Source organism: Caretta caretta, chromosome 15, assembly GCF_965140235.1.
Source record: "Caretta caretta isolate rCarCar2 chromosome 15, rCarCar1.hap1, whole genome shotgun sequence".
Lineage (NCBI taxonomy): Eukaryota > Metazoa > Chordata > Testudines > Cheloniidae > Caretta > Caretta caretta.
This window is the reverse complement of record NC_134220.1, coordinates 24344034-25459552: the sequence shown is the minus strand read 5'-3', so window position 1 is coordinate 25459552 and position 1115519 is coordinate 24344034. Positions and strand designations below refer to the sequence as shown.

The 1115519-nt window shown below is 45.5% G+C and overlaps 14 protein-coding genes and 7 long non-coding RNA genes across 61 annotated transcripts; 10 read left to right on the top strand and 11 right to left on the bottom strand.

Moving 5' to 3' along the window:
* Positions 1-23451: 23451 nt before the first annotated feature.
* On the bottom strand, positions 23452-66737 carry SBNO1 (strawberry notch homolog 1). Of its 9 annotated transcripts, XM_075120037.1 has the most exons (34): positions 66551-66737; positions 63848-63910; positions 62079-62152; positions 56502-56635; positions 55742-55846; positions 54486-54795; positions 51888-51988; positions 50250-50346; positions 47698-47858; positions 47385-47518; positions 47134-47224; positions 44483-44644; positions 43621-43756; positions 43436-43541; positions 41880-42033; positions 40534-40716; positions 40153-40250; positions 39839-39990; positions 39234-39431; positions 38702-38872; positions 38423-38592; positions 36875-37006; positions 33875-34010; positions 33006-33118; positions 32832-32903; positions 32127-32226; positions 31283-31357; positions 30801-30947; positions 30618-30712; positions 30269-30361; positions 29358-29495; positions 28367-28443; positions 27275-27468; positions 23452-25444 (listed from the first exon to the last, which is right to left on the bottom strand). In XM_075120037.1, the coding sequence occupies exons 3-34, from the start codon at positions 62110-62112 to the stop codon at positions 25302-25304; spliced, it is 4212 nt and encodes a 1403-aa protein (XP_074976138.1). In that variant the 5' UTR covers positions 62113-62152; positions 63848-63910; positions 66551-66737; the 3' UTR covers positions 23452-25301. The 9 variants fall into 9 exon arrangements, with proteins under 9 accessions (XP_074976138.1, XP_048676944.1, XP_048676941.1 ...); XM_048820987.2 differs by lacking the exon at positions 62079-62152; XM_048820984.2 differs by lacking the exon at positions 63848-63910.
* A 3-nt stretch (positions 66738-66740) lies between these two features.
* On the top strand, positions 66741-72533 carry LOC125622729 (uncharacterized). 2 transcript variants are annotated; one of them, XR_007352784.2, is made up of 2 exons: positions 66741-67015; positions 67816-72533. It is a non-coding gene; the product is annotated as an uncharacterized LOC125622729 (long non-coding RNA). The 2 variants fall into 2 exon arrangements; XR_007352785.2 differs by having other exon boundaries at positions 66743-66994.
* A 4480-nt stretch (positions 72534-77013) lies between these two features.
* KMT5A (lysine methyltransferase 5A) lies at positions 77014-89048 on the top strand. 4 transcript variants are annotated; one of them, XM_048822232.2, is made up of 8 exons: positions 77014-77157; positions 77787-77884; positions 80812-80968; positions 83292-83511; positions 84321-84408; positions 84852-84911; positions 85911-86101; positions 87328-89048. In XM_048822232.2, exons 1-8 carry the CDS (start codon positions 77148-77150, stop codon positions 87536-87538), a joined length of 1035 nt encoding a protein of 344 aa, XP_048678189.1. In that variant the 5' UTR covers positions 77014-77147; the 3' UTR covers positions 87539-89048. The 4 variants fall into 4 exon arrangements, with proteins under 4 accessions (XP_048678189.1, XP_048678191.1, XP_048678190.1 ...); XM_048822233.2 differs by having other exon boundaries at positions 77091-77188; XM_048822234.2 differs by lacking the exon at positions 84852-84911.
* Positions 89049-93056: 4008 nt separating this feature from the next.
* Positions 93057-100399, bottom strand: RILPL2 (Rab interacting lysosomal protein like 2). Its single transcript, XM_048822236.2, has 4 exons — positions 99785-100399; positions 98547-98698; positions 94999-95109; positions 93057-93377 (listed from the first exon to the last, which is right to left on the bottom strand). Exons 1-4 carry the CDS (start codon positions 100121-100123, stop codon positions 93347-93349), a joined length of 633 nt encoding a protein of 210 aa, XP_048678193.1. The 5' UTR covers positions 100124-100399; the 3' UTR covers positions 93057-93346.
* A 33-nt stretch (positions 100400-100432) lies between these two features.
* SNRNP35 (small nuclear ribonucleoprotein U11/U12 subunit 35) lies at positions 100433-105712 on the top strand. 4 transcript variants are annotated; one of them, XM_048822227.2, is made up of 2 exons: positions 100433-100449; positions 103498-105712. In XM_048822227.2, exon 2 carries the CDS (start codon positions 103501-103503, stop codon positions 104308-104310), a length of 810 nt encoding a protein of 269 aa, XP_048678184.1. In that variant the 5' UTR covers positions 100433-100449; positions 103498-103500; the 3' UTR covers positions 104311-105712. The 4 variants fall into 4 exon arrangements, with proteins under 4 accessions (XP_048678184.1, XP_074976136.1, XP_048678181.1 ...); XM_075120035.1 differs by lacking the exon at positions 100433-100449 and adding an exon at positions 102043-102144; XM_048822224.2 differs by lacking the exon at positions 100433-100449 and adding an exon at positions 102236-102475.
* A 6955-nt stretch (positions 105713-112667) lies between these two features.
* Positions 112668-146870, bottom strand: RILPL1 (Rab interacting lysosomal protein like 1). Of its 3 annotated transcripts, none has more exons than XM_048822229.2 (8): positions 146376-146870; positions 141879-142029; positions 134461-134579; positions 132800-133018; positions 121882-122054; positions 119950-120042; positions 115864-115975; positions 113400-113530 (listed from the first exon to the last, which is right to left on the bottom strand). In XM_048822229.2, exons 1-8 carry the CDS (start codon positions 146673-146675, stop codon positions 113525-113527), a joined length of 1173 nt encoding a protein of 390 aa, XP_048678186.1. In that variant the 5' UTR covers positions 146676-146870; the 3' UTR covers positions 113400-113524. The 3 variants fall into 3 exon arrangements, with proteins under 3 accessions (XP_048678185.1, XP_048678186.1, XP_048678188.1); XM_048822231.2 differs by having other exon boundaries at positions 113403-113530; positions 115888-115975; positions 146376-146869; XM_048822228.2 differs by lacking the exon at positions 115864-115975 and having other exon boundaries at positions 112668-113530; positions 146376-146868.
* Positions 135453-143478, top strand: LOC125623206 (uncharacterized). Its single transcript, XR_007352918.2, has 3 exons — positions 135453-136459; positions 140752-140846; positions 141724-143478. It is a non-coding gene; the product is annotated as an uncharacterized LOC125623206 (long non-coding RNA).
* An 8001-nt stretch (positions 146871-154871) lies between the features above and the next one.
* TMED2 (transmembrane p24 trafficking protein 2) lies at positions 154872-163629 on the top strand. 2 transcript variants are annotated; one of them, XM_048821692.2, is made up of 5 exons: positions 154872-155123; positions 157358-157550; positions 157991-158011; positions 160181-160288; positions 162081-163629. In XM_048821692.2, the coding sequence occupies exons 1-5, from the start codon at positions 154944-154946 to the stop codon at positions 162203-162205; spliced, it is 627 nt and encodes a 208-aa protein (XP_048677649.1). In that variant the 5' UTR covers positions 154872-154943; the 3' UTR covers positions 162206-163629. The 2 variants fall into 2 exon arrangements, with proteins under 2 accessions (XP_048677649.1, XP_048677650.1); XM_048821693.2 differs by lacking the exon at positions 157991-158011 and having other exon boundaries at positions 154876-155123.
* Positions 163630-166686: 3057 nt separating this feature from the next.
* DDX55 (DEAD-box helicase 55) lies at positions 166687-181890 on the top strand. The gene is made up of 14 exons (XM_048821158.2): positions 166687-166834; positions 167908-167958; positions 168048-168134; positions 168834-168925; positions 169011-169073; positions 171493-171642; positions 172671-172860; positions 173646-173728; positions 175085-175216; positions 176208-176300; positions 177067-177181; positions 177770-177938; positions 179174-179466; positions 181233-181890. The coding sequence occupies exons 1-14, from the start codon at positions 166727-166729 to the stop codon at positions 181392-181394; spliced, it is 1788 nt and encodes a 595-aa protein (XP_048677115.1). The 5' UTR covers positions 166687-166726; the 3' UTR covers positions 181395-181890.
* A 153-nt stretch (positions 181891-182043) lies between these two features.
* On the bottom strand, positions 182044-191654 carry EIF2B1 (eukaryotic translation initiation factor 2B subunit alpha). Of its 2 annotated transcripts, XM_048821162.2 has the most exons (9): positions 191527-191654; positions 191156-191257; positions 189413-189549; positions 189195-189311; positions 188463-188575; positions 186465-186533; positions 183903-183978; positions 182827-182952; positions 182044-182206 (listed from the first exon to the last, which is right to left on the bottom strand). In XM_048821162.2, the coding sequence occupies exons 1-9, from the start codon at positions 191537-191539 to the stop codon at positions 182051-182053; spliced, it is 909 nt and encodes a 302-aa protein (XP_048677119.1). In that variant the 5' UTR covers positions 191540-191654; the 3' UTR covers positions 182044-182050. The 2 variants fall into 2 exon arrangements, with proteins under 2 accessions (XP_048677119.1, XP_048677120.1); XM_048821163.2 differs by lacking the exon at positions 186465-186533.
* Positions 191655-191674: 20 nt separating this feature from the next.
* On the top strand, positions 191675-201578 carry GTF2H3 (general transcription factor IIH subunit 3). Of its 2 annotated transcripts, XM_048821159.2 has the most exons (13): positions 191675-191823; positions 192862-192941; positions 193940-194046; positions 194676-194839; positions 195542-195604; positions 195924-195953; positions 197016-197044; positions 197135-197209; positions 197713-197766; positions 198677-198745; positions 199883-200018; positions 200114-200150; positions 200242-201578. In XM_048821159.2, the coding sequence occupies exons 1-13, from the start codon at positions 191814-191816 to the stop codon at positions 200309-200311; spliced, it is 924 nt and encodes a 307-aa protein (XP_048677116.1). In that variant the 5' UTR covers positions 191675-191813; the 3' UTR covers positions 200312-201578. The 2 variants fall into 2 exon arrangements, with proteins under 2 accessions (XP_048677116.1, XP_048677118.1); XM_048821161.2 differs by lacking the exon at positions 199883-200018 and having other exon boundaries at positions 191718-191823; positions 200072-200150.
* A 3761-nt stretch (positions 201579-205339) lies between these two features.
* Positions 205340-258650, top strand: LOC125622800 (V-type proton ATPase 116 kDa subunit a 2). The gene is made up of 38 exons (XM_048821210.2): positions 205340-205507; positions 206885-206998; positions 208222-208298; positions 209732-209927; positions 211073-211173; positions 211702-211898; positions 212181-212304; positions 212948-213083; positions 214157-214222; positions 216031-216159; positions 216677-216754; positions 217720-217797; positions 218322-218433; positions 219399-219502; positions 219967-220123; positions 221302-221427; positions 222380-222468; positions 223302-223402; positions 227797-227946; positions 230478-230556; positions 232181-232278; positions 234838-234975; positions 235502-235602; positions 236537-236663; positions 237523-237605; positions 238904-238997; positions 241294-241506; positions 242260-242410; positions 243346-243485; positions 246022-246179; positions 248370-248460; positions 249450-249568; positions 250337-250547; positions 251242-251361; positions 252708-252827; positions 254293-254410; positions 255722-255893; positions 257010-258650. The coding sequence occupies exons 1-38, from the start codon at positions 205414-205416 to the stop codon at positions 257110-257112; spliced, it is 4665 nt and encodes a 1554-aa protein (XP_048677167.2). The 5' UTR covers positions 205340-205413; the 3' UTR covers positions 257113-258650.
* A 1906-nt stretch (positions 258651-260556) lies between these two features.
* Positions 260557-370963, top strand: DNAH10 (dynein axonemal heavy chain 10). 2 transcript variants are annotated; one of them, XM_048821400.2, is made up of 79 exons: positions 260557-260877; positions 262664-262765; positions 265810-265955; positions 267886-267991; positions 269403-269518; positions 272078-272309; positions 273788-273945; positions 277957-278187; positions 283921-284111; positions 284625-284823; positions 286354-286548; positions 287231-287401; positions 290630-290806; positions 291211-291387; positions 292265-292434; positions 294356-294507; positions 294968-295132; positions 295878-296085; positions 297491-297647; positions 298639-299115; positions 299403-299561; positions 300568-300684; positions 300765-300867; positions 301107-301285; positions 301933-302144; positions 303331-303487; positions 304282-304515; positions 304623-304745; positions 305292-305525; positions 306037-306260; positions 309156-309425; positions 309503-309686; positions 310439-310573; positions 310984-311136; positions 311561-311749; positions 311855-312001; positions 313029-313220; positions 313629-313747; positions 313950-314108; positions 315545-315680; positions 315819-315941; positions 317754-317888; positions 318262-318478; positions 319591-319710; positions 322028-322173; positions 322703-322855; positions 323692-323952; positions 326893-327065; positions 328623-328716; positions 332119-332286; positions 333620-333808; positions 334492-334663; positions 336263-336466; positions 337153-337233; positions 339240-339437; positions 340155-340316; positions 341012-341186; positions 342866-343047; positions 343805-343941; positions 349658-349875; positions 350600-350821; positions 352462-352609; positions 353660-353939; positions 354874-355103; positions 356206-356479; positions 357006-357110; positions 357787-357941; positions 358950-359104; positions 361030-361213; positions 362156-362356; positions 363450-363659; positions 364038-364133; positions 364839-365010; positions 365359-365490; positions 365775-365986; positions 366080-366247; positions 366598-366778; positions 368039-368184; positions 368684-370963. In XM_048821400.2, the coding sequence occupies exons 1-79, from the start codon at positions 260652-260654 to the stop codon at positions 368828-368830; spliced, it is 13908 nt and encodes a 4635-aa protein (XP_048677357.2). In that variant the 5' UTR covers positions 260557-260651; the 3' UTR covers positions 368831-370963. The 2 variants fall into 2 exon arrangements, with proteins under 2 accessions (XP_048677357.2, XP_074976130.1); XM_075120029.1 differs by lacking the exons at positions 364839-365010; positions 365775-365986; positions 366080-366247; ... (1 more) ...; positions 368039-368184; positions 368684-370963 and having other exon boundaries at positions 365359-365444.
* On the bottom strand, positions 370346-456163 carry CCDC92 (coiled-coil domain containing 92). 6 transcript variants are annotated; one of them, XM_075120030.1, is made up of 4 exons: positions 456117-456163; positions 374760-374905; positions 373261-373302; positions 370346-372105 (listed from the first exon to the last, which is right to left on the bottom strand). In XM_075120030.1, exons 1-4 carry the CDS (start codon positions 456158-456160, stop codon positions 371330-371332), a joined length of 1008 nt encoding a protein of 335 aa, XP_074976131.1. In that variant the 5' UTR covers positions 456161-456163; the 3' UTR covers positions 370346-371329. The 6 variants fall into 6 exon arrangements, with proteins under 6 accessions (XP_074976131.1, XP_048677352.1, XP_048677356.1 ...); XM_048821395.2 differs by lacking the exon at positions 456117-456163 and adding an exon at positions 393383-393488; XM_048821399.2 differs by lacking the exon at positions 456117-456163 and adding an exon at positions 393190-393282.
* Positions 456164-489928: 33765 nt separating this feature from the next.
* On the bottom strand, positions 489929-495330 carry LOC142069318 (uncharacterized). Its single transcript, XR_012665082.1, has 2 exons — positions 495249-495330; positions 489929-493810 (listed from the first exon to the last, which is right to left on the bottom strand). It is a non-coding gene; the product is annotated as an uncharacterized LOC142069318 (long non-coding RNA).
* Positions 495331-515147: 19817 nt separating this feature from the next.
* Positions 515148-523218, bottom strand: LOC125622867 (uncharacterized). The gene is made up of 3 exons (XR_012665083.1): positions 523050-523218; positions 520849-521383; positions 515148-519885 (listed from the first exon to the last, which is right to left on the bottom strand). It is a non-coding gene; the product is annotated as an uncharacterized LOC125622867 (long non-coding RNA).
* A 53178-nt stretch (positions 523219-576396) lies between these two features.
* Positions 576397-587200, bottom strand: LOC142069330 (uncharacterized). The gene is made up of 3 exons (XR_012665108.1): positions 587070-587200; positions 576953-577042; positions 576397-576511 (listed from the first exon to the last, which is right to left on the bottom strand). It is a non-coding gene; the product is annotated as an uncharacterized LOC142069330 (long non-coding RNA).
* A 3543-nt stretch (positions 587201-590743) lies between these two features.
* On the bottom strand, positions 590744-599481 carry LOC142069317 (uncharacterized). Of its 2 annotated transcripts, XR_012665080.1 has the most exons (5): positions 599387-599481; positions 596428-596596; positions 595879-595993; positions 594833-595044; positions 590744-591137 (listed from the first exon to the last, which is right to left on the bottom strand). It is a non-coding gene; the product is annotated as an uncharacterized LOC142069317 (long non-coding RNA). The 2 variants fall into 2 exon arrangements; XR_012665079.1 differs by lacking the exon at positions 590744-591137 and having other exon boundaries at positions 593867-595044.
* RFLNA (refilin A) lies at positions 598767-633168 on the top strand. Of its 2 annotated transcripts, none has more exons than XM_048821737.2 (4): positions 598767-599052; positions 600126-600507; positions 619450-619559; positions 623904-633168. In XM_048821737.2, exons 2-4 carry the CDS (start codon positions 600289-600291, stop codon positions 624256-624258), a joined length of 684 nt encoding a protein of 227 aa, XP_048677694.1. In that variant the 5' UTR covers positions 598767-599052; positions 600126-600288; the 3' UTR covers positions 624259-633168. The 2 variants fall into 2 exon arrangements, with proteins under 2 accessions (XP_048677694.1, XP_048677693.1); XM_048821736.2 differs by lacking the exon at positions 598767-599052 and adding an exon at positions 599313-599717.
* LOC125622993 (uncharacterized) lies at positions 629850-655341 on the bottom strand. Of its 2 annotated transcripts, XR_012665081.1 has the most exons (5): positions 654989-655341; positions 645983-646044; positions 641288-641396; positions 634533-634770; positions 629850-629935 (listed from the first exon to the last, which is right to left on the bottom strand). It is a non-coding gene; the product is annotated as an uncharacterized LOC125622993 (long non-coding RNA). The 2 variants fall into 2 exon arrangements; XR_007352872.2 differs by lacking the exon at positions 641288-641396.
* Positions 655342-658105: 2764 nt separating this feature from the next.
* NCOR2 (nuclear receptor corepressor 2) lies at positions 658106-1062126 on the bottom strand. 12 transcript variants are annotated; one of them, XM_048821124.2, is made up of 47 exons: positions 1061708-1062126; positions 954022-954229; positions 928402-928529; positions 910717-910897; positions 876710-876889; positions 866449-866562; positions 843510-843566; positions 836617-836669; positions 816195-816261; positions 802508-802695; positions 800797-800887; positions 797707-797885; positions 792642-792696; positions 790363-790461; positions 765618-765742; positions 764531-764703; positions 761059-761121; positions 749062-749204; positions 741542-741689; positions 735309-735834; positions 725744-725864; positions 724116-724344; positions 718776-718940; positions 718160-718299; positions 717421-717526; positions 714162-714266; positions 713407-713510; positions 709446-709596; positions 701028-701180; positions 699451-699537; positions 698387-698667; positions 696371-696725; positions 690513-690740; positions 689675-689929; positions 686610-686759; positions 685170-685292; positions 684812-684974; positions 683334-683881; positions 679412-679555; positions 677862-678013; positions 677280-677473; positions 675661-675810; positions 674509-674654; positions 672667-672720; positions 668043-668270; positions 665137-665316; positions 658106-664780 (listed from the first exon to the last, which is right to left on the bottom strand). In XM_048821124.2, exons 2-47 carry the CDS (start codon positions 954124-954126, stop codon positions 664605-664607), a joined length of 7563 nt encoding a protein of 2520 aa, XP_048677081.2. In that variant the 5' UTR covers positions 954127-954229; positions 1061708-1062126; the 3' UTR covers positions 658106-664604. The 12 variants fall into 12 exon arrangements, with proteins under 12 accessions (XP_048677081.2, XP_048677086.2, XP_048677083.2 ...); XM_048821129.2 differs by having other exon boundaries at positions 718776-718910; XM_048821126.2 differs by having other exon boundaries at positions 765618-765739.
* Between the last annotated feature and the right edge of the window lie 53393 nt (positions 1062127-1115519).

Genomic DNA, 1115519 nt, shown 5'->3' with positions numbered 1-1115519 from the left:
GTAGCAAACAGTAGTAAATATTTATATGATGGTAGTGCCCAAAGCCCCCAGTTGGGTTTGGTATCTTATTGTTCAGGTTGCTGTACAAACACAGAAAAAAGACCATCCCTGCTTTGACGGACTACGGTCTAAAGTCACAAGTGGCCTGATTTTCACAGGCGCTGAACATCCTTAGTTCCCACTGACCTCAGTGAGAGTTGTGTATGTTCACCAGTTGTGAAATGAGACTAGTAACCTCTCTATCATCTCTGAAAATAAAGTAAAATAATAATAATTATGTAGATCTAGCTATATAAAGCACTTGGAGAGCTACAAATAGAAAGCAATAGCCGAGTGCAAAGTAGCCATGTTTATTATCCTATAGGGTTAAACCATTAAATTAGAAAAGGAGTACTTGTGGCACCTTAGAGACTAACCAATTTATTTGAGCATAAGCTTTCGTGAGCTGGATGAAGTGAGCTGTAGCTCACGAAAGCTCATGCTCAAATAAATTGGTTAGTCTCTAAGGTGCCACAAGTCCTCCTTTTCTTTTTGCGAATACAGACTAACGCGGCTGCTACTCTGAAACCTGTCATTAAATTAGAGGAATTAAAGGTGGAGCATCAAAATCTCGGCATTTCTTTGCCACTGTGATTTGTGTAAAAAACTGCTAGTGGGTGTTAATATCAATTGAACTAATTTAGTTAATTTGAACTAATTAAGTTGTGTGTGTTTTAACATTAACGCTCTACCTGCTGGGGAAACATACATACCAGCTGGAAGTGAGGGGAAGAAATTAGAGCTTTGTCCCTTTTCTGGAAGGAATTTATATTCAATCATTTTTGTAAATATCCCCAAGATTTTAAGGACCTAGAAATACTTATAATCAAATAATCATATAGAATATATGCAAATAAATAATTATATGCAATATAATAATTACATAAATTGTATATGAGAGGTGGTAAAACGAGCTCTTGAGGTCTCATGTAAATATGTCTTTAGAGACTTTTCAAAGCACAAATTACTGAGCCACAAGTTGATGACAGCTCCTCCAGAGCTTTTATCGTCTATCTTTACAAACGTACAACTGCTTCCAAGTCTGCTGGGTAAAAACATATTTAGGAACTTCCACAAATGGTGATTATTTGCCTAATAATCTCTAATGGCTCTTCGGTGGTGACTAGTGAAGACATCTCTGGTGAAGACAGATCATCGTATTCCCTTTCTGTGCCTCCAGTGTGTGGGGCCTTGATATTCCACCCCAAACATCATTTTCCCAAAGCCTCCCAGCTTTCTTACACTCACAAGGCTTCTGTTCCACATACAGCTACCTCTCATTTCCTACCATCACCACTTATTGCTCCTATCCAACAAGATTTCCCTCCCCTTGCTGAAATCCCACGCCATGTGTCTTTAGTACTAGATGTAGTTTCTTTCTTTGTCATGCTTCTTGTTGCTTAAAGTGTGCAGCACCAAAAGTCTGCAGAGCCTGTGCTGGTTATAGACAGAATGGAACCATTTGAGAAGCTAGGCAGTGGGAAACAAGAGGGTTGCAAGCAGAGGAGAATGCATGAGGGAATCTGTCTCTTGCAAGTTCTCTGGACATTAGGCTAGTGGCTTTTTTCTGAGCATCTTTGCTTAATGTCTTTTCTTAGATGTTGCATTGTGTAAAGTGTTACTCAATACTCCGCATCTATCTGGTAGATTCACCCTTCTGATAACAACACTTGGCCCTTTTTTATAAAGCACCCAGAGATCTCAAAGCCTTTTACAAACAATAATGCATTAAATCTCACAACTCCCACTTCACAGAGTGGTGAATTCAGATACAGAGCGGTTACGCCACAAAACTAGCAGCAGCTGATGGGGAGTGAAGTCCAAGAGTCCTGATTCCCAGCTCCCCCTTTCTCTCCTGATCCCCCACACAGCCTCTCTCTCCAAACTTCCCCAAAACAGACTTCTTCCCAACCCAGCCCTATCCCCTCACTAGCTCTGGGGAGACTGACTCTCCCTTCCAGCCCTAGGATAATCTTGTTTCTCTCCCATGCCTGAGTCCTTCATCTTCCTGCCAAGTGGAATAGTCCTGCCAGGCAGACAGTTGGGTGCTCCCTCCCTGTCTGCATCTCTGACTCCAGGTTCTCTCTGTTTATCAGGCCCATGTCCCCTGGATTCTGCCACAGAAGTGACCAGTAAAATAGAACACTGTCCAAAGGCCTCTTTCTGAATGTGTAACAAAAGCCTGAGGGGGTTAAAATAAAGGGGCCTTGCTGCTGCTGCTACTTGGAAATATTAGGAGTATCAAGTCTGGTCTTCCCTGGTTTGCTGGAGGTCTCCTTGGAGCACCAGAGAACTGAAGTGAGAGATTTCTTAAACCTCAGTCACGCAATTGTGTGTCTAGAATCTTGAACACAGAGCACATCTTCCCTGCCCCACCCCGCCCAGCTCTTTGCCTGGAATCTAAGTGACAGGTGTGAACAAAACCAGCTAAAGAGCCTGACTAAGAATCCTTTCCCCTCTTGTTCACTCAGCTCTGAGGCTCCTGGCGCTGTGTGATGCCAGCACTCTAACGGCTCTCCAGGATAGAGGGCAGACAAACCCTGGATGTCCAGCGCAAAATACAACAGAAAACAAGAACAGGGATGAACTTTGGATTAGTTTGCTTTGTAACAACAGGGGATCTGCCTATATCTACCCCTCCTGAAGACAGTGATGGGAAAGGATGAGACCAGCACTGCTGGGGCACAGACGACAGGGACTGTAAGGAAGTGCTGGGGAGTTCTGGCCTGGCAGTAGAGTTGCCAACATTGTATTTTAAAAATAAGGGACTGTTTTCTTAGCACCCCCGCCACACTCCTGCTCCCAGTGTTATCATTAATAAAAGATAGTTACCTTTTCCCTAAATGGTGTTCTTCGAGATCATGGAATCATAGAATATCAGGGTTGGAAGGGACCTCAGGAGATCATCTAGTCCAACCCCCTCCTCAAAGCAGGACCAATCCCCAACTAAATCATCCCAGCTAGGGCTTTGTCAAGCCTGACCTTAAAAACTTCTAAGGAAGGAGATTCCACCACCTCCCTAGGTAACGCATTCCAGTGTTTCACCATCCTCCTAGTGAAAAAGTTTTTCCTAATATCCAACCTAAACCTCCCCCACTGCAACTTGAGACCATTACTCCTCGTTCTGTCATCTGCTACCTCTGAGAACAGTCTAGATCCATCCTCTTTGGAACTCCCTTTCAGGTAGTTGAAAGCAGCTATCAAATCCTCCCTCACTCTTCTCTTCCGCAGACTAAACAATCCCAGTTCCCTCAGCCTCTCCTCATAAGTCATATGTTCCAGTCCCCTAATCATTTTTGTTGCCCTCTGCTGGACGTTTTCCAATTTTTCCACATCCTTCTTGTAGTGTGGGGCCCAAAACTAGACACAGTACTCCAGATACTCCAGTACTCCAGTGTGGGGGGAGGGATAGCTCAGTGGTTTGAGCATTGGCCTGCTAAACCCAGGGTTGTGGGTTCAATCCTTGAGGGGGCCATTTGGGTCAAAAATTGGGGATTGGTCCTGCTTTGAGCAGGGGGTTGGACTAGATGACCTCCTGAGGTCCCTTCCAACCCTGATATTCTATGATTCTATGAGATGAGGCCTCACCAATGTCTAATAGAGGGGAACGATCATGTCCCTCGATCTGCTCGCTATGCCCCTACTTATACATCCCAAAATGCCATTGGCCTTCTTGGCAACACCGGCACACTGCTGACTCATATCCAGCTTCTCGTCCGCTCTAACCCCTAGGTCCTTTTCTGCAGAACTGTTGCCTAGCCATTCGGTCCCTAGTCTGTAGCGGTGCATGGGATTCTTCCGTCCTAAGTGCAGGACTCTGCACTTCTCCTTGTTGAACCTCATCAGATTTCTTTTGGCCCAAGCCTCTAATTTGTCTAGGGCCCTCTGTATCCTATCCCTACCCTCCAGCATATCTACCTCTCCTCCGAGTGTAGTGTCATCTGCAAACGTGCTAAGGGTGCAATCCACACCATCCTCCAGATCATTAATGAAGATATTGAACAAAACCGGCCCGAGGACTGACCCTAGGAGCACTCCACTTGATACCGGCTACCAACTAGACATGGAGCCATTGATCACTACCCGCTGAGCCCGACAATCTAGCCAGCTTTCTATCCACCTTATAGTCCATTCATCCAGCCCATATTTCTTTAACTTGCTATCAAGAATACTGTGGGAGACCATGTCAAAAGCTTTGCTAAAGTCAAGGAACAACACGTCCACTGCTTTCCCTTCATCCACAGAGCCAGTTATCTCATCATGGAAGGCAATTAGATTAGTCAGGCATGACTTGCCCTTGGTGAATCCATGCTGACTGTTCCTGATCACTTTCCTCTCCTCTAAGTGCTTCAGAATTGATTCCTTGAGGACCTGCTCCATGATTTTTCCAGGGACTGAGGTGAGGCTGACTGGCCTGTAGTTCCCAGGATTCTCCTTCTTCCCTTTTCTAAAGATGGGCACTACATTAGCCTTTTTCCAGTTGTCCGGGACCTCCCCCGATCACCATGAGTTTTCAAAGATAATGGCCAATGGCTCTGCAATCACATCCTCCAACTCCTTTAGCACTCTCGGATGCAGCGCATCCAGCCCCATGGACTTGTGCTCGTCCAGCTTTTCTAAATAGTCCCGAACCACTTCTTTCTTCACAGAGGGCTGGTCACCTTCTCCCCATGCTGTGCTGCCCAGTGCAGCAGTCTGGGAGCTGACCTTGTTCGTGAAGACAGAGGCAAAAAAAGCATTGAGTACATTAGCTTTTTCCACATCCTCTGTCACTAGGTTGCCTCCCTCATTCAGTAAGGGGCCCACACTTTCCTTGACTTTCTTCTTGTTGCTAACATACCTGAAGAAACCCTTCTTGTTACTCTTAACATCTCTTGCTAGCTGCAACTCCAGGTGTGATTTGGCCTTCCTGATTTCACTCCTGCATGCCCGAGCAATATTTTTTTATACTCTTCCCTGGTCATTTGTCCAATCTTCCACTTCTTGTAAGCTTCTTTTTTGTGTTTAAGATCAGCAAGGATTTTACTGTTGAGCCAAGCTGGTCGCCTGCCATATTTACTATTCTTTCTACACATCGGGATGGTTTGTCCCTGTAACCTCAATAAGGATTTTTTAAAATACAGCCAGCTCTCCTGGACACCTTTCCCTCTCTTGTCATTCTCCCAGGGGATCCTGCCCATCAGTTCCCTGAGGGAGTCAAAGTCTGCTTTTCTGAAGTCCAGGGTCCATATTCCGCTGCTCTCCTTTCTTCCCTGTGTCAGGATACTGAACTCAACCATCTCATGGTCACTGCTTCCCAGGTTCCCATCCACTTTTGCTTCCCCTACTAATTCTTCCTGGTTTGTGAGCAGCAGGTCAAGGTCTGCCCCTAGTTGGTTCCTCCAGCACTTGCACCAGGAAATTGTCCCCTACCCTTTCCAAAAACTTCCTGGATTGTCTGTGCACCGCTGTATTGCTCTCCCAGCAGATAGGGTGATTGAAGTCTCCCATAAGAACCAGGGCCCGCGATCTAGTAACTTCCGTTAGTTGCCAGAAGAAAGCCTCGTCCTCCTCATCCCCTTGGTCCGGTGGTCTATAACAGACTCCCACCATGACATCACCCTTGTTGCTCACACTTCTAAACTTAATCCAGAGACTCTCAGGTTTTTCTGCAGTTTCATACTTGAGCTCTGAGCAGTCATACTGCTCCCTTACATACAGTGCAACTCCCCCACCTTTTCTGCCCTGCCTGTCCTTCCTGAACAGTTTATATCCATCCATGACAGTACTCCAGTCATGTGAGTTATCCCACTAAGTCTCTGTTACTCCAATCACATCATAATTCCTTGACTGTGCCAGGACTTCTAGTTCTCCCTGCTTGTTTCCCAGGCTTCTTGCATTTGTGTTTAGGCACTTGAGATAACTTGCTGTTTGTCCTCCTTTCTTAGTATGAGGCAGGAACCCGCCCCTTTCGCGCTTTCTTGCTCGTGCTTCCTCCCAGTATCCCACGTCCCCACTTACCTCAGGGCTTTGGTCTCCTTCCCCCAGTGAACCTAGGTTAAAGCCCTCCTCACTAGGTTAGCCAGCCTGCTTGCGAAGATGCTCTTCCCTCTCTTCGTTAGGTGGAGCCCATCTCTGCTAGCACTCCTCCTTCTTGGAACACCATCCCATGGTCAAAGAATCCAAAGTCTTCTCTCCGACACCACCTGCGTAGCCATTTGTTGACTTCCACGATTCGACGGTCTCTACCCCGGCCTTTTCCTTCCACGGGGAGGATGGATGAGAACACCACTTGCACCTCAAACTCCTTTATCCTTCTTCCCAGAGCCACGTAGTCTGCAGTGATCCGCTCAAGGTTTTCTTGGCAGTATCATTGGTGCCCACGTGGAGAAGCAGGAAGGGGTAGCAATCTGAGGGCTTGATGAGTCTCGGCAGTCTCTCTGTCACATCATGAATCCTAGCTCCTGGCAAACAGCAAACTTCTTGGTTTTCCTGGTCGGGGCGGCAGATAGATGACTCAGTCCCCCTGAGGAGAGAGTCCCCGACCACCACCACCTGCCTCCTCCTCTTGGGAGGGTGGTCATGGAACCCCCATCCCTAGGACAGTGCATCTCATGCCTTCTAATCGGCGGAGTCTCTGCCGATGCGTTGCTCATGTCTATTCCACAATAGGTGTGCGTGCTCGCCACGTGCACCAGTGCCGGAAGTTTCCCCCACAGCAGTACCCATATGGGGGGAGCGCCCCCCGCGATTGCTGGAGTGGCACCTGCCTGGCGCGGTGTAAGGGGAGCTGCACACTACCCCCACCCTCAGTTCCTTCTTGCCAGACAACTCCGACAGAGGGGAAGGAGGGCGGGATGTGGAATTGACATGAGCAACACATCTCGAAGAACACCAGTTACGAAAAAGGTAACTGTCTTTTCTTCTTCCAGTGATTGCTCACGTGTATTCCACAATAGGAGATTCCAAGCTATATCTGTTGGAGGTGGGTAGGAGTTCACAAGTTCCCAGGATGGAGGACAGCCCTGCCGAACCCAGCATCATCCCTGGTTTGGGAGACAATCGCATAGTGCGAGGTGAACGTGTGAACTGAAAACCATGTGGCGGCCCTACAGATGTCCTGAATGGGGACATGGGCAATAAAGGAAGCCGACGAGGCCTGCGCTCGAGTCGAGTGTGCCCTCACAATGGGCAGTGGGGGGACACCTGCCAGCTCATAACAGGAACGGATGCACAAAGTGATCCCATTGGAAAGCCACTGAGCGGAAATCGGCTGGCCCCTCATGCGATCGGCCGAGGCGACGAACAGTTGTGAGGGCTTTCTGAACGGCTTGGTCCGCTCGAGGTAGAAACCCAGAGCCCGTCGCACATCGAGCGTGTGGAGACGGTGCTCCTCATCGGACATGTGGGGCTTGGGGCAGAGGACCGGTAGAAAAATGTCCTGACCCATGTGGTAAGCGGAGACCACCTTCGGGAGGAATGTGGGGTGTGGGCGGAGCTGGACCTTATCTTTATGAAAAACCATGTATGGCAGCTCAGAAGTCAGGGCCCTGAGCTCTGAGACTCGCCTGGCTGACATGATTGCAACCAGGACGGCCACCTTCCATGAGAGGTGAGACTAGGAGCACATGGCCACTGGTTCAAAAGGGGGCCCTGTGAGACAAGCCAACACCAGGTTCAGGTCCCCCTGCAGGACTGAGGGTCTAGAATATGGGGAAAGACAGTCCAACCCCTTGAGGAACCAGCCAGTCATAGCATGGGAAAATACCGTGTGCCCCTGCACTGGCAGATGGAAGGCCAATATGGCTGCCAGGTGCACCTTGACTGATGAAGGTGCCAGGCCCTGGGTTCTCAGGTGGAGGAGGTAGTCAAGAATAAGCTGGATAAGCTGAATAAGCTCCAATGATGGGGCCCTGTCCCTGAACGGAACCCCTTGGAGCATGTTGTTTGGGGTGGACCACCACCGTAGGGAGGTGATCACAGAGTCCGGCACGGTGAGAACCTTCTCCATCCTGTCTGTGGCCTGGGAGAACTTCGACGCCAACCAGAGTTGGAGGGGCCTCATCCTGAGTCTGGTGTGACAGACCACGTACGTGCACGCTGACATGTGACCCAAGAGCTGCAGGCAAACCCTGGCTGTTGTCACCAGGAACTTTGAAACCAAGTCAATGAGACCTTTCAGGGTCTCGAATCTGTCTGGCGGGAGAGAGGCTGTGGCCGACGCTGCGTCCAGGAGCGCCCTGATAAACTCTATGCGTTGGACCGGGACTAACGTGGATTTGGTGCTGTTTACCAACAGGCCCAAGGCAGTGCCTGTGGACAGTAGGAGCACCACGTGATCCCTCACCTGTGACCGGGAGGTACCCTTGACCAGCCAATCATCCAGATATGGAAATATCTGGACCCCCCGTCCTCCCGCCATCTGGGTAGGCTGCTACCACCGTCATGCATTTTGTAAACACCCTGGGGGAAGTGGACAGACCAAACGGGAGGACCATGAATTGCTAGTGATTCTGTCCCACCATGAAACAGAGGAAGCGCCTGAGCCCCTCGAATATGTGGATGTGGAAGTATGTGTCCTATGGATCAAGGGCAGTGTACCAGTCCCCGGACTCCAGGGCGGGGATGATGGAGGCCAGGAAAACCATGTGGAACTTGAGTTTCACCATGTACTGGTTCAGACCTCACAGGTCCAGATGGCTCTGAGCCCCCCCTTTGGCCTTCGGGATAAGGAAGTATCAGGAGTAATACCCCTTGCCCATGAACTCCTTGGGCACCGCCTCTACCTCTCCTAGTCCTAGGAGCCGCCCCACCTCCTGCTCGAGCAGAGCTTCGTGCGAGGGATTCCCGCAAGAGGGACAGAATTGGGGGGATTTTGAGTGGGGAGGAAGTAAACTGGAGGGTTTAACCCCAGGAGATGGTGTTGAGGACCCATTGGTCCAAGGTTAGCTGTGACCATTCTGGGAGGAAAGCACACAACGGGTTGGAGAAGGGGAGCTTTATTGAGGGTGGATCCCTGATGAGGACTGGCAGGGTGCCCCCGAGTGGCCCGTCAAAAGCGCCTTTTCCCCGCCGGCTTGCCCTTAGAGGAGCCAGGCTGGGGGGCCGGCCGAGACTGCCTCTGAGGGCGTCTCTTATAGTCCCACTGTTTCTTGTGGGCAGTCTCATACTTCGGGAGGGCAGCCTGGGTGGGAGTCTGCTGCGACTTGAATTTAGGTTTTGCCAGAGCCGGTACATATAGGCCCAGAGTCTGGAGGGTTGTGTGGGAGTCTTTCATGCCGTGCAGCCTTGTATATGTCTCCTCCGCAAACAGGGCTTTCCCATCAAACAGGAAATCCTGCGTGGAGGACTGCGCCTCGCTGGAAAGCCCAGAGAGCAGGAGCCATGATGCCCATCTCATCGACACCACGGAGGCCATGGATTGTGCAGCCGTATCCACAGCATCCGAGGCTGCCTGCAGGAACGCCCGAGCGGCTGCTGCCCCCTCCTCCACTAGCACCTTGAACTCCTTTCTGTCGCACTCCTGGAGGGAGTCCTCAAACTTGGGCAGGGAGCCCCACCGATTGAATTCATACTGGCCCAGGAGAGCCTGATGATTTGCTACTAGCAACTGGAAGCTCTAGGATGAATAAATTTTCCTTCTGAAAGAGTCCAGTGTCCAAGAGTCTTTGTTCTTTGGGGTTGAGGCTGGTCGACCCTGCCGTTTCCTGTGGTTGACCGACTCGACCACCGGGGAGTTGGACGCTGGGTGGGTATACAAGTACTCATGCCCTTTAGTGGGTACAAAGTACTTGCGTTCTGCCCTCTGAGAGATAGGGGCCAATGAGGCCGGTGTCTGCCACAGGGCATTTGAAATTTTAGCCACCCCTTCATGGAGAGGCAAGGCCACCCTGCCCAGTGCCGACGAGAACAGCACGTTAAACAGGGAGTCTGAGGGCTCCTCCATCTCCTCTGGCTGGAGGTGGAGGCTTGCTGCCACCCTCTTTAAGAGTTCTTCATGGGCCCTGAAGTCGTCCTGCAGGGAGGAGGGGAGCAGGGGAGCAGGGCCGCAATCGCTTCCTCCGGGCGGGGAGAAGAAGCCGGTGTGGTGCTCTGGGTATTGGCCGGCACTGGAGGGTCTGCCACCTGGTTGGACTCCAGGAACGGTGCCGAGGATGCACGTCCTACCGACTCCTTCCTTGGGGATCTGAAGAGGGAGGCCGATGGTGCTTCCAAAGCTCTGGCCACCGAGCGAGCCAGAGACCACAGTGCCCGCTGGTACCATTGGGCCAGCCACGACGCTTGGTGCCACTGCACCTGCTGCAGCCAGGGCCGGCTCTCGGCACCAGCAAAAGAAGCAGGTGCTTGGAGCAGCACATTTCTAGGGGCATCATTCCGGCGCCAGCCACGCCGCCCCTAGAAATGTGCCCCTGCCGCCCCAGCTCACCTCCGCTCTGCCTCTGTCTGCTCCCCGAGCGCGCCACCACTGCTCCGCTTCTCCCCCCTCCCTCCCAGGCTTGCTGCACGCCAAACAGCTGTTTCGTGCGGCAAGCCTGGGAGGGAGGGAGGAGAAGCCAAGTGGCGACACGCTTGGGGGAGGTGGCGGTGGTGGAGCAGAAGTGAGCTGGGCAGGGAGCGGTTCCTCAAACCCCCCCCATTACTTCCTGCACTCCCCCCCCCCACCCTTGCTCACCTCCGCTCTGCCTGCTCCCCTGAACGCTCTGCCTCTCCCTTGCCTGAGAGGGACGGGGGAGAAGCAGAGCGGTGGCTTGTTCAGGGGAGCAGGCAGAGCGGAGGTGAGCTAGGGTGGGGGGGTGCGGGGGTGGGGGAGCTGCAGGAAGCAATGGGGGGGGGAAATGTGGCATGCCCGGGGGAGGAGGCAGGGCCAGGTATTTGGGGATGGGGCGGAGATGGGGGCTGAGGGCCACAAAAAAAAAGTGGAGGTGGCCAAAAATTTTTTTGCTTGGGGTGGCAAAAATCCTAGAGCCGGCCCTGGCTGCAGCACTGGCAGGGCCAGCTGTTTGACTTGGCTGGCCTGGCCCATCGAAGGACCGCTACGAATGGAGGCCGGGCTGGCATACAATCTGCTGCTGCCTCTGGACGAGGAGGAGCAGCAGTGCTGGGATCGACGTCGGCCATGGGACCGCGATCTCGAAGTGGAGGACCAGTACCGACGGTAGCAGCTGTTCCACGAACAGCCTCGACGGGCAGACCCACGACAGCGAGATGCTGGTGATTGACACCCAGGGCTGCAATGTTTTGGCGGAGACTTGGAGCGAGAGGCTGAGCAGGAATGGCTTGCCGACGACCATGCTGTGAGCGGCCGCGGTCCCCCCTCCAAGACAAGGACCGTTGGCAGTGCCTGCTGCGGTCCCATCGATAATTGCTCCTTGAGGACGAGCGGTGTCAAGAGTCCCGGCCGGACAGAACCCAGCCAGACAGTCTGGTCAGTGTTGAGGGCGATCCACATGGACTCTGCGCCGAGCGGTCGCTGGGCGGTGAACGGCGTCAGGAACATTCCCAAGACGTTGTGCAGGAGGTCAGACTAGATGATCATAATGGTCCCTTCTGGCCTAAATATCTATGAAAAAAAAAAAAAAAGACCAAGACTGAGCCAGAGGCAACTGTGGAGATCCCAGCGGCGGCTTGCCTCTGGAGCATGGGGCCAACATCGGCGGTGCTCCTGGCACCGACATGGACATAACATCCTGGGCCGCCTGGAGGGCTTCAGACGTGGAAGGCATCCAGACATCCAGAGAGGCCTGTTCCAAAGGGGCCAGGCTACTCCACTCAATGTGACTCAGAGGCCTGGGGCCCGGTGGGGAGTGAGGACTGCCAGACATGGGCCTAGCCTTTGTCCCAGATTTCCCTCGGTGCCGCTGCGAAGAGGGAACCTTCCTGGCCCTCTTGGCATGCCCTGTGAACGCGGAGCGGTGCTGACTGGTCGATGGCACCGGAGGGTCACCGCGTACTGATGCCATGGTGCTGGGTACTGGTGCAGAGCACCGTGCCGGAGTCGGGATCAGCGCCGACTCCATCAGGATGGCCTGGAGCCTAATGTCCCTTTCACTTTTGGTCCAAGGCTTAAAGGAATTGCACCTTTCGCTGATAAGGGTTTCTCCCAAACAGCACAAACAGTCTGCATGCGGGTCACTACAAGAGTCGCATAACTTAAACCCTGGGGCCCGGGGCATGCCCCAGCCTGGGCTTGCTGACTAGCTAAAGAGCTAACTAACTACAGGTACTAACACTGAACGAACGAACCGTTCTGGGGACAAGCTACAGCAAAGCTGGAGCAGAGCAGTTCTGATGCACCTTCACTGGCAGTAAGAAGGAACTGAGGGTGGGGGGAGCACGCAGCTCCCCTTATACCGCGGCAGGCAGGCGCCACTTCAGGGATCACGGGGGGGCGCTCCCCCGTATGGGTACAGCTAGGGGAAAAACTTCCGGCACCAATGCACATGGCGAGCATGCACACCTATTGTGGAATACACATGAGCAATCACTTGAAAAATAAGCAGCACTCTCATTTGCCAGGGGGTATTTCGTGCTGCTTTTTGCGGTGCTCAGCAATTCCCGACCTTGTTGAAAAGAGATGAAAAAAGCAGGGATGTCCCTTGTAATAAGGGACTGTTGGGAACCCTACCTGGCAGTGAGTGAGATGAATCCCTCTGTGACAGTGCCGTGTTTCTAGGTCTCTTTCTTTGGTACGACCTTTTGCACAGGTGGATTAAAATCTCTCTCTGTTTCTCTGCTTCCCTGGGCAGATTTCTTCCCAGACTAAGGCCCCATCCTAGACAAACTCTCATTCCTCCCAGCCCAACCCCTTCAGCTTCTCTGGATGGAATCTGTCTTCCAGCCCTCCAGGCAGTGGACTCTTGTTTTCCGCCCACTCCTGAGTCCTTGATCTTTCTGCCAAATGAGGAAGCCCAACCCAGCAAGTAGCTATCTGGCACCATTCAGCTGTCAGTCTGTATCACTGTGTATTGCTCTGTCTCTTACTGACTGCAGGCTGTGGTACAAGACCCCGGAGATCCTGTGTTACTCCACCTCTGCTCCCTGGAGGTAGACTTTGGGGCTTGCTTTCGGCCAGTCCTGCTTCAGGATCTATTGTACGGTTAATTGCAGGGCGCAAGCCTAAAGCAAAGCTCCATGCCTACTTTCCTGGCTCAGGCTGCTACTACTGCCATTGCTCTAAAGCAGGGGTGTCAAACATACAGTCCACTCACTAGACCTGGCCTACATGATGTATTTATGGGGGTCATATGACAGAGAGAAATAGAAGAAGGAGGATGGGGTGAAAGAGAAATGAAGGACAGGAACAGGACTCTCCCACTGACCAGTGAATGGGATAATGAGGCACTGAACAAATAATATCCAGACCTTAAATCACTATACATAGGCTGCATTCTCCTTTTGATCCCTGTGCAAACCTCCTGGCATCTGTGGGCACTCCCTGTGCATTGTGGGGGGCATTGGATGGGCAGGGATTGTGTCCCGAGCCTCTGTTTGCCAGAAACTGGGAATGGGCGACAGGGGATGGATCACTGGATGATCCCCTGTTCTCTTCATTCCCTCTGGGGCACCTGGCACAGGCCACTGTCAGAAGACAGGATACTGGGCTAGACGGACCTTTAGGTCTGACCCAGTCTGGCCGTTCTTATGTCTTATATAGTCCTGAATTTATACCCCAGGCCACCGCCTGCTGTTCCACACACAATTCAGCCCTTTCTCCAAAGGAGTTTGACACCCCTGCTCCCTCAGTGTCGGTGAGGCAAACTGGGCTGGAGACAAAAGCCCCCAAGCAGATGTTCCCTGTTAACTGAGAGCTGCATATATAAATCAGCACTGGGAAGGTCCACATGGCTAGGAGGCTGCCCAAGCTAGAAAAAGTGAACATAGAACGCTCTCTGAAACCTAGCGCAGCTGAGATACTGATCCAGCTCTTTCAAGTCCAAGATATGCTGGTCCTGCCTGTTCTCTTGGGGGCACTGAAATAAATAAGTGCTGGACAATTTCCCCGTGGAGAGTCACTGCCGTGGCTTGAATAGCTTTTAAATGCTGCACAGTATTAATGATTCCTTTTCTCTCCCTTTATTAATTGAAAAAGAGTAACGGGGGAGCCCCAGGAGCTCTCTGAATGTCTCTGGGGAGGTGGTCAAGGACTTGAGCTAAAAAGCCTCCACCACTCTAGAAATGCAGCAGATCCGACCTCTAGGACTGTTATGGCAGTAGCACCTAGAGGCCCCAACCAGACTCAGAGGCCTCTGGTTCTAGATGCTGTACACACAGGGTTCTCCTCCTACTATTGAAATACATGAGACAACCCGGCAGCAGTGCTAGCCCATTGGGGGCCTTAAGCAGGAATATTTTTGGAGGCTCCCCCAAATACTAAAACAGGCAAGTTCTTATGAAAAGAAGTGAATAGGGGAGACCCCCTGAGCTGCTCAGGCCCTAAGCAATTGCTTAGTCTGCTTATGCCTACCGCCAGCTCTGAGACAAACCCAGGAAGTATTATTATCCTCATTTTTAGACATGGTGAGCTGAGGCACAGAGACGTGCCCCCAAGGTCACACAGGGAGTCTGTGGCCAAGACAGCAGTTGGACCCAGCTCTTTGGAGTGGTACCTGAGTGCCCCAGCCACTGATTCTTCCCTTTCTCTCCTCCAACAATCTAGAAAAGTAGATGGTCCAAAGGCCTCTCAGAAAGGGCAGGCCAGATTACCTCAGCCCTCCCTCAGAACGAGCTGGCGGTAATGGAATAGTTATTCGGAGTACACACCTTCCTAGCCAATGAAAGGAGGAAACATGAACGTTAAATTTAAGTCAGTTATGAGAAGCGGATGAGGATCTACGTTTCTCCTGAGTGCCGAGTCTGCTTGCTGTGTTCTTGGCTGGGTACACAAGGGCCTGGTGTAAGATTGCCCCAAACTGGGCTGCAGCCAGCCACATACAGCTAAGCCACAATTTAGCAGAGTTCCCTCATGACCAGGGTAATATACACAGCTCTGTGAGACTGAGAGCAGCCATATTACAGGCTGAGGGTCGTGAGCCAGCTTATGGTGTTCCCAGCTGTGTCCGCAGACTGCATGGATCTAGCCCTGCTTTACACTTACGAATTAAACCGAGCCAGCTATGTTGCTCTGGGCCGTGAAAAATATGGCATCCTGTGTGCCGTAGTTAGGTCAAACTAACCCACAGCACTGATGCGGTTAGGTGAAAGGAAGGATTCTTCCATCAACATAATCCACCTCTCTGAGAGGGGAGCTAACTACACTGACGGAAGAACCCATTCTGTCCAAGTAGGAAGCATCTACACTACCGCTGCACTGCCGTAGCATCAACATGCCCCTAGAGGCCACTGTGGATGGGAAAGGACAGAGCAGCCCTAAAGGCACTTAACCTGTATGAAAGGCAAGGAGAGATGGAGGCGGGCAGGAGTCTGCCATCTTCCCGACCCTTCCCGCTGCAACTATGGCAACAGCGAACAGCATTCTAAGTGTCAGGAGTCTCATTAACACTGAATCCAGGGGATCCTGGCAAAGAGCCTAGAATGGTGCATTGGCTGTAAAACTTAAAGAGGGAACAATGTCCTTGATAAGGGACGCTGCCCTAAATGCAGCAGGGAAGGGGAATTTGTGCAAACTAGCGGTGGCTGCTCAGAGGTTCTTTGCAAGGTCTTATAGCCGCAGGGGAGGTTGTAGAGCTGGGCAGAAGTGTTGGACAGGGCCAATTTTAGTAGGAAACGGTGTTCAGGTGTCACAAACACATTGACTGGTAGGAGAAAGGGAAGGCTCCCATGGGAAATAAAGCTGGGGGGGTTCCCTGTAAGCATCTTAGCAATATGCTTGAAGAGGGAGCAGCAGGCTTGCGTGAAGACAGTTAAGGGAAATGCTGCATGAGGTGGTCAGAGCTGCAGGAAGAGGTCAGGGTAAAAATAACCTTCTTAGCCAGTGCAGCTGGGTTGCCTATCTTCAGAGGAGATGGAAGATTTGAAGGTTCCACTTGTAATCTTGGTATTAAAGAAAGTCTGGTTAAAATTAGCATCTTTTAACATCCTTCTCTCTTCTTACCACTGACACAGACATTTCCCTGCCTCTTTATGTTTTTTTTCCCTGCCTCTTTTTTGTTTTCTTGCATTTCATTGAGTTTGACCCAATGAAAATGGACTCTGGCCCTCAATGGAATTTTGGTCTCCTACCTGGCTATTCAGCCTCTGGGAGGGTTCCAGGCTGGAAGCCACTGTGTCTGCAGCGAGCTAGGCTTGTTGGATTAAAGCTTCTATTCCTGAGACCTAGTGGGCTGAGGCAGCTCCATGTCCTCTCAAAATCAGGTTCTCTGGCAAAAGAACTGGGCAGAGAGGGGAGAAGGATCAGAATTTGGAGGAAGTGTCAGTATGTGTCTCCCCTCTGCTCTTCCCTGCACTCATTCACCTGCTGTTGCAGGCTCAAACAGATGTCATTTCATTGCTCATTTAGACATACACGCAATTTTTATTCACTCCCAAATAACTGCAGTGAAGATCAAATCTAGGAGTAATTAAATCCCTCTCGGTTCTAGGGTGGATGATTTAAAAGAAACGACAACTCCTCTGCCTGATCGGACATACATCTCTCAGTTTCATGCCCTCTAGAACCCATCATAAATTTAGCTGAGTCACATAAATTCTGCATATGTCTACTTGCAGCAGGGTCTCAAAGAAAGAAAAAAATTATCTACATTTGGATTTCAAAGGGGTGCTGCAGGTAGAGGACTTCAGTTTGCTAGTTGCCAGTTTGATATCCTCTCTCCTGCCCCAATTCCTTTCAGAATTCCACCCCTGCTCCCAGGCAAAAGAGAAAAAAAAGGTCAATAAAAATGAAGAATGCAGCTCTAATACATGAGCATCTTCATTAGTCACAAAGAATTACTGGCATCACAGAAGCATTAGAATCTGAGTGCACAGTTTTGGGGAAACAGTAAAACAAAGAAAAAAGAATCAGACAGAAAATTTAAAGCAATTCATCCACATGAGAACGGAGAAAAGAGTGGTCTGTCTCCGATGGTTACTCTTTGGGTTAAGCGAAGCAAAAGCGAAGTTTCTGAGCTCTGTTACACAGGCCAGCCAGCCCTGTTTTTTCACTTTGGTTAAGGAATCCTACAACTAATTTTTAAGTAGGACTGGTAACTCCCTATTCTTATTTAATAATTGTTTAAATTCTTGGGAGCCTCTAATAGCTACTAAAAGTGTCAAGTATTTTAGTTTACTAAATGAAATGAAAGGGAAATATTTTTGTGCTATACCAAAATAATCTTTAAGAGTCTAAAGGTTCCTAGAAGTGAGGCAACAATGAGCATCTTCAGTGTATGCAAGTATGGCTTGAAGGTAACTCTCAGAAGTAACAGTTGTGTATCTAATGTTACAGTAGATAAGCAAAGAAAAATAATCAGAGTAACAGCCAGTTTAATTTATTTAAGAATTTTTACAAAAAAGAAAACTTTTACAAAATTACAAAATTCATAACGTTCCACAGTTTGTCATTTTGACTTGAGTATAAAACCTGCTAATTCATGCAGCCATTAAAATTTTACTGCACGACACCCCAAAATCTTCCGCCACCTTGACTCAAAACTGTTGGTGCTTATGTATACTTGGTATTATTGCTAACACAGGAAAGGCAGGGAGATGTAGTGCAGTACCGTACCAGCATAAGTTGAAGTCTTTAATGGAGTCAGAAAATCCAAATTAGGGTTAGCTATATATATATATATATATATATATATATATATATATATATATATAAACATACAATTCACTTTCATTTTAAGCGTCTTTGGAATCCATCATGTACTGTTAAGATGTACAGGGAGAGAACATCAATAGTGAAGTTCTACCTATACAAGCAACATCTTTTGCTCAGAGGTATTCATATGGCAAAAGTTATTTCAGGGAAAAAATCCACAGGATTCGATCGGAGGAACACTCACCTAAAATAAAATGCAGTAGTTTGTGGGATTCTATATAAATTGCTAATGGGTCTGATGACTTTACATACAGCAATACTGTGATGGGCTTATCATGAACATGCTATTTTATTAGAGTTATCTTCTCCAACTGGGTTTGTGGAGATTGTTTTTACAAACAAAACATTAGTAGTAAAAACTCTTTATCCTTTCCAGTGCAAATGTCAAATATAGCAAGAGACTGGTCCCAGACAGGTAACTCAGCCCATTAAAGTTTGCTTAAAGTTAAAACTGAAACTTGACATTCAGAACCTCAGATCAGAAGTGGATTTAGTTATTAGAAAATACAATTTAAAGCAAACTGATATGAGGATTTAAATGAGTCTTAACCCCACTATCAATTAAACTTAAAAAAACCCCATGGTTCTAGATTTGGTCAGGAATGACAATCTGGCTGTAAGTGCAGCTACCACTATTTCTATTTTATCTTCACCCCAGGAAAGGGTCTCTTTCTCTTTGAAAATGACCACTGATTTTTAAGAGTATATTATACAATATTATGAAACGATGCTGTAGTAGACCTGGACGACACGGTAGCTCCTGAACAGGTTGTAACAGTTTAGGCTTGCCCAGGACCTATCTATACTCCTGAAACATCCTGTCTTAGGGATTTTGTGGACTGTCATATGATTTGAAGATCAGAGTCAATATTAAACTTTTGGGTTATGCAGGTCAAACTAGAAAACAATGGACCCTCTGACATTAAAAATCCACAAGACCACAATACTACTACAAGACCAAAGTGTGTTTTAAGAGCATCTGTCACTACTGGTCATAACCATGTGCTGCAAGCCAGGAGCATTTCAGGCATTTCTTTCCTTTTTTAAAACAGAAAAGCAGGTAGTGTTCAATTTCAGTGGGTCTCATAATTAGCAAGTTATGCTATCAGTTGCACTCTGGATTTACTTTTACACTCTATTCTTTGACACCAGAGATGAACCTGGTTTACCTCCAGATGCATTCATATGGGTAGTTGCTTTTTCAGTCTCTGGCATGAGGTTGTTCTGAGGACTCATAGGGTAGCTGGCGCTTCACTGGAGAAATGGTTTAAATATTTCCTAAGGCTCAGAGTTTCTTAGTGAAGCATCCAACAGTAATAGAATTAGCACAGAGATTAATTTTGTCTCATGTGCAGTGAGATTCTTCCTTTGATGATATTCCAGTCTGTGGAATATACAGTGCAGTAACAAGGGTGCTCAATAAATCCTTCTCAAAGATAAGAGCTGATGGGGAGCAGAGCCTTTAGGTTTGGATGGCCTCTAGTTTAATAGCTGAGTAAGGCACAAACTAAAAAAATTACTTTAATTTTATTCATTTCTTTTCCAATCCCACACTGCCTTGGAATTACCTATGAAACAAAACTTCCCCCACCACCCATAATAATGGGGTTTTAAAAATTACACCAGAATTTAAGTAACTTCCACAGGTATATGGGTGGTCTCCCTGTGACGAAAGTTTAATGGTTTCCCCATGAGTTCTGACCTAAATTTAAATGTGGATCATTTGCATTTGCCACTTGCTCTGCAGGCACTTAATTTCTGATTAATTCTCAGTCTGCACTTCCTGTTCATGAATCAATGCATTAAAATAAAGCTTAAGTTCCTCTCTAGGAGGACACAATTGCAGCAGCATCTTCTCCCTTCAACTTACCCACCTTTGTAGAGCACTTTGAAGAGCCAGATCCATGGTAAGTATTGATCACCATAACTTTGTGCTTTAGGACTGAGGACAATGCTGTTGTTTAGGTCACCAACTGTATCTGTAGATCTTGTGCTTGCAATCATGTCCCAGTTGTAGGAGTTCACAGTGCACTGGTTGGAGATATTCTCTTCCCACCCTACACTAAGATGAATTTACTTAGCAGTGTATGCTAGAGCATCAAGTATGCACTGAAAAGGCTAAGGAGACTGATATCAAAAGGTATGAGCATAAGCTGAATCAAAATTCAAACTATCGCTTCCCTCTGATACAAGCAATGAAAACCGAGTGGTACTAATCAAAGGACAACATCAGGAATCCGTTTCTTTCAAGACAATGCATTGCACACTAAAAATATGGAATTAAAAATACATAATACACTTTGAAAAAATTATAGAAGACAAGACAATTGATAGTTGTGAAAACACAACTGTGAAATAGAATTATCTAGTGTATGATACCCGTGGAACATTTTGTATATATTTTAATGTACACACAAATGCCGTGTGTGGCAAGTAAAGAAAATGGGAATAAAACTCTTGGGACATCTGAAAGGGAAAAAGACTAAGAACAAGATCACTCGAGTAGCTTTACAGGAGATATTTACATTAATGAACTCAGTTGTCTTTCAGATCTCTATATACACGTTCTGTCTATATATGTACATAACATACTATGGGATTTAAGCAAGATTTATCCCAATAGTAAAAGCAAAATTCCAGAACAACTCATTTCACAAAATGTTTACAGGTTGCAGAATTTTCTTCATTTATATAAAACAGTTCAAGACATTGACTAAACAACTGGCATCTTTGGAGGACTTCAACTCCATCTTATGTAGAGTCGGGTATGTTGCTGCTAGAGCAGGGGTCTCAAACTCAATTTACCTTAGGGCCAGTGCCAGTCCCCAAATCCTCCCAGCGGGCCAATGATGTCACTGAAGACGGTGTTCGGAAAAACGTTTCTATTGTATTTTTTATTTTGAATTTCTTAGAAATCATAAAACTGTCATATAACATTATCCAATTCTTCACCTGCCTGAGAGTTTTTAGTGTTTGCCAGACACCTGGCAACGCCTCAGTTCTGTCAGTTTGTTGATGTTTGGCCTCACTGGCTGAGCAGCGGTACCTTCAGGAGTGCAGCAAGGTGGGTGTCAGAGAGGTGTGTTCGGTCCACTTTCCCACACTCCACGCTCCGCTGACAGCAGGACCTTGTTGGGCTGGGCCTTGGCCTCCTTGGGCACAAAAGCGGCTGGAGGAGGAGGCACAGTCGTGGTCTGCCCACTGGTCAGATGCAGGGGGTGAGGCGCATGGCTACTACCCTCAAGTCATGGGGCAGTGGGTGGTTCAAACCCTTCCTGTGTGACTGGGATTATCCTCCCATCAGGGTCAGTGTCTCCTGGTGCTCCTGCTGAGATGGCCCTCTCCTTAGGGTGACCAGATGTCCCGATTTTATAGGGACAGTCCTGATATTTGGGGCTTTGTCTTATATAGGTGCCAATTACCCCTACCCGCATCCCGATTTCTCACCCTTGCTATCTAGTCACCTTACCTCTCCTACACAACCAACCAACATTATATGGGACAGTAAATAAAGGGCCCCACTTCATTACATCAACCTGCAGTGCCAACAGCTAGAAAGAACTACTTTCCTTTCTTCTTATCTTCACCTCTTCTTATCTGCAGGCACCAGGCACATCGCCTCTGTGCAGGCGCCGTCCCCTGGAGCTCCCATTGGCCACGGAGTCAGTGGTTGGGGTGGGAGGATGGAGGCAGGATGCCCCCTCATGCTGTCATTGGAGCCTCACTAGTCACGCCACCTCCCAGGCCATTTCCCACCCTTTTCCCTCACTCCCTTGGCCTCATGCCACCCCGGCTGACTCTACCCAATGACTAGTGATGCTGCCTCCATAGCTGATTCTGCCCGGCAACTAGTGATGGTATCTCTGTCCCTCTTCCCTAGCCAATGGGAGCTGCAGGGGGCGGTACCTGCAGCAGCCAGCCAGCAGCATAGCTGCATCTCTCCTGCAGCCAGCCAGCAGCCACGACGGTTGGATGAAAAAATTTGTAAAAAGTTTCCGGGGGCCGCAGCGGGGAGGTTCAGGGGCCGCAGATGGCTCGTGGGCCGGGACTTTGAGACCCCTGTGCTAGAGAATCATAAGCTGACTGCAAAAGTTTCGAGACTTACTGGACAAGACAGTTTCCGCAAGAGTTAGAGATGTATGTGTAGTGTATTTGAGCATACTAGTAGACACAACTGAAATAAGCGAATAAGGTCAGTGGATTTTGACTCAGACATGTAAAACTATCTGATCCCTTCTCTAACTCCAGGCCAAGGCACTTCAAACACTTCTACATTGCGTGCTCCTACAGAGTCATTTTATATAGGATGCCTCTGGGACCTGTGCATTATTGGAATGATGGGTGAAACAAATGAGACTGAACAATTAATCTTATAAATGACCTCTATATCCAGCTTTAGTTTTACACATGTATTTTGTTACTATTTGTCTAAGTGGAACAATGATCCGTAAGAGACAAAAATAGGGATCAAGTGATAAGTAGGGTCTTGCCTCCCTTTTAGCTTACATTATGGGATCTGAGTCTCTTACTGCCCCCTCCACTGCCTGACGCCTGAATTTACTAGAGGTGCTGTGAGGGGATAGCCACCCTATCTTTGCAGTTGCGTTAGGTCTTCCCTCCTCCTGTCTTGATGACTGATCTATTTCCCAAGCCATTCTACTTATACCTACACTCATAGGCCACTCCTCCCATGAGCATCTAGCATTAGGAGTTAACACTTCCAGCATCAAATGGTAAAAACAATACAAATTAATCACTGCAAAAAGAAGCATTAATACTTCTTATATGCAAAGTGAATAGCACTAAGGCTACCCAGGGGACAAACATGCCATGATGTCCCAGGGCGCATGCACATAAAAATCAAGACTACCAGAGTTGTTTACATAGGGAGCAAGAGATTGAACAAAAGACCTTTGTTAAAACAGAAGTTTATCGGGATACTCCCTCTGGAGCTGGGGTCTAGATTCATTAGCAAGTTGCATCAGGAAATCACTGGCATAAGGCTAGAAAAGTATCTGGGTCGCAAAAACAATGATATAGCAGTATGGAAACAGCTCTTGTACATCTGCAACCAAACGATGGGGGTGGAAATAGCTTTGTGGCAGACGAAAGTGTGTATAGTTACTGGTTTGATTGTTTCAACCCATTAAAAATATTTCTATCCTGAAACAAAACAGAACCAATTAGAAAATGGAAAATTACATTTTTGGGGAAGTTTCTCGACCAGACTCTGCAATTGCATTGCAGATAGAGCATTCGGGTTTCCAACCCAGGAACACATTGAAGATGATGTTTTGCTCAACACAACAATTTTAGGGCTGAGAGTAAGCTGCCTCTCCACAGAATAATGAAATGAAGTATATTTCACCTTTATTAGGATGTTGAATGCACCTACTAACAAGGCAATGATGACCATGCAACTCACACCACGCTTGCTACTTTTATGGTCCACAATGTCCAGCCTGCCTGGCTCACCAGCATCTGCTGATGACCTTGCAGGAGTCAAATAACTCCTTGCCCGCACCAGAACAAAGTACGGGGGTGGGTGAGGTCAGGTCAATGCTGTCTTGCAATTTCACACAGTTAGAAATGGAACTGCACCCACTATTACCTGGGTTAGAAATACTTTCTCACAGTATAGCTGCTGCCAGCATTAGCCTCAGACACATCAATTGTAGTTACAAGTCTTTATTTCAAAATGCATTTCAGTTTGTTCAATTGCTGGCTGAATAAAACATGGAACTTCCTGCACACACACAATTCCCCCCAGATTCATGAGCTCTTCCTATATTAGTGCTGCATGTGTAATACTAGTGCAATAACGGGACTTCACACTGATCATTTACCTAATGGAGTTAAAAATAAGGTTATTAGGTCTATTTCCGATCTCAGTTCCATAGTTATCCCAGATTTACATCACTGAGACATCAGAATCTGGTCCACTGAGTAAATGTTTAAGGAAATGAGGCAGGCACTACAATGGATCACAGCACTAAGTCTCCATCAGGTCAACCCTTTACCCTTATCTTTACTGTACTTACAGCACAATCTTTACTTGTAAAATATATACTGAAGTTCAGTATAGAGTTTATCGCTGGTCTCAGATACTAACTAGTTCAACTTAAAGACTGATATGGACCATAAGACAGAAGACTAGTTTAAGTAGGCTGGACCATTCAAGTCTTGTTGAATGCCAAACTAGACTTGTTAGTTTTTTGGAATACAGTGATTGCCTAAACAAGACTCCAGTTTTGTTAGTACAATAACGTTTTATTTGACATCTACAAGATTCTGGTATCTTGCAGTTTTTTGGACAGGTTTATACAATCTCAATTTTTCAATAGTGCAACCTGTGCAAGCAAGAAATGACAAACATTGTCCTTCACTTTCTTATAAACATCTACTATTATAGGCAAAACAAAACTTACCCATATTATAGATAAGTGACTATTCACATTTGTACATTACAATTTCTTTTAAACAGCTCCAGATAAACTCTACAATGTCTTACAACATATTAAACAGTATTCAAGTTACTGGGTAACAGAAACAGCACATATAGCGGAACCCTCAAGAGTTTCCCCATTGTCTAATTTACAGCTCAAGTAAGGTTTCATCTTACAAATGACAAATTAAATTACATTAATGAAGTAAAAAATATAAGATTGCATGAGAGGTGGAAGTGAATTTGCACTTAGTTTCCATAGTCACCTCGGATTAAGGAAATATTTTAATTTTAAAGGAAAGGCTTTTAGCCATCTTTGCATTACACATTAGGAATACCATTAATACATTAAAATGAAGTAACTTTTTAATTTAAGATGCTTATCACAAAAAACATGTTGCAGACTCAAATATATAACCTCCAGGAGAGAACCAGAAAAAATGCAATACTTGGGTATAAACACTATAAAAATGCAAAAACCAATGCTGTACAACTAAGATTGTTTCTCTCGGAATTCTTGACTGGGGTGTTTATCCTGTTCATGCCTGTTTCCAAAGACATGCACTGTCAAACAGAAACTGGGAAGGAACCTGAATGAATGCATGATGTGAATCTCTAGTTTTCATGCTTATATAAACTTACAAGTTGAAGAGAAAAAACCCAATATATATTTTCTATATATACTCAATACATGCATTCGAGGTTATCTCCCACAGCAATGGCATTGATGTACTGCGTTAAACCCTGAGCACTGTATGACAAGATAAAAATAAAGCCTGTTTGGGAATTTTCAAGCATTTTCAAACAAAAATTGTGGTTTGTGGCTTAAAAGGCCAAAAGTAAAAGCAAACAGGAAGCTCTACAAAGAGCATAGACAGATGCACCACCATAAGCAACTGCTGGCTTTCAGTTCTACCATCCTTTATGTATCTCTTTATTCCCAAAGTACTTCTGAGACCACACAACTGAACTGAAAAAATTATATTTCTTTGGAATCTGTCCCTGATTTTTATGCAAGTGATATGCTTTTACAGCCTTTTCTCAAAACACCAAAGTCAACACCTGTAGTCTGTCCTCTTAAGCATTGTTGAAGTTGGTGATGCTCTGTGGGTGATGCTGCTGCCATATCTGCTGCTGTTGTACTGCAAGCTGTTGAGACTGGTCTGATGTTGACAGGAGGTTTACAAGGGGTGATACACAATTTGCAGGAATGAGCAAACCTGTAATTAGCAACAAGTCAGCTGTACTTCTTAAAATGTATAAAATGTTTGTATAATTAAGAACTTAGGCCAATGGTTCCAAGTTCCTTAAATGTCAGCAGCAGCTTTTGCATAAAAAGATTTAATTTTCAATGTCAAGTCTTTAAGAACTTATCGAGCGCTAAAGCAGGTTCTATTCCCAACTAAAAGTAGTACATTCAAAAGTCATCTGATCCTTCAGTCACAGACGAGCAGGAAAAAATGAAAATTGTCTTTAGGGAAGTACAGCTTCAACTACTCTTGCTGTATTTTCAACTAAATACACAAGGCAGCAATTGGCTGTTTATTCACTCTCCTGGTTGGACAGAAGAGGTCACAAAACTACAGACGTTCAGGGATGAAGAGAAAAAAAATCCAGTTTACACCCCTTTTAAATGTCACTAAACTCAGTGGAGTTAAGCTGTAAGGCAGGGGTGGGCAAACTATGGCCCGCGTCTGGCCCATCAGACCTTTTAATCTGGCCCTGAAGCTCCCACTGAGGAGCGGGCCTTGCCCCGCGCATGCCATGGCTCCACGCGGCTCCTGGAAGCGGCAGAATGTCCCCCCTCCAGCTCCTACACGTAGGGGCATACAGGGGGCCCCTGTCCCAAGCGCCGCACCCACAGCTCCCACTGGCCATGAACTGCGGCCAAGGGGAGCTGCAGGGGCCGTGCCTATGGATGGGGCAGCACGCATAGCCACCTGACCGCACCTCTGCATAGGAGCCAGAGAGGAGGACATGCTGCTGCTACTGAGAGCGGCTTGAGGTAAGCGCCACCTGGGGACTGCACCCCTCACCTCCTCCCATGCCACACGCACCAACCCCCTGCCCCAGCCCTGATCCCCCTTCTGCCCTCCGAATCCCTCATCCCTGGCCCCACCCCAGAGCCCACACCTCCAGCTGGAGCTCTCACCCCCTCCTGCACTCCAACCCCCTGCCTCAGCCCAGAGCCCCTTCCAGCACCCTGACCTCCTCATTTCTGGCCCTATCCCAGAGCCCGCATCCCTGAGCTGGAGCCCTCACCTCCTCCCGCAATCCAGTTCCCAATTTCATGAGCGTTCATGGCCTGCCATACTATTTCCACACCCAGATATGGCCCTCAGGCCAAAAAGTTTGCCCACCCCTGTGCTAAGGCCTATGATCTCCACGCTTGAGCCACTCCACTCATACTTTTCAGCCATGGCTTCAACAGCCCACAAACACTGCAGGAGTGAGTATTTTAATGGTTGAATTAAGGGTTTGCAACCCCTCTTCAAGGCTGAAAAGTTGAGTGGCTTTGGTTTTAAAGATAGCTGGCTGGAAAAAAATGGAGTCTAACCCTTCTGGGTGGCCGAGAGAACCACAGGTGTATTGGGACATAAGTGGATCTTGCCTTTGTTGGGAAATATGCATCAAGTGATAAACAGGAGGGGGAAAGTGCAACACTTTGTCCAGTAGTGTAGGGGTGCAACAACCCTAACTTTTACAGCAATGAGCCTGCTGTTTAGCCTGAAGTGACTCACCCCTATTCCTTTCCCCCCACCCCTTTTTTTTTTTTTGAGGGGGGGGGGGGCTCTTCAGCTCTAGCCAGCAGAAGTTTTCAGCAGAAGGCTGGTTTGGAATAGTTCCTCCCCCTTAACCTCATGCAAACAACTCATAATACAGAAATCAAAATACTTACTTATAGTAAGGCACAAAGGCCTATTCTCTGTGTGTACGTGTATACCTCCTACACAAACTCAGAATATAACTTCAGTCTATACACCCCAAGTTTAACTGACTGCTATGTGGTCCAGCAGAAACAAGTTAAAATAATGGACAAACTTACTTACCTACAATCCTCTGTCCATCTTCTGCTCTTAGCCGAACTATTTGCATTTTCACATTTGTACCACTCACAGAGGCTAGAACTCCTTCCACTTTTGTCCAGACACTTAGTACTGAACCACACAAGACGAAGTAAGTTCGACAGCGGAGGCCCACTTCACAAACTAATCCAAGGCTTGCTTTCTTACAATTGCCTCTCCTGGAGGAGGAAGAGAGTTTAACACATTAAAGAACAAGGGAGGGTATTTTACAATTCAAATGAACTTTTTTTTAAATGAAAAATCTTTACTTGTGTAAGTAAACACTAAAGGAGGAGAAAGTTAAGATGGTCATGATGGATAGTGAGATGGGGACATGGATAAAGCTACTCCACAAAACGGCTTTTAAAGTTGTGAAAGACTATTAGTACATCTCGGGCTAGATCCTCAGCAGGCGTAAACTGACAAAGCTGCATTAAAGTCAACAGAGCTACACTAACTTACACCAGCTGAGGCTCTGACCAATAATGTCCATTAGCAAGAGGGTAAGTGCTCTAAAAACAAATTCAGATGTTGGGGTATTAATACACGGACATTCTTCATCAGTGGTTAGCACTGAGAAGTCAAGGCATGATGTTGAGGGTTTAACAGCATATTGCTAGGAGAATCAGCATTAAAACTAATGTTCTTTAGTTCAACCATCTAAACTCTGAATCTAGCTAAAGTTACTGGGTTTACATTTTTTCAAGTTAGTTATATCCAATACATCTCAACAGATCAATATGTTTACCAAAACATGAGACACTTTTAGTCCCTCTGCGTTATTACAAAAGTTCTTCATTATGCCCACTCTGAATTAAAAAATGAAGTCTGAAAACAAGTTCATATTTTCATCTCTCTCTTGTAAGGTAAGAAGTTGCAGATTACCACTTGGACTGTTGACTTTGAGACTCCTTCAGAAATTACATGAAGTGACCAATATTGGCTCTTGGAATTTTTATGAAGATGTGGATGAAAAGTTGATAAATTAAACTGTAGACTCCTGGTCCAAGTGATAAATTAACAGATTTAGTCAAACACCTTGGTAGAAAACCTGTTTATATACATATAAATACTAACCAATAAGCATGGGTACAGGTATCTGCCGATGAATTGTACTGCTCTAGCCAATGTGGTAGAGCATCTTCAGAAGGTACCTGAAAAGCCATTTAAAAGTTGTATTAAAATATAAACGTGGCCTCTGAAAACTACAGAACAGCGCACACAGTATTTTGCTTGTAGCAATGGGACGACAGATAACACTGATATAACTTTGGTTTTGTTTTTCGTTTGTTTTTTTAAAGTACTAATATGAACAATCCAAGTTATATTGCTCTGTAAGCATTTTGGTAAATCCATGCTACAAGTAGAAATCCTGCTAAGGATGTAAATAAAGGTTTAGGTATAGTAGAATCTCACTGATTGAGATGTCTGTAGATCCAAGAACCTCGTTTATAAGGCGATAAATTCAAAGACATCGTCACACTTGAGTGCTCTTCGTTCACTTATTCTTACAAGCATCATGTAAATTCTTAACAGTTCACAGACAACTTGCCTAGGAAAACATTGGCTACTAAAGCAATTGTGTTGCTGTGATATGATCTTGAGGGACAAACGAAAAGATTAATTTTAGTATTTTAGAAACACTAGCAGGGAAACAGCCGGAAGTTCAGAATCATGTATGGTTAGAGTATATTGTACGTAGTGTTCAAACATGTTTGGGATAAAGCATCTTCTGCAAGTTTAATTGCAGCTGAACCTTCTCCCTAGTTGACGTTTGGAAAGCTACTCCTAGATTATGGAAAGTCTTAATGGAACAATTGATATTTTGGTAAGTTTTTGCAGATACAAAACACTGTTTAGGCAGGCTTGCAAAGCCCTAGAGATCTCCTTGGATAAAGATAACTATAGGCTTGTACTGGACGAAGTTTACTTCATAAACAGCATTAGTTAAGTGTTTCTATAACTTGCCACCATACTGTGTATGGACAGACATGGGTTTTGAAAAATGCTGCATTGTCTTTTACCACAAAGAAACTGCTTTTTAAGTAATGTTGATTTAAAAGGTTACCTTCTTATATTTCTTTTTCAGGTCTGCAAACGTTTCCAATTTGAGTTGTTTCCCAGTGTTAGGTCTGTATACTAAGAAAAGCTTCTTTTTGGGATTCACTTCCTTTACCAAGATGGCAGTTTTCTTATTATTTCTTATCTGAAAAAAATGATTTTATAAGTTGAAACATGGACAGTGTCTTTCCTAAATAATTATGCATACAATAAATGTGTTGAATAGCTATCCAGATCCTAATTCTAATGAATCATTTCTCCAAGTATACTTTAACTAGCCACATGTATTACAATTTTTTCTATATACATATTGGTCCACAACTAGAAAGAGTACACAATTAACCAATATGACATAACAGGATGTGTCATAATTATGGTCCAGTAACAACATGTCTTAATGGTAGTTTGGCACGAGGTGAAAGATAGTGGCACTGGCTTCCAAGAGGTGTGTCATGATTACCATAATTCACACCCTAGTGTCTGAGATTATACACGGTTTACCTTGCATATAGCATGAGCACACAGATTTTAAAATGAATACCACTTAAAACTAAGTGTATGGTTACATTTGATACCTGTCCTAAATGTCTTAAAAAGTAGTGTTTTGTCATCAGTGCTTGATGATTAAACGAAGTTACATAAACCACAAAATCATTTTTAAAATCAATTTGCTTATTTATAAAAATTTGAAAGCATTTTGCTAAACTAAATAAAAAATAAGAGATTGTACTGGATTGAAAATAAATTCAATTTTTAAATTAAATTTTTAAATTTTGAATATATTCACTTTACACATTTAATGTGAAAGAAATTAAGTTAGTGGAGTTTATTGGGACAGCCAAAAAATTGTTCTGTTCTACTAAAAAATGCATCTGAGAAATATGGAAAAAACAACAACACATTTTAACAGATTCTCACTTGCGAAGATAAATAAAATCCATCATCTGGTCCAGTTTGCTCAGCCCAAATCTTAGTTGCTTCTTCCCAAGACATTCCTCTTTCTACACTGATCTAGAAGAGACATTAAAACAAGGATGTTTAAACACCACATTTTGGAACAATTCCTGAGATTACATACAAACAATTAAGTCACAACAGTTAACAGTGGTCTTTACAAGATGACAAGGAACTTCATTTTTTCAGTAACAGGTTTACAAACCTCCATAGTGGAATACCAAGTTTCAATTTAAGAACTGAAGTTTCAAATTAAGGATTTTCAAGGGCAACTAAAGTTATGGCAGTTTGAAGAAACACGGAATTAACTTACTGTGTATAATTCTACATGTCCAGAGGTAGAGTATCCCGGAGTTAAAAACTTCTTAGTATCTGCCTTTCTGACCTTCTCATCTCCAGAGCCCAGATCTTAAAGAAACCCAAGAACAAACAATAATTTATGTACGAGAAGCAGATTAAGGAGCAGAAAAAACATTAAGAAATTTGATTTACTTACCTAAAATACCCATGTCATATCTTCCATTCTTTTTAGCATTTTGTATAACTGCATTTAACGTATCAGAGAAATACTGGAATAAAGCATTCTGCTGATGAACCTCCATACCCAGAATTCTATTCAGGAATTTTCCTATATTGTTGTAATCTAAAAAGAATCACAAATAATGTATAAAGTGCACAGTTTAGGAGAGAGAATTCTGGTATAAGTGAAGTCCTAAACTAGAATTCATACGTTTTAAAAATTAACTAAAATCAAACTTTTCAAACTATCAAAGCAAAACATGTTTTTGAAATAAAGCATACATTTCTTAAAGAGATTAACTTCAAATCTAGACATAAATAAGAGAAGTTTCAGGTGCCACTTTTGCCTCCAAATCTCACTGCCAGGTCTGTGGTTTTATAATCACAGAAGTGATTTCTGATTTGACAATAAAATTATACATCAGCTATCAACATTGACAGATACACCAAAAACAATACCTTTATCAAGTGTCAGAATTCCTGATCGGTCTTCTACATTTATTAGGCCCACACCTATTAATCCTTGCCGAACATCTAGGGAAAGAAAAAGTTACAAGGACTGAAGCCATCTTTGTCCTGCCCTCTGAATAACCATATAATTGCCAAGAAAACGAAAATAGCTAGGAAAACAATATTTGCGTTACCTCTGGAGCAGCAGATAATCCCCACTCCTGCCCCAAAAATCCAATTCCAAATCTTTGCACACCCCATATATATAATTTGTGACTGATCCATATGCTAGGAAGTCACGATACAAAGCCTTCGCTTCTGGTCGAGTCGAAACATGGGTAGGGAGGAATACCAATATTACTACATTTTTGATCAATAGAAGAGCAAAATAAGCTTCTTAAAAAAAAAAAAAAAGGGTGACAACCAGGCAAGGTTTTTAAACAGTTTTTAGTACTGTGGTTAAATAGCCATAACTAGACAAGACTGTAGCATTCTCTGAAATTGGTACCCATAGGGAAACAGAATTTAAAGAGAATTTAACTCCAAATTTTCCTATGCATACAACAACTATATATGTTCCCTTAAACATTTTTATGGGAATTATATTCAGCTGTATTTATCATGGGGGAATAGATCTCATGTTTGGGCTAAGAACTAGTATATAAAATTCACAAGTTAATTTAAACAATTAGAAGAATTGTACTGGTAGTATGAACAGAATTAAGCCACCTGATATCAAGAATAATTCTTTACATTTAAACCTAACTCACTACCATTTAGAAAAACAGAAGTAAGTGTTTTCGAGAAAGGATGACCAAAAACTAGGGGTTAGAAAACAGTGAATTACAATTACCTTTAAAGAATTCTCCAGGATAGTCAGCAGGTGGGGACACCATTGGGGAATCTAAATTCACAATGGATTTCATAACTATCTCCAAAGCATTTCTGCCATACTGTGTTAAGAAAAAAAATTAAGTTACAGTACTGTGAAAATTTTGCATATGGGGTTAAGCCTCAGAATTCTAGTATGCATGCTGGTATACACCCTGGGTTAAAGAACTAATTTTTAATCCTTGCCTGAATACAGTTTTTCCATTCACAATCCAAATTACAAACAACTAAATTAGAGCATGGAAGAAAATGGGAAAATGCTGATGAATTTTTCAGTTTAACAAAATGCATTGTATGGTAATAGCCCAGTCTGTTAATTTCTCCTTAACACGGTCATTTCCCCAGGTTCAGGACGCTCAACAGATTGATTGAAAGACAGCCAACTGCTTAGGGTTAAAACATGGAACTTTACCTGGTAGATTAAATCATCTATATATGCTGTAATTTTACATGGCACTTTATAAGCAGAGTACAACATTCCCTCCCCAAACAGTGGGCAGAGAAAGAAGCAAAATACAACAGTTCAAAAAGGAAGAATGAGAGGGAATTCCTCCACAGGCACCTTTTCATTTTGCCTAGTATAAGTATTGTTGCAATCTGTTTCTATTTAAAAAAACAAACAAACAAAAAAAACAAAAACAAAAACAATAAACTAAGGAGATGTCACCTTGTTGTCAAAGTTGAACCTGCTAAGGTCTCGAGTTTCTGTTGCTCTTCTGTCACCGTGAGTGAGAGCTCCCTGTCAAGACAATACCTTTGTAATTAAAACATACAAGAGGTCTCTGTACTGAGAAATAGACTATGTACAGTGCTTTAACTGAGTTATACATAACATTCTTACCAAGCTCTCTAATCTTTTGGCAACTATAGATGCAAATCTTTGCTCTCCTGCCAATTCGGAAATTAGGAACACATACTCTGGTGCAGTAACTTGGTTTGATCTGTGAGTTCTTCCTGTGTATTTAAAAGTGAAAAGAGTTACAAAAACCAACCAGGAACTCCATAGAACATTTGATGGGAAAGTAGAAAGAAGTCTCCAGAATCATAAACAAGCAATTGGGAGACACTGATACTTTTGCCACACACAGACTTAATACATTCTTAAGCAAAGAGTCAATGTGATAGGAACTAAAAAAATTCAGAACACCCATCCTATTTATATACCAGTTGTAGATAAATCTTGTAAAGAGAAACAACTGCTATGCACAAAGGGGGAATGTTTGTGGATGCACATACTATGAAACAAGGTATAATACCAGTTTTGCTTAGACTTTTTACACTAAGCCTACAGGCAAAATTTCTACTGAGGGGCACAGACAGTTGGCCTTACTATGGGATGGGAAGAGGGGTGGAGCTTAAATATAACTAAACCTAGCAATCCTGCTGCTCCACGAGCAAGACAACAATTAGAAAGTTGTTGATTCTGCTGTAAATTCTACTGTAAAACTATGTGCAGATGAACATTACCAAATGCAACACTCCAAGTTTCTGATTACTTCATGAAGATGCACAGAACACGCAAAACAACTAATTCTAACATTTACAAATCTCTGTATACACCACCAGTTTTATTCACCAGAATTAATGAGACATAACTCACAGCATCTAACGAACAGAATACTCCATATTATACCAAAACTAACCATGGACATGCCTAGTGCAGTAGATTATTTCTGAACTTGATGAATTAAAATACAGCCATTAACTCACCAAATTGCTGTATTGCTCTATCTGCACTCCATGGTAACTCCAAAGTCATGTGCACTCTCCGCCTCTGATTTTTAGCTCTACGGTCGGCTTGTAATGAAATACCTGAGCTGGCAGCTTCTGAGATGATGGCAATGTTCTTTTACATAGAAGAAAAATTAGCAGTGAATTTGAGACCAAACCTTAGTTTCCAGATTTGTGAAAAAACAGCTGATTTTGGAATTACCAATTGCTACGTGACTGGAGCTACCTCACTAGCTTTGGTACTTGGGTGTGGGTGGGGATGAGCTTTAATCTTCTTGCGTTTAGGCTAAACAAATGCTACAGAGGCACAGAGCCCTTGAGAGAGGAAAGGGGGTTATCACTTTACTGTCCCAGCAACTCCCTCTTGCAACTGGAGAACAGCAGAGATCGGCATCCAGTCCTGCCATGTCAGAGGAGAGGCTCCTGTGACGTAGGCCAGCCCCTCATGAAAGAAAGGGAGAAAGACTCCTATAGCAACTAAAGCTCTTTTCCTACAAGGTGGCAGCTGACCACGAGCAATATAAATTATAAGGCTGCTGCACTGGATAAGGGTACCTTGATAGCCAAGTATAAAACCATTTTGGCATTTGATCCTCAGGTGAAAATACTCAGGTATTTATAAAATAGAATAAAAGATTTAAATATTTACATGCAACTTGTAACAGAACTGCAACAGCAAAGTTAAGTTACAACTCACTCAAGCGATTTCGTGAGAGATCATAAGATAACCAAGCTAAAAAAAAAAGCTCTGTAGTCTGAGGAGTTACTTTTAACAGTCGTCAGCGTAAAACTTTCAGATGGACAACATGGATTTCTCAAGTTGGTCTGTGTGCATCTCACAGGACTGTGGGTATAGGCAATATGGAGCAGCTCTAACTTATGAATATTGTAGGAGACCATTAATTAGAACATTTACTGTATGAATATATTGATTTAGTTTACCAGCAGGCTGTTGGAAAAACAATCAGGAAGGCAAGACAGTGGCTCCATATTAGACACCTCCAGTCAAACACTTTGAGGGGAATAAAAAGACAATGCCTAAACTATTAAATGGGAAGATCTTACCTCCTTGGCTCCAGCCAAGTAACAGCTTGTTTTGCAAAGGCCAGGAACCAAAAGGTCTATCAGAGAGACAAGGCAGGTAAGAAAATATTTTATTGGACCTACTTCGGTTGATGGAAGGTACAAGCTTTCGAACTACATCGAGTACTTCAGGTCTGGGGGGTGTTCTTAGAAGGTTTGTACATTCCCATCAACAGAAGTTGGTCCAATAAAATATATTGCCTTAACTACCTTGTCTTTCTCATACCCTGGGACCAATACGACTACAACACTGCAAAAGGCCTAACAACAGTTAAAGTTGCTCAATCTAGAGTGGAAACAGTAGTTGGCAGCTATTCATGACAGGTCAGACACCAACCTGTGGGTCTGAAGAAGCTAGGCCTTCCTAAGCTTCCAGGAAGTAAGACAGACAAACATTTGGAACTTTAGCTTTAAAGCCTCTTTTTTCTTGTGTTGTTCCTACTGTTAAATACTTTGATTTAAGAAGGCTGTTTTGAGTCACTGTAATGCACTGATCAGAAGCTCTCCGAGGCAAGAACTGCAGGTACATGAACCCAGCCGGATCTGATGGAGTAAGTACGGTTGAGCCATAGTGTATTGCAGTGCAGAACCCAGTCTAAGACCCAGAGACTTGCATGATTCCATCGCAGGAGAGGTGAGGTCATAAGGCCTGAAACATGAGTGGGTGCACTCAATGAACTCAGCAAGGGGTCAGAGGTGCAGCTAGTCCTGTAGATGTTTCCCTGTTTAGCTGAGGGTCAGCTATATCACTCAAGCCACCACAGGCTCTACAAGAGGGTTTTACCAGTACTACCAGAAAAACTGAAACTGACAACAGAACAGGCAGACGGGTGAACAGAGAGAAAAGGGAAGAGGGACAGGCCGAAGCATGCCTCATGGTGATGCTCTCAGATTCTTCAAGAAGTATGGAACATAGGAATTGTTATACTGAGTCAGACGCGTGGTCCACCCAGTCTTTGACAGTGGGCAGTACCAGATACTTCAAAGGAAGGTACAAGAAACATCACTGTTGGTAGATATAGGATAATTGTTTTTATATCCTTTCCAAAATATCTTAGTATTAACTATAACAATTCTAGATATTCTTATTATCCATAAAAATATCCAATCCCTATTTGAATGTTGCTAAGTGTTTGGTTTCAACAACATCCTGTGGGAATGAATTCCAGCCAAATTACATAGTGTGTAAAGAAGTATTTTCTTATCAGTTTTGAATTAGCCACATTTCATTGAATCTCTGCTGGTTGTTTTATTATGAGACAAGGAGGACAGAAGCCCCCCTCTCTCTCCTCTATACCATTATTTTACACTTTTATTATGTCTCTTATCAGTCTCCTTTCTAAGGGATATAATCCCAATTTTTTCAAAATCTTTTTAGCCTTTCTTCGTGAGTTTTTCCATGACAAGTCACTCATGCATTTTCCCTATATACCTCTATCACTGCAAAATCATTTTTGAAATGGAGGTGTCAAGTACTGCCTAGTATTCCAGATGAGGTATTTATAAGCAGCTGGGGAGCAAAAGCCTTGGATTTATTTATTTTCTTTAAATGAGTGCTGTATCAGAAGATTGAGTTTTTAGAAGTGTCCACTTGAATTTGAGTCTCTCCTTTTAAATAGAAAGGACTTATTAAAACTAATGGTTCAATTCCCATTCCCAGCTGAAAAAGCCTGTTGACCTTCAGGACATTCCATAAAAGTCATGTATTTGACAGAGCTTTTAGGAGCAAAATGGGTATATGATTCTGTAGATCAGTTAATTTCTATTATACTGTGCTGCTAAGACTGTGGTTGGAACTGCACATTTTAACAGTCTAGTGCCTACTGCTTGTGGACAGACCTGCTATAATTTCTCCAACATAAAACAATTCCTTGAAGTTACATAGAAGTAGTTTACCTTGTCTCCATCCATGAATCTCTGCTTTTCTGTGATATTTAGAATTTCAACAGGCACATCAAGTTCAGACCTTGACTCATAAGATATACTGCCATCATCATTGCTTACAACTCTCCCTTTGCGGCCTGTCATCTTTAAAACAAAGGAATATTTTTAACCTTATCGTAGAGGTGCTGAAATGATGGAACATGAAATTACTTCAAACATCAGTGCTATTTATTCACACACTGTCCTTAGAAGACAGCAAACAATTCACTGCAAGTATCCAAAGACCAAGATACATTTTATACCTGAAGCTGCCTGACTGATGCAATACTGAGCAGCGCACAATACTCCTATTTTGGAATAACCTTGGGAATCAAAAAGGCAATCCAATAAAGCAGAGGTTATGTGGAAGGGATGGAGGACCACCGATCTTAGTGTTTTTTATTGTCTGATAACGAAGGCATCATTAGTAACTAGAGAATTTCACTGTTACTGTAGTCAAGTCATGGAACTTGTAAGTCTAAGACCTTACCTACAAAACCAATTCAGCAGCAACAAGTGCAGTGTAAATTTACCCTGCAATAGCCTGCCATGGTCTGTGTGCACCCTCCTCACGCATAGAATCCCAGAATCATAAGATTGGAAGGGACCTCGAGAGGTCATCTAGTCCAGTCCAACTGCACTCATAGCAGAACTAAGCATGTTAACAGAGTGCTTTGATCTGGATTGGTCCCCTCTGAAACAGAACTAGCTCAAAACATGTTAACAAAACACTCTGCTGATGTGCATTGTCCGTGGACAGCTAGACTGCGACTGGCTAGTAGTGCAAGGTAGATTCACACACTAGCTTGCCGTGATCTAATCGTTCATGTAGACAAGCCATAGTATTTAGTAAATGGAAGTATGGAAAGCTGTGAAGGGAAAGAAAGGAACTAGAACTCCAAAGAAATTCACTGAAAGTAACAGGGTCTCTTCTGAACTAAGGGAACAAAGAATGTTTCTGCTGGACAGACAGACAGCCTACAGGAGAAATGTTCTTAGTGCTGGTGGGTAAAAGTGTTGTCCCTTATGTGAAGCTTTACACACATGCCCTCCCTGGTCCTCAACTCCACTCTGGGTCTTCCCTGCCTGGACTTCGGGAGAGAAACCTGGAGTTAAAAGGAGAATGGCACAATCATACATTGCTACACACAGCATATCAGCTTTAGCTAACTAGTCAGGAAATTAAGAAACAGTACAAAGAGACAGACAGACAAGCCGGCATTTCTCACCCAACGAGAAAAACAGAAAAATCAAATCATAGACAGTTTTTCCCAGTCCTTATCTATTCAGATCCCTTCTCTTCACCAGTCTTTACATTTCTTTCTATAGCGTTTGGAGTTATAAGGACCTGCAAGACTAATGGACTTACTTATCAGCTTAAACCTCTAATATGCAGCTCACATCACTACATATCTTGAAAAATAGTAATACCACAACCAGATTTCTAAAATACATGTAAATATTGAGTGAAATGGAGGGAAACAAAAAATTCTTCACTTGCAATAGTCACACTGGACCTACCTCAGCCACATTCTCAGGACCACCTAGTTCATCTATAAGTTCATCCAAAGTATTAGGAGGAAGGTCTTCGGCTAGTTTTTCCAGTTTATCAAGCAATTCTTTTTTCATCTGCTGGGCTCTTTCAACAGCATCTTGACTTGTTACAAAGCTGCTGTTAGTATTACTGTTAGCTGAAATGTAAAGACAAAAACAATTCCTTAAGAAATTACGCTTTTTTAAATGCTTTGCAATTGTTGGGAAAAAGTAGAGACTCCGAAGAATTCCAAACCTCATTCATACCTGATGTATTGGTACTAGAAGCAGTGGTAACAGCAACGGAAGAAAAACTGCTAGGTCGTTTTGATCCAAGACCAGAAGCTAATAAGGCACTCTGAATGGAATCTGGGTCTATACTTTTCTTCTTTTTCTTGTCTTTATTTTTCTTATGATCTTTTCTAATTAACCAGGGGTCTGAAGTTAAAGAAAATATTAAGTAACTAGTCAAGACACTTCCCCATTTTCAAAAAAATTAACTTTCCTAAGGACAATCCAAATTCTACTTATCTTCCAGTTAGTTAAATTCTAGGTCAAAAAAGCAGTTTAAAAATGCTTTTAAAAGATATGGTCAAGTACAGCTATCATAGGTAAACCACTAAGCATAAAACGACAACTTTAGAGCTATTTAATTTCAGGACCTACTTCTTCAGGTTATACATTTATAACAAATGTCCTCTATTTTGTCTCACACTGAAGTGTTAAATAAAATTATATTTGACATTAATATTCAGAAATACAGCTAAATACTTAAGGAAGAGTATCCACATTATCTTACCATCTTCATCGTCCTCACTAGATTCATCTCTGAATGGGTTGAAGTCATCATCATCTCCAGAACTCAAAAATTTAGAGCTCTCATTGTCACTTTCTTCATTGTCTGAGGCATCAGAGTCGCTTTCACTCTCATCGGAACTGCTCCCAGCTAGGCCACTTATTTTACGAGCTTTCTTGGTTTCTCTAGTTATTTCCTCACCTATTTTCCCCCAAAATAAGAACACTGATTTAGAGATCTGTAGTCTATTTTTCACAATCTGTTTTCATACCTCTGCAGTGACTAGGAAAAAAACAGAGCCTTAGTACTGAAATGGGGCTTTTCAGTGAATCGTAACTGAAAGCACATGAATTTAACATTTTAGATCTTTAAGTTTTTTCGTGAGTCACAAAGGTTGCAACTTTCCTGCATATCTATAGTATCAAACAGATAGAAGGTGCAAGATTTGGTCCTCCAATAACCAGATTCCATTAGCTGTCCCAATCGTTTCCATTTGCCACCCACAAAAAGATTATTCTACAAAGAATCTTATTCTGTGCAATTCTCTTAAGTGCTGCCATTACCTCAATAGTATAGCAAATACATAAAAATAGCAGCTTACACTTTACCTTTCCGTTTCTTTATTTTGTTCTCCTTGCAAGGACTGTCCCTAGGTGAATTGTTATTACTTTGAGCAGTCAAATCTATTCCCAGCAAACTAAAAAGCTTCTTTCTGTCAGGAGCTGGGAAGTGCTTCTCAATGAGAGACTGCAATACTCCTCTGTGTTTAAGAAAAAACAAAATTAAGAATGAATGTTCCTCTACCAAATTTTCATCTGTTAAGGAAAAAAATGGTTATATAGTGACTTCAGTTTTTCCCCATTCTTTGGCACTAAAATTCACTCAAACACACTGATACGGTGGCAAAAAAAGGAAGACTTACTTTGCTGTGGAAACAAAGTCATTCAGTTCTCCACCACCCTCCTCTAAGGCTTCTAATGTTCTTGCTTCTCCTGTAGACTGTAGTCCAATAACAACACACTGGGGGCAGGGGAGGGGGGAGGGAGGAAGAAGAACCACAAATACAATTAACACAAAGCCCTGAGATTCTGATTAAAAAAACCATATTTTTACTTCTCGTAAGTTAGACAAACAGGGATTCACAATCAAGAAGAACCTCAGAAAGCTGAAAAGCATGTCATCACACACCTTCAAAACACATTAGTACTAGAAACAAAGCCATTTGAACAAGTAATTTGGATGGTACTACACTTAGAGAGGTTTCCAAAACATTCTGAACTACTACCAGACTTAAACAACTTACTTTCCCATTCTTGATTTCTTCTCTAGCTAGCTGTACCACCCTTTTGACTTTGGATGCTATGCAGAGGTACTTGAAAAATCTCTGGTGGGCTGACCAAAACTGACCCCACATAGACTTTTTCATGCGTTGCTCTGCATCAATAAGATCAGCTGCTTGTTGAAATTTCTCTCTGGCATTCACCCACTGAAGAAGAAATCAAAAATTTTACAAATCACACCTTTCAAAGTAGACAGATATGTAACTAATGACAGTGGAAGGTAACAGACAAAGAAAAAAACATGTGCAGTCTTTTACAAACTTATTAGAATTGAAAAGCAATGGTGGACAAGAGTATACAACAACAAATGGTCCCCTGACAGAAGATCCAACACCAAATAAGTATATAGCAAAATATTTCATGTGAGTGAGCTAGAGAGACACTGTTTGTTCTCAAAACATAAATAATTGCCTGCCTGCCAGAAACTAGGGACAAACTATGAAAAGTAGCTGTTATAATCAGGATAGTTTTGTGCAGCAGAATTAATGCTGTGAAGTTTTGAAAGCTTACCAAGAAGGTTGGCTCAAGATAAGTACTTCAGAAATCAAACTTGAAGATAGACCTCAGAAAGCATTAAACATGCCTTAATTGCAAATTTAAATACAACAATATCTCAACATAGATCTTGGTTTTTTATACATACAATTATGTACACTATTTGTTCCATCCAATTATCCAATATAAGGTATTAATTTCTACTGTTTTTCTATGTAGAAAAATTGTATTAGTGTATATAAGCCAAGTAACCAGAAAAGACCATTAAAATAGCCAAGAGTTAAGTGAATTATAGAAACTGCAACTTCCCTTGTTTGTAAAGATGGCTCATTAAAATTAAGAGTAATTTTGTGTATTTTTATTACAATTCAACTCCATTTGAACTAAATTTTCATTAGAAGTTTACACAATTTTATATGAGAGTTCCTTCTGAAGATTAAGTAGTCTGAATTTTATAGTGATAAATCATTCAGACTTGTTATGCACAAGACTAGGAATAAGTAATGGAACATAAATCTTGAACCCTGTTGTGATTTTGTAATGACTCATTTAAAAACGTCTCTGAAGTAAATTCTTTTAGTCTTTTTTATTCCAGAGTAAGAGCAACTCCCTGCTCCAAAGAAAAGCCATATGTAATGGAACCTTCATACTAAAGCAAAGCTAATGGATTTAATTCTTTTCCTATAACAGCAGCATACGTTGTATAATTAGGACACTATGCCTAGCCTGACAGCAAATTATCTCCACCCATTAAGTTCTCAGCTTCTACCAGTTCAAACTGTCATGAAGATTTAAAAACTGAATAAATTCTTACCAGTTTCACAGATTTATTATACATTTTAATGTAGTTCTGTGAAAGCAGAACTTCTTCAATTTTGAAGGTCACACCTGAAAAGCTTAACTGTCTTGCTATATACATTCCTCTCAGTTTCATATCCATGGCAACTATTTCCATGGCACCCACACCTCTGAATAAAACAAAAATAAAACAAAAATACAAAGTATTAAGTGGTTTAGAAGTAAATAGCATATTAAAAAGTACACTATGAAAAATAATAAACCAATATGTATTCCATACAACCAATGTGCGTGAGCATTAGAGTTGTATAATTAAACACAAATCAGAAAATATTAGAGATCAGGCTGCACGCACAACCATAACTCTGCCTTCTTTTGAATATGCCCTGTAACACGATCGTTTAGATAATTCTCACACAGCCTACCTTTCGAATGACCTAACACATACATGGGTAGCCATCCTGTAATTTTTTTTCCATTTTTATGCTTACACTAATTTCATGCCAAAGTTACAGTTATCTGACAGATTTTTTTAATACACATTTGTCAAGAGTGTATTAAATGAGTGCATTTTCTGTTCATTCAGTTACTCTGATTTATACTGGCATAAGAGCCAAATTTGGCTCTTAAGCAGCCAGGTATTCTAAATTATTTTCAACCATCAGCACAGCTTTAGGTGCAGGCGGGGGCTAAGGTAGTCAACTATGAAGTTAATTTAGCTGAAAATTTAGGTCTATATATATTTAGTTTCACTTTTGTTGCATACTTAACACATAGTATGTTTGTACTAGTATAGTCCCTATAGAGAACAATGTCTGTTATACGCAATACAAGATGATACACAAAGAGGATCTAAGATTTAGAAAAAATGTATGAAATGTATTTTTCAAATACTATAACCACGTAAATGGGAATTAAATGGTTAGAGAATGTTACATTTGCATTCTTTTGTATGGCACTTTCCAGATTTTTTTTTATTATTTGAAAGTTCTGGGGAATGACGTGCCCATTTTCTTTAAAAGGTATTCCGGTTTTCATTAAACGAGGAACAGTGTAAATTCCATAATCTGGAACTAACCGGCTAAGGACCACCAGAAAGCCCCGAGAAGCAGGACTTCTGTTGACCTTATACACCGTGCACCAGACCTCCAGAATCAGCTTGCCCCTTCACTACACTTTTTACTTTGTAGCTAAATCTATCCTGTATGAAGCGTACTGGGTATGTGCATTATGTACTTTTCATGAGGATCAATTAAATCAAAAACATTTCACCACAACACCCAATTGCACTTCTCTAACTTAAAACCACTGTACCTCAACCTTTTTCAATTGTAGGTTTTAGAAAGTTAATTAGCTTTTTTTTTTTAAACTAAGTATATCCCTACCCAAGCTCCATTTACTTCATTTTTTGCTAAAAAAGTTAAGAAAGGTTCATTTTTAGACACAGAACAAGCTTGAAAGAATTTCAGAACTATAAGTGACTGAAAACAGGGCTGAAATGGAAAACTGGAAACCATAATGCAGCCACAACTATAGCTGTTCTTGCTATAATTCTTTAACGCATTACATTACCTTCTTTCAACAGCCTGAATAAAGTCACTGAATTCCCTAAATGGGGTTCCTTCACCCCATATTCCCAGACGGTTCATGTATGCCATATTTCGCGGCTCAGATGCACCTGAAAGGAATAGCACACACTGTACCAATGCCAATAAAAAGTCAGTTTTCTCTAAACATCTGTATTAAGTAATACTTACCTGTGGCACTAGCATAAACAACTCTAGCCTTCGGAAGTTTATTCTGAAGCTCCAATACAGCTAAGCCTGTCTTTGTTGGTTTTGAAGAACCAACAGGACACAGATTCTTAGCTTTGTGACATTCATCAAATACTATCTGAACATTAATTAAGGAATAATTATGCATCCTACAATCAATATAGTACAGGGCACTTAGAATGCAGAGGGTTTTGTTTTTTTTTAATTGATTTTTGCAGTGAACTCTATACTTTCATTAGCTATCAGTTTTAATTAGTAAATGTTCTACACAGACTTCAGTCAGAAACAATTTGACTTTTTTTTTTAAAGCAATGTCAAGACATTCAATTTTAAACGATTCAAATATACACTTAGTATAATGTTTTCATGTATTTTTGGAATGAATTTTCTTGAAGTACTATGCATTTTCCCCAAAGATTTTACAGGAAAAAGCCATAAGAACTGGAAAGAAATTATGTACAATTTAACCAAGAGGTAAGGTTTCTGATGACCATATTCCAGGCTCAACCTGCCTATTTAAAGACCAAAGCCTTGATTCTGATCTCATTCTGGTTTACATCAATGTAACTTCATTAACTCTATTGAAGTCAATCCCTGATTTACACCAACATAGGACCAGAATCAGGCTGCTAGTTGGTCACATGTACAGTGTGCTACATGTTTTGAATAAAGCATTTAGAAAACGTCTGTGGTGGCTGACAAATTGTATAGTTTCAAATTAATGAAAAACATCCTTCCTAAAATAACTGTAAATAAAATGTACAAGGTTGCCTTCCAACAAAAGAGGTGTGTTTTATATTATGGTTCAATTATTTCTGTTGCAGACTAAGAAATGAAAGGATACAACTCCATCAAAGTCATCGCCACACCAGTGGAGAAGCTGCTTTAACCTGGTTTTGTATTTACCACCAGATTGACTTTCACCAATAAGAGAAGAGTATGTGGCAAAAATTACACCTTTCTTTACACTCCCATTATGTTTGGAAGAAATTTTTCCATATTTGAACTGCAAAAAAAGAGACAAAGTTACATTTTAGTAAGTTACAAAAATTGGTCTGTCTGCATCTTAGTCAAGAAGAGACACCTCACAACTCAAGTTTCAGAGTAGCAGCCGTGTTAGTCTGTATTCACAAAAAGAAAAGGAGTACCTGTGGCACCTTAGAGACTAACCAATTTATTTGAGCATAAGCTTTCGTGAGCTACAGCTCACTTCATCGGATGCATCTAGTGAATGCTCAAAGAGTGACACTGATTGAAGCACTGATTCGGCATTCCTTACATAACAGTGAAGTCACCAGTGATTTCAATTTATAGGATTAGATCCCAATTTGCAGCTGGGAACATGGTTAAGACGATAGTATGGTGGTGCTCTCGTAAGTGCATCCTGGAAGGTATAATCTTCCATGGCTTCAGATTTTACAGGTTAGGCACCCCTTTTAGGGGTTTCCCCGAGTGTAAAGCCAAGATGTGTCATCATGAGTCAACAGGTACTCAGACCTTTTTTTTTTTTTTTTTTTTTTTTTAAAGTTGAATACAGCATTTAGCCAAGAGATCAAATTTATTTACAGTGGCTACTAAGTGAATTGTCTTAACGTTCTAAAAAACAATGATTTACTCATCTGTTTCCTAGTCATTGGTCTGACAGACTTTAAAAAGAGGAAGCAAAATCATTTTTAGTCAGACAGTGAATATGACCAGTAACAGCATTTAGCTCTTACATAGTAAGGCATCTGCTTTAGCTATCCATTTATCATTAAAAAGAAAAATAAGCAGTAAAAACGCCAAACTCAAAAAAAAAAAAAAAAAAAAGAAGCAATATTCCCTGCCCAGCTCTAAAAGGACTTCAAGCATAAATAGTGCCCTTAACTTCTGACTAGAAGTTAGGTGTATATGGGTAATTATTTGCAGGTTTAGAGCCAAACTGAAAAAAAACATCTACATGTCACTTGGAATTATAAAAAATGTAGGGCTGGAAGGGACCTCAAGAAGTCATCAACTCCAGCCCCCTGCGCTGAGGCAGGACCAAGTAAACCTAGACCATCCCTGTTTTTAAAAACCCTCCAATGTTCAGGATTCCACAACCACTCCTGGAAGCCGATTCCAGAGTTTAACTACTCTTAGAAAGTTAGAAAGGTTTTCCTAATATCTAACCAAAATCTCCCTTGCTGCAGATTAAGCCCATTACTTCTTATCCTAGCTTCTGTGGACATGGTGAACAATTGTTCACCATCTTTATAACAGACCTTAGCATATTTGGAGATTTTTAGCAAAGTCCCCCCTCAGTCATCGTCTCTCAAGATTAAAACATGCCCAGTTCTTTTAACCTTTCCTATAGGTCAGGTTTTCTAAAACATTTTTGTTGTTCTCCTCTGGACTCTCTCCAGCTTGTCCACATCTTCCTTAAAATGTGGCACACAGCATTGCACACTGCTCTCCAGCTGTGGCCTCACCAGTGCCAAGTAGAGTGGGACAATTACCTCATGTGTCTTACAACACTCCTGTTAATACACCCCAGAATATTAGCCTTTTTTGCCGTTAAGTCACATTGCTGATTCATTCAATTTGTGATCCACTTCAACCCCCAAATCCTTTTCAGCAGTTCTACCACAGCCAGCGACTCCCCCATTTTGTAGTTGTGCATTTGATTTTTGCTTCTTAAGTGAAGTACTTTGCACTGATATTTATTGACTTTAATCTTGTTGAATTCAGACCAATTCTCCAATTTGTCAAGCTTCTTTTGAATTCTAATCTTGTCCTCCAAAATGCTTGTAAAGCCTCCCAGTTTGGAGTCATCTGCAAACTATATACATATACTCTCTACTCCATTATCTAAGTCACTAATAAAAGTACTACAGTACCAGACCTGAGGCTGATCTGAGACATCCCACTGGATACATCCTCTCAGTTTGACAGCAAAACATTGACAATTACTATGAGTACGGTCTTTCCACCTGTTGTGCACCCACCTTATAGTAATTTTATCTAGACCACATTTCCCCAGTTTTCTTGTGCGAGAGACATGTTATGACTGCGTCAAAAACCTTACTAACATCAAGCTATATCACTTCTATTGTTTCCCTCCTATCCACTAAGCTTGTAAACCTGTCAAAAAAAAGAAGGAAATTAGGCTGGTTTTGCATGATCTGTTCTGGACAAATCCATGCTGGCTACTTCTTATAACCACATTATCCTCCAGGTCCTTACAAACTGATTGTTTAATCATTTGTTCCAGTATCTTTCCAGATATTTAAGTTAGACTGACTGGTCTATAATTCCCTAGGTCTTCTGTTCCCCCTTTTAAAGATAGGTATTTGGCTTGCATTCCTTTCCCCTTATTGTTAATATTAATTGTGTTGAGTATCTGGTCACCATTAATCCTGTTTGTTTCAACATAAAACTTAAGAATGGTATTAATTTTAAACAGTAACATGTATGTCATCACACAAGCGTACCTAAAGGTTTGCCTCAATTGTACATAGTAAAAAGTTTCCACACCTTGTTTAATGAATGAACCAAAATATTTTTTGCTCCAATGTCCCTCAAGTCTCTTTCAGCATCATATTTCAGATCATTTGACACACTAAACCTGGATACAAAATAAAAACAAAAAAAAGCATATAATCTGTAAAATTATTGAAGCAAAAGACCAAAAGAGCAACAATCCAAGACTTTTGTCCAAAAGAGCTTACACTAACTTTAAATACTGTAATAACTACAAAATTTACCATCACAAATCGTTAACTTACCATACAGCTCTTTTTCTACCCAACAGATAATTTTCATAGATTATTCCAGCTATGGTTCTTCCTTTTCCTACACCAGCACCATCACCTATCAAGAATCCAGCTCTGTCTCCATTAGGCAGGAATGTTTCATGTTGCTGTGAAAGAAAACAAGTTTTCAAAAGTGCATCATTTATAGATTCCGGCAGGAACAGACAAGTCCACACTATCCCCTCCCCCCTTTCACAAGCTGATCCTGAAAGGCAATACTTAGTCCTTCAGTGGACCTTTGTATTCTGAAAATAAAATATTTAAAAAATACTATAGTGCAACATACCTGAGCTGCATAAGTAATTGCTTCAAGTTGCAATGCCGACAGCCAACCATTATCAATACTTTCTTCAGATATTGATGTCTGATACCATACTTCAGGAGGGGTTACACTGGATAACGAACTTGTTTCGACTACTGGATCAGGATGACGTAGACCAATTTTTACTAGTTTGGGGAAAAAAAACAGTAGTTCTAAACATAATTCAGAACAGTTTCACTCGTTACATTAGTTATTTCAGAAGTGGATAAAACCCCATAACAATTTCCAAGACTAGGTGTTTTTGATTCACGATTAAGGTTAAATGCAGGACAACTCTAAATTCCTATGCGCTTTTGAATCCAGCTTCTGCTCTTAATATATGAAATGGTGTCCCTTTAAGAAAAAGGAATGCATTAATCCACGACTTCATTAATGAAAGTAATTTAAAGGTGACCTGCGAAGCTTTTGAGTTTGTTCACTTTCAGCTTGTAAGACTCATGGTCCATGAAGATCCACTTCTGCTTTCTCAAAATCCCCTTTTAAGTTAAAACTAATGGCTCTGAGTTCTGCCTTCCCTCACAGAAAAGTCCCCTGAAGGACTTAAGCTCTGCTCTCTGACGACATCACTGCCGTTTTCATATCAAGAACATATACATAGCTTTCCTCAACCAGTCTTTATTTACACATTGCTAGATTGTGTACGTGGTCAAACTATCTTATAGCACAGAGTGTGGGAAGAGAAGAGTCTGACTAGGAGCAGCTCAGATTAGTCAGTGATTAGCACACAGTTCCACTGGGTTTGTGATGTCACTAATCCACAAAAAAATGAAGTTACATGAACTGAGAGAAAAGGCACTTCCAAGACACACACTCCAAGGAATACAAGATCGAAAAAGAATTTTTAAAGTGTTACGAGAACTTAAACAAATGCTGTCATATGAGGGCTCTTAGAAAAAATCCAAAAAGCTTTGCAGGTCACTTAAATAGACTTAATGTTCTCAAAAGTATTGTACCATTTGGTTACAAATAGCAGTTGAGACTACGGCAATGTCATCAATATGGGAGCTTACGGGCATTTGAAAACCAGTTTCTGTTTTGTGACATGTTGAATTGCTTAAACTAAACTCCTGTATTTCACTCATGTTGAGCTGTAATAAAAGATGAATAAAGATTTACAATCTTACATTCCTTGGGTTCCCACAAAATCTGTTACATACGTTTCAGTAAGGTAATACACTTAGGAGTGCAATTTTACATTAACTGCTCAGAAAAAGTGTCATATGTCTTTCCAACACACTGACCATAATGGGTGTAGCTCTTAAATCTTTTTATTCCAATGAGCGAACTCTTCAACTGAAAGCAGCAGTGAAAGCAAGAATAAAAGGAGAAGCCTTAGGAGCAGTGGGTTACTACAGTGCTGCTGAAAAGGATAAAGTTTACTTTTTTGGTAAGACCAGGGGAGGAAATTGGTGCCACATCCTGCTGTGGAAAAATAAAAGGCAACCAGGATGAAGTGACAGTGGAAAGCAAAACATTTTTTGGACGCATATGGAAAAGAACTATCAGTTTTAAAGTTACAACATGTGGTGAAATTCTATTGCTTGTGTATCTTGGAGTTCTACAGAGACAATCTTATTGGTAACTTTTGCCCTTAAAAGTATGAACATTTTAGTGGGGGTCTGCCTTCAACAGATCTATATTTGTATGCAGTATGAACCAAGGGATTCAAACACTGCTTAAAATCATGCTGTAATTTTTTTTAAACCTGTTAGGAACACCATGAGCTATTAAAAGTTAAATTTTTAGCAATTTAATGTCGTTATTTATGTTCTATTTACATGTCAGATTGGACAGTGAAACAAATCAATTAAGTCAGTTACTTCCATATTCTTAGTGCTGCAAAGTTTAAGTATACATCTGCAGAGTAATGTTCATTTGTTTTAAAGATAATTTATTTCTGAAATAAGATAAACTGTGGAAATACTTTTACTAATCTTTGGTTCTATAACAGCTGCTAAAAAAAATAAAATTTAGGGCCAAATTTGACCACGCACTTAAATTACATACACGTAAACACTTCCCCAGCCATGCTTAGATTGAGGCTAGTGACTGCTCAGTAATCAAGTTACTGAAATGCTGTACTTGGCCAATAAGACGAAGCCCCCTAATATGAAGACAACAGTTCAGGCCTGAGCAGTCAGGAACAACTGTTTATTTTAAAATTATGTGCATAGATGGACACAATTCTAAAGACCATGGGCAAGCCAAAGTTTTGGCTTACCAACTATGTTACTGTAAAAACTTACCATTGTTCATGAACTACTGACAGAAAGTTAAACCAAAAAAGTATCAGACCTGTCCAAGGCCAAGTTCAAATATCTTAGCCTCTTTCAAAAGTTGACCGTTGCAGGAGAAGGCAATTTTCTCCACAAAGAGCAAAATCTGGTCCCCTTTTAGTTATTTAATTTTGATGCATTATAAAGCATTACTATTCTCTCTCTACATATTCTGTTAGGAATTTGGGCACTAAACCATTTAAAAAGCTTCAGTTTTTGGATGCAACCAGAGAGTCATACATTTTATTGGCATATACTCTGCATATGTCTCTGCATGACCCATTTCTTCTTCATCCTCCTCCTCAGGTTCCTCTTCCTCTTTTATTACTGGCACTTTCTACAATACAAATATATCTGCATTAGTCAAATAATATATTGCTGATGTTCAACATCCTAGAAGTGTACAGGAACATTGAGTGGAAGCTAGAATACAGACATTGACATTAGTAGTGTTTTCATAATAGTGCATTACCTGAACCAGAGAGCAATAGGAACATCAATTACAAGATTCCAGAAGGCTTCAACAGCCATATTCTTTTTGTAGGGACTCCCTTCACAGACAGTGGCATTCCACTGGATGCCAGTATCACTGGAAAGTGAGTTAAATGATACTAGCATAGGAAATGTGAGCCAAAAAAATTAAAATCTGCAAAGTAGCGTGAGCACTGCAACTAAGCCAGTGGACCAACTGTTTTATAAAGTTTTTAAAGCTGACTTTATGTACCAGTTGGTATAAATTTTAATTGAACTTCAATTATCCAAATGTAATGAGAACCAATGGGAAGCTATTTGTTTGCCTTGCCATGAATTCAAAACTTCAGGGCATAAGTCTACATAACCAGGGACACACAGGGGACATAACTCATGTTTAGATAAAGGGGTGCTAAAAAGGAGTACAATTTTATTTTACTGCAGTCAGTCAGTGTGCCACGGATTAAATGTAGGTTCACAGACGTGCATTTGAGAGTGTATCTCAACATACACACCTGTAAAGTAACTTAGAAAGGAAAAGACCTTCAAGTAAATATTTCTGTGAAATCTGTTGCAGATTTCCATTGGTTAAAGATTCAAATGACTTTGAAGTATTGGACAGTATGCATATGTAATGCACCCACCACTGTGGTACCCAATATTACTCACCAAGAGATGACAATAGCCCATTATCATCCCGTGGCCTAGGCTACTATACAACAGATACCTGAAGCACTTTTTTTTTTTAAAAGCAGAAAAGAAACATCCTCCATCCCAGAAGACAAAACCCTTCCGCATCAGATAGCTCTTTTAATATTAAAGATCTAGACAGCTTCCAGGTGCCATACTGGAGATCACACACTAGACTCATTTGAATCTAGTTCCCATTGAAGTACAATGGTATCAGTGCTAGTTATTCACTAAACACCTAGCATATCAATGGGAGAAGAAACGGAGTCTTATGGTCATACAACCCAAGGCTGGTCCAATTTGCTGCAGAAACATTAAAAGCCCCAAACTGTGGGGAGCTGTGTATCTGGCTGCATGGAAGGGAAATTTATACAGAGGAAGTTTCCAAAAGCAGAGTGAGAGAGCTGCACATCAGCTTCGGTCAGGTAGGATTACCCATCAGCATGCACAGTGGGTTCTTGTGAAAGATGCCTGACCTTCATATGACTCCCACCCTAGCTCACATGGAAACTGCTCTGGAGATATGGTCTGCCTGGACCAACCACTCCACAACTACAGCAGCCAGGGAAAATTCTCCTTCAGAATCAGATGTGCTAAGTGGTTATGGAAACCTAGGAAACTTACAGGAGCAACTGCTGAAACTAGATAAAGACAGTTGGGACCATTTATATATAAAACTCATTTAAGAAACTATATCCATTCATTCTTACTACTCACCATAGTAGGTGAATAACTTCTCATTTTTACATCATTTACCCATATTCTTGTTACTTCTTTTGTAGATGCCTCCTTCTTTACAGCACCATTGCTTAGATCAGCTACAAGAAAAATTACATTTTACAGAAATTAATAATTTTCCTTACATTTTCTCTGTTGTATTGATTTACACATCACACAGTCAAGGTAGCTGGAAATGAAGATCTGAAATCTTTGATAGTACACTGACTTCCTCAAGAACAATAGCCAAATATATTTATCTATAGAACTCTGAATGTGCCTGAAATTAGTCCTGTTGCCTCCTTCTGAGGGAGCCACATGTACTTAAATCTTTAGTTTAACCAGTACCATCGTATCTGAGAGAGATGCGTGAGTCTATTAAATGTAACTTAAAGAGAAGACACCTTCACCAAATCCCTATATAGGCCATTTAATAGTGAGAGCTAAGGCAGTTTAATAGGAAACCACAAACCCAGTTTTATCGAGAGATGTGATCTTACCTGGTTTGGTGGCGTTTACCACCTTTGGAGACACTACAATTATTTCTGCAAGAAAGTTAACATGTTGGACTGAATTGTTTTAAATGCTACAAATGGACAACAAGACATTTGTTCACTTTCCTCCCTTTAGAATTTAATGGTGATGAGACTCACAGTACAGATCTAAGACAAATAGTTATACAAGGATGGATACAGTGAATGTTTTAGTTAAGGAGCTATCTTTCAAGCTTCCAGTATGTGAAAGCAAAAGTATAAGTTAAATGTAAGACTTGCAGAGGTTACTTTTGTAAGAAGAGTTAAATAAAAATACAAAAAGCTAAAAATTATATATTATATACTAAGACAGCATTTAAATGCTCTGTTGTAAAGCGTCATTCTTCCAAGTTCTATTAAGCGTTTCTGCAAAGATGTCATCAGGGAAGAGAAAAAAAAGAGTCTGCTTTCTGTAGACCCTGGGCTGTTTAAAAAAAAACCTTCCCTTTCATAGGACAGCTGAATTATACGTTCAGCAGTTGTGTGTTACAAAACCAATGTCACCTTCCCGAATTTGGAATATCATCCAGATATTCCATAATATCTTCCATCAGGTATACAGCCTTCCATTAAGCACAAATGAGATAAGGGAACGGAGTTAAAGCTTTATAGCATCACTGACTTGTTTTTCCGGATTAAGCACCTCAACCTTTAGCTAGTTTTAGTCACCTATAATCTTGGTGGAGACTGGGAAAACAGTTGGAACAAAGATGGGACATGCGACTGTGTTCCTGTTCTAGTCTTCACAGCCAGCCTCATCTATACTATATCCTACTTGTTTATTTTTTTAAAAAATAAAGAAATTCTCAAGCTACTGAAAGTTATATTGGACTCAACTCTACTTCAGCAACTGACAAAATACATCAAGAAGTTACTACTATATTGGAGACAATGACATGCCCTGTAAAAAGACTAGGCACATAATCATTACGCTAAGGCAACAAAAATTCTCCCTCTGATTCCATGTTAATGTTTAAAGGGGTGCATTGTGAACTTGAAAGTTAAAATTTCAGGTACCACATGTCAGGAGTTTCTTTATTTTTTAAGTCCTTATCTGCCTGTATGGAAAGATCAACACAATAGGGAAAGTTCTCTACATAGTGAAAGAAAACTGTGAAACTATCTATACCCAAAGTGCTGCTTAAAGTAAACTAATTATAAATGGTTTTTGCAAGTCTTCTATGTGGGGGTAGGGGGTGGGTGCGTGCGTACACACACACACACACGACTTGCAAAAACTTCCGCAGTACCGCATCAACTATATTTAAGGTGAAGCTGGTAGCTAAGTTTCTGGGCTTGATCCTGCCACAGGATCTCAGATGTTTATACATATTAGATCTCCCAATATTTGTAACTTACCATTTAACTATTCCTGTAACAATTTCCCCCTAAATATGGAGTATTGGAGAAGCACTAAATTGTCTATAAAAAGATTAGCCACCACCCACAATAGATTTTAACATTACAACACAAAAGAGGGTTTTTTTTTTGTTTTGTTTTTTTTAAGTGCACAGATTTCTGTTTATTCCCTCCCCAATGGATGCTTTAGAGAAACATGGCTAGAAGTCAAAAATACTAGCTTGCTCTAAAATTCTTTTTGGGAAGGAGAGAGAAAGGGTTGTGACTATCATTTAAGGACAATACTCCCCTAGCACGCGTGCACACACGAGATTAGACAATGGCATAGGTTCAAATAATGCAACTTCAACAAGATTAACAAATTGCTATATACAAAACATTACTAACGTCAGTCATTTACCAGCTTCCTATTTAAAAATTTATCTTCAGTTTGTCTCAATTCTTAAAAGGACATATCAAAGGGTTCTTGAGTTTTTAAAAATTCAGTCATTTTGTGCCGCTTCCAACTTCTCAACATTCCAAAAATAAAGTATGGAGTCCAACATATGCCAGGTTTTCTAGGCTCAATTTTAATGTTACTGTGCTATTCTATTCTCTTACTCCACGGAGAGCCAAAAAGACCACCACCAAGATCTCTTTATTAGATTATTTCAGTATCACATTTCTGAAACAAAATGCACATGATGAAGGGGAAAGAACCACTTACTAGCTGCTGTTGCAACTGGCTGGGCAATGTTCGGAGGTGGCTTCAATTTCATTAGTTCATTAAGACTATTGTTTTTGAGCAGATCTTTCAGCTGGACCTGGTCCTTTGAAGGTGCAGTGGTCAAGGCATTGCGTACTGCTGGTGCTGCAACCGATGGTCGAGTCGTTGTGCTGGTCTGAATGATTTTTGCTACAGTGATGGTCTGCCTAGTAGTTGTCACAGGTGTGGTTTTTGTCATTACTATTGTAGTCCCCAAAGTTGGAAGCTGATTTATTTGATTCAGCACAAAGGTTGTGGTTGATGGTGGCTGCTAGAAAAGAAAAACAAAAATGTGAGATTTTCCTGTTTTGGAAATATCATGATGATTCTCAAAAGTGACAATACTCGGAAAGCAAAACTTCTGTTATATGCCTTTCAGCTAGAGGACAGGAGGTATCAATTTAAGCAGTGTGAGGGGTTTTTTTGTTCTTAAGTTGGTGGACTGTCAATATTATCTTTCCATAGCACAACCAACTGATGACAGAATGCCATTTTATCTCAGGATGTGGAAGCCTGAGAAAGAAGCTTCTTCCAAAATGCATGAGTGTTGCTTCATGGGAGGATCCAGATTCACAGGTTTTTTTTCCAAAGAGAAGAGGAAAGAACAGGTAAGAAAAAAGGATTTCACCGTTCAGACACAAAGTACATCCGCTGTGTGGAGAAGCTTGGGTTGTAAAGAAATCTTACACACTGCACAACATGGTTTTACCATTAGTTTATAAATCAACTAATGTCTATTTTAGAACTCCTTTTTCTGTGGAGATTCTTTGATAACCCTACCCTCAAGATATTGATCTACTTCTACTTTATGTTATCTTTAGAAAGATAAAGATTATCTTGTTCATAACTTCTATGTTAACTGATATTCCGCATAATACATCCAGAATTCTCAGTCTCCCAATTTAGGATAATATATGGTACCTAAAAGCATCAGGTTTAATGGCATCCTTATTCTAAATGTACTCATAAGAAATGAAACTGGGCTCTTCCTTAAACAATTTTTCCCTTTAAATCTGGCTTGATCTAACACATGGCATCTCTTACACATCAGGCCAACCCTTCAAAAGTGAGTGTTACTGAAAAAGCAGGGAAAGAATTTTTATCTGTATTACAAACTATACTGAAGGGATGGCTAAGAGCCAACAATTTTTAGGCCTTCCTCACTTTTTCACTTCACTATTTTACACATACAAAACTCTAAACATGTCAGCTCTTACCCTGACATTTAATAGTGCTGGAGTAGATACAGTCTCTGGTTCTTGTTTAACAGCAACTGTTGCCTCAGTCTCCAAGCCTAGTTCTAATGCACTAAGTGGCACTGACTAGAGAGAAAGAAAGCAAGCACGATCAGGTACTAGTTTTAGTAGGAAAAAAAGAATGAAAACCTTTACTACTATCCCCGCCCCCCCATTTTAAAACTAATGACCAACTTTGCCTGTTAATAATCCTGGTTTCATTAGAAATCAAGATGGTAGCACACCAAGCCATTGACTTTGCCCCCAAAATTGATTCAAGCATAAAGCCTTTCCAGTTAACGGCTGCGAAAACTGAGCGAGTTTTGCAATTTCATTTCTGTTGACAGTCTATTGTTTTCTGGTCCATGTCCAAAAATGTGTTCCATTCTTGGGGTGTGTAAGCTGTCCTAGAGATTAAATCAATTCTCTCTCTTGCTTCGAAGGAGAGAAAAGCCACCCAAGACATATCAATGGAAGTTCTATGTGTGGATACATGACATTGTGGCCCTAGAAAGTATATATAACTCATATTAATACAAGTTCAGTCAATAACGTACATAATTTTGATTTCTAAAATACATATTTAAGACAGGTGATTACCATCTCAATTTTTTCCATACACAAGCCCAGCATAGCAATGAAAACATACAACAACTCCATTCTTTCACAACCGTTAACAAAAAAAGTCTATGATTCTATATTATGCAATATTGGTTAATTTTAAAAAGCTCTCATTTTTAACCTGCTGAACAGCTGGCGCTGGTGCTGGGGTTGCAAGGCCCATGTCCGCAGGGTCAATATCAAATAGATCATTTGGACTGATTCCACTCTCACTCAAAGCAGCAAGCAACAGATCTTGTCCTGGCTCCACCATCTCTAAAACAAAAATAAATAAGACCACAAGTTACAATTGTAATCATTGTTTATCCTGCAAAACCTTTAGCATTTTATATTTCTTTATCTGATTTCTAAGGGCACAGTCAAATTAGTCAGTCACTTTCATAAAACAAGTTTCAGGATCTAAATGTGCCCAGAGTCTCTTGACAATGCCTGTGGTTTTGTGCTCAATTTTTCAAAATTAAAAAATATTTCTCACTTACGTACAAGATCTACATAAACAGGGGATCCAATGAAAACCTAACTATTCACAAGATGCTATCAAATGCATAAAGTAAACAAAGTTTAAAAAGCTTTCTTCTAGCCTTTGTCTTGGTAATTGTAGGAGTTTCAAGTAATACTAGTAGGCAAAAGTGGTGAGATGGAAGTGCCATTTATGTTGTATCCCTTTAAGAACAGCCCCTAAAGCACATTGCCTAAGCAGGGAGAAGTACTTAGCTAGTAGTTAAAAATAATTGGTTTGTTTAGCCTATAACAATTCTGTACCTGCTTAATGAGACAAGAATTTAGGAAAAGTCAGTTAAAATTAAGTAGTTCTAGAAATACTTGTTTTATATTAAACTAAAAATCTTTTAGTTTTTGTACCATAAATGAATTTGAGATAATTTTTCACATAGTGAGCAGGATAGATGGTCAACTGCTGTATTTAATGTATTAAGTCAGCATTGGGACACTCAGAGCAAAAGGTAGGCCATGGGCTTTTCATGTATAGGATAGCTGTTAAAATTAAAAAGAAAAGGAGTACTTGTGGCACCTTAGAGACTAACCAATTTATTTGAGCATAAGCTTTCGTGAGCTACAGCTCACTTCATCACTCACAAAAGCTTATGCTCAAATAAATTGGTTAGTCTCTAAGGTGCCACAAATACTCCTTTTCTTTTTCCGAATACAGACTAACACGGCTGTTACTCTGAAACCTGTTAAAATTAAGTTTTAATACTGTCCTGGAGTAAATTAAGAAGTCAAATATTCCATGTTTTTGGGGGAGAGGGGAAGCCCAGTTATTACAAATCATAATACAAATATCCGCTTTTATTCCACAAAGGGACTCAGTTTTTGCTCAAACATTACAGTTACTCACTTTTCTGTATAGCCTTGCTTGAATTCCTAGAGTTTACTCACTGTTGACTACAGGTGTCTGCACTCTGTGTAGATGAACTCTGTTTAGCTGTAAGCATAGAAAAGGACAAAACATTCAGCATTGTTTCAGAAACATGGTTTTATCCAAAGTTTTCAAAACAATGCTAAGCAGTTTATCCTTGTCTGCACTCATAGCTAAGATATGTTCAACACTTGGTTAACAGCACCTACACTGCTGACAATTGCCAGAACAGGTAACAAACAAAGCTCAAAGATCCAAAATTCTTGTGCTCCCTAGTTCTAGACTGCCCATTGTTGAGGAGATACCTGCTCTCTTCTAGTAACAGAAGAGGTACTGGCAAAGATTGAGGTGTCAAAAGAAAAACATGCTGGAACGGATAATGTAAATTCAGTAAATCAGTTTAAGAATGAAGTTAGTAGCTATTACCATAGTGTCTAGGAGCCCTAGTCAAGGATAAGGACCCCACTGCTAGATGCTGTACAAACAGAACAAAAAGATGGCCCTCAAGAGACAACAGATGGACACATATGGGGGAGCACAAGGAAACAATGAGGAAATGTTGGTCAATACGACAGGCAGTGATTTCACCACACCAACAGCCTGTTAATTTTTTTTGTAGCATCATGGCAAAGGAGAGCTTTTGGGGGGTTTTGGAGTTGCATAATGAGATGGCTTTGTAGATTTTTACAGGGAAACTTCCCAAGCAAATGGGCAGCATGGGGGAAGACAGGAATGTGCTTGTTTGAAAATATAACAAGTAGACAAGCAGAAGCTGGCATTGACAGCTCAACAGCAAATGAGATAATAGGTAGGATGGGGACTGACTGACGGGCCTTGGAAGTAAAAAGAAAAGGAGTACTTGTGGCACCTTAGAGACTAACCAATTTATTTGAGCATAAGCTTTCGTGAGCTACAGCTCTGGGCCTTGGAAGTGAATACAAGTAGCTTATGTTTGATACGATCGAGAAAGAGAAGCCAGTGGAGGAATCTGAAGAGGGGGTGACGCTGGATTGGATTGTAAAAGCCAAAAAGAAGGATGTTGCAGTCAGTAATCAAGATGCGAGCTGAGAGCTTACTTGATAGTTTTAATTGTAGGGATGAAGATGAAAGGCTGCATCTTAGAGATGTTATGCAGAAAAAAAAGACAAGACTTAGACACGGCCAAGATGTGAGGACAGAGAGAGCCCCAAATCGAAGAGGACACATCCAGATTTAACTGTCAGTAAAACATATAATCCCATTAAAGCCAGATATTATATCAAAGTATTATAGGGTAACAAATATTGTACTTTTTTCTTTAAGGCATTTCTTTTTTCTTTAAGGCATTCAGAGTGACCTTACTTCTGTACTTGGTTGAATTAAATATAAGATACCTAGAACATCATGATGAGGAGATCTAGTTGCACTGCTGCTTCCTCAAAGAAAAACCATCTCACTAGTCTTTTAGAATTATCTGAATAAGTCAATAAACAAATAAAAGAAAAAGGTGACAATTTAAACTTTCATAAGGCCTTTGACCATCCCCCAAAAGAGGCTACTAAAAAAACTAGTCAGTTGAGAAACTGGATTAAGGCAAAAATCAAAGTAGGAAAAAATGATTAATTGTCATCCTGAGAAAAGGTTAACAGTGGGATGCCACAAGGTTCCAGACTGGAACTGGCAGTGATCAGTACATTTATAAATTAACTGGAAAAGGGTGGGAGTAGCAAGGCAACAAAATTTGCAGAAGACATGGTTTAGTCAATACTGGAGAAGTTCCAGGAACTTCAGAAAGAACTTCATAGTGGAAGTAGTAGTTCTATGTGGACATATGCAAAGTAATGCAGATTATTCCCTTCAATGTGAAGTACGCACACGCTTTTCTGAATTGATAGTTTACTTAGAACCCAGTAAAGAAACCTGCATATCACTGTTACTAGCTCAATGAAGACTTTTGCTCAATGTGGCCAAAAGAGCACACAGTGTAAAGGTGAATGGGGAGAGACTAAATGAGGAAATCATAATGGAATTCTACAAATCAACAAAATGTCCCCACCTGGAATACTGTGTTTAGTTTTGGTCACCCCATCTCTATCAGGAGATGGCGGAAATAAAGTAAGCTTAGAGACAGGTGACTAGAATGATTAAGCACAGGGAAAATCTCATGAAAGGCAACGGAAAAGATTGGGACTGTCTATCAAAGTGGAGTTGAGTGAGGGGGCATGATAAAAGTATGCAAAAACAATGAATGGGGTGAACAGAAGTTTTCAATCTATCTTCTCCCATAATATAGCAATAAGGGGTGATTTAGAGAACAGAGATGGGACAAATCCAAAACTGGGGTGAAAAAAGACTTTCCTACAAAATGGACAATTAGTCTGTGGAACTCAAAGCAAGACACTTAAAAGTTTAGCGTATATATTAAGAATATCCCGGGTTATAAATATTAACAAACAAGAGATAAATACTCATGCTTGAGTATAAGCCAACAACTAAAAGGGGTAGGAAGAAGCTTTCCGTGGGGGCAAGTTATCTCATACCTGCCTACTGCAGGGTCTACAAAGGATGACCACTAGTTGGAACTAGTATAGCAATTCATATGTTCCTACAACAGTGGCTCTCAAACTTTTTTACAGGTGACCCCTTTCACATAGCAAGCCTCTGAGCGCGACCCCCCCTTATAAATTAAAAACACTTTTTTATACATTTAACACCATTATAAATGCTGGAGGCAAAGCGAGGTTTGGGGTGGAGGTTGACAGCTCGCGACCCCCAGTTTGAGAACCCCTGTCCTAGAATAACCAAGTTTAGTTTTATACTCACCCTTATATAATTTAAGCACTCCAGCTGTATGATCACAATAATCTCCAGAAGACATCCCAATTGCCACTCTCCCTCACATAAGTCCCTCCACTTTTAAATTCCCTTTAAAAATATCTATTGCTAACAATTTAGATTAAATAAAAGAACTGCAACGGTTTACTTGCATAGCATTCAGTTTGGATGACTCTGGACTAGTTAGTTTCAGGAATCTGGTTTCTGAATAATCTGAACAAAGCTATAGTGTTCTGGTTGCAAACACTAGGGGAATACTGAACTCCTGACACGGTCACTGAAGTTAAAAACATTCAATAAATAATAGCTAATCTTATGTTTTGTGAAACTTAACCCACATAACTAAGCCCAACATATAAGTTTCAACTACTCAGTTTTGCTTTAATTTAGAATCCAAAAACACAACAGAAGTACATCAGAAAAAAAGCTACATCTTAATACCTTATTGTTTATATTCTTACATTCAGGTAATCAAACCTAAAACTAAGCTAATCAAGTCAAAATACAACTCCATAATTTTTTCAAAGTATAAGGCTTTTTAGTTAGCATAAGCAAAAGTTACTTTATCAAAAGCTGCTATTTCTTGCATTCCAAGATCCCCACAAAAGTTGCTTTAAAAAGAGTTGACAATATTACAAGCTGTTCCCTAAAATTCTCATTGTTGAATTTTTTTTAAAGTCATCTGTAAACTGTCCCAATACTACTAAGCAACAAGACCCAACCTGTTAGAAGAGTCACAAAAAAAGCTGAAGTACAAAACAAAAAATTGTTATACAACTAATAGATACCTTGACAGCAATGGTACAACTCACTTTGTCTAGAAAGCAGAAAGAAAAATCCAAGTTACTGTCATAACAAAAAAGATGGTACAAAAATGGCTCAGAACACATTTTGTATGATGCCACTACAAAGCTATTTTTTCAAGGTAAAAGAGGGTTTCATTAACATTATGTATTACATAAACCCATTTCTTCTCAAATCACGCAAAATAAGCTTCTGATTTAAGAACAAAACACAACTGCCAATATTCTCAACACCGTTTTTATTACGGCATGTATCCGTGCCAACCTGCCAATCTTTGTCTCGCACCTTCCCTGTTTTAGCCCTGGTGGAAAGTGCAAAAGCAGCAGCATAAATCTAAAATATTCAGAAACAGATGTCCAGCCTACTTTTTTCCCCAAAAGGAAAGAAGGGTGGTAATAACTTCAAGCCCAGAAAGATTTTCCGTTTTAAAAAAAGCCCCCCTACAGGTCACACAACACTAAATATACCATGACATTTTTAGAACTTCTCTATTCATAAATTGCATTTAACTGTGTGTTTGCAATTGCCACAGTCAGTCAATCTGCAGTGGCTTCCACCAAACCCTCCAAGCCACTGGCTAATATTTAAAGAATTGATGCCTATGGCATAGCCCCTGTGAACCTAATGTCTCACACCATGTGGAATGCTAAAAACCCAAGGTAACACATCTTATTGTCAAGAGTGCTAAAAGCCTTTCCTCACCCTTTAACACTAAAATCCTTGCTGTAGCTTCCATGCAAACATTTTCCCTCTCCACCTCCAGTTGCTACCATACACTGCAAAAAAAAAAAATGCAATAAACCATACACAACATAAAAATGCAACGAGCAGCCTAAATAAAACAGGTTTCAGAGTAACAGCCGTGTTAGTCTGTATTCGCAAAAAGAAAAGGAGTACTCGTGGCACCTTAGAGACTAACCAATTTATTTGAGCATAAGCTTTCATGAGCTACAGCTCACTTCATCGGATGCATGCTCAAATAAATTGGTTAGTCTCTAAGGTGTCACAAGTACTCCTTTTCTTTTTCCTAAATAAAACAGTGAAAGATAAATCAGGTTTGTAAATTTGTCAGATACTTTTAAACTGTTTCCCTTTACATTTCAACTGATTAGCACAGTGGTTTTCAAACTTTTTTTTTCCTAGCAACCCAGTTGAAGATAATTGTTGATGCCTGCTTCTCAACAGAGCTGGGGATGAGGAGCTCAGGGTGTGGGAGGGGCTCAGGGTTGGGGCAGAGGTTTGGGGTGCAGGGGTGCTGGCTCTGGGGTGGGGCCAGGGATGAGCGGTTTAGAGTGCAGGAGAGGGCTCTGGGTTGGGGGGGGCCTCAGGGCTGGGGTGCAGGCTAACCTCAGGCAGCTCTCAGTTAGCAGTGTGGTATCAGAACAGGTGGGGACTAGCCTGCCTTAGCCGGGCAGCACCACCGACAGGACTTTTAACAGCCTGGTCGGTGGTGCTCACCAGAACTGCCGTGACCCATTGCCTTACATTCCGTGACCCAGTACTGGGTCACGACCCGCAGTTTGAAAACCACTAGCTTAGCCCATTCTTTAACAGGATCCATGACCTTCTAAGAATGTATCTACTTCAGAAAGAACTTTTTAACAGATGTAACGTCCCCCTCAAATAAAAAGGTTGGGATCTTATACTTTTTTTTTTTAAAATTCATAGTGACTGAAAAAGGTGCTGCCTCTCTTCTCAACAAAGTTTAAGAGCATTTCCTTGTTAAGTGATTACTCTCCTTAGCAACCTTTGTGGTGTGCTGTCAGAGTGAACTGGACCTCGAGGCTCATTCGTTAATCGTTACTGTTTGTGGCATTCAATCCCAACATTGATCCCAGTTGGTCGCAAGGACCCTTGAGCACTTTGCTCATTATTCACACAAATATTAACGAACAGGTTCCTCTCACTAAAGGGTCAGCGACCCTCAGCCTCCTAACCTTGCCCACAAACACGTGTTCAGGACATAAACTTCCGGGTTGGGTTAGAATTGGCTGCGTAATTGCGTCCCATAAACTACTTTTGTTTTCAGACCTCCAACACCTTAAGAATTCCCTGAACAACAGCATTAAGCTTACGGAGATGAAAGGAGGTCCTATAAAAAGAACATTTAAAGCCAGTGAAGCACCAAGGACCAAACATCTTTTCCAGCTAGTCTTCTCCCATCACTAGAGAGGCTCTATTTGTAACAATTAGCATTCTCCCTCTCCACCTCCAATTATTACCATACACGGCATAGTAATCTGTCCTGAGATAATTTCTTACATTACCCCAAGTGATCTGAAATGCCTTGTCAAAAAATAAGATCACAGTAAAATTTACTCGAGATTATTAGCAAGGATTCTGCTAGGACGACAAGACATACAGAACTCAAACTGGAAAAAGCACTGGTCTCACAAGCTCTGCCTCCTTCAGAAACCAAAATGAGATGCCACACATATTAGACTGTGCAGATATTCAAAACATCACCATACAAGATCTGATGGATTCCTTAGGCTTGGCTCCTCTGCAATGGGTTCAGATATCCCCAGGCAAGTCTGGAATAAGGCAAAGGAAAAATAGGCACACGCCTAGCACTCTGGCTCTTAGTGTCGTGCAATGACATCAGAATCTAAGTTTTCAATTTAAAAAAATATAGTCATCATAGCTGCAAAGAAAATCCTGAAAGCAACCCAAGTTTAGTTAATACAGCAATGTCTGCTCAAGCCTGCAGACAGCCTCCAGCACAGGGAGGAGCCACCTTTCCAGAAAAAAAAGCAATCCCCAACCATGGAGGAGGAGAAGCTCAGATGTGTCACTGGATTGGGGGAAAAAATTGGTGTCCCCCTCCCAAGCAACATTTAATTGTTGAGTCAAAAAGAAATTAGTGCCTCAGACTGTGCAGATTTTCATCCCTCTCCTTTCTTTCCTTACATGCAGTTATCATCATGACCATGTTTAAATTGTAATTGGGAATTTAAGTTAGCACCTCCATTGAAATGAATGAGTCAGTTCACAGTTCTCAATAACAATTGTTCCCTAAGAGCTAGATACTTGGAAAAAAACAAACAAAACAAAACAAAAAAACACCTTGAAAAGTAAGATTCTGGAGAATGAGTGTCTCTCCAATAAAGTATTGGGGGTCACCAACCTCTCTCTACTTCAGTCCAGAAGACAGTACTAGTATAGACTGAGTTACGCAAGACAGTTCTTTTCAATTATCTGTCTGCCCCTGGAACCCTCCTCAAGCACCTACAGTTACTGTCAATCTCTCACGCCATTTTAGCACCAGATGAGAAAAGAACTTATTCTAGAAAACAAGGGATAGATTGTGGGAAGGAAGAAGGTGGGGGAGATATATCCTATTTTCATTTTTCAGAAGTGTCATTTTTAGATTCAGGTAAATTTATGGCCCTTTAAGCATGTAGTGTACCTCTGAAACCTGTCAATACGAATACTGTATCATAACACAATATACACCATTGTATACATACATCAATTTCCATCAGGCAGATCAAGCCCCAAAAATCTAGAAGTAATAAAAAAAGTTGTGAAACTTTAATAGTTTCATTTTTAAAAAAAGTAAATGAAAATTGTTGAAGTCTAAACATCTATAAAAACTTTAAATACTGTCCCACTGTATTAGTTAATGAAAACTAAGCGAAACTTATTAAGCAACATAAAATGCAATGAGTAGCCTAAAAAACAGTGAAAAATAAATAAGATTTGTAAATTTGTCATATAATTTTAAACTGTATCGCTTTACACTTCAACTGATTAGCCCATTCTTTAAACACCATACATGACCTGCTAAGAATGTATCTATTTCAGAGAGAACTTTTAAACAGACCTAACCTCCCCCTCAAATAAAAAGGCTGGGATATCATCTTTTTTTAAAAAAATTCATAGTGACTGAAAAAGACGAGGCCTCTCTTCTCAATAAAGTTTAGGAGCATTTCCTTGTTAAGTGATTACTCTCCCCAGCAACCTTTGTGGTGTGCTGTCAGAGTTAACCGGACCTTGAGGCTCATTCGTTAATCGTTACTGTTTGTGGCATTCAATCCCAACACTGATCCCAGTTGATTGCAGGGACCCTTGAGCACTTTGCTCGCTATTCACACAAACGTTAACGAACAGATTCCTCTCACTAAAGGGTCAGCGACCCTCAGCCTCCTAACCTTGCCCACAAACACGTGTTCAGGACATAAACTTCCGGGTTGGGTTAGAATTGGCTGCGTAATTGCGTCCCATAAACTACTTCTGTTTTCAGATCTCCAACACCTTAAGAATTCCCTTAACAACAGCATTAAGTTTACAGAGATCGTAGGAGGTTCTACAAATACAATATTTAAAGCCAGTGAAGCACCAAAGGCCAAACCTCTTTTAAAGCTAGTCTTCTCCCGTCGCTAGGGAGTCTCTATTTGCAACAATTAACCAAGCGATTAAGTAGACACAAACGACAGTGGTTAGAAATATTAGATAATGAGGCGATTTTGCTTAACCAACCAGAAAACGGGGGGAGGGGGGGGACTCGCCCCGCCACGTTATAAGGGCCACAAGTTTTCTCTGCCGTTATCCACCGGATCCTACAAGACAATTTCAATAAACCCAGGAGCTGAAACTTCGCCGTACAGATACGTGCTACCAGCCAACGGCAGGAAAGTTCGCTCTCTTTTGGGGCAGTGACCCCCGCAGGTGTAACGTGTCAGCCGGCCCCACACCGCCTATCCAACCCCCATCCCCCCACGCTGCAGCGATTAGCGCCCTCCACTCAACAAGACTTCAGAAGGGTATGGGGCGTGGGGGGGCAGCGTCTCTGCCGGCAAGGGGACACTCTGGGGGAGGCAGTCACTGCGGGGCCGGCTGCTCGGGTTGGGGGTCACGCTTAGAGGAAGGGGCTGCACGGGCGATCGACATCCCCCTGCCCACCGAGTCCCCACCTCCAGACAATGCCCATGCACCGGCCGCTCCCCACCCCGCGTGGCTCTCGCCAAGGGCCTCCTACCCGCACTGTCTGGGGCCAGAGTGGGGGAGGCCGTGGGACAATGCCTGGCCCCGCTTGGTGCGTGGCTGCCCAGACCGGGAGCTGAGGGGGGGATCCCCGCGACTGCCGCAGCCCCGTCGAGCAAGGACCGCCTGAGGCGGCCGGGGAGCCCCCCCGCCCGCGGCGTCGGGCAAGAAGGCAGGGCAGGACTCACTCGCTCTCGATCCCTCCACGGCCGCTCCTGGAAGTATCCGCCGCCAGCCCCGCCGTCCGACGCTTTCTAACTCACCGCCGCCATGTTTGCCCGCCCTGCCTCCCCTCTCATGGAGGAGGGGCCTAGGGCCGGCGGCAGCGCCGCCGCAACACGTGACCTCACCGCTTGGCGCCCCTCCTCCCGCCGGACGCCGCGCGCCACATCCACGGGACACCAGTATGTCGCGTCGCGGCTGGGCGCGCGCTCTGCACCACCTGACTCGTTCTCACTGCCCCTCCCATCAGAGGAGTGGCCATCTCTTCTTCTCCCCGCGTTCTCTCCCATCACGTGACGCGGTGCCTTTAGCGTCCGTGGGTTGAGGGTGAAGGAAGAAATTCCTGGACCGCTCGACGGAGCTCCCCGACCGCCCCGGGGCCCGACTTCTTCTGTCGGGACTAGCCCATGGTAGTTGCCGTAGACGAGAATGTCAGTGCAGGCCCAGTTTTCGGTGGGTGGGGGAGGGGAGAGCGAGAAGTCGGCTGCTGGGAGTCACGTGATCCCGTACGCTGGCGGTCGTTGGCGTGCGTGCGTACGCAAGACGGGAGGCGCCGTCGTCTTCTGCGCGTGGCACGATGGGAGAAGGGTCTGAACCAGAGCCATGGTGATGAGGTCACGGTTGTAGGGTTACGCGCGTGCGCAAGGTTTAGCGTCAGTGAGGGCCTTAGAGAGGATGAGCGCAGGCGCGGGCTCGCCCCGCTTGCTGCGTCTTCTTCCGCCGGGTCCTGGGCTCGTGGGCCTCACAGGTTCCTTGCCTGGGCGGCCTTGAGTGCTGCGGCGGCCGGGCCTGGCAGAGCTGCGGCGGGGTGACAGTCCCTGAGCGGGCCTGCGGGTGCAGCATGCTAAGCTGCAGAGGCGGCGCTAGCCCGCTGGGGGCCCTGCACAGGAATATTTGCCCCCCACCCACCCACACTCAAATAGCGAATAGCCCTCCCCCGTTGAGCTGCTCAGGGCCCTCACCAGCTGCTTAGTCTGCTTCTAGCAGGTGCTGCTAAACTGAGGAGGGGAGAGGTGCGTGGGACAGTGGGCAGTCGGCTGCCTTCCCGTGCCCCTCCCTGCCAGTTGCTATTCTTGCAGCCTCTGCTCCTGCTTGGCACATGCCTGGCACCATGCATGTCCAGTGAACACTAAATTGGTGCAAGTTAGGCCCCTCTTCAGTACCCACCCCATGGCTAAGGGGTATCATTGATTATGTGGTTACTAAACCAGGCCTCTCGTGTATTCTTTAGGTGCATAACACGTCGTGTTAGGTGCTCTTTACCTCTAGAGGCATAAAACTTTCAGCAGTCGAGTAGGGTCTGTGACAAGATCCTACTGAACTACTTCCCAACACTGAGATCACCTGAACTACAGACTTCCTGGCTTAAGTCCACAGTTCTCGCTGCTGTTTTTTCTCTTAGGAAGTGTCTTCTCATGAATTGGAGGACTCCTGCCCAGCTCAAGGGCTCTGCGATGACAGCCGTCTCTGCTACTCCATCACGGACCTTAAGAGCCTGCACTGTAAAAAAAAAATAAAAACTATAGGCTTGGTGCATTAAGTTTTCTCTACAGACAGCGACAAGCCTGATGCATAAAATAGTCTACATAAACTACAAAGAGCCCAGTATGCTTGAAAACTTTATGTGCTGACATGTCGTTTTATGACATCTTTATTTTAGTTTTCAGGGCTCCTTTTATTTAAAAAAAAGTAGGCACCACAAAGCTTTGTTACCTTACAGGTAAGATTGCTACAATGAATAATGATGTTTATCCAAATTATGAAACACAAATATTGTAATTTAAACTTCGAACATTTAAGAAGGATGCAAGTTATTTATCTTTAATGTGAACTGAGGAGCCATAAAATATATTGTTAAAATCTTTATATAGGCATTGGTATAAAATGACTAAAAATATTCAGTGATGCTCGCTCCTTCATTATATGTAGGTATTCCATTTTTACACAATAGAAATGAGAATAAAAAGGATGAAAATGACTAGTTAGGGTAAATTGTATAAATATTAATCTTACACTTCACACATTTGATTAGCTACATTACTGATATGAAAAAAATCATTTTACCCATTCCAAAAATAACCTTAACTCTGACCACAAGACATACTTTTAAACTTTCAGCATAAACAGCACTTAATTTTATAGTTAAAGTTATCCATATATTAGTGTTATGTCTTATGTATTGCAGCTTGTTATAAAATTTATTAAGCTTCACATTTGAACAGAAAATATTATGTATGTGCAATATGACTGAGTTAACATTGCTTAACTTTTGCATATTGAAAATTGTATGTGATAAGGTAATGAAAGACTGAATATTAGTTTATATCATTAAAATTGCATGTTTGTCCCTGGCAGATGCAATATTAATAGTGTATTAATAAAGTTTCAAGCATTTGTTTTCCTAGGGAGTTTTATAAAAGTATCTCTAATGCTCAGCATCTTTGGAGATCAGGAACTCAGGAGCAGAGCTCCACAGGCCTGACACTCTATTTCTGCAGAGCTACAAATCTCTGCAGGCTGATGCTTAGGTCCTGCAGAGCACTTAAATTCTGCAGAGCCAGAGCATCTCTGTAGGGTATAAGTGGGGTGTAAATTAGATCAATCTAGTTACCATGCTTGAAGTAAGGCAGATCAGGCTTATCACTTAGGCCTCAAACATTTAGGGGGAAGGAAATCTGGCCAGAGGTGACAGGAATGTGTAAAATGCAGCTACCTAATGCCTGACTATTGCCTCTTAACCACTTTGAATAAAAGCATACTTAACTAGCTGTGCACAGTCTATGTGCACCATATGTAACATTAAGTGCACCTGTGTAAATGTAAAAATTTCTGCCATGAAATATAAAATGTTTTAATGCTGTTGTATAATTCCTGCATTCAAGCCCTGATTCAGAAAGATACATAGGCTCCTGTCAGTCTGCAAGGAGTAATGGATGTGCTTAACTTTATGCGCTGTGAGTAGACTGGAATGGAACTACTTGCCGTATGTAAAATTAAGCACATGCATAAGTCTTGGCAGGACTGGGTCCTTCATCATGTACCTAACTTTAAGATACTCCTGTGCTTAAGTATCTTGCTGAATTGGGCCACATTGGGTACTGGTATTTAAATGCCTAAATCCCATTGAAATCAATGGGAGTTAGGCACCCAAACACCTTTAAGGATTTGGGCCTGACACTTTTCATTTTCAGCAGCTGCTGTCCTGGATGCTGTCAACCATTTCCCACCCCCATCCCCCAATATAGGAAATGTAATTAGTCATATCCTGCTATTATAATTAAAATGTTAACTAGTAATATATGGTCTTATATCAAATCATTCTACATGACGTAACATCACACTGCCAGGCTTTTATTGGTCAGGCATTATTTTTTCCATCACTACATTTTTTTTTTAAGTGAGTGAGTTATCTTTAGGGGTGAGACTGATGGATTGTTGAGTCAACACTTCATCTTGTAAGGAAATACTTGTGTAAAATTTATGAAAAGTGCTTATCTATAAATGTGATGCCTGCTAGATAAGTCAAAGAATACATAATAAGAACTAACACAATCAGTTGCAAATGTGTGAGTTGATTAGAAGGGAAAAATGTGTTTTAATTCAGCACTGCTAAAAGATCAGAACTTTAAAACACAAATCTATATTAAAAGCTTATTTTGTGCTGAAGAGTTTCACACTAAGTGCTTTCTTCCCTTTTTAAGCAAATCTAATGTTTTGCCTTAACTTTGCCCACATAAAATGTATTAATAGTCATCTGCAGTGTTTTTTTGTGGCTGCTATTACAAATACTAAAAGAGATTATGCTTAGGTGACTGGGTTTTGAAGCTGGCACTAGTAACAACCATGGTGCTCTCTATGGAGACTGAGTAAACGAACAACTCCCATGTGTGCTAAGTGCGCTGAATCATGGTGACTGGCTGCAACAGACAAACCGACTCCTTGGGGTTATAAACTCATGCATGATGAAATACAATTACCCCCACATTAGCCTTTTCATCTCTAGCTCCCTAATGAGAACTAAGAGAAAAGACAGTGTTTTTTGTCATTTAATAGTGGTGATAAAACATACCAAAAAAATTGTACCTACACTGTCCAGAGCAGCAGACTGTTTTAGATTACAGTTTTCTTTGTTGTTCTGGAGATGATGGTTACTTAGTTTGTTTTTGCCCCCTAGTGGCTGCCCGTGGACCCACAATTTCAAATTCAAATTTTATTTTCACAGAAAACTTTTTAAAATGTCCAAGATTTGACTTTACAAGAAAAAAGTTAAATACAGACAAGCTAATGTGTTGATCTCATCACCAAAGCGACTTGAAACTTTAGGTATAGCAACCTCAAATTGGCTTAGGGAGAGATTAGTTAAAGGTGATCTGTAAAACTTTGTTTCTCTGAAGTGTAGAAAGAGGGCCTGCATTTTTAAGACTTTTTTTTCTTACTTGTTCTGTACATAGGAATCTGAACTATTGTCTTCCCTGTTTTTCCTGGAGAATCAATTGGAGGTCTCATTGAAGGGGAAGTGGGTGAAGGGAGATGAATTTTAACAAATACATTCACTTTCCTAAATGTTCATTAGGCATTGCAGTTAAATAGTTGTTAACAAAAGGAAGAGTTTTGAAGTCTGACTAAAATCCCTTTCCTCCTCCATTGCTTTCATTCTCTTGGCTCTTATCATGACATTGCTTAACTAGTGTGCCAGGCTAAACAGGAACTGAAATTCTAATGGTAAAAAATTATCAGGAAAAACCCCTTTTATAATTAAACAAACAAACAAACAACAAACAAAAAAAAGTTCAGGCCTTCTTTATACTGTACATCATAAAGAGGCACCAAAGTACACAGGCCCAATTTGCTTTTTCCAATGTAGGTCACCTTTAACCAAAAAAAAGAGTGCAAGGATACCCCCCTGCATGGATCCGAGTGTTGGATAGTGATTTTCCAACCCTAACCTTCACTTTCTGTTTGGAGGTTTGGCATGGGGGCGTTAATCTCATGGTATAAGCAGCAGCAGAACTGAGAGCAGCATCAAGAGCAGTCAGGCTCAGGCACTGTCCCAGCCTATGAAATGTCTACCTTATAGATTTTTGCATTGGTGTACTACACCAGCGCAACCCTCTTGTATAGATTCACTGCACCAGTGGAAAAAGAGAGCTTGCAACATTTGTGCAAAAATCCCTGAAGTAGACAAGCCTACAAATGTAAAAAGGGGTTTACGGTATTTTCATGCAAATGTGTAGAATCCACCCTCTATGATGTTGCTCCGTTTGGCTGTCTGACATTCTATTACATTTTTTGTTACATATTTTGTAGGGTGTAAAATACTACTGATAATTTACTATTCTACTTGAAGGTCAGAACTGTGTCCCAGATAGTATAGTGGAACTGCAGGAGGTGCTTCAAAGCGCTGTGATCTCTCTCCACTCAACTTACTCTTGTGTCTTTGTCCCATTGATTTGTTATAATTAGGTTTTCGATTTTGTTAAGTGTAGGTAAAAAAATGGGTGAAACGGTGCAGTAAAAATGGGGGGGGGGGTTAGGTTAAAATAGTTTTAACTATAGAGTTGTCCTTTGAGGGTTTTATGTAAAAGGCTGTACTTTTATGTGGGTTTTGATATTTCTCTGATGAGCACAATATAAAATCTATTTCTAATTCATATGAGATGACATACATTGTCAGTTGCATCTTCCGTGGATGTTCCATCATTTTGCTTTGTACAAAGTCTGTGCTAAAATTTAAACAATGTTTACATCAAGTGTCAGGAATGGCCATCTCAGCCTTAATTATGGCATCTAACATATATTAAATAGTATCTGCAGATGCACAAGCTAAAATGCCAAGGTAGCAGTTTGAGATCCATAATTTGAAGGTGGTTTATTTATATCTTTTGTATTCTGTGTGCTTTGCTACCATAGCAATCAGAACTATGTTTTAATAAAATCAGATAAATATAAGATTACTTCATTTGTAAACTCTTTAAGGCAAGGACTTTCTTCCTTTGTGTGTGTGTGGACAGTGCTTAGTACATTGGTTGGGGGGCCTATCACAATATAAATAATTATTATAACTATTGCTTTTCTGTTTTATAACCACCTTATCACTTTCAGTTCTACTGATGCTTGGTCTGTACCAGGGCTGGCCAACCTGAGCCTGAGAAGGAGGCAGAATTTACCAATTTACATTGCCAAAGAGCCACAGTAATACATCAGCAGCCCTCATCCACTTCCCAGTCCCCAGCGCCTCCCACCTACCGGCAGCCCCCACCAATCAGTGCCTACTCCCGCTACCCACTGCAATCAGCTGTTTCACAGCAGGCTATGGGGGGAGAGGGGAGGAGCGAGAGCATGGCAGGCTCTGGGGAAGGGGTGGAGTTGGGGCAGAGCAGGGGGTTGAGTAGCGAGCACCCCCCAGAACATTGGAAAGTTAGCATCTATCATTCCAGCCCTGAAATCAGTGCCTAGGTAAGGAGCTGTATATTAACTTCGGAGCCAGAGGTTGGCCATCCCTGGTCTACACTTAAAAGTTGTAGCTTGAAAAAACACACACCTTGAGTGACATAGCTATGCCAACCTAACCACCAGTGTAGACACAGCCATGTTGATGGAAGAATACTTCCGTTGATATCATTATCACTGAGGGAGGTGGTGTTCCTACATGGACAGAAGAACGCTTTCTGTCAACGTACGCTGCATCTGTGCTACAGTGTTATGCCAGAAGAGCCTCCATAAACAATCCTAAGCCGGGGGAGAATGGGAGGCATGGAGAGTAGATGATATAGGCCTGATGCTTCACTGAGGTCCACATGGCAGAACTCTGCACCCATGTAGAGGTCATTGCAGGACCTAGGTCATGGTGTTTAAAATGTCTCTGGGTGCTTTGAGCCCTATTTGCAATAGTCGGATCATCATGATCATAGCCTGTGGAACTGAACTGGTAATAGCAACAGTGGGAAACGTTAGGGGGAAAAAAATACAAAGCCCCATTATAGACAGACTTATATTTTGATGGTGGGAATTTACTCAGCTTCCGGTTTAAGACAAAATAATATTCTTTTTCTCTACTCCATTTCTATTACAGCAACCAGCAGGGCCTCTTGTCTGCTACTGAAAATCAGCACATCTGTGCTGAAACTTCTGATTTTGTCAAAAGTGTGTATTTGGACCTCCAATGGCCCATCTTCTACACATTCTCTAGTGGTTTGACATCTAAAACATTGATTATTAAAGAATCTTTCCTGTGTGTGTGTTAAATTTATGCTTGTAACAGCTGCAGGTTTAACACCTCTGGAAATTGCAGTTCTTTATTCACAGAACAGATACACTGCAGGGAACAGCAGTAAAACTTCCAACACGCTGTCCCAACATCAACCCTGATTGCGAGTTTATTCTGAAGTTTCTCTGACTTAGCTTACCCACAACCCTACTACTAATATTTCACAAAATAAAAATCAGCTCTGTCTAAGATATACACAGAAAATTAGACCTTGAAAACTATGTTTCTATTTTGGGCTTTATTCTCAAAAGATTTAGAATATATTAACAAATCATTACCCTGTAAAACTAAAACCCTTGATGCAACCTTAACTATGGTCTTACTACCACTCCTCCGCAACAGAAACAAAATATAACCGCTGAGAAGCAGAGAGAAAGAAATTTGCTATTGTTGTGTTTAGTTGTAAAGCATCCGTGCTGATTCCATAACTCATGGTGAAATATTAGCTTACATGGTAAGTGATTTCAGAAGTAGAGTGTGAGTTTGAATAGCAAAATCAGACCCAGAATCTGTAAAGAGCTCAGATACCCTGCTGATCTGCTTGGTATAAATGCTTAAATAGATAACGTTGGTCAACACTAAACCTTACCACTACCTATGGCTGACCTTACTTAGCTACCTTGGGGTAAAAAATACAGAGCCTCATTTACAGTAGAATTTTACAACACGATAACTAGATAACGCTGGTTGCTGTAAAACCCCACCATTTTGGGGCAGTGAAGAGATAGACTTTGAGGAACTACCTCTAAAATGGAGAAGATAGTTCAGGCTCCACTGCCCAATCACATCTTGACCTCTCTGCTAGGACTGCCAACAAGACTTGACATTGATACCAGTTGTTGTGATGTTGACATGTGAAGTGGCTGGGTGACCAGTGGGAGCTAGATTTAGGCCACCAAACTCATTTCATATAGGCTACCAAACTGTCATTGTATAATAACTTCCATTCATTATCAAAATTAGTTGAATTGATACTAAAAACTTAGAGGTTAAAAGCTCGGTACTGTATGCCATTGACAGTCCCATGTGGCATCCAACCTCATTGTTTCTACAAGCTTCTTGGTGATATTTTTTTCTGACTTTGAGGTACAATGTAACCAGGGCCAGATTAATGCAGGGACTTTAGGGGCTGCAGCCCAGAGCCTCGGGCTGAGGGGGGCCCTGCAAAAATAAATCTATAATTATATACAGTTCAGTGGTCACCAACCTGTCGATTGCAGTGCACAGAGACATGCTGTTCCCCTCCCCACAGGGGCGCGCAGAGATGTGCCAGCAGTCAGCCACTTCCGGGAGTGGCATGGGGCTATGGCAGGCAGGCAGCCTACCTGAGCCCTGCTGCACCGACAGCCAGGAGCCACCTGTGGTAAGCGCCTCCTGGCTGGAGCCTGCACCTCACTCCCCCTCCTGCACCCCAACCCTCTGCCCCAGGTCAGAATCCCCTCCTGCACCCAAACTCCCTCTCAGATCCCGCACCCCCTCGTACACCCGAACTGCCTGTCCCAGGTCAGAATGCCCTCCTGCACCAAACTCCCTCCCAGAAAGAAACTAGTATAACAGCTGTTCTAAAGTCAGAAGTAGGCTATTTTGAATTAACTATATTTATATTCTGTGTTTTAAGACTGAAATGTAATCACCGAACAGCTTTATGTTAATGAAAAGGCAAGTTTAGTATAGCTTTAATAGCCTCGATGCCATAATTGTGATCATTTTGTTTTAAATTAGGAATCCAGCCCTGAATGTAACCCTGCAACCATGATGTATGGTTTAGGGCAGGGGTGGCCAACCTATGGCTCCGAAGCCACATGCGGCTCTTCAGAAGTTAATATGCGGCTCCTTGTATAGGCACCGACTCTGGGGCTGGAGCTACAGGCGCCAACTTTCCAATGTGCTGGGGGGTGCTCACTGCTCAACTCCTGGCTCTGCCACAAGCCCTGCCCCCACTCCACCCCTTCCCGCCCCCTCCCTTGAGCCTGCCATGCCCTCACTCCTTCCCTCTCCCCCCAGAGCCTCCTGCATGCCACAAAACAGCTGACTGGGAGGTGTGGGGAGGCGCGGGGGGGCGGCGGCCCTGGGAGCAGGGTGGGGGGAGCTGATGGGGTGCTGCCACATATTACTGTGGCTCTTTGGCAATGTACATTGGTAAATTCTGCCTCCTTCTCAGGCTCAGGTTGGCCACCCCAGGTTTAGTGGATAGGGCTCCAGGCCTGCACTTCCTGGTGTTGGGAGGTACAATGCAGAAACTATAACCATGCTCTTTCAGTTCCTGGGAGCTGAATGCTTTGTTTAAAATGAAATGTGCAAGGTCTGTGTTCATCATATTTGTCAATTCACAGGCACTTTTTAAATGTCACACCCTCACATGTAATCCCATCCCAAAGTGCATACGTGCACATAGCCAAACCTCTTGGGACTGGCTCTAGTTAGCAGGATACACAGAGCTCAGCAGAAGAGTTTTGCAGTCTCAGGGGAGTAAGCGTTGTCTTTGCAGGGCTCCAAATATAATTTAGCTCAAGCAGGAAAAATTGCTGGTTGGATCTACTTCTTTTCTTGAGCATGTTGGAGGCAGGAGGGATAGCTCAGTGGTTTGAGCATTGGCCTGCTAAATCCAGGGTTGTGAGTCCAACCCTTAAGGGGGCCATTTAAGGATCTGGGGCAAAAATTGGGGATTGGTCCTGCTTTTTGAGCAGGGGGTTGGACTAGATGACCTCCTGAGGTCCCTTCCAACCCTGATATTCTATGATAAGACTTGGTGGGAGGGAGATGCCAGGAAAGGAATAGTATAGAGCCAAAGATTTGGCCAAGTGGGGAGAGATTTGTGTATGTTGGGTATTCTGCACTGTTCCCTATAGAACTCGTATGTACAACCAACTTGAACCCCACACTAGGGGTACGTGAGGCTATTGTCAAGCGATCCAGAACTCTCACCCACATGGCGCAGCCTAGCAAAGGAGGGAGAACTTCTGGTCTGGCCTCCAATCACAGGCCCCTTGTTCTTCGCACTGGCCAATCAGCGACCAGGGGACGCACATTTAAACACCCTTACTGGGAGCGCAGCTGCGCTGACTTGGATGGCCCACCGTGGAATAGGGGAAGGCGGGACGTTTGCCTGCCCACCAATCAAAGATCGGGGGTGGTGTGATAGGCACGTGGGAGCGCCACTCAGGCAGCGGAGAGCGGCTCAGTGTATCTCTTTGGAGCAGTTCGGCGACACTGAGAACCCTGAAGGTTCTCGGAGGGAGGGGGGGGATCTTCTGCTGCGACAGCTCTGAGCCGGGCTTGCCTCCGCTCTCGGAGCCATGGCTAAAGGTACCCGCCCTGACAGGTGCTGGGGGGGAGGGTAAGTTATGGAAGGGCCTGAGCGGGCGTGTGTAGGGGCTGGTGGCTGGGCGCCTATGGGGGCAGAGAGTGAGTGGGTTGGCGGAGGCACGTGGGGTGCGAGGGGCGCTGCGGCCTGGGTGGGTGTGAATGGAGCTGGGGTTCTTGAGGGGTGGGGGCTACAGAGAGGGTAGGTGTGACGTGGGGGCGGCGGTATGGGGCTATATGGGGGGCTGGGTCCCGGTCGGGGTGATTGAGGGGTGTATGTCTTACGGAGGGCGGCGTGAGTGGGTAGATTGGGGGTATATTGTGGGCGCCTAGGAGGCGTGTGTTGCGGGGCGGGGTGTGTGTGTGTCAGACACCTGCTCCCTCAGCCCAGGCTGGTTTGCTCTCTCTCCTGCCGCTCTGGGCTCCCCTGGGGGGCAGCGCGCCCTCGGCAGCGCAGGGGTGGAGGGGGGGCTCGGCGGCGCTCCTCCCCCGTGCGGGGTGCGCGCTGGGCCGGCCTGTCCCTGCACCGAGCCCTTGAAACATGGCGCAGGTGGCGGCGGCTCCGGCCGCTGCCGGGGACTGAAGCGGCTCCGGGCATGGCTCTGACGCCCCCACCCCCTGCTCTCCCCTAGGCAAGACCATGTCCAAGCCCCGGGAAGGCAAAGCGGAGGCGGCGACGGCTCCGGAGAGCACCGAGAGGAGGGGGCCCGGCCGCCCCAGGATGAACGGGGTAAGCGCCGTGCCCGCCCCACACCGGGGCGCCGGGGTCTGGGCCCTGGCCGGAAAGGTTATTTCCTGCCACTCCCGAGCCCGGGCTGCTGAGGGGCGGCTGGAGCGGGCCCGGGGAAGCGCGGACGGGGGAGTAAGGCGAACGCCCCGGCTGCTCCCGGGGCAGGGCGAGGCTCCAGGAGCGCGGGGAGGAGGAGTCGGGGTGTGGGGAAAGGGCCGCCCCTTGCAGCCAGCCTGGGCCCGTCGCCGCGCTCCCCGCGGCCAACCCCGGCTAAGGGGCGCCCGGAGCTGCTCTCCGCCCAGGCAGACGTGGCCATGCAGCTGCCCCGCGGGGCGCTCCACGGGCCTGGCCCCGCCGCTGCTTCCACCCGGGAGGAACTCGCCGCACTGAAGTCAATGGGTCTGCTCACGTGAGTAAAGTTACGCGTGTAAGTGCTGGCAGGACGACGTTACTGCAGCAGCCTTGCAAGCCCTAGGCAGGATGAGAGCTTCACTGGAGCCCCAGTCTCGCAAGCTGATCCCCATTCATTGCGGCTTTGGCTGGTCCTAAGGATCTGTCTGTGGGAGTCAGGTGGCAGCAGAAGGGCTTATGGTAGCTGTGTGAACACATACAATGACTGTCTCCTTCCCTGCCTGGAAGAATTTGCAGTCTTAAAGCCTGGGTCTTCCAAATACTTTTAGCATGTGATTAGTTGCACTGAAGTTAGCGAATCCGTAAGTGCCCACAAAATTGGGACCTAAATGCTACGGAAAGAAGAAAAATATTTATAGACTTGTGAAGGGGGTTGACTTCTGGGGGTGGGGTGGGGTGTATTCACTTATAAATGCAGCTAAACAAGCTGAGTGAGCCTTTCAATGCCCAGGAACTAACACAATTCTGCTATTAGATAAAGATTACAAATTATGATTAATTCAGACACAGAACCCTATGGTTATAACAATAAGCAGTTTATCAGTTTTTAAGCTTAAAACATATGTATGTTCCACAATAGGCTCCCTTTAATTTTCAGTGCTTTTGCACCTATATGTTGGAATATGTGGTACATTTCATGCTTTAGTGTAAGGTTCCTTTTTTAGTGAAAATATATATATTTTTATTTGTTACATCTTAAAATCAGTTTTTTGTGTAGGAAATATAGCCAAGGCAATCTTGGTTCTGGCTAAATTACTTCAACACATCATGACACCATGGGGTTGAACAATCACATTCGCTAGATAGACACCTAGGAGTTAAACTGGGAGAAGGGGGAGAAGGTGGTTGTACTCTTCTAAGCTCCCAACATAAGCCCTTCCCACACAAGTACAGAGGCTGGGACTGGATGATGGGGGTGGATCACTCGATAAATAACCCTGTTCTGTTCACTTTCTCTGAAGCGTCTGGCACTGGCCAGTGTTGGAAGACAGGATACTGGGCTAGTCAGACCATTGGTCTGACACAGTATGGCCATTCTTGTGCTCTTACATCACAGGAAAGAGGCACCACTCATGGTAGATTGTGCATGTTCTCTAAATATGTCCATGGGCTCCTGGAGCTTGGCTGACTCTAAATATGCCTGTGAGATCCTTAATGGGGCTAAGTGCTCTTCTGGGCTCTGCTGTGTTCCTGAGCTCATTCTTGATTGAGCAGATGGAGGAAAATTTAATAGATGTTCTCTCCCAAACACCATCTATTCATGATGCCAAAATGAGTGCGCAGATCTGTGATTTCCCCCCCTTCATTGCTCAAATAAACAATGATGACACTTAAATGTCATCACTCAGCATCTGAGTTCACACCTCCTGAGATGTGTGGGTAAATTCACACCTCTCAGAGCTATTGTTCCAGACCCAGACAAATCTTCCCTGCATTGGTTATGCTTGGCTCACATTTTTCAGATTTGGTTTTTTTATAATCCTAACAAGCAGAGACTTTAAAATTAAAAGCTAAGATTCTGAGCCACAACACTTGAGATAAGTACTGTTATGTCATACTACAATATACCTGCCCAATCTGAATACTGTAGATACTATCTTTGAGGGACAGTAATTTCACATGAGGCAGTGTGTCATGGAGAACAAACTTCAGAGTCCAACTTCATTCATCAGATTCTACATAATCAGAGTACAGTAAGCATCATTCAGTACCTACCTCATAAGTAGCAGATTCTGGAGTGCTTTCTAACCTGTTCATACAATGCACTAGAAACAATGCTGATTAATTTTAAAATTGGTTAGACAGTTCTTTCTGATGTCATTGGTACCTCTGTATACTATAGGTATTGATGTGTGTTCTAGAGTTGATTTTTGGAACGGGGGTGGGAAGAGAAACTGCAAAGAATTACCAAAACTGAGTTTATAAAAAACTAGCCTTAGATCAATTTTGTTGCTTGTTTTTCTTAATGCAATTTCAGGAGGAATATCCGCTCCCTAAATAATGGAATATACTTGTCTCTGGTCTGTAGTACTGTACAGAAAAATTATCAAAAATTAAATATTCTATTAAAAATAAGAAGCATTTGAGAGAGCACCTTAAGTATACGTAGGTCCATGGAAAAAAATATTGGCACCAAATGCTGCTCTCAGAGACCAGCATTGCACCTTGTCTTTAAGTCATTAGGAGCTATGTACGCATTCAAGAAAAGCATTTAGGCCTGTATTCTAACACTTAATTCAACTAACCTGATGCATTTAGTTTGTTTTTGAGGAAGTGTCTCTGTGCTGAGAATTTGCATGGTAAGTTTTGTTCGAGCTATTACCAGCCAGAGAGATACGGTTTTGAACATAGATGGTTTTATAGACAGATGGATATAGATGCATCCTCTGCTATTCGCAAAATATGCTGCAGTAATGTAGGTGTTGGCCTATGTAGCATGATCCAGATACCAACTGGAGACTTGAGATTAATGAGATTTCTTTGATGTAATGAGCTTTATTGGCTCTCTGTTTTAGGAGAACGTATTTCTTGGCCAGTCCAAAATCTACACCTACCTAAGTCCTAACAAATCTCCTGGGGCTCGTCCGCCCCTTCAAGAGGAAAACTCAGTCATGCATCATGAGGTGAAATGTCAAGGCAAAACACTAAATGAAACATGCAAAAGAGGAGACGGTAAGATTGACCTTACAACAGCTTGCCAATGGGTTAGAAAACATGCCTTGTCTGGCCCTGTGACTTTTTCCTCAACCTTTCAAATTGGGTACAACTTAAGATCCCTTTTGTATAGACCCCCTGCCTTCCCAGCAAATAGTTAGAATATATGGAATTTCAACTCTCTTGCTAATACTGATCTCTTTACCAATTTCACTTAAATTAAATGATGTAGCTGCTTGGTTAAAATTTCCCTCTTGTTTTGTCTCTTGGCTTATTTGTTTTCTTTTCCTGGTGTAGGACTTAAATAGTTAATTCTCAATATTCCCTAAATTGCCTGCATCCCCCATTTGTATTTAATCTCTGTGGGTCACTTTGCAGTTTGGCTTGTCCAACTCTGGGTAATAAACATGGAAAGGAGGTTTTCTCCACAAATTTGATTACTGTTGAATTAATGCCAAGGAAACACCAAGCCAAGAAAGGTTTGAAGCAGCCATGTAGTGTGAAGAGAGGTGCCAGTATTTAAGTTTAGTGTCTGTATAGATAGCTACGGGTGCGGTAGGGGAAACAATCTTTTGAAAAAAGAAAAGGAGTACTTGTGGCACCTTAGAGACTAACCAATTTATTTGAGCATGAGCTTTCGTGAGCTACAGCTCACTTCATCGGATGAAGTGAGCTGTAGCTCACGAAAGCTCATGCTCAAATAAATTGGTTAGTCTCTAAGGTGCCACAAGTACTCCTTTTCTTTTTGCGAATACAGACTAACACGGCTGTTCCTCTGAAACCAATCTTTTGAAAACTGATTCTTGGGCTCGACCACCAGTGCTTGAAAACTGGTAGCTGCTTTTTCATTGTGACAGAAGTAGCTCTGGACACCAAAAGGGAATGTTTCATAGATAGTTTGAGAGTCATTGATCTGTTAAACCTTCAGCTCTCAACAATTTTAGCACTTCTTATTAAAAACATTTTTACTTAATTAACCAGGATACAAATCTTATCTGAAAATTTGTATGTACAAGACACTGGGTTGCATGCAGTTAACATCTCCTCTTCCTGTGTTCATGGAATTAGTCTGACCCTAACTAGTTTTACTGCTGCTTGTTTTTTACAAGGATTTCTTAAGCACCAGTTGCTGTGGAACCTGGGTGCCATTTAAAAAAAAACAGTTCACATTTCCATTAAACAGAAAAAGGCTTCAGCCTTAAGCCACATCAACCTAGCTGCAAACCCAGCAACAAAGAAAAAGCCAATAAAATAAAAGCGTGTCCTTTTGTAAAAGTGGCTTGGATGGGCCAATAGAAAATGTTTCAGAAATAAAGAACCTTCCCCCATCCAAAGTGAGGGCACTGAGGATAGATGGTAAGAGTACTTGGATTTCAATTTGACAGTGACTGGGGGGGGCCTGTTCCAATCTTTATTGAAATCAGAGGAAAGACTTGCATTGATGTAAGTGGTGACTGCATGAGGCCCCCTAGAGGTTTCTGATAAAGACTCCAATTCAGCAAAGTACTGAAGTATGTACTCAACTTTAAGCATGTGAGTAATCTCATCCCTATTCAGCAAGGCTCTTAAAACTAATTTAAAATTAAGCACATGTTTTGCTGAATCTAGGCCATAATGAGGTCAGTGTAGGCCAGGTGAAGGTCTAGAATGTTGTATCTGGTTTTTTTGAGCCATTTACCTTGAGAATCTACCAGGAATCCTAGAGACTATCACCCACATTCTGAGTCTGCATTTACTGATTGTACCAGCTGCAGCATGTACATTTGTTACAATGTGTATAATAGGAACAGCAATTTTGATTCCTCTTCTGTTTCTATTGCGTGTTTTTTGATGGCATTGGCCTCTTGATACCAATAGCTGCTGCCACAAAGTATGGAACTACAGTACCCCAGCAGACTCCTGTAGTCACTCTTTCCTGGCAGAATATTCATGTAGGTGTCATGCTAGTTTTAGAGTTCAATATGGCAAACTTGCTGGCTTGGACAATCGTGCAATTGTTACAGAACTCCCTTTGTAGTGTCTGCGATGTTGAGACTTTGGAAATTCTTTGTCTGGCTAACATCTTTAACTAGACAAAATGCTTGGGTTCAGATCCTTTCCTCCACCCTTTAGAACCTGTAGGAATTAGACTCATGATGCGTAACAGATAACTTGGTCCTTATGACTACTTATTTTGCTGTGTAACAGAAGAAATACAATATGTTTCCCTTTCCCTCCCCGTAACTTTTTTACAGATAAAATACAGGTTAGAAATCTTTAAGAGTTTAGGGCGCTTTGTGATGTAGAAGAAAGGAAAGCTAGAAAATACCTTGTTAGTCTGTCCTACATTTTCCATCCACAGGGAAAAAAAGGACTGTTAATACAATAGAAGGTGCTATAAAACCAGAAGATCAGAATGATAAAGAAAGTGGGTGTAATTCTTCAGCGTCTCTTCCTAATCAAAAACAAGAAGCCGCAGAAACACAGAAAAGCATGCCTCTGCCTTCTGATTCTACTGATGCAGCAAATGCAAAGCAAGCTCAGAAGAAGGTGGTAAAAGCAAAACCTGGACCAAGGAGAAAGTAGGTGACGTGGGAGCAAAGGCAGCCATATGCCATATTTTGGAATTTTTTTAAGCAAATGAGCCAGAAATATTTTCTGCTATAGAGGCTTAGAGATTTTCTTCTGAAACCTACCCTAAAGAACAACTTAATGTAAATTCAGTACTGTGATATAAGCACTGATATGTGCCTTGCAAAGGATTTTTTTCTTGAACATACTGCTTTCTAGCTTGTGTATAAATTGGTGAGCATTTCCACTAATCTTAACTAATGGGAACTAACAAAAGTGGTTAAGACCTCATTTTTGAGGGGGGCAAAACAAGAAGTTCTTTGGCCAGACCCAGGATATTACCTTTATAGCTAGTGGTCTGATGGCTGAGCTGGTATCTAAGCTCACTTTTGCATGAGTAGCATAAGCCAAGGTTTCACCATATGATGGATGCTTCCATCTCCCACTGCAGCCAACCATGGAGCAGCTTTAATGATGGAAATTCTAGAGCATCTTAGGTTGAGAGACACACAGTATAATATAATAGTATATTATAATAGTAATTTGAGCTAATTCTCTACACTTCAAGAAATACCTGCTTTTTTTTCTCATCTCAAGAGTTTGAGCTGAAGTACTGGTAATGAGGCCAGGTGGGGAAGCATGGAGGTGTACAAGGCGTTGTATCAGAATGAAGGGTGCAGATTAAAAAAAAAAATCTTTAGTTCTGACCAGCCATCTCTCAAATCACTGTCTTGGAAGGAAAAGCTTCTTGACCTTTTTGGGTTAGGACAGTGAGGCCAGAAAAGCTGAAGTATTTATGTATCTTTTCCTTATCCCTCAGAGCGCAAGGAAAAACCTCACAGAATCGAAAAGTGACAGACTATTACCCTGTTAGAAGAAGTTCCCGGAAGAGCAAAACTGAATTGCAGGTAGTGCTTTTTGTATAACCCATCGAATCCTGGCAGTTTTCCATACTGCTAGTCAAATGAAAACTTCGTAGGATGAATGCAGGTACTTGTAATCTCCGAAGTACTGTCTAGGATAGATCTCAGGTAAAGAGCAAATAACAAATGCACAGTATAACTATGTAAAGTAACACTTCCTCATAAACAGCAAAACCTAAATTTGGATTTCTTTATGATGCCTTCCAGCTGCTCATATAGGAAAAACTGCACATTCCTGGAGCGCAATTTGAAATTTTCTTTGCAATGTTGTAATATTTCTGACAAAACTGACATGCTTGAACTCTAAATAGAGCAGCACAGAGTGCTTAGAAAAGTGAGATTACCGGATAAACACCTTCCTAAAACACTTAGCTTAAAAAACCCTGCAGAAATCCTAGTAGCAATACTATGGGTTTTTCTTTTTGCAGACTGAGGAAAAGAGGAGAATAGATGAATTAATTGAAAGTGGGAAAGAAGAAGGAATGAAGGTAACTGCAACACCAGCTTAAATAGCATGACGCGGCATCTGTATGGTAAAAGTTTATTGGTATGTCACTGAACAGCATACGTAGGCTTTTCCATGTGGCATTGAATGGGAGTGTCCTGATAGGAGAGCCACTATCCGTTTATTAGCTAGTATCACAATTACTGAAGTTAAGTCTACTCACTGCTTGCGGGGTCTTGTTGCTGTTTTTCCCTTTCAGAAGTAAGAGTGTACTTCTTGTCCCTGCTAAACTGGTGTGTGTGGGGGAAACTAAAACTTAATTTCTAGACTTCATATTATCTGATCAGAATTCCTGAGGCTGCTCAGTCTTTAATGTTTGAAAAAATCATTTAGGGTATTTGAAAGGCTACATCGAAAAGTGATGTGTTCGAATTAATAAGCAAACTTCTGTGCTAGTAGCAGAAAAACTTCCCTTGTGTGTGTTAGGCAGTGGAATAGTGATCCAATGAAGTGATGGATTAGATAATAAAATAGAGAATATGTTGTAGGGAACAAGACTATATTGGCTCTGGACTAGACTAGCTTCCATGATAGACCTTTCTGCATCTCTAACTGTTATTTTGTGTTGCAGCCAAATTGGACACTGAGGGTATCTCCTAGTCTGCAATGGAAAGACTAACTCCACCCCCACTGCTCAAAGAAAACAAATAATTGCTATAAAAAGAGGACTAATCCCACTTTTCTGCATTTACTGTCCGGTTGACATTGGTCTTTTTTATCTAGGAAACAGTCTATCTAAATATCTGGTGATCTGCATCCCTAAGTTCATCCCATGTATCTCCCCTAAAGGTGTGCAATATGTTGCCATATCTTGCTATCTAAAATACTTGTTCATATGTGCCACACTCTAATATTGGTGCTAACGTCTCAACGACAAATCCTTGTAGGTTCCCTTTCCCCCAGATAGGTAGGAAATAGATTTACTTGAAACAGTTCAAATATTTTGCAGCTTTGCTAACTGAGCTCCTTTTCTCCTTGACAGATTGATTTCATTGATGGTAAAGGGAGAGGGGTAATTGCTACCAGACACTTCAGTCGAGGAGAATTTGTGGTAGAATATCATGGGGATCTCATAGAGATCATGGATGCTAAAAAGCGAGAAGCTGTGTATGCCCAAGATCCATCCACAGGCTGCTATATGTACTATTTTCAGTATTTAAGCAAAATGTACTGGTAAGCTTTTGATTGTGTTTTTTTTAAAGTTCTTTTTATATAAGGAATATAATAATGGAATAAGTGGATGAAGCTTTGAAGGTGCCAGATCTTTCAGTTTTCCTGCAAAGTGTAAAAGTTTCAAGCTCAAGATTTACCTTGAGATATTTGCTTTTTATTTGAATACATTTTTTCACTCCTATTGCTTAAACGTTCAAAACTACATGCTGGGCATCATCTCTTCTGGTTATAATGAGTGAAATTGGAATTAAGAGACCATATGTTTTAGTGGATAGATCTGGGATTTGAGGTTCATAGACCAGCAGCAGAGCTAAGAATCTGGCTTTCTGACTAGCTTTATTTACCTCTATATGTTAACCTTCCTCACCAGGCTGGATTTTTGCTTGTAAAAACAGGTCAAGAATTGAAGAGTAGTAATATACCATGATTTCTTAAAATTGCTGCAGCTGATTAAATCAGTAACTAGGATCTATTAAATATTGGAATTTAAGTCGTCTTGTAACAGTCCTACATATTAAATATGTTTGACAATTCTAGATTGTAACGGTCTGACTTCTACTATGCTGTCCCAGTGACACCTAAGTTGAGATGCTATAGTGATAGGCACTATACATCTTCAGGTAGATGCTGTGGCATAGCAACGTGTGGACCAACTTTGGGAATATTCCCAGGTCAGTGGAGACTGAGCATGTGTTGGACACTTAAGTGTATCCAGTCTTAAAGGAGCAGGGGTCTTTATTGGTAGCTGTGCATCCTTTTCCTGGCTGGCACAATACATACCTTCCACCTTACCTTCTGAGGAAGCTGTGTGTAAGACTGCAGGCCCTTCTGGGTGGTTGCTTGATGGCTGCTAATGGGGAGGAAGCAACATCTAGAGAAGAAAGGGCTCTACAAAAAGCTCAGTAAATGACTCTAAGATGTCAGTTCTAGAAGAAATCCATGGTTGAGTTGAAAGACGTAAAGTTGTGATGCACGTATGCCGTGGGGGGTTGACTTGTGGTAATTAGATTTGCAAGAGCAGTTTGGCTAAGCTTGTTCTGCCTATCAGGGCAGTAGTGGCATCAGGATCTTTAGTATTTTTTTTTGTCTGTTTTCAAGCCTTGTGCTGACTGCACACAATTTCTTTCATCTCTTGATTTTCAGTGCAGATTTAACCTCTTCTAGTAGTGAGAGCGTGACTTGTGTGTGCTGTGCAGAAATCTTACAATCTGTGTTTGTTCTTTCAGTGTCGATGCTACAAAAGAGACTAATCGTCTGGGAAGGCTGATTAATCACAGCAAATGTGGCAATTGTCAAACAAAGCTTCATGATATTGACGGCGTACCTCATCTCATACTGATAGCCTCGCGAGACATTAAAGTGGGTGAAGAACTATTGTATGATTATGGAGACAGGAGCAAAGCTTCCATTGAAGCTCATCCATGGCTGAAACACTAATCCATCCTTCTTCGGACTGAGCACCGTTGAAGAGAGTTGGTGGTTTTTTTTTTATAAAAACACGGCTATCTTAATGGATTGCTTCTGGTGTTTTAAAATTGTTTAAACACCTTTTGTGCTGTAGTATTTAAATATCTGTTACAGGTTTCCAGACAGGCTTGAACAGATGGTCGCAGATTACTGAAACTTTTTTATTGTTCAGTTTTGTACATTTTTGCAAATAGATTGATCAGTGCTTCCTGAGCATGCAGTCAAAGACTTATGCATATTTTATAAGGGGGGGAGGGAAGAAATCAAATCTGAATCTCTTGGGTTGTGCTCCTGCTTTTGCAATGAAATTTCATATCCTGTTTTAAAGGGGGAGATATCAACTCTTTAGCTTGAAGGTGACAGATGTGTCATATGTTCTAACTCTCAAGTCATGATTCGACTACTTGTCAGCCTTTTTAAACCTAGTACTGACTGACCAAGGACCTTTTCATGAATGAAGCATTGCTAGTATCATTAACTAGTCTGTGCTAGGAGTCGTTTTTCCAGCGCAATGCCCCTTGTTGGCAACAAAAGCACCAAAATACACTGTAATAATGGGATTGAATGATCAATCTGGCTCTCTTCTTCAGAGAGACATAACTCCAATCCAAATGGAGCTGGATTTTTATGAACTGGGTTGGTGCTTATTAGAAATGTGAAGATAAAACGTGCAAGTCATCAAAATGAGGAATTGCTTTTTGGGCGTTACTCTGTTTTCTAAAATTTGAGATCATACCTTTTTTATAGGTAGTGGCTGATTTGTGGGAGTTTTGTTAGATGGCTTTTTAGAAAACAAAACAAAAAAGGCCTCTCTCTACAAATTGGCCACATCAGAAGCAGAATTATTTATTTACTGTGAATGCTGGAAGTGGATTAGAGTGTTTCCAAAATTAGGAGTCTTGTCTTCATGTGCATCTTCAATTTTGCTTTTGGAGTTATGCATATGCATTGAAGAGAGTAGATTCCTTGGGGTCTGATCCTGTAAGCTGTCATGCACTGTCTGGTCCCATTGACTTCAGTGGGAGTTGAGGGTGCTTAGCACCTTGCAGAAGATGCTCAGTACATCACAGGTTCAGGCTCATTATTGGGGGAACCAAATCCATGGTATGGGAAGGCTATACAATGGAGATCCAGACAGTGAATATGAACTCTTATCAATTGAAATGTTTGCCAAGGCATGCTTGGCATGTGTGTAGCTGAAAGATGGCCTTAGGCCACCAGCCACGCTTGTTGATGGAAAATGTGTCAGCAAGAGGTCTGTGGCTTTATTAATGTCCTCTGCTCCTCCATGTTCTCAAAGCTGCTCCTCCTGGGCATACCACCCCAGGCAGTCGTGTTCACTTGTGTGATAGCCAGGGTAATACAGTCCAACCTACGTGTTTCAGCAGCAAGAGAGCTGGTTTAGTGATGTATTTTAAAAACAAAAACTTGAAGAAAATGTGTCTGTAAAATAAAAAAATATATATTTATTAACAATGAATTGGCTGTTGTGCCTGCCTCTGTCTCAGATATTTTTAAGCAAGCTGTGAAAATGGTTAACCCTTAAATGCCTGTCTCCTCTATCCAATGAAAGCTCAGGAGGGAGGATATGTGTATATCAAGTCTCTGAAGCTTGATAACTTGCTAACCATCATCAACTATATATTTTGTGTGCAAGCTACTTTGGGGATTTGAATTAGATGTCGGCACAGTAGAGTTCCTTCTCTCTCTAATAGAGAAGCCAAAAATGTGTGCAGATTCCCTTGTTCTGAAAGAGCTTCTCCCCCCTGCAGCGTCAGCTAGTGGCTAGAGCACAGACTTGGGAACTGGGACAAACCTGTGCTTTACTCTACCACTGGCTCACTGCGATCTTGGGCAAGTGACTCTTCACCTCTGTTCCTCAGTTTCCCCTTTTTGTAAAACAAGGTCTAACGATACCTACCTGCCTTGTATATGAAAATACACTCATGCCTTGTTTGTAATTGACAGTTGGATGCTGCTGCATTGAAACACAGCAATAAAGCTAGTGGGACACAGAGAATGGAGTTTTCTGCTTTCCTATTGTACGGTCTTTCAGCAGTTAGACCAATATCCTAAGCAGAATACCACCTCATACCAACATGCAGTTTGGCTTTAGCATGTTATCATGTAGAAGAATCCCTATCTTACTCTCCCACAAACTCCCTGTCCCCCGACTCATGTTGATGATATTCCAATGGCGTCATAACTGAGTCAGGGATTCCTTGGGTTGGGGCCAAACTGTCCTATGTACTAACTTTATAAATACAAGCTGAAAAGGCTGGCTCTAGTCTTGAACACTTCTTTTAAAAAAACAAAAAACCAAAGATTTAGCTTTTTCAGTCAATCCCCCAGCCATGGAGCCTGCTCATACTGTATTAAGAACCAGTTTTTAAATGGGGAATTGTAGGCAGTTTAAGCTAATGGACCTCAATTGTACACCTTCTAGCCTGGTCCCGTGTACCTTGTAATTGGCCTGGAATTCTGCAGCAAGACTGGCAATAGCATGGCAGCTTCAGGTAATCATATGGAAGTGAATGCATTAATTAGGGAATCGAGTAACACAATGGTACAGCATTCCTTATTTATATACGCCATTCATTACGCCCCACAAATATCACCATATTGTATGGTCTTGTGTTGACATGCAATAGCATTGCAGATATTGGCCATGGTATGCTGGAGGTCTTGGCTGATGGAAAGGGAGTGTTTGGGGAATTTGGCAGCTGGTAAGGGTTGGAAGGTGGATTGGGATCATGGGGGGAAATGTTCTAGATGTATTCTACTGCTAAAATTCAATGTGAAAGATATTAATATTTAAGTGGCAATGACAAGGCTTTGGTGTCAACATTCCATTGAAATGAATGGAAGAGCTAACATCTTTGAGCTGCGGTTTCAGGCTCAAGGCAGATATTCTTGTATCGGCTCCTTTAACTGTAAGGACTAGATGGACGTGGTGGTGGTGAACTGGTCAGTTTGCCAGATGCAGGTTATTGGAGGCTTTGAGACTGTCCATAGACTGAGGAACTCATCTACTTCTTACATGGGCTGATTGCAACCACTTACTCTATTCTGAATGCTGCATTGTCTCCCTGTTCCTTACAGGCTCCACTTCAGATGGTCTGGAGTTCATCTTTAATGGTCCAGACCTCTCTCTGAGGGGCTGCCCTTTCATTTAACTCAGTGGGGATAACTACTTTCCTCAGGAATGCTGGAGCTGTCAGTTTTCTCATAGCTATCCCTCCTGTGCAGTGCTAGCCTATAAGAAACTCAGAACCTGAGTAGATCTTACCACCTCTCCTCCCTCCCACCCCCTCACCCAAATTGCTTTCCTAATAGCAGCATGCCTCAGTACTGAATTAGAAATATTCATGAACACTCCCTCCCAGTAACAGGAAGGCGTGGTGGAGTACACAGACCTTTGCGGGAGAGTTATGCTTTAATTTTGTTAGCACCAACTGCTGATGTGATGGCTGCGTTCCAAAAATAAATAGTCTAATTCTGTTTGTATGTGTTGGCCCAATAGACTCTTTCATACTTGATAGAATGACTCTCAGACCCAGGAGGGTTATACAAGAAGCATCCCCAATGTTGGAGTGTAATAATGTTTTGAAGATGGCAAGCCCTGTGTTCCAGTTCTCTGCAATGGATGGATATAGACAAATCTTTCCAAGTTAGGCATCTTTGATATTGTTTTACTAACATTCCATTGCTTGTGAACACATTTGAAAATGACACTGCTGGTTTTTCTACCTTCTGAGCAGCCATATTACCAGGCATGCTTTGTTACTAAGTATAGATATGCAGTATCATCAACTGACCTATATTCTGTCTACTGCTAGTATATAAAAGGGAATCAAAGGAGATCTTAGAATTCACTTCCCTTTTGAAAGGCAATAAGATTATATTCTTGAGTCTTTTAATTTTTTCTACTGTTTACAAGTCTAATCAGCCTCGTATCTAATGCTGTTAAAATAACTGTCTTTCTAGATGTAGATGATAGCACAAACCTCAGATACTAATTATCTCCCCTACACCTACCTTCCATCTGTTTGACCTAAATTCATTTAGTAGTGGATTGCAGCTAAATAATTAACATTACTGTCTCTTATCTGTTCTGTATATGCAGCTCATTTAATGTATGCTTTTTTTACTCTGATTATTTTCGCAGAACTAGAATTCTCAATTTGTAGTGTTTTTCTTCCCATTCAGTACCTATGAGGAGTCAGTGTAGAATGTGCTATAGCTCAAGAATATATTTATTGTCTCTGAAAGGTTTCACTACTAACTGAAGTTCTATATATCCACTGAGCAGGATGAACGCATGTAGTAACAGTGTTAATACTCTGCTACAACTTGCTTTACTTTTGACCTGAAGGATCACCCATAGCCATGAGAGTTCTATATCCATGGTCTAGCCCAAGGGTGGGCAAACTACAGCCCAGGGGCCACATCCGGCCCTCCAGACATTTTAATTCAGCCCTTGAGCTCCTGCTGGGAAGTGGGGTCCGGGGCTTGCCGCACTCTGGTGCTCCAGCGGTGGAGCGCGGTCGGGGTCTTGCTCTACTCCACAGGGCTCCCAGAAGCAGCAGCATGTCCCCTCTACAGCTCCTACATATAGGGGCAGCCAGGGGGCTCCACATGCTGCCCCTGCCCCAAGTGCTGCCTCTGCAGTCCCATTAGTTGGGAACCACAGCCAATGGGAGTTACAGGATTGGCACCTACAGACAGGGCAGTGCACAGAACCACCTGGCTGCACTTCTGGGTAGGAGCCGGAGGGAGGACATGCTGCTGTTTCTGGGAGTTGCTTGAGGTAAGCACTGCCTGGAGCCTGCCCCCCAACCCTTCCTGTGCCCCAACTCCCTTCCCCAGCCCTGACCCCCTCCAAACCCCTCAGTCCCAGCCTGGAACCCCCAAACCCTCAGCCCCACCCCAGAGCCTGCATCCCCAGCTGGAGCCCTCCTGCCCCCTAACCCCCAATTTTGTGAGCATTCATGGCCCACCATACGAGTTTCCATAATCATAGGTGGCCCTCAGGCCAAAAAGTTTGCCCACCCCTAATCTAGCCAATGCTTGGCTTGTGTGTCTACCGCTAAAGGTGTCAGTTACTCCCAATTATAGTAGCCTCAGTGGTAGGCATTAGGCTGCTGAACAGAGGACATCAAACTAATTTAATACAAACTACAAGACAGCCACTATCTGGGCAACTTCCAGTTTGCTTCAGCTTCTGGGTTGCTTTAAGAGATAGACATTTCTGGTGTCAGATCACTGACAACAAAACCCACACTAAATTTAAATGCAAACATTTTTCAGTCTTGGTAATTAGTTTTATGAATACTTTTGCAGACAGTGTAACTAGCAAAATATCAGCAAGATCATTCTAGCCTTTGAAAATCCCCTAGCCCAGACAGTGAGATGTGAGTGGAAAAATTAATATTCTTTCTTCCGTAGGCTACATTTTGGTATGGTTCTTCGAAAGACTGAAAATAGCTATATAGAAAAGGTTTATTCCACACTCCATCTGCTTGGATATGTCTAGAGGAAATATGCCATTCTTTACAAGAGGAGAAATTAACACTTACATCGTAATACAAACATTGTAAGAAATGTTATTTTATAAAGCAAAATCTTAAAGTAGTATACAAATACATGTTGTTCTTGAGATGTGGCCTGTTCTCTACAGTGAAACTGCTGCTTTTCCTTCAAATGCTTCTTCTCTTAATTCCTTTTCAAGGGCTTTATATGCTGCAACTTTCTGAGCAGAAGTGGCTAAATTCTCAGTTATATTCGTTTTCCATATTTAAAAGAGAACCTGGAGCAAAAAGGGGAGGGGGGAAGTGTCTTACAAAAAGGAAAAGCTACAACCACCAGCTGAGCCTGTTCTGCTTGCACACTGGGCTGCTCTCAGGAGCCATAAGCGCAGGGCTTGAGCACGCTCCCGCTGCATACAGCTACTTGAATCCCATCACAAACAAACCTTGGTGGATAGTCAGTAAACAACACAATGTGGAGATTCTTAGTGTACTCACAGGGGAGGCAATGGCCTTCTACAGGGTAGGACAGCTTAATGATTAGCTCTGAAAGGCTGGAAATTCTTGGACCAAGAAGGCTAACTCCAAGACAATAAATAAATGCCATGCAATTTCATGTGTCCCTGGGGCTGAGCCCTTAATTGAAAGCTTGTTTGTGTAGCAAGGATGATCTGGCCTCATAGGGTGCTTTTCATAGGCACGGGGCAAAATCACTCCTCCCTTTGCTGTTGTGCTAGTATGTGAAGCAAGCAGTGCTGTCCAGGGGATAGATTATGGGGCTGGTATGTAGGAGAACTGGGTTCTCTCCCTGTCTCTGCTGCTGACATGCTGTGACCTCAGGCAAGTCACTTCATCCGTGCCTCAGTTTCCCCTCACTCAAATTCTGATGCCCACCTTTATAAAGCACTTTGAGTTCTACACCTCAAAGGTACCATAGTTTACTGTTATTTTGATGCAGTGTTTCAGGGGTGCTGCACTGATATAGTTTATAAAGTGGTCTAAAACGTAAGTACCTCTAGGAATATGAAACTGAGAACTGAAAGCTGGGCCATGCATTTGACCTGGGCCCGTTCTTAAGAAACCCTTTCCTCATACAGGCACTGCTACTAGTTAGAGATTGTGCCCGATACCTTTTAGTTAACATTGTTTACACAAAGCATCATCCTGTCTGGGTCTAATTCAGACTATCCCTGTCATGAGATTAACTCACATAAAAGTTAACTAAAGCAGCTATTATTTTTACCAGTTTATCAGAGAGGAGCTATGCACAGCTGCAGTTTGAACCAGTCAGCCTCAGACATCAAAGCAGAAGCATTCGCAGTTGAGCTACAAGATCATTGTCACTATTTCTAATGCTCGTGTCATCTTTCCAGGCTTCCTGTCACTAATATCATTGCAATACATGTTACAAAAAGAGTTAACTGTCCTTGTTATCAATGGAAGGTATTGTCTTTCAGTAGTTTGGAAACACTACAATGTAAGAATCTGGGTTTTACTGTAGCCCCTTGATCCCTTACTGTGCTAGGTGGGGTACAAATACACAGTAAAAGACAGTTCCTGCACTGAAAACGAGACAAGAGGTGGGAAAGGAAGTAGAAGCACAGAAAGGTGAAGTGATTTACCCAAGATCCAAAAGCACATCAGTAGCAGAGCTGGGAATAGAACCCACGTTGCTGAACTCCCCAGGCAGGTCACTATTCACCAGCCCACGCTGCATCTTGGTGGTAGACTCCTGATGCTACCAAATTCTGGTTGGCTTCAGGAGGTTTGCCGGCTTCAGGATTCCAGTAACAGCCCTAACTTTTTATAACGAGGAAGGGGGGCGTTTGTGAGGGGAGAACAAGTATCCAGTCAAGTCAGCCCACCACTATAAAGTGCTTCAAGAGAAGTGACAATACTTACAGACGCTTTATGATTGTTTTCTCTTCGTTAGACTTGCTTGAGCCAGAAGGTCTGCAGACAGTGGATTCCTTTTCCATTGGCCCAGCCTGGTCCTCCCTCTGTGAAATGCCACTAGCAAAGGAGGGAGATGGGAATTTTTTTAAATCTGTGCTACACTTCTCCCCCGCCACACCCCCATTGTGCATACTGAACCCTTTCTTCATTCTGGCACCATGTGCCATCTGAGCAGATGATGTCCATATACCCTGCTAACGTCACTGTCACGTTTGCTGGGTGTGGTGTCTTTGCACCTTTCCTTTGTGGGTAGGAATGTTGTACCAGTTGTAGTTTGTGAAAAAATGCTACCAGGAACTGTTCTGTGCTGGTCTGGAAAGCGAGGGTTTGCACAATGCAGCCACTATGATATCTATGAATGCAGACAGCGATTCAGAAAGCTCTTAACTTGTGCACAAGTCCCACTGAAGTCAAGTGGTGTGTAAATGGTTTCCTGAATAGGAGCTCTAATTTCTCTGGACACAGCTAATCTGGACTAATGCTAATAGTGAATCACTCTTATTTTAATTGTGCACAGTAATTTAGCTTAGATGTAGTGCAGGCATAGCCGTGCCAGTCCCAGGATATTAGAGAGAGAAAGTGGGTGAGGTAATATCTTCTATTGGAACAACTTCTGTTGGCTGCATCATGGTTCCCTATCCCATTAATGGGTTAATGGTGAGAGAGACAAGTTTTCGAGCCAGACGGAGCTCTTTTCCAGCCTTGAAGATGAGCTCAGTGTGGCTTGAAAACTTATCTCTTGCACCAACAGAAGTTGGTCCAATAACAGATGTTACCTCACACACCTCGTCTCTCTAATTTAGCTTAGAATATTTTTATAAGAACCCCATTGATAATTGTTAGAAGCTTAAATAGCTACAGATGGAGTGTTATGTAACGATTTAATACTCAGTGAGAACTGATTTTAATCCTGTGTTGCATTTGTAAAGCACCTTCCATCCAAAGATCTCAAAGCACTAAATTCCAAGCTTGGTTACATTGGTGCAGATCCAGGGTATCTCCAGCACAGTCGCTCAGATTTACACAGGTGTAACAGCAGATTCTGGCCTGAGTCAGTGAAGGTCCACAAGACCCCTGTGAGGTAAATAAGTGTCACCTTCCCTGTGCCACTTCCCTACACAGGAAATGTCCACTGGTTACAGCCTTAAGGGATATAGCTGCACCAGTGCAAACCCCGACTATAAACAGGCAAAGCTAGAATTTGAACCAAGGCTATTTCCCCTCCTTGGGACTGGGATAAGCTTCACCAGTGCAAGCCATGACTACAAGCTTTGCTGGCCTGTATTAGGGCTTTGTATGGCCAGGCAGAGGGTGCTTAGGACTACACCTTCACAGCCATCACCACTGCACTGACCTAGCCTGACTCTGCTTATCTTGAGATCTAAGGGGAATCAAAGCCCACAATATGCAGATAAGCAGTGCTGTTCAACGTGGGCATTGAACCATACTCCTTCAAAAACACCTGAGACAAACTCACGTCTTTAATAATACATTATCCGGCCACTAAAACATTGTCTGTGAATCTTAAATTTAGGACGTGACATTTTGTGCTATCTGCATGCTATATAGCCACATATATAGAAATATATTCATGACATTCTAAAACACAATTTTTATTTCAAAGGTCCCATATTTATACTACTTTGTTTTATATCTGATGCCGTCAATTGAGTTTTTCAGCACCCTGGGCACCTTGTTAGGAGGTTATCATGTAAATCAAATTATTGTTTTTCCTTTGATTTGCTTGGATTGAAATCCAGTACTAGTTGGTAATTAGAGCCTCACAGCTCATGATCCACTTATGAATTAAACATTCACATCGTTAATTTGTAACTTGGATTCCAATGAGCTGTGTTAGGCAATTGGAGAGTCAAGGACCAACTGAACCATTAATGGGTGACTGAGCTAACTTAGTACAGCCTGTCCGCTGAGCTGGGGGAGTGGATCCTTAACTGCATTGTTGGCAAAACTGCTGTTTGAGTGGGCAGGTTTGAAACTAGCTTCTCAGCTATAGCTTGCATTATGCATGCCTGTTATAGAAGTGTACTCAGGGTGGATTTATTATTATTTGTATTATGGTATCACATGGGGACCTCAACTGAGATCAGGGCCCCATTGTGCCAGACACTTTGCAAGGAGAGTAAAAATCAGTCCCTATCCCAAACAGCTTATGGTTTAATTAGTCAAGCCAGACAAAGAGTGGGAGGTGAAAACAGAACCAAAGAGGTGATGTGATTTGCCCAAAATCACACAATAGATCAGTGGCAGTGCCAGGAACAGAACCCAGGTCATCTAAATCAGGGCCCATCCTAGACCAAATGGTGCCCCAGGCGAGGAGCATCTTCGGTGGCCCCCCTTTGTTAAACTTTTGAATATCTTATTTTTTATTGCATTTTAGCCCATTTCACGACTTTGCATGATTTGCATGCACGATTTATCCCTGTCATATAAGACAATAAATGTGCATGCTAGGATCTGTAAATCTGTATTTATTCATGCCATATATAAGCAAATATGGAATATCTGAGCCATGTTACTTCAAACATTCTATGTTCCCTTTTGTCACTAACAACAAAAACAGCACCCCGAACCTGGTGCCCCCCATGCCTGGCACTCCAGGAAGTCACCTGGGTCACCTGCCTTGAACTGAATCCTTATCCCTGGGTGAGATTTTTGTTGTATATGCCTTACTCAGTCTTCAGCTGGAGGGTCTCACAAAATATGCATTTTCATCCTGAAGGATGCTAAAGTGCTTTACAGCTATACATACAGCATCACTGAAATGCACACATCTCTGAGATGAAGGGTGGTAAATAAACTCGCATGTATCAGTCTGCACAACAGGAGAAGGGAAATTTTAACTAAGGCAAGCACAGAAACCTCCCTGCTCTGATGACACATGGCATGGGGTACGTAGAGTCCGGTTTTCATTAAAAATGCATGTGTGCAGTTACTATGATTGCATGTGCGAATGAGGTACTTGCACTCACACGTGGCCAGCCAGGCATACCTACACACTGGATTTGTGTGCCCGAATTCCTACTTTGCACACACTGTTGCAGTAACTGCCTGCAGATGTTGATGTGTGCTATTACACGTGTTTGTAACTCACCTAGAGCCGGCAGGACTTCAGTTTTAAGGTTGATTTATATCGAAAATTCCTTTTGAAACCCCCCTCCCTGACCCCTCTCTGCTTGTCTGTTTATCCTTACACCGTAAGCTTTTAGGGGCAGGGATGTCCCTTCTTTGTTATTAATATTATTAATAATAATATTTATTATTGTAGTGCCAAAGGGGGCCAACCAAGAATAAGGCCCATTTTGTGAGGCACTCTATACCCACAGAGAGCCAAAGAGTTACCGTCCTGTATATCTGGGCAGTGCCTAGCACACGGTGGGTGCTACAGCAAACAAATAATAATACTAATCTCCCCTGACATGATCCCCACATAATAAACAGGTGCTCTCTGCTGACTGGATGACCGAGTGATCTACCTCTTATAGCACTGTAGCTCCTCTTGTGTAATAAGAAGTTGTGCTTTCAGCCGGTTACGTTCCTGCAGCACATCTCTCAACTCCTGCAATGTGAACCGCGGACGATTTGGATCTGTGAGATCTATTATCATTTTGTCTGGTCCAAGGCTCAGCTGTAGAACAAAGGGCAACAGTTTAAAAACCAAACAACTGTAAGGACGCAACATGCCCAGATAGCCCCTGAGCAGCTGTCAGGCCGTACCTTAGACAAAGAATCAGGTTTATCAAACAATAGTAATTTCCATGCTTTACAGACTTTACAATCTTGATTTTTCATACCATTTAGGTGCAAAATAATTATTATTTGTATTTCAGTAGCGCCTGTGGGCCCCCTTGTCCCAGGCGCTGTATGCACATAGTAAGACAGTCCCCACCCCAAAGAGTTTACCTCTAAACTTGCAAAGGAAGTGCTATTATCCGCATTGTCACAGACAGGAACCGAGGCCCAGAGAGATTAAGGGACTCGCCTGAGGTTACAGAGATAATTTGAGTAGAGCTCAGAACTAAACCTAGCTTTCCTGAGTCCCAGCCAAGTGCCTAAACCACAAGGTCATTCCTCCTCTGATACACCTAATTTGCACAAACACAAGGATTTCACGTGTGTGCAAATGGCAAATTAGGTGCTTTTGTGAGAGCAGTTGTATGTAAAAGACAGATGTGCAATTGTACATCTACACTACATGAAAATCAGGGCCTGAATGTCTGAACTTCTCTCTTTCAGCATATTGACTCTGTCCAACCAAAACCATGCCCTGGCACATACAGGACATTGGCTCAACAACCTACAATGTTACAGTACAGAGCCGGTCTCTGCTTGGACAGCTGGGCCAGGATCTTCAACAGGGATGAAAAGTCAACTTCTCCAATCGGGCCTGTCCACACAATGGCTTGGATCATGTGAGCAAATGCGTTTTCCAGTGTTTTGTGCTAGAATGGGCTCCCATCAGGCAGGGATTTTTGACGCTGAGAATTCTGCTCGCCTCAAACCGTGCCTACGCTCATGAGGTTGCCAGCAGCAGTTTCTCAACAGAGCTGTAACTCTGTCAACGTGCAAAAGGTGGGCCAAATGGATGGAGATGCTTCGCTGGACATCACTAGTGTTGTTAATAAAACCCCATGCCTCCATATTGTTTCCCAAACTGTATGTTGCACAATAAGCAGATCAGTTCCTGAGGGGTTGCACCTGCCCTTATACCTACCTGCTCTGCATTCCCTGGAGGACCCTCCTTTCTGAGTCCCTCCACCTCCTTTTTGAGATTGTCTCTCTCCATCTTCAGCTCCTCCACTGTCAGGTTACTCTCATTCACCAAAGCCTCCAGCATTTCCAGAATCCTCACTATCTTGAACTGCAACTGGGCGACCCTAGTGGGCACCTCCCCCTGGGGCTCGCTGCTTATTTTCAGGATCTCCCTGCCCACCACGTAGGAAATGTCATAGACATCCTCTGCTGTCAGCTGGAAGGGGCTCTTCTCAAAGGCGTTTTCAGGGCCAAGCTCCTCCTTCTCCTCTCCCTCCCCTGGGTGCTGATGACCCTGCATGGCAAGCCCCAGTGGCCAGTCAAGCTCCTTCACGGGGGAGAGGGCTGGTTTCAGACCAGCTGCTGCAGTTGCCGCCCGCTTCGGCCACCACTCTCAACAACTTCCTTCCTCCTCCTCCGTGAAACTTGTGACCAAGTCCTCTCCTCGGCCTCCAGGGGAAGCTCCTGGGGGCCAATCAGATAACCAGGCTGGGAGGCCGGGGAGGGGCTACAAGGGTTACAATCTAGCCCTGTGGGAAGGGAGGCCGGCCGGGTGACACGGGACAGCTTCCCTTCTAGCTGAAGGGGCCCCTGCTCCCATTCTCAGGCAGCGTCCAGGAGACAGAGGTGGGCGGAGGGTGATAGGCTGGGGGCGCAGACAAAACCACCCCGCAGACTCAGTCTCTGTCGCCAGAGGCAGGGCCGCGGCTGGCATGGGAGTGATCTGTGTTGAAGTAATGGGTGGGGGGCTTTTGCAGGCTGTGAGGGCAGCTGGGCATTGCCCATTGCATTTTGCAGAGAGAACGAGGATGACAAAGCAAGCCCTGGCCAGGGTGGAGCGGCTGCCCCCCCCCCCCCGGTAACGTTTGCAGTTTCCATGGAGATGCCTCCGGAGGGGGAGGGACTCTGAAACACTCCTGGGTAGGGCCAGTTCCCCACCCACGTGCCTCAGGGTGGCGGGGGCCCCTTGTCACAGAACCAGATACTCAGCTCAGCCTAAAGCAGGGGCCAGAGCTGCCCTTGGGATTTAAACGCCCCAGCGCTTAGCTGCTTTGCGTTGTGCACCCTCTCGGGTCAATACAGCTCGATTCGGATTTGAAGGTGGATTCCGCGCTCCGGATCCCTAGCTTGGCGCCAGCTCCGCCCGTGCCACTGCTAAGCCAGGCGGGGATTTGCTGTGCTGCTCGCAAGCCCCGGCAAACCCATCTGCAGCCAGCTTCCCTCCAGCAGGGAGGGCAGCCACGCAAATGCATCTGCAGCCAGCCCCCTCCAGCAAGGGGTCAGATATTGAACTGATAAGAACGGATATAACTTATAAGATAATGTTTGTACTTCATGGTCCAGGAGACACAGCCAAGGTTTTCATTGCAGGGCCAAAAGACCAGAAACGTCAAGACACTTGATCGCAGCCTTTGATAGGCCGAGAGACTACTTATGCTTGACCTTAGCTCTGAGGAACCAAGAAGCGATATGCATCTGCAGCCAGCTTCCCCGCAGCAGGGGGGGGTCAGCAAGGCGAGCCCCCCCGCGGCCAGCTTCCCCGCAGCAGGGGGGGGTCAGCAAGGCGAGCCCCCCCGCGGCCAGCTTCCCCGCAGCAGGGGGGGGTCAGCAAGGCGAGCCCCCCCGCGGCCAGCTTCCCCGCAGCAGGGGGGGGTCAGCAAGGCGAGCCCCCCCGCGGCCAGCTTCCCCGCAGCAGGGGGGGGTCAGCAAGGCGAGCCCCCCCGCGGCCAGCTTCCCCGCAGCAGGGGGGGGTCAGCAAGGCGAGCCCCCCCGCGGCCAGCTTCCCCGCAGCAGGGGGGGGTCAGCAAGGCGAGCCCCCCCGCGGCCAGCTTCCCCGCAGCAGGGGGGGGTCAGCAAGGCGAGCCCCCCCGCGGCCAGCTTCCCCGCAGCAGGGGGGGGTCAGCAAGGCGAGCCCCCCCGCGGCCAGCTTCCCCGCAGCAGGGGGGGGTCAGCAAGGCGAGCCCCCCCGCGGCCAGCTTCCCCGCAGCAGGGGGGGGTCAGCAAGGCGAGCCCCCCCGCGGCCAGCTTCCCCGCAGCAGGGGGGGGTCAGCAAGGCGAGCCCCTCCGCGGCCAGCTTCCCCGCAGCAGGGGGGGTCAGCAAGGCGAGCCCCCCCGCGGCCAGCTTCCCCGCAGCAGGGGGGTCAGCAAGGCGAGCCCCTCCGCGGCCAGCTTCCCCGCAGCAGGGGGGGTCAGCAAGGCGAGCCCCCCCGCGGCCAGCTTCCCCGCAGCAGGGGGGGTCAGCAAGGCGAGCCCCCCCGCGGCCAGCTTCCCCGCAGCAGGGGGGGTCAGCAAGGCGAGCCCCCCCGCAGCCAGCCCGCTCAGGTTAGCGAGGAAAATGCATCTGCAGCCCGTTTCCCTCCACCAGGGGCCGGGGGTAGGAAGGCAAACGCGTCTGCCTTTCTGGAGCGCCACGTTGCGCGGGCTCGGCCCGGCCGGGGCGCGGAACGCGCTGCCCTCGCACGATGCCCGCCCCCGGCCGCGGAGCTGCGCTTTGCGCACGGCGCCCCGCCCCTCCCTGCGCGGGATTTTGCCAAGCGGCGGCTTCTGGGGTTTGCGCGCGCGCGAAGCGGCCCCCGCCGACGGGAAGCCGGGGACCGCGGGCTGCCGCCGGTGGGCGGGGCGGAGAGAAGCGGGCCGCGGCGGGGGAGAGGCGGTGAGTGGGCGGGCGGATACAGGGCCCGGGGACTGGGCCTGGGCCTGGGCCGTGCACCAGGGACGCCTGCAGTAAAGGGGGGGCGGGTAGATTTGTATGTGGCCGCCCCGGCCGGCTGGACAGAGGGGCTGGGTGTGGGCTGCTCGGGGAAGCCGCCCAAGAGCTGGGGATTATGTGCGAGGCCTGCGTTGTGCTGAAGGTGGGGGGAGGGGTGCGTTGACTAATTTCGGGGATCCTCGGCGGGGGGGGGGCGTCCCCCGGGTTCTCGGCAGCGCGTGAGACCCCGAGGGCAAAGCTAGGAAGGCGCCGAGCTGGCTGCTGGGTTGCGCACGCTGCAGCGGGCAGAGGGGGGAAGACTGCAAAGCCCAGCTGGGGGCTGAGATGGGCTGAGAAGCACGTGGCCTGTGGCCGCCACCGAGCGGCCTGTGGGAGGCATCTGGCCTCTTCTTACACGCGCTTAAATACACCCAGTACCAGGCCAAAGGCAGGATATTCCCCTAAAATACATCCAGATAATGCAACGCTTCCTCCCACATCAGGAAGCAAATGCTCCCCACCTCCATAGTGAGCAAATCGCCTTCCCCAGGGGGCTGGAGCTTGAGGGAGTCTAGCTGAAAAAAGGATTCCAGTGGAGTTTGTTTTAATTAATCTTATAAGGGGATTCTTTGTCATTTCTGCAAAGTCTAAGGGGGTTTGCTAGCAAGGATGCAGGATGTCGAGGGTTTTCTGTGCCCCTCGCGGCCTATCCAGGAGGCGTTCTAGCAGACAGATCTGTGCTAAAAACTGAAAACCTCTCTGCATCCAAGTTTTTCTGTCTGTAACATGGGAATCAACCTGCGGTGGAGTGTTGTAAGTTTGTTCGTGTTTGTAAAGTGCTTTTGAGATCCTGGGATGGAAAGTGCTATAGGCAAATGCCAAGTATCCTCATTAACTGTATCTTCCAATTCACCTGTAGTGGTGAACGTTTATACAGAATGTTAGCAGTGACACTGGAGTGTGTTTGATGTTTGTGTTCCCTCTAGAAAATGAACGAGTGGGCGCCCATAGCGAAAGAGTATGACCCTCTCAAAGCAGGGAGCATTGATGGCACAGATGAAGAGCCCCATGACCGTGCCATCTGGAGGGCCATGTTGGCACGGTATGTACCCAATAAGGGGGTTACAGGAGATCCCCACCTCACTCTGTTTGTAGCGAGACTGAATCTACAAACCACAGAGGAGAAGCTGAAGGAAGCCTTTTCCAGGTATGGCGACATTAGGAAGATTCGTCTGGTTAGAGACTTAGTCACAGGTTTTTCCAAGGGCTATGCGTTTATAGAGTACAAAGAGGAACGGGCGCTCTTGAAAGCCCATAGAGATGCCAACAGGCTGGTTATTGACCAGCATGAGATATTTGTGGACTTTGAGCTGGAAAGGACCCTCAAAGGATGGATCCCTCGGAGACTTGGAGGCGGTTTTGGAGGCAAGAAGGAATCCGGGCAGCTGCGGTTTGGAGGGCGGGACAGGCCTTTCCGAAAGCCCATCAATTTGCCAACTATGAAAAGTGACCTTTATGGAGAGGGGCCTGTGGAGAAAAGGGAGAGGAGCTGGTCTCGAGAGGGAGTGAGGGACTGGAGAGCGAGGGACCGAGACCCTGAAAGGAACCGAGAGAAGAGATGGCTGGAAAGGGAGCGATCGTGGGCTTGGGGTGAAAGCAACCGGGAGAGAGAGCGGGATTCCAAAGAGGAAAGGAGCAGAGGAAGAGAGAGGAAGGACAGAGAGAGAAAAGACAGGGAAAGAGACCGGAGCAGGGAGAGGGACCCTAAGAAGCAGAGAGATGACGACAAACATCGGTAGAAGAAAGTGTCTTTGTTACAGATAAGCTGAACACCTGTGTACTGTGGGGAAGTTTACAGCCAGACCCCTCCAAAACCTACTGATTCAAACAACCCTGAACTGTGGTCAGGTTCTAATCGAGGCCTGGGCCTGCCTCCCAAGAAAGCGATGGGAACAGATTCGGTCATTGGGACGCAACCTGTGGCTTTGCTGTGTGCTTCCAGCCTGCAAGGAGCCCTGCTAATTTCCTGGAACTAGATCCTCAGCTGGTGTAAAGTGGGACAGAGCCGCTGTCTTCAGCAGAACTGCCCCAGCCAAGCAGCTGGCCCATTGTCTCTGGTTTATTGTCCTTTAGGTAATTTCTATGGTGGTTTTGCCAGAAAGAGGGGACAATGACTCCTGCAGTAACCTGTACCTGTGTTGAGTTGCGGATCTCTTATTTACAGAGCTTTTGTTCTTTGTCTCATGTATTATGTGGTATCTGCTATTTCTTTGGTTTGATTCCCCACCCCCACCTTGTTAAATGTAAAATGTTCTTTATGTGGAAGCAAATCTTCCTGTGGATGTATTCTAACCATGCAGTGATTTTCTCCTTTCCTTCTGGAGGTCAGGACTGTAGCAGGATTCCTTAACATGGTTCAAACCATTCTATATAGGCAAGGCCAACATCGGTTATAAACGGGACAGAGCCCCAGTTCTGTTATGACATGATCCCCCTTACCCAGTAGTTTACCTCTATAGATGGACCCTTATACTGCCTTACATTCAGCGTAGCCCTCCCCCACTCACTCAGCTTGGAGCTGAGAGAGCTGCAGCTGGGATTGGTATCACAGTCCCAGCCCTCCAGAGACTGACAGGAGTCCTACAGGAAAAAGAGGAGAGCCAGAACTGGGCATTCACAGCAAAAGTTTTTTTTTTAATTATTATTTATTGTGAATGTTGAAATGTCATGTAGTTTTAACCTAAAGATGAACTGATTAGACAGAGAAGTCAGATAACTGGAAGACCCTTCCTGGACAATTATTTACAGCAAAGCAGTTCAAACAAGAAAATGCAGCTTGGGGAGAGAGAGAGAGAGAGAGAAACAAGTTTAGTCAATGTTAGAAGGCAGATCTTAAGACAGCCAGTTATTTTATTTGTTGCTCTTCAGATGTTTTCTTTACGCAAAGTCTCACTCTTGTGTTTTATAGAGCGGGGTGGAGGGGTAGCAGGATCTGGGAAGTAAAAGCATTGGAAAGCACAGAGTATTTCATTTACTGCATCTGATGGTATCTGGTTCTATGTAGTTCCATTTCTAAGAACGTTAAGGAACCAGTAATCACTGTTTGCTCTGGTTTCTCTATTATACTATGCTGTAGGGAGACCCAATGGAATGTACAAGTTGTGTGTACCTATGGAAATAAAAAGGAAATGTTTAAAAAAATTTTAAGCACACCATACTTGTTAGCATTCTGTAAGGAATACCAGACTTACAGATGTGCCTGCATTCCCACCTAATTCAGTGAGATGTAAAATGAAATGTGTGCCCAGGCTTCTTGGCTATTCAGAGAACGGCTTGTTTGTATATGAGAGAGCTCAGTCCCTAAATATTTCCTATATATGCCATGTGCTCACGTGACATACTAATGAAGTCACCTATTGAAGAAATATCTATAAAATCATCATCTTTGGCTTTTGCAAATGTTTCACACAATTTAAAAAAGATAGGAAATGATTCAGCTGCTTGAGAGATATAGGGATAGACATGATGTTTAGAAATAGTGTTTTTGACTGGTGTTGGGTGCAATGGGGAAACATGCCTTAGGAAATCTTTTCATGGAGAGCTGCTTCCCTCCTTCATTCAGTCCTTCCCTTTAATTAGCAGAACTTGTATGTTCTAGACATAGAGATACATGAGGGTGGATTGCAGATCACGTGACTTCTCAGGTTAATTTCCAGCAGCTGTTGTGGCTATGGCACATCTCAATGTAAAGTCTATGGAGAGCTCCCAATCAAAGCAAAGTGACCAGACTTTCATCTGTGTATCCCTTTGTTTTGAAACTCCTGCTCTAGCTTTGAGAATGATGTCCCGGGACCCGTCAGTGGGACAGTTATGCAATGTAATACAACAGCCACATAACCTGTTGTCTACCCTTTGTACCTCCACAACTGCTGTTGGGTGCTGCTCCCATGTGGGTGCAAGAATGATGTAGTTTATAATTTTGTTATTGTCCCTCCTTGTCTCCTGCTCCTTTTGCACCTCACTTGCTCTTTCTTGCCTAGAGAGCACAACTCTGAGGTTACGCCTACCCCAGCTATTTCGCAAAGCAGCAAAATTCTTTTCTGGGTCAGTCCGTCCCCCTTGACAGCTGAGCTGGCTATAACATGGTTAAAAGTTGTAATGGAGATGGAACCAAACCATGGCCTCCTAACAAGAGTAAAGCCCAACCCATCCAGGATTTTAATCTGCTTCTGGGGATGGGTTGGTTGCTGTGTGCACTACGGCTGTTAGTTGTAACTGACTCCCCCACCTCTGTTACAAGTGTAGGGCAGATAAAGGCGTTTTGTGCTAGAACTGGTGAAGTTTCGCTTCTAGCGAGCTCAGCATATTCGTGTTTAGTAGGGAGAGACCCTGTTGAAAGCCGGGCAGCAGCAACTATGTCAACATTCTGACCAGAACTGTTCCAAATGTTATCTTGCCAGGGCCTCTGAATAAAGTCACTAATTGTTTACACTCTGGCCTAGATCTCCCTATGCTTACTGCTCAATCTTGAGGCTAGTTCAGTCCCTAGTGCAGTGGTTCTCAAACTGTGGGTTGGGAGTCAGGACCCCAAAGTGGGTCGTGACCCCATTTTAATGGGGTCCCCAGGGCCAGTGTTAGACTTGCTGAGGCCCAAGCTGAAGCCAAAGCCTGAGCCCCACCACTGAAGGCTGAAGCCAAAGCTTGAGGGGGCGAGGGGTCATGTAGTAATTTTTGTTGTCAGAAGGGGGTCGTGGTGCAATGAAGTTTAAGAATCTCTGCCTTAGTGTAAATTAGGGCAGCGTAGAGGCCCTAACTTATGCCCAGCTGTCCAGGGCTCCAAGGGCCACTCTGGCACCTGGGGATTGGGGTGGTGCAGGGACACCAGCCAAGGGTCAGAATAGGAGTGACATTGGAGCTTTTACGCAGCTCCTGCATCAACCAAGGATTTTCCTTCACAGTGAGAAGCTGGGGTGTGTGAGTGTGTGTGGCGAGAGGGGGAGGGGGGTCCAGCATCTGATCCATTGTCTCAAAGTCCTTATTTCAGTGGTGAAAGTTTGTTTTAGAGGCAGGAACAATAGAAATCTCCTATAGTAGCTTCCCCTTCAAACCTGCACTATTTCCCCCTCCAGGCTTTCCCCTCTACTGATCTGCCAGCCTCTCACTTTAGTTCAAGGAGACTTAGTTTGCATGAGGAGCAGTACAAGCTTTGTGAATGTGTAAAGAAAAGATAAACCCCTCAGCTGTGTGCCAAAAGAGTACAACCCACTCAGGATCACGTGACACACGGTCTTTCAACACCCAATAACCTAAGACACGCACACAGCAAGTCCGTCAGAAATATTTATTAGATTATTAAGATTTACTTTTGGACCAAAGAAACCTCAAAAGATTCTGCACAGTGAATACAGGACTGCTGAGCCTCTTAGCTGACTTTTAAAAGAAGAGCATTTACTTGAATCTGTCAAGAAGCTACATGGTAGATATTCAACTCTCTGTCTATTCAAAGAGAGTAGCTCTTCCCCCAGCAACATCCTTTCAGAGGACTGCTCCATCTGAGGGCGTTAGCTGAAAGCATGAGAAGCAGGAAGCCTGCCAAACAAGCAGTGGGGCCACTGTAGGATTGAGATGATAAAGGAGCACTCAAGACAAGGCCCTTGCGGAGAAGCTAAATGAATTCTTTGCATCAGTTTTCGCTACAGAGGATGTAAGGAAGATTCCACAGCTGAGCCCTTATCTTTAGGTGACAAATCTGAGGAACCATCTCAGATTTAGGTGTCAAAGGTTGAGGTTTTGGAACAAGTTGATAAATTAAACAGTAATAAATGGCCAGGACTAGATGGTAATCACCCAAGTGTTCTGAAGGAACTCAGATATGAAATGGCAGAACTTCTAGCTGTGGTATGTAACCTATTGCTTAAATCAGCCTTTGTGCCAGATGACTGGTAGATAGGTAATGTGACACTAATTTTTAAAAAAGGCTCCAGAGACAATCCTGGAAATTGTAGGCCAGTAAGCCAAACTTCAGTACTAGGCACACTGGCTGAAACGATAGTAAAGAACAGAATTACCACACATAGATAACACAGTATGTTGGGGAAGAGTCAACGCTGCCTTTGTAAAAGGAAATCATGCCTCACTAGTCTATTAGAATTCTTTGAGGTGGTCTACAAGCATGTGTACCAGGGTGCTCTAGTTGATATAGTGTACCTGGACTTTCAGAAAGCCTTTGACCAAACAGGTCCCACACCAAAGGGTCTTAAGCAAAGTAAGCAGTCATGGGATAAGAGTGAGGGTCCTTTCATTGATCACTAACAGGTTAAAAGATAGGAAACAAAGGGTAGGAATAAATGGTCAGTTTTCAGAAGGGAGAGAGGTAAATAGTGTGGTCCCTCAGGGATCTGTACCGGGACCAGTGCTTTTCATCATATTCATAAATGACCTGGAAAAGTGGGTAATCAGTGAAGTGGAAAAGTTTGCAGATTATACAAAACTATTCAAAATAATGAAGTCCAAAACTGACTGCAAAGAGTTACAAAGGGCTCTCACTAAACTGGGTCACTAGACCACAAAATGGCAGATGAAATTACATGTTAATAAATGCAAATTAATGCACACAATCTCATGGGGGTCTAAATTAGCTGTTACCACCCAAGAAAAAGTTCTTGAAGTCGTTATGGATAGTTCTCTGAAAACATCCAGTCAATGTGCAGTGGCGATCAAAAACAAAAAGCTAAGAACCATTAGGAAAGTGATAAGATCAAAAAGATCATAATGCCATTATAGAAATCCATGGAACACCCACACCTTAAATGCCATGTGCAGTTCTGGTTGTCCCATCTCAAAAAAAGATATATTAGAGTTGAGAAAAGTACAAAAAGGGCAACAAAAATGATTAGGGGTATAGAACAGCTTCCACATGAAGAGAGATTAAAAGCACTGGGACTCTTCATCTTAGAAAAGAGATGACTAAGTAGGGATATGATAGAGGTCTGTAAAATCATGAGTGATGAAGAAAGTGAATAAGGAAGTGTTATATACTTTTGCACATAACAAAGAAGCAGAGGTCACCCAATGAAATTAGTAGGTTTAAAACAAACAAGGAAGTAGTGCTTCACACAACACACAGTCAACATATAGAACTCGTTGTCATGGGATGTTTTGACTGCCAAAAGTATAACAGGGTTCAAAAAAGAATTGGATATGTTCATGGAGGATGGGCCTATCAATGGCTCTTATCCAAGATGGTCAGGGATGCAACTCCATGCTCTGGCTGTCCCTAAATGTCTGACTGCCAGAAGCTGGGACTGGCCAACGGGGGATGGATTACCTGATAAATTGCCTTGTTCTGTTCATTCCCTCTGAAGCATCTGGCACTGGCCCCTGCTGGAAGACAGGATACTGGGCTAGATGGACCATTGGTCTGAATTGCTGTAGCAAATCTTATGTTCTTACTGTTTGTGGAGTCAGGAATGAAATGGTTAATGTTATGTTTCAGTAGTAATTAGATTTTCAAGGTAGCAGCCCACAGAGATGAATGGGGGATGTTCAAACTGCTTAGTGACATTGTTTCAGATGGGCTGCAGCTTTGGCCCAATAGTAGTGCAGTGGTGTCCAGACTGTGGGGCTAGCTTGACACACGGAGCTAGAAACTTCCTCTTTTAAGATCAGCACTGAGATATAGAGCTAAGTATTAGTTTATGTATCGTTATTGTCCCAGGTCACAGTTCTTAAACAGTTTTGAAAGTGGTTTGCTGGTTCAGTTTGTAAACCTACTACATTCTTGCAGTGCTTAATGTTGCTATTGTGCTGTTAAAGTGCCAGACAAACTGTGCTATAAAGAGGATTTACAGGAACATCACAGTGAATTTCACAGCAGGATACAGTACAAACTTGGTTTATAAAGAGCAGCAATGGTCTGGTGTGTTATCGCCGTAATTGTCCAAAATAACGTATGCAAGTGCTGCCTCCACCCTATAGCACTTCCCTACTAGGGGGAACTCCGAACAGTTTGGGAAGCTGCTTTTTTTCCTTTTGAAGCTGAGGAACAAAAGTACGATAGAGAGTAATATATATTAAAGGGTCATTATCCAGATTTCATAGACCTTAAATGCATCATACAATAGCAGTACCTTCCTGATTTCATTTACATTTATTTTCCCAACTTATCCTAGAAACTTGGAAAGTATTATTGTTCCCACATTTTGTGTAAGGGCCTAAGCATAAACAAAGTGTATGCCCAATCCACATTTTAAATAGGTAGTGGAGATACTTTCTGTAGGTGTGGCTTCTCTTAAAAGATGACAAATATAGGTCATAAGTTATGTTAGTGTGTCTAAATCTGGTTCTGTTTTCATTGCACTGCCTTCATAAAATGCTAGTGTTGGACGCTGCTATCAGCATCTCAAATGGGGATGTGTTTCAAGTACCAGACCCCTCCCCCTCTGCCTCTGGGAGCGAGCCTGCCAGGCCAGATAGATTCATGCTCCTGGGGCTTGTGCTAGTGTGCTAAAAATGGCAGCATGGACATTGCAGTTCCAGTGGGGACTCAGGTTAGTCACTCCAGTTCATACCCAGCAGCTAGGGTTGGCTTCGCTTGAATGCCTGAGCTGCCGCCCAAGCAGCATAAGCCACCCTGCTATTTTTACTGCACCAGTTTGAGCCCTGCCAGCACAAGTCTGTCTACCAGGGCTAGGAGACTTGGTCCCAGCTGCAGTGTGGACATGGCCTTACAGGCTAAAGCATAACCAACCACCCAGTTATTGGAATTGTTCTACAGAACTAATCTGAGGGGTTCTTAAGGAATTATGTACTTGAATGTGTCAGGATGAGACATCACTGGGAATTTGCAAAATCAGGGTAGGTCTGCACTTAACACTGCAGCTGTAGCGCTTCACTGAAGATGCTACTACACCGACAGGAGAGCTTCTCCCATTGGTGTAATTAGTACATCTCTGCGAGAGGCAGCAGCAATGTCCACGGGAGAAGCTCTGCTGTCTCCACGGGGAGTTAGGTTGCTAGGACTGTGTTACGCGGCAGTGTGGATTCTTCACATTCCTGAGTGATGTAGTTATAAGGATACAAGATACAGAGCAGGCCTGCCCTTGACCTCATTTAGAGCTGCGAGTGCATGCAGGCCCCTTACTGAAAAGCCCAACCCTGGCAGGGGTCGATGTGGGGAACAGTGACATTATCCTGCAGAGGGGAAAGGGCCCGTGGTCATAGCACAGTTCGCTCCCATTTAGAGTACAAAACAGAAGAGCATTTGAACCATGCTGAAACAGGTTTCCCAGCTCTGCTGAATTATAGATGGATTCTAGCACAGTTTCCCTGGCCTGTATGTATAGGGATTTTTTTTAAAATCCACAAACAGTAGTATTAAACCAGTCTGTAGGGTCAGAAGACAAGTCTGCAGTCACAATAAGGAAGAGTGTTTGACAAACTCTCTAAAGCTTATTTTCTGCTGACACGTTTCCTCGCGGGTTCAGAGGCAGCAGCAGCAGCTTTAGTATACGCAGGGTGTTGATGGCTGCTGTAGTTTAGCATGGGCTCCTGTCCAACCACTATGCTGTTAAAAGGGTGGCAGCAGCAGCTACAGGTCCTGTTAGGATATATATATTTTTTTAAATAAAAGAATGTTACTCTAGGGCAGACAAGCCTATAGGCAAATATATGCAGCTGTGTCTCACCTGTGGCAGAACTGTGCGGTAGCATGACTCTTTTGATAGTACAGCTGAGCCCATAGAATGGCTTGAACTCCATTGTAACAGAACAGTTCTCTCCCTGGGTCCATACAGAGCACCCCTGCAGTATAATGTGTGTTAGCTTAAGGAATAGCCTGCATGATGGAGGTTTTAGAGTCTATTATCCCTATGGTCCCAACAGAATTTTGGGGCGGTGCGGAGGAGAGATGGGGGTTGGGATTGTTTCTACCTAGAACAAAGGCGGTAACATCTGACTTAAAACCTCCACTATAGGTGTGTTAAAATGGTTTTCAACTAGGGAATAAGAACTTGTAAAAGTGCTGCCTGGGGCTTTTTTCGAAGCCTTTTGTGGGAAAGTGATCTATTTCCTGTACGGCAGAAGTCTGCTACTACAGAGAGAGAGAGGGTGGAAGGAAAAAGGGCACTGTACAAAGAAGAAAACAAAATGCAGAGTGTTTAGAATTCCTCTGTGTGAGCAATTCATTTGCTGCTAATACTGCATAACTCAGAGCAAAAGGCAAGGCACACTCACCTTGTACATCAGTATCTACATGCTTTAGGCACTATAAACAACAAGGGGGGATATACAATCACAGTTCCTCACAGCTGCTCCAGTTTCTGTACTGTTATCAATTGACATTCCAAGTAGTTTCTCTGCAACCTGTGACTTTGACAGGATACAGCTGTGGTAGGACCTGCCCTGGAAATAGTGTATACACTGCAACCTCTCTATTTTTGAAAGTGTCATTAACAAAACTAAGAAAAATTCCCCTTCCCTCCCCCCAGTTAACATAAACATGGTATCAGGGTCTTTACTAATAGATGTAGTTCAATGCAAATAAACCTCTAATGGCACAGGGTTTTTTTGGTTTAAAGAAGCGTGTGTTACTGTAGTTAAATGCAAGAGTCAGACAGACTTGTTATTCAGCACACAACCTAGAAGCTTTGATACCCCCAGAGTATAAATAACCCTTACTACAGAGCCTGGATTCTGTTTTCAGAGAGCAGTCACCAAGTAAACATTGAGGAATCCCTTTGGAAAAAGTACGTCTGAAACAGGCAACGTGTGCCAGGCAAATAAAAAACGATGAGCTGCCAGATTTGGTTACGGAAGCTTCTTGTTACTAGAATGTTCAGATCTACTGTGGTAAGCAACGCGGCTTGGAGTGTTAATCACAGATGCTGAAGAGCCTCTTGGCCTTGTTCAGTGTAGGAGTCATCTTTGTTTGAATCTGCCCATTCGCCAAAAGTATCCTGGAAGTGAACGTTTTTCTGGGTCGTCTGCATGCGTTTTTTATCACGAGAGAAGAAACTAAACCTTCCAGAAGAAAGATAGACAAATTAGGATCCAGTGGTTGGAGACACGTGAGATAACGGACATGATACATGGTGCAACAAAACTTAGAGCGCAAAAAACTGTCTGGCAAAAAACTGTCTGACAAATGCTCTATCAGGCTTCGCTACCTTCATTTTGCAGATGCAAACATTATTCAAGATGAAGTCACTGCCATCTCCAGCTGCTTTGTTACTGAAGCTTCAAAAGAAGCTTTAAATGCTGTGACCTCTACACACATGCAGTCTTAGTTTGGGTGTAGTGGTTATTTAAAACAAAAACAAAAAACCCAAAGAAACAAAAGGATTAGTTTCATGCCATAAACAAAAGAAATTGGCAGTGTGTCTTTTTGGCATGAAAAGACTACAATATGCTTTTAAAACAGAGAAATTAGAGGGGGGGAAAGAAGAGGGAAATAAGTACAATAAGTCACTAAAAATTTAAAGAAATGTTAAAGTGTATACTTTTAATACCTTAGGCCCAGTTCCAGTTCACACCTAAACACGTAGGTAAGTGTTTGCAGGATCAGAGCCTTAATTAACACATTAAATGTGCATATCATGTACCCACACAGTGTGTGGGTGCTTAATGGTGTGTATGAACTGATAAGCTATTTTAATAAGCCTGTGATCCGCAATTAAATGCAAAGCTGATACTACATAAAAATAAAAGTAGTTTATTAATTTTTCTTGTTTGTATGGTAGAGAAGTTATCAGCTTAAGCAAAATAATGTTATTCTTATAGTGAACCATATATTAAAAAAATGCAAAAAGGGTTCGGGCAATGTTAAAATAGAATTAATGTTTGTTGGGAAATGCAAAAGTTAAGGTACCATCTTAGCATTAACCACAATGCATATCCTTCTGCTTTTATGGTGCTCTTTTTTTTTTTAGGACTTTTTGTTCTGTTTGTATAGTACCTAGCACAATGTGGTCCTGGTCTAGGAGTGGAGTCCTTAGATTCTACTGCAATACAAATAATAATGTAAGAGTACTACATTAAGCTACTTTTAAGTACAGGATAGATACTACTACATGAGTGCAGTTCAAGCAAGTTAACATTGCTGGTAGGACCTGAATGTTTGCATTTCCTAACTTTTTGATTTAAAGTCTGCAGCCTTAACATTGCAGTGTCTTGCATTTAATTTTCAGTTTGTTTTAAGGAAGTATATATGTCAGCACTACCTGCCACCTTCACCTCAGAGCTTGTAAATTCATTATGCAGCATCTGTTTTTGGTTGGTTGGGTTTTTTTTTTTTTTTAAAAAGGCCAGATTCCAAGTCCTCCTGGCATAAGTGCACTGCTAACTAGGCTTTCCCCTGTGCATATTTGTTCCTGCATTTTCAAATGTTCATAACTAATGTTTTTCAAGTTTAGTAAAGCACACTCTTCAGTGACAACAGCTGCATTTACATGCTAAGTTTCAAGGGTTAAAGTTTAGCCATTTGAGTTACTCTCAAATTATGATGTAGGAAAATGGATATTTTATATATAAACTATTTATTCTAAATCCAGCTGAAGAAATTTTGGTAAACTTGGAGTGTCATTGTTGGGCCAAGAAAGCATGGAAATTCTCAGTCTAAAAGTTGGATGTTTCGAAAGATTACAAGTTTCTGTGTGGGAAGGGAAGGAATTTAGAATGAAAACGGTTTTGCAGCCTGCAGTAGAATGGTCACTTCACATGACCACCATAAGATCAAATCAAAATTCAACAAGAGCTTGCATTAGCAGTAATCAATGCCCTCTTTTGACATAGCCAAGAACATAGTTGTAGAACTTGTTTTAAGTACAAATCTGGATAGTGTGGAGCACATAATAGGAGACCAAAACCCACAATGAACATGTACTCAGACATGTAAATGACAACCTATAAGTAAACACTAGGAGTTAGCACAGATATCAGCTATTATATTCTGTAGAATTAATTTGTAGCAGGTCAATAAAATTACAGTTTTTAAAAAGCACTTGTCATGGTAGATCTAAAACAAACAGGTTTAGTAAGCAAAATTAACAAATGGTTACAATGTTCTTATTGAATTAATTTCTTAATGGTTAATGGACAAATTGGTTTAGCATGGTAACTAAGACAAAGTGATGGAACAGAATATTCAAAACTGAGCATTCAGATATTGAAATGAATATGTACTGATTGATCATTCTGATTGGCAGCTTTTGAGTTTGTGATCCTATAGTCAGCCAATAAGAATGCAGCCAGCAGTTTATATTAAAAATACATGAGGGTCATGCAAAAAACAACCAAACCAAAAAAGAACACCCCCCCCCCAAAAAAAAAACACAAACAAAAAAAAACCCACGTACAAAACATTTAAAAAAAATTCCTACAAGGGACACAAGTCTTCTTATTGGCTGCAATGTGGGATCATCTGGAATCAATCCAGCTGCTACCATGGGCATTATGGCTGTAAAGATCCTGGTCAGAAAAGTACAGGCACAGAGATAAGACTGGAGTAATCAATAAGACATTCCATAAAAGATACGTAGGGTTACTTTGAATTATCACACATGGGATTAGTTAGAGAGAAAAATGTGCATCACCCAAGACAGCTGCTCACTGGCACTTCTGGGTTAGAGAAATTAGTAATTAAGACCTGGTTTTTATGCCATCTTAAAAAATATTGATAACGGAGGGGTCAGATTTCTACAGGGATGCAGCACACAGCCTTGGTGTAACTTCACCAAGGGATTATAATCTCTAGCAATGCAGAGCATGAGAGCACCTTGGTTCTCCAGTTACAGGTCTGTAAAAGAAGCCGGCCCATACAGAGCGGTGAAGCGAGGGATGAAGGTGGATGTTAAGAAATACAAACAGTGTTCTACCAATAGTTACTGCTTCCCCATGGGCATCGGCATAGGAAAGAGGGTTAGAGACGATCCATTTTACAGGTTTCAGGGTATTGCAAGTGACAAAACGGACGCTGTCAAGTTAAAAAACCAGCCAGCCAGCCAGCCCACCCCATTGCATTTCTACTTGGTTAAAAAGGGCCCACGTCTCTCTTCCGAGAGGTTCTGCATCAATACACCTGCAGAAATGCGAACCACAGGCAGCTAGAATACTGGTTTCAAAGCCTTGCAGCTATGCTACAAGAAACATTCTTTTAGCCGACTTGCTGTGACGTAGTTTCTTTGTAAGCGTTCAGCCCTTTTACTGCGCATCGTACAATTCATGCAACTTGGAGGTACGCTCTGGTGCTCAAAAAACCTGAACATGAGAGCGCTTTGGCTAGTATGACTGGTCCACAGAAAGCATCTTCATCCATACCTGCAACACCCTCTGCCGTTCTAAGGATTCTCCTCTGCAGATACTGTCAATTGTGGCCAATTTATTTTTGTGCGGTGGACTAATGTCAGTTAAGGATAAAGTTGAGATCACCAGAGTCATTTCACTTGTGACCTAATGCAGCTTGGAAGCCTTCCTAACACAGCTGCTGTAGCTGCTATTCTTGGATTCAAACAAAGCAAACATTGTTATATTATTCATCGTAGCTCAGACTTCTAGTTTTACACGCCATGGCCCACTCAGTTAGCTGCAGAGCTCAGATATCAGATCAAGATGTAAGACTACTTCAGGCACTATATTGAACAAACAAGTGTGGTACTCAAAGGAAAGAAAAAAAGTCTTTGCAGTACAGCATACAAACAAAATAGAGCCAGCATGTTTAATTCCAGTGCTGGTGCTTTTTCCGCACAAGTATCCCCTTTTAGCTGACGACAGATATTCTCTCCTCACACTTGGCCATAGAGGAGTAGACACACACTTACTAGTAAATCAAGGTGATCTCAGGAGATCAGTGCCCCTTTAAATTTGTAGAGAATCTAAAAATCAAGCTGTAATTCCAGGGAGGAAAAATTATATATAGAGATTTCAGAACTTCTATTTCCCTTAGCTGTTTGCAAATGCAGCAACTCACCAGTTGCATGAGCAAATCCAAGATGGCAGAGACTATGCCTGGTGTCCTTATAATACTGTATTCACAGTGAAGGGAAAGGTGTGTTTTAAAGAGGCGGACATACAGCTGTTCCTAAGAGAATGGCAATAAATCTGTATGTTTGTAGTTAAGCTTTGTTGAGAGAGGGAGACAGTCTGAAAACAGGAGTGACAGCTAAGAATGTCAGAGTTCTAATCCTGGCTCTGTTCCAAAGGATACTAAGGTAGCATTTTTAATCTATTAGATCTTATCCCAGTGCTACTGCAAGTTTGGAGAGCTTACACTAGAATATTGTAGTTACAGTGTCCCTCTATGGTTTTAAGCAAGTGACTTGGGGCCTGATCTTAGAAGGTGCTGAGCAGTTCTAGTGCCCAAAACTTCCACTGGCAATGAGACCTAGAGCACAGGAGAGACTCAGCACCTTGCAGGATCAGATCCTAAATCTGACTAAGGCTCCCTCAGCCACAGTTGCATCTCCCAGCCCTGCATCATCACTAGGGTAAAGCTGTGGTATTTTGGTCTATTACTTTGGCTGCATCTTCTTTTTGCCTCCACTTCCCCATCTGTAAAATGGGGATAATGGGATTTATTTACTATTTTGGTAATTAAATGGCTATAGTCTCAGGGTGCTGAAAGTCTGCCTGGAGCAGGAGAGATCTGTCAGCTCAAGGGATAAACTGTATCCCTAACTCTCACCTGGCCAAGAAGCAGCTGGCTACCTGGGCTGTGTTACATCTCCTTCTGGTACTTGAGGGGGGGGGGGGGGCTGTAAAGTGGCAGCTGCAGGAGAAGACACTGAAATGGGGGCCTTTTTCTTTCCCAGCCATTCGGTTTCCTTTCATTTCAGGCAATCACATATTCCCCCCCCCCCCCCCGCAAAACCTTGGCCTATATGGGGACTGCTGAAGTCCTGGAGTGCCCCCCAACTCGGGACTGCAGACAGTGCCCCAGCCACCGAGGACTGCTGGTGCCATGAGAGAGATCATGAGGACAGATGGGTTATGTCTAGGGAGGCTGCAAAAAAGTTCAAGTACCATTGTCGTCTTGGTTAAATTACGATAAGGAAAGAATTCTCCCCAATTTAACCAAAATACAAATAAAAAAAGGATCCCATTTCCCCCCACCTACCCCTGCAAGAGGCAGGGGCGGGAAAACAAAAAAAAAAAACAAAAACAAACACACACACACACGTGATGAGAGTGCCAGTTGACAAGAAAGCCAGTTCCCATGGATAGCAGGTTTGGTACACAGTTCCATATCCTGGCAAGAATAGGCAGGAGAGCTCTATGCTCAAGATGACAGTATGTGAATTTATTAAAATGTGAAAGGAGTTTTTGAAAGAAGGGAACAAGTCAAAACAATGGGTTTAACTTTTACCAATATTTAGATATGGGTGATAAATTAAAGGGCAAGATGATTAAAAAAAAAATCTGAATATCTGTCTAGTAGTTTTCCACTTGATTAAGTGGCCAGCTGCCCAACATATGTTCCAGAGCACTCCAGAAAAATCATAAGGGAAGAACCCAGCGAGACAGCCACTCCAAATATCCATGCTCTCCTGCCATGACTCCCTATGCTGCCTATGTATATTAGAACCAGAGAGAGCAAGAAGCAAATAACGTCCAGTTAGCATTGCAACAAAATGTGGTCAGTTTACAATTTTGTTCTGCCTTTGCTCAAAATAAACCCAACCCATAAGTTCCAGTCACCATTGTATTGGTTATGGGGCCATTCCCCACAAATGGGGAATCAAGCTAAATAAAGTGAAGGACTAAACAGTAGTACAGGAACAGAACATCTATGATGGAGATGAACATACAAGATAAACCCATAGTCCAAACAGGACATGCTCTTCTCATAAGTGTTATAAAAAAGTAGGGCATCAGAACCATAATCATGAGGAAAAGTAATCCAAATGCCAAACTCAAAGTATAATTTTCAAATACAAAATAAAGCGTCAAAGTAACAAGTCTGAAGTCTGGCCCATTCTTACGCACTAAATAGCATGAGCCAAAGCCTACTGGAGTCAATGGAAACACTCCAGGTACCTTTACTGGAGTTTGGATCAGCCCCCAAGATCATCCAGTGGGGGGCACTATGTAAGTGCAGGCACCATTTTTATATGGAGCTGAAGGTTATAGGCTCAGTTTATCTGTACCATAAATAGAAGTGCACAGAACACTTATTCCTCTCTCTATTAAGTGTGTGAAGGGAACCTGTCAGAGATAGGAAGTCACTGAGAATTAAATCAGCACTATGTTCTGTTTTGTTTAATAAAACCTATAAAATGTGTTTTTATAATACTGATTTTTATAGGATTATTTCCAAACACATGTGCATATGATATCACTAAATGAAGATTAATGGGGGCGGGGAACCAGAACTAAAACCAACCCAATTACCCCCTCCCCCAAGAAACATGCCCAGTTCAAGATCTTTGGAAGAGAATGCTACTTACAGTCGTTTGATTCCAGATTCTGGCTGAGTTGAGGTTTTTGAATTAATTATGGGTGTAGGTTGAGGGGATCTAGTTTCTTCTTCTGTTTCCTCACTTTGAGAAAAAAAAATACGGTTAAGTTTTAGTTCTTTCATTATTTTGAATGAATTTAAAATAAAATTTGAGGGAGTTTTGTAAATTAAAAGAAACCAAGGGCCTGATCCATGACAGATGAAAAGATCCCTCTAACTTTAGTGGGTTTGGATCACACCCTGAGTTTCATGAATCTGAACAAGCTTTGTAAACTAAAAGGAACTGGAGGGGCCGATTCAAACCCATTAAAGTCAGTGGCAATCTTTTCATCAGCAGTGGATAAGGCCCTTAGTTTCTTTTAATTTACAATACTCTTTCAAATTCAAGTCACCCATGTTAAAAGAGGAGTTCTAGAACAGTCATGTGAGGAGGATTTGTAGGGTTAATTATATGCAGTGATTAAAAGTGTCAGACTTCTGTGTAAGTCTGTCTCACTCATCAACAGAAATGGGAACAGTAAAAGATATTACCTCACCCACCTGGTCTCTCTAATATCCTGGGATTGACATGGCTACAATATTGCCTGCATTAAAAAAAACTTCAACATTCAAGTAACCCAAGTACCTGCAGTAGCTTTTTAAACTCAGAACAGGACAGAATATTGCTGTGCAGTGTACAGCAATCCCTGGAGAGCGACAGGCTGAGTTTAATGGATCCCACTGTTTATGAGAGGAAAACTGACTATGTGATTTTTTATTTTTTTTTTAAATGTTGATGCATAAGTGCTGGCTTGACAGCTCAGGAGTCCCTGGTTTAGTCAAAGAACAGGTGCAGCATGGGGAGCAGCAAGACAGTCTTCCCCCTACTGATATACTCAAATGATGGTATCAACAGAGCTCCTGTAAGGGGAGGCTAAGCTCTTCTGTCTTCAGGGCCCATTCAGTCTTTGGCCTCTATGAGGAGACTGGAATCACTGGCATGCTAATGGCAATGGTTACGATAGTTTTATGATTTTGGCACTTCTCCACTGGGTGCTGAACTGCGACCAACACCTCGCTGCCCTTGGGCCACAGAACAGGCATCAGATGGCAATATGTTTTGGGCAGTCGCCACGTGCTGAGGAGTAGATTTTAGCTAGTGACTAGAAGTGAAATGCTCTGCATCCTGTCCCAGGGGCATATAGACCCCATATAGCTTTGCTGAGAATGTTAAATGAGTGTAAGTAAATAATATGTCCCTACATGAAAGTTTAAAAAAAAACAAAACCATACACACACACAAAAAACAAACAAACAAAGAGCTGATCGAAAGAGTTAGGGTGTGTGGTTGTTTTTTGTTGTAATTTCAAGCCAGATCTTGTTCTGCAGGTATGGAAAGGAGTGATTTGTTGCTCATTTGAAAAAAAAAAATTAAACTAAGATTTTTGGTTGTTGGAGTTTTCAATTCCCTTCCCCAGATTCTTTTCCTCCATTTTGCCACTAAAAAAAGAAAGGGAGGAAAGAAAATGAAGAAAAAAAAATTGCAAATATTTCCATCTCTCTCAAAAGGCCATTTTCTGTTTTTTTAAAAATATTTATTTATTTTTAAACAGGCGCTAACAATCTCTCTCCCTTTTAAAAGTATGCATTTGTTTGAAATTTTCACTATTGAGAGGTCACAAGTTTTGGGGAATATTAAAATTAGGGATGATCCTGAACCAAACTCCTCCCAAAACTTGGTGAAAATTCAAATATGAACCAGATTTTGGAGCCATCTTTACATTGTCTTAGGGAAGCCAAGAATCCGCTGCCATTTCTTAGAGACTAAGCGGACACTCAGTTTTGAGATTCAACCTCTGTTTTCTCTCTATTCTGTGCCTCTCCAGGAGTAGCACAATGGAGAAGGCAGAGGTAGCAATACCAACAGTGGGATCCAACACACCTCTTATAATATAAAAGCTCCTCCTGCAACAAAAACACTCTAGACTTCAGTTCATTCCGCTCATGCAAGACATCCCGTAGCTCTTGTAGAGTAAATCTTGGACGGTTTGGATCTTTTAAATCCATAGCCATTTTCTCCGATTCAGAGAGATAGTCATCATTGTTAGGTTCTGTCTGGAGGAGGAAATACAAGCTTTAATTAATTCATTGTGCACTCAATAAAGGCTTAACTTTTCCTTAGAGATGCAATCAAATCATCCATCTCTATTCTTAATATTATAAGAGCCATCAACAACGTTAGGAGAGTGCTATGGAAAACCAACTACCTTTGCTTCATTGCTCAGGTTTAATAAGATTCCCCAGCAAGAATAATTCAATGGTAGGAGATTGCAGCGTTCCTCACTGTGCTGGAAACTGCTGGAGGCTAACAACGCAGGGGTTGATTTGGGTTTTTTAGGCCTCAAAGATAGAAGGTGAGATAAAGGCTTACCCCACAGATGGGAGGAGTCAGGAGTGGGTGCCAACAGCAAGGAGGCCCTAAATCAAGGGGCTGGCAGTTAGTGCCCCTGCCCAGGGGAACTTTGTTTTCTACTTTATCCATCCAGCGGCCTGTATTTTCAGAAGTGACTAGTGATCTGGAGTGCCAACCTGAGACACCTTAAAGGGGCCGGATTTTGAGGGTCCAGGTGTTCAACCAATCAGCCTCCCCAAAACAAACTAGTCATTTTTGAAAATGTAGGGCCTGTGTTTTGACAGGGCCCTACTTTCCACAGTTTCTTAAAGATAGTTAATCAAACCTTTTAAAATAAATGACCCTTGCTGTGTGGCTTGTTTAGTGTATTTTCAGTCATAAAGATATGCTTCTTTAGAAGATGTTGCAAGTTTCCCTGAATATATAATAACCTACTACATTAATGCCCTTGCTCAATTAACACCTCTTTGATGTCAACATCAGTGAACCTGAACAGCTGCAAAGAGGAGATCTACAGATGTGTGCAGAGCACCCCATATTCCCTGTGAGTAACAATAGGGTTGGCTTTTTTTTTTTTTTTTTTTTAAATAGACCAGTTACTCCCATCCTTCTATATAGTAATTCTATGTAAGATTCACTCAAAGTTAGGAGATTTCTCCAGTTTTAGTCCTGGAGCCTGCAGATGTTCTGTCTCTTGCATCCTAATTTGGACCCTTATCTACACAGATGGTTTCTCACACCTGTGTGGAGCCCTACCAAAGTCCATGAGATCCTGCATGGCTCTGTTTGCAGGGATGTGGCCCAAGGGACTGCAGAGAAGGAGAAAAATGTCACCATACACGATACTGCTGCTGTAGTCAGTGACATCGGGTGGCCATAAAAAAGCAGAGTAAGCAATACGGAGAAAATACAAGTCTGTTGGAAGCGTGTGCTTGGAATCAGGATGTTCTGCAACACAACTGAGAACGCTACGAGATCTGGGACACTTCCAGCTGTAAAATAAATGTTGGAACCGTGCGTGCAGCAAAGTACATTTGAAACTCAATACTTGTTGCAAGTGCTGATGGGGTGCCAGCCCATGGAAGCAGTATCACTGAATGAGCTGAGAGAGACAGATGATTTACATATTTGTGCATGATGAAGATAAGCAGGGAAGAAAGCAAGCTGCCCACCTCCAAAACTGGATTTTAAAGAGGTACCAAGAGAGTCCAAGAGTTTCCTGGCTGTGTCACTGAAGTCAGGAGTCTGTTGGTGTTCCAGTGGCATAGAGGCTCCTAACTAGGTATTTTATATTCATAGTATAGCCACCTAAATAGATATGTTCCTTTCAACACTCCAAACAGAAAAAGGTAGATTGAGATCTCATTTCCCAAAGAAAGCGTCTAAGTAAGATGCACCCTCATTTAGGGCCAATATAATAAAAATAAATATTGAGAACTTCTATTCTAAAGCATGGCACTACAGATCTGACATTGAATTGATCCCAAAGGCGCTACAGGGTAGGTCAGTATTATTACCTCCATTTCACAGACAGGAAAACTAAGGGTATGTCTACACTGTGCACCTTACAGCCGCACAGCTGTGCGGCTACGAAGTACCACTGTAAGGTACGCAGTGTACCTGCTTTTTGTCGGCAGGAGAGACTTCGCCTGCTGACAAAATAAAACCACCCCCAACGAGGGGTGGTAGCTTTGTTGGCGAGAGAGCATCTCCTGTTGATAAAGCACTGTCCACTCTGGCACTTTGTCGGTAAAACTTTTGTTGGCTATGGTGTGTTGTTTCATGCCCCTGACTGAAAAAAGTTTTACCAGCGAAAGTGCAACGTAGACCTTTGGTACAAGAAGAGGCAGTGACTTGTTCACAGAGTGAGTCCATGTAGAGAGTCAGGATTAGAACTCAGGAATTGCTGGCTCCAGTCTGATACTCTATCCACTGAATTGCACTGCTTGTCCATGTCAGTCCTACAGGTGATCCATAGTAATAGAAAGTAGAGTTTCTAGTAGAGCTAGCTGGAAAATTAAATCTAAACTATTTTTGCAGAAAGTTTTATATATTAAACTTTTCCAACCAGCTCTAGTTCCCAGGAAACTACCTGTGGTTTTAATTGGCATTAAACTTATTTGATTAAAAAGGGGAAAGGCCATTTATATAACAATTCAGAAAAACTACTGGCTTCTAGAGCTTGCCCTCTAGTTATGAAAACCTATCTATTTATAGCACATTTAAAAACAAGGTGGTAGCAATTTTTCCTCTGAAAAACACTACAGAGTGAGATTGATTAGAATGAGGGAGATGACAACAGCAGGTATATACACCGCTGAAAGCAGATAGCCTACGTGTTAGGAGCATGATCTACATGCTCCTATTACTGAGAATCCCTGGAGTGCTAGAAAATGGCAATATGCAACTTAGGCAAATGGCAATATCCAATCCTGTAAACACTTAACTTTAAGCATCTGCGTAGTGCTAGAGAGTTCAATGGGATTTCTCACGTATTTAAAAGTTCAACATGTGTGTACCTGTTTGCAGGATCAGGGTCAAAGTCTCCCCATGGTCATTGTTATATCGATGGAAATAACATTCTCTCCATTGGGAGGGAAGGGGTCTAGTGGTTGGAGCAGAGAAAGGGAAGTCAGGACTCCATTCCCACCTCTTGCTCTAACTCACTGTGTGACTGTGTAAGACACACAAGGTGACTTTTCCAGTAGTGGCCTCCAGTTTGGGGTACCTGATTTTAGACACCAAGGGCCTGACTCTTCACAGGTCCAGAGGTCTCACAAGCTTCACTTTGGAATGGTGGGTGCTCAGCACTTCACAGGGAAAGGCCTTAAGAAGCTAAATCTGGGGACCCAAGTACTGGGGCATCCAAACAAGCCACTTTTGAAAGTATGGGCCTGACTGTCTCCATCCCTCTGCTCACCCATTAGCAAAATAACCTTCACCCTCCTCCCAGGGCTGTTGGGAGGCTTAGTTAATGGATGTTTGTAGAACATTGCGGCAGAGTATTCTATCCAATGTCCTGCAAGGATGGAATAGCAGCTTGAATGATGGCTGGTCTCGGTTTGTCAGAATCTTACTATTCAGTTAGGTTTTTTTCTTATTGCAACCTAATGTCATAAGATGGATACTATGGAACACAAAACGTTCAGAGGAAATCATAATTAAGTGCTTTTCCATACAATTACACCCATCTTGGTCACATGCATCATTTCAGAACCCATTTTAGTTCTGTTTCCTTCCCATCCCCTTCCCCAGATCTCATCTAAGTCAGCAGAGACTGACACACACACATAGCCAATGCAGCTAAGTTTACTCAGCCCAAGCCAACAACCGATGCTAGTTCCAGAGCAGGCAGTTATTCCAGTGTTCTGCTTGCCACTGCAATTACTGCTTAACCTTCACCCTGGCAGAAAGAATGGGGAACGGCTGTAATTAGAAGAGATGCCACTGCCATGAAACTGATGAGTTACAGCAATGAGAAGAAAGCATCCTTTCTCTCCAGAGACTGTAGACACTTTCACGCTTGCTGGCTCAGGGCCTAGGCCTGTTTACAAATCTGGGTCTCCCAGCTGAATTAACAATGAAGTCATCCCTTAAACTATTAGTACCAAGCTCATTCAATTCATTAGTAAAACACTGACAGTCACTGTCACTTTTCTGGGGGGGGGGGGGGGAGGAGAGCCAGGACACCCCAAGCATCCTCACATGCCCCTGTTCACCTCTATTTTCTCACTTATTTTCCTACTTACTTCTCCACTGCTTTCAGTTTCCCCCCCCCTCTGGCTGCAGTCTTCTGCAAAGGCAGTTATACCATGCTCGTGACCTGACATGTTTGCGCCACCTTAGAGGAGAAGCCAATATTTTAGCAGGCTCAATACTCAATAGGAAAATTCTTTAGAACATTGATTCTCAAATTGCTTCAGACCATGGATTACTTAAAACAAACTGCTCCTGCGTACACCTCCCCACCCAGGCCCAGCTCTGCCCTACAGCAAATGGAGAACTTAGTTATATGGCAAAGTTCCATCAGGACACCAGTAAGGAGACAAGATGAAAGTATATTTCCTCTAATGGGATGGATGTTGCCGCTTGATCCTTCATCCCCACTGCATGTCTTTGTTGTTTATTTCCTCTGTGCCACTATGTAGGACTTCACCTTGAGTCAGAATTACTCTCCTCTCATTGTCTGCATCCCCCATTGCTCTACTCTCACCAGGTCACTTTATAGTTTGGTGCTTTGCACGTTTCTGCAAATATCTGGTCACATAAGCTCAAATTTACTTTCCATGAGCGTCTGTGCAAGTAACACTCCATTGCACAAATGTTAACAGGAAGCTAACGCATGGATAGGGCCAATGCAAATTCATTTAAAACATGCCTACAAATATTTGCAGATTTGTTTAGCAGCATTATCCCTGGTGTGGTCTTGACAGGTCAGTTGACCAATACCATAGCCACTTTAAGGCCTCAGTCTTGCTCCCATTAGCATCAATGGTGCAGGTTCACAGCCTCTCCCCACTTTTATGCGTTTGTAATCAACCCTGAGCATTGTTCATTCATGCTTTAATTCTGAACATTCACAATTAGTTTAGTGAATGGGAAGATGGCCAGTTGTTAGAGCAATGATGTACCAACAAAAAGCCCAGAAAAATCTCATTAATCCCTAGAATGCTGGCATCTTCCAAATGGTCAGTGAAATGAATGGGACATTCACTGGAATAAAATGATTATTAGATATAGGTAATCTTTTAAAAGTCATAGTGAGTGTCTCAGTCATGTCATGATCAATCTGGACTTTTTATATAATATAATGAGTTATGATCATTATGCTTCATGGTACAAGATAGTCACCCGTTGGGTGTCAGGAAAAAGATTTTGCCCAAGAGATAGTAAATTGCTAATTGAACAGCACCATCTTGTGCATGCCTGTCTAGTACAAAGATTTTAACAGCATGAATTTGGGATGAGGACACCATTAACCAGTGGCAAAAATCACTATGTTGTTATTCAGGTCATCCCAAATGAGTACTGCTAAAAGGTATACCTCCCCACTTCATCCCTCTTTATTACAAAAATACAGCTTTTAGGAATGGGAGAGTGAGCTTTGCAATTGTTTTTTTACTTGGGACTGTATTCTGTATTCCTCTGCCTGTAAGACCAGGTGCTGTGTGACCTGGAGTCCCACTGTACAGGGTTCAGATTAAACTATAACAACTCTTAAGCGTGACCCACAAAAACAATTCTGTGCAGAATAATGTGACAATTTCAAGTCAGTATCTCAGGTCCTACCCGAGCTAGAAGTGTTGTAAATAGGGGCGTCTCCCTTGCCAGTGGTATTATGCTCAGCACAGGACTGGCCTGAGTCTCTGACAGGGGAAACATTTAAAAGGAGTCCAATTTGGTGCAGTAAAATCATGGTGGAAACAATTGTCTTGACAAGCTGTTATTTATAAAGGGCAGCTGACGCAAGCTGCTTAGAGGTTTAGACAGTTCTGCGGAAAAGGACCTAGGGGTGACAGTGGACGAGAAGCTGGATATGAGTCAGCAGTGTGCCCTTGTTGCCAAGAAGGCCAATGGCATTTTGGGATGTATAAGTAGGGGCATAGCGAGCAGATCGAGGGACGTGATCGTTCCCCTCTATTCGACATTGGTGAGGCCTCATCTGGAGTACTGTGTCCAGTTTTGGGCCCCACACTTCAAGAAGGATGTGGATAAATTGGAGAGAGTCCAGCGAAGGGCAACAAAAATGATTAGGGGTCTAGAACACATGACTTATGAGGAGAGGCTGAGGGAGCTGGGATTGTTTAGCCTGCAGAAGAGAAGAATAAGGGGGGATTTGATAGCTGCTTTCAACTACCTGAAAGGGGGTTCCAAAGAGGATGGCTCTAGACTGTTCTCAATGGTAGCAGATGACAGAACGAGGAGTAATGGTCTCAAGTTGCAGTGGGGGAGGTTTAGATTGGATATTAGGAAAAACTTTTTCACTATGAGGGTGGTGAAACACTGGAATGCGTTACCTAGGGAGGTGGTAGAATCTCCTTCCTTAGAGGTTTTTAAGGTCAGGCTTGACAAAGCCCTGGCTGGGATGATTTAACTGGGAATTGGTCCTGCTTCGAGCAGGGGGTTGGACTAGATGACCTTATGGGGTCCCTTCCAACCCTGATATTCTATGATTCTATGTAGGAAATATTCCCCAGAGGGCTGGATTAGGGGACAGAGTGCACATGAGGCAAAGATGCATGATATGATCTCCATGGGATAAATATATCCCTATAGTGTGTGCATGTGCACAACACACACACACACTCTATTTTATATTTGTGGTCTCCCAGGGGTTAACTTGTGTGTCCGTCAGAAGTGACCATTCCTATTTGTGGTTCAAGATACATGGTTCAGCCCCTACTTTCAGTCATAGATGTAAACACAAGTGGCAGGTGAGTTTCCCCAAAGCTTGTAACCTCTCCAAGAGCAAAAAGGGTCAAGTACATCAAGTGCTTGGATAGGTTTATAAACATTTTGCTGCAGGGCAGCCTATCTCTCCAGCTTTGTACCTGGAAAGCTGTGTGCTACTCCATTTCAGAGGGCATGTGCCAGTTATCTGCTGAGATGTTGCCAAACACCACACAGTAGTGTGAGCAAGAAGTTACCCAGGGAACAACAGACCCAAACAGAAACGTTAAGGTATCCGGTATAGAGAATGCAGGCAGGCAGTACATTTCAGGGATCTCTCACAGATTTGCAGTTTGGAGAGATCTCTATGCCAATAATTTACATGGCTTACTGGAAAGTGCTGTACTTGTTAGATTACAGCAGCACAGAGCCCACAACTGAGACCGGGACCCTACTCTGCTAGGTGCTGTATAGAGACAATTTACAAATAGTTAGATTTACTGTGAGAAACCCCTCCCCCTCAAATCTGTAGCAAGATGACACAATTAAGTTTTAAAGGTATGTGTTAACAAGGACTAACATAGGCCATGTGCACTGTAAATCCAGGAGGTATGTTTGAAGTGGTTTTATATTATTCAGGTTTTTTGTTTGTTTGTTTTTTTTAAAAGGACAAAAATGTTTATTTTTCCTCAGTCAACTGTTCTGTTGGGGTTTCTATTCTAATGTAGATAGAGAGGTAAATATTCTGTGCTCAACTTCAGTGGTGGTGACTAATAACTACACTGCCCCTCTGTAGGGTAACAGGCCCCATAATGGTCATTATTAGGACTGCAAGATTCATCTGCCTGCAATAATTGGATACTGAAAATTGAAGCAATACATTAAAGCCAACAAAGAACGACCTGAAGCATCCATGCAGGGTATTCAGAGGGCCCATCTACAATCAAGCTACAGCCAAGTCAAGGGGCTGATTTACAATGTGCTTCTAATCTACATTACATATGTAAACCAGGTCCTCCATCCCTGCCTCTCTCTCCCATAACTGAGCTGTAGACAGGTTAAGTGATTTGCCCAAGGTCACCAAGAAGTCTGTAGTAGAAAATGAAATAGAATCCAAGTCATCTTACTCCCAATCCTACATTTTAGTAACAGCTTCATCTCCCTTTAAAGCCAATAAACTGATGTTCTTCAGACACACAGATTCTTTTTCCTTCCTGTGAAGGCTGTGAAATGAGCCAAGTTTGGAGTTTCTAGACAGTCAACTGTTTAAGTTACGCAAGTGCAAAAGATACAGGGCCCAATTCTCCTCTTCCTTACACCAGTTTTAGACTGGTAACTCCACTAACTTAGAATCCTAGAATATCAGGGTTGGAAGGGACCTCAGGAGGTCATCTAGTCCAACCTCCTACTCAAAGCAGGACCAATCCCCAATGTTTGCCCCAGATCCCTAAATGGCCCCCCTCAAGGGCTGAACTCACAACCCTGGGTTTAGCAGGCCAATGCTCAAACCACTGAGTTATCCCTCTCCCCTTCAGTGGGGTTATTCATGGTTTATACCAGTAGAAGTAGTGAAAGGAAAGTTAGGCTCCAAGTACAGTACATTCCTTCCACCCTCCCCCATACACACACTCAGAAAAAGGCAGACCAATGGGAAGTTTCTTCCCAAAAAGAGGAATGGTTTTAAAAACATGGGGGCGGGGGGGAAGCTTTAGAATGGAAACTGGAACTCAACCATAACTATATATAAACACTTCTGCTTCCTCGCCACAAACGCTGTAACACACAGGAGATTTTTAACTCACTCAGATTTTACTGCAGATTTTCAGTACAATAACTTGCAGGCCTATGAAGGTGGATCGGGGAAGCCTGGGCAGTGATCATTGATGCTGCTTTATACAGAGCAGTCATCTGTAGGAACTAGATATGGGGAAAACCCAAATCATAACACCTCCCACAAAATTTGGGAGGATTCAGAGCCACAGAACTATTAGAGAAAACCCTGAGCCGTAAAGAAATAGAAGTCTCTAACCCTCAGTAAAACAAAGCGAAAGCCAGGGACCAGAAAAGAAAGTCAGACCATCATTTACATCTCCATAGCACCTTTCCACTCCAATGTGCATGACAGTCACACAGCACCTTTGATGTGGGGTGGAGGGAAGATGCCTTCTGACACACTGCACACAAGTGGAGTGGATGGGGAAAAGAAATTCTAAGCCAAGGACACCAGGATAAACCCTATGTCTTAGGCATCCTCTTCCTAATGAGGCCAGCAGAAATTCCCATTTCACTTCAGTGAGACTAAGCATAGGTTTCAAGCCTCGATGTCAGTAGCCAGCTTCTCCTCCCGTGATACTTTTAGGCCCACGTTCAAGTCCTGGGAGCCTAAAATTTCCACCTGTCCTGCAGGGGGGCGGGAGGGAAAAGAGGAGATTTAATGTTCTAGCAGGCTGAATTCCACTGAACAGTGATGTGTCTGTAAAATGAAGAGAGACCTCGCCTACTGCAGAACATGGGGACTGCTACTGCTCCAATACCATAAACTTTTTAATGACCAATAACAGTATCGCCTGGGGGACCCATTAGAATTTACAGCTGTATAGACAGGGCGAAGATTAAAACCGCTCAGCTGCTGCATTTTGGAACACTAAATATTTTAGGGGGGGGGGGGGAGACGACAAAAACCAAGAACAACAAAATACCGGCCGCCTTGAATATAAGCCAACAGCTGACACTAGAGATATTTTGGCTTGCCTGAGGCACATTTAATACTGCTCTCCCAAATCAACTATTTGTCACTGTATCTGGAGAATTCTGTGATCTGTCATGCAATCAGAAAGTCACACTTCCTGTGATGCATATGACAGCAGCTCGACAGGTTGCTAAATGCATAGATGAGATTTTCTTATTCAATATAGAACTATTCCATCACTGAAGAGTGCCATCAACACAGTATTTGAATGAACAGCTGCCACATCTATAGGACGATAGGACTGGCTACCTCTGGGCTGCAGTTATTCCCAGCTGGCTACCCTATGAAGTTATAAACACATGGTATTACTACTTATTGTGTTAACTGGAAATAAGACATCCTAACACAGGCCCTGCCACGGCCTGGATGCCTCAAATGCACATCAAGCGTTTACACTGCAAAGAATGAATAGAACTTTATAGGGCCTCCCCAGTTCTTCAAATGCCTTACTAAAGCTGGGTAAGTATTATCATCCCCCACTTTATATATAGCAAGACAGAGGCCAAGAGTTAAGGGTGCCAGCTTTAATCTAGCTAGTACAGATAGTAGTATAGATGTGGAAGCATGGGCTAGCCACCTGAGTACAAGCCACCACGGAACTTGGACACATTCAGGTTGCCAGCCCATGCCACCCATCTTCACTACTATTACCTGTGCCAACTAGATTAAAGCTAGCTCAGGTATGCCTACCCCTACTACAGTCACACTTTCACCTGCAGTGTAGATGTAGCAAAAGTTACTTGATCAAAACTATGCAGCTCTCTATGCCATTAGAATTGAGGAATTCCTGGCTCCCACCCCATGCTCTATCCACTAGAGCACACTGCCTCTCACTACACTAACAGTCCAAAGATACTATAGCTTACAACAGCATTACATCATCACTTTGTAATTATCTATGGGAACGGATGGGTGGACCTTTGATTCTTTCTAGCTGAATGTCCACCTTTCTTAATGTGACTCTGCTGAAGCTTGCAGCCGGGTGTTTTGGGAGGGACGTGAATAGTTGGAGGTTCATCACATTTGGAGGGCAGTACTAATTTTGAGAGTTTCTGCACTGCTGTTCAAACTGATGCCCATAAATTCCGGAGAACGTTTTGGTCACTAAGCAACACAGATCTTTAATCCAAATTGCTACTTATCCCAGGGTCCAGTCTCACAGCTGTATCAGGCCATCTGATCAGAATTCCCATTGAAATCAGAGGGGATCTACACTCCAAATCCGATGGCACAATATACCCCTGGATATGCAGTTGTCCCACAGGATGATGGGAGTCACTTGCCCAGGGAGAATCAAGTGCCTCTTACCTTTATTTCTTCTCCATTTTGGCTGTGCTCCCCTGGTTGCTTCTCTCTCAGCTTCCCAAGCTCCACCCTCAAAGTGCCCATCTCCTGTTCCTTGGTTTGCAGATAGGCTTCCAGTTCCACTTTCTGCTCAATCAGCGCTTTCCCTTGAGCCTCAACTACTGTGATTCTGTGCCGAAGGTCATGATTAATTTTCATTAGCCTGTTCTGTTGCTGTTGCAGCTGCCATAAAGTGACACAATAAGTATGCCTCCATTAAACCAGGGTAAATTAAATCACAAGTATTAAATTAAAGAACTAGCAATATGTTCCTGTTGTATTTATCTTGAAAGATCTCCTTTATTTCCCCATTCATTTTTAATCAATTAATCTGCTACAGTTGCCGTCTCTACAGTTGGCTTTCAGGGTAAATGGAGTTTGTTCCCCCCCCGCAGCACAGAACATTATCCTCCGGACATATCCAGCTTTTCAAATGCGACATTTCTCTTTGGAATCTATTTCAGAAAAGCAAGGTTCAGGGACTGGATGGCTCATGGGATACTGGATCAAGCTTTGACCTAGACTGGAAGTGATCAAGGTTATTACTGTCTGATAATCATCAAACTACGTAAGAAGATGCCAGGATTGTCACTCTGAAGCCTAACATTTCTGTTGAGTCAGTGTGACGTGATGGAAACAGCTACAAGCGTGGTGTTAACAGGAGAGCTTGTTTTGTTTAGAATATCACCAGTTTTGCAGTCTCTCACTGTCCAGTTTTTAAGTTCAGAGCCATTGTTGGCCTTTTTACACTTTATGAATTAGACCTGCATGACAGCACAAGCTTTCACCTAGTTACTTGTATGACGGTAGTGTTTGGAGGACCCCAACCAACATCAGAGCCACATTGTGCCAGACGCTGTACATACATGTAGTCCCTGCCCTACTGCGCTTACCATCTCAATAGATGGGACAGCTATAAGATGGGATGGGGAACTGTGGGGAACTGCGGTAAAGGAGACATTACGTGACTTACTCAAGGACACCGTTTGTGGCAGAGTCAGGAACTGAATGCAGGTCTCCCTAGTCCTGTCCAGAGTCTGAGTCACAAGCCCATCCATCCTCTCCTTGATGATGGTGTATGTGAAATGACATAGTGGTTTCACTCCCTGTTTCTAGGGAGCAGGTGTCTGCATCACAAATAGCACCCCAGTGGGGCTTCCTTGTTGACAGGCTCAGCAGAGAAAAGTAAAGCTTAATGGGCCATGCAGCCATCTCCTGTCTAGAGCTGATGCCTCCAAGGGCGAAGCTGGGCCATGTGAGCAGTGTGGAAAAGTTTGCATTGCCTAAGTGGAGATTTTCTAAAGCCTTTAGGGGAGTTAGGTGCCCCGTTCACACTGGAAGTCAATAGGAGTTCGGCACCCAATTCCCCTTTGGGCCTGTGAAAAATCTGCTCCCTTATCATTCTTGGTTTCTAGTCATGCCCGCAATGTGCGAGGTTCTTTCCAGACACAGAAGAGGGTTTGGTGCCTGCCCTGAAGAGCTCACAATCTCTTCTACAGATACACAGACGACTTGACTCTTCAGGGATAATAATCTGGCCTTCACAAGCACTAAATTAATTTAAAACTTGTCATAAACATCTGTGTGGTTCCTTCAAGGGGGGGAAAAGGGCAAGAAACACTTACTGCCTCCACATCCTCATTTTTAAGTCCCAGTTCCCGGTCCTTGGCTCTGATCTCATCTCTTTGTTTATCTACCACTTCCTTCAGCTTCTTCATCACTTGCCTCTCCCTCTCGGACATTCCTGGTTTAAAGAAAACAGCACAAAGAAAATAAACTGAGAATGATCATGACATTTGGGAAAGACACTGGACATAGTCTGATTCAGCCAACAAAGGGGGAGAGATTGTTGGTTAAATACCTTGGATAAAGAAAGAACGGTTATTTAGCCAACACACTGGATTCACAGATGATGGGAAAACAGGCTATGCAGTTTACAGGGTGTAAACCAACACTGAAAAGTGATGAATATGCTTCTGATATATTTATAAACAAATGTATGTAATACCATTACTGTGCTTCTATAGGACATATCCAATGGTGATATTTATGTACTGGTCCAATGGATGAATGATGTGTAATCTAATTAGCACTCCCTACAAAGTTTTCTATTTAATGAAGAAAAAGGTTCTCTCTCTGGAGTGGGAGATGGTATTTTGCATTGGTAAGATCTAGTCTGATTTTATACACATGTCACTATACTGGGGCCTGAACTAACATTCTGCATCTCCATTTCTAGTTTCCTAGATCCTGCAGTCCAAAGTCAGAGCAAATTTAACAGGAGTTTAATCTGAGTTAGGATCATTCCATATATGTTTTTTTCCATTCTAACTTCCTCTCTCTCATTGTAGTGATTCAGATTTAAAATAATTACACTTTACGGGGGAGGGGGAATAGAATTTCCTTGTAAAGCCTGTTTGAAGTGTTGTCAAAAATCTTTCCATCAATACTGTTTAAAAGATTAACAAGGGATTAAATTAACCTGTAGTTTGACCAACAATTCATTAGGATAATATCAAAATCACAAAACTGGAAACTCTCCCCCATTAACGACCAGTATGGGGGAAAGATCGAGCACCTAAGAACTGCAGTTGTGGGCAGTATAGCAACAAAGAACATACTGTCCTGCTAATGTAACCAAGTGTTTAAAATGGGGAGATTATAAATTCATTGCAATTGCTTCACAGCTAATAATCATTCTACAGAGACCTATAGTTTGATATTCTTAACAGATCAAGTAAGATAACTTAACTGTATCTAATATAGATACATAATTCTGTGCCAGTGAAAGGGTGGCCTGGAGCTAATGGGCTATCAACAAGGGCACTAGAGATGCCCTGGCCAAAGTGCAATTTAGTGGTTAAAGCAAGAATCTGGGATTCAGAATCCAGGGTTCTTTGCCTAGTCCTGCCACTGACTGGCTGTGTGACCTTAAGCAAGGCACTTAACCTCTCTGTTCCTTAGCCTTCCCCTCTATTAACTAGAGATAATAATAATTTACTTACCACAATGGGGTAATTATGAGGCCAAATTCAAAGCCCTTTTTAAACACACTTTGGCAATTCTCAGCTGCAATGTGCTGTATAAGCAGATTTACCCACCTTGGATTTGCAGTGTCTGTTCTTTGCTCTGTATTGTGAGCTGACTCATTCCTTACTGTTTTTCTTTTGTCACTTGGGGTGTGGATAGACCCCAATCCCAGGTGATAAAAACTCCCTCACCCCAAGTCAGAGTAGAACCCTTTTAAGAGTCCTGCCCTCAAGAGCACTGATGTTAACAGTGCATGAAGAGCAAGCAAGACAAATAGGTGGGAGAGAGTGAATAATTCCACGCCCCTGCAGGGAGCCTGCCTTTGACTGCCAGTTTTTCTACAGCTTGCAATTTGGAACAGGTGCAGGTTCCTTATGAGTTGCAAAAGCACATGACTGCAGAGGGGGAGAGTAGTAATTCCCATCTGCTACTGCAAAGGAAGTCAGGGAGCTACCTGAGCTATGCAAAAGCAGAAGAAAGGGAACCTCTACCAGGGAGTTGGAGGGAGGAGTGGTATACAGGAAAAGCTGTTGTTTTGGAGGGTGTGTTACTGTCAAAATCTATGAAGCCTCTGGAGTGACTCAGATGTTCCTGGTGAGCTTATTTGTCTTATATTTATTTTCTTTTATTTCTCAGCAAACTGCTTTAACCTGCCAGCCCTACTTCTGGGGCCTGATTTTCTCTCTCTCTCTCCAGTCTCTACTGCTTTGCAAGAGACCCATGATTCTCATTCACTTCAGTGGGTGTTACTGGTCTCCTGTGGGGAAGAGAAATGGGCTCCTGGACTACAAACTGGTTTCCTTTTCACTGTGTCTGCACTCTCCTGTTGAAGCACACACCTGGGAAGCTAGGACACTGTGATCCTATTCCCAGTGCTGCTGCTGACTTCCTGTACGATCTTGGGCAAGTTACTGCACCTTTGTGTTTCTGTTTCCCGATTTGTAAAACAGGAATGGTAATACAATGGACCCCTGCTAACCCTTACAAAGGAGCGAGAGTCCCATTACAAATGAGTACATGAACAAGCCAGCATAGCTGAGCACTGTGTGCCTTTACACAGGTATCTTGTCAACAGTAGTTCCATTTTTATGGATAATGCTTTATCGCCTGCTAGCAAATATCAGTTTGGCTCTGTGTGGGCACTGGGACCCACCCATGCGGAGCCAGTTGCAAGAACAGGGCCTAAAACACCTGCCTTTAAAAACTTTCCTTCAAAGTACAGAAGGACTAGCATGTTCTAAAAAGTATGCGGATTAGCAAGTTTCTCCCATACCTTACTCATGAGGAAAGTGTTTGAGATTCATAGCTAGCAGGTGCTATTTAAGGAGTAAAGTCTCATTCTAACGTTCAGTTAACTCTTTCTTTCCCCCCATCTCTCTTGTTTTCCTCTTTAACTCTTGGTGAATATTGAAGATTTCAAATGTATAAACAGATCACTGGGCTTTTTTCCAGGACAAGGGTGGGTGGGGATGTTTTTGTTCCCCAATCATTTTGCTCCTCTACGTTTTCTTAACCATGCATTGCATGTTTAAGTGTGAAATAATTAATCCTAAATGATTCAAAGTTGTGTATCTGCAAGATCTTAAAATGGCACACCCGGCTGGTTTCCCTAAGCACATCCCATCAGCAATTTCCTCTGGATCGGCGTGGTCAATGCATTGTTCCATGGGATGGTAAGAAAGCAAGCAGTTTAAAAAAAATCTTGACTGTTTATGGTCAGGGACTCTGATGTATTTGTAGAGCAGGGCACAGGGCCCACAATATAAATACTTTAATTTAAATATAATGCTTGCCCCTACATTTGCAAGAGGATTTTAATAGGAACTGTCTAGATCATGGTTAAGGGTTCTTGACTTATCCCCTGTCAGGAAAATTATGAAGTCTTAAGGGCTTGATTCTACTTACTTCCTTGGGAGCAGGTTCAGGCCCTGTCTGAGTTTTCATCAAAGGGATTAAGGATCATGGAAATTAAAGATGTGGGACAAGGCTTATGAGATCGTTGAGGATGTCTCCATGCAAGTGCAGGCTACGGTCTCCAAGAAGGAGTTGTCTGATGTTACAATATGACACTTGAAGTCAGACTAAAGATCCAAATATGGGGTAGGACCGGTTCCAGGATAAGCAGATGCAAAATCTCATCTCCTCCCTGGCGATTGTAGGCTCTGATCCAGAGAGCTACAGGGCAGCCCTCAACTCCCATTGCCTTACTAGACTGAGCTGAGGTTGCTCTGCACATTCCAGGATTTGGCCCATAGGCCATATCTCTAGGCAGAAGAGTTAACTTGACTCAGTAATGCTTTCTTTAAGACTCTAGACTGTCTCTTACCTGAAACTGGCCTAAGTAATGGAACCAAACCAAGTCTGAGTCAGGATCTGATGAGAAGTGGGGAGTAACAGAGTGTCTTTAGAACACATACTTCAGAGGTTTTTGTGATTCTTGTTTGTTGGGATCTCCTGCTTATTGTACCCATCACAATGCTGATCCTACCTGAGATGGCAGGATGTGTGACCTCCTGTCATGTTATCTGTGCTGCTCTATAAGCTGAGAAGTGTATCTCTATGCCCTCTCTGACATGCCTTGGGCCAGCTCCTTGGATCAGTGGGGGTTACACCAGGGATATATTCTGTTCAGTCACTGGCATTACACCAGGTATTAATTTGGTCTCATGAGTAGGAGTGACATTTTTAACATTGCAGCTGTAGCCCAAGATCCTGCTGTATTTACTTAGAATTCTGTTTTCTCCCACACAGTTTTCATATTAACCTTGCTCTGCTTCTTGAAGGCCTCTGCTCAACTCCCAAAGACCAGGGGCTCACGCTTACTGCTGTTCTGTCCTGCATACCTAAGGATGAGTTGCTACAGGCCATTCTTCAAGCTAAAAGAGCTGTCTTATGGAACAAGGCCACTAGAAGTATTTCACTAGGTTGCCCTTTAATTGTGTGAGCACAGCGAGTGTGTTTATTCAAAGTACAGAAGTCCTTGCTCCAAAGGACACCAGTCTATATAGATGCAGAGTACTGGCTAAACATTATTATACATATATGATACACAGGTTCACATGTCTACCTTTCTGTTGCTGCTGAATATTTCCTTTAAATACACTCGGTACATGGAGGTGGGTTATTATTAATACTGCATTTGTCATAGATTCTGTGATTTCCCTAGAATATCCATGATGCTGAGACAATGGGAGTTTTGCAGGTGCTGTGACAGTTGACGACAACTTGAACCAATTTCCCTGAGAAACTTGAGAGCTGCCTGTATAAAACCTGAGCTGTGTGGGAGACTGAGATGCGTCAGGAATGCTCAGAATTAGGGCTACTGGTTTCTCCTGTGGTCCCAGGGGTGGGGAATCAAATTCTGTGATTTCTTTGGGTTTGGAGGGTAGCAGAGCTCAGACAGCTGGGTTGAGACCCACTGCAGTTCCTACTGCCTTTGCTGAGAGAGGGGGTTTGATCCTCTTCACATTGAAGTCCCTGGCAAAAATCCCGTTGACTTCCATGGTGCAGAATCAGGCTCAGAAATAGGAAAGCAGCATTGGAGAAGGGATAGCAGCCTCTCTCTCCTGCCTGTCGCCCTACACAGCAGCTGCAGAGATGAACCCTGCTTGTCAGGATAGGGGTTCGGGACTACTATAAAGTGGCTTTAAGCCATTGTTGTGGCAAAGGAAATGCTGATTTTGATGACAATACTGCAGGACACCCATGTGTTACAGGTTGTGCAATCACCAAGCAAAGAGTCAGTCCCTGCCCCAAAGAGCTTACCATCTAACTATATGACAAGAGAAGCCAGATGCAGCCAGAACAGTGCAAGGAAACAGTGACACACTATTGGGCAGTGGTTTCATTATCAGCAACCACAAGCTCTCATTATCACTGAAAGACCACACAGAAGAATTGTTTTCAGGGGGGATATGAATGCAGTGGGGTGCAGGAGTTTCAAGTGTAGTAAACTGAGGCTACGTACATTCAGATACCACAGTCATTGGTAGGGATTGAACCTGAGTTCTTAACACCAAAGCCACAGGCCTCTGCTCCTTGAGCTAGAGAGGACTTCTGTAGTTATCTGCTGATTAAGCATCAGACTGTTAGTCCCTGAGGCCAGCCACTAGGAGCCATGATCACGCCTACTAAGTAATGCTAGGGTGTAAAGATTAGAACCTGATTACAGCTACATGAACTGAGCTTTGGGACTTGGAAAGCTGCATTCAGCAACTCACTGTGTGTCTGGTTATTTTTTTTTCTACTCTGTCAATCAGTTGCCCTTAAAATCAAGCATCTGTTTCAGTGTTTCCTACCAGAACAAATCAAAACTTTAACATGATGTGCAGTCCAGTCCTGGTCCCAATTGTTAACAAGCAATATTCTCCAGTGGGAATAGGCATCAGTAACTCCCGATGTCAGACATAAGGGAATCCCAGTTAGGATCATTGTTAATCTATATCCGTTTGAGTCAAATTCTGCTCTCACTGAAGTAAATGAGATGTTGGCCCTTAGAGTATTTGTGTTCTCATAGTTTTTTCTGTCTCTCTACCACACAAAGTAAAAATAACATTGAAAAGCATGTCTGGCACCTGCTTGGCTATCTACATTCAAGAGTTATTACTGTATTTAAATACAAGCATGCAGACGACACTGAGCTGGGTCACCCATTGACATGTTGTTTTTTCTAATTTTTTTTTTTTATAGTCTGACTCCTCTTTATTTATTTCGTATTCTGACACTTTTCATGGAATCAATATTCCATTAAATTCTAAGGAAATTGTGAAAACTAGCTCAAATACAGCCTGTTAAATTGGAAGAGCTAAAGAAATATTCTAAAGAAATAGTGATCTTGAGAGGGTAAGAGATCCTCCTTTGTAATATGACATTAATGCTCTCTGCAGATCAAGTACAAGGGTACTCAAGTCTAAGCTTTGAATTCAGCCCTGGTGAAGCAGGTGCATTGCGGAGGCAAAGGGTTAAGTGCCATTAGTCACTAGTAAGTGCCCGACTTTTTTAAGGTCTCTAGATGAAGTGCTGTTACTTTTAAAAATTTTTTAAATGAGCTGAATGTTTACTCTGATCTTTGATTTGAGCAGTTGTACTAATAGGCTGTGATCCTGCAAGTGGATATCTCTGTCTGTGCAGAGACCCAGTGAAGTCAGCATGGCTGCAGATGGGCACTAGCATCTGTCCACACAGAACCAATTGCAGTATTGGATTGTGGTTCAGGACTATGATCAGCTAATCAGATTTCTGCCCATTTAATACTATGTGAGACAAAACCTCCCAGCTAGCCTTCGAACTTGAGAACTGAGATGAAGCAAGTGCTTAAAGTTACTGGCTCTCTCTCCTTGGTGCTTACGCACTGTCCTGATTATAAATTTAGCCTCTCTCCCAAAATAAAACTCATTATGAGGCCTGAATTAGTGTTTAATTCCTTCCTGTAACCACTTCCCCCTCTTTGTGCAATTTATTGAGATGGTTTCTGAAGTTCTGGCAAGACATCTGAGACCACATGGTGATTTTTTTAAAATATGAATTCCCCCACCCCTGAACACTGCCTGTTGTGGATTAATTAGTATTCTGACAATTCAGCAGAAGGGAGCCTGAATAATTGCTTTACGATCAATTATGCTGAACTAAATGCCCAAGTGTGAATGCTGATTTGTATATTTCCGCACTATCCTACATATACAATTATTAAGTGGTTAGATCTATCTGTATTAAAAAAACTCATTAAAGGAAATTTTTAACAAGTTGCTATCCTCAAAAAATCTTATGTTAAACCAAAAGAAAACTAGGTTTTGCTTTTTAAAATTGTTTCTCATCCAAACAAGTGAATAACTCTGTTCCAATCTTTATTTTGTTTCCAGAATTTATTCACAGCTTTTGTATCCTGATAAAACAGACCTGCAACAATCTACAGGAACAAGCTGAAATGTACAATCAAGACATTTTGATCAGGAATGACTTTAAAAAAAAAAACAACCCAAAGATACCATCACTGAATTTCAAAAGTTAAACTTGCCTTCATGTTTCTGAAATTCCTCTTCTGTGAAATTGATGTCTTTGTGTGACAGGTTTGTCATCAGTTGTTTGTTCTCTTCCTGAAGCTGAGCAATTTGGGTAAGAAGATCCTGTGCTTCCCCTCTCCATACATCCTCCACCAGTTCTAATTCCTAAAGTAAAGCCGGATCATGACAGAACATTAATGCTGTAATATATAAAATCAATAGCCTTTGCCCAAAACTATTTGGAGAATACACTAGCAATTCTCCTCTAAAGCTATCCTTTTATGATAATACTCTGAACTTCTAGCCAAGGACCTCAATTATTACTCCCCTTTCACAGACAGCCACGTAATCTCTGTATGGCTCAGTTGCCTTTCTCAAGGTCACATCAGAAGTCCATATAAGAGGCACGAATTGAGCCCAGGTCCCCTGATTTCTAGGCAGCAGCCTTAAAGTGTAGTATAAACACACAGCTCACAAGACTTGTGAGGTCAGTCAGTGGCAGAGATGGACATGCTATTTTTTTATTTTTTAAAGAGCACAATGTTCCATAACAGTACAGTTTAGATTCGTGATGGTGCTATGTATGATACTGTAGAACATAGAGGAGTTTTTCCATGTTGGAACCCAGAGCTCCTGTTACCCAGGCTTGTTTTAACCATTAGCTTATGCTTGCTTTTTCTTATTCTAATATACTGTAATCACATTTTGCAGTGTCAACTACACAGAGAACAGCAAAACTATTCAAAATTGTAACTACCTTTATTCAGGCCACTTTGTGTCAAGTGCAGCTGTTACCAATTCCAGGACAGGTCAAATCAGGATACTAAGTATAAAGGCCTCCTGGAATAGTGGAGACTATATTTATATCTTTATTTTGAAAGCTTCAACCCAAATATCAGCATTTCTCCCTGTGGGCAATCTATGCTCCACTTTAATGTATGTGCTGTGATTAACAAGAAAGCCATGCTCAGAACATGGAATCCTAGGCTGAGCTACTTGCTCATTTTTCCACATGTAATTCTACGGGAGCGAGTTGTAACTATGTGAAACTTCAAAATCAAAGCACAGTTCTAACACAGAGCTACAGTTAACTTTGCTGAAAATAAACCATGATAGATAGGCTTGGCAGAATTAATTTTTTAAATAATTTTGATGGATAATATCAATTTTTAAGCAATTATTTTAAATTTTTATAAATGTTCACAGTTGTGCAAACTATGGGTTTAAAAAAAATCAGGAAAAATGCTTCAGTTTTAAATTTTCAAAGTTGTGGGAAGTTATGGGAGGGAGTCAGATAAGGGAGAGTTCAGACAATAATTATTTAATAACAGTAGACTTTGAGATTCAAAAAGTTAGTTTTATAACTGTTAAAATACAAATTGTCAACAACACATGTCAAAATATATAAAGTAAATATCCTTAAATCAAACTCTAAGAAGTTCTCAACAAGCATTTTCCTTCCTTTGCTTGTCTATAAGTTTTGATTATTATTGATGGAAATATTTTTTGTCCGTTTGCGTGTGTGCCGTGAAACCAATGTTTATCAATAAAAATCAGATCCTTCCATCCCCTAATGATAGATCTAAATAAAAACTCTTTATTACAAAATTAGAAGACTATGTTGGCATAAGAACACCTGGGTATAAACTAGCCATGAATAAATTTAGGCTGGAAATTAGAAAAAGGTTTCTAAGCATAAGAAGAATGAGGTTCTAAAAGAGCCTTCCACTGGAAGTTGTAGGGACAAACAACCTGAATTGTTTTAAGGAGAAACTTAATAGACTTATGATGGATTTTATGATGGGGATGCCGGAGACAGCATGGGATTGGATCTGATGGCCGAGGTGGTCCCTCCTAGTCCTATGTGTCTATGAAACCACACTGCCATCCATTTTCAGGCCCAATTACACAGTCATTTTAGTCCAAAATTCAGCCTCATGTAGTTGTTACTTTATAGTTTCCAAGAATGTGCTTGGTGCTTCACAGAATAGACAGAGATGGAATGATCTCTGTTGGGGGCTGAACTGTTGGAGAAGCACAGGGGAATGACAAACTGATCCCCATGTTACAGATATTAATGTGTATTACCATTCTCTCTACCCTGAAATATTTATGTTCTATGGGAAAAACTTACATCTGTGCTTAAACTTTTTCCCAGACACAAAGCATGCAGAGATCCCACACACTGTGTAGCCCCTAGAATGACATGTGATGATCACATATATAGGTAAACTTTTCCTTTTTAAAAACATGCACTGACTTTTAGAAGTGTTCACACTGAATATCAACTAATATTAAAGTTTCTGGTGCTGCTACCCATTATAGCATTCTCTTTTATAGGTAGCATTCTCTTTTAATAGTGAAAAAGTGATTTTTACCACCTCAATCTTTGATGGCCCCTGTAAAATAAGCTGGTGGGTCTCAAATCATATTAGTTTTTACCAGACAGGTGCTCTGGTCACAAAAATGCCATGAGAGTTAGGTGTCAAGGGATACAGTCCCATTCTAGCAGAGGGATCAAGGATTGAAGAGGGCTGGAGAATGAGTTACCTGCTCATTCAGAGATAGTTCTCTAGATCAGGTGGGGGGCAAGGAAAGAGGAGTGGGAAGAGAATCTGCTCATGCCCGTATTGTGTCTGTTATGTGGATCAAAAGAGATGAGATCACTCTCTAGGGATTTACCAGTACTTTTTTTCTCCTTCACTTCTAAAGGCACTATTGCACACAGTTCCTATCTGTAAAATGTTAGTTTTAAAAGCCAGCACTGGGCTTTTTAATATATTTAGCTAAATTTCTACCTGATATCTTTGCAGGGTTTGGGGAAGTTTTGTATTTAACTATATGTGTTGAGTTTGTGGGGTTAGCTTTGAGAAATTCTATAAATATCTTTATTTTGTATCTGTGTCAGCAACTAGCAATACAAGAAGACACGAGTGATTGCACAGGAGTGAGTTTGCTAAAAGAAGCAATTTTTATCCAAATCACAGTCATTTGGATAGTTTTCTAAATAAACCCGATCACTTCTAGTACAATAATCAAAGCAGCTCATGCTGACCTGCTGCCACATTAGGGTAACAGGGTTTGAGAAAGGATGTCTGTCTCTGGCATCCAGGTGAGCAGGAGTGGGAGCACTTTATTGGTAGCAGCTTAGTCCAAATATTGCATTGCTCCTCAGAGAGGCCACACCATTTTCAGATCTGGGAGAGGTGGGCCTAGGCCCACCCAATATTAAAGGCCCACGCCCTCAGCTAAACCTGAGGAACCACTAAGTGCAGGCTACAAGTGAGTGAGTGTGTGGGACAGTGAAGGAAAAAACAGGGATGGAAGTGAGGTCAAAGGTTGAAAATCAGGGGACCAGAAGAGGACAGTGAACAGAGGACCCCAGGCAGTGCCCACTGCTCCTCAAAGGTGTCTTAAGGGTATGTCTACACTGCAATTAAAAACCCGTGGCTGGCTCGTGCCAGCTGACTCGGACTCGCAAGGCTCAGGCTAAGGGGCTGCTTAATTGCAGTGCAGAGGTTCCGGCTCGGGCTGCAGCCTGGGCTCTAGAACCCTGCAAGGTGGGAGGCTCCAAGCTGGAGCTGGGCTTTCTATGCCGCAATTAAACAGCTCCTTAGCCCAAGCCCCATGAGCTCCAGTCAGCGGGCACAGGCCAGCTGCAGGTGTCTAATTACAGGGTAGCCAGACCCTAAGGAGTCACTGGACACCGCACAGAGGGAACGGAAATAGGCCCCACAGTCCCAGAGCACCCCCTGTCCTGGACGGACAGATGGCCAGCCCCAGAGCCGCCCTAGTGGACTGAGCAGGAGTCTGGGAGCCAGACCCGCTGAAGTTCTGCTGGGCTCAGGCTTTCTACCTCTTGGTCTTTCCCCGTCGGGCTAAGGAGCAGGCTGTTTACCCGCCCCAGGGCATTGTCCTCAGAGTTCCCACGGAGCGCTGCGGCACGAGCCGCCTTCTCTGGCCGGGGATTCTGCTCGGCTCCCGGGAGGGCCGCTGCCTGCAGGGCGAGGCGGGCTAAGCAGGAGGCAAGGGGACACGGGCGGCGGATCTCCCCGGGGAAAAGTCCCTACGTGAAGCGGTCTGTACCTGGCACACCCCCGCTCCCTCGCACTCAGAGCCGGGCCCGTTCCCACCTCCATCCCCATGTCCTCTGGCGCCCCGGCCCCGCCCCCGACCCGGCGGCTCCCCTCGCTCTTTGTGTTCGAATCCGCCGAGCGCAGAAAGTCTGCAAAGGCCGGGGGAGGGCGGGGGGAGCGGGACGACAGCGGCGGGAAGTCCCAGCCTCGGGCGGCAGCCCGGGGCAGGACTTAGGGGGGCGGCAGCCCCGCCCCAGAGCCGGGCGGTGGGTCCCTCCAGGAGTTTGCAGAGGAGTCCGAGCACTTCTCCCCCAAGGCAAAGCGGGCGGGACAAGTTTAGCATTGCGCCCCCCCCTTCCGTTGTGAATGCACAAGAGCCCCCCCTTCCGTTGTGAATGCACAAGAGCCCCCCGCCCCCCCCAAAAAATCCCCCACCTTCTGGTGCTTCTTCTCCTTCTCGATCCGGTCCATCCTCTCCAGCCGGAGCCGATCCAGCTCCAGCCGCAGCTCCTCCATTTCGGGGTGGATGTGATTGCGGCTCACCAGCACCTCCAGGATCTCCAGCACCCGCACCACCTTGGGCATGAGGCGGGCGATGGCCTCGCAGCCGTGCTGGTCAATGACCCGCTCGAACTCCTGCCCCACCAGCGAGGCGATGTCGTACACGTCCATGACCGTCAGCTCCGCCACGTTCTTCTCCAGGGCCGAGGAGGAGACACCCCCACCCCCGTCCATGGCTCGCCCGTCCCTGCGGCGCCCGGGAGTCCCTCATAGGCCGCCGCCGCCGCCCCCCCAGCGCTGGAGCCGCCGGCCCTTCCCCAGCAGCGACTTGCCAACTTCTGCCCGCTGCCTCGCCCGTTAAGCGGGGCTGCTGCGGGCTGCGCGCTGGCCTGGCATGTGGGTCGGAACAGCTGGAGCCAGAGAGCGCCCCCGCCAATCCCACCCCCCTGCCTGCCTCCTCCTCTCCGCCCCGCTCGGTGCCAATAACGCGAGCCTGTCACCATGCGAGGAGGAGGAGGACACCACGCATGCCTGCTGCCTTCCGAGTTGGGATAGCAGGAGTTGGGGATGCGAGATTTGGGGAGCACGTGATGCACCAGACTGCTTCCCCCCCCTCCCTTGTTCCCCGCACTAGGAAATACTTCCTGCGTGTCTGAGGCACACCAGTGTCTTCCTGCTGGTCGATCTTGGGTTTACACTTCTCCACACCGGCCTCTCAAAACACGGCAGCCGCAGTGAAAATCAGTGTGGTGCATCAGACAGCACGTCTGTGTAAAGTGTAAGTATTGATCCCGCGGGGGGGGGGGAGAAGCTGGAGAAATGTGATGTCAATAGTAAAAGTTCACTTAAAACTGTTAGCTTGATATCTCTGCGCTATTATTTCTCCTGGATAAATATTGGACAGATTTACATATTCTTGATTTAATTTCCCCCTCTCCTCAAGAGCAGGTATGATTTCATCGGAGTGACAAGATTTGTCTTTTGCCACAATTGTTTGCTATACAGCAAACAAAGAAAATAGCTACATCAAAATACGTAATACAGTTTTATTATGCTGATGTAACAAATAATTACGTAGTATAAAATTATGGTGTGATAGCATGTTACTTAGGATACAAAAATAACACAGAGATTTTTAAATCTGTGTTGGATTAAAAAGATTTAATATTTTATTTATATCTAGCTCATATTTTTTCTCATAAGTGGATCTCAAAGCACCTTAAAAAGGAGGCAGCAAAAATTTTGAGAATTCTTTCTTAAGTGAATAGAAAATTTTTAAACATGAACTTTAAAAGTCTTTTGCAGTGGGAACACAGGACCTGATCCTACAAACTAGTTACTACCATCATTAGAAGTCACTTTGTCGTTAGTGGCATTACCTAGGATAGAAAACATCTGAGTCCCATCCTGTAAACATGAAAGTCATTGTGTCTACTCAGGTGTACAGGGTCCACCGAGCACTGATCCAGTTGCAGGATTTGAATCCTAATATTGGAGTAAATTGATTTTGCTGGCTTAATTGTTCATTGTTTTTATCTTTGGGCCTGATCCTGCAAACACTACCAGGCATAATGTTCTAAGAAGTCTCATTGACATTGGTAGTAACTGTCTGTAGAATTGGACTCTGGAAATAGAATTTTTATTTAATGTAAATAGTTTTTTTATATAGTAAACTATGTATATGAATTAATTGAAATTTAATAGTGGGTTTTTTTGCTTATGCTCATAAATGTATATAATTTATTATTTATATGGAACACAAAAATGTATTAGATACTTTGCAGATAAATAAAAAAATCACATTATCTGCCCTGAAGTGATTAGTTTAGACCCTTATCCTGCAATCCAATCCATGCACTGCAAGATCAGGGCCCTAATTTTAGACAATGAATGACAGCAACAAACAATGGGATTGGAATAAGGGGAAAAGTTACAATAAATAAATTAATAAAGACGTGACTTACTGTAATATCTTATATACTGTGATTTTGGACCTGATCCTGCATTTCTTTCATACACACAAAATGTCCATTGACATGCGTGGGAGCTTTGAATGCACAGAAGCTTTGCAACATTGGGCTGAGTATGCAGTGAAACTGGTTCACTTCAGCTGTCAGGATCACATTAACATTCCATCATAAGTGGTAAAATTACTAACTTCCCCATATTGGCCAAGAGCAGGAGGCATTCATGTTCATTTAATTGTGTGGTTCTATTTGGGTTGAACGCTCTACTTCCCTGCTTAGCATTAGTCACAAAGCATCCAGGTTATCCAGTAAAAATTGACTTTCATACTTTTTGTTAACTAACTTTTTAGTGGCAAAAATGTTCCAGTGTAGAAGGGATGAGAGTGAATAACAGCAAAGTCATCACTTCATGGAAAACATGGTCTAAGGGGGCATGAAAAGCTATGGGAGTATAATGAGAATACATGAAAGGCCACACCAGGGTACCTTAGAGGAACAAATGTGCTGTGAACTGAATATCTTGTCTGGGTTAAATAAAGACGAAAAAAGAATCCACGTGACCACAGACTCAATCAGGAAAAATTGCCCAGCCTTACATACGAATGTGGATGGGACAAAAAAGAATAATAAATTGGATAGGATAGCAAAAACCAAGACTAGATACAGCTGTAGGGAGATAGCTGTAAAGGGAAGTACAGTAGAACATCACTAATTCACCCTAAAGATTGGAAGAGATAGTGTAAATTAGAGCCTGGCCAAAGTCCATTGAAGCCAATGGGGTTTTTTTCATTGACTTCAATGGACTTTTGATCAGGCCCTTAGGGGAAAGGGGCCTGATCCTTTGAAGAGCTGGGTGTTCCCTTTCACTGGAAGTTGAAGGTGTCTAGCATACTGCAGGATTGGACCTTTAGGTCCTAATCCTGCAGGTGCATAAGAGTTGGCAGGATCAGACCATTAGCAAACAAACTAAAAAAAGCAAGGCTTATCTCATCACAAAATGCATCATGTGACTTCATTTTAATTATTTGATACCTCATAAGTAGGACTGCCAACTTTGAAAGGCACAAAACCAAACACCCCTGCCCTGCCCCTTTGAGGCCCCGCCCCTGCTCGCTCCATCACCCCTCCCTCCACCACTTGCTCTCCTTCACCCTCACTCACTTTCACCAGGCTGGGGCAGGGGGTTGGGGTGCGTGGGGGGTGAGGACTCTGGCTGGGGGTGTGGGCTCTGGGATGGGGTTGGGAATAAGGGGTTTGAGGTGCAAGAGGGGGCTCAGGGAAGCTGTTGGGGGGGCTCTGGAAGGGAGTTTGGGTGCAGGAGGGGACTTCAGACTGGGGCAGGAGGTTGGGGTATGGGAGGGGGTTCAGGATGCAGGGCCCTGGTGGCATGTACCGCAGCTCCCAAGAAGCGGCTGCCAAGTACCTGCAGTCCCTAGGCTCATGGGTGGCCAGAGAGGCTCCGTGCACTGCCCTTGCGCCCGCAGATGCTGCCCCTGCAGCTCCCATTGGTCGCAGTTCCTGACCAATGGGAGCTGCAGAGCCAACACTAGGAGCAGGGGCAGCGTGTGGAGCCTCCCTGGCTGCTCATGTGCCTAGGTGCCACAAGGACCTGGCGGCTCCTTCTGGGAGCCGCACAGAGCTAGGGCAGACAGGGGCCTCCCGCTGCTGACCGGAGCAGCCAGGGTCCCTTTTCGACTGGGCATTCTGGTCGAAAACCGGATGCCCGGCAACCCTACTCAGAAGCATACTTGTAAAGATAGTGTAGTATTTTTTGTTACAAATTCTTAGTGATATGAGATCTTACTACAGGGATGCCTCTGCTATTAAACCTTTACTGAAAAGTGGGAAGAAAATGTTATTTTGTGACTTACAAAATGTGTGGATTAACTGTTTTGGTTTCTTACTCTTGACTAATTCAAATGAACTATCAGTTTCAATTCATTTTGGAGTCTTCATCTTAAGTACCCTGCTTTTAATTAGAAAAGCTATTTCAGCTCTTACTATAAAAGCATGTAAAATATGATTGAAAACATCTCCCCTGCTATTCTGCTAATACGTGAAAGATCTCTAAATGTTTGGCTCCATTTATTTTGTCTATTATGAAGCATCATCCATACATTGTGGTTTGGGACTTAATCAAAATAAGCAACCTGAATGTTTAATCAAAATATCCCATACTGCCAGTATCACAGTTTTAGTAAGACAAGCACGGCTAACAGTTGTTTTGTTTTGGGAAAAGATTTTATTTGTTGATATTTTGAGTAATTAACAATAAGAAATTATGATTACATTGTCTTGACACAGATAGACCCATATCTCAATACAAAATTAACATTTTAAGCAACATTGTATATTTACCATATCATGTTATACCATTAATATTTTCTTCCTGTCGCCCCAAACCTACTTAAACACAACCTTAGCATGGTTCATATGTATATGTGTAATCATTCCTATTACTTTTTTTTGGGGGGGGGAGCTGAATGTTTTTTGGGGGGGCAAGTCTCAAGAAGATACAAAGGAAAGCTAATGGAGGAAGGGGGAGGAGATGTAATTCAGTTATTATCCTCTGCGTATATTCTTCTTGACTATCCTCAAAATACAGGAGTGTCTCTCTCTCAAAGCATATCAATGACTTAATTATTTCTGTTGTTTTCCTGTGCAAGGCATACTACTTCTTTTATCTGGGTTTTTTTGAGAATTTGTCTGGGACTGTTCTCACATAATTTAAACCTTCCTTGATAAGATATTCTGTGAATAGTTTTTCCAGTCATCTAAAGTAGCAATCGTTGCCCGTGTCCACAAATTTAAGATTTTTTTTTTTTTGCTATAAAGAGCAAGAATAGGAGTAACTTCTTTATTCCTTGTTTGAATCATTTTAATGGTCCAACTCCCAATATACATGTCTTTAAGTCCTGTTCAAGTTCTATCTCTGTTTTTTTTTATTTCTTTCAAGATGGTTTTCTAATTTTATTTTTTACTATCCAACAGCTGCATATCGTATGTGAAAGAGGGTCTGGTTGTTTTGCATTTCATACAAATATCTGGGGCAATACTATGTATTTTATTATATAGAGATGGAGAAATATACATTGTGTAAACTAAAAAGTACTGAATTTGCACTACTTGGTTAGTATTAGAGACAATAATTATCATCTGCATTATCTCATTTTATTATTTTACTGTTGTTTCAGATTTAGTCTGCACTCCATGACAATAGCTTTATGTGATTTGTTCTTTAAAAACATAGTCATGAGATTATACATTCTAGACGTAATCTTGATCGCTGAAATTTGAAGACCACATATACAATTGTAAAATACAGATAGTTTTGTCTGTTCCTTTCTTCTCTGAAAGTATTTTTAATAAATAAAAGATAAGCAATCTGTGTAAACTCATATTGTGCATACTTTTCTTTTTTTAATATATCAGCTACATCTGTTTGTTTGAAGGGTTGTCCATACCTAAATAAATCCTTCCATTTATCATAGTAATATTTGCCCCAACATCATTCAGCTGGGGTTTGAAAGCAAACTTTTTTTTTTAATGTTGATATTACCGAGATCTGCTCTTTTTGTTTGGTTTTATGCCTCATGTATGCCAATTAGTAAGTGCACTTTTAAGTAGCAAGTGGTATTTCTGGGTGCCAGAATAATAGGATATGATCCAGCTGAGCACATAATTATATAATGAGATTGGGTTTGTCAGTGTCTGTTGCATCTGTATCCATGATGTACTCTCAGTATTAGAGAGCCATTCCAGTACCTGTCTAATTTGTGCTTCCTTATAGTATCTCTTGAAGTTTCATAATGCCAGGCCTCCCATTTCAACTGGACATTCCAGCCATTCCATTTTGATACTTGGATTCTGATTTGACCATAAGAATCTCTGAATAAGTTTGTTTAATTTCTTGAAGATTTTTTTCAGAGATGTAAAGGGAATAATGGAAAAAAGGATACAAGACCTGGGCAGGATATGAATTTTAAGTATATGAAATCTACCTATCAAAGTCTTTGGTAATAATACCCAACTTTCTAGGTCATTGTAAATAATTGTCATTAATGGCTCAGTATTTAATTTAAACAGCTCCCCCACTTTAGTGATACATTAATGCCTAAATATATAATGTCATTACCCACTGCTTTCCATGGGTATATATCATTTATTGGGATCATATGAAGCCAAGGTTTAGTATTGCTGATGTAGAGTAGTTTAATCTGTATCCCAATTCCTGACCAAAATCTTTAACTATTTCATGTAATACTGGCCTACTTTCATTTATGACTTGTAAAAAAAGCATAAGGTCATTCGTATATAATGAAACTTTGTTTTCTATTCCCAATACACTTATTCCCTGCATTTCTGCAGTGTCCCTGATCTTTTCTTCTAATGGTTCAATAATTAAATCAAATAATAAGGGTGGTAAAGCATACCCGTGTCTTGTTCCACTTTATAATGGTATTGGCTCAGCTTTTGTGATCTTTCCCCAAATACATGTTATAGGATTTTGGTAGATTATTTTAATCCACTTCTGAAAGTGTTCCCCAAAACCGTATGTCTCCAACATTCTAAATAAAGGCCACTGGTCATAGTTGGGTCAGAAATGCAATTAAATGCATTTCAGAATTTATTCAGGGTAAGAAATATTATTAAAATAATCTTTTCAACTTTGACAAGGCTAACCTTGTAGGTACTTGAAACACATAATTAGATAAGATAAAGAACTGTAGGGTATAATCTGAAGAAAGAAGTGGTTCGGGACTAACTACATGCAGCAAATATTCTTATTAACTGGTTACAAAATGCAAGTGAAACGAGGCTTATGAGTTTTAGCCGAAATAATACATGTGATGTTGACACACACATCTTACCTCAGATGATGGTTAATCACAATGGTTCTTTGGCAAGTCTCGGCTTATGAACATTTGGGTAGATGGCCCAACCTTTACTCTAGCTTTAAAAACTCTTCTGTTGGTTTGGTGCAACAACAACAAAAATTAAATCAAACATGACTCTTTGTTTCTGTGACTGGCAGTGTTGATTATTTTCCTCCCATATTAACGTTGAAAAGTGTACACAAAAGAGGTTCCTGTTAACAAATGGAAAGCACCTACCCTCTGACTAGAAACATACATATGTGATGCAATATCATATGTTTATCCATCACATTTTAATGCAGTGCCTGAGATATCTAATTTTACATTTCTATTCTCTCTACAGTTCCCCATTGCTTAATTTTCTTGCTCAACTAGTCCTATTTCTAGTGGCCTTATAATACTTTGTATTTATGTAGCACCTTTCACTTAAGAATCTCAAAGTGCTTTTTATCAACATAAATCCTAGTAAAGTAAGTAAACATTGTCTCAGTTTTGGTGAGTAGTATCATTACTTAGTATACGTTATTCAGCTTTAGAGCTCACTTTTGTCAAATTCAGACCCTGCAGTTTCTGCTTCCTGATCATGGCAGGAAAAGTGGCTGTAAAGGATTGTCCTAAGCACAAACCAGACAACACAGAACAAATATTTTTTGCAGCGTTGTAGCCACGTTGGGGCTGAGATACTTGAGAGACAAGGTGGGTGAGGGAATAGCTTTTAGTGACCCGACAGCTGTGTGAAAGAGACAAGCTTTCAGGTGACACAGAGCTCTTCTTCGGGTCCTGTACCCCTGTGTAGCTCGAAAACGTGTCTCTTTCACCAACACAAGTTGGTCCAATAAAAGAAATAATATTGACAGGTAAGGGGAAATATTTACTTGACTGGACAAATGCTAGGTCCACCTTGCAATGGGAGTGTTTGTCAGCACAGGTCACAGGCTGGGGGACCCTATCGGGCATTTCCAGAGGACGGGTGCAGTGGAAGAACCAGGTCAGAGAGAGCGGAGCCCTTGTTATGCCTGGCCTTGCTGGAAGCCTTGGCAATTCTTCACCGCAGCGATCCCAACCCGGTGAACCTCACCACTGTGCCCGTAACGAGCCCAGCTCGGGGTAACCCGTGACAGGAACCTGCAGCTGCTGCAACCTGCTGCATGGTGGGCTCTGGCTACCTGAACTCCCCTCTGTGTCTTAACGGCCCCCTCCCGGCCCGGCCCGGCCCCTCCCCTCCCCCACTGGCCTCAGTGGTTCCCCCCCGGGAGGCTCCTGCCCCGTCCCGCGGGGCCCCTTTGTGCGCTGACATCCCCATCCGGGTCTCACAGATCCCTGATCCGGACTCCTCTGACGGGCCCTATCTAATCCCGCTGCGCGGATTGTCCCCTTCCGGCCCCCGGCCGTTCCCCACGCGGCGCGGATTGGCCCTGTCGGGTACCGTACCGCCCCCTGCGCAGCGCGGATTCCTCTTGCCTCCCCCCAAACTCTGCACCTCACGGATTGGCACCGCCCACCGTGGCGTGTCCCTCGGTGGCCACCGTAGCGCAGCCTATACGTGGCAGTGGGTCTGTCCTGGCCTATGAGCGGCGGCCCCGTGCCCCGGAAGGGGCGGGCTGTGAGCAGGAAGAGTCCCCCTTCTGCCGCGCCGCTCGGTCCCCCTTGGCTCCGCCATGTCGCCGGTGAGGGCGGTGCTGGCGCTGCTGGCCGCGCTCTCAGCCCCGGCTGCCGGCTACTTCGTGAGCATCGACGCGCACGCGGAGGAGTGTTTCCTGGAGCGGGTCCCGTCTGGCACCAAGATGGGGCTCATCTTCGAGGTGGCCGAGGGGGGCTTCCTGGACATCGACGTGGAGGTGAGGCGGGGGAGGGCGGGCAGGCCGGGGGCGGGTAAAGAGAGGGGGGGAACCGGGGGTCTCGGCCCCGTGAGGAGGGAGGGAACGAGAGCGGGACGTGGGGAGCGGATCTGCAGGGAGAGCTGGGGCTGTGGACTGACCTTGGCGGGGGGAGTGGGGGGGGGTAGGCCGAGGCAGGCCATGCCATGGAGGGGGTGATCCGTGCTGTGGGTGAGAGCGATGGGCTCTCATCATGGCTGGCGGCCAGGGGCGGCGTTTTTGGCCATTGCCTTGAGCTTGTGGGGCTGTTGGTTTCTAAAGTGTAAGGGGGGCTAGCCATGGCTGGGGATGGGGGGGCGGCGCAGCTGTTCAGGTGGGATGAGGGTTCAGCTTCTGGTATTGGCTCACTCCAGGGCGCATGGAATGTCTTGAGCAGAGCCCAGCCTAGCTTCCCATCTGCCCGTGCTGAAGAGAGGATGATAAACTAATGCCTTGATGAGGCAAAGTGAAGCTTTTTGGCATCAGGGAGCAGAGCTGTATCAGGCTCTATCTTATCAAGGGTAAAAGCAGGATCCTTTAAGGGCCAGGGCAGTGTATGGATGTGCCCTATTGTGGTGTGAGGGGATTCTGAGTGTAACCATTGGGTGGGGGTAGGCGGGTGAGAGCAAGGATGTGAAGCTACTGACAGCCTGGGGGGGGGGAATGGAAGAGAGTTTGCACCCTGAGCAGTTAGTAGCCTAATGGCTAGTAATGGGGAGAGCTCAGAGCTATGAAGGTAGGGAGAGTGATGATGGGAGTTGCCCTGGTGGAGATAAATCTGAAGACAGATATGTATTAATCACAATTGGCTGGAATGTTCATATAGCTCTCTCTTTGGTCACTGGCATTTCTTTATATGCCAGGCTTACCTGCCAAATTTCTACTTGGCAGAAGCACTATCACACTCACGCTAGGTCATGGTCTCTGCTGCTGGTAACTTGAGATGTCCAAATTCCCCCAGAAGAGGCTAAATTACATCTGCAGATCAAGTTGCCCAAGGCCAACTGCTCTCTATTGTCAATATAACTGCAGAAAGCACCTGGAAAAGGCACTACTATGTCTAGTAACTGCACTTTCAAAACCACCCTCTTAAAACCTTCCTTCCTTTCTCTATCCCACATCCTCTTTTGAAAGCTTTCAAAATAAGCAGGGGATGTGGTAGGGGATGTTTCTTACAGAATAGTGCTGATTAGTTTGGGGGGCCCACAGCAGTTTCCTAGTTTTGATGCATGAATTTGGACTTAACTTAGTTGGATTTGACTGACATGTTATGAATCGTGGGCTGTTAATTTTTTTAACACCTTCTCCCCCTTGCCCTCCCCCCAAAGAAATCCAGGTCGGTAGGAGAATAATGTACACACTTCATCTCAAAGAATCCCAAAGACACTTCAGTCTACAAATGGAATCTCTTCACCAACCACAGATGCAGTCAGCTTTGAAGTAGAACATGGCAAATATTAGGCTTATCTTGAGCACTTTCTCAAGAGGATGTGAGATATAATAAAGAAGGACAATACTGAGGGTGATTTTGTGAGTGGAATGACTAGATGTAGCAATACCTCTTCTTGGTGCTTTTTGCAGTTATGCAGTGACATTATACAATAGGTAGGAGAGGTATTGAGGAAAAGTATTAAATGCAGTTTAAACTCACGATATCTAGGGCAGCAGAATGTAATGAAACAAGGCCAAGACGCAAGTTTCAACACTCTACTTTTGGCAAACAAGAGCCTTAACATCTTAATGACCACAAGTTGTCAGTACACTGGTTCAGTTATATCCTAAAAATGGCACCTACAGCAGCACAGAATCGTATACTTAAAAACAATAGTGATTTGTCAAAACAAGTAAGTTAGTTTCTCATTTACTTTCCTGACAGAAATGGCGATTAGGGTTCTGTGTTTAGCATCCAAAAGTAAACATAAGATAATGTTCATCTTGACCGTTGAAAGATAATGCAAGTCTTGGCAGTTAAAAAGCCATTTGCATCACGTTACAGAGGTGTTTTCTGAAAGGTTCTAATGCAGATAGAAAAATGTCATACTGCTTTTTGGTTGTGGGACGTAAGAGATTATATAGATTCTGTTGGTATTGCATATTAATTGTAGGAGTGCTGTGTCCAGATAGAATATCATGAGTTTAGTTTAAATTTGCTTTTTCTAAATGCATGATTTCAAGACACACACACAGAGTAGTGAAATTTTCTTTTTTGCCCCCAGATTACAGGGCCTGATAATAAAGGGATTTATAAAGGAGACCGAGAGTCCAGTGGAAAATACACATTTGCTGCTCATATGGATGGAACTTACAAGTTTTGCTTTAGCAACAGAATGTCCACCATGACTCCTAAGATAGTGATGTTCACTATTGATATTGGAGAAGCTCCAAAAGGGCAAGACATGGAGACAGAAGGTGAGAAGAACTTCTGGAAGGAAAATGGTTCTGATTTGTGACCTTGAAACACTAAACTTAGAAGCTTTTCTCTGCACACATCCTTCCGAAGTACTGTACAAGAAATCTCAGAATTCTTATCTCATTTAGTCGCTTTAGTTTGTCGTTTTCTTGAGCAGCTACAACTTGGTCTAAATATTTTTAGACACTACTATACAACATAATGCAAAATGACTGGGAATCGTTCTGCTGCCTGCAGGAACTAATGCTTTAATTCTTTAGTCTTTTCCTAAGTTTCACACTTCCAGTTGAGGTGCTCAGCGCTGTGTAGATTACTACATGCATTAATTGAATTCTTTGATAAGTGTGCTAATATGTAATTTTCTCCTAGCCATGTAAATTACTGGTTTATCTGCAGCTTTTTGTCCTGTACTCTGTTCATCTCTTACACTTTTCCCTAGGTGGTGGAGATACCTGGGATGGTATGTGTACTGCTTTTTGAAAGCTCATTAGCATCTTGTCTTTTGCATATGTTTATTTACTAACATCTAACTTGTGCTTTTCCTCTTCTCTAACATCTGTTTGTTAGCATGAGAATGTCTTTTTTTAATAAACTACACAAAATGAAGGTCTGATCTTGATAGATGCTGGGCACCTGCAGCTTCTATTGTGAGGTCTGGGTGCTTAGCATCTCTCAGGATCAGGCCCTTAAACTGTTAATGAAGATTTGTCTTCAGGGGGTTATTTATGGCTAGCAGGAGACATAATCAGGAGTTTTTGTTAAATAGAATTCAATTTAAAATACTGAACACCTAGTAACTTTAGATATTTCATGGTTGTTGTTTTGCTTTCTGGTATTAAAGTGGGCATGGGGAATTGAGAGCATTTTGGAGGGGAATGAACCATATTATATTCCTTGTAATATAATCTTACAGCTAATGCATAACCTGTAAGTGAAAAATTACAACAGATGTCATTTACTGTAGAATTAAATTAAGGTTTTGGGAAACGGACTGAATCATAAAATTTAGAAAATCATGCTACAGTACAGTAATTAGCAAGAAGACAGTATTACCTTTTGTCTTCTATTATAGCAGATATGTAACCCATGTGTGAAGTGAGTGCTTGATGTTTTCTTGAAATATTTAACAATTTTCTAACTGAGTTCTTATTCATAAGAGATAGTTAAAAGATTCTCTCAAGTCTGTGAATAGCACACCTATCATGCAGAATACTGACACAAGTCTAGTTTCTTCAGCTTAAGGCAGATGTTTGCCTGTAAGCAAGTATCTTTTCAGCATGTTTAAACAATCCATACAGTAGTGATCTTTGTTCTTACTAATAAGCTACCCATATTGCAGTAGCCAGCTGGCCATGAGAATGGGTGGTGTATCTTGATATCTGTAAGGTAAGGTCAGTATTGCTCAGGCAACTATAAAGGGTTTTTTTGGTGACAGAATTCATAACTCATGAGTTATTTCCTCCTTCCTAAAAATAGTGTGGCTTTTGAACAGCCTTCTTCTTTCTCTTATTGCTGAAAGAAAAAGGTCCTTCATGTAGCATTTAAGGCTGCATCTAAAATATCTGCCATTTACAAGCAAAGGTAATAGTATGGTGGCTCCCAAGTATTGTCCTTAAATGTCCCATGAATTGTCCTGAACTTGTAGGTAATTCCTGCAAGATATCTGAACTGTTAGTAGCAGAGGTCAACCTTTGGGGGAGTGACTTGAAGTTCTTGGTGCTAGAGAATTCTGATAAGTACACTTTATTAATCTAAATGTTACAGAGTTGCACATTGCTCTCAGCATTGAAGGCAGTAAACTGTATCCTACTGTCATCTGACATCCAAACTAAATACTAGCTGTCTTGCTCCCAGCATCTGGTGAGCCACCTCAAGCCATTGTTCTATGATAATCATCTAGTGTTATTTTCCTCTTCCATTATCAGGCCACTGTCATGTCATGCCAGTACTTGGAAGGAAAGGTGTCTTCCTTCAGAACTTGTTTTATCCCATATGTCAACTACAAAGGAAGGTCACAAGAGGAGTAGCCAAACACATCTCTTCAGAAACTTATCTTGTTTAGCCAACATCACAAGTTTAAACTAAATTCTCAGTTGCTGTGCTGTTGGCAAATTAGCATTAAAGCTCTGTACTATTTAAGAGAATGTGTTTGAAGGACGTATAGTGAAGGTAATCCTAGCAGGACAGGCATTAGCACAATATTGTACTGATTTGATATGATCAGATAAATTTTGCACGCTGCTTCTCTGGAAAAGTGTGTGTGTATATATATGTTGAATGTCACTGATCTGTGTTGACTATAAAATTGGTCAGCCCTGCCCTGGCCTCCAAGTTAGATACCATGGAGAAGGAGGCCTACCCAAATGTAAAATAAAATTGTAAAGGAAGAAACCTGTGAACCTGACTCTGAGATTCTTAGAAATATCGTTCCCATCATTGTCAATATCAGATTTACTTATCGAACAATCTTTTCCGACAAGGTTGAAAAGTTTTCAGCTGTATAGACTACATTTTACAAAACTAACCATAGTATGGAATTAAATATAACTATTCATCCACTTTCAGGAGAAGCTGGTTTTGATATGTCAGTAATACAGCCTTTCTGACATCTTTTAAAATTATTCTGCAGCTCATCAGAACAAGCTAGAAGAGATGATTAATGAGTTAGCAGTGGCCATGACAGCTGTAAAGCATGAACAGGAGTACATGGAAGTTCGTGAGAGAATACACAGAGCAAGTATGTGGCTTTCTTTGACTTGCATGCTGTTTTTTTCTTAAATGTTGGATATTTTGAGCTTTAGGGAAAGTATCTAGAAACTACATTTGGTTATTTGAGAATTTTAAAACTCTCAAGTTCTGCTAGCATGATAGGATCTCAATGTCATATCACTTCATTTCTTTCTTTAAACCTGGTTGTCCCTAGTGTAACTAAAAAATTTTGTTATGCAAAATGTATATCTGCTTTGCCAGTGTAAAATTTGAAAGATAAAGCAGGAACTATTTGTAATTAGTAAATGGTATGTTCATGAATGTCTCAAGGTCAGTGATACGTTTTCTGGTGGTAGATGGATGCATTATTTCATTCATGAAATTAGTCTGGCTTGCTTTGCTGTAATTGAGCCTAATTCACCTTGTCGTCTTTATGCAGAGATAGGCCTTTGGACATTAGTGGAACTATTGCTGCTCATGTGAGGAAGGTGAACAGGGTCTAAGACGCAATCCCCACTACTTAAATAGAATTGGCAGATAGAATAAATACAGTACAAATAAAGGGAAAATCTGTTTTCCTGTGAAACACATAACTGTACGTTAGAACTTTCTGTATAGGAACTTAATTTTTAAAAAGATTCAATACATATAATTTTCCACTACTTTAGGGCTGAATTTATAAATGTACATTAACATCAATGTCTCCTTATCCTCATGGATTCAAAATTACCTTGATAGTTTTTCATAAAGAGAAACATAATCAAAAGCTTGGGGAAAATGAGGCAGATTCCTGGGGGGACATCCATCAAACAAAATCCAATTATTAAATTCTTCCATTGCTGCATTTCATTACACTGGTTCTAGCAGCTGTGGTCCGTGTTCATAATTTCACATCCAGGAAGAATGTGTCTTCATGCTTTCTTCAAGCAATAATGATTACTAACCTAACGTTTTGTGAACTAGATATCCATATCCAGTTTGTCTTCCTAACAGTGTCTATTATGCTGTTTTTTTTTTTTTAAAGGATATAGAAGATATGATGGTATAACATTAGGCTCTAGGAGAGAGTGTTTTAAACGCAGTGGCAAACTAGTTGTCACATGACTCAAACAGTTTGCTGCTGTTACAACCAGCATTATTCTAGAATTTTACCTGAGAGTAACAGCTCATTCTTGACATGCCAGTGGACTCTTTAAATGTTTACAGTACAAATGCTTTGCAGTATGTGTAAACTAACCAGTTTTAGTGGTAGTTGGCTGTATTTTTGTTTTATCAATATTGGAAATGGTAGACTCTGTAGAACAGTGGATTGATAGACTTGATACTGTGAAGTTAGGAAATGCAGTTGTTGCACTAAAGCGGAAAAAAGCAGGGGAGTAAATCTGGAGTAAGGTACCAAGTGCGGCCATCAAACTTAGTCTGGGTTAGTAAGCATTCTCATGGAGATGGGATAGGGCATTGAAAGGTGCTGCAACTCATGACTGATGAGATTGAAAGAGCTTCTGGTGTCTGAAATAATTCCAGTAGGAAAATTGCCCCTTGGATTGGAAAAATGGACATGTAACTGGCAAATTCTGCTTGGACCTTTAGACCTTATAACCCTTTAGTAGCTGTAATTTTAGAGTGATGTGTCCTGTCTGTCAGCTTTATTGACCTTTTAGAGAGTAACACAGTCATCCTAGACCACTTGGCTGTGACTGCAGAGTATGCCAGCATTCTAAGGGTTGTATGGATGAATGCACAGATGTGTATAGTGCTTGCCGTCATAACCATATAGACCTTATTTTAGTAATCATATACTTCTGTTTTTTCTCCAACAGTTAATGACAACACAAACAGCAGAGTGGTCCTCTGGTCATTCTTTGAAGCACTTGTACTAGTTGCCATGACACTGGGACAAATCTACTACCTGAAGAGATTTTTTGAAGTCCGAAGAGTTGTTTAAGAACTTTTCCTCATGATCCCAAACACTCACTTTACTATCTACCAAACATCTTGGTCACAAAACAATATCATTTAGTTTCTAAACCCTAATTTCTGAACTATAAAACTTATTTGCTTAAGTTCCTAGTTAAAATGAAATGTTTTTATATATCTTCTGTAGCAAAAGCTGTGTTAAAATATCTTGTCACTTAATTGGCATAATTTTTTCACTTGAAATCTGCCTAGTCTTTATGCTAAGCGAGGTCTAAACAGACTGCAAATGCTATAATTCAAACGTAGTAATAAGCAACGTTACTGTCTTTTTCTAACTTTTTTCTGTTTTCATAATTAATTGCAATTCTGTTTAGGGAAACAGTAAAAGGTCCTAAAGTGACTATTTGCATTCTTCACATCTTTAATCCTGCAGTAGACATTATGGAATGAAAATAATCCCCTCTTCACTTTCATGTACTGCCCAGAAGGGCAAATGAAGCAGAACTTCATTCTAATATGACTGATAATGAATAGAAGACAGCTGGCATTTCCACTGTAGTATGCATACTTGGTCACAAAAAAAATCCACCGTAATGATCTTAATTACATTGATTTGTTCCCTACATTCTTTTTAATTAAACATTGATATTAAAATACATGCTTTCCTTTTATTACCAGACAATTATGTGGCTTCAGTTTCACAGGTTTATAACTATCAAAGCCAGTTGTGTGCAGTGTCTTGGCAAACAGTAGTTATTAACCTCATAGTGCTTGCAGGTCTGAAGCTCATACTGTTGGCACTATTGCAGAATGCACCAGTGTTCAGGAAATCTGGATTTCTGATGCCAAAGGGTTAATGGTTCTTGGGGTTTATTGCAATGCTATGCAGCCCTTATTTTAAGTGGTATTTTCCGCCATTATCTGGTCCTAATTAGCATAATGCTAAGTACTGGTGTGTTTTTTCTTTATTTCAGGCACATGTGGATTTCATTTTTTGTATAAACAATTACTTTATTTTCTTGGTATCTGATGCTGGGTTTAAAAAATCTAAAGACTTGTTTATGGTGTGGGTGCTGATCCAGGATTATGTTGTGACTGATGTATATTAGTTGTAATCTTTTTTTCTTTTTCTTTTTCTTTTTTTTTTTTTTGGAATGGGGTGGGGTCTTTTCAAGAGGGGGGGGGGAAGGTCTACAAGTAACACACAACCGTTTTGTACAATTAATTTAAAATTTGTTACAGGTTTTCATGTTCCAAGTAAACTTTTTCAACCTTGGGCAAACACTTGCAGCAGTTCTTCAAAAAGGGTGGCTGTTACACCTTAATGCAACTGTTGTGTGCCAATATTTTTGTGTGAAACACTTCAAAATTGAATTCTAAGATGTACATTTAAAATTGCTTGTGAATCTAAATATGACCCAGGTTCAATAAATAAACAAATTCTTAAAAAAATGGTTTTGTCTTTTGACCGTTAACTAGGACATTCTCTACCTTTTCATGTTTGAGATTTTGCTTTTTAAAATATTTTTAGAAAAAATGAGTGCAAAGAAAAATACACCTTAGTTGGAATATCCTACTCTGTTTATGGGGTAAAAGAAATTTTGGACAATACTAAATATACAGCTTTTACTAATAACGTGCAGCCACACTTGTATTTGAATTTTATTAGTTTTCTTATCAACCTGTGGAAAGTTTTTGAACTAAATATACAGTCAAATGAGTACAAACTATTTGGCCTGATTTTTGCAGGGAAAGCTAGTTGGGCACTAGTTGCTTTAGCATTAAGTCCAAAACAGTTTGATTAGAGTTGGGTATTTGAGGGCATGTAAAGAAAATGTTTAAAATGGGATGTTTAGCAAAGAGTAGATGCTTGATGGAAAATGCTTATTTTATTTTTGTAGGGACGCTTTTTTATGTTTAAAACAGCAGGATAATAGTTGCATTTCACTAATACCCTATAGTGTTCATGCAAAACTAAATAAAAACAACTTTAAAAATTGAAATAAAATTAAAAGAATAAATGGACACAAATCAGATGTCAAGAATTATAACATTCATAAACCAGTCGGAGAACACTTCAATCTCTCTGGTCACGCAATCACAGACATGAAGGTCTCTATCTTAAAACAAAAAAACTTCAAATCCAGACTCCAGCGAGAAACTGCTGAATTGGAATTCATTTGCAAATTGGATACTATTAATTTAGGCTTAAATAGAGACTGGGAATGGCTAAGTCATTATGCAAGGTAGCCTGTTTCCTCTTGTTTTTTCCTACCTCCCCCCCAGATATTCTGGTTTAACTTGGATTTAAACTTGGAGAGTGGTCAGTTTAGATGAGCTATTACCAGCAGGAGAGTAAGTTTGTGTGTGTATGGGGGTGGGGGGGAAGTGAGAAAACCTGGATCTATGCAGGAAATAGCCCGACTTGATTATGTAAAGAGTTGTCACTTTGGATGGGCTAGCACCAGCAGGAGAGTGAATTTGTGTGGGGGGGTGGAGGGTGAGAAAACCTGGATTTGTGCTGGAAATGGCCCACCTGCTGATCACTTTAGATAAGCTATTACCAGCAGGACAGTGGGGTGGGAGGAGGTATTGTTTCATATTCTCTGTGTGTATATAAAGTCTGCTGCAGTTTCCACGGTACACATCTGATGAAGTGAGCTGTGGCTCACGAAAGCTCATGCTCAAATAAATTGGTTAGTCTCTAAGGTGCCACAAGTACTCCTTTTCTTTTTGCGAATACAGACTAACACGGCTGTTCCTCTGAAACCTTTAAAAATTGAGACATCTGACCCAGCAGAAGAGGAGATAGGGAATCTTTTTCTTATTTCAAGCTGGTACAGGTGAAAGCACCTGGACTGCTTGTGAAAGAGTATCCACATAGGTTTCAGAGTAGCAGCTGTGTTAGTCTGTATTCGCAAAAAGAAAAGGAGGACTTGTGGCACCTTAGAGACTAACAAATTTATTTGAGCATAAGCTTTCGTGAGCTACAGCTCACTTCACCGGATGTATCCACATAAGTGCCTGAAGAATTTCATGGGTTTTCCAAGCACCAGTACAACTATCTGCTGTCCATCTTCTAGCTTCTGTGCAATTATGTTGCTGACTAGTGCTTTCTGATTCAGGTCTAATCTGCCCACCAAAGTGACAAGCACATTTCTGTATCATCATCAAGATCTGGATTTTACCATGCATATCCAGGTAGTATCCACATAACTAGTGCTGCTGCTTTCCTAGCACATCTACAATCTGTCCTTGGTTGAGCCGCCATTAGGTATAATGGGCTCTTAGTTCATCATAAACATAAATTTCTAGTGCATTTTATAAAATGCCTGGTCTGTAAGCTCCTAGACTATTATGTGGAATATTCAAAGCTGATCCCTTTAAAATGTAATCTTACTGTGTGTTCAGTAACACCTCAAATTTTATGCCTTTGACCTAGATCTCATAAGTTGTCCATTGAATATATTGCTTCCTTGATACCTTCAATATTATAAAGTTTTTATATAGGAAAAATTAAGGCTATAGGGTACCTTAATACTGTATCTATATGGACTGTCCTCAATCTTGTTAATCAGAGGTACAGCTGGCTGAAGCTAGCCAGCATATCCACTGTTACCTGGTTAAGTGTGAAGGGCATTTGTATACCAATTACTATGTATTTCAGTTTGGAACTTCAAGATGTCACAGAAGCTACTGAAGAGCAGTTATTCACCAAATGTTGACCTCTTCCCATAGTGACTTGTGTTGTGAAAGGTACATTTCTATGGTCTCTACTTATCTAATGGAAGGAGAGAAGAAAAAAAAATCTCTGGCCTAATAAAGCAAAGTCAGTGGCAGAGAAACTCACCAGTATCCCACCGCTCATACCCATCATGCCTTCAGGCTTGCCTATTAAGATGTAAACAGATGTGCTTTGGTACATGATAAGCAAGAACTTCCTAAATGCATAGGACCTGATTCTTGTCTCTTATAAGTTTTACACAGACATGTTCCTTCCTTAGTGCTGGTGCAAGGAAGGTCGGAACTGGATCCCTATCTCTTAGCTAAAGGAAATACTTACCTGCCTGTCAGTTTGAGGTTATGGGGTGGAAAGTTCAGCACGTTCGTCTGTGGCAACCTTGAGTGATGTAAAAATGCTCAAATAAATTGGTTAGTCTCTAAGGTGCCACCAGTCCACCTTTTCTTTTTGCGAATGCAGACTCACACGGCTGCTACTCTGTAGAAGGAACTGGTGATGGTTGAAAGGTCTGGAAGCTAGAAATCACCTCTGAAGCGCTAACTCAGAACGTGCTCAAACATTTACCCTGGGGAGTGTGGAATAAAAGCCTCGAGAGAGTGTAGAAGGACGTGGCTTAGCCCAGAAGCAGCCGCGGAGCAGTTCCTCACGCTACTGTTCGCCTCAGCAGCGCGGTACCGGCACCCTGCTGCAAAGCGGAACGCATCTGCGCCCGGCCGCTGTTTTCCCACGGACTCATTGACGACGGGACCCAGCCGGGCCGGGGGGAGCCTGAGCGGGCGGGCAGCGGCACAAGGGAGCCTGTTCAAGATGGAGGGGGTGACCGAGGGGCGGTGGGAGTGTCTGCCCGTCACGCTCAGCCCGGGCGTCCTGCAGACCCTGCGGGAGCTGGGCTTCCCCCACATGACCCCCGTGCAGGTAGGGGGCGGGAGCCGCCCCGCTTGCTGGGCCGTGGCGGGTGGCTCTGCGGTGCGGACCGTGCTCAGTCCAGGGGGCCCCCTGCCCTTCCCCCGAGCCGGTGCTCGCCGCCATCCCCTTTCATACGGCGTGGGGGAGAGCTCGGCCGTCTGTCCCCCGGAAGATAGCCGGGGTGCCACCCCCGTGGTATCCCTCAAGGCGGGCTGCGCCCCTCCCCTCTTAATACGGGGGGGAGGGGGCTGTGAGCGACCCCCTCAGGGCTCCCCTGGGCAGTTGTATCTGCTGGGCCCTTTAATAGGAGGGAGGCTCCCCCCGCGTGCAGCGGAGGCTCCTGTGAGTGTTTTTATGCTGCTTGTCTGCCCCTCCGGCCAATGCAAAAGGGGAGAGCCCATCATAAAGCGTCCATGGTGTGACCTGTGTGCGCTGCCTTTTTTTTTTTTTAATGTGAAGGGGCAAACTTCGGTGCAGTTTGTCTCTGTGTATAGTGCATAGGGGATGGCAAGCCCCAAAGGAAGATGCTCCGTTATGTAATGAGTAGCGCCTGAGAAGGCAATAGGTGCTAGTGTGTGCTGCTCTAGTGATCTGATGGAAATGACAAGTTGGTTCAAGTCCTCTGCTTTAGATGAGGGGCTGGTGCTTAGAATAGAGTCAGAACTCCTGGGTTTTCTATTCCCAGGTCAGTCACCGCTCAAACCCGCCCTCCCCAGGTCTCTCTATTCCTGCCCCCTCACCCCAAACCCCTCCAAACACACTTCTCCAATTATTGCCACCGTGTCAAGCTTCCCATCTGTTATCCCCACCCTGCCAGGTTCTCCTTCCTAGCCACCCTGGGGCCCTCTCAAGACCCCGATTTCTCTTGGGGCAGGTCCCTATCTCTGTTTCCCCCTGCACTTCCTGTGTGACCTAGAACAATCTCTTAACCTCTCTGGGATTCATTTTCCCATCTGTAAAATGGGGTTGATGATACTTATGTGCTTTTGTAAAGCACTTTTAGATTTTTGGGTGAATTGAGTTACATAAGATTTGTTTAAACCAGTGAGGATGTAATTGCGCCATATTTCTGTCTCCCTTAGTCTGCAACCATACCTTTGTTTATGAACAATAAAGATGTTGCTGCAGAAGCGGTGAGTATTTGTGAATTGAATTCTCTGTTTATTTTTTCTTACAAGTATTTGCACTCGTGAAAAAACTAACTTTGCTTCAATTTTCACAGGTAACAGGCAGTGGCAAAACATTAGCTTTTGTAATTCCCATATTAGAAATTCTCCTCAGACGGGAAGAGAAGTTAAAGAAAATGCAGGTAAGACTGAATTGAGGGATTCTGAATATATAAATAAATATATAGCTGTAACTTAAGATTGAAGACTTATAGGACTACTTAAGAGTCAAGTTACACATGTGATTAAAGGTTTGCAGGATCAGCCCCTCATTACATTCATAACCAGGAATAAATTGAAAACACTTTTTTTTAAAGTTCTGTGCTGCTTTTTATAGATTTGTTTAAATGTGTTCCTGAATAGCTTGTGAAATTGATTAGTAATAATTTGTACTTTGTATATTGCTTTTTGTTTACCAAGAACAAAAGATGTCTGTAAACTGTCAGAGAACAAGATATCTCAGGGACTATGACCTTTTAGTTTTTTATTGTACTGTCTCTTGACTTCTGAACAAATTTGAATTCACTTCACTGCTACTTGTCACTAAAGATCTTTGTATTGCCTTAAAAAAAATGTTGTGCACCCAATTAAAAAAAAAAGGGGGGCATTTCAAAGGGATTTTGTGTTACTGTACTGTGTGGCCAGCTGTGTAATGCATCCCATTTTGACATGTTTCAGGACATGACAATTGAATTGGATCACTTGTTTATTTCTCAGCACTTTAAGAAAAATGGTGTTTGCCCATGGAAACTTTAGCATCATAATTTCATAGTCACAGCAAATAGTAAATGTCTTTTGGGGCATTTGTCTATTTCTGTCTTTCCTTTTGTTCTAATGAGCAGGTTGGAGCCATAGTCATCACACCCACAAGAGAGTTAGCTGTTCAGATTGATGAAGTGCTATCACATTTCACAAAACACTTCCCCCAATTTAGGTAGGTATGCTTAGGTTTGTAATGAAAACAGACTTTTCTTCGGCTTTTGTTTGCAAATTTGTGAGTGACATGTTTCTTGTTTCAGCCAGATTCTTTTGATCGGTGGTAGGAATCCAATAGAAGATATTGAAAAATTCAAAGAACATGGGTGAGTTGACTGATAATGTGTTTCTATTGGTGCCTCTCAGAGCAGAAATGAAGCATAATCCCTGCCCCAAGGAGTTTACAAATTAGGGTGCCAATCCTGCACATATTTAAGGATGTATTTAACCCATTGCCTTCTATAAATCAAGTTATTTATGTGCTTGTGTTTGCGGGATCTGTCTCCTGAATTAGACACGGATAATGAGGGACTAACAAAACAGTAGGAAGGGATCAAATGTAAAGTCTGTGTTACTGACCAAGGGCTTGTTGACCTGAATTTTATGGGTTAGTTGTTCTGGCTCGCCACTGATCACATCCGACGAGAAGATTTATAGGTTCTTGTCCAATTCAGACTACAGGGTCCGAGAACTCACAGAGTTCTATATCGGGAGAGGACTCTCGAGGTGGTTGACAAAACCACTTACACTGAGGACAGTACCAAATTGATAAAAGCTTTATTGAGATTAACAAAAGAATAATAAATGCTATGATTCTTCTGACTGCAAAACAGTAAAAGAATGCCAGAACTCCTGGTGGTAACATTCCTATTATAAGTACCTTAACTTAACATACCTTGAGGCCTTGGTAATAGGAGGTGAAGGACCAGCTTACTCCTGGCATGCCCGATAACAGGATGGTTCTGGTTTCCCCAATAGTTAGGAATGTTGAGCACTACACAAGCTGAGCTGATAGCATGATAGAAGATAGGAGAACAAAGAAAAGAAAGCTAAAGTTCCCTATGATATCTTTACAAGGTATTTTATAGGATCCTGACACTATGTAATTCAGATCCAACCTACTATGCCCAAATCTTATTTCCATACCCTAAGAAATTTATGGGTACTCTTAGCCTATAGGTTAGTGGATTATGACACTTACTCTCTCCATATTATCTCACTCCAAAAACTGCCAACCTAGGCTCTCTTGGCAACTGACAAGTCTGTGGTATACCCTGTGGTTACCAACCGGTTGCAGATGCCGGATAAACCTGTTCAATGTTGTGTGTAGTTCCTCCCTTTGGTTCCCCACAGTTCAGGGACCATTCTTATCTGTGCCACAGGTTGCCAGCTTTTATGCTGACTTACTCTTAACTGATTATACTTTTACCTATTTAGCGGATCTTACTGGATACAGGCTGGTAGGCTTTTGCATTTCAGCAAAACTTATTCTATGTATAATTATTAGGAAACACATATTGTATGCCTCAACACATCCTAATTTCATAGGAATTAATACTGATAAAATATAAGAAACATATATAAAATGGATTAATTCATAAAGAAAAACATACTATTTGATACGGATGGCTGAATTAGTAGGATATAATAGCTAGAAAAGTAATCCTATGGGCTACAGCTAGTGCATAGCATAAATTAAAGTGTTGGTGTTTTGTTTTTTTTAACTAAAGAGATATTTTAATTGGCTTACTTAGTGTAAAATGTCACAGCAGGGGTAAGTGCCAAAGAGGATCTTAAATAAATGGCCTTGTGGTTCAGCTTGGGAAGGATGGGGTTGAAAAAAGCATGTAAAAAATTAATGGATCTTTTAAAAAATACTCTGCATTCACTTAATTGTGAGAGACCAATCTGTGGCCTTGTAACACAGGCTCCTGGATCCTGTGCTTTGTTCCTGTCTACAAACTACTCTGAGACCCTTCTGCTGGTCCAACACCTTGTGCAGTTTATTTACAAATGGATTCCTACCACCTTCATAACATATACAGCTCCTATAACAAGCAAGGGAGAGCAATCTCTCTCTCCCCCCTTACTGCCTGCTTTCCCCCTTTCCACTTCCTTCCTGGCTAATGGCTTAATTAGCCTTTCTGCGCTGCCCCACCAACAAATTAGGCACAGCTCTGCTTAGTCAGCTCCATTCTGCCTTGCTTGATTGGAGCTGCTGTGAACAGTGCTGACTCAGCCTTCCTTGCTTGGCACTCTGTCAGAGGCCTGAACTGGGAATACCAGAATATTGTCTAAGTAATTTGATACGTAATTTTCATAAACTGCTTTCTGTGGTGATACGTATATGGAAATTCTGAAATAAAGTGGCATAGACTTGGTGGTCTTGTTTGCATGCCAGTACACTTTTCAGTTTACAGCTATTTTATAGCTGTGTAAGCTCTAGGATCAATATAAGTAGCTGCGGAGCTGTTGTATGCACAAGTTATTTATCTTTAGGGTTTTGTTCTTTTACCCTTCAGCATAATATCTGAGCACATTATATGTTAATAAGACAGACAATAGCAAAGTCTTTAGTGGACTGAGCTCTCTTCCATTGTCAGAAGTGCACACGTCAGTCCCCACTTGAAGATTCCAGACTGTGTTTTGAGTGGAGGTTTGTGGTATGATGAGATTCTGGGGTGGTGTTGACATCCAAGTATAATTAAAATATAACCTAAGCTGTATACTCCCTGTCACTGATAGTGGGAACATCATTATAGCCACACCAGGCCGTCTAGAGGATTTGTTCAGAAGAAAAGCAGATGGGCTGGATTTAGCAAGTTGTGTGAAATCACTTGATGTGCTGGTATTGGATGAAGCAGACAGACTTCTAGATATGGGATTCGAAGCAAGGTATTTTTTTAATATAATTCTAGTAGTACTTGCCATTCCTATAATGCTATCCATCTAGGGCTCTCAAAGCATTTTAGAACCATTAATGTGCTCAAGATGTTTATTATTCCTGTGCTACCGATGAAGAACTGAGTCACAGAAAGGTTACATGACTTGTACAAGGTCACACAGTGAGACTAAAATTTAGGAGTCCCAGGTCCCAATTTTTCTATCCAGGTGTTTGTGATACCCATCAAGATAGTATATGAGAACCTCACAAATCATGAATGTGTCCTTACAATACTCCTTTCAAGTAGGGAAGTATTATCCCTGTTTTTACAGATGGGTAGCCGAGGCACAAATAAATTAATGTCCTTGTCTATGTTAAGGGAATTTGCAAGGCCTAAGTGACTTGTCGCACTGGGAATTAAACCTGTTTCTCCTGAGTCTCAGTCAAGTGATTTAACCACAAGATCCTTCTGATTTTGACCACTGCACAATGCCTTCTTTTTTAACTTTATGATGGGTGGGGAAATGCATGTGAAGCTTATTTATACCCTTCTGCTATTAATGGCACCATTGCACTAAACAATTTGGTATTTCAAATATGACATGAAAATTGATCATACACTAATGTAAACTGAAGAGGAAGAAATACCAAACTATAGTATGTATCAAGGATCCACTCTTTTCTGATCTTGTCTTCTTTTTGAGCTTCCTTGTACGTTTTTATCATTCTCTGCAGAGCTTGGAGGAAAAAGAGAAGAGCCAAGGGAAGGGGACAACATAACAAGGCTAATAATCAAAAACATAGTTATTCATAGGCCTAGTATGTTCAAGTAAATATCATCTGACTGCCTATTTAAAACCTCAGGTGCAAACACACATGAAGTATAATCAGTCAAGCAAACACATGATTGTTAGTGCAACAGCCGGTGTTGTGCACAGCACCCTTTTGTAAAAATCATTCTGTTTTAAAAACTGATTATAAAACTTCCTCTTGATGGAACTCTGGAGCTATTTTCTTTTTAAATTGTGTTTACTTGCAGTTTAAATACCATTCTGGACTTTTTGCCCAAGCAGAGACGAACAGGTCTGTTCTCAGCAACTCAGACTCAAGAAGTAGAGAACCTGGTGAGAGCAGGTCTCCGAAATCCTGTCCGCATCTCAGTGAAAGAGAAGGGAGTGGCAGCGAGTAGCACTCAGAAAACACCCACACGGCTTGAAAATTACTATATGGTGAGGCTCCCTGCTCCCCACGTTTGTTGTTTCTCTTTTAAACATAATGATGAACTCAGAATGTTGCACTCCGGTGCACAGCAGTTTGACAGTCATGTTGCCTTCAGAAACAATGCAACAGTGAGTATTCTAAGACTGCAGCAAAAACAGCTAGCAACATTATTGCAGTAAACAAAAATTGAAATAGGAGTTGCCCTCAGAAGGATTCATGCTGATAAATCAACTACTAAAGCAAGCCTAAGGCCTTTCAAATTCCTCTGAAGCAGTATTGTCAAGTAGCTTGAGTTGGAGACACTAAGTCAGAATTGCTGGCCTTAATTCCTTGCTCTGCCATTGATTCACTTTCTATAACCTTGGGGAACTTGCTCAATTTTTCTGTGCCTCATTTTTCCCTGTCTCTGAAATGGGGATAATATGTAACACTCCCCAATCCTTGAGGTCATTCTGTATTTATTCACTGAGGAAATAATTTCAACCAAGATTTGTAATTAGGTCAATAGTTCAGCTTCAGAAACCTCCAATAATAGGTAACTTTAAAGCTGAATTCCAGCATTAATGTTTATTTCTTTTTAATTAAGTAAGCACCAATATACATAAAGGACCATGTTCCCACACTGATGTATGTGGAATACGTTTCAGCAAGCATTAACTTGTGTAAAATGCCTCCTCTATTAGTGCATGAATCAATCGCAAAGGCTCTGTACTGAGGTGAATTGAAGAAACAAGCAAATCAGCTCATCTTGAACCCACTGTTTTATTTTCCGTATGTTTTTGATGTTGTGTAGATATGCAAAGCGGATGAAAAATTTAATCAGTTGGTGCATTTTCTTCGACGACACAAGCAGGAAAAACATCTAGTCTTTTTCAGGTAATTAATTTGGGGTTCTTTGTGAAAACAGTGCAACAATTATTTGTGTGCTCAGTGCTGCATGAGACATATGCTAAAGGTGATCTACTAGGGAGCATATTAACCACTTTCTGTGTAGACTACAATGCACAAAAAAGGAGGGCGGATCATTGCTTCACATTAAAATTGTCTTATACTTTGTCATAATCAAAGAACTGCTCAGGACATATGAACTTTCTGTGTTTATTTCTTAACCACAATAAGGTATTATCATAGACAGCTGTACATTAGTCATTAAAATAATGCTCATACTTTTAGTAATAAAAATAGCCAATTGGTATAGCACCTTTCAGAAGGATCCTCGAGCCCTTTCCACCTGTAAGGCTAGATCTTACATTCCCAAAATTAATTCAGAGTGATTTTGTGTGTGCAAGGAATTCAGAATCAGATCTTTAAATTGACAGGTAAATTATAGTAGGTAAAGCAATTTCTGTACTTACAAAATGGGATGGAATATAGCTGGTGTTTAACATCAACACCGTTTGATAGTTAAAAACAGGAAGTTATGAAAAATATTGTCTGACACTTCAGGGGGTATTTAGTGAGACAGAATGTAATTGTAACCCTTTTTAGAATTTGGCCAGGGTACTGAGAACCAGTGCTCCTACTCAAGTGAAAAACAGCCTGGGATATTTGGAGACCAGAAGTGGCAGGACCTCAATTTTAGGTCTCATATGAAAGGCCTGTGCTGTCACAAAACAAATTAAGCTGGTTATAAAGACATCTTTATATCTTGGAGGAGTTTATAGAACAATAGAACTACCCATAGGAAGCCATTTAGTCTAACATCCTGCATTGCTTTTCTTCAGACTCACAATATCTCTCTCCTCAAGAATATATCAAGTAGAAATAGTTGAGTCTAGAAAATGTATTGTAAAAGCTCTTCAGCTACATTCCCATTTTTCATAGTAACAAATTTTCCTAGCAAGAGACTGTATGGCTCAGAGTGCTAGTAATGGGGATGTCATTTGCTTTCAGCTTAGCTGTTCAAATCCAGCACAAGTTGTTAATGACTGAAACTCATCATCTGATGGCAGTCCTATGTGAAATGGGTTGACCATCTCAATCCAGTTCCCTATGGATAGCTGTATCACTCATACCACAAGCATGATTAGTAACTTCAGCAGTGTGGAGGAAGTTTGCGCTGTCCTGTCGTGTTGTACCTGTTCTGTGGCTAAGCAGAGCACTCCAAGACTGCAGGGCTTTTGAGGCAGGATCTTTCACCAGCGCTAAATCCACATGCAATTGTAACATTAAAAATACAACTTACAAACAAAAGTTGTTGCCGACTTTTTGTGGTTTTCATTGTCTCCTCAGTACCTGTGCCTGTGTGGAATATTATGGGAAAGCTCTGGAATCCTTAGTTAAAAATGTGAAAATAATGTGCATTCATGGGAAAATGAAACATAAACGTAACAAGATTTTTACCGAGTTTCGGAAACTCCCAAGGTAGGAGCGTTTGAATAGACTACTCCAGCGAAAGGTGTAAATGCTAAGAAATGTAAAACTTCATCTTCAGCATGGGGAAGTACACACCACATGGGAATAGAAATGTGGCTTTCGTGTTGAGCAGGCTGCCAGCCAGGCTACTGAAGCAGCTGGGATAATGTGGATGATATAAATCACACTCACTTTTACGTGTGTGTATAGGTGTACCGAATGAGGAAAAAATTCAGATTAATTGGTAAAACAAAAACACAAACTGTTCTTGGGTAACTCCCATTTGAAAGAGAAGGATGGTGAAAATTCCCCTCTGTCTGATAAAAGGAGTTGAAACCCATGATACCCATTTATTAGTATATGAACAAAAAGAATGTGGGTTTATCGCCAACAAAATGCTTTTTCATTTCCATTAAAGTTATCTGCTTTTGTCAGTTTTGCAATATGTGCAGTCATTAGGGCCCAACAATATTTGTCTCTCATTGGAAAAAGGCTGGAATTCTTGCCCTGTGATGTTCTTTTTATTGCCATCCAAGCATTACGACTTCAGTTTTAGCTTCCTATGTGAAACAGAATCATTTCCCCAGTCTCCTATTGATAGTTTAAAAACTGCAGTTAGATCATTTGATCTTTCTTTAATATGTTTATAGTATTTAGAAGCAGGGGAAATAATTTAAATATGAAACTTGTAAAGGGAAGAGTTGATTATTCAGTTTCAATTAGTGGTATGTAGGAAAGAATACAAAATACATTCCTTCTCCTAAATACTTAGTGGAATTTTCATTCAATGTGAATTTTAGTTCGTCTGTAATATGTCCTCTAATTCTGATAGTCATATTTTTAAAAAACTTAAGACCAAATATTCTGCCTTGACATGCACCCCCACAGCCTCCAGTTGGGATGCATGATTTATAAATCAGGGCAGAAGTTGGGAGCTGTTGGCTGGCGCTTCTCAAATGACTATTTAATCAGAAATTTGCATTTTCTTCCAACTTTCTAGTGGCATTTTAGTTTGCACTGATGTGATGGCCCGTGGCATAGACATTCCAGAAGTAAACTGGGTTTTACAATATGATCCACCTAGCAGTGCAAGGTACAACTTCAATTCTTCATAAGAACTTTAATCCCACTTCTGTTCCTGTAAATGTACTATTTAAGTGCAGAGTGAGCTCAGTACTGTACAAAACACAGTGGAAGACCTACTCCCTGCCCAAGATTTAGTTTGAATGGATAGACAAAACAATGTAGTTGTCCCACATGCCCAAAGGAAGATTGGAGTACTGCAGTTTTTGTTAAAACTGACATTTGAACAGCACTTATGGATGTATAATCGCACTTATAGGTTAGGTGGGTTAACATTAATAAAATGATAGTGGACATTTACATGAGTATGGAAGAGAGTTCCTAGCATAAGGGGTGGCAGGAGAGAATACCAAAGAGGCAATAAGGTGGGAGACATTCAGGGAATGAAAGAAGTAAATCAGCAGAGATGTAGGTAGGGGCAGAGCTGTTCAGGAAGTGCTGTAATGAGGGTTAAAAATAAAGCTAATTAAAGTAACTATTTCCTTATCTGACAGCTACCAGTGTCATCATTTTACCATAACACACACACACAAATATTTGACAAATCTCCTTTTAACATGAACATTTAAATTCTTATCTTCCGAATAAAAGGATTATATGTTGCTTGCACTGAATTCAGGTAACGCCTGTTGTTGGTAGTTACTCACCTACATCAAGAGTACAGTAGCCCTAGATCTTCCCTTCCATAAACCTGCCATTCCACTCATTGTCTTGTATTACTTTAAAAGCAATTAAACATCTCATCCTGTTAAAACAACTTTCTGTTGTGTTTTTAGCGCCTTTGTGCATCGCTGTGGTCGAACAGCTCGAATTGGCCATTTAGGCAGTGCGCTTGTGTTTTTGCTTCCCATGGAAGAATCTTACGTTAATTTTCTCTCAATAAACCAAAAGGTGAGTTGGCTTTTATTTCCTAACAGCAGAAATGAATTAAAACGAAAACGAATTCATCAGACCTAAAACCAGTTTTTTGAAATCGGACTTCATAAATTTTAAAACATGTATATGAGTTGTTTTAACCTAGCCGAGTAACAAAAAACAGATGTGAGAGCTCTTTATTAATTAAACTAATTCATCTCCCTGTTAAAGCAGGATTGTTCCCTGCATTGTGTAATTATCTATTTAATCTATAATAGAAAAAGTGTATACCTTTGTAGTGACATCCTTCTCATTTTGGGGCTGAAAGTAAAACAATGGTCTTAATTCCAGCAGATTAGCAGTGGAGATTGGTGAGATCTAGTAATTGGAGTTGAGTGAGGATTCATGCATTCTGTTCCCTATTCTCTCACAATTCAATGTGTGAACTTGGTTAGGCCCCTTAACTTTGCCTCGCTTTCTTCATCATTAAAAAACATGAGGCAGGTAAATATCCTCCATGTGTTGAGGCTTAATTGATGTTGAATTATGTGTTTGAAGTTCCAATGCTTATTTTAAGCCATTACATTTACCTCTTGTTTATGTTTTTTTCTTTTTTTGGTTTAGTGCCCCATGCAGGAAATGAAACCACTGAAAAATGTGGTAGATGTTCTTCCAAAACTGAAGTCTCTGGCTCTGGCTGACAGAGCCATGTTTGAGAAAGGGATGAAAGCATTTGTATCTTGTGTGCAGGCCTATGCCAAACATGAGTGCAATCTTATCTTCCGAATAAAAGGTAATTCCCAGCAGCAGCTGCTATTTTTACTTTACTTCAAAGACTATATTCAGTTTGGCAAAAGTTACAATGCTGTTGCACAAGCACTACAGGCTCATCCACTTGCCAAGTTCCCATACACATAGTTACCTTCTGTTAAGTTAAATATTGATACCATTTTGAAGATGTAAAATGCTACATAATCATGAATTACTGACTCCTGAAGTTCTGTTGAAGGAAGGTGTAATCCTATTTCATAGTGGGGTAAACTGAAGCACAGAGGTTGTGATTTTGTCAAAGCCACAGAGGGGAGCCAGAGTCAAAGTTGCAGATAAGAGCCCAGCCCATGCCATTTTGACAAAGCAAGAAAGCAAATCTTAGAGAGACATAGACCACTGCTTACAATGCGCAGAGATCCTTGTCTGACTTAATGAAAACAGTAAAAGATGCATTACTTCTTGGTGACAAATTTTTCTAAAGACATCTAACAGTGGGCTGACTTTGCAGAAAAATGCATTACTTTAAGGACTGTTTATATGATGAGCGTGGTGACTAAATAACTTAGCTCTGGGTCTGTGAGGTAAAGCTGGGCAAGGAATGATTTTTCTGTCTCATGAAAGTTTGAGATTTTGAATCTTTTTCCTGTCCTGAAATTGGATGAAAAGTTTGTCTTGAAAATTTTTGCAAACCAGTAAGATGAATTTTTTTGATTGGGTCAATCAAAGTTTAGAAACGTTTAGTTTTTACCCTTATTTTACTTTTTTAAAAATAAATTTTTAGAATTACTTGTTAAACATTGCAGTGGGACATTCTGACAACTTCAAAACTTGTTCCCTACAATTATTTTGAATTGGGAGATTTGTGGAAACTGGCCCTATCTTGTAAATAATTTCCATTTGGACAAACTGACATTTTTTTATTAAAAAAAATATTTTGTTGGACAATTTCCCACTGATAGGCACAGACTTCCAGAAACCGCTAAATAAAGAAGCAATTGAGTATCAGGATGCAAGCAGTATGTCAGGGAAGGAAGGGGTTTTACATACATAAACTCTGTCTGCGTTTAACCCTATGCAAATATTAAGATATGTACCCCCTTCTTCACAACCCAACATAACTTAGCCCCCAACCCAGCAAAGTACTTAAACATGAGTAGTCCCATTGAAATCAGTGGAACTACTCATGTATTTAAGTACTTTGGTGGATTAGGTCTATTACTTTGTCACATGCTAATATCCTAATCATTATTTTAACAGATCTGGACTTTGCTAGTTTTGCTCGAGGTTTTGCCCTGCTGAGGATGCCAAAGATGCCTGAACTAAAAGGAAAGTGTTTTTCAGACTTTGTTCCTGTCAGTATTGATACAGACTCCATTCCATTCAAAGATAAAAATAGAGAAAAACAAAGGCAAAAACTGTTAGAGCAACAAAGAAAGGAAAGACAAGAAAATGAAGGAAAAAGAAAATTCATAAGGAATAAAGCCTGGTCAAAGCAGAAAGCCAAAAAGGAGAAGAAGAAGAAAATTACAACGAAACGGAGAAGAGACGAGGTAAATTAAGTTCCTCAAACTCACATGTGACTACTTCAGTATAGTCACAGCCAGGTTAGAATGTAACATTCCCAAAAAGCAAGGGGGTATAAGGACTTCAGTCTGGCAGAAAGTTAGAGAACTGTCCGTCCACACTGCCTGCCTGCTACCCCCGAAGACAGAACTTGATGAATTCAAAAGCAAGTTCCATCCATTCCTCCTCTGCCAGTGACTGGATTGCTTAAGTTTCACTCCTCAGAGCTGTAAACAATATGAAATGAAGGGAGCTGCAGTACCTGAGTTTCTTGCATTCTCAAAAGGGTGCGTAAGAAAAAAATTGAGCAGTCAGACCACTATAGAGAGGGATGAGGCTCTACTCCTTGCCTGGCTTCTGTCAGCAGAACCCTGTTGTAAGCCTCCAGTAGCAGAAAGTCAAGTTGGGCCATGAAAGCTATGGAGGCCTGAGCTCTCCAGGTATAGTCCAAAATGGGCAGCATGTAGGAAATACATTGGTTCACACCTTCCTCAGCCAGCCTCCTCTAGAGCAGGGGTCTCAAACTCAAATGACCACAAGGGCCACATGAGGACTAGTGCATTGGCCTGGGGGCCGCATCCTCCCCTGATTTCCCCCGCCCCCCCTGCCCCTGCCCCACCTCTTCCCACTCCTTCCCCAAAGTCCCCACCCCAGCTCCACCCCCTCCCTGCCCCCAGGGGGTGCAGGAGGGGTGTGGGGTGTGGCAGGAGGCTCAGAACATGGGGTTGGGGTGCAGGAGGGGTGCGGTGGGGGTCGGGGTGCAGGGTGCGGCAGGGGGCTCAAGGCAGGGAGTTGGGGTGTGGGATGCAGGCGGGCTCCGGGATGTGGGCTCCGGGGTGGCAGCGGCGCACACGGGGGCCAGGGCAGGCTCCCTGCTTGCCCTGGCCCCCACGCTGTTCCGGGAAGCAGCTGGAACCATGTCCCTGCTCCCCGGGGTAGGGGGGGCAAGGGCACAGGGCTCTGTGTGCTGCCTTTCTGCTCCTCCAGGTACCTCCCCTGAAGCTCCCATTGGCCGCGGTTCCCTGTTCCCGGCTAATGGGAGATGCGGGGGGCAGTGCCTGGAAGCCATGGCAATACATGCCCTCTGCCCCCCCCTCCCTGGGCCACAGGGACAGCCGCTTCAGGGAGCAGCGCGGGATAATCACGCGGGCTGTAGTTTGCCCACCCCTGGCCTGGAGGTGGGCTGGGGGTGGGGCGTGGGCTGCTTGGCGGGCCGCAGGAAATAGCTCTGCGGGCCATGTGTTTGAGACCCCTGCTCTAGAGCAAGATGTGAGGCTGCCCTCTCCTTGCAAGTGGCTCAAACTCACTATATTCCATGCAGTTTTTATGCAAATGTAATGTTACTTTTAGCAAAGCAAAGCTCTTTGTATTAACTTTAACCTCCCCCCCCCCCCTCTTTTTCAGTTGGCAAGTTTAATCTTATCTGGGGTTTCCTTTAATAGGGTCAGGGTTGAGTAAGCAGGAAAAAGAGGACTTAAGATTTAAATAGTATTTTGAATGTTAATAGAAGGGAATCCACTGTTCCCCATGTCCCCTTCTGTTGCTAAAGCGTCTTTAACCCTTATTGCTGCCTTGTGTGTTGCCGTACATATAAGGGACAGCCTAATATGGCTATGCAATGGATGGCAGCAGCACAATACATGTAACAAAGCATCAGCAGTAAAAAATGAATAGGGTTATTTCTAGACTGTTCAAATATATAGAACATAAGCATTTAAGTACAGGAGTAAATCACTGTTTCAACTATCTGCAGGGCTCAGATATTGAAGATGAGGAAATGGAGGAGCTGCTGAATGACACACGACTTTTGAAAAGGTTAAAAAAGGGTAAAATTAGTGAGGAAGAGTTTGAGAAGAGGCTGCTGAGCAGTGAGAGAAAAGTCAAAGCTGTGGTTGACTCAGAGTCTGAAGATTGACAATCATGCTTCAACCATCTCTCCGTGAAGATGTCTCTTTTGTTTTAGTAAAGCCGTACTTTTACACAAGGCTGCTTCATGCCGTGCTCTGCATTGTTAGTTACCTACAAAACCGCCTTGGCTTCCATAAGTACTATGTGCATCTAGTAGAATCTCGACAGTCTCTACGGGGGGCACAAGCATAGCTGCAACTTTGAAGACAGAACTAAATCAGACGACTGTTCCAAAACTGAATGCTTCGGGTAAGAAATGTAGAATTCAGTTATCAGGTGCCTGGTGGATTCTTTTTGTTCAGATGTGTACCTAACATATCTGGAATTATTAAGTAATTTTTCAACCTGTTCAGAGGTTGTATGTGGGGAAAGGCAGTTTAGGTGTCAGGCTCATAATGCTGCACCCCTCTACAAAAATTTATTTTAGAGCGTCAGACCCTCAATGACTTACACTTCTGTTTGCACACTGGTCCATTTATATGTAATAAATGAATTCAAAACTTGCTGTTTCACTGTAAAAATCAGAAGGCTGCTGGTAATGAAGCTAATCCTTATACAGTTTCCTTTCTACAACATGTTGGGATAGTTTATATCTGTCAAACTCTGCAACTGTGAAGAGATGGTCATTGAACAACAGAGCACAACGTGAGTGAATCTGCTCTATTACAGATAAAGTTTAATAAGTTCATCGCTGACAGCTGATGGAGTTAACACACCTAGGTCTGTAAACAGCAATGTAATTAGTGATGGTGAGGTGTAGTCAATCCAGGGGTGCTCCTCAGTTAGACTTCGGTTTGTTTTCAGGGTGTCTGCTTTGTACTGGGGGAGGGGGAGAAGAAAACCATGAGTGGTCACAAAATGATAGGCCATAATCTTTTTTGAGCTTAAATAATAATATGGCCTTAACCAAACTTTATCGACCCAAGCTGTAGCTGAAGGAACCCACAGCTCTAACCACAGCATAGACTGGTGCCACCTAGTACAGCCACTTCATCATCTACACAGTAATACATAAGGTTTATCGTTCTGGAAAGAGTTTCCCTTGATCCAGCCATTCTGCTGCCAGCTGCTTGTCCTGTGTACTGAGTGAGCTGCTTCAGGAACAGTATGTTGGTAGCACTGAGGGGAAGTGCTGCTGCTTCTGGCAGTTTGGTTGAGTGTACACAGCGCAGGAAGCTTTTCAATATTATAAAATACTAGTAAAGTGTGTGAGGGTGGGAAAATCTAAATTGGCAAACACACTTTTGTTTAAGCTATACTGTATGTTATTACAGGTTGGGTGTGGCTTTGACTTACCCTAGATAGAAAAATGTAAACTACATTTTCAGTGCATTAGGTGTAAATTTATGGTTAAGGTCTTGAATCTATGGCATTATTTGCTCATAGAACCAATTTACATGCAGCTCTGCGGGTTAGAAAGTATTCTGAATTTCCCTTACCTTAAACTTATCTGGGACATCCTGTTGATTTAGAGGGAAGAGTCTTACAAACTTGAAGCTTTCTGCTACCACATAAAACGGTTTATTCTGCGCTTTGGCGCACACAGCCATTTGGTTTGTACCAATCTGTGGAGACAGTTAGATGGAAAACAGTATATACGCTCAGTGCTAGAGTGACAGTAAACTTCCATGGTTCCAACCAGTAGACTCTTCAAGTGTACTTAACATCTAAACTAAAAGCACTTCTGAAAAGGCTGGAACTCATCCTAGAAATAAAGCTTAAGAAACAGTATGCTCTTTTAAAAGAGAGTTTTGTCTGTGCACCATTACGGGTCACAACACCCCTGTGATGTAGACAAGTATTATCCTCATTTTACAAAGCAGGAGACTGATGCACAGAGGAAGCAGTAGTACAAAAGGGAAAAGCAGCCAGGAGTCCTGACTTCCACTCCCTATTCCAACAAAATGAAGAATACTACCTGTTAGTGTGTTTCAGGTCAGGAAAGTTTCATCTTTGTTTATTCTAACCAGCTTTCATGTGTAATGTACTCCTCCTTCAAGCCAAAAAGTTATCTTTCTATCTGCAAACTCTAACTAGTCTTTAGGCCATATTCTATTTTGCATATCTATGAAAGTTGCAGACAGAATATGGTTATTTTTAAACAGTAGTGTAAGCAAAATAAATCTGTTGCCTTAGATATAGACTTATTGATGCTGACAACTGTGTAAAACTGAAACTGATTGGACTCTGAAGCAAAACAGATTCTAGCTTAAACTTTAAGTATATTGTAACCATGAAGACTATTCAGTTGCAACGGACTGTAGAAGGTGGCAATTTATTGTAATAGTCTTAATCATGACACTAATACACGGGGGTTATTCACAAATAATTAGCAGCAGCAATCTGAGTTTCCTGAATTAACCTCCCCCTGCATCATCTAGAAGGAGCCCATTACGCACTAGTGAGTAAAAATCTATTAGAAATACAATGCAAACATTGCTCACATTTTCAAAATCTATCAACACGCACAGTCTGCTCCAGGTATATGAAGAATCACTAATTTAGCACCTCTTACCTTGTTAATAATTCCTCCGCTTTCAACCACGCCTTCAGCACCAACTATTACCAGGTTCACTTTCTCCATGATGTAGCTGTTTAAGAAAAAAAGTTAAATCGTATAGTATAGTACTAGAAATGTGACTTAAAAACAATTTTGTTAATACCTCATGATCATTTTGCTTTTCCAGTAGACTAGTCATTCTTGCAACTATCCAGATATATGCATGCAGCCTCTTCATATGTCCTTGGAATTATCCTTCCTTGATCTCCCCAAACAGGAATATAAAATAACCAATGCTTCGCCAAACATACTTGAGGCATTAACCTCAAAAGTTCCTGAGGATATTTTGGCTGAAGTCTAGTAGTTACTAGTAATCAGTTACAGAAATTTAGTTAATATTCAATATTAACTTCATAATAGTCTATCTTAGCTCCATATTTCAAGATGGTCACAACCAAAATATACTTTTAAATAATTCCAAATGCCTTTAATCCTGTGTTTTCCCTTCTTTTGATGCCGCCTCACGTCTGTTTTTCCCTTATATTGATAGAAAGAAGATACTTTTTGGATGAGAGGTGCTCTATAAAAGTATAAAGATAGCATGTATCCTAGTGCATGAAGGAAATGCAACACCAACTAAAATGCTCGTAAGGAGAGAAGTTCTATTTTTTTCAGTTCTGTCTCTAAGAGTTATTTGGCCAGATACTATGAAATCAGTGACCTGACTGATTAAGTTAACTACGTTGTAAAATATAGCAAGTTAGAGTGGTGTGTATCTTCTTGACAATTGGCTCTCAGGCAATTGGATAGAGAATTAAGTTTTAATAATGCACTGTTCATAAGAACATAAACTTAAGAACGGCCATACTGGGTCAGACCAAAGGTCCATCTAGCCCAGTACCCTATCTTCTGACAGTTGCCAATGCCAGGTGCCCCAGAATGAACAGATGATCCGTCCCCCATCGCCCATTCCCAGCTTCTGGCACAGAGGCTAGGGACGTGATCCCTGTTCCACTCTCATGCATTTAGGACTCAAATTCTGGTATCTAGTAAGCAATTATTAGCTTTTTTTAAAAAATCCAGTCACAGCACTTCATAGAATCATAGAATATAAGGGTTGGAAGGGACCCCAGAAGGTCATCTAGTCCAACCCCCTGCTCGAAGCAGGACCAAATCCCAGTTAAATCATCCCAGCCAGGGCTTTGTCAAGCCTGACCTTAAAAACCTCTAAGGAAGGAGATTCTACCACCTCCCTAGGTAACGCATTCCAGTGTTTCACCACCCTCTTAGTGAAAAAGTTTTTCCTAATATCCAATCTAAACCTCCCCCACTGCAACTTGAGACCATTACTCCTCGTTCTGTCATCTGCTACCATTGAGAACAGTCTAGAGCCATCCTCTTTGGAACCCCCTTTCAGGTAGTTGAAAGCAGCTATCAAATCCCCCCTCATTCTTCTCTTCTGCAGGCTAAACAATCCCAGCTCCCTCAGCCTCTCCTCATAACTCATGTGTTCCAGTCCCCTAATCATTTTTGTTGCCCTTCGCTGGACTCTCTCCAATTTATCCACATCCTTCTTGAAGTGTGGGGCCCAAAACTGGACACAGTACTCCAGATGAGGCCTCACCAATGTCTAATAGAGGGGAACGATCACGTCCCTCGATCTGCTCGCTATGCCCCTACTTATACATCCCAAAATGCCATTGGCCTTCTTGGCAACAAGGGCACACTGCTGACTCATATCCAGCTTCTCGTCCACTGTCACCCCTAGGTCCTTTTCCGCAGAACTGCTGCCTAGCCATTCGGTCCCTAGTCTGTAGCTGTGCATTGGGTTCTTCCGTCCTAAGTGCAGGACCCTGCACTTATCCTTATTGAACCTCATCAGATTTCTTTTGGCCCAATCCTCCAATTTGTCTAGGTCCTTCTGTATCCTATCCCTCCCCTCCAGCGTATCTACCACTCCTCCCAGTTTAGTATCATCCGCAAATTTGCTGAGAGTGCAATCCACACCATCCTCCAGATCATTTATGAAGATATTGAACAAAACCGGCCCCAGGACCGACCCTTGGGGCACTCCACTTGATACCGGCTGCCAACTAGACATGAACCATTGATAACTACCCGTTGAGCCCGACAATCTAGCCAGCTTTCTACCCACCTTATAGTGCATTCATCCAGCCCATACTTCCTTAACTTGCTGACAAGAATACTGTGGGATGTACTTGTGTACATATAAAGCATCTGACTTTAAAAAAAAAAACCCTTAACTATAGCATCTCAGCTCCTTTTCTCCCCCATATCCCTAAATGCTACACTTAAGTTTAATTATCTTTTTCAATTTAATATCTAAACATTATCAAATACTTCTGCTTGATTTATGGCAATCATATTATCCTGTTAAAAGATTTAGCTTGTACAGTAGCTGTGCCAGTTGATACTACAGTGAAAGGTTAAATTAGCTAAACCATCTATTCCAATTTGAACAAATTTTTGGGAAGTTCATATATACTTTAGTTAAAATGAAAACCAGAGGACAATGAAAGGCTTGTTAACATCTAAGAATTTAATTAATATACTTACCCAACTGCAGCATCTAGAATCACAGTCACAGGAACGTTGAGCTTGCTAAGGGCCTTTGCCATTTTTTGCCTATTAAAATAACGTTTATGAAGTTTTGAAATCTTCCTTTAAATAGGTCAGTGAAATTCATAGATGTGATACAACTATTTTTTTTCAGTATGTATGAATAAAACCTGATAGTTAGGGCCCTACCAAATTAACCAAAATGGACCATGAATCAATGTCATGGTCATAGGATTTTTAAAATAGTAAATTTCATGATTTCAGCTATTTAAATCTGAAATTTCATGGTGTTGTAATTGTAGGGGTCCTGACCCCAAAAAAGTGTTGTGGGGTGGTCACAAGGTTTTTGTAGGAGGGGGTTACAATACTGCTACCCTTACTTCTGCGCTGCTGCTGCTGGCGGCACTGCCTTCAGAGCTGGGCAGCTGGAGAGCGGTGGCTGCTGGGCGGGAGCCCAGCTCTGAAGGCAGAGCCGCCACCAGCAGCAGCGCAGAAGTAAGGATGGCATTGAATGGTATTGCCACCCTGACTTCTGCACTACTGCCTGCAGGGCTGGGCCCTCAGTCAGTAGCTGCCACTCTCTGGCCACCCAACTCTGAAGACAGCAGCGCAGAAGTAAGGGCGGCAATTCGATACCATGCCATCCTTACTTCTGCGCTGCTGATGGTGGGGTGCTGCCTTCAGAGCTGGGCACCTGATCAACAGCCACCGCTATCTGGCTGCCCAGCTCTGAAAGCAGCGCAGAAATGAGGGTGGCAATACTGCAAACCCCCTAAAATAACCTTATGACCCCCTTGCAACTCTATTTTGGGTCAGGACCCCCAATGTGAGAAATGCTGGTCTCCCCTATGAAATCTGTATAGTATAGGGTAAAAGCACACAAAAGACTAGATCTCACGGGAGTAAACCAGATTTCATGGTCTGTGACGCGTTTTTCATGGCTGTGAATTTGGTAGAGCACTACTGATAGTAGAGCCCACACATATCTGCATCTCCCTATTGGTAATTGTGGTTTTGCAATCACTCCTTTTTTTGGTTTCTCCCTGTTGTATGAAAAACTCACACAAATAAAGGGGAAACAAGCTGACTATCAGGGAAATAGTGAAATTGACAATACAAGGAGTAAAACTGAAGATTCCCCTCTAATCATTCAGTTTAGAAATCATAGGTATGACTTGTAACTATATAAGGTAAAAGACTCAGACAAATGTGATTAAATTGACAGTTTACTGTACATTTAACGCTCAGCTTTTTCATCTGCTTGGTGTTAGATACAAGATACTATGAACAGAGCGTACTGTGAAATGTTACTTTCGTGAAGTGGATAAATCACAGTTTATCTGGCCGATCTTCAGGTATTTCAGTTGTCATTAGAAATGAAACTGCCCAGTTGGGTGGCCAGAGAGTGGCAGCTACCTGGTTGTTATACAGCATGTATGGTTTGCTATTTTCCTTACTTCCCTCACACTACGTTGTATCCTTTGGAGACTGATCGTGCTGTACAGATCTGTCAGTAATTTATACTATGTAGTGTCTCAAAGGGAACTCATACTTTTTTTTAAAAAAAACCCCAAACACAAAAACCACCGCATTTTTGGTGAACATTTTTATCCTCCTATTGTTACAAGTAACACTCGCTACTAGTAGCTTATTTTAAAAAATACTTCAAGTTGACTGGCCTTTTAAGCAATCCTTCTTAGAGGAAAAATGGGTTGCCTAGCATGGGTTGGTCATTAAAGTTTTGTTACACCTTAGCTGGAAAGCTTGGGAATGCTGTAATGTGTTTACTTAGTACAGGGAATTGCCTATTGATAGTGGTTCTTTAGAAGGGCGTTGCTGTAGACTGTCAAGAGGGATGTGATGTTTTGCAATGAAATAGTTACCTTTCAATCATTCAAAACAGGAAAAAGCTGTTCTTAAAATATGACTCCACTGATAGACATTAGCTCTACAGCATCTTACTAAATCAAGAAGATAAAATTGACATATACTTGCCCAGCTTGATCGGGCTGTGATTCAGTAATATAAACACTGAAACGCTTCTTTGATTCAGCAGCTGCCTTTAACACTCTGAGGACCACTCTCGAATAGGCATGCGTTAATATTCGCTGTTAAAGTAACAGACATTTTACTGCTTTAGCAAGTTTCAGGAAAACTTTGTTATTGTCATGATCTCTTGTAATTGTTTACCATGCACAAGTGTTTTAAACATGATCGTCAGTTACTTTAGATGATATCCCGATTTCAAAAAAATGTAACATTTTAAGAGTTGTAGATACTTTTGGTGACCTGTCCAATGTTAAACTCCTATATTTTTACAAAGCATGGGATGTCAAGCCATCAGGAAAATTGGACTTTATAGGACACTTAATTACTGAAGCCCTGACACTGAGAGGGGCTGAGAACCCACAACTTCCATTTAAGCCAGTAGTTGTGGGTGCTCAGTACCACTTAGAACTGGGCCACAGGCTTAATGTCAGTTTGTATGGAAACAAAGGTGGAGGGAGGGAAGGAAAGAAAGAAAGAAAAAGGGAGTGTTAAAAAATATTTGAATATGTGGCATAAACAAATGTGATGACTAATAAGTAGGAACAACATCTTTAGTTAGGAAAGCCAACATCAGATAATGTAGTCTCCTTAACAGATGAGGATAAAACCTTCCTATTTCCTCCATCACTTGAAATAATGGAACACCCACAACAGATTCATCAGTCCTGACATACTTACAGCACCATCTTTGATAAACGTATGGCAGAGTTTTGCAATTTTGTTTCTTGAAAGAGAGATTCTCCTAAGGAAAAGTTCCCCTCGTTCAATCATGATTTCTTTACACTTTGAATAGTCCTGGAAAAAGCAATAAGAACAAAAATTAAGGCCCAGGATTACTTTTGTGAGTGGTGTTACTTTATGGATGAGTGAAGCATTACAGTTGGTGACAAACTCACCGAGTACTCCAGTGAGGTGAGACTGATAAACCTTAGAAAGAGCTCTCCGCCTGAAGAGACTGCCACTGAAGAGTCAACACCAGATAGAGTTTCAATGGCATTTTTGAGATTTACTCTCAAACCCTGAATGGTCTCACCTGAGAGAGAGAAAAATGCAAACTTCATTTCAAAACAAGATACTCATTACAAGCTGTCAGCCTCCACCCCAAACCCCGCTTTGCATCCAGGATTTATTATAGCGTTAAATATATTAAAAAGTGTTTTTAATTTGGGGGGGAGGTCACACTCAGAGGCTTGCTATGTGAAAGAGGTCACCAGTACAAAAGTTTGAGAACTACTGTGCTAGACAGAAGTTTAGGTGTATTCTGGTGTGGCACTAATGGGTGTATTTTAAACACTTCCAAATGACTAACTTGGTATTTCTCCTTTAGTGTATTGGGATTACAGCGGAAGCTTATTACACCATGTGAAAGTTTTTCAACTGATTCCATAAATTTGAGTACAAAATCTATAGTCTTGTAAGCCCTACCTGCACCATGCCCTCCATCTACCTTTCTCTAGAATAACAGTCATCTAAAAAGAGAATAAGCACTCCTGAAACTTGCATCGCTGCCAGGAATGAAAACTGATGAAATACTACTACATAGTCAACAGCAGTGTTGACTACTCCTGCCTGCCCATCAATGTGCTTTGACTGTAACCTGAAGGAACAAGTTCTTGCCATTAATGAGGTAATTCAGCACCCATGCTCAGTCAAGACTTAGCCACTCTGTGAGTAGAAGAGCACATATCCAATGAAGCAGATTATACTTAATGAAACAAACACCAAATACATTTTGAAAACCTTTCTTATACTACTTCTGTTTCCCAGATTTTGATTAGTAATGCACGCTTCTCACAGCATGTGCTCATTTCTGTACAATGTCCACCAGACAACTTTCTTATTTCTAACTTTGGATGGAGTGTAGCCTGCTTTTTTATTTTTCTCCTCAAAGACCTCCATGTTTAACTCTTTTCTGAACTTTTAAAAACAGTATGACGTTCAGGTTCAAAATACAGGGCTTGCCTTTTACTGCAGTGCAGGAACTGGACTGTTAGTTTTGCTTGTGGAAAAAGAAAAAGCAGGATCTTGGAAGCAGAGATGAACTGCAGTATAGCTTGCTTCTTGAGAAAGCAAAAATTAAATGATCACCTGAAATGCAACAAAGCTCTGAATTCCAGTCCCCTGAAACACCATGATCGCAATTAGGTGTGTGTCATAAATGTTTAGGATTGGCAGAATTTGTTTTTTTTTAAAAAGAATTTGGATGGCTAATATCAATAGTTATTTGCGAGCATTATTTAAGTTGCATTGATTTGCATTTCACAGTTCTGCAAAATTTTGGGGTTTTAGCATCTTTTCAGTTTTTATCAACTAACAGTTTTCACAGTTGCAGGCAATTACAGGGGCGTCAAACAATAATTTATTAGAGAGCCTCGTTCAATAACGACCAGGCAGCATCTTCTGTCGGTCTGCGCGCGGACGGTGAAATCGATGTTTATAAAAACGGGATCCGTCCACGCCTATAAATACGGCAAGGTGGGCGGTGAGGTGTGTTACCACTGCCCTCTACAGGACGGATTCAGGACTGCTCGTCCTATGGGACCATCTTCCGTTGGCCCTGGGGCAGGGTCTGCGGGTTCTCGTCTCGCTCTGCAGCGGAGCGCGGGCTGGGCCGGCGTTGGCCGCCGGGGCCCCTGTACCTTTGTCTCTCTTCAGGAACTCCAGCAGCGCGCGGATGGCGGCCACGGCCGAGGCCACGTCAGGATCCTCCCTCATCTGGGCTTTGAAGGCCTCGATCAGCTCTGCAAGGCAAACGGGGCCCGTCAGCCGCAGGGACCCGCCCGGCAAGCCCCCACCTCGGGCTGGCCGAGCCTGGTCCCCCCCCCCCCCCGGGTCCGGGGAGCGGCTGGGCAGCCGGGATCTCGTCGCGCCCCCGCCGGCAGGGAGCAGCCCCAGGCCGCGAGGGAGGCTAGTGCACGTACGCCGCGGCGTATACACCCGCTTCCAGGGGCGGCTCTGGCGAGGGGCCGGTTAATCTGCCACCCCCGGATCGGGCCCGGGCCCCTCTTACCTGCTTCGTTCATGGCTGCAGCTGCAGGCGGGACCGGGCCTCTGGGAACAGCAAGAGCCGGGTCCGTTTCCCTCTCGCACGCGCAGGGAGCAGCTGTCCCCGGCCGGCCCCTTTTCGTGGTGACACCGGACCTGGCTTGCACCGGCGCCTTGGCCACAGGCCGGCTCCTGCCGCATCACGCATGACGTACTGGTGCAGTGCGACTAGTGAGGGGTGACCTCATCTCCAGGCGCCGGAAGTGGCGGCCAAGCCGGTGTCTGCTCTCCGCCTGCCTGGGGCTGGGCACTATGAGCGCAGGTGAGTCCTGGCCAGGCGCCTCTGTTCTGTCGCCCGGGGGCCGCGCCGGAAGTGTGTGTGTGTGTGTGTGTGTGTGTGTGTGGGGGGGTCCTCTCATCTCCCCCGCGTTTTCCTCAGGGTCCGGGCCGAGGCCTCTCTACTGTCACCTCTCCCCGCCGCGGGTTTTGCCGCTGGGAGCCCTCGGCCCCGTCCTGTCTCCTTCTCCAGCCCTCTACTGACAGCCCGGGGGCTGCGCGCCCGTTGGGGGCGGAGAGCGCCGCCGTCCGGCGGGTGGGAGAGAAGGGGCGGCGGGTTGTCCCCTCCCTCGCCCCCCAGCGGATGCAACTGCTGCCTGCGAGGCCCCCACCTGTTTGCAATCGGGGGCCGCTGAGTTAAGAGCCAGCTGGGGTTTGTAAGCAGCCAACACCTCTTTTCCCTCTTGCCATTCACATGCAGCCACAGTAATTCTATCTCTTTCCCCCCATTTGTTTTAAATCATTGTTCCTGCGCTGGGATCTGTGACTCCCAGAGAGGCTGATAAAAATCCTGAAAAGCAGGCGGGTGTAAGCAAAACACTAGAATCGAATTAGCTCGGGAATAGCCCCTGACACTGTCTCTGCATTTCTAAAGTGTGTCTTCCCCCCCATATCTGGGTTCAAAAATATATAATGCTTCATTGTGCATAACATAATACATTCTACTCCCCTTCCATGTTTTATGCCGTTCATGGAATTTTTGGTAATAAATTTATGGAATAACTGCAGTTATGCTGAATCTTAGCGTGTGATCACACATTCTTGCTAACTTTTTTTTTTTTTGCTATTGTGTGTGAAACTGAAAAGTGTTCCTAAAGAAAAATGTGTCTAATAGTAGTAGAATATACAGCCCTGATCCTGCAAACAGTTATGCACACTCAACTAAATGGGCAACAAACCAAATATGGATCTAGCTTATGGATCTTTAAGTTTTGGCCTTCCCATATTTCTAAAGGAGCTGTTGATGCCATAGTGTCAGTGTGTTGTCTTTTCTCAAATATATGTGTTGTTATTGCTTTTCTAGATGATGAGCTAAATCTCTTAGTCATCATTGTTGACACCAACCCTATCTGGTGGGGGAAGAAAGTGCTAGGGGAATCAGAGGTAAGGCTTCCTGACTAGCATGGGGTCACAATGAAGTTTTCCAAAAGACTTTTTCTGTAACTTTTTGACAACTCTGTTTTATTTTAAATGCATGACGATCCAAATTGAACTGCATTTGCTGGGGAGAAATTGTGAAATACTCTTTGGATTCAAAATTATGTCAATATTACATGATGATAAAAGAGTTGCAATAATATCTTGTCATGTCTAATGCCCCTTTAAACAAATGATATGCTGGATTGGTTTGCACTGCAGCAGTTTATCTGACTGAATACAGGATGGAGAGTCAGGTACTCTTGAATTCTAATCCCAGTTGTTGTCACTGACTTGCTCTGGAGTCTTGGCCAAGTAAATTAGTCGGAAATTTTCAAAATTGGCCACTAATTTTAAGAGCTCGACTTGAAGCATCTTGGGCCTTGAAATCAGTAGAAGTTGTCGGTGCTCAGCACCTCTGAAAACCAGGCTGTTGGTTTCTCAGGTTGGACATGCACAGTTGATTAGGGGACACTTGAAAATTGTAAAATCTCTATTCCTTGGTTTCCTCATCTTTAAAACTGGGATAATAATACCCACATCAGAGTTCTTGTAAGGATTAACTAGTTAATCTTTGTACTGTGCTTTGAAGGTGCTGAACCATATATAAATGGTATTCCAAGGCCAAACATGTTCTGGAGCATGACTATCATTATTAGCGGTTCTGGGGTGTCAGTCTATCATATATAATATTTATTTTAATTTCCATTTCTGTCTCTCTATGCACATACATAGAAGTGGGAAAAACACTTTCCCAGACACTTTCCCACCTACTACAGAGAGGATTATCTGCCTCTTGAATTTCATGTTCATTCCCTTTGTAAATTCCAAACCCTAATGAAAATATTACCTGTATGTGCAGATTTTTTAAAAGTTCTTTTATTTAAATGCAGTGACTCTTATGGTACATCTATTTTTCTGAGATTTTCATACGTATCCTTTCTTGATTTTTCTTTTTTCAATAGTTTACATTATCAAAATGCCTGGATGCAGTCATGGTGTTGGGAAATTCACATCTATTTATGAATCGCAGCAACAAACTTGCTGTAATAGCAAGTCATACACAAGAAAGGTACAATAACTTCCTTATATCAGTATCATTTTTATTTATAAAACTTCCCTTCATATCTTCCTCTTTTGAATATCTCCGTGTGCTGAAGAGAATAATTCAAACCAAGGTTAAAATACATGATATATTAGATACCATTTAAAAAAAGCAAACTAATAAAAACAACGAGGGGAGGGGATTCTGGGTTGGTGATGATTGAATGCAAAAGGAAACAAGAGAAATGGATTGTAAGAAGAAAGAGGTGAAGAAAAATAGCTTTTGAAATTAAAAATAAAAACCTTGACTTTTAAATCTTGACTGTTAACAAAAGAGGTGCAAATTCCCTTCCTGGAGATTGTCAGAATAACAGGGTGCTTGCTTGCTGAGCTAAGAAATGATGGGGAGTTCCTTAAAGGCAGATGGTATCTGAATGCCAGTGCCCATTAGGATGAGTGTCAAAGCGAAAGTATTTAATGTTGGTGGGGCTTATGCCGTTTAGGGCTTTGTAAACACACTCCTTACATAGTTATTAGTGTCCTGGGTACTAAGAATTGTTTGGAATGAAATTTTGTCATGGTGGTTGAATTTGTGGCTCTTCACTTATTTCCTTAAAAACAAATGATTAGTAGTGTGCTGCTGTTTCTTGCTTTTAGTCGTTTCTTGTACCCTGGAAAGCACTGGGCATTTGCAGATCTCTTTGGAGATGGTGGTAGTTTCGTAGAATCTAATTGCTCTGGCAGCAAAGATGGAAAATATGAATTATTAACTGCAATAAATGAAGTAATCGCAGAGGAGCTTAAAGACCTGATGACAAAAAGTAAGATTTTTTTTTTTTAAAGAATATAGCCATCTTGGTTAATTTGGTTCCACATTCTTGTTAGTTTTTTTAAATGCTGTTTAAAGTAAGAAAAATAATACTTTGAGATGTTATGTGAAAAGGACATTGTTAAGGAGATTAAGTTCCACATTTTACCTATCTTTATAATGATTATAATATACTTGGGAGCTGGGTTGCAAAAACAACTGTACAACTGTTTAGAACACACCTGAAATATTTTGTCCCATTCTAAGCAGCTCAGTACCAGAAAGCTGTAATCAAGCTGGAGGGAATTCAGAGAAAAGCAAAAAACCTAAGGGGCTGACTTAATAAAGACTGAAATATAGACAGTTGGCTAAATGGTAACTAAGGATATGATGGCTGTCTACAGGTCTGGATGAAGTAAAGGAAATTCCTAAGCTTAATATGAATAACTACAAAACAGCTGGAAAGAGCCCTAGGAACTGATGGAAAGCTCCCTTTGCATTTGTCTTCCGAAGCTTCTTCTCCATCGCTCCATATTTTGTTAATGTGCTTTGTTAATTATTTGTTTCAGGCCAATGGGATACTGAATTATCGGACCTTTATTAGAGCCTATGTTTTCATGTTATTTGCCCAAGACACAATTCAAATGAAATGTTTTTAGTATTCAAATACTTTTAATTTGTACAAAGGTCAATTCTGTGTATTTTTGGATTACAGCTGACATGAAGGGCCAGCAAACGGAAACTTTGTTGGCAGGATCACTTGCTAAAGCACTTTGTTGTATCCTTTTTAATACTGGAATGTTCAAACTCTCTCTCTCTCTCTCTCTACCTTATGTTGTTCACACTGTTATTGTAGGGAATCTTGAACTCTTCTGTGGTAGCATTCTGTGTTAGAATATTGTCAGTTTATTATGCTAAAGTTATGACTTATGAGTATAATACCATCAGATTAGAAACTTCAGTAAAGTGTGTGTTGGTAAAAGAGGGTAAAATTGTTTAGTACAGGTAGTACACTTCCTTTCTGTTTTGGAAGGTTTATAGATCTGTTTCTCAGACGTTCCTAGAATAAAATGTTTCCTGAATACCAAGTGGAATAGATATTCACAGGATGAACAAGGAAGTAAAAGGTATTGTCTTTTCTTCTACTTGAATATTTACCTGAGTTTTAGAACTGGGGGGGATGCTGAACTTTTTTCAACTGGCAGCAGTGGGCAGTACTGGTTGTCCTAATAATCTAAACTGCCCAATTTGAGCACTGATTGAAGATCAGCAGTATAGGGGTTGACATGTGTAACAGGGTGTGCTGAGTCAGGAGCTAAATCAGCACCCTGTCACTGTAATACCCACCAGTATATGTTAAGTGGGACTTAACTGGAAGACAGGTAGTTGACAGAGGGTGTCAATTAACTGAATAGCACTACAACTGAAAGGCTAATGGAAGCAGAAGCAACCCCAGCAGGTGGGATTATATAAATTGACAGGAAGGAAAAGTGCGAATCTTGAAGGAAGGCTGAAGAAGGCAGAACTAGGTGCTGCTTGTACTGCTCTCTTCCTAGAGGCAAGTGGGGCAGCTGGCTATGGAATGTAAATACATGTAAATAACACTGCAGGCTGTGACCTGCTGAAAGACTATAATAAAGTCTGGTGTTGGTGAAGGAGACCTGGAGTGGTTGTGGTCTGTGATTAAGGCCTGAAAGGACTCTTGGGGCATCACCTTATGACACTGTATGTAATTTGATCTTTATGACAGCAAATTAATACAGCCATTTGTGTTGGTGGTTTTGTGATGTGAACATCTATGCGTTGGACTGAAATTACAACCCGAAAGTCATTATGATGACTGTCACACGCTTGTGACTTGGTCTTTGTTTGAATTAGTGAATTGTCAATGAGAGACTGAAATTCCCTTGCTTTTTACCATCCAGTTGCTTTTTGAGAATGAATGAATGTGGTGGTATCTGCTTTCACACCAATGCTGAATTAAGTTTGCTGGTATTTGTCAGATTTTTCTGTCTTGCTCTTCTCATGATACTTGGTCTTCTCAGTATACCAATAAAGCAGTCTCTCATGTACCTGCTGCAAGTGAAGTGTATGATCATACTCCATACATTAGCCTCCAATATTTTTTCTTTGAAATTGTGGAGTAACTGTGAAACACTAATTCATGTTTCTTTGTCTCCAATATGTAGCCAGCCAAGAAATTAAATCAAGAATTTTGGTAAGAGCTTCTGTATTAAATTTTCTTAATGAGCTGTGATATCCAGTAGTAGTAGTGTGTAGGCTAACAGGTGTCAATTGCTTTACCTAGGTCATAAAAGCTGCAGAAGACAGTGCATTGCAGTATATGAATTTCATGAATGTGATCTTTGCAGCACAGAAACAGGTGAAGTTAATGTTTTATTATGATAAATATTCAATTATTTCAATATCAACATGTAAACATAAAGATTGTCTCTCCCTGTTATGTATGTGCTTCTAATTAAGGGGTGCTTGGGGATGTCTGAGCATCTTCTTGCCACGGGAGGAGGCAGCTAAGCTAAAATGTAGATCCAGATCACCACACTGTAACAGAAAATGGCCAAAATTACTACTGAGCCTTACCCCCTACACCTTAGAATTAGATACTGTATATTAGGTAAGCTTCATCTGTGGTCCTTCCCATATTGCCAATTATTGGACAGGGAAGGGTGGATGATGTGGTACATGCTATGGCTAAAGTAAAAGACTTGTTTTGGTGCCGAAGGCCCATAGCCTCAGCAGTCTGTTCATATGTATGTAATGTGACTTACAGCTAAAATAGATCTCAGCAGTAATGCTAATGGAGAGTTATAGTTATTGTACTATTGTAATTTCCATTTTCTGTAAGCCTCATTGTTTTGGTTTCAGAATATTTTGATTGATGCCTGTGTTTTGGACTCTGATTCAGGACTCCTACAGCAGGTATAATATACTTTTATTACTCATTTGTTATGTTGGTTCTTAGATGAAGAATTGAAAATAGCTATTTTGTGACCGCTTGTTTGACACATTTGAAATCACTCTTCTCTCAAACTTTTTGCACCCTTTGATTGGAGATGGAAAGATCAGAACTGCGCAAATCAAGCCTCAGTCTTGTGCGATAATGAACAGGCTCCCATTTGCTTCCTTTTATGTGACAAAATCTTAAATCCAGCTCTCTCCACTTTATCTCCTGGAAACTCTGTCACATCAGAATTTTTTTTTTATCAGTTCCTCTCCCCCTGTTATTGGAACATGCTGTCCTGAATCTGAACTGTTCTCTGTTTAACAGACACTGATTGCTGGAAACTATTGCCCTCCTTCCAGGGATAAAAATTTGTTGAGTAGGCACTGGTTTTGGTGGCATATATGAATCAAGAATCTTAATGTAGGATAGTACAAGAAACAATTGAGGATTCTTTCAGTTTTAAAATTTCAACTGGGAATCCAGCAAAAAAAAAAAAAAAAAATGTTCAGGTGTATAAGCAATGTAAGAACTCTGATTTTAAGAAACTTAATTAAAAAATAAAGTTGGCTCTGTATCTAAGTTTGAGGTCCATTCACATCTACTTATTTCTAACGTCTGTCCTTTACTGCAGTACCAAAGAGAGGGGAGACGCTTTCTTGCTCATATCTCTCTCCATGGACAATCCTCCCCCTTTAAGCTTCCCCTGAGGCTGTTCAAAAGCCAGGGATGGACATATCTGGGGCAACTGACTTCTTTAGAATCTGAAATCTGTGGGACTTGAAAAATGTGTGACTTTTTTAACCTTTCTGTAGCATATAGCAATTTCTGTTCAGGTTTGTGTCAAAATTGTTCCTATGTTAAGTGCTTGAAACTTGTGCTTTCCAGGCTTGTGACATTACAGGAGGCAAATACTTGAAAGTGCCCCGGATGCCATCCCTTTTGCAGTATTTGCTGGTAAGTTAACTTGAAAAAACACTTGAGGGCTGCTCTTACTGCTGTTGAAGTCAGTTGCAAAATTCCTCTTGACTTCATTGGGAGCAGAAGCAGACCCTTTGAGCTGACATGGAAGTTGGGAACCCTGACTGCTCGAAGGGATTCAGCTGTGTGATATGCTTCAGTAGATGCTGCAGTGGGAGGTCATGGGAGGGTATGGACCAGCATCACAAGGGACAGGCTTTGCAGGAGGGCTGTCACACTTGGCTGGCATAGTCATGTGTGACGCTTCACTGTGGTGAGGGGATATCGTGAAAGAAGACTGGGAAACTGAACAAGGGGAAATATCTCTCCAAGTATCTAAGAATATCACTTACCTGAAGCGCTTGTGCATAACATTGATTTTGCCTGGGGAGACTTGGAGGAAAATGACAATATGATATAAGCTTGTACTACTGGGTTGCTGGTTTCAATCCAGGCCAGGCTGGTAATGACTGAAAGTAGGTATTATGTGATGGCTGTTCATTGGTCTACTTGAAATGAATTGGTCTAATCCAGTTCCTAGCGGACAAGTGCCTATGATGCAGAACCCACCAAAATTGACAGCAACTGACAATCTGGTTGGTATTTGCTGTATAGTGCTCAGTGAGTGGATGGGCCATGACAACTGAAGTACGCTCTTAGCTGCAGAGGTGTTTGCAGCAGGTTAGAATTTGAGGCGTCGTGGTGGTGGTAGGAGGGAATGAGGGGCAGCAAACCTTCCATCACTGTTCTTTGTTCTTTATGGATTCTGTGGATAAACTTGTGATGTGTCTCCGGGGTATCATTCTGGCACCTCTAACCCCCACTAAACTCACACATGCTTAAAATTGATGTTGAATTAATAGTCATGTCTTAAAATGACTTGATTTTTAAAAGGCCATCTTTTATTTATTGCGGTATGAGCATCAAAACATTTCCTGGAAGGTGAATGAGGACAAAATTCCCTTCTTCCTCAAATTACTTAATGACCAATGCAGTCATAGAGGTGAATTTCTTTGGCGGGTGGGAGGGTAACTTTCTTCTCTGCAATACTTTTGGTGTACATAGCAAAGTCGTTTAACACAGTAGTTTCCTCCCAGATTCTAAAATACCCTCCCCTTTTTTAAATTTATACAGTGGGTATTTCTTCCTGATCAAGAGCAAAGATCCCAACTAATCCTTCCACCCCCCATTCATGTTGACTATCGAGCGGCTTGCTTCTGTCATCGAAATCTCATTGAAATAGGTTATGTCTGCTCTGTGTGTTTGTCAAGTAAGTTTTACAAATATATTTAACAGAACTGACCTAATTTCTCTTGTTTCAAGGTAACTATTTTAGTGAAACTGGCCTATTCTTTTATTTTCCAGTATTCTGCAACTTCAGCCCTATTTGTAGCACGTGCGAGTAAGTACACTTCTTGACTTTTGTTTGCTTGTGTAGGCTTGGCTTAGAAATGTATTCAGCATATCTTATTTTTTTTCTTGTATTATTTCAGGACTGCTTTTAAGATTTCATTACCACCTGTCATGAAGGCCAAGAAAAAGAAACTAAAACTAGCTATATAGCAACATTATAGAAACGCACCAACCATTACCTCCTGCATGTAATTCCATGAAACAGCATGTAGCTGAGAAGGTGGCATTTTTTTATAGGTGTGAAAGAAATAATTGTTCAAAGTGTTCAAATCTATGTTGCTAAACATTTAAAAACATCACAAATGCTGTATGCATCATCCCTATAAGCAACAAATGGTTGTATTGGTGCATGCTCTGTATTATTTTAAAATCAAATCTCCTATTTGTGACTATCAGGAGCCAGAAACTGCTTGTATAAAGCAGAGGGTGCACTTACCTCGTAGAACAACATAATAGCATCCCCGAGTCTGTTTACAGTTAGAGACAGAATGCACATATTTAGGCCCTGATCCTGCATGCATGTCGAAGTAAAGGTAAGCATGGCTGTGTATGTTTGCAGGATCCAGGCTGTAGTGTTATGGATGGATTCTATAGTTCTTTTCAACACGGTTTGTAGTTCAATTTCATTTGTGAAGAGGCAAGTTTGAAATATATTTTTTCCTTTTCCCCCCACTAAATTCCCTTTTAGTGGGTATTATCTGCTTTAAGTGTGTTTTATTCTTTTCTCACTTTGATATCTTCTCCCCAAAACGAAAGTAGTCTGAAAATTATTCACCTGAATAATGTATTACCAGGTAATACAGAGATGAGTAATTTTCCTTTTGAAGTTCAGCAACAGAAGCATCTGTGTATTTTTTTTTCTTTCATGTGCAGGGATTTGTTTTATGATATTTTGAAACTGGAAAACAGTTTAATTGTCTGAAATCTGATCACAAGTTTATTTTTTAGATTGACTAGCACCGAAGAAAGATAATGTAGGAAGGCCTCTGTTATGAATTTTTTTTCCCTGTATCTCAGCAGGTGAACGCATGATGCATATTCTCTGTTTTCCAAACGTTTTGTGTTTAAACCAAACAAAAAATGTAATTCCCTATTTTTAATTCCCTATTTTTAATCCGTAACTGTATCTTTTGGTGTTTTAATCTATATTAATTGTTGTACTATTCAGATGCAATATGGGAATAATTGTTTTCTAGGTAGAAAACAGGACTGTAGATAAAGTTCTCTTTGAAATGGTATACGCAGGAGGAGATGATTTATAATATTTTCATCAGGTTTTTGCCTGTGTAACCCTTTTATTGAAAAAGCCAGTCTTTTACTGGCTTGTTTATTAGCTAAATGCAATTTTATATGAACACTGTATTTATAGTTTGCTTTATATACATTTTTGTAATAAAGTGATTTTTTAAAAAAATAAGCCTTTTTTCCCCTTCCTTTTATAACCTTAAAGGCAAAATCAAAGTTTAATTTAGTATGAGGGTCCACACCAGACAAAGCATCTTGCATACTGCTGAGTATCTTGATTAATATTTTAGCCTTAAACATGTGCGATAAAGAAGGCAATATGGGCCCTTGTAATGTAAAATTAGGTGTGGTTTGTAAACTCTGTTGGTACATACTGTTACTCCTGAGGACATTCTGCGCCTAAAAATTCTGTGCACAATATTTTAAAATTCTGCAAATTTTATTTGTCGAATAAATATGGAGGCTCCAGCATGACACTGGGGAGCACAGGTCACTGGCTGCACAGAGGTGGGAGATCACTGTGCAGCTCCCCCCTGGATACGGACTCAGTGGTGAAGCTGCACCTAACCCTGACATAGCGCAGGGACTGGGCCTGCCCCAGAAACACCCCAGAGCTCTGTCACTCCATGCCAGGTGAACCAGGTGTGGGCAGGCAGGCTCAGCAAGGCAGGATCCAAGTGTATAGGGGCTTAGTGTGGGGAGATCCAGCTGTGTGTAGAGAGGGCTCTCTGTGGGGCAATCTGGGTGTGGGTGGCTCAGTGAGGGATACCGGTGCAGGGGGGATCTGGGTGCAGTGGTAATGGGACTTTGCCAGGGGGTCCGGGTGAAGGTGGTTGGGGCTAATGGGACTCTGCCAGGGGGTCCGGGTGAAGGTGGTTGGGGCTCTGGGAGGGGACTGTGTGGGGTTAGAGCTCAGCGGGGGGGTCTGGGAGGGCTCAGTTGGGAGGGCGGTCTAGATGCTGGGGGAGTGGGGCAGGGATCCGGGTGTGGGTGGCTCATCGTGGTGGTGCAGGGGGAGTGGGGCTCATCGAGGGGTTCTGAGTGCAGGGGAGTGAGGCTCTGGGAGGGATTGGGTATGAGCGGGTCTGGATGCACATGGGTTAGGTGGATGGTGGAGCAGCTCCCTGTACAGGGATCATTCCCTCTGCAGCTGAGGAGCTATGGGTGTAGGAAGTGGGGTGGGGGAGTATGCAGAGATTTCTGGGGGTGGGTCTGACCTGGCCCCAGAGGCTGTGCAGGGGAAGAGGAAGTCCTGTCCTCCCCATCCCCAGCCCAGCCAGGACTAGCAGCTGAACCCAGCGCGGGGTAGGAGCCACCAGCTGGGTCTTTCCCAGCCACAGTGATTTACCTCTCTGCTGGCTGCTGGCACCTGAAACATACTGCTGGGGAGCATCGCATGGCCGCTCTTGTGGCTTCCCTTTGCTTCCCCGTCAAAGTCATTTTTCTTTAGGGAAGCAAAGAAATCTGGGGTGGGGTGGGGTGGGGGGGGACGATATAAATTCTGCACATGCTCCCACAGGAGTAATACTGTATATGTATTTATTTAGATTTAAGAAAGATGCCTTTACAAGAGCTCTAGATATCCTGACAATTATACAACAGCACAAAACAGCCACTAGAAAGGCCACTGCTGTGAAGACATTGGCCTGCCCCAGGGAAATGGCCTGGAATAGCTACTGCAGAGGGAGCTGTTTTGCAAGAGCTGGGCCAGAATAGCCCCCATGTGGACGCTATTCCAGAAGAAAAGACAGTGGGTCTAGACCAGTGGTTCTCAAACTTCATTGCACCGTGACCCCCTTTTGACAACAAAAATTACTACACTACCTACTCCTTGGCGAATTCTGCGCCAAAAAAATAAAAAATTCTGTGTACAATATTTTAAAATTCTGAAAAATTTGCATATTTTTGTCAAAATAAGGCAATATAATCATGGTTTTAATTATTTTTGTAATTTATTTAAACTACGCTACAGTGGATGGAGAATGGGAGTGGGGAGCACTGAAGGAAATCACCAAACCCCTCTAATAGTAATGTAGCTAGTATTGACCCTTTACTTCTAGTTATTAGTCAACAGATATATGCAGCTATATGCTCAGTGTTACATCATAGGCAACTGAAGAGCAAGTGAGGGCTGGGGACCTAAATTCACAATTTATATTGAAAAAACAATGAGGAGTCCTTGTGGCACCTTAGAGACTAACAAATTTATTTGGGCATAAGCTTTTGTGGGCTATAACCCACTTCATCAGATTCATGGAGTGAAAACTATAGTAAGTAGGTATAAATATACAGCCATGAAAACATGGGAGTTGCCTTACCAAGTTGGGGATCAGGGCTAACGAGGCCAATTCAGGCATGGTGGATGTGGCCCATTGGTGGATGTGGACCTGTTGACAAGAAGGGGTGAGTATCAACAGAGGGAAAATTTTTTGTCGTGACCCAGCTGCTCCCAGTCTTTATTCAGGCCTAATTTGATGGTGTCAAGTTTGCAAGTTAATTCCAGTTCTGCAGTTTCTCATTGAAGTCTGTTTTTGAAGTTTTTCTGTTGAAGAACGTCCACTTTTAAGTCTGTTATCGAATGTCCAGGGAGATTGAAGTGCTCTCCTACTGGTTTTTGAATGTTACAATTCTTGATGTCTGATTTGTGTCCATTTATTCTTTTGTGTAGAGACTGTCCAGTTTGGCCAATGTACAGAGCAGAGAGGCATTGCTAGCACATGATGGCATATATCACATTGGTAGATGTGCAGGTGAATGAGCCCCTGATGGTGTGGCTGATGTGATGGTGTCCCTCGAATAGATATGCGGACAGAGTTGGCAACGGGGTTTGTTGCAGGGATTGGTTCCTGGGTGGGTGTTTAAGGACTCCTCCTTGTTTTTGCTGATACAGACTAACATGGCTACCCCTCTGAAATTTATATTGACCATCTCCAAAAAGGTCAGTTCATGAAGCACATGCTGACAAGAAATTTTTTCAGTCCAAAAATTTAGACCAGTTCTAATCACTAAAGCACCATAAGCATTTATAAGGCCCTACTGTCCTTTACAATAAGGCTCCTTTACACCATTCTGGCAATGTAAAGGAGCTTTAAAATTTTTACACTGGCTTTATACTCCTGGGGGAATTCACTAAGGACAATGGGAACAATTCACTAAGCAGGCAGGCTGCTACATTTTGCTCTGCCTGAGGGAACAGAGCCTGCCCCATGCCTGCGTCTTCAGAAACACCCCAAAGCCCTGCCTATCCACATCGAGCATGCTGCAATAGTGAGCCAGAGGGACGGTGTCTCCCCCCCCACCCCCCATGCACAACTACCCAGCCCCGGTGGTGATTTACGTCTCTACCGGCTGCTCCGGCTGCCCAAACCAACCTGCCTGCAGTGCCAGGGAGAGGGCGCGTGACCACTCTTGCAACTAACCCTTTGCTTCCCCGTCAGAAGTCCTTTTTCTGTGGGGAAGCAAAGAAATCTGCGGGGGCCGTGAATTCTACGCAAGCGCAGGGACGCAGAATTCCCCCAGCACGGGGGACCAAAGATTGAGCCCCGTTGCCCCAGGCGGCCGAAGCTGAAGCCCAAGGGCTTCTGCCCTGGGCTGGGGGCTTGGGCTTGCTGAGGCCTAGGGCCAACACCACCCTTGGTAACCCCCTTAAAATGTCTGAGAACCCCCGGCTGACTCGTGCGCTGCCCCTGGCGACTAGTTATTGGGGGGGAGCGCCCATGCCGGGAGCCAGGCCGAGGCCATTCCCGGGGGTATTCAAGGACATCCCCACCCCCACACGTTCTTGGCAGCATTAGCTACGGGCGAGGGGCGCTCAGGGGAGAGCGGCTGCAGCCCGCCGAGCCCTCACCCTGGTAGAAGGCTGAAGCCAGCCCCCCGTGGCCTCGCCAGCCCCGCCCTCCTCCCTCTGAGCCGCGGGCCGCCGTTTCCATAGCGACCAAGGCCCGCCGCAAGATGGCGGCTGAGCTGAGGCGGCCTCCGCCGCGTTTGTCGGGCAGCCGCTGCCCGACATGATCCCTACTGTTCTCTGGGTGCTGCTGCTGCTGCCGGGGTCTGAGCCCCCCACGGGGCGGGCCCAGACCCCGGCCCCGCCAGGGAACCCCGGTGGGTGCTGTTGGGATCCTGGCAACTGTGGGGCGGGGGTCTCTAGGTTTGGGGGGCCCGTCTGGCTGCCATCCTCGGGTCTGCGGGGCGCTGTTCAGTTCAAACCCGGGGCAGGCTTGGCAGCGGACGAAGCGCAGACACCTGTGTGGGAGAGGCGGCCAGAGACCATTGGGGGTGGGGTGGGGTGGGGTGGGGAGGGGCAGGCAGTGACCCCTGTGAGAAGTGGGGGAGGGGGACACAGGTACATGTTGTGGGGGAGGGTTACCAGTTTTGGTTGGACGTATTCCTAGGGATTTAATCACATGACAATCTTTAATTAAAGATTAATCTGTAGTTCCTGGAGACTCCAGGCCAATCCTGGAGGGTTGGCAACCGTAATGGGGGGACTGTGGGACGGCCCAGAGCCCTGTGAGGGAGGTGGGGGGGAGGCCAGAGAGACCGACGGGGGATAGGGTAGGGGGGGCAGTGTGGAGGGACCTGAGACCTGTGGGGGAGCTCGGAGGATGGGATAATGGGGAGGGGGCAGAGAGATCTCTGAGGGGGCAGGGGTTAGGACAGTGGAGTGGGGTTACATAGACTTTAGAGAGTGGGGTGTACAGATTGAGGATTAATCAATCCCATAGGAGAAGCAGGAGGGGAGGGACACACTGACCTATGGCAGGGGGCTCGTACGGTCAGGTGCTGGACAGGTCAGGGTCTTGTGGCTCATGAGAGAGGTAGTGAGAGTTAACCAATGACTATGACTAGTGGGTGTTTATAGATTTTTGGAGACGGATTGCATGGGGCTATTTGGTCATAGAGAATGGGGGACAAGGAAGGGTCAGAGAAAGCCATAGGTCTCTCTCTCGTTATGGGTGTACTCTGGTAATCTGGCTTTCAGAAGTGAGTCTTCAGTGTGTGAAACCAAAGGTATTAGTCCTGCTTGGAATATGCAGACATCAGTAAATGTTCCTGGATACTAGAGGTTTATTTTGTGGGAGGAGTAATCATCATTTTTTAGGATATCAGAACTTTGTTTTTAATTTTTAGCAAAGGCTGCAGACAAGACTCCATAAAACACAAGGTGCGTGTGTCCAGAAGAGTAAGAGAAATTTAGAAATAGCCTTCAGACGATCCTTTAGGATTTTTTGTTTGTTTCTTTGGGCTAAGTTTAAATGACCTGTTGAGGCTGTCACAGAGATTTGAGTGTAGAAAACAAAAATCTGGTGGGCTACTATTCTTTTGGGCTCTATGAGAAATTGGTCTTTGTTTATTTTTAATTATTTAAATTAAACTTAGAATGCCAGAAAAAAAATCAAGCCGTGTCCACCCCATTTTGTAATAAATATAAGATTTTGCGGATATTCTGAATATTAATACAATTTGTTTTCTTTTTAGTCTTTCAGCCTTCTTTTATCCACATGTCTGGGCCCACGGTCAGTTCATTTTTAGTTGGGAATTCAGCAGATGTTGCTCTGGCTATAAATGTAATTCATGTGAACACTGAGACAGGTGAGATCACTTAAAACCATTACTTTTAAAAACTACAGTCAAACAAATATTAGTTGAAATCTTAATTCACTTTCTGTTCCTAAGATGATTGGAAGGAAAATTGTATACCTTGTTTTACAATTGCCTCTGTACTGGGTGCTCCAGAGTACTCCTACTGATCAAATAAGGCCTTGATCCTACAACCAGCACTGCACAGAGCCCCATTGTCTCCACTGAGGCTTCATGTGGACATGGGAGTCTGCCAATGAGGCAAGGTGGATTGATTTATACTAAGGTGATTTAAATCACCAAATTAAAAGCCTCAATTTAAATAATTGATTTTCATCAACTTTTCCATTTGTACTTCAGTAATTTTCTAAAGAAAGGTGTATTCTCAGTATTTCATATAACCTTTAAAACACGTTGATTTACAACTAAAGAGAGTCTTTACACTAGATTTGGTACATGTGTTTGCTACCTACAGAAGGGTACAGTGTAACTTTATACATTTATTTAAGCAGCTATGTAGCTCAGGGGTTCTCAGACTGGGGGTCGGGACCCCTCAGGGGGTTGTGAGGTTATTACATTGGGGGTTGCGAGCTGTCAACCTTCACCCCAACCCTGCTTTGCCTCCAGCATTTTTAATGGTGTTAAATATATAAAAAAGTGTTTTTAATTTATAAGGGGTGGGGGTCGCACACAGAGGCTTGCTATGTGAAAGGGGTCACCAGTACAAAAGTTTGAGAACCACTGGATTGTAGCTTAATATTTTCAGATTCTTAATTGTACATTTTTAGTATGTTACAAAATGGTGAATAATATATTGCTTATTTACTAATATTGTGCCATATTGGTAAAGCTTCACTTTCAAAAGTTAGATGGTTTTCCTCTGCTTATTTCTTTATAGAGAAAAGCAGCCTTTAATGGAAAGTTTTTGACAGAGGCTCATGGTTTCAGCATATTTATTTTTTATTTCAGTGTTTTAAGAGATTATAAATCTAGGCCTTAACATATTTTGTATGAAATTAAGTTTTTCTTTTTAAAAATATATGTTTTTAAAATTAAATCTGATTATAATTTAAATAACAAAATTAAAACAAATCCAATTTAAATAAATCCATGATTTTTATCTATTCTGCCATATGGAGCCAGTTGCAGGATCGGGGTTTAACTTTGCTCCAAGTGTAGATGAGAATGACGTAAAGCAGCAAAACAAATTTTACCGTTTTTTCTTTTAAATTTAGGAATGTTGCCTACCGTTGCCTACTGCAGTGGGAGTAACAGATATGGTGAATGGAGTTTGAATGTTTCTTATGGTATGGTACGTAAAATACTGATTCTTCACTCTAAAGGTAGGGAGTAGAAGTTTGGTGTATTAAAAGTTAATGTGAAGCTAATTTAATGGTAGCATAAAGAATACCCATGTTTGATTTCTTGTCTTGATCTCTTACTTCTTGGAATAATCATTCTTGTGGACACTGAAGATCCCACCACACTTCTGATAAGAATAGGGATTTAGGGGTGTAGTTTAGCCAAAATTCAGCTCTGTCATAAGAACATAAGAATAGCCATACTGGGTCAGACCAAAGGTCCATCCAGCCCAGTATCCTGTGTACCGACAGTGGCCAATGCCAGGTGCCCCAGAGGGAGTGAACCTAACAGATTATGATCTAGTGATCTCTCTCCTGCCATCCATCTCCACCCTCTGACAAACAGAGGCTAGGGACACCATTCCTTACCCATCCTGGCTAATAGGCCTTAACCTCCATTAATTTATTCAGTTCTCTTTTAAACCCTGTTATAGTCCTAGCCTTCACAACCTCCTCAGGCAAGAAGTTCCACAGGTTGACTGTGTGCTGAGTGAAGAAGAACTTCCTTTTATTTATTTTAAACCTGCTGCCCATTAATTTCACTTTGTGGTCCCTAGTTGTTATATTATGGGAACAAGTAAATAACTTTTCCTTGTTCACTTTCTCCACACCACTCATGATTTTATATACCTCTATCATATCCCCCCTTAATCTCCTCTTTTCCAAGCTGAAAAGTCCTAGCCTCTTTAATCTCACCTCATATGGGACCCGTTCCAAACCCCTAATCATTTTAGTTGCCCTTTTCTGAACCTTTTCTCATGCCAATATGTCATGGTGGTTGACTGCTGCCTGCCTCTCCAGAAGTAGATGCACTTGCTATCTGTCTGTAGTTTGTGAAGGGGATTGAGATCTTTTGAAAGGTGTTATATAAGAATGAAAGGTGCTACGTAAATGCTAGACTATCACTTTTATTTATTATTATGAATTCTAGAATTTCTGTGGGATACCATGATTTTCATGGCTTGTGGTCATCCAGAAGTGTTTGCTAAGTTGAGGCTTTGATGGACAGCAAAATCAGTCCAAACCACAGCTGGCAGGACTTTATGAGGAACCAAAAATGAATCCTTTTGCTTGTTTTAGGTTTGTGCATGTAAGTTTTGAGGTAGTATAATTCATTTAAATGTGAGCAAACATCAGTGTAGATATGTTAATAAATTCTGCATACATTTCACAGCTTTGTTTACTTGCAAATCTCAATGCAGACATTTCAAGTTTGTCCCAAAACAAGTATTATTTTTGATACAATAATATACAGAGGCTTCAGTTATAACACAGGTAGCAGAAGGGATACACTGTCAATGATGCTTGCCCTGCACAAAGGTGATGCAGGGTACAATCTAGTAAATTTAAAAATAGCTGTCAAACTTTAACTGATGTTTTTCAGAATGTTTCCAAAGTGACTGTAACCTTGATGAGAAACCTGCAGTTGTGTTTGTCTAATGCAACTGATTGCTGCATGGAGCCACTTTGCGTTGTTGAGACTCTTCAAGTTTCTGCTTGCCGTGGTTCAAAAACATTGGCAAATCTCCTGATTCAAGCTGAAATATATGCCAACTCTTCCTTTACGGGAAATGTGTCAGGTAAGTGTTTAGGTAGTTAAAAAAAAATCAATATTTTGTCTGGTTCCAGTTTCATTTTTGAATATTTGTATGTCTTCCTTGGCACTTCCCAGTGTGCTAACTCTTGTTGCTCCAAATTTAATGTATTTATAATTTATAGACAAAGGATTAAATCAAATCAAAACACTCATTAACATCAGTTGCACCAGCCAGCATTGTACCCCATATTTTTGGGGGGCTACAGTTGTGTCTTTTGGGCATTTGCAAAATTGATTTAATAAGGTAATTACAAGCTAAACTCCCTTTGCAGTTCCATTGCTTGTGAGGCAGACTAGTAGTAATTGTTTTATTTTTTTCAATTAATGATCATTATTTTTTTTAAACAGAAGAGAAGTGATGATTAAAATATAGTGATGTGTGTGACGGTGCCCCCCATAGGGGTTTATGGAGATATGCTTATGAATGTATATATGACATAACTAGACTATGTTTAAGCTTTATACAGGGTAAAACGGATTTATTCAGGGTTTGGACCCCATTAGGAGTTGGGCATCTGAGTGTTAAAAACAGGCACACTGCTGCATGCAGCTTTCAATTAAGCCTACAGCTGTTACAGGATGTGGTTCAGACCTGGGTCTGGGTTTGCAGCAGGCTAGCGGGTCTAGCTCAAACCAAGCAGGGCACTGAAGTCCTTAGCTGACTGGGCAGGAAAGCAGGGACAGAAGTAGTCTTGGAACATCAGATGGTAGCTCCCAGGGGGTTTCTGTGGTCCAACCTGTCACAATGTGGATATGTAACATCTAATTTATTTTAGTAGTCACTTTCCATCTGTTCAGTCTTAATGCAAACAGGATTCTTCTAATCTTTTAGGTTAGACATCTGAGATGTGAAGTTGCCTGTTAGAGGGGAGTCCTTAGTGAGTTTGGTTGGGGTGGGTTTGGCCCAAAATGTAAGGTAATTGGAGATAGGGCAGCAATAAAAGAACCTTGGTACTATTTGTCAATATTTTAAAAAATAAAATGTATAAGGTAGGAATTACCTTTAATGCATACTTTCTCTTTTTCTTTTTTAAAAGAATGTTGTCTCAAATCTGATTAGTGGTACTGCAATGCAAATGAAAATGTTAATTTTATGGCCTAACTTTATTTTATATTACCCTTTTATAGAAAATGCAACCGTCATCCCTAACCAAGTGTTTCAGCCCCTTGGCTCTTGTCCTTGTAACCTGACAGCTGGAATTTGTGATATTCGTTGTTGCTGTGATCTGGTACTTATTATACATATAATTTTTAAGTTATTCCCTTTAAAGTATTATGTTACCAGTACTCTTAGGGAAATACAGCAAAGTCCACTAAAATACCTGAGAAATTATTTGTTAAAATATTGTACATTGGTATCGACTGTCTGTCTTTGAAGAGTAAGTACATAACTTTAAAACACTATAAATAGTGGACTTCACTAGAAGTGTCCCAAGCACTAAATTTCACTGGAAACACTGTTTCTGTTATTGTCCTCTGGTTTTTAATTAATGAATTTTAAAAAGGGAAACTTGATATAGTGAAAACACTTAAAAGGCCATACTCTGCTCAAATGTTATGACTCTGCTAAATGTGTTATGGAATACAACATTTGTGTCAGTATTTCCATTTTAATCTTAACTCTGAGTAGTGCTAGGAGCTCCCTTTTAAATAATCCTGGTATGTATATCATCACAGGCAATGAGAGAGCATCCTTGGTGAAGCAGAAAAAAAGCCCTGTCATGTTAAACAGCTTCCGTTTTCTTTTTTATTTCAAGGAATGCACGCCAGATTTGAAGCAATTGTTCAGTGGATCATGTTTTGCTGGAGTGTTTGGTGGGAATGTAAACCTGCCTTTTGACCAATTGTGCTCTGTTCAGACAACGAACAGTGCTCCTGACTGGTTTCCCTTCTTGTGTGTACAGTCTCCTCTTAACAATTCACCATTTCTTGGCTACTTCTACCATGGGTCTGTGTAAGTTTTAATAAAAAAAAGTCATAGTGAATGTATCGAATAGTTATCATACGCCAAAGAAGTTGTTATACCACTTCTGTAATGCGAATAATGTTGTTTACAGGAACTATCCAAAACCAACATTTTAAAATATATGCATTATTTAAGTTTTATAGTGAAATGTAACTGTGTGTATGGATTTAGAGGTAATATGAAAGAGGGAGATTTGAAAGAGATAATGAGTAATTATTTGTATTGGATAGGTGATACACTAATCATTTATTTTTTAACATTTGTTTGCAGTTCTTCATCTCTAGTTTCTTCATTTAAGATTCCTTTGCAAACTGTTCCAGAAAAACCTTTAAGTGGTTACAAACAAGGAGATCCAATTATGACAACAGAGAATGAGTATTTTACAATTCGTCAGGTAATAGCTTCATGTTAGCAGTATTTGGGTTTTGTTTTTTCTTTCTTTTCCTTATTTGTCTGTCTCAGTGTATAGGAACAAAGACAGATACAAGCAATTCTGTGAGTAGCTGTTTTGAACTGGTGAAATACACTTTTCAACTAGCAGAACATTCACATTAAAAAAAATAATCATCTCTCTACCATCAATATTTTCCCATATAAATTAATATTTTGAATTTAACCAAGAAGAATACACTCAAGAAATATAAACAAATTTGGCATAACTTAACATTTTTAGGGGTTCTTTACATATTTTTGTATTTTTTATAATCCCTGCTCTTTAACTGAAAACTTTATTTTCTATTAGCTCCATCCTCAACTACTCAGGCTTTTTCTAATTTTCTTTACATTTTAGAATTTTCATTTTAGAATCACTGATTGTAGTTGGTCTAGCAAATCACAGTGAAACCTTGAATTATGTTTTAAAATCTGATTTTTTTTAAATATAAATTTTGGTCTAATGGCTTGCTTGTTTTGAGATAAGTGTAGGTGGGCATAGTACAGACACCATGTACAATGAAATGGCGGTGTGCTTTTTAGCTTGAACAGTAGAACTAGAATAAATTCCATCTTCATATTCTTTTCTTTTGAACTGCATGCAGCGATCCATGGCTGGGCAGTGTGTTGGAAACGCCCCAGTAGCATTCCTTCAGAATTTTGATGTTAAATGTGTTACTAGTCTGTCAGCTTACAAGGAAGGATTGTCTCATAATGTGATGATAAACAGTGGTACTGGAGGTATGTTGTGTTTGCTTTGAGAAAATGTACTGATATTGATTTAAGAATAGATATAGTGATCTTAAAGTCCTAAGACTGATAATATGGTAGCTATTTATGGACAACATGATATCCTACATTGTTTTTGTTATGATCTAACAAAACTTCTCACTTGCAAGGCATTTCAGCCATTCAACTGTTGACTGACTGGTTCTTGTGGCAAGCCTCCTGCTTTAGGGTCCCCAGATTCAGGATATGAGACTTTGAGCTTGGGTTATGACTTCCTCAGTTTCCCCTCTCCCACCGAGTACAAATTTTGGCCAACAGGGTTTAAATACTAGCCCCCATCGAGAGCATCCCTTTCCTGTATTCAGACTGTTGTAAGAACTTTTTTTCCTCAGCCAAGGGCGGACACTATCCTCCCTTTAGAGTTAGTCATAAGTGGCTTCTCTGTAACACTTTGTTCTCCTAGTGTACGAAGCATTATCTCCTGGGTCTCAGTTATAGAGTTACATTACCCCCTGGCCATTGTGCCAGCATGAGGACAACATATCTTAAGTTGTTTGCCAATGAAATTTCCAAAGTAAGACATTCTCTTTACGCTGTAAAATACTCCCCTCACCTCACTTCTTGTCACACGTTGCACTTTTGTGGGAGCATATTAATCCTTCAAAATACCATACATTATCATTTAATAAGAAAGATCTGATTATAATTAGAAAATAGTGTTGGTATCATTACTGCTCTTCTGAAAACGTGTATTTGTACAACTAGAGGCTTAAAGTGTCTGGGCCTAATTCAGTCTTCCTGTTGTACCTGTGTGTCTGAGGGCATTGCTTGGGTCCGTTTTATCGCTCGCATCTTAATACAGCGACTCAGCAAAAATAGCTTATTTTGTTGTGTCATATAAAGCATGCTTTTTCAGAGGAACCTGTTGTGTTGTAATGACTGTCTAGTCTTTTACTTTTGCTTGTTTATTTTCTAACTCATTTTTTTTATAGTTTAATAAATCCTCTACCTTGGATGAGGAAACAGTATGAGGCTGTGTCTCATTTGCTAGTTAGATTTGCTGCATTTCCTGTTTTTCTTGTCAGACACCATCCAACAAAATGTGATCTATGGGAGTGTAACTGATGTACGTAACTTCATCACTAAACCAGGTATGTGTCTTTTCTGTACTCATATTATTCTTACTATCCTTAAAGAGACAAGGAGTTGATGATTAAGTTAAGATGTTAAAAGAGATCTTTGCAATTACCTGAAACTAAAACAAAACAAAACTTAGTGCTATGCAAATTGAAAAATCTTAAAGTCTAATCCATCTCCCTTTGAAGTCTATGTAAAGAAGTCTATTGACTTCAGTGGGAGTTGGATCAGACCTCTAGTCCTTATATATCTTAGCCAGTAGCAAAAGTAATTGAACAGTTGTAATGGAGTTAAGATGTACGGATCCCTTTGGCTATATTTAAAGTTTACACTCAAGTATAATAGTTGAACCCCACCCACATGCAGATGTATAGATTGGTATTTTGAAAAACCTCCTTTCTCATTAAATGCATCTTACAACCACACCACACGATCCATCGTCTATAGCCAAGCTCTGTGATAAAACCGCATTTGCTCCAACCCCTCAGACAAACACCTACAAGATCTCTATCAAGCATTCTTACAACTACAGTACCCACCTGCGGAAGTGAAGAAACAGATTGATAGAGCCAGAAGAGTTCCCAGAAGTCACCTACTACAGGACAGGCCTAACAAAGAAAATAACAGAACGCCACTAGCCGTCACCTTCAGCCCCCAACTAAAACCCCTCCAACGCATTATTAAGGATCTACAACCTATCCTGAAGGATGACCCAACACTCTCAAATCTTGGGAGAAAGGCCAGTCCTTGCCTACAGACAGCCCCCCAACCTGAAGCAAATACTCACCAGCAACCACATACCACACAACAGAACCGCTAACCCAGGAACCTATCCTTGCAACAAAGCCTGTTGCCAACTGTGCCCACATATCTATTCAGGGGACACCATCAGAGGGCCTAATAACATGAGCCACACTATCAGAGGCTCGTTCACCTGCACATCCACCAATGTGATATATGCCATCATGTGCCAGCAATGCCCCTCTGCCATGTACATTGGTCAAATTGGACAGTCTCTACGTAAAAGAATAAATGGACATAAATCAGATGTCAAGAATTATAACATTCATAAACCAGTCGGAGAACACTTCAATCTCTCTGATCACGCGATTACAGACATGAAAGTTGCTATTTTACAACAAAAAAACTTCAAATCCAGACTCCAGCGAGAAACTGCTGAATTGGAATTCATTTGCAAATTGGATACTATTAATTTAGGCTTAAATAGAGACTGGGAGTGGCTAAGTCATTATGCAAGGTAGCCTATTGCCCCTTGTTTTTTCCTACACCCCCCCCCCCCCTTAGACGTTCTTGTTAAACCTTGGATTTGTGCTGGAAATGGCCCACCTTGATTATCATACACATTGTAAAGAGAGTGGTCACTTTAGATAAGCTATTACCAGCAGGAGAGGGGGTGGGAGGAGGTATTTTTTCATGCTTTGTGTGTATATAATAAGATCTTCTACACTTTCCACAGTATGCATCCGCTGAAGTGAGCTGTAGCTCACGAAAGCTTATGCTCAAATAAATTGGTTAGTCTCTAAGGTGCCACAAGTACTCCTTTTCTATCTTACAGCCAGTTGATCTGCACTTTCATGTAGAAGATCTCCAGGCTAGAAGAGTGCATCTTAGATGCTCTGCATTGGTATGGTATCGTAGTAACTAAACACTAAAACGGAGGTGTTTTTGTTTTTCAGAAAAAGTTAGAATGAAGGCTGTTATAGGTTTTTTTTATTGCATTTTATAGAAAATCTTCCTTAAGATGTAATGACCTCTTTCATTAGTATGGTTTCCATCAAATGAACTGTTCTTTTCTTTGCAGAAGACATTCAGCGTACTGAGGTTTTATGTATAAATGTGACCTTTGCAGAATATTATATGTTCATATGGAAAGGCAAGACAATAGAGGAAATAAATGTCACAGTCCTCACTGGAGAACTATGTGATGGAGGTACTATAATGCATCTCTACAAAATAGTTTATTCAGAAATAGTTTTTTTCTCAGCATAGAAGTTTTGTGAAAAATACTTTTAATCAAACATCAGAAGACAATGCAGTTTGAAATAGAATTTTCCATTGGGCTAAGAAGAGCCAAGTGGTGTGTCTGGTTGGTATATTGTTAGTTTTAGGGTAGTTATTTATTAATCAATGATTGGAGGTTGATATTCTATGTACTGTTTACACAAAAAAAGGCATGTGTCAGTGGCCTGCATTGCTGGATTTGAGAGGCTTCATAGAAGGTGTTAATCAGCTTTTGAAATCCTATATGAGCATGCACAATCCAAGAGCGTGGGTCTACATGGCAGCTGCTGGTTGATGTATATGTTAGTTAACAAGACTTTGGTGACTGTGAGGGTGGGGGGAGAGGGAGTTTAATTGTTGATGCACTTGCTTTTTTACGTAACAAAAGTATTGCAATGGACTACTTTTTTTCTAAGAAATTATTTACATTTTTTTTCTTTTAATAGAAATACTGACACAGAGATTTTCAGTAAACTTTGTAAGCTTCAATAGTACTAATACAACAGAACTATCTGGGAATCCAGGTAATAATACTCTGTTTTACTTTAGCTTCTGCTGGCTGATTTGGCGGGGGGGAACAACTTTTTTATTGATAGCCATAACCAGTTATGCCCAATTTTATTTTTTATCTCTCTCATTTTCATCTTAATGTTGATAATCACAGCCTCTCCATTTTCTACCCTGCTACTGATAATATTGATGATGCTGAAAAGTATCATCAGATATTGTAGAACTAAAATATTAGGATCTGATCATGAAAACACTAACAGGCATAGTGCTTGCTACTGTAAGTATTCCCATTGAAATGATGCATTAGCAATTTTCATCCTAATGCTCCCTTGAATGTTGAATTTGAATGTTGCTCTGTGGCTGCATAGGAAGATAGAAGAGAAGAGGCTTTCTTTGCCCTCTTTCCTCTCTTCCATAGTGCAGCCAGCTAACACAAGGTAGAATTTGGCTCTTACTGTTTTCTGAAAGTCGTTAATACTCTTTTGTTTGAAGTGAAACCATTCTTGCTATAATGAAAAGTTCTGTTTAGATGTGAAACTAAGCACCTCATCAGTCAATTAGGGTTTCCCAACACGTTCAGAACTGTAGGAGACAATACTTCTAGCAAAATGAGAAGGCTTCATGATTATACTACTAGGCACTTTTAGACAGTACAGTATTTTACAAACATTAACTAATCCTTACAGCTCTCTTTTGTGAGAGTAACTGAGACTAACTATAATACCTAGCTCTTATACAGTGCTTTTCAGCAGTAGATCTCAAAGCACTTTACAAAGGAGGTCCGTATCATTATCCCCAAGGTCACAGAGTAGTTAGTGAGCCAAGATTAGAATCCAGTAGTTCCTAGCCTTCATTTCTGAACTCAGTTCTCTAGACCATGGCATTTTTAAGAACTTGGGGAGTTTTATGTATTATAAAAATGTTTGTCAGTGCTGATGAATTCTTATAAAACTTTCTCAGTTTCTCTTTCTGTGTTTAGGTTACCAAGTTGGCAAACCTGTTAGAGCCGTAAATATTTCTTCTGAGACTGTTACCATTCTAAAACTTTGGCAGCCAGGTACTACCTTTTGATATGCTGTTTTAATCACAACTTGCAATATAAACCAAAAATACTCTAATTTTATTATGTGTTTTGCTACATCTTTTTTTATTTTGGCCTTCCCAGACTGCTCTGGGTTGCTAATCTAGTGTTTCTTGGAGTTTAGATAAATTTATTATAGAAACTCCAAATACAATGAAATATACATGTATAAATCAGACTTTCCTGTATCATAATTTTATTTTGTATATAGTGCTCTCTTGAATAAAAGACCACTCCTGAAATACTGGAAAAATACACTAACAGGTAATATGAAGTATTGTCATTTATATGGAAGTGCAAGACATACGCAATAAAACAAAGTACTGAAGAATCTGTAATTTTTAAGATGCTACAAATGAAAATGGATGGACACTTAAGATAAATAGAATTTTAGTAGTATTTGTTTTAGCATTCTAAATCAAAGTAGCTTTCTACAAATTTGCAAGCTAGAGACTGAAAAGTTTCTATGAGAAACGCAAATAAATGTTTTCATTTTGTAGTTGGCAGTGGTTTGTGTACATCAGCAACTTTCTCACCAGTTCTGTTTGGATTAAATTCACTATCTGGATGCATTTTAGAAGTTAATATTAATGAAGATTGCGGTCAGTTAAGGTGAGGTATATATGGGTTATCCTGTCCTCCTCCCCCCTGTATTCATTTGTGGCTTTAAATATTTATAGAACTCTTATGTTAGTATTCAAAATAAGAAACCGATGCACTTTAACTAATTTGATATTATTATAGTGGTGGGTTTTTGTTTTGACTTACGATAGCCCGTGCTGCAAAACACTTCCCATACAAGCCTCTTATATCCACACATTCATATTTCTCTAATTATGTAACTTTTGTGTTTGAAAATGGCTATTTTTAGTGCCTTTTTAAAGGGGAATTTTTTAGTAGTTTCAGCAAAATCTTTAAAGTAGTTTTGGACTTGGGAGAATGTCAATAAATAATTTTTCCCCATTTAAAAAAAAGACCTATTTTTTTCACTGGAATAACTCAAATAGCTGAAATTTGTTTAAGAGCATGCACTGAGAATTTTGAAACTTCAAACTACTAATAAATGTCTCATTAAAATCCCTATAGGCCCCCATTTCTATAATCTCTAAGGACTCCACAAACTTGAATGTATTTATCCTCACAACATTGCTAGGGCAATGCTTTTATCCCCATTTTACCGATGGGAAACGGAAGCACACAGGAAATCTGTGAGAGAGTTGGGAATCAAACCTAGGTCTCCAAAGTTCCACACTAGTGTTTGAAGCATTGGACTGGCCTTCCTCTCTAGGGATGGGTACTTAATGACAACAAATGCTGAATACCCTTGTTTTACATCTCATCCACAAAATGGCCCCTCCAGTAGCATAGCAATCCATTTTATTATGCCTGGGCATGGAGTTTACTGGTTCAAAAGGAAGTGTGTCACCTTACTGAGTCATCCACATCAATTCCAGCAGCACTTGGGTTTTCATATTGGATCTCCTGTACAAGTACTGACAAGATCTAATAAAATCACAGCCCAGAGTGGTGTAGATATAGGTTTATTTGTAATGTATTACAACATGAGTGTTTTGCAGGGAGGATGTAACTGATAGACTTAATTCATTAATACAAGCTACTCATGTTGGGAAGAGAGGCAACTCAAGTTACAGTGATCTAAATGATTTGGTGGAAATAATACGTAAGTCAAAGCTTCATCTGTATTTTAGATTAATATAGATTTTAGTTTTACTTTACAATATGATTAGAAAATTTTAGTTTCTCTTATAAAACCATAGTAAAGGTGTACGGTAACAGTGTTTTAATGTCAAATTATGAGAAATCCTCTTTTTCTGTGTATATGCAATACCATTCCCCCAATCCCCCCACAAATTAAATATAAATACTGATACTCTGAACATTTTTTATGACAATGAGGAAATAAAAATGTCAATTTATGTCATGTGTACAGATTGACAGTAAAAATAAAATTTTATCAATCTCAGTATTTCATGTGGAACCTCTCTTTTCTCCAAGGAAGAAAAGACATTTTTGTTTTATTCCTATGCAGTTTTTATTAGTATCTCACTGTATCGTGATAATGTATAAAATATGTTTTTAATATATATTTTTTTCAAATCTAAATAACTCTGTTTTCCTGAATAGGTTTAGATCCACCTAATTCTAGTGCAAATGCAAGTGCTGGAAATTTGAACGGCATCTGCTCAGATATTCCTGCTAACCTGAATATTCACATAATCACTGCTGACGTGGGTGCAGTAGAAGGGATTGCACAGGAAGAGATACTCGGTGTACAGATCAGGTACAACAGAATCATGGCACTTGTTATATTTGGTGAATATTGTGTTCAAGTATAGTTGGACACTGTTGGGTAAATGAAGCCAAAAATATGTAGTTTAAAAAAAAAGTTGCTTACAGGTTTTTCATGATTATCTAGGGTTTTGCTTGGGTTTCTTCTCCGCAGTGTTTGCAACCCAAATCCAGCTGCTCTAGTCCATAATCACTTTCACTTTCTGGTTAGCTTGTTTTCCTTTCCAAGGTAAGATGTGCAAAAAGTAAATTATTGGTGAAAGATAAAATAGACTTATTAAAACTGAAACAATTTAAAAAAAGTCTCCTCCAATGTTGCTAGCAACAGCAGTAAGGAAATGTATTATTTTAACCTGAAAGTCTCTCTTTTATTAGCCACCATGTTTCTCTCTGCTTGTAAATAACTTTGTTACTTGTGTAGTTTCACTTGACACACACATTAGTAGCAAGCTATATATTTGAAAGCATAAGTGGAAAAATTCCAGAAGAAAATAACCCAAAACTCATAAGTTTCAAGTGTCAAAAGCTCACGTTAGCAGTAAGTTTTATACATTCCATCTCATTAGATGTAGATAATATAAACCTTTATAGGTAAAATTTTCTATTTTGTGTATGCCAAAGTTGTGTCTGCAAAAAAGCAAAACAAAACAAAAACATTTACCCACTGTCCATGCAAAATGAGCATTTGTTTGGACTGGCAAATGTGCATTGTTGCTTAGGGATCTTACCTGACTGCTATTCTGAGTACTGGTCATAGCTCTGATACTGACTGGCTGGGTTACCCAGGGCAAGCCACTTAACTTCTCTGCAATTCAATTTACTGCTAGGTAACATTGGCATGATACTTACCTGAATCACAGTGTGATGTGAGGCTTCCATCAATGTTTATTAAATGCTTTGTTAGCCATGATGAAAAGACAATATAAAAGTGAAAAGCATTTGTATTAAACTCAAGTGTATTGAAATTTTAATTGGGATCGAGGAGAATGATATTGCCCAGCTCTGATTAAAATAGAGAATAACTAGTAAAATTATGAAAGTGCAGTGCAAGAATACAGCAACAGGTACACTGTAAATATTATTAAAAAACCCTTTATAAGATATTCTCTTTGATATCCATTTGATATTTCCCATATAAATTACACTGATTGTATGTTAATTTTCTTTCAGTTTTTCAACAGTGATATGGCAATTCCAATGTGGGATTATCTGCGAAAATAAGTCCAGTTCTCTTCCTATCACTTCTTCAGTCCAATTTATTAAAGTACCAGCTCAACCACCCATTCCAATGACGAGGTAACTTTTTATAGAAAGCAGATATCTATCATCAACTATGAAGAAATACCAAATTAAAATAGCAATAATAAAATAGTAAATTTGGTTTGCCAGAAAATAGTCATTAGGTTTGAGGCTTGGTTAGACTGCACTGAATCACAGCTCTTCTACCAGTTCAGTGTCTGTTTCTGTAAAGTGCCTTAAATCCCACTAAATCAGAGGAATCTCAGTGAGAGTTGAAGGGTACTCTGCATCTCGGCCTCATCCTGCGATGTTTACTTGTGTGACAAGTCCCTCAGTAGAATTATTTGTGAGATTCACTTAAATGGATAACGGGTGCTGGATCAGCCCCTAAACTGACACTTGCCTTGTAGGTACATTCAAACAATTGTTGTTATTTCTAAAGCATAGTATTTGTTCTTTTGCTACTAGAACCATAGAATTATGTATGGAAAGGTCTGTTAGGTCAGCCCCAGCAAGGCAAGCTTGTTTCCTATAGTAAACTTTATATTGCTTTGTCCAGTCTAGTTTTAAGTTTCTCAAGAGATGAGACTTTCCTTCAGGAAACTATGTTATGGACTAAAAATTCTTACCATAAATAAGTTTTTTTTTTTCCATTATATTCAACCTAAATTTTCCTATCTCAGTTTCATCCCAGTTCTTCTGGTTTAAAACCCTGGTACTACCCCCAAAAGAATCCTCTTCCTTGGTGTAAATCTGTGCTCATCAGAAGAAGGAACATTCCCTTAAATCATCCCATGGCTAAAAATGAGAGATTGATTGATTAGAAAGGAAGTCGTCAGGTTAATGCTCCTGTTTTAATTGATCTTTCATGCAAAAATAATTTAATAAAGAAACAGCTGCAAGATTATTTACTCCAAACATCTTTCTAATTTGTTTTTCTCTGCATTTGCACTGGTGACTGGTTGTACCATAGTTGCAATTTAAGGTTTTTTTAAAATTGTGTTTGTAGATTTCAGATGAACTATACAGAATACGACTGCAATCGAAATGAAGTTTGCTGGCCACAACTCTTTTATCCATTGACGTGGTATTACACAGGTAAAAAAGTAGTGTGTGTGGAGTACAATGTATTATCAAGATTATCAGTAAAATTACATGATGCTTTGTAATATGGAAGTGAAGTCTTCCTGTCTTTTGGAAATTGTGAGCTGCAAAGTATGTTTGTTTATTAAATTGTTCTTTACTGTCCATGACTGGATTTATATTGTATCTTGGCAGATAAGTGGGGAAAAAATGAAGAATAGTTACCAGACTCAGTACTTTGTCAGTTCTCTTGAGGTTTTATTGCTATTTTTATAATGTTGTTTTAGGGAGAGTAAGGTTCTTTTTTTAGCCCCTTTCAAAACTCTCTATCTCCCATTCTGTTTACTTTTCTTTCTGGCCAACCTACTTTATAAGAAGAATGCATGGCTTGCTCTATAATATTGGCCTATTAGTCTGTCAAGTTCTGTATTATGCCTTTGCCTGTAGCATTTGGCAACTTTCAGCTAATTGAGTTAGGAACTCCTGTACTCCAGTCCAAGCTTTGCCATTCGTAAATCAGTTAACTTTTCAGTTTTTCCATTTGTAAAAGATGAGTATGATCTGATTATTGGGGGGTTGCGAGGATTAAATAGCTGATGTTTGTAAAGCACACTAAGGCACTGCTCCTGCAATGAGAACTGCAAGGGTACAGAGGACTGCCCCTACTGTTCTCAGCACGAGGTTGAGGCCTCAAGTTATTCTGTACTACATTATTTTATTTAGGTCCATGTTCAGTTGTAGTCTGTAGCTTTTTATCTTTGCCTGATTTTTAATTCAATATAAAAATAAAACTTTAGGGCCAGGGTTTTCATATCCTTATATTTATTTAGATTTTTGTTTTCTTTCAGGAGAACCGTACTCTCAGTGTCTTGCCAAAGGCTTGATACTGGCATTTTTCTTTCTACTCGCAGTTGTTCTGAGTAATCCTTGGAGCAGAATCCTTAAAGTGTGAAATAATACTATAGTTTAAAATTTGAGAGTATAAAGAGAACCATTTTATTAATGCATTTTTTTACACTTTTGTATTCAACCAATGTTTCGATAAGTAGTACTTTTATTATAAAGCTTTTGAAAAAAGTAATTTCTGGATTTTGTGTATTTTTATATAAATACTCAGAGATGTAAAATTAATGTCTGTTCTATATAGAATATGGTTGTATTAGGTTTTTAAAAAAAGATAATCTGTTAATGGCTAGATCCTGTAAATGGATCTGCCAGAGTGCATTCCTGTTACATTGATTTTTGAGGTGCACTGCATGGGTTCAGAAATGTGCTTGGGTGGATTCATATCTAAACTGTAAGACATTTGAGTATTTACCAACAAAAGATATAAACTTCAGTTAATGATCAATTCAAGCACACAACTAGTGTTCTCTAAGCAATTTAAGACTGAGCTTTACAGTTAATTTAGGTTTTCCATTTTGCTGGATCACTCTGGAAAGAAATAATTTGGAATAGTAGCAATAATCACAATGGAGTTGGTTTCCCATTTTAAAAAGCATCATCTAAAAAGTTGCTATAAATGCCTTATTTGACTTCAGTAGTAGTCACTGTGTTTATTTTCATTTGTGATGCTAATTGTTGTTTAAAAATATATCTGCAAAGGAAAACAATTTCTCCTTCTGTACGTGTTAACAAGAAGTTATTTTTTAAAGAAAAGAATTGGCTGTTTTAATTTTCTTAAGATCAAGTCTTGCCTTCCTTGCTTTTGCTGGATGGCTCTGTGCATAACTAGTGTGGGAATGTGATGTTCTCAACTTGCCCAGGACTGAGAGTCACCTTTACCCCACTGCCTCCAGGGAGAGAGAGACTTGCTTGTGCTTAACTGGGTGTCAGTGCCTTGACACCACCAGTCTGTTAGTCATCTGGAGAATCTTCTCGGAGTCATACTAGCCCTTACTCTTTTTTACAGGTTAACCTTGGTGCATTCCAGTTCTCAAGCCCCTCTGAAGAGTTCCCATGTAGTGTTCAGCCCTTTATACACTGAATACTCGCAGGGAACAGTATACACACCAGCTTCAATGATTCAACTCAGGATCCGCTCCTTGTACAATACCTCAGCACTGAGATATATTTGTAGTGAAAACAATTATAAGTTTATTATCAAAGATCAAGATTCAAGAAATTTTGAGTAAGGATAATGGAAACAGAAGGGTTACATATAAAACAAAATTAATACATGATTTCTAGAGACTAGACTTAAAGGCTAAAATCTTGGCTAGGAGAGTTTTCTTATCCAAAACCTTTTGCAGACATAAATTCAACCTTTTTCCCCCCTTCACAGGTGACCGCTTTACAAAAATATGTATGTTCTGTATGTTGTGGTTTGAAGTAGATACATTTAGAAATATGCAGTTACTGCATAAAAGTAGGAATTAAGTTTAGATTTTTTTTTTAAAGTGAGATATATTAAAAATTGCCAGGAACAAGCCTATTTTACTGACCAAAGGCGCCATCTAGCCTGGTATCTTGTCTTACACAGTGGCCTAACACCAGTGCTGCAGTAGGTGACTCACCTCTGCACAATCCACGTGGCCAATTATGCACTACACTGCCTGAGAATGGAGTGGTGGGTGGTAGTTCCAACTGATTACCTGCTTTGAATAAAGATTAATAGATCTTGTAACTTTTAGTCTATTTTTTACTCATTAATTAAAACTGATCTCTTTAGTTTTATATTGTGGGACAAGGTAAAACATAACAGCTTACTTGTCTCATCTATCTATCTAAAAGTACATAGTCTTTATAATTTCTCCCCACTCCTCTTTCTAAGCAAAAATATTTTGCTCTTCTAAATCTGTTCTTGTATGGAAGTTTTGCCCTCTGTCATAGCTACTCGATCACTTTAGAGGCAGAGTTGGGGGCATCTGTCTCATGCTTGGACAATTTGAATGAGATTTCAAAGAGAAATGATTGAGTAAAGGGTATGACTGTAAATGTCTCATGAATAATAGTAATTCCCATTAAAACGCATGGCTCAGTGTCTCATTTTCATAAGGGAGAAGCTTTAAAAATGACTGAATTTTCCCAGTTAAGGAGTTTCCTTACTTCCAATGGATGAGACTTAGAGCAGGCCTGAGAGGTAAAGACAATCCAAGATTATGAGGAAAGAAGGGGACAGTTTACTTCTTTGCTGCTGAAGCAGATTTTATGTCCTTGCCTATCCCTCCAAAGGGCCTGGGGATTTATTTTAATGCTAGTTTCAAAGTCCTCCCCTTTGGGGTGAAGGAAAGTGTTTTGTAGTTTGCTGAGTACTGGATCCATTTGTCCTATGCTTGGGGATGAATCATGCCCACAACCATCCCTGATTTACATTTTGCAAAACCCAAAGCTGCCCAATGAGGTTTTCCAAACCAAACTGCTGTTTTTCAGTCCCCTCTTTGTTAGACAGAAGAGAATAGGCCCAAACCTCAGTGGTTAATCTGAACTACCTTGAAAGCTGGGATGGGGGGGAGAGGTTGGATAAAATGTGACCCAGATGGGAACTGCCTCTGGGTCTGGTGAAACTTTCCATGTCGGTGGTCTCAATTGAGGGTGCCTTCAGTAGGGAGAAAAGGTGTGCTCTTACCACATACCACACAACAGAACCGCTAACCCAGGAACCTATCCTTGCAACAAAGCCCGTTGCCAACTGTGCCTACATATCTATTCAGGGGACACCATCACAGGGCCTAATAACATCAGCCACACTATCAGAGGCTCGTTCACCTGCACATCCACCAATGTGATATATGCCATCATGTGCCAGCAATGCCCCTCTGCCATGTACATTGGTCAAACTGGACAGTCTCTATGTAAAAGAATAAATGGACACAAATCAGATGTCAAGAATTATAACATTCATAAACCAGTCGGAGAACACTTCAATCTCTCTGGTCACGCAAGCACAGACATGAAGGTCGTTATCTTAAAACAAAAAAACTTCAAATCCAGACTCCAGCGAGAAACTGCTGAATTGGAATTCATTTGCAAATTGGATACTATTAATTTAGGCTTAAATAGAGACTGTGAGTGGCTAAGTCATTATGCAAGGTAGCCTATTGCCCCTTGTTTTTTCCTACCCCCCCCCCCCCCGACGTTCTGGTTAAACTTGGATTTATGCTGGAAATGGCCCACCTTGATTATCATACACATTGTAAAGAGAGTGGTCACTTTAGATAAGCTATTACCAGCAGGAGAGGGGGTGGGAGGAGGTATTTTTTCATGCTTTGTGTGTATATAAAAAGATCTTCTACACTTTCCACAGTATGCATCCGATGAAGTGAGCTGTAGCTCACGAAAGCTTATGCTCAGATAAATTGCAAAAAGAAAAGGAGTACTTGTGGCACCTTAGAGACTAACCAATTTATTTGAGCATGAGCTTTCGTGAGCTGTAGCTCACGAAAGCTCATGCTCAAATAAATTGGTTAGTCTCTAAGGTGCCACAAGTACTCCTTTTCTTTTTGCGAATACAGACTAACAGGGCTGTTCCTCTGAAACCGCTCAGATAAATTGGTTAGTCTCTAATAAGGTGCCACAAGTCCTCCTTTTCTTTTTGCGAATACAGATTAACAGGGCTGTTACTCTGAAACCTGTCTTAACTCGAGGTAACTCATACAAGGTAAACACCTAGCGAAGACAGGATAGTTTGTAGTTTTCACACAAGTTAGCAGGCTCTACAGTTTTTAAGGCTCTCTTCTCTGCCAAAATCTTTGGGGTTTTATGAGATAACTGACCCGGCTCAGCTGTGTGGCTGTAAATCCTGAGAGGAGACAAGGCTCAGTACTTTATCAGGCTCTAGCTAAGGGCCATCAACCCCAAGGGAAGAGAATGGTGGTGAGCTGGCGGATCTCGCCGAGCTTCTCTGGGTCCCGCTAACAGGCGGCCCCGCTAACTCCTGTGAAAGCTTCACCCCGCCGGGTGCCCCCTGGGCTGTCACCTCGGGTAATGCATTCCCCATGCGCCGAGCGAGACCGCCCTCAGCTCTGCCGGAGCCCCGGCCCGGCCCGGCGTGCGCCCCCGCAGGCAGCCCGCTGGGCCCCTCTCCCGAGCCCTGCTGCTCCGAGAGGCGCCTGCGGCCTAGCTCCGCGCCCTGGCCCCTTTCCCGGCGCGCTCTGCCGCTCGACCCGGGGGCGGGGCGGAGGAGCGCACGGCTCGCCGCAGCCCGGCCGGCGCTTCCGCGGACTGCTGAGGAGACGGGTTAGACAGCGGAAGCGCCTGGAGTTGTTGCTCGCGGACGCTGGAGCTGAGCTCCCCCCATGGCCCCGGGGAGGGGAGAGCCCGCCGGGCCCCGCGGGAGGCGGTCGCGATACAGGGCCCGGTGACCCTCGTCAGCCCGCTTGGCGTGTGGGTGCCGGGTGACCACAGCCTCCACCCCACTGCGGCCCAGGGCTCATCATGGGCTCCCTGTTCCGCAGCGAGAGTATGTGCCTGGCCCAGCTCTTCCTGCAGGCGGGCTCGGCCTATGAGTGCCTCAGCGAGCTGGGCGAGAGGGGCCTGGCCGAGTTCAGAGACGTGAGTATGGGGGGACTTCCTGCCCCATCTGCTCCGCCCGAGACACCCCCCCGATTCCTCCTCCTGCCCCATCCACTTCGAGCCTCCCCGCCCAACTCCTGTCCCCTTCCTTCTCCTGCCCCATCCCCTCTCTGCGAGACTCCGCCATCCCCTTTCCCTTTAGCCTCCCCGCCCAACTCCTGCCTCTAGTTCCCCCCTTCTTTCTCCTGCCTCATTCCCTTCCCCCTGAGACTCCCCTCCTGACTCCTGCTCCATTCAGCCCCCAGATTCCTCTTCCTACCCCATCTTCCCCCCCGAGATTCCCCCATCCCCTCACCCTGAGACTCTCCTCCTGACTCCCCACTATTCCTTCTCTTGCCCCATCCCCTTGATTTTTGTAATCAGATCTAGGTGGCTGAACCCACACATCCATGTGCAGCCTCCTTTGACTTCAGTCTTGGAGTATATGGTCTCAATTATTATGCCTGCACATCCAAGTGGTAGGCCAGTGGAAGTATCTAAACTGTTTAAAAAGATGCAGAGTTCATTTTCTGATCACATCAATCTTCCTGACTCTCTTTTTCTGGCAGTTTTAAAGCATACCTGTTTCTGGAGGTATAGGCAGAATAAGTACTCCTTTTCTTTTTTCCTTAGTAGGTGAAACCAAGTCCCTGTCTAATGTAAAATAGGGGTGGTCAATAGCTATTTGTTGTTTGTGTGATTCGTTGGGATTATCTGGGTGATCTCTGCTTACTGGCTGAAACTTCAGAATTTCTTCCAACTTCCTTTCAGATGTTTTAATTAGAAGTAACTTCTGAAGGGAAACTGGAAAGTAAATATGGTAGATTAGAAGAAATGATTGTTAAAAATAATAATTAACACTAAAACTGTTGTCCTGTTGTCCAAAATGTTGTCCAAAATGTCCAAACTGTTGTCCTGTTGTCCAAACACCATTTTAGGGTCTGATTCTGCAACTCTTGCTTTTGTGAGTAGTACCATTTGAAGTCAATGGGATTAATCCTGAAAGGACTGCTTGCATGATTAAGGGTATTATTGTCAGTGCTGCAGAGAAAAGGAAAATAGTGGAATATACTATACATACATATTTTCAAGCTGATAATACAAAAACCATGATGAAAATTCCCTAAAGTTGAATACACATTCATGAACACTGCACATACAATTTATGACATTGGGAGAGTAGCTTTGTAGTAAAATGAAATTTTTGTACTTGAATTCACTTTCAGATTTCACTGAAGTTCAGTGACAAAGCTCCCATTCACTGCAGTGGGTGAAGGATTGAATCCTAAATCTGTGTCTTTAATTTGGAGTCATAAGGGCACTACATTTAAAATAAAATAAAATAAAAATAAAATTGGAATGGTTTCTCTGTGGGATGTAATTATTTTTACAGTTTGCTGAAAAAGAGGCAGAAGGTTTTGATCTGTTTTAATTGAATTTGTTGTCTGAAATCCCTTTACATCTTCCTAAATGAAGAGTTTCAGAGTAACAGCCGTGTTAGTCTGTATTTGCAAAAAGAAAAGGAGTACTTGTGGCACCTTAGAGACTAACCAATTTATTTGAGCATAAGCTTTCGTGAGCTACAGCTAAAGCTTATGCTCAAATAAATTGGTTAGTCTCTAAGGTGCCACAAGTACTCCTTTTCTTTTTTCTAAATGAAGAGGAGCACCTGCTGGGAGGAGTTACCTTTTGTTGAGCACAGATGTGGTTCTGATTCCAGGCTACCCAGTTTTAGTATCACAGCAACAGACTTCAGCTGAAACAGTGCTGGTTGACATTTATAAGCCCTAATCCTGCAAACTCTTACACATGTTATTAGGTTTCAGAGTAGCAGCCGTGTTAGTCTGTATTCGCAAAAAGAAAAGGAGTACTTGTGGCACTTTAGAGACTAACCCATTTATTTGAGCATAAGCTTTTGTGAGCTACAGGTCACTTCATCGGATACATTCAGTGGAAAATACAGCGGGGAGATTTATATACACACAGAACATGAAAAAATGGGTGTTATCATACACACTATAAGGAGAGTGATCACTTAAGATGAGCTGTTACCAGCGGGGAAAGAAAACCTTTTGTAGGGATAATCAAGGTGGGCCATTTCCAGCAGTTAACAAGAACGTCTGAGGAACAGTGGGGGCACTATGCCCCCCGTGCCGCTCTCCCGCTGGTAATAGCTCATCTTAAGCGATCACTCTCCTTACAGTGTGTATGATAACACCCATTTTTTCATGTTCTGTGTGTATATAAATCTCCCCACTGTATTTTCCACTGAATGCATCTGATGAAGTGAGCTGTAGCTCATGAAAGCTTATGCTCAAATAAATTGGTTAGTCTCTAAGGTGCCACAAGTCCTCCTTTTCTTTTTACATGTTATTAGTTTCACTGAGTCCATTTAGACTGTTCATGTTTGTAAAATTGTTGAGCACAAGTGTTTGTAAGATTGGGGTTCTAAAGTCGATGAACCAGTTGTGTTTGGAGAAATTACTGCTTTGATAAATATTTAGTGAGTATTTTTTCTCCTTCACCCTCAGCTCAACCCCAGTGTAAGTGTATTTCAGAGAAAATTTGTGGGTGAAGTGAAGAAGTGTGAAGAAATGGAAAGGATACTTGGTAAGCTTTGTTGTAATATTTTTCTTTCTCTAAACTAATCTCTTAAGCGATGTCATTACTTAATTAAAGTTTACACAATCAGAGTACTACTACATTGGAGATCTTATTTATCTGTGTTCTTTTATTATGCTGATCAGAACAGAATCTGAGCACTTTGAAATCTGAGACTTTTTTACATATTCTATAGAGTCTAGGATGTTTAGAAATTTGGGAGTCAGTGATTAGGTCACTGTTCTGAGAGTGAAAACAAATAGATGTTTCTTAGCCTGAGTCTATGCTACGAGGACACAGCTACTGTGCTACAGCTGTGCCACTGAAGTGTATCACATTAGATGCTTCCTAAATGGGCAGAAAGGTTTTTCCCATTGGTGTGGTTAATCCCTCTCTCTGGGAGATCAACAGAAGCTTTCTTCTGTCGACTGAGATGCATCTACATTGGGGGTAAGGTCAACCTACGTACGTTGCTCAGGGTTTGAAATTTTTTACTGGCCTGAGTAACATATTTAGGTCAACCTAATTTTTAGGTGTTGACCAGGCCTTGTTTTGATATTGACACTTTGTGTTACCTTGTGCAAGTCACTTAACCTCTCTGTGCCTCCATTTGTCCAGCTGTAAAATGAGTTTAGTGATGTCTGTTTACCTTTGTAAAACATTATTTAAGTGCCCAGTAAATATTTTTAATAAAAAACTTCGGGTGTAGAAGAGTTACTAAACACTATTGCTGATAAATTACTGCAACTGTTTCAACATAAATTCTGTTTAAAATTCTGGTTAGGAAAATGGAACTTTCTCTCTAGAATGAATTCCTTAGGAATTAAGTATATTAGTGCACAAGGTGACCTTCAGCTATTGAACTTTCAAGCAGTCCTGAAAAATAGCCTTCTGTGCCCATAATTACATTCACGTGCTAGTAGATTAGTGGTAATTAGATTTTTTTAATTGAATTTCAACTTGCTTCCATATGTTGTTGGAAAAATATCGTAAATTCTCTTTATGGAAATGTTTTTGGTACCCTCTTATGAGCTATTTGTTTAGGTCATGTAAAACCCACATCCTTTTCATACTCTTAGCAGCTGTCTCAGCTCTTCCATTGCTCTGCATGTGTTGCATTTATTGTCAAGGTTACCCTTGCCCCCTGCTTTGAAGAATCTTTATTGCACACGTGGATCAGTGAGCAGGACATCAGTTTTTGCAGAAGACATGAATAGGGGAAGGAAGTCACTTGAAGAGATATCATGAAATGTTAAAAGTTTCTCAAGGTCCTTGTGGCTGAAAGTTTTCTGCAAAGACTTCATGGCTGAAAATATTTAATTCCACAAATACTTAAAAGAAAAATATGCCTTGTATTTTAAATGACCTCCCCCTGCAAAAAACTCCATCACCTTAAAGGTCCTTAGTGCTCAGTACCTCTAAAGACGATATCAGAATCAGAAAAAGAGAAGATCTCTAGAGCCTGATTTTGCAATATACTTAGTGCCCTCAATGACCGCTGACAGGGTACTCAGCAGCTTTCAGGGGTGTTCAGGCATGTTTGGACCCCTAAATAAGTTATCTAGGCAATATGTTCTGAAAAATGTTGCATAATACAATTCTTTTTTCAATTCTGTTTCTGTTCTTACTACAGGATTTCTAGTGCAAGAAATTAAGAAAGCTGATATTGCTCTTCCTGAAGGAGATACTTCTCCTGCTGCACCTCATCTTAAACACATGTTAGAAATACAGGTAACTCTTCAAAGAATTTTGCAGAAATGAAAGGGTAGGATTGGATCTTGGAACTGAATTTTACTTTCCTTCATTTTGGAACAAATCCTGAGAATTTGCTGTTCTCCTTTATTAAACTGAATGCTGCAGGTGCTCAGCACCTTTTGGTATTTGACCTTTAATTGTGTTTAACCTAACAGTTCTGCGCTTAACTCTGCTATCAGGTTGGCATAACTTAGAAAAAAATATTTCTTGACTTCGTGCTCAAGCTTTCCCCTCTGTAGCTTTTTTCCTTTCAGCCAGTGATATGCTAGAGACTGGAGTGAAGATGCGGTATTGATGTGGGCTTTTCTGTGGCAGAGCTAAAGTTAACTGTTAATTTTTTGTCTGTTTAACTCAGAGCTTGTTTGCATCTTTTTTTTTTTTTTTTTTTTTTTTTGACATACTAAGTATGCTGGTTTACCTGGCTTGTCAGGTTTCCCAGACAAATTAACTACTGTGACTGTAATCTTTTAGTCTTGTAGGTCACTTTGGGAATTTACCCAGTATTGCAGTTCTTTAGCACATATAACTCCAAAGGAGGCCAGTGGCAGTTGTGAATGTGAAAGCTGAGCAGGCACTGAATGCATAGAAAGCAGGCAGCTGTTTTGTGTAGATGCTGTTGAATTGATTTCTATTTACAGTATCTCGGTAGAAACAATTGTTTGTAAAATGCACGATGAGTTGAATAATATATGTCAGTGGTGGCCAAACTTACTGGCCCTCTGAGCCACATACGAAAATCTTCAGAAGTTTGAGAGCGGGGCAGGCCTGCTGGGGTTGGGGCGTCAGCTCTACAGGAGGCACCTGCTGGGGCTGAAGCCCCGAGCCCCTGCAGGTGCGCCTCGCAGGGCTGAAGCCCTGCCACCTCACTGCAGGGCAGAAGCTCTGAGCTCCTCCCTCCCCAAGTCTGGTAGGCAGAGAATGAGGGGAGGGGCAAGGGGCTCTGCGAACTGCACTTTAACTGTAAAAGAGCTGCATGCATCTTGTGAGCTGCAGTTTGGCCACCCCGGTATATGTTTTATAACCTCCTCATTCAAAATTCAGTCATTCGTATTGTGAAACCTTTTAGGCCCTAATTCTGATTAAGAGCTGGCTGTCCAGCTCTGGTACAAGCTAAGGATGCACAGAGGCAGCCCTAATTTATGGTACTGATGCCAATGATGTATCAAGCTTACACAATGCAGAGTGGCATAGGCAGACTGAAGGATCCAACCCTTAGTGCTTAATCATTAAAAAACTGGGAATCTCTTGCATCAGTGAGGCAAACTAACTTTTATAAAGTTTTTAAAATTTCTTGTTGTGTGAATATAGATGTTAGATCATTTTAGTGAAAAAAGCTAGTAAAATATGGGATTGTCTTATCTTTCCTTGCGAGTTAAGGACTCTTCAAGCGTCTAAACATGCAGAGTTTGCATTGAGAAATCTGGGAATTGAAAGCATTCAGGACTTTGTATAGATAAAACAAAACAAAAGAGATCCTGGGCTAGAAAAAAATAGCTGGCCAGATTCTCTGTTGGTGTAACTCCAGTCAGGGCTGGATTTAGGGGCAGGAGACCGCCTTAGGTGCTGGGCTTGGGGTACTGTTTTTGTTGTTAGCGTCTTATATGACAGGGATAAATCATGCATACAAATCGTGCTTCAAAGTAGTGAAATGGTCTAAAAATGCAATAAAAAGTAAGATATTTAAAAGTTTAACAAATGGAGCGGGACGGGGGGAGCTGAAGACGCTCCTCGTCTATGGCATCATTTGGTCTAGGGCAGCCTTTGACTCCAGTGACAAAGGCCCTGATCCTGTAAACATTTAAGTATGTGTGTAATGTTACTCACTTGGTTTTGGTGGGAATACTCATGAGTAAAGTTATGCATGGGTATATTTACAGGATCTGGGTATAACATTAAATTTTTTTTTGAAAAGGAGCCCCAGACTATGTAATATAAAAAAGGGTGGTTGGATAACAGGTTAGAAATTGATGGATCGTGAATGTGGGAGAAAAGGAAGGAGAATAAAGGACGTGTCTTTATATTTATTCTGCAACTGAAAATAACTTTTTTCTTTGAGGATTTAAATAATTTTCAGCAGAGATGGAAGTTATTCTGATTTCAGTATCTTGTCATCATTTTCTGCCAAATGTACTAATAGGCATTTTTCACAGATGATTTAGATTACAAGATTTATTGTAGCTCTTACTTAAATTAAAATATATAACCAGTAGAAAATAGTTTTTGGAATGTTTCCCTTGATCTTACTTTCAAATGAATTAATTGGGATGCCAAAATTTCAGTTCTAGAACCAGCTGTAAAAAATAGACTGCTAGTTGACCGTATTTATTATCAGAATAAATGGTTAAACATTCCCTATTTTAGGTACATATATTGTTTAATTTGACCAGATTGAAGAATTAACTGTCTCTGATGCTCTACTTGATTTTTTTTTTTTAAATGATCATGTTTGGTAAAAAGCATTCAATAATTAGAAATAACTATCCCTAACTCTCAATGGAGAGGGAAAGTAATACAGTGTCTTTTTCCATTTTTTAGGAACAGTTGCAGAAGCTGGAGACAGAATTGAGGGAGGTGACTAAAAACAAAGAAAAGTTGAAGAAAAACCTGCTTGAGTTGACAGAGTATACACACATGTTGCGGGTCACACAAGCCTTTGTCAAAAGACCCGTTGAGGTACTGAGTGTACTACATAGGGAAGATTGTATTTTAATGTACAATTTTGTCTTATAAATATGTTAGTAATTATATAACTTGGCAGTCTTTACAACAACATGCAGTGTCTTGTCCTTTATTATTATTTCTGTTGTGTAGCTCCTGTAGATCCCACTCAGGGATTGGGAACCTATTGTGCTAGGCTCTGTATACACATACACAATGAAAAGGCAGCCCCTGCTCTAAAGAATTAACAGGCTAAGGATCCAGTCATTTAAATGCTTTTATTGCAACCTAGTAGAAATTGGATGAATGAACTATTTGACTTTTTATGTACACGAGTTGCAGTTACAATACTGTCATAGAATCTTTGCAACAGTATTTTTGAATGCTGACAAAAGGCAGTTCACCTGAGATCCTGAAACCTCGCTTGTCTGAAATCCTATGTGGGACATTTTTTTTCATTGAATTTTTAGTTGGTTTTATGATATCAAATTGATTAAAATATTGAACTTCCTGAAAGTTATCTGTATCTTTTGTTTGTCAGTATGAATCCTGTTTACATGCCAATTATGAGGAATTCCCATCTTTAGAAAATGATCCTTTGGTGGACTACACTTGTATGCATAGGCTGGGTGCCAAGCTGGGGTAGGTAATGTTAAAATATATGAACAGAAATTTTATTGGTCAAGTCTGGCAGATCAAGCCTTGATGCACTGTTGTAAAACTACTCTAAATATTGGACCAGATCCTCAGCTGGTGTAAATCGTTGTAGCTGCATTTACTTCAAGTGAGCAATGCCAATTTATAATAGCTGAGAATCTGTCCCACTGTGTCTTAGACTTACTGGGCCAGATTTTGTCATTAACTTAATAGCAGAATGACTGGCCCCAAAATATTACCAAAAATCTTCATTAAACTGATAAAGCATTTGTATTAGGCACAATGTATGCTTATAATAATAGAATGTAATGATCTGGTGTGGGGCCTTTTTTTATCCCAAGGTAATTACGTAGCATTTTAATGAACTAGTAATAATAACATGAAAGTTGTAAAGATGATAAAATGTTTAATACTTAACACATACATATTTTCAAAGCGATGTACAAACACAAATCCTCACCACACCTCTGTGAAGTATATATCACATTTTGCAAATGGGAAATCTATGAGGTGCAGAACAATTGAGTAATTTGCCCCTGGGTTCAGAGGGAATTTGTCGAGCTGGTTCGCATATGTGTGCTCAGACCAGTACTCTACATTTTTCTTCTCGATGTAGAATGTACTATTTGCGTGTTGGTTTCAGAGGGGTAGCTGTGTTAGTCTGTATCAGTAAAAACAACGAGGAGTCCTTGTGGCACCTTAAAGACTAACAAATTTATTTAGGCATAAGCTTGCGTATTATACATTGTAGAGTGGAAATAAAAGAAAATTGATCAGCATTTGCTTGGTATGACATTTTGTTCTATAAAAATTCCGATGCTAAACTATTATAATTAGTCTTCTTAGAGAAAAAATATTGTTAGGTTTTGACTTTTCCTATGGGCTTTGGTTTACTCTTATGACGTCTGTTTTTATATAGATTTATATCTGGTTTAGTTCACCAAGCAAAAATTGAAGCATTTGAAAAAATGCTATGGAGAGTCTGCAAAGGATATACCATTCTTACTTATGCAGAGCTGGATGAATGTCTGGAAGATCCAGATACAGTGAGTAAACATCATAGATACCGTTTCATTATGTTTACTCATCATACAATTAGATAAGATGATTCTCAGGGGAAGAGAAATTGGTCATCCGGCAGCAGATAAAAAGGGAAAGTTAATGAGTTCTCAATATCCTTGGGAATTAAAACAAAACAGATGTTGGTCCTGATCCTGTTATCACTGCAGGAGTAAAAATCAGCAGTTTCTGTAGTTCAGCTTGACATATGTGGAGTCTCATGGAATGGTGATGGTTTTATGGCAGGATATCTTGAGTAAAGTACATGGCGTTAATGACTACTCAGGTATTTATTAACCAGTCACATACAGTACTTAAAATGAATATATAATATTTAATCTGCTATTGCAATAATAAAGGAATGTTTGATCATCTACAAAGATTTTTTTCCTAAACTTTAAACATTAAAAGATTCTAAAACAGTTAAGACTGCCTCACACTGCTGTACTCTGTGTCTGCTATTGAAAATATTGCTATGTATCTAATTTGTAACACTATAGTTCTTAAAGGGTGAGCTTTTCTTGTACTACAGATATTTCTAAGGTGAATAAGAAAAAGAGTAAAAAAAAAATTGATTTCTCTTATTCCCTCCCAAAAGGTGTGTGTTAATCTAACATAAAGAAGAAAAAAGGGCACTAACACATTTTCCTTTTTAGGTGTCTTTTAAGATTATGTGAATTTTATGCTGCTAATGGTGTTTCTCCTGTTATCAAAATGCATTATTTTGCTTCAGAAATTTTGCCTTTTAGACCAATAAGAGTAACGGGCGACCAAATATTGTCAAATTGTGGTGGAATTATAAATCATAATTCAAATGAACAACATCAATGTATTTGTTTATTTTAGGGTGAAATCAGAAAATGGTTCGTGTTTTTAATATCCTTTTGGGGTGAACAGATTGGCCAGAAGGTTAAGAAGATATGTGACTGGTGAGAAATAAAACTAATATCATTTTTACTGAATATTGAATAATGTTGTTTAGTTTTTGCTTATGGTGACTATTTCATTACTTGGGTATGCTGACTTTACGGGACATTTTTGAAGATTTAATTTTCATTATTTCTGCTTGTTGTTTTTTCAGTTGTAATCTAGTTTTATAATTATGTAATGTACAAAGAAATACACAAATCCTTCTATCTAACATCTCTACTCAAGTATTTAAGTATGCAACTAAAGAGTGACCCTATCAACTGGATATATGCTAACATTTCTATTGTTTCCATTTGAATTTTGATTAAAGGACTTCGGGCCAGTCCACTTTCCATTGAGGTCAAATGCCAGTCTTTCCATTGACTTCAGTGGGAGTTGAATTAGGCCTTTAATGGGTCAAATTGTATACTGTTTAGTGTTTTTGTAAGTCCTGTTTATTTTTTTCTTTGTCAAATGTAAGCAGCAGTCTTTTGATTATTTTTGCAGTTTCCTGTTTTAGTTTTAAAACCATTCGCTGGCAGTACTTTGGTTCAGTATCTCTGCCTTTGTTAAGCAGGCCAAGAAACAATAGAGGGGAACAAATAATACCTAAGGCTTTTTCCTTTGTAGTTCTCAAAGAACTTTACAAAGGAGGATAAGTACATTAGTTTCCCCATCTGTAAAATGGAAACAGAAGCACAGAGAGGTTTAGTGATTTGACCAAGGTCATACATGGTCTGGGGCAGAGTTCTGAAGAGAACCTAGGTCACTGTACTCCCAGTCCGGAGAACTATCGACTAGACTATGATTAAATCAAACATACAGAGAGCTGTTTTAGAACCCTCAGTAAAATAGATTGAGTGACTTGTCTGAAATTAATAAAAATATTCAGGTGATTTGGATAGTTGAATGGAGTGAATTCTGAGAATGAGGGAGGGAGTCACTACAATGGCATGTCGAAGTTCTCTGCAGGTGATCCAAAACCACAACAATCCTTAGCCTTTACCTGCAGTGCCCTTCTCTAGTTCTGGCAGTCACTGCCCTGCAGAGGGCCAATCATGTCACATTATGTGGTGTAGTGTACATGGGGACTGAGACCAAACTTCTTGTGACCCAAGATAGATTTTGATCCAAGATCTGTGAAAGGGAAAGGTGGTGAGTACAGCAACCCAATTAATCACCTGTCTATGGCCTCTCAATGTTTTTCACGTGTTTGCTTGGTGAGGTAAGACTCACACCCATAAAGGCTGATCTACACCTTACAGATCTTTTTCAAGTGCTTGGATGTTTAATTCAGGCATCTATTTTTTTCCTTCAGCTATCATTGTCATGTATACCCCTATCCCAATACCACTGAGGAGCGCAGAGATGTTATTGAAGGACTGAACGTTCGCATTCAGGATCTTCATGTTGTGAGTAAAATGTAACTAGTACCTTTTTCATTGAAGATATTGGAGCATAGATAACCACTTAGCCTATAGTTGCAGTATTAATTATGTTGATACATCTGTAACTTGATGCTATGAACTTATTATTTTTTTTTTTTTCAAGTGCCCAAACTTTTGTTGGTAAAAGGTTCTGGAGGTTTTTAGATATGTAGTAGTTGTGTGGTAAAGCAGTCAGAACAAAGGACTATGAGACAGTAGGATGTGACCAGGAGCAAGTCACTTGAAAAGCATGACTTGGTTCAAAACTAGATATTGTACCTGAGTTGAGTTGACCTACATAAATACCTTCTCAAAAAAAGGACAATGATTGTAACAGGGTTATAGAAGGAGAAACATGGGCTAGTTGTCAGATCCCAGGGTTTGAGCCAGGGATTCCTAAATTCTTACCTATGTTCTTGCACTGGCTGTGTCCTTTAGCAGGAAACTTAACCGCTTCATCAAATTCCCTTTCTGTAAAATGGAGATGTTAATACTTATGTACTATAATAGGATGTTAGAGATTAAATTTTTTAATGTTGTACTGTGCTTCGATGGTTGATAAATATTTAATAGCAAATTACATATATCCAGAGTGCTTTGCAAAACTTTAAATACTATTTAAATACTAGACTCTTACTGAAAATGACAAATATACTTCAAGAATTAAGCCTACATTTTCAAAAACCTTCCTTTATCTTTTTTAATTCTTTTGTAATGAGTTGTTTTTATGAATTACATTGTGACTTATTTATTTTGATGTGTTAAATAAAGGGAGTAAAGGAAAAAGGTCAGTGATGAAGCCTTTCTCGAGGCTCTTTTCTCTCTCTCTTTTTTTTTTTTTTTTTTTTTTGCAAAATAGCTAGCTTTCCTTAGTACTATGAAAGACTCAGTTGATGTTGTCATGCTTGGAAAAAAAAAAAAACACACTTTTCCAAGGCCTTGCATGAGCTTCTGTAAATTGGGCTTCACTTTCAGAATGCTCAGCACAAGGAGGATGAGGAAATAAAACTTAGACTCTACTAATGTATGCTGCTTTGTCCGATCTTACTGTTATGCCAGTGTGGTGCTCTGCTAAGTTCGCTGAAGTTTCACATGGGTGCCAATGTCCCACACATGCAGATTTACCTGTAGAGCAGGGGTGGGCAAACTATTTGGCCTGAGGGCCCCATTGGGGTTGTGAAACGGTATGGAGGGCCAGGTAGGGAAGGCTGTGCCTCTCCAAACAGCCTTGCCCCTCCCCCCATCTGCCCTCTCCCACTTCGCTCCCTATGCAACCCCCCCTGGTACTTGTCCCCTGACCGTCCCCTCCCGGGACCCTGCACCCCTAACCACCCCCCCGGACCCCACATCCTATCCAACCCCCCCGTTCCCTGACTGCTCTGACCCCTATCCACACCCTCGCCCCTTAACAGGTCCCCCGGAACCCCACGCCTATCCAACCCCCCCTCCCCCGTCCCTTATCCACACCCCTGCACCCTGCCCAACCCCCCGGGACTCCCACGCCTATCCAACCTCCCCATCTCCCTGTCCCCTGACTGCCCCCCCAGGACCCCACCCCCTATCCAACCCCCCCTGTCTCCTTACTCCCCTCCCCCCCCAAACCTGCGCCCCATCCTACTGCTCCCTGGGGCCTCCTGCCCCTTATCCAACCCTCCTGCCCCCTTACCCTTACCCTTACCATGCCGCTCAGAGTGGCAGGCCAGGCTTATTTCAAAGCCTGGGAGGTGGGTGGGCGCAAGCTGCGCTGTCTGCACAGCGGTGTTGCTGTAGGAGAGGGGCCGGGTGTGAGCCTCCCTGGTTGGGAGCTCAGGGGCTGGGCAGGATGGTCCCGCGGGCCATAGTTTGCCCACCCCTGCTGTAGAGGAAGAACCTTAATCTTGGTGGTTCAGTTTATTGTAGTTCAAGGGCAGCCATAATAATATTAACTACCACTTTCAGCAGCAATTCCATTGTGACTTGCAACTGGCCACCTCTTCTACATAAGTGTGATCTGTGCAGATGACAAGTTCCACCATACAATGCTGCATCTTGATCCAATTGATGGATTGCTTGGATCAAGAATCGCACATTATTTGGTAAGAACTATAGTCTCTGTGGTCTGCATCTCTGTATTAAAATCAAGGCAGCTGCAATTCCTTCCACTTTATGTAGGTTAGGTCTGCCCTTGGGGCTCCTAGCAAGTTAAGAATATGACCCATAGTTGGGCAAAGTTTTGGTGCTCCTCCTATAGTTAAACTTTTATCTACATTTTCAGTTACCACTAATTTTTCCTTTGACAAAGGTGCTGCATAAAACTGAGGATTACTTACGACAAGTATTATGTAAAGCATCAGAATCCATCTATACCTGGGTTATCCAAGTGAAGAAGATGAAAGCCATTCATCATGTACTAAACCAATGCAGTTTTGATGTCACAAATAAATGTCTAATTGCTGAGGTTTGGTGCCCAGTAGCTGATCTGCCAAACTTGCGTCGAGCACTCGAGGAAGGATCAGTAAGTCATTTTATGTGGTTGGTGTGCACACAAATTCGAAACTTTGAATGTTTTGAGCCAACAATAAAGATAAGGAAAGAAATAAAACAATGTTACTTGAGAGGGAAAAGAGCTGGACATAGGTAACTCCCTACAGAGGTTAAAGGGCCCTTGTGGGCCCTCTCCAACACTGTAATTGGGTAGAACCCCTGTTGGTATCCGTTGGAGTTTTTTTTGAGAGTATGGACTGCAGGATTGGGCTTAAGGAATGAGTTGGCTCACAAGGCCATGTGAAATCACCCTAGACTGGTGATGGACTGGAAGGCACTAATTTGGCCCTATTATAAAAATGATAAAGTTAGCTTTATCAGAATAAGCTTGGTGTTACAGTAAATTAGACTATTTGTAATAGCAAATCTTGTCTTTGTTTCATAAGTGTCTGTTACTTATCTAATTTCATATTCTGTAACTGTTCACTCTCTTTCTGTAAAAAGATTTAAGTATAAAATTGTCATTGTGGATATTTTTAGTAGAAAGAGAGGCAAATGTTAGACTTAGTGCACTTGAAGATTGTTGCAGATCTGAAAGTTACTCGAACTGCAGTGTACTTCAGATATAAGAAAGTAAGTTTCTGTTATGAAGATAAGTCCCTTACAATTTCTGTTTCAGTGGACATTGTCAAAATCAAAATTATTTCTCTTCTGGGTTAACAAAGTACATGTTCAGTATGATTTAATATAATTTATCTTTTGTCCCTTTTCATTCTATAACTAGAGAAAGAGTGGAGCTGCGATCTCTTCATTCATGAACACCATACAAACAACAGAAACGCCTCCAACTTTAATACGTACCAATAAGTTCACTTCAGGGTTCCAAAACATTGTTGATGCATATGGAGTTGGGAATTACAGAGAAGTTAATCCAGGTTTGTGTCAACTGACAGTTGATGAAATCTTGCACTGCATTAATTATTTATTCATTTCTCCCTGCCTCAGTAAAAGGGCATATGCTTAAGTATCTTGCTGAATCAAGCCCTTAGTAAAGGGGGAAATGGTGACTTCTACATTCTATTGTTAATGGCCATTTTTAATTTTCAGTATTTTATCAAGAATGCAAATAGTGCTCTGAGGAACAAGGAAAGATCTGATTTCCAATGTATTCTCTCAGCACCGCGAATGGTGACAATAGTTAATTATGGTATCTCCACCCATTATCTTGGTAATTTATTTGCTTTTGTGAGAGAAGAATTGGGAAGAAAAGATAATCATGAAAATGGGAAACCTTAGTTATGGTATTGATCTTACACAAGTATGGAGCCGGTCATCCAGAGGGATTCCAAAGTACTTTAATAACTGTACAGAGTCTGTGTATGCATTGCTGCAGCCATCTCTGGCATGACAATGAGGATAAGATTCTACTAGCTTTACAGATTAAAAACAAATCTTTATTTTTTGCTCATGTTAGCCGTGTGGAGTCAATACAACAATGGGGAGAGAGCTGGATTCTCTTCTTGCTCATGCATCATTATAATCAGAATTGTTAACTAATTTCCAATTGCAGAATCCTCATTAGTGGTGGTCCTGCATGAGTCAGAACCAACCCAGTTTAAGTGTGTGGGGCTGGGAGCTCGAGCATCTTTGAATATGTAAACTCAACAAACTTGATATGGAGTGTCTGTGAGATGATAAAAATAGAACTCCATCATACCATTTTTAGGATTACATTACAGAATGTAACCGCTTCTTTGTATTAATTTAGTATAACTGCATTTGGCAAAATTAAGATAATTGTAATATCACAATAAATATGATTGCAATTAACCATTGTGCTGCTTTTTTTTTTTTTTTCTTTTCCCCCCAGCTCTCTACACCATCATCACCTTTCCCTTCTTATTTGCTGTTATGTTTGGAGACTTTGGACATGGTCTCCTAATGTTTATCTTTGCCCTCTTGATGGTACTTTATGAAAACCACCCTAGACTAATGCGATCACAAGATGAGGTAAGCCCCCACTCCCTTCCCCCAAATCCCAAACAAAACAGTATTTAGATAATTTTAATAGGACAGTTGTTGTTTTTCTGAAAACTCTGTTCTTTGCGCACATAAGATACTAATTTTGGTTGATAAGGCTACTATTCACTCTGGTCCATCTGGATAAAGAAACATGGTCAGAATCTAGCTACAAGAGGAGAGTTTATCTCCTTTTAAAAATTTGTAGTGGTACTGATGGCAGTAGTGATCATTAGTCTTGGGATTTCCTAGCTTGCACGTTGTGGTAATCTCCTTCTAGAGGCATATATCTTTTCAAAATATAGTTGTTTAAATGGTAATATAAATAAATAATAAACATTTTAATTGACAGGGTAGGACTAAATGGTCAGTTTTCACAATGGAGAGAGGTAAATAGTGGTGTCTCCCAGGGGTCTGTACTGGGACCAGTGCTTTTCAACATATTCATAAATGACCTGGAAAAAGGGGTAAACTGGTGGCAAAATTTACAGACAGTACAAAATTAATCAGGATAGTCAAGTCTAAAGCAGACTGCAAAGAGATACAAAGGGATCTCACAAAATTGGGTGACTGGGCAACAAGATGGCAGATGAAATTCAGTGTTGATAAATGCAAAGTAATGCACCCTGGAAAACATAATCTCCACTATACATACAAAATGATGGGGTCTAAATTAGTTGTTACTACTCAAAAAAGAGATCTTGGCGTCACTGGATAGTTCGCTGAAAACGTCTGCTGAATGTGCAACGGCAGTCAAAATAACAATGTTAGGAGGCATTAGAAAAGGGATAGGTAATAAGACAGAAAATATAAGGCCTCTATATAAATCCATGGTAGGCCCACATCTTGAACTCTGTGTCCAGATCTGGTTCCCCCATTTCAAAAATGATATATTCGAATTGGAAAAGGTACTGAGAAGAGCAACAAAAAAGATTAGGGGTCTGGAACAGCTTCTGTATGAGGAGAGATTAAAGACTGGGACTTTTCAGCTTGGAAAAGAGACAACTAAGAGGAGATATGATAGAGGTCTATAAAATCTTGACTGATGTGAAGAAAGTGAATAAGGCAACGTTATTTACTCCTTCACATAACACAAGAACTAAGGGATACCCAATGAAACCAAAAGCAGGCACGTTTAAAACAAAAGGAAGTATTACTTAACACAATACACAGCTAACCTGTGGACTTGTTGCCAGGCTATGTGAAGGCCAAAACTATGACAGAGTTCAAAAAAGGACTAGATAGGTTCATGGAGGATAGGTCCATCAATGGCTATTAGCTAGGATGGTCAGGGATTCAACACCATCCTCTGCCTCTAGCCTCTTTTTGTCAGAAGCTGGGTGCGAACGATGGGATGGATCACTCGATGATAGCCTGTTCTGTTTGTTCCCTCGGAAGCACCTGGCGTTGGCCACTGTCACAAGAGAGGATACTGGGCTCAATGTACCATTGGTCTCCCCCAGTATGGCCGTTCTTATGACAAGAGCTGAGCCAAGCAAATTGTGAATTAAAGACTACTGCTACATCTCTAACTCATTCAGCCATAGCAGAATGTTGTGAAATATTAAATATCCTATTATGGGTCAAATTCTGCTCTGCTATACTTGTGCAAAAGTTCATTGGCTTTAGAGGAATTGCAGTCACTTTCAGTTGCATTGATTTTTTTTTCAATGTGTGCTGGTGCATCTAGTCACAATGGGCTGACTTGAGGACAGAATGAAAACTTTAAATGCTAATTTCTTCCATTGTTTTTGTAAATTTTCATTACACATAAATGAAACTTGCTGCAGGATAGTTTTAAAGAGACTGTCAACTTGAAATCTAATTAATTTAAAAAAAATTGTCCTCAGAAATATGAAGCCAGTTTGCACGTATAGTGTTGACTCACTTTTTTTGTGTATGGAGAGTGCATGCCTTGTCAGAGACAGACTTAGTCCAGAGTAAGGCATGGACTTGATATGGCCTGCAAGATATTAGGGTGATATTAAATGAATGCCAACCACAAAAAATGAACACATTAGCATTTTGAAAAATGGTCATAGGAATAAACTGAGCTCTTAGTAGAGTATTTGGTGGTATAATGACTCCAGGATAGAGAGAAGGTCTAGGTTTGTATTCTGTGAGTCTGTGTAGAATCTGTATGTGTCTATATAGATTCCTCAAATATACAGGTTTAGTTTAAAGCAAAAATGTGACTTTCAGACTACGTTTATTGTAAAAATCTTAGGTAATGATACTGACAAAACTCTTGCAAATCTATCACTTGATATTAAAGGTATGAAAGGTGAGCTACAAATCGGGTATCTTTAAAGAGAGGCACTAATTTATTAAACGATGTCTTCAATCCAGATTGTCTGATTTTTTTTTCTTGGTTTTGTCTTAGTTTTCTTTATACCCTGTAATAATTCTTCATATGGATTTTTAATTTATAGTAACTTTAATGTGGTCATGTGCTCCTTTTGGATATGTGCCGATAATGAAAGTTCACACATCTCTCGCTAACAATGCTGTACCTCAATATTTACAGATCATGAAAACATTCTTTGAAGGGAGATACATAATTTTGTTGATGGGTCTGTTTTCTGTGTACACTGGCCTGATCTATAATGACTGTTTTTCAAAGTCATTAAATATATTTGGTTCTGGATGGAAAATTTCTGCAATGTTTGAACAAAATATCTGGCGGTGAGTGACATGCTTTGTTTACTATACCCTTAAAACAAATATACAATGTTTAGAAAAGACTCTAATTCCCTTCTGTTTTGCCTTCTTAAATAGACTGGTTTAATTCCTTCATAAAATGTTATCATTAAGAGGTTCTAAATCCTTCCCAAAGGAGTAAAATGCCCTTACTTTGAACAATAGCACTTGAGAAATTATTTGGGGGCAGACACACATTATTTTGTCTGTAAAGCACCAGGCGCAATTATGGTGCAGTATAAACAATAATTCTAGTCATTTGGGATCATTTCAGTATTTTATACTGCATTCAAGTTTATTTTTCCCTCCCGGAAAATGTTTCTTGACCAATCCCGCCTCTTTCTTTGTTTGCAAAATTTATGTAACTGCTGGGAGACTCGTCTCTTTCCCTTGAGAAGAAATACATCTGTGCTTATCGTCTTAAAAATACATGCATCTGTACCAATGACCGCAACCCAACATTTACGAGTAACCCGAGAGTAACAAAACAGCAGTAGGAACTAAAGAGTAATTTAGTGGAGATCTGATTACACTCCTTTTGGGTCAGCTGATCCACTAGGATTTTTAATGGTTCTGGCCCAGTTGTTTATTGAAAGAAATATGACTTGGTATACTTTTTATAAAATTTTATTAAAAGCCATAAGCAAACAAAATTAAAACCAACAAAAATGTAACTAAGGCTACACTATTACACATTCTACTAACTAAGGTTAAACAATACAGTGATCAAATTAAGATCAAAATAGGGTCAAAGAAAAAAATTGACAACAGTGGATTAAAACTACTCCATCAGTTAGTAAAATCGATTCTTATAGACCCTAAAATAAGAAATCTGTAGAAGAGATTGTTTTCTTATAAACCCCAGGTAGGATTTTGCCTATGGCAGTGCAGTCAGTTTAGCAGGTTGAATATTTTGATTATCAAAGCCAAATTACTGTTACTTTTAAGTCATGTCCTTGAGTAAATTGGAATTTCCTCTTTAGATTTCAACAGTGGTTGCTCTGTTTCGTTTCTGAACACAGACTTTAACATCGCTCTTCTAATATGCAATAGTTAGCAACTTTTGATAAGCAAGAATTATGGATGACAGTTTGTAAATGCTGTTATCAAAATTAGGAACGCACGCAGGCTCTGTTTTTTTTTTTTAAACAAAGCAGAATTTCTAGGGTAACTTCAGTCTGGGGATTATTCTTCGGTGCCTCACCGTGTGGTTAATATTCATAAAATGCTAGTAAACAAATATTCATAAAGTACTAATATTCATAAATACACTCAGCACACATTCACAAACTTAAAATAGAAAAAAACAAACCAGGGACGTCTCCTTGTTGTCAAAAACAAAAAAGGAAAAAGGGGAAAATGAAATGCTTAAGATAAAATGGAGTTTGAACTCTTCAGCTCTTGTAGTCTTCAAACTCATGTGGTCTTAGAACTGTCACTGCAGTCAAGATGCCAGGTAATGACGGAGTTGTGAAGCACCTTATGCTAGCAGGGTCTTTTAGTGCTAGGAGACTGGTTAGGCTAATATGGCCACAGTCATTGTAGTTTTCTCCTCTTCAGATGGCTATGGGATTGGAAATGAAATATGGAACCTTTCCTATCTAGATCACCAGTATGAGTCCACTCAGGTTGAGAGTGATCATAAGTTGTTGCAATGTAATATCTGTTTGGAGGGTTATGTGAAATAAATTGGTAGCTTTAGCCAAATTTCTTGGGCACATTTAGCCATATTAAACAAACACCACCACAACCAGCTGCTTTGTTGACAGTTTCAACAGAGGCCAAGAACTGAATGGTTATTGAACTACATATATCTCACCTATAGTGGTGTCCTTTCTGGTCAGAGCTGACCTATATTGTATGAGGGAGCTTATGCTGACACTGCACATACTGCACGTGTTTTGTGGATAAATAGAAAAGCATTTTCAAGGGTTGCCATTCTTGCAATTATCATCAGTACTTAATTTACCTGGGAACAATTCGATATGTTGGCTGTTTATCTTACTATTATTGTGCTTAGAAATCCCTTTATGCTTCCCTCAACCCTTGGATCAGCCATTTATTTTCTCTCTTTCTGCTAAACAAGAAAGTAGGAAGGACATTCTGCAGAGCTGAAAGTAATACATGCTTACTATTTTTAAGCAACAGGATCTGATTGTGTTTCTTTTGCCACAGTCTTGACGATTTGAAGTCTAATCAATATTTGACATTGGATCCAAATGTTACTGGCGTGTTCAGTGGAATTTATCCCTTTGGCATAGATCCGGTTGGTGCTTTTTCTTTAAATTTACCTATTTGTGATGATCAATGCTTTACAGCTCATAAGTTAAAAGTTTGACACTGCTTATTATACAGGCAAAACATAAGGGTACATATTATGAGTAAATGCAGATTTCCATTTCCCCTTTCTCCACTGAGGATGATATCCTCTTCTAGTGATTCAGAGAGATTTAACTAGTTTCTTCAAACTCATTTTTGCTTGGGATCTTAGCTGGACTTAGAATCCAGGGGTATGTCTACACTGCAGTTAAATACCCTTGGATGGCCTGTGTCAACTGACTCAGGCTTGGGCTTGCGGGGCTGTTGAATTGAGGTATAGACAAGCCCAAACATCTACACCATAATTAAATAACCCCTTAGCCTGAAAGAAAAGGAGTACTTATGGCACCTTAGAGACTAACCAATTTATTTGAGCATAAGCTTTCGTGAGCTACAGCTCACTTCATCGGATGCATACTGTGGAAAGTGTAGAAGATCTTTTTATACACACAAAGCATGAAAAAATACCTCCCCCCCACCCCACTCTCCTGCTGGTAATAGCTTATCTAAAGTGATCACTCTCCTTACAATGTTGGTAAGGAGAGTGATCACTTTAGATAAGCTATTACCAGCAGGAGAGTGGGGTGGGGGGAGGTATTTTTTCATGCTTTGTGTGTATAAAAAGATCTTCTACACTTTCCACAGTATGCATCCGATGAAGTGAGCTGTAGCTCACGAAAGCTTATGCTCAAATAAATTGGTTAGTCTCTAAGGTGCCACAAGTACTCCTTTTCTTTTTGCGAATACAGACTAACACAGCTGTTATTCTGAACCCTTAGCCTGAATCAGCTGACATGGGTCAGCTGCAGGTTTTTAATTGCAGTGTAGACATATCCCAGGTTTCCTGAGGAGAGATTGTGTTACACCCCAAACTAGTCATTTTAGGAAAGTCTATTTCATCTTATTCATTTCTCTCTTATTTTATTTTCCCTTCAGATCTGGAACCTGGCAAGCAACCGTCTCAGTTTTTTAAATTCTTTCAAAATGAAAATGTCTGTGATTTTTGGAGTGACTCACATGACTTTTGGAGTTATTCTGGGGGTCTTTAACCACTTGTAAGTATGGGAAGTTAAAGCTAAATGAATGTGGCAATAAACACATGCAAGCAAATAAATGTGACACTTTCTGATCAATGTTTATCTGAGATTGGAAGAAACTGGAATGTTTTTGAGGACTGAGCAAAGGCAATGTGAATTCACAATGAAAATTGCTTTACAAAAACAAGTCAGTTTTTGCTTGAGATCCTGATTTCCTTGGAAAAATATAGAAAGGCCAGAGTTATACAGAAAAATCTGCAGCCTTTGAGAAGTGAGATTTTTTGTATTGTGCTTCTAGAGAAGGGTGGGTTTGGAGCTGCCACTTTTGGGCCCCTCCTAACCTCTTCTGTGTAACATTGTTAATGCCTTGGTTTTATTTGAAACATTAATGTTCTTTTTGTTACTTGGGCCCCAATCCTACAAATATGCATATGCTAAACTAAAGTCATGAGTAGTCTCATTGAAATCAATGGGATGATTTAGTTCTTTAAAATTAACTAGTTGCATAAGTGTATGCAGGATTCAGGCCCGTTTGCAATAATTTTTGTTTTCTTTTATTTGAAAAGACTTTAGCTTCTTCTCTTAATGCTCTGAGATCACTGACATCCATGGTAAAATTTCTGTTGAGTTCAAAGAATCAGGATGTGGCCCATAACTTCTATTTCTGAACACTCTCAACTTCCATTGATGCCACAGGGTTGAGGGCTCTCAGCACCTTATAGAATTGGACACTATACATGATCTTTCTGTTCATCATTAATTCTTTTTCCTTTTTTATTTTTTTAGGTATTTCAGGAAGAAGCACAATATATATTTGGTTTTCCTTCCTGAACTTTTATTCATGCTGTGCATCTTCGGGTATCTTGTATTTATGATAATCTTTAAGTGGCTAGCTTATTCTGCAGAAAACTCCAGATCTGCTCCCAGTATTCTGATTCAATTTATTAACATGTTTCTATTTCCCACTAGTGGAATGGACACCTTTTATACAGGACAGGTTAGTACTACTCTTATAAACTGAAAAGAGGTTGATAGAATTCAGAAGATCATGTTCTTTAATAGCGTGATTGAACAAAAAGTATTATCTGAATGTTAAATTAAGCTAATGTCTGACTCTAGTGTAGGGACAGTAAAGAGGTTGTATCAGGATTATTTTAAAAGATAAATGAATAAAAAGCACATCCATTATGACTGACTGAGCATTTTGCTCTTCAACTTCATCTAAGCTTTTCATGTAGATTAAAAAAACCCCAACACACTTGCTATTTCTAGAACAAAATCCTGTACTCCTTACTCAGGCTAGTTTTGATTCCCTTTAATAAAAGGGATGCAGAACAGAGCACAGACTCTCTCTTCTTTTTTAGTTTTTAATGCTATTCTGTGTACCAAAAGAATCTTTTTAAGCTTGGAAATTGGCAAGCTTGCCTGTCTTTTGGGGCCAGTCCAGAAGATGAACTCCCACAACTGCTATTTAAGGCCCTGAATCAGCAAAACACCTAGGTGCATGCTTAACTTTAAGCGTGTCTTTAAGATCCACTGAAATCAGGTGTGACTTCTCAAATGCTGAATCAGGGCCTTAAAGGAAATCAGTTGCTTCTTCCTCATTAATAAAAAATTGATTTAAGTACTTGAGGGGAGGTTGTCTGAACTCCTCTTTAAACACCTTTTCTTTTTTCCCCTCCCACAAACAGGTTATTTTACAGAGATTTTTATTTATTGTTGCTATGCTTTCTGTTCCTGTAATGCTTTTTGGAAAACCACTTTATTTGTATTGGTTGCACAATGGAGGCCGAGGCATTGGAATGTACAGAGTACGTATTGAAAGAACTATATATCTGTAGCATGCATTTTCTAAATTGACAAGCAGTGTCTTAAAGGGTATTTTATTATAAATCCTTTTGGCTAAAATTATTTTTTTTAAGAAAGCTTTATTGACTATACTGGGGAAGCTTTAAAAAGGCATTATTGAGTAACTGTTTCAGTTTACTCATTGCTTGTAATAGCCTTTAGAAACCTGAACATGGAATTTCTTTTCCTTATGATTTTGGCCACCTTTCCCTTTCTAACAAATAGATTTCCTAAACATTTAAAAAACAGCAAAGTTAATTTAATCGGACTACAACAATTTCAACTTGCATAACTCTTTGTCATTCCAAACTATAGGCTCAATGCTACAAACACTCGCATGCATGATTTGAGAGTATTTGCAGAATTGGGCCTTTTCTGCGTTTGTGAGCTAGCTGCACTGCATCCGATGAAGTGAGCTATAGCTCACGAAAGCTTATGCTCAGATAAATTGGTTAGTCTCTAAGGTGCCACAAGTACTCCTTTTCTTACTACAGATATTAGTGCAGTTCTGGGAACTGCACTTAGCTAGTGCTGCAAAATCAGTACAGGAAACACTTTGTGGCTATATTTGTTGGCTGTTTCTGTAACACTTCCTTGGTCGTAGATGTGTGAATAAAACTTTTACTGATTGTTTACAATAAAGTTTTAAAACCACAGCGGGAAACTCACTAATTAGATATTTTCACAAGTTACATTTGTCAAAATTCTTTTAACTACATTAGATGTAAGATGCATTTAAATTTGTTAATATGGGTAAAGAAAATAATTCTCTTAGATTAAGAAAGTATGTAGAAGCATTGAGCTCTTAAATGTCCTATAGCTTGATATGACCGTGCAAATAAGAAAAATTGTTGCCTATTTTTGCATAATAGGACCTTTCCACTTCAGCTTTCTCAGTTTCTATGGCCCCGAGGGTATTTCTACATTTCAGACAGACACCCGGCTCAGGATTGTGGATCTTGTGCTGCAGAGCTGTTTAATTGCACTGTAGACTTCTGAGCTTTGCCTGGGCTCTGGGACTGTCTCACCTCACAGAGTCCCACCTCGCAGGACCCAGAGGCTGGGCTCCAGGCCAAGCTCAGAAGTCTATACTGTAATTAAACAGCTCCACAGCCCAAGCCCCACAAGCCTGAGTCAGCTGGCACGGGCTAGCTGTGCGGTTTTTAATTTCCGTGTAGACACGCCCTGAGAATTTTAATTTTTTTGCAATGTCTGCTTTAAATAAATACAAACAGAGCTGCAACTTTCACAGTGACATCAATAATTCTTGTTAGTGAACTGACACTGATACTGTTTTCATTTTGTGCAGAGTGGCTACAGACTCGTTCGAAAAGAAAGTGAAGAGGAACTTTCTCTATTGAGATCACATGATGTGGAGGAAGGAAGCAACCCTTCAGGCAGTGGGCACAGAGAAGAGGATGGAGAAGAGGTAACACTTTCAGCTACTGCCTGTAATAAGAATGGCCTAAAAGCAAGTTATCAGTGGGAAATTGTATGGGGTGATACTCGGAAAATTGCCATACACTAAACCAGGTTGAGTTCCTGGAACCTCTAAAAATGCCATCTAGGGGACTTTTATAAAGATGGCCTGATTGGTTGGCTGCATACAATTTACATTCTGTTATTTGTGATTGTTCTGCGCTGCATTTCTTATCACAAAAATGTATCAGTTCAGCTTACTAGAGTTCCTGGGTTTTGATATAATGGGAAATAGACAAAGTGCCTCATGCAGCTGAGACTACAGTCATTCCTTTTAAAGTACAATTAATCAAGCAGCATCAAAGCTCCCTTGTATAGTTTTATGGGTACTTGATTTTGGGTGCCTTTAGTCAAGACAAAGAGGAGAGTATACTCTAACTTTCTCCTTTTCTTTTCATGGGCTCTTCTCTAAAGGAAAGGCTCTTGATTTAAATTTTTTGAATAGTATGTTATGTAGTTTGACAGTGGGAAGGCAAGGTGCTCTTGTCATTAGTGGGAACTGGAAATCTGGAGTCTTGAGCTGTACTCCAAGTTCCTGACGCTAATGCAATATAATCTTGGGCAAATCACTTAAGACCTTATCTGAATGCCTTTGACTTTAGTAGGAGTTGATTAACACTCCTAAACTCTGTCCCTCAATTTACTCTTCTGCAAAATTAGTATAATACTTACCTCACTGGGAGATCTGAGACTTATCCTCTGTAGGGCTAATATGGATAGGAAATAGGAGAGCTCTACTGAAAGACATTTCACAAATTGTACCACAGTTTCATAAGAAATGGTATCAGGATTTACAGCAAAAATTACTGGTCTTGGGTTTGTTTGTTTGTTAGTAACTAGCCAACATAACTCAAGATTACTACATTAATAATTATCCTTTACCATTATATAGCTCTCTTCATCTGAGGATCTCGGAGTGCTTTACAAAGGTTGATACTAATAATTATCCCCCTTTTAGAGATGGGAAAAGCTGAGGCAGAGAGAGTTTGTGATTTCTCCAAACTTAACACAGTAAATGAACAGCCCAGCTGGGATTAGAACTCAGGTCTCCAATAGACCACATTATAGTACGGCAGAACTGTATGTTCATATAAGATGCATTCAGCGTAATTGACATGCCTACTTGCATTTTCAGAATATTATTTGGTCATATAAGTAGAGAACCTGTTAGAAAACTACACCTTCCTTCCTTCCTTTATTTTTATTTTTATTTTATCATCAGTGCAATCAGCATGTAAGCTTTCAGAGTTTATACAATGGTTTAATTATATAAAAACTTATTTGACCTTTAAATAGATTTTTGTTTTAATGGTCTAAAACCTACAGTGGATTTGCAAATGCATGCAGTACGTTGTCGCACTCCACAGTATGGATTTAATGTATACAAGTGTATTTACATATATATGTGTTGTTAGTTTAACTTTGCAGATGTTTTTATGAATCAGACTATTCATACCATTGAATACTGTCTAGGATGCATCTCCAACACTGCTTCATACCTGAGACTCTGGGCACTAAGTCTTGCTCATGCACGTAAGTCTTTGTATTCCAATGTAACTTTAATATTGTATGGGGTTTTTGTTTGTTTGTTTGATCATTTAGAATATCCTAGCTATGAAATTATCTGGTTGGTCATTTAAAAAAATCCCTAGTGAACTGGGCTAATAGACCTGGACTAATAGAAAGCACATGATACTGAAAAGTGGAATTATGACTTGGCGTGCTGCATGTGGCATATGGCTTCATTGTTCACTCCTGATTATCTGAAGGCTGTCAGCTAGTAACTCTTAAAATGGTTCTGTAGATGTATTATGTCATGTGATATTTAAAGTCTTTCCCTTAGTGGCCAGGAATCGGGAAAGCACTTAAGCATGTACTTAAGTGCATCTGTATTCAGGACAATATTTAAGTATGGGCTTAAAGTTAAGTATGTGCTTAAGAGCTGTCCTGAATAGGGATGCTTTCCTGAATCAGGACTAGTATATTTCCGAATTTGTGTCGTCATAAATTAGAACCTGGGCATTTATGTTCCAAATACACTGCCCATTTCCCTTTAATTATTCATTGAGAGAGTATCACAAAAACCACCAACCTTTTCATATTTTATATTCTTGTTCTGATTTCAGGAATGTGTCTCACAGCCAAATTATATAGGTATTTTATGCTACACTGAATGAATACAGATGAAGTAGTGATGCGTTGTATGCATGTGAGCTTATTAAAATCTTATTGAGTGTGATATTGTTTCTAAACATTTTTTTAAAATACCCTTGTCTGGAAAGGTGTGCTGGCTTTGCAGTGTGAAATAAAGCGGCTAGAAAACTAACTATGTGATCAATATGTATCTCGGTACTCAAATCTTAATGTAGTGAACACTGGTCTGTGTTAGGTTCACCTGCAATAGTAACTATTAAGTATTGGTTAGTGGATTTGTGGTTTTAATAAATTAGATGTCGTAAGCAGTAGATTTTATTCTGAGACTGTTTGTAATACATAATTTTATATTAGCTATTTCCTGAGAGAACAAAACAGCATATGCAGCTCTAGATAATCCTGCCCTGATTACATATGTTTATACAGTAAACAGACTATTCATTCAGTGTTCTGGTGAATGCAAATTACCTGTTACAAAAATATTAATTATTGTGCAGTGTTTAGTTTCTTGAGCACCTTGTGATATACACTGGATTCCCTCAAAGGGGAACATTTTTTGCTCCATTTTCTGATCCAGAAGATTCTAGCACAATAACATAATTGAAAATGGAGTGCAGACTGGTTAAAACAGACTCCCTGGGTATGTATATATGTTTCCAAAGGTAATTTTGGAAACCATTTGTTTTGTAGAGTTATCAGAAGTGCTGTGGGCAATGATAATGAGAGTGGGCCTTCGTGTGGATGCAGCATATGGAATCTTGCTGTTAGTTCCAGTTTTAGCCTTCTTTGCTGTGTTAACAGTAGTCATTCTTTTGGTCATGGAAGGTCTTTCTGCTTTTCTACATGCTGTACGACTTCATTGGTGAGTGCTAACTTTTAATTTTTAAAAACTGCCCTTTTTAAATTTTATTTTTATTAAACTCTGCATTGGTTTGTTAAAGGGACATTGTTGGGTATGATAGGCCCAAAATTTAGAATGCGTATTTTGAAAATGAAAGTGTAGAGTTTAATAACTTAATAGTGATACAATCATTTAATTACATTAAATAAATTTAATTGAAATCAGCTTTCTGTGTAATTTAATTTTTCCCTTGCACTGTTTGTATTCATTGTAGGAGTAGGTTGGTTCATATGTGAAACTGATTTGTTACTTTCAAAGATGAATTCAGTGCAAAATATAACTAAGTAAATTGGATTTTTAAAACTTTTGGTTTTGATAATTATAGGGAATTAGTAACTCGGGTAGAAAAAATTAATTTTTAATCCAGTAGTATTACTTTAAACATCTTCAGTCCATCATTGTGGCCCCAGTTCAACAAAGCACTTAAACATGCAAGTCCATCCCTGTTCAGCAAAGTATGTACGCGAATGCCTAAGTGCTTTGCTGAATTAAGCCTATATTCCTTATATTTCTTAATCAAATCTTAACCCTCAACATCATGATTCTTACAAATTTAACCTAATTCAGAGAGAATTTTTAATATTAAATGTATTGGCTGGTGTTCATAGTATGAAAGGGGTAGGAGACAGAAATATACTGTACATATTTGTATGCAGAAGCATACACATCATATTGTCCTGTCAGTGCTATACTGTAGGTTCCCACTATAATAAACATACTACCTTTAAAACAAACTACAACAGAAAATAAGAAGCGAGAAATGGACTGGCATAGTAGAATGTTTCTGTATTTGGGCCTCCTTATAAATGTCAGGCCAATCAATGATTCTCGCAGAAAAACGACAGGTTTCAGAGTAGCAGCCGTGTTAGTCTTTATTCGCAAAAAGAAAAGGAGTACTTGTTAGTCTCTAAGGTGCCACAAGTACTCCTTTTTCTTTCCGGAAGAAAAGTTAAGTAACTAGCCCAAAGGCATCAGTGTTAGAGCCAGAATTAGATCTCATGAATTCCTGGCTCCTAGTCTTGTTCTCTGAGGAGTTGTGTATTAATATGTGGATTTTTTTTTTTCCCCTCATTACAGGGTGGAATTTCAGAGCAAGTTCTACACTGGTGGAGGTTACAAGTTTACTCCTTTTTCCTTTAAGCACATTTTTTTACATTTTAATAGAGATGATATTGCATAATTTTATTGGCATAAGCAGAGGTGTTCAGAGTTGTCTGCAAATCATGTAATTAGATCTCACTGATGTACAGTTCGTAGAAGAATGTTTTTCACTGATTGCCTTATAATGTAGCCAAATAATTCTGTAACATACCTCCTTCATACAAATACATTGCAGATCTGGAGCCTCTTGTAAAATATATAAGCATAAAATATACATTTTTTTCATGATAAACTAATGTTGTAAATTAATTTTAAAATAATTCTAAAAATAATCTTATTGCTTGTTCTAAAAATAAGAAAGGTATTTTATTTCCAGAAGAGACTGTTTATGTTCTTTAATGATTACTTTTAAATGATCTTAAAGACCTTAATTTCCTTTTCGTCATATAAAATACACAGTAAGATTACTCTGTATTACTCATGTGATCACACCCTCATTAACTTAAATTACCATCTAATGGAATCTGGAAGCAGTTAAGATTAAATAGTGTATGTTTTCAGTAGTTATTCCTAGGAGAATACCAAAAATAGTATAAACTGGTAAATACTAATATAAAATACTTTTTTGGGGCTATTTTTAAAAGTACACAGATTTTTTTTTCTTTTTTTTTTAAACCTTATGTCTTGAATTCTGCCCAGAATTATTACTTTAATCTTTGCAAGTGCACATCCATTTGATAAAAGAAAAATTAAGGGCAGGTAGGGGAAACCCAACTATGGTTCTTTTTATCTCCCTTCATTGAGGAGTTTATAGTCTTATGCCCCAGTTTTGCTAAATGATCTGTGTATGTGGATTCCTATACCTCTGTGGAACTGCACTGGGTGCAGGGATTGCCCATCCAGACCATTTTGCAGGATCAGGGCCTTAATGATGTCTTTAACGGGTGACTCAAATTATATAGCAGAATATGTTCTATTAAATGCTCATTCTACAGACCTTTCACATATAAAGTTCCCATTAATAGGAATTATATTTTTATGACGAGTGCAGAATCAGGCCTTAAATTTATTCTGTATATATTTGGGTTTAAAGACATTTATGGATATAACTTGACTGGAGTGACTGGTTTATCTGATGTTATTGAACCAAAGTTGTTTATACTGAGTTAAGAAATTTTACTTAAAAGGGTGTATCTGAGGGGAAGAGACTGTGCTTTTGTATTTTTTTTGTATCAGAATGAAAATTGGGATATTTTACCATAATAGTTTGACATTTGTGCCATAAGAACAGCATAAGTTAACTTTTACATTTTTCTTTCATACTGATTCCAAATAAAATCTAATTGCCATTTGCAGAATTAATATTCTGCAGTGTTTGGTTGTATTTAATCGTTTAAAATGAACTCCTGTAGCTCTTAAATTATACCACTAAAATGTTGTCCTATGTAATATTTCAATTTCTTATTTACAGTATTTTAAGAGGTTCCCACTATTGTAAAAAGTTGCATTGGTTATTGAATCTTGGGTCTTTTCATTTCTTACCTCTTAGACCAGATCTTGTGCAACCCCAAGCAGGCCATTTGGCCTCTTCTAAGAATAAAGCTTCACTTAGTGAGAGCCTGCATATGTATTATGTTCTATCTCTAAATTTTATTTTAATTGAGAATATTTTCATATTTTTGACTAAAGATCTACTTTTTTTGTTAAATTCAGAATTGTTGGAGTGGAGACATAAGATCACATAGGTAAATGCCACACAGGATTTTTGCTTTAACTTGAATTGTATGGTCTGGACTTTCATTGAGCAGCCTATCTGAAAACATTCTGCGATTCAACAAGGCACTTAAAGGCTTGAAGTTACATGTGTGTTTGAGTAGTTTGCTTGACTTCAGTGGGACTATTCAGTGCTTGAAGTTAAGGACATATTTAAAGTCCTTGCTCCATCAGGGTGTCTGTCAGGGCCCAGTGCTGCAAACTTCAGTTACTTTTACAGGAAAGGCTGACCTCTTTGCAGGATTAAGAAAATACACTCTGGAATTAGTAATAGATTGTTAGTTTACATTCTTATTCTTTTAGTAGATTCCCTAAACCTGCAGTGTCATAACCTGGAATTTTAGAAAACTAACACCACCCTCCCCCCCCCCCCCCCCATTAGTGCTATGAAACAAAAATGACTTGAGGGTTAAAGACCTGTAAGGTGAAAGCATTTTTATGGGGCACATTGTTGACATTTTGTACTAATTCAGGTTGTTTTGAGAACCAAGTAAAATAGTGAAGGAAACAAATGGTTCTTGAGGAATTAGTGTTCATCACTAATAAAGTGTGAAAAGACTCTAAACAGCACAGGGAGGATTTTGGGGGGGGACGACTAGAATGTGCTGTGGTAGGTTATGGGGCTCCTGTCAGTCTACTTTAGCTGATCACGCTGCCTGCTGCTGGGTCTGTGAGACAAAAGCTTGGTTTTCTATAAACTGTCCTGTTCCCTTTGCTCTTTCTCTCCCTCCTCCTCCACCCCCCTTGCCTCTCTTCTGATAGTGTGTCTTCTACGGGCACAGTTGCTTCTAACTGCTTGCTTTGGAGGGCACCAGGCAAGTACAGCATGGGAATAGGCTGGCTCTAACGCTGCTATTCCCTGTGGGCGCAGCGGCCTCTAGTGAGCCGAAGTAAAAATAATCACGTCTGATCTATCCCCATTCTTGGGCGCGCACACATCCAGCACCCAGACACAACCACAGGATTGGCCCACTCGGTAAAAGGGACCATTGACAAATGTTGCAGAGGCTAGTGGGAACGAGGCTGGTTCTGTACAGGGTCATCCTTCCCCTGCACGCTGCCAGCCTGCCCCAGGTCAGCCAGGGAACGCCAGCGCGGTGCGGGCTGCATGGGCCAAGCTTCGCGCTGCTGCCCGCTTCCCCCCACTCCACGTGCGGCTGCTGCTCCTCCAGCCCCTTTCAGCCCTGTTTCTTCTTAAAAAGAACAACTTCCTTGCTCCTGGGGGCAGGCTTTTTGCGGGGGGATGGACACGACTGGCGAGTGGCACTATTCATGGATCCCATGCAGTTAAACTGAACCTCAGAGGATAGCCTTCCCTCAAAGGGGGAGGGCGAGGGCGAGTGAGGGTGGGGTGGGGGTGGGAGGGCGAGTGGGGAAGGTGGGGGGGGAGGGCGAGTGAGGAAGGTGCTGGCTGGGGGCGGGAGGGCGAGTGGGGGTCGGGGTGGGGGTGGGAGGGCGAGTGGGGAAGGTGGGGGGGGGAGGGCGAGTGAGGAAGGTGCTGGCTGGGGGCGGGAGGGCGAGTGGGGAAGGTGCGGGGTGGGGGCGGTGGGGGTGGGGGTGGGAGGGCGAGTGGGGAAGGTGCGGGGTGGGGGCGGTGGGGGTGGGAGGGCGAGTGGGGAAGGTGCTGGCTGGGGGCGGTGGGGGAGGGGGCGCTGCAATCACTCTCAGCCCTGCGCCGCCCGGCTCTGCGGGCACCACGGGGCGCGCGCTGGGAGGGAAAAGAGGCGGGGTCCAAGAAGCGCAGGGCTCGCGCCGCGGCCAGTCCCGCCCCGAGCCGTTGCCATGGGCACCGGGTAGCGTCCGTTGAGGTCGGCGGCTCATCTGCCCGCCCCGCCCCGCCCCGCCATGAGCCTGGACGATGTCCGCGTGCAGTGGCTGCGGGACCGGGTGCTCAGCACCCTGGGGCTCTCCGACCCGGCGCCCTTCGAGGAGCTGCTGAACCGGGGCGATGGCGAGGAGGGCGACACCGTGCTGCGCTTCCTCAACCAGCGCGCGGCCGGCGAGGAGGGGGAGGTGGCGGGGGCCGCGCTGCTGCTGCGGGCCGAGCTGCGCCAGGAGGAGATCGAGATCGGTCCGTCCCAGCGCCGCGCCTGCCCGCCCCGCGCGTCCCTCCGTCCGTGTGACGCGGGGTCTGCCCAGCCCCACTGCTGCTTGGTGGCCCTGCCCGGCGCCCCGGCCCGCCCCTCCCCGGCGCTCCGCCTGCCCGTCCTGCCCCTGTGGCCCCCCTCCCCCGTCCCTCCCCGGCACCGCCCCCCCCGCGCGCCGCCCCTCCCCGGTGCTCTCCTGCCCCTGTGGCCCCCCTCCCCAGTCCCTCCCCGGCGCTCGTCCTGCCCCTGTGCCCCCCCCGCCCCTCCTCGGCGCCCCCCTCTGCGATCCGCTCCGCCTGCCCGTCCTGTCCCTGTGCCCCCCCCCGTCCCTCCCCGGCGCTCCGCCTGCCCGTCCTGCCCCTGTGGCCCCCCTCCCCCGCGCGCCGCCCCTCCCCGGCGCTCTCCTGCCCCTGTGGCCCCCCTCCCCCGTCCCTCCCCGGCACCGCCCCCCCCGCGCGCCGCCCCTCCCCGGCGCTCCTCCTGCCCGTCCTGCCCTTGTGCCCCCTCCCCGCGTCCTCTGCGCGCCGCCCCTGCCCGGCGCTCGTCCTGCCCCGTGCCCCCCTTGCGTCCTCTGCATGCCACCCCTCCCTGGCGCTCCGCCTGCCCGTCCTGCCCCTGTGGTCCCCCCGTCCTCTGCGCGCAGCCAGCTTGTTCCAAGCCCGGCGTCTGTCCCTTGTGCCCACCCAGCCCACCCAACCTGTGTCCCTCCGTCCCCCATCCTTTCCTTGCCCACCAACTGTCTGTCTGCCTTTCCCCTATGTGCCCCCTCTATCCTGTGTCTCCTGTCTGGCCCTCTGACTGAGGGTAACCATACAGCAAGTGTGAAAAATTGGGATGGGGTGAGGGGTAATAGGTGCCTAGGTAAGACAAAGCCCCAAATATTGGGACTGTCCCTATAAAATCGAGACATCTGGTCACCCTTCTCTGACTATCCTCTGTGTCCCTCCATTTACGCCTTGTGCTCCAGTCTGTCCACCCATCCACCTCACTTGTCCATGTGGCTGGCCATCTCTTGTGTTTTTCCTTCCATCTGTCAATCCTCTGTATCCTGTTTCCTTCCTCAGTGTCCTGTCTATCTGTATATCCATCCCCTCTGTGTCCATCTCCATGTCCATCCCTTGGGGTGCTGGAACAATTTTTATAGGGGGCGGGGTGTTGAGAGCCATTGAACCAAACTGTAAATCCTGTCTATAATAACCACTTCCAGCCAGGGGGTGCGGTGGCAGAAACCTAAGTTCCAGCACCTATGCCCCGTGTCCGCCAACTGTCTGTCCATCCCGTGTCTCCTTGTCAACCTCACTTGGGATGTGTCCAGCCATCGTTCATCCTCATTATCCCCCTTGTCTTCTATGCCCCTCTTTTGTCTGTCCACCCCCCATTTCCATCTCCTGTGATCCATCACATATGCCCCCTGCCACTCCACCCCTGGGACCGTCTCCTGTGTCCTCTCTCTGTCTACCTGCCCATTCCATGTCCCTCTGTCCATTTCGTGTGTCCATGTGTCTCATGTCAGTGTGCCTGTGCGCTGTCCACATCCAGCCATATGGGCATATATCCATATGTTCCCTGCATCTATGTATCTCCATGTCAGTGTACTTTTGTGACCCCCCTGTCCATACACAGGGCTCTGCATCCATGCAGCCCATGTGTCTGTCTCATCTCTGTCGGTGTGACTGCATCTCAGATTTTTGGGGTCCCCTTTTGTGGTACAGTAGTACTTGAGTAAATAGTGTTTGTTTTGTACATGTGTGTCATTTTGATCCTGGACAGAAGAAACAGAGGAGCTTACCATATCTGAAAATGACATGAAGGAGGAAGATCCAGATAACCCTCGTCAGGAGGAGTTGGCTGAGACCGCCTCAGCAGAAGGAAGTATGTGTGATCAGTAGATCTTGCAAGTAGCTTGAAGGTTCATTGCTGGGGATAAATACGTCAGGATTATGCTTCACCCAGTATGGCATAAGTAAGGAAGATTGTTTGTTATACCCTAAAAACCTTAATATAAAGGAGTCTGGTGGCACCTTATTAGTCTTTAAAGTGCCACCGGACTCCTTGTTGTTTTTGTGGATACAGATTAACACGGCTACCCCCTGATACTTAATATAAAGGAACACTGTAAACCTGAAATAAAAAAATTAAAATAATTAAAAATAGTTGAACTTACTACACCAGATCTAGAATCCCTTTATTGACTTTTGTTTGATGTGTTTCTTTAAATCACACTTTTCTCTCTTGCTTTGTGACGGGTCCACACAAACAAAACTACCTAACTAACTGATTATGCACAAAGTGCTGTCAAATGCACAAAGTAAACAACGGGAAAACTGATCATAGTGAAACACTGCAACCAACTATAAACAAAGGGAAGTCAAATGCACAAAGTTACCAAATGAAAAATAGATTTTTTTCTAATTTCAGATTTAGTAATAGTAGGTGTTACTTTATCAATAGTTGGTAAAAACTTTTCAGACAGAAATGTAATTAACAATAAAATTGACAGTGTTGCGTTAAACACAAAGGCAGAGAGCTACTCACACAAACTGTTTGTTTTAGAAGTGTCCTGTCTGAGGCATCATTTATCTCAGGGGTTTTCAAACTATTTTTGCTGGGCCCCTCTTGGAAAATATTTCAGGCTGTGATGTACTCACCAAAAAGTGATAGTAAATTAACGTACATACTCATAGAAGCGTACTCATGGTATTGCCACCCTTACGTCTGCATTGCCTTCAGAGATGTCTGGCCAAAGAGTGGCAGGTGTTGGCCTGCCACCCAGCTCTGAAGGCAGCACCGCCATCAGCAGCAGTGCAGAAGTAAGGGTGGCATGGTATGGTATTGCATTCCTTCTCTGCTGCTGCTGTTTGTGGTACTGCCTTCAGAGATGGGTGGCCAGAGAGCTGTGGCTGCTGTACCGACCCTTCCAGCTCCCCTTTCTCCCAGCAATATTGTTGTGATTTCATGGTCCCCCTACATAGCCTTGTGATCCCCTTTTGGGTCAGGGTCCCCAGGTTAAGAAACGCTGATCTGTCTCATGTCCATATGCGAAGTTTAACTGAGAATACCAACTACACTGAGTCCTGATATTGTGGGTATATAATGTACATATAAGGAACGAGTGGAACTCTTGTCATAATATTGCTTGTTCTGAAAATACTTCACTCAAAATGTTTTTCTTCCCAAATTGACGCATTTTGGTGCGCTAGCTTAGAATGACTTTGGGCCTTGTAATTTCTGTGCTGAGATACTCTTCGTACGAAAGGTGAAGGTTTCACATTGCACGGGAAAGAGACTAAGCAATTAAAAACTGGAGGTTGGCCTATGCCAGCTGATTTGTACTTGGGAGGCTTGGGCTAAGGGGCTGTTTAATTGCGATAGACATTTGGACTTGGGCTGGCACCCAGGCTCTAGAACCCTGTGGGAGGATCCAAGAGCTCGGGCTGTAGCCTGAGTCCAAACGTCTATCGCAATTAAACAGCCCCTTAGCCTCAGCCCTGCGAGCCCAAGTCAGCTGGAACGGGCCAGCTGCAGGTGTCTAATTGCAGTTTAGACATACCCTGGGAAGCTGCAGTGAAGAAATTCAGAGGGACATATTCAGTCTTGGTAAACTCCACTGACTACAGTGGCATTACTCCCACATACACCAGGACAGGGATTCTCAAACTGGGGTGTCAGGAGGTTATTACATGGGCAGGTCGCGAGCTGTCAGCCTGCACCCCATACTCCGCTTTGCCTCCAGCATTTATGATGGTGGTAAATATATAAACAAGTATTTTTAATTTATTAGGGGGGTCATACTCAGAGGCTTGCTGTGTGAAAAACCAGTACAAAAGTTTGAGAACCACTGCACTAAGACTTAACTTAACCTGTGATATTTATTCCGAGAACAGACTTCTTCAGCAGAGATCTGAGGCTATTTAAAGTCTATTTTCCCCAGGCCTGTAAATCTGATTTTACAGTGTGAAATAGATTTTGTCTAGAGTAGATGGCAAACCAATATCTGATATGGTTTTTCAGGAGTTCTGCTTCAGTACTTTCCTTAAAAGACATCACTTGATTTGGCTTGTTTCTTCATCTTATCAGCTGCTGTGTTGTTTCTCTAACTGAGTGACTGGGAAAGAAAAACCAAAACTCTTCACCCAGAACAGTTATAGCAGTTACTTAAACTGATCTGTCTTTGAAGAGGTGATTCTTTCAGAGTCCCAGAGAGCTGTCACTATCTTTATATACTGAAACAATCAAGACTGAGATGGATTAAATGTAGATCCCTTCAGTAGGGTTTAAGAGAACCATAATGTAGTCACGCTGGATATGAAGCCTTGCTTTTATTCCATTTTAACTAGTTCAGAATAAAAGTAAACAAGTGCAGAATTTTTCCCAGTAAATTTTTAATATTATGGCACAACAGGCTTTCACAAAAAAGGAGGAAAGAAAAGTAAAAGTGATTAAAAAGCCAGCAAGAGAAATGTTATGGCTATTCCTTTGTTATGTAGGCATAATGTCTTCAGCCCCCACGGCTTGAACACTTCCCACCAGCACGTTTCTACCTGTGAAAGCCATGACTGAGTCATAAATCTTTGCGTAGTCAAATGCACCTATGACTTTTGAAATACGTTGATCTATCTTTTCATCACAGTTCAATTGTAGGCATTAGAAATTGTAAAACCCTAGTTACTATGTAAGAGCAGCAGGGGCACATGCATATTTAGGAATACATTGAGATTCTGTTCTGCAGAAATGGAACAGTGTGAATCACAGAAATGTATGATTAATGCATAGCTTGGATGGCTACTTTGCAAAAGAGACCAGCAAAGCTGTTCTTTCATTTATTTCAGGACTGTAATTTGAGTTTGATGAGTTGGTTTGAAAGATTGGAATAGGTGAGCTTCATTGATTTCCTCTTCTGTGTATTTCTTTATTAGAGAGGGATCGGAAAAGCAAAGCATCTGTTTCAGAATTTCTAGACTCTAAATCTTCACGAGAACATATATCGCATCTATCTATTGTATCAGGGTTGAGTGAGCTAACCCAAGGATTTGCGGGTGAAAGCAGAGAGCAGATATTCAAAGTAAGTCCATTGCATTTTACTTTTGTTTTCTTGGAGGAATCTGTTTGTGATAAGAATATTTAAAAATGTATGAATGTTTCAGTAAATCTTATGTAGAATTAAAGATGTAAAACTGCATACTGTGGTCCTAGAGCAAGATAAAACATATGCTACGAGCATATGATTTTCCATCTGAGACAGAATGTAATAGGATACACTCCCTGCAGGCCATAGAGGGGCCTCCCTCATGGCTGGGAATTACCTCTGCCTGGTCTGATGGCAAGCAAGGGGGCCAGGGCCCCTCTCACTCTCTAGGAGTCACAGTGTTTCCTCTTCATGGCTTGGCCCTCCGGCCAGTTCACTGTATAGTTTTCCTGTTCTATGGTTAACAAAGTCTCACCAGACCAGCTGTCCAGGTACTATTCCAGGCAGTCTTCCCATTCAAGACTGTGTCACTTTCCTATTGTCTGTTAGGGGAACCCAGGTTCACCTACTACTCCAGGTTCCAGCCTAGGGACCCTACCATCAGCAGCCAAGGTCTGCATGGTCTCAGCCCTTGCTGCTGTTTCCCTGGGCTTCTTCCTACTCTGCAGGCTTCTTTCTCCATCACCCCTCTGGGGAAAAAACCCTGGTCAGGGTCCCAGGGCTTCTGCTCGCCCCCTGGTTTTCCCTCATCTCTCCTTTCTAGTCACAGAGCATGACTGCAGTCCTCCACACAGGAGCCCCCTTCTAGTCTCACTTCCTGCCTTTATATGAGTCCCTCCTACTCCTGCCCAGATGGTCTCCATCTTCAGTTAGTATTGTCAGTTAGTCCTAAGTCTTCCTCCAGGTGCAGCCTGTTAGGTTAATTAGCCACTTCTGAGCCACCTTAGCCCCTTCAGGGGTGGTGTGGGGTGAACACAACATCGCACTGAGGTGTCCAGTATGAAGCCTCTGGCAGTGGCCTGTGCCTGATGCTTCAGAGAAAGGTGAAAACCCCTAAAATTCAACTTTGCCTGTCGTACAATGCTGTACAGGCACTCTGAATCACCGTCCCTGACATAGGTTTTCAATACTTATGGTTACAGTGAATATAGCAATGGGTTGTTTGTGTACCACGTACTACACCACCAACCTCCAGATTTGTTTGCATCAAACAGCTAGCAAAGTTCACAATTAGCTAGAACCAATAAGTAATAATACTGTACGAAGGAGGTGGGGAAGGAGACTAGGCCCTTGGCCACAGGTTACTTGTCACTTACTGTTCATGTAAGGGTGCATGCTAACAGGGCTCTTGCCTCTTCGAGGCTGTCAGGATGTAGTCATTTAATTAATCTCATTGTATGACTGGTGTCATTTTCTGAATCCCCAGTCTTTTCTCCTTCCACCTGAGTAGCGGGATATGTGTTTATGTGTTCCTTTGAGGGTGCCATCAATGGCATTGTGGGCTGTACCTCTCTCTCATTTGAAACTGACAGTGCTCATTTCTTGATACTCTTAGCTTCCATAGGCTTGGGAGGCAAAAATCTTAGGTTGCTCCCAAAGCTGAATATTTGTACTGTTAGGTGTGTGATTTTTTTTTTAATTTTGTTGTTGTGTTAGTGGGGAGGGATAGTTCAGTGATGGGGGGAGAGATAGCTCAGTGGTTTGAGCATTGGCCTGTTAAACTCAGGGTTGTGAGTTCAGTCCTTGAGGGGGCCATTTAGGGATCTGGGGTAAAAATTGGGGATTGGCCCTGCTTTGAGCAGGGGGTTGGACTAGGTGACCTCCTGTGCTCCCTTCTGACCCTGATATTCTATGATTAGTGGTTTATGTGGCACAATAACATAAACATAGTGGAGTAAGAGATGGAATTGATTCTGTCCTACTGCTGGTAACTGACAGAACTCTAAATCTGTTGTAGGATTTGTTTAAGAAATGTGGCAGCAAATAATCAGATTCATCATTGATTTCCATCTTTCTTATGTTTCAGATCATAAAACAGACAGTTTACAACCTATATTTTCATGTGGCTTTTAATGACATTTCTGAAGAATTTGTTCATGATGATATTATGTTCTTTCTCAGAGATACAAGAGGTATTTTTCATGGATAAATTATGACTGAACATTTTCAATGTTTGTATTAAAAAGCACTTTAGACTAAGAAATTATGATGACTTGGATTTAGGACAATGTGTATTCAGGATGAATAGACAAATGTGGTCTCAGAACAGGCCTGGGAGCCAGAAACTTCTGAGTTTTAATCTGTCTTTGGCATTCACTTTGTTGAAAGTCACCTAAGCTGTCTGCCTTCATTTCCCCATTTACAGATGGGGATAAGACTTGCATACCTCCCTCAAAGGAAGTATTGAGGTTTAATTGCTGAATGTCTACAAGAAGCTTTGAAAATTAAAAGTTGTATATGATGCTAGGCAGTAGGGTGATGATGAAGATAACTGAGCTATACTTTAGTGTCTCAAACCTGTTACATGGACAAGGGTGGTTTACATGGCTCGAATTCTGATATACAGTCCTAGTACATAAAACACAAATCTTGTTTTAACAGTTAATAATTGTCCTGAAAACAGTGACAATGTCTGCTGCAGGCTATAGTAACTTTAACCTCGAACCGCTGTCCAGACCCAATCCTTAACCCTATCCTGGTGCCATCTCACTGTAATCCTAGACAGGGGCTATCAAATAGTCTCAGCCTGAGCTTGGCAGTACTAATCAGCCTAGGGTGATTAAATGTCCTGATTTTATAGGGACAGTCCTGATATTTGGGGCTTTGTCTTATATAGGCACCTATTACACCTCACCCTGTCCCGATTTTTCACACTTGCTGTCTGGTCACCCTAAACCAGCCCCAACCCAGACTCTAGCCTTGGCCACTAACTGGCCCCAACCCTAACCCTGGCCTGGGACCACCAAACAGCTCTAACTAGTTTAGGGCCACCAGTACCAGCCGCAACGTAGGGGCCCGAAGTAGTTCCAAATCAAATTTTTTTTAACCAAAAATATTTTTCAGTTTTAATTTTTCTTCCCAAATTTGACAAAAATTTGCAGGAGATTTGACAAAAATTAATTTTTTCAACATTTCCAGCAAAAAATAATTGGCATTTTTTGATGAGTTCTTTGCAAGATTTTCCCATTATCTCTGAAGAGTGAGAAGCTGGAAATTAAAACAGGATTTCCAATATGACAGAGGAAAGAACCACCACTAAGCCATCAAGCTGGCATATAAAACTTATAGTAGAATGATCCATCTGATCTCGTTTTGCTTGCTTACAACCTGCATTAGAGCGTTTGAGAGTCCAGGCAGGTTTCATTTATAAGTGGCTGAGTGAATTCTCTCATGTCATACCCAGTTTATTAGCAGATATATTTTACTTTTTAGAATTATTAACATTTAATTGCTCCTTACGCAGGAACACATCAGCACTGGTTTTAATTACTGCTTTCTATACCAAATCGCTGAACTTAACACTTATTATTTATTACTGTCTAGAAACAGTTAGTGAACCTAATGATGTGAATGAAGCTAATGAAATTCTGCCTGAATTGCTAGAGTGTGGCATTCTGAATGGTCACACACTTTTGATGCTGAAGAATATTTTCTCACAGGTAAGTGTTACCATTTCTGTGTATGGACCCCTGAAGTTTTTGTTAGAGTCTAATCCAGGGGTGGGCAAACTTTTTGGCCTGAGGGCCACATCGAGTTTCCAAAATTGTATGGAGGGCCGGTTAGGGGAGGCTGTGTCTCCCCAAACACCCACGTGTGGCCTGGCCCCTGCCTCCTATCCGACCCACTTCCCGCTTCTCGCCCCCTGATGGCTCCTCCGGGACTCCTGTCCCATTCAACCCACCCTGTTCCCTGATGGCTCCCCCCGGGACTCCTACCCCATCCACTACCCCCTGCTCCCTGTCCCCTGACCGCCCCCAGGCCTCCCATCCCTGATTGCCCCCTGCTGCCCCATCCAACCCCTCCCTCTCATTCCTGACTTGCCCCCCAGGACCCCTGCCCCATCCAACCACCCTTTCTCCCTGTCCCCTGACCGGAACCTCTGCCCTTGACTGCCTCCTGCCGCCTCCTCCAAGCCCTCCTCTCCTTCCTGACTGCCCCCCGCGACACCTGCCCCATCCACCCCCCCTGTTCCCTGCCCTCTGCTACCCCACCCTCATCCATCCCCTGCCCTCTATCCAACCCCCCCGCTCCGTGCCCTCTTACCGCACTGCCTGGAGCACCCGTGGCTGGCGGCGGCTCTGTAACTGCGCTGCCTGGCCGCCCAGAGCATTGTGGCGTGGCACGTTGAGGCTGCGGGGGGGGGGGGGGGGCAACAGGAGAAGGGCCGGGGGCAAGCATCCCGGGCCAGGAGCTCAGGGGCTGGGCCGGAGGGTCCCGCGGGCTGGATATGGCCTGTGGGCTGTAGTTTGCCCACCTCTGGTCTAATCCATTTAGTACCAGGTTGATATTGTCAGTACACAGTAAATACTAATAGTTGCTGAGCTAATCTGATTTACCCGCTTAAAATTTATATATATTTAATTTGAATCCCCCTATGTGTTTAGGGAAGGGGGTGGAGAGAGCTGATATTTGATCTCATTGCATGTTCCAAGTGTGGGGGGAGTCTGGGAATGTAATAACACATGCCTTTATTTATACATGAGACTCAGGTGAGGCTGAAGGAAGCTTTCAGAATGGGTGTGAAGACAGAATAAAAGAATGACTGGGTTATTACCCTATAAGATTTTAGGAGAAAATCATGCCGATAAAGAGACGAAATGAATTATAGTTAGTCATGTGCAATAGAGCCAAAGGTTTGTTAAATGAATAGTTAGTTATGTAACCGTTCTGCCCGTCAGAGCTGGCAGCAACAAGGGCTGGGTTCAGTATCTAGGAGTTCTGTTTCAATAACACAATGCAAAACTGGCTCGAGCCCCCACCCAGTGACCTGGGACAATTACATACCACCCCCCTAGGCGCCTCTAAGACTCAATACTTCCCCTCTCGCAAGCACAGAGTCTGAGTGTAGCAAAAGCCTTTTAATAAAGGAGGGAAACAATGTGGCATTATGTTGGGGAAACACCACAAACAGGATTCACAACACCAACTATGAGCAAAAGACACATCCCCAAGTGAATTTGGCAGTGTCCTTTTCCCCTCAGGATCTTAAGTCCAGCAACCCAATAGTCACCCTCCCATCCCCCAGTTTCTGTCCTTGGTCACTGCAGCCCCCCAGAGTTCAGAAGTTCATCTGCAGAATTTACCTCCCAGCCTGGGTGGAAGTGGAGGGAGGTATGGGGGGCATCTTACATGCTCCACTGCAGAGGTCTCCATGGGGTTCTGCTGCAGTCTTCACCACCAGCCATGCCTCTCCGCCAGCTGCTCTGCTATCTGCTCCACTCTGCTCTCTATGCCTCTCCACTAGCTGTACTGCTGTCCGCTCCTCTCTGCCAGCCACCCAGGTATCCACTCTGCTCTCTGCAGTAGCCATCCTGCTGTCTGCTCACCAACTTGCCTTCAGGCCCCCCCTACTTAACACAGGTCGCAGCAACCTCAGCTCTTTAGTGATTTCAGCTCTCAGAAATTTTTAGCTGGTAGTAGGGGAAGCCTTAGTGCTGGTACACCATTAGCCCAAAGTAGGTCTAATACTTAGACCTAAGCATCAGTGATTTCAGCTTTGCAGCATGCAACAAGACTCCTAAAGGAGCCAAAATTAGGTCTGTTATTTACACCAGTAGTGTTTAGAACCCACACTATCAAATACCCATACCTATCCCCAACCTCTCTCAATACACTGGGTTTTTGAACCCATGTCCCTTGCCTAGCGAGTGCTACTTAGTTGAGGGCGAGTCCCTCCATCATAAAAAGCCAAGTACAGTTCTACTGTCCTTGATTCACATAACCAGGAAAACAACTCTTTATTAATCCTGCCCCAATAACAGAGAGACTGGGGATCCCACAGCAGCCAAAGTGACCATTTGGGCAAGCAGTCCATCATGCTAGGCAGGGTGGGTGTGCCCATGCAAACGAGATCAGCCCCATGAAATCCTTTTCCACAGCTCACCACCAGATGTCAGGGCAGAGCTCATTCTGACTCTGCTTACAGTTAGAAATTTGACTGGATGTTGATCTTTCAAAATCATTAACAGTCTAATTTGTGGTACATGTCTGCATTTCAGGTTTTTTTGCCTGCTTTGTCCCATAATCAGCACAAGGCTGAGGAACCTGCCTTTCATCCAGACACCGAAAAGCCAGAGGCTGAAGACAGGCATTTAGCTGAAGCTGAGTCTCTTGAAAAAAAGAAAGAGCAGTCTGTGGAATTTCACAGTTTTCACATAATAAGGAATGAGTTCTTAATGAACTTGCAGAAATTCCTAAGCCATATTCAAAGGACTATACAGCAGATTGAAGGCAAGTATCTCCCCCTGCCTCACACTTGATATTTACATTACATGACAGTAGAAAGAAATTCATTCAGGTTTGGCTTTGTTTCAAATAGTGATACTCAACCTGTAGTTGTAGAATTGCATGCAGCTCCTGGGGAGTCTCCAGATTTGATCAGAGGTCCTCTTCTGTGATTATAAGAGCATTACATGCAGGTTTATACATGCAAGGGAGCATGGAGCAAATGGAACAGAGCTGCAATAAATATCCTGCCAAGGAGCCAGGAATAGGAGTGGGAGAGATGCTAAACGCCCCTAACTGCCTTCCAGCAGTCATGTGGAGGGAGAATGAGGGAGGGGAACACAGGAATATAGGAATTGCGTACTGGGTCAGGCTTTTAGTCTCTCCAGTCCAGAATCATGTCTCTGACAATGGCCATCACCAGATGCTTTAGAGCAGAGGTGGGCAAACTACGGCCTGTGGGTCACATCCGGCCCGTGGGACCCTCCTGCCTGGCCCCTGAGCTCCTGCCCCGGGAGGCTTTCCCCTGGCCCCTCCCCTGCTGTCCCCCCTCCCCCGCACCTCAGTGTGTCACACCGCCAGCGCAACGCTCTGGGCAGCTGGGCAGCGCAGTTACAGAACTGCGGCCTGACCGCCAGCCACCAGTGCTCCAGGCAGTGTGGTGAGGGGGCAGGGAGCAGGGGGCTGGATAGAGGACAGGGGAATTGGGGGTGGTGGGCAGGGGACTGGGGTTGGATGGGGGGCGGGGCGGTCAGAGGGCAGAGAACTGGGGGGTTGGATGGGGCAGGGGTCGCGGGGGGGCAGTCAGGAAGGAGAAGAGGGGTTGGATGGCAGAGGGCAGTCAGGGTGGGGGGTCCGGGGGGGGTAAGAGGACAGGGAGCAGGGGGTTGGTGGATGGGATAGGAGTCCCAGGGGGGCCGTGAGGGGACAGGGGGGGTTGGATGGGGCAGGAGTCCTGGGGGAGCCATCAGGGGGCGAGAAGTGGTGGGAGGGGTCGGATAGGAGGCGGGGGCCTGGCCACGCCTGGCTGTTTGGGGAGACACAGCCTCCCCTAACCGGCCCTCCATACAATTTTGGAAACCCGATGTGACCCTCAGGCCAAAAAGTTTGCCCGCCCCTGCTTTAGAGGACGGTGCAAGAACCCCAGCATAGGTAGATGTGGGATAATCTGTGATGCCTCAATGATGTCTCAGCCTAATTCCTAATAGTTAAAGATTGTCTTAAACCCTGAAATGTGAGAGGTGTGGGGGGGGGTTTACACTTCCAAAAATCTTTGCATTCATTAAATATTATAACTCTGGAGAGAGAGGAAACTTTTGGCCAAAATCACTGATAGAATGAGCAGAAGGTTAACTAGCTGTCCTCAGATAGATACTTAGATGGAAGGTTTGTGCTTTTTTCATTGTATTATTCAAATGGTGTTGATGAAGCATACAGTGGAAATAAAATGGCTAACTGAATCTAACTGCATTTTGTTCCAACAGGAGAGATTAAATTGGAGATGCCAACTATAAATCTAGATGCAGAAGTGAGTGAACTTGCCGCAGATCCAGAAGTGATTGAAACATTGGAGCACTGTGGAATGACCTGGCTAACATTAATATCCACAGCTGTTGAGGAACAACTCAGAAAGGTCCCACAGGTAACATTGCTAATAACTACTCAGCATGCCAAAACTGATCTCTCCATTACTGGTTTGTGCTCAGTGTTATTCTCTGTTTGATTGCCCAAAAGGGTGGGGTTTCCATCTGCTAACTAATATAAAGCAAAACAAAGGTAGTGGGGAACTGGGTGTCTTCTGGGTAATGGAGTATAAAGCAATTCACTTCCAAGTTGTCTGTGCAAACCCTGATTATTATTAGTTATGGAAAGTTGTTTCCGACTGATGGCTGTTCAGCGCTCTGTATAAAATGAGTGTGGTGGTCTCAACCCAGCTGCCAACGATCAAATGTCCACATCACAAAAATTATCACCACAATTGGCTTTAATGGCTATTTTTCATGGCAATCTCTGCAGGGAGTCAAGGTACTAAATGGGTTTGGAGACTGACGTTTCCTTTCCTAGGGGTGGGATCATGGGGAAGGAGCAAGGTGTATTGGCAGGACAGTGTGTGGGAGCTTGCTGCAGCTGCCTGTTCTGAGGCTAGAGGAATTCAATGTTCTGGGCTGCCATCAGGTTCCTTTCACTAGAACTAATTTCACAGAGAATCATAGAAAAGAAGGGCAGGACGGGACCTCAAGAAGTCATCTAGTTCAGAACCCTGCGCTGAGGCAGGGCCAAGTAAACCTAGACCATCCCTGACAGATGTTTGTCTAACTTATTCTTTAAAATGTCCAGTGATGGGGATTCCACAGCTTTCCTTGGAAGCTTATTCCAGTACTTACCTATCCTTATAGTTAGAAAGTTTTTTCTAATATCTAGCCTAAATCTCCCTTGCTGAAGATTAAGTTGATAACTTCTTGTTCAGTGGACATGGAGAACAATCGATCAGAGTCCTCTTTATAACAATCCTTAGCGTATTTGAAGACTGTTATCAGGTCTCCCCTCAGTCTTCTTTTCTCAAGACTAAAGTTGCCCATTTTTTTTCCATGTCTTCATAAGTCAGGTTTTCTAAACCTTTTAGCATTTTTGTTGCTCTCCTGTGGATTCTCTCCAGTTTGTCCACATCACAATGCAAAGTAATGTACACTGGAAAACATAATCCCAACTATACATGTAAAACGATGCGGTCTAAATTAGCTGTTACCACTCAACCTCTACACCAACATTCGACACAAAGATGGACTACAAGCTGTCAAGAACACTATCCCCGATAATGTCACAGCTAACCTGGTGGCTGAACTTTGTGACTTTGTCCTTACCCATAACTATTTTACATTTGGGGACAATGTATACCTTCAGATCAGCGGCACTGCTATGGGTACTCGCATGGCCCCACAGTATGCCAACATTTTTATGGCTGACTTAGAACAACGCTTCCTCAGCTCTCGTCCCCGAACGCCCCTACTCTACTTGTGCTATATTGATGACATCTTCATCATCTGGACCCATGGAAAAGAAGCCCTTGAGGAATTCCACCGTGATTTCAACAATTTCCATCCCACCATCAACCTCAGCCTGGTCCAGTCCACACAAGAGATCCACTTCCTGGACACTACAGTGCTAATAAACGATGGTCACATAAACACCACCCTATACCGGAAACCTACTGACCGCTATTCCTACCTACATGCCTCCAGCTTTCACCCTGACCACACCACACGATCCATCGTCTACAGCCAAGCTCTGCGATACAACTGCATTTGCTCCAACCCCTCAGACAGAGACAAACACCTACAAGATCTCTATCAAGCATTCTTACAACTACAATACCCACCTGCGGAAGTGAAGAAACAGATTGATAGAGCCAGAAGAGTTCCCAGAAGTCTCCTACTACAGGACAGGCCTAACAAAGAAAATAACAGAACGCCACTAGCCATCACCTTCAGCCCCCAACTAAAACCCCTCCAACGCATTATTAAGGATCTACAACCGATCCTGAAGGATGACCCAACACTCTCACAAATCTTGGGAGACAGGCCAGTCTTTGCCTACAGACAGCCCCCCAACCTGAAGCAAATACTCACCAGCAACCACATACCACACAACAGAACCACTAACCCAGGAACCTATCCTTGCAACAAAGCCCGTTGCCAACTGTGCCCACATATCTATTCAGGGGACACCATCAGAGGGCCTAATAACATGAGCCACACTATCAGAGGCTCGTTCACCTGCACATCCACCAATGTGATATATGCCATCATGTGCCAGCAATGCCCCTCTGCCATGTACATTGGTCAAATTGGACAGTCTCTACGTAAAAGAATAAATGGACATAAATCAGATGTCAAGAATTATAACATTCATAAACCAGTCGGAGAACACTTCAATCTCTCTGGTCACGCGATTACAGACATGAAAGTTGTGATATTACAACAAAAAAACTTCAAATCCAGACTCCAGCGAGAAACTGTTGAATTGGAATTCATTTGCAAATTTGATACAATTAATTTAGGCTTGAATAGAGACTGGGAGTGGCTAAGTCATTATGCAAGGTAACCTATTTCCCCTTGTTTTTTCCTACCCCCCCCCCCAGACGTTCTTGTTAAACCCTGGATTTGTGCAGGAAATGGCCCACCTTGATTATCATACACATTGTAAGGAGAGTGGTCACTTTAGATAAGCTATTACCAGCAGGAGAGTGGGTTTGTGTGTGTGGTGGGGGGGGGGGTGAGAACCTGGATTTGTGCTGGAAAGGGCCCAACTTGATTATCATACACATTGTAAGGAGAGTGATCACTTTAGATAAGCTATTACCAGCAGGAGAGTGGGGTGGGAGGAGGTATTTTTTCATGCTTTGTGTGTATATAAAAAGATCTTCTACACTTTCCACAGTATGCATCCGATGAAGTGAGCTGTAGCTCACGAAAGCTTATGCTCAAATAAATTGGTTAGTCTCTAAGGTGCCACAAGTACTTCTTTTCTTTTCACTCAAGAAGGAGACCTTGGTGTCATTGTGGATAGTTCTCTGAAAACATCCACTCAATGTGCAGTGTCAGTCAAAAAAGCGAACAGAATGTTGGGAATCATTAAGAAAGGGATAGATAATAAGACAGAAAATATCATATTGCCTCTATATAAATCCATGGTATACCCACATATTGAATACTGTGTGCAGATGTGGTCACCCCATCTCAAAAAATATATACTGGAATTGGAAAAGGTTCAGAAAAGGGCAACAAAAATTATTAGGGATATGGAACGGCTGCCATAGGAGGAGAGATTAATAAGACTAGGACTTTTCTGCTTGGAAAAGAGATGACTAAGGGGGGATATGATAGAAGTCTATAAAATCATGACTGGTGTGGAGAAAGTAAATAAGGAAGTGTTATTTACTCCTTCTCATAACACAAGAACTAGGGGCCATCAATGAAATTAATAGAAGCAGGTTTAAAACAAACAAAAATAAGTATTTTTTCATACAACGCACAACTTGTGGAACTCCTTGCCAGATGATGTTGTGAAGGCCAAGACTATAACGGGTTCAAAAAAGAACTAGATAAATTCATGGAGGATAGGTCCATCAATGGCTATTAGCCAGGATGGGCAGGGATGGAAATCTTCATGACTATTCAAAAATTCTCACTATAAGGACCTGATTCTGCCAATGTTACACACACAAGTAACTTTATGGAAGTGAGTAAGCCCATTACGGTCAACCTGACTATGCATATCTACGCAGTTATTCATATGCATAAGTGTTTGCAGAACTGGGGCCTAAAGCCCCAATCCTGCAGTTAGTTCCATATGGCAGACCCCACTGCCTGTGTGAAGCCCCATTGACTTCAGGCGTCTGCTTGTGTGGGGCTTATCTCATGATTGGAGCCTAAATTTGCAAATATTTCTTCCTCTAGGAAGTGCTCAGTGTTTCAGAAATATCTTATGGCCATATTATGCAGGTGTAGCCATATAAATATCTTTATTGATGTAGCCTTGTTTAATGCACTGAACATGTTGCAAATACAAGCTTAAGAAATGTCAGCATGGTTATAATTTCCCCCCCGTCATAAAGAGAATTCTAATGCCTTTTCTTGTTTCCTCTCATCCTCAGGGTAATGGCCCACTAGCAGAAATTGACCTGTGGCGTGAAAGAAATGCTACTTTAAGTGCTCTGACTGAACAGATAAAGCTCCCATTAGTGAAAAAAATCTTAGCAATACTAAAGGAAGCTGAATCTGGATTTCTTGAAAATTTGCAGATAGTCATAAGTGATCTTAGCAGGCACCATGTGGAAGCTGTAGATAATGTTAGGTTTCTTTCAACTCTGGAGCGCCATTTGAAGGTATGTTTATCTAATGATACTTTGGGAAGATTTGTCAGTGTTTAATTCAGTCATGTCTTTCGTTTGATATAACCCTAGCTGTTCTTTTTTATTTTTCCTATCATTCTTTTATCAATAATAAAAATACACTGTGATTTGCTTAAATAGTAAAAAAGAAGAAAATGCTCGTTTAGCTTCTCTTCCTAGGTAAAGAGTTGTTTGGATGGCAGTGATCAATAGAAAGGAGAGCGTATTCTCTCTCATAGATAAGTGGTTTGTAACCTTTTTAGGCAGCTGTACAAGTTTACTGAATTAATGCCTGATTCAACTCTTATTGACAATGGGAGTTGGATCAGGGTCCTAAGATCTTGCTGCTTTATCTACTGCATGCCAACTCTCATTCACTTCTGTGCCCACTAGACCTTGATGGAATGTGGGGTGCTTCAAACCCCAGTTTTGGAACCGACTTTACTGGGAGTTGTATTTGCGAATAGTAACTGAAAGTAGAATTAGGTCTGAGATTTTAGTCACTTAACGTAAGAAGTGCTCACTATTATGCAACAGCCTTGGGGGAGTCACTTAACAAGGGTAATAAAATGAGAGAATAAACAAAACCAAAGATTTGTTGTTACTCCATTTTTGGGCCAGTTTCTGACGCTGAGTCTCCCGTGCACTCATGAGTCTCCTGTTAAAGGAGATAGGACTCATTCAAGCATTCGGAGGTAGATTTGGGCAATAAGTACTGGCAGTCTTTAATGAAAACTAGAATTTTAATGAGACAGCAAATTGCCAAAACCTGAATATTCACATCTGTAGGCCCAGTCCTGCAAACACTTAGGGTATGTCTACACTACGGAATAAGGTCGAATTTATAGAAGTCGGTTTTTTAGAAATCGGTTTTATAAATTCGAGTGTGTGTGTCCCCACAGAAAATGCTCTAAGTGCATTAAGTGCATTAACTCGGCGGAGCGCTTCCACAGTACCGAGGCAAGCGTCGACTTCCGGAGCGTTGCACTGTGGGTAGCTATCCCACAGTTCCCGCAGTCTCCGCTGCCCATTGGAATTCTGGGTTGAGATCCCAATGCCTGATGGGGCTAAAACATTGTCGCGGGTGGTTCTGGGTACATATCGTCAGCCTCCCGTTCCCTCCCTCCCCCCGTGAAAGCAAGGGCAGACAATCATTTCGCGCCTTTTTTCCTGAGTTACCTGTGCAGACGCCATACCACAGCAAGCATGGAGCCCGCTCAGGTAACCGTCACCCTATGTCTCCTGGGTGCTGGCAGACGCGGTACGGCTTTGCTGCACAGTAGCAGTAACCCCTTGCCTTCTGGCAGCAGACGGTGCAATACGACTGGTAGTCGTCCTCATCGTGTCCGAGGTGCTCCTGGCCGCGTCGGCTGGGAGCGCCTGGGCAGACATGGGCGCAGGGACTACATTTGGAGTGACTTGACCAGGTCATTCTCTTTAGTCCTGCAGTCAGTCCTATTGAACCGTCTTATGGTGAGCAGGCAGGCGATACGGACTGCTAGCAGTCGTACTGTACCATCTTCTGCCAGGCAGGCAAGAGATGAGGATTGCTAGCAGTCGTATTGCACCATCTTCTGCCAGGCAGGCAAGAGATGGGGATGGCTAGCAGTCGTATTGCACCATCTTCTGCCAGGCAGGCAAGAGATGGGGATGGCTAGCAGGCGTACTGTACCATCTTCTGCCGAGCAGCCATGAGATGTGGATGGCATGCAGTCCTTCTGCACCGTCTGCTGCCAGCCAAAGATGTAAAAGATAGATGGAGTGGGTCAAAACAAGAAATAGACCAGATTTGTTTTGTACTCATTTGCCTCCTCCCCTGTCTAGGGGACTCATTCCTCTAGGTCACACTGCAGTCACTCACAGAGAAGGTGCAGCGAGGTAAATCTAGCCATGTATCAATCAGAGGCCAGGCTAACCTCCTTGTTCCAATAACAACGATAACTTAGGTGCACCATTTCTTATTGGAACCCTCCGTGCAGTCCTGCCTGAAATACTCCTTGATGTACAGGCACCCCCTTTGTTGATTTTAGCTCCCTGAAGCCAACCCTGTAAGCCGTGTCGTCAGTCGCCCCTCCCTCCGTCAGAGCAACGGCAGACAATCGTTCCGCGCCTTTTTTCTGTGCGGACGCCATACCACGGCAAGCATGGAGCCCGCTCAGCTCACTTTGGCAATTAGGAGCACATTAACCACCACACGCATTATCCAGCAGTATATGCAGCACCAGAACATGGCAACGCGATACCGGGCGAGGAGGCGACGTCAGCGCGGTCCCGTGAGTGATCAGGACATGGACACAGATTTCTCTGAAAGCATGGGCCCTGACAATGCATGCATCATGGTGCTAATGGGGCAGGTTCATGCTGTGGAACGCCGATTCTGGGCTCGGGAAACAAGCACAGACTGGTGGGACCGCATAGTGTTGCAGGTCTGGGACGATTCCCAGTGGCTACGAAACTTTCGCATGCGTAAGGGCACTTTCATGGAACTTTGTGACTTGCTTTCCCCTGTCCTGAAGCGCATGAATACCAAGATGAGAGCAGCCCTCACAGTTGAGAAGCGAGTGGCGATAGCCCTGTGGAAGCTTGCAACGCCAGACAGCTACCGGTCAGTTGGGAATCAATTTGGAGTGGGCAAATCTACTGTGGGGGCTGCTGTGATGCAAGTAGCCCACGCAATCAAAGATCTGCTGATATCAAGGGTAGTGACCCTGGGAAATGTGCAGGTCATAGTGGATGGCTTTGCTGCAATGGGATTCCCTAACTGTGGTGGGGCTATAGATGGAACCCATATCCCTATCTTGGCACCGGAGCACCAAGCCGCCGAGTACATAAACCGCAAGGGGTACTTTTCGATAGTGCTGCAAGCTCTGGTGGATCACAAGGGACGTTTCACCAACATCAACGTGGGATGGCCGGGAAAGGTGCATGATGCTCGCATCTTCAGGAACTCTGGTCTGTTTCAAAAGCTGCAGGAAGGGACTTTATTCCCAGACCAGAAAATAACTGTTGGGGATGTTGAAATGCCTATATGTATCCTTGGGGACCCAGCCTACCCCTTAATGCCATGGCTCATGAAGCCGTACACAGGCAGCCTGGACAGTGGTCAGGAGCTGTTCAACTACAGGCTGAGCAAGTGCAGAATGGTGGTAGAATGTGCATTTGGACGTTTAAAGGCGCGCTGGCGCAGTTTATTGACTCGCTTAGACCTCAGCGAAACCAATATTCCCACTGTTATTACTGCTTGCTGTGTGCTCCACAATATCTGTGAGAGTAAGGGGGAGACGTTTATGGCGGGGTGGGAGGTTGAGGCAAATCGCCTGGCTGCTGGTTACGCGCAGCCAGACACCAGGGCGGTTAGAAGAGCACAGGAGGGCGCGGTACGCATCAGAGAAGCTTTGAAAAACAGTTTCATGACTGGCCAGGCTACAGTGTGAAAGTTCTGTTTGTTTCTCCTTGATGAACCCCCCCCGCCCCTTGGTTCACTCTACTTCCCTGTAAGCTAACCACCCTCCCCTCCTCCCTTTAATCATTGCTTGCAGAGCCAATAAAGTCATTGCTGCTTCACAGTCATGCATTCGTTATTCATTCATCACACAAATAGGGGGATGACTACCAAGGTATCCCAGGAGGGGTGGTGGAGGAGGGAAGGAAAATGCCACACAGCACTTTAAGCACAGCACTTTAAAAGTTTACAACTTTAAAATTTATTGAATGACAGCCTTCTTTTTTTTGGGCAATCCTCTGTGGGGGAATGGCTGGTTGGCCGGAGGCCTCCCCACCGTGTTCTTGGGCGTCTGGGTGTGGAGGCTATGGAACTTGGGGAGGAGGGCGGTTGGTTACAGAGGGGCTGCAGTGGCAGTCTGTGCTCCAGCTGCCTTTGCTGCAGCTCAACCATACACTGGAGCATACTGGTTTGGTCCTGCAGCAGCCTCAGCATTGAATCCTGCCTCCTCTCATCACGCTGCCGCCACATTTGAGCTTCAGCCCTGTCTTCAGCCCGCCACTTACTCTCTTCAGCCCGCCACTTACTCTCTTCAGCCCTCCACCTCTCCTCCCGGTCATTTTGTGCTTTCCTGCACTCTGACATTATTTGCCTCCACGCATTCGTCTGTGCTCTGTCAGTGTGGGAGGACAGCATGAGCTCGGAGAACATTTCATCGCGAGTGCGTTTTTTTTTCTTTCTAAGCTTCACTAGCCTCTGGGAAGGAGAAGATCCTGTGATCATTGAAACACATGCAGCTGGTGGAGAAAAAAAAAGGGACAGCGGTATTTAAAAAGACACATTTTATAAAACAGTGGCTACACTCTTTCAGGGTAAACCTTGAAAGTTAACATTACATACATAGCACATGTGCTTTCGTTACAAGGTCGCATTTTGCCTCCTCCCACCGCGTGAACGGATTTTGGTTGAATGCCAGCAAACATACACTGCAATGCTTTGTTCTACAGTGATTCCCCAGTACGTGTTGCTGGCCTGGAGTGGTAAAGTGTCCTACCATGAAGGACGAAATAAGGCTGCCCTCCCCAGAAACCTTTTGCAAAGGCAGAACCGCAAATGCCAGGGCAAAGTAATCCTTTCACATGCTTGCTTTTAAACCATGTATAGCATTTTAAAAGGTACACTCACCAGAGGTCCCTTCTCCGCCTGCTGAGTCCAGGAGGCAGCCTTGGGTGGGTTCGGGGGGTACTGGCTCCAGGTCTAGGGTGAGAAACAGTTCCTGGCTGTCGGGAAAACCGGTTTCTCCGCTTGCTTGCTGTGAGCTATCTACAACCTCCTCATCATCATCTTCTTCGTCCCCAAAACCTACTTCTGTATTGCCTCCATCTCCATTGAAGGAGTCAAACAACACGGCTGGGGTAGTGGTGGCTGAACCCCCTAAAATGGCATGCAGCTCATCATAGAAGCGGCATGTTTGGGGCTCTGACCCAGAGCGGCCGTTCGCCTCTCTGGTTTTCTGGTAGGCTTGCCTCAGCTCCTTCAGTTTCACGCGGCACTGCTTCGGGTCCCTGTTATGGCCTCTGTCCTTCATGCCCTGGGAGATTTTCAGAAAGGTTTTGGCATTTCGAAAACTGGAACGGAGTTCTGATAGCACGGATTCCTCTCCCCAAACAGCGATCAGATCCCGTACCTCCCGTTCAGTCCATGCTGGAGCTCTTTTGCGATTCTGGGACTCCATCATGGTCACCTCTGCTGATGAGCTCTGCATGGTCACCTGCAGCTTGCCACGCTGGCCAAACAGGAAATGAGATTCAAAAGTTCGCGGTTCTTTTCCTGTCTACCTGGCCAGTGCATCTGAGTTGAGAGCGCTGTCCAGAGCGGTCAGAATGGAGCACTCTGGGATAGCTCCCGGAGGCCAATACCATCGAATTGTGTCCACAGTACCCCAAATTCGAGCCGGCAACGTCGATTTAAGCGCTAATCCACTTGTCAGGGGTGGAGTAAGGAAATCGATTTTAAGAGCCCTTTAAGTCGAAATAAAGGGCTTCATTGTGTGGACGGGTGCAGGTTTAAATCGATTTAACGCTGCTAAATTCGATCTAAAGTCCTAGTGTAGACCAGGGCTAAGGCACATTAGTAACTTTAAAGTTACTGACATGTAGGTTTGCTAGATTTGGCCATGTTTGTTAATCTCATAAATTGTCTTGAGCCCAAGTATTTAGTTAATAGAATAGGTATCTGTTTTTTCATGGCAATCTTATTCACAATATTTATCCTCTATTTAAAAGAATTTAACTCATGGCACTGGATTTAATATTGTCTTGGATACAATTCCTTCAATGATGAACGCACTGAGAATGGTGTGGATTATCTCACGGCATTACAACAAAGATGAGCGGATGATACCCCTCATGGAAAGAATTGCATGGGAAATTACAGCAAGGGTCTGCAAAGTTGTGGACTTACGGACTTTGTTTAAGTAAGCAGTAGATTCTTATTTAACTAGGTCATAACTATTAGTAGCTTTGAGTATCTTGCGTATGATAGGTGCCAATCTTACCAAGTGTGTTTTACTTATTTTCAGAAGCTTTCGTTAGCAAATTTAAAGGCAAATTTGAGAAGTTCATATATACACTGTCATATATTATTGAAGCAGCTTTAAAGATGGGAGTTCTGGTTCCCTTTTGACATGGGCTGGTATAAATTCATAGTAACTCTATTGAAATCAATGGAATTCTAGTGGTACAAATATGATGTAAGTGCTATCAGAATCAGCCCTGAAATCTTTCTTCCTTTTGAAGTTTTCAAAAACCAAAGTCATAAAATATTCTTGAGAGCGAGACAGTATTGTGAAATTTTAAGTTTTAGCTAGATTTCATTAAAATAGAAGACTTTATTGAACCAAGATATTCTAGCTCAATGAAAGCGTAATTTCATATTAAATCTTTAAGGGTTCTTGTCAGTCTTCTAATGGCTTTGTTTTGTTTAATAGAGAAGATAGAAGCATTGCAAAAACTAAATTGTTGGAAGCCAAAGGCACCCTTGAAATGTGGAAAACATCCTATTTTGATATTCGTGCCCAAATTGAAGCCTCGGGAAGAGATCAACGATGGGAATTTGACCGAAAGCGTCTATTTGAAAAAACAGATTATATGGCTTCAATCTGTCAAGATCTGTATGATATTGTGCAGGTAGTAATGTGTGTGGTTTTAAATAGAAGGATTGTGTATCTAGATTCCCCAGCTGTGAGAGATTGTTTTGCATTGTATTGTATTTTCTGAATTGAATGAAATGTTAGTAACCTTTAAGAAATTTGCTAATGGGCTCACCTGGCAGATTCTTCGTAATATTGTTGTAGTAGAAATGTATATCTCCTGCCTCCCAGGTTGTTGGACTCTACACACCTTTTCTAATATACATAAGGCTTCAGAGGAGGGAAGGCAGATGGTTTCTGCCTGCTTGAGCACTTATTATCTGATCTTGGAATACTATTGGCCTTGGCCTCAGTGTGGGCCAAGTAAGTTGGAGGAAAAGGAAAAGGATCAAACTGAAGAAGGAAGTTCAAAAGGGATAAAATTATAGGGGTGTAATAATTATCGACCCAAGTCTTCAATGGGATCCATGCGGATAGATTCTGATGCCTGCAGAGTCTCATTGGTTTCTGTAGGACAGTGTGAGCATAAGGCTCTGCTCACCAGTACCCCATTATGGAATGGGTTCCTATATCTGAGTCAACCTCTGTAGGACCAGAAATGGATGCTGACTTTAATCCAAATTGGGCTCTTTATTTGGAGATGGATAACGTGATTCATCACCAAATTTACTCATTATTATATTATCATTAAAATAATTTAAATATTTTAAGAGGTCTTGTATTTTAAATGTGTATTTTTAACATGAAGAATAAATGTAATGTTTTTAAAAAAAATTCAGAGACATAAATAGAGAAACAGTTATCCAAAACTACAACCAAATCTTGCAGATATTTATGCTTGTGCTTAACTTGAGACAATGGACAGTGCGACCACTTGTTTGATGTCAGTGGGACTACTTATGTGTGTGTGTAGTTAAGTACATGCTTAAGTCTTCTCAGGATCAGGGCCCTAGTCCAGAAAAGATATATTGTAATAGGTTTATGTTATTGCTAACTCTATACATATTTTAAACAATCAAATATTTTTATATATTAGTCATTTTTAGGATTTAGTAGCTTATCAGAATTATACTAAATACCAGTAAACATACTTCGTTTGGGGGAAAAATAATCCCTAAAACTGTGGGAGTTTTCCATGTACAGTCTTTTGGAAAATTTGACACACATAAGAAAGGTCAGTATGTCAAATGCAAGATAATTGATCAGAATTATGGAAATTCGTGTTTGATGCCATTGACATAATAAATATAAATGTTTGTGGATAAGTGAGTTTTTGATCAGAAAGTGGGGGTAAGAGAAAGGATATAAACTTTGTAGTAACTATCAATATATTCCTACCAGCAGGAATTGGAATTTTGTCTGAATAAGAACTGTGATATTGGGCACCTAGATTTTTATATGGAATTGTACAGTCTTTTATGGGAATATACAAACTGTATGTCAGTGTAAGGATTATTTATTTCCTCTGTAAAAGTTATTTATTAAAGGAAAGAATAACCAAAAATATTGTTGTGGCAGAAAGCTAGTTAAAAATAATTCCTTCTTGTCTGTTTGTCTGAACAAACAGGTTATTGAAGAGTTCTACAATATATTTGGTCCTGAACTGAAAGCTGTCACTGGAGATCCAAAGCGCATTGATGACGTATTGCGAAGGGTTGATGGGCTGATTAGTCCTATGGAAATGCTGACTTTTGACCCTTTTAGTATCAAATGTGCCTCTCAGTGGAAATTTGTTATGGAAGATTTTAAATCAGAAGTGCTGGTAGGTAGCAGATCCTGTGCTGGTTATTTCTATAACACCGTCCATCTTCCTTCGAGAATTTAAAAATTTAAACTTAAAATAAATGCAAGCCTGAAAAGTAATAAATAAATAAATAATAAAACAAAAATTAGATAAACATTGCCAAACATTTTAATTTGAAGTTTTGGGAGGAAGCCAAAGGTTATTTTTGTTTGTTTGTTTTACACTTTGCATGTGAACGTAGAGCTGGCGAAAGGTGCTGGTTCATTCACAGCCCTGGAGTCTGAAGCTCTTTTTTTATTGTGCAGTGGCAGAGTTTGCCTTCCTGACACTCACCTGCTAACATGCCTCTCCTGTGATCTCAATGGGAGTTAAGGCTCACACTCCTGGACTCCTTCAGTCTCTCACCTCTCTGCTGAGAAGGCCAGAAATGGTACCAGTTGGGATGGTGCTTATTGTGATGTAGACTCTTGCCCTGTAGGTATTGGGTTGAGATCCAGCGCACTCATTTCCCTTAGGCCATTGAACAGGCATCAGTTGTTTTAAAAAAAAAATCAAATAAAGAGAAGCAAAATTATACTTTAATGTTAGCCCAACGTTACGTGTTTTACACCTAGGCCACTCTCTCTTCCTCCCTTTGTCTCCGCAAGGTTAATCCATAAGCAGTTTTGTTTCTTGACTTGCTGTCTTTTTCTTTGTCTAGGTTATAGAAAAAGAGGCCAAGAACTTTATCGATGAGTCCTTTAAGACCCTTCGATCAGCAGAGGCTGCTTTTGACATGCTCTTAAACTTTAAACACATCCGCTCTCGGGATGCCATCAATAGACAGATGATGATGAAATTTAATGATATTTTGGCACAGTATTGTAAAGAGGTATTTCACTTAAGAATTTCTTAAGAAACACATAAAATTCTCTACCAAGTAGAAGTATCCCTTCTTGAACAATAAATTTATATATCTGTCTAGGGACTTATACGGCACCTGTCACCATAGTGTTTGAGAGTCTCCCAAGTATTTAGAAATAACCATAACAATCTCTCTCTTTTCTTCGCAGCCTGAAGGAGAAATAGCAAGATTAGTATGTAGATATTTGTGTATGTGGTTGTCTGTGTCAGGATACTTATTGTGGGTCAAAGGGAGACAAGGTTTGCATTTAGTACTGTATGCAGTGGGGCCTGTGGTCATTTTTATTTCTTGTGGGCATAAGTTCTACAGCAGATTCTCAAACTGTGGTCCGTGGACCACCAGTGGTCCGCAAGCTCCATTTAGGTGGTCCACAGCGGCCGCACATAAGAGAATGAAGGTCCATCCACCTAATTAGTGAAGCCGCACAGGCATGGCTCCACTGATTAGGTGCCTGGACCCTGGAGAAGACGCACATGTAAGGTGAGGTGATGGGCTTGCAGGGAACAGGGGGTAGCTAGGAGGGGGCAGAGGGGTGAAAAGAGGGGGTGGGGGGAATTTTGGACATGCAGGGCTGTAGCAGCCAGAGAAAGAGGCAACTTTCCCGAGCTCGAGGGCTGTGGCTGCCGGGGAGAGATCCCCCCTCCTTCCCAGCCTCGGCTCGGGGACTGCCATGGTGGGGGAGAGAGGGAGAGACCTCCCTCTTTCCCAGCCCCAGCTCAGAGGCTGTCGTGGCTGGAGAGAGAGGGCACATCCATCGCATTAGAAAGGTAAGACTACTGATATTAAAATATGAGTTGTGTGCTTTTATTTGTAGAACAAAAAATATTTATTATTAAGGTTTTTTTATATAGTGCTTTTATCCAAAGTACTTTACAATAGTTAGTTAACGTACAAACAACGTTTGGAAAGATCATGAAGTGGTCCACTGAGACCCTTAGCAATTTTCAAGTGGTCCATAAAAAAAAAGTTTGAGAACCACTGTTCTACAGTGAAAATTACGTCTCCTACACTCATGAGCCTCCTTGTGCTGGGTGATAGTTCGATAGGAACATATCAGTTGTGGGAGATCAGGGCAATAAAGGGAGCAGTGGGGGGAGGGATAGCTCAGAGGTTTGAGCATTGGCCTGCTAAACCCTGGCTTGTGAGTTCAATCCTTGAGGGGGCCATTTAGGGATCTGGGGCAAAAATTGGAGATTGGTGCTGCTTTGAGCAGGGGGTTAGACTAGATGACCTTCCGTGGTCCCTTCCAACTCTGATATTCTATGATTTCTAAGGTAGTCCAGGCCAGTCCCATGGAGAGCTTTGAATATCAGAGTAACTCCATTCTATAATCTTTGGGGAGCCATTGCTGAGGGGAGAGCATCAGGGTAATGCCTTCAGAGTGAACTGTGTTGCTAAGCAGAGAGGCTGCTGCATTTTGTCCAGTTGAAGTTTTTTCAGGGCATATGCCTTCACTCCAAGAGTATAAATTAGTGGAGGATACATTTAAAGAACTATGAAAGGTACTCTTTATCAGGTCTAAGAGATTTCTCCTGGGAAAAACAACCTCAGTTTACTACTTACTGATACTTTAGATGTTTTTCTTCCCCTGCTTCTGTGGCACCTAATAAAGCATTTGATCTTGAGAGGTCCTGTGTAACTGCAGCCCCCATTGAAATCAGTAGGAACTGCAGAACTGCAGGTGATCAGCACCTTTCTGGATCAGGTTCCATCTCCCCAAATCCTGCCATTTATAAACTCCTTCTAGGGTCAAAATCCCAGCATCAAATGCTCTCCCAACAGGGTCATTTTCCTACAGTATTCGGTTTTAGGAATTGGTTCTGCCACCACTCCATGAGGCATTCTCAGTGATTTTGAAGGGAATTTCACACATGGACCAGTTGCACAATAGTATCCTTAATGTCAGATCCTGCAGTTGTAGACAAATATCTGTGTAGCATATTCATCTTGGCCATTCATCCTGCCTGAGACTTCCTACCATCTCCTTGCCAGCAGTAATATGCACAATAAAACTCATGCCTGCCATTGTGTGCTGATGGTGGCAGAATATGTGCTTGCCAGCTCATGGACTCCCTCTTTGACCAGATAGCACGCCATATTTTATTCGGCAGCTGTAGCTGCCATGATAAGATCATGGCTCTCCTCATGCATTATGTGCACACAACACTACTGCACATGTAATTCCACCTCATCACAGGTGGGGGCTGTTTCATAGCACCTCCTGTGGGGTCAAGTGAGGTACTGCCAGAGCTCTCTGCCTTAGTCCGCAAGCCGTGGCCACCTGCCTGGAGCAGAGCGGCCCATGCTGAAAGCTTGGTGTCAGGCTCTAAACAGTTAGCCATATTCTGAATTTGTTATCTTTGTTTATCTGTTCCCTTAAATAAACAAACCTCAAAGGCAAGTGGTAAGTTGCAGTGCTTGAAGGCAAGGCCCTGACCTTGCCCATTAGGTTCTGAGCTGGCACTGAGGTGCACCTCCTCTATACCCATCTTGCCCAGCACTCTCTCTCAGTAGAAGCCTGCAAGCCTTCTTAACTGGTTTGCTGGCTCCAATCGGTCAGTGTCTCCTTAGGGCCCTTCTAGTCCTCTGGCGGGTTGAGTCTTATTGGTAGCCTGGCTTAAGTGGGTTTTCCTTGAGAAGAGGGGTGTCAGGGTGCTGATGCCTCTAGCAGGGGCAGAGAAGGCCTGATAGATCCTGTCACACACCTTTTTCCACCTTCCAGGTGAAGTCAGGATTGATCCCTTGGTATTGAAAGCTTGTTTTTCTTTTTGTATGAATAATATTAGGATGACCATTTGAGATTGCTTATATGATTGAAACCAAAATATGACCACATGTATGTATGGGTGTGCATGTGTGTGTAATATATAATAAATAATATAATAATATAAAGTTATATCCTTTTAATAAAAAAATGCAAGAACATCAAAAGGACATTATGTTTAAAATGAAGTGCCATCTGACTGGGAATATCAAAAGTGAAATGAGCACCTATTGGTGAAAATGCAGAAGGGCAAATAATTCTAATTAGCTTAATCCAAAATAAAGATGCCATGGAAGTTTTTAACAAACTGTTAGTGTTCTGCTGCTGGAATTAGCTATTGATCCTTGTAATATGTGCTAGCATGTGCTAGAGATAGTGGAGATGAAAGGTGATGTTTCTGATAACTCTATACTGTTTCGATTCTTTTATAGATTGAGATAGTTAATAATATCTTCATCCAAAACCTCAGTAATCCACCTCTGTACAAGAATCATCCTCCAATGGCTGGAGCAATATATTGGTCACGATCCCTTTTTCATCGTATCAAACACACTATTATTCGGTTTCAAGAAGTAGAGGAGTTGCTGGCTAGTGAGCGTGGCAAGGAGGTATGTTGGTTTCATTGGTATTTAATAAAGAAAGTAGTACTTTGCACTTCAATAGCACTGTTCATCCAAATATATACAAGTGCTTTACATGCATTAATTAAGATTCATGGCATGTTTGTCTACATAAGTATTGTGATACAAAACATATTACAAATGGGGAAACTGAGGCACGGATTGATTGTGACATCTCTGGGTGTGTCTCAAAGAGGCAGTAGCAGAGTTGGCAATGGACCTTAGGAGTCTACAGTCTCAACCCCCTGCATTAACCACTAGACTATACTTGCTCCCTTATTTAATAAAAACAAATATTAAAAACTATTTTAAGTAGCCCTGTTCAGACAAGAAAATGTTGGCTCTGTCTCTATTATAGAGTAAGATGAATGGAGCTGAATTCTTTCTTACAGGTAAAACAAAAGTATCTGGAAGTGGCTAAGAGAATGAAAGAATATGAAGATCTGAAATATGATAATTGGAGGGACTGGACTGAACAGATGCTCCCAGTACTATTGAAAAAAACCCTGCTTGCTAAAGTCCATCCTTCTGGGACCATAGTCCAAGCTAATTTGGAGCCCTCCGATCAGGTGAGGGGAGGAAGGGTCAGGTGTCAATCTTCTGCTTATTCACTGATTTGTAGCCAAGTTACTGATCAGGTGAGATTTTCTCAGAGTGGTTTCTTAAAGAGAGGAACTGAGTTGTTTGCGGGAAATGTCGATACTTCTGAATTCAGAATTATTTGGGGATCTGACATGGGCTGTCATATTTGTCACAATTGTTGAATGACCTGGCAGAAGCATAAATTATAATGTGCTTTGTGCCACCATTCCTGGCAGTTCTATGTAGGACATGCCAGTACTTTGTCTTAATATGTCTGTTTTGCTCTGAGCACATTATTCAGGTGCTGTAAAAAATAGTAAGTATTTTCCAACAGCCCCATCTTTACTATATAGAGATTTGTGCTGTGCTCACTGCAGGATACTCCACTTAAAAGGGCAACTTGATTCCCATGTACTTCTGGGTGCAATCCAAAAAAATCATGAAATTAACATGAGTTTGCTGCCATCACATTGTTCACTCTGCTTGTGTGTTATGTGTCTTTCCCCACCCTGTGTCTGCCTTGTCTATTTAGGTTGTAAACTCTTTGGGACTAAAACACTGGGTTTTCCATTATGGATCGTTGGGACAGCATATGGGGGGAGTATTTGTTCTATCTCTTATGGTCCATTTTAAATTAAGAGATAGTTGCATTTAATTCATGAAAAGAAAGTGCTGAGTGTGGCAGCCAGTCTGAAACGCATTTCACAGCTAGCCCTGAATACCAAGCCTGCTGTGCTATATGACACAATTGAATCGGTCTGTTTGCCTTGAAAATGCCCCTTGAAGGTAATCGTTTCTTTGATTTTTAGCTGTCTGACATGTCCTCTCCCTCATTCATGCTGCTGTTTCTCTTCTGTGCTGTAGAGCCTGCATTCTGAAGAGGTTGACACCGGGGAGAAGTGGAGCCGTTTCGCAGTCAATTTTTCTCCCAACCTCCAAGAGGTTATCAATGAAACAAAATACATGGAGCAGCTGGGATTTCCAGTACCTGAAATAGCAAGGAATGTGGCCCTGCAAGAGGACAAATTTCTTAGGTAAGGATATAAAATTTGAACATGCTCTATGTTCTGACTGAACTTAATGGCAATACTCCTATTGACTTCACCCAGAACAGGAATGGGCCCTTTGTCATCAAATTTTAAAAACACGAGACCCTGTAGTCATTGTTATGTTTTCTTGGAACTTTGCACAAATAATCTTTCCTTTGGTGCTGTCTGCTTTCTGAATTATGTATGATGAAATCAAGCAAACAAAACACGTGGTAACCCCCCGAGAAAAATATGAAGTAAAGAAAAACATATACTATACTGCTATGCACTGTAACATTCCTCAGCCACTAGGAGACCTCAGTTTAATGCCTGACTCTGCCACCAACTTCCTGTGTGACCTTGGGCAAGTCACCTAGGGCAGATTTTCAAAGGTAATAAGGCACTAATGATGCAGATAGGTGCCTACTGGGATTCTCAAAAGCCCCCGACACCCATTGATTTCACTCATGTGCTTTGAGTTGAGCATGTTTTAAATGCTTTTTCTGGATTGGCACTATAGGAGCCAACCCAATGCCTGTTGAAATCAGTGGAGTCTTTCCATTGACTTCATAGAATCATAGAACTAGAAGGGACCTTGAGAGGTCATCTAGTTCAGTCCCCTGCACTCAAGGCAGGACTAAGTATTAACTAGACCATCCCTGACAGGTGTTTGTCCAACCTGCTCTTAAAAATCCCCAATGATGGAGATTCCATAACCTCCCTAGGCAATTTATTCCAGTGCTTAACCACTCTGACAGTTAGGAATTTTTTTCTAATGTCCAACCTAAACTGCCCTTACTACAATTTAAGCCCATTGCTTCTTGTCCAGAGGTTAAGAAGAACAATTTTTCTCCCTCCTCCTTGTAATAAACTTTTATGTACTTGAAACCTGTTATCATGTCCCCTCTCAGTCTCGTCTTCTCCAGACTAAACATACCCAATTTTTTCAATCTTCCTTCATAGGTCATGTTTTCTAGACCTTTAATCATTTTTGTTGCTTTTCTGTGGACTTTCTCCAGTTTGTCCACATCTTTCCTGAAATGTGGTGCCCAGAACTGGACACAATACTCCAGTTGAGGCCTAATCAGCACAGAGTAGCACAGAAGAATTACTTCTCATGTCTTGCTTACAGTACTCCTGCTAATACATCCCAGAATTATATTTGCTTTTTTTGCAACAGCATTACACTGTTGACTCATATTTAGTTTGTGATCCACTGTGACCCCCAGCTCCCTTTCCACAGTACTCCTTCCTAGGCAGTCATTTCCCATTTTGTATGTGTGCAACTGATTGTTCCTTCCTAAATGGAGTACTTTACATTTGTCTTTATTGAATTTCATCCTATTTACTTCAGACCATTTCTCCAGTTTGTCCAGATCATTTTGAATTTTAATCCTATCCTCCAAAGCACTTGCAGCCCCTCCCAGCTTGGTATCATCCGCAAACTTTATAAGTGTACTCTCTATGCCATTATCTAAATCACTGAAGATATTGAACAGAACCGGACCCAGAACCGATTCCTGCGGGACCCCACTCATTATGCCCTTCCAGCATGATTGTGAACCACTGATAACTACTCTCTGAGAACAATTTTCCAACCAGTTATGCACTCACCTTATAGTAGCTCCATCTAGGTTGTATTTCCCTAGTTTGTTTATGAGAAGGTCATGCAAGACAGTGCCAAAAGCCTTACTAAAATCAAGATATACCATATCTACCGCTTCCCCCTATCCACAAGGCTTCAATAGCATTGATGTGTAAAGAGGATGACAGAGAGGTGATGTGCCAGTAGTCTCTAAAATTGTAACTAAATTGTTAACCTTGGGAAAACTTCCAGTGTAGCATCTGGGTTCAAAATTAGGTTTTCAGATCTTCTAGGCAATACCCTTATTGTAATGTTTTGCATTATGCTTGTGACTCTCTTTAGATACACAAATGGGATGAAACAGATGTTGGATCACTATCACAAATTAATGGGAACACTAAATGAAGCAGAAATCCAGCTTCTTGATGATCACATTCAAGAGCTTTGGAGAGTATTTAGATCAGGGTACAAGAGACTCAATTGGAACTCCTTAGGTAATAGAGATGATATTTTTAAAATGTCCTTTAGATATTAATTTTCACTAAAACATCTCCCAGGCTATACATTTTTTTTCTCTTGTCAACTTATAGCAGTTTGTTATATCTAAAATGCTGAGCAGAAGTGAATACAGCTCAAGATCAAGGATGTCATAAATTGCTAATAGCTTTGGTGCACAGTCCAGATTTAGGAATACAGACTGTTACCCTGTGGAAAATATGGTGTAGTCCGTTGGCCTGACCCAGTCCTTGTTAAAGAAGTACATACTAGTCTTCCCCAATGAATATGGAATTGAATCCCCTATACATGACATGTTAATGCAGTTACCTTTTGGTCTTAGAAGGAATGTGTATTGCACTGCCTACATTGCTCTTTTAGAAGCTTAGATTGGCTAATTAATAAAAAGGGGGTGTAAGATATGTTGAAGGAGAATAAAATGGACACGTTATTTTCAAGGTATTGGTGACTATATTGTTCGGTGCACCCAAGCCATTGGGAAGTTTGAATCGCTTGTACATCAGATTCATAAGAATGCCGAAGATATAAACAACAAGCTTTTATTAATAGAGTCAACAAATCTATTTAAATCCCCACCTTTGAAAAATGAGGATGAACTTCCTGGTAGGTCTTATATTTTGTATTCTCATTTCTCAGCTTTGTGAAGTGTCTTACTGAAGTGGTGTGCTTGCTACACCTCTTTTATTGTTGCCAAGAGAACACGATATTAAGTACTTCCCAAGGCTAATTACAGTACAGTGTCATAGTACAGTGAAGGGAGTACAAACATAGCTTCAATATCCCCTCTGGTGGTGGTGAGACATGAAGATCTACATAGCAGTGGATCTTTTAACCGGTAACTGCCTTTCTTCTGGTCATCCGTGTCCTGGCCTTTCCCCTACCTCCACCATGTGCTGCTGTGTGGGGGCTTCCTTGGTGCTGGAGTCCCCTATATACAGTCTCTCCTGCCCTCTTGTGCAGCTGTACTGCACAAGTTCTGTCAGGGAGACTGCAGTTATACAGGGTGGGGCTGGAGCGGCTTCTACTCATTTGTGAAATTCAGTCATCACAGCAGGTCTTCCAGTCGTTAATGTGCACTAGTGGAGTTTAGCTATTTCAGAATGTCTCTGATAATTAAAAATGTTACCGCCATATGTAAAAATCTCGGTCTGAGTCAAGTTTGGGATTCTTGAATCTGTACCCACCAAAAGGTCTGAGGTATTGATATAATAATGAAGATATTCTAAATTAACTTGCAAGATGAATTTACTGTTCAAAGATAAATCACAACTAATTATTTTGTTAATCTACTGTTACTATTACAACTAAATAGTGATAAATAATAATTTTCTTTCATAAACTTTTACAGGAGTGAAGGAATTCTTTGAGTATATTAAGCGCGAAAGATCTAAAGATGTGGAACACATTGTTAGAAAGTATGTTGCCATTGGACCTTTGCTAACAAAAATGGAAGGGCTGGTTGCCAACACAAACACTGGCAAAGCTTCAAAACTAGCACCCTATTATGCATTTTGGGAAAATAAAATTTATCATACATTGACACAGTTAGTTCTGAAGTAAGTCTAGTGGATTTACTGTCTTGCATTTGTTTAATAGATTTCCTGTCTTGCATCTGTTTATTTTTTTCAAATCAGTTGTTTTTAAATTCATAGATGCTAAAATGTAATCCATCCCCCCTGTGATTAGGTGTTCATTTATTCTTTTGCGTAGAGACTGTCCAGTTTGGCCAATGTACATGGCAGAGGGGCCAATTGCTGCATCTACAAGCTAATTAGGTCACATTGTTAGATTTCTAATAGGATGCATGTAGACATAGACATATTTAGCATTTACTCTTTGGCTCTCTAACACTACAGGTAAACGGGTTAATAATTCTAGTCTACTTAACGTAGCTTTGATAGCTATCTACAAGGAATGGCCCTGTTTACCATTGCAATACCCTTTTGGTATGTTCTTAAGGGTTGCTTACAGGTCAACCAGCTTGCTGATTTTTTTACCCTTCACTGGCCCAACTTTACACCCCAAATTCACTTAAAGCACCCAGTCCATACACTGCTTGAAACATGAGTGCTTTAGCTTTTACTCAAGGGCTCAAGAAATGTTTAGAAGGGTACTATAGAGAACTCTAATTCTGTATAAATGGGTATTATTGTGTTCTTGGTAGAAGAAGGGTTAAGGTACAATTTCTGCAGGATGAAAAGGCTGCATTCAGCATATATCAGACATAGTGTCTGGGAGTTTGAACACTGCAGGCCAGATTCATCCCTGCGAGGCTACCCATGTCAGCAAAGGGTGAGAAGAATGCAGGCTTGCATCTTCTCTATTCTGGGGCTGCTAGGGGCCAGTGTGAACCCCGATGCAGGCTAACTTGAATGCCTTTTACAGTTGCCCCTTGGGCCATTTTAGGGGTTCAGAATCACTGGGTGTAAAAGCACACTGGCTATACCTCCTCCAATCCTTGATCCACACTATTCCTCTTATTCTACACGCTCAGCCTGCTCCAGAGTGTGCCCCCTGTGGTGGAGAGCAGCTGTGGAGCTGACTAACCACCTGGTTTTAGAGGCATACTGCACCGGGGCGCTCAGAGAGTGGATTATGCGTTTGCTATAGCCCCATTGTGCCAGTTAGGCTGGGCCAAAGGGCAGTTCTGCTGTATTCTGGGAATGTTTGTGAAATCAGTTTACCAGAGTTCAATTTCTTGCCTGTTTTCTTGCAGACCCCTAAGAGTTTACCAATCAAACCAGTCTATACATGGCAGTCTGGGACAAGTTCTGTCCTCAGATGCATATGTGGGCCTCCCACTGAAGTCAGCATTGAATGGCTTAATTGGGAGCGACTTGCATATCCGACGGGAGAGTTTGACCTCATGCCTGCAATTCTTGCTATTTATTGTCACATATCTGTGCCTATCTATGAAGCTATAAAATGCAGGATTAAGATTGTCCAACTTTTTTTTTGCAGGAATTTGCAGGCTTTTAATGCAGCTGTTCTTCGGGATGTCCCACTATTCCAAACAGAAACTATTTTATCTGCTCCTGAGATAATCCTGCATCCTAATGCCAGTGAAATTGACAAAATGAGTGTTCATTGTATCAGAGACTGTGTTGAAGTCACTAAGGTGATTATTGATAAAGATTATTCAGGGCTTGCTTGTTGACACAATGAGTTATTCTTGCTTTATGTTTGGATTGGCACAAATGTCAAGGGGAAGATTTCAGTTATATTGGTTGGAATAAGAAAATTCAGTATATTGTTTTATTTTACAAACTGTGCTAATGACAAAAGACCAAACTCAGATCTTCATACTGTTTTTATTCAGGCAAAACTCCCATTGACTTCATCAGGAGTTTTGCTTGGGTAAGAACTTTAGGATTTGGCCCTATACATACATAAATACCAGCAGGGAAATAGCATCCAAATGTAATTAAGACTGGATCCTACCCTCCGGTGCATGTGTGTGCAAGGAGGAAAAGAGGTGTAGGTAACCTTTCCTATAACCACTGACCTCCTCACAAGCAGCAGGGCAGGCTGCTTACCTAGCACTCAGGAAGGGGCATAACTCCTATACTAGCCCAAGGGAATAAGGTATCCGGCCAGGGGTCTGTTCACAATCGTAGGATGCTCATTGCTTCTTTTCAGAAAAGAAACACAATGTTCTAGGAGGAACCCTACCCTGCACTGATGAACAGACAACCCCCCTCCCCCAAAATATAAATACAGGTCAGTCCTGCCTTCCACCTTCCCACTCCAAAACTCACTGCTCATGCTCTACCTTCTTGCTGAGCCTGACTGACCTGTACCTGCTCCTCTGGCCTAGCTTATGACATCCTCAGGCGACAGACTTGAAAAACAGACCAAATAACAATGCCTGGAAGAATGCATTTGGTATTGTAGGGTACTCTGAATTCAGTTCTGATCTCAGATACATAGGCCTCCTGTTTTGTCAAATGCCCAACAGCTAACTTTAAAAGTCCAACATGCCTGCATACTTAAGATCAGAATTAAGCCTTGAGATTTTAGTACAGCAATCTCCTACTTAAAGGCTAACAACCGTCACTAATTTCACCCACCCCCATTAATACATTATTTTTTTAATACTAAAACTCTAGCATTTTGTACGGTGGATGCACGGCACCTGTATTGACTGCCCCCCTCAGCGCGCTGAAGAAGACGAACTCATCACCTTGAGTTTTTTTAATGACATCTCTCAGAATCCACTAATAATCGAACAGGCTGTTCTCATCACTCAAAACATACACAAGCTCCTGAATTCTCTCACCAAGTACTTGAATCGATGGAAGAGATATCGCCCTCTGTGGAAATTAGATAAAGCCATTGTTATGGAGAAGTTTGCTGCAAAGAAACCAGCTTGTGTCACCTTTGATGAAAAGTTGCAGTTCTATATTAAGATAGCTCAAGAAGTGACTCAACAGCCCTTGATTAAAGATGAACAGTGCATTAGGCTTAACCTGGGCCCTTTAGCCTACACAGTACAGGAAAATGCAAAAGGCTGGGTGACTTCTCTTGGAAAACTTCTCAATGAGTCTGCAAAAGAGGAACTCTTCAGTCTTCAGGAAGATATTGAGGTAGATGTTTTCTCTGCTCACTGATAATCAGTCTTTCTAACCAGCTCTGAGTGGTGCTGCACAGTTGGATGACCTAAGCCTCCTATTTTATGAGGGAAAAAGAAATCTCGATCAGACATTGTTGGGTTCATCTTTATCATCAATTAACTAACTGCTAACTAAAAAAATACATACAGATTGTTTAATTGTTTTACATGGTCTGACTTAATATAATTGTACTTAATTGTCTATGTTTTTGCCTAATTATTCTCTTACTGCTATTTCTCAAAAGTAATTTTCTTTTATAGAGATTATCACAGAACCTTAGGAAAGCGCCTGATTCTTTGGAAGATCTCAAATTTGTTCTTGGCACAATTGCAGAGATCAAAGATATTTCTTTACAGGTGGAATTGAAATATTTAGACATTCAGGAGAGATACCGTACCCTTGCAGTATATAACATTCCTGTAAGTGAATTTATATCTAATCCCATAGATATTTTATACTTGTGCTTCAGATACAAACACCTTTCATGTAAACGAATGAAGTTTAGTTAAACTATTTTGTCTTAATAGAATCAAAAAGTAATATTTTCACATTGTTACTCCCAGATTGACATTTACTAGATTGCTGTACATTTGTTTAGCTCAGTTTCAGGTTATTTAAATAATGTTTTGTATATTTCATAACTGAAGGCCTGATCATGTAACCCTTACTTTCCTGTGAATAATTCCTACTTGTGAGGGTATTCCCACAGAAGTCAGTGGTACCATTTTATAGGGGAAATCCACTCCGCTCACATAAAGCCTAAGTGACTGGGCTTTATGCAGAATGGAGGCCTGATTCAAAGCTCACTGAAATCAGTGGAATTTGTGTTGATGTATACATACATGGTGCATAATTTATCCATCATAATCCATGAAAAGTGTTTGTCTAGAAGACTTTCCTTCTCTTTACAGGATTGAAGCTCTTAGATATTTTTGATAAAGAGTTGGAAAAACATGACTTCAATAGGCTTTGGATCAAGCCATGAGTGCAGTAAGGTTTGGGAGGTGAAATCCACCACTCTAACTCAGGGTCAGTGAGCAGGGCTGCTGTGCACTTCGCCCCCATATCTTCTTTTCCTGCCCTGTGAGCTGGAATAGGAGCTGCAGCTCTCTGTGCTAGCTGTGTGGGTGTTGAAACCACAAGATTTGCAAAAATGTCCATCTCATGATCCCTGTGCTGGTGCACTCACCTCATGGCCATCTACCCTAGCCTGTGTCGTTTGGTGAGAAGATCCTTTCCGTGGTGTGCATGTACTGCCTTATTCAAGGTTACTCACTGTACTGATGAAAGGCTTTCATGATGTGGAAGGTCTTGTTCTGCCTTTGCACCATGGATCAGTTTCATCCTCTGTCAGGATCCTTCATGTGAGTATGAGTTGCAGGATTTGGCTCACATACTTTGTATTCATATGTGTGTTCTCTTTAGACAACTGAAGAAGAGAGAGAGTTGGTCGACAAGATTAAGCAAATGTGGGAGATTCTCTTATTTGATGCATCGGAAGTTGATCACAGCCTTGGAAGCATCAAAAAGACATTCACAGAGGTTATATTTTTACCTTACATGTTTAAAATACATTTAGAAAAGGAAGGAAAAAACCCTAATTCAAACAATATTCCCTTTAGATTACAAGGGAGCAGATTGGAGACTACAGTAGCCAAATAGCAGATTTTTTCCACAGATTTACTACTGAGGGGCCTGGTGCTGTTGGGGAGAATCTTGACAAAGGTAAGAAGACTTATGTCTCTGTAGTTACATCCTAAAGTAGTCTGAAGACTAATACACTTGAAAACAGAAACCTATGAACTTTCAGAATGTTTTCCCTCTTAAGATACAAACTGAACAATTCACCGTATGACATTTGAAGAAATATAGTTTGTATATATGTGTATACAAAAATGATGCATTATTTACCCATCATAACCTATGAAAAATTTTTGTCTAGCAGACTTTCCTTCTCGTTACAGGACTGGAGCTCTTAGATATTTTTGATAAGGAATTGGAAAAACATGAGAAAAATCGTCAGGAGTTGGCTAATGCTGAGAAACTTTTTGACATTCCAATCACAATGTACCCTGACTTATTAAAAGTGCAGAAGGATATGAGGGGTCTAAAGCAGATCTATGCAATTTATAAGTTGCAAAGAGTAAGTGTTCTATAAAAATATGTATAATATAGAACTTTCCTTTAATTGCAGTCAAGTCTTTTCCTATCCATTTGACTGAAATAAGTTGTGATTGTTTTATCCTTCTGACTACCAGAATGTAGATCGCCTGAATAGTGCTTTAGTTATACTCACTGGTCCAGGAAGTATAATGTTGTAGTTAGGGCTAGATTCTGACTCTTTTTAATGCTGGTTAGCATCTTACTCCCCAAGTAGTCTCATTGACTTCAGTGGGACTGCTCCTGTGGTTAGGTGCAGTGCTCATTGTGAGTAGAGGGATCTCAGGCTGGCCATACGTGACCTTAGTTGGTCTTTGAATGAGTTTTTTTTTTTTAACTGATTTTGGAATAATTAAGATGTCCTCATATTAAAAGCCAGACTGTGACTCTGTAAAGCGGGTTCTTATTACTGCTTCCCCTGCTGTGTCTTGTCTTAAATCAGACTATAAGATTGTTGAGGCAGGGGACTGCCTTTTATGCTGTTTGTGCAGCGTCTTTCACATTTGGACCCTGATGCTGACTGGGCCTCTGAATGCTATTGCAGGAGAAATAATAAATATTTTTGTCACATTCCTTTCATAGTAACTTAAAAGGAAATGTTATGAATGTTTGCATCTATCTTGTTTCCAGGCTGCTAAAGAGGAATGGTCGCAGACCCTCTGGGTAAATCTCAATGTGCAGTTTCTCCAAGAAGGAATTGAAGGATTTCTTAAAAGCCTCCGAAAGCTGCCCAAGCAAATGCGCAGTGTGCCGGTGGCTTATCACCTGGAAACAAAGATGAAGGCATTCAAGGACTCCATTCCTTTGCTGCTTGATTTGAAAAATGAAGCATTGAGAGACAGGTTTGATCCAGTTTGTTTAAGGAATTTTCTATATGTGCAAGGACATTTATTTTTATTTGTTATAACTGTTAATTCCAGATGTTGAAATCTTGCAAACATTTTGCATATTATGGACCATAATAGTTGATATCCAATTACTAAGATTGCACAAGATGATGCAGTATGTGTAAATATTGTGTGTATTTTATGTAAAATATGAAGTCTCATTCTAAATATGAAATATAATTATAAATATAATTCTAGACTGTATCGAGCACAAATCCAGGTTGTGGATCCAGGAACCTGGATTTGTGCATTAAATGGCCCACCTTGATTATCATGCACATTGTGAAGAGAGTTGTCACTTTGGATGGGCTATTACCAGCAGGAGAGTGAGTTTGTGTGTAGGGGGGGTGGAGGGTGAGAAAACCTGGATTTGTGCTGGAAATGGCCCAACTTGATGATCACTTTAGATAAGCTATTACCAGCAGGACAGTGGGGTGGGAGGAGGTATTGTTCATGATCTCTGTGTGTATATAATATCTGCTGCAGTTTCCACGGTATGCATCCGATGAAGTGAGCTGTAGCTCACGAAAGCTCATGCTCAAATAAATTGGTTGATCATATAAATGTGATAGTACCATGTAATTACCTATTCTGTGCACTCAAATGAACATATACTACTACATATTATACATATTATAGCTACTGGTCTAGCGTCTAATGCTAGTAGTTCTAGTCTGGAATGCTAGAAACACTGCTGGAATCTGATAACCACTGGTTGTGCTTAGTTCAAAGCTGGCTGCTGATCGATGTTTTGCTCCTTATGTTTGATCTCAAACAGAGGTAGCTGAGACCTGATCAAGTCAATGCTCCTCCTTCCTTTCACCAGCTCTCCTAACATTCAGACCACCCTTTCTCTGCTACAACAGCTTGACAGCTCAAAGCTACCAGTTCATCTCTCTTACCTGCATTACATGGAACTGCCAAAACCACACCCCCACCGAGTGGTGGGAAGTAAAGAATGAGCTGCTGAGCTAACCTCCAACCTGTGTTTGGCTGGGATGAGAAGATGGAGTGTCTAGGAAATGAATGTTCCCTCCAATTTGTCTTCATTTGATAGTATTATTCCCTGCACTTTAAGCTGATCCCTATTGATAATATCTGGTCTTGTTTATAACGTGTTGATTTACTGAAACTCTTCCAGGCATTGGAAGGATCTTATGGAGAGAACTGGCACTAGTTTTGAAATGACAACAGCAACTTTTACCTTGGAGAATATGTTTGCTATGGAGCTGCATAAGTACTCAGATGTTATCAATGAGATAGTGGGATCTGCTGTTAAAGAGCTTAGCATTGAGAAGGTAAAGTTTTTAAATAATACCTAGCTTGTTTCGAAGACACTTACGACAACAGAGGTTTTTATTTTCATCATTGTTTTTGATCTTTCAGTTTTAGTTATCAAATGGTATTTAGAATAGCAATAAATAGTTTAACCGTTAGTTGCCAAAAAAGGTTATGTTAGCCATTTGTGTGATCCTTGTTTGGATTAGATGGGTTTTAAAGTGCGAGTCTACTTTGAAAAGTGATTGTAAAAGAGTCAGGGTAGTTTTCCATGTTTATTGTCTATCAGAAAGCTTACTTGACACAAAAATCAGTTTACAATTAAAAATATTTTCTTTCCTAACTGCCAGCCCTGCACATTTGACCTGGGATCTGATAGTCAAGCAGGATGCTTTCCGTTTTCTGCATCACTGCTAGTAATAAAGGTTCTGCAGCTCAGATTAGTCCTTCAGTGATACTAGTATAACTGGATTATTTTCACTGGAGCTGCAATGGAGGTAACTGAGACGATAGCTCTGCTAATGAGGCACTAGATGGAACCAAATCCATCTCTCTCTGAGCTGTGTTGGCTCTATAGTGATAAAAAGCAGAAAGAACTTATTTCTCTCATTGAGATTAGCAGATAAAACTCATAATGCACACTAAGAAGAGATCTGATGGATACATTGTCCCTGTTTAGAGAAGACCTGCCCTTTAGAGCTGGAAAAATCTGTGTAAAGGCCATCCTAAATGAGCGATTTTCATTTTGATGTTAGAATGACTGTCCTCTAGTTTTACAGGACTGAAACAGGCTTCTTTTTATCTTCACATGCAGGGTGTTAAGGAGATAGTGGAAACTTGGGAGAACATGAAGTTCACTGTAGTGAGGTATTTCAAAGGCATTCAAGAGCGAGGCTTTATTTTGGGATCGGTCGATGAAATTACTCAGATTCTTGATGACAATGCTGTCAATCTTCAGAGTATCTCAGGCAGTCGATTTGTAGGTCCTTTTCTATCAACAGTCCACCACTGGGAAAAAACTCTGTCCTTGGTTGGTGAAGTTATTGAGGTAGGGAAGAAACTGAATGATTAATTTGTCTCTAGCTTTTGTTTTTCATGATCAAGATTTTCCATCGAACTTGTTTCTTTGATTGTAACACTTGACTCTTCTTCTAGGTCTGGATGGTGGTTCAGAGGAAATGGATGTACCTGGAGAGCATCTTTATTGGTGGGGATATAAGATCACAGCTTCCAGAGGAAGCAAAAAAATTTGACAACATAGACAGGATATTTAAAAGGGCAAGTAACTGACCTGTTTCGTAACAGCTTGTGATTGAGAGAATTACGTGATATGTTTTGCTTTTAGCTCCATATTGAACTGCAATCCTCCATTTATAGATGTCAGTGCCCTAACATTTTTTTTCTCGTGATGACTAAGCAAGTACTTCTCTCTAGTGATACTCCCAGCTATTCGAATTGATTGTAAAAATGTCAACGTGACAGTGAGCTTACTTGGCACAGAAATCAGTTTACAAGTACAAATATTTTTTCCTAATTGCCAGACATACACATTTAAGCTGGGATCTGATTGTCAGGTTGGATCCTTTCCATTTCTTGCATCGTGGTCAGTAATAAAGGTTCTGCAGCTGCAAGCGCTTCACGACTTATCTGTCTAAGGCATCATGCATTCCGCAGTATTGTAGAAATAGTAAATAATAATAAAGATTATGACTATATATAATAATATCCTATATTGTTTCAGTATTGTCACAAGAGAAATCTAACTCAATTTGCTCCTCAGCGTCACCTTTAGTAGTTTCTAAAGATTCTTTTCTATGTCTGTAGATAATGGGTGACACCGTAAAAGACCCAGTGATAAAAAAATGCTGTGAAGCCCCAAATCGACTCACAGACCTCCAGCAGATAAGTGATGGTCTAGAGAAATGTCAGAAAAGCTTGAACGATTATCTGGATTCAAAGCGGAACGCTTTCCCCCGATTTTTCTTTATATCTGATGATGAGTTGCTCAGCATCCTTGGTAGTAGTGACCCACTCTGTGTTCAGGAACACATGATAAAGGTAAAGCACCCTGCTTATAAGAATGTCCCATGCGCACTATGATTTTCAGGTGGAAGATTCTATACTATACATATTATTAAGAGCCTGCTAGTGTTTCTTTCAAACTAAACTTGCTGTAATAGCAACACAGGAAACACTGGACCAGACTAGTGATCCATGCAGTACGGTGTCCTGTCAGTGCCAATGGCTGGTACCAGTGGCTTCGGAGGAAGATTCAGCATACCCCATAGTGAACTACTATGGAATAACCATCTCTATAACATTTGATAAATTTGTATTTTCTCAAAAATCTTAATGGGGCCAAATTCTGTGCTCATTTACACTCTCTGCAATTGGGTTAATGGGATATAAATCAGTGCAAAATCTGGCTGTCAATATTTAAAAATAATTTGTCTGCTATATTTGATTGGTCAGAGCCTGATTCTGAACTCTAATGGGGGTTAAGTGAGGTACCAGATCTTAGGAACCTAGTACAGATAGTACAAAGTGTTCCTCTGCTGGCATGTTTCAGATGTATGATAACATAGCATCCCTGAGATTTCAGGAGGGTGATAGTGGTGAAAAAATTGCAACAGCCATGATTTCAGCCGAAGGAGAAGTGATGGAGTTCCGGCGGGCCATTGCAGCAGAAGGCCGAGTCGAGAACTGGATGACAGCTGTTCTGGTTGAAATGAGAAGAACAAACAGACTCATTACTAAAGAGGCCATTTTTCGATACTGTGAAGATAGAAGCAGGTGAAGTAATCAAAGTGATAAAGATAACAATTGGAGCATAATAAACCATTAATAGTTTGAAGTCTATATAAACCATACAGAAAGTGTTGTAGAGACTTCCTTTTTTATTTAAATATAGTTCCCTTCTCTTACTCTGTATGGCAAGGGTCCATTAAAAATTGATTGCCACCCAGTTCACATACACAGACAGTTAAACAGAAAAATATCTCAGTGCCCAGCATCTAAACAACTTTAACTCTGTCCCTGTAGTTCTGTTTCTCTGTAAAAATTTTATCTTTAAAAATTTTATCTTTAAAAATGCTTTTAAAGTGTTACATTTGAAGAACAAAATCTAATTCTATAAGTTCCAAATGAATAACTGGAAATGTAATTTACATCCTTGATTATATATTGGGGATTATTCTGTAGCCCAAGTGTTCTGACACTAACAGTTGCTTTTCAGTATAAAGAATAATTTTATGAACTTGCTTAGGAATTTAGGATCTGTTCACCCACTAACTTTGTGTCCTTTGACACGTGTCCACTTGTAAGTGGAATTATTTTGCTCAGGAGAAAAAGACTGGATGAGTATTTGGATGTGCTTATGCACGTCAGTGATAGGCACTATAGATATACATAGATAAATATGTTCTTCAATAATATAGACGATAAATCAATAGATACAATAGATTATGTTAATGTACTCTTGAATTTGTAAAGTATTTCTGATATTACGCTTGTCTGAGGCGGCATGTCATATAACCTTTGTGCAGATAGGAATACAGTGTTAAATTGTTATGGACAGTTCAGAGTGAAGCTGTGTGCTGAATGGATAAGGTTCATTTCGACTTATTGTAAGGAGAGAGCTAAGGTTGCTTGGGTGCTGGGCCATGAACATTTTTTTGTTTAAACATCTGTGTGCATAACTGTGAGTTAAGGTTGTTGTCAGCACTGTGTACATAACCAGAGCCTGTGATTTCCTTAGTTTTTAATGATTTTTAGTTGGGTTGTCAAGCAATTAAAAAAAATAATTGTGATTAATCGCCCGATTAAAAAAATTAATCGTGATTAATCACACTGTTAAACAATAAATATGATTTAGTTAAATATTTTTGGATGTTTTCTGTGTTTTCAAATATATTGATTTCAATTATAACACAGAATACAAAGTGTACAGTGCTCACTTTATATTTATTTTTGGTTAATATTTGCACTGTAAAAAACAAATTTTTCAGTTCACCTAAGATAAGTACTGTAGTGCAATCTCTTTATCATGAAAGTTGAACTTACAAATGTAGAATTATGTACAAAAAATAACTGCATTCAAAAATAAAACAATGTAAAACTTTAGAGCCTACAAGTTCACTCAGTCCTATCGTTCAGCCAGTCGCTCAGACAAACAAGTTTGTTTACATTTGCAGGAGATAATGCTGCCCGCTTCTCATTCACAATGTCACCTGAAAGTGAGAACAGGTGTTCTCATGGCACTGTTATAGCCAGTGTTGCAAGATATTTACATGCCAGATGCGCTAAAAATTCATGCTCCAACCACCATTCCAGAGGACCTGCGTCCATGCTGATGACGGGTTCTGCTCGATAACAATTCAAAGCAGTGCGGTCCGACGCATGTTCATTTTCATCATCTGAGTCAGATACCACCAGCAGAAGGTTGATTTTCTCTTTTGGTGGTTTGGGTTCTGTAGTTTCCGCATCGGCATGTTGCTCTTTTAAGACTTCTGAGAGCATGCTCCACACCTCATCTCGCTCAGATTTTGGAAGGCACTTCAGATTCTTAAATCTTGGTTCGAGTGCTGTAGCTATCTTTAGAAATCTCACACTGATATCTTCTTTGTGTTTTGTAAAATCTGCAGCGAAAATGTTCTTAAAATGAACAACATGTGCTGAGTCATCATTCGAGATTACTATAACACAAAATATACGGCAGAATGCGGGTAAAATAGAGCCAGAGACATACAATTGTCCCGCAAGAAGTTCAGTCACAAATTTAATTAACGCATTATTTTTTTAATCAGCATCATCAGCATGGAAGCATGTCCTCTGGAACGGTGGCCAAAGCATGAAAGGGTATATGAATGTTTAGCATATCTGTCACGTAAATATATTGCAGTGCCGGCTACAAAAGTCCAATGGGAATACCTATTCTCACTTTCAGGTGACATTGTAAAGAAGAAGCTGGCAGCATTATCTCCTGTAAATGTAAACAAACTTGTTTGTCTTAGTGATTGGCTGAATGAGAAGTAGGACTGAGTGGACTTACAGGCACTAAAGTTTTGCATTATTTTGTTTCTGAGTGCAGTTATGTAACAAAAAAGTCTATATTTGTAAATTGCACTTTCATGATAAAGAGATTGCACTACAATACTTGTATGAGGTGAATTGAAAAATACTGTTTGTTTTATCATTTTTACAGTGCAAATATTTGAAATAAAAAATAATAATATAAAGTGAGCAGTGTACACTTTGTATTCTGTGTTGTAATTGAAATCAATATATTTGAAAATGTAGAAAAACATCTGAAAATATTTAATAAATTTCAATTGGTATTCTATTGTTTAACAATGCAATTAAAACAGCGATTAATCACAATTCATTTTTTTAATCGGGATTAATTTTTTTGAGTTGATCGCATGAGTTAACTGCAATTAATTGACAGCCCTAGTTTTTAGTGTTGATGATTTGTGTAATGGTATTTCTTGTCTTGTTATTAATTGCACTAAGTAACCTTTAACTACAAGTTAGTTTTGTTGTGGGGGAATTTCCTAGTTTTTTTAAAATAGTATTAGACACCTTTACAGAGTGCTCTCTTGTCTCTAGAAAGACAGATTTGTGTCATAGTTGTTCCAAACATTCAGGGTAGAACTGTTCTTTCAAATATATTATCCATATTTTCCATAGAGTTGACTGGATGTTGATGTATCAAGGCATGATGGTGCTGGCTGCTAATCAGGTCTGGTGGACCTGGGAGATGGAAGACGTCTTTCACCAAGTAAAGAAAGGAGAAAAACAGGCAATGAAACTTTATGCTAAGAGAATGCACGAGCAGATTGATGCCGTGGTTACCCGAATCACAAAGCCGTTAAATAGAAATGACAGAAAAAAATACAATACTGTTCTCATCATTGATGTCCATGCCAGAGATATTGTTGATACGTTTGTAAGAGACAGGTAATCCACTGACCCGCTGAGATCATTCCAGAGAGATTGTATTCTGTACTCACAATCTTTTGCTTTCTCCTTTATAGCATCATGGAAGCTCGAGAGTTTGAATGGGAAAGCCAGCTGCGTTTTTACTGGGATCGAGAGCCGGATGACCTGAATGTGCGTCAGTGCACTGGCACCTTTTCCTATGGTTATGAATATATGGGCTTGAATGGAAGACTAGTCATCACTCCCCTTACAGATCGTATCTATCTAACGCTCACACAGGTATATATTAAAGGGATTTTGTCATATGATATTCTGCTGAAATATATTTCTTGGGGTTCACAACATGATTATTTTATTGCCCCTTTCTGTTTCCGCAACTGATCACATTATATAAAAGTATATTTAAACTCAGTTAAAATCCCATGTGATTTGAAATTTTTAAAGACTATGTAAAAGGCTAGATCAGCTTCAAGGCTGGTTGTTTTATTAAAATCATGGCTGAAAGCTGATCATTTTAAGGCATTATTACAGTGATGGTGGAGCCACTTTGTGAGATCTCCAGTTCCTCTGCTGTTGGCTGCTAAAAACTCCGACCTCAGCCAGTATTTTCAGTTCTGATTTCTGGTGCCCATCTTCTGTTCTGCCTAATCCTCTGCTGACTTTCCATGCTTACGGATCAATCTTTGCTGGAGAGGCTGTTGAGGTGCATGCAATGTAAAAGCTGACTGGCAGGAGCCAGAACTGGAAATGCTAGGAGAGAGGCACTCTGGCAGCTGTGGGAGGTGAAGGAAGAGCACAAATGGGGATGACGCAGAAATAAATCATGAAATTCATGAGTGCGATGCAGTCTCTGACTGACTTGCTCTTCTAATTAGTATATTTGCTAAACAACCCAAACCCAGGCTCAGGTGTAACAGTTTATATGATATCCACATCAGTAAACTATATTGTACTGTAGGAAGCCTTTGAGCTGAATTGCAGTGTGTTACCCTGCTCCATTCAGCCTTGCTTTTGTGGTTTATTTCCAAAAGGCTCTATCCATGTTTTTGGGAGGAGCACCTGCAGGGCCAGCAGGTACAGGGAAAACTGAGACAACCAAGGATCTGGCCAAAGCCCTGGGCTTGCTGTGTGTTGTAACAAACTGCGGCGAAGGCATGGATTTCAAAGTAAGAGTTGGAAGGCTGTGTTCTCTGGTAACATGATATTAGCACCATTATGCACAAAGACCAGGCTAAATGACTTGTCCTTAGCTTTTGCAGAAGACCTATTCTAATTACAAACAAATCCCATGCAGTTGAAAATTAAATATAGTAAAAAAATGTTGTTTCTTGTTTAAGTTCCTGAGATGGCTGGAGCTCAGGATTCTGGCTTTGCCTTGTAACAGTGAGAATCAGTGGCAAGATGATAAGATTCTAAGCTCATTGTGGGCCACCAGCATAGAGTGAATAAGCCTAGCAATAGATTGTGGAGTGGGAAGGCAGACAAGTAACCATAGGCTTTGTTAAGTCCTTTACAGGTGTACTATATGCCAAAATGTGCTGAATGTTTTTTTGGGCTGTTTTTGTTTTGTTTTCAGGCAGTTGGTAAAATTTTCTCCGGTCTTGCCCAGTGTGGGGCATGGGGATGCTTTGATGAATTTAATCGTATAGATGCTTCTGTGCTTTCAGTCATCTCTTCTCAGATCCAGACAATCCGAAATGCTCTAATGAATCAGTTGAAAACATTTCAGGTAAACACCCACACCCACCCACCCAAAACCTCTTGAGAAAGAAGGCTAGTCTTGTATTTAAGGCATGGGATTCGGGGAGCCTATCGTAAGATGCAGTTTACCTGTGCAAATATATTACACATGGGTATTAAGAGTTAGGTATTTAAGTGCATATTTAAGCACTTAAATAAGTGGCTTGATTTTCAGAGATGATGAGCACTTCCCTTTAACCGCTCCCTGTCTCAGTTTCCCCATCTGTAAAACGGGGATAATAACACCTACCTACCTACCTACCTGACGTGGCAGTTATGAGGCTTAATTTATTATTTATTGTAAAGTTTTGAGATCCTCAGGTAACAGGTATAGTAGAGAAGTGCAAAGAATTTTTGCCATTTTATCTTTTTATGTCAGAGTCAGTATAGTCTGACATTTGTTCATGTTTTAGTTTGAAGGGCAGGAAATTTCCCTCGATGCACGAATGGGCATTTTTATCACCATGAATCCTGGGTATGCTGGCCGTACTGAGCTCCCTGAATCTGTAAAAGCTTTATTCAGGCCTGTGGTTGTGATTGTACCAGATCTCCAGCAAATCTGTGAAATCATGCTCTTTTCTGAAGGTTTTCTTTTGGCAAAGGTAGGGAAAGTTTACTTCAAAGTAAAGTAAAATAAAAACATGTACATGAGTGGTGTGTGGATTGGGACTTCTTTCTTATGATTCTCTGTCTTCACTCTCTAATAGGCCCTTGCCAAAAAGATGACAGTGTTATACAAGTTGGCAAGAGAGCAACTTTCTAAACAGCATCATTATGACTTTGGACTGCGTGCTCTCAAGTCAGTACTAGTGATGGCTGGAGAACTGAAGAGAGGATCACCTGATATTAATGAGGTAGACTTACTGTGTTCAGCTGAGGAACTGCCCCAGTATGACTGGTGTAAATTCTCATAGGTTCATTGAAATTATCACTGTTTGAGGATCTGACCCACTGTATGTAGCAGTTCATTCATGGTATCTTTGGTTGTATCGAGAATGCCGTTTGTACATCTGCTACAGAAATAGGGATGCTTTCCTGTCTGTGGCATTTGTCTTCCCACTTAATGATTTACTTACTGAGCAGCATCATTCCTTGCACAACGTTCAGGTACCACCTCCTTACATGCAGTGCTTACAGAAAGGGTATGTAAATATGGGTAGCCACATTATCAACAAAATGCAGATAAAAGGAAGTGTGTATGGCTGTTTTAACCCTTAGTTTGTATATACTTTGTACATATGTTTGAAGGTCTTAGGGCAAGGTCCTTAAAGGTATTTAGGCACCTAACTGCCATTAGGCACCTGTGTATTTTTGAGGATCTGGGCCTTAATATTTATATCTAGGATGCAAAGGTTAGATGAATATAGAGATTAAAATTTTCCAATGTAACACCTAAATTATGCTCACCAAAAATGCTTATATGCTAGTTGTATAATCAAAACCCATATTTGCACATGCAAAGCTGCTAATTGTACCATACCTCCCAGTACATTTGTATACCCAAATGTGGGTTTTGCAGAGTTTTCTAAAGGAAATAAGTACGTTAACAGTGAGCTTGTGTGAATTAATTCAAGAAACAACCAGTAATTTGGGACATTCCAGCACCAGTGTTTGGAAATTTGGGTCATATAATGAAAAATTGCAATTTAAAATCCCAGTTGAAACTGATCAGCTTCACCATGATGAAATGGCTTTTATTTCCAATAGTAATTTGTGCCAAGATAATTATCTAAAGATATCAGGAGTGCATGTAGTAAAAATTGCTAACACTGTGTTAAAATAATTGTATAGTGGTATTATACAAATATTTTCTAGGCTATTTACACTTTTGAAAATTGGTTGAATATTTGGGGATTCTCTATTCTTTTGTGTTTTGTCTAGGATGTGGTATTGATGAGAGCTCTCCGAGATATGAATCTTCCTAAGTTTGTGTTTGAAGATGTACCACTCTTCCTTGGCCTGATCTCTGACCTGTTTCCTGGCCTGGATTGTCCTCGAGTCCGCTACCCTAACTTTAACGATGCTGTAGAACACGTGCTGGAAGAAGGTGGTTATGTCGTTTTACCAATCCAGGTAGAAAAAATGTTGAATTGTTTAACATTATTGTTGTAAACAGTGGGTAAAATTCTGATGTGGTGTATATTGGAGTGGCATCACTGAAGTCAGTGGAGCAATACTGATATACGCCAACTGAAAATCTGGCCCATATGAGTTTTGTATACACCGTTATCTAAAAAAAGGAGTACTTGTGGCACCTTAGAGACTAACAAATTTATTTGAGCATAAGCTTTCGTGAGCTACAGCTCACTTCATCGGATGCATCACATGCATCCGATGAAGTGAGCTTTAGCTCACAAAAGCTTATGCTCAAATAAATTTGTTAGTCTCTAAGGTGCCACAAGTCCTCCTTTTCTTTTTGTGGATACAGACTAACACGGATGCTACTCTGAAACAATTATCTAAGTTCATGTTATTTTTCAGGTGGATAAAGTAGTTCAAATGTATGAGACAATGTTAACTCGTCATACTACTATGGTGGTTGGACCTACTGGAGGTGGCAAGTCTGTTGTCATTAATACTTTGTGCCAGGCCCAAACCAGGTGAGCACAGAAGTAGATGTAAGGGAATCAGAATTTGAAAAAGGGCATAGTCTACAGGACAAATGTACTGCAGCAGTCCTATGTGGTCATGCTTGGATCTTCCCTAAAACTTTATCCTACTGTAGTGTTTGTTTAGTGTGAAGTTCAACTTGGGCTGTGGTGTGTTTGGTAATATTGTTCTTTCTGTTATCTCTCTGCTTAGGCTAGGATTAGTGACAAAGGTTTATATGCTGAACCCTAAAGCCATGAGTGTGATTGAGCTGTATGGTATTCTTGACCCTACCACGCGAGATTGGACAGATGGAGTTCTATCAAACATCTTCAGGGAAATCAACAAACCTACTGATAAGAAAGAGCGAAGGTAACCACCTAAGAATTAGAAAATATATTAGTAACTTTTAGGTATTCTGAATTTTACAGTCACTTTATTTTATGTTTAATACAAATTAGATTAACAGTCCTAAGGAAAAATGAAGGAAACATACCCAGAGGATAGGAACCAAACAAAGATATTGTCCTAAGAGTTTGGTGTCCCAATCTGATTCTGTAGGGACAATAGCTTCTGCTAAAAATGTTACCTGTATTTGACAGTTCTTCTTTGAGTCTTTGTCCATGTGGATCCCAGTCTTGGTGCACATGTGACTCATACATATGAGATCTTGCATGCATTAGATGCAGGTGCAATATGAGCGGATCCATGTGGACAAATCATCTTGAAGAACCTCAGGTACTGTATAGGTAAGGAATCATTCTCTTAAGTTTATTTTGAATTACTAGAGTGATTTTAAGCTACATAAGATACTATCTTTTCCCTTTCCATTGAATTACCTTAAACTGGGCAATAGTCATGGCCTTTCATCAGACGCAAATTTAACATATTATTAGTTCTGCAATTGCAGCCCTGTGCATTGCACATCTGTGGGCCTTGTGCACTGTACATGTGAAGAAGGGAACTAACAGTATTGCTTAGTTCTTAAATAGAGTTTTCTGGTTGAAAGCACTTGAAAACAGCATCTAATACACACCCCTTTGAATGAGATATGTAATGATATTTCAGTTTTACAGATGGGGAAACTAAAGCTGAGGAGTTCAGTGACTCTCATGAGGCCATAAAGGTGGGAGAGGAATTGTGGAGCTGTTTGAGGCAGGTTGGGGAGATCTGCCTATGAGCTCTTTACCTCTGCCCTATTGTATACCATAACTTCCAAGTGGCGACTAAGTCGTCTCCCCCTCACATGTGGTGCCACACATTTGGTGATTTTTTTCCCCACCACTAGGCAGCTTTTTCCAAGGTGGATATACTGTAAAGTCAGTGGACTTTGGGTCAGGCCCAAAGAGAACATCTTCCTCTCGTACTTCGGCAGGAGAATGCTTGAGCCGCAGCAGGCAAGCAATCTCAAAAGTAAATTTGTATGAATTGAGCCTGTAGATGTGTAGCAGTCTGTTAATGTGAGCTCAGTATTCCTAGTAAGGTGAATGCGAACTAGGCAGGTAGATGGAAAGGGCAAGAGAGCCTTTAAATCTCTTCCATTAGGGTTAATTCATATGCTTATCCTAAAATTGAGCTAACATCTTTGATGATAATGATAGTACTTAAAAAAGGAAATAAATCTATAGACTGTGCCCTGTTAATTTCAAAACATGAGGGGAGTATTGAAGATGAATCACTGTTTATTCTACAGGTTTCAGAGTAGCAGCCGTGTTAGTCTGTATCCGCAAAAAGATAGTCTCTAAGGTGCCACAAGTACTCCTTTTCTTTTTGTTTATTCAAGGTCCCTTTGTCTGACATGTCTGCAGGTACATTTTATTTGATGGAGATGTGGATGCTCTCTGGGTGGAAAATATGAATTCTGTAATGGATGATAACAAGTTGTTAACCTTGGCCAACGGGGAGCGCATCAGGCTGCAGACTCACTGTGCTCTGTTATTTGAGGTGAGTAATGACCACATCATTTAACAACAACTAAAGGGTTAACTACATCTGCCTCTGCAGATTCTGAAAAGCAGGAGCCACAAGTGCTCTTCATGGTTTCAAGTTATTTATGGCCATCATTGCAACTTTGTTTTCTAGGTTGGAGACTTACAATATGCATCTCCTGCTACCGTATCCCGTTGTGGGATGGTCTTTGTAGATCCTAAAAACTTGAAATATAAGCCCTACTGGGAGAAATGGCTTAACCAGAGAGGAAACAAGGTAGAAAATTGCTGGTTTTGATAAGATAATGATTTCAGAAACTATCTGAATTAAATATAGAATTGTGGCACCTTCATTGGCTGAATTTCTTTAGAATTCATTTGTCATACAGATAGATCACTATTACCAAGTTTGATTAGAGCTGTAAGAAAATGAGCATGTTAACCTTTAATTCTTTGGTGTGGAAACAAATAATATAAAAACAGATCAGCAGGAGGTGCTTGATTTCCAGAATAAAAGCCAAAAACTGTCATAAGAATGACCCGATTCATATTATAAAGTAGTGAATCCATGACCCCTGCTTATGTAATATGCTGCATGTTGCTTTTTGTTATACCAAGGCCTAGATTATACTAGGAATTTACTGTGGTATAACTACGCCTCTCAGGCTGGTGAAAAATCCACAGCTCTGCAATACTGACCTAACCCCGGTGTAGAGCAGCACTAGTCGATAGAATATTCCCATTAACCTAGCTACCACCTCTTAGAGAGGTGGATTATCTACCCCAATGGAAGAACCCCTCCTGTTGGTGTACGGAATGTCTTCACTGAAGCACTGCAGTGTTGCAGCTGCAGCTTTTTAAGTGTAGACAAATCCCAAGATAAAAGGAAATGAAAATGAACTAACATAGAATAATATACTTTAGTAAAAGAGTTCCACTGCTGGTATGGGATCTTGATGTTCCAGCCATTCACTTCACAGGTGATACGTGAGCCAATACAGTTCAGGAACCACTGCTCTAGAGTAACCCCCATGCCCTGGCTTCAACCAATTTTATCAGCAATAAATAAATATAATCCTGTAATAAATCCAAGAAACCATCTTCACCACCCCTGATTTTTCATAATATGCCAAATAAAAGGTAGTAATCTTCCAGTATACCAATAATTCATTAGGGTACTTTAAAACAAAATAGTAGGCATCATGATGTATCTGTTCAGTGTACACCACCATGTCTGTTACTATGTTAAAAATAAGGTTACCTGTACAGAAAAAAGAATAATCTATTTAAAGTGTATTTATAACAAGTATCCCTGTATTATGTACAAACAAATATGTGTCATCCATTCATACAGCTGATAAGAGTTGTAGTGTGAGCAGAAAGACACCAGACTCCAAGTTTTATAGCAGAGATCTAGAGAATGGCCTCCTATACCTGGAAGTTCCTCACTTGATTAAGTTCTTCCTGCAACATGTCCTGATCTTTCTGGAAACTGGAGAAGCAAGAATTCTGTGAATTCAGCTCAGTTCTACGAGAGTTAACCCTTGGGCTGGCTCAGTGTTCTCAGTTGATTTGGATTCAAAGGACCAGATGCATAGTGGGTTTTAGTTGGCATAGCTCTACTGCCTTCAGCTGGCTGATTCAGATCTATTCCTGCTGAGAATCTGGCCCATAGAATGATGTTGCACCTCTTGAGGGAACCATACCCAGACCTCCTCTGGTACAGGGAACATCTCTATGGCTATGTCTAAACTGTGTCACAATGTGGACTATAGGGGTGGAAATTGCAGTGTCCCAAATTGTTGTGCTCTGCCCCATGTGGATGCTGCTGGCACAGACTAGAAGGTACCTAGTTCATGTTAACATAGTCATCTTTCAAACAGACCTAGATACCTTCTCATTCACACCCGCAGCATCCACACAGGGCAGTTAGACCGCAGGATGCTAGTGTGTGTGGAATTTCATACCCTCGTAGTCCAAATTATGGGGCTGCTTAGACAAGTCCTAAGACTACTTACAGTTGGTTAGACAGGTAGCAAACTGGCTTTTAATGTTTCTATGTGGCTATGTCCTATCTCTTTTTTCTCAGCAAGAACAAGTTGAATTAAATCGTCTCTTTGAAAAATACGTACCATACCTTATCGATATGATTGTAGAAGGAATTGTGGATGGCAAGCAAGGAGAGAAGCTGAAAACCATTGTTCCCCAAACAGATTTAAATATGGTAAGATATAAAGAGTATTGATTAAGACGCTTCTACAGAAGGGGAAACTGAGGCACAGAGGGGCTACATAACTTTTCTAAGTTTACACAGCAAGCCAATGACAGCGGTGAAACCAAAGTGTTCCTCAGTATGCCCTCTAGACAAAATACGCCTCTATTTCCACTAAAATAAAGACAGTCAGTTGCTAACACTATTATTTTACTTTAATGAATACCTATATTAGCAGAAACACACCTATATGCACACAAATCATCACAACACATTTGAATATATTGCCTTGCCCCAAAGGCATGAAAAGAAAAAAAGGCATATTAAAAGTCATCATAATTCTGAACTTCATCTGAAGCCGTTGTTTCTCAATTTTTTATCACAGGTGACGCAGTTGACTATGATGCTGGAAGCCGTAGTAGTGCTGGAACCCGATGATCCTGATGTTCTGGAATGCTACTTCCTGGAAGCTTTGTATTCCTCTTTAGGTGCTACCCTCCTTGATACTGGAAGAATTAAATTTGATGAAAGTATTAAACGTATTTCCTCAATGTCAATGGTTCAAGATGATAATGTCATGGCTAAACCAGGGGAACTGCCAGGTAGGATTTTGTCATTTATAATTTAATCTGGGACATTTCCCTTGTTTTAAAAAAAAACAGCTGTGACAGAGTGGGATATGCCTGTATCAAACAGTTTGTATTGTATGTTGTATGCAGGATATTAGAGAGACAAGGTGGCTGAGGTAATATCTTTTATTGGACCAACTTCTGTTGGTGGGAGAGACAAGCTTTTAAGCTACACAGAGCTCTGCTTCAGGTCTGGGAAATGTACTCAGAGTGTCACAGTTAAATACAAGATGTGTTGAACATCATGTCTAAACTTGCCTGAGGGCAGCGTGTTGTTCTGCACTCCAGACATTTGTCTTGTGCTAGAAAGGTGTTTTTGACACCTCTTTGAAGGACTGTCACTGAGAGCCATCTGCTACTATTGACTTTGAATGACTCTCAAGTACTGACCCACTCTCTGAGAAGAGTTCCACCCAGGGGAGGATTGCCCAGGCAGGAAACACTGTGGAAGACAGCCACAAGACTCCTCCTGAGGGTCCCCCTTGCAAGTCCTGGGATAGCGGTGGTCTGGGGGCTGGGGTGGGAATGGCATGTCGGGGAGGCCTCAGCATTCAGCGCTGCATAGACTCTAGGCAGCGCTCACTATGGCCGTGGGAAGTCTGGGGAGACTGCCATAATGTAGACATGCAGCGTTGTTGTAGCCATATTGGTCCCAGGATATTAGAGACAAGGTGGGTGAGGTAATACCTTTTGTTGGACTAAATTCTGTTGGTGAGAGACACAAGTTTTCAAGCTTACAGAGAGGTGACCTGAAGCAGAGCTCTGTATAAGCTTGAGAGCTTGTCTCTCTCACCAACGGAAGTTGGTCCAATAAAAGATATAACCTCACCCACCTTGTCTCTCAGATGACTTAGACAGGCTGTCAGGGCCTCTCTAGCCCCTGGAGTAACCCAAGATTGAGAGGGCACCAAAGTGACTTAAAGATACCATAGGATACTCCCCCAGGCTGCGAGTTCTGTGCTGCACCTCTTATTACAAAATCTCACCCTGCACATTTATCTTAGTCAAATGATGTTTCTCCTGAAATATTTCAATGTCCCAGATGATCTTTAGTTGTTAAATGAGAACCACATTGTGGATTGCAGGTCAGCTTCCAACTTTGTATGACTTTCATTTTGATGGGCATCAAAAAAAGTGGATACCTTGGAGCAAACTAGTTCCTCAATACTTTCATAAGCTTGATGTGAAATTTATTGACATTCTAGGTAAGTGTTGGTATCCTTTAATCTAAAATGTGCTATCTATAGCCCTCTAGTAATAAATAACCTGTGCAGTGCAGGATTCCATTCTGGGATGTTTCATTCAGGAACTGAAGATGAATGACAAGGCAAAAAAAAATATTTTTGCTCTTTACTGCTCCTTTGTGATATACAACAATAGCCTTAAAGTTTACTGCAAGGGGTTTTTCTTTTTTTGCCCTTTTTTCCAATTAGAAATATTGGGCTTTGATAGCCTTCTTCATGCTGGAGGACTCCAGCAAGGTCTTAGGAGGGTTTGAATGGTGCCATCATAATAGACTGTTACCTTAGACAGCTGGGCTAGTCTACACATTTGCATGTCGCTCAGAATTGTGAATAATCCACACCCTGCTGAGCGACATAGTTAAGCCAACCTATGTCCCCGAGTAGACAGCACTAGGTCAATGGAAGAATTCTTCAGTCCAACTAACTACTGCCTCTTGGGTAGGTGGGTTAACTACTGCGACGGGAGAACCCCTCCCATTGCTGTAGTAACTTTTTTTACATTTAAGTGCTGCATTGGTGCAGCTGCAGCTGTGGGGCTGTAGAATTTTAAGTGTAGACATAGCCTTAGACTCAACACTCCTTCCCTCTCAGTGGCAGAGATCAACTGTTCAGGTCCAGCCTTGTGGGATGTCACCCTTCAAGTTCTTCAAGGATCTTGTCAAAACCCTTCAGGGGAATGTGGAAAACTGATATTCATGATACATCTTAATGTAAAGGACAAGGAAAAAAAGAACAGTCAGGCCATCTTTATATATAATAAAGAAGCAGTTGGAGTTGGACAAAAAATGAGTTAGTTCACAGTTCATCTTTTAAGGATTGTTAGGAACCATGTTTTACATAACTACTAAGGTAAAAAGTAGGGAGTTGCTAAACCAGTGAAAAAGACCAACCCACAGTCTCCCAGGGTAGACAAGCCAGGAAAATCACAGATCCTGGCTTAATTGCCTAGTCAGAGTAAAAATTAACCTGTCATGAAATCCCATAATACAATATATGCTTCCGCCGACGTGCACAGGCTGAAATTGTGGAAAAGCAGCATCACTTGCCCAATAACTTCAGCCGTGCAGAACACAATGCCATCCACAGCCTCAGAAACAACTCTGACATCATAATCAAAAAGGCTGACAAAGGAGGTGCTGTTGTCATCATGAATAGGTCAGAATATGAACAAGAGGCTGCTCGGCAGCTCTCCAACACCACTTTCTACAAGCCATTACCCTCTGATCCCACTGAGGGTTACCAAAAGAAACTACAGCATTTGCTCAAGAAACTCCCTGAAAAAGCACAAGAACAAATCTGCACAGACACACCCCTGGAACCCCGACCTGGGGTATTCTATCTGCTACCCAAGATCCATAAACCTGGAAATCCTGGGCGCCCCATCATCTCAGGCATTGGCACCCTGACATCAGGATTGTCTGGCTATGTAGACTCCCTCCTCAGGCCCTATGCTACCAGCACTCCCAGCTATCTTTGAGACACCACTGACTTCCTGAGGAAACTACAATCCATCGGTGATCTTCCTGAAAACACCATCCTGGCCACTATGGATGTAGAAGCCCTCTACACCAACAGTCCACACAAAGATGGCCTACAAGTCATCAGGAACACTATCCCCGATAATGTCACGGCAAACCTGGTGGCTGAACTTTGTGACTTTGTCCTCACCCATAACTATTTCACATTTGGGGACAATGTATACCTTCAAATCAGACTAACATGGCTGCTACTCTGAAACCTGACAATATAAGTTGTTATGTGAACATAATAAAATAGTGACAAGTGAGCTGTACAGTTATGACAAAGTAATGCATATAATTTTATAGTAACAATTCAGCAAGTACATGTCAACTTCACTGAAAACACAATAAATTATATGGCCACTAAAGTTATCCCTAATTGCTTCAATCTAGTCACACAGTGCAAAATTCACCTCTGCAGAGCTCCAGTAAAAGGCCTTCATAAATCCCAGTTAAATCCTCAAAATAGCGGTTAAGTGGGACTTAAATGGTGCACAAGCTTTTGCTGGATCTGTGCATGGGGTGAATGTAATCTATTTCAACACACATAAATAAAGTTTCCACAATAAATATTGAAAAGAGAGGGTTGTGCAATTAAGATTGTTCTTAAATACGGTTACTTCTCTGCTGTTTCAGATTACTCTTTTTATGCAGCTGTATATTAACACAGTATGGGTTTGCACCAGCAGTGCTTACATATGCAAAACCTCCAGCTCTGCTGCATTTTAAATTGATCTTTTACTCTTTTTTTTTAATAGTGCCTACTGTGGATACAACACGCACTACATGGTTGTTAGAACAGATGGTAAAAATCAAACACCCTGTTGTTCTTGTTGGTGAATCTGGTACTTCCAAGACTGCAACTACACAAACATTTCTAAAAAACCTAAACCAAGACACTAATGTATGTACTCGTGGGTTCTGTTCTGTTTATAAAACCTGTGTTTTCTTCTTTCTCATGTTGTATGTTGTTAAATAGTTGCATTTCACCCCAGAGGTGGCTGCATTTCCGTGGTGGGTGAAATAATACCTCCAGTTTAAAACCCCGATTCAACAACTGGATTTGCACTGGTAGAGCCCTGAGTCTGTGCACAGCTCCCTTGACTTTGATGAGGCTGCACTTGGATGCAGGGTTCTGATTGCAAGGTCCTAAGTATCTAAAATATTTTTGGATTAATGTAGTTATTCGTAAATAGGGATTCAGTTTTTTATAAGATAAAAATGTATTTATCAAATGACCATCTTGGTGTCTTATTGAACCCCCAGAGTGACACTGGCTATATTCTACATGAATAGCCAGACCAGAATGGTGTTTAATGTACAGCTGGTGTGCTATTTTGTTCATATTGTCAAATGTGAAGAACATTGTCTAAAAAGTGCCATTTAAAATATTTTTAAAAACCGTTTTGATCAAGTTTTTTCTTCCTGTGTAGGTGCTGCTAATAATTAACTTTTCTTCTCGCACAACATCAATGGACATTCAGAGAAACTTAGAAGCAAATGTAGAGAAACGTACTAAGGATACTTATGGACCCCCCATGGGAAAGCGCCTCCTGGTTTTCATGGATGATATGAACATGCCAAGGGTAAGCTACAATCCTGTTTGCAATATAACATAAGAAGATGATAGGCTGCATTCTTGTGGTCCATTAATGCACAGGTCCAACTGGGTTAATTATACACGCTTGGACTTCAGCTTTGTACCTTCCAATTTCTAAGGTTTGGACCTCTGAGCATCCTGGCATATTTCAGTGCTATTACAATATCACTCTTAAACTTTAAAAATGAATCGTTTTTGGTGGATAGGCTGCCATCCTGGGGTCGCTCTATCTATAGTCAAACTAGGCAGCTGCCTAGAGCCCCCCATGACAGAGGGGTGGCCGGGCCAAATTTGAGTGGCATTGTGACTCAGTGTGCGAGGTTGCAATGCCACTCACCCAAATTTGGCCCAGCAACTCCTTCATCATGACAGAGGGATGGCTGGGCCAAATTTGCTGCCCTAGGCCTATAAGAAGGGGAGCATCACACTGAAGTGTTGCCAATGGTGGCAGATTGTCTTGAGTGGCCTCTTTTGCCATCAGGATCCTCCTTTCTTCTTGCCCTTAAAATTCCTGTGATACACTGACCCTCCCTCTGGTTGATATTGGCGCCATGAGACGTGACTTCCTTAGAATCCATCCATATCTCTCCAAGAGCTGGGTAGGGCTGTACCTGTGTGTCACTCATCAGCAACATGAGGTGCTTTCCCCACCTGAGACAATCAGAATGAGCGAGGACAATCAGTGCCCAAAGCCCTACAAAATGTTACTTAGACATGCTAATAGTCTATTGAATATGGAGCTAATGATTTCTTGCTCAAAGTAGTTACAGGTGACTCAGACATGCTGTGATTGAAATATGTTGGCTCTTTCATTTTACAAAGGTTGATGAATATGGCACACAGCAACCAATTGCCTTGTTGAAGTTGCTCTTGGAAAAAGGTTCCTTATATGACCGTGGTAAGGAGATGAATTGTAAGAGTCTTCGAGACCTTGGCTTCATTGCTGCCATGGGCAAAGCTGGAGGAGGTCGTAATGAAGTTGACCCTCGATTCATTTCACTCTTCAGTGTTTTCAATGTACCTTTTCCTTCTGAGGAATCTTTGCATTTGATTTATGCCTCCATCTTGAAAGGTCACACTGAGGTAATTTTAATTTATTTAAAAGGCTTAATAGGGTTGTTATTTTTAATTAGTTTTATCTTCCATGAAACTACAGAACCTGAAAGTGTTTCTTTTAATGATTTCCCCTCTTCCCGTTTGTGGCCAATCTTTCCCTTACAGCTTGGTGACTGTTATTAGTGGGCATTCAGATACTTCCCTGGGTCTTCATTCAAGTTGGGAGAGCCTCATACATTTATCCAAGGGAAGAATTTGGCTCCAAATAGGGAACAACTTGCCTGGGAAGGCAAAGTGTTGTGAAGTAGTAGCAAACAATAACGCCACACTTCAGATTGGCAGTATTGCAATCACTCTACTAAGAGATTTTGTTACCCACCATGGTCCTTGTCCACAGACGCACTGAAATCATGAGAGTCTTTCCGTTGACTTCAATGTAGACTTTTGGATCAGGCCCCACATTGCTGCTGACAAACAGTTTTGCAAATCATTTTCACTTCTCCACATTAATCATTCTGATTCATTTTAGAACCTTACATGCTTTTCTCTTCTCCTTTCCCTCCTCTTTCCTTTCTCCTTGTAATGGGATTTTTTAATGTGTTTATTGGTCTTCAGATAGTATAAATACTAAAGTATTATTAAGATCAGAAAAGAAAACCCACCATAAAGTAAGTTTCAGAGGAACAGCCGTGTTAGTCTGTATTCGCAAAAAGAAAAGGAGTACTTGTGGCACCTTAGAGACTAACCAATTTATTTGAGCATGAGCTTTCGTGAGCTACAGCTCACTTCATCAGATGTTTACCGTGGAAACTGCAGCAGACTTTATATACACACAGAGAATATGAAACAATACCTCCTCCCACCCCACTGTCCTGCTGGTAATAGCTTATCTAAAGTGATCAACAGGTGGGCCATTTCCAGCACAAATCCAGGTTTTCTCACCCTCCACCCCCCACACAAATTCACTCTCCTGCTGGTGCTAGCCCATCCAAAGTGACAACTCTTTGCATAATCAAGTCGGGCTATTTCCTGCATAGATCAAGGTTTTCTCACATCCCCCCCACCCCCATACACACACAAACTCACTCTCCTGCTGGTAATAGCTCATCTAAACTGACCACTCTCCAAGTTTAAATCCAAGTTAAACCAGAACATCTGGGGGGGGGGGGTAGGAAAAAACAAGAAGAAACAGGCTACCTTGCATAATGACTTAGCCACTCCCAGTCTCTATTTAAGCCTAAATTAATAGTATCCAATTTGCAAATGAATTCCAATTCAGCAGTTTCTCGCTGGAGTCTGGATTTGAAGTTTTTTTGTTTTAAGATAGCGACCTTCATGTCTGTGATTGCGTGACCAGAGAGATTGAAGTGTTCTCCGACTGGTTTATGAATGTTATAATTCTTGACATCTGATTTGTGTCCATTTATTCTTTTACGTAGAGACTGTCCAGTTTGACCAATGTACATGGCAGAGGGGCATTGCTGGCACATGATGGCATATATCACATTGGTGGATGTGCAGGTGAACGAGCCTCTGATAGTGTGGCTGATGTTATTAGGCCCTGTGATGGTGTCCCCTGAATAGATATGTGGGCACAATTGGCAACGGGCTTTGTTGCAAGGATAAGTTCCTGGGTTAGTGGTTCTGTTGTGTGGTATGTGGTTGTTGGTGAGTATTTGCTTCAGGTTGCGGGGCTGTCTGTAGGCAAGGACTGGCCTGTCTCCCAAGACTTGTGAGAGTGTTGGGTCATCCTTTAGGATAGGTTGTAGATCCTTAATAATGCGTTGGAGGGGTTTTAGTTGGGGGCTGAAGGTGACCGCTAGTGGCGTTCTGTTATTTTCTTTGTTAGGCCTGTCCTGTAGTAGGTAACTTCTGGGAACTCTTCTGGCTCTATCAATCTGTTTCTTTACTTCTGCAGGTGGGTATTGTAGTTGTAAGAAAGCTTGACAGAGATCTTGTAGGTGTTTGTCTCTGTCTGAGGGGTTGGAGCAAATGCGGTTGTATCGCAGAGCTTGGCTGTAGACGATGGATCGTGTGGTGTGGTCAGGGTGAAAGCTGGAGGCATGCAGGTAGGAATAGCGGTCAGTAGGTTTCCGGTATAGGGTGGTGTTTATGTGGCCATTGTTTATTAGCACTGTAGTGTCCAGGAAGTGGATCTCTTGTGTGGACTGGACCAGGCTGAGGTTGGTGGTGGGATGGAAATTGTTGAAGTCGTGGTGGAATTCCTCAAGGGCTTCTTTTCCATGGGTCCAGATGATGAAGATGTCATCAATATAGCGCAAGTAGAGTAGGGGCTTTAGGGGACGAGAGCTGAGGAAGCGTTGTTCTAAATCAGCCATAAAAATGTTGGCATACTGTGGGGCCATGCGGGTAAGTGTTTTTTGTAGCTGTTCAAAGAATATTGCTAATAAAAAATTAGTAGAGTGGTCATCTTGTGCTGAATTGATACATATTGAGCAATAGACTTTTAAGCCAGAAGACACTTCGTAAATTGATGTTTTTCATAGCTGCCTATAGCCAGTTACTGTAAATGCACAAAGATCTACAAAATATTGACTTGAAAAGAAACACAGAAAATTAAATATAATGCATTAAACTGCATCACTGAGCACATGAAATTGCAATTTTATATATGAGAATATTATTTATTATCCATATTGCAGTAGTGCCTAGGAGCACAAGTCATGAGAGCAGAACCCCATTGTGGTAGGTGCTGTACAAACACAGAACAAAAAGATGTCCCCTGCACCAAAGAGTTTACAATCTAAATAATAAAATAGCCAGACTAAATGTCAGATGCACACGTTACATTATACACTGAATTTCTGAAGAACATTTTATCTTGCACTGACTTATTTTAAATCTGTCAAGTAGGGGTAGAAGAGTAGGAAAGTGAAGTATGTTTGATGAAACGCATTTCTCCCCAATCAGTCTCGTGAAGAACTCTTGCCTTTCTCATGTTTGCAGATTTTTAATGACTCTATAGCAGCGATCGCTGACAAGATGACGTTCTGTACTTTGGAACTTTATAAAGCAATTGTCCGGGATCTACCACCAACTCCTTCCAAATTCCATTATATTTTTAATCTGCGTGATCTCTCCAGGGTCTACAATGGACTTGTTCTTACAACCCCAGAGCGGTAAGTGAAAAAATATTTAGAAATATTGACTTCAGTGGAACTACACTCATTTATGATCTGGCCCAGTGCGAGGCAGTTTTGCTATCTGGAAAACACCCATATGTAAAAAGAAAAGGAGTACTTGTGGTACCTTAGAGACTAACAAATTTAGTCTCTAAGGTGCCACAAGTACTCCTTTTCTTTTCACAAATACAGACTAACATGGCTGCTACTCTGAAACCCATATGTAGCAGTCACATAAATAGGAGATAATAAGGGGTAGCTTTTCTCCTGCAGCTGAGCTGTGCTTTGCTCAGGAGAATTGGGCATCAGGGAGTCAGATACAGCTTCTTGATAGTAAGGGGGTGTCTGGACCATTCTAAGCTGTGGTGTGAGTTAGAGAGGTCTAGAGCTTCTCTGATTTACTTCCAGCAGCATATAGTCCCTAAAGAACCGAATACCAGCTGAGGATCACTGTGCTCTGATACACCACCTCCTTTTCCTGACACACACTCCATGCCAGGATCAGGGGGGCACTTGGTGCAGGCGTCTGTTCTGCCAGCTTTACCCCAGGTGAGAGTTCCTCGCTCTAGCATAATTCTCAGCTGTTCAGTTATCACCTGTTTAAGACTGACATTTAAGTCAACCCATGTCAATATGCCTTTGCCTATCTGTAATGGCATAGGTTAGGGATGCTGTGTCTATACTTACTTTCAGCTACCCGGCTTCTGCTATGCCACAGCTTTGATCTTAATTTTGATTGCAATGCCTTTTTCTTATTTCAGTCAAGTTGCTTCCTATTGTTTTGAGTAAATTAATGGTTTATCTTGTTATTCACCTGACCTCCAGGTTGCATAGTGCATGGCAGTGCTAATGAAGTCAGTAACAAATATCTGTAAAGCATCTTTTAATATCATTACTTGTTTTTCTTCTGTCCCATTAAGTGTTGTGGCCTTTTCTTTAATTATTAAGGCCCCGATTCAGCCGTCCAACACAGTTCAGCAAAGTACTTAAGCACAAAACTTTAGGCCTGTACTTCAGTCAGTGGGGTTTAAGCACATGCATGTGCTTAAGTGCTTTGTTGACTAGGACAAATTGAAGCATATGATTAAATGTTTTGCTGAATTGGGGACCTAAATGGGAACTTTTTATAGCCAAATTAACCAGTACTTTTGCCTGAACAGCATTGCTGAGAATGAAGGGTAAAAGTGTTTGATTACTGAGGTTTTAATCAAATTAAATTGAAGATAAAATTAATCAGTGATTGGGCTATGTGAATAGCTATGTAGATTTCTTTTTTTATCCAGGTAGGTAAAAAAGGAACCTATGCATAGATGCAGTTGTCTCTGTTTTGCCTTTCATTGTAGATACATCACTTAGGGGAGGAAAGGAGTTTAGAAAATCCTGAATTGTAATATTGTTCCTGATGACAAGAACTGTAAAATATGATCTCTGCAGATAAAGTTACTCTTTCCAGTGAAAAAGGAAACAAATCCTGATTTGATAACAGTGCTATTAACCACCTTATTTGTTGTGTCCACTGATTTGGTAAAGTCTGATACTTTAACTTTGATATAGGTTCCAAACAGTCACACAGATGTTGCGAGTCTGGAGAAATGAGTGCCTGAGAGTTTTCCATGATAGATTGATCAATGAAGTAGACAAGACATTGGTAAGTAACTTCTTCCATTTACTAGTAATCCTTTATATTAATATGGGAATTAGTTCAAAACAGTAAAGATAACAACTGTTCTACTACAGTCTTGAAATCAAACTGTGGCCCTGATTCACCACTGCGTCACTCCAGTTTTACACCAGTGTAATTGATTTAAACATAGGCCTGTTCTGCACTACGGGGTTAGGTTGAATTTAGCCGTGTTAGGTCGATTTATAAACGACTGCGTCCACACAACCAACCCTGTTCCGTCGACCTAAAGGGCTCTTAAAATCGCCTTCTGTACTCCTCCCCGATGAAGGAAGTAGCGCTAAAATCGACCTTGCTGGGTCGAATTTGGGGTAGTGCGGATGCAAATCAACGGTATTGGCCTCCAGGAGCTATCCCAGAGTGCTACATTGTGACCGCTCTGGACAACACTTTGAACTCCGATGCGCTAGCCAGGTACACAGGAAAAGCCCCGGGAACTTTTGAATTTCATTTCCTGTTTGGTCAGCATGGCAAACTCAGCAACACAGGTGATCATGCAGTCCCCCCAGAATTGTAGAGCGTAGAATGTTTCTACGCTTCCCCTATCATCTCCGTCCCTGGGGTTATCGCAGATTAGAAGGCGAAAAAAACGCACTCGCGATGACATGTTTTCCGAGCTCATGCAGTCCTCCCATACTGATAGGGCACAGCTTAATGCATGGAGGCATTCAGTGGCAGAGGCCAGGAAAGAATTAAGTGAGTGTGAAGAGTGGAGGCAGGACGCGATGCTGAGGCTAATGGGGGAGCAAACAGAAATAATGAAGTGTCTGTTGGGGAAGCAAAAGGACGTGATGAAGTGTCTGTTGGAGCTGCAGGAAAGCCAACAAGAGCACAGACCCCTACTGCATCCACTGTATAACCGCCTCCCCTCCTCCCCATGTTCCATAGCCTCCTCATCCAGATGCCCAAGAACACGGAGGGGGAGGCTCTGGGCACCCAGCCACTCCACTCCAGGGGATGGCCCAAGCAACAGAAGGCTGTCATTCAAACAGTTTGATTTTTAGTGTGGCTACAATAAGCAATGTGACCTTGTCCTTCCCTCCTCCCCCACCCCACCCATTGTCCGTTATCTCATTTTTTTTTTTAATTAATAAAGAAAGAATGCATGGTTTCAAAACAATAGTTACTTTATTTCGAAGGAAGGAGGGTGGTTGGCTTACAGGGAATTAAAATCAACAAAGAGGGCAGGTTTGCATGAAGGAGAAACACACACAACTGTCACACTGAAGCCTGGCCAGTCATGAAACTGGTTTTCAAAGCCTCTCTGATGCGCAGCGCGCCTTGCTGTGCTCTTCTAATCGCCCCGGTGTCCGGCTACTCAAAATCGGACTCCAGGCGATTTGCCTCAACCTCCCACCACACCATAAACGTCTCCCCCTTACTCTTACAGATATTATGGAGCACACAGCAAGCAGCAATAACAATGGGAATGTTGGTTGCGCTGAGATCTGACCTAGTCAGCAAACAGCACCAGCGAGCTTTTAAACGTCCAAAGGCACATTCTACCACCATTCTGCACTTGCTCAGCCTATAGTTGAACTGCTCCTTTCTACTGTCCAGGCTTCATGAGCCATGGGAGCAAGGGGTAGGCTGGGGTAGGTGAACTGTGCAGTGCTGCCGGCTGGGAGAGCAGCCTGAGGAAGAAGCCTCCAGCTCCCATGATATTCCGGGCAGGACTGAATCTCCATGAGATGAAACTTAAAGAAGAGAATGACCTGGAGTCTCTGGCTCCCATTCAGTGCTCTAAGAGGAGAATAACCATGTCTGTTCAGGCGCCCTGATAGACCTCATCGAGGTCTGCCAGGAGCACCCAGGAGACGTACGACGGCTGTCAGTCCTACTGCACCGTCTGCCGCAAAGGCAAGGAGCTGCTGCTGTGTAGCAATGCAGTACCGCGTCTGCCAGCAGCACCCAGGAGGCAAACGGTGATGGTGAGCTGAGCGGGCTCCATGCTTGCCGTGGTATGGCATCTGCACGGGTAACCCAGGAAAAAGGGCGCGAAACGATTGTCTACCGTTGCTTTCACGGATGGAGGGTGGGGGGCCTGACGACATGTACCCAAAACCACCCGCAACAATGTTTTTCGTCATCAGGCATTGGGAGCTTAACCCAGAATTCCAATGGGCAGAGACTGCGGTAACTGTGGGATAGGTACTCAGAGTGCACTGCTCTGTAAGTCAATGCTAGCCACAGTAGTGAGGACGCACTCGCCGACTTAATGCGCTTAGTGTGGACATACGCAATCGACTGTATAAAATCGGTTTCTAAAAATTGACTTCTATAAAATCGACCTAATTTCACAGTGTAGACATACCCATAGCCCACTGATGTAAAAACCATGAAAAAGGTTAGTAACTGGCTACAACAGAATAAGTGAACAAACCCACAAACGGACAAAAGGTCATTTAAGCTGTGATTTTACTGTGATATCACAAACTTCTGGGCATTACAGGCATCAGATATATAAAATATAGCACTGGAAAGCTGAATGAGGTGCTGCATGCGTGTTAGGCTTCTGCTGACTCCGTGAACTACTCATGCATCTACAAGAGGTCATCCTAGGTGACCTTCTGGCCTTAAACTCTGTGACTCTATGCTTCATTGCCATGGTTACCATCATCTCAATATAGCTCTGCAGTATTGAGTCCTGAAGCTTACCAGTCCCAATCATGTGAGTTTTACCCGATTAAGGGTTAGCATCAGGCCCTGAGATAAACTGATGACAATCAGTATTAAAAACTATGAATTTAGGCAGCTATACACTGGCCGAATGGAAATTTTGTCTCTGTAAAGGCTGCAGGATGGGGAGCTCACAATTTCTTGTGTAGTACCATAAAATATTTGAATAACAAAAAACATTTTGATGTGCTAAATCTCCTTACACTTTGATATGTTTGCATCCAATACTATATAATGTATATATGAGTGTATGAATGCATGTATATTTATGTGCATATGTGTGTGCTGTATACAATATGTGTCTACATTATGTATTACAAGAGTGAATGAAGTGTGGGTGACACTGGTGGCAAGACATCAGAACTAACTATAAGAGTGAAGGGTGGTATGTCATTTTACTAGAATAATGGTCGTGTTTTTTATAATGGGCATATTCTGCTCTCTGTTAAACCTGTGCAGCTCACTGGCATCAGTAGTGCCTGGGCTGCTTGTATATATTGCAGGGTTTTAGAGGATAAACACACAATGCTAGTAGAGTCCAATCCTGCAGCTGTTGTATTTGTGCCAGTAGCCTCATTGAAATCAATCAGATAGCTCATGAGTAAGAGTTTGCAGGATCAGGCCCTTCTAGTGTTCCTGAATTCAGAACTCCTTGCATCATTTTAACTATTTGCTCTTATATACTTCAAGGTACAAGGGCATATACAAGGCTTGATTCAAGAGTATTACAAAGATGATTTAGAGCAGGTCATGAGAGACCCTATTCTTTTTGGAGACTTCAGAATGGCACTGAATGAAGGGGAACCTCGTGTTTATGAAGACATCCAGGACTATGATGCAGCAAAAGCTCTCTTTCAGGTATAGTGCTTTAACCAGCATCTGTGTATGAGTTTGTCTGTATAAACTTATAGGGTATATCTATAAAAACCCACACTGGCCTGTGCCAACTGATTCGTACTAGCAGGGCTCTGGTTTGCGGGGCTGTTTAATTGCAATATAGGCATTCGGGCTCCGGTATGGAGCCTGGGCTCTAGAACCCTGCGAGGTGGGAGGTCCCAGAGCTGGGGCTCCAGTCCAAGTCCAAACATCTACACCACAGTTAAACCGCCCTTTAGCCCAAGCCCTGTGAGCCTCAGTCAGCTGGCACAGGCCAGCTTGGGTTTGTATTTACAGTGTAGCCATACCCATAGTTGACAACAGTTTGCCCTTCAGGTGGGTGTGGCTATTAACATAGATGGATGGATTAGCTGACCTCTCCAAGCTCCTCCCAGGTCTACATTTCTATGATTTCATGCCACCTGTGGTACATTCAGACTTTGACAAGTTTCCAGACTAAAAGCTACAGAAAAATAGCATTCACTTCATTTAATCTTTATGTTTCTGACATTTAACTAAAACCTAAGTTGGAGACATTCTGGGCTCGAAGTAAGTAATTCAAGTTTTATAAACATGAGTTTGGGGGTTTTTTTATAAGGGATGCTGTCAACAGAAAAGTCATATTTCAGTCTGAATTTTTCCCCCTTTTGTGACTAATAACAACTGAGAGCACTCAAATGGAAAAGGATTAGAGAGAGAAAAGCATTTCCCCCTTATTTTATCAGTTCATTTACTTTGTGCATGTGACAGTGCTTTGCATATAGTCATTTTCACTCTTTCCTCATTGAGTTGTACTTTCCCTTGCTGTTTGTGTGAAAAACATTTTACAAACAGGAAAATACTGATTGTAAAGCAAGAAAAATGGTTAGGGGGGTTCAAGGACAGGTGTCGGTAACTCATTTTAACTCAGTTTTGGATTAGATTTTAAACAGATTTATCCATGAAATTGAAACATTTCCAAAGTAAATAAATAGTGCCCATTTTTCATAATATTCCAGTTCAGGCTTTTGTTTGTTCTTTGTGTGAAGTAAACTTGTTTGGAACCATTAAGGAGTCTATTAGCCCCTTGTTATGCACATATAGTTTCCATTGGCAGTAGGTTTGGGTATGAAATAATAGAAATCAGTGAACATCTATCTATTCCATGAGCTGAAGAAATCCTAAATGCTAAATTCTTTCTGATAATCTGTTTTTTCTCAATGTCCTTTTGTGTAATAACGCTTCTAAATAAATTGTTATTACATTACGTTTGTTTATTAACCTTTTCAGCATTTCCCATTTCTGTTGTTAACTGTCTAACAAATTGGCTTTAAAGGAGATTCTTGAAGAGTACAATGAAGTTAATACAAAAATGAATCTGGTGCTTTTTGATGATGCCTTGGAGCATTTAACCCGCGTGCATCGCATCATACGGATGGATCGTGGCCATGCGCTGCTTGTAGGAGTGGGAGGCTCAGGAAAACAGTCCCTTGCAAGACTGGCTGCATATACAGCTGGATGTGAGGTCTGTGGGATTGCATATTTTCACTAAAAGGTGGTGAGGATAGATAAATGGTGGGTGGTCCCTAAATTGAGTAGAGCCTTGAAAGGGACATCACAGAAATTAAGCCTGATGCAGACAATGATGGAAAATGAGTGAAGTCAAAATCAGGGTAATGGCTGCTCTCTGGAGAGATTGAAATGGGTGAGGTGAGCATTTGGAGGCTGGAGATAGGAGATTACAGTCATTTGGCATGGAAGATTATGAGGTCTTGAACCTGGGTGTTTGTGGGTGGGAACAGAGAATACAGGGTGGGTTTTGGAGATCTAAGTGAAAAATCAGTAGCCTTTAACTGCCACTGTTGTTATTTATCTGTAGTGCAGTAGTTCTCGGAGGCACCAGTGAGGCCTCATCATGCCCAGTGATGTACAAACATCTAAATAAGATAGTGGGGAAACAAAGGAGAGGGAGAAGTCCAAAATGATTTTGAGGTTCTGAGCCTGGAGGATTGTGGGGATGGAATAGTTTAAAGAGAATACAGAGCAGTAAATATTTTGTCACCATTTTACTTTCACATTATATGTTTACTAGTTATGGGACCAAACCAGAACCCTGGGGAAGTTGCGTTCCAGATTCAAAATCATGTTGTTGGCCCATCTCTACAATATTCTGTGTCTTTCAAGTGTATTTTTATGTTACATTATTAGGTGTTTGAAATTGTTCTGAGTCGAGGATATGGAGAAAATAATTTCCGGGAAGACTTAAAAGCACTGTATGTAAAGCTTGGTATTGAGAACAGGTCGATGATTTTCCTGTTTACAGATGCCCATGTGGCAGAAGAAGGTTTCCTGGAACTCATCAACAATATGTTAACTTCAGGTGATGCAGGAACATTGGTTGCTAATCCATAAATACTTGCAATGCACAATCAAAAATGCACCTTTGCTCGAGCCACCAGACAAATGTAGCTTTTAAATATTAATGTTTCCTATTCGTACTGTGTCCTCTGATGCTGGAGTTCATGTTTCAGTCTGAGGGCAAAAACACTGTTTCTTTAAATATTACGTGAAATAACCTTGGCTTTGGTTATAGCTTTTCTGCATCCCCACATGGTCATATGCATATGTCTGGGTAGGTTTAGTGGGCTAGAATGGTTATTTTGCCCTGGCCATGGTGCTTGACCCAGAATTCTCAAACTATTCCTTAATGTGGACTATATCTTAATCGAGATTGTCTCATGTAAATCTTTGATTCCATTCATGATCCAGAGGACACGTCCTCTCTCATTGGCAATTGAATAACATCCAATCGCCATATTTGGGGTCGGGAAGGAATTTTCCTCCAGGGCAGATTGAAAGAGGCCCTGGAGGTTTTTCGCCTTTCTTTGTAGCATGGGGCACGGGTCACTTTCTGGAGAATTCTCTTCTCCTTGAAGTCTTTAAACCATAATTTGAGGACTTCAATAGCTCAGACATAGGTGAGAGGTTTATCGCAGGAGTGGGTGGGTGAGACTCTGTGGCCTGCATTGCGCAGGAGGTCAGACTAGATGATCATAATGGTCCCTTCTGACCTTAATATCTATGAATCCCCATGGAAACTACAGCACGAGCTTGCATAGGTAACCTCCACAGATCACCACCAAGTGCTTTGTGACCCACCAGTGCTCCACAGCCCACAGTTTCAGAATCTCTATTACACAGATCACACTTACTCTCTTTGTTATGTTCTCTTTCCTTGTCTCCCTTGTGTGTATCTCTGTGTCTGTCTATTTGTCTGTCCAACCCTGTCATGATGTCTGTCTGTATCAGTTGTTAAATACATAGAGTAGCCATTTGTTTGTGACAGTTAAAATGTAGATTGATTATGATATTCACTAGTTATGTTTTATGTACAAATCTGATGAAGCATGCGTTTTAATTTTTCATATGCATGTGATCAAAATAATTTTTAAATATATTTTATTTTACATTATTATAAGCACCGATAAATTACTTAGCACCTATATGTTGTTTGCAGTGTTGTTGTAGCCCTGTTGGTCCCAGGATATCAGAGAGACAAGGTGTGGGAGGTAATATCTTTTATTGAACCAACTTCTGCTGGTGAAAGAGACAAGCTTTCAGGATACACAGAGAGCTCTGTGTAAGCTCGACCCAACTTCTGTTGGTGAAAGAGACAATCTTTTGAGCTATGATGTTTTATATGTTTGAAACCTAAACAAAAATGAAGTAATTATTCCTCACAACACCCTTGTAAGATATGAAGGTACCATAAATATTGCCCGCATTTCCTAGATAGGGACAGTGAAACACAGAGAGGTTAATTAAGTGATTTGTCCAGAGCTATTAAGAGTAACTTTTGCTGAGCCAAATTTAGAAGTCAGGAATTTCCTGACTTCTGGGCCCATGCTCATTCCCTACGCCCTGCTGCCTCTTTGCCATACTGATGACTTTCTGTGACTCCTCTGTCTTTATATGGTAGGAATTGTACCAGCACTTTTTCCAGACGATGAAAAAGACTCCATACTCAGTCAGATTGGAGATGAAGCTATTAAAGCTGGAATGGGACCTGCTAAAGAAAGTGTCTGGCAGTATTTTGTAAATAAGAGTGCAAACAACCTTCACATTGTACTTGGGATGTCACCAGTTGGTGATACCCTGAGAACGCGTTGCAGAAATTTCCCAGGTCTGTATATTAAATCTAACACTTTAGTGTTTAGCCCCTGTGTACCTATGGGATGCAGGTCTGCAGTTGTCTTTTATGTACTCCAGTGGGTGTGTGCAGATATCAGACACACAGGCAGTTAAACTGCATCAAGGCAAACATACAGCATAGTGCGTTTCATTATTAAGAACTTGCACAGTTACTTACCACACATAAGTGGAGATTATTGATTGACATTTACAAGGTCAGTTTATATTTGGGTCAGACAGTTAACAATCAGTTGATTAACTTCTTTGAGCCAGGAATGTACAGTAAATGGCCTGCCTGTTTTGCAGCATTTAGTCTCTGTGTTAGAGTAACTCTCGAATTGTTTCCATCCGCTGGTTTGGTATTTACAGAGAAAAGTGGATTTGTGAGTGGCTGTGAAAATAAGAGAAGTTTTATTGCATCCCATACTAAAGAACAATGCACTGAGTTAGAAGAGGGATAGGCCTGGACACTGGGCACTTTCTTCATTATTTGATATTGAAATAGAGGGATTGGCTTATGTGTAAGCACCTTTGCTGAAAGTACCAGACAACTGTACTAATTAAGGTTTTGATCCAGCAAACACACACATGAGTAAAGTTAAGCATAAGCATGTTTTCAGGATCAGGGGTTACTACTGAAGATGGACTGTTTTGTTGACAATATTCATTTTTTTAAAGGTCTTGTTAACAATACTGGTATTGACTGGTTCTTGCCCTGGCCCCCACAAGCCTTGTACGCAGTTGCCAAGTGCTTTTTAGGTAAGTAAAATGTCAGGCGTTTTTAACCTTCAAATTCATGGTGTATTCTGTGGTATCAAGAAACACGCTCCTTACTTTAAGATATTGTAAGGCTCTTTATTTGCTCTTACATTAAGGATGCTTCTTGGGTCTAAACTAACGGTGTAATGACTAAAAAACATTCAAAAATGGTTACTGAGATATCATAGAATCATAGAATATCAGGGTTGGAAGGGACCTCAGGAGGTCATCTAGTCCAACCCCCTGCTCAAAGCAGGACCAATCCCCAACTAAATCATCCAGCCAGGGCTTTGTCAAGCCTGACCTTAAAAACCTATAAGGAGATTCCACCATCTCGCTAGGGAACCCATTCCAGTGCTTTACCACCCTCCTAATTAAAAAGTTTTTCCTAATATCCAACCTAAACCTCCCCCACTGCAACTTGAGACCATTACTCCTTGATCTGTCACCTGCTACCACTGAGAACAGTCTAGACCCATCCTTTTTGGAACCCCCTTTCAGGTAGTTGAAAGCAGCTATCAAATCACCCCTCATTCTTCTCTTCTAAAGACTAAATAATCCCAGTTCCCTCAGCCTCTCCTCATAAATTATGTGCTCCAGCCCTCTAATCATTTTTGTTGCCCTCCGCTGGACTCTTTCCAATTTTTCCACATTCTTCTTGTAGTGTGGGGCCCAAAACTGGACACAGTACTCCAGATGAGGCCTCACCAATGCCGAATAGAGGGGAATGATTATGTTCCTTGATCTGCTGGCAATGCTCTTACTTATACAGCCCAAAATGCTGTTAGCCTTCTTGGCAACAAGGGCACACTGTTGACTCATAAAAGCACAGGTGTCTGAGCTGAGCCTTAGCTGCTTACAGTTGCTCAGACTGTATAAATCCTGACAGGTGTGAAATCCTCCCTTCTCAGACTATAGGTCTTTTAATATGTCTCTTCCCCAAATATTTTTTTAAGTTTTCTAAAATTCAAATTGAAACAACAAAGCTGACGGTTCTGCATTTCCAAGAAGTTAGATCATCTTCTGGCCAGGTAAGTGAAATAAAGCATCCTGACAAACATTGGCAGGATGTTTCCAGTCCTCTGCACAAGGTTCAGTGCCAAACAGCAGGTTTTCACTTCTAGACAGATCCCTTTCGGGGTTCTTAAATGAACGTGGTTTAGAGATTGAGGATGGGATTTTGAGAAGCATGGATCCCGGACTTGCTTTCTGGAGGCACTTAAGCCCTTCTGAAAATCCCACCCAGAGGCAGTAAAAAGTAATAGATGCACAAGGGATTACAGGGAGCTGGCTGCAAGGAGAATGGAAAGGGACTTGGGAGCTTTAGTTATGAAACAGTATTATTCTCACTCCCTCCTTTCTGCTAAGAAGGTAGACATCAAAGCTGTATCTAAACACAGCTCTCAAATCATTCCAGCTTCCCATAGGGGGTCCACAGGAAATGTTTGATTCTTAAACTTGCACAGACCCTGGTTTTTAAACCTCTGCAGATCTGGTTGTGTTGGTCTTGAACTGCAGTGGACTATCTGCTCTAATCTTACACTTTCACATCTACAACTTCTTGTCCTTTGTTGTTTAAATGGTGAGCTGAGTTAGGCTAGAAAAGAATTGGTGGCTGGAAAATAGTACATTGTACTATAATGCAAATACCTGAGCTCAATCTGACAGTGGGTGCTTATATCCCAGACCCCACAGAACTCAAATTTGCGGCCTTCTTCAGGGGGTGTGGGGGTGTGCAGGGAAAGAACATTTTTTACATATACTGGTAAAGTTAAGAGAGAACTCCCAAGCCTAGAGGCAGCATGGTTTAGTGCTCTGAGCAGGAGACCAGCTGTTAGGACTCCTGGGTTCTATTCTTAACTCTGCCACTGACTTTTCTTTGTCCTAGGGCAAGTCATTTAATTTCTCTGTGCCTTAGTTTCCCTATCTGTAAAATGGGGATAAATGAAATTTAGCATCCTTTTAAATGCCTTTGAGATGTTTTATTTTTCATATCCTCTTTTCAGGAGAAAATCCATTGATCCCGGCAGAGCATGCAGAGTTTGTGATTGAGCACATTGTCATGGTGCACGAATCTGTAGGAAATTTCAGTAAAAAATTCCTACAAAAGCTGAGACGCAGCAACTATGTTACACCAAAGAATTATCTTGATTTCATTAATACTTACTCAAAATTGCTGGAAGAGAAAAATCAGTTCATTTTAGGTAAGGTTTTCTCTTTTTAAGACTGTATGTGATTGAAATGTTTTAAACAGACTCATTTCACTCAGCAAGTCTGTTGAAAAGCAATAAAATAAATACAACCCAAATGAATGTTACCTGAATAATGAGCTATTCCCTGAGTGACACTTCTTCTTTATCTGGACCCGAGCCTGAACCTCCTATCCAAACATCCCTGAGCTTTGGGAGAGTCTGGATATGGATTTGAACTTGGTGTCTCAGACTCAGCTCAAGGTTTTATAGAGATGCCTGTGTGACATGTGCTTTTTCCTCTTGGCAGTTAGCTGTATTCTGGTGGATACTGAAATGTGCCTAATGCATTGAAATGTGATTGATGTACAGTCAGAGCTGGTCTTCTGCAGAAGCATAGAAAATGTGCCACAGGAGGAGAGGGGACATGGTTCAGCCAAGTTCTGCGACTCCTGAGCTGATGCTGTAGCACTGGGATTGAAAGGGGGAAAACTCTCTTGCTGGACTCCTTACCATTTTACACTCTCAACAACAGGCCTGACCAAGGAACCTGGGCTCTTGGGAGCTCCATAACAACTTGTGACCCTGCAGAAACGGCAAGGGAGGCCTGCTGCAGTTTTAAGAAAAGGACTGATTTCTTTGACTACAGAACAGGACACATTTTAAATAATGGTGTCTGTCACTGTATGATAGCTCATGAATCACTAATATTTCTCCCTCTTTTTCACTAAGCACAATGCAAACGTCTGGAAGGAGGATTAGCTAAACTGAAGGAAGCTGCTGTTCAGTTGGATGAACTAAATGAGAAACTTGCAGAGCAGAAGATTGTACTGGCTGAAAAATCAGCTGCCTGTGAGGCCTTGTTACAAGAGATAGCAACCAACACAGCAATAGGCAAGTATTTAAAACTCCTGTCATATCCCACAAGCTAAGCTGGGTTGGGCCAGGTCAGTATTAGGCTGGGAGATTCTTAAAGAACGCAGGGTTGATGATTCAGTAAGTGATACTCTTGTTCTGTCAGTATTGACCGAAGGTCCCACCATGGTGTCATTAATGGTCATATAGTACTTCGCACAAGAGTACGACTGTTGACTGTTTGTTTCCTGACCAAATTCCAACCTGTACAATTGCAATCTGCCCATAGTAACATCCATTGCAGTTTCAAGTAGATACAGTGTTCTTCTTCACATCCCATCCCAAACTGTTGGGGAGCAAATTGTGAGAGAAGACACTAGCGGCAAGGGGAGTTTTGTGAGGCAAAGGCATGGCAGCATGTGGGAAGGCAATGGGAGTGAATGGGCCGGGGATCAGAAGGGGATTTGTAAGCTGTTTCCTCTCTGAAAGAGGAGACACAAACAGGAAGAAGAGAGTAGAAAAGGAGATGGTGTTCTGTTGTTCCTAGCATTCCAGAACTTATCTGTGATGGGAAGAGTACTGTGAACAGCGGTGACCTAGCACCAAATGAGTTAATAGTGATCTAGAGATAGTGGTAGTTTCTGATTTTAGGCCATGTGCACTTCTACTGGTTTGTTAGCGAGATACAAATCTTAGTAAGCCATTTACTATGTACTGCCTTTTGCACTTCCTAGCTGAGGAGAAGAAAAAATTGGCAGAAGAAAAAGCAGTGGAGATAGAAGAACAGAATAAAGTCATTGCTGTTGAAAAGAAGGATGCTGAGACGGCCCTGGCTGAGGCCATGCCTATTTTAGAAGCTGCTAAACTGGAGCTGCAGAAGCTGGACAAGTCTGATGTCACAGAGATTAGGTGATTAATTCTGATTTGTAAGAGCATAAACTCTTAGAAATTCGATTCCACGGTGCCTTTGCTGTAGTCTAAGTACCTGACAAGCACCAGCACCCTCAGCCTCACACATTGCTGTGAGGTAAGGATGCATGATCATCCCTGTTAGACAGATGCGGGGATTGAGGCTAGAGAGGTCAAGGTCTCATCGGGAGTCTGAGGCAGAGCTTGGGGATCTCCAAGTCCTGTGTGTCAACCGCAAGCCTGTCCTTCCTTCCAGGAAAGCAATCCAATATTTGACGTCTTTCTAATTATTCTGTAATACATTTCTGCCACCCTGAGTACTGCTGAAGTCTATGTGGGGGTCATTCAAGCAGTAGCTATCCTAGCCCTTTCACTCTGGGGTGGTGATTTTATTCTGCACCAGATGTGGGATACACAGCACTTGAGTTTCAAAGATTTTTAATGGTATGAATGTGTATTTCTCTTTTTATATACCTTCTTCTTTTTGTGTTTTAATAATAGCTTCTGTAAAGGTGGCTTTAAAGCTATACCCAAACTTCAGCTCCCCTCAAAATTCTGCCATTCCTTCTCCCTTCAGACTCTTCCAACCCCCACCACACTTCTTAACTGTCCTCCTCCCACTAGGCCTCTAGACACTCTTCCTCCCTGTTCCCCTTGCAATGGGCAACTTGACCTTCCTCTGCCACTCAATGGAGCTATGCCGATTTACACCAATGGAGCATCTGGCTGTTGTTACACACCATTGCTTTTCGCCAGACCTGGAGCAGGCAGGAATGCAGGGCTCAGGAGTCAGGCAGGCAGGAGGGGTCCCATAGTAGCAGCCAGCCAGGGGTTGCTCAGACAACTTCTTGTGTTGTGTTTATATAGAGCTGGTTTATATAGAGCGCCTCAGCCAATAAAGGGTGCTGGATGTTTCCCCCAATTGGGAGCTTCAGGGGTGGGGCCCTCTGCATGCTAGCACTCACTGGTTCCCTTTCTCTGGTTGTTTAGGTGATCTGCTGGTGGTGGTTGTGGCCTGATGCTGCCTGTGGGTCCGAGTTCAAGGCCTGTCATCCCTCACAGTTGTTAAATAATGTTGAATAGGAAAGCACACTTACATTTAATACACCTAATATAATAAAGACCTTTAAACAGGAGATAGATGAGTACCCAGAAGAAAATATTGTACGATGGGATACAACTGCTACTGTAATTCAAAGGAAAGATCAGAGTATCAGACTTTGATGAGTTTCTTCTCACCTTTCCATCCTAAAATCTCCTTTGTTCCCCTAGTAGATTACGCTAGTTTAGCCAGGAGTCCCGAGGATTATTTCCAAAACCAGCTCAGCACAGCTGCTGCCAGTGTTCTGTCACTGTTACTGCAGGCTGATGCAGCTTTAAGCTCCAGTAAAAACATGGTTAAGGGTTTTATTTCTCTGATGGTTGAACTCCTTTAGAAACCTTGAGGAAGTTGTTGTATGAATGTAATATTTAGTTTTTAGCCCTCTGTTTATAAATCTTTCCTTGTTTGGATTGGATTGTATTTCTCACTTGGATGAGGACGTATCTTGGGGAATTGCTATATTATATCACCCCTTGCACTAAACACCACTGGTTGGAAAAAAACTCTTCCAACAAGAGTTATGTATTTATAGCATCATGCACTTTATTTCCCCCCTTTCCCCATGTTTATTTTTTAGGTCCTTTGCTAAGCCCCCTAAACAGGTGCAGACTGTTTGTGAATGTATCCTCATAATGAGAGGATACAAAGAATTAAACTGGAAGATGGCCAAAGGAATGATGTCTGACCCAAATTTCCTGCGATCCCTAATGGAGATAGATTTTGATGGAATTACTCAGACCCAAGTTAAATCCGTCCGAGGTAAATTGTTCAGCTAATGAATCAGGCACTTGGAATTTAATGTAGAGTTTTATTAATATTATTTGAGATGTTAGCTGCTATGCTGGATGCTTTCTTCTCTTCAGGTGAAATTTACCCTGGCGCCGAGGGCAAGCGTGAGGCTTCTGCCCAACTTGTTTTGCACTGTGGGCTTAACCAGGTCTTTCCTGGCACAAAGGCCTTGTGCTTGCTCTCTGCACAGGGTTATGCCTTAACTTGCATTGTAATCTTGGTTGACTTTTGCTTAGAGAAGGTTAGACATAAACTGAACAGTTGAGCAGGGCCTTTGTTTGTTTTTTAGCTACTTGGAAAGTATAATTGTCACATCATTTTCACGATGAACATTAAAGATACAACACACATGTGTCACGGAAAGGCAGTGGGCTGCAACTCAAACTAATTGGACCAAATTCTTTGACTGCTGTTTAGCAAGCAAAGGGCTAGATTTTGAGAAATGCTGAGCAATCCCTGTGAAGTGCTGTTCTCACTCAGCTTCCCTTGGAGTCAGCTGGCCTAAAGTCCTTGAATATCTGACAATATCTTGCTTGTTTTATTATTGTCCAGCAGCATAACCTTATACTGTAAAATTGTTTTGCATTGGTTATCACATCCTTGTTCCAATACATACCACAGAGCTAGAGAGCTAGCTGAGATTTGATTCACAAGGAAAGCTATTGCTCTTGTGATTTATGCATTGTTATTATACTGACTTGCAGTGTTTTTGTGTGTTAACGTTTAGCTCTGTTAAAGACTCTTAACACGACATTTGAAGAAATGGAAGCTGTTAGCAGAGCAGGATTGGGAATGTTAAAATTTGTCGAGGCAGTAATGAGCTACTGTGATGTAGCTAAGGAAATCAGGCCAAAGAGAGAAAAGGTACAGTGTGCAAATATGAACATAAAGGACTATGAAGAGTGTTTGTTGCCACAAAAATAACACTTGGGAATTTTATGTACTGCAGTGTTTCTCCGCGTCAAAGTGTCAACAGCTATGAAAGTGGTGTTTGCTAGAACCACTGTAATAATAATACCTAGCTCTTATATAGCACTTTTCCTCAGTAAACCTCAAAGCACTTTAGGAAGCCAGGCTTTCAATTGCAAGCTGCTGTTTTCATTGTATTATAGGTCTGTGATACCAGTTTCTGTTTGCATTAAAACATGAAGTAAAAGGAGGAGTTTTGTAATGTAATATTGGGGGGGGGAGAATGGAGAAGGAAGTTATAGATGCCTACTGAAAACTCACTTAAAATAATACCCAGGGCATTTGAGCATAGAGGGACTCAATGGTATGTCGAATCCATTTCCTTGGTTTAAGCAGGAACCATTTTTATGGCCTGTTTAAAAAGGGCTAATTTTATAACTTTTATAAAATTAAAGTGTAAATCCTACCAGTACGACTACGAAACATCTCTGCTCACCAAGGAAGGTTTTCTGCTGGCCAATGGGCAAGTGCATTTGTCAAGTCCTGGCTCTAAATGTTCTTTTAGGCCCTAATCCCTTTTTCCTTAGGGTATGTCTACACTACGGAATAAGGTCGAATTTATAGAAGTCGGTTTTTTAGAAATCGGTTTTATATATTCGAGTGTGTGTGTCCCCACAGAAAATGCTCTAAGTGCATTAAGTGCATTAACTCGGCGGAGCGCTTCCACAGTACCGAGGCTAGAGTCGACTTCCGGAGCGTTGCACTGTGGGTAGCTATCCCACAGTTCCCGCAGTCTCCGCTGCCCATTGGAATTCTGGGTTGAGATCCCAATGCCTGATGGGGCTAAAACATTGTCGCGGGTGGTTCTGGGTACATATCGTCAGGCCCCCGTTCCCTCCCTCCCTCCGTGAAAGCAAGGGCAGACAATCATTTCACGCCTTTTTTCCTGAGTTACCTGTGCAGACGCCATACCACAGCAAACATGGAGCCCGCTCAGGTAACTGTCACCCTATGTCTCCTGGGTGCTGGCAGACACGGTACGGCATTGCTACACAGTAGCAGCAACCCCTTGCCTTGTGGCAGCAGACGGTACAGTACGACTGGTAGCCGTCATCGTCATGTCTGAGGTGCTCCTGGCCACGTCGGCTGGGAGCGCCTGGGCAGACATGGGTGCAGGGACTAAATTTGGAGTGACTTGACCAGGTCATTCTCTTTAGTCCTGCAGTCAGTCCTATTGAACCGTCTTATGGTGAGCGGGCAGGCGATACGGACTGCTAGCAGTCGTACTGTACCATCTTCTGCCGAGCAGCCATGAGATGTGGATGGCATGCAGTCCTTCTGCACCTTCTGCTGCCAGCCAAAGATGTAAAAGATAGATGGAGTGGGTCAAAACAAGAAATAGACCAGATTTGTTTTGTACTCATTTGCTTCCCCCCCTCCCCTGTCTAGGGGACTCATTCCTCTAGATCACACTGCAGTCACTCACAGAGAAGGTGCAGCGAGGTAAATCTAGCCATGTATCAATCAGAGGCCAGGCTAACCTCCTTGTTCCAATAAGAACAATAACTTAGGTGCACCATTTCTTATTGGAACCCTCCGTGAAGTCCTGCCTGAAATACTCCTTGATGTACAGACACCCCCTTTGTTGATTTTAGCTCCCTGAAGCCAACCCTGTAAGCCGTGTCGTCAGTCGCCCCTCCCTCCGTCAGAGCAACGGCAGACAATCGTTCCGTGCCTTTTTTCTGTGCGGACGCCATACCAAGGCAAGCATGGAGGCCGCTCAGCTCACTTTGGCAATTAGGAGCACATTAAACACCACACGCATTATCCAGCAGTATATGCAGCACCAGAACCTGGCAAAGCGATACCGGGCGAGGAGGCGACGTCAGCGCGGTCACGTGAGTGATCAGGACATGGACACAGATTTCTCTGAAAGCATGGGCCCTGCCAATGCATGCATCATGGTGCTAATGGGGCAGGTTCATGCTGTGGAACGCCGATTCTGGGCTCGGGAAACAAGCACAGACTGGTGGGACCGCATAGTGTTGCAGGTCTGGGACGATTCCCAGTGGCTGCGAAACTTTCGCATGCGTAAGGGCACTTTCATGGATCTTTGTGACCTGCTTTCCCCTGCCCTGAGGCGCATGAATACCAAGATGAGAGCAGCCCTCACAGTTGAGAAGCGAGTGGCAATAGCCCTGTGGAAGCTTGCAACGCCAGACAGCTACCGGTCAGTTGGGAATCAATTTGGAGTGGGCAAATCTACTGTGGGGGCTGTTGTGATGCAAGTAGCCCACGCAATCAAAGATCTGCTGATATCAAGGGTAGTGACCCTGGGAAATGTGCAGGTCATAGTGGATGGCTTTGCTGCAATGGGATTCCCTAACTGTGGTGGGGCTATAGACGGAACCCATATCCCTATCTTGGCACCGGAGCACCAAGCCGCCGAGTACATAAACCGCAAGGGGTACTTTTCGATAGTGCTGCAAGCTCTGGTGGATCACAAGGGACGTTTCACCAACATCAACGTGGGATGGCCGGGAAAGGTGCATGATGCTCGCATCTTCAGGAACTCTGGTCTGTTTCAAAAGCTGCAGGAAGGGACTTTATTCCCAGACCAGAAAATAACTGTTGGGGATGTTGAAATGCCTATATGTATCCTTGGGGACCCAGCCTACCCCTTAATGCCATGGCTCATGAAGCCATACACAGGCAGCCTGGACAGTAGTCAGGAGCTGTTCAACTACAGGCTGAGCAAGTGCAGAATGGTGGTAGAATGTACATTTGGACGTTTAAAGGCGCGCTGGCGCAGTTTACTGACTCGCTTAGACCTCAGCGAAACCAATATTCCCACTGTTATTACTGCTTGCTGTGTGCTCCACAATATCTGTGAGAGTAAGGGGGAGACGTTTATGGCGGGGTGGGAGGTTGAGGCAAATCGCCTGGCTGCTGGTTACGCGCAGCCAGACACCAGGGTGGTTAGAAGAGCACAGGAGGGCGCGGTACGCATCAGAGAAGCTTTGAAAACCAGTTTCATGACTGGCCAGGCTACGGTGTGAAAGTTCTGTTTGTTTCTCCTTGATGAAACCCCCCGCCCCTTGGTTCACTCTACTTCCCTGTAAGCTAACCACCCGCCCCTCCTCCCTTCAATCACTGCTTGCAGAGGCAATAAAGTCATTGTTGCTTCACATTCATGCATTCTTTATTCATTCATCACACAAATAGGGGGATGACTACCAAGGTAGCCCAGGAGGGGTGGTGGAGGAGGGAAGGAAAATGCCACACAGCACTTTAAGCACAGCACTTTAAAAGTTTACAACTTTAAAATTTATTGAATGACAGCCTTCCTTTTTTTGGGCAATCCTCTGTGGTGGAGTGGCTGGTTGGCCGGAGGCCCCCCCACCGCGTTCTTGGGCGTCTGGGTGTGGAGGCTATGGAACTTGGGGAGGACGGCGGTTGGTTACAGAGGGGCAGCAGTGGCAGTCTGTGCTCCAGCTGCCTTTGCTGCAGCTCAACCATACACTGGAGCATACTGGTTTGGTCCTGCAGCAGCCTCAGCATTGAATCCTGCCTCCTCTCATCACGCTGCCGCCACATTTGAGCTTCAGCCCTCTCTTCAGCCCGCCACTTACTCTCTTCAGCCCGCCACCTCTCCTCCCGGTCATTTTGTGCTTTCCTGCACTCTGACATTATTTGCCTCCACGCATTCGTCTGTGCTCTGTCAGTGTGGGAGGACAGCATGAGCTCGGAGAACATTTCATCGCGAGTGCGTTTTTTTTTCTTTCTAAGCTTCACTAGCCTCTGGGAAGGAGAAGATCCTGTGATCATTGAAACACATGCAGCTGGTGGAGAAAAAAAAAGGGACAGCGGTATTTAAAAAGACACATTTTATAAAACAGTGGCTACACTCTTTCAGGGTAAACCTTGCTGTTAACATTACATACATAGCACATGTGCTTTCGTTACAAGGTCGCATTTTGCCTCCTCCCACCGCGTGACTACCCCCTCAACCTTCCCCCCTCCCTGTGGCTAACAGCGGGGAACATTTCTGTTTAGCCACAGGCAAACAGCCCAGCAGGAATGGGCTCCTCTGAGTGTCCCCTGAAGAAAAGCACTCTATTTCAACCAGGTGACCATGAATTATATCTCACTCTCTTGAGGATAACACAGAGAGATAAAGAACGGATGTTGTTTGAATGCCAGCAAACATACACTGCAATGCTTTGTTCTACAATGATTCCCGAGTACGTGTTACTGGCCTGGAGTGGTAAAGTGTCCTACCATGAAGGACGCAATAAGGCTGCCCTCCCTAGAAACCTTTTGCAAAGGCTTTAGGACTACAGCTAGGAGAACCGCAAATGCCAGGGCAAAGTAATCCTTTCACATGCTTGCTTTTAAACCAGGTATAGTATTTTAAAAGGTACACTCACCAGAGGTCCCTTCTCCGCCTGCTGGGTCCAGGAGGCAGCCTTGGGTGGGTTCGGGGGCTACTGGCTCCAGGTCTAGGGTGAGAAACAGTTCCTGGCTGTCGGGAAAACCGGTTTCTCCGCTTGCTTGCTGTGAGCTATCTACAACCTCCTCCTCCTCCTCATCTTCTTCGTCCCCAAAACCTGCTTCCGTATTGCCTCCATCTCCATTGAAGGAGTCAAACAACACGGCTGGGGTAGTGGTGGCTGAACCCCCTAAAATGGCATGCAGCTCATCATAGAAGCGGCATGTTTGGGGCTCTGACCCAGAGCGGCTGTTCGCCTCTCTGGTTTTCTGGTAGGCTTGCCTCAGCTCCTTCAGTTTCACGCGGCACTGCTTCGGGTCCCTGTTATGGCCTCTGTCCTTCATGCCCTGGGAGATTTTCACAAAGGTTTTGGCATTTCGAAAACTGGAACGGAGTTCTGATAGCACGGATTCCTCTCCCCAAACAGCGATCAGATCCCGTACCTCCCATTCGGTCCATGCTGGAGCTCTTTTGCGATTCTGGGACTCCATCATGGTCACCTGTGCTGATGAGCTCTGCATGGTCACCTGCAGCTTGCCACGCTGGCCAAACAGGAAATGAGATTCAAAAGTTCGCGGTTCTTTTCCTGTCTACCTGGCCAGTGCATCTGAGTTGAGATCGCTGTCCAGAGCGGTCATAATGGAGCACTCTGGGATAGCTCCCGGAGGCCAATACCATCGAATTGTGTCCACAGTACCCCAAATTCGAGCCGGCAACGTCGATTTAAGCGCTAATCCACTTGTCAGGGGTGGAGTAAGGAAATCGATTTTAAGAGCCCTTTAAGTCGAAATAAAGGGCTTCATTGTGTGGACGGGTGCAGGTTTACATCGATTTAACGCTGCTAAATTCGACCTAAAGTCCTAGTGTAGACCAGGGCTTAGGCAGCCAGTACTCTTATGGATGTCTGTGGGTCTGCTCATGTGCTTAAGTACCTGGCTAGATCAAGGCTAAGAGTTTTGTCAGTGTCAGGACTGCAGAATCAGACCATATTATACGTGTATTGGGTGAGAGGAGTTGGGTGAAAAACAGTGCCTATTTTTTCTTCTTACACTATTTATTACCAGATTGTCTTAAACATATATGAAATAGCTAATTGAAGGTTGAAAACCAATGATTTTGCACCAAAAAATAAAACTCCTCTCTCCTCAGACATGACACATGATGTCTTTCATAATGTAGGTGGCTAGGTTGGAACGGAACTACTATTTAAGTAAACGTGATCTGGAAAAGATACAGACAGAGCTGGCGACAATTCAGAGGGAGCTCAAAGCTTTGGGTGACAAGTATGAAGCTGCAATAAGGGAAAAACAACAGTTACAAGAAGAAGCAGAGATCATGGAAAGGAGACTTATCGCTGCTGACAAGCTCATCTCTGGCTTGGGATCTGAAAATATAAGGTTAAGTCTAGTGCCAGAAGAGAGATTTTTTGCATTAAAATGTAAGCTCAGAAACCACGCATAAAATTTTCAAAAGCACCTAAGTGATGTAGGAGTTTGTCCCGTTTTCAAAAGTGATTTAGGCACTTAGGAGCCTAAGTTTCAATGAAAGTCACTTTTGAAAATGGGAATTAGAATCATAGAAGATTAGGGTTGGAAGAGACCTGAGGAGGTCATCTAGTCCAACCCCCTGCTCAGAGCAGGACCAACCCCAACTAAATCATGCCAGCCAAGGCTTTGTCAAGCTGGGCCTTGAAGACCTCTAAGGATGGAGATTCCACCACCTCCCTAAGTGCTTTTGAAAATTGCACCCTGTGTGTTTTGTTTGTTTCTGTGAAGCAACTAACATACTTTGGCCCCTGAAAAATAATAAAAACAAATAATATGATTTTTCAATCCAGAAGTCTTTACTGGGTATATTTGAGACTCACAGTTAATCTTTTAAATTGAAATGGAAAAAGCAAAATGTAGCTGCAGTTAAGTACTGTTTAAAGGCATGATGCAAATCCAGGTCAAATTGAACTTTCTGCTGCCATTACTGCTGTGCTATGTGGTTGGTTGTAGGTTTGGGGCTCTTCTCAACCTGAAGCTAAAACATAAGCAGCTTTAGAAATGCTGGAGTTCTCTGACCCCTGCTGCAGAAAAGATCTCAGACTGACCCAGAATTCATTAATTTTTCTATCAGATGGACAAATGATTTAGAGGAGTTAAAAATACGAAAAGTGAAGCTGCTAGGTGACTGTCTACTTTGCGCTGCTTTTCTGAGCTATGAAGGGGCATTCAATTGGGATTTCCGTAATGAGATGATCTACCATGAGTGGCAAGAAGATATCCAATCACGAGAGATTCCTCTCAGCCAGCCTTTTAGATTGGAAAACCTCCTGACTGATGACGTAGAGATTAGCAGGTATGTGAAATCACTGAGCTTTAAAAAAGCAGCCCAGCTGCTACTGAGTGTAGAGAAGGGCTGAAGTCACACAGTTTGGATCTGAATCTGGATCCAGGATTGGAGATTGTTGGGTTCGGGGGCAGAGGAGGGGGTTGGGTTTGGCCCATCTCTGTTTTTGCACTAAATCAGGAAAATCAGAAAAACGCCATCAGCGTACAGTCGCCTCTGAAAAGTGACTGTTTGAAAATGGGATCATCTTTCTCAATAGAGAATAATAATTTTATAGTCCTTTTCATCCGAGAATCTCAAAGTGCCTTGCAAAGAGATCTTCCCCCTGTGTATTTGGAGTCCTGTCTGCTTACTCCAATGACAAAATTAAGTTTGAACTACTTTTTACTCCTGTTAGCCAAGCATAACCAATACAGCTATTGTCTAATCTTGACCCCTCTCCAATATGAAATATACTGTATTCTGCTCACACTGATCAAGGGTGGGAGGGATAGCTCAGTGGTTTGAGCTTGAGCATTAGCCTGCTAAACTCAGGGTTGTGAGTTCAATCCTTGAGGGGGCCATTTAGGGATCTGGGGCAAAAATTGGGGATTGGTCCTGCTTTGAGCAGGGGGTTGGACTAGATGACCTCCTGAGGTCCCTTCCAACCCTGATATTCTATGATCAACAGAGTTTTTAACTAAATTCCAGTCTGGAGCTCTGTTCCTGCTCTCTGTTACCCTTAGGCTACCAACTGAAGACCCCTAAATCCTATACAGTGATTGGTGCTCTGGAAGTACCTGATAGAGATTAGATAGATAAGTGTAAGAAAGGTCAGAATGTCAATGCAGTGGGCTTTTACCGGGGTGAGCAATGGCTGAATTCGTAGAGTATAATCTTTACTACTCGTGATGCACAAGCATCCCAGGAAGAATTTCAGATTCCACGGCTGGCAGAGAGACAAAACATCTTTCTTCTTGTGAACTGAGCACCTGGAATCTAATAAATCGTACTTTGTACATCTATAGCACTCAGTATAGCTGGTACCACATGATGCCATTGAAAAATTTGTTTCACAAAGTAGATCCAGACTATGAGTGGGATGCAAAGATCAGTGGGAGTCCTTTCATTGACTTCAGTGGATCTGGGTCAGGACCTGTCTCATTTAAACCAGTTTCTGTCTAGTTCAGGATTATTCACCATAGTACATTAATTAGTGCTTTAACCAGGCTAGTTATAAGTAACTCAATGATGCTTTCATTGTTTCCCTTGGGAGTCTATGGTTATGTCTACATGGCAAAAAGAAAACCCATGGCAGCAAGTCTTAGAGACTGTGTCTACAGACTCAGGCTCATGCTGTGGCACTAAAAATAGCTGTGTAGATGTTTGGGCTGAGGCTGGAGCTTGGGCTCTGAAACCCACTCCTCTCCCTGGGCTTCAGAGCCCGAGCCCAAACATCGGCATGGCTGTTTTCAGCACTGTAGTGGAATTCTGTAGACCCAGGCTCTGACTCGCTGCTGTGAGGTTGTTTTTGCCATGATACACTGTATGTTCTAGGGTGTTGTAATAGAATGCTCAGTAAAATAGCACTGGTTTACCCGTAAGTGAAGCATGCTGCTGTACCATAAAGAATAAAATACACCGCAATCTTTACTCTGTTTCCTTCCCAGGTGGGGCTCCCAAGGTTTGCCTCCAGATGAGCTCTCTGTTCAGAATGGCATTCTGACAACACGTGCCAGCCGATTCCCTTTGTGCATAGACCCCCAGCAGCAGGCATTAAATTGGATCAGGAGAAAAGAAGAAAAAAATAATCTGCGGGTGAAGCTAAATTTTCATTTTATTTTTATAGTTATTGTTTTGAAAGATGCATAAATATCTGTCCTTGGCCAAGGCGCCAGTTACTAGTGGGAATTGGCAGTCATGATGGTTGAGCCTCAACAGGATGGAAGTGCAGTGCCATTAAGCATCTAAACATAAAGTCAATTATCCAGATGGATAGTGACCCCGCCCTGCATCCAGCCTGTGGAGGATTGAAGCAGGATATTTGAAACACCAGAAGCCAAGCTGTCATGTCAGAGACCTCCAATTTTGGGAACAAAGAATGCTGGGCTCCAATTTCCTTCTACCCTCAGCAGGGGAGCAACAGCTTACATCCTGCTTCTGTCTCTTTTAGTGCTATGTGACATTGGAAGACCAGAGGCAGATGCCACCAAGACGCCTCTTCTCCAGTGATAAAGCATGTTGTCAAAAATTCAGGAGTTCATCTGGAAGGGGTGTCTGTTTGGGGAGGTGAAATGCTGTTGTATCGAAGAACTATTTAGTCTTAATCCCCCCGGGCCATGACCCTCCCATGATCCTCAATTCCCTCACTGTTCCAGTCCTCCAAGCTCACTCAAAACCACTGTTTTCCCCTCCTTGCTCCATTGCCTAGCCATCTAAACCCCTACCTTTTCAGTTCTGGGTACCCAACAATGTGATGCTCGTTCTGCGTGGCACCTGCAAACTCACTTGAACTTTGGGCGTGCCTCATTACTCATGCTGCAAGGTGCATGACTTGCATCTCACAGAAAGCCCCAGTGCTTGCAAGAACAGGATAGATAAAAGTTTAGGCCACATTGTGTTTAGGGATGCAGTTGCAGCAGGAAAGAATTGTTTTCCAAGCGGATAGTTTTTGTCAGTGGATCAGAATCAAGAATGTGCTTTCTTTGATCTCTCCCAATCAGGGTTATATCATCTGTAGGATGAAAGGCAGAGATGCATAGACAAACAGCAAGCTTAATGAATACTGGTAATTATTGTAAAATAGAAATATTCAGTGAACTCAATATTAACTGTTCCAAATCTTTCCATTTTTCTGTTCTCTTTCAGATGGCTTCCTTTAATGACCCTGATTTCCTTAAACAACTAGAAATGGCCATAAAGTATGGGAGTCCTTTCTTGTTCCATGATGTAGATGAATACATAGATCCTGTGATTGACAACGTCTTAGAAAAGAATATAAAAGTTGCCCAGGGGCGAATATTTATCGTACTGGGTGATAAGGAGGTAGACTATGACAATAACTTCAAATTGTACTTGAACACCAAGCTAGCTAACCCTAAATATTCACCATCGGTGTTTGGAAAAGCCATGGTTATCAACTATACAGGTGAGCATATGCATGCTGTTAGGGACAGAGTATTAACTGCTCAGTAGTGCAAATATAGGGCATGAACTAGGCTCAGATGAGCTATTGCTCCAAAAAGCCGAGATCCTTTCTCTTGTATCAGAAACCACAGCACATGAGTTTGGATGAGTTCAACTGCAAAATGCAAGCGTTTTCAGCCAGGGGATATTGAGCCCAGCTGCAGATTCATTAGTCTGAAACCAATGAATCCAGGCAGTTACTCTGCTTTTCGGCTGGATTAAGTGCTGGTTGTGTACCTGCGCAAATCCAGGTCTGGCCTGAGTGAAAGGCAGATTCTGACATCCTTACTCATGTTGTCTGACACCTTTCTCCACTAGTCCCATTGACATCTCATGGGGCAAGCTGCTTCTCAGTAGCAGTAAGGGGGTCAAAATCTGGCCCTAGATGAGTTAGAAAACAGAGAACAACTGCTGTAAATAATGGCTAGCCCTCTGACCACATCAGAAGAGGGAGACAGAAATGTCCTGGCTCTCTGGCAGTGGAATTTGCAGTGCCTGTTAACTATGTATAATACTTATAATGTATGTTATATTGTTTATACTCCTCCTTGTATTCAGCCTCTGATAATACTGAGTCCTACCATGAGGGCAGGGGACTGGACTTGAAGACCTCTTGAGGTCCCTTCCAATCCTACGATTCTCTGATTCTATGATTTAATGTTAAATTTTTCCACTTCCTGCTGTTAGTCTAAAAGGAAACTAAACTACATGCTGCTTATTAGATGTGTCAGGTGAGAACCAATATAGAAGAACAAAACTCAATGCTGTTAACTAAACCTGTCTTTTTAGCACAGAGTTATATAAGATCATATAGCCTGAAGGAACTGTATGAAAGCTAACCTTGTGTTTTAAGAAAGATTGTGCTGAGGACATGGTTCTTCATTTTCCATCCATAGTTACACTAAAAGGCCTTGAGGATCAGCTGCTCAGTGTTATTGTGGGGTTTGAAAGAAGAGAGCTAGAAGAGCAGAGAGAACATCTCATCCAGGAAACCAGCGAGAACAAAAACTTGCTGAAAGATCTGGAAGATTCTCTCCTCCGGGAACTGGCAACTTCCACAGGAAACATGTTGGATAATGTGGACTTGGTGCACACCCTGGAGGAGACAAAAGCCAAAGCTACTGAGGTACCTATAAGAGCCTTATCTCATGGTTGTTCTACGTAGGAATCCCTGTCTTTCCTTTGGGATTTGTTTCATCCTCCTTTATTCCTTAAGTTAGGATGTAAGTTGAAAAGGAGCTGAGAGTTACATGGTGAGCAGTTGTCTATGAGAACTCCATACATGCACAGATCTAGCACTTGTGTCCAGAGACAGAAATCTTAATTCTTTAAGAATTTGTTTGCTCTGAGTTGCCCACTTGATCCAGGAATGTTTATCCATAATCAGAAATATATTATCTTTAGGTATGGGGCCAGACAGCATGATATTTCCTGAGGAAATCCCTTAGTGTGCAGAAGTCTCAAAGTCAATCTTGGGCCTATGAAACACCATCACTTTACAATGTTCTGCTTGATGTGATGGTGGTGAGTCAGAAGGTCTTCATCTGGATCATGAATTCATGATGTAACATCATGACATATTTCAGTGCCATGGGGAGGATTTTATTCCATCAGACAAATGGCAAGCCTACCTTCAGAGAAGACTTCCTTATAATAGGGATCTTTTAGTTAAAAAAAAAAGCATGTATCTATCTCTGTATCTTTGGTAACATGTTATTCCAACTCTGAAACAATCTTTGCATGGTTTTATTAAAACTGAAGGTTCACTGAAATTTGTAAATCTTTTCCAGTATTTCTTACAAACATACAGTGCTCTGTATCACAGATATTCCAACTTTATCATCTGGAAGTTTAATAAACTGAACTAAAGCATTTTTGGAGAGGGAAAAGAATATTTATTAATATGATTTTTTTCTTTAAAAAAGGCTACTTGAATTTTTAGCTATTCAATGTGGGATTGTTTCAAGGAAATGTTCTTGGTTCTGTGGCAGCAATTGGCTTTTGATGGCACACCTGCCAGTGTTCATATGATTTTTTATAAATGCTGATACTTGTTTACTGCTTGATATATTTTTAAATCCTGGAAGGGTTGTTCATAGTATTTCAAAATGCTGTTTCAATATTGTTTAGCCACAGATTAGCTCAGCATATCATTAACCATGTAGTTCTGTGTAGTAGTTATACATGGATAAAATTAATGCTTGGGAGCCACATTTCTCACTTGCTAGGTATCAGAGAAACTCAAACTGGCTGAGAAGACAGCAGTGGACATTGACAAACTGCGAGATGGCTACCGACCTGCTGCTAAGAGGGGCGCCATTTTGTTCTTTGTTTTATCTGAAATGGCCCTTGTCAACACCATGTATCAATACTCCTTGGCCTCCTTCCTAGATGTGTTCGGGTTTTCGCTTCGGAAATCCATGCCCAACTCAATTCTTCCAAAGAGGCTAAAAAATATCATGGATACATTGACATTCAACATATATAACTATGGCTGCACAGGTTAGTGTGATTAAGCACTGGGATGGCATTGTGTATGTTTGAATGACTGTAATGGGAATTCCTTCAGTCAGTTGTGCAAAGCAATGTAATTTTGTGCTGTCAAAGGAATTTCAACAAATATTGAATTCAGTAAATATTCTGTTTGCTGCTAATGCTTCTGCATTCTCTACCCCTTCTTCCCTCATGTTAAGGTCGCTCTGAGATGCAGGGAAGTGCTGTATTCCATCCCCTGGATATTTAAGAAGTACTTCTACTTTTAATAAACAATCAGTTACAAATAGCAGTGGTTCCAAACCAGAAAGATTGATCTCAACCTCTCTGAGCTTTGGAGGGGAGATCGTTTGGAATCTGAAGCTAGATCTGGATGTGAATGTTGTAGCAGGCTCAGATCTCTACAGCGGGCTGAACCAAAATTCACCACCCTGAACTTTGTGGGGTGATCAGAGTCAAGATCTGGATCTGAAATTTGTCCCAAGCCCAAATTCTTAAGAAGCAGACTGATGAGAATATTATGTTCTTATTTCAGGCTTGTTTGAGAGACACAAGTTATTATTTTCCTTTAATATGACTATCAAAATAGAACAAGCTGATGGTAGAGTCCCACAAGAAGAACTGGACTTCTTTTTAAAAGGTAACTTGGATACTTAGTACCTTCTAGTAGTTATATGCTCTTCCAGAATTAAAATCAAGATTTTTGACTACATATATCTGACTATCAAAGTTAGCTCCTTAGTAAAATTTCCATAAGCACCTAAGTCCCATTTACTTTCAATGGGACGTGGGCTCCTAAATCATATAGATCCTAAAATTTAGCATGCTGAGCCTGAGCCCCGAAGAATATTTTAAAATAGATGTTCAACAAAAATACCTGGCATATGTTCAACTAAAGACAAAGTAGTAGTTTACCTACTTCTATTAACGGGTTATAGCACGTTGTAACTGACACAGTGGATCCTCAGCTGATGTAAATTGGCATAGCTTAGTTTAATTCAATAGGCCTAGGCTCGTTTACACCAGTAGAGGATGTGGTCCCTTGCATTTGTTTCCAGCTTGTTTGACGGCAGAAAGGCCAACAGTGAAATTCTGACTCCAGTGAAGTCAATGACAAAGCTCCCATTGACTTCAGAGGGGCCAGGATTTTACACCAAGAGTCCATCTTTAGTTAAATGCATAAATAGTGGCAAAAATACAAACTTGGCATGCAAATATTTGCAAAGTAGTAACTTGTTCTCCAGCAGACTAATTAAAAGTCAGTGTGCTCCCTTTTATGATAGTGATATTTATTTAGTTTTCTGAATTGTGACTAGGCAATATTTCCCTGGAGAAGAGTACACGAAAGAAACCGTGTACTTGGCTTTTGGATCAAGGCTGGGAGGACATAATTCGCCTATCTGAACTATTTCCTGAGCAGTTTGGGTCTCTTCCAGATGACGTGGAAAAAAATCTTGAAGTATGGAAAGAAGTAAGTGATTTTCTTAGTCTAGTTTCTATTCCCTCCCTCTTCAATTAAATGTTCAAACATGATCCAACTTGTTAAAAATGTTTGAGCGATCACTGGCTTTTCCCTTTAATTCCCTGACTGGATGTTTCTTTAGAAGCTGGGGGTAATTGCATGATCTACATAGAAACATGGAAATGGCCATAGTCAGACCAGTCAGCCATTTAGTCTGCTGTTCTGTCTCCAACACTGGCCAGTACCAGATCCTTCTGGGGAAGGTTCAAGAAACTGATAATGAAAAATCTGGAATAACCTATGCCTGGGGAACTTTCTTCCTGACCCTGGGCAGTTTGTGACTGGCTTATGTCTTGAAGCATGAGGGTTTTAAATGTTTTAAAGCATCTTATCTTATGTAACTGTGGATGTTCTTGTTTTCCAGTTGAATGTCTAACATGAGATCCCTGCCCCAATGAAGTCAATGACAGTTTTGCCATTGGCTTCAGTAGAGTCAGGATTTTACCTCTAATCATTTTTTAAATCCTATTAAATTATTAGCTTTTATCATCTTGTGGGAGTGAGTTCCACAGAGTACTTACATGTTGTATAAAAAAGTATTTCCTTTTATCAGTTTTAAATTTGCTGCCTTTCAATTTCATTGAATGTTCATTTGTTCTTGCATTATGCGGGAAAGTAAATAGGAATCTCCGATTCCCCTTCTCTAGACCATCCATTATTGTCTTGAGCTTGTGACCTCATTTAGTTGTATCTTATGAGAATTACCATAAAATGAAAGTATGACAATGGCATTGGATAGACACGTTTTATACGGAAAAAGTTGATTTTTGGCATTTATTTAGTATTTTTTTCTAGTTTCTCTTTTCTAGTTTCAATTTTCTCTGATTCTTCTCTGTTTCCCCATGTCTGTATCTCTTGTTGCAGTCCTGTTATCAGATTGACTTTATCTTTCCTAATAAACTTGGTTGATTTATCTATCTGATCAACTCATGTTCTCTACTGTATTTCCTTTCTCAGTGGTATGATCTGGATGCCCTGGAACAATCACCATTTCCCACGCAATACCAAAATAGTCTCACACATTTTCAGAAGCTGCTGCTTTTACGTTGTTTCCGAGTAGACCGCATATATCGGGCAGTAACTGACTACGTTACTCTGACAATGGATGAGAAGTAAGTTGCTGTCATATTTTTTTTTTATCCAGAATCTTTCTAAGTTTTAAAAGAACCAAAGAAAGTCGGAGGTAACCTGAATCAATTGCTAAGCATTTACTGCAGATTGATATTTCATAGACACAAACCTAAATGTGAATGAAAAATGAATTGTGTTAGATTCTCACAAGCTTTTTTGACTTGAGAGCTTTGAAAAGTAAACAAAAAGCAGGTGGTAATTAATTGAAAAATCAGTGTAAAGTGGGGAAAAAAGTATACAAAAGGTCTCCTGTCCAGTGCTTCCTTACTGAGGTAAATACATGTGGGGAAGATTTGCTCACAGGAGAGCAAAGGAGTAACTGATGATCCCCTGCTTTTCCTCAGAGTCTTCCTCAGCTAATTCTAGTGCATATCCATGTACATTTCTCCTTTCATTTAGCCTCTTAATGCATAGTTAAAGGCTCTGTATCAGACTGGATGGATTTTATTTTTCAAGAATTGCAAGTGTCCTATTTTAGCTGGTATTTATAACTTCGAGGACATAAGCATTTTTGGAGCTGCAGCTGTTTTAGGGGCAGTGTGATAACCCCTAGCTACTCTACCTGAAGATGTTAGCCCTTTGCTCATTTCACTTTACCAGAAATTAGCTGTCCCTCTCATTATGCAAATCTTTGCCATTCGCTCTTCCTCCCACCAAAACACCGTACCCCCCCCTAAACTGACAAGTATCATTATTTTGAACATCTATACTTCCCATATATACAGTGCACAATGTATGTGACATCAGTAGATTTAACAAGAAAAGCGTCAATAGAAGTTTTAAAAATTCCTTGCCATTAAAAGTATACATAAAATGGGCTGAGATCAGTTATAATTAGACCTGCTTGAAAAAAATTTGATGGAACAGTTTTCTGTCACAAAATGCAGCTTTATCAGAACCTTTGACAGGAATGTGTCAATTTTGACAAAATTTGGAGGGGGAGGGAATTGAAACAAATCGTTTTGAGTTTCTTGGTTTGTTTTGATGATGTTGACACATTTTGTTTTTATAAAGGTAAAAATATTTTGCTTCAAATTTATCATTTTGATTAATTTCATTTTTATAATAATTTTACTGTAAGATTATATATATATTTAATATAGTATATTATTATTTATATTATATTGTTTTAACACAATGAAACATTTCATTGACCCTCATATCAAAAATTTTAAAATATTTTATTCTGCAGGAAATTCTGACTCTTTGTTTGGTTTCAGAATGAAAACAGATTTTTGGAATGTTGGAATTTCTTACAGAATAGAAATTCTATCTTCTGACCAGCTCTGGTTGTAATGTTTACAAGACTCGGGTACAGTACCCAGCACTGATGGTGTATCACTTTGATGATTAAGGATCATGCCGCACTTTTCATTAGGTCCAGTGTTAACCCTTTGTCTGAGCCAATTTCCAGCTTCAGTGGTGATGTTCATTCTCTGTAAATTCTCCCCATGGTTTCAGTTGAACACAGTATTCCACTTACCATCTTGTCCTAAGGTACATACTGTTAAATAACTGCCAAATTCCACACCACAGGTCGCTGTACTTCAGTCGTGTGTGATGTGATCCATAGATATAGTAAGTGTTTCAGTTAAAGGGCTCAATCCCGCAATCTCACTCCTCCTACATATAGTCCCATAGATTGCATGTGAGGCAAACACTGCATTGGATGATGGGTTTGCAGGTTCAGCCCCTAAATTTGTACTGAACTTTGAGATCCTTTGACTTGAAGGGACTGCAGCAAAGTATTATCATTAATTTCCGTTCATGTATTTCCATAATTTGCCTAAACAGGTAACTGAGATTAATAGCCCTTTGTCCCATTTAACGCTCCTAACAGATGGCATTTTAAATATTTTGTGCAAATTAGTGTACCAATTTATTGTACTTCTCCCCAACCCCTCAGATATGTTCAGCCTCCTGTGATCAGCTTTGAAGCTATCTTCGAGCAGAGCACACCTAACTCGCCCATTGTTTTTATCCTAAGTCCTGGCTCTGACCCTGCCAGTGACCTCATGAAACTGGCTGATCGGACGGGCTTTGGAGGGAATCGACTCAAGTTCCTCGCCATGGGACAAGGACAAGAAAAGGTATCTTTGTTGTGACAAAGCACAGTTCAGCGGGATGGTGTGTGAGCTGCCTTCAGTACTTTATTTTGTGACTGCTGCAGATCTCATTTCTGACATTACGGGGCTGTCCAGGCATCTGTCCCAACAACCCCCTGCTTTTGGGAAAGCCATACTCTGTGTATTAAAAACAAAGCAATCTGGGTGGGAACTGGCATACAGCTTACCGCCCTAGAAGCAATCACTTTCTGTAAAATAAGAGCAGACATTTGTCTGGTCAGTTAATTTGCTGTTTGAGTCAAGACAGGTTCAGAATTGCTTCCTCACCTGTACCAAAAAAATTGTTGAGGTTGAAAAGATGCAGATATGCAGGCTGTCAGATTTCAGTCAATGTCCCTGCCGCTCCATCACTTGATATGAATGTAGGGAACGTCATCACTGCATATTGGTATTTGCAAGCAAAAAAACCCTCATCTGTGCTCTGTTTGTACCTTCGCTTGTTTCCCTGCTTTAGCATGGTGGGGGGATTTTCAAAAACACTCAGCATTTGGCTACTCTGTTATCATTTGAAATCAGTGGCAAAGCTCCCATTGGTGTCAGTGAGAGCTGAGTTAGACCAATACTAAGCTCTTTTGAAAACCGCACTCTAATGACCTAAGCTTACTTCATTACTGTTTTCAAGTGTTTGAAAGCTTTGTGCTGTTTTTATTTTTAAAGCAATTAATGAAATAGAAGAGCACAAGGTATTCCTGGGAGGCGCTGCGAATTGGAACAATGGCTTAATTGCACATTTTTATTTCCCTCAGAGTGTGCCAAGAGAATTCTGCTTCAAAAGAAAGAAGGAAAATGCTCTGTTTTCTTGCTATGAGGAAGCAGTTGGAGGCACTAAACCATTCAGAAGCCCTGCACTTTCAGGGTCAAAGCAAGCTTTACTCATAGGCAGCTATTTCCATCTCATTGACACAGGTTGCACTGCAGTTGCTGGAGAATGCAGTGGCTCGTGGACAGTGGTTAATGTTGCAGAACTGTCATCTTTTGGTGAAATGGCTGATTGATTTGGAGAAAGCATTGGAGAGAATTACTAAACCTCATCCAGACTTCCGCCTGTGGCTGACTACTGACCCTACTCAGGGCTTTCCCATTGGAATACTTCAGAAGTCTTTAAAGGTACAGTACAGGGATGAAACACCAGCAGAGGGCATGACACACCACTCTTACGCATGACATGCCACTCTTATTCAGGCAAAACTGATTGACCTTGGTGGGAGTGTGGCCTGCATGCAGGATTGGGCCCTAAATGCTGTCTTTTTTCTTTGTAAGCAAGATCCTATTGTCATCCTCTGGTTTTCCAGCAGGTGAGGTTTCACTGATGTGAAATAAGTTTAATAGACGTGTTCATCTGATACTACCCTTAGGCACATACTTCTTAATCAATCCATCAGTAAAAGTGAACTTGTAAATGCCCTTTAGATCCAAACACCATGGTGATGAGGGGGTTAGAAGTACCCAGCTACACCTCCTGTCATTTCTCTAATGCTGAAAATGTAGAGCCGAGGTCTGTGTCTAGCTGGGCAACAGTGTCAATAGGGCAAATGTTCTTATAGGACAGTTGTTTCCAGCTGCTACATAAGGCTGAAGCATTTATCACAAGCAAGATGAGCTGATTATTTATAAATGGCAAGCCAGAGATGCTGTACTAATCTTCTTTTTTGTGGTGACTATTTCTGTGGTTGTAAATCATTGCTGTGACAATTATCATTTTATCTGACAGATGTTAACACAGCAGAGTGACAGTTAGTCATTGATTCAGATATGTATTTTAGTGTATCAATGACATCTTTAAAATATTCACCACCGGCATGCTTCATCCCAGATCTGCAAAATATAGTTATGTGTATATCTTCCATTTAAGACTACAAAAACCCAATCTGTGAGCACAGCTGTGACCGTTGCAAGCACAAATTAGCGCTTTTGTGACATTTGAAAATCAAGCTAAGAAGTTGTCTGTGCCTCAGTTTCACCATCTGCAAAATAGGGTTAATAAGCCTTACCTTTCTCAGAAGGATGATGTAAGGCAACATAATTAAAATGTGTAATTCAAAATATTTGAAATTGATTTCAAAATATAATTAAGTATACTTAATAAAGTATTACTGTTGTTATATAACTGCTCTTTATATTTTTAGTATGAAGCAAAAGTGTAAAGTTCATAACTTTAATAGTTTGCCAGCTAATTGAGAGGTTTTTTTTCTTTTGCTAGGTTGTAACAGAACCACCGAATGGGCTGAAACTGAATATGAGAGCCACCTACTTCAAAATTCCCCATGAAGCCCTTGAGCAATGCCCCCATGGCGCGTTTAAATCACTGGTCTATGTCTTAGCATTTTTCCATGCAGTGGTTCAGGAGAGAAGGAAGTTTGGGAAGATTGGCTGGAATGTACCATATGATTTTAATGAATCTGATTTCCAGGTAAGAAGCTAAAGCTAATGGCCCTTGAGTTTGCACAGGTTACCTTTGCAAATATGCTCTGTCTGTCCATCTTCCTTTTCACAGTAAGTTAGTGTTCCTCCTTTCCCTGTCATCACAGACCCTGTAGATCCCTGAGTCTATAAATTTACTTTTAGCCAGTATCAGGATTGCTGAGAATAACAAGTCAGGTTCCTGATCCAGCCTCTTTACATTTTGCCCCTGCTGGCTGTTTCTTGTGAGATTTATTTTTCATTTTCTTTTGAGGAAGACATGATGATTAATGTACGAATTAGAATTTTGTGAAAACTAAATGTCTGTATCCTTGCCTGACAAATTTGTGACTCTTCTCATCCAACATGTTGTAATAACTGTTATTAGGTGTGCATGGAAATCCTGAATACATACTTGACCAAAGCCTACCAGCAAAATGATGACAAAATCCCATGGGGCAGTCTCAAGTATCTCATTGGAGAGGTAAATCTGATTGTTAAGTAGCTCTGACGGTAAAATGAAATCATGTAAATAAGGACAGCACTTGCAAAAAGATCAATCTTATCTTGAAGCAAAGTGGGCTAAGATTCTTTCCTGGTTCTTTCAAGTAATTGCTGTATGGCCCTGAGTAAGTCACTTCACCTCTTTGTCTCAGTGAAATAGGGACATAACATTTACCTACACCACGGAGAAGCTGGGATTCTTAATTAATTCTTGATTAGAAAGCCCTTGGGATCCTTTGATGAAAAGCACTACACAGAATAACTGCAAAGAATTATCATTACAATAGGCCTGTGCTGGAGTGTGAACTATACGAAGGGATATTTACAAAGCTCCTGTTGCAACATTTCAGAGCTCTCGCTACACACTACATATTTCAGTAAAGCGGCAGAAGAAACTGAAATTTTGCATCTTAGTGAGCTCTTGACCCTTTGTGGTCCCTGCAGTAATCAAGCTTGAGAGGACCAGCTCTGCCATGGTCTTCACAATCTGGCAGCCATCTCTAGACTCCCCCTAGTGTCCAAGCACATGCTTTTGCCCCATAAGGAGGTGTTACCAAAGAAGCACAGGGTTTCCTCTTGGAGGGGCAGTATGCAACAGCCAAACATACTTTGATGTTTCCAAAAGTTTTAAAATCTACTTGTTGCAAGTAAGCATGTTATATAAAATAGTTTCACCAATTTCTAGGTCATGTACGGTGGGCGTGCAATTGACAGCTTTGATCGTCGCATTCTGACCATATATATGGATGAGTATTTAGGGGATTTCATATTTGACACATTTCAGCCATTCCATTTTTATAAAAATGAAGAGGTTGATTATAAAATCCCAGCAGGGAACTCAAAGGATGAGTTTGTTGGTAAGAAATACATTTCCTTCTAGACAAGTTACTATTTAAAAATTCTACCTACAATCTGTTTTCCTTTCTGTATTTCTATTGTTATATAAGGGCTGTCTCAAACTTCAGCCATCCACTGTGTGCACTGATTGAAATGCTTTTGTTCCCTTGGTTAATAAGGCCAGACGTGTGTAAATCTGCGAGCGTCTAGTGGTCAGCTCATCACACTTCTCTTTATAAAATCTTTAGTTTACAATTTTAATACATTCTTTACTTTTTAAACATTAAACACCCTTGACACAAATAGATCTGGTAGCTGTATCTTAATACACTGCATTTCGATAAGCCTCATGTATTTTTGTGTTATAGAGGAGCTAGAGTCTCTACCACTTGCTAATACCCCAGAGGTGTTTGGTCTTCATCCCAATGCCGAAATCGGATACTATACACAAGCTGCTCGAGATATGTGGTCTCATCTTCTTGAGCTGCAACCTCAAACAGGTATGATTCTGTCACCTAGAATACAGTTCTTGCAAACAAGAAGTAAATCATGAATGCCTAAGACCTTGGTCTTGTAACTTCTTGCACATGGGCAGTCTGTGGTGTTTACATTGCCATTGACTTCAGCATGGCTCCATATGGGCACAGAAGGGTGCCCATGTGCAAGATGTTGCAGGAGAGGAACAAGAATCCGCTAGTATTAAAAATCTATAGGAAATGTTTGAATTTAGACTAATAGAAAACATAAAAGTTATTTAGCGCTCGCTAAACTGTTCTAATTACAGGGGAATCTGGCAGTGGAATTGGTCGAGATGAATATATTGGACAGGTTGCAAAGGACATAGAAAACAAGATGCCTCAGATATTTGATCTTGACCAGATAAGAAAGACTTTTGGAATAGAAATTTCACCAACAACAGTCGTGCTATTGCAGGAATTGGAACGGTTTAACAAACTGATCATTCGTATGTCCAGATCCCTGGCTGAACTACAAAGAGTAAGACTATTCAGTTTCAAAGGGAATCCTCCTCATTTCAATCTGTTGGGCTTTGAAATTCTTAAGTTCTGTCTCTGCAAATTCTCTCCCCAGGCCTTGGCTGGGGAAGTTGGAATGAGCAGTGAACTGGATGAAGTGGCTCGGGCTCTCTTTAATGGACAGATCCCGAGCATCTGGAGAAAGCTGGCAGCTGACACGCTAAAAACACTTGGAAATTGGATGATTTACTTTAGGAATAGGTATAACCAGTACACGTCCTGGGTGAGTAAGAGAACAGAGAAACCCTCTGCTGTATCTGCATTATTTACTGCCCAAATTAGAGTCCGTCTGTAGGATTCAACACCTAACGCTGTCACCAAAAGCTGTTTGAAACGAACCCATTTCGTTACAGTAGGGACACCGGCATTACTGAACCCTTGCAGTGGGCTGATCAAATAGGGCTCCTTGGCCAGTCTTTAGAGATGCTTCATACCTGCAGCTTCCACTTAAACTGAGTGACAGTTGCAGGGCTTTAGCACTGAACCCCTTGGTTTTGAACGAGGAGCAGGCAGGTCCCTCATGAGACGGAGCAGTTCGGAATTGAAAGAGGTCTCTCTTGTGATTGATTCCAGGTTAATGAGGGTGAACCAAATGTTATGTGGCTCTCAGGACTACAGATTCCCGAGTCTTATCTCACAGCTCTTGTTCAAGCCACCTGTAGGAAAAATGGCTGGCCACTGGATCGCTCCACCCTGTACACACAAGTGACCCAGTATGGTACTGCAGAGGAAGTCACCGAGCGCCCTGGGCAAGGTAGCACTTTCCAGTGCAGAGTTTGAGAAAGCGGTTGTTAATTAGGCTGCAAACACAATGGTCATTTTACAAAGGTAATGAGTGTTAGTTTGTTTTAACTTACGCCTTTGCAGCCAAGAACTCGGAGTTGTTTGTCACGCAGGACCGTTCATGGAAGGAACTGATGCCAAGGTATTCAGCGGGAATGGGAGTTAGGCTCTGTCCATATTTAAAATGCTACATCTACGCTGCTGTAGTGCTTCATTGTGGACACTACAGCAAAGGGAGAGGTTCTCCTGGCACTGGAGTAAATCTGCCTCCGAGAGGTGGTAGCTAGGGAATGGAAGAATTTTTCTGTCAACCTATCACTGTCTGCCTGGGGACTTAGGTCAGCTTAACTACAGTACTGAGGGGCATGGATTTTTCACACCCCTGAGCAATGTCACTGGGTTGTTCCAATTTTCCTGAGTCTTTCAGGTGAGTGCCTTACCTACCAGGCTCATATGCTTTGGCCCATTTTGCCTCTTTCATTATTTATATGTAGTGGAACTGCTTCGACAGGAGCAATTGAGGGATTCCCACACTGGACTAGCTCACTGGTTAGGGCACTCATCTGAGAGGTGGCAGATCTCTGGTCAAATCCCTTCTCCCGGGGTGGGGCGGGGGCAGCTGTTAACTTGACTTGAAGTCAGGGAGTCTCTGATATCCCAGCTGAGTATCCTAATCACTGGGCTACAACTTATGAGGCAGATCCTCCTCCCCCCCCATGGTGTGTGGCATTAGGTAGCCTCTGAGCTTGCCTAGCTCAGGCCCTGCAGGCAAGATCAGTGGATTTTCTGGCTCACATGGGGGCTTAGGCATGTGGACACCTAGAGGGACACAGCAATGCATGGGCCCAGGGGTGGAAACAGGCACTTTTACAGGAAAATCTTGGGCACTGAGTGAGTTTAGGCAAGCAGCTGAGCAAGGGTTTAGTGAATCTGGGATTCTAGAACCTAAGTGCCATTGCAAATGTAGCTCTTAAGATTGAGCTCCTTTAAAAATGTTTACCCTAGATAGTGTAATTAAAGGTATTTTTAATTTTAAAAACTGCATGAAATTGGCTTGTGCCTGATTCATAATAAGTAAACACACGAGTCATTTACAGTATTTCAATGCGCTGAGGTTGCTGTAAACCCATACTAACAAGGTCTGGCTAGTCCAGAGAGAATGAGCCTTACAAAAAAAGAATCCTTTTTAAATGGATTCATTTACAAGATGTTGCTTTTCTACTTGGTGCAGGATGCTTTGTTTCCGGTCTATATCTGGAAGGAGCAGACTGGGACATTGAGAATTGCTGTCTTGCCCGAAGCAAGCCCAAAGTCTTGACGGTAGATTTACCTATTCTAAAGATAATTCCTATCGAATCACACCGGCTCAAACTACAGGTATGAATATCTTCCCTCAAGGACAGACTGACGGGCTCTTTCCTATTACCACAGGCAGAGCACATACCGATGTGATCGTTTTAACAACAAAATTGGTTTAGAGATGACTGTGTCTGAAATAGACAAGGCATAATTTTTTGCCTTCCTTAATTAGATTTCTCTGCCGTTAGTTGCTATCACTTGGTGACACATTTAGTTTTGGCCAATTAGGATTATTGAATGAAATGAAAATTGGGGAAGCTGATACATCCCTGTCCCCCTATCTGCCCCAACCCGGGATTTAAATTAAGGCTGTCTTAATAGTATTCTAATAGTGAATGCAAGGTTCTTATAGCACCTTTACTAAAGGCGTAAGGGTTCAATCCTGCAAACCCTAATCCTTGTTAAGGATCCTTATTCATGTGATTAGTTCCACGGCAGTCAGATGCATGAGCAGGTTTGCAGCGTCATGAGCCCCCTGTTGTACTTCAAACAATACCTGCCTTTCTCTTGCCTTTAGAACACATTCCGGACACCTGTGTACACAACCTCCATGAGAAGAAATGCCATGGGCATTGGCTTAGTTTTTGAAGCTGATCTTTCAACCACAAAGCATATTTCCCATTGGGTGCTGCAAGGGGTCTGTCTCACTTTGAACTCTGACTGACACCTTAAACTGTTGATTTCCCACACCCAAAGTGTATTGGTGGATATCTGAGAACAACTTATGAAGTCAAATTAAGCCAAGAAGCACGGGATCAAGTTTTTTTTTGCCCTGCATTTTCAAGAGAATTCTACTGATTTTAAACTGGCCCGGAGACATTTTCAAAATAAGTATTTGCAGCAATTTTTCCTAAAACATTAAGATTTAGTAAATACAAAGCACTATGCAGTTAACTTATATTTAATTCTGTCTGCATATTTAAAGAAGGATTTTAGCTATTTATTTCAATTTAATCTTTTCTGTACTTTTGAAAAAATAAAGGTTTTAGCCTTTTAGGTTGGAGAGTTCTTAAAACAAAATAATCTGATCAGAGAGCAAAGAGAGGGGTTGTTCAGTCATGCCACAGACATGTTTTGATTTAATTTTCATATAATTGTAGCTTCACTCTTACACTTTTCTGTAAACTTTAGACACAGGCACAGATGGGAAGTTGGATTACTTTCCAGAGCACTAGCTGATCTATAATGTCCTTAGTCTAAAGGATAAGTACCTACTTCCAACCTCTAAGAAGTTGTTTCTTTTATTAGCTTAAACAAGTATTGTATTTCAAATTGGTGAAGGCACATCATGGACCTACCAGCATTTTGGAATCATCATATGCACAATTCTATTTGTTGTGCTTTATCGGACAGCAGACTCCTACCACAGCAAGAGTGAGTGTTGAGGCTAACTCCCAGAAATTTAGGAGTTAAAGGAATATGCTTACACAAAATCTGCATTTGCATTTTTGTGTTGTGTGTATTTAGGGTAGAGGAAAGGAAGGAGGAGGGAAATGGGCAAGCAGCTGGTATGTTACTGGGAGAGATGAAGTATTGTTGAGAGCATAGGAATCACATAGACCACACTGTTCCTCCCATCCTTTGAGTGCCAGCATGACAATGTCCTGAGGAAAGCCAAGTTCTCTAGCACTGACTTCCTGTGGTCTCTTGGGTAAGTCATTTCAAAACATGGGTTAAAATGAGTATGAGATTTATCCACTGCTGTAAAGTACCTTGACATCTATGGCTGAAGTGTGCTATAGAACTGGAAACTAGTGCCATCTTCCAAACATCCGGAATGAGGAGTTTAAGGATAAACTACTTAAATAATTCTGTTTGCTACTAGAGATGACTAACCCAAAACAGTTTTTAAAATAGTGGGTTAAATGAAAACATTCCCCTTTTTTGTCTCGCAGGTTAGTAACTCATTTCTCCTTTGAACTGTAGATCCCCATCCTCTAAAAAAACCTAAAAGAATATTTGTACTTTGCTAATAATTGACATTTTTAGTAATGGAATTCTCCAAACCACTTAAAATATTGAGAATGGGTTGAAAGGCTCCCAAGGTTAACATTGCCAGATAACTCTGGAAATACCATCTGGGTTTTGCATCCTTCCGTGAGCGTGCCTCAAAAAAGAATGAGCCTGGTGTCTCCATAAAGTTGTTTCAAACTTAAAACAAAAACAAATAAATCATTGGTTAGGTCTGATGGTTTTTATGTTGTTGTACAATATACAGACTAAGTATAAAAACAAACATTTCAATAGTGCACTTTTTGTGCAGTGTATTATTTTTACACCTTAGTAAGGCGTTTTAAGAGCCTTGTACAAAAGGCACCATAGTGCAAAGTATTAATTAGTGTAAGATTAATATTAATCATTCAATTTCTAAACACCAAAACAGGAGCCTGCTTTCCATTAGGACAGTATTCGTACTCTTTCCATGAAGACTTACACAATAGTTTTTCAATTGGTGTTCTCTTTCCTACACTCCCACCAGAGTCAGTTATATATTATGACCATTTGAAACTGTTAAAAAGAATGAAGAAAAGGACACAAATCAAAATACAGGATTAATAAAATAAAGTTTGTTGGGAATTTTGTAAAAGTGGAAAGAATGTAACAAAAATATGAACACAGTTTGATCAGGACCACTGAAAAAAAGTTCTCTCGTAGGTTATCTTAACACATGTGCACATCTGCATTATTTTCAATGCTGCCATAAGAAAGGCTTTGTCATGAAAGTTAGAGTCTGTGTATGAAACGCTACATACACACCATCAAGACTTCAAAGGAACATTGACATTTTAAACATTAACAGCCAATACATATTGCTGGAGGTTTATAATTAGTATCTTTTTTCATTAATGTTGATTAATAATGCAGACTGTAGCCTGTGCTTTTGTCCACTTATGCAGTTATAGTAAATGGAGTAGTACTTAGAAGCAAGCAGTCAGGTACACCTAGATTTGGCCACAGCATTTAGTAATTATATACTTTGCAATATGAACAGAGAGTCTCATTTGTGTTTCATTGAAGTAGGATAATTATTAATGACAGATCTGGAAAAAATTTGGCATGCATGGGGCATTAAAAGAAACTTTACTGCAGGTGAGATTTATCCTATTTGATCACAGTGCATAAACAGCCACAGAATAATAGAGCATCACATCAATCATTTCACTTAAACAGTTCTGTCTGTCCCTGAATGCTTTCGGACCACTTTACTTCCATTGACCTGATCCACTGCTAATGTTTCAACCTCAGGCTGAGGCTGGGATGTTGTTACATGGTGAATTCGATGTGCCACACCAATATGTGCCTTGTGCTGCTTCTCTTTTGCTGGACTATGTGATTCGCCTGATGTGCGTTCTGAAGCAATGGGTGGAATAACTAAAGGCCTTTCTTTGATCAGGTGGATCTCTGCAGTTTCCCTGGCCAGTAAAAATGGAGTGGGATCAGGCATAGCATCAACAGGCTCTCGCAACAGCAGCTTTCGGCTATCCGATCCTAATCTATAGGCCTCTTCAAACTCCGGGTTTAGTGGTGTTGACAGACTCTTTTTCATTCTGCGTCGTGGAGTCTCAGGTAGCTTATCTTTGGGAGGGGCTGGCTTGTAGTTGGACAATACTGGACTTCCAGATGGGGTGGCGTCCGAAGTCCCACTTGAACTCATAAGCTTTTTCTTGGTAGCATGCAGCTGTGAAGTTAGATATGCAATAGTGCTTGCTCGCTGCTCTAGTTCACTTGACAGCATATTTAGCTTATGGCTTTTCATTTTTAACTCTTCTAAATACTTCTTTTCTCTTTCTTTAATGGTGTTTTCCAGCACCATTATCATTGCAGTTTTTTGTTCCAGTTCCTTTAATAATTCATTATTTTCAGCCTCTTTGACTTTCAGCTGAGCTTCAAGTGCTTCACATTTTCTTTTGAGTTCATCACTTCTTGAATTACCATTTTCTAGAACAGGAAAAGTAAATTGTTTCAAGCTAATTATAGCCGCTAAGTAAAAAAACGAGCAATGCAACTCCTTTCTTTAAAATTAATTCTCAGAATGTAAGAACATCCCAAAGGCTAACTTCTGGAAGTACACTGACCACTTCTTAGTTTAAAAGCTAACACGATAGCTCTTAGTTAAATAAAAAATTAGATACAAAACAATGCCACATTCAGCAGCTTCGGATGGGGAGGGAACCCAGTTGATGATACCAAGTTTAAGTAAAAATGAAGATAGCTCAGTTGCTCTAGGAAAGTAGCCAGAAATTATAGTAAATTTTGGTTGCTGAATGCTCCCAAATTTAAGTCATTTTGCAAATCCTGCTAGACCCCCAAGAGTAACAAGAACTCATTGACATGGCTAGGAGAATGCCTGGCTGTACCACATTAGAAAGTCTATAAATGTAATGGTGAGCTAATGGTTAGAAGAATGCTCTTCAAGTCAGAACTCTTGGGCACTATTCCACTGCCATGGCACGACACCTCGGGCAAATCACTTAATCTTTTCATACTTCATCTTATCCTTCTGTAAAATATGTACAATCAAATACTTAACACAGAGCCGTGTTGTGAGGCCTAACTGTCTGTACCCTTTCCCTAGTCTAGGGGTTATCCCCAGCAAGCATTATGCTCTTAAGTATCAGCAGCTGAAGCCCAGCACAGCTGAAATGCCTGGCAGTTTTCTCCAGATCTGTGATGCAGCGACAGTATTCGCACAGTTTCAAGAATGTGATTTATGGGCAGAGTGAGAGTATTTATAGTTTCTGTCTTCCTGTACTGAGTAGAAGGAAATGCTGGTCTGGTGGTTAAAACAAAGAAATGGGAGTCAGCAGTTCTGGGTTCTATTCCTGGTCCTTCCATAGGCTTCTGTGTGACCCTGGGATAGGAACTCTTCAAAAGCATTCAGAAATTAAGCCTAGCAAGCAAGAAAGCATTTTGGGATCCTTGGTTGGAAGGCACTGAACATTCTAAGTGTTATTACATACTTGTGATGTGTTTAAAATAAATAATAATAATAAATGGATGCCCACCTCTCACTCACACGCACTCACAAACACACCAAAAGATGGAAGACATTAACCAGAACATGAAAAGCATCACCTGCACGGCATTTCTTACCTGCCAGGTCCGAACTTTTCAGAGTCAGCTCATAGGTCAAATCTAAAAAAGAAACAGGTTTGATTTTTTGGACATTACGTATGATTAAAATAGAGCATATCTGTAAAGAGGTTAGAACTGTGTTTTGCATTCATAGATGTTTCTAGTAGCAAAAGTCTGCTTCAACAGATTTAAGTCAGTGCCTTAAAGAAAGCTATAGAAAATGCTCCCCAAACTACCCCTGTATCCTGCAGCTGCACATGTTAAGTTTTGGGTTTAATTTGATTGAATTAAGTGTTCTGACATGTTTATTGTGTAAATACTTAAAATGATTTTCATGACTAAAATTGAAGAGTAAAATCTGTTCTGTCCGTTTTTTCACTTATTAGCATTGTTTGCCATTGATTAGTTTAATAGGCTATTTTGCTTGAGCCCAGTGCACACCTGTACATGAATACTGTGAAATATTCTCTCAAAAGTTGTTGACTAGACAAAGCTTTGGAGAATATACCATAGGGGAAAATCCTGCATTGGCTGGGAATACCCACTAGCTGGGACCTAAGAGGGTTTCTACATTCATTTGGTGCTGGTACAGTAATTCACATTAGATGCAGCCAGTAGAAATATAAGAGTGATCTTTGCTACTACATCAAAATCAGTTATCAACACATTAGACCCGAGTGCAAATTATTTTTGCTAGACCATACATACATATTTTGCACTACAAACATTTTTATAAGCCCTTAAAACATGTAGAACCTCAGCTGCAAACACCTCGGGAATGGAGGTTGTTCGTAACTCTGAACAAAACATTAGGGTTGTTCTTTCAAAAATTTATAACTGAACACTGACTTACTACAGCTTTGAAACTTTACTATGCAGAAGAAAAATGCTCCTTTGCTTTTATTCTTTTCGTAGTTTATTTTTAACACAGTACTGTACTGCTTTTTTGGGAGGGAAGGAGTGTCTCTGCTGCTGCCTGATTGTGTACTTCCAGTTTCAATTGAGGAGTGTGGTTGACGGGTCAGTTCATAACTCTGACGTTCTACTGTACATTATTATTTGCTATAATAAATTATAGCAGAACCTTTCTACTCTGAACTAAGGGATCCACTGCAGATTACCATATTAGCAAGAAAGCCAATGTACATGAAATAAATATGAGAGAACACTTCACAAAACAGGCTTTTCAGTTATTTTAACAATTGTACTTTATTTATTACAATAGTTTGTGTACTCAGAAATGTACGTTGTTTGAGCTAAGTACAAAACAGGAGATGATGATTTATGGAGATTTCAATACTGAGAAATGAACCTGCAGGTTTTTATGCAATTACTAAAATATAATATAATACCAAGCTTCTTCTGGAAGTGCAACTGGTCAAATAATATTTGAATACTATTGTGAAATAGTATTTCAAATGGCTTCAGGAAGGAGAGGACTTGGGAGTGAAGCCTTTCGCAAAGCTGAGCCTGCTGAGTGATCATAGCAACACTGCTGGAAGTATTTATGTAATTACCTGTGCAATGTTGTTGCAGTCGTCGAATCTCAGCATGCAAGCCTTTGAGTGTGTTGGCATGTTCCCGCTGGAGAAACAACAGATTCTTCTGGGCACTGTGCAACTGGTTCTCCAGGTTTGAAGCTGCCATCCTGACATCGAGGAACCTGTTATTAAAGAGAGTCAGAGTTATAGCACACAGTTACCTTGCAGATATAAAAAGTCCAGCTCTAGCCTTGGGTGAATCAGAGCAACTCCAATAATGTCAGTAGAGTTACACTCATATAGAACCAGTACAAAAGCAGAATCAGGCCCACAAAGGGTAAGAGGCATTTCACATTACCTGTTTAAAGCATTTAATTACACCTATTATTGGAACTGGTCATTAACATTCATAGAAAGTCTGAGTGCATTCTAGGCAGCAGCCTCCATGCTGAGAGCCAGGGGCGGGGGACACAGGGTGTTCATTTGTTTGTAGTTAACACATTAAAGCATTAGCTCCAGACAGGCTTTTAGGCACTAATCCCTTAACAAGATAAAAGTGGAGTTCCAAGAAAACAGAATAGTAGATGTCTGTTTTACTGTGGACTTTGATTCACCTCTTGAAGCACAGGAAATTAGGCACACGCAGTAACTCCCCCTATATAGGGCAAGGAAACAAAGCACTGAAGTGTATTGTACCCAAGTATGGTGAAACCTTACGTGAACGTCCAAGAGACCAGCAAATCATTTGCCTTTAACTAAAGGTTGAGCCAAATGTGCTGGAAACATCCGGGGCTGGGATACTTTGAAACTGTTGTTAAGATTACCTAATGGAAGTTGACTTTTGCTCAAATGGATACAATGGAACCTGCACTAAGAGAAGGTTGCTCGAGGAGAACTATACGTTGTGTTGCGCTATTCTGTCTCTGATAGCATTTTCTACTGCACTGTAATACAGATCCTTGCAACTTCTTGCAGGATTCTCAGTACTGGAGAACAGCCTCACGACATCTCCATACAAGACAGAATGTCCAAGATTCTGTGATGACATACTATAGAACAAGACAATGGACCAATGGGATGTGTCATTTAAAGAGAATATGGCTCTGTTTCTGGTACTCATAAAATATTGGTACAAACAGAAACATTAAGGCATTGGATTCTACAGACTGTAAGGCAGTAGTTATCTAGGTCTTAGATCTGCCCTGTGGCACTCAAGAGATGGAGATGGCTAACGGACTAGATGACCACAGTGGTGTCTTCTGGCTTTATAATCTATGAATAGGACAACATTGCGTGAGAGAGCTACACAACACTAAAGACACCGTTCCACTGCACTACCATAATAACTGCAGCTCATGGGATGACAATAATGATTCTAAGTGTGACCACAGGGACTCTACTGAGCATGGTGTAATCAAGGACAAAAGCAAGATGGGACCCTGTGGCAAGGGCAGTAATATTCTCCTTTTGGAGGAAGGCATTAAAGCAGTGGTCAGGGTCTGATTCTTGAGATTATTTTAAAAGGGCATTTTGGAGTGTTCTAGTCCCAGGGTGATCTGCACAGAGTAGTTGCCAGAAATCCAGAAGTGATAGTATGCAATTGATACAGTTGCCATACCTCCATTTTATGTGAGGTATTATGTAACCTGAGCCCCTGTGTTTCTAACTGAACCTTCATCACTTTAAAATCTCTTGGCGAGACTGCAGGGAAGGGGGAACATTTTTGCACATGTGGAAGTTGTGTCCAGGAATTAGATGATTTTGGGAGGAAATTATGACAGAACACCAGCTTCCCTGATTACTTAATGCTCCACTAAAGAATCCAGTACAGAAAGCTGTAATATCAGTAATGCCAGTCTCCAAGCCAACCAAGAAGAAGGGGTATCCAGTGCTGCTGTACTTATTGATGCATTCTGATTTGGTAGTAATCTCTATATTTAGGTTGCCTAACTTTTTTTTTTTTTGAGAAGCTCTACCACCTCCATTGTTTGCACAGGTCTTTGAAATTCTGCAGGAAGAAAGCCCTCAGGCTAGGGAAGTGCCATTTGTTGGTCCCATGAAGTTGTTGAGGTTTGATAAAGTTATGAACGTTTGAAAATCACCATTTCCCTTCTCTTCCTTGCATGCCTCAGGAAAGTTTTGGCACCACATCAAAATAATAATTGACAACAAACATTCTAACGAGCTGGGTGCATGCTGACAAAGCGACATCATCAGCACACGCTATACCGGAAACACGTGGAGCTGTTGCAGCAGCTGGTGTGTGAGAGCATAAACCAGGCTCCCTCCATACTGGCATATGCTTATGGGGCCCATCCCCCTTCTGAGGGCACCGCAAGGGGCAGGAGCTCCCTCAAACTCCAAGAAAGGGTGAAGACAGATGTGTGCCAAGCTACTCCTGAACATTCCCTGGCTCCAGTAGCCCATACCCCTGCTGGGACAACAGCCTTCTCCTACTGCCAGCTATTGTAGTTAGCCCTGTAGCTCAGTGGCAGAAGTCTGTCCTGCAGGTTCAGGGTACAAACACTGATGACACACGATGAGGAGTGTCACAGTTTTTCATAACAATTTGTTTAAACTTTAAAAGAAGGACAAAAGTATGTACAAGAGACTGTTAAGAGAAAAAAAGAAAGGAGTAACTTGCAGCACCTTAGAGACTAACCAATTTATTTGAGCATAAGCTTTCGTGAGCTACAGCTCACTTCATCGGATGCATCTTATGATGCAGCTTATACGCAAATAAATTGGTTAGTCTCCAACGTGCCACAAGTACTCCTTTTCTTTTTGCAAATACAGACTAACACGGCTGCTACTCTGAAACCTGTCATGTTAAGAGAATTAACATTCAGGTGGCAAAGTCAAGTACTCAAGCATTAGGAAGTGCCAGATTTATGGTTGCCCATGCAATCTTGTTTCCTCCCTCTTGTGCCATATGCATTACGATACATTATTTAATTACATGACTTCCCCCTTCCCCCCAGGATCCCTGACGCATTCAGGGCATAGGATGGACAAACAAGGGGGAAGAATTAAGATCACACTGGCAATCTTAAATGCTTGAACTTAAAACATAAAATATGTTTTTAGGTATGTAATTACATTTTGTAAAACATCTTTATTTGGGAACATTAACAGCAAATTAAGTTAATGAAATTGAAAAATGTTTCTAAAAATACACACACTACTCTCTGACTTCAACCCCTCACCCCAAAGTGAGAACCAGAGGTTTCTGTGGCCTCTTGAATCTAGCTGATAGTTAAAAAACAGGGTCTTGCTGATCTTACTTGGTAGCCAGAGCTGAAATATACAGTTCTGATGAGTCAGCTAGAGGCTGCTATTCCCATGGAAACAAGAGTTGGCTTGTCAAAAATGGGGTAAAGGGGCTTTTTGGGAATCAGTTTCCATGGAAGTGTAGCATGGAGCTTTCAGCTGATTTGCAGAAAAAGGCTCACGGATTAGAATGATTGTTTTACAAAAAGAATTCTAAATGAACACTGCTCGTTCAGTCTTTGCTGGGGTGGGTGGTAACCTTGCCAGCATTGTGCTGACAACGTACAAAGCTAGTTAGTAGGCAATTAAATCACCATAATCATAATACATAAAGCAATGGAAAGTTATAGTCCAACAGAGCTCTAAGCAAAAGACTACTGGGTTGGACAAGTAACAAAAAAGCTTTGGGTGGATGGTCTGCTATAACCTGGATTTCAGTAAAACAGGATTGGTTCAGAACAGTCATAACTGCTTTGCAAGTGAGGGAGGAGGCTTTGCTGAGAGCCACTCTGTTGCCACCATAACTGTATTTTGTCAGAGCCCACAAGGCCAGATGATAATTTTTAAATGGACTTTTCAGCTGTATTAATGACCTTGGGGCACCATTAATTTTAAGCATTGTCAATATTTCTGTTGCATTACCTTTTCAGAATGATGTAGCCTTCTCTGCAAAGCCAAGTTCAGCCATATAAAAGCTTTACAGCATCATCTGATTCTTAAGTGCTCATTGTATTCTCACTGACTGAATGCAACAGCAGAATGAAATCTGCATTAGGGACCATTCCCCAAACATGGTAGGATTTTCAGATATGGTTACAGTGCTTTACCCTCTTAAAAGAGCTGCACTGGCAGATGGGAGCTCAAATAGGATTTTTGTTAATATCAGCAATTGATTTCTTTGGTTAACTTCAGTGTATAAAAATAAACTTTTTTTGTGAAAGAGATGTCTATAAATAATATCTGGAAACCTTTCCTATCACGATCATTATCAACAGCAGCTTTGTGCCTGTAGGTTAAAGTGAGGTGAAAAGTTTTAAGAAAAAATTAAAAGCCTTAAAGACACAAAGAAGTAACAGAAAAGATGTTCAGAATATATAAACCTTCCAAATAAATATTATTTTGTTGAATATATGTCAGAAAACAAGACAACCTGTATAATAATCTACTATTATACAGTAGTATTACTCCACACCAGGGGTTATTTTTTTCACATAAGACCTAAGGGAGCTAAGGATCACATTGGGATTAACTAGTCTTTGAAGGAAAAAATAAAACAGATTAGTTTTATGAGGCTGGCAGGAAAATGTGACATCAGAAATTGACAATATGGACCTAGGACTCTCTCCCTTGCAGAAGTTAATCAGGGAAATCTATGGAATTTAATTCACAAGTGTTTCTGCGGTAGCAGCCCCTCTCAGGTAAGCAGTTTTCTCCTTCCTCTGGATGATATAGGGAGCACAGCCCTCCAATCCTGAGAATGTCCTGTGGGGTCTTCCTGTGTTTTTACTTTGCACTACAGCAAATCCCAGGGGATGCCTTGTGGTCATGCCTGCACCTTACCTCTTCCTCTGAGAAAAACAGAAGGTGAAGGGCAATGATAAAAGATAATGCTACACAAAGCAGCATTCACTTCTGCTGAAGTTTCCTTGGGTATGTGGGCATCCCCCAATTCCACCGTTAGCCTGCCCAGCCATATTACCCTCTTCCAAGACAGGTGGAAACAACTCTATATAGTCTCTGTGGAAGAAGTTGTGCATTTTCTTGGAAATGGGGGAAAATATCACTCCATACAAATAAGAGGGAACTTTATATCTTTGGAAGACAGTCATTGTATTGACATATAATAGCTGCCTGCCTTTTTGAATTCTATGCTTTTGCAGTGCAGAAATGTCACTGAATCCTAATCTCGATGACTTTTCCTAGAGCAAGGGGTAGATCGGGAGAAGAACTGGAAAAACTCAAGACAACTGACAGTTGAACAGCTTCTCAGATGCTAGCTGATCAATCATCATCATTCAGCTGGCTCTAATTCTGCAATATGTTTTTTTGCTAGACATCTATTAGCTAATGCACTATCCATCTGGTAGTATAGGAAGAGAGGAAGGGCTGAACACATTATTATTTACTCATCTGGGAAAAGAATAAAAAAATCTTCACTTGAGCTATCTAGTAGAAGCCAGTTAAATAAAAAGTATAAATTATTATTTTCCTGGGTTGATAACAAATTGTTTTGTACTGCTAGGCACACAGTAACTGAACAAGATGCAAACTTAACTTGAAATGGATTGTTATGGATGATAATTCCAAAGATTCTGAAACTGATGTTCCAAAGCACAAATCATATGAGCATAAGAAAGGATCAATCTGAATAAACCTGGCTGTGTAACAAGCTGGACCTCTATTACTGATTCACTTAGTCTGTGGTTGGGCTACATTTTCTAGGGCAAGATGATCAGAAACTAGGAATATATTAAACATTTCCCACGCACTTCCCCAAGAGTATCACAAGCATGGATTTAAGCGGCAAATAGAGGGAAGAGGTTTGAAAGATCTGGGCCCAACACCCCAGAAGAGTGCAGACCGAAGGAGGATTTAGAAAAGAATGGGAGATACCTTAACCTTTCCTGGTGTGTCTAGTACTTACAAAGCACACTATGTCCAGAAACAATCAAAGTTTCTTTTTGGTGCCTTTGAAGCAGCTCATTCTCTATGTTGCGTACACAGCTTGCTCTTTACACTTTAGCTCTTTGTCCTCGCTCAATAGGGTTTTGTTCTTTGCTTTGCCGGGGAATGCTTGTGATCTGGGAATTATTTCATGCACTAAAGGTATTAATGAACAGGATAATGCTGCCATTAATGCTTTTAATGAGGAGTTCCCCCATGGTCAACAGAAATGAACTAAACTACTGTCCCGTACTGAGAGCACTGTCGCTACTACATGAAGACAGCTCTTTGACTGTTATTTTGCTTTGTGTCAGGCATGAGCCAAAGAACTACAAATGGTATTGAAACAAAAAGACTACGTTTACCTTAATGAGATTAGGTACTACATGTCTAGACAGTTTGGACAAGCTTCTGAGAGTTCAATTCCTCGCATTTTACAATGGTGTAACTGAGGGCAGAACTGGACGCACTCAACCACAGCCTTTGGAGACTGATGCAAAAGCCACTAAAAAGGACGGTGCATGGCCCTCCCTTATGTGCTCAGAAAGGTTATTTTGCTCCCTTGGGAGGATGCTTCATGGTCTGGGGAATGCAGGTAGGCAGCTGAGCACACATGTACAAACAGAACTGTATTTTGTTTTTCTGGATGCATCAATTGTACTTTTGAAAATAATTTAAGTTTTTGCACAAACACTTTGATAGAACTTTAATGCTTCACCTCTCCTACAGGACGAGAAAGAGGATATTGCTTTGTTTTCACAGGAACTCAGTGCTATTCAATGGGATGCACTCAGCATGGTTGGCGGAATTTTAAAATTTGTAACCCCCTTTTGTATGTATGTATGTATGAGATGTATGGATGAAGAGAGCACTAGATTGGTGCACAATTAGAAACAATGGCAGCGTCCTGAAAATACACACGTCACCAATGGGAACTCATTATAACAGGTTTCAGAGGAACAGCCGTGTTAGTCTGTATTCGCAAAAAGAAAAGGAGTACTTGTGGCACCTTAGAGACTAACCAATTTATTTGAGCATGAGCTTTCGTGAGCTACAGCTCACTTCATCAGATGCATACCGTGGAAACTGCAGCAGACTTTATATACACACAGAGAATGGGAGGAGGTATTGTTTCATATTCTCTGTGTGTATATAAAGTCTGCTGCAGTTTCCACGGTATGCATCTGATGAAGTGAGCTGTAGCTCACGAAAGCTCATGCTCAAATAAATTGGTTAGTCTCTAAGGTGCCACAAGTACTCCTTTTCTTTTTTCATTATAACACAGTCAGTCCTTGAACAAAGGCAGCTAACTTTGAACTTTATGATTTAGAATATTACTTTTTGTAATTAGTTCAGACAACTTACAGGGATACTGCCAACTTAAAAATTACACTTGTGTGAAATTTTTTTTTTTAATTACTGTTAGAAATAACATGCAGACTACAAGCGAAAAGCTAAAGGAAATAAAATCCTGTTCAGATGTCAGATGGCCTAAAGTAAGCAATCACCTTACATCTAGTAAGTTTCACTGTTTCCATGTACAATCAGTTTCCCTATTTGTGTCGGTCTTTCACATAGCAACAGGGGATTGTTTCTTAAAGTCACAAAAAAATGACAGGAGTGGACTTTGGAGCAAGCTCAGTATCTGAAACTATTTTTAACTTTTTTTTAAAACCTGACTCAATTTCAAGTTGATAGCATCCCTTTCCTAGAGTATGCAAAACTAAACAAGTGCAAAGTATTACTGCTACGTTAAGGGAAAAAACTTCATAGCAAGGCGATTGTTTTAAGGTGATCACATTCCATCATGTCTTCTAGGCTGCTAAAGATTCAAGTGACATCTGAATAGTTGCTAAATACTTCTACAATTAATGTAATAACCTCTACATCATTTTTTTATAAGTATGAGATTTACTGATAAAACAAGGGTAATCAAATCATAGAATTAATCCTATCACTTAGTATAAAAAAACAGAACACCCTACAAAAAACCAAAGCTGCAAAAAAACCCAGTCAGCATTGTAAAATAAACACTGAATCTAAAGTGTAGTTTGGAACAGTATTTCATCTAGTTGCTTTGCATTCATTATAAAGGCTCTACTCATGAATGCATGTATGGATTCACCTTAGAATTTATATGTATTTTATATGTGCGGTTCTGAATCAGTGTCCTTCCATGCAACTCGTCTGACAATTGTTTTCATAAACTCAGGTTAGTTGATGCATGACACAAGGGACCTGTCTACAAAGCGAGATCCAGACTCAAGAACTACTTGCATGGGAATCTGAGGTTTTTCCGAGCAGGTAGGATAGCAGTAACTTTTTATAAGCTGAACCCTGAAATCCTTACTTGGGCACAACTCCCATTGACTCCAATAGAAAATCCAAAGGAGAAAGCCCTATACCCGATGTTTTCTTCTGGCTTTGGGATGGTATTGAAGTAAGTTACCTTCTGCCTTCCCAGAAAAGAAAGAACGTGCCAATTGCTGTCAAGAGTGAGACTAGTACGAAGTAGGGGGAAAGAGAAGGTTTCTCACCAGACTGACGGCAGCTGAATCCATCTGGGCTATTTAAGGACCCAGGCCTTCAACTCTTATGCATATGAGTAGCATTATTGAAGTCAGCATGATGATTCGCATGAGTAAGGCCCAACAGTCAAAAGAAAACTAAAAGTTATAGATACCATAAAATGTTTAAAAAGAAAAAGGAGTACTTGTGGCACCTTAGAGACTAACAAACACACTGAATGCATCTGATGAAGTGAGCTGTAGCTCACAAAAGCTTATGCTCAAATAAATTGGTTAGTCTAAGGTGCCGCAAGTACTCCTTTTTCTTTTTGCGGATACAGACTAACACGGCTGCTACTCTGAAACCTGTCATAAAATATTTAGTTTTTCAACTATTTAAAGAAAAAAAAAGTCTTTCAACCTTTCCAAATATTTAAGAAGTGATACGAATTAAGAGAGGAAGGTATTTACAAGTCAAACTCCGCCGATTACAAACAACAGTGAGCATGACAGCTGTTTTACAGCTGCAATACTGCTAGTTATTTAGGGTATGTCTACACTTCAGCTGGGAGTGAACATCCATTCTGAGTAGACAGACTTATGCTAGTTCAGCTCAATCTAACATACTAAAAATAGCTACGTGGATGGTGTGGATCAAGTAGCAGTATGGATTCTCAAGCCCACCCAGCCCCCTGGATCTGAGCTCTGCACTGCTATTTTTAGAGTGCTAACCAAGTCTACCCAGGCTGGGGGGCTTTCTCCCAGCTACAGTGTAGATATACCCTTACAGTTTTCATACTGGCATTAGCACAATGAGCGTGTCGGCACGGTTGTGCAAGTTCCTTTATCTAGACAAACATACAATGTTCCACCCTCCCACCCAAACCCAGGAGATGTAGACAAAGGTGGTGGTCTCAATGGAGGCCAAAAGGAAAAGTATGTAAATAGAATAAGAAATTCAGGATCAAACCCCAACCTGCCCATAAAGATTTATGGACATACACAGAGTCTCAATTTCCTTTTTCCTAGAGACAGAGGAATAGATAAATTTAATCAAACAACGTTCCTTCAGGTGCACCAAATGCAACATGCAAGTAGATTTGTTTGTGTAAGAATCAGTCCAAGACTTCACTCACCTTCTAGCATGAAGTCTTAAATAAATGTTAAAATTCTTCTACCCACCCCAAGAAGTGAATGTTTTCCTGGCTCCTCTCAGTGTCAGCTGTGTGTGGATGATGCAGCGTTACCTGCCAAAATGAACTACATTATGCAAGATGAAATCTTGATACAAGTCAAAAGCCGAAATATTCAGCAGCTCTTAGAGGGCAAATCCCACTCTACTGTGGCATACCAGAAAAAAACGCTTTATGGTAGATCTGTCTCAGTCCTACAGAGTATTTTTCCTTTAAAAAATATATATATATGTATGTGTATATGTATGTATTCTTAAACCAAAAAGTAAAATAAATTAAACTGAAATAGTTGACAAAAGTAGGAATCTTGCTTCACAAATGATAGGCAGGGCTGAGAGAAGGGCCCCTTCTGATCTGAAGTGTTTGGATGTAGTTCAAAATATTTCTGAGGTAGTCAGAAGCCTTTTCTGGCTGTGTATCAGGCTCCTGTGGACAAACTGGAATGCCTTCATATAACACTCACATCATAAGATAAGAGCAGAGAGATGGTGGTTTAGAATCCAGGAGGGAGAACATATTAAGACAGTGCTGGAATGAAGCTAACTAGCCATTTTGATAAGGTTTTATTTTTGACTGAGGGAGATCAGTTAAACAAGAAAGTCATCTCTTTCCAGATGGTACCCATTCCATCCATCTCCAGACATAACAAGCACTTGAGCACCCTCCAGACATGCATTCAGATCTTATGCTGGAATACGCTATTTATCCAGGCAGACAACTAACTTCCTCTCAGCTGAGAACCAATTCCTTACTTCATCAAAACATACCACAAGCTGACAGAATATTTTCTTATGTGTTGTAGCAAATTCAGTTTCAAGAAGTCACCTAAAGAAAGCAGGGGCACAGAGTATCTTCTGAAGACCCTTTCCTGTCAGCTTCGGTTTCACAGATGACAAAAGTGTTCCTGTCAAACTGACTTTTTATATTACTGGAAAAACATGAAACTCAAAGGATAAAATAATAAAATATGACAGACATGCACAGGTTTCTCCTTTTGATTAAAAATTGCAATGTAGAAGCCTTCACTATATAACAGGACCACACAATCTCCTTCCTACAGTCTATGGTAAATATTTTCCTTTCCCTGGTTGCTACAGAAAATATAAGACGCTTATTATTAAGCCAACATCTCTCATGATTCAGATATACAAGTCTGCCTAAACTGCCATCTCTTTACCACCAATGATTTGTGTATCATTGCCCTCACATTTTTCAAAGCTTTATTTGATATTTCAAGCATAATTATAGTCTCTGGAGAGGAAAGAGAAATTTAACATGTCTTTCCCTCCCCTCAGAATGAGAATATAGTCCTATATTTGTTAAGAAATCACTTCTAACATTTTTCCTGGTTATTTTACAAGGTGATTTTCCCCTGCTGTTTTCCAGACAGACATATGTGGCCTCCCCAGCATAGTAGCAGGAAGATCAATTAAGAGGAGACAGTCTTGACAGCAACAATTTAAAGTTCCCAGATGTTCAGAAAATGAACAAGATAAGCCACCTTGTACTCTTTACAGATGCCTCAGTAACTTCCTGTAAATTTGACACAATCTACCTTAAAATAATAAGTATTGGCAAGAATGATTAAAATGAAGATCATGCAAGCTTGTATTAGGTCAGAGAAATAATGTGGCATTATACATAAAGAGATCACCAGCACTGGAGTGATTCACAGATGGTATTAGACAATATCATCATGGGCAAACGATTCTGTACAATGTCAGGAGTGCCAGAGATCGTATAAATACCTATGCAGATATGCTGTGACCCATGTCCATTACTACAGGATCCCAGTGTCTTGCACGTAGAGCTGGTCAGGAAAAAAAAAAAAGAACTCTGACATTTTCATTTCAAAGTGTTAAAAAACAGACCCATTTTGGAGGAAAATGTCAGTAATCATTTTGATAAAAAAATTCATAAAAAATTGAGAATAATTTTTGACCAAAAAAATTGTTAAATTTCAACTAGCTTTTGTGTACAGATTTGAGTTTTCTCTTCCTTTTGCCAGTAGCAGGGCCCCTCCTTGAAAGCATCACTTCATTTCTCTCTCCTCCATTTTGAGATCAGACAGTAGTTTATTACTTAATATAATTTCCATCAGGGAAGGGAAAGCCATAGTAAAAGGGTGGGCTCTGCCTTCTGCCCTGAATACAGTTAGATTTGTGGACAGCAATGCAATATTACAACTAGCTACCATACGTCATTTTCACTAATAGAGACAATTCCATAGTCAGTGAAAAAGAAAGAAAAGTTCCATCCTCTTCTAGGTAGAGAAACAGTTTTAATATCACTTAATAAATGTAACAGAATTTGTAATCAGCTACAAGAAGTTCATTAGAAAGGGTCTTGAAAATGGAAGCAAAAAAATCAAAAGCAGGATCAGGCCCTAAATTATTTACAAGACAAAGAATTTTTCCTACAAGGACATATTCTGAGTGTTGTGTATTCTGTACATAAATCTGGAGCTATAATGGTGTTTAAATTAGAAATATGGTTCTAAAATATAGAGGAAACCAAATCTCTTGGATTTTTCAAGTGTTCAGTAATTCCCTCATGAACTCAGAGCCAATATTTTCATGTTATTTTAAAGGAAAAGTTTATACGGACAATATTGTGAGAATCCCAAAAGAGATTCAGAGGAAAGGATTTGCCATCATTTTTGGAATGGCCTGATTCTGAACACTTGACTTTTCAACTTTCATGTTTCATTAACACTAGTTCTTTGGATTTAATTTCCATGGTTTTAGATTTGCCCCTTTTTTATAGGAAAAGGACGCCTTCCCCATATGATCTGGAGCTATTTCCCTATTCAACCAAATTACAAGTCCAAATGCCTTTATCCATTTATTTGCACATAGTGATCAACAGTTTACTTGGAACAGCAATGCATAAATCTCAAACTATATCTAGTATATATGTAAAACATATCTGGGCAAAACAAGATGGAGTCTTTCAGCACCACAAAGAGAATCGTCCTTCCTGGAAAATCCGTTTACAAAGAAAGCGTCTGCACATCCAAATCAGAACACAACTGACAACAATTCCATACCTATGTTCAATTGCTTCACTTTGATGGTAACTTGCAGGCAGCAAGCCCTCTAACATACTTAATGGTATTTTTTGTGTAAAATACTAAAATAGTGTAAAACAGTGAAAAATTTCACTACCTGTTCATCTACCTCCTGTTATACTGTTTCATAAATGTACGCTCCATTGTTTTAGAATAATGACTTAGAACTACAAACATGTTCAAATTTTTGCTTCCCTTACTCTGCTCAAAATAAGATTTTTAAGAGCAAAAGGTCCACATGACAAACAATGGTTGTATTATTTGAAAAATGCAATTAAGGAATAGCATATGAATGATAGGTTTTTGGGTTTGTTAGTTTTTTTTAACAGAAGAGTAAACACAAACACTCACAGATGTCTTATTAATACTACACCCAGCTATTGTATACTCCTAAATTATGCAGACTAGAAATATAATAGGGGATGGACAATTTGAACCAAACCTTTAAAAGTAATGGGAAACAAAACAACATATTCTGTTTTTAATTGCTTTGGGCTTACTCTGGTTCCCACCTGAAATGGAGTTTGCTTTTCAATAATTAAGACAGCAAGAGAAAGTGCTACGTTTGTAGGGTTTACATGCAAAAACATTATTTCACAGATTTTCACAGGAAAACTGCCTACCCACTGTCTACAAGCATCTGATAGAAAGTAAACAGGATTTTTCTTTAAAAAAAGAAGGTTAATTTGAAAACAGCTTATAGAATGTCTGTCATAGTTCTGAGCACAGTATGTTTCACTTTAAAGGCCTGTTTTGCAAACGATGTGCATCTTCAGCATGAGTTGTACCAGAGAACAGATGCTTTGCACTGGGTTAGATCTACCATTGCAGAAACAGTGTTGTGCTTACTTTATCTGCAAGTGAAAAATCTGTTGTCTAAAGGAGTAACAAGCAACATGAAAGAAAAAGTTATGCAGTTAATGTTAAATGTTTGCCTCTTTCTGTTAACTAAAAATACATTTCATATAAGATCAGTGCTTGTGGACCAATCTTCAGGATCCTAAGACTTTCAGTGCTCTAATACTAATCTTCTAGCATTTTAAAGGCCTGATTCCGACCGCAGTAAAGTCAATGAGAATTTTACAACTCAATTCACTGAATGGAAGACTGTCCCCAAAATATAACAGTAAAAATGTATTTGTAATATTTTCTTATATTGTTGCTTTATGAACATATTATGTGAAGGAGGGGAAGTGTATTTAAGTACAATAGTTCTCAAGTGTTTATCCTACGTTCAGAACTATCAATCTAGTTAGCTGACTTCTCCAACTAGCTGAGATACAATACTGATATAATACTAACATTACCCTGCAAAGTAATTTCTTCAGTCAATGGTGACAAAGATTCTGAGAAATACAGATAGAACTATGGGTATTGATCTATATCCTCTTGTAGGTAGAGAAACAGTTTTAATATTGCCTAATAAACGTAACAGTTCTTGTACTCAGCTACGAGAAGTTCATTAGAGAGGCAAACACTGGCCCTTGCAAAGGGAAACAAAGACATTCAAAGCATGGCAATCTTCAGTGAATTATCTTACTCTAAAATTCGAACAAAAATGTTAAAATACAGCACTAAAACAAGAATGGGCTAGGGAATGTCCCAGAAATTTTATTTTGGCTTATCGTAGATGCAAAAGGAATCAACAAGTTCTAGATATATAGTTGTAGTAAGTTTTTTTCTACAAACAAACAATGTGCAACCTCTCCAGTTTAACTCCTTCCACTCTCCTGGGCTGCATCATTCAGCACAGTTATTTCAAAGGGTATTGTAGGAGCTGCTGGAAAACTAGTTTATTGTACAATATTCAATATTAATTTAGCTTGTACAATTAATTTATAGTAAAATATTCTCATCCCTTAAAGCAGAATCTACAAAAGGTATGTATAGGTGTTTTTGTCTGTGAATACAATAAGGGTGTTGCTGTGAAACAAATGCATGGTTTTACTGTGCACTACAGTAAACAGACATGAAAAAGCCGGAATAAAGAGCCAGACTTCAAATGAGAGTCACTTAGTACAATCATCTCATAAAACCTTTATTTTTCCCTTTCTAGGTCTTCCCTTTTTTCAGATCTTAGATTCCTAAACCCCTTTTAGAATCAAGAAAGGGAGAACAGGAAAAGACTGTGAAACAAGACAGCTACAGACACTGTTCTCTGGCCAGTACATGCCTACGCATTCCCATAGAGCATCCAATACTACAATTAAGTCATTTGAGTCACTGATCTTACAATACCTCATCCCACTGCAAAGAAATGCTATTATTAGTTACTGACAAACTGATCAGTTAAGTCACTTTTGTTAGCTGGTGGCGCAAAAGGTTTCAAAGCATTATAGAAACAGCACTTCAGGAGTATGACAGATCAAAGTTATATACAACATGGTGAAATAAGACTAATTTGGTTCTAAAAATTAGTCATTTAGAATATTTTACTATTAAAAATAATGAGAACATATCTGCAAGACCTCAGGCAGAAAGATGGATTATTTTATATTTGTCCACTTACATACATACAAAGTATACACTGGAGATACTGATGCTATAAAAATAATCCCTAGATACCACTTTACATTTGGCTTTAAATATTCCTTAGACATGTTTCACTATTTTTAAAATTCTAAATAAAGTAAATGCTAGACTAAATATGACATCAAGAGCAAAGCTTGCAAGCTAGTTTATTCCACCTGCAATCCTAATCCTTCTACTATACTATATACAATCTTCAAAAAGTGCATTTTTTACAGGAAAAACACCAGAGGGGAATTTTCTTTCTGCCCACTGATGACAAAGGCTTACTGATGATTCCTCCAAACAAATACAGAGTAATTCTCAAAAGGTTTTAGATTTTAATAATGAGCCATATTGAAAAAAGTTTTTAATTTTACAAATTATGCCAAAGAAAAATGCAATTTGATAATTTGAAAACTGCTGTTCAAAAGGATAACATTTTTAAAATTTGAAATCAAATGTATGAATTGTAAAGTTTTTTAAAAATGACTTGTTTACAATTTTAATTTTCAACTCAGTTATTATGAATCTTGTATACAGCATTTAGCTTGGCTGTCACAGTTCTTCCTGCAACAATGTTTTTAACATATATTATGCAGTACACATAGTAATAGGCTACAGCAGTTATGCACCAGTTTGTTCAATTACTCATTTTATATATTCTTTTAGGCATGCAATGTCTTCCTGAATCATGATCTCCCCACCTTTGAATAGAAAATTCAATGAAACAACAAAACACCACTGAAATCTCAATATACTTCATACAGTCTATGTACAGCTTTAATATTCAACAGAACAGATAACATAAATGGAATTTAATGGATAGATTTCTTTATTTTTATCATTTTATTAGCTGTTCCAGTATATCAATAGTTTTAAATAGTCAAACGAACCTAGGGATAAGTATAGTTTTATGAATGCAAAAACGTATATCTATATTAAACTAAGACAAGATCATAATTCTCTTACTAGTTCACAGTCACGCTACTGTACCACCCTAACGGACTATATTTACTAGTGAACAAGCAATATGTAAGGAGGGACTGCACTATAGCCACACGGATATGAAATTAATTTTTAAAAATATTAAGAGAGAGAATTACTACTGTATAAACATCAACAAAGGCACATTTTAGCTCAAGTGTTTACCCATCCAAACAAAGTCTCCTGGATATTTCTTATGCACCTGCAATGCAGCTCAGAACTCTACAATCCCACCGTCGGGCTGCCACAGCCCCGTGTTCTTCAATCTTATCGTCCCTACTTCAGTTTTTGACAGTTTAATATACATTAAAAAAACATATTATTATAATTTACAGTGGCAATGTACAAACATGCAAGGACTCTCTCTCTCTCCCCTCTCCAACCTCCTCTTTGTCCCACCTTAGTTCTTGGGTTTGGAGATAAACAGACAGCAGCTAGGTGGCTGGAAAACACTCCATTTCCAAAGGCAAGCTTTACACTCCTTGCTACTATTTCCACAAATGATGGGCTCACTCTTTACATAAAATACCTCCTTGGCTTGAATAAAGATTCCACCCTTACCCTCCCCGCACACAGTCCTTCCATCTTTTCTTTCTTCACCCACCCTACAGATTCACTGCAAACGGAAGAGGAGGAGAATAATGTCACTTCCCTAAAACTCAAAGGCAACACAGTCCTTCAGGTTTCCTTTTTTATTAGGTACCCCCATGGCATACCTTATGATCTAAGACAAGCAGTTATGCCACCTCCCCTTCCAGGGAAGAATTCAGTCAATCCACTGAAATGTATTTGTGTTTTCTAGATAGGAACAGGGAATTAAAGAAACGCTCCTGTCAGTAAGTTAGCCAGGGAGTAACAGGGCAGAAGAATAACCCCCCCTGCCCGCCTCCTATTGCCCAGCGGACTGCAGCAGGGGCTGCAAAGACTCACAGAGTGGAAGGCAATTGTTTTGCTACAATCCTGCAGTCCCCGCACATACACATTCATGGAGAAGAAAGCCTTTGCCCTGCACACCCAGCTTTATTCTCTGCTAGGCGTGGGCAGGAGAAAATGTTTTAATGCAGTGATTCTCAACCTTATTTCATTTACAGACCCCTAAAACTTTCATACGGCGGTGAGGACCCCTATGGAAATCTAAACAGTCTGCAGACCCCGAGGTGTCCAGACCACAGGTTGAAAACCACTTTTCTTTGGTAACAAACACCTTTTGCAGACCCCTTAAACAAGGTCTGTGGACGCCCAGGGGTCTGCAGACCACTGATTGAGAGCCACTGCCTTAGTGAAAGTGGTAAGGGAGGGCAGGAAAAAAGTCTTCATCTCACCCGTAGACGTGGGGAGAAAGGGGTGAGACGTCCCCGGCCTCAGGCTGCCCCCAACCTATGTGTGTGGGGGGAGGCGACACACTTTGGCCCCTCAGGGTGCCCCCGACCTGTCTGTGCAGCGGGTGGGGAAACGCGAGATACCACAGCCCCTCAGGCTGCCCCCCCCACCTGTCCACGTAGGGGGGGAATGCAAGGCACCCTGCCCCCCCCGTCCATGTAGGGGGGGAATGCAAGGCACCCTGCCCCCCCCGTCCATGTAGGGGGGAATGCAAGGCACCCTGCCCCCCCCCGTCCATGTAGGGGGGGACGGGGACGCGAGACACCCAGCCCCCAAACCAGTCTTTGCGGGGGGGGGGGGGGAGTGAGACGCCCCAGGCTGCCCCCCCACCTGTCTGTGTAGAAGGAGGACACGAGACACCCAGACCCCCACCTATCTGTGGGGGGATGGGTGGAGGCAAGACACCCCAGGCTGCCCCCCACCTGTCTGTGCGGGGGAGGAGGGGAACGTGAGACACCCAGCCCCCGGGGCTGCCCCCGAACCTGACTATGCGGGGATGGGGGGGAACGCGAGACACCCAGCCCCCGGGGCTGCCCCCCACCTGTCTGTGCGGGGATGGGGGGGAACGCGAGACACCCAGCCCCCGGGGCTGCCCCCCACCTGTCTGTGCGGGGATGGGGGGAAACGCGAGACACCCAGCCCCCGGGGCTGCCCCCCACCTGTCTGTGCGGGGATGGGGGGAAACGCGAGACACCCAGCCCCCGGGGCTGCCCCCCCCGTCTGTGCGGGGATGGGGGGAAACGCGAGACACCCAGCCCCCGGGGCTGCCCCCCCCGTCTGTGCGGGGATGGGGGGGAACGCGAGACACCCAGCCCCCGGGGCTGCCCCCCACCTGTCTGGGCGGGGGGCCGAACGCGAGACACCCAGCCCCCGGGGCTGCCCCCCACCTGTCTGGGCGGGGGGCCGGACGCGAGACACCCCGGCCTCTCGGGGCGCTTCTGGGGGCAGCTCCTTCTCCCCCGCGGCAGCCGCCGCCGGCCCCACACGGAGATGGGGGGGGGGGGCGCCGGGCCGGGCCAGGCCAGCCCCCGGCAGGGCCCCTCTGTGCCCAGAGCTACCCGCCCCCGCGCGGAGACTTACCCGGCTGCGGGTCGCCTCCCCGGGCCGGGCGGGGCACTGGCGGGGGGCGAAGCCAGACGGCTCCCCGGGGGCGGGGGCGGGGGCGGGGGCGCGGCGCAGGCGCAGAGCTCAGGTGCGGCTGCGGCGACCGCAGTTCCGTTGCCATGGCAGCAAGGTCACCGCTTTCATCCCCCGCCGCCGCCGCCGCTGCCGCCGCCCGCTGACCCGGAGGGGCCGGGCCTGCCCCCGTGCGCGCGCGCGCCTGAGCGCGTGCCCCCCCCCCCACAGTGTGCCGGCCCCTGAGTGGGTGTGTCCGCCCCTGCAACTGTGCGGGAGAGCTGGGCTGGCACCTGCGTGTGCACAATGGTGTGCGAGTGTGAGGCGCGTGCCCGTGAGTGCGAGGGCAACCGACCCAGGTGCCCTGATGTTCTAGGGACAGTCCGGGTAGTAGGGGCTGCGTCTGCTCCAGGCACCTCTGCACCCCCCAACCCCTAGCCTGATTTTTCACACTTCCCCTCTGGTCACCCTCGTGTGCATAACTGTGCATAGGAGCTTGGCAAGCGGGTGCCGAACGGCGCATGAGAGGTGGGGTTAGATGGGCTGTCGCTGCGTGGGTGTAACCTGGGAATGCAGCTGGGGCTGCTGTGCAGGTAGCGGTGTGTGCATCTTCCTGGTTGTGCAGATGTCTTCAGCTGTGTAGGGACCTGTGCATACAGGCGTGGATATAAGTGTGAGCGCAGCTTATTCCCGGGGGAATTCTGCGCCGCTGCGCCTGGGCAGCATTTATGTCCCCCGCAGATTTCTTGGCTTCCCGGCAGAAAATGACTTTCTGATGGGGAAGCAAAGAGAAGCCACAAGAGCGGTCATGTGACCCTCCCCAGCAGGGTGTTTCGGGTGCCCGGGGCAGCCGGCAGAGAGGTAAATCGCTGTGGGGGCGGGGAGACCCAGCTGATGGCTCCTACCCTGCACCAGGCACAGCTGCAAGTCCCGACTGGGCTGGGGAGGACAGAACTTCCCCTTCCCCTGCACGGCATACAGGGCCAGGTCAGAGCCACCCCCAGATTTCTCCCCCAGCTGTAAGGTCTGCAAACTTCCCCCTCAGTCTGATTCCTGCACCCATCACTCCTCAGCTGCAGGGGGAAGGATCCCTGTATGGGGAGCTGCTCCTCCATCTGCCCAACCCCTGTACATCCAGACCTCCTTATACCTAGACCCTCCCACTGAGCCTCACCCCCTTACACTCAGAGCCCCCCGCCCAGGAGCCCCACTTTCCCTGCACCTGGACCACCCTGATGAGCCACCCACACCTGGACCCCCACCCCATCAAGCCCCAATCAGTTGCACCTGGATCCCCACCCCACTGAGCCCCACTCCCCCAATATCTGGATCTCCCACTGAGCCCCCCACACCCAGACCCCCCAAGCTGAACCCCAATCACCTTCACCTGGACTCCCCTGCAGAGTCCCATTACCGTTGCATCAGAACCCCACAACAAGACTCTATGCATCCAGATCCCGCCACACGTCCCGGATTCCCCACTGAGCTGCCTACATCTAGATTGCCCCACACAGAACCCGCTCAACCCACACTTGGATTCCCCAACAATAAGCCCCTCCACACTTGGATTCTGCCTTGCTGAGCCTGCCTGCCCACACGGAGGGGCAGGGCCCTGGGGTGTTTCTAAGGCAGGCCCCCTTCTTGCGCTGTGTAAGAGTTGGGTGCAGTCTCACCGCTGAGTCCATCCCAGGGGGAACTGCACAGTGATCTCCCTCCTCGGTGCAGCCAGTGACCAGTGCTCCCCAATGCCACACTGGAGCCTCCACATTTGATAAATAAAATTTTCAGAATTTTGCAGAATTTTAAAATATTGTGCGCAGAATTTTTTTTTTTCGGCACCGAGTGCCCTTAGAAGTAACAACTGTGCATTCATCTGGGTTCATATATCTGGGTTCACGTGTCTGTACTCATGCTTTGTGCGCACATATGTGTGAATGTACGAGATGTGTGAATGTGCACAAGGATGTGTTTGTCACAGATGCACAAAAGTTCAGACATACATGCATGCTAATATCTGTACACATGGCAGTGCAAACATCCTAGTGTGCACCATGCAATTAGGCAACTCAATATAACTGAACCCACTCCACCATCATCTGGGATCAGTCAAACAAGATAGCATGTTATATATTCCTGTAATGTGTGGAAAGAAAAATAGCATTGTTTTGGGGAACTTCAATTAGGGAGTCACCTGCTGGAGATCTCTTGCAACCAGTAGTAAACCTATGGCCAATAAAGAATTTTTAAAGTATATTGGGAACAAAGGAAATCCTAACAATGGTATAGACCCCTTACTAGATGGTAATGATAAAATTGTTAATGATGCACAAAAGACAGCAGTGTTCAATAAATATTTCTGTTCTGTATTTGGAATGAAGCAGACAATGTACTCTTATATGAGGATTACATACTTTCCAGTCCGTTAGTAACTGAGGAGGATATTAGACAACATTTACTAGGGATGAACATTTTAAAATCAGCAGGCCTAGAGAAGTTGCATCCAAGAGTCCTAAAAGAATTGGCTGAGAAGGTTTCTGCCAGATAGTGTTAATTTTTACTACATCTTGGAATACCAGGGAAATTCTATAAAACTGAAGGAGCGCTAATGTTCTGCCAATATTCAAAAAGGACTGAGCAAAGTATGATACTAAAAAGATAGACCATTTTGTGACTCCCCTCAATCATGAGTTGAGTGCAAATGATCAAGTAGTAGACTCAATAGAGCAAAGACCAGTTCAATTTGAACTCTACAATCCACCAACTTTGGAGGAGACTAAGAATGCACTTATGAAAATGGCAAACGGAAAGGCAGCTGGAGATGATGAAATCCCAGCTGAAGTGCTAAAACATGGTGGTCCTATACTTCACAAAGCTTTTCTAGACCTATTTACTTTCTGCTTGGAGAAAATGAGGTTTTACCCCATGATTTCAAAGATGCCAAATAGTAACAATCTATATGCATAAAGGGGACAGACATGATTGCGGCAATTATTGTGGCATTTCGCTTCTCTCCATCGCTGGTAAGATCCTTGGTAAGCTGTTGCTGAAAAGGCTTCAGTTACAGGAGAAAGCTGCTGAAGAACTGCCCCTGTAAATTGCCTTTGTTGACCTCAGTAAGGCGTTCGACTCCGTCAGATGCTTTGCTGTCTGGTGCCTTCTTGCAAAGTTTGGCTGCCCAGACAAACTAATAAACCTTATACACTGCTTCCCTGACAACATGCAGGCCCTTGTATCAGTGGGTGCCGATTCCTCTGATCCCTTTTCTGTAGCCCCTGGAGTCAAAAAGGGCTATGTGCTTATTTACGTTGTTCCTGGCTGGAGTGGTAGAAGTCACCGCATGTACAACCACTGCGGGTGACACTTTCACACCACGATTCAATGGCAGACTTCTAAACTTCCATCGATTCAAGGCTGGAAGCAAATCCCAGGAAAGTGAAATAAAGGATCTCCTGGGTGCTGATGACTTAGTGTTTGCCACCCTTTCCAAGAACGACCTGCAACATTTGCTGAATTCCATTGTCCACGCTGTGTCCCTTTTTGGCTTTTGTATTAATGTGAAGAAAACAGAAGTTCTGTATCAACCATCTCCTGGCAGAAACCCATAAGTTCCATCACCACCAGAATTAAAATTGAACAGTTACCAATTAAACAATGTCAAGTCCTTCTGCTACATAGACAGCACAGTTACCGGTGACACCAGCATTGATAAAGAATTTTCAACATGCTTAAAGTCAGCTGCCTAAGTTTTCGGTCATCTACAAAAAGACTTTGGACAAGACGAGGGGCCAAAACCTCCACAAAATGCCAAGTTTACAGAGCTGTTGTGCTCCCTTGTCTTCTATACTTGTTTATCGTGGCCATATTCAAAAACTGAATGGCCTGCAACAATGCCACCTACGCAGCACAACGGGAAACAAGTGGTCTCACAAAATCGCCAACATTGAAGTACTTACAGCTGGCAGCCATGCTAAGTGTGAAAGCCATGCTAGCATGGAGGCCAATGGCCTGGGTCATACATATGGATAACAAATCACCTGCCTAAGAGAGTTCTGTACAGTGAATTTAAAAAAAGACAGTAGGAAGCCTGGCCGTCCCAAACTCTGCTACAAGGATTGCATCAAGTGGGACATACAGTCTGCCAAGCTGGATTTAATGACCTGGGAGTCTACGTCCCTTGACAGGCGATCCTGGCACTCTGCTACGATGGAAACAGAACATGCAACAGAATATCGTTTCACTACCTCTGCCGACAGTAGGAGGGAACTTAGACACCACCGTGTCCTGGCACGTCTCCTTAACCATACACGTGGACACTGATTTCCAGTCGTAGTCTTACTCCAGTACAAATGACGGTCATTATATATTATATTATTATTATTCAAAAAGTACTAGTGGGATGACCTGGGTAACTATAGGCCAGTTAGCCTGATATTAATCCCTGGCAACATAATGGAAAAGCTGATACAGGATTCAGGTGATAAAGAATTAAAGGATAGGAATATAATTAATGTCAGTCAACATGGTTTTATAGAAAAACACGTCTTGTCAAATAAACCTGATTTCAATCTTTGATGTGATTACAAGTTTGGCTGATAAAGGTAACTGTGTAGATGTAATAGACTTTCGTAAGGCATGTGTAGGAGGAGGCCTGTGAGCACAGAAGACAGAACTTTCATAGGATCTGGACCTAGACTATGGGAACTCACTCCCACAAGAGAAAGAGGACCATGGATCTTGCTGCCTTTAGAATTAAGTACAAAACTCATTTCTTCAGCTGAGTATTCCTATGACGTGCATGCACCCACTAATAACTTTAATCCTCATCAAGCATGTTATCCTATTTACTGGGGAGGAAGAGAGACATATTATTTCTCCGTCTTTGCTTAAATACTGCTCAGATGCTAAGGCAGTATGCTCCAAGAGAAGAACTGGATGGCTAGATAGCAACACTGTATCAGGCAGATACAGATTTGAACTTTACTTTTCCCCATTTGTACCCTTCTATTGCACAAATGATATTTTCCCAGAAAAGGCAAAGCCAAAACACTTTATTCCACCTCTTGCAGACTTAACTGTGGGGGCTGAATTCATCCCTGTTGTAAGTTCCGTTGCCCTGACTGCACATTTGTCCCACAACTAATTTCGTTTTTGAACAGCCTCCTAATTTGTCATCATTGCATAGCTAATAGGTGACTGAGAACCCAGCAAGAGGGCTGGTGCAGAGGAAGTGAACCACTGAGTAGGTCTAATTCTTCATTAATTGTGAGGGATTGCAATGGGAGTTAGGTGCCTAACCTGCTTAGGCGCTTTTGAAAAGCCCACTAGGCACCTAAATACCTTTGTAAGTCTGACCCTGTGTGCTCTTCAGCAAATCAGAATATCTTAGTCATTGGGGTAATAATCATCCTTGTTCTCACTTCTCTTGCATTTTCCATCTTTAAGGCATTTCAAAAACATTAACTGATTAATTCTCCCAACATCCCTGTGAGACAGCAAAATATTAGTTCTTCCCTACTGCACATAGGAAAACTGAAGCTCAGAGAAGAGACTTAACTCGCTAAAGGTGATAAAGTGAGTCAGTGTCAGAGCCAGGAATTGACCCCAGAGGCCTGAAAACCACTCTATTAGAGCACACTTCCTTTTCTGTTTTATCTCAGATCTTTTTAAGCAGCTTCACTGTTGGTTGGACTCAATTTAGGAATGTTAGCGAAATGGGCCAGGAAGCTGACTCTCCTGGAACTCCTGCCAGAAGGTAAATGTACTGATGTTTGAATCATCCTGCAGCAAACGCAGGAGCATTGTTAAATTCAGTGTTACTCCCTAATAATGTAGCACAAATTAAAAGGCAAAAACAGCTGTACAGTTGAAAAAGGAAATATGGTCAATTGTGCCGTTGATCCTGAAATGTAAATTCATTGTAGTCCAGGTAATGGAAATCCCTTTGGATGTAGAAAGGGAGGATTCAGCACAGACACATTCTGGCTAGAGCTGGTTAAAAAAACCAGAAAGTTTCCTGTAAATGTTTGCATATTTTCCCTATTTTTATAACTTTTCAAATTAGTTTCCACCTGCTGTGTAGCCAAATGAAAAAATGAAGGAAACAAATTAAAAACAAAGAAGTGAAAATTGTTGTTTTTTCCAGTTTTGACCCACTTAAACTTTAGGTGTTATCTTCTGCAGCCCCCTGACAATGACTGATAAGCCAAAAAACCCAAAATGACTGTTTCTGAATTATTTGGAAAGACTATCTTAACCTCTCTATGCCTCAGTTTCCCCATGTGTAAAGTGGGACTAAAACATCTCACAAGGTGCTGAGAAGCTTCAGTCCTCAATGCCTGCAAAGCTCTTTTGGGAGGTGTTACGTAATGACTACAAAGCACTACTATCTACAGCCAGTTAAATTCTCTTTGCACACAGAGCTGGACTCCTGGCAGTGATGGCCCCCCATCACAACACAAAACGCTGGAGGTGTTCAGCATCTCATCCTTAATCTGGACCCAGCCCCTAGCACTGCAACATTCAAAATCCAGATCCAGGTCAGAATGCTGAGGTGTGAGCCTCTGTAACTGCTGGGGAACAACTGTAAAATCTTAGAGCCTAATTCATTCCACCCAAACTGTAGATGCCAAAAGAATGCCTTGGCATATAGCCATTTACCTTCACTGCTCTCTGAGTGTGGAAACCAAAATGGCTCTGATGTAGAATGTCAGTGACTGTCCTTGCAGTGGTGGTAATCCCTTGCATCTTTTTACATTCAAATTGCAGGCTTCCTTCTTTCAAAGTTTGTCTCCAAGTGATTTGCCCAAGGTCACATAGGAGTCCGGGCACTGGGAACACATCCCAGGATCTACTGCTTCCTAGTCCTAGGCTTTAGCTCCAGGACCAGCATTCCTCTATTGCAGGTAGGGTGACGAGACAGCAAGTGTGAAAAATTGGGAGGGGGGTGGGGGGTAATAGGGGCCGATATAAGACAAAACCAGGCTCCCTGCCTGCCTGCCTGCCTGCCCGCCCAGGCCCTGCGCCGTGTCACTCCGGGAAGCGGCTGGCACCACGTCCCTGCGGCCCCCCGGGGGTAGGGGGCGCAGAGGTCTCTGCGTGTTTCCCTCGCCTGTGGGTACCTGCTCTGAAGCTCCCATTGGCCATGGTACCCCATTCCTGGTCAATGGGAGCTTTGGGTGAGGTACCCACAGGCAAGATCAGTGTGCGGAGCTCTCTGTCCCCACAACCCCCACACCCAACGGCTGCAGGGACGTTTTGTGGCCACATCCCAGAGCGGCGCAGAGCCCGTGGCGGTAGCCATCCCGCGGGCCGAATCCGGCCCTCAATTTGCCCACCTCTGCTCTATTGCTTGTTCCGTGGTCTTATGTTTGAGGTCTGTGGATCTAGAAACATCTCTCAAATAGAGATTTACAGAATACTTTTGATTGGCACTACCTTGCTCACAGGCAGAGAGCCACAGGCCGGGTGATCTGCCTGTGGATCTACTTGGTGGCACACATGAGCCGTATCCCTGCACGCCTTCCCTAGGTTTGTGTGACAGCATTGTAGAAAGGATTGTGCTGTGCATCACCCGTGTGAAGGCTGCCAAAAGTTTTACACAGAAACAAATCGAATAAAAAATCCTCACTAGATTGTTTATTTTTCAGACCTCACTGTTCATAAAACTAACTCAGTACAAGTGCAGTAGTTTGGTTTCCCTGGTAAACAGTAGGTGGCACAAATGTTACATGAAGGCCTTTTAGGTGTTGGACTAGTTTTACTTGTAGAGGGGGGATGGAACCTGGCATGGTGCTTGGGGAGGGGGCTGCGTGGTTTCAAGGATCAACTAATTACAGGGCTGGACGGTGGATACAGTGGGAAGGTTTGGGGCCGGGGGGTGATGATCTCTTTGTCTTGCAGATGTCTCAGGTTATCAGCTTCTGGCCCAGCATTCATGTGTTCCGTAGACAGGGCCGGCTCTAAAAAAAGCGCAAAAAAAAAAAAAAGGGCCAGAGTGCCACTCCTTGAAAAGTGCCGCCCCCAAGCATGTGCTTGGTTTGCTGGTGCCTAGAGCCGGCCCTGTCTGTAGAGCCCTGAGCTCTATGTTCGTGCTCAACTAACAGGAATACAAGAGGATATTTTCAAAGTCACAAAGGGCAGTGAAACACCCAACGCCCATTGACTCTCTAAGTGCCTTTGAAAAATCACCCCCTAATAAACAGTGATCAATGCAACTGCCTCTTTCTCCTTATCCCCTTTGCAATTTAATACATTGTGAACAATAACAAAGTCAGAAGACAGAGCAGCTGATCATGAAGCTGGGAGGGGGATGCTGCAGCAGGGTTGGGGATGTGAAGAGGGACCATTATCCACCCAATTCAGTATGAAGAATGTTTCTGCTGCAAAATCTGTGGTGACAATACACACATCGGGCCTATTTCTGTTCCCTGCTACACCCAGGTAAATCCAGAATACTCATCAGTGAAGTCAACCCAGTTATTTCCTATTTAAACCCATCTCACTGAGATTAGAATGTGGCTCAGTGGAGTTTTTACATATTCACAGCGGTGTAAATGAGAACAGAATTTGGACTGGTATAACCATAATAATACAACCTACAACTGGTGTCACCTACTTGAAGTACATTTTCATTTAATCATTATTAATAGTGCACCCCTCACTGATCGATAATAGCCATGTAGCCGCCCTGGGTCCTGTGTAACCCCACTGTGATTGAGATGAGATATAGAACTACATCAGGTATGAACTGGAATGTTAAAAATTGCAATCAAGACCATTCCCTTTTGGTTTAACATTTTTGCTATCTGGTAGCAATACTGAAAATCATTCATTAGAAGATCATGGGGCTAAATTCTGCTCTCTGTTAAACTCATTCAAGCCATCGGCTTCAATGCAGGGTTACAGCTGAGGGCAGGATTTGGGCCCTGCACTGTACAGTAAGTGGGTTAGTAGCTGGCAGATGTAAACTAATTGCTAACAAACTGTTCACAGCATGGGAGGGGAAGGAGAGAGCTCTGAAAATGCCAGGAGAAGTCCATTTCATGGAGCGAGGTTGGTTTCTTTGTACTGTCCTTGAAAAAATGGTGATGTGTCCAAGGATTTATTTACAGAAGAGATGATAAAGATAAAGGAGAAACTATAAGCTCCTTGGGGCAGGGACTAACTTTTTGGTCTTTGTTCATACCATGACTAGCCCAGGGCCTCGGCCAGAAATAGGGCTACTAGGCACGACAGCAACATGAATAATAAAGATGGAAGATTGAAGAACTGTAACGTGTAGCATGATGAGTGTGTAAGCAAGGTCTGAATGAGTTCTACCTTCCCAGCTAGCCTGGGTGGGAGATGAACTCACACAGATGCCTGGATCCTCACTGAGCAAGGACAATCGCTGTGAGTGGGGTGTGGAGAGGGGCGCAGAAAAGGAGCTTTTGGTTGTAGGACCCAAGAACATGAGGCAGAAGGCACTGCCCCACGCACTCTGGGGGGGGATCCTGCTCACAGTTTTATGATTTTGAATCCTGCTTGTGGCATTTTCCCAAATGAATGTCAGGTGACTTCCCTCCTTTCATTAAAAGTTTCTTTTCTACACTCAGACTCTGTGCTTGCGAGTGGGGAAGTATTCCCTCCAGGGGTGCAAGTGAGCCGCTATGGCCGGCACTGCATACCGGTCAGAACCCGCACCGGCCCATACCCAGCCCACATGAAAGCGCTGCCGCGGCAAAGGACCCTGCAGCGCTTTAACGTCCCTGCCCCTTTTGCTCCCCCCGGCCGCTGATGGGCGGGGTGGGGGGGCAAAGGGAGCAGCTGCCCTGGGGCCGGCGATTTAAAAGGGCCTGGGGCTCCGGATGCTGCTACCACAGCAGCGGCGTACAGAGCCCTGGGCCCTTTAAATCAACACGAGAGCCCCGGGTGGCACGGGCCACGGCATGGAAGGGCTGGCTGGGGGATGCTGACCCCCCAGCCCCGCCCCTTCCGCCCGAGGCCTCACCCCTTCCAGGGGCCAGAGCCCCCCGCCCCGTACCAGTAAGTGTCCTCAGTTACTTTTACCCCTGATTGTCTAGAGGCGCCCAGGGGTGATGTGTAATTTTCCAAGGTTCCTGGGTGGGGATTCGAGCCAGTTCTATGTTGTATTGTTGAAAAGGAAGCTCTAGATATCAAACCCAACCCTGCTTGCTGCTGACTCCACCTGACAGAAGGGTTACAAATGGAACTGGAGAAAAGGGGTCAGGTTTTAGGAGCGAGCTAGTTTGGTGCAACATCAGGCCTGAGGCTCAAGAAAGGAAGCTGGGGCAAGTTTGCTAGGAGACAGACACAGACTTCTCAGCATGTAACACTGGCCTCTAGGCATGCACAGAAAAGATCTCTTTCCTACAACTCTGCTTGCTGTATCTCTTATTGCTAATGAAACAGTACCAAGCAGAATGTGGTTTCCAAGCACAGGGCCAAGGATAGCACATTGGCACAAGCCTCCCGAGCAGCTATTTGCCTTGCAGCGGGATATTTGAGAACATCAGCATCATTTGTTTTTAGTACAGCAACATCTCCAAATAGGTCTGCTTGACCTTGCTCTGAATTTGCACATGGGGGCCACCTGGCAGGAGCTCTATGCATCCATAACATCTCATGCTTCCCAGAAAGCTCATTTACTGTAAGCAAATCATATCTCACCCCTTACGTATGCAAGTGAGTTGACCTAACTCTCTCAACGTAAAACATTGCAGGATCCGGCCCATAGTTTGTGGCCAAGGTGCTGAGCATCTTTGGCTCCCACTGCTTGTTGAGAGAGTCCAGGGTGCTCCGCTCACTGCAGGATGCGCTCAGCACCTTGCCAGATCAGTTCCCATAACATTCAGTCATCTTTACCAACAATATACTTAGCAAATCCATTACTTTTCAGTATTAATTTATGAAATGGCCTTTAGCCAGGATCCCATGACTGGGCAAGTCACCTCTTGTTTATACTGGTTGGGATTTTTAAAAGGAGCCTCAGGTAGTTAGGTGCCTTTGTCCCAGTACATTTCAATGGGAATTGTGTGCCTATGAATTAGGGTCCTTTGAAAATCCCAGCTGCTAGACTTAAACAACATGACTGCAAAGACAAAGACTGGAATATTTACAAGTCACAGGGGAAGGCTATAGACTTTCCAGGGCAAAACAAAAAGGTTTCAGACATGGGCCAGAAACCCATCACAATTTTTAAAGATCTTTTATTTAAAATCCTCTTTGTGCAGGGACATGAGTCACTGATCTGTCCACATACATGTGCCTATGGGTATGCCTACACTACGAAATTAGGTCGAATTTATAGAAGTCGTTTTTTTAGAAATCAGTTTTATATATTCGAGTGTGTGTGTCCCCACAAAAAATGCTCTAAGTGCATTAAGTGCATTAACTAGGCGGCATGCTTCCACAGTACCAAGGCAAGCGTCGACTTCCGGAGTGTTGCACTGTGGGTAGCTATCCCACAGTTTCCGGAAATGAGATTCAAAAGTTCGCTGTTCTTTTCCTGACTACCTGGCCAGTGCATCTGAGTTCAGAGTGCTGTCCAGAGCAGTCACAATAGAGCACTCTGGGATAGCTCCCGGAGGTCAATACCGTCGAATTGTGTCCACAGTACCCCAAATTCGACCCGGCAAGGCCCATTTAAGCGCTAATCCACTTGTCAGGGGTGGAGTAAGGAAATCGATTTTAAGAGCCCTTTAAGTCGAAAAAAAGGGCTTCATCGCGTGGACGGGTGCAGGTTTACATCGATTTAACGCTGCTAAATTCGACCTAAAGTCCTAGTGTAGACCAGGGCTATGTTCTGTTCACTACTTCTTATTAAAGATCAAGAAAAAGGTCAGAGGACCCAGTGTCTGGAGAGCAAAATATACATGAAGAACTGTGCCTATTTTGTCCACTGCATGGGCTATGGGTTGAGAACCACTGCTCTAGTGCAATTTCCATTGGAAGAATGGCATGATGTTGACAGAGTTACATTAGGAACAACTCCTACAGCCCTTAGTCACCCAAATCTTCCATTTAAATCAATGGGAGTTTTGCAAGAGAAGACTGCAAAGCTTTGGTTCAATGTGTACTGGAATGTACTGGCTACAGGTACAACCGCCTCTTCTCGATGGGTTGTCACAGCTGCTCAAGTGTATGTGTGGCCATGTCACCCTTCTAATGACAACAGAAGCTATAAGTCATAAGACTACTGAAAACCAATGGGAAATTTCCTAGAGGTCAGGTGGTAGGTTTCTGTTTTGGAGCTGAAATCCCAAGATCTTTCCCTACTGTGTATAACAGCTGACTGCTGTGTAGTCTTGGCAGCTAAAACATCAAGACACTATGTCTCTATGATGTTCTGTTCTGGCTGAGACCAAGTGAAGGAAATGAAGTGAACTGCATTTCTTGTAAATCGATTGTTTTTCCTTGTTTTAAGCAAATGAGTAAAAAAAGGGAATTGTGCTGAAGTTACAACATGCTTTGTGCATTATTTTAAAGTAAAACACTCTGGCTATGTACATGGCATGCTGGGATCTAAGCTGTATAGAGTATACATACTGGCCCTCTCCCCAGTTCTTCTCTTTATTAAAAACAGACACCTTTTAAAATTACAACATGGGGTGACACATATTTTAAAACTCTACTAAAGGCTTGATTGTCCCCATTCCACGTGTAGTTGCACAAGATAGATAGGGTGGAAAGACACAAGGAGTCTTCCACATTTTGCACAAGAGTTAGGCACAATCTTATGCCCCTGATCCTGCAAAATTGTATGCACATGATTAAGAATGTGCACTATGAGCAGTCCATTGTAACATGCTGGATGGTTGACATCAATGGACTCCTCACAGTGCATAAAGTTAAGCACCTGCAAAAGGATTTTCAGAATCAGTCTTTGTGTTCCCCTAAGCACAAAGACTATTGGAATCTAGATCTGTTGCCACACTAGACTCCCTAACTGAGCCCCCATGTATAATAAATGGCATAAGACAAAGTCTCCAGTAATTCACACCATTTTTGTGTCAGTAGACATTGCGGCTCAGATAAATGAGATAATTCTTTAGGAGGACACATGGATATATTCTCATTTAAACCATCACTAGGTTTGGTCAAGAGAAAGGAAAAACAGATGTCTCCAGCTCTTGGAGTAATCGAAAAAATGCTGATTAGTTTAACTGAAACCTATAAGGTGCTTCTAACCTGCTTTTGGGCTGGAAGGACGGCACTCTGGAGGGCTTCAACAAGCTATATATAAAGGAGGGAGCAATATTTTGCCCCCTAACCTATGACTAATGCTAAAGCTAAGTACTATGTAGTGAAGTAAAGATGCACTGTCATTTGGCTAGCACAGAAAGAAAGAGTATTGATTCTTCACTGCACCTAGTCAGGGGAATGCTTTAAACTCTCAGCATTCTGCCTTGAAGATATATAACTGGTTTCCATTAGCTTGCTGGAAAGGACTAGAGAAGCCCATAGGAACCTGCAGGCACAAAATTGACGATCAGGCTGTAAATTATAATCTCAGCTCACATCTTTTTACTGGGTTCATTTTAAGAGCCTTTGAAGAACTTGGCAACCATGGAGGAGTTGGTGGCAATGTTGTAAAATATGTGGCAGCCTCTTGAAAGCATCTGCTTCAATCTTTGGGAAAGAATGCTAGATTCCATTTACGGTACAACCAGCTACCAACACTAAAACCTAGTGATTGATAGGGTGGTGATGGGGAGAGATTAGAAGTTGATATTTTTAGATCCTGGGAGTAATTTTGTATTATTAAATATCAAAGATGGATGCACCCAGGCAACTGGCCATGGGTCTCAGACTCTAATTATCCACAAGTGCTATGAAAACGCTATTTATCATGTACTCAACTTTTTTCACACGGGCCACAGAAAAGCTGTGAGATAATAGCAAGACGTCCAATGGCTAGGACACCAGACTGGGACTCAGGAGAGCTGGGATCTCTCTTCTTGGCTCTGCCACTGATCTGTCGTGTGACCTTCAGCAAGTCACTTCCTCCCTCAGGGCCTCCATTTTCCACCTCCCACCTTTCATCTGTCTGGTCTATTTAGATTGTCAGCTCTTTAGGGGGCAGGGATTGTCTCTTACGCTTTGGACGTTCAGCACCTAGAATAATGGGATCCTGGTTGAGGCCTCTAGCCGCTTAATAACACAAGCAATTCGTTATTATCACAACTGTGGGTGTTACTGCCCTCAGCCACTTTTGAACAAATGACCTTCCAGCTACAAGTCTCTCCATTATAGAGTTACAGGGTGAAATTCAATGGCCCGTGTTAGGCAGGAGGTCAGGCTCGAGTGGTCCCTTCTGGGCCTAAAAAGGCAAGAATCTATGAGAGAGGCAAGCAGGATTGGGCCTTCAGAGGTTTAAAATCTGCTGTGACAATTGGTCTATCCCAGTGGTTCTCAAAGCCGGTCCGCCGCTTGTTCAGGGAAAGCCCCTGGCGCTCTGGGCTGGTTTGTTTATCTGCCGCATCTGCAGGTTCGGCCGATCGCGGCTCCCACTGGCAGTGGTTTGCCACTCCAGGCCAATGGGGACTGGGGGAAGGGTGGCCAGCATGTCCCTTGGCCCATGCCGCTTCCCACAGCCCCTGTTGGCCTGGAGCGGCGAACCGCGGCCAGTGGGAGCCGCGATCGGCTGAACCTGCGGACGCGGCAGGTAAACAAACCGGTTTGGCGCGCTAGGGGCTTTCCCTGAACAAGCGGCGGACTGGTTTTGAGAACCATTGGACTGTACAGCGTTTGCCTACTTAGAAATTAACCATGAAAAATAGGTCAAGTTGTTGTCAATAATTAATGTTATATACAAGTACAAGCAAATCAGACAGAGATTAAATTGGTCCAAACAAAAAGGCCACACTGGTATAATCCAAGGAATATGTTGAAATCACGCCTAGTGAAAACAGAAGATGTGGAACCGGAAATTCATGAATCAAAACGGGTGTATTGGAAATTAGGCCTAATTGATGGACAAAATAATGAGGGGCTGGGCTATCCCACTCACCACTCCTTTTGGGGGTCCTTGGAGAAAGAGACTTTGGGAAGAGAGCACAGAAATAACAGATGGAGGGGATCAGAGCGAGCATCACCATTCTGGCTGCTAGCCTCTCTGTTTCCTGGGCCCCACCCTTGTCACCCTGATCCTGAGACATCCTGACCAGCATGGACCCACATAACATCATCATCTCTACTGGCTCCGGCTGAATCCCAAACAACACCTAGGATGAAATGAGATCAGACTTCAACAGCAATCACAATGGCTCCAGCCCATCTCAACTCCCTTATCCTGTACCCAGAACGACAGTTATTACCATCTTTAATACCATCCAAGAGACCGCCAAACAAGGGACTTTTCCCTCTAAAATCTCTCTTCATCTAAAAAAAGAAAAGGAGGACTTGTGGCACCTCAGAGACTAAAAGGTGGCACAAGTCCTCCTTTTCTTTTTGCGGATACGGACTAACACGGCTGCTACTCTGAAACTCTTCAGCTAAAAGGAAAGGGAACAAGAACTTTTGTGAAAAATGAAACCCTTACGTAATACTTTACATTTCAGATGCTTTAACTCCATGCCTCTGAAGACGTGGGTTTTTTACGCACGGAAGCTTATGCCCAAATAAATCTGTTAGTCTTTAAGGTGCCACCAGACTCCTCGTTGTTTTTTTGTAAATGCTTTAACTGTTTTTCCTTCTTCTTTGTATCTTTAATACTAGGTTCATATGAATTTTAATAGCGTGTTTGCCTTGGCACTAAGCAGGCTGAGGCCTCTGTATACCAAACCCTGAACTGTTTTTAACACTGTGCAACACGGGACAATGACTGGGTTATGTTAACACCTTGGCTAGCACAGAAAGAAAGAGTATTGATTCTTCACTGCACCTAGTCAGGGGAATGCTTTAAACTCTCAGCATTCTGCCTTGAAGATATATAACTGGTTTCCATTAGCTTGCTGGAAAGGACTAGAGAAGCCCATAGGAACCTGCAGGCACAAAATTGACGATCAGGCTGTAAATTATAATCTCAGCTCACATCTTTTTACTGGGTTCATTTTAAGAGCCTTTGAAGAACTTGGCAACCATGGAGGAGTTGGTGGCAATGTTGTAAAATATGTGGCAGCCTCTTGAAAGCATCTGCTTCAATCTTTGGGAAAGAATGCTAGATTCCATTTACGGTACAACCAGCTACCAACACTAAAACCTAGTGATTGATAGGGTGGTGATGGGGAGAGATTAGAAGTTGATATTTTTAGATCCTGGGAGTAATTTTGTATTATTAAATATCAAAGATGGATGCACCCAGGCAACTGGCCATGGGTCTCAGACTCTAATTATCCACAAGTGCTATGAAAACGCTATTTATCATGTACTCAACTTTTTTCACACGGGCCACAGAAAAGCTGTGAGATAATAGCAAGACGTCCAATGGCTAGGACACCAGACTGGGACTCAGGAGAGCTGGGATCTCTCTTCTTGGCTCTGCCACTGATCTGTCGTGTGACCTTCAGCAAGTCACTTCCTCCCTCAGGGCCTCCATTTTCCACCTCCCACCTTTCATCTGTCTGGTCTATTTAGATTGTCAGCTCTTTAGGGGGCAGGGATTGTCTCTTACGCTTTGGACGTTCAGCACCTAGAATAATGGGATCCTGGTTGAGGCCTCTAGCCGCTTAATAACACAAGCAATTCGTTATTATCACAACTGTGGGTGTTACTGCCCTCAGCCACTTTTGAACAAATGACCTTCCAGCTACAAGTCTCTCCATTATAGAGTTACAGGGTGAAATTCAATGGCCCGTGTTAGGCAGGAGGTCAGGCTCGAGTGGTCCCTTCTGGGCCTAAAAAGGCAAGAATCTATGAGAGAGGCAAGCAGGATTGGGCCTTCAGAGGTTTAAAATCTGCTGTGACAATTGGTCTATCCCAGTGGTTCTCAAAGCCGGTCCGCCGCTTGTTCAGGGAAAGCCCCTGGCGCTCTGGGCTGGTTTGTTTATCTGCCGCATCTGCAGGTTCGGCCGATCGCGGCTCCCACTGGCAGTGGTTTGCCACTCCAGGCCAATGGGGACTGGGGGAAGGGTGGCCAGCATGTCCCTTGGCCCATGCCGCTTCCCACAGCCCCTGTTGGCCTGGAGCGGCGAACCGCGGCCAGTGGGAGCCGCGATCGGCTGAACCTGCGGACGCGGCAGGTAAACAAACCGGTTTGGCGCGCTAGGGGCTTTCCCTGAACAAGCGGCGGACTGGTTTTGAGAACCATTGGACTGTACAGCGTTTGCCTACTTAGAAATTAACCATGAAAAATAGGTCAAGTTGTTGTCAATAATTAATGTTATATACAAGTACAAGCAAATCAGACAGAGATTAAATTGGTCCAAACAAAAAGGCCACACTGGTATAATCCAAGGAATATGTTGAAATCACGCCTAGTGAAAACAGAAGATGTGGAACCGGAAATTCATGAATCAAAACGGGTGTATTGGAAATTAGGCCTAATTGATGGACAAAATAATGAGGGGCTGGGCTATCCCACTCACCACTCCTTTTGGGGGTCCTTGGAGAAAGAGACTTTGGGAAGAGAGCACAGAAATAACAGATGGAGGGGATCAGAGCGAGCATCACCATTCTGGCTGCTAGCCTCTCTGTTTCCTGGGCCCCACCCTTGTCACCCTGATCCTGAGACATCCTGACCAGCATGGACCCACATAACATCATCATCTCTACTGGCTCCGGCTGAATCCCAAACAACACCTAGGATGAAATGAGATCAGACTTCAACAGCAATCACAATGGCTCCAGCCCATCTCAACTCCCTTATCCTGTACCCAGAACGACAGTTATTACCATCTTTAATACCATCCAAGAGACCGCCAAACAAGGGACTTTTCCCTCTAAAATCTCTCTTCATCTAAAAAAAGAAAAGGAGGACTTGTGGCACCTCAGAGACTAAAAGGTGGCACAAGTCCTCCTTTTCTTTTTGCGGATACGGACTAACACGGCTGCTACTCTGAAACTCTTCAGCTAAAAGGAAAGGGAACAAGAACTTTTGTGAAAAATGAAACCCTTACGTAATACTTTACATTTCAGATGCTTTAACTCCATGCCTCTGAAGACGTGGGTTTTTTACGCACGGAAGCTTATGCCCAAATAAATCTGTTAGTCTTTAAGGTGCCACCAGACTCCTCGTTGTTTTTTTGTAAATGCTTTAACTGTTTTTCCTTCTTCTTTGTATCTTTAATACTAGGTTCATATGAATTTTAATAGCGTGTTTGCCTTGGCACTAAGCAGGCTGAGGCCTCTGTATACCAAACCCTGAACTGTTTTTAACACTGTGCAACACGGGACAATGACTGGGTTATGTTAACACCTTTGGCCCATTTATTCCATCTAAATTAAGACGACAGATCCCAACACCAATCCGTCACTTGCACCACCTGCTGGTCACACAACTGGATCTGAGCTAATGTGAACTCATGTTATTTTTGAAGTCCCATTTCAAAAGTGCCTTATGCTCCTAAGTGCCTAGGTCACTTCTGAAAATCGGATCTGGGCTCATAAGTCACTTAGAGTTATTTGAAAATTTGATGCTAAATATGTAATACATTTTTGTTTTAAATTAAATGCAGTTTGGGCAGGTTTGTGCCCATCAGAGCCTAGGGCAGCGTTTCACAAATGTGGCCACAAGGGGTTTTTCTTGCGGCCACAGCCTCCTGGGTAGTTATTGGGGTGGGGGCGGGCACAGCAGCAAAGCATTCACCCCTTCCCCGGGGCCACCAGTAGGTGTTTGGCCCTGCCCCCCTCTGGAGCCACAAACACCAGAGGAGCAGGCAGCCAATGTGAGTTTCCCTCTTTCCCAGGGTCAGTGGGGCTCAGACTTCCAGCTTCAGCCCTGGGGTGTTGGGTGGCTGGCTCTGGCCATGGGGCTTTGGGTTCCAGCTGCGGGGCTTTGGGCTCCATCCCCTGGCCCCGGGGCTTCGAGCTCCAGGCTCCAGTGCCGGGCTCACCCTCCGCCCCACCCCCGCTAGCGCTCATGGCCCCTGCTGCCTTCCCCAGCCCTCCATTGCCCCTAGCCCCCACTGCCTCCCAACTCGCCTCTCCATTCAGAGCTTAATTTGTCCCCCGCCTTGCCTGAGCCGAGTAAGTCTGCTGTGAAAAAGTGATATTAACAAACCTACAAATATCAGTTTTCACAGGAGCAGACTTACTAGCTAGCAAGGCTAAATAAAAAAAACCAGCAACCAAAAAAAAAAAAAAAAACCAACCAAAAAAGAGAAGAACGAGCAGATATTTTGTTTCTGTTCTGTTTAGGTCCAGTGAAGAACAGAGACAACTGTACATGGTTTTTATTATTGAGTCTGAAAAAAACCCCCTAAATAAATAAATTACAATGATTTGGACATGGATATGTGCACATATATTTGTTTTTCCTGAAGTTAATTAAATATTTTAGGACAAATTGTCAGAGTGGTCACCCGCAAGAGTTGGTGGATGCACTCTAAGGCTGCCAAAAATTTTATTGTGAGAACCCCTGGCCTAGGGAGGGATAAGAGGTTCTCCCCAAGCCAGTGGATTCTAGAAAAAAAGAAAATTGACATATGCAGGCTAAGCCTTCTCCACAGTAAACCAGCTTTACGCAGCAGTTCAGCAGAGGGCAGAATTCTCCTTCTGCAGAACACAGTCAAGCCACTCCGCAAGCACTCAGTCTATCCAGCCACTCCCAGGGACTGGCTGGTGAATCTGGGTAGTCAAGGATCTGTTTGTCCCACCACCTCAGCCAAACCCTGTTGTGCTCCCAACTCCCTTTATTATGCTATTATGGCTGGAACCCCTGAGAGCTCAGTTCTACAGAGTAACTCTCCCTTCCCTGCCCCTTGAAGGTTCCCCAGGCATCCCACATGCGCTGTCCTTGCTTGTGTCCCACACAGCAGGAGGTGTGTGTGTGGGGGGGGGGGGGCGGAGGAGGGAATGCAGGCATGGAACCATAGTATGTGTTGTATTTTTGAACTATAGGAGATAGAGTTTTTCCATATGGGTGTTGCGGTTTGGCATATGCAAAATTCACAGATTAGTAACAGATGGGAAAAGATGCAAAACCCCCATTGATCTCCGAGGGGTTGAGACGTAACAGATTTCTAAAAGACAGACAGACTGTAGATAGTGACCTTGGGCCAGACTCTGACCTGCACCCTGGTCCCTATACACAACTCTGGGAGTGTCTAGTGACCTCAAAAGAGCTGCAAGGGGCTGGCAGAGAATTCTCCCAATGCAGGAACATTACTACTACACCACTCCTACCCTCCCAAGCCCCAACACATAGCGCATGCCAGTGATGGGAAAGGACAGAGTGGGGGCATTCTCATGGCACTTAGGGCAATGGGACTTCTGGGCTGCAAGGCGGCCCAGGAAGGAGTGTTCCAAATTATAGCAGCCTCCAGGGCAGCTCTATATTACACTGCATATTTCTGTCCCTGCAGCAGCCCAGAATCCAGGCAGCACACAGATGACAGAGAGCCACCGCTGTCCCCCTCCTCCAAAGGGGATGCTTCCTGCATCCTATATGACAACATGTGCCAATTTAGTATTCCTTAAAGGCAGCCGTTTTTAAGAACCAGCTGAGTTTATATCTATATCTATAGTTCAGCTCTACAGCATAGTTAAACCACAACCTCTCTGAACATAAGAACACCCCGCAAGAGCTAACAAGTTTTGTTATGTTTTCGACTTTCTACAGAACGCTTTGGGGGGGGGGGGGGGGGAGATATACTACGCCTTTCCCACTTGCAACCAGCAGAAGGCGCTTGCGTTCTTTGTCATGAAGGAGCTATGTACAGAGCAACAAGTGAAAAGATTCAAGCCTAACGCACATGTGGGGGTACTGTAAGTGTTTCACAGAAATGGTGATCAGGTAGATTGGACAGTTACATTTTCTATTTAACTGCTTTAATAGCTGCCTTTGAGACTTTAATAAGACATTCACATTGTGTGTATGATCCACCTAAAGTGTTGCACATAGAAAACATGCAGGCCAGTTTAGGTTGTCTCCTGGATTAAAGTGTTAATTGGGACATGCTGGCAGCTGTCTTCCTGTGAATTTGTAATTTAGCAGATGGGATATAACAGGGGATTGTTCTTGCTTGGTGGCTCTGTGTAACTCCAAGGAAGGGGGTGGGAGTCAGGAGAGCAGATGTCTAAGAGGGAGTATAAAGGACACAGGACTAAAAGGTATGGGCCAGATATTGGCCTCTCTTAAGGCCCCTTTGTGGTGCTCTGGTGGCATAAAGAAGCCTTAAAGTTGCCCTAAACGGGTGGTAGAGGATTGCACTGGCATGAGTGACAAGCAGTATGCCAGGATGGGAGAGGTATGACCAGAGCAAGCTTCATTCTGGTGATTCCTGCCTGGCATAAGTTACAAGAGAGCCTAATGGTAGTTTCCCCCCATTCCAGTCATGCTGAGCAGGGCTTTGGTACTGCTGGGGGGACTGGGGCCTCTACAGCTAAAGCCTAGGCCGAGGGTGGAAGTTTTGCTTAGTTGTTACAGCAGGGAGTGCAGAATTCTGTACCCAGCTTTGCCATTGAGCTGCTGGGTTCTCTCTTAGCCAAATCATTTATTAAACTGCTTTGGGCCAAAACGGGTTTAATGTTATTTCTGTACTTTACAGGGCGCATGTGAGGCTGAAACCTGAATAACACGATTTATGAAGTGCTGCCTGCAATTCTATAGCACCTTTTATCCAAGGATCAAAGTAATCCCTCCCCACCCACTAGAGGGAGAAAGCACTTTTGCTTTATACTTTGCATCGGCCTTGAGCACTGATCCAAATATCTGTACTCAAAACAAACACCCACAGACTTTGAATGAATAGAGCTATTTCTACAGGGGAGCAAATGATGGCCTCAATCCTGTAAACATTTAGGCATGTAAATTGTCCCGTTGATTTCAGTGGGTCTACGCATGTGTGGAAAGTTCAGCACATGAAGGAGTGTTCGCCCTATTCAGAACCAGGCAATACCCTGGTCCTAGCTCTTGGAGAGAAAAAGTGCAAGGGCTGGCTTGTTGGAGACATCACAGTCTAAGGCAGGGGGCTTTGGAGCCTTAAAATTCACAGTGAGGAGGGAGTGGTACATGGGTGTCTACCCAAAAGAGGGGTGACAGCTAGGAGCTGGAAGCCCAAAGTGGGTGACCTTACAAGACCATGGAGGGCAAATACAGGTGCCGTTGCCCTGAAACTCTGACGTATGCTTTTAAATGGCTGGCAAACTGGCTGAAGAATGGGATTGTCTGGCAGTCAAGAGATCTAGGTTCTATTCCTGGCTTTGTCACAGGCTTCAGGTGTCTGGGCCAGTCAATTCATCTCTTTGTGCCTCAGTGTCCCCATCTGTAAAATGGGAGTACTACTTCTCTACCACATGGGAGTATTGTGAGGCTACCTGTGTTAATGCTCGCAAGGCACTCTGAGCTCCTCACTGGGAAGATGCTACAGAAGTATCACACAGAAGTATTTATTGTGGATTACTTTTTAATGAACATTTGTAAGGTTATTCACCCATCCAAAACAACCATGTATTTTCCACTCACTGACTTACCTTATATCAAGGGAAACAACATAACTGGAAAGAACAAAAGTAAAGTCTCCATAGGAGAACACAGTGTGCATGTATGCACACATCTTTGTAACCTGCTGCACCAGCTCTGCTGTGCAACATTGCAATCGCCCTGTCGAACAGGCAGAGCCCTTAAGTATTTAAAGGTGAAGATAAGGCCAGAGCAGTTGCATAGCTTCATATACCACATCTAGTTTCTCCAGGAAATAAATCAATGGCTTAGACAGTGACAGCTTGAGATTTTGTAATTAATAATAAGTGTCCTCACAGATAATGAGATGTTGAATGATGTGTTGGCGAGATGTGTTGTAATACCCAAAGGACTCCAGGCTTGTGTGGAATAGCTTGTGATTTTTCCCCCCTCTCTCTGTGGCAGGACAATTATGGATTTCACTCCTGGTCCACAAAGAAAACCTTGCACTTAAATGAGCCATAGAGTAGGATGGGTGAAGTTATAAAGGCAGTGCATAGAGCTGTGCAGAAAAAACATACAGAAGTCATGGAGAAAGCATTTCTGCCTTGCCCCATAAATGGACCTTGACCATGGATCTCCCGAGGAATATGTGCAAAAGCAGAACCTTCAAGGAATGAAAAACAGCCCTTCACAGGGGTCACAGCGCTAAAGATGAATCAGAACTAAGACCTGTGGAGACTGCACCCTCCCTCTGGGCTTCCAAATACACCCAGAATGGCTGATAACGTTGCAAATACAGTCAGAACTGCAAGATGCTGAGTCCCCTCCCATTGACTCCAAATCTGCATGGTAACTGGGACCAGTATAGGCCCAGACTCCTTGGTCCTCCATGTTCCCACTACCCCCCAAGGCTGTCTCAATACCAGAGTCCAGCAAAAGCCAGACCTACAGTCTGTAGCCAGGAGGGGTACATTTTCCAGCATTGCATGAGATTTTAGCCCTGCTCTGCCTAGTCAGAGGACAGTATTAGCGCAGGCAGATGCAGGGTAAGCTTCCCCAGCACTGCCTTCCCTGTTCAGAATGGCAGCATCTTTGGGAGTAAGAGAATTCAACCTCTACGTCCCTGCAGCCTTTTGCCTCTCTGCTGAGATGATCAGCAAGGATAGAAGCTACCAGCAAGGACAAGGGACCTACTAACAAAGAAATGGAACGGAGACCATCCACTCAGGCACTGGATGTCATCAAACATCTTTCATTCACCATCAATCCTGGTTGGATTTGAACCGGCAACTTCCAATGAAAGACTCTGTATTCTACTACCAAAGCCCTGCTCCAGCCATGTAAGTCTTTCATGAGGCTTTGAAAATTTAGTGTGAATTTTCCTTTGAATATGTAAATCTGCATCTGGGCTGCATATACGAAGCTTTCCAAGTCAATTAACCTGAGCATAAGCTTTCGTGAGCTACAGCTCACTTCATCGGATGCATCCGATGAAGTGAGCTGTAGCTCACGAAAGCTTATGCTCAAATAAATTGGTTAGTCTCTAAGGTGCCACAAGTCCTCCTTTCCTTTTTGCGAATACAGACTAACACGGCTGCTACTCTGAAACCAAGTCAATTAAAAAAACCTAATGAGTTGGGAGGCTGAGATTTGATGGCTGTCAAAACAATATGACGAGGCAGTGATTTGTTGGTGACATGCGAAAAACAGACAGCAAGTCAGCAATCAGGATACATTTGATTGAAATTAAATGAAAGTGAAAGGCAGTTGACTTTGAACTGGCTCCGAAGGCCAAAGAGAAACACGTAAGAGCGGATAAAGTTCAGTGTAAAACAGAGGCAGCGGGAGCAGCAGTATCTTCCTGGCACTGGAAATTGTTGGCATCCAGTTGCAACAACTTTATTCTTAGTTCAGAAAATAAATTGATCTGAAGGGAGCACGACTGAGGCGGTTTGGAGTATTAAAAGAGAAAATGCAGTAGTGCAAGTAACTTGCCTGCTGTTACGGAGTTGAGGTGGAATTGTGCTGATGCTCTGAGACATCCCATGGGGGCGGGGGGTGGAATCTAGACAGGCTTCGTGCTATAAGCGTCCAAGGTGGTTTTAATGTAGCCCTATTATTATTATTTGAATTACAGCTGCGCTCGTAGGCCCCCGCTGAGACCGGGTCCCCACTGTCCTAGGTTCTGCACATACACTGAGAAGGAGAGGGCAGTCCCTGCTCTGTGGAATTTACAATCTGAATAGACAAGACAGCCCTGCTTATTGCAGCATGGCAGTCACTACCTCCCTCACATACCTTCAGGAGCCCAGGGGTCCAAATCCTGCCCCCTGGCACTGGAATCAATCTGGAAGAGTTCCATTAGCTTTGGAAGGAAACTGGTATTAAGGGATTAGCTGAACAAATACATTTGGTTGCATTGTGTCCCAAAGCTCAGCAACCCGGGATCTGCCAAGATACTGGAGAAGCTGATTCCAGGGGAGAGGAGCATCAGCTGAGACCCTGATATGGAATGTGGAACTCCAGGAATCCAGCAGATCTCATCTGCCACAAGCGGGCACAAGTGGCCGAGAGGTCTCACAGGACACATGCTCCATATGCACCAAATGAAATAGCATCACCCATAAAGATACAACACACCTGCTTGCAGGTTTCTCCCCTCCCTTTCCAACAATTGCCTTGGCATCCTCAGGCACTGGTGACTGGCTGGATTTCAAGGTGCCTGGTAGCACCTTGGGCCATCAACTCCTCCCCCCAGGGTCATTAACCTCCAGGAAATGCCCTGAATCTCAAGTCATTGCTGTCTAATTGCACCCTTGCTCTGCTTTCTCACTCACAATGGAAGTGCATGGGGGCTTTGCAGAGATTCCTAGACAGTGATAGCCAAACCACTCTCTATACGTACTGTGACTTTGGGACTGCAGAAGCATCCGGATAGATGTACTCCTGGATCTCTATGTTCATAGATACACGAGGCCCATGCTGCCCTTCCCTTTTCCTGCTCTCATTCCCAGCATGGATGGAGCTGGGCTCCACAGCATGTAATGGATATGTTCCCAATATCCTCTCTCTTCAGCCCTCAGGTCCCGCAGCTGCTAGGGCACTCCAGGGCTGTGGAAGGGGGTAGTGAAGACATCTGACTGGCTCCTAAATCAACGGCACATATGATCCTGGCAGGTCCTTGGACTCATTTCTTAGACCACCCTGGCTCTCAGCATCTGTGAGTGTAGTTTTATTTTCACAGTAGTACTTAGCTAGCTGCCAAAGTAATAGAAGCGCTAAAAAAAAAAATCAATCAAATCAATGCCAACAACAGCCAGCTCTTCAGCAGATCAGCTGGCTCAAATTGTCTCCCAGTACCCCATTCGATATTCCAATAATCCATACAGATGCGAGGTGGCATTACTCAGGCCAGGTGACCCTCTATTGATCGGTAAATGGAATGGATCAACTGGACTATGCACATCTCCATGGGGCCAACAGCTAACTGGGAAGGGATAACAATACACCACCAAGGACCAAATCCTGAGTGTTATGATTTCTGTTACAGTAGTGCCTAGAGGCCAGAGCCCCACTATGCAAGACGCTGTACAAACAGGTCATAAAGAGACATTCCCTGCCCCAAAGAGTTCACAAGCTAAGTTTAAGATGTGCCACCATATCCTGTTGAAGTAGATGGCAAAATTCCCATTGGCTTCACTGAAGTTGCAATTTGGCCCCAAATGCAGTGTCTAAGGACTGTTGGCATCTTAGTTCCGCTCACCCACAAGCAGAAGACATTCAGCTCAGCCTGCATCCACCTCCCCACTAGCTAAGGAATTCTGAAACTGACCGAAGGGCAGGAATGTTTATACATAGTGGGATCTCTCATAAAACACAAGAGCAGGCTCAACATGAGCGGAACTCTGTTCTGTCCTAATTACAGGAAAAGCTCAGCTATTTTAGTGAATGATCATGGCATGTTGCATGCAGTTTCATTAAAATATGCTAGTTATAAGCTTTCAACCTTTTGGCATTTTGTTGGCACAGACTTTAAATGATCACACAAACTTTGGTGTTGAATATTAAATGCTGTTACATTTTTCACACATGTTAAATGTATTAACATAAATAAGATTAGGAGACCATGGGTAGAAATCAGGACCTTTAGTACCAAAGGCAGAGGCCTTTATTAACTTAATTAGCTCCATTTGGTAGTAGCAGTAGTAGGCTTATATCCTCTACATAGGCCAGTCAGCGGAAAGGGAGAACTACCACCCTTTGCTGGTGGGTTACACACACTCCCAGTCAGAGACAGCTCAATTCAAGAGAATGAGGTCAATAGAGTTCAAATACTCAAATGGGTCACAAGTTTATAATGACTCTCCCACCATGGGTCATGCTGGGATTTGAACTCTGTGGAGCTCAGATACTTGTGATAAGCCACCCCTAAGAGTAGGCATGAATAATACACTGCCTGTTCTACATAGGGGATAAAGAGCCAACTACTGCTACCAGTTAATGAAGTTGCTCTTTTGGGTCCAGTGGAAGAGACACTCGCTGCGACCATTTCTGTAATGAGGCAAATAATGTGCGCTTGTGCCCTCAATTACCCGACCATAACTAAGGGTAGGATTTGTCCCAAGCGTCATCTTGTCTCAGTTAGGAAATTATACTGCTCAGAAATTCTGAACAGGACTTTGGGTGTGTCTGTGTTGGAAGAGTAAAAAATAATACATGGTGCTTTGGGGTAAACTAGTGCCAAAAATTAGGTGTGTGTGTGTTAAATATATACCATCTGAGTAGCCTCTGCCAACCACGGGATGCCTCCCACTTCTACACATAGGTATCGCAAAGAACATTTATTATGTGTCAATGGAAATACTTCTTATGAGAAAAACTCTCCAGCCCATCAATAATGCCTGGCTATGCTTAATTCATCTAAAATGCACAGAATAAAACATTCATTCATGCTTGAGAGTGCTCTTTTCACCACTGGCAGCTCAAGCTACACTAGCTAAATACCTGAGATCCAATCCAACAAGCTTTCTTTCCAGGTTTGCTGCGCCACAATGAAACCACGGAGATGACTGTACAGAAAGGTCTAAGACTCCAAAAGTCTAGAATCACTGGAATTTGCAGTGTTTGGATTTCATCCTAAAACAATGAAACACATGTGAGAAAGACATTTGGATGTCTCTCTTCTGTGTCATTTTGAACAGTTTCTGGTTTACTCCCCATCAGCTCTGTGCCATCCAGTTATACAAATCAAGGCAGAAAGTAAGTTGCAGAGTGTACGCTGCTCTCATAGACCATAGGAATAAGTATTCTATAGTGGTGTGATTTTTTTAAAGGAGGAGGAGAAAAAAGAAAGAAAGAAAGAAAGAATCACGAATGGTTTGAGAAATACAAGAATTTAACAATGTTGGGTGAAATCTTGGCCCCATTGATGTCAACGGGAGTTTTGCCATTGATTTCAGTGGGCCCAGGAGTTCATCTGATGTATTCAGAAGCAATTGTGACTTTGCAGAAGCAACAAGCACCTAACACACACTATACCCTCAAGAGGAAGGTGTGGCTAGGGCACTGGACTGATATTCAGAAGAGCTGGGTTCAGTTCCCAGCTCTGCTACAGACTCCCTACCTAGCCTGCTGTTCTGTGTTTGTACCACCCCTAGCATAACAGGGTCCTCCTCCATGACTGGTGGGCCTAGGTCCTACAGTAATACAGCTAAAATCACATCATCTCTTTTGGGTGTCAGTTCCAAATGGAGAGAATACTCCTTTCTTTCTCTCATCCATTGTCTGTCTTGTCTATTGATTAGGTCAGCTCTCCAGAGAAGGGACCATCTCTTACTCGGCGCAGCAGAGGTATTAATAATAGCAATGAGATGCACACAAGGAAAACCAGTGAAAAACACTGAGGAGCAGTGCAAAAATCCCAAACTCTGCTGACAAATGCCGAACAGCTAAACAATCCAAAGTATAATATATACTCCTAGCACAGCAGTAATGGTGGTGTTTTGATTATTGAGGCCATCAGGTGTAAGAGAATGCAAATGGAGTTGTATCCTCTTGCTCCAGGTCTGAATGTGACCCTCCTGTAAGTTTCAGGAGTAACCAAAGTAAAAGAGTCCGCAGCCTCCATTAAAAATGCTGATCCTCAGTGACATACCAGTACAAGACTGCATTTAAATCTTTTCTAATTAACTTGCTAATCAAGCCCTTTTTAAGTATGTCCTATGATTCTTCTCAGTCTCCTGTGAGGATGGGGAGGCTTAGACATTTAATAGAATTCTGTGGTTCAGCTGAAATGTTAGGAAGGTTTCAGGCTATATTTTACTAGAACCAGATGAATTTCTAAGCTTGAAATCCAGCATACAGAATGCTGATGAACTTTGATCTGGTGGCCATCTGTTACTGTGCTTGCAGAGTGAGTAGCTCCATGAAATGCTAGAAGTAAAGGGTTACTCTAACTACACACAAGATAGGGTGAATGAAGAAAGCCCCATGGCTGAAGCACTGTTGCTTACTGTCTCCCTTCAGCATGTTTGGAAGATAAATCTTGGTTCCCAGAGGGAGCCCGCTTACTGCGATGTGCCCACTGGGAGCCCTCGTACTCTGATGTACCCATCCTCTGGTTTTTATTGGGATCCCCAGAAAATGAAACGTCAATCCATACATTTTATTCTAGCTGCATTTTGTGAAATTTTCCATCCAAAAGACTTGATTTCTGCTCATGTTAGAAGTTACAATATTGGAAATAGGCCATATCCTTAGCTGGTATTGGTCAGCATAGCTCAGCTCAATGTAGGACACTGGTTCAAATCCAGCTTGGGTTGGTAGTAACAAAGTTGTTACTATCTGAGGGTTCTGGTGTTATGACAGTGTTTATTATTTGTACTGAGGAAACGCCTAGGGCCCCAGCCATGGACCTGGATCCCATTATGCTAGGCTCTGCACAAACACGGGGAAAAAAAGACAGTCCCTCACCCAACTTCTTGTCTATACTGGGATAATTACACCTCTAGAGTAATACCGGTAAAGTTCCCCATGTGGGCACAATAAGAATGCCTTTTTCTGGTTTAGCGTATCTCACTACAAAGTAAACTGGAGAAAGGGACTAATTCAAGAATGAGTGTCTACATGAGGAATTATACCATAATCAGTAGAACCACAGTGGTACAATTACACTGGTATGGTTATGCCGTAAATTTCTCCTTGTTGACAAACCCTAAGACAAGAGATATCAGGCAGAGGAACAAACAAACAGCTGTGGGAGGCACAAGGTATGATCCAATGATCCAATACTGTGCATACTATGAAGTAGGGTACAGGAAGCTATGGTGGTCTTGGTCCAGTTTCCAGTGGACAAGGCTCTATATCTCAAAACGGACTGCCACAGTTGGTGGTAAGTGCAGTTCCATTGAATGGGCCATTGAGACAAAATTCCCCTCCCACACCAGAGATGGTGTGCAGGGTGCTGTACGTGGAGGCAGAGGCATTCTGGTGGGATAGCCTGGGGAAGCACGGCCTGCCATGGCCCATCCTGTGTGCTTGTCTCTGTGGATTAAACAGAAGGCTGTGGGGGGCTCTTCCCATGAACACAAAGATCTCACAGTGCGTAGGTTCCACCCTGCTGTGGAAACACGCCGCTCTCCATGGGATGTGTACAGTGTGGACAGGAAGCTGACAAACTTACTTGTGGTGAGGTTGGGGGCTAGCAAAGACACCCTTTATCCACCTTCATAGTAGGGCAAAGGAAGCACTCGGAACAGGACGAAAACTCGGCTTCTTGAACCAGTTGCGTGTTCACCTTCCTGTCCTAAACTAAGATGTTTCCTAACAAAAATGGCAAAGTTCAACAGCCAGTTACAGGCTTTCTGACATCAAGGGACAGAGACGATGGATGCCAGACCTTTGCTGTCCACAATGGAAACAAGTGGGAAAAGGTGGTTAGGGAGGGAAGAATGACATGATCGCTGGTGTTATGGGTCAATGCCCTCCTCCCAGAAAGAACCACCAGGACAGCTGCAGCTATCGGCAGAGTGACTGAATAGGTCGGAAGAGACGGTAGCAGGAAAGGCAGAAAAGCCTCACGGGGCCAGGTTGTGAATGTAGAAAACAAGAGCGTTTGTGAGGCTTGATAATTGAAATGGTTTCCAACGTGCAAAGGCCTGGAGAGGAGGCCAACACATAGCGAAAAGACTTCTGTTTCCACCTCCCCACCCCCACATTCCTTGCCATCAGATACTCCGACCTACACGTGAGGAACCGTGGGGATGGCAGCACAAACACAGTTTCACTTTGTAATTTGCCCGCATGGGCCAGCTCCCTGCGGGGGCTGAGCTCTTTGCAATGAAAAAATCTCTGTTCTTCTATAAAGGATGTCAACAAGCTAATTGGAGTCCCAAAGGAAGGGGGCAGAGGCCGGCCTGCGAGCCCATTGTGAGGCATGGGCCTGCCATATGAGAGAGAGAACCCAGCGGCAGCTGCTGCAAGAATTTTGGGGTTTTTCACAGCATGATTGAGCTTTCTGGGAGTGTCTTGGGTGAGGGTGAAGCTCTTTGCTTCTCCGGGAGCTTTGCATTTCATCCCAGTGAAAGAGTGAGGCCTGGGATGATGGCTGCTGCTACGAGGGAGGAAGGAATCCCAGAAGGTCCTAGGAGGGACGGTGAACACAGGCCAGCTTGATGGGGTAAGTAGATACATTCAGAATTCCATTAGCATTATTATTGCTGTCCAAGAGGCCACTAGGCGTGTTCCCCTGGTTAGTTTCTGAAGCTTCGGGGGGATGCTGTATATACAGCACCTGTGTGAATTCAGCTGGCTTTGATCAAACTCAGACATTAGCATTCAAAGTCTCAGGCTCAGGCAAGAAAATCCAATAATTAGGCTCCTTTATACATCAGATAACCCTAGGAAGAAAACACATTGTTTATACGTCACTCAGCCTAATCCACAGTTTTTCCATGGTCATATGCTCTGTGCTTTGTCCTGTTAACTTTAAAGAGGTACTTGTTTTCCCTGCTAATTCTTTCCTCTCAAGTGCAGATATGGATCTCTGAACATGAAAGCAGTTGGATGAAATTCAAACCTATTTTTAAGTGTCGTTATGAGAGAGGTTGGATGAGGCTGGTGGGCGTGACAGAGACCCTTCATTCAGGAGGCAGTTAAACTCCTTTTTGGAGTAAGATAGCTGAAACAATAGGAGCCACCATCCAAAACACAAGTCACGTGCAAGGCTGGTCAGAAACTGAGCTATGTGAAGGGGTTTCACTGGGCATGTCTGATGGCGGTGCGTATGTCAGAGAGGAAGCACTGGAAGCAGCCACAGAACCACCAGAAAGAAGCATAAAAAAATAAAGCCAAGCAGACAGCCAAGGAGCGCTTAAAATGTGGCCCTGAGAGAAAGCTAGGAGAGAGAACTTTTTGGGCAGAGTAGTGGATGGAAGGAGGCGTGGAACCATGAGCAAAGAAATTGCCACCTGTTTGATTCCTACTGTGTTCAGGGTAACAAGATTTTGTGTCCATCCTGTGCAAATAAACAGGATTGCATCAAAGAGATACCTGACCACTTCATTAATCTCTCCTCCTAACAGAAACAACCTGCACTACGAGCCAACCAAACAAGTCAAAAGAGGTAACAATATATTCCGTTAGAGAAGGAGCATTCCACAAAGCAGCCTCCTGTTATCATAAAAGACTGAAGACTGGCTGTGTTTGATCCAGATGGTCCAACTAAAATTAAGACAGTAAAGTGCAATGATTTGTGGTTTGCATCTCAGAGATGTTTAATCCTTCGTTAAATTTGCAGGTGGAAAGAGGAATGAGGGAAATCCACCTCTGCTGCTGCTCAACTTAAAACAATGGCAGAATTTCAAAGTAAGCTGCAGAAAGTAAGTAACGCTGCTGACAAACTGAGCTAGTAGAGGAGACATGCAAGTGACAGGGCATAAAAATAAAGGGAGTGGATTTTTGTTGTGTGTGCAGGGGTGTGTGTGTGTGTGTGTGTCTGTCCATGTGCACGTGCGATGGTTAGATTTCAGGTTTCTTCTCCCCAGTTTTCATTCTCCTATTAGCCCCTGATGCTGCAACGATGCAGCTGAAAGGACCCTGTGCCTGTGCAGACTCCCATCAGTGGGATGTCACACAGCGGTCCATGCTTGTGGACAAGCTGTAGAGTCAGGGCTACAGGGAGGAAAAGCTGGGCCCTGTCTTTGGAGTCAGGAGGAGTTCCATGGGCAGAGGGCTTGCAGGGAGGGCAGATGTAAGGCAATCCTAGGCTCTTTGGTAAATCCCGCCCCAGTTGTGGTTGCTGAGCACTTGAAACGCTGACCCGGAGCTCTATTGAAAATCTGGTCCTGAGAATACGAGGAAATTTACTGGGATTTGGTGCGATGGGAGGCCAAGCAAAGGAACCTTATTAAAGACTTGTAATGTGGGAGGGTTGGGAGCTGCGAGGAAAAGCCCACCACAGCACCAAAGGAGGAAGTGAAATGGAAGCGATTGCACACAATCTATCTATTGAGAAGAATCTAGGTCTGTTCAGCTTTTCTTTCCTCCCCCTCCTCCCCTTCGGAGATATTTCCTGTGCAGACAGTCTCTATAGACATTTCCTGAGAAGGTTTAAGACATACTTTGTAAAGTTAAAGGAGGGGAGGGGGGAATAGATACTACTGAAGCAACATTATCTGCTCAGACACAAAGTAAGCAAGTTACCAGCCAAATATAACAGGCTTTACATCAAATCCACACACTCTTACAATGTGTAATGGCAAAGCACCATCTTGCCTGCTTGGAGCCTGCTTCACTCACACATTCTGAGGCTTCGTTACCTTGAGCTTTGCAAAGTGCTATTTTTCTCAAAACACAGGGCAAAATCCAGATCAAGCAGGCACCCCGTAGAAGTTTCTGGGCTTAATCTGACATGCTGTGACCACTGCTTATTACACCACTCTTCCCTATCCCACAGTTACCATCTGTCTGTACCCACCTGTTGTCTTATAATCTAAGGTCTTTGGGGCAGGGACTGTCTTTTTCTTACATGCGTGCACAGCACCTGGCACATTGGGTCCCTGACTCCTGATTGAGGCCTCTATGCACAACCACCATACAAATAATGAGTGTCCTCTGTGAGTGGTGTAGGCTAGTCAGAAAACAGGGGTATGGGCCGATTAGTGTAACTCGCCCCCACTGACATGCACCAGGTGTGCTAATTGAGTGTGATTTACACTGACCGAGAATTCAGTGGGGCCCAACCGCAGCTCTGGCATAAACTCCCACTGAAGTCATTAGGAGTTGTGTACATGTATCCCAGAGCTAAATTTAGTTCCTTGGATGGTGCCTGTATTAGTTAAGTAGCGGTAAACATGGTAGAACCAACTCTCCAGAGCAGGCAGGACCTCCGGGTGCTTTGGTTGTTGTTTTATGGCCTCACCCATAAGTGGTGTTGCCAACTCTGATTACTTTATTGTGTGTCTCGCAATATTTGGTGTCTTTCTTAAAGACTATATGCAGTGGTGCGGTTTATCAGAGGGGTTGTGTTTGGAACAGGGACTCCCTGCGGCCAACAGCTGCCAATATTATTGTTGTTGTTTGAAGTCAGTGAGTCAGCCGTCCACCCAGCCATGGTATTACTAGCTTGGAGACTGTAATTACGACAAGTAAGAGAACTGGAACATCATCCCAAGGCGAGACACATGGAGGCTACTTGAATTTCTTTTGCCCCTCAACACTGTTAGGCAAGTAAAAACACAGAGCAACCACACATTAATTTGGTTAGGCCCCCCCTCCTCCCCAGGAAACTCCAGGGCTTAATTTGTGCCAGGGCTTGCCAGGTCTGAGCCCCAGCATCTCTAGGCTTGGCAGTTCATAGCCCCAGCACCTCTGGGCTTGCGGCATCAGTTATGAATGTAAAAAATGGCTTGAGCTCCGTCACCTAATTGCTTGAGCCCCAGCACCTCTTTCATTACAAATTAAGCATTGGCCAAGTCAAACACAGAGAGCAACCAGCAAGCGTGTGGGTCATAGAATTCCTCTCAACAGCACCCAAGGGCTGATTCTGCAAGGGGACAAACCACTTCTGCATGGTGCTAAATGCCCTCAACTCCTGCTCTCAGCACTGTGCCAGTGGCTGGGCCAGATCCATAGCCATCCTCCCCTCCCAAAGTGATGGTGTAGCCAACGCCCAATAATTGTTGTTTCCCTGACTTTTGGCAAGTCTCAACATGGAGCTCACCAAGAATTCACAGAAACCTCCCAAGCTCCCACTATGGAAACCTGATGTACAGGACATTCTGCAGAATAAAAGTAATAAAGAATAAAGCTCAATTGTTGTCAGCTCTGTGTGTGTGTGTGTTTTCCTGTGGAAAACTTATTTTAACATGAGTCATGTATATAATTACGAGGCTGAAAATGTGTCCTCATGGGGATTGGTCCTGCTTTGAGCAGGGGGTTGGACTAGATGACCTCCTGAGGTCCCTTCCAACCCTGAGATTCTGTGATTCTATGGGGGTAATTAAAGGAGAGATACCAGCGATGCAGTTAGTCACAGTCATGGTGCACAGCAAAAGCCAAGGGAGCGGTAAATGTTAGGGCAAAGAGGAAAATCCAGTCATCGATATGGTGCTATATCTCAGATGGTGGTGAAGTTATGCTAAATGTTTAGTAGTCTATTCTGCTCAGTGGGACAGTCTCTGATCTCAGTTACTCTGGAAGGGATACATCCAGAATAACTTAATCTTGCTGTGATCCTGACAGGAAAGAAAAGCAAGGTGCATCTTTACTAATTTTTCGCCCCTCAGGATTTGGTGAACAAAAGGACTTGCAGATGTTGTTCGTAAAAGCACTGAGCTGAATGGCATCTGTGCCAGGGATCATTTTACACGTAGTACAAACACAGGATCTGAGCTGATGCAGGTAGGGAGATGGGACGTGGCTGGGGCTGACCTGTACTGGAAGAGGAGGAGGAGGAAAGCAACTGGAAGACAGGAAAAATGTGTTTGAACGTAAATGCTCCAGGAAAGGGTGAAAGGAAGAACAGAGACCGAGCCATGACATAGGGGAAGTTCTAGACCCACTATAGACTATCAGTACTTCTGATGGATTTTCAAGCCCGATAAAGACATATCAGGGCTCTCACTCACTCTGCCCTGAATGAATGCAAAGCAAATCCAAAGGCAAAAACACCAACCTGGCTAATAAAACACTTAATAGCTAGGGAAAGCTAATCAGGATAGCTAAGGAAAGCTAATCTCAAGGCTGATTGGTCAGTGTGTCAAAGGAAGGACTAAGTCTACACATCATAGACAGGAAACCTAGTGCGTGTGTTTTTCTGGGGTGTGAATAACAATGTTAGACCTCAGTGCGGTCATAGACTCACCATCGCAGAGCACCTCCTCATGGTGAGACCTGGCATTTCAGCCCGTCTGCCTCACCCTCCTCCTCTTGACTTTGGTGGTCCGTGGAGTCACTTGGCCTTCCAGGCAGATCACCCTAAGAGACCCACTCTTCCAGGGTAACAAAGTTCTGACTTAAGACTCAAAGGGGAAAAAAAAAAAAGAAAACTTTCCCACCCTTCCCAGGCTCAATCCTCAACAGACCTTCACTCTTCCCCAGGCTCTGCAGAGTTCTTCCTCGCTCCATCACAGAGTGAGGCCTCCCAGGGCTTCTCCCTGGAGGCCTAGCTCCTCCCGAGCCGCTGACTCGCCGGGCTTCTTTCCTGGGGTCTCTCTTCTCCCAGAGCTGCTCTAGGAGTCTCCTTCTCCCCAGCTGCCCTCTCCTTTCAGGGCAGGGTAAAGGCACCTTCCCGCAGGCCCCTCTGTGGTTCCTGTCAGAGCAGGCTCCCAACTACCGCCCTCCTGGGCCTGCTCTCCCTATTACCCTCAGTCTTAGCCTGATAGGAAATCCCCCATCTAGTTCTCCCCAGCTGGGTCTAATCCTTCATTACCAGTCTCCCTCCAGGTGCCATAGAAAATGTGAATTGGGCTCTCTGGCTCCCCTAAGCCCCATTTACACAGTCCAGCACAGTGAGGCTGTGCGAGGGAATGTGAGAGGGGCCAAACTGTAAAAGAGGGCGCTGTGCTGCCTCTAAATAGGTTGATGGGGGTAGGGGAGTTTGCAGGTGAGATGGGAAAGAGCTGAGGCACCTGGGACTAATGGCGCCAGTGACCCAAAACTTAAGTTCTGTGTGGAGTGTGAGGGAAGCAGCCTCTGTCCCAGCCCACTAGTATGCACATTTGCTTCTGCTGATACGGAAAGAATATTTCCATTTTGCCTTTGCCGCTTATTTCACACAACTCCGCTTTCCACTTCCAGCAAGTGTTTTAAGCACTAAGGGACAGATGCTCAGTGGGTGTAAAATGAAGGCAGTGGAGCAATGGCCGTTTACCACAGCTGAGGCTCTGCCCTTAAGTAAACATTTTAAACTTTCCACCAAATGGGCTAAAATAAGCTGTGGTACGAAACATTAAAAGCAAAGAAAGAGCCACAGAGACCGAGAAATGAAATGAGATCCCGTCTCGCTGGCATGTCCTTTTTTCTTCTTTCTATTTTTGGGATTTAAAATTTTCCCTGGCTTTGTGGCTTACAGACCAACCTTTTGTTCCCTGAAAAGCCACGGAGTCGCCCTTCCTTTAATGCAGTTGCACAGCGCAGGTGAGCTCTGGCAAGCCAACAAAGCTGGAAATTATTAATAGCTCTTCTTGCTGGAGCACGGCGCAGCTGTTATTTGTTTTCTTTAGCAGTCTTTTCAGCAGCGCAGTTTGCAACCTTTGACTGTAAAGGACGAGGTGATTTCAAGCTTATGGCCAATGGTCATTGTGACGACTCTCTGGAATGTTTTGATACCCGAGATGACTGTGCAGGTTTCCCTCATGGAATGACAGCATTGTCCAAGACACATGCTTGTACATTTCTCTATGTAAGTATGAATACATAAACAGAAGGCTGTGTGCGTCAGTAGATCAGGTCCTGGACAGAGTCATGAGACCCAAGCTCTAATTCCTAGCTTCGCGATTCACTCTTTGTGGAATCTTGGGCATGTCATTTAAAGGCCTGATTTTTCAGGTTCACAACTACAGCTCCTACTGACTTCAAGTGGAGTCCTCTATTCTACTGGAAATCAAGTCTTTTACACGGCTCTGTGACTCAGTTGACCCATTTTAAAAATGGGCATAATGCTTCTTTGTAAAGCACTTTGAGATCAATGAATAAAAAAGCCCTCTGAGTGTTAATACTACTTAACTAGCTTGCAGGGCTGTTGGAAGACTAAATGGATGTTTTAAAAGAGCTTTGAGATCTTGCCAGATGTCTGTAAGACTGTGCACAGGGTGTGCATTATATATTTTTCTCATCCCTGTTTCACAAACAGGTCCGGCACCGAGAGGGGCTAACCACACATCCATTTTTTTTGGACATCAAAAACTACTACTTTGGGAGTTTGGCTAAATAGGATTCAGATTTGAAACATCTCACAAGGGGGCTGGTTAGCAAACCACAAAGTACTACTAGAACAGTGGGTCCAGTTTTGGGTCTACGTTTCAAAAAAGATGTTGAGAAACTGGAAAGGATTTGGAAAAGAGCTACAGGATTTGGAAAAGAGATGCAAGAATGGTTAGAGATATGGAAACCTGCCTTATAGTGAGAGGCATAGAGAACCTATTTAATTTATTGAAGAGACGATTAAGAGGTGACTTGATCATGGTCTCATCATGGAAGAGATTTCTGATAACAGCTCCCTAGCAGAAAATGGCAAATAAGATCTAATGATTGGATGCTGAAACTAGATAAATTCCGATTAGACACAAGGTGAAAATTTTTAACAGTGAGAGTAATTAACCATTAGAACAACATACCTGGGCAGGTGGTGGATTCTCCATTACTTGAAGTCTTTTTAAATCAAGACTGGCTATCTTTCTAAAGAAATGCTACAGCTCCAATAGACGTTATGGGATTGATGCCGAGTTTACTGGGTAGGTAGGGTTTTGTGGTCTGTGTCAGGCAGGAGATCACACTGGATAACAACAGTCTTTTCAGGCCTTCAAATTTATAAATCTGTGAATGAAGGAAGAGCCAGAAATCCTATTTCAGGATGACACAAAGTGTGTAATTCAGAAGGCAGGTGGGGTGAGGCAGCCGGGGGGTATTCTGCCAGGGTTCTTATTTTACTTATTTCAGCACCGGTCTCGGCTCCGTTGCTCCCTTCCTTTAACTTTACACACAAAAGATGCAGTGTACCAGAGCTGGGGCCACAGGGTAGTCTGGAAACAGAGCTGAACATCACAGGTGGCATCTAGGACCCAGCCACCAACAGCGTTATGCATTTGAGACGTACCACTGGGACTGATCCTGTCTTTGTGTTTGTGGGATGGGGCTGTCATGGATTCCATTGACCCTGAGTGTTGGGGAAATTCAGATTCAGACGAGAGTTTTGTAGCTTATGTCCCTCTCTGTTTGAAATGAAATACTCTCTCTTCTATCTCTGCTTCTACGCAGAGTGTGGTACAGTGGCCAGCAATGAGCTCAAGATGGTGACAGTTAGCTAACACTAAATGGAAGAAACAGTCATTCGATAGAGGCCAAATTAGCGACCAAAAGCATTGATTAAAGCATGTCACAAGCCACAAAACTCAGGTCTGTATTTTAAAGATCAGAGTTTGGTGCTAAGGCTTTGGATCAGCACGTTATCAAGAGAACCAGAGACATCACGACAGAATTTGGATTTGGATTCAGACGCTCTCAAAGTTAAAGGAAGGGAAGATGGTTCTGTGGTTAAGGCATTGGGTTAGAACTCAGGAGATTTTGTTCCTGGTTCTACTACAGACTCCCCATGAGATCTTGGGTGAATCACTTCACCTCTCTATGCCTTAACTGCCCCACCTGTAAAAGGAGAATACTTACCCACCACACTGTGTTATTGTGATGCTTAGTTAATTAGCACTATGAGGTCATCAGATGGAAGATGTTATAAAGGTACAAAGTATTATTATTTTGGCTTAAACTTTTGATCACTAAAATCTGCACCTGCGCATACTAGTAAACATCCATGCATGCTGTGCAATTCTGATACATGGGCATGCACTTTGCAGAGTGACACAATGGGGTTTGCAGGTTGTAGACTGCTTAAAGTGTGGGCAGATGATTATCACCGCAAAGTGCAGGTTTGAGGGTCACTCTGTGACACGCGTCGTAGAAATTAAATTAATATCAGTCAGGGGTGTTTGGGTCCCCGCATTTGGTTTCATCTCGTCTCTATATAGCATACTGCATTCCTTGATAATCACCAGTGACAAAGGAAATTATGAAGAAAGGTTATTATGGCCCAAGTAGCATTGAGTTATAGCACCTGGAAAGCATTAAAATCTGACACATCAGTCTGTGTAAACAAATTAAGACATTTTCTGACTGGATTTAACGCAGCCATAACAGACCATTCAGATTTCTCGCCCTCTCTGTGTCTGTTGAATGAAGGACAGCAGTTTATATTTTTCACACTCGTTCTGTTTATTGCTACCAGTGAATAAGCAAGTTACAAAGTAATAAATGATCAAACTCAGCATCACCTGAATTCATCTCCTGGCCCGAGACAAGATGAGGGTGAGGGATTCAATGGTGAAACTCCCAATGACATCAGTGGAAACAGGGTTAGGCCGATGATGAGTGCTTTTGAAAATCCCAACCGGAATATCCGAATTGGCATCAATCACCTGAGAAAAAGATTCTAGACTGGACGGTAAAGCAGAAACACAGGAGTGAACGGCAGAGTTGGCCCGAGCGGGGGCTGAAATGGGCTAGTGAACGGGTTTGTGGTATGAACACACCCAGAGAGAATTCAAAAAGGTTCCTCGTGAATATTCACGAACAAATTCATAGGCATTAGCTGAGCCCTGGCAAATGCCACACTCCGACCTCCAACGCCTTGTTTCATAGATTCATAAATATTACGGGACCATTCCGATCATCTAGTCAGATCTCCTGCATAACACAGGCCGAAAGCCGCACCCAGCCGTCTTTGACTCAAGTCGATAACGTCTGTAGGAGCTATAGCTTCTCTTTTAGAAAGAAAAGTAGGTTTGCTGAAGGACAACTGTTCTCTGCGATAATCAAAAGTGTGTTTGGAAGTTCCGACTGTTTCTGTGAAGATGCAGCGATATCCCCAGCTGGAAGTGATGGCTGCCTCCATGTTTACAGTCAAACCAACCCCCATGATATCTTTTCCTCACTATGAGAGCCAAAAATCTGTTACTCCAGTGAGGAGCACTGGGAAGAATTCTGCTGGATTTGGAAGCAGAGGCCAAAGGATAAGCCGAAAACATCTGTTCATTTTAAGGGAGTAAACAGCCTGAAAACATTAGGCAGCCCTCAAGATGAAAGCTAGTTGTGTGGCAAGCTGCATAATAAATAAACCTTTTAATGTCTCCAGAAAAAGAATACGAAAGAACTGCAGACGCGGCCTTGTCCCCTTCCTAAAGCACTTCAGGATTTAGTGCACTGCCAGCTTCTCCGCGGAAATGGAGATAAGCTGACATAAGCCAGCAAATTCACAGGGCCACATTTCACCACCGCACAAAGTGGCCCTAACTCCACAGGCTGGGGGTGAATGTTACACATTCCCAGTCCCTGGCTCTGAACACAAGGGGTGGCCTTGGGCAGCAGGAGGTCTGGGAAGGCACCAGTGGACTGACCAGTGCACAGCCTCTGGATGATGTGTTACCCCTTGCTTGCTATTTAACTTGCTGTGTCCTGGGGCAGATGTGCCATTGCACACAGCAGGACAAATTCTTTCTTCTGCCCCCAGCACATTTCCACCCCATCATCCTTTTTAGAGTGGATCTCTGCATGAGTGGTTGGAGCTAGTAGTGAGGATGTGATGGTATGAGATGACAGATGGCACCTTTTCCCTTTGCCTGTGTAATGCTCCTTCTTATTTACCATTGAGTGTGGTGGTTCTTACAGGCTAGAGCTCTGTTGTGCTGTACAAACATCAAATACATGTCCTTGCCCCAAAGAGCTTAAGATCAGGTTTTAAAGGTATTTAGGGGTTGATTCACTCAATGTTGCGGTTCCTATGAGTGTTAGGAGCCTAGGAGAGTTAGGCTCCTAAATCACCTAGGTGTTGCAGTGTTGAATGGAGCAATGCCTAAATATCCTTGCAAATCTGGACCTTAATGTCTAGCTGCTTCTCTCTGCTCCATGTAAGGAAGCCGAATGTCTGGACTTCATTGCAGAGATGCCATTCATTGGATCAGGCTAACGTTTTGCAGAGGAGGCCTCTTGTTAGGAGAGACCGAATGCACTGAAAGCACCAGTTATAACAAGCAACCATGACCCACGTCTCAGGTGAATGCTTCACAAGTCAGAGGTTGCAGCTGGAAACATTTGGGGTGGGGGCGGAAATTCAAAATTACTGTCAAAAGCATTCTCTCTAATTTTAAATGTAATTGGTTAATCTCATTTTATTTGCCTTATTGCTCCTAAGTTTATGAAACTCTTGGGGCCCAGCTCTGCTCGCAGTTACACCAGGAGTACATCCGCTGGCTGTGGTGAAGTTACTCTGGATTTATCCCACCTGCAGCTGCCTGCCCTATTGCCTAGACTTGCCTCTGGAAAGCTGTATACAAAGAAGGGAGAAATCGTGTTCGACCATTGTCCCAATGACCCACGGCTGGCAGCTGCCTGTGGCCCATCCCCCAGGCCAGCTCAGGGCAGCGACGGGCTGCTAGGTGCCCTCTTGCTCCCTGGGCCAGCTGCCCATGCTGTGCATAGCAATGAGGAAGGGAGAGCAGCCTCTGTGGGACTGCAACATCCCTCCCAGGTGTGTGGGAGGGGAGTGGGTGGGAAGGGGCAGAGCCTTGGCTTCACCCCCACAACACACTGGCTAGCACAGCTGTGCTGGTTCACTGGAGGATGTGTCCTGTGCCAGGAATAAGGTTGGCCCAAGGTCTGTCCTCCTGGGGCAAGGGGAAACCGGGAAGCAGCCTCAGTCTGCTCCTGGGGCGGGTGCTATATATATATATGCTGCCCTTCATGTGGGGCTTGTAGCAAAGCCACAGTCAACCACTGTGATATTGCAAATCAGATCAAACTCATCTCTGCAATATTTATGGCAGAAATGCTCCATTCAGTTTTCCTTTATGCTGCAGGGACTTCCAGCAAATCAGCGTTCTGGGCTGTGCATTACAACACTGCAAAGACGGACACGCTTTTGCCATCCGCACTGTGTCTGATAAACACTCATACTTAGTGTGGAGCAGATAAATACATCTGGCAGCTCTTCCAAATCTCCTATCTATCCCCTGCCCATGCACGTGCACAGACATATGGAGTTTGCTACTTGGACTTGCATGAGAGTCAAAAAGCTGTCAAGCAGCGCTCACATTTAATGCCACTCATCATCATCAGTTGGTCTCCAAATAAAACAGGCCACATAGCCAAGCAAAATGCTTTGGAAGATATTTTTCCACTGGATGTACATCCAAAATAAACACAGAAGAATCTGTTACTCCAAGCACTTCTCCGAGATCATTCTAATTCAGATCAGTAGTAAACCACCAATCTGCACAAAACTGCGGGTGACTGATGAAAACTCAAGTCAACTTATTGTCACAGGTTTCCCGGAGCTCATTGTTCTCCATCATGTTTAGCCTATGAGGGAGAGCACCCTGCTTGCACATGCTAAGCCAAAAATCCTTGCTAGTCTTCACACGTTTTCACTGCTAACAGATACATCACATAGAGCCCTGAGGAATCCAGCAATTTGGGCTCACTGGGTTTGTGCAAGCCCTTTTTTTTTTTTTTTGCTTCGGATCTCTGGCTCCCTTCCTGTGCCAGTTATGGCTGTATCTAGGGCTCACAGCTTTTGTCTTTTATAGTCAAGCAACAACCCCACCCCCAAGTCATTGCTAAATCCTCTCCCCTGCATAAAGTGGGAAGTGGAGCATGACTGGGAGAAATTCTTCCTTCTCCTTAGGTTGTGGAGGAGCAGGAGCTGCTGCCCTGAGGCTACTACAGTAGGTTCTCTTGCACCTCTGCTTCATGGAGAACAATAGCCAGCAGGTCTACAAAGCAGCCAATCCATCGTCCTTGACTCGTATTCTGCCCAGGCCTGCCTCCCTGTCACGAGGTTCACTCACCACTGGGCACCTCCTTGTGGCTGGGTTCGGGGATTAGCTCCACTCAGGTCTGAAACCCCCTTCCTTGCACAGTGCCCGGCCCCCCTTCCCCCCCACTCCTTGGGACTCAGGTGCTCCCTTTCTGTGGCTTGGCCTTCCAACCAGGTCACTGTAGTTTTCCCCTCCAGGGTATCAAAATCTCTCAGGACTAACTGTCTCAGGCAGTCTTCAGTGCCATTGCCCAGACCATGCCAATTCCCCAGTGGCTGGCAGGGGAACTCGGGCCCACCCACTACTCCGGGTTCCAGTCCAGGGACTCTCTGCTCCAGCAACCACAGTTTGCCCAATCCCAGATCCTATTGCTGTTTCTCTGGGCTCTTTCCTATTGTCCTGTCTCCTGACCTATCCTGGGTTACCACGAAAGCCTCCTCTGCTCCCTGTGGCTACTTCACCCTCTCCCAGGTTCTTGCCATAGTTTGTATTCCCAGACAGGATCCAGGGTTTATTCTAGGGGTGCATTCTCTCCTCGCCTCTCCTCCCTAAAGCACGACTGCAGAGTTCCTCCCTGCAGCCCCCTCTTATCACCAACTTCTTCTCTTTATGCCTTGCCCAGCAACTTCCCCAGCTGGGCATCAGCAGCATTAGACTTTCTCAGCCCTGACTTTCTTCCAGTGCAGACTATCACAGCAGTAATTGGCCCTAGTCAGGCCCAGTCATGTGTCCCCAAAGCTTTCGGTACATGGATGTGTAGGGAAACCCAGCCATATCCCTTCCCTGTGCCACGGCAATGCACTATTTCTGCAGACGTGGCCTCCTATTGCTAGATTTAGGAGCTCTCCATTTTCTATCCCTTCTCTGTGCTGTAGGAATGAACCAGCTCCGCTGCAGGCAGGGCCCTCCCATGGCTGTGAAGCAGGATTTGCTCCTCCAACCGTAGCTGAGCCAAACCCAGAGTTTTGCCTGGGTTTGGGTCCAAACCACAGTTAATGTCGATGGATTCCACCCAAAGGGTCCAGATCACTCAAAGCTCAAGCCAGGCTCACACAAGACTTGGCCCAGGGTTTACAAACAAGAGTCCTCTGTCCCCAGCAGATGTTTGGGTGAACCTGGCTCACGTTTCAAGTCTGCAACAAAATTTATGAAATGTTCACACAGCTCCAGGAACCCACAAATGGCCAATGCCAAAGTGAATAATGGACCCCAGGCTTGGGGTCGGGGTTTTTTTTGGTTGGCAACCCCTTTGTTTTAATGTACTAAACTCTGTGGTTAAATAACATTCTGGTTTGTAGGAAAACTTGCCTCCAGCCAGCTGCTTGCCTGATGGATTTCATAAGTCAGTGCACAGCTCTGCACCGCTCGCCATGTCTATGTGACCTGCTGTGATAACCATGCTAAGTAGTGAGAGCTGGGCAAATTTAGCACTGGGGTAAGCATGCAAAACTCCACTGACTTCAATGGAGTCCCACCTGGTTCGAATAGTGGTGAGTTTGGCCCAGTGTGCCCTAGTTGTATGTTCTTTTTGCTAAGCAGACGGTATCTCAGAGTCTAAGGGTATATCTTCGCTGGAGGTGTAATTGCCATCGTGGGTAACCTTCCCTGTGCTAGTTCTGATTGAATTGGCATGCTAAAAATAACAGTGTAGCTGTGACTGCGTGGGCTAGCTGCCCTGACTATGATCCCGTCTGAGACTGTAGGTATGTACTCGGACAGCTGGCCTCTCCCACTGCCCATGCACTACAATGTTTGGAGTGCTAGCTCGTTCAACGCTAGCAGAGGTACATCTACCTGAGCTGGAAATTACATCCCCTAAAGTAACAGACATACCCTAAAGTCAGAATCATCCACTGGTCCAGTTCCTGTCCCAGAGTGCACTGGGTCTTAATGCAAGCCACTTCTCTGTTTACTCTGAGGACTCTGAGTTGCGTACTCACCAGAGCATCTCTGCTGTTCTGAGCTAGGCTGGTGAATGGTTGGGTTGGAAGGATGGCATGGCAGACAAAGGTACATGATGATGCTCAGACAGCAGATGTTCTCAGCACGTTCAGGCTTATTCCTTGCTCTAAGACCTCTTTGGCTTTGTTTCCTCTACAAAAATGCTTGGTTGCTTTTTAACAGCTCGTCCAAGAGATGGGGAAAAAGAAGATGGGGATTCGGGGCTCTCTCTCAGGCACCTGTATACTATCCTTACACAGATGCTTCTTAGCTGGGTGGCATTCCACTGACCATGGGCATAAAACAACTACAAAGCAAATACCGCATCCACATCATCTCGCCTTCAGCAGGGACTGTGAAGGACCCCAGAGAAACACAGAAGGCGAAAACCTCTGACTGACATGGCTGTGTTCTTGTTGGCCGTCCTTTGTGTTCTGGAGGTGACCACAATGTGCTGGGCAGTGTCCCCACACACAGTCCCTGTCCCAGAAAGCTTATACTGTGTTGGCTGCTTGTTGTTTGGTATAATAGGTATACAGGACCTGGGGGAAGATAGCTGCAGTATGTTGTGAATGGTGGGACTTGTTTTGAAGACTCAACCCACTGGTGGTCTCACTTCCCAGGGGCCAATGTGGCAGCAGGATACTTGAAAGAATTGAGCTGTTTTCCCAAACCGCCTGCTCTTGCTGAGGATGCATCCTTCTGCTAACAGGCCTTCCATTTTGGTGGCTTTCTTCTGCCCTAAAAGCTTTCAAATGTCTGTATTGTATCATATATTGTAGCCTGAGTCTTTGCCCGTTACTCTCTCCTGACATTTTAGAAGCAGTAAATCTGATCTCACTTGATAACCTCCCAAGGGTACAGCACAGAAAGCAGACAGCTCAGTCTTCCAGCATTTGGAAGCTGGGAATCTAAATGCGAATGCCATGGTGCACATGAATCCTGTAATGGTTATCATCATGATGTATCACAAAGGGATGTAGTCTCTTTGCAGGTTGTGTGCCACCTGGACTGATCTCTAACAGTCTGGCTGGACATTCAGTCTATGTCCATTATTGATGATCTTATCATGCCCCTGAAGCTTTTGGAGACCACATGATCGACCACGTAGCAGCATTCCTTAGTAAGTATGTTCATAGTTCTTCGGTCTTTCATCTTAATAACATGTCCATACCAAGAAAGCTGACAAAACTGCACCAGTGCCAATGGAGGTAGTTGCTAGGTTTGGCTGTGAATATCTTCACTGCTGATTTTATCCTGCCCCTTAATATGGAGCAGCTGTGTTACAGGTCTCATCGAGCGCCCCCTCTTGGCCACTTACCTGTGCGGGGAGAAGCAGCGATGGGATCCTGGGGGCTTTAGCCTCCGGAGTCTGAACAGAGCCCAGGAATGGTCTCTATTTTAGGGTCTCTGGGGACCCTCAGGGTACAAATCTCCCATCTGGCACACCTTCCTCTGAGCTTAGACTACACGGCCCACTGCCCAGTCCTTGGAACCAGTGCTGGCCCCTCAGACACTCCATGTAGATTAAATACACCCTGTCCCAGAACTCCACCCAAAGGAGAGGCGCTGACATACATCTAGAGTCGGGGAGACAGGGTCAGAGGCTTCCTTGCGGCCACATAGCCTAAATTTCACCTGGAAATTGTCATTTCCATGAGAAGGGAGGTGCAGCTCCCAGCAAGAACTTGGGTTCGCACTCAACCCCTTTCAGTTACGGAGCAGGGAAAGGTAGAAAAAGACAGCTGGGTTTTAATCTGCTCTCAGTCACTCCCAGGGAGATCTGGAGTAACTCCATTGACCACATTTATGCTGGCATAAGGGAGATCAGAATTAGGCCCAATAGTAAGGGAGGAACAACCTGGGACGTGTCTTCCAAAGTGCAGCAAATATTTTGCTTGTCAGGATCCAACCTGTGTGTGTAACTCAAGGCTGCAGTAACCATGAAGTTGATTTTTTTCCCCCCAACAGCCCGTACGAAGGCAAGGAAAGCAGGTTTATCGAGAGAGCCTGTTCCTAATGGTCTGACACCAAGTCCACTATTTTTCTTGGCTTGGGGAGCTGAATGGTTACCTTGATTGAAAGTAGTTTCCAATGCACGTTTCAGACAGCAAGGCAGACTGCCACTATGTGGCTCTCATAGGATCGGTTACACAGAATTTCAGAGAAGTCTTTTTCTCTCCCTCCCAAAACAAACAATCCCTCCTGCCCCCCAAGCCCCCAACAAGCCTTGTTTTGCTCGATGTGGCAAGGTAAATATGGCTCCTTTCGTGAGCTGCTGAGAGGGGGAGTTTCATTTCGGGGTGACGACGCTGTGCAGAGTCACCTCCCGCTGCTCGCCACGCTGACGAAAAGGTTAATGAAACAGAGCAGGCGTTTCACCGGAGGGAATACTAAAAATGAGGGAGAGAGCCGCCGTTAATGATAACCAGAGCTGCGCGCCTCAGCCTCTGCCACACCGGCTTTCAAATATCTCCCTCGCACGTTGTATAGCATCCAAGGAATACCAGGAAATTGCAATTGTTAGACTGGCCAGAGAGTGGATTTCATTTGAATTGTTTGAGCCTCTTTGTCACAACCTTTATTTCCACCACCCTGCCTACCCAAAACAATAATATCTTTATATAGTGCCTTCCATCTTGAGACATCCCAAAGCACGATACACGCTCCTCCTACACTGAAACACAGTAGCTGCTTTCTGCAGCGTTTCTTGCAAGTTTCACTGAGGCCTTCTCTACGTGCAAAGTTGCAAGGAAATCAGTTTAAAACCCAATTTAGTTAAACTGGTACAAACCACTGTGTAGACATTCAATGGTTTCCACCTGGTTTATATCAATTTAGTTTAAGTCAATTCCTTACTAATTTAAGCTGCATCAATATAAACCAGGTGGAAATCCACTGAAGACGGACCACAAAGGGGTTTGCGCTGGTTCAGTTGAATGGAGTTAGATAAATCACAAGAGCTGCAGCAGCTGGTCCTAGCACTGTCTGAGACAGGATGGATCACTGGTCCCAGGGAAAGCAGCAGCTATTTAGCCGTTCTCAGCAACAGGATACAATTGGTTTAGTGCCGTGGGACTAGAGTTAGGCACAACGTAGTCGCCCAAATTAGAACGTGGCCCGAAAACCTGGGCTAATATCCCTGGTTTTGAAAAAGTTTCTGGGAATCTTTAATGACATCAAGTGGCCCAGTCCTTGGTTTTACATATCATCGGAAATACTGTAGCTCCAGAAGCAGCGGGCCCCCTCAGCACCATGGTGAGTCTAGGCGTCATTCCTGATCCAGAGGGAAGAGATCTGTTCTAATGAATCACCTAAACCACTTTCTGTAGCACATGTTAACAGCCCCTAGCTCCATGCTGGAGCTGTGGGGGGCACCGGTTCATTACTGACTCAAAAGAAAAGAGCCCCACCAACTGAATCACTAATAGCCTGGTTTTCAGAGATCCCAAAGAAGTCAGTGAGAGCGACGAGGGCTCAGCAGCTCAGAAAATGAGGCTACAGCCAGGTACGACACTGGTTAGCTAGTGCGGTCCTGCCTGCAATGGGGGGTTGGATAAAGAACAGGAATGAGATGCAATGGATCACCGGCATTCTGAGCTGCCCTTCCTCTCTGCAATGGTTGTATGCAAGCAGCCAAAGTGGGTCAAGATAGCATCAGTGTCATTGATTTTGACACGGTCTCCCACAGTATTCTTGTCAGCAAGTTAAAGAAGTATGGGCTGGATGAATGCACTATAAGGTGGGTAGAAAGTTGGCTAGATTGTCGGGCTCAACGGGTAGTGATCAATGGCTCCATGTCTAGTTGGCAGCCGGTATCAAGTGGAGTGCCCCAAGGGTCGGTCCTGGGGCCGGTTTTGTTCAATATCTTCATAAATGATCTGGAGGATGGTGTGGATTGCACTCTCAGCAAATTTGCGGATGATACTAAACTGGGAGGAGTGGTAGATACGCTGGAGGGCAGGGATAGGATACAGAGGGACCTAGACAAATTGGAGGATTGGGCCAAAAGAAATGTGATGAGGTTCAATAAGCATAAGTGCAGGGTCCTGCACTTAGAACGGAAGAACCCAATGCACAGCTACAGACTAGGGACCGAATGGCTAGGCAGCAGTTCTACGGAAAAGGACCTAGGGGTGACAGTGGACGAGAAGCTGGATATGAGTCAGCAGTGTGCCCTTGTTGCCAAGAAGGCCAATGGCATTTTGGGATGTATAAGTAGGGGCATAGCGAGCAGATCGAGGGACATGATCGTCCCCCTCTATTCGACATTGGTGAGGCCTCATCTGGAGTACTGTGTCCAGTTTTGGGCCCCACACTACAAGAAGGATGTGGATAAATTGGAAAGAGTCCAGTGAAGGGCAACAAAAATGATTAGGGGTCTGGAACACATGACTTATGAGGAGAGGCTGAGGGAACTGGGATTGTTTAGTCTGCGGAAGAGAAGAATGAGGGGGGATTTGATAGCTGCTTTCAACTACCTGAGAGGTGATTCCAGAGAGGATGGTTCTAGACTATTCTCGGTGGTGGAAGAGGACAGGACAAGGAGTAATGGTCTCAAGTTGCAGTGGGGGAGGTTTAGGTTGGATATTAGGAAAAACTTTTTCACTAGGAGGGTGGTGAAACACTGGAATGCGTTGCCTAGGGAGGTGGTGGAATCTCCTTCCTGAGAAGTTTTTAAGGTCAGGCTTGACAAAGCCCTGGCTGGGATGATTTAATTGGGGATGGGTCCTGCTTTTGAGCAGGGGGTTGGACTAGATGACCTCCTGAGGTCCCTTCCAACCCTGATATTCTATGATTCTATGATGGGAGACTAGATATGGCAGGTCCCTAATCAATCCCTGCAGCAGGGCCAATAGCACCCTGAGGGCAGAAGCATTGTAAGCAGTGGGATTCTCACTCTGCTGTTTTCTTGCAGACATTGCAAGCCCATTATTAAAATGGATCCTCCCCTCTTGAAGCTTCATCCTTCCTGGACAGGAATAGGAACTTCCCAGAGTCCTGCTTATCAGGCTGGTTCTCTCACAGTTCTGAGCATTGAAGAGGGGGAGATGTGGTCAGGCCCCTATGCAGTCAGAGCTGGGAAGAGAGCGAAAGGGGTGGGCGGGTGGGTGAACAAGGAAAGAACTGAGCATTGAGAGAGAGAAGGGGGGTAAGAGCGAGGGAAAGGAGGGGAATGGTAGAGAGAAGCCAGGAGTGAGCGGGTGGGGAGAGGAACGAGTGACGTGACGCATCTGTAATGCTTCACATTGTCAAGGCACAGAACAAATTAATCGCGGGTCTGAACACATTCCCATTGTCCTCAGTGGAAGCAGAGTCAGGCCTTGTGTTCACAACACCCTGGAAAGGTGGGTCCAGATCCACTCCTCTTTGGCCATTATACTAGGACAGTGGGGTAGAGGAGAGCGGGGCGATGGGGCGGGGAGACAGAGGAGAAAAGGGGGCGAGTAACAAAAAGCAACAGGGCGGGGGAAGAGAGAGCAAGGAGCTGAAACGAACAGGGTATCTCCTCTCCCACAGCTGCATGAAACCCTGCAGGATTCGTTTAAAGGGTGCATGTGTCACCTGACTAATTCCCTTTGGCTTTGCTATAGAGCAACCTGACTCATCTCTAATTCAGACATGAGGTTTCTGAGGAATAAAAAAGGACCATCAAGTCCCTGGAGCAACAGTGAAATCCTCTACCATTGGGGGATGGGTGTATTCCTTCCCAGGCTTGCTGATGGTCATGATGCACATGGACAGAGATTCTGTCTATTGTAGCCTCCCCAGTGTAAGTGCCCGTGACAGTCTTATTGTCTAATTTTCCCCCCCGCAACTCTCATTAAATGGTGCCTAGAGTTCCTGCCTCTTTATGGGACCATGCATTCCAACTGTGCACTGCACGGAGCAATAACTGGGGTGAAACAGGGAGGGGAGTCTCGTAGATTAGCATTTCTGGACCTCTCAAAGTAGAGCTGCCAGAAATTTTTTGTCTACACCTTTCACTGAAAAATCAAGGTCGACTGAAACATTTCTTAAATTTGTTTAGATGTTGGCAAATTGTTTCCATCAAAAAACCCCAAACAACCCCCCCCAACCCTTTAAAAAATCCTGAAGATCTAGAAATACGTTATTTTGAAACAAAATGTTTTGATTTTTTGGGTCAAAAAGACATTTTGTTTCAAGATTTCCTCTACTTTTATGATCAAATGGTTAAAAAGGCCTGAAATACAAATTAAACAATTCATTTCAGCTGGAATGTCATGTTTTATCTGACCCCAAACAATTTTTAAATATTTTTTGATTAACCAAAAAATTTTTTAAAAAAATCAATCAGTTTTTCGGTCAACCGAAAACGATTCCTCCTCCTCCCCCATGATTTTTTTGGAACTGCCGGTGAACCAAAAGATCAGTTATTCGCACAGCTCTACACCCAAGTAATACCTTTTCACTAAGAAATAGCCTGACTGCCCTATTGCGGAGGGTGGTTATAGAAGATGCAATTGGCTTTGATCCTGAGCTGCAGTCTGAGAGGACTGAGGACAGCTCAGCAGGGAGAGGTGCAAATGTGACTTTATGCCACCTCTGCATGGCCCGTGTCGCAGGCCAGTTGCCTCTGGAACCAATGGGCTGTTGTGGCCATAATAGTACATACGGTAGATCTGTGCATGTGGGGATCACAGAGGCACCAGCCAGCATAGTTGAGTTTTGCACTGAATAGCTAGATAGTTAATTTAAAGAATGCCACTTATGGGCCCATGAGCATTGTTCATGAGTTAGCAGGTTCAATACAGTTGTTGTAATGCACCGAATCATCTTGAATCTAACTCTTAGCAGCTGGTCCAGCAGCCAGTGATCACTGGAGCATAAGGACGCCCCGACCACTCCCCCTTCCTCCACCCATGTCTCTTGCCCTGGCTGCCAAATGGGGACATAGCATCGAAGTCCTTAGCCAGGCCTATTGCACACAGTGTTCTGTTTATTCTGGGGGGAAGATTTCTCTGCAGCCAGTTAAATCGGCGTTAGATCCCAGGCTCTGGGATGTTATACTGTACCTATCAGAACTGGAGCAGTGTTTTTCCCCCCAATCCCTTTGGAGTATAACACAGTCCTTTCTCCTGGCATTGAGACATTCTGTAGTTTAAAGAATTCCAGTGTGTCTAACAGGGCTCTTGCCAAGCAGCCAGATAAATGAGAAACGAGGAGTTTGGAGGGCAGGGCAGAGACAAGCATCAAATCTTTTTTTAGAAGGTCCCTCAGGAATTTGTTTTCCTGCTATTTTTAAGTGGAATGGGCTAGAGTTTCATTGCAGGAAATAGTTCTTCTCCTTTTCACCCCACCCCCTTTTTCCACAGTGCAGTGGAGGAGCAATTCTCTGGCCGCCTTGGGTTTCAGAGAGACCAGCATTCAAACTGGAACCAGAGCATGTTATTTGGAGCCAGGGATGTACAATGAGCTGAGATGCTGATTTTGCCAAAGACAACCAGGTGGCACCCAATGGAAAAAAACTAAACAGCGTGGCAGGAACAAAACCTTGGGGAAGAGTCCATGCTCCCGGCCCCCTGGCCCCTCCCTTATGACACTCACTTTTAAAGGGTTCTGGTACTTTCTCAGCAGGGTTTCTCATGACACCCTAAGGGTTGGGAGCATTAACCTGGAGGTGACCCCCTTCCTGCACCCCCCCCATTTCCCTCTCTGAAAGCCTCCCCCATCTCCCCACCTTAGCAACACTGTGACAAACCCCTAGGGCCAGAGTCCCGTTGACGTTGTCCAGCTGCAAAAGGGGATGGGCAGAGAGCACACACGGAGCATTCCCTCTGCCCACCTAGTGCACCTGAAGCCATAATCCAGCTGAGGAATGTGAGCAAACCTTATGCCCCTCCTCCTCCAGATCCATTTCTGCCAGGAATCACCTCTACTTTATGTTGGTGGCTGCAGGTGGGATTTGCAAAAGAGCCCAGGTTTCAGCCTAACTCTGCACGTGTTGACATCAATGGGAATTTTACCAAAGATTTCTCTGGACAGCAGAGTTAGGCCAATCCTGAGTGCTTTTGAAAATCTCACCCCAACTGTCTCTCCCCTTTACCTGTGCTCTTGCCTTTTCACTCTTCCCTCACAAAGCCAAATCTACACGAGACAATTGTACCAATTTAGCTAATTCAACTGGTGCAATCCCCTTGTATGGCTGCTTGAAACCAAAACAACAGGAGGTTTTTTAAGAACAGGTTAGATAAACACCTAGCAGGGACAGTCTAGATAATACTCAGTGCAGGGGACTGGACTAGATGACCTACTGAGGTCCCTTCCAGTGCTACACTTCTATAATTCTAGTCATTGACACCAGCTGGGGATCTGGCCCTGTGAGTTTACACAATGGGATGTTCTCAAAACCAGCTCAATTTAAGCCAATATGAAATGGAATGTTAATTTTGAACAGATATTTGGGGTTTTACTCTGTGTTTGTCCAAAAATCCTCTTGCATGCTACATTTGTGCTGGTCACCACAAAGGTGCCGGTTTCCAATTTTCCCCAGGGGTGCTCAATCCCTGCTCAGCTCCAGGCCCCACCCCCACTCCACCCCAACCCTTCCCCCAAACTCCCACCCCACTTCTTCCTGCCCAGTTCCACCCCCTCCCGCAAGCTTGCCTGGTCTCCCGCTCCTCCCTTTCCCTCCCAGCACCTCCTGAATGCTGGAACAGCTGATCCACGACAGGTGAAAGGCGATGGGAAGGAGGGGGGGGAGTTGATCGGCAGGTCTGCTGGCAGGCAGGTGGGGGGAGGGAAGGAGGAGAGCTTGGCTGCCGGAGGGTGCTAGACACCCACAAATTTTTTTCCCTGTGGGTCACCATCTTCCATGGCAGAGAAGGGGGCATTTCAGGGGAGCTCTGTATACACGGGGCCAAATCTTAAAGACTTGCAAGAAGCGCAAGATATGCAGGATGATGCGATAAGGAGGTTTTGTGGGTCAGATCAGAGTTTGCCAAACAAATCCAGCTGGTGGAAGGATGATGTGATCAGAACAGAGAGCGAGAGCGCAAGCGCAGCTGGGGAACTGACCACAGCAATCTTGGAGGAGGAGAAGAAACTTCCTCAGCACCCCAGTCCTCCTCAGCACTTTCACTGCAAGCCTCCCAGATTGTGAGTTACGGCCATCCCTCCTCCTTCCCTCCCTTAGCTCCTGGATGGACAGTCTGTCTCTGGGACATGATCTCAGCTATGGCCAGTGCACACAGGGTCCCATCCTCTGCAGCCCTCAGGCTGTACCACTGCAGGCTGATGGCATCTAAAAGGGAGAAGGCAGACCTGTCACCGGGGGCAACGGGTTTCTTTGGGTTCATTCCCCTTTTGCCCCACTCAGGGGGCTGTGCAGGCCATTGAAAACCTGCACACTGTGCCCGACTTGAACTCCTCACAAGTAAGAGCAGGTAAGTCATTGGTTCCCAGTCACCAGTACACAGAGCGTTACAGGTGCCCTGGAAAGCCTTGGAAAGTAATGCTCAGTGTACTGGTGACTGGGAACCAATGGCTTAGATGCTTTCACCTAATGCTCTAGGTTCCCCCTCCTACCTCCAAGACAAGACTCTGAGTGGCCCTTGTGCAGAGCCCTCCCCTCCTTGCACAACCCAGAGAGGTTCTAGGCAGAATGCCAGGCCCAGAAGTATAGGGTCTGCTCCAGCCACACTTCCCTGAGCACACAAAGGGGGTGGGAAAGGGGCGTGGCCAGGGCCCTGTCCCCACACTGGCCAGTGAATCTGACTGGCTGGGCCAAAGATACAGCAGCCAAGGTGCCTGGGAGCTCTGTGAGGCAGCCTGGCTACCATTGTTCCCTCTAGGACAGTGCAGCTCCGTGCCACCCCCAGGCTAAAAGGCACAACCAAGCCCTTAATGATTGACTCACGTTCTCCGATACTTATCTCCCCAACTTGTGCTCATGCCCTATTATCCTTTGCTGGAGCAAAGCAATCCAGCACACACTGCTCCCAGCTCCTCTGAGACAGAACATACTCACACACATGAATGGGGGGCCCACAGACCCAGTACAGGAAGCCAGAACAGAGGCTGGAAGCCAAGCTCATCATTAAAGGAAGGGAAGAGAGGAAGCTGCTGGCGAGAGAGCTGAGGAGGTAGCTGGCTGAGGATGCCTGAGCTTAGTTCAAATATTAGTCTTTTGTAAATAAAGCTCATGAGTTTGGCCCAGGCTGTATCCCCTGGCAGCAGAGGTGGACCCTGAAACGTAAGCACTTACACAGTGCCAAAGTCAGGGAAAAATCACCCTAAAAAGCTGCAGAGCACTAAGTGATCCAGCTTGTACTATAAAAACAAGGACTAAATCCTTGGAGCCTGGTTCCTCCTCTACATAGTCCTTGAGTCATAGGAGTTTAACAAATGTGGTAAAAGGAACAAACACACACAGGTTATTTCATCACTGGTTACCAGCTGCTGACAATGCAGACAGGGGCTATCCTGCAGTCCTTGCACACCCCGCACTCCAGCTCCCTCCCGGGGGAACTCTGCACATGTCAAACTGCAACATCAGCCCAGGGGATGCTGCTAGGTCAGGTGTTTTTCACATGGTGAGAAATATGTTGTTTTGGTATATTGAACTGACCTAAAATATTTCAAGTCAGTTCAACATTAAACTGAATTTCTCTGTTAAGGTGCATTGTTTCATGGGACTTGTAGTTTGGGTGCCCGATTCTTTCATTCTCCCCTATGGGCCAGGCTCCCTTGCTGGCCTACATCTCCCATCAGGCACCTGCAGTCCTGTGACTCCCAAATATGCACCACATCACTCTGTCAGAGGGAAGACTACATTGCATCATGGGAGAGGTCTGGCTAGGGATTCCAGCCCATAGGAGAGAAAGGAGATCTGAACTATGACTCCCATGAAGCGATATGCCACAACACAGAAACGCAATTTAATTTTGAATGGACCCTAAAAACATTTTAGGTTAGTTCAACATCCTCAATATTCTGATTCAGGTCAAACTGGCCCAAACAAAAATATTTCATTTTCGTTTTCCTGACAAATTCGAACAAGTGCTACAAAATCAAAATTTTCTCCCAGACAGGAGAGAGACAAGAATTAGAGCAAGCACATGGCAAGGTTTTGACAGAAGGGTGATTCTGATCCTAAAATGAATGCAGACTTAGTTCAGAGAAATAAGGCCTCTGTTCTCATTGTATTTCAGAGAGCGGCTGGTATGTAAATATCTTTCAGCTGCTTGTTGAAATAATTTCCTACCCATAACAAAATAATGGCAGCAGAATGTTAACATTTTGCCTTGCAAAATTTTTTTTTTTGTTTGAATACTCTCGAGCTGGTTCCTTACTCCCATCCATCATGACACTGACGGGCTCATTTTTTCCCTAGTTGTTGTAGAACTGGTCTTTTAGGTTTCGTGACGTTGATCTTGGCTCAGGGCACACAGCCCACATGTGTTTTTCTAGGCCTTGCCATTTGACTGAGAAAAATTGCATTTTAACTTCATTCCCCCAGCTGCTACTGTCAAGTTAAAAAGCAACCGCGTATCTGGTGCCTGCAAATGCACATGACCCTTTACCTCTGGGTACTGAATGCTGAAAAGCCGCTATGAAGTTAAAAAGCTTCGAGGAAGAATTTCTTCTGTTTGTTCATACTCTCTAGGGCAGCGTAGTGCAAACCGATGAGGCAGTTTAAATACAATTATTGTCTGTGAGTAAGTCCCTGAACATTCCAAAGCTTCCTAACCGCGAGAGCTCCTTTAGATCCAGGACTCTATTCAAGACAGCACTTGCCTCACATTCTGAAAGTTAGGCACCTACTTTAACTACCTGTCTGAATCAGGGCCTTAACGAGAGCATAATTAAGGCTACGGTTTTGGCACAGACTTTTTTAGTGCATTTCAGGGCAGAGGTGTGAGAGAAAAAATAAGTCACAGAAAGGTCACCAAATAATGTATTTTTTGCTACGTGAATGTATGCAAGAGTATAGTGGAGGTTCTGATGGGGTGCTCCACTCACCACTGGATGGCGCCTCCTCCTGGCCATTCTGGGGATTAGCTCTGCCAGGCCCATGCCCCTTCCAGTGGTTACACTCCGCCACTCTCTTGGCCTGCAGCTCCTTTCTTACTCCATGAACTGCAGCCTCCCCTTGTGACCTGGCTCTCCGGCCAGGTCACAGTGTGGTTCCCCGTTCATGTGTGTGTGTGTGGAGGGGTGGGGGGTGTGGGGTGTGGGGGGGTGGCGTTTGTGTATCAAAGTTCCTGCTCACCAGTAGTCTCAGGCAGTCCTCCTATTCACTGCCCCAGGTGCCACTTCCTCAGTGGCTGGCAGGGGAACCTGGGCCCATCCTGTACTCTGGGTTCTGGCTCAGGGGCCCTCTAAACAGCAGCCAAGGTGTGGTTGCCACCTGCACCTTGCAGCCTTTCCCTGAGCCTTTTCCTTACCTCTTAGCCCTCCTCATTCCTCTGGGTTTGCCAGCCTCACAGCTCCCTCCTCCCAGGAGTGGGCTACTTGTCCTTATAGCCCCCCAAATACACCTCCCTTCTCCCAAAGACTGACTGCAGACTACCTCCCTGCAGCCTCCTCTGCTTCCAATTTCCTGTCTTCATACAAGCCCTGCCTGTTCCCACACAGGTGAGCTTCCCCTAATTAGGGATTTCCTCCCAGGCTTAATCCTCCCAGATTGCAGCCTAATGGGCTGATTGGGCCCACTTGGCCCAAATTCAGCTCTGGCTGGGCCAGTACCCCCCATCACAGGAGTGCTGAAAGCTGAGGCCTGGAGGAAAGGGCTCGAAGAGCAAGCCCACTCCTCATTCACCCTCCAGCAGTAGGTCCCATCCCACAGGACTGGGTCAGCCTCCCTGCTTTGGGTGTTGCAACCTAGCACAAAGGGTCACAGACACAGCACCATTTGGTCTGGCTCATCCACCGTCTATCTCCATCTACAGAGGGGCAGATGGGCCAACCTTGAGTGGAGCTGATTAATAAATGGGCCTCTCGTTTCCCCCACATCAAGTTGAATCATTTAGTCTACGCAGTTTGTGCCTAAGGTTAAATGAAAAGTATTTGCATGTTGAATGCATAGAGAATGGGTGCCATGGACAACATGCCAGTAGTAAGTCACCATGGCATTCCCAGAAGCAATGGGTTCAGAGTTCAGATACAGTCCTGACAAGCCACCATATGCTTAGATGCTTTTGCCAAAACTTATCCAAACAACTTGATTCTACAGAATTTGACTAGAAATTTTAGGAATAAATATATTTAGTCATCTGTTTCTGAACAAGTTAGAAATACAACTGCCAGCATTGTATTTCCTGAGGTATTTTGGCACTTCCAATTCTGCTCTTAGACAGAACCCAGAAGTACAGAAAGAATGACAATTAGATATGGGTCCAGTTGAAAACACTGGATCTAGACTTCATTGAACTGAAGACCTGGGGATATTTGTAGCTGGATCCAGACTTCACAGCTCACCTCCATGTCCAGTGTAAATGAAAAAAAAACAAAGTAACCAACAATTTTAGAACCTTCAGATAGATTCGGTTCTCACACTAGACAATGATCTGGAAGAAAGGGGCTTCCTGAATGTTTCTGAATTGGCTCCTCCATCTGTAAACATGTTACACGTTGTCATAGTATCTTTTCAGTTCCTCATAACTTCTCAAGGAAAAAAACTTCTTGGCTAATACTTCTCATGTTTGCTCAGTTGGGATGGTGAGAGAATGTACAGAAACAAACCCAAACCAATAGTTTGGAACTGAGCGCACTAAGCTTTCAATACTGACCTAGAAGGAATTAAAAATTAAGCAGAAGGTTTTTAAAAATCTAATTTGCTTTTTGTCAGTTGTGTTTATTATTCGAATTTCATGCAGCTTGGACAATGGAACAGACCAGCTCTGTTTCAGGCCTGTATCTATTCAGCATAGCCATCTAATTTCATAGATTTTAGGATGAGAAGGGACCACTATGATCAGCTAGTCTGACTTCCTGCATAACATAGATCCTGGAATTTCATCCAGTAATTCCTGCATCATGCTGGTAACTTCTGTCTGAACTAGAGCACCTGTTCTAGAAAGACATCCAATCTTGATCTAAAAGAGTTCAAGTGATGGAAAATCCACCACACTGTTCTGTTCCCGTTTTTCAGGAGGCAGCTGAAAATTCAGAAGCACTTGACATTGGTAAATTCGTAAGGATAATATAAGAAACCTGATTTATTCCACAGGCAATCCCTTTAAGGGGAAGACTTTTAGTATATTAAGGGTGAATTTATCCAAGTTAATCATACTTTGCAGGTACATAGTGTTAGCATTTGATATTTTTCAAAACTCTACACACACCTTAACTAATTAACCATCACTCAGGCACAGCTCCCAGTGAACCAGGCTCTGATTCAGCAAGATATATGGGTCTGGTTTCAATGTTCAAGAAGCCCAAGGGACCCCGAATAATGGATTCACGGCTTTCAGTGGTATTGCCTACAACCCAGATAGAAGGTTGGCTGAGTCTGTTCTAGCACCCAACCCTGCTCCCACTTTAAATGGGGTTAACCTTTAAAATAAATAGGTAAGTAAGTTGATAAAGCAGATTTGGCATCACAAAGTCATTTTATAAATTTGTATCTATTTCAAATTATTTCTGTTAAAAAACCCCTGAGAAAATCAAAATGGTTTGATTCCAAGTGACTTTTCATGCCAAGTTTTCCTTTAATTTACAAAAAATTCAAATATTCAAAATTATTCAAAATCAAAACAAAATTTCTTTTTACTTTCTGACTTACTGAAAGTTTTGACAAATTGTATTTTTGGTTTGACCCGAAACAAAGATTTTTTGATTTTTCGGGATTTGCAATAAACCAAAAGGTTATCCTCTCAGCATTCCTCCCAGTGAGAGTTATATCCCCAGCTTGAGTGGGAGCAGGAGCGCAGGTCCTTATTTTGATGTGTTCCGGTTTGTTATGAAAGAGGAGACACTGCTCCAGATACTGTTTTGTGTCAGTGTCTCCATTCATTTTTCCACTCTGTTCCCCATTTTCATCTTAAATTACTTATGAGCCTGGGAATTGTTCACAAGCATTAGAAGGGCCAATTTATTAAAACAACATGCGTAAGAAATTTATGTCAATACTGCTGTAAAATACCATTTCAATACCGTACTTCTCTAAATATTCACCTGACTCCAAAAGGGGCGAGGGTAGGGAGAAAACGGCTGTCTTCAAATATGCAACGCACGCTTATAAAAGGATATCAGTAAATACAAATCTGGATTGTCTTCTTGGAGTTGCCAGAATGTATATATAATAGGCTATACTTTGGAAACCATACCTGCCACCTGGGAATAGGGTTAAGACTGCTAGAGAATTGCATTACAAACTACTTAACCCAATTAAGCTGCAATGAGAAATTCCAGTGGGTTCATGAATTAAGGCGGGCAATGAACAACAATGTATGGGTTGCTTTTATTAGGACCAAACTCTCGGTCAAGTGACTTTTGCTGAGAGACCCCAGAGAAGTGAATCGCAGATATAAAACAGTGATGAAAATATAACTAGGACAGAATGAAGTTGGAGCAAGTTCTGTCTTTGCTACTGACTCATTTAATCTCTTTGGGACTCAGGTTTCCCGCCTCTCTATCAAGGATACTGTGGACACAACCAAGACACCTTCCTCTATATTGACAGAGCTTCAGATGAAAAGCCCTGTAGAAATGCAAAACACTATGCACCAGAGTTATTTCTGTGTGGGACTGTTTGAAGCTGAAGGAAAACATTGAGCAAGATGGCTAAGAGCAAACATGTCCCAATGTGCAGCTGTCTAAGTACTTACACGGCCTTGGTGATAGATACACAGAGCTAATATGTCCTGACTTCTATGCAGCCTACATACTATATACCATAACAACTTATATCTGAGATCCCAGCTCCACACCACCCCACTCCACCCTCATCCCAAAAAACTCCCTTGGGAATTTGGGAAAACAGGTGCATCTTGCAGCACATAAAGGTACCCAAACCCATGCTCTTGGGCACCAAGGTTGGAAGTGATATCTGAACTTTTAAGATGGCCATCTGACTTCAGAACGACAGGAAATTCCCATAAAAATAACATCCAAACAGTTGTATTTTCACCACAGGGTGGCCACTCTATCCATAAAGAAACCAAAGGAGAGATTGTGTCTGGCAATACTGAAATACACTCTTAAAAAAGGGGTGGTGAATTTTGCACTCGTGAAAATGCTATACTGACAGCCCTGGAGATTGAAGTCCTCTGTTCTCTACAGAACAGGTGCAGCCTAAGCAGTGGTGTTGCAAACTATCCCCTGCTCCCATCCCAACTGTAACCTGCAGGCATCTCTAGGGTGTAAACAGGTGGCTCACTCTCCAAAGCATGATTATCCTTTTGCTTCCCCGCAGAGCATGCCAACAAAGGACCCAGTTCTGACAGTAGCAGCAGTGGCCTTTCCGGATGTGGACAACCCGAGCTTTTGCTAAGAGTTCCACCAGCTAAGAGATCCACTGGCCAAATTCAACTGAGCCACCAAGCAGCTATTACACAGTAGCACTGTTTGCTCCCTTCTGACCTGGACTGTACTCAGTCCAGCAACTCTGAGGTTCAGTAACTCTGGCTCACTATCCTGCAACCAAGGCAATATTCAGGCTGTAAACCAAACAACCCCACTGAACTAACATGCAGGTGGTGGCTGTTCAAGAGAATTTAACCAAGGTTATCCTAAATTGGTAGGATCTGACCCTGATGCCTCGCTGTTCATGACAGAGATTAGACTATGCCTCTGCATTCACCTACTACTGCCATCTTCACGATGAAATGGAAACTTTCAAACTGTTTCATAGGCTCTTTACTTCTAACAACTGACAGATTCTTCTGTAGCGCAAGCGGTAGAGAGGCCTGTGGTTTTAGAGTTGGGGGAAGGCAGGGAACATCTAGGTTCTATCCCTGCTGACATGCTGGAGATCAGAGTTGACAGATGTTGCAGCAAAGTGACAAGTACAAAATCCTAGGCAGGTATGGATTAGTTGCACTGTTATGTGTGGTGTTAGATTTTACCGAGGGTTGGAGTGAGCGTTTTTAGAGGAGTTGTCAGGATGTAGGCCAGAATTCATTACCCTTGTAACCAAAATGCCAATCTCCACCCACAAACAGATGTAGCAGAGACTGAGTTTATAAAAAGGTGAGTGACTTACCAGATGTTGTGTGTGATGGCTTTGGTAGGAAGTCCATGGATCATTAGTTAAACAGTGATTCTCCTGAGGAGGCAAAAACAAAGAGGTGAAAAGAAGAAAAACACTCCCCCAAGCCAGAAGACAATTACGAAGACGCATTGTTTTAAAATCAAAGAGGAAACAGAATATGTTGGAACATGTAAGGAATGAAGCAAATACAGACTGTTGGGGTGTTCAGGCTAGAGCATGTCCATCTTTTTCCAAGGCGGGTTGAATGAAAAATAATTTATAAGGACAACAGAATTATTACTGATGTGTAAAGAGAAAGTCTCAGCAGCGTGTTGATAGACGTTTAACTATGGGGAAACCAGCTCCATTCCAGGTGGAGGTCACCAAGGACCAAACTAATTTCCAGGGTGTTTGAAAGGAGGTGCTAGGAGACACTCCCAGGTCAGGACTCTAGGATGCAGCAAGACCTAGCCAGCTCAGTTTCCCTGCCTCACCAGGAACCTGCCGTCTTCCCCTGGCCTGTGCTGGTGATGGGCCACACGTCTCACTGCTTCCAATGCCCAGGTCCTTCGTTGGGCTGGAAGCCAGCTGAGGTGAAACGACACAGGAGGAGAGGTTAAAGGTGGAGGGGAACCAGCATGGAGTCCAGATTAGCTCCATCCAGGGACATGGGATGGGTGGACAAGAGAGAATGTGACTCGGTCGTGCTCCTGTGGTGCGATGGGTTACCCAAGTGATTGGCGGAGAACTCTGGAGGGGGTCTTGCACTGGGGGATGGAAGGGGCCGGGAGCAGTATTTTAACAGAGCTGAAGACTGGAGGATGAAGTACAGGACATACTCTTCTCCAGAGCTCTAAGGGTTAAGAGCCATAGGGAATAAACCAAGCGAAGGAAGGAGACAGAAGGAAGGAGACGGCGTGCAGTAAATCAGAGGGAGTCTCCCAGGAAGCGAGCTCTGATGCTCCTCTCCCCTCTCCCCAGCCAGAGCCAAGGACCAGCAAAGCCAAACAAACAAGTTTCTTAACATTTTGCTTCAGCTTTGGCCTGTGGGGGCCTCCCTGCACCCTCTAAAGTAGCTTGCAGTTGCTGAACTCCTTAAAACAAAAATTTGGCCTGGAGAGAGAGCTACAGATCCCAGGATGCAACCCTCGGTATCGATGGAGGGGTACAGTCATATATTAGAAGTGGTTACTGTCTGCTCGATTATACATAAGTTAGGTGCAGGCTCTGGGGAAGCTGCCAACAAGGCCTTCAGCGGGGGCAACTTTATTTTGCTTGAACTAGAGAAACTGATTATTTAGAGACTGCATACATTGCACAGGAAGGCTGAAATGGAGGCAGAGATGTTAGCTGGGTGTTTCAGACTGGGCCTGCACTGGTAGCTAGTGGACAGTCATGAGCAGTCAGAGCAAACCAGGCCTGTGGTATTTGAAGATTTTCCCCACCTCTTCATATAGATAGAGCTGGAACCAACCCCCCCGCTCCAAGTTCCCCAGGAATTCTGGGACAGTTTTTATCTGGGGCTTAGCAGCTACAGCTTCTCTCTACTTTCCCCCCCCCCCCCCCCACCTTGTTTTGGTCACTGTCTGTAATCGAGAGCCACTATCAAATCTGCTACACCAGAAAAGATTCCAATACAGAGACGGTGCTGATATGGGAGGAAGTCTAGTTTAATGGATACTGCACCAAAACCTGGGCTTTATTCCTGGCCCTGGCACTGACCTGCTGCATGAAGGGCAAGTCACTTCCTCTCTCTCTGCCTCTGCTCCCCTCCCACCCTTTGTCTATCTCATTTGACTAAGTTCTTTGGGGCGGGGACCATCTCTCATTAATGTCTGTGCAGCACCTAGCCCAGCTGGGACCTTAGTTGGAGCCTCTAGGAGCTAATGTAACATAAATCCTTTTTCACTGACACTGATGTAGCTGGCATAAGATCAGAATCTGGCCCTGTAGCTGAATGCAGCTGTCTAACCGTGTATTTGCTAAGCTCATTAAAACACAGAACACAAACATCACGCAATATCAGCCACGTCCCCAGACGTCTCAGAATTCAGAAAGCTCTGCCATAGGAAAGCCTCCAAAGCCCCCCGAGTTTAGGTTACAAGGTAAGATTAAAACACACAACATTCACTTTGTGTGACTCGAAGGGCTGAGAAAATTTAAGGCAGATTATTTAAAATAAAAAGTGGAGCAGAAACAGATTAAAACTACTGCACCATGACCATTAATGCAGCGATGGAAAATATCAATCACGCAATTGCCTCTGAAGCTAGCTGTGAGAGAAGAATTAGGAGATTTTATGTTCCAAGTACCAGGAAACCACAGGGCCCTGGTGCCTAGTTCTGAAAAGAACACTGTTTGAATCACAAGGAGGAAAGCAGAGCCAAGGGGAGGGTTTAAAAATAGCAGTTTTAAGAGTTCAGAGATATTAGAGCATTTCAGAGAGTGGCTGAAGAAAGTAGCCCCAAAATTAGTTGCAGCACAATCAAGGGTTGACTGGCTGTTTCAGGGGACTGTAAAACCAATTGCTTCTAAGTCACTGATTCAAGTTCAGCCCATCATGAGATCATGTGGCTGCTCCGTGGCCTAAGATAAAGAAGTTTAGTGGCATCTGTCCAGTTCCCACTTCCCAGTGTCCATGGGTACAGAAACTGGAACAGATTGGAAGCAAAGTCAGACACACCAGGGACTAAATGAATTATGAAGACTGAACTACCCACTGCCTTGAGTAAGGTCAAGGATGAGGCATAGGTGAAAGTCAAAGTCAGCATTAGAGAATGTGGAGTGCCTGTTGCCCATTTCAGCATGGCATTAAGATGCACATGGGCATTTTTAAAATCCTGTGCACAGATTTAGATCCACTGGGCACGTTCAAAGAGGCTACAACACACCACGTATGAGGAGTAATGCAGCTGTGGGGTCCAGTGTGCTGGACATGTCAAATCAACATAGCAAGAGGAAGGAAATGAGTTTCTACATCCCTGAAAGTTTCCTACATGGTCAGACGTTTGCATCTGCAAAGCTATACAGCAAGATCCTGCACGCCACACCAGTGCTGGGTTACTGTTTGAAGGACACAGAAGGCCATGCCTCAATAGAGAAGTGGATTTCCTCACTGGGCATTCACAGTAAAAAAAAGTATTTAATAAGGGGGAAAAGCATGTGAAAGAAGAACTAACTGCCTGGCTGATGCTAAAGATAAGGCTGCTTGTATCTACAACATTAGAGAAACGGGCCAAAAATTACCATTCTGTACTCAGAATATCTTCTCAACTAGCTTCAAACCCAAATGAGAGTAATCCACATAATAGATGTAGCAGGTGCAGCTAGCGGCATAAAAACATTTCTCTACTAGAGATTAGTAAGGGTATATACAAGCACAGCTGGTTTAGCTAGAGAAGGAAAACCCAGCCTCTGCACTAATGCCTTCTGTAATCCAGGGATTTCTGATTTTTAAAAGAGTCAGACCAGGTTTTTTTAGAGAGTAGCTTTGCTAATGGAGCATTAAGCAAATCACTGTAATTGTTACGAACATAAAATACGATTTGCTTAGGCAACCTGGTTGCTAGTTTTGCTACGGCTCCCCTGGGAGCTAGGGGCGGTTCCCAGTGTGCATAGACACACTGAGAGCTAGTGTGCTAAAAACATTGGGGTAGCCATGGTAGAACAGGCAGCGGTATGGAATACACATCCCCAGGGTCCAGGTGGGTTTGTACTGGGGGCGGCGAGCCCATGCCATTGCTCCCCGTTGCCCATGCTACCATGGCTACACTACTGTAGCACACTAGCTTGAGGACAGCGAGGTCAAACGTGCCTGTGCAAGCTGGGAACCACACCCCTAGCTCCAAGTATAGACGTAGCCATTGTGAAGTCTGCCACTCAGCTCCAGTCATCTTGACCAAAGTTTCTTTTTAGCTAGAGGGACATCAGAAGCATTGTACGTAGCTGGTTATTATGGAGAATCATCGTCCTCTGGGTTGCATATCACCTAGGTGCCCAATGTGCTAGGTGCTGCACAAACGCAGAACTAAAAGCCTGTTGCTGCGTGAAAGAGTTTACTTCTGAGGTAATTTGCTTCATGTCAGGCTGTCAGCTTTTGGGGCAGGGACTGTCTTTTTCTTCTGTTTGTCCTGCATCTGGCCCAGGGGGGCCCTGGCCCATGACGGCCATTCCCAGATGTTCTGATAATTCAAATATTTAATATATAATATGAAATAGATTTTGGCTAGAGAGATCTGCACGAAAAGCCTCAAGCCAAGACACACTCGTGCACTCTGGAGAAGGCTGGATCCAGAAGGGAACGTGGTGCCAGACCTTTATTTCTACAATGGACTCAGCCAGAAGCCCAGATCTACTCTGAGGGTGGGAAGGAGAGTTAGAATTGGATTTAGCTCCTAACTGTGCAGCTTGGACCCACCTGTTGTTAATTGTAGCAAATTGCTCTCCCAGGTTATTTGCTGGGATGGGGAGCAAGGGCCAAAGTTTCTTTGCCGAAGGTGACAGAACTTGGCTGCATGGCCAGTTTGTCCTTTAACCCACAAACACACCTGAGGGCTCAATCATTTCTATGTGCTTGAACTTCTGTTGAGCTATTTTGTGTTTAATTTAAGGAGGCCCCACACATTGGCGTTCCATAAAAGCCCAGCTGTAACACTCAGCACGTAATCATAGCTCAAGTGTTCGCAAAAGTGAGGAAGCATCATCATCCCTATTTTATAGATTGAGACTGTGGCAGAAATTGTCAGTGGTTGAGCCAGGACTGGAACCCATGTCTCCCGGGGCACTGCCCTGTCCATTGGATCAGCTGTACTATTGGGCTGAGAAAGACTTTACAGTGCAAGCCTGCCTGCAGTTGGCCCACTGCTTCCTTCCCTACACTTGGTGCATATTGTCCTTGCAAAGCTATTCAGCCCATCTGAACTTTGGGCTTTCCCTCCAACAAGGCAAGAGATTTTCAGTAGATATGACCACTGTTGCTACTTAAAACTATGTAAAAATCCCAAAAGCAGAAGAGCTCTTATTGCCAAATCTCTACCAGTGGAATTTAAAAAAACTATTTGTGCACTTATAGCAGAAAGGAGCTCATTTGTACGTGGCAGAATTGGCACCATGGATGAGGGAGGTAATTTAAAACAGAAGCAGGACTTCGTACAATGATCCCCTTTTAAAAAGTAAATGTAGCATCTGATTGGAAGAGTAGGTGGCTTTTCCTTAGAGAAGAATATAATTTGAGGGCATTAAAGGAGTCAGAGTCAGGATGAAGTAACCTGACCAAGTACAGTAGGGTTACTATACTGGATATGCAAAAATGAAGTGATACATTCTTTAAATTCATTGCAGAGAAGAAAGAATTGCAGTCAAGCTTCATTAGGTTAGTATTGGTGGAGTATTATACCATCAACATGAACCCACTAAGTTGTTTGTTTTCATCTGTGATTGCACCTATATTTGCTGGTTGCTTGCTATGTTCCCCTCATCAGGTAATAAATCTGCTATAGACAGGACCCATCAGCTCATTAAATGTGCTGATTTCATACAAAGTGCATGATATGACACCAGATTCTCCGCCAAGGGGGCCTAGCAGGATTTCATGAGCTGTGGCACAAGAATCCAGCTCTTTTCAGTGGATACCCAAGATGAGTGCCTAACTTTCTGCAACGGACATCTAAACATGCAGCTAGGGACGGAGATCAGTGGTGACTTTCTGAATAGAAAGCATCTCAGTACTGAAGAGCTAAGCTCCAGAAAAATCAAGGTGCTGCACCCAGGTAACTAGAGGTAGAGGCTATTTACTTTTAGCTTTGTTATTACTAGGACTTGTCGGGATGAGGAAATTTAAGCCATGAACTCAGACTTTTATTCTTTGGGATCCCAGCTACAAAGAACAGCTTAACTCCTAATCTTTAGTGTAGAATAGGGAGTTCCAAAAATGTAGGATTAAAATTAGATTTGCTTCTGCACCGTGCTTCCCTAATTTGGAGAAGCATTTCCCATGACACTTACGTGATTGCTGAAAGATGGAGGTGGTCCTGGGATGGCTATTAAGGGCATCAAGGTAAGATGAACTAGGAATTTGGAGCCAGACTGCCAGCTGGTGTCTATGGACTGACACTGATTTACACAGGCTGAGAAGCTGGGTATAGGTGTTTAGTTCCCCTCCATAAGTGATGAGAAAACCCCATGAGGTGCAGAGTTTGGTTCCAGTTTTAATGCATCTCCAGACTCTCTAACAGGCTGGTTAGAAGTTTTCTGACAGAATGTTCTTCCCTTGGAAAATGCCAATTTCTCAAAATTGAAACAGAGCTGGAAATAGAACCCAGAACTCCCGACTTCCAATCTGGTGCCCTAGTCACAAGACAATACTCCCTAGGTCCCATGTACCAGATCCACTCTGAACACATTAGCACATGTGCATCTGATAGCTGAATGACTCATTGTTCACACTTACCTACCTGGGAATACGAATAATCTTGGACTCTGGTATCAGTACTTCACTTAATTTCATGACAGACTGGAACATTGTACCCTGCATCATCATAGGGCATATGTGACAGTCTGTATCCTATGTTCACCACTTTTACAAGACTATAATAAATTTTGTACCAAGTATGTCTTGTGTGGTATCATTTGAAAACTCATAATTTGCTGATCACTACTGGCCTGATAAAATGTGTGTGGCAACACTGTATGTAAAGTTATAAGATTCTACTTTATGATGTTACTAAGGCATATTCCAAATCTGGGGAAGGAGCCCAAATGTGTTCCTCGGAGACAAAAAGTTAGTCAGCACCTCAGCCAGGTGTCAGCATAATCAAATGGACTATCGCTTGGTTAAGCGGCCATTTTTTGACAGGAAGAAGGGTGTGAGGGGGAAATTTACATTTTGGCAATGGAACAGCTGGGGGTTCCTGTGTAAACAGTCTGGCTGTCACCTGAACCCCAGCTAGAGATGATTCTCAAAGAGGCCCCAAATCACCTCTTTCCCCTCATCTCTACTCCCGGCATCAATAACATTTGAAAGACAAAAGAAGCATCACTGAACTGGGGAAGGGGTCCTGGATGAAGGGATTCAGCCAGACTGCTGTAAGCCTATGGTGAGAGAAACCTTTTTGCTTTAAATTCATTTAGCTTGTTAAGTTTGGTATTAGTTTGCATTTTACCTTTTATTTCTTAGTAACCAATTCTGACTTTTATGCCTCATTACTTGTAATCACTTAAAATCTATCTTTCTGTAGTTCATAAACTTGTTATCTTGTTTTATCTAAGCCAGTGTGTTTGGATTGAAGCATTTGAGATACGAGTGTCTGTGCATATCATTTTCTATGAATGAAATGACGGGCTTTCTATGACCTTGTATTGTTCAGAAGGAAAGAGCTGGGCAGTACAAGACGAACATTTCTGGGGACAAGCCTGGGACTGGGAAATTCTCGGTGTCACTCTACAGTATAATTCAAGGGTGGCAGGCTGGCTGACTGAAGCACTCCTGCAGTATTACTGGGGATAATTTACATGCTGGTGGCTGTGTGTGAGCTGGTCAGGAGTGGTTGCTCTCACAGCAAAGCAGCATAAAAAGCACTCCAAGTTAGAGAACAGAGGGGACACAGTTGTCCAGTTTGTACCCTGGTGAACATCACAGTATAGTTCAAGTCTGCTTCCTAACTGATGCATTTTCATCTTTGCAACTAAGCTCACAGGAGGTTTGATTGCCTGACATGGAAGGTCTCTTTTCCAGCCACAGTATGTGCCTTGAAGGTGGAGAGTTATATGCCACTGGAACCAAGTGAAACAGGATTTAGGATCATGACTAATTTGTTTAGCTGCACAATGTGGTGGCCCACACTTTTCAGGCTGGCTTTTAAAACTCACATGCATGGCAATTTGATCTTTGTAAGCAATGAATTATTGCAAAGGTGATTTTAGTTCCTCAGCATCAAAGCCACAACGGGGATGGTAAAAGCAGGCTGGATGAAAATAGACCTTGGGGCAGATCCTCAGCTGGTATAAGTAAGCGGTTAGAGCTCTATTGAAATCGGCCCCAGAATTTTTGGGCCTGAGTCTTCATTGCCCTGCACTTTGTGTCCTCACTCTGATTTAGCAGTATTTTACACCCGCAGAGATTAGGAAAAGACCAGTTCAGCATGAATACTTAGTGGGTGTATGTACAGTAGAGCTGGGTGGGAAATGCTTCTCCTATCCTGCAAAACAGATTTCAAAAATTTTCCCATGAGGATGAAATCAAATGGTGATTAGGGCATTGAATTACCAAGGGCTTGAACCTGGGCCTCCCACATGAGTATATGGCCTGTAGGCTACTCCAGGAAAGCAGAGGGGGAGGAGGGGGATAGGTTAGGGTGTTTCTCTGCCTCACCAGACATTCCGAGAAACCTCTCAACAAGAGTTTTGTTGACTCTAGCATGATCCCCCACAAGAAAAAGTTTCTTTTTGACAAATCAGCATTTTCTGACTACGAACTCCTCACCAGCTTCATCGTACAGTCTTTGAACAAGTAATACACACAGGGTTTTTATAAGCGTCCTGACATTTTAACGGAGTAGAAGTTGTTGTTAACTGTAAGGAGTTATTTCTCCTTCAAACTGCTTCTACCAACCCCAAATAGGGAACTGATGGGAAAGGCTGCACCGTGTGAAAGCAGCATCCGAGTGAGAGAAAGTGTGGAAGGGGATATTTTATGTCTGTTTATCAGTTGTATTATAGGACCACCCAGAGGACTAAAGTGAAAAATCGCCCCCAGCAAAAATATGCCCCTTTGGGATAGGAACTGTACAAATGCAGTGTGAGAACCAGTTCCTGGTCCAGAGAGCTTAAAGACTAATGATATTCAGACTTAACAAAGAGTTGCTGAGTTGAGTTGAGCTGAGCTCAGCCAATCACAGACTCATGGAAACTAGATGTGTACAAGGCCCACAAATCTGGATCCGGATTTTGGGCGTGTTGAGAGCTGGCTTTTGGGTTCAGCCCCTACACTATGGCAAAGCCTGTTCACTTCTAGTTCAGGGCGGTCCACAGGCCCGATCAAAGTTCTGAGATAACTAGCCGCTAGTGCTACTCATGTCTGAAAGAGAAAGAACTAGTTTGCTTTATGGGAGGAGCTACTGTTGCTGTGAGAGTGGAAATGAACATGTTCTCCTGATGCAAAGTGGAGCCTTTTTGCTGCATGGAGGGCATTACGGGAGGTCTGGGGAAGAAGATGGACACTTAGAAGTCTTGTGTTAAAGGGACAAAATCCTTCCATGAAATTTGCACTCCCCAATTTGTACTTTTCTTTTAGCATGGGATAAAAAACCCCACCTCCCTCTTCCATCTGGTGTACAATTGAGGGCGAGATTGCAATACAGTAACTCCTCACTTAACGTTGTAGTTATGTTCCTGAAAAATGCAACTTTAACATTGTTTCACTTAAACAAATCCAATTTTCCCATAAGATTTAATGTAAATGCGGGGGTTAGGTTCCAAGGAAATTGTTTTTGGGCAAACAAAAGGCTTTATATACTGTACAGTACTGTACTGTACTGTGGTTGGGAAGTGCCCCTGGCTTACCCCACACAGGCACAGCCTGCTGCAGGCAAGGACGCTAGGAAGCACCTTTGCAGGAGCAGTGGCAGCATACCCGGAGAACAGGTGCTGACTTTGCCGGGGGATGCTCCAGGCCCACCTCTTCCCACCCCCACTCCACCTTCTCTCTGGAGCACGCTGCATCTCCACTCCTTCCCCCCTCCCCACCAAAAGTCCTAAGCGCCGCCAAACAGCTGTTTGGCGGCGCTTAGGACTTTCTGGGAGGGAGGGGGAGGAGTGGAGACGCAGCACGTCCCCGCTTCTGCCCCTCCCTCCCAGAAAGTCCTAAGCACTGCCAAACAGCTGTTTGGCGGTGGGGGAAGCGCTGGGAGGGAGGGGGAAGAGGTGGAGAAGAGGAACTTGTACAATGGTCCTTTGTAAAGTTGCTGCTCTTCCACAAAATCTTACAAGCAGTGGACAGAGCAGGCAGCCAAACGCATTATAAGGGAGCATTGCACAACTTTAAACGAGCATGTTCCCTAATTGAGCAGTGACGTAACTTTGAAACGACATTAAGCGGGAGGACCTTAAGTGAGGAGTTACTGTACTCTTACTCACCTTGAGTAGTACGTCACTCCACAAATGGTCCCACTGAAGCCAATGTACTACCCAGGGTGAATGAAGGTATTGCAATCTGGCCCTGATATTTTAGAGATGAACCCCAACTACGGATACCCCTGAAACTGGAATCCAGATTTGAATGTCAAGAGCGGCTCCTTCTTGTGATTAACGGACTGAGACAAAGCCTGATCTCTAAACACACCTGAGTGTGTCCAGACCCACACCTGAGCTCTATGGCTCAGGCCCATCTCTATTTTATAGTACCAGTGAGCACAGGAGAAATAAATACCATTTCAAGATATAATGGGACACAGATTTTTCTTCACTTCGAATACAGCATTTCTGGCAACTCATTAGACGCCTTTTACCAAAGGAGACCTCACAGATCCCGAGAGCGGTGATTTATACGGTGATTGTAGCGATTTACGCCATTGATCAGCAGAGCCTAAGGCTGGGAAGTTTGAAGCAACCGAGGATACTGCTAGAGCTGCTGATTGGTCAGAAGAAAGCCTCAAAGCACAGAGGAAAAATCCATACCACTATGAAGGTGCTACTTGCTATAGTGAGTGAGTGGACTTTATTGCCGGCATCCATAATGTATAGGTATTTCCATTTCTTCTTTAGTTCTTAACACCATATCACTCCTCAGCATAACAGCTCACAGAAGCATTAGCTCGGCATGTGTGGATTTAACTTCCATCTCTCAGTGAAAGGAAAAAGGAGGTGTTTGGTTTTCTGATCTTCTTTGAACATACATTGCAATCTGCCCTTTCCCTTGTGTTACTGCTAACCATCTGCTCTGGCCATCCAAGTAAAAACCCACACATTTGTCTGCATTAAACACGCGGGGGCCTAAGGAATTATGTGGATTTATGACACAGCTTTTCTGCATTTTGTGTCCTGACATTGCCAAGCGTAAATGTATATCTGAGCATTACTAGCTTATAGACCCATGTCGGCACAATCTGCCCCTAACAGCACACGTAGCCAATGATTTTAAAGTGCATCACAAGCATTAAGCTCCATACGTTATGTTCTCTGTTGTACAGACGTGGAAATGGAGGAACTGAAAGGCAAAGCGATTCTAAAGGAAGGTAAAGGCTACAACATGGTAGTCCTCAGTCTCAGGATCAGGTCCCTTTTCTTAGGCACACGTTGCCTCTCAAAGACACAAAGGATGGCTTGTGGGAATTCAGCATGATTCCCCCCCCGTCATCTCCTCACTAGGACTATTACATTGGGGGAAGACAGTCTAAAGACCGTGAACTGAGGCCCGTTCCTGCCCCCACTGAAATTACTGACAAGACTCTCAGCACTTCCAGAGTGGCAGGATCGGGCCCCTAGCATTTACCAAAGGATACGATTAATGCGGAGTTCTATAGATGTACAGTTAGGCAATGTGAGACCATTGGTACATTAGAGAAGAGAATATAATGGCTCTATGTAACACATTAATGCTCCTCCCCTCCAATGCGTCATAGATTTGGGCCTGATTCTGCACACAGATCGTCCCTGATCATATAAGAAATCCCACTGACTCGTGTGAATAAGATTTGCAGGACTACATGTTCAAGAGAGGAAGGCATGAATGCAACCTCAAGAGCTGATTGTACTCTTGCTACCAAAATGCCTGCTTACTACTATCACCTTCTTAAACTAAGACAACAAAGTGAGCTGTAGCTCATGAAAGCTTATGCTCAAATAAATTGGTTAGTCTCTAAGGTGCCACAAGTCCTCCTGTTCTTTTTCAGTATACAGACTAACACGGCTGCTACTCTGAAAGAAGGACCAGACATTTCAAAATCTCCTCTTCTCTTACTGGTCCACAGTAATTGACACCGTCTGGCTGACCTGTGGAGACTCACATGTGTGTACCTCAGGGAAAGCAGAAAGCTTCAGGTCAAAGGAACTATCTCAGGGATTAATGTGGGCCAAGGGATGCGAAGGTGGGGCAAGCAGAGTCAGTTCACGGCTGCATGGTTGGAAGCTCATTCACACCATCGCACTATAAAAGAATGAAGGGGTAAAACCTGGGCCCAGTGAAGTCAATGGCAAGACTCTTACTAGTTTCACTGGGAGCCAGATTGGGACCAATGGTCTGAATAACTCTTATGCCTGCCAACCCTGGCAGACAGACCGCAGCTGCCGTGGTGGGCGAGGAAAGAGCATGCATCTCCAAACCAGGCGGTGTATTAGCCACATCTAAGCATGCCTCTGCCACCTGGGTGTTCATAGGTAGGATTTCCCGGCATCCATCACCCCCTCATTCCCCATGCTGTGACTCATTAAGGACTACAGTAGGAGCCTTCGATTAATTAATTAAGGCTCATAGTATCTCCCTGAGGTCGGTAAAGGAGGTGGAGAAGGGAAACGCAGAACATCTTCTTTTATCATTGTCTCTAAAATGGAGGCTCTTTCTACTCAGGCATATGGATAATGTAACCAACCACATGCCCCTTTTTTCAGAGACGCTGGGATTTTTCGCAGACTCAGATCAGAAGGGTTCACTCCAGCCATCTAGTCGAACCTTCTGCAAAACCTTGGCCAGAGAATTTCATGCCAAGTATAAGGAGAGTTTTCAGGTGAATGCAGGGAAAATTAAGACATAAACCCCCACAGCCTATTGTCAGTGTGGCCCCACTTAGACACAATGCACATCAATATGAAATCACGGCCACTCAATAACCACAGTCGGAGGACTGTGTACGACGTTCTAAGAGAACAAGTATCAGCATGAATAATGCATATGCTGTTGTCTCAACAGAAGCAAACTCAGTTTATCATGCTGAAGGAATCCTCTCAAGATAGTTTGGTGTGTCAGAGCTTGTTGAAAGACTACAGCCAAAGCACAGGATTCGGAGACAATTCTCCAGATTTCCTTTCTCTGTTTCCTCCTCTCATTCTTGTCATAACTGTGTCTCTGCCTCTGCGTCTGGTATTTTGTTTCCAATTTACTTTCTCCTCATAAGTTTCAATTCTGCAGCAAAGAGCTGTGTCGTTTCCTCCCTTCTTGTCGTAATTCTCTCCAGGCTTCCATTCGGGGTATTTTGTTTCACATTTCTCTCTCATGCATAATTTAATTTTGATGAATGCTCGATGACAAGCTCTTTTGCAAGTTCATCCGACTGCTTTATCTTTGAAATGTAGCTGCTCCCTTTATCCACTTCCAACTCCGTGCCTTCATTTGTGGTGCACCTCATGCTTGGAGCAGTTTCCCACTTCCCTTTTCCCAAACTCGCCTCTTCAAACCCAAGTTCTTCTGTGAAACCTTCAGACACTGATGCTCATTGACTGGCCATCCAGGGCATTTTGCTTTGCCGTTTGTGTGGTGTGTCTGCTGCCCGGGGACAGACATTGCCAGGGGTGAGACTGAGATCCTCACTCTAGGGACTACGGTTAAGGGGATGATTTATAACAGATAATTTGAGTTAGTCCATTAGCAAAATGGAGCATCTGTAAACAGATCATTATTCCTGCAAGTCTAGGCTTTGGTCACAAAATAGTTTTTCACATTTTTTGCTCAATGGATTCAACAGGATCATTCAAAATTCAGACTGTGGTGCTTAATTGCGATTGAGCTGCCCAATCACAAGGTATTGTTTCTCCTCCCTGATTGGATGACTGTGTAAGAAGTTCCAGTGAAACTATGTAAGGGGATCTAAAATGAATTTTTCCATGAACACTCCCACTTTCAAGTTTGCTTTCTGTTGAACAATTTTGCCAGTAAAACTCGATGACCAAGTACAGTGCAACTGAGCTAATCTTGATGCCCTTATACAGGCTAAATGCCCCTCGTCCAGACCTACAGGTCAAAACGATGGTGTTGTAAATACAGATGATTATTATAGGAGTGCTTAACAGGGCCTGCTGAGAGTGGGGCCCCATTGCGCCATACAGCTCCTGTCTTGAAGAGTTTACAATCCAATCAGACAAAGGGTCGGAGGAGACATAGCCATGGACTGACTCCTCAAGGGCTGAATGGGAGTTTTAGGAGAGTAAAGCTGCAGGGTTTGTCACAACCAGTTTGGCATCCGGACGAGTTCATTCCATTGATTTTAGTGTGGACGGAATCTTTGGTCTCTACTTTAACTCCGCTTTCCAACTGCATTCTAGAGACTTTGGGCCAAGTTATGAATTTGCGTTACGTTGGTATAAATCCATCACCTTCTATGAATCCTCTAGGAATTTACATCAGTGTGAGCAGGGTCCAGACACCTTCTGCCCTATTCTTCGACTCAGTCTCCTTGTACCACTCAACCAGTCAAGCCAACGCAGTTATTACACTTCACACCAGTGGAAGACCTGTCCCCGAATTATCACTGTGATACATCCCACAGTTACTCCATACCACACTGTGTGCAACGTGTTCTGGTAACTTGTGTGCCTCATGCAGTAACTCAGAACAGTTGTTCCCTGTCTGCTATTTGCACCCCTATCTCAGTGAGAAAAAACACCTCTCCACACTTCAGAAGGAACAACATTTTAAATGAATCCACTGCTGCCAGATGATTGAAAAGACAATTTAAGGGAAGCCATCCGGTAGCTAGGAATCAAGCTCCATTATGCTATATTAAAAATTAAATTCACTCCAGTGAGTCAGACAGCCACAGATTGAATTAATAAGGTTATTTATTCCTTTTAACTGCTTATGGGTAAAGCATAATCATAGCAGCATTTTAAAATCAACATTGGAGTCAATAGCTTGGGCTCCAGGGTTCTTTACAGAAAACATTGACGTGCAGGGAGCAGCTGGAAGGGAAGAGTGTGAATGTGTGAAATACAGCGGAGTTGGTTACAAGGAAGTTATATGGGTGCGATTGTTCATTTGGTACTAGTGCTCCAGCAACACTTAGCCTTTGGAAAGCAAGAGCAGCTCCCAGAAGATTAGCTGGATTTGAGTTGGTGTATGTTCTGGAGCTGGTTGACTTTTTTTTTTTTTTGACTTTTCGACCAGAGCAAGAACCAGTCATGGAAAATTCTCCTTTTCAGGGACAAGTCAGTAAAATTTCAGTTTTGGAAAGATTTAAGAATTACCAAAAATGGTTAAATATTTTCCCAGGTTTTGATTTTTGTTGCTGAAAGCTAAACAACTTCTACAGGAAGTTGTGTTTGGTTTTTTTGGGGTGGGGAAAAGGAAGAGGGGAGAAAAAAATTCCTCCCCCCAGAAATTTCCCATAATAATAATAATTTTTTTTCAGCCAGCTGTTGTATTTTCCCTCTCCTCCACCCTCTTGTTTTGGGTCGGTTGTGACTCTCATGCCACACCACTGCAGCCTTGTACAGGCTGGAAGTGCAGCCCTTTCTTCCCAAATATTGTTCACCATCACTCAGCAAATCCAGCAAACTCCTCCTGTCATTACATAGGCACATTTCATATCACTAAACACTTCAAATGTATTAGGATTCCAAAAATCCAGTCTACTGAGCTTGCACAAAGGATAGATCTGTTGCTGTTATTTCATTCAGTTGATTAGACAGAGATGGAGTCCTCTGGGGCCAAGAGTCCGATCTCTCTTACACCTATGTAAACATGGAGTAACTTCATTGACTTCACTGGAGCTAATCCAGATTTACACCTGTGTAATACTGAGATGAGAATTCAACCCTTAGTATAGAACATTGGGTTCATAAGCACATTCTGTACCCCATGATTATCTTCACTCTCCAAAGGAGAGCAGCAACTGTGATAAATCAAACAATTTGAACCGGCTTCCACCCTTTACACAGTGGTCCAGGCTTTTTAAAAAGGAAAAAGCTTTGAAAATAAGATCTACTCTGAAGACCCAGGGGGAACCTTCACTAGAAGGTTTCATAATTCAAGGGTCGAATTAGTTCCCTTTCATGCTTTTTTCATGACAGCTACAATACTCTGGAGTAACATCACCACAAAAAGGCCTGTTATATGACTTAATGGGTCCCAAATACCTGTTAGTTTGGTACATAAGATATTGGAGACACATAATCCCCTTTATAAACCTCTCTGCGGGTGCAGCTAAGTGTTATTATTAGAATGACTGTAATTGGTCCTAGGCTTGTCAACCATTCTATCTATTTGAGTAGGAAACCTCTGCTAAAATGTGAAAACTGTTAGTATAAGCTGCTGCAAGCTCTGCCAGCTAAGCTGCTTCTTCAGGAAGCTGAATCTTTTTGCTGGCCCCAGCTTGGCCATTAGAGTTCAGACTGGAACAGGAAAGGGCTCTTCCCAGCTTTCAAGAAAAGACCACATCATCATGCATGATATATGAGCAAAGAAGAAAGGAACGGGCTGTGATAGTTAATACTTTACAACATCAGCTAACTCTGATATAGTAGAGCTTTTCATCAGTAGATCTCCAAGCGTTTATTTTCAAAGGACTTTTGATAGCAGTGTTATGGTCAGGCACAGATGGAACGTATTCTGAGCCTTGTCATAGTGCTTCAGTTTGAGTCTGATGAATCTGCTAAATTAGAAGCAGAACACCACTGCAGAGAAAAAACCACAGGGAGCTAGTGGGGCAATTCCTCACTCTTCCAGCGATGAGCGGATTATGATTATTGTTTATTATTTGTATTATAATGAATTGTGTGTGTGCAAGAGAATTTTTTTCTGATCCTTAGAGATGACAGAGGATCCGGGAAATGTACACTGTACCCCAGCTTGGAATGGTTTTGTTTTCAGTGCCTGAGAACATACATGGCACGGAGATCCTCCTGTGAAAGAGCTTTGATGTGGCTCCCAGGGAATTCACAACACTGAGACTGCAGCGAATCTGAGTTAACCTTTTTCCAAGTGGTGATGCTCTGAAGTACGGCATACATCAGTTTGATTTGTAATTGGCTACAGAATACCCAAGAGGCACATTATGTGCCAGATCCTCAGCTGACCTCATTGGAGCAACATCCATTTACGCCAGCTGAAGAGCTGACTGTGTCTTTATCCGTTCTTATCCCCTTCCTGTGCATAATCTACTTTGAAGAGTCCCCAAACAAATTTCACATACAATTGAGTGGCCGGTATATACTGCACCCTGTCTTCTATGCATTCATTTAACTGAAAGCTTGGAAAATATCAATGTCCGAAGCGTAAAGTTAGTGCTATTTTTGTTGCAATTAACCTCAAAACTAAGTTATGGTCATGCAGTTATATTTCTCTTTTGGTCATTTTCATGGGAACAGGGATGTCAGAAATTATGTTAACATGTAAAATATATGAAAGAAAAACAGACAGACGACCTCTACCTTGGGCTTTCAGCCAGCCATACAGAATAACCACCCCTGCGCTTTTCATTTGGTTCTATGTTCTGCTCAGACTCTGAAAAGGAAGGACAAGTATGTCAAGTCTGTCAATTTCATGATACATTGGAAAGAATGAAGAATGAACTGTCAAAAACTTCACTGAAGTAACTTGGAGCCTGTAAGCGTCCCTCACTGATGTGTATTTATGTAAATCTAAATCAGTTTAAATTCAGGTTTTCTTGAATTCTGACAGAAGTTATTAAATCCCTTTATGACAGGCACTCTATACTCTACATAACCCCAGGAACTCTTTAGAGATTTTGCCCTCCTTTTTAATGTAATACTTTGCAATTATATGTTGCAGATCCTTTCAACAGAGGATCTCAATTTACAGATATTAATTAAGCTTTTCAACACCCATTTGGCAGGCATGCATGCGCTATTTAATCCCCATTACATAGAAGGGTAAATTGAAATGCAAAGAGGCTATGTGATTTGCTCACAATGACATACTGAATCTGTGGCAGATTCAGGAAGAGAACCCAGGTGTCCTGACTCTCAGACACCTACACCAATCACTTGGTAACATTACTTTGCAGTGACAGTGGGTACATTTTATAATGCTGGGGCAGAGATGTACAAGATAAACACATCAGCCATTGCCACGTTAGGGTTATTGGCTAAAGTGAAGTCAGACTGGTCCACATTAAAGGCAGTTATACCTCCAGCCATTCTTTCAGTCTAGCTTTCCTTATCTAACGCACATGCCTGTCTCTGCTCTGTGGAATGTGTTTTAATTTTACAGCGCACGTTAGTTATGTGGCTTTCCTGAGCCAAGAACTTCATGGTGTGTAGCTGTTACCCATAAAACTCATGGAACCTGTCACAAATTTTCCTCAGACACTGTAGAGTAAGCAAGTCACCCGCTCCCAAGGGCCCCTGCTCCTTTTTATAGCAGGAATCCCTTTGCTCAGCCTATTCTTCCCTTATCGGCCAGGCCAACAATTTGTGTGTTGTTCTACCTAGTCATTCAACGTACGCCTGCACGGTATTTCCCTTTCTGCATGCCTGCATTTCAAAGTTTAGTTAGGGCTGCTCCTTAAAAGCAGCTGGGAACTGGGCCAGAAGAGGAGATCAGTTGAGCTCGTCTAGGTCTGCCCCTAGGGTTGTAGGTTTCTTGCAGTTCTTAACAGTGCAAGAATCTCACTGACTTCAATCAGAGTTGTGGCTGAGCCTCACCTTCGGGTTTTGGGCCCCAATTCAGCAGCGCACTTAAGCAAGGGCTTCGCACTCACTGAAATTAGGGCAATTTAAGCACATGCTAAAGCACTTTGCTGGACGCGGGACTTGAGCAGGAGGCAGACAATTAAGCAAAGTCTTTACTGGAAAGATAACAGGACTGCCAGACGAAACAGCTCCTCGGGGTTACCAACTGACACCAAGTCAAATGCTCCACTGAGTTCAGTGGTTACTTCCTAAGTTTCTTTCTTTCTTTTTTAAATCAGCCCAACAGGAAAGCGTAGGTCCATGAAACTGCTCTTTGACCACACCAGTCAAGTATCACCCGCCCCCCCCAAACGTCTGTGCTAAACAGGTTTAGTAAACCAACAGGGGACAGTCAATCCCAGTATCTTGCAGTGCAGTAATTCAGCTCCCATCTTAGCCTGCTTCAGGCTACCCGGGGTTATCCTCGCTCTGCCTCTGGCTGAGCCATGATAGCAGGTCTGGCTGGAATAAGCTCTTTCCCTCTTTCAGGAGAATCCATGCCATTTAGAGAATGAAAAAGAAAAGAAAGCTGAGATGGGCTGAAATGCCCAGAGCTTTCAGAGTTTCCTAGGTGAATTGCTTTCCTTTCGAGACCCATTTATTTTTGTTACCTCCAAAGAAAGGCTGTTTTAGCCACATTTCTTGGGAACAGTGGTGAGACCTAATGGGTTATTACTGATGTAAATTCTCAGTGGCCACCTGAGGGGATAGGCTGTAGCAAGAAGGGAACGTATTACCTTTGCTTCTGGGTATCAGCATCTTCTGCAGCAGCCTGGTACTGTACCTGTCATTCTGTGCTCGGGCAATTAATTACACTGCTCCCAAAAGGGAGGAGCTAATTATCTAGGAAACTACTACACCTCCTTGCATTTGGGGCTAGAATTGGGCACTCTTATTCAGGTGTATGAGGTCACAGGGCATCCATTGACCCCATCTGTACAGTGGGTATAAGATGTCACTTGCACTCCCTGAGAATGAGGGGGACGTGTATGGCAGAAACTTTGGGAAGGCTCAGGGCTAGCTCTAAACTCTCAAGCTTGCCCAAGCTCCATACTGGGCCAAACCAACCCTGCCCATCAGACTCAAGCCCCCTTCCTCAAACTTTAGGGAAGTTCTTTGATCTGCATTCACATCCATTTTGTAGCTCAGGCCCATCTCCATCATTGCCTTGGTCTCCTCCATATTAGCATGGTTAAGGGATAAATACCCATGTTGCAGCATTCAACTGACAACTCTCACTCAGTTTCCCTGCTGCCTGGGAAGTGTCGCAGACTTTGCCAGCTCTAGTTTAGATACCATTATGGAGCGATGACCGCCCTGGAAGGATCTGCATCTGCAAAACTATGGTGGACATCCATTGGGAAGTGGCCGAGGTATATTTCCTGTTGCGAGCAGTGTGATGTGTTTTGCCTGGTCCTTGTTAGACATATAAGAACACTTTCAGAACTCAATATAGTCCTTCCCTTCCTGGCATACCAGATTGAATGCCAGAGACCGAACATGCAGCATTCTCACCTATCTGACATTTAAAGTGAAGTAGAGCAAGATGAACAGTTTGTTGCCCATAATACCAGTTTCTAAAAGAGCCCTTTTATTTCTTGAACTGATCCAGTCCCTGGGAAAACCCCTCAGCATGCATGGCTTAGCTTCTGCTCCACCTCGTAAATGGCCTTGACGACATATTCTAGATTTCTACACACTTTCGGGGAATTAGTGTAGTCCAGTGGATAGGACACTCAAGTCAGGAGACCTGGGTTCCACTTTAGCTCTGCCACCGTGACCTGGTCAAAGTCATTTCCCCTCTCTGGACTGCCAGTGGAATTTAGATCAGGCCCTAACACAACTCTCCAGAGCCAATTAAAATACAAAGCAAGAAACTGTTTTCCCTGGAAAAATGTTGTCAATTTTTTTTTTAAAAAAGAGCCCTATGGCTTCTAAACAGTAAAACCCCGTGTCTGGGTGTGTGAGTCTAGCTCGTAGTTGATGTGTTCCCCTTCACATGAGAGGTCATCACTTAAAAAAACCCATAGTTGACAGGGACAGCAAAGTTTTGAAACACTGACAGTGAAAGGTCAGTTTTAAAAGCAGGAATCCCTTAAATGAGACGTGTTCAGCCCAGGACCTGTACTTTAAACTGCAGCAATTTTGCATGTTATTCTTTCTCCTCCCCAACGCAGACAGAAACCAGATATGAAAACATTCGCAATGAATTTTGCAAATCAGAAACACGTGAAACTTTGTCTAAAAGGTAAAGCTGTTGTAAAAATCAATGTCAAAGAGAACGCTTTGCCAATTCAATTATACTAGCCCCTCTTAAAAAAATGTAGGGTTATTTCAAGCCCCATAAATGTACTTTGTACTAACATCCGAATTTTGTAAATATTCTCCTGGGGTAAGCCAGGCCTCTCAGGCCAAATCCTCTGGAAGGGTTATAATTATTCATAAATGGGCTTACCTTGTTTGAGTCACTAGATTTCAACAGCCTTCAGCCTGGGTCCACAATCCTTAAATGATGTTACACCGGGAAGTGCCTGATAGTTGCCATGCAGGTTTCCCACAAATGGGAACTATACATCAAAAAATGTAACACAAACAACGGTGATTAGACATGGCAGCTGCAGCATACTTGAAGGATGTTTAGCGCTTACACCAACTCTCAGGCAAGATATGAATGACTGTATCCATTCTAATTAATGCAAAACCAGGAAGTTCCCCAGCTACCCTCTTGTTCTCAAGGTGCATCTCATTCTCAAAGTGTGACTCTAAAGAAAGAAAGCCCAAAACATTAAGACAGGCAGTGTCTACTATCCAGGCTACCTGTTCAAACCCAGGCCAGCTTGGAACGGATCCAGTGACACCTGGAAACTACAATGAACTTGCAGCATCACAAGTTACCGCATGGGTGTACAATGACAATAATAGCTGAGATTTCCAAAGGGGGCTCAGGATTTGCCATGCGCCCCTTTGAAAAGTGCACTCGACAATTTGTATTACTGCAACTTCATTCTACATGGAGGCGGCTAACCTTGTGAAGGAGCTAAGATTCCAGGAGGAAATCCTGGCTCTGCTGAAGTTGAAGGCAAAACTCCCATTGGCTTCAATGGGATCAGGATTTCACCCCAAAAGTTACTGTCTCTTTGTGCTCCTCGCCTATCTGTATCCACCTGCTGGCTCATGTCCTGTATTTAGACTGTAAGCTTTCTAGGGGAGGGACTGCCTTCTAGTTCTGCTTTTGCACAGCACCTAGCACAATGGAGCCCAGGTTCATGACTGGGGCTGATACTGCCATACAAATAATAAGGGTTCCGGGTTCTAGTTGTGACTCACCTCAGACATCTTGAATAACCCTGGCAAGTCGCTGACACACCTAACCAACGCTTGCTCGCCTCACTGAGGTGTTAAGAGGCTTTATTCCTTTATGGTTGTGATATGCTTTGAGATCTTTGGATGGAAAGGGTGATACACGTGAAAAAGTAGTATCAGTAGCTAATGCACACCCGCCTGTATAATATAGGTTTATTTTATTCATAAGGCCCCTTCACCCGAGGCAGATCAGGTGAATCCCCTTGTCTCAGAAAGTGACCAGTTAGTCTCATCTTCAGAAATGTGCAGCTACCAAACCGTATGACAATTCAGTAAAATGTCTAGGAACTAAATACCAACACCAGCAATTTCAGAGCAGCACAGACTGCCAAGCCAAACTCCGGACGACCCCGTGCCTCTCATATGTGACAGAAATCTTTTATGAATACACACCGAATACAAAATCCATTACAGAAATACTTTGGAAATCTGTACATGGTTATCTCGGAATTGAACCACGCCAGGAATTTGGATAAGATTTTGCTTAAACATTATCATCGCCGGCCTTTGATCAGATACAGATAAGTTAGGTTTCAAGCTTGCAAAGAGAGTAGTCCAAGAGGAATTGGAAAAGATTAAACTCACATGGTTCAGTTTAGGACAGGTAATGTTTTAAAGCACTAAAGCAACATTAATATAAATCTGTGTTAAAATGGTGCTGTAATTTATAAGAGGAGTTTTAAAGCTTGCTGTCCCTGACTTTTCAGCACATTTAGAAGTGTGTTTTCAGCATGGAGCTGAGTGAAAAAAGCTTCAGAACTTCCATTATGGAAGCTGAACACATATATTTATTACTGTTTTTATCCTTTACCTTTGCCATCTTCCTCGGTTTCAACATGCACATGACGTGACTAAGGCAGAGATCAAAGACGTATTTTGTTGCCTTTTAAAAACAGGATGATTCATAATTTAAGTAGGTTATTAGTAAGGCGCTAATCTAATATTAGCCCCAACCAAAATCAGAGCTCCATTGTGCATGCTGCACCAAAGAGCTTTCAGTTTAAATAGACCAGACTGACAAAGGAAGAGCCATCCCCATTTCACAGATGGGGAAGTGAAGCGGAGGGAATGTAAGTGATTTACCCAAGGAGTCTCTGACAGAGTCAAGAACTGAATGCAAATCTCCCAAGTCCCAGTCCAGAGCCTTACCCACAAGCCCGTTCTTCCTCTCTGTGTAATATAGCTGAGGCCATTGCACTGACTATGGCAAACACTGATCACCATGGGAGAGGAATAGTCATTCTCCTCGGACATTCAACTCCTACATCATCCTACATGCAATAAGTATCTGGAGTTTCTAAGGTTTTGCCCTGCTCCCTCTTGTGCCATGTATGTAATTTATGAAAAGCAGAGAAGCATGCGCCATTTTCCTAGCACGGAATTGGGATAGCAACTGGGAGCAGGAAATATAAGTCGAGACATGGAGAATCAGAGCCAAAGGAACTGGAACATGAGGAACGGTGTTTGAACAGACTCATTTCCAGAGCAGAAAATTAAAACCCCTATAAGAGATGGGGATCCTCCCCATGGAACATGTTCTGAAGCAATCTGGTGGATTCTAAAAACAAATGACTTTGCTCTTTGGAAGATATGATACAAGTCAGCTCTGGTAGCGATGTGTTAACACTGTGTTCAGCAAAAGGGGTGGATTTCCCCACATCCCCAGCTCAGACACTGAGGAAGATGCTAAATCAAGAAGACAAGACAGGGAAAGGCAAGGAAAGTCAAACAACGTGTGAAGAACTGTTGAATGTGTAAAGTAGAGGGATTACAAGTGTAAGAGAACAGGAAGGAGTTGGCCAACATGTTGGCCTTGTTGGTGGGATGGGCAAATTCACGGGAGTCAGTGATTCTATTTCTCAGAAGCAAGTCACACAGAGACTGGGGACAATTATCACAGTCCCACTCCCCACCAGAAGAGACTGCAAAGGAAGAGTCTGAGAGCCCTCTCCAGAGAGGGGATAATAAATCCACCTGCTCTTATTTACTGTACAAGTACCTAGAATGATTAGGTGGCAGACAGATTTTAAACTACATGTAGTGTCTACCACTGACTCACTCTGTGACCATGGGCAAGTCACTCAACCTCTCTACCTCAGTTTCTCTATCTGTAAATATGATGCCAATACCTACTATGCAAGCCTGTTGTAAACCTTAATTAGTGGTGATTAAGCTCAGAAGAAAGCTTCCAGAGAACAGAACAGTATTGCTATGATCAATGGCACAATCAGAAAAACAGCAGTTAGGGCAAATCACAAGACACGACTCTCAAATATCAGGACAAATCTCATTTTTTCACAACGTTGCTGATCGCACTGTAAGAACAGCAAGATGCCTTAAAAATGCTGCATGACCAGAAGCTAAACTGAACTGTCAATGCTGAGCCCAAACGTGGTTCTCGTCAACTAACAATTCAGCAGTTGCTCAATAGATCAATTAGAATCACCCCAAAAACATCAATGTTTTTAAGTCTCCTTTTCTTTTAAGTATTGGATCTGGTTCTGTACATGAAATCTTGCTGGCAGAAGGAAATATATTCAAATCCTTGCAGGCAATAAAATATAAGAACACTCTTTAGTTGTATTAGGGAGGAAGTGCACAATGGGGAGATAATATTCTTGCAATGTTTTTTTCACAAATTAACTGGCAGATGCAAAAGCAGTTTCCATCCAAAAGTCTGCACTGATGTTGCATCCAATCTCATGAAAACGGCCATAAAGTCTGATTTACCAAGCTGATTTCCGTGGCTCTCTGCCTAGGTAAACAACATTCTAGACCCAGACACTATTTTCAGGTATCAATGTCAGAACACTAACTTCCTGATGTAAAAATTGTTCTGTGAGTTAAAACTCCAACACTGAGTTTCTCATTAGGAAACATGGAGCATGGACAGCAGGGTGAAGTCTGTGTGAAGACCATGAGCCTTGCAGCTTTCAGAATGAAAACAATCCTACTAGAAACCAGGAAGTACTCAGCTACCATCTGTCTTAGATGCTTACTCAGAGTACTCACAATAATGTATCTCCCCGCGCAGCACCTCTGTGAGCCAGGGAAGTGCTGGTATCCCCACCTCACAGATGGGGAAGTGAGGCACAGAGAGACTAAGGGCCATATTTACACAGGTATTTAGGGACCTAAAGATGCAGATAGATACCAACTGGCATTTACAAAAGCTCCTAAGTGAGCTGGGGGCCTAATTCCCACTGCCTTTCAATGGGAGTTGGATGCCTAGCCTGCTTAGGTGCTTTTGTAAATCCTTCTAGGCTCCTCTCTGCATCTTTGTACACCGGCCAGAGGTGACTTGCCCAAGGTCACAGGAAACCTGTGGCAAAGCAGGGATTTGAACCCAGGGCTCCCAAGCCCTAGGTTAGAGCCCTAACCACTACCTCACCCTTTCTCAGCAGAGCAACGCAGTTCTGCAGAGGGTTTGCAATGGAATTTCGTGACGGTTCTCCTGCTGGAAGAGGTCAGTGTACCCTACCAATAGAGGGCCCAATCCTCAATCCATAGTCGCACAACTAGTTCCATCAACCAGTGCTTTCTAGGAAAGTTCTTCTGTCTCCACAAGTACACATTCTATGTTTAATCTCACCACTGACACTCTTCCTTTTGAGTTCTGGTCCAATTGCACAAATCAGGCCTACATGAGTGAGTAAAAGTGCAGGATCGGGCCCAAAAACCAAAGAGTTTAAGCCACTGTCAAATTATGCAGATTCAAGCAAAATGTAAAGGGCTGACTTTGGCAACATCATGAAACATTCACACACTGCAAAGCAAAAGCCATAACGTGGCTGATCTATCTAGGCTGATGACTTTCCCTGCTAAGATCTTGGCTCGACTACGTTTTGGCTGAACATACATTGTGTAGCTTTAAATATAGGTACAATATTTGCATTTGCCCAACGAAACTGAAACACAAGTCCTGACCCTTAGTGACATTTACGAAGAACGAGGCTCATTGCTGAGCGGACACGTTTTTCCCTAACCCAACTTTGCATTTTTAGAGCTGAATAAACTTAGGGAAAGTTCACAGTGAACATGTGATCTGTAACTTCATACAGTAACTAGCTATAAACCATGTGCCTGTGTTGACTCAGAAACCAAAAAATGCCCTCAAGAAATATTTCTTTAAACCAATTTAAAAATAATCAAAACACCACTCAAACATATGATCTCAGGTTGCACATAGTACAAAACCAGAGACTTTTTTCTTTCTAATAAGCATAGCAATGTATACACAGCTACAGTCATTGTCTTCTAATTAGGAGGAATCTGCCATGGGATATTATAAATCACTTTGGGAATGGTTGGATATAATGAATGTGGGTTGCCTGCTTGCATAGTGAATGAAGTTTAAATCCCAGTCTCTGGGGACTTTTATAATTAGACTAGAAAAAAGCACTAGCAGTAAATATAGGGAACAATCCTGCACTAACCAGAGAATGGATAAGGTCTCTAATAAGTCTATTAGTTTCTATCTTAATTACTGGATGGGATTTTCAGAGGCACCTAAGTGACCGGTGTTTTGCCAGCATCACATGTTCAAAAGTCATTTATCAGGTCCACAAAAAATAATGAGATTGGTTTAAAAATGGTGAGATAATTTTTTTTTTAAAAGGGGGTTCTTTTTTATCTGGCTTTTTGAGTCTTTATGGTTCACCTTCTCAAGCTCTCCTGCATTGCCATGAGAGTTAGAAACTTAGGCCCAGATCCTCAAAGGTATATAGGTTCCTAACTATGGGAGTTAGGTACCTAAATATCTTTGAGGATCTGGGCCTAAGGTTTTTTTGTTTTATATGAAAGCTGAGATTCTCTTCTATTCACATGACTGGACGAGCTAAAGCTCTAAGGAACAACTCCAAATATTGTGAGTCATATGATAAAACTCAGAGTTGGCAACACTGCTTATTTGATTCAAATAAGTTCCAATTTTTTTCACCGATTCAACAAGGAACATTACAAATCTCAGAGGTTTGATATTTCGCACAACAAATCATGAAATTGATCTTGCATCAATTTTTCAGTCAGCCCAGTTTTAAAACCCAATGTTACACTCCCCCCAAAAGCACTCTCGCTAACAGTAGTGATAATAGGAAGGTCTTATGGACCTAATCCTGTAGCTACTCTTGATCCTCCGGAGGAGTCGGTGACAATTCTGCAGACGCGGGGCTGCACAATCAGGCCCTTTGAGTTTAAAATTCAGTTCTACTCCAAAAGGCAACTCTATAAATAGCAATGCAGGGCCCCTTCAGCAACTCCAGAGCGAACATGCTCAGTAACTGCAAAGGGCCCCTGAGCGCCGAGAATCAAGCCGAGATCTCTCTTTTTAGTGCCTCATCATAAGAAATAAGAGGTCAGATTCAGCCTTCATTACACCTCTGCAATGGCAGGGCATTGAGACGAAGCCCTCAGCAATTCCTGTGCCACCCCATTCCCTTCAGTGGGTTTGTATGGCTCATTGATAGGACGTAATCTTGGTGATAATCTCTAGCTCACTCTCAGCTGTGTTCGCAAAAAGAAACTGAATGCATCCGATGAAGTGAGCTGTAGCTCACAAAAGCTTATGCTCAAATAAATTTGTTAGTCTCTAAGGTGCCACAAGTCCTCCTTTTCTTTTTGCGAATACAGACTAACATGGCTGCTACTCTGAACCCTCTCAGCTGTGTGTGTTCTGCAGCCCTCATAAGGATAACAAATAGTAACACTGATTTGGGTCACTAAAAAACAGCAGATCTGACTCTACATGCCCACACAAGGAGCAGATCTATTAAAGGAAATGCTATTTTTGGACAGATCACTTTTCAAAGCTGAATGCTTGATGCGGTTTCTGAAAGAGTTTTATGGGTAAATTAACCCTACACAGGAAAATTATGGGAAATGCTCCTTCCCACATAACTCTGATTCTTTATCTAGATCAGCATGGAATATTATATAAGTGTTTCTAACCTTTCTCAGTTTGCTTTTCAAGTTGAATACCAGAACAGAAATGCCTCGTGGCATGATTCGCCTCAACATCTATGGAATTTATTCCATGACGACCACACAGTGCTTTGGGCCTGTTGGATTCACAGAAGATGTGCCGTTTGTGTCTGCTGCATGGTCTCTGGCGCGCGGACCTCCTGGGATTTCTTAGCTGCGTCTGTGTTGGAGAAATAGCGGATACAAATCTTGCAGCCCGGCTTCTGTTGCGAGCCGAGAAAGAGCAAGATCTTAGGCATCCAGGGTTGGAATTTCCATAAACAAATGAAGCCAAATGGACACTTTCATTATTAATTGTTATTATTATTATCGACATCTCAATATTATAAAAAAATATATATGAAAACCTCCAGGGCTGTGTCCTTTTCAGATTCCACTGACATCTCCGGGGGAATTTAGAAACAGTCTCCTGGATTTAGAAACAGATTTTCAGGTTTGGGGTTTTTTTAATGAAGGATATTAATGGAACAACTGGCTCTGTCTTCTTTAGAGTGTCAACCTTCTATTTACGTGTTATGCAAAAGAGATGGAACTAAGATTTGGCTCTAATGAAGTCAAAGACAAAAATGCTCATGACTGTGCCTCCAGCCACTCGACTGGAAGTCAGAGAGTCTTCATCTTAATCAAGAGCTTCAGGGGTTACTCAGACCCTGTGAATTTCAGCTGCTGCCTTGTCCTTGTTTCACTTCATCGCACATCACCACTATCAGGAATTCTAAAGACCCAGCCGGACCGGCCAGTGAAAGCTCCACCCCTGGGCAAAGCATCTCCTCCCTGGCCTGAAGTCTGGAGCGCTAATGAATATTCCATACCAGTTCCCATGCACAGAACTTCCTCCCACACAATGAATTCAGCATGCACTGGCGAGCCACAGTGCAAACCAGAAAGGAGGGTTTGGCCCTATGTGAGCACGTGACAACAACTGCAAATGGTTGGGGACTTGCTGGTGACACCTGCATCTTTCAGGTGCACACTATGAGATACAGCAGCAGCCAGAGAGCCTGGGACCTAAATCTGAAACTGCCAGTAGGACCATCACATTTTCTGCACCTTAGTTGCAACTAGCAGCTTCAGTTTCAAAAACAGCATTTGAAGCTGATGTGACTTGAATTAGGTTGACAGTGCTCACCTTATAGCAGCTGGCAACTAAAAGCTTCTGCAGTTACTGTTTTGATGCACAATCCACAAGAAGGATTTTTTTAAGAGCGCATGGAGGGAGTTCTTTCAGAGTCCTCGAACTCTGAAATGGTAACTTAGAAATAATGCATGGATAATCAGAATGCTTTTAAAGATGGAAACGGACTAAATATTGTGGGTGAAATTCACTAAAGCCTGAGGAACACAGTTCTCTGTACCACAGGTGCTAGTGTTTTGGGGTTTTACCCTTGTTTCATTTGTGTGTGTGCCCGGCGTCCCATCAGAAATGGTTCCAATCACAGACACTCAGGCAATAAAATTTTACTTGGATTTATGCTCAGTTAAAAAAAATTTGCACCGCAATTAACAACAAACCTTTCCTTCCCAAATGTAACTGCCTATACAGTCAGCAAAACAGTTCGTAAGACTACCGGTAACTGCGCCATCTGGTGACTCCCAACAACGTTGCTGGGTGCAGAGATACGCAGAGAAATGACTGCCTAAGAAGAAGTCCTGCAGAAAAAGGATCTGGTGGTTATAGTGGATCAAAAACTGAAAGTGGTTCAATAATGTAATACAGTTGCAGAAAAAGCAAACGTTATTCTGGGATGTATTAGTAGGAGTGTTGTAAATAAGATACGAGAAGTAAATCTTTCACTCTACTCAGCACTGATAAGTCCTCGATAGGAGTACTGTATGCAGTTCTGGGCACTAGACTTCAGGAAAGATGTGGACAAACTGGAGAATGTCCAGAGAAGAGCAACAAAAATTATTAAAAGGTCTAGAAAGCATGACCCATGTGTGAGGAAGATTGAAAAACATGGGTTTGTGTAGTCTGGAGAAGAGAAGACTGAGGGGGGACATGATAACAGTCTTTGAGTACATAAAAGGGTGTTATAAAGGAGAGGATGATAGATTGTTCTCCTTTACTTCTTGTCCTGTCCTTTGTGGTTATGGGCTCAAATTGCTTCAAGGGCAGACATTAGGAAAAACTTCCTGTCAGGATAGTTCAGCACTGGAACAAATTACCTCGCAAGGTTATGGAATCTCTGTCATTGCAGGTTTTTAAGAACAGGTTAGATAAACACCTGTCAGGGATGGTCTTGATAATGCTTAGTCCTGCCTCAGCGCAGGGGTCTGAACTAGATCCTATGGCGGTCCCTTCCAGTCCTACGATTCTATGATTTATTGCTGCTGTGCCTATGTCCCTGACCAACACAGTGCAGGGTTTACGCACTGCAGAGAGCTTTGGCTGGCCACATGATGGGTGAATTTCACCTGTTTGCACACAGTAACGGTTGGTTCAAAAAAAACCCAATCCAAGACAGTGAAATGGGATTCAAGCTCGTGTCCAGTTGCTATAAGTGAGTGGGTTGCTTAGCTCTCCCAAGGATTAGCTGATCCAGGAGTCCAAGTGACTGTTCAAGATATTCTGCACAACTGATGGCTTTGGTTCCTTTAAACAGGAGGAGCAGTATTTCACTGCTCTCTTTACAGGTGCTCAGAGGGAATTTTGGGGGGAAATCACATGAGGCAGGCACTAGGCCAGAATGGATACATGTATTTTTAATTTCTTTCAGCTCAGCACAGGGAGGAATGCTTTACGAGTTTCCGTTTTTGCAAATCAGCAAATGTCAGTGTTGTCTTACCATTGTTAGCATGGGCCACTTCTACGATGATATTGTATGCCGATGGATCTGATTATAGCACAGAACTGAGAAATGCATTGATCTTGTGATCCAAGGTGTAGGAGCTAGAGATTTAAAGGGTCTGATTTATTCACATTATGATACCAGGGAAATATTGTCAAGACGGGTTAGATGTTTTAGGAGGGTTATCAAAGGAGTGTCAAGACGCATTAGTGTTCAGAGGATATCAGTGCACAATAACTGACCATAATGGGGCACTGGTTAAAGAGACAGTCATGATGAAATAAGTCAGAACTGTTATTCAGAACAAACTGGATTATTAAAGCTGAGAGTTTAGCTCATTCTCTTTTCACCATTTAGGCTGTTTGTTCACTGGGTTTTTGCCCTTCACTTGTCTTGGGCAATAGAATTCTGACAGATCGACTTCCACTTTTGTTTATAGCCCGTTTCATTTCCAGGTTCTCATGCCCAAGTGCATTGCTGTTGTTCTTGGGTTCACCAAGCTGCCAGGGGGATATGTTTAAATCTAAGCCAAACAGGTTGTATTGAGCTGAATAAATGGGAGAGAGGATTTGACACACACTTGTTTGTGCAGGAGACTGAGCTTTCTCATGGGCCAGTCCACGAGGTGGCACTTGCTCCTACAGAACCTAAGACCTTTCTATTCCCAACACAAGGTGCATTTATTTGACCTGGCTTTCACAGATAAAGTTCATAGGACATCATACAAAACAACCCCAAACAAGAACATCCACATGCAATTTTCCTCTCTGGGGTGGGGAGGGGAGGACCAGAGAAGGAACCCCAAATAATAGGTGAGTCTCACATCATTCATGGCACTACCAGAAAACACTCTGACACCATGGTGATGGGCATGGGACAGAGCCTGAATTGAACAGAAACTAGAAATAGATCCAAACACCTACCAAACTTGGGTGCAGATGGGATCCAGGCAGATCCCAATTGCAATGGATGGGCCAAACAATGACCTGGAATATCAACCACCCCAGGCTTTGGGGAAGTCTGGAGCTGGTTCTAAACTTCATAGCTTGGGATCAGCTCCAGGGAAACCATTAATAGTCATGCTATTTTGTAACCACATCCCCCATAACTCCCTCTATACATATTTCACCTCATCATTTCTCTGCACTCTCCTATCAGCCTGTCTTCGGTCGGTTATCCCTTGTCTACTTAGTTAGCAAGCTCTCTGGGGCAGGACTGTCTCTTTGCTGTGTGTTTGTACAGCACCTAGCACAATAGGGTGCTGGTCCCTGACTGGAGCTCCTAAGTGCTACAGTAATACAAATAATAAATCTCAGAGAACCTGTTTTGGGTGTCCAACGTAAGTGGACAGCTTTCCTGTGATTTAAGGGATCCCCAGTGCTACATGACATAGGGGAAGTGTGAGCTTATTTGTCTGGTCTTTCAGTTCAAAGCACAAGCCAAAGAGTAAAGCTTAAATTCTGCAGAAAATGGGAAATAACATTTTGTATGGGGATGGTGGTGGGAAATTAATCCCACAAGCTCCAGATTGGCGCTGCTCTGGGCCAAAGATTTCGAAACCTAGTGAAAAGTGAACACATTGGATGACTGTATAGGGTTTGCAGCATGTCAAGGTTCCTTCCCCACTCTGAACTCTAGGGTACAGATCATAGAATCATAGAATCATAGAATATCAGGGTTGGAAGGGACCCCAGAAGGTCATCTAGTCCAACCCCCTGCTCAAAGCAGGACCAATTCCCAGTTAAATCATCCCAGCCAGGGCTTTGTCAAGCCTGACCTTAAAAACCTCTAAGGAAGGAGATTCTACCACCTCCCTAGGTAACGCATTCCAGTGTTTCACCACCCTCTTAGTGAAAAAGTTTTTCCTAATATCCAATCTAAACCTCCCCCACTGCAACTTGAGACCATTACTCCTCGTTCTGTCATCTGCTACAATTGAGAACAGTCTAGAGCCATCCTCTTTGGAACCCCCTTTCAGGTAGTTGAAAGCAGCTATCAAATCCCCCCTCATTCTTCTCTTCTGCAGGCTAAACAATCCCAGCTCCCTCAGCCTCTCCTCATAACTCATGTGTTCCAGTCCCCTAATCATTTTTGTTGCCCTTCGCTGGACTCTCTCCAATTTATCCACATCCTTCTTGAAGTGTGGGGCCCAAAACTGGACACAGTACTCCAGATGAGGCCTCACCAATGTCGAATAGAGGGGAACGATCACGTCCCTCGATCTGCTCGCTATGCCCCTACTTATACATCCCAAAATGCCATTGGCCTTCTTGGCAACAAGGGCACACTGCTGACTCATATCCAGCTTCTCGTCCACTGTCACCCCTAGGTCCTTTTCCGCAGAACTGCTGCCTAGCCATTCGGTCCCTAGTCTGTAGCTGTGCATTGGGTTCTTCCGTCCTAAGTGCAGGACCCTGCACTTATCCTTATTGAACCTCATCAGATTTCTTTTGGCCCAATCCTCCAATTTGTCTAGGTCCCTCTGTATCCTATCCCTCCCCTCCAGCATATCTACCACTCCTCCCAGTTTAGTATCATCCGCAAATTTGCTGAGAGTGCAATCCACACCATCCTCCAGATCATTTATGAAGATATTGAACAAAACCGGCCCCAGGACCGACCCTTGGGGTACTCCACTTGATACCGGCTGCCAACTAGATATGGAGCCATTGATCACTACCCGTTGAGCCCGACAATCTAGCCAGCTTTCTACCCACCTTGTAGTGCATTCATCCAGCCCATACTTCCTTAACTTGCTGACAAGAATACTGTCAGCAGTATGTGGGGATGTGGGGAACTGCATGAAAAACCCCCTAAGCTTATTTTTACCAGCTTAGGTTAAAACTTCCCCAAGGTACAAACTATTTTACCTTTTGCCCCTGGACTTTATTGCTGCCACCACCAAGCGTCTAACAAATATATAACAAGGAAAGAGCCCGCTTGGAAACGTCTTACCCCCCAAAATCCTCCCAAACTCTACACCCCCTTTCCTGGGGAAGGCTTCATAAAAATCCTCACTAAATTGCATAGGTGAACACAGACCCTAACCCTTGGATCTTAAGAACAATGAAAAAGCAATCAGGTTCTTAAAAGAAGAATTTTAATTGAAGAAAAAGTAAAAGAATCACCTCTGTAAAATCAGGATGGTAAATACATTACAGGGTAATCAGATTCAAAACATAGAGAATCCCTCTAGGCAAAACCTTAAGTTACAGAAAGACACAAAAACTGGAATATACATTCCATTCAGCACAACTTATTTTATCAGCCATTTAAACAAAACAGAATCTAACGAATATCTAACTAGATTGCTTATTAACCTTTTACAGGAGTTCTGACCTGCATTCCTGCTCTGGTCCCGGCAAAAGCAACACACAGACCGAGAGAACCTTTGTTTCTCCCCCCCCTCCAGCTTTGAAAGTATCTTGTCTCCTCATTGGTCATTTTGGTCAGGTGCCAGGGAGGTTATCCTAGCTTCTTAACCTTTTACAGGTGAAAGGGTTTTTCCTTTGGACAGGAGGGATTTAAAGGTGTTTATCCTTCCCTTTATATTTATGACACAGCACTTCTAAGTCCTGTGGCTCCATGTCAGTGCTACTGGGGATAATTGCATTTGATGAATTTCTATGTCACTCAACACTGGAGTATCTGACAGGCATTAAAATGTAACTGACATTAATATTATTATACAAGAGTAAGGGGAGTAAGGCTCATAAATTACTTGTAAGGATTCTAAATCTGCAAACGTGGGTTCCAGATTTACTTCATCTACCTATGATGGTTTTTGGGAGCAGTTTAGATGGGACTCCTTCATGAACTGTGCAACGGTATGCTGGAACACTAAGAATCAGCTAAGGCACATGAAGACTTGTTCAGGCAATTCTAAAATGACACATTTCCATCTAAAACCTGCTCCTAAAAGCATATAATCTCATATACACAATGAAAGGAAAAACAAAACAAAAAATAGTTGATACATACCAAAGTAAAGCAATACTTTCTGGGGGTGAGGCGGGGGAGAAGGGAGCCATTGGATTGTGATGGTGTACTTTAAATGCCCACTAGATGGGGCTATATTTTGTAAATAATTTTGCTGGCAAGTCTTTTTAAGCCAGGTGTGGGGACATGATGCAGCAGACATTTCCAGACATCGGGCTCTGTTGCAGTGACACTTTGGTGCATCCTTCACCCATCGCCAAGAAAATGGGATTTTTATTTTGATGACGGGGCTACGGTTAATACAGAGAAGTAGCTGGGGGAGTGGGGGGAAGAATCCAAGCAACACTGTGAACGCAAGTGAAATCTGACAAAGTCTGGTAGCTCCTTTGGCTTTGCTGTAGGTAAATCCAAGGAACTGCAGGGCAACATGCAAACAATGGAGGAGCCAGAGCTCTGCCCCACTTCCACTCCAGGCTAGTTTACTCCCTGCTGCAGTTGGGTTTACTTTTTTCGATGCTCAGGACCAAGAGCTAGCATTCTCCTTCAATGTGCAGGCTGAGGCCCTAATCCTACAACTGACTCTGGGGGAGAGCCTTGTATCTGCACAGAGCCTCTACAGGGAGCCAGGGATGGCTCCCTACATGGAATCAATTGCAGGATTGGGGCCTAGGACTTCGCTCCCATTCCCTGTAACTGCTTAAGTCCCAGTGAACATCCTATGACAGCTATATTCAGGCAGCAACCAACGGACCTTGCCAGTGGGGGTTCTTGGCCTCATGCTATTTAACATTTTTAACAATGACTTGGAAGAAAACAAAATCATCAGTGATAAAATTTGCAGATGACACAAACATTGGGGAGTGGTAAATAATGAAGGCGGCAGATCACTGATTCAGAGTAATCTGGACCGCTTGGTACACTGGGTGCAAACGAAACGTCTGACAGATTCGGGACACCACCCTGCAGTGTTTTATTCACAACACAGAATCCTCTGCATGGTTAGTGCCTGGAACCCTGGTGTTTTATCTGATCAAATGCTGCAAGCAGATCGGTTTGGCTGCAGTTCATAGGACATTAGGCACATATTAGGGGCATCTCTTCCAATGATGGTCAGATGGCCATCTTTGCTTCCATCCACCTCAGTGGGCCGGGAAGGTGATGGGTGCCCTGCAGGATTGGGCCCTGGCCCATGGTACAAGTGCAATCTGCAAAGCATTCTTGGTGCTTGTACTTATTTAGGAGGGAGTTGGAGGGACAGTCAGGGACTCTTAGGGCAGTCAGCTTCCAGAGGAGAAGGAGGGTCTTATCACTTTCTCACTGCGGACCCCTCCAATCCAGAGGCGGTGGGACATTAGATGGCTCCACCCCTTGAGGTAGTGAGCTTGGTTCCCTGGCAGGAGAGTCCAAGCCAGGAAAGCGTGATAAATGTCCAAACAGATCAGAGAGGCGGAGCAGCAAAGCTTGTGTAGCAGGAACTCAAGGAAGGAGGGTTCTATCTTTTAATGACCCTAAGAGTCTGCCTGAGGAATAGCAGCCAAGAAAATTCCAAGGTGGGCTGGGGCTGGCTGCTCCGGCTTCACTCAGGGGCCAGCATGTTCAAGATGACATTTAATTCCCTCCATAACAGAGCCATGGTAGGCAATAGCTTTTGGACTCCACTGTACGAAGGAGGCTGGGAGGGCTGGGATGTCTTCCCAGGAGGCAGCTTGCTGGGAAGAAAAGCAGGTTTGTCTCTCCCCACTTGCAACGGTTGGCCTTTGCGAGGAAACCTGCAGAGCATTTTAGATGTGGCAACAGAGCCTGATCCCGCAAGCCCTGGTGGGGATAGTTCACTGCTTCTCACCGAGTTCAGTGGGAGTGGAGGCGCTGACTCTTTGGCAGGACGGATCCCATGAAGCACAATGGGTCTGCAGGGAGGCTCAGCAGCGGAGCAGGGTGGTCAGCAGCTGAGTGGGAACAGGGTGCTCTATTGCATGGTGCTGGGCAGCCCCTCCTGTCGTAGGCCATGGAGTGAGAGTTACCTTGGCAACAAAGGCCTAGCATGAGCACCAGAGTCCCAGAGGTAGAAGGAAGCTTGGGAATGAAGAAGCCACTGCTACGGTGACCCAATCCACTGGTTTCGAGAGCACTTTACATGCAGAAATGCTGGGAGTGCTACTTGGGTCAAATAGAGACTCTCGGATCTGCAATAAATCCTGGATTAATCACCACACCAGTGCATGGTTCTCAGATTCTCACCCTGGGGCATGCAGAACTCAAGTGAAGCAGCGGCGAGTTAACGAGGAGGCTCTGTCAGCTGAAGGACAAGGAAGCAGGCCTCTTTCATGACTTGCCACCGGGGAGAAGGTGTGTACATGTCATGCAGCTCAGAGGGGAGGATTAACTTGCCGAAAAGCCCAACAATACCTGTGTTCTTCTCTGCAGCTGTTTACTTTGGGAACAGAGAGCCAGGCAGCCAGCGACAGGAGAGTGGGAAAATGCCAAGTGTTTCTATTCCAAGGAGATCTCTCTCGTTTGATGTTGTGATGTGGCCACTTTTTGTGTTAAGACGCATAGAGCGACAGGGCATTTGTTCAGGTTACTACCGGAAACGCCACTGCATGTAAAAACCTGGAGCCATCACTCCTTACCTGCGGTTCAGTCACCTCAGAACTTGTCCAAGGCACATCTCAGCACTGCAGGAAGTGGGGCTGGTATTTCATTAGGTAGCACTCTTCCCTGTGAGCCATCAAACTACGGTCCGGACCATATAGTGCCATTAGAGCTCCCGGGATGTTTGTAAATAAGACCGGGGGCGTCGATTCCAGTGCTGTGGAGAGCTAAGGCTGCTGATTTAAATTGTCCTGGAAGTTTCAAGTGGGTGAAATGTTCTTTTTCAGAGCTGCAGTGGTCTCACTTCACATCAGAGGGGGCTGCACTGCACTGCACTGGCGGAGGAAGGGCCCCCTTCCGACTAGGAGGTGCTACGCCGGGAGTTGTCAATTCAGAGACTCCAAGGCCAGAAGGATCATGTTGTTTGACCTGTGTAAACATGGGTATTAATAGCCAGGGTTATAACTGGGCTGCGTGGGGCCTGATCCTGAAAGATGCTGAGGACTTGCTGAGGACTTGTAACTCCCACTGAAGCCAATAGGAAGGGCAGGTGCTCATCCCCACCCAAGCTCTGGCCCTTAGTTGTCAGGGTGCTCTGCTTGGCACTTCGGGGGGGGGGGGGTAGGGGATTCCATTTTTCTTAGCCTTGGTATCTGTTCTCATGCCTTGTTCCTCTTCCCAGCAGGCCTCAGAGAAGCTGGCAGGGAACCATCTGCCCCGGATATTAGGTGTCTGTCTTCCTCTTTATTCTGAGGGCTGGAGACAGATTGAAGGGAGGGGAGCTGTTTGGCCATTGTTGGCGACTTGCCTTGGAAAGGGCTGGCTCCTATCCCAGGTTGCAGGGAGTCGTGCTGTGAAAAACCCAGGAAAAACAGGAGCGACCCCTTCCGAATCCAGAGCAGCCAAATTAGGGCTCGCAACCTTGGCCCTGCTTCCTGCCACCTAGGCAATGGGCTGAGTGAGGCAGGCTGGCACGGGGTGGGAGAGGGGGGAGGGGTGGAGGAGGGGGAAAACGGGTCCCCATCATTTGGGAAGCTGTGCAGAACTTTATGGCAATAAGGCCCCATCCATCACTTCTCCTGGTCTTCCTTACCTCCCGGCAGAGCTCTGCTTCCCCACAGAGCTCTCCCCAGCCTTGACCCCACAGTCCCCTCAGCACTGGGCTCCTCTGACTAAAAATGTAACAGTGCAAAGGGAATGAAAAGATTGGGATGGTTTCATTTAGAATGGAGTTGAGGAGTCTCAAGTCTAAATCCTCAAAAGGTATTTAGGCCCCCATTGAAATAAATGGGGCTCTGGGTCCCAGTACCCAAGAGAGCCTGACCAAAGTAAACTATCAGCAGTGTAAGAGAACAGGGACTTGCACATTTCATACTCTCTCCTTAGGACAACTTGAGCATTAGGCAAGCACTTTTAAGCAGGATCCAGGAGGTAGAGATTCTGCATTCAATTAATTGACTCACCAGGGACCCAGAGGGAAAATTGGATAAAACAGTTAAAGAGGTTTCCAGCAGTTTGGCGGGAGGAGCTTTGAAAGAAGAAGGAGGATCAGGGCTGGAAAGCAAAAGGTCCTGTGCATTTGGTGGTAGGAAACATAGCAGGCATGGGATGGCGCAGAGGGGAGAGAAACAGACACAAGACCACTCAGCATAGCTGGGCTTATGGCAGCACCAGACGCAGGGTAAAGGCGCTGCCTTTCCAGGGTCTGCAGAGGAAACAATTCATGTATGGGGGCTGAAGGGCTGGGGCTGGAGGCAGCCATTGTGTGGGAGAGCGGCGATTTCCCAAGAGGATTGCTCTACAGAAAGGATCTATGGCTGTGCTATGGCAGAGGCAAGTAGCACAAACAAGACTCACACAAACCTACCTGGCTCCTCATCAGTGAGCCGGGCGTAGGCACAGCATGGGATGCAGTGCGTTCCCATACTTTGTCTTCCTAAGGCACAACAGCTCCTTCAAAGCCACTGGAGATGGACCATGTGGGGGTGGGGGGGGGAAGAGAGAGAGACAGACCAGCGTCACAAAGGCTCTGCTCCCGCCAGCCATGAGCTTCAGGCTCGTTGTCCTTGTTTCTAACAGCTCTGCACCTGTGTTGTGCCTTCCGCAGGAGGCGTTTTAAAAATGGGAATGAACACAGCCGCTCTGCCTGCCTGCCAGGGCATCAGCCCTGTTTTAAAGCTGGAGAAACTGAGGCAGAGAGCGAGAGGTGGAGTCTGTGGCACAGCTGGGAACTGAAGCCAACTCTCCCAAGTCCCCACTCTTCCTTCCACTTTTCTGCCCTCTTGCTGCCCCTCCATGGCAGAGGGGGAATCCGGTCCAGGGCAAATAAGAGAACTTGATTGGAAATGAAACAACCTCCTCTCTGAGATATGGTGCCCACTCCGCTCCCCCAGCCCTGGCCAGTCTTATGTGTGGCCCAGTTTCGGACTAATAATAAAGCAGCCTCTGTTTTAATTTATTCAGCTTCTCAGTCTCTCCATGTGCAACGCCAGGATTTTTGTTGGTCTTGCGCCGACAACAGTCTATGGGGTCTGTCTTGCTGCTCTTTCTTGAATTAGAAAGTATGCACTCCTGGCAGCTAGAAACACAATCTCTTCTCCTGCAGAATGCCAAAGGGACCTTTCTTTTCTTTGAATTCAAATAAAGCTCTACTGTTTTGAAGTGTTAGAAGGGCTGGCTTCAGTTCCATGGCCATTGATCAAACAGAAATGCTCACGCCACGGAGCAGCATTGTAGAGATGGGCACTCCGGCTCTCAGCTCCCCGTTCTGTTCAGTGCTACATGCTCACCCAGATCCCCTGCTCCTCGCGGCCCAGCCTGGCTCAGGAATCATCATCTCCCTCACCTGCACACCCAGATCAATCGAGACTGAATCATCTGATCACACATAACGGTCAGTCCTGTTAATCTGGGGGAGAGCCGGCCCTGGTTTACAGGCTCTTGTTGAGTCCCCAGTTAGAATATGGCACAAATCTGACCAGGGATGGTGTTTTAATAGATAAAAAGATATAACTTGTCAAGACATCATCTGCTGCTAAACCATCCATACCAAGCAGCTTGCCACCTGCAGTTCTTAACCGGCACTGTGGCTTTACATGTAGTGAGCGATCTCTGGTGCTTAACTGCCTTGCCCTGGAAATAGAGGCTTGCAGGGGCAGATTTCTGAGTTCCTGCTTTCTCAAGCCCCCCGCTGCTTTGCACACCAGCATTCAGAGGTTTCCTGCAAGTGGCTCGGTGAACTTTGGCCTGTCACCCTACTGTGCTTTGTTCCCTAGTGCTTTTCTGCCACATGGGCTAATACCGAGGGGCAAGTTTTAAAGGAGTCCTTACACGGGCAAATCTCTCATGGACTTTACCGAGCATTATGCCTGTTGAGGGTTTGGCCTTTTAATACTAAATAGCATTTATATGGTACATTCATTATCCAGAGCACAGTACAGACATTACCTAACACCCCTGTTCAAGAAATCAAAACATAACATTTACATAAAGGAAGAAAAAACAAGGATGCAATGCACAGCTTATAAATGATTGTTCAAGAGACTTTATATTGCATTCCATCCAGAAGGAACGAAGATCCTTGCCCTTCGGCTCCCGTGTCCCCCTCCCCACTTAATTAAGATTTAGTAACGTTATCCCTAATGTGTGCACATGCCAAGAAATCATGTCACCCACCACGGAAATGCAGCCACTTCCGGAGTGGAATGTAGCACCTGTTTTACGGCATATGACAAACCTGGTGCATCTGACTAGGACAGGAAGAAAGGAATCCTATATACAATTGAAACTGCAAGGAGAATTTTCAGTAGATGGAATTTAATCAACTGTACTTGAAGGAAGAATTTAAAACCTTCCTGATCTGCAGCATCAAAGCCTTAATTTCCCCTGAATCATGATTGCTTTCCTTCCCGCTGTGGCAGGGTGCACTGTGTTTTAGAAGAGATAAATAAGCCTAAGCCACCAATCTTTCTCCACAGTTCAGAGAGTTTTGATCTGGGCCTGTCTCTCTATATTAATAACCACCTGAAGACACAAAGCAACAGAGGCTGAAGAGCAGAGCTGGCTAACAACAGCCTGGTACTGAAACTCTTCTAAAAGGATCACACCTCGGTGGAAAGGTCATTTTAGAGAGCAATTTGCAGGCAGACAGCTCCTGCGTGAACGTTGGTGCTGCTCAGCGGTTTGAGCATTGGCCTGCTAAACCCAGGGTTGTGAGTTCAGTCCTTGAGGGGGCCATTTAGGGATCTGGGGCAAAAACTGGGGATTGGTCCTGCTTTGAGCAGGGGGTTGGACTAGATGCCCTCCTGAGGTCCCTTCCAACCCTGATATCCTATGATTGCTAGCAGCCCTGCTGCGGTCCTGGCGCATAGGCCGATTTGCTGAGAGAGCAGATCTGTACATGGAGGCGGTGGCTGCAAAAATGAAGGATGGGTATGAGGAAAACAGCCAGCCCTGAAACCTCTGATCTGACTGTCTCCCCTCAAATGAGCTGCTGGCCAGCTCGCTGCCTGCAGCAGGATGCACATGGAGCAACAGTGGAAGAGCCTATCAATCAAGCTCATACACTGTCCTGTTAATTCCTGGCAGCGACAACCATTGCTATTCAGTTTGACTATGTCAGTATCTATCTTTAACTGTGTAGACACCACAGATGTAGAGGGCATGGAGGACATATCTCCAGACAACAACCCAGTCCACTCATCTCTAACCACTAGACTATATTCTGTATCTGGATCCAGTGATCATTTTTGCCTATATATATATATTTTTTAAACTATTATCCAGTTTCAAACTTTGGGAGGCTGGATTTTGACTTTCTGAATGCCAGACAGGGACAGACGGCTGCTTAGGATGAGCCATGGAGTGAACAGCTGTCAAGACAGGGACACCGGAAAAGCACTACTTTTGGAAGAAAAAACGATGAGGAGTACTTGTGGCAACTTAGAGACTAACAAATTTATTTGGGCATAAGGTGCCACAAGGACTCTTCGTTGTTTTTGCTGATACAGACTAACATGGCTACCACTCTGATACTTTTGGAAGAGAGAAGGATCAGCTTATACAGGTGCCTTCGTTAAGGGGCAGATAGTGAGGGCTTTGCACATTATTCTGCCATTCGTCCCGATGATTTCAGGGTGATCACGGGGATAGTAAAGTGCTACTCAGCATGAGAAGAGTATCACAATTGACCCTGGATGACTAATGGCTATTTTATGACTGCAACTTCAAGAGTTAGCCATAAAAAATAAATCCTCCCCCCCAAACACACTGCGCCTTTTCTCTGTGGCAAGGATTGTCACTTGTGGTATTTGCACGGAGTCTGGGGCAATGGGGCTCTTATCTGAGGTTTCCTAGACATGCCTTTCTAGAATTGCTTGGCCCGGGGGAGGGGAACAGGCTACAGAGTCTTTCAGCGCTACGGTGGTTCAAATCCCCTCCAGGCAAGGAGTGAACACTGGGTGAGTGCGTGTGGATGCAGCAGGTCTCAGTCCAGTTCTCCTGCCAGAGAGCTCTAGGTTAGTTCGGAGGTCAGACAACAGATGCAAATAAAGCTGCTTCTGAGGTTTCAAAGAACCCCAACACCAGTACAACTCGCGCTGGGTGAACACAGCCTGAGAGCAAGCTAGCGTTACTTAGCGACATCTGATGGGCGATGAACATTTTTGTGGTGCCCCCCCTCCCCAGCCACCCAGTGGGGTAAATCTTTTTTCGTATGCGGGTAACACACCGGTAGTGCCAGGAACACGGTGGTGAATTTCAATTTGCTTTCACAGTAGGTTCACGATTAAAGAAGAAACAGCATCCTGTTAAGCTACGCAAGGATTTCTGTCAACACGGACCTTTGCATCTCATCCTTATAAACTTTGAGCTTGGGCAGATGGATAGATTTGCTGGGAGCCCCTTAGGAAGTGAACATAGTTCAATCAATTGCTTGGAGTAGGGAGGGAGAGATAGGGACGCTAGGTGCACAGATAATTGTCAGACTGGAAAGGGGTTAGATGGACTAGAAAAGAAGATGCTGTCGGACTAGCCTTGTGCCAGTTTGCGTGGAGGGGCTGTGAAAGCTGCCGGACTGGCAGCCCTAGGGCCTGGCTCCTCTGCTTGGCCACAGCGGAGATACTTACGCTACTGGTGGGGTGTGATCCTCACATAGCGAGGCTGAGGGGCGTTGCCCCCACGACCGGTCCACATAAGAGGTCTGCGAGTCTGCTACTGCTTCCCCATACAGGGCTCAGCTCTATGGCACAAGCAGCAGCGGCTTTTAGCGCCGAAGGGTCAGAATTCAGATCCCCCCCCTTCAGCCCCAGCAGGGTCAGTTACACAAGTTTCCCACGCTGCCCTGCCCACAGGCCTCAGCGCTTGGTGGGACAGACCACCTCTGGGGGTGAGAGGATAGCTCAGCCTCTCACGCGATGGTCTCTCTGCTGCGGAGACTGCTAACAAGGGTGCCAATTGTGTCAGGACGTTCCCTCAGAGCTGGGCTCAGACCACCTACTCATTTCACAGGAGGACAAGCATCATAAACCGGGTAAGATCTGGGCCCCCAAGCAGCAGGCATTGGACTGCAGCAAAGGAGATGGGAGCCAAGCTGCTTCTCTCTCATCTTGCTTTCATGTTTATGTGAATTACTGTTGACTTTGGCTACCTCCCCCTCTCTGAAGAGAAACAGTAGGAAAATAGAAGATCCTAATATAGGGGTTTTTTTTTAAAATGTATATTGTCTACTTTCATTGTATCCAATCAGATCGAGCCTGGGGGAAATTGGCCCCGGCACAGCAAGAAAAGGAGTTCCTACAAAGAAACAACACAATGGAGAATGAAGAGACAGCTTTATCAGTCATGCATTGTTTTCCAATTACACCCCGTGGGTGCACAAGATTAATTGTCTGGGTATGTTTGCCACATGTGAAAATATCCCAGCAAACAGCTGAACAGGAAAACACGGCTACTGTGCTTTTGTTTTTGTTGTTTTTTTTTTAAAAGCAAGAGCTGGAGAAGAGCCCTTCATGTTTAGATTGGAAACAAATTAAAAACTCAAGGAAAAGGGTGTGGAGCATCAAAGAGTGCTGGGGATCTTGGGTAGGTAAACACAGGGGTCAGCTAACGGGAGGAGGCAAAGAAAGCAAGAATATAAGAGAGCCCAGAGGTACAGACAGCCACATGGAAAGAGCTAAGGGGAGCCCAGGACTCATGCCACACTACAGAGGTGGGGATTCCAACAGGCTAACAGAGTGAAAGGGGAGCCTCTTCCCCAGGGCTGCTTCTCTTGCTATTGTCACAGCATACATACAGAGAAGTTAGATAAAAACATAGAGTATGCCTGCTGGAAGGTTGCAATGTAATCACAGGTGCTGAGTTTTTAATCCGCCAGGGGGTACTCCCCCCCGGCTCCACCCAGACCCCATCCCCACCCCACCTTTCCCCCCCAAGGTCCCACCCCACTCTGCTTCTTCCCGCCTCCACCCTTTCCCTGCCCAGTTCCGATCCCTCCCCCGAGCATGCTGCATCCTTCCCCCTCTATCCCCCCCGAAACAGCTGCTCCGCAGTAGGTGCTGGGGAGTGGGGGGAGGCGCTGATCTGCGGGGCCTGCTGGCGGGCAGGAGGTACTGGGGTGAGGGGGAGGTTCTGGTAGGGGTGCTGCCAGTGGGTGCTCAGCACCCACCATTTCCCTGCCCCCGTGGGTGCTCCAGCCCCGGAGAACCCACGGAGTCAGCGCCTAAGAATGTAATTACTGTAGATCTTGGAATTTAGAATGATAACACACAAGAACCCCAAAACAGAGTGACGAAGCAGGCTGCTTCCTAAGGCAGAGAGGCACAACTCACCCCTCTTTGTTCTAGGCAGCTTCTTTCCAGACCATCTCTGATCACATGCTTCCCTATAGATTTCCCCTAGCCGGACAGCAGGCCAGGACCCCCCATCCCCAACCCCACTTAAAGTGGTAACTTGTGGTTTCAGCACAGTCCTCAGTACACCACACCTATCAAAGCACAGGTACTAGACAGAAGGTGAGAGGGTTGGGAAAGATGAGAGGAGGCAGATGAAGTGCAGTAAACATGGAGGACAGAAAGTGGAGAACAGGAAGAGAGCGAAGGGGAAAGGGAGGAGTATAGGGTAAGGGGGCACTAACAAGTAAAGGACCTCACACAGCACTGGCTAGGGTCACATGAAGTGCATCTAAGCGCTGTACTGGCTCTCCAACGACTTGCCCAGTGCAGCTCGGCTAGTCATGTGAAACAGCCCTGATAGTCCAATGGCCCCGAACACCTCTCAGCCAATGCACTGCAAACCGGATCCAGAGCATGCCAGTGGTGGCATGTCCACTCAAGTCTGCTAATGCAGCACAGTGCTGCCGTGTCCTGTACTCTTCCACCCATGGGCACCTGCACAGACAGTGCATCTCAATGCACAGCGACAGCCCCTGTGGCCTTCCAGTCTCAGAGCTCCACATCATCCTGTTAATGCACTGCCAGGCCAGCCTAGAGCATCTCCGCTGTTCCAGCTCAGCCCCTTCTCCAGGCACCAGCTGCTGCGAAGCAATTAAGCAAATGCTTGGGCAGGTTTGATCAGGGGAGGAAAGAGCTGGAAGCAGGCAAGTTCTTCTAAAACACTGTTTCTAAGCATCTAAGTAGTTCCATCCCGCTGTCCCAGGCTGTGCTACTGCCATGCGGTATCAATGCTGTTGATGCAACACAGAAGGAAGCAGGAAATGGATTTGATATGCCAATTACCTACCAAGGGCTTGGAGTATCAAACGGCCTGTCAGTAACTATTTCACAAGGGGAAGTGCTTGCTTTGCCCTCATGTGGATTCCGCCCCTGAACTTCCACTGACCCATAACACCCAATGTGTTTCCAATGTTCAGAGCAGCTGGGGAATGGTGGGTGGGAACACCTGGCAGACTCAGCCAGTCCACGCTTCCCTGTGTTATCAACTGGCTGGCATTTCAATGCTAGCTTCGCCGAACGCTGCATAGCTGTGAGTGGCTGAGAAAGCCTCTTAGAACAGGTACGACCTGGCTGGGAGGCCATGCTTACTAGGTCTTCGAAATTAATCCCCTTGTCCCACGTCCACCGCATACTGAACCAATCTAGCTCCCACTGATGTCAGTGAAAAGACTCCTATCACCCTTCAGTGGCAATTGAACTGGGCCTTAAGTCAGGTCCCTCAATTGTAGGTTTTAATAGCGATTCTGTTCTTCATCACTTGAATGACGTTCACCTACAGCTTAGAAACTCAGCCACCAACCAGTATTCTCCATGTACAATAGCTGATGACACATGATACAAGTCAACATATTGTGTGGTGTCCAGATGTTTTGCCTGGGGGCAGGACCCCCTCATCATAGTTTTTAAATCAAGACTGGAGGTTCTTTTAAAAAAATATGCTCTAGTTCACACAGGAATTATTTCAGGGAAGTTCTGTGGCCTGTGTCAGAAAAGCGGTCAGCCTAAATGAGCACAGCGGTCTCTTCTGGCCTTGAAACTGATGGTAAAGACTTTAGATGTACAGACCTTGTTGTACTGGATGGATCAATGGTTTGACTCAGATCTTGTCTCCAACAAGGACTCATACCGTTGAGTCAGAAAGAGGTATAACCCCCACACTCCCAGGCCCTGATTCAGCGAGGTACTTAAAGCATGTGTCTGATTATGTGAGTAGTTGCGTTGATTTCAGTGGGACTAGCCACATACTTAAAGTTGACACGTGCTAAAGTGCCTTGCTGAATCAAGACCTAAATGCTGATAATTAACTTCAGACTGGAACAGAGATAACCCAGCTGCCAAAGTACAGCAGGAAATCAAGGAACACGACTTTCCTTCTACTGTGTTTGCCTGTCCGTAAACCATTTTTGTTCTGTGTCGCTGTGTTCTTGGAGCACCTCTGGCTAAGCTGCCCCTTTTGAACTTTCTGTCCTGTGTAACAGAGACTTAATAAATCACAGAGCATGTGCATTTCAGTGCAAAAAGCACATTTTGGTCTCTTTCTGTATCCGCCTGGTCAACATACTATACATCAATACATTCACTCAGAGCCAAAGCTGCATAAGGAGCTTCATTGACCACATGTCTGCAAAAGTAATAGGCTGGGGAAAAAAAAAAAAAAAAAACACATGCCAACAGCTTAGAGGTGGGAGATTTGGCCTTGGAGAAATAAGGCAGAATGAACCTAGGAGGGAAGTGAACACTTGTCTTCACACACTGGGCAGGCCATAGAAAACATCTTCCATCAGCTCAGCGTGCCTCTTTCATCTCTTTACCTGCACCTCTAACCCAGCTTGCTATCATAAAAGGGGGTAAAGCAGGGGCACTGGTTTATCAGTGTAATTCCACTGCACAAAAGGATTGGCAACAGCTAAATGGAAGTTTGTGTTTGCAGCCCACGGCTGCGCTGATTGGAAGGGACAACATCCTGCCTTAAAAAAATAATTCTGCCCTCATTGACAGCTGCATAACCCTATTAAAGTCAGCAGCATTGCCTGGATGTAACGGACAAGAGAATGTGGCATTTGTGCTTTTAAAAATATCTTATAGCACTTTCCCCAGGTGGCTAAGTGATATTATCCTCATTTTACAGAAGGGGAAACTGAGACACAGAAGCCACCCCATCCGTGACTTCACATAGTGTGTCTGTGACAAAGATGGAAACAGAACCAGTCAACTGACTTCCAGAAATGCTCTTTTCACTAAACTGTTGTATCTGCAACACAATCAGCCTTCTAAATATTCCCTATGCTGTAACCCAGTTGCCTTAAATTAGCCGTTCTGTTTCCTTTTCTTTATACTTCTCAAATGAACAGCGTCTTCGAACACCAGCTGATATGCCTCTATTTAATATGGTCTTGGCTGTGCTTTTCAGTACACTATTTCCTGAATCTCTTTCCATTCTGCAGGGCTTGCTCAACAGAAGGATTATTAGACACCTAACCAGATTAAAACGCTTTCTCCAGGCTATCCTGCAAACTCCATCCGCTTCTCCCAGGCTCAGGTACAAACATTTCAACACTCCCTCCCTATGTTCGGTTCAGATGAACTTTCTTGAAATACCGCGCATAGGGGGGTTGGGTTGTTTTTTTGTTTCTGCAAAGATGTCTGAAGTGGGTCTCGAGCAGAGTTCAGCTTTTGACACACTGTTGAAGTTTGGATTTAATTAATTCCACTGAAGTTTTGAAACGGCGCACTACGTTTTTCTGAACCCTCCTGCTCCCCTTTCATGGACTGGAGCCTCGCCGCATTCCTGGAAACAATGCGAGGAGGAGGGCAGGGGTGTGTGGAGAGATCCCTAGCAATAATTCACAGAGTGGGAACCAAAACCGCTTGCTGAAGAAGAAATAACCAATTTGTCTTCATATGCTGAGAACAATGGAGACTTCAGTCCCAGCTTTCTGGGGCTTGTGCAAACCCTTACTCACAGGAGTAGTACATTGGTGCAAGCCCCACTGAACTAAACTGGCCTACCTGCAGGAGTAAGCGCTACTCTTGCAAGTAAGGGTTTGCAGGCTCAAGCGCTCAGAGTTGTGGATAAGAAGGATTTTGCATTTTAATAACTGCTTGGGAACCGGGTAAACAAAGGGCCTGATTCTGCAGAGTGGCCTCAAGAGCTGCTCAGCGCCTTGCAGGATTGGGCCCAACATAGCCTTAGCATGATGTAGGCAGTGGTTATTTCCATACCTCCCCGATATGATCCATAGATTATGAGGCCAGACGGTGCTCATCTAGTCTGACCCCTGATTTAATCATCTACTTTGGTTGAAAAATTCATTCCTGGCTGGCTGAGTCAGTCCAGCCAAGGCTCTGAAAACACCAGCCTGGCTTGGTCTCTTCCTTTCCCGCTTTTCCATTAAAGGTACTTGGAGTGCGTGGTTAACGACACCGCCGTCTCCACCCTACCACACACGTGCCATGCCCCTGCACCATTTGCAGCAGTGCAAACACAGAATGGGGATGCTTTGCACTGGGGCAGCTGCCCACCCAAGCTGCAGGGCAACAGAGGATCAGGCCCTTCCAACTAGGGGCTGCCTCGAACCAATCGCCTGGACTCCAACTCTGCTCTAGCATAGGGATGCTCAGAGCTGGATCCGAAATCGACAGCTCCAGCCTATGTCTAAGACGGACACCCGCATATTTGTAATTAGTTGGCCTCTGGCTCCAACCCCTTCCAAATCAGTGCAAATTTTGCCTGAGGAGAGATGGACTATATAAAAAAAGGGGGTGGGAAACCTGGGAGTCAAGATCTGACCCAGCAGGTGGGGATAAGAGCAGGGAGTCAGGCGCTTGCCTCAGGCCATTCTTTGAGCAGTCTGGGACTACGTTGCCATGTAATGTCCAGAGAGTGGTTCAGAGTGAGGCTTTCAGAGGTACAGAGGGCAGTGATGTTCCCAACTCCCATGGAAAGCCAATGGGAGTTGGCACCTCGCTTCAACAGGTGCCTCTGGCATTCTCCCCCAGTCTCCTGGGTATTTCTTGCCAGTGCAATGAATCTCTACAGTGAGGCCGACCCTGGTCTGCATTTTCCATTGGCCCTCTGCCCTCGAGCTAGGCAGGATCCCTAGGCTTGCTTCCAATGGGCAGGCTCCAGAACTTAGCTTAAGCTTCTCTCCTCTCCATGGGAGGGGTGCCGAGTTGGCAGGTCCTGGGACTGACTTCCCTCCATCCACCCACCGAGCAGGCAGAGCATGGGGAACCAGCAATCACTGTGGCTCAACCAGAGGAGGACAGATCACCTTGGAGTGTGGGGTGATCACCGGACCTATTTGGCCCTGGGCTTCTCTGCTCATACGGCCAATAATGGCTTCCGTCAGTGTGAGGGACATGAGGGTGTGAACCCCTCTCCATGCAGAATGGACCTGAGACTCCAATTCATTCCACATAAGTCACCAAATATCTATCAGACAGCAATAACTTTCCAGCACTGAGTTGGGCTGGGTTTGAACCAGCGAGCTCTCTCTGGGGGGGTTTCCGTAGGCCACTACTACTGCTCTGAGCAGTCCCCCAGGAATTCAGTGAATGATTATTCCACAATTAGCTCCAATGTCCGATGAGGGAGGGGGGAGACCCCTCCGCTCCTGTTCCAGCTCCCCCCCACTGCCCCTTGCCACTCCAGTCATATTAAACCCACCTATCTGTTAGGAGAGGGTCAGGTCTCCTTGTTGCCTGATGGAAGCCAGGTGGTTCCGGTTAATGATATGTGGGTGTGGTACCAACACACAGTACCTGTTGACCTGTATTGTCCCCAGCAAAAAGCAGATCCGCGAATGATCTGCACTTTTCAGACTCTTCTCCTATTGTCAAATCGGAAGTTTACTATTTACAATACAGCAGGGTTTGTTTCTAATTAAAATGTTCCATTTGAAGATAAGCATCTCTTTTATTCTCGCCTGTAGCCTAAGGGTGATGGGAACGAACGCAAACCAGGATTAATCCTACCATTACATTCTTCTGAATGCTGCAGGTTGGATCTAGGGGAGTGGCTCTTTAAGTAATAAGCCACCTTTCATTGTACCACATACGCATCAAACTGGAATGTGTTTCAGACTAGTCGCAGCACTGCAGTGATCAGCTGCAAGAAGTGCCACTTACATAGAAAAACGGATTTCCCAAGAGCTATATTTGATCAAATATATTCCACATCAACACACAAACGTGCGTGGGAGAGACGATATAAAACTGCCCCCGTTTCTTACTGAAAATACGCGGCATGAATCTAGACCTGTTGAATCCAGTGGAACCACCTCAACCATGCGTCAAGGCAGACGACTAGACACCAAATGTGCTGGACGGAACTTTTATTTCTTTTACTTTTGAAACTCTCCCCCTCCCCGCATTCAAATTCGTCTTCTTCCATTTAGTGAGCCTTAAACATGCCCAGTCTTCACGGATACTCAGTGCCTGTAACTCCCACTGAACTCTAAGAATAGGCCAGGCCAGGCCCATTGTTGTTCTACCAATTTTGGACGGAGATGAAATTAACACAAGTCTATAAGCTTTTGCAAAGCCCCTGCTCACCAGAGCTGTCAACCACTGAACATTTTGGGATTGGAAATTGCCTACCTTCTCTACCAGCATCATCAATCTCGCCTACACGACTTCATTTGTCCCCATTTCACATTACTCGTGCAGCCCAGCTAGTGCTGCTAACAGCAGCTGGTCAAACGAGGTTTTTTGTTTGATTTTGAAAAAAAACCCCAATCAAACCAACCAAACAAAAAAAAAACCCAACCCTCTCATTCCACAGGTTTCTTTAAAGGAAAAATTCCTTTATTCACAGATTTTTGTGAAAATTTGTTTTTAACCCCCATCCCTCTCCCCACCCCCTATTTCCAGTCTGCTACTGATGTCGGGGGAGGGGAAAACACATTATTCGTGGGTTTGACACAAATCAAAGAGTGTGTTTGGCAGTTCTAGTGTAGAGCATGGCTCTCTGCCCCTCTCCAGTGGTGGCTGGATCACACAGAGGTTAGTGTATCTGATACAGCTTCCCAGCTACTTCAGTGGGAACCATTCAGCTAAGAGCTTGGATGAAGCATAGCCTTCTCAGGGCTGCAGAACAGCTTTCCGCTCTGATCCCGTGCTCGCCCTCAACACGTCTCTGCAATCCTCCTCCCCCCGCAATCAAGAGGAGTAGCTGAGCCAGGAGCAGTGTATTCTGGGAGCCCATCAGGCTCTCTGAGGATGCAGCAGCCACTGCTCCCCTTGGCAAGTGGGACTAACCAATGGATCTGCAGACCAGTGCTCAGCAACTCTGGAAATCAGGCCCTCGAGGCCTCAAGCTGAAACTTTGGAAATGGAGGCTCCCAAGATTAGTGAACAGTTTTGAAAACTGGGCATTTTCTTTTTACACTCCCAAGTGGAAGCTAATGAGACTCATCAGGTCTGGTTGCCAGGGCAAGTCTGCAAAACAGCCCTGCATCTCTGTGCAGGGGCTCAAAGCCTGGCATCTTCTACTGTCTTTGAAATTAAAGGAGAGTTTTGCATTCAGAGGGGCTGGATGGCTGGGGTGTTTCTTGGTGCAAAGGATCATAGATCTAACGGACAAAATCAAGTCTGAGGCTTAACAAGTAAGTTGCAAAAATTTAAGCTAGGTGACTTGCAGGGTGTGAGGCTCTTACTTGAACCAAAATTGCCTCTTACGTGTCCTGGAATGAAAACAGAATTTCCAGAATCTCTCTGGGCTGTTTATTTCACACCCTGAACGTCTGGCTTGACGTGTGAAGTGTTCACCCCAGTGGACAGACCTGCCCTGACATGAACACACCACACCCACCCAGAGAACTCCTGGCAGAAGGGGACATCACCCTGCAGACAAACAAACAAGGGCAGGACGCAGCTGAAATTATGTTTGGAGTTACTTCTACATTAATGAGCTGGAGATCATTCAACTCTCCAGAGCTTTTATTGGGAGTCTGTGTCATTTCCCATGGGAGCGGCAGCTGGCATACAGTGGGGATGGCTGGGGAGCACAGTACGAGACACAGAAGTATGCTAACAGACTCAGGCTCATTAGTGATGTTCCCAGGAGACTCCAGCAGCTCCGAGCGTTCTTGGGCTGGGTTTCTTAAAATATATAAATAAATAAAAATCACTCATTTATTTCAACTAAGCCACTTTTTAAACTTCCAGGACAGGGCACCTGAGTCCAAGCAGAGGGGACGCTTTCATTTTTAGATAATAAGCTCTTTGGGGTGAGACTATCTTTTCATTATGTTTTTGTACAGCAGGCCGCGGATCCATGATTGGGGCCTCTAGCCGCTACTGCAATACAGATAAACAATACATTATGTTACTCTTCTTAGTTAAGCATGGTTGATATGATCAGTACTGTATGAGACACGCAAAAAGACAGCTCCACCCCCAGACTAGGAGATGTGATGCACCGGATGGCCCAGGAGGGACATATCAGGGTACACTGAGTCTGGGTGTGGATGGGGTTCTAAGTTTCCAGTCCGAGACACTATCTAGCTGATGACACCGCACTGAAAGTGACAGCAACAACTTACGCATTTTCACATTTGCAATCAGGAGGCGCACTGCTCTTTCTTGGCCCTCCCAGCAAACTGTTGGCCGAAGGCAGCATTAGACTAATTAGCAGTAATTAATTTCAGATTTCAGAGTGCCTTCTTATAAAACGACCCCTCGCTTTTTAAACTGCAGAGGGAAAGCAGCTATTTTTCAAAGAAAGAGTTGACGGGCCCTGGAACACGAAGTCTTTGTCTCCTTTCAGATTCAAAAGAAAGTGATCAGAGTGCAAATTGGACAGCAGTGTTTCTTCCCAGCTACTTAATGCTGCTTTGTTTCCAAAGCTATTTCTACCAAGTGAATCGGCTACACAAAAGAAGTGGACTGAAGACTAGCGTAGCCAAGAATTTAACAGGACGAAGGAAACAAAATGCACACTGAGATCTTTGTTCTGCTAAAGGACAGCAACCAAAACAGCACAGTGCAGGGAGTTTGTCACTGACCGGGCATTTCCCCTTTGATTGTACTGCTGGGTCCATACGGCCCAGGGTGTAAGGGCCATGCACGCTCCATGCTTTAAGGAGCCTCAGCACTATCACGTTGCCACAATTGCAGACATTTAAAGGTACATCATAAATCCCCGGCTACATACATGGAAAAGCTTTAATCGTGGGGACAAGAAACAATCTTGCTAATGGCATGTAGGTTTAATTTAGGCTGAGATTGCAGACGGGGTGCCCTGAGCTGGCAGGGGTCAGATGGCAAACCAAAAACAGGCCCCTGTTTGTGTTGGCTCCAGCTCTGTGCCCAACCTCTCAAACCCCTCCGTCTGAACAGAAATGAGCACTGTTCTCCCACCTCCCATTGGTGGGCTGGCAGTAGGACACATTTCATGCTCGCTCCACTTTAACTGGACCTGTTCAGCCAGCAGAAACGAGACAATGCCCTTCCATGTTTAAGACAGGCTTTTTAGAATCAATGCACCCTATAAAAAGATGATTAAAAAACCCAGCAAGAGGATTTTGCAGGTGAGCTGCTGCCATGGCGAATGCGGAACGGAGTCAGAGTCAGAGCCCTGGATCTCCACGAACCCCAACTTCTGGACTCCGGCGGTTCCGCCCATCTCCTTCACTCCCATGCCTGTCACTGGGACTTTTGCAGATACCAACACCTGCCTCGTGTTTCAGCAGCTAACCTACACATCTCCAGCTTAGAGCTCATACTGTTTCGCAGGAGGAAGGATAACCAGCACAGGGCCGAGCGGCAGATGATCAGGCTTCTGTACCAGGCTTGGCTACAAACGTCCTGGGTCACTTTGTGCAAATCCCTTAACCTCTTTGTGCCTCAATTTCCCTTTCTGTAATCTGTGGCCAATGACACTAACCAGCCTCATCCCGGAGAGGTTGTGAAGAATGAGCAAAGTGCTTTGAGATCCTGGGACTAAATGGAACCATTAGAAGCCGGGGATTTGCCATCATACACATCTGGATAGCATGGTAGACGTAAATACAAGAGAGGCCTGTCTCAAGCTACCTGATGAGAACTGGTTGGTTGATGGAGACGATCTCTGGCAATAGGGCAGAGCAGAGCAGGACATTTGGAGATGCTATTTGGTAATACTAGTGTAATGGTCCAATACACAATGGTTTATAGTAACAATTCCGCAATGTTTGGGGCGATTGATGCAGGGGGTTTTGCAATAGGAGCGGAGATGGGAGGACAGCTAAGAAGAGTGGTCTCTAGAGGAACTGCTATACGGGGACATGCTAAACAGCCATTTTACCCTCAATGAGCTTGGAACGAAGTTTAAGCCAGCATGTGACAATGAAGGGCCGTTAACAATGGAATGTCATCATCAGGCTAGAGCATGAGGCCCCAGCCAAACTCAGGGCCCCATTGTGCTGGGCACTGTACACACACAGCCAGAGACTGTCCCTGCCCCGAAGAGCTGACAGTCTAAACAAAGGGAGGGGAAACTGAGGCACAGAGGGGGGATGTGACTTGCCCTAGATCACCCAGCAGGCCACTGGCAGAGCTGGGAATAGGGCCCACATCTCCCAGTACAGTGCTCTGTCCATGCTGCATCTCCTAAACGAGCATCGTCAGAGAGAATAAAGCACATCAGTAACATTTTATGTTCATAGCAGCAGAGTGTGGGGCAGCTACAGCCTGAAGAAATAGGAGACGTGCTCCTCTGAGCGCTCACAACCCTGCTGCATCCCAGGAGCAGAACAGCTCCAGGCTTGAGGATGGGTGTCCACTTTTAAAAATACCGGGTTACTAGCAAGCGTTAACAGATAACGTGACATTTCAGAGGGCTGGATGACACTGGGCATGTTAATGGCTGAAGGCTACTGTAGGATTTCAGCACTTTTAGGGGCCTTGCCAACAGTGTGTGGCCAGCAATGGCTTAGCATTCAGACATGCCAGTTCTCATTCATCTGAGGGGAGGGATATTTAGCCTTTAAATTAACTGAACACTGCCCAACACTTCAGCTTTGGGGGTCCGGGGTGGAGAGTTGGTCAGCAAACTCTCTCAGAGCACGGTGGATGGGTAAGAGGAAACCTGCAGCTTTTGGGGCCTGATCTAAAACCCATTGAAGTCATCAGACTGCATTCCCTTGCTATCAAAAGGCTTTGTTTAGTATGGCCCTGATCAAAATCCACTTTCTTGCTGTATGGTACAATGTATTCATTTCTGGTCAGGAGAACAACACTGGCCTCCAAGGGCCAATTAGTGGGAGAACAGGGAATGGAGAGCCAGGTCTCCTGGGTTCTATTCCCAGATCTGCCACTGACAGGCTATAGCCATGTCTACACTTGGCCAGTATGGCTTTACCAACGGACGGTACCAGCAGAGTACTGCTGATGCAGCATATACCAATAAAGCCTTGCTTTTGCTAGTGCGGCTTTCTCCTGCCCCAAAAGGTAAACAAGCTCTACCGGCAGAAGTGCACGAGTCTTGTCAGTATAACTGTGTCTACACAGTTAGGGGCTTTGGCCAGCACAGCTATGTCAGTCAGCAATGAGGTCTTTTCACTGCCAGATGCACATAGCTACTCCAGCAGAGGTCTGTAGTGTAGAGCTGGCTTCTATGACCTCACAGAATTCACTTGAGCTCTCTGTGACTAAGGTCAGGCCTATACTAGGAACTCCTGCTGGGGTAGCACTGTTGGTTTGGGATGTGATTTTTTGTGACATTTGTGTATCAGCAAAAGCCCTAACGTAGATGCGGTTAGACACTCTTGCCGGTATAGCTTATTTTGCTTCTCAAACGGATAACAGCTATCGTGGCAAAAGCTGCATCTCCAAAGCTTTTCTAGTGTACATCTGGCCTGCGGTTGCTAATCTGTTCAGTGGGTTTTCTTCCCTCACTGGGGTTTTGAGAGGTTTGAACCACGGAAATTTTTGTAAGATATTTTGCGATAAAGGGGTGCTCCAGAAGCGTTATTACTTAACAAGCCACTTACATGGAGTACCCACCACATTGCCTCATGCCATTAATGAAGTCCTTCAGGATCACTCCTCTCCAGCAGTATGTCAGATCAGCTGGGATGGATGGATGGAGCCGCTTTTGTGCTTTATGGTTAGTTTTCATCAGCGAGAATTACGGCATTAATCTAGAAGTAAGCTTAAAAAAAAATAGATGATTGGCCCCCAAACCAAAATCCTGGATCCAAACACTTGCATATTTTAGATCCTGATATTAATCCAGATCTGGACTTTGCAGATGGCCCCCTTTCTCAATACCTGATTGAGCCAAAAACCCGCTTCTAAACCTCTCTGGACTTAGGGGCAGTTTGGATCTGGATCTAAACATTATAAATTCCCCCCTCGTTCTCATATTCCTGAGCCAGAATCTTTCCTCCACCAAACTATGGGAGATGGAAGAGCCTCTTGGCATTGCTGAGCACACAAAACAAATACTACTTTCAAGGTTTGTGTTCTGTGGAATCCTAAACCAATTGAAATAATTAGCAAAGCAGCATCTTGAGCCAGCTATACGGCTTCAGTCATAATAACCCTTTGAATATGCTTTTTAAGTTCCCCTTGACTTGGGTTTGCTGCATAACTCCCTTTTGATGCCAAAAGGCCTTGCAGGCAGAAATATGTAGTTTGTCTTTCACAGAAGCATTGTGGGTAACGCAGTCATCATATTTCCCCACTGCACAGCCGGTGCCCATTAAGATCTCTGGGCTCTTATTTCAAAGATGACTGGAAATTGGTGGGAACACAGTGGTTAACATTAAAAGACATATTTGGCTTGGGGTGGCCAACATTTCAACCTGTTTAGCACTGTAATATCACAGCTGTTTGCCTTTTGTTTCATATCAGAAAGCCAAAGGTTTTATCAAAATAAGAGAGGTCCCCCCCACCCCCCTGCGCTGCAATCACATTTTCAATGCTCCAGTTCGGCATCAAGACTGGGGCGAGCGTTCTGTGGATTGTCTGGGGCCCACCTAGCAGGGGAAGAAGAAAAAAAAAAAGGGGAGGCTGGAAAATTCTAAAGCAGCAAAGCAAGAGAAATGATAAACAATGGGGCAGGGGTTTTTTCACTCATTTGTTGTTTATTACCTTTCAAATTCAAAACAGTCTTCCCTTCTTGTGAGTCAGTTACCCAGAGCAGTTTGGTAAATGCATCTATTCCTAAGGGGAGGATTGGATTTCCCTTGACCTGATGGTTCACGCATCAATCTGTGTACTTCGTGGAACACATGCTGGCTGAGGGAGAATAAGTGCCAGGGAGAGCACCCCAATTCTCAGGGCTGGCCAAAACCCAGCTGCTGCTGGGTACTTCTAATTGCTGTGCTGATTTGTGGTCTGTCTGGCTCCTACACCAGTGTTGTGTAGCAGAGCTCCCCCAGCCCCAGGACCAGGCATGGGGGGAGGAAGCAGAGGAGCAGACGTGACATTGGCACACTTGCCCGCAGCACCGAAGGGCTGGAACTAGGGGTGCAGGGGGTGCTGCCACACCCCTCTGGCTAGAAGTGGTTTCTATCATAGACATGGTTTACAGTTTGGTTCAATGGCTCTCAGCACCCCCACTATGCAAATTGTTCAAGCATCTCTGCCTTGATGAAAGCCCCCTACATGCAAGTGCATCCACTTTTGTGGTCCTTCTAGTCAGGGAAGCCTGTCCAGGAGAAGCTCACTGGCTCTCTGAGCTTGGACCCCGGTAGAGAAACATTCCGTGGATGGAGGAGCTAGGTTCATTTACCGTATGTATTTGTGTAGAAGCCAAATTTCAGGCAAAATTTCCAGCCACCTTGTATACACATGCCAAAACCCCAGCAGAGAAATGCTCCTAAGATCCCCTGACTTCCCTGCTCCAGTTTCTCATCTGTGCCTGCCCAGAGCGTCAGGGAGGAGAGATGCTGGGCTCCCTGGCCAGAACATGCTTCTACACCCCTGCTACCAAACATACCTGAGCTCCTGCTACAGCGCCCCCCTCCCCACACACACACGGGACTGGGTTGATCCGCACAGGTGTACATTTTTAAGGGGAAATGAATGGGGTTACTGTCCATGCTAGTCAAGTGAGGCCCAAAATTTTAAACCTGTTTCCTAAAGAAGGCCAGTCTGCAAGTCACCTCAGGGGGAAGAGAGATCTCCAGTCTCCTATCCCAGAGAAAATGCAAAAGGTTCCTTGACTGAGTTCTTTTAGGTCAAGTTTCTGCTTTAATACAAAAAGGGGACAGTCTTAATCCCATCATGGGCCTGATTTTAAGAAGCACTCATGTCACACAGTGCCTCTGCAAAAAAAAACTCAAGAGACCCTATATTGTTAAGTTAAACAACAACTGGAAGGCTGCAGTGTAACAGTACTTTATTTCTTAGAATGTAGAATGATAAGATACAAGAATCCCCAAAACAGAGACACACAAAGCAGGCTGCTCCCTAACAGAGAGGCACAACTCACTCCACCTCACTCTAGCCTAGCTGGCTGCAAAGTGACACAGATAGTACTGGCATGTGACACTTCCCTACAGAGCCCCATAACTGCGAGCAGGACCAGGAAAACCTCTGAGAATTTAAAGTGATAGATCACAATTTTAATTAACACTGTTTTCAATATACCACACACACCACCAGTTGTCAGACATTTTATGTATGCTGCACACATAGTTACTGTATCTGTAGGGGCTCAGTCCCAGGGTTAATTATATTGTCTAAGAAGCTGGATAACTTTTTAGTGGGTCTCTCAGCCAGACAACAAGCCCTCAGTGTTGCCTGCAGAATAAACCCTTGGTTTTCTGCTAAACTTTAGAGGATATTTGTGTTTGTTTCTCTTAACAGGCTGGTTACCTGCAACCCAAACATAAAAGACCCTATGTTCCGAACGCATAAATCTGCTCATGGCGTCTCCGGCAAATCTCTTGATCAGCACGTTCCTCTCTTTGCTCTTTATTTACTCAGGTGTAACAGCCATTATGCCTGCTAGGAGAAGGCAGCCAGCCCTGGATGGGTTAGAAACTCTGGGCAATGACAGATGCCCCTAGTAAATAGCTGGCATAATATCCTGCCCTGGGTAGGAGCATGGAGGAGTGAGGAGGAAGCATATGGTTTCAACCTCTATGAGGGTTCAATGAGCTAGGGACAGAGCAGGGCAGGATGACTCAGGGCAGGGCAGAGAGCACATGGGGTGGGCTCAGAGGAACAGCTAGAACCCCTGGCTAGCACATACTGTCTACGTGCTAGCCAGCTGGGGCCTGGACCATGCCTAGCTTCCACCTAGCATGTATCAGTAGGCACGATGGCATGCATGTCCCCCTTCTCGTGCTAAATCGGATCCCGGCTTCTCTTGTGTGCAGGGCTGTCATGGGACAGTTCCCCTCACTTCAAGCCCCATTTCATGGCCTGCTAGTAATGCTCCTCTGTCCCACAGAGGCCAACTGCGCAGCACCCTACCCACACCAGATATTTACCATGGGAATGTGCCTTTTTGTTCTGAATGGGAGAATTTGTTCTATTTAATACACAACAAAAGGGAGGTAAACTTGTTACACTTTTTAAGGACTTTGTCCCTTTGGTTTATTGTGCTGGGATGCCAAGTGCTAGAAGCTAACAATACACGGCACTTACACCACCTACAAATCCCTGGAGGCTCGTCCAGCTGGGACAGTGTGCTCTAGGATTCCCATCTGTGGGGGCACAAGGTGCAGCTGGTTCATAGCTATGGACCTGACAGGTTTCCATGGCAGAGGATGATGGGCTACATGGAAGCTCACAGCACGGGTCCTCTGTGCAGCTGCCTGATATTTGTGGGCTTGGAGTCTCATTGTGATTGGGCTACAGAGATACCTAGAGAGATTCATAGAGTTTAAGGCCAGAAGGGAACGTTACATCATCTAGACGGACCTGCATAACACCGACCACATACTCCAGTACGGAGCCCAACAATTGGATGTGTCTAAAGCATCTCTTCCAGAAAGGCATCCAGGCTTGATCTGAAGCCTTCCAGAGATGGAGAAACTACCATTTTCCTTGATGACAGATAGGAGCTCCAGTTCCTGTCACCTACACGGTGACAAAACCCACGGTAGCCCTCCTGACTGGTGATGTGGGGGGATGGAGAGAAGATCCCTAGCTCTCAAGGAGTCATGGAGTTTGGCCATTATTGGATGTGTTCCCCTCCACTTCAGCGCCGTACAGGAGCACGTGGGCCTTTGTTATTTGTCTGACTCGAGGGGTTTCCGCTTTTCCCTTCGGAATGTGCGTCTGTTGGTTCAGACAATGAGCAAGCCCTACAGACAATCAACTCAAAGCAAACATGGGAGCTGGCACTGCAGTCTTCTGCTCGGCTCCACGACAGCCTTCCACTGCCATGCATGGCGCCTCCTCTTTCCAACCTTGCCACAAGAAGCTTTCGCTGCACAGGAAGACAGGCTTTGGATCTTGGAAGAGCTCCTCACAAGAGATCAGCTCCCCCAGTTCCCAATGAGCCTGGGTGCTCCCCTACCTGAGAGAGCGCTCATGCTCATTTCTGGACGTGTTCACAAATACTGCAGTCGGCGAGGCTGCATAATCTCACAGGGAAGAGGATGGAGGACAGTGTTTACAAACAGCAGAGGCATTAGCCAAGTAACTGTCTGGCCAACTTAGGACACCTTAAAGGGGCCTGATATTCCATAAGTGCCGAGCACTCACCCTCTGAAACAGCCAAGCCCCTTTAAAAGGCATCTCAAAGTTGAGCACCCAAAAATCATGAACAACTTTTGGCAATTCCGGTCCTAAATCCGTATTCATGGGCCTAAAGAAGCAGCTGGTCATGCAGCCTCATAACCCCATTGGCTCCACAAAGTAGATGAAGGCTCAACAGCCAGGCCAATAAGGTTTCTCCCTATAAAGGCCACAAGATTAACTAACATGGTAGCAGCCGCTGCCTTCAGGGATGTTCAGCAGGGATTTGCTCTAATCTCATTGTAATCTATTGCTGTCATGTTCCAACAATGCTTCACACTCATCACATTTTTTACAAGGGGCAGAAAATGAATTTGTTGCTGAATTGAAAACATGGTCAGAAGTTGTTTCACCAATAACCTAGCAGTTGACAGGTTATCCCAAACAGGAACACACCAGGGCAACCCTTAAAAGCTAGGTAGGTATCAAAGCCAACCATATGAACAGAGCAGCACAAAAACAAGGCCCCGTAAGACTGCTTTAGGTAGTGGCCTGTTAGCAGTTAATGGACAACTTCATCTTTTCCCAAGGGATTTATAACCTGGCCATTAAAATAAAAAACATGCTCTATTCATCAGAGTTCAGCTGAATTTAAGTAGGAAGCAAAAAGGATGTAGGGGCAGGGCAAGAGGGAATCAACCCCCAGACAAATCTGGCTGTCTAACATTTGGGCGGGAAAAAAATTGGAACACAAGATTAAAAAGAGAAGGATATGCTCCCCTGCTGGTTCAATGAGATTCGAGATTAAGGGTGATCCGTTACACATAGGAGCACCAACATCACGCTATGTATTTCTGCTACATTTTTGGCTGGATCTTATCTGTGCCCCCAGGAATAGCCTCCACAGCAACCACAGCCTTGCATGCTCTGTGCGAGAGCTTGCAGGAGCAGAGTCCGTACGTGAGCAATGCATTTGGATCGAAAGTGCTCAGAGCAGATTCGTAAATGGGCGTGAGCTAGCAGGGTTGCATAGATTGGTTCATTTTCACTTCCCCACTCTCAATAAAAGACTGTTTTGGTCTTAAACCATGTGTGGATTGTTAAAGTTTCCAAACAAACAAACTACAGGTTACAGTTCATCCCTTTTCCTTCCTCTGCATTATCAGCTCAGTTGGACAATGAAAATTGACGTCATCAATGGAGACCTTGAGGAGGGAGGGGAGGGAGAAGAGAGGTATTTAAACATCTTGTATCAAGTGCTTTTCTTTACTTTGCCAGTCTGACTGTAAAGATAAAGGAAACTGGTGACCTGCATGAAAGGAGATTATCGTAAGAATAACGTAGTGAAGTTCAGAAAAGTGGGAGTTCCCCCAGTCCTCATATGAAGAATAGAATATTATCACCCAGTGTTGGAAGATTTTGGGACCTTGCAGGTCATTTCCCTGTTGGAGGAGAAATCATTGATGTAATGTCAGAGTTGTGTGTGTGTGTGTGTGTGGACACTAGTCTTTGAACTGAGGTGGTCACAAATGGCACAGCACCAGTCCTCACTTGCAGGGTTTGCAGCTCAAACCCACCAGTGTCCAGTCCCCAGGAAGCACCTCCGCACCAAGAATTGCTTTTAGGAGAGATAATAAGCAGAGCGAACTCTTGCTGTTTGCTAGAACTCCCTACAAAGAATCGACACCATCCACCACAAAAGGACAAATCCACCCTCAAACCAACAATGCAGCATTTCTTCAAAGACTGCTCACTACTTGCATGGTATGAAAAAAGATGAGTGAGACTATGTGCAACAGCGCCATCCAGCAATTCCCCCGATAACCGTACTTTTAAATATTCAACTTGCACCACAGCTATTCCAGTCTGGAGCTACAACCATGTCCCAGAGATCATCCGCGGTACAGTTACTTTCCATCTGTGTTCCCTTTCAGTTTTGATTTAAGACTAATGCTGTGTAGACAATGATGCGTTTTGCAAAGATGGGTACTGTAAAGTGTTCCTTGGGCATCCTGAGATGTTGGCAAAAGCTGCTTGTCTGATGCTAACTGAAGATGTGGCCTTTAGCACCCCAAAGGCAACTAACCCATCCACTCACCCTGGGCTCCTAAAGATATAAGCCATTGTATGGACTGAATTAGTTGTCAGACCACAGATAGCAGCATAGGTATTCTGTCACTTACTTCAGAGACTTCATACCCACTTCCACAGGTCTGCTCCCGCTCCCATTGAAGTTCTGGCTCCATTTGCTCTCCTGGTGGAGTTGGCAATGCATTTTCAGGATACATTTTGTACAGCTAGGGTTTGGGTGTCGGCAATCTGGCCACACAGACATGCAAGAGGACCCCGAACAGCGGTGTTGCACAGCCACCCAATGGGATGTCACCCTTTACTCACACTTGGAGCTTAGCGATGAGTTTGCAGGCCCTAGACACACAGCAATAGAAGTTCTGGTTCAGACTAGAGGTGGGCCTTAGCCACAGAATTGAGACTTGAATCTGAGCTTGCCCATAGCCTGAAGGGGGTTCACACCCACAGGTGCCGGAACTAGGGGTGCTGCTGCATCCCCTGTTTAAAGTAGTTCCCATCATAGATAGGGTTTACAGTTTGGTTCAATGGCTCTCTGCACCCCCACTTTACAAATTGTCCCAGCACCCCTGTTCATACCTGGTGTTCCCCTTCAGAGCCATCCTACAAGGGGGTTTGGATCTGCAGCTCCATTCTAGGCCCATCTCTAATTTGACTCAGTAAGTTTCTTAAGAATGCATTTCTTGCAGCATTTCTGACATAACCAAAACTAGAACAGCTTCTCTTAGCATCCCATGGAGCGAGCTGTGGCTCACGAAAGCTCATGCTCAGATAAATTGCAAAAAGAAAAGGAGGACTTGTGGCACCTTAGAGACTAACCAATTTATTTGAGCATGAGCTTTCGTGAGCTACAGCTCACTTATGCTCAGATAAATTGGTTAGTCTCTAAGGTGCCACAAGTCCTCCTTTTCTTTCTGCGAATACAGACTAACACACACGGCTGTTAGTCTGAAATCTTAGCATTTAATCGGTCTCCCATTGAAGAGCCATATTGCTTTCAATTAAGAGGCGGATCAGGCCCATTTATCATTCCATCGTGTCTCCCAGAAGGAATCAGGGGCTTGGGAGACTTATCTAAACTATGTGAACCAGAGAAAAAAAGGACTCCAGTCACTGTTTGGGCCCTATTTTATCCTAACTTTTCCGCTCTCCCTCGGGGAGAACACGTCACAGATGTTTTACCAGCTGCGGAAGTTCTCTCTTTATGCTACACTTTTTAAAATAAAAAAGGTTTAAACCACAAACAACATTCCAGTGACTTGGCAAGTCTGATTTAAATCCATCAAAGCAAGGAAAACTCACATTAGATGGGGCTGTGGCTTCCTTCTTAACTCTGCCCTTTGCGCCTCGGGGTGCAGCAGGAGGCTTTCCCAAGAGCGGGTGGCTTGGGCACAAACATTCCTGCCTGGACATGGAGCTCACTGGCTTGGAGAGACAGCAGGTCCCACCAAGCAGCTAGTGTTACTGGAGCACAGTGTGGTTTCTTTCCAGTTCTTTTCTTCACTGCCACATCCCCTGTGGGAAAAGGATCAACTTTTATGCTCATCCAACTTGAAAAGACCCCATTCTAACATTAGTCCCTTCAGCCTTCCCGTGCTCCGGCCAATTGTTTCTCTGTTGAAGCGTGTCTAATTAGAGGCAATCATTTTTTGGTTCACAGAAGCCTTCCTGCTTGTCAAGGAGAAGAGGATCTTAATCCTCTGTGCCGAAATAATACGTCACTGCGCAGAATGGGTCACAGACAGAGGATTATGATGGAGACTGGTGGGGGAAAGCCCTTTGCACACATGAGAAGGTAGGAACTATTGATCCAGAGGCAGGAACCAGGAAAGAAACCCTGCAAAGCAGATTAGCCACGTGAACACACAAAGCCTACAGTAAGACCACCACCACACGACTGAAATCCCTGGGTGAATTCACATCTTTTGTGGAAGAAGTGTCATCAGCACATCTGATAAAAATCTGAGTGAGAAGGCCAAGGAAATTCTTTAATACTTTCATGGTGAGAACTCCAAATCATTCACAAAAGATAAAATTGTAAATTGATAATGTTGGATGAGGCTTTTTTTTTGGGGGGGGGGGGGGGGCTCATTTTTTCCAGTGGCTTACAGTGCCCACGGGAGAGCAACCTGATATTTATTTACAAAAAAATAGAAAGAAAAAGACAGTTCTTTTTCAGAGTCTTATTCTTTGTAAGTATCCAGAGCCCACAGTGATGGGCACATTTTCAGTGAATACAGCCCAGTGATTAATTCATAGCAAGTCATTTAAAAGCTGACAAGTTTAGGCACTGTCCGGGCCAAATCCCATATGGCTGTAATTACATGCAGCCTATCTAAACTCCCCCTTCAAATAGGTACAGCATTATTCTTCACTTCCTGCTCTAAACTCTTGAGTAGTTTTACTGTGCACCATTGAAGAGCTGCTGTGTTCTCCCCCAGAAGTGGCTGCATTTCATCATTTTAAAAATGTGCTGTATTATTGTGGCTGCGGAGGAGGGAGAGGAAGAAACACCTATAGGTCCTAGGTCTATCCTGAAAGGGAATCGTGAGGGTTAATTCCTGTTTGGGAAATGCTCTGAGAGTTTGAAGCAGCTCAAATTTTACAAACCTTATTTTAAAAAAAACCCTTAGACCCCTCCCACATTGCTGCGGGACAGATTTTTCCGCGCACGGTGCTGTACATGCAGCCATGTAGAATGTAACAAGTACAGCGTGTACATCCAAGGACGTGAGAAGCACTTGAAACTTTGGTATCTGGACAGGCTGCAAGCAGAATATTAAGTTACAGACACAAACTGTAAATACAGACAGACTGTGGCAGGAGGCCTCCCTTCCGGACTGGGAACGTCAGTTATGCTTCATCAGGTGCTCAGGGGGCTTGGAAATGAAACTCTGCAGGGATGGCCCGCACAGCCCTTCTGCTGCTGACAAATGTGAAAAAGGCTGTCGACGAGGAAGAGAATGGTTATAAATGGATAACTCCCCGGACAAGCTAGGGAACTATTTATAGCAAGCTTGAACTCGGCTATTGGCTAAACCTACTGTGTTACTCTGCAGAAGTGGAGAAATAACTAAACCATCTTTTGGATGGCCAGATAAATTCGCCGTGGCTTAAATGTGTTCACAGAGTTCTGCTGTGGAAGCCAGGGCTAGGAAGGAGGTAGGGGGGCGTCTGGCCCCCTAATGCCATAAAACGACTCTTCCCTAGAGCATATTCTCTAGGGTTTGCCCAGTGCAGTTTTCAATGAGCAAGGCTGATGGCTGAGCTTGTTAGAAACACTGAGCTAGATGGCTGGAGGGGAGGGGAAATTCCACAGATTGCTGTGGAAGACACATTGCTCAGGGACAGCTGAGAGATAAAGGTAGGGTACATAGGAGCAGGACCCCTCTAGTCACCCTGCCCTCTGCAAGCTGCTGTGATCAGAGCTTTGTCCCTCCCATTGGCGCCCCCCCTCCCCACACCACACCCACTTAATTTCTTTTGGCAGGTGCCCTGCTCACCATGGGTGCTGGTGATTTGCTGGGAAGTCCTGCAGGCCGCAGGCTGGAGTCCATGGATGAAATGGGAGTGAGCGAACTGATTCAGTAAGGAGAAACTCTGCCCGCTACAGTTACGTGCCCGCTATCACGGCACAGCCTGGGAGCCTTAAAGCCGAACCTCTGGGTAACTGCCAGCAGGAGCAGGACTGGTTCCTGATTGGCTGCTTGGGGGGAGCAGACTGTTCCTGTTAATTCCTCATGGGAACAAACTTCCCCCCCAAGTGGAAACTCTCATGAGAGAAATAGTCTTTCCTGGGCACCAGGTGCTCAGCTGGTTCAGAGAGGGGCTATCTACAGCGCCTCCTGGGGCCTACTTTTCTCAATTTGTCTGAGGATCTTTTGGGGGCTGGTTGTTCCACTTCCCACCCCCACTCCCAGCAGAGTAGAGCATGATCCAGCAGGGGGCTCCAGAACAGCAGCTGCACTTCAATGAGCCTCCCATAGCCCCAGCTGAGCACTGCTGTGGGGGAAGAGCCCACCCCTCGGCCAACCCTGGCACCCTACTTTGGCACAGTTTGCTTTTTAAAAGCATTTCCCCCTGAAAGGACAAAGCTCCCTGGTTCTCTGCATTCTGTATTGCCAGAATGATCCCCCAGCCCCACCTCTCAATGCCCAGATACAGGCCCAGCCCCCTTGCTAAAAACTTATTCCAAATGGCCCGTGGTCACCTGGCATGGGCAGAGACAACGAAGCAACGGGAACAAATGTGCGAGATCACAGCTGAGCCTGGGGCCCGGCAGGCAGTAGGGGCAACGGAACGGGGAAGCGTTTGCATGGCATGAGGGGGCATCAAATGCCAAGGGCCAAATCCCAACCCAAACTTGGCTGGGCGACAAGACTAAACACATGCTGTGTGGTGCATTAGCAATGAAGCATGTTACCGAAAAGCAGGAATGGTTCCCACTGAGTTGTGACAGTAGCCACTAGCCTCTAGAAGAGGCAAAAGGAGAGTGGGGTTGGTCCAGGCTGTGGCCACAGAGCAGGCATCTGCTCAGACAGAGCTGCCAGGCTGTAAGCACTTAGGGGCAAGGACTGCTCCTTTTGTGCCTTGTCCAATGTCCAGTACCTCCTCTGCCCTTAAGGACAGCAATGCTTAGCAGCATTGCCTAGTGGCTAGAGCACTAGCCTGGGACTCAGGAGACCAGGGTTCAACTCCCGGCTCTGCCACTGGCCAGCTGTGTGACTTTAGGCAAGTCAGATCCCCACTCTGTGCTTCAGTTTCCACACTTGTAAAATGGGGATAATGATCCTGGCCTCCGTTGTAAAATGCTTTGAGACCTGCCGATGAAAAGCGCTGCGTACACAGCACTGCTCTTAATGACTTTGTTCTACATGGCCAACATGTCTGTGCAGAGCAACACCGACACTCAGACACAGACACGGACACGCAGACCTTTACATCCTGACGCAGACCCCACTCTCCAAAATGGGGCCAAACTCCCTATCTGCACCATTCCCTCCTCTGAACTGGCCCCTCATGGACTCAGACACACGAGTTTCTACCACCTGAACTCAGGAGCGAGGGAGAGCCAGATTGTGAGCCCATTCAAGATTCCCTCCCGAATCAGTCTCCCATCACATCCCTTCTCCACCAGCCCTCCTCGGCCAGCCAGCTCCGCTGCACCAACAGGGCAACGTCACTCCTCTCCACCTGCGGAGAAGACCAGTCTCCTGATCCTCTGCTTCCCCAGGCCCCCACAAAGCCCAGAGGCGAGGGGACCTTCTCCCCTACCCCATGGAAGGGACCATTTTGGAACACCGAGAGCGTCTGAAGGCAGGAAGAGGTTTTAATAGGAACAGTTTTGCAACCTTAACTGCAGCGTGTGCTACCAGGAGCCTTCTCTAGCACAGGGACTAAAGCGATTCTTACGGGCGTCCGCCAAACAAGCATTTCCGCCCAGTGCAGTGGTGGTAGCACTATCTTGTGGAGAACGCAGAGGAGTAGGAATCAGCAGACATGGGTACTACTCCCAGTTCTGCCACAGACGTCTTATACTTCTCCGTGCCTCAGTTCCCCCACCTGTCAAACATCCCAGGGGTGTTGCGGGGCTGAATTCATTCACATCTACAGAGCGAGCAGCGCTCCTCAGGTGAGAGGTCTACAGAAGTAGCCAAGCTGGATTATTTCAGACCTCTTGGGATCGTTTTCATTCAGACCTCAGTTTTTAGTGCCGTCACCTATGTCAGTTACAAGCTATGTGAGAGGGGGAAACTGCCCCCCCGGGGAAGAAATCCTATGGAATCATTCACAGCCCTTCCTGCAGGTCAGGCATTTTTAACATATGGAGGCACAAAGGCTGCTCTCCTGCCCTGCCCCGGCCCCCGTCAGGTCAGCTTGGTGTGAGGACATTCAAATGTTTGTAAATCAGTTTATGGGTTTGGGGACTGGCAGACGCTGAAGCTGAATCTTGGCACCACCAGCTAAGTCAGGACTTGAAAGGACAGAGCTACCGGCAGTTTTCCATGCCTCACAGCTGAGCTGGGTTAGTACTGGGAGGCCAGCGTTAAAGCTCAGCACTTGGAATCTAGTCCTATCTTCAATACAGTGCCAGAGTCTATGAATGTGCTTGGGGCAGCCTGGTGTCCCCTTGTGATCTGCTCAGGGCACTGAGCGACGGGTCACAGACTGGGGTGGGAATGGAACACTGCAATATGTTGTATGCACTAGCTCTGTTCTTTAGCACAGAGAGTTCCTTTTGTAACAGTATTTTTGGTATCAAATCCAGGCCTTTGGGGATAGTGCACGAGCCACGAAGAATTCAGCTTGACTTTCACATCCCAGGTGGAGATTGTAGGAGTAACAGGCAGGAAAAAACAACATTGCTTCCATTGCAAGCTCTCTGGGCAGGGACCATCTTTTTCTGCTGTGTTTATACAGCGCCTAGCACCATAGGGTCCGGTCCATGACTGGGGCTCCTCGGCGCTACCACAATACAAACAAATACTATTTGTTAACTGAGCAGATACGATCTGCAAGCCAATGACAGACAGCAAATAGGGGAACACCACATAATTTTAGTCACTTTGCAGCACAGAACCTCCCTTTAGGATCCTAATGGGCCTTTAGAGGCTTGTAGATTAAACTCCTCTCAAATGACCCATATGGGGCACAGAGTAGAGCTGCGTGAATAACATCACCGCACATGGTTCAGTGCTTACACACTGGTGTACAAGGGCTGGAACTGGAGTCACCCACAGGTATCCAGTGGCCTTTAGAACCTACTGCTCAGACTCCTAGACTACGTGGTGTCTTTATCTGGTCCCCGTGACCGATTCAGAGGGTGTTGAATGTAAGATGAAAATGAAAGTCCAAGCTCTTACAATCATAGTGATACCCTGCTGAATGTGCATTGCTATAGTTTCATTGTAGAGCATCTATCTATGGCTGTTATGAACAAATGGTGTCTTAGACAGAGGAGCTACAGAAACTCCGGTTGGGTTGGACAACCCATGGGCTGGTCAAAGCCATTTCTCTTATTGTATTTAATACACAAACACACATTCCTCTCTTCCACTCACTTATATTTTATTCTTCTCTCAGCTTTCACTGTGGTCACTGCACTGACAAACCACATGCTGGCAATAAAGCAACAAGCCCTGGTTATAGCATCCCAAAGCCTGGCTAGAGAAGCGTCATTTGCCACCCCTGGCTCCCTTTAGACCAGGCACTGACATTCTACACAGCACACGGGCTTACATTAAACTCCCACACATGGCACTCCTCCCGCACAAAAACACAGTGGATCTGAGAAAGCCATGGCTGGAAGCAGCCCCTTTCTTAGCATTTTGGAGCAGCCTCCCTTGCAATACTTGCAACTACTGCAGCGATCACCCTCAACATTACAACATCACTTCTGTCAAAGGCTGTGTTTTGTGGAATGCTATGGTGCTATTTCCCCAGGGCTAACCTGGGAATCTGGTTCCCCACCACCTCCTATTTCACATCCACACAAGCTCCTAGCCTGGCCATACCTTCTGTTAACTGTCTCGGCCAGCATGCCATCAAGGCGATCGGACTCTTCCCCTCCCCATGTTCTAGGGATAGACTTCCAAAACATGGAGCCCATCTGGGCTAGCAGCAAAGCAACCTGCTTCATCTCACCATGCATGCTGCAGGGAGGGGATTGCAACTGATGAATTACACATGCGAGGCCAGATTCACCGCTGCCCTGCCCCATACCTCGTCATTTACACCAGTGCAAAGAGGGCATCAGACTCCAGATTCGTCTGGTTTTATTATATTATACCCAATCGGGACTGGTGCAAATGAGGACACCAAGTGGAGAATGAAGTCCATGACATCTGGCTGTGGTGCAGGACCCTCCTGAAAGTTGCACCTGTTGAGCTGATGCAAAGAGTTACTAGAGGAAGCCACGAAGTGCACAAAAACAGGTCATTGGTCCTACAAAACCCAGGAACTACATGTTCCTGAGCCTACTGACACCGTATCTATTTACACATACAGGGTATTATTCTAATAGCACCCAGGCCATGGTCCTTTACCACCGACAGACTAGATTTCCCTGCTACAGATATTAGCTGTTTAATGGCAGATTTAGACAGATTCAGCTGGATCTGTTCCCTGCATGTGGCCCAGCGAACGTGCAAACATGTTGATCTAGCAGGCCCAATAATCTCCCAAAGATTACATCTGACAGATGGTGAGACATGGTATTGTCCCTCCCCATCCCCCTTCACACACACGATTTACAGGACCAGACTGTACTTACTGGTAACTGTATGCTTCTGAAATTCAGGGGCAGCAGTTAACTCTCTCCCTGTGCTATAAAAAGCCACATCAGTTCTTAGCGGCGTAAGGTACCCGACGTACGTGTGGGCTCCTTCCAGGGAACATTAATCTTATCAAGTGGCAGCTCAATGCCAAGAGATACACAAGGACAGCGGAGGGAGCTGTCCTTGTGTATCCAGCGGAGCAGATACACACAGCGGGCTCCCTCATGGTGCTGCTCCCACTAGCTGTTTACAGGCAGTAAGAGTCTGGTCTTGCAAAACCCTAGCTCAGGTGAGAGGTCTGCGGCACCACTCATGCAAGTTAGTGCTATTATTATTTCTATTATAGTAATGATGTGAGGGGCCCTTGGAGGCCTCAGTTGAGCTCAGGGCCCCATTGCTCCAGGTGCCATACACATAGAGGGAGAGATGGTCTCCGCCCTGAAGAGTTTACCCTCTAAACAGAGCAGACAAAGGGCAGGATGGTAAAGAGACACAAATAGGGGAAGTGACATGCCCAAGGTCTCCCAGAAGGTCACCGGCTGGGCTTGGCATAAAACCCAGGCCTTTTGAGCCCCAGACAGACACTTCAGACCCCCTGTGTGGCCCTCCCTGCCATAGACCTTGTGTCCTTTGTGCTTTACAAGTCCCTTTGAGAAAATGATTTCATCTTCCAGGTAGATGGGGAAACATTCCCTGCAAAAACCAGGAGAAGCTTCAAAAGCAGAGAAAGTCTAGCAGAGCCATGGTGTCTCAAGGCCTCCAGCAGCTTTTATCTCGTCCCAAACATTCCCGATGGGAGGGCTCTCGGAAGGGTAATACTTGCCAGCGTGTGCACGCCTGGCAAGCTATTCTATCCAATCCCCTCAAATCACCTCTGGGGAGAAACTGTGTTCTAGGGTCAGTGACAGATCCAGGTCATTCTCAGCTCATAAACGGCCTGTGTGTGACATTTACAGAAGAGCTTTGATCTGTAAAAGGGGTTTTCTGTAGCTTACTGAGTTCCCCCTTCCAGGGGTTTATTTAAGGCCACTGCTGTATTTTGTGACTTTATTACACAATTTTAAGCAAACTTTATTCCTAGCTGGAGCGATGAAAACTTCAGAGGCATGATCTCATTTACGAGCAGCAGCCTTGGCAGCTTGGAGACGGCGCGGATTCTGAAACATCAAGGAACCAAACCATGAATTGCTTTCTGTATCTTCCCTCCCTCAATGGAGCAAAGGCTCCACCTTAAGAATGGGAAACAGAGCCTGAGTCATGCATTTCACTCCCATGACTGTCCTTCCTATGGAAGAATAGAGAGGCAGCAACTGAAGGATTGTGGGTACGCTTTACCTGCCCAGAGATCTTTAGGAAGCATGAGGCTCAAACCCCAGGGGCCTGAGTAGCTAGACGGATACAATGGGGGTGCACAGGAAAAGGGGAAGAGAAGGACCCTCTCCCCCCCGGCTGTTATTGCACAACACACAAGCACAAATGTCTCCTGGCTTTGGCACCAGCCTGCAAATCAGCCCAGATCCACCCCAGTCTGGCCCTGGCTTTGCTCAAGGGGGTGCTGAGTCTTTACAATGTGGTCGAGAAACCCACTCTGAGCTTTGCATTCGTAACAGAAGGGGGGGGGGGGGGAGGGCCGGCCTGTGCTGGGAGTTTGAGCTCTGGAACCAGCCATCGGTCGGTGGCATTTGGATTCGAACCCCACCTCTGACCTAGAGGAACGCTGCACAGCGTGGCACCGAGTACGATCACTGCTGTCAACAAGCGACAGTAGCTCCATTGATCCCAAAGGTCATCCTGACTGAGAAAATATCAGCTTTATCGGCCTGGCAGGTTGCTTTTCCCCCCCCAAGATAACGGGCATGCCCCAAGGACTTTATTTGCTGGAGTTCAAGGGCCTGTAGCACATACAATTGCTCAACATGTTACTGCTTATCCCCTCTCTGGGTCCTTCTGCAAAGGGAAGGCAACTTTAGTTTACCTGATTTGCTGCAGGTCCCCCCACTTCAGCTTAGCTCCCCCATGGGAGACCTGCCAGTTCATGTTTGCACCTCCAAGGGGCATTCTTCAGCCCAGTGCGTGTTCCGGCGAATGGCACTATTACAATGCAGCTCTCTCCTGCGTTCAGCAACGAGTCAAGTTCTAGGCGTGGTAGCGAAATCAAGTTAGTTCAGCAAATCACAGCTAACCCTGAGTGATCTGCACAGCCTGCAGCTCCCACACCAAACGGGGATCTCTGTTCCTACTGTGGCCCAGACTTAGCAATGGGGACAGTGCTGTGATGAGGGCTTGTATCATTAAGACTTAAGCCCCCAGCAACATGAAGCAAATTCACAGTGCTGTAACGGCAACGATGTAGTGACACCGATGCAAGCCCCTTACAGAGTCAGGCTGCAGTGGTGCAAAGCAGGGTTCATTCGGGTGCAGCAGACTTTGGTGGGCTTCTGGCCTGAGCTGAACACAGCCAGGGCCTTCACCATCACTGCAGCACATCACAAAGCTGACACTTGCATGCTGGGAAGCGTCATAGCTAGAACGAAGCTGCACTTGTCATGCCAGTGCCCAAGCCTGTTCTGGCACTCACAGGTCTGTCTGCTGTAGTTTTTGCTCACCCATCAATTTCCAGTGCTAAACGATCGAGCCCTGCAAATCTGCAGATATCCACTTTATATCTGCAGCCCCTGTTTGCGAATCACGGATCAGATGTGGATACAAGTTTTGTATCCACGCTGGGTTCTACTAAATGAGGGTTAGCAAAGTACCGGCATTTAAACAGCAAAATGCCAAGAAAATGCTGAGCTCGTTCTCTTCGGTCTCTGGCTTGCCTGTTGATTCTTTAGAGGTCCCCAAACTGCTACCCCAGCATCCTGCGTGCATGCAACATGAATCTTCCCTTGCACGGCTCCACCTCAGCTACCTTAATGCAAACAGAGACTACGCCACTAACCACCTGCAGGAGCACATTTGCCATGTTAAAAAAGCAGCCGATGGGACTTAACAAGAACACTTTTGGCCATCACATCTGCTCTTTGGTGACTGCTTCCATTTGTCTGTTCTAATCAGGAGGTATCGCTGGGTTGAACCGTAGGTCTCCTGTTACCGAGATATTATTCTTGCTCCTGTATTTCAACTCAGGCACTTGAGCTGAAATTCACCCTCAGTCCGCAGGTGCCTCACCAGCAGAAGTTTTTCCACAGCTACTGCCTCAAATACATTAATCTGTTGTGGCGTCCTTTAGACTTGCAGAGTTTTATTTTCCCATAATAAATCAATCAATCAAAGTAAAGTCTGGCATGTGGTTCATGCATAGGAGGGCTGTCCATAAATCCAGCTGTCATTCAAAGCCCCTGAAGTCGATTGGAAGTGTCTCCTTGACTTCTGTCGGCTCAGCTCAAGCCTGGCAAGACATTCTATATCGAAGGCAATATGCTGGGATAGTGCCGTATCACAGGTGAGAGAGGGACTCTGCTTTTGCACCTAACAGCCCAGCCCAGTGCAGCAATGCGCCAGCCAGGCAAAGTTGCTGTAGTGTCCTAGATGCAAGGACCAAGCTGCAGTTCTTACTCACACAAATAGCTCTTACTCGCCAGAGTAATTCTGCAATGTTTATTCTTGAAGTCAATAAGACCAGGTCCATGACTCATGTGTGAGCTTAGCATCTGGGTTCGCTAGCCAGGGATTTCCTTGTTAAATCAGGTGTTTTATGGGCAAACACTGATAAAAATGCTAATTCTTGAGTCAATAAACCTGTCCGAGCCAGTTTTCATATGCACTCTCTTTAATCTGATGGACAGGGTCAACAGTACTACCTGGTAATGGGGGCTACTCAATTTTCATCAATAACTTCATGCTCTGGAAGGATTTAGACTTTATCAACATTTCTGCTCAGCTACCTGGATACATCAGTACTGTACTATCCTCCTCTAGGGCCCAATCCTGTAAGACCTCAAAAGCTTTCTGCAGCTAGCTAAGAGCCTTCAGTATACTGCAGCACCACACACAGAACCAGGCCCAGGACTTGTTACCCAGGACAGGCTCTCTTTGCACTTTGCTTCCTCTGAAGCATCTGGTACTGGCCGCTGGTGGAGATGGGCTGCTGGCCTGAAGCAGAGTGGCATTGCCCATGTGCTTATTATTCAGAGTCTCTCTATACACCTGTCCTTTGGTCTGAAGATAACTGGGGTGACTGCGCTGCAGTGATCAGAGCTGGAAGAGCTCCACTAAGCCATCATATTCATCCCTGCCTATGCAGAAAAGCTCCCTCGAGGATACATTCACCATTACACTGTGTGGCTCATTTTTGAAGGACCCAAGAGTGGGGCCTGCCACCAACTCTGTACTCCACAGCTCATTTGACACCACCTGGGAGGAATTTGTTTCTGAACCTGCAGCTTAAGTTTTCCTTAGGTCAAGAGAATCTTATTGCTGCTAATTATAACCCCCTCACCCACCCCACCTCCTGGGGCCATGCCTGCCCCCCCGTCCTGAGCATACTCACTGGTTGGGGGCCCAGCATCCGCATCAGAACAAGAACAACACAGCTTGCAGCAGGTTTACAGAAGAGCCCCCGTTCCTGGCTTGCTGGTTTGAGGCAAGTTCCAGCAGCACAAAGGGCCCTGGCCATCCTTTACCAGGCAACAACCCAACTTTAGAGCCCAGGTCAAAACAAGTGAAATTGAGGAAAACCCCAGACTCACCCAGGCAGTCAGCAGCAACCAGCAAGAAAGCCTATCTCCTGCTCCTTCTGTGCAGGGGCCATTTTTGTGGTAACATCACCGTCTCTGTCTGCCTGGACACTGGGAAAACCCCAGCTGTCTGTAGTCCATAATAAGAACCCTCATTATATGCCTCATTAATGCTGGCTAGTAGCTGCTCATAGATTCCAAGGGAAAAAGGGACCATGGTGATCAGCTAGTCTGACCTCCTGTATAACCCAGGACACACAATGGCTCTGAAATCATTCCAAGAGCAGAGCTTTAAGAGAAACAGCCAATCTTGAGTTATAAATTGCCAGAGGTGGAGAATCCACCTCAATCCTTGGTAAATTGTCCCAATGGTTAATTACCTTCCCTGTTAATTATTTACACCTTACTGCCAATCTGAATTTGTCTCACGTCAGCTTCCAGCCAAGGAGTTAGCTCTTTCTCCGCTAGATTGATGAGGATCCTCGTTATCAAGGATTTGTTCCCCATGATTGTAATCGTCACCCCTTAACTGCTGTTCGTTAAGCTTGAGTCCCTCACTGTAAAGCAGGTTTCCTAATCCTAATCCCTCTACAATTTACCAGCATCCTTCTTGAACTGGAGACACCAGAACGGGACACAGATTCCAGCAGAAGTTGCACCAGTACCAAATACACACGTCAAATAACCTCTCTACCCCTACTCAGGCTTCTCTGCTTTATACATTCCAGGTTCAGATTAGCTCTTTTGGCCACTGCATCACACTGGAAGCTCATATTCAGTTGATTATACACCATAACCCCCAGAGTCATTGCTAGAGAGCTCCCTATCCTATAAGTATGGCCCACATTTTACCTATCCCTGTGTGTGGTATGTTGTTTTGTGAAATAGAAACTGGGCAGCATTATCTCGGCAGGGCTCTCGCTCTCTCTGAATCCCAGAGCCTCCACATTCTGCCTCACCCTGCCAGGGATGTCCTCATGCATGTCACTGAACATGGAATGTGTGTGGATCCAGTAAAGCCAAGGAATTTCCTCAGCAACTGGCACATTTGCAAATTACCTGTTCCCTGGAAGACACCCATGCAAATCCAGACTGGAGACCCCATCCTGCAGACCTTCCTCAAGCAAAACTCCACTGACTTCAGCCTGAGTAAGGAATGCAGGAGAGGCCTCATAGCTCTTGATTTAGCCATGGCTTTATATTTTAAATGAAGAATGGTTTTGAGTGAACCGGTGAATCCTCAGCCTGCTCAGGCCAATCAGAATCCCGTCTCTTGGGGAGTGCAGCTGGGATCATTCAGCTCTTTGTTTTAAAGGCTGTATTTCATTTTCTTCCATACTATCCTGCAAATGCAACAGTCCCCAGCTACCAATGTCACAAGCAAGCAGCTTTTCATCCTACTCCCACCCCATCTGGGTGGGTTTGATCCTCACTCAAGTCCCGCAAAGTCTAATGATGATAACCAACCGGGTCGATGTGACTTATGGCTCAGGATTACATCCGTGCCAAACTCTCAGACTATCCAAAGGAAGAGAGCTCGAGGACAAGAGTGTGAAGCTATGAAGCATCTGCTGGATAGACTGGTAGAAAAACGTGTAATCCCTACACCACACCAAAACCCCAGCAGGGAGACTCCTTTACTAAGCAGCTTTAACACAAGGCAATAAATTGCAGCAAGCTAAGGCAGGGTCTCTGCTGCTGTTGTGAGTTAGTGCTTCCCAAGTGTTTGAGTATGGGAAAGGGCCCTGCCCTTGGTAACAGGCTAATGCCCTAGCCTGGGCCAAATTCCTGGGCAAAGCGAGCAGTGGCATCAGTTGGTTTTAAGACAGGGCAAGGGGGAACCTGGCGTCAGGTGGATATAAAAAGGTGTAAGATAAAGCACACGCTGGGGCCCTGCACCCAGAGCCCCACTGACTCCTTGGGGGGGCTCTGCACAGACACACTGAACTGCCTGCAGGGAGTGACTTGCAAGCTTGGAGCCTCGCTGTGCAACCTTGTGCAAGTCTGTTAGGGCCCAATCCTGCAAGGTGCAATATGCTCAGGGGAGATGAGGGCACCTGGCACCTGCCAGGAAGTACTTAGCACTTCATAAGCATGGGTGTATCATCCCCGTGCCTCAATTTGCCTGTCTATAAAAGAGCCTGAGAACGCTTGTCTCTCTTACAGGGCATACTGTGGACCTTAATTAATCCGTGCTGGAAAGGGGGCTGAGATCCTCAGATGGACAGCACAGTGTAAGTGGCAAGAATTTTTACATGGCAAAATTATATTGCTCTGGAGCAGCAAAGGGAAACACCCTGGCTGTTTCTGGCAGGACTGATTTGTACTCCTGTAGCTTGGTCCATCAGTGTTTGTGGTGGAGGAAGTCGTCTGTTAAGTTTTAGTGGGGCGTACCTATAGTTTCCAATGTGTTTAGTTATTTATTTGCTTAGGCTAGCGTCGGTGTTTTGAAAGGCATCAGCGCTCGGTGAGTCATCTCCTCAGCAGCCTCTGGGAGCTTCAAGGGGCAAAGTGGTGCCCAGCACAGTGTCACTGGGGGGAAAGCACCTTGCGTCCTGCAGCCCTGCTTTATGCCAAGACGCACATTCCTGCCTCTAGCCATGGAGAGCCATGGGCAGCTGCAGTATGAGACAGTGCTAACGCCAATGGGGAAAACCAGAAAGAGCAACGTGTTCAAGGAGAAAAGCATAGCTCTGGCACTAGGGACCAATGGTGGGAGGGTCTGAATCTTCCTGGGTACACATGGCACCTGTCCTTTGCTATCAGTAGAGAGAAAGTAAAAGGACCCAGGCATTCCCAGGAACTAGGGCACTAGGTGGTGACACCAACTAGACCAAATATATGCAACCCATGGTCTTGAGTCCTTGTGCATGGCTCTTGTGGGGCCCATGGCCACAACCTCAGCTAGAGGAAATTAGCATATTGGAGCTAATCTGGCTCCATGTCTCTGATCAGGGCAGGGAGGAAGTGAACAGGCTTGGCAAAGCGGGATTTGATAGGATCCGTTCTTCCACTACCTCTCCCCCTGCAGGGACCAGTGGAGGCCAAGCTCCACCACTGGAGGTAGAGAGGAGAGAAGGCTGGGGTGCTTTGGGGTTTGCAAGACTAAAAGCAGGGCTGGTTTGGTTCTGTGTCTCATCTTATCTGAACCCCCAAAGCTTGAGGGGTTTAGATTAGACCTGGTCCTGGGCCAAAACCTCAGACCCAAGGGCTCCTGGACCTTAGGAGGCCTACAATCCGACTCAGAGCTGGCTTTCGTGGCTGGCCCCACATCTCTCTACAGCGAGACAAACCAATGCCTTAGCAATGGACACCTCTGGATTCTCAGGGTACATCTAACCTGCAGTACAAGACCCATAGCATGGCTATGGGCTCATGGGGCTATAAAACTCAGTGTAGACATGTGAGTTCAGGCTGGAGCCTGGGCTCTGAGACCCCAAGAGAGGGGAGGGTCTCAGGGCCTGGGCCCGAATGTCTAATTTATAGCCCTGCGGCCCACGCCCTACAAGCCCAGGTCCACTGACCTGGGCTCCGAGACTCAGTGCCACGGGTTTTTTAATTGCAGTGCAGACATGCAGCAAGGGGCTTAAAAATCCAGATCCACATGCTGCCGCTTGGACTCATATCCAGCTTGGATAAATGATTCTGCCCCATCTCAAGTGAGGCCATATATGCCTTTTCTCCTAGGAGCCCAGCTGAACGAGGATTTTATGTCACAATTTTAGGAACCCTGTGTGGGTCTCTGTAGCTCCATCTAGCTGCTAACAGCTGCATAACACCTCACCAGATCTGGCCTCTTCAGAGAGAGGAAACTGTATCACTAGGATGTGGCATGAGGCAGCGTGGACACAAATGACATCCAGTGAGTCAAATCCTACCTTCTTCACTCCATTTTCATTCAGTCCTCGCTCTTGAAATCAATGGGAACTTGGCCTGGGTGAGGGTTGACTGAACATGCATGCTTTGACGCATTGATTCCTGCTGTCATGCAGGACACTGCTTTAAAAAGAAAAGTGGCACTTCTAAACCCTAAGGGACCTATCGGAGCTTATTCGGAGATCTGTCCAAGCAATAGGCATGGGGCATCCAATGTAAAGGTCTTGTCATAAGACACCCGGAGGTTCCCCTATGCTAGGCAGCCTGCCTGGAACGCGGGTGCACATTGTTTTTATTGGGTGGGTCATAGCACCAGCGTTTCTCAGCACTATTTGCATTTGGGGTCGGGACTGTTCTGTCATCATAAATGCTTTGAAGAGTAATAAATGCCCCATCCCTATTCAGGAACACACAAAAGCACATGCTTAATCTGAAGCATGACTTCAGTGGGACTTAAGCACCTGCTTAATTACGTTCCTAAATCTGGGCCTGAGTTTTTACCACATCTGTGGGAGTGGAGAGAGCTCAGCACCTCCCAGAATCCGGCCCTTTGTTAGTCCAGCCAAACCAGAAACTTAAACTACTAAGAGAGCCTCTTAACACTCCCTTGTTCTCTGTGTCTCCTTCAGGCCATAAGCTCTTTGGAACAGGGACTCACTCGATCTCATTCAGCACTGTGGCCATTGTTGGCTCTAGCCGACAATTACCAAAAAATAATACACAAGTCTTGGTTCATTGGCCAAAACGGAGTCAAGTCCAAAAACCAAACAAACAGCATCAAAGGTGAAAAATGAATGAAGCCCGGGCCCTACAAGTGTAATCCCCTAGGGCATGGGTCACAGGTCCCCCTCTGTGACCATCCACCAAGGATCTGGGTCCGGCTTTGCTCTCAGATAGAGAGGCTGTTCCTTTAGCTCAAGCTGTGCTAACTCAGGCTTTTAGCTCTGTGGGGTCTCAGTTCAGTTTCCGATAAGCTGAATAAGATGGAGACCATCACACACACACATGGATGCATGAGCTTAACTTTACTCAGGTGAGCTGTCCCCTTGACTTAGCTGCGTGGAGCCTTTGATTTTAAAATTCATCCTGTTTTAAGAATCAGAAAAGTCATTAGTAACGTGACATTAGTTACATGAGCTACTGGAAGGCACTCAGATACCACAGCAATGAAGGTAGTGTAAGAACCCATTCTGAATAGAATGATGATGGCATTAGTTTGTAATGTATCATTATTAGCTGAAAGCATCTTTTTCAATAGACAGTGTAACAGGCAAAACCGTGAAATGTATCTGAATTTTTCAGTCTCCGATCAGAACGGGCTAGAGAAAGCTTTTGTAAGATGCTGTCAAACGAGAAAGGTCGTTCAAAGGTCTCATGGAATTTTATATGCATTTTTAAACTGCTGGGTTTTTTTACTAGCATTCTTAATTAGTGTGTTTTAGTTTTCTTGCGTTTTGTTAGCCCAAATAATTCTCGTTCTTTACAGGCCAGCTAGCAGGTGCATGCATTATTTTATGTCAGTGTCTGAATTCTACTCACTGCCCTTTTAGCTCTTAGCTAAAAAGGGTGGACCGCAGTTCAAGAAAAATAAATAAAGGAATCAGAATCTTGGGGAGTCAGAGGTAGACTTTTATTTTATCAAAACAAGGGGAGGTTTTCTCTTGTATTTTTTCAAGAACTGTTGTTCTAGGTGTTTCCTGAGGAAGTGACCCCCCCCCCCATGACTCTTAGCCTCTGAGTTTTTTTCAGCACAGAGACATACAATACAAACAGCCCAGCATGCTAGAGAGTAATTTAGTTCTGCTGTTGAATTTAAACCGACGGACGGCAAGGGAGCCAGATGTTTTGACTCTGATTCAGCAAAGCACTTAAGTGAGTAAGGAACGGTTGTAAGCGCCTGTTTAAATTAAGAACATGCTTAAGTGCTTTGCTGACTCAAGGTCTTTGCAAATAATTGATCTAGTCGCTGAAGCACCCCCTGGAAGACAGGGCTGGATTGACTTGAAACAAGAAGGCTTCAGAGCAGTTAGCTGTTGATTCACTGCATTTAAGCAGCTTTAATACCACTGCAGGCAGAATGCAGCGTTTGTGTGATCTTACAATCAGGCTGCTGGAGCTGCTCCAAGGAACCAGAACACAGTGCCGGACCTAGAGTTGGAGCTGAGGGCCTATCACTGAACAGCCGTCAGTTGGTGATAACTTTGGGGCCCCTTGTGAGTGGACTCCCGCACTAATGAAGTCACGGGGGCTATGGGCAAATCCAGGGGTCCTCCCGCACAGAGCTTGTTGCAAGTTGGTGACCTGCTTACTCTTCACCTGGCCTTGCGTTGATGCAGCAAGCTGGAGGTGAAAGTCCTGTCTTCCATTACAAGGTGACAGCATGGGCCTGATGCTCAGTTACACCATGCCAGCACCTGGGGCAAGGATGGGCTGAGTTGAAGTGACTTTAAGCCACCAGTGCGCTCTCTGTATCCTGGGGCCAGGCAGGGGCCTGCCTCGCCCCCATGGTGAGTGAAGGAAGCCACAGGATGCTCTGATTTATGCCCTGTTGGACTGCCGGGAAGCAGAGAATAGTCAGAGTGCAGGGCATGGTGGCCATACTCCTATCAGACCTCTGTGCTGGGGACTGGAAGCCGGGGAAGAGCCTTTAAGGCCTCACTACAGCAGCCCAGGAGGCCCCCTATACTGAGGGCATTCTTAGGGGGCTCCACTATAGCAACCTGCGTGGAACTGGAAGGGAGAAGCACAGGTGCAGGAGGGAAGAGTTTGGAAAGGGCACCACCCACTTTAAAGCCTCTTGACATTGTCAGAGCAGAGCACAAGCACCTTGGCCTAACTGAGGGGCAGGCCCGTAGAGGAGGATGCTACTCAGTAGCATCAGCTCCTTCGTCACTGATTATAGGTCAACAACCTTCATTTGCTTCTCTTTCTCCCAGGTGGCTCAAGCCATGGAAGCCGGATGGGGCTGCAGATTGTGCACAGGATCCGAAAAACCAAGCTCCAGGGCTGGTTCAGTTCAGGCTATCAGTTTGACCCCGATGAAGTCAGGGGCAGTTCCAAGATGGCCAAAGTTGCAAGGGAGGGCTGCGCTCAGATCCAACTCTTGGCTCAGGCTCACCTGGGTATCTAGTGTAGACGTCCCCAGTAACACTTAGGCTGAGGAAGGAAGGGCTAGGAAATCCAGGTATTAAAAAAAAAACCCAAAGCCTCCACCACAACACACCAACCTGGTCGCTTTGCTGCAGGTGAGCTATTTCGATGTAATTATTAAACTAATAAAAGAACTTGACCTCTGCTTGAACAGAGGGGTTCGGCTGCACAGAACAGCACCTTCTCACTGTAGCATGTCAGGTTGGAGAATACATCACATCTTATATCTTTTGCCAGCTACTGCCTATCTGGGAGCTCAGAACTATCCAAAGCACAAGAAAAAACACCCCCTTAGGGCTTTGTTGCCATAATGCTCCAAGCCATCCGCTATAGATCTTCACTGTCCTGCCCCTCTCTCTGCGCAAATGGCTGTGGTTAGTTATTTCGTCACCTTCATGGCACTTCTTGAGTTGCTGGCACCTAGAAGGAGCCTCTGGTTATCGTCACCAGCACTGAATCACTCCTGTCACTGGCAAGTTTCCATACCACTAATCTGTCTTTATATAGTGACTCTTTCCCCAGGATTATGGCCCTGATCCTCCACCCAACAGTACATCAAGGGGCCTCTGAGCCTAAACGCAATTCCACTGACTTCGATGTTGCACATGGGCAGGGGGTCGATTTGCAGGCTCGGGGCCTGTGGGCCAGACCCACACTCTTCATTCAGGCAAAGCTCCCATTACAGTCAACAGGAGATTTGCCCAAGTTTTTTACCACATGCTCAAGCCTTTAGACTTGCTTTATGTGCCTTTGAAAAGCAGCCACCTCTGGAGTAGAACAAGTCAGTGGTTAATGGTGCACAGCAACTCTACACAACGGTCGAGGGCAAGGAGTAAAGACTCTACCAACTCTGCTTTGCACTGCTAAAGCAGATGGCAAACCACCTGGAGAGGCCAGCTGGGGGTTCTCCTTGTTTTATACCAGCCCATCTAGTTGGACTTCAATGGAGTTACTCCAGATGCACAGGGGAACTGCTGAGATCAGAATGTCGTCAACAATCTTTATCTTGACTGTGCCCTTTTACTGAGCATTGGGGCAACACATTACCGCACATCAGACTGCCACAGGGTTTTGTCATTGTTACTTCGTCCTAGTGGACTGGAGAACTCAACAGAGTGCTGCCAAATTGTCACGTGACTTTTAGTGCTGGAGACGCAGGCCACATGTGCTAAATGGTAAACAGCTCTCAAGGAGCGGCATGAAAAGGTCTTTATAGTTAGCGCAAACAAACGTAAATGCCAGAATCTAAATGAAATGGAGCTTTCCCAAGGCCTGAGGCTACTACGATTTCAGAGCTGGAAGTGCAGATTTGTTTGTTTCTTAGAAGGTTCTAAACAACAAAGTGTTACGGAGAGATACCATCCTATCCTGTTCCCAGCAAAGTCACAGAGACTCTTAAGTTGCCCTAACGTGCTAACTCTGACAAAAATCAGTCTCCATCCAACTGTCTGAATGCTCATTGAAAGCTAGGTGCAGCTGATTGCTTTGTGAGTGGAGAGCCAGCTGAGAGAGGAATAATGCCAATAAAGCAAACACCATTTATTATTGAACAGAGTAACATGGAATACAGAAACACAGCATTAGCCACAGAGCAAACTAAGGTACTAAAGCACAGGAAACTTAGCGACTGGTTTGTTTAAACACATGCCCCAAAAGCTACACTGACAGCAAACAGACACAAGAGAAGAAAGGTACTTTATATTTTGGGACTACTAGTCTTAGGATCACGTCAAACCATTTGGACTGGAAAGGACCCCAGTTCGGTTACCGTGGCAGGATGGGTACCATTATTCCTCATCAATACCTGATAGATAGAAGCCAGTCTAGAATCTCACCAGTGTAGGTCATTTCCCAGCTGCTCATGGCAGCTTATTCCACTGTGTAAACACCCCCATCCTGCAAGGCAGAACACCGCAGGGAGCCCTTCATGTGGTCACTGGGTGCAGGGCTCTGATTGCCTGGAGCCTATTGCAGGGTCAAGACCTAACTGTTCCTGTAGGGATAAAACTTCAGGCAAGCGTCCCAATTGACTTGAACGAGAGTTTTGCCTGGGTAAGGACTGATGAATGTCTGCAGCACTTAGCTTGGACAGCTTTTCATTTGTTTAAACTAAGTTTTGGCTGCTGCAGCGTGAGCCCATTACTGCTTGTACTGTCCTCTTTGACTGTGCAAAATAATTAGTGCCTGGCCTCTTTGTGAGACCTGTTTGTACAGCTGTGGCCAATTGCCCAGGCCTGATCCTCCAGCTTTGGACCAGCACTGCTCTACTAAAGTCAATGGAGCTCCTCCAGTATGAAACTGGTTCAACGCAGCACAGAACCAGACTCATGGTGTCTCCCCTCAGCCTTCTGTCATCTCCAACCTGATCATGACCCGGGCCTCAAACCTTCCCTCACTGGCCTAATCTCCCACACTGTGCTCATTTCTATTGCTCTCCCCTGAACTTTGTCTAGTTTTTCCGGGTCTGTTTTGAAAACAAGAGGCCCAATTCCCCTCTTAGTCCCCCACCAATCTTACACCCGGGCATCCCCATTGACTCCAGCAACACTAGTCCTGAATTATCCCAATTTAAGAGGACTATCGGGCTCACATTGTCAGAATCCCAACTGTGCTCCTTTGGTGTGCAATGCCAGCTATGACATTTAGAGCAGCTCAGAGCTTTCTTTGGAATCTTCTTGGTTTCTTTATTACAGTGTGTAGAGGGTGGGCCTGGGCTGACGCCAGTATAGCCTACATGGGCTGTGACACAGTATGGCCCAGGCCTTCCACAGCATCTGCGTCTCCTCTTAGTTACCCTTCTCTAAATCAGGAGTAATGCCACTGAAGTGAATGGAGTTAGACCAAGGCACCCCCAGCATGCGAGGAGAATCAGACCCTCTGTTTTTACTTAGTCGTTTTTCAGGTGTGGTAGGAAAGATGGTTTAGTGGCCAAGACATGTGATTTCAGTTCTTGACTCCATTAGATTTCCTGTGTGACTTGGGGAAAGTCACTTAGTCTCTCTGTGCCTCAGTTCCCCATCTATAAAATGGAGATAATGCTACTTCCTTACCTCACCGGCGTGCTGTGAAGATGAAATACATCAATGTTTGCAAGACAATCAGCCACTATGGTAACAAGGGCCAGATAAGTATCTAGAGGGGTCTCAATTCTCCATTAACTTGTGTCAGCTAGAGCTTGGAAGAAAATTTTCTGACTGAACGTTTTTCCATGGTAAAATGCCATTTTGTAAAATCAGAACTTCCTGAGAGAACATGTCATTTTTTATTCAATTTCATTTTGAAAAAGAATTGAAATGAAGCAGTTGGCTAAGAGGGAAGCCTTCGCAAATAGCAGAACATTTTGATTCGTCATTTCGAAAGGACATGTTGTTTCAAAATGTATTTTATGCTCTGTTATAAATTATAATCACAATTTGTAAAAAGTCAAAATTGGAATGAAATATTTTGATTTTATCAAAACCCGAATACTTTGATTACCCAGAAACAAAAGTAGTGTTAAATGTTGCTTTTTGGGAAATGATGAAATGGAACGGGAACTCTGCATTGTGACCAGCTTAAGTGCTCTCATTTATCCCACTGTGAAATGCTACCAAATCACACATTTCGCACAGGTGTAGGTGATGACCCAACATCCACGGAGCCACATTGGCTCACACATTTTGGGATTGTCCCAAGATACAATCCTTTTGGCTCGAAATAAATCAGAGGATTAATAGGATTATAGACACTGCCTTAAAAATCACTTCCCAGCAGTGTGTTTTGAGAAATATTCCATCATGTTGGAAACTCTCCAACTGTCAGGGCCCATAACAGGGCAGTCATACCTAATGGTCGGAGCCAAGAGCAAAGTCAGCGTTATGGTCAGAAGCCACACCAAAGGTCAAAGCCAAAGTCCAAGGCCAAAGCCATGCCAAGGGTCAGAGCCAGGGGCTGCATCAAGGATTAAGCCAGAGTTGGAGTCAGAAGTCACACCAAGGATCAAGCTGGAGTCGGAAACGGATGTTAGAGTGAGGAAGCAGGAACAAGGTACAGTAACAGGAACAAGGGGCGAGAACCAAGTGAGGAGGCAGGAACTTGGTCTCAGGGGTCAGGTCAGTGGCGAGCTCAGCAACTAGTTGCCCAAAAGATTGGCCAGGAACAGGAAGCTTTATATCTGGTGGTGTCCAGTCATCAGTATCAGGGGTCAGCACCACCATGTTGTGCGACGGACACTTGACAAAATTACCGGATGTAGTGACGGACATCGGCTGGGGGCAGGAGGGGGCTCCGGACTGAGGCAGGGGGTTGGAGTGTGGGAGGGGGTGTAGGCTCTGGGCTGGGGGTGCAGATTCCGGGATGGGGCTAGAAATGAGGGGTTTGGGGCACAGGAGGGGGCTCTGGGATGGAGCAGGGGGTTGGGAGGGTGTGAGGGCTCCAGCCGGGTGTGCAGACTCTGAGGTGATGCTGCGGATGAGGGGTTTGGGGTGCAGGAGGATGCTCTAGGCTGGGATTGAGGGGTTTGGAGGGTAGGAGGGGGATCAGGGCTGGGGCAGGAGGTTGTGGCGCGGGAGAGGAATCAGGGCTGGGGCAGGCGGTTAGGTCACTGGAGGGGGTTGGGGTGCACACTCTGGGTGGCACTTACCTCAAGCAGCTCCAGGAAGCAGCAGCATGTCCCCCCTCTGGCTCCTACACGGAGCTGTGGCCAGGCAGCTCAGCGCGTTGCCCCATCCGCAGGTGCCGCCCCCGCACCTTCCATTGGCCGCGGTTTCTGGCCAACTGGCTGGGAGTTGCAGAGTCAGTGCTAAGGGAGGGGGGAAGGAGGCAGCGTGCAGAGCCACCTGGCCGCACCTCCGCCAGCAACAGCACGGATGGGGAGCCGCTCGCAGGGAGCTGAGCTGCCCGAGGTGAGCGTCCCCCACACCACGGACATCAAAATGTTTACCACAGACACTTGTGCCTGTGTACGAACACGTTGCCAACCCCTGATTCAGTCTGCTGCTAGTCACCTGGCACCACTGAGTCATGTGTGGCCTCTGGTGGTGGGGAGTTAGCTGCAGTTCCCTCATCTAACCTCCCAGTGTGGGGGTTCAGAGGGTAAGGCTCTTGCTCTGGGTCCTCGCAGCCCTGGGTTTGCCACCCATGGTGCCCGACACCAACTCACAGAGAGTTTAGTTTGCTACAGCAAGGCTTGTAGTCAAATAACTCACAGTGCTTGGCTCTCAAGAGCAGTATTTAGGTAGCCAATCTGCCTCTAGGGATAGAAATCTGGCAGCTAAAGAGAAGGTAACGTTTTGGAGAAGAAGTGGGGACTTCCATCCCCATCTTGTTCTGTTCTCTTTTTTTTCTGTTTTTCCCTCATTATTTTTGGTGGGCGGGTGGAAATCAATATGAAAAACTGCCAGTAGCATGGATGCTTCCTTCGGCGCAGTGTTGCAGTGTATTGCCACACGCAGTATCTTATAGATTGTCAAGGCGATTGAAATTAAACATTTTCAAAAGCCAAGGGCCCTATGCTTTGTCACTGCTATTGTACCCGGACCCAGAATGAATAGTCCAGCTTGGATACTGTGGGATGGCACCAGTGCTCTTAAGTCAATCATTAGCCAAGAAGAGTTTGTTGCTGACCCGGAGCTGGTGTGGATTTTAGTGGCCTCAGAGTCTAGTTGAGTCCCAGCCCTCTGCTGTGAGACATGAGCTAATGGTGTGAAAAGGAGCAGAAAGGCCACACAGCCCATGTAACGGGGAGGGAGCAAAACCAATGCTGTATGCTCATCCTCCATGTCTGTTTGGGAGTGGGGCAAATGGAATGGGAGGAGGTAGAGCTAGCAAGCAGGCCATCTATGGGAGACACTGGACATTAACTACTGCTTCTTGCAGCCTTAGCTAGCGCCCTGTGCCTAGACTTCCCTGAGAGAGGGGCATGTTGGACACTCCTAGGCAGAGGGTCAAGACAATGGTAGCATAGCTCTTGGTGTGGGAGACAGGCACGGCTTGCTGCAAAGGGGGTGGACAGCATCTCAGCGAGGGGCTGAAGCATTGTGCAAAGATCCCAAGACATCTCTTCTGCACGGAGCTTCAAGTCCCTTCTCCTTCTCGGGAGAATCAGCCTAGAACTCCAGTGGTTTAATCACCATTGCCTTTCAGTTTGCACCAGAAATAGCCCTGTAGAGAGCAACCACTCAGTGCATCATGCTGAGCTGGTATCACCTATTCTGGGGTGCATTCATTTCTAGATGGATTTATAGGTAACATACAGATTCACTGGTCAATCCCTCACTAAGAAAAGCTTGTTAAGCAACATGAACTCTTTAGTTCTTTTATATCTTTTATGACCCAATGGGTGAGCAGGGAAAAAAACCCCAGCACAGTTTACTATGGGCCTCATTTTTTTTCCAACAAATTCTTTCCAGTCTTTTTTTTTTTTTTTTACAGGCTTGCACAGTACAGTAACTTATAGAGACCCCATAGCAAAGCAGCCATTTAAGAAACACGCTAGGCTACTGTGAAATAAATTACTGACTTAACAGCCAGGCACCTAAAGATGTAATTGGGCCCCATTTGAGAGCAAATTAAAGCAACGTGCATACCAGTCCCTGAGTCTGCAAGGGGCAGAACTAAAACGAGGCCTGGAACGCTTCCAAAGTGCACAAGGTTAGGCGAACCCCAGCTTGCCGATCAGCCCAAAGCAGAGGAGAGCCAAACCTGAAGACGGATCAGCTCGGAGAGCTCCTGCCCAGAGCTACCTAAGTAATTCCGAACCAAACTTTCTCCAAGGGGCGCATGGGGGTTGCATTCCGGGTTCTGCTTTGGGCCTGCAACAGGATGGAGCCCAGGAGGGCAAGAAGAAAAGCTGGGTCAGAAAGCTCTGAGGTGAATGTCTGCAGGATCAAGCTCTAAGCCTACAAACTGCCAGCGGTAGAGATCTCAGATCTAGCCATCTAGGTTTCTACATGGCTTCCATCCCCGCTGAACACTGTGTTGTTTAAGCATTTGGTGAAGTGCCATGTACAGTTATGCCACTTCATAAAGAGTATCAGTGCAACTCTGCTCATTCCAAAGGCATGAAGAATGGGGCAATAAGTGGTGGAGTGACTGGGTACGTGACTCAGGCCAGGTGACATAACCATGATTCAGATAAGAGGACCCTTCGGCTGGGGCACCCGCGGGGCTGTGGCATATTGAATGTATGCAATACTGGCATTGTGCAGCCAGGAGCACAACTGCAGATCGCAGCTCTATCGAAACTCATGTTCTCAGTGGTAGGGAGGAAGAGCTTTGCCAGAGCCCTGTAAAAGAACAGGTGGGCTTTAAACTCATCTCCCCTGGCAAGTGGACAGTTCTTCACAAAGGCAAGGTGGGTGAGGTAATCTCTTTTATTGGGCCAACTTCTGTTGGCGAGAGAGACAAGCTTTTGCGCTTAAACACTCTGTGTCAGATTGAAAGCTTGTCTCTCTCGCCAACAGAAATTGGTCCAATAAAGATATTACCTCACCCACCTTGTGTCTCTAATATCCTGGGACCGACATGGCTACAACAACACAGCATGCAGTTCTTCACAAAGGCACCCAGGCCAATTGAACCTGTCGACCTTTCCAGGCCTGCTTGCCTCTCGTTTATCCCATTTGCACATTCTGAGAGACAATAACTCAGCCCCAAAGCTGTTTTATTATTATTTCAGTTCTCAACACTCCACTCCTCCACACAACACTGCTGATGAAGGTGTTAGATGTAGCCTTCCCACTGCCCTGACATCCTTAATATCAATTCTAATCCTGCAATGTGCTCTAGTGATTTACCAGTTTCTGTCATTCCCCGCCCGCCCCGAGTCCCCAGCTAACATGCTGACTCAGGGCACGTATGGGAAGTTGGTTTGTTTGGATGCTGATTGTTCAGACAGATGCTGACAATCATTTGAGATGATTAGAGCCTGTATCAAAATACAGATGCCTTGTATGCTAGAGAGAGAGAAAGAGAGAGAGAACAACACCCACTAGAATCGGTCATTCCCTACCAGTAATAGAGAATCTAGTAAAATGACTGAAACTTGGATCTCTGGCTAGCAAAAGGAAAACCAAACAGCTGGTGTTTATGTGCCTTCTACGGAGCCGTTCACTTCCATTATATGAAACCAACAGTGAACGAATATGAAAACCGGAGGCTCCACTCCTCACAGGTGATATGGGACATAGCGACTAACCTCAACACGTACACACGCAGGCCCTCGGTGACAAATGGGGCAGGTGAAAATTCTCAGCCAGTCCTTGGATTCCTTCCCATTACGGCCCAGATAAGCTTCCATCAGCATAACCACCCAGCTAAACACTTGTCATGGAGGACTCTGGTCACTATTCATCTGGTTTGCGAACATCCACCATCACAAGATCACAGACCAGCAGCTTCTAAGATCACTTGTGCGCATTTCAGTAGAGGAAGACTGGCCTAGTGGTTCGGGCGCTCGCCTAGGATGCAGGAGACCTGATTTGCCACAGACTCCCTGTGTGACCATGGGCAAGTCACTTATCCTCCCTCTGCCTCAGTTCCACATCTGTAAAATGGGAATAGCACTGCCCTACCTGAGGGTAAATACATTGAAAAGATCATGATGCTCCGACACTATGATACTGGTGGCCATAATAAGGACCTAAGACAGATTGCAAAAACTTTTGCAGGTACCTCAAGGTGATGTCCTGTGTGCTGCTGCTTGTCTTGTCTGCTTGTTGGCTGACTTCTGGCATTCTGTGGATTCACCTTTACCGGATGTATAAACAGTCTACCGAGGCAGCCATGCATGTGCACCCAGTTTTGCCCTAAGAAAATGAAAGAGGCCAACAAAGACTCTTCAAAGAACAGGTCAGACCGCAGCAGGCAGTTGGGGAAGGGACATTTTGTTTGGCTGTTCCAGGATCTCAAGAACATAATTTACTTGGCCTCTTCCCTGAAGATCCCTGAAAGACAGATTAGTAGGTGACCACCAGGGTTGCGAGTGGGGGGACAGGAGTAAAGGGGTAGGACAAAAGAGATTTGTTTCTGGATTAACTCCGCCCTTTCTATCTTCCATTCCCCATTCGCTTTTCTTTGCTGCTCCTGAAGAAGACAGGAAAGGATGCAAACAAGGACCCAGCTGAAAGGAAAACAATACAAGCCTAAAATTAAGCAAGGAAGTAATTAGCAGAAGAATGGAAAAATGAAAGCAGGATGGTAAAAAAGCAAAGAACAAAAGAACGAAAGAAATAACGAAAGAAAGAAGAAAAAGAATAGGGTCAGTTATTTGAGGCTTCCTGTTGCCTAAGAGAAGTTGTCATCTGATTGTTTCTAATTTTCCCTTTCTGAGTGAGCTGATCGCTGATGGAGTGGCAAACATGAGCTTTTATAGAACTAAATCCCAGGATCTGAATTTTCCCTGCCCTACCAATAACAACATAAGAACAACCATACTGGGTTAGACCAATGGTCCATTTAGCCCAGTATGCTGTCTTCCAACAGTGGCCAGTACCAGATCTTTGGGGATGATCTGGATCTGAACATTGTGGTTGTCCCTTATGTCTATAATAGGCCAATCAAAATGTCTGCATCTGCATACTCCAAATTTTGGGTCTGGGTATGAATTCTGCAGCTTAGACCCAACTGTAGAAGTTAGGCAGAGAAGCAAAAGTAGAACTGTGTGCCCAATTCAGCCCTCAGTTATACCAACTGCAGTTAATGGGTTTGCATGGCTCTGACTGAGGGCAGAATCATATTTTTAGAAAATGGAACAACTGGACTCAGAACTCCTGCTAGAGTGGTGCAAAGGGTTTGGCAGGTTTGGCAGGTGTTTATGCAGAATCTGATACCATAATAATATTTGCCATTGGTTTGACTTCATATACTAAGCACAAAAGGCTCTGTTTAAATAAGGGTATGGTTATGGTGACATGAACTGAAAAGAGCCAAGAAATTCAAAGCAAAGTCCTGGCTCTCTATCCGGAAATATCACTGTTTTGGAAAGAAACAAAAATACATTAACACAAGGTAAGGAAAGAGTAGGACAGATTTCTTGCTAAACTTCTTTGATTTTCCTTAACATTATCCAAGGAAAGGGTGTTTGTTTGTGTTCCACTGAAAGGTTTCAAATATGTATTTCTTTCATTCAAGGGACCAACTAAGCTCCTTTGAACCAGTCCTGGTTTCGTGGCTAAAGAAGAAGAATATTAGCACATGCCATAGTGCTCTTTATAGCATAGATGGATGGAATCCTGGGAGGGGTTAAAGTTTGTGACTAGAGCTCAGGACTAGGGGTCATTAAGATCCAGGTGTGCAACCTAGCCCTACTCCAGCTTTGTTTGTGATCCTGGGCAAGTCACCCAGGTCAAGATTTTCAAGTGACTAGTGCTTTGGGGGTGCCTCCATGTTGGCTGCCCAATCTGAGACACCACAAAGGGGGCCGATTTTCAGAGGGAGCGGGTGCTGTGCACTTGGTGAAAATCAGGCCCCTTTAAGGTATCTCAGGTCGGGGACTCACGCATGGAGGTGCGCAAAATCAGTCACTTTTGGAAATCTTGGCCTCACTTTCTCTGTGCCCTGCTTTCCCAATTTGAGAAATGGGGATCATTGTCATGACCTACTTCTCAGGGATGTTGTGGGGTTTATAGGTAATGTATATGTGTAAAGTGCTTTGAGATCCTCATATGAACAACCCTAACAAAATACAAAGCATTATTGTGTATTATCTTCAAAGCACTCAGATTTTCCTTGATCTTCACATCCCTCCCAGGAGGCACTCAGTTTTACAGGAGCCATGTAACCATGACTCCTCAAACCCAGCACTGGGCCTGCCTCTGTTTTCCTGCTCTCACACAAACCAGAGGGCCAACTCACCAGCCAGCTGCAAAAGGGCCAGTGTGATCCTGGGGTGCATAAACAGGGGAATCTTGAGTAGGAGTAGAGAGGTTATTTTACCTCTATGACACCAGTGCAACCGCTGCTGGAATATTGTGTCCAGTTCTGGTGTCCACTGTTCAAGAAGGATGTTGATAAAATTGGAGAGGGTTCAGAGAAGAGCCGTGAGAATGACTAAAGGATTAGAAAACCTGCCTCATAGTGATGAACTCAAGGAGCTCCAATTATTTAGCTTATGAAATAAAGAGTTAAGGGGTGACTTGATTACAGTCTATAATTACTGACATGGGGAACAAATATTTAATAATAGGCTCTTCAGTCTAGCAGGGAAATGTCTAACCTGATGCAATGGCTGGAAGCTGAAGTTAGACAACTTCAGACTGAAAATAAGGCATAAGGTTTTAACAGTGAGGGTAATTAACCATTGAAACAACTTACCAAGGATTCTCTATCACTGGCCATTTTAAAATCAAGACTGGATGTTTTTCTAAAAGATTGTCTCTAGGAATAATTCTGGGGAAGTTCTCTGGCCTGTGCTACACAGGAGCTCAGACTAGATGATCAAAATGGTCCCTTCTGGCCTTGGGATCTATGACTCCACCCATGAAGCTCCCACCCATATCAGTACATCCTTCCCTTTTCCGAGGGACGTTGGTGTGGCAATCTCCCTGCAGTTCCTTTTCCTGGCCCAGGGTCTCCTTCAGCCTCCCTTCTGCTCTGCAGCCATCCCGCACTGAGCTGCTTGCTGGTCTTATCTCACCACCTGGGAGGAAGGTAGTTAGTCAGAGGTGGGGCTACACCTGGCTCCCGTAAAGGGCCTATCCCACTTTGTGACAGGGAGACACGTACACAAAAATCAGTGTCTCCTTCCTCCCACTGATGGGCAATCTGGCTCCCCATCACAAATGGCATCAGTGTTTGAGCTGGGACTAGAACCCAGGAGTGCCTGTCTCCTAGTGCTACGTTTAGACCATGCCTCTCTCTTTCTCCTAGTATAATGCTCAGGTAACTGTTAAAAACAATATAGACTGTATATGTTGTTCCTGATGACCCAGAGTGGTCCCTCTGGAGCCATCTCTGCCTGCTGCTTGCTTTTATGAAAAATATGAAATCATCTGGGAGCAATGGCAAAGCACAGTACTGTCCATGTCAGTCATCCACAGCGCAACACATCTGAACAATTGAGTTAGAAAAGTTCCTGGAAAGGCAGAGGAGACAAAGCCCCCATTGCAGCAGCAGCAGCCCTGTGGCTCCTATATTTAGGATGTTCTAGTTACCCTATGTTTTTGTAAACATGGTTTAAGAAGGTTCTGGGGCAGGCTCCCAACCCCAGACTCTTTCTTCTCAAGGTGGATTTGGATTTAGCCAGATGGCAGGTGTTTTATGTTTGGAAAAACATTCACTGACTGGAAAAACATTTGTGCAGGCGACTCAACCTCAGAAGGACTGTTTTCTCTGTCTTTGTTTTGCAGGACTAGTGATCCCGTGCGAGAACCTGGAGTTACCTATTAGTCAATGCTGGCTAGTGGTTAGCCATGCCGGGGTAAGGCCTGGGCTGCACAGCTGAGGGGATGAGGAAAAGCAATTATAAAGGCAAATGTGCAACACAAGGGGACCACATGGTGCCATCAGCACAAAGTACCTGTATGCTGAGATGGGAGAAAGAAAGTAAAATATGGTGGGGATGGGCCAGCTGGGTATGAGAGGCAGGGCCTAAAAACATGCAGGGAGGATTTGGATATGCACAGACAGCAGCTGGTGAAGGAAACTCCCAGAGTGGCATAGACACTGCTCTACAGACAGTGGATTTTTGTGAAGTACAGAGTCCTGGTTCTGGGGAGCACTGAGTGCTCCTCCCAACCCCCAAGCCTGGGGAGGTGAAACCAACCCAAAGGCAGCATTCTAATGAACAGAGCAGCCCATCACTAATAGCCCCGGAAAGCACAATCCCAGCAAGGTTCTTCCAGCCATCCGCTGCTCCATTTAAGTAGCAACAACAAAGGGCCATTCTTAGGGCACATAGGGCCCCAAGCAAGAACTGGGCCTTATTTGCTTCCCCACCTGGTCCTGCTAGCGCCAAACAGAGGGCTACACGAGGTTGCATTTGCTCAGGGCTTGCCCTAAATGAACGTGTAGAAGCCCGGGGATATTTGGAGCTGTAGTTTGGTTTGGGGCCATCTCTATTGTGGCCAGCGAACCTGTCCATGCTGGATCATTGGGCTGAATTCTTTCCTACACCTTATCTCTTGACTCTACTTTATTTGTTTGAAAGGCAAAGCTGTTCCTTTGTGCTCCACAAATGCAATTGACGGATGGATCCCAGAAAACCTCCTAATTCTCGAGATTAAGGCCAAACCTCTGCTGGCCTAGCTCCATTGTTCTTAATGGAGATAGGCCAGCTGAGAATTTGGCCTGAAATATTGCAGGTGTAACAACTTGAGTAACTTACTAAACTCTCTCTAACAAAACGCTAATGTAGCCCCCAGGGAAACCCTAGCCTTCTTCTTTGGATGGCGCTCTAGAATGGAGTGTTTGCCTTCTAAATGCGTCTGTATAAAGAAAAATTAACACATTAGAGGAGAAACAGAATCAAGTGACTTGAATACCACAGCAAGCACCGCACTGTATGTGTGAATCATTCACAAAATAGTAGTGTCTGAATGCCACGTGGATAGTTCTAAATCGGCCATAACTCGCAATGACTTCTACAGGAGTTTGACTAGGGGTAGATCTACTCTGCACCCTAATTTTGGTGGTGTGTAGTGTACATACATGGGTGGCCCCCTAGCACGGGCACAAAGAACAGCGTAGACTGTGAGGCATGGCTTAGGCGAGTAAAGACACGCCTGAAGGGTGTGGCTATGTATGTGAGTATGTACCCTACCTGCTGTCTACACACCCAAGTCGTGCCTCTCTGTCTACACTGCTATTTTTAGCAGGGTAGTGTCTCACAACCTCCCCACCGCTGGAAACTTCCCCCACCATGGGGAAAGGCTCCGGCAGCGGGGAAAGGCTCCAGCAGCTCCCTGCTCCTGGAGACTTTCTCCACTGCCTCCCCGCTACCAGGAAAGGCTTGAGCAGTGGGGAGCATCTGAGGCCTTTCCCTGCTGCCTCCCCTCTGCCTGAGCCTTTCACTCACATGTGTAGCTACATGACGCAGCATAGATGCAGCCTGCTTTTGTACCCTGCACACCACTGCCTCTGGTATGCAGTGGAGATGTAGCCTCAGTGTAAGGATTGAAGAATCTGGCTCTAAGTGAATTCATTCTATTCTGCTTAGGTTACGCAGCAGGAGGACTTTCCCGGCTAACGTTGCCTTCCATAAGTTGGCTCTTTGTTCATCTCAGCAATAAAATATATATATATCACACACAGAGACACACACACACACTTAAAATACATATATATCACACACAGAGACACACACACTTAAAAGAACATTGCTCAGGTTGCAAAGTCAAGCACTCAAAAATTAGGAAATGCCAGAATTAAGGTTGCCTGCACCACCTTGTCCCAGCCCCAGTCTCCCCACTCAGGGATCTCCTCACAGCCCCAGTCTCTTTGCCCAGCCAGCCCTAGTCCCCCTCCTCCAGGTTTGCTCTCCAAATCCCTGTTTCCTCCATACCACTCCCAGACTCTTCTCCCCTCCCTCCCACATACAGTCCCCAGTTTCCTTGCCCAGCCAGCCACTGTTTCCCCTGCCCGATTGCTCATCTGATCTCTCTCTCCTCCCACTGCACAGGCCTCCCTCCCTGGGCTCTGCACCCAATCTCAGTCTCTGCCTGCCCCCCACTTTCAATCCCTTTGCCCAGCCAGTCCCAGTTCTCCACCTAAAACCCAGCTCCTCATCAGAGCTGTCTCCTTCTGCTCCTCTCACTGGTTCCCAGTCCCAGTTTCCTTGTTCAGCCATTCCCAGCCTCTTTCCTTTCCCCCAGTTCCTCTTCCAATCTCAGTGTTCCTCCCTGCACCCAACTGGTTCCCAGCCCCTCCTCCTCCAACAGTTCAAGTCCCTGCTCCATAGCATGGTGACACCAGAGCCATTCACAGAAAAATTTGCCAGATTTTTAACATGGGCAAACAATGTATTTTCCCCCAGTCTTGCTCTTGGAAACAGCTGAATTCAGTCAGAGTTAGACACCCAGTATGAAAAATTTCAGCTCAAACAGTTAAAGTTTGGCACAATTGTCAGCAATTCAAAATAGGCTCTTATAATGGGAAGAGTCAGGCTACCCTAACAACAGGCAGCATCACGATCAGCGCCTCGTATAATTTTTTAAAAACATATCGTGTTGTATGTAGCTATGAAACTATGGTGACTTTGTTTACCTTGTAGGACACCTTTAAATGTCTAAGAACTCTGTCTATGCACAGAGACAGCAAAGAATTCTGTCCTTAAAAATCGATGACTCTATTACAGAGATGCTTTAAAATTTACCTTAAAATTAATGCAAAATGTTTGAGTTTCTTTCCAGATGAGTTAGACTTGACAGATTTTTCTTCTGTGTAAAAATCTTTCTTTAGCAATGCAATTTAGACAGTGCTTTATTTTGCATATATACAGATGTGGGTTTTTACTCCATGTACTCAGTGTGACAGGGTCGGGCCAGGTGGCTATAGGAGAGTAATAGAAGGCAGATATATTAGCCCCAGGCTAAGTAGGTCCCTTTTCCCTGGGTAAAGTAACAGGGAAGGTTCCAGAACAATTAGAAACCTTCTGGAGACAATTAAGACAGGCTGATTAGAACACCTGCAGCCAATCAAGAAGGTGCTAGAATCAATTAAGGAAGGCTAATCAGGGCACCTGGGTTTTAAAAGGAACTCACTTCAGTCTGTGGTGTGTGTGTGAGGAGCTGGGAGCAAGAGGCACTAGGAGCTGAGAGTGAGAACGCGGACTGTTGGAGGACTGAGGTGTACAAGGGAAGTAGCCCAGGGAGTTGTAGCCGTCGCACAGCTGTTCCAGGAGGCACTCCAGACAGCTGCATTCCACAGGGCCTTGGGCTGGAACCCGGAGTAGAGGGCGGGCCCGGGTTCCCCCCAAATCCTCCCAACTCCTGGTCATACACAGGAGGAGTCGTCCTGGACTGTGGGTTCAGAAAAACGGCCAAGCTGAGGGCTGCCGTGAAGCTCCAAGGTGAGCAAATCCACCAATAAGCACAAGACCCACCAAAGTAGCGCAGGAACTTTGTCACAGCTGGTGTCGGAAGTGGGATCTGGTGTCCACAGAGCGGCAGAAGAAGGAGGTTGTTTGGAAGGAAGAAAAAAAAAAAGGTAAGAGGGTCTATTTTTATTTTTTTTCACCACAATGGAGGAGGTAGTGCGGGCATTGATACAAGCCACAGCTGCCCAGCAGGAGGCTACTCGTGTCCAGGCAGCCGCCCAACAGGAGGCAGTGCGGCTGCAGCAAGAGACTAATTGCCTGCTGATGGACGAGGCTGCTCAAGACCGGGCTATGTTGCGGGAACTGGTAAACCAGGTAAAGGCCCTTACAGAGCTGAACCGCGGCCACGATGGGACGCAGATCATGCGGGCTAGCAACTGGCTGCAGAAAATGACGCGGGAGGATGATGTAGAGGCATACCTCCTGGCATTTGAGAGGACAGCCCTGCGGGAGGCTTGGCCCCGAGAACAGTGGTCTGGCATCCTCGCTCCATTCCTGTGTGGGGAGGCCCAGAAGGCCTATTATGATTTGCCTGAAGAGGCTGCGGCAGACTACCCCCAGCTGAAAGCAGAGATCCTGGCCAGATCTGGGGTAACGACCACAGTGCGGGCCCAGTGATATCATGAGTGGAGGTACCAGGAAAACAAAACCGCGCGGTCCCAATTATATGACCTCATCCATCTCGCACGAAAGTAGTTACAAACTGAGTCCTGGAGTCCGGAAGAGATACTAGAGGTTCTGGTCATCGACCAGTACATGACAGGACTACGGCCAGACCTTTGCACCTGGGCAAGCCAGAACAAACCCTCCACCTACGACGAGGTTGTTGTGCTGGTAGAAAGGCGAAGGACGGCAAGGGAGCTGACCCGACCAGTTAAGGAAGAAGCACCCCGGGTTAAACTAGCAGCACCAAGCCCTAGAGCTCGGGTGACTGGGCCACCAGGAGAGCCCAGGTGGAAAAAGAGAGGGCCTGAAGGCCACCAGAAGCCACAAAGAGTCGGAGCACTGAGTGGGAAGAGGATCGTGATGTTAGACTACCCAAACCGAGAGACCGGGGAATGCCTAGGGCTCCATACAGATGTTACGCCTGCGGAAAGTGGGGACACATAGCTGCACAGTGTCCCAATGCCGAGGAGCCTATGCAGTGTAACCTGGGGAACTGGGCAGACCCATGCTCCCTAATCCACCTTATGGGGGTCTCACTAACCCCACATATGTACACTACACCAGTGAAGCTAAATGGGGTAGAGACCACAGCACTGGTTGATTTGGGGAGTGCTATCACGCTTGTCTCCGGGAAGCTCGTGAAGCACAGTCAGCTGCTGTGGGCTAAGTGTACGGGGATAACATGCGTCCATGGGACAGTTGGTTATTACCCCACCATCCCAGTAAAAATCGAGATTCAGGGGAACACTACTGAGGTAGCAGCAGGTGAAGTCCCTAAACTCCCATATCCAGTGCTCATAGGGAGGGACTTCCCAGGGTTTGGAGACTTACTCCCGGTAGGGGAATTGGAGAAGGGGGGAAGCCCTGAAAGTAGTGAGGCATCCACTGTCAACACCCAACCTTCTCTGAAATATCCCCAGATTTGTTCTCCACTCCCAGACAGCATAGAAAGACGAAAAGGGAAAGAAGGGCAGCTAAGGCCTTGGGAACCCGAATACTGGCCCAAAGCCAGAGGGTCGCTCTCGTAGGTAGGCGGACCCAAGCAGCTGAAAAGGAGGCCACGCAGGAGGGAGAAGCACCTGAGTCTGACCCACACCCTAACGCCTCTGAACCAGTAGAGGCAACAGAGACTGGCCCCCTAGATCTCGGGCAGATTAGCCCCGGGAGAGGAAATTTTGGATGGGACCAGGCTGAAGACCCAAGGTACGACAACATTAGGAAGGAGGTGACCGAAATAGATGGGGTCCCCGTGGAATGGAAAACCCAGGGACCAGGACCCTACTTCATAATGAAGAAGAATCTCTTATACCAGGTTGCACCAGTACAGGGGCAGAAGGTACAGCAGATCTTAGTACCTCAAAAACACCAGAATGCCGTATTAAGTCTGGCCCATAGTCATCTTTTTGGGGGGCATTTGGGGGTAGAGAAGATCCTGGCACGGGTCCTGCGATGATTCTTCTGGCTTGGAGTACATGAAGAAGTGCGGAGGTACTGTGCGTCCTGCCCGGAGTGTCAGCTGCACAGTCCCCGTCCCCACTTGAGGGCACCTTTAGTACCCCTTCCCATCATAGAGGTCCCCTTCGAGCGAATAGCCATGGATCTAGTAGGACCCCTGGAGAAGACAGCCCCGGGCCACCAATATATACTTGTCGTTCTGAATTATGCTATTCGCTACCCAGAAGCCATCCCCCTGCGGAACACAGCCTCTAAAACGATAGCTAAAGAGTTGGTGGGGATCTTTGCCCGAGTGGGGCTACCAAAGGAGATATTAACAGACCAAGGTACCCCATTTATGTCGAAGCTAATGAAGGACCTTTGTATGCTGCTCCATATACATACCCTGAGAACTTCAGTCTATCATCCGCAGACCGATGGGCTGGTAGAAAGGTTTAACTGAACCCTCAAGGCAATGATAAGGAAAGTGGTAAGTCGAGACGGGAAGGATTGGGACACCCTATTACCCTACCTTATGTTTGCAATCTGGGAGGTACCTCAGGCCTCAACTGGGTTTTCCCCCTTTGAATTATTATACGGACGCCACCCCTGTGGCATACTAGATATTGCAGAAGAAATCTGGGAAGAGGAACCCAATGAGGGGAGAAATATAATTGACCATGTGTTGCAGATGCGAGAACGGATAGCTCAGGTCACCCCTATTGTATGGGAACATTTGGGAAAGGCGCAGGAGTCCCTGCGAACCCATTACAATCGCCAGGCAAAAATCCGACAGTTCCAACCAGTGGATTGGGTGATGGTGTTGGTACACATGGCAGAAAGCAAGCTTTTGGCCCAATGGCAGGGGCCCTATGAGGTGGTTGAACCCGTGGGGGAAGTAACCTACAAGGTGCGGCAGCAAGGACACCGGAAACAAGAACAAATTTATCACATTAACCTCTTAAAGCCTTGGCACCAACAAGAGGTGTGTGTAGTGGCCCAAGAGACCCCGATCCAGGGAAATAATATGCAGGAGCAGATCAGGATATCCACTGATCTGACACCAAACCAGAAGGAGGAGGTAAATGAGATGATCAACTGATACCAGGACGTGTTTTCAACCAAACCAGGCCGGACCACCGAAGCATATCACCACATTATCACAGACCCTGGGGAAAAGGTAACTTTAAGACTCTATCGGGTCTCAGCAGCAAAAAGGGAGGAGATCAAGGCAGAGGTAAAAAGGATGTTGGATCTGGGAGCCATCGAAGAGTCCCACAGTCAGTGGTCAAGCCCGATTGTGTTGGTGCCGAAACCTGATGGCACCACTAGGTTTTGTAATGACTTTCACCGGCTGAATGAGATATCCATATTCGATGCATACCCCATACCCTGTATCGATGACTTAGTTGACCGCCTGGGCAATGCCCGATTTTTGACCACCCTTAATTTAAAAAAGGGATACTGGCAGATTCCCCTTGCCAAAGATGCGAAAGAAAAGTCTGATGCATCTGATGCGAAAGAAAAGTCTCGTGCATCTGATGAAGTGAGCTGTAGCTCACGAAAGCTCATGCTCAAATAAATTGGTTAGTCTCTAAGGTGCCACAAGTACTCCTTTTCTTTTTGCACAAGCTGTCAGCATAGTCTGTGTGGTATGTAGATTGTAATGGATTTTTTACCTTCAGTCCTTTTGGTACGATGTCCATCTGTTTGCATTTGGAAAGGAAGATGATGTCTGTCTGTATCTGTACAAGTTTTTTCATGCAGTTGATAGATTTCCACTCCATACGGCTAAATGCAGTGCCTTGCATAATGACAGGTTTCAGAGGAACAGCCGTGTTAGTCTGTATTCGCAAAAAGAAAAGGAGTACTTGTGGCACCTTAGAGACTAACCAATTTATTTGATGCATCTGATGAAGTGAGCTGTAGCTCACGAAAGCTCATGCTCAAATAAATTGGTTAGTCTCTAAGGTGCCACAAGTACTCCTTTTCTTTTTGCGAATACAGACTAACACGGCTGTTCCTCTGAAAGAAAAGATGGCACTCTCTACACCAGAGGGTCTGTTTCAATATACTGTTCTTCGTTTTGGACTGCATGGGGCACCTGCTACCTTCCAGCATCTTATGGACAAGCCCCTACGGCCCCATACCAGCTATGCAGCAGCATACCTGGATGATGTGATTATTCACACCCCCAACTGGGAAACCCACTTAGGAAAGGTGGAAGCAGTTTTGGACATGCTAAGACAGGCTGGCCTCACAGCCAACCCAGCCAAGTGTGCTATAGGGCTAGCTGAGGTTAAATACTTTGGCTACATTGTAGGAAGGGGTATGGTCAAGCCCCAACTGAACAAACTAGAGGATATCCAAAATTGGCCCCGGCCGAATCGGAAAAAGCAAGTCCAGGCATTCCTGGGTGTGGTGGGGTACTACCGACGATTTATTCCCCATTTTGCTACCAGAGTGAGTCCCCTGACAGACCTGATAAAAGCCCGGGGTCCAGACATGGTGAAGTGGACAGATGCAGCAGAGAAAGCATTCATGGATCTATAGACAGCCCTCTGCAGTAACCCTGTGCTTATAGCCCCAGACTTCAACAAAGAATTCATTTTACAAACAGATGCATCTGAAGTAGGATTGGGAGCTGTCCTATTGCAGATGGTCGGAGATGAAGAACACCTAATCCTCTACCTCAGCAGGAAACTCCTCCCGAGAGAGCAGAAGTATGCCGTGGTTGAAAGAGAGTGCCTAGCTGTGAAATGGGCCATGGAAACACTACATTATTACCTTCTGGGACAACGGTTTACCCTTGTGACCGACCATGCACCCCTCCAGTGAATGCAGCGAAATAAAGACCCTCCAGTGAATGCAGCGAAATAAAGACAAGAACGCAAGGGTGACCAGATGGTTCCTGTCCCTACAGCCTTTCCAATTCACCATACAACACCGGGCTGGAAGCCAACATGGCAATGCAGATGGCTTGTCATGAGTGCATTGCCTGACGTCCCAAGTTGCCCAACCCTGTAGTGTTGGGCGGGGGGGGGGGGGGAGATATGTGACAGCATCGGGCCAGATGGCTATAGGAGAGTAATAGAAGGCAGATATATTAGCCCCAGGCTAAGTAGGTCCCTTTTCCCTGGGTAAGGTAACAGGAAAGGTTCCAGAACAATGAGGAACCTTCTGGAGACAATTAAGATAGGCTGATTAGAACACCTGCAGCCAATCAAGAAGGTGCTAGAATCAATTAAGGAAGGCTAATCAGGGCACCTGGGTTTTAAAAAGGAGCTCACTTCAGTTTGTGGTGTGTGTGTGAGGAGCTGGGAGCAAGAGGCACTAGGAGCTGAGAGTGAGAACGCGGACTGTTGGAGGACTGAGAAGAACAAACATTATCAGACACCAGGAGGGAGGTCCTGTGGTGAGGATAAAGAAGGTGTTGGGAGGAGGCCATGGGGAAGTAGCCCAGGGAGATGTAGCTGTCACACAGCTGTTCCAGGAGGCACTCCAGACAGCTGCATTCCACAGGGCCCTGGGCTGGAACCCGGAGTAGAGGGCGGGCCTGGGTTCCCCCCAAATCCTCCCAACTCCTGGTCATACACAGGAGGAGTCGTCCTGGACTGTGGGTTCAGAAAAACAGCCAAGCTGAGGGCTGCCGTGAAGCTCCAAGGCGAGCAAATCCACCAATAAGCGCAAGACCCACCAAGGTAGAGCAGGAACTTTGTCACAACAGATACAGAGGTCCATCTTATGTCCGTCCCCTATTGTTCAGTCCCAGCTTCCTGCAGTCAGAGGCGTAGGGACACCCATAGCATGGGGACACCCGTAGCATGGGGTTGCATCCCTGACCATCTTGGCTAACAGCCATCAATAGACCTATCCTCCATGAACTTATCTAATTCTTTTTTTAACCCAGTTATACTTTTGTCCTTCACAGCATCCCCTGGCAATGGGTTCTACAGATTGACCGTATATTGTGTGAAAAACTACCCCCCTTTATTTGTTTTAAACCTGCTGCCTATAAATTTCATCAGGACACCCTTGGTTCTTGTTGAAGACGTAAATAACACTTCCCTCTTCACTTTCTCCAACCAGTCATGATTTTATAGACTTACACGAAGAACATAAGAATGGCCGTACTGGATCAGACCAAAAGTCCATCTAGCCCAGTATCCTGTTTTCTGACAGTGGCCAAGGCCAGGTGCTTCAGAGGGAATGAATAAAACAGGTCATCATCAAATGATCCACCCCCTGTTGCCCATTCCCAGCTTCTATCATACCGCACTTAGTCATCCATTTTCTTCTATGAATAGTTCCACTCTTTTTAATCTCTCCTCATACGGAAGCTGTTCCATATCCCTAATCTGTACCTTGTTCAATTCTAATATATCTTTTTGAGATGGGGCTACCAGAACTACATGCAGTATTCAAGGTGTGGGTGTACCATGGATTTATGTAGTGGCATTATGATATTTTCTGTCTTATTATCTATCCCTTTCCTAACAGTTCCTAACATTCTGTTAGCTTTTTTAACTGTCACTGCACATTGAGCAGATGTTTCAGAAAACTATCCATGATGACTTTCTTGATATAGTAGATTGCATCGTGGAACGGGCCACCCAAATACCCCAAGAGAATCTGCTTCAATACAGAAATAAAACCCTCTTTGGCCACCCACCTCTCCTTGTCACCTGCCACCCCACATTGGAACCCAAGCATACGGGGTATCATCAAACAACTACAACCCATACTCAATGGGGACCCCATCCTGAAAGAAATCTTCCCTGAGCCCCCACTTCTGGCCTTCAAACAGCCATCTGAGCTCATCACCAAAAGCAAGCTCCCCACAGCCCAGGACACACTAACTCAAAGCGGCACCAGACCCTGCCAGTGCAACACATGCAGAACATGCGGACATATCTCCACTGCTACACTGATCAACACTCCCACAACACACCTTCCAAGATCTATGGGTCCTATGCATACCTATCACAACATATGGTGTACCTCATCCAGTGCATTAAATGCCCCAATAACAACTATGTGGGTGAAACCAGACAATCACTATGCTCTCGAATGAACTCACATAGGAACATGATAAAAGACAAAAACACCCTATCACTCTATATCTGACCTATCAATCCGCATCCTCAAAGGAAACCTGCACAACGATTTCAAAAGATGAGTCTGGGAGCTTAAATTCATTACTCTGCTAGACACTAAAAATCACAAACTGACCAGAGACACAGCATTTATGGTTTATTAGATCTCACAAACACCCTCTTTTTGTCCTATGACTGCAGAGGTGTTAACCAGCCACTCTACCTTGAATTGTCCTTTACAATATGTGCTAACTACTTATGCTAAACAATCTGTTGCACCTTGTGTTTAGCTGTAACCCTGGGAGTACCTTTCCCAGACCTGAAGAAGAGCTCTGTGTAAACTTGAAAGCTTGTCTCCCTCACCAACAGAAGTTGGTCCAATAAAAGATATTATCTCACCCACCTTCTCTCTCTAATATAGACCTCATAATTTTGTATGTTTCGCTGGAATTATGTTTTCCAATGTGCATTACTTTGCATTTATCAGCATTGATTTTCATCTACCATTTTGTTATCCAGTTTTGTGAATTCCCTTTGTAACTTTTCACAGTCATCTTTGGACTCAACTATCTTGAGTATTTTTATGTTTTCTGGACTTTTTGCCACCTCACAGTTTACCCCTTTCCCCAGATCATTTAAGAATGTGTTGAACACACAGGAACTGCAAGTATTATGAATTAGTACAAAATACCATTTGATTCAGTAGGGAAAATCCTGACACCTCAGTACAACTCCATTGCATTCACTGGCGTAAAAGCTATTTTATCACAGAATTTTTTCTATAAATCTCATGGTAACTATAATTATGGTACGTCACTTTGGTATAAAAGTTTTACTTGTATTTGTAACTACATATAACTTTTTGTACATGTCCCTGCAAATTACTGACTAATTACATGAAGCAGGTTCAAAAATAAATACCATGTGACTTTCCCTCATGCTGAAAAACGTCCACTATGGAGAAAGCAGGACTGATTCTAGACAGTGAAGATGAGAACGAGTGAGACTATTAATTCATATGGCTATACCACCGCATGGTTCAAAAATCCCACTACAAATCCATGCATGCCTGTGTTGTTTAGACCTTGGTGTAATCTGAATTATGGACACAAATAAAAGCTGGTTTGTCCCTGACCCTATAATAGTTATATGAGCTGTACCGACCATGGGTTTAGCCTGACTGTTCATGGCTGAGCCCTTATTATGCAATTAAATGACAAGACTTTCAAAGGATCAAATTAAGATACCATAATCTGCAAGAACAAATGAAGCCGTGCTTTTCTAAACCATGGGAGTTCAGGGGAGATGGCTTCCTTTTGCTCTCTAGCTCCCCCTTCTGGCCAAAAGAAAGACGGGCTGGGAATGCTCTCTCCCAATCTGACCCCAATGTCACTGGAGTTGAATAACCACCGGAGTTCCAAGTCTTAGCTCTGAAGTCCCAAATCTGCCATATGCACCCTTGTTCCTTCCACTAAATACAGAAAGGGAACAGCATTATACTGCTGTTAATGCACTTTACAAAGGTGATACCCATTAACACTGTTTTACAAAAGGGGGAACTGAGGAACAGAGAAGGAAATTGACTTACCGAAGCTCAGAGGGCAAGTCAGTAGCAGAGACACAAATAGACTTCATGTTGCCTGAATCTCAGCGCTCTACCTGCTGTAATACATCGCCTCATAAAGGCTGTTTACACATTGCCACCTATCACATTAGAAAGAGATCCAGACTGAAACCCTGGATCCAAGCACCTCCTAAGCATTGCAGCTTGATCCCATTAAAGCAGGCGGTTCATTTGGCCTGTCTGCATCTCCTTTTCCTTCTGCTTCTCCAACATGCTTTGCAGCTCAATCATCTTCCCAGGAAGCCCCATGATGATTTTGAAATGACCTTTGAAAACAGAGGTTACAATATGCCACTCTTCTGCACAAGGCCCCAAGGAAACAGAAGGAAAATTAACGAGACCACAGATCTCAGCCTTCAAAGGGGATCCTCTTTTCAGAATAAGTTCCTTTCAAAGGAAAATTCTGCCTTTCTCTTGTGAAGTTGTGTTTATATGGATATAAAAACCACAACCCCCAGAGGCACGGAGTGGGTGTGTCAAGGGCAAATTAAAGTGATTCAACTCCAGAGCGCTGGGAACACTCAGTACCTGAAGCTGGAAACAAAACCAAAGATAATTAAAAAAAAAAGTAACTACCTAAAGGTATATTTCAACACATTTCACAGAAATAACCAGTAGAGACTGGCCCAATGGAGGAGGGGGATTGAGCAGGAGCATGTGGTGTGCTGAGCCTGATACCGAGAGACACGGAAAGCCTTTTGGGGCTGGGGAAGGTGGAACAGGGAAGACTGCTGCCGTGAAAGCTCTGAAGTGAAAAGGAGCACATAATAATTAAAGAGGCAGCATAGTCTAGTGGATAGGGCAGTAGCCTGGAACTCGGGAAACTGGCCACTACCCTCCTGCACGACATTGCACAAGTCATTCACTTCTTGTGTGTTTCCCTTTTGGGGCAGAGCCTTTCTGTCCAGGACCTAGCACCAGGAGGGCCCCAGTTCGGTCCAACACAGAACTCTCCGTGAGGCTGGGGCTGCTGCGGCACAGGGCTGAGGTACACGGACACAGCAGTGCCTGGGGCAGCTCCTGCACCACCTCCCAGCTTCATGAGTCACGCCAGCCCAGAGCTATGAGTCACTCCGGTGCACGCTGAAGAATATTTATTTGTAGGGTGTCTGACAAGTCAGGGACACGGGTTAGCATTCAGCAGCCGATTCATAGCTTCCAAGGCCAGACAGGACCATTGGGTCCTCTAGTCTGACCTCCCCTGCCTAGCACAAGCCAACCCTGCACTGATCAGGGCAGTTTGACACCAGGGGCTCTTATACAAGGAGATGCTATGCCAGAGAAAGGCTTGGGCAATACGAGGCACAAACAGGCTTCCCTGGAGAAGGCAGCAATGCTTCCGGTTGCCGTTCTACTGCCTTTGGTATGAGCAAATGGGCTGCATGGAGCGAATGGCCCTTTCCGTTGGTGTTTCTCATCCTGAGGTCCCTTTCACAGGAAGGCGTCTCTGGGCAGCAATGCAGACCGGGCTCTTTCTCTGCTGAGGGAGTTCTCCTCTCTGCGTGCCGCCACGCAGCACAGCATAGCCACCGGCACAAATCATCATCTCGTCACCTTGCGGAACCAGGAAAATCCACCCCTAAGCTTGGAAAGTGAACGTCTAGCGGGGCTCGTCCCCTCGCAGCCGCGTGAGGCACGCAGTGCCGCCTGCAGCCTGATGTGGTAGCATTGTGCTCCTTCTTTTCACATGGGCAGGTAGCTCTGCCAGGTACAGGGCGGTGGAGAATCAGGCCTGCTTCCCTGCTCCACACAGAGCCCCCTAGCTGCAAGCTGGGACATTGGTTCGTTCCTGACGGGCTCGCCAGCGCCACCTTCTGCAGCAGCTGAACGTCACTTACACCTCTCCCGTCCAAGCACTGAGCTGGGCTGACCCCATTCCACGGGCGAGAGCTAAGGGAATGACAGCACAGAGCAAAACAACCGCGGGGAATTAAACTAAAAGCCGCCTTCTGTCCTCAGAGGTGTTTATGGGGCTTTCTTTGACTTCAGTGGAAGCAGCATGAGCACCCATGGTCAGAATTTGGGCCTCCGACTCAGTATTAACTGACAGCAATCCCTACTGTATTGACCGCTGTGACCCAGGGACCACATAAGGGTTACAGGGATCCCCTGGGTCTGGCAGCTGCGTACTGGTTTGCCAAAAAGCATCATGTAAAGTCTGTGCTGGAAGCTTGTGTCACACTGGTCTTCATAGTCACTGTGAAATGTGTGTGCAGATAATGTGTAAGGAGTGATGTGTAGCGCCTGAAAATTATGTTCCTAAAGTCTGTGACTTGGGGGCTGACCACTAAAAGGTGAGAAATAGGGTTCTTTCAGGAAAGAGATGTTTCTCTCTCTGGCTGGCTACATGTAAATCGAGTATTATACATTTTGCAATGGGCCCCTATTTACAGTCTGAGCAAAATGCTAATCAAGTGATTGCAAAGCCTCCAGGGGAGATGCTCGACAGGAAGACACAAGCAGCTGCCCTATATGCAAGCAAAGACAATAGATTTTTGGCCTATAACCATAGGAGAAGAGACACACTCTGGCTCTTTCAGCTGAGAAGGCAAGAGGACAGCGTGATTTGTCTCATGAATGGAAGACCACAGCCAAGCCTGGCTGTCATACACTGGAAAGATTTTGGGTGAACTTTTGCGCTCTATGATATGACAATTGCTAGTTACGTCAGTCTAGGGTCTAGAGGGCCTGTTATGTTCTTATCTTATATGCAACTATTTGTTTCCATTTGCTTCTTCTCAAATCTCTGATTTTTGTTAAATAAACTTCTTGTTTTTACCATAAACATATCTAAGTGCTGTGTTAGGCAGAGCTGTGATCGAAGGTGGAAGTGGTAAGCTGGGGGAGCGGAGGATCTGGGAGTGTCCAGTGGCACAGGGGCTGGGCACTCCAGGAGGCTGTTCAGAGGACTCGGGGCTTGGAGCAGGCCTGTCACTACCCTGTACAGAGAGAGCCAGGCCTGCGAAGGCCTGGAAGGCAGCATTTGTGTCACTGGAGACTGGTGGCATTGGGGACCTCACCCCCAGCAGGTACAGACAAGGCTTCTTTATGCCAATGGCAGGTGGTAGCAAGGGGGCCTCACTGCCCTGGGTACCCCCAGGAAGCATCACAGCGATAGCCAGACTGGCTGCCGGCGATCAGAACCAAGAGCACCCAACAATCCTCTCCCAACAGGTTCTGGACCCTGCATCGGGCATCCCAGACCAGCTCCTTAGCTGGTATAAATGGACATTACTGCACTGGAATCAAGGGAGCAACATTGATTTACACCAGCTGAGGATCTGGCCCAAAGACTGCGCCCAAGGGTAAGGAAGATATTGATGAACTGGACATATGCCATCAGACCAGGTGCTTTTAACCACCATTTTCCTGTACAAGTTCTCAGTTTGTGAAGCATTTCTGCTTCTGCCCTAAGAAGAGCGCCATCGATCGATTATCCCCATTCAGAGTACCTGCCCCCGCCCAGTGGGGCTCAGAAGAATGACCCTTGCACTTGCTGGAATGCATCACAAGCCTGGGGACATGGCCACTACAGAGCACGGATGCTATCCGGTCCGGTTTTTCCCTTCACACAACAGAAGTGAGGTGGTTTTTCATGTAACGCAGAACAGTTCTTTACAGAATGAAGATTGATTAGTTGCCTGTGGTTGCCCAGAAACAATGTTGATAGTGTAAGCAGCGTTCGTGCCACAAGAACCCATTAATTTTAAAGCACTCGTCCCTCCTCCCATCCCATCCTCCTCCCTCCCAGCCCCCCAGCACTTCTAATTGAGACATCAAACAAGATGGAAAATCGAGGTCCTGATCCTTTAGTTCATTAAGAAGCCCTGGATGCTTTTTGTATGTGTAAGGCTGTTAATCTCTCTGTCTAGGCCATTTCCAGTTGGGGTAGTTACTTTCAGCAAATTCTCCCTAAAGTTTCAGTTGCATACAGGATCCTTAGTGTTCAGTCCTAAACGGTTGTGAGTATTTTTGTGTGCAATTAAACAGCTGCCACATTTCACCCCAGCCGTGGCTGTATCTGTGTGGCAGATGAAGTGGTTCTTGTGTATATTTAAGGCAAAATCTAATACCAGGGCTCTGGGATGGGTGTACACCTCAACCCACTGGTGCCAGATGATTACATTGGGACTTGGGGCCTAAAGCCTAGCAGTGGTTCTTAGAGTGAATATAAGAACGGCCATCCTGGGTCAGACCAAAAGTCCATCTAGCCCAGTATCCTGTCTTCTGACAGTGGCCAGGGCCAGGTGCCCCAGTGGGAATGAACAGAACAGGTAATCATCCAGTGATCCATCCCTTCGCCCATTCCCAGCTTCTGGCAAACATAGGTTAGGGACATCATCCCCGCCTTGTGCTTCTGAGCTGAAGATGACACTGGTATTGAAGGTGATGTTATTGCCAACAGAGTACCCTTTGGGATGAGCTAAAGAAGACACTGCCTACAAAAGAAAGACACCTCAAGGCTGCTCTTTGAAAGAAGCTGCTAGATAAGCTCCAGGAAAGGGGAACACAAAGTTAACCATCTTGCAGCTGACTTTGCTCACTTAGTTTCAACTACAGATTCTGGACAGACTGGGATTATCATGCCATGCTAGCAGCACAGGGGTGTTGCGGGAAACCCTTTTGTCCTAAGCTCCATGATCAGAGGAAGGGTGGGGGTGTCCTGGAGCAGCTGGCGGTACACTGCACAGCTGATTGCTGGTGGCTCAGTATCCAGAGAGGTACCACCCTCTTCCTCACTCAGGACCTGAGACAGGAAAGTGGCGACAGTCGGTTGCGTGACTGACTCAGGTTCCAGCTATCCAGGATCTGTTTGTGGATCTGGGCTCAGTATGGTCATATACAAATCCTTGGATCCATGTTGGATCTGCTTTGGTTCTAGGTGTTCAAGAAGAAAAGCCTTTGTTGTCTTATAAGGCCACGTGTCAACAAGTGAATAAGACCAGGAGCTAGCCGTCACGAGGTCGTCTCAAGGCACCAAGGACAGCCACAAGCAAGGAATATGTCAGATTCTTTCCCTTGCTTCCACACCTGGCTGGGAAATGCGTAGGGAAACCCAAAGCTCTGAATTCTAGAAAAGAAATTGCTGAACATCTGAACGACAGCAACTCTTAGCTTTCCAGTCCCACAGGCCTGATCCTCAGTTGGTGCAAATCAATAAAGCTTCACACAGCCAATGGATCTCCCCTGATTGACACCAGGCCCCATGTGTGTAAACATTTCAGTTGCACACCAGAAGAAATAAAGAGGCCAGAGAAAGGGTTAAAGAAATAAAGGCATTTGGGAGTTGATTGGACAGGGGAACATGTATGTATCCGTCTTATAAAGAGCAAACAGGATGCATAAATTATTGTTGCCCTTGAGCAAAAGCAGAGCACGCGGGGACTGTTACTCCCCAAACTGCTGGAACGTTTACTCTGCCATTGAGTAACCCTATCGAAGGCCCACACCACGTTTTCATTCAGATTCATTTCAGTGCTCTGCACAGAGCTTTTAAAAGAGTTCAGGGGAGAGACTGAAACGAGGCCAGGCCTTGGCCAGGCTTCGATTAAAAGCTGGCCCTTAACATGTGAATCAATATTCATTCTGGACATTACACACATGATTGCACTTAAGGCAACATGTTGAATTTTAAAAAGGAATGCAAGCTCTCTCCTAAGAGAGATGATGGCGGCTGAGGAACAGCCCCCAGTTCTCTCTGTACCTGCAGGTGCAGCACGGGCAGTGAAGGCATCTCCCGTGCTGCTCCAACACCCATCCTGGCAGAACCTCCTCTTGAGTTTAAACCAGACAGAAGGGTTCTCTAGTGAGACTGTCTAATGAGGGTCAGTTGTGACAGAGGATGGTGCAAAAATATCCTAAATATAATTCCATTACTTGCTGCCCCAAGTTGAGAGACTGTTTTGGTCGCATGGTTAAGCACTCAAGAATCAGGCCATACTAATACACACGGGCATGAAACAGCTGCAGAACCCCACCCCCCTTCTGCACTCTCCACTCACTCACAGCAGCGTGGTGTTTTGCACCCACTTTGCACAGAGCAGTGAGCTGCAGCACAGTTTGGTTCTTAGAACCCCTCCAAAGGCCTCGATTCAGCAAAGCACATCACCACGTGCTTAAGGTTGTGGCTGAATTGGGGCCATCCCATTCTGTGTCTCTTGGTTCGTTGCAATGGTCAAGTCAAGGACTCAGTGCCTGTACCTCTCGTTTTGAACCAACCCCTTTGTCAAATTCAACGCAAGCTCAACAGAGCTCGATTGTTCCAAACCTTTGTATGCAAGTACATTCTTCTTTATGTCCACACTGGAAGTAATTGAGTAGGGCCCTTTCTCTAACGAATGATTATAACTGAATCAATAGAGAGTGTAAACAAGCTGTGCCAATCTGCTATTATGGCTTATGTTTGCTTAGACATTTTTTCATTCCAGCTGTCAGGAAGTTCGTCACTGCACCTTCAGCCCCATTTTCATGAGGCCAGGAAATCTGAGCTGAGCAAATATCTGCAGTTCTCCGCTAGCCACAGCAGCCAGCCCCGTCTGCAATCCGCAGCCACTTTCCTGCACGTTCATTTGATAGCTGTGGCCTCTATGTCAACTCTGACTTTCTCCACCAGGACCAGGTTTGGTGTACGTACCATGCTGCTCAAGCTCCGATTAAACCCATGCTCAGGGTTACACACCTGGCCTGGCAATGTTACAGCACAGGTGACCAAATACAAAGTCCCTGAAGTCAATGAGAGTCTTTCTATTGACTGCAATAGGATTTGGATAATGCTCCAAGTTCTATCTATTGAAAGTATTCATACGTGCTCAGATAATGTCTGAGCACCTCACAGTCTTTAAGAGTTATCCTTAAAACACGGCTCTGGGGCAGGGCAGGGCTATTGTCCCCATTACAAAAAGGGGAAACTGCAGCTCACAGGCCAAGCATTGCAGTGCCCAACTGATTTAGGAGCCAAAATCTCATTTCCAAAAGGAAATTGACAGTGGATGGGATTTTAGCTCCTAAGTACCTAAAGCCCTTGGGGGAAATGAGATTAGGTTCCTAAATGAGTTAGGTACTACAATGCTGAGTACAGCACTGCCTAAATACCTTTAAAAAGCCAGGCCAGAGACACTAAGGCCCAGATCCACCATCAAATCAATTGGAGTTAATAGCCTAAGTGACATGCCCAAGGTCACAGAGGAAGCTGTGGTAAAGCAGGGAATAGAACCAAAGCTTCCCATGTGCTAGGTTAGCACCCTAACCATTGGACCATCCTGCCTCAAGAAGCTGCTTGTTGCTGTGACAACTCTGGGAACTTCAGGTGCAAAGTGGACTGCTTCTTGCTACCTTTACAGAGCTAGGAGCTTCACAGAGCAAGTAAAAAGAAAGGCTCTGGCCCCAAACAGCTTGTAATCTACACTGGAGACAGGACAGAACAGGTGAAGGTAACAAATAAGTTGGTGGGGGAACAATGGTTCTGGCAGCCACTTTCTGTGGGGGGCGGAGTTGGGTGTCAAGCAATAACTGGAGAGGGGGAGACTGGGGTATTCTAAGCAGGAGACGCCGAGTGTCTTTGGGGTGTGCACTACCCCTCACCTCCCCGGTCTCCCCATAGAAGAGGTGTGGTTGGAGGGGATCTTGAAAGTGGGTGAGTTGGCTAATGGCCCACAGCAATGCTAAGCAAGGGAGGGGAAGCAAAGTATGTTGCAGCCAGCTGACACCACAGGGGGAATTTGGCTTGGCAGAATGTAAGCAGAGTTTAGCCAGGATACTGGGGCTAAAACCAGTATTTTTGGAAAGAGAGCCAAAGGATCTTAACCCGTCACACTCAGTCAGGACCTTGTTTCTGCACCTCTCCTGAAAGGTGGCATCTCCGGCAGCCCAGTGCTAACGGATATCACATGTTGGGCATGGCTTCTTTATCGGATCCCAGGGAAAAGCGCTCCTTACAGTGTCACCAACCCCAGCAAGAGGAAAATGGCTATGATTAAAGCAGCATGAACTTGACGAACGGCTTTGCAGAGTATTCTCCAGCCTGCAGCAAGAGCCCTGCCAACTCTGCCTGCCCGTAGTCCGCATGTGAGAGCTACAGAAGAACTCTGAAGTTTCCTCTCCAAACTTCCTGGCAGCTGCTGGCTCCAAGGGGGGAGAGGAAAGAAGAAATTTGAAAACACTCTTTCCCCTGTCAGAGGAACGCACTGGAAATAGCTCCGTCTGCCAGTTCTAGCAGCTCAGCCAGCCAGCCAGTAGTACAATTCAGCCATCCAGGATCAACAAACTACACGTTCGGTATTCTCACCAGGGCTAGGATTATTATTGCCACAACTTAACACCCACAAGCACAGAAAATGGCCGCGCCGAGAAAGCCGCCCTGAGAGACAAGACAGCGAGGGCGGTGAATGACGAAGGACAGACAAGAAAGCGTGGCGGCTGCTGTACAACAGGCCGATCACACGATTGTTTTAGTGGAGGCAAACTCCATTTCATTGCATGTGGAAGAAAATACATATACAGTACACAGAGGGGCATTACAAGAGGCTTGGGAAGGAAAGAGACCAACTTCCCCAACATGTCTGACTTCTGCTCCTGGATCGGGCAGAATTAAGTGGCTGTCACAGCAGAAGCAATTACTGCTATTGAAATTCAGCGTTTGACTGCGCAGTGCAGGAGGAGGGGCAGCCTGACAGGTCCCTGAGGACTGTGATGCTGGGCTCTCTGGTGTGTTCTTCGGCATCAGCAGGACCATAGAGCAGTGGCTCTCAACCTTTCCAGACTACTGTACCCCTTTCAGGAGTCTGATTTGTCTTGTATCAGGGGATCTGATTTGTCTCACCTCACTTAAAAAAGACTTCCTTACAAAATCAGAGATAAAAATACAACAGTGTCAGAGCACACTCTTGTTGAAAAAGTGCTGATTTTCTCCTTTTAACCATATAATTATAAAATAAACCGATTGGAATATAAATCCTGTACTTACATTTCCGTGTATAGTATATAGAGCAGTATAAACAAGTCATTGTCTGTTTGAAATTTTAGTTTGCTCTGACTTTGCTCATGCATTTTATGTAACCTCTTGTAAAGCTAGGCAAATATCTAGATGAGGTGATGTACCCCAGGGAAGACCTCTGTGTACCCCAGGGGTATGTGTACCCCTGGTTGAGAACCACTGCCATAGAGCTTCTGGGAGAACCGCCTACTCTCTGGCTTTCCAGGTTCTTACCTCTCCCGCCCACTCTGCCACCATCATCTTCCTCTGCCACTGCGCCAAATATCCCCCAAATCCCTCAGCTGGCTCCTTCTCCTTATCTACAGCAAGCTCAAGTGCCTTCTTCTGACCTCCAAGGCCCTGCAGGACTCTGTCCTGGCTACCTCTCTCCTCCCACCTGCTCCCGCTCCCCCTAAGTCCTCCCAACCGTCACTTGCTGCCATTCTTGCCTGCATGGCCGTTATTTCACACAGCCTCCTGTACCTGCCATAGCCTCCCAATCCACATGCCAAGCACCCTCCTTCTCCATACACACCCCCAGTAACGCTTTCTCACCTCTTTCCCAGGCTGACGCTCCCAAAGCTCTTGCCCTGCGACTGTCGTCCCTGCTATGCAGCTGTCTGAGCTGGATTACAAGCGCTTTGGAGCGGGTACCTTGTCACTTCATGGGTACCTTTAAAGTGCCAGCTGCATTTGTGGCACGCTTCGTATCAGAGATTAAATTAGATTAAATGATACACAAGGGGCACATGAATACTATGTCCACACAAGGCTTCTCTACCCAAAATCCCCCACCATTGCTCTCACCAACTGAGCTCCAATAACAAGAGCCCTCCGGTCCCCATTCAGGGTTAGCTGAACTTTTGATCCCCCCCGGTCTTTCCGAGTGTACTTCCCTAAGGAGTTGGGCCTCTTCCCATCTCCTGTCCTAGGATGGATTCCCACAATTCCCCCATTCTTGGACAGGGCCTGGCACTACAGCCCCTGCCTGCGTGATTGCTCAGCAGGCCCGATGGGGTTTGGACCCTGCAGGTCTTCCCTTCAGAAAGTGATCTGAACAGCCTTTCCAAACCAAAGTGTTGTTTAATCTCCACCGTGGGAACACAATGTAGCAAGAACAAAGGGCCTGGACACAGGGCAAGATCTATACACATCTCTGTCTTACCTGTAGGCTTAGTCAGGCCTAGCTCACCCCTGACACCCTCAACCTTGGGGACTGGAGTTCAGCAGCCTTTGCCTTCCCAGCAGCCTTTGCCACTCTCTTTGCTGCGCTTTGGGGTGGTGTTTTTATTCCCCCGCATGTCCAGTTTCCTGCCTGGATTCCCCCTTTCCCAGCACCAGGCTGGGCTGTTGAACTCAGCACGGTCAGAGGTAAAACTTCACAGTGAGTGACAGTGAATGGGGCCTATCACAAGTGACTGCCCCCTTTATCTCCTGCTGTAATCCTACAGCAAACAGCACATTAGCAGCCAGCCACACAGGCGGCTCCCACCTCGTTCACACCAGGATCCTGCTGCTGCCATTAGTGTACATCCCACTGTGCTGTGCAGTAGGTCTAGAGAAAGATAACGCCTTGCTCATATACAGCATTTTCCATCTCAGAGCACTTCACAAAGGAGGCCCGAGTGACCCCTCCCCATTTTACAGATGAGGAACCTGAGAGGAGAAATGATTTGCCCCCTGCAGGCCAATGGCAGAGAGAGGACTAGAACCCAGGTCTTCTAAGTCCCAGCGCTTGGCTTGCTGGGCCATCTTCCCTCCCACAAGGGTGAGCATGTGGCAGGGTGGTGACAATGCCAGCAGCTGCTGGTATCTTGCCTATATTATCAAGAGGGGGTACATTGTTGGCAGCAAAGCCTAGCACAGGCAAGGCAATGTGTGTCTATGAGCATCATAGGTGCTCCGAATGCTGCTCTCCTCCTCACACAGTTGCCCAAATGAGGACACTCCCAGCAGATCTAACCCTAAGAGAGCAGCTTGCAGGAGCAGAGTTCCCCATCTGGGGTTTCAGGTTTCCCTGTGGTTTGTGGAGTTAGTATAGACTACTCCAACCAGGAAACGAATGGGTACAATTACCTAGAATCAGCATATCTGGATTAGCAAATGAAAGGGATTGGCAATGCACCCAGCGTAAGTGAGGTTTACCAGCAGATTTGGTTAATCTCCCTCTCTGACCACCGCGGTGGAAGGGAGGCAGTTCTCAGCATCATTTAATCAACAATCCGTATAAAAACAGGGCAAGGGCCAGGAGCGAGTTTTTGAACTCGGAGGCTGTTCCAAGGAGGGAAAATCAGGTGAACGTCAGCCAGTGGTCATTACTCTGATCATGGGAGCGAATTCACACTCTTTATCTCCTTGACGATCATCTTGCCATTCCAGAAGAAGGAGGACTTCTCCCCCCTGTTCAATCTTAAAAGAGAAACCCCAGCTGTGTGTATTTTGACCCAGTCGAACTGATCTCCCAGGGCTCACATTTCAAAACACTCCACTTTCTAACTGGACCAAAGTATAGTCAGAGGCATCGGATCACAGAGGCTGGTATGCACTAATGTTCAGACTAAAATGGGCATCACACAAGCCACAATTATCGTTTGTTTCGACTCTGAATAAAGCTGAGGGTGACACAGATACCCATAAAATGGCAGCATCTGCAAGCAATGGCTTAGTTTTAATGATCTTTAACGATCCATTAGCCAACAAGATGTAAACAGTTACTGACGCTTTACAGCTGAGAGCTGGCAATGCTTCTTCTGCCCCTGAAGGTGACTCAGGCCAGCTGAGATAACAGGACAAAGTAACAGGTAAAGACCACAGAGGGTTGAGTCACTGTAATTATAATGAAGAGTTCACTGTCAGCACTTGCAAAGCAATCCATAAAGGCTGCAGTGGGCACAGTCATAGGAAAGAAGTGGGGGTGGGGGTGGGGGATGGGAAAGATTATATCACATGGGGATTAAGGATTTTCTTCTCACCTCTGCTCTCACACATATCACCCATGGGAGTTACAGATGCTAATCAGGGGCTGGAAGGGAGTCCTTGAGAGAGTCCAGAAAAGATCTTGCTTTGTCATTTGTAGAGATGGCTCAGTGGATTACCAATGGCACCTCTATTGCACTCTTTTCCCTCTGGGGCACGGGTTTGACTCCAGGCAGTTGTGACCAGCTGATGATTGTGTGATGGCCTACACAAAAATAGCGGGAGCCCTTATTCCAGTTCTTAGAGCAAAGCTGTCAGCATCATGAACCTCCCAACCACGACTGGCAGCCTCAGTAGAGATGGTTCCTGGAGACTGGACTAGCCAATGCAGATGCATTGGTCATGGAAGTCACCGGGGGGAGGAGGGGGCGCGGGCGCACCACCATTTTGGTGCATAACACAGGGCTCCATCTCCAGCACCTTGCAAACAAAAAACCACCAAAGTGTGTGTGGGGGGAATATAATTCATACAATAAAAAGAAGCCAGAAGAACCGGAACTAGTGGAGATTTAAAGGTCACGTGGAAAAGAATTTGTAAACATTGGGCTTGTGCCCTTTTGGATGCTAGGTAGACAAGGCTGAAAAGGTTTTATGGGGAAAATGCATGGGGGAGGGGATAGGAGCAGGGGTTTGGCTTGTTCTTTACCTTAGCAATAGCAGGAAGGTCTTGGCTGGACTTCTGTGGCACTGGTGCAGGACCTGGTGGTGTCTCTGAGACGTGCATGGATGGTTCTTACTGATGAAAGGTAAAGATGGAGGAACAAGTGTGAACGAAATTAGGGATGAGCCCAGCCCTCACCAAACCCACCTGGTACCGGCCTCTGATATTGTGCAACAAAACGTGCTACACCCGTCCCACAATGTGGTTGGCTCTTGCAGTGCAGCTAGGACCTAGGAACGTTTTAACTCTGTCCCCTGACTGTATTACAGCCCTTGCACTCCACCCTGTCTACATGCTGTGCTACACCATGCGTTAACTGCAGCAAAGAACTCCCCCTGCCCCTTTAACAGGTGCCTCCAACTAGGGGAGAGACCCTCTCCCCAGGCCTGGCCCCTATACATCTTTGTGGAGGCATAGCGGGGCTGTCAGAATGCTGCAAAGGGCAGGAAGAGAATTCCCCTAGAGCAGGCACAGTGCTGGGCTGATGTAATCAGCTCGACACAGCCCTACCTTGCCAGGCCGGGACCGGGGGCAAGGTAGGGGGAGAAGCATAGGTGTGTCAGGGATACCTGTGTAACATGTGGTGCGACAGAGATGCTGGACTGTTACACAGCTCATCTACAGCCCTCGAGAGGCTGCCATAATTAGAACAACCCCCAGACCATATAGTAGGGACATCTCCACTTCCCAGGGCAGAGTTCTTACATGTTACAGCTGGGGCAAGATTCCTCACCGGGACTAAGCTTGTAACACTAATGTTTTTTAAACAGGGCAGCACAGCTCTTTGTAGTGCTTTGAGAGGGGAAACCAATTTAGGAATCCTCTCATGCATCAACACATCCCATCTGTCCCCTCTGGGGTTGACACTTAATGGGGAAATTATTTGTAACGATCTGTTAGCGGTTTGCTGCAGATTAATGCAGCTTGCATAATGCTACCTCCCTCCTTGCTGGGTTCAGGAATAATGCAGAGCATTCCAGTGACTGAGGCACCTAAAGTACATTGTTGCTTTATTGATAAATAGGTCACTCTCTCCAGCCGGTTCCTTTGTTTTGGGATATAGCCGGTCACTCTAGTGACTGGAGAAAATCCCTCGATGGCTCAGATTTGCAATTTTTTTAAGGTTTTCGAGTGTACTTTGGCAAACTTCTGGCCTTATCCAAAGCCTTCCGAAGGCAATGATTAGACTTCTAGTTACATCAGTGGGCTTTGGATCTGGCCCGAACGGTATGCACTTAGACGAAAACTAGAATTGGTTGAGAATTTTCCTTTGGGGTGATTTTCTGATAGAAAATGCAGTTTTCGCAAAATTGAAAATTTCCATGGGAAAAATCTTGGTTTTGTCCCCCCGCCCAATTCATTTTCCCACGGGAAAAATCTAAATGCAATATTTCATTTCATGTCAGTTTGACCCAAATTGGAATATTTCATTTTGTTGAACTGACCCAAAACTTTTTGTTTTGAATTAGTTCAATAAAACATTAAACTACACTTCCCTAAGAGCACATTGCCTTCTGGGCATTGTAGTTTATACCCCCATTCTCACCTATGGGAGTAGGTCCCCAGAAGATTACATATCCCCTCATGCAATGTGGCTTACCTCCAATCAAGCTTCATATGGTGCATCATGGGAGAAGTAGTCTGGCCAGTGAAAATGGAGGCATCAGGCTTTTGAACAAAAGCTCCCATGAGGCAATGTGCCACAATGGAAAAATGGAATTTAATGTTGAACTGACTGGGAACAAAGCACTTCAGGTGAGTTCAACAAATTGAAATGAAATATTTAGATTTTTGGGGATGTTAGGATGTTTCACTTTAATCAAAAAATGTCAAAATAAAACCAGTTGGTGTTTCCAAACTGAATTTTTCCAGAATTTCCGTTCCATGAACAATTTCAAAATTTCAACTTTTTGTCCCAATTTGGGACAAAAACCAACCTAGAAATGTGTTTCAGAAAGTCCAAATAACGCTCAGATCTTATTAAAACTTAGATCATATGTACTCCTCCGAGCTCTGTGCTGCCCTAAGCCATGCTCACCCCTCGAACACAGTCACTCCCCTGGAGTCAGAGGAGAGGGAAAAGGAAAGAGAAGCTCAAAGAAGCTTAATTCTTACAAAAGGGACTTGCAGCTCTGCAGCAAAAAGAGGTAAAATACCCATCCTTGGGCTGCAGCTGTTTGCTTTTCCCAGATTTAATGGGCCAGCTACCAGGATAACATGCTGGGAAAGGCACCTGTAAACAGGTCAAGCCAAGCTGGGGAGTTCAGTGAATGTCAGGCTGTAGAAGGGAACATCAACTGGATACCCCACTTTTCTGAATGCCTGAGATCAGCGTGACTCCAGAATAGGAGTCTATATATGCATGTGAGATAGTTATATTTCTCTGGTTTGGCTAGGACTCTGTGTTGATATAATCTAAATTCAGGTCCCTTTTAGGAATCAGTTAATTCTTTTGCCTGAGTTTTATTTTTATCTCTGTATCTTTCATCTCTAAGACCAGACATCTGAATTCAGCTGACACCCATAGACGGAATCCAAATCAGTAACCTCAGCTGAGTCCTTATGTCACTGCAGGTTCTCTGGGACCAACTCTGATCTCACTTGCACCCCTGACTTCACTGGAGTTACTCCTGATTCACAATGCTGTGCATGAGATCAGAATTGTGACAACACTAGTGCGCAGGATCCTTCCCGCTCAATCCCAGGTGGCAAGCTGGAGGAAAAGGAAGGAGCAAGTGCTGAGCCTATCACCTTTTCTTTTCAAGGTCCCTCAGTCCAGGTCACGCTTGAGAGAATTGGCAGGGCGGTCTGAAGAGAGCTCATGCTGCAGCTGTCTGCACTAGACTGGCCTCTGGTTCACCAGAAGATCTGATTTTCTATTGCTGCCAGTCTCAAATCCTTTCTAAATACAAAACCATGTTCCTCTCCAGCCTCCCCACACCATCCAATAACAGCGAGTCTTGTCGCACCAATGACTGCACAAGTCATGGAACCGTCAGTGACATTCCACATGTCAGTCATGACTTTAAACTAAAGCACAGCTTCCTGCCCATGGCAATGCAGCTGTTCCCGACCCACATCTCAGCCTTGGTCTCAAGTGCCCCAAGAAAGTTCTGATCCAATCCAGGATCGAAGCCCCTGCCTCTGAACCAAATATTTTTTTGTTTTTTTGCAAAAGGCATATCTGCAAATTATTTCGAAGGCTTCCGTTTCCCTGCCAACTATTTCGGGGCTCATTCGAATGCCCAGCAAAATCAATAGGAGTCTTGTGTTTGCATTTGCATAGGTCACTGGAGTTTATGGCTAGCTTTGAATTAATAAATTAAAAGAACCTCTGGCTAACGAGCCTCATTTGGATGAAGAAAAAGCCCCAATCAAGAGCAAAGAATTATGAAGACTGGTACAGTAACTAACTTTGAACCAAACTTATTTTGAAACCCTCCTTGTAAATTCCCAGCTCAGTATACACCTTAAGGGCTTAGAGTGAAATTGTGAATGTAGGCTCTGGAATATACAGTGCAATGTGGTATTTACAACACCATTTTGTTCTTTTTTAACCTGGGGACCAAATGTTTTTGGATTGTGGCAAGAGAGGGCTGTACATCTGGAAAGCGTCAGATTTAATGCCCAAAGCCATCAGCACAGGTCAGCTAAAAGTACATGTTTGCTCCCAGCAGCAGCTGTGCAAACTCCTGCTGCCTTGGTTCTGCGAGGCTTATGTAAAGATTCCTCAAAGACAGTACCTCTTTGTGAGCCCGGAGCGCCACTGATCCTTCGCAATTCCAACCCCAGTTTCAAAAGAAACTGGCCTAAAATGGCACTCCCACCGCAAACACATGTAGTTCAGCGTCTGTCTGAAGCACCATTGATTTCACCAGGAAAAGGAAAACATCAGAGTTTAGGGTCACATCTTCAGCTGTCTATCAGACATTGTCAGCTCTTTTTACAGCATCTCAGGTTGTTGTTGGGGTGCAGAAAACAAGTGACACACCTTTCCAAAGAGTCTAACGGGTCTGTCCAGAATAATGCAGCTCATCGATGTCGTGGAGAAGCTTTGAGCCCCAAGCTTTGATTTGGTCCGTGGCTTTTTTGAGGACGTCTGAAATAAAATATCATCTGCTGTGGGGCTGTTTTTTTTCTATTTTGCATCGATTTTTATTGCCCTGCCATTTCTGCATGAACATACAGTTTCCATTTCACCTTCTTAGCTGCCACAGCAGCAGCTGACAATGAGCAACCACCACAAGATGAAATGGGAACGTCCTTCTTTGATCAGTGTTTCTTAATCCTAATGGACTCCAGGGAATGGTAGAACTTAGGGGATCACTCACTCTGCTACAAGCCAAGGGCCAAATGCTATGGCTTCTCCTCCTTGGAAGTTTGTCTCACTCAGATACAACTAAACACTGAGTGAGAAACTCAGGGTATGTCCCTAAGGGGCAAATGCAGCCCCCCTCTCTGTAGCCACACAGGGCCCCCCAGCTCTGCAGCCAGTGTGGTGCAGCTGCACAAGGCAGGAGGCTGGACTTGGGACAGGATACACCAAGGGTTCACACACCTGGTTGGCCATAGAGCCAAGCAGGAGGTGAGTGCAGGTGCGGTATCATCAGGTTAGGGCAGAACAAAAGCATCTGCCCAGCACAGATTCTTCAGTCTTCCCCTCAAGCTGGAGGAGTACAAGGGGAACAAAACCTCAGTAAAGCAGTTGTGGAGTCACTCTGAGGGCTTGTGGGGAAGATGCTTCTCCACCTGTGCATCGTCCCAGCACCTGGACCAGGCCCTTGGGCTGTGTACTGGGCTGAAGGCTTCCCCCAAACGGCTATGACAGTGTTTTTATAGATCTTTCCATACGTGCAATGGGTTAGCTTGCAGGTCCTCCCCAGCGATAGCTGGTCTTGTTCAGACATACTGCTGAGCAGCCATCAACCCAAATCAGCCCCCAGGGATGCAAACACCCACAAGCTGTGCGAAGCCTCAGGCTGGGACTGGAACTTGGCTGCGGGCCTGTCTCCACTCCCGTAGCTTCAGCATTTATCCCAGTCTCTCAAATCAGCAGGGAAATCTCCTAACAAGCTCTCTTGTGGTGTTGTCTGGTCCTTTTCACTCAGGGCTGGATTACCCAATAGGCAGACTAAGCACGTGCTTAGGGCACCAGCAAATTTGATATTTGATATTTCAAAAAAAGCACCGAAGTAGTCATCATGGGAAAAATCAGAACTTTGTTAGACTTCCTTACACTCCACCACACTCTTCCCCCATTTTTCTGTTCTCTTTTTATTACTTATCCCCACCTAACCCAGGAAGGCGTCCTACTAACGTAAATCAAAATAATGCGAGGAAAGCAGATCCTGTCATGTATTGCAATAAATGTATGTTTTATTTTTGATATATTCTTCTGAGTTATACGTATTCAATTTGTTTTTTTTCTTTCTTATATATAAAGATAAAAATAGTGTACGTTATGTAATTTGTTGTTTTTTTTAAGTTCAGATAACTGAGATAAGGGGCAGGATGAAACGTAACCAACTGAGTGGAGCACAGAAACGTAAACTGGCGGAAGAAAAGAAACGAAAAACTAGTGAAATTTTCCAAAATCTTCCAAAGCTGACATTTTTCAAAGCGAATCCATCAGAAGCAACATCTTCTCTCAGTAGCACAGACATCGTTCCAAAACCTGTAGGTGTTTCAAAGACTGACCCTTCTTCTATTGGTGAAACAAACACCATTCCAGAACATGTGGATGTGTCAGAGACTGTAACTGATCATCCTACTCCTGGTGGTAAAACAGACATTGTTCTAGAAGGTGTGCATGTGTCAGAGACTGAACCTGCTCATGCTGTAAATAATAGGAGAAAAGATCCTGGTATCTGGGTTTATTTCAGTACCAATGATGTAGCTTACTGGACAGATCGTGGACCAAATGACTGTCAGCATCACACTGGGCCATTTGAGAAATCACGTCAGACTTTTACCAATGGCAAACAAACAAGATATTGTCCACAAAAAATATTTTTCAGCATGAAAGCGAATGGTGAGAAATACAATCGAGAATGGCTACTGTATTCACCATCAACAGGGTCTGTGTACTGTTTTGTTTGCAAACTTTTTGCATATAAACCTTTAACATCCCAGTTTGCTGCAGATGGATTTAGTGACTGGCGGAATACTGTTTTAATTGAACAACATGAAAATAGCACTACTCACAGAGATTCAATGTTGACATATTTACATCGAAGACAGGGCTTTGGATTGACACAAAAATTGGAAGAACAAATTAAAGGGGAGCGTGTTATAGCTGTTCTTCAAACCTTAGCTGAACGTGGTCTGCCTTTCCGGGGATCAAATGATACATTTGGATCATTGTAGAATGGAAATTTCTTGGGATTGTTGGAGCTTGTGGGTCAGTTTGACCCATTTTTAGCAGGCCATATCTCAAAATATGGGAATGCTGGCAAAGGTAACCCATCAAACTTATCCAAGACAATATGTGATGAACTCATTGGTCTAATGAGTGACAAAGTTCGTTCAGCTATTGTGGATGAAATAAGTACTGCTGGGTACTTCAGTTTATCTGTCGACTCTACACCTGATCTTTCACTTATTGATCAATTGAGTGTTGTACTAAGATATGTGTCTCCCACAGATGGAAAACCAGTTGAACGATTTATAACATTCCTCAATTTGAAAAGCCACACTGGTGACAAAATGGCAAATCAAGTACTGCATTATCTGTGCCAAGTTTGCAAAATAGATTTCTCAAAGTGCAGAGGTCAATCTTATGACAACGCTGCCAACACGTCAGGGCGTTATCAAGGAATGCAGAAGAAGCTTTTAGAACAGAACAAATATGCCATATTCACACCGGGTGCTGCGCACTCTCTCCATCTTGTTGGCCGCGGCACTGTTGATCATTGTCCGGTGGCAGTAAGTTTTTTCTCAACAGTCCAGTTACTTTATACATTTTTCTCTGCCGCAACACACCGACGGGCAGTTCTTAAAACATACTTGGGCAATGATTGTGTGTTGAAATCTCTTTCTAATACTCACTGGGAGGCATGTGCAGTGGCAACAAGTGTAATTCTGGAGTCCTACTCAAAGATTGTGGATGCATTAGAAAGTATAGCTGAAGACCAATCACAAAAGGGAGAAACTATACGCGAGGCAGAAAACATTGCAAACAAGATGCAAGAACTAGAGTTTGTATTCATGTTGACCATGTGGAATGAAATTTTACAACACTTTTATCACACAAGTCAAGCTCTCCAAGAAAAAGAATTGGATTTGAAAACATGTGCAGACCTCTGTCAATCATTAGCAGACCACTTGCACACTTTGAGGAATGATTTTGAAAGATTTGAAGACATATCAAAAGATATCTTGCCTGATACTAACTACAAAGAAGCCCAGTCCCGCAAGCAAATCAGGATAAAACAAGCAAATTATAGCAGTGCAACAGAAACAACATTGAATCCTAGAGACAAATTTCGTGTATCTACTTACTACGCTATAATTGATACACTTGAAGCTCATATGAAGAGGAGAGGTGAAGTGTACAAAGAAGTATCAAGTAGATTTTCTTTTCTAAATGATATGGACTTATCTGATGAACAATATTCACAAGGTTCCCAAAAGCTAGTTGAGTCATACCCTGTTGACTTGAACATGAATCTCTGTGGAGAAGTATGGCAGTTCCACTGTTATATGCATGCAAAGTTTAATGAAACAGAAAAAATGAAATTCAGTCACACTGATCTTCATGACACAATACTGAAAGACAGAATACAATGCATATATCCAAATGTAGAGATCGCACTACTTATTTTTCTCACATTGATGATTACTAACTGCTCTGCAGAACACTGTTTTTCTCAGCTGAAAAGAATAAAAAACCCTCAGAGAACAACAATGTGTCAGGACAGACTTGATTCACTTTCCCTGTTGTGTATGGAAGCGGACATGCTTCGTCGAGTCAGCTTCGATGAACTTATCCAGAACTTTGCAATCAGAAAATCTAGAAAGAAGCTATTTTAATTTCAGCATATATGTAAGTTTTGTGTCATTTTAAAAAATAAAATTTTATTTTATGGTATAGTATTGTTTTTATTTTGAATTACATGGGGGGGGGGCATAATCTTTTCAGTGCTCAGGGCCTCTAAAGATCTTAATCTGGCCCTGTTCTCACTTATCGTTGAGCCAGGAATAGCATTAGAATAGCCAGTCTGGTGCAAATGACCAGAAGTCACACATAGAAATATGTATTAAGTTAAATCAACTTTTCCTGACCTCTCTTTCCTTCCACCCCCGCTCCCCCCAAAAGTTCAGCTTGAGTTTGATGTAGCAGTGTGGGTCAGTTATTAGAGCTGCACTGGATCACTCATAACCTAGGAGAGGGAAACAATGGGCCTGATTTACCCCTCACTTTAAACTAATATAAACCCATTGGCTTCAAGGGAGCTGAGATGCACCTGCTTTTCACTGAGATTGAATCAATCCCATTTATTTAGCCCATCAAGCAAGAATGTAATTGTGTACCTTCCATTAATGTTACTGACAGGAGACATGGCTGTATCCCTGCACAACATCAGACTGAACATTTCTCTGTCTTGTGGCCCAATATTGCATTCCTTATGCACCCAAAATTCCCATTATTTTTTAATGCAATGGGAATTTTGCATGTGTAAAGAATGCAGCTTGAGGGTCTAATCCATTGCTTATTAAAGCCAATGAGAGTCTTTCCACTGACTTTAATGCACATTGTGTCAGGCCTTGAATGTATAGCATCGTACCAGGTATTCAAAGTGCACCCTTGTAAACTTATACCTCAGTCATTCCCAAAGTTGGGTGTTTGTAGAGACCCAGGCCAGTGCCCCTTTTGTGTGTAATCTCTGACTCCTTAGTCAGAAATGCTTGTCACAGTTCCTGGCTTGGCAGCATCAGAGTTATTCACACTGTAAATTCCCTTAGTGCAGTTCATTAAAATAATTGCAGTACTATTAACGTCATATACTAGACCAACTTGGAAAGAAAATGAAAGTGAGCTAGACCCAGATGATCAATCATGCATTTTACTGACAATGTCTTTATATGAGTTGTTTTCATTGGGAATATACACCTAATAATTGCTCAGGTTGCTTGTTTTTCCACAGTCAGTTCCATTGTAAGGGCCATTAGTTCCTGTACAATGGTGATTTAAAGCTGAAAACCTATTGTGCTCTGCACCAAAAGATAGATTAACGAATCTGCTTCCACAAAGGTTTGCTGTAACTCCTATAGGAAACATGGGTTAAGCTTCAATTTTGCATGGCAAGTATTTGGGCTCCTGTTATTTTGTATTCGAGAACTTTAAAGGGACTTTGGGGTGTTGGGAATTGGATGGCTCAGAAGGCTGGGAATGAGATCCGGAGCTTTTAATCTCCAGGTCATCAACTCAAGCCCAGTCTATCAGATAATGTTAGTGGTTTCAATTCAGTTCCCAGTGGACAGATGCCAATGTCTCAAAACCCACAATAGTTAAAACTTGTTGGGCAGTCTGAGCAAAGTTTGAGCGGGTTTTAGTGAATAGACAAGCCAGTCAAGAATCACCAGATGTGGGAAGAGGCACATTTGCTGGGCAAAGCTTGCCAAGTTGCTGACTATGCTGGTCCAGTTCTGTAGGCGGAGGACTTCAGCCTCCAAGAACATCATTCTGGCACTAGCATCAAAGTTTCTCCCTTTCTTTGCTTATTGCAAGGACCTAAACAGCCAGGACGCCCAAAGCTGGATGAGACAGTTACTTGGGACCAGGCAGATAATGACCATGTATGATTGAACTCTGCTAAAACAAAAAAAAAAGGCAAACTGTGTGGGACTGGAAATTTGGCCTTCGTGCCTCATTCAGTGACCTGTAAGACATAAGATACGAACGTCCCATATCTTAAAAGCCAGGATGCAAAGCTCTTGGCTCTCTCTGGCCAAGGAAGATGGTGAGGTCATCAAAGGACCACCTTTGATTTGAGAGTGGGAACCAAAGGCCATGTTTAGTTTGGAGAGAGCCTCTTGGAAGAAGTTAGCTTTTCAATCACTATCTCACCCATAATATGCACAGATCCTTTTCTTGTCCTACCTGGTTCTAGCCCATAATGTGTCCGTGCCGCTTCTCCTCTTCCCACAGAGCCAGACCTGTCACAGGCATTCCAGGATGTGCTGCTCCCCCTTCCCAGCTTCAGTCCAGCAGCTCAATGTCAGTGACCACAAAGCGCCTGGAAAGGAAATATATTTGCCAATATAGGCGCGTGAACCAGGGGTGCGTGGGGTGCTGCTGCACCCTCAGGTTTTGCGTGGGATTCTGCTTCTGGACCCCTACTCGGAATCTTGGCTGCCGCCCCAGCTCTGCTCCAGGCCCCGTACACAGGGTCCTGGCTGCCAGCCCCAAGTCCAGTGCTCTGCTCCTGGCCCCGCATGTGGGGTCCTGACTGCCGCCCCATAGCCGGGACTGAACTCCCGGCCCCCGGGACTGAACTCCCAGCCCCGCACACAGGATCCCAGATGCCGGCTATTTGATGGACATCATGAGATAAGTTGTCAGTCAAATGCCTGAGCCTAGCCTCGGCCCCCTTAGCCCTTTCCAGGTCCCCCCCATCCCCTAGACACAGCCCTGCTCCTGGCCCCAGCTCGGGGGGGGGGGTGGAGGGAGGGAGCAGGCAGGGGTAAGGGGGCTGGCTTTCAGCACCCCCACTAGTAAACGTGTTCCAGTGCCACTGTTTGCCATTTACTGGGTGACATCACAGGAGGAAGGTGCGTGTCATAAATAAAAGACAAATGCAATGTCACCTCCATATGCTGGTTGGCATATAAGCTATATTAGACTCTATGACAGCAATTAACTGTTGAGCTCAAGTTTTTCAGCCTTGAAGACCCTTGTTGGTGTTTTAAATGGCTCCCTCCATTCACCTGGCACCTTCCATTTAAAAAGGAACATAAAACCCAAATCCAAAATGGGTTTAATTTTCTTTACTAGAATTGCTCTTCCCACAATTACATTTCTTGCATTTTAAAAATTGCAGTTTTGGAGAAAATCTTCATCTGGGAAACTATTTACTTTCTGAAAGGGATCTGAATATATCAGGGTAGTTTTTGGCGTGTTCCTGGTATTGCTTGTTTTTCTTTGAGCAGTCCTAGAACAGAAGCTTCCTTCCCACTGAGATATTTTTCCCTTGCTTGTCACAAAACTAAGTAGGCTAGAAAAACAGAAGTGGGAAACACAGTCTATGGCGATGAATCAGGCAGTCCAAGCAGTACTGCAGGAAGCCATCCAGGGGCGTGTTCGCTCTAAATCGAGACATGTCAGAGGGACGGCAGCCATTAGTTCAGACATTTTAGCAAGCTCAGTGTTACCCTCATGATCTCCTGGCTTCTCCTTTAGGATTTTACTGCTTTGCACTATTTAATCATAAAGGTTTAGGGCACAGGTTTCCCCTTTTACAATATTCCCAGACAGTAGAGTCAATGTTTTATTTGTGAATGAAAAGAGAACATCAACTGGAAAAGCTGTAGAAACATGAACCATATGTTTAAAAAGATGAGTCTTTTGAGATGCCACACCCTGGGTTAGATAACTTACTTGATCATTACTTTATTAATTTTTAATTATAAAAGAGCCAAATAAGTCCAGTTATCCAACCTGCATTTTAACAACGGCATGCCTTTCAAGCTCTTGCTGGAGGGTTTGGTAATGAAAAGGAACGCATGGCCTGGGAGGAGGTTGGCACTAAATCCATTTCAGATCTAAATTCAACTCTGATTCTGTACACATCTAGTTTCTGGTCTTTTCAAAAGTGCTGGAAGCCTGGAGCTCCCACTGACTTCAATGGAGCACCTCTGGAAATCAAGCTGATAAACATTGAGGAGAAACACTCTCACAATCCACCAGCTACCCCATTATATCTAAGAAAGTGATCTACCTCTTTACATCTAATACCATTGTTAGCCGTACCTTATCTGCAATGGGAAGAGAACGATTGCTCAGCTATTATCTTCTTTGAGTCGGACCTTGCTTTGTGTAATAATAGACACAATACATTAGTCAGTTTTAATAGATAAAAATAGTGCTGCAGGGTCCATCACGGACCAGCAAACGACGTCAAAGGAGGAGCAGCAAGGGAAAGAAATGCTACGGATGGCCATTCCAAGAAGCCCAAACTTAAAACAGCAGGAGATTAGAGCGCTCAGGGATTAATAATGGGATACAGAGACGCTGACCTCTAGCTTCCCAGTTTGAATCCAGCCTCAGTTGGTCATGAGTGACCAAACGTCCTTGTTTACTGGCTATTTGATGGACTACATGAGATAAGTTGGCAGACAAATGCCTGCCTCACAAAACCATGAGACTGCCTGGCTGCCTCATCAGAGAGGCCAAGAACTGAATGGAGACTGAACTAACCCATCTCCCTGAGCCTAAGCCCGCTGAAATCCACAGTCTTTGCATTGACTCTCCAGGGTTGTGGATCAGGCCCATGGTCCCACAAAGGAAAAGGCACATGGGGAAAGGGATGGCATGCAGGCAGCTGGCACCGCCAATGCTGGACCTGTTGTGGCTCGGCAGAGGACTTCACCCTGCAAGTGTGTCAGTGAAGCACGTCCCCCAGGCATGGCGTTGAATTCACAGTAAGCCGGCCGAATCTCTCAAAGGTACTTATATGCCCACCCAGCACCATTGTATCTGAGCATCTCACACTCTTTTAATGTAGTTATCCTCACAGCACCCCTGAAAGGTAGGGCAGTGGCATTAGCCCCATTGCACAGATGGGAAACTGAGGCACAGAGAGACTAAGTGACTTGCCCAAGGTCACACAAGAGGTCTGTGGCAGAGCAGGGATTTGAACCTAGATCTTCCAAGTCCTAGGTTAGTACCCTAACTTGTGGGCCATCCTTCCTCTTGAATGAACAGGCCCCTTCACATGGGCTGTCTGTACATTAGGCAGCACTTTAGTTCTGTGTCTTTGAAATGGTTTAATTGTTCAAGCCCAGCTGTGGCGCTTTAATCTCCTGGTTTGGTGGGCGAGTGAAAGCGTTCAGGTTGCGTTGTGCTCCCATCTAACGGGCAGGAGAACAGTGCAGAAATCTAAAACACATGAGTGTATTCACAGGCAAACAAAAGGGGGGGTGGTTTTTCCAAGAAATTTTTTTCCGTGTAAAAGAATTCATGCTCTCCCTTTCGACTATCATTGTTAAAACAATGGCCTCGTGAGCCTGAAATTTAACACCTTATCTGCACTTGGTAACTCCTGATTTATGGATGGTTTTGCTGTTGATTATCCTCCAAGATAACAGCACAGCAATTCTGACAGAGAAGTGGAGGAAATTTCACAGGCTAACTGGCAGGAGCCTTTGCTGGTGCTGAGACTTTGGAAGGTGTACTTTGACCTGAGCATGTAATAGTATATGGGTCTTTAGTAAACACTGTCTGCAGTCAATTGGCAATCGCATATTCTCCACTGAGGGCCTGATCCAAAGTCCAGTGAAGTGAATGGAAGTCTTTCCATTGACGTCAATGGGCTTTGGATCAGGCATGTACTCTGGAATGTAGCTTTTCCTTATTTTATGTCTTGGCTGCAGAATGAACTGTATAGACTGCTGCAATCAAAACTCAGAACAAGGCACTCTGCCCAGCTAACTTTAAGGAAGTTATTTAAAGATAATCCTCTCTTGCCAAAGTAACATTTCACATCTTGTCTTTGACCATACATGATGGCAGCATCTTTACTGTATTTACGTTAAGTCCAGAGCAATAGAAGAGAGTTTGTTTCCTTTTGACTTGACTTTCTACGATGGGGTGCTAGGCAGACCATTTGGGATCCTAAAGGGAACCTCATGATCTTGGTCTTTCCCACCTGCTCCCCCCCGCACCCGTTTGCCTCAAGTGAGATGACATTTACCTGATGAAGGGGGAAGCTTGAACCCAGAGGAATCATCACAGGTGCTCAAAGAGAAGAAGTCTATATGTATGGTGAGTAGGATGGTAATTGGGCGGCTGTGGATGTGTTGGAGAGATCCTTTCTCTGCTCACTGAGAGGGCTCCTTGAGGCCCAAGTGTATATTTTATTTTGCTTCTTTCTGGCTTGTGGACTCTGCTTGTCCAAGCAGCCAAGAGCTGAAGACCTTGCCTTGCTGGAGTTTCTGTTATGGAGGCTGCCTGAAAAGAAAGCAATGGGCCTGTTTATGAAAGAAGGGGCTTTTATTTCCTGTTGAACTGTGTCGGCTAGTTTGGGAGAATGTTCTGCATGGGGCGCTCTATCTCTGTGCATTTTCCAGGTCAAACGCTACATGCGCCTGCTCCTCCATTGCCAGGCAGCTTGTGCCATCACTGCTCCAGTGTCGAGCAAGTGTAAACAAGCCACCATCCTGATTCAGTGACGTTTCACGCTCAGTTTGCACTGGGGCGCACAACTCCACAAGGTGCACCACCAGGAAGAATCAGACCCAACATACTGTACTCCTACTCTTGTCCAATCCTGTTGTTTGCACACAGAGCTACACCCTCTTGGCTCCAGCCATGCTGATATTTCAGACCTACAGCACCTTGGAGTCTTATTCACAGGAGCACATCAAATGACAGCTGAGACACACGCTCCACCTTTTCAAAGGGAAACAAAAGATCGCTACGTCCAAGAGTGGCTTAAGTTGTGTCATAAATATAAAGGGAAGGGTAAACACCTTTAAAATCCCTCCTGGCCAGAGGAAAAACCCTTTCACCTGTAAAGGGTTAAGAAGCTAGGATAACCTTGCTGGCACCTGACCAAAATGACCAATGAGGAGATAAGATACTTTCAAAAGCTGGGGGGAGGGAGAAACAAAGCCCCTCTCTCTGTCTGTGTGATGCTTTCGCCGGGGACAGAACAGGAATGGAGTCTTAGAACTTAGTAAGTAATCTAGCTAGATATGCGTTAGATTGTGATTCCTTTAAATGGCTGAGAAAATAAGCTGTGCTGAATGGAATGTAGATTCCTGTTTTTGTGTCTTTGTGTAACTTTTAAGGTTTTGCCAACAGGGATTCTCTATGTTTTGAATCTAATTATCCTGTAAGGTATTTACCATCCTGATTTTACAGAGGTGATTCTTTTACTTTTTCTTCTATTAAAATTCTTCTTTTAAGAATCTGAATGCTTTTTCATTCTTAAGATCCAAGGGTTTGGGTCTGCGTTCACCTATGCAAATTGGTGAGGATTTTTATCAAACCTTCCCCAGGAAAGGGGGTGTAAGGTTTGGGAGGATTTTGGGGGGAAAGAGGTTTCCAAACGGGCTGTTTCCCAGTTATATACCTGTTAGACGTTTGGTGGTGGCAGCGATAAAGTACAAGGGCAAAAGGTAAAATAGTTTGTACCTTGGGGAAATTTTAACCTAAGCTGGTAAAAGTAAGCTTAGGAGGTTTTCATGCAGGTCCCCACATCTGTACCCTACAGTTCAGAGTGGGGAAGGAACCTTGACAAGTCGTTTTTATTGGGTCTAGTTATGTTGTGGGTGTTCCCAAAGGATCTAGTTTAATGGTAAGCCGTAATGGAAATTCCTAACATTCTTAACATTTTGCCACCCAGCCTGCTTCAGGAAAAGTCCTGATGTTGGTGTTAGTATCATTTCTTTTTCTTTCCTAACCTTATTTGTCTTTTAAGGCTGGCAGCAGGAGTAGGAAATTTAGCACGTGATATTGACATTCTGCCATGTAAGCAGGGCTGCAATCTTAATACACTAAAATTGAGCTGATAGAATAGCTAGAGAAATAAGAGAGACAGTGTTTAAGGTCAGGTTTTTCAGCAAGGTGAGGCATGCCAACATGCATATACAATTTTGTGCAAATAATCACAGCAAATCGGGTTTTGTTCATACCCTGAACCAGATTCTTGGCAGCATCCAGCTTTCTCCTGAGTGGCCCAAACAGAGAGAATTGTGCAAGCACCCAATTTATGAATGCAATCACGGTAATTTTGCATGCACAAATTCAACATGCAAGTGCGCACATGTGCCTTTGTACACACGCAATTGCACACCTGACCTTTCAAAAACTAGGCCCTGGGGCTGCGATATGCCAAACTGCCTATGGCACTTGAGTGCCCATTTCCCATTGACTTTGGCAATAACTGAATGTTCAACTCCTTAAGGGTAGTGTTGGAAAATCTCAGCCTTAATGTCTCATCTAAGAGACAGACACACAGTAAACTGCATGGACCTAGATATGCCTTCCTTGTGTGACTTAGCCTGCTTAGTTTCTTTCCACACTGGATTTTATAAACCCTCTCGGAGCAGCGTAGAGAGTCAAGTTTAAGAAAACAAAGTTAAGAGGGGGGAGTCTGGGGAAGACGTTTTTGTTTAAGGCACACAAAAAAACCCAGACCTAAACAAAAAACCAACCAGCGTTTTATAGAAATATAATCACATGGGTAGCACAGATGACAAATGGACTCCTCTGATCTCACGCAGATCCTCAGAGCTTCGCTCCAAGAAGAGGGTCCAGATTCTGATTTCGATTTCAATACAGAGTAACGCTAATGATGCCAATGGACCAATCTCTGCACTCAGACACGCTACTAACTACACTGACTTCAACTGATTTCCTCTGGCTTTATGCAAGTGCCCCTGCAGGTTGAATTTGGCCTAACAAATAGCTTGTTTTCGACTGGACTAAGCTCAGAGGCTGGCCACAATCTTTATAATAGAATCCCCCCAAATGCAAGAATTCCCTCCTTCTGACAGAGAAGGGGGGGTGCGGGTGGCGTACAAAAGCATGAAACAAAGAATCAGAAAGGTGGCTTAGTTCCCAGGCTGCAATTACCCAAGTGCCTAGGTACTTGCCATTAACGCAGTCTACTGGAGGCTAGATTACAGCGCCAAAGAGTTATGCTACCAAACCAAAGGCTTGTTGTTGTTGTCTCTCTGTGGTATTCACGGGCTGCTGTTTATGCCAGAGCTGGCTGCTTTACTCAGGTGCTTCCCTTTACTAATTAAACACAGCCAAGCGGCCTGCAATCCCTCTTCCTCCCCAGCAGCTTGGTCAGACTTGGAAAATCATCCTCACGCTTTAGACTGATGTGGCACCACTTAGCCTGAAGGAGTCCAATGCAACTGACAAACTATAGGACTGTTTTATGTTGGGAGCAACCAAAGGCCTCAGTCGGGATTGGAACACCGTTGTGCTGGGACACGGAAGAGAATACAGCCCATGCCCTAAAGACTCGACATCTAAATAATCAAGACAGATTAAAAGTGCGGGAAAGGGACATAACACAGAGAATGAGCAGAGTGATGGTTGGCACCGCAGGGTTTTTTATTGCTATTTTGGGGGCCAGAGTGGATGGGAGGTGACAGGTGAGGGGAAGAATTAATAGAAGCATAGGAGTATGGAAACAAAGGAAGGCAGTGAAGGGGAAGAGAGGGAGAGGTTTATGGTGGGCGGTGGAGGGACCATGAGGGGGAGATGTGTGGGAGGAGAAAGCTGAGCCTATTTCTCATCTCCCACCAGTGAAAAGCAGGAGTCACTCCACTGACCTGGTGTGAAACTGGTATAAGCAGAGGAGAATCAGCACTTTTATACTTACAGACCTGCTGAGGGCAGCCACCAGCTGGAAAGAGAACAGCCAGTACATTGCAAAATACCCCACAGAAAGGGAGAAAGTTTGGCCAAGGACATGGGGCAAAGATCTGTCACTTACACGCAATGGTCCTTGAGATCTTTAATGTCCATGCAGAAAAGAATGGACCTGGGCTTGTAAGGTCTTGTCTGAAAATCCCACGCACAACGGCATGGAACTCAGCAGACAGACCCTCAGCTGATGCAACGCGTGTGGCTCCCCGGACTTCACTGGAGCTAGGACTGCTTACGCCAGATGTGGATCTCACCTATGTGAACTTATATGAACTAAGCAGCGGTTCAGTTCCATTCTGCTGTAATCTGCATGCACTTGAAAGGCCCTTCCGGCATCAGACTCATCTGACTGGTGTAGTAAGGGTCTGATCCAGAGCGATACTGAGTACTGGCAGCTCCCAACGACGTGGGGGTGCTCAGTGCTTCTCAGGATCGGGTCTTATGTTGTTTGTCTCAGTGAAACAAGCTGATGAAGAAAAACAACAGGGGGTTGCAAGAATGTATAGTTTACAAAGACTAACTTAATAACGGCTGCTAAAAACACATCACCAACTGAGATGGAAATAACAGCTGTGGGCCATTTGACAAATGCGGCTTTTCTTGGAGGTTTGCTGATTTGGTGCTTTTTTATTATTTTGTACTCCCATTCCCTGCTAACTAAGGTCACTCTTTCAGAAGCACTGGTGGGGGGGCAGGCTGCTGTGCCACCACCTGTCTCTTTAGGACACGGCTGCCCATTGTGCCGGCTGCACATCGCCATTTTGGAAAACTTCCCTCCACTCTCTTCCTTCCTCTTGGTTCAACCACACCAGTCAGGGCCCAATGCCCCTGCTCCTTCCTGCCTTCCAAGCCATAACTTGGAAACGTATCACTCCTGGCGTTACAACTCTCTAAACTGGCAAGCCCGGCATGAGGGAGCATTTTTTCAGGTGCCCACAGGTTCCTTGAGGTGCCCTACTTCTGACGTCACCATGCTGAAAAGATGTTCTTAAAACTGGAGCTATGACAATTTCCACTATCTATATAACACCCCTAGCTGTTTTTCATATTTTGGTGGATGCCATACAGTACCTGTCTACCTGTATGCCGTACTCATGTCTCTCTGAAGCAAACCCTGACGTCCTTCTTGAGTCTGGATTCTGGCAAATATTAATCTAATAATGACCCAAGGATGCCAAGCAGAAGACCGCGATGGCAATGGATTTTGTCTACACTTCGAAACGCCCGGTTCGCCCTCGCTAAAGATTCGGTGGCTAGGTTTCCTCCCACTTTAAAACCAAAACATCATTAAGATACACACCTTCCACCTTCCGCAATGGATGCGGTACTAGTCCTACAGGCAGCTGCCTCCACTCCGTGATCCCGAGTCATCCTCAGCGCACAGGCCAGCCAGTTTACCGAATGAGGCAGGGGCCCTGGGAAAAAAATAGCACGGGCTCATGTAAGGAAAGACTGTCTCGTAATGCATATGCACGGTTCTCTCTCATAGAGATAGCAAAGATAACTGGTAAAGCCTGAAGTCCATTCTCAGTCCTTCCTCGGGCAAGGCACAGGCACACTGTCACCAGGCACAGGTAAAAGTCTTCTGGATAATGCGGTCAACCAGCATCGATCCACACCGGTCCCTTTTTGCCATGTCTTGAGACGGCGATGAAAATGGCTTCTTTAACCTGGTCCCACCCAGTTGAGACACGGGACACAGCTTCAGGGTGATAGCTCCATTGAAACATAGGCAATCCATAATAGGAGAAACGGTCTCCCTCACCCCTTCTCCATAGCCCAAGTTCTTTGTCTCAGTACCTTTGCCCCTCACACAGAACCATGCTTGCTCTTGCCAGTACAGACTCACCAGTTCAGGAGGGCGGGTTGATGACAGGCTGCATTGGGCTAACCGGTTGAATGTTCAAGGGAGTTAGCGTGCCAGGGGATCCTCTAACTCCATAGGTGGTAAACCAAGGCCTAATTTATGGCCATTGTGACCTTCAGCCCCCCTTTGACATTTGCAGATCAGCTCCATTCTGTGTGAGACATTAAAGCTCTTACAGTAATAGGCTTTAAATCACTCTGCACTACCAGATGATTGGCTGGGTTTGATGAATGGGTCAGAGGTAATAATTCACTGAGGTTATTGTGTGGGCTGCTTGCTGGCTATTTGACATTTATAAATCAGCTACATTTTTCTGCACTGCTCAAATCACTATAGCTAATCTGAGAGAGGCACTTCAGTTCAGCCAAGAGTGGCTTTGGGCATCCTTGGCCTTTGTTTTGACCTGAACTTGAATAAACCTAATCAAATCTAGTTTTACTGACAGCCAAGTTCCTCTACCACCACCCGAACGGACTGGCGGCGACTGGAGGGGACTGTGCAGGAGCATGGCTCGTTTGATGTCAGACTCTGCCTTCCTTTACTCACACTGAGTAGTTTACTGCACTAAAGTCACACCAACAACTCAAGGAGGCTGAAGTCAGTGGGCTGATTCTGAACTCAGGGACACCAGAGTAAATCAGGAGCAGCGCCAGTAAAGTTGATGGAGTTATATGAGTATAAAACTGGGGTACGGAGTAAGGGCCAGATTTGTAAAGGTATTTAGATGCCAAAAAACCATTGGTTTAAATGGGAGTTAGACACCTAGATGCGTTTGAACAGCCCAGTAGGTACTACCTGACATATCAGGTGCCCAAATAGCGTTAAAAACCTGGCCGTAAGGCATTACTCAATGTGGGTAAGGGTGGCAGAGCCGGCCTGTGGAGAATAAAAATCAAAGTCATGCTGTATTAAAAAAAAGTCCTCCTGGAAGTAGCAGGCCAGGTCCTTAACCTACCAAGTCAAACCACATGATTTGTTTTATGTTGCAGCCTCTCTCTCTTCCCCAACTATTAGCGTCTAGCTCCGGTCCCGATCCTACAAACCATCAGTACCAGACATAGTCCATACTATGATAATTAGCCCCCTCACTTGTTATTCCAACTTACAAAAACATCTCCTTGTGGGTTTTGCCTTACCATAGTGCCAAGTGGCTCGAATCAAGGCCCTGGGTAGGCCCCATTGTGCTGTGCATCATTAGGTCCAAGGTGAGACATCCTTACTCACAGCAAACAGTCCCGTTGAATTCAACAGGCCTGCTCATGAGGCAAGAGCCTGCTCTAAAGCGCCTGAAAGCTGGTCTGTATTATCAGCAGGCCCTGCCCCAAATTTCTCACAATCTAGGATATGCACAGATGCAAAAGGTGCCTAAGGAACACACGCAGCAGGAGGACAAGGTAATGTGGTGCAATAAGCAGCAGTCTCAGGTTGGCCAGGCAGGTGGTGGATACCTAATGCCAGCTCCTCCTAGCCCCCCCTTCAAGGTGTACACTGACACACATTCGCTCCACATTGTAAGCTGTAAGAAAATCGATTCTGCAATTTCTCTTTGCAGAAACCAGGTGAAAATAAAAGCTTTTCCTCCTGCGCTGGATTGGTTTGCTGAGTTTTTGGAATGGTCACAACCCCCAGTGTAGCTGCAGACGGAGTTTGTCCTGACGGTGTAGGAATACCACTACCCCAAACAATGGGAAGCGTTTGTCCATCGATAGCTGCAGCTCCATGGGAGGGGAGGGGGAGTTAGGTAAGCACAGTTACGGCGCACAATGTGTGGCTTGTGCACAGCCCTGACCTACGTCGCTGTGGTTACCTAACTTTTCATGGTAGCCCCAGCCTGGGTATCCAAAGGGTCGAAGTGCTGGGGCACCCTAATGTTACAGCCCTGGCATGTGGCGGGTCAGCACCTCAGCTGATGTAAATGAGTGTTGCGTCAATAAAGTCAAGGGCCTGGTGTAGCATTCGGCCCACTGGGGACCTTCCCCAGGACAGGCTAGGGCAGTGGCTCCCACCTTCAGGAAACCAGCCTGCCATATGTTGTTAAAGGCCCATTTTCCAAGCACCATCCCCAGCTTCTCCCCCCAGTCCCCTTCAGGAAATGCTGCTCTCAGAGCCGCTCTCCAGCCCAGGGGGCAATGCCCAGCCCTGCAGATGGGCCTATAAATAAGAACCCAGGCAAGTGTAGGGGGTAGCTGGATGAGAGTCAGAGGGAGGCGCCCCCTACACAAAAAAAAGCCTGGAGGCTGCAGGGGCAGGATGTGTTGGCCTTGCCTGAGCCAGGAGCAATGCACAGCACCGAAAACGCCAGCGACGGGGCTGCGAGAAGCCCGTTCCCCTGCCGGGGAAGTGACTGAACACGCACAGAAGGGGTGGGGGGCTGCGGTTCGGGAGGGCCCCTTGGTTCTCCACCCACCCCATTAAGCTAAACCAGCGAGCGGCAGGAGGCGGGGAGAACCAGAGCGAGCGGCAGGATTTCCCCAGGATCTCTCCGGCGGCGGCGGCAGCGGCAGCAGCCCCCAGGCGCCCGAGCGCAGGACCGGGCGAGCTCTCCCTGGCGGCCGCGAGCCAGCGGCGAGCGCCCGGTGCCGCGGGGGACCGCTTGCTGCACCGCAAGTAAACGGCCGCCGCTTGCGCTCGGCTCCGCGCCTCCTGCCGGCTCTCCGGCCGCACCCGGCCTTCCGCGGCGGGGTGCGGGGCTCCGGGCCCCGGGGTGCAGCAGGGGCGGTTTGCACTTTGCAAACGCACGGGGGACACCCCACCACCACCACTCTCCGGGGGGGGGGGCTCTCCAACACTGAGCCCCGGGGCCCGGTGGGCTCGCCAGGGGGAGGCGGGGGGCAGTCGCCTGCCCCGTGCCCCCGTCGTGGCTGCCGGGCGTGTTGGGGGCGCAGCAGGAAGGAAGCGTGGTCAAGCCAAGCACAGTATGGGGGAGGGGGGGGGCACCAACCCCCAACGCGGCTCCGCTTCACTCCTGGCGTGGCCCGGCGAGGCAGCCCGGGTTCGATCCGTGTCCCCGCTCCCCCGGCGTGCGGAGAGCGAGGCGAGGGGGGCTGGGCTGGGCTGGGCTAAGTTTGCCCGTCCCCGTGCACCGAGCACAGGGGCGAATTGGAGGCGGATCCGTGCGGGGCGGAGACGCTGCTGCGGCTGGAGGGGGGCGGGTCGGTGCCCTGCGTTCCCCGCGCCCTGCCCTGGTGGCGCTGTCAGTGGCCCAGGTGCCGGGGTGGGCGGTGGATCGCCGTGGAGAGCCGGGCGCTCTGTTCCGAGGAGAGGGGCTCGGGGTGAGCCAAGCGCTCGACCCCCGGCTCAGCGATGGGTGACAAGGGGAGGGGGGTGGTATCCCCAAGGCGGGGAGCCAGGGGATCTGCGCCTGGCGGAGGGGGGCCCAGCGTGCTTTGCTCTAGGGAGCGAGAGGGTCTCATACGTGCGCTCTGCTTCGGGGACAGGGCTGGGGAAGGGGACGCCCTGCCCCGGTGGTAGGGTCTGGGCGCTCTGCGCCGGGGCTAGGGGTAGGAGTGGAAGAGGGAACGGAACCTTCTTCGGCACCTTTAGCCTCTTGCCCTGGCCTTTGCTGGGGGCAGCGCCCTGGCTCCCCTTCCTTCGGCAGGGCACCCAGCGTGACCGAGGTTTGGAGCGGATCAGGGCTGGTCTTGTCTCTGATGCGCCCTCTCTGCTCCCTTCCCCCGCAGGGTCAGCTCGGGCTGCGGGCCGCTGTGCCAGAGCGGGGGCGGCTCCTTGGCTGGACTGTGGGGTTCCTGGCCGTGCCCGAAGCCCTTCACCTCCTGCCTTCAAGCTCAGGGAGGAGGCGGATTTTCTTCAGCGTGGCTCCGCTCCCCTCGCTGCCGCCCAGAGATGGTGGGCCACCTGCACCTGCAAGGAATGGAAGAGAGTCTGAAAGAGAAGAGCCGGGAGGGCCTGCTGGACAGTCCGGATTCCGGGCTGCCTCCCAGCCCGAGCCCCCCTTTCTACACCTTGGCTCCCGGGATCATCGAGGGCAGAGCCGGGGGCAGCAGCAGGGGGACGGATCACCCAGGACATGAGCCCAGAAAGGAAATCAAGGAAGGCAAAGTGGTAAGAGCCTTTCCTGGCGCCCTGGGGCCCTACAGCTTCCTCCCAAGGGTGAGAGGCTGGGATGGTTCCTGTTCCTAGCTCCTCAGGGGTTTAAGTGGGGAACTGTCTCCATCTTTCATTGGGGACCACCCCTTATGCCACATCAGGAGGCTTTTGTTCTGAGATCTGCCCCAGAGAGTTTACAATCCAAATAGACAAGAGGGACAAAGGGTGGGAGGAAGAAAGGGCTTTTATAGGCGCCTGTTCGGGTGTCAGAGGCAGGCAGGGAATGAGAAGAGTAACTCAGACCCAAACCAGGATTCCAGTAGCCTCCAGCATTGGGGGGGTAGGTGTTTAAAATCCAAACCTGCATTTAGGTTTCACAAATGGACCCTCTTATAAACCCAACCCCTTGCACCTCAGGGTGACCTGGATGTGGTCTCCAGTGAGGAGTGAGACTCCCTCATGATAAATCCCTCTCTTCATCCAGGCTTCATGAGATGGGATGGGCCACTGGTGACCCCAGAGGCAAAACATTAAAAGGCTCTTACAGAGCACTTCATGGGTTAATCCTCCCTGAAGACAGCTACACTTCAACTCTGGAACCCCTGCTCCAGCTTCAAACCGTGGAAGCAGCCAGCAGCCTAGTTCCTTACTGTACTGTTAGGACTGGCTGGCAAAGGTTTGACCCCTGGTGGAGAATCAGTGACAGAGTTCAGGGGGGTCTGGGGACATTCAGAGCCCCCATCACTTCCCGGTGGTGAATTATTTGCAGTTTGGAGTGGGAGCTGGAGGATAAATCACAGTAAGCGTTTGCTATTTAAAACACATCAGACACATGCTTCAATTTCCAGTGTAAAGAAAGAAAGAAGAAATCAGTCTAGCTCAGTGGCTCTCAACCTTTCCAGATTACTGTACCCCTTTCAGGCATCTGATTTGTCTTGCGTACCCCAAGTTTCACCTCAAGCTACTTGCTTACAAAATCAGACATGAAAATACAAAAGTGTCACAGCACATTATTACTCAAAACTTGCTGACTTTCTCAGTTTACTACCTAATTATAAAATAAGTCAATTGGAATATGAATCTTGTACTTACATTTCAGTGTATAGTATATAAAGCAGTATAAACAAGTCATTGTCTGTATGAAATTTTAGTTTGTCCTGACTTTGCTAGTGCTTGTTATGTAGCCTGTTGTAAAACTAGGCAAATATCTAGATGAGCTGATGTATCCCCTGGCCACCCTCTGCATACCCTCAGGGGCACGTGTACCCCTAGTTAAGAACCACTGGCCTGGGTGACATGGTTCTGTGTAGTAAGAGAGAGTACAAGGCTGCTTAATGCAATGCTACATGGTGCTAAGTCTGAGGTTGTGACTAGACATACCAGAGCTGGCTTCTCAGCTATGCTGAAATGATTTCATTCCAAATCAGTCCGATTGGTTTGTGAGCATGGAGCAACAGTGTTACAGTCATTTCTGCTCTGAATGTGGAACAGTGCACTATTCAGAACCGTTTATGTACATGTGTCAGGGCCGTTGGTATCAGAGACAAGATTTGGAAAGGTTCATGTTCTCTTCCAAAGGATGAAGTTGTTTTTGCTTGAGAGGTGGCTCTGTGCTGCTGCTGTTTGCCTGAATCGTGCTTCAGAGAGTGATGCTGTTTGAAGTCATGCACGGTATGGCTGAACAGTACAGCTCTATTGGTTTTCAGGATTGAACTCCTGGCAGCAGCTATATAGATAGAAGCCGGATTCTGATCATCTTGACAAAGGGTCTGTGAAGTGTTTGAGGGTGGAGACGGATTTAAGCAGATTCATTATGACTTTTGTTCTGCTTCATTTTGTCAATTTCAGTCTCTAAGGTGCCACAAGTACTCCTTTTCTTTTTGCGAATCTGTTGCATTATAAATTGCTTTTAAAGACCGAGGTTTAGGAGGATTTTCTGGAGGGAAGGATTTTGCCCAAGGTTCTTTCAAACATTTTTTCTGTTAAAAAACAAACATTTTTTGATGTATTCAACCACATATTTAATTGGCTTAAATACAGAGTAAAAACTTTCTGCAGCACAGAGACATTAGCTCTCCATAGGAAAGAATTATACTTTATGAATTTCAGTTACCACTCTACTCCCTTCTTCCCCCTGTGCAGATTTGCACTGAAAGTTCACCTTCGTTTCAGTTTTCAGGTTCTCAGGATGTGTTTAACATTTTATTGAAAACTGTCTTTTATACCTTAATATGCCAAAGTCCTCACACGAGCACTAACTGTTGCTCACCAAAGTAAGAGGGTGGGTTTTAATTAAAAAAAACAAATTCATAAAGTAAATATTGAGGTACCACACTTAGTAGCTCATCCCCCATGTGAGTAATTTTACACTAACATTTTCATTAACTTCAGGGGCGTACCTACTTGCATAACCCCGTGCCTAAGACTTTGCAGGATCGGGTCCTTGTTATGCAGTCATAAAATGAAATGTGTGAGGAGGGATTAATGAAGGTGTGTTGGACCAAAATACAGCTAGAAACCTGTATAAAACTCTACAACAGAGTCAGATGAGCTGCCATGAAGATAGTTATCAGACCGAGTACACTCTTAGGTCAGCCCCTCCGAAAAGGAGATTGTACAGAATAACACCTTACTTATCAGGGACCAAATTCAACCTTGGTATAAGTGGGTACAAATAATGGAATAGTGGAATACTCTGGATGAATTTACCCCAGGGTCTTACTTCTTGACTTCTGTAGAATAAATATTTCTAAGGTTTATGGAAAAACAAAATTCTATTGTCCAGCTATTTCTTTGATTTTGGACACACATGGATGTTAGGCAGCATTTTGAGAGGTTAATGTTATAATTGTTTGCCAACTGGACACCACATTACAGCCATGTTAGCTGTGAGCCCTTGCTGTTAGGATGTAGGCTTGTTATGTGGTGGATGCTTTTGTGCTCTAGTAGGTGTAGAAGAAACACAGACCCACTCATATAAAAAGCAATCTTATGTTCAAATATGGAGGAGGAAGCAATGCAAATGCTTGAGACATGGGACTGTACCATAAGTGGAGATTTACTCTAAACAGACTTGCAGTTGGCACACTGCAAAATGGTGAAATAAGTTATTTATTAGTTGTAGGGGACTATCATTCTACTTTTCTATAAATGGAATTTCGTTCCATCTAATTTCCACTCTGCAAATACTGTGCTTGCACTTGGTTCTGTTACGAAAGTAAAACTATGGAAAATGATGCTTGCGTCATACTATTAAATGTCAGCTTCTAATTAGCTTTCATCTCACCATTTAAGGAGAACTCACAGATCTGTGAGTAATTATGCAGTCCATGAATTTGTGCTCCTGTTTTAATTGCCTGCTCTTTGCAGTTTATCAGAGAGCATGCGCAATTGGTGAATCAACAATTAATGCTATTTTCAGACTAAATCATGCGTGTTTAGCGCCTATTATATTATTATTTGTGGTATTTACACATGAGATAGAGCTGAGAACAGTCTGTGCTATAATACAGTAAAATATGTGTAAGCTATATTCCTAATATCCAAAAATCTATCAGGTACAGTTACAATAAGTCTAGTTGTACCTGGAAAAATAGTTGGGAAATATTTCATGGCATTTCTTATTACAGTATTATCAAAATCTCCCATTTTAATCTTGCTGGGGTTCAGCTATTTTGTTCCAGCTTTAAAGGTAGGTTTAAGAATTTCTCTAGCTCTGGGATAATTCTTGACATACATACTGAAATGATCTTGTATGTACTTCCCAGGGACATTCTTCTGTTTACAGTCCACATTCCCTGTGTTTGGTGTGATTAACTTTAACTATAAAAATGAAAACTCTTCTTTTTTTAATAAGCCAGACTTTGTTTTGAAGACAATGCACCATTTATTCACATTTAACCAGCCAATTTGGCTACAGCTTTGGGATCCAAGAAAATATGAAAGGCAATTTAGAGCCAGAGTAATAAATACCGCAAGCTCAACACCATTATATTAGACTTTGCTTGGAATACAGGGGAACTTACTTTTAATTCTCCCAAGTAAGCCATATGTTGGGGATTCTTCAGCTGCTTTGTGCATAAGGGCAAGAGACCCTATGAGAAGTTATAGCCTAGAAATACAAAGTGACTTTTAGCTATCTTTTAAATTTAAAAGATGACAATTTTTAATTTTTATTCTCAAGCACCTTGAAACTTATGTTACAAAGCATCCCATACATTTTATTAGAAAGACAAGGTAAAGGTTGTATGTATGGCTAGGCAGTAAGGAAGACCCCTAACATTAGCTGCAAGAACAAGCATACGTTAACAGCTTTCACAAGAAACCAGCTGCTAGAATGAAGTGGACAGGGATCAAGGGGCAGATTCTCAGACTTCAGTGTAGTTGCCCCCGCAGAGAATTTACTCCTAAGATTGTCCAGGAATATAGTTTTGATGCGGAGGGTCCAATTCTCAGCTCACCGACATAGCTCCGTTGTTTTCAGTGGATTTACACCAGTGGAGATGAGATCAGAATCAGGCTCAAAGGTTCTCTGCTCAGAACTTACTTGTGGGTTTACTGTTTACAACTTTAAAAAATGTTCCTGGGTTGTACTTGCCATCAGCGCGGAGCTGCATAAGGTACACGGGGACTCTGGCGGCTTTGGGGTCCCAAAAAGGGACAGCAAGAAGATGCCAGGATTTTCTGGGGGAGGGAGAGTTGCTAGAGAAATATGTGGTATGCAGCTGGGAGTCGTCCCCCTCCCCGCACAGACCCACAATCCACAGCTATCTCAGAGGGCCCAGAAATTCTGTCCCCAAAGGAGGGAAAGTGCGGAGATTCCGGTGCTGAATCATTTGCTCACATTATCATAAAACAAAGAAACAGAAATGGGCCCTGATCAGAGCTCATATGTGGTGTTAGGGCATGGGGGATGGTGAAAGACAGAGGATGAAAACAGGGAAGAATATGGGTGGTTAAACCACAAGGTTGGGAGTCAGGAATTGTCACTCTGGTCCAGTCCCAGACCCATCGTACCTCAGTTTCCCCATGTGTGAAATGGGGACGATGCCTCATTCATAGGGGAGTTGAGAGTCTTCACAAGGGCCCTGATTGTGTAAAGAGCTCTGCAGTCAGACTTTTGTGCCTGCATGAAGCCCCACTGGCCACAATGGGGATTTGCCCACACGGAGATCCTTGCAGGAATAAGGCCTCTCTTGTGTCTGGAAGGTAGAAGGCGCTATGGAAGTGGCCCTGTAGCCCTAAACCACGGCCCTTTGGAAATGCGTACATTCTCTGCTTAGCTTGCCTTACTGGTACTTCAGCATATAAAGACCTGGGTCCATGCCTGGGCCGAGAGTGGGAAGCATCGTATCCATCTGTCTGGATGCAAGTATGTGCTGCGCCACTGAGCCAAACTGCTCTATTTTGCTTTTGCCCCATTATGCATGTGGGAAAAAAAGTCTGTCAAAATTATTTGGCTGTGCTTGGCCCTTTGTCAAAATAATCTACAGACAAAGCTGCCCCAGCTCCCTCGGTAGCAGGCCTGTCATCTGGGAGCCACGCAGGGCAGAGCCGTCTGTTCCCAGCACTGTCCCATTTGCAACAGGTTCCTTGTTATCTGAAAAGCTGTCCATTAATTTAACCAGGGCAACATCCCTGTCACTCCACATGAGAAACGTCCCCACCCCAGGGTATTCTACGTAAACAACTGAGGTCCAGATACAGCCCTTTGGATCAAATCCTTACTCGGGGCAAATCTGTCCCATGGGAAAGTCCATGACAGAGAGGAGAACGAGGAGGAAATCGCAGTGTTCCAGGTAGGGCGTGTGGGTTCACCACCACCACCTCACACCCATGGAATGAGCAGGATGTTTGACCCCCAGAATCCCTGGCTTCCTATGACACCCATCCCCAACTCACTGGCCCTGACAAGCCTGCTAAGATGGGGCAATGTGCACAGCATGCCAGTCCCTTTGGGTACCACCTCACACCTCCTACCCCACAATGGGCCCTCTGGGGGAGACAGTGCCACGGAGAAAGCATGGATGGAGGCGGTCCATACGTGGAAGGTACCTTCTGAGTGAGGAGTGTCTGTGTGTGTGTGGGGGGGGGGGGTTAGGGGGAAGGGGGATAATGCATCTGTCAGGCCTTGCCCAGGCCAAATGTCCCATCAACTTTGGGTCCTTAAGGGCCAGTTACCAGGTCTTCCTCCCCACCCCCCGATCAAAAGCTGCAGCAGGGCCTAAGGATTAAGCAGGATTAACCTTCTAGGGGGTGAGGTTTGGTGGTTCACAAATCAGACAGGTGGCATGGCCCTTCAAACCCACACACATCCTGAGATCCCTGAGGAAAGTCCACAGAGGTGTGAGACCCCTGGTAAATCCCTCCCTCCCTCCCCCCGTTCCAATAGCAGCATGCCCCCCCTCTGAAGCCATGAGACCCTGGTATCCCTGCCCACATCTGAGCCCCACCCATACCCCACAGGAAGCCCTTGAAATTCATGCTGATGGGGTTGGCATTCATTTCCACTCTCACCTCCCTCTCTGCCCTGCACCCGTTTCTGCCAGAATCCAGCACTTGCTCCACCTCATCCCCTCTTATATGAATCTGGGCCCATTTCACCACCTCTTTGAAACATTCCTGGCAGAAGAGAGCTGGCAGGCCCCAGGCACTGCCTAATCTACAAACCATATGCCAGCTCAGCATTCCAGTTACTCACCAGGCTAACATGGTCTTGTTTGTAGACTGCTCCAACTGAGCTATGCGTCTATGTGTTGATTAATATCTCACTCCTAGCAGTCACATGAGTGGGAATCCAAAAATGTCAGGCCTGCATGTAAAGCAGGGCCCAGCCTCTCCTGTCTGTCAAATACAGGGTCTCTCTGGAGGGATGTAGTGTTCTTTTCTAGTCCCCACCAGAGGAGAGTCTTGGGATGCCAGAGCACAAATTGCTGGAAAGGAACTGCATCTGCCTAGTTTGGGCAAGCAGCTCTCAGTTCATTTCATAGCTACACGGATACATCTTTCTCTCTGTACTAAAGTCCTTCTATGATATAGTGCCCATTGCCCCAAAGATCCCCAAATGCTTTGAAAATTAAATACAGAGGGACAGATCCTCAGTTGCCATCCGGTTGCACAACTCCACTGAATTCACTGATTTACAGATCCTGGCCCCAAACACCGCATATACCTTGTGGGTGAGGGAGAACACAGGGTATGTACGCTGTTGCTGGGCGATAATTGTCCACTCAGGCAGATGTGCATGTGCTAACTTGAAAAACAGCAGTGTGGCCATGGCAGCACGGGCAGCAGCTTGGGCTAGCCACCCAAGACCCGCAAGGGGTCGGGCAGGATTGTACTCGGGCCGCCACCATGCTGCTCTTTTTAGCATGCCAGCTTGAGCAGAGCTAGTGTCTGTCTGTCTACCCAAGCTGGGAAACACGCTGCACAGATATACACACCGAGCCAGACAGGCGTGCCACAACCAAATCCTGTCTTTACCCAGGCAAAACTTCCACTGAATTTAAATAAAAATTGGGGGAGTTTTGCAAGAATAAAGACTGCAGGATTTGGCACATAATTTTTATATAGATACACAGGAATCACTTCACCAGCTATGAAAATGCAGCCACCTCTAAGGTGGAATCTTTCAGCTAGTTGACACCCCACTGCATCACTATATAACTCTTTTGGACAAGAAGTTAAGTACCATACATTTCCCACTTGAAACAGAAAGTTGATTTAAAGCTGCAGGATGTAATTATCTAAAATTAAATATTCCATAAGACTAGGACTACCAGCCACGCTTTCAATTTGACGTCTCCATTGACTGTTCTCTCTTCCAAATGAAACCTATCCTGTTTCTGGAAACATTATAGTTGCATGAATAACAGGGCTTGTAATCTCCAGTACATCAAGACATTAGCAATGCACAATCATTTATTAACCAAGTGTATCTTACCGGTTAAAACAGACAACATAGATGCGTCTCCACTGAATAACTCAGGCAGATATTTCATTATTGCTGTAAATGTCAGCTTGCTGCAAATGACATTTTCATGGACCAGTATGTTCATGTGAAATCTGGAAAGAGAGTGGTATGGGGGTTAGCTAGAAGAGGCCGCTGGTGACTTGAATTCAGTTCCTACTTCTGACACTTGGGCAAGTGATTTCATCTTTTGGTTCATATCTATCAACCTGTTTCAGCCTGCTGCCCATCACCATAGTATCTGAGCCCTTTCCACATCAAATCAATAGCAGTAGTGAAATCCCTAGTAGATTTCGTGGAGTCTCTGGCTTTGCTCTCTTTTCGGAGTCCAAAGTCATATGGGGGAGGGGTTTGATTTTTTTGTTTCTTTTTTAGATTCTATTAATTTCCTTTTTTGTGTGTGGTTGGTAGGGGTTTAGGGGCAAAAGGGGGTGCCAGTGTTGTCCTTTTTTGTGGTGGAAAGGTTCCCCTCCTAGCTTCCCAATCTGCAATCCACTTCCTTCTGTAAAATGCTTAGAGTCTCTGAGCACAATGCATTATAACAGGGCTAAGTATTCATCTGATTCTCTTATTTATTATTTGTGTTACTATAGCGCCTAGGAGCCCTAATCATGGACCAGGACCCTATTGGGCTATGCACTGTACAAACACAGAACAAAAAGACAGACCTTGCCCCATGGTTATCGTGGCTAGAGGAACTCCAGTCTTTGTACTGGCTTATTTATGCAATTGTTCTGAACGGGTAACACCATGCTATATACTCCAAACAGTCAGTTCCATTTCCCATAGTCCTCCAGCAGATATTAAGTTGATGGACAGTTGTCCCCGCATAGTAACCCTTAGTAATACTTATGTCGGAATAGATAAAACACAGCTCATGGCAGGGGGTTGAACACCTGTCTGGGGAACCCTTTTTGTGTGTGTTTATCTCGGCGTAGCTTTCAAAAGCAGAGCTTAGCTGCCCAGGCCCTTACATGCCTGAAAGGCATAGGAGTTGAGAAAGAGGGAAAAAATGCTGCCAAACGAGAAATAACTTAAGTTTTTTAGTAACATTTTAACCCTTCGGTGTTAGGGGCAAATTCTTTACTAGAAATTAAATAGTGTATTCTGTCCCTTGTTAAAGACGTGCTTTGGGGTGAAATTCACCCCTTCGCAGAGCAGATGTACCACTGAAGTGCTGGTTTGCAGGCAGAAGTTGTATGGGCCTGGTGCTGACTCTGTACAGGGTTAGTTTGTTCTTGAGCCCTCTCCCAGGTTCCCTCTTGGACTGCTGGGAGCAATCCCATCCCTGGACAGGGCGTAAGGTGGTGACTTTCAGGGGGATGCTGATGGGAGCTTCGGAGGAGGGACGAATGCCCAGTTGCGTGTCAGAGGACACCAGTGATCCAAAGGGTATGGATTATTAGCTACAAATATCCAATATGTATTTTCATTTCTACCCATAGGCTTGGCCTCTGCTTTCCTTATGGGTCACGAAGGGCTATTTGGGAGGTAGCACTGTTTAATGGCCAGGACTCCTGGGTTCTATTCCCAGCATGAGTGCTGACCTGCTGTGTGATCTGAGACAGCTCAATTCCCCTGGCCGGGCCTCAGTTGGCCCAGTTGCCAGGATTGGGCTCTACCCTTCTCCCACCATCCAGCCCCTGGCAGACACCAAGCATGTCACATTTCAGCCCCAGAGACAAACACTTTGGAAAGCTAGCAACGTTTTTTTGAATCTCAAAATATTGCTGAAATTGGAGGTGGGGAAAAAGTTGATGACATTTTGGTGAAACGGCCTCATTTTTCAAACAAGTATAAAGCTGATTCCCCCTTTTTTAACTGTGGAATTTCAGATTTCAGAATAATGGAGAAATTTAAAATGAAAAATCACAAAATCTCCCTCTTTTTTTTTTCTCATTTTTAAACCAGCTTTGGCTGCGAATATGTGAAAATAGGGGGTTTAGGTTGGAAATTTTTGCTACCGTAACTCTGGGAACATCTGCCACTAACTCTGCTGTAATGAAGATACAGAGATCGACACATTTAATTTAATCCCCATTCTTCACCCAGTAACTACAGCTTAGATGGAAGGGAAGAGGCTTCAAAACTCTGAATGCTGGAGGGACAAACAGAACCTCAGCTGGGATTCCTCCAAAGAGCTGCTCCATAGGTTTTTGATTGCTTAGAGTGGGGGCAAACTGCAGTGTTCATTGAATGATCTTTCAATGTACGCCAAGTTTATAAGCCACGTAGGCCCTCCACATGCAGAATTTTAAGTGACTTTGAGAGAGTTCTCATGCAGCAGTTGTATGATTGGACTTGTGGACACATTGCCAGGGCATGTTGTGAAAGCCAACTGTATAACTGGGTTCAGAAAGAATTAGATAAGGTGGATAAGTTCATCAATGGCTATTAGCCAAGATAGTCGGGGATGCAACTCCATGCTCTGGGTGTCCCTAAACCTCTGACTGACAGAAACTGGGACTGGATGACAGGGGATGGATCACTTGATTGTCCTGTTCTGTTCATTCCCTTGGAAGCCACTGTCAAAAGACAGGATACTGGGCTAGATGGACCATTGGTCTGACCCAGCATGGCCGCTCTTAAGTTCTTGTGTAATTAGTTGTGACACTGTGACTGTCTCTGATGATAGAGTGGCAATCACCAGCTCAACATGTCATTCTGCAGTTCTGTGCTTTATTGATTACCCAGATATGTGTAGCTTTTATTTCTCAAATTAAGCCTGCAGGAGCGATGCAAACGTTGCTTTACATTTGGTACCTACACCAATGTATCATTTTCTACTTTGATCGCTCCCCTGCCAGTACCTTTGCAAATTCCATAGGCTGCATAAAAATGGCCCCGTCACTAGACGCATTTGAAGACTGGCTTCTGCTCCCATTGAAGTGAATGGCAAAACTCCCATTGAGTTCAGTTGTGTAGGACGGGCCTTTGCTTTGCAACACACAGGGTTCCGGTTCCTGTGACAGGCTTCTGTTTCCAGGGGAGGGGCCCAGTTGTATTAATCAGTTAATTACTTCAACAAGCACCTAGCGCTGCTGTGTCCATGATCTGATTTAGCAGGACACACACCGTGCAATCAGCTATCTAACATTCTCCATTCGCAGACCCCCTTTGCACACAAGTCTGGGCAAAAGTACAGATTTCATGAAGTGCTGTGGGCATTGCTCTCTGAGTCACATGGACTATCTTGGCTCCAGTGTCCTACTGTCCTGGGATGCACACAATGCCCCTTGAATCAGCACACGACCTGTCCGTGTTAGTAAGGAGCATGAGATCAGCTGTGCAGAGCTGAGAACAGAACTGTGCTCTGGAGAGGCACTTGGGGGAAACATTACGAGGTCTGGACTTCTAATGTGCTAATCCCTCAAGAATGCTCCCAGTTACCTTGTCACCAAGTTTGCTACTCAGCGCTGTAATGAACCGGTGTTGGCAAAAGTGGAAGGGGGATTATCGGACAGGTTCACTGAAATCAGCTAGCACATGAAGGGCAGCTGAATTCCAAAAAGTTCCTTTCCCTCTTGGCAATGGAAGTAAATGACGCATATTCCCGTCACTTAAAATGTGGAGTAAGACAACACTCAACTGACCTAGTATATGAGATTCATCCCTCACTTGCAGCATTTTGATCATTGGTCCAGGTGTTTGACTAGCTCTTTGATCAAGTGGTTTGATAACGTATAATGGGCATGTTGGTTGGGATGCTGGAGCCAAAGCTTTTGCCCACTGTGACCTGACAAAGAGCTCTGTGTAGCTCAAAAGTTTCTCTTTCACCAACAGAATCTCTCTGATTGAGGGAGATATTTTCAAAAATCAATAGGAATTGGGCTCCTAAATCCCTTAGGTGTTTTTGCACATTTTCCCCTTACTATTTAATACTTTCAATTCAACTATATTTTATGTGGTTCCCTCCAAGGGTTCATGTGTCAGATCCAATTATCAGAAGGACAAGATGTCGTGGTGATGAGTGCAGTATAAATACCTACCTATATGCAATCAGATAGAGTGGAGTTAATAAAATGCCAAGAACAAACTGAATTATTGCAGGAATTGCCTCTATACACTGTTTTAGTTCTCTGCGCATGCCCTAAGATGGACGCGTTTGCAGGAAACAGTGCAGGGAAAAGCAGAGCTATCACATGCAAAGTCTTTGCAGGGTGATGGTTTCAGGGGAAATATGACAGGATGAAGTGTTTGATTGCAGAGTAGCAGGAAATCTGGTTTTGGGTGCCAAAGCGGCTTCCTTGGTTGTGACAGCAGCTGTCCTTACCCACTGTAGGAGATGGCAAATGCACATGACATCAACTCCACTGTTTAGATTTTAAAATAACTGTGTACCCATAAGCCAAAGCAAGCTGAGCTCGACTCTCCTTGAGGGCTGCGATGTAGCATGTATAGCTGCTGCAGCTCTGTTTTCTTGTGCTGTCCTCCTGTCAGCTCGCACATGCTAAGCAGGGTTGGACAGGGTGAGGAGGAGGAGGGAATCCTGCCAAGGAAAATCCAGATGATGCTGGAAAGAGAGCTGATAATTCAATAGGCAGGTGCTTTCCCCTCTGGGTCAGTTCCAAACCAATGCCCCAGCATGTGGCTGGGGGCTGCTGTACTGTCGGAGGTGCTGTCTGAAAAGCCCCAGCTTCTTGTGGGCTTCTCAAAGACCCAGGGGCACTTTGTATCAGGAAAGAAGCGTTAGCCCCAGTAGGCTGGGTAGAGTCCAACCCTGAGCATTTCACTCTGCCACCTGAACTCTGTCATTTCCATCGGGTCCAGTGTTCTTTGCACTACATCCTGTTCTGCCGAATGGGGGCAAGGGAATTCCTGCACATCATTTGGATATCAGCTGGGAAAGCCCTGTGGGGGGCTGGGGAGAAGGTTGTCTTCTACACGTTTTGCATTGCTCATTGTTCTTCTCAAATAGACATTGCCAGCATCTGTCCCTCCAGTGAGCCGGAGCACTGAAGTATTGTTTTAGGCATTTCCTTCCCTCTTTCCCAATAACTAGTCAGTTACTATAGGGCTGGCACCAACACTATGCAAATCCTCCAACAAGATAATAAAAAGCCATGCATGTGTTCAAGTCTGTTCCTCGCTGCAGGGGCCAAATTCCTCCCTTCTGTCCCGTGCAAACAGAATTTTGCCCTGGATGTTTTGACAATGCTCATTTCTATAGACATTATTTTGTCTATCCAGGTCTGTGCCTGGCACTGTCCTTTCAGGCCCCAGCTACCACCTGCTGGGATATTGGTTCAGAATGGACTGAAAGGGGAAAAGCACCTAGGATGCCCTCCTCTTGGAGGGATCCCATCCACATCCCCACAGAGTCCAACCCTGGGGATCCCAATGCTGACAATCTCCTAACCTTAGCTACCAGTAAAGAGAAACCAGACTCTTTTAAAAGAGAGATTTTGGTAAAACATGACCATGGGCACAGCCTAGATCCTCAGTTGGTGTAAAATCAGTGTAACTCTACTGAAATCAATGGCACAGTAGTGATTTACTCCAGCTGAGGATCTGGCTGATTAGAAACATAGGAACTGCCTGACTGGATCAGCCCCATGGATCAGACCCCAGGTCCATGCAGTCCAGTATCCTGTCTTTGATAGTGGCCAGCACCAGATTCTTCAGAGGACAATGTCAGAACCCTGTAGGAGTAGATGTGGGATCATCTGACTCCCCTGCCCCCCTTATGTCCCATCCTGCTCTCTGATTGTTAGATTCCATCTAGATAGACAGGGTTAGATTACAAACATCGGTGACCAAATTGAAATCTGTGGAGTTATGCCAAGGATAAATTTGGTCATAGAATTATAAAAACCAAGACAAAAGCCAGCAAATTCTTTTGCACTAAAAATGCATGCTGATTGCTGATGTTACAGAACAAGATGGCACATATAGCCTGCTCTAATGTCTAAACATCCTCTGAGGGGAATCATCATGTTATTCTTTTCTATTTTACTACTTCTGCCTGTGTGCACTCACACTGAGGGCACCCAGCAGCTAGTTATGTTTCTCTCTCGTTTGCGCAATCCCAATTGGTGCATAAGGAGGGATGCATATTCCCACCTCTGCTTCCCACTCCAGGAGAAGCAATCTGCAGTGCTCTGCAGGTGATTCACCCAGCATGCTTGCAGTTAGCAGATGCTGCAAATGTGTCTGTGTACAATTTGCCCCCCCCAAACAACAACAAAACCCTCTTGCAGATTAGGTGCTTTCAAACAGAGCACCTGCCATAGACAAGAGGTAAAAGCTAGCATACAGATCTAAGGCAAGGCATGTGTATACGGTCATGGAAGATAGCCCTGTAAAAGAATCACATGCAAAAGGCAAAAGAGCTTTATTTACAAATAGAAATGCCCACCCCTCCCTCGTGAGTGTTGAATGCGAGCCAGGAATAAGCAGGAACGACCTTTCCCATTTGGACAGGAGATGAAAGTCAGTGGAGACAAGCCTTTTCCATAGCACTGTGCAAATACTGGCTATTATCGATGATGGAGCAGCAACATTTGATAAAAGGAGGGATTTTTTTTTAATGTCACTGGTTTAAAAAGAACTGGCTGGTAACAGAGCAACACGGTAAACTAGAGTCTGCGGTCCTGAGAATTCAGATGCAACGTTGAAACTTCATTGCCCGTCAAAAGCAAAAGCTCTCAGTTTATGCACCCCTTAAACCCAGGTGGTCTGCTGTTGTAAATCGGGATTGTTCCATTGAAGTCAGTGGAATTATGCCAATTTACACCACCTGAGGATATGGCCCAAGGGGCTTACAGGGAACTTAAGTGGTGCATAGGCCTGGAGCTGGCCCTCTGCAGAGGAATAAATTTCATTCTAGAAAAGTATTTAGGTCTTGCTTTTTACTTTCTAGAACTACGTTGTCTGAGCATGGAGTAGAAGCTCCAAAGTCTTCCTTTTCAATTCAGGCTAAGCCCCCCAAAGTCTGATGCATCTCAGAACCTCTTGCCTGTGTAGAGACAGCTAGAGAACGTCTTAGAACAGGGCCTCTGGAGAGTGCCACTACTTCCTGCGGCCTGTTGGGCCGAGTGCACCATCGCAGCAGATTCACTCAGCCGTAAGGAACCCAGAGGTGAAAGACAATTCAAAGAGAGGGGGAAGCTGGAAGCCATTGATTCTGCTACCGTCAGGTGGATCCTCCATGTTCTTAGACTATTCACTGTTATTGAATGGGCGACTGCTGAGAAATGGGCTCGGGTTCTGTCGTGCATAGGTTCAGCTTGCACTGGGTGGAGAGAATGTTTCCAAGGGTTTTTCACCCCCCTTAAAGACCTTTAAACCCTGCCCAGAGGCCTCCAGACATCTCCCTAGAGGGACACCAGGTTCCTGTGTTTCATAAATCAAAGCCAACGGCAAAGTGGCTGTGGGGAGTGAAACACACAACGCGGCAGCCTTCCGAGGGAGTGCCCCAGAGCTAACGTAGCAGCTGCACTGGCTCCAGACAACAGATGCTGGTTCATTCGATCTGGGAACTTATGTTTAAGGATATTGTGCTGGAGAGGAGTTCACGATTAGCTTTCCTGGTGGTCAGGGGGAGCCTTTTTCATGTCCTGTGGCACATTTCTGAAAATGCCTTACCCCTAAGCCCCTCCTCCCTGCCAAGAACTTCAGAGGTCAGATTTGTTGCTGACGTAAATTGGAGCAGTTCCATAGAGTCATACATTTGTAGGCCAGAAGGGACCATTGTGGTCATCCAGTCCAACCTGCACAACACAGGCCGTAAGATTTCTCCTGATCATTCCTGCTGTAGACCCACTAATTTGTGGTTGCACTGGAACACACCTCATATAAAGACACTCAACAACTTCAAATGATGGAGAGCCCACCACATCCCTCGGTAAGTTGCTCCAACGGTTAATTGCCTTCAGTGCAAAAACTCTGCACCAGTAACTTCCATGGAACTCAGTTTACACCAGCAGAGAATCTGGTCTCAGATCTAAGGAGAAAGAGTCTTAAGCAGCTTTCCCTGTGTGCTAGAGAAGCTACTGGGCTTTGTGAGAATAGACAGCTACATTATATTGTTGGAAGAATCTCAGTGTCTCAACATTATTTCGGAGAACTTTATGGGTCCTCCAATACTTCCCCACTACTGATCAATCAATCAGACCATGTAGATGATTATTTTTCCATTAGGCTTTATGTATGAAGACCTTCTAAGGTGTTCAAGGGTTCTAAATAAATGACTGGGTCAAAATCTAAAATGTAGAGCATGCACAAATTTACTCTGTACTTCGGGGAGGAATAGAGAGAGAGAGAGAGAGAGAGAGAGAATGTGTTTCTTGATAGAGGACAAGAGAGTAACTAGAAATTTGGAATCCCTCGCTGTTCCCCAAGCTGTCTGAATCCATTTTATTCAGTTTGCTTTAGAGACGGGTCAAACGGAGAACTATTTGTCTGAACCCCTGAACATTGGTGCTTTGGATTAAAGGGAATCCTTGGCGTTTGCCCATTGTTAGCTTGCTTCATTAAGAAGACATTGAGGCTGAAATGTTTGCAAATTGAGTTTCAAATGGTAGTCAGGGAGGCGCTCTAGATGTTCGGGATATTATCTTTATTATAGGACGGGATTCCATTGACAACTGTAACATTTAAGACTAAAAGGCAGATTTTCAAAGGCATCCAAATCCCAGTGATTTTCGATGTGAGTTGGGTACTTATCTACCATTTGTGCCCTCCTCACCGAACCAGTTTTTCTGACACCATCATCCCATGTAGGAGTTGCAAAGCAGCTACATTCACAAGCTTCAGGAGAAGGTGCTCAGAGTCTGTCCCAGTGCTCTAGGTCACTTTGTTTTAAAGCCCCAGATTCACAGGGCTGCTGCTATGAACGGAGCTGAGAAAATATAACGAAAGGCGCCAATTAATCTCCCCAATGTCCCAGTGTGCTCTCCTAGGCTAGAGGAACAAACATTCCAGGAGGTTTTCATTGGTGAAGAAAAAGCAGAAACCGCTGTGGGGCGGTGAATAGCTTATTTGCTGAACTCAGCGGTAGGGTGCTCCGCCTCCCTGCAGGTCCCCTGGACATTTGGGGATTGCAGTATTTCTAGCAAGGACCGTGAGGGCTACTCAGCTGCAGGGGTGAATAGCCCAAATCAAGGTACATCAGGCTGGATTCTCCGTTACAAGAGAGGGGGCTGGTTGCAGCTCCCTGATGCAGAGCTGCCCTGCCCCGGTGCAAGTTGGAGCTGCAGCTCCACAGGGACCATACTCCGAAGGAGCATTGGGGCAATGGAGCTCTGATCTGCCATGCCCCTGACACTCCCCCTGGCAGAGGAGGGGTAGCGGGAGATGCTTACCCTGTGCAAAGTGGATGTAGCAGACTGGGGAATGTGGCCTATGATGTTTTAACTTCTCCATTCCCACTGGAGTAAGTGGGCGTTTGTGCATCACTATGTACTGCCCCAGCACAGAGCACTAATTGGGGGAAACAAAGCCACTGAGGCTCTCATGCGCAGTGCTTATTGGAAAACGTATTGAAACTCGAAGCTTTGTTAGATCCCTGCCTCAAGAAGGATTTTCCTCATGATCCTTGGGCAGCGACATTTCAAGACAGAGGTTGAGCAGTGAGTATCCAGGTGGACTCCATCCTATGTAGTTCAGAAGCAGGAGAGGAAGGAATATACAAAACACAGATGCACCCTCAGCAGGTCTGAACCACCTCACCCTCACCCTTCCCAAACGCTAGATCCACCTCCAGATCTGGAACTTTGCTGATCAGGCCCATTTTGAGCAGGGGACCCCATATGAAAACTATCTAGTCTCACTGGCTCACAATAGCAGGAGCAATAAGGGAAGAGAAGAATAATTCAAATGAAAAAGATATATGGGAAGGGGATAAAATTCCAAATGAAAGAATCTGCAGGGTAGAGAGGCAACCCTGGATTGTAGGGCTAGATCAGCTTACGTCAGGGCTGGGCGCTCAGAAGGAGGCACTGCGGTGGGACGGCTACTGGCAGTGTCTAGGGTGGAGCTGGCAGAGACTCCGCTGTGTAATGCTAATCTGGTGTTGCAATAGCTCAGTGGTTTGAGCATTGGCCTGCTAAACCCAGGGTTGTGAGTTCAGTCCTCAAGGGGGCCATTTAGGGATCTGGGGCAAACATTGGGGACTGGTCCTGCTTTGAGCAGGGGATTGGACTAGATGATCTCCTGAGGTCCCTTCCAACCTTGATATTCTATGATTCTATGAAACGAAAGCAACCACATAAGTACAGATAGTGTTACTGGGGATGCACCATCGGGCCAAACCACTTGAAAAGCCGATCAGAGTCTGTGTAGCACCTATTCTTGCACCTCCCAGTTTGTGGGTTGATTTAAATTGGTGTTGATGTCAAAGGAGCTACCCCAGCTGAGGATCTGGCCCCACCTTTGATAAATGAGCCTTTGAGCTTTGTAACCTGAGCAAGGAAGGATCCCTCCTCCCCATGCACTGACACAAACAGATCTACTGGATAACCATTGTGAGCTCTACTCTGCTCCCAGAAGTAAGAGGGACTGTAAGTTGGAGTTAAAGGGCCTCGGGGGAAGGGGCAAATTCAGACCTGGTGCAACGGAGTGCAATGCCAATGAAGTCATTGGCCAGATTCTCTTATTGACACTATGGTGAATCCACAGTGATTCCATAGAAGTCAATGGAGTTACCTGGGATTTACACCAGTCTAGCTAGCAGCAAAGTTTGGCCCCTTGTGATGTAAAGCCATTACCACCAGCAGTCTGACATGAGTTGGTGCTGTGTCTCCAGTCTGTGTCCACATCTCAAAAATCACCTGCCACAGGGGACGTCTTCTTGGGCAGTCCCAGCAGAGCATGAACCCGGGGGGTCTGAATTCAAGTGAGTCGCGCCCACCTTCACCAGAGTTGAATTTGGCCATAGCGCCGGTGGCATGTTCAATGACTGAACAGTGTATGTTGTAAATAAAACCAGCAGCATTCTGCTGTGTCCTAATGCTTGATGTGCTGTTCTTTCCCCGTTTGTCCTCTAGGTCCCTTACCTTCTTGTGAACTCTTCTGTGCCAGAGATGAGGCCTCGAATGTTCCCGGTGTTTTTTGGCGAAAGCATTGAGGTCAACCCTGAACCTGTGCAGGAAATTAGGTACATATGGAGGGGTTTCTTCCCTCCCCCGGTACATTTTCTTCTGCAAAAGATTAACTGTGTTTATCAATGGGTGTCACGGTTATTTTGTTGGGGGTGAAGGGGAGGAGGAAGTCGGAGATTAATTCCTGAACTGAAAAGAAACTGACGGGTGGTGGAAGCGAGGGTGGTTCCGGGGTTGGTAATAGGAGATGGAGGTCTTCATTTCCAGATTATATCAAATGCAGTCCATGCCGGGATAGAAAACCATTACCATCTGGAATGCGGAACGAGCTGGTGGTCTCCGTAACTGGCGTCCATTTTTATTGGTGCTTGCAGCAGAGAAGCCAAGGTTAGACTCATCTCCATGGGGCAATCTATCCTCTGCCCCCTAAGGGCAGTCCTTCTAGCTGACATTCAATGCTGGGAGGCTGGTGCTTTGCTGCCTATGCGGTAGCGGGGCTCACAGTCTGGGTCTTGTCTTGCCAGCCTGGAATTCACTTTAAAAACACCAAGTTGCATTTTCAGTACTGTTACTCACCCAGCTTGTGGTAATAATTAAAGAGGGAGGGGGGAAGGGGAGGTTGTGTATGCAACTCCCCCCAACCCACACAAAGACCGTCCTGGGAACGTACCCGGATAAATCTCTGGTTACCCAGGACAGCTGGCAGGCATGTTTTTATGACGATTACACAGGAGTCTTGTTTTATGTGCACCAAGCGACTTGCTTCCTTACACACCTAGCTGTGCAAAATACATTAAGGCAGATCATGTTACACGTGCCACATAATCCTCCAGGCTCCCTCCAGGGTGGAGGTAATTGACATGCACACACCCAGCTTTTAATCTTTTTTCACAGAGCTGCAAATTCCTTACCTGCTGATTGCAGCTGAAAGGTTTGGAGCAGTAAAACGCATGGAAGTCCCACAGCTCCCTGCAGTCTGAGCTTTCATAATAAAAAATATGGTATAACTGTAGCAACTAGGAGCTGTTCATGGATGAGGACCCCATGCTGCTAGGTGTTGTATGGACACAGAACAAACAAAAGACAGTCTCTGTCCCAAAGAGCACACAGTGTAAGGATATTTACCTTGCAGGGTTAGCGACTTGTGCACATGAGCCAGTAGAGAAGGTTAGGTGCACAATGGAATATAGATAGAGAAACTAACGAGGATAGAAGAGTCATTGTTAATTATCTTGGTGTCTATTTTTTATCCTCATCTTAATGGTGGCTGAGCCCCACAGTGCTCATTTTGTGTAGGCAGCGTGAACCAGACCTGGCAGCTTCTCCCTGTTTGGGCTGGGATTTTCTAGGGCTGTCAAGCGATTAAAAAAATGAATGGTGATTAATTGCACTGTTAAACAATAATAGAAAACCATTTATTTAAATATTTTTGGATGTTTTCTACATTTTCAAATATACTGATTTCAATTACAACACAGAATACAGTGCTCACTTTATATTTATTTTTGATTACAAATATTTGCACTGCAAAAAACAAAAGAAATAGTATTTTTCAATTCACCTAAGATAAGCACTGTAGTGCAATCTCTTTATCATGAAAGTTGAACTTACAGATGTAGAATTATGTACAAAAAAAACCTGCATTCAAAAATAAAACAACGTCAAACTTTAGAGCCTACATGTCCACTCAGTCCTATTTCTTGTTCAGCCAATTGCTCAGACAAGTTTGTTTACATTTGCAGGAGATAATGCTGCCCGCTTCTTGTTCACAATGTCACCTGAAAGTGAGAACAGATGTTCTCATGGCACTATCGTAGCCAGCATCGCAAGATATTTACGTGCCAGATGCGCTAAGGATTCATATGTCCCTTCATGCTTCAGCCACCCTTCCAGAGGACCTGCGTCCATGGTGATGACTGGTTCTGCTCTATAACAATCCAAAGCCGTGCGGTCCGATGAATGTTCGTTTTCATCGTCTGAGTCAGCAGATGGTTTATTTTCTTTTTTGGTGGTTCGGGTTCTGTAGTTTCCGCATTGGAGTGTTGCTCTTTTAAGACCTCTGAAAGCAAGCTCTACGCTCATCCCTCTCAGATTTTGAAAGGCACTTCAGATTCTTAAACCTTTGGTCGAGTGCAGTAGCTTTCTTTAGAAATCTCACATTGGTACCTTCTTTGTGTTTGCGGGAAATCTGCAGGAAAAGTGTTCTTAAAATTAACATGTGCTGAGTCATCATCTGAGATTATTATAACATGAAATATACGGCAGAATGCGGGTAAAATAGAGCCGGAGACATACAATTCTCTCCCAAGGAGTTCAGTCACAAATTTAATTAACTCATTTTTTTAAGGAGCGTTATCAGCATGGAAGCATGGTCCTCTGGAACGGTGGCCAAAGCATGAAAGGGCATACGAATGTTTAGCATATTTGGCATGTAAATATTTTGCAATGCTGGCTACAAAAGTCCCATGTGAACACCTGTTCTCACTTTCAGGTGACATTGTAAAAAAGAAGCTGGCAGCATTATCTCCCGTAAATGTAAACAAACTTGTTTGTCTTAGCAATTGGCTGAACGAGAAGTAGGACTGAGAGGACTTGTAGGCTCTAAAGTTTTGCAGTTTTGTTTTTGAGTGCAGTTATGTAACAAAAAAAATCTAGATTTCTAAGTTGCACTTTCACAATAAAGAGATTGCACTACAGTACTTATATGAGGTGAATTGAAAAATACTGTTTCTTTTGTTTATCACTTTTACAGTGCAAATATTTGAAATAAAAAATAATAATACAAAGTAAGCACTGTACACTTTGTATTCTGTGTTGTAAATGAAATCAATATATTTGAAAATGTAGAAAAACACCCAAAATATTTAATATATTTCAATTGGTATTCTATTGTTTAACAGTGCGATGAAAACTGCGGTTAATCGCGATTCATTTTTAAAATTGTGATTAATTTTTTTGAGTTAATCACGTGAGTTAACTGCGATTAATTGACAGCCCTAGATTTGACCCCTCACTGGCATTTCTGTAGAACCCAAACCATCAAGCAATCTCCATCCACTCCCTCAGGCTCCTTGGTTTATGGCTAGCTCAGCATTTCCTCTGCCCATTTGGGACAGCTTTTTGAGGTTTTGCCGGGTCACTTCACTCCCTTTTTCCTCTACTGCAGCCTAGTTTGGGGCAAATGGCTTTGTGCTCTAGGGGACATACAAAAGGTCCCTTTGTAAATCAAGCTACCATTGCTCTAAGCAGGTGATCCTTTGCTCTAATATGGGAGGGATGGGAAGAAGGTGTTAAATAGCTCATTCAAGCCCCCTCTAGCTCTCTTTAATAACCACGTCCATGGTGTTATTTTCTTGCCAAGTGAGGGCAGGAGTGGACACTGGTGCACAGCAGAGACTGGAAAGGCATCTGCTTTAGGGCCACCTAAGGGTCCCCATTAGGGGTACAGGAGCATCAACCAATAGCGGCAGTTTTCACCCAGCTTGCATGCCCATTTTCCATGCTCACCAGCCTGTCCCTGTGCACTACCCGTAAGGGAGGGCTGCCTCTTTCCGGCACAATGCCAGGGGAAGATTGTGCGCTGCATGATGACAATCTAGGTGACATGCAGCATGATTTAAAAATCAAGGGAACCCTTTTCCGTCATGGTTAATAGCAATGCTCCAAGAGACTAGCCGCAGAAGCCGTGCCAGAGACCACTGATGTGTTTGGGGTAGAGACTAGGAAGCCAGCACACCACCCTGTGGAAAAGCAGGGGTGGGCCACGGATGCACCTAAAATGTCAGGAATCTTTGACCAGGCTCACCCTTCCAGCCTCTGGCTGAACATCTGTTTCTCTCCAATTCCTCTGTCTCCCACATATGGGGCACCAGCAACAAGTGGCCAACAGCTGTGCCCTTTACTGCTGCCTCTGGGCTTGCTCCCACTGTGGAAAAGAGCTAAAAGGGATCCTGGCTTAGGGCTGGGATAACCCTAAGACCCAAGGAAGGACAGGGATGACACTGCAAAGCAACCAAACCTGAGCTGTTCTGCTGTGCAGGGAAAGGGGCAGGAACCCATGTGCCTGTGCAGGGGGTCCCAATGCTCTCTATGGCATGCAGCCAGGCTCCAGGGAGGGGGATCCTTGTGCCCCACCATCCATGGGGAGTTGGGATCCTGGATTCACTACTATGCAGAAGTACCAGGAGCTGGGTGGGTATAGCAGCGGAGATGGCTATTGCAAACCTGTGGTTGCAGCAAGGACGTTCTGCTGCTGCTCTGCGCCAGGGGGACCGTGTGCCCAGCCCTCCCTAGAGCACCATTTGCTTTCATTGGGCCAGTATCCTGGCAGAAGATAGGAGCGGGTCAGCACAGAACCCTCCTGCTCTATGCGCTCCCTGACTTCTTGCTGTACTTTTCAGGTGCAACTCGGAGGTGAAATATGACTCAGAGAAACACTACAGGGACGACATCTTCTATGGACCCATCCCCACCGTGACCGCCTACAGCGAGACGGTCATCGCCACGCCTAACTGCACCTGGCGGAACTACAAGTCGCAGCTGATCTTCGAGCCCCGCCAGAAGCCCCTGCGGTTCCAGAGCACAACCATCATCTTCCCCAAATGCACCAAGAACATTTACCGAACCACCCTCACTTACAGCCTGGGCTGTGCCAAGCGCTGGTTTGCGTCCAGCGTGCAGCTTGAGCTCTGCGAGGAAACCAGCCCCTGCGTCATCTACAGCGAGACCCTTTCATCCGCCCGTGCGGGGCTCTGACGACCACAAGGCCGCGTCCTTCGCTGACCTCTCCGGACAGACAGATTGGCCAGGTCTCTTCATTGATGGCAACAGGCCCTTGACTACTAGCAGCTGGGCGTGCGTGGTCTTAGACGCGTCTGAACTGCTCCAAGAGGAGGCTTAGAGGGGACATACTTTTTATGGATTTGGTCAGCGAAAGGCTGGCATTTGTTGTGGGACGTTTTTGATGTTCATGCTCTGGATTTTTATTTTATTTTCTGACATATCTATTTTGAATAGCGTTTCAATGAAATCAGATAGCAAAGGCCCTAGGTTTGCAGTTACCACGTTATAGTGCTGCTTCCCAGCTTCGTGGGTCTTCTCTAGCACGTAGGCGCGACTTAGCAGTGCCTTGGAAGCTGATCCTATCTGGTAGAAGGCCAGTTGCACACTCACCATCCAGCCTGCACAGCTGCTATCCGCCTGCTTTTCCTAGTGTTTAAACACAGAGAAGACAGTTGTTATTTTTCATTGCATAAAACACTGATTCCACTCCGAATCCCCATCTGGAGGACGGCTCCAGGATTGCATTGTGGCACCACAGTGACCTCCGATTTAGCTTTAAAAAAAAAAATTGTCACCAAAATAGGAAAGACGATCGTGCCAACAAGGCACCAGCCCTTCCAGCATAGGCAAGTGCCAAACTCCCATTTGAGACCCTTCTGAGGAGCCAGATGTTTACATGCCATATGGGATACCGTGCAAGGGGCTTTTAGGGGAGCCAAGAATGGAATGCTTCAGGGGAGATTTGCATTCTAAGGAGGATGCAAGCCAGGGAAAATGGCAGAAAGCTTAGCTAACTGGGATAAAACACACAGAGAGGACAGATCTAATTCAGTATTCTAATTCTACTTCCTGATTTTATGCAAAGGCGGCTTACGACAATCAGGTTAACTAGGTGTAGGAGAATATGCTTTCAAGGGCAGTTCCTTGAGGACCAAAAGCCTTTTCTGTTGTATGAGATGATAAAGACCATAGCAGGAGCAGAATTTTGAACTCTGAGTTGAAGACTGTCAACAGGACAGATGTTTCCAAAATTCAGCAGAAGGGGGCCGTGGCTCATCGCCAGCCTGCTGAGTCCGGTAATAGTGCACAATAGTAATAATTCATCCAAGGACAATGAAAGGAACCGCCTATTCCTACCCTCTGCTCCTCCCACAAGCTGGTTAGTTCCCATGCAGCTGTAAAAACGCGGAGGTGGGCAGCCTTCAGAAGGTGCCAGCGGACCAGCACCAGCAGCTAGATTCACACCTGGCTGATCCCTCCCTGCCACCTACAGGCTCTCAGAGATCTGGTGCTAACAGATACTGCCACTGGGTTCAACGGCATCTGCATGCAGAGACTGATTTGACACCCTTTTCCCACCTCTTCTTCACAAAGGATGGATTTAGCCCCCTGGTGCTTTATTTTTTGTGAGGTGAAGCTGCAGGAGGGAAGTTGGTTGCTCTTTTTTAAATGCTCACTTTCACTTGTAGCTAAACCATGAGGAAACCGTCCTCTCTAGGGCTTCAACTGGCATCAGCATTGAAAGGGAACGAGAAAAGAGAACAGTGCTCTGGCAGGCTCTGTTTTACTACAGGACTCCATATGTGGTGGCATCACTGTACTGATCCGTTGTTAGCTGTTTTCATTTCCCTCTGGGGATGACACGCTGCAGCAAGACAAGCACGGCTCTGGATGGGAAAGGAATTAAGGAAATCATGCTCAAAGTTATGAAAAATGAACCCATCCAGCATCACCCACGAAGATTATTTGATGTGTCTACAAGTGGGACTTCTGTGTCGATTAGTCTACAACAGGAACAATGCTAAGCAACAGTGCGTCAGTAAATGACAATACCTATGAAGAGGGGTAAGAAAGCAATAGAAGATCCCAAAGCTGTTACTGCTTTGTGAATACAGGCCACCAGGGCTGGGATTGTCAATGGAGACTAAAGGAATTAGACACCTAACTCTCACTGGATTTGTATGGGATTTGGACACCTACGGTAAAATTCTGAACAGCACCTAAGTGATTTAGGAGGCTAAATTCCATTTTCAAAGGAGACAGACTGAGATCTGCAAAGGTATTTAGATACCTCACTCCTAGGGGAATTATGCACCAAAATATATTTGAGGATCTGGGCCTTGGGCACTTAGGAACTTTTAGTTTCATTTAAAATCCTTAGGTGCCTACGTACCAATGTCACTTTGGCAAATGGGACTTAGAAGCTCTTGAAAATGTTACCTGTAACTCGTGCAGGCTTTTTAGCTAAACAGCTCTGGAAGTTAATTTCTATTTGGTTTTCTTAAGTGTTTTGTTTTGTATTTGTCTTGCTGCAATTCTGATTCAGTTATTTCAGTGTACACATGACCAGCCAAGTTACAACACCGAATAATAATAATAAGGAATAACTCAGATTCCTTGTCCAGAAAGTTTGTAATCACATGAACGCCCACAGCTGTTAAAAATGCCATGACAAACTCAAAACAAACAACCCTCCTCCCCCAGATATTTAAGAAAACTGATTTGAAAAAGATCAGGTTTCCTTCTGTGTAAGCGGGTGAATGGTCCTGCTATTGTGGGGAACTTTCCTCGCAACCCCAATGGAATTGGCTAGCGAAAGGATCCGCGTCCTCACTCCCAGTCCCTTTACCCAGAAGCCTGCCTGACCCTTCAACTCTCCTGTGTGGCAGAGCCCTCGTAACCCTGAGAAGGCTGGATCCAGGATTCCTGGGGGGATTTAGGACAGGAGATATGGTGACCTCACTCCGGGGTGCTCTCTCCACTCTGGACCCTTCCCTGACCCACTGATCCTTGCACATAGTTCAAACCAAATACAATTCATTAAACAGCAACCAATTAAAAAATAAGGACAAAACGGGAAAGGTGAAAGGAAAACCCGTCTCTGTGGGCACAGGGGAACCCCAGCCAGCGTCTCTGGAACGTCAGGGCCGTTCACAGCCTGTTCCTCACACGGCCCAGGCCCTGGCTCTGCTGCAGGGATGCCACGGGTGGGACACTGGCTTTGGCAGCAGCCACACGCCCTCAGGCTCTAGGAGGCAGGACCCGTCACCCCCACCCCGTCGGGGTTACGATCCCCCCCAGGGGCGTCTCCCTGCACTGACCCCGCTGCCCAGGGTCCCCCTGCCTCTCCTCAGCTGCTCATCGCACCCAGCTCCGGACGGCTGCAGCCCCACCCCCCGGGCCGCCCCTGGTCAGCTCAGGCCGGCGTGGCCCCGCTCCCCGGCTCCACTCGGGCTCCTGCTCTCCCCACCCTGGCCCAGGCCGCTCCCACTCACACGGAGGACGGGACTCCGGGCCTCTCTCATTGGCCTGCCTGCCCTGTCAATCAGGGTGACTTGGAGCGGTGGCCTCTCCCATTGCCCCTGGGGACCGTCAGTCGCCGCGGCCCTTGCTCTTTCTTTTGGTCCTGGGAGATGGCCAGACAAAAAAAACCCCACTGAGTCTTAGTACGGGGCCAACAGCCCCCTTACGGTCTGTTTCAGAAGCCATAGGGAAGGGAAATTCATTAGGGTAACCAGAACGCTTTCCTTTCTGAAACAGGGCCATTCTTGGGTGTGTGGGGTTTTTTGTTTGTTTTTAAAGAAGCATATTTTTTTATTCAGACACGAACTTGAAGTCTTGACACTATCTCTGAAGTGTTGATTGCAGCAACACTGCTCACACTGAAAGCCGTGCACTTGCTCTGTCCAGCACATTGACTTCAGGCATAAAGGAACATAGTATTTGCCCCAAACTATCCAGCTTCAAATGTGTGTGTGTGTGTGTTTGTGTGTGAGGGGGTGTCTTCCCATAACATGCCACAGTGCACTTAAGGTATGCCTTCATGGCACAGTTAACTCGGGTGATTGGCATCCAGGTCTGAGTTGTCTGCAAAGCCACACAAGTCATTGGGGCCTTGCGGACACTGCATTTCCCCATGTACATCATTCAGGGGGCACAGCTTATGGTCCTTTGTGTGGCGGTCAACTGGGCCGCTCTGTAATCCCTTCCCAGTGAATTGTGGGAGAACTTGTCTGTCCTGCTGGGTGCATGGAGGGGAATTTTGGGACGGTGTGGAGGACTATTGGTGCATGAATGATTTAGCCTGTGTCCTCACTGCAAAGTGGGTGGGTTACCAGCCTGAGCGAAAGCAGCCACTGAGCGCTAATCCAGCCCCATAACACCACCAGACTCAGGGGTTTTTGTGTTTGTGGACGGGATGGATGTTAGGGCCACTGTCTGAGCAAGAGTCCAAATTAACTTGGCAGTGAAGATAGACCCTTAGGTGGTTCAGGGCTCTCCAAAGAGTGGACAGAGTGGTAAATTGAGGCTCCAGTCCCCATGAGCTGAAGGGGAACCCCAAGGTCCTTGGAACCTGTACTCCTGCTCTCAGATTGGAACTTAATCCCCCCCACACTCTAAAAATAGAAGAGCCCACCCCAAGGTTGCACCTTTTGGGACAATCTGGACCTGATTTCCCCTTGATGAGTCCTTTAGGCTGCCAACAGGATGACTTACAAGCTGCAGTTCAGCCTTACCTGTTAAATTCCCTGCTCTTGTTGGTTGCAAGGGGCAGGCCAGAGTCAGAAGGCAAACTAAAATGGCCGTCGCTTGCCAGGCTGGCTCCGCATTGACGTAGTCTTGCCTTCAGGAATCCCACTGGCTCTTTGTTCTGCTCACCAGCCCTTGCCACAGCAGCAGCTATAGCTGAGCCGACGCAGCAGGTCCCTTGTGCTCTCCCTCATCGCAGCATGCTGGGCAGACACCACTTCGCTGCCTAGGGAGTCTGTTCTTCCTGCCTTTGCTTTATGAACGCCAGCTGCTGCAAAAAATCTGGTTGGCGAACGAAATCCAGGGTCAGACACCTGACTTGCTGTCCATTCTTTGGCCCCACACCTCTGACACGCTCTGCTTAAGCCAAAGCTTCCTCAGCAACCTGTGACTGGCTCTTGGGAGGCTGCCCAAGGTGGGACAAGGCACCTTTCCCACCCGCACTGTGCACGGTCCCTGTGCCCCCAGGACACATGCTCCCCTAACGGGGGCAGGGAGCACTGCAGGCTGGCTAACTGCAGAGGGGAATACACACTGCACTGTCTTAGGGGGTGGCTCAATGTGTGCTGTGTTCTCCTGGTGTTCCCGAACTATGCCTGCCACTGCCCAAAAGGCACAACCCAACCCTTACTTACCATATCTTTTCCACCCTTGCCCTCCCAGAACAGCTCCACTCCAAGCTGAGGTGGGCTCCCATCAGGCACAAGCATGGTCACTGTGCGCAGGTTCTGCTGGTGTCCAGCCGTTGCCAGGGACAGATGTAAAACACACGTTGGTTGGAGCACGAGCGTCTTTGTCCTTCCCAACTAATCCACCCCCAGTTCTGGGCTTTGTTTGCTGTGCAAACACTTAAACGCACTTTTAGACTAGAAAACATACTTGAAAGAAACATCCAAATGTGCCGTGATTTTTATTGGTTTGTTTTGCCTTAGAAAGAAAAAAAAAACAGACTTATGACATGATTTCTTAACAGCCAAATGGTCCAAAAAGCAGCAGCTGCACGAATCCTGAACATGGCTCAGCTTCAGTGGCTGCCAAACAGTTTTCACTGATCAGGCCTCTGGAGAGCTGCAGGGTATTTCACTTGTCAGGAGACTGAAAAAGCAGGTTTTTGAGCATCCTAGGGAGCAATGAAATCAGTGTCACTGGGTGCCAGCAGGACTGAAAGGGAAAACATGTAGTCTGAACTGTATTATTAGAGCTGAGATGTCCCTGAATAATAATCTTACAGAGGAACATGAATGGATCTAAACCAGGGACTTGGAACTATAATATAGCACATGCCTGGTAGTTGTAGGGTTTTTCAAATACCTTCTGACTGATTTGGACTGGGATTGTGTCTGTGCAGATCTATAATCGATCGGGCCCCGTAGCGTATAACAGTTCCAATTGCAGTCATTTATCTGGTCCTTGTTTTCAATCAGGGGTGCCCAAAATACCATTTGTGGGGTAACTTGGTTCATTCCCGGTACAGCCCAGTGCTGCAGTACAAATACCTAGCCAGCTAATTCAGTATACTAACGACCCTAGCCAACCATTTGTATGTGCAGTTACCTGATTGGCACATGCAATTACAGTGATTGGTCTCATAGATTAAGTGCACGATTGCACAGGTAGCTGGTTTGGAAAGCTGGTCAGCCGCTGGAGATTTACAATAAGCTGATAAGCAATGGGGCGAAGGTTCAGCGGAATAAGGTGCTCAATGCATTGGCAAGAGGAAACGTTTCTGCAGATGGAACCCAGTAGCTCATGCTAAGCAGGGATTATACCCTACAGGTCTGATCTCCCCTTGTTCCCCCGTCTCGGACAAGGTTCTGGGGGCTCCACTGCAGGACTGGGCCCTTACAGCACCCGGCTTTTATTTAACTTGTCTAAAGGCTCTAGTTAACACCCCATGAAATCAGCCAAAAGACTCCTACCGAGCTCAGTGGCAGTCGGATCAGACCCTGTTTCAGCTACATTTATTGTTTGCTAGTTTAATGCTCTCTTTCAAAGCAACGTTATCAGTTACAGCCTAGATTTTCTTGACCTCGCCTCTCATTCAGCGTGGTCTTGTACCCATGTCAGTTCCCTGTAATGTAGATACAACAAGATGGGTCAGTTTTCTTTTGTTTTAAATCTGTCTCTTTGGGCATTCATACCCAAATACATCCTAGATACTAGGAGAATCACTGACTTAGCTGGACTTTGGTTTGATGTCGAATCAGTGCGTGAATCAGCAATGTGCTTGCGATAGTCAGAAGCAGCCATGTCTTGCCTTCTTCCTACACAGTACATTTTACCCACTCGTTAGCCATATCCCCGTGTCCCATTTACATGTTGCCAATAGTCAGAAGTGCTGCAAACAAAGCTCCTTTTTTGGTTTGGAGGACAATAATTGTTACATCTCACTTGAACACCATAAATTGGATTCTAGGTTTGCTACGTCAATCAGAAAAGGCAAATTTATTTCCCATTAATTTCTGCCAGCAGCAAATAAATGCCATATTTGTAGTGTGTTGTGCATTTAAAGGGGCTGTTTGTTTCATTTTGCAGAGCTCTCTTTTTTTAAGAGGGATATAATTAATTTTAAACAAAAGATCTTTATACATTTATTTTTCCAGAGTTACAGGCTGTTAATCTCAAATGAGTAAATGTAGCTTTGAAAAGGTGCATTTCTCTGAGCAGTTACTTACCAATGTCACCCACACTCTTGAGCTTTTTTGACCTGTTTGTTTTCCATCATGCCATGAGCCCAATGAGTAGAGTTGGTCAAAATCTTTCTTTTAATACTTTCCTGCCCTCAGTGAAAATTAGTCTTTTTTTTAAACCCAGAAACTTCTGCAAAGAGCTGCCGGTTTTTCAAAATGTTCTGCTTGGCCATCCCATCAGAAATTTGGAACTGTCAATATTTTTACACTTTGAGGGGGTTGTTTTTCTATACCATTTTGTCACAGAATGTAATAGAATCAATTACACCCAGAGTTTGTTTGTTCTCTTTGTTTTTCATAATTCCTTTCGCCACTTGGTAACATTTTGAAAAAGAGCCAGCGAGAGAAAGAAAGAGACAGACTCAGGGTGTCACTCATTTTATTGCATTCAGTGACAAAAAGAGAAACCCTCCCCAAACAAAATATTGACATTTCTACATCTTTCAATTCAAGATTTTGACATTTTCCAAAACATATTTTGAAAAAAAAAAAATTAAATTCAGAACACAAATTACTTTGAAAGTTTTTCTGAAAAGGTTTTTCCTTTCTTTGACCAGCTCAACACAGAAGCTCTCCTCGAGGTAAAACAGACATGGATTCACGTCCGAGGCCCATGCTTTCCACACTTGTCGAAAAAGGGATAGTATTATATAGGAGCATTTCAGTGAGCAGTGGAGCAAGCATGTGTATATTACTTATCATTTATGTTGACTGTGTCGAGCAAAAAAAAAATGTATAAAATAAATTAGAAAAGGTAGCTAGAGGGTGAGTTAGCAAAAATCTGTGTAAAGTGAACTGAAGACTAAAGGGTGCGGAAATCTGATATAAAGGTTACTGAGTCTGTAAGTGAACATCACAAAGTAGGATAATTTTAATCTTTCTGGACATTCTACCTGTAGTGACACAAAGACACAGTTTCCTTCCTTGAGGCTGAGGAACAAAAAAAAAAACAACCCCTCCCCCCCCCCCCCGACTTGCATCCTCAGCCTGATTGAAAACAGTGAATCTCAGAATTTGGCCTGAAGCCCCCAGATCCTGCACCTAGCTCAACTCAGCGCTGTTGCGGAGCCAGGTACACAGTGTGGCTTTCAAAGCAGTCGAAGTCCGTGGAAAGGCTCATGTTGATTTCAATAGGTGTGTTGGGTCAGGCGATAGGCGACCGTGGGTGGGATCTTCAAATGCTCTCGTTGACCTAACTCTGCTCCCACTGAAGTCAATGAGAGCTAGACCCCATTGGTGTCATTGGGAGCAAGGTTAGGGCCAATGCTGATCACGTCTAAAAAGCCCACTCTGCTAACAGATGCACCATTTTATTTTAGAAGTGTTGGGATGCCCTTTCCTCTCTAGCCAATATGTCCATTGTCCAAACAAGCTAATGTATTCTCTCATGGGAATCCTGAGCTGCAGGTGGAACTGAAAGATGTTTGAGGGATAGAGAAGTTGCTCATGCTCATGGATGTGTCGTGTTTCTATTTTTATAATTCTAATACTCTAAGTGCTTGTAAAGTACTTTACGGTTGTATATGTGGTGATCTGGTACTTCACGATACCCTTTTATTTTTGTATTTTTTTTTCTCTCCACAATAATCGTTTCCTGTTCAACTCATAGAAAATAATTTAAGAAAACAAATGTATATATCTTAATAAAATGCAGAAAGCAGAATGCTCACATGTCTGGCTTTTGCTTCCCCTTCCATACACAACCACTTGCGACTTCGCACCTAGCCTTGTGTTAGTACTCTAACTAGATGGGAGATTTTTTGTGATGCTTCTATTGGATGCCTTCTCTCTAGTGGGTTTGGGTTAGGAAGTGCTGGTAGCATGTTGTCAATAAAACAAATATCCAAACTTTCTTTTGATTGGGAGTGTTGGGATGGGAACATAAGGGAGGGAGAAGAAAGTACATTTCAGCATTTCCTTAAGGCACTCTCAACAGAATATACGCAGTGAAACACAATCTACGGGAGTTAGTTGTTAAATAACTGGATATTTAGGGAGAAAAGCTCTTGTGATTTAGGCGCAAGATTGGGGGTCAGGAGTGCTGGGTCTGCAGCTGGCTCTGCGACAGACTTCCAGTGTGACCTTGGATAAAGTGTGGGAATCACTAGGGACTGATGATCCTATCTTCAGAAGTGCCTTAGAGACTTAGAAACCTTTGTCCCACTTCCAAAATAAGGGGGGCACTTAGGAACCTGACCCCCTTCGAAAGTCAACAAGACATAGCAGACTCCTAAGTTCATAGAGGTCAAGTCCATCTTTGGCTATTAGCCAAGAAAGTCAGGGACTCAACCTCAGGCCCCATGCGTCCCTAAACCTTCAACTGCAAGAAGTATCTGGCACTGGCCACTTTCAGAAGGCAGGATACAGGGCTCGATGGACCACTGCTCTGACCCAGGATGGCCATTCTTATGTCAGCTGGGCATTTTTGAACATTTTATGTTAGGAGACCTAGTTGATTTGATCTTTGTATGATTTTATGGAGTCACTTACTCTGAGACTCAATCCCCAGCGGCAAAGTGAAAGTAATAATAATGCTACTTAGTGCTTATCTCGCACTTTACATCAGTAGAGCTCAGAGTGCCTTACAAATGAGGGCAGAACCATCCTAACCCTTTCCTACTTTACAGGGATGTGAAGCGCTTTGAGATCCCCTGATGGAAAGCCGATCTCTAGAGTGCAAAGGAGTATTGTTATTGTTAAGTTATAGACTTAGGACCAAATGTACTCAGGTCACAGCAACGTGAGATGCAGCCAGGTTGCTTTTATACTGATAGAATAAACCAGCTAAGTGCATGAAGGCATGTAATGCATGACATTCTAACTATTCTATTGATAAGTTCATGCACTTATAGCTGCTAGAGATGGAAGAGACCTATTATGGCATTGAGCCTTCTGGCAATGCAGTACATTCCCTACCATGTATTTTTAAGAGCTCCTATGGATCACTGAAATAAAATGATAATCACTTTGGAGTAATGATTTGGGTTTTTTTGCCACTAACCCTCCCACCAAACCCAAGGAACTTACAGCGTGAAGCACAATGGAACCAGCTCACTGGGACTCCTGTTCTTTGCAGCCTCGCCGTTTAAAGGATTTTTGTCCCACTCATCAGTGGTGTTGGTCCATTAGTCCATCGATAGAACATCCAATCTTCTGCGTAAATCCGATCTTCTGATGCCTTAGAAAAAATCCCCACTCCTCTGCAGCCTCTCTCCTTTTCTCCCAGCACATAAGCATGGGGTTCATTTGCCAGCAGTGTAATCCCCTGGAACAGACAGAGGAAGGAGTGGGGTTACTTTGCGACGGCTGGTGCCAGGAAGAGCAGATTGGTCTGCTCTCGAGTGCAGGGATTTCTCAAGTAATGATATTGACAAGCTCCACCAACAGAGCAGAGCAGGGGTAAGTGGGAGGCTGGGGGTCTAGCTCGATGAGACCTGCTTGGGTATTCCTGGGAGACTTGCTGGAGATTGCTAGTGCACGGCCTACCATGACGAAACAGCAGCAGCACTGGACCAGCAGCCTGTCAAGCTGCATCTCCGCCACCATCACCAGGGCCGAGTCCTCCCTTCGGCATACGTGAGGCAGCCACTTAGAACAAGGAACCGGAATGCTCGCCTCCTGATTCCCCCGCCTTTACGGGCAGCCTCACTACCTGACCTACCCCCATCCACCAGTAACAACAGAAGTTCCCCCATAACAGCTGTGTGTGTGGGGGGTTTGGGGCAAAACAGAAATCATCACAGATCATACTCACATCACCTACTCGCTCATGGCTTCAGTTTCACACTCTTTAATATGGAGATGATACGATTTACTACTCTGGATTGGGGCAGTTATTATTTGTAGTATAATATTTCCCAGAAACTCCACTGGAGGGGAGAGTCCTGTTGAGCTAGGTGCTATACAAACTCACAGTGAGGGTCAGCCCTAGCCCCAAAGAGCTTGCAAGCTAAATCGGCAAGATGGACAAAGGGCAGGAGGGTAAACTGAGGCACAGAGAGAAGTGACTTTCCCATGCTCACACAGCAAGCCAGCCGGAGATGCAGGAAATAGAACCCATGTCTCCTGACTCTCAGACCAGCCCCATAAGCTCTACACCACGCTGCCTCATGCTGGGAGGTTTAGCTGATGATGTTTGTAAAGGCTCCAAGAGCCACAGATAAAAGATGGTATAGCATCAGATGCTCAGTCTTGACTGTTAATGTATTCTCAAGTACTTTTTGTCCAGGCCAATTTTAAATGATTCAAGCAAAGGGGCTTCTACCACTTCCCCCAGGAGACTGTTTCACAATCAGAGATGTCACTGTTTTGAAGTTTGTCCAGTTATTCCGTCTAAATTTCCCTTTACCTCACTCACCCCACCACACCTAATTGGATAACCCTAGGGTCCAACCTACCAATTCCTCTCTCATCGTTTTTCCTGTATGCCTTTCAAATACTGCGAGACAATGCTGAGGACACACTTTGACTTGTTTCATATCCAGGAATTAATACACTAGAACAACAACATGCAAGTTTTACAACTTGTTTTACACGTCAATCTTGCTTAATAACTTTCCTAACAGTCAAGGCAGATACACCATCTGTATCAGGGAATTAAAACCCTGCCTAACTCTGAAGTTAGTTGAAAAGACAGTTGTAAATGTCATGGACTCACATGAAGAAAGCACAGCCAGCATGCTGGGAGAATTCTCAGCTGTCTTCCAAACCCTAGAACGTCTGCAAGGAGAATATTGTCTTCACCCTTATGGACAAGTCATATAGGATTTAATAGGAGTGAAACCAATAGGTGTTTACAGAAAGGATTGTTAAAACCTGTAGAACTGAAGAGAGAAGGAGGATACCATACGCAAGAGACCTACTTGTCCATTCAGTTTGATAGGATGGTTGAAAAGCCTATAAGGTGGTGATCAGTTTCTTTTTCCACACACAAATCTTTGGTGAGGCATCCACCAGAAAACAAAACAAAACACCCTTTTGCCCTACCAGACAAAGTCGATCCTGAACCTGATAATATGGAGAGGCTGGAAGATTGGGAAAAGGCAGAACTACCTACAGAGTGGGGTGGTTGTGACTCAAAAGGCAAATAAAAAAATCATTATGCAGCTATTCTTGGTATTTAAACAAAACATGAGCAACATGCAGTGAAACCTGTTGTGGCAGCTAAGCCTCAGAGGCAAAAGCAATCTCTGCATTGGATGAAGGTCATGCATTCTGCTAAGTAAAATCAGATAAGCCAAGCTCTAAGCTCGCGACTTTTACTATGCCATTTGGATCTTCTAAATTTAAGCGAATGACATTTGGTATTAGTTCTGCTCCAGGGATATTTCAAAGAGTAATTGCCTAGGTCTCGGAGGGATTACAAAGTGCTGAAGTTATGGATGGTGCTTTAGTTTGGATTAGGCACCTTAAAGAGCGGAAGGAAAAACGCAGGCAAGTTTTGTAGACAGCAAAAACCTTAAAGTTAAAAAGTCAAAAAACCTGATGTCAGCAAAGTTACTGATATTGGGCATCAATTGAACAAATATGGCGTAACTGTAGATTCAGACAAAATAAAAAGGAATAGCTGAGAGCTCCATTCCATCATGTAAAGCATAGCTACCGAGGCATATGGGGATGACAGAACCATTTGTCAAATTTTATTCCGGATCTCTCTATGGTCAATAAGCCATGAAGGGAATTGCTGGAAAATTAACTTGCCTAGTAGTGGGAAGCCAGCCAAAAACAGGCATTTGAGCAGTGATCACCAAGCCACCAGTTTGAAATTATCCTGGCTGAGCTAAGGTAACTGGGGACTGAATTGAGGCTTGGCTAGCACAGCAGTGCAAGGGTATAAAGGAGTGCAAGGTCACAAGCCCCACACCACACCACACCACTATCCTCAATTGGCTACTACTTCCACTGGGCAGATCGTAATATCAGAACCTAGCCCTGTACTGTCAGCAGGTGGGTCTTCTGAAGATCTAGGTGATGCCTTAATGCAGAAAGGGCCATCCAGTCGCGTTTGCATCATGATCCTTAAACAAGACAGAAAGAAACTGTGAAAGAGAGAGACCCAGTTTTACTTAAATCAAAATGAACAGTTTTATAAGGCTGGTCTAAAGAAAGAGCAGAGTTAGACTCCAGACTGAGACCTAAGAGCTACCTGTGCCCGACCGGTGTAACTGTATCCACCCGTGTGCTGGGCTGGATTTCTGCTGGGCTATCCCATGGTTCTGAACGGTGCATTAACCAGGGTGCGCTATGAATTCATTCACAGAGTGCTCTCTCTCGCTCTCACCTAACCGAGCTGCTGTCTGTGGCAGTGACAGGAAAACAATATTTCATAAGTAACTTGCAAGTGGAGTTATTCATTATTAATGCAGACAGTTCTGAAGGTGAAAGCAAGCCGGATTTGGCAGCAAGAACTGCTAATGAGAATGCCATTAATTAAGTTGGTCTGCAAACTACAAAGTGATTCATAACACAGCTGGCTGACTTGCTCAGCCACTCTGCTTCTTTCCTGTCAACTAAACACAAAAATGTCATTTGTTGTACATTTCTCCTACTCATGAGTCTTTACCGCTAGCACATCACAGCTCTACCCAAAGGCTAGGTTCAGCACAGGACGAGTATTTCTTGGATGGCATCTCTGTAAATGCGGTGGAGGGCAGCAGAAATGGAGCAGGCCAACATGGGCTAGAGCGCTGAGCCAGTGTCGGTGACGTACAGTGCCAAAGAAGGATGGAGGTAGATGAGAAAGTACAACCCAGATGGAATTGTGGGATAGCAGAAAAGGATTAACAGTGCATGGGCTTGAGTAGCTTGCATTCTCACGGCAAAGTAGGTGAGCTGACCCTGCATAAGAGCTCCTTGAACTACAAATGTTATCAGTGCTTCTTCCAAGTGACCACTGCCCCTGGGCCTCTTGATACCGTTATTAGTAATAACCATGTTTATTGCAGCAGCCCCTGAGGGCCAATCAAACACAGGATCCCCACGGCACTGGGTGCTGTACAAACAGAGAGTCATAGACGGACCCCGTCCCCACGTCCAGACCTCAACTACTTCCCACAATATTACCCCAAAGCTAACTAGCACTTTTCAATGGAAGGCTAATTCGTTTTTTTCTTTAAAAATCACTAACTCAGCATTAGCCACGTGTGGCATCATGGTACTCCATTGGCTGGAGAAAAGTTAGGGCGACTCACGTTTCTGACAGCCAGGCATGCTTCAGTCCCTGCGTGGATCTGAGTGGGTGGGCCCAAGTGCACGCAGGCACCTGGGTGATGTTGGTTACGGCCAGGGGCATTGGTTGTGCACAGAAAGGTGGGGGGGTGGGTGCACGTATGTGCACAGGGGGGTGAGTGAACACATGCAGAGGTCTGAGCAGAAAGATGGGTGTGAGTGCAGGCAAGCGTACGCCCAGGTTGTGAGTGTGCAAATGCACAAAGTGGTGGGTGTGCAAAGAGAAGGGGGGGTGCGCGTACAGACACACACAGAGCATTCTGCATTCTCTTTGATGGAGGATTGCAGAAACACTACCCTCCCCCAGGGCTTTGCAGCGCAATAACCTGATTATTCATAAACCAGCAAGAATCATCAATCCCTCATTTATCATTTTCAACATAAATAATGAGGGCAAGAGCAGAACATGCCAGCAGTAAATTAGTTATAGCTCTAGTGTTGAAATCTGCCCATTTCCTTTAAACCTGCCCCACTTACTGATAATAAACAGTGATCCGACTGATTTCTTGTCTGAATCCACGAGCATTGGATTACAAGAAACACAAGCCGATCCCCTTCTACATGCATGTGAAAGTCACTTCGGCTGTTGTGTGGGAGGCTGACTAGGAAAATGCAGTGAATTAAAAAAAAAACCTATTTGTCATACTGACAAATTCCTCAGGAAATAACAGCCTTTGTATTCCCCTCTCTGACCTGCTCTGGTCACAGCCGTTTCTGCTCCACATCCAACAGCTTCTTAGCGCCTGCACTTCCAGGACATTTGTTTAACTGTTTGCTCAATCTGTGGATTTTATGAATGGAAAACAGACCGTCATTACTAGAACCTGATGCAGCGCTTCTGCACATGCCCTAGGCTTCAAGTATTCCATTGAGTGCTTTGGTGAATAGGGAGGGACTTAAGCACTTGCTTAAAGTCAAGCATGTGCTCAAGTGCTTGGCTGAATTGCGGCCTTAATCAGCACATTTAAACATATGCCTAAATCATCAGGGCTTTGTTCATATTCAGTCTTCACCCAGGCACAATTCCTATTAAAGTCAATCTGACATCAGAAGTCCCATTGACTTCACTGCCATTCTGCCGGAGTAAGAACTATGGACCAGCCCCTTAACCACGGGCCCTATGGCTCAGTTCTGGGATGTTGTTCACAGCCTCTGTCCCATTTCCATCCTTTAAAGAAATTCTCTTCTCTTCCAGGAGCGCTCTCCTCTCTGGGTATCTTTTCTACTTGTAGCATCCCATGCTGCAGACTGAAGCGTCACTGCTCTGCGCGGATTCTCCTCCTTCCTGGGAGACGCTGGGCTGATTCCCCCCAGGCCCTTAGATAAGCTGAGTGACGGTCAGTGTGGCTGGCACGCATCTCGGCTCAGAATCTGGGCAGCGGTTTTTCTGGCTTTCTACCTGCCCTGTAATACTGCCGCAGTGCTTTCCCTTCTAGCCAAACTCCTCAGTCCAACCCCCACTGATTGTCCGGAGAACCTGCCTGGAGGAACAGGCTGCGAAGAGCTTTGCTGATGGATCAGATTTTACCTTCTGGCTAGGTTACCATGCTGGAAGCCACCTGGAAAGTCCCTCTCTCCCCCACCAGTACAAGGGCCTGGCAGATGAAGCAGCAGCATGGTTTTTGGGACCTCTGACTAATCCTCTAATCCAGAGCTCTCAAATGATGGGGCAGAATTGCTTGCTTTACAATCTGTCCCGCAGTGGCAGGCCACTAAAGGCTCCCGCTGAGCTCGGAGCCCCGCCATGCTAGGAGCTCTGCGTCCCTGGTGCAGACATATCCAGTCCCAAAGAGTCCAAATAGAGGGGGGAAGTGACTTGTTCAGGTCACACAGCAGAGCCAGGACTAAAACCCAGTCTCTCCTCCTAATGCAGCATCCCACCAACCAGCCTCACACCAGCAATCTCGATATGGTATGGACAGATTAGCCCCTTCCTTTTACCTACCTCCTTACGGATTTGTACATGCCTCACCAACATACCTGCTGGGCAAACGGCACCCAGGACGTGATCACGTCTTCCATCATTCAAATGCAGCCACCTCTGGAGAGGCTTGTTCGGCAGCCCTTGCAACATGCCCTGTACACAATTGGGTGGAAAGCGACACCACCCCCTCCCCACCTCAGCCGATGTCAACTCCAAAGGAAGTGTGCAAATCCTGTTTGCCCCCTGCAGCGGGGGTTTCCCACAGGAGCCTACAGAAGCTGGCAGCTCCCCTAAGTGCCTCTGAACATCTCAGCCGCCAACATCTGTAAAAGTGGCACCCGGGAGTCCTCTCCATATTGGGCCACTTTAACTGCAGAGCAAACGTGCCGACCGCTAGAGATGGCTAGATATACACAAGTCGTAAATAGAGAAGGTGCCAGGAGACAGCACTCAGCGACAGCTTCCTCTGTCTGCTCTTAACTCTCTCGGATACGTCAGGAAGCTGGTTCTTTTAGCTGCCAGCCCTGCCAGTTCACCCTGGGATTGGAGAGACTCGGCTGGGGCTTTCCTTCTTGGGCATCACCCCCTAACAGAAAAGGTTCTGCAGCCAAATGATCAGCTCTGTGCTCACCCTTCGCCGGCAGGTGTCACTGATTGGCCGTCTCACTGGAATTTCGTCCACAGTTCTGCTGCCCAAGCCGGACCGGCATCCAGCCCTCTCCCCCGGAGCTGTGTAGGCTCTGGAGGGTGCACAGGAATGAAATGCAGATCAAGTTTAGTTTGGTCACTAAAATCAGCTGGGCCAAACTTAGCCCACGCAGCAGGGAGGCAGCGAGGCCTGTCACGCCCCATAACAGGATCTCACTACGGCGGCTGAAATGCTGAACCCATTCCTTGGGGAGTCGAGCCATCCCTGTCCCTTAGTGCCTCACGATCTCTAGCCTCACAACACCCCCTGGGAGGCAGGGAAACACCGTTATCCCCCTTTTACAGCCAAGGTGCTGAGGCAGAGAGAGACTAAGGCCCAGATGCTCAAAGGTACGTGAGGGTATTTCCCTTGACTTCAGTGGAAGTTCAGAGCCATAATACCTTTGTGGAGCTGGGCCTAAGTGAATGGCCCAAGGTCCCACAGGAAGTCAGTGGCAGAACAGGGAATTGAACTTGGGTCACCCAAGCCACAGACTAGAACCTGAACCACTGGGCCATCCCACCTCTACCCTGTTTCAGCCTCCATAACTGAACTTTACAGCGTGGGCCCATCTCGAGTCAAAAGATTTAAATCTCAAGCCTCTTGGCAGCATAGCCCCCTCTCTGAAAGCCCCAGTTGTATCGTGAGAGTCTATATAACGGCCCGCACGTTTTGAAAGCTTCCAGGTTTGGCACCCCACCAGCAGGACACATCCTGTCCCAGCTGCATTTGTCCACCGCGTACTATTGGGCAGCAGCCCGATGGACCCTCCCTCTGAAACACGAAGCTCAGCGATTTCGGAGAGAGGCTCCTTTCACCAAGTACTGCATTTTATAAGGGGAAACACCCTCTCCCCCAGCAGCTTGCAGGTCTTTAAAAAATACACCTTAATGATGAAACACAACATCTGGAGAGCACGCTTGCCCCTCCACGGAGGCTCCCCAGGAGGTGATTTGCCACATCTCTATATGAAACCAGTACAAGAGATCAGCCCAGAAGGGAATTGTAACTTCAGAGCTGGCTTTACCCACATGTGTGAGCAGCCCACATAATGTGTAACAGCTACACAGAGGAAGGGGCTGCAGGAGAGAAGAGCTTAGAGTTAATCGATACTCTGCCTGGACCTCCATAGGGGCTCCTGGCATTGTTCGTATTATTGATCATTTGCATTACATTAGCACCTAGCAGTGCCAGCCAGGAACAGGGTGCTGGGCACCATACAGTGACTGAGAGTCCCTGCCTCAAAGCGCTTACAATCTCTGTAGACAAGGCAAACACCAGGCAGGAGGGGAAACAGAGGCACAGAGAGGGGAAGTGACTTTCCCGAGGGCACGCGGACACAATGGTCAGATCACCAGAGTCCCAGCCCAGTGCACCATCCACTGGACTGCACGCCGTCCTGGCCCAACTGCACCTCCCCAATGAAGTGACTCACCCTGCGCAGTGACACTGGTTCTTTGAGATGTGTCCTGCTGCTATTTGGGTGATCCTTCAGCACTGGAAGGAAACGGCAGTTACACCTCATCAATCATTAAGCTTTCAATGACCATAGGAATCTACAAGATGTTACGGCAGCAGAAAGGGCCAAATTCAGCCCAGGTGTAACGTCCAAGGATGAGAATGATTTCTCAGCATTAGCAGGCCACTGGACTCCATTCAGTTCACATGCTCAGCTGGAAGCATCGCATGCATTTTCTAGGACCGTTTGTGCCCTTCGAGGGCTGTGGCGTTATTTCAAATGGTTGCAACATCTTGGTTGGTATCAAGAGCAGAGGTATTGTCCGCGCTGGTCTCTCTGGTTCACTCATTTGTGTTGATATTATTTATATTTTTTTGGTATTTCAAAACCATCAGCACTAGAGATGAGTCCAGCCCAAAGTTCAGGGGCTGGTTGTGTCCTCTCTGGCCCACCCCCAAATGCAGGGAAAGGTCAAATCAGACCCAGCTTGAATCCAGGTTCAGTCCCTTTCTCCAGCAATGGGCTGAACTCTGCAGCTGTCCAGATCTCTTCAGACCAACCATGAGGGACCACAGACCACAACTTGAGAACTGCTGATTCAGGCTCAGAGCCTGCAAAGACTTACTCACCATCTTGCTTAATATCATGCATGTTCCTAGTCCCATTGGCTTTAATGCAAAAACCTATGTGCCTAAAGGGAAGGGCATGGGTAAGTCTTTGCAGGATTGGGCCCTCAAACAGCAAAAAAAGAAAAAAAAATCCCAATGACCCATATATGATATTTTCCCTGAATGCTCTGAAACATTCTAAGCTTCATAAATTGCAACACATGGTGCTGGATTAAATATCACCATGGTCATTCTAGCCTAGGCTCCTGCTGATAGCCAGATTTTACCTTCAACAGAATTCCATGATTGAATTATATCCTTGCATTAAAACGAGAGCCCTGTATCTTTATCGCAGGTAGCTGAGAGCACTTACCCAGCACAGGGACTGCATACCGAAAAGTCTGGAGAAAAATGACCCAAGTTCAGAGCTGGGTTAGCTCATAAACGAAATAGCTTGGTGGTCTCAACCTAGGTCCTGGCTATTTCTTGATCCATAATTTGGCCCAGTTCATACACCGGGACGTGACTGAAGGAGGGAGTTTCTAGCGTTTACAGTAAGGATTTAGGAGAGAGCGCTCCTGGGATCCATCTATACCCTGCTTTCTCAGTAACTCACTACCTCACATCTGGTAAATTGGGCAAAAAGCAACGCTTGCTGCTCTGTGTTGGGCCACTGAGGCAAGGGGGTATCAGAACACTTATCTCCGGTATCTCACAGGGTGCTGAGAGGCTTAATTAACAAGGGCTAGATTCTGCCTCTCTTGTTCATTACAAATAGCGCTTCGGTGAGTAATCCCTTTGGCCTCCGTATAAATTGCTAGTCACCGTGAGCACTGGCGGCAGCATCTGGCACTTAATGTGTATGGAGATCCTCGGATGAACAACGCTTATGCAGATGCTCAGCGGGCTCAGTTCTGATCCCCTTCCCCACACTGAGCAGGATCTTACTGTCTGAGCAGTCCCACTAATTCATTTGGCTTCAATGGGACTACAGGAGTGAAGCTCAGAGGACCAGCCCCACACTTTAGCAGTGATGCCAGCCAGGAAAACCCCATGGAATATCAGCAATGTTCCACTTCTAGGATTCCACAGGGATGCCTCTGCAAACAGCTTTCTGCAGACCCTGGGCCTTCAGCTGTGGGCATTAGGGGTTGCTCTGGCAAATAATAATGATAACTCGAAATATACTGTTTGTCACATAACCTTACCCGGCAGCTAGAGTGTTCAGTGTCTCCTAGCATCCTGCTCCTGCATATCAAATACTGAAACACAATCTTCTTGGTTAAGCTAAGCCAGCCATGTATCTAGTCATCAAAGGAACTGTAAGTGGCTAACAAATACTACAGAGAAAAGAATTCTGGACAAAGATCAATCTTCACTGGCAACTGCTGGATTTTTCTAAGCAAAAATACCCTGCAGAGTTTAAAACTGCATCCAACTTCAAAGGAAAGAGGTCTCCAGATAGAGATTACCACTGTTACTAACACAGCATGCTTTATCAAGTTACACACATTTACATCTAGAGTCATTTTGATTGTTCCCAAAGATGGAATTCAAACTGGAGGCCATGCTTTCAGGGGTATATTTTTAAAAGAATCATTAATATCCACAACCGATGTTGCACTTTTCATAATGCTATAGGCTGCAGCATTACGTATCGGGGTCCTAGTACTCTACCGCCTTGCACCTTGTGTAGCTGTTTACACCTGTTCCATTTTTATGTGGGCTGACATAAGGGTGAGTTTCAGCCCTAGTGACTTTCAGTTCAGATTTATTCAATTTATAATTGGAAAGATGAGTTTTCTAACTGCAACTTCAACCTGGAATCTGAGAGTCAAGCTGGGTTCTTCTCACATCACGCATCTTTACAAGCAATTTGGAACTTAGCTCATGATGCATGAAGCAGAAAATAATCCAGCTAATTCTCCCATACGTGTATTGGTTCTGGAGTACTAACAGGAGAAAAGACTTTTTGTCAGTAAAGCAAGCAATAGAAAATGCCTGGAGCCAAAAATTTCTGCTTCAAATGTGGATCAGAGCTTTCCCCATGTTTGGAATTGTTCAGATCTGGAGTTTTGGTTCAACTAGTTACAGAGAAAAAAAGCCAGCTGCAAAAGTACGAGTCTTGATCCAGATGCCTTTGAAGTTCCAGGATCTTGATTTGGGTCAATTATAAGAGCCAAAAATGCATAGAACTGAATCTGAGGCTTGATTCCCCTCTCACACCAGCAGTAACTCCACTGAAGTCAACGGCATTGCATTGAGGTAAAACGGACGTAAGCAAGGCATGACTAGGGCCCACAGTGTTTTAGGTGAGAAGGTGCCTTTTTCATACAGTCACCTCCCATCCCATAAATGCCCTTTACATTCTGTATAGCCCTGGAGGTGGCTACCACAAGACGAGCTCTTTATTTACTATTTCGGGAAAAACTCTCCCGGTCATTTTAATGGTGCATTTTCTGCTTCCTATTTTGTTACAGATGCATTTGCACTCAAGGAGGTTCCCTACCTTTGAAGGCAATAAATGATACCATTGGCCCATCAGTTATAAAAGATCAGGTTATTGCATACCTGGCTTTCTTCCCATGGAAGTGTCCTATGCTGTCCTCCTAGGTAATCCCTCATTACTGTCCCTAAAGAACAAGAAAGATGATTTAAAGGCCAATACTGGGAGATTATAGAATTTTGAAGGAGTATGTCTGCAAAGTGGGTGTTGTTTAAAATTTCTTCGTTTAACCAGCCCACCAGCTCCTCTGCGAGGCCTGACAGCTCTTTCGTTTTACAATTGACATCAATCTCAGGTCACTTCAGATGTGACTGTTCCAGCTTCCAGCCTGTGGTGCGTGATTTATTACCTGGCTGCCGTCCTGACAAATATTCATTTCAATAATTACAGGGGGCCAAAATGAGAGGGGAAATAAACTTGACAATTAATACAGCAATTAAAAAAATGGCACCCTTTCCCATGCTTCCTTACTAGCCTTATTCTCCCCCTCACATCACACACAAAACAAATACAGATCAGCCAGCTAAAACAACACCCTCAATGGGCTAAAACTGATAATAGACAGGAATAGCATCAGAAGGCTGCCATATTTTCCCTACAAGTTGCATGCCAATCTGGCGTGTCTAATCAGCTGCCAAGATCAGCTCTTTAGCCCAATGTATCATTATCAGCGAGCATATATAATTTCATGGTAAATCACAGAAACTGATGAATGACTATTTAGATTGCAATTGTCAGGAGAGTATAAAATACTTCCTGTTTTAAGGATCCTAAGAACAGTTACCTGCTTTTACTGGCCAGAGACCCGGCTGCCCAGCTCCATTCCTCATTTGAACAGCCCCCTACTCACCTGGCATAGCTGAGGGACTTTTACATAAGCAGAAACAATCCTGCCTTTCAGGGACCACAAACGCCTTCGCTGCAGTTCAACTCCCCAGCCTTGAATTTCAGTTTAAAAAAGAAACAACTGTTCGGGCCAGAAGCCATAGAGTTTAGGCTGCTGACTTAAACCAGCTATTTGGAGACTGTCTTTCCTTATTCAAAGCCAATCTGTGGTACTCCTCATCTAGGCCTGTACATTGCTCCTGCGGGGAGGGGCATCTTGGCATGAAGGGAAGCGTCAGAAGTTACAGTAGAAATAGCTTCAAAGTCGCAAACAAAAACCAAAGCCGCTTCCCCGGTGAGCTCCCATAACACTCTGTAAAACTGCTCCACTCGCCAGAAATCCTCCGGAGTGTCACAAACAGTGCAAGTCGGGAGAGTGCCGTGTGGGGACACGGGAGGAGCCAGGGAAAAGGTGAATGACCACAGACCCGGAGAAACCACCGCACCTGCTACAGGAAAAGTATCACGCGAGTGGTGCTGTGAACAACAGGAACTGGCTGTCAGCAGAGCTCTGCACCTCACAGTGGCTGCGGGACAGATTTCCAGAAGAGGTCAGCCCCGGGTGTCTGCTGTGGGTGCTGGCTCATGTTGTGGGTGCTGCGCACTGGGAATCTGGTCCCAGAGTGTACATGTGTCACAGGGGTGGCCCTCTGATGGGTCCAGCACCCAGCCTCCCTGGGACAGCCTCCACTAAGGAAAATGAGCCAACCCAGGTCCACCTGTGTCTGGTTAAGGGGATAAGTAGCAGGGCATAATTAGTTAATGAGCATAATAAAGCATTATGAGGACTCAGGCAGGAGCCCAGACACAAAGAGGAATCTCCTGGGGAGAGAGCTTGTCAGAGGAGCAGGGGAGGAAGCTACTCCCAGTGGTGTCTCCCTGGAGAGCAGAGGCTCCTGGAAAGAGGAACAGGCCTGCAACAGGAAGAGAGGAGGCCCTGGAGGAGAGAAACTACAAAGCTCTCCAGGCAGGGAAGCCTAGGAGATCTGTGCTGTCTCAGGGTGAGAGACTGCAGAGCTCCAGGCAATGGAGAAGCCTGGGGACTTACAGCAGAAGGAGAGGGTTTGTTTACATACCACATTTTGGGGTAGATTAAATAAACCAGAGCCCTGAAGGGGCTTTGATCACTGTATGCAAGCCTCATTGAACTTACTAAAAGCCCACTAGGGGAAACTGAAGCAGAGGCATATCCATGGTTGCACACTGGGCCATGAGGGGGCCCTCCAAGCCTGAGTGCCCACCATCAAAACATGTCACAGAAGATTTCTAATCATAAAGGGAACATCTGTTTGCATCCACAGCTGGAGGCCAGATAGTTGACCAAATGGATCCTTGTTCGGGTCTGGGGTGGCACTTCCTGTGTTCTTAGAGTATCTGCTAACAGCAAGGCAGGATAGGTCTCCTCGCAGGCACCATTCACCTTTTGGCACTTTTCAGAGGAACAGCCGTGTTAGTCTGTATTCGCAAAAAGAAAAGGAGTACTTGTGGCACCTTAGAGACTAACCAATTTATTTGAGCATGAGCTTTCGTGAGCTACAGCTCACTTCATCTGATGCATACCCCACGGTATGCATCCGATGAAGTGAGCTGTAGCTCACGAAAGCTCATGCTCAAATAAATTGGTTAGTCTCTAAGGTGCCACAAGTACTTCTTTTCTTCTTTTGGCACTTGTGTGTTTTTTCTTGCAACATTCACCGCCGGATCCTACAAATACTTTCCCCTTAACCTGTGCTATGCATCCCAGTTCTGCGACTCTTTGCTTACAAAGGGAATTTAAAGCACCGTATGAAGGGCCCCTGATTCTGCACCCTGCATTTAAAGAGCAATGAACATTGAATACTCGTCTGGCTGCTCTCTCATGCTCTGCTTTCCCTCTTCACTTTCCCTTGGACAAGTCCTTCCAAATGGCTTCCTCTCACTTCAGTGATTTCCAAACTAAGAAATATTCTCATAGGCCCAATTCAGCAGCAATCCATCATTGCCAGACCAGCTAGGGATCTGCAGGACCTATCGCCTGTCACCTCTCCCTCCACTTCGTAACCATCACTCATGACCCTTTCCCCTCCAAAACTCTGCAGCCAGGTCAAAACGTAAGAATTCTGAATTTCTATCCTTTGTTACCAAGGTGTTTTCAAGCCCAGCTGCTTTTGTACTATTTCCCTTTCAAGTCTTTATGGACGCAGCCGGACGTTTGCTATCATTAAATCGTAAGTTTTGGCTTCGAAGCTTGAAGTCTGCCTCTGCTTCTTCAACCAGAGTAGGAGTTATTGACGAGGGCCATCACTGTCACGCCCCCTTATTTAAATCTGACCACTGGCAAAGCTGTGTCCGGAAGCTGGGCCTGCTGGAGAGTCAGGTCTTCTGGCAACCTAAGGAGCGCGGCAGGCTGCCCGATTGGCTACGCTGACGGATTGGTTGGAAGAATCATCAGACTGTCTCTTATGCCCAACAGTGGCAGTTCAGAGGCTGCTTCAAGCACTGACCTGCAGCTGCAATAGCTCCTGCACCTGTTTGTTCCCACTCCTGCTCCAGCCATGGCACCAGTCTTGCCTCTCTCCAGGTAACCCAGTTCTGACCCTTGGCTCCGATTCCTGTCTTCTGACTTTGACTCTGACCCTTGGCCCTAGCCTCTGACTCCAGTTCCAACCCTTGGCTCCAGTTTCTGATTTCAGCTCTGGTCCTGGGCTCCAATTCCTGACCACTGACTGCTGCTCCAACCAGTAGGCATGACCACCCACATCCCGATCACGGACGAGCCAAATAGCTCTGCTTCAGTCGGGAATATTTGCTGGCTTATTCTAGTTGCCTTCAGAAAGGGCGTTCCAAAAGGACTTCAAACCCACTGTTACTGGTCTCAACAAACTTTAAACCAAACTTAAGATTGCAGATTTATACCTTTTATCTTATGCACATGGGACTCATGTGAGGCAGAAGAGTACTTAGATACTACGCTGGGGGGGGGGGGGGCTGCAGAAATGTCATAAATCAATCAATAGATTGATCAGTAAGCAAGCACCATTAGCTGTCTAGATAACACATTTATATGATCAATATTGCCTGGATACTTCCAACACTGCTACCTGGGAACCACAATGATGGGAAGACACAGGTTGGGTTAGCCGGGCGACTGTGCAGGAGCAGAGGGCACCCAATGGCCCCTGATGCTCAGAGCCATTTGGTGACCCCTTGGTCTATGTTCGCTGAAAGTTTTAAATATATGCAACCGTTCTTCTTACAACAGCCCAGGTCAGAGCAGTGTGACAACCTGCCCAGGAGCAATGCTACATTGCCCTTCTCAGGGGCAGTGGAGGAGAACGGACCTGAACACTGTTAAATCCCCTCTGGACCCCACCAGGAAAGGCGGCTGTGTGCTCCCAAGGACAAAACGAAGGACTGGCCCTTTAATGTATTCAATTCCAGATAGCCATCTGATTTTTACTTAAACACATTATAGCCACTTGGCTCCACCACCTCAGTGGGAAGCCTGGGCTACCTATTCATCACTGGCTTTGTAAGCTAACACCTCCTTAAAGTCTGCTTCCATGCGTTTCCCCTTGCTGCAGCCCTCCGGCCCCCTTTTTCTGGTTTGTCCCACAGCCCCGCAGATAGCGCATCAGTAGTCAATTCAAACATTTCCAGCATGCTCCCGTCTCAATCATCTTCTCTCCAAAAGTGCATGTTGAACACACGCCTTAGCCCACACTGGAGTGCAAACGTGCCGTCACCCATGTGCCAGCAATCAGGTGCGTGGCTGGGACATCCGGTCTCAGAGCTCCAGTCCGGAATACACAAGCCGTGCACTCTGGTTTTCAGACCCCGCCCCACCTGTGGTCGCTACGTTTCTCTGCTTTGGTTGCCCAGTGGGATGAAGTTAACACTGTTTGAACTTGAAGGTGACAGTGAGGAAAGTGCTTGCAGATGTTGGGGTCCTGTTACCAACGAGTTATCAGCCAGGCTGGAATGCTCATATTTCAGAGGCAGTCTGGGTGTGACGGGCTGTGCATCCCACACCAGCCCTGAGAAAGTTAACAAGGGCCTGAGAGAGTCGGGGGGGGGGGGGGGAACAGGGAGGGTTAACTGAGGGTGAAGCCCAGACTATAAAGCCAGGAGGCTAAAAGCAGAAGGGGGCCTGTAGAAGGAGGCGGTAGGTCTTCAGGGACAAGGGGAGAGTAAGCCCTGAGATCCTGTCCTGCCATGAGGCGCAGAGCAGGCTCCTGTGGTAAACCCAGACAAGGGGAGAGAGATCTACTGAGTAGGAAGGAGCCCAGAGAAGTGGCAACAGGGCCGGAGCCTGAGCTGACCTGGACTGCTGGTTATAGAAGCCCTGGGCCAGAACCCAGTGTAGCGGGGGGCTGGGGCTCTTCGGCCAACCACTGCTATAGTTGCCCCGAGTCAGAGCTGAGCGGTGTCCAGAGAAGGCATTTGGCCTGGGGCCCTCTGTTGGGCTTTGTAACCCTGAAAGGGGTGGTCCAAAGGGTGACCTGGCCGGAGGGCCAAGCTCCCAGAAGAGAGAGTATCCTAGAGCAAGCGGAGAGCAGACTGGGAGGGGTCGAGGGGCTGGTGCCATGAAAGCTGCTTTCCCAGATTTGGATGGGGGAGACGCCCTAGCAGGGATGGGAAGCCCTGCTCCGCTGGGTCAGGCCAGGTCCATGAAGTGAGGTGGCATCTGGTGAGGGGTTCGCCTGCACTTTCCTGGCCTGCTGTGCCCCACCCAGGCTCGGAACCCCCTGGGCTGTGCACAACAGCCGGAGCTCAGCTGAAGGGAGTCACGAGGCGCTCTGTGCGGCTCCAGTTTCCCGCCATCCCCAGAGGGGGGCTACCTCAGGGCTCACTCAGACCCAGCATGAGTCTATTTCAAGAGCTCGCTCCCGCCGCTGTCCTTTGGGATGGGGCAATTCGGGGTGCCTGAGCGCAGCAGCATGCCCCTCCTGCTTGGGTTAAATGGCAGGCGCTGGAATGGGGACAGACACCTGTTTCGCTGCTAAGTCTCCCGGCCAGCTACTTGTCGGGCTCCACAAACTCCACACGAAGAATCAGGACGGCAGACACTACTGTGCACGTAGCCAGGTCTGTAGTACAAACATGGAGACAAGTATGAACCCAAACCTCACTGGATGCCAAGGGGGACCAAACAGAGCTTCGGAGCCCGCGAACAGATAGCCCACGGATCTCCTAATAAACCCCACCAGCTAGAGCAGTGTGGACCTGCCCTTTGAAGGCTTCCATCTCCAGGGCTCTGGGAACTGGGACTCGGCAAAGCCAGGCATGTTAGTCTCTGAAAGGCACGTGGCAGCCTTTGTCTCCATCCAAAATCCAGGCCCTGAATGGGCTGACCAATACACATCTCAATCTAGGAGACCGTCAGCATCCGGACGTGTCAGGGAAATCATTCAGCCTTTTCAAGGGGACTTTTCAGAGCTGCTACCATTTCCCCCTCCGAGCCTAAATAAAGCAGGGAAAGAACTTCGCAAGGAGATTTCAGGAGTATTCAAGGGGTTTCAATTTCCGCTCCAATAATCCAGTAAAAACAGTCTACTGCCCAAGGAAGGGATGAGGGGGGAAAAAGCCCCTGGTCTTATGCACTTTGCGGTCTGCTGTTTCCTGCCATTTGTCAGCTCTGCCAACAAAAACCAGGGGTTGTTTGAGTTTTATTGAGTTGCAGGAAATAGGGAGTTCAAATAAAAAAAAATGAAACTATGACAATAAGCGCTCGGTAAGTTTTAGAGCTGACAGGACAAATTAACTGGAAGGGGATGGCAAATTAGTCCTTCCTTGCAAGAATTGGCGGCGGATCGCTGCTCAGCTCAGTTGTCTCCTGTTGCCTTGTGGTTTTCTCGTGTCTCATTTTTAATGTTTTACCTGGTTTTGGAGAATTTTTCACCTTGGTCTGCCCATCAGGGAGGCACCATGCAGGCTTCCTTCACATCACATCTCCAGCATGCATTCAGCCCTGGGCTGGGCAGATGCTCCGATGGTAATGGGGTGTAGCCCACGGAGATAGCTTAGCATTCGATTTAGCAGTAGCACAGGAACCTAACAGGCCTATATCCTGTCAGCCATTAGTTTAAGGAGTTAGCATAAGGCTTTGAGGCCTACAAACTTGAGCATACCTAAGTGGCCCAACTGTGACCCTGAGTTTTGGGCAACTAGGAACATCGTGCTTGGCGGGAGAGCTTGAAGATAATACCAGGTAACCGTAGGAACACTGAACTGATACTAGACTAGGATATTTTCGGATAAAATGTTGGCAGATTCTTAACCATGAACTTGCCTTGGTGTTGAACTGATGTGTAGGATAATTAATTGACTAAATCTATAGGATAAGGACACCCCAACATTATTAGGGTGAGGAAGTTAGATATGGACAAAGGAGGCCGGGCATTTCTATGAATATACATGACAGCCCCTTAGACCCTATAATAGGCCAGACTACCATGTAAGGGGGAGATTTGGACCTTCATACCAGGGACAAAATCTATGTCTCCCACCCGCGCCACATCTCCTAGGAAGGGCGTGAGCAGACATGTAAGGAACGGTACAAGATATTAGCTGCACTACCCTGTACTACTGCTACATTGCTATGTGGTTTGGAACATTTGTGTCTTTACTAACTGTGCTAATAAAGTTGCTTCAAAAGTTTTGCTTTGCCCTCAGTGTGAGCGAGTGTCTTTGTGGTGCACATCAGGGCTGCCAACCAGATATTGAACTTGGGCAACAAATTGCTCTGCCTCATTGATATCCTTGGTAATGTGGTTGTGTGTTAAGGAATACAAAGAGTATGATACTAGGCCATCAAAGGGAATCACTATCACCCCAGGGACCCAAGCCCCCAACTTGATGGTGAAAGGCTCTGTGTCCAGTGCACAAGCCCCCTGAACAATCCCATCCCTTGAAGCGTGAAGAGGTCTTAGCAAGGCTGCACTCCCATCTATCCTCCCTGGGCGAAAGGCCATGGTGGAAGTGCTGCGTATTATTGTTTCCCTTTCTCTAGCCAATGGCTTTTAAAGCAGACATGACAAATGATGTGGGAAGAAATCATATGAATAAAGCGGGATCCCCCAGCCATTCCCAAGGTTGCATTTTGTTCAGAAATCTTGTTCATTAGGATGGGTTCCTATTTGGGCATATCTGTAGTAATAAACAAACAAACATACATCATCTAGCACTCAGCAGCAGTCCTCAAAGTGCTTTACAAAGGAGGTTAATAGCATTATCCCCATTTTACAGATGGGGAAACTGAGGCACCAAGCAGTGAAGCTACTTGCCCAAAGTCACAGATCAGGCTAGGGCAGAGCTGGGATAGAACCCAACCCTCCCAAGTCCCAGTCCAGTGCTCTGTCCACTAGGCCATTTAAAACAAGTAAGGCAACGGTGTTGTCTAACAGCTGGCGACATGGCCTCAGGGTGCACAGCTCCAAACTTTAATTCAGCCCCTTTTATGGTCTATTTGTTTGCCAAATGCGTGTAATCTTTTCTCTAGGTGATATGGAATAAAACATGCTTTAACAAGCTATTTACCTTTAGACAATATCAATAGGCCAGCACCCGTAAGACAACAAAGCAGCACGCAGATCCCAAGACTCGCTAGCAAATCTGCAATAGCAAAGCACCATGCACAGCACTTAGCACTCAGAGGCAACCCTACAATAACAAATTGGCACCAAGAGCCCTGCACTCCCTAGCATGTCGAACGCAAGGCGGTGCTGTACCTGCCGGTGGAGGAGGGGGGAATATGGCTAAACCAGACCTCAGCTGCAAGCTTGTGTAGGACCAATAGCTGCGAGGTGGGAGGAAAATGATTTTTAAAGTTATGAGAAATATCTTGACTCTGTCATTTTAATTAACTTTCGGCTCAGAAAGCAAGCAACGAGCTGAGCGGAGAGATACTCTGGATCTCCTCCAACAGCTTTTGAAATTCAGACCTTGACCACTTTGATTCTTAAACCCAAACCTAGATTTCAGTTCCGACCATGCAATCAGTTGGCCTGACACCTTCTCACAGGGTTTCTAGGGCTGTGTGTTTGGGATACAAGTAAATCGCAAATGGGACTAGCTCCCCAAAGCACAATACCTTTTACCTATAGAGCACTTTTCATCCACAGATCTCAAAGTGCTTTACCAGCAAGGTCAGCATCATCACGCCCATTTTACAGATGTGTAAACTGAGGCACAGACTAGTGACTCACCCAAGGTTACTTAGCAGCAAAGCCAGGACTAGAACCCAGGTCTTCTGAGGGGCCAGCCAAGGGCACTATCCATTAGGCCACACTGCTTTCCCATGTAGCCTGATCTCCAGTGCAGGGGATTAGGTGTAGCAAGGCAAGCCTCAGAGGGAGGGAGCAGATGGCTGCTTGCCACTTATGAGGCCCGAGCAAACAGCAGAGGACTTTGGCACTTGGGCAGAAGGTGGAAATGACAGGGAAAGAAAAGAGCTGTTGACTGTGTCGGAGAGGCGTTCTGGGGCCCAGCGTGAGTCCAAAATCAATCCAGCTGCTGTGGCGGCTGGGTCATGCTGGCGCTTCGCTTGCTCGTTCCCCGTCGCGGCACATCTGAAAAAAAATGAAGGAGTTGTTGCATTAAAGTGCCATTTGGGAGCTCAGGCCACACCCCTCCCATTTCCCCCCTCTCTCAGCCTGGGATGTTATGGAATGAGATCTATTTAGAAGTGCTGTTATGGGTTTCAGACACTTTGGGGGAGGAAATATTTTAAAGTGTTTCTGTTAGGGCTCCCTTGTACAAACACTGCATTTCTGGAGACCTTTGTCTGAGGATCTTGCAGCCCTTGGCCATGGTAGGGGATCAGCTGTCGGATGGGGAAGCTGAGGCACAGAGCAGGCTCAGCGTCGCGGCATTACTCTCACACGGAAGCAGTGAAGCAGCTGGGCCTAGAACCTGAGTCTCTGGACCCCCAGTCCATTACTCTAGACCATGTTATCCCCATGTCCGCAACCCATGCTTCTCCCCTCAGATCCAGGGGGATCAGCCCCTCAAGGGTCTTATTCAGCAAGGTTGGGACCTTGGGCAAACTTTGCTGTTCAGAGGGGCTGTTAAAGATGAAAGGCACGTGCTACCAACCTGTCCCTGAGACAGCCCCCTGCCCTTTCAGGATCTGGCCATGTATTGAGGGGAGGAGACAGGCAGAAATCCAAGCTCCTTCGGATACCCCATAGCCTCTCAGCCTCGGGCGCGGGAAGTCCAGTTCTGCTGCTGTCCAACGTGCCTGTCTCAACGGCCAAGAGCCCCTCCTCCCACCTCGCTGCCAAGTGCTGGAGAGAACCAGGTATTGCCAGCCTCTAGTGATAAAAATCTTGAGTGTCTAGTAACTCGCTCAGAATTGGGGTCTTTTTTATTTGCCTTCTGGCGTCACATATTCGAGCCTTTCTCCCTATAACCTCCACGTCTTTTAAAACGGAAAGCAGAGAGTCTCCCTTCATCACATGACTCCAGCAGCTGGGGCTTTAAGAACCCCCCCAAATAACATGAGGCTTACCCTCCAATCACGGGAATCGGCAACACCCAGGCCCCTCTCCGACCCCGACTCAGTCTGAGGCATGAAACGAAGGGGCTTCGGTGTTGATTTGCTTTCAACTTCCCTAAGGAAAGGCCCATGCAAGCCAAGGCCTCCACAGCAGCCAGGAGAGGAGAGGGCAACTCTTTGAGCACCTTGTCCACTGCCAGGGAGACACTCACGACAAAGGCCAGTGCCAGGAGGTCGCCACAGGCTACAGAAGAAAGGATGCTTGGTTAGGCAGATACTGCCACCTTGTGGGACAAACTGGGAACAGGCACCAATCAGCCAACCTGCTTTATGATGGGTTTATTACAGAAGATTTAATTCTGGGCAGGGACCCTGGAGGGTTTCCCTAAGAGAGAGGCATCTGCAGAGACAATTATTAGCTGTTGGGGTGGACACTGGTTCCCCAACCTCTTTCCTCCCCGACCATCAGAATCCACCTGGAAAGCTTGTCCTGTTGGCTTCTTTGGGCAACTGTAGCTATTTCAGAACGACTTGCCCATCACCTCTAGCTGACCAACACACATAGATACCCAATGCTGGAGGCTCCAAGAGGCAGGGAGCAAGTGCTTGACAATCCAATGGGACCCAATACAAAGGATCAGTTGGGCTGTTGGCCTGGCATATTCCATGTGCAGGGAGCCCAGTTTTCAAATCCTGTGCTTGCATCAACAGGGGGGTCTTTAAAATGAGGATTTCAACACCGGTGTGTAGATTTGAGCTCCCAAGAACAGAAATGGGGGGGCCAGTGAGGAATGCAAGCTGGACTCACAAGATACAACAATGCCCTTAAACGCATGGGTGCAGCACCCAGACCTTCTGCAGGAGTGACATCTGCAGGCAGAATGAATCCCCCCCATGCCCAATCCTCTCTCTACAGCTGGTGTCATTGCCCTGCGTAACTTTCCAGGTACTTGCACAGTGCTTATCATCTGTGCACTGAGCTACTTGGGGGGAAGCAGCAATGTGTGTTGCGGGATAATGCACGTTCTGTGTTTGGCATGTTACGTGTAAATGCAGGATTTCAACTCACCTGCCTCAGAGGGCACATCCACACCGCACATCGCTTATGGCGGTGTGTAGAGGACACACAGTGCATGGCCTACAGCCTGGGTATAAACTGCAGTGTAGACATGTGGCACTGCCTAGGCAAGTAAAAGACACCAGGCCTGAATCCTGTGGGTATGTCCCCTACACAGCTCTATACAGGCCCAAACAGCACCTCTGCCATCTACACTCTGCTATTTTTAGCAGTGCCGCAGCCTCCCCGCTGCTGGAATCTTTCCCTGCCGCAGGAAAAGGCTCTGTTGGTGGGGAAAGGCTCCGGCAGCTCCTTGCTGCCAGAGCTCTTCCCCGCTGCCAGAGCCTTTCACTGTCCCCTGTAGCTATGCATTGCAGAGGAGAGCAGCCTGGCAGGCTTGTACAGCGCACCCTGAAGCCTGTAGCTTGCATCTACACTACTTAGCCATGCTAGCGCAGATAGATCTACCTACGCTGCCATCCCAGTGTAGACGCACTCTTAGCGAACTCCTCTTTAAACTCGACCCAGTTGTCACCATCGGGTGCCTCTCCTGGAGGTTCGTGCTCTCTGGAAAGGTCAGCTGACCATCTTGCTGCCACTGGGGTGACATACACAAGAACCAGAGGAGAGCGCTGCTTTGTTGGCAATAAGCTTTTTTTCCTTCTTCTTTTTTTATTTAAAGCAGTAAAGCAGTGTTCAGACACTGCTACCCACAATGCCAGTGGGCCTGTTGAGCAAAATGACAGCGAACAAAAACTTCACCTTCAGTAGAAGAAAACCAACCCTTTATAGCAAGCCGCATAAATATTTACAACACATCAGTGCTATATACAGTCCATTCTATCATACAACTCGCTTCAAAACCGCTATGCACAATTTGGTTGTACAAAAGATAGATTTTTTTCCCCCTTGTACAGTTCAAACAATAAATTGTCCTTTTATCTTTTTGTTTTGTTTGTACAAATTAGAAAGTTGGTTACACTAACTTCAAACCTTTCGTTTTAAATAGTTTACTATAACCTCCATTTTTGATTGCACGATCAATACAAATCATAGCAGGTAGCACAAAGACATAGGTCACCAAAATCGGACAGAGATTATGCACACAGTTTTGTATGAAAGAGTCTTTCCTTTCAGCTAACACAGACGGTGCTCACCTTATATGGAAGTTGCAGTCAATGGAGTCTGAATTTAGCTGAATTGTGGTGAACCTGATTTACCAAAATTCAGCTTGTATGTTTAGTACATCCATGGATATATGCCAATAAATCGATTCAGGCACATGTAAAGCATGTGTGTGTGCACGCCTACACACACATGCATATGGAGATGTATATACACACACACACTCACACACACAGAGTCTAGGAGTGGACACACACTCTCACACAGAATTTACAGTATCTGGGCACAAGGAAGTACCTCGTTTTGAAGGGACTGTCATTCCCGAATCCCTGTGTGGAATGTACATGTGGCCGTAGTCACGAACACTGGAGAAGACTCCACTCCCTTGTACTCAAAACAGCAAGAAGAACCTGTTAGATGAACATCAGAAGTGACCAGCGTATTTACAACATCTGTCCTTAGCACTGCATCCCGGAAACCTAAAGCAACGGGCTCCTGGCCACACACCTCAGCATACTACCAGTAAGTAAAAACAACCCTCTGTCCGACTGATACCATTGCCCCAACGCCGCTCTGGGCAGAGCCAATGACTCTGGGGAAGTCTCTTAAAAGGATCAGTCCCTTGAAAACCAAACACCGAGCGGAGGGTTGGGGTGGGGTTACAGTTTTGAAATCTTAGTGTCTCTAAGTGCAATAGCTGCTTGTTCCAGCAGCTTTGTGCAAAAGACTGGATCATACCCAGCACTGTAACACTGAAATACCATGTACTGTATGTAACTATAAGGAAAACACCAGTCCTCAGTAATACAGAATACACTCACACAACATCCTGGGTCACCTATTTCTATTCCGGAACTCCGAGTGAGAGAGCCTACCCTCCATTCTTTCTTGACAAAGTTGACAACATTGATGTAAGAGTCACTGACTGGACCTGAATGAATGAATTTACACCAGGAAGAGAGTTTGCACTGCAATCAAATGCATTTCACACTCCATGGTGGCAGCTCTGCTCCAGTCACTGATATCAACCGGATAAACAAAAACAGCCCGACCTGGATAAACCCTAGTTCAGGTCTAACCCTACTCACTGAGTTTCTTTGGTCCCACATCGGCCAAATATCATGCATATGGTTCGGGACGTGATCCTGCCCCCAGGGAAGTCAGTGGAAGTTTTGCCACTAATTTCAATAGGAATATGATTTCTCACTTACTAAAAGAAAACATTCCTTTAAAGTACAGCTAAGACCTATGATCCAGATCCTCAAAAGTATGGAGGCTCCTAAATCCCATTGAAATCAATGGCTAAATACCTTTGCGGATCTTGGCCTAGGATGCCATGAACTGTGACTACTCCAAGCTTGTGTACGTTTACCAACCCACCCCATTTTCAGCTTGGTTTGGTGCTGTCATTAGACTCAGTGATGCTGGATCTGTCACATAAAGAGCGCCCAGAGAAGTTCTAGGCACACGTGGCTATTGGAGGTTTTGTGGTTATTTCTGGCAACACTACATGCTTTTGGGTTTGCCCTTGGTGTCTTCCAGGGGCGCACACTGTGGATGTATCCGCACAGTCGGGTTGGACTGCGATGACAGAGGGGTGTGTGGTTTTGGGGGGACATTTTTTCCAATGAAAATCATTCAACACCTGCCATGCAGATGTCTAGACAAAGGAGGAGCAAGAACAATTCAGACTCTAGCCCAACCAGAAAGCTGCAAAGCTGAGATCGGGAGCTTTTAAAGACCCTGCTGCCTCCTCCCCGTAACAATCCTAGCCAAGACCACCGGTGAGCTCTGGGCACTGCCTGTCTGCATTCGGAAGCAGGGTGGGGATCCGTGGGTGCACTGAGGTTTAATTTTTCCTGGTACTGTACACAGAGGAACGGAACAGTATCTTACTAACAAGGTTTTCTTTGAGCATTTGACCCTGTGAAGAGGAGCCTGGGCGAGTTCCCAGTACAGTCGTTTGTCATTGTTGAAAAACGAGCTGTCCAACTGCTCCATGTGGCAAAGCAGCAATGCCTCACAGCGTACTGCTTAAGGGTCCTGATTGCAACCACCTGTGTGGAACGAGTCGGTGGATCTCTGTCCTCACCCCAGACTGGAGGAACCATGCCCTGCCTGGCAGCTGTGGGCAGACTCACAACCAAATGGACCAACCTCGCTCCCTAGAGCTGGTCCCTGCAGGTCAGACTTGGGGACCTCCTTGCAGGGCAGAGCGGGGAACTGGCACTGGGCTGTTCCTTCTGCGAATAGCTCCGGGGAGAGGTGCTCTGGAGCATGAAATTCTCTAGCTGCAGAACAGGAAATCTTTTTAGCCCAAAGAGAACTATAGTGGCTTGAACCTCTTGGCGGCTACAGACCCACCCACCATTCCTGGGTAGCTCACCTTGGGCATCCGGCTGTCACTCCTTCCAGACAGCGCATGTGCCTAAAGACCAGGTCCCTATTTCCCTGCCCCCTTAGCAAAGGCAAGGTACCACAGAAGCCACAGGATGACGACTATCCAGCCATATAAGATGAGCACTGCTGCACAGAACCCAAACAGACTAAGAGTCTCAGCAATATTTAAAGAGGTCTGGATTTAACAGAAGACCTTTGCCGAGTGGTTTTGGAGGTTCTCTCTTTTTCAGTAATCCCAGGCCTGTCCTTGTTAAACGCAGCAAGCTCTGTGCTTCGACGGGGACATTCCAGGTGGTGAAGCTGCAGTTGCACTCATCACTTGACGTGCAGTAAGTGCAGGGAAGAAAAGCGACCAATGACTCAAGACTTACCACTCAATTAAGGCTTTGAAAGACTCACTCTGCTCCCAAGATATTTGACTTCTGGGGCTAAAACCCTCTATGGTGCAAACATCCGGAAGGAAACAATGAACAAGGAGACCCTCCCCTGCTCCTCTGCCTGAAACCCTCCCTTGGGTATCAAGTAAGCAATGGGGCAGCTGAGGGGCTGCAGAGACAAACAGCTGCAGCTGCCCGGGACATCGAAAGGAAGGATTTCCAAGGCTCCCCCCCTCCCCATTAGACATTCCCCCCTCTGATGTAACAGTGACATTCACCCGGCCCGGGCTGCCAAGTATAACAGGCATCATCAGATGGCAGTGCATGTTTGTACGGCTCTTTGCCAGGTTATATTTGAACCATGCACTTTGCAGGCATTTCCTTTTCTTTCTGTCAGTGGGGGATGCCCAAGGCTGGAACCCAAACTGTCCATTTTGATGTCCAAGTGTTTTCACTTTGACTTGGAGAGTCATGTGAGCATGAATGGGGCAGTGGGACAGGAAGGAAGGAAGTGGAACCGTTCTAGCTGGTTGGTTGTTGTTATCATTTGCGCTACATCAGCACATCTGGCATGGGCGGGGAGGGGAGGGGCTCTGTCAGCAAAACCCAAGCCAGTTGGGCTGGCATTTGCAAAGGGGCTTAAAGGGGTTAAGATTCCCAAGCTTCCACTGAAGGTCAATGATAGATGGGTGCCTAACTCCCTTAGGCCCCCATTTAAAACTTCCAGCCTAAATTCTCAAATGTCTCACTTATCTGACATGTTATGACGGCCGCCTTCAGGGATCAGCCCATTCAGGAAGAGAATCCCAGCCCCTCCTCCCAGCTCAGCTCTAGTTTTCATACAGAACGCCACTTCCTCTGCACTGCACAGCCAGATTCCCCACGAGGTGTGGGAAACACACAAACATCCAGCTCGCCCTGCCGGGATTGATGCACCTATCCTGCTAAGCAAGGACTGGATGGCAACCCCTCACACGTCTGAGACCAGCTTTCTCTGTCCATTCGCACAGGCTACTTGCATTTATTTCCTCTTGCTGTCACTTACTGCGAGGTACCGCTGAGGTCTAGTCTCACCGTGGCTGACAAAGCTTGGATCCCTTAAGGAAACAGGAAAAAGCTGCAGTAAAAGGTCTAAATCTCTAGAGCTAGCTGAAAACTGGGAAGGTTTTTGTGACAAATCATATTTTTTTCTTTTCCAGCGCCAGTCAAAAATGGGCTGGATTTCTGGTAAACATTTTGGTGAAAAGCGTGTTCATGTCTCATTAAAAAATTGCAAACATTTTTGGCAAGACACTGCAGCCAACCTCACTATTACTACAGTGCTAGGCTGTTCTGACCATGTAATTTTTTTAAAGGGGCTATTAGGGGGAAAGATGGGGTGAATTTAAACTTCACCCAGAAGAACCTACGGTTTCTTTGTAAAATATTATACCCAAAACGGCAGCCGTCGACCTTTTGTTTCTGAGCTGTGCCACACCTTCAGCAACAAACACACTTCCAAATATTTTGTGCGTTGAAAAAAAACACAAACCAAAAAATGCAGCAGAAAAGACACAAACGTCTGGCAACTTTAAAAACCAGCACATTGTAAAAACACCCCAACCAACCACCACGTACGATCTTCCTGTTGCTTTGAAATTGGAATCACCCTTGAGACGGTGTTGAAGAAAAATAACCATTGATAGTGTGACACTGTGAACCTTTTCCGTCGATATACTCCTCGCAGATCAGAGATTCTGTGCACAGCAGCTGTCTGTTCCAACAGGCAATGGGAGAGGCAGAAAGTCTATGTCCTGCTCTTCTTTCCTCTAGCGTGCAGAATGCAAAGCATTTAATACATCATCTTCCCCCCCGCCCCGCAAATCCCCAGAGTGAGAAAGCAGAAGTGAAGGAAAAACAAAAGTCTAATATTTTGTTCTTGAACCGTGTAACTGCAGATATGATCCAACATCATGGAATGAAAAATAATATAAAGCAGAGCGTTCATGTGCATCAGAAAAAATACAATACCAACGTTTTAAGTTTCTCACGAATCCCCTCCCACTGCAAACAAAGCCACCGACAAGGTCTTCGGAAAGGCTCCCTTGAGATCTCTGTGCCAGAGAGTAACCCCCTGCAAGGAGGAGAAAACCCCTCTGGGCTTGAGAGCAGTACATGTAAGAATGAGGAGGCCCTGCAGGTGTGGTAACATTTTTTTTTTTTTTAAAACTAAGTTAATACATTCTACTGACGTACAGACAACTGGGCCGGGCCAACGAGACCTCTTTTACATTTCCATACAATGGACAAACTCGTCAAACTTTGCACGCAACAACAGAACCTCTTTTCCAGGAGCCGAGACTGAAAGCAGCACGTAATACTGTTTTAAGTCCTTCCTCACGTCAAACATCTTGACATAATTCACTGAAGGTATCAAAAATATACCCTGTAGACCAATACATCATTTACAATTGCTTTTTCTCACCAGTCAGGAAACAATGCACTTAGAGCAATGGAGTCCCTTCATCTGCAGATTAATGCAGCACAAGATGGGGAACGTCTTCTGATTACAAGGTAAACCAAGGGTTTCTTTCTCAGAAGGACTTTTTTTTTTTAAAAAATGGATCCTTAGTTTTCCTCCCCCCACCCTGTAATTTTTATTTGTTTAAGCTTTTCCGGGGCCTGATCTGTCGAGGCACTGCTGGGGAAGTTAATCCCATGCAGGGGATGCCTGTAAGAAAAAGAACATCCCAAGCAGCCCAAGAGGAACAACATGGGGCCCGTTTGATTTTATAAATCAGTGGCGCAGCCCATGGGCTGATAAACGCACGGAGCAACCTGGAGGCTGGGGAAGGGCAGTCTAATCCTATTTCAAGTACTCAACAGCAGGCAACACGGGTGTGCAGGCAGAGAATACATGCTATGTGTGTGTATTGGCACGCGCACACACATATAGTATACGCACACGCACCCAAGCACGCTCATTCTCCTCCCAACATGGGTTTCCTCATTCTCACCGAATCTAAGGAGGAGAACTGGAGCACCAGCTGGTCTCCCCTGAGTAAACAACTGGGATTCAGTGAGCGACTGCATCCTTTGGAGCTTCCTCCCCCCTCCCATCAGCTGTTCACAGACTGTATCTCAGGCTCTCAGCTGCTGGGTGAGGACACCAGTGCTGGAAAGAGAACTAGGCTGGGTTCCATGTGGCTGTCTTAAGGCTTTAGACTGAAGAGGGTTCAGAAATTTCCTGATGTGAGAAATCGACCGATTGGAAAAGCGCTGCTCCGGTTTCTTTGCTGACAGCGCCATGGCCTGATATGGTCGGAGTCCACCTTGGCCAGCTCGCTACCCACGCGTGTCCGCTCTTCTCCCTCCCTCTCTTTCGTTCATTCGCTGTCTGACAGCGTTTCGTACTGGGAGCAGAGCAGCGGCTTGGGCTCCTCCTCCCAGGCGTGGTGCTGGCTGGTGGAGTTCCCTTGTGGAATGGACGCTGGCGGCGGGGCCGTGACCACGCCGGTTGGAAGCCTCATTGTCAGTGGGTTGTATGGAAATGGCGTGGAACCTGAATCGGTGCAGAAGGAAAGGAGAAACTCAACATGGTCCAAGAAGTGGCCCAGGGCAGGGAATTCACTCACCAGCACCCCCCCACTCAGTGTCAGAGAGCCCCCTTGCAATTCAGCACAAGTGGCAGGGAAGAGAGGCCCAGGAATGGAAGAGCAGCGGGGCCTGTGGGTCAGGGGTGCGATGAACTGGCACAGCTGACTCCCGAGGGGTGTCCCCAGGTATAATAAGTAGTAACTTCCCTAACGGGACGAGTTAGCTGACACTGACCCGGGTGTCTGTCTGGGGAGGCAATCTCACCCTCCCACACCTGGCAGAGTGCAGAGCCAAAGCCCCCAGGGGGCAGCGCTGCGATACCTGCGGACGAAGGCCTGTCCTCCCAGACTCGATTGGTTAGCGGTGTCCTCCTGTTACAGTCCCCCTCCGAATGAACGGAAGAAACAGACGGTGGTCTCTCTCCGGAGGACAGGCCCGGCGCTGGAGACTTGGCCTTGCGGCCATTGGGTCTGGCAGCAATCTTTGGCTTCCCTCCTCCTCCTGCAAAGAGAAGCACCTTGCTTGTCAAACTGATCGCTGGAGACACACGCCACATGGCCAAGGCAGCAAAAGCGGCTCATGATTTTGGGTGCCTAACCGGAGATGCCTTAAAGGAGCCTGATGTTCAAAGGGGGGGGGGGGGTGTGCTCAGCAGCTCCTCAAGGTCTGGCCCCTTTAAGGAGTCTCTGGATGAGTCCCCAATTTCACTAGGAGCTTGATCTAGGTCTCTTGCATGTTCAGAACTGCACGTGCAGCCTTCAGGTACCACTAGAGGTACAGGAAGCTTAGCATCCGCGAACCTTCACAGCAGACGTCTGGGCGGGGAATGGTACAGAACAGAGTTCTTGGCATTTCCCAGCCAGAAACGGGAAGGTTTTCCCATGCTACAAGAGTGCGCCTGTATTCGGGGCGTTCTACCAGCAAACCCCTATCGACCATTCGCTAAAATGCCCAAGGATTTCAAGGCCCTCTGCTGGAATGAAGAAGCTACTGCAGCTGCAACGGAAAGGCTCAAAGGGCCAAATACTTCCCTGACTTACCCCCCCACGCCACCATGGCCTTGTCGGCTCCTTGTTGAACTCACCTGCTACCACGAAGCAAGCTGCAGCAGCTTGTGTCCGGCATGGGGGCTGCGCACTTGGACGCACTGAAGGGTCTGGCACAAGGAGAGAGTGGGCTGATGAAGGGTGTTTGCCTGCTGGCCCGGCCTGGCCGTTTTTCTGCAAGGGACTGGGGAGTGCCTCATTGAACTCCTAAAACCCAGTGCCAGGGGCTTTAAGTGACTCAGTAGGACAGGGACTGCGTGTGAGAAGGAACAGGAACCCACATGCTCCTCCTCCCTCTCTACAGACAGTCTGGATGCAGGGCCGCCCGGGAGCACAAAGGGGGCAGTTTGCCCTGCCCCTCCACTTGAGATGGCCCCCATGCCCATGGAATTTGAGTGCGTATGGCCTGGGGTTACAACACCATTCACTCCCTGTCCTGACAGACAGACAGTCAGGCCAAACCTGAATGGTGCTTTTACCCCATGCACCGGGCTGCAACGCCCAGAGCAGGGAGCTGGACCCAGCCCTGCAAGATGGGAGTCGCTGCTGTGGGGTGAGTGTGGGATGGGCTCTCTCTCCAACCCCCCACACCCCTGAGTCCCATTTGTCTCCATGGTAATGGTTTTTGGAAGGGTAGGGGCCTCACTTTCAGATTTTGCCCCAGGCCCTCAAAATCTCTGCGTGGCCCTGCCAGAACGGCTCCATTCTGGTGAATTCCCAGGATAAGCAGCAGAGCTCCCTTTCTCCAACCCAGCCATGTCCTGTCCTTGCCAGGACAAGATGTAACTCAATGCTTCTGTAACTGGAGCCATGTTAACCCATGTGGATGGCAAATCAATTGGTATTTGGGGGAATGACGGACTCCCCACCCCCTGCCCACATTTCTGATTCTACCCACCTCCGCATGTCCTAGCGGCATTGGGGAGATTCGTGGGAATGGCTGTCCCCGGAGCTGTACAATGGCCCAACCCTGAAGTCAGGGGCAATTCCTTGCATTTGACCTGCTGCACAGGCTTGCAAGCAGTGTTCTCACGTCCTGAGATGCCCAATTCGTGGCATGGGGCGGGAGGAGCAGTGGGTCTTCTGGCCTCAGCAGGGATGCTCCCCTCCCCAGCTTTCCAAAGTTTCTGCCTTATCCCACCATTCTCAGTTGCCTTGAGGCTTCCCTCCCATTCCAAATGCCTCCCTCTGCTGTCCCCTGACACGGCATCTCTCCCCAGCCCCGGCTGTTTTGGGGGGCTGCCGTTCCCACCGCTCCACCAGCGAGCCTGTCTTCCAGAAGGCTCCAGAAGGCTGTCTTCCAAAGCAGAGTGACAGATACAGCGCCAGGCCTTTGCAGCGGCTGAATGGTGGGCAGGCAACACTGACAGCTAAAGAAAAGCTTGGAGCCAATCTACAACCGTGGTTAACCATCAACCCAGCCGAGAGCAGGTGAAGACTCCCCCTGGCAGGTACATGGGGAGCCCCAGATGGGAGGTTAACCACGAGCCCTGCTACCATCTGAATGAGGTTGTTTCCCCTGGTACTGTGGATATCACACAGCCAGAGCTAGGGACACCTGGGCTGGAGGGGAATGGAAAACTTTGTGCTTCTCTACCTCCAGTGCCCCAAATGTCCCTTCCCTGATCCCCACAATGGGGCGTGTGTGTTTTAAAGGACTATTTTTATTCAGGGGGCACATTTCTACCAAGAGAAGCATGGATTTCTCACTGGGCGAGTATCTCTTTTGGGGCAATATGATCTCAGGCCCTGATTCAGCAAAGCACTCAAGAACTTGATTTCAATCAAGTGCTTTAACTGAAGCAGACGGCGCTTTACGTAAATCTAAACGTTTGGCTCAGCAGGGAGGCTTAAAGGCCTTGCTGAATCAGGATCCTCGCTCGGGCTTGGGATTTGTTTGAAATCCACATTTCTCTGCAGTGTCTTTCCGTTGGCTTTTTTTTTTTTTTGTTAAAATAAACCTTGACAACATAAGAAGAAAAGGAGATTAAACAAGGAAAAGAGCCCGGTCAGTGTTTTAGAGAAAAAGCAACAGCCCCTTTCAGGCTCCGACACGAACATAACAGATTCCAGGATTAATCAGCGAATTCACAAAGCTCGAAGGGAAAACACAAAACAAAGAGGATATAAAAAAAGAATGAACAACGCTGAGAAACGGCGAAGGTGGAAAGGGCTGCAGACCTGGCAAGGAGCGCATGTCGTCATTCCGTCCGTCAGCAGCGGTTATGGGCATAGCAGCGGGCACGCTTGCACTGGCATTCAGAGAGTTAAAAGCATTGGCACTGAGAGGCGAGCGCTCTTCCCACTGCTCGTCATATTTACCCATTAGGGCCTTCCTAATTATTGCCTCCAACCCCATGTTGGTACTGGAATTTTCTTGAACCGACTGGCTTCTACAACTGATTAGCCCTGGGAGATACGGAAAGGGGAAGGAGAGGTGAGGGGTGGGAGATGGGTTGGGGGGGGGGAACCAAATAAGAAGAAAGATGGGGGGGGGAGAAAGGAGACAAGGGAGAAGGGAAGAAACAAACAGTCAGCACATTCTTGCAAAGCAACAAAATTTGTCATATTGTTTTTAAGCTCTGCAGTGCACTCCATCCCCCCGCCCCGCCCCAGGGCTTGGCAGGAGCTGGGGGGGTGGGGAGTTAGAAAACTACTTGCTGAGTGAGGAAGAGTCTGGGGGGGGAAAGGGGGAAATGATTTAAAAAAAAATTTTAAATGGAGACCCCAATGCCTCAATAGCTGAGGAGCGACAATGGAGTGACAGGAATGGATCCTGTGGCTGGCAGTGCCTCGTGGGCACACGGCCCAGCAACAACCTGCTGGGGAACTTGTCCTAGCTCTCCTGTCGGGTTGTTCTCTACTGGGTCCGGTGGGGCAGGAGGTCAAGAGGAGAGAATCCGTCCCCGTGCTGTTTAATTCCTTCCCAGCCCCCTGCACCATCTGTAGTCCGGACTCCATTGGGGCCCAGACACCCACATCTACAGGTCAAATGTCATTAGGAAACAGGATGCAGAAACGCAGTGATGTGTTTGAGTGCTTGTGAGTCATCAGAAGCCATGCAGTTATGGTGCAGCGCCGCACAGGGACCGTAGGGCACTCGCTCAGCCACGGGACCATCATTCCCAATGCGTCGGTTACAGGAAACGAGCAAGGGCAAAACTTAGAGAGTCAAAATACAGGCAAGAAAATAAAATGCCATGTTTCCTTAATGGCCACTTTGGTGCCTGCAGCCCCCTCTTCCCACCCTCAGAGCAATTCTCCTCTCCCAGTGGGAATGCTGCAGCCATGGTGCCCCCTCCTCGTATCTTATGCAGTGGAGCGCTCACACGTTCATTCCTCCCCCTGCGAATGAGCAGCATCCCTACCCAGCTCCCAGCATCACACACTCTGCTCTAGTGTCCCAAACCCACCTACATTCCCGAGCGTTTGCCTTTCTCCTTCGCTCAGCCCAGCGGAGCGACCCTTAGCTACAGGCTTTTCCCTGCAACACTTCCAGTCTCACACCCAAGCTCCTGCTGACACAGACAAGGACACGCAACCCCCCGCCTCCAATGCTCCTAGCTCACAGCTAAAGGGATCCACCTGACTCGACTGCCTGCATGAGTCAGCTTAACCACTGTGCAGGGTCAAAACCTGGCTCTTTGGTCACCGCCTCCCTTCCCCAATACTAACTCTTACTGGGAAGCTTTAAGGCAGAGAACCCCATTGCCAGCAGCCTCTGCCTTGCAGATACCACAGAAACTTGGGGCTCAACCTGGGGCTTGGATCAAACAAAAAAGGGTGGGAATGCACAGTGGGCATGGGTCTAGTTCCCTAGCATAGAGTGGGATGCCAGAAGGATCCATGGCTGATGCCTGCCTTTCGACCAAATGGCAGGGTTTGGGGACAGTGCAGGTCCCTGGGAAGTTTAGGCATTCTACAAAAAGACCAGTCCCGGCGTTAACACCACTGAAGTCCGTGTTCTTAGAGTGGGGACTCAGCTCGGAGGGCCATAGGTTTTGGTTTGATACAGAAAAGCAAATGAATATGATCCGCTAGCTCGGTTTGTCTGCCTCATGAAGCGTGCTATATAGTGATGCATGTGTACACAGCACACTTCAGCTGAGGCGTGCAGAGCGCACTCCAGCTAAGAAGGAAGCCCCCGCAACTTCCTTGGGAAGCAGGCACTGCTGTACCCATTGCACAGAAGGGGAAAGGGAGGCTTTGCGAGGTGAAGTGACTTGTCAAGGGCAACCAGCAAGCCAGGGGCAGAGCTGGAGCGAGAACCCAGGAGCCCTGACTGCTGCTCCCTGTCCTGTTCCAGTGCTGTTCTTGGCCCTATCAATGCCTAATCCCTTTTGGGAACGCTCTCCACGAGGCTTCGATAAAATCCGGCAGCGCTTTCCACAGGTTATTTATACACTGCGTGGGAAAAAGGAGCCTCTGGAGAGGAAAGGCGGAGAGCAGCCCTGCTCCAGTAGCCTCTGACGTCTGAAAAGACACACATCTGAGCTGGAAAAAGAAAAGGAGTACTTGTGGCACTTTAGAGACTAACCAATTGATTTGAGCATAAGCTTTCGTGAGCTTTTCGTGAACGCATCCGATGAAGTGAGCTTTAGCTCACGAAAGCTCATGCTCAAATAAATTGGTTAGTCTCTAAGGTGCCACAAGTCCTCCTTTTCTTTTTGCGGATACAGACTAACACGGCTACTACCCTGAAACATCTGAGCTGGGAAGAGCAAGCCTGTTACAGAAGCAGCCAAGGGGCTGCCAATGAAACCCGAGCCTGTGCCCCCAGGGGCGGCCTGAGGAAAGACAGGCCATCATTTGAGAAGCGGATTCCCCTCAGCTGCAGGGGGAGGATTCTGGGAACCCCTTGGAGCTGGCTGCGCTCTCAGTGGGGAGGGAAGAGGCCTCACAGTCCGGGACTGCTGGGCTCCCCTGTTGCAATGGAGTGTAACAGGGACACTGGCACCAGAGGCCTTGACTTCTCGTGTGGTGCTGGAGTAGGGAGGAGTAGCCTGAATGCCTCCTTTAATGCTGAAGAGCTTGGAGAGACAGAGAGAGACAGAGAGAGAGAGAGAGAGACACGCAGAGCCAGGAGTCATGGACTCAGCTCTTTGGAGCCCCGCAGTGCTCTGGTGAGAGGGCTCCCGTACGAAAGTACAGTCCCTCCACTTCCAGAACCACCGTTCTGCAGGAAGGGAGCAAAGGTCTTTTTCGCACAGGAGCTCATTGCCACTCAACGGCAAACGCCCGTGAGGCAGGTCGAACTTTCAGGCTCTGGGCCTGTGGAGATGCCTACACTCTTTTCTCCGAAATAGAGCTCCTGGAGGTCAAAGGTGACTACTGCCTCTGAAAAACTGCGGCTGTCCCCTCTCAGTAACAAGGTGGGACCTCTGTCTCCACGACAGCATCGCACAGGGACATTTCTGCTGGCCCACCTGGGTGGATGCCCTGTTGTCCTCCTCTGAACCTGCCCAGCCCCACTCACACCTCATCCCCTGGGCAGGCTCAGCTCTCAACGGCGGAACTGTGCGCCATGCTCTGGAAAACCACAATGCCCCCGCAGCGTGTGGCGTGACCTTCTGGTCCCACTCTGCCAAGTTGCCGTCCTCCCTTCATTTAAGACTATCCGCAGCCATTCCCCTTTCTGCATCAGGTCTCAGTCTTGGAGTTCTTTGGGCACTGCACTGTCCCTGTCGTTTAGACAGGAAGCTCTTCAGGGCAGGGACGGTCTTTACTTTTATGGAGTGTACAGCACCTTGCACAATGCCAGGGCTAACCAAGTATTAACTTAGCACAATGTATACAGCTCATATTGTTACTGATCTAAGCTTTAAGCCTGAAGGCCCCTTAGTTTCAGAATAATGTTTTTCTGTCTGTATAGGAACCAACATCTGAGCCCACCTTCTCTCTCTCTCTCTCTCTCCCCCCACCCTCTGGGCTCAGATGGTCATTGCTTTGTCTGGCATGTGTCCCTTCAGCAAGTATTTACAAGTATTAACAAGTCAGTGTATCTGATGTAGTGTCCCCTGGATAAAGTCTGGGACACCACGCTGCCCAACCAGCCACCAAACGGCTTAAGACACGTGGGGACTTTCTGCTTTCAGCAAGACACACGTCTGGGAAAATGAAACAAGAAGTTTGCTGGGAATGGCGGGCAGCCTCTCCTCAGTTCTGGGCTGAGCTTGTAGCACTGTTCAAGGACCCGAATTCTGCTGCCAACGCCGACGGGACCGGCATGATCATCTAGTCTGACCTCCCGCCTAACATGCGCCAGAGAACCTCACCCACTGATCCCTGCATCCAGCTCATCACGTGTAGTTGAGCTAAAGCATCCTGTTCCCTTTCCCTCTCCCTCTGACTCTAGCTCCAACCTTCCTGTTTGCCAGCTCATACCTCTTCATGGCAGCAGAGTCTGTACCTTATGCTGCCGGCCCTCTGCCAGTAAGAGTCCATTTAAAGATACTGCTTCCCTACAGCGTCCTCCCTGCTGGCGTTACATGGTCTCCTCCCAACCCAACAGATCCCAGGCCAAAGGCCTCCAGGCTGTAAGTTTTTGTGTCTTCTCAAATTCTGACAACCTGGAGGCTTTGAAAGGGCTAGGCCTGTAGCCAGCAGCCCGACAGAGCAGTTTCCAAAGCAGGGAAGGGCTGTACGCACATATTCTCCCAGCCTCCCACCTTTCCCACCAGGAATATACTGTATCATATTGCAATAAATGACACCGGAACCTGCTGAACTCCTCTTCTCAGGCTGTGAATTCTGTGTGGCGTGTGGCAGAGTATGACATACAATAAAGATATATTGGGACTGTTACCTGCTCCAGTAATTGCTGGCATGTTGAAAATCTCTGTCCCAGGCTGTCCAACATCTGGAGGAAGACAAAGAAGTCCCTCAGTAAGAACTGCAGCGCACAACGGTTGACTCCTAGGGGAGCTTTTCCTTCCTAACACTTCCTCAACTCCAGAGGATCATGGGACATGCAGTTGGAGGCCTGGCACCTACATTACATTACCCACACTGACAAAATCCCAGGCCAAGTTCGAGGCGTGGGTGGGTGGAGTGAGGAATGATGGTTTGGGACTAGAAAGTATCTCTGTTTTTAAAGCAATGCTACCCCCAGACACGCAAGCCCTGGCCATTCCAATCAACATCAGAGGTTCTCCAAGTATGACCCATGGACAATCAGTGGCCTGTAAAGCCCTTCCAGGTGGCCTGATATGCAAGGAGTGGCGGTTTGGGAAGTTGGATGCATGGGAGAATGCTGCTCTCACCAAGTGGACCAGAGATGGCAACAGAGAACCACAGGTACAGGTCTAACCCTACTGGCATTAATGCAGCAGAGCCCCAGAGAGTCATGTTGATTTCCACAAGTGCAATCCCGTCTCCCTCTACCACGAGATCCTGCCCTCTGGGAGGTTAAGCTGGGGTACAAAACCCAGAGCTTTCTTGGGGTGTTTCCAAAGGTTCATTCCCCCATTCTCAGAGAAGAGTTTTTGTTCATGCATTCAGCAAGGGGGAAATACTAAGTCAATATTTTCCCTCTGAGCTGAGCTATTTGACTTGGGTATCACTTTTCTTAGAATAACAGCAGTTCTCTAACACAAGGCGTTTCCTATTTCTGTATATTTTCCCCGATAAGGAAACGAGTGGGAGGTCACTCGGTTCAACCATACGTCCCCCAAGGGACATAATATGGTTGGATCATGGTAACAGCACACACAGGACGAGACAGCTCGATCCTTCTTATCCAATACAGCTGTTATAAGATGGATTCAAATTGAATTAGTATTGACTGTATAATGCTGAGCTAAATTAAATTATGATCCTATCTACTCTATTAGCGGCTAATGAAGGAATGGGATGAATTTTGAATACGAGTCAGGCTGGGTGTTTTTTCAGAGCTGTACCAATATTGATGTCGGGTCTGAGAGACGCATCTTCAGGAGACAGAATTCAGGCTGGCTGGGCAGTCATTAAAAATGTCAATAGCTCTTAAGACTCCTCTATTCTCCACTTGTTAGTTAGTTTCTATAGAGGTCAGTCAGTGCTGGTGAATGGTGCTGGACCAACAGCCCCAGGGAAAGGACAGGCTTCTAAGAGGCACCTTCGGGGTAGATCAGTCTCACAGATCCTGGCCTAGCTGCCAGCACGACCAATGCGCCTTGCAGTGGCGGAGGGGTATATCTGACCTAAATGGCCATGACCCATCCTTAAGGTCCCCAAGTCACCTGCCTTTCTATCTCTTTTCCCCATCAGCAGATCTCCCTGCCCCGTTCCTCTCTGACGGATCTGTGCAGTGGGAAGACACTGAACTAAGACGTTTCCCAACATGCCCGGCCACACACAGGCACAGTACTTGTATGCAGGAGAGGCACAGGATGTGCTTACGCCTCTGTACTTAACAATATGCCACTGCATGGATGGGATAAGAGCATGGGGCAGCAAATTCTCATCCCCAAAGCTGCAGAAGAAAATGGCTTCAGACTGCTCAAGTTTGGGAGGTGGGCTCCTGTCCCTTTAAATCACAACAGCAGCCATGTCAGAAAGAGGGCTACTCTGGAATTCCCTCTCCCTTCTTTGTTTTTGCAAGGCGCCTTCATCCCACACCACCCCCGCCGGCAGCGGCTGCATGAAAACCCCAGCCTGGAAGCCTTACTGTACTCCGTTTCGCTCCTGTTGGTCGTGCCGAGCTTTTTGATGATCTCCTGCTTCTTGGATTTCACCATGGCGGAGTTGCTCTCGGTCAGTTTGCTGAAGAAGGCTGGGGGCTGGGTGTTGTTTCCTGGGGATTTGGAACCCATTCTGTGAAGCAAAAGGCAATCAGCAATGGCTGTACAGGGCTCAATCTAAGTCCTTCTGTCTATTGAACCCCTATCCCATTAGCCACCCAATGCTTTGAGCCAGGCCCCAGGCCACCCAGATATTGGGGGCTTTCTAGCTTCCATTTATGAGTTAGGTTGTCTTCAATTTGAGACTGATCAAAGGCCCCTAAATACAGTGTGGCTTATTCCCCCAGGAGGTCCCAGACCACAAAATGTCTCTTGGCTGGAAGAGAAACACTTCTGGCTTCTTTCTTCTTACTCTAGATTGAAGGGCCCCAACAAAATTCTCCTCTAGGCCCTGAAATCCTCTGCCCTAGAAGTGAATTCTTTCTGCTCAGCCAATCACCGGAGCAGAAAGATTACGTGGTAAGGCACCTTGGGAAGAGACTGAGGACAAGGGCAGGGGATCTCTGAGCTGCCAGAACAGGCTGGCCCTCAGCTGCAGGAAAGAATTGGAAGGAGTCAGGATCCCTGGGTTCCACTCCTGACACTGCCTCTTGCGTGTGACCTTGGGAAGTCACTCAGCCTCCATCTATCACCCTGCAGCAGGGGTCAAGTACTTTGCGCCCTGGGGTTGGGAGAGTTAATGAACTCTGCTTGGACAGCCACAGATGGGAGGCAAAGCACTATCCCCGGGCACTGGCAGTCAGAGGGAAGGACTTCGGGAAGAGGCTGCAAAGCGAGTTAATCCCTCACTCTCGTTATTTGGTGGCATATCCAACCCCAGCAGCAATATAAATGAAGAAAGCTGGCAGTCAGCTCAGCCAGCCACTCCAGGCCTGACCCAGAACGCTCCAGGGCAGGCAGCATAGAATGACAACTGGCTACCATTCGAGGGTAGTCTGTGCTCCCAGGAATGGCCCAGCTCTGCCCCCCAAGCGCTCAGAGTAGAACGCGGAGGGGAAGGAAGACCCCAGAGTATTGCTTTTGTGCTGTAACCCCCGGCCAGGCAGGAAGAGCCCACGTTCCCCTCCTCCTGTGGTTACCTCTGCTCTGACTGTTCTCCCTCTCGGTACAAGATTGGGTACGAGGTGCTCCTTGCGTGCTCCGACTCTCCCATGCCGTCTGGTGGCGAGACAGGCTCAATGCAGTCATCCGGTGCACTCCCTGCAGACGCTTTGCTCTGCTCAGGAGATCTGAGGACGTGCAATGAGATGCTGTTATTCCATTACAATGCTCTTAACCTCTGCACAGCAGCACCAGGGGAAGAGGGATTAAAACCCTTCTGCAAACTGGAGCGTCAGGGAGAAGGAGGAACCAACCCCCCCAAGCCCTTAATGTTACCCTTAAATTGCATATTTGCTAAGAGCATGTCGCTTTGTGTGTTTCTGAACCACACACCTATATCGGAAGGATTAAATTTAGACAGGCCCCAAAGCTGTAGGCAACTCATATGTAATCCTGCAATTGGCCCTAATAATAGTTACACTGCAGAAACAGAGGAACTAACCCTGGGACCTTGTGGCTCAGATCAAGTGTCCTATCAGTACATCCTCTACCCGGGGCGACGTCCTGCATTTGCTGCAAGCGGGGCCTCATCTAAACTCCTCTAGAATGTGTCAATCAAAGCTGTGGCATTTCGGAGAATTAACCCTTCGAAGGTATGGCTCTGCAGAGTCCAGAGAGTTCATTTTCTCTTACTGCAGTGTTAACAAACTGTGCATTTACACCTGCCTCTGGAAATTTCCACTACATGCATCCGATGAAGTGGGTATTCACCCACGACGAAAGCGTATGCTCCAATACGTCCGTTAGTCAATAAGGTGCCACAGGACTCTTCGCCGCTTTTACAGATCCAGACTAACAGGGCTACCCCTCTGATACATTGTGACGGTCTCTAGGACCACAGAGGACACTCCTGCACCCTCCGAAAGCACTAATATATCTGGGTGAAAAATACAAGGGCTCAAAACTCCACCAGTCACCAGGGACAAAGACGAACAGGAGCTTTCTCTAGGGATTTTTTTGTTCTTATTATTTTCTCCTTGGTTTTATTTTTAGTACTGAGCACCCTGTTTCCTCTGCAACCAACAGGGGGCAGATTCTAGCACCCTGCAGAGGAAATGCAGGGCTCTGCTCCTGAGTTATCCTAATATCAAGAGCTAGACCCCTGCATAAGAAAGCTGCTATTTCTGGCTGCTCATGCTGGCAGGTGAGTCCACTTTGCCCCAGTCTGGGCTATCCGGGAGAGTGGAGAGTGTCTCTGGGGCAGAGGGCACTAGGTGCAGGAAGAGACGGGTCCTGCAGAGAACACTCCTAAGAGCAGCCAGGCTCTGGAGAAAGCTCAGGATTAGGGCTCGGTTGTTTGTTCACACGAGGAAAAAAGGCGCGTTTTAAAAGCATGATCACTACCACGTTAAAATCCCTGCGTGGCTGGGGCAAGCTGCATTAGCCGGTGGATGTGAACCCTATAGGGGTAGCCTGGAACTCCCGGCGACCAGCTAAGCCACGTTAAAACTGCACCGTGCCCTGTCTCCACCAGAATGTTTGCCTGTGTTTGTTCCCACATGTTTCAAACGCGCCCTTTCCCCTTTGTGCAGAGCCCGCTGAAGGAGGTGAGCGTGAGCCATATCTCATAGCTGCCCCGATCAGGTGCTGAGCTCACCTCTTGTCTCCCTCGCTCTGTGGGGAGATTCTGGAGGCCGGAGCGTGCTCCTGTGGCTGGATGTAAGCCTCACTGGGCGTCCTTCGCAGGTCCAGCACGGGACACGTGGCCCCAGGGAAAGAGTACACCGGGGTCTGGAGGTGGGAGTTGAGCTGCTGAGGATGATGGCGTGTGTAGTCTTGCGTGATAACCTCCTAGAAGAAGAAACTCGTTGAGTCAGCACTTCTGTCTGCGAACCTTCACTAGGCAGTAGTTTATGCGGTACGGAGATGGGGAAGGGATGGGAGGGCACCCTCTGCCGCTGACCCCTAGTTATTTCTCCCCTCCTAGTTATGTTGGCTGAATGGTGAAGCACCCTTCTCCCCTGGGGCGGAGTGTGGCTTCTCTGCAGCATTCTGCTGCCTCCAAAAGCAAAAGGCCAGAGGGGTTGCAGTAGAGCGAGGTGAACTGCTACCCTGTGGCCCCCGCCCCGGGGCCTGCCACCAAGGCTCCTGACGCCACTCCTGGCCCGTTCTTTGCTGACCCCATTGGAGATGCCCCGGAACAACTGCTGGACAGGAGGAGGAGAGAGAAGCTGATTACGCTGATGTGCTGAGCCAGCGTGACCACCCGCTGCTGGTGGCCTTTGATGTTCTGGGACGACTGCAGCAGCTGACATGGGGATTGCTGGCCTTCGGGCAGCTGGCGCAGGTGCTGCATGTGAGCGGCTTCCGCTGCAGAGAGCTTCAGGGAGGCTGTGAAAGGAAAGAAACGGACATGACAACCCAGGGCAATCACACAGCGTCTCCGCCTACCCAGCACAGATGCTCTATTCTGCCCTTCCTCTCTTGAATCAAACAGTTCTTTTAAACTATGCTACTTACTTGTTATGAAAGAAGCCAGAGACGACTCTCCAGAGAATTTGGTGTAGGGGTTACAGCAAGGAACTGTGAGTCCGGAGACCTGAGCTCTATCCCCCACTCTGCCAGTGGCTAGCTGTGCGATCCTGAACAAGTCATTTAAGCTCTCTATGCCTCTGTTTCCCCATCTGTAAAATGGGGCTGATGATATTTACTAATCAGGTGGGGCACTGAGGTGTTCCCAGGTAATTAATTAATGAATATTTATGGAGTGCTCTGGAAAGCTCCCATGAAAAGCTCTATCCACCGGGGATGTAAAGCAGCCGCTGTTAGTTAATGTACTAACGAGACACTCCTTGGCAGAGCTGCAGTTCCCTGGACCAGTCTGCTGTCAGGAACCGGCAATGGGAGGCCGAACAGGGGATGCTGAATTACGCCAGTTGATAAACCCACGGCGTGCTAAGGTTATTCTTCAAACGCTGGTGGCAGCTGCAGCAAAACATGCCCAGGCAGGCACAAACAGGACCTCGGCTACCCACTGGAACATCCTGCCCTCCTTCTAAGCCTCTCCTGCCTCCCTGCACATTTCCTGCTCCCTCTCAGCCCGTCGTCTGCCTTCCGTGTGCCTCATCCCAGCCCAGAAGGGAATGGGCACTTTCCTGCAGCACGGTCAGCCAACGCCCATTCCCTGCTCCCAGCTCTTCCCTTCACTGCCTGTCACCAGGCACTGGCGCCAGCCTGGCATCACTATTGCTCGCACTGGGTAGTGCCTAGAGGCCCTATCTGGCCCCCCTTGTGCTGGGTGCTTGTACGCACGCTGTGTGAGCGAGAGTCCCTGCCCTGAAGAGCTCACCGTCTAAATGGAGAGGGCAGAGGAAGGAGGGATGAGAGAGTGACTCCGCCAACCTCTCAGTGGAAGCCCATGGTGGAGCCAGGAACTGAACCCAGATCTCCTGAGTCGCCATCCAGAGTGCCAATGGCAAGGCCAACCTCCTTCTCAAGGACACAGCTGGATCTTTGCAAGGCAGAAGCTTCCTGGTGGGTCCCTCCATTCATCTTGCCACCACCAGCCTCTGTTCCCTGAATCTGCCCACTGCTAAGACAAGCGTAGTCCCAGGGGGAGATTTCAGGGAACGCAGGTTGGTGCGGACACAGCTCGCTGTGCGAGGTGGAGGGGGATTCCTCACATATTTTGCCTGGCAGCCCTCGACTGGGCTGTGGGCTGGAACGTCGGCAGTGCCAGGGGCCACGTCAGATCTGCCTCGGCCAGTAGCAGCAACGGCAGCCCCTCACCTTGCTGTTTTTGTCTCACGTTGTGCTCCCCGTGCCCTTTCTCCACATCCGGCAGCACCTTTGCCCCTTTCTCGTGGGATACGCTGGGCGAGCTCACCGGGCTTACCGCTTCAACGCCATCAGGGCTGTAGCCTCCATGGAACCCTGGGGAAATGGAAGCAAGGGCCTTTATATAGTGAGTTTCCTTCGTTCCGATTAACCCTACGTGTCCTGCTGCAGCGAGATCTTCAGCATCGGCAAAGAAGTGACAGAAATAATCAGAGACCCTCCATCTAAAGCTGCAGGATGCACCTGCCTGGCTGACGCTTCTACAGCCCTTCTTAGTATGGCAGGGGGCATCCAGGGCACATCTCCCCTACCAGCGAAGGCGCGACGGTAGCTTGGGCATGCATGCTCTGCCAGGTTTAATCTAGCTACCATGGGTAATAAAAGCAATGAAGTTGCAGTGGCATGGACCCCAGTACAGGCTGGCTGCCCAAGAACATCCCCAGGGTCCCCAGCAGGTTTATATTTGGGTGGCTAGCCCGCGCTGAAGCCCATATCACCGCATCTGTGCTCCTGTTGTTACCAGTGCTAGACAGATTAAAGCTAGAGTGGGGGTGCCTACCCGTGCTATCAGGACACCTTCACATGCAGGGTAGATATAGCCCCAGGCGCGTCGAACAGTACCAGCATAATTAGAAGAACCAGCTGACAATCAGCAGGAAACACACACACACACACACGCACGGACAGCCACATTTGCTGCTTTTCAATTACAATGAAAAAAACATCACATTTTCCTGCAGAGCTGGAAACCCAAACACAACAGCTCAAGGCAGTGAAACTGACCCGCCTGGATTCACACCTCCCACACCAGGGAAATGCAACAAATAGATAAAAGCCACAGACACAGTGAAAAGCAAATTACTGTTGTGGTTGGATGTTGAGTTTTAACTATTCTAGGTGGCATTTTCACTGGTAGATCTCAAAGGAAAGCCAGTATCACACTCCTGCCAATCTCAACTGGTCAAAAATTGAGAGACAGGCCACCCCAAACCTGTGAGATTGAAGCCACGAGACTAAACACAAATACTAACAACAACAGTTGGGTTTTATTATTTTCCTTTGGGGTGCATGCAGGCCACATTTTCAAGCTTTTATCAGCTACCATGGGGCGAGAAACTCACTTTTTTTTTTTTTTAAATGAAAGTTGAGATTCTCCAGGAGCTGGAGTGTAAAATGAAACACGTGATAAAACCCCAAGAGCCGGCAACACTGCATCATCATTATCCCTATCTTACAGGTGGGGGGATTGAGACACGGAGGGGTGCCATGACTTCCACAAGATCACAGGACAGATCGAGAGCAAAGCCAGGAAGAGGACTAAGGTGTCCTGAGTCTCAACCTTGCGCCCTGCCCACTGGAAACACTGCCTCTCTGGCTAAGGAATTTCACGCACTTCTTGATACGCCTTTAACTTCCTAAAGCTGAGTTCCCAGGAGTTACCAATGGAGACAACTCACACTGTTCCCTCCTGGCTCTGTGAGACCCAAGTATATTTCACCAAGGGCTTCCTTGACCCCAGTGCATTCTCTCTGGGAGCCAGTCACAGACCAGCCTGCTCGCCCTATCCCAGCCCAGGTAGGGCACCTCTGCCAAGCTGGGCTCACTTGCTGAACCCAGCGGATATCCATGGACTCAAGTGAAGTCACTGGCGGAGAGGTGGGACGAGTGGGAGATGTGCCATTCCCATACACCTACGTGCCTTGTATTAAAGGGTCATTCTGCTCACTCCCTGCTTGACTGGGTCATCGGGCACACGCCTTCTCATACAGATGGGGGAGGGATAGCTCAGTGGTTTGAGCACTGGCCTGCTAAACCCAGGGTTGTGAGTTCAATCCTTGAGGGGGCCGTTTAGGGATTTGGGGCAAAAATGGGGGATGGGTCCTGCTTTGAGCAGGGGGTTGGACTAGATGACCTCCTGAGGTCCCTTCCGACCCTCAGATTCTATGATTCATTGCTTCTAGTGCTATTGCTCCTTAGCGTGAGTTCCCCACTCCTTCCGGTAACGTTCCAGTGAGTCTTGGCGGAAGAGCCAAACCCTAGTAGCACTGGGACTCCACCCCACTCTGAAAGGCTTGTCTCTACTGACAGAACATTGTCGTCACTGATATCCCTGATCAGGGCTGGCTGGTCATAGTCTGATCTGACTGATGGCTGGAGCTGGGGTGGGAAGCAGACCAGCTCCCTCTGCTAGCACTGGGGCATTTGGAGCGTGGGGAATATTGTGACCCCCAGAAATCAGAGCAGACTGGAGAAAGCTGTTTGTGTTCATGCGCATCTGGAGGAGGAAGAGGAGTAAGATGTACTAATGGCCAGCCACGGATCAGAGAGCTTGTGGGGGGGAGGGGATCAATGGAAAAGACTTAAAGTAATATATAGCTAATTCTTGTTCTAAGGCTTTCAGGATACTGTGTCCCTAGCTCTGGCCCATGGGTCATTGGAACACAGCCCCTCTCTAGTATGGGACAGTCAAACACAGCAGCACAACATAGCCTTGGCTCCAATAAAAGGGGAAACTCTTTTACAGTAGCACCCCTTGCTGAGATCTCTAGGCTGGGACACCTCATACTTCCTATCGAATGAGCAGGATTTCTAACCACTGTAAGGTGTAGCGTTGCTACTCCCAGCTCTCTGGATGGGCTCAGAGGAAATCCTGCTGCTGCATAACTTCCCGATGATCTGCTTGTTCAGACATATTTGCAGAAATGCTTTAATGTGTTTTACTAGTGTCAGGAAAAAATGTACCACTAAAGCCAAAGGGGAGTGTGTATTCATAACAAGTGGAGCATTCTCGGCAGCTGGCTGGAAGTATCACTGACAAGTATCACAAGTATGACAAGCATCACTGCTTATCAGTAAGATCTTGAAGAGCAAAGAGGGGAAGATTCATAGAATAGAGTCAGAAAAAATTCTCCTCTCCAATTATCCCTGTGGATTGTCTGGTGCACACCGTGCACTTAGGTTTACATGCATGGGAGTGCAACGCTGGGATCCAGGGCAGACGTGTGGGAGAGATTCACAGAGATAATACTGCGACATGCACAGGGGGCCTGTAGGCTAAGCAGTGCATGGCGCTTGCTATTAACTAAATATCTAAATGGAACCCAGAGGTCTGCTCTGGTCCAAAGCACAGCTGTCCCCATAAGCGTCCCTATAGAGACGGGCACGAATGTGGATCCACCCTCCCCTGTCCCCAGTAGGAGTTTCACCCGGATAAACATGTTCTACTTCATTTTGTGCCTTAAGCTGTTGTGCTGGGTTAAGCAGCTGCTGTGTTTCACTCCAGAAGTGGTTGCATTCCAATGGCAGCTCCATGATCCCTGTGTACAGTATACTATCTATATTTATGTTTTATATTGGGTCTGTCACCATGGCATCTAAGCACTGATATATCATTTGATAGACAAATTGATACATCGCTTTGGGATCCATCAAATTCAAAGGCACTTTGCAAACGTAAGACATTGTTCTTGTCTGACATGGCTGTCCTGTTAGAATCACACATTCCCGCCCCCTCCCCCCCAGATCCCTTGCTGTTTGAGTTATTACCCACGATTCTTTAACATAGGCCACATGTGAACTGCTAATTACAGTGAAATCAAGAATTTAAAATAAATAAATAACAGGAAATGAACTAGAGCTGCAAGCAAGAATCGGCAAAGGAAAATTTTTTTTAAAAAAAAAGGGGGGTGGGGGGGAGGAAGGATTTTTAAAACAAACAACAAAAATTAAAGATTCGAATAACATAAATGATTCCAAAAACTCAGGAAGTGGAAGAAGCCAACCACCAAAACGTGCAATTCAAAAAATAAAATAAATAAACAAATTGGTTTTAGGCCACAAACTTGGACTGGCACCCGCCTCTCCAATTTCTTACCATCACTAGTGGAGTCGTTATTTAGCGAGCGTCTTTCTCGCTTCCCCTTATCGCAAGAAATTTGACGCATGATAATCACATCTATGAAGTTGGCCGCTGTCATGGTGGTCTTACCGAGTGCTCGGAGCTCCTGTTCCTGCATTGAAAAGGATTTACTTTGATTCTTTTCTCTACTGTGCTGCTCATTGACCGAGACTGCGTGCTGCTGATCCAGGGGTGGATGATGGTGCTGGTTTTTCCCCTGTCCTCTGCTATACTGCTGGGTAGAACCTGGCCCGGAGGCTGGTAAGGGCCTGGACTCCATGGCTTTAATAGGTGACGATGACTGTTCTAGGCCTGCCCCACTGGACAGCTTTGAGGTGAACATGTTGTTGTCAGTCTGAGGGCGTTCTACCTTGGCTTCTCGGGCCCTGGACGCCTCTTTCTGTAGGAGAGCAGGGTCCATCATGGCTGCGTAGCTGTCCACTCCGCCGAGGGAGCAGCGCAGGGCGGATGCTGGGGGAAAGCCTGCAGAGCGGATAGGCGATGTGGTGGTGGTGGAGGAGGATCTTGGAAGCAAAAAGGAACACAGAGATAATATGACCATGGGGCTGAGAGACACTGCAGCTTCCCCATCCCCACAGGAACTAGGCTGTTTGCTCCTGTCAAATCCAGTAACCCTACAGAGGTATTAGCTACGGTGCATGTTACTCAGAGGTTAATGGATCCAATGCCATACTATGCGAAACAGACACAGGAGAAGGTCACAATGCGTCTTTCTTGGAAAACTAAACAAACGGGGCCTGCCTCTGGTCCCATTTACACCAGCCTGGACTTCAGCAGAGTTACTCGTCATCTGCACTGACGTAAGTGAGCGGAGAACCCTACCCATGTTCCATTTAACCAGTGTGGTTGATTCCCCATTTAAAACTTAGCCATGAGACTGCACTGGGGTAAGAAAGGCTCAGGCAGAGTGTGGCATAATACCAGAGAGCAAGAGGAATCAGATAACTTCTAACTTCCTGCTGAAGTTGGGACTAAGAGCAATCTGGAGACCCCACCATCTACATATGCATTTCCAACAGGAACGGACTCCAGGTTGTTTGCTGCACAAGGGGCTGGCCAGTTGGAGTGACCAAAGTAAGGGGCCAAATTCTGGAGCCCTTACTTCAAAAGGCTGAAGAAAACTTCTCATTGAGGCAAGGGTTGGCGCACAGGCTGAGTAAGAACATTTGGATTTGGCCCAGAGCAGACAGCCCACGACCATCCCCCTGTTTGCTCCCTGGGAGCAGCTCCCAGCAAAAGCCATTTGAAAAGGAAAAGACCCCGGTCAAAATCAGCCAGCCCACCACAGGCCTCCTGCTAAGGCCTGCTCCTATTGAAATCAATGACCAAAAAACGCCTGTCACTGTCAACGGCGCAGGATTAGATCCTTAACAACCCAGAGCCCTCCACCTCCCGAGGGCAGGAGCGTGGTGAGCCGCAAAGCCCATACACACCGCAGAACCGACGGGGTGAGGCTCTCCGACGAGATGACCTTCATGCCCGTGTTGTGCAGCACGCTGGGTCGCTGCTGGACGGTCTCGTGGGTGCGGGGCGAGGCGGGAGAGTGCTGGTGGCTGTGAGAATGAGTGGCTGAACGGCTGCTGCTTTGCTCGGTCCCTGTAAGAAAATGCAGAGAAGAATCTGAGCTGGAAACCAGTATGGAAAACCAAGGGGCAAGTGACAGCGAGATGGGGAGGAAGAGAGCTCTGCATAAACCTTGGAGAACTGTCCCCAGGCCCCCGAAAAGACTCTGCTCACCAGTGGAAACATCGCTATGCACCAGCTGTATGGACCGGGTTTCTCCAAGCCTACCTGGTCTCCAGATGGGTGCATGCTCCACAGTGGTGGCTGCTAGGAAGGATTTCTCGCGCTCCCGATCTCGTTCCCGTTCGGAAGCCGATGCTCCTGTCTGTTTGGTCATGTGCGTGGGGCCTCCTGGAATTCAAAGGCAGCCAGTCACAGGGGTCCCTGCAAGCGGAATTCTGGTGCCACCTTCACTCTTGTGAGTGTTGCAGCTACGGAAACTCTGCCCCAGCTTCCTAAACCAGATCCTGGCAGATAAGCAAAGACGGGGCCTGATACCACTTATACCAGGGTAAAGCTGGGGCAACCATCGGGCCACGGTCTGAACTTGACTATCTGCATTAACTGCACATTTCGTTCCGTACCCAAAATGTGACAGATGCGCTTGACTTTAAGATGGTGTGTTCGTCTGACAAAGGGATCAGACGGTTTCAACCCCCTTACCTACGGGGGGAGACAGCCACTAGGCCAGTGATTACAACCCACTGAGATTACAACCTGCCCATTGTAGGTGCATTCTCCTGGGTAGGCCATGCTGGATGGGGACAGGGGTAAACACTCTCAGGGTATGTCTGCACTAGAGCTGGAAGGAGCTGGGGTCAGGAGACATCCCTGCCCTAGGTCTGATTGAGCTAATGTGCTACAAATAGGAACGTAGCTGCGGCGTCATGAGCAGTGAGAGGGGCTAGCCACCCCAAGGACGATCCCGTCCAAGATCCTAGGGAACTAGCCCCTCCTGCTGTTCACAAAGCCATGGTGACTCTTCTCTGCTCAGCGCAATCCGAACTAGCACACAACGTCCTTGTTTCTCTAATGATTTGTTCCCAATGGCTAGCTAAAGAAAAACACTTCAACAGGGGATCTCTGGTTACAGACTCCCAAAGGGAGGAAATGCAGATGTCCAACACGCAGTCCTTCAAGCCTCAGAGCCCTCCATAAAAGAGAGAAACAACCCCACTGATCAGCTCCCCAGCTTGGGGCCCCCACCGGCCCTGGCCCTAGCCCCAACTCCGGGCCTCCAGCTGGCCCCAACCCTAACCCCAGCTCGGGTTAAGCCCAGGGAAGAGGGTCTGGTAGGTAGTGATCAGACAAGAGTAGGAGCAGGACTCTGCTATGCTCTAAACCTGGGTCTGGACTGGCCTTGGACAAATTACGTCTCTCCATGCCTCAGTTTACCAGCTCCCTTCCCCTGTTGGTTCAATTTGTGCAACTCAAGCACCTGAAGATCTTTATATGGGAAGTACTATCCGTGTGGTAAGAGCCGTGGGGACTAAGAATTCAGGCTGTAGGACAAACCAGCATGCCAGGCTCACCATACCGAAATCCTGGAGCAATGGGAGTTCCCAGGAAGCTTCCAACACACACACACAAATGGTGCGGGGGTTTGGTTTGCCCACATGCCCACCCAGGCAGATTATCAGGTGGCAATTCAAACCCTATGGGTTTTACCTGGGGAGAGCGGGGAGCTGCTATGCCGGCTGCTAAATGTCTGGGGGGCGCTGGGGATGTACGTGATTCGGTCCATCGAGGCGGCGGAGGTGCCAGGTGTGGGGGGCACGAGGACAGGCAGGTGTGGCACTTGGGACAGGTCGATGATCCCTGGAGAGAGAATCGAAAGGACCGTCAAGACGACGATAAAACCCACTCTCCACACAAGACGGTGTGGAGAGAGATGCTGGGAATTGGACAGCACACGAACACACATACCACGGCAGTTGGGAAGGGGACACTAGCAAGAGAACAATCTGACTGTCTAGGGCTAGCTGCATAATTTAAAAGCTGTTTCCTGCTCTGGGGTGTGAACCCCTCTGGCGATGGATTATTAAAAGAGGAAGCATTGAAAAATTAGGATCTCACCATTGATACTCTTGGGGCTATCGGCATTTATTATTTCTACCTAGGAGCCCCAGTCACGGACCAGGACCCCACGGTGCTGGACAGACACAAAGCACAAAGGTAGTCCCTGCCCCAGGGACCTTACAATTGGAGGATGAAATCTACCCCGGTGCAGAGGCCCAGCTGAAGGCCCAAACACCACGTAACTCCCAGTTCAGACCCATCTTTCACAGGGGGAATTTCAGCCTTGGTTCACTTAATGCCTTTCACTCAGCTCGGACAGTGAAAGCGGAGGAGTCAGCAGGGCTTTCTTCTGAACAGTGGGTTCCCAGGCACTGCTCTGGGGGTTCTAACTCTGCAGCGTGGAACACCCCACACATGGAATTCACTGAAATTAAACCAACAGGGATTGTCAAGCTCTGGAATAGGCTTCCAAGGGAGGTTGTGGAATCCCTGTCAGTGGAGGTTTTTAAGAACAGGTGGGACAAACACCTGTCAGGGATGGTTTAGGTAGACCTGGTCCTGCCTCAGTGCAGGGGGCTGGGCTAGATGGCCTCTCAAGATCCTTTTCAGCCCTACCTTTCTGTGATTCTATATACCCTGCGTTCTGTACACGCCAGGGTATGAGAAAGGGCAGAGTCAGAGCCTGAATGGAGAATTCTCTCACTTGGGGGGCACTTGAGGGGGGTCATTAGCTCAGATCGATGTGTTCTGCAGGTGAGACTAGTACAAGATACATACAAATTTTAGTTCTGGAGTCAGAGGGGACCCCCAGACTCCCTGCGTGTGGGATTTTAGCTGGAGGGAAACAGAGTCAGCTGTGAGGAGAGGCCTACTCAGCACAATGAGATGAGAAAGTCCCCCTTGGTCTTTTCTCAGGATTTACACTGTGCTAGAAGGGCCCAGTTCAGCACAGTTCATTGGAGATACTGTCTATAAAGACCAGTACAGATGGGCCACTTTTGCCCAGCGATGGGAAGGCAGAGATCCATTTGCATTGAGTGAGAATATGGCCACAGTCAGCGTAGACTCAAAGAGCCAACAGTGCAACAGCATAAATGCTATTTTACAGGGCTACGGACCTCTGGAGCATGTTCTGAAGAGCTGGAAAGCCACAGATCGGCTACCTGACTGCTTGAGAAGACGCAAGCAATTTTACACCCACATCCACACAGCAAGCTTCTCTCATTATTAACAACCACACTTCGCACTCATGTAGCATTTTTTAATCTTGAAAGAGCTTTACAAATACCATGGGCCAGCTTGTGGAGTCCTTACTCAAGCACAGCTGAAGTCAATGGAGCTCCCCAAGTGCTCTCCATGGAGAGGAAGGGCTCCATAATCCAGCCCCTCACTAAGTCATCCTTCCACCTTACCCTATATGCTTTCCTGAGCTAGTTTCCAGGGTACGTGCCCAGATCACATTCAACACGCCCAGGCTTTCTACTGTACCTCTCTCTTTCAATATTACACTCTTGGTTTCTCACCTCCTTCAGGCTGCAAGGTTTCATTGGCACCTGAAATTCCTGCCATTTACTCTGAATCTGGCCCCACTGCTGGGGGATGGTTAAAGGACAGCAGGGCAAGGGACAGGTTAGTGCAGAGCCATGTATTACTAACAGAAATAAAAACCTGCAAACTGCTAGCAGTAAAGAGCTCAAAGAACAAGAGCAACTTATAGAGCAGCTCCCAGCCCAAGGGATCCCAAAGCGATTTCCTCTGCGTGTATGGAATCACTTTGCCTACCACTGAAAGTCCGTCTCTTTTTGGGGTGGCAGCTTTCTAACAGCCTGCAACAACTGCACAACTGCTTAGGGCAGGAAGTAGAGATCAACAATGTATTCAGTTTGGAGGGGGATTTAGGGGGGCTGAATCTGGCTAGGACACGCCATGCCTGAAAAGAAACCCAGCCAAACAAATGATCCTGACTAGTCACACACAGACTGGGACGCCAGTGTGGTTTCATCTGGAGGAGGGTGCAGAAGCAGCAGCCCAGCCCCTCGTTCCACACTGGGGGCACTGCACCCAGAATTGGATCCCATCTCCCCGCAGAACACTGAGCCTCCCTGAACGGGTCGATAGACTCAGGTTTGCAGTGGTTCTCTAAAAACAGCTGTATCGAGAGCGCTTTGCAGCCGCAGTGGGGCTCTGATGCCCACCCCCACCGCTTGGCTTCAACACCCCGGCTCCAGTCTGAGCCACGGCTTCAAAGCGCCATCTATCCAGCAATTCTTAGAGCGCGACAGCAGGCCCCACAAGTCCGAGTGTGTCGGGCCGGACTGGGAGGCTCACTGCCACAGATTGCGCAGATGTACCCCGAGGGGCTCTCATCCAAGCACGGCACTCTTTAACTTGCAAGAGCTGATCAAACTCCAGCCCAAGGTCACGTCGCTGCCCCCGAAGCAGTCTTGAGAAATAGGCTACGGAGACTGACAACAACTAACCGCCTTTGCACAGATGGCTCAGGAACCGCTCAACCGGCCGAAGCAAAGATGCTCCTGCCCCCGGCGCCGGGACCAATGTGGCATACCAGTGTGCATGCCGCATGGGTACTGCCGTTGTGATCTCCACCACAGAAACCCTGCTGGGTGTTATGCTAGAGGCCTGGGGTCAGAACGACAGCCCTACGCCTTTCAAGAAGAAAAAATGCCACCTAAAAACCACAGACAGCTTCATACTTCGAGGACCTGCAGCATAGTTGAGAGCCAGCGACGGTTCTCGGGGCGAAAGTCCGCGCAGCATGTCTGCCCTCTGAGCCATAGCAGTGGCAGCGGCGTTCTGGTGCATCTGCTGGGAGGTGATGTAGTCGTTGATGATGGTCTGCCTGTTCTCCATGGCGGCAGTGTCTGGGTACCCTCTGATGAGGTATGGAGGGTAGAGATGGGGGTACGTCGGGCTCGGAGCAAGATGCCTGGGCAAATAGTAAGCAGCAGCTAAAAGAGAAGATTGAGATGAGTCAGTTTTCCATGTAGTACGGTCCTACGAGGGGGTGGCAGAGCCTGACTCATGAAAACTAGCGCTCGAGAGCATCCGCTGGGATGTGGGATAATTTAGGAACAAACGAGGTCCAAATTAGCGAGCACCAGGAATCCCCCCGTCTGGCCTTCGGGCTGGGGAGGCCTATGCAACGCACCAGAGACATCAGCCCCTGTGGGCACGAGGGTGGAGGAAGCTGGCTTTTTGCTGTCTCAGGGCCTTCATCTGCCAACTGTGCAGAGGAGCAGTGTCAGAGTAAGGATGGAACTGAGTCAGAGAAGAGCTCATCCGAGACGCGGTTTAAGCTAAAAAAAAACGTTACTCAGCAGTGAAGACAGCGCTACTTTAAAAGCCCGTTTCCACGGCTCGTTGCGAAACGGAACGTCACCAGCCAGCCAGCGACTTGTTACACAGCTTAGAACAGAAAGGCCCCCGGTTCTGTTCTCAGCTACGCTACCTTCATAGCAGTGGAACCCAAGGCAGATTTTTTGCCCAGCTGCCCAGGGCCGCTCCTGCCAAGTGCCCCAAATGAAGGAGTACCTGCTTCCAGTTGAATTCCCCTGGGAATTGCAGCGGGGTCGAAAGCCAATGGAATGTGTCCTCTGTACAAATCGACACCACTCATTCCCCGGAGTAAATGTTCATAGGGGGAGATGGGATGGTGATGGTCCGATAGAGTAGCGTGAGGAGACTTGGAATTGGTGATGTCTCTTGTCGTGGGGGTGATCTTTCTGTCCTGGGATGCCGGCTTCCCAGCCGTGATGCTCCCTGCAGAAGCAAAAGAATGTAGTCAGAAGAGTCCGTGCTGAAACACGCTCGCAGCCACGCTCCGCTCTCAGAGGGGCAGGCCCAGCTGCTGCTGAGCTAAGGGGAACCCTCCTTCCTCCCCGATCGTTATTATTTTGTTTATAAACTGAGATCGTGCCCAGAGGCCTCAGCTAGGTTGAGGCCCCACTGCACTGTGCATCGAAGGTAGAACGTGGCCCTTGATCTGAACAGTTACATCTACAAATGAAGGGCTCCCCGCAGCCCCCAACTGCCTTACTGATTCTGGCACGTACATTGAACTTTGTCAAATAAAGAAGTGTTTTGATTTCTCTGTTTAAACCTACTGGGCCCATTGCACCCTCAGGGTCACCGTGGCGACTGACACTGCCTTCAGTGGGAGCTGCCATAGTTTACCTGGGGTCAGAATCCGGTATGTGACAACAGGTGCGATTTCCGAAAGCGCCTCTGTGACGAGGGAGGATGACGAGGGTCCCACTGAAAGCAGCTACATCTGATTTTAAGAGTTCGGCTCTCCCGTTCTGCCCATGGCAAGTGTGTTCCTAAGTCAAAACCCCACCCTTTCGTTTTGCCTTTCGAATTGCTGGGCCCAACGCAGGACAGGCACAAGAGGTAACAAGTCAGAGCAGATCTCAATGGCAATATTGGTGAGATCAAAGGCTGTTACTTCTATAAAGAGAATGAGACGCTCCCCCTGGGTAACGCTTTTGAGGCTAAATTCACCCTTGGGATAAGGGGGTGAGACTCCAATGGCTTTAACGAAAAGGGGAGTCATCTTCCCCTGACATCGATGGAGTTACCCTCATTGATGGCAGTGAGGTATTTGCCTGTTCGCATTCAAAACACTCTAGGAACAGTGATTAATCCCCAGCATCCAGGACAGGAAAGTAAATCAGCATTCCTGTTATTACAGCTAGGGGAAGAGCGGACAGGGGGTGTTGGGGGGGGCTTGCCCAAGATCAGCGCCAGAGCCAAGATTCGAGTTGAAGAGTTTCTGGCTCCCAGGCCTGGGCTCAGCCACTCTAAGGACATACCCATGAGAAACATTTCAGAGACAACCACAAAAGCAAATCTTCTCAATGCAACTGACCCTCCAGCCTGCAGGGTCTTATCTTCTCCCACTTCCGCACAAAGCTCTCCAGAATCTTGCCCTGCCAGTTCCCTGATTTGGCTCCTAAACGAAAGCCAGTTTTTCCCTGAATGGATCTCACATTTGCCCTCACAAAGATCTTCACTTAGCCTCAGCAACGGGCTAGGGACATCTGACAAACATGCTCTCCTGATGCAGTCCAACAAACCTGACCCATCTGAGTGGATGGCAGCAGCTCTGTCTTGAGTGCTCTGCTGGCAGCAGAGAGGTTAATGTTACCAGAGAGAAAAAAAGTGACCCTGGAAACTCAAAATAAACATGATGAAACAGGGCCCAGATGGTTCTGACAGCAGCTCTCCTCCTGCGCTCACCAGGAGCTGTAAACACTTTCATAATACATGGAGAAGCAGCTGGAATAATGTCAAGCTTCTCTCGCATCCCTATTAACTCAGAGCTGGCGCTTTGGTGGCACATGGGTCTCGTGCTCACCCTCTGTACAGGGTGGATATCTCCAGGCTAGCTAATTAGTAACAGCAAGCCCTGATTTTAAGAGTTACGCTCAGCTCATCCGCTCTGGGGAGGGAAACATACCATGTGAGCCCAGGGTCCAATCAAAACAGCTTGAATGTCACATTCTTACAACAAACCACTCGCAAACAAGCCACAGACCCTGAACTATTCAGAGACGTGAGCCAGCGTGTCATTTCCCAACAACAAATAAATGCAAGAAAAGCTATGATCCGTTTGCAGACAGGCAACGAACCGAAATTCCACAAATCGAGGATTCTTTAGGGATGACTCAACCAGCTCCAGTTCGGACAACAAAGCTAAGCTGCTCAATTTCACTGTCTCATTCTTATGCGCTAGCCCTGTTCAGTTACGTTTGGGTTTCCAGCCCTGCAGGGACTGGTTAATTCCCCTTACAAAACTGTTTTCATTGACGCAAAAATAACCATGGAAACGTTTCAGGTTTGTATCGTCATTCCCTCGGTTTTAACAAAATCTCAGCTACTTGGCAGGGCCCTTACATCAAACCTGCCAGGGTTGCAGAGGGATGCACTAAGCGACCCAGAACAGCTCCTTCCAACCCAGAAGAACGATGCTATGATTTACCCTTGTAGAGCCCCTATAGTGTCCTTCCTGTACATGCAGGAACCCTGTCAGCTACAGACACACAAAATGACGCCTCTCTGCTGGAATTTAATAGAAATATTCAACTCTTTCTTGGGAAACCTCCAGCCCCTCTGCATGTATCCTCCCCAACACCAGTGCTGCATATTGGCCAAACGTACGAATCACAGAGAAGCCAGCCAGCCAAAGGGCCTTTTTCTGAAATGAGGCATCTTGTTCTGCTTTGGCAAATGATCAGTCTCGAGGGCCTGTGGTGGTGAAGGCCCTATGACTAGATTGATCACACAGACAGGCAGACAGAGAAGTGTCCCCCACCTACAACTGTGTGACTTGTAGCTTGCTAGAGAACAGCAAGCACGCATGGGGCTCGCATTGCTTGGCAATGCTGAAGCTAGGGCATGGGTTTTCAGCGAGGAGAGAACGACTGATTTCCCATGTGCATGTGTCGGTCAGAGGGAAATCCCATTGGATGAACACTTTGGCTTACGTTTTCAAAAGAGACTAGTGATCTTGGGTGCCCAACATGGGCTTGATCTCTACAAAGTCAGGCCCCTTTAAGGTTTCTCATGGTGAACACTTTAAACTCAGCAGTCCCTTTTGAAAGGTGACAACAGTCTAAGTACACTCTGTCCCTGGGACCCCACATGTGGCTCTCAAGAGGAAGAGCATAAGGGGTGGAACATGGCCTTCTCTTCTTGGGCCAACCAGGCTCCTTTTTCCACCCCCTGTGCGTTTGGGGAAGGGTTGTTATTTTTGGTAATAGTGTTGGGAGAGCAGGGTGAGATCAAGGGGACCTTTTGCCTTGGTTCTATTGGTTGTTGGTTGGGGTAGGGTGGCTATTGGTTTGCCTGATTCTACTGGTTGTTGGGTGGGGTGGCTTTTGGTTATTGGTTTGGCCTGGTTCTATTGGTTGTTGGGTGGGGTGGCTACTGGTTATTGGTTTGGCCTGGGTCTATTGGCTGTGGTGGCTATTAGTTTGCCCTGGGTCTATTGGTTGTGGTGGCTATTGGTTTGCCCTGGGTCTATTGGTTGTGGTGGCTATTGGTTTGCCCTGGGTCTATTGGTTGTGGTGGCTATTGGTTTGCCCTGGGTCTATTGGTTGTTGAGTGGGGTGGCTGTCATAACCATACAGCTAAGGGTAGCCTAGAATGCCTCCTTACCTGTAAGGGGTTAAGAAGCTCAAATAACCTGGTTGGCACCTGACCAAAAGGACCAATGGGGAAAGAAGATACTTTCAAATCTTGGGGAGAGGCTTTGTTTTGGTGTGTTCTCTTGGGAAGCAGAGAAGCATCAGGTCAGAAAACTCCTTCTCCTAGAAACCATCCTATAAGTCTCTCATATTACAAAAATTGTAAGTAAAAGCCAGGCAAGGCGTGTTAGATTATCTTTTGTTCTGCTTGTGAATTTTTCCTTTGCTGGAGGGAGGTTTATTCCTGTTTTTTGTAACTTTGAAACTAAGCCTAGAGGAAGTTCTGTTGTGTTTTTGAATCTTTTGTTACCCTGTGAAGTTATTTTCCATCCTGATTTTACAGAGGTGATTTTTACCTTTTTTTAAAAATAAAATCCTTCTTTTAAGAACCTGACTGATTTCTCTATTGTCCTAAGACCCAGGGGTTTGGGTCTGTGATCACTTTGTAACCAATTGGTTAGGATATTATTCTCAAGCCTCCCCAGGAAAGGGGGTGTAAGGGCTTGGGGGGATATTTTGGGGGAATAGGAACTCCAAGTGGTCCTTTCCCTGATTCTTTGTTAAATCACTTGGTGGTGGCAGAATACCGTCCATGGGCAAAGAATTTGTGCCTTGGGGAAGTTTTAACCTAAGCTGGTAGAAATAAGCTTAGGGGTTCTTTCATGTGGGTCCCCACATCTGTACCCTAGAGTTCAGAGTGGGGAGGGAACCCTGACAGTGGCTATTGGTTTGCCCTGGTTCTATTGGTTGTTGGGTGGGGTGGATTTTCAAAAATTCTTCTTCTCTATTAAGATCAAGGCAAGGTCACCATGGCTCTCTTTGGTCATCCCTCTCTCGTTCGACCCTCAGAGGAAGCAGGAGGAGGCAGGGACTGCACTAACGCTCTTGGACACAGACTGCAGTTTTCCGAACTGCAAACGTAGTTTGGGTCACTGGCACAGTCGCAGTCAGGATGAGATTTATCTAGCTCTGCCGGATGACTCAGGACCCGAGGCTCTGGCTGGATCTAGGGGAAAGCGTTGCTGGAGCTGATGCTGGCTGTTACAGTAAATGCACTCTACACACTTGTGCTCTTGTCTTTATGTTTCACCAAGCAACCAAGAGTTAACAGGACGAAAGGAAACAGGCATTTGCTGGACTGAAGAGCAATCCTATCAGCCAGGCAGCGAGTCATTCTGGCTACGTCTGTGCTCTGGATTGCTAGATTTGCACGGTGCCAAATTCTGCCTGACCAAGCAACCTTGCTGGCTTTTGAATGTGGCCTCTGAGAGCAGCTATGGCAGCACAATCCTAGTGCTCTGTCAGGCCGGGGTCTTGCTCGCAGGCTGCTGGTGAGCGGCCCAAGTGATTTCAACGCGTGCAGATGGAACTGCACCCCCTGCTGGAAACACACAACCATTCTGAGGCAGCAAAACCCTTGCATCTCCCAAAGGGACGTCAGATCTCAACAACCCAATGGGACTGTCTCTATCTACTGGCTAGCAGGGATTATACCCAGCTACAGCCAAAGCCCTCAGATGCTATGGTGCTGGATGAGGTATAAATGCAGAGCTGGGCAGACAAACACCTAGACTTGCACAGAAGAGAGGGGAGAAAATATCCCCCCTCCCCCCAATTTTCCATGTTATGAGTTTTCTCCCACACCATTAAAATACGTGTGTTCCAAATCAAGGCCTGTGTACAGAGTAGACGTCTCCTCTGCAGCACGGCCTTCAGACTCACACAGGGCCAAATCCCATTCTCAGCGATTCTGGTGTCAATCTGGAACCGTCTCCATTGGCTTCCGATAGTCCAGATTTACACCACACCATTTGGTCCACAACAACTACTGCACATTTCCCTCTAGCATTTGTGAGGGGACAGCAAATGGGGGCGAGGGTGGGAACCTGGCCAATGTTCTGTATGCTCCAACCTTAGCATTTCCTAAAAGCCCTAAGTGTCCCCAGCACATTAAGGGTGTGCTGGAGAATAAGAGTACTTGTGGCACCTTAGAGACTAACAAATTTATTTGAGCATAAGCTTTCGTGAGCTACAGCTCACTTCATTGGATGCTACTGAAGGCATCTGATGAAGTGAGCTGTAGCTCACGAAAGCTTATGCTCAAACAAATTGGTTAGTCTCTAAGGTGCCACAAGTACTCCTTTTCTTTTTGCGGATACAGACTAACACGGCTGCTACTCTGAAACCTGGAGAAAAAGTTACCTTCAGGCTGCCTTGGGGTCGACTCCCTTGTGGATACCGGAGAACCTCGATGCAGATGGCTACTGAACGCCGCCCCGTGGTCCTCATAGGTAAGTGGGCTACGGCGAGGCTTTCCAGGCTCAGGGACAATCACAGGGGCTCCCCTGGTAATTGAACCTCCGGAGTTTGTAACTGGGCTGGGCCTGCTTTTCAGGCTCTCCTCGTAACATGCTCTTTCCAGAGTCCTTGGGTCTTGCATGACGTCCAGTGAGTGCACAGAGTGAAAAGTCCTCCCTGGGCTCCCGATGATCGACAGGACATCATGCTTTTTGGCACTTACTGAGGAAGAGTTGTTGTCGTATTTCAGCGGGGTACCCTGAGGAAACAAGGCAGCGAAGAGGGCATCAGAGTGGGGAAGCGAACGCAGCGGGGCAGAATCAGTGAAGATCACCATTTGCTCTTTCAGGTTGTCACTCACACTGTGTGCTCAGCCTGGGACCCAGGGTGGGATATTCCAAAGCACCGAAGTGACTTGGAAACAAAAGTCCCACTGAAAATCAACAGTGTGTTGATTTGTGTTCTATAAATAGCACTAATACTGTACACAGAACTGCACCGGTGAGACTCAGAACTAGGAGGTAATGCTATTCCACTGGAACGCGTATGGGTGAGTGGAGACTCCTATTCCCATGGGAATCAACATCTCCAGGAGCTACAGCCCAACAGAACATGGCATGTACATGCACATTCCCCATTGTGACAACAGGAAGATGAATCACCATCAATGAGTGTCTATATCCACTGCGCTTCACCCACACACCCCAAAGAAATAAGATACAATCCACAGTCATGAATATTCTAAATGGCTGCTATCGAAACGCTCCATGTATGGTGAGAGTCCAAGCCACGAAACGTGCCCCAAGCACTTGTTCCTCAGTTCCTAAAGCCGGCCCTGCTGGAGGTGACAGACCCTGCTCTTAGTGACACCTACGTAATCCAGAGTCACTCCAACTGACTTCAGTGAGTTCACTTTGGGTTTACACCCATGTAACTGAGAACACAACAGACCCAAGAAGTTTTCATGTGGGGGGTGGGTGTCTCAAAAAAGTGGTTAGAAAGGGGCACTCTTCATTAGAGAGGGGCCAAAACTGGCATCATTCATCTCATCCCACCATCCCAATATTTCATGGTGGGGGGAGGGGAGGAAGAGGAAGGAGGAGATTAAGGGGGTGTCGTGTAGACAGAACCTGCATCTGAAGGCCCCTGGTTTTACAGAACAAAATCTTGACCAATGACATTTTTGCAAAAGCACAACCCTCTCCACTTTTTCCCGTCTCTACAACGGGCTAGCCTAGCTGAGGGAGCTGGATTCTAGCTAGCGTGGCTAACAATAGCAGCCAAGACGGCGCAGCGTGGGCATCACACAAGGCTAGTGAGCCAAGTGCGTATCAGGGTCTGTGTTGGGCTTCTACTATCTGCACTGTACTGTCTTCACTGCAACTGTTACCTGTACCAGCTGGGTTCAAGCTAGCCCGGGGCAGTAACCCAGGCAGCTTTGCTGTGCAGATCAGACCCTTAGTTTAACTAATTAAGTTTGCCAGGAGTCTACACAAGTAATAAGACCACCTTAGTTCTGAGGTTTCACTCATACCCCAGGTACTAAATGATTCAGTTGGGCAATAAGTGAAAGAATCACTTGCAGTGTTTGCTAGGACTTAAAATATCCTCTGGACAACAAACCCCACACAGAATTGCTCTGACAGGTCACCCACGAAGGGGCAGGACATGCAGCGCCCTGGAGATCTTTTCAAGCTCTGTGACACCCTGGGTGTGCACTGGGCCCCTCTGGGGAAAGAGGGCCAAGTATGTGCCAGACTTTAACATATTTCAAAATAGGGGCCAAAGTTCTACGGGAGACACCGCCATGGAGGCCTCTCTTCGGCCCAGTCCGCCAGTGCTTGGGTGCCATCATCCACCTGGAGCCGTATTGATCCCCTTTACCTCACGCAAAGTTACCTGCCCCCCCAAGGAACGCACCTGTGTGATAGATCCTTCCTTCAGAGGCCTTGCTGCCACTGGGATGTCAGGCGTGTGCCTTAACTCTTCCCTGGGAATCTCGTGGATCGATCTTCCCGCTTCCTTCACGGTGGCAACGAGGCCTTCGTGAGCTGCTTTCATTTTCAAGGGAGCGAGGCCCTCGTGAGGCCTGACTTTGTAGGTGTCGGACAAGTCCCTTGGGGGAGTGTTTTCCCTCTTGAGCTGTTTGGCTTCTCTTCTGAGGTAGTCCTCGTGGCCCTCCACATAGGATCGCGGGATTCCTGCAGCCCCCCCAAGAAGGTAATGCACTAGCGTGATTCTCCAAAGAAGCAGGGTCATGCAAACTGAATGATGTTTACGGCCCCTATACAGGCTGAGGGCCATGGGGGTTTGATGGAGTTCTTATGCAAAGCCACTACAAAGCCTGGGCAACCCAACTGATTCTGCAAAGCCCCAACTGCCTTGCCGTATGGGGTCTTAAAGACCAAGAGTGGGATTTTTCAGAAACGGTCTGCGTTGGCTCAGCTCTGCTCTCAGTGAGCTCCCCAATGGGAATTTTACCAGTGACTTAAACGAGAGCAGAGTGAGGCCAATGTCATAGGCTCACTTCTGAAAATCTCACCCTCGCCATGCAGCAGATATGATGATGATGATGATGAATACCTAGCTCTTGCCTATCCCTCTGCATCATTAGATCTCAAAACACTTGACAAAGGAGGTCAGGATCATTATCCCCATTTTAAAATGGGGAAACTGAGGCCCAGAGCAGGGAAGTAACTTGCCCACGGTCGCTCAGCAGGCCAGTGGCAAAGCTGGAAGTTGACCTCAAGTCTCCTGAGTCCCTGTCCAGTGCTCTACCCACTAGGACTCTCTGCTTCTCCAGTCGCTGTCTAGGTCTGCAATGTGACTGCAGAACCAGTGGGACAACTCAGTACTTAGTTCCTTCCGCGCTAATTGCATCCAGAGTTAATTGATAGTGCTGAGCTGCACATGAGGAAAAGTCACAAATCATGGCCTACCCTCCCGCATATATACTTCCTGATGTGGATACTTGCCAGTATTACCTTGTGTAATTGAGCCCCGAATATGATGCTGTTCCTTTAAGTTATGGGGACTGTGTCTGTCGGGTGGGATCGCTCGACCCATTAGACCTAGAATAGGCCAAAGAGAACAGTCAGAAAGTAGCAAGACTGCTGACATTTTCATTATACTTTAAAGGGACACTGACAAGAGAGAAATCAACTAATTTTTAAAAGTTTTCTCCAGTAATAGCACCACCTGGGATTAATACAACAATGCTTTCTAAATAGCTAGTTTACTTTTCTCCTTTTGAACTACTTGTTTACTTCTTGTACTTGGGGGACCAAAAGGCCAGACTGGTCAGTTTCACTTTCTTGGTTTCCTACTATTGCTGTCCTGTTTGGATTCAAAACCCTGCAAGGGAAGGTTTTGGGTTAAAAAAGCATTTGCAGGTCCAGAATGATCATCTTCCCTGAAAGTTTTTCCTGAGACGCGTGTAAGTCAGTAACACCCAAAGCGTATGGATAGATGCCAACACCTCCAAGAAAAATATGATTCATCTGCCCATTAGATAGCAATTAGAGAATTGTAACTTCAAAACCGCATCCCTTCCTGCTTTATAAATCAGAAACCCACTTTGCCCCTTCTCCCGCAACATTTCTGTGTAACTTTTTCCTGCTTTTAGTTCCACGTGGGTCTAGAGAGAATGAAGATGCCACTATTAAAATATATAAGCTCTACAGATAAACTAGATACTCGGATCCCAATCCAACAAACACTGTACCACTTGTAAGGAGTCCCAATGAGATCAGAGGTTTCACATGCATAGTCACTATTATTATGGTTATTTATTATTTTATTACAGTACGGCCTAGGAGCCTCAACCATGGACCAGTAACCCATTGTGCTAGGCGCTGTACAAACACACAACAAAAAGACGGGCCCTGTCCCAAAGAGCTTACGATCTTATATGTGCAGAGTTAGCTGGCTCTGATGCTGGGTTCTCTTGGTAATGGGGCCAGAAAAAATTTCTACTAAATATTAGTGTTAGGATTTGTAAAACCTTTTTTAGGGTTTATTTTAAGCAAAACCTTTTGCAGCTAGAATTATCTGCTCAAGTCCCTTCAACAGTTACAGTTGTGACCTTCAATGGGAGCTATGTGCCTGTCAACCACTGAAAATCGCAGCCTGTATCTCTAGTTTAGAACAATTTGGCCATTTCTGTGCAGAGCACAAAGCACTGGTGTTGAGGAGGACGGATGAATTAAGACTCATTTTCCTGGGAAGGCCTGTAAGTTCTCACTGTATTGATAGATCCAGAAGAGAGAGATGGCTGTCACTCTCTCTCACACACACATACACACACGCAAGCAAGCAGCAAAACGTGTACTTTCGGTCTGGATGTCTTATTTTAGATGAAGGAAAACATGAGCCAGAAGGTGCTGCGGGGGAGCGCATAGCCACCTGCATCTCCTCTAAAACAGGCTGCTGCCACTCCTGAAACAGAAGGGCTGCTGTCGGCAGACGGGGAGAGTTCTCAGAATGCGAAAGATGCTGCACACTTTCTGCCCCAGAGTTTGACTCCTGACACGGCACGACTGAAAGGTTTCCCCAAACCAACCTTCAATGCTAGTGGATGACAAATCGCGAGCTGGTAAACCCCGGCTGATCCTCCCCTCCATCATATCATAGGTCCGTTTGGTACCAGCGGTCTCATGAGAAGCGCCAGCACTTCTGCTGTCCTCCTTGGGGCACTGGGAAACACCGACTCCACCTAGGAAATAAAAGGAGATGAAGAAACAAAAGCAGCATGAAGAAGGGGGAGTGAGCGAGCGAGGTTGTTTACTGTCATTCGCATGTCCACTAAAGGCTCACTCCCACAGGATTGAGTCCTGCAATTCAGTTTGCACTCAGCAGGCTTTGTCGGCATTACACCATGCTGCTGGGTTCCAGGAAATTCAGCCTCTCTCTCTCCACCCTGCCCGCCTCGGATTCCAAATTCCATGGCCTCATGTTTGGGCAAGAGCATACGTCTTTTCCACTATCCAGACACAGCCTGCGAGACATTATGGAGCAAATTCAGCTCTGAAGCTCCAAGCAGCTGGAACTCCCACTGAAATTAGCCCAGTGGCGCTGTTTCCTGAATACACCTACTGTTTGTGATCTTGTCCAGTCTGCCTAACAGACACTTTGAGACATTCCCCAGATGATAAAAGCAGACAAAGAGGAAGAAGTAAAGCAGAAAAATCTTTAACATCAAACCTAGCATAAAGAACATTCACATTATTCTAATCAGAACGAAGAGACGGACAAACCACACAAAAACAAAGGAGGATGTGAAAAATCCAATTCAGCACAATAGTGGCTGGTGGATAAAGTACAGTATCAAGCCACAGAACTAAATTAAGCCTCAACTACTAGTTCCTCCTCCAATCTAAAATAGATTTTCATGCAGAACTATGGAAATTCAAGATAGGCAAGACCTACTGTGCTATTAAACCCATCTCTCTGCCAAGGCAGTACTGCCTGCTACAGCTCTGTTGCACCTATATTCTATATTTCCAAGTGATGGGGCTCTCCCCTTTTCCCTCGGAAGTCTGTTCTACAGCCTGAAAAAAAAAAAATCACCATTGGATTTAACACCAGCAAATCCATCCTGCTGCCACATTCTTATTCCCTGCATAATGCAGCCCACCCCATGAAATTTACAAGGCAGTTTATGACACAGCTGAAAGCCCAAGGTTTATGTAACAAGCTCCAAGCTCCGCAATTGGCTCGCACAAGATAAACTCGTTGCCTGTTATCCCTGGACTAGTCTATCCTGCCAAGGAATGCTGGTGTCCTGATCCTCTTCTTTCACATATACCATATCTAGGATTACACAGTTATAGAAAACACCGGAGAAGTTCAAAACATTTGTTTGTTCCCCGAGAGTTTGGGAACAAAAGTTCTCTTCTGTGATGCTAGTAATGAATAAAACGGGATTATTACGATACAACCCCCACTACCAGTTTCTGCAGTCACCATACAATCAAACCGAAAAGGGCTTGGGGAAAGATTCTGGGAAACAGAAAGTGAATCTCTGTCTCCCTCTTGGCTTCAGACTCATTTGACGTGAAAACTCAGCAGCTGATGTCTAGAAACAGCCAGGCATCTTGAGACACATGAAGGGGGTAATGTTGCTGCATCCTGTTATCAAGGAACATCTGTTCTAAATAGCTCTTCTGCAAAAGAAACGCCATCCCCTGTTCTCTTTGTTTCATGTGTTTGGGGGGGAGGGAATAGAGAGATTAAAAAGAAAGAAAATTGCTCAGAAAACATGTCCCTTGCTCACAGAAACCATTAGCAATCACATGCAGAATGAGAATAACCAATCTAGCACAATTCATCTTGCATACGCTACAGGATTTTGTCTCATTAGAGCCCTTTTATTTGTAAGTACCCTCATGGCACTACAGAACTTGCAGTTTTTTCCCCCCTGCTTGCCAGAACTCATAATCACTAACGATTTAATTTAATTTAATTTTTTTAACTCATTCGCTACTGCATTTGAAACCGTCCCAGAAGTATCTAGGGGAAAGGAGATGATCAGGATATTAGGGATCAAATCATCTTGTCTTGCAGGTCCAGAGAGGAGAGGAAAATCAACCAGATACACGAATCCAGTTACTCTGCCTAGGGCCCCTCTTAGTCAATTGTTACTGACTATTCTTATGTACAGGTAGAGGGAGAGGTGGCCTAAAAATCTAATGCACAAAGAGAGACTGGTGGAGAAAGTACAAAAGTGAATTAAATTAAGCCTCAAACCCTAGCTCCTCTTCTCACCTTAAATAGATTTTCATGCAGAATCAGAGATAGGCAAGACCTATTGGATTATATATGGAACCTATCTCTTTGACAATGCAGGACTGCTTGCTACAGTTTATGTTCCAGGTCTGCGCATGGGATCAAAACAGTGAAAACTCCTGGAGGTTCATTTCAGTTCTCACTCCCCCTGTGGCCTTGGGTGAATCAGTCAGCTCCATTGCCCCGTAGATAATGATGTGAACCTCCCTTCCCCATGTTCTTATTATTGTTTGTATTATGGTAGCGCCAAGAGGCTCCAGCCGAAATCAAGGTCTCACCCTCAGAGCATGGGACAATCCCTGCCCTGAATGGCTGTCAAGCCACACAGATGGATGGTGGGGTGGGAAACTGAGGCACAGAGTGATTCTGTGACTTGTTCAAGGTCATGCAGCAGGTCTGGGAATAGAATCCAGATCTCATGAATCCAAGTTCAGGGCCCCAGCCACTAGAACATGCAGCCTCCACGGGTTGGGTGTTTGAATGAACGCTCTGAGGGGTAAGAAGTATCGTCATTATCCTTATAAATGTAGCGTCACGTGAAGTCCATGCACAAGCAGGCCCAGCAGCCCTGGGGTTCAGTGGGAGGCGAGCACATGGAGCGTGAACTATATGGAATTTGATTCACATCCATTATTTGTGGTTCATTCTCTCCATTTGGTAATCCCCCCGTGTCCGATTAACAGCTCGGAGAGCTAATGCAAGGATTGGAGTTGTTTATTCTTTAAACCAGAATTTGGCCTGGGAGAGGAGCTCTGGCTTTTCTCCCACCGTGGCGTGATTTTTAAGATCAACTATTTGATCCAGAGTGCTGGCTAAAGAGAACCAGTTGCTTCTTGTGAAGACAGCTTGGAAACAATTCCTGGTGTGGTTTTCTGGTACTGATTCTGCCAGCTACCCTTGAGGCTACACCAATCCCAGCTGGGGCAAAGTTAACAACCGAAAGGGAGAGGAATGAAGATTTGCTCTGCATGCGGTGCCCGGTGGGCACTGCAGAAAATGCTCCTCAAACCCAGCACAGGAAGGTCACTGCAACACAAGACTGTGTCACAGGGGTGGCTCCGAGCCTAAATGCATGAGCTGTCCGTTATGGTAGGATTTTAACCCTTTTGCAGTAGGCCCAGGGCTCCGTGCCTGTCATGCAATGGTCCCGCTGTTCGCGGTGAAGCCAAGGGAGCTCTGGGAGGTATGGGAACTAAATCCCAGTGGGGCAGGCTATGTTTTTGCATTCTGATCCACACATCTGTAAGTTGCGTGCAAAGTGCCTGGAAATCTGACTATCAGCAACAGAGTGGGGGTGGGTGAGTGCTGACCCTGGCAGAAAAGCTGCCCCTGACAGGGGGGTGCTGACCCCAAGCGGGCCCATCCCGAGCCTGTGCTCTTTTCCTCCAACAGCTTGAGTGACTGGAGAGCCCCGCTCCGTCAGTGGACACGCCAGCACCGCCCCCCCCCCCCCCCCCCCCGCCCCGCAAGTGTACCACAGAAAACCAAGCGACCAGCTCTGGAATGGAACTGAGTTACAGCTTGTGGGCCAAGACTGTAGCCTGTCTTTTCAGACTCTCCCCTCCTGTTTCTGCTTCCAACACAGAGACCCCCACTCAGACACCCCCCTGCAACAACGCCCCATCCCTCCCTACAAGCCCCACCAGCAGCCCACATAAAGGAACCCTCACCTGGGGGCAGGAGGGAGGGGCAGCGGCTCCCCATGGCAGCGATGAGTGGCAGAGAAAGAGCCAACCCCAGCACATTCTCTCTGGTGGCTCCTTCCTCAGTCTGAGAATATGGCAAGTGTTCCCAGCCCTGTGCTCTAACACTAAATCTTCCCACTGGTAGCCAAAGCGCCTCCCCCACCCCACCTCTTGGCTTCATTTTGTTGTCAGGCAGGCCACAGTGGCGAGAGAAAGATGAGCACCGAAGGCCGTTGCTCTCTGGAGAGGGATGTGAGCTGTGGGGGTGTGACACAGCAGCAGATCTGAAAGATAGACAGCGAGACGGGCGGGTATATCCGAGATTAGGATCTGGTCCTTAGTCATCTCTGCCTTACACTCAGAGCAGAAGCAATGCAGCCCTGTAAGACAGTCACTCATGCTCCTCGTGCGCGTTCTGGCCAGGCACCAAAATGCTCCTGCTTCGCACTGGGCCGGGTTACCAAGCCTCCTGGGATCCAAGAGGCCAAGGGTGGCAGTCTCTCTAAAACGGCATCCTCTGCTTCCAGACTCAATGGGGCACGGACATCTCTCAAAACGGCTGCTGGGCTGCACGTGCCCGGCCCCAAAAGCTTGGGGAAGAGCAGTGGGCAATGAAAGGCTTGTATGGAGGAGTCGCTCATAAGCTTCACTGGAAACAAACCTCTGCTCATCGCTCATGGAAGCAAACTGAGCTTCTGAGCAAACTGTCAGCTGATTTTAGGGCCATCCAGTGCGCAGGCTTGGGGAAGGAGATAATAGCTGGTTACTGAGTTAACACAGAGAGCACCTCTGCACTCAACAAAGAAGTGCTGTGACCTATGCAGGGTTGTTGGGGGTTGGGTAGATGCCCCGGGCTGGCAGTATCATCTAATGGCGATACTCTGGCATGGAATGCCTACTGGCAAGAGTTCAAAGCCCAGGGGAATGTTGTCCACTGGTGAGAGACCAAGGGGCCGCTTTACAGCGGGGGTATCAGAGGCAGTGTCACCGAGCCGTGAGCGTGGGGAGGAATAGCTGGGCCCACCCTACTCCACCTAGTTCCAACCCAGGGCCCTTCAAAACAGGGTACCCTGGCACAGGGCTCAGGTCCAAATACCCCCAAGCATGTTCCCTAGGTTGCTGCCTACCCTCATCCCAGTCCCTCTGGTGTTGTCTCCAGGGTTGGACATGGGGTCCCTCTTGCGTCCCTTCCGCTCTGTCTCTAGCAGTTCCTCGGCCGGTAACAGTGAGTCGCCCCCTTCGGTTCCCATGAACGACTGGCTTCCCGCGGTGCAGCTAGGAGGCGGCAGGAGGCTGCTGTCCACGAGTGCTCTGCTGGGTCAGCCCAGACTGAACTGAGCTGCTCCCTTCAGAACGCTCCCTCCACTGGGGGCATGCCAGCTAAGGTGAAGGGCCGTGGCCTCTTGGGCCCCAAACTGCTCTTTAACCCTTGCTTCGCCAGCGTGGGATTGGCACACCTGTCACAGGGGTGCGGGTTGGAAATGTTGCGTTTCTTGACACCATGAAGACTATCTTATATTTTAAGGGAGGGGAAGAGCCTCCCTGCCTATGTTGCTGTAACACCCCGGAGATTAGTCGAACAACAGGCTGGACTTCCCACCAGGCGCACGGACGGCTCCTTTCAGGCATTCTTCTCAGCCTGGACACCGATGCCAGCTTGGGAGCTGCCCCGGCGTAGTTTACCGACAGCGTCACGTCTCAGAAGCGAGGCTCCCATGCTCGGGGTCACAGCACTGCCGGGAAAGGGTCAGGGGAAAGCGGAAGGCACTTCTAAGTGGCAGTGGAAAAGTCAGGCAGGGTATTCACAGCAGGTTCAGCAAAACCCTTTATCACGGCACCAAACCGAACTGCCGGAGCTATCTCCCTTGGCAGTGTCCCGGTAACCCAAAGGGACACTGGCAGCGATGCTAGCAAGCTGGAGATGAGAATGGAGCTTGGAGACTCGCTGAGACGCAATGCTGCGTCTGTGTCCTCCATGCTCTAAAAGGGGCTGGGGCTCCCCTTCTGCTGGCGTGCTCTTCAGAGCAAACACGTGCAGTGACCCATAGGACTCACCCAGCCCTGGCAGGCCCCAAGAGCAGCAACGCTTCCTCTGTCTGTTCTACACAAGCGGGTCGCACTGAGACAGCAGTCTCCGTGTGAGCCACATCCCTGGCTGACCGTGGGTGGGGGCTGGGTTTAATAACAACGAGGAGGAGGGGGCCACCAAGGAACGGGTCCATCGCGGCTGTCTCTGGTGCAGGTGCCTGTGTGCGTCTATGAAAGAACCCCACGGTGCAAGAGATGGAGCACTTGGGGAAGTCAAAGGAAGCAACAGGGGGAAAGGGGACAAGATGGAAGCGCTGGGAGAAGGGGAATACAGCTCCATCCATTCCAACATGGACGCCCTGGGGGACAGGGAGTGCATCTCATTCCATTCCAAGTGCACAGGGCCCCACTTGACCTCCGCCTTGCGTTCAGCTGGGGCTCATCGAACACGCTGACTCAACACCAGCGATTCTGACTGCTATTTAGCAGCAAGGTTTCCGTGGGCTGACGAGGAGCCCTGTGGCTTCTTATGCACGGCATGAGGATCACAAAGGGGCCGCCCTGCAGCGTAGACATAAAAACCACTGCCAAACATCCCTGGCATCAGCACAGCTGCATCGCATTGCCACGCTGAGCTGAGCCTGGGTGCAAGGCCCAGACGTGCTGCAGCTTGGCCACGTCAGTGTTAAGCAGCAGCAACCTAGTCACCGGTGCTAAGCACAACCTGGGAGTAAGAGGTTGCCATTCCCCTGGCTACAGAACAGGGGAGAATACTAAGGGATCCCAGCTGAGGAGCTCCAAGCACTACATGAACGTTATCCTTAACTGCACCAGGCTCACAGCACCCTGGGAAATGGGCATTATCCTCACTGTACAGCGGGGGAAACTGACGCTCCATGTTAAGGGTCTAGTGAAGGCGGCTACAGGGCAGCCCTACATTGGAAGGGGGTGTTGTTTAGTGCCCAAGTGGGAGATCTTATACTCCAGCCAATCTTTCAGCTGTGTGGTGGGATGTGTGTTTGCTGGGTCCTCCCAACGACACCTGTTCCCCAGGTGCAACCTCCCAGGGCTGGGCAGGAGCCAGCACCTAACTGCCCCTCTGGCCTGACTCATCCAGATGGCAATCAGCCAAACTACAGCTGCTTCCTGTATTAGGGGCAGAGCTAGAGGCTCCACACACCTGCCTGCCCTTTGGCCCTGTGAGAGTTACCTGAAATGCCACGGCAGGTCAGGATCAAAGTGGAGGATGGAACCCAGAGTCCTGACTCCCAGCCCTGTGCTCTAACCACTAGGCAGGACTCCGGTGGTCAAAATCAGGGTGGCGGGAGGGGAGCGGGCAGGGTCTGAAGGTAGAGTTAGGACATGATAAGAGATGCCCCTTTGCTCAGACCCCAGCTGCCTGGCAGCCCCCTTAAAGCATTCTCTGCTCGACATGGGGAGCCAGGGGCATGATGGAGTTTGCCACAGACCCCAAGTTTCATGGAAAGGCCGCAGCTCCCATGGGTCTGACCTGACACCTGCAAATCCAGCTGGAAGGGCAACCGAAGGGTCCCCATTTACTGCAGGGCTGGCAACGCTGTACAGCCCTGCCGCTGCATGCTCCCATGGCGATGTCAGCTCAGTGCAAGGTGCAGCGTGCGGGGAGGCCGTGACATTGGGCCACAGGGCTTTCAACACTGTCACCTTGCCCTGGAGGGGGGTGATCCTCAGTGGGAGAGATTTCCCCTGGGCCAGGACGGGCCCTGCTTTTTCTGCTTTCCACATCTAAGGGAATGTTCACCTTAGGGGCCTTCAGAGGTGCAATGGCCTCATGTGGGCACACGGGAACTTAAGCCCTAGAGTCTGACGCCTTCAGAGACTCCCCCGAAGGTGCAGTTTCATACCCACTGGTGGGCACGCTGCCCTCTATCCCAGGACTGGCGTGCGCAGGCTGAGGGCATTAAGCAACCCACAACATGGTTTCATTCGACCCAGCGGGAAGAAGGAGAGAAGTTACCTTCTGCGCAAGGAGAGCGGCGTCCTGCAGATGCTCTCCCCTCAGATTCACTAAGCCAACTGCAAGTGCACCAGTGTGATCACTGATACACAGCAGTCCCTCGGTGGCCCCAACCGAGATCAGGGCCCCATTGTGCAAGGCTCTAATGTAGAATTGGATGAGATTCCAGAGAGCTTACAGTCTAAATGTGCTGCCCTCCGTACACGTGGGGCTCTCCTACTGACACCAGAGGCTCTCCCTGCTGAATCAAGCAGCGTGCCACAGGCCAGATCTGCTGTGTGCATCAAAGAAGAAAATCTGGCCCTTGGATAAGACCTCAAAAATCAGGAACAGGGAGAAAATTACTCTGGAACTAGAAACAGGATACAGGCAAGATACGCTTTGCAATGTTTTCCCAAACAAACATTCTAGCTCCCAAACATTAGTGCATGAACCTGATGCTCTCCCCCGCCCCCCAAAAACCCCAGAGAGGATTCCAGCTTACCATCATAGGAGAGCACATGGCCCTTCTTCCCTTCGTAGATGACATGTCCTTTGGGCAAGGCATCCTCTCTCACCTTCTCTGCTCTGCCGGGGCTGTCTTCTCCGATTAGTCTGGTAATGGTTCCTTTATACAGCACTTCAGCTGGGGTGCCCTTGGAAAGCCACCAAGATCCATATTTAACAGTGCCACAAGCAATCAAGGAAGAAAGCTCTCATCCCCACAGGAACACACTGCTCCAAAGGAGAGGCAGAGCAAAGGAGGGAGCACAGCTGAACTCTGCTTCCTGTCAGGGCCAATAGCGAGAAATCTGCAGCTTAATTATTGATAAGGACACTATTGCTGAGCGGTAAAAGGTACGTGATCTGTGTAAAGTTGCTGGGAAGAGACAGGGGCGAGTGCCAGGCAGAGATGACAGGCCTTGCATTCAACGGGTGTAAAGAGACGGAGCGAGCCTGGCTTTCATTACATACAATTACAGAGCAGCTCAGGCTCCTCCACCATTGGGCAAAGCAGGAATGGAAACACCAAACCACGCTGCCCGCTCCGTCCGCGCTGCGCTTTTCAAAGTCAACTATCTGGTTGCTTTCCATCCCACTGGATCGAAGGGACAGACACACTTACAGCTCTGCCTTCCCTGGGGACGTCTTAGTCATGGCCAACACGACTTAAGTCTTTTTCTTTCCCTTGGGACTACTGTCATTGCAAACTATTTTCTCTGACTAATATCACGGGGCACAACTGGTCACAGAAATGTTGACGTTCAAAAGGGCCATGCAATCAAGCAGTCTGGGCCCAAAATGCCGGACCATTTGTCATTCCATCACACCAGCTTTATAGACTCGAACCGGGGTTACTGGTGGAGCAGAGCAAAGAGTCAGGTCCGTAGCTTTGCTTTTAAATAAAAAGAAGGGAGCAGCTGCTTATGCAAACTCATCCTTCTCCATCGCTTTCTTCAAAACATCCATGGAAACAGCCCAGGCCTGAGATTTGGAAAGGCATTTGGACACCCAATTCCCAGCAGAAATAATGGAAAGCAGGTGTCCAAATCCCCAAGGAAGCCTTGAATATCCTCCTTCCACCCTTTTCATCATTCAAGGTTGTTCTGGGTTTGCAAGCTGCTCACAAGAGTTGGTGCAGGAGGGAAACTGACCAGCTTCATTTCATGATTCAAGCCAGAGCAAGATGCAAGAAACAATCAAACAGCCATAAGGGTGAAATGTAAATTAGGAATACAGGGAAGCTCCCTCCCTCCACTCCTCCACTTGTAAGTGAAATTCACCCCGGGGGCAGAGAGCTGGCACCAGCGACCTTCAAGTCCCACTTAAAGGGTTCAGGTGCCCAGGCCTTGCGCTGGCTCTCTGCACAAGGGGGAAATTTGCTTTGTACGAATGCTGCCATGGCCAGAGCCAGGGATCTAGCTGCAGCGAATTTATCCCTTTTTTCTATCTGTGAATTATCTGTCAACAGACTGAGATTTTGACCTCATTTATTTACTTGGAATTATTTGATGAACGTCTTACTGGAACAAATTTCAGCCTTAAGGGGTGCTTGTAAATTATTTACTGGGGTGCAGTTATATCAGTATAAATGTGCCTTATATTGGTACGACTTATTCCCCTGCGCGTATGGTAATAGCTACACTGATATAAAGCCTCTTTATACTGGTATAACTGAGTCCACACTCAGGCGTGTATTGCTTTATCTATACAACATGTGTGTATGTGTGGACAAGTTCTGTTTATACGCTGGCCTCTTTCCTGATTTACCAAGCTGCCATCCTAGTGCCTGCTTTCTTCTGGAGCACACGGGATGGAGTCAGCGTGGTAACAATCCCCCATCGCGGGTGCCCTAGCAGCCTAGCGATCCATGTATTGGGGGGGTGGGGGGGCAAGGGAGGGAATCAGAATCGACTTGCATCCTGCTGTTCAAAGCTAAAAATCCAAACGACAGTCACGCTATCTGAACAGGCCACACTGAATGCTACCCCATGTCTGTACTGCTGTACGGGGTGAATAAGGAACCTGATTCTAAATGTCAGCACTTCAGCATGGTGGTGTTTGGAGGTTACTCCAATATGTCAGGACAGGATGTCCCCCCCATCCCCACCCCGAACCCCTCCGTTCAATGGGTCTCTGCTTCTTTGTAAGCAGTCAGACCAGCAGTCACTAAGCTGCTTGCTGCAGAGACTGGATGGGACATGTCAATGTGCAGGTTTCAATGCCCTGATTGTTCGCTCTGACACAGGCTCACAGAAACACTCAGCACTGGCTTTCCCAGTCAGTGCCAGGTAAGTTTCCTTCCCGCAATGGACGTGTTTGCAGGGGGTTTGAAAGCGAGCGATGACAGACGGCTTGGGAGCAGAGTGTACCCTATTCAAGATCTGTCTTCTGGGTGAGTAATCTGACATCATGTCTCAGCCACAGCGCTGGGAGCTGCGACAAGAATCGGGGGCGCTGCGCTTCCCTGTCAGGAGACTGCGCAGGATGCCGCGCAGGATGCCACGCCGAGGGGCATCACGGGCACTGCTCAGAGGAGAGGTCAGAGCTCTTTGGCCTGCAGGGTAGAGCCATCACACACACTGCAAACACGTGACAGCTGCTCTGAGAGCTACTTTACCATTGAATCAAACCCAAGGGGCAGCCTCACTTCCTGCTGCTACTTTATTTTTAAGACGAATACAGGAATTCTAATGTCAGTTAACTAGCTGGCTTTGAAACAGCGTTTGGTCAGATCATGCCCTAGATCGGACGTCTCTTAGATCTATTGCAGAACCTACTAGCCAGCGCTTTCCCTCCCACCCCCCATAGCTCTTCCAGGGGCAGGGCAGTGTATCTTCCCTTTTTGAAACCACCCAGAAAACAGAAAAAAATCTCAGTGCTTATAAGTGGCTTTAAAGAGCTGAATGATGGCCAGATAAAAATCCCCAAGGGAAACAGATTGTTTTTAGGCTTTCCACTCAGCACTGAGCAATAACTCACGCCGCTGAACTATCCCCCACTTGGCAGCTGCTCTTCTGAAGATGGATGATAAATGATTAAAGGCAGAGTGCCTTCCTACTGTGCTCAGGACAGCCCTTCGGGCAGGGCCCAGAGAACACCCTGCTACAGCCGTGGAAGGAGACTTACTGCACTGATTCCTCAACTTCATCACCCCACTGGGGTGAGGGATTGGTCCTGCTGTGAGCAGGGGGCTGGACTAGATGACCTCCTGAGGTCCCTTCCAACCCTGAGATTCGATGATATGATTCTAGGATTCCCTTTAGCTGGCTTGGTCACCCCCCCTCCTCTGGCCCACCCACCAGCTTACTGTTCTTTTCCATTTCCTTGGCCTGCTACACAGCGCGCCAGCAAGATTAAAACCCCAGCTAACCCCCGCCCGAGCCTGGGTTCATGAGCGCAACTGGCATGGGTGAAGGGAGTTTCAAATGCAATGCCCCTTTCACCACTGGTGAGGTCTGTTTACTTCTGCTTTTCACCAGTCTTGGTGAACGGAATGAACCTGATCTTGGGCGTACTCTTCCGCCACAGATCGCTCCTCCGCCCTGCCCTGCAGCCCTTGGACCCCGAAGCCCCCACCTCTCCTGCTGGCCCACCTGTGCAGATGGGGAGGCAACCTGGGTGGGGCTGCTCTGCTAGGAGGCGGTGGAGGCACCAACCCACTCGCCCCACCAGGATCTGAACTCAGCTCTGCAGAGCTGATAGGCCAGAGCAGTTACCCACCGGGTCCGCCGGTCCGCCCCAGGGCAATTCAAGGGTTTACACCCTCTTTGCCTAGTCCTCTGAAATGCCTCCTGATGGGTCTGCCAGGAGGGGGTGCTCTGATGTCCCCTCCAAGTAACAACAAATTGCGATCATTTCTATGCACTCCAGGAGAGGGTCTGCTCTGACAGCAACTGTTCCTTCCCGGCCCACGTTACAAACCAGCTGAGATCCCCCCCAAGCCGTTAAGAGAAGAAACTTACATGCGTGATGGATCCCCGATAGGTAATGGGCGATTCCGACCGAGGCCTGGTGCCGGGGAGCCCCTTGCTGATGCTCCCTCCTGGGGTTGAGCCCAGCGATGCCCCTGTAAGTCACAACAAAGCAAGCGGGATTAGGTTGCTGAGATTTAGCTTGGGGGCTGCCTTGAGTTGGTTCCTATTTTATCTGCTTCGGTCCTGAGCCAACCCAGTGAACTTTCTGAATTTGGCTGAATTAATCGGGTGTTTACGAGAGACAAGAACGTACAGCTAAAACAGAGTTTTGTGCCTTTTTTTTGCACTGCAGAAAGGGGCTTGGATTTAAAAATGAAACGCTCTCTCTGTCTATCCCCAACACGCACTCATGATTTTGGAGAGCGAGGTTCAGAATGTAATCAGTGCCATTTTATTCGCAGCTGCTTTGCTTTCTTCATTAGCAGACTGCCCTTCAAAACGAACCAGGACAAATCCCTTCTCCTCAAAAGCTGGACAGAAGTTTGCGGGCTCAGATTTTTAAAAGGGGCTAGTGATTTCAGGGGCCCAGCGTCCGGCACTTGGAAGACTGGCTCATCTGTCCACTGAAACTCAGGCACTCTTAACGTGTCTCACGTTGGGTAGCAGAAGCTAACGTGTCGCCAAAACAACGAGTCACTTTTGAAGAGCTTGGCCCGGGTTGATCCCCTTCCACCTCCTGAGCAGCCTCCCCGAGAGGCGCCTGGTTTCCACTGATCATCACAGCTGCCCTGCTATGTGCTTACCCCTCAGGATGGAGCTCTCTTGGGATGTCTGCAGTACCAGACTTTCAGGCTGGCTGGCCTGGCTTCTAGGAGAAAGTTGTTCCTGCTTTACTCCAGGAAAAGGCACTAGAAAACATTAATCATACATGACAACGTTTGCACCGGTCACCACCAGACAGCTCTTGTCCTGAATTGCTCTCTTGCCTTTTTTATTTTGCTTAGTCTTTAATTTTGTCTTGCTTTATATTCACAGTTGCTGAAAGAGACAGGTCTTAAATAACCTAGGTCCCCATGCAGCTGCTGCTGCTTCTGAGTAGCAGATTACACAACTCCAGAGGATAAAGGAAAACTCAAATTGCCCGTATCCCCTCTGCAAGGGCATTGTTCAAGGTCTCCTGGCGGGCAAGACAGCAGGGGTTCCTGAAATCCACTCCTGCACGGCGCTGCACCCCCAGCCCTGCAGCAGGACCAGAGTCAAATATACAGACCGGGGCTGGATTTAATGCCATGACTGCGTTTGTAAATGGGCTAAATAATTTTAAATCCACTGATAACTGTAGCTATGCAAACTCAGAGAAGAGTTCTCAGATCCTGGCTACAGGACTTCAGTGGATCACCCAGAAATTTCCCACCCTTTGCATAGCACTGGGCAATTGGAACTATGTGGACTGAAAGCGCAGCTGTCTTCAAGTTGACCACTGCCACAGGTGGGAGGCTGGAGCTGATGGACTAATTGTCCGACCTGCTATGGTCAGCCTGATGTTCTTAAGAGCTGAGGGACAATAACCCATCTCCTGAAACACACAGTTCAGAGCAGCCAGGAAACAACCCTGAAGGGTGACAAGCTGACTGCAGAATCCGCTCAAGAGGAAGAGAGCTGGGAATAGCCTCTAGTGCTGTGCAGGCTCACGGAGCACACTCCCTGCTGGTTTAGCCCATGGCCTTCTCCGCTCTCTGCATTGCTGGGCCCAGGCCTTCTCCCTTAGGACTTTACTCTCTGGCTCTTACGAGATGTTTCCCAGTCTGCAAACTGAACATTTTCCTCTCTCGCTTCAGACCATTTACTGTTTATCCCACCAGCTGTGGCGAATGTCAATAAGTTTCCTTCCATCAATCACAGTTAGCTGGAAAGTATTTTTAGTCCGGGATCACGTCCCTGACCGAGTCTTCTATTTTCCTAGACTGTAGGAATTTCGCTCCCTCTGCCTCTCCTCTTATGCTCAGTTAATCCTTTTAGTGGTTTTGATTCCCTTTGTATTTGCTCTTTTACTATAGTTCCTCCTTTAACGGTGGGGGCCAATATGGCACAGACTACCCCATGTGCAATTCCCCCAGGACCAAGCAGAGTAGCATCACTCCACCCCAGATTGGCATCTCTCTCTCTCTCTATAAGACATACAGCCGCACACAGTGAGATTCTGTTGGCTTTTCCCCAGCAGCCTGGCACTAGGTGTTTGTGTGTCGTTCGTTGATCCCTTTCTCGAAGGTGGTTTTTGTACACAGCCATTCCCTGGGATATATCTGAGCTGTTCATGTCCTCCCTCGGTGCATAGCTATCACTGACTCATCTCACACCAAGCAGGCTCTCTCCTCATGTGTGTTACACACCCTCCTAGCTAACTCCATCATAGTTGAGTTCACTTTTCTCTTGATTGATCAAAATATATCAAACCTCATGAATGCCTATGACAGACCCCCACCCCCAACCAGTGCTCCTCACTTTGGGGCCTTGTTATTCCTCGTCATTAATTAATTCTTAACCCATCTATTTTTAATCTAGTTTGGTTATTTATTCAGGCTCTTTACAGGTTTCTGATGCTAGACAATGGTGGTTGTGTGACAAAGTGGGGGATTTTCTCGTTTTTTCCAATGGTTTGCATGCAGACGGGGTGGGATGCCATTTCCCTGGGTGTTACTGGTTTAAGGAGGTGATGGGAGAGGGAGTTTGTCGTTACAGAAGACAACAATGGACAAAGGCAGGGTTTGGGGTTGGTGATATCAGATGCCCAGCTGGGAAGCAGGGGGGCTCTGGGCTGGAGAGAGGGAGCAGGCAGAGCCCACCTGGATGAGGGGAGACTTGGATGTGCTGTGCTGAGGGAGGCCAGGCCTGAGGGTTTCCTGTGCTGTGTTCAAACGCTCAATAAACCCTCCTGTTTTACGCTGGCTGAATGTCACTCCAGTCTAGAGAACAGGGTTGCATTATTCCCTCTGGGAGTGGAGGCCCTGGGGGTCCAGAGCAAGTGGACTCCCTGAGAGGGCCCATGGCGAGAAACAGCTGTGCTAAGGCTCAGAGAGGTGTGTCTCCAGGAGGGGGAGGGGCTTAACCCCCCGAGAGAGAGTGGACCCCCAAAAAGGGCTGTCTCACTGAAAGGGTTTCCCCCCCCCCAGACTGCATGGGGCCAAAAGTGGGCATGACCTGAGAGTCCATGACAGGTTGCCATTAAAAAGCAAGCATTTATCCGATCACAGTCTTGATTGCTACACATTGCACTATCTTCCCATTCCTGGAACGTAACATCGATGTGAGGGAGGCAATGCAGTACCATAGGTTCCTTTCCAATGGTAACTGCTTGTTGGGGTAGACCATCTTCTTGAAATCCATGCATGGAAACGCTGGCTTCTCCTTATGGGCCCTGATCCTGGAATCAGACCCGCAGGGACTCGAGCTACAATGATCCCCAAAAGCAGCTCTCTCCCCACTTGGAAAATGGAATAGCATCACCACCACCTCTCATTGCAGTTTGCAAGTGCAGAGTCTTGAGAATTACAAATATCCCTGCTGCTGAGTGATGCCGGGTTGGCAGCACTGGACCAGAATCCTCTGTACCCAGAGCCATTACAGAAGAGGCAGTGACAAGGTATGCTTCCCTTGTATCTGCTCCACCAATATGTCTCCGCCTTGACCCCAGAGAAATCATTGAGAGGGGATTCATTCAAGCCTCTCCTGAGATCGCCAACGAGGAAGCCAAGTGTGTCAGCAGATTTTGTAGACAACTGCGCACTAGGATGCGAGAGGAGATCACCGTGCCATTTCCCATAGGCCACCAGACAGGAATTTCATAGTCACTGCTGACTGGGTGAACCCAGTGAACTTGCAAAGCTCTGCATCCTCCCTTTGTGTCATTCAGCTCACTGGGAATGGCCCTGGTGGGTGGGTGGGTGTGGGTGTGCTCAACTCAAGGCTAACAGCAGCTCAACAGGGACAGCTCTGACCTTTCAACAAAAAGGCCAGGAGTGAACCAAGGGTCAGAGGCACACAAATAGCGTGTCAACAGCTTACCCAGTTTCTTAGGATCCATAGTCAGTGGCAGGCCCATGGTGATGGAGCCAACGGGAACTTTTGCATGCTCAGAGCTGTACGGAGTATGGAGCTGAATGGGCACCCCCTAAAACACAAGAGAAAAAGGTCACTGACAGTGTGGGATGCTCTGCTAAGACCCTTCCTGAAGGGGGCAGTCACCAAGGAGAGGAAGCTCAGGGGAAAAGGCCTCCACTGAATGATTACAAAGCCCTGCGCCCAGGAATCAAAACGGGGACCTGGCAGGAAGCTGCTCTCAACAACGCTTGGAAGGATTTTTATTTGGTAAACGTCGATTTCACCGCACACACAAACGGAAGAAAAAAATGTTTCCATTGCTAATCAGACCAATTCACAGAGAGGCAAAGAAAGAAAAATGCTGCTTGAGAACTTACTAGAGTTTGATTTAAGGATATTTACTTGGTATCTAGCGACAGGTGATGCTAACAATTGTGTTTTAACGGTCACAAAGCTTTACCTTTTTGAGTCTTCAGTGTCTGCTGTCATTAAATAACTGTCTGCTCCCTACGTAATTAACTGCAACTGTGAACATGTAAAATCCACAAAAACTGAAAACAATGCTTAAAAATAAACATTGATATTATCCATCAAAATTATAAAAACAACAACAATCTAATTCTGCCAAGCCTGCTCTTTGCCAACAGAGAGGTCTCTTTCCTCGAATACTTGGGAGTACCACGGCACCGGGATAGCATCTTACCTGGGAAATGGAGCTGATGGGCCGCTCCAGAACAGATGGGTGTTTGGTGGAAGAGATGAGAGGGGGAGGATTGGAGATGTTGGACAATCTTTGTAGCCCAGACCGAGAGCTCTCATGCAAAGTTAATGGGATTGGGTGCGCTATTGACAAAACATAAACATTATTACGGACTGATAGTTATTTGCATCAGAGACACAGAGACCAGGGGACACCGAACGGGGACAGAGACAGAGACCAGGTACAGAGATTCTGTAGATTGACTGGTGGTTGTAACTGTAGCTTTTTTGGCACTGCAGCCATTAATCCTGTCCATCTCCCATTGCATTCTGGGATCTACTGTTTCCATACACGGCATCTCTGTATTATAGATGGGATTGGCTGCTCCACACTAGGCAAATCAGATGGGATTGCTAGGCTCCTGGCATGCCGCCTTTGAATGGCAAACTTTCAGCAGCTCTCCCCATCAGGAAGAAAACGTCTGCATGAATTTACTAAATGAGGTGACTTGAGACAAGAACCATGGAACCTTTTAGGCCACGCACCCCCAGTGGCTAAACCAAAGTGGCTCCCCCTAGTGGGTGCAGACCCCTGAAGAAGAACGCAAGCCTGTGCTCACCTGGCAGGTTATACTGAAACACATGTGGCTCAGTGTGTGGGGAGGTTTTGATCACATCCCTAGAGGACACTTGGTACGGCAGCACGGGGGGCCAGCACGACGTGGCAGTCTGCTCTCCGCTTAGCTTCTGTCCTTCTGCAAGGGACGAGAAAGGCACTGGTTTTTCTGCAAGGAGAAAGAGAACTGATCAGCTTGCCACACACATGAACTCACACACACACACACAGCATTGCAAATCAGCAAGATCTTACAGAGACCTGCAAAGGGAAACAACAAATGGGGCTCCTTTCTTTTGGTTAGGGCTTGCCTGCACGGTGAGTTACAGCAAGACAAGACTCTGCAGTGCACCTGCCGGCTGCCACCAACTCATCCCGTGGACGTTGCTAGCACACAGTGAATGCCCCAGAGTGTAGCTTAGCAGAGGTACACCATGCTACGTTCCAAGGCTTTCGTTGCCCACATGAAACCCTACCGCAGGGTAAGTCCGAGGGTCGGAGTGTCTCAGCCCAGCTTGCTGCGCAGTAACTCGCTGTGTAGACAAACCCATAGGGCGCATGAAGAAGGCCTGAAAAGTGCCCAAGTCATTTCTGAAAACGGGACCTAGATACTTCTGGAAATTTTACCTTAAGGCTCCACTTCAACAAAGCATATAAGCATGTGCTTAATTTTAAGCACCCAAGTGTTCAAAAAAGAGTTATCTAGCCAAGATTCTGCACTATGCTGTGTAAAAGGAAGGCGCTTTAGCAGTAGCAGACCTCACGACAGCTCTGACTCTGCTATTAAAGCTTTGCAGATAAGTGGGATGAGATGCATGGCTAGCAAAGGGCCCATTCGTAGGAATAATACAGAAAAGACTCATTAACACTTGGAGTGCTGAGGAGCTGGGAGGCTTAATCCTGTGCCCCTCACACGGTGATGAAAAGAATCCAGCAGCAGCAAGCCTATGTACCTATCCAAGCAGAGAGACTCTTGGGGAATGTTTGCACTGCAAGGGTAGGCGGGACTGATAGCTCTGGGTACGCATACCTGTGCTGGCTTTAATTGAGCTAGTGTGGGTAACCATAGCAGTGAAGACGGGGCAGCCTGGGCTTTAGAGCGAGCTACAAGCCTGCCAGGACTCAGATGGCAAGCATGCACCAGGGTCCGTGCTGCTGTCTTCACTGCTCCTTACCCACGCTGTCTGGATTAAGGCCAGCACGGGTATTACCACCCACACTACAGTTACACCCTAAACTGGAGTGTAGACGTACCCTCAGATTCCAGAGGGGGTGGTGTAAGGGGCTAAGCCTCAGGGTCAAAACACCCTGACCCCCCATTTCACATCTCAAACGGATCAATTCACCCTCCCAGGGCATCTGAATTGGAGCACCCCACGCTAGTCACTGTGAAGATCTTTGGGGAAATCCTTGAAAACAAAGACCCTGTCACGTTCTCCACGTGGATATTGAAGATCCCATGGCACTTCCCACCAGAGGAGGGCATTTGTCCTGAGACACAAGCTCTCCTCCATCCCCACTGCCGTGTGGTGCGCTGTGCACCAACTGACTGCTGTGCTCTACACCAGAGGCAGCTGCCTTGCACGGGTGGCATCCGTGTATCGTACAGCTGGGCGAAGATGATCTGTAATGCCAAGATACTATTGGCCAAGCGCACGTGCACCTGGAGGCAGCATGGAAATCTTGGAAAAGGGGTTCCTCCTCCCCTGGGAGCTGTTCCCGCACACATGCCGCTGTGAAATCTAGGAGATGTGGCCAGTTGATTATTGACCCCACATTAAAGGTAACAATAACTCAGCCAGCTTTTGATAAAATAGCACTGGATCCTGGGAAGAGCTCCTATGGCCATTTGTCAAGTCCCTGAAACCAGAGCTGAGAAGTCAGCGTTTATATCATCCATCACCCAAATTAATGCTTTTGGCTTCCAATCTCCAGAAAGGCCAAGTGAAACGAGTGTCTAAACCAACAGAAAACACATTGCTGGCTTTAAAACTGCCCCGAGATAGCCAAAAATAGGCGTGATGGCCACTCGGCGATGAGCGAAAGGATCCATCTGTCTGAGAGCATGCTCCAAATGGACAGGCCGCGACCCCCCAGCCCCATACCAGAGCAGCACTGTCAAAGTACCTTAGGAGGAGATACTAAACTGGCCGGGCTCCAGACAGATACAGCCCCAGCCAAAGGTCTGCAAGGGGCAGCCAACGCCTTGGCCAGGATGTGATGCTCGTGTCCAAGACAGTGCTTTGAAGCGGCTCCAGGATGGTGCGAAACTTGTCCGTCTCTGGAGAAGTTGCAACAGTTCACGCTCTCTTATCAGGCAGAGCCGTGCCAATCTGATCACAGCTTTGGGGGGAGTAGGAACAGCTGCTCTTGCTGCAAGACCAGCCCTCTGCTAGGATCACTCCACTTCTTCTGCAGCAGCACAATGAGTGTACCCGGGGCCTGGTCTTCACAGCAATTCAGAGTCCAGATGGATGCCTGGTGCACGGTCACTTTAACAGGACATTCAAAGGAGGCTCCCGATTTTCTTACCATAAAAGGAGAGAGGAGGGATGCTCCCCTCCTCCCACCCCTTTCACTGCTTTGCCCTGACCAACTGGCTCCCTTGCTGCCTTCCAAACCTGCTGCTGGTGCCTCTCCCATATCTCCAGTTCAGAGCCAGGCTTGAGCCACTGGGTGAAATGCTAGCGCCATCCAAGTCAATGGCAAAAGTCCCACTGGCTTCAAAGGGGCACGGATTCCACCCCTCTGCTCAGCTGTGTCTGTATGTGAGCCAGCCCAAACGCCAGAGGGAGCGGGGCTCTGACCCAGGGCCAATCATTTACTGAATGTTGATGGGAATGCAATGCAGTTCTCCAGCTCCCACTGCTATCTTGGATGCGTGACTGCTTCAAAACTCCGTCCCCGGGCACATGGGATATGGAGGGCGCAGTACGGCGAGCGAACCCCTGGGAGTCAAGACCTGCCATCTCCTCCTCCAGTGGCCTGGGCAATCTCCTTTCACCTCTCTGCCTAAGCTTCCCTATCTGTGCACCGGGAGATAATACGCAAGCACGGTGCAATTAGCTGAACTAATCTCTGCAGCAAGCTTGGAGGATTCAAGGTGCTAGGTGTGTGTCACCAGCAGTGCGGGCTCAGCACCCGAAGCCAGGTGCTTTGCAGACAGCAGAGCTGCGTAAACCTGCATTGATGTCAGATCTGGACGTTAACAAAGGAGCCACCAGGTTGCAGAGTTTAAAGGTTATTCTGAAACCTGATCTTTCACATCCTGGTCTACCCACTTCCACATGGTATGGTGAGCCTCCCTCTTTCCTCGCTGCTCTCCGGTCCTGAAATCAGAGCTGAAAATCAGCTGGGGCAAAAGCTGGTGGGAAGATGAACCAAGCATCCCAGCGCAGTGGGAGCCCATAGAGGAACAATCCGTTGGCGTTCCAGGCTAGAAGGAGCTGTCGTAAGTGCTGGTTCTGCCATGAGACTCGACAGGAAGCTGAGCTGAGCGAAACGGGCTGCCCTGTATAGCGATGTGTAACAGCAAAAGCGTAGCCCTGATCACTTGAACTGGAGTGTAACTGAGTCTGGGTAATGAACATACGAAAGCAAGAGTGGAGAAGGCAGGAGAGGACAAGCTGGAGAGTCTGCACCAGACAGGTATCAATCATGTGACTTACCGGAGTATCAAATTCCTTCAAGGTGAACAGCTATCTTCCTTACATTCAGATTGTTTTATTGTGCTGTGGCCAGTCTGTATGGCTATGCATGCTGTTATTTATTATCATGCAGAAAGCCAGCTGGCTGAGCAGCAGCCATCAGCTCTCCTAGGAAGTAACTCATTTTGCAACACTACTCTGTCTAACCTTTGGGCCAGCACACCACATATCAGCTTTGGGAAACCTTGGCTGACAGAAGTTGAACTAGCATAGCTGCTCTCATGACCCAACTTTTCCGCAACAACGGAGATCAAATTCCAACAAATTCAAGCTAATTGGTGTATTTTTTTCCTCCTTTCTCTTGCATGAGTGTGTGAAATTCTACGGCTGCAAACAAAATTCTTCCGTCCGGCTGCAGACACAATATAGTGCTTACATCCCCAATGCCTAGATTTGCTACCTTATAGGTGACGTCCTCTGGGACAAAGGCACTGAAAGTCATGATGTTCGCATCACCATGCCACAAAGCTGCAGCCACACATGGCAATGGCACGTCAGCCCATCCAACGCACCGTCAGCCCACAAAAATGACCGCGGAGAGCAACCTCCCCCCGCCCCCAACAACCTCAAATATCACCTGCCAAGGGGATTCTCTCTCTAAGGATCTGAGGCAAACCCAAACCATTTCCTGTGAGTAACAGTCATCAATTCTGTCAAAACCTGCAAGATATGGGGACTGCTGTTGCCCACTTAGGGCAGGGCTAAGCACACCACACTCACTAGCCGGGGAGATCCCGGTGAGGTACTGGCTTGGAGGCACTGGATAGATGGGATCTCGGCTGCTGAAACGTTGAGGTGATTGCAATGGTCTCTTCCTCTAGTGGCTGGGGGTCTGGGAAGAAGGTACAAGCGCAGGCACCCCGGGGGGGCGGGGGGGGTGTGGAGAGAAGGGCATGGGTTTGGTTAGCTGACAGCCACAGCGTCTGTTACTGTACCATCACAACTTACAGACCCTCCCCTGTGGGGTGCCGAACCGCCTCCGTTCTAACTGCACTTAACACGTCGCAGGTTCCGGCCAGCCTCAAAGCTGACCACGCCCAAACCCTCTCCTCAAGGTGCACAGGTTTAAAGAGCACAGGCCAGGCCAACGTACAGACTTCCGATGGGAACCAGCTTTCAAATTACAAACAGCATCAGCAAGAGGGCCCAGTTCTCCTTAACCGCGGCCCCCAGGGGACCAACGCTCACGATGTGCTCTGGTGGGAAGCTCTGAATCCCTCGTTAGCGCTATCCCGAGGGGACGGCATTGAGAACCTTTACAGGAAGCTTTGGGCTGCGAGTCACAGCAGGAGTATTGATTTTTAAATGAAAGAATGGCCCCCGCCGAGCATTAAAAGCATTCTTTATAAGGAGCAAACAAGGTAGAAAAGAGTGACTGAAACCAGTGCCCTGGCGCGCCTCCAGGTCCTCTACTCTCCGAAAGGCAAACAAAGGCAACCTTCCCATCCTCAGCGTTCGACGTTCTACCAGGATTTGCTGCAGGTTCAATGAGACACGATGCTCTTCCTAATGAACACGGCCAATTAGCCATGCCAACATGACTCTGCTCCGCCACGCTATCAGCCTTTAAAGCTAGCTTCCACCTGCAATAGGACCCCTGTCCCCGCTCTGTGAAATCACATGCAGGCGCATCTTACCTTCTTTGTCACCCACAGCTGGACTCTTGCTCTTTCCCCTGGGGCTACTGCTTGGCTGCTGCTCCTGCTCAGTGGGCTGCTGCTGCGGCTGCTTGCTCTGGGCTACGTCATCCCGGGCAGATTCATGGGCTTTAGTGATCTGCTGCTGGTAGAGGGCCAAGGCGTGGTGAGGCACCTGAGGCTTCATGCTTCCACTCTGTAACGTCCCGTCTGGGAATCCCTCAGAAATCTGCAGTGGGAGCAGAAAGAATGGGATGGGAGAAGCAGGACATATTGTCCCAGCTGCCGTTAACTTCCACAGCAGAGTCTGCAAGGAGGTTTAACTCCAAAAACTTGGCTCCTTTCTGGGGAGCTTTTCTCCCACCTCTGCAGACGCTCCGCTCAGCTCCCCAGGCGGGGCTCCCAGGGATTCTAACCAAGCCACTGCCCTTCCTACCACAGGCAGTAAACAAGAGAGAGTGAGGCAGCATGTTTATCTTTTGCCACAAGGCTAGCGTCCTGTTTGGGAAATGTTACAGGGGAACCTCTGATTTGGCTTGTCTAAGGAATGTAATCGCTAGCCCAGGACTGGCAGCTTAGAAGTGGTTTCAATACTATGCACCGATCTCAAGTCATGGCACAGAGATGTCTGAAAGGACGATGTGAACTTTTTGTTTGTAACGCCCTCTTTGGATCACCAAAGTACAATGGGATTTTGGCCATGTCCCACTCTGCAAACATTGCTCCTTGGCCAGTGTTTTGAGTCTGGTGAAGAATAACTAGGCTGCTTTTTGTTTTTACTTCATTGTGAGGGCACCAGCAACAATGATCAGCGTGGAGAATGCACCTTCTGGGGGGAGGGGGGGGCTGCTGCTGAATAGCTAAGCAGGGGGAGCACAGAGAAGATTTTGGGGGGACCAGCCAAAACGGCACCTCTCTCTCTCTTGTGTTAGGTGAATTTACTGATTTCAGTGACCCCAGTGGAATTCCAGAGTAGCTCGGATGGTGTAACTGACATCACAATCTGGTCCTTAACATTCTGAGATAAAGGAAAACACTGGGCTGTGAAAGGTGTGTATGGCTGGGGTTTCTCCCGCGGCCGCTCCAACTAAGGAAGGAAATGGCTGTACAGCAATGACAAGGTTTCTTATAAAGAAACTCATGATACAATTGAACGTCTCTGGGGGAACTTTCTCAGAAATCAGGAAGGAGTTGTCTATAGAGAACCCGGTGAGAGCATGCCACATGGCTCCCAAATGCCCTTCGCACAGCACGCACAGAGAACCGTGTCCGACAGCCCAGTGCTATCACCCACCCATGGAGAAACACACCTGGCCCATGCAGGAGCACAATCAAGCACAGATGCCCACTCCCAAACTCATTCACTCACACCCGTTCCCGGAGCAAACAGATCAGAAACCCGCACTGTCCTCCTCAACAGATGCCCACATGAGAACACGCACGCACGCACACAGAAGCGGGACCCCATGCTCATGCGTGCACACCCATGCCCACGCGTGCACAAGGCAAACTTTTGCTTGGTGCCCTCAGTCCGAGGATTTTAAAAACCCCATGGGATGCAGAACTTGGAGGGGAATGAGCCACTTTCCCAGGACCAGGTGACGAGAGGTCTTCCGTCTGGTACTTACGATGGGGGGGATAGCAGCAGCTCTCTGCTTCAGCTGCTTCAGGTCCAATGGTTTCTGAGGTGAAGAGTTCAGCCTGGCATCGGTGGCCGCGTTGAGGAGGCTGGGCCTCGGAGACAGCAGCCTGCACACAGACACAGGTCATAAGGAGCCACGTACTTCCCACCCCCATGAGCGAGGATGCACTGGTGCCTGCACAGCCTGTGCTGGGAGGAGGCGCGGGGCGGGGAATCTTTTCGTGATGACTCTAGAGGTCGTCGTCCTCACCAGCCCACCGAGAAGAAGCCGGTCACACCGACGCGTGTCGGTCTGCGTGCGCGTCACCCACTGGGGAGCGCACGTTACGGGTCCCCCCCTCAGAGCCTGAGCCACAGCGGAGGAGAGTGCTACTGTCCCAGCTGGGGAGCGCTGGCTTTTCAGCTCAAGCTCCAGCAGCTCGTGCTGTTAGCTCTGGAGGTCCCCGGGGCGTCAGCCAGGACAGCAGCCGTCCCTTGTACAATATACTTCGTATATTCCTGGTTAGCACCTCCCGTACCTCCCAAAGTGTCTCAGTATTGGGCACCTGCAAGGGTCTGCTTGCTGAATAGACCATGCTTCAAGGAGCCACTGCTCGCCTTCTTGCATCAGAAAGGAGCAGTATCGACTGGCTTGGTACCTGGAGTTCTTACTCGCTAGACTTTGATCTATAATCAGTGATAAAGTAGCACAAGTCCCGGACCATCCTAATCTGAAACAGGAAGCACACAGCGGTACGGCTAACTACTACTGCACTGAGAGCACCGGCCAGGATACAGCACCGACCTTTGGAGATAACAGAGCACTGTTATCATGGAGCGCAGCACAGCGCAGCTTGCGACAGCCAGAGCTACTCGGCCATGGAGTGCAGCTGCAGCGGGAAAGGCAGGGCAGGACAGGGAGCTGGGATTACACAGCTACAGAAGAGGAAAAGCAGGCCAATTCCCACCTGCCTTGCTCAGAAGGGTACGACTCCAGTAGGACCCCTGGCATAAGTCCGAAGAGCAGGATTTGGCTCAATGGGCTTGATTACTCTTTCACGTACCCAAGAGTAAATCAGGAGCAATGCTAATGAAGCCACTGCATTACCCTGGAGTGAGCCCAGGGACAAATCAGGGCCAACACAGGATGCCAGTTAGTTACAAAATCAGGGTGCTTGGTTCTGATCTCTTATGGGACTCCAGATTTCACCAGCATGTGTGAAATCACAAGCAGGCCCAGGGCTGGAGATATCTCTTACAGCGAGACAGCCAAAGTTTGCATCCAAATTCAATACAGCTGAGTGGTGTGAGGAACTGAGTGATCTGGCCCAGTCAGACAGGATCTCATCAGGTCCACAGGACAAGCCGGTGCATTCTGAGGGCTTTTCCTGTCTGGGCTGGCCACTCTGCGACCAGCTGGCTATCAAGCCAACTCTCTCGGCTACATAATAAGTCACTGGTAAGAGCCAAAAGCAAAGAACAATCCTTGCACAATGTGCTGGGCTGGATGCTCCCTGCCTGAGAGTGAGAGACAATAAAGCTGCCCCCCCACCACGATGGCATGGTTCCCAAACCTAGCCACTCAGCAGAAGATTTGGCTAGAGCTGCCAGGAAAGATTTATCCCAGGTGTGTGTCTGAGTGGGCTACCACCTCCTCACAGTGCCCTCAATCTCCAGATCTTTAGGTCAATCCTTCAGAAGCTGGCTCATCGCCACATTGGTGCACCTGAGCTTCCCTAAAGCTGCTGGGTGGTCCTGGCTGGGTCTGAGTCACATTTGGCCTGGCCTGGCCTCTTCTCCTTCAGGCCCTGCTCTGCTTCCCTTCTCCCACATGCTGCTGCTCCTCAGGGTGTCTCTGTGCGCATGTGATTACCCAGAGGAGGGGGAGGAAGGGAACAGGAGCGGGGAGGAAGGCAGAGCTCGTGGGGGGGAGGCTGAAATCAGGCTGTCTTCAGTGCAGAACCCCAGAGGGGGGAGGAAACTTTCCTTCGCTTGAGGCTGGCCAAGAGGCTGCAGTGAAGGATACATCAGTGGTGCCCTCCAGCCAAACACACTGCTTCCCAGCCCCCGCACAGAGCTGCCTTCTTCACCTGGGGAGCTGCTGCCTGTGTTAGTGAATGGCCTGGCCGCTGGTTCGTACCCCAGGGTCTATATTCACTGGGCCGGCAGGCTGCGTGGGGCGCTGAACCCCTCCATAGCTAGCTGCAGTTCCACGCGCCAGTGCAATGGAGCAATGCAATGCAGACTCGGCGACAGACCCGCCAGTGGCCTCAGTGGGAGCAGGCTGAGTCCTCACAGCACAGGCCATTGGGGTCGCCCTGTTCCGCGGAGCAGCTGCTAACTTACATGGCTCCCCAGTATTGTTTAGCTCACTCACCGCTTTTTAGCTTCCAAGCCAAACCCTCCTAGCACCCCTGGGGAGTGGGGAAGGCTCACCCCACAGAGGGGCGGGGACTTGCCCTAAGCAGTCAGAGCTCCTGGCTTCCAGCCTAGTGCTCAGACCACTGGACCAGGCCTCTCTCTGACCCTTCTCTTCTCTCTCCCAACTACCAGCTAGTGAAGCAGTCTGGAGTTTTAAGGTTTACAGCCTGCTCTGTTTATCGGAGCTGCGAGCTGACTGCTCTTTTCAGTCTATAAATTTCAAGGTCATTCTGTGTTCAACCTTGGATGACAAACAAGTCCGGCGAGGCCATGTGAGGGGAATAAATATATCTTTGTGCTGTGCGCCCATCCTCCTTTCCCCGCCCCTTGCCCTAGCTCCATTCCCGCCCCACCAATTCTTCTCCTGCAGCAGATTCTAGTTACACGGCAGGACCTGCAAAACGCACAGCCTTGGATTCCCCCCAGGAGCTCTCTGAGGAGGAAATGAGAAGAGGGGAGGCTAAGCAGAGCGGTCGTGGGAATAAATGCACAGTATCTGCCAGCTGCGGTGTATCGAAAGCTAGAAGCTCGACCGCTGTGGAAACGTAAAAGGATACATACCCCAGGGGGCCTATGCCCCACAACGGCCATGCAAAGCCATTGACGGGTGTAGGTAAGGGACCGACTGGTGCAAACTCTGGCCAGGATTTTCAAGTGACTGGTGATTTTGGGGACTTCAGACACCAGAAGGAGCCCTGATTTTCAGGCTGGGCCAGGCACCCGCCCCCTCTTTCCTTCCGGCCCCTGCAAGGCAGCTCTGGCTGAGCATCCAAATAGCTGGTCGCTTTTGGAAACTTTGGCCTCGGATTCTTTTAAAAAAACAAAACAAAACAAAAAAAACCCCACACTCTTTTCCCACAAAATCAAGTTCCGTTTCTTTCCTAGCAAACGTAGCTTCCAGACGCACTGATGCCGGGGCCACCTCCACCCAGCTTCCACTGGCTGGGAAGAGCTCGCTGCACCGCCAACGCGGGCTGCCAGGTCACATTAGACACAAACCCTGCCAAGCAGGTAACCCATCAAAATCCACAGTGCGAGCACAGTCCCCTCACGGAGCAGCAGGCCGACTGACCGGCGAGCTGTCTGGGAACGGGGACCGGGCTGCACTTCACTCCTGAGTGCTGCTGAAGGCACAGCACCGATTTCGGTCACAGACCCTACAGAGGCCATTCCAGTGATGTTAAAATGCAGGGCCGGATTCTGACAGCTTTGCTCACGTTCAGCAGCATTTTACTCCACGAATGGCCTCACTGGACAGCTAGCTCAGTGGCCTGATTGTCTATAGCGCTGGGCACCCAGCAGTTCCCATCTACAGACAGACCTAGCCAGCTCCTCAGCTGGTGGGAAGCAGCACAGTTACTCAACAGGAGCTGCTTTACATCAGCTGAGGATCTGGCCCCAGATCCTCATGTGCCTGAAGTGGCTCTAGAAGCCCAAATTTTGGTCCTTGGGTTTTAAAAAGTCTTAACTGAACCCTCTGAGCCTTGCCTTCCCTGTCAGTCAAATGTGGCAACCACCACCTGCCTCACCACGGTGCTGGGAGGCTGAGTTAATTCAGGCTTGTAAAGCAGTTGGAGAACCTCAGATTCATATAATTCATTTTGTTACAATGTCTGTAAATTACATAAACTGCCAATTGACTAAAATGAACACGTGCATACAGCTCTACTTGTTGGGAAAGCAACAGATATCACTTTACTGTGTAAACCACCTGCCCATAAACCGGGCTCTGGAAATTTACTCACCTAATCTGCATGTGTGTGAAGTGGAAAATGACATCTCCAGGACACTAACTTATACATACACACACCCCTACACTTACCTTCCATAGTTAATTTTGGGTCTCCCAAACCATGCTCTAGACATTGACAACCGAGCCCCGAAGAGCTGAGCGATGGAAAAAATCAGGGAAGGAAGTTTATGCAGGGTCTCTATGGATCTCTTGCCTGATTCAGTACCATGGAAGGGGGGGATGAACATTGGCTAGGTGCACACATATCCCAGGAAAAGGATGAGATGGAAGATTGGGACTAAACTGTAAGAGTGTGACATGTGGATCCATATGAAGAGTTCTATCATGGTGTCATTTCTCATTCTACTGCAGAGAACCCCCCCCAAATACTAATCCATGCACTGCAGTAAACAGTGTTGGGCATCAGTGTAGTAAATCTAAATTCCTACTCAAACCTTTCAAATACTTAGCCTCATGGCTCGGTGCAAAAAGTCAAGAGGCCTATGAACAGTTGCAGAACTGGCCCCGTTTCCCCGGCAGTGCTGCCAGGGAGCAGGTGTTAGGTACTTGGGTAGCAATGTAACAGTGGTTGGCACCATGTCTCCTGGGCACATAATTACCAAGCACAGGTGGTAAGTGCCTTCCTGTAACTTTTACAACTCAGTCTCCTGGTTTCTCTGCTAGCTGTAAACTTGCAATGGCTAAATCCGCATGGCATCACACATTCATTTACGTCTAGTGTGACCGACAGCTGAACTTCGCCACTGGCATAGCTAGTGGCCTTTTTAAAGAGATATATATGAAGACAATTATCTGTATTTTTAACACTGGAGAGTTAAAGCTGTGATTATCTTTACCCTGGCCTGCCACTGAGTCGCACGACCTGCAGAACGATGGAGGGCAGCCAGCGCAGCTGTCCCTAAGCATCACTCCTCCAGCCTGGTCCCCTCCCGTCCCTCCTCATCCTGCAAAGCTACCCCACCCCCATCTGAAGGAGAAAGCAAAACACTTTAAACCACTGAATGCACTTATAACTGGAGCAGAGAGCAAAGAGGGAGAAAACAGCTTCCAGCATCCCAGCAGACAAAACTCCGTGTGTGCAGGTGTTTGCATACACACGCGTGTGTATACACACACACACACTGCACCCAGAGAAGATGGCTAGGTTCTTCACCAATCCAAAGTAAAGATAAGAGCCGAGGGCTTATCTCCACAGGAAAGCCACCCGGGGTACAAGTCAAGGTGCGCCTTCGAACTGATAGAGGGGATGGCGACTGAGTAGGACTGCAGCAAGCATGCACTGAGCTAGCTAGCCCCAGCACCACAAGCCGTGAAGCTGCGGCACATGGGCTACCTGCCCTAGTACGTCCCCACGGCTTCGCTGCTACCTTCTCACGCCATCTTCTAAAACAAAGCCTTCCCACAGGTATAGGCCTCTGACTGCAGAGTAGGTAATCTAGTAAAACGGCCCCTGCTGACAGTCAGTCTGGTAGAAGAGGGATTGCCCAGTTCGGCTGGGGTTGCTTTCTAAAGACTAAAGAAGCTACTTGTATCCCAGAGTAAGAGCGTGTCCACATGGGGAGTTATACCAGTATAATTAAACTGGTCTAGTTGTACAGGTATAACTGGCCAAACTTTCCCAGACAGCCAAGCCCTGAATCCCTGCAATGTCCCATATTTCAGCACAATGGCTGCTAAGCGGAGTGGCACAAGGCCCCGGGGGAAGCCTGTTTAATGATTAACGTCCCTGAAAACTGATATTAGTTTGCCAGGGCAGATATGGACTGCCTCTGGGGGGAGCCTGGGATAAAGCGCGGTTCCCTTGATTGGCTCCGGGAAGCTGATAAATGCTGCTGTTGTAGTGGTGTGAAGCTGGGTTAACAGTCAACCTGAGCGCTGCCCTCCCCCTTTCTCACGGGGATTAGTATGGGGTTTGCGGGGAGGAGGGAGGCTGGGCTCCTTCCTCTGCCTAAAGGAGAAACAACAAATTCAAACAGGCCTGAACTCTGCAGCAGGAAAGCCAAGAGCGACAGGGCCAGCCTTACGGCACTGTCAGAGTCGCCTTAGGCAGCACGGCCAGGACTCACCCGCAGCCCTATCTCTTAGCAGCTTTGCAGCAGAATCTGCCGTTCCCACAGGAAGTACGAACAGCATCTTTGACTCTATTCTGCAAACTGTGCTCACAAGTGCTCGCTAATAATCTCACCAGGCTCCATGCAAGTGCAGCAGCAAAGCCTAAAGAGCTCATGTCTCCTTCAAGTACACGCTGGAGAGGGCAGGCTCATCGAGGGGAACTTGTTGCTTTCGCATTCTTTGGGCCAGCCAGGCTATTAGCTCTCAGTACCAGCTTCCTAGCCCTGAACCACATGCCCTACTCCGATAGGCAGGGGGTTAAAAGGGGCCAAGCTAGGCTAATTGGGGAAGCAGCCACAGGTGTGGCCAGCTCAGTTAGGGCCCAGCTGGCCCTGATAAGAGGGCTGGGGGACAGGAGCCTCACTCTAGCCCTGGAGTGGGAAGGGCTGGCTGCCTGGGAGCAAGGTACCTGAAGCAGAGCAGTGCTGGGGAAGGGCAAAGGGGAGGTGGGGAGCTCCAGCCTGGTAAACCCCCAGGCTGCAGGCCTTGGTAAAGGCCCAAAAAGGTACTGGGGCTGCCGAGATACAGCCTGGGAGTAGGCAAAGGCAGCAGGTCCAATGATGAGCGGCCATTACAGACTGCAGTCTGCCCCAGTGAATGGGGGGCTGGATGACAACTGGCAGTAGCCACTGAGGTAAGGTGAGCTTAGAGGGTTGGGGGTTCCCCTGGGAGGGGAGACCCAGAGAGTGGGGGTACTGCTGGGGCAGAACTCCAGAGTAAGGGACATCGGGGTCTGGTAGGGACACGGGGGCCTCAGGCAGGTGAGCCACCAGCCAGCAGAGGGTGCTCTGAGCTGGAATCAACCTAATTCTCAGGACAACCAGCAGGAGGCGCCGCACTGGTGAGTCATTTCACTACGCCCCTGCATCCTGCTTTCCTGTCAAACTGGCTTCCCCTCCCCCACAAACCAGTTCCCCACGGGGAGTTGGGACACCTCCCTGGCTCTGTGTATGTGGGGGGGACAACTCCCATCGCGAGGGGCCCCTCCTCAAAAGCAATTCTTCACAAGGGGAGGGGAGGGAACCGAGATGGCTCCCACTCACCCATAGAACCAACCGCTGCTGAGGGAGGGCAGAGGGGACCAGTGATGGAAAATCAATTTTAGAATTTGTTTTTATAAATTACATCTTTCAAGGGCTGGGGATTGAGGAATCGGTTGGCTGAGGGGGAGGGCACATGGAACCGGGAGGAGGGTACAGTTGCTAGAATGCTGCCTCCTCCAGAAGTCTGGCCACACCCCTGAAAATCCTGAATATTCACCTCCTTGCTAATCTAAAACACCCTGCAGCTGCTTCCCTGTCTCCACATGCAGCCCCAAGTTATCATAGAACATCAGGGTTGGAAGGGACCTCAGGCGGTCATCTAGTCCAACCCCCTGCTCAAAGCAGGACCAATCCCCAACTAAATCATCCCAGCCAGGGCTTTGTCAAGCCTGACCTTAAAAACCTATAAGGAAGGAGATTTCACCACCTCCCTGGGTAACCCTTTCCAGTGCTTCACCATTCCAGTGAAAAAGTTTTTCTTAATATCCAACCTAAACCTCCCACACTGCCACTAGAGACCATTAGTCCTTGCTCTGTCATCTGCTCCCACTGAGAACAGTCTAGATCTATCCTCTTTGGAACCCCCTTTCAGGTAGTTGAAAGCAGCTATCAAATCCCCCCTCATTCTTCTCTTCCGCAGACTAAACAATCCCAGTTCCCTCAGCCTCTCCTCATAAGTCATGTGCTCCAGCCCCCTAACCATTTGTGTTGCCCTCCGCTGGACTCTTTCCAATTTTTCCACATCCTTCTTGTAGTGTGGGGCCCAAAACTGGACACAGTACTCCAGATGAGGCCTCACCAATGTAGAATAGAGGGGAATGATCATGTCCCTCGATCTGCTGCCAATGCCCCTACTTATACATCCCAAAATGCCGTTAGCCTTCTTGGTAACAAGGGCACACTGTGTTGTGGGAGGAGCCATGTCTTCATTTCCCCAGTGTTTAGGGGGGAAAATACGGGAGATCCCATTAAAAGTCCGATCACACTCATCATGGCAGAGGCGTAGAGAGTTGCAGCATGTGTGGGCCGGTGACTTGCCCTGCTTTCCTCACAGATAATTAATGTCTAGATGTTTAAATGCCTCTCTCCACCCCAGGAACAATTCAGATCCCAGTCCCCTCTCCATGCTGTAAGTGAGAGATCAACGCAGCTCCTTCCCTGCAAACAGGATGCAGTCACTGAAGGAGAAACTGCCCACTGACCCTTACTGAAATTGACTGAGTCTATGCAATAAGCCAGAAATCCCAGGTCACAAGAGCCTGCCAGCGATAGAGGACAGGAGCGTATTGCAGCCAGTGACCTCTGTCTTACTGCTGTCCACAGCCGTCTATCGTGGGTCTGTGACACAGCAGGGCAGCATAGTGCCCTTTATTCCACTTTCCCTTCAGAAGCTGTTGCCAGCACAAGGTTCAAAGACACAGGCATTAAAGAGCTTTCGACAAGGGCTGGCCCGATGAGAATGGGGATGGCAGGCAGCAGAGATGGGAACTACTTACTTGGTCAGCAAATGCACTCATTGCTAGTTCAGGATAAAGACCTAATTAATAAAAATGCTTCTCCCCCCCCCCTTTACTTCTGTCGCCCCCCTCCATCTTAGGGGTCCAAACCTCAGTTAATAATGCCTGTCAAGCTCACTGTGAGGGAGGCAAGCCTTATCATCATCCCATTTTATAGATAGAGAAATAGAGGCCCGGAGAGGTGAGGTGATTTGCCCAAGGTCATACAGCGTGTCAGAGGCAGAGCTGGGAGAAGCGCCCAGGAGTCTGGAGCTTTCTGCTCTGCGCCTTAGGCCCCCAATCACTTCCGCACACCCTCACCCAGAGCAGCACCATACTCCGCAAATGGTCTCGCTGATTTCTGTGGAGTGGGTGCACCTCAGCCTGAACAAGGCTGGCACGATCAGCTTCTGTATGGTAGGCATGAAGGAGACAGGGCTATGGGACTGCGGAAGGACCCCACGGGATCTCTCCTTGCCTCCTGGCTCCGCCATGGCCGATGACTGGCACTTCTCAGGAAAGACCTCATCTGTCATGCACCCCTGACGCTGGCCCATCACCGTACTTGGGAGAAAGATCTCCCCCGCCACAGCACGAGCTGCTGACATCCCACGTCCTGAGACACGACCTCCCCTGCAAGAGGCGTTCCAGCCACACAGCTGCCAAGGCATCCACAGGCAGGGAGGTTATCCGGCCCCTTTGCCAAACCTGCTTTGCCGGCTCTGCTCCCCAGGCACCTCTTCTTACCTGTTTTTGTCCATGGCGTCCTGCTCGTCCATCTCATCCGCACTGCAGGTGGCGCTGGAGTCGCTGTCGGGGTTGAGCCCGGCGGCTTTGCCTGGTTTATGACTCTCCTTCTTCTCAGCTTTGGGTGTCGCCTCTTCTCCCGCCGCGCTGCTGACGCTCTCCGTTTTCTTCTCGCTCGCCTTGTCTCTCTCTGGGGAGTCCTTGCTCTCCTCCTTTTTGATTTCGCTCTTGCAGGGCTCCTCGCTGGGCTTCTCCTCTGGCTCCTCCGTTTTCACCACGTCTACTACCAGCTCCTCCTGCGGCTTCTCCTCACTGCTGGCTGGCTCGGCAGCTGCCTCCTGGGGCTGCGGGGTGGTGGTAGCAGTGGGATTAGCTGCAGTAACAGCATCAGCATCCTCTGCCTTGAGGGCAGGTTCTGCACCGGAGTCTCGCCCAGGCGTGGGCTTGGGCCCATTCTCTCCACTTTCTTTGGCTTCAGGCCTCGGCGAGGGAATGCTCTCGGTATCCGAGCTGTGATTTACTGCAGCTGAAAGGAAATCAAACCAGAATCAATATCTATAGCGTTCGTTACTAACATCTAACACACAAACATGAGGCAGACACAAGAAGGAAGGTACTTCCCCAGCTTTGTGAAACACTTTTATTCCCTACGAAAGGTCAAATTCTCTTCCCGGTTACGCTGGAGTAACCACACTGGGGAAGCAGGATGCACCAGTGTCAACTGGCAGCAAGAATGGAGACCTACATTTGGAAATCACCAGTGTCAACGTCCCACCTGAAGCAGACGACAGCACAGAATCATAGAATATAAGCGTTGGAAGGGACCCCAGAAGGTCATCTAGTCCAACCCCCTGCTTGAAGCAGGACCAATTCCCAGTTAAATCATCCCAGCCAGGGCTTTGTCAAGCCTGACCTTAAAAACCTCTAAGGAAGGAGATTCTACCACCTCCCTAGGTAACGCATTCCAGTGTTTCACCACCCTCTTAGTGAAAAAGTTTTTCCTAATATCCAATCTAAACCTCCCCCACTGCAACTTGAGACCATTACTCCTCGTTCTGTCATCTGCTACCATTGAGAACAGTCTAGAGCCATCCTCTTTGGAACCTCCTTTCAGGTAGTTGAAAGCAGCTATCAAATCCCCCCTCATTCTTCTCTTCTGCAGGCTAAACAATCCTAGCTCCCTCAGCCTCTCCTCATAACTCATGTGTTCCAGACCCCTAATCATTTTTGTTGCCCTTCGCTGGACTCTCTCCAATTTATCCACATCCTTCTTGAAGTGTGGGGCCCAAAACTGGACACAGTACTCCAGATGAGGCCTCACCAATGTCGAATAGAGGGGGACGATCACGTCCCTCGATCTGCTCGCTATGCCCCTACTTATACATCCCAAAATGCCATTGGCCTTCTTGGCAACAAGGGCACACTGCTGACTCATATCCAGCTTCTCGTCCACTGTCACCCCTAAGTCCTTTTCCGCAGAACTGCTGCCTAGCCATTCGGTCCCTAGTCTGTAGCTGTGCATTGGGTTCTTCCGTCCTAAGTGCAGGACTCTGCACTTATTCTTATTGAACCTCATCAGATTTCTTTTGGCCCAATCCTCCAATTTGTCTAGGTCCTTCTGTATCCTATCCCTCCCCTCCAGCCTATCTACCAGCATGTGGTTCATCATTTCCCCCCTCTCCTTCTCCAGCATCCAGCACGTTACATTTCAGCACATTCATTCAGCAACGGCCCAGAGGGACCCGACTGCCAGGGGCGGGGGCGGAAATGATTTCAGAGCTTCCATCAGTTGGGTTTAGGCTTTGGGTGGCTGGGAGCTGAGCCATTATATCTGATTTCCCCATATTTCAGAGCAATAGCCACGGGCTTGGCCCATTCCCGGATCACTATACTTAAATGTCAAGAAACAAAAATGGACACTGCCTTGATCTTATCTAGCGCTTTTCATCAGTAGATCTCACAGTGCTTTACAAAGGAGGGCAGCATCATTAGCTCCCTTTTATGGCTGGGGAAACTGAGGCCTGAAGTGCTTTGCCTGAGATCATCCAGCAGACCAATGGCAGGGCTGGGAAGAAACCTCAGCTCTCCTGAGTTCTAGTCCAGTGCTTTATCAGCAGGCTAATGGGAATCCCCATCACAATGCAGTTATGGGTTATACACACCATAACAAACCCCCAAGACGAAGGGAGATTTTACAGTGCATTCCACAGAGACATTTGTGGCCAAATTTTCAGCACCCAGTAGCTCCCATGGAGAATCTCTTCTCCCCCGACTCACATGCTTCCCTTTCCTCCACGGGGAACTATGGGAGCTGAAAATCTGGCCTGTATATGTCCCAGTCATGTTGCTCTCCCCTGTCCCAGCTGGAGAACACCAGTGCCCAGCCAGACAGGACTGTGTTTGGGAGTAAAACAAGGTGGACGCATCAAATCCCCATCTCCCATATGATGTGTGTTAGGGTCACGCGCTTTCAGCCTGGAACCAGCTGCCCCAGCCTGTCCCCCCCCAAAGCACACCCTTCAGGTCTAGCTCCCGCCAGGCTCCCCCCCTAGCTGCGTGGGACGGGGACACCTGCTCAGCCTCCTGGCTACTTTCCTCATCTCTTCTGCACTCCCCCCTCAGTGGTGTTGTGGTCTGACCTTCTCCCTACCTGCCCTATACAGGAGCAAACACGGAATGTCTCAGTCTCCTGTTCCCGCTACCCCACACAAAAATGTCGACCTACCCAGTCTCTGAACTGAACAGCAAAGCACTGGGATCCGCATACTGTCCATGACACATCAAGGACAGAAAGAAGCTTGCTCCTCTCTCTGCCCGGGCTGAGTGCATCCTGTAGGCTGGGTGCCATTCAAATAACGGAGCCCAGCCTTAAAAACCAAGGGACAGGGTCATGAATCCAAGAGCCAGAACACTGCGTCTAAAACCAGGCAGGCGGGAGCTGTCTGTTGGCCCTATGATCCAATGACAACATTTAAAAATCGCTCCCTTTGCTCTTCTTTGCATCATTCTCAAAATTCCAACCAGCTCTCATCAAGGCATCGGGGCCAGTTCCAATCTGATCAAGGCCTAAGCCAAGGTTCCAACCTCTCTGCTTGCCTCCCAGGACTGCATCATTGTGACTATGGATACCAGCCTTCCCCCATCCCACGGCCCAGCCACGAAGAAATCCATGGCAGCAGAAGGAGCCTTCCACACGTTTTTGTTTAGCAGCCAATATGAAAAGAAAGGAGATCAGGGTCTGCCGGAGGAAAAATATCCCAGAGTTTCAGGACAGGTTAATAATTAAGCATCCAGGATCATCCCCAAATCTATGGGAAATGGCTTCCTCCTGAGCTGAAAACACTCACGTCTAGATGCAGGGAGGCGTTTCAGAGCAGAGACGGCTTTTGTTTCTTTGTCCCAAAGGGAGGAATATTTGGAATGACCTGTGCCTTGGAAAGATGGCCTGCAACTCCTTCAGGGACTTCCTGACCCAAGGGAAAGGGTGTGCTCTATCAGTGGGAGTTGAGGGCTCTCAGAATATCTCAGAACGTCAGAGGTGTAGGGTCAACATGAACTTGCTTTGGGATTTAAGGGCAGTGCTCTCCCCCTCAATACTGTAAGGATGGGAGGGAAGGTGGAATTCCTTCCAGACACAGATGGTTATCGGTCTGCAAGGCTTTCAAGTTATATCCAAAATGGATGGACGCAGAAGAACAGTATTCTGATAGCTTTACGTCTCAGCACATCCAAAGTATTCCACTTTCTTGGCAGAAAAATGCCCCAAGGCCAATAGGAATTTCAGCCTTCCCTGATGTTTATTTACTTATAATAAATCAGTGAAACACAGTCACCCAAGGACTATGGGCCAGGAATTTACAGTATTTAGGCCGGACAGAGATTTATGGTGTATTTGGCCAAAGCCTCGCTCAGAAATGCACCCGCTTCCCTTCCCAAAGGGAAATGCAGTCTGCTGAGGCCAAAGAGATGTCTGCAGAGATTTCGCCTCTGGTTCAACCAGGCTTTAGATTTCCATGTGTTCGTTCCCAATATTGCAAGCCTGCTGCGAGCGTGAGGAGCTGAATTGCGAATGAGATGAGCACGGACAGTGAGGTGCACACTACAGTTAGTGATCAAGCCTGCCTTTGCTACAAGAGCCTCATTCATTGGAGCGTTAGGTGAGCCGTACGCACACTTTGCGCTTGCAAACCAGGTCGTCCGGACACAGACAATTAATCGCGCAACAAATTCATCCAAAGCCCTCCCCTCCGGTAGGTATTCATTACGCCAAAATGCATCCCCAAATGTCACAGGGGAGCTAGGCAAACTGCTCAAGCGTACTGCTGCTCTGACATTTCTGCTCCTGTGACATTTCATCCACTTGGCTTACAGCTTTGTTCAGCTCAGTAGCCCACTTCAGAAATATAGTCCCACCTGCCTCACAGGATGAATAAGAGACGAGAATTGAAGCCGTAATAATGTAAAGCTTCTAAGTGTGTCAAGAGATCGGTCTTCAAGTCTTTAATCTTAAAACACATGGTTTTACTCTGAACAGCTCTCACAAAGAGCAAGAACCACATCTTACACCAGGTCTGTGAGTCACAGATCACTCAGCGCAGACTTACCTGGAACCTGCCTTATCGTGAGTCACTTTCAACAATGACTTGAAAAGATTTGCCATTTCCAGTCCCATTAGCCTGGTCTCCAAGGCCAGGACTCAGCATGGTGTCAGCACCGCTGGTTAACTTATTAAATTACTTTGACAAAAGTCAAATGGGACCATTGCCGTAAATTACACACGTTTTCCCAAACTCCCGGTTGAGGTTTCTGAGCCAGAAATAGCTAAAACTGTCACTTTCGGTTGGCTCCCTTTCTTCTGCTCCAATGGGAGTGTGGAAATTGCCTGCCTGAAAGAAGATATTAAACAATGCAGAGGTGGGCTGACCCTGTGGCTTAGAAGCTACTCAACGTGCTGCTGCCCCGAAGGAGGACGACTTTCCGAAGCAGAAGCCACGGGGTGTTTGTTGTTTAGGTCAGAAAAGTCAGAAAAGCGATGCCCTAGAGAGAACAGGGCAGTCTTGGCTCTTCCAGCCCTCCTGCTGGTTCGCTCGTGGGGGATCGGAGTCAGCAAAGCACTTCAACCTGGGCTTAACTTAAAGCACGTGAGGTAGACCCCTCCCGATTCAGCAAAGCACTTAACTGAAGAACATGCTTATGCCTGGTGCTCGAATGCTTTGGTGACTCATCGCCTGGGGCAGCAGACAGGGTAGTGACGCTTACTTTGCCTCACGACTGCTCCTACCCACCCCACCCCGGCACCTGCTTTCCAACCCTCTCGCCTCGCTGGGGGTCACGCAGCTTGAACAGGCCTTTATTTAAAAGGAAACCCAATCTGAGTTACAAAAGTCTAGACGTGCGCAAGGCCTAGCGACGTGGGGACTGGAGGCCAATAACACTGCAGACTCTTCACTAGGGAGATGGAAAACCTAAGGATATGCAAGATGACACCCTTGACCAGCCCAGAGATGCCCAGTGGTAAGGGAGGGGGCTCAAGGGATCGGTCCGAGGATACAAGGTTTTGTCCTACGAGGGCAGCAATGATAATTTGGGCCAGGAGCAGTAGTGGCTGAAAGTGAAACTAACAAAAATTCTATCCCCCAAAATGGCACCAATTGGGTTCCCGGTGGGCTGTCTAAGAGAGGCCAAAGCATAAATGGGCTGTGGAAATAAACCACCTGTCTGTGGGTAATCCCTCTGGAGCTAGGCAGTGGGGGAAGGCTGGCACTGTCCGTGCTCTCCCACTCCTGGAGACATACAACCGGAGCTGCCAATCAAACCCCTATCTAAACAACCCCCACCTCAGCCTGAGGGCATCCTGGCTATCAGCTGACCAGGGTATGGAGCTTCACGGCCTCCACAAATAAATCAGACCAGGGCTGTGACTGAGGACAGTCCCAGCGACCGTGAAACCTGGAGGAGCCAGCAATGTCAGCACTTCTGTGTCTCCGGTGTGGTGTGAAAGCATCGCCCACGCATATCCTCAGGGTGCCAGAGCCCCAGCATGACTCCTCCCGCCCGGGAGACACGCTTACTAGGGAGACCCATGGAAGCACTGACATTTGCAGGGCGAAAACGCCTCTCCTGTCTCCTCCCCTGGCAGGAAAGGGCTGCTCGGCTGCAGCCAAGGGTCCAGGGATGAAGCAAACAAACCCGAGCCAATTCCCCCCAGGGCCACCGCCCCTCAAATGTCTCACCTTCCGCCTCCTCGGTCATCTCCTCTTCGTTGCCGCTTGTCCCCGATACCTCCATCTCCTCGTCCTCTGCCGTGGGAGGGAAGGCAGCTTCTTCATTTTGAACGGCAGGGGCTTTCTTCTTCTTCCGCCTTGCGTTCCTCTCTTTCTCCTACGGGAGAAGCAGTGAAGGGTCAAAGACTAAGCCCTCGACAGTAACCAAAGGCAGAGTTTGGCCTGCAGGGCCAGTGCTTTCCCTGTAATCCTCAATGGGAAGGAGGTAACAGGCTACATACAATGCTACGTATTCTTGGATTCTCTTTACCCCCTTATCGCTCCTGGACCTTAGTGACTGCACCGCAGAAGGGCAGACTTCATGAAATGACAGAAAGAGCAACTTTAATGCCATCCTTACTGTGAGTGGTGCCTCATGCCTTGGGACTACTCACAGAGTAATGTCCTACTCAGTGTGAGTTAGGGTGGAACCCCCTGCTCTACAGTTGGCATACATGTGCAGAGTACCAGCCCTCTAAGTTTCCCAACGAAACTTTTACTAATTGAGTGGCACGCCACCTTTAGGAGGCTGTTGGGAGAGGCCAACAAGGAAACATTCCTCTTTGCACAATACCGCAGTATAAGAGCAGGAAAGCATTGCAAACGATCATGTGATAAAATAAAACCGGTCTCCATTTTGACAGCACAATTGTGTGTGCATAAATGCTAGCAATTCAGACCTTAAGACACCTAATTACCATCAAGAAGTTGGCCTCAATTTGAATTAATTGGGTGCCTATCTTTAAAACTAAACTGGGCCTGGAAGATCTATCACCGTATTATGAAGCCAATTAACAGATGACTAAGATGGCAACTCAGACAAACTTTAGTCAACATCGTGGGTGTCTCCATTTTTGGATGCCCAACTTGAGACACCTTAAGGGGACCTGATTTTCAGTCACGCACGTCTTGACACACACTGCTACTTCCAATAAACTGTTTGGCCTGAATCAAGAGTCTCGTCTCTGCTAATGTTTTCCGGGGTCATTACGGAAATAAATATAACCAGTAGGAACATGCCCGTCACCTGCTGCTCCCTCCGCTCGCCCCACTCGAATGACGTACTTAGAACGTTTATTTAAATGGATGGCAAATGAAGGCTGCAGCAGCATGCGAACTCTACCTTTGGATCTCGAGGTGGGGTGTGTGGGGGGGGTGTCTTCCCCCTGTCTCTATAGACTCAAAAACCACTGGATAAAAACCCCACAAACTGCTTTTGCTTGGCAACACTGCCGCTTTAACCGCTTTGTATCGAATTGGGAAGGAGAGGCTGGAAGCACCTGAGAAGTTACATGATAGCAGAGGCATTACAAATGGAACCAAAGAGCCCTCTGAGCTGACCCACCCACTTCTGCGGTAACCCCATTCTTTCGGCAATCTCTGCTCCCTCGGGAAGAACTTTGTCAGAGCTTCAATTTGTGCCAAGGGAACAATTCAATAATTGTATGTTATTGTCTGAAGAAGCAGCTCATAGTTAGGCCTTCAGATAATGCTAATGTGATGACAAAGCTCTTGCGTTACTATGGCAAAGCCTTCTTCACCTTACTGCCTCTCTTACTCATGTGTCTGTGACTCAGAGGAGCTGACGAGTGGGATCTTATGCTGGGAAATTAGCTGGGAACAAGCCCCTGCATCAACCAGACTTGGCTTTTATGTTTGCACTAAGTGATAAGCAGCGGGGTTTGGCCCATGCAGAGATGAAAGCTCTGGCAGGCAGGCCTCAGGGGCTGCGAGAGACCCACTGTGCAGTGAAGTAACAATGGTGAGCTATTGGAAGCAATCTGAATCTTGAAAGCAGAGTTCGGGGGAGGGGGACATACCTAGTGACAGGCTCAAGCTGCATGCACACACGTTCTGCTCTAAGGTTTGGGTTCTGGTCAAGGCATATCCAGCCAAATTCATCCCTGCTCAAACTCCATCGCCTTGTAACTCCATCAAACTCAACGCACCGGCTGTCACCATATACTTCGTCTGGAAGCTCTTTATGGGTAAGGGTGGCCTATCTTAACACACTGGGTCCCTAATCCCTGATGGGCGACCCTAGCAACTACAAATGTATCATCCAACATTAGTTCAGTTCACATGGCAGCGAAAGTGAGGAGAAGAGAGGCTTCAGTCAAATTTAGCATTAAAGGCAAAAGTTGGTTGTCCATAGAACCGAGGTGTTTGTACAGTGCCCAGCACAGTGGATCTCCAAATCCCAGAGGTGCTAGATACAAAGAATAAATAAATGAGATGATGGTAAGGTGAAGCTCATAGTTGATGCAGGAATTAAATGCTTTTACGTGGTGTTCCATCCTTTCTTTGGTATGTAACTGAGTAGCTCCCTAGGCTCAGTTTGAGCCCTGTTATCAGTACTTCAGTGGTTTTCACATCCATCCTATTCCTTGGTGCTAAGCGTACAGTGTGTCCTATTAAAAGTGACTTGCTAGATTCATCCTAGAGAGTTTTTCCCCTTGGAATGTATAGGATAGCTCGAGCAGGACTGCGCGGCAGTCTTTGGCTTACGTGATAGCAGAGACATCTACGTCAAAAGGGAAATAAACCAAACCAGACTAAACCCTGAACTTCTCCCACGGCAGGTTATTTCCGAGCACTCCGCGATGCCTCATGTGTCATTCTACTTCCTAGGGGGAGAATGGCCAACCCAGGCACCTGGGGTGGCTGGTTTCCAGCCAGCTCTATTAAGTTGTCTCCAATTCTGGTGAGAATCAGCAGTTCTTCTCAACCTCCTCTCCAAGCTGTCTGGTGTTACTGGAGCCTTCCCCACTCCTCCACCCCACCTGAACAACCCTGAGTGGCCAGGATATAGCTAACACAACCTGCTAGTGTGACATCATTCTGGCCATCTGCCTCAGAAGGGAAAGAAGCAGCCCGGACAAATGTGGCCTCCTCACGGGATCACCACCTGACACAGAGCGAGCAGCCAAAGCGGCTTTAAAAAACCCTGCTCCTGATACAGAGCAGTCATTATATTTATGCCCCATCAGCAGCTGTCTCAGCCTTCCCTAAAAGCACAACGCTGGCACTCCCGAAATAGCGTGGCAGGGCCGTGCGTATTCCAGCACTGGGATCGGAAGCTAAGGCCCACTGCGATGGGGTGTGTACCCCACGCAGACCCTGAAAGGGTTAATGGGGACCTGAGAGGCCAGTTGTGTTACCTGTTGGCACCTGGGGTAGAGGGAGAGAGCCAGGTTTAATTAGAGACCATGGCCAGCTGAGAAGGGGCTGCGTGGTAAGCAGGAAGTTTAATGCAGAAGGGACAGATTCTGCAGTCAGGCCCTGGGATGAGAGAGGAGGAAGCTCAGGGATCCTGAGTGGGGAAGTCTGGCACGAGGACAGGAGAGAGACAAAGCAGCCACTGGGAGTGGAGCAGGCTCCAGAGGTGAGCCCTGAACAAAGCACAGATTTGGAGGACCAGGGAGGGAGCCCTAGGAGGTGCTCGGTGGATGAACACTGCTGCAGAGAGGGAAGAGAGGCCAAGGGTAGAATTTAGTTTGAGTCTGTATATTTTTGGTTTGGGATTTCTGTTAGAGGATCGAGGGGAAAACTCCAGGAGTCCTGGCCCCTGAGAAGGGAACAGAGACAGTAGAAAGCCCTGGGAGAAGGGTGTGACGACCACAGGGCCCAGGGGTGGGGCACGTTTTGTGAGGACCGTAGACCATTTTATGTTGGAAGTTCCATTACCCAAGAAGGGATGGATTAAATCCGGCCAGTGGGCCGGGTCACAGGATGGTGTACTCTAGCAGTGAATGCCGACCGTCGCCCAATACGATAACCCAGCGTCAGTCCCAGGACTGGCATGGAGAACAAGGGCCTGATCCGATGCCCGCTGACTTCAATGGCCTTTGGGTCAGGTTCCATATTAGCAGGGGAAGCATTCCCCACAGGGTCCCACTTGCAGAGAGGAATCGTGGCCTCTGTTCCGCAGCTGGGAATCACAGCCCAGACACACACGGAAAGGGACAGCCAGCCTTTCAATAGGAAAGGGTGACTGGATCTAACTCTTTCCCTCAGCCCATGGGATGAGCGAGTGAATGGGGTCCCCAGCCTACAGTGCCTCCAGGGCAGCAAAGAGTTCATTCCCCTCTTCCGAAGGGAAAGCAGACGGTTGAGTAGAGGATCGGAACCAGGATCCTGCCAATCTAGGAGCTGTCCAGATTCTGAGGCAGCGTCTAACAGGGAGCAGGCTCCGTCTAATTAATTGAGGAAAACGCACAGATGGGTGCCCTGAGGACATCTTTCACAGACTTGTAGGGACCCTTCCTTTGATAGGTTAATATGAGCCACATCGTTCCCTGGCCTAAGACAAGTCCAGCACAAGTGGCAGACACCCACATGGGGAGAGAGAGTCTGAGCTCCAATGGCTCAAGGCAAGAGCAACTTGAAAGGACATTCTGGATCACAATGCCCCATTTTCCCCTTGAATGCTGTGATTAATGAAACAAGAGATCAGTGTGCAGAAGGTCAAGACCAACCGAGGCTTAAGCCAAGAACAGATCTCAGGTGCTTGCAACAGAACTGAGTCGAAATGCCCAGAGGCAGAGACTCAGAATGAAGCTCAAAGGTGGCGTGACTCAACCCTAATCAGAGGCACCGACTCTTCTGATGGGTTTCTTGGGCTGTCAATATACAGCTCCAGGCAGGTATTTCCAGGGGTGGGGCTGTAAAATCTGGGTCCCCCCCGCCTATCTGATCCTGTCTTAATCCAATACTGCCAGGAGGGTTCTCCTCCAGTCACAAGCCAGTGAAAGAGGGACGTCTGGGACCTTGTACAGCTCTGCTGAAAGGCAGACAGGGCTACACAGTGTTTCCCTGTGCTCCCAGTATACAAAGTCTGTCTCTCAACAGCTCTCCAGGTGAGGTTTATTTTCTATAAGGACAAAAGGACAGCCCTTAAACTTCAAACCCCAAGCATGGCATGAGTGGAAAAGCTGTGGAAGCCCATGGACCACCCACGCCCCAGAGAAAGAGGAAGGAGCTGCCATAGACCTGCGTTCTGACTGCAGCTCGAATGGCTTTCCTGGGCAGTGGGGGGCAGAACAGGCCCCACAGAGTCCCTTTTTGGGTATGTCTACACTGCCTCTGGGAGCCAGCCTCCCAGCCTGGGGCTTGCACTAGGATTGTGGCTCGGGCTCTCAAGCGTCAGGGGGAAGGGGACTTGACAGCCCAAGCCGCAGTGTCTACACAACTTTTTGTGTGCTAATGTGAGCCCCACTAGCACAAGTCAGCCTGGGCTCGAATGGGCTCATGTTCCTTGGGCCATGCTTTAGGTTCTCATTTGAATGAGCCCTCAGACCTAAGCTGAAGATCACTTGAAGCTACCGAGTTTCATTGGGATGAAACCGTCTGGAACAGTGACTTTCATCTGGCTGAAATTCAACACCACGCACTGGCACTGGCTAAACCATACATCGACTCAGGTTTTCCCAAAACTGTGCTCTGGTTCACTTGAAGGTTTCTAGAGACCTCAGCAAAGCTGGGCTGAGATCTGAGTTTGTAACAAAACCCTTGTTATACCCATCCTAGCAACAGGGCTACAAACCATAAACAAGCTACATTTGAGAAATTAACAAGCGTTACTCACTGAGTCTATCCTCCTTAAATTAAATAAACAACATTCTAGCAAAACTGGGAATGCAGAGCCTATCCGTTTCCTTGTACGTTATCTGCAGGGAGATCAGTAATAGCAGCTGACATCCAGGTCATGCAACAAGCTAGAGCCTTCATTGCAAAATTACCTGATGACACATTGGCCTGACCTCTGACTGCTTCCACTGAGAGGGAGGTCAAAGCTGACTATTTTGCATGCCCAGATTCTATACAGGAAACCATCAGGAGGGTTGGTCTACTTTTGACTATATTTAGGAGTTCGGAAGGAAAGTCTGTGGAAATTCACTCTCAGTTGTTCTTTTATTTTATTCAGTTTTATGGCATCTGCTGTTGCCATAAAACAATGGAGCTCAATAAATAACAGCTGAGCATTCATTGTTTTTATACAAAACCTAAATTCCAAAGCCCCCAGCATTTAAAAGACTAGATGATGATGATGATCTAAACTGCATGCGCTAGTGAACAATATGAATGGGGGAGAAAAGGATGAGTGGAAAACTGGTTCTGCAGAAAAACGCCCATGCAGTGCAATTTCTGAAATATTAGGAAGCAGAATAAATTATTATACTCAACTCCAATTCTATTACTGAGTTCAGCGATCTTCCTTCCAATTTTCCCAAGGAACGAACACTAGATCTTTATAACATAAAGCTCTATTCGGAGACATTGTGTGTGAGTGTTTCATCCCATTCTTTAGGTAGATGTTTTTGTTGTTTTCTTTGTACCGTTTGTTTGCTTTGTCTCTAACACAAAGAGGAACACAGGAGTATCTTTCAACTTGGAGAAATGATCAAAAGAATCACCATTGTCCGCTCTACTTCTTGTTCCTATAGAGTGACTAGGATATTCAATTCCTGGCTGAGTCACTGAGTGTTTTCCTGTCTTTTTACTCATACTGTAATAGCTTGATGGAGAGATTCCTGTATTGAACATTGTCCCTTTCATTTCCAAAGCACTCCTTGGGGGGTTACACCATGTGAATTCTATTAGCCAGGAAGCTCAGAACCCCAAGGTCCTCTACAAATGAAATTATAATTATAATACTTAGCAGATCTGTAGTGGCGCGTTGCATCTTCAGAATGCTTGGTGAACGCCAGTTAATTCATTCCCTGAACTTTCCGAGCGAAGAAAGTATTATCCCCTTTCTGCCACAGGGAAACTGATGCACAGAAAGGCTAAGTGATTTGCCCCAGACCATGGAAGGAATCAAAATGTCTGTCAGGATTTGAACTCCTGTCAGTAGGCCACTGGACCATGCTTGTCTCTGGACATCCCAATGACTGTTCTTCCTGGGAATCAACCTCCCTCCTTCTAATATTGTTAAAACGGGATGAAAGCCTTGTGGGGTTTGGTTTTTGTTGGCTGTTTGTGGTCAGTTTGCCATTCATTTCTTTAGACTCAGTGCTTGAGCTACCATGGGACACACAGTAGTTGAAGACTGCACCGGAAATGAACAGCATTACTGGGCCCATTTCCAATCTCCATGACACTGGGGTAAACTGGTACAACTCCACTGGCATCAATGGATTCACACAGCTGTAACTGGGATCACAATCTGGCTATGCATCTTAATACACAGCGGCTACTCTCTCCTTCCTATCTCCTTTTCTCTCACTGAGTAGCACGTATGCGTCCGAGACCTGGTCATTGTGTCCCACAGGAGCCCCCAACCTAGCCAGAAAATACCAAGGGCCAAAGGACAAACGCCCCCTTTCTCATTATAAGCTGTCAGCTGAAGCCTGGGCTCCGTGATTTTCACCCAGTAAAATTCTCAGGGACGAAAAACTTCCCTTTGGACTTGGGAACGTCAGAAGCTGTGTCACTGTTTGCCGGGAAATATCTGTGGTGCTTGGAGTGGGCTGCGGCGGGCTGCTTACCATTTTTAGTTTGTGCTGCTGTAGGATCTCATCCAGGTTCTGTCTTTTCTTGTAGTTGAAATAGAAGTTTTTGCACTGTGACACAGTCTTGGAGCCCACCATCCTGGCAATGGCCGACCAGTTCCGCCCATGTTCAAGGAGACCTGCAACCGGGAAAATAAAATCAGAGGGGGCAAAACAAGATTAACGCTCACAAGGGTGGGGCGGTGCACGAAGGCTGGGTCACGCCCCACGGACAAACCAAACTCTGCTGGGACAATATGGTCACCAGCACCCGTCTGCGACACTTCCGTGGCCAAGAGGATGAGCGAGAGGCTCCTGTTTTTCTTTCCAGGTGAAAAGTATCAGAGCAGCAGTCTTGGGGAACAAGGCATGCTGTAGCAGCATCTACCAACAACGCTGACAGCTCTGCGGGTTTGAGGCCAGACCACGCCGTTATGGCCTGTTGGGGGCAGCACAGTGACAGCGCCCCACAAGGGAGTGACCAGAAGCCTGTTGCTCTACCCCTTCGGAAGGTGAAAGCACATACCCTCCTCCCGGATGGCTGTAGTTGTGCCTGATCCCTACCCGGGGGGGGGGCTAACGGGGATGGGGAAAGGCTTTTTGCACCCTCCACTATCAGAGAGACAGAGCTTTCGAGAGCTGGAGCCCACAGGCTTGGATGGGCTGGATGCACATGCAGAGATGGCCAGGAGGGGCCCAAACACAGGAGCCGAGACGTAAGTGCAGTGATGTATTCACCCAGGCAACTCCACTGCTGGAAGGAGGAGTGGGGGGGGGAGGGGGAGGAGATCATCAGTGCTAATCGTGGGCTCACATACAGAAGATTTCCAGGTCAGGCATCAAGCCAGGGGCTGACAAGTGACTTACCTAAAGTCACACAAGGAGTTCCTGGTGGAGCAGGGAACTGAACCCAGGTCCCCTGATTCCCCAGCTACTGCCCTAACCACTGGACCACCCTTCCTCTGAGCAATGCTACCACACGGCTCTGCTTCATACACACACTATATGCAATAGACACGGGTCCAGCCAATACAATAGAGAGGGATATTCACACACAAAAATATGCCTGCCACAGGCACTGTGGAGAGAGACATGCTAACGCTGCTACTAGAAACCAGAGGCCACTGGAACCAAGGAGGGAGAAACCTGGATTGTGAAAGATCTAGAAACCTGGGGCACTGCCAAAGATTTAGTTACACGTCTGGCACTGGGAGGAGGCCAAACACAGTTAAAGTAGGGAAATTACCAGCCTCCCCTTGGGACGCAGAGGCCAGCTGAGCTCACAGTGTATAAAGGTGCGGGGAGCAAGAGAATCCACACCAGCTCGAGGTGGGGGTGCCAGGGGCCATTCACTTAATGAGCGCCCTGCAGCTCTGAGCAGACCATCACAGCCACTGTATTGCCCATTGGGACTGTGCAGCTGAACCAGGATGCTACCCTCTTACAAATCTGTGTCCTTCCCTGCATTACCTGTCTGGGGACTTGGTTTGCCCAACGGCCTCAAACCCGCATCGAGCTGGAAGCTCTGAATCAGGGGCATGTGGCCCCTTTAAGGTTTCCCCTGCATGCATGTAAATAAGCCAGCCTGACCCCACTGCTCCCTCTGACCCACTGAGATGTCCATGAGACCCTGGCGTCTCCCCCTCTGCCAGGCTGGGCTGGGGCTGGCCTGCTAGGTAGCTGCCATCAGGTTGCCCACAAGCCCTGGGGATGAGACGTTGCACAGCTCCAGCTGGCTCCACACCGACTGTCAGGTGGGACTGCAACTGGCTGGCCCTTGCGTCGGTCCACGTTCCTTTGCCTTTTGCCTGCCCTTGCCACGTTCTTTCTAACATGCTTGGCGAAGACAGGCTATCGCAAGTCCCATGAAAAGCAACATTTTAAGGACACACGAAGCACCCAAAACGAACTGGCAAAAGCTGTCTTGCCCATTGTGCCTGGCCCCTCTGGTGCAGAGCCTGACACCATGCTGGGGTTCCCTTGGTGCAAAGAATGCCACTGACACAGACCCTCCTGCAGCACTGGAGGGTCTTCCTTGAAGGTCCCCCCATCCCCATACTGGTCAGGCCTTAGCCTGAGAGCCCTGACGAGATCAAAGGCAGAGTCCTCGTTCATGGTACAGGGAAGCCCTTGGCATGTCCTTAGGACCCGCACTATACTTCCCTTTAAAAGTGCTCTAGCAACGAACAAATGAACCCACAAACACCGGCTTTGTTTATGTGTAGGGCCCGCTCTAAAAAGGCTGCCTTGGTTCTGTGAATCTGAAGGTTGACAAATAAAACACCCCAGCACCAGCACACACAGCTCAAGCAGCAGCGCCCCCCTGGGATCAGAGCAGGGGCTGGGAGAGCAGGAATTGGCACCCCGGGTCCGGGCAGGTGGGTGAGCTGAGTAGCTGCAGAACCAGCAGTCCCAGCTTTAAATACCCCCAGAGGGCCGGGGCACAGGGAGTGTAGTGATCCCCAAATCCCACCCACCACCCCCATGCAGCAGAAGCACACCAGCTCCATGGCAGATGAGGGCCCTACACAGGCTAGGAGAGAGGGGCGTGGGATTTGCCCCAAAGAGATGCCAACCAGTACCCGGGCCAACCAGCCCTCGGATAAACACCCATCCGGCTCTGGGTGACCCCAAGCACAGCCAGGAACGTAGAGTGACAGTTCCAGGAGTGCCCATATCCTGCACCCTCGCATGGCCCTGCAGCCCTGACTGCGCTGTATGTAGTAGACCCGTCGTGCACAGCAGAGTGGGGGTAACAGAAGAGTCAGGCTTGAGCTTTAGCTCCACAACTCCCGACGTTGATCCATTGGAAGCCACGACCTCGGCTGCTGCTGCTTTCGACTGGGACCTCTCGAATCCATCTTGCCACCAACCTTGAGAGACACTAGCCTGCGAGATCCCTCCCCCCCACACTGGCTACACAAGGCAGGGGAAAGCAGGCCTGCCCCATGCACTGCGATTCATCATCGCTTCCAGAATGAACGAATGAATCAATCCGTTCACTCTTTGCTACTTGGAGGGCTTACTCCCCAGGGTAACAGACTGGGCCGGAATTGTAAGCTACATCTTGGGCAAGGGCCTTGAATAGTAACAACGGTTCCTGCATCCACAACCGGCGCTACTCTCTGTACGATTGTGTTGTCCTCCGAGATGACTGGGCTGCACGGTATGGGGCAGACAGGTGTGCGAATTGCAATGGCTGTTACTGTGCTGGGAAGGGTCTCACCCCAAGGTCCGTCCGTGCCCACTCTATTTCCAAGTGCAGCTTGACCTTGTCTTGCGGCACGGAACAAGTCTCTCAGCTGCCCTTTCATTTGTCAGGTGCGCTGCACCCAGCGGTTTTGCAGGGCCACTTCCCAATCACCAGACTGCGCTGAAGCCCGTTCAATTTAAAGTCACCTGCTCCAGCGGCCCCACGAGGCCCAGCTCCTTGGGAAGCTCGGCACCCTTCCCCTCGCCTACTGGGGACAGTGTGCCCGCTCTCCACCATGCAATTGGCGCGGGCCTGGAGGCAAGCATCCAGCTGGCAGGAGGGGAGCCGCGCAGGTGTCTGTGGCTATCTCACGAGGTGGAGGCTGCATGTTTCCAAAGCACAGACAGACCTTCCCTCTGCAGGATTAAACCAGTGCGTACAGATGCCCTTATCTTCGCAGGCAAGAGAACAAAACAGCAACACCTGCTTCCCAAAACTATAATTATCTGTACTCTCAGGGCGGGAGCAGCCAGCAGCTGCCCTGGATCTCGCTGGTGAACAGGCCACTCGCCAGACACTACCAGGGCTCTGCTGAGCAACGTCACGACAGTGTTCCCTTCCACCCCACCGCCTCCCCGACGCACTCTTTGCTGCCCCTCCCCACGTCTCTATCACACGAGCCTGCCACACGTAGGTCTGTCTCTCACAAAACGCACGCTCATTTAGCACCGCAACTGAAACTGTGACTAACCAGCCGACCAGATCTTAATCAGTCCTGCGCTGACGGCGAGGAGGAGAGGATAGGTGTGTGCACAAGTGTGCACACGCGCCCACACTCGCTCGCGCGCTCTCTCCCCATCCTTAACGTTCACCCCAGAAGCTCAGCATTTCATTACTGCCCTATGGCTGTACTTACATTCTCCGAGTCTAGCTTCGCCTGCCAGAAAATCAGCTCCGAGCATGCGGCAGGCAGATCAGAATAAACAGGGAGAGCACTTCTTCAAAGCCCTGCACGGCAGAGCAGTTTGTTACCAAGCGCCGGGAGTTCTTGACTCACATCCTCCCCGCTCATTTTGTTTTCACTCCCTCGCAGCAGCCAAAGAAAGGGAAGGAAGGAGAGAAAAAAAAAAAAAAGCTGATTCTTTAAATCCTGGGGGCTCCGGCACTTAGGAGCCCTCGGTAGCAAGAGCAGCTACTGTGCGGTAACTTAAAACCAGGTCTTAAAAGCAGAAGGCGCCTGACCCTGACGCAAGAAGTTGCCTTGAACACATGCTCTGTCCTCAGTGCTCTCTGCCCCACTGGGGCTGGCGAGAGGCACCCTGGGCACTCCTCAGGCTCAGCGCCTCCGAGCTTTCCAGCAGTCTCGAGCGGCGTTTGTTAAGGTGGACTGAAGTGGCTTTGCCCCCCCGCTCCGGTCTCACCTCCTCGCTCAGCGGTACGGGGAGGAGAGCCCGTGCAGTTTCAAGAGATGCCCAACACTGCCAAAAAAAAAAAAAAAAGAGGGGGGGGCGCGGCGGCAAAGCAGTCGAGCGCGCGCGCTGCAGCTTCCCTCCTGCCAGCTGCGGGCCGGGAGGAGATCGGTGCCGGGGGGGGGGGGTGCGGCGGAGCAGCAAACAAGCTCTAATCTTTTCCTCTGGCTGACCCAGAGGCTCGGTTTGTCTGAATGTGACCTCTAGACAGAGCATTAATAACGAGCGTGGCACTGACCCAAGCTGACAAGGGGTGCGGCCAACTTGGCACCCACTTCCTTTCTCTCTCTCACTTTCTGTCTCTCTCTCTCTCTCATCTGAATGTCAACAGCAGGGGGAGTGAGCCAGGAAAACAAAGCTTTGCTTAATAGTTTCCTCTGCTCTGAAATGAATCAAAGAGGCTTTTCTTTGAGGAGGTGTGAGCCAGATTCGATTTCTACTGAACCGGACCAGACCTTCCCCACACGTCTCCCCTCTGCCTCGCTTTTCAACCGAAGGTCGCGACCATCTGGCAAGGTCACAGGGCTCCGGGGAGAGGAGGTAGAGAAAACAAACAGAGTGCAGAGATAACGCTGGACCAACAAGTGGTTGGATAACTTCAGCCTGTTCCAAGGGCAGGGGAGACAGGGACAGGCAGACACACCCAGAGTATGCCGGCTGCGCAGTGAGCCCATGCAGACAGGATAGGCCAGGACATGGGCGTGGGGACAGTCTCCTCCCCAGTCTGTGGAAAGTGAGGCTGGAGTACCTGAGAAACGAAGGCAGGAAGGAAGAGGAGTGGGCAGACCTGCGAGAACACTTTAAAGCGCATTCGGTTGCTGGCGCGTGAGAGACAGAGGAAAGCAGCACTGCAGGGAGCGTGGCTTTCATTCAAGCTCTCCACGGTCACAGACTTTCTCGATTATTTCTCCCCCGACTCTCCAGCATGGCTGCCCTCGCCCCACCCAGGTCTCGCCTCTCAGAACAACGCATGAGCGAGCCCACAAAAGGGTCCCTTAACGGGCTCTCGACTGGATTAACGGATCATGGTTACACTTAAAAAAATGATCTCATCCCAAAAGCGACACCCTAGTGCGACACCCCTCCCAAGACCCCTCTGACCCCCTCTCCCTTCACGTTCTTCCTTTAACCATTTCCTACAACTGATGGAGACCCGTCCCGGGTTTGCAAGCACAGCAGCCTGCCCAGTGAGCATGGCAGCTGAGGGGATGGGGTGTTACTGGGAAGGGGCTGGGATTCTCCGACCACGACTAGCATTACAGAGGCAGTGTGTACAGAACTTAAGCTTAAGCCATCCCCTCCAACAGCAGTCCGAAAAGTATATAAGTTTGGATACACTGCTCTGAAAAAACACAAGCCAAACTAACCTGCAGATCGCACGGTGCTTTACCAAGTGTGTGACTGTATATAACATTAGCAGCCCTGTTTTGCAGGTAGGGAAACTGAGGCACAAAGCAAGTCTCAATAGGTCCCTGAGCACATCAGTGGCAGAGCCTGGAACAGAACACAGGACTCCCAGTTCCAGGCCAATGAGAGTAGCAGGGACTTCTCTGTGCAGCATGCAGCAAACATATGGTATGGCAGTTCCTCCAAAGGTGTTTACAGAGGGCCAGCAATACTATCGGTAAACGCCAGCTCTCGCCAGCTGTGATCTGCGCCATCTGGGCCAGTCTTCCTCAGAAACCAGCCTGGGGATCCAGATTGTTCCTATGAGCTTCTGGCTCATGCCAAGTCTGTCAGTTCGAGCGTCTGTAAGATGTTCTGCTGATGCGAAGGAGACTTGCAACGAAACTCTCTCCATCCCCACAAGAGAATCTCCCGCTCCTAGCTAAGAGAGGGGTGCTCACAGCCAGGGGCCATTTTCGTGGCCGCTGCATGATCTCACTGCACGGCGCAGTGCCGCGAACTGAGCAGGTCTGACATGGTTTGCTGCAGACTCCCCTGGCTGCAATGGCCAAGGAACTCCCCTTTAGTGTGGTCTCCCTCCTCTCCTCTTGACAACAGCTTGCAGGAGATGGGCCCATGTTCACTCCATGTCTCCCCTTACTGAGGGGCTCTCTGGGACATCAGCCATGTTCACGCTTCACTGTGGTTTTTATGAACCCTCCACATCTTCCCCGACCTAGGTTAGCCTCCTTGTTACAGCCCATCAGTGAGCGAGACCCCCTGGTGATTCAGCTACATGGGCCTGCTCCATTCGCTTCAGTCTCAGAACTCTAGAGCGGCCCACTCCATGGCTGGCAGGATTCACGTCTTCCTCCCGCTGAACTCGGACCTCGCTGCCCTCTCCGTGCCACGCGGCCCATCTGAGGGAAAGGCAGCGTCCGTCTGCAAGACTTTAGCAGGAGCCAGTTTTCCCCTCTGACATCCATAATCCAAGAGGGACTTTTACCATCTTTTGGGGGAAACGTGGCTCCTCCTTGCCAGGGTTCCTCCCAAAGAACGGAGGCAGCGAGAAGCCGCTGCTGGAGTGCAATCTGGCTGTTTCGTCACCTACTTGAGGTGCTATTCCTGCTCCCTTACTGGTAAAAGAAAAATCTGTTTGAAACTCAACCGTAGGCGGGAAATTACAGTCATTACCAACCCGCTCCCTTGACAGGCCTTTGTATTTCATGTGCTGACGCTCCCTGAGCTGACCCTGGGGTGCCTCTGCTACCTCGTGAAGAAACACGACACATGCCATGACAGAGAGACCAGCGTGAGACAGAGAGAGCTGCTCCACCCCCCTCAGGCGGCTACACAACGCCAGGATAAACCACAACGGGGCCTGATTGACCCCTGGGTGGGACAGGGTCTGGATTTAGGCAAGCATGGAGCCAGGGCCCAACTCTGCAGCTTGGCTGTTAGTGTAAATAGCTGAACCAACCTCTCCCACCTGAACTTGCTTCTGGACTGATGGATGTGAACAGCGGGGCCCGGGCCCCACCTCTAATCAAGGATTAGAAGGCCGAAAGATACAGTAGCATTACAAAGGAGATGCTGGGGGAGGGGAGATTCCTCACCTCTTAAGGGTCAGCTATGCAGATGCTAACACAGGAGGCTAACAAATTCTAGCCCCCCGCCCCATTCGTCTGTTGGGCTGGAGTGGGGACCACCGCAGTGCAAACTATCTGCCACTTCCTGCCCCAGGCCACCCGGCCCCAGAAGTGCATGAGGCTACCCTGGGGCTAGGTAGGGCCAGGCTATGCTCTTGCTCAATTTGATGCTTCACAGAGGCAAGGGATCCCCCTGGTGCGAATCTGGCCCCTGTATCTGATTTTGCCCCCAATACCTGGTGATGCTCCCCAGCCAACACAAGGGTTCGACCAGTCCAGGAGAATTACCTAATGTTGTATATGCTCATTTCCACTTCTCTTACCCGTATACCTTCATGTCATAGAATCATAGGAGTGGAAGGGACCTCGAGAGGTCATCTCGTCCAGTCCCCTGCACTCAAGGCAGGACTAAGTATTATCTAGACCATCCCCGACAGGTGTTTGTCCAACCTGCTCTTAAAAACCTCCAATGATGGAGATGTCCCAGTACCTATGCCTGCCTCCCGGCTAGACCACAGCAGTCATGGAAGGGGGAGTGAGCCAAAGACCAGACAGGTCTGACACACAGCTTCTCTTTCCAAGGTTTAATTCAATCAGCAGGTTTTTACACTGGAACGGAGCAAGCGTGGGTGATTGCATGTGTGGTGGTGAGGGGTTCTCTCTGCACCAGGGGACATACCCAGTGCCTTCGCAGTGTTACACTGCCGCTTACTCTGACAGCTCCTTGCAAGAGCACAAGGGGCAACAGAGCAGAAGGGGGCAACAGAGCAGAAATCTGGACGTTTTGCGTGCACACACACAGTGAAGTGTGTTTCCACACACATGCAAGCTAAGCAGAAGAAGGCTAAGAAGGCGGCTTCATGTGGACCCGTTTAATTCATTTAATGTCAATGTGCGTGCTAGTTTACAAGTAAAAAGGCTGGTGTTTCTAACTGCCAGCCCTGAAAACTCAGCCTGGCTATCTGAGAATCAAGTGGGGGTCGCTTCCCTTCTTGTGCATCATCACCTGAGTTGAAGGTGCTGCAGGCCAAACAACACCTGCGCAGCCGCCCACCTTCCTCTGAGTATGCCCTCACCTGTGTCAATCCAATGCTTGCCATGTGTTTGAACAGGAGCGGAGGAGGCCCAAAGTGGGACAGACCCCTTAGCCCTAGGCTTGCAGAGCCAGCACAGTTCACACGACTGAAAGTGGCCAAAGCTTATTTTTGTTCCTGAAGTCAGCAGATCTAAGCCCCAGTGATGCACAGGGAGGAAAAGCTGCTGAGTAAGAAGGTGCCAGCATTACATAGTCCCTTTGCAAAGTAAAACCACATGTTAAAGCTTTGGGGAAAGCCCTGAGCTGCATCTAGAATGGTCACTAGCTCTTCAATAAATCCCCCGAACCTAGCAGCGAGCTAAGCACTCCCAGGTCCGGGGCGTGAGAGCATGAGCAAGGATAAACCATCCTGAAGTGAAAACTCCATCCAAACTGACGCAGCCTGAGGTCCAAGCCAATGGGAGTGGATTTGCTGTCTACCCACCACCCGGTCCAAAAGCAAGTGAGGTAACTCCTGGAGCAACTACAGCTAATCAAAACTGCCTGCTTATACCTTTGAATCACAGTCGCAATGGAAGAAGCCTATGATATCAGAACACACGGCCCCATAATTACATCAGTCGCTGTACATTTTGGCAGACTATCGAATCAAAGTCTATTACAAAATAAAAGTGTTGTTAAACAAGAACTTCACCCGTACAACGTTCTCGTTCCTCTAGTTAACTTTAATAATATGGTATTCCCCACTGTTGTCTCACCCTATGTCCGTAATACCTCCTTCTCTTACTTAAAATCTCTCCGTTCAGCATCGCTTTGCAAGTGCTGTTGAATATGCTCACCCAGATTGCAATCCGGAGAGATTATTCAACTACACTGCTTTACTGCCCCAAACCAAGTTCCTTGGCATACGTGCTGCTGGGCTTTACCCTTACAGCCATCAGCTGGAAGGATCAGACTGGGACTGACGACTGAGGTTCTTTTTGAATGTTCAGAATGCCAACCAGCTGCAGGCTAAAAAAAATAATCCAGCCCTAAGCTTTGGAAGTGCCGGTTAGAGCGCATTCAAACTCGCTGGGTGCACTCAACAGGAAAATGCCTTGTGAAGCTGGCTGGGGCCTGGCAAGACGGGAATTTAGCTTCCCTGCAGACACCTGAGACAGAAACCTCGCTACTTTCCAGGCCACTGCATGGGGGAAACATCATGCAAGTGTGGGGGGGGGGGGCAAACCCCACGCTCCCGTGGACTGATCCAACCCTGCGTAGGCTGGAGCACTGCCTGCTGCCTTTCTATGCAAATTGGACAGGTGCTGGGGCGACTGGATGCCCCCTCCCCAAAGTTCCATCCTCCATGCTGGCTTAGGTGGGTGGCTACCAAGACTGTTCCTTTCAGTGCAGCCTACATGGCTCTTCTACAGTAAAATCGGAAAGAGGGGGCTGCTCAAAGGGATCCTTACAGCAGAAATCCACTGACCGGCAGCTGCTAATCCCAGCAGCTGGAGCTCAGCCAGGCAGCCTGACTGAAGTCTATCTCGTGACAAGTCTAGAGAGAGTAATGCTTGGCCGTACACAAGACTGGCCCAGGGGTTTATAGAGGGTCCGAATGGCTCAAATGAGAACAAGCCAAACATATCGGTGTATTCGTATTCGACACAAACCGAGTCCGGGATGCTGCAGGCACGTGAGAGGCCAGAGGCTATGCTCCAGGTGCCTCCTGCAGGGACTTTTCCCCAGCTGATCGAACACCTGCCAGCAAGTCTGTCTGCGTTTGCTGTCCCCAAATGAAGCTCGTTTCCATTTGAAGCTGCACGTCTACACTACTCACAGGCCAGAAGAAAGGGAGCAAGCTGAGAGGGCTGCACTCCACACGGGCTGGGAACTCAACTGCAGATCAACAGGACATGACTTTGGAAAAAATTAAACAGCAGAAATCTTGGCACAGGAGTCCGACAAACGAGGGGGAAGTGGCAAGGGGAGCCTGCTACACTCAGCACATTTACACAACGGTCTCAGCGATGGGCTCTCTCTCTCTCTCTCTCTCGGCCACAGGACACAAAACAAACCTCCTCCGGCGAGCAGCCTCGCCCCGGTTAAAGGGACAGCCCTGTCGCAGCGTTCAGCAGGAGAATCCCCATCTGCGATCGCACTTCGGGGGCCTGGGGGCTCTCGGCCGATGATGCGTCAGTGGCAGTCGCTTTACGAACAGCAGCACATCCTCCAAAGGAGGCGGCAGAGATCAGAAACTCTGACTTGCCATTAGTGGGCGACTGCAGTTGTGCAGTTATGGGCTGGGGAGGTTATCTTCTACTCTCTTTACACATGGGAGTCCCCCTGCATGGACATCAGGGTACATGCCTTTTACCAGTGTGGGGCCACGTGTGTATCACGAACACATGGAAAGTGACCCCAAATTGGGGGTCAGGAAGGAATTTTCCCCCAGGTCAGATTGGCAAAGACCTTAGGGGCAGAGGGTCGCCTTCCTCTGCATGGGTCATGGATTACCTGCTGGGCTTGGCTGGGTATATCTCACTAAAACAATTTCCTGCCACTGCAGGGACCTTGGGCACTGGGCACCTTGGTCCCTCCAGTTTTCTGCCTGTGGCACACAACAGTTCAGTCTCCTGAGGCTAAAATACTCTGGTCTAATTCTGGCTGTTGGACTTGGTGTGGAGGTGGGTGGGTGGTGTTCGATGGCCTGTGATATGTAGGTGGTCAGACTAGATGAGCCCTTCCAGTCTTTAACTCCGTGACACAGAGCTAAACCCCAGCTATCTAGCCCAGGCCTGCAAACCACCACCTGCTCTCCCAGTTCGACACCGACACGAGTTCTGGCCATGCAGCCACCTCCTGTAGCGACCTCGCTTCAGCACAGAGCCCGGACAATGCTACACCACCTTGTCCTGCCATGACCCAAATCAATCACGTATGACTCCTGGAGCAAGCGCTGACAAAATCCCCAAACTTGCTGCCAACTTTGTAGCTTGTTACCAAAACTAACACAAAAGCACTTTTCTCAGACTATACAAGTCCTCGCTCCTGCTCGCCTAAACCGAGCATAAATCAGGAGTCACTTCACTGAAGTCAATGGGTTTACACAGTGGGTGAAAGCAGTGTAAAGAAGAGCAGAATCAGGCCCCCAAGATTCAGTGTGGTAACACACCCATGTTGTCTGTGCTGGGCGAGTACCATCTAACTCCACAGACTGGCTTCTTTTCCAGACCATCAGAACTGGCAGATGGGGGGAAAAACTGTATTGTATATTACCTTTTTTGGCCGTTTCCATTTCTTCCTCTGTCCAGCGAGAACTTTCATTCATCTCCAAAGAAGCTGAAAAATAAAGAGACAGAACCAAGCGGTCACGGCGAGAGGTATTTAAATGTACGAAACACAGCAACTGAGCCAGAAAATCTCAGGAGGGTGACTAGCGCCCAAATGCCAGCCATTCCAATCAGAATACACTGTACACGGATAGCGCCTTTCATCTGAGCATCCCAAAGTGCTTCACAAGCCTCCGTGCCAGGCTTAGATATGGGGAGGTGCCAGGCCCAATATCGCCGAGCCAGCATAGTGTTCGGCACACTGACGGAAGGTCTGAGCGGAAGGTAGCTTTGGGCTGGGAAAACCAAGCCAGCCCCGTTAGGGAAACTGTGTTTTGCCAGTGATATAATGGTCCCACTCGCCCTGGTCTTGCAGAAAAAAGGTGACGCAGTTACTGATTTTAGTCTAATCGTGTGGAGAGGTGTCGTCGGTGGGGTGGCAAGAGCTGAGAACTCAGCCCGGATGCAGGGATGTCGTCAACTCAACAATACTGATCAACCCCCGGGGAGCGGAGAGTCAGTAGGGGGAGCCAGTCGTCAGCAAATGTGATGCACTCAGAGAGATGGTGCAATGCCCAGGCGATCAGAGATTTCCAGAGATTCTGCATGCAGCACCTTGGGCTACGTCTGAGTCACTTTCACACCCAACGAGAACCTCAGAGCAACAGTGACACTCCAGAGGCCTGGATGCGACCGTGCCCTCCAACCAGCACAGTAAGAGATGGGTGCCAGCTATGCCCAGCATTCACTTATATTCTCCACCCCCATGCTCCATGCCCTGGACATTGTGGGCCTGAGTAATGTCTTCACTTTGAAATAATCCTGCTGGCAGCCTGGCACATGTGAGCAAACCGACAACAACAAACCAGTATGTGAGTCAGAGACAGACAGCCCCCAGTAAGAAAACAGATTTCCGTTTCAGCTGCCAACAGGCGGAGCATTATTTCAACACTGAGGAAAGAGGTTTTGACCATGTTCTTTTAAAATGGAAACTAGGCCAACAGGCTAGGTTAAAGGACACGAGTGGGGAGGAGAAGCAGCATCTCCAAGAAGCTTGTAAAGGCTCTTGGGCTCTGGAGGGGGAAGAGTACAGCTCTGATGCCCACAACCTGTTAGGTACCAGGGCCTGGGAGTGAGAAAAATGCATTTTCTTCATAGCTGACTGCACCAGATTGCAGGTGTCACCTCGTGGAAGTCACTGCAGGTCATTTCCTCCATTAGAAATATAGTCCCCACAGAGATCCAGCCAGCACATGTTAGCTCAGCTGGTAGAACAAAATCAATACCTGTGAATTTTCTTTCCCCCTCCATGGGCAAATTAGGGCTTCAAAATTTATTTGCTTTAAGTATCCCAAACACACTTGACTAGGCATTTAATTGCGTTTTAATAAGATTGTTAGTGTATGTTAAATAAATGTCAGATAAATGGCCTATTGGGTTTGATTAATGATATTTATGGAGGTTGAGCAGTTACGTAACAGATGTCTACTGGGAGCTGCAACGTGCTGTAGCTAAACCACAGTATGGGGTTTTTGTTTGTTTTTTAATGTTCAATGGGTATTTAACATGCGGTAACTGTCTTTGCCAACCTAAATTAAATCACTCCTGGGGAGACACAAAGTGTAACCGATTGTTTTGGCAGGCCAGTGACATCAGCCCATTTTTTGGTCACTTTACTATTGTCAGCAGTCTTTTCTCCCCGCTTATGATTCCATTGGAGACCTCTGGAGGAAACATGCTACCTAAATGACTGGGATTATTCCCGATAGCTATTGGCATAATGCCTGCATGCTAGCACTATACCCACAAAGACAGTCGTTGCCCTGGAGAGCTCAGTCACGGGTTTAGTCAATACTCAGCAGATGAATCAACGGACATTTACAGACATAATTTATACTAATAAAGACACCGCATTCAGTAAGGAAATTCTCCAATAGACAGAAGGCAGGTCACCCCTAAAATGTTTTTAATTGTCTTGCATGGATCAATGTTTCTTTAGTATTTGCTATAGGGAATCAGGCAAATACTGCAGTCGGTTTATCAAAGACAGCCCTGGATAGTTCCCAGGGGCAACCACCATCTTTCTGTCAGTCATAGAAGAGAGGGAAAGACACACACCATCTACCATCGCCTGGATATGGCACTTTTCAACACTTACAAGTCCCCATGTGGCTGGCAGTGGAAGCTATCACCTTTGTATGGGTCTCAGCTGCATGCAGGATCCTTGTCTCCTGTCGTTCCAAACTAAGGGCTACGCTAGCCGTCTGTCCCTGCATTTTAGGGTGAGATCAGTTTGACTTCTCTCTCTCTCGTTTCTGACGACACCCCGGGTACCACCCTGACAGCCTGAGATGCCCTAAAGTCTCAGGAAACATAATGGCATGTTCAGGATGTTCCGGGGTTGTCATATTGGGTCCTCTCATTTGAAATCACTGCACACATGTTTGCACAGCAGGGAGGTTGGCTGAAACGGGGCAGGGAATCAGAGCTGCGTTGAACAGGCTAGCCCAACAAGCAAAGTCCCAAGCACAGACCACGTGGGACAGAAAGTATTAGGAGTAAGTGATGTGCTGAGGATCTCCTACTCTGGAAGAAACATGGCATCACAGGCTACAGGTAGAGAGTTGTCCCAGCCTTCCCTTCACCGAGCCATCATCTGTGGTACCCACAAAGGCAAGGCCTGGATTTCCGACACCACGGTCACTGCAACAAGCTGCGTCAGAGCCGTCGCTCATCCTTACTGCTTCTGAGCCCAGGCACACTATAAACTGGAGGGAGCGGGGGGCCAGGGCAGGGAGGGAGAATGAGCAAATGACTCCAAGCGAGGCCCCCGGGCAGGTGCAGCGCCCTGGGAATCTGCTGGCTGTGGAGCTCTCACGGGCAGTCTGAGCCCGCCTCAGGACACATGGTAAGACACTCCACCAGCCAGACTCCCAAGGATGGCCTCGCACTCAATAGCCACCGGCAGTAGAGAGATGCCTGCATGAAGATCGCACGGCTTTGCTGAAAATGGCACGATTCCCTTTGCCTTTCTCCAGCGCTTTCCAGCTGAGGTTCCACGTGATGCAAACCTCACCTGGTGAGACACAGGCCTGGCCCTTTGAGATGCCTCCTGTCCAGCTAGATGAATTCCACTGGGTAATCCTGAGGTGCTGGTGAAACGTCACTCACACTCCTCAGGAGAGGAGGAATTTTAAAGAGCCAGGGCTGTAGGAGGAGGAGAATACTGTCCATGTCCAGATAGAGAAACTGAGGCATGGTGACTTGTCCCAGGCTGCCTAATGAATCAGTGACAAAACAGAGGCGAAACCCAGCAGCCTTTGTTCCTAAGGCCTTCCCTCCACCCAGCTGGCTGGATTGCTACAAATCCCTCCTCCCCACCTTGAGTTACGGAGGCTTTGTGCCTAGCCGGTACGTACCCAGCTCTGTGTTCTGCTGTGGAGCAGCCGCCTCCTCATGGTTGGCCTCATTAGCCATGGAACGGGTGATGCGGCCTTTGCGCCTGCCCTGACTGTTGGCAGTTTTACGCCCTTTGGAAGTGATGGCTTCTTTCTCGTCGTTATCTTCCCCAGACGTGTCGTCATTCTTCTCCCTGCAAGAGCGGGGAAATCACTGGGTGACGGGATCTATTTCAGGAGTTTGCAACGAGGGCACTTTCCCTGACTTTGGGTGGGTTGGGGTTTTTTGGGTTTTTTTGCAGATGGTTGCAGTTCCAAGAGCGCGCAGAGACCTGACAGAGACAGGTTTAACGCTGGGCCATTCAAATTTATCATCACCTCCTCCTCATTTATCTTTCTGAAAGGGACCTGCTGGTAAATGTCTAGGCAGCCTGGATATAATGAAGCCAGATGTTCTCCTAAGTCAAGTATTAAGCCCATTACAGATAGCTAGCAGTCTGCCTGCCAACCTTTCCCAGCAACAAATCCGGCGTTCCCTGCTAAGCCATGCTGGGCCAAGCATTAAGACAGGCACACTTATAAAACTGGTCCGTCCCTTGAGCTGGAAGATCTCACATTGACCTCAACACCACTAAAGGTGAAGCTCTATGCTCCACTGCATCCTGATTTCTGCTTTGACTCTAGGAGGCTCAGCAATATCTTGCAACAATAAAATAAACCCTGGTATCAAAGCTGCTTCATGGACTGATCGGCTTTATAAAGCAAGTCAGTGATTTCTTCTAGGCTCGCCAGGAATGTGGGGGAAGAGGGGAAACCTATAAATGAATAGACTCGCTCCTTTGCTAGCAGCAGGTTTAGCCTGCGCCGTGCTAGGAGAAGAGAGCGATACACACAGCACATCCAAGGTAACCTGCAAAAGGATCACCCAGTACTGGGATCAGAGCCCAGATTCTGCTGGATGCACTTCAAAACATTGACCACTTCCCCTCCCACTCCTTCCAGTGCGGCTCTCCTGAAGGAGGGAGCATTGAGATGATGCGTTCCCAGACCAGTGCACACTATGATCCCTAGGGGTGAGGAGTAGAGAGAAAGGCGAAAACTTGCTTACTTTGTCAGTTCTTCTTTATCGTTTTCTGCTTCCTGTTTGTCTTCCTCCTTCTCTGCCTCCTTCTCCTTTTCTTTCTCTTTTTCATCCTTCTCCTCTTGGCTGCTACGGGGCATCTGCTGCTGCTGCTGCAAAACAAGGGACAATTCAAAAAAGAAATGTTGAGGCAGATAAATCTTAGCACCTGGACTAAACCAAACAAGCGCATTTAAACTATGCTGAAGGGGCTGACTGAGAGGGGAAACAAACAACAAAGCGCTGCTTAAGCCACGGTGTGGACATCTGCAGGCCAGCGGGTCAGAAAGCTGAATGCAGAGATCAGAGCCCTTTTTGGGTCTGTGCTTAGGGGCCTGATCCAAAGCCCATTAAGGTGAATGGAAAGGCTACAGAAGCTATGAGGCTAACAATGACGCAATGCGTGTTGGGTCAAGCGACGCAAGACATTCTGCACAGAAGAAGTGAGCCTGACCCCAGATCACCTGAGGGAGAATCCGCACAGCTTGACAGACACTTCACTGAGAAGCTGTTATTCCCATTTGCCCCAAACGCTGCTGGGTGTGAGGCACCCACCTGTCTTTACCCTCCTTTAAGAGAGGTTTCAGAGTAGTAGCCGTGTTAGTCTGTATTCGCAAAAAGAAAAGGAGTATTTGTGGCACCTTAGAGACTAACCAATTTATTAGTCTCTAAGGTGCCACAAGTCCTCCAAGACAGTTCGTGCAGGAGCCCGCCCTGCTTCCAGGCATTTCATGTTACCAAACAGGAACTTTTCTAAAACGATAATAATGATGCTGGATTCCATTTTGCAGCTGCAGGAAGACAGCACGGGGGAGGCCCGGTTCCTCAGCCCTCCTTCTGGCTAGCATCAAATGAAAGGAATTCCACAGAGACGTAGAAATTAGAGACAGAAATGATTTATTAAGCCACGCTCCTCCCCAGCTAATACAGGACTGTTTCCTACAGTACATCCACCGGGGCTTGCCTAGTGCAGCTTTCCTGGGGAGAGGATTCCACAGGCTGAAAGGAAGAAACCTCCAACTGAACTGATCCGCAGAAGGGCTGATCCCGAATGATCTGTGCAGCCCGTTTGCAGCTGCTAGGAAGGTGCTTTGTGGCAGAGACGTGCGATTTGATGGCACACCCCAGTGTTGCCTGTGAACACAGCTCTCCCGTGCACCAGCGTTCTGCGCCAAGCCAACTCTTGTGCCTCAAAGGGTTAGTGCTAAATGAGACGTGCAGAGCTACTGAAATGGGCTACGGGAAGTGACAGGAAAACATCTTGTTCTTTAAGGCCTTGATTCAGCAAAGTACTGGAGGCACGTGCTTCACTTTAAGGATGCGCTCATGACTTCAGCACCTCTCTATTGGTGTGGGGTGGGGGTTTATATTTTATGGGATCCCAGCTCGCCACAAACCAAATGGCAACCGTCAAGAGCGAGGCTGATTCTCTGCTGCCTGCCGCCCTGCGGTGGCATCTGCACCTGCACAACGGGAGCAGGAAGCCCAGCCAGATCAGAAGGGCAGCCTTTCACGCCTGCTGGGCACTAGTGAAAATGACAACAGGAGGCGTGAAGCAGCGAAGAATCGGACATAGTGACGAGAGAACTTTGAAAGGGTTGGAACCACAGTTCAGAGAATACGCAATTGCTTTTCAAACCTTCCTCTGATCCGCTGGAAGCTCTGTAGCCTGCAACAGGCTGTCTCAGGAGATTTCTGGGGCAGGTAAACCCAGATTAGCTGGAAGCCTGGGCTCTCAGGGCTGGCGATAGTTAAATGTCTCTAAGTATCGACCACTCCCGCTCCTGCAATGAATTCTGCATGGGCAGCCACTGGGCCTGTGTAGGCACGGAGCTCCACTGATGTGGCACTCACTGCAGAGGGGCAGGCTCTAAAGGGTTTATATCGAGATCTGGGATTGGAAACAGTGCTCCTCTCTCTGGGGTGAGGGAGCCCCTTGAAAGGTAAGAGATGTTCTCTCAAACCAATTCACACAGCTGCTAGAAGAATCAGGCAAGTTCAGAGAAGCCGTTTGGTTATTTAAATGCCGCATCATCAAATCAATACAGGACATTTAGACTCGTGCATTGATGCAAGCGTAAATAACAAGGCCCTACAAGCAAGTGCTTCTGTGCCTGCAGGGTAAAGCCAGAAAAATGCCCTTGTCTAGCCAAATCCCCAATGCACGTACTCATTCATCCAAAAGATCACACTAGAGGAACTGCTGCCAATGCATCTGCATAGACAGGAAGCAGCAGTGGAGGGCGTTAGATGGCAGGAAATTGGGGGCGGGATCTTTCAGACCTCATTGTGGGTTAGCGAGAGCAGCCTGTATGGGGCTAAACTTAGTGTCATTCATTAATAATACTCACTAATGCTAACAAACTGTTGCATTCATTTCAAGGCGGCTGGGTTTGCATGTAGCACTCTCACGGCAAAAAGGAATCTCACAACCTCCAGGGACCCGTGTCTCCAGAATGCGACGGGTCTGATTTACACCCACCAAAAGGCTCAGTTGAGACTGAAACTCTCCCTCTACCTCAGCTCCTCCTCCCTCACTGGCCTGGTCCCACCCCCTCTACACAAACAGGGTCAAATATGTCACATGCTCGTAGTCCCTCTCCCTGCACTGCGGCAGAGAGGCCCGATTTCCCTGCTACCCCCAGGCAGGTGGTTAAGGAGGGGCGCAGAGCTGCACGAGGATCATTCTGAACACAGCACGTGGCAAAGACCACGCTGACGGGGAAGGACACAACAACATCCCTGGGTTGCAACAATGCTGCCCTGAACTCCATGACCCTTTCTGAGTCATGGATGTGGTTCACCAGTGAACTCTGTAGCTTAGGTTCGGCTTGGACAAAGAGCCACAAGATTAGCAAGACTCCCTGAGCTTCGAGGGGCCCGACAGTCTCCTGAGGAGAGGCGGCTGGGTGAAGTGGGCTAGAGCTTCTAATTTGGTCAGAACCGGCACACTCCCTTCCTAGTAACCATTTCATCAACGAGGCACAAGGGGTTTTAGGAAAAAAAATCTTAGGACTTTTTTTGACCCTTGTTACTGCCCTTTCCTGACGTCCAGCAAAAGGGGAGCAGACCTGCCTCCCTCTCCCTTGCAATGGACTGAATTACTCTGCGTGACGCCAGCCCAGGAAGTGCAGATGCCAATGTGCCAGAGTGTGTGTAAAAGGCTGGGACAGAGTGTCCCTCGCCGCATCACACCCACTCGGGCTGGAAGGTGTTTGAGCAGCCACAGATTTTTACCCACCCTGCCACAACTTCCCAGCGCTCCCCCAGAGGGCCTGCTGCAGCTCTCTCCCACCAAACCCATGCCATGGTGTCCGAGTGATGCCAGGACCCCGGGAGCATGGGATGAACTAGCCAAGGCCGCACGCTCCCCCTTTGCTGCTCGGCTGCCAGGCGCGGGGCGGGGTGGGCTTGTTTGGGGAGCTATTGTGGGAAGGCCAGTGAAAAGAGGGGCCTTGTGTTTTTAACACCAGCCAGCCACAGTGGGTGTTACGTAGTTAGGGGTGCTCCCAGGGCTGAGTCACTAGCCGATCCTCACTGCCAGCCAACCCTGGCTGCCCCGGCATCTCCTCACCACTTTCCTCCCCCTGCCCTGATGATGCTTCCCTGGAGGGCTACCCAGGAGTGCCCCATTCTCCTCCCAGAGCCACAGGAGCCTTTGGCAGTCACAGCCCCTTGCACTAAGGTATCACCTGTCCGCCCCCTCCAGAAGGGACCATGGACACTCCTCGCTGCCTGGGGCAATGCAGGCAGGAATTCTCTAACACAGCCAAGAGAAGGCTTGCTCTGACCTGGTCACACAACCCTATCTCATTAATCTCCAGACAGACTGATTCCTTCCAGTGTCTGTGGCTTTGCAGGCACTGGGAAACAGGCCTCTGCGCACCAGATGGAATCCAGGATGCAGAGCAGAAGCGCACTAGCTGCCACTATGTCCAAGTGCCCATCTTCCACCCTGAGGTCAACGATTAATCGAGTGAACCAGGAGACGGGTCACCACGCGGGCGAGCAGCCCCTCCCTGCCAGACGGCTACAGGCCCTGAACACGTCTGTGACCACAACAGCAACAAATTGCCTCCTATTCCTGCAAAAATGCCAGCTTCTCAGCTAGAGGCCTCACTGATAAACCCACCAGCCAGCCTGCAGAGAGCTACAGTGCAAACGTGTCCCTGCCCTGCTGCAGCTGCCCCGCCATATCACTGGTTCCCCTCTGCTCAGGCCTAGTCTACACCTAGAACTTAGGCTGACTTAGCTACACTGGACAGGGCTGGGGATGAAACTGACAAGCCTATTCCTGGCCTGCAAAAAGGGAGCCAGCAGACAGAGCTGAGATTATCATAAGGGACCAACAGAGAGGAAGGATGGTCCAGTGGTTAGGGCACTAGCCTAGGACATGGGAGACCTAGGTTCGAATCCCTGCATTGCCACAGGCTTCCTGTGAGAGCCTGAGCAACTCACCTAGCTGCTCTCGGCCTCAGTTCTCCATATAGAAAAATGGGTATAATAGCACTTCTCAACATCACAGGGGGTGTGGTGAGGTGCCCAGAGATGGGGGCCATGGAGGTACCTTGGAGAGATCAACTCCTAGGAGGGTGGTGAAGCACTGGAATGCGTTACCTAGGGAGGTGGAGGAATCTCCTTCCTTAGAGGTTTTCAAGGTCAGGCTTGACAAAGCCCTAGCTGGGATGATTTAGTTGAGGATTGGTCCTGCTTTGAGCATGGGGTTGGACTAGTCAGTGCTTCTCAAGCTATCTGACGTGGGGGACCAGCAATTTTTTCCCCCAATGTGCGCGCAGACTGGCAGCCGATGGCTTGCCGACCGGCCCTGGTCCGCGGACCACCACTTTGAGTAGCACTGGACTAGATGACCTCCTGAGGTCCCTTCCAATCCTGATATTCTATGATAATAGCCACATACAGAGTTCTTGTCCATGGCATCACAAAGCTGTGTTCCTGAGGGAAGGCTTGTTACCATCTTATCTTGTGTTTGCACTTATTCAAACCAGAGTGCTGTAATCCTGTAAAGCAATCGCAGCTCTTCTGCAAAGTATCAGATTGGGATAGCACAGATGATAATGATCTGAGCGCCAACGAGCAAAAGCACAGGGTGGGACGGGAGCAAAAAGGCAACGAAACACACCCACCGAAATACATGTGTACGCGGACGCAGCCCGAAGCGAGTCTATGTCCCTTGCATGGCCGCGAAATAGGATGTGCATTTGAGCAATTTGATTCTTCAACAGAAAAGATAAACCCAACCTGCTTGAGAGGGTTTGTGGGGTATGTACACAAAAAAGGCTGTGTCCGGGTCTCCTTCCCTCCCAACGAAAGCTGCTGCATTAAAAAAAAATTGCCCCACAGAACACTTTTAAGCAAGTCTGATGCAATGTCAACCACAGCATTAACCTAGCATCACCTCGCAGGAAAATGTGTGCTTCACCCCACCAAAAAACAAATAAAATAGCCAGTGTTTGGGCCCTGGGCTGGGCTACCCACATGGCAGCACTGCCCTAAGGCAGATCAGAACAGCATAGGTGGACAGATGACTTTGAGAATCAATACATCTCACTCCAGCAGAGGGAATGGTTATTATTACGATGCCCCATCCCACCTGTAAAACAACATCAGCGTCAACATCTTTAGCACAAGGCCACCGAGGAAAAATGATCCTCATTCAGCTTGTAATCCTTCCCCCAGTCAGAAGGCCTCCTGGCTAAATGGCTCTTCAAATTGCGTATTCCTAGCAGATTTCTTATTGAAACTATGTATTCCCCATGCTGCGAATCCACTGCAGCAAAAGGAAAGCCAGGAGCCGTCCGCAGAGCCCCAGAGTGCAGCGAGATACCCTGCGAAGGAACCTTGGCTGTACTGACAAATGCCACACGTTTACCACCAAAGCAGTGAGCATCACGCTGAAACCCAGCAAGCCTGGCTGGGAAGAGAACACCGAGTAACCGGGAGAGGTTGAGCCCACACACTGCAGTACAGTTCAGATGCAAACAGGAAGTGCTCCAAGTACCTGCTCTGGTTCTCCAAGAATGTGGACACCTCCCAGTGATTATGAATTTATACTGCAGTAGCACCGTGGAACCCGGGTCACCGACCCGGACCCCATGGTTCTAGGCACTGCACAAATGCAGAAAAGACAGACCCTTACCCAGAAGCCAAATCAAAAACCGTGAAGTAAAACAAAAACAAAGCAAACAAAAGACTTGGAGGGGAAAATAAAGGGATCTGTCTTGTCGGCACACTCCATAGCAAAACTACAAAAGGAAAGGACGGGCCGACCAGCTCTCAGCAGGAAAACACCTGGAGTCAGCACGTCGTGGCTCCTCGCCCAAGGCACGACTAGGCCTAGCAGTATATTTTGTAGCACTGCGTGACATCCAGTTTTCAGGGTCACTGTTCCACAGTCTCTTTGCCAGGAAATATTTCCCTGATATCCAGCCCACAGCCCCTCTGCTTTATCTAATCCCAGTGCCCTCCGGGGGGAAGCGGCAAGCGGTGCTGGGGGTTAGCGTGGATCCTCTCTCATCATAGGGTGGACGATACTGATGAGCATGGCGTATTTCCAAGGGTGGGCAAGAGCAGAACTAACTCCTGGCAGTGCAAGCATCCATCTATCCAGGATACAGATCAGCCCCCATTTCTGTAGTATCTGAGCCCCTCCCAGTGTGACACACGTATCTTCATAACAGCCCTGACGGGCACAGCAGGGCTCTTGTCTCATTACAGATATGGGCCAGGAGTCACAGGGAGCTACATGACGTGCCCAAGGTCCCATGGGAAGTTTGTGGCAGAGCAGGGACTTGCAGTCTCTCAGGACCTAGGCTAGCCCTCTAACCCCTAGACCCATCCTTCTCTAGCATCGACGCTGGCGCTTCGCGTTCCCTTCAATCCCTCCTGTTTATTGAACTCAGCTTGGACACAAACAATGTGTCTCACAGCCCCGGGGTGCAGGCTGACGTTCCCCGGAGCCCTTCCGCCTGAGCTGCACAGTAACTATGAACAGCTGCTCACCTTTGTCCTCATTTCCCAGAGGACTCGGATTAGCTCTAGACAAGCACGGAGCTTGCAGCCCTTCCTAGAAGCCGTGTGCACCTCTAGTTAACTCGCCTTCCAGGCTGTGACAGCACCCACCCACTGGCATCGCCAGCCAAACCCCACCCTGCCCAGCAGCTCTCTTGTCTTGACAATAATACACACCCAAGTGACACCCCGCCCCCAGGTGGGAATCGGCCTTGCCAACTCCTTTGGGCTGTAATGTCATGAGGATTTCGTCCGCCGCGAAGCTTTCACTGCTTGCCAGCCCCTCCCTTTCCCTCCTCTCGAGGTCCCGGCTCCCGAGGCAGTCCTCGCATTCCCTGAGCAGCGAGGGGCTTCTCGCTGCACCCCTCCCTGCCATCCGTGCTCCCTGCCAGCCGCGGGGAGGGAAAGGTGCAGCTCCTCCCACTTCTCTGTTTACTTCCTCCCAGAGCCAGCAGCTGCTGAGATCTGGCGGGAGGCCGCAGGAGGAGGGGTGGGGAGCGGGCTTCGTGCGTTCAGCTCCCCCCCGGCCCCCAGAGAACAAGGAGGGGACTCAGTCCCCCGCAAGGGGCGAGCGTCCCTCTCGGGGAGCTCGGCAGCAGAGTGCCAGGGTGGATCTCAGCAAAGTCTTTTCTGTCAGTCCAGTCAGGGAGGTTTCCCCGCCCTCGGAAAGCTCCAGCCAGATTCACAGGCACCACGCGGGAGCCAGACCCAGCTCGCATGCAGCAGTCCCCGCTTGGAAGGACGGCAGCCTCTCCCCACCGGCGAGCCGGCTCCCCGAAGCACTTACTTCCAGCTCCATCCCGGACCCTGCCTCGTGCGAGCTGCTGCTCCCGTACAGCCCCATGGCCAGCTCTCGGTGCTTCCCGCTCCCCCTCACAGCCCTGCCAGCCGGGCGGGGTGCGTCTACATTCTCCGGCTCGGGAGGCTTCCTGACGATTTGCATAGTTAAGCCGTAAACTAACCACAACATTCCTCTTACGATTTTGCAATCGGCTGGAATAATGTGGTCGCGCTAAGACGGGCCGATGAATCATGATCTATAAACCACAGCGCTCGTCACCGGGGCTCAGGGCTGGCTGCAGCCAGCGTGATTCATCTCAGGGGATGCCAGGGTTAATTTACAGCACATTGCTATTTATTTTCCAAGCTTTCAAACCTCCGGAGAGTTCCTGTTCCTGCCTTCCCCTCCCCTCCGCTCCGCTCCGCCCAGTGGGGCCGTGATACTCGAGGCCATGGCACCGTGTCAAGAGGATCAAGACAATTCCTCTGCAACGCACAGGAACCTCACAGGCTAGAGGGGATTGTGCACGTAACCCCAGAAGTGTGGCCTCCTGCACCTTGCGTCCAGGAGAGACTCACGTTCTCCAACAACCTCACTCAGACCCCTAACCCCGCTCAACGGAGCCATCAAAACCCCCAGCAAAGAAACACCGCACGGCTCCGCTCCCGACCCTGGCCACTGACTCAGTCCTTAGCGTTTGACTTATCGAGGCACCTAGGGCCCCAGCGGGGCTAGGGACTGTACGAACACAGAACAAAAAGACTGTCCCTGCCACTGAGGGGCTGCTCCTTCAGTCACGCTCTGCCAGCACCGTTGGGGAGAGAGCCTTCCCCTCTGCAGCTCCCGCTGCCTGGAATGCTCTCCCGGTGCCTCTGTTGGTTTATCTAGGACGGGCCTCCTCCCTTTCCTTTCCCTCAAGCTCCCCTCTCCAGGAGCACAAGAGCCTTCTGCCCCGTGCCAGCCTCTGGAAGTTTCATCCTGCCTCGCCAATGCTCCCATCCTGAGCCACGCTGTTCTCCCCAGTTCACGCCTCTCCCTCCGCTACTACGTCACTCTGCAGAGCCACCGGGGAGCTGCTGGGAGCAGACACCTGCTGCTACGTGCGTTGAATTGCAGGGCGCACCTACCAGACACAAGGGTACCTAAGCTGCACACTCTACAGCAGGGGAACTCGGGGGGGAGAAGGGTGAAACCTCTGGTCCCATCTCCCCATCGTGGTGAGACGATCGCACGGTGGTGCAGGCGTGAGTTAAAGACGATTTATGAGTCCTCACCGTTCTGAGACCCCCCCCCCCCAGCATAGCCTCCCTTGGGGAGTGGGCCACACGGTTGGTTTTTTTAATCCCCACTGATTTTTGCTGATCAGGCTTGCAGCAGGATTCACTCCTCTGCTCCGCTCACAAGGCCAAATTCTTCTCCAGTAAACCTTTCATGTGGCCACTAGCGCTGCCGGTACATCACAGCACGGCAGCTTCAGAGATGTAGGTGTCCTGCAAGACCCTCCATGCACCTACCGCAAGGCTATTCAGGCTCCCAGACTTCCCACAAAAAGCAAAAGGGGGGATTCTTTTGTACAAGCCACAAACAACGTACTTGCTGCAATATGACCCCCCAAAGAAGGCTGTGCCTGCCCCAAAGAGCCCCCGATTCCAGGGCTCGCTTTGCTGACCTGCACCCAGCACAAGTCAGTATTTCCGAGGACAGGAATTTGCAGCATGAGGTCCCAGCAGGTTTGTGAGGGATAAAAGGTACACTTAGGTCTGGAATGAGGCACGTGCTTTACAATCAGTTGAGAGGCAAAGTGAATGCACGTATGCATGCACACGCGCATGTGCCCACCAATGCCACGAGCAGGCTAAGCACGGACCCTCAGAGACGCTTCCCCCTCGGGTTCACTGTGCTACTTCCACCCTCTCTCTTAGCTCTCAATATACAGTACTAATGAGTTTGCACACTGATCACTACACTGTGACTCCTGGCACTGCTCAGAACGCACAGCTCCCCCACTTCCATCCATTAGAAAAACCACGGTGGGGAGGAGAACTCACGAATATCTGGAAGAAACTCTCTCTTCCTTTTAATCCTCAAAACAACCCCCTACATCACCACCACCCAGCTCTAATCCCCACTCATAGCTCCAGCGGCACCTCTGATCAGTCCCCTTTCTCCTCCTTCCGTGGTTCTCCAAGGAAGACTTGCCACCCCACCTCAATTGCTGTCCTGACCTCCAAGTTGCACAGGCCAAGCCTGCAGGACGTGAGACAGCACAATTAAGCTAAACCCCTGCACCTCTCTGTGTCCCAGGTAACACTCAACGGATCCTAGGGCCTGGAGCTTGAATGCATCCTGCAGCGAACAGGCACGACCCCCCTCCCCACATCTCTAGATATTGCACCTCCCCACGACAGCTCTCGCGATGTAATGAGCGATGCATGCCCTGAAGAGAAGCCGTGAGCCAAGCAAGCTCATTTCATCACCTCTCCAACTCATCCCATGACACCTCCAGCAACACAGTTCTAGGATATTTTTCTAGTATTAATGACATGGCTTTTACAATCACCACCTTGGCTTTGTTCTGTGCGCTCCACGGCAATGCTCTGACACTAGCGAAACCTCCTTCCTCCCTGAGACAATATCGCCTTCCAACCAAATTGGTAGCAAGCGGAGTGCCTCCGGGATCAAGCAGAGTGCCCCAAGGGTCGGTCTAGGGGCCGGTTTTGTTCAATATCTTCATTAATGATCTGGAGGATGGTGTGGATTGCACCCTCAGCAAGTTTGCAGATGACACTAAACTGGGAGGAGTGGTAGATACGCTGGAGGGTAGGGATAGGATACAGAGGGCCCTAGACAAATGAGAGGCTTGGGCCAAAAGAAATCTGATGAGGTTCAACAAGGACAAGTGCTGAGTCCTGCACTTAGGGCGGAAGAATTCCATGCACTGCTACAGACTAGGGACCAAGTGGCTAGGCAGCAGTTCTGCAGAAAAGGACCTAGGGGTTACGGTAGATGAGAAACTGGATGAGAGTCAACAGTGTGCCATTGTTGCCAAGAAGGCTAACCGCATTTTGGGCTGGACAAGTAGGAGCATTGCCAGCAGATCGAGGGACATGATCATTCCACTCTATTTGGCATTGGTGAGGCCTCATGTGGAGTACTATGTCCAGTTTTGGGCCCCACACTACAAGAAGGGTGTGGAAAAATTGGAAAGAGTCCAGTAGAGGGCAACACAAATGATTAGGGGGCTGGAGCACATAACTTATGAGAAGAGGCTGAGGGAACTGGGATTATTTAGTCTGCAGAAGAGAAGAATGATTTCTTTGATAGCTGCTTTCAACTACCTGAAAGAGGGTTCCAAAGAGGATGGATCGAGACTGTTCTCAGTGGTACCAGATGATAGAACAAGGAACAATGGTCTCAAGTTGCAGTGGGGGAGGTTTAGGTTGGATATGAGGAAAAACTTTTTCACTAGGAGGGTGGTGAAGCACTGGAATGGGTTACCTAGCGAGGTGGTGGAATCTCCTTCCTTAGAGGTTTTTAAGGTCAAGCTTGACAATGTCCTGGCTGGGATGATTTAGTTGGGGATTGGTCCTGCTTTGAGCAGGGGGTTGGACTAGATGACCTCCTGAGGTCCCTTCCAACCCTGATAGTCTATGAAATTTGTTCTGACAGCGACTTCTAAAAGTGTTCCAAAGCTCATACGAACCCTCTGACAACCCAGTGCACTTTTTTCCCCTTCTTTTTACAGCTCTGTTTGGGGAGTGTTTTCTCCTACCACACAGCGCCAGAGACTTGATTTTCTTTTGGGTGACTTCAGAAGAATGGCTCTGATTCTGTTTCCCATTTGTGTTTGGTTGGCCAACAGGCTAGCTCTGAGACCATCGCATGTGATCAGAGTGACATAAATTTTTCAAAAAGTTCAGAGACCAGTTTAAAGCAAAAGGTTAAAGGGACCTCGGCACGGAAGCACCAGGAGGCCTGTGGTTGTCTTTTCTACATGAGCTTGGAGTGTCTGTGTGGGGGGACAGCACTGGCCTTATTAAGGAACCCATTCTATGGGCCACATTATGTACGACCCTGCTTGGGTATGGAGAACCCCATTCCCCCCAGCGCACTCACACAGGAGGCAGCCATAGACTCCAACCCAGACAACGGCTACGGACTTCAGTGGGTATGTTGCACAGGCGGTCCCTTTAGAGGATCAGGCCCGGAACATGGCTGAAGGCACTGGAGTTGCCAGTTTGCACTGCCTTGTAGGAGTCTTCCCTCTCCTCCTGCATTGATGAGCACCGCCAGAAGAGCCCTGGCTACACCTTTGAAATGGTGCAGCAAGTCCTGTCGCTTCAAGCACTCGCTCCAGGGCTTCCCAATTCTGCTACTTCAGCCGTGCACCTCCTTCCTGTCCCCACCTGGATCTGCTGCAGATGAGGCATCGTTCACTCCCCAGTGAGTGGCCTGGCGCAGCCTGCTCCACAGCCAAACAGCATGTGAATCTTGTACCTTTAATGGGACAACCACATACTGTCTCTTGCAGTTAACATGAGCAGGAGTAACTTGTGTGCATGGAGAGAAGCTGAACCTACCACTACACATATGAGAACCTCTGTCAATTCCCTCTTCTAACCACTAGCAAACACTGCCATCACCCCACGATGTCTCCCCCAAAGCATCCTTGGATTGTGTCAGTCGACATTACAGCAGAGACGGGGCAGAGACACTTACGACAGCGGCTTGATGCCAGGCAGCCGCTGCAAATAGCATCAGTCAGACCACAACCCACAGGTGGCCCTTGCAGATAGGATGGATATAGAGCACAGGGTGGATGGCTGGGGCTTTTATTATTGGTTTTAAAGTATATACGTATCACCCAGGCCCCGAAGTCTTCGCTGTAATTGTCTGGAATGTCCCAATCCCCAAGCCTCACATCTCATTACCATCCTTGGCACCCTCCACTCACAGGGAAACACCTCAAATCAAAGCATGCTATCACCGAAACAACATGCAGAGAATGAGGAATAGCTGTCGGGTGCTTGATTTGATGACTGCTGTCCTGAGCCTCCATCTGAGAGAGCAACTGTGGAAGCAGAATGAAATCAAAGAGCTGGGTTGTCGATTCTATAAGGAAAACAAGTGCATAAAAAATATGCAGAGTCAAGAACTGGCCTAATTCTGCCGAGAAGTCCTAGCACAGAAGAATAAACCATGGAACGTGATCCTTTGCTAGTGTGCAATGGAACTGTAGGGACTTGCATTTCTGTATGGTGACTAATCTTCACAGGATATGGAAAAGGCCTACAGCAGTCGATAAAGTAGAGCCACTTCCCTATAGGTACTTTGAACAGTCCTATAGAATGATAGAAAATCTTGCTACAAGGTGGTTAAAAAAAATCCCCAACAAACCCTTCAGAAAGGGGATGATTCTCGGTTGATCAGTTTTGTCTCACTGTTACCTTATGCTCCTTGTCCACCTGTTGTATCCATCTGTGGACTCGTCTCATACTTACATTACAAGCTCCGCCGGACTGAGGCGCTCTTTCTGATATGTCTTTGTACTGCACCTAGCACAACGGAGCCCTGGTCTCTGACCAGGGTCCCTTGGTGTTCCCACAATACAAACAATAGTAGAGTCTATAAGGGTTTATACCCATGACATGCACCCGACCAAGTGGGTATCCATCCATGAAAGCTTATGCTCCAATACGTCTGTTAGTCTATAAGGTGCCAGAGGATTCCTTGAAGGGTTTTAGAGTGATTTCTATAGAACCTTGTCAGTTTGATCCCTCTTAAGTCCTCCCAGGCATTTCCATAAGGGGGTTGGTTTCCTGCTCGTGTTGTTTTTTTTTAAAGTGAATTGATTGCCTGTGCAAGAGGAGTCCCAAGAGATCGGAAGAAGGATAGGGATGACCATATTTGTACATGGGGATGGAGGACAGCCCACACTCACTGACCCAGTCAGGAAATGGATTTTTCTCCTCTTCTGTGGTTTGCCTTCTCACCCACTAAGTGTCTTATACTGCGCTATTTATCTCTGCCTGCAGCCTCACGAGCTGCCTGTACCACTCCCCTCTGGGAATTTTGTAAGCAGATCCCTAGGGAAAGATGCCAGATTGACAACGCTGGGGGCAGAAGTCCTGCATTCACCCACACTGCAGACATGCCTAGCGCAAACAAAGCATCAATGTTTTTGCAGAAAATCCCTCTCTAGGATTTCCACCAAGGCCTGCTTTGGAAAGCAAATGAACAGTGGCACGAAATGCTGGAATATTTCCCTTGTTCCGGAGCTGTTTACAACCCCAAATCTGTCAAAAACAACACACCTCAGAAACAACTTTCTCCTTTAGGTACCTGGTATTCTGTATCTCCCCTGCAAAAGGGAAGATACCCACAATGCTAAAATCCAAAACTCCCCATTGGATTTTATAGTCAACAGGACGTACTCGCGTGGGTACAGGTTTGCACCCTTAGAGAACACATTGACTGCTGCAGGAGAAATGCTGGAGCCTGAACTCACGTGTGAACAGGGAAAGAAAGAGCTTTTCATTTCATATTGACAGGTTTCAGAGGAACAGCCGTGTTAGTCTGTATTCGCAAAAAGAAAAGGAGTACTTGTGGCATCTTAGAGACTAACCAATTTATTTGAGCATGAGCTTTGTGAGCTGTAGCTCACGAAAGCTCATGCTCAAATAAATTGGTTAGTCTCTAAGGTGCCACAAGTACTCCTTTTCTTTTTTCATTTCATAGGCATCGATGCCGTGGATGCTCCAGGGCTGAAGCACCCACAGAAAAAAATTAGTGGGGTGCTTAGCATCCACCAGCAGCCAGCTTCCCCCACTTTCCCCCTGCTGGCGGCCCCACTGATTAACTCCTCCCCCTCCCTCCCAGCGCCACCCGTCTGCTGCAGATCAGCTGTTCCACAGTGTGCAGGAGGCACTGGGAGGGAGAAGGAGGAGCAGGGATGGAGCATGCTCAGGGGAAGGGGCGGAACTGGGTGGGAAGAGGTGGGTTGGGATGGGGGTGGAGTGGGGGCAAGAAGATGCGGGGCGGAGGTGGAGGTTTGGGGGAAGGCAGGTGGGGGCAGGGCCAGGGCAGAACGGGGGCAGGAAGAGGTGGGATGGGGGTGAGGGAAGGGTTTAGGTGGGAACAGGACCTGGGGCAGAGCCGGGGGTTGACCACGCCCAGGCCCTGGAGGAACCCGGAGCCTGTGTTTCATTTCACTTGTAAGAGGTTTTCCACCACATATGTAATGAAGCCACAGCAAAGTGCCCAACTGTCTTGGCTGGATGTTCTTCAGCATGTTGGCAGTGTTGTAGCCCCAGGGTAGGAGAGAGACAAGGCGGGTGAGGCCACATCTTTTATTGCACCAGCTTTCGAGCTACATAGAGCTCTGCTTCAGGCGCAGGGAAGGAAGCACAGAGTGTCTGACCTAACTACAAGTTGGGACAGATTGTTAAGCAGAAGGGCTCTTTCACTGCTTGTCCTCTGGGGAAACCTGCACACCTTCAAAACAACCAGCCTGGGAACTTAAAATTCATAACTCTGCCAGACACCAAAAGCCATGGACTTCACAGGGACCCTGGTTTTATAGCTCATTAAAACAACCTGTAACACACCACACTGCCTGCTACCCTTAATTGCCCACTTCAAACCCTTTATGCTTAACAATCTAACCCCCAATTGCCCAATTCATTTCAAGAGATCGTCTCCCACCTGCTCCCCCTTCTGCCTAAAAATCTATCCCAACTCGTATGTAGCTCAGACACTGCTCCCTTCCCCAGGCCTGAAGACGAGCTCTGTGTGGCTCAAAAGCTTGTACCTTCCACCAACAGAAGTTGGTCCAAGATATGACCTCACCCACCTTTTTTCTTTAGCATGTGATTCAATACTCCTTTGCATCCACGCTTTCAAAGGATGAAGAACTGCGGGTTCTCCAGGCTTCCCTGTCCAGCCTAGAGTAGCACGATACCCCGGGAGACGTCGCTACGTCGATGTAAGTCTCCAGTGTAGACCAGCCCCCACATCCCTCAGACTCCTCAACATCCTCCTGCTGCTTCTGCGCTGCCAGCTCCTTGCCAGGCAGTACATAGAGCCCCCGCCCCCTGGAACACATACTAACCCTTCCATAGTGGCCCATTCTGACTTGAGTTTTCTCCCAAATATGGCCATATCGTTCTTATTTGATTGCCAAACAATGTGGCTGGGTTAATGGGAATGTGTTTAGGGCATTCTTTTTATTTTGTTTGGAAAACCTCAGCTGGGTTATTGAAATAGGGGAGAAACTGCAGCACAACAATGGCAGCGGGGGGGGGGGTGAGTGCGGGGGGTGAGGGGGGAGAGACGCGCAGGGAGGGGGGTGAACGACATTTCCATGCGCATGCTTGAAGGACTTTGGGAGCAGCTCGAGCCCAGAGTGGCAGGAAACCAGAGCGGATGCACTAAAAGCCAAGTAGCACATTCAGGATTCCTGTAAGGGCTTGATGTAAAGTAATATTGGATTCTGAATGTTATCCTTCAAACAGATCCCTTGTGGCATGCACTGTCCATTTCATACCCACGCCCGCCTCATTTCTAAAGCCTGCTTGAACAGCAGAGTATGTCTCCACATTTCAGATATTACCACCTACCTACTGAACCCACGGGGCCCCCCATCTGAGGCCCATACAAGTTTTACCCCTGTGAGGTAGGGAAGTGCTATTATCCCCATTTCACAGACACGGAGGCTCAGGGACTCCCCCACAGGATGTCCACGGCAAAGCAGGAAATTGAACCCCGGTCCGCAGGTCCCCGGCCAGCGCCCAAACTTCAGCACCAACTATCCTTCCTCCCTGCATGATTCTTTGTTTGAAGTCAATAGCGCGCAGCCGAAAAATGCCAGATTTACAACCCTGAGTGCGGTGCCTTAGCTCACCAACAGAACAGGCTGGCAACACGGCTGGCCTTTCCCACATAGCCCCAGGGCACGCCTCCATCCTGACCTGCAGGGACCATCTCTAGGGGTCACAGAGTAGATCAGTCTCTGGGGCCAGTTCGAACCTTTGAATCAGATTTCTGGATCTTTGCGTATAAATGGCGAGATTATTTTTCACTGGGGTGTTGTATTTCGGGGGGGGAGGGGGGAGAAAAGAAAGAGGAGTTTTGACGATCCATAAAAATTGGATATTTGCTAAATCACAAGGTTTTCTCTGGGGCGGGGGGGACCCTTGCAATTGGCCTCAATATACGGATGAGCTCACGCTGAGTTGAAGAAAATGCATGGAAGCAGCTTTCCCAGAAATAGCTGCGTTTTCCTATCAGGAGCGGTGGCTTTTCAAAGCTTTGAGTCATCCTATGCCATCAGTTTCCAAGTTAAATTCCCAGTGGGGATTTTGGCTTAAAAACGAAATGGCCCCATCTGGCCCTCTGCCTGGAGCAGAAGCATGTGGCTCTCCATGAGGAGTAACTTTGACAAAAAAAGTTCAGTTAAAAATTCGGAAGTTTGTGGCTCTGACGAGGGATTCGGCCTGCCTGTTGGGACCCGTTACTGTGCTCCGGTGCGAGAGGATCAGCTGCCTTTATGGAAAGTGGGCAGGGCCTGGGACTCGATCCTGAGCACCTTCACTTCCTCATGAGAGAGTTCCTGCACACCGCACGAGACTGGGAATCGTCAAACCAAACCCAGGCTGGTGATATTAAACGGGTTAGGGAGGCCCTCCCAGCCCCTAACACACCAACTCAGCCCTGCAACCCTCCCTCACACAAGTCAGTCACCCACGTAAGTAGTTCCGCTCGCGGTGAGGCATTACTTGTGGTCTGGATCCAGCACTCAGGTGCTTGCTCAGCTTTAAGCGCATGCTAAAGTCCCGCTAAAGGCAGCGTGTCCCACTACCACGCTTTGCTGACGAGGGACTGTGTGAGTGCTGCCCACAGGATGGACCCAGGGCTCTGACGTTATTTTATTGCCAACTTCTTCCTTTATAACAATGAAAGGTTTAGGGGGAAAAAATGGATCTGGGTAACTGAGGAAAGGTAAATTTAAGACTTACGGGCCAGATTCGTAAAGATAATTAGACACCCAATCCCATGATTTCAATGGAAACGAGGAATCTAGGTGCTTTTGAAGATCCCGCAATATATTCTTCATGTTGTTGTTCTTAGGGCCAGATCCTTGTCCGGTGTAAATCAACAGAGCTTCTGCTGACATCTATGGCTATATAGATTTACATGAGGACCTTACTCTTCTGCATCGTAAGTAATCTTGAGCCATGAAAGCGCACTGACGAGACAAGCAAGTGAAACAGGCAAGGAACACGAACTCCCAACTTGCCTTGCATATGCCCATCCCGCACACAACGCAAGAAAAGTTTAGCCGACACACCATGTCTCTGCTGCAGATATTTAATAGCTCAGCAGTTTAACAGTCTGACACAGTGTTTACGTAAAACGAACGGCGTGTTTATAAAGTCGGAGTTTGTGTTGTTCCTTCACATTACTGCAGTGACCACGGGGGACAAGAAATGGGTTTCTTTTGGGTGCGGGACAGCAGTCTGTACAAATAATGCAGTTGCTTTTTCGGCAGAGGGCAGGGGAGGGTGGGCATGGGAAAATGTTTCTCAGGACTGGCAAGAACTATTCAAGCTGCCCAGGGGCCAAGGTCATATAGTGAGTCACTCGCAGTCACTTGGAACAGGACTTCTGGCTCCCGGCTCCCTGCTTTAATCACTACAACATGCCGGTTCAAATGTCATAGCATCGGGGAAAATACAGCTGTGGTCTCCTGCACAGTAAGGATGGGCAGTTTGTTTTGCCGTCAGTGGAGAGGATACAGAATGTTCATTAGCTCTGACGCTTTCGAGGAAGCGGCTCTTTCACTGTGGAATATCTGAGTGCTGACTGCAACACCAAGCAGGAGAGCCATGACAGCATATCCTGCTGGCCTGCCCAGGGACTCAGCCTGGGGGGTTTTGCACTTAGCCAGATGACTTCATTTACCTCTGAATCATCCTGGCCATGGCAGTTGGCTTCGTTAGCAGCTGATCTATGAAACTGACCCCGAGCCCAGCAGCCTGATTGATCCACTTTGGAGGAGGCATGAGGAGAAACATCCCAGGCTCCCTCTCGCTGTCTGAGTCAACCGGTGACTTTATATAGCCTGACAATCCACCGCATCCTGACGCTGCTCCTGGTTGTGCTGCACCACCTGCCTTCCTGCTGTTGGAGGGAGGTTTTCACTCAGGGCTTGTCGGCTTGGGGAAACCGACCGGCACAGCTACCGCAGAGTTACTACCGTATTGTGGCTTCTCAGATATGCTCCTCTGGCCAGGCACTCGATTCTGGAATAAAAGTGACTTTATTCCACAATAACTAGGCTCCATGAAGTAATGTGTAATGGAATGAAGTCATTTTTAATTCCAAAACAGAGTGCCTACATGGGGAAGTTAGGCTGGAATAGCATAACCGTTATTCTACTAGAGCGAAGCCAGTCAGATTCTCCACGTACGCAAGACTGAAGCAACAGTTTCCCTCATACCATGAAGTGAATTTGAAGCTGAGTAAGTCATTGAAGGAGACTGAGTCCTGGAAGTCCTGAAGAGCTTATAGCCCCCTACCCCCACATGTGTGTATTTGTAATAGTTCCTGCATGTAAATGTCAGTTAAACCCGGTGTTCGCTTCCGGTTAGTAACGTGTATAGTAATATTTGACCTAATTTTTTTTAAAAAGTTTTAGAGTGATAATGAAATTATATATTAGAAATTTGTGTTTTTGAAAAAGGTAAAAAAAAACCCCTCAGACTCCTAGAACCACAGGATTAGAGGGACCGCAAGGGTCATCCGGTCTAACCCCCGGCCAAGATGTAGCATTTGTTGGGTCTAAACCATCCAAGACAGATGACTATCCAGCCTTCTTTTGCAAGCCACCAGTGAAGGAGCGTCCATGACTTCCCTAGGCAGTCTGCTCCATTGTCCTATTGTTCTTACTGTTAGGAAGTTTTTCCTGAAATTTAATCTAAATCCGTTATGTTGTAGTTTGAACCCATTGCCTCTTGTCCTGCCCTCTGTGGCAAGCGACAATAATTTTTCTCCATCTTATTAAGGCAGCCTTTCAAGTATTTGAAGACCCCTATCATATCTCCCCTTAATCGCCTCTTTTCCAAACGACACATACCCATTTCCTTCAGCCTTTGCTCATGTGGCTTGCGTTCCATCCCTTTGATCATCTTGGTTGCCCGCCTCTGGATCCCTTCCAGTTTCTCTACATCCTTTCTATACACTGGTGACCAAAATTGGACACAGTTCTCCAGCTGAGGCCACACCAGCACCGAGTGAAGCGGTACAATCACCTTCCGTGATTTGCCTGCTGTGCCTCTGTTAATGCAACTCCAAACTGCATTTGCTTTTTCTGCAGCAGCATCGCATTGCTAACTCATAGTGACGCTGTGATCCACCACAACTCCCAGATCCTTCTCAGCCGTGCTGCTGCCAAGCCAGTTACCCTCCATTTTGTATTTGCGCGTTTGGTTTTTCTTCTCTAAGTGTAGCACCTTACATTTGTCTTTGTTGAATTTCATTTTGTTGTCTATAGCCCAGTTCTCCAATTTATCAAGATCCCTTTGAATGTTAGCACTACCCTCCAGAGGGTTGACAACCCTCCCCCACAGCTTTGGGTCATCTGAAAATTTGATCAGTATGCTCTGTATTCCGACATCCGGGTAATTAATAAAGATGTTAAACAACACCGAACCCGGAACAGATCTCTGTGGAACCCCACTTGAGACCTCCCTCCAATCTGACATTCCATTAATAGTTACTCTTTGTTTGTGGTTGTCTAACCTGTTATGTATCCACTTAATGGCAGTTCCACTGAGCCTGCATTTCTCCAGCCACTTATCAGAATGTCATGTGGCACTATATATCAAAAGCCTTGTACAAGTCCAGGTATATTATGTCCACAGCATTCCCCCTAACCACTAAACCAGTTATCCTGTCAAAGGAGGAAATCAATCCATGCTGGCTGCTCATGATCACCCTCCATCCTCCAGGTATTCGCACACTGAATGTTTTAGACACTGCTCTAGTAGCTTCCGAGGTATCGGGGTCAGGTGGACTGGTCTGTAGTTCCCCAGCTTCTTCTTCCCCCCCCCCCCTTTTTAAAGATGGGCTCTACTTTAGCCCTGCTTCAGGCTTCCAGGACCTCGCTTGTCATCCCTGAGTTTGCAAATATTACTGCCACTGGCTCTGAGATTTCTTTAGCTAATTCCTTCAGCACCCTGGGGTGAATAGCATCCAGATTAGTCAGAAGATCTTTAACATGTTCTTTACTTATCTTGATCTGCATCCCTCCCCCTTTTTATTGTCTATGATAACTTCATGAGTCATCTGGTCACATTATTTTTTGTGTGAAGACTGAAGCAAAGTAGGTGTTGAGCAGCTCTGCCTTCCTATCATCCTCTGTTACCAGCTCACCTTCTCCACTGAGCAGAGGATGCATACCATCCCTGACCTTTATTTTTTTTGTCCAACCTATTTGTAGAAACCTTCTTGTTGTCTCTAACATTTCTTGCCAGCTGAAACTCATTCTTTGTCTTGGCTTTCCTGACTGTGTCCCTACATGTTCGCACTATTCCCATTATATTTCCTTGGGGACATGCCCCTCCTTCCATTTCCTGTATGGATCCCTTTTCATTTTTAGATAGCTAAAAAGTTCCTTGTGCAGCCACGCTGGTCTGCTGTGGCTCTTCTTCTCTTTCCTCTGCGTCGGAATAGCTTGATGTTGAGCCTCTAGCATTACAGCTTTTAGGAACTGCCAGCCCTCCGACTCTTTTTCTTCCTAATTGGTCTTTCCACAGGACCCTGTCTACTATTTCTCTGAGTTGGTTGAAATCTGCCTTTTTGAAATCCATTGTCCTTGGTTTGCTGTTCTCGTGTCCTCGTTTCCTTAGGATCTTGAATTCCATCAGATCACGTTCACTTCCTCCCAAGTTCCCGACCATCTTCCCATTCACAACTAATTCATCCCTGTTGGTCAAAACCATAACCAAAACGGATGACCCCCTAGTTGTTTCCTCAACTTTCTGATTCAGAAAGTTGTTCCCTACACATGCTAAGAACTCGCAGGACATATGTTTTGAAATTATGTAAAGGTCTTCCAACAGATATTAGGGAAGTTAAAATCCCCCAATTAACACAAGCTCATGTGTATTAGCTAATCTTGTTGTCTGCTTGTAGAACGCCTGACAAAACACAGACAAAAAGACAGTATGTAATTAACTTTGTACTCTATCTGGGGTTAAGATATTAAGACTGTAACTTCAAGATTATGAATTGTCCTTAAATTGTTAAATGATCCAGTGCTGAAAGGCCAAAGGGCACAGCAGTGTGATTCTTTTCATTGAATTCAAAGTTGTTATTTTCAAGAGAGTTAGCATGTTGGTGACGGGGGAGTGAGAATGATAGTATATCAGATTTGCTCACTTTTCTCTCATTCTAGTTTGGAAAACATACTGAGCATTGCGCCCACATTCTGAATTAGAACACCAATCTCCTTGGTTCTATTACATAAACCGGAAGCAGCGCCTGCGAAGTCCCTGATCACAGCAAGAGCTATTTCAGCAGTAAATAGCTTTATGAGGAACATCCTTTGCCAGGAGACAATCGGCCAAAGCAGCTATGGGAATTTTTTAAATTTATTTTCTAATAACTAGACCACAATGACAGTCTTGACACTAGAACAGCTCATTTCATCTCATAATTATCTCCAACCCGCCCTGAACTCCCCTCTTTCCTCAAAGCAAATACAACCACCATTATTGCCTTCTCAAAAGCATAAACAGAGCAACGAAAGACCCGGCTGAAACGCGATTTCTATCCGGATTCAGCTGCATGCTCTGCTACGACAAGAACTAAATTCATTTTTTTTGTTGTTTTTCTTTTGTTTACTCTACTAACTCCCAGTTTCTCATGTTTAAATCTTTTCCATCTAGAAGGGCAAGTTCAATGCTTTAACTGCATCAACTGTAGTTAACAAGGCGGAATACAGACTGATGTTACAAAGGTTGTGTAGAAGCCCCCTTTCTCCTGTTCTTCAGACAGCTGCAGGGTTCCTGCAAACCACAAATTCTCATACTGACCCTGTTTCGTCTCATTGTTCCCTTGTGCTTCACCACCTCCAATCAACCCATGCACTGATTTCAACAGATCTATGACAGATTATACCAACAGAAGATCCGGCCATACAACTTTCCTTTTTCTGTGAAGCACCTAGCACACTTCTAGGCATTTGGTAATAACAACAGATTTAATAAAAGGCTTGATTATTCCACATACCCCTTCAAAACTTCCGATATGACGCTCTTATTTTAATCAATGTTCTCAAATTCCAAGTGCTTGACGTTTACACGCCTCTAAAAAGACAGAACCCTACTTCTAGTGATCATGCATAGGCCCATTTGTTAATTGTGAGCAAGCCCCTGGGGACTTTTTGTAACCAAGTATGGTTTATGACCTGAAATGTAAATAAAACACACTGAGTGAAGTATATGCAGGTATGTCACCACACAGGTGCACATCTACAAGAGGCGAGGGGAGGGGAAGTAAATTACCTTTCCCTCCCCATGCCTGTTACTTGCTCAACTCAACAATGAAATCAGAATTAGCTGCGTGCCTCTGATATGAACAAGAAACAAACGTGACCTCACATCCTATTGCTGTGACCTAATAAAACAGACTATGGTCAACAGTATAAAACATACTGCAGGCCACCATCCCGTGTCTGCAGGGAGATGGATCACCTAACAGGCCTTTTCCTTTTCTAAGTCTGAAAAAAAGAAGAGAAAATTGGGCCAGTCTGTGGTATTCATCATGTGCTAATTATTCTGATGTCTTCATGCTGTGGAGATCAAATTGGGGCAAAGCTACCTATCTCCCTTCAATCAGACAAGTACTTCTTATGGCAAGGCATCAGAATGAACTGCTTATGTTGGTAGTTTTATAGAACAAGAAAGAAGGGCACTAGCCTTTTATTCCCTCCCTAGCATCACGTTATCTAAATAGATTTCCCCCCACCCACCCTTGTATGAAATGGACAGTTCCTAAAGGTTTGGGATTCACCAGAAGACTTTCCACTGGGTTAAAGATATGGGCTGAGACGGTCGATGCTGCTTAAGAGACGTGGACACCCAGTTCCCCTCGATAGCTTGGAAAATCTCAGCGGCAGAGTTAATGTGACCTATCAGTCACTGGCTCAAATTTAGCCCTGGAGCTGATGGCATGGGGTGACCACACGCCACTGCCAGTTCTTTTCGGTTGTCTGTGAAATGAGTTCAGTGGTCTCAGCTTAGTTCCCAAGGAGCAGATACATCTCAAGGATCCATATCACAAAAGCCACTAACACAATGGTTACCTTTGCTGACAGTCTGAGGGAGGCAAAGATCTAAATGGCCCAAGGAGACTGAATATTGTTCTCACCTGTAAGGCTAGTGGTCCCTACATCCGTGGAAGTGAGGTGCATTGGTAGACAGCTTGGGGAAACTTGTCCTACTGCGTAGATTGTATCTACTGTGTACGCAGAGGACTCCAGCCTCTCGGGTCTTTCACAAGCACTAATTCCCTTTTTAAATCGTCTTTTTTTAAAATCTACTGATAAGCTGGGGAGGAGGAGAATATATGAATGTCACCATTTCCCAGACGACAACGCCTCTTGAAAGCCAAACAGTCAGTGAACCACTCTGACCACAGAAAGGCCCCAAATAGCTTTTCAATTCCGAGATCAAGGTCCTGATGGGAAGAGTCACTGTGGCCAGCAACCATGCCATCCACTCCCTGGGGAGAGGAGGAATGATCTGGTATGGATCACCTTAACCTGACACTTGTGGGCTGTGAATATAAAGGATTGTTGCTGTGTGGTCAGGAGGAGAGACCGGCTAAAGGTCCTGTGCATCCGTCTTCACCTCTTACCTGATTCTTCCCCCTTCGTCGATAATTCCTCCTCACCAGGTTCTTGTAGTTCTCATTCTTCTTGGTCAGGTAGTAATAGAGCACGCAGTCTGCCACCGTCTGTAACGACACAGGAAGTGTCCACATTTTCGACACCAGCATTCTTTCAAAGCGCAGGATCCCAGCACTGGGCGTTTGGGCACACGCTACACACGGCATGTTTCCAGACCCCAATACAGCTGGGTTTCCTTCGATTACTGGAGGTTTGCAGGGCAAAAAACATTCCCACACCCACCTAGAGCCAGTCTTTCCCTTGAGAGCTCAGTATGGGCCCAGCGATTTGGGAGAGATGCTCAGCCATGGAACAGAGCGAGCCCCCATGCGTGCCCAGGGCACTCAACACCCAGCAAACTTTAAAGTGACGAGCTGGGACCCCTTCCTATAAGTGCACCCCTATAACTGCACCCCACCCTATAAGTGCCAGAATAGAGCGCTGGATCCCACAGTTGCTGCGTTGAACACATTTCGCTGACATATTGAGTCCTCTGCATTCAGAAGCTGTTGCCTGGATTCCAATTACAATGCTCAGAGAGAGGCAGGCACCGGCCTAGAGGAAGGACTTATGGACCAGTTGCATTAGAAAACAGGAGAAAGGGGGAGGCTGGAAGACGACGGTGCTTTAGTACAGAAGGCAGCTGCACAGTGAGGCGGCTCTGTCGACAGGATGAATACCTGCTGACACACCTGTCACATTCACGCAGGGAGAATACAGCTGTTTGCAAAACAGAGTCTGGTTGTTCTAAGGCATTAATTGGATCCCTTTCTATAACCACGATTACACGCACACACACCCGCTACGCTCTCTAGAGGAGGGTCTTTGGGTCTGTTACCCTGTTTGCTAGTTGGGATGAGAAGTGGAGCTTTCTGCTCCAGAATCGGAGTGCGTTAATCCAGGCTACGATGATATTCTCCTGAGGCAGAAGTTCTGCAGCCAGAAGTTGGTTTGCAACTTGGACAGCCAGGACAATAAGTGGCTGGCCGTGTCCTAGCAGATCCCATCCTTTCAGAGAAAGGGCAGTCTCTCTGCTAGCGCACTGGTCTGGGACTCAGGAGACCTGGACTCTATTCCCACCTCTGCCACTGACCTGCTGTGTGACCTTGGACAAGTCACTTCTCTGCTCTGCACCTCAGTTTCCCCATCTGTGAAGTGGCAATAATGATGCTTCCCTCCTTTGAAAAGTGTTTGAGATCTACAGGTCAAAAGTGCTAGGACTGGAGTGCTAGCCTAGAGACTTCCTTCCCAGAGGCTGCAACTTTGTGCCCATTTAGGATTTACCGATATGACACCACCCAAACCTCCAGGCTGCCCTGCTCTGGTACAGATTACTCGTCTTGTCTTGGGAGGAACAGAAGATTCACTATCTTCTGGGGTCTGCTTTTCAAATACTTCCTTTGTTTGTCCAACTAGTGGGGGTCAAAAAAGCCCCTTGGTGTAAATCAATCCACCAGGAATGTGCACTAGGGAGCTTGGGCCATTTCAGTGTCTACCCACCACTAAAAACCTCTTGGCTATTGATGGTTTTTCAGAATTAAAAAAAGAAAGAAATGATAATGCAAGAGATCAGTGGGTTACTGTTCACAACATCTCTGGGGCCCCACCCTGAGTTGAGACAGGGGCAGCACACTGGACAGGGCACGCCGGATGTCTGCAACCCCCAATACATGACAGTCCAGTCAATGGGAGATGCCTACAAAATGTGGGATAAAGCAGAGGCGTGGGTTTAGGTGCCCAGACAGTAGGTTTGAAAATCCCGACACCCTGGGACCCTGAGCTCCAAATCCCTTCAGAGCGGACTCCGCCTCTCATCTTTCCAAGCTAAGCCAAAACCCATCTACTTCATTTCACGTGGGGTCATTCAGATGACACCATAAAAACTAAGGTCCTTGCCTGCTCTCCACAGACACTCCAGTCCCATGTCATCTCATAAAAATAGGGATATGTCCTGATGTCCTTGGCCAGCACTTTCCCTCCTCTGGCTACTGTGCAGCCACCTCGTTGGCTCCCTCTGCTGCAGAAGTGACTGCCTTTCCACAGCAAGTACCGTTACTCTGATTCTTTGGTGAAAGAGGCTCTGTGGCAACACAGGGCTTTATAAAAGAAGGCTTTTCAATAGGAGGAATAGTTCTGTGCATTAGATACTTTGGGAATGGGTGCAAGAGAAACACTTGAGATAAATGAAAGACAGATAGAGACAGAGAAGGGGTTGAAAATCACTTCGTTACAAACCAAACCAACTTACCTTCCTGTCCAAAAATGAAGCAATCACACCAAAATTCTTTGGATGCTGCATGAACCTAGAGAGCAAGAGACAGAAGGTTAAAGTGAAAGCCTGGAGACCTCTTTGTTTGTTCTTCATGTTTACCTTTGTGATCCCAAGCCCTGGCCTTGCAGCTGCCTGCGCACTCCATCTGCTGGCAGAGCTAGCCTTGAATCCTAAAGTCAGAGGGCAGTGGGGGGGTGGGAGGGAGCTTTTCAAGTGACTCATTGGTTTGAAAAAATATTTATTTGTCCTGATGAGGCAGCTTCCCAGAAAGAGGAGAACTTTAAATGTAGCCCATTCAAGTTTTGTTGACTGGGAGTTGAAGGTGGGGGAGAAAATGTCTCCTCCCCCCACCCCCAGTATTTTGGCTTTTATTCCACAGGTTTGCATAGCGGGGCAGGGAAGGACAGAAGAAATAGGACAAGAAGCTTCAGCATCTTGAAGCAGATAGCACCATGGGGCGGTCTTCGGCAATCGGCAAAATCACATACCACAGGAAAGCCTAAGAACTACTCCACTTCGTGCCAGCCTCTCTCAAACCCTGCCAAAGGAAAGAGAGGCCAAAGATTGCCACTGATTCCCTTTGAGTGCCAAGCGTAAGAACGAGCGAGGAGTTTGCAAACGGAAAACAAATGACCTGTTTCGAGGAAGTTCCAGGGAAATCACGAAGCATGATTAAAATGCCTTGGCATCACCAGGCCCAGCTGCTGGTCAGAAGTCCTCGGGGAGAAGTGACAGCCAGGCATGGCAGCTGCGCTCCTGGGAGAGCGTCAAACTCACTCAGCCCCTTCCAGTAAAAGACCCAAATGCTCGCCCGCCTGTTTCCCTGCAGTTTTGCTCACGCAGCCTGAGAAAGGCAAGAGGTGACAATTCTGACCCCACTGAAGTCAATGAGAGCTTTGCCATTGACTTCAGTGGAGCCAGGGGTCCACCAAACAAGTCCATCAGTGCTAGCAGCCCAGGGTTTTGACCCCACTGCCTGCCTGCCATTCATCGGGATGCGTTCTGAGCGTAGCAGCTCACACAACAGACCTGCATAGCCGGGCCTGGTGTTCTCATAAGGAGGGTTTGGAACAATCCCCTCCCCACCACACACAGAGGCTCTGCAGCCTCATGGTTGCAGTATCCTCTGCTTGGGTAGCTGCCCCCTTCTGCAAAGCTATGGCTGCATCGGCTACCCAGTGCAGCCACCCTCCCCAGATGCATTTTCCCCATCGTCTGATGAACTGATAGAGTCGCCAAGAGAGGTTAGGAGCCATGACTTGATCATGAGATTTCCCCATCTATATTCTTACGATGGATGATCTCCTAAAGAATACGGGGGTTAATGAAGCCACCACCTGCTGCTTGGTTTATGCTGCAATTGAGCCCAGAGCTCTGATGCCAAGAACACCAGCCTGCAGCTGCAAAGACCCAGTCTGGCCTGAGAAGGGGAAGGACGAGAAAAGACCGAGCACAGTCTCCCAAGCAGGATCTCAGTAGCTGGCAGTGATGTGCTAAGGGAACTCGGAATTAACGTCTGGCGTCAAACCGGCAGCCACGTAAGTGACCAGCAAGAAACGGACTGATTCTTAAGCAAAGGCTGAGCAAACGTGGTGTGAGAAATTGGACATCCTTTGAAGTGGTTGCCCAAGGCAAGGGTTTGCCTGTAGGAAAGGGTCCTTAGTGCAGGTTTCACTGTAATTTAACAGCTTCATGCCTGAAAAACATCCCATGGTGCAGAGAACAGAATGTTCTGGCTGGTGCCACATTACCTCTGCACTGGGTGTGGGTGGTGAATGGGGTCTTGGAAAACTATTTCATGGGCAGCTCACCTGAACGCAACTGTGACCCATTATAAACCACTCCTATTTCCTCTCACCTTTTGGCTGGCATGGCAGGGGGCTGACTACTGTAAGAAACACCCCAGGGATGACTCCAAAACTACGAGGGACAAAGGGTTCCAAATGTTGCCAGCTAACGAAACCTGTCTGAACAGATGCATCATCGCTTGCGTCTGTTAAAGCCTGGCTTTTAATGCGCTCTCCCCCCCATGTTTAAAGACAGCACAGTGGGTAATTAAAAAGTGCAACCCCAACTGGGGGAAACAGCCGCCTTTCACGTGTTATTTCAGCTTGTTGCTGGAACTGCAGGACAACACGAGTAGTTAGCAGGCTTCTGAGTTACCCAAGAGATTGACAGTGCGATGGAGGTTTGGAGGGACTCTTCCTCCTCTGCAGAACACACACATGGTGTCAGCAGGCTCTACCCCAGCTGGAGCAGCTAATAGCGACTCTGAGCGGCTGCACCTCCAGCAGGGAGAAAGCCTACAATGCAAAAGCAACAGCTCCTCTAATTAACCCCTCTTCTTTAACTAGCGGGACAGGACTGAAGAGCATTTGGCATAAGCTATTCCTGGCCTGAAAGGGAAAAACAAACTGGTGCTTTGCCAAAGGAAAGCAAGCTTAGCTATGGCTAAGGACTGTCTGTGTTTAATCAAAATACCTTCCCTGGGTTCCCCCGACAAGACTGCTCCCTTAGCCTTGGCATAGAGGAATGCAGTGGAATGGAAATTCAGCTGGGAGAAGTTCAGCACAATTCAGCCTGGCCCAGAAATGCCCCTTGCTGGATTTGTGCTGCTCCCAGAGCGAGTGGCTCTCTGACAGCAGACAGAACACAGCAGGTCGCAAGTCAAACCTTCCTGAGGGCCGCCTATGCAGTCACACATCTGACTCGGAGTTACGGGATTGGCAAAATCACTGCCTCGGGAAAACTCTCGGTAGACAAGAGCTGGACCGTACGGGCTGGCTGCTCCCTCTGATGGAAGGCAGAGGGCTAAGAGGCTGAACGTTCTAATGAAACATACGTGGGACTTGAAGTCCAGCTCCCGAGCTTGGTTCTGCTGCCGATTCTCTGTACGACCTTGGGCAAGTCAGAACCTCCCTGCCTCGGTTTCTCTGAGAGTGTAAGGTCACTGGTTAACTCACAGGGGTGTTGTCAGGTTTGAACGATCGATGTCTGCCCAAGGCTTCACAGACACAGAGCCTGATTCTGATCTAACTGCACTGGCTTTATTATCCCAGTGTAACTGCTGACTTAGGTGGAGCGATTCCTGATTTATACGTGCTGAAGTGAGACTGGAATCAGGACCCAGACCGCCCTCAGGATGGTCACTGTAATCAATGACTGCAGCAGAGCTGGAGCTAGTCAGAGCTGCAGCCAGCAGATGGCTTTCCCGGGGCAACAAGGGAACATAAATGGGGGCACTGAGCATGTGGGAGGTGGCCAGTGTGGAGGATGGAGCAGCAGGAACGCAGCGCTTGGGAGCTTACAATAAAGGCCCCTTTAAACATAACCCATCTGCAGCTGCAGGCTGTTACGTCAAGTGTCCTAAAGTGCGAATCTAGACAAATATCATACCACATGCTGGAGAGCTCTTCTGTGGTATGTGACTAAAGGAGAAACTGAGATGTTAAAAAAGAATCAGAGACACTCTGACAAAATGGGATCACATCACAGATCTGAGGCTGTTTGTCATGTACTAAACGTATAAACAAATGGCTGATCAAGAAACTTGGTTTTACTGCAGTTTTATAAATATGCATGACTCTTCATATCAGAGCAGAGCAATGCAATGCAAAACAACAATATGCTTTTTCAAAGTCAGCACTTGCAAGGCTGCTAACACTCAGATATACTTCTGGTACCATGGGTGAGTTGTGCTTTCAAAGAGACCCTGATTGTCTTCAGGCAGGGCCATACTTCCATGCTGTGTTCTTTAGGGCAGGAACTGTTTTCTCCATTGTGTGCGCCGCAGTGCACAGCACAATAAAGGAAAACCGGGGCTTCTAGCTGTAATCACGAAAACAACAATAGAACAACAACGTGACACTCTACTTCTCTACTGGCACCACCCACATCCAAGTTTGGGACAAGCTAAAAGGGCTGCGTAAAATAAAGCAAGCTGAACCTTTGTCCAACTTGAACGGAACTGGAATCTGCCTTACGTTCTGAGTAAGTCTGGTTAAACTGACCCCAAGATTGTTGATCTTCAGGACAGGCCACAAGGGCCACCTATTTTTATCTGAGTGTACCAGTGATGAACGGCTGCAAGACCCAGGGTCCCATTGGGTTTCATGGGCTGGAGAGATTGAAGTCAGGTCAAGCTGAATTGTGTCAATGTCTGTAAATTGTATTGTACGTGTGTCTTGCACTTTGGACGGCCCACCCTGACAAAAATGAAACCATCATGCATGGACGATGCTACAGTCATGCACGGAATCTTCCAGTGTCATTAACCAGGCCTGATCCTTGCATTTCCCTTAATTTTACTTTAAATTATTAACCCTTGCATCATTCCAGGTGCAATACTTGTCGTTTTGATGGCCTGGGAGACACACAATATACTTAAAAAGGCTAACAATACAGGGTTTTTAAGAAGGGTTTTTTGGTGCATCTTTGCAATTGCTTGCTTCAGTTGCATGTGGAAGTAACTATGAGGAAGGCCAAAGGTATTCCTGACATGGAGAAAACCAGGACAGACTGGAAGTCTCCAAAGAACCTCTCCAGATAAGGCTTGAGATGAGCTGAGCCCAGCGACCTTGTCTAGTTCAAAGTATGTATTTCCCTTTTCATATGCAGTGTGTCTATTCCAATGGCTCCCCATACCAAACCAAACCTTTAGATCGGCTCCTCTTGGGCATATTCTGGCTTGCACCTGGGTCCTTTTTCCAAGGTTCAGTCTCATCCAAGTTATCAGACTGCCTGGTACAGCTAACACCATTTGGAGTTTTTCTAAAAAACCTTTGTGATTCGCCAGTCATTGCTAGCTACAGCCCAGCAGCCATTCAAGCTACTGCAAGGAATTCAGCTTCCAAAACACGCTGCAGTGCACGCACTGGTAGCAGCCAGGGTGTCATCACAGAATCTACCACTGCTTTCCACTACCACCATATTGCCTGCACAACCCAGGGCCCAGTGCTCAAGCCGTTATCCAGCCCGTACGTCACACTTCCCAACACCTAATTCCCATTGCCTATGGTCGGCCACTTCTCAGTCCACTCACTTTTCCCGAAAGGTCTCCTTCTCCTGTTCGCTCCACATGTTCATCACCTGCCGGTCCTTATACACCTTCATGGGGTCATCCATCAGGCCGTTCATGTTGATGAATTTAATGCGCTGCTGGTCAGCATCGTATAGCATGGGGGGGATGACGGCTAGCTGGCGCATCTGCTTCTCCAGGTTCTTTGGGAAAGAAAGCAAAGGGGACGGTTCTCATCAGCATCACAGAGCCCAGGGGAGAATCAGAGGGGACAGATGTTCATAGGGAAAGGACAGGTTGTGGGACCAGGAGACTTTAAAGGCAAGTACTAGACAGCTTTATTGCTGGAGTAACCCTAAATTTAATATTGAAAGAAGCTGTCACCCTCAGCAGGGAAATAGTTAATCTTCCCTTTGGAAATAAAAGGCTCTTGAGACACATTGTAAAAATGTTTGACCCAAGGAAACCAACTCCCGTGCTCAAAGCTAGAGACAGGCAAAATCAGGGCTCCCCGGGGGTTTGCAAACCCTTGTCAGTCAGTCTGGGTTTTGTAAAAATCATACAAAGAGTGGCTCAAATCTCAACCGCACAGTTTGGATGCAAGCAGGAGAGGGTCCAGTTTTGCATATATCTTGGTCTGAATGTTATTTTGCAAAGGGGGGGACTGAAGGGGTCGGGAGGTGGAAAAGATGGGTCTGGAGCCAGTCTCATTCCATGGGAACCTTTCGTTTTTATGAAACCTTTCCTAACACCCTCCTCCATTTCCCTTCTGCTCTCAGTGTGGTTTGAAACTCAAACGACAGTGTCTTCGAAGCACTGGAGACAATAACTGAATGGACTTCTCCACACAACGCTCGAGCCGTATACCCTGTATTTGCTACGAAGTGGGTCTAATTGCCACTCGGTAACCACACAGGCTAGAGTCAGGTTCATGTCTGACATTCACCCAAAGGCCACTTTGTCCGTTCACGGCACAACTCAGCCACCATTTCTTATTGCCACGTTAGATGCTGAAACAAACGGCAGATTCTCCGCTTTGCCACCGAAAGTGACAGCCTCTTGCTGTGCTGTAATCCCTTTTTTCCCTTACTGTTAAACACTTTGGGGCAGATTCTGACGCCCTTACTCTAAATTTATTAACGGCAGCAAAATTCATGAGCAGTCCCTATTGACGTCAGTGGAGCTCTTCACGGTGTCAAACACGGACCCAGCGTGAGTAAAGATCTCAGAATCTGGCCCTCGCTGATTAAGGACTGGGGAAGCTCTGGAGTGGCATGTTCTGACCTTGATTTGTAACCAGGTGTCAGTACTTCAGAGAACGCTGAACTGCTAAGACTCCAGAGGGTTGTAAACCTAGCCAGAGTCTCTTACTCTGCAAAGAGTCTTGATGCTTCACTATCAAATTCAGGCACAAACTCCACATCCTAACACAGGAGATGATGGGAGTTAGTGCCGGTCCAAAGAACAGGAGTTACAGCTGTCTGGCATAGCTCTCCGACGGATACAAAGCTGCTTCCTCTTAGCTTCCCACATCCTCAAACTCCACAGCAACACCTCTGACTCCGGCAACGCCTCTGATGACATTCAAAATGCTTACAGCTCTCAAGGATGTTCTTTTAATGAGAGGTAAGCGCCAGTTTTCACTTAGTGAGCGGGTTGGCCAGGACAAACACAGGCTGGCCAACAACATTTAACGAGCAGAGCCATGACGTGTAACGACATAATTAGCACCAGTTCAGCTCACGATGGACCAGCCCCAAAAGAACAGCGTTGAATCAGATCTCTGATCTGTTCGGTGCTGGTCTTGGGCAACAGCTAAGGCTCTATCTTCGGCCAAGTCAACACTAAAATGTTAGGTGAACCCAGCGACCTTGCTCAGGGCTGTGAAAACTTCACACCCCTGAGTGAGGCAGTGAAGCCGACCTAACCCCTGGTGCAGCCTGCGCTAGGTTGATGGAAGAATTCTTCACTAGCCTAGCTACTGCCTCTTGGGGAGATGGATTAAGGGCAGCAGACCCCTCCCATCGCTGTAGGGAACGTCGACACGGAAGCTCTGCAGCTGTGCCGCTGTCCCAGTTTCAATATAGACGTAGCCCAAGCTTGGCGGATATGGCATAACGCACATTCCAGCTGTTTGCTCCATCTCACTCCTCTGTAGGAACGTTCTCCACAACGGAGCACCAGCGATCGCCCTTGGCTGTGGGCCCACTCGCCGAGTACTTTAGTTCCTGGAGGAGATCAGTGCCAGGAAGCGCATCAGGCCCCCTCTGTGAAGAACAAATGGAAGCATGGTGCCTATCTGTCCCTGAGAACTAAGCTCATGGGTCAGCCTCTAACTTGGTCAAAGCAAACTCCCTCCCAGCCAAGGGCACAGCAAGTACATGCAGGAAACATCTCCGCTATTGCTAGGCAGCAGTTGCTGTCTCTTCCCAAGCACGAACCCATTCTCGACAGCTTGCGATCAGAGCCAGCCAAGCGGAACCCTCGCGAAACCAGATCCAGGAGAAGCCAATGTCACTGGGACAGCCTGCGATGAACAGAGCACTCAAGAGAGTCAATCCGACTGGCTGATGTACAAACCATTCATCCCATAGGAATCCCCTGCAGGAAACCGCATCTCCCGTTAAAATATTATGCATAAACCTGTGCTGTTGTGGGAGTCTGTTCCCCCACCCCTGATTTCAGTTTAAAAGAGTATCCGGTTTGTAGGAACAATGACCGGCTGGAGTTGATGGCCTGAGACACATTTGAGTGCAAAAAATGCCCTGCCACCTTGACTGTTATTTCATTACGTGAATTCCTCTTAAAGATCCTGCTGCTTCCTAGCAACGAGGATGGGGAGTGAGATGAGGTCAGCCCTGATGGGTGCTCCAGTGGGATGCTGCTTGCTTGCACAGATTCTGCTCACTCTCCCAAGCCCCGCTCAGGGTTCTGTCAGGGAATCACATCCTGCGTATGACAGTGTTTACTAAACACAGCCGGCCTGACATTAGTTGAATGCGGCACCAGCTCCACCGTCAGGGTCTGTTGTGACTGCACTGAGTTCCCCAGAGGGAAGGGGGAATGGGGCGGGTGGGGAAAAAAAAGGAAGGAAAAACGGCGACCTGGTCTCACCTCTTGTTCCGAGAGCCCATCGATAATTTCTGACACCTCGTGTTCGCTGCGTGCGGCCGACATGGAGAGACCGCTGCCCCTCTGTCCTACCCTGCTGGGAAATGGCAGTGAAACACTGAAAAACGTATGCCCTGTCTTGTACTTGGCACCGCGCCTCGATCATTTCCCGGGACTCCTCGCATTCGAAAGGTGGCGCAGTCAAAACAGGGAACAGAGCCTGCCCTGGAGGCGAGAGGGAAGACCTCGCACACATGGCCTACAATTAAAGAAAACCAAACCAAACCCATGTCCTTCCCTGCGTCTACCTGGAGACTTAGTGTGCAGCAAGCCAGGGTGCAAATCTGGAGTGCGCTAGCCAGCTGCACACTCAGCAGCAGTGTGTCAAAGGAATTTCCAGTGCGCAGGAGCAGCGTCCACCTGGCGACTTAGGGCCAGGCAGGATATTGGGCTGTACATTCACACCCTGGCTTGCCACACGCTGCATCTCCATGTAGATAAACCTTTAGATTAACTCGAGAAATATTTACAATCCATATGACTTTCCACCATAGTTTTGCATTTCATTCATCCTGAACACTGCAATAAACCAGTCACTGTTTCACTTCTGCTTCTGCTCAGCTCCAGGTCATCTTGCCCACTGCGGTTGAGATTGGGCTGCAAATGCTGCAGGGAAATGCTTAGACCCAGACACAGAAAGCTTTTCATTAACCATTTTTTTTTTTAAAAGCATGAAAAACCTGGCTGTTAATATTAGAATTTTTTGTAATGCTTTTCTTTTTAAGCAGCTAAGCCCTAAACATGGGGTCTCAACTCCCGGACAGAGCCTACACTCTTTTATTTAACTACACACATCTTTTTAAAAGCTAAAAGACAAAGAAGCTGTAGGGTGGGACTTTTACAACTCTGCTCGCACTGAGGTCAATGGTAGAACTCCCACTGAATATGGCGCCACGCTAAACAGTCTGGGTCCTGACTTGCTAAGGCTTCTTAAGCCGACAACCGGCTGGTTTCAGCGAAACAGGGCTGAGGTCAGGACCCCTCTCAGTGAGGGGCCATCGACTTTGGCAGCACCTTCTCCTCTTGCTCTGGAACAGCCTGACCTTCGGGGCGCTTCTGAAGATGAGGTGAGTTGAGGAGAAGTAAATGAGCTGTGGGGATGGGAGAGGTGGTGGACAATGCTGATCACGTGAATGGAGCGAGTGAGCAAGACCTTTAACATCTTCAGATCTTTTGCAATCTTTTCTACCAGTTCTGCAAATGCTTGGCCTCTGTGCACATACCTAGATCAAACCCTAGATAAATTTTTAACTATCTACATGACTAAATAATTAGACTGCGTCTTCCCACCTTGATTTGAGCCTCCTAATATGGGACCAGGTATACCCTCTCCCAGTCAGATGTTCAGAGTGATGAACTAACCCCATGTGTCATGATGTGGCCAGCCAGGAAATTAACAACACAGGAAAAATGGAGATCTGGATTCTTGAAATTCCTCCTCCTCTGTAGACAGTATGAGCTATGCTGATCCCCCTTGGGGAGAAAGAACCCGAGTTATTTGTTCATGGGGCTCTGTGGTTTGTGCATCTAACAGTTATTCCATTGCAGGAGGAGGGGGCTTGTTTCCCCGGGACCCACCCCCCGCCATTTTAGACCATATTTGAACCCCAGCCCCCTACAGGCAAAGGAGAAAGGCTGCCTAGCCTCTTCCTACCGCTTCTCCTCTAACCTCTGCATGCGCTCCTGGAGTTCCCGCTGCTTCCGGATCTCTGGGAACTGCTTCTCATAGTACTCCCGCACTTTGCTCTCCTTGGCACGGCGCCGGGGGTTATTTTCTATGCGCTCCACTTTCTTTTCCCAGGCTTCCATCAGCTGGTCATAGCGCTGGCAAAACTTCTGTTCCTGAAAGGGCAAGTGAGAGGGGGAAGATCAGAAAACAGCCCCAGACAGAGCAGCTCCTCAAGCCCTTCCCTCGATGGCTTGTTGGGCTGAAGAGCAGCCAAGCCGCAGAGAACAGTAGCAGGGTTTGTTAGGTAAGTTGCACAGGGCTGGGGACCAGAAAGAACAAGGAAGCTCAAATCAAGTGTTCTGAACAGAGGAGATTTTGTTCTTAGAGTTGGAAAACTTCCACGATGTCCTTGTCCTAAAGGTCCCTTTCTGAGTGGGACTTTGCTTTTCCGAAGCACTGAGTATCTCCAAACACTTTACACACATCCATCCATTAATCAAAGCCAGTCTCCCCCCCACCCCCACCCCAACGAGGCAGATACGGTTCTGCTAGGAGATGGGATAAGATACACATAAGGAAACTGAGGTGCCCAGAGAAGACAAAGGACACAACGCAGGAGTAGAAGGCCCCCCACGTCCCTGATCTAATCACTGGATGACATTTCCTCCTGTAGACTGTTACTCTCATTCACTGTCTTTATCAGCAGCGTTTAAGAACATGTGGTTACAAGGACAACACACGCACTTTGGGTAGGTCTACACTGCAATCAGAGGTGTCCTTGCAGCTTAAGGAGGCAGACCCACGTTAGCTTCCATCTAGCCAGCAAGGCTACAAGTATCAGGGAAGACGTGGCAGCACAAGCTGTCCAAGTGCACCAGGAGTTCATGGTGCTACGTCTCCGCTGCTGTCTGTAGCTGGGCAAGTGCGGATACAGCTGGCACAGGTAGGCCTGCCCGAGCGACAACCACACACCGCCGACTGCAGCGCAAACGTGTCCTAACTACCGACGCTGGAACTAGTCCTTCCAACCAGAACAGGGGAGCAAGGGCCCCGTTCTCCTCTTCATTTCACTCTGGACAGGGCCAGATAAGCACCTAAGGTAGGCAGGCAGGCAGATGTACTTGCACCGGGTGTGCAAAAAACAGAAGCTCCTTTGAAAATCTAGCCCAAGATCGACACCTGCTGTCGGGTGTGCGCTAACGCCTCCCACTGAAGGCTTTGGAAGCTGCAAACCCATAACATGGCTGGAGTTTGTTCTAGAGCAGTAAGGAAAAAATTAACCAAGACATGCATTTCACAATCCCAACCGCATCACCATCACCATCCGCATTAAAGTGGAGCCTACAGCCCCAAATGAGATTCAAGCCCTATTGGGCAGGCACTGTTAAAACACCTCCCTTCCCCCCCCCACAAAGGCTATTGAAATCCCTTTGCACCAGCCCCACGAGAGGTGGTCCCAGCCCTGAAGAGCCTGCAACCTAAACAGACAAGACTACACAAGGGGCACGAGGAAAACAGAGAGATGAGATTTCAACTGCATTACAGTCAAGGCCTGAAGCATTTTGTTTCAGAAAAGAATCGCCAAAACCATAAGTACCTCCAAGTAATTCCCAGGTGGAGAAGAGCAGCACTTGAGTCAACACAGCAGGATTAATGAAACTTCAGTGCCAAAGCTGCTGCAAACAGAGTCTCCGGGGGATAAGGAGCAGAATATGGCTGGTTTCTCCCGTGGATAAGTTAGAGCATCTCAAAAAACATCCCTATATTACCAAAACTCATCAATACTCAAAGTCCTGCTATTGCCACAAAGATTTTACGGTGATTTTTCTTCAGTCTTCTATGCCCTGGTGCATCTCAATCAGAAAGGATGAGAAGAAAGAGAAAAACAAACAAAAATATACCAGAGAGGAAAAAAAACAATCCATAAGAGTTGTTCCTGAGGGAACGGAGTCAACCTTTTGCATCCCCACATGAAAGAGCAAACTAGAAGTGTCAGCACTAGGTGCTGGCAGGCTTCCATGCCCTGTGGAAGTCAGTCAGTCTCTCTCTCTCTCACACACACACACACACACACACTTACTTTTGAGAATTGGAGGCCATTTCTTTGGAAGCCCAACCTGAAACACTGAGGGGAAATTGGATTCTCGTGATGGCTGGTGGTTTTTCTTTAATAATTAGCGCACTCAACTCCTGTACAACGCTTTCAGCCTTCAAAGCCCTTCACCAATGTCAACTGAGGTTTTGGTGAATTCAAGCGCTGCCTACGAGCACAGAGCCCTGGATTCTTGGAGCCACGCATGCGGTGCAAACTCTAGCCACAAACGACCCATGGAGAATTCCCCTGGCTGACAGAAACACCCTACTGGCATAAAGCTGGACACGACTCCTTCCCCAGCACCCCACCCAGGAGAGGGGATGTGGTGGGAGAGGGAGGGGCATTGTGGAACAGAGCTCAACCAATTCTTCAGTAGAGGTAGTGATAAGTTAGAGGCAACAGGGAGGTGGAATTCGGGCACAGGGGAAAATTGAGTCCAGGCGTGTTCAGCGTGTCAGTGCAGACATCCCAACCCAGCCTCACACCGTACCCCAAACCTGACATGGGGGACCAGCCTGCCCCAGAGCTCCACCAATTCTTCCATGCACATTCCCCATCAACCCACGCAGGACATCCTAAGCATACAACTAAATTCAACCAATGGTAGGGATACAAAGTGATTCTACAAGCAGGGATTCTGTGCATTCTGCTTCCTGTCTACTCCCAGCAAGGTCTCATTTGATGGCAGGGTGGGTTTCCCAAAAGACACAATGGAAGCCCGACTGCTTAGGACATTTATATACTCAACCAGATAGCAGGCTTGATCGGAGAACAGACCAACAGGAGAAGTTCTCCTCCAGCAGGAGTGGGGAATCACAGAGGCTGGATATGAAAGAGACCTACTATATTCTCGCCTCCAATGTACTATTTTTCCTTACTTTATATTCGCACCTGTGCTCTGCGCTGCCCAGTTTTAAATGACTCAAGCAATAACTGGTAGGTCTTTTACATCTCTAATGTCTAAGGATCATTTATTCTCTTGGAAGAAGAGACATTTGGAAAAACTTCCTAACTGTCAGAGTGGTTTTAAGCACTGGAATAAATTGCCTAGGGAGGTTGTGGAATCTCCATCATTGGGGATTTTTAAGAGCAGGTTGGACAAACACTTGTCAGGGTGGTCTAGATAATATTTAGTCCTGCCTTGAGTGCAGGGGACTGGCCTACATGACTTCTTGAGGTCCCTTCCAGTTCTATTCTTTGTTTCTTCCCTTTAGGGATATAAAGTTTAAGGGGGTAGACAGAACCCTAGGAAATGCAGAAAACATAGTTCATCCCATTCCCTACTGGCTCTGGTCATTTTACAGTATGTACATACACACACACTTCCATCAGTATGCAGGAAGGTTTGCCTGAGTAGCTTCCATTGCTGCTCAGCCCATACAGTTCTGTTCCTTCCCATTGGTGTAATTTAAAAGACTGTCCTTCTCTGGACACTAAAAATACCCTGTTAGCAACACTAAAGCGCCTAACCAGGAAACCAAGGTAAGAGCGAAGGCGTTCAGGCCTGTTACCACACCTTCTGAGCAGCCAGAGAAGCTAACAGTGAAACAGAACAGTCCAAGTGCAAGGAGGGGGGCAGGGCGCTGATTGAAAAACATGGCTCTGCAGGCCAGATTCTGCTCCAAGTTACACTGCTGTAAACTCAGAACAACTCCATGCAACTTCCTTCTGGCACAGCCATCCCCCTGCCCACCACCACATCCAAGCACCTCCCAAGTATTATGGTTTTACCCTCATAACGAACGCTAAAGTTTCACTCCGATTAAAAGGTACCCCCTCCCTCCATGGGAATAATACTCTCTTGCATGCTAAAGCCTAGGTCACACCTTTAAGGCAGCACCCTGAAAAGGGACCGTGTGTAAGCAGCGCCCCCCAGAGGGCACTGGGCCTCAGACACAATTTATTCCCTTCTGCCCTCTTGCTCTGGGTGGGAGGCAGTAACTTACTGCAGCTTATTCCCACTGTTATGCCTGGCCAGCCCGTTCCCTGCAGAAAGACCTAAGTGAGGAGCAGCGGCTGGCGCTGCACACTAGACCCACACCCAAGATTCAGGGAGGTCGTACTTGGCCACACAGTGGGTGGAGCCGTCCATATTTGGCTGGGGAAGGCAAGAATGCAGCCCAGCCATAACCGAGCGCTCCCCCAGCTAACCAGACAGGCCCTTCCAATGGTCACGCTTTCATCCTTCATGCTGGGGTTCAAATCAAACTCAGGTCCAAATGAAGGCAACCGGGTTTGCCAGTGGGGATTTTCAGGTTTCATTCTGAGTGACACTCACCCACTCTAGGCCAAAAATCAGGAAGTGAAAGCAGATGCCACTTTACCAAAATTCAATAGCCAACCCCAACCCCCCCCCCACCCCCGCGTCACGGAGTTCTCTAGTTTCTTCATCAGTCATGCTCCGGGTCACGGCATCCAACACATCGCAAATCCAGATTTCAAAGAAATACAACCTCCTCTCCATCAGCTGTGCCCCACTGAGGGGTGAAGGTCTGCAGCTGTTAGCTTCCCCACAGGTCTTACTCTCATCCATTAACTTTCTCCTTCGAAAGACGCCTGACTGAAAGCTTTTGATGTGAGTGGGAATCTCTCCATTGACTTCACTGCGTTGTGGATCAGGCCCAAAATCTTGAGTGGGTTGCCATTTGCCATGCAGATGGATCATGTCATTTATACTGGACACGTCCAACTCCGGCGTCCGTTGTACAGCAGTTTCAAAGCAGGGGAGAGCAGCCACGTCATCCAGAAACGAACCCGGGCTCTTTTCCTATGGCCCCACTCCCCACTTGCGTTGGTTATTGTCAGAAATGGCACCTTGGTGCTGTGAATGCGTGCTCACTATGTAACCCGAGTCATACTGACGCACCAGCCTTGCACTGAAGAGTCTGCGTCCCTCGCGATAGGCAATCCTGATCTGGTGTAAGCGAGTCCATCTCCTACTGGAGGCAACAGGAGCTGTGCCTGCTTACCCCAAGGCCAAACTTGGCCTGATGTGACCTGCTTTGCTCCTCACGTCATCAGTAACATTTCAGTTCCAGCACCTTGACTGCCAGCAATGATGGTGGGAAGCAGAAAGGACGCACAGCTCGTGTCTAGAAACTGGGTTGGGCGTGCGACACTGACAAGTTCGAAACTGCATGAAGTGACTTGAAAACTCAACGATTGGGACCCCAGAACCTGTTCACCTAATTCAGACAGCTGGCTCCCCAGGGCAGGACTCTGCCGTTTGATGTGTCCGGCTACAATGACTCACGGCATGGCTGCAGCTGGCCCGGGCCAGCTGACTTGGGCTCACGGGGCGAAGAATGCTGCGTAGATGTTGTGGCTGGGGTCCGGGTTCTGGGACCCTTCCCCCCTCATGGGGGCCCAGAGTTCGGGTGTCTACACAGCAGTTTTACAGCCCCGAAGCCCGAGCCAGCCGACCTAGGCCAGCCCCGGGTGTTTCACTGTTGTGCAGATGTACGCTAAAAGCCCAGGCCCAAATACAGTGCTCTATAACTAATACACTAATAACTCAACAGGGGAGTTCGCCACTTCCCTGACCCGGATAACTGCACTTATTTTGGGAAGCAGGAGGGCGGCTACCGCACTAACCGAGACTCTTCCCACTTGCCCAGAGCGGGACCGAAGCGGCAGCTCCCCAGGCAGGATCTAGCTCTCAGCACGAGCGAGTGCCACCAGGGCCCAGCTGTGCCAGGTGTCGGGCCCAGGGAAATGAAAGGGGATCCAAGCCCTAACGCCCAATTGACTGGGCTGCAGATTCCGCTGTTTCAGCGTCTCTGTGTTCAGTGCTTTGAAACATTCAGCTTTTCATTTGGCACAAAAAATGACTTGGCCAGCATTGCCCCTTCCCCGCCCCACCCATCAGCTCATCTCGGAGCGGTACGTTTCAGCCTGATTTCCAAAGCCGTTACCTCACAGCCTGAGAGCAGGTGAGCTGCCCCATTGCGGCTGAGCGGTAGCATCTCCCACGTGGCTGGGAGCACGGAAGCCAACGATGCTCAGCTAAACCAGAGGCTCCTTTGTATCCCCCTAAAGTCCTTTCCCCACAAAATTCAGGAGATGAGTTGCCATTCACTCTTGCCACAGAGACAGTGATTCTCAGACCTCACTGATGCAGGAACCAAATTAGTCATCACCATGACTCAAAAGAGCCACCGTAATGTGAATTCATTGTTTCATTTATTATTGTGAATATATATAATTTGCACAGCAAAATGACCAACCAAGTATTCTACAACTGGTTAATAACACAGTATAAGCATCCTGATTGGTTAATAATTTTATTATCCAGTGTTTTAACATCATGTGCCTCATAGAGCCGCAGGAGACACATTAAAGAGCCACTTGCGGCTCCCAAGCCTCAGCCGGAGTATGACTGCTCTACAGGCTGCAGACGCAGCCCATGACGGACTATGGCCCAGATCCTCAAAGGCTCTTGGCACCTAACTCCCACTGATTTCCATGGGAATTAAGCACCCAAATACCTTTGAGGATCTGGGCCTAGATGCCCCAACACTGCCAGCCTTTGTCATTGCTATGGTCCAGCGGTCTGGGATTCGCTGTTCTGTACAGCATTTGAGATGGCAGGGTCTCTAGCATGGAAAGGGACAGCCAAGAGGAACTGACTTCCCAATCCCGTGAGTCCCCGTCAGCCAGGCCTGAAAGCAGGGTTAGAGTCAACCCCTTTGCCCTGCCCAATCCTGCCACCATCCCTGCAACTCCAGCATCTCTAAGAGCCGTCTTTTCCTCTCCACTTACAGGGCCAAAACCCATTGTAACTCCTCCTCTCAGCCTCCATGCTACTCACCTTGCTTCTTGCCAGCCTACCAGAGAGCTGCTGCTCACCCCCATCTTCCCCAGTGGCTGCACTGCCCACGGTGGCAGTCAAACTCCCGAGCCTCGCTCTTGGAGCACTGCACAAAGGCCTCCTCCACCTCTGCTCTGACTTCACCTTCTCAGTCCCCAAGCTGCCCAAGGCCTTGTCTGCAGTGGGGATCTGCCTCCCTTGCAAACAGCGGTGGCTAGATGCCACACTGATGCACACACAATGCAAAGCTCTGACGGAGACAGGCAAAGCTGTGGTTTGCACCGATTCAGCCGACAGCTGCTTCAAGCAGGCGAAGCTGCTTGACCTGCCTGCACTGGTGCAGCTAGCCCAGTGCCTGTCCACTGAATGCTGAAACCCCCAGGGCATGTTCAAGCCCAAACCCTCCTCCTCCCAGACCAGTGGAATCACCGCCCTCTCTTTATGGATGTAGTGACCATCTGCTCTAACAGGCCTTTGGTCATTGGTCTTAAGCTGCAGCAGTTTATTCCAGTGCTCTCTAGCATTGCCTCTGGCTGGCCTCTTCGAAAGGTGGAATCAGTTGTACATCTGTCAGTGACTTTCAGAGGGATCTGGGCAGCTAGGACCTTTTGAAAAGCTCAGCTTAAAAACACAAAACCCAGTGGACCAGATAGTGTCCCTGGATGTGAGCACGGGGCTCCCATCCACACCCAGGGCAGAAACTGGCCCATAGCACAAGCCAGACCAAATTCGGTAGTCCTCTGTATTTACAGTTATTGTCAAAGCTTTACAGTCCACATCATTTTCCCTCCCAAGAGTCACTTATCGGAGAACATGGATCCGTGGGATGTGTCCATGAGGGAGGGAAAGGAACACAGAGTTACAGACAGAAAGCTATTGATGTTTCTATATAATCCCACAGCAAAATCACTTGCTCTCAAGCTGCCAAGTTTCAGGCCAAGTGGGTTTTATGCTCCAGTTCTTATGCTGCTTTAAATGCAGTATTCAGGAGAGCTCTCGTCTAATGTTCAGTGCTTTCTTTTGATCTGTTACGCTGAGCGAATCTATGAAAGGAGTGACCAAGTGTAAAATGAGAGAGGGGTGGAGGCCATATAATCCAAACGACGACCTGCAAAGTTAGCAAGAATCTGAAAGATGACAGCATTCCCTTTTCAGAGCAGGGGCTCAGCTGCAATGTGAGGCAGTAATGAAGGGGAGCATGGTTTGTTAGGTTAAATCACAGGTCGGCATTCCCCGGGGGTAGCGCTAATATAAAACCCAGCTGGGCCATTTGCCTTTGGAAAGAAGTAAATCTGAACTGCATTTGATAATCAACTTCTTCCCATACCTTTGCATTTAATGCAGATCAGATTTACTCCTTGTGAAAGGAGTACTTCAAGCATATTAGTCATTTAAAGTAATGGAATAATACGACAATAAAACCCTGTATCTGTTTTGTCTTTAGAGCACCAGATTTTATTCAGACAAATAAAAGCCCAAGTAAATTTTCTGGGGCTAGCAAAAAATTGACCCTGAAGTTCAAGGGGGAACAACAGTAATCAGCTCTTTGTATAGCCCTTGGCAATATCCAACATTTCTTGGGATGTCAGGAAGTATCATTAATATACCTGTTCCACAGATGTATCAGATTTTCTGGCTCCTACTCCCATTGTCAAACCACACTTTCTCTCAGAATGCTGCACAATTAGGATAGGATGCTGTCCCAGGGTGGCTGGCCCTGTAAGAGGAGCTGGGCCCAGCCTCACCTGTGACACATCAGCTCCCGCCCATCCGAGACAGATCTGCCAGGGATCAGGGTATTATAAAAGCCAGCTTGTAGGCCAGCTGGGGAGAGAGCTGCCGGGAGCAGGCAGGCGCTGGCAGGGAATCCTAGTTCAAGGGGGGGGAGAGCTACAGGAAGCAGGCTGGCTCCTGTGGGAGGCCCTGGAGAAGGGTATGGCTCTATGGCATGTGGCTTGCAGAGTGGAAACCTGTAAGGAATAGACAGGCCCTTGCAGACGACCCCAGGTTAGGGGAAAGGGACTAGTTTTCTGTCGAAGAAATAAAGAATAAAGGGCCTGAACCAGACCCTGGACATGGCTTCACTCCTTCCTGGGCTGAGGGGACAGGCCAGCAGCCTGCAATGCCAACCCACATAATGCAGGGCACAATGGCTCAACACACCCCTAGCATCTGCCACAATGTGGCCTCTCCATTTTCTGGGGGCCATCACGTCTCGTGCAGACTGGCAGGTTTGCCGTGGGCATACACATTCTGCCCGGCTACCCAAGCCCTGCTGTGTGGTGCTGGGAGCATCTTCAAGCACGACCACCTGCTTTTCCAAATCTAAAAAGGAAGCCAGCCCTTCCGAAGCCGAGAAATACAAACATGCCGTCGCTGGGTTGTCGGGGACATGGTCCCGCGGCCAGACCCCGTCAGTCCGTCACATCCCACCTTTCGAAGGAGACAGTCCCAGCTGGTCAAACTGGCACATCGCTCTCTGAAATAGGCAAAGCCTCTGGATCCCAGGCTGCAGTCTGGGAAGTGGGACGGTCCCCGGGATCCCTTGCTTCCCACCACACACTATTGGTTGCGAGGAAGTGATAAAGGCAAGACATGTTCAGCTGACTGCAGGTCCCAGCTTGAGGCCAGCAAAGATGCTGTTCAGGAGTCCATCTGCAGAGAGCAGACATATTCTGTTCTCCGGTTTCCCTGTCCCCGCTGCCCTTTTCCTCTATTTCTCCCCTTCCTTCTCCTACTGTCTTCACAGAGGTGGCAGGATTCTTCCCGGCCACGCTGAAGCACAGCCAGCATGCGCTCTGCTTCTGACCCCACCCATGCTGCTAACAGAGGCGCTCTCCGTGATGGTGCCCCCACGGGGCTGGTGTAGCACAGACACTCCTCTCCAGCAGCCTCAGCATGGAGCAGGAACCCCACAAAATAGAGCCCAGCATTGGGACTTTCCTGCCCCCCTAGGGACGTGTAGGAGTTTTTTGGTTTCAAGATCAGCTCACCTGGGAACTGAGGAAAAAGGGGAGAACTGGAGCAAAAACCAAAAGCCTGTCTAACCAGCCCAGTGACTTCTCCCATCATGGGCAAGCAGCGGCAGGTAATCTGAACAGACCCCGGCAGCACAGAGATTTCCCAGCTGCTCCTCTCCTAGTGAGGCCACCTGGGCCAGACAGCAAATAAACAAACAACTCAAAATAAGCAGGCAAATGAGGACATGCTCCAAGGTTCCTTCTGCTGCCAAAAAGTCTGCCACGTTTTCCTGCTTTTACAGCTCCGTGTTTGGGAAAAGGCTAAAAACAGCCCGTGAAGTTTCGCGAGCAGTGGCCTGCATGCTGGGATGCAGCTGGCTGCTGCTGCTGTGTGCCAGTCTGTGGTTTCCCTGGAGAAAGGGCAAGGCTCCGAGTCTCACAATTTAGGAAGGCAAAGGCTTCCTTTTCCGAAAAACAAACAGGATTATGCAGGACACTTGGAACCTGTGACCCCCACCCAGCTGATGCTCCGTGAGGGCTGCCCAGAAAACATTCATTCCGCTTCATGAAAAATGTCGCGGTTACTAAAAGAGTTTTTGTTCACACTGGAGGGAAATGGAGACTTTTCCGAATCAGGGAATTGAATACGGGTCTTCTGCACCCCATGTGAGTGCTCTAGCCACCAAACTAGAGTCAAATCTCCCCGCTGTTCCACTTTGTACAAAGAATCAGCCATTCATACCAAACAGAAAACTCCAAAACAGAATCTGAACCTGGGTCTTCCCTCTTCCAGGTGAGCACCCTAGCCACTGGGCTATTTTGGCCATTCTCTTTCTTTTAAGCACACACACCCACCCTGGACCTGATCCACCTTCGCACAGAAATTTTCATCAGAACGGAGATGTTGCCACACACAGTTTTGACTGACAAATTGGCATTTTCCCACAAAAAAGAAGTCTGTCAAAAAATTCCTGACCCACTCTAGGCTACCTTACTTCTCCTGTAACCTCCAGTCTCCTCTGTGCGATACACAAACGCACACCCTGCACCGCTAGTGGCCATTACAGACCCCAATGCACTGGCTCAGGGGTTCTCAAATGTCACGGCACCGTGACCCCCTTCTGACAACGAAAATTACTACACGGCCCCAGGAGGGAGGACCGAAGTCTGAGCCTGCCTGAGCCCTGCCACCCTGGGCTGGGGAGCAAAGCCGAAGGCCAAGGGCTTCAGCCCCAGGTGGGGGGCCTGTAACCTGAGCCCTCCCACCTAGGGCTGAAGCCGTGGGGCTTCAGCTTTGGCCCTGGGTAGTGGAGCTCGGGCTTCGTCCCCGGGCCCCAGCAATCAAACGCGAGACTTAGATTGAGAACCGCTGCACTCGTCTGTTGTGCAAGAGCGTGTGTGGGAGGGAACTTACGCTGGCTGTGTCTACACTACCAGCACTGCAGTAACACAGCAGCTAGGCTGCTGTCACATAGGAGATTCCTACAGCAACAGAAGGGCTGCTCCCATCGCTGTAGTAAATTCACCTCCTGAGCAACAGACCTCGGTTGACCTACATTCCAGGTGTAGACCAGGCCTGAGAGGCAAAACAACCGGCCCACAGTCACCCAGCAGGTCAGTGGGAGAGCCAGGAATAGAACCCAGGTCAGCTGAGACCCAGTCCAGGGCTCCATCCACTAGGCCACACTGCTGATATCCTGATGACACAGTTCAGTCACTAACAAAACAGACCAGATTAAAACCAGGGTCTGAGTGGTAAATAATGTACCCCTTTACCAGTCCCCTGAGCCATCCAATCCCTGGCTGCACCAGGCAAACACAATCAGTATCTAATGTAGAACTATGTCCAATCATGCAATTTGTCTAACGGTGATATATTAAAAGGTGCATGTGAATGGGAGAGAGAGATGAACGGAAACATTCCAGAATAGACAAGTGCTTTTCATTTCTTTTTTTAAAGAGCGTCTGCTCTATGAAATAGACAGCTAGATGTGCCCATTTTGCAAAGAGAAACAGCAAAGGCATTCACTTTGTAACTTCAGCAACAGTATACTGCCTATTCTACAAAAATGGGCCATATGCTGCCCCCTAAATTGAAAAATCCCCATTCAAGGGCACGGAACATTTCGGATGGCAGAAATTTACTGATTCTTCATAGTAGGCAATTTTTCTGCAAGCCACATTTTGGGTCCCATGCAGTTGCAGTCAAATGAAACTGCCCCTCCACCTCCTCACTACTTACAACAGAGCAAACTATTCAAGATTTAGTACAATGGAGGGTATCACACATAGTACCAGAAACAACCCTGCTTAGTTCCTCTGTGCTTCCAACAAAACCACATGCTGCTTTGCAAATGCTCTATTTTGAGGAAGAAAATATTGATGTTCTTCTCTCAAATGCAAAAACCATCAGTTATTCCAGGCAGTGTATTTGGGGAAGGAGGGTTACGAAGCAAAAAGCCAAATGACTTAAAGGTGAATTCCCACCCACAGGAGAACTGCACTATCCCTTTGGAATGCACATCCCGGGGCATCACAAAAGGTTTTTTAAAAACACAGAAAAGAAAAAGCACGCGTCCTTATTCACTAGCTGTAACAGCCATGCTCTGATCGCTGGCTCTGATACATCTCCAGGAACAGCCCCTCCAAGTGTGGCTTTTACAGTCACAGCTTTAATACCACTTCCCCGATGTGCATTATTCAAAGCTTTCCTAACTATCCCTCCCAGGTTCATGCAAACTTCCACTCCCACGGAACTTAACAAAACCGGCTAACCCTTCCACATCAGAAGCTAAATCCGACATTTCAGGCTTCCCCACAGAGGGCAGCTCAGTAGTGTCTATATCGAAGTCTGAGTTTCTAAATAGTCTAACGCGAAAGCCCATTGCAACATATAGCTGACATGGAAAAAAAATACATGCCTCACCTGTGAGACTAATAATCATTTAGATTCTTAAAACAAAAATTGTTTACAATCTGATTTGTGCTTCCCAATCTGGGCTGTTTGTTTACTTTTGGCATTTCACCTAGTTTGGACAATGGATAATAGACTGGTCAGTTTCACTTTTGTTTCTAGGTTTCACTTTCCAGTGACCATGGAGCAGCAGAATGGGGTCCTTCAGTTACTTTCCAGAGGCAATGTTGTATAAAATCTGAAGTTTAGGTTTATAACCATCTGACCAGGTCCCTTCAAAATCTCACCATAAAACCCATGTCTTTTCCATTACGTAACAAAGAGTAACTTCCATGAAAAGTGTTTGCAGTTCACTCTTAGACAGCTTTTCTTGCAACAGAATTGGACGGAGCTGTTTTGTTTTGTTTTAAACCACAAATTCCTAAAACGTAATTCTGTGGTCAGCTGGAAAGAGTGAGATTAATCTTCATACAATTTGTCTGCTGTGGAGTCAACATAAGCTTCACTCTTCTCTCAGGACCCGATTACTTACACTGAGTAGAAATGTACTCCACAAACAGTCCCATTGAAATCAACAACGGACTCCACTATGCATAAAGCAAGAGGCTATTCGCCTTTCCTGTGAATGGGGATATTTGTGGAGTAAGCTACTGCCGAACCGTAGAATCAGGCCCTGGGTTAGTTGCATACAAGTTACTTTTATAATGGAGGCTGCTACAGCATGGAAGACAGAGGATCCTACAAGAAGGAAAAAAAGCAACAGATAACATGCTAAATACCAACCTGTCTGTGCTGGGATCCCTCCTTTTGTTTTCTACGTACAAGAGCTAAACATGGAGTCTTCTTTGCATCTGTTATGCACATATAAAATAAGACTTAGGAACTGCACTTACCCACTGTTTACGAGCATGATTTCTCCTCTTAAAGTACAAAATTAACTTCTTCCGCATTGCCTGGTTTCTACAGTGGAGAAAAGGGGGAAAAAATATAACAGACCGTTAAAATGCAAAGTCCTGCACACCCCTTCTGTTTTCAACACCATGCAACAATTTCTACCTTCCCGTTGAAATGATGCAACCTCAGAGCGGTGGATGTGACACCTACAATAGCACGGCACATATGGCCTTTAATATCACTCTGGAGCAAAACTGAGCCGGTCCCTGCAGTTCTGCTACGCAGGCCAAAGTCTTTCTGAATGCTCCTTTGATAAGCTGCATTGTTTGCCTTGCAGAACGCACTTCACCTGGGGTTAGTCCGGTCATCCCAGCGCCTGACCCTACCAACGTTTACACGTGTGTAACTTTACTCACTGATGTGTTTCCAGGATCAGGGCCACAGATTCTAACTAACTTCACTAGCTCCCTTAATCTCTGCAACTAAACTTACCGCTCACTACCACAAGTAGTCCCGCAGATGCCAAGTGCTCAACGTTATGCCAATAGCACCAGTCCCGGGAGCAAGCACTAGCCAGCATAGTGCCTGTTGGAGAACCAGACCCTTCATTTCCCAAGTGACGAATGAAAGACAGCCACGCAACAGTAATGGCGTATTGATGCCTACACTCCCCGCCCCCACGGTCCTGCCTCAAAGCATTAACTACACAGCACCCCTATGGTGCAATGAAATGTTAAGACGCGATTTACAGCTGGAAAAAAAGACAAACAGAGGTGAGAGTAGGAAAAAAATACAGTAGCGCTCTATGGAAGCTATGCCGCAATTACAGGGCAATGGGATGTTTCTGCTACAATGCTCAGAAACGAAGGAGAGCAATGCTGACGTTTAAATCGCCAGGTTCGGCTTCGGCGGGACTGAGTCGGCAGCTGATGCCTCTCTTAGGTCCCAGCTCAGAAAGGTACTTTAGCATGTGCCCAACTTTCAGCATGTGAATAACCCATTTATTTCACTGATTAACGTTATGCATGAGCCGAAGCACCTAGCTGCATCAGGGCCTGAGAGCTGGGGTTACTGCTGGCTGCAGACAGAGACAGTGCTGCAACTTTCCACATTGCAGAAGTTTTCTTTACTCTAGGCTTGATTTGCTCTTTCTGGAACGCTGCAGTCCTGCAGAGACAGAGGGGGCTGCCGGAGACGTATGGATGTAATTACAGCTCAGTGCAACCTCTCTACACAGAGAGGTAAAGTGACTTTCCTAGGGTCATACAGCAAGCCAGTGACACAGCTGGGATTAGAACCCTCAAGAGTTCCTTGTTTCCAGCCCAGGACTCAAACCAACAGGACCACACTGCCTCTCCACTTACCTCTCAAAGAGAGCTTTAGGACAGCCACCTTCCAAGCCTAGGGAAGGCAGAGCTGCCCGGAACGCATGCCTGACTAGCCAACACACACACAGTGGGCTCGATTTCCTACCTACAGGATCCAAATGATCGGAAGTGGCAGGTCTGAAGTGATGCTTTCAAGGGAATCCTGGGTGCAAGGAAATCTCCCACCCCTTTTACTCCCTGGGAACCCTGTCCTGTAAAGGAGCAAGCAAATCAATTGAGTGAGCTCAGCATCTTGCGGGAGCTACTGAGCACCATGCAGGATCAGGACCTCAGCAGCAGCTATAAGGGATTCGGGGGGGGTTCAGCTGTTGTGACCTGCACTGGATGTGCCATGTTTGTCTTTCTTCCACAGGACAGAAGCGACTTTGTCTGTACAAAGTGCAAGCTGGTCTCCATATTGGAAGAGAAGATTGAAGGTCTGGAGCAACAGATAACAACCCTGCGTTGCATACGGGAAACTGAGGATTTTCTGGACAAAACTCAGGATAGGCTTCTAGGGGCACAAAGCTCTACATATATAGAGCAGGTTGCACAGAGGAGCCAAGAGGCCAGTGAAGAAGCTTGGCAACATGTGACCTCCAGAAGAGGTAAGCGGAATGTCCGGGTTCCAGTAACACAGACACAGGTAACTAACCGCTTTCATGTTCTCTCCACAGGTATCGTTGCGGAGAGTGGACCAGATGATATGTCTGGGGCGAGAAAGCAGAAGGAGACTCCGCTGGTTGGAAGGCATGAGATGCGCTGTCCTGAGGTTGGGAGTTCCACGACCACCACTCCCAAGAGGAGAAGGCGGGTGGTGGTGGTCGGGGACTCTCTCCTCCGGGAGACTGAGTCATCTATCTGCCGCCCTGACCGGGAAAACCGAGAAGTCTGCTGCTTGCCGGGGGCTAAGATTCGCGATGTGACGGAGAGACTGCCGAGACTCATCAAGCCCTCGGATCACTACCCCTTCCTGCTTCTCCACGTGGGCACCAATGATACTGCCAAGAATGACCTTGAGTGGATCACTGCGGACTATGTGGCTCTAGGAAGAAGGATAAAGGAGTTGGAGGCGCAAGTGGTGTTCTCGTCCATCCTCCCCGTGGAAGGAAAAGGCCTAGGTAGGGAGCGTCGAATCGTGGAAGTCAACGAATGGCTACGCAGGTGGTGTCGGAGAGAAGGCTTTGGATTCTTCGACCATGGGATGGTGTTCCAAGAAGGAGTGCTAGGCAGAGACGGGCTCCACTTAACGAAGAGAGGGAAGAGCATCTTCGCGAGCAGGCTGGCTAACCTAGTGAGGAGGGCTTTAAACTAGGTTCACCAGGGGAAGGAGACCAAAGCCCTGAGGTAAGTGGGAAAGCGGGATACCGGGAGGAAGCACAGGCAGGAATGTCTGTGAGGGGAGGGCTCCTGCCTCATACTGGGAATGAGGGGCGATCAACAGGTTATCTCAAGTGCTTATATACAAATGCACAAAGCCTTGGAAACAAGCAGGGAGAACTGGAGGTCCTGGTGATGTCAAAGAACTATGATGTGATCGGAATAACAGAGACTTGGTGGGATAACTCACATGACTGGAGTACTGTCATGAATGGTTATAAACTGTTCAGGAAGGACAGGCAGGGCAGAAAAGGTGGGGGAGTAGCACTGTATGTAAGGGAGCAGTATGACTGCTCAGAGCTCCGGTACGAAACTGCAGAAAAACCTGAGTGTCTCTGGATTAAGTTTAGAAGTGTGTGCAACAAGAGTGATGTAGTGGTGGGAGTCTGCTATAGACCACCGGACCAGGGGGATGAGGTAGATGAGGCTTTCTTCCGGCAGCTCACAGAAGCTACTGGATCGCATGCCCTGATTCTCATGGGTGACTTTAATTTTCCTGATATCTGCTGGGAGAGCAATACAGCGGTGCATAGACAATCCAGGAAGTTTTTGGAAAGCGTAGGGGACAATTTCCTGGCGCAAGTGCTAGAGGAGCCAACTAGGGGGGGCGCTTTTCTTGACCTGCTGCTCACAAACCGGATAGAATTAGTGGGGGAAGCAAAAGTGGATGGGAATCTGGGAGGCAGTGACCATGAGTTGGTTGAGTTCAGGATCCTGACACAGGGAAGAAAGGTAAGCAGCACGATACGGACCCTGGACTTCAGGAAAGCAGACTTCGACTCCCTCAGGGAACGGATGGCCAGGATCCCCTGGGGGACTAACTTGAAGGGGAAAGGAGTCCAGGAGAGCTGGCTGTATTTCAAGGAATCCCTGTTGAGGTTACAGGGACAAACCATCCCGATGAGTCGAAAGAATAGTAAATATGGCAGGCGACCAGCTTGGCTTAATGGTGAAATCTTAGCGGATCTTAAACATAAAAAAGAAGCTTACAAGAAGTGGAAGGTTGGACATATGACCAGGGAAGAGTATAAAAATATTGCTCGGGCATGTAGGAATGTTATCAGGAGGGCCAAATCGCACCTGGAGCTGCAGCTAGCCAGAGATGTCAAGAGTAACAAGAAGGGTTTCTTCAGGTATGTTGGCAACAAGAAGAAAGCCAAGGAATGTGTGGGCCCCTTACTGAATGAGGGAGGCAAACTAGTGACAGAGGATGTGGAAAAAGCTAATGTACTCAATGCTTTTTTTGCCTCTGTTTTCACTAACAAGGTCAGCTCCCAGACTGCTACGCTGGGCATCACAAAATGGGGAAGAGATGGACAGCCCTCTGTGGAGATAGAGGTGGTTAGGGACTATTTAGAAAAGCTGGACGTGCACAAGTCCATGGGGCCGGACGAGTTGCATCCGAGAGTGCTGAAGGAACTGGCGGCTGTGATTGCAGAGCCATTGGCCATTATCTTTGAAAACTCGTGGCGAACCGGGGAAGTCCCGGATGACTGGAAAAAGGCTAATGTAGTGCCAATCTTTAAAAAAGGGAAGAAGGAGGATCCTGGGAACTACAGGCCAGTCAGCCTCACTTCAGTCCCTGGAAAAATCATGGAGCAGGTCCTCAAAGAATCAATCCTGAAGCACTTGCATGAGAGGAAAGTGATCAGGAACAGCCAGCATGGATTCACCAAGGGAAGGTCATGCCTGACTAATCTAATCGCCTTCTATGATGAGATTACTGGTTCTGTGGATGAAGGGAAAGCAGTGGATGTATTGTTTCTTGACTTTAGCAAAGCTTTTGACACGGTCTCCCACAGTATTCTTGTCAGCAAGTTAAGGAAGTATGGGCTGGATGAATGCACTACAAGGTGGGTAGAAAGCTGGCTAGATTGTCGGGCTCAACGGGTAGTTATCAATGGCTCCATGTCTAGTTGGCAGCCGGTATCAAGTGGAGTGCCCCAAGGGTCGGTCCTGGGGCCGGTTTTGTTCAATATCTTCATAAATGATCTGGAGGATGGTGTGGATTGCACTCTCAGCAAATTTGCGGATGATACTAAACTGGGAGGAGTGGTAGATACGCTGGAGGGGAGGGATAGGATACAGAAGGACCTAGACAAATTGGAGGATTGGGCCAAAAGAAATCTGATGAGGTTCAATAAGGATAAGTGCAGGGTCCTGCACTTAGGACGGAAGAACCCAATGCACAGCTACAGACTAGGGACCGAATGGCTAGGCAGCAGTTCTGCGGAAAAGGACCTAGGGGTGACAGTGGACGAGAAGCTGGATATGAGTCAGCAGTGTGCCCTTGTTGCCAAGAAGGCCAATGGCATTTTGGGATGTATAAGTAGGGGCATAGCGAGCAGATCGAGGGACGTGATCGTTCCCCTCTATTCGACATTGGTGAGGCCTCATCTGGAGTACTGTGTCCAGTTTTGGGCCCCACACTTCAAGAAGGATGTGGATAAATTGGAGAGAGTCCAGCGAAGGGCAACAAAAATGATTAGGGGTCTGGAACACATGAGTTATGAGGAGAGGCTGAGGGAGCTGGGATTGTTTAGCCTGCAGAAGAGAAGAATGAGGGGGGATTTGATAGCTGCTTTCAACTACCTGAAAGGGGGTTCCAAAGAGGATGGCTCTAGACTGTTCTCAATGGTATCAGATGACAGAACGAGGAGTAATGGTCTCAAGCTGCAGTGGGGGAGGTTTAGATTGGATATTAGGAAAAACTTTTTCACTAAGAGGGTGGTGAAACACTGGAATGCGTTACCTAGGGAGGTGGTAGAATCTCCTTCCTTAGAGGTTTTTAAGGTCAGGCTTGACAAAGCCCTGGCTGGGATGATTTAACTGGGAATTGGTCCTGCTTCGAGCAGGGGGTTGGACTAGATGACCTTCTGGGGTCCCTTCCAACCCTTATATTCTATGATTCTATGATTCTATGATAAAAAGTAACCCATGTGGATAAAACCAATCCGCACTTTCAGCCAAACACATCTCAGCCCCCCCGCCCTTTTTTAAGAGGTCCAAAATACCATGTAGAAAAGAAAAAGTCCCCACCCCTAAGGATGGAGAGCTGAGGGGCTCGCAGAAGCCTGTGAAATGTTGGCTGAACCCAAGTGCTGAACTGTTTCAAACACACATTCGCACTGCCAGTTGTTATTGCAATAGAAACTCTTAGCAAAGAACAAAGATCAGGTGTGAGTGTGTGTCTGCAAAGAAGCCTTTGATCCCAATGAAAGCAGAGCTGCAGGGTGTGTAATTACTATCAGGAGCCTAAAAAGAATCTTTCCCACCCACCCAGGAGTTCCCAAAATGAAATACACCCAGTGTTCTCCGACTGGCTCTCCCTCCCTCTTCCCCTCCCCATGTCCCTTGACTGGAAAAAAATACAAAACAGAGAAGCAGAGTGGATGGACTTCATTTTCAAAGAGATCCGCAGAGCCTTGGGGACCCACGATACACATTGTGCCCTCCCGCCCCTGCCGCCGCAATAACCGGCCATCATCTGGCCCTCCTGCAGGAGCTGCACTGTAGACACTGGATCCTTCTAAGCAGCATTTCTCCAAAACACAGGGAGCAGCCCAAGAGCTAGCCAGCCAGAAAAAGGGATGGATGGATGGATCTTGGATGGATAAAAAAGGAGGAGGTCACCTTTATACAAAAAGTGTATAGAGTTGGATTTACTTTCTGGAGAAGAAGGGACGATGCTGACTGCCTTCTCTCTCCTCCAACAGCGCACAGGGTCCTAACAAGACACTTTCTACCCTTCGCCGTTCAGTCACCCACATTTGCTTTGGCTGCTTCTCAATTCCTCTCCTGGCATTTATAGGTTTTCTCCCTAGACGGTAAGCTCTTTGGAGCAGGGGCTGTTCTTAAACCTGCCTGCAAAATGCTATCCAAATAATAATGGGACATGGGTCAAGGTCCTCCTCTTGTTCCCAGCAGCCTGTGACCATGCTTATCCTATTGTGCTCTGCTTTGATTAACCAGCAAGATGCACACAACTCTGACTTGATTCGTGGTCTGAGTAATAATGTTCTATTCTGTTTTCCCCTCTTATTTAGTTACCAGTGGTGTCAAAGGAATGCTGGATCCCAGAGCTCCAGTTAAGCCGCACCACATTGTCATTCTCTCTGACTTCACCTTGAACGCTTTGATGTAAAAATAGAATTGGATTTCCAAGGTAGCGCTTGCAAGTGGCATCTGCAACCTCCTTGTTCAAATAGGAAACAGTAGCTAACTGCCTGAATTAGAGTCAAGCATCCCCAGCTTGAGCCTTCTGAAAGTAAAACACTCAGCCTGAAACCACCATGCACATCCAATTATGGGCAGCGATAATGTTAACAGAATTAATACCGATGTCAAATATTAGCATAAGGCTTGTGTGTCCCTGTAGATAACTGCCTGGATCTAGAATTTTTTTTTGAACCAGGGCCTGCATATCAAACGGCACCCTTTTTATTATAATGATGATTATATGTGCATATATATATGGACAGTGTTGATCACAAAAGAAAAAAAATCTATGCCAGAGGGTCTGTTTTTTGGGGAGGAGAGAGGATCACTCTTTTTGACTGTATGTTTGCAAAGGACCCACTGTTATTCCAATCTGCATTGCAATGATCAGAGCCCAACCCATTAGACCAGAGGTGGGCAAACTACGGTCCGGGGGCCGCATCCGGCCCGCCAGACATTTTAATCTGGCCCTCAAGCTCTGCCAGGGACAGGGTCTGGGGCTTGTCCCGCTCTGGTGCTCCAGCCAGAGAGCCGGGTAGGGGGCTTGCCCAACTCCATGCGGCTCCCAGAAGCAGTGGTATGTCCCCCCTCCGGCTCCTATGCATAGGGGCAGCCAGGGGGCTCCGCACGCTGCCCCTGCCCCAAGCGCCGCTCCCGCAGCTCCCATTAGCCAGGAACCACGGCCAATGGGAGCTGCAGGGGCGGCACCTGCAGACAGGGCAGTGCGCAGAGCCGCCTGGCCCCACCTCCGTATAGGAGCCAGAAAGGGGACTGCTTGAGGTAAGCATCACCCAGAGCCTGCGCCCCAACCCCCTGCCCCCCAGCCCTGATCCCCCTTCTGCCCTCCAAACCCTTGGTCCCAATCCAGAGCACCCTCCGGCACCCCAAACCCCTCATCCCCCGCCCGGAGCCTGCACCCCCTCCTGCATCCCAACCCCAATTTCATGAGCATTCATGGCCCGCCATACAATTTCCATCCCCAGATGTGGCCCTCGGGCCAAAAAGTTTGCTCACCCTTGCATTCGACCTATTTAACCAACATCACTGAGAAAGGCTTTTCTCCACTGGATCACACAATCCCATTGTGCTTCACCTAAATTTCTACAGCATGTTCCATCAAAGTGTTTTGCAGCTAATTGTTGACTTAAACCTCACCATCCACCTGTGAGGAAGATAAAGTATTCTCTCCCGCTTTTAAAAAATGGGGAAACTGAGGCACAAGGTAAAATGACTTTGCCCACTATCATGCGGTGAGTCACAGAAAGAGCCAGAGACCAGGACCCAGGACTTGTTGTCCTGTGCTTCGTACACTAGGCCATGTTTCCTCTCTGGAATACTGCAGCTCGGGTGGATGAAGATGAAATGCAGCCAGATCCAACATAATATCAAGGCCTGCAAAATATCAGGCCTTCCAGGCAGAAAGTTCCTTCACTGCTCAAACCCTCCCCCCCCCCCCTTGAGCTTTCTCTCCCAAGTCCTCTGAAGAAATTCTTGGCTTCTCACTGGCCCTGCTGAGCCAGATCCAGTCAGAACACTGGAATTAACCTCTGTTCACCCCAACAGTCGGGATGTGCTTCCTTCTCTATATTCCAGCGCAATGTGGTACCACAGCAGACAACAGTTTATTTTTAAAGAGGCACTGTCACAATCTGGACCTTTGTGTGAACAAGCTTTGATAGGAACCTAATCCCCAGAAACACATTCCCATTATTTTCAAATTCCAGTGGAAACAGGTCATCTGAAAACACAGTGTTGCCAACTCTGATGATTTTATCACAAGTCTGAGGACATTTGCTGCTTTTCGTCAAGCCCCCGCTCTCGGAGTCAGGTGACGGTGAGCACTTCAGCTTTAATTAAAAACGAACAACATTTTATTTCTGTGTTTCCCGGTTACAGAGAAAAGGGTGAAAACGTGAATCCTAAATCTCAAACACGAGAAGGCAAATCAAAGGAACCCAACAGCTATTACTGTTTAAAATCTGGGATTGAAGAGAGCCTGGCTGGTTTGATTTTTGAACGCTTGGGGTTGGCAATGCTGAATCACAACTCTGCAAGAGAACTGAAATTGACCAGAAACAAAAGAAAACCCAACACATTTTCAGCTTCCAAGCAGCACAAACCGTGGAAAAAGCATTCGGGGGCTTGACTCACCAGTCCAGTGCCAGGCAGCACAACTGCACTAAGTCAGCAGAGCTCCGCTGACCTAAAACTGGAGTCAACGCAGGGGTGAAACAGGCTCTAGATTGCTAACACTATTTCAGTTTTAATCACTGGGGGGCCTGATTCATCCTCCAATGGGGAAGTCAATGGGAGTTGCAATGCTCACTGATGACAGGATTGGGCTCACTGGTGTCAATTTAAAGGTAAGCATGGAAATCCATTTCCACAGAAGAGTATCCCTTTAAGCTTTGCCTCACACCTGTAAAGTCGGAAGGCTGTGGCTGCCTTGAAACTCATCAGCAGATAGGAGAGTAAATGAGGAAATTTAGAGGAAAGGCAAAGGCAAAATGTAGAGGCTCCATTTCCACAGAAGAGTATCCCTTTAAGCTTTGTCTCACACCTGTGAAGTCGGAGGCTCTTACGCAACTAATGAGTAGTCTTGAGTTTTGAGTCTCTGACCTTGAGAATACTAATGTAGGCAAAGGCTTAATCACTCTGCAGCTGTAAAGCCTGGCAATGTCTTGAAAGCCAGTGCATGTTTATCATGATCAGGGCTGAAATAATCAGCTAACGGAAGGGTTGTGTTTGTTTGGTTTTTTAAAACATACTCTAAATGTTTTTGCTGCTTTACCTTTCCTGTTAAGGTCAAGCCTGCAAAGGTTAGTACGATCTTGCAAAATATAAATACGCTTCACAGTTTATCTTGCTACATACACCGCTGTTACTTAGAAACCATTTGCAGGGAGGTTAACTCAGAGCACATGTCTGAGGAGCACATGTTTTGCTCCCAGGGCAAGCCGAACTTCCCGCTGCGCAGCCGGTGAAGGTAAAGGCTGGCCTCTGTAACAGCTGGAGACGCACACAGTGCTTGTTGCAGAACGTTAGGAAGGTCATCGTCGCAATACACCATCCCCTGCCGGGGCATCCATCCTCAGGAACTATGGTCTTCAGTCCCTGGGCTCTTAAAGAACTGGAGAATTCAAAGTGATTGAAAAAATAAACGGATGGAGGTATGGAGCTAATCTTGAGAGTTAATTTTGAAAGCTGTGCTACGGATTGAGAACAGGGAGCCATGCCGAAAACTTGACTTGGATTCTGAGCTGCAGATGTGCTGGAAAGAGATCCGTTCGAGTGATTTGTACAGAGGTTAGCTCACAATTAGTTGACTACTCAGTCTCCTCCGAAAAAGCTGGTGGATTGTGAAGCAAGGTAGGGAGGTACTTGAGATCCCTAGAAATGCAGCTGTCTCCAGAGTCTGCTTCAGAACCAGGAGAAAAGGGGGGGAAATCAAGGCAAGGGATGTGAAATCTGCAGCAATGCCATATGCTCAGCCTCTGAGGCAGGGAGTGTTTAAAACACAGTTTACGGCCACCCTTGGGCTTATGGTATGGAAATAGAGCCCAGAGACTCCTGATTTGAGATATGCCAGAGCCCAAGCCTATTATTCATCTCAAATCGCTCTGCGAACCCATTGGGGTTTTTTGTTTTTACTGCTGGTGAACTCAAATAAGAAGTCCTTTCCATTTGGCTCTTGAGGAGGACAGGAGCCCAAGCAAACACTATGCAGGTGTGCAATGCTGTATTTTACAACATGGGTATCTTTAGAAGTGAAAGCCAGGCACAGCGCTCTGTGTCACAAAGTATGGGTGCCCCTCTTCTAGGGGGAAAAGGGTGCCAGCTGGCTGAATTGCATGGGATTTCTTGCTTGGAAAATACCAGGGGTGGCCAACCTGTGGCTCCAGAGCCACATGAGGCTCTTCAGAAGTTAATATGCGGCTCCTTGTACAGGCACCGACTCTGGGGCTGGAGCTACGGGGCCAACTTTCCACTGTGCCGGGGCTGGGGAGGGGGGGGTGCTCACTGCTCATCCCCTGGCTCTGCTACAGGCCCTGCCCTCACTCCACCCCTTCCCACCCCCTCCCCTGAGCCTGCCATGCCCTCGCTGCCCCCCGCCCCTGGCCTGAGCCTCCTGCATGCCACAAAACAGCTGATTGGGAAGTGCAGAGAGGGAGAGACACTGACTGGCCAGTGGGAGGCGCTGGGAGCAGGGGTGAGGCTACTGACGTATTACTGTGGCTCTTTGGCAATGTACATCATTGGTAAATTCTGGCTCCTTCTCAGGCTGGCCACCCCTGGAATAGACACCGGTACAGATGGCCTGGTCTGAAATCAGATATTGCCCAGCCTGCTGCCAAGCAGATTCTACCAAGACAACAAAGCCAAGGAGAGAAAGTGCAGAGAGTCTGTAACAGTCTCATTCCACCTGTGCCTACTTGGTCTGAGGGATGGAGGAGGAAACAGATGTTAAATAAATAAAAACGCATGGTTTTAATCATGAATGAGGTTGGGACAGGAACCATCACCTATTAAAAAAAAAAAAAGCAGGATTCAAAGCACCCATAATTTAAGGCCCAGTTCTGCAGCCTTTTCTCATGAGTAATCCTTCCTCACCCACGTAGCCCCACTGATTTCAATGTGATTATTTGTATGCATGAGTAAGTGTTCCAGAACTGGTCCCATAATCACTAAGTACTATAATTTAAAAACAAAAACAAAAACAAAACAAAACCCTACCTCTTGCTCTCTAGCCAAACCAAGGGCAGCAAAGAAACTCCGTTAAAGTGGATACTTTCACCTTAACCCGCTTGACATGTGGTTGTTTTCATTTTGGGCTTTCACAATGGAGGAGGGCACCCATCAGCCTGCTTTTGAGTTATTTGGCCTGAATCCACATGAATTACTTGGCTAGAGTCAACCGGGTTGTAACCTTAACCCATTTTGTGCATGCACCCCCCACACCCCTGCCCCAAACTCTTGTGATAAGAATTACAGCTACACACAGGTCTGGGGTACTATACAGATCTGGCCAAATCTGCCTGCACAGAAGTTTGAGCCTGCACAAGGGACAAAGGAATTTTGTTATTTCATCAAAATGAATCTCAGGTGTTTAATTACACATGAATCCTTTTCACCAAATAGTCAGTATAAACAGAGGTAGGGATCAAGCCTGCCAAGACGTATGGCAGTAAGGGTGAATTAACTGCTGGCAGCCTGATTATACAGTGACATTTGTTGCGGAGCCCAGGGACAAAGGCAGAAGCCGGATTACGACTTGAGCTGAACAAACCAGGGGTCTTCAATCATTGGAATCTACACCGCAAGACGGAGACGCTCTGAGATCGAAACTAACCAGCAGCCAAGGAAAAGGGAATAGCTTGTATGTAAGGGAAAGGCTGGCTTGCTTCCTGCTGGCTTGTGTTTCTGCTGCTGCCCCAGTTCCTTTTGGTACTCAGGCACATCAGACGCCGTGCCAGTACGTTGTGTTGCTTACCACACCCCAGCTCACATGCTTGAAGGGCAGTGTGTGGAAACGGGCTACCCTTACACCTACCAAGGTGTGAGTGATGCCTGATCAAATGTATCAGAGAGGGCAGACGGTGCATTATAGGTTGCATGTAGCATCCCACTCATCCATTTCCTTGCTCCTGCTCTGAGATGGGACCATATTAGCAGGGTATATCCCTATTTACCCACGATCACTTCACACCCCTTAACCGCAATGAAGTGGAGAAGCAACGCTCCACGTACAACATTCAGAACCCCTTGCGGGGGGGGGGGGGGGGGGGAGAGGGGGAGGAGCAGGGAGAAAAGGTTCCATTATCCAGAGTGTCTGTTTTCCTATTAATTTATTCCAGGGCACTTAGGCCCCACTAAGTTAACAGTGTTATTACCACCACTAATGACAAAATAAAACGGGAGCCTGAAATGACAGAGGCAAATCTCTCCGGAGTTGCTGTAAGGCACTTATAATGCATTCCATGTGCTTACAGGCACCGTTTGCGCCCAGTGACACTAGTCAAGGGAAAGATACTGTAAGTGGGTTGCCAATCACATCACCATTTTCTGAATCACATCCTTGCAAATACAAAGTGCACTTGGCTGCAGATGTGCCAAATTATCACAGCTTTTATCTGTAAATAGCAGAAAAAGGCTTGAACAACTAATCCTCCTAGAAGCTTATATGCTGCATTCGGCATGACTGTGGTCCATGGCGATGAGGGAATGCTGTGACAGGCAGATTGGTATTACGGGTGTTGGGGCCCTCGGAGGTTCCCGAGTGGAACTCCCTCCATGCCACTCAATGTTTATGCCCCAGTCTGGTATCCACTCCTTTTCTTAATGTCCAACGTGCTTGAATAACTTCTTTTGGCAGCTGTTCTCTCCATGCCTGGTGCTCTGAATGTCAAACCGGGAGATTCCATTTAAGTCCTTTTTGCACCTTTGGGCTGAAGACAAAAATCAGACAAGTGCAACCCTCCCTGTAGTTCTTCAGCAGCAGCCTTTCCAGCCATAAAAGACACCCCGGCATTACCCCACTTGCCTTCTCCTGAAGCCCACGCTGTTTGTTTCAGTGCTGGCCTGTTCAAGGTATTCCATACAGAGTAAGCGCCAGGCTTGGTAGGAACAACAAGCTGGGGGCTGAAATGTGATTCTCCATCATTGAATAATTCATCACAAGCTAATACTTCTGCACTAGTTCAAGCACATGGGAAAGAAAGGGGATGAAAAAACCTTGAATGGGGGGGTAAGGGGGGCTGTTAGGTGAATCGCTGATGAGGTGAATGTCTGAAACTGCTTCGAGAAAGACCCGAAAGGGAATACGCTAGCCTGGCAGAGTCTGATAGTGTTTGTGTTACAGGTCAGGATTTTGCTACGCTGATAAAGGCAAACTGATACTGCCCAACAAAAAAAAAATAAAGGACCCAAATTTTCAAACTCAATGAGTGATTTTGGAGCCCCAGTTGAGATCTGAGTTTGCCCCAGGTGGACCCCTAAAAACACAGCCCCCCAAATCATTAATCCCTTTTGAAAGCTTGAGCCTACATGCCCTGTATTGAATTCTTAACCGTGTGGCAGCATCGGATCAAACCCACTAGCTATGCTTAGCAAAATGAGCCCATCACAGTTAAAACAATATGCAACAGTGCGGTTTGGGTTGCTCCTAGAGGCATGAGAAACCCAAATCATGCAATGGTGTGACCCCCATTTCAGGTGCAACTGCAAACGCTGAACTCGGTCCAGGATCTCCAACACATCTGCAAGTGTTTCAAGAGAACATTGGCCCAGTTTGGAATAAGCTCTGATTTCACAGCTGAGCCATAAAAAGCAAAGGACTGAAAATCCAAGTAAACTGAGCCTGAAGAAAAGGCCTGCGTGAAACTCTGAACAGAAGATACAGCCTGAGCCAGCTCGAGTTTAGCTGCCTAATTTCAGCTTCCTGAGCTCTTTAGGGCTCAGAGGTGGCTGATATTTTGCTCCAAACTACAGAGCCCTTTATATAAACCATGACATAAACTTGGTCCTTCAGGGGAAAAGTCATGGTGGGTTGTTTTTCCTGACTGACTGGGTGGGAGTCTACTTTAGTAAAGGTAAAGGTTCCCACAGCGGACAGCAGGTAATTGATCCTCCTGGTGTGGATATCTTGTAGTTAAATCCTTTAGTGCTAGGAGTCAGAGAATATTGCAAAGGTGCTACAAGAGGTTAAATCTGGCACAAAGCTACAATAGAAAGAACCAACACAGATGAGATTGCATGTGATTACTGCAGAATTAGGTCTCCAGTGTGTTTGCTGCCTTCTTTCAGCAATGTCTGAAGCAAGGAGTGAGAAGACTGTTCTGAAGCCCATTGTATATGGAGTGACTAATTTCTGGGCTCTCTTTCCCCCAAGCCTCGGTTCAGGACCTTTTAAATAGCCTTCAAATAATCTTCAGGGCCGACAGGAAGACTGTCAACACTGTGTTGTAAAGTTGAGCTGTCAATGTTGTGTTTTAAAATGATGAAATAATAACTAGTGCCTGATTGCTGCGGAGCCAGTGGGAAAAGCCTCTGCAGAGGATCTCATTAAAATGGGGCTATTTTAATTTTTATTGCTCTTTTACTTCTCCTTTCCCATTGACACAGCGGCAGGTATTTTCCTTTAACAAATCAGATATTTAGCATCTGAAGGACATTCCCCCAGCAGCTTGCAAAGATTTCTAAGGTAGGTCACAAGTCTTCGGCATAACCTGCTTGACAGCGCCTTAGACCTCACAGCAGACGCAGCATACAAAATTAACTGTCCTCGCTCTAAAGTCTGCATACATAGGTGAACCAAAATGGACCCAAGCAGAAGGGGAACAGAACATAGCAAAGCAGTTAAATAAGACTTAAAAGCTTTCAAAATTGCAAACACTGGCATGAACTGGGGCATGAAATTATGTTCACTGTACAAAGGAAAAGACCCAACACCAAGCTCCAGGAAAATAAAAGACACTGGTAACATTTTAAGAAGGGTAGAACTATCGAGTCTGTTTTATTAATGTAAGTGAAAAGCCCCAATCAGGAAGCAAACCAAACAGTAAGAATTAAACTAGAGTTGCCATCCAAAGAACACTACTATAGAGAAGCACAAATGGGGAGGGGGAGGGGGGGAGATCCTGCTTTTTGTTTTACCCCTCTGCAAACCCATTGGCTTCCATGGAGTAGGAGGAGCGTAACTGACAACAGAACTTGTCCAATGGCAAGCAAAAAAAGAATCGCTATAAATTAAAAACCATCTGCATATTGAGAGAAAAAAGTGTTAGACTGCCCTTGCAGGGCCGGGCGTGAAACTTGTTACACAGGGTGTCCTTCTGTGTTTAACACGGTAGAACTAGTTTACAGTGAAATCCTGTTGATAGTTCAGGAGAATAGTCATCCCAGATTATTTCCCTGCATAGGCCAGCTGCAAGTCTGGTTACAGCGAACCTCTGCTTAAAGTGAAATTATTCACAGGACTAGATAACCCCCTTGTACTTCAGCCTGAGGGAAATTGTTGTACCTTTGTAATGCTACCTTCCAACTCTATCCTATCCTTCATCCTGAAGACGTCTCCCTGAGGACTCTTCTGTGAGGATCACTTCACCTCCCACTGTAATCCAGCCACCTCTGGGGTGGAAGATGGCAGCTGTTATTTGTTAGCAAAACTGCACACCAATTTTAAGAGGAGTGGGGAGGAAAGAAGAAGAATGTCTCCAACCAAAACAGCAAAAGCGCCGTAGCCAGGATACCAGCATCAAAATGAATCTGGTCGAGACGCTGCGGCTTAACACGCTCTCTTCTTGCAAAAAGTGTCCTGGGATCATTAGTACCAGTAGTGGTTTGGAACCTTGGTTTTACATCCCTTAACTCCAGGCTGGGGCACAGAAACAGTGGGAGGAATGTGACCTGCCAATTTCCTTGCACATTCAACAACAGGTAACAAAGCAAACATGTAAACCAAGACAATCTAGAAAACAAGACCTTCCAGATGGGACCACTGTTAAAAAGAGTGCATTTGGAACAGAGAGGGCTTCAGGTCCTTATGCTGACCTAGATCCAGGAGTGCATTCACTGGCTTTGATAACCAGCTGAAATGGCTAATTGGGAGGTTTCTGTGATAGGCCAGAAAGGAGGGGATTGATGTTTTTAAATTAAATGTTAAGGTTTATTTTCCAGATTTTTGCAGAACCAAATCACTCTGAGCATAAACCCCAAACCTACTTGCCTGCCTTAAGGTCTCCTTTTGCTTATTTTAACACAGTAAGTTATGGGGGCAGGACAATCAAACCCATAATAAAAAAATCCTCATTAAAGGACACCATTAATGTAAAAAAACAAAACAAAAACAGTAACAGCAAAACCTGTACACTGCTACCTGGAAATATATTACCCACTATGGCTATAAGTAATCTCTAAGCTGACAAGGAACGAAAGATCAGAGAACACCATTTTTTCTCTTTTCAGTGTTTAATTCAGTGTATTTGACAGCACTTTGTATTTAATCATCAGTTTCACTGTTCCCCTGTACAGGCAGCTAGTTAGTTCCCCCTGTTTGTGTGGGTCTGTTACAAAGCAAGAGGGGAGGGAAAATAATTTAAATACTAGGAAAATGGGATTGTAAAACCACAGAAATTAGCAGGGAGACTCAGGGGCAGGTGTAATATATCTGGAACTACTTTTAACCCATTCTTTTCACAATTGACTAGCTATCAATTTGACAGTGTCACTTTAGAGACGCTGTTTGTGACAGCTTTCCATAGGCTCGAGACAATCGTGTTTAAATGGTGGCAAAGCAAAAACCAATAAGAACACTGAATCTGATGCAACATATCTATCAGAAAGCAAGTGACATTCTGGACCTGTGATGAGCTCTGAACAGGTACAGGAATCTGTCTGCAAGGAGCTCATTGCTGGATGGCAGCTTAATACTTCATTCCCAAAATAGGCAGCAACATCCCATTGCAGAATGGATCTCTGCTAAGCTATATAGCCCTAGGTGAACTTTCAGAGAATACAGACCCCCAGGTAGCAGCATCCTTCCTGGGCTGGATACCTCCCTAGCATCTTATTCTCCTTCCGCTGCTTTGTACTTCCCAATACCTGAACGCCAGAGGAAAATTATGAACAGGAATTACAGCCACGTAAATAATTCCCAATGTGTAATTCATCTGAGAAATACAGCCTCTTTTCCTGCCCCTGGAACATCCATGAGCATGCATCCATTTCCTTACATTTTAATTTTTTTATTTAATAACTCCCCAGTTGAGTACAGTGTGCTGGGGGCAAACAATTCAAAATTCCAGCTGCCCATCCATAGTCACTGGTCAGGTATATCCCACAGCATTCTTCCTGTTCCCCAACTGGATGTTGGTAAAAAAAAAAAAAACCTTCACTTTGAGTATCAGTACCTGTGGCTTTAACATTTGTGTTCACTCATGGCAAAAGAGTTTCCTTTGCAAATCCCCCTGCTCATTAAACCCAGTGGCCAGAACCTTTGCTTAACGTGAATCGACTAGAGAACAAGCCACAGCACAGTCACCTAAAAATCCAAGTGAGTACTTGTAGAAGGGTTCTGGCAATGCTTGCCAAGCTTGAGTGATGATCAACAGAGGTAAACAGGTTATCAAAGCCACACGTTTTCTGATCCCACTTAATCAGCAGGGATGCTCTTGGCCAATAAGAATGGGCTGTAATTGACAAAATATGCATGGATCCATCATCCTGGAAATGAACTCTTTGGGTGCAAAAGTCAGAAGTGAAGATATTTAGGCAAGAGGTGAGGGTAAGCAAACGTGAACTTGAAAAATTAACTATGTTTGTACAAAATCTGAGATTTAAAGATAATCCATGTTTCTGGAAGCTGCTGAAGGCAGCCGAGACTTCTCAATCATTGGAGAAGAGGCTAAACTAAGTAAAGAAATCCAGAGTAACACTTAAAAACAAGGAGAGGAAGGATAGCTTTTTGGTTAAGAAACGTGAGTTCTGGCCCTGAGTTACCACCGACTTCTGATCTGACCTCAGGCACTTAATTTCCGTGCCTCAATTTCCCCACCTGAGAAATAGGGATATTATTTCTCTATCCCAGGGGGGTGCTTCATTTGTTAATGCCTCTGAGGCATGTTGATACTCTTTGTCTAGGGCACTTGTATGGCCCCATTCCCACAGAGTCTGAGCGCCACACAGAATTTAATGTATTGATCCTCACAGCACCCATGTGAGGCAGGGCAGTGCTATCATCCCCATTTCACAGATGGAGAGCTGAGGCACAGAAAGGCAAAAACTCAATGGGGCCTCAGATCCTAAATCACTTAGGTGCTTCTGGACATTTTACCTTAAGTGAGTTGCCGAAGGTCATGCAGGAAATCTGTGATGGAAAAGGGACTTGAACCTGGGTCTCCTGATTCCCAGACTACCATTCTCCCCACTGGACAATCCTTTCCCTTTATGGATACCACAGAGATGAACACCACTTAAATGCCTAGAAATCAGGTCAGTTCATAACACATTTAATTACATCCTGAATCCTGTAATAAGAAAGAAGCTCGATGTTAACTCCTTCACTTCAACTCGCCTAGCGTCTCTTAACATTCCACTGAAAGCCACAGAATATTAGGAAATGGCTGGTATGCTCGGAACTAGAACAGGTGTATCCCATGTAGCCACAACCGGGTGATTTGAAAGTAATCATCTGTACAGAATCAACCCAGACAAGAACTGTTAGGCCACATGGGAACCTTTTTAATTTCAATTGATAATAAATCTAGAAGTTTATGTTATATTCAATCTATCTGCGGTAACTCACTGTAGTCACTAAACATCAATTGTTTATCAAATCATTTATTGAGGTTTAAACGACAAGTAATTGACTACAGGATTATTAAAACTTGGTAAATATCTTTGTAACAATCTGTTGCTATGAAACGTTCATTACAGCCTCATTGACAGAAGAGGCACTTTAAAGTCATGTCCAACTTTTCCCTTCAATCTATCCTTCCCAAAAACACATTAAAAAAAGCGGACAGTTTATGAAGTTTCATACCTCAGCACGTGTCAAACAAAACTGCGCTTACACTTCATTCTGAAATATACATGGACTTGAGGCTGTCAATCAGACAAGGGAGCTCAAAGAAGAATCAGCACAGTCAGACTCAACAGCACAGGGAAGTTAGAAAGGTGATTAAGGAGTGCAGGCTCTTGAAAAGCTACAGATACTACTCTGACACGGTGCTCAGCACAGATACTTCCTCCTTTTCCCAAGTTTCTGTCAAGTTTCAGCCACACTTGCTCGTCCAAGGGTGTAACCCGGCCATCAATTCAAGAGGATCTGAGCTGATCTCTTACTTTTGTAAATTTGAGCCGAAGCTCTTCCCAGTCCTTTCCTGGGTCGTATTACACACCTGAGGGAAGCAGGGTGAACGTAGGGACTAGCATTACACATTCGCTCTCCCCCTTTGCAGTGGCTAAGCAGCAGAGCACGGTTTCCAAATCTTGCTTGCAGAGGATCCGTTTCCTCCTAGCGCAGCTTTCCTCAGCTGGCCAAAGGGTTCCGAGCAGCCACTGACCCCACCTGGGCTCTCCAACTTCTGCCCCCATTCATCCTTTTATAAAATACATTCTCCTGTATATAAAATGCACCATGCCATCCTCCTTAACCAACTCATTTAAAACTCCCTCCCCACGAAGACAGCCGAGTTTCCCCCCCACCCCACTCCTCGCCACACAAATCGAACGGTACCTTTACCATCCCACAAACTCTGCTCTTCCTGACTGATGTACTTTTTCAGACATTTGGATGCTCTGGGTACCAATGGCAGCAACACAGTATCGCTAGAAGGGTACACGCTATTTCTTTTCAGCCTTAACGGGAAATGGGATCTGGAGGCAGGCGAGCATCTCTTCTGCTCCAGCCTAATGCATAACCTGACATTTCAAATAGACTTTATTGCCACATACTTACATTTTAATATTTTCATGGTACTGCCTGGTGTCTGAAGGCTGGTTGTATAATGGCTGAAATAAACAAGAAAAACGAAGGCATAAATGTACAGTCTGACATTTAGAAACTTCAACCTGTCAGAAACGCTACTGTATCAGCGTGGACTTTCAGCTCCTCGAGAGATACGCCAGCGTAGTCCATTCTGCTCTAATGCTCTGGGCTCGGTGCCATCTCTCACTGCCCCCCTGCCCCATTCTGTTCCTCTCCTTTAATGCAGGAGGTGCTGCTTCTTCCCAAACACACAGCAACGCAGCTTGAGTCAGCGGGCATCCAAGATCAGCCCGTGGGAGGCAGGCAGCACGCAGCTGAGCTGGCTAAGAACAAGCAATTTGCTCTGTAATCCATATAAACACCATACAGCACAGCACAGGGAGGTGGGGGGAGCTGAGTGTTATTCACTTACCGAAAATGCAGTGCACCTTGGAACATATGACACGGGGGAGGATAGGAGAAGGGGGTGGGGGAAAAACAGTGTGTGCTGCAAATTGTTATGTCTACTCAAGGAAAGCCGACTTAGCCTCCAAGGGAGCCAGCCACAGGGAGGGTCAGATGCTGGTGCCACTCAGAAGAAAGACAGAGCCCTCGGGTTCCAACTGCATTGGGATTTGGTCTGTCTCGGGGTTATCACCACTGGATCGGAGCACATCAATCTTTAAAGTACTTATCCTCACAACACCCGTGGGAAGCAGGGCAGTGCTGTTCTCCCCGTGTTACCAATGGGGAACTGATGCACACAGACACTAAGTGACTCAGTCCAGGGTCACACAGGAAATCTGTACCAGAAAAGGGAACCGAACCCAGATGTCAAGTCCCGAGCTAGAGCCCTACCCACTGGGCCACCCGTCCTTGCACTGCCTAGTGATTAGAACACGCAGTGGTGAGTCAGGAGATCTGTGTCCTATTCCTGGCTCTCTCTCACCCACACTGCAACCTTGGGCAAGTCGCTTAACTGCTGTGCCTCGGTTTCTCCATCAGTGGGATGAGGACATGCCACCTCCTGCGGAGGGTGACCTGACCCCTTCATCCATTTGTGTGTATAAAGTGCTTGGAGATTCTGGGAGGGAAGGCGCTCTTGCAGGGTGGCATGTAGTCAGTCACTAAATCCTATGCCTCCGGGATTAATGGTCATGTCAAGCATTGCCACCTGTCATCCATGGACGGGGAGTCACCGAAGTGGCACCATGGCTATTCATGGTGATGCCGGAGGCATAACCTAGATTAACTGTGCACTAGTGAGTAAAGCATGAGTACACGTCGGCCTTTCCCAGATCAGGGACATGGGTAAATCTTTCTGAGATGATGAAAGCCCTGGCTTAGGGGCATGAAATACATTTATCACAAAGGTTTGGTCATACCACACCCCAGCAGTCGCTTGCTGGCTTTGACTGGGGGGGTGGGGTTTGGGGGGATCGGGGATCTCAGCCAGGGAGCCACAAGTGCACCAGAGATTGCTGGAGAATGGCACCAGGACGCAGCCCGAGTACCAAAAGAGACTACCATGAATTCAGGATCATAACCAAATCAACATGTCTAGTCACTGGCCTAATTCTAAAGATAAGGGTCTGTGAGCACACCCCACGCTGTGTTAATAAAGCCAACCACTGCCCAGCCGCAAACAGCAACTGATGAACACAATCTCTGTCTAACCACAGAAACGCCATCCAACTGTGCAGGCAATATATCCATAAAGTTTCACTAAACCATCTGCGAGCGATTTAACATCTGTGGCAAGGCGTGGTCAAACAGCCAGGAGTGCGCATGATGGATGGCTTATGGTTGAAGTCTATATTCTGAACATGGTTAAATACAAACCAGCCATGTTCACTCTCCATGGTAATGGAGGTTAAACTGAGGGTTGAATGTAATTTTGTTTCACTTTAAACTAATGAAAAGAGCCATGACAAAGAGATAAAAGACTGGTTTGGCCTGTGTTTATCAGATTCCCCATCCCACAACCTTTGAAAGGCTTGGGCTAATGGCTTTTCTACTGGCTCAGCGTCTCTCTCTCTCTCAACGATTTTTTCAGCATCTAAGACCCTGCCACACCCATTCAATGGACATTTTCAGTCTATAGTAGGATACTACTACAGTCTGTCCTAGAAGCTTGTTTTTCAAAGATCCAGCCCCTGTACTAAACATATACGCCCAATAAAAAAAAACAAAACAGTAAGACAACCATAAAAAACCCACCATAGCTAAACAGGAGAATACAAGACAGTTCAGAAGCAAAGCGGCATCCTTTAAAAACTGGAAATCAAATCCCAGTGAGGAAAATAGAAAGGAGCATAAACTCTGGCAAGTTAAGTGTAAACGTATAATAAGGTAAGCCAAGAGAGAATTCAAGAACAACTAGCAAAAAAACACAAAAACTAAGACCAAAAAAAAATTTAAGTACATCAGAAGCAGGAACGTGGCCGCTCGATGGTTGAGGGCTAGAGGAGCACTCAAGGAAGACAAGGCCGTTGTGGAGAAGCTAAATGAATTCTTTGCATTGGTCTTCACGGCAGAGAATGTGGGGGAGATGTGGGCCTTTCTTTTTAGGTAACTAATCTGAGGAATTGTCCCAGATTGAGGTGTCATTAGAGGTGGTTTTGGAACAAATAGAAAAATTGAACGGTAATAAGTCACCGGGACCAGATAGTATTCCCCCAAGAGTTCTGAAGGAACTCAAATGTGAAACTGCAGAATTAGCTGTGGTACGTAACCTATCGTTCAAGTCATCTGGTACAGAGGACGATTTAAGAATAGCTAACATAATGCCTTTTTTTTTTTAAAAGGCTCCAGAGGCGAACTTGGCAATTACAGGCAGTATCAGTCAAATTGCTTAAAACTATAATAAAGAACAAAATTATCAGACACTTAGATAAACACAATATGTTGGAGGACAAATCACACATTTGTAAAGGGAAATCATACCTCACCAATCTATTAGAATTCTTTGAGGGTGTCAACAGACATGTGGGCCAGGGTGACCCAGTCAATATAGTGTACTTGGACTGTCAGAAAGCCTTTGAAAGGAGTCTCTTATTCAAAGTAAGCTGTGATGGGATAACAGAGAAGGTTCTCTTATGGATCATTAACTGGCTAAAGGATAGGAAATAAAAGGCAGCAATAAATTATCAGTTTTCACAATGGAGAGAGGTAAATAGTGGGGTCCCCAAAAGATCTGAAATGGAACCTGTGCTGTTCAAAATATTCAAACATGATCTGGAAAAGGGGGTGAACAGTGAGCTGGCAACGTTTGCAGATGATACAAAATTACTCAAGATAGGTAAGCCCAAAGCAGACTGTGAAGAGTTACAAAGGGATCTAAATAAACTGGATGATAGGGTGACAAAATGGCTGATGAAATTCTGGGGGCAGTACTGGTGGTCTGCGTCATGATGCAGAAGTGCAACAAACTACAACTGTATCTCAGGCAATGTATGTGCTACAAGGATGCTGTAGCAACCTCCATTGGCAATGCAATGGCTTACAAGACAAGACAGGTATGACCCAGTCAGGAGCCAGGTTAACAGCAGCTTCCCTTCCCCAGTGCACATTTCTAACACTAACCCACCCAAATCTGCTCGCTGAAGTGCAGGCAAAGAGCCGGCTGACTAATTCAAGTTTGGAAAGCTGCAGGGGAAACAGGCATCTGTCCTACTAAATCCAGGTAACTTCGAGAGGGTAAGTCCATCCTCAGAATCAATGCCTGCGCTGGGAAGAGAAAAACCCAAGTGGAGACTCTATTGCATCACATCCGCATGTCCCTCCTGATCAACAATAGAACTGGAGGGGATCTCTTTGCAGGAAGGCTGGAGCGACTTTGCAGCGCACTTCTGCCGTGAGCTCCTGTATGGGGACTGGAACGAAGGGTGAGAAAACATATTGATAAATGAACATGCCTTTCTTCAGTGTGATTGGGTAAACTGAGATTGAACCGACAGGGGTTTGATGAGTCATGTAAACACCAGTTCCTGGTGGAAGGGGAGGGAGTAATGGTGGTTCGGCTGCTTATGGGTTATGATATATTCTTGTGCACACAGAGCCTTGCAAATACATCAGTTTAAGTAATGTCACCAACTTCTGCTGCTTTTTCTTATACTGCCACAAGGAAAATTTGAGAGACACTATCGAATATCTTATTACCTCACCCAACTTGTCTCTCTAGTATCCTGCGACCAACACAGCTACAACACCACTGTATCCACAAAATTTTTTGTTAACTAACAGTTTAGGGTGCTTTGAGATAATGACATGCCATTCCACACAGCACTTGAAAAGAAACCCAAACATTAAGAAATATGGAACTCTAAAACCGCAACATCAAGTTCAACACATCACTTATTATATGCTCATAGGCTAGAAACTTTCATCTGCCCAATATCCACATCATCCTAAATCTGTCCCCACAGTCAAAGAAAGAGAGACATCCCCCATCCATAAGAAATACAATAATCTCATCGGTGATCACCAACAGTAAAATGCTTCAGAATTAACTGTGCACTGGTTGAGCAAACTCGGTCGTTCCTTACGGCCATAAACAGCCCACAGAAAGAGATTTTGTAAATACCAAATTGGGCAGAGAAGCAAGGGTGACGGATCCAAATCAGCATTTCCCTAAGGTAAGATGAGCACAGCCTATTCCTTCTGGAAAACGTCCACTCGGAAAAACGAGAAGACAGTTACATTTGTTATGGGGGACTTGGCTATAGTGAAAATGAAGTCAAATGAGAGCTCCAATGCACTGCAATGTTCAAACTGCCAATCTGTCTGCCCACCAGGATTGGAAACAAAAACAATCGCTACCTTGAGGAGGTGGAGCTCTGGATTCAACCCTGCCATTAACACCTTAACGCTATCAGGATGTTCCCCTCAGCCCCAGATTGCAATCCGTGGTTTTGTATGACCTCTGCCTCTCTCAGTTTTGACTAACCAATTTCCTCCGTGACCTCTTGCTTTGAGCAATCAGCACCTGGCAAGCTGCCTCCTGATCAAGCAGACGTTTATCTGTCACCACCTCTGTTTGACTATAGTAACCAGAGCACTCTTGAACAAATATTAGTGAGACCGCCATGCCCACAGCGAAGCCAGGAGCAATTCTCACAGCTGTATTTCAAGTGAACTCAGGAAAATTCTGCAGCCCTTTCTCATGCAACTGGCTCCAAGGGACCCAGAGCGGCACAAGAAACTCTCAGGCTTGAGGGTCGCCTAGGACTGTTGTATGTGCCTATATCACCAGACCTTCTAAAGAGGAGGAATACCAAGCGAGGCAGGCATGGAAAGCTCTGTCCTCCTTCCTGAGGTAATTTCCTTTCTGATACAGAAGAGTAGCTGCGTATGAACATTATTTCTTGAGTCCCAGTAGCTTCTCGAGGGCCCTTGTCATGGCTGGGGTCCTGTTGTGCTAATCACAACATGGCAGGGAGTGGGGGATGAAAAGAACGTAAGCCCCGTTCTGGAGCATGTGCGTACAGGCCAGGTTTCCATGCCCCCCTCAGAAGTGGGGCTGGAACGGACAGTGATTAGGCTGGGAAAGAGAGACAGGCTTAGCCTCAGTAACCACCACCAGGTACCATTTATTTATTATTTAAACACACCACATTTAAAGTACCAGCACCAATCCCCGACACAGCCAACCTGAGAAGCAGAGAGAGACTCTGACGGGATTAACTCCTTGGGGACTACAAGCAGACACAATTATGCACCATCTCCCTAACTGAGATGTGAACCGGGGGATCATTAACTTCCTTGTGACACCTCCTGTGTGTGTGTACACACAGGAAGTGTCACAAGAAAGCTAATATATATTTTACACACACACACACACACACACGAGATTAATGCCATGCTATCCCAAACACTTCTGAATTAAAACTGGCAAGGACAGCTCCCTGCCGCCCCCATCTTCCCAAGGGCTAGTCATCTGGCAGATTCCAACACACACACTTTACCTAAAAGTACCGGTCTGTGCAAGGCTGCAGTCAGTGGGTGCTAAGGGGTCTCAGCATCTTGCTAAAGGTGCTCAGCGTGATACAGGACCCAATCCTCCCCACATCCAGCTGCTCCCTTTGTATAGTGTAGAGGGAGTTCTCCTGGGAAGCCCCAACACAGTGCCCCGCAAGGAGCTGTTTTCACCTACAGCTCAGGAATCATATAGTCACTTGCATTGCTGGAGACAGAGCAGGGTGTGTTGGGTAGATGGGAGGGGACAGCTGAATTTGACAGCAACCATGGATAACGCTGATGGAATTTTCACTGCTCCCACAAGTACGACATGCAGCTGAGAGAGACTGGAGCTGGACTCTTACAACTTCACATAATTACTGCTGACAGGTCACTCCAATCTAGAACTAGCACTTCTGGAACATACTCCTCTGACACCTCTCCTGCCCCCCTCCCCCATGCGATCCTATTATAACTGTGCTGGGGAGGGGGACCCACAATGAGATCGTTCACACACGGCATCCTGATGTTCACCAGCCACTGAGGTGCTGAACGCATAGGACCAGGAACGTGGTGGAGGACAACATTAGCATCACGGATTCACAACGGCAGCATCAGGCACCAATGAAGTTTGGGGTAAGTCCCTCCCGCCGTTCTGCCTTCGTCTGAGGTAGAAGCAGGGAAAACGGGCTAAGGCTCCCAGAACACAGCTACCTGGGGTGGGGTGTGAGTGTGTGTGTGTGAGAGAGAGATTATTCATCCTATCTGCTTTGCTTCCTCCTTTGGTGCACACCAGTGACATGTTCTGGCCAGCAGAACACTTCCTTCTTATGGCTTACACATACACACAGGATGGTGCGCCGGTCTCCAAGACCTCTACGAAGTTGGCTGCCCTCCAAATCCCCGCACTGTGAGACACGACTTACCAGTTCCACTTGGGGGCCCAATCCTTCCAGGATCCTGTGGGCCGCTTCTGCTTTTTTCTGCAAAGAAGAGGGGGGGGAGGGGACAGGAAGAGAAGTTATTTCTCTCGCCGATCAGAATTTCAGTCCCAGGGTTCATTTTTCTCCCTGCTCAAAACCTTTTGTTCAGTTTTTTTAAACTGCTGCTAAACTCAACCCCCACTCCAACCCCCCCTCCTCCGCTACCCCCCACCAAGGTGCCAGGGGAAAGAAAAGGCTAAAAGCAGCAGAGCTCCCAGATCCGCAACACAGCACTGCAGGCAAAGGGCACCGCTGGCTCAGTTTAACCTGCACAGTCTGCAGAGGAGCTGCAGAAAACAATCCAGACGCCGGAACCTACTCCATGCTGCCCCAGCCGCCCCCTCGTCCTCAGCGCTCGCTCATTCAGGAGCCCTTCGGCTGCTCACAGTAGCAACTGAATTCTCTTTCGCTTTGCAGGCGGCTGGATTCTGTACAATTACCTCAGCACGAGTGCAGCATGAGAGGGCGGGAGAGGGAGCAGGCAGAGACAGAGAGAGATGCCCTTTCCAGGATTCATCCTCTCACTGAACATGTGATCATTGCATCTGAGCTGCCCTTAGCTCCTTCCCTTGCTAGCTTCCCTCTCCCCTCCGCAGTACAACACACATCCCCCGCTCCCCGGCCAAACTACCTGGCACTTGCTAGGAGAGCGGGAACATGTCTCATCCTGTGCTCAGTGGTTACTAATTAAACAGGCCTGAAAAGAGCCAGGGGTTCACTGCAGGGGAGGCGGGGGTGGGGGAGCTAAATAAAAGATGACATGTTCGTCAAAAGCTCTCTTCCTTGCAAAGCCAGGCTTCTCAGTGATTGGTACCAACAGCCCGATAAGTCTGGATCGCTTTACGCTGCTGAGGTTACCCAGCACTGATCACATAAAACAAAACACCTGGCAGTATCAGGGGCTGCGGAGATGGATTTTTATACACACTTAATAAAATAAAACATAGAATTTTAAGCATTCAAGAGGGTTAGAAGGTGGGGGGAATAAAATTCCACTGCTGCCTAGAAGGGCTTAGCATGGGGAGCGCCATCAGCTCCCCCAGGGTTTTAAAACACAGCGGAGTCGAAAAAATCCTTCTTGAAGCACGTTCACCTGAGAGATGGGCTAGAGCCACAAGCTTGGGATCTGAATTTCAAACACTCTCCAGGCTGGGCAGCCTGAGGGCAGGGTTTCCGTTAAGTGCACTATAAATTGCCAAATTTGGATCAGGATTTCAACTTTTGGGGTATTTAGATCGAGGGGGCCGATACGGGGCCCTCTCTGACAGCAAAGCACATAACCCTCTCACGCTGATGCCTGTCCACAGCTGGATGCACTTACAATGTTTTGTGATGGGAGATGCCTCGCTAATCCCCCACATGCCGTGCTGACAGCTCACCTCGACCCTCATCCAGCAAATGCAAGGGCTTTATTATGTTTCCCAAGATTTATAACTATCTATTCCCTTCATCATCAGGGCAGAGCCCCAAAAGTGCAAATGCAGATCAAAAGGTGTGGAAATTCCTTGCACACCCACACAGAAGAGCTGATTTGCATGTGAGCACTTTTGCAGGTTTGGTCCCAGGAACAAAGAAGGAGCTCATGTCTGCAGTCATCCACTAACCAGCCCGGGCTAACCATCCACTAACCAGAGAGCTCACCTGACAAATGAAAATTTGCCCAGCAAACCAGGATGAGTTTCAAACTATTCCAGGGGCTGCAGGATGTGTGGGTGCAATGAGACGGATTCTCCTCTCACATTGTTGTCATCTGGAACTAATTCAGCTAACATCACCCCAATATAACTGAATCATGCAGCAAAAGAGCCTTCCTCACCAGGAAGAGTAATACCACCACCAGCATGCAGCTCGTACACAGCACATTTCATCAGTAGAGCTCAGAGAACTTTACTACGGAGGTCAATATCATGACCCCCATTTTACAGGTGGGGAAACTGAGGCACAGAGCATTTAAATGATTTGGGCAAGGTTGGTCAACAGCAGAGCCAGGAATACAACCCAGATCTCTCCAGCCCCAGACCAGCACTCTATTCACTAGACAGCCCCATAGCCATGGCCTGCTGAGAGATACAGATAAAACATATTCCTGGCACACCCCTTCCCACTCCAGGGGATGCTGAAGGGGAAAATACCCCCAGAGCAGCTGAGGCAGGGATAAGCTCCACCAAGCTAACACCCAAGCAATGCTTAGAGGAGAAGCAGACAGCTGGCTGGGTGCAGAGGTGAGACTTGGCTCCGGGAATTTTATAGCAACCCCTTCCCTGTCTCTAATTTCCAGATACAACAGGGGTCTGCTTCTGACCTCACTCACCCCAGCATAAGGCCAGGAGCAACTCACTGAAAGCTGTGGTGTTACGCCAGCATGAAATGAGGGACATGAGAGCAGAGCCAGCCCTGGTATTTCCACCCTCACTCTGAAAGGCCAGTGCCCCATCCCCAATATTCACAGGCTCCCCCTGATACTCAAAGGCTAGTCTGGCCCAGCATGGGGCCATCACATTGGTTTGCATTTGAACTACCACCCAATAAACCAGCTACAAGCTGCAGCCTGGCTCACGGCTCTTGCAACTAGAGTACAGCAAATAAAAAAACAGGTGTGAAGGGCCCTAACCGAAAGCACAGAGTGGAATCGAGGTGCTAGTAAACTATGCAGCCAGCCCAGATGGGGTTGGGAGAGGGACTCCTGCCAAGTGAAGAAAACATGCAAGAGATTTTAAAAGGTGCCTTGGTGGGGTCTCATTCCCCCCTTCCCCTCCCTGAACTGTCCGTTGCCTATTAAGTGGCCGCTGTGAACTGAGTTGGTGCAGCAGGCTTGTTCTTAGTGGAACGGTATCCACATCACAGAAACCACCAGCGCAACCGGCGCCATGGCTGGCAAATGAAGGAACTGTCCTGTCATCCCCAGATGTGGACCATCCAGCTCTGGGGTGAGGCAAGTGGGTGGATTCAGTGTGGAGAGATTGCATTGCTGCCTGCCTGGGCTGTACTTGTTCCAGAGATGAACCAGGAACATCAGTCTCTGGAAAGGACAGTCTTTTCCCCTAACGATAACGCTCACCTAACATTTTCTCTGTGTGTTTCTAACAAGGTTCCTTGTCACTCTCCTCATTAACAAAGGATTGTTTCCCCTTGCTGGTCCCCCAGTGGAGACACTTCATGGGGATTGTGTGTGACGTCATAAGCGGAGGATTGTGACTTCACTGATGGATCCAGCAGGTGGAGAGAGAGGAAGGAGAAAGTTAATTTGTAAACACAAATAAATGCAGTTCCAGCAAAGGGCAAAGAGAAACATGCTGCAAAAAATACATGGTTCTTTGGGTCGCCCCTTTCTTGCATATTTAGCCCAGTATAAAAGTCTACCTACAATACGCAGGACCAGGAGGAATCGCTAAACTCAAAACTAAGAGGCTAACAGATAATGTTGGGATGGAGCTCAGCAAGGCCAACTCTCTCAATGCCCAGACAGACTTTCCTCTCAAAGGTGGACCATGCCCGGCTAGATTTTTGCCATTTGCTCCTTCTTGGGCATCCCCTGAAGATGATCCAGTAGCTGCTGCATGTGCAGCTCACAGCTGTCTGCCTGGGAATCAGTGGTGCCTATAATCTGCACACAGCACTAGCTGGCAGAGAGCCATCGGACACACTTCGAGGTCCCCTTACCACAATATCAAGCCTTTTAGTCTAGGGCCATGGTAGATGCAGGCCCACATTTCACTCTATGCTCCACCAAGACAACTGAAATCGGTGAGGCTGTGATTGTCAGGCAGGGGGCAAGGCTTTCTCACTGGCAGGGCCATGTCTGGGAAGCCAAATCCCTGAGATGACTATTTGATTTCCCCTGTTTTTCCAAGTCTCTTTTGTTTGGGTCATTTGATACATGACCATTCCCTATAGAGGGAGGGGTGCTTCAAAGTCTGTAGCGGGGTTGGGGGTGCGATAGCACGTTATAAGTAACGACCAACAATCTGTCCCACCACAGATTTGCAAAAAAGATGATGCCAGCATTCAGAGCTGGGTTTATCTCGCAGACATGGAAGCCACCCAGTGGTCAGTTGTATTATCTACACTTGGTTTCTGTTCTCACCAAGGCAGGCTATATTCCAGTCAACCCCAGATCACTTCAGCGACCAGTGATGCAATTCAATTAGCTACAAACAGCAAACTAGCAGTGAAGAGATGCAGCTTAATTGTCTTGCATTTCATCCATCAAAATCTCCGTGAAAACACCTCGGTGCTGAGGATTCTGCTAGTCCCTGAATATCTGTGAAGTTGCCAGAATGTATCTTGCGACATATATTTGGGAATGTAATGGCTCTCTCCCCGGCATGGCCTGGTGTTATACTAGATTATCACAATGGTCCCTTCTGGCCTTGGAATGTATGAATTCGATGAAAAGACAAAGAAAATATTTGCCTTAAACGGGACTTGATTACAGCATGTTGTTTGATTAAAAAGAAAATGTTGCTTTTTACACAACACAATGGTATTTATTCTTGTGCACGAAGCGTCTTTAAACTCCTCTTGTCGGGCTCGGCTATTTGAGGCAGACATGCCCCATCAGCTACACTGGGAGGAAGCGGAGGATTTGAACTCTCATGCTTAGGCTCCAAAAGCACAAACTCTAACCTGAAAGCTAAAAGATCAGCTCCACTAACAGGTCAGTCAGGTAGCTAAGAAACCATACAAGCCAAACTATCAGGCTGAAGTACACACTATGGAGAAGGCTGCCCTCTCGAAGTGTCTTTTGCTTTAACCCCGTACGGCCGCTCTGCTCCCCAACTAATGAAAGTGGGATGCTAGCTGGAAGCTCCCCCGCTCTACGAGAGACGGCTGTGACAGTGGACAAGAATTTAGGATCCCCACTAACACCACGGTTCTCACACTCTTTCCGCAGCATGTGCCACATCTGAAGAGAGATCATCCAACTTGCCCTCGCACCTTACCACACCCCTGTGGCACCCACAGGCCACAGCTTACATGGGAAAACAGCTTGATGCAGTAATATGGTATTTTTAGCTTCTTTAATTGCCATTTCACAACTGGGAACAAGGAGAAGTCAGCCTCATGGGGCTACCAGCAAGTGATCTACGGACCACAGCCAGGGAACGTCTCCATGAACACCAATGCTACCGTTTGTAAAGCACTGTATCAATGGGATGTAACATATGGCCTGCATGATAAGAAAAACGTTTATCCCTACTCATAAAAAGGGAAAACTGCCAAAAAGGGACTTTTCCATGCGAGATCCCTTCCGTTAGGAAACAATGGCTTGTACTGTAGATTTCCTGCCAGATTCATTAAGAAGGGAAAACACACCATTCTGTAGCCAGCACTGTTCATATAATGCCATCACAGCTCCATAGATTGCAGTTGTATAGATCCCTACCTGTGAAATTAAATGTAGCATCTCATTATAAAGTTAAACTACCCCCACCATGCTTCACCACTGCTGTAGCAGAACATAATCTCATGCAAAAATAAACCACTGCAATGGCTGCACATCGAGCTACGGTTGAACACAACCACCTTAACTCCGCCCCTTACACACAGACGTTGGAACAGACTATAATTACATGACTTTACATCGGCATACATTTTAGATACACATGTATCTAAAGTTCCAAAAACTAAAACCATTATACTAATGCCTGAGAAAGTCTATGTCAGTGGTCCCCAACGCGGTGCTTGTGGGTGCCATGGCGCCTGCCAGGGCATTTTTGTGCACCCGCAGGACACCCCGCCGCCGAGCGCAGCCACTGGGGAACTGGCCGCCGAAATGCTGCTGAGAAGCGGAGACACCTAGAGGCGTTACCGTTTCTCGGCGGCATTTCGGTGGTGACGCTTCTTCCGCCGCCGCCTCTCGGCGGGATTCCAGCGGGCGGTTCTCCGGCGGTGGGGTGTCCGGCGCCCGCCACAGTCTTCTGGGAACGTGCTATTCCCACAGAAAGGTTGGGGACCACTGGTCTATGTGATGACATAATTAAAAAGACTGTCATGTAATGCTTAGGATTCAACCTTAAAACCAGTTCACCCCAACTGACAACTTTTCATATTGCGCTGTTGAAGTTATTGCATTTAATTTCTAGTCTTCTTTCTTTTTTTAAAAAGAGGGGAGGAAATGGAAGTTAAACAAGCCTCAGTTGTTCTGTAACTAATACAAACCAGTCAACAAAAGCCAACTGGAGTCTATCAATGCCATTAGTGAGCTGCACACTCTGAGGCTTGGGCACCCATCTGACAAAGGTCACTACATGTTAGTTCTGCATGTTAAGTAATATATGTGTTTCCATGGCTGTGCATTCATCCTCACTAATTTGTATGAGTTAAGCCTGTCCCTGGACTTGTCAATATTAAACATTTAGAAGTTTAACCCCAATGAGCCAAGAATTTCCAGGTCTCTGGGAGATCTATAGAACACTAGGATCTTGGAGAATATTGATGCAGCGGTACTAAAAACGTATGGACGCTTAAAAACAGTGGGTGAAATTGTCAATAGGAGCAGAGTTAGGCCAACTCTGAGTGCTTTGAAAAATCCCATGCTGTGCAACGTAGGCATCTAGCTAGCTGTGCATGAGTGTGCACGAATTTCTCCTTAAGCATCCACCTGTTGGCTTACCAACACGGACTCTGGCACACGCCTGGTACAAAACGTCACACCGATTAACCACAGGTGCAATTAATTGCAGGCATAAGATCGTGCCCACAAAATTAAGAGGCAGTCTTTCACTGCGAAGGCCCATTATCACAGATACCGGTGCACAAAATCAAGATGTCCTGGCACAATCAGACGCCGTGTATATAGGCCGATATTGCTGAAAGCCTGTGCGTATGAGGAGATTAACTCAGAATAAAGCTGAATGTGTTTGGCTGACACACTTGTCATAGTTAGACAACTTAACGAGATGACCAGAGGCAAAACACTGCAGGGAGAACGTAGCTGAGAATCAAAAGGACTGACATCGTTCCTCTCGCGTTAACTGATTAACGTACACATCTCCAGAATGTAACAGTGCTGGGGAAAGTATTCTGGGCACGGCATCTCGCTGTATGTACAGCGAGCAATGCCTATCCCGAAAGCTGCCTGATTAACACTTGACACACAATGTAATTGCTGATGCTCCTTGCTGCATTTATCAGATCCTAACACAACTGTAACAAGCTATTTAAAAGGCCACACAGGCAGAGGCAAGAGCTGGGTGGCAGAGATGTTACTGACATCTATTAGCTATCCAAAGTTTCCCCACACTCCTAATATAAGACTTTTGCTGAAGGACTAACAGCATCAGGAGAACACGCTCCAGTTCTGCAGGCTCAGAGGACAAAAGAGCCTGGTCCAGGAAGGCAGGCGAAGGGGCAGTGTGCAAAGGAGGCTTAGAGCTCCTCCTGCATTAGCGGGATCTTTGCAGCAGAATGGTGCCCGTTCCCCACTGCTTCTGTGCCCTTCTATGGGCACCTAATGGGGATCAGGATTAGGGCTCAATGCTACTTCCCTGTGAAGCAGTGGGATTTTTTCCCTATTGATTTCATCAGGAGCATACCGAGCCCATAATGATCAACCCTACAGTGTGTCCATCCTCACACTCAGTCAGCAAGCCCAGAGTTCTGAATGTGTGTTATTTAACAAAGAAACACTCCACTGCTCTGTCACCAAGACATTAACAAGCAAATCTAGGCATTGTTCTTAGTGCGATGAATGAAAATCCCACTGGTTTTCTATTCCCGCCACTGTTCCTCAGCCAGCAGTTAATGGCCCCTTTTCCAGACTCAGCACAGATTCCTGACATACCATCCATCAGTGGCTCAGCATCTGAAAGGAGTCATTTGCAGCACAGGAGCACCTTGGGGGCAGAATTCTGCTCCCTTTTACACCACAGCCACTCTACTTGAGTGGAGTGACTCCGGATTTAGCACCGATGTAAGCGAGAGCAGAGTTCGATCTCTTGCTAGGGCTGCGGAGAAGCCTCCTCTGCGACGCTTTTAGGAAAGGACACACTGCGAGGTGCGACTGGACGGAATATAAAAGGCAAAGCATTAGCTCTTCACATGGGGATGTAGGGGTCTATGGGCAAATGATTTAGGAGCTTTCCAGTAGCACCAGGAGGCCCAAACAGAGACCAGGGCTCACAGGGAGGGACAGTCCCTGCCTCAAAGTGTTTACAGTCAAGGTAGACAAGGGGTCGGAAGATAAAGGCACAGAGCAGAGGAGTGACCGACCCAAGGTCGCCCAGCAGTGGAGTTGGAAATAGAACCCAGCTCTCCTGACTGCCAGTCTAATGCCTTCGCCACATTAGGGGATCCCCCTCGTACCCCCTGGTGGCCCGGTGCACAGATGCCTCCTGCAGGGCAGGGCTCTGCAATGCATGGTGATCACGGCCTACCCGCCCTTGTGCAGCTGAAACAGCACAATTGCACAGAATTGATCGCCAGCTGCTTCCCGGAGTATGCTGGAAAGAGGCCTCATTCTGCCGTGTGGCAGTCACCAGGGGGTGGGCGTGGTTATTTCCCATTTGGGGTGGGACAGACGTGTCATGTCACAGCTCTAACGGGGCGTTACAAACAACAGCGAGCTAAAAACCCGCTGAATTACACCCGGCGCAGTGAGCAGTTTCCTTTTCACCTCCTGGTGCTGGGAACTGGCATCCCCAAAGGGGTCAGTGCTCATCAGCCCGAGAAGCTCGAGCCATGCTGTGGCCCCAAGGAGCGGACTCGTTTTTCACCATGCTTCACAGTTTGCTTTGCATCTCCCTGCTGCGTCCCGTTCCACGCGTCGTCATGTCTCTGGCTGCTGCTGGGGGCCAGACATACCACAAACAACCTGGGGTGGATTAACACTGACTGGCACCGAGATCCATTTACATTTCCAGCTACGTCCCAAAAGATGGGCCTCCACTGAAAGTCTGCCCCTAGCATCCCCACTCTGCCTTCCCAGACTTCACATCCCGGATGAACTCCCTGATTTCCCTCTCTAGGGACTAGACTGTCCTTCGCCCTAAGGGGCACGAGAGGAGCAGGGACAGAGCACACAAAAATCCTCCTTAGGCCCATCTAAGGTGCTGGCCGCAGTCACACTCCATGTTCTGGCTAAGAGCAGGGGCTGCTCTGGCCTGATTCCAACAGCACCATGGGCATCTTCCAAGGGGGAAGGATGACCAGTCCCCTCCACCGATTCCCACTGGCCTGTACATCCTGTCTGAGCACAGCCATGGCTCCTGGAGGCTTGGTGCCTCATACCCCCAAGGACTCCTACATCCACATTGCCCCCTGCTGGACACTGGGCTGGCGAGTCCCAATTTAACCCTTTGTTTCTCACTGATTCTGTGCTGGATGGGGCACCCCTGCCAATATCAGGATTATGCCCCTTAAACTGCTCCTGAAAACAATGGTGACATCATATGGAAGAAGCTCCGTGAGGGGCCACGCAAATCTCCATGCAGGTCTAGAAATATTCATGGCAAAGGTTTTCAGTGGGACCCTCAATCTGGGAACACAAACCTGGTTTTCCCTTTGCTGAATCTTGGCATGGGAGGGGAGAAAAAAGGGTCCATTCCAGCAATTTACAGGCAGCCTGAGCTTCTTGTAGGGATCACAATCCAGCACAGCAACCTCTGACTCCCAAACCTCCCAATATATCAGAGGGGTTAGCAAGCTTTGGGAAAAAAACCAAAACCTGAAGATGAGGAAACACGAAGTTATTTTGAGAAAGTGGATCCGGAATTAGAAGGGGGCGTTCTCCTGGAATTTTTCCAACCATCCTTCCATATACACTCTCAGCCGCCAGTGCTGAACCATGCTCTCAGGGTTATTTATAGCATTTCATAGACAGAAAATGCAGCGATCAAAGCCAGGCCATGCCTAAGAATATAAGCATTCTCATTCAGGATCAGGCACGTCCTGCACTGAGACAAGCAAATCCTTTAAAGAGGCAGGAGAATACCCAGAGCAGTGCTGAAAGCGTTCACTGCGTGATTACGTTCTGTCCTGGCCATTTAGATCATGAATTCACTGCCACAGGCTGGGTAGCAAGACTTGTATATTAAAGCAGCAGGACATATTCTGATCTCAGTTACAATGGTGCAAATCAGAAGTAACTCCACTGAAGTCAATGCAGTCAGATTGGTGTAAACCTCAGATCAGAATCAAACTCATATATTCTGCAAAAGACCGAAATAATCACAGTTTCATTATTTCAAATGTAAAGGTCTCTCTTGCATATGCTGTCTTCTGCATTAAGATTAAAAGATAGCTGGGGACAGGATTGCAGCTTATCAATACTGGCCCCCATCTGGAAGGTTTTAATTTCTAGACACCAAGAAAACCCTTATTTTCTCCCGACTCCAGGTGCATTTCATCTGGAGTCAAACCACCATGGCATTTTGGCACATCTTACAAGCTAAGCAGGGTTTGGCCTGGCCCAAACTTGAATTGGAAACTGCCCAGGAACACCTAGGGTTCTGCAGGATGGTGATTTGCCAATGCAGCAGGTGGCAATCTCAGAGGCTTGTCTACACTTGAAACACTGCAGTGCGTCAGTGTAGATGCTACCGACGCTGGCAGGAGGGGCTCTCTCATCGGTGCAGGTAATCCACCTCCCCAAGAGGCACTAGCTAGAAGAATTTTTTTGTCCACCTAGCAGTCTACGTGAGGACTTAGGTCAGCTTAACTACGTCACTCAGGGGTGTGGATTTTTCATACCACTGAGTGACGTAACTGGGTCCATTAAATTTTCTAGCATAGACCAGGCCTCAGTATTGGACCAATGTCCTCAAAAATCAAATCCAGGGTCTGCTAATCAAAGCCTTCTGTCTGATCTCGACTACCGGGGTGGAGTTAGAGGAGAGACGTAACTCCCTTCCATGAATCATGAAATCCCTATAGCACCAATACAGCAAGGGGGTAATTATTCCTGTCTCCTCAGTGATGCGAACACTCTTGTGAAACAAAGGAACGCGCAATGTGTGGAATTCACATAGCCATCAATTGGTCCCACAGTTGAAGAGCCGAGAATAAAACTTTTCAGGAGCATGTACACCACTCCCTCTGGGAACTCCCTGAAGTAGGCATTGCGGGCACCCTGACTTCTGCGCTGCTATTCTACTTGCAAAAGCACAACTGGAAAGTTTGAAAGAGTGTTACTGGAATTCTACCTAGCACGTAGTATCTGCAATGCGTTGTGCTGCAGACAACCAACTTTGTTTGCAAATGACTCATCAAGCATAAGAAGAAAACTGGGGAAATGGGTCATATTGGAGATGTATATTAATAATCCTCTCAACATTTCCTGTGCAGAGCGTGACTGACCGACTCATTTCTGTTCCACTCTTGTCTCCAAGTTCTTGTCTTCTGCTAGACATTTTAAGTGGGTTTCTGTGGCTGAGTGTGTCATACTCCATCACACCAAGTGACAGAGGTGCAGACCTTCAAGGTTGGGGATGGAATTATATATAAATATCCCAGCCAGCAGACTGCAAAGTGATCTCCCATTCAAAATGAAAAAATGAAAACTGAAATGCTAAGGAGGCCTTTGGAAGTGACAGTAAAGTCTAGTCATCAGCACAATTATAGGAAAGCATCTATTTGTCAGAGGCTCTGTACAGTACGGCTTACGCTCCTCTCCTCAGAGCTTCTGGGAGTTACCGCACTTCCTGCAGTTATTTCCAACCCCTCTGAAAGCCTAGGATACAGTATCGCTTGGGCTGGATGACTCTCAGTGGACAGAGAAAATCCCACACTTACATGGAACTTCTGATCCTGGGGGAAGATAATAGATGGAGGGCAAAAGTCTATTTTGCTTTAAATCTCTGATGGAAAGCAAAAGAATTCCAAGGTGCTGGGTGCTTCAGAAGATTGAATTTTATCAGTTTGCAACACATCTGTAATACTAAAACGATGCTTACCTCATATTTTTAAATGTCAAGAAAAAATATATCTTTCCTCTTTAACTGTTCCACTGTAACAATCAAAAGGAAAATCTGGCCTCACTGTCTAGCACATCAGAACCTGTGTGTGAAACTGACCGGAAACAAAAGTGAAACCAATCAGTCTTTTTTGTTTAGTTGTCCAAATAGGCAGAGCTCAAAAAATAAAATAAATACATCAATAAATGATGCAAAGTAAATTAGATTTTTAAAATTATTTCAGCTTTAATGTTCAAAAGTAGGGCTGTCAAGCGATTAAATTTTTTTTTAAAATTACCATTCATTTAAACATGTTTGCACGGTTTCTACATTTTCAAATATACTGATTTAAATTACAACAAAGAATATAAAGTGTACAGTGCTTACTTTATATTTATTTCTGATTACAAGTATTTGCACTGTAAAAAAAGAAATAGTATTTTTCAATTCACCTAATACAAGTACTGTAGTGCAATCTCTTTGTCATGAAAGTTGAATTTACAAATGTAGAATTATGTACCAAAAAAACCTGCATTCAAAAATAAAATAATGTAAAACTTTAGCACCAGTCCACTCAGTCCTATTTCTTGTTCAGCCAATTGATCAGACAAACAAATTTGTTTACATTTGCAGGACATAATGCTGCCCACTTCTTGTTTCCAATGTCACCTGAAAGTGAGAAGAGGCGTTCTCATGGCCAGCGTTGCAAGATATTTACTTGCCAGATGTGCTAAAGATTCATATGTCCCTTCATGCTTCAACCACCATTCCAGGGGATATGCGTCCATGCTGATGACTGGTTCTGCTCAATAACAATCCAAAGCAGTACAGTCCAACGCATGTTCATTTTCATCTTCTGAGTCAGATGCCACCAGCAGAAGGTTGATTTTCTTTTTGGTGGTTTGGGTTCTGTAGTTTCCACATCGGAGTGTTGCTCTTTTAAGACTTCTGAAATCATGCTCCACACCTCATCTCTCTCAGTTTTTGGAAGGCACTTCAGATGCTTAAACCTTGGGTAAAGTGCTGTAGCTTGCTTTAGAAATCTCACATTGGTATCTTTGGTTTTTTTGGTCAAATCTGCAGTGAAAGTGTTCTTAAAATGAACAATGTGCTGGGTCATCATTCGAGACTCCTATACCATAAAATATGTGCCAGAATGCGGGTAAAACAGAGCAGGGAACATACACTCAGCCCTCCTGAGGAGTTCAGTCACAAATTTAATGAGCGCATTTTTTTTTAACGCGTGTCATCAGCATGGAAGCATGTCCTCTGGAATGGTGGCCGAAGCATGAAGGGGCACACGAATGTTTAGGATATCTGGCACATAAATACCTTGTAATGCTAGCTACAAAAGTGCCATGCAAATGCGTGTTCTCACTTTCAGATGACATTGTAAGTAAGAAGAGAGCAGCATTATCCCCTGTAAATGTAAACAAACTTGTTTGTCTTAGCAGTTGGCTGAACAAGAAGTAGGACTGAGTGGACTTGCAGGCTCTGAAGTTTTACATTGTTTTGTTTGTGAGTGCAGTTATGTAACCACATAAAACCATTATTTTTTTTTAAATTACATTTACAAGTTGCACTTTCATGACAAAGAGATTGCACTACAATACTCGTATGAGGTGAATTGAAAAATACTACTTCTTTTGTTTATCATTTATACAGTGCAAATATTTGTAATCAAAAATAATATACACTTTGATTTCAATTACAACACAGAATACAATTTATATGAAAATTTAGGAAAACATCCAAAATAGTTAATACATTTCAATTGGTATTCTATTATTTAACATTGTGAATAAAACTGTGATTAAATGCGATTAAGTTTTTTAATCACGATTCATTTTTTGGAGTTAATTGTATGAGTTAACTGCGATTAATCGACAGCCCCATTCAAAAGGTGTTCTACTGATACAGATTTATTTAACACAGGGTTTTCACATTGACACTGTCACCCTGATGTATACTGGCCAGTATAAATCAGGAATAAGTCCACTGAAGTCACAGTTACACTGGTGTAAAACCCCTATGGGATCAAAATCACACCCCATGCCCTTTAAAGGGCAAGTGGGTTAATCCTGTTGCAACAGGGGAACTAAATAGACAACAAGAGGCTATATTCTACTTGGGAACATTAAAAGCTTTATTTATTTATTCACTTATTTATTTATTTATTCACTTATTTATGGAAGAACCAGCAATGCTGAACATGCTTTATGAGGGCAAATGGATAGTCAGGGAAATACATTCCATACAGACATAAGAGCAGTAGGAGTATAAAAAAAATCCTTTGAATTGCAATTTTCCACCACCCTGTTGTATTTATAGATACATAGCAGTGCCTTTCTGAAGGAACAAGCACTGAGACAGAAAACAAATTAAAATGTCATCTTATTGATTCCCACCGACACAATCCCAAGAGCCAAACAGACATTGTTGCCGGCTTCCACTGGCTGCACTGCATCCAACTCTGTTTTTCAAAAGCCTGACAGGAAAGCCTGCAAGGGCAAGCATGCCACAACCCTTCACCACCTGCACCTGCGATGGAGAAGGTTACGTCCAAAGATTTACATCCAAACCCGCGTGACACTGTGGTTAATCATGGTCCCACAGCAGTGGCGCTGAACATAAAAAGGGGCAGTGAGCATCTTGACATTAACTCTTCCCCTCCAAAAGAGAGAGAAGTGATGAGCTCGACACTTGAAAGGAAAGCGGATGTGCCTGTGTTTCAAAGGACAGCTCCGACACTCAGATCAGAGACTGGCTGTCTCACGGGAGAGAGATAAAAGCCATCAAGTCTCTGGGCTGAATCTCAATTATAGCCTTGCGACACCAGGAAAGCCAGGGTTTGAGCCTCACCGCGCACTGAGCTAGGTGGAGAAAGGTGTGTGGCTTTAACTAGAGTCCCAATTCAGTCAGCACCTTCTCTGCCCCAGATATGAACAAACAATGGGGGTAAAATAGCCGAGCCCCAAGATAGGGAAGAAATAGCTGAAGGAGATGCAGGTATATGTGCTGTAAATGTAGCTCCGTCCTTCCACACACAAGCAGCTCTACAGAGAATTTCAGGAAGGGTAGGGAAGGGGGCAAAATGGAGGAGGGGAATGTGGGGGCGAGAAGGAGGCAGTAATGGGGGAGGGGAACGCAGGGTGAGCGGTACAGAAAGGGGGTGGGAAGGAGGCAGAGGGGGCGGGAAGGAGGCAGTAATGGGGGAGGGGAACACGGGGTGAGCGGTACAGAAAGGGGGTGGGAAGGAGGCAGAGGGGGCGGGAAGGAGGCAGTAATGGGGGAGGGGAACACGGGGTGAGCGTTACAGAAAGGGGGTGGGAAGGAGGCAGAGGGGGCAGGAAGGAGGCAGTAATGGGGGAGGGGAACACGGGGTGAGCGTTACAGAGAGGGGGTGGGACCTAGCACAATGGGGCCCTGACCTGGTTGGTGTCTTAGGGCTACTGAGATATAAGTGTGAAATTACAGTAAGTTCTAGCTCTCCTGTTGCAGGGAAGTTCTTCCGATGGTAGATGCTTTCCAGAGCCTTCAGACCGCAGTAGTTCTCAGCAAGGTTTGAGCTGCCCAACTCATCTCTAGAGAGGGTCATTTAAATGTCCGCACAGCCAGTCACTGCTTCACCCAGCATAAAGCCGCTGTCTCAGTAAGGGTCTGGTATGGCTTGGCCTGCTCCACCAAGGTGACCAAACTGCATCCAAAATCAATTTATAGATTTTAAGCCAGGTTTGGAAACTATTTTGAAACTTCTCTCTCTCTCTCCAGTGCAGATATGGCCTTTTAAGGTTTAGAGGATTCACAGCTTCAAAGAACTTTAGGCCAGACGGGACCATCAATCCACATAGCACAGGCCAAGGAATTTCCCCCAGCAATTTCTGCATCAAGCCCACATCTTGCAATTGAGCGAGAACATATTTTTTTGAAAGGCATGTGATCTTGATTGAAAGGAGGGGCCACGGAGATTGAGCTATCCAAATCCCGAGCCTCTCCTGTCAGTAATAGGCAGCCTGAAAATTGCCATGCTGGACAGTATGCCATAGACTGGAACATGGGAACAGGACAGAGACCCACCAAACTTATTTCGATCTGATGCATCACCTCCACCTTGGGCTACATTCCAACCCAGTGACCTACCAGTTAGAGGTTCCCCTCTCCCATGAGCAGTCCCTCCGAGACACTGATTTCCCTCCATGAACAGAGACTTGCTTGAAATCATATAAACCGACACACGGGCATGCACTGACAATGGGCTGCGAGTGACTCTTTGCGTGTGTGTACAATGATGGGGAATTCAGAGAGCAGAATTAATGGCCACAAACAGTGCATTCCCCTGCTGCACTAGTGGACGCAGCATGGAGAGGGACTGCTGACTGGAGCCGGAGAGCGTCCTCCAGGGCACTCTGACAAATCAGATCTGAACAAAACCAAAAGTGTGATGACTTCCATTCAAAAAGTAATTGGGGGAAGAAAAAAAAAACAAAAAAACCCACCCAGCACTGAACAGGAGACCTGGAATTTTTTCTTAAAACCAGAGTTACTCAGGGCCAGAAATGTCAAGCCAAATTGTCAGCAATGTCAGAAATATATATATATATATAAGCGGGAAGAAAAAGGGGGGGGGGGGGTGGGGGGCAGCAGGGAATCTCCACTGAACCGCCTTGTGGAATAAAAATATTATTAACAATATACCCAGTGCATGTGCCCTGGTTATGGGGATTTAATGCGAAAATGACAGGGGAGGCTGCCTTGAGACAATAATGCAGCCCAGGAGGACTAATTTCCTTCTCTCCCACAGGGGAGACTGAAGGTCACTTGCACAGTTAAATTCAAGTGTTCGCCCATTTTCCTCTTACATAATTGTGACTATATCATTACCGACCGTGCACCAACCTCTGGCAGCAATTCACAATGGCTAGAGAAACAGATTCCATTGGGTAACTCAGGACTGCTCTCCTGGCGGTGAGCCCAAGGAGCAGGGAACGCTACTGTGTGAAATGAACATACCTTGGGTGGCTGCGAATGCCATGGCCCCGCGTGCCCTTCGCAGAATCCCACAGAGTGTCAAGCAGCAAATGTCAAATCAAGAGGAGGGTTCCCAGGACAGTTTGTAAACCGACCCAGAGTAACATTTTCAGAAAGTACTTGTATGTGACAGGCTCCCACGCGCCGCTGCCACTTTTGAAAATGGGACTTGGGTAACTCTGAAAATGTCACCCGTTCTGCAGTCGTGCTTTGGTCCTCGGGCAGCAGCAAAAACGCTGGGCCACATCTCAAACGTGCTTTTATTTAGAGCCTTCTCTACACGGCGGGTTGCTGCACAGCAAACCAGGGTCTGAATCCACAGCCCCCGAGCCTGCTGTATACGAACGTTCACTACAGCGTGCTGAAAGCCCCAGAGCACACTCAGCCGTGACGAGGTTCATCCTGTGCAGCAAGCTGGGACGTTGTAGATTCATACCCTGGTTTGCTGTGCAGACAAGCCCTCAGACTGCACCTGGCCACGTGACACCCCTCTGTGGGCACAAGGCCCACCTCTGTATGCACAGTCTGGGTGGTCCCAGCACAGTTATTCCATGTCATGGGCTTGTACGCAAAAGGGGGGCAAGTGCAAAATCTGGCAGGCGCAATTTCCAACACCCACTGAGGATGGAATGACAAAGCGTCTCGGATCAACACACACAGCAGAGATTTTCAAAGGCACAAATGGCCGTGAGATGAATGTCCATGGCGACTGTGCGCTTCACTGCCACTTATGCCTTTGAAAATCTCACCCAAAAAGCAAATGCAGCCAGTTCTCTCAGAACAAAGTCCGTGAAGATCCCTGCACTTTTCTACCTTCTTCTTTAGTCCCATCTGCACGGCCATGTGTTTCCGGAATACGATTAACTTGTCCAGCACATTGCATATAGTAAGAAAGGGATCACAGGTCAAATTTGCCAAAGATCATAACTCTCCCTGATGGAGAGACACCTTTCAAATCACACTGGTAAAGCAGGTCACAGGGAGGAAGAGACTCACAACAGTGTTAAGGTGAATGGCTAAGGAGAGCCTGGATTCTGAGGAAAGCTTTGATGCAGACAACGCCAACCGATATTCTGTGCCCCCATACATAACAGGGCTCCTCTGTGCCACTTGCCCAATGTGCTGGTGGGAAGAAATATAATTCCCTGATGAACCACAAGGCTAAAATTAGAATCCACTCACCCCTGAAGAATCACAGCTATAGCCAAAACGAAAGTAGGTCACACAATAGCTGGCTAACTTGATTTCCCACAGTCTCTAGCATGGTGTTCTCCCCTCTTGCCTGGCACAGCCTGTAAGTGGGGGGGGGGGGGGGGGCACACACACTTGGGGAAGCAGACACTCCAGTTTGGGGTGAAGCACTAATCCCTTGCTTTGGTGTTTAAACAAGTGCCTGGTTTTCCTCCTCCTGAATTCAAACAGATGGATCAAGGGATGCATTATCACCCCAAAATACAGATTCCAACTTTCCCTCTCACCCTGTCTCGGCTGCCTGGCTGGCTGTATTGCTGTGGGGCTTGGATATCTTTCTACTTTCTATGCCTTAAAAGACACACCATTTCTCTCCACCTCCACCCCCTTTGAATCAAAATACAGATGCTTAGCTCCCCAGCAACCCTGCTTTCTCCAGCAATTGACTGGTAGCCTCTCTACATCTCAGTTTGTCAACTTCCCCTGGTACTGAGCCCCCAAAGGAGTTAAATGCACACCTGAGAAAGGCAGCAGTGGGCATGAAAGAGAAAGGCAGCACTGGGAAGTAGGTGGGGGGAGACGCGGAATCTCCTGGTAGTTGTCTGTAGCAGGATCTGGGAGATCCCTATTCAGGGCAGCTGCATCGGAAGAGGGGTGAGCTGAATAAACACAACACAACCCCTTGTCCTGTGTGTGATTAGAGAGCCAATTGCAAGACTGATTTGATTCATATGTCTGTGCATGTAGAATCCCACAAATGTTCTGGTCCCTCCTCCAGAGGCTGCACCAGCAACAGACGAGTGATCTCAGTTCACAGCCCTAGGCTGGCAGCCTGCTGGGCCTTCTATTAAAAAAAATTTTTTTTACCCAGGGATAAATCCATTAAAATGTGTCCTCACATTATTCTACATGGGATCCCCCAAAAGAGAAGAGAAGCAGCATCTGCCTTCCACATCCCAGCCGTCACGTGGACATTAACAGAGCTACATGTGGAAGAAGTATGTTATTAAGTCATCTGGAGTCGGACTTGACCTCCGTTTGATTCACATCCGTTTTGAACAAGCACATGCTACTGCAAAGGTTCATAGGAAAACCAAAGCCAGGTTTTGGGCAGGAATGAATATTAGCAGGATTGGGGTATGAACTGCAGAACACAAACAAACTGAAACCACAAACTAAGAACTGAAGCCAAGCCATCATGCTCAGCTGCTTCCAGTTCATTGTAACCATTTGCTCTCAACGGCACATTTCAGCTCACATGGTTCTTCACATTCTTTTCAGCACCATCCACTGAACACTTCAGTGACACCAGCAGCCCCAAGCAAGCTAGGTAGGCAGTATTGTAACTCGGTGCTGTTTGAATGGGACCTTGGCACTTCCAGCAGATGACACTGTTTGAGGGACAGTCCAGCTCTGCCTGCCCCTCCTGCCGCAAAAATCCAAGCACTGCAAAGTGAGCTGTGGCTCACGAAAGCTCATGCTCAAATAAATTGGTTAGTCTCTAAGGTGCCACAAGTACTCCTTTTCTTTTTGCGAATACAGACTAACACGGCTGTTCCTCTGAAACCTTCCACTGTGTACCTCGCAAGTACCATGAAAGAGTGATCCCTAGGATTGGAACAACCTTCCTGAGCCCTCAGGCCATGATGGTGCTCTGTCTTCTCTCCAGTCCTTTCTCAGATCATCAGTAGAACGTTTCAGTTATCCAGCTAACCATCAGACTGTGAAACAAAGACAACAAACCAATCCGCCCTGACCCACGGTTCCAACCAACCCAACGTGCTCAAAACCCCACCCAACAAGCGACGTCTGCCCCCACATTATTGAGAAAAGCTTACTCCACTAAGTGACTGCATGATCCTGTGGTCCTCATCTTTGTCTGCCCACTCCCTGGTGTTCTTGTCTTAACCTAAAGCCTAAGCAATTCGGGTGGGGATTTTGGCCAAGATTCTCCGAAGTGACTAGTTATGGTGAGTGCGCAACTGGAGAAGACTTAAAGAGGGTCAAGAGTTTTCAGGAAGTGCTTACACACCTGGCGCCTGAAACCTAGGTCCCTTTAGGTTGTCTCAAGGTAGGCACGCACATTTCTAAAAATCTGGGCCTCTCTCTTTATACAAAAAGAAAAGGAGTACTTGTGGCACCTTAGAGACTAACCAATTTATTTGATGAAGTGAGCTGTAGCTCACGAAAGCTCATGCTCAAATAAATTGGTTAGTCTCTAAGGTGCCACAAGTACTCCTTTTCTTTTTGCGAATACAGACTAACACGGCTGTTCCTCTGAAACATCTCTTTATACAGTTCCACACAGCATCATGCATATCTAGGTGTTTATACGAGTTATAAAGAATGACAACCATGCCAAAGTAATTGCTTTTCCTCGGAGTAGTGCCCAGGGCATGTAATCTTTAAACATCAGGCACCTGGAGTTCTGCAGCTCACAGTGAATTCAAAGGACTCGCAATTCAAAACAATTAGCGGCTAGTCACTTTCCTTTTATGCAGAATCATCCATTAAACCCAACACCTAAAACGAATGTGCTTGATTACGTACAAAAGGGCCCAGTTTTCTAATGTCAACGCAAAGCACCCAGCCAGATTCATTTCTCCTTCAACCCCAGTTGCAGGCAGTGGCCCTGTTTAATGAATTAGCAGTCAAGGAGAGTTACACACTGTCAGCAATTCACACCGTTTTATTAAAGTTTGCTGCCGCATTAAAATTCCACAGATTCAGTGCTGATTTGTGTCAATCTCCTTTCCATTCGCCTTGCCCCATTTAAAGTGTTCAGCACAGATCACACAGTCCTTTAAAAATCCTCTGCGCCCTTAGGCGCTCTAAGTCTGTTTTGCATAATCACACTCACGGTTTGCACTGGATTTCCTAAGTGCAAGGGGTTGGAAACTTGGCACAGCTAAAGCCACAGGCCCTGCCCTGCAACACAGTTCTTCAGAAAGCAAATAAAGGGCAAACTCGTTCCACTAATGCAACGTTTCCAAGCTGAGGACACCTTATTCAAAGTCACAAAGGTCCACAATACCCTCACATTTACCACAGAAGAGTAAAAACACGGATCAGTTACAACAATAATAAGTTTCAGAGTAGCAGCCGTGTTAGTCTGTATCCGCAAAAAGAACAGGAGTACTTGTGGCACCTTAGAGACGAACAAATTTGAGCATAAGCTTTCGTGGGCTACAGCCCCCTTCATCGGATGCATAGAATGGAACATATAGTAAGAAGAAATATATATACATACGGTAAACATCTGATGAAGTGAGCTGTAGCTCACGAAAGCTCATGCTCAAATAAATTGGTTAGTCTCTAAGGTGCCACAAGTACTCCTTTTCTTTTTGCGAATACAGACTAACACGGCTGTTCCTCTGAAACCATACATACAGATAAGTTAGAAGTTGCCATACAAACTGTGAGAGGCTAATTAGTTAAGATGAGCTATTATCAGCAGGAGGAAAAAAAAACTTTTGTAGTGATAATCAAGATGGCCCATTTAGACAGTTGACAAGAAGGTGTGAGGGTACTTAACTTTAGGGAAATATAATAAGCTGTGATAAGAAAAGGAGTACTTGTGGCACCTTAGAGACTAGAAAGCTCATGCTCAAATAAATTGGTTAGTCTCTAAGGTGCCACAAGTACTCCTTTTCTTTTTGCAAATACAGACTAACACGGCTGTTCCTCTGTAAGCTGTGATAATGTATCTCTATGTGTTTTGAGAGGCTGAAAGTCCTTGACCTTGAAGGGTAAGGGTGTGTACGAAGTGGTCGGGGGAGAGGTTTTCTTTGCTTGATTGGTGTTTAAATGTTAAAGATCTCACATTTCCCACCAGCGGTCACAACCAAATACTGCCCTAACAGGAGCAGCACTGAGCTCACAGGGAACCCCGCACACCAGACAGGTGCAGAATGCTAGCGATAACCTCTCAGATAATCCCTGTGATACCAAAGTGCTCTGCATATGGCATAGGCCAACATTTTCAGACATGAGACCAATGGGAGCTGCAGGCGCTAGGCACCTCTGGGAAGCAGGCCACTTCCACATAGGTGCCTAAATATGGGATTTGGATGTCTGAGGCACCCAAGTTTGAACATTTCAGACTCAATACTGTGCTTACAAGCTACACAGAAAGGGGACCATCATTGGGGGGCAAGGGGGCCACCAAGAGCGCACCCCACACCAGCACATCCAGCCATGGGAAGGGAGTTTGGGATAAGGTCACGAAGCGGACAGAAAGCGTCACAGGATCTGTGTCGCCCACACAGACAAGAGAGTGCCTATGTTTCTAAGGGATCATCCTACAGGTGAGCGTACAGTAATTCAAGCACTAAATTTACCCCAGGAGGATGTTACACTGAGTGGTTTCTGTTGGTTGATCATGTCGGGTTCCAGGGCATCATTCTAGGTATTTCAAATCCAAGGCTAATCCCATTAAACCCTCACCCCTTCCAGCAATAGAACATGCAACAAAGAACCCCACACTACACAATTAACACCCTTTGCTCTGGCTTGCTCCTGTCAACATCCACCAACTAGCATCTCTCACAATTTCCACAACAGATCACATGGCAGATAGGCCATTTGCGTGTGCCGCTGACAGAAATCCAGATCCCGCCCTCACTGGCCTGGCCCCGGTCAATTGGTACAAGCAGTCATTTCCTGATAATAGACGCAAAGCTAGTTGAGTAGGGAGTGCATATCCACAACACAACTGCTGTGTTAATACGTCAGTCAGTTCAGCAACCGCTAGTCGGTAAGTGACTTACCCTGTTCTCATCATAGATTATCTGCACTAAGCTGCGATGCTTGGACTCAATAGGTGGGGGTGAGATCGGCTTCTCAGGCTCTGGTGGTTTGGCTGCTTCCTCCTCCAACTGTTGCTGTGAAAGGTTGAAAAGAAGAGTGAGTGGTTCAAAACAAGAAACACTCTGGCCATAGGAGACTCTCTCTCTCCAGCACTGTGACAGAAATAGAAAACGTAACCATAAACCATTTCCTGTGAGACATCAACAAGACAAAGGGGCTAACGGAGGGGAGGGTAGAACAACCCTTAAACATTTCATGTTGCCTTAGCCAGGGTGTTTTCTGGCCACAAATTGCATAAAGTGGCCCTCTTAGATCTGGCCTGTGGAGCTCGACTACAGATGCGACGCATAAAAAACAGCTGAATGAAAATTCCATGGAGGAAAAACATTTCTCAGAGCAGCAAAGTTCCTTGTTTATGTCTTAATTTGGAGCTGCACTGTTTACCACGCTCATGTTTTAAGGGGGGGGTGGGGGGAGTTAAGGGTTATTGGACTCTTTCGGTTTAATAGCCCGCTGCTGATTTCCTAGTTCTTCACCTGAGTGAGATGCCTTCTGTGGCTACGTATTATTATTCTTTTTCTGTTTACAACAGTGCCTCAGAACCTCAGTCAAGCACGAGGCCTCCCTTGTGCTAGGCACTGTACAGCCAAGTATCAAAGACCAAGGGTATGTCTACACTACCCGCCAGATCGGCGGGCGGCGATCGATCCATTGCGTCTAGACTAGACGCGATAAATCGACACCACCTCCCCCAAGCGCTCTCCCATCGACTCCGGTACCCCACTGCCGCGAGAGGCGCAGGCGGAGTCGACGGGGGAGCGGCAGCTGTCGACTCACTGCAGTGAAGACAGGTCTAAGGTCTAAGTACGTTGACTTCAGCTACATTATTCACCCTCCCTCCCCCCAGTGTAGACCAGGCCTAAGCATCAAAGAGAGGTCACAATCTGGTGTCAGAGAGGACACTGCAGGCAGATGAAACAGACAAACGAGGTGGGGAGGACGAGGTAACGCTGGGATGAACCGAGTTTAGCAGAAAGGCAAAAGTCGCAGCTCTTCCACCCAGTGCCAGACGGGAGCGAGCCGCAGGCATCCCTGCAGAGGCAGGATGTAAGGAGGGGTTCCGCCAACCAGGAGACGGGAGCTGTAGGCATCTCAAAGGGGAGTATGTCCCATGCATGAAGGGCAGCATCAGGAGACAGGCCAGAGATGCAGGCGGGAAGCGGGCAGGTAGGCCACAGAGACAAATTTCACTATTGTATGTTTTAGATATTACTAAGGAGCCCAGAGGCAGGGTGTTAATCATCACTAGGGGGCCGCTTCTCATGGTCAAACGGCCCCACACACTTACTGTACTATCGGTACCTCATACAATTCTAGTAACGTCAGACTGACCCAGGAGCTGCAGCTAAGGGCATCAGCACAAGCCACTTTCTTCAGGGCCTCTACAGACCAACGGCCTGTCTCGGGAAGGCCATTTCCAAATCCCCTTTTCCTTTTCAGTGTTAAATAAAACAAAGGGAATGTATCAGAATCTGGTAAAAACTCAAGACCGCAACAGTGGCAAACTAGACAGCACTGAGCAAGGGGCCAGCAACCAGTTCAGACTCCCCTGCCCTGGAGAGAGATCACATCTCTTCCTCTGCGGTCCTACATAGAAAAGGGGCGTGTGGCCGATCCCTTAGTTCTGAGTCACAGCCTTACCCTGGCTGTGCAGGTGAGGTACCCAAACTCCATCTGCTGAGGGCGATCTGGGCAACCAGCCAGGAGCCCAAAAGCCACACCCAAGTTCCCAGACACGTCCACAGCTTTTACCAACAGCAAAACGAGGGTAACCCTGACAGTCACTTAGACGTGAATGCTCTCAAGACGAAGTGAAGCAGCAGCTTGTTTGAGCTCAGCAGAGATAAAAACCTGCCCTTGGTCAGCTCCTGCAGAGACAGGCAGAGAGTGGCCATGAGCCACATTTCCAGGATGCTGCAGGTGGCACTTGGCTTTTGGGCAGCCCTGCTATGGCGTGGATGCACCTTGGGGAGCGCTAGAGAAAAATTAACTCTGGCACAGCATCAAATCCAACGGTTACAAAAGGAGGGCTGCAAAGGACTCATCAGAAATGATGCTCCTGAACCAGCAAGACGGGGCTCATACTTGGAAACCTAAAAAAAAAAGAGAGAGAGTTGTGCAAAGACTCACAAGTCAATCTGGAAGACGCTTTGAGGATGTTAATTCAGCTAAAAAATAATAGTAACATACAGGTTAGACAGAAGGGCGGGGGTCAACTATCAGGAATCGGGCATGGTGTTTTTTTGGGAAGCTCTGCAGGAAAGGGCTTTTCCACCGACGCCAAAGGGCTTGGCATCAAACCCTAGCGCCCTTAATTATTTAGAAAAACTGGACGCGCACAAGTCCCTGGGACCGGATGCGTTGCATCCGAGAGTGCTAAAGGAATTGTGGATGTGATTGCAGAGCTATTAGCCATTATCTTTGAAAACTCATGGCGATGGGGGAAGTCCCAGAAGATTGGGAAAAGGCTAATGTAGTGCCCATCTTTAAAAAAGGGAAGAAGGATGATCCTGGGAACTACAGGCCGGTCAGCCTCACCTCTGTCCCCGGAAAAATCATGGAGCATGTCCTCAAGGAATCAATTCTGAAGCACTTAGACGAGAGGAAAGTGATCAGGAACAGTCAGCATGGATTCACCAAGGGAAAGTCGTGCCTGACTAATCTAATTGCCTTCTATGATGAGATAACTGGTTCTGTGGATGAAGGGAAAGCAGTGGACGTGTTATTCCTCGACTTTAGCAAAGCTTTTGACACGGTCTCCCACAGTATTCTTGTCAGCAAGTTAAAGAAGTATGGGCTGGATGGATGCACTACAAGGTGGGTAGAAAGTTGGCTAGATTGTCAGGCTCAACGGGTAGTGATCAATGGCTCCATGTCTAGTTGGCAGCCGATATCTAGCGGAGTGCCCCAAGGGTCGGTCCTGGGGCCAGTTTTGTTCAATATCTTCATTAATGATCTGGAGGATGGTGTGGATTGCACCCTCAACAAGTTTGCAGATGACACTAACTGGGAGGAGTGGTAGATACGCTGGAAGGTAGGGATAGCATACAGAGGGACCTAGACAAATTAGAGGATTGGGCCAAAAGAAATCTGATGAGGTTCAACAAGGACAAGTGCAGAGTCCTGCACTTAGGACGGAAGAATCCAATGCACGGCTACAGACTAGGGACCGAATGGCTAGGCAGCAGTTCTGCAGAGAAGGACCTAGGGGTGACAGTGGACGAGAAGCTGGATATAGTCAACAGTGTGCCCTTGTTGCCAAGAAGGCCAATGGCATTTTGGGGTGTATAAGTAGGGGCACTGCCAGAAGATCGAGGGACGTGATCGTTCCCCTCTATTCGACATTGGTGAGGCCTCATCTGGAGTACTGTGTCCAGTTTTGGGCCCCACGCTACAAGAAGGATGTGGAGAAATTGGAGAGAGCCCAGCGAAGGGCAACAAAAATGATTAGGGGACTGGAACACATGAGTTATGAGGAAAGGCTGAGGGAACTGGGATTGTTTAGTCTGCGGAAGAGAAGAATGAGGGGGGATTTGATAGCTGCTTTCAACTATCTGAAAGGTGGATCCAAAGAGGATGGATCTAGACTATTCTCAGTGATAGCAGATGACAGGATAAGGAGTAATGGTCTCAAGTTGCAGTGGGGGAGGTTTAGGTTGGATATTAGGAAAAACTTTTTCACTAGGAGGGTGGTGAAACACTGGAATGCGTTACCTAGGGAGGTGGTGGAATCCCCTTCCTTAGAAGTTTTTAAGGTCAGGCTTGACAAAGCCCTGGCTGGGATGATTTAGTTGGGATTGGTCCTGCTCTGGGCAGGGGGTTGGACTAGATGGCCTCCAGAGGTCCCTTTCAACTCTGTTATTCTATGATTCTATGTCCTGTCCATCCACCTAAATTTCTCAGCTGATCTTTCAATCCTGACCAAATACAAAGCTCCATCAATACTATAAAAACAGCAATCCCCAACTACCCCTATCCTTTGACCCACCCCACTGCCCCAAAGCCAGAGGAAATCTATATTATGCCTTGCAGTTTGATCTCAAGACCCAATAACCAAGGCATCTGAAGGACAAAAGGTGGGTTCGATATCCCCTTTTTGGAATATGCCCCAGTCCTGGTCCCCTCCTGTTTAAACCAGGAGACCACTGGCTAAAGTGTCTCCACTGATCTCCCTCCATGGATGCTGCCAGAGTTGTGAAGTGGTTCCCCAACAAGAGGAGGTAAGCCGCTTAAAGCTTTCCAGGTCAGGACCAACATGTTCAACTCCACTTGGGAACTAATCAGCAACCCATGTCTTGATGAACTACTTTCCCGTGGGGCTTACAGTGCACTTCTAGTTCTTTGTTCAACTAGAACCACTTCCAAACAGAGCTGGGTCCAAGCAGCAAAGGTCCAATCCAGATCAGAACTTTCCCAGGGTCGAAGAGTGTTAGGATCCAGGGTTTGGTTCAAGGAATGAAATGCATGCACTATTCTAATAATAGAAAAGATGCCCTTTACAGGCCCCAAAACTACAAAATCCAGGAATTCGAAACAAAAGATCCCCAGATTATCAAACAGAAAACAAAAAACCACAATTTCCATCAGGGAAAGGATTTGGGTAAAATCTCTAGAAATTTTGACAGGTATTTTGGCAGTCCACAAAAAAGTTTCCCAAGTGGTCAAATCTGTTCTAATTGATTTAAGACAGAAGATTTGATGGCAAATCAAGAAATGAATGATTGCCAGTAAGTGGAGGCTCATTAAAAGCAGCTCCTTAAAAGCAAAACCACCACCCCTGCAAATCTAATTATAGCTGAAATACAGTGAAGAATTACAGTCTCTCTACTCTCTGTGGGAGTAATACTGTACAATGATCAAAGGTGCAGGCCCACCAATTAGAGCAAACGGACTAGGGGTTACTTCCCCTCTGTGCTCTCGGAGATTACAAAGATGATCTCAGTCGGTTTAGCCAGCAACAGCGTCTCTTGGAATTTGTGGAAAATGGCAAAGCAAAAGCGGCCAGCATCAAGAGACGGATCTTAAAGGTCTGCCACAAAAACCAGGCCGGGACTGTGACCTTTACAATCAGAAAATCAGGAGGAGTCTTGACGGCGACACGCCAACCCTCCGCTAGCCTGCAACTTCCCTCTTCTGCTAAACTAAAAATCCCACGGCAGGTCTTCGAGGCAACACCCAGCCCTGTCATTAGGGACAGCGTAAGCTTCCCTCTCCTTTTAAGGCCAATCAGTTCCTAAATGAAGGCAGCACCTCTTTCTCTTCCCCAGCGACAATGGTACGGTAATAACAATAGTTAATCTGCAGGGCATATGGCAGCAAGCACAGATCCCTCCTCTTTGATCAAGTTGCATGAGGTATGAACTGAAATAGCTTTGGCTGGGTCTGGTTTTTCCAGTCTTCTGTGAATCTAGTCAGTCTCTGGCACGGTTGCCCTTACTCAGAGGTAGCTAACATTTAAATGTTCATGTTTAATCCTGGCACATGCTAGTTCCTGGGCAGAAGTCACCAGTGATTAGCCTACACACATAAGAACATGGCAACTTAAAACAGAAAAACAGGGTTTCCAGCTCAGGAAATCTACTTCTAACACATATTCTAAGAAAAAGAGGCTGAGAAACAGCAGATAAAATTCAGTTGGGGGAACTGTTCTTGAACATGATAAACCTACCTGGCAGATTTGGCAAATAGGCCAAGTCTTGGGCTCCCCTACAGTGCTGCAAGGCTACAGGCCACTGCTGGCTCCACCTTTGCCAGCAGGTGTCAGCGTTACACTTCCGAAAAGCATTCTGGAGATGGCTTAGAAAATATTTACAAAGAAAGAAAATCCCAGAAAATTTTTGGTGGGTGGGTGTGTGTTTTTTTTTTTTCAAGATCCCTAGTACCATGGCCAGGAATAACTGCATGGCGATTATCCTTCCTTGTCATGACAGAGAAGGCTAGTGGGAGAAGTGAAAAAGATTGAACACACATGAATAAAGCCGGGGAGGGGCAGTGGACAAAGCAGCTCGCTGGTGCATTGGATTTCAGGAAAGCAAAGCTCCTGGCTGCTTCATCAGACTTTGCTTCATCAGAACCCCTCCTGCCAGCCAAGCCCAGCAAGAGCCTTCAGGGCCATTTTTGGAACGACCAAGGAGACGCTGTTGCTGCTGCCTTTTTTTTTTTTTTTTTTGCGCGCACAGGCTTTGTGTACAAATGTGTTTAATGGTCTCTAAGACCTCCCAAGGACAGAGGGAAAATGCACTGAGACATTAGGGCTTCATACAACTGCTCCACTGTTTGCTCAAGGAAGATCTGGCTAATATCTTTTGTTTTCTCTCTCATGTTCTTTAAAAGTCAGTGGCTCAGATGCCCAGATGAACCAAATGTTTTCAAAGTATTACAGAGAGGAACTTTTCTGCTCTCTCTTTTTCCCCCACACCTCTCAAATATTTTCTCTTGCACTGAATCCTAAAAGGCCAGATGTACTGAACTTTCTTAAGGAGAGGGAAGGCCACAGTCAATATCTGTAACTGATTGCACACCAAGCAACAGAACCACACGCAAAGAAAAGGGAGAAGGGGGTTTATCTGTCAGCAGCTACTTTTGCCGCCTTTGTAACTAATCTGAGCCTTTGCAGAGGATTTATAAAATCAATGTCCGGGGGAGAGACCAAGACAAACAATAAAAGCCTTTTCTTTCCAGGACAATGGCCTGGTTTTGAAAGGTGCTAAGTACCTGTAGCTCCTTTAACTTCAATCTGTGGGTATCCAGCAGCTCTGGAAAAGCCGGGCTGCAGAGCTGTCTGCTAGGAGGACACCGTCCCCACAGCTACTGTGAATTATACCCTGGAGGAGTTGGGGGAATCTCCAATCCAAGGTAAAATGACAATCTCGTTTTGCTTTCCCAGAGTCACTGACTTAACATCAACTTTCCACTAGAAAACAAGCCAAACTGCCCAGCTGTGCTTCACTGGTGACCTGGCTTGCACAGGCCTGGAAGCCCTGCACCCTTGGTAAAGCCAGGTGGCTCCAGGAGTACTAAGCCTCTAACTAAGTGGAGCCTGTTGCTCTCAATAGGCTAAATCCCCCTTCACTGCAAACTGACCGGGGGATGGACACTGCCAGCATGCCGGACCAAAGGTCCCTTGGGAGCTTTTTGGAGCAAGGGCTTTTTTTTTTTTTTTTTTTTTTAAAGGAACTGTAATGAATACAGTGTTGGTGCAAAGTGCCAGCTTCTTTCCTGAGACGGGTGCATGGAGGCAGCCCCGCCTGAGAAGGGGCACCACCCCTGCAGATGCGGAAAGCACCTGGTGCATAGTGCTGCGTTGCAGTCAGTTTGGGCCACTCTGTCAGGTGAAGCAGGCAGAAAGGCCAGCAGGACCAGGCAGCATGCAAGGAAATCTCCCTGGCCACTCTTACGGCTCCTATTCCAATTTCTCTCCCAGGCCTCAGCGAAGGGGGCATGGTCGCAAAGCTGATGCATCTGGCTGATTCCCCAGCTGCCAGGACAGTCCCTTGGAGCATAGGGAGCCAGGCATAAGATGAGAGCAGGCTTCAGGTCCCTATCAGCAGAGAATGTAAAGATGTCTTAAAGCTACCTTTGACCCATTCTGCCCTCCCCCACATCCTTCCATCTGCTTCTCTGCAAAGCAGCTTGGGGAGACCAAGGGATCTGGCCCAGGAGTTTAAAGCTGACAGCGTCCTTTGAATCCAACTTTATCATTACGCCACCATTGTCCTGGCAGGTCTGCCTTTAAAGGAACCAGCCTTCCAGTGGCAAGCACCAGAATCTTACTGCTGGCCAGACTCCACTCAACTCCCAAAACATAAAACAAGGGAATCCTCTGTGGTTTTAAATCACTCCAGATGTTCCAGCTGCACCAATGAAAAGGCAGTTTTGGGGCCATTCATTTCACCTGGCATCACAGCTGTTTCTTAGCCCTGCGGGCTCCCCTCCATTCCCCTCTCCCTGCTCCAGCCCTTTTGATACCTCTGTAGGGAAATCAACTGAAAACAGGTGTCTAGGACTAATTACACCACACTATTTAAAAACAAAACCAAACTGTCCTGATTCCACTTACGAGGGGGCTGGAGAGGCATCTGTTCATCAAAACCTCAACTCTATTCATAGCAAAAAAGGGGCATTTGGGATGGCCTTTCAATAAAGAGACTAAAGAGCTTGGTTCTCTGCCAGCTACAGCACAGCCTGCTGAGAGTGCACGTGAGCACGAGCGTGTGCATGGGCGTGCGCGATTGTGTGTGTGTGAAACGAGAGGAGACTCTTCAGTTCTTTTATTACACTCATTATTCCCTTCCTGTGCCGTTTCTGCCGCACTTGGAAGGAACGTCAGCAACTTGTTTTCCCTCTAGGAGCATGGAAATAGACCCAGTTTTTCATTCAGAATGACAGCCCAATTATACCGCCTCCTTAATTCATAAATTCCAGGGCACACGCACATCAGGAGAGCTGGCTCATCTCTCGGGCGGGTGGGGATTAGCAGTCATCAGCAAGCATTACAGAGCTTCCTGACGGGGAAGTAACAAGGGGTAACAAGGAGACACAAGAGAACTGCTTTGCTTTAGGCATTGAAAAACCTTTATAAAAATCACAGGCTGCCACTGTACTTTTGTCATGTTAATCTCTTAATGGGGTTATGGTAATCTGTGTGGGAACAATAAGCCTGGGATGTGCTGGTGGAGTCTTCTACCAGGCAGACTTCTACTCTGCTACATAGACAAGGAAGGATGGTCCAGTGGTTAGAGCACTAGCCTAAGATTTAGAAGACCTGGGTTCAATTCCCTGCTCTGCCACAGACATACTGTGTGACCTTGGGCAACTCACTTAGCCTCCCAGCGCTCATCTGTAACATGAAGAGCAGCCATCTCTGCAGGGAGGATATGTACATTGAAAACAGTCATGTGTCTAGATACTACAGTAACAAGGGCCTTACGGTGAGACCTAGGGCTTCCCTAGAATAGTGGTACACGCCTACCCAAGGCCCAGCAGTAGAATTTGATGGCAACCAGATATGGTCTCTTCTCCCATCCCCTCAATTGACTGCAGGAAGGGAGCTGCCCAGAGCCCTCTGTTACATCTGCCTGAGCCCAGGCACACGGAGCAGAGTAACACTCGGTGCAATACAGCAGGGGCTGCAGGTTAGGTCACAAAACAGCAGAGGGCGCTGTTCCCAAGTCTGCCACTGATGCTGCGCTGCCCTATCGCGTCGACACACAAAGCTTTGGGTTGGTTTTCCAGCTACAACGAGAAATCTCAGTATTGCAGCTTTATTTTGGGACACCCACACACACGGACACACACCAGGCGAAGAGGGAGAACAGGACAACTGGTGCACACACTGATTACAGAACTACCAAGCGTGCCAGGCACCACCACGAGTCGGGAACAACAAACAGCAACATATAATGCAATATAGGCAGAACGGATGGAGTTTTATATGGCCGGGGCACTGCAGAGAAGCAAATCCCTTCCTGAGACTCAGGGTGGAAATATCCAAGCGCTGAATTTGGCATTCGCAGATTTAGAACCAGAGCACAATCGCCTTTTTTTTTTTTTTTTTTTTTTAACATTTCCCACCACTGCATTACCCGCAGCACTATTCCCCCCGTGGTACTGCTGCTGGAGATCTAGCTGGGAGGAAAAATAGTCTTGTGATTACAATGCACAGGATTGAGGACCTGGGATCAATTGCCAGCTCTGTCACCCACTTCTTGCTTGGCCCTGGGCATGTGGCTTAGTTTCTCTGTGCCTCATTTCCCTATCTATATAACGGGGATAAAAATACTTCTTTACCTCACCCCTTGTCTGTCTTCTCTATTCAGGTTGTAAGCACCAGGTGGGTCGGGATCGGCACTTACCAGGTGCACGCACAGCACAATGGATCCCTGGTCTTGGTTTGGGCCTCTTGGTGTTAATGCAGTACAAACAACAGGGCTGATGGGCCGGCGAGCTGTCCAGGGGAAGTCTAGGCGAGACGCTGGTTAAAGCGCTAGCAGTTGCCTTGCCTTACGTACAGTAGCTGCTGCAATTGCTGCCCTCAGTGGAACTGTGCAATGCCACCCCTCGGCGGACAGCAGTGGACACGCGGAACAGACGGGCCGCCATTACAGGGACGTGCGGATGCTCTGACAGACATACCACTCCATCAGTGCTGGGCCACCCTACCTGTTTCTTTTTCAGCTTGGAGATCTGCTGCTCCACCATGGTGATCTCCCGATCCACTCGGTCCATGTTCTGGATCAGCTCCTCCTTCGAAAGTCTGGAGGGTAACAGATCCAGCTCCGAGTCAGGGTGGGCGGGGCTGACCGGAGACACGGGTTCCAGCTTGCCTGTCAGGCTTCGCTCCTGTGGAGAGTAAGAACAATCCGATCAGCGATTTCAGCACCTCTCCCTCACATGCCCTCATCACGTGTTGCAGATGCGCACTTCCCTGGTCACTTTCCAGCCCTTTAACACGGACGCTTCAAAGAACCTGCTCCACTAAGCAAGGCTGGCCGCATCACCCGGACACTACAAACTTCCCGGCTCCCCACAGAACAGCTAGTTAAACTCCAGAGAATGAGAAGGTGGCCTTCATCTTTATGGTCACCCATGGTACTGGTCCAAGAAAGGCCACTCACTTTGGGACCATCCGGATATTCCTGCAGCAGTCACACCCCACAGAAACCATAAAACCATCAACTTCCCAGGTCAAACTCCTGATGGCAGGGGACAGAGCTTTACTGATAACTGGTTCCAGACTACCACAAAACTTAACACGACAATAGCCCTAACAACTAAATTGAGGAAGAGAGAGTAACACAGGCACACACTTTGTTCTAAAAGAATTCCAGAAGCCTCCCCGAGAGAGAGAGAGAGAGAGATCTAGTCCACCTGGGGGGTGGGGGGATTTCATGCTCTTGTTAATTTGGGGAGGAGCTCAGATACTAGGGTGGTGGGTGCCAGATAAATAAGAAAAAAAAGACAGCTGTATGAGAGACTAGGTTAGATAAAATAGACAGAACTAATGACAAATGTCTGTCTACAGGCTCTAAAGCAAACAGTGTTGGAGGAAGTGCTCTTCAAAAAAGAAACTTCATGGAACAATGCAACCTAACAGAGCTTCAAAGAATAGCTCTCATTAGGATGGCGTTTGCTGGGGGGGGGAAGGGGGAGGGACGACACCACTGGGGAAAAGATCAAAATGTTCAGCACTTTTGATTTTTCCCAAGCAAAGTAATGGTTTAGCTACTACTAATTAGCCAATATCTCCTGACAGTCTTAGAACAATAATCCTGCTGTTGTGCAATGCCTTTCACCCCAAAGATCTCGAAGGGTACTTACTGATATACAAACTTGGCAAAGGGTTCCGTTCACCCACCACTGAAATGAAGCCACCTCTGGGCTGAAGCACTGCAGCTGATTAACATCGCATGGCAATGTGAGAAGTAGTTTAGAACTGGACATGAACACCAGCTCATCCCAACGCAAGTAGAGTTCGGCAAAGAGGATTCTGCCTTGCTCTTAACTAACATCTGCTTGCACACAACCTCCTCTTTCACATGCAACAGAGCCCAGAGCTGCACGTCTAGCAAGGACTTGAATATCAAGGCCTGAAACAGCCTGGGGAATTTCAAGAGGCAAGAGACAGATTCATCCAACCTGGCAGGACACTGAAGTTAACGCTCGTGCCTTTATAAAGAGCATCAATAGGATCTGTAACTACACATCAGGCTCTCAATTTTGTGTCTTATTTCCTATCACCACGTGGGGCCCTGCTTCCATGCTGACTCAGCGCATCCCCATAGTTCCTTACAGTCTCCTGTCCCAGTGCTGACCCAGCCCTGACCCTGTTTTGCTGTGAGATCCGACAGGATCCCAATACGACAGCCTATTCTGGCCTAATGCATTCCACTCATATTTGTAAGCTACAAGACATCGTAATTAAGTTTATCTGTTCCATTATTTTGCGATGGGATGGGGTTTCTTTTCCCCCAGGATGGAAACAGGGGAGGTAAAAATGATCGTTTAGTTTGTAACCTTAAACCACAAGCTGCTCAATAATCACCCTGCAGCTGCTCTGAGAAAAATATGAAAAAAAAAAAAGCGAACAAGCAACGAAGTTCACACAAAACTTTGCACCTTTATTACAGCAGCCTTACAACTAGAGACAAGTCTGCCATTGTTCTCCAGCACCAACTGGTGCTTTTCATTCCTTCCAGAAGGGCTCCCTTTCTCTCTGACTCCCAGGCTGTGGATGACTGCCAGGCTAACTTCCCGCCTGGACCAGCAACAGGTGGGCTATTCATTAACTTACCACTTGTACTTCGGGGCTGTTTCCTCCTTTGGGAGGCAACGGGTGACATGATCTCAGACCGCAGCTAGCTGGGGCCAACGATACGACACAAGAACGTTCTGCTGCGTTGGTTAAAGCGCCAGGCGTCCGCACAGTTAAGCGCTATGAATTGCTCTGGCCCGGACATCATTACCCATGATGAAACCTTCTGGGATTGACGTGTGCGTAAAAAAAGATACCACCTAATGACACTCGAGCGTGTCTTAATTAATTAATTAATAGCTGCTTACTGGAATGTGCAGCTGCAGCATGTAACCTCCACCCCTGCTTTTTGAACTCCCAAAGCAGCCTTAGAAGTAGAGCGTGCATCACAATGCCAAATCTTAAGCCTTGCTCCCCACTCAAGCCGGCCCTGGACAGCTTTGATACTGTTCAAGGGATTTTCACCACGCTGCAAATGAAGCTTCATGCTGCTTCCAGTCAAGTTTCACTCAATTATAAGCAGGTTTCACTGTGCTAGCCTCCCAGAAAGCAAAGCCTGTTGACTCCTCGATGGGTATTCGGTGCCGCAGTCAAAGGGAATCATCATTTTCTTTTGCTCAGCCAGAGCAGAGGAGGACTGAAAGGGGAAGAAGTTGCAGCAAAGGATGGAGAGGAAGAGATTTCTGCCCAGGCCCCATTCCAGCCACTGGAAAGAACTGAGATAGGACAGTCAACGCTCTTCGTGAGCACCTTCTTCTCCTGGCATTCTTGCCTGCCAGTGGCTGTCCCAGAGCTTCTGACCCCAGGGCCACAAGGGCTAATGAATAATGTTCTTACTTTTCTTTGCTCCCCCCTTTATACAACTCTGCTAAGAGAGAAGGAGTTTGTGGATAAAAAGACATGTACAATTCCAAGACTGGATTCACAGAAACCAAACACCCAGGAGGGTCTCTCTTCAAATGGCTTTATTCCAGTAAGAGTGTTTGGTAGCTTTAGAGGCACGTTGGCTCATCAATGCCACTCCTGCTTCTGCCACCGTGAAGATAAAGCATAGTAGCAATCTGGATATTAATATCCTTTCCCCCACCACATTCCTTACTATCACAGGATGGGTTTTTTCATTTCTTAGCATGAGAAGATACCACAAAGGCAGCTGAAGAAGTTGACTCCAAACGTCCCTCCAAAAACCAAGCTACAAGAGCATTAAACACATACTGAGAAGGCAAAACAGTGGGTTTCTGTCTCCCTAGATTTACACTGGGATAAGATGGTGCAAGTGCTCAGTTACCTGACAACCACAAGCGGAGAGCTGAGGCCTGGCCTTCCTCATGGGCAACTGTTAAGCCTTCCCTGTGCTCTCAATTTTCAAAGCCAGAGGAAGCAGAAGATAGATTTTTTAGGCATGCAATGCATGGTTTGCTCAAGTCTATGGGACAGCAGGAGTGGGAAGAAAATTGTGTGGTGATGGTGTGTGGGTGAGCGAATCAGCAGAAGTCATTTCAGTCCACAATTTCAGAGAGCGAGAGAGAGAATCGAACTCTAAGTACAAAACAACCAAGTGAAACTGGCCCACATTTGGCAATATGCAAAACGTAAGGAACTTTAAAAGATTAAAGCCCTTTTTGTAAAACCTTTGGAGACTCTGTTTCTGCTCTCCAGTCATATTTTCAGCCTACGGATGCTGGAAGAGAAGCGATGGTATAGTGGAGCAGAAAGAATGGCAGAGCGCTACCCTACATAAAAGTACCGTCATCACGCACGATGTCAGCGGTGCTCAGAGGCTCTTTCAAAACGGGGAATTGCCATTTTCACAGACACAGGTATCGAGACAGAGAGAGACAGACAACAAGGACGCGGGAGAAAGGGAATGAATGCAGAAGTCTCTTGGGAAACTCACACCTGATAATGAGGTTCAGGGAGTAGCACTCTTGTTTTTAAAAAGAAACCCTTATTCCTAAGCGCAAAAACCAGGTGCACATGAAAAGATGGTGACACAGCTGCCTGCCACAGTCAGCTTGAAAAGGCTGGACTTTCAAAGCAGGTTAAGTAACAGCAAGCGGTGGGCACTTGAATCCCCGAGGTGTACTCCAACCTTCTCCATTAGCGCTCTTCCTGGGAAAGGAGGCCTGATTGCCTCCTGGGGTGAAGAGCGCTGAGCATGAGTGTTCGCAGATTATGAATTTAAAATACTCTTGTGCTTGACTCAGGGCTCTTTTGATGCAGCAGCTATTGCTGGGAGCAATCCTGTGCTGTCAGAGGCCTGGACTGGGTGACCTAATCAGTCTGTGCCCTCCCCAATTTCCATGGCAGAATACATAAGGAGATGCTCAGTGAAGCTTACAACAGCACGCCTTACACACAGTGATTGCTATGTCACCAGAACATCCAGTTTTTCTACTGTTGGTTCTTTGTCACTGTGAGAATCTGCCTGTTCTTTTGCACAAGTGCTGATATCTTGGCATCAAACGTGTCATAAGCACGCCTAAAAACGGCTGTTTGGAATGCTCTAAAGAGACAGGGGCCATGTAAGTAATTCAGCCCGACCTCATACGGGTTCAACATTAAACGTTCATGACAGAGAGAGACCTTGTGGCACAAACCTCAAAGGGAAACGGCACACTGTGGGGACACGACAACTCAGTGCAATGCATCTCCTGAAGATTACCAGGGAAGAGAAGAAAGCAGGGTAGCAAAAGCCAAAAAGGAGAACAGGATGGGCACATATAACAACATATCCTTTGAAGATCCATGCCAATGGGCCTCTCAGCTGCCCACAGAACCCTTGGAGAGGAACAAAAGATTGGGAATCTCCCATTCACATTATGACTGGGACTGCCTTTTCCTTGCTCAAATGTTATCCCCCCCGCCCCCACAACATGGCAGCTCAAAGCATCCAGCCAAGAGGGGGATGCTCCAGCTCCCAGCAAGCCAGACACTGCTGGATTGTGCTTGCTAGCTGCAGAGAGAAATCCCATCCTGAGGGAGCATCCTGGACCAGAAAGTCAAATATTTGTGAACTGCATCCTTAAAATAGGAACCCATTGCAGCCAACACAGGAGCCCAACTCACTGCTAGGGAAGGTGGTTTTGTTTTTTTAAATGGTAGCAGTGGTCTGCTTCCTAACACTGAAGAAGCCACTTAAAGCAGGCTCTATATAATGATGTTGACGCCTGGGATCCTATCACATCCAGGTTTTAAATTAACATAGTGTGAAACGTAAAATTCTTCTTATTAACGAGTAGTCACAGCCTTCAAAACCAGCATGCAGCCCAGAGAGTTAGAATCAATCTGCTGGAGGGAAGAAAACAATTACTTCATTACTCAAGTCGATACTTTCTCAGTAATTATACTGTTTCCATGTGATTTGTTTTTATACACAGCTAACAGCTACCGTAGTCCCTGTTTATCCCTGGTGTTGTTATTATGCGATTTGTATGATAACAAGGGGAACAAGGGTGGGGGCGGGGGGCCAGGATTAATGTAAAGCCTCCCTTGGTAATAACAGCTGCTGCCATAAAATAAAACAATTAACACTAGAGACACACTCCATCTGAGAGGAGAACCTGTCCTAGATTTTTATTCTGTATGTGGTTGTCCCAGGCATAGGTCCCACCAATAAACATCACAGCTCTTCACTGGAGGTCCCACCAATAAAATCAAAGCTCTGTATATTATGAGTGCCACCTTCACCTTCTGGGATGCAACTGATAGCATCTCTTATTTTAAACGGCAAAGACTGGGGAAGAATATGTAAAGCCGTCATGGCCCAATGTTTCTAAAACAACTGCAGATTCAGGGCTTGATTCAACTTTCCCGGACTTTAATTGGAGTCTGCAGTGGGCCCGATCCAGCTATCACACGGCGGTTTAAAAGATGCACGTGGGCAAGCGGTCAAAGCACAAGATCAGGAATTCTTGAATGCCGACTCCACCTCCAACAAGGACTGCCCTCTGCAGCCTTGGGGCTTGTCTACACTTACTGTGCTGCAGTGATGCAGCTGCAAGGGAAGACGCTACTTCGCTTCTCCCGTCGGCATACAGTTAATCCACCTCCACAAGCGGCAGCAGCTGTGTCGATGGGAGAAGCTCTTCCGTTGGCACAGAGCTGTCTGCACCGGGGAGTTAGGCTGGGATAACTGCGTCGCTCAGGAGTATGGCTTTTCCATGAATCTGTAGTGACATACGTTTGTAGTGTAGACACTTCACCTTCCCTCACAGTAATTAAACCGATCAACCTCACTGGGCGGGCTGAACAGTCAATGCCTGAAGAAGAACGGCGCTGTTAGCATTGTGCATCAGAAGCAGTAATACTAAATAGACGGGAGGTGGGGTTGGAGAGTGGAGAATCAGCGAGGCAGAGGGAAGAGAGAGTTCAAAACAGCTGGTGCGGCTGAAGAGAACTAAAGAAGAGGAGGAAGGGGCTGGGGTGGGGCATGGAGGATGTGGGGGAAGGACAGATCAATAATATGCTGCTTTTTTTTTTTTTTAAATCCTTCCATGGAGGGCAAATCACCTGCCGGTGCAAAGTAAGTATTGCTCCTGCCTTCAGACACATATCTGCATTTAGCACTTTGAAAGGTAAGAGATAAATGAGAGAGGTTTTAGAATGAAGGCATGGTGGGAGACAAACAATGGAGCCCTTGTTCACATCTGGACTCACCCAGACCTCAGGGCGAGCTGTGACTGGCTTGAACCTGGGTTTTCTTGACAATGAATCAGCCACCTTTCCAAAGCCCCAGGGGACACCACGTCATAACTTTGGAACCTTCACTTTCAAGCTGGTCAAATAAAGCTATGCTGTCTGAAAAAGAGGGGGCAAAGTCTAGTGGTTATGGATACGGAATTGGGAGTCAGGTCTCTTTGTTTTTAACCTTCTCTCTACCACTGCCTCAGTATGTGTGTTCCGGCAAGTCATGATGGCTCTCTGCCTCAGTTCACCCATCTATAAAATAAGTAGTCTACCAACAGTCTCTTCATTCCAGGAGCATGAGCAACTTCAATATCAAATGTCTGTAAATTACTTGGTTAACCCAGTTTAATGAAGGACGTGACAATTAGGAAATTAAAGGATTGTCCAACTGCAGTTTGATTGATTGAGTTATTAAACACAGAGTTTTGTTAGAACTCTGAGCTTCTACCCCCAATTCCTTCTGCTTGCACATCCCAGGTACACCCACAGGGTAAAACAAACAGACAGCTGGATGACAACTGCTGCAGACCCACAGTGGGCAAAATTAAATTCAGACCTAAAAATGAAGGAAGCCCTTGCGTTTAGACAGACAGTTGAGGAGTATGAATGCCTGCGATTTTATCTGGGGACATAATTCTGTCATCTGAATCTTTCTTATCTCTACATACCCATCAAACGCATCTTAAACCTGCAAACTAATTAAATTCCCAGTATGCAGTTAGCGAGAGTCTGTGCCACAAGGCAGAGCCACTATTTGCTCTCTAGCCATCTGCAAGAACCTGTGGTTTGGAGAGCATTGTGCGATTTCGTAAACCTAGAGTAAGTACTAAACCCAAGGGCTATTAAGGGCTGTGATTCCTATGGAAGTGGGAGAAGGGGAAGAAGGCTGGGAAGTATCTTCTCCAGTTTCGTACTAGAGATGGCAGAGCAGGTCAGGGAATCCAGGCCTCCCGATGCCCAATCTAGTGCCCATTTTCCCCCTGGATTGCACTGCAAAAACAAGCTTATAAAAATGTTAAAACCAAAGAGGTCAAATGTATATTTAAATATAGTTAAAAGTCCAGAGGGAACCAGGCTTAACCCTAGAGCATCTGCAATCCAAACATTACAGCCTTGTGCTAATGCAGCAGATGAGAGTCAAAATGAATAGAAACAACCGTGAAACTGACTAGCTGGTCATATCTTCCCAGCAGCGGGAAAGGCAGAAAGAGGTAAAAGAGCATAACTGTGAAAGGCAGATCAGGTTATTAAACTTCTTTTGTTTTTTTATCATCTGGCATTTTACTGACCCTTTCTGTAGCCCAATCTGTTTAAGGGAAATGTAATTTTTAAACCCTTAGGGTTTTCCATTGACCGAATCTTTGCAGTAAAACTAAAGGCGGCGTTAGCTTTTCTGGACTGATCCAAGTGCAGGCAGTGCTGTAAACTGTGCTTGATTCCTGGTCGCAGTTAATTTAATGCTTGCCAAAAGTAACGTCTCAAGAACACAGCAGCACTCGTTCAGAATTCCTGCAGCCCAACACCAGGCAAACCGCTCTGACTTGGGACCACCAAACGACACTCCCTTTGGTCTCAGGACTGCCTTCTAGCGATGGGCAGAAGTAGTTCTTACTAAACCACAGTAACAACACCCGTAACATAGTAGGAAAGGGGTGGGTGAAAAAGGCATCTGCAGAACGGTGCAGTAACTGTAAACAGTGCCTTAATAATACACCCCCACAGCCCACCAAAAAAGGAGTCGAGTAGCAAGTACTCTAACATTCGCAAGCAAAACTAATCAGAATATTTAAGTAATTTTAAAGCTGTGGGATCTAAGGATTACCTGTGTTTTCCTCAGTTCCCACACACAACAGCATGTGAAGACAGCAGCAGAAGAGTAAAAAAAAATATCATACTCATAGGATTTTAAATAGTAAATATTCTCACGGGAGTTAATGAAGCAGGAGACTCAGCAGCTGTATAAGAGAGAGCATTGATTGGTTGTTTTTGTTTTTGTTTTTTAAATATGTAAACTTTTTGAGAGGACCCATGCAATTCCATTCCCTGTACCTGGGTGATTTCCATGCAGCCAGAGCACAAAATATCCCAAAAATTTTTTAGCTTGCACAAAACTAGGTCAAGAAATTTCCCCAAAGTTTCAACCAGCTTGAAGCAATTTAACTGCAAAATAAGTAACAAATGCTGACTGTCCCTCCCCCCTCTCCACCAACAGATTTATGAGGTTGGTAAACCCTTCCCGTTCGTGTTCTGGTTAAATGCACAAACTGAAGCGCAGTATCTGGTCTTGCAAAACTTGTTTGCGTTCAAAGAAGCCATTCCACGTTATTACACTTAACAGATGCCGCCTCCGGGCTCGCTAAGATTCCAGAAGAATACAGAAGCAGCAATGACAATGTATACATGCTTCAAAGCAGCTCAGAACAATGCCCAAATCCTGAAAGACTTACATAAAACTCCCATTGCACTCGTAGGTCTAATACTAACCAATGGATGTTCTGCCTCTCTCATTACCTCCTTGCATTTCCCGCTAGTAGATAATCATTGTATTGATGTCACACATTCCCCTAGTGAGATCATATGAATTATGAATACTCAGCTACCGAACTATTTATTATAGGTGGGCTAGTAGTGGGCACCTATTATTAAGGGTTGTCTGAGCCTTTGCATTTTAAAGACCCTGTTTTCAGCTGCTCTTAACTTTGCCAAAATTTTAACCATTTGGGCTGAAATTTTCCATGCTGGGGGTCTACCTCAGGTTGAACATTTATTTTATTTTTGTAAGTTTCAGCCAAAACAGTTCAGCCATTCCCAAAAACGAGGTTAGGGAAATATATATTGGTTTGCAATGTTTTTAAAAAAAAAATAAAAAAATATTCTGGCAACTTTTTCCATAAGAAGCTTTAGCACCTCCGTGCTTTGGAGCAGGGACTTGAAATTTGGCAGGGGTGGCCCTTGGGTCAGGCATGTGCCTTTTGCTGTTCCTGTGAAAACCGGTCCAAATTTGGCTGAGGTTGAAAAATCTGTTCTCACATGCGCAATAGACACTTCTTCGAATTCAGCAGCTAACAGCTCTGAGGATTCCGTCCTCACGGAACATACTTTATCCCCTCATCGCTCCTACATGTGACCGGCTTGCACAGGCTCCATTCTCCACCAGAATGACTGAGCAGGCTCCATCCCAGGGCTATAGGGGCTCCGAAAGACTTTCCCTATAATTGCTGCTCCAGGTTGGGTCTGGGTCCAGACACCTGAACTGAGAACAGGGAGGGAGTCCGACAGAGACACGGTGGGGGAGGCAATATCTTTTACTGGACCAACTTCCGTTGGCAACAGAGACAAGTTTTCAAGGACCCCTAGTCTCTCCTGTGCTCTCACTGAAACCCCATGTTGGGCCCAGCAACCTGCAGGAGAACGCCACGGGACTCGAATGCAGTCCCAACATTAATGGACACTTTTAGACCTTAATATCTCTGTGCCTCGGCTCCTCATCTGTAAAATGGGGATACCACCACCCTGTCCCCTGATCTGTGTGCTGTGGAAATATATTATGCACTCAGATACTATAGTGATGAGTGCCGTAGAAAAGCTCATGAGGAAATTAAGAATTCTGCGTTCAGATCGGGGTCTGAATAGCGTACAGTAAATGAGACCTAGGGTCACACATTGAACAATGAGGATAAAACAAAATATTGAATAGTTGTTCATTCATTGAGCTCTGCCCACCCTGTGCACTAAATGAGGCACGGGTCCTGTGGAAAAAATGGTATGTAAGTGTCATTAAAGACTATCGTGATGCTTATGCACAAGGAGGCTGAATTAAGATTGCACAGACAACCTTAATTCGGTCATTTCCTATCTTTTCAGTGCTTGACTTTGCAACCTTAACATTCGTTCAATGTAGATTTTGGTGTGTGAGAGCGTCCTTTCACCTGCCCTGAAGGCACTCAAGAGCAAAAATAAATATAAGTGAGCTCCCTTTTTCTGGTCACGTACAAATTCAACCCTAAATGCGACACCATCTGCTTCACAGAGCAAGAATTGCTTGGGTAACAAGCTGGGCTTCTGTTAGCCTCATAAGGAATTCAGTTACAGTACCACTGACATAATCACACCCTGCATGAATGAATTCAAGGTGATGGCAAAAAAAAAAGAAAAAGAAAAAGAAAGAGACACCATTCCCTTCCTTCTATTTTTAGCACATAAACAAACCTGCTTCTACTTTTTCCTCAGCATTTGCATGACTTTAGATAAGCTATTACCAGCAGGACAGTGGGGTGGGAGGAGGTATTGTTTCATATTCTCTGTGTGTATATAAAGTCTGCTGCAGTTTCCACGGTAAACATCTGATGAAGTGAGCTGTAGCTCACGAAAGCTCATGCTCAAATAAATTGGTTAGTCTCTAAGGTGCCACAAGTACTCCTTTCCTTTTGCGAATACAGACTAACACGGCTGTTCCTCTGATTCCTCTCTTCTGTGGCTGACATCTTTAGATGTTGAACAGTTTGCTAAGTCTCTCTCTCCATACACACACTTACTTCACTCCCATGAAGCCCCCCCCACACACACACACTTCACTCCCATAAAGCCACACACACACTCACCTCACTCCCATAAAGCTACATCTGAGGTTTACGTTTCCTTGATTGCAAACACTTGCCACCGTTACAAAGTAAAGCCCAGAGTACAAAGGAAAAAGTAAGACCCTAGGTAAAACAGACCTCGAAGCGCACACATTGCTCTTTTGGTTTATTGGATGGAAAGAGAGACCAGAGGTGCATTTTCAGATGTGGGAAAGAATAAGAGCATGACAAAATCCTGCATTTGGAGGCTCAAAAATAGAACTTGGGGGAGTAAATTCTGTTTAGGTTTACAAAGGCCAATTTGAGCATGCACAATTAGGATCTGGAGGCCCCACTGTTTCAAACCCATGTTTGAAATTTTGTCCCACAAAGTGACTTCCTGCACTAGATAGAAACTAGCCCTCACAGAGAGGGATTGCTCAGCAATAACTGAAATGCAACCATCTCTTGGGTGGAAGAGAATACCTGCCAGCAAAGCTACAAAAGAGGGGTTTGTCTGCTGTCTTTTAAAAGAATCAAACAAACAGTGAAGAATAAGAACTTCTCCAACTGAAATCACAGGATGAATTTAGGGAGGCAAAATTTAACTATCCAATTTGGAATTTGGCCAGGGCAGCTCAGTTAACATCCCACCACTTCCCAAAAGAATGATTGAGATCTTTAACGGCCACAGCTGTAGCTCTCTAGAGAGACCAACATGTGACAGCTGACACATGGGAACACAGCAGAGAAATCCACATCACAGTACTCTTCATTATTTCCTACAGCGGGGGACCCCTTGATGCAGATTCCTACTGGTTCCAACTGGGGCTTACTGGAGAACTGGCATCAGCTGTTCTGTTGGCTCGTAACTGCTAGCTCGCTTATCTTCCTTTGGCATATTTGTGTTTATAGTAAATACACTTTTGTTTAAAGAAAAGTCACACGCAAATTTTAACAGGATTTTATTATCAATAGAAGAAAAACTCTTTTGCGGCCATCAATATAACCCACCTTTACCTTCAAGGCTAAGGACCCACCAGTGCTTATGAATTCATAAAGGTATCATATGCCACTTGGAAGCTCTGATCAATATTATTTCTGATATATTTCCTACTACCACCACTCTTCCCGCTCCATAAATACATTCATTCTACAATCAAGTCTGTTACCCATAACGTTACCTGCTTATCAGCTGCCTCTAAGAAATGCCATGAGTAACTGGAAGATTATATGAAAGTTAGTCTTTACTGAGCAGCTATGGAAAAAAACAGCCAGAAGAAGAAAAGACATAAGAAAGCAAACCAGAAACCTCATTCTGCAACTCTCTTCCTCACTCACTCACATAATCCCTACTCACCATCAACAGCATGATCATGGCTCAAAACCACAATCGCTTTCACTGGAACTTGAAAACCTCCACAGCACTCTCAGAGCTACCTAAACATTGGCAATATGCTTCCCCAGAATCATGTCAGTGTCATACATGACCTCTTCCCACCCCCTTCACTCGTTCGCGCTCTTGCCTGTCTCTCTTATTACTGTAATTACTTTACGTAAATAAAAATTCTGAGCAACCCCTCCAAACACACAGATTTAAGTCACTGGGATTCCTTGGGGGCAAAAGTGCTGACCCAGAACTTCAAAGCCTTTTTACTTTTCCTACAGCAGCTCTGTTTCTTGAGTCATTTGTAAACAGCCTGGACAAACCACACAGTATACAATAGAGGACAGCCTTGCACTGATCATAGGAACTTGAACAACTCCTACGAACATCTACTGCAAGCAGCATTCTCACAGATGTAGCCATCGTTAAGCCATAGATCCCATTCCTACCCTGGTCCATGCAAAACACCACTTTGGAGTGATAAACCACTGTTCAACAAAGAATCTCAAAGTGAATCAAACAACAGCTCAGCTTCAGCACCCATGCAAGGGAAGTACAGAATTAGGGATGATCGAGAAATCATATGTCTCCCATCATGCCTAGGAAAATATATTTGAAAACTGCCATCAAAAATTTCTGCATTTTAGTCAAAAAGCAAAGTTTAGAAACTCTTCTTCCTTTCAGTTTTCAGAAATCAGAATCCAAAAATTCTTCAGTTATTGGGGGTTTTTCAATGAAACCCCCAACATTTTCTGTTGGGAACAGAAATTTTTCATGCACATTTCCACTTCGTCAAACAAGCCTCTTTCCATCGAATAAACCGCCTGCATTAAATACAACTTTCAGACAGGTAAACTGAAGTATAACACATTTGGAAGAAATATCTTTGAAACAAAGCGTGTGCGCTTAAAGTCACACAACAAATCTGTGGCAGAAGCAGAAACTGAACCCAACTGCTCTGATTATATTAGATGCGATTGTGTTAGTGGCAAAGAGTTCAGATCACTGACTTAATTAACGTCCAAACAAAGGGACCCGGGGAATATATATTGGTGTGAAATTTAAGGGATGACTCAAATAAAACTTTTAAAAACTAAGGCCTAAAACACAAAGCAGCAGTGAAAGTAATTTTACACATTTCGCCTGGGATTTAGAAACCCAAATTCCTTTGCAAGTCAATGGCATTTGGATACCTAACTCACTAAAACTCCTTTGAATATTCCAGCTTTCCCCCCCAAGGTCACACCTGCCCCATTTATCGCACACAGAAAAATATGGTCACAATATTTCCAGCACACCACATAACCAAGAACAACGTAGGTCTTTTAAACCTGTCAATCACAGGAGGCACATTCCCACAGATGAAATGATTAAGAAAGCTTGACAATTTCCCCAAATATCTGCAGTGACCTAGACCATGAGCCCTCAATACAGTAACAAGGTCTCAAACAATACAGACCAAGAGTTTAATATGGATAATAAAATACGCCACACCATTTACTGTAAGAGCTTTGCTGTACACAAAGGTTGTACTGCTTTAATTATAGTTAGAGGTACAACCCTGCAGTGCAGGTATAAATGTTCTTATATCTGTATAGCTTATTCCTGTATAGGAAGGGGAATAAGCTATGTGGGTATAAGGCACCTTTATATGGATCTGAGCCAACACTAGGGGACGGTTTTGGTAGAACAAAGTTTAAAACACCCTGTAGCTATACTGGTACAAAAGCGGTGCACAGACCAGCCCTAAGTGACTGGAGACACATAGTGACAGATCATTACAAATACGGGGACTGGCACAGCAGAAGGCTGAGCGCCTTTCACACACACAGTTGTCAACGGAAGTTTTAATGTTCAGTGCCCTCTCATGTTCATAAATGGGAGGGGGTTTGGAGAAGAGCCGCGAGAATGATTAAAGGTTTAGAAAACATGCCTTAGAGTGAGAGACTTATGGCGCTCAAGCTATTTAGCTTAAAGAGAAAGTTAAGGGCTGACTTGATTACAGTTTATAAGTACCTATATGGGGTGCAAATGTTTAATAATGGGCTCTACAATCAAGCAGCGAAAAGTCTAACAAGATCCAACGGCTGGAAGTTGAAGAGAGACAAATTCGGACTGGAAATAAGGTGTAAATTTTTAACAGGGAGGGTAATTAATCATTGGAACTACTTATCAAGGGTCATAGTGGATTCTACATCAATTACTCTTTTTAAATCAAGATTGGATGTTTTTGTAAAAGTTTGGCGCTAGGAACTATTTTAGGGAAGTTCTATAGAGCGGAGTTATACAGGAGTTCAGACAGTCCCTTCTGGCCTCGGAATCCATAGGATCAGATCAGGCTTAAGGACCTCCACAAAATGGGGAGGAATACTAGTGCAATGGCGGATATTCAGAGAATGGCCTGTTGATCATTCCAGAGTGAAATCTGTGCTCTACCCCCAGCACTGGTGGAGCAATTTAAAGTGCCTTTACCAGTTGTGGTCCACAAGGGGCAAGCTGGAGGAATAAAAAAGGCAGCAGGAAGAATCCCGTTAGTTTGTAAAGCCACTAGACACTGTGCCTGCAACACCAGAGACCAAAGGACTTTCTTCCAAGGTTGGACGCTCCAGTTGATTTGAGAGGGACGCCAGGTGCATCCTTCCACCTGGTGAGCAAACAGGGAGTGGAAAAAATTCCACGCAGCCCAGCTTCTAAGATCATTAAAAAAACAAAACAAAAAAAAAAAGCCTTCTCAGCCTCATATCAGGGAGAAGAAATGAGATATCTAAAGCCCCGCCGCAAAGAGGGGCGGGGGAGAGGGGGAAGCCCATTTTCACAAACAGCATTTGAAATGGAAGTGTCCCTCTGAGGACACATTTAAAATTTCACCCTTTTGAAGGGGTTGGGGGTAGAGCAGGGCCTTCTAGGCCATGTAAATTTAAACGCTGGTGCATTCATGGCATCACCACGACAGCTGTTTGGAGAGCGGATGTGTCAAAGAGTTCATCAGCACCAGCGCACCGTGCTAATCAAGGGAAGTTGGCTTGAGGGGGGGGCGAAATAGATTTGCAGGAATCTAGCAATCCAGCACATAAAATATTCCTGGGGGCAGCCTGGGCTGCTCCTCCATCCTCTCCGTTGTTGAAGAGCAAGGCGCAGGGCTTACACCCCAACGATGTTATTTACTCAACGCCAGGAGGCAGAGCTGCCTGGATGCTTCGGGGCTCCCCGGGGACGGACACAGAAAGGCAGGAAAAGGAAGGAATCACAAGCGTATCTGCACGAGAAGTTGTCTGCTACAATGGTATTATTCATGGCTGTCAAGTGGCTGGGCTTGGACTGAGTGGTGGGGCCCAGCCCAATCCCCCCCGCCCCAGTGCACAACTGTCTGTACCACGAACGCCAACCCCGCCCCCGGCACCCCAGCTGGCACTGCCGGCAGGGAGGGCAAAGAGCAAATGGGTCACGAATGGGCCCCTCTCGGTGCTAGTGGCAATTCCTTTGCCACATCAGAGTCGAGAGGCTCTGATGCTACCCAGGCTGCGCTGGTGGGTGTGCGTGGTCGTCAGCTGCTAGGCGAATCAACCCAGGACTTCTTACCAGCCCAAAATGCAATATATAAACAACAGTGATTGGATTAATCTCCCGTCCATGTAATTTAGCATACAGGTGCTTTCTAGTAATTCGAGCAGGAGGCCCAAACTCAGAAGAGACCTTGGTTCTCTTTCTGGTTCTCCCACTGATTTACTGGCTGGCGTGCAAATCACTTAGCCTCTGTTCCTCCGGGTGCACAGCTGGAAATTCTAGGACTCTATGAAAATGTGTTTAATAAAAATACTCCAAAGATTTAGACAAAAGCTAATAGGGGTACAAAGGTGATTATTGTCATCATTCTTAATTGAAATGAAAACAGCTTTTTTTGCTCGTGGCTACAGACCTTCTCCCCCCAAAACAATGGCCGCATGCTAGAGCGCGAACACCTGAAAGAGAAACTGGCCAGAATGAGCTGCTGACACTGATCCAGAGAAGTAAAATGAAACAAACGAAGAGCAAGTAATAGTTTCAAAAGCACCGAAGTGACTCAGGAGCCTAAATCCCATTAACCTTCAATGAGACTTAGGAACTTTTTAAAAATGTTAAACTCTAAGTCTCATGGAAAGTCAATGGAATTTAGGCTCCTAAGTCAGTTAGGTGCTTTTGAAAGATTTACCCAGGACAAACTAAGGGCTAGTCCACACTGCCACGCTGCAGCTGAGCCACTGTAGCACATCTGGTGAAGATACGCAATGCCAAAGGGAGAGCTCTTTCCCGGGGCATAATTACTCCGCCTCAACGAGAGGCAGAAACTATGTCAACGGGAGAGCAGCTCCCGCCAGCCCAGCAGGGTGCAGACACCACTTTAAGTCAATGTAACTTACGTCGCTGGGGTGAGGGGGAGCTTTTCCGCACCCCGGAGCCTGGTAAGTTACATCGACTTGAGAGGTAGTATAGACAAGCCCTAAGAACAGAAAAAGAGGTTTTTCAGAATTCCTTCACTTCTACCAATCTGTCCTGGATTTTAAGGCAGAAGCTATCGTGATAGCACCTAACTTCTCCTCTCTATTGCAATAATACAAGGGTGCTTTTTTAATGAAACTGAAAGACTGAAGAAGAGCTCTGTGGAGCTCAAAAGTTTGTCTCTTTCACCAACAGAAGTTGGTCCAGATAAAAGATATGACCTCACCCTCCTTGTGTCTCTCATATCCTGGGACCAACATAGCTACAACCACGCTTATTTAAATCTGGCCATGCCCCTTTAAATGAAAGCTGGCTGGCCACATGCTATGGAATACACTGTTCTGAAACATGTGCATGTGACATTACAAAGACAATGTGTTCACTAAAACAATGGCAACCCACACCACACGGCCGCACCCAGCTGCAGCTGTTGCGTCCTTCCACTCCTCCAAGATATCCATTAGCAGCCCTAGAAATCATTCATTATATATAAAACACACTATTGCAATGAGCCCAAACACTCCAGAGTACATGAGTGTTACTCGTCTTCTGGGATATTTATGTGGAATGCTACTGCATCGTATTACACCAAGAATGCCCGATCAGGACCAGGACAGAATCCTGGGAAGGGCATTACACCCAACAGCCTTCACTCATTTTATTGTAACTAACATGCATGCCATATGAATAAAACACGGGACTGTGTAGCAGTCTGAGACCCTGTTAGCACTGGTGTCCTAACATAACCATCAGCGGCACTATCAATCATGGTCAGCACGAGGCTGTACTCAACGGTTTATTGTTCCAATACCTATGTAGACATGTGGAAGGGGTTCCTAAATGTTTGCTGGTTATTTCTGAGGTCACTTCCTTCTTGCTTTCTGTCAGTAACACCAAGGCTCCGCCAACCCTGACCCCCTGGCTCAGAAGGTAGGAGGGAAGTGATGTTCAGATTTAAAGCAGCCCTGGGATACAGGCCTGCAGTGCGTGAGCTGGCCTGTTTTAATGCATTAATTGTGCTGCCACTAAAATCAAAGGGAGTTTTGCCATTTCCTGTGCATTTTTGCCCCAATAACCTTCATTCACCTGCTACAGCACTGGCCATTTTACATTAAATAATGAAACTCAAATGGGTACAGGTTTTGATACAAACCCTAACCAAACCAGCCCTGCTTGCTCTAACAGGTGTGCACCTCGACAAATCTGGGCAGAACGGTGCAAACCAGGCAATATTTGGCAGGAAATGGACTTTGCTCCGTTCCAGATACCATCCTTGTGACTGCCCCCAATCCAGCCTCCTGTACCAACGACTGCCTTCACGCATGACACTACAGAGAAATACTGCCTCTTAAGTCGGCATGCTTCCACGTCCGCCAGTCAGCGGGTCGCCTAAGGGAAAGGCAGCTCCCCACTTGGAAAAGCAGGACAGCTCTTCTAGAACCTACTGCAAGTCCTCAGAATTTTCCCCGAACCAGCTAGAAGTGCCTAACATGCTATCCGGATCTTCACAGCAACCCCCTCCCCCGGGGAAATCCTTCATGTGCCGGGTTTGACAAACTGACTGTTGCTTTTGCATTGATTTCACTTGGAGGAAGCCGACACCCCGCGGCTTTAGAAACCGCCTCCCCCTCCCCGGAATGCCCCATGCTACATTCAGCACTTGTCCAGCCTTCACAGCGTGCTCAGAAAAAATATTATTTCACTATCAGTTGAAAGCCCAAATGCTGCCAAATGGCCTCCAGATCAAAAGACTTCTAAGGGCTAAGAGGAAAGCAGCATCTCAGTCTGCTCATGACTGCAAAAAGCAGGAGTCGCTGAAAATGCAAACCAACATCCACGCCATTTCAGCAGCAACAAGTGTAAAACACCCCCTGGCTTTCTGGCTAAAGAAGTTTAAAAACCCCACAGATCCTTTAATGAGGATAAGCTTGCAAACAAATTTATTATCTGTTAGCAAAGCGGCAGCTTCCCACCAAGGCTGGAATTTCCATCTTGGTTTGGCAGGCGCAGGACTGTGAAATGATTACTGTGTTTGCCTTTCCTTTGCTGACTATAAAATCCCATTCCACTGCTCTGCCAAGAGTGACTGACGCTAATAAAATTCAGGCATTTGGAAGAAAGCAATAATAAACCTCCCTTTTGGGGCCTTTATGATGAAATTGCCCCACTCCAATCAGAGATTATGCTGCATTCATGAACACCAGTGATGTCTTGAAGTGCATGCATATCGGCTCAAATCAATATTTAGTTTCCTGGGGACCGTGAGCCATTCTTAGTGCAGCTGTTGGAGAGGATCATTCAACTGCAGACTTACAAGAAGTCTTTGAAAATACTGCTTACAAGTATATTAGACAGAGCATATTTTTACTTTATGTACTATTTGACACAGTTTTCAGTTACTTAACATGACCAGCTTACACATGCAGGCATATTTATAACATATTCAACATATATACAGACCTATTTATCTAGCATTTACATGTGTGTATCTATAAACACATGTGCCTAGTCTTTGTTGTAGCTGTTCATTGAAAATTACCAGTATATGTGTGTATATATAAACAAAGACAACACAGACACAGCGTTAAAGGGTTGAAAACCCACATTAATAGCATATATAAAATGCTCGATATATGTATTTCTAAGCTGTAACTGACTGAGTGTGAGCTAGCGTGCGTGTAGGATATACAAGCAATCTTGAAAACCATATGATGGAAAGGCCACCTATTAATCATTTCTGTACCCTGTTCTGCCCTGGTTAGTCACATCGCCAGGACAAAGACAGCATGATTTGCACAACACAACAGCCTTTTCCAAGCGTCCACAGGGAGGATGGCGTCCATGTGATGGAGATACAAAGCAGAGCCCATCAAAACTCACCCTCAGTTAATGGAGTAGGGAAGCGTGAAAGTGAGGCACTTCCCCTGTCAGAGCAGCAACCAGAGAAGCAGGCTGAAAAGCAAACCTAGAAAGTGTAATCATGTGGGTGGTGAAGCGCTCCAATACAGTGGTCTGGGGATAAAGCCTCTGCAAGTGTTCATCATAATGGGATGTTAATTGTGCAGCAGGAGGCCAGAACTGAGAAGCCCACGGGGAAGTGGTTGGGGATCAGAGCGCTGCAAGCGGGGAGTAAAGCTGATCTCCCATCTTCTGTGCTGCAGGGCTTGCTGCAAAGAGCGGTGATATCATACACGAATGGCAGAGAACACAGAAGGAAGAGCGTTCCTTAGCACACAGCAGACAGGCTCCCGGTTTGCTCCTCTCTGCTACAGTTTTCATTTCACAAATGGCAATAAAAGGGCTCCACTCTCATTTGTCATCCCAACAGCCAGGCTGAGAGGTGATCCCATTCACTGGTGCACAGCTCGGGTGTCTCCTTCATGCGCTCCAGGTAGGAGTCAGCGGCAAGTCTGCCCACTCAGCCACCCGCACGTTTTGTTTTGGTGTCTGCCACTTGTTTCCCTTCTACAGGGCTGCTGGGAGAAATGCTCCTTGTTCTAATGGCAACTTTAGGGTGATCTGTTCTTGGAAAACATTCTACCAGGCCCAAGATTAAAGTAGTGCAGGAGAACCCCCGAGTTACGAACAACCCGGGGACGGAGGCTGTTTGGAACTCTGAAATGTTCAGAGCTCTGAAGAAAACATTAGGGTTGTTCTTTCAAAAGTTTTCAACTGAACACTGACTTGATCCAGCTTTGAAACTTTACTGTGCAGAAGAAAAATGCTACTTTCTCTTTATTTTTTAATAGTTTATGTTTAATACAGTACTGTACTCTATTTGCCTTTTCCCCCCCCTTCTTCTCTACTGCTGCTTGATTGTGTGCTTCCGGTTTCAAATGAGATGTGCGGTTGACTGGTCAGTTCAATGCTCTGGTGTTCGCAAATCTGCGGTTCTACTGTAGCCATTTCTAGATCACCATAAAATGGTAACAGTAGACACGGTACAGGCAGAAAACATACGCAGGCATGAAAGATATCATGTCAAGACTGAGATCTGGGACTCTCCAGTACCAGTTTGAGCTGTGGCCGCTCCTGGTCAGGTGTGCTAGCCCCCTTGGCTCAGATTATTTCAGGGAAGGAAGCCGAAATCGGGTTTACACATTGTTACCTGTCTCCAGTATAATATGGATTGAATAAATGAGCCATCTAGCCCTGCATCCGGTGGCCAAAACCCAAAGCATCAGGGACTTACCCAAAAACAAGCCAGAGGAATTTGCATACATTGTGGTAACTGGATACTGTGTGTGCGTGGCACAGCCCCCTGCTGGATCGACTGGGGACTGCTCACCTAGTCCTCTCAGGTGAATGGTTCACCCTTTAGTTCCGCTTGCGGCAACCTGGAGCAGAAAGATCTAGGTTCTATCTCTGCTGCCATCATGAAGCTGCAAGTGACCATGGAGCGACACCTGTAAAACCCTAGGTGGCTGTTGATTTGTTACACTTACAATAGCCGACATCCAGAGGACAACGTTAGTCACCTGTCCTAGCATGGATGTTTGTCAACATCCCCCTACCCAAATTACCCGTGTTTATATCCAGACTCTTCTAGATCGGCATCTGCTGCTCCAAAGAGGCAACAGAACATGCAATAACATGCTTGCCTAATGGCCTAGCTCCGTCACTAGCTCTAACAGGGCACGGCAGCATTGTTGTATTAAAGGTTATAATTCTGATTTCAGTTTGCAGCAGGGTAAACCAGGTGCCTCCCCCGGAAGTCAGTGTAGGTAACTGGAGTACAAGTGGCTAAGTGAGATCAGAATGAGGCTGAGTGCATCCCAAAGCGCTTTACATTACTGAATTAGTTACAGCAGGGCAATCAGCTCTCCTTTGCATGGGCAGAAATTCAGACCGGAATCGATGGGTTTGGCACCGGATTTACACCGGTGGAACAGAGCAGACTCTGGCCCCATTAGTGCAGTGACTGTGCAGGCAAACTAAACTGCCCTGGTGGGCTCAGCAATAACTCTCATACAGCCTTGAATGTATAACGGGGGGGGGGGGGGGGAAGAATAATAATGGAACACAGATACTGCAGTGATGAGCCTGGTATAAGAACCTGTACAGAGCAGAACTGGGTTTTTGCCCCTGGGATCTTTAACTCCCACATGGACAGGCCACAAGAGGAGGTCAGAAGGCCATTAGGTTGAACAGATCAGCAGGACAGCACCTCTGACAGGACCTGGGCCAGCCTTAGCTACTGCTAAAGCAATCAGTGCTTCGGACCCCATTCCTTCGGCACCCCACAACTGACCCTCCTGCCCCCTCTGTCCGTAGGATGGCAGATGGAGGAACCTCCTCCACCCCAGACCTCTCCTTCCCTTCTGCCAGCAGAAACAGGGCCTGATTCCTTCCTCACTTGCCCCCACCCCATCCCCTATTTTTGTTTGGGGGATCATCAAACCACAAGGCTGGTTCCAGCCTCAGCCCTGAACCCCGGGAGAGACCCCTAGATTGTCACTCTGACTCCTCTCTTGGAAAACAGGTGCTGAGAGCTAGCGTTAGGTCTTTAGCCAGCGACTGAACAAGCGAAAGGTTCGTCAGCTTGTCCTCAAACAACCCTCACACAGCACGTAGCAGCATTCCAGCAGTGTCCATTAGCCTCCGATTCCCCCCTCCCTATGCCCTCTCAGCCGGCAAAGCATTTGATCACAGAACAAGGCAACGTTCATTCTCTGGCTAAAAAAATAATCAAACAGTTTCCACATTAAACAAGCAGACTTGGGTCTAAAAAGCAAAGCATGGAGTATTTTTGAGTATTATTCAACTGGGCCTGTGGCACCAGAGAGCCCCTCTTTTGTTGTTGTCGCTTGGGGTGTTGTTAGGAGACAAACCGCTATGAAGGGCTATGAGGTGAAGTCACAAAGCTTCAGCAAGGGATGTTACTGCATTAAATATGAATGTGCAGAGGACAGCTGCCATTCTCTGCTAAACCCAGCGCGGTCTTTCCTTTCCTCAACCAGAGTAAGCGAACAGCACCGACAATTACCGGGTCCCCTCTGTTATTTCCCAGCTGTTACAACAGAAGGATTCAGTGTGGAATACACAGGCCAGCACAGTGCGCAAAAATGCATCCAGCCTGAGTCACAAACACTGACTTCTTTCGGGACATGCACACAAAAGCTGCACAGTAACAAGTGTGGACGCAGTACGGTGTCACCGGCGTGCGTTATTCATTTCCAGTAAAGCCCACAGTGCGCTAGGCGCTGTACAAACCCAAAAGGGGGCCCCGCCCGGCACAAAGACAGAACAAAGAGGCCGAGAGGGGAGGGAAAGGTGTCCAGGTGGTGGCTGTCTATCACGCACGGGAAAGAGAATTCCAAATGAGGTCACGTTGCTGCATGGCCTTTACTAACCATACTCTGTATAGGGGAAGGGATCACTTCCCCCATCACTGACCTGCAGCAGCATTCCATACGTTATTACGGTGGAGCACAAAGAAACCCTACATAAGCGCTCAGGAGACATGGAGCGTGCCAGAGGACTGTGAAACTTCTGGAGGGGTCGAAGGTGGTAAAATGTCCCTGCACTCCGACAAACATGCTTTTTCGTGCAAAATGACGCCATGTGCACTTCTTGGTTGTTAATGACCATAAATGAAAAGAACCTTTTCGTTTTAAAAAAATAGATTGCACTGCAAATCAGCAGGGTTAGCAGTGAAAGTACCCACTCCCCCCAACACTCTGCTTGGTCCTTACTGGCACTCGGGGAACAAAACCACCTCCTGAGTCACTCACAGAGCTCGGGGGGGGGGGGGGGGTTTCAGCAAATCGGAAGCCAAAAACCAGGTTGAATGCGGCAAATGGTTTCAGCCAGAAAAAGACTGGGGGGGGGGCACGCACGGGGGGCAGGAATTGGAAAGGTTTTGACATTTTCTAAACAAACCATTCAACATTTCATTTCAAAATGAAATTTAAATTGCCAAACAACGTTCAAAATGTTCGTAAGGTTTTTTTTGTTTTGGCAAGAAAAAAAAACAACACCTTGTTTGTTGTTGTTTGTCTCTAGCCACCACCAGCATTCCTGCGTCTTCCCTGGAAGATCCCCATCCAACTACTAACCCAGCCCAAACCAATTTGGGGTATGAGAATTTCGGCAATCACAACAGTGCTTAAGATTTAGCTCACCATTAAGGCGCCAGCAGATTTCAAAAGGCTTGTAGCTCAAGTTGCAGTGGGGGAGGTTTAGATTGGATATTAGGAAAAACTTTTTCACTATGAGGGTGGTGAAACACTGGAATGCGTTACCTAGGGAGGTGGTAGAATCTCCTTCCTTAGAGGTTTTTAAAATCAGGCTTGACAAAGCCCTGGCTGGGATGATTTAACTGGGAATTGGTCCTGCTTCGAGCAGGGGGTTGGACTAGATGACCTTCTGGGGTCCCTTCCAACCCTGATATTCTGATTATATGATTCCCATACATCCACATAGATAAAATCACACACGTATCTGCAACGCACACTGCTTGTAACGTTTCCCTTCAGAAGCAGGAAATCTAGCAATATTTCTTCCAATTACAGAGGCACAGCGTATGAAGTTAAAAGGGTTTTCTTTCACCCAAAGCGGATTAGGTGAGATGTCACACTATACAAACCTTGTAATATTGATTGAACAGAACAGAACAGAAAGGTCTAATTATGTAAACGATGAGGCTGGTTCCCAAAAAGCAGCCAACCTTAACACATCTCTTTTCCACAGTTATGGTTTGAAAGGCAATTTAAATGGTTGTTTTCAGCGTCAATCACCATAAATGAGCAGAAGGAAGTGAGAAATAAAAACCTGCATTCCAGGCACGAATTTCCAGGTGAATAATTCCCTGCTGGAGTTTCTCATTGAGTTGGCATCTTTAACCCCACTTGACATGATTCACAGCTCTCTTGACAGGGCTGTCTTTTGGATGACAGGTTAAACCAAAGTCCTGATTATGTGTAGTCATTAAAGACCATGGATAGCACTTTTTGCCATGCCAGGGTGCTAACCCCAGTGTCCTTGGCAAGTTCCATCTCAGGTATTTACATGCTGCCTCGCTACAGTCTGAATCGGACACAATATTCTTTTTTGACTCTCTCTCCCATTTTTGCACAGTGTATGCTACTGACAAATGAGCCTACGCATCTGACCCACAATAATTGCTTTGTGGTGGTGGCTGAAACATTCCTGTCCATGCAAGTTAATGGAGAGTTTCCACAACCACAGCAAGCCCCCCGCCCCCCCACGTAGAGTCAGGTCAGCTCATGTAAAAGCGGGTGAAGGATGAAATATGTAGCAGGCCACAAGCAGCCAAAACCACTGCACCAACACACGTGTTTGGATCGCAAAAATTAATCCATCCAGGAGGAGGAAAAAAGAAAAAAGGAGAGAAGACAAGCTAGCCCGCAGTGTTTGCAGTACAAAAACGCGAGCAATGCAAACATTTCAGCTTTTAAATATGTCTCGAATGAGACAGAAAGCCAACAAGCCATTCATCTTCCCAGAAATCATTTTGAATCATCTCAAATCCTTCCTCCACCATCAGCTCTCCCACCCAAGAGCGAATCATTTTTATAATCAGGTTTTTAACCACACAAGTAAACAGCCCAAGCAAAAGCCAGGCAGATGGATGAATATGTTGCATGCTACAGAACCCTCCTACAGCTGCTGAACTGCATGCCCTGATGCCACTTGCTGGATTAAACTGATGTGAATAGAGGTATCTTGCTTTTTAAGGCCCAACTATACACCAAGTACACACACCAAGAGACAGCTTTGGAAACAGGAATTCTACTCCTCCTTGCCTACAAAACCTTCAGGGCAGGATGCTGTAAGTAGCTGGCCTTTCACGGGTTCAGTAAAACCACGCCCCAGGACAGTGCCGCCTAGTGCCACACCATGTGCTCGGGTGGAGAAACGTCACTTGCTGAATCCCCAATACCCGCAGCAGCCTGGGGACTTCCTGCAGGTCTCCCATCCCACCGCTGTCCTGGTAGGACCCCCACTTAGCATGCAATATCTGACCTGATCACAGGCAGAGACACAATGCCTTCAGTCGACGGCTGCCATTAACTGTCCTGAACTACAGGATGGCACGCATAAGCCAGGCGGTACCACAGTGACCACGGCCTCATTAAAAGAAGCCCCAGTCACTAAGCTTGGATCTACGTGGTCTAAACGAAATCTGCAGAGAGGAAGTCGGAAGCGAGCGGAGGCTCTGGGTACAAGTCACAAGCCCAGTGGCTACAGAAAGGCACTTTGGTGGCAGTTCCTGTTATCAGATTTGTTTTATTACTCAGCCATTTTGCACTGTTGTTCAAAAGTAATAAATCAGCAGAGGGCCTTGGGTTTGAATGCAGTTCTCTCCAATCGTGGCTTTCTAGGGCCATTCCCACAACCTGGACCCCTTACCAACAAGCGGATGGAGCAGGGGTGTCACCTCACTTTTCCTCATGAACTCAAAGGCAGGCCGTGGGGCTCAGTGAGTTTCTGAATGCCCCGCTCCTCCTACACATCCTGCCTGAATGCCGCAGCTTTCCGAGTTCAAAGAGCTGCTGTGTCCCCACCCCCCTCGGGCTGGATTATTCAATTAGGGATTATGCTTCTGCCAGTCATCTCCTAGCCAACTGGGGCCTCTGCCAAGGTCAACACAAGTTCCAGCCAGTTTCATTAATAATGGTGAGACCCAGCCCACTGGAAACTCTGAGAGGTTAATCCCAGAAACAGATGAACGTTCCCATAACAAAGCCATGAAAAAAAAAAAAAAAAAAACAGAACAGAACACACAGCTGGTAGTTTACCAGCTAACCATTCCAACTAGCTGCATTAGCAAATTCAGGGCAAGCTGCGGACTGCCCTGCATACAAGTCCCAACCACGCTCCTGACATCTCACCTGAATTTCAAGCTGAGCCATAGCGTTGGCGAGCCTTTAGTGGGTGAGAGGTCACTGGAGTTTGAGATTTATGGACAGCTGAGCCTGTAGGGGTCACTCACCTTCAATTTCTCCACTCAGTTACTTTCTAAACCCATGGCCGCCTCTCACAGAGGAAGGGAGAGATTTGTTTGAGGAAGTCTAGCTTGGAGTGGCACTGCCAAGCCACCGCACAATGGAAGAGAAATGAATAGGAAAACACAGGAAACAGGACTACAGAATGCCTTAGAAGAGGTCTTTAATCCCTTGCAGGGCTGCATTCAAAGCATTAGTTAATGGGCTACTGCCTTTGCCATTATAAACCCTGTTTTCCAGGAATTCATTGTGACCTGGTCTCGGGAACATGCAGTCAGGGTGAAACTTGGCAAGTTAATCGTTCGCCTGAATGTGTCATTACAAGTTTATTTTTAAAGGGTTAGTTTGGTCATTTAATTTTTTTTTTTAAAGCTACATCAAACCAAAACGTCCGTAGTTCTGAACACTTTGGTTCTGCCAAATCTATGGCTTAGCCTGGGTGCCACCATCTTTTCATAATTCTCCCCCCATGAATATTCTAGGAGTTAATGGTCTGAAGCAAAGACGTTTTATGTACAAAGACAAGCAATAAAAGAACTAGCCAACAACGGAAGTCACAATTCCAAGGGAGCATCTGAGTAATAATATTAATAAATAAATAATTACCACCCAGCTCTTCTGTAACGTTTTTCTTCACTAGATCCCAAAGGAGGGGCCAGTATTATCTCCAGTTTACAGATGGAGAAACTGAGGTACAGAGAGGTGATGTGATTTGCCCAAGGTCACCCAGACGGCCAATGGCAGAACTGGGGATAGGAAGCAGGTCTCCTAAACCCCAGTTCAGTGCTCTTCCCACTAGATAACACTGCCTCCCCCATAGTCATTCAATGAGCTAACAAAAGGCTAGCCAACTCCTGGAGTGATGGGGAACGCATCTGGCCAGCCTTTATGGGAGCTTTCCGTGATCGGATTTAGCATGGATCGCTACCAAGTCAAGCTGTGTATGAAAAGCAGCACACCACGCACAATGGTAGAAAAGTAGTTGCAGAAAAGGCAAAGGAACGAGTAGCCATAGGGTAGGAATGAGAAGAGATGAAGGGGAGAGGGATGGGCAAGATGGAGTATAATGTTCTAAAACAACAGAGACAGAGGTTCCAGGAGTTCATCTTCCAACGGTTTTGGATCTACACTCCCAACCACAATGAAGACTGAACTCCACTGACACTGCGTCCCTGCCATGCTGCTTCGGAATCACCTACGTCTCCTAGACTGGCACTTCATACTCCGACGCTAGAGAGGGCCCATGCCTAGGAAGCGCTGGAAGGTTAGAAACAGACACCCAGCTTGCCCAGAGACACTGCTTACGCTGTGCCCATGGGATGAAATTACAATGTGCGGGGTCTGTAACGGAGGCTCTTGGTTTCCTCTTGCACTGGCAGAGACAGGATACCCTGGTAGAGACACCACTGGTCTACTCTGGAGTGGTCTCTGTTGCTCTTCTCTGTTGTAATTTAATAGCTCTGCAGTCTGCACTACTCTCCTTGAAATAAGTAACCAAAAAACCCCAGAGGTCTTGGGAAACAGGCTAGCATCTCTCTCTCATGGGCACATCAGGTAAGGAACATCAGGACTGCTTTTCCAGTGAATCCCATGTCCAAGCCCGTGATGATTAAAAACATAAATTGCGCCTACCACCATTCAGGCACGCTCTCTGCCAGCTCCAGTCAATATCCTTGCTGAGATAGGCTCAATCCACAATGGCACCCTCGAGTACAGAGAGCAGGGTCACTCCAATTCCTAAAGGAAAACCAAAGCCAATCTGGCCCTGGTAATCACACATTGCAGCAGCCAGGGAACATGATGCAAACTGCAGGAAAGTTCTCTCCCGCCAGAGTGAACCGCAAACCAGCGGGGAAGTTAAAGAGGGAGAAAAGAACAAAAAATATTCATTTGCCTGACTGCGTGTGTGACAGCAGCAGCCTGGAAAGGGTTGAGAGATCCCCACCTATCATATGGTGGGGAGGAAGGGATATATAAAGGAAGGGGACACGGGGCAGAGGGGAAGGGTCTCCTCTTTTCCCTAGCTGAGGCAGTGAGGGAAAAGCCTCTGGAGAGAGTCTGGTCAGTTGATATGCTTGATTTTGTGTTCACAATAAATTGTGCCCTGAAGCAATGGCTTTAAAAAGATTTGGGCACAGTGCTGCTTCCTTCCCTGGGCTGGGTAAACAGCTGCCAGCTTACCATCAGAAATGATACTAGTCAGTTGATTCAATAGTTCCCAGGTATGCACTAAACTCAGCGTACCAGGGAACTGACTGCAGCTCATCTCCATTTGTTCTCTGAAAACACAGTGGGCGGCATTATACAGTTGGCATTTACCACTCGACAGCGATGTCCGTTTTCGCTGCATCACAGGGGGTAATGGAACAGCGAGGCTGTCTCCCCACTGGTAAAAGGGTAGGTTTTTTTTAATAATGAGGTGGCTAACAAGTTAATTGTCTTGTAAAATCCTAATGAAGGGGAGGCAAATGGTAGTTTTACATCAATGCAGCCAATTAAGGTAAATCTTGATGTCTATGTTAGGGGTTGGTTTTTTTTGTTTTTTTTTTAATGTGTATACAATAATACCACCAGCACCACCTGGCTCTTCTACAGGTCATCCACAGATCTCAAAGCACTCCACAAAGAATATCAGTATTGTTATCCCCATTTTACAGATGGGGAAACTGAGGCCAGAGAGGGGAAGCGACTTGCACAAGGTCATCCAGTGGATCAGAGGCAGAGTTAGGAATAGCACCCAGGTCTCCCAACTCCCAGTCTAATGCTCTAGCCATTCAGCCACACTGCCTATGTATGTATATCTATACATGTACGTGAAACTCTCCTCCTCCGCTAGGCTCAAGGCGTGTTCTCTTTTGCCTGCATGGCTGGTGAATACACAGCATCGGAGACATCCGGCTCTGCACATGAAACACGTGGGGGAGGACGGAGCAAAGCTGGCAAAGATAAAGTTGTAAGAACCAAGGGGTATGATGAATAAGTGTGAACACTAAGCGTGACAGCAAAGGCCAAGTGTCCGCAAGGACAGTGCTAAGTGGGCATTAGCAACAAGGACCCGAGGACACACATACAATGCGCCATTTCACAAAGTCACAGGTGCTACGTGGGAAAGCTGGCAGCATCCACAGAAGGGATGATCTTCACAGTCACTCATGAAGAAGTCACTGGCAGCAAAGGGAGAGAATCCCAGGCCAGCATGTAGAAGAGGTTCTCCCTTCAGCCACACACCCAGGCAGAGGGTGGTCATGCTAGTAAAGATTTACTTTAGATCAGAAGCCAACGTAACTCTGCCAGGAGTGAAGAAATTTAATTAGAAGAGCGAGATGGGGTGCCTATATTAGAATGAATTAGAATAACTCCATGAAGGCTAATTAATAGTTATTTTAGATGTACACTGACACCAGCGAGTGCCAAAGGTGGCCTTTCTTGGTTTAGGGTAGAAGACAGCCTTGTTCTATTACGGGGGCAAATGGACGAGATAAACCTGGAGGTCCCTTCCAACCTGGTCTGTAAGGCTCTGAGAAGACATACAATGCATCTTCTGGGATGACGGGTTCTAGCACCATGCCTGTGCTAGGTTTAAGAGATGCTGGAAGCCCTCACTTCCCATCCACTTCAGTGGAAGCCGAGGACAATCGGCAATCCATAGCACTGGGCTAATAGAGATCACTTAATTCCATTTCCTGGGTGCTGGAACAAAGAAATTTCAAATGATGATTTCAGGCTTCGCTAAGATTCCCACCAGTTTGAAATACCAGATCCTGTTCTCAATACAGTCTCTGAAATTTCAAATCCCTCCAGTAGGAGCATATTTCTCCTGAACTGGATCTCACTGCTCTGTTTTGTTTTGTTTTTTAACAAACACTTCACATTCCCAGAAAATGACCATAATACATGTCACAGACCAAGAACCAACTGCTCTCCCTATACTCATTGGCTAAGGCTTCCAAGTGGCTTTGCTTATGTTTTCCAGTGAGAAATGTATCATAAGAACTAGACCAAATGTCCATCTAGCCCAGTATCCTGTCTTCCGACAGTGGCCAGTGCCAGGAGTAGCACAGGGAGTGAACAGAACAGATAATCATCCAGTGATCCATCCCCTATCACCTATTCCCAGCTTCTGGCAAACAGAGGCTATGGACACAGTCTCTGCCCATCCTGCCTAATAGCCATTGATGGACCTGTCCTCCAGGAACTTATCTAGTTATTTTTTGAGCCCTATTATAGTCTTGGCCTTCACAAGTGGTGACTGAAGTCACGTGTAGATAGAGAAGCTTGTCAGTTTCTCCACATTCCTCGGAGAGAGAGGGGGCTTTTGTTTTGCACCCCCTCACAAGATATCTAATCCAGCAGTCAGCAGAACATGTTTTCCAGTGCAGAGCTGCTGCCAGATGTGGCTCCATCCCAATGGTGTAGAAAGAAGAACTCCGGGGTGGTCACAGTACCTCCTCCTGGATGATGCTTTCTGGAACAGTAGGTGGCTGTGCAATGCAAGGGACTAGGGTGCCCAGGAAGGGTTATTTCAAAGGAAAATTCTATCAAGGCTGTAGGGGAGAAATCTGATTCACGTGGGGAAGATGTCATAGTCCGATAGCATAGTACTGGCCATTAAGTGCCGACTGCTCTACCCCTTTCCAATGGAGCCTCACTAATTATACTCAAAAAGAACGGGAGTACTTGTGGCACCTTAGAAACGAAAATTTATTTGAGCATAAGCTTTCATGGGCTACAGCCCACTTCATCGGATGCATTCAGTGGAAAATACAGTAGGATGATTGTATATACACAGAGAACATGAAACAATGGGTGTTACCATGCACACTGTAACGAGAGTGATCAGGTAAGGTGAGCTATTACCAGCAGGAGAGGAAAAAAAAACCTTTTGTAGTGATAATCAAGATGGGCCATTTCACTACAAAAGGTTTTTTTTCCTCTCCTGCTGGTAATAGCTCACCTTACCTGATCATTCTCGTTCTACATAGTAACACCCATTGTTTCATGTTCTCTGTGTATATACAATCGTCCTACTGTATTTTCCACTGCATGCATCCAATGAAGTGGGCTGTAGCCCATGAAAGCTTATGCTCAAATAAATGGGTTAGTCTCTACGGTGCCACACGTCCTCCTGCTCTTTTTGACAATACAGACTAACACGGCTGCTACTCAGAAACCACTAATTATACTGGGATCTGAGCCATCAGAGCACCTGTCGTATCAGCTTCATTCCAGACCCTCTCCCTCACCACTAGGAAGGTCCACCATAATAGTCCTCTGGGATCCCTGAGCATCCTCATTTTCCCCAGCTTTGCACCCTGCTAGTTGAAACTACGTGTCTTTCCCGCTCAGGACAGCTTGATGGGATTCCCTTGGAAGCCAAACAACGCCATTCTCCTTCGTAGGTGGCATCTCCATTACTGAAGGTTTGCAACCATGGTCGCTCATGCCACCTGAACAGGAAAAGTCACCATGTTCTGGCACTCCCAAGCGGGGAAGCAATTAGTGTGAAATGCACACACGTTAGCCTCAGATTTGGATACCCAACCCATCCGTTTTCATGGCAACTTGGGTCCAGTTGTATTAATCAAATGGGCTCACAGTCCAAAGAACTCACACTGACAGAATTAGATGCACCATAAAAGTGAGCTATGGCTCTACCAGGTTAATGCCATCTGCCTGCAGACGCCAAGAGACATGAATCCAGACAGAATTTCAAACTGAGGGGAAAGTCAAATGCTGTTTATCCAAACGCAGCATCAAAACTGATCCAAATAAACAGGAGTTCACTTAAGCTGCGGATCTTTAAATCACAGTTATTACATGGGGAGGCATTGCCATTTCACATAAATGAGTTATTCTGTTAACGGAGGTTCGGCTGAGGGAGGCTTCATTGTGTAAGATTATAAAGGGCTGCTCTATCTGCCATTCAGTGCGTGTAACGCATTCTCCTTCATCGAGATGACTCAAACATTTGCAGCGAGGGACGTACAACTCTAATGAGGGGAACAGAGCCGCCAGCCGACCACAGAACACTGCACACACAGCTAGCAAATAGACAGACAGGATGAAAGAAAAAGATCAAGTAAAATGAAATCAGAGGGCCCAATATCCAGAGGAGCAGGGCTTCCCAACGCCTCGCCAGCTCAAGGGCAGCAGCAAGCTACTCTAGCGACTAGAATGTCTAACAGCCTAGTAAACGCATGCGTATTCTACTAGTTACGATGAAAACCTACACCCCCTAGAACAGGGCATCCAGGTCACTGTTTAGCACCTGACAACATCTTCCAGAATGCTAGAGCCAACAGGAGCTATAAGCTATACCTGTATGGCATCAAATGGTGCATGGAGCCTTCAAGGAACTAGAAAATTACAGGCCCCATACATAAGGCTAAGATTGTCACAGAGGTCACGGATTCCGTGACTTCCATAGACCTCTGACATTTTTCTGCGTCAGTCCAGGGTGGCAGGGCTGGAGCTGTCAGCTGGTGGGGGCCCCCGCAGTTCCCAGCCGCTGCGGGCCCCAACACTCCCAGATGCCGCAGGTGCTGGGCCCCCCCGCAGCAGGGCTCAGACTCTCATCTCCCCATCAGCCCCTTTTGTCACAGTTATTTTTAGTAAAAACCAGGGACAGGTCACGGGCATCCGTGAATTTTTGTTTATTGCCAATGACCTGTCCTTGGCTTTTACTAAAAGTAACTGTGACAAAATCTTAACCTTACCCATAGGCGACCTGTAGGAGCCAGACAGTAAAGCAAATGCAACTCCCACAGGTGCCATATAACACTTGGTCTGCACCTGCTTAGTGTCCTAAGGCTGTGTGTGGCTCTTTTCCTTACCTTTGAGAGATCTTCCGTCCCTCCCTGCTGATTTTGGTTGAGTAGAGGCGAGTGCCGCATCAGTGGGTCTTGCAGCAGGTCTAGCCGTGGTCGTTTTGTTTCAATGAACTCTATTTCCGACTGTTTACTCATGTCAGAGAGATAGGAGTGGGGCTCGGCTCTCAGGTGTAACTCCTGCGACCTGGGGAGAAGGAGAGGGGCAATTTTAGAGTCACAAGCAGCCATTCTAGCAGACACAGGGCTCCTGCATTTCCACATTAAGAATTCCTGAAGGGTTGTATCCCATCGCAGGTGGATAAAGTGTTCAACTTGATTTACACATCTCAGGCAGCTAAAGACCTATGCTCTTCAGTTTTGTGCCTCAAAACACTCCCACCGTGGTAGGCTATCCAGGGAAAAAATGGACTGGTGGTAACAGCACAAAACGGGGATTCAGAGGGCCTGGATTCATTTCTCAACTCTGCCAATGACTTCTTGTCTAGTCCTAGGCAAGTCACTTGATTTCTCTGTCCCTCAGTGGTTTATCTGTAGGGCCCTTTGTTTTCAGTTTTTATTTTATATAATTTTTCCTGGGAATTTATCAATTTTTTTTACTACAACAACAAAAACAGGTAAAAATTGGTGGGAAAAAAAACTTAATTTTGCTGGGAAAATATTGGGGTTTATTTTGGTGGACGGGAGGATGCGGAAAAGTATTCAGTAGATCAGCGGTTCTTCAATCCTGGGTCAGGACCCCAAAGTGGGTCGTGACTAGCGTTCCCTCTGATTTTTTACATCCACGTGCGGAATGAATTTTGTGATGTGCGCCAATATGGAGGTGATGTGTGACACATGACCTTCATATTGGTGCACATAACAAAACTCATGTGGTGGGGGTCGGGCCAAGGGGTTTGGAGTGTGTGGGGTGGCTCAGAGGGTTGCGGTGCCGGGGGGGGGAGGGGGTGAGGGGTTCAGGGATGAGGAGGATGCCGGGAGGGGGCTCAGGGCTGGGGCAGAGGGTTGGGGTGCAGGCTCTGGGGTGTGGAGAAAGGACTCCCCGCAGCCCTCTCTCGCTGCAGGAGCTCGGGGTTGGGAGAAAGGTGTCTCGGGAGAAAGGTGTCTCTCCCCAGCCGCAGTAGCTCTGGCAGGGTTCCTCTTTCCCGGCTGTGGCAAGTCCGGGGCAGGTCCGCACTGGGGCCGGCGGGGAGGGGCACCTCTGCCCGCTGTGGCAGGTCAGCACTTTGGCAGGAGGGGAGGGGAGGGCCAGGCCGAAGGAGGGGCTCCTCTCCCCGAGCCGTGGCAGATCTATGCTGAGGCTGGCGGGGATGGTGCCTCTCCCTGGTGCATCCCTGAGCCGCTTAGTGGGGCTTCATAGACTTGCTGGGGCCCAGGGCCAAAGCTGAAGCCTAAGCCCAAGCCCCACCGCCTGGGGCCAAAACCCCCGGGCTTCAGCCCTGGGTGGTGGGTCTCAAGTTACAGGGCCCCCGCCACCTGTGGCTGAAACCCTGGGGTTTCAGCTTTGGCCCCTGTGCCCAGGGCAGTAGGGCTCAGGCTTTGACTTTGGCCCTCCTGTCTGGAGCTGCAGGACTTGGGGGGGGCCTCAGGCTTTGGTCCCCGCTCCTGGGGTCATGTAGTAATTTCTGTTTTCAGAAGGGGGTCACAGTGCAATGAAGTTTGAGAACCTGCAGCAGACAAATGCTTTGATGAATGGAATTCAATGTGGTTTGCCACAGACGTAAAACAGCCACCTCTGAGTTTAAGAAAACAATACATCTCTAATCCCCAAATAAAACTTTTCATTTGAATAAACAGTTTACTGTTGTAGACATAGAACTATTAGTCTATAAATATTTACATTTAATAACTGGGCCACACCATTTGTAGTGCACATACTTGACTTAATCCTTTTCTCCTGTTTTTGTTTCTGTTTTAAACTTTTGAATAATTCCTTGTTTTCTGATGCAGATTTCCATTTTCTTCCCATTTTGGTGTGTTAGATCTTTAAACCATTATCTGCTAACAGCTTGAAATGGGTACGTGGTGGGCGTGAGATTCATCAGTACATTCAGATGAGCATGCACTTCAGAGTTTACAGGCGTGCCTGTTTATTGTGTGTATCTTTTAGACTAATACATATAGCTTTACTTCAACACGCAGCTTTGCATATACACACACACACAAATGTATCATCATAATACATATCTCTCATGCAACGTAACGTATTTTCCCAATAAAACAAGTTATTTGATTGATTGATACAAAAGCAAGGTGAAAAACGGGGGGGGACACCTCACCAGGCTTTGGGTCAGGCCCAAAGCAATTAGAGAGAGGAGGGGCCCTCCCTGAAAACAATCACATTCAGTCAATTTGATGTGAAAGTTTTCTGTAAATGCACCAATGGGTTTCAGTTCAAATGCGTTTAGTTTACGAGTTAAAGAAGCTCCCAACCCCTCAACTTCTGGGCTTGCAAACTCAGCATGCATTCCAAGCATCAAGCCAGGAGTTTTCCTTCTTGCACATCACCGCCAGGGACAAAGGTTCTGCAGGCCAAACTACACCGTCAGTGACGACCCACATTGTCTGCCAAGGGCTTGGCACAGGGGTAACTGCTGGAGTTCAGTAAACAATTCTGCTGATATACAGACAGGAATAAAAGGTGGCTTGTTCACTCTCAGCTGAGGAGGTAAGAGGATAAAGATCAGTTCAACACTTGCATTATTTTTGCCACTTAAGCCTCCAAGTATAGCAGAGAGGAAATTTGCCCTTTACGCAGTTACTTTTCAAAGTAAGCCTCTGAAATACTGATCATTGCACTGGAATGATACAGCACTCTTCTAGCCAGCCTTGAAACACCCTGTGGCATCTCTCAAGTTTCCTGTTGTTCTGCTCAGTCCCCTGGGCAAATTCTGTTGACCCACAGCTGCAGTTCAACACTTCATTTTCTGCTCTAACGCTAAATAACAAACAGCAACTGCTGAGCACAGAGGGTGTTGACATATTCAACACCCAGACTCTGGTGCACAAAGGTAATTAAAATCAGATTCCTATTTTCTTAAAGCATATATTACCAAGAAGCTGCTAATTGCCAAGGGACTGGCCTGAAGCCTTAGGACTTACAAAAACACCCCCACGAACCTAGCTTCAGGCGTATTCATTACGCTGAGACATTTTTTAAAGATAAAATAATACAATTTTAAGAACACAAGTCTCTACCATGACTCAGGCTTATACTGTGCCAAGCAACTATTACATTCCAGGCTGCTATTTTATTTCAATTTCCACAACCATTGTAACTTCTATTGACTTTCATACTGAGGAATTTCAAACGGTTCCTGAGATTACTTTACCCAATACAATTCCTTCAGCCATTCTTCTTTGGAAACAAAATGCTATTGCTAGAAACGTTCACACCTTTCACTCTCCACATTCACGCCTGTAGCGAGATCTTTACAATTTTTTTTTACGGACCAACGGTATTGCCATTAGAGTAAAAATAAGCTCCAGCTAGAAAAAAAGTTTAGTTACATTCTGTTTTAGTTAGGGTTGCATTTTCTCCAAAATAGTACCCACCTGGCCATTTCACTCCAGAAATTTCCAGTTCGCTAAAGGAAAAGAGTGTTTCTAACGTCATGTTCAATTGCACAACCAGTAACTAAACACCAACAGGCTAATCTTTGGCAACTGACACTTGGAATTAGTAAAGTATAAACAGTTAGGATTTCATGCAAATTACTAAGCAACTCCCAGTGCAATCAAATGAGCAATCATCACATTGCAGGGTCAGGCATTGTTGCAGATGCCCTCCTTCATATAAATTTTTTGCCATATTATACTCATGGCTGCTTTAAGTCTGTATCATTTCTAAAAGGGGGTTTGTAACAGGCTTGCAATGTTTGCCTGAAATGGCTAGGAAAAGGTTACAGGGGTTTTGTTGCTTCACTGACTAAGGTGTCTCATTAGTTGGACATAAAGGAAGTTGAGCATGTTTTCCTCTAGGGGGAGACACGATCTAGGGCGTGTGCTGAGCAAGAAGGAATCCTGGGAGCAGCGAGGCCAGGGAAGACCTGAGCTGATCTTGACTTTATCTTCTCATTTGCTTTGTTAGCAAAGTCAAATCCCAGGGAGGGGGTGAGCTTGGACTTTTCAAACTGTAAAAATAAAATAAATAATAATGAATAAAGTTCTTGCATTAACTAAAACGGCCCTCAGTGTCTCCCAGAAGCTCATAACTTTGTTCCTCAAATCAACTGAACCTTTTGGGCTCTCCTTCAAGTCTTATAACCATGTTCTCCAATGGGCTGCCAACCCTGGGGAAGGCCAAAAGTGGGATGAGGCCAAAACCTTTAACACTATTACATATTTTTCAGACGGTTATCACCATTTCTCTGGCAATAATGAAGTTCCTCGCTATTTAAATGGAAGGGTTCTCTTTAAAGGACACTCTCAATGCCAGCAGGCCAAAAAAAAAAAAAAAAAAAAGGGACCCACCAGCTGGGATTTTGATATGTGCACACAGCACATTCCCCCAACTCTGTGTTTGGTGCCTGCCTGGTCTTTGTCGGAGACCTCAAGAGATGCCCTAGTGCTCCGAGCACCTCTAAAGAGAATCCTGTGACTAGGAGAGAGGTTGAAATTCACAAGGACTGAGCACACAACCAGCACAACAGGAGGCAAGTGCTACAAAATTCTCCCTCTCATATGCACGCACACACACACGCACAAGAGAACCGTCATCCTGGACTGGTGCTGTAAGGTTGCTAGAAGTGTCGTTTTCATTTAAAGTCAGCCTGTAGCCCCGACATTGGTGAAAAAACATCCTTTTTAGAGATCTGGCAGGAAGTACTGCCTGGAAGTGCCCAGCACACAGATTAATGAGGATCATATAAAAGATGTGCCATTTCCAAAGCAGGTAATCCTCTGGACCCATTAACTTTAGCCGTTTCTCTTTGAAATATGTATCAGAACCATCATTTTACACATGGGCTCCCAATCGATGAGACTTTCTTCAAAGTGACCTAGAGTCATTAAAAATGGTGACAGTCCTACTCCTGTCATGTCCCGTTTCATGTCCCTAACCATAATCTCCAAGCTCTCCACTGGGGAAACTGAAGCAGGCTTGTATGACAGCATGAAATTCTGGCTCCACTAAAATCAATGGCAAACCTCCCACTGATTTCAATGAGGCCAGGATTTTATCCATACTGTTTACAATGTCAGCAGCAGCCAGTCTATGTGAGGGCTCCTCCCAATTCCGTTCACACTGGGGGAGCAGAATCAGATTTGGCAAGAATGGCACAGGTCTACTGCATCTCTCAAATGCAGACAAAGCCCCAGAGGCCAGCACAAGTCTCTAGAATACTTTTTCCGGGCCGACCAACAGGCCCCCCGGGGTGGAAACTGGTTTGCATTAACTGGTGGCCTTTTTTTATTATTATTTGGTGCTTGTTTCTCTCCCGCTGAGAAGATTTCGATGGTTAGTAGACAAAGATTTTTCTGTTACAAAAGTGTTTAATTAGAACATAAGAATGACCATACTCTGTCTTCCAACAATGGACAGTGCCAGATGCTTCAGGCGGAATGAATAGAACAGGCCATTATTGAGCGATCCATCCCGTCAGCCAGTCGCAGCTTCTGTCAGTCAGAGGTTTAGGGACACCCAGAGCATAGGGTTGCGTCCCTGACCATCTTGGCTAGTAGCCATTGATAGACCTACCTTCCATGAACTTATCGAATTCTTTTTTTGAACTCGGTTATACTGTTGGCCTTCACAACATCCCCTGGCAACAAGTTTCACAGGTTGTGCACTGGGGGAAGAAATACTTCCTTACATTAAACATCACATTTAAACATATTACTCACTAGACTCCACCAAATCCACCAGTTACAGACAGATGTCAACACTCCTTTGAAAAATACTAGCTATTAAATGGAATGGATTTATAACAAATGCCCAAATTTGTCAGAGTTCAACAACCCCTTATCTCTAAAGCAGGGGTGGCCAACCTGACCCTGAGAAGGAGCCAGAATTTACCAATGTACATTGCCATAGAGCCACAGTAATAGGTCAGCAGCCCCTCATCAGCTCCCTCCCCCACTCCCAGCACCTCCTACCCACTTGCAGCCCCACCAGTCAGTGCCTCCCCCTCCATTCCTGCACCGTCCGATCAGCCGTTTTGTGGCATGCAGGAGGCTCTGGGGGGAGGGGGAAGGAGTGAGGGCAAGGCAGGCTCAAGGGAGGGGGCGGGAAGGGCTGGAGTGGGGGCAGGGCCTGTGGCAGAGCCAGGGGCTGAGCAGTGAACATCCCCCAGCACATTGGAAAGTTGGCGCCTGTAGCTCCAGCCCCAGAGTCGGTGCCGGTACAAGGAGCCGCACGTTAAACTTCGGAAGAGCCGCATGGGGCTCCAAAGCCACAGGTTGGCCACCCCTGCTCTAAAGCTAACCAGAAAAGGAGGAGGAACTATCTGGGCCACATTTTAAGAACAAAGCCTTGTCCGCCACGGCAGGCGGGCCATCCCGCAGCTGAAGGAACACGCAAGAGGGACTGAGTGAAAGAGTCCCTCTGCCAGACACTACTCAGTTAAGGACTTACAGGACTTCACAACATAGAGGATATGCCAAAAGCAGCCCAGGACAGACAAGGATGGAGCAGCCTTGTTCATGCCCTAAGTGTCATCTGATGGCGCAGGAAGGATTCCGATGATGAACCTTGCAAGTACAGAACAGTTAGCTCACCACTTGCTTGAACTTTGATTTTGCCAAATCTCCACAGAAGTTTGGCTGCCTCAGGCCAGGCTAGCATATGTGGTTCTTCATAATGCCACCTGTGGGAAGTCCTACCGGAAGGCAGGTAGCTTTGCCTCAGCAGCCTGGCACAAAAATTTCAGCTTGCGTTTACCACGTCAATCTCAGTTTAGATGAAAGTACTGGGTTTATTTAAAAGCTTCTGCTAAAGAAAAGAGCTCCATGCACCCTGCCTGAACCAGCATAAACTTTAACACTCTGCCACATGGGACAGCACAGGCTAACTCAATAGAAAGAGAACAAGTACTCTGTGCGTATCCTGGGATTGTCAGCTAACACAAAAGCTCTTCTTTCCGTAACTCCTTCAAACAGGGGTGGGCAAACATTTTGGCCCGAGGGCCACATCTTGGTGTGAAAATTGTATGGCGGGCCATGAATGCTCACAAAATTGGGGTTGGGGTGCAGGAGGGGGTGAGGTCTCTGGCTGGGGTGCGGACTCTAGGGTGGGGCTAGAAATGAGGAGTTCAGGGTGCGGGAGGGGACTGCGGGCTGGGGCAGGGGGTTGGGGCACAGGAGCGGGTCAGGGGAGTAGGCTCCAGGCAGCGCTTACCTGAAGCATCTCCTGGAAGCAGTGGCATGTCGCCACTCTGGGTCCTATGCGGAGGTGTGGCCAGGCACCTCAGCGCACTGACCCGTCCGCAGGCACTGCCTGTGCAGCTCCCATTATCCGCAGTTCCTGGCCAATGGGAGCTGCAGGGGTGGCGCTTGGGGCGGGGGCAGCACGTGCAGCCCTCTACCCCTAAGCGTAGGAGCCAGAGTGGGGACATGCTGCTGCTTCCAGGAGCCTCGACTTATACATGTGGAGTGCCCTCCAAACCCACTCTCTGGCTGGAGCACGGGAGCAGGACAAGCCCCAGACCCCGCTCCCCAGCAGGAGCTCAAAGGCTGGTTTCAACCGGCTGGAGGGCCAAATATGGCCCCTGGGCCGTAGTTTGCCCACCCCTACCTTAAAAATTTGGAGTGCGAGCAAATAATTCTTAGTTCACATTTGTGCTAGAATCACCATTTATCCTGAAGATTGTCGAGTCTTCCCAATTTCACCAGGGCAGTTACACACCTTGCAAGACTATTTTCCCCTCCCAGAAAAGAGCTCTGGGTCAGCACATCATTGCAGGGAAACTGCATCATGAAGTGACTTATACAAACATCACTGCATCACAATGAAGTTACGTGTCACAAAGTGGCAATGCAAATGGGTTTGCCCAAGGGGATGAAATTCATAATGATGAAAACCAGAAATGTAGGGTTTTCATTCCAAAATATGAACAGCTCAGTGTTGAGGAAAGCAAAATATCAACCAAGCAGAATAATGAAAGCTTCCTCACATTACTCTAACCAAGCCACGCTGGTCCAGTCATGCAAAGCCCAAGACTGCTCCTCAGAACAATCTTCTCCCATAATGCCAAAGGAGACAGATATGTAAATTAGGAAGTTGCCACTACCACGTTCATTTCATCATGACCTGAGCTTCATTTGAATCCAGGCCTTGGGAGAGCAAAGGCTAGCAGGTAAGGTTCCTGTGCTTGTTTTACAAAAAATAAAAATTGAAAGCCTCTTCCTTGGAAGGGCCTGATCCTCTGAGGTGCTGAGCACCTTAACTCAACCTAGCTTCAATGGGAATTGAAGAAGCTTGTTGGAGCAGATCTTAACATAGGGAACCAATATCCAGACGTTACCAGCTGTGGCTTTCATCCATTATTTTCCCACATTAATTTTAAGAAAACAAAACAAAAAAAATCAGACCAAGAACGTAATTTTAATGTGAAAAAACTACATGAGGGGCTGTGGATGGAGCATAGTGAAGCCAGCATTACAGCCTTGAGCTGAAAAGGGGGGTCACCTTTAAAAACAGGACCTTAATTAAGCAGAGTAAATAAAATCAGAGCGATCGCACTGTTAATTCTGGAAGATTTGGTGCCATTTGGCCCAAAACCGATTAAGATGGAAAAACTGCACATTATTTCCTTAGCCACATGTTGTGGCGGCTTTCCACACGTTTCCAACTCCCACGACTCCCTGGGCTGGTCAGTCAGGGGGATTAATCATATTCAATAAACACAGTAATTAGGCTGTCCCTCATTCTATAGCACACGTGGCTACTCCTGTCTGCCGCAGAAACCTGGCAACTGGTTAACAAACCCTAACAATCATTATCATCAAAGGGAGCATATGGCCCATCAGTGCTGGGTGAACTCTTTAAAACCTGAATTGCTGCTCGGTGCAGAAACTCCAAAGAAAGGGCATGGCTCACAAACTGGTGATACAATTACCTCCCCTGAAAACACCGACTCACTTTACCACAGATAAACGTGTCCCGTACATTACAGCTACAATTTCTTCCAGTGAAACCATTATACAGCCAAATTTTCTTGTGTTAATAAGAAAATTTGACTAAAAACTGTCACACACACACACACACACACCCTGCCATGCTACAGTCAACCCAATTATTCTCATTTCTCCTGCAGATTAAAAATTGGGAAAAAAAAATAAAATAAATAAGCTGAGCCCTGTAATCTTGCCAGGACATTCCTTTGCAAGTATTCACGGTACGACTTGTACCAACAGTAAATCCTGAAATACTTTTCTTAGCTCCTGTGTTCCAGCTGGCACAGTCAACTGAACAAGCTAAGGGGAAGTCTTACGGCTCCTTCCAAGAAAAAGCCTGCAATCAATAAACTGTCAGGGAAAGCAGCATATCAGGGAGATGAAATGCAGAGGTGACTTCCCCAAAGCAATGCCATCAGCAGGGTTCAAGGCTTCCTTCCTTCAAGCCAGGACCACAAGAGAGCTGCCAGTTCTTAGCCATCCACAAAGTGCATGGATAGTTCCTTCTCTTGGTTTTGATCTAGAAGTTCCCTTCCCTATGGGTATTACCCTGCTTGTGCAAAGGGAAGTGTCAGCAGCTACTCCAAGCAGCAACCTCTGCAGATCCAGGCTGCCACATATGGGAAGCAGGGAAGGTCAAAAGGATGACACAATGTGCCCCCCCCCCACAATGGCAACCAGTGGGAGCAGTGCCAGAAAGGTGACAGCTCCAGGATGTATTAAGTGTTGTAGAAAGCTTTTCGCCCAGCCTCTGTTAATGCAGCAGGGGAAATCCTGCGAGCGCCACCCCAATTATGTGGAGATCCAAAGAGTGCACGATGCCTCCCTGGAGAGATGCTCTGGGGCCGAGCAGTGCTGACCACTACTTGTCCGCAGGAACCCTTCCAAAAGGTTCATGTGAAAGTCAGCTCCAGTCCCACCACCCTGTCTATTGCCCGCCCTTTATGAGTACCCATACCTGCAAGCCCTTCTTCATCACAACCGGTATCAAACTAACCTCTCTCAACAGGGTGCCCAGTGTCCACCTCACGAACAGCCCACCACCACCATCGCAACTGGCACCAGCTGGCCACCCCAGGCGAGAAGCTATGGCTCCCCTACAACTGCACACTAGAACGGGGGTCAGGCAGCACGGAGAAACTTGGGCTGCTGCTCTCGCCCTGCTCTGCGCGATGACTTCAAACCTCCCATCTTTGGTGTCTTTCAGAAGCAGCCTTACACCCTGGGCAAACCTCCCCAACGCTGCCCTGCCAACAGGCCAAAGCCCTGACCTGCCATGACCACCTCCAGCAGCAAGAGGGGAATTCCCTCTCTACAGCCCACTCAACCCCCGATCCCTCTGCTTCGACTGACAAATCCAGGCACCCAACTGCGCTGTCCTCTGGGAAAGGACTGACCCCAAACCCATTCCCCACGCACCCCAGGACACAAACAGCCGCAGCTTTCTGTCACTGTAAACGTGGGCTGGCTTCAAACTGGTATCCTCCCAAGGAAATGCTCAATAGCCTATTCCCATTCCATGGAGCTCCTAAAGCCACGCCTCAGTAGCGAAGCTAGACTAATTGACAGGTTAGAGAGAGACACTGCCTTGGCCCCAATCATAACCTTTTCAAGAACAATCCCAGGCGGAAGATGCTCCACACGTCCAAGGGATCTCGGTGGGTTTTACAAGCATTACAACACTCCTGTGGAGTAGGTCAGGGGGGTCACCAGTGTACAAAGCATGGAGAGGGGAGGGGGACTTGGCCAAGGTAACAACGTCAGGCCAGGGTGACCAGCACCTTGGTCTCCTGAATCCCAGACACCACGTTCCCTCTATGTAAAGTAAGTTGCATCAACCCTTTTCCAGCGGAGCGGCATCAACAGCACCAATCCAACTGCCCCAACCGGCGGTCCCAGAGCGGCCAGTGTTGGAAGGGTGCGAAACTGGAGGTGCTCCAGGTCAGGTGCTCAGCACGCTGGCCAGGTAGTGCAGGACAGTCCGCCTGGGCTGCATCTGTTCTGCGAATAAACACAGGCCCTCAGTCTCCAGGGCCGTCAGTCTGGCACCTTCCACTTGTACCAGACTCGCTCGCACTTATTTAAGGGCATGGGGGGGAAAAAGTGATTCTGACAGCGCGTCAGACGCAGCAGCCAGAACCAGACAGGCTGTTTCCTTTCTGTATATTCTAAGGGGGGGGGGGAGCGCGCAACAGCCTAGAAATCCATAAACAAGTACCTCACACCTCCCGCTGCTGTGTGCCAGGCAGAGTATTACACCACGGAAGGCGGGATAAGACTCTTCCTTTCAGACAGAGCACACTTTTGTGCTTCCCATCCTCCCGCCCCCGATTCACAGACATGATTTGTGTTTGTCAGCCCTCAAAGCCCTGCGTGCCGAGAGCCAGCTGCCTCCGCTTGCAGCCAATCAATCGGAACACCGGAACAAAGCCAAAGTGCTTTCAAATGCGCCTGGCTTGAACCTGCCACAGGGGACTCAGCTGCCCGGATTCCTGAGCTGCTCCTCTCCCTGCAGCACTGGGGTTTGCTTCTGTGCCAGGGAAACCAGAACTATTCATGGTGTCAGATACAGGCTACCATCCTGCCTTGCTCCAGCCAGAGGGCAAGACGATAGAGACATTTCTCTGCCTTTTACTATGGTACCTCGCCTAGTAATTAAAGAATGTAAAAGAGAGGCTCTTTCGAATCAAAATGACTCCAAAGATTATTTTAATCTTATTTTCATATACAATAGAACCTCAGAGTTACGAACACCCTGGGAATGGAGGTTGTTCGTAACTCTGAACAAAACATTAGGGTGGTTCTTTCAAGTTTACAACTGAAACGATATAGTAGGACCCCAGAGTTACGAACGGACCAGTTGACCCCACACCTCATTTGGAACCAGAAGTACACAATCAGGCAGTGTACTTCTGCTCCAAATGAGGTGTGGGGTCAACTGGTCAGTTCGTAACTCTGAAGTCCTACTGTATCTTTTTAGAGGTGGCGATTTCAAAGGTGCCATTGATTTCAGGGAAGGGTTAATCTTTTGTTTTTCGTGTGTGCTTTTAAACTGTGTCTCTTTTGGGGAGTTGTCTCTATTTAAAATGTGTATGTATTTATTGTATTATGTGCAGCTGCCTCGAGCTAAAAAGTTGTTTTAATAAACATTCCAACCAGATTCCAGGAGCCAGGCAGTCTTCCAGGCGGGCAAGTGGAGAGGACACTCCAGATGAGCACGCCAAACAACTTGGGATCCAGCAGCAAGGCGCCCAAAGGGTTAGGTCTACAGCGGTTTCACTGGGATACTGTTTTAGAGAAGAACTTCACACCAACAAGAGAGGGGAGCCTGGTCTCATGGGCCTGATTTTTGAATGTATTTAAGCACCTAACAATGCAGATCGGTACCTAGTGGGATATTCACAAGGGCCTAGAAACCCAACTCCCACTGAAATCAATTGTTTGATAGATTTCAATGGCAATTAGGCACCCAGGGGCTTTTTTTTCGGGGGCGGGGGCGGAGGGAGAGATCACTAGGCATGCTACATACCTTTGACAATCTGGCCCCACATCCACAAGCTCTGGGCTCAAGTCCCTCCTGAGCTTAATAGCATTGGTGCACTCACGGCGTGGAAGAAGGCAAGGACACGTGACATGGGTTTGAACCAGGCCATAGCTTTCTTAGACAAATCACATCCAAAGCTGCCAATCAGGGGACAGCCCAGAGCTGTCACTCACACCCCACAGATCTTTTGCCAATTCTTGAGGGCTCCCAAACATCACACAGGGAGGGTCTCTGGGGGCCTCCACTCACTTGCCAGCATCCCTTCCCTTTTGGGTATTGAGGCAAGAGGGGACCTCAACCCCCAGCCAGCAACATCATCAAATGCATTGGCAGGGCAGTCCCCCCAGGTAGTGCCCCAGTCCTGGTTTGCATTTGCCCCTAAGGACTTAGACATGATGCCCCCATCTCATAAGGAGATGCCCTCGGGATACCCACTATATTATCCTTTTTTGGATCTGCAGCCTAAATCAGCAAGTCCCCACACTGGGCACCTGCCGACCTAACATAGGTCCACACTGTGCCCCCCAGGAGGGGGAGAATCCCAGCCCTCCGGCTGCCCAAAACCCAACCCCTAGGTTTCGCTGCGAGGAAGGCGCAAAAGGCAAGACCCACTCTACTGTTATGGGGGGAAATTCCTTCCCACCCCCAAAGCGGTGACGAGCACAGCCCACAGCAACCTAGATAGGGAGGGAAGATGAGTTGACTGCTGGAAATCAGCGAACAGGAAGTGGCTCTGAGCACATGCTTATTATCATGGCTCCAAATCAAGCCTACGCCAGAAGCCCTGTGGGAGCTAGAAATCTCGCAGGACCTGGCCCGTCCTGTCCTTTTGCCCTCTCCCACTGTGGGAGCCACCAAAACACAACCCTCCCTAAGTTCAGGGCTCTTTTATTTGCAGCTTCATCTTAGCAAATGCCACCTTTCCATAAGGTTAACTCCTTGGGCACTATGGGGAACAGATAGAAAGAGAGAGGGGACCAGTTTTTAAAATATGGTTTTGTTTATGGAATGCCTGTCTAGATGCATCCAGAACTGACATTACATGCTGTACAACTCCAAAGCATTCATGTGGCTGACAGTCTGAAAATAATCGTAGGGTAAGAAGGGACCGCAAGGGTCATCTAGTCTAACCCCCCCTCTCTTGGCCAAGATGCAGCATTTGTTGTGTCTAAACCATCCAAGATAGATGGCTATCCAGTCCCTTTTTAAAAATCTCCAGCAAAGGAGATTCCACAACTTCCCTAGGCAGTCCTATGTTCCATTGTCCTATGGGTCTTAGGAAGTTTTTCCTGAAATTTAATCTAAATCTGCTGTGCTGTAGTTTGAACCCACTGCCTCTTGTCCTGCTCTCTGCGGCAAGCAAGAATAATTTTTCCTCCATCTTTACGGCAGTCTTTCAAGTATTTGAAGATTGCAATCATGTCCCCCCTCAATCTCCTCTTTTCCAAACCAAACATACCCAGTTCCTTCACCTTTCCTAGTATGGCTCGCATTCCATCCCTTTGATCATCTTTGTTGCTTGCCTCTGGAGCCTTTCAAGTTTCTCCCCAACCTTTCTACACATTGGTGACCAAACTGGACACAGTACTCCAGCTGAGCCCTAACCAGTGCCAAGTAAAGCGATACAACCACCTCCCGTGATTCGCATGCTATGCCTCTGTTAATGCAACCCAAAACTGCATTTGTTTTTTTTTTGCAACAGCATCACGTTGCTGACTCATGTTGAGGTTCTGATCCACCACAACTCCCAGATCATTTTCAGCCGTGCTGCTGCCAAGCCAGTTATCCTCCATTCTGTATTTGTGCATTTGGTTTTTCTTCTCTAAGTGTAGCACCTTACATTTGTCTGTGTCGAATTTCATTTTGTTGTCTATAGTCTAGTTCTCCAATTTATCAAGATCCATCTGAATCTTACTCTATTCTCCAAAGTGCAGGCAACCTCCCTCGCTTTGTGTCATCTGCAAATTTGATCAGGATGCTCTCTCTTCCTACATCCAGGTTATTAATAAAGATGTTAAACAACACCGAACCCAGAACAGATCCCTGTGGAACCCCACTTGAGACCTCCCTCCAATCTGACATTCCACTAATAGTTATTCTTTGTTTGTGGTTGTCTAACCAGTTATGTATCCACTTAATGGCAGTTCCACTGAGCCTGCATTTCTCCAGCTACTTATCAGAATGTCATGTGGAACTGTGTCAAAAGCCTTGTTAAAGTCCAGGTATATTATGTCCACCGCATTCCCCCTAACCACCAAACCAGTTACCTTGTCAAAGGAGATCAAGCTGGTTTGGCATGATTTGTTCTTGGTAAATCCATGCTGGCTTCTTGTGATCACCCCTCCATCCTCCAGGTAGTCACAAATTGAATGTTTTAGACATTGCTCTAGTAGCTTCCCAGGTATCTAGGACAGGCTGACTGGTCTGTAGTTCCCCGGCTCCTCCTTTTTAAAGATGGGCACCACGTTAGCCCTACTCCAGTCTTTCAGGCCCTCTCCTGTTATCCATGAGTTTGCAAACATCATTGTCAGTGGCTCCGAGATGTTTTCAGCTAATTCCTTCAGTACCCTGGGGTGAACAGCATCAGACACAGCTGATCTGAATTCATTCAAATTGGTCAGAAGATCCCCGACATGTTCTTTGCTTATCCCAATCTGCAGCCCTTTCCCCTTGTCTACAGTAACTTCGCTGTCATCCAGTCACTTTATTTTTTGTGAGAAGACCGAAGCAAAGTAGGCGCTGAGCAGCTCCGCCTTCCTATCATCCTGTTACCAGCTCACCTTCTCCACTGAGCAGAGGACCCAGGCTGTCCATCTTTTCTTTAATCAGTGCTTGAAGGGTTAAACACATACTATTCTTGGTCAGACTGGCAAAGACCCCGGGGGGGGGGGGGGGGGGGAAGGGTTCACCTTCTTCTGCAGGATGGGGCCCGAGTCACTTGCAGGTTTAAACTAGTGTCAATTCTCTGTAACTTGAAGTCTTTAAATTACGATTTGAGGACTTTAGTAACTCAGCCAGAACGCAGGAGGTCAGACTAGATGATCATGATAGTCCCTTCTGACCTTAAAGTCTATGAGTCCACGACCACACTACGCAGGATAGGCTTTATTGTATAAATCACACAGCATATACGAGGCAGATGTTTCTGAGACCCTTTTGCATTTGGTGTTCTAAGAACTGCTCATGTGAAAAAAATCAGTCAGTAATATAAGCAGGCTGCTTTTGTATTCCATCTGGTATTTTGTTATACAGGGAAACAAGAAATGAATGTGAAAAGAATACATTCAGTACCTTGAAACAAATTCTTACTGGGCAAATGCCCAAAAAAGGGTAGGTCCCGTTCCGGATTTTGCCAAATCTCACCAGCACACTCAAATTGTAAAAACTGAAGTCAGGGGCTGTTTCTGTCAAGGTCCCATTTACGGAGGATTCAGATAAACGGTTCTGATTTGGCCCACTTCCAACTTTGTTCTCAGGTGCTGCACTATGGAGGAGTTACCACTGAGAAATCGGAGCAAGTCAAAACAACGCGTCAGGCAGAGAGGTGGATTAGTCGTCATCAACACTGACACTACCTCTTTGCACAAGTGCCTGAGGCCTGCACTCAATCCACCTCGCCAGGACATACTTCACCATGCTACCAGGTGCAAAGAGCAATTTCAAAATCTGTATTTTTTTTTTTTTGGCCAGATTCTCGCTTGTTTGACGCGACTGCATCAGTAAGAACCCACGCTGTTGGGAAAAAGAGGGTATTTTGGCATTTCTGGCCAAAATCTGGAGCAATCCATCATAAGGTGCATGCACTTATCGTGGAACGAACCTGATGACCTAATATATCTTTCCCTCTCTCTAACTATTATGATTTTGGAAAAAGGAGAAATGTATTTTTCATCCAGCCATAACTGAGGGCTCAGTGATTCAGGACTGCTCTTAGCCATACCCAGTAGCAAGAGTCAAACACTGACTTGCATAAGTCTACTGTTCTACAGTATGTATTTCACTTCCAGGCTATTTTTTTCCAAGACCACTCGGTGCCAAATGCAGAAGAGAAACTGTAACATGGAGAACGTGGTGTTTTGCAATGAAACCGAGAGCAAGAGTGCTGGCCTTTTTAACTGGTTAGCTCCTGTGGTTAGTGCATCTACAAAACTGTTAGCCACACTGTGTTTGGCTGAGCCGCACATAAAAACACCCTGCACGCTCTCCCTGGGGTTATCGGTGAGCATGACGGGAAGGCAGTGGGACCTGGCAAGAATGAAATGAGTGGAAGATGCAAGTGTAAAAGGAGAAATTAAAAAAAAAAAAAACAGGAGGAGAGCAACAAAAGAAGAAGTGGAGGTGAACAATGGAAACCGACCATTCTGGTTCCTCTAACTCCTCCCTTTTGCCTTTTAGAGTTAAAACCAAAACCAAAAACGCTGCATTCACTTCCCACTCAGAGAAGCCCACAGAGCTAATCGAGCCAATGTACAGCTTCATGGAAGCGTTCTTGTTTAAAGTTACACAGCAGACAGTAAAGGGGTTAAGAAAAAGGGACAAGTCATAAATCAGTAATTACACATTTGCACTAGTGCAACTGAGCTCAGAGTCTGGCCCAGGGAACAGAGATAGAGAGCACACAGCCTGTTATTCTAGTGTTCTCTAGCTCAGGCTGTCAGATGTTTCCTCTGGCTTTAGCACCCATGGAGAACCAAAAAAAGCACATACCCGCAGGCCCAGTGCCCTCCCACTTAGCAGTGCCATTCACTGGAAATGGGAAGGACAGCCCCAGACACACAAGGCCCTTTCTTCCGAACATTTGGCATGTAGGGATCATTATGGGGATTGGATTATACTGGAGAAATCAGAAGAGCTTTTGCATCATCAAGTACAATAAACCCCATTAAAACACATGGAGCTCATAATAATAGCGCTTAGGTCTTACAGAGCACTCGTCACCTTCCAAGCGCTGTGCGAACATGAAGGAATGAGGAATACAGACACACACAGACACCCAGAAGGAGACACTGTGGGTAGAATGCCCACCTCCTTACCTTTCATTCCCTGGCTGGAATTCAGACAGCAAGGAAGGCCTCCTCCGCTGTGGCTGCAAAATAGATCCAGGTGGTAGGTGGGAAGTGTAATCCCTGGGATGATGCTGATACTCTAAGAGACCCACATCCTGCAACAAACATAGAAAGAGAGTTGTTCTGCGGATATCAAATATTCAGAGGACCGTGATCACTTGCATTTACATCTCTGCAAATTATGGGTGATATTCCTTTAAGAACACCAGGTGCCAGATTGAATTCCCTGGGGAGCTCTGAGCTCTCTATCCACCATGTAAGGGGGAGCAGTGCGAGGTTCCCTGAGCTGCTTTACCAATGAACCTCAACACATGTTGGGTTGAGATGGTCTATGTGGCCTATTCAGTCAGCCGTGGGCCCCTCTGCTTGGACTGCTCAAAAGGGCACCACAACGGTGAGGGTGGCAGCTTGTAACATAGTCACACGTCCACTCTAGTCAACGGACTCAGACCACAAACTCATTTCACTGTGGGCACAAGTGATCTGGGCTGGGTTTGGTCCAGTGACCTAGAGCTGAAAGGCGCGGTCATCTTTCACCATTTCCCCTGAGCTATTCCATTCCCTCTCTCCTTCCCGCCACACACAAAAGAAATATGGCTAGAAGTGGACTGTCACTGTGCTGAGGCAGGTCTTTGCTCTGGACCTACAGTCGTAGCCTCATTCACTCAGTCCACATTCCCATCAATCACTTCACCGCGGCTTCTGGTGGAAGGGACTTGGAAAGGCCTCTTCAAGTGCAGCCCATTTACTAGGCATCTTACATCTTTCTGATGCTATTCAAGGGAACATCTGATGGTCTGCGAAAGGATGCTGGCCTGCCTCTGCAGGGCCAGCAGCAGAAGTGTTAAACAGCCATCCTCCCACAGTACAGCAACACAGTCATGTGGTTAGGCCAAAATTCTCAAGTGGGGGGTTTGGAAAGCAGCAAAGGGGCTTTATACATGAAAACCTGGTGTGATGAAAAATGTTTGTAATGTAAGATTACTTAATTTCAATCCAGTTCTGCAGAGAATTATCAATCTTCAGCACAACAGACCCACAGAGTTTAAGGAACCATTAGATCCTCTAGTCGGACGTCCTGTCTCTCACAGGTCATTTCACCCAGTTGCCCCTGCTTTGAACCCAATAACTTGTGTTTGGTTAAAGCAGACCCTCCAAAAAGGCACATTATTATTAGTAGTAGTATTATCATGGCATCAAGGAGTCTCAGTCACGGACCCATTGCTCTAGGCGCTGTACAAACACAGAACAAAAATACAGTCCCTTCCCTAAAGAGTTTCACATTATGAGAAACTAAAACTAATCAAGCTCATTTCATTGTCCAGCCTGAGGCCCTGTCTACGCTAGAAAGTTTTACCATTTTCATTACACCTCTATAGTTAAAGCGGCACAACCCTGTGTAGTGTGGATGCAGGTATACCGGTGTGAAACAGCAACAGGCAGACAAAGGGCTCAATCCTACAACATGCTGAGCACTGTCCCCAATCCAGCCAAACACGTGCTTAACTTTAAGCATGTAAGTGGGTCCGCTGAAGTCAAATCCAAGGAGTAGAAAAGTTTAAAAGAAAATTAAATTTCTAAAATGCTTTCAACTTTAGTAACCTACGGTGTTGGTAACAATAAAGAGAAAATACATCATCATCTTGACCATGACCCTTTAAACGTGGCTCCCAAGAACTGAGCAAAAAGAGGTAGAAAGGACAGTTTGTTACTTATTATGTACACATCCCTTTTGTTCCTTGGCCCTTGGAGAGTACAGTACTGTATGTCCCTGATTTAATTAACTAAGGAGCCCTCCTGCTCTGTGCCACAAAGGCTCTTATTCAAACAATGAAATATTTCAGCTGCTATATTTCAACTGCTATTTATCTGCAGATAGATGCCTGACCACCGGGAGGGGTGGGGGGAGCAAAAATTAATAATCTAATTATCTGATCAATGCTTCGTAATGTCCCACCACTTTCATGAAAACCATAGTAATACTGGAACATCTTTATGCCAGAAGGAAGGAAACTACTAGGACTTCAGACCATATTTTAAGTATTTTTCACCTGAAAAAAACTGAGAAGTTTCTACCCTGGTTTGATTCCCAAGCCACTCACTGTATGGTTTTGGTAAACCCTGCAGATACGTTTTTCAGAGGGGAGAAAGAATGATCCAGTGGTTACAGCACTAGCCCAGGATTCAGAAGACCTAGGTTCCCTTCCCAGCTCAAAAGACTCGCTGTGACACCTTGGGCACATCACTTAGTCTCTCTGTGCCTCAGTGGCCCCGCCCCATCTGTATAATGGCAATAACAAATATGGCTGTTCCTCACAGCAGGGTTCTGAGGCTAAATGAAAGAGCTGGCCAAAAAGCAGGTTCTCTCTCCCCACAGAACACTTGAATTTTTTGGCAAAAATTGCAAAGGAAGGCAATGCACCATGAGAGTCCCCAGCCATGGTAGAATGAAGTCCATCCAGGGAGCCCAGCCCACAAAAGAGAACCGGGACAGGAGGAAACCAAACTACAACTCCCAGGATGCACTGCAGCAGCACATGCAAATCATACTATTTGGGGTTTCTGCCAAAATATTTCCAGGGTTTGTTTTGTTGGGATTTTTTTTGTTGAATCAAAAAAGCAAAATTGTCCATGGAAATCAGACAAACACCCAATTTTCTGCCAAAAGCCAATTTCAAAAGAAAATGTTCATGCATCCCTTCTAAACATATTAAAAACCGTGATGCTTTCAGGTTATGTCTACACTCAAACCGGTACAGCCGCAGAGGGACAGCTGTGCCACTGTAGTGCTTCAGTGTAAACGCTCACTACAGCGACAGAAGGGGTTCGCCCGTCGCTGTGGTTAATCCACCTCTCCAAGAGGGGGCAGCCAGGTTGACAGAAGAGTTCTTCTGTCGACGTAGCGCTGTCTACGCCGGGGGATTAGATCGGCTTAACTATGTCGTTCACGGGTGTGGAGTTTTCACACACCCCCCCATGCAACGTAGCTTGGTCAACCCAACTTTTTAGTGTAGACCTGGCCCCAGATACTGTAGTGATGGGACTAGATAAGTTCCACCAATTTTCAAAATGGGTGCAGTTAGGCAGCCTTTAAAAATCAAGAGGAGTTGGACAATGATCTCATGTTGAAGACTTCCCCCGACAATTGTAAGAAAGAACAAAGAAATCAGCAATGAAAGCCAATGCTTCAATTGCAACTGGGACTACAGATTAGAAGAAAATGTCAGGAAATATCAAAGCCCAACATCTTGGGATGTCAAGAGGTAAAATAACATGTTTGTACAGTAACTCTATGGAAAACCAGGGGGAGGGGGGAAAAAAAAGGAATTCTAGGCATTCCCTCCAGAGGAGCCAAGAAAAACAGAATTATTTCCAAGTTCAGCATCTCCTTCACAAAAGCTTAAATGAGACAAATATCAAAGGGGGAAACGGTGGCGTCTACTAGCTACTATTTCTTGTTATGCCTGGAATAGTACACGGGGATATTAGCCCATGGCGCCAGGGTTCATGGTTTCCCGCCACTAAGCGATAGTGTGGCGTTACCCTTGGTTTTCTTTTTCTATTCTAGATGATCTTGGTCAAGTCCAGTCCTTTTTAGGCAACATGGACAAGTTTGCATAGAATTTATCCAGCACTTTAGGTCCCCTGCTTCAACTACACCCCGGCTATTCCAGACCTGGGCCTCTCCTGAACCGAGGCATGACTTGACAGGTGGTTTCATGTGAAGAAAACACCTACTGGAGTCTGTTTAGGTCCAACTTTACTTCGGCATTCCCAATTCTGATATGGCCCAGCTCTCCAGAGATAAAATCCCCTGAGTTGCTTGGTCTCTAGCAATACTAGCCAGTGGAGCACGTGGCTCTGTTTGGAACTCAGAAATGTCGGTTAGACATATGCCTCTGGCCCAACTCTACATTATCTGATACATAAAACCAAGGAAGTTTGAGACGGAATGATCCCATTAGATCTTCCAGTCCATCTCCCAGACACTACAGGGCTTCTCACAAAGGCACATTCCCTCAATTACTGGCTCATCCTATTTTTAAAGGTCCCATATGATGTTGCTTTCGGCACTTCACTAGGGAAGCTATACAAAATATAAGCATACACAGCGAATGGACGGATAGGCAGGCCCATAAACAGGACAGTCCCCTTTTAAAGAAACTTATTAAAAAGGAATAAATAATGCCCAGATTCCTAGTTCGAGAGGTGGATTTGCCCAGTAAAAATGTCAATCTCAATTTTGCATTAACAGCAATTATATATGGTTTACGTCATGCCCAACCAGGAAGACCCTGCCAAGCCAATTACATGATTGCTAGGAGAGTACTGCAAACCTCAAAGAGGCAGGCATATTTCAGCCCTGGTGTCTAATGCAGTGTTCAATCTTTCCTATACTCTGGTTCCCTTTTCCATACCGGATCCACACCACCAATATAGCCAGGACATCCCTCCATACAGCACTGTGCGAAGGGCAGAGTAGTCATGATTCCCTAACATCTGTGCCTGACCGCCCATTTTAGCGCCCATGGTCTATGGGGAGATTTTTTTCAGGCCCAATATCTCCCCAGCTCTAACCCTGTAAGAAAGCTCTCCCGCTTCCAGATTGTCTCCTTCTATCTCCTGCTCAAGTCAGCCTTCCTCCCAATTATCACTAGCCTTACAAGTCTTGTTATACTGCCTGAAGTGAAGGGGAAGCTCACAGAGATGTACTACTACCCATGAGTTAAGATCTTTGAGACCTGCCTTTCCAGCTTCACCACTAAACACAGCATTGGCCAATACAATTTCCAAAAGTTCACCGACAGTGTCTGGCGTGTTTCACTTCACTAATGGTAGTGGTTGGTTCTGACAGCACAAAACAACCTGAAAAATTAGCATAAAGGATTAAAATCCATGAATCTCTCTGTGCCCTTTGACGAACCATCAAAGTAGCCACTGGAGACCTGTCAGAATGTAGGCGGATTAATTGCTCAGAAAGTTACTACAGTAAATTGCATTGTGTGTCAAGATTGCGCCTTTCATAAGCAAATACCTTTAGGGTTTAACAAGCACGTGTCAGTTTGTTTTGCAATCTTTAAAAGGCACACAGCATGAGGCAACCCTCACCAGAAAACCTTCCAAGTGCTACCATGACAAAGAGATGATCTTCTAATGACCATCTTTATCATTCCGGAGCTTCTCTTGTGACCTCTCCACTCAGAATGTAGGTGATGGCCCCAATGCAACAGCGAGGCATGCAGCACCATGCGCAAAGACACATGGGAGAAGCGATACAACTTGCACCTATCAACCCAAAATGTACTGCAATTCCTTGCCTCCTGCCAGAGAATGAGGATAAAACATTGGGACTCAGATGATCAAACACAGCCTGCCCCCGAAGCTATACGTCTCTTCGTTTTCTTGGTTGTTTTTGGTTTTTTAATTCTACTTTTTGCTCATTCTCCATTCCTTCTCTCTCTTGATCTCTTCTCTCTTCCTTTGGGGAAAAATACCAAAACAAAACAAAAAACAACTCTCTCCTCTATTTGCTGATAGCTCAAAGCAGTAGGCTCTTTCTCCATGGAGCTGTTATATCCCCCCTGTTTTCTCCTCTTGCGATTTCATTCCCTTTCCCTCCATCCCACTCATCTGCTTCTCCACTCTACAATTCCTGGCAGTCAATGCAGCTTTCCAGAACACAACATGCTAGTAGGAATGTCCCCCCCCCAGCCAGACTGTACAACCTAAAAGTAGCATCTCCTTGCCAGGGGTTCCATTCAGTGTAAGACCACCAAATAGCCGCACTGACACCTTATTAGCTCACAAGTTGCTGATAAAACTTGTCATGACAAACGAAAACATGAAAAGCCCCCACGTGGTGCTTTCTAAAGCGCAAGTCTTTTGCCTGCTTTTGAAACGCCATTCAATTAGAGCACCAAAAGGCATGCACTCAAATTAGAAACAAGAGCAGGCCACAAATTTCAAAACATGTTCTCCCTCATTCCCCAACTTAACTTCTTATCTAGAACCCCCCTTTAAAACCAGGGCGCTGTGGGGCAGTCATTATCCTCAAAGCATTCCAACTGGAACACCTGCCCCAAATGTATCTACCTATGTAGATGCTACAGTAATGAGGGTTAAGCGCCTCACAACCTCGAACGCACATCCCTGGGAGGCAGGGCAGCGCTGTTACCCCGTTTTGCAGATGGGACCTCAGGCTCAGGGAGGCTAGATGACTTGCCTAAAGTCACGCATGAAGTCCAGGGCAGAGCAGGGAATTGAAGGCTGGTCTCCCAAGATCTAGACTAGTGCCCTAACCACTGGGCCACCACTTCAACGGAGATGCTGGCTGAACCACACTCCCCAGTCATAAGAGGAAAAAAAAAACCAAAAAACAGGAAACAAACGTGTCCGATGGTTCTAACTACTATAACCATGTTCAGGACACTACTGTGCACAACGACTTCAGCTCACCTAAGACAGAGGGCGGAGAGGTGGGGGAAAGGGACCAAACAGGATACTGCATAAGCTGGAAGATAAATCAGTGTGCAGTGGTTATTCCAAAAGAAAGCAGGCAGGCTTGTCTGGATTGTCTTGACTTTGAAATCATTCGCGGATCATTTGAAACACTCCTTCCAACAGCCTGCAGGCTGACCAGATCTTCTTTCATGATGACTTGGATATTGCTTTGTGGCTTCTGGAAATTCTACAGAGTTTTGCAAACTGATGTCTTGAAAAAAAGGTGGTGTGGGAAGAAGGAATTAGCAACATTTTCAGTTTTGCTGGTGGAAATTAACTCTTTTGAGACACAAATGAAGGAGACATAATCTTTCCAAACTAATCAACAGTAGCAGCAGCCACCATTTGGGAAACCCCAGGTCTTAAGACCCTCTTGATCAATTTCCCCCGAAACCTAACTGTTGGGAGAAAGAAACTACATTAATTGTTAAAATGTATAAACAAACTGTCTGGAGCTTTCTTTCTGCTATGACAGCACATGGGTCCTCAGAGAGCATGGCAATTTTCAGTGTGCCACCGAAGAGTTACGTTTCAAACGAAAGGGTTATGCTCCTTGTCTGCGATCCTATTCCATGTGCAGGTCTTCGGCAACAACTGGTCTGCTAACAGCAATAGTCATGCAACATGGAGATTGGGCTATCTAACCATTATGACACACTCATCATGGATAACAATGGGAGTTCATGACACGGACTACAGGCAGCATAGGCTAGCAGTGGGGCTGTCTTATAGGGGATAAGGGCAGCCCATAACCCAGGGACTTTAACTGGATCTCCTTCCTTAGAAGTTTTTAAGGTCAGGCTTGACAAAGCCCTGGCTGGGATGATTTAATTGGGGATTGTTCCTGCTTTGAGCAGGGGGTTGGACTAGATGACCTCCTGAGGTCCCTTCCAACCCTGATATTCTATGATTCTATGGATTTCTATATGGAGACTGAAGGTAGTATACAGGTCCACTGAGGACAAAGAGTGTTGTATGCAGAGCAAAGGCTCTTGGATAGTATTCAAGATCCCTTTTCTACAACGAAAACTGTCCTCCCCCTCGCCACTCACTCACTCACACACCCCATCAAACCCTTACTGCAACCTCAACACATGAATAACGGCTAATATTGCACACTGCTTAATCCTCTGCAATAACCTAGTGAGAGACTCCAACCACACCAGATTTGCACAATGGAAGCAGCACTGGACAGCCCAGCTCCCGGAGCAGAAGCAGACCTGCCAGTCATTACAGAACCAGAAGCAGGCTGCCACATCCCTGCGATCACTCACAGCTTCGCAGCGAAGTGCAGAGGGAACGGTTCCTCTTGATCTTCCTCAAGCCACGCTCAGGGTTTTCCCCTCAGTGCCACACTGGACCATGTGGGCTAAAGGCCTAAAGAAACAGTTCCCTGCTAGCAGTAACATCTCCATGGAAATGGACGGGGAAAACAACATGGAGGATCAACCAGGCCCAGAAATGTATCAATGTACATATTTGTCACTCCAAAACCAGCAGCTGTTGCGCAGAATCACACGCCCTCTCTCCAGTGCTTTGGATTGTTGCCCTGGCCAGGATACTGAAACTGCCCTATTTATTATTTCACTGCAGCTAACATCCAAACTTTCAGTGATCCTGTCCACGGCAGATTTTAGTGGTAGTCCATTCCCCACAACACTAACTGTACTTCCAGTTCATTTGCTCCATTAATTATAGGATGCATGCAGGACTCAGGTGCAGGGATGTGTGTGGCTGCTAGCCAGGAGGGAGAGGGATTGGGAACAGGGATTACAACAGGTGGCAGCCAAGAACAAGAAGAATTCCAATTCCACCTACTTAAAACCTTGGAGAGCGTATGGTGTCCATGGCATACGCCCTGGAGATAGGAGAGGATCCACATGGGACATCAAGAGCCTCAACTTAGACCCCAGCATAAAACTAGCAAGACTACAGTGTGCTCTCCGCCCTCCCGCCTTCTGTTAAAAAATGCATTTGGTCAGATTCTAATTTTGCATCCGGTTGGAAATACCGGGCCCAATTCTGCTCTAATTTAGATTTGAAAGCCCGCTGAAGCTAACAGGCTTGAATGGGTGGTCACTGATGGCACCATATTTTATGCTGATTGCTGGTGGAACTAGTGGGGTAAGGGCCTAGAAGTTAAAACAATATGGTCAGCCCCCTCAAAATACATGACATTTTTACCTACCTTCAGCCAACCACATGCACTGAAAACGTAGCTCTCTATTTAAAACTGTTTGTTTCTGGAGCAGTGCCTTCCACTGCACCCAAATACACAATCAGTTCAGATAACCCAACAAAAACGGTTACAGCTGCAACACACACACCCTAAAGTGTTTGGGGTTCTGCAAAGGATCGAAATGGAAGAACAAATCACACGCAAAAAATTATTTAAAAAAAAAAAAAAAACACGCTAAAGAGCCAAACAGCCTCATTAAAATAAGTGTCTCCATGCAGGAGCACAGAAAGGTGCATAAGGCCTATCTGAAATCCTTCTAAAGCCATCCCTAGCCACCAAGGAGGGTTAGATTAATTTGCACATCCGCTGTTTGTTGGTGGGAGCTAGCTGATGACAGACAGCTCTGGCATTCTCAAGGTCTTTTTATGTTTCTGTTTTCAGTGCATTATTTTTTTTCTGAAGCCCTGCAAGCACTCCTCCCACCCCCACTTCCTGGTAAATCCTCTGACCCTGAATAACCTGCGCTTGTCAGGCTCATTTAGATACAACAATCAAACTGCCTTCAAAAAAAAGAGAGTGAGCAAGAGAGAGCGAGCGTGAGGAGGCTGAATTCAATCTTCAAGAAAGCCATGAGCATCACAGAAACCCAGAGGGTTCCAAGGAAAAATTTTTAATTTTTGAAAGCTTTCTGTCTGCAAAGTCATCTTCCACATTGTCTCAAATAAAAGCCCTCATTAGCTCCCGACCTCAAGATAACCTGTATGCTAAACCAATAACTGCATGCAAGCGACCATTCTTGTTGCTTAGTTTGATTGCTGTTCTAACCGTATGTGGTTGCTTGCATGTTTCATTCTTTTCTTTCCCTGTTTCCAGCTGGCAGGGTCTGGGCTGCCTGATCTCCAGCCATGAGAGAGAAAGGGAAGTTTGGAAGCAACTCCGCAATCTGCTCCAGGCTTTGGACCTTCAAAGCAAAGCACTTTCCTCCAAACCCAGATAATGCCGGGTCGCAGACAACCCCTGTTATGCTTCTGCTCTCCCAGGCACTTTCCCATGTGGAGCAAGGACCCTTACCCAGCCTGATCCGGAGGGGTTCAAGGCACCCACAGCTCCTCATTGGCATCAGAATTAGCTCCTAAGAGAAGTAACGTAGATGCAAGGTGGGGACAAGGGGTGGACAGCCAGAGGCTATGGGCTCATCTTGCATCAAAAATTACCCATCATTTTCCCAATAGAGGAACAGCCTTTATCATTCCCTTTCTTAAGTTTCATTTTTAACGCCTTTTTACAGTGAGTCTAGGGAGACCTAGACCTCTAGCAGAGCATTCCCTACTGGTGTGTTCTATTCCACCGTGGAATGGTCTTCCAGTGATCGAGACGTTTGCAAGTGAGCGCAACAAAACAGTAGACACTATACAACAGAGGTGGACAAACTACGGCCCACAGGCCACATCCAACCCACGGGACCATCCTGCCTGGCCCTTGAGCTCCCGGCTGGGAAGGATCGGCCCCTCCCGTGCTGTCCCCTCTCCCCCACAGCCTCAGCTCGCCATGCTGCCAGCACTCTGGACGACGGGGCTGCGAGGTCCTGCCGGGCAGCGTGGCTGTGAGAGCTGCTGGGTGTAGTGTATTAAAATTGCTCCCTGTAGGAATGTGCTACTTACAGAGCACCAGGACTGGCAGCGGTAAGTAGTACACCGTAAGTAGCATATTCCTACGGGGAGCAATATAATACACTACACTTGGATAGGGAAGGCTGCGCCTCCCGAAACAGCCTGGCCCCCTCCCCCTATCCGCCACCTCCCACTTCCCGCCCCCTGACTTCCCCCCTCAGACTCCCCGACCCATCCAACCCCCCCGCTCCCTGTCCCCTGACTGCACTGACCCCTATCCACACCCCCACTCCCTGACAGGTCCCCTGGGACTCCCACACCCTATCCAAACTCCCCCTGTTCCCCATCCCCTGAACACTCCCCCCAGTACCTCCACCCCATCCAACCACCTCCTGCTCCCTGTCCTGACTGCCCCCCCGCCCCTTACCCAACCCCCCCACTCCCGCCCCCTTACCATGCCATTCAGAGCACCAGGACTGGCAGCTGCAAGTAGCACTCCATAAGTAGCATGTTCCTACAGGGATCAATTTAATACACTATAGCAGCCCTCCATACAGTTTCGGAACCCCGATGTGCCCCTCCGGCCAAAAAGTTTGCCCACCCCTGCTATACAACAAGGGGCCACCTCTCCAGTAGAAGAGGGATGATCCCGGCGACTGAACAGGTCTGTTCCATCTCTAATACCTGTGATTCCAAGTACTTGGGAATCTCAAGCTGCCTCAGTTTCCCTCCCACAGTCCTCATGCACAAAAAACTCAGGAGATGCCATTCTGCCAGAACGCTGCATGCCCCAAGCCCAGCTGTGCAGCTATCAGCCTTTTTATAACCCACCAGTCCGGGATCTGATGAAGTGCTTGCGAATAAGCAAAGCCGAGTCCCTTTCCCCCTAGCTGGCACACTGCACAGATCATATACGACAAGTTCACTTCGTGTTTTATTGCAAGCAATTTTTTTTTGAAAACAGGACATTTCAACTGCCTGGAGACAACAGCTTTGCCGAAAATGTAGCTGCTTAATCAGATGGTGCCCTAAAAGGTAAGCACAAAATGAGGGTGGACACATACATTTTAGTATAATTTGCTCCTTATCTTAATGGTAGGACTTTGATGTTTGGTTCATTTCAATTGCTGGTAATCAAAACATTATTTTTAAAGAATCCCTTTCAACTGCAGATCAACTGAACTGGGAGAAAAAGATGGTTTCATAGCAGCCAAATTGTGCCAGCCCAGGACACACAAATCCCCGGTGTTCTCTGGAAATCATTCGGTTAAGAAAGCAAAGCTGAAGCCTCTCATGGACAGCGATGTGCTAGCAGCAGGTTCCAGCATGTCACAGAGTGAAACCTGCAGCAGCCTGGGACAACATGGGCATGAAGTTGTAGGAAACTGCTGCCTGAGAGAGAGGCTGGACTAGTGTTTAGAGCCCAGGATGCAAGCCAGGAATCCTAGGCTTCCTGGTAACTCGTGGTGTCTCTTTGGAGCAATCAGAACCTTTCTGTGCCTCAATTTACCAATCACTATCTATGGTACTTGTGGTCCCCATTACGACCGTATCTAAGTGCCTCACAACCTTTAACGTATTTATCCCGACAACACCCCCTCGAGGTCGGGGAGGTAAGAGCTAGGAATCATCATCGGTAGTAGTATTTTACAGATAGCGTCTCTGTGACTCAGTTCCCTGAGGAAATATCTAAGCGGGGCTAAAAATTGCCGTGTAGACATTTGGGCTCAGGCCCTTCGCCCTCGCAGGGTCTCAGAGATCAGCTCCAGCCAAGCCCAAATGTCTACAGAGCAATTTTTCAGCCCTAGAGCCTGAGCCCCGCAAGCCAAAAGTCAGCTGACCCAGGCCAGCAGCTGGTGTTTTAATCCCTGCGTAGACGTGCCCCAAGTGATTTGCGCAACATCACACAGGAAGCCTCTAGCAAAGCTGTGAATTCAACCCAGGGCTCCTGTGTCCCAGGCATGAAGCCTATCCACTAAACCATTCTTCCTCCCAACTCCGGCACTTGTTTTGCCAATGAATCCCATCTCACTTCTCCCTTTGCTGAGTTCAATCCCCCAAGCCAGATGCCCATGCCACCAGGGTCACCAACACTCTTCCCCCACGGCGAGCATGAACACAAGCTGCAAATGCTCACGGGTAACGTTCTAAGCAGCTTCCACTTGCTCAGCAGCAAAACGGGGAATATTTTTGAGATGGGAGGTATTTTACCGTTACACAGGACGGTCTCAGCAAAAAGACCTAGAATTACATTGACCCAGCTACTGTCTTGTCCATGCAGTTGCCTCCCAACGAGGGTCATGGCACGTCGGGCAACAGGAGGAGTTTGGGGGAAGCCTGGACTGCTGCAACTCAGACTGGAGGATTTCTGTCTCCAGGGCTGTGGAGCCAATAGCCAGTTATCTTTATGCCAGCATCAAGCAGGACCTATTTTAGCTCCTGAGTGTTTAGATGGCCCTGGGCACTGGCAGCACATCAGCTGCCCCGCAGACCGAGAAATGTACTTTTTAGCCTTTACCCACGTAAAGCCACTTTCTGAGGCCACAAATGGGGGGATTGGAAATAACTAAACATCTCAGCAGCACCACAATGCGGTCTGGCAGCACCAGGCTCTCACTGCACCCTCGCAGGACAACAGACTAGGTCTAAGAAACTCACTGTGCAATGGGAGAGGAGACGTCCCCACCTCATTCAGAAGAGCATCCTGGCAGGAGCTCTGCCTTCACCGTCGTTGGACGGACGGAGGAGCATCACTGCCAGCAACTACCGTGGCGCAGGATGGAGGTGCTCTAAGGTGTTTGTGGCAGATGGGGGGAGGGAGGAGTTTGATCTCGATACCCTGCACTGGGTAGGCTGGTTGGTTGTTTCTTTGGAGGGGGGGGTCATTTTTTAAAAGTACTGTTTGTTCCCTGGTTCCTACTCGGGGGCGGGGCAGGGTGGTTCCTCCCCTCCCTGCCACAGGGCTTGTGAGGAGCCATTACAGGGTGGTCTTCTCCCCAAGCAGCTGTCCCCAACGCTACAGCTTCTGCTAACTCTGCCTCTCCAACCGCATTAACATGGAGGGGCAGAGAGTGGTGCCGTAATGCAACTCTCCCCCAGCGGCACGCGCTGCTGCAGAGGCAGGTGCGGGTATGGCCTCTCGCAGCCCGGGCTCCAGTGCGGCTTCACCGGAGGCAGGCACAAGCCCTGGCAGCACCATGACGCCAGGGCTGAGTCATGCGCTGATGCCAGCGGGAATTCAAATGTGGTTTGTCGGCTGGTGATCTGCCATAACCTCTGACACACGTGAAAGTGACACTAATCTCCTCGCTACCACCAGACACATTTAGCAAACAGACCAGATTCTGGGCTGGTGTGGAAATACCCCCGCATGCTGGTAAAGGCACCCACCCACCCACGCTGCTACAGAAACCATCAAGATGTTCCTTTATTCTGGTTGGCAACAAGCCACCATCACCCAAAGCCCATATCACTCATTCTCATGAGCACACACACACACAAAATCTTCTGTGTGGGGTATATGCAGAAAGATCATAACTGAGTCTAGGCTGCACAGCATGATCTGCATGTCTACATGCTTTCGGTCCTCCAGATACATCCCAGAACACAGCCCCATGGTTACTGTCAGAGCATGCAGGAAGGAACCGCTCCACTGGTTTTGGAGACGAGTAAGACTGGGGCTAAATTTTGCCCCACACTGCCCATAATTCACAAGCAGTTAGGGTCAGGCCCCAATCTATAGCACCTTGCCGGGTAACTGACCCACTGAAAAAAAGAAAAGAAGGACTTGTGGCACCTTAGAGACTAAAATTTATTTGAGCATAAGCTTTCGTGAGCTACAGCTCACTTCGGCAGATGCATACGGTGGAAAAAACTGAATGCATCCGATGAAGTGAGCTGTAGCTCACGAAAGCTTATGCTCAAATAAATTTTAGTCTCTAAGGTGCCACAAGTCCTCCTTTTCTTTTTGTGGATACAGACTAACACGGCTGCTACTCTGTGACCCATTGAGTCATTTTCCCATCCTTCTAATGTAGCTCCAAAGGTAAGCATGGCTCATTGGCGATTTCATTCCTTGTTTGTGCACCAGTATCACCCATGTTAGCAGAGCTCTTGGCATGCTATTTGCTCACTACCAGCTGCCATTCAGCAAGCAGAGGAAACACAAGGACCAAAACATGATCACTCCAAGTTTCTACATCAATAATAGCTTTAAAATAAATTTAAAAAAAAACCCCACCAATATTTTACGACCAAAAGGAAGTATTTAATGTGGCATTCCCCATCAAGCTCTCTTACCCCATCAGGCTGCCAGCCATATGCAGGTCTGGAAATTGTGTAGACACACACTGCATCCATATATGCTCAACTAAATTGGTTAGTCTCTAAGGTGCCACCAGTACTCCTTTTCTTACTGCATCCAAAGGTTACTATTTAGGTCAAGTTCAGGAATGAACAACTTGATAGTATCCTTTCAGTTACAGCTGGGAGAGGGAAAAAGGGAATTGAAAACATTCTCCAGTACAGAAGAGCTTGAAGATTCATTCTATGAATAAATCACTTAGTGGCTCACACTATGACTGGGCTCGCCTTATCACCTGTAACTTTTCACTCTAATCAAGAGAGATGATGTCTGTGGATGTCTTTCTGCAGTGAGTTAGGGGCAATCTGTTGCCTTGATAAAGGCAGTCCACACTGGAGTTGCTATGTAGCTAGACTCAGCTGGCTTCTTCTGTAACGATTCACTTTTCTGCCCCCCCCATGAGAAAACATCTGCAACTGATTACGCAGAAACAAAAGGAAACTATTGATCAAACAAGTCAACCCAACCCAGCACCACCCGCCCTCCAGCCATTTGAATATCCAACAGGAAGATTAGAGATGCTTTATTTTTCTTGCAACAACAACTCCTCCTCCATAATCAAGTATGTTGTTTGAGATAAGGTTAGGAATAAAAACTTGGTTGAATTAACACAGTGTTATCTTGTCTACAGGGATGAAACATGTGCTTCAGACAACATCCTTATTGTTCCAGTAGAGTCTCCGGGCCATCAATCTCCCAAACACTGCTGGCTTGGCCCTTTGTTTCGGAAGGTGACCACACTCCACGTGGCCTGCTCTTGGAAAGGCATTGCTTTTTGTTGCCATCTAGAGCAGCGTATGGACCAGCTGCAGAGCAGCACATCCTTCTTAACTTATTTTTTCTCCCAGTGAGCTGTGAATTTTGGTGGTGTTTTTCCTGGCCATGCCAAATATGCCATTCACTGAAAAGAACCAATGTCACGGGGAATAGCACTCTGTTTTTCTGACTTCGCAGTCATCTGACCAGTGGGTCCTTGTAACTAGCCGCAGCCACTCTGACACCTGCTGCCAGATTTGAGCAGCCAGTCCTCAGGCAGATGGCAGACACAACCAAAGGTGTCTGCAAAAGAGAAAAATTTAGGAGTTCGCTTCTTTGGAGCTTCTCCAACAGAAATGTCAGAGCACTGCCGGACCCTGTGCTCCCTTCCCCATCCCTGAGTCATACCCAGCCACAATTAAAACAGAGCCTTTTGCTGGGGATTTCCATCTCTTGTCCACCGGAATCATCCTGTAAATTCCCGCCAAGGCTTGGAACTCAGCTTTCCAGAATCACTTGTGGTCACATGCTAACCACAACTCTCAAGCCGCCACCACACCCTTGAATCCCATTCCTTTAATGTACCCAAGCTCCTCACCTCACCTTCGAGACCTCATCTAATCTTGCCCTCTCCAAATCTCTTCTGCAATTTAAGCACCTCTGCTCTAGATTTCTGACTCCCCATCTCACTCCTACTTTTCCCACTTATCACCTCCTCCTCCTCTCAGCTCCGGGCTTTCTAGCATGCTATCTGTATGCTTGGAACCAGGTCCTTAGTCTTGTCTGCCAAGAAACCCCCAATCCTCTCTTCCTTACACTCGTTTCTTCCAGGAAGCCTTCCTACCCATTTTCTTTAGAGATCCTCCCCATGGCTCCTTTATCTGTGCCATTGTCCCATCACTGGTCTTTATATTACCACCTATTATTTCCATTCTAGAGGCCCCAGCCAAGATCTCCATTGTGTTGGCATCATTTACATACACACACGGCCCATCTACATAGACTGGACAAATAGTGGAGAAAGGAAGGATTACTATCCCGGGAAAGGAGAACCAGAGGTATTAAGGGTAATATTTTCCAAAGCACCTGAGAGATTCATGGGGTTAAACCCCATTTTAAAAGTGACTTGGGTACTTAGGAGCCTATGTCCCATTGATGTTCAGATCTCCTGAATCCTAGGTCGGTGCCTCAACCACAAGACCGTGCTTCTACCTTGCTCATCTTCCACTGCAAGCTCTTCAGAGCAAGGTCCATGCTTTGATCTATATTCTGCACATATGCAGTGTTACATAACTCCATAGTCCTCTTTCAGAGAATTTCCATCCATTCTCACACTTTCTTCTCTTCCCCAAATCGCGGTCTCAGAGCTGTTTGATGGCTTTGCCTTCCAAACACAACGAATGAAGTCATTTTCCTCTGTGATGCTGCATGCTTATCATTTGGAGTTTTCATTGTCCGGCACCACGTTGATAGAGCCAGCCATCGGGCAGTCTTCACAGCAAACTGAAGCTCCTGGTGTACTTAAGCCAAAAAGCACCACATCTCCTGGCTTACGAGTAAAGCGCTAACAGGTAGGACCCTGGGCTCCACTGCCACACTGGATTTCTGGGATGACAGAGTATGGCAGTCACAATCTTGGCTGGGAGAAGAGTGACATTCAACTCAATGGAAATTCCTTTAGCCAATTAAGGAACGTGGCGGAAGAGCTCCAATAAGAATCCCAGCCAGTCACCACTGATGATGGCTGTACCAAGGGTTCTATTATGATGGAACACAAGGAAGAGGAGGGGAAACAGGTGATATTCAGAGCTCCAACAGGGTCAGTTGAAAGTCTTCATTACAAGGTATTATTCCCTTGTATAGATTTATTGTGTTCTTGTGATTAACCCATGTGATGTTTTTAAATGCAAGGAAGCATCCCACAGGTTTACAAATCAAATTCAAAAGCCCCACTGAAGTGTAGATTCCTGGCTCAGAAGCAGAAGTGGAAATCTGCCACAGCTCCATCTGCTTTTAAAAAAAGGTACCAGGGAAAATGCATTGTGAATCCCGAGTGTTGGAAGCTAAGCCTTTCCTGGCAAGGAGACAGAATCCAGAGCTGGGAATCAGGGGGTCTTCTGGCTTTGCTTTCAAGCTACCCAAACCCAAAACACAAATCAATTAAATCAAGCCATCACTGTACAGTTCAGAGCTCACATAAGGTGTCATCAGAAATATAAAGCCACTTTTCCAGAGAGATGATTTGAGTTCGTTAGTAAGCAGCTGAATCAAAGTTGCCATATCAGTTCCATGGTTTTGGTTTAAAAAAAAAAAAAAACACAAAAAAAAATCAAATCACTCTTCAGAGGCCAATAAAACGCCAGGCACGGGATCACGGACAGTGCTCTGACAGCTGACAATATCTCGTGTGAAATCCGAACAGACTCCAACACTGCTGTGCAGCTGGTACTAGGAATCTCTTTGCTTTTGGGGATTGCTGGGATGGGGAGGAGGGAGCTTTGAGCAACACCAGGGCAGGCTGGTGTTTGACGCTCTAATGTCTTCAGTATAAATTAACACAGGCAAGCATTGTGGTTCTAGAGGTAAAATTATTCACTGCCTCTCCAGGAATCAGTAATATCAATAGCACCTTACATTTATCATGCATAAAGCACTATTCATACGGACTCATCTCAAAGCGATTTTTATATATGGATCATGTCACCCACCTCTAAAATGTAGCCATCTATAGCAACCCTGCCCCACTGGCAACATACATCCCGATGTGACAGTTTTTCAGGATAGGCTTGCCCAGTTCAAAACTACTGGGAGAACTTCAGGTAGGAAGAACAATTACCCGAGCTGGATTTTGGTCGGGACTCCAAGATTAACACCCTTGCTGTTGGGAGAAGTGCCAGGGGATCTTTAATGATCACGAGTGGTCAGGACCTCACAGGTTTATGCCTCCCCAGTGAAGAGAACCTCCAGCATCATTATGTCCTTATAACCTCTCGTTAGGGCACTGATTCAGTATTAACTCTGAGCACCACCCCCTGCTATGTCACCCACTACAACATTTGAATGACTCTCAGGCTGACCCTGCCTAGCTTAGGAGATCTGATATAGAAATACTTTAAGGCAGGGATAATTGATTATTTTTTGTCATGGTCCAAATTTCTTGGTCATGGTATAGTCAAGTCCAGACTCCAGAGAAAATAATAATAAAAAATATTATAACAAGTAAATAAAAAGATTTGGGGGTCCATTCAAACGCGTCTGGCGGTCCGGATTTGGCCTGTGGTCTGCCTGTTGATTAACCCTGCTCTAAGGAGATATTGCTACCACATGAGCCAGTTTATGAAGCAGATTATCTAAATACAGCCTCCCTTAAGGATTAATGAGAGTCAGACTGATCAAGATTGTGCTGATGGATTTGCCAACGACAATGAAGGATACATACCAAAACAAACCGTTCTGTTTAGATTGGTTGTACAGTAATGTATTATAACTGCCTTTATTAATGCAGATGAAATTAACACTTGAGATGAACCATTTCTTTTCTGATCCATGCTAACAGACATTTCAGTCTGGAAGCTCAAAGCCAATGGAAGAACCAGAAGGGCTCACGACTTCCCCAGCTGTGTTTCAGTGTCTGAGCAAGTAACAAAATGCTGACGGACCAACTACATCATCATGGCCAAACACTTTCCTTTACGGCAGGTTTGACACACACTGAAGCAACAACTTGTAATTCGCATCCTTAGCTATTTTAGTGCAATTCTGGGTGTGGACACTTATTTCAGATTTTGAGCGTACTATTGTGATTTAACTTGAAATCAGTAAAAAAATACTAATAAAATAAATTGCAACAACTTCTTAAATCAAAATAGGGCGCTTGTAATCCAAAGTAAGAGTGTACACACTCAGACTGGCACCAAAATAGCTAGCAGAGAGACTTACAACCAAGTTTGTTATTTCGGACAAAGGTGTGCATAGGCCAACCTGCAGACTTTTTGATTTGTTACATTATATTCCTCTTCAGCAGGGAAGCCGTTAGGTGGAGACTGCAATGATTAATTCCCCATTTAACTTCTCTGATCCTCTCCAACAATTTATATCAACATGCTGGCATATACTTACCAATCCCCTTGATTTTGCTTGATTGGGTGTGAAGGTGACCTCCAACAGCCTGCTAAACTGGCAGGTCAGCGCTGAATGAGCGCCGTGTCTAAGGGACATCTCTGGGATAGATTCATAGATGCCACGGCCAGGAGGGACCATAGTGATCATCTAATCAGACCTCCTGTATAACACAGGCCATGGAACTTTCCCCAAAATAGGATGGTCTCAGACCCTAAGGAACAGGCACTTGTAGCAAGGGAGTTTTTGATTCAGAAGCTAATGAGCTATTTCACTAGAGATACAGCACTGTGGTTCTAGAACGCTAGCCTCACAAAGGGTGAGCTTCGGCCAGAGGTAGAGACATGATGTGCTTAGCCGCTGAGCAGAGAGTCATGGACCAGATCCTGCACTTACTGAAGTCAACAGGAGTTTTGCCACTGACTTTGCTAGGTGCAAAATCAAGCCCATATAAGCATTATTTATTATTGGTTTAGGGTGGTGCCTGGGGCCCCAACGATGGATCAGGACCCCGATTGTGCTAGGCACTATACAAACACAGATCAAAAAGAGCTCACAATCTAAGTGTAAAACAACAGACTGAGACAGACAGACGGGGGAGCACAAGGAAACAAGATGCTGTTGGTCAGCATGATAGGCTGTGTTCTCAGCACACCAGAAGCCTAACTATTGCCAAGTTTTGTAGGCATCACATGGCAAAGGAGAGTTAAGGAGAAATCCAAAGGAGGACAACAAAGTAGCTTTGTGGATGTTTATGGGGAGCTCCTCCCAAGCGTAAGAGGCAGCATGAAGAAGCACAGAGGTGCTTGTTTGAAAATTTAAGCTCAGTGGTTCCAAACATGACTAGCTGAAGTCTCCCTCATAAAATTGAGTCTCAACAGAAGTGGTCCCTCCAGAGAAAGGATCGTTTGCAGGGCAGCGTGTGGGAAGCTCATAGTGAGCCACCTGTTCTGTGGAGAGGAGATTTCATTCTTTTACTCTTCAACTAGCGACTCTGTGCGGGGGAATTTAGTGCTCGCAACACACAAAGTTAAAATCTCCATAAAGTAAACCAATGCGCAACGCTGGGGCCCCTTGATATTTCCTGCTGATGCCTGCAACAACAGACCATGTCTCTCAGAATGCCTAAACCTCCCCTTTGCTAGTCCTACCATGCAGGTTCCCCCACTCCTGCTCATGTCATAGTCATTCCTATAGCTATGAAACCGCACGGCATGAGCAGGTAAATTATGACGATTAAGGAGGACACCACAGGAAATTGGATACATGGATGGGGGGAACCCTTCCCACCCCATTGCCTATAGATTACTTGGGGCTTTACAGCTAGGGATGGAGGCAAAGCTAGGAAAGGAAATTTGCCAGAAGCTGGGACTGGATGACAGTGGACGGACCACTCAAATTGCCTTCTTCTGTTCACTCCCTCTGAAGCATCTGGCACCAGCCACTGTCAGAAGACAGGATACTGGGCTAGGCAGCCTTTTGGTCTGACTCAGCAGGGCCATTCTATGTTCTAATTGATCTGTTTACAGAAAATATCTGTGGGTTGACAGAAAATGAAAACCCCTCAAGCTAAGGTTTCCTTCGAGAGAGCAGGAGCTCCCGACACATTACACGGTCAAGCATACAAGTAATATGCATTTTCACCTTTAGCTAAAGGTCACAGAACATTCAATAAGCAATCCCTCCCTCCAAGAGCTGGCAAGACAGCAATTGACAAGACATCCACATATTATGCTGCTCCAGCTACTCATTAATGTGGAAAATGATCTGCTGTCCCCTTTTGCTTGGTCCACAATGATTCAGTGCACTTGGGAGCAAAGGGAGGAACCGTTCATACAGCTGTTTTCAGATAAACACCATTGCTGAATTTGGCTTTAAAAAAGGAAAGGCTTTTGCCTTTCCCATTAAGAACACCCACACTTCTACAGAGATCGCATGTCATTTATTTTAAATAAAGCAAAAATGAGCTATACAGGGATGGTATAACGTACCAGACCAGTGGGTTCACTAGCATCCTGTCTCTCTGACATTGGCCAGTCCCAGATACTTCCCAGGAAGTTGAAAAAACCTCTGAATTGGGCGATGATAAAATAACCTACCTACCTATATAGGAAATTTCTTCTTAACCCCACATATTAGAGGTTAGTTTATACTCCTAAGCATGAGGATTTATGTCCCTTCCAAATTTGGGGGGGGAGGGTTGGCAGGCAGGGGGCCATTCCTTTTTCTTAAACCCTTACTAAAGGAACTCTGCACGTTCTCATTAGACATATAAAATGTCCAGTCCTCTTTCAAATTCTGAACTCATGGTCTTAATGATACCTTGTGGCAAAGATATCCATAAAACATGTAACCTTTTATTAATTTGAAGTTCTCTGCCTTTCTGTTTTTGTGCCCTTGTTTTTGCATCATGAGAAAGGTAAATAGAAGTGCCCAATTTACCTTCTCTATACCACCCATTGTTTGGCATGCTTTTATCACGTCCCCTCTTATTTGTCTCATCTTTAAACACATCTCTCTTCCTCTGGAAGTTTCTCTGAGCCCGAAACCATTTTAAGGCTAATTTCTGAACCTCCCTGCCCCCCGTTTCTACAAGGCTCTTTTCAACAGCAGATATGGGGGTCAAGGCATGTGAATGCAGGACCACTGACAGACAAAGCTATGGATTTACTTGTATTATGGTCACAGCTAGACATCCAAGCACCGTAGTGCTAAACACCGTACAAACTTAAGAACCGAACAGTCCCTACCAATGTAATCAAAAATATCCTGCAGACAGCCTAAGTAGTCATGAATTTACCTAGGGTTAGGACCCTATTCTTGCAAAATATGTCAGAGGATGTAGCAAACCTGAATCAAAATATCATTAAAAGCAGACACTTATTAGCACCGGGGCAGGTTTGTTCCTCCGCCATCTCCTTCCAAACTAGCTCTTACTAGACAGACAGCCCATGACAAAAGTGACCTGGCCAAGCCATGCAAGCAAGCGCCACGCTGGGGTTAATACCACACTGCAGGCAACTTCAAAGCAAACAACTGCATCTTCCCTCCCAAATAGTCCTAACCAGAGATGAGCTCTGTCCCTACTGCCATGGTCAGGTGCCAGGTGACAGCTCTGCCAAGTGAGAGATGTACATTTGCAAACAGAGCACAAGGAGATCACACAGGAAGAGGTTTCTGAGAAATGCCCCACCCTCCACCTTGTTAAGGGAGACAAGGTAGCTTTGACAAGGCCATGGCGGAGACTGCGTGGGTGGGAAGAGGGGGAAAGACTCCTCTGTATTCACTAAGTAGGAAATGATCCTTTTGGGTTCCCATCTGCAGCCTCAAACAAGGCCTCTCCAGCTCCTAAACACCTCAGCAGTATCACATAACTCTGGAAGATTTAATGTGGCTGTAAAAATAGCCTTTAGAAGCTGAGCCAGCAAACCGCTCCAACCTTAACTCAGCAGAATAAAAACAGCATTCATGCCAGCCAGCGAGGAAGGGCAGGCTGGAAAAAAAAAATCTAGCACTCATGTTTCAACTTGCATCCAACACAACTGGTTGGTTTCACTTTATTAGATGGTGCCACAAAAGGAAAAGCAAAGCTGGTTTGGAAGATATAAGAAGTCAAGCCCACGGCCCTGAGCATTCACTCATTTCTGGGGTCACACTCAAAGTGGACTCTCTTTAAAGGCTCTGAAATGATTGCAAACCCGGTGTGTTTCTCCGCGCCCCCATCCCCTCCAGCCTCCACCCCTATGTCTAGTTTCTGATCAGGACAGAATTTGCCCCTTCACTCAACTGCACATGGCATCCTTGTGAAACCGCGCTGCACTGGGGTGTATAAGCTGCATGCTGCCACAGCCAATAAGGGGTCCAGCGACAAAATAGCTCCTTCCCCCATCTGTGGCTAATCGGCTGACCAGCAAAGGTTAGGATACAGAGCTGCAGCCTGGGCAGAAGGGCTCCAAAGCCTGCTCGACAGGCTAATGACCACCCCCCGTAAGAAAAGCAAACGGACAGGAAGCCGCCCAACGAGCAGGACCCAAAATTCCCCTGAGGACTGAGGTGAGACTGCGGGGGGGGGACCCCACCCACCAAGAGGGTTTCCCTTCTCCTGCTCTCCCCCAGCAACAGTGAGACTTGACATTAGGATGCTGCTACCAAGCCGTGGAGGAATACACACAAGTATTTGAGGAGGGTGGGAGCTGAGCTGGAAGGCTAAGAGCGCCAGCTCATCAAGGCCTAGGATACTTGCCAGAGGCCAGCAGAGAGATGAGAGCGCCGAGCCCCTCTCGTGCCCCCACACAGCAGGCGCGGAAGGGAGAACCATGTCGAGACTCACACGTGTGTCTCGGTTACCAAAGACGAAAAGCCTCCTTGTGGAATGTAAAAGAGGGCAGAAGAAAGGCCCCAAGCAACCCCGTACAAGCAAAGAAACGGAGCCGAAAGCCCATCCCTTCCCCTCACCTTACTTGGCTTTCTACCGCAGAGCTTTCCCGACCCCGACCCTTTCCCAGACACTCCCATGGGTGCTGTGCTCCTGAAGAGCAGCAGAGTGGGAGAAGAACAAAACTTTCAGCCTCACATCGACATTTCCTGGATTTGGAGGCTTTGCAGTCAGGGCAGTTCAATAGGATTCCTTGTTACAAAGCTAACCCTGAAACAAGGTCACCTCAGCCCGCCTACACTAAAACACGCTATAAACGCCTTCGTAACTGTGGTCCACTTGCTATGACTCACCAAGGGGCTGGCTCCAAAGAGCAGCCTGACAAGTATACTCTATGCTCCGACACCTAATAAGATTCGTTCAAGCAACTTGTGCCGATGGAAGCTGTTCCACTACGGAAAGTCTTTTCCATTTCGATCTTAAATCTCAAACATTTGAAGATCCAGAAGGAGTGAGCTGGGGTAGGGGTGACAGTACAGAGCAGCGGGATTTGGATGGGTTTACCCTTCCTAGCTCTGGGTCATCAAATAGAAGCGCTGTCTTGCATGGCTTCTGGATAATAGGATTAGGAAAAACAGCTTTGCCAGCAAACACCACTAAGAAAAGACAACTGATTCACATGCAAACGGCTTCTTCAGGACATAGCCTAGATTCTCCCACGCCCAAAAACCCAGCCTGCTTCCCTCTGTGTCAGACGTGGCTATCCCAAATGACTTTCCAATCCTCCGGTGTGCCCCATGAGAGTTTTGGACTGATTGAGTAGTGCAGTCTAGTGGTTAGAGCAGGAGGGACTCAGAGCCAGGAGTCCAGACTTTGATCCTTGAGTACATTCCTTGCCTCAGCGTATTTCCCAGTCTAACAGAAGACAAGGCCTTTCATCTACAGGAGACGAGAAAAACCTAAGAGCTGCGGGGAGGCTGTATTAAAAAAAGAGCACGGATTCCCCTCTCTTTCACCAACACAATACGCAGCATCCTCCCCAAGCCAGAAGCCCTACAAAGAGAGGGGTCTCGGCTACCTGACTGAAAAGCAAACAGTAGGTTCATTAGATGGAAGTCCCCTTGGCACGGCTGCCTGCCTGCCCTGGAGGAAATCACAAGAGTTCTCAAACAAACATGAGTGCGGAGGGTCAGGCTTGCTGGGAAGCGATACGTTGGCATTCGTGGAAGGATGCCAGCCACCTCATGATTCAGCACACATTGTAAAAGCCGAGCCAGAAAGGGACAGAGGCAGAGTCCTTGAACTCCACACATGTGGTTAACCGCACTTCCCCTCCACTCCCAACGCCTGCTCGTGTTCCTTTAACCAATTGTGTTCTCTCCGGGACAACAAACGACCCACCAAGCTTCTGAGAATACAGCCATGAATTGGAGCCCTGAGCAGCACTGAGGCAGGTGGCCAAGTAGGTTGGAGAGGGGGAGAAGTTATAGCCATCCTGAGGATGGAGAAGAGAGAGAACAGATGAGAGAGGCAAGAAGAAATCCCATTAGGAAAGAGGGAAGTGTGCTTCGATTCGCTTCGACACCCCACCTCAGCGGAAGCCATTAAATCCAAATCACTGTCCCTTACAACAGGGCCACGCAATCCTACACCCGTCCCGAGGGAAGTGAGAGGTCTGCCTTACCGGATGTGTCCGACTGATCTGAACTGGATAGGACATGGCGTGAGGGGGATAGCGCGGCTCGGTGGCTCGCCAGTTCTGTGTCACGGGCTGAGTAGATCCAGACATGGCAAAGAAGCAGATGGGAGGTTCTTCTCCTTTGAATCTTGGTCTCAAAGAACTAGGAAATCCAAAAGCTCCTCTTCATTATGCGCCTGTTGGCCACGTCACCCTACAAGTGCAAGGAAACAGGAAAGCAGAAGATTAAAACTTGCTCAAACCACAGTCCAGCTAAACAACAAAGTCAAGCCACAAATGGTTTCTAAAACCTCACTGCCTTATATTTTCTTAAAAGGACTTTTCATGACTGCCTTGTTCCTTTAACGAAGGAACATTCCAACCGTAAGAAAGCCCAAATAAGAGTTTATTTTTATTGATTTATCCATAGGCATTTCTACTGAGCACATCACTGTGGTACGCAGCACCTGACAAAATCTTAACACGGTACAACTCTGATCCTGCAAATGGACCCATGCAGTCAGCTTGCTTGGGTTCCACTGCCTATAACAACATTCTGCCTGCATGGATCAGGGCCTACGTCTCAAAACATCCAAGTACGGGTGGGAGGTGACCTGCTCCCACTGGTGGAGACTGAAGTGGTAACTACTTCACTCTGAGTAGGAGGCAGCCACTGTAAAATAGGTGTAAATGGGCTGAAAGGAACTGAAAATGGAGACTGAGCTGTCAAGAAGAGAGTCTATGGGGAACTGGTGAGAACCCTTTGAGTCATTTCAAACTTGACTGGGAAAACGCTGGAGAACATGCTTTGCTCATGAGCCGTTGGGAGACGGACAAGAGGACATCATTATTCCCACCTCTCAAGTCCATCCTCACACTCAGCCTTCAAATCCCCCATTAAAACCTCACTCACTTCTTTCACTGCCTCCACTCTAGCACCATCCCGATCATCCATTTCAAAATCTAGGATTTCAAGCTCCACAGACAGTATATGCCGTGGGCCAGTTGTATTTGTAGTTACCCATAGGGATGTAAAATAGTGAACGGTTAAGTGATAAGCATTAATCTTACCGGTTAACCCAGCCTAACCGTTAACCCCCAGCCCAAGCCGCGCCAGCCGACCACCCCCAGCCGCAGGCCCGGACCAGGCTGGCCAACCCCAGGAGCAGCCTCAACCCCGCGTTTGCTGGCCGGAGCAGCCCCAGCCCCTCTCCCTTTCATCAGATTTGTGTTTGCAGGAAGGCCGACTTTTATTCTCTTTTAAGGTGCTTCATAAATGATGATGCTATGTAAACATTACATGAACACCACACACCTTTGATCTAAGTCACTGGGACCAGTATCAAATACCAGGAAATCCACCCCAGCACTGGGTGTATTTTCACAAGCATTCCACTCACCCACCTCTTGAACGGAATCTCAGATGTTACACTTCCTTTTTCAGCCACAATGAAAAAAACCCAACCCGTGAGAGAATCTCCCCCCCACCCCAAAGAGCGATTTACAAGTTGTTGATTTTTATAGACACTTTAAGTGGTTTGTTTGGAAAGGTTTTTAAGCCCCGCTTTGTCAGGATTTCAACTCAAAAGTAACTAATGTTTTAATGCTGCCCTCTATTACCAGCCGTTTAAGAGGCATTAAGCATTATTCCCGTATTAACTGTTAAATTATACAAAGTATAAATTTCCACCACTGCCTGGATTCAGCAAACATTGCCATTGCAGTGGTGAACTCTTTATGTGCAGACCTGCAGTTTATTTATGTGCAAAAGAAATCAACGTGTTATTCCAACCCATCTCCGCACATAGTAACCCCACACCCGAAGATACCTAGATCTCAGCTGGGGTATCCATTTGTGCCTAGGGTTTTGTGAGTATTGCAAGATGTATAGACCCCGGTCACCAGCACAGAGCATTTACAGTGCTGTAAATTGCAACTCAGCCCCTTTCAAACTGCTCCCGGCCACTGCTATAGACAAGAGCACCGCATGCCCAACCCAGTGTCTGTTTCAACCGAAACAGCAGATAGCGTGCACAAAATATAAATAAATAAATAAATAAAAGCAGTGGGGAGAAGGGGAGAGAAGAAAGGAAGTTGCTTTTTCTCCTTGGGACCGCAGATCGGCCCCGACAATAAACCACTTTGCTATCTGCTGCAGGCAGATACGCTGCGGTCACAGGAATGCCTCTGCCTCGTTTATTTGCCCATTTCCAGGCATTCTTCATAAAGGCATGCCCGTTGGGGCTGACATCAAAACAGCCAGTGACCACCAGTGTGCTGGATGCTGCACTGAGCAAATTGCCTTGCTGGCTAGAAGCACCCTGACATTCCTGCTGTCACCACAACTGTGAGGCACAGAAAGAATCTGCTGCCAAGAATCAGTGGCCAAGCAATGACCAGATTGGGGGGAAAGGAAGATGTTCAGGTGAGCGTTGCAATGAATGATAATGATCTGCAGTCCTCGGAGATCCTCCCAACCCCCTTAATAAGTGTGTATTCTACAGTAACGGTGGGGGGCAGGAGAGAAGGGGGAGAACACATGCCAAGAAAGTTACCAAGGTCCCACGGAAATGCAGAATCAGGAAGAGAAGCCAGGAGTCTCAACTGCCAAGTTCCCTGCCCTAACTGGTAAAGAACAGCTTCCCCTGCACACCTGCAGCTCACTGCAAAGGAGGCTAGTCCCCTTCCCTCCTCCCAGTCTCCTGGTATATTCACAGAAGAAAAAGTTGACCTGCAATCCTTGTCCTATGAAGGCATCTGGAGCCTTAAATTCCCACTCCTCCCCCACAAAAGGAGAAAATTTTACTATCCAGGAACTCGATGCTATTCAATGGAACTGACCGTGGAGGGCAGGAAAGCCCCTGCAGACCAAGGGGGAAATTTAAAGCACCCAAACGGCAGCAGTCATTCATTTATACTTCCATTCTGACTAACTTCTGCTTGCTCTTGCAACTGGATGCCACACTAGTTTTCACTCCCTGTCCTAAACTATGGGTATGTCTACACTGCCACGTTGCAGCACTGTGACGTGGGCAGTGTTGACATGCTTTATTGCCAGGGGAGAGCTCTCCTGGCAATAAAAAACAAAGCAAAACCCACCCCGAACAAGGGGTGGTCCACACTCCCAGCAATGAAGTGCTGTCTATATCGGCGCTTTTCAGCGCTAAAACTTTTGTCCCTCAGCGGGGTGTTTTTTCACATCCCTGAACAACTAAAGTTTCAGCACTGAAAGTGGCAGTGTAGACACAGCCTAATACGCCATGTTCCTGCTGCACTGTTGAACAGCTGGTTCCTTCACCCACCACTGAAACGCAGCAACCTCTAAGGCGGAAGGAATTCCATGCATGGGTGCATACTGGTGGGCAAGTTTTGATCCATTCGTACCTGGACAACCCTCACTGACTTCACTGGGCTTGCCAGGATGCACCCCCAGAGGAGCTCATAAAGCTTGTTTGGATGAAAGTCTCCATAGAAATTTAAGATCCTCTCCTAGCAACTGATTCAAACTCTGTCATCTATGTTGGCAGCCTCCAAAGAGTTAATGTAGACAATTGCATTGCAGGCTTCAGGGAGCCTTGTGCCGTTAGTGGCTTTCAGTACTTCAACTGTTTCACTCAAAGCTATGCTGGCTCAACAGGCGGATTGCTCAATGCCATCACAGCTGCCTGTATTAAAGAAATGGGATGACTTTTTACCAATCCGATCAGAGTTTAAACCAACTTTAAAACTCCGCACCAACTGGGATGATGCAGCGTGCAAAGTTTTAACACAGGGCCCTAGTGATCACCTTTAAAAGCATTTCAAGGTTGCCTGTGCACTGACTAACGTTCCTGCAGTACTCAAGATAGTCGCTGAACTTCCCTATACCGTGTGTACTACGTACCTTGGCAAATTCATGGTCATGCTTTTGTGTTTGGGAGGGAATGCATCCACCAACTCTGCCCTAGACAAAGGTATTAACCTGCTTGAAGAGGGCAATGGGCAAGTACATTTACATATCACGTAAACAAAGTAACAAAGCTAACAAGCTGAGGAAGAAGCAGTTTAGTGAGCGGGGCGGGCGCGACGAACAGCATCTGCACCACCAGATGGTCTTCCTGGCCCTTGAGACAAAGGCCATGGAGCTGGAAAACCTGAAGGGGAACAAAAAGACACTCTAGGCGATCCATCAACCACTTAGGGAACACAGAGCAGTGCTCTCTGAGCCTGGGCATGGTGGATGCCCTTGGCCTGTAGGGCAGGAGAAACTGTTTTAGGCAATGCTATAACTTGCTAGAAGTAAGTTTTTGGTCACTAGAAAGGAGGTTTTGTTTGGTCTGTAACCTTTTTCCTGTCTCTGTGATCTCTGCTTAGTATCACGCAATCTCTGTTAATAAACTTATTCTTAGTTTTACTCTAAAGCAGAGCTCTGTGCGGCTACACTGGCGAGTCCCTAGCTAACCGAACAAGCTGATGTATACACGGTCTCTTTGGAAGCAGCAAACATCACTTTCTGCGAGTATCCGGTGAGAGGGACCGGACACCACAGAAAGGGAAACGGGGGAAGTGGGGTTCACCCATTGCTAGGGCTGGTTAATGTTAAGGCGGGCAGAGTCTCACGTCTGCTGGCCAGACAGACAGCTGAGCGCCAGCACAGCTCCCACCGGCGGAGGCAAAGGAGTAAGACCGTGGCTTACGGTTCTGGGCTCTCCGTGGTCACACACACCAACAGGCAGCAAAATGGAAAGGGAAATCAAATTACCCCCATGCAGCTGGTGTCCCAGCCTTTCAGACCAAACCATTAGATTACCGCTGTCTCTCCTTATTTTGACCTGGAGCAGACATTGTCTCACACGAAAAGTATTTCTCTCCCGTACTGACAGCCTCCATCAGGGACCATTTTAACCGCAGACCGGCAATAGCCATTACGGCTTTAGGTTGGGATAGATTTACAACCTCTGATTAGAAACAGCGGAAAGCAAAGTTTGCCAGCACGTCTGGCACAGGACTATGACTGCAGAGCTGCGCAATGGGCAGCTTCAGTCTAAAGAGTCTCCTGCATCCATTTACATGCACCCGTTTGGCAGGATCAGCAGAATTATACCCCTGTTCTGACACTTAAACTCCTTTTCGTTATAAGCAGGCCATGCGCCACTGCATTTGGAGGGATGTGTGGACAGCCTTGTGGCCGCAAGTGCATGGCAAAGAAGAGCCAGCTTTGATTACATCAGTGGCCTCCAAACCGTGGGCTGCACCCTCCTACAGGGGGCACAGCAGGGCCCAGGCCAGCCCCCACAGGGGGCAGGAAGGGAGTGCCCCTCAGCCCCATTTTTCCCCCCAACTCTGCTCTGGCCCCAGCCCAGCCACGGCCGACTGCCCATTCCCACCGCAGCCCAGCCGCGGCTCCACTCCCGGCCCTGGCCCCACCTCGGCTCCGTTCCCAGCCCGGCCCCAAGCTCCCCGCTGAGGGTATATTCCTGGCCTGCCACGGACACATGATGTGCATTTGGGTAAACCAGTTAATCACTCTGTGCCTCAGTCTATCCATCCACAAGATGAGGCTAGTGAGACACACCCACCTTAAGGAGGATGCCAATTTATTCACATTTGTAAAAAAAGTCTTGAGATCCTTCAATTAATGTGTGCTCCCTAAGTTCTCAAACTTTTTAAAGCAAAGATGAACTGAAATAAGGATCATAGAATGCTCTGTTTCTTAAAGAGCCCAAGAGTGCTCACTTCACAGGAATCTGCGCTCCCTACTATGAAATGACGTGGCTGTGTTTCCGAGCTGAACACAACTTATTGTGGTCAGACCTTCCACGGCCTGTAATGTCATTAGTGCAGTCATTGTACTTCTACAGCCAGTGATCAAAACCAGATCTTGGACAGGTTAAAATCATGACTGATGTTTTCCTTTAAAGACTAGTGCATGAAGAAATAATTGAGGTACAATGAAGTGTGTTTAGAGGGGTTTCCAAAGAAATGCTTCATGATGAAATGATAATAGATCTCTCTATTCAATATATGCATGAAAGTTCCTTGGAAGACCATCAACATTATATACAAAATGTGTACATGTAATGTAGCTCCTAAATCCTTTGGATTGAAAAGCAGGCTGGCTGGCATAAACCTAGGGCTGTCTGCACAGCAAAAAAGACCCAAACAAAGGTAACACAGAGGGCATAACAAACATTCAACAGGAACAGAGCCTTGTGGGTTAGACATTACAAACACACATGTAGAATATTAAAAATCAAGATTGCCCAAAAGCTGCATATGATATGGATAAAATAAATGCTTTTTCATGCCTAAGGTGGCACATGCAGGGGTTTACCTTTAAAAGTGAAAAATGTGTAGGTATTTTTATTCGTAGCTCCTAAGAGCAGAGTACGGAAAGTGAAAAGAACACCAGGTCTGGACTCTGCCTTTTCCAATTTAATTGCCAAAAAAGCTGAAGCCTACCTTCCCCCTTTGCAAAACAGAACAAACTAGTAATGGCAATACCACCATCTTCCTCCTGGGAGGGCCCTGCCGCAGTACAGAGCAATACCATGCACCGTACCATGCACAGATCCCAGAGCTTGCTGCAAGCAAGGAGGATCAGAAGCCCTGATCTAGGACAGCTAAGTGACAGTATGATCTAGTGGCCAAAGCATGGAACTAGGACCCAGGGGTTACTGACTTTTAATTTTTCTGTGCCTTTACTTAAAATCACCACATATCACACCCTGCCATAATCAACATAAACACTGCAATATTATTCTTCTAAAGCATGGTGTTGTGGATCATTATTATAAAGTACTTTTGGGGTAGGAACAGGGATCTGGTAACTTATTTGCTCTCTCCAACTTCACTTCCCCATTGGTGTAATGCAGAGGTCTTCCAGGGGGTACATCAACTCATCTGGTTGCTAGTTTTACAACAGGCTACGTAAAAAGCACTAGCAAAGTCAGTACAAACTAAAATTTCATAAAGTGACTTGTTTATACTACTCTATATATTATACACTGAACTGTAAGTACAAGATTTCTATTCCAATTGACTTATAATTATATGGTAAAAATGAGAAAGTCAGCAGGAACAGGTGCTGTGACACTTTTGTACTTCTACGTCTGATTTTGTAAGCAAGGAGTTTTTAAGTGAGGTGAAACTTGGGGGTACGCAAGACAAATCAGAGTCCTGAAAGGGGGTACAGTAGTCTGGAAAGGTTGAGAGCCACTCGTGTAATGGGATATCACCAAATTAACAGGGCAATGTTTATAAAGGGCTTTGAAGATGAACTGCCTATCAGAGGCTGCCTCTCCCCCCAAATGATATTGCCACAGGCATGGTCAAAAGAAATGCTCCATCTGGAGCACCAGTCAGTATAAAAGAGGAGGGAGCTGCCAGCAGAGGAATCTTAGTGACTTTTCCTCCAGGGCAGACTGGAAGAGGTCCTGAGGGTTTTTCGCCTTCCTCTGCAGCATGGGGCACAGGTCACTTGCTGGAGGATTCTCTGCACCTTGAAGTCTTTAAACCATGATTTGAGGATTTCAATAGCTCAGACATAAGTGAGAGGTTTATTGCAGGAGTGGGTGGGGGAGATTCTGTGGCCTGCACTGTGCAGGAGGTCAGACTAGATGATCATAATGGTCCCTTCTGACCTTAATATCTATGAATCTATGCCCGGGATGCCAAGGAACAATTCTGGCTCTTAATTCATGCAAAAATCCCTTTGACTTCAAAGAGTGCTGGGGAGGTTAAGATTTCGCCTTAAGAGACAACACAATGGCTAACTCAACAGGTAAATTAGGAAATAAGACAACATAAACAATTGCTGTGGGGTTTTCCCAACGTATTTGCCTATTAAATAAAAACCTCATCCCATTTCCTTTTCTCTACAGCTGAACGTGTATGGGACAGTCAGTTTTCATGTCCATTTCTCTCTCTTAGCAAGCATGAGCTGAATGTGTATGGGACAGTCAGTATTCATGTCCATTTCTCTCTCTTGGCAAGCATACCATGCAGCAAGTTGTAACTCAAATCTCCCAAGGACGCAGTTAGTGCATCGGGCACTTTGGAGTCTTTCAAATCATTGCCAAGAGTGCTGAGTCGGGGTCCATAAACGTTACTAAGGACAAGACAGTCTCAGCTGAACCATGTCTGGATTTTATCCTAAAGGAGACCAAATACATACCAATGTCTCTTTTTGTCACTAGTTAATAAATATAGGCAGCTCTCAAGAGCATGCAGGTTATATGGGACCACTTCTCAGATGCACACAGTTTCCATTCAGAAAATCTGGTTTATATATTGGCAGCAATGCTAACACTTAAGAGAAACTGACAAATAGGACTTACCCTAGGTCATGCAGCACATTAGAGACACTTAAGAAAAGAAGCCAGTTGTCCCAATTCTAAGTACTAGATAATTTTTTTTCCATCATGACACAAATTCATGATGAAATGGTTATGTTCCAAAATGAAAGGTGGCACCTCTTCCAACACGTATCACTGCTGAAAGCAGCAAACAGGGATTTTAGCCAGCATCACACCTTTTAAACCTTTCCAGCTGAGGCTTGGTCTACACTACAAATTTAGGTCAACATAAGCAGCATTAAGTCGATCTAATAATGTATGTGTCTACACTACCGAGTCCCTTCCACCAACCTAAGTAACCTGTAAAGTTGACTTCTATACTCCACCTCCGCGAGAGGCGTAGTGCTTGATTCAACATCCACGGGTCGACACAGAGATAGTGCAGACACTGCAGTCATTCGAATTGGCCCCCACAGTGCTCAGCTGTGACCATTCTGGAGAGTGCTTTCAACTCCACTGCACATCAGCCAGTACACAGGAAACAGCTGCTCCCCTGTTAAAGGCCCAGGAACTTTTGAATTTTCATTCCCTGTTTGATCAGCGTGGAGAGCTTGCGAGCACAGCTGATCATGGAGACTCAAAGCCGCAAACACACTTCAGCATGGAGTACACAGGAGGTGTGGATCTTACTGCTGTATGGGGGAGAAGAGACTGCGCAGGCAAGGCTCCCATCCAGCAGAAGAAACTCAAACATCTATTGCAAGATTGCGTGAGGCACAGAGGGAAGGGCGACACCAGGGACACGCAGCAGTGCTGCGTAGAAGTAAAGGAGCTTCAGCAAGCATACCAGAAGACAAGGAAGGCGAACAGTCGTTCTGGTTCTGCCCCACAGACATGCCACTTTTGTGAGGAGCTGCATGCGATTCTCAGCGGTGACCCCACCACTGCCCCAAAACCCTCTGTGGATACCTTCCAGGAGCCCCAAGCAACAACGAGGAGGATATTGTTGAGGAGAAGGAGGAGGAGGTGGAGGTGGTAAGGCAGGCAAGCGGAGGATCCATTCTCCCCGACAGCCATGAACTGTTTGCAACCCTGGAGTCCATCCCTTCACAGGACTAGTTGGCGGTGGAGCGTGATGCTGGGGGTGGGGGAGAGGCACCTCTGGTGAGTCCACATTTCCAATCAAACTGTAGGGGTTACATGTTATTATATTTTATGTTTAATCTGAACAAAAAAAAAAAGGTAGGTGTAGTGGGTATCAATGGCCACTCCAGCTACGCAGAGGGTGCTCGCCGAAAAAGACTGTTTATGTGCACAGGGATGGCCCAGGAATCCTCCATGGAGATCTCTAGGAAGCTATCCTGGAGGTACACTGCAACCCTTTGCAGAAGGTTTCTGGGAAGGGCTGCCTTATTTCGTCCACCATGATATGACAATTTCCTGCGCCACTCTAGTATTAAATCTGCTGGCATCCCTGCAGCACACAGCATTGCAGCATAAGGACCAGGTCTCTACCCAGATGCTTGCAGCATCTCCCTTGCTGCCTCTGTTACCCTCAGGACAGTGATATTGCATAGGGTCACCCAGGGGACACGGGGGGAAGTTTTCAGTGATAGCCCTTAAACCACAAACCATTCAACAAGTAATCCGCCCCATTGATGAAATCTGGCTCACACCACCAGACTTTCCTACATGTGCCATGATTGTGGTCGGAAGGGATGACCATGTATTGCAAGCAGCATTGGGAAAATAAAAGGGGGGGGGGGAATGGGGGTGGCAGCTTCCTGTGTCTCCCTTCCCCCTCAACCCGGTGCCGCTTTTGTAAAAAACAAAACTATCTATCTATCTGTGGAGCTTTACACTGGTGTCTGTCCTTAAAAACCATTCAGGTTGCTGGGGGAAAGGGGACTTTTCTCAAGTTCCAACTGGTGATTCTAATGACGTCTTCAGAAAAGCAGCAGCAGCACAAGACCTCTTGCCCATGCCTCCGTGGCCTTACTCACCATGGCTAGAGCAGCAAACCAACTCTTGCAATAGCCAATGGTTGTGATTACGTTGTGGGTTGCAGTGAAGTGTATTGGAGGGGTGTATTTTTAATTTTAAAAATTAACCTTGCAACAGTATGAACTGTCAATACTACTCTTGTGCTTTGCATTCCTTGCAGCTGAAACCTTGTCCATCAGCGCATCCTCCACACCAGGACAGAGACTTCCCCAGATCAGAAGACAGAAAAAGACGACTTGGGAAGACATGTTCAAGGAGTTAATGTGTGCCTCTGAGAGTGACAAGACATAGCTCAGAGCATGGAGGATTACGCTGTCCGAGAACCTGGACATGGACAGGGAGGACAGGAGAGCATGCAGAGAACAAGAGCATGCCACCCAGGAAGAGATGCTGTGGGTTATGAAGGAGCAATCAGACACGATGAGGCATCTGCTTGAGGTTCAAGAAAGGCAGCTGGATGCTAGAGTCCCTCTGTAGCCTATGCTGAACCTGCTGCCATTGTCGCCCAGTTCTACATCCTCCTTCATCAAACGTCCTATGAGGCAGTGGGAGGGGGTGGAAAGTTTAGTATCTCTTGCACTCAACACCAGGGAAGGGTACAAGGACCCGAAGGTGCCCATTCCCACACCCTTCATTATTATTGCAGTGTATCTGTAAATAAGCTTTCCTTGTTTCTCCCCCCCCCCCAGTGTTATCAGCCCTTTTGCCCCATCAGCTTATTTTTCTTTGCTGTCTCTGTTTGTGTGCACAATAAAACTTAACGGATTTAGGTGAAAAAGACTATTAATTCAACACATTGAGGAGACACTTTGGTAAGGAACAACAAAGATAAGTGTCACACTACTCTGGCTCATTGCTGAAACTTGTTTTCAAAGCCTCACGGAGACCCAGAGCCCCTCAATGCGCTCTTCTTATTGAGCTGGTGTCTGGCTGCTCAAAACTGGCCACCAGGCAATGTGCCTCAACCCAGCACAAACTTTTTTCCCTTTGTTTCACAGGTATTATGGAGCGTACAACAGGCAGCAATAACAATGGGGATATTGCTTTCATTGAGGTTAACCTAGTAAGCAAACAACGCCAGCGACCTTTTAAACATCCAAAGGCACACTTCCACCACCATTCTGCACTTGCTCAGCCTATAGTTGAACTGGTCCTTACTGCTGTCCAGACTACCTGTGTACGGCTTCATGAGACATGGGAGCAAGAGGTAGGCTGGGTCTCCCAGGATTGCGACTGGCATTTCAACATCACCAATGGTAATTTTGCAGTCTGGAAAGATAGTCCCTGCCTACAGCTTTCTGAACAGACCGTGTTCCTAAAGATGTGCACATCATGCACCTTTCCCAACCATCCCACACTGATGTCAGTGAAACAGCCCCTGTGATCCACCAGCACTTGCAACATCACTGAGAAGTACCCCTTTCAGTTTATGTACTCTTGACAAGGTGGTCTGGTGCCAAGATAGGGATATGCGTTCCATTTATCGCCCCACCACAGTTAGGAAACCCCATTGCGGCAAAACCATCCACTATGTCCTGCACCTTGCCCAGAGTCACTACCCTTCTGAGCAGAAGTCTGTTGATGGCCCTGAAAACCTAGATCACAGCAGATCCCAGGGTAGATTTACTGACTCCAAACTGATGCCCCACTGACCGGTAGCAGTCTGGTGTTGCAAGGTTCCACAGAGCTATTGCCTCTCATTTCTCCACTGTCAGAGCAACTCTCATTTTAATATTGCTGCACTTCAGGGCTGGGGAAAGCTCTTCACACAGTTCCTGGAATGTGGCCTTACGCATTCGAAAATTCTGCAGCCACTGCTCGTAATCCCATAGCTGCATAACAATGTGGTCCCACCAGTCAGTGCTTGATTCCCGGGCCCAGAAACGGCACTCAACTATGTCAAGATGATGCGTGACTGCCACCAGCAACTTTGCTAATTGCTCCGCTCTGTGTCTTCCAGCAGGGCTGCTTGCGTGGCATCACATTGTTCGGTGCAATGGCTCCTGTACTGGCTGTGTAAATACTGCAGGATAAGGTGTGAAGGATTTCTAATGCTCACAACAGTGTATAGCTGAGTGGGGTCCATGCTTATCGTACTATGGCTTCTGCGCAGGTAACACAGGCTTACGAAAAAAGGCTTGGTTTGTTTGCCATTGATTTCAGAGAGGGAGGGAGGTAAGTGCATCATGGGAGGCTAACGCCATGTTCCCATAACCACCTGTGCCAATGTTTTGGTCCCATAAGGCATTGCAAGCCCAAAGCAAAATTCCACTCAGCTACATGCACTGTGGGATAGCTACCCACAGTACAGAGCTCCATGCATTGATGCAAGCCTTGCTAGTGAGGATGCACTCCGCCGACCCAATGAGCGTAGTGTGGACACGCAAGATCGACTTGCTTAAATTGGAAGCTCGATGTCAACTTAACTTTGTAGCGTAGACATGGCCTCAGTCTGATGCTTTGTCCTTGGATTACCTTCTCCAACATTTGTGAAGTAGAGCATGTCCTCGCATCTCCGCCTTACAGGACAGTGTCAGATGCTCTCAAGTCCTGCCAAATCCACTCCACTTTGTTATATTTCAAAATACCAGTATCATACATGCTCTATTTTTAGGTGTGATAGGACATAGATCTTGGCAAGGGAGAGCACCTGCTGCAGCCCCTGTGCATCTCAATCCTTACACCAAAAAACAATGCTAATCCAAACCCACCTTTCCATAACAAAAGAGCTCTTTGTGGGTAGAGAGAAGGGAGATACAGGGAGAGAATGACAGGTTTCAGAGTTGCAGCCATGTTAGTGTGTATTCGCAAAAAGAAAAGGAGTACTTGTGGCACCTTAGAGACTAAACAATAAGTACCTCCACACAGGGGCCCTTGAAGGAAATGCCTGGCACCCAGCTTACCTGCATGACCCTTCCACAAAAGTAAATGCCTCTGTTTTCTTTCGTTTTCCCTGAAGGTGCTAGCTGCAACCTACAAAACCAGCCAATAAGGCTGAGATTTTGAAGGAGGTGCTCAAATCCCATAAAACAGGCACTAATTCCCTTAGGCTCCTTTTAAAATCATGTTTCAGGTAAAGCACTGAATCACCAGTCCCCTCCCACTGCACCACACTGTTCCTCTGTTTTCCGACTGGGAGTGTCTTCTGCTCCAGCTTCCCTGAAGCAGAGCAAAGCCAGCGAGCCAAACCGAGGCAAGTCGATGGAGCATGCCTTTGTTCCCGAGACAGGTCCCAGAACCGATGCCAAGTTTGGGCACACCAGTCTCATTTATTACAGCTAACGAGAGCCTCGGCTTTTAAAATTCAGCAATATTCATTAGAGCAGGAAAATTCAAGCGGGTTTTTTTGGAATTTTTCCATTCAATTAAAATTAAAGGCTTTTTAATAGAGACGCTCATTACTAATGGGAATAGTACACAGATTACACACAGGCCTTTAGAGTAGCAAAACCCATCAGCAGAGAGTTTATGGCACAGCCCACCCCTGATTATGTAATGATGTTACTTCTGTTGTTGTGCCAGGATGCTTGTGGCCTGGCAAACTCACTGAAATGCTTTTAAACAACTGGAAACAGAAAACACACACTTCTGAGCAGCCAACTGGTCATGCTAAGCACCCAATAGGGATGCTACAGATAATGGAAGATGCAATGGGGGGGAAGAGCCAACAGAAGAAAGGGGGTGTTGGATCAATGCACAAGCCACTCACAGAACAAAGGAGTTATTTTAAGAGCAGGCTGGAAATAGAAAGCAAAATAGACCAATATGAGGTCTCTGTTGAGGATGCTCTACAGAAATGAATGAAAATGCATGGAGAGAAAGAGAGAAGGCCTGGGTGCTGAGATGGGAAGGGAAATAGGGTGGGGGAGGCAAGATGGCAAAGGATAATAATCCAGTACCAAAGAATGGATTAGATGGAGATGGTAGAGAGGACAAGGCAGGGTAGATACAGTCAATTAAGAGGATTAGAAAGCACAGCCATAGCTGAAAAACCTGAAGACTTTTGTTGAAAACTGTTTGGTTTTTCTCTTGAAAACTCAGTTTGAGATGAAAAACAAAGTTGAAAACTCGACACCTGGAAAATTTCAGCCAGCACCAGCTGAAAGGATCAGGTGGGGCGGGAGTGAGAATGCAGCAGAAAAACAAGAATGGGGATGTACACTGGGAGGACATTTCTCTCTTGTTACGGGCCTCAAAAAACGGAGCACCTTACTAACTGAATGCAATCCCTTATCCTCCAATTCTGTCATTTAAACAAAATAAAAATGATACATGGCTGCTGCTTTCCGTCAGCATTGAAAAACTACACTTGCGTCCAGGGAAAACACTTGATTTTTAATATCACATGGGAACTAAAATATCACTAAGAGTTATAAAGCCATTCACAGTTATAAAGGTGGGTGAAATTCCCTTCATACAGAGGGCTGCATGCAGACGATGTCATACTTTAAGTCCCACTTTGGTCCTATTCGGAGGTGTTAAATGGTGCATAAAACCGACTGAAGACTCTGCCCAGAGGTGAATTTCACTCAGACAGAAAAGACCAAACAGCCTGAGGAAGCCACAGGGACATTTGGGGAAAGATTGCCATCTAGATCCAGGTTGCAAAAGCAATAACTTAACCCACTGTTAGAGGAAAAAAGCCCAATGTTGCCCTATAGTTTATTGCTTTTCTTTAGAACCCGAGGGGTTACTGATCATTTATCATCTTCTTTACTTTGCTGGAAAGCAATCGGGATAAATATATGTGCCAGTACCACACCCAACCCTGTAGGTTTGCTCATTAATGTGCTATTCTCCAAATTTTAAAAAAAGGATTACAGTTCTTCCCTTGAGCCTGATTTACAGCTTCTACACCAAGTGTGGTAACAAATCCTACCAAGACAATCTTAAAAGAAAATGAGTTCCTTCCAAACCAGCGTCTGAGTCAATGATTTTTGGATCAGATCTTACCTTTCCAATTACCATTTCTGTGGTGTACCATGAAATTGTGCTTCCTTCACTTAGGAAGAAACTGGCTTTCATTGACCTCCTTTGTAAATTACTTTGAGATCTACGGATGAAAAGCGCTGGATAAGAGCTAGGCATAATTATTACTATTATAATATTAGGTTTCAGAGTAACAGTCGTGTTAGTCTGTATTCGCAAAAAGAAAAGGAGTACTTGTGGCACCTTAGAGACTAACCAATTTATTTGAGCATAAGCTTTCGTGAGCTACAGCTCACTTCATCGGATGCATCCGATGAAGTCAGCTGTAGCTTATGCTCAAATAAATTGGTTACATGCAATTACAGACATGAAGGTCGCTATCTTACAACAAAAAAACTTCAAATCCAGACTGCAGCGAGAAACTGCTGAATTGGAATTCATTTGCAAATTGGATACTATTAATTTAGGCTTAAATAGAGACTGGGAGTGGCTAAGTCATTTGCAAGGTAGCCTATTTCCCCTTGTTTTTTCCTACCTCCCCCTCCCCCCCAGACATTCTGGTTAAACTTGGATTTATGCTGGAAATGGCCCACCTTGATCATCATACACATTGTAAGGAGAGTGGTCAGTTTGGATGAGCTATTACCAGCACGAGAGTGAGTTTGTGTGTGTGGGGGGGGGGGGCAAGAAGACCTGGATTTGTGCTGGAAATGGCCCACCTTGATTATCGTGCACATTGTGGGGAGAGTGGTCGCTTTGGATAAGCTATTACCAGCAGGAGAGTAGGGTGGGAGGAGGTATTGTTTCATGGTCTCTATGTGTATATAATGTCTTCTGCAGTTTCCACAGTATGCATCCGATGAAGTGAGCTGTAGCTCACGAAAGCTTATGCTCAAATAAATTGGTTAGTCTCTAAGGTGCCACAAGTACTCCTTTTCTTATTATAATATTGTATCTGTCCCTAGAACACCATTTTTCCTCTTTCATCTCCAGCCCACTCGCCACACTCCAACTCAATGCTCATATTCAACATTCAGTCCTTTGAAGAGAGCCACTGTATGGTCTATGGGCCACGAAAGCTTTCCCAAATAGGACTTATGTGGCATACAGGCCCTGTGTTGACTCTCTGAACAGGGGTGAATTTCACCCTTAATAAAGTACAATGACTATACAGTCATGACTTTATTTGTAATTCATTGACTTAAAGGAATCCCCCACAGAATTCTTGTGTGTTAAAAATGGCATTAAGCATTTGATACAAATCCAGGCTCTGTCAGTCCCAGCCACCCAAAAAGGTTTGGAACCACTAGTGAATGTAGCAAAAGACTGCTAAACCCGTCCCATAATGGAGACCTTCATCTGGGCCTGAGGAGCTGAAGAAGCACGGACCTTGCAATTGAACCATCTTCATGGATAATGATCACTCTGAACACAGTCTTGGCTTCACCTTGTCAGTCACTATGTTCAAACCAAGGATCACCATTCCCTGTACACACAGTACCAAGAAACAGGTGCTTCAGTTACTCAGCTGGTATCTACTGCCCTCCTTATTTACACAACCAGTACAGTACCACACACCCCACATAAAACAGTATTTGACACTAAGACCTAGGAGCACATTCTAATCTCAGTTATACCAGTGAAGCTAAACAGTTACTTGAAATTTAACCAGCATGCAACCAAACATTTGTTAAAATGTTGCTGAAAAAATTTGCCATTTAAGCCATGGTCCCCAAGTACATTAAACTGCAGAATAGCCACTGTCACTGTAACAGCCCATTTTGACATCCATTTGCAGTTCTCAATTGTTAGACTAAGATGTAGCATGTTAGGCTAAATGATGCTTTTGTAATTTCTCTCGAATGTTAAGCACCTGTAAGGATATTTCAAAGAACATGCAGCTCATTTGATTTGCAAACACTTAATTTAGATCGCTGATGAACACGGGTCTCTGACGTCTTGTGCATGTGGTGGAAGCCCAGGGATTCATCTATTCAAAATTCTTTTGTTGAACAAATTACTCAGATCATGAACAGCATTTCTGACTATTTACATCCTGAGTAAAGCAGCAAAACACGTTTCTGGATTTCCTAAGATGAATTCTTTGAGTCAGATTGTATCACTAAACAGCTTCTCTTTTTGTGGATTCCCCATTTCAAAGAACACAAGTCTGCTTCGTGTTATAAATTATTCCTTTTGCTTCACGATTCTCTCCTGATCTGGGAATTAAACTTTACAGAATGATTTCTGAAGAGCAGAGACTCCTGACATAAAAGCTAAACTACTGTGACAAACTATGCAACTTAATGCCTCCTATCAGATAGGAGTTGAGAAAAAAATTACCCAGAAGAGAGCAAACTAAAAATGTGCAAATAAATGAAGTTACCTATACACTAAGGAACCCAAGAAATCAGCTGCTCTGAAGATCTGGTGGTATTATAAGACCATGTTGTTAAATCGAGAACCTACACATTTCAAGCCCAACAGTTCCTTCACTTTAAAAGGGTGCAGAAGAAGAAGAGGAGGAGGAAATACATTCATAGCCCTCAAAAATCCAAACTCTGCCAGCCACTGTTAAGTTTCAGTGCCTAGAGGGAGACTTTAATTTCTGTCTAGAAGCTATTACTTATCTAAATGAGGAAGGCAGAACATACACAATGGCTCCTGCAACTCAGACCTGTCTCTCCAACTGATCTGCTCTGAGCTAATGAGCAGCAACTTTCAACAGTCCCATCAGCGAGCTGTTAACTCCTTGTGAGAGAGACTTTCAGGAGGAGGAGGCGGCGGGGGAATGAAAGGAACAGAAACATATGAGTCAAACAAAACATCAAAGCTCCGTTATTAACCAGGACTAAAAATTCACTCTCCCTACTAAACAGGAATCTCATCGCAACAACACTCAGATTGTCAGAAGAACGAACAGCCTGCTACACGTGCAGAGCACCTGCAACCTCAGTCTAGCACTGAAGCCTTCTGCTGTTTAGGCCCTGTGCACATCTCAGTGAGTCGGTTCTTTGATGGATGACGTGTGTTGATGTTTCACAAGGGAAAGTCCCAGAGCTTCTATTTAGATATTTATCCCATGCTCTTTCACCAGGGCCTCCTGAGGTAACAGGGCCTGATCTGGCGACGGTGCTGTCTTCTGTTCCCACTCAGGCAGGCTCCTTCTGCTTTCACTAACCAAGCGGTTTCTTCATGGTGCTAAGCGCCCTCAGTTCCCATCGATCACCAGGTGTCCAGGGAATTCAGGACCTTACAGGAAAATTCCCCTCCAGCCCTGAAGGAAATGGCAACATTTCACTCAGGCAAGGCCTCAACTCCCAGTGACTTCAGAGGGAGCAGAAGGTACTTTGCAGGATCAGGGCCTTGTGTTCTTTTTGTAAGGAAAGGGTCACAACGCAGGTGAGTTTTCATGATGTTTAAATACCTGAGTGCAAACAAGTGGGGAAACTGGATTTTAGTCTCTCCCTGCCATGCTCAGTGCTGCCCCTTCTTCCCCACATAAGCATAGAGCTGGCTTAAAAATCATGAAGGGCTTTTGGGGTGTTTTGTTTTGTTTCGTTTTAATTTTTTTAAATAAATTTGGGATTCTTTTATTTACAACCCTTAGGGTGCCCTCAGGATACATTTTCAAGCTTTCTTCAAGTCATAAGGGCTCGAAACTTACTTTAAAAACAACCCCAAAAGCCAAGGTTCTCATGAACTAGCATGACTCCAGGAGCTAGGGTTCTGGGAAAACACACTAAGTATTGCAAGACTCACCATAAAACTGCTGGAAACGCACAGAGTGCTGGAAACTGAATCACTAAACTATGAAAGTGACATTAATCCACAAAGTGATACCAGCTGGCCTACTTTCAAGGCCCAAGCTGAATGGGGGGCAGGGATGCTTACTCTCGCAATGTGGGTTTTTGTTTGTTTTTTTCCTTTAAATTTCAGTTCCTGGGGCCATGTTATAGTCTGAGAATTTCACCTTTAATTACAAACAACAACAACAAAAATTGTTTTCAGCCCTCCTGGTTACAGAGAAAAGTTGAAAACAAGAACCTTAAAAGGTTCACAAACCAGAAAGGAAATACAAAATTATATATATTTTAAAATCTCATGATTTTGGGGGGTCTGATATGATTGATGAACACTTGTGCTTGGCAACACAAAAGGGGTAAACAACTAGCACACTAGTGAGAAGTTAGGACAAAGAAAAAAAAAATCCCCTTTCAGCTTCACTAGTAGGCAAGGGATCATTTTGTTCTGGTTTATAATCGATGAGTTTTATCTTGACTGCAGAGCCTTTCACTTTTACAAAGGATCATTTTCACAGCAGCTTATTGGGATGTATACACAGCTTGCTTGTCCTATTAAGAGTTTATAAGGCAAATCCCTATATGATGCTTCACTAACGAAAATTCATCCCTAAGCTCTTAAAAACCTGTGGGTTTGAAATGCCTCCCTGGGTCTCCGAGTCTGACAGATGGTGCCATCTCTGCGATAAATGAAAACCAGATATGGACCAGAAAACCTTTTGTCGTCTAACATTTTAAGTATATTGGATATTTTGCATGGGATGGAGACCTGGTTATGACGCCTAAGGGAGGGTGGAAATATCACTGAGAAGGGGGAGAAAAAAAAAAAAAAAAGATGACAGACAGATACAAGGTTTTTAAGTTAAAAATTCCACCTGCCAAGGAACTAGATGGCTATGGGGACTGGCAAAGGGGTATCACATTTTCCACTTCATGGTTATGCCCTGAGCTCAGCAACTAACATGGTTACCATCTCAGGGAAGTTGCCTGGCTTGGAAGAAATGAGTTGGGGGTGGGGAGGTCTTAGTCCGGTTCTTAGCAAACAAGTGTCCACATTTCAGAAACCATCTCCACAGCTGGCACCCAGCCCAAAAACCAGCCAAGCCAAGGATGGAATAGGCACAGAGACTGATTCATTGTGCCCAAGGTCATGGGTGAGACACACCCAAAAGGCAGCTCACCTTGTTCTGTGGAGAAACACTCCTTCAGTCTCCAGGGCTGTCGGTCTGGCACCTTTCAAGATCACTCAACTCAGAAACAAAAAAGCAAAGTCCCAGCTACCAGCGTTGAGTGGGTTCTAGTGACTCGCGAGCCCAGTTCAGCCCTGGTGTCAAGCCGGCTCTAATACATCACATCAGTGATTATGTGCCTGCTCACAGTAAGGCTGAATTGGGCATGTTCTCTTCCGAGATTTCATGAAATTACTCATCTCTCGCCTCTCTCCCCCCATGTGGTGGAAATTAAGGACAACCGTCAGGAAAAACTGCCCCGTGGAAAACTCTCTCTGTGGGGGAGTCTGGGAGTGAGGGGAACTCCCGAGTGATTCAATTAAATGAAACGAGACTGGACAAAAAACACTGGGGAACATAGTGCAGGGTTAAGTCCCACAATGGCAGAGGCATAGCCCATGGCCCAACTCTGACTTCTACCATGCTATGTTGATGAGACACCATAGACTACAGAACCTTACAAGGGATGCATATAAAGGCACTTTACAGATAACGCAATCAAGAAACTCCACCAGAGCACATAACCTTGAGGCAGACCCCTGAAGCAAATTGGGATGAATACTGTTTTCCCACAATGAGGAGCAAACAGTGAATTCCCCTTCTGGATAAGAGTTCACCACTCGAGCCCTGCCCTTGTTAGAACACAGTAACCCAATAAAAAAGGGAGCATTCGAAGACAAGGGATTTAATTATACCCCTCAGAGGAAAAAAAAAAAAAAAGAGAGTCATCCACCAGTCCCTGACAGGTTTCAGAGTAACAGCCGTGTTAGTCTGTATTCGCAAAAAGAAAAGGAGTACTTGTGGCACCTTAGAGACTAACCAATTTATTTGAGCATAAGCTTTCGTGATCTACAGCTCACTTCTGACAGAGATTCAGTCACACCAGTGAGAGCTCTAGGCTCATAGCACATGGATTAATTAGCAACCTTCCCTGGGACACATGTACGTCTCTCACATGAAGTCACTCTTAACTCCCATAAGGTGTGAGCACAAAGCTTCTTAATGTATGGAGCCCTTATGGGGATTGGCAATAATTGGCCAGCAACCCCAAAGTTCACATCCCAACAGCCAGCAAGACAACATTATAATTATTTGTATTGCTGTACTGATTAGGAACCCCAGTCGTGGATCAGGGCCCCATTGTGCAGACAGAAATAAGAGAATTTATCAATTTCAGAGGGATTTGTTCTGGATCACTCTGCACCAATTAAAAAGGTAATTAAATATTTTTGCATTAACCAGACCTAGAGTCCCTGGTTTAAAAAAAAAAAAAAAATGAACATCCAAAAAAATGTAACAGGCAGGCTGTATGTTTTAAACATCGATACAATATCTCCTTGCTGTGGGTTTTCTTTGCTTAGACATTCAATGGAGTTATAAAACGTGGATGTAGGTTTCTCTTAAATTCCACAGAGTGGTCCAAACAAAACCTCCAAAACTACACAATAGAAGAGCATATCCTTTACGGTTACATTCTATAAGGTTCTCTCATAAGAGGTGTATCATATTCCTTTCGGATTTTCATTTGGTAGGCTCTCTGGGAGGGAGAGCACAGTGAAATATGGCCTCCTCTTTAGCTCTTTAACACTGTGTAATCTATGGCTTCACAACAGGCAGACAATGCTGGAGAGCCAACCTTCTCGGTTCCTAGGGCACAGGGTCTGCTCTGCTATCTCGCTGCAGCACCCTCTGACCGCATGCCTTTGGCAGCACCTTCCATATCACGTTCCAGATGCCCCTTCCTCAGGGAGTCAGTCAGAAAGAGCCCGTTGTAGTGGCAGCCAGGAGGCCACAAGGATAGGTAGCGGGGGAGAAGCAGACTCGTTTTGTTTAGGATTCAGCTGGAATGTCCATGTTCACTGAACTGTAACCAATACCCACTGGCCTGATTGTCTCTGAAACCGTGGCTCAAATGCCAATCAAACAAAAACTAAACAAAACAAACAATTCCTGCTACACATAAAGTTCAAAGGCTTTCACATGAGACTACTTTTCAAGCTAAGTATAAAATACCCAAGAGGGAAATACAGACATGAGACTTGATTTCTCCTGGCTCTTCAGCACCATGTTCTGAGCTCCCCGGGAGGAGTTTCCCATTAGAGGCTGCTCCTCTCCATCTGGCCTTTCAAACACCTATCTTCTCTGAAGAGGGCAAAAACAACAGATGGCAAGGAGCTGGGGAACTTTGTTTGTTTGGATGTCTGAGATGCGCACGCCATCGTGGGTGCACAGCCAGAACATTGAAGTGAATGGAGTCCAGCTAGGGGATTGGAGAGCTCAAGAGACGGGCAATCAGACTCCAAACCTTCCAACTCATTTCAAACCTAACCTGGGTCTGCAAGTCATCACACTCTGATGGCTGTTCTGTGGCCCACCTGAAACACACATGGAAGCCCCAGACACTCCCCAGTGGATATATAATCGGCGTTCCCAAACCTCCCCCATCCTCAGCATTAAGATGCCCTCGTGTTGGCAAATCTCAGAAGGAACACCAGGGAATGAACGGACCCCTCTCCTGGGCACATTGGTGAGGGGCAGATGCAGTGCGAAATGGAGAGGAATGGAGTCCAGTGGTTAGTCCACTAGTCTGGCACTCAGGAGACCCAGATTCAATTCCTGACTCTACCAAAGGTTCCATGCGACACCATAGGGAACTAACTCCCTCAGTCTCTCTGAGCCTCAGTTAAAACAGGAGTGTAACAGCACTGCCCTGTGTCCGCAGGGTGTTGAGGGGATAAACACATTAAAAGAGCATGCGGCACTCAGATACTATGGTGATGGCAGCCAGACAGATGGCCTGAAACGGTCTATAGCACGGGACAGGTGTCACGAGGGTTCCACTGCCGACAGACCAGCACTAAAACATTCAATGAGGCGCGGGGGGGGGGGGGGGGGGATGATCTACCAATACCACCACCTTAATCACACAGCTGTCTTAGTCCCCTAGAATAGAAAGGAACCTGACAACACACAAGGCACTATACTAAGAACATAAACTTTGATACAGGTCCCTTTCAAGTAGCAGACCTCTGATGAACATCTGATGAAGTGAGCTGTAGCTCACGAAAGCTCATGCTCAAATAAATTGGTTAGTCTCTAAGGTGCCACAAGTACTCCTTTTCTTTTTAGGAAACAAAAGATTCTTATGTCCCTAGTTGCTATTAAACAATGGAAACCACATGGACAAACTGAGCTGCTAGAGGCATCTAAAAAACTCTCCCCTCCCCGGTCCCCCAGAACTACCTAAAGCAATTGCTGGAACCATGCACTGGATACGTTAATCTTTTACCAGGCAAGACAACTAATCTCCTTTATTCATATAGGGCTATTGGAAAGGCAGTTTTATATATCCTGTAAAGCTGCCCCTCCAAAAGGCCTGTGTGACAAAGAGGATTAGTGCAGGCTTGGGACTGAGGCAGGACGTATTACACACCTCTAACCCTTGGCAGAGTTATTCTTCCATGCATCCAACTAACACATTCGCAACCTGCAACATAGTGACCGTTAGCCCCCTGCCACTAAAGCAATTGGTAGGTGGGGCTGTACTGTGGGAAAGTAACAGCACTATAATCTGCCCTCTGGTGCTAGAAACTCCATCATGGCACTCCAGCATCCTCTCAAGTCCAAGCTGCCCTCCTGGAGCACAAAGTTTCCAGATTCCGGGTTTAGAGCTCGAGGAACGAAGGAAGCACCCAATTTAATTCCCATTGGCCTCAGCACCAGAAACAGCAGATGAAGGGATAAACAGCTGATCTATTTAGCCCCTCCCCCTTACACTAAAAGGGGCACATTTGCTGCAACATGCTCCCACTCGCAGAAAGTGAAAAAAATCATTTCACGTGGATTTACAAGGACATACAAGTAACTGTGACCATGGAATTGTTTGACAGCATTTCAGGGCAAATTTACATCACAACCATTCCCCAAAAGTATCCCACCCCACCCCCCTACACACACAGAGAAATCTTGCAGGCAGAGTGCGTGTGGTGTTTTTGTTTTGTAGGTTTCTTAAAAAAAAAAAAAAAAAGAATCAGCCTTCAATAGCGCAAGACAGCTCCCATGAGCAACAAATCCTGCACGTGCGGATCAGCCTCGTCAGAATGGTTTTTAATCTGAAGTGCTCGAGCTCTCAGAGAAAAGCCAGCCATTAATTCTCAGAGAGTGAGTGATTTAACAAGCCAACCGTATATTCCACCACAGAACTGAGTCAGGATCGCTCACTATAATCTATGCAGCTAGGGACAGACTAAAAGTTAGCGTGTAAAAAGCAGCACTTCCTTACCGAACATATCTGCTTCCTGTGAGCCAAGTTTACCCGGAACGTAAACAGGCACGGCGTTATTGATTCAAACCAAGCTACACTTCTTGTCAGGCTTTCAGCCTTGCGTACACCCACAGCTTTCACCAGCAAGTTACTGAATTAAGCTAAACAGTGTAAGAATTTTTACATGGGCTTGACTAGAGTGATTTTAAACAGGCGCAAGCTGTAGGTTTACACCACCCTTTGTAATCCCATGCAGCTCTGCAGAGCTATTCGGCTGACTCACCCTGACAGCAGGCTCCAACTCAGGGATACGAAAGGGTGAGCAGCATCTGAAGAAGGGAACTCCAATCAGAAAAGACATGGTACCAGGCTGAGAAAATCCCTTCTAGATCTGGAGGCACAGCCCTGCCTTCAGGGCTGTGGTACTTTGTTTAATACAGGCAAAGCCCAGTGAGGGAAGACTCTGGGCAACAGTTTACCGTGTGTGGCAAACAGTATTGCGATTCCACCCATTCACACACCTGCTTACACCAGGGCTGAATGTGGCCTTTTGTGTCTTCCAGCCACAAGGTCCTTCTTTACTGACAAGCTAGTTTTATCCCTCTCAGTACTGCAGAGCCAATGCAGCCACAGGTGAGAGCGCATGATCCAACTTCCTCTAGAGCATCTTCAACAGAGCCAATCAGTGGAGTACCAATCAAGTATCCTTTATTAGTCTTTTTGTACTGTGTTCTTCATCAGCAAAATGCTTTACCAAACACTGTTCACAGGTTCACCAGTGATACAAGGATGTGGCTTGATTTGCCGATCACAGGTTTAATTTATAGGGCTGCACGCTAGGAAAAGAGAGACATGACGTTGGACTTGTACATTTAATATGGAAGCTTACTGAGTTATTTTTTCTTACAGTCACTTTTCTTACTGTAACTGCTCTTTACTCACCAAGCGTTACAAAAGGAGTCCCACCTTGTAACCTCTGGCATGGAGACGCCAACGTACAAAGAGTACTCTCCCTTAGTGAAACAGCCCCAGGGAGATGTTGCCTTTCATGAGACAGAACAGAGGCACCACAGAGAGAGACATGAAGATGCCCACTCTAAACTAATAGCCAGTCTGTACAGCCCCACAGTTCAGATTATGCAGGGCTGAACTGCAGCCAAAGCCCTGCGCAGCAACTCCGACATGTCGATTCTGCTGGCGCAAAGTATCAAGGTACCTAGTTCACGTCAACATAGTCCTCTTCACACAGGACTAATGCGAGCTAGGTGCATTTGAGTTCACACCGGCAGCGGCCATGCGCGGGAGTTCCAGGGCAGTACTTTGGCACGCGCGGCAATTCACATTCCCCTAGTCGGCACTGCAGCCAGGCAGACGCAGTCTAAGATGCTCTTCATAAGAGACCAACAGCATTCCCAGAGCTCAGTCCTGCAGGTTGCTTGGAACCTCCTGGGAACCTCTCACTTACTAATGCAAGTTTGTAGTCTGTTCTGTCCTATTTAGGATCCTAAATCACAGGGGTATCCGAGGGCCTGATCCGCACCTTACTGCAGTCAATGGGAGCCTTTCCACAGTCTTCAATGGACTTTGCATCAGACTCAGTGTGCTTTCACTGTGATCGCTGCTTTCATTGCCTTCCCTACACCAGCGGTTCTCAAACTGTAGGTCGGGATCCCAAAGTGGGTCGTGACCCCATTTCAATGGGATGGCCAGGGCTAGCATTAGACTTGCTGGGGCCTGGGGCTGAAGCTCAAGGGCTTCAGCCCTGGGCATCAAGGCTCAGGTTACAGGTCCCCCACCTGGGGTTGAAGCCCTTGGGCATCGGATTCTCTCCCCACCCCACCCCCACTTCTCCTCACCCCAGTGCAATAGGGCTCAGGCTTTGGCTTCCCCCCACCCAGGGCAGCAGGGCTTAAGTGGGCTCAGGCTTCCATCCCCCCTCCTGGGGTCATGTAGTAGTTTTTGTTGTCAGAAGGGGGTCGCGGTGAAATGAAGTTTGAGAACCCCTGCTCTACACTAATTAACCCTGTGCACATTAAACCACCAGCATTCTCAAACCGGTTATTTTTATCAAGTGCTCAATCTCTGTATCAGGTTATGATAAGATTTCACAGAGCAGTAACACCAAGGCAAATGGTTTCAATGCCAGCAAACAGCAGACCAAGGAGGTAAATATCTGATCTGATTTGGGTCTTTTAATAAAAAAAAAAGAAATCACACGACATCCTTTGAACAGCAGCGAGACCCATTCCACTCTGCTGCTCCCTAGACTCGCTGGAAAAACATCGAGCATCACCTGTGATAGAGTATAAACTCCAACCCTCTCCAGGTGAAAAATATCATTACTGCCAACCTACCAGGCATTTCAGATCTACTTATGTCTACCGTATATTTATTTTACTAGTAGTGATGCTAATGGAGAAACACCACATCAGGTCTCACTACTTATTAAGTTTCTATTTAGAAACACTTTCTAATGGTTTAATAAATCACTAATTGTTTTTACCATTTACTAAAAATCTATCATTATGAGACATGATTCTAGGCAATTATAACTATTTCACCTTCTCCTGAGATATTTATAACCATTCTATAACACATACCACTCATGCCTGTAACATGCTAATAATATGTATCTATCATTTAAGTATTGCTGAATGGAACCTTTATAAATATAGATCACATATCCTCCCACTTTATCTCGCTGCAGTTACAAATACAGATGATACATCACACAGAGCAGAAGAGTGGTCCATTGTGGCAGTGCTGAAGAATATTTAATAAAGTCAAAAGCTCCAGGCTAATTTCCCTCGAGAGTTCCAATTTACTGAGTCTGTCGCAGTTAGAATCCATCACCACGTGGCTCAGCCAATTCAGGTCCCCCATAGAAAAGAAAGAGTCCCATGGACTTTCTATAACACTTTGACTTAAAATGCCCTCTTGAAACTGAGAGCAGAACACTCAACAATGGATGAGAACTTGGGCAGGTAAATACCAGTTACTTACTAAGCAGACTACAAATCTGAAAATTCTGCCAGTGATTTCTTGGTGGGCAGAGAGTAACATGACAGTCGTTAACCTCTGAAGGGAGGGGGAGGGCATAAACCCACTTCCATTTAAGATGAATGCTCAGAGATAAGGAAAACTTCAAGACTGCAACAGGGTCCACCACTGTCAAGGCGGACTGGCTCAGGGCAGTAGTCACTGTCACTGGTTGGAAAGGCTTGGTTCACAGGCATTTAAGTACTACAGTTCAAAATCTGTGACTAAACATCAAGTGCCACATCCTCAGCTGGGGTAAACAGACACTGCCCCCATGACTGTGAAGTCAATGAGGAGTTGGCCCTAAGTCTCTAACATATCTTTCTTTTGTTGTTCTCTCGTTACATATAAAAGCACCGTCCATCCTCTCTTTCCAGGACAGCTGGAGGAAGGAAGAAGGAAGCAGAGATATGGAAGATCCTGCCAGAAGGGGGGTGAGACTCTGCAACAATTTAGCTTATTTTTATTTATTTTCCATGCAGCCCTCCCAGAACATCCCCGGGGGAAGACAGGGTCTGCTGTCTTGCAGCACCATCCCCTACTCAGATAGGCTCCCATTGTCCCACCTTCTGCAGTTAACAGATTCCTTCTGGAACCGCAGGACTTGCTTCGCTCTCCTCATCTGCCTTGGGGAAGCAGATGTGGCTACGCAGACACTGGAAGAAGCACAAGCAGGCTATGATGAGAGAGAACAAACCTCGCTTCTCTGCTGGATCTTGCAGTTGGTTTAAACCCCTGACACAGCCTCTCTCTTCAAAGCGCAACAAATTCAGCCCTGGCCAGGAGAGACCAGCTGCCAGATCTAGGGTTCTTATCTGATTAGAAGGGATGGGAGGTGGGGGATGAAGCTGACTGGGGAACACCCAGTAACCACAGTGGCAGATCTAGGCCTGGCACGCACACCAGGGATCAACAGGTTCCGTCTTTGCTTTATTGAGCCAAGTCGAAAAGACAGATTTGAGTCATGACTCCAACAGATGTTTCTGGGTTTTAGGCCAGTGATGAGAACCAGCCCTTCTCTTCCCACCCACAGCTGTGCCAGCTCAACTGGGGTCCAAAAACACAAAGTTAACCACCGGGAAGGCAACACAGACTTTCTGCCCCCCCTCCAACCTCCAATAGATCAGGCCACTTGTCAAGTATCCCAACCACACAGCCTCTAAAAATGCTCCTTTGGGGGATCTGGATCCAAAATTCAAATCTATTTGCCAGCTGTTCTGTCATGCAGCTTCCAATAACAACAACATGTTTCAAATGTTGCTGAACATACCTTGTAGACGAGTGGCCCTAGAGAAGATGTAAAGGAAAGCGGTCATTTAATGTGTAGATTGAAAAAGCATCTATGTTGTCAAAATAAATAAAAATAAAACAACTCACCTTCCTTTACACTGCAAAGAAAAACTCGCAGCTCCGAGCCAGGGTCAATTGGCTCAGACTCGCAGAGGGGAGGGTCTCCGAGCCCTGGCTCCACCCTGAGCAAGCATATCTACACTGCTCTTTTTAGCCCTGCAGCCTGAGTCAGTTGGCCTGGGCTCAGAGACGCCGGGGGGCGGGTGGGTTGTTCTTTGTAGCATAGCTGTACCTTTAGGCACCTCAATCTAAAGGTTCTTTACTAGAGGTGTTAAGCGTTCTAGGTAAAATCATTCACGTTTAAACCTTTTAGAAGTCTGAACCAGGCCATTGTATCTGAGGGAGAGGAGGAGAGAAATCCTTCCACTGGTTTAAAAAGATTTCAGGTCACTGTCTCTTTTACGTAACCATAGCGCACTTAGGATAAGATCCATCACGAAGATGGATTACAATTTTATCTTCTCTCAGTAGTGTGATCTTGCACAAATAATCATATCACTGAGGAAAAAAGATATTTTAAAATAATTGTGCCCAGCAACACTGTCACTGTATAAACGCACACATTCCTAAATCGTCCTTCTAAATCGAAGGTGACACACGTATGAGGAGTGTTTTGGAATGCGCAACCTCAAATTTCTTTCACCTCCCTTTGATCAAGCTGTTTATGGAAAAAAGTTGATCTTAAGCATGGCCAAATGTGCATGGAAAACAGTGTGGCAAAAAGAGATAGCAAACCAAGCCCTGTTTGGTTCACAGGAATCAGAAGTGATACAACTCCAGAGGTTCTCAGTTGGAAGTTAGAGCTCAAAACACTCACTTCCAATGGGATCCCCTTTCATAATTACTATTTATATTCCGGTACCACCTCGAGGCTCCCACAAGTAAGGCTTTATATAAAAAACACATACTAAGAGAGTCTCGTCATTACCAGCAGCGTTTGCACAAAAATGGCTTCATTAGTTCTTCAGAATTAGTCTCATCCTGCTGATTACTGCCCACATGACATCATAATCCCTGGCCCATGACATCACAATAGGAGGACCAGTAATTATTACAACATTGTAAACAGAGGACTGTGGTATCAGCTTGCTGATAAGCAGGAGCAGATACACCCAAAGGGCACAAAGATTGTGGGTTTTCACACAGCATCAGCAGTTTTTCAGATAGCATCAGCAGCTCTTTAATAGTCAAGATGACAGAAGCATAGAGAATTTTTTTTAAAAGGTCACACAAGATCAAATTTACAGGAAAATTGTTACAACAACCCCTTGGAAAGATGAATGCAGGGCTTGAGGACAAATATTTTGTATGTGACATCGCTAAACTTTATGTTTGCTAACTAGTATGTGCTTTTGAAAGTGACATTTTTACTCTGGATAGAAGACTGGAGACTTTACAGCAGTGGGCAAGAGCAGCGTAGGGCCTTTGATGTTTGAACAGCCTGTCTTCTTAAAACCAATTAGGATGTGATCTGCCCAGGAGCAGAGGCCAGTTCTATTCAGTAAACAGGGACAGGCAAATACCAGATTAACACATTTGTTCAACGACATCAATGCTTACTCCTACTATTTTAGGATTTGAATTTTTTTTTAAATGAAAGCTGTAAATCTCATCACTCATGTAACACCAAAGCTGCGGCCTACAGGTCAGACCTTGTGACGAACACAAGATTCCCAGCTCTGCCACATGTCAGCCTCTACACACACACCCCCACCCACCCACCACCAAGCACCTGAGAATCTCAAAGTACCTAACATTATTCCCATGATGCAGAGGACTGAAAAAAGGAGACTTGGAAGAGAAGCATGTTGGTCAAGGTTTCGTGACAGGTCAGTGGCGGTGCTGGGACCCCAATTTGAAGTTTCTTTGGACTGTTCTAACCACCAGATAGCATTTTCCTGCAGTGGAGACAAGTGAACGTGAGGCACAACGGATAAATACAGTAGAAGTTAGTGACCATAAGACAACTGTCTCTGTCACAAATATAAAGGGAAGGGTAACCACCTTTCTGTATACAGTGCTATAAAATCCCTCCTGGCCAGAGGCAACATCCTGTTACCTGTAAAGGGTTAAGAAGCTCAGCTAACCTGGCTGGCACCTGACCCAAAGGACCAATAAGGAGACAAGATACTTTCAAATCTTGGGGCTGGGGAAGGGTTTTGTTTGTGCTCTTTGTTTACGTGTTTATTCTCTCTTGGGACTGAGAGAGGCCAGAGAGAAATCCATCTTCTCCAACCCATCCTAATCCAAGTCTCCAATATTGCAAAAAGTACAGGTAAGCCAGTCAAGACAAATTAGTTTATCTTTTGTTTTATGTGAATTTTCCCTGTGTTAAGAGGGAGGTTTATTCCAGTTTTCTGTAACTTTAAGGTTTTGCCCAGAGGGGGATCCTCTGTGTTTTGAATCTGAATACCCTGTAAAGTATTTTGCATCCTGATTTTACAGAGATGATTTTTACCTCTCTTTTAAAAAATAAAATAAATAAATAAAACCCTTCTTTTAAGAACCTGACTGATTTTTCCATTGTTCCAAGATCCAGGGGTTTGGGTCTTTGATTTTGTAATCAATTGGTTAGGATATTATTCTCAAGCCTCCCCAGGAAAGGAGGTGTGTAGGGCTTGGGGGGATATTTTGGGGGAAAGACGTCTCCAAGTGGTCTCTTTCCCTGTTCTTTGTTTAAAACGCTTGGTGGTGGCAGTATACTGTTCAAGGACAAGGCACAGTTTGTACCTTGGGGAAGTTTTTAAACCTAAGCTGGTAAGAATAAGCTTAGGGGGTCTTCATGAGAGTCCCCACATCTGACAGTCTCTAAACAAAAAAAGGCAATGAGTGCCTGATCCTCCCCAAGAAACCCCCTTGCAGTTCCTTAGCTTTCTCCTAGCTGTTATGACTGTACCTAGCTACACTAAAATACATACCCTTTGTGTGTGTGGATAAATATCCACACAAAACCAGATGGACACTGCTACACTCATTTAATTTGCTTATATCAGGTTGAGATCATTTCACCAACACAAGCCACTAATGCTGTACCAGCGCAGATCAGTGCAATCATTAGGGCCCTACCAAATTCATGGTCCATTTTGGGTCAATTTCACAGTCATCAGATTTTTAAAATAGTAAATTTAATGTTTTCGGCTATTTAAAACCTTAAATTTCATGGTATTATAATTATAGTTGTGGAATTGGGCGGGGGGGGAGGGGCGAACCCAGCTCTGAAGGCAGCAGCGCAGAAGTAAGGGTGGCAATACCATGCCCCCACCTCCCAATAACCTGGCAACCCCCCTGCAACTCCCTTTCGGGTGAGGACCCCCAATTTGAAAAACGCTCGTCTCCTGTGTGAAATCTGTAAAGTATAGGCCAGATTTCACAGGGTGGGAAGCGGCACCAGATTTCACAGTCCGTGACGTTTTTCATGGCCGTGAATTTGGTAGGGCCCTAGCGATGACACACATCAACACTAGTGAGAATTTCCTTCTGTAGCTGGAGCCATGGCCAACACGTGGTTTGCCAAGAGAGTGGTGTGGGTTTGCTTCCTTAAGAAACACTTTCCAGGAGAGAATAAATAAAAAATTAGAAAAACAAAGTCAAGGAGAACAACAGTGCAAGTCCAAACAGAAGATTGTAACATTGGTTTAACAACACAAATCAAATAAAAAACAAGCACCCATTATATAGGCTGGCATTAAATAATTGGAAAAGTGAAAAGAACAGTGTCCTGCCATCCCTGTGTTCCATAGTGGAGTTAAATTTATCACAACAGGTAACTTGCTTTCTGCTCAAGCATTTTCTCTGTATACTATTTGCAATAATAATCTTAAAGCAGCCATCAAGCAGATGCCAAACACCATAGAATGACATTCAAAAGAAAACTATCTATAAATCAGCTCAAGCCACAGACATCTGAGCAAGATTTTCCACTTAATTCAATTTACTGTAATCTCCCTGTTTAGTTAAAATGACAGAAATGCCAAAATGGGACTTGTCATCAACATAGCTCTTTGTGAAAAGGAAAATAAGGTTCTTGCACACAGTACCGACTATTCAGTTAGAAATGGCAAAACTATATTTCAGAGTCTGACTATTAACAGACACACCCATGTGCTTGTGCCAATTTTGTTTCCTTACCACCCAAAAAGAGGACAAAGGGCACGCTCCTTGTGTGTATAATCTGTGCAAAAATATGAGTTACTAGGCATGTCTTAAGGGATTGATTACTTGCCCTAAGCTTCGAAGTGTTAGATGCCTACATATAGCATCTACTGAGCTCCATCCTGTATCTCATGTATTACAAGGTCATATAGTTAGCCAATGATCTCCATTAAGGGACCTTTTCATTCTACTGCTTCAAAAACTTTACAACGGGGATGGAAAGGCCAGCACTATTGCTTTTCCCTCCCTCCATTTTTATTAACACACAGGATAATTGCCTCTTTCCCTGGGATTTTATTCACACACTCACGCCAAATTAGCACTTCAGTCATATCTATTTTCAAAGGCCGCAAAAACAAAGTCATTATCCAAGAATCCGAGCAAGTGAAAGAAGAATACCTACCGTCAGGTGCGGGTTCCTCATGTATTATTTAACAAGAACTCTATTGGCAAAACTGGTGTTGTTTTTATATAAAAGCTAATAGAAATTGTACCTCCAGGTGTCAAAACACTGATGCTAATTCCTGCTGCCTCAGACATCTTGATGTTTCAATTTTAGCAGTATGAGGAGCCTGCAGGGAATCCGAGAGGGTAAAGCACTTGTACTCAAAGAGAAGCAAGTAGGAGAAGGAGAGCCCTTTTATTTCTTTATAAAGAGCCCAGGGGAGCAGTTCCACTATCAGATCTGGTTCCCTGATCCCTCTGTTCCTTCAAAGAGGCAAAAGACAGATAGGCTAAACAATGGGCGACTGTATCATGCCGACAGCGGCATCAACAAGACCACTAAGGAGAAGTACGAAGATGAAAAATAAACGAATGGGAGACTTCACTGGAGTTCAGCAGGATGTGAACAGCCATTATTATTGAGATTTTTAAAAAACACACTCAAATGGACTGGCCAGCACGTAAAGACCTGCACCTAACAGAAAAATTGGAAGGTTTTTTGTGCCCTTCCCTCCCCCCCAAACTTCAAACTGTGTTTCTCCATTTTTTCTGCCCATGGCACGAGGAAGGATTATGGATACGCTTCAGACATATACCTGTAGCACATAATGCTTAAGTCTACTCTACTATCAGCATGTCGGATGCCAACTGACTTCTGTAGGAGCTACGCATGCTTACAGCAATGCAGAATTTACTCCACATAGGGTCTCCTCTATCCATAGCTACATTTATATTTAAGCAGCTAGTTACTATTTTCCTTTTTAATGCAGAATAGTTGTACTTCCAAAGTATTCACTATTAGTAAATAGATAGTCTTCTCCTGTACTTTACATTCCTCGCAGGGCGCCACAGCAGAGGGTCTGTCAACGCTTCGATCAGGGGCTCTTCTTGTGATCTCTCCCTAGTTGACTACCTTCAGGATGGAAATTTGGTGCCCAAGATCTCAGGCCCCTTCCACCAGTTATTTAGCTTTTAAAGACAGGTTTCAGAGTAACAGCTGTGTTAGTCTGTATTCGCAAAAAGAAAAGGAGTACTTGTGGCACCTTAGAGACTAACCAATTTATTTGAGCATAAGCTTTCGTGAGCTACAGCTCACTTCATCGGATGCATACTGTGGAAAGTGTAGAAGATCTTTCTATACACACAAAGCATGAAAAAATACCTCCCCCCACCCCACTCTAGATAAGCTATTACCAGCAGGAGAGTGGGGTGGGGAGAGGTATTTTTTCATGCTTTGTGTGTATAAAAAGATCTTCTACACTTTCCACAGTATGCATCCGATGAAGTGAACTGTAGCTCACGAAAGCTTATGCTCAAATAAATTGGTTAGTCCCCAAGGTGCCACAAGTACTCCTTTTCTTTTAGCTTTTAAAGTGAGTTCACATTTGATGCTCAATGACACGAGCTGATCCCCACCGCCCCAACAGACAAATCCACAATAGGGTAGCTACATTTTGCTGCCTGCAAAATATCACACTAATGGACTGGTGCGAAGCACTAGTAAAGCAAACCTTAAGTTCTTATCACAATGCAGTGGTTCGTTGCTAAGAGGTTTCCCCAAGGATATTTCTTGCACATCTCTACCACATATTTACTTGTTATTTATACTTCAGTAGTGCCCAGACATCTCAACTGATTGTGAGCCCATTGTGCTTGGCGCTGCACAAATACACAGTATGCGGCAGTCCCTACTCTGAAGATCTTACAACCTAAATAGGCCAGGCAGACAACGGGCAGGAGGAGAAACAATGGCAGCGAAGAGGTGAAGTGACTTGCCCAAAGCAACACAGCAGGTCAGTGGCACAGCCAGGATTAAAGGCAGGCTGAAGCGCCAGCCCCATCCATCGGACCATTCAGCCATACGCTACAATTGAGTGGTTATCAGCCACCCTTTCGAAGCATGGAAATTTTCAGTCCCACAGAAACTCAACTATTTAATCTGCTAATCTTTAAATCTTTCTGAAACTGCATTTAAAAAATTATTACTGAACTCCCTTCTCATCCACCTTCGGAATGTCTCCACCTCCTTTATTATTAATTATTATTATAACTCCTACACCACACAAAAACCACCGTGGCAATATAATTTTGAGACCCCAGCACCAACTCTCTGCTGATTTAAACCCAGCAAGCAGTGAGTTCTGAAAGCTGGATTTTCCAGTTTCCAGTTCAGAATTTACTAGCCAATTATGTGTCCCCTGATGCAAGGTGAGGGGATGAGGAGAGAGCTAAATGACGTTAAACAATAACTCCTGGAGGCAAACAACTAGCCTCTTTATGACCTCTGAAGCATTCCACTGTCGAACAATGAGGGACAGCGAACAATGAGGGACAGCGAGTCTGCAACCCTCCAGTTTATGAGTCAGTAGGACAAACGTTGGCTTAACTGGGACACTATGTGAAGACATGGCCTTGGCTGACTTGAGCTATAAACTGGTCATCTTTATCGCTGATTTTATCCTACCATGCAATGAAAACTATGCGCACACGCAGGTCTGTTAACCAGATGTCTGACTGATACCTGGATACAGAGACCACATTACATCACTGTGCGATCCATAGCCCTCCAGAGCCAACCTACAGCCAAATACCACCAAATATCCAGCTCCAGGTTACAATAAATCATGAATTAGCAGACCTAGATTAAACAGTCCTTTCTGATCCGTTTGCACATATACCTAGTGAAGCAGGATCACGTAAGAGCCAACAACTTCCCCCTCCAGAGCACTGAATGGTCACAAGCACTGCAGATTTTAGAGACAAATGGAACACCAGCATGTGGCCTGCACACCTTTTCCCATCTGTCGGGAAGAGAAGAGAAGAAAAGAAAAAAACGACAGAAAGCAAAAAGTCACAGACACAGCAAGATTCCACTGGGCACACAATGCATGCGACAAGCATGGAAACAGCAACTGCAGAATGTGTAAGCAGTTCTGTACTAGCCTTTAAAAAAAAAAAAAAAAAAAAAAATTCCCTGTACAGTCACTTGATGAGCGACACAAAGGTCTTGGAGGGATTCCAGGTTAGATCGTGAACTTTGGCAACCTAATCTAGAAGCCTGGTTTTTTAAACAGCACCAAGGAAATTCCAGAGGTAAAGTGAATTAATGAGACCGAGCGCACATAAGAGGGAGCAGGGACTGTCGCCCACCATGCTCACTAAGGCCAGCTTCCTGTAGAGACAGTCATGCAAGTGCTTACCCTTGGAAGTCTATGGGAATAGTAAACATGGACAGATGGTTCAGCAGGTGATTAAACGTTTGCAGGATCAGGGCCTAAGACCCTAGGCAGTGGGCATCAAAGGCCAGGGCAGGATAAGCCTCCCCTAACCCAGTCCGTGGCCCAGCCCATGTTCCACCCCAAGGCCCTGCCTCTCTCTCCCTCTCCCCTCAAGCTAGCAGGTAGCCTGGCACTTGGACCTCCCAGCAGCCAGGACCACCCGGGTAGACTCGGGCCAGCCGGCAGCTAAGGGCAGTTGGGGCATGCGGGCTGGGGCTCCTCGCGGGGGCAGGGGGGAATGCTGGAAGGAAGAAGGGTTGGGACCAGCAGGTTAGCCTCCCTAAAGGCGGGGATCACCCACTGCCCATGCCAAGACTCTTTAGACCTGATTCTGGTTTCATATCAATGTGACTTCAGTCCCTCCTGATTTACACTGGTGTAAGTGGAATCAGAATCAGAGCACGCCTTTCTCTCTAATCTGAGTACTGCACAATTTTTCCAGACAAATGAACCAAGCCCCCTTTCCAACTGGCAATGCTGCTTCAATATCATTTACAGCCTGCTAACATTCCACCGTCTCCCACTTATTTCCAGCAATCCTTGGGAGACACGTTGCGAGAAGCAGGAAGGCAACAAATGTGTCTCATAATCCACAGTATAAACTTTACGAGATAATGACTTCATCCTAAACAGGGGGTGAGGGGGCGTCGAATTGCCAACCACTCATTTTCCACACCAAAAAAAAACAAAAAAAACCTGTATTTATGAGAAAAGGCCATTTTACTAGACTTAAAAAAAAAGAAAAGAAAAGAAAAAAAACACCCACACCACCACATGAAACTGAACAGACCCGCCTTCTGATATAGCACCGGTGCAGCTTCACAAGTGCTTGGAGTAAGGGCATCCTAGCTTCAAAATAAGACACTGAAACGGCACCAGCTGGGACTTTCAGAAATCACAGGCTGCCGTGCAAACATCTTTCATATTCTTCCTTTTAGTTTTAAGAGGCTCCAATAAGCATGGGAGGAATTTCCAAGTTTCCCTAATGTACTCCTGTGTGCCAGCTACCTGCATAAACAACAACTGGCAACTGCAATGTCAGCCCAGGTAGCTGAGAGCAGGCCATCAAACGTCACTCTGTGGTGAGTAATAACTGTGATCCACGTAATTAATTTTGCCCAGACCGAGCCAGAGGTTTGAAACCTACACATAATCATATTACATGTGCACATATATATAAAATAAGTGTGCGCACACACACACTTACTTACATCTACTATGGTTTCAAACATATATTATGCGTATGTTACATATACACACACGCAGGTCCTAGCAAAAGAACAGAACATACAGTTCATCTTGGCACGAATCCCAGGAATAAAACTTGAAGTAACAAATCTAACTCCACTTTAGTCCAACAGTATCTGTGGTAATATCTGTTACAGAATAGAACAGCATTACAGATCATTAAATTACTGAATTATTGTGTGTTCCACACCCATGGTTTTTTTTTTGGTAATGAGAACGGAGTATTATTTCAAGAGACACTGTCAACTGGAAAAGTTACACTGCTCTCTGAAAATTGTGTACCCACTATAATTGTTTATAGCTCCATAATGCTTACTATTATAACTGATGGAAGTTAGCTAAATAAAAACTTTTGCAGTCAGTTTACTTAGTGCAACTGATATAGTCAGTTTCATCATTTCTCTCTATAGCCAAAAGGGCCCAATCATGCAGACACTAACCTGACAGTAACTTTACTCAGAGGAGTAGTTCAATTGATAATACTACATAGCGTACAGGTAAATGTATTGTAGTCTACAGAAGTGCAGGCCACATGACAGCTCTGCGACTAATAAATCTTTATACATTATACAACGATGATGAATCTGACAGCACCAGCAGATTAGCAAGGATTTAGAACACAACCATTGTGTATCACTATACACTGAAACACAATTTAAAAACCAGAGATATGTGTTCTCCTCCAATTGCAGAAGCAAGTTTTCAAGATGGCAAAGCAGTCTCTTCCACCATCAAAACAATCTCAGTTCACGCACTTACATTGTTCTTTGAACCCTAGATCTCAAACTTGTTTTCTTGATGGAGACATTGACTCACAGAGAGGGGAAGTGATTTGCCCAAGGTCACTCAGAAGAAAATGTCACTTAATCGAGGTCTCCCTATGCCCCATCTTTAGGAGCACTTAATCCACAGGAGGGTAAATAATATGTTAAGAACACATGAGTATTAGGCTTGCTGATGACTACCATACAACAGCGCATATAGTTAGCAAAAAAATATCACTGCCAAACTTGGCATCTACGTTTGTGAGCTGAGTTTACAAGCAACATCTCCACTGGAACAACAGCTGCAAACTCCCAACTGCCTGGCTTAAGTTAAGACACATCGCAGTGCGGTTTTGGGCAAACCCAAATTAAGCCATCATTTGCAGGCTGCTTCAAGAATGAACAAACCGGCATTAATGATATGCATATGTCAAGAGCCACCCCTCAAAAGCAGGAAGCATCAATAACTGCAGTGATCACACAAATACATCTGCAGTGAGCCAGACCAAGACGCTTGGCTCAAGAAACTTTCCTCCTCTCAAAAAAGTGAGAGGTGTTTTACAAAATCGGGGGGGAGGGGCATGAAATCCACCCACATAAGAAGCAGCGACTCCCAATCTTTCACGAAAGAAGATAAGAAAAAGTAGGCAACTGGCCACTTCTGGGGAACCAGAAAAAGTGAGCACTCAACCTCCACTGCTGTAACCACAGCCTTTCGGCTGCAGGGCCAAGTCCCTGTGGTACAAAGGAACTTCTTGCAGAAGCCAATGGCCTACTTTAGATCCCCAGACACAATGCAGCCCAAACAAAGCACTTCAGAGCAGCCCACTTACCTAGTAACATCTGCGTGCCACCTACCTAACCCTGGGCACCCCAACGCAATGTTAGCCACCTCAGCTTCAATAAATAAATAAATAAAAGGGGGCCACACAGTCTTAAAACCAAGCTGGAAATGCAATGGAAAGCCTGTAATTATTTCTCAATGCTCCTGCCAGCCTCAGCCTATAAACACTGTGCATTACATAAGTCCACCCCTCCTGTTTTGCAGCCAAAGTATGAGCTTTTCCTCCAGCTCTGGCAGTGAGTAATAATTCCTTGTAGTCATGGTAACACTGGCCGGCTTCCAGCAGACAAAGGGAGACTTGAAATACTGCTAGGCCTTTTTATAGCTCAGCTCTAAAAAAAATCTCTAAAAAAATTAGCTATCTTATGGCTGACCCAACTCAACATCCTCTCCTTTTTAACCATTTCCTTCCTGTGCTAACACACAATTATGGGCTCTCAAAACGCACACAGGTGTATGGTCTGCAACTTGCAATCTTAAAATAGTAGCCATGCTTTTTTTCCCCCCCCTTAAAGGGACTGTTTCTGATCCACTGTACTGTATGCTCTCACATCAGGCACATTTCCATTTTAATGGATTGGCGGGCTTCTTCTCACTCTACGAACTAACCTCCTGCCAGAGGGGGCCCAACAATCACAGAAGTGTTTGCAGTAATCGCCACAGGCTTTTCATTTGATTTGGTTACTCAGTGGGTGCCTTCACTGCAGCGTTAACAGAAAAGTTATTTACACTCCAGTTACTGCTCTGGAGTAGGCCTCGCTCAAGCGAGAGCAGCCTTGCTGCGACGTTACATTTGAGCTGCTGAATCCACTACCACTGCATTCACTTGTGTATCGCCAGAACTAACAGGGGCACAGTCGGTGGTTCTCAGCACTACAGTAAGCGGAGCTCTATGGTTTCTTTCCCAGTGACCTGTGGGAGAATCTGCCTGTCATTTCTGGGCACACAGGAGAATTGTGGGAAGGCATGCAAAGACGAGCAGCATTGGGTGGATCTAGCCTGCATCCACACTAGAGACTGCTCAGGTTAGCTTGCATCATGGGTTGTGCTCAGTCAAGCCTGTGCCCCCTCTTGGATCAGCTAACACAAGTTAAAAACAGTACTGCAGCAGAATTAAACGTGTGTGTGTGTGTGTCCGTCCGCTCGGAAGTTAGTACTATCCATCAGTAAGCACACCACAGTATCAGAGATACCCCCATTATTTCCACTGGTGGTGGTGACGATCGCAAGTCTCATGAGTATTTGCAGTTTTTCTTAAAGTCCTAGCTCCTGGAGACAAGCGATTATGTGAGAATCTCAGCTTCAGGTTTTTTTTTTAAAATGGCCGAGTCTAATCCTCATGATTGCAGAGAAGAGCGTGAAACTGTACCCCAAATGCACCCTAAAGACTTTGTTTTATATATAAATAAAACAAACAAAAACAAAAAAGCCACCCAAAGGCAAAGTAAAAGAACAAACTTTTTCTATATTTGTCCATCTCATGATTTTGGGGGGCATTACTTATTTTTTGGATGCCTGAGGCTCGCAATACTGCTAGTAGTTCATGTTTAATTGCTCACTGTACCAGTAAAAATCTTTATGGTTTGTATGAAACATACTGCAGAAGTGTTCAAAATAGCAGGCCTCACTTAAAGCGTACTGCTGTTAAAATCTTTAATATAGCGCCGCATTTCCTTGTATCATAAACCCCGACTAATCCTCACAGTTACCATCTGCACAAAAAGTTGACAGTCTCTCCTCACCTCTTAGCATTTACCAGGATGTGGTAAGTGTTGGCAGATGCTGGCTTTTAAATGACACCTACCTGTATAGCAAAACCCCCAAATGGCCAAAATTAGCAGTCTTGCCTCAGATAATCAAACATGTTTTGCTAATGCACTGCCAGGCAAAGAAAGTCCACATGTGATAAAGAAACACAATGACTGATCATTTTTTTCTATCGTAGAAGACATGCTAGTCTTGCGAGCTAAGAAATGACATAAGTGGAAGACTTAATCATTAAAAAGACTTCAAACACTTCTCTGCTGGACAGGCCTCCAGAGATAAATAAAAAATATTAAGCGTCCCATACTTGTTGTTTGGTGGGGGGGGAAGGGGGAGGAGAAGGGGAAGGGGAACTAGTGAATTTTCTGAGTTTCACCCCAACAAACAACAGGCATGTGGACCATTAAGAGTCCAACTCTCCTACAGACTTCAGTGTGAGCAAACCCAGGCATGTCATTATACAACAGATATTGGGCTAATTCAGCCCTCAATTACATCAGTGCCACCCCAATGGACTTCAGGTCACATGACTGATGCAATAGTAACTACGAATAGAATCGGTTTGGTCTACTGCATGAAACTCAAAGGCAGCAGACTCTTTTAAAGTTTGTTACCACGAAATGACCCCCAAAAAAAGAGAGGATTACCAAGTGCCTCCCAATCTTGTTCTGAAGTTGACATACTTGAATAACAATGAGAAGGACGTAGTCTAACCCTCCATGCTCCAACACATCATTGGCATCCATCTGGGAAGAGGATGCTTAGGTGTCCTGCTAACCAACAAATAGAATCCACACCAGACTCAAGAGGAACAATGGGCTTTAGAAAGGAAAACAATAGCTTTGGGAGAATCTTGCTATTCCGGCATAGGCCAACTTTTCTTCTGAAGTCAGGAGCATCCAAAAGTCAACCCCATGCATGGAGGTCTGATCTCAGAGGGGGAATAAAGGTTTAAAACTACAAAGCATTGCTAAAACTTTAAATAGTATCATACTGTACATGGAAACTGTTCCTTCAGCTTAAAATCATAATTAAGGAGACTTTTCTTTATAGCTCTGGAGTTGCTCCAACTCCCATTGTTAAATTATTTAAAAAAATCTTCCCACTCTAAGGCATCTGTAAAACATTAAAACATTAAATTACTAACTTTATTTTTTGCACTGTTGTAGTAGAGTTGAACCCCAGATATGAGAAAAACAAGGTCAGTGAGGTAATATCTTTTATTGGATCAACCTGAAGAAGAGCTCTTTGACGCTCAAAAGCTTGTCTCTTTCACCAACAGCTGCTGATCCAATTAAAACAAAAAAAAAAAAAGACCTCATCTCCACTCTCTCTCTCTCTCTCTCAACTTCTTTATTCACCTTTAAAACATTAAATAATTATTTTCCCCTCAAACCCAAGAATTTCTCTATTCAGAAGAAACTGTGACCAATGATACTTCCTAATATAATGCATTTTTGAAAGAGCCTTTTGCATCTACCCAGGACACTTACCTCAATACAGCATCTACACAGGTTTAAACATCAAAACAGATCCAACTTTTTCAAGGTTAGTAAAAAGTAGATTCCATAAGTATGGGAGCTAGCCCTGAATATAATCCACTGATAACTAGGACAAACCAATATATAGGAAGAATCTGACTGCAGAAAACTACCAGGAACGTAAGAAACAACAGTCCTAGTCATTAAAAACATTACAGAACCAAAAGCCAAATTCTTGTGGGTGTGACCCATATTAATCCAGTGTGGGACTTTGTCTCCTTCTAGGTGCTGAACCACGTAGAGAATTGGGTCAGCTATTGCCATCATTATAATGGATTTTGTCTTTCAGCTCAGGCAGAAGAAGCTCATGCTTTCAGATTTAGAAGTTGCAGGCTCAATCCCTGCAGACAACCTTAGAAGGGGTAGTTATATTTTATTTTGGGTAGGACTTGGAGTCAAGTCCCTCTGAAGTCAATAGAAGCTTGGCTACCGATTTCAGTGCAGCCAGCATTTCACCGTCAGTCTTCAAAAACTTTGGCCTATCCACTACAAGTGGCCTACAAACCATTTGCTGGTGGTCCACAGACAGCTGCCTAGTCACAAGTCTCTGCATTTCTAGCTTCTAACAAGGCAGCCGAAGACATTTATTAAATACTTCTTCACGAAAACAATTGTTGCCATTGCCACAGGGGTGTTCTGAGGTGGCAGAGTGCAGCGGAGGGGGTTCACAGGATCACAAATGAGAAGGGATGTGTCCATGAGGCAATCTCAGTATTAAGATGCAATCCACACTATGAAAGTGTTTGAAATCTGGAATACAAGATATCTGGTGAAATGGTTCCCTGGAAAGATCAATGCTGTATTGTTCTAGCTGAGAGTCATCTACTAACATGCTCCTCAAAGGCTAAAAATGCCTTATTAAGCATTTTTATTATACCATTATTAAAATCACAAAATTGCAGGTTTACCAGCTTCTTGTATTGGAGGTGGTGCATTTCCTAGGAAGAGTAATTCACAATTTCACAATCACAGTGACTGTACGTTCCAACACAATACAGTGGAGGAGGTGAGGAGCAATTCCAGAAATGGAAAAGGACTAACTCAGAGAAAAAAATGCTAACCTGGGCACCAATAAACTGCAGCATCTACACATTACCACTATCACCTTTTTTCTGACGATAACACCTTATATCTCAGTGATTTTCATGGACTTTCTCTCTGGTTACTCACAGCAGTTCTACCAAAGGCAAGATTTTTTTTTTATTTTTTTTTTAATAAAATATAACAAAAAAACCCAAACAAACAAAAAACCCACAAGTGTTGAAATTTGTAGAAAATCCCGCTAATTATCCCAAGCAGCATCCTAAACTAATTATATTGTTCAGTCACCTATGTTCTAAAATAGATTGAGATACATTTTAAAAATGATGGAATTTTTGAAAATTAGTAAGAGACACGATGATTGTTTAATTTCCCCAACAAACTACCCCTTTGTCACAAACCATCTTCAAGAGGAGTAATTATTTAACCAAATCACTGTCGCAGTATAGTCAGTAGCTAAGAAGATCTTTTGCTTGTATTAAGCTTTGCTTCTGTATTACAGAAGGCAGCATATTCTGGCATCAAAATATAAAAAAAGCAAAACAAGGAAATAAAGTGACGCACATTCCTTCCCCCAACTCCCTATTAATAATGTAGGGTTGCCGACTCTGACTGAAGCTATTCCGGGAGATTCCCCCCCCAGCATGACGTAATGTCATTTTCTTAAAATAGCCTATTAAAATCTCCCAGATTGCTTTCAATAGTCATCGGGAGACCAATGCTGTTTCCGGGAGACTCCAGGTCAATCCAAGAGGGTTGGCAACCCTATATTAAGAAGAGGCCTACTGGGAGTGGGGAACCAGGAAAGGAAAGAAAGAGAGCTACTCAAGGCTCAACTCAACAGCTGGGATTCCCAGAACAATATGCATCTAATTCAGTCTGTAACACCAATTTGTAGGGGAGATTTTCAATTGTATGTTGTTCTGAGCCCCACAATTCCAGCAAATGGGATTAAAAATTAACCCACAAACAAAAAACATGCTTTGCCAACCATGGGGGGGGGGGGGGGAAGAGATCAAATCAACCCAGATGAAAACAGATGAGAGAGAAAGAAAATAAATTTTGCCTCAGAGAAATAATCTGGAGACACATACACACACACAGAAAAATTAGGGGCCTGATCCAAAGCCTGCTCAAACCAGTTGAGTCTTTCCAGTGATTTCAATGAGCTTTGGAGCAAGCCCTTGGGAAATGCCTTGCCTATGATCGATTATTTGAAAAACCCCTTAGTTTTAAAAAAGGAATCTTTTAAATGAATATCAGTGACATGGGTTAGATATAGTCTCTGATAAGTTTTGTTCATCAACTTGTTACTATCCAGGAATGGAAACCATAATGACCAAATAAATGAAACCAAACTGGGGAAATCTAGTAAGCAATGGAAGAGATCACTGAGAAAATCAATAGAAATACACGACCAGCAACAGAACAAATCCTTAGGAAGACAAAAAAAAAAAAATCATTCCATGCTGGATACAAGGAGACTGGAAAGTATAACAGGAGGTAGGTGAACTATAAGGTATGGCCACAAGATACGTAGAGCCATAAACAGGCATGAGAATAAAACACACAGCCACCACTGGCTCAGAAGTTGTGGTAATTGGTGTTTCTCAACTGGAGGCTGAATATTCCAGAGAGGCCCCAGTCTCCTCTGTTTAGGAAATGGCAAACCAAGAGCCTAATATTCAATACTGAATGGTCAATACTCAGAACTAAATTCCAAATCAACGTGCCCTTATTTGCAGAGTCCTAAATAGAAATCTCCCAGTAAGAAAGAAAAATTAATAGGGCAGTGCCTTGTCCATATAATTAAAATATATTTCCTACATGCACCATTGTTTTCATTTTATCTGCAGCTGAAGCCCATCTCTTATACCCTAATGCTCCATTTGTTTGGACCCAGCGCACCCTCTATGCTTAGAAGAGGAACGTTATGACAAAGGCTGGGAATATTGGAGGGACAGGTTGGATAAGAGATGTCACAGATCAAGTCATATGCTTCAATATCTTGTCTGTAAGGGCTTAGCCAATCCATGTAGTGTTAGAGCAGGATCCTAATATTAGAAACAAAACATGTTTATCTTCTGTGTGCCCAGGCCAAAAATAAACCCCAGCCTTGTAACAGCTTTGATATAGGAGCTGACCTAGAGATAAATGAAGAGAATTTCCATAATAGATTCAATTGGAAGATTCAGCTCCCAACTACCAGAGATCAAACATGGAGATCATTTAACCAGAGTAGCAACTTTCAACTTGCAGGCCCTTAATCATAAAGTTACAGGCTCAATTAGGAATGAAAAATGTTTGAATATATTTTTCATTATTTGAATGAGAGACATGGAAATCTCTCAATTAAAATAAAGCTAAAAAAATAACAAATTTTAGTAAAACAAAGTATTTTGTTTTGTTTAAAGCACACTACATTTTCCCACAGCTGTCTAGGTTAATTGCATGTACACAAACAATTTCTAACTGGTTTAGACATCAGTCTCAGATGTTGCTTTTGGCTTCCTTAATAATGTAGCTGCCCAGCAACTCATTTTGATCTTAGTAAACGGTCTCATATTAAATTTTCATATATTCGTCTGTGACTATCACTAGTAAATGCATTTTTCCCTTATGAGATTCATTCGATCTCCGGTCTACACGGTTAACAACCACCCGTTTACATGCTGGTGTTTTCTTTAAGATTACATCATTCCTGTATCATTTCAGGACCCTTTGTGGAGAGCCTATGACCGTAAATCACTTGGTACCACAAGCTATTTAGTTATATAAGCATACATCTACCACCTAATCAACACTGCATAGCACAATTACAACAGCCAAAGGAATAGTTACATAAGCATCTAGCCTGACCTTCGGATGGGGTGGGATCTGAGTTACCCAGGAAAGAATTTTCTGCAGCATCTGGCTGGTGAATCTTGCCCATATGCTCAGGGTTCAGCTGATCACCACATTTGCAGTCAGGAAGGAATTTTCCTCCAGGGCAGATTGGAAGAGGCCCTGGAGGTTTTTCACCTTCCTCTGTAGCATGGGGCACGGGTCACCTGCTGGAGGATTCTCTGCTTCTTGAAGTCTTTAAATCACGATTTGAGGACTTCAATAGCTCAGACATAGGTGAGAGGTTTTTTGCAGGAGTGGGTGGGTCAGATTCTGTAGCCTGCGTTGTGCAGGAGGTCGGACTAGATGATCATAATGGTCCCTTCTGACCTTAGTATTTATGAATCTATGAAAAAAAAAAAACCACACACACACACGCCACAGAATTTCACCCAGTAATTTCGGCATCTAAACACAACTACTTGTGGTTGACCTAGAGCATATTTTAAAAATACACCCCCCAACCCCACTCCTGATTCTCCAAGTAATGGAGAATTTACCACATCCCTTAGTAATCTCTTCCAATGGATAATTACCCTCATTGCTGAATATGGTCCCTGTTAAATGTGACCATGTGGGTCCTCAAAAGGAGCTAAAGAATTCCAGCTATTCAGTTCCAGAATTCTATAAGTAACCATGTCTTCTCAAGGTAGCCACATTTATCTACTGGTTCTATAACATTACTTGCTAGAACCTTGCAAAATTAACCACGGTGAAATTAAGGAGTGTCATATGGTAGCTTCCTCAGAGCTGCCCGCCATGTCACCAAATTAACTTCACCTACACCAGCATTGTGATCGGTGGGACAGTGATCAATAGGCTCCACAAGTCTCTTTCGATGACTGAGATCCCAATGAACAGCCCTGGGACGACTTCTCTCTCCAGTGGCTCACCTTTGTAACTGACTGCGGGCAGCTGACGCGATTTATTGTTTAACACACCTGCTCCGGCATGTTCCAATTCACTCTAGGCATGTTCAAATCCTCTCTTTGCTGAATGTTTTTCCCCCTGCTGTGAAAGGTCGCATCCCCTACTGCCTTAAAACTCCTTAAAGGTATATATTGTAGCTTACAATCACATCTGCTTCCGATCTTCTGGAGAGAACTTTTTGTTTGGAAGGAAGTTGTTTTTTTACAGTAAGTCAAGCTCCGCGATCTCCAAGGGCCATCCAGAAAGAAGAATCTCACACTGGATGAAGTAACCATTGCTTAAACACCCTGTCATTGCCACAAGCTGCAACTCTGGCCTTCTGATTCTGCTTCCAAAGCCATTCTAGAAAATATTCCCTAGCAAGGCTCCCAAGGACCTTTCCTATCGTCATGCCTTATGGTAAAATAAAGTTAGATCTGCCCAAACTCTGACCTTGTTTACTCCTATCAAGTCCCATTGGATTTCAATTTCTGCATAAAACTATTACCTAAAATCACAGGCATTTAAGACAAAAAGATACCAGTTAATCTGGTAAAGGCCCACCGGGAGTTTGGTCCTCCGGGTTTCCTAGCATATATCAACCTAATTTAAGTAGTAATGAGGATTCCATCTCTTCCTCCATAGAAGGTCTCACTGTCAGGAAATTCCTCCTGATATTCAGCCTAAACACATTACTCTCCGATACCATGGTGATACGTGTGCTGTAAATAATCAGGATGGATTAGATATTTCTTTTAATAACTTGGGGGAACATTTTCCAAAATGCCCAAGTCTTGTTGACTCTCAATGGGATTTACACTCCTAAGTGATTAAAGGCACTTCTGACAATGGGACTGAGTGCTCTTGAAAATTTTTCCCTTCATCTCATTCTAGTTCTTACCTCTTCTACAAATCTACGCAGTTCCTCTCCCTCCTCGTTATCCACCATTCAAATATTTGTTGACTATTATCAAGACAAAATTCTTCCCTGGCATAATCCCACTAAAAGTCAATGAAGTTACAGCAGGGATGAATCCAGCCCATTAGCAATTTTAAGGAACCATCCATGGTTTCTCCACCTTCTTCAGAAATTAGGAACTACCAGGAAAACACACACACCAAACAATTTGTTTTTCTCTATTAAACATTTACAACCATTGTGCAATTTTAATAGTAAGCAGGCTGTGTAGGCTCTTCCTGGTTGGTCCTTGAGCAATGGTGATGTACCTCATTTTTTTGTAGTCAGGCCAGGATTTTCAAAAGAACCTTCAGAAGTTGGGTGTCCAAAGCTCACTGAAAGTCAATGTTAATTGGGCATCTAATCTCTCCCTTAAATATGTACTGCAACAGAGCTTTCTGTAACATACAGCAGAGTTTCCCCTGCAGACAGACACACATTTTCCTTAGTTTAAGGGGAGTGGAGGAAATCACATTGAGAAATAGCAGCAAAAACCCAAAACATACTTCCTGGGAGAGATGATCTAGAGATATCAGAGTCCTGAAAATGGAAGTCCCATTCACAGCTCCCACTACCTCTCATGATTCTATGAGCACAATGAAACATTAAATGCTACACTTTCCCGGTCTGTGCTTGGTCAGGCCTTCTGTTCTCACAATATGACAATACCAATGAAGGGAAGAAAAATATCACCGCTAAACAGCCATCTACCATTCCCTTTCCTTCTGCCACATCCTTGCTGATGCAGGGCTGGAGCAGCTGAGGTCTGTTTTTAAACAGCTCCATATTTCATAAGAAGCTGACGATTTCTGAAAGCGTGCAAAAGAAAACCCAGCCAATGGCATAAATAAATAAATAAATAAATAAGACAGACCCAAACAAAAACCAGGTTTTCGGTCAGTTATCTGGAAGCCTCTTTTTCTAGTGTGCCTCACTGGCCCCTGAGCGCCTCTAATGCATCAACATTCTTTCATCACCTGGTCACTATGACTGGAGCTCCAGATATTTTCTACCAACAATTCAGCCTCAGATTCAACTGTACCAAGCATCTCCTTCCCCAGATGTACCACCCAATGCGGGTCTCTCTGACTACGGTCTTCTCACCTAGCACAATGGAGTCTTTATCTATGACTGAGGCTCCTAGGTGGTACCTCAATACAAATAAAGAAGGACCAGTGCCTGGCAGTCCTGTTCCTCTAACCCTGTCCACCACCAATCATCCCTACTTCTAAAAGTCAGCACAACCTCACTTGTAATGCAAAACTTATCCTATCACCTAGTTCAGGTCCTTGAGTCTAATTATCTTCTTCAGGAGGGGTGGAGTGATCATTAGGATAATAGTAACTATCATACACACACATCTATTGAGATCATATTGCCTCAAAGTCAACAGTTGCTTATCCACAGACACACTTCAGCCTTGACAAGCTGTCTTAGAAACACAATGAACGCCTGACCGTACATACGCATACGCAACAGAGAGAGTACAGTAGATACAATCTGGCAAGAAAGGAATTTCCTTTGGCAGACATGATGGCTGCTGACATCTCAAGTGTCTGTAATATCAGTGTCTTTCCTCCACTTCTCAAATATTTTTTCTGCCTTAGCCTAATACTCATTTCAAGAGATGTACTGACAAGCACCTCAAATTGCTGCTGTTTAAACGAATTCTAGAAATATTGAAATTGGATACAAAATTTTTTTTTTAAATGACATGGTAAGTCAGCTTGTCTGATCCAACTCCACGTCCTAGCTAGTCAAAGATTGTTCCCACAAAATTTCTCTTAATAAATAATAATTTCCAACTCTACAATGCCCTTCATCAGAGGATCTCCAAGCACTTAAAGTCATTCGGGAATTAAATCTTGCAACCTCCTTAGAAGGGAGGTATCTTTATCCAAGTACGGCTGGGAAAACTGAGGACCAGGGTGTTTAGGCAATTTGTACGAGGTCACAATGTTGCAAACAGATCAAGGACCAGAATCCAGGAGGCCAAACTCTTTGTCTAACCATTACTGGTAACACAGTGGGCTGAATTTTTACAATTGTCAGGGTCTTCCCATAGAGCAGGAAAAGTGGATGCAAAAGCATCACGACAATCTGTCGGGAAAAATATTAATTTAATAAAAATGCAAATCTATGAAGCCCCGCCTATACTCCTAGGTAACAAACAGCAAATAACACTGCTGAAAACTCAGGCAGTGTTAAAAAGAGAGAGAGAATGTTAGGAAACACTTGAACCACACTGAAGTTAAAAAAAAAAAGACCTGGATTGTGGTGCCAACACTCACTAGCCTGGAGCCAGTGGGGTAATCTCTTTCAGGAGGGCAGTACAGAGTAATATATCTAAAAGACAAAACTGCTCAAATTATTAAGCAGGCATCATCCACTCATAATTTTGAATTTAATTTAATTAGGCACCCTGCTAACTTCATTACCTATTTAACCAGATCGTTTATTCAATTTATGCAACTTCTTCTGCAAATAACTGCTCCGAGGCTCAGAGCGAGTCAAAGCAAGGTCTGGTCCTTGCCAAGTGCTCAGTGCTGCTGGAGAGAAACTGGGCACCCGGAATGCATGTTGAGGTTTGAGTCTTTATCGTTTCAGCTCTAGCCAGAAACTCAAAATTCATCCAGTGTCAAGAGGCTGCCCAGAATTCTGCAGAAGAATGGAGCTATCATTGGCATGCACAACATTTAGCATCTCCCTGTCAACTCTGCTGGATCCCTGAGCTAGTACCTCAGCGCACTGTATGTTGCTTAAGCACGATTGCCATTTCTGCATCACTCTTGATTTCATCTGAAAATACCCCAAAAGTCTGAAGAGGAACTGAGCAAGGTCTCACAGAAGCAGCTGCTCTTCCACAGACAGTTCCTGAGGCCAGGAAGGTCAAAACCCTTGACAGCAAAAACTTTCATATTGGATCGAACATGAGAGAGGAGAACATTCGTACCCCAGAAATGTCATTCGCCGATAATCTGTTGCATTCCCTTTTCTACCCATTCAGACAGCTTTGTCTCAGACACCTCAGTCTGTCTCCTTTCTTCCTCCGCTGACTCCTGCATTTCCGTTACAGTCAACTGCTGACGACAGAGTCTTGCCAGGTTTCCACACGTACAGACTCACTGTGATTCACAGGAGGAGGGTAGGAACAGCGTAAGCATTGGTTTTAAATTGATGGATGCTCCAGATCTTACTTAAGAGCTTTGTCCAGCACAAAATTTCTTTAAAACCTAGCATCTGAAAGTGACCTGAAGAAATCTAGAATACAAAAAGGCAGAACATACCCACCCACTCACTCACCCGTTGGAGCACATTCTTCCATCAACAGGGAATTTACCCTACTTAAGTCCCAGTGGCACTATTAGAGTTCACCTATAGAAATCCCCTGCACACATCTGAAAGAATACACCTACCTAGTACAATATTTTGAAGACACAGTTCTGGGATTTTTTTCAAAATCCCAAGTAGCTACAGCCCAAAAATTTTCATTAAATTGATTCCATACAGCTTTGTCTAGCAGCCCCAAGGTCAGTGCGACCATACACAGAGCTCTTGAAAATTATGAGTGTCTCAAAAAAATTTAAAAAAAAAAAAAATTCCAATACTAGAGATAGAAAAGGTCCGTTAGGTGACCCAGTCCATTTCCCCACCTCTGCAAACCTGTCCTGGTAGGTTACTAGAAATGACATGTTGCCAAAGGGAGTTTCCTTGCTTTGGACTTCACCAGGTAAATGAAAGGGCTGGAATCACTGCCACGTGGATTAAAAACTGTGTTGGTGGACCAGCACGCATGCCACGTAATAACTGGAACTGGGGAGAAGAGTTTCAATTGAAATGAAAGTTCAATGGAAATGAAATTTAGTGATTTCTGCTTTCAAGACAGCTCTGGTAAAAACAAAACTGTCTCCAGCCCAAAACCTCAGCACTAACTTCCTACTTGAGACAATCAAAATTAAACCCACTGTCACGCAAAAAACAAAAACAACAAACACCCCTATTCTGCTTTCAATTCTCATTAGCACACATACCCTGAGGTTTACATGAACTTGTCACAAACCATTTTGCCCACTACCAGAAAGTGGGATTCAGAGAAAGAACTGCATGAAACCAGAAGAAGTTTCAGTGTTGAGGTCTCCTTACAAGATAAGCAAAGCCCAGTTTCATAGAGAAGCCTCCAATTCTGGCCCCCCACTCGCAGCAACCAACCACTGCTCATGCAAGTAGACCTTGAGATACCACAGCAGCTTCAAGCGATGCATTGGAGGATACGCCAGTGCTTGCTACCCCAGACAACTTGGATCTGAAATGGCAATGCCATGGAGTATTTTGTCTGCCAGAAAGTAATGGTAATATGCAACCTAAATAAAAACGCACGCGTTCTGGCAATTTCAAATTCATATGCCTGTTCTCACAGACCGCCGATTGCTTTTGCCACATATAAAGATGAGTAAGGAAAGTTCTAAACACACATACAGTACCTAATTGCTGACAATTGAGAACGTGAAGCTCCAACAACCACGCTGACAGCACACGAGTGAGTGAAGCTGACGGGTATACAGATCCAGCCCTCCGGTGCTGAGGATTTAAATCACCCTAAAAAAATCAACAGTTCAATTTGGCATGAACTTATTCCAGGATATGACATATAGAGAGGGAAGGATGGCCAAGAATCTGCATCTCTTCCATTACAGGTGTCCGAGAGAGGACCCATCAGAGCTATTTGCTGTCTTCACCTTGGATCATGGGCTGCCTTGCTGGGATAGTACATGCACAGTGTGGAAGGAAGGGGGAAAAGAACTACAAGTGACAGATGTTAGTCATGACAATGGGCACCACATAAGAACCCGAGAAGGATGCAACCATCGCTGGGCTTGATGCAGGGGTAAGTGGGTGAAATTCTATGCCCTATGTTCTATAGGTCAGACTAGACAATCCCTTTCTGGCCTTTTAAAACAAAACAAACTCAATCAATTGTTAGTTATTTTGGTCTCTCCCTTTGCTTAAAAGCCCCGCTGCTTTGCGGAGCTGCAAAATTTCCTGGCTAGTTGATGTAATTTACACGAGTTACAAAACTAGATACCGCTTAGATTTTTCCCAGTTCACAAGAGCTGCACGGAATTTCCAAGGCAACCTGACAGCACAGAATATTCTGTGACATAGAGCACCCAGAAGTGGCCTGAAGAGTTCTCTTATGCTGCCCCAGCCAGGCTGACTCCTGAGATCTTTTTTTAAAAGGAAGAGCTTCGCAATGACACTCTCCAGCTGTTCAGGGAACGGGCATTAAAACACAAAGGCGCATGAGTTCTCTGATGCTAATGTTTCCATCTGCTCAGGAGTTACTTTTATTTAAGAACAACAAAAAGGGAGCTTAGCTACGGCTTTGACCCTGTGTGGAGATGCTCAGATACATCGTCCCTCTGAGGCACTCGAGAGATTTTTCAAAGAGCGCCGTCTCCGTCGCTACCCCCTGTGCCGGGCGGTCTAGCCCGTTTCTGTCACCTCAGTCATGAAACGGGCCCAGGCTGTCCTCCTTTCACCATACGTACCTTTTATTACTCGGCTCTTTTGTACACCCAATGGAACACAGGCATCTGGTAGCAGGAGCTTTCCATCCAGTGTCCCTCCTCAGCACAGCACAGCTCACCTTTTGAGCTTCCCTTTGGAGACCCCTCTCCCCGGCTTCCTGTTCCTTCTAGTTCTGGGCTAACAATGTAACCGGGAGGCTAGTAGTCACCACCAAGGGGTCTGCAATCCCCAAGCAGAAAGCAGTCAATGCTGCCAACTGAGCCTGCAACCTTTCCTGTGCGGCAGTAATTTCAGCAATCAGGGTGCTGCTCTGAGCCCCCTGTCACAAGCACTGGGTACGTATAACAAATACGCAAGTGGAGATGCATGTTAAAAAGCCCACTGGCAGCTCTATGAGGAATCTTCGGCTTAAGAATCTCAACGCAAAGAAAGCTGCTTGAAAACCCCTTGCCTTTACATTTCAGCCAACCTTTGCGGTGGGTTCACTTCACACAGGTTTCCCCGCATTTTCACCTTGAGTTGCTTCAGGAAAAAATACAAATAAAACATCAAGGTGAAGCTGGACCAACACCAGACAGCTTTTTGGTGCTTCATCAGTGAATGCAGGGCACCCAGGGAGATCGATCAACACAGCCCACTGAGATCAACAGATAACTCCCACTGACTCCAGGGTGGATTAGATCAGGCCCAATGAGCATTCACCTCACTCGGGGAATCTGGAAGTTAAGCCCAACTAGAGGTTGTAAAAAAAAAATGATGGCTTCCCAGGCAGGTTTGAATACCATGCTTATTATTACAGGGACATCTAAACCCCTTGTGGTCCAGAGACAAGCGTCACATTCCTGATCTATCACAATCCCAATTTTCAGAGCGTCTTCCCACATAGAATTATAGAATATCAGGGTTGGTAGGGACCTCAGGAGGGCATCTAGTCCAACCCCCTGCTCAAAGCAGGGCCAATCCCCAATTTTTGCCCCAGATCCCTAAATGGTCCCCTCAAGGATTGCACTCACAACCCTGGGTTTATCAGGCCAATGCTCAAACCACTGAGCTATCCCTCCCTCCACATCCTGCAGGCTCGACTGACAGGAGGAGTGATCAGGGGAACTGTGGGAACACTTCAGCAGCTCCAGCTTTTCATGTTTATCTCAATTTCACAAAAATAACAGTCAAATGATTTGGCCAAAAAAGGTGGCTGAAAAACAGGACCACGCCCTGAGAGGGAACGGTGTTACTTGGGACTTAATGCCCTGCCCTGACTGGACCCGGGTACATACCATTCGCAATGAAAGGCGAACCTACTCAAAACTGAAACGCGTGTGTTCATTTAACCAAGGTGACAAAATGGGCACAGTTTGCCAACCGATAAATAATCTGCAAATGTTTTCACGAACAAGCTCCTGCTCCATGAAGAGCAAGACCATCACTGAGCAAAAGGGTCAGACTCCCAGCTGGAATTTTTACAGGCTTTTACCATCAAAACGAACGTTTCCCCTTATCCCAATGTTGTTGGGATGTGACGACGACATTTTCAAGACTTAGCCCCATTGAAAATCCCAGCACTCCATTCCAATTTAAATGGGAGTTTGGCACCTAACTCCCTTAGGCTCCTTTAAACAGCCCTGCTCTCCCCCGCCTCTCCCCACCCCCTGCCAAGGAAGGGCTGTCCAGCAGCAATACCAGGCACAGCAGACATGTGCATGCTTTAGAAGACGTGCATGCTTAGAATCAGGTCACTTGCAGTAGCAAGTGCTGTCTCATTAAAAAGCAGCATACAGCAGTTAGTGAATGACAAAGAGTAATAGGGGTTCACCTCCCACGGTAAGAGGGAATCTGTAGGATACCAAATAGGATGTGTCAGTCAGCATCTAAGTTTAAAAAAAAAATTTTTTTTAATTTATTTGATGGAATTAGACGGTATTCCCAAGACCACCTCTGCCTCTGGTCTTACCCCACAAATCTTCCCTCACTCGTGAAAAGATAGATGATCATACGGGCAGAACACAGGGTTATTCTCGGATGCACTGTTAACAAACATAATACATCCCAGATCTTGAACAAAAAGCCTCCCCCTCCCACACCCTACCCCAATAGTGATCCAAGTTAAGGAAAGACGGGAGCTCAAGGATCCCCTGTCTCAGTGGTTCTCAAACTTGTGTACCGCTGACCCCTTTCACATAGCAAGCCTCTGGGTGCAACCCCGCCCCTCCCCCCCTATATATTAAAAGCACTTTTACATATTTAACACCATTATAAATGCTGGATGCAAAGCAGGGTTTGGGTGGAGGCTGACAGCTCGCGAACTCCCCCCCCCCCCCCCATGTAATAACCTCATGACCCCCTGCCCTATCTCAAGCAGAAAACCAGCTTATTTGTGCACCAAGTACTACTGGCTCCAAAAGGAACTCGCCCCTCCCCTTCTTCCTTTAAACATGATGGATCTGCCTGGAGGGGAAGCTAAGCGTTAGCAGACAAAAAGCCCTTTTATAGCACTCCAGTGGCCCACTAGCATGACAAGCAAATAAGTCACCCAGCAAAGAAAAACTGTTTTTAGACTTGAAATATGAATGGATTATAGAAATCAGAGCATTGCAGAGTATTTATGTTTTAAAGCCACTTCTCTACAGCAGCGAGGAAGGGGAGCCTATGGCAATCGCAAGGAGGTCCTGCGAGCTCAATGAAATCGTTAGAGCTTAGCTGGAAACACAGTCTTCTCTTGTAAATAAAATATGCTATTTAAATATGCATTTCAGCGCCTGGACTCCACCGAAGTTGGAGACTCCCAGCACTGCACAGCAAGCCCCAGGCTGTTGAAAGGAAAGGGGATGATGGTTTATTGGGTACAGGCATGGCTCAGCAGATTCCTTTCCAGGCTTATTGTTTTACTGCTTCTGCAGACCCTTTGCACAGAGCAGCCAGCATAGCTAGGACCAATGGCAGAGCCTCAGGGTCACACTGAACTCGAACTGCTCATGGACCACTAGGACAGCAGCGGCGGCAAGAAATGCTCACCAAGGAGTTGCCCCCATTCTTCCCAGCAGAGGATCTCACCAGCATGATCCATGCTTTCCTCCATCTCCCAAATAGATTACCCGGGCTGAAGAAAGGGGTTACAAGTTGTTCCACGTGTAGCAGTCCACCTGTTGAGCAAGCAATATTAGAAAGAACACAAGGAATCTACTGCTATACATCCACCACTCGCTCCAATTTGTTGTGCTGGTTCTATGGTCTAATCCAAACCCCAATGAAGACAACGGGAGCTTTGGATCAGGCCCTGATCTTTAAGGTCCTGGAGGAAACAGCACCTTGCTATTTTAGAAACCACTTCTCCATCAGCGACCTGCCAATGGTTCCTAGAATCTAACTTCTGGGTGCCTCAGACATCAGTCTAGGCAGAAAGCCCTAGACTGAAGAACTTGTGAGAGAGCTGAACAAATCCACACAGAGTTGTGTTCTGAATCCTATGCCCGAACAACAACGTAACTATGCTGCCAGGGTCAAATCCGCTTAGGTTCTGCGTAACCTCAGGACTTGCTGATGGCCAGTGTAAACTGATCTTGAACAGGAGCGTGAGGAGGCTCTTAAAAAAAAAAAATGCTCCTCTTCCTATGGCAGGAGGCTGGAATGTGGAGTGAAGGTTACTGCAGCAGCCTTGGGTGATGAGATGAAAGCCGGATCAATACTTCACTATGTGGTTTAGCCAGCTTGTTATTAAAAAAAAAAAAAAAGGAAAAAGGAAAAAAAAAAAAAGATAAATGGGTATTTGGGCAGTCAGAGATTTAAAAAAAAAAAAAAAAAAAATCTTTCCCCTCACCATGAGTCTGCCAGACACAAGTCCTGCCCAGCAACACCATCCCAGCCAGATGAGCCTTACAGTTCACTTAACCACAGAACACAGAGCCAGTAACCCACCAGTCAATAATGGAATAAACTACAGGTCAGTGACCAGAGGAAAACATACTAATAAAATTATTCCACTACTGACATGTACAGAATATACTTTTTTCCCCCAAACATGCACATCTACTTAGAGGAAGAACTGAGATAGGTACTAAAATTCTGAGGCTAGGTTTTCAAAGTTTATGTGCAATTGCATAATGTCAGAGTACACACAAATTCATGAATGTACAAAGCGGGCAGTACACACATGGTATCCAAGTGTATATGCATGCACAACCACCCAGCGTTTATACGTCTATAGTTGGTATTAGCGTGCATAAGTTAAAGGGGTAATGGCACAGTTATGCGAGCCGGTCTTCAAAAGTCGAACACTCAGACGAATAGAAGCGGAAGGACAAACATTTCAAAATTGTCAACAGTGTTAGAACACAGCAATAAAGCAGGTCATTCTCTCACTGGTTCAATTCCCCCATTGAAATAATGTAATTAGGATTTGCAGTTCTACAGCACCTTTCATCTAAAGATTTCAAAGAGCCTTGCAAATATGAAGTGATTAAAAAGATTCACAACCCCACAAAAAACAAACAGAGAAACACTATCACCATCACACACAAGTAAACTGAGGCAGAGAAAAGGGACTAGAACCAAGGAGTCTCTGAAATCCGTGGCAGAGATGGCATTAGAACCAAGCAGTCTCAATTCCTATTAATCACTAGGCAACACTGTTGCCCTGAAATAACAAAAAATTATAAGAATTAGAGTTACTCTGAATAATAATGTCTAACTGTGCGCCTAAGCATCATTCCAACCTCTTGATTCTCAAGAAAAGTAAAACCAGATGCACCAAGTGGATCTTGAGATCTTATCTCTTAAGGGATGGATAAGAGCTACCCACTGGTCCAGACTGGTGTAAGGAGACTCTGGAGAATGGCACTGAAGTGAGTAGCACAATTCCATGACTACAACAAATGGAGCAGAGAAGAGAGATTAAAGACTATTCAAGAGGAACAATGTAGTAAACGGTTTCAGAGTAACAGCCGTGTTAGTCTGTATTCGCAAAAAGAAAAGGAGTACTTGTGGCACCTTAGAGACTAACCAATTTATTTGAGCATAAGCTTTCGTGAGCTACAGCTCACTTCATCGGATGCATACTGTGGAAAATGTAGAAGATCTTTTTATATACACACAAAGCATGAAAAAATACCTCCTCCCACCCCACTCTCCTGCTGCTAATAGCTTATCTAAAGTGATCACTCTCCTTACAATGTGTATGATAATCAAGTTGGGCCATTTCCAGCACAAATCCAGGTTTGCGGACGCCAAAATTTGTTTTCCCCATAAATGCCACCTGCCTGTCCAAGGGAAAAGACCTTCAAGGCAGATTTAAGGAGTGGGAGCTTTATCTTTAATATGAATTTAGTGCTCAAAAAGTGCCAGACTGACAGCCCTGGAGCCCGAAGTCCTCTAGTTCATCCACAGGAAAGTGCAGTACAGACAACACCAATGCAAGCTGCCCAGACAACCCTACCGAGAGAGATATGCCTCTTTCCCAGCCTGAAAGGACCCCTGCTAAGGCTTAAAGCAAAATTCAGTCACCACAGCCTACTCAGCCTTTGGCTTCACTGCTACAATTAGTGTCAGCAATACAGACACCTGGCCATTAAGAACTGGACCGATGCCACTAACTCATCCCACTCAAGCCATCCAACAGCGATGAGTTGGTGACTTTCTGCCGCCAGCAACGTGTCACGGTAACAGAGACGAGATAGGTTCCCTATCCCATTAACTCCAGCTATGCACATAAAGCAGGGGTGGGCAAACTTCTTGGCCCGAGGGCCACATCTGGGTATGGAAGTTGTATGGCGGGCCATGAATGCTCACAAAATTGGGGGTTGGGAGTGAAAGGTCTGGGATGGGGCCAGAAATGAGGATTTCAGGATGTGGGAGGGGGCTCTGGGCTGGGGCAGGGGTACAGGGGAAGGGCTCCAGCTAGGAGTGCAGGCTCAAGGGTGGGGCTGGGGATGAAGGGTTGGGGGTGCAGGAGGTTGCTCTGGGCTGGGACGGAGGGGTTCAAAGAACGCGGGGTGGAGAGGAGATCAGGGCTGGGGAAGAGGATTGGGTTGCGGGAGGAGATCAGGGGTGCAGGCTCCAGGCGGCGCTTACCTCAAGCGGCTCCCGGAAGCAGCGGCATGTCCTCCCTCCGGCTCCTATGCGAAGACACAGCCAGGCAACTCTGCACACTGCCCTGTCCACAGGCGCCACCCCTGCAGCTCCCATTGACCACACTTCACAGCCGATGGGAGCTGCGGGGGCAGCACTTGGGGCGGGGGCAGCATGCAGAGCCCCCTGGCTGCCACTACGTGTAGGAGCCAGGAGGTGGGACATGCCGCTGCTTCCCGGAGCTGCATGGAGTGGAGCAAGTCCCCGACCCCACTCCCTGGCTGGAGTGCCAGGGTGGGGCAAGCCCTGGATCCTGCTGCCCAGCAGGAGCTCAACGCCTGAATTAAAAGGTCCGGAGGGCCGGACGCAGCCTCTGGGCCGTAATTTGCCCATCCCTGATATAAAGGTAGGAGGGCTCATTCCACAAAGGATCAAAACCGAAGGTCTCTATTCAGTACCCAAACCCCTTTCATCACTCCCACAACAGGATCCCCATTTGTTTTGGGAACAATAACCAGTGAAACAACCTCCAACTAGTGATTTCCTTGTAAACACAGCCAAACCCTCTACTTTAAATTAGCGCACACACCCCCACACCCTTTTCTCATTTCAGCAAGTAACAAACCCGAATCCAGACTCATTAAAGGACTGTGGATCCCAGCTCCGCTTGCGTTGACTTATAAGCAAATCAAGAGCTTTCTTTTTCCTCCACACAGTTGGGGGGGGGGGGGGAGGGTTGTTTCTTCTTTCCCTGTCGATGTCTGCAGAAGGCATCTAATGTGCAAAGAGCCAGGCCTCCTAAGGGAAAGAAGAGCTGAAAATAAGATGAAAGAGCACGATAGCAGAGCAGAGCTGTCTCTCGCTGCCATAGTCTATGTTGGCGCTGCTACAGGATTTCGTGTGGGAAAGTTTTCAGAAGGAACTTGGCACCCCTTGCTGCTGTCAATCCGTGCTGAAGCTACTGCACGCCAGGAGCAAGCTGAAGAAGAGAGGGAGGGAGAGAGCAGAGTTCTGCAAATAAAGAAAATAAGTACCAATGTTATAGGCCAGACTGGGGTGGGAGGGGAAGACTGCAGACAATCAGGAACCGCTTCCTCCATGAGCCCAGAAGTCAGAGATGTTTGGATGCCAAGACGAGAGAACAGGGAAGGATGGTCCAATGGTTATGGTGCTATGCAGGGACTGAGGAGACTTGAGTTCAGTTCCATGCTCTGCCACAGCCTTCCTTTGGGCAGCATCACTTAGCTGCTCTGTGCCTCAGTTTCCCCATCTCCAAAATGGGGATAACAGCACTTCACAGGGACACCGTGAGGCTGAATTGAATAGGGCACCAGGTTCCAAACAAATGAGGCACTCAGATACCACAGTAACAGGCACCATATAAAAGCACCTCAACTGGACCGATAAGCCAGACACCCTGTTGGCCTGCTAAACGCAGAGTTGAGAGTTCAATCCTTGAGGGGGCCATTTAGGGATCTGGGGCAAAAATTGGGGGATTGGTCCTGTTTTGAGCAGGGGGTTGGACTAGATGACCTCCTGTGGTCCCTTCCAACCCTGATATTCTAAGAGCAAAGATGTTGCACAATTCCACAGTCCTTCTGCTCCCCTCAGGGCTGTGCAGTGGTAGGTTCTCCCATCACAGGTCAGTGCCTAAATGTCCCACATTAACTCTGTATAATTAACGGGTCATCCCAGGGAATGTGTGGACAATGAGAAGCGCCACAGGCCATCTCTGCTTGTGAGCCCTAGGAGGCTCTCTGGAGCCTCACCTTCACTGAAGGTGTTGTTAATTCCATGTTCTGACGATAGGCTGCTAGGTGTGTGCACAGGAGGTGCGAGGCAATTTTTTTTTTTTTCATTAGAAGGAAAGATAAAGTGTTCTCTTCCAGCTAGAGTAATAAACCCTGCACGTATCTGCCAGCTGAGAGAAAGCATTATCGAAGGCTCCGCAAGCTAAAAGATTTGCAACAGTTACAATGGCAAATAGAATATAGTTTGAGATAGCTAAAATAGTACTTAATTACCGTGAGGAAGACACACACAAACTCCTTCCCTCAATAACAAATAAAAAAGAGCAAGGGGAAAATCAGAACTAGAGACTCAGACCCTTGGCCTCCTCAGTCTGTGCTGCAGGGCTCTCTAGCTCCCCACGTGCTACGTTACCTAAGCACAAGCGGGGGGGGGGGGGCACACGGAGGATAGAATGACAGACTTAACTACAAATCTACTTGACAAAAGAGGCGCTTCCCCTACTCCTTCAAAGGTAACCTGAAAAGAATACAGGGGCAATATATGTTCTCTCTCTCAAGCTATATAAGGGAGATGCTACCACTGGCCAGGTCTGTGGGCTTTTGCTGTTTCAAATGCATCCCGGGCTAGTAGTCGCTGAAAGTCACTGCTCTCGGTGGCTCATGCATAATGCATTGGTAGTCTCAGTCCAGTTCCTACAGGGCAATTAGCCACATCAGAGAAAGCATCATCACCAGGGGCACCCTTGTTGAGAATCCCAGCAGAAGCGCCAAAGACTGGATTAGCCCGTTTGCCCCACCCTAGAAATGGTTCCACTAGAATAGGAGTTGTACCCATGCTGGAGGGCAGAGAGCGGACTTTACACAGCTCTGCATAGGCCCACGCTCCCTACTTGTTCTCAGAAAGGATTTCAGTGTCTTTGGTTGTGGATCAGACAACTATTGCCACGAAATCCATACACAAACTTTAAAATAAGTAACCATTACATAAACCCGAATTACAACATCACGAATCCCGTGGCAATTAGATTAGACACTGCCTCATTACCTATCACACTTACCGCACATACAAAAATGTTCTAAAGAGCAGCTGCATTTCAAGTTTAATAATTCAACCATTTATAACTGAACAGCAAGAGCCCCGACACACGAAGAAATAAATGCCTGCAAAATGGGAATTTTTTTAAAGCTCGTTGACTCCCTATGAGACCGGGAATGAGCCACTTAAGGGATAATAATACTAACCTACCACACAGCATACAGAGAGGCTTAAATGGGTAACATTTTTTAGCTAGCATTAAAAAAAAAAAACAACAGAAAAAACCACCACTTCAAAAACCATGAGCATACTAGAAATCTGTAGGGAAAAGGTACATGGGGAAGACTCTGTATAATAAATTGAAACTATCTGGAAGGACAAGAAACATCTGTAGGCTGATGACTTCCATACACAAAGCAAATAAATGGATTATCTCCCGGGGGGCGTGGGGGGGAGGAAATCCAGATAAATGTCAACTGGCCAAACCACAATGGTCTCACTTGTAATACACAGGCAACAAAAAGCTGCCATACCACTCAGACTGATCATATGTGGAGAAGTCCTTCCCATAAGGGGCACTGGCTACACTAACAACTCTCTACTGTCTATAGCCATGGCACACATTTCTCAGCAGGACTTTGTGTGGGCAAGTCTCTGCCAGGGACTCTGAGCAGGCAAAAGAACTTCCTCTTTATTGTTTACAGCAATCTGGGTCTATAGATCTGTAACCCACAGAGGATGAAAATAGCCATAAGAAAACAGCCAGCATCCTCCCTTCAAAGGAGAAAGGCAAAGTTAGCATTCGTACACCATGCCACCAAGACTGTAGGAATAAATCAGATCAGCAAGGCTCATTCTACCTATCCCGAATTCTATCAGGAAAAGGATGTTTAGTAGTCGGAGCACAAAACTCGAAGTCACAAACTCTGGGTTTCTAATCCTTGCTCGGACGTTGACTCCCCATGAGACCGGGAATGAGCCACTTAAGGGATAATAATATTAACCTACCACACAGCATACAGAGAGGCTTAAATGTGTAACGTTTGTGAAGTATTCTCAAGTATTATTATTTTGTGTTCCAATGTAAGCTTTTGAGGACAGGAACGGTCTGCTCTGTGTCTTGTACAGTATAGGCACAGGGCGCTCCCAGTACTTAATACATATTATCCTTGCCATGTTATTAACCTCATCATGTCAGTCACTCATACCATGACTAACTGGTTTAAGTTCGCTCACAGATGACCACTGCAGCCTGGCTTTTCTGAGCATCATCGCCACAGAGAAATAACTACAGAGCAGTGCTACTCGAAGTGGCTGCCAGTCTGCGTGCACACTGGGGAAAAAAATTGCCAGTCCTCCACATCAGATAGCTTGAGAAGCACTGCTATAGAGGACAAGTTAATTACCTATCCAGAGCTGGCTAAAAATAGCCAGCAGCATAGAGCACCACAGAAACATTAGACAACGCCTCAGATAGATTCTCACCCACAATCCAGATTTCAGACTCTATCCATAAATTTACCCAGGACTCAGGTGCTTCATTCTCACCTTTATTCTATTTAAAAAGGAAACAGACTTTTCTGAAAAGCTGATAGAAACGTATTTATGAAATGCAAACTGATTCATCCACTTGACAGCAATTGGCTTGGGGGAAAGGAGGTGGTCTATGAATTGCATTCTTCTCATTGCATAGGTGTTCCAAGATATTTGTTAGTAAATACAGTATATCCGTGAATAAGGATCTATTTCTTGTTCATTCCTAAGCAGCCTGCCTCCCGAGAGACCCTCCCCATGTTCCGTAGCTTGCTGCTTCCTGCCTGCATTCTGAACACATGGCGCTAGAGAAGTAGCAGATCAAGATACATGTAAGGGAAATCTTAAAATCCTCTCTTCCTTTGTGGCCAGCACTGTTTGCTCTTGCTTGGTCCTGTGAAAAGGAGCCAGCCTTAGATAGAAAAAACAAGAAAAGGAAACTAGGTCCTTGTTACTGACATGATTATACTCCCCTAAACCCAATCTTGACACCTGATCAGCATGCATATCTTTGCCCACAAAGCAAGAGCTGAGCAACTCTACCCTGCAGACCCCCATGTACACACACCTCACAGCATTCCACACCATCTCTCCACTCAGCTGCAAGTTTCCAACTCCCAGGGGAAGAGAAGACCTCCATGTCTCAGCAGTCCATTAAATATCTGCAGAGACAGGCGAGATCATAAATTGTTTGGGTTTTAAACGCATTGCTGCGGACGGAGGGGCTTAACATGTATACACCAAAACGTTGGCTTGTCAAGGTCTGGAACGTCAGCACTAAATCATGGAAGCGTCCAAGGAAGAAATGCATCTGGAGACAGAAAAACGGGTCTCAGCATTTCTCCTCTGGCTTCCCCTCTTTGTTAGCCAGTGCATGTTTGCTTTAGCTTCTAAAGTTAGCTCTTTTGCACACGCTGCTAGCACCTAAGACGTCTGCGGGTTTCCTTTCAGTCAGTCACCAGTGCCACATGCTCAGGGGTTGCCAACTGGGCATTTTCAGGATCCAACCCTGGCTCCAGCGCACATCCCCTCAAAGCCCAGTTTGGCAGCCTTCGAGATAATGCAACTCTCATATTACTACAGGACATGCAAGAGACACCTAGGGGGGCGCCAGTTGCTTCAGTCCCTTGCCTCCTCATGGCCCAGAGTCCTGCTGCTTTCACTACTTCCAACTTTCTCCCTGTCACACACAGAGAAATCCGACTTTACTGCTACCATTCCTAGGTGGAAAACTTTGCCCATCAAGAGAGGCCATGCACAACACAGTGGTTTGAGCTCTAGCCTGCTAAACCCAGGGTTGTGAGTTCAATTCTTGAGGGGGCCATTCAGGGATCTGGGGCAAAAACTGGAGATAGGTCCTGCTTTGAGCAGGGGGTTGGACTAGAGGACCTCCTGAGGTCCCTTCCAACCCTGAGATTCTATGACTAACACGGCACCATGTCCCTAGGGATGGCCCTGCATCAGGGTGAAATCCAGGAGCCATTTATTCAACCGAGCGTTTGCCTGACCCCTGGGCCATGCACTTACATGCTAGCCAGTGGAGAATGGCGGCCCAGAATGGAAATTGTTTATTGTAAAACGTATCACAGGGAAGCATTTATATACTTTTAAAAGGATTTTCATGCAGTGCTTCAGGCCAAGGCAATGGGTACTAAATACTTTGAGAGAGAACATATTTGGAAGGTGTGTGTATTCTGCTCCTCAGCAGATAACTCTCCTGGACAAACAGTGGGGAAGCAACATATCACCGGTCTTTAAAGAGACGTTTCCATGTACCTGATCATCCAAAGACTGGAAGCAGATGGCAGGGCAACTGCAGAGAATCAGGGGGAGGATGGATCAGCAGGGATTGAGGTCTGGCAGCCGCTTCTAACTAGGATTGAGAAGCCCACAGCTCAGCATCTTTGAAGCCACGTTTTAACTGCACTGTGCAGCTGAAAAGCCACAGGCTCTTCAAACCCTTCTGATCAGCTCACCTCACCTCTGCAAAGAGACTAGCCAGTGTTAGAAACTGGCCCATTTGAAGGGGTATTTCATTTACAGTCAGTCATTTTTATTCTGTTCAGGTTCTTATTCGCCATCCAGCATCATATTTCTGCACTCCGCTGACATAAGCACAGGTTTATTTGACTATTTCCCACGGCCTCCCCATTCTCTGCTCCTTCCAGTTGTCTGTTACACCCATTTGCTGCATCAGGTCTCAAATCCCAGACTCTGAGGATTAGGTTAAGGAGCAGCAGAAGCTGCCTAAAACTGAGGGGGACCCACCAGCACCCGAACCATGGCCCTGCCCCTGCACCACCCTTCTCCCGGAGCCCCTGCCCCCAGTCACTCCTCTCCAAGCCCCCCACCTCCCCCGGATCACTTGCCCTTACTGCTGGTAAAAAGTGGGAGGGCCTAGACCTCCCCCTTTTAAAAGTGATGGAGCCATGGCCCCTTGGTCCTCTGGGTTCCAGCACCCCTGAGTCTGGGTCATCTTTTACTCTGTGTTTGAACAGCACCCAGCAAACCCCAATCCCAACAGAGAACCAGTGACCCAGGGCAGACTGAAGCTTTTAGTGTATTAGCCAGGGAACAGTTAGCTCCAGAAAAGAAAGCACTAGTTTCTTTGTGATACTTGCAACAAAAAAAACCACGCACTGCCAACTTCAGACTGTGAAGGCTGGTGCTCTGTGGAATGAAATTAAGCATGATGGGTAGCAGAAAATTAATGGGAGCATATGTGCCTCAGGGAAGAGGACTGGAAGACCAGCAAGAGAGTTAAGTTCAACTAAACTTCATCATGATAAATGAACCTACTAAACATACTGTGAATGGAGAAAGATGGTGATTAGAAACACAGCAGAGGGGGAATTTCTTACTGGTTAACTTGATTTCTCCATGGCTTTCTCTACCAGCCCAGACAAAACAGGTTTACATTCCCTACTCTAGAGACCACGGAGGGAGGTCAGAAAGGGGAGGGGAGAATCAGACCTTTGAAATCTCAAAGGACTTGCTGCCTGGATCAACTCAGGCTTCCTAGAATAGTGGAAACTACATAACTAAAGGACACTGATCAAACAAGCAGCCCACGTCGAGCTCAGTGATCAGAGGCTGGGGGTATCTGTAGGCAGGCCTGAAGAAACCAAGCTAACAGGGTAAGAATTTACCCTTCACCACCTAGGGGGAACTCCTCAAGCAGCACTCTTCCCACCCCAGGCCTCGGTACCGTGAACAGGCGGGTTACAACTACAACTTGAAGCACTTGACTGCTAAAGACGACAAACTCAGCGGTAACACCCAAACAAATGTCTAATGAGGCCCAGGTGATTGCCCCATGAAATCCTAGTAGAGAGGCCACCTCCCTCTGTGCCCCTGATCTAACGCACCTGGTCTGCTACCCTGGCATTGAGTGCTTTGGTTAAAACACTGCAAGCTTCCCACAAGCCATTGTTTCGACCAGGGAAAACTCCATCCCTTCAAACCCTAAACCTCAAGATCTCCCTGTGACAGGCCCCACCCACAAAATCAAGTCATGGGTTCATTACACTCAGGACAATAAACTGCCAAAATACAGGTGACCTCGATGGGATTTCTGCAAGGGGATGGAGCACAGAGGCCTCAGGACACAAGTGGCTTCTTCCCAGAGCTGGGCTTCTGCACACACAGGAACTCTGGCTATTTTTTTAGTCAGGAAAGAAGCATAAAAAGGTTGTTACAAGAAGGAAGAAGAAAAAATGTTCTTGTTAATCTCTGCAGATAGGACAAGAAGCAATGGGCAGCAAGGGCAGTTTAAGTTGGCCATTAGAAAAAACTTCCCTGTCAGGCACGGGAATAAATTGCCTAAGGAGGTTGTTGAATCTCCGTCATTGGAGATTTTTAAAAGCAGGTTAGACAAACTCCTGTCAGGGATGGTCTAGATAACACTTAATCCTGCCCTGAGTGCAGGGGACTAGACAACCTCTCAAGGTCTCTTCCAATGCTACGATTCTGCGTTGTCTGGTCAACGAAACACAGGTGAGAGTGTTAAGCAGGCTGGGAAGTCAACCAGGACCCTGAGAAAGGACCTGTTAGTGAGTGGTCTGGCCGCTGCCATTTCCTATTTCATGCTCTCAAAACATTTGTGAGGAACTGCTGCCCTTCCTGAGAGGCAGGCGTAGCAAGGTGCTAAAATGGCCGCCTCCCCCAAGGGCTGGAGGCCAGGGCTATGGTATCACTGTGACAGAGTGCTGGGCAACAGCAGCTGTACCAGCACTCTGGTCACCAATTCCATCACCCCGGAGGAAACCTGACGGGCAAAGCTTTGCCGAGTTGATAGTCTTGTTGCTCTCACCCATCCCCAAACTAACTAACTAACCCATTAGCCCAGAAAGTAGAAAAGGCACAGGAAGGAAGCATTCCTGGGGGAGAAGAGAGTGAGAGGCTTCTGAGAATCAGCCAGGCGAGCTCTCTCAGGGGAAAGCTATCTTCGGGCTCCCCCTTCCTTGGCTGAGTGAGTTCAGGAGCGTACGCTAGGGTAAACACTGAGCTGCACATGTCTATAAGGGTGGTGGGGAAAACACTGGAAATAAAGTGCACAAGATGTTTGACCAGAAGGTGGTCTCTGAGCAGTCTGTGGTGAGAAAAGAAGTGGGATGAAATGCTATCACAGCCACCTAACCCCATTCCAATGGAGGAACATCCTGGCTGCCATGGACAGCTGCCTACACATCAGCTTCACACAACATGCCATCATTCCCTCCTGAATTCATACCCACACTTTAGCACCACATGTTTAGAACATTAGGCAATGCTATGCTTATTAGGCTGTTACACTAATTATGGCTGATTAGATTGGTTCTCTTCCTTCTGAGCCCCCAATCTATAAAACCCAGATACCAAACTGCACAAAAAGATTCTCCAGCCAGCAACAGCATCTGGTTTCCTGGCAAATGCTGTCACCAAGCGAGGCATGTGTCCCTCTCCGACATGCCAGTACGATTCCAGCTGTTTCCTTCTCTTTGTGCCACTTTCTTCTCACTCACTTTCAAAAAGGCAGGGAAGTAATCAGGTTTTTAATGGGTTAGGAAAGAAGTTTGATCTAGTAGCCTAAGCATAGGACAGGGAGCCAGGGAACTTAGAATTGGGGGCTTCCAACACTGGCTTCCCTGTGACCTCCAGCAAATCCCGCTCCCTGCCTCAGTTTCCCTGTTACCCACTGCACAGGACTGAGGATCAACATCTGGCATGCATTTTTAAGCACAGTAAGTGGTAAGCATCACAGACCCAAAATTTAGGTTTTATTAGCTATATGGTAGCAGGTAGAGGCCACAACCAAGACTGGCATGCAAGAGTACAAATATGGAGTAAGAAGCAGTCTTTGTCCCAACGAGCTCACAACCACATCAGATAAAAACAGTGGGAGGGGAAATGGAAGCCCAGAGAGGTGAACCACTTGCCCAGGGTCATGGGGCAGGTCAGCACCCACACCATGGTCAGAATGCAGGTCTCCCAACTTCCAGTCCACCTCTCTGTCCACTGGGCCATGCTGACTCTTCGCACTCTGCTTCCCATCCATAAAATGGGCAGTAAGAACATATACCTTTCTCAGCAGGGTTGAAAGGATTTACTAGCTAGGGCTTGTTTACAGCTCCGAAAGAGAAAATGCTAAGTATTATTACTTACTACCCAAAAAACTACTTTGTGTACGTTTACTACTTGAGCACATTAAATGTGGAGCTTGAAAACGAGGTGTGTTTTAGTGACTTTCAAAGGCAGCATTCTAAAAGCATAATAATTTCAGGGTTACGTAGCGACATGACTGATGAGTGTGGCGGCTGAGTTGCATGTGCTGCGGCTTCTGTAGAGAGTCAGCTATATTGCCTTCTTTCTGTAATGAACTTTTACTTTTCCCCCTCCCAACTGCAGAATTGGAACCCTTAAGGATTTCTCATGTGATGATGTTTAGGGCAATAGCCTCAAACTAGCAGGGCTAACCACATGCCAGTTTCCCTTACAGATACCCAGTTATTCCAGAAGCCACACTGAAGGCAAAATCCTCCTTTCAGAGACACAAGGTGGATCTTTATTTCAATATTTTCCCTCTCTGAGAAAACTGGGATTTAAGTTCCAAAAACAGACCAAACAAATCAAACTCGGTTGCTTCAGTTTAAAAAGTTTGAACCACTGCTACTCCACCACTGTCTTCTTCAGACCTCTGCATAAGGTCTCTCTGTCCATGCGTTGCGCCTGCAAACAGAGGCACAAAGGAAACCGAGATAGGCCAGCAATCAACAGCTTCACTCAGCCTGACCTCCAGCCTTTGTTGCCATTTTTCCAAACAGAACTTTTCCTTCCTCTTCCTGCTTCTTGTCCTTTGGCAAAAGAAGCCAACAGCTGCAATCACACTCGAGCCGGATTCCACAGATTGTGCGGCAGAGCCTAGATATTGTTCTCGGGAACGATAACTTTCCAGCTAGGACATCTCTAAAGACTTCCTTTGCAGGCGCATTTGTGGTTTCTCTAATGTAGCTGCGAAGCTGCCTCGAAGGTTCTTCTCAATATGGACCTGATCCAGAACCTACCAAAGTCACTGGCAAGACTCCCCTTGACTCTCATGGCAACTGGGTCAAGCCCTCAGGGAAAAGTTTGTGACAAAAGAAACGTGTCTATCTTTGTTCACTTCCGCTGGTTTGCATCTATTGAAGAACCAAGTCCAAGCCTAGGGAGGTTTTGGGCATCGACAACAGGAGGAGTCATTCTTGCTCCTACATCTGACAGAGACTGACGGAACGCTGCATCCCCTCCCATGTACAAGGTCTGTTATTTCAGTGGAGCTTGTCACTTTGATGTTGTTCCAAGTCAAGAGAGTCACAGATCTCCCTTTTTCTTCTAAGGTTCCTTGTCATTGCAGAGTCAAAGCAAAATGCCCCAAGAGAATCCTACCTCATAACCTCTCTAGACCCTTGCAATTCAGTACAGGACTTAGGAGATTTAGTCAGTGCTGTATCAATACTCACACAGTGCAGAGAAGTTCAATAAAGGTTACAGTTTATCCTCCTCACTGTCTGATCTCAGTACCTTGATTTAAGAAGCTCGCAATAACCAGGGATTCTGCAATCTACACGTTAGCGATTAAGCGATCTTTCAGGACTGTCATTTCAATTACGGGACCCAAGGTATTTCACTGGAAGATGAGGCTCTGAATCGCCAGACTGCAGTCTTCTCCAAGTCTGAAGTCCAAGTCTCCAAACGGGTGGAAACATGAAAGGGGGCAAAGCAAAGGAGAGCAACAAGCATAACAGAGTATGAGTGACGCACATTGTGTGTCCTACACCACTTCCAGGGGAAACTGCACATGACAGCTAGCTGGTACTGGTATTTGCTCAAGATGGTACGACATAGCCTCCATCAGCATGCACCACAGGTATGCCATTAGCATACCCCAGTCTTATTTGGGATGGATCAGCAACTGCGGCACTGAGAACCAGAACCCTGAACTCAAGTCTGGGCAGGTAAGCGATGATTAAACTAATGTTCAGCTGTGTGGCTTGCCAATGCATTTCTCTATCACCATTAAGTCAAGTTGTTACAGAATCTTAAACAACACAGCTTCTATATAATTAGAAGCTCCTCAGATAAAAGAACGGTGGAACCAATTCAACGCTCATTATTTATTGGCATTATATTAGTGCTCAGAAGCTCCAACTGAGACCAAGGTCCAGTGGCACTAGGTGTTGTACAAACAAATAGCGAGAGACTGCCCTGCCCCAAAGGTCTTACCGTTTAAATGGATACAATGAGCAAAAGGTAGGAAAGGAAACAGACAAAGAAAGGCAGCTTTCCAAGCTCACAGAGGACCATCGGCAGAGGACACAACCCAGGACTCCTACTCCAGTGCCCTACTCACTACGTTACGCTGCCTTCCCAAGGGGGAGAGGTGGCCTGCACAACTCTACCAATTAGTTAACCAGATGATCTGCCAAGGTTTAATGCTGCTTACCTGCCCCTCACGATTTGCTAGGCTATTTTTACTACACTAAGCCCAACTGGCAGGCAAGCGGGATACCAATCAGCCCAACCTGTGCACCTTTTCCCCTCAAGAAAATACTGCTCCAGAAAGTCAGCTTTGCTCCTTATAATGTACAAGGACTGATCTAAATCTATCTGTAACAGAGCTTTTCAGGCTGACTGAACAGTAATGTTCACAAGCTGCTCCCCTCAAGGGAATACTGTATCTTCCTCACTGCATTACCCCAGTCAGAAAGATCACTGAACAGCTCAAAGGCATCCACAGAGCACGCACCGCTGACGCAATTCCATTTAGAATCTATCAGAATATTTTATTTCTCCCTCTGAAAGTGGCAGATTAGGTATTTCCATCTCCTGCGCTCTCCTTCAAGCCCAGAAAGCAATTCACAGCGGTTCACCAAAAAACACACCCCACACACACCTCCTTATTCTTCAAGCTGCAGATAAAGTGAGGAAGGAGCTGAAGGGTCACTGCCCATGCTAGTGAGTCATCCAGGACAAAGTCACGTCTGGAATTCAGGTCTCCCACAACACGTCTGCAGGAATTTTCTTTTAAACACTACTCTTTCTCTCTCCCACCCTGTTTATGAGATATATAAACCTTCCCTTTTCAGAAAGCCTCCTGGAACATTCAATCTCTTTTTAAATCGCTCCTGGGTTACCTGATAAACATTAGATTCTCCCTTCCCTCTTTCCAGTAGGGTCTGAAATTAACGTTCCCTTGCTGTTTATATCCTTCACGCTGAGTGCGAGAGCATCCTTGTCTAGATGAGCAGCACCACCACTCTGGGAATAATCATTAATTTATTGGCTCCTGCTGTAGACCAGAGCAAAACTTTATTTTTTCTTAGGTCCTACATAAACAGCAGCTTGGGTCTTCTGTTGTTGATTTTCTCCCCTTTTCTAAAGCATCTCAGTGACAGAACAGCGGATTTTTTAAAAAATAGATAACCAGAGCGGGACTTGGCTCCTGCCTAACTTCCAAGGGGGAGCGGAGAGACTGCCAGATGCACCCAGTGATGCCAGGCAACATCCTCTGATGCAACTGATCCTTTGCTGGCTGCGGAAGGATTCCATTGAGTAGACATCTGCTGGATCACACTCTGTTATATGGAAGCCCCCCCACCTAGTGGGTGGTGCTCACTGTGGCACACGCACTAGCCAAACCAGCTGGGAATTCGAACACAGTTTGCAGCCCCCGCCACTGTGGAATGGTGCATGAAATGTTTTATTTGCCAGCCCTCCCTCCTTCAGGCTTGCTTGAGTGGTAGGAAGAAAATCCTGTCTCACTTATTGCACAAAAGGGCAAGGCTGCTTCCTCCAACCCAGAGCACAAATTGATAGGATCTAGCTGGTGTAATCCAGAGGGCATTCCCCTGCAGATTGTAGGAGTCTTAAAGTAGGTCATGCTTGAGTCCTGGATTTCTCAGCAAGTGTGATTCTGACTTATATCTAGAGTGCGTGTTTCTCTGTGCGATACTCATAACTAGAAACCCAAATTAGACAGTTTAAATAGAGCCACAGAATGAAGCAAATTGTAGGGTGGGATTTCTGTTTGAAACACTGAGAAATGTAGCCCTAGTCCAGTCAAATGAACCCCCTGCATGCGCTTGCTGGACTTGGAAGTTATGAATCACAGAGGGCACTTCTTCCATCTGGGGTTTTTGGAGGATGAAAGCGAACATAACAACTGGCTAAAATGTGACATACACAAAAAACAGACAAGGGATACTCATCATAGGGTCAATTCCAGGTCATTCTTGTACCTTCACTTGGATAGAGAGCACAGCTGTGGGATGCAGGATTGGAGCTGCATGGTCTGGGTTCACAGGGGTTGGTCTCCACATAGGTTTTCATCGTGACCATGCCCCTTTTCCGCTCTGGGTTTCAGATGGGAATGAACTCAATGTGGAAACCTGCCACAGATGTCAAGTTCTACCTGATCTGGGGTTAAAGTCCTATGGATCTTCATAGGTTTCCATGCCTCCCACTCAAACCCATAAACAGGCCCGAAGCTCTCCCTAACCTAACCTCTCAGCAAATCTGCCACGTTTCAGATTTAAAACAAACCCAAAACCTGAGTGTTTCAAAAGCCTACATTTCACATGACTCATGGGCTCTAATCCCAGCTCTGCCGCTGACTCTGTGTGTGGATATTGGGCAAGGAACCACCTCTATGCACCTCAGGTTTCCACGCTGTAACAACAACGAGGAGACAGGCCTCCCTTCACAGTGGTGCAGTGAAGACAGTACGACAAACGTTTGCAACCTGGTGCGAGATCCCTGGATGAAAAGTGCTAAAGAAGGGCAAAGTGCTGTAATTATTTCGATGGTTTGTCAGGACACAGGAGCGCAGGACACTGCTATTCTCTTTTCACTGCTGCAAAAGAAATACACCATCTGCTTCACACCTAGACATTTGCATTCTTTCCAGGGACTTTAATTTAGGATCTCCCAGCTGCCACAACCCTCTACCCTGCCCTCAGAGGACTAGAAATATGGGGGTCCAGGATTGTTTATATACAGAGCAATAGAGAGAATTGCATTTACCAAGACTATGAATGATTTATCATCACGCTGAATACAAGAGGAGAGGGGTCCCAGGGTTCTCCGCATGACCGGAATCTCACAGATTGGCTGCATCTGCAGAAAGGTTTGAGTGTGCCCTTCAAATCATCATTAACCATCAGGACCCTCAAGAGGAGTACACACATCCTTGGGATTGTAAGAGAGGCAACTGCTGAGAAAACAGCTGGGTGGAATTTGGCCCCATTATATCCCTCTGGTTTTTTTCCTCCTCCACCCCTGAGTAGAGTTGGATGCAAAAACAGAGAGAATAACAAAACAAGAAATGCAGCAAACAATACAGGCCAATCACAGGTTACAGATTTGTTTGTGAAACTGCAGGCAGCTGCAGAGAACTTGAGAGGTTTCATATTTCCAAATGCTCTCTCTTCCCACGTGGGTTTGGGAACTCATCTCCCTTGCCAGATGACTAGTCCAGGGCTGTATGGGGTAGGTATTATATAAATAAATAGAACTAGGTTTGAGATTGCAAGCAACTTCGAGCTAGGAAAGGGAGCACCAAATGGTTTCGTGAAATGGGTTGGAAGTTGTCCACAGTTCTATGTTCTCTAGAACAGGGGGTACTCAAATATGGAAAGTAAACTCCTGACTCACTGAAGTCAATGGGAATTTTGCGCCGTGGATTTTAAATCGGTCCAGAATGCCACCTGTAAAAGACTGGAATTCTGCACAATGGGGCGGATTAGACCATACACTAGCCATCACACCCTTAATAGAGGATATATCATCATACACAATCATATTTAGAAAGCAACCTGTGACTAGGGATATGGGGATTCTGGGGCAGTCCTCAGGCACCGTGCTGTACCCTTCTTAAACGGTTGTGAGCCCATTTCACTGGTAGACAGATGATGTTTACTTGCACCTAACTTCTTTGTTCATTCTAAGAAACCGAAATTATAAAGAGTTCCGATGTAATTACTCTCCTGAATTACCCTAAAGACTTAGCTAGAGTAAGAGCCTGAAAAGAAGAGCCTCTTTGCTGCCCTAAAATGGGACCTAGCCCTTTCTGATCCATGGCTGATCTATGTGAAATAGGCATATTATACAGCCCAAGACCATGCACCAAACAATCGGATTTAATTTCCTTGCAGTAATCTATACGTGGAAACTTATGTACAGTTATCCTGGAAACCTGCCACTGTCTCTGGAGGGTTCATTATTTACTCGGTCTCTGTCATGAATGTGATGAAAGGGAGGAAGGGAAAAGTGAGACTCCCCCTCCCAAATGACGCCTTCCAACCTCATCTTTGACGAGTGCAACAGAACAACAACAACAAACCCTACAAGTCTAGCATCCCACTAAGCTTCCCAGGGCCATTTGGAGAAACAGCCCCAGACATCAGCTGACACTAGCAATTACATCCAAATAGCAGATACAAGGTCTGTTATTGATCCATTCCTAGAGGGAAGGACAAGCTATCCAGTAAAAAAGGGTGTCATGTTATTAAATTCCGAAAGGATAATAACCCAGCACAGAGGGCACAGCTGTTATTGATACACTCTGTGCTTTGGCTTTTATCTTGACAGGGAACAAAGACCTTCAGAGCACTTTAGCTTTTAGAGACAAGGCTAGAAATGGCAGGAATAAATTAACATATCCATATCCAAATTACCGGGCTAAAGGGGGCTGCAGGAATTGGCTAAGTGCTATGGTCAGTCATTCCCAGCAGCACATTTAACCTCTTGTTAACTAGTGCCACAAAGTATCAATGGGAAAGCAAAATGCTTTGACCTTTCATAGCTCAGTTGCTTAGCTCTGGGGTGGTGGTTCCAACTGCAACACGCCAGTGCAAGGAACTGGAATAAAACAGAGCAGAGCCAACAGCCTCTGGCGAAGGCTAAACTAAGGCCAGTTTTATCCTTCAGTAACTCAAGCCAAACACATCCTCTTGAAGAAAGAAAAGGAGTACTTGTGGCACCTTAGAGACTAACCAATTTATTTGAGCATAAGCTTTCGTGAGCTACAGATCACTTCATCTGTAGCTCACGAAAGCTCATGCTCAAATAAATTGGTTAGTCTCTAAGGTGCCACAAGTACTCCTTTTCTTTTTGCGAATACAGACTAACACGGCTGTTACTCTGAAACCTCTTGAAGAAACAGTGACAGACCGCTCAGTGGAAAAACCTGTATCCATTTGTCAAGCTGTCTGGAATGGCTCACAAATGTGGGGGCAATCTCAAGGCAGACTGTTTCAAACCAGTGGACACAAACTGGTTGTGTGTTCTAGAATTAGATTTCACCAACCAACCAGGTACCAAGCGTGCACCCCTCAAGCACTATAACTGTCTCAACATGGAGTCCTAGACAGTCCCCTTGGGCACTCCGGTCTATCTTGCCACAAGCCTGCCTTTGTGAGAGATGGTCTCTCATACCCCAAAAAAAATCACAACAATTTTCAGGTTACTCCCAGTCCCAAAGAACCTGTCACTTACCCCAGGTCATTTATACCTTAGATCTCTCAAAGACAATGCTTGTAGCCAATCCTGTAGTAAACTAACTAAGGATTTATTAACTAGGAAAAAGAAATGAGAGGTATTTACAAGGTTAAAGCAGGTAAACGTACAGATAAAATGAGTTATAATCTAGGTTTTGAAAAGTAATAGAAGCTGCTGTAATGTGAAAACTCTAGATGTCCTCTAGAGCTAACCCAAGCTAAGCAGTTTGGGGATCCCTTGCTTATGCTTAGAAATATTGCCCTCTCCAACTTCCAAGCAGTATAGTGATACAGATTATTTGGGTCAGGGATTTTGATTCCCTTCCCCCGGAGCTCAAACTGTGATGGAACAAGGGTTTGTGCATGTCCCCTCTTCATGAGAGTGAGAGTGAGTGAGTGAGACAATCAACAGCCTTTTGTTCACTGCTGTTCCACAATAGTTCATCTGGTGTCTATAGACGTTCTTTTGTTGGGCAGGAAATGACACCTCTTGTGGTAAACTCACATTTCACGCTTGGTAATGCTTCTCTCCTGACTGTGTGAGTTTCCAGTTTCATAGCAAACACTTTTATAGTTACAAAGCAAACATTTAAATATTACCTCATAGCATGGGATACAGGTATGATATGTGAGATTTACGCATGCAACTCACAAGCATTTCATCAAGTCCAAACACTAAACATAGCTCTATAAATCTGATACCTATTTTAACAATACTAATACACAAGTGAGCCAGACTGGTTGCCAGCTATGCATTTGTCAGTCTTCAGTGAGGCCTTGGGGCCTTGCCACAAGTCAGCACCTGGCCTGCCAGCATCACACCATTCAGCTACAAAAAACATAGCTACAGTAAGCTTACAAGTCAAGGCTTTTAAACATCAGGAGCTCAAAAGGGTGGGAGTTTAAACCAACCTTTAACAGAAAATCCCTATGAAAAATTATCAATTTTTTGTTGCGATTAACCGTTGCTGCAGGACAGTCAGAAGTCTCATGAAACATGTGTCATGGGGCAAGATGTGAGGCAGACTTAGTTCAAACCAACACTTAACAGGGCAGTGACTAATAATAGACACATCAACTACAGAATTACGAGCTGGGAGCATTTGGCGAGACTGCGATGATCACATCAGCATGGGCTGCAGTATCAGCCAAGATGGAGGACTGAAAGCACTACAGGCAGCCATCCCATAGACAGCTTTGCACGGCATGTACCGTGTTTACGTAGCCACAGTAGACACATGATTTCAGAATATACTTTTGGGAGTTTCCACTAGAAACTTGGAGGCAGCAGGTTTCTATTCATTTCATAGAATCTGGGTTTATGCAGCATTTGGCTGCATAAACAAAATCAAAACTACAAATGTCATGACAAAAACCAAAACGCCTAACCTGTGACAAAACAGACATCCACTCAAAGGGAGCTGGGTAAATACTCATGCCTCTCAGAGTATCCTGAAGTGGTACTGAGATGTTTAGGTAAGAGGCACCTTACAGATATTTAAGAGAGGATAGATGTGTAGTGGTTTGGGTGCTAGCCTGAGACTCAGGACCCTACCTTCAAAGGCCCACTCCATCATAGACTCACAATGGAACAAATCACTTGGACTTTGTCTACACCGCCACTTTTGTCAGTAAAACTTGTATCTGTCAGGGGTGTGAAAAAGCACACCCCTGACCGACACAGTTTCACTGGCAAAAGTGCTGGTGTGGACAGTGCTATGTCCGCAGGAGAGGCTCTCCTGCCAATAGAGCTAACGCCACTCGTTGGGGGTGGTTTAATTATGCTGGCAAAGAGCAGCTACACAGGAGATTTTACAGCGGTACAGCTGTGCCGCTGTAAGGTCTGTAGTGTAGACATGGGGCACAGAGAGGCTAAGGCTATCTGTAAAATGAGGATAACAACACTGCCCTACCTCCCAGGGAGACTGAGAGGATAAATACATTAAAGCGCTCAGATATGATGGTAAGCAAGGGCCAGATAAAGTTCTTGAGAGAGAGAACGAACTAGCTCAGGCTCTGTCTGACCAACTCCAGAGGGCCCCACTCAAACTGCTGCAACTCCCACAGATGTACAGCTCTCGCATGCCACCAGTAGATCGCCAGTGCAGAGGGAAAGCACTCTTAGGAAAGGCAATCCCTTAAACACTCACTGTTCCAGCCACAGAGGGTACCTCTCCAATGTGACACGGTCGGTCATGTGACCGGTACAGGTACGGAGTGTAGCACAACACAGCTGAGAACAACCAGCAAGACTGGACTGACTAGCCACGCTAGTAGTAGTGCCTATGAAAGGCAGCTTTTATCACAGCCTGAAGAGCATGCTCAGCCAATACTAGTTCTATGCTTGGAGATTCCTGGTCAGACGCGACCCTGGAGCTGTGCAGGTAACCTCACGGACCCGTTCAGAAGTCCAGGATGGTCTGTGACCCTCAATTGCCCATTTTTATGAAATCCAAAGAAGCTAAATCTGTTTTCCTGTTTATTCAGTAGAGTGGGCAATCACAAAAATGTGTGAGATTGATGGCCTTGAAGAGTCCATTTATCAACACCCCTAAAACACAGGTAAGCAGCTGGACAGCTTCCCCAACCCCACCACCCTAAACATCTCTCATCCCGGACCTGGAGAGATCACCTTTAAAGGGGAGCGTAATTTTCACTCACGTGAGCAGAAAGAATTTGAAGCATCTTGAAGCGATGGACATGAACCAATCTCCAGGGCTGAACCTGCCTGAATTTAGGAGACTCTCAAGCTCTGGACTTCATGGCTCGGGCCCAACTCTAGCACTTGGTGTCGCAATGTCTACAGCCGCGTTTCCCAAACTTTTTTGGCCCCGGAACCCCTGGTACATATTTATGGAACACTTTTAATATTATTTTGTAGTCGTTTGGTTTTCAAATAAAAAAATTGTGTTGTTTATGCTCAAATATATTTTATTTTATAAAACAAAAAGCAAAAATACAAATTTAAAATAACTAACAATTTCTAACTGGAAAGTGCATATAAAGTAGTAGAAAAATCAAGGGCAAGACCCCCACCCCACCCCCCCTTTTTTTTTTTTAAATTAAGATTCTTTCACGGAACACCTATTCACATCGTGCCGAACACCAGTGTTCCGCGGAACACAGTTTGGGAAATGCTGGTCTACAGAGACCTAATCACCAGATCTGGTGAGGTTAGGCTGTCGGTGTATAAAGTTAGCCACTGGTTTCAAGTACGCAGACATGCACAAAAATCTATTTGTACTCTGTATTGAAGACTTGGAGCATCTGGCAAGAATGCTTTAGCACTGAGCCGTCACACATTAACGGCCCCACAGCAGGGTCTGGCAGGCAGAGGCAGCCCCAAGATTTAGCGAGCACCATTTGAGTTTCAGATGGTGCAGAATGGCACATTGATCCACTTCGTGTCTGGTAAGTTGCCATGGAGACCACAAGTCATTCCCCACCACCACCTCCTCCCCATCCAGCGGCTTTTCAATTGATAGCTAGGCACTGGGGAAGCATTTTCAGCACTGTGGAAATTAAATCCACAGCAGAGGAGCACCTTATTGAGGTCTGACATGGCCGTGGACCCTCAGCTTGAGGCCGGCCTGTCCCACCCTCCCATCCCCAGTGGGTTCAAGTGACAGGATGCACAGAGCTCCTCACAACAGAAATATTACGGTAAGCCAATGATTGCATGGGATTTTAATGCCACTCCATGGATTTCCCAGGGCTCAGCAAAAGTAAATGTTTACAAGGTAAAGGGGAAGGTGGGCTTCGCTATTCTGTAGAAGGGACCAGAGAGCCCAGATTAAATCGGTTTTAGAAAGTAAGAGAGAGTCTAATCCCGAGTGGTGCTGAACACCTGTAAAGTCCTGCCTGGCTTTGACAGAAGCTGCAGGCCTTGGATGAAAAGTTATCTCTTCATGGAGATTTAATAGGGTACATTCCTGGCTTTGACTGGCTAAGGAGCATGGCTGCTGAAGACTCTACGGAGGACAATACTGGTACTGAGCGCTTGGCATCTATGCACATTGATTAGAGGGGAAGCATATGGGCTTGTGACTAAGAAACTGGACAGGGACTCAGCAGATTTCAGTTCCATTCCTGGTTCTGCCACAGAGCAAGTCACTGAGTGCTTTGAATGATCCCACTCTACGTTGTTCCAACGCAGAGCTCTGCACTGTGACTCAGAGGACTTGGGTTCTATTCCCGGCTCTACCATTGGACTGCTAGAGAACCTTGTGCAAAATCATTTCACCGCCCTCAGTTTCCTCATCTGTAAAAAGGGGGATAATGATGCTACCCTCCTTTGAATATAAGGGCTAAGTATTATAATGTCTATGTGTCTCTGTTCTGTAAACTAAAGACAGTACTTTGTCTTGTTTATATTTAGATCGGAACTCTTCAAGGAGCAGCGTGTTCACGTACAACACGTAGCAATATGGCATCCCAACCTTGATTAGCAGTGGTGCCTACGTACATTGTGCTAAGTGTTACCATTAAATAAATAATCACAATAAATTAAGTTATACAAGAACCCTGAGAGGAAGATAAATACTGACCCCAGTTGACCAATGGAGAAACAGAAAGAAGGTGTTAAGTGTCACATTTTCTAACTTGGATGCCTTAAAATTGGGCATTTAACTCCATATATAGGAACCCAAATAAGTAGCCTGATTTGCGTAAGTACTGACATCTAATTCCCTCTGACTCCAATAGGAGCTGCAGAGCGGGTGCTGCTATGTGTCTCAGAGTCAGGTAATTTGGTGTGGCTCCCAATTTAAGACACTCAGGTTTGAAAATCTGGCTCTAGGGGAAGGGTACACCTTACCTCCACTACCTAGCTGTGCTAATGGACTCCAGAAAAAGGCCTCATCCAGCCTTCCAGACCGTGGGGAAGAGATGGCATGACTTTTCTTTACACAGGGTAAGAAGAGGATTCAGAGAATTCACTCACACACTCCTAACAGGAGTACATCCTCTTGCACGGAGCCGCTCCCCAAGCCCTTGATTAGGGTATACTGTACCTTTAACAAGGGAATGATTAAGGATGACACAGCTACTCTATGCACAGAAGCAGAGCAGGTGTTACCAGCTTCTTGGCCCATCTCTCTCAAGTGCAGCCCGAAGCCAGGTAGCTACCCAAGACAGCGAAGCAGAAGGGCCAAACGGCAGGTGGTAGGAGCAAGGAAAGGCAGCTGCAGGCTGGGAGCCTGAAGGAAAACTCAAGAAGAATGACATGAATGCTGTGTGCGCCTGAAGCCAGCAGGCTCAGCAAGGGCTGAGTGTGGCATTTCCTGAAGGTTACCTCTAATAAGTGCTGTCAGCCTGCCAAGCTCAGACTGGCTGCGGAGTCTTTCTGTGGGAAGCATGAAGCCGCCTGGACCTCCTTGGCATTGTCACAATCTGTGACAGCAAGAGCTTAGAAAATAAAGCCCCTTCTGCATGGCAAACACATGACAATCTGTCTTGGGTAAAGAGGGACAGCCTGGGTGCACGTCACAGACAGTGATTCAAGGAGACTGGAGCTAGAGGGAACTCCCAGTGTACCAGCCAAGCAAGAGGGGGAGCAGCAGGGAACTGCTAATTACCCAAGGCAGGGAGAGGAGGGGAGCCCCCTTCCATTCTGAGCCCTAATCCCCAAGTCAGCAGACTGCTATCAGCAGCCTTACACCCAGGTGAGACCAATGGAGTGCAGTAAGGCATTTGATGTATATAGTTATTAGCCCATTAGCAAAAAGAGTTTACTGTGCACTCCTGAGGCTATTTAGTCTCTACACTCCAATCAGCTTGGGAGGGAACCAGACTAGTCCATTTCACTCTGTTTATGGCCATTTCTCGTTCCTGGGCACAACTTTTGTTTCACTGATGTGCACACTCTGCTTCTCTCTTTCACCACCATCCCCCCCCCCCCCCCCCCCCCATCAGCTGGGCAGGGGTTATGCACGACGCTGTTGGGTTTGCATCTACAAACACTGCAGAGGAATATTTCAATTCCTTTTTTATTCCATTAAAAGTGACGACCAAGGATGCTTCTACCTGCAATAGGTGTAACAAAACTGCAACTGCTATGGAACTGCTTCACGGTGGGCCATTAAAAAATAAATACATATGTATTGAGATGAGCATTGGGTCACTTGCATCCAACGAGACCCAGGAATGATATGGGTACTCAATTTATTTTTAGTTTAAAGAATCCTGAACTTTTCTTTGTCTCTTCTTCTTTCACAGGTGGCAATGAGATGCATCCATGTTCTGCATCCTTAAGCCCTTTTACGGGAAAATTAAAGGGTTAACACCAAGCCCTGCCAATCAAATAATAAATGGCACTTACATTAATCCTTCAGATAAGGGAGTATGATTTACAGAAGAATATAAGCCGCCATCCCCATTTTACATCTGGGAAAACTTAGGCACAGACAGGTTAGATTACATGCTCAGGGCTACCCAGCAAGTCAGTAGCAGATCTGGGGTTAGAACTCTGGACTAACTCCTGGTTCAGTTTCCAATCCAGTGGATCACACTCCCCTTTTAAAAGAATATAAAGGTGGTTGTTTCAATTACTAAACTAAATATACAATCATGCGACAATTATGGTTGGGCCAGAGCAACCAATGCAGGACACAACACTTTCCAATGCAGCATACAGTAATAATGCCACCCCAGCCTTTGAACAACGTCAAGTCCAGAAGTGTTCTACCCACTCCCAGCATCCAGCCTCCCTACTTCCCTCCACTTTATTCAGCCATGGATTAAAGTCCCAAACAGACTGGACTCTAAACAGAGCCCTGAAAATAAATAAATGCCATCAGTGCCTGGAAAGCAGGTGTCAGATAAGAGACAGACACATTACCCACAGTTACTGTTAATAGGGAACGCACTTGGGAGAACTTGCATTCCACTTGGGGAAGCCATGTTACATAAACTTCATTTCCATGTCTTTTATCTCTGATAAGATAAGCCATTGCTCAAGTTCGCATTCTATATCAAGTAAACCATGATAATCCTTTTAGGAATTCCCCATGTCCCAGCTTGAACAGACCTGCAGATAAGAGCTTAAGGGGTTGCCTTTAGCTAAAAAAAGACAGACGCGCACACACACGAGCATGCAGACACACATATATTTATAACGTAAGCAAATGAGGGACCTAATATAAAGGTACTAGTGGCTTACATAGGTCTGCCTAAATAAAGAGATCTACTACTGTACCCTAAACCATAATGCTACAAATCATTACTCATGCAAGTAGTATCTACTTAGGCAAACAGTCCCATTGAAACCTACTGAATCTTGAACAGGATTATTTGCATGAGCAAGGGGTTTGCAGGATCAGGCCCCATCAAGTAGTTTTGCAATAGGTTCAGCATATTGCATGTTTGACTTCCATCCCGAACCTTACTTAGCCTGCCGGATAATGTCAAAGTCTGCAATGTTTGGATACATCCAGAGGAGGAATGAAGGGGACCTAATGAAGATAGCATGGCAGGAGAAGGTGGTGTTGATGATGAGATTACTGGTTCTGTGGATGAAGGGAAAGCAGTGGATGTATTGTTTCTTGACTTTAGCAAAGCTTTTGACACGGTCTCCCACAGTATTCTTGTCAGCAAGTTAAGGAAGTATGGGCTGGATGAATGCACTACAAGGTGGGTAGAAAGCTGGCTAGATTGTCGGGCTCAACGGGTAGTTATCAATGGCTCCATGTCTAGTTGGCAGCCGGTATCAAGTGGAGTGCCCCAAGGGTCGGTCCTGGGGCCGGTTTTGTTCAATATCTTCATAAATGATCTGGAGGATGGTGTGGATTGCACTCTCAGCAAATTTGCGGATGATACTAAACTGGGAGGAGTGGTAGATACGCTGGAGGGGAGGGATAGGATACAGAAGGACCTAGACAAATTGGAGGATTGGGCCAAAAGAAATCTGATGAGGTTCAATAAGGATAAGTGCAGGGTCCTGCACTTAGGACGGAAGAACCCAATGCACAGCTACAGACTAGGGACCGAATGGCTAGGCAGCAGTTCTGCGGAAAAGGACCTAGGGGTGACAGTGGACGAGAAGCTGGATATGAGTCAGCAGTGTGCCCTTGTTGCCAAGAAGGCCAATGGCATTTTGGGATGTATAAGTAGGGGCATAGCGAGCAGATCGAGGGACGTGATCGTTCCCCTCTATTCGACATTGGTGAGGCCTCATCTGGAGTACTGTGTCCAGTTTTGGGCCCCACACTTCAAGAAGGATGTGGATAAATTGGAGAGAGTCCAGCGAAGGGCAACAAAAATGATTAGGGGTCTGGAACACATGAGTTATGAGGAGAGGCTGAGGGAGCTGGGATTGTTTAGCCTGCAGAAGAGAAGAATGAGGGGGGATTTGATAGCTGCTTTCAACTACCTGAAAGGGGGTTCCAAAGAGGATGGCTCTAGACTGTTCTCAATGGTATCAGATGACAGAACGAGGAGTAATGGTCTCAAGCTGCAGTGGGGGAGGTTTAGATTGGATATTAGGAAAAACTTTTTCACTAAGAGGGTGGTGAAACACTGGAATGCGTTACCTAGGGAGGTGGTAGAATCTCCTTCCTTAGAGGTTTTTAAGGTCAGGCTTGACAAAGCCCTGGCTGGGATGATTTAACTGGGAATTGGTCCTGCTTCGAGCAGGGGGTTGGACTAGATGACCTTCTGGGGTCCCTTCCAACCCTTATATTCTATGATTCTATGGTAGGAAAGAGACCCTGAGGAAAGCTGAGGATGCGATGGACAGATTGCATCAAAGACGGTGAGCAGATGAACCTTAGTGCCATCTCGAACAGATGCAGACAGCTGATGTTTCCAGGGAAACCCCACCCCAGTTGATGGGATAAGCGGAAGTAGTAGCAGCAGCAGTAAGGTGGCTGGCTTTTTTAAAGCCCAGGATAATTTGGTAATCGTTACTAATACTGGAAGCGAGCCACGAAGAGGGGCAGGAAGTACCTCTTCTTAATGTCCACACACAATATGGCACACCCTGGGACATCTTTCCTTATCTGACTACGTACCAGATCAGATCTTAGCTGCTACCATAGGCAGGACGGTCGATCTGCTAGATCAATGACTGGATCCAGTTTAATAATTCCTGTGTTTAGACAGTCAGATGTTCCGTGTGTATAATACGGCAGCCCAGTATTTAGCATAAACTTCTGCTTCCAAGCCCTGCATATATGATTTGGAGGGCGGGGCCGGGGAGGAGAGAAGCTAATTATATACAAATTTTTAAAGCCCTCCAAGCCACCCCCACCCCAAAAAAGAAAAAACCTGCACATAAAATCAGGATGCAAATTAAAAAGCGGCTTTAACAGGGATTAATCCAGGGAACTGACTTAACCTAAAGGGAGTAAAGGCCAATGATTTATGCCTAAAAGTCAGAAAAACATTTACACAAACCCCACTTAACAGGGATGCATTTGGCCACTGCCAAGTAGTTAAGTGATGTTTAGCCAGTTGTTTAAAAGTGAGCAGCTCCAGGATCTGCTCTTTTAAATAAAGTAGTTCCCACAAAAAAAGAGAACGGTAAGATGCACTATCATTTGTATTCAATATTTTAAGATCCTCCCCGACTCCGCCCCCCGCCGCCCATGTCATTTTCTCAGACCGTGCAGCAGGCCGGGTGCCAAGGTGTCTCAGTTTAGTGGACTCTATTGTAACAATGGGTTCACTTTCTGTTTGTCTCAAAAACTGGTTGCTAGGTAAGAGACTTTGGGGGGGGGGGGGGAGGCGGGAAAAGGGCTGGGGGGAAAAAAATACTGAGGACCTTTAGGATTTTTTTTTTTTTAAAGTTCAAACGAAGAGATATGGTCTATCAAATGGTATACATCATCATCACATACCACCAACGGAAGGATCCTGCAGCACTGACCTGTAATGCTGTGGGAAATGTTTTTAAAATCAGTTATGTGAAAAGTGAGCCTGGAAATGATATTGAACTAAGTCCACAGGCCAGTTGGCCTAGGAGGGTTCCTAGGTTTGCAATATTTTCTTAGGAAACGGATATGTGTACTTTGTACTTATGGCCCATGATGATGGGATCTCATGGTGCTTTACAAGCATCAAGCCAAACTCTCAACTGTAATATATGGACTAGACTAGACGACCTCTTGAGGTCCCGTCCAGTCCTACAATTCTATAGGCACTGCTCCGCTGATAAAAGCAAAGCCCCCCCCCCCCCCCCCAATTTATGCCAGCTGAGAATTTGGCCCATCAGCTCTCGACATCCCTGTGATGGGAAGACAAGTATAATATAGATGAGTAAATGAAGGCACAGAAATGTTAAAGACTCATCCGTCCCTACATAGCAAGACAGTAGCAGAGCTAGGAATCCTAACATCCCATTAACCATTGTTTTAGGCCCTGCCTTCACAGCTTTAAAAAAGTGTGTTTTACCTCATAGTCACGAATGCGCGTGAACACTGTGCTTTTACTCTGAACAAAAGACAAAAGGTACTTCATTATACCGTGAGGTAAAATGGACGAGGTCAACCCCAAGCAGGGATATAGGGCTGACCTTAGGAAGTTTACCTCCTGGTAAAACCCAAATGCCTGTCTTCATTGCGTTTTTACCGCAGGACCGCTCATGTGCACATTAGGTACCAGGATTTAACAGCGAAGAGGAGACCCTAGAGTGGTTGTTCCAATGTTGCCTTTAAAGGACAGACTGGGCAGATTCCACATCTGCTCCGTAAAATGTTGTTTTCTTCTCTTCTGTTCCCCAGTTTTAGTCCCCTGCCTCCAGGCCACATGCAGATGACCGAGCTTTTTTCTGAAGCCAGTGCCAAGGAGGCCACTGCATTCATTATCCAGCAGAATAATGACAGAGTGCAATTCAGTCAACAGCAAATCCTCCCCAGGGGAGCGGCCCCTGACCTTTCCTGAGCTAGGGGATGAAAGTAGAGAGCCAGATCCCAGACAGGCTGCAGAGCTGAGCGAATAAGTCCTAATGAATCCTTTCATCTCTTTTTTTGGTTTGGAAAATGGCCACAAACAAGAGCACTGTTTTCTGGAGTTTGTTAATCGAAATGATTCAAACCAAATTTTTTTTTTTTTTGTGGATTTTGTTTACGCTGTGGGGCGCTATCCAAAACACTCAACTTGAGTGGCACCCCTTAACAGAGAGTGGTCCCTTGGAATGGTCTGTTCCCTGATTACAATTAAGTTCCTGATGAGAACGCCCATGGGAAAGTGAACTTAAAACGCATGTTCTGCAAGGAGTGGAGAGCGAGTTTAATGTTCACTTTCAGTGAATGCTTGTGCCAGCAAAACTCAACTGCACAGATGTCAGTGAACACAAACAAGGGCACAAGAGATTGAAAGGGAAAAAATCCAACACAATATTCAAGGGCTTCGCTACCCTCCCCCAGATTAGTTTATACCAATTCACCAAAACGGAGTGTGTCTTGTGTATAACCATTTGGCACAGGCAAACTGGTGCTTAAAAAAAAAAAAAAAAACATGAAACAACTCCCCATTTCTAGAACCAAACACTTTGGAAGTTTCTGAAATACCTGCCCTCCTTTACCCCAATCTGTTTTTGTTTTAAGTGCAACTGAGTTATTCAACCTCCCGATTGGGAGAAACAGAAAAACACCCCAAGATAAAGAGATAAAGAGAAATCTACTCACACGGTGTTCCTTGGCCGACTGGAAATCTTCTAACTGAGCCCATTCCCCACCATCAAATCCACAGGCTTAAGGAGTTCATATAATTCGAACAAAGCACCTGAGTTTGCAGGCGTTTGTCCTGACTGAACCCAAAGCTCGGAACCTTTTGGAGGTTGGCTCAATACTAACAGGAATTTCTAGGGACTAGAGATAGGAACGATACCAACATACTACAATCACAGGGCACTTCCTGCCCTTTCCAAGGCAAATGAACTGACATGAACTCATACTTAAATAGAGCTTGGCTTGTATATTTATATAGATGCCAAATCCCAGGGATATCAATGACAACCTCTTCTTCAGTAAAACCCGATTACAGTGCTGGAGTCTCTAAACCCTCCCATGCGGACACCCCACATGTCAACCAGGCTATCACCCTCTACACCTCCAGGGAAGGGAGCAGCCAGCTATATTCTGGGAGCCCTGCCTGACAGAGGTTTGCGCTGTTAATGCTTAAGCAGGCCTTCAAAAGGCAGAAAAACAAAGAGCAAGTCAATGACTGACTGACATAGCAGCTTGGGATACCTCCGTCATGTCATGAAGAGACAACAGATTTGTTTGCCAGCCTGCCTAAGGGCTGGAAAGGTTTCTATGGGTCATACAGGAGAAAGGGGGCAGAGGAGAGCAACCAGACAATATTGTCTGGGCTGCATCTACACCGTATCCTGCTAGAGCCAGGGGCCTTTCCTAATAACATCCCAAAGTAGTTCTGGAAAGGAAGTTGCTCTGTTTAGGAAAAAAGAAAAGAAAAGATTCCTATCCCGATGACAAGTTTCTGCAACACGATGAGTGGGAGATTAAAACTGGGTCTCTTTAGTAAGTGGTAAGCACAGTCTCTACTCCTGAGGCAGAGACACACACAGAAGGGGGAGGTGGGGTGGAAATCGGACAGGAAATAAAAATTTATTTGCATCCCAGTTCAAAGCTGTAATTCAATGGACCTGCTTGTCCAAAGGAAAGATCTACGCTCTACTGGCTGCACATTACCCATTCCAAGAGGTGCCTCCGAAGCAGTAGCAACAAATCCACAACACCTTCAAAGAGCCAAGGCAAGTACTCCTTCTCTTTTTGCGAATACAGACTAACACGGCTGTTACTCTGAAAGGCAAGTTCCAGTAATCAGTGTTGCCAGCTCCTGCGATTTTATTCATGAGTCTCACAATATTTGGCACTTTTCTTAAATCCCCAGCTCCTGGAGACATGGGACTACATGAGGATCTCAGCTTCCATTTAAAAACAAAAAATTAAAAATTAAAAGAGGAAGTTTCTAGCCCTTAGAGGCATAGAGAAAAAGCTTGAAAATGCAAAACCCAAAAGGCTCAAAAAACAGAAGGCAAAATTATAAAGAAACCAAAAATTTAAAAATTACGAGATCCTCAAAAATATGAAGGTATCCTCACTATTTTGGGGCACTCGGCCCATGATTCTTGAAGGCCTGGGGTTGCCAATACTGAGTAATCCACCTAAAACGTTGACCAAAAGCCACCGCTGATTGTGGCTATGGATAGAAAATCCTGTTTAAGGCTGATTTGAGGAGAAGCATGTGTAAAATTCCGCCCAGTAACAGGCAGGCTTTTGTCTACTCAAGTTTCTACACTGCATTGATCACATGGGGTTTGGATGGACAGCTTAAGGGGCTTGGGTATAGCAGCACTGTCTGCCACCGTGTGCCTGCCGTGGCCTGGCTTTTAATGGAGGTTGAACAGCTGAAATCCCTGCTGCAGCCTAAAGCTCCAGTCATTGACATGATAATTAAACCCAGGAGAAACAGTCCAAAGTAGCAATACCTTTAACTGATACATTAGGAGGAGGAAACCCAAAGACACACACAACTTTTCCAGGGAGCATTGTTTTGTTACAAAATCCCTGATTTTGCTGGGATTAAGCTGGGTTTTAATGACAAAAAAAAAAAAAAAAAAAAAAAATCAGGAGTGGGAAAAGGGAAAAAAAATCCCTGAATTATAGGGCATAACCGAAACCGGAATTCTTGAAACTGCTACTTGCCTTCATCTGACTAACGGAAGGAAAGCTCAAGATGGGTTTCTCCCATCAGAATTCACCATCTCACCTCCTTAGCCCCGGGGCATCTCAGGGTACGTCTGCATTGCAACAAAACACCCATGACTGGCCCGTGACAGCTGACTCTGCCTCACAGGGCTTGGGCGGCGGCGGGGGGAGGGTGCGGGGGGTGAAGGTCTCAGAGACCATGCTGCAGCCCAATCCCAAATGTCCACATTGCAATTTTACAGCCTCACAGCCCCAGCCCAAGGCAGCGGACACGGGACAGCAGCGGGTGTTTTACTGCAGTGTAGACATACCCTCAAAGGCCACTAGGCTGGGAAAGGACTAAGAGAGACAAGAGAAAGGGGAAAGCATCAACCACCTGCTGTCTCAGGTGCTAAAGGCCAACACCGGCTTCGGAAAGAAATGTGACCTGCTGTAGAAACCGTGCAGAGAACTCAGCCATCACTGGGGAGGTTTAAGCCAGGCAAGACAATGGAGAAGTTTTGTTCAGAAATCCATGGGTACAGATTTAGCCGGGAAACTGCTCTTCCTTAGATTAATTAACCAAAGTTCGATACAACAGAGGCCCGTTACCATGCCCACAGGAAGAGCACTGAACTACAGTAGAACCTCAGAGTTATGAGTACCTCGGGAATGGTGGCTGTTTGTAACTCTGAAATGCTCATAACGCAGAACAAAAATGTTATGGTTGTTCTTTCCAAAACGTACAACTGAACACGGACATAATATAGCTTTGAAACTTTACTATGCAGAAGAAAAATGCTGCTTTTTTTTTTTTAGTAGTAGTTTACATTTAACACAGTACTGTGCTTTCTTTTTGGGGGGGTGGGGTCTGTGCTGCTGCCTGATTGTGTACTTCTGGTTCCAAATGAGGTGTGTGGTTGACTGGTCAGTTCGTAACTCGGAGGTTCTACCGTACTTTAACACTTTTCATTGCTGTCACCGCCCGGCGGGAGAAAGAGAGAGTATTCCAGTTCAGCACAAGGGAGGATAGACACTTCAAATGCCGCATGCACCGGGAGAGGTAGCACAGACACAAAGAATCTCTGACAGGACAGAAGCTCGCCAACCTCCAGAAACATTCCCGGCTTGGGGTTCAGTCAAGACAAACACCAACAAAACAACCAACTAGTTGTCAAGTGAGTTCACTTGTCAGACATCTTACAAGCTGTAGGTCATAACTTTTTAAGCAAAAGGCTCCCAAATTGCATCCACGCAGCTGACAGCAAATAGGCTAATTACATGCACAGAAGATGCAGTTGCACATACAAATGAAAACACCCATTTTGCTTCCTCACATGTGCCCATCCTGATGGGCAACTCAGATGCCCCCCACCCCTTTTTTTTTTTTTTAAATGTTGCCACTTAAAATTCAAAACCTATTCCTTTGACACACTAGATATGTTAATCCATTCATGGAGTTAGCTGTGACATGCACAAGGTTTAGCAACATAAATGCAGCCCAGCCAGGCCACCACAGTAGCAACTGAAAGGATGCATGCTGACTCTAAAAGCACTCAGTCCAGTTCCCTTCCCCAACACAGCAGGGTTTCCATGTAATCTACCAGCAACACGGGCAGACTTTTTTTTTTTTAAATATCAAGTTTAGTACAGCAGAACCTCATTAATCTGCACCAATGCCTGGGAAAACCACTGCAAGTTACTGCATTTTGCAAATGAGCAAAGCCATTTAAAAAGGGAGGGCAACATGCCACAAGCCGTACTCTGTTCATTTACGATCAATAGTCGTTTAGTTATTTACTACACTATGTTGCAGCGTACTGGAGCCTATCAGTACAACTACTACACCCTCATTTCTACAATCTGCTATTAAGTCTTTGCTGGGAAGGATGGGAGAGACCAACTATCTGTGTATGTCGAGTATAAAGATGAGCACTTTAGCAATATTCCCCGACACTGGTAACTTTAACGCAAGTTCTCTGGGGCAGGCACCGTCTTTTCATTCCTGTTTGTACAGCACCTAGCACAATGGGGTTCTGCTGCATGATTTAGGCTCCTAGGTGCCACTGCAGAACAAACAATAAAATACCACGGTGTTTGAAGGATCTTCCCATGATCAGCCCTGTCTGTCCAACAGCCGTACCCAACATCAAGAGGAGAATTTTCTGATGGCTTCCAAGCTGAGGCAGAGGTTATGGGGAGTTTCACACCTGGAGTAAGGGTCTTGCGACAGAAATGCTCCTTGAACAAACAGGGACTTCTCTGTCTCTTTGGAAGTATCAGGGTCAGAGTTTGTCTGGGTAGTTTTATGGCTAGTGTTGAGCTAATAAAGAGTTCAGTGACAGATTCAATTCTAAACCACTGGAGTAGAGCAGCACGTGTAAGAGTTAATGAGACTTGGAATATTAGCAGGACTACGCTTCTCCTTTATGGGACAGAGGCTTAATGAGACTAGAAATCGTTAACTCAGAGCAAAGATGCACACGATGAGGGAGAAAAGTGACAAATACCTGTTTGGGAAGTGTAGCCACAGCAGCATTCCTGAGCCAGCCAAAAGATTCCAGCCAAGGACAAGTCATTGTACCCTGAGCAGATGGCACAGACACACAGCAGTATGACATGACCTCTGGCAACCTTGAAAGAGGTAGACTGTGGCCTGAAGTCACTGCTGCTCTAGGAAACAAGAAATATGCTCTACGTGTACCCACTTCCTTCAAGATGCATATCAGAGGGCTCATTGCTCCGACGCGCCACAAACTACTGTGGCATCAGATTACACTGCAGGTGCAATTCAAGATGCTGGGTTTGATCTACTGTAGAAAGGTCTCCTTGGGTTAAAGCAATACAACCCCCAGTAGGGACCTAGTAATACCAGTATAAAAAAAAAAAAACAAAACAACAAAAAACTTAATACTAATAGAGCTATCCCCATGCAAGATCCCCAGCCAGACAACATCTCCCGTGATGCACCAGGGTCTCCCCTCTTGGCAAAGGGAGGCAGTGCATCATTTAGGTCCACCAATGGCTATTAGCCAAGATGGGCCAGGATGGAATCCCTAGCCTCCGTTTGCCAGAACCTGGGAATGGGTGACAGGGGATGGATCACTGGATGATTCCCTGTTCTGTTCATTCCCTCTGGGGCACCAGCATTGGCCACTGTCGGAAGACAGGATACTGGGCTAGATCTGACCCAGCATGGCCATTCTTCTGTTCTTATCAGAGGACATGAAGTCCAGCTGCAGAGACTGGCCCACAGAGAAGACTGAGAATGTGAGACACCCAAACAATAACTCCCATGGAGGTACTGCAGCAGCATTTCAGAATTGAAATATACTGGTTTTCTGAGAAAAACTGAAAGAGTGTTTCAGTGTTGGGGCATTCCAAAATCATCTTTTCACAAAAAATTTTGATGACACTTTTCAGGAATATATTTACTCAAAACCCCAATTTTCCACTGAAAAACAATATACTGGTCAAAAACTTTCCATCACATTGTTTTTAACCCCTGTGCTTTTTTCCCCCCCTCCTTTTTGGAGTAGGGCTCGGTAGGCTAAGCGGTTATGGGCTGAGGAGTGTTTTACGGCTGACACTGTATTATTCTGGCAACAGATCTTCAATGTTGCATAGGTCTGTACGCCAGGATTTCAAGACAACTGCACTGTGGCCATTGAAAGACTAGATTCAAATTCAATACAGTGAAACAGACACCCATCTCTTAAAGAGGAAGTCTCAAAAGTATTCCCCAAACATAGTAAGTACAATTCTACTCCACCTCTCTCAGAAGGCTGATGTTATGCAGCCGATTTATTTAGGTGGATGCCTTAAGTGGCTGCTTTAAGACAGATTTCACTGCTATGAGAATCACTACACCTGCAGCTGCCTGTATGATGAGAATACACAGGGACTACAGAGAAGACTAGGCTGACTACATAACAAATTGGCCTGACTTTTCAATGCGTACAAAAAATTCACTTGACAAGGCTACATGGTGAGGCCATTGCATTTCCATTTTTTCCTCCACCTCCAAAGTGACGACCTGGAACTCATCATACAACGGGCCTGATTCTGTTCTCATGCCACTAGACGTTAAGAAATTACATAAGCATAGAACTGGTGGCAGGGTTGGGGGGTGTGGAGGGGAAGAATCAGGCCCTAGGTTAGTAAAGGCTTTGGGCTTGCCTGCACTAGACTTTACCTTAAAAACAATAAGGAGTCTGGTGGCACCTTAAAGACTAACAGATGTATTTGGGCATAAGCTTTTGTGAGTAAAAAACTTTCAAGGGTAATTTTCACTCCATGCATCTGAAGACATGGTGTTTTACCCATGAAAGCTTATGCCCAAATAAATCTGTTAGTCTTTAAGGTGCCACCAGGCTCCTTGTTGTTTTTGGGGATACAGATTAATAGGGCTACCCCCTGATACTAGACTTTGTCTTGAGTTAATTAATTGCCAGTTAACTCTCAAGGCACTTAATATGTTTGTGAAGGCTGATGTGTGTGGACACTCCTCACACCTTTGCTCCAGGCTACAAACACTGTTTGCCTTAGGGATCAGCAAAGAACAAATGTTTGTAACTTCCTTGATCACACCTGTAGGGAGTGTCATCCATGCCAGCCTTTACAAACATGTCCCAGTACTTTGGCAGTTAACTGGCAATTAACTCCAGGTTAAAAAGTCTAGGAAAGCCACATTTGTGAAGTCAACCTGTCATGTTCGGAGCTACAAAGGTCCCCCCATGGAACCACAGCTTTCAAATCCAGCTAGGTGTCTTTTTTCTTAAATGTATCTGTGTAGCTCGAAAGCTTGTCTCTCTCACCAAGAGAAGCTGGTCCAATAAGATAGTACCTCACCCGCCTTGTCTCTGGAGTAAGACGGACACAAAATACAAATCAAAAATCCTATCAGCTATGGCAAAATATGTAGATTAGCCAAGGAAAGCACCTGCTTAACACTATATGGATGTCCAAGGACGCGTGAGGAGCAAATCCTCCCCCGCCCACCCCATGGTCATGAATGTTATCTTCATGAAAGGATGGTTTGGCAACTAAAGTGAAAGTCATGGGGGAAAATCCTGCACCTCCCCGCATCAATGGTGCCAGAATTTCACTAAGGGAAATCATGAGATCTGGGTATTATATGTAGCTCTGCAGCAGACTGTAACTTGGGACTCTCCATTTCTCAACCTTGGTCTACTCGTAAAAGCTTTGCAGGCATAGCTATGTATGTGAGAAGTTTGGGGGCGGGGGGCAGGAAATCACACCCCTAACCAACACGGCTACACTGGCAAAAAATCAAATATAGATGCAGTAATAATAGCAACAAAAAAAATCCCTGATTCCATTCAGGGAACTGGTTTAAAGCTATACTGGTGAAAGAACAGTTTTTCCAAGTATAAGTTGAATCTCCACTGGGGGTGTTTGCTAGTATAGCAAAGACAAGCCCTCAGCTTTCACCGACCTAACAGGGATGCCAAGAGTTTTAACAGCAACATTTGTAAAAAAAATGCTTTGAGATTTCCAAAAGGAAGATGCCCAGAGTACACCTCATAAGAATTACCAGACTGGGTCAGACCAATGGACCATTTAACCCAGTACCCTGTCTCCAACAGCGGCCAGTACCAGAGCTTCGGGGGAACAAACAGAACAGGGCAACACTGGCGATATCTTTTCTGGGCTTCTGGCAGTCAGAGATCTACAGTCACCCCAAGCAGGGGTTGCATCCCTGACCATCTATTTCTAATAGCCATTGATGGACCCATCCTCCATGAACGTCTCTCATTCTTTTTTTTAACCCAGTTACACTCTGCCATGAGATGTGGTGATGGCGATCAGTCTGGTACAGAGGCTTGATTCAGCAACAAGTTACATAAGACATTTAGTAGTTCTAAAATTTCACATGTTAGATCCTTCAGAACACTTGGGTGAATAGCTCTGAGCCTGGTGACAAGACTGTTTAATTTTATCAATTTGTTCTAAAACCTCTCCAACTGACACATATCAGTATGGGACAGTACTTCAGATTGGTTCACCCAAAAAGAACAGCTCTGGAATGGCAGCAAACCTTGGAAGCTGTGCCCCCAAAGACCCACGAATAACAGTGGGATATGGATGCACATCTTAAAGAACACCACTTGCATCAACTGGTGGGTTTCTTTATCATTCTCTCCTATAGCACTTGTTTAGAACAGTCTCCAAACACAGCCTTTCATGTGGGTTACTTGCCAAAGCCAAAAACTTCAGCCACTTCTGAGGCCAAAACAAAGAAACAAACAAACACAACACTTCCAGCCAACACTTCCGATAAACACCATCACCACCAACATTTGCTTCAAAATAAAAACAACGCTTCTCTACATGGGAAAGAGGAGGCGTAACTGATGAAATGCCATGTGCCTCACAGCCTTCATGCTTGTGTGTTACATAAAAATCTCCACTGACTTGCATCACAATAAAAAGAAACTTTCTTTGCTCAGTGTAACGGGCAGAGAGGGCAGAGGCAGCTCATGAGAGCAAAGGCTCTTGTCATCGACAGCAGGTGAGTTTCTAGCTTGGGTGTGAAACATCCGCTTGCCCGTGACACTCTGGTGTCACAAGCCACAAATAGGCAGCCAAACAAGCCTCAACAGCAGCCAGACGGGGAAACTTCAGCAATGCAGATGGAACGGTCACAAGGGAGCAAAATGAGAAAGAAATTAGAGTTAAGTGCCCAGTACCCAAAGAGATAATGGGAACCAGGGAACCCTTCTGGGAACAGTAAAGGAGCTCTGGCTAACTGATCTGCCACCAAGCAGATGTATTAAATGAATTTTATTTAGGGTTTATCTACTTTTTTTTTTTCCAGCTTATTCAGAGTTTTCCCAACTCAAGACAAATATTCCTAAAACAGAGGCTTTGCTGCAGCTTTCAATCATCTCTCTTGTTGTGTTCCCCCTCTCCACCCAGAACACCAGCATGGCTTCACGGAAATGTGAACTTGGCAGGCCTGCCTGCTTTTGTCTACAGGTACAGCTTAATGTGCTGCTGAAGCAAAACAAGTCTGCAAAGTTCAGTGCGGGAGGTGGAAGGGAGCAGATCGGTGACCTGGAAATAAAGCTGAGAATCTGGACTGACCTTACATTCATGGAAAACAAAATTCTGGAGGAATTTTCATACTAGATAGAGGGGGGAAAACCCATTAATTATCTAGGAACAGTTTTCCTACGTTCCAACAGGTCCTACAGCAAACAATTAACTCTGGAAACGTCCTGAGAGCACACTCCTATGCAGCAGTATACCACTAGTTATGTGCCCATTGTTTATATACCGTATGTATAGTTTAATTACTCACTTGAGTGAGAGACAGTAATGCTTAACTAAACCAGCTCCTAATAACATCAGGTCAAAAAAAGCAGAGGAAGGCACAGGACCACTCAAGCTCGGGGGTAAACACTTATCCAGAGCGGTGACGTATCTGCCAACGTAGCAGCCAGATGTTGCCACCACTAAACAGTGCTCTAGCCTGTATTTGTGAGGTACCGGAGGTAAATATTCTAGAAGATTATAGAGGCCAGAGATAATGAGCAATTTAAAAACAAAACCAAGCATCAATGTGCCACAGAGAAAACTAGTCCCATAAAATGGCTGCCAGTTACATTTTTATAGACTTTTGACAAAAAAAAAAAAAAAAAAAAGCGTTGTTTATAATAGCTTGTTAGAAGCTTGAGTAGTTAAGTTTTTCTCTACCTTTATTTCCCTCTTTAGTCAACACCGTACTTCTATGATGCACACACAATTATAGCTTAGAATGGAGTGAAAAATAACATTTTTATAAAACTCCCATTCAATTTCAAAGAAAAATCCTAAATTTCCCATTACAGCTGTTCCCTTTTCTGCCCAGAGACTAGGCTTAGAAAGAAAGAGAGCATAGTAACCGAGTTCTAGATGCCCATCACTACCAGACAGACACACATGGCACTGAAGTACTGCCTCAGGTCAGACCCACTTCACTGTGCTTTATAGATCTACACAGGGTGAAGAATTCATCCATGTTACGGCCCGAGCTCTGGAGAGGAGTGCCAAACCCCACATCGAACCACCCCTCTCCCCACCCCATGCTTTAAGGAAGTTTGTATCTCAGCTTTGCCGCTGGAGGCCACTGCTGATGCTGTCCATACAAGGCTCTCCACTGCTAGGTCAGAGAACTGGCTCTCAATAAAGCCCACACTACGGGTTATTATGTAAATCACTCTCTTCCACAAGGAGAGGATAAACCAACGACACTTGGCTAGATATTAACCCAACAGCCAGCATCACAGAAAGGAAATCCTGTGGGTCTCCCTGCCTTGGCATGTGTATACACGCTCAGCTCCAGCTGGGCCTGTGGCTAACAGAGAATACTAGAAACATCCTCTGCCTCCCCCGGCCTCCCCTGCTGGGAAATCTCCTCTGGGAAGGGTCCAGTCACTCTGGCTAACTTTGGTTGTCAAGGCTCCCCTTCTCTTCCTCCTGACTTTGGATCCCTCATGTCCTCCTCTATGCGTCCTCTCAAGGTAAACACTCTTCAGCACATTTCTCCCCACTAAGCCTGAACCCTTTGTCCTCAGCCACATTTAACACCCCCTGCCCAGAGGAGCCCTACTGCTCTGATCCTGCACCACTGACGCTACCAGGAGCGGATCCAAGCCCTCTAGCTTCAGTGGGGACTTTGCTGTGCATATGGATTCCCTCCTTGCCTCCCCAATTCCACAGCTAATGAGGAGACACCAATCCCCAGCCATTATAGCACTGCTCCTGGATATCGGGTCACTCTGCTTCGGTCAATGGTTCCACCTCTGTTCTCAGACCCCTCCTTAGAGGAGTCACTCAGGCTTCAATACTGCCCCTTGCTCAAGCTTTTTCCTGCTTGGCCGCTTTCTACCCTAAGCGGACTTCTTGGTGTCTAATCAATGGCTCTGCCTCCCTAGACACCGTCCCTGGCGTCTCCATCAAGCCAACTCCCATTTTTATCTCCACATCTGTGCACTTCGGTCTTCAGGGTCAGGGCTTTAGGCCTCAAACAGCCCTGCCCTCCTCCATGAACCCGTCCTCCTGTATTCTTCTGTACCGCCCACTTTCCTGATGTAATCATTTTTGACCTGAGCTCTCCTCCTCCTGCTGCTCCTTTCATCTCTAATGTCTGCCCCCGGCCACTGCCCAACTCCCACCGCTGCCTTCACCTCCTCCAGTAGCTTCCTCGCTCTGCTGCCGCTTGCCGCCTTCTACATCACAAGAAATATGGCCCCACCACACACACCCACTGGCTCCCTATGCGTCTCAGGGATGCCTCTCTCCTGGGATCTACTCCAGACTGCTGCAATCTTCTTGCCTCCCTCTGACTTCTTCCTCTGTGTATGCCGGCAACAGCTGCCCCTGCCCCCTCTGACCTTTCCTCCCCTGTAAATCTAGGAGCCTCCTCCTACAGAGCTTCTACCATCTTTCCATCTCTTCTCCCTCAGACACCGGCCTCAAGACTGAATGCTTTAAATCTGTTATACAACATCATCTTCTACAATTCATACACCTCTGCTGCCTCTGAAGTTTTTGTGCCACAAAGTGTCCTGGGATAGAGTCTGCATGAAAAATCTTATAGAAAACACAGCTGCATGGTATTTAACAGCACCAGCTTTAGGATAGCTTCTTTTAAAAGGCGTCACACCGTTTTGAAGAGTTTCCTTGCACTTAACAGCAAGCACATCCAAAGAAAGAGAAAAGAAAAGTTTCTGCCAACCCTTCTAACTCAAACATTATGGCATCAGGGATAAGAGAAAAATCTTTTGGCTGACTAAAGAGCCATGTAGGTTCAAATCCAAGCGTAAGTTGATATTACCTATAATTGGTTCCCGAGCCAAAAAACACAGACAAAAAGAAAAAAAGAAATGGAAGGCATTAAACAACCGATGCATTCACTATTCTTGAAAACGTCAGTGTTTTCATTTAAGTTATTTTTTTACATAACCTTCAGTTTCATGGCTCATAAAATTAATTTGGAGTTACTTCCCTTCCCATAACGAGCCAGCGCTGTTCTCCTTTACATTAGCTAATGTTGGTTCAGCATTCTGAAAACAGAAAGTGCTTCATCGAGCTAAGTGTTATCATCATCGCCAGGGTCACCCAGGAGGCACCTCACCTTGGCACTTACTTCGACGCCCGTCTGGTCGCCCTTTTCCCCTCACAACCCAGTTCTCACGAAGAGCTGGTTTTTACTTACCACATAGGCTGACCTCACGACATCGCTCAGAGCTGTGAAAAATTTTGTGCCCTGAGGGATTCTTCCGTCAACCTGGCAACTACCTCTCAGAGAGATGGATCGCCTACACAGACAGAAAAACCCCCTTCCGCCTACACTATGGCATTACAGCGGCACAGCTGCAGGGCCGTAGCTATTACTGTGCTTCGTCGACAACAAACTTGACCGGGCGCCTTCGCCCCTTAACGGATTTTGTGATCATTGGGCAGTTCACCTGAGGATGTGCGGCAGAGCTGGTGTACACACACACACACACCCAAACATATATATAAGTGGTACCACTCTATTTTAATATTATGGTTAGGGTATAATCATAATGCCTTTTTTATAACAGAGACTTTTTTGAACTTTAAACACACACATTTCTGCCTCAACAAATAACGCAATTGAAAACAAAAAATTCTTTATTAGTTTTTTATTTTTATTTTTATTCAAAGAAAAAAATGTGAGTGGAAACCTCAGCATGAAGTAATATTAACAAAATGTCAGTTTCTTGTTTGGGTTTTTATGAACTTGTTTGCGCTTTTAAATAGAGCTATAAAAATGTCATAGCAAAAAATGTTTAAAAACAATTTATGCATAAAGCTAACCAAACAATTTCAACAGGTTTCCACCTTTGGCTCCCAAACACAACAAAGTGTCATAAAAATTTAAATACCCTCAAAGTGTTTGCATAAACTTACATTTAAAATTTTGGTTTCATTGTTATACACTTTTCTTTTATGTTATGTTAAAGGGAAGTATTGATGGTTAAAATCTGTGCTTCTAAATAGTTAATTTACTGGTGATAATTATTCCACTTTTAACTCTAAAAAGCTTGGTAAAAATTACATTACTAACTCTTTTGCTAAAGCAGAGTACTGTCCAGCCGGGGAAAGCAATACACCTCCTCAGAGAAGATTGTAAGCATCTATTCTCGCAGTTAAGCATTACATTTAGAATATCAGTAATGCACCTCAAGTAAAAATTAACAGCTATGCAACTATTTCAAAAGTATAGCTTGAGTTATAAACTACTTGGTCACCATTACATTGTAAACAAACTAAGTCAATCTGTGTATTAAACCTGGGTTACTGAAAACAAGGAGAAATGTAAACAAAAAAAACCTAACTTTATTATGTTAAACTAACTAGCTGTTTAAGGTTGCATCCGACAGACCAAAGACACGAAAAGAGATCATCACGCAGCCAAACATCTAACACCACTCACTATATCTTCAACTGACTTACTCTGAAGCCTTGGCCCTCACTTAACCTTGCAGGCCTACATTTCCAGTGGCGTCTAGTAATTTGGTCAGAACAAGACCATTTGGTTTGGCAGGAACAGGATCAAGTGCTAAGTATCTGAAACTCGGGCCCCTTTAAAAATCTCAAATTGGGCACCAAAAATCACTTTTGAATATTGTTTATCATTCCACCCCACCGGGAAATAACTACAATAATCTCTTCCTTCTCAAAGGCTTGGAGGATTTGTTATTAGCTTGTCACGTACATTTTAAACATGTAAAGTGAAACACAAGTGCTAAATATTATTACCTTTATTCAGGTTTCTTGTCCAATAAATTAATTGAAAGCAAAACACTTGCTCAGTACAGCAGTGTTCTGCGATCACACACATTCATACCGAACTCTGGGTAATCTACAACAAGTTATACAATAATACATGAAGAAAAGGAGTACTTGTGGCACCTTAGAGACTAACACATTTATTTGAGCATAAGCTTTCGTGAGCTAAGGTGCCACAAGTCCTTCTTTTCTTTTGCGAATACAGAGTAACACGGCTGCTACTCTGAAACCAATTTTACATGAGAAATTATTTACAATACAGCCTCAAATACAGCAAAGCCTTGTATGGTATAAAATGCAATGACAGTTCATAGCTACCAGAACAATATTGATTGACGGTCTCTGTCCCAGGCAGAGCTGACCAAGCCCATCAAAAGCACTTAACTCCATTCGTGTCCCCATGAGACACTGTTGCATAGGGGTTCTCCCTACCATAGGGGGGCCCCCTTCTTTGTACCACAAGTATCACATTTCCTGCATCACTTTTCTACATCCTGCCCGCATTTCCCTCAACAGAAATTCTCTTAGCTGGGCTAAGGTTTTGGCAGCCCCAAAATATCCAGCAGTTTTACATTTATGACATAACCTCAGAACCTCCTTTTTCAGTGTATCTGGTACAACCAGCTGGTTTCTCCTATCTGTCAATTCTGAGATTCCCCGCTGTGACCAGAAAGCTTTTACTGTGGTATTTTGAGGGGATGCTACATTCGCCAATGATTTTCTAATCAAACAAACACTATTCTAAATCAGGATCCTCTCTTTGGGAAGCTTTTAGTTGCTCCGGGGTCATTTCTGAAACCCTGCATCCTGTGCTCCAGGGAGTGAACCAGGAACCCTTTGCACTTCTGCAAATGAAGGGAAGAGACGAGATAGCCATCTCTTCCTGAGAACACTCATTCCTTTGAGTAACCAATTCCTTGCTCTCCCGCGGTGTTTGCCATTAGCCTCCCAAGGAGGCCATCAGCATTACCATGATTGTGTCCACAGCTGTTGTGTGTCTATGAAGTCACAGCATGGCAGTTTTTCCAACCACCTGGCAAATGGCCCCTTAGGATTCCTGAATCTAAAGAGCCATTGCCAAGATGCACAGCCTATCCTGACCCATATAGATAAGTAGTGAAAAATTTCCGATAGATTTAACCACTGTCAGGAATTCCTATCACATGGTGCACTAATTCCTCTCTGGAGGACGTAGACAACTTCTGCAATAAACCATTACCCTCTCAACGATTGTGTTCTTATGTCACTACTGTCCCCAAACCGGGAGGATTAGTGACTGTAGGCAGACCAAGACAGGAGCAATCACCAGAGCCCTTTTCAACTCTAATCACATTTAGTGTGTCCTTTGGAGGATCCTCCTCACCCCCCATCCCACTTTCTGTGGGGATTCCACAGGGCTCAGATCCTGGGTCTCCTTCTCTTCTACCACTCCAGCTTAACTCTGGGAAATTTCAACCACAAATTCAATTACCAACTCTATGCGGTCAACTCACAGATCTACCTTTCTACTCCAGATCTGTCTCCTACCCAAAGGGGGAAAAAAAAACACTCTCCCTGTCTCTCTTCATCTCCTGGTGGATGTCCAGTCATCAGCTCAATGTGGCTGAAACAGAGATCTTAATCTCTCCCCAACTCACTCCCTGCGACCTCCTTTCTCGGTCACGGTGGGCAATACCACCCCCCGCCCATCCCCCTACATACACACACATTCATCTCTGCGATAATTCACTGCATTTATTTGCTTCTGATAGCCCAGGTAAATTTTCCAAAAGCACTAACTGTAACTCCACATGGATTTCCAGTGTAAAGCTGTCATATATTGTGCTGCTCTTCTATAGTATTTCAATTATCTCAAAACTCTGGAAACAATCATGCTTACAGCAATCCCCCTCCAGGTAGGTATTACATCCATTATACAGCTGGGTAAGCAGAGGTAGAGAGAGGTTAATTGACCTCCCCAAAGTTTCTTAATGAGTCAGCAATCAAGGGCGGAGAAGAGAGATCCTGGCCAATGAAGTGACCGTTTTGCAACTGACACCAATGGAGATTGGACTGCATGAGGTGATTCTAACTCTCATTCCCTGGCTTACAAACTTTTATTAATATCATGCACCTATTCTTCTTCAGAGCACACTGCAAGCTAACACTGGATATATTCTCACCCACCCTTACAAATCCTAGGCTAGAAGCAAATGGGAACCTCTATCCAGCTATGCAATGCCTAGAAGTCACATTAGCATCTATACAGATTTATCAAGGTTACTGATAATCAACGGCAGATAGCTAAACCTTAACAGCTGGTGTTTTCCTGGCTCGCACACTGGAGCGGAGGTCACAGAAGCATGCAAATCATAAATGCACATTCACAGCAAATGAGATTGGGGGAAAATAAAAATCAGAGATATCACCTGCCTAAAGCATCAGCATGTTTTTTTGCATACAAAATTCTTTAGCTGAACACAAAGTTAGGTCAGATCACACCTTGACTACAAATAGAATTGTTTGCAATCCTACCAAGTACCTTCCAATCACATGCAGAGTATACAGAGTTTACTGCAGTAGAAACAGGGCTAGTCTCACTGGGTCAAAATGTAACCCCTAGCCCCAGGCACAAGAAGCCACAGGAGGGATAGACAGTCATGCAGCTTCTGCTGCTCCAGCCAGTCTGGCGTGAGCTGCAGTTGGCTTCGCCAGAGAGAGTCTGCTCTTTGTGCATTGTCAGGGAACAAGAAGAGCACGGTCAGGAGAGAGAACAGGAAATTGCCTTTTTTGTCAATTTTCATTTTATCACTCCAGAGATTACCGTTCAAAAGTGGAATGTACACTTGTTGCCCACAGACACCATCAGACCAGCCCTGTTTACGCATCAGAAATATTTACATATCAGCCACTAAACTCAACATTTGCAGGTAAGTGGGCTCAGTATTCTTATTTCTATATGGATGAGACCTGCTCAACAGTGGCCGTAACTGCTCTCTTGTCTCTAACACGTCTAAAAATATGTAATGCATCAGTGAGAAACTTTATTGGGTCTAGATTTCCACTTGGCTTTGACACAGATTAGTGTCTCTGGGATCTCATGTAGGCATAAAGCCAGGAGCTTCAAATATACATGACAGTAACAGTCTGAAAATAAACAACAACAACAAAACAGCGACACACAACCGTAGAAATAAGAACTATGGATAAATATTAAAGGACAAAACAAAGGGCCAGCTATTTACATGCACATCAACAATGCATCTTGCATCACAGGACATGCTGCCAAGACAACTGCATTTCCCTATGTTCCGCTTCCAGTTTCAAAATCACTTCAATATCTTTAATAGACCTTAAAAATAACTCCCTGGGGTCCATGAATTGCAGTTCCCAGCAAGAATGTCATAGGAAGCCATTTGAAAGAGAGAAATCTGGGTGGAAAAGGGAGGGGACCAGCACTTGTTGGTTGAAGGCACAGAAGTGACATAAGATCACAAGGGTAAGAGCAGAAGAATCAATTTATCAAAGCAACTTTCCAGAGTACCACAGAGCGCAGTTCAAATTAAAGGAAAGCCTGCAGCATTCCCGCTAGAGGAAGCTTCGTTGTCCCTTGAAAAATGTCCTACTTCAAAGCGGCTTTCAACTGTAATTTTGATTTTACACAACAGCCACTCAGTTACACAGAGACACACCCACACACACACCTGCCTAAAACAAGCATTCCTCAGTTCATTTGCTCCCACAATTCACAATGATCTGCTCCGGATTCTGAGCTTATTAATAGTTCTGTGTGGTTTCTCCTCTCCCTAGCTCATATATATATTTCAGCTGGGGTGTGGAAGGGAGAGCAGAGGCCCTGCCAGTTCATGCTTTTCCCTCTAGGATGCTGTATGGGCAAGTTCCACGCTGTGTGTGCAGATGCCAAGCCTTTCTCCCCAGTCAATGCACCCTGCCAATTAGCAAGGGCTATAACAAACTCCTCTAGCCTTTCCTCACCCCCACCTCATCCTTCCATTATGGAGCATTTGCGGTGGGGAGGAAGATCAATGACATCGACCTTAGGGTGGGGAGACCAGTTCTCTCTCACACTCTCCCCTAGGGAGGTCCTTTTTAAAAAAAATCCTTCCTCTTTCTAAAGCAGGAGTTAGCCAAGCAGTTGCTCAGCAGATAACCCCCCCAGGTCTCGCTGCGGGGAATCCCAGCCTAGACGAGATGGGGCTGATCGCAAGGGGGGGGGTCCTGCCACCCCGGGACATGCATACCATGTTTTAGAAAGAGCGGTCAGGCAACAAACCAAGATCTGGGGCAGGAAGGGCTGCCCGGGAAAAGTCTGAGTTACCCTGCGCGCTTTGCAGACACACGCCAATTTTTGGGGGGGGCGGGAGGGGAGAGCTGTTTGTGTGTTAATTTTTTTTTAAAAAGGAACAAATGCATTTAAAGTGACTTTTATCCATTCAGCTCATTCTGGCATGCAAACACCCCCCGCCCGCCCCCATCACACACCAGCCAAGAGGGATTCCCCCCCTCCTCCCCCTTCTGCTTGTTTTGGAGAAAGTAAGTCTCGGGGGGGGGGGGAACCCTTCCCCCCCTTACCTAGTGCCTCTGCTAATCGCTTCTTCTTTCAAATCTTCCTCCTTCTTCTCCCCTAGTATAACGAGGATCCGTAAAGTAAGAAGGGGGGGGAGTTTGGGAAGGAAATGAGCAAGTGTGTTGGGGGGGGGGAGAAACCAACCCAAATATCCCCTGGATCAATTGCTGGAGGAGGAGCGCGCGGCTCGGTGTCTCTGCCCTTCCATCTGCTGCGGTGTTTATAAATCCAGAGCCTGGCGGGAGGGGGGGGGCTCTGTTTTCCCCGGAAACCTCCCCTCTCCTCTCTCCCTTTCTAAGATGTCTGTCTGCGGCTGCTGCTCTCTTCTCCGGAGCCTTTGCAAAGGAGCAAGTTTGTGATCCGCCTCTGGCGGCGGCTGCCGGCTGGCTGCTCCTCCCCTGCGATCCGGCGTGGGGAGGGAGCGGGGGCAGAGAGCCTGCGAGCAGCGATCCCCCCCCGCAGCAGCCCGGCTTGCACCAGCCGACTCCCCGGGTTCTTAAAGGGGCCGGGGCGCGAGACTCTGCACCGCGCTGCAAAGCGCCCAGCGTCCGCTGGGCCCCTTCCCCCGCCGCAGCCACGTTCCCTCTCTGCGGGCAGCCGGGCTCCCTTTCACCGGTCGGGTTTTATTTTTCTCTCCCGACGCAATTCCTTCGGTTTTTGTTTTTTTTTTTGGCAGAGCCGGAGGCATTGACAGACAGCAGGGCAGGGCCCCTGCTACCCACTGCAATAGACACTGGTCTGTTTTACAAGGCTGAAATGAGACTTTGCAAGGGGGGGGGGGGAAATCATAGGATATCAGGGTTGGAAGGGACCGCAGAAGGTCATCTAGTCCAACCCCCTGCTCAAAGCAGGACCCATCCCCAATTTTTGGCCCAGATCCCTAAATGGCCCCCTCAAGGATTGAACTCACAACCCTGGGTTTAGCAGGCTAATGCTCAAACCCCTGAGCTATTCCTGCCTCCCTCCCCAATCTGGGAGCCAATTCTGCTTTTTTAAAAAAAAAAAAAAAAAAAAAAAAAAAAAAAAGTCTGGTGGATATTGTGAGCCCTTCGTTTGGGGCCCCAATGCTGGGTTTTTACTCTTTGTTCCGAACCAACCTCCCTGAAGAGTTGCAAAAAGCCTCAACACCAAGTAGTGATCAAAACCTGCAACTTCAATAGCAAGCGACCAACCCTGATTGATTACAAAGGGGAACATGCAGCATTGGGCCCTGAGAAGCCGGCATGTGGTTACCTTTAGTCCAGCGTTGCCAGCTCTCCTGATTTCATTGCACGTCTCATGATAGTTGGTGTTTTTCTTAAAGGCCCAGCTCCTGGGGAGTCCAATGATTTCATGAGATTTTTAACTTTCTAAGTACTTTTCTAGCCCTCACAGTTGCAGAGGCAAACCTTGGAAATGTGAATCGAGTGCATACTAAAAGCTAGGAAGCCAGAGAACCATTTTTTTTTTGGGGTAGAAACCTCCTTTTATTAGTAAAATAATTATTAAAATAATAATTACAATAAAAATAATTAATAACACCTAGCTCTTATACAGCACTTTTCATGAGTAGCTCTCAACCCTTCACAAAGGTCAGTGAAAGTCGGTCATGATTTTTTGGAAGCATGACGTGATTTCTGAATGCTTGTGGTTGACAATACTGCTTTACACACTATTGGGGCTACTTGCAAGCGTGTTAAATGTGTATGTGTCTGCAGGATAGGGATCTAACTCACATGCATAAGTATTGACAGAATCGGGCCCATGGTTGTAATAATATTTCCAGACACAGTCTGTGATTCTGCAAGCTTCCTCCGCAAAGAAAACCCCATTTATTTCAGTGAGAATTGAGGCTTCTAATTAACATGAAAAATCAATTCCAACATGTCCAAGTAAAACTTTTGCATGTGTTTTAAGAAACTAACAGTTCACACAGGGTGTTAAAGGAGCATTTCAAAAAGGTCTGTCTGATTGCAGTTTATTTAGTTTGCCAGTTTTTCCTATTTGGTCATTTCCTTTTAGCAGGCACAAAACCTTTCTGTATAAAGATACATCACAGCTTATGCTGGGGGGAGGAGAGTGAGGGGGGAATGCAAAAGAGGCCTTAACCATTGGACTGGTTACATTGCTTTATAGTTTCCAAACACACCTCTGTCAGCTGGTGTCAGATTGTTTTACAACAGTTCAGCACATCTGCAGGGAGAAGTGAAAATCACTGCAGAATTTGCAGGCAAAAAAAAAAAAAAGAAAGGCATGCCCCTGTTTAAATAACTGTGTAACGGGACAGGGGGGCATAAACTTACCTACCCCAGGAAATTCAAGGTTATTGTCACCATCCTCATGAAGTTGTGAGTGTGAGGGAGGAAACTTTAGGACTTGATTTTCACAACTGTTGAGTACCCACAACCCCATCTGAAGTCAGTGGGAAACGCAGGGTCTCAGCACCACTGTACAGAATATAATGAGAGAAATTCTGCCCTGGAATACATGCATTTATCTTCCATTGCCTTCAGGGGTATCTAACAATCAACTATAATAATACCCAGCTCTTTACAGCACTTTCCATCAGTAGATCTCAAAGCACTTTACAAAGAAGGTCGTATCATTATCCCCATTTTACAGACAGGAAAGCTGAGGCACAGAGAGGCAAAGTGACTTACCCAAAGTCACTCAGAAAGGCCAGAACTGGGCACTTCTGTCTTGAATCAGAATTTCCTGGTTTGGTTAGTTTGTGCCCCAAACTGGACATTTTGGAAAACCCAGGCAGTTTAACAAAAATTGAAATTCAGAACATCCCAGAGTGAGGAAAAAAGCCCACTTCTGAATCATCTCTTCAGCTCATTCCAATCAATTGGAATTAATCCAGCCCACCCACCATCTTCCAGTTTTTCCACCATTATTTCATTTTCTGGTGCTCCCCTCACCCCCATCTTCCCTAACTTTGGCCCCGATCCTGCAATCCACAAGGAGTTCACAGCAGGAGCACGGCTTGCATGTGTTCTTCTGCCGCAGGCCAGCACAATCAGACATGACCTATCATCATTTGTGCCAACATGTTGTGGACCTCTAGAACTAAGAGCATAAGTCTCCATCGCTTGAGTTAAACAGACACGGCTCTATAGCTTGGGGATGTACCAGCCTCACATCCTCTGTGGACCAAGCACAGACGAGAGTGGGTAACACACCCTGACCAGTAAGTTACTTACAGCAGCTGGTGTAGCATGCGGCCTCTTAATCCCGGGCCTGTGGTTTCCTGCAATATTAGCTACCACTGAGCACATTCAGCTCTTAACAAACAATTAAACTAAATTACTGTGCCATCCCGGTCATTCATTATTTAAAATGTACACGTATCTGTCATTTTTACGGCCTGACCCTGCAATGATCTCCGCATGGTGCAAGCTGTGGAGAGCTCACGGCAAGATCTGGGCCTAAGTCTTCACTTCGGAGTTTTCCGGAGTAAGGATAGCGGGATTGAACTAATCGTTAGCAGACTATTAGCCAACTCAAGCGGACTTTTGTGAACTCTTTGCCGTTCCATCTTTAATAAACTCAAACTCCTTTACGGAAATATTTAAAGCAGCTCTTTTCCTTTGCAAGAAATATAGGGGTTGACAGGAGTTTGGACCGGGGAGTTTTCCCACCCACTTTAATGAAAGACAGAGCAAGCCCATAATGTGTTAACTACTTTTTATATGGCTTTTCTGTGATACGCTAGCAGCGTCTTCTGCCAACTTTACTTGGATCCTAATGTCAGCGAGGCCCTGATCCTGCAATGAGTTTTACGTGAGCATAGGGGTCTGCCAGCTGTTTTTTTCTCCTGCTGATAATAGCTCATCTTAACTAATTAGCCTCGCACAGTTTGTATGGCAACTTCCAACTTATCTGTATGTATATATATTTCTTCTTACTATATGTTCCATTCTATGCATCCAATGAAGCGGGCTGTAGCCCATGAAAGCTTATGCTCTAATAAATTTGTTAGTCTCTAAGGTGCCACAAGTACTCCTGTTCTTTTTGCGGATACAGACTAACACGGCTGCTATTCTGAAACCTGTCATTACAGGATTGGGACCTCAGAGGGACTCTCTTCCTGGCTTCTTGAGTAATAATAATACCTAGCCCTTTTCATCAGTAGATCTCAAAGTGCTTTACAATGGAGATCAGTCTCATTACTTCCATTTTACAGAATGGGAAACAGAGAGGCGCAGGCCAGCAGCAGAGCTGAGATAAGAACGCAAGTCCCTGTCCAGAGCGCTATCCACTAAGCAACGCTGCCTCACTATTAGAGTTGAATGGGAAGTGATCACCAGGCAGAAATGTGAGGGGTCAGCATCCTCTCCCTTAGGACTCAAGAGTTAAACTTTGGAGCCCACTCCCAAAGGTCAGCTGGGACCAGATTCTCAGCTGGTGTAAATTGGCATAGCTTCATTGTAGTCAATTGATTTTCACCAGCTGAGGATCTGTTTCCCCACTCCCCCAGATGTCCTATCTCCTTGTCCCATGTCTAGCTGAGGGCTGGCAGCTCCCTATTGCAATTTCCAAAGTTTGAAGCAAGGTCAGGTGGCCCTTGCAAACCACCGTTTCCTTCAATTCCACTTAGGCATGCAGCAGGCAATGCTGTCTGAGTGGCTGAGATATTGGCATGCTGCATATTCAGCAGCAGTAATTGGATTTCCGCAGAAGCACTGGGGTTTATCTGTGTTGTTTCTGCTTCTTTCAAGTAACTTTTGCTGCAGGAAAGTACCTGCTGCGGGGGGAAGGTGGGGGAATGAGCTGCAACCTGTTTGGAGTATTCCTTCCCTCACTGCCCCTGGCAGGCACTGGGTACAATCGTAACAAAGGAGGGGTACTTTCCACTACTCAGGAGCAGTCTCCTCACGTTTCTTTACAAGATTAGGCAACACTTTATTTGACTTGCCTCTGTAAATTCTAACCCAGAGTAAAAAGCAAAGCTGGAAAGAGGACCTGGCACTGGGATCTGGATCAGATTCATTTCAAGGCATGATCTGGTGGGGATTTAGGTTTGACAGTGCCAGGGGCCAGGTGGAAATCTGGCAAGATCAGACATTTGAGAGATTTCATTATCTTACACCAAAATTTAATTTAAATTTGACGGGGGTCTCTCATCGTCTATGGGTGTGCTTATCTGGAACGCTCCTGCAAATCTTATGTGACTGTCCAGCTACCAAATACACAGTCCACAGTCACAAATCGTATTTAGCTATAATAGTGGGTCCAAAAGCACCATGGGATAAACTCCACTGTTCACACTTACACCAACTAAGAAGATTTGGCCTGTGCTAACTTGCATAGCTGTGTAAAGAAGAAAGTCCAAGGGCTTCCCCATTGCCACAATCTCAGTATGGTGTGTGTATGCATGCGTGTGTGTGTGTATATATCTCTGTGTGTGTGTGCGCATTCGTGTACGTGTGTATATATATCATACACACACACACACATGTTTAAAATCTGGTAGTCTATGCATGCCTTCTTTGGAATTCTTGTTTGTAAGTGTTAGTCTTGCAGAATTAATATCTTGTGACGCAAAGTGGCAGTTCAAATCCCCTCCTCTCGCAGATGCAATTATTTTTGAAGATAAAGGACTCAATTTATCAGCGTTGCATTCTGGGGGGCTTATGCTCTAGCTGATTAGCATCCGTTGTCCTGTAGCTGTTTTTGCATCTGTGGCATTTATCAGGGACTTTTTTTGTGTGGCTTAAATGAAAGTCGCCCCTCCTGTAAAGGTTTCACATATTATTTTACAACCAGGGGGAGTCAGCATTTGAGTTCTTGGTGGTGCTGGAAAGAACAAAAATATAAAACTAACTTTAGAAAGCATTAGAAGTTGGAAGTGTGTCTCAGTGAAGTTCACCTAATCCTGCTAGGGCAGAGACTGTTGCTGTTCGGTGTTTGTACAGCACCCAGCACCACTGTCCCATTCCATAATATAAACATTTGCTAATGTGACTACTGTAAGAATAACAGCACCTCCCAAAACAAGAGGGCACATTCTTTACAGAAATAAAAATTTTATTAAAGTTAATGTTTAAAATCAAATTTACACAAGTTAAGAGGGAAGGTACTATACATCTGGGGTTGGGGTTGGGTTACGGGGGATTGCAACTATCAGTTATAAGGTTCACGAGGTACATACATATCACATAACCTGCATAGATCCAGATTGGGGTGTGGGAGTTTTTAAAGTGTCAGTGGATAAATGGGCTCAGGTACACCACCCATGGAAAATATTAAGAGTCCAAGTCAGTATTGGTGTAGACAATAAGTACATAGGTGGGGTGCGTCCCTTGTTTTGTCAGGGAAGGGAGGAAGTGGGTTATGTCCCTGGTCGGCGTTCTTGGTTACTCAACCTGATACTGGAGGTGTCCAGTTCGGTGTAGATGTCTCTGGACCACCTGATGGTGTCGGACACCATGTTCTACACCTTTTAAGAACCCAAACATCTGACTGTCTAGAAACAAAGGGGATCAAGCCAGTTCCTGAATTCCATATAATCCTTTATCACTGCACACAATTTACACTCTCCACCCAACCTTTAAGTTGCCCCCCACCACAACATTACTAGGCTAGAATTCCCTGGATGAAATCCTATGGCCCGTGCTATGCTGTGCATTTGTTATAATAGTCCCTTTCTGGCCTTAAAAATCTATTATGTTACATGCTTCTTAATGTATTCTCTTTGGGGAAAGATACTGCACCTATCGATGAGTTTGTAAAACACCCTCAGTATTGCCAACCATAAACATCCAAACATAATGAGTTAAGCCGCCCCCCCCAATAAGACGGGCTTACCAATTAATTTTGGTTTCTTTTTAATTTGTGTTCTTGTTTTTTAAGCCTTTAGGCTTCATGTTTTCAAGCTTTTCCCCACACCCATGAGAGTTAGAGCGTCCTTTTTCTTTTCAATGAAAGCTGAAGCTCTGAAAGAATGACAAGACTCCAGGAGCTGGAGCTTTAAGAACAACACAGAATATCATGAGACTTGTGACAAAGTTGATAGGGTTGGCAGCACTGGTACCTAAAAAAAGAGGTCCCAATCTTGGGTGGGGTCTTTGGGTGCTACAGTAATATAAATATTAAATATAACTTGCATGAATATGGTTGTACCAACTCATCAAAAGTATATTCGCAGTGCAAACCTATAGATAGCTTGCACCAACTTTCCACAGCATTTCATTTCTAAGCTAAAGTTGATAGCTATTTCATCAGATAAAATGGTAATGCAACATGCTTCTGAAATATGGCACAGAAGGGGATTTCACAGACTGATTAAGAGCTGGAGACCTGCCTTGAATATGGAAAACACTCCAATATGGGAATACAACTGCCCTAATGGCAGGCCAAATACAAGAAACTGGGGCATTTTCTTGGGTGCACCTAACTGCCACAGGAAAACTAAGTTAAATGCAAAATAGAAGTCACCCTTGCTATGAAACCACTCTCCTATTTAAAGCTTAAGGGGGAAGGTAATTACATTTAACACAATTGCAGCTTCTAAATTAAGACACATGATAATGGACTTTATCTGAGCATCAGCCCCATAGAAAGAACGTGCATAAAACCATTACCAAGTGGTTTACAGCAACCCTTTGTTAACATGTAGGACTTTTCTTAGCTGGGGAATTCTTCTGCTGTTTAATATTCATCATGGCCATGGCCCAAATCCTGCAGTCCTTACTCTGGATCTCTATTGGAACAAGAACTTCAGCATTTGGCCTGTTAAAGGACTAGAGAGTGGTAAAGCGAAACATTACAAGGACTTCCACAAGGGAAAATGGTTCAAAACGCTTGCAGGTAGCTCTTGAGGCCTTATTGACATCTACACTTAATGGTCTTCAATTTGATTTCACACGAGTGAAGCTCATTCTGTATTTAGGGCGGGCACACCCAACCATGTACCGTACCTAAAGCTAGAAGCAAGTCGAGCAACTCTTGGGTGCTCCAGCATAAACATATGCTAATTGCTAAAAGCTGGGCCTTTTTTTTCCTCCTGCTATGCAGTGCATGTGCAATGACTCTTGCATAGACTCTTGCATGTCAATGAGTCTTGCCTTGCTGAGATGTGCGCAGGATTCCATCACAGCTGCAGAAAGACACATGATGCCACAGGTATTTCTACAGGTGCCTGTGACTTTTGTGTCATGGTGCATGCTATTTTTCATGGCTTTTCTGGAAGGCTCGATATGGTGGGCACAACTGGACCTACACAATGGCTGATGCAGTCAGGGCCGGCTCCAGCTTTTTTCCTGCCCCAAGCGGCAAAAAAGAAAAAAAAAAAGAAAAGAAAAAACCCCCAAGCCTGGTTGAGCTGCCGCTGAAGTCCTGCGGAAGAGGAAGAGGGGGACTGCAGGGCCCGCCGCGGAAGACCCAGACGAGCCGCCCCGATGACGGACAGCATGCTGCCCCTTTCTATTGGCTGCCCCTGGCACCTGCTTCCTTCGCTGGTTCCTGGAGCTGGCCCTGGATGCAGTGCCACTTGGTTTGAGAGATCCTTCTAATTGTGTGATTGACCTATTTTCATATGTTTCTATGCCAGTGGTTCTCAAACTTTTGTACTGATGACCCCTTTCACATAGCAAGCCTCTGAGTGCGACCCCCACTTATAAATTAAAAACACTTTTTTATGTATTTAACACCATTATAAATGCTGGATGCAAAGCGGGGTTTGGGTGGAGGCTGACAGCTCGCGACCCCCCGTGTAATAACCTCACAACCCCCTGAGGGTCCTGACCCCCAGTTTGAGAACTCCTGTTCTATGCCTATGGGTGAAAAAGCTGTAAGTGGGACTGAAGTGGTCTATAGCACCGGGGCTGAATTTCACCCACAGAGAAACACTGAAAGGCATAATAATATGTAGAACTTTAAAGCAATAAAATAAGAACTGGTCTACACTTAGAAGGTCTACTGCAATAGCTATGTGGGTTAGGTCTGTGATTTTTTTAGGGACATAGATAACCCCTAGTGTAGACTATTGCAATTATATGCATCTGACTGTGCTTATAACAGTACAGCTTATGGCAGTATAATACTACAGTATAATACAGCATAAACTATACTGGTATAAACAGTTATCCTGGTATAACAGTGTGTCCACACTAGAGGGTTTTGCCAGTTAATTATACCAGTATGACTGTACTGGCAAAGCCCTCCTAGTGTAGACAAGACCCAAGTGTGTTAGTACCAAAGGGGAGTCAGACTATAAACAAATTGTAACCTGTTTACAGCATTCCTCAGTCACGGTCCAGACAAGGAGATGGGCTAAATGACATAACGGGCCTTTTTCTATTCTCAGCGTCCATGGTGTATGTGTTTTTAGTAGGATGGTGTAGGGTGGAAGGAAAGTTGCCGGAGGATTATGACTCCACGTTGGGTGCTCAGTCACTCCAGCGTCCCTTACCTGATCCCCACGCAGCCTCTTCTATTTGGCTTTAAAAAAACAGCTCACACCATTTTCCATGTCTGCTTTCAAGCGGGCCATGACCTATGGAAACAAATGATGCGACGTGAACATAGCACTCAAATCTGCACTGTGAATGAACAACTGACGAGATGCTGGCAGCTTGATACTAATACGGAAATGGTCTGAAAAGCAGCACAGCTGTCTTTGGCCAGAACACACATCACAGGGGCACACTCTCAGAGTATTTCATTGGGCATTTTATTAGCAACAGACAGTTCTGAGTTCCAATTTGCTAGGCTACTGTGGACAGAAAGCCAGAGTCCTAACAGCTTGTGGCCATTAAGGGAACCATGATACTAGTTCTCAAGAGAAGGTGTTTAATCTTTTGTTTCCGAGACCGATTCCAATATGACAATTATGGCTTATCTACGCTTGCCATTGCCTTGCTCGGGGTGTGAAAAAACACCCCCCCTGAGTGCAGCAAGTTTCAGAGCTGTAAAGTGCCGGAGTAGACAGTGCCCCAGCGCTGGTAGCTATGCCCCTTGGGGAGGTAACGTTGCCAGCGTAGACTAGCCCTTAGGGTCTGCTTTCTGTATGTCCCCTGCAGTTTCAACAGTGCAAGGTGTTCTTGTGCAAAGTACACTGTTGAGCAGCTACAACATTCTTACCCAGAAGTGGCCGCATTTCTGAGGCGGAGGACGATACACTATACGGAGAGCTGTGTAATGGATTCAGAGAGGTTTGGGGCCTTTGGAAGAAAGGCATTACAGAGAAATGGAGCATGGTCTGGTGGCTAGGGCACTAAGGCTGGAACTCAAGAGCTCTGGGTTTTTTTTCCCCACCTCTGCCGCTGACCTACTGTGCGAGCTTGAGACAGTCCTGTCACGCCTCTCTTCCCCCTCCCACCTTGTCTAGTTAGATAGCAAGAGTTTTGGGGTCGAAATTGACTATCACTCTGTGTTTGTACAGCACCTGGCAAAACGGGCTGCCACGTTCAGCTGAGGCCTCTCCACACGACAGTACTACAAATAATAACATCACGCATCCGCACTACGCACTAGTCATGATAGACGGTTGAGCAGAGGTGAAAAGTAACTGTGATAATCTCTTGCATTTATACAGCGCTTTTTAGCCTGAAATAAGACTCCCAGAGTCTTTTCCAATATGTCTGGTTTGTAATTCTTCGTCCCATGCAAAGCAGCCACCTCTATGACGCACTGAAGCAGAACAGGCCCTGCCGTATCATGCCCCAAAGTTAGAGGGCTCCGTTTATTATGTTGCGTTGGCTTGGCCAGAAAAGTTAACATAAATCTAAATCTCTCCAACCACAGGATGTTCTTTGTTAATACACTTGGGGTGAGCCACCCTGCCCTCAGGAGCAGAGGTCCTGAGCCAACGCTGCTTGTTGCTAGCCAGTGCCAGTCTTTGCATCTGTGTTTTCATTCCGTGCATGCAGTACATGGCAGGGACACACAAACTGGACCCAGCTGCCGCAGGCTGCTCAGAGGTTGCACTTAATTCATGTTCAATGGAGCAAATTGAAGCTGTCCTCCATCTTGAACACAGGGGTACAGCCCACTGCTACAAAACCCAACATGCAGTGTTCCATCTGGATCCAAGCAATAATTAATATAACAGTAATAATTATTACTTTGTATCCAAAGGTCTCAATCCACCCTATAAGAGGAGGGCATCTTTACCCTCAGTTTACAGATAGGGAAACTGAGGCCCAGAAACATTAAGTGACTTGCCAAAGATCCAAATGAGCTGGGCATAGCATCAGGTCTCCTAACTCTCAGGCCTGGTCTACACCCAAAACCTAGATCAACCTAACTACATGAAAAATTTCACACCCTGCGCACCATACTTAGGTCAATGTAACTCTTGGTGTACATACAGCCAGGCTGATGGAAGGACTCTGCTGTCCGCCTATCTACTGCCTCTCGGAGAGGGGGATTAACTACATGGACAGAAAAAACCCTTCAACTGATGTAGGAAATGTCTGCACTCAGGCATTACAGTGCATAGCTGTGCGGCCGCCTCATTGCAATGTAGACATATCCTCAGTCCTGTTCTTTATCCGCTTGACCCCGCTCCCTCCCTCGATCCTGCCGTTCTTGAATCAGGGAGAAGCACTGTATCTGGGGATGGGCAGTCTGCACAGGTTGCACTGCTGGGTTCTAGGTACGGGTGGTGGCTGCCGGTTGCCTTTTATAATGAAAGAAAAACAAACTAAAGCCCGCTGTACATAAAGTCAACCATTAATTTTCACACCAGCCATATTTCAATGGGGGGAACTCAGGTTATTTTCAGGCTCAAAGAGTCTGATGAGCAAGCAACTAACAAGTCTTTTCTCCATGTTGCTTTCTGGCATGGCAAGAAGCAGCAGATGGTAAAGGGAGCCTGCAAACATACTGCTCCTGCCCTCAGCCGACTCTCTGCCCACCTGCGTGTTAAATGATTTCTCAGGCTGGGATTTGATTTTGTTTACCCCTGCAAACAGTGAATAGAAATAAAATATTCCCAAAGGCAGGAGCGCCTGTTTCCGAACTGCCTTGTTCTCTCCCTCTCCATGGGCTGCAAATAACAGGTGTATCGTTAGCAGCTGGAGACTGCCATTAAATTATTTTTGGAAATGGGACAGAAATAATAATAGCACAACGCTGGCTAATACGTTCAGCTAAGAATCAGCTTGGGAAAGCAAATTGACTTAAAAAACCTGCCAATTACTGTGCACGGCGAGGTTATGAAAACGCTGCTAGGACAAGAGATGCTAGACAACGCAAGCGCTGGCCGGTCAGCAATTGCATTGACCATGGCGACGCCACTCCACTCCCACCTAGAGGAGGCCACCCAGTGGCTATGCGGTATGGGGACATTGTCACACACTAAACAGGGGTCAGTTTTCCATGGGGATGTTCAGGGTTGGGATGGATTCAGGGTTTGGCCATATCCTCCATGATCAAAAATACCTTTACAGTCTTTTCCTCTTCTCTGCCATCCCAAACAGGTTTCCCAGCCTCTGAGAAAACTCAAGGTGCTTCCCTGCTGGGCCCATGCAGCTTATTATGATTAATTGATTGGTAGAGAAATCAGAATCAGGGCCCTGAGGTGGTAGGCACTGTATAAATACACACATCACTGCCCCAAAGATCTGCGGGCCTGATCCAAGCCCACTGAAGTCAATAAATAGTCACCCATTGACTCCCATGAGTTTTAGACCAAACCCTATCTGTGAACATCTCATGGAGTTCTGGGGAGGTGTCTCTCCACTGCAGATCTGCAACCATAGTCTGCTTGTTAACACTGCTAAGTGCCACTCACAGAGTTGCAAGCAGGAGAGTGGAAAACATTTAATCAATGCCATAGGAAGAGTCTCATAAGCCTGACATCTCTGCTCCAGGGTTAAGCCTCGTGTGTCTGCAGAAACCTCTCCTAACCACAATAGGATGTCTGGACCTATTTAGAAGCAGCAAATTGCCTTAGAAGATAGAAATCTTCGAGGGAGCTGAATGGTGGAAAAGAACATTGAACCAAGGGACCTGCAGTGCCCAGAAACTGACTGCATTTAATGTAGCAGAATTTAACATACATACGCACACCTCAAAACCCTCACCTGAAAGTCAAATAATTTGTAAGAGTTATAGTTATCACTCTCCTCAGAAGTTTAGTTAACCTAATCTGCCACTGTCTCCTGATTTCAGCTATAAAATCCAACTGCTTTGCTCCAAATTGCTCCATATCTGTGTAACTTTGGACTTTGTATGGTATTTTTTTCCACCGTAAAACTGAAAGAACAAAAAAAATCCACCAAAAATTCATATGGCCATATATTTCCCTTTTAATTCCAAATAATAATCTGCTTTACAGAGCACATAACCAGACATGGAGCTAGTTAAAAACTAGCAGAAGTCCATGCCTATAATGAAATATTAATACATGATTAATAAATACAAGTCAGCATACATAACATATATATATATATATTTGAATTTTGTTAGGGGGGTATTTGTATGTGCGCACACACACACACACACACACATACACACACACACACACACCCCTAACAAATTTTTTGTAAACTTAGAGTTAATGTTGCTCGTGGACATTTCCTACCAACACAATTACTAATAATCAAGGCTCATTAAAATCCAGTTCAGCCTCAATTCACATCTCTAACCTAGCAAACAACAGATTGGAGACCTCTCAGCTCCAGGACCAACTCACTTGCAGTATCACCCCCAAGGCACACATCCAGTTCTCAGTCACATGTCTGGAACTCCACTGTATATACACTGGAGACATGCATGGCGTGATCAAAACTATAATGCATTTGTACAGTCTGATGCTGGCGGTAAGGTGGGGCTAGGGCTCATTGTCCCCTCTGGTGGATGAGAGGAAGCTTGTCAGAGGGTGAAATGGCCTCTCTGTGAGAGCTGCTAGTTCCACTCTTTGAATCCCAGAATTCAAACAATTTTGGCTGCAGGTTTCCCATTCTCCCTGCCCACCAGTCTCCATGGGCCTATTCAGTTGTCAGCTTCTCTGCCAAGGCTGTGAACAAAGGTGGCAGCTAATGCTGGCTGTGGTGCTGTTTTTGTGATGTGGACAACAGTGCTCTGGGGACAAGGCTCAGCTCCACCAGCTCATTGTACTCATTTAATACATGTGCAGAATTTCAATCCCCCCGTAGCCATTTAAAGGGGGCTGGATATAGGTATTTAAAACAGGGGAAAGGGCAGATCCTCCTCTGGTGTAAATCAGCATCGTTCCATTCGCTTCAATTGATTTACAGTGCTTGACCCCAGCTGAGATTCTAGCCCAGCAAGATGGTCTTGTTAAAATAATGGGAAGGGGAAGAAATCTTGTCATAGGAACATTTTTTCTTTAATTTCCTATAACATTTCCCTGAGGAGGCATTTTGTGAATAACATGCAGTTAGGTTATTGGAGCACGCATCAGTCACAGTCAGAATGCAGATGTCATGGGAGATGCCAGCGAATGCAGAGCTGAAGAAAGCCTGAAGCACTGAGTTCCTGTGCGACAGGATATTTTGACTTGAGATAGCTACTCCCAGGGAATGCTCATCCGTCAGTGTCCGGAAGCAGACAGGCAGGCAATCCAGAGCGGCTGGTTTGGTACAATACACCTCTGCCGCTGGAGAAGTCCACAGGATAAACAGTCTCTACCATCGAAATAAATTGCTACAGATTTATTAAATCAATATTAATTCATAATCTTTAACACACTACTACAGTTATATCTTACATACAAACTACCTTCTTGTCACATTTCCTAGCTGTCCGGGATATAATTAGCTTATTACTGGCTATGTATCTACTAATAACTTTTTCCTTTACCCTGGGATGTGAATTAAGGAGCGCTAAGAAACCATAGACAGTAATCCATTTACACGTTTTACACTTTTGTCCAGCCACCAAATTAAAAGGTCATAAAAGAGGTATTTTCCCCTTGTCTCCCACTGACTCAATCCCGTCTAGCAACCTCTGACCACAGCCTGCAGATAACAAGGGCAGCTCACAGCCGCTGCAATAGGCTGAGAGGCCAGAGGTGGATTTGGGGGATACTTTTAGCGATGGCTGGAAGTGAGGTCGGGTTTTTAACAGGGGTGCTGGAACAATTTGTATAATGGGGGTGCCGAGAGCCACTGAACCAAACTGTAAATCCCGTGTTTGATGGAAACCATTTCAAGCCAAGGGGTGTGGCAGCACCCCCATCCTCTCTAGTTCCAGCACCTATGGTTTTTAGCAACCCACACTAACCTTGAGAGGATACATTGCTCCCTCCAGGAGAAAGGAATACTCTGAGCTAGACCATTTCAAAGCTGTTGTTCAATCAAGACAACACACCATCAATGGAGTGAAGGGCACATCCTGCAGTTCTTACTTGGAACCTGATCCTGAAGGTGCTGAGCAACCTCAAGTCGCAATTGAGTGGAATGCACCCAACTAACAGGGCCAGGCCCTTCATGCTTGTCCTGAGACAAAATTCACAGGGAAGCTTCTGGAAGTTTTACCTAAATAAGAGTTGGTAGGGTTGGCTCTAACGGCAGGTGCTCAGGAATTTCAAATGTCGCTAGGGATTATGGGGGCCCTTACTCAACACACCTGAAAGGGGCTGATGCTCAGATAGTGCCTTTTTAAGGTGTTTCAGCGGGGCGTCCAAAACCACCAGTCTCTTTTGGAAACCTTGGCCTGCGAGCGTCTGCTGCTGGAAAACATACACTGCTTTCCCCATGAGCAAAGAGGCTCCCTGTGGTGTGGGTATTATTAATTACACCACAGAGAACAACTGAGGTGCAGCTACTCCGTAGGGTGGTTTCTTAGCTGTTTTCCAGCAGCATTGTATCTGTGCTGGTGCCACCAGCAATGAAAGCTCTCAAGCAGACCAGGCACAGACATGTTACCACCTTGCCATCCGAACCAGCGGCACCAGTCGTTGAAAAACTGGTACGAAGTTTCCGCAGAAAATTAGCAACAAACAAACCGGAGCAAAAGTAAAAATCTGGTGCTGTGAGTAGCGAGCGGCTCCCTGAAGAGATTTGTGTCACGATCATTCAAACTACCTGGAAATAGCTGGAGCTTTTACAGTAACTGATCGGAGCGCTCTACATCCATCCAGCACTTGCCAGGGTGGCTGGAGAACTGTGTCTGCACGCTTTGACAGGCACCATCCTAGCTGTGAGCCAGAAGTGAATAAAAACGGAGCAAGGCATTTTGCAACCTTAAAAGGTTGATTAAAGGATTAGAAAACATGCCTTGCAGTGAAAGGCCTAAGGAGCTCAATCTCTTTAGCTTAACAAAGAGAAGGTTAAGGAGTGACTTGATTATAGTCTATAAGTATCTACATGGGGAACAAATATTAAAAATGGCTCCTCAATCTAGCAGGGAAAGGTATAATACAATCTGATGGCTGGAAGTTGAAGCTAGACAAATTCAGACTGGCAATAAGGGGTAAGTTTTTAACAGCAAGCGTGATTAACCATTGGAAGAACTCACCAAAGGTTGAGGTGGATTCTCCATCACTGGCAGTTTTTAAATCAAGACAGGATGTTTTTCTAAAAGAACGGCTCTAGGAATTATTTTGGGGAAGTTCTATGGCAGCGTTTCCCAAGCTCTGGGTTATGACCCCAAAAGGGGTTGTGCCATCAACATACGAGGTCACTGGTCCACTGGGTTGGATTTAGCCTGCCAGATGATGCTGTCTGCCCCCAAATGTGTCTGATCTACCTCCTGACCTACAACATGGCAGCCTCTGCACAGTGTGACCTTGCATGTATGGTGTGTGCAATGTCACGTTGTGCAGAGGTCTCCATTTTGTAGCTCAAATCCATGGCCTCCTGGCGTTTGTGGATCAAGTCCGGACACGGTGGCTGTGTGTAGGTGGCTCTGCTGACATCAGTTTGGCCATCTGCACCATTGAGCTGTGCAAGCATCCAGCTGAGGGACTTAAATCCAGAAGACCCCTATCTGTGGGCAGCAGCCTCATCCACAGAGCATCCTCTCTGTTCCAGCTGGTAGGAGCCTGTGCTAGCCTTTTCTGAGGGGGGAATCTACCGTGGCTCATAAGCGCCTTAAGGCAGGGCCCATATCTTCTTTTGTGCCACCCTGAGTACCCTGTTGGCACTTGATAAAGAATCATGGTAACTCACTGTCTCTGTGCTGCCCTAGGAAAGTCCAGTGTGGTGATATTAAGTCCTGCCTTCATTTGCTTAACACTGAATTCCTCCCTCTGATTTAGCAATTTATTTGAGCATGAGCTTTCATGAGCTACAACCCACTAGTGAGTTGTAGCTCACGAAAGCTCATGCTCAAATAAATTGGTTAGTCTCTAAGGTGCCACAAGTACTCCTTTTCTTTTTGCGAATACAGACTAACATGGCTGTTACTCTGAAATCCCTCTGATTTGTGATAAGAGGGACAATGGACTCATTTTTATGCTGAGTATCTGCTGCAGCCTCCAGCAGTGAGTCTAGTGATGCAGTTACGAACTAAAACCAGGAGTCCAAGAAACGTGCTCTCAAATACGAGACTTTCTTTGAGTATGGCTTCACCAGTGTTTTGGTCAAGAACAAAGAAAGGCCAAAATGCCTACTATGTCATAGCGTTATCTAGAGAAAGCATGAAGCCTAATAAACTTATGCGACACTGGGAAACCCTCCAGAAGGAACACATAGGAAAACCAAGTTCCTTTTTCCAGTGCTGGAAAGAAGAACTTTTGTATCAACAATTCAAGAGAGCCATGTCTGTCTCTGACCAAGATCAATAGGCATCATATGAGGTGAGTTATTGCATCGCAAAGGCCAAGAAGCCTCACTCAATTGGAGAGACTTTGGTTTGGCCAGCTGCAATCAAAATGGTGAACATCAAGTGTGGGGAAACTGAGAAAAACTAATTCAAAGCCACCCTGCTCTCCAACCACACTGTGAAAGGAAGGATTGAGGTGACAGCAGCGGATCAGGAAAACACTAGTGGAGTGTCTGAAAAATACAGATGCTTTTGCTCTTCAAGAGCACTGAGGGTCATGATGCACACTTCTTGGCTTTCGTGAAATACACATGGGAGGGTGCAAGTCTAGAAGACGTTCTGTTCTGTCTCCCTCTTCCTAGATATGAGGCTGCACAAGGAATGTTCAACGAGCTACATAGCCACATGCAAGGCAAAAATATCCCATGTGATTGCATGGTGGACTTTTGCACAGATGGCGCTCCGTCTACGGCAGGCCACAATCTGATCTGTGCGCCTTGCTAAAGGAAGTTGCTCTGTCTGCTGTGTGGATTCACTGCATGATTCACAGAGAACAACTGACATCTAAGTCCAGAGCTAGGCGAAGCTTTGCAGCAGGCCTTGTCTACTGTGAACTACATCAAGACTCAGCCTCCTCGTGCACGTCTGTTTACAAAAATGTGTGAAGAAATGGGGTCCAATCAAGACCTGTTGTCCCACACTAAAGCTTGTTGGCTGTCGAAAGGAAAAGTACTGGGACGATTTTTAGAACGGAGAGACAAGCTGAGCGCCTGTGCTATGGACTTCACAAAGAGCGAAGTCATTGATTTTCTGTGTAACCAAAGGAAGATGTGCCTTCTCGACTATGTCACAGACATCTCTGGGAAAAGGCATGAATAAAATACAGGTCCGCAGGAAAGAACACCCACATCCTTCAGCCGAGAGAATGCATCACAGCATTTGTGAAGAAAATTGTTTTCTGGAAGGACAATCCATTGAAGACAAGCTATGAATCCTTCCCTCAGCTGTGTAAGTTCCTGACTGACAATGAAATTATTCAGCCTCCCACACAGGTGATAGCTGAGCATCTCAGCTGGCTGGAGGAACAGTCTGTGTCCTTTCCCCCTAATTTGGACGTGACAATGCATGATTGGGTGTGAAACCCCTTTCAGAGCAAGCCTGATGCCATTGATTTGCCAGCAGCTGAAATTGTACAGCTCATCAACATTTCCTGAGATTGATTTTTGGGAGGAAAATATCCCCAGCTTTCTCTCCTGGAGTCCTGATTCATTGTCAAAAATGACTATCCTGCTCTGTCAACATGGGCCTTGAAACTCGTAGTTCCATTCACGAGCACGTATTTGTGTGAAGCTGGATTCAGTGCACTTCTGTCCACTGAGCAGTGCTAAATTTGCAATTGAAGAGGTGCCGGGGCTCAAGAAGTTAGGGGCTGGGGTTCAAGCAAGTTTTTCACATTCATAACTGATGCAGCAAGCCCAGAGGTGCTGGAGCTATGAACTGCCAAGCGTAGAGGTGCTGGGGCTCAGGCCTGGCAAGCCCTGGCACAAATTAAGCCCTGCCATTGAGTCTCAGTATTGATCTACCATTTAAGTCACACTGGAAATTAGATGTGCAGTTTCTACCATGCCACTGGCCTGGGTGAAGCTGCCTTGCAACACACAGATTCATGTGTCACATTAGAGAGCATTAAATAACATACGTAATGTGCAAATTCCTTGGATCACTTAGTAGCTATGTTGATTTATTGCAATCTGGGGTCACAGGAAACAGTAAGTCTCAAAATGGAGTCACGCAGAGAAAAAATTTGGGAGCCCGTGTTCTCTGGCCTGTGTTATGCAGGAGGTCAGACTGGATGATCACAATGGTGCCTTCTGCCCTAGGCATCTATGAATCTCGGAAAGTAGGAGCGTTTTTATTTTTCCCTGAACTGGTTTGCCCCATCCCTCATTACAGTGGTCTCTTTCATGCCTTTGTAGTTGAGGTCACATTATTGGCTCCTCTCTCTCTACCTTATTTTCTGGCGTTCATAATAACTTGGTTATCAACATTTGCTTCAGCTGGGTGAGTTTTTAATGGTGATTTGTTCCAGAGTTCTACAGGGTAGATTAGAAGGACAGTGCAGTCTTGGGACATGCTGATTGCTCAAGCTATTGGGAAAAGCTCCTTTACACACAGATTCGGTGCCACTATGTTATATCCCACTGGGACACACTTTGCCCTGACAACTAGCTTTGACTCTGCCTTGGTGCCTTTGACATGGACTTGCCAGCACACGGACTACTTGAGGGAGGCTCGCTTGTGATGCACAGGCTTATATAACCAGAGTGGTTTTCATGATCTGGTGCAGCCTCCACTCCCCCCCACACACACACTTTTGGCCCCTGATGCACTACAATCTGTCAAGAGGGCAGCTACACATGGAATAAAATCTGTCAGGCCCCTGGCATTTTGGGGATGGAAACATATCAGGCTGATAGCAGCACCTGGCAGGGAGAAAGGAAAGCCAATTCTTTCCTCTGGGCAGACAGAGCCTCTGCTGCATCATATGGTGGGCGGCATTTCAGTGATCTGTATGGGACTGATGCCATGAAACTGACTTAGCCCAGAGACACCAACTGTGGAGGGCTGGGAAATGCTCTGGTTTCTTCATTGAGCAAAGGACCAAAAATTAAAATTAAGTCCCAAGTCGTTTAACCATTTCCATGATGGTCCCAGTAGCTGGCTCCAGGGTGGCAGCCTACAATCCTGGTTTCAGTAGTCTCATTGCTTTGATAAGGCTGGCTGCATTTAAATTCTGTCGGTGTCAACACAAAACCAGCAGGCGAACACTATTTCCTCTACTAAGGTAAAATTCACCGCTGTGCAGCGGACCGGTGCTACAGCTGTGTACGCCTTAAGCCTGGACGGGGGGTGGAATTTCACCCAGCAACAAAGCAGCCTTTTGCTTTGCAAACTTCCCAATAGTACTGATATGAAGCCAAACTCTCAATCGCCTGAGGGTCCAGAGCAGGATGCATTGTGGGGCAGAGACCACCAAATCACAGCTAAAGGAATAACAGGGCAGAAAGCGCACAAAGATGTGGGAATCAATTTCTTTAATGCACACAGCCCCGTCTGTTATCTGCGCTTGGTGAAGGAGCCTTTCGGGTGTCATTCATTAGCAATAATGACAGCAAGATAAGACTTGGCTGGGGATGGAGGAAGATGTTGATCTCTTCTGTGATGGGCGGTTGAGAGATACTGTCTGATGTGAAGGGATAAAAGCAGCTGGCTGTTCGGTCCTTCTAATAATAGGCACTGAGTAATGAAGAGGAAGCTGATTAAACTGACATTGTCCTAGGACATGCTTTGCTATCAAACAGAATATCATGGTACTGATATCAAAGTAGCTGTTGTAAAGGAGAGGAAGGCTAACATAGCAACCCCGCCACTTTGCACTTCTATAGCGTCTTCAACCAGCAGACCCGAGAACACTCCACAGGCATCAGTTAAGCTTCACTCGTGGGTGTCACCCATGCTCGGTGGGTTTTTGAATCTGTCTTTCCCCTGGGGGAAAACAGGCACAGAGAGGTTAAGTGAATTGCACAAAGGTCAAACAATGAGTCAGTGGCAGCGTTGGGCATAGAACTCCTTATTCTCAGTTACTTTTGCTTTTACCACCAGGCAACACTACCGCCTCAAAGTCTGCAGTGTTGTCCAAATCTCAGTCTGACTATGCCGACCTCCCGAGTCTGCAGAACTGCAGTGGAAGTCCCACAACGAAGCTCTGAACAGCTTTCCACTGTTTCTAGATTAGGCTGGAACCAAAGCAAGCGCACCAGCTCTCATTTTAGCCCTTCAGTCCCATCCTTTCCCACCAACTGGATAGACTCCAGGAGCCTAATTCTCCTCTCACACCAGTGTCACTTCAGTACAGAAACCTTGGATTTACATGGGAGGGAGGGGAGCATGAGGCCCAGGAAGTGCGAAACTGAAAAACAAGGTGGCAAATGAAGGATCCAGACTCTTTGGAACATCATCAAGGGTTCTGGTCTAGTTGGAGGGACGTTTCTGGAGTTGATAGAGGAGGAAAGGGGCATTATTTTATCCAAACTGGTTTACACATTCTTCGCCTCAACAGAATGCAAGAAAAGACAGTATTTTCCAGTGCCTTAGAACAGTGGCTCTCAATCTTTCCAGTCTACTGTACCCCTTTCAGGAGTCTGATTTATCTTGTATACCCCCAAGTTAAAAACTACTTGCTTACAAAATCAGACATTTCAGTGTACAGTATATAGAGCATTATAAGCAAGTCATGGTATGAAATTTTAGTTTGTACTGACTTTGCTAGTGCTTTTTATGTAGCCTGTTGTAAAAATAGGCAAATATCTAGATGAGTTGATGTACCTCCGGGAAGATCTCTCAGTACCCTCAGGGGTATGCATACCCCTGGTTGAGAACCACTGCCTTAGAAAATACCCCACCACTCACCCACCCAGAAAATAACAGGAACACTTTAATTTTTGCAAATCTGAAAACAAAAGCAGGCTCCCTCTGAGTAAGAAATGTGGTGATTTATGACACTGATAGTAACAAGAAAAACCATTCATGTCTGCTTGTACCATATTTTTGGTTATGAGTAAAACAGGAGAATAGGATGATGGCTCCCCACAGAAATATTGAGTGTCTGACTCTGAAACTAGCTTTAAGATGCAGTGCAAATGTTAACAAGAGACTTCAACTTCTGGGTGGCTGTGGTGGTGTTGTGGGTGGGTTTTTTTTAAAGAAACTCCAGCTGTATTTAACGATGTAGTTTTTATGCCTCTCTCCACACTGCGCATTTAAGGCCTTATCTGGTCATTCTCTGTGTATAGAAAAAGACACTGGGCCCAATTTTGCAGTCCTTACTCAAGCAAAATTCCCATTGACCGTAATGAGAGATCTGCCTGAGTATGGACTGGAAGAACAGCCCCGCTTCCCATTGGTTGGATCATCTCAGCTGGAGGAGTTTTTCCTTTGGAGAAGTTCAGTTTCTCTAAGGCCATGACAGACATATTTTCCAACCCATGTAAATCTTAAGTAAAGGCCCCCATTAAAAAAAAAAAAACAATAAGAGGCTAAAATAGACAAGCTGTACATTTAAAAGACTTCTTATACACTTTAAAAACTGGGACAGACACTTCATATATTCCACAGATGGAATATCGATTCTGCTGCTGTGAAGCAGCTGGTACAAAGTTTGGGAAGATAGAAAAATTTGGAACATGAGAACCATGTGAGATTTTTTTTTTCTTTTTAAGCACAGCAAAAACCAAAAGGATGTTTGGAATCCATTTTCTAAAAATTCAAAAACTGTCCAATATTTGATACGTAAATTGCTTCTGACTGGAGTGAAATGATTTCAGAAAAAAATAGAAATGACAAGGTATAGGGGAGTCAAAAGAAATTATCATTAAAATGTTCCTAAGTGTTGACAGAAGCAAATGGAAAGAATTGATGTTTATTCCAGCCATTTAGCCATATCTGGGTTTTTAGTTGTATGGGAGGGTTCAAATCTCAGGATCCTATTCTACAGCCAGACCACCAAGGAAGGAAACAAATTGTTTAAGGTTGGTCCCAAGGCAGCATAAACGCAAAGTGATGGGATGAAATGGAACACTGGAAACATTTAGGCTCAACATCTGAAAATCTTTCCTACGTGTGAGATCTGTGAATAAGCACCCAAAGGAAGTGGTGGAAGACCTAGCACCCCATCAGGCCTGGACTGATATGTATAGAACAAACCTGCATGAGCGCTGGGATGGGCTAGAAGACCCAACAAGGCTCATCGTCAGTGAGATTTGATGACTTGGAGGTGGTACATGATCTGGGAAACTTGGTGGTAAAATGACCTTCCCCTGCCTGGTGGCCTGATGCCAGAGGCAATACAGATGGAGTAAGAGCATAAAGGCTTAAAGAAGCAAGCCGCATTGGTATTAGTACCCAACGAGCAGCAATGCTGTCCTGTGGTGAGAAAGTGAGAGCTCCCCTGGCACTCATACACAGATGGGAACACAAGGGTGGTAAACTCAGCACCCAAATGACTGTGCTGGCCGTGAGGGGAGGGAACATAAATATGGCATCAAGACCAGTCCCAGTGACTGGGCCAGGCACAGCTCATGCTAGGGGACACTTTAGACTTCTGAGTTATATAGGGTAGAGCATTTGATCATTCTTAGCCCCGCCTATTGGCGAATATTAGAAGTTACAGCTAGACATTAACTAGGAAAAGCCCACACATATATTAAATGTAAGAGCAATCAGCTGTTTTCTCACTTTGAGATGTATCCCTATTTCATTCTTTGTAACTATGTTGATTATCTTTTTAAGGACGTGCTTTTAATTTAATAAGATTCTGGATTTTATACAATCACTCTGCACATTTTCAGACACAAGCAAATTGTCCACTGCAAAAAACGCACCTCCAAAATCTAACTTTTGCTCATACACAACCTGCGTTTGTCATGCAAATCACAGGCCACTTGGCAGTGAGGGCACAAGGATCCCAACTGCACATGCAAGTCAGTCTACAGATGATCATACAGGATTTTGTCAGTTTGGTAAGTGTGGGCATAGGTTTGCTGACACACCTGTTATACTGTGCTGGAGGGTCAGCAGGCATGTCTTTGCTCTAGGGGCAATCACAGATCTCGGTGAAGCTGATGGGTGTGCCAGTCAAGCCACCGTTCATTCAGGCCAAATGGAAGAAGCAATTAAGGTCCTTTATGGAGTAAGATAGGTGAAAGAATAGAAGCCATCACTCAAGGTGCTAACCCAGGGAGAATAAGAAGGGTTGATTGGTGGAGCTGTATGTGTTTGTGTGTATAAGAAGCAGAAAGCAACCAGTAAGGCCAGAAGAAAGTAGAGCAGACAGGCAATCCTGCATCTTGGCAGGGGGTTAGACTAGATGACCCTTGCGGTCCCATCTAAGCTTATGATTCTAAGAGAAGCAACGGGAGTGTGGCCTTGGGAGGAAGCCCCAGGGAAAGACTGCTTCTTTTGGGCAGATTACTGGCAGGTAGGGCAGGCTTGGAAACCGTGAGCAAGGAAACTACTGCTGTTTGTTCCTGTGTTTGAGGAAACAAGACTTTGTGTACATTCTTTGAAAATCAACATTATATTTATGATTATTTATATTATTTATTATTATTACATTACTATACGTATTATATGATATCTGGTAAGTAATGTATAGTGAGCCAAACTCTGCCAAGGAGCATGCTCGCGCAAATATACCTTTTCCCTTCCCCTTTGTCTGTCTTCTCTGCTTAGATTGGAAGCTATTTGACCAGGAACTGTCTAAAACTCTGTGTTCGTACAATGCCTAGCCCAATGGGCCCTCGCTGGTCCCTAGGCCCTATTTTCATTGGACCCACTTCTGTTGGCGAGAGAGACAAGCTTTCAAGCCAATAGAAGTGGGTCCAATAGAAGATATTACCTCACCCACCTTGCCTCTCTAATATCACTGCTGTACCTAGGCACTACTGTAATAAACACAATTAAGTGAACCGTCCCGTATCTCCTGGTGTAGTCATTGGGACCCTGGCACATACACCGGAAAGCTGAATTTGTTCCAGTAACTGAAGAGAGGCAGTACTGATAGCTACAGAAAAGGAGAGAGATCTGAATGCTTATGGCTTTGACACATGCAGGGAAGTTGTAGCCGGGTTGGTCCCAGGATATTAGAGAGACAAGGTGGATGAGGGAATATCTTTTACTGGACCAGCTTCTGTTGGCTTGAAAGCTGGCCTCTCTCACCAACAGAAGTTGGTCCAATAAAAGATATTCCCTCCCCGACCTTCTGTCTCTATGGCTTTGATAAACAGTACAGCTCCTAATGACATGGGTGTTACAATTCTGGAAGGCTATTGGCAATCCTGTCAAACACAGTAAGTCCACCCCGAGGATTTAAAATGAAACCCATCCGAATACCCTGGAGAGATTCTTAGTCAGAGGGTAGCTAGGAGTTCTGAATATTTTGTTAACAACTACTCTTCTAAAAAGAGAACTATATTTGGAATCCCTCAAAGACAACCCCTGCCCCCCGCCGCCATTCACACACACAAACAACCTTAAACACATGTTGTGTGAGCGTTGGGTCATGTTAGCATCCTTGGCTGGGAAAATAGGATAACACGTGTGCGCCTACCTGCCCACTTTGCACTGAAAATGCAGCTTTAGCTGGGCTGGAGTGGTGCATAAACCTTGAGCTGGTGCTCTGTAGTGGGGTGAGTTTAACTCTTGGGTCACACGAGCATATCTCCTTCTAGCCCTGCCAAGTATCTGCTCATTCAAACATCCATCCTATTTGCTTGACTAGTGGCCTTGGGGATAGCAATCGGTACTGCCACGCAAGAGAGCCAGCTTCTACGCTCAGTCTCATGCCTACTGAAGTAGCAGGGAATGGGAACACTGCAGTAACAGAAGGAAGGAGTCAGGACCCACTCCAGATTGGGTCAAGCCCTCTCATTGCAACTGAACAGAGGTTTATCTGCTGAAAAGACACAAAAAGAAAAGGAGGACTTGTGGCACCTTAGAGACTAACCAATTTATTTGAGCATGAGCTTTCGTGAGCTACAGCTCGCATCTGATGAAGTGAGCTGTAGCTCACGAAAGCTCATGCTCAAATAAATTGGTTAGTCTCTAAGGTGCCACAAGTCCTCCTTTTCTTTTTGCGAATACAGACTAACACGGCTGTTCCTCTGAAACCTGAAAAGACACAGTGGCTGAAGTATGGGAGTAGGAGCAGAGGGCCAAGATTCCCCTGTCTAGCCTTCTGTTCGCAAAGTCTCACATCACCGTCTATTTCCAGCTTTTGCCAATCTGTTTTCGCGTCCGTATATTAGTTCAATGGTGTGTGTGCACACGGAAACACACAGCACATATCAGCTTTCAGTGTAACTGCTCCATGCTATCTTTCATGTGCTTCTCATATGTGAGTTGCTTCATCTTAACAAAGTGCAGTACTATGGCAGAAAGGAGATTTTGCTCAATTCCCAGGAAACCCCGCACACTGAATTTTCCAAGAAGAAGAAAATTAAACAGCCGTTTCCCCCTTCAGAGCTTGTACAAATGCGTAATTGACTTTATCTATGTACGTTGTAGCCGTGTCGGCCCCACGATATGAGAGAGACAAGGCAGGTGAGGTAATACCTTTTACCAGAGCAACTTCTGTTGGTGGAAGAGGCAAGCTTTTCAGCTTCTCAGAGTTCGAAGAAGTAGCTCTGTGAAGCTTGACAGCTTCTCTCTTCCACCAACAGAAGTTGATACAATAAAAGATATTACCTCACCCACCCCACCTTTATCGAAGCACTCATACAACCCATAATAGTATTGAGCACATCACAATCATTCACATATTTCCCCTCACAATACCCCCGTGTCATAAGACAGTTCTATTATACCCATTTTACAGATGGGGAAACGGAGGCCCGGACTAAACTTGCCCGAGGTCACCCAGGAAGTCTGTCACAAAGCAGGGAATTGAACTCAGGTATCTGGAGTCCCTAACTACTAGACCATCCTTCCTTTCCCAGTGACACAGGAACAGCTATTGATGTTTGACGATTACATGAAATTAGTTTTGTGATCTCAACTAAGTTCCCCATGGACAAGCATCCACATTACCAAAACCTCCATCAAACCCAGGTCCAGATGACTCCATTTCTGGCCCTTTCAGCAAAGGTCAAGGAGTAAATGAGTGACAAGACTGAACTCACCTTATGTTCCTAGAGGTGGGCCCTGAGGGTCCCGCTTGAGTCACATTAGTGAGGCAGCCTGCACAGCGCTCTTTGTATTCTACTGGGTCTGCGGATAGCCACCTGGCCTTAGTCTAGCCCTGCTTAGGGGCACTAAATTCCCTTTAATGAGACATGCCCTTCAGGATGAACTCTGCGATAGATAGATAGGGTTTTGCTTCTGCTTGGTGTGGTTTCCTATGAACGGCAGGACAATGTTATCAAGAAGATTATCTCAGTTCAAACACAGCAGTCACGCAGTTGTGCAGCTGGCTGGCTGCATATTCCCATGGACACAGGGCCAGGCGAATGTCTGTGATTTTTCTCAAAGACGACTTTAGCAATTTAAGATCTCGCTTAGACAGGAGAGGCAGTTGCCAGGGCATCCGGCCTTTTGACATCTTAATGAGTGAGAGTTCAAAAGAATGTCACCAGGAGTCCACCATCCCCCATCCGCCTTCGCAGAGAATTCAACTTTTAATCTTCTTCCTTCCAAGGGCAAGACAGCCAAGAGCGGATATAACAAATGAGTTTCTGACTCCACCTGATGAGGAGTTCAGGCTGTAATCATCCAGATCCTTGCAGTTCCAAATAGCCAGAAAGCCTTCATCTCGTTGGAGAGACGGCAACTAGGTTCAAGCTAAGAACAGCTGCCACACACTTTTTAACAGAAGGGCCAGATTCTCAGCTGGTGTATGTCAGCATAGCACTACGAACTGCAGCGGGGTGCCAGCAGCTGAGGAACCGGCCCAAGGTCTTCTATACGTGTCAGGAGAACGCAGAGACGCTTGTTGTGATGTCATCAAACAGGGTTTATTTCTTCAAATTCTAACAAACATTTACCCTTGAGAGCATCGCTGGAGCGGGAGCCCTCTCATTAGGGGTATGGTGTTTCCCCTCCCACAGGATTAAACATTGTAGTTCGGGTCAGGGGGCAGACTACAATACTCTTTTATCCTAATCTTTCCTGGCTCCAGCAGAGGGGGAAACTCCTTGCCTGAGCACTCTCTGATCACACATATGCCGTTCAATAGATGGTGACAGAGGAACCACCATGCCTTCTGCTTAGCTAAGAGAGGAAAAACAGCAGGCCTGGGATGGAGCAGTGGGGTGTTGTATCCATTTCCCACAAGCCATGTTGCATCAACCTACCTAAGAGGACATTAGGGATGCTGTAGGGATGGTACCCCTATCCTTGGCCAAAAAGAGGGCGGGACCTGAGGATGTCTTCTCAAGGGCTTTGTCCAATCAGATTTTCAAAGGACACGAGCAATGGGGCTTCCATCACTTCCCTTGGGCCACTTTCATTGTCAAATAGGAAGTATTATTATTATTATTATTATTTATTTGTATTTCCATAGCACCTTGGGCCCCAGGCACACACCAGAATCCCATGGTGCTAGGTGCTGTACAAACACAGAACAAAGAGCTGGTCCCTGCGCCAAAGAGCTTACAATAGGAAACTTTCCCGCTACCTAGTGTATACTGTCATCTCATTATTCTGAATTCTACTCCCTTGTGCCAGGATAAGCAATTCCTCTCTCTGGTGTCTACACCCTGCTAGTGGACAGAAGTCTCCTTCTCAGTTAGCCGATCTTTGGGGACAGCTTGTATAAAATCTCCAATAATTACGAGCAAGATTTCAAATACATTTAAAGATCTCAGTCAACCCATCCATGAGTTTGCCTTTCCATTTCTATGTTTAGACCGTTAACCTCTCGTGTTCCAGCCTGCTCTTGCCACACCAGAGCTGGTCCCGCCTGCTATAAAGTGCTGAGCTCTAAGGGCACTCAGGCTCCTTAGTTTCATGAAGACCAGGGGAACTTCAGTATTCTTCTCCGATGCCCCCAGTGCTCTGCCATTCTTGGCTAGACCTCACCCAGCCAGCCAATGCCCACTGCATTTTCTAAGGCCAACTAATAAGTTTCCTCTTTCCAGGAAATCTTTGAGGAAATGAGCAGCCCGTCACCATGTAACAGGAGTTGCACCAAGATGTTTCGGGCAAAGTCATGGTAGATTTCCCAGGGCTCAGATACCAGGGGAGGAGCATGGAGCCTGAGCCCGGAGGACTGAAATGTTCTGGTGTATTTGACTCAGAAACTTGGACTAAAACAAAGCCTTGTGGAACAATAGCCATGTGACATGGGCCAGGAGACAAAGGCCAGCCTCTTCCCAGCATTCCTGGGGGTCACACCTGTATTACACCAAGGAGTGACTGCATGGATGACGATTGCTGCTGGAGGAGTTGCCATGAGGGCTTGTGGGAGCCAAGTTGGGGAAGACAGTCATGGGATCTCATGAAGGTGTGGGGGAGAGCATATGAATAGGTTCACAAGACACCCAGTAACATTAGCCAACCAGCGTGAATGGTGTGTGAGTGGCACATTGCTTAAGGGAGTTTGCCAAAGGGCAGGATTCCAGCATAGCATTCAAGGGAGAGCTAGGGAGATGGGCTGCACACATGCCAGGATCTCAATGGGATGTAACCCACCGGCTAGGCGTTGTGGTCAAACCCCAGCCGGCTAGCGTGTCCAAAGCCACCTGCAGCACCTGTGTGCAGGGAGAGCATGGTGATTCCTTGTCAAAAGCACCAGCAGCATGTGCTCACTTCATGTGCTGTTCAGCTGCCATCTCTGATCCATCCGGCCTCCGTGTGGCATCCTACAGATGGGCAGGCATGAGTTCAATGGTTAATTAGTGGAGGGGATATTAACCCGGTTGAAAACGACAGTACCGTGTTGTTAGCTGACTGTCCGTAACTGTAGGTTCGAAGCTGCAGGGTGAGTAATGTCCTCTTTGTGGTCTGACTGGCATCAACTTGAGTATGGGCTGCAGAACCTGGCCCTATATGATTATTTCTGTACCCACACAGCCCTGCAGTGCCCATCACTGCCGGAGCGGCAAGAAAATAGGTGATGGCAAAGAGTCAATGGCACCAGCCTGCCTGAGTACAACAAGCGAAGAACTCTACCGCAGACCATAGCATTAGTGAGGCCAGAAATTCATCCTCTGGCTCTGTCTTCATAGCCAAAACCGGTGTGTTTTTACCCATGCGCGTTAGCTAGGGGTAACTAATGAGCTCCTGTACAATCTGAGTGGGGGAAAGGCACTGTTGTTTTACAATAAGGTAGACGAGGCGAGGTCAAGCACGGGCATGGGGTCTAGCGCTGACCTCACCTACCGACATCATGGTAAAAACCACAGGTGCCGTCTCTCTGCTAGGATGTCACAGCGGGGTGGCTAATGCACGTTCCGTATCCGGCTGTAAAAACACCACCTTGTGCAGCGTAGCCAAAGCCTCCAACTGATGGACTGCTCACTTTGCTAAGACAGGATGCTGGGACCTGGCCATGACCCTAGGCCCAAAGCAGCAGCCAAGTCCTTCATTTCTTGTGCAGGGTGAGGAGGCGAGAACTTGGGGGACGAAAAGAGCTGGGAGCATAGGCTCTCAAGGGCAGCCTCCTTCCACTTGCAGGGACCGGTGCCAGCCTCAGAAACAGCTTGATCCAAATCAAACTAGTCTGTCAAAAGCAGGGCATGCTTTCCCTCCGTGGGGAAGTATAAAAGGGTTATTATGGAGGTGCATGCACTGCTCAGACTCACGCTAGGCTCCCTGGAAGCCCAGAGGAAAGAGCTACTTATGCTAGACTATAAAAGCTCTGGAGACACTGGAATCCTATAAATAGGGCATATAAACTTGCAACTGACAAGGCTCTGATTTAAAACAAATAAATAGAGAGCGCCCTAGCTGGAGCTGACAAAGAGGGGAGAGGCACGCAGCATGCAGGTTTGTTTTTCTCAACACCACATTTATTCCAAGTCAGATGTAGTTAGAGCTGTTACTTGAGCTTCAAATGAATGAAAGGAGAGAGAATAAATCTGCCTCGGTGCCAAGCTGCCTGCAAATGGCATCTCTCTCCAACTAACCCGCACTTGTGTTTGCATGAGACATTTGTTATAATAAATACAATTTGAAAAAGAAAAACAATTTACACCTGCAATAAAACAAGGCTGAGGGTATAAACGGCAGCCAGCCGAGGAGGGGAGTGATACGAAGCCGGTTTTATTTACAGATGTGCGATCCCAGCATCGGAGCTTCGGCAGAATGGTAAGAACTGGTTTTTTTAGACCCCGCCGCCCCATCTCAGAGTTAAATTCTCAGATAGCCGTCACTGAAGCAATGAGAGCTGCACTTGTCTCACTGAGCTGCACTTGTCTCACTGAAGCAATGGGAGCTCCACTTGTCTCACTCACCCAAAGGGTGATGCAATAAAAAATGGAAAACTTGTACCGGAAATTAGGGACAGACAAACCCGTCCTGGAGCTAGACTGGCCCAACTGGTTGTACCTTATACAACCTATTTGGTGAAGGGATCGTCTTTTTGTTCTGTGTTTGTAGAGCACCAAGAACAATGACCGGAGTTCTTCAGTGGTACAGTAATACAAATCGATAAATCATAAGAGTAGATCCATTTTTTCTAGAGCTGGTTGCAGAAGGACCCAGAAACCACTTCCATGAAAGATCTGGGAGTTAGTGTCCAGACCAATTTAAATGTTTTCAAAAATGTTCATGAAATATTTTTTCCCTGTTTTTGAAACATAATTTTTGTATGTGTTGAAAATTAACAAAATGCCCCCCCCCTTTTTTTCTTCAAATGAACATTTTATAGCCATGTTACTGCACCCTAGAGATCTAGGACACTTCCCTGGTCAGATTCTCTGCCCTAGTTCTGTCCACTTGACACCCTCTGCATGGCATGGAAAGACCAGAATCAAGCAGTGGGTAGAGAACCCTGAGGTAGCATAAAGTTGGCAGGAGGAGTGTGTCAGGGTCATGTTGAGGAGGTGGGCCCGTGCACAGCTCTGCCCTCCAATTCAAATCTGTCACATGGTCCCCAAAGGCATAGCTGGTTGTGATGAGTTATAGCAGCCTGGCGTCAGGGCTGGGGCAGGTGGAGAATTAATGACTCACACCCAGCAACCTGACGGCACCCCCAGGTTGGACCTCAGTGCAGAAGAGAATTTGGTCAAACAACTACAGAGTGCCACTTGAAATTTTGCAGTGGGTTACCCTTGAGTACTGAGGTCAGTTGCTAATATTGGTTTGCTTTTCTGTGGTTCTGGAAGCGAATCAAGATTCAGGCCGTTGAATGGTGAAAGAGGCTGGGTATTAGAATCAGCTTAAGAAGACTGTCACCCTGTCATTGATGGTATCACGACCCCAACGATCACCGCCCATTGACATCCCAGGGCTCCTAATGGAAGGCTAAGAATCTTCAGCAGCACACCGGGTGAGTTCTAGCCGGAACCCTCATGCCTAATCAATGCAAAGTTTATGTGCTGGTGTAACTTCTTGGGCTAAAAGTGTGATTTCATACCAACACAGTTAAACTGGTACAACCCCTAGTGTGAATATAGTTCTGTCATCATCAAGGTGCCTTATACTGGTAGAGGTATAACTTGTGTACGCCCATGACCTTCTGCTAATATAAGGCGTCCGCACTAGGGGATTGTACTACCTTAATTATACTGGTTTCTAAACCAGTATGGTCCTTGGGGTACAAAAACTGTATGAAGACAAACTCTAGCATCATACCTAGGAGCATTATATCTGGAAGGAATGGCCACCCAGTAGCCTTTTGAATGCATTAGACCTTTAAAAGGGACACAGTACATAAGAACAATCCTTTTAATCACTACAATAAAACTTTAAGCTCATCTACTCAGTGACTCATCAAATCCACAGTATCTGTATACCCTGGGAAGTAACAAGGCTTGAAGCTTTAATGAGAACAAAATTTACCACCTACTTTCACAGCTGAGATGTCCAAGTTGCATGTGCAATGAATAAACAAAAATTAAATTAAATGGAAATAATTGAAAACAATACCAAAAATTGTGACAGCCAAGTATCTAAATTACTTGCCAAAAAGATACCAGTTTCTCTTCACACAAGGAGGGGCCTCTGAATTTTTAACACATGGATTTTAGTCAGTATGTGAAATAACAAGCCCCGTGGAGGGGGTTTGGGTTAATGAGAACACACACAAAAAGCTTACAGGATATCTGATTCTGATCTCACTGGCATGGCTGTAAATTCAGTGCTTGCCTACACAGAGAAATTTACCAATTCTTATTAATTATAATGATTCTGCTGTAGTTATACCAGTGTAAGGTCCTGCCATGGAAAACTTAGAGCAGCCTGCAGGCCTCTCTTATTTACACTGCGGGCCAGAACAGCCCCAAGATCGAAAAAGTGCAAAGATGGTTTAAAGCCACCTTTGGGTGCCCACTCTGGACTTGCCCTGAGAGCCGCTGCAGAAGCAGTTAAGTATGGGCCCACGGACACATCTGATCAAGTATTTTCTACAGTTTTGACTGGACGTCCTCTCCCCTGTGCTGAATGGCTGTTTGCTCCAACCCTTTCTCCTTTCCCTCCTTGGCAGTTCCCGCACCTCAATCTCCCTCTTCACCTCCCCACATACTGTCCTGCTTCCTCTCCTGTCCTGTCCTTCCCACACCCCAGTTACTTCAGTGTCCCCTCCCTTTCCTTAATAATCATGACAATAATATGCCATTTCCTGCTATATCATTGTTTGCTTTGCTGATGTATTATATCCTTTCTTCTGCCCTTTGTCTCGTCTGTCTATTTTCACTGTAAGCTCTTTGGGGCAGGGACTGTCTACTACTGTGTTTGTATAGTACCTAGCACAATGGGAATCTCTGCTTACTTGGTCTCTATCAACTAAGCACAATTGATAAACTAATACAGTAGAACCTCAGAGTTACTTACACCAGAGTTACGAAATGACTGGTCTCAGCCACACACCTCATTTGGAACCAGAAGTACACAATCAGGCAGCACCAAAAAAAAAAAAAAAAAAAAAAAAAAAAAAAGGAAAGCAAATACAGTACAGTACTATGTTAAACAAACTACTAAACAAATACAGGGAAAGTTTAAAAAAAAGATTTGACCACGTAAGGAAACGGTTTCTGTGCTTGTTTCATTTAAATTAAGATGGTTAAAAGCAGGATTTTTCTTCTGCATAGTAAAGTTTCAAAGCTGTATTAAGTCAATGTTCAGCTGTAAACTTTTGAAAGAACCACCGGAACATTTTATTCAGAGTTACGAACATTTCAGAGTTAGGAACAACCTCCATTCCCGAGATGTTCGTAACTCAGAGGTTCTCCCATAAATAATACCGTCAGAGAATCAGGGTCAACGCCTCCCGCTTTAAACACTTTGAAAAAAGGGGAAAACCTCTAGTTACATCCTGTTAATGCATCAGTTCTGTCTGCCTGCGGACACCTGGGGAGAGGGGTGGATTCCAGAGCCTGAGCTCCAGCCTGAGCACCATAGCGATAGCCTAGTGAGCCTGTAGACCTGGGCTCTGAGACTCGCTGTCCTGGTTTATTTTTTTGCCGTGTCGACATGCCCAGAGTCACTTGTTGGGTCAGAAAATCCTACCCCTTGTTTTCTGTCAACTACTCCGCTTTAGAAATAGCATCTGAAAAGGGGGATGGATTCCAGGGCAGTAAGGCGCTGTGTGTGAGGAGACAGCCTGAGCAAAAAAAAATCTCCAATGTGCCCTTCTGCTTCTCTCTTGTGCCTATAAATTTAATAGGAATTAAAAAAAAAAAAAGAGAGAGAGAAACTGTCTGGGGAAAATGACTTTACCTCTGGTTCCTTCATACATTTTTAATAGGGCAGAAATGGAACCAAAAGAGGGGGGAAATGTGGCAGCATAAAACTCTGGCTCTATTCATAATTAATTATCCTTTTAGAGGGAAGAAAAAAAGAAAAGAGGAAACATAATTACAAGCTTCTAGTGAGACCATTCATTATCATGCTAATGTAGAAATCAGTACTGCTGCCTCGCATGCGTGCGTGCGTGCGTGTTTTAATTACTCGTCGGTGATGTGTGCCATTTTTATGTTTACCTTAGCACTGCATGGGATTTTAAAGTCAAAGTTAAACATAAGAAGATTAATGGCCATTTGCATCATACCTGGATAGGGTCTGACCAATAGCTGGTTGATAATTCCCCCTTCCATCTCCCGCAAGGTGAGTGGGGTAGGGCTTGCCTCCTTGTTTCTCGGCACCTGTGCCCTGGAGACTCTAGGCAAAGGTTCCAATTACCACCCAGGCTTAGACTGACCTGACAAACCATCCCACAACTGTTCTGGACCAGCATAAGCTTTTCGGGATCATCTAGGCCAATGACTGGTACAAGTTTGGGGGAGGGAAGGGCAAAAGCTACAGGCAATCAGGGCAGAGCGAGGACTGGACGGAAGGAGACCCAGATAAATAAGGGGCAAATGATAGCTGGGGAATGAAAAAATAGGGCAATATTTTTAAATATGAGACCTGGGGTTTTCAGGGGTGCTGAGCAGGCACTGACTACACAGGATTGTGGATGCCCCACACCCTGGAAAAACAGGCCACTTTGATCTGATCTGTATTTTTTTGGAGGCAATGAGACGTTCACCAGAAAAAATGGGCCCATTTCACGCCAAAGAATTCACACCCCGAGGGGAATTTTGGTCCCCACTTTTGGTGTTCACAGCATATTGCAAAAAAAGCCTGCATCTGAAATCCTGGATACCGCTTGTCACCCCCTTGGTGCTTAGCATATGGTTCCAGCAGCCTTGTGTCCTTTAGGTTAGTGCTTCTCAAGCTATCTGATGTGGGGGACTGGCAATTTTTTTCCCCAATGTGCTCGCAGACCAGCAGCTGATGGCTCGCGGACTGGCACCAGTCCGCGGACCACCACATTGAGTAGCACTGCTTTAGGAGATGATTTGCCTGATCTGTGTGTGTGTGTGTGTGTGTGTGTGTGTAATCTAGGGGATGTGTGTGTGTGTAATCTAGGGTGTAACCCCTGCTCAGCTTCCTGGGAAACTACATCAGCAGAGCTCCATCTGTGACAGGGAGCTGCCTATATAGCATCACAGACACAGCGTTGGGATCACCCTCCCCAGCAGACTGCAGTGAAACTGCTCCGCTGTTCTGTGCTACGAAACCAAACAGCTCCTGTCAAATCCTGTGCTGACGATGGCTGATGTGTGTTATTTTTGCCAATGTAAATTCACATGAAGATCCGATTAAGGAGAAAGAGAGATGTCCTTCTCCCTCTCTGAAATCCAAGCTCAAATTTACAGTCATTCAGACCCTATTCCAGTGGCCTGAGACGTGTTGGTGAACTTGTGCTGAAGTCGAGCCCAAGTCCTACCTTCCTCGTATGCCCAGAACTCCAGCTGAAGTCAGGTGGGGATGCCGGATTTGGCCCATGATTCAAAAATTGCATTTAATCCCAAGTGTGTTTATAGACATGAGTTATCTGAATTATATTAAACCCAAACTAGGCAATTGAGCAATCTGAACGTTCCAGCACGGTAATGAAACTGCTGTTCTGTTATTCCACAAGTTCCTCGCTAAAGGTCCTGAACATCATATTTCTTCAGTGCCACCCCAGCCCAGTGATTGCAGAGTCCATAGTTAGACTAGCTGTTAGAAGCTAGAGCAGGTCAAGTAGCCCACTCCTCCTCCACCTGCAAGAACAGCTGCCAACTGTAAGTCCCCTGATGCAGATGGCTGGATAGGTAGCATTCTGCCATCTGAGTTCTCTATGTGGGGTGTGTGATGGTGGTGTAATTTTAACTCAGTTTTTAAATACAAGCTCTCACTTTACATTTTGGAGTTTTTTCCTTGGTCCTGCTTGGAGGCTAGGGGTCTCTGGAGGGAAGATGTGATCTGGGCCTAGCACCAGGCACGCTGCAGAGAGAGAGACAGCCTAGAGTAAGGTAGGATGAACTGAGCCTCTCTGTGTCAGGGAGCAGCGTGTTTTGTCTCTCTCGGTTTCAGGGTTCTTATCCTGAATTCCAAGAAATAAAGTTGTGTTGTGCTGCAAGCATATTGTCTCTCTTTGTCTAACTTCTCTGTGTGTGTGCTGTGAGCATAACTGTGGTCTCCAGGTGAACTGTGATCACCCTGCCCTTCGGATATTGCAAAACGAGAGGGGTTCTATTATGGAGAAGGGCTGATGGTGCTCAGATAGACCGTGCTCATCACCATAGTAAGAACTATACAGAGTACAACAGAACCACTATTCTGGCATGAAGCTGTTAGACCTACTGTTGTCCAGATGAAAAATAAAACATTAAGAACAGCTCTCACCATTCAGTGTCTTCCTCACCCGCGAGACCCCTTCCGCCAGCCCAGCCCTACCGCCCCAGGCGACCTGTTCCTCCCAGCCTGACCACTTCCCTCCCCGCACACACTCACTCCTCTGTCCTTGATCTTCCTGCCAAGTGAAGCAGCCCAGCCCAGCGCAGCCGGGAGCTGCCTGGCACCACTCCCTGGCGCACAGTGCCATTCACCTCCCGCTCTGCCTCAGAATCACAGCGGCCGCCCGTTCTCTCTCACTGCGGTGCCCACATGCGTCCCTCATTGTCCCTGGCTGGGAGAGGTCACAGCATCCCCGCTTGACAGACGGGCAAACAAGGCCAAGAGAAGCCAAGTGACTTGCCCACGGCTGCACTGTAGAGTTGGGATTAGCTCGGCAGAGTCCCAGCTCCCAGTCCCCTGTGCTCTCTTCCTATCAGGACGACAACAGGGACTGGGTGTACTTTAGCGGTGAGCTGGGACTGAAGGCCTTGCAGAAAGAATGGACCCACTTTATAGCTCCCAGGGAAAGAGTTGTTTTAGAGCTGTCTCTCAGATGGCACAAAAGGCATTCAGCAGGGATGGGACAACCCTTTATCTCTAAAAGTACTGGGGGAAAATAGCCTGTGAAAGATGCAATAAAATTGCAGATCAGTACTATTATTTATGGCATAGTAGTGCCTCAATCCCTCACCTGAACTCAGGGCCCCATTGCGCTAGGTGCTGTACAAATGCAGCGAGAGGCAGTCCTTGCCCCACAGAGATTGCATTCTAAATAGACAAGGCAGACAAGGAGTGGGAGAGGAAACAGGCCTGGAGAGGTGAAGTGACTTGCCCAAGACCCCACAGCAGTCAGTGGCAGAGCCTGGAACAGAACCCAGGTGTCCCCACTCCTCAGCCAGTGCCCAGTCCACTAGACCATACTGCCTTCCCCTAGCAAGGGAGCGAGTTGCAAAGAATCAATAAGTCAAAGGAAAATGACGCTAAGCAGGAGAAGGCAGACTAGACATCTCATCAGCATTTTCTGCGTGTCACAGAACTACAGGCTACTTGAGACCTGAGAGCATAATTACCTTGTGGAGTCTGCCAGCTGCTTCAAAAATATCAACCACACCTCGGCATGTGGCTTCTGCAATTCAAAAAAATGCACTAGGGGAGGAGGACAAGGCCTACCATTGAATGCAGCAGCAGGTTAAATTATACCATGGCTTAGCCTGTGCCTTAAAAAGAATATTAAAAAAAACCAACAACATTGCATGGAAAACAAAGTGGAACAAAAATTTGCCATCGATGATAACCATGCAAACCGCAATGATTTCCGCCAAGGGCAGAACTTGGCCCAACCTGCCTAAACAAGCTGGTTTCTTGGTGCCATTAGATTGCCAGATTTCAGAGTAACAGCCGTGTTAGTCTGTATTCGCAAAAAGAAAAGGAGTACTTGTGGCACCTTAGAGACTAACCAATTTATCTGAGCATGAGCTTTCGTGAGCTACAGCTCACTTCATCGGATGCATACTGTGGAAACTGTAGAAGACATTATATACACAGGGTATATAAACCTGGGTCTAGATCTAAATTTTGCAACCCAAACCCATCTCCAGGTCAGATTCTTATGTAGGACCCTTATCTGCACTACCTGAATGTCTGATCCACTTGCACAACTCAACTGGAAACCTCATGAGAGCAGTTCTGCCCTCAAGATTTCCAGAACTTCCGGTAAGACTAGATCGAGGGGAAGAACTGGGATTGGTCAGGCCAGTTCTCCAAAGCGTAGGTGTCTGCGCAGGAAACTTCCGTGAATGCTACTGGGAGTTACACAAAAAAGCAGTGGGAATAGAAACCCCATAAAGGATGAGCAGACCTGGCCTGCCGGTTTAGGGATGTCTACCCTGCAGCTGGGTGTATGAATGGCAGCCCGTGGACATCGATGCGGGCTGGCTGTATTCCAGCGAACTTGCTCAACACAGAAGCGAGGGTGCTGTGCAGCTAGGGCCCGAAGGGTTTGCGCAACCCACGCTGAAGCACGTGCTGCAGCATCCTCGCTCCGATTTCTAGCCAAGTAGCTCACGTGGGGTGTGTCTCCACACGCAGGCTGCCATTCAGGCCCTCCGCTGCAATGGAGACGTAGCCTTAGTGCCAAAAGCCTGTAACACGGGGGATAGTGCGGCTCACGGGAAGGACTTGGGAGAAAGGCAGGGGCAACGTGCTTTACCTCCGAGGGGTCACTAGCCCATAGCAATCCTGGAGGGATCCACTTCCAGCCTTTCTTGGGTGAAGACCTGGAGTAGAAGAGAGGGCGGAGTAAAGGCTAAATGAAGGGATGTTTGGGAGCAGGTTTTCCCCCCCGAGGGAGGGAGGGGTGTGTCTGGGTAATGCATTGGTACACGTTATTCACAAGTGCCTTTACAGCAAGTAGTAGGCTTTATTACTTATGCAACTTGGAGACATACCAGAACACCCCTGAAATGAGGATTCGGCAAAGATATCATTTCAAAGCTCTGCCCCGCCCCAGTACTGTATCTTCTGGCTACGTCTCCATTGCAGCGGAGGGCCTGAATGGCAGCCTGCGTGTGGAGACACACCCCACATGAGCTACTTGGCTAGAAATCGGAGCGAGGATGCTGCAGCACGTGCTTCAGCGTGGGTTGCGCAAACCCTTCGGGCCCTAGCTGCACAGCACCCTCGCTTCTGTGTTGAGCAAGTTCGCTGGAATACAGCCAGCCCGCATCGATGTCCACGGGCTGCCATTCATACACCCAGCTGCAGGGTAGACATACCCTAAACCGGCAGGCCAGGTCTGCTCATCCTTTATGGGGTTTCTATTCCCACTGCTTTTTTGTGTAACTCCCAGTAGCATTCACGGAAGTTTCCTGCGCAGACACCTACGCTTTGGAGAACTGGCCTGACCAATCCCAGTTCTTCCCCTCGATCTAGTCTTACCGGAAGTTCTGGAAATCTTGAGGGCAGAACTGCTCTCATGAGGTTTCCAGTTGAGTTGTGCAAGTGGATCAGACATTCAGGTAGTGCAGATAAGGGTCCTACATAAGAATCTGACCTGGAGATGGGTTTGGGTTGCAAAATTTAGATCTAGACCCAGGTTTATATACCCAAACTAGGCGTTCAGATCCCAGGTTTTCACTAGTGCTAACCTAAATTGAACTTCCTGAAGTTCACCCATCACTCGGTGGTATCTCACTTTCATTCACAGCTCTGTAACATTCCTGTGGCAGATACTTCTCCAGCAATTGCTGTCACATCAGGAGAGGGCGTAATGCATTTTTATCTTCTTTTAATGCAAGTTAGCACCAAAAGGCAAGGCAAAATCAGCACCATGAAATCAACCAGCTCTCTGCAGACCACCAGCAATCACTCTCCAGACCCCAGTGACCCATGGACCACAATTTGCGGAACTTCTGCTTTAGAGAGCAAACCATCCCTGGTATTCCATGAACAATCTGCACATCAGCCTTTCGGCAACATGGCTTTTTAATGAGTAAATCCTACACAATGGGAATGTTTTTCACGTTGGCGCTCAAATGACCGAACTGCCAGATTTGTTTGTTCCACTGTATAGGCCATGTCTACACTACCAGTTAGGTTGGCAAAACTTATGTCGCTCAGGGGTTTGTGAAAAAAACACTCCTCTGAGTGACATAAATTTTGCCGGCATAAGTGGCAGTGAGCACAGCACTCTGTCAGCAGGAGAGCTTCTCTCACCAACATAGCTACCAATGCTCTTTGAGATGGTGGTTTTATGATGTCGTCGGGAGAGCTCTCTCCCGTCGGCACAGAGCGGGTATACGAGTCATCTTACAGCAGCCCAGCTGCATCGGTACAGCTATGCCACTGTAAACTCACTTGTGTAGACATGACCTTCATCAACTTGAGCTACTGGGTCCCAAGTTCCAGAGAAAGCAGCACAGTTGAATACAAGAAAGAAAGAAAGAAAAAGAAAACCATAGTTGGTTTGCAGATTCCAGTATACCCAGAAACCTGGTGTTTGTTTCCAAGATCAGGGTTTAAAAAAAAATCACAAATAATAAATCAATTACACAAGATCCACTAAAAATGACAGTTTATATTACTTTTTAAAGTGTTCAAACTGATTTTAGGCTTTTAGGTGATCATATGAAACCAGTTATCTCACAAAAAAGCCCTTCCTCTTTTCTCCTGCCGTCCCCTGGCAGACAAAAGAGCTTTACTGTTCTCCACTTAACTGATTGAACAAGAGTCAAATTCCCTGAAAGAAAACAGATGACTTTTTGTTCTGGGAATAGCTACATTCCCTCCCTTTAACTTTATCACAGATTGAACCCTGTGCAAATGAAAAGTAATACGCCATGACATGATCATCCTTTTTGTGCTTAGCCACAGGCAATAAGAGTGAATCTGGAGGAGGAGGGTTGGTTTGAAAGAGCAGGAATGTATCTGGAGCTATTCCTTGCCAGGCACTGTTGGTAGCAATAGCGAAGTGGATTATAAAATGCTACAGAAAGTTAGAAAGAACGCTCTTTAGGCCGCCCTCCCCCAGTCTCCATGTTCACCCACCAATGGAGCAAGCCAGTCTCCCCGTCTTGGGCCTTCTGCCTTTTTCAGGCTGGGGTGAGAATTCACTTGTTCAATACTTGTTTTCTTTAAGTGCAGCTTGACATTTCACTTTCTCCATGCCACAGCAGCTACAGCCTCCAGGGCACATGGCTGGATTTTCCATTTCCAGCCTCCTAAAGAATCCAGGACCTCACACAAGAGTCTATGTGCCAAAGGTACTCAGTGAATTTCAAATGATTAACAACAATTTAAAAGGTTGTGCAGAAGATCTCGTCCTTATCCCAATAGGTTACAGCACACGTAAGCTTGGCATTCCAATACAATATTCCACGTAGAATGGACAGAGCCTGAGCTGTTCAAGTGTCTCCTCTACTTTTGCATTTATAATCAACCATCTGATGGATCTTAAAGATGAACAACAAAAGGAGAATAAAAATGGCTTGTTTGTGTCCTTTGCTGCTATTTTATGAGGTATGAAAATGGCCATAAAGCTTTCTCCAAAACAAACAAAAAAGTCTGACCTGGTTCTTTAACCTTAGTAATTGCAAGCCTGGGATTTTCTGGTTTTGCTGGGGGTATCCTCAAGAGCACTAGACTGACTCTGATATCAAAATTAGACTGAACTACCAGCTTTCTCAGACTTCCAAATGAATGAGGAGGGGATGTTAAGTCTTTAGCAGAGAGAGCTTTGCTACCTACAGCTTGCTGGGCGTTTGAGTTAAATGGGTCTTAAGAGAAATGGTTTTGAAGAGTCTGATTAAACACCCCTTTAGCTTCAAGTGAGGGCTGGGCAGTTCTGGTTTCAGTCTCTTGTGAGGTCTGCTAAGACCTATGTAATCTGGAAGCCATTTGGAGTGCACAACAACAACTTTATTGTCCTACAAATTTAAGAACAATGTTACATAGTCTTATATGCCAGTAGATGGCACTCTTTATATTAACGATCTATATATGCTCATAGATGTTATTATTTGTATTGCGCTAGTGTTCAGGAGCCCCTTTCTTTAAACTGCAGGGAGTGGCAATGCTATGCCAACCCTTGTCATGTGACCCTTCATCAGGTCACATGACACCTTCTAAACATGCAAATTACCTGACAGAGATGACTGGGTTGGTCAGCAGCAACCTGTTGTGTTATTTCTGCTGGGGATCTATGTACAACCCATCTTTACTTGCTAGGAGCAAGTTCACATGATCTAAGCATCAGTCATCTGCACTGATATTTGTGGCTTTGTCCTGTTCCCATTGAAGGCAGGTACAAAAGTCCAGCTGACTAAAATTGTGCAGGGTTGAAGTAAGTGTGGTCTGCTGTTTGGCACAAAAACTGAAAGGCAGGATTCTGAGGCCCCGATTCTGCAAGCTACTGTGTGCCTGTGAAGAGCCCACCTGATGACAATGTGGAGCAAAAAGCAGGAACCTAGTTTCTATTCCTAGGTCTGCCACCAACGAGCTAAGTGATCTTGGCCAACTCCCTGCAGTTCCCTCTCACAGAGAGCGATAACAATACTGACCCTACCTTGCAGGAGTGTTGTGAGTTTCCTTTGGTGTCTGTTAAACACTTTGGACTCCTTGGGTGAAAGGTGAGACAGCAGTGTAAGGTGTTGCTGACAAACCAGCATGATTAGGAGCAGAGACATTAAAAACGTCACACCACAAACAATCCACAAACGAAACTAGACAAATTCACTCTGAAATAAACTGGGGCTCTTCTCACTTTGAATGACTCATGGAATTGCTCCGAGACACTTTTAATGTGTTTGTCCTTAATCCTCCTAACAGATTGGCTAGCTCACTAGCTTGTTTCTCAGACTCCCACCAGAGCTGCTCTATGGGTCATAGGAGTGGTGGAAGTGCTAGGATAAACCAAGATGGTACAGTCCAACCATGGTCCATCTATAGTAGCACGGACACCATTGCTAACCCAGTAGTGCAACAGGAGAGCTCTAAGGACACAGCCACTGGCTTCCATAAAGACCAGATTCTCAAGTAAGCCCTGATCCAAATCCACTGACAATCCTACTGGCTTCACTGGGCATCGGATCAGGCACTTCGCAAGAGAAGAGTTGATGAAAATAGTTAATGAAAAAATCATACCTAACACTTGTTGCTCCGAGTTGTCATTCATTTCCCTAATGCAGCACTTTGTTCCTCAGATGGAGGAAAAGTTTTAACACCTGCCTCTAAACGATGCTAATGACTTACCATCTGTGAGTCATGCTGAAGGTGCTACAGATGCTGCGTATGTGAGAAAGATGTCCTCATTTGGGTTTAACCTTTGAGTCCTGATCTCATTGTTTTATCTCCTGGAACAATTTATTAATCATTACTGCCTAGGAAGAAAGGGCATTATATATTTATTCAGAGTGATGTGCAGAGGACTGTAAATTTTTACTGTTGTCTTTGAAGTGACGCACAGTACTGGATAAACTAGTGGGTTCAGATTTAGATAATGGGAAATTTAACCTGGCTGTCTGATTAAGTACCACAGTGTGCAAATCACAGTGGGCAGGTGAATCTGGCATGTGGCCATACTCACTGAAAGCTGATGCCGTCTGCTTTGATGGGTACAGAGAAATCAGTGACATTTCCAGGAGGAGTCACTAATATTGTCCTGAATACCTGGTCCAAAATACCTGAAGAACAAACTCAACAACTCCACCAGAGAACAATAAACCAATGCGGTCCTTTTAAGCAGTGAAAACGTTCACTAATTCTGTTTTTTTCCCCATTATTCAACCAGCCACAGCTTCAGCAAATGCCTTAAAGTGGGATGGGTTTTAAAGAACTTTTCCTGTAAAAGTTACACATGCAAAGACTTGGCCCTTTTATACTGCACTAAGCCCAGAAAATGAATAGCACTTTTTACTCTTTCTTATTTGAGCGAGCCTTCTTGAGAAGGATGAAACAATAAAACAGAAGGCAGCGTCACTGAAAATTATTAACCCACAAAAACCACTAAAGGAACTTCATTAACTTGAGGGGTAACAGAGCCCTGTTTGTTCTTTCAGGCAACACATCTTAAAGTAATTGAATCACCCCTTGAAAGAAACAGTGGATGATTGAGCTCTGAGGTACAGTCGTTGCCTATCCCTAATAAATCTCTCTTTATAAAGGAGGCAGTATGCTTTTCTCATCAAAAACTGTTTAAAAAATTAAGTAATTGAATATCTAGTTCAAAATTTACCGGCAGTATCCTGGAAAAAAATATCTAAGGTTTATCTTCTGTTTCATCTGAGCAAGTCAGTGATTATCACAATTGGGTTAAATTAGCAGTATATTAAAAATGCCACAGGATTTTCTATTCTCCCCTCCCCCCTCCCCGCAAGACTCAAGTGCCCCAATCCCTTCAGTGCAAACAAGTATCTGAAGAACTGGGCCTTGATCTACACTTTGCAAAAAGAGCCCGAGGTTTATACTTGGAAAGAGTTTACGTCGAAGCAAGGCAGTTAGTTTTTTCATTAGGTGGGTGCGCTGGGACGTCACAGAAGGTGAACTTTAGACATGTTATCACAACCTGCCCTGTAACTGCAAAGCAGATAACAGTGTGAATAATCCCTCCATGAACTCCTGAAAAATGAGTGACCTTCGTGGCTGGGATTATTGTTTTAGCTGGAGCAGGCCAGGGCAGGAGCCCCTCTGGGCCTCCTGAAGGGGACAGCTGGGGCTCTGAGACTTGTTCTGGCAGAGCAAGTTCCTTTCTTCTGTCTGCACTGGATAGAAATGGTGAAGCCTTGTAAAAAGGTCGGAGTGGAAAAAGAATGGGAAGAGCTGTCGCCTACTATGGGATCCTTTTGTTGAGAATCATCCTGCTTTTAATATTCAAATGAGAAGATGTCCCACTCACTCCTTCAAAACCATTCTTGGCAAGTGCGATGGGAGGGAACTTTCAGTGCACTCCAGCAGGGCCTACACGGGCCAGTTAGTGTGCAACACATGGATGCGCTTTAGAATCCACACTCCTCTAGTGTGCATTGCCGCGCCATGTGGACACGCCCATCGTCTTGCATGCCACCTTTCCCTTCTCCATCACCAACAGTGGATGTTGTAACCCACAGGAGAACCAGCAGAAGCGTGACTTTTATTCCCTGGCCCCAGTCACGAGGTCCATCCCCCTGTCACAGGGCAGGGATCAGTATCCGCTCACCTCAGTGGCAGCCACTACAGGCACTCTTCACATCTGCACTGGAGCTGGCAGCTCCGTCATTGCCACCAGCATCCTCATGGAGATTGGCTAGATGGGACTCTTACTGGAGAATGTCAACACCACTCTATCAGCAGCAGCACGGAGCAAAGCAACACCCTGCTCTCCCTTTGCTCGGAAGGATGCAGGCGGCCTCCCCGTGATCTCAGCCACATAAATCATCCATCTTAATTGGCCTCTCTCTGAGTAATAAAGATGGTAAATATTTTGTATGCACATGGTGGTTTTCCTCAGAAGTGCTTTGCAAAGGCAGGCAGGTGTCACCACCCCATCCTTTCTATAAGCAGAGAAACAGCTGGCTAAAGAGAGAGACGCAAAAATTGTACTTGGCTTTCAAGGGTTTCCTGGGGAATCTGCTTCCTGGAAGCATGAAATAGATCCCAAGGGTGAGGGATGGGAGCGTTTCATTGGATGCATGCAAGAGGCATCAGGGGAGTTACAAGCCTAAAGGTGTGGAAATGGGGGTGGTGGTGGGGAATAAAAAGTAAAGGGGCAATTCCTGGCAGTATGGGGGGCGGGGAAGGAAGGACACAACCTGGATAATGAAAGGGGGAAGGAAAGGAAACTGGTGAACAAATATAGCCTTCCTAGGGCAAGGCTGATCTGTATCCTGGCCTGTATTTACTGAAGGACTTGGAGAGGTTGTTTGCATGGTTCTCAATACACGAGAAATGCTCAGTGCCAGAGTAACTTCAGTACCATATGGTACAGACGGCAGCTTCTCTTATCTGAAGTACAAAGCAGAGAGACTTGAAAACTCAAACACATGCACTAGAGATGGGTTCAACTCAGGAAATGCAGATTCAGATCCAAAACTTCCCCCAAGGCTGAGGTTGTTCCTAAAATCCAGTTTTCCAGCTGAGATCCGTCTTATATAGCTGGGTCAGAACCACAATGTTCAGATCCAGACTTCACCACAGTTTGTGGGAGTTTGGGTTGGGATCAGAGCTGGGAATGCTGTTATCTAGTTGTTTCATCCTGGAGCTGTGAATTTTGATGCAATGCTGAATTTCCCTGAAGTCTCAGGGGAATTAGATTCAAAGTTCTGGTTCTAGTCCATGGCTAACATGAACAGAGGGACAGCTCACGTTTGTGGGGAAAGGTTCTCTCTTACATTTGTAATGGGTATAAAACAATTAAAACCAAACAATTTTCAGATTAAGAAAAGGAGTACTTATGGCGCCTTAGAGACTAACAAATTTATTTGAGCATAAACTTCCGTGAGCTACAGCTCACTTCACTGGATGCATTCAGTGGACTTCTGAACGCATCCGATGAAGTGAGCTGTAGCTCATGAAAGCTTATTCTCAAATAAATTTGTTAGTCTCTAAGGTGCCGCAAGTACTCCTTTTCTTTTTGCGGATACAGACTAACACGGCTGCTACTCTAAAATTTTCAGATTGTAACTCTGGGAGGTTATTTTGGCAGACGCAAGCAGATGTATGCAATTATTCCTGAAGAGGAAGAGACCAACATCTGTATTTACAATATGCACGCGTTTAACAACACACAGTCATCCTAGACTTCCCCCTGATGAAAGGCAGAGCATGATATCCCAGTGGCAAAGGCTAGCATTCATGCTTAACGCTGGTGAATGCTTTTACAGCCTCTCTGCCTGTTGGCAGTAATTGGAGGGGGAGCAGAGCATGCAGTTACAGAGCCCTGCTCTCACTTAGCAGCCCAAGCAGCCTGTGTCTTGTGGAAGGCTGGGATGTATGGTGCTTGCTAATGTTTTGACTTCTCTTCCACTCAATGGCTAAAAGGAAACAGGGCAAACAGCTCTGCCTCTTCTACCACCCACACCCTAGAGCCCTAGGAAGGGTCATAATGGATGTAAGGCTCCTGACCACTGCTTTTGGGGTGGAGGAACATAAGTTGCAACATTTGGAGGGGGTGACTATGCTTGGCACTGGTAATGGAAGGGCGACATATGAGTCTCAGACAGCAGGAGTCTATCTTCATGGTTATTTGTGTCTCCACAGTGCCTGGAAGCTCCTGCTGAGATTGGGGCCCAGTCGTGCTAAACACATAGGGAGAGTCCCTGCCCCAAAGAGCTTACAATCTAAATAGACCTGAGACACAACAGGTGAGAGGGGAAGTGACTTGCTCAAAGTCACATGCAGGTCAGTGGCAGAACGAGGACTAGAACCCAGTCTTCTGGGATCCCAGGCCAGTGCCCTTCCGATAGATCAAGTCTAATGGAAAATATTTTTATTTCCTTTTTCAGCTTTTCCTTAGAAGACATTGGAGGGCTAAGGACCCTTCCTGCTCCTTGAGCACAGAGGGCCTGATCCCTGCTGACTTCAACAGGCTTTGGATCTCATCCAGAAATCCTGAGAATTGATGGCCAACATATAGGCTGCTCCACCCGGATTAGCCACATGGAGCACCAATGAATGTGTGTCTTCCTGATCATTTCTGAACTGCTTGAAAACAGTGGTGCAGTGGTAAAGAAAAGAAAAGAAAAGAAAAGAAAAGAAAAGAAGTGGGTAAACTAACCTAAACTCCATTTCCCCCAAATGAGAAGTGGGTAAACCCTCTTACCAGTGTTTACCCTTGACTACACTGTTGCTTGAAAACCAGGTGGAGCATGGGAGAAGCTAGCACTATAATCACAGGTATGCAATTAAAAAAGGAAACATTGCACAGACAGCTTCCAGCCAGGCCATGCAACTTTTGATCCACAGAAGCCACAGCTCGGAAAGCAGGATTTCCTTGACGCTGCATTAAAGAGCATGGCAGGAGACAGTCCAAGCTGTAATGAGAATAACATATTAGAAAACAATGATTAGGCCCAGAAGACAGAGCGTGAGGGAATGCTTGACATTCTCCTACAATGAGTTTGATGCTTCAAACTCAAGTATATCTCTAATCAGCATTTTGCTTCAGATTTTACCCATTCAACTAAATCCACTAATTCTAGGGAATTACAGAAATAATTGCTATTTTCCAAGAGATACAGGCTTGCCTCTCAAAAAAAAAAAAAAAAAAAAGGAAAAAAGGGAAAAAAAATCAATGAAGTACTGTTTAAAGGACGTCAAAATAAGCTATTTGCATCTACTCATTTGCAATTAACTTTAGAGCATAACACAGTGGGAGGTGGGAGGTGGTTTGTGGGAAAAATAAGACTTCATTGTGCTCTCCCTCCTCTTAAATGGAAAGATCACTTAGGCAGCTGCTTATTCCCGCAAGCTCTGCTCTGTTCCTCACCACCACTGGCTGCTGTCATGTCATGTGTAAGGGCAGAGTGAGGAGCCTGCTTCACCGCTGATGCCCCTCGTGCGCCGATCCTGTAATGTCTGTCACCAAGGCTCGTGATTGTCCACCAGCTCAGGTCCAGGATCTGACGTGCAGCAATTCCCCCAACTGTTACGCCTACAGCTGGCTGAAAGTCTTCTGGCAAAGCTGTTCTTCATTTAATTGAAAACCTCCATTTCCCACTGAAGTGTTATGCGGAAAGTCTTCTTTCTGCTGAAATTTCCAGTTTTTTGAGTCGGAAAAACTGCTGAGGTTCCTCATGGGAGTAGTAGTTCAATTGTCGCATGCCCTCATTCTCTTCTGTGAAGCAGGCTCCCCAGCGAGATTACACCTCCCATAATGCACCACTGCCAGGGACTCCCATGACCCACGACTTCCCTTCTACGAGAGAGGAGCCTCAGGTTTATCATAGGAGATGAAGTCTGACCAGGGAGACCGGTCTATACAGAAGAATGCGGGCACAGGACATCCAAACTACAACTCCCATGAAGCACCACAGCAACATTTCCAAATTGCAACGTTTAGTTTTTGAATTTTTGCCAAAAATTTCCATCGAACCTCCTGCCCCTCCAACTTTATTATTAATTATTATTATTACTGACTACTACTACCAGCTGTAGCTGTGCCACCAACAGAAGAGAAAGCCATGTCAAATTACTAAACAGTCTACTTTGGTTTGTTGGTAAAGCTAGGTCAAGCCAGAGAACCTGGACCAAGTCATTGTTTCAGGTGGGACCCAAAACACATGGTTTGCCACAGATTTTACCAGAGATGGGCCTGCCCCCAAACTCCACATTGAAACACTCTGCACCTTGAAGTCTTTAAACCACGATTTGAGGACTTCAGTAGCTCAGACATAGGTGAGAGGTTTTTGGCAGGAGTGGGTGGGTGAGATTCTGTGGCCTGCGTTGTGCAGGAGGTCGGACTAGATGATCATAATGGTCCCTTCTGACCTTAGTATCTATGAATCTATGGAATAAAATTCAGAGGCTGCCAATGCAGGCAAACTGAACCTGCAAAAGCCCTGCAAACCCAAGCTGCCAGGTTTCTCCATGCCATACATAGGAGACAGTACATTACTGACAGCTGCAGGATCTCTACTGTGAGGTACCCAAGCATCTTCAATTTCTAATGACCTCACCAGCATTGGAGGATGCCCCGCCCCCCAACCCAGATGTTTCTCAGCATGTGGCCCTTTTCTATGGAAATCTTCTCCAGCACAGCTACCTGACAATGTATATCAAATAGTCACCGACGTCCGTTATGTTTTCATGCTGCCTTTCTGTGTAATGTTCCGTACTCCTCTGAAGCGTCATCTCCAGGTTTTGGTCCCAATTAATATTTCTATGGCAACTGCATTTAATTCTGAAGTCGCAGCACTCACGCAGTCTGCTCACTGGCCGAACTTCCCTTCTCCCTCTCCCCAGTAAAATGGAAAAGCCTCAGCAGAACACAGGTCCCCTGCTATTTAATATTCTAGCACCTAGAAGACTCAGCCAGCTTACTTTACGTACGCTGCTCATTAGCTCTTTGAAAAATGGAGGTGATGTAAGAAACTATCATATTGATACAGCTAGAAATGCTACAAGTAGGCATTGGATTTTGGCGCCTGAAATTGAGAAGGACACATTATACTCTGCGTTTCCAGGTTTAACACTGCGTTGATGCAAAACCACTGCACCTATGGTGAGCTCTGCCTGAGGCGTTCTGCTGCCTTAGGCTGGTACTGGGAGCGACTGCCAGTTTTGCTGAGTCACCCACAGAAATAGCAACCGTTTTGCTGCTGGCTGCTCACTTTGGGTCACAAGACCCAGCCACAATCCCAGAGTAACTGAATAGTTTTGGTAAAATGATCATTGCAAGCCCTTAAACCACCAGCATTAGATTTCAGAGTAAATGCTCCATTATAACAATTAGAGTTCACACCTTTCTCAGGGCTATTTCTTAGTCTCCCTGTCTGTAGACTCAGGAGGACACCTTAGATTTGTCTTTGCTAAACTTTTTACTCTTGACTTAACCAATTGCCAATTCATGTTAAATTAACTCAGGATAAAATATTAATCGATTGTGCTTTGCACCCTGGGGCTCAACCGAACAGCTGTAGCCTGGAGCAAAATATTTGGGGAGTGTCCACACAAATATGTCAACTACCGCAAATTAACTGGCAATTAACTCAAGACTTAAAAACGCTGGTGTAAACATAGCACTGAGTCAAATCTGGAAAGTGTTCTTCACAAGCAAAAAAGGACCTGGCATAGACATCTCCAACTACTGATCCCTGGCAGTGACCTAGGCAGTGACCTAGGGGCCCTGAATTACTCTGTACATCTGAGAGAGCTGCTCCCAAGACCAATACACTGAAACTCCGTGGAGAAGTAGAATGAACTGTCCTCATTCAGCTCAGTGCACCATATTGTGCAGACTGTAATGCCATTAAAGCTACAAGAGACACGTACTCTTTATCCACTGGAATGGAAAATACTTTTCCAAAACAGAAATGCAACTCCCTTGCTACTCGAAAATTCTATAATGCGCAGACAAAGGCAGTTATTGGCTACATGAACACATGGTATAATTCTGTCATTAGATCAAGAATTTACAGTGAGGTACCAAAATGTATTAAAACACCAGTATTATGTATCAAGACTCTATCCAAATCCTCAGTCTTATATGAAAGAGAGACTCTGAATGATGGTTTTCCCCACTGAGCTTAGAGTCTTTTTGGAGACAGAATGGTTTTGCTCAGTTTTCTTCCTCTAATTTTAGTCAAAATCCCAAGACCAAAAGGTTTTGCATGTGCAGTAGATAATATCTGAAAGAGCTAGATATCATCATCATCAAAACCACCTCACTCTTATACCGTGCTTTTCATCCGCAGATCAAAAGAGGTCAGTATAATTATTCCCATTTTACAGAGGGGAGAAATGGAGGCGCACAGAGTTGAAGTGACTTGCCCAAGGTTATCCAGCAGGAGAGCCAGGAGTAGAACCCATCTCTCCTGAGTGCCAGTCCAGTGTTCTGTGCACTAGGCAACACTGTCCAGTTGACATTTCCTACCATGAAACCAGACCATAATATTGTATTGAGGACAGAATAAGGCAATTGCCATATATGGAAATACCATCGAGTCCCGTATCCAGTTTCTGACAATAGTCAGCGCTGAATGTAAAACTCTCCCATAATGCCCTAAATTATGCACTACAATATGCCTCTGTGGCTTAAGCTAGTGATCAGTTATTTCCTGAGGGAGAACTGATAGCCCCTGCGTTATTATTCTAGCTAGTGTAACTGTAGATGCTCTTCTGATTCAAATAAATGTCTATTCCTTTTTTTAAAACGTAGTAAGCTATTTGATGCCTAATTTGGACTTTAAGATGCATAGCAGCTGACTGTCTGACTTGTTTTCTTTGCTGATTTAAGAATCAGGTGAGGAACAGTGGTTGGGCGTGTAAAAGGGTTAGATTTTTTCCCCCCAAGCAGATCCTTCATCCCAATTTTCAGTTTACAACACCCAGAAGATTACCTGCATCGTATGTATCACGCTGCAGCAATCACAGCAAATAAAGCATGAGTTAGTTGGGTCAAATACCTGTCAAGGATGGTCTAGGTTTATTTGGTTCTGCCTCAGCACAGGGGCCTGGGCTTGAGGACCACTTAAGGTGCCTTCCAGACGTACCTTTCTATGATTTGATGAGCATAAGTGCAGCAGGAGATATATGAATAAGAATAGAAGTTTCAATGGCATTGTATAGCACAGGAAGAGGAGAAGCCAATAGCTGGTGGGTTCACAGTTGTATATCAGAAGGATAAAGTAATATTGCTTAAAAGAGTAATTTTTGTAATATATTTTTGGTCCGATTCTGCATAAGTCAAAATTATCCAATCAGTCAATAACTACCCGATGGGGCAAGACAGGAGACCCGGGTTCTAGCCTGGTTCTGCAAGTGATTTGTTAGAACATCTTTGACAGGTCACCACCTCAGATGCCTCATTTCCCCCTCCCCCGTCTCTAAAACGGGGATAGTGAGATAGCTACCTTTTGCTGTGAAGTGCTCTGATTTCTAGAGCTAGAAAGTGCTACCTGAGAGCCGGACAGTATTTTAAACATAAGTGAAGCTAGTGGTGATGAAAGGTGCTGGATCAGAAGAGAGCCAAGCTCCATGTACAACACAGGCAACGGCACTAAAAGCTTCCCCACACGTCCTTAGCAATGTCTCTCCTCCCGG

Bases quoted from the DNA above. Each gene is read 5' to 3' on its own strand.
- CCDC92 (XM_075120030.1), bottom strand. From the start codon at position 456,160: ATGATCCATGGACTTCCTACCAAAGCCATCACACACAACATCTG. The intron at 373,303-374,759 runs GTAATTACATAA...TTTCTTTTTTAG, and splicing joins ACTGCAACAACATTGCACAG to ATTTGACCTATGAGCTGACT. The intron at 372,106-373,260 runs GTAAGAAATGCC...TTCCTGTTCTAG, and splicing joins GAAAAGTTCGGACCTGGCAG to AAAATGGTAATTCAAGAAGT.
- EIF2B1 (XM_048821162.2), bottom strand. The intron at 189,550-191,155 runs GTACAGGGGCCC...TCTCTCTCTCAG, and splicing joins GTTCCTGAAGAGAGACAAAG to GTGAGACCATTCAGGGTTTG. The intron at 189,312-189,412 runs GTGAGTTTGTCA...TGCTTTTTCCAG, and splicing joins TCACCTCACTGGAGTACTCG to GACTATTCAAAGTGTAAAGA.
- SBNO1 (XM_075120037.1), bottom strand. From the start codon at position 62,112: ATGGAAGCTACAGCAAGGATTTTAGTGTTAAAGG. The intron at 56,636-62,078 runs GTGAGGAAAGGC...TTTTTGTTTTAG, and splicing joins AAGGATTTTAGTGTTAAAGG to AGATGGTGGAGCCAGGACAA. The intron at 30,713-30,800 runs GTAAGTAAATCA...GGTTTCTTTAAG, and splicing joins ATATGACATGGGTATTTTAG to ATCTGGGCTCTGGAGATGAG.
- RILPL2 (XM_048822236.2), bottom strand. From the start codon at position 100,123: ATGCAGGGTCATCAGCACCCAGGGGAGGGAGAGGAGAAGGAGGAGCTT. The intron at 95,110-98,546 runs GTAGATCACTCG...CTCCTTTGCTAG, and splicing joins GAGCTACAGTGCTATAAGAG to TGGCATTTCACAGAGGGAGG. The intron at 93,378-94,998 runs GTAAGTATTGTC...TTTTTGCTCCAG, and splicing joins AAAACAATCATAAAGCGTCT to GTTCTCTTTTAAATATGGAA.
- RFLNA (XM_048821737.2), top strand. From the start codon at position 600,289: ATGGTGGGCCACCTGCACCTGCAAGGAATGGAAGAGAGTCTGAAAGAG. The intron at 600,508-619,449 runs GTAAGAGCCTTT...TTTGTCCTCTAG, and splicing joins AAATCAAGGAAGGCAAAGTG to GTCCCTTACCTTCTTGTGAA. The intron at 619,560-623,903 runs GTACATATGGAG...TGTACTTTTCAG, and splicing joins GAACCTGTGCAGGAAATTAG to GTGCAACTCGGAGGTGAAAT.
- SNRNP35 (XM_048822226.2), top strand. From the start codon at position 103,298: ATGGGAATCAACCTGCGGTGGAGTGTT. The intron at 103,325-103,497 runs GTAAGTTTGTTC...TGTTCCCTCTAG, and splicing joins TCAACCTGCGGTGGAGTGTT to AAAATGAACGAGTGGGCGCC.
- GTF2H3 (XM_048821159.2), top strand. The intron at 194,047-194,675 runs GTACAATAACTT...TCTTGCTTTTAG, and splicing joins GCAAGTCATACACAAGAAAG to TCGTTTCTTGTACCCTGGAA. The intron at 200,151-200,241 runs GTAAGTACACTT...GTATTATTTCAG, and splicing joins CCTATTTGTAGCACGTGCGA to GACTGCTTTTAAGATTTCAT.
- RILPL1 (XM_048822228.2), bottom strand. From the start codon at position 146,675: ATGGACGGGGGTGGGGGTGTCTCCTCCTCGGCCCTGGAGAAGAACGTG. The intron at 142,030-146,375 runs GTGGGGGATTTT...GCTTTACTTTAG, and splicing joins AGGAGAAGAAGCACCAGAAG to GAATTAGAACTGGTGGAGGA. The intron at 120,043-121,881 runs GTGTGTTGGATC...TTTTTCTCAAAG, and splicing joins GAGCTTTTATATTATAAGAG to TGAGGAAACAGAAGAAGAAA.
- LOC125622800 (XM_048821210.2), top strand. From the start codon at position 205,414: ATGATCCCTACTGTTCTCTGGGTGCTGCTGCTGCTGCCGGGGTCTGAG. The intron at 212,305-212,947 runs GTAATAGCTTCA...AACTGCATGCAG, and splicing joins AGTATTTTACAATTCGTCAG to CGATCCATGGCTGGGCAGTG. The intron at 213,084-214,156 runs GTATGTTGTGTT...TTTTCTTGTCAG, and splicing joins GATAAACAGTGGTACTGGAG to ACACCATCCAACAAAATGTG.
- TMED2 (XM_048821692.2), top strand. From the start codon at position 154,944: ATGTCGCCGGTGAGGGCGGTGCTGGCGCTGCTGGCCGCGCTCTCAGCC. The intron at 155,124-157,357 runs GTGAGGCGGGGG...TTTTGCCCCCAG, and splicing joins TCCTGGACATCGACGTGGAG to ATTACAGGGCCTGATAATAA. The intron at 157,551-157,990 runs GTGAGAAGAACT...ACTTTTCCCTAG, and splicing joins GCAAGACATGGAGACAGAAG to GTGGTGGAGATACCTGGGAT.
- DNAH10 (XM_048821400.2), top strand. From the start codon at position 260,652: ATGAGCCTGGACGATGTCCGCGTGCAGTGGCTGCGGGACCGGGTGCTC. The intron at 343,048-343,804 runs GTAAATTGTTCA...GTTAACGTTTAG, and splicing joins CCAAGTTAAATCCGTCCGAG to CTCTGTTAAAGACTCTTAAC. The intron at 353,940-354,873 runs GTGAGCATATGC...TTCCATCCATAG, and splicing joins CATGGTTATCAACTATACAG to TTACACTAAAAGGCCTTGAG.
- DDX55 (XM_048821158.2), top strand. From the start codon at position 166,727: ATGGAGGGGGTGACCGAGGGGCGGTGGGAGTGTCTGCCCGTCACGCTC. The intron at 168,926-169,010 runs GTAGGTATGCTT...TTCTTGTTTCAG, and splicing joins AAACACTTCCCCCAATTTAG to CCAGATTCTTTTGATCGGTG. The intron at 177,939-179,173 runs GTAATTCCCAGC...TTATTTTAACAG, and splicing joins TCTTATCTTCCGAATAAAAG to ATCTGGACTTTGCTAGTTTT.
- KMT5A (XM_048822232.2), top strand. The intron at 77,885-80,811 runs GTAAGCGCCGTG...TCTCTGTTTTAG, and splicing joins GCCGCCCCAGGATGAACGGG to GAGAACGTATTTCTTGGCCA. The intron at 80,969-83,291 runs GTAAGATTGACC...TTCCATCCACAG, and splicing joins AACATGCAAAAGAGGAGACG to GGAAAAAAAGGACTGTTAAT.
- NCOR2 (XM_048821124.2), bottom strand. From the start codon at position 954,126: ATGTCTGGATCTACTCAGCCCGTGACACAGAACTGGCGAGCCACCGAG. The intron at 790,462-792,641 runs GTAAGTTGGTTT...GTGTCGTTACAG, and splicing joins CTTCATTTTTGGACAGGAAG to ACGGTGGCAGACTGCGTGCT. The intron at 713,511-714,161 runs GTAAGCACATAG...TGTGACTTACAG, and splicing joins AGAGAGCTCCATCCTGAGGG to GGGCATCGCTGGGCTCAACC.